The 1,153,433-nt window shown below is 44.1% G+C and overlaps 1 protein-coding gene across 1 annotated transcript; it reads right to left on the reverse strand.

Moving 5' to 3' along the window:
* Nucleotides 1–198,175: 198,175 nt before the first annotated feature.
* Nucleotides 198,176–907,854, reverse strand: LOC147708561 (chitin synthase chs-2-like). The gene is made up of 19 exons (XM_086925750.1): nt 907,763–907,854; nt 848,399–848,537; nt 826,190–826,372; nt 727,758–728,827; nt 620,765–620,854; nt 585,722–585,889; nt 556,436–556,622; nt 552,937–553,044; nt 541,997–542,138; nt 498,933–499,133; nt 438,119–438,403; nt 361,619–361,798; nt 277,709–278,102; nt 261,381–261,433; nt 241,631–241,695; nt 232,047–232,157; nt 223,368–223,585; nt 222,387–222,447; nt 198,176–198,256 (listed from the first exon to the last, which is right to left on the reverse strand). Exons 1-19 carry the CDS (start codon nt 907,819–907,821, stop codon nt 198,176–198,178), a joined length of 3,795 nt encoding a protein of 1,264 aa, XP_086781876.1. The 5' UTR covers nt 907,822–907,854.
* Between the last annotated feature and the right edge of the window lie 245,579 nt (nt 907,855–1,153,433).

The following is a 1,153,433-nucleotide window of genomic DNA, read 5'->3' on the forward strand; positions in this document are numbered from 1 at the left end:
TAATGCACAAACTGCAAGTAGAAAAAATATATCTATGTCAAACGCAGCCACCCACTGAACTTTCTGCATATAATACACATTTATGACCTTTGTTTGGGGCTTCTGCGGGCATTACCGGACCTGGTGCTGGAGACAGAGGGGAATTTCTTCACCTTGCCGCTTGACCCGGGGGGCTCGGAAAACCAGCTGTAAGTCTCCTATGCCGCCACTAGATCCATCACGCGGCCGCCGAGGGGGGGCCTACAGCCCCCAGGTCTCCCTGTGGATTTGACCACGTCCACTCCCTCCAACTTCCGCGCCCGGAAGCGCTCATAGCCGAGGGTCTTCTCCCGCGTCGCGGGACGCGTGCGGGCGTTGCCGGGCTAAGCCTGACATACAAAAAATTGCCATACAAAAAATTGCCCCCTTCTCAGTTTAATTATGATAAGGGACCAAATAAACAATTTCATTAAATCTGGTCCGGTATATTTATTTATACCTTTTAGTCATGTTATTTATACAAAATTTTACAAATGGCAAAGAGAGAATACACAATACAACAAGCACTGGCGTTGCCAATAGGTCTCGCATTAATTAAGTTTGAGCTATTGGCATTGCTAAATACAGAGGCTAGCCCCCAACAGAAATGCAACTCCAATGTAAAGCATAAAAACTCTGTTTTTGGTATTTTATTGAAAAAGGACACTTTAACTTCTCTGAACCGTGCGCAATGTAACGCCAGGCTCGCACATTATAAACGCACTGTTTCAAGTTATAAATATCCATTTATTTCTCTGGTTCTTTTATTCAGCGCTATCCGTTCCTAGGCAGCTTCAGAGCGCTGCTCGGTTAATTCGCCAAATATTTCCCTCCCGATAGCAATGCAATTTTAGGTGAGCGCTGAGGTTTGTGTTTTTTTTTTCTTCTAATGTACAAATGTAAGACGATCTCCTGGTGCGTGCTTATTTATCAATGGTGGATATGTTTGATATGTTCTCTAGTTTGTTTCTATCGCACGACTCCTTTACAGTGAAGGGACCATGTCTCCTTGGAGGGGGCTCATACTGAAAGCTTGTGTGTGCTTTCGTGGCTCCAGCATAGCTCACGCTGCCTCTTCTGCGCTGAATAAGTTCATTTCGCGTTGCACCCTGGCCTCGCTTTATTTAAAGTCCAAACAGGTCAACCAACAAACTTGTTCTCCTGAAAATCCATGCTCAAAACTGCAGAGGGTGCAATCGGCTGTGGTTGGTTGCACCCTCCACCCCCAGCACCTTGGACCCAGCTCTTCAGAACAGCTGTGGAGCACTCTCCATACCGGGGCTTGTCTCCTGTTCGAATTCTCATAGCGCCTAGAGGCAGAACTGATTGTATTACTAGCTAAATAAATAATAAATGCAAACAGACCAAAGAATCGCCTCCTTTCTTTTACTGGACTTGACTTTAACATGGGTACATAAAAAATAAAAACAAGAACTGGAAGGACCCCGTAATAACATAAGAAATGTGAGCGCACTGGGAGCCTGTTAGTTTGGGGTCTTCTGGGAGCTGGGTACTGCAGGGAACGACTCCGGGGCCAGCTGCATAGGCGGGGTGCGTCCTTGGCAAGCCTCAGAGAAGCAAGAAGCCAGTAAGGGGCTATCCTACCATGTGGGTGTAGCCACATTGGCTTAATAGAGCTGCCTGAATGGAGCTGTTTTGACTGTGCCAGCCACTGTTTTGATAACTGATTCCAATTTTTCGTACCTATGCACTTCTCTTATGTGTGCTACAAACAAAAGAACGTGGTCAAGTTTTCAGCCCTGGGTCAGTCCTTGGATATCACACAACCCACTCGCTCCTAATTCAGCCTGGGGCCCGTTGCATATCTTCGCCTTACTGAGATCTCGAACTGGTTTTGTGGCGTACTTTCATATTCCATTATTTACTCTTTTAAACATCCTCGGCGTTATATTATGGGAGTTGACGGGGAAAAGTATGTAGAAAAGTGGTCCTAGCTCACTAAATCTTAAATGGACGGTATTCACAAGCATTTGGAACCCATTTCCCGCACTTTCCTGCACATAAATGACAAAAGAAAGATATAAAGATCCACGTGGAAAGGAGCGGAGTTAGGACTAATGTTGGAAAATATTTGAGACTTCAAAGAAAAAAAGTGGTCTTTTGTAGTACAAGTTTCCTAAGCCTAGAAATGAGCCCTCTGCGCAACCCAGTCGTAAATGACTGGAATGCAGAGATTTTGTGAGCGCCCTTCACGTGCCCCCGTTACTTCCGCCAGGTGTCAGTTACTCTTAAGGAAGGCAGAACGTTTGTGTATAAGATAAACAAACGTAACTTGATCTCGTATGTCAGGTGTTACTTGACAGAAATAAGGCCCCGGTTTATACTTTTAATTACTGCTCTAAACCACGTCATGGCAGTTTTAAAAAATTGAAAATGGTAAAATAAGAAAGAAAGAAAAAGAAGAGAACTGCATAGAAGCATAAAAAGACAAAAGAGAAAAATATATGAGAAGATAAGAGAAATAAAAGAAAATTAAGGAACAAAAAAAGAAATTAAATAGTGAGAGCAAAAAAGGACAAGGAAATGACGAGCAACGTGATGAGAAAGGGAGGGGGAAAACAAGAAAACGATGGGAAGCGAGCAAAGCCATTAAAAAACACATGATACAAACGGTGCGAGGAGGTGGCTCAACATATAACGCTGCTGCCTTTGGTGCAGGAAAACAGGGTTCAATCCTCGGGGTGGGCTGCATCATTCCAGGGCCTTTTCATAATGAATAAACTAAACCTAAGTAAATAAACAGCGTCGGGTAAGGGCAAGAAGCTGCCAAATGTGGAAATGCAACCCGGCACTGAAAGTACGGCCGGCCACCGGCCAGCCATGAATAATTAGGGGAGGAGAAGCACACGCTGGGAGAAGCCCTTTGATGTGCTGTGCGGCCGTGAAAAAATGCAATTAGGAGGGAGGGAGGGAGGGAGTTTGATGCGCGTGCTTGTTTGGCCACGTGATTCACGTGAACTCAAAGAAAACCTCACGAACGAAACCCTTGGTTTCACAAGCATTTTGAGCACTTGAATTCTCGCTCCACTCAATCAACAATTAACACAAAACACATTCCGAAAATATCCAAAAGAATAACATCAATATTACATCCAACAAACAATACACATTGCAGTGCAACAAATTTGCAATATATTAAATCATTTCAACAATCAAAATTATTTTCATGAAGAGAGCCAATTCATTACAAGAGCAAAAAGAGCATGTATCGATTTTATCCTAAAACACACTAAATGTTATAATTAGCTCTTGCTGGATTTGCCGACGCGTTTCAAGTTCGGCCATAAATGTCCAAACCATCATCAGGGCTCTGTTATTTTTCTGTATGTTCCTATGTAGTTGACCTGTACTGGCTTCAATTAGTGGACACAATCCTTTTTTTCAGGTCTCAACTGGGACAACTTTTTCACAAAAAAACAATCTTAATCTGAGCGATCTTGCAATGCAAAGAGGGGCAGAGGAATATCTTTTTCTTGCCTTTAATCCTGTAATGCACACCACCATGAGGATACTTCGTCATCTCAATAATGGATGCCACGTCTACCTGTATTTTTGTAAAGCGAGGCTCCACCTCTCACCCCCGTCTACCGGCCCGTCCGGGGCTGTAAATAAATCGGAATCACCTTCTTTTAACTGTTCGCATGTTCCGATTTTGACAAAAAGTCCGTCGTTCTCTGTTCCTACGGGCTGCTTCTGCCGCATACACACGGTGCTTCTCGATCGCTTACTGTTAGTTAAGCCTGGGCAAAGGGCGGCCCGTCTGTGGCCGTCCGGGGCAGGAGGAGGCAGGGCTGCGCCAGCCCTCTGACAACTAACTATGGGTAAGCGCAAGAAAACAACTAATGCAGAGGAGGGGGGGGGGGAAGGCCAAGGTGCCTAGACTTTCGGAGACAATCATTTCCTATCTTTCATCAGCTGTGGGGGCCCTCACAAAGGAAATTGCAAATGCAGAACAGGAGTTGGGCTTGGCCCCCTCGCCCCTTACAAACCGATCACATGCCACTGAGACTGTCCAAGCGCCACACATCCCATTAGAGCCTGAGGTGGTTGTGATAAATTCTAATAACACTATTGTACCCACTGTTTGTCCCTCCTCTGGCAATTCCCCATCTCCGCCTTCGTTACAGTGTACCCAGGTGACTGGCCACAAACCAAAAAGGAACACAAAAAGGAGAAAAAAAGCAGAGGTCGTCCCATTACAGCCACTGTGACTAATGATAATCTTGGCGATTAGTTAGAGGCCTTGTTTATTGCCCGTATTGATCCTGTTACTGGGTATATAGTGAAAGATATCGTGGAAACTTTGAACACTTGCCTTGTTGGTCTATTAAAGAAATGTGCCCTAATAGATACATATGTTAATAAACATACCCTAGTTCAGGAACCCCCTATGGCGGGTTTTAATCCTCTAGGTAAAAGAGTCAAGGAGGCAGTCAGACCCTCTGGACCCACGTTGACCAGTAATGGGGTGGCCCCAGATAACGCCAGGATCCGGGATTTCCATATAGCCCCACTAGTACAGACATTATTTGCCCTAACCTAGGTCCCCTAGGTAGTCTTGCATCTCCACCAAGTCCAGTTATTAGTACAATGGCAAGGGGCTGCCAAGTAAAATTAGACCTGCCCCCGGAGGCCGCACCCCTAGTTGCCACATTCATTGGAGTTGCTTCACTTAATGAGGGAGAGTCTGAACCAGTTTTTGACCTAATAAATAAGGCTAGACTTTGGTGTACTGACTCTTGTAGCGGTGGGATGAACATTTCAAACAGGATCATCATGGCGAGAAGGGTGGGTTGGATTGGGAAATGCCCAAAGAACATAGAGGGGGGCTGTGTCATAGTAAACTTTGATAGCTCTGATTTGGCTGACAGGTTGTTCTGGGATGGCTCGGATATCTCAGAAACAGGGTAAATGAGATCGGTTCCCTTGGGATTTTTCTACCCGCCCCCAGACACATTATGGGGCACGCCGCCCAGCCATGGCAAGGAGAGGATGGAGCTCAGAACTGGGAGGCGAAGGACCAGAGGAAAAATCACGCCCGCATCCCTCTAAGGGAGGCCAAGGCGTCCCGGTGGCCCTCCACTCCCAGACAACGTACACATCTGTTGAGGGGCGTGGGCCGGTCCTGAGCAACCGATTTGCCCTTCTTTCAGATATCGAGGAAAACGATTGACAGCTAGTCTTGACGCCGCCTGTCACGCACAGGGTTTTTAACCCTGATGTGGCAGCGGGTTGTAAAATCATTCGTTGGAATGTAGCTGGTATTAGAGCAAAAAGGGCAGACACAGCTTGGGTTGTTTTTGTCGCTAGCCACGACATTATAGCTATTCAGGAATCCTGGGACCCTTTCTCTAGCTTCTGGCTGGATGTCTTTACCAGCTTTGCCGTCCCGGCAATCCCAAGCACCGCGGGCAGAGCAAAGGGCGGCCTCATCTCCCTCTTCTCATTAAAACTCATGGGGACACTAAACATGGTGAAGGCCAGTTCACCTAACCTTTTAATTGTTGAACGGGTAGTTTCTTCTACCCGTAAAATTATCTTAATTAACTTTTATAATTCCTGGGAAAGGGACGATTGTAATGAACACATTGTCTCTTTGGAAAACTTTTTATCCAACCTCAGTCAAAATAATCACACTAATTTCGAGCTCATTTTAATGGGCTATTTTAATATTCATCCCTGTAGTGATCTATGTTACTCAGGAGAGCACGAGGGCCCAGCAGGCTCGGTGGCCCCTCACTTTGAGCACACAAAGCCAGGAGAGGCCCTCGAAGAGCTGCTGGCCAATTTTAATATATTTGAACCGAGTAATACCGAGGGGGGCAAGAGCAATTACCTATAAGGGTACTGACCCCGGCTCAGTGATAGACTATATTTTTTTGACCCCTAGCATCCTACATAGGGTTGTGATCTACAAAGTAATTGTTTCGATATATAGCGATCAGAACCCGGTGTTGCTTGAGTTGCACTGGGGAGACCCCATGGGCATCAAGTCCTGCTCCTCCCAATTGGGACCTGCCCTACTTCCCATGGACCAAGGGAGAAGGCTTAAGTGGGAAAAGGTAGTCCCTGAAAACTTCATCGAAGAATTGCTCCCTTAAATCGAGGGCAACATGGCAATTTGCCAGGATCTTAATGCTACCAACCTAGAAATCATGGGGGCCTTTGAGTCAATATGTGTACAAATCTCGAATGATCTGACGACAAAATCAGGCCAGGGAGGTAACAACCTCCATAGATGGTTTGACACTAACTGTTCAAGAGCTCATAGGGCATTAATACAAGCATTGAAAACTACCCCGAGAGATAAGACAGTTATTGCCAATTTTTGGATGGTATATAAGCTAACAATTAGCGGAAGGAAAAACGACATAAAAAAGGCAGCATGGGAAAAACTACTTTCAATCGACGTACTGCGTGACAGCAGCCAGTTCTGGGCCACAATTAACCACCTCTTTTTCTCAGACTCAGAAAACACAGTCATGGACTGTGTAGTTTCTGATGACAAATGGCTTTGTCATTTTAGAGAAGTTTATGGTGACTCAGATCCTGGTGCCCAATGTTGTCCACCGGTGGTCCCCGAGCCTGCCCCCCTACTTTTCAATTATGACGAAGTGGAGAGAGCAATCTTAGAGACCTCGAAAAACAAGGCTCTGGGGCCGGATGGCGTACCGGCAGACCTATATAGACATTCACCAAAACTTTGGGCCAAGGTGTTAACAAACGTCTTTTGCGCTGCTAATGGTAACACTTTTCCTACTACCTGGGTCACCTCAATCATCGTGCAGATCTTTAAAAAGGGGCAGCAAGATGATCCGGCGTGGTATAGACCCATCTCCCTTCTAGACTCTGCGATTAAGATACTAGGCAGAGTCTTATTGTTTAAGCTAAGGGATAACATAGAGAGAAGTGGGGTTCTATCAAATATACAATATGGGTTTAGAGAAAAGAGAGGCACCCTGGATCAATGTTCAAACTGGCATCTTTTAATTTCCAAATATACTTTAGCAAAGGAGGGGTAATTATTTTTGGCCTTTATGGACCTCTCCTCGGCTTTCGAATCAGTGAACAGGGCTTAGTTGTGGACAATCCTATTGGAGATCGGGATTGACCCCTCACTTGTAAACTTCATGGCGTCCCTTCACCAGGAGTTGTTTGCTATGGTTAGGGTCACCAGGGAGGGCAGGTGCACAAGTCGTTTTAAATCGGAGCGAGGAGTGCGACAGGGCTGTATATTGGCCCCCCTCCTTTTTTACCATTTATATTAATGGTTTGGGAAATTATTTAGATGTACTGGGGGTGGACGTGCCGCGTGTAGGAGATGCTACAATACCGGCTCTCCTATACGCGGACGACGCAGTCTTATTAGCTCGCACTGGAGTGGGACTTCAGAGACTGTTGGACCTATTCGGGGTCTTCATGGATCGGCTGGATCTAAAGATTATTACGAAAAAATCCCATTCGATGGTGGTTGGCCATCATAGAAGTAAGTGTAAATCCAAAACATTCGTGTGCAAGGGTGAGGTGGTCTCCAGGGTTGCCGTTTTTCCCTATCTAGGGGTTCTCTTCGACGAGAAGGGGACGTGGGCCCCTCAAATCAAGGCCAAGAGCATATCCGTGGCTAGATCCACGTCAGCCCTTATGGGCTTTTCAAAACGGCTAGGGGCTAGGCTCATGGAGGCCCTTTTAAAAGTTTACAACACCAAATGCATGCCAATTGCCACATACGGTTCATCTTTATGGGGCTATGTATCTCATGAAAAGATCCAAAGAGTGGAAAATAGGGTTTTGATATACCTTTTGCTTTTTCCCCAGTCCTCCCCCACCTTCTTGATCCACTCTGAGGTGGGTCTGGACTACGTCACAGACAAGCCGAAATTGGCCCCATTAACATTCTGGGCAAAAACCTTGCTCAATCAAGAATTAACTTTGAATCATGCTATCTTGATTGATGTTATGGCACTGGATTATGCTAAGAAAGTACCCTGGCTGGTATATGTGAGAAATGCTTTCACACAGTTAGGACGCCCGGAACTCTTTTTAACACCATCTTGCATCAGGAGGGAGGACGTTAATTGGATCAAGAAGCACTTTATAGATAGGGCTAGATTGGCACGTGAGGAGCAGGAATTATTGAAGCCTACAGTTAGATCGCATTATATGCTATCAATTTCCCCCTCACTTGAGCCATATCTTAAAATCATAACTAAACCATTTCACAGATTTTTATTAACCACATTTTGATTCAATCTGATACCTTTCTCCCTGGGTAGCTACCAATCATGGGCCAAACCAGAAGGTGGTCCACCTTGTAACTGTGATAATTTCTCGCAACAAGATACCATGCATTTTATTATGTTTTGTGGGTTCTATTCGGACATAAGAAAAAAAATACCTGTTACCAATCCTGAGAGAGGCCGGCTTTACTCAAGTCGGGCCCGCTCTCACCTATCTCAGTTGTTGAGTAGCACCCGCACCATTTTCTGTGTGGCCAGTTTTTTAGTGGCGGCAATCAGAACTAAAACAAATTACGTGCCACCTAATTCATTATCCTGATTAATTGTTTTATTCATGTCGATTTTAACTTGATTAACTGCAGTGTATTTGTTTAAAAGGGCCTTGCACTGAGTTTGTAAATACATGAATTACCCGGTTTTATGTATTTATGTACATTTTTATGCCTTTTATGATTTTAACAAATCAAATAAAATGTATTTGACTGACTGACTGACCTTTGTGTTACATGTTGCGCAGAGTTTCGTTGTTTCTCTCCCAGTGTTCCCTAAATTTGCTTGTCCATCCCCAAAAATTCAAACATTCCTGCTCATCACTCATCCTCACTAAATTCTGAGCCTAATGGCTGTTCCATTCCGCAGCTTTCTTTTAACACGTGCATGCTGGAAATTGTAGTTTTAATTCACTTCCACTGAACAAACTGGACTAACGCACATTAAAACTCGAGTTTGTTGGAACATGGACTGCGTTCCTGATGAACATGTTGAGGATCCGTGCCAGCCAATTATTGGTGGATGCTATGGTACTTTACAAGCACCCATAACAATGGCGCAAATAGACAAAAAAAACAATAATTTGTGAGGAAGTTTGGACATTAAAAAACACAAGCGCCTAGAGTAAAAGGCTTGTTTGGGGAGCGGGGGATTACATTTGTCGCACAACTTGTAAATGCCATCGATGCCAAGCAGGGGCCCGTGCTTACCTGCGAGTTTCGAAGCTCCAGCAGCAGTTCTCCTCTTAGGCAACCTGGCAGAATGAATTAAGTTCCATGTACGAAGGTAGCACGGAAACCGACCAACCAGTGATGAATAAGTCCGAAAGCCCCTTGGATAGTAAAGCGGAAAGCAGCAAGCCAGGTCTGCACACTGCACTATTTCCCAGCACGCAGCATACAAGTTAACTTAAGGAACTGGGGAATTTTGGGCGCCAGTGAACGGTGGTAAGAAATTATGGGTATACTAAGCTTCCCACAATTCCCTTGTTAGTTGCTTGCTTCCCATGCCCTTGCAGCTCCCAGAACTAGCGTTCACCTCAGCTGCAGCACTAGGCCAGCACTCACTGAATTTACAGTGGGCAGACATGCCGGGGGGAGGGCAAGTATCAGCCCAAATTTGACAAACAAGCAGTGGAACTTTTTCAATGTACAAATGGGAAAATGTGGCCCATTTGAGTGGGAATAAGCAAAGCCCAATCAGGCAACACTGTTCGTGCACACACTTTGAACTCCCGTAGGAGAGTGCTTTTATAGGGCATGCACAAACAGCACCCCCAGAATTTGGCACCCAGTGTGGTGGCACCGCTCGCACCACCCTAGAGCCGGCCCTGGTTCCAAAGTATCATGTACGAGTACCATGCTCGTTCCAGATGTTCATTCTCATTGTAATCAATTATTTGCATTTTTACAAAGTCAGTACATTCAGAAATAGCAAGATAACAAGCTTTGGCAATGCCAATTTTTGTTTTGCAGATTTATATAGCGCAAACTCGACCTAAAGATATTGGAGCGCTTTACATGAGCACCAGTTACGTTACACAAGGACACATTCATTTTTTTGTTAGGCACAGAAAGATTAAGTGATTTGCCCAGTATCACATATCCCAGGATGTGGAATCGACCCTGAGGCTCGAATCTTGGTTTCTCAGCTCCAAGGTCGGTTGCCTTGAGACCATATCCTCTCCCCAATCGTTGTTGCTGGTATTTGCACATACAAGGGAGTCCTCTAGGCAATGCAAGTAGATGTCTTACCAAGGCAGACCCTATGCAAATAATGCGCTGATTACTTACTAGTAATATTCTTTCCTCTTAGACCTGTTGTATCGTTTTGTGCTGGGCCTAAAGTTTATATTTGTTGTTTAAATTATTTGTATCTACCTCTAGCTACCCATTATACTTAATTGGTCCTCTGATGGATCTTGTTCAGTGCTGAAAGGGACTGGATATTCAGAGGATGGGCAATTATCAAATGAGGACCTGGAATTAGATAATTGCTACATTCAATTGCTGTTCCTTAACTTTAGAAAATCGATAAACCAACCCAAAAAAATATTAATTAAATGATTTACCTACAAGGAAATAATGAGTCAAAATCAGAAGAGTTTGGTTATTTAATCAGGGCTAAAGAACATTTAAATGAGATAGCATAAATTCCTATATTGAAACTAATAATAGGTTTAATAATGTAATATCAAATTTTGTGAGATCCAAGGATGTCAAAAGAATAATATATGTCAGCCGAGCGAGATTTTTTGACGTCTATAGTGTTTGGATCATTAGGAGATCAGTTAAGCCTTATACAAATCCTTAGGAATGTTCAGTAAGTTCCAAGTGACCAGTTCCAGTTAGGTAAAGACAGTAATCTGTCTCAGTCCATCGCCGTAACACCAGATTCACAACAGTATGACGCAAACCCTTGAGCCAAAAAGGTTCCACTGTGCTAGCATACCAGCTAACAGCAGTTTGCAGTATTATAGATGTCTAAACCGTCTATCCCACGGCTGTAAAGCTGATCACACGCATGCCGTTAACCCAGTTTCAAGATCTGAACAATTATACTCCAAAAGTTTCCAGGCTGACACCACATGACGTCATCAGTCATGCCAGACCACTCTGTCTCATTGGTCGTCTTCGATAGGATGAGGATGATGTAGTAGGTAAAAAGTGTACAATCCAGAAGAATTAATTAATTCAAGTAACATAGTTTCCTTAAATCACTGTAAGCTCAGTCATCTGAACAATGAGGTATTAAGAGAGTAAGGGAAAGCATGCTCTTGAATTGTCACCAGTCCTTTCTCAAGCATCTGTTCTAGTATGTAACAGATTTTGTTGCAAATACAGTTAAGCTGTGCTAGGATGTCAAAGGAAACACTTGAAAGTTAGAATATAAATGGCAACTTTGCTAAAAGTTCCCAAAGACTTCAGACTGTTCAGTTCATGAGTTCACATTTGTAAAAGGAAGCACGATTAGAGGCCTACATGAAATGCAGCTTATTCACGATGAATTATGCTAAAATATGAATCTTGCATTGAATAGAAAACAATACTCATCTCACAATTAATTGTGTTAATAAACACTTCAGTCGTATTATAATTGTTTCATGTAAGTATAGGGAACTCATAACATTTTCAACTGTCAGCGTTACCCACATATAGAATATGTGGATATGAATACAACATTTTCCACCTATCGCAACAAGAATTTTAGATTCTATTAAGGACACGGAGGCGAGGATTATGCTTTTTCAATTTTTTTACTAACTCACAGCAGCCATTGAGAACAAAGTAACATTAGTAAAAAACTTCATTTCCCATGAGGCTTTGAACCACGCCTCTTCAAACAACCAATAGTAACACATTACATTCTCCAAAATAGTGAGGCATCATCTTGTCTTCCTCTTTCTTTGCAAACCAGTTCTTAAGTGTCCAAAAATAAAGGGCAGTCTTGACTCTCAACGGAGAGTAATAACAGCAACAGCAATTCTCAACGGAGAACACGATCCAAGGATCTTGGGTACATAAGTCATCCTCCAACAACGAGGTAATCCATGCCAGAGAACAGCAAAGCATTAATTCTGTTTAGAATCGGTTCCTAAAAACAGAAACAATTATGAAAATAAAGAAACCCAAAAGATTCAACATTTCAGGGTGGGAACAACATGTTTAAGTATATATTTTGCAACATTACAGTTGACATCATACATGTCCCAACGGGTGGGATAATTCTCGCCTCTGTGTCCTTAATAGAATCTAAAATTCTTGTTGCGATAGCTGGAAAATGTTGTATTCTAATGCAGGACCGGAGGCTTCAGATTATGCTGGTTCAAAGCTCATCAGCAACTACAGAGGAAACATGCGAAATATGTTTGTAATAAGATGTTTTAAACATTGAATCCGAAGACCAATCAGCCGCCTTAAGGATGTCTTCCAATGTAGACCCCAATATATATGCTTTAGAAGCCATAGCACCTCTGGCAGAATGAGCACCTTACACAGAAATGTCAATTCCTGATTCAGACATCACCCATCTTACCCAACGCTCCAACGTGGCAGCTAAATCAGGTTGGAAGGGCTTTTGGTTTGCTAACAACAGTTGACCCAAGGGATCAGTCCTATGTGCTAAGGTACATAGTTCATAAGTTTTCAAACATTGTAGAACACATAATTTAGCATTGTTTGGAAAGGCAGGATACTCAACCGAACTTGACATGGTCTTGGTTTATATCGAAATGATGAAAAAGACACTCTGTGGAGAGAACATCATTCCCTCAAAATCTAAAGCACGTACATCAGAAATCCTGCGACAGGAGATCAGACACAAGAGCATTGTATGCTTGGCCGACAACTGTTTTAATGATAAGTCCTTTTTCTTTGGCCAAGATTCCAACAAAGACAATACTTTAGAAACATCCCACAACATGGTATATCAGGGTCGTGGCGGTTTAGCCACTCTAATGCCTTTGAGTAATTTACATACGATGGGTGCATCCCCACCGGCTTCCCATCAATGGGATTATGTCCAGCTGAAATAGCTGCCCTAAAAGTATTCACAGACCTATAAGAAAGACCAGATTCTGCACATTCTGACAAGAAATTCAATACTTTCATTACATCTGATCTAACGGGATCCACCTGCCGTTGAAAGCACCAACCCATCCATCGCTTCTATGAAGGTGAATACCGTTTGCGGGTGGAAGGAGCCCAAGCTTGATGTATAAACTCAGCAGACGCAGTTGAAAGGCCCTCAATTTGCTTGTGTAGCCTGAGAGCGTCCAGACCATGAGGGATAGTTGGTTCTGCAGGACCAGTGGATGCGGTGCTCCCACTGGGTCCTGGAGAAGCATTGGAAACACCGGGAGCTAAAAAGGTAAGTCCACTGATGACTCCAATAGTGTCAGAAACCAAGACTGAGTCTTCCCTAAGGGTCTGACCAACACTACTGACGCCACCTGTCGACGAATCTGGTTTGCCACTCGCGGGATCAGAGCAAAAGGCGAAAAGGCATAATTCCTCTGCAGTCCCCAATGTTGAAGGAACGCATCCGCAATTGCCTTCGCCATCGGGTCCGGTCTCCAACTGAAGAAAAACGCGAGGTGAGCGTCTAGGCGAGATACAAAGAGGTCTATCAGGCAAGGACCTTGCGTACCCATGATCTGAACAAACAAAGAGAGATGAAGCCTCCAGCCTCTGTAATCTCTCAGGAACCTGGAGTTCCAGTCCGCTACTTGATTGAGTTTGCCAGGCAGATATCCCGCCACCACACTGATCTTGCGATCTAGGGAGAAATGCCAAAATTCCTTCACAATGTTGGTTAGCATCCGGGATCTCGTCCCCCGTAGGCGATTGATGTAGCGTACCACTGACCCATTGTCCATCCGAAGGAGGATGCAACAATTGCTCTTCAGCGGGGGGGCGGGGGGGGCGACTTTATGGCAAATTAACCTGCTAGTAGTTCCAGGCAATTGGTGCGCAGCTTTAACTCGTCGGCCGAGCAACATCTGCCAGTGGCAAAGTCTCCACATCGAGCGCCCAAACCCCATTGGCTGGCATCGGACTCTATTATGACGTCCGGAGAGGCGCCAAAAATTGCTCTTCCGTTCTAACCACCACAGAACTTCTTCTCAAGTGTCCTGGGACAGCGGAATCAGATGGTCGTAGGAAAATCTTTTTTGTAGATAGTACATTTTTAGTCATTGCAAGGCACTGTAATGCAGGGGGCCGGGAAAGATGGCTTGGATAGAGGATGCCAGAAGGCCCACAATCCTCGCTAATAAAAGTACTGAGACCATCTGTTTGGACAGAGTTGATTTTATCTCCCTTTTGATGGATCTGATCTTTGTCATGGGCAGAAGCAATTGAGCTGAGACTAAATTTATCTGAAACCCCAGGAATTCTATCTGTTGATTCGGAATGATCATGAATTTTTTTATATATTATTACAAAACCTAACTCCTGTAATAGCGGCATTGTCCAATCCAAGTGAATAAGGAGAAGGTCCAGATCCTGAACCTGGATCAGCATATCATTTCTCACAGGTGCGTTACCACCGGTTTTAGCAGTTTGGTAAATACCCAAGGCACTGATGACAGGCCGAATGGAAGTGAGCGATATCGGTACCATTGCCCTTTCCAGGAGAACTGAAGGAATTTCTGATGAGAAGGGCAAACAGGAACTGTGAGGTATGCGTGTTTCATATCCAGCCTGACCATCCAATCCTGTTCCAAAAGAAAATCTCTCAATAGATGGATCCCTTCCATCTTGAAATCCCTGTATACCACAAAGGGGCTGAACTCTCTGAGGTTTAGAACCAATCTCTGGCCTCCTCCCTTCTTTTGTACCAGGAAAACGTTGCTGCAGAATCCTCCGGGGAGGAAGGGTCCTACGGCAATGGCTTTCTTGGTCAAAAGCTCCTGCAGCCCGGAATCTATAAAAGCTTGCTCTTGTAGGGAAAAAAGGTGAGGAAGCGGAGGAGTCTCCTGACATGGGGACTCTCTATCTGATAACCTTGAACTGTGTGGAGACCCCATGAATCATTTGTTAGACATGTCCAATTCATTACAAAATGTAGCTATCTGCCCCCGAGGGGATCATAGGAAACAGTTAGTGACTTGCCACATGATTGGGTACCAAAGTTTTTGTAATCCCTGTTGACGCCTCTGTTGAATCGGCCACGGAAGCCTCGGGACCTTGACGGGTAGAAGCCTCCCTGGTCAGGCTCTTGGGTATACCCTCTGCGCCGAGGGGCGAAACCTCGTTGAGGACTGGGATTGGTGGAGCGGCCAGTTGAGCGTCCTCTGCCATGCTTGGCCCTACCAGAGACCTGGTGGAAAACTCTTTTAAGGGAAGACTGGGATTTATCTAATGAAGCAAAAGTACTGACAAATTTGGCAATGTCCTTTACGAACCATTCGCCAAAAAGTTGCCCTTCAGCCATAGGGCCTTGCTCGGCCGTCGCCAATTCCACGAGTTGTGGGTCGATGCGCAACAGGACGGATTTGCGTCGATCTGAAGAGAGGGAGCTGTTGGCGTTGCCAAGGAGGCAAATCACCCTCTGGGTCCACCCTGCTAGGACCTCCGGGTGCATAGCAGCTCCAGTCTCTTGCGCCTGCAGGGCGAGTTCAAGGATTTTGGCTAGAGGACCTGAAACATCCAACAATTTATCTTGACACGCCCTCAGGGCACGATCAATGCCCTTTTCCTGATCTTTCTTGTATTTTTTCATAAATAGTAGTCATTGAGGAATCAATATCGGGAGTAACCGCTACTTTATGTGCCTGGTGTGAGCTGAGACATTCTGACTTTAGGCGAGAAAGGGGAGGGGTGGATAGGGCAGGAAGGCAGGAAGAGTTCTTTCTCTTTTTGGCACGCTTGCGTGGCCTGGACTCCTAGGACGAGTCAGTTTCTGTGTCTGCGCCGGTGGTAGAGACTGGGATCGGGCTCGGAAGGGCTGGAGAAGGGGCAGAAATGTCCTCTTGGGCATGTTCTTTCGATTTACATAAAGAGGAATAGACTTTTACATGAGGCCAGGGAAGACCAGCTGGTTCAGGGACAGGGAGGGGGAGGGGGAGGGGGGCAGGAGTGGGAGAACCAGAAGGAGCACGGTTACCTGCCACCAGTTACTCTAAACGTTGTGAAAAAGGTGAAAGGGCAGATGAGAGAACCTTATCAAGCTTGGCATCTAATTTCTTATCAATAATATCTTCCATGGATTCATCATACTAGTATTCCTCCTCATCAGGGACATCACACGCAGCCACCTCTTCCTCGTAAACCTCACAGACCGACATATTATCCATTTATATATGTAAAATATATACGTCTTATATCTCCAGAGAGAAGCTCAATTATACAGCCCACAAGCTCTCAAAAACTCGTGCTTCGGTAGGGATTAAAGCTGGGGCAGTGTGGGCCACTAAGGTACTAAAAATACTCCTGACCGATAGGACTAATGGAGGGTGTAAAAACCCTGATTGCCTATTCGGTCTCAGGGTTCCCAAAAATTCCAAATAATTGTCCAAATGTCTGAAATCTGGGTTAGAGATGGTTAAATAATCAAGTGCGGGGCAAGCGCCAAGAAAAATTTCCTCCCAAAAGGGTCCGGTACCCGCTCCACCTGGTGCCGACTGCTTGAATCCCTGTTCAACCTGGTAGAGGCGTCCGATCCAGCTCACACTATCGAGGCTGCACGCGTGCAGGCTCCCGAGATGCATGCAGGGTTCCCGAGCAGGAACTGGCGAGCGCCTCGCTCCCAAAGTGGGGAGGGCCAATCCCTGGCAGCGCGTCTCCAGCGGCGGGTGGAACGAAAGGACCGCACGGACAAGGCAGCGGTTGGAGGCAAAAACCAAAGACAAAGTAGAATGGGCTAAAACAGCGCAACACGCTCTGACATTAGGATTATGGAATGGGGAAGATTGAGCATGTCTCAGTGAAATCGCTATCATAAGCAATAAGCATAAACTGCAATAGATACGTTTTCAATAACGCATCATATTATAGTAAGCATGAAATAGTGAGGCACTTATCTTGACTGCGGAGCAGCAAAGAAAGAGGAAGCTAAGATGGTACCTCACTATTTTGTAGAATGTAATGTGTAAGCATGGGCGAATTTTGCGAATCTGGCGTTCGCGAATTTGCGTATTTGCGAACTCGCAATCCGCAAAATCCACGAATTCTCGCAAATTTGCGGATTATTTTTGGGTTCGCAAGGGTTTCTGCCAGTTCACGAGTGTTTTGTACCAGTTCGCAATTGCGAACTTACTTGTCGGCTCGCAACGGTCGCGACTATGTTGTTTCTACGTCTAGTTCATCATCACAGGTTCCCAGCACCCTCTGTTTCACCCATGCCACCCTCTGGTACATCAATGCCATCGTCTGGTTCATCATCACTGTAGATTATGGGGGGGAAAAGCAAGCACACCTGTCCTGCTTCAACTGACATGAATTAATTTGGGGTTGGGTTATTAATATGTCACTGTTTTAAAATTCCAGTCTGGCACCTGCTTCCTTATCTGTAATTTGCTTTATGTTGCAGTGCAATTTTTTTTTCCAGGACCTTTGTGGCCTACTTGTAGCTATTCTATGAGCCTGCCGTGAGGGTCAGAGCAGGGTCATACAATTGTTGCAACTAGCAACTGAACTCTGGATGGGCCCCAGTCAGGAAGCACTACAAGGAATGGTTACTAATGATGAGTTTGAACTTTTGCACCTGCTGATTGCTTTCAGTTTTGCAAAACTCGTTTTTCTGCAATTTCGCGGGGCGCGAACTTGCGCGAGATCGAATTCGGAAGCCGCGAATTTGTGCGAATATGCGATTTGTTTATTTGCGTAGTGTTAGTTCGCAAGGTTTTTTGCGTTTTAGCGAGCCGCTTGTAGCGCAACGGCGTGAAGTTACCCTTGCGGTCGTTCACGGGCGCGGCCATCTTGTTTGTATGATGTATTTCCGTTTCCGGGCGCGATGTGTAATCTCGCAAAGTGTGCGGCTCGCTAGTACAATTTTGCGTGTGATCGCGAGGAAAATCTCGCGCGAACTTACACACGCGGTCGTGAACGGGCGCGGCCATCTTGTTTCTCATTCATTGCTATGGTTCTGGGCATGCTTTTTGTATCCTCTTTAAATCTCTGCCATCCTTTGCTTGTTTGAAGTTTTTTTTAATCTATTTTACTTATTATCTATCCCTCTATTTTTCTAGCCCTATATTTTTGTGTTTTCTGCTACTTTTGGTTAATTTTAAACTACTTTTTTAAACTCTTTTCTTTTCTTCTCTTCCCTATTCTATTTTCTTATTATTTAGCTTCCTTTCTGCCCAGACCATGGTAAAGGGAGCCGGGAATCATCCCGAGGAGGGGAAGGGTCCCGCACCCCGTGCCCGGCTCCCGTGCGGGCGTTTGAGGGGGGAGCAGGTCGCAACCCGGGAGATCTTCAGCCCGGAGGAGGTGGCTGCACTGATTTTTTATTCATCTGTGCCGTAAAGGCGGCGCAATGCTGGAGTTGCGTCGCAACGATGGCGCAGCTCCATCAATGCCCTGGGGTGCCCTATCTCCCCAATGCTGCGTCAAGCCGTACGTCTGCTTCAAGCAGGCGCAGGGTTTGAGTCACGCATCATTGTCCTTAAAGTGACTGATTGAAATCTTGTAGATTTCCCTCAGCCACTTTTAGGATGCGTTTCTGCGCAGGAACGCCCTCCCTTGCGCCGGAACGCCCCCTGATGGCGCAGGGCTTTACAACGTGATGCATCTCCCATATGCGCCACGTTGTTAATATACGCCGCACCATTGTGCCTCTTTTGTTCTGCAGCTGCGTCACAAAAGTCACGCAACAATGGAGCAAAAGATCCGCAAGGGGCTTCTAAATCAGCCCCTACAGACTCAAGTCCAGTCCTTCCTTTGTACACATGGCGATAAGAAGAATTAGTGGTGGTGGATTGATAGTTTGAGTATTTTAATGACTGGTTAATGTAGTAGGAAACTTTAGTGTTGTCGCTGATCTGCAATCACGATGGACTTTGTCACTTCGCGTGCTGCGGACTGCTGCCTGCCAATCCTAGGCAAACCTTTTTAGTACTTTGTTTAGTGAGTTACATAAGAACATTCTAAGTCGACGGTCCGCAAATCAAGCAATACTAATAACGTAGTAGACCACATGAGATCGGTCAATATATCCCATGGAATAGTTGTCTATTTGCTATTTCGCCAAAATATTTTGTTATTGTTCTTTTGAAATGTTTGATTTGGTTGACAAATATCATCCATGTTTTCTGGTCTTTCTTTCTTTCATGTTGTACATCAGCTCCCCCCAGGGGCAAGAGGACACAGGAGGAGGAGGAGGGTGCTGTTCAATAGGATGCAGGCCAGGATCGGGCAGGCGAGGGCTCCTTTGCTGGCCCCAGTAAGTTTTAATTTTAATATAGAGAACCTATTTTTTCCTTGCGCTCCTCATTCGATTTTTTCTAAATCGTCTTTGATCTTCTTGTAGACTGGATCTAAATTCTTATCCTGCCTCGACTATGACTCCCTGTGGTATTACTACATTATTCTTCTTAGTCTGTCTGTGTAGCTAACTAAGATTGCACATTTGGCAATTCCATTGGACTCCCATTCTAGTCAGCAATAGCTCTATGCACTGAGTGCAGTCCTCTGGGATTGTCCATAATGTCTTTTCAAGTCTTCTAAATGTTTATGCTTTGACAATTGCTAACAATAAAAAGGTGAATGACCACCAAGAAAGAATAAGATACTACTTTACTTTTGGTTTGGATAGGAGGACAATCCATTCTACTACTGTTGCAGGGACAAATCTGCACAAACAGAACTATGGCCACTAAATAATGCATTGCTTAGCTTATCAATTATAATAGGTGCTGTTAGACTTTCCACATACCTCCGTGATAACAGACTTTGTAGTTGAACCCCCAATCTCCTTACTGACTAGATAGTGTGGCAGAGTCATTTAGCTCCCAAAGTCACCGATGATAGATCCCCAATGATGATTAGATTATCCAACGCAGGACAAGAGTACGGAGTCAGAGTCAAGAAGTGTCAGAGGCACGGACTCATGCTTGCAAAAATTACAAAACCTTCAGCTCATCCACTTTAGTCTGGAGGACCAAAAACCACAGAGTCTATTTAAGTTTAAAAGCTTTATTAAAAGTAAACACATTTATTAAAATCAAGTTTATCATAAAACTAAACGTTTAACTGAAAATGGAAAAGTGCTTAGTGCTGACGATTAATTGGACACATTTCTTGTGGTTGAGCCGAGCTCTCACCTGGTTCGAACTTGATCCTGCTCGTGTTCTTAGAAGTCAAGCTTCTGTCTGTTAGGAGAAAAAGTGGTGCGTGTTAAAAATAAAAAGCAAGCATTCATCAGTTGTGCCAAAAAGTGCAGCAAGACAACAGCCTTCCCTGGAAAAAGGGACATTTTTACTTTAGAGTAGACAGTCACAAATTATTACATTGTATTCTGTTTTTTTCACATTTCTTTATTCCTCCTAGACCAAATATTATATAGTAGTGAGTGGTGTATTCTAACATTCTTAAATGTACTTTGTAGGTGGAACATCTGGTGGCGGGGCCAGCGCGGAGGTGGTGGTATTGGACGAAGGGAACAACTCTGAGGAGGAGGCGGTGCAAGTGCCGGACAACACCAATGTGCCTGTGAGGGTTAACACGGTGGTGGCGGGCAGAGGTAAGCTATATATTCCTTACTTATTGAGATTGAAGACTGCAAGTGTGCTTTCTGCACGGGTGTATTATAAATCAACCAGGTAGTAGCCTCCTCTAAATGTACTTCGACTTAGCTGTGAAGTTTTTGGCGAGAAGAATCCCAATCAGATCTGAGATGAACTTTATGGATGGGATGAACGAAAAGCGAAAGAAGGGTGTAAGTAAGTGTGGAAGGACGAGAAATGTAATGATGACTGGCAAAGAAGAATGATATGTGTTTGCTTGGTCCCCGAGGTGGCTGGGAAGGAAAGAATATGGTATGGTGCATGGCTGGGTGAATGATGAAGCAAGGATGGGTGGAAGGAGAACAGCCTGGGTGGGTGAAACAGAAACTGTATGTGTGCATATACTTTGAATGGATGGATGCCTGGATCATGGTACTATCTGACTCTTAGATAGCATATGTGTATCTAGAGAGAGTAGACGGTCACTGGATGAACTAAGTGTTACTTTGAAGAGCATGTAACACCGCACCCGCACGTCCGTTCCAGTGTAGGAAAGGCAAGGAAAAGAAGTTGTAATTTTGTCCAAATACTACCATGAATAGTAGCAGTAGTTTGTATTGCAACTGCAAGCACAGCATATATCCGGTTATTACAGTGGACACTCCCTACCTATCTTAATAAATTTAGTTTAGTAGTAGTACGTCATTCATGTGTGGGTGTATCACTGTTCACTCAATAATAAGCAAAGCACCTAAAGTCATCCCATATGTCATCAAATAAATCCCATGTGAAGTGATAATCAGATTATTTAGCTTCTTCATTTTCCTTTTCTAGTACTCATTTGCACTGTAGGGTGAAAGCGAAATTAATTAAGCAGTAGCCCTTTTAACAGAGTATTCTCAGTGCCACCCATGATAGAAAAGTAAGAGCTTCACCACCTGCATGTACTGGACCGGTACAGTAACGCAAGTCTGTCTCACTCATCATGGTGTGCGTCTGTTTTTCTCGGGTGCAAGTTCACTGCGCTGGCATTATGCCGGCTTGCATAAGATAACGTACCAATTTTCCTAAACAAGAGAGAAGAATAGGAATAAGACTGGTGTACTGTCATAGTCGACTGTAATGGAAGTCCATAGTGTTCGTAGAATTTGTTCCTTAAACTCCCACTAATGTTAGGGCAAGGATGAAGAAGTGGGAGGTTAGATAGATACTGTCCTCAATAGTTATGTACTGTGCTTTCAATTTGCTACTTGTACTGTGACAACACTTTCTGCTCAATCATTTTGTGTTAATCTTAAGGAGCATTAGTTACAGACTATGTCTTTCTTTCTTCATATAGTTGCTCCTTCCAAATCAAACAGACCATCAAGGAGGGAGCTGGCTCGAATGGCCCGGCAACGGAGGCTGGATGCCACTGTCGCCGAATATCGGCGGCTGGTGGCCCTGGAGGAGGAGGACACGCAGTCTACCGGTACAACAACAACATCCACTGGGACAGCTGCATCCTTCTCTGTGCCCACACGGGCTGCCAGCCAGCGCAGTGCTCCAGCGGTACGGAGCCGGGCTACCAAAGCCAACCGCCACCGCCGAGCAGCAAAGACAGCAGCTGCCCCCCACAGGAGTTGCAAGGCACGCCAGCGCCGCTTATGCCTCAGAGTGTCCTACCTGGAGCAGGAGGTCCTAACCTATAAGAACTTGGTGGAGGGCCTCCGCTTCGACCATGCCACCCTCCGCAAGGAGTATGATGCCCTGGCCGCTAAAGTCAACAGCACCCTGCCGTAGTGTCCCTTACCCCTTTTTTAGAGACCTTTGGGGGTGGGAATTGGGAGTTGGGTTGTTTTTGGAACTTTTGAAGGACAATCGTTGGGGTTAGGGAGGGTCTTGCTGGAGATTATTGTGTTAGGGCTACAAAAATATACTTTTTGAAACTTTATCTGACCATACCTGTTTTTTACTGCTATTGAGTCTGGTGGGTGGGGGTTTAACAGTAAGTTTGTTTTCCTGAAGAGTCCTAGGACTTTAGAAGTACTGCCATCAATCTCTCGTCTCTCCTAATACTCCATTATACTACCTCCCACCAAACTCTTATCTTACCTGTAATTTGTGTTTGAAAGTAGGGCTAGGACCAGGGCTGGCTCCACGGGAAATGGCGATTAAGGTTGGCAATCCTGGGCGGATGAAATGTCCTCCTCATTGCGGTGGTACTAGTGGTGTGACACAGTGGCAGTTGCATGCCTATGGGAAAAAAGAAAATGAAACCTGGTTTGTCCTTACTGAAGCATTACAACAGTACGATATAGAATATAGCAGGTGACAGTACACTAGAACAGTGCCACAATGTAGCCTAACAAATGGTAAAGTATTGAAAGTACAACTTGTACTTGTGTTGGATTTCTTTGACATTGGCTACTACTACAAGAAATAGTACTAAAGCTGAGTAAGTCTAGAATATATCCTCGGATTCCTTCCCCAGCCTGTTGCTATGACCTTACCCTCCCCAGCAAGTGTGTGGAATTATTGATGTCATTTAGTCACACATCAAGTAAAACCACACAGCCAGGGGGAAGAGGGTTAGGGTTTGGAAAATGGATGGGAATGGAGTTTCTTTTTGGGTAGGTTTTGTTGAGAGAAGAAAAAAAAGCACAGCATGGACAAACAATAATTGAAGATAAAGAAATCTTTGGGTACAAAGCTAACCATAAATCTTTTAAGTGACGTAAAGGAAGTGCATGCACTACTGCATGCATTGTTACTGAAAAGTAAGTAGTACTAGAATGCGACAGTACAGGGCTGCAGCGTTTTCACTTGCCTATCTCTGCACTCAGAGAAACACTTCTTACGTTAAATTAGGTTTAAAAAATAGCCGAAGTAAAACCTATAGAATGGCTGTAGGGATCGATTTAGAAGTAGAGAGAGATCCAAGAAATGCAGTCACACTCATAGCAGAAAACAATGGATACTGTATCTGTATGTTGTTGTAGTTGTCCTGTTGAATTTGGTAAGTAAGTTGCATGCAGCAAACAATTCCTCTTATTAGCGGCACTCCTCCATTCCAGCTGACGCTTCGGTCATCAATGTTGGTGACCAGAAGACACCCTGTCCACTGCCTGCCTGGCGGATGCTGAATTGCGGCTCGCTAATGTGAAGCCTGACTCCATCCTTTTTTCCCCATTGCACAGACTGAAACCCGGCCTGTAATTATTGAACAAAAAACAGGAAGTGATATTACAACACCACTGATAAATAAATATAAGGTATGTACGCTGTGTAGTGCAAAAAGTCACACTTTGATTTTCCAAATAGACAGTACAATATTTTTGAAAGTGCGTACTCTGTCTGAGTCACCTTTTAAAGGAAAAATAAGTATGGGCAAATTAATTTAGCGGATCTTTCCCCTCAAGCTAGGTGTACTGTAAACTGTGTTTTAGAACAAAATTAGACCTTCCCAGCAGTGCTCCTACCCAGACCCTTACTAAAGCCAGTCGCAAAAATGTAGAAGACCCCCAATCAGATCTCAAAAAACTAGGCCTAGCAGAAAACTGGTGACAAAACGTACTTTGAAAGTAAAAGTAGGCCCAAATACCCCCTTACCCACCGTGGATTGTATTCAAACCACTTGCAAGCAAGCAAAAGTATCCATAGCCAGCATCGCTCCAAGACTCGAAAACCCCCCCACCCAAACACATGCAATAGAAATACTGCTAACCCTAACGAGCCCTAAGTTAAGAATAGTGGCAAAGGCTTTCTTTAACTATGCCAAATACCCCCTTTCCCACCATGGATTTTCTTCAAATGACTTGCAACCAACATTACACATTCTCACAAGTGCTCCAAGACCCCAGAACTCAGTTGCAAAAATCTAGACCACCCCGAAACACATGCAATCCTGCTGCTAGGGCTAACCCTAACGAACCCTAAGTTACAAAAAGTGCCAAAAGGCTTTTCCTTATGGATTTTGTCCAAACCACTTCTATCCGGAATAAGACCTTCCCAGGAATGCCCCAAGACCCGCCAACCCACCCGCAAAAAAGCACAACACCCCCAAACAGCCAAAAAGGAAAATCTCATACTTACAATATTTCTTGGCCTTCGGTCCAAACGCGCTGTGCAGCTAGGTCATAACTCCCGTTTTCCACCACGGATTTCCTGAAAAGCAAATGCAATCAAGATTAGACTGTCCCAGCAGTGCTCCCAGACCCCAAAACTCACCCACAAACACCCGGAACCCCCCCAAAGAGCACCTCAAAGGCAAGCAATTCAGCCAAAACGCAAAAAAAAATCTGCCTCCGATTTGGTCCAAACCACTTTTATCCGGTATTAGAGCTTCCCAGCAATGGCCCCAGAGCCGTCAACCCAGGCGAAAACTAGTAGAAGACCCCCAAACAGCCAAAAAGCAAAAGTACAAAAATGGGGACTTAGTCATTTTCTTGCCAATTTCCAAAATCACTCTGCGCGTGCTCTGCAGCTAGGCCCTAACTCCCCTCTGCCACCATGGATCTGCTTCAAACCTCTAGCAAACTAAAGTATCCATAGCCAGCAGTGCTCCCAGACCCCGAAACCCACCCACAAACACCAGGAAGCCCCCCAAACAGGCCCCCGAAAACGCTACATTGAGCAAAATGTCAGAAATAGCAAAAAAAAATTCTGCATGGATTTTGTCCAAACCACTTCTATCCGGTATTAGACCTTCCCAGGAATGCCCCAAGACCCGCCAACCCACCCGCAAAAAAGCACAACACTCCCAAATAGCCAAAAAGGAAAATCTCATACTTACAATATTTCTCGGCCTTCGGTCCAAACGCGCTGTGCAGCAAGGTCATAACTCCCGTTTTCCACCACGGATTTCCTGAAAAGCAAATGCAATCAAGTTTAGACTGTCCCAGCAGTGCTCCCAGACCCCAAAACTCACCCACAAACACCCAGAACCCCCCCCAAAGAGCACCTCAAAGGCAAGCAAGTCAGCAAAAACGCAAAAAGATTTCCGCCTCCGATTTGGTCCAAACCACTTTTATCCGGTATTAGAGCTTCCCAGCAATGGCCCCAGAGCCGTCAACCCAGGAGAAAACTAGTAGAAGACCCCCAAACAGCCAAAAAGCAAAAGTACAAAAATGGGGACTTAGTCATTTTCTTGCCAATTTCCAAAATCACTCCGCGCGCGCTCTGCAGCTAGGCCCTAACTCCCCTCTGCCACCATGGATTTGCTTCAAACCTCTTGCAAACTAAAGTATCCATAGCCAGCAGTGCTCCCAGACCCCAAAACCCACCCACAAACACCAGGAAGCCCCCCAAACAGGCCCCCGAAAACGCTACATTGAGCAAAATGTCAGAAATAGCAAAAAAAAATTCTGCATGGATTTTGTCCAAACCACTTCTATCCGGTATTAGACCTTCCCAGGAATGCCCCAAGACCCGCCAACCCACCCGCACAAAAGCACAACACCCCCAAACAGCCAAAAAGGAAAATCTCATACTTACAATATTTCTCGGCCTTCGGTCCAAACGCGCTGTGCAGCTAGGTCATAACTTCCGTTTTCCAACACGGATTTTGTGAAAAGCAAATGCAATCAAGATTAGACTGTCCCAGCAGTGCTCCCAGACCCCAAAACTCACCCACAAACACCCAGAACTCCCCCAAAGAGCACCTCAAAGGCAAGCAAGTCAGCAAAAAACGCAAAAAAAAAATCCGCTTTAGATTTGGTCCAAACCACTTTTATCCGGTATTAGAGCTTCCCAGCAATGGCCCCAGAGCCGTCAACTCACCCGCAAAGAAGTAGAACACCCCCACAAGTGCTGAGTCTTTCTTCATTGGGCATAATCCAGCCCTCTGCTTTGAGGGAAATAGGAGTCTGGAGGAGGAGGATAGAGGAGCATGTTCTTCTGAACTTGTGAACCTGAGGAATGCAGACTGAGGCACCTTCAAATCAATAAGCAAACAAGTGAAGACAGTTCTGCTGATGGGCTTGTTTTTGTGATTAGGTGATTAAAGTTTGAATTAAATTAACTGTGCAAAACAAAGAAAGACAGACACACAGGAATACAAGTGAATAAGGACGAAAAAGAAAGTTATTGATTCATTGTCTCATTTTAAGGGCTTGGTGTCAGGGAATAAGAATAAGAGTTCGTCATCATACTCTGCGAATTCAGGCAGGGTGAGGTCAGTGTCACCGAACAGAGGACAAATTCCCTCATCTACGTTGCTGTCCTCCTCATCTTCATGCGGCGTGCTTTCTCGTACTTTGTAATCAGGTGATATGAGGTGCTGATTCATCTTGATCATTGTTAACCTCTCCACATTTTTGGGCGAGAGGCGGCTCCGTTTGGGAGTTACAATGCCACCAGCAGCACTGAAAACACGTTCAGAAGACACGCTTGCGAGTGGGCAAGACAAGTAGTTTATAGCCAGGTTGGAGAGCTGTGGTCACAATTCTTTTTTCCGATGCCAATACGCCAATGGGTCAGCATTAACATAGACCTCTGTTGAGTCATTCAGATAGTCCTGCACCATCGACTCAAGGTCCTCCAAGGTTCCTCCACTTTGCTTACTTTTTGCTGTGACCTTTTGAGAACCAAACCCTAGCCAAGTTAGCCAATCCTCTTCAGCATCCAATGTTACTGTTGTGTCTGGTGCAGATGATCCGGTTGCCGATGTCTTTAACGGCTGAGAGGTCACTTGTGCCACAGCCACAGGTGCAGAAGTGGATTGTTTTGACTGGGGATGGCCTGCTGATGCTGATGTACTGCCTTTTCCTTCAATGAGCTGCCGTTCTCTTTTAAACCTCTTGGCTGACAAGGCTAGCCAACGTTTGTACTTTGTAACATCTTCATCAGCAAAAGGAAAGAATGCTCGGCCTGCCAGCGCCTTTTTGTAGCGTGGATCCAGACTAGTAGCACAAATGTAATGCTGTTCTGAGTGGATCATTTTAAGACGTTCATCACCACGTAGGCGCTCTAATAATTTCTCTGCCAAAACAAAAGGGTCTTGTTTTTTTCATCTTTTTGAAACACAGAAGACACCGCCTTCAGTTGGTGCTCCAGCATGCACAACAATGGGATAGCTTTTCCCAAATTACAGTCCTCCTTGCTGACTGCACGCGTGAAGACCTCAAAAGGACGAAGCATGTCTGTCAGGCTTTTAACTAGGTCCCATTGCGCCGCATCCATCCTCAGGTCTTTCTGAGCTGTACCCTATTTTAAGAAATAGTGATCGAGTACCGTATACTGCTCATACAGACGCTCAAGCATGTAGAAGGTTGAGTTCCAACGTGTTGGCACCTCCTGGATGAGTGCTTTCACTGGCATTCGACGTTCATGTAGGAGGCTCCTCAGATGCTTCCGGGCCTTAAAAGAATGGCTGAAATGGTTGCACATTTTTCGGCAGGTGGCCACTACCTCGCACGCTCGACTGTCTTCATCACTCAGGAATTTTTTAACAACCAGGTTTATACAGTGCGCCAAACACGGCACTCTGAAATAGTCACCCAGCTCCATGGCCTTAACTACATTGGCGCCATTATCCGTGGAAACATAACTAATCTGGCGTTTTTTTGGGGACAGCCAGTAAAAAACCTTTGTGTTAAACTCATCCAAAATGTTTTGTGCTGTGTGACGTTTCTCCAAGCCAAACATGGCTAGTGTTGCATGTTTCCGAGCAGCTTTAAAAACTTGGTCCGGGTCAACACCTGCATTTAGCTTTGCTTTAACCCCTGAAAAAGAGACCCAGTGTGCAGTGATGCACATGTAATCAGTGCCTGCGCCACTGGTCCACATGTCTGTTGTCAGATGTATAGTGTGAACAGCACTCTTCTGCAAAGCTGCCCCAATCACCTCCAGCACATCTTCATGTAGTGCTGGAACCGCAACTCTGGCAAAATAGAACCGGCTAGGAGCCTTCCATTTAGGGCTGAGCGCTGCCACTAGTTCTAGAAAACCAACCCCTTCTACAAAAGAAAAAGGGAGAAGGTCCAGAGCTAGCATTTTAGCCAGCTTAGTGTTATACAGACGCGTCAGTGGGTGGTTGCGTTCATATGGCGCTTCTGTAAACACCATGGTTCTAATGTTGCCCTGGACCAAGCATTTAAGGGATGATGATGATTTCTTCGACCCAGTTACGCTCGCTGATGAACTTTTTCGCATTGGTGTCTCACTCTCTCCCACACTCTTAGTGTGGCTCACATGGGGTGTGCTGCTGACAGGGGTACTGGGTGTAAGTGAAGTTTTTGACACGTCTTCTTCCTCCTCGTCATCATCAGATGAAACATCAACGTTTTCTTGACTTGCAATTCGGGCTTCCTTGATCTCCTTTAGGTGCACAAACCATTGGACAGCGTGCTGTCTCTCAAGATGACCTCTCTGGCCTCCGGTACCATAGTTGGTACCAAACTTACCACGACTAACTGCATGCTTACAAATGCTACAAATGGCGAGGCTTTCCTTTTTTGGGCAAACACTAAAGAAGTCCCAAACTGCAGACTTCAAATGTCTTTGGGGGCCGGAGGAGGCGACGATACTGGTGGTGGTGGTCCTGCTGCTAATGCCAGATGAAGTGGAGGATGTGGATTGCCGAACTTTAGTACGTTTTGCACTTTCACCACCACTAATTGAGGTAGAGGTGGATGGAGGTCCCTTCTGGCGAGGAAGAAATATGGAAGCGGTACGTGTTGGTGTACTAGTTAACTCCAATGATTGTGGTGTTTCTTCCATTGCCTCCTCGTCGACAACATCATCACGCTCAGCAGCTTCTCAGGCTAGGGTCAAAATGTCTGTTTGCTGCATGCCCGCTGGGGCTGCAGTGACCTTTATGATGACTGGGTCGTCGTTGTGACAGTCTTCATCAGCAGCAGTATCCGCCACTTCTTGTTGAGCCTCATCACACTCCATAACTATGAGTTTTTCGACGACCTTCCTTTTACGCTTAACTACCTTTGTCAGATCATGGTGTGCCTCACTCTCAGACGGCAGTGATGGTTCCCAATTTAGATCTGTATCATCAGAAGGAGGTGGGCTTGAAGAAGATGTAGACACCACCCTTAATCTTTTCCTTGCTAGGGATGTGGAAGACAATCAATGATCAGCAGGAGGAGTGGCTTCCTCAAATGATACCTCGGCTTGATTGTCGATTTCCTGATGTGCCCCTACTTTGGGAGGAACAACTATTGTGGGCACTTGTGACCCTCCATGCACCTCTGCTTGCGGATCTCCTTGCGCTGCCTCTCCTTCCACATGTACTTGGGCTTGTACTTGCACATGTGGTTGTTGTTGCGGCTGTGGTTGTTCAACACTCGTCAGATGAGTTACAACAACCTGTGTTGATTGAGGGACAATGCTGCTACTTTCTTGCGATGAGCCAACATCACTGGTCGATGGTGATTGAACAACTAGACTAAGTGCCTCTGCAGCACTCAAGGGCTTGGAATTAAGTTGGCGTGGTGGTGGTGGTGGCACTGAGCCCAATGGAGCGGGGGTGCTGCTCCCAGCTTGGTCCCCAGCAGATCCCGTTGCTGCTGCAGGCGTACTTTTTTTTTTACTCCCAAAAAATGTGGCGGGCGGCACACCAGTCTCCTTGGTAACTTGCTTCTTCTGCTCCTTACTGGCAACTTTCTTGCTAGAGGAGCTACGGGGAACTTTTTTTGGGGCCATCTTCTTCAGAGCAGGTCAGAACAGCAGGCCACAGTTGCACGAGTTGCAGAGTTGTCTGTGGCCAGACGTGACGTCGCGTGACGTTATGCTGCACACACACCCCTGCAGGACTTCTTCCTGGCACTGGTGGTTCTCTTGAGTCTTGTGCACCTAAAAGCAATGGAAGACAGAGGAACATCAGTTCAGTTATACACCCCAAAAAAATCGAAAAACACAGAAAAATTAGCGCAATCCCATGCATCCAGGCCCTCCATGATGTTTAAATTCTAGACACCCCAGAGAAAGACTAGGCCCATGCACCACACTCACTACCGCTGGGCATAAAGGTTGAAAGCTAGGCAAAATGGTTGCAGACCTAAGAACACTGCCTGCATTCAAAATGGCCCCCTGCCTCCCAGCACATGGCCTGCCGGTAGCAGCACTCAAAATGGCCCCCACCCACATGGCCTGTCCCCATGAACACCCCAAAAAATCGAAAAACACAGAAAAATCAGCACAATCCCATGCCATCCAGGCCCTCCGTGATGTTTAAATTCAAGACACCCCACAGAAAGACTAGGCCCATGCACCACTCACTACCCCTGGTGAAAAGGCCACAACAACAGCCCAAAAAAACAAAAATCACAGAAAAATCAGCACAATCCCAAACCATCCAGGCCCTCCATGATGTTTAAATTCAAGACACCCCACAGAAAGACTAGGCCCATGCAACACTCACTACCCCTGGGCATAAAGGTTGAAAGCTAGGCAAAATGGTTGCAGACCTAAGAACACTGCCTGCATTCAAAATGGTCCCCTGCCTCCCAGCACATGGCCAGGGCCTGCCTGTAGCAGCACTCAAAATGGCCTCCACCCATATGGCCTGTCCCCATGAACATCCCAAAAAATCGAAAAACACAGAAAAATCAGCACAATCCCATGCCATCCATGCCCTCCATGATGTTTAAATTCAAGACACCCCACAGAAAGACTAGGCCCATGCACCACTCACTACCCCTGGTGAAAGGGCCACAACAACAGCCCAAAAAAACGAAAATCACAGAAATATCAGCACAATCCCAAGCCATCCAGGCCCTATATGATGTTTAAATTCAAGACACCCCACAGAAAGACTAGGCCCATGCAACACTCACTACCGATGGGCATAAAGGTTGAAAGCTAGGCAAAATGGTTGCAGACCTAAGAACACTGCCTGCATTCAAAATGGCCCCCTACCTCCCAGCACATGGCCAGGGCCTGCCTGTAGCAGCACTCAAAATGGCCCCCACCCACATGGCCTGTCCCTGTGAACACCCCAAAAAAATTGAAAAACACAGAAAAATCAGCACAATCCCATGCCATCCATGCCGTCCATGATGTTTAAATTCAAGACACCCCACAGAAAGACTAGGGCCATGCACCACTCACTACCCCTGGTGAAAAGGCCACAACAACAGCCCCAAAAAACGAAAATCACAGAAAAATCAGCACAATTTCAAACCATCCAGGCCCTCCATGATGTTTAAATTCAAGACACCGCACAGAAAGACTAGGCCCATGAAACACTCACTACCCCTGGGCATAAAGGTTGAAAGCTAGGCAAAATGGTTGCAGACCTAAAAACACTGCCTGCATTCAAAATGCCCCCCTGCCTCCCAACACATGGCCAGGGCCTGCCTGTAGCAGCACTCAAAATGGCCCCCACCCACATGGCCTGTCCCCATGAACACCCCAAAAAATCGAAAAACACAGAAAAATCAGCACAATCCCATGCCATCCATGCCCTCCATGATGTTTAAATTCAAGACACCCCACAGAAAGACTAGGCCCATGCACCACTCACTACCCCTGGTGAAAAGGCCACAACAACAGCCCAAAAAAACGAAAATCACAGAAAAATCAGCACAATCCCAAGCCATCCAGGCCCTCCATGATGTTTAAATTCAAGACACCCCACAGAAAGCCTAGGCCCATGCAACACTCACTACCCCTGGGCATAAAGGTTGAAAGCTAGGCAAAATGGTTGCAGACCTAAGAACACTGCCTGCATTCAAAATGGCCCTCTGCCTCCCAGCACATGGCCAGGGCCTGCCTGTAGCAGCACTCAAAATGGCCCCCACCCACATGGCCTGTCCCCATGAACACCCCAAAAAATCGAAAAAACCCAGAAAAATCAGCACAATCTCATGCCATCCATGCCCTCCATGATGTTTAAATTCAAGACACCCCACAGAAAGACTAGGCCCATGCACCACTCACTACCCCTGGTGAAAAGGCCACAACAACAGCCCAAAAAAACGAAAATCACAGAAAAATCAGCACAATCCCAAGCCATCCAGGCCCTCCATGATGTTTAAATTCAAGACTCCCCACAGAAAGACTAGGCCCATGCAACACTAACTACCCCTGGGCATAAAGGTTGAAAGCTAGGCAAAATGGTTGCAGACCTAAGAACACTGCCTGCATTCAAAATGCCCCCCTGCCTCCCAACACATGTCCAGGGCCTGCCTGTATCAGCACTCAAAATGGCCCCCACCCACATGGCCTGTCCCCATGAACACCCCAAAAAATCGAAAAACACAGAAAAATCAGCACAATCCCGTGCCATCCATGCCCTCCATGATGTTTAAATTCAAGACACCCCACAGAAAGACTAGGCCCATGCACCACTCACAACCCCTGGTGAAAAGGCCACAACAACAGCCCAAAAAAACGAAAATCACAGAAAAATCAGCACAATCCCAAGCCATCCAGGCCCTCCATGATGTTTAAATTCAAGACACCCCACAGAAAGACTAGGCCCATGCAACACTCACTACCCCTGGGCATAAAGGTTGAAAGCTAGGCAAAATGGTTGCAGACCTAAGAACACTGCCTGCATTCAAAATGGCCCCCTGCCTCCCAACACATGGCCAGGGCCTGCCTGGAGCAGCACTCAAAATGGCCCCCACCCACATGGCCTGTCCCCATGAACACCCCAAAAAATCGAAAAACACAGAAAAATCAGCACAATCCCATGCCATCCATGCCCTCCATGATGTTTAAATTCAAGACACCCCACAGAAAGACTAGGCCCATGCACCACTCACTACCCCTGGTGAAAAGGCCACAACAACAGCCCAAAAAAACGAAAATCACAGAAAAATCAGCACAATCCCAAGCCATCCAGGCCCTCCATGATGTTTAAATTCAAGACACAAATTTTAACAGGAGGGGGGAGAGAGAGAGTCAGTGGATTCAGTCTCCCGGGCCATATGAATAAACAAAGTGGAATCCACTCAGAGTGATAGTGATCCCTAGAGTGATGGGGAACACACAGTGTTGTTTAAATGCCCCTCACACACCAACAGGCCCCTTGGTGTCATGCTTCATCATCGGGGCCTTCGCACCCCTCTACGGGATGCGGCGTGCTACGACTCGCGGATACGCAGGAGCACTTGAAGTGAACTATGTGTGGGGGTGTGTGTTTTATACAAAGGTGTGAGTGAGGTGAGGTGAAAAAAGTGAGTGGTTAAAAAATACCTGGCACGTGGGAAAAAAATACTTTATTAAATCCCCGGCTGGTATTATTAAAATAAAAGTGCAGGGCGTGGTTTAATTAGATACGTATTAGGGTATCCAGACCACTGTATCAAAAAGTCAACATGTTTCGGAGGTCAAAGCCCCCTTCTTCAGGACAAGGGTTAATGCACTTACCCTCCCCTTACTCACATGTAAAATGTAAAAGTGTCAATAAAAATTACCACAATGTGTAATGTTCCTAACAATGTTAAATGTTAGTGAATGTCGTTGCGCCCAATTGGCGTAAGAACCTGTGGAGACAAAATCATAGATAAACATACAGATCTATAATTCACAGGTTAAAGGAGAAGAATCAAGCTTCTCTGAAAAAACATCAGGTTGAACCAAAAATAATGGGACCCTGGAAAGGAAAAAGAAAAAGGACACTACAGACACATAAACACACACAACACCAAAATTACTCTCTGCTCAGATGGAAGTAGAGCAAACATAAAGGGATAAAAATCTTACTTAAAGTTCCCAAATACAGGACTTCATGAGCCTTAGCGTATATTGGGGAATCCTTCCTTTCTAATCAGAAAACCTAAGAAATCAATATCAGGGGTTCAGTAGGAGAACTTTGTAATCAATACGCCAATAGTACTGAGAACAACTGCTTCTCTCAATGGTCTATAACTCACGGTTACTGCAACAGCTAATCGCCTGCCTTCCCTCAACGCGGCTCCGATGAAGTGAGCTACGAAGAATTCAAGGCCCTTATATATGTTGTGCCTGTAGGTAATTAGTGCCGGTAAATTGAATAATGCAGCCCGGGGGAATGCCCAAATACGGAGATAACAACCTCCGAGCGTCCGGTGTTGCGCTAGCGCCTTTCACTGCTCGGTCGCGCATGCGCATTGCCGTTCCAGAGGTACGCATGCGCGGCGAGCGAGGCTGCCGCGCATGCGCCGGCGGAGACACTACGTGTAAACACGAAGCCATCGGTTTACTAACTAAAGAATGGAGCTTCAATGGCAAACACAAAGTAAGCGCCTCGGTGTTAAATTAAAGTATGCGCATATGAGGCAGTACATTTCACAAATTTACCGCTAGAGGCTGAACAAACAATAAGCAATAGGCACAATAGTGGTGAGTTAAACTACCTATAAGAAATCAGTGATTTAAACTACCTTAAGGGAGTTTAAAATGCAACAGTATTGTAGTTGGACTCAACAGATAGTGATTATTTAAGAGGGTTTGTTGTAAAGAGGGAACTCATGAAACATGGTCCCTACCGAAAGGGGATAAATCCCAGCTAGGTAGTATCACGTTGCAATGGTATATTGACCCAAAGGAACCCCCCAGTCATATTTATTGGATGCAACTATATGTGTACATCAACAGTTTGTGATGGGTAGTCAGATAGGGTTTATCTGAGAAGGTTCCATGGAATAGAGTCATTCAGCCCAGTGGTGTCGGTTCCCAAACGAAACACCCACCGTTGCTCTTTTTCCAGGAGACCCACCTCTGAGGGTAGTTGTTCTATTACCGTCCATTGTAACTCATTCACACAGTGTTGATGTTCAATATAGTGGGTAGACATCTTGGTCGTGAGTTTCTTACACCTGATGTTGCTTTTGTGTTCATTCAACCTGACCCTCACAGGTCTGGTGGTCATCCCCACATATTCTTTTCCACAAGGGCAAGTGATCAGGTAAACAACATTTTTACTGTTGCAGTTCGTAAATGCACGTTGTTCCCATTTTGTCCCATTGGTAAAGGTTAGATTCTGGCTCTTTTTTGTGAGGTGGCAGTTATTGCAGTTGCCACATGGGTAGTGCCCATGTACGCCTTGCAACCTCGTCTGATCCTTAGTAGGAGGAGGTGGTCTTGTATGAACGAGTACATCTCTTAAGTTCCTACCTCTTCTATGTGCAAAGAGAGGTTTCTCCAGAGTCAAGCCTCCACTCGTTAAAGTGCGCCAATGTTTGTGGACCAATTTTGTCACTTGGTTGCTGACCGGACTGTATGTGGTGACACAGACCGTCCTGTTTTCGGCATCCTCCCTTCGTGGATTGTCCTCCAGAAGGGCCTCACGGTTGATATTTCGTGCTCTTGTGAAAGCTTTTTTAATCACAGTCTCCGGATATTTCCTCTGTCTCAGTTTAACACTGAGATCCTTGGCCTGAGTTTTGTATCTTGCAACGTCACTACAGTTCCGCCGGAGGCGTAGGAACTGTCCATAGGGGAGGTTCTCTCTCAATTTACTCATCAGGCATCTAATATCAACATGGTCTTCTTAGATTTGAATATCTACCATGAAGCTGGCATCTTAAAAACAGAAACCCACTTTAAACCAACGGCAAGGAACTGTCTCCTCAGATTTGACAGCTTTCATCCTCGTCATCTGAGGCACAAAAATCAGCACAATCCCATGCCATCTATGCCCTCCATGGTGTTTAAATTCAAGACACCCCACAGAAATACTAGGCCCATGCACCACTCACTACCCCTGGTGAAAAGGCCACAACAACAGCCCATAAAAACGAAAATCACAGAAAAATCAGCACAATCCCAAGCCATCCAGGCCCTCCGATGTTTAAATTCAAGACACCCCACAGAAAGACTCAGTCCACCCTCCACTGGGTACCCCTGGGCAAAAGGCCCCAACAACAGCCCAAAAATCGAAAATTCCGAAATTGTAGTTGCAGCAACTGTAATGCCCCAAACAAACTTACTTGTGAAATTTCTAATCCAAAAGTGATCCAAAGAAAGTCAAAAAGGCCTCAAATCCAAATATCCAGCAGCATCCACAAAAAGTAATCCTTCCAGGTGAAGAATCCGAATGAAAGTGACCAGCACATGAAGAAAGCACTGGGAGGAGCCTGCTGGACAGGAACAGGAAGTTGGAGACTGTGGGGCACTTCCTTCCTCCCCCCCCCCCAAAATGGACTCCTTGCAAAAAAAAGTGCAGTCAAATGTCAACCATCATCATTTCCAGAAGGTTTATGCTGCTTGCTGGTGGATTTCCTGTGCAGAATTGCAAATTTTGTATTTTCGCAAGTGCGAGATTGTTGCTGCCCGCCGCATCTACGGGTTCGCAATTGCGAACTCCCGCGATACGTGATCACGGCGTACTCGCGTTGACAAACTCTCGCTGTGCAAGGTGGCGGGCGCGATGACGTAATCACGGTCGCCAAACTCCCGCGGGATCTCGCAGCAAGATCCAAAATGGCGCAGCACTCGCAAAATATCGAGAAAAACAACTCGGCAAACGCTGAATGACGGTAAGTGAACGCCACGCGCAGCAAAATTGTATCACGAAGAAAAAAAAATCCGCTGCGTGCAAATTTGCGGATATTCGGTAAATTCGCAAGCGTTCGCGGATTGCGAATTTACCGAAAATCTGCAAAATCTGAGAGTGGAACGGATTTTCCGCCCATGCTTAGTAATGTGCTACTATTGGTTGTTTGAAGAGGCGTAGTTCAAAGCCTCATGGGAAATGAGGTTTTTTACTGCTGTTACTTTGTTCTCTTTGGCTGCTGTGAGTCAGTAAAGAAATTTAGAAAGCATAATCTCTGCTACAGAATCTTCTTTGCAGATATGTTATTTAAGGCACATATCATTTATAAGTATGTTTAGGAAAAGTTTAAAAAAAACAACATTCATCTAAACCCTGTGTAACACCTACTTTTCTTTTGCTATTTTTAGTGTACATGTTACATCACAAACTAGCTTAATTTGTTATTAATGTCACATTATCAAACCATAAGATTAATGTCATTACAAGTGTAAATAATGCACATCTATTGGGGGCGTGGCTAACCGCTGATGTAGGTGGAAGCAGGCTGCAGAGCTCTGCCCGGAAAATATCCCATCCGTCACAAACCTGTGCCCCAGCCTCGATCAAAATCAGCTGGAGCGGCAGACGAACTGTTCTGGAGTAGTTCATCTCCAACTTGGACTGGCCACATACTGTGGTTTAGGCGCTATTGGCGGAGGACGACTGCGGGACATTGAACCCAAAATGGTGGCCGCTTTGCCCAATGGATGCTGAAATGGGGAGAGAGGCCTGTGAGAGCGGCTGACAGCAGGGCAAAGCAGAGGGAAGAAGATTTCACCTCTGGGTAACTGCGGCCGGCCCCAGCAGTGAGGTTCAAGGCAGATGCAGCGGAGTGGCTGCGACCGAGAGGCATAGCCGAGCTGCCCCACTGGCAGATGTCCAAAATGGTGGTACAGCATTGGAGAAGTTAGGCCGCGGAGGGCGCCCTGCACAACTGAGCTCCTGCACGATGCTGACAAAGAGGGCTCCAGGGATCCCCAGCAGCCGCTGAGAGTGAGAGGAGGTGAGAGGCCTGAGGAAGTGACACCCTGCTGGGGAACAGTTGCTGCAGAGAGGTAGCAAAGACAGGTGAAGACTCTGAGGTGGCATAATCGACGGACCGGCAAGGCCGGGAAGAGAGCGACCCCTGTTTGATGTAGTAGCAGAGATGTTTCGCCTGAACGGGCGGCAGGGGCTGTGCTGCAGGCACCAGACAAAGCACAGCAGGGAAGATCACAGGAGAGGACCAACAGCAATGCTGCAGAGGCTCCGGACCTCTCAGGAGGGGGGGCAATGAGCAGCCTGCACGAGCCATGGGGGGGAACCCGGGAAAACTGACTGCACACTCAGAAAGGAGAGTCCTAGGGAGTCAGCCAGAGAGTGAAGAGTGAGCTGAGGTTGCACCACCAATGGGACGGTGGCACCAGGATTTGGAAGATAACGCCAGAGAACCCCCAGGACTGTCCCTTCGCACTACCAGATTAGGGAGACCTTGGAAGGGCATTAAAAGGGGTGCATGGCGTGAGAGCCCACTGCAAGCCTGAAAGATAGCCCTGCAGCGCAGGACTTGTGGAGTCCCTGTGATTATAATACCAAACTGAACTCAGACGATGATTGGGGGATGGAACTAGGTGGATTAACAGAAGTGGCCCCACGGAGGGCACAGAGTGCCACCCATTGTAAGGCTGCTGAGGCCTGAGGATACATGACTCCATTGAAGGAGAGATAGACTGTGCGCAGAAGAAGCCTGTAATACTGATCGAAGCTGCTACATGATCTGAGAGACCCACATTCTTGCGGGCACTCAGCCTGAAGACAGGAGTGGCTGTGTGGGCAAATGGGAAAAGTAACAAAACGTAGGGGGCACAGTACCCTCAGTATGGGGATAGGGGGGGCAGTGCCCAGACAGATAATGATGAGGACAGCCCGGAATTGGGGAAGGACGCCTCTAACATGCAGCCTACCCTGACGGACATTATGCAGGCCATCACGGCCTCCTGAGAGACACTAGAAATAAAAATTGACACCATTGGCACAGACTTTAATCTCATGAAAGACGACCACCATCAATTAGCAGAGAGGGTAAAGACTCTTTGACCTTCCTACATAGGTGACAGAACTGCTAAATTCCCTCAGGGACATCGAAGCCAAGGTGTGGATCCTGGAAGTGAGAGCAGAAGGCAGTGAAAGGAGGTCTCGTGGAAATATTCTACACATAGTGGGGATTCCGTAGAGAGAAGAAGGAACAGATATGGTGCAGTTCCTGGAAGACTGTCTCAAGACCAAAGTGTTTTCAGAGGGGCTTTCACCATTCTATGTGATGGAGTGGGCACATAGCATCTGTCCAGGATGTTCAAGCCAGGAGCCCCTCTACAACTTATAGTGGCACAGCTTCTTCACTTCAGAGACCAAGACCACATCCTCAAGCAGGCCCACCAGAAAAAAGGCCTACAAGTGGGAAACAGTAATGTGATCGTGTTCCCCAACTTCACTAGAGAAGTGCAAAGACAGAGAGCTTCATTCTTGGCTGTTGAAAGGAAGTTGAGGCAGCTACAAGTTCCATATGCAATGTTGTTCCTGGCACGGCTGAGGGTAGTTGGCCAGGCGGGGGTGCAGTTCTTTCAAACAGGAAGCCTGGGAATGTCTAGACTCTGGCCCAGGACTCAAAATGGAGGGAAGATCCCTGGGATCAATGACAAACTGGGGTGCTTTCCTTGGCAGAAGCTAGAGAGGAGCAGCACAAAGCACTCATGCCGGTGGCGGAGCTCAGTCAGGTGGTATCCAGCCCCAGATCAATTCAAAGGGCCCTTGAAACGGGATGCCCAGATTGCTCACACGTAACAAGTGCAGCTGAAGACTTGGAGATGGATTTTCCGAAGATGACGCCCAAATCCGTGGATGAAATCATTTAAGTGAAGACGGGGGAGGCAGTGAGAACAATTATCCTATCAGAACATGTCCTTTTGCAAGCAGAGCTGGTGACAGGGCTGGGGGCTCGTCCGGAGGCAAGATGGGGGACTGGGTGCGCAGCTGGGGCTGAAGGTCCGGATATAGAGATGGGGGGATCCAGCTAGCAGGGCACCTGAGCCCAGTCTGTAGTTTCCACAACCCCAAAGTTATTAGGCATTTTTTTTCTTCTGGTTTGGATGGGATCTGGACTACCTTTACCTGTCCTGGGGAGGGGGAGTTGGGGGGTATTGTTTGTTTCTGGGGTTACTTTTAGGGACAGACGTGTCAGGGGCAGGAAAGCAGGTGGGGCATTGTTAGCACCAATCCAATGGTACCCGCAATAGACCTTAAGTGCATCTTGTGGAATGTACGAGGGATGCAAACCATGACAAAGCTTCATAAGATACATGCATACTGAGTACGTAGGGGAGCCCAAATTGCAATGCTGCAGGAGACTCGTATAACTGCGAAAGAAGGGGCCGCGCTACAATGCAGATGGCGGGGGCAATGTATTATACAAATTATTCTGTGTTTGCTAGGGGAGTCCTGCTATGGGTGAGCGCGGGTGTCCCATTCCAGTGCACAAAGCAAATACTCGAACCTGAAGGGAGATATGTGGTCCTCCTAGGTAAACTTGATGGGACGGACACGATGATAGGTAGCGTATACGGGCCTAACACTGATCAAATCTCGTTCCTAGCACACCTCTCTAGAACACTGGCACCAGTACTGATTGGATCAGTGATATTGGGGGGGGGGGGGACTATAATTGTATTGAGGATGTGGACCTCGACCGATCCGACCCGACCCTACCAGACTCGCCAATTTGTAGAACGGAGTAAGCACGCAGGAACTGTTGTAATTTGACAGCGATTAGATTAAGCATTAGCAGAAGATATCTTAGTTCTAGCCGTTATCTTGACATTTAGCAGACTCCATTTTATATTTGCGGCAGCCATCTTGTCTGCTACATGCTGCCTCGTGTCGACCATGTACTTTGTCCTATCTTCCTGTCCATGGCGCTTGAAATCTGCCCGGCAACAAGTTATATTTAGCATCCCTCACTTTTGCGCATGTCAAGTAGGGTCCACATCTGTTAGTGATTAGTTACGGATAGGAATGTGTTTGTCGACCCCCCAAACTGTTAGCTCCTCCCACTGATCGATTGTACCTCTCGATATTACTTTATATGTACATAAACTGTACTTTTGTGTTTGTACCGCCTTCTTTTGAGCCCCTGTGCGGGTATAAATAAACCATGCTTTCTTTGCTCGTGGTGCTACTTCTTGCAATACTGAAGGGTACTGTTTGAACGATAGCACCACCTCATGAGGTGTAATAAATGTTACTTTTTCTATTCCAGTTTCTGTGCCAACTTCTTCCTATTGGTCTGAGGACTTTGTGCAGAGAAGGGGGAACCCCTTGCACTAGCGGGTCTGGCTGAGGCCTGCTACAACAAATTGGCGCCCGACACGTGGGGCTCATCGGTGACTCGGATGCCCGAAGGAGTGGTCGCGACGAAGGATTGGGATCTCGCTGCAGACGTGATCGCATGCCAGAGGAGACCCGAGTCTTGGCATCCAAGGAGTTTTTCCCTACTCTCCGATCTGACCACCCAGGTGGCGCCGGTCTTCGACTGAGATCTCTTCTGTCGATTCGCTATGCAGTGGCTGTTTGGTCGAATTTTGAACTTGGCAGTTGGAACCTGGACACCCTATGATTGGTAAGCGCCGTTTTATGGCACGTACTATGGGTTTTGGATGCCCTTGTATGGTAAGGTAGTTTTAGGAACACTTACTGTGGCATATTTGGTATTTGGTATTTTGTAAAGACTAGTCTTATTTGTATGAGTATTTGTATGATTTGATATATGAGTTATAACACATATAGGCAGGCAATGTGCAGATTTTTCTTTAGTGAGTCAAATTTGAACGGCGCAACGTACTAGAAGTACCTTAAGTGCCACTTGGTGTATAATACTGCATATTTTGCATTATTTTGGCATGCCTGTTTTCAACGCACTTCGAAGGATGTGCTGCTTTTGTAATGGGGCCCGACTTAGACTTGAAGACTCGCAACCGGCTTCCAGAGAGAGGACGCCTAATAGGGATATGTATATAAAATATGGTCTTTCTTCCATAATGTACAGCACATTATGGCATAGATATACCCGCAAGGATCCTGAGTTATGCATGGGTCATTTGATATATGAAAAATTGAGTATGTGGAGCGATGTATGTTTGTGCGGAAGTTTACACGTGATATGTTTGAATGTGTTCGTATGTGGGAGAAAGAAGTGCGTGAACGAGCAAAGCATGCGCAAGCTTTGATTGAGAAAGAACAGCGAAAGAATGTGTATGAGAAAGCGCTGGAGTTGAGAAAGAAAGAAGTGAAAGAGTTGAAAGAGAGAGAGGAGAAAGAACACAGATTGCAGGTATCTGGCCAATACCCTGTCCGACAACCTCTCTACCCTGTCCTTAATAAACCACAAGATGATTTTTTTTATTAGATCGACCTCCACCTCCGTATGCAATTCCGTCCGATGGTGGTGAGGATTCCGATTCAGAACAACGAAAGATGCGGGACACCCGTTCTATGCTGTCCGTACAACGTGCAGCCGATATCAGACAAGCTGCTCGTAAAGCATTACGTAGCACTGATCCTGCTTCCGATCTCTTAGCTAGTATACAGGGATGGTCGGAAAGGGAGCAGATGTATTTCACTGAGACGTTTGCTTCAGAAGTCGTTGAATTATTTCAGAAATTCTCTCCAGATTTAGAACTTGATGATGTGTCAGCTGATTGTAAGAACATGCGTGATGGTCTTTTTGTTTTCTCTCAGGTGATTGACACGATTAGACGGTTGGTTAAATTACGAATTGAGGCGGTTCACTTGAAGGAGAAGAAAAAGCTCGCAGACGAAGCTGCGCAGAAATCTCAGACCGGAGAGTCGCAGTCTTCTATCTTCGGAACAGATAAGCTAATGGCGGTTTATGTGAAGCCACTGCGGGAAGCCGCGCCCTTGTATGTTCCTCCTAGAGAAGCGGGTGACTATGATGATAAAAGTTCTGTTGATGCAAAAGGTTATTTTATTTATAATTGGGTTTATACTCCTTGAAATAGGGCAGATGTAATGGCGCTTAAAGCAGCATTACCCGATCCACGTAAAAATCCAGCTGCCTTCTATGAGGAAGTTGAAGGCGCTATAAATTCCTGTACCATGACGTTGTGTGACATTTGATTTATTTTTCGGGTTGATATTACCACCGGATATGTGGAAGACTGTTCGTAGAATTAACGATCGTGCTACTTTTGGTGCGGAATGGAAAGAGTTAGAAAAATGGATGTGGAGAGGGAACCCGCTCGACTGCACATAAGTTAATATTAGATCTCCCTGCAGCTATATTAACTAAGCTTAAAACAGTTATTCCCCCTAAAAATATAGATTGGACTGTTTTAGCATCGTGCAAAAAAAAGGTAGATGAATCGGTTTCTGATTGCTTTACACTTTTTGAGGAAGCTTTTCACGATTTTAGCGGTCAGTCCTTGACAGATGATATAGGCAGACATCTTTTTGTCGATAAATATGTTACGAACATGTTACCAGGGATAGCTAGCCGTTTAAAAACCAGTGAGAGTTCTTGGACTACATCTTCTCCAGCATCTGTTTTAACGATAGCTCATTATTATGAGCTTCAAGAATTAGAAGCGAAAGGTAATGAAGACAAGAAATCTAAAGATCTGAAAACGAAGGTTATGTTAGCTCAAGTTTATGGTCCGCCCTCTAGAGGTTATGATAGAGGTGGACGTGGATCTTTTAATCCCCCTATACTCGTTCGAATTTGTCCATTAATCAATGTGCGTATTGTAAGCAATTTGGCCACTGGATGGGAGATTGTCCAGCGTTGCATGCTCAACAGGGTTCGCAAGGTCGGGGACAAAAATCGGTCTGGTTACTCCGGGCCTAGAGGAAATACCAATGATCGTGCTCGATTCGACACAAATATACGAACACAGCATAGGTTTAACACTTTTGATAGACGAAATCAGTATCAAATGTCCGATTATGTGCAACCTGATCTTTACAATTCTGTTCATGCATAGGATTGCCTAGGATGGGGTAAGGAATCAGTTGAAGTTCCAGTAGATCAGAGGGGTCCTTATGTTACAGCACATGTTTTGGGTTCTACTGATCAGTTTCTGGTCGATACAGGAGCTACTCGTAGCGCTTTGTCTAAACAATTGGTTCCAAGGGCTCCCCTGTCTGGCGTAACTATTACTTCGATAGGTTTCGATGGAACATCTTCCCTTAGCCCATTGTCACAACCTTTTGCATTCCATGTTGATAAATTTAGTGCTCCATGTCCGTTTTTGCTTTCTCCAAATACACCAGACAATATTGTGGGTCTCGACATGCTCAAGTATTTCAGAGCCACAATACGATGCTCTCCTGATAGAGTGCGTGTCATTTTGAATGATAATCACTCTGTGCCTGAGAGAGTTTGTCTTGTTAAAAAGGCTATTGCATTAGCTTCGCTCCCTGAAACTTTGTGGGCTACCTCAGACATTGATGTGGGCCAGATGGTTATCCCACCGGTACACATTATTGTCAAGGGTGGAGCTGCGTTACCGCGTTTGCCTCAATATAGAATTTCACAGGAGGGTGAAGAAGCACTTATACGAATTGTACATGATCTCATTCAAGTTGGAGTTGTTGAGGAAGTTCCATTTAACGTTTGTAACAGACCGATTCTCCCGATTTTGAAAAAAGACACTGATATTAGAGTTTAAAGGTTCATTATAGACCTTAGAAAGGTGAACAAGATCGTAGTACCACAATACCCTGTGGTTTCTGATTACGACACTCCTTACGTTGGTTCCTCCAACAGCAACCACATTCTCTGTTATAGACTTAAAGAATGCTTTCTTTTCAATCCCTATTCACCCTGATAGCTGATATCTGTTCGGTTTCACTTTGAATAATCGATCGTACAGATTTTGTAGAGTTCCTCAAGGCTATACCGAGAGTCCGAGTATTTACAGTCAAGCATTGAAAAGAGAGCTTGATTCCTTCGCTTTGCCTGAAGGTGTGGCTCTCATACAATATGTCGATGACATCTTGGCAGCCGATACCCCTGAACAACGTGAGAAATGCACTTTGTCTTTGCTTTCCTTTCTTGCTTCACATCATCATAAAGTGTCACAAAAGAAATTGCAATAGTGTTGACCAAAGTTAACCTACTTAGATCACCTTTTGTCTAAGGAGGGACGTGCATTGACATCAGATCGCCTACAAGCAATTTTAGATACACCAGTACCCTCTACACAGAAAGAAGTGCGTGCATTTCTTGGTTTTACTTCTTTTTGTAGACAATGGATTTTGGGGTTTTCCTACATTGTTAAACCTTTTCTAGCACTGTTGACAAAAAACACTCCAATACCCCTTCCATGGACAGATGAATGTGAAACAGCTTTTTTCGGAAGTTACGATAAGCCCTTTGTTCAGCACCAGTGTTAGGTACACCAGATTACACGAAGCCTTTTACACTCTTTGTGCATGAGAAAGATGGATGCGCGTTGTCAGTTTTAGTTCAGTTACATGGTGATAAGCAACGTCCCTGTGCTTATTTTTCAGCAGTCCTTGATCCTGTTGCCCGAGCGTTGCCTGGGTGTTTTCGCTCAGTAGCAGCAACAGCTGTGTCAATACGACAAAGTGAAGGAATAGTTTTGTCACATAAGCTGTTAGTGTTGGTGCCCCATGCTGTTGATGCCCTTTTAAATCAGACAAAGACGCAGCACTTAACTAGCGCTCGTTTGACAGGATATGAACTGACATTGCTAGCTCCTCATATTACATTGAAGAGATGTGCAACTTTAAACCCAGCTACTTTGTTGCCATATCCGGCGACTCAGTCTCAGTCACAAGAAACACAGGATTGTATATTTCTGACTGAGGAACAGACAAAGGGTCGCATTGATTTGCAAGATAGGCCCCTTCCAGATGTGGATGGTGAATTGTGGGTTGATGGGTCCTGTTTGAAATTACCAGATGGCACGACCTCAGCTGCGTATGCAATTACCACGCTTGAGACAATAGTGGAGACAGCTCGCATACCACAGAAATCGGCCCAAGCAGCTGAATTGATAGGTTTGACACAAGCATGTGAGCTTATTACTGATCTATGTGTGAATATCTATACAGATAGCCGCTATGCTTTCGGAGTGGCGCATGATTTTGGCTTACTCTAGAAGGAAACAGGCTTTCTTACATCTCACGGAATGCAGATAATGCACAGAGATTTAGTACATAATCTTTTGACTGCATTGACATACCCGAAGAAAATAGCTATTGTGAAGTGTAGTGTGCATAAGAAAGTGACAGATAAGATTGGACAAGGGAATGCCTTTGCAGATCACTTGGCACGTGAGACTGCAACGCAAAGAAGCACTACTTCTATGTATGTAGTGAAGTCACAAGCTGAGCGTTGGCATGATGCTAGGCAGGAAGTACGAGAGATACAGAAATCAGCTTCTGTAAAGGAACGTGAACAATGGTCTGAAGAAGGAGAGTTGGATGATGAAGGTTGTTGGTGAAATAAGCAGATGGATAGATGGAAGCTGCCTATAACCATTGTACAACCTACGGTTCACATGGCACATGGGCTAGCACATGTTGGAGCTTCAGCAATAACGAGATTGCTCACACAAGTTTGGGAGCATCCAGAAATTGCTAGCACAGCTAAGAGAGTAGTGCAGTCCTGCTTGATCTGTTTACAATGTAATCCTTGGACAGGGACACAAACTCCAGCTGGAGGATTTGCTACACCAACTGCACCTTTCGAAGACTTGCAAATGGATTATATCCAACTTGAGCGTTGTAATAATTTGAAGTATGTTTTAGTGGTGGTCTGTACCTTCAGTAAATGGATCGAGGCGTACCCCACGAAGGACAATACTGCTATTACTACTGCAAAAGTGTTGCTGAAGGAATTCTTCCCGAGATTTGGTGTTTGCAAAAATCTTATGGAATGATAACGGACCTTATTTTGTTGGGGAGGTTGTCAAACATGTCCTGAAAGGATTAGGAATTAAACAGAAGTTCCATGCAGTGTTCCATCCACAATCAGCAGGATTGGTGGACAGGTATAATGCTACTCTGAAATTGAAAATAGCAAAGATTCAGGCTTCCACATCTTTGACTTGGCCGGATGTGTTGCCTCTGGCATTGTTGTCTATTAGATCAGTGCCACTTTCTCGAACAGGCCTCACTCCCTATGAAGTGGTTTTTGGCAGGCCAATGAATATTTGGGGAGTTCCGAAACCGAGTTCTGTGTATGATGTACCTTGTGTCTTAATGAATGACTATTTGGCACATTTAACTGACAGCTTGGTTTTTATTCATCAACAGGTTCAAAAGTACTCCCTGACAGATCTGCAGGTGATGGCCATGCACTCCGACCTGGCGATTTCGTGATGGTGAAGGTATTTGAGAGGTCAAGCAGCTTGGAGCCGTGGTGGGGTGGACCAGAGCAGGTGCTCCTTGCCACAAGAACAGCGGTTCGAGTCACCAACAAGAAAAATTGGGTGCATAGTACCCATTGTCGCAAGGTATTGTCGACCTTGGTGGAACCTGCTGTGCTGACTGATCATCGAGAGATCTTGACTAATGAGAAAGGCCACGCTCTATCACCTGACGAATCTGCAGAGTTCTTCCCGGACCAGACGATCCCTGGAGCATCGCGAAACAACTTGAGGCAGAGAAAAAAATCTACAGTTTTGAAAGAGACAGGTTGAGCAACCGCCCTGGGTAGTGGAAACGGAATGCCGATATGACAAGGGGTGGGGGATCAGCCCTGCATAGTGGAGTGACACCCGTCTTGATCTTCGGTGAAGAAACCAACGTCTACCCACGGGAGAAGAGCTCCTACGATCATTTTTGATTTTGTTTTTTTAGAGAGAATTGATTTTGTTGCTGAAATGAATAAACAAAGAAAGTATTAGGTGTTATAGGAGTTTTTGCTGCTTTGACAATTATAGCAGTGATTACTTGGTCAGTTGAAGTGATGATTCCTACTCGTGAGTTGTTTGATGTTACTAATCCAGTCCCAGAGGAGCACCAGCATTTCACTCTTCCGTATCATGAGCAGAAACACCGTCAGTCGTTTCTCAATAACACTTTTGTTCAGATGCTTCACCATACCCATGATGCTACGAACACCACTAACTGTTGGGTATGTGGGATGATTCCAGTGCATCAAAAGAAAGGAGGAACGCCTTTTATTCCACTTCCTTTCTCGCACAATGGCTCTCGTTGAGCCTGGTACACTTTATTGTTTTCAACTAGGAAACCTGCAGTAAATGGACTTCTTTTCCGTTTGAATAAGGAGTGTTACCAGGACAAATATGAGTATCCTCAAGCCAATGGAACTATATGGGAATGGGAGGAATACCGACTGGACAATTTCTCTACGCCATATGTCTTCACCCACACAAGAGATTTTGCCAAAAGTGAACAATTTGTGATTACTGTTACAAAGACTAAAGCAGACTTATGTGTACAAAGCATTGGACATATCCCAGTTGGAGTCAGTGATTGTATTACTGTGTTAAAAATAGATGGAACAAATAATAGTTCTTTTTTAGCTTCGGATAACACATATCCAGTATGTGGCAGTAATGGATGGTCAGGTGTATGTTATGTATTTTTCTTGTTACCCCCTGTATTCTTGGCACCTGCATTGTATCATCGAGATTTTAAACCTGTACAAAAATGTTATATTAAATTGAAGCAAGAGGACTATAAGCACTGATGAAGTAGACCAGGCGGATACTAGTCTACAGCAATATGTTGATTTTAATTTGGGTCTGTTTTCTTTTGTGGGCGCTGCACTGAATAGCAGGAAAGTGAGACAGTTAATTAGGGTTGTAGAAGCTGTCTCTAATCGGACTGCTATAGTGCTAGGAAATATTACTGAAGAACTGCAAGTTGCTAGAATTGTAGCGCTCCAAAACCGGATGGGTCTAGATGTGATGCTAGCAGATGGAGGAGGAGCATGTAAAATTATCTGTAGTAGTTGTTGTGTGTTTATCCCTGATAATTCGCCCTCAGTGAATGATGCAACTTTTAAATTACATAAGATAGCTACAGACATTCACACAAAGAATGGCACTTGGTCTTTTACTGGATGGTCTCTGCTTGGGGTTGGAAACTACTGACTGTTCTATGTAGCGCAATTGCAGTGATTTTCACCTGTTGTATGTGTATCCATTGTGGCCCAATGCTATGTTCTATGTGCATTACTGCCTGTATGCCAATCAGGAAGAATATTGTGAAAACAAAAGCAAAACACGTGTTAGATAAAGAAGTAGCTGACATGATGCAAATAGATATGCAGGATGAATATTTAGATTATTCTAGAAGAGCGAATGTCTTCAGCTAATGCTGAAAGGGTCGTCTGTTGTAATTTGACAGCGATTAGATTAAGCATTAGCAGAAGACATCTTAGTTCTAGCCGTTATCTTGACATTTAGCGGACTCCATTTTTTATTTGTGGCAGCCATCTTGTCTGCTACATGCTGCCTTGTGTCGGCCATGTGCTTTGTCCTATCTTTTCTGTCCATGGCGCTTGAAATCTGCCCGGCAACAAGTTATATTTAGCATCCCTCACTTTTGCGCATGTCAAGTAGGGTCCATATCTGTTAGTGATTAGTTACGGATAGGAATGTGTTTGTAGACCCCCAAAACTGTTAGCTCCTCCCACTGATCGATTGTGCCTCTCGATATTACCTTATATGTACAGAAGGGCGAACCCCTTGCACTAGCGGGTCTGGCTGAGGCCTGCTACAACTGAACTGGCAGCAGCAATGGGGGTTGATAGACACTTGGAGGGCACAGCACCCGGGGACAGAGATTACTCCTTTTTGTCTCACCTACACGAGCTACAAGTTAGGCTAGATTCCATGCTGTGTTCCCCCGACGTACATGATTTTGTACAGATAAGTGAATATCTGGTGAGGACGATCTCGGACCACAACCCTATGCTGGTAGGGCTGAACGAGGAATAGGCCGAGCATTCCAACATGGTGCCTTAGAACGGAGGCACTAGATGACCAGGTATACCAAGTAACAATACACACAGCGATTGGGCAATACTTTGATCAGAATGCAGGATCAGCCTTGAACCCTTTGGTGGAATGGGAGGCCTTCAATGTTGTGAGACGAGGCATCTCTGAGGCGGTCGGGGTGAGGAAGGTACTTCTGAGAGATACACTATCAGTGGAGCAAAGCCTCCAGGAGCTTGAGAAGGAGAGGCCGGACAGGAGAGGCAAGCAAGAGGAATTGTTAGCAGCTAAAGAAATAGTAGCGGAATATGTAGTGTGGTTGTGCTGTTTTGACTATAAAAACTATATGACGTGTGCTCACACAGAAAGGGATATGCCTGGGGAAATGCTGGCCTGGCTGGCTAGCCCAGCTAGGAGAGGGTCAGTTATCCTAGAGACGAGAGACGAGCAAGGAGAGGTTCGGCATCGACAATAGGACATCAACAACATATTCCTGGGGTACTGTAACAAAAAGATTGTTGAAACAGTTTTTTAACCTGAATATTATATGTACATGTCGGCAAACAGTTATAGCTTGTCTTCAAGGGAAAAATCTTATATTCTGTGGAATTTTTTTTAATTTGTGTATATTGCTCAGGGCAGACTTGTAAAGTGCGAGCCATAATGGCCATTAATATGGGCTCATGTTGAGTATACGTAGTGTAGCTATAATGAGTTAGTTCTTATTCTGCACAATGGATCTTTCTGATGTACGATTAAATACAATGGTTTTAACTTGATTACACTTTTTATTAGATTGAGAGAGAATTCCATAAAAGGCACGTTGCACTTAATTGTTTATCTTGCACAAATCAAACTGTTGTTTAACCATCAATGGGGCAATGGTATTAAATACATGCAATAATGTTTATGAAAAGTAAAAACTGTAGATCGGACCCCTTAGAAACAGCTTTGGCTTGCGACAGCATGTTTTAAATATGATAGTTTTAATTACAATTATTACATAATAATAGCATAAGAAAGGTCCCCGCCAAAGGCACATTGCACTTTATTGATTATTTTGCACAAATCAAAATGTGGTTTAACTATTATTAGTGTCAGTAGCGTTCTGTAGGCACAATGGCATTAAATAAGTGCAATAAGATCTATGAAATGTAAAAACTGTAGATTGGTGCTCTTATAATTAGCTCTTATCTTGAAACATGAATGTATTCTGTAGGTTTTTAACTAATTGATGATGATTTTCAAATGTTACTTATTGATGATGTGTTACCTGGTGATTTAATTGTGTTATATTGTAAGTTTTAATTAACTAAACAATAAAGTATTCATTCATTCACTGACTTGTGGAATAAGTGCAAGACTGCTCTACAATGGCCATGAAAGGAGCCGGTGTGGAATGCTAATAGTAATGCACCATCTTCTTTGGTTATGGAGAAATATGAAGCAGTGATTACTTTCCTTAAGGGCAGAGTGGCACCAAGGATTTGGATTGGTTTAAAATTATCAGAATGACCCAGGAACCAAAGGAATCAGTTAATGATTTTTATGAATCACTGTTACATGTATTTCGACAGCATAGTGGATAGGAATATCCTGAAGAAAAGGTTATGGGGATTTTTGAGTCGCAGTTTGATTTAGGGTTGAGACCAGAGATCAGTTTGCATATAGCACAAAGCATGTTCTGCTGGCAGAACAAATCACTTGATGAAGTTCTGAGATATGCAAAGTACTGAAGCAATGATTTGGAGATGAATCAGAAAAAGATAAAAGAAAAATATATGTTGGCACAGATGAGGTTGGCTCAGAATGGTTTTCAGAATCCTTCTTTTACAGGGAATCAAGGAGGTATGCAAGGTATTGTTGCTCCACAAGTTGGTTTTCAGGGTAACCAAGGAGGGTCAATAAGTCTCAGAGTAGAGGTAGGGGTTTTCCTGTTAATACAGTTCAGGAGCAGATGTTTGTGCTATGAAAAAGGTTACTCCTTGTCACATCTGTCACATTGCCAGGCACTGGAACAGGAAGTGTAGATATATTACTGAAAATTATAATGGAAATGTACAAATGCCGATGGGAGTGCAGATGCAGAACATGTCTACTTAGCAGGTGCAGGTGATTATGCAGGGACACGTCCCAATGATGCCAGTCCCACCAGCTCCAATGATCCGACAAAAAGTATGAAATTCCAAATTCAGTTTAAATCAAATGCCAAAAATGAATACAAACACTTTTCAATAACAATTTCCAAACCAAATCGCTTTACAGCAGTATATATTTTACGAAAATGATGGTTCCGGTTCTGATGTTCATCAATGAAGGATCCTGAGAGAGGAGGAAAATTGCATACTTGTTGCAGTTGTATAGTTAGACCAGAGTGGCCCATATGTAGATGCTGAAGTGCATGGCCACCCGTATTCTTTCTTATTGATACAGGTGCTACCTGATCAAATGCTAGAACAGTGAAGGTCTCAGAACTATCACTAGCAGGAAAAAATGTCCAAGTTGGAATAACAAATACATATTTTACTAATCCAATTACTGAAAAGGTCCCTGATAAATTGGGCTAATTTGAGGAAAAACATCAATTTGTTGCTTGTGATTTAAGTCCTGTAAATTTGCTAGGGAGAGATTTATTGTGCAAGTTAAATTGCAACATTTACTGCACACCGGATAGTGTAGCTTTTTAAAATTATGATGAGTATGTGGAATTTAAAATGGTCCGCCAACAGACTACTATTGGAATGTTTCCTCTAATAACAGGTAAAAAGTTACCTGCTGATTGGAGGGAAACTGTGAATCCAGAAGCATGGGATCTCACAAGAAAAGATATTGGACGTATTAAAGGTGTAGAACCAGTCCGAATTAGTGTACAAACAAACACAGTATATCCCAGAACACCACCTACCTTTGACCCCAGAGACCATTGCAGGAAAAATGCCTGTAATAGAGGATAAGTTACAAAAAGGAATCTTGAGGGAACTGATTGGGTGTCCGGATAACTCTCTGATTATGGGTTTACAAAAGCCCAATGGAAAATATAGGATAATGCAGGATCTTAGAAAGAGTAATGAAATAGTGCTTCGTTATTTTCCCCTGGTACCAAATCCAGCCACAATATTGATTCAGATTCTATGTACAGCAGAATGGTTTACAGGTATTGAGGTGTGGCAAGATTTCTTTTTAGTGCCTTTGCATGAACAAAGCAAGTTCCTGTTTTCCTTTGTGTTCCAGTAGAGAGTATTAGCATGTTGTTGTTCCCAACAAGAGTGTACAGAGAGTACTTCTATCTTCAACCATATTCTAAAGAGTAATCTGGAGTCATTGCAAAGGCCCTACAGATCAGTACTTGTACAGTGTATAGATGATCTGCTTGTAGCATCAGAAACATTTGAAACATGTAAACAAGATACTATTAGTTTATTAAATTAACTGACTTAGAACTGACTTAAAGTGTCCGCAAGAAAACTGTAGTACTGTTAAAAAGAAGTTCAGTATCTGGGACACATCACAGAGATAGGAGCTAGAAAGGTGTCGCCAGAGAGAGGGGAATCCATTCTTCAAATGAATCCACCTTGAGTTCAAAAGAAATTCGGGATGTTTTTGGGAATGGTTGGCTACTGTAGGCAGTTGATACCAAACTTTTCCTTGGTGGCAAAGCCTTTACTGAGGCTGACACACAGAGATGTGTTTGATCCGATTAAATGGGACAATGACTGTATGAGAGCCTTCCTAGAGCTGGAGGAGAAATGTTGTCACTCCCAGCACTTGGAATTCAAGATTATACTAAAGAGTTTACCTTATTTTGCAGTGAAAGTGATGGTTGCACTCTCTCAATGCTGACTCAGCTGTCTGGTGCCCGAAAACTGGTATACAAAATCAACAAGAGAGTAAGGGTGGCTGAGCCACTCCTCTACCCCTCAAAAGATACTTAATAACAACAACGTAAGAGTGACTAAATAAATGAACATTAAATTAATACCAATTCGTGGTGGGTGAAAACAAAGGAAGAAAAATGTGAAAAAAAAGAAAAAAAATTCTTAAGAAGAACCCTCACTCACCACTAGTTGGTGACATGTTTCATCATAGGGTTCCCACTGGGGAGACCGAATGTCCCCCCAGTGTGCTACAACGCCTGTATTACAGCGAAGCTGGTTTTTTTTGTGTTTTCGTGATTGTGTAGTGAAGTAGTGCAGAAAGTGCAGTAGCAGTGATTAAAATTTGTTAAAAGATGACCAACAATGCCCTATACCACCTTTAATAAAGGGCTTGGCGGCATCAATAAAAGAAGTGTAGCAAGCACTCAAAAGGTTCTTAAATTTGAAACCTAATGCCCTAAAAACGGTCGACATGTTTCATCTGTAAAGTGCTTATTCTGCTCAGCATTCCTCAGGACCAAAATCCTTCGTTGGTATGCGCGCGCTAAGGCGCACCCAATCCGTGGGGATATGTGTGTGTGAGAAATTAAATGAAAAAGTTCACGGTTTTTCCAGTATAGGCTCACCCAGACTTCACCAGGGCCCATAATCTGCAAGACACAAAATTAATATGGAGACAAACAACATGTAAATACCAACATAATACATCGCTAGGCAAGAGTGAATATTCATTGCTACCTCTCGCAATTGTCCCTTTTGTGTGCAAAACATCTTCAGACCTTTCATCACCCAACTAAGTACATCACACCACGTGGACTAAAGTACCATTCCTAAAATGTGACTTTGACCCCTGACTTGTAGTTCAGGGTATGTAATCAATTCTGAGCTGCATTCTGAGCCACTCACAATTAGCATCTCACACCAATTTAGGTTTAATGCTGACGAATGCCATTGTGTCTCTCGGTCATTCGCTCTTTACAATTATATTAAAATGAAAAAGAAGAGAAAATAGTGCTTGCCTCCGTACAAAACCGCAACGTTCCTGGTTATTGGGAAACGCGGTTTTCGTTACAAGATGAAAAACATGGCAAAAAGGCTTGTCACTCACTAGTGAAAATAGGCAAAGTTTGCTACATGGGTACCCGTGGCAGGGGTAATCTTCACGCCGTGTCCGTTCTAAACGTGGCACAAGAGTAAAGAACGTTAATGACACGTACGTCCACTGCGGGGCATATTTCTCCACCACCCTTGACCCTATAGCTGCAGGTCTTCCCAGTTGCCATAATGCTGTTGCCGCTGTGAGAACTAGTCTGGAAAAGAGTGAGAACATAGTGATGGGATACCCTTTTACTGTTATGGTACTAGACTAAGTAAAGCTTCTATTGCCAAGAGCAAAAACAACCCAATACATGACACATTATCATTTGACAAAGTATGAAGAGACCATATGGTCATCTGATAACATTGTTCTAAAAAGGTGTCAGATACTCAACCCATCAACTCTTTTGCCTGTAAGTAATTTTGTTTATGATGAAATTGAACATTATTTCCTAGATGTCACGGACGTATGCAGCAAGGAAGTCCTGATAATAATGATAAAACCCTGATTAAGCTTGACCATGTACTTTTCCTCGATGTTTCATGTCTAAGAAGTAAGGACTTGATTGTCGTTACCAGATCATGCAGTTTGACTGTTCACAAAAGAGTGACCATATTTACTAATTTAATTTAATTAAATTGCGGGTTTATATAGCGCTAGGAATCGACTCCCGGAGGAGTATCTCCGCGCTTCGACCGCTGGGGAACCCGTCCTGGCTCACCCTGAGAGATGGTCCGTAATGGGTATCTCTAAGGTGCGACCAAGCATCCCCGGCGGTCTGGGGGGGCTGTTGTGAAGATGAGGCAAGCTAATGCCCAGAGTTGCCGAGTGTGGTCCCTGACTGGAGTAGGCACCGAGGCGAGAATTATCGAGCCCGCTGACCCTGGTCCACGACCCTGCCGCGTCGGGAATCGAACCCTGGTCCCGGGCCGTCCGCTGCTTACGGGTCTGCCGCCTCTAACCAGTGAGCCACACCACTTCACTAATGGTCAGTATGGCTTTGGTCTTTAAAAAACAAAAATGATATATCTTTATTGGCATTGAAGATAGGCAGTAAAACACCAATATGCATAGCCTCAGGATCATACAGTTTACTTTACCCCTTTAATACAGATTTGGACCCTCCATCCTGGAGTCTACCCTTAATGCACTTCGTCCCCAATGGGGTGGTATACCTTGTCCTGTATCTCCGAGACTTTGAAAACAAACCTATATTGAAAGTCCCAACTACCCATCCCCCCACCCACAACTAAAGCATACCCTCCCTAATATGTCTGGTGTACATCTCTATACTGTGAATCCAAGCCCCCGATGGTCCATGTTGGAGCACTATCTACTGTGTCTTGATGAACGGTCTTCTTCATCTCCTTGGTATCACATGGCCCGCTACCAGTCATTTAATTCCCTGTGAACTCCTCTTGTGTTTCACTAACTGTTCCCTGAATTGTCAACTCTCACAACATCGCTCGCCATGCCTGTAGGTCATCCTCTAACTTGTATTCCTGCTTACCTGCTTGACCCCCTCATGAATTCTAGTCCAGTCACTCTCTGTAATGGGGTGATCCGTCAGTACCTCCCACTTTGCCTGGATTGGTAGTACCTTGATTTCCCTGTCATCCCGTAGTGCCCTGTATAGATGTGAAATTAATCTGCGGCCCTTAGCCATCATGATCAGAGTTTGCAACACATTAGAGATAGCTGTGGACCACGACAAGCTGTTTGGGACGCAGTCCCTCCATGTGCCTGAGTCTCAGAAGAAACAGATCTGGAGTGGGATACAGAGCAAGATAAATGCAATTGGTGTCACCCAGCAGTCCATTGAGGACATAAAGAAGAGGTGGTACGACCTCAGGAAGACGGCGAAAGGCAAGGATGGCTCAGAGGCAGGCTGGCAAAACTGGCGGAGGGAAGAACAAAGCACCTGCACCAACACCACTGGAACTGATGGTAGAGTCCACCCTCCAGCCGGAGAGTGTGAGTGGCGTGGGAGACACAGACAGCTCTGCCAGAGCAGCAAGGAAACAAGGTAAGATGCATGCCCAGCATGCTGTGCTACCCCCTCCCCAACCCCAATCCCCATAGTGGCATAGGGGCTCCCACTCCACTTCATGTCTTACTCATTACCTGCTATGCATTGTGGGAGATGTAGTCCTAGGGAAAACAATAGCATGTGAAAGTAATTGGCAAGCTCAGGACAATCACTGTGATCATTAGGCATGATGTTTAATGCAATGCAAATGCAGCCAGATAAGTGAGTACATCTTCATTCTGTCATTACAGGCGAGGCATCTCGCAGTGCTGCAGAGGGGAGCACAACAAAGACAGCCAGGCCAGAGGGGAGGCAACATGATGAAGCGAGAATGCCTGCAGGACACACAAGCTCCGCACAACCACCACCACCACCAACTACTCCATCACCGACATCACCACAGCGCCAGGGAACGCCACCATCTCCTCATGCGCAATCAGCACTGCAACAATCACCACCACCACCACCACAGTCAGGCAGGAGGCATGCCGTGGCCAGCCTCCAGCAGATGGAGGAGTCGGAGGAGGAGGGCACAGGGGGCCAACAGTCTCCAGTCCATGAGGAGGGCAACATAGTGAGGGCTGGTACTCCATCTGAGGGCGCCCACACTTCATCAAGACGCCGCAGGGCAAGGCCAGCCAGTCCTCAATGCTCCGAACATGAAGAAAGTGTCTTCGCTGAACTGGAAGGCAACATGCTCAAGGTCCAGCGCCTGCAATGGAGGGATATGCTTACATTGAACAGAGAGGTGGCCCACATGAACAAACACATGTGCAGGATCGAAAAGGGCATTAGTTTAATAGGCGACAACATGTGTGAGGGAATGATGGGAATTGCAACCTCTGTTGACAACCTATGCAGCCAGTTGGAGCAGGATCGTAATTGTAGGCGCAGGGACTAGGGAGAGACAGAGACTCCAGGCCTATACCAAGGCAGTGAACCAGCTGGCCACTGCTACCTCCCTCATGTGTCGCAGGTCTATTGCCATGCAGGAGGAGATGGCACATTCTAGCAGGGACGTGGCCAGGGTCATGGTCTCGATGACCTCTGCATTAGAACAGCTGCAGAATGTGAAGGTGGCCACAATGGAAGGGGGGGGGACAGTGAGGACGCTACCAGCCGTGGTAGCATTACGCCCTCTCCCACCGAGGGCAGGAGGCGCAGCAAACGTCACAGCGCTGCCCAGGATCAATCTGACAATACAGACAGTGTGGCCAGGGAACATGCACATGCAGCGCGTGGGCACAGAATATAGGGCCAACTGCTATTTGGCAATCATTAGATGGGTGATGTAACCCATGTCTTTATAGACACTGCTTCCAATCCTGGTGGTGTGCTGATTAAACACTATTGCACTAAAACTGTTACTGGCTTTGTGTCGTTACTCACTCAGAAATAGTTGGGCGTTAACTCTGCCCGTCTGTGTCCCCCATCCTGTTCTACTGCAACACCAGCTGCGCAGGGCTCTGGCTGAGGATTGTCCTTGTCCTCAGAGTCAGTTAGTTCCACTGCTGTTCCTTTTTTGGTGGCTAGATTATGGAGCATTGCACATTTTGCAATTATTTTGCAGCATTTGATGGGGCTGTACTGACGTGCACCTCCACTTTTGTGGAGGCAACGGAATCTGCTTTTAAACAGTCCAAAGGTGCGCTCCACTACGTTGCGTGTGCTCTTATGTGCCACATTGTATCTCCTCTCCCTTGGTGTGGTTGGGTTGAGGTATGGTGTGAGTAGGTAGGACCGGAGGGCATATGCGCTGTCACTTAAATGCAAAAGAAAGTGCCATTAATTTGTGTCACCAATAGGTTGAGCCAAGGAATACCTCATGGTGTGTGACATTGATTTGCCTAGTAGGTATCCTTTCGCCAAATTCACCAGCAGCCAGACGTGTATAGATTCCACTGTTCCTGAATATGTACGAGTCGTGGCTACCCCCCCAATGGGAATTTTGCCACAATGTCAGTTATGATGAATTTTGCATCACATATCACCTGCACATTTATGGAGTGAGTGGATTTGCGGTTGCGATAAATGTATTCTGTTGCTGCAGGTGAGCAGATTGGTATGTGGGTCCCGTTGACGCAGCCAATGAAGTGTGGGAACTGCGCCATTTGGTAGAAATCCAGCTTGGTCTTCTGCAGCTCCGTCTGTGTACTGGGGAAGGTTATGTAATGATGCATTTGGTCCATCATGGCGTCCAGGAAGGTGTTGAAAAATCTGGACAGGCAGCTCTGTGACACACCACCTACTGCAGCTATCACACCCTGGTAGCTTCCTGATGCCAGGAGGTGCAGGAAACAGAGCACCTGTACATGGGTGGGTATTGCGTGCGCCCTTGGTGTCTGATGGTCAAGATATGGTTTTAGGTCCCGTATGAGGTCAAGGATGGTGTGTGGGTGCAGCCTGTACCTCTCAAGGATTTCAGGTTCAGTCAATTGAAACGATGTGACACGCAGTCTGTACACCCGCTCTTCCCGTCTCCAAATCCTCACTCCTGCTGCTCTCAAACGTTGCGCCTTGCTATGAGGTAGAGGCCCACCGTTGTGTTCACACTGTTGCATTTTGGGGCTCTTTTTAAGCACTGCACCTGATTACCACCTGCTCTGGATCAGTGGTAAATAACGAATCGTCAATACCGAATTTGGTCAAAATCGGTATTACCGATTTTTGCTACATCGCATTTTGGGATTTTTAATGATTCCTTATTTACCGATTCGGTATTGTTTGTTTCGGTGTTCACCAATCGGTAAATAAGGAATCGGTAAATATTTACTGATTCGTTATTACCGATGCCATTTGGTAATACGTACATCGCACAGGGCCAAATACCAGTCGGTAAAGCCAATATTTACCGATTTTTGGGTTTACCAACCGGTATTTGGCCTCCTATATATGGCCCTAAATCCGCAGCCCTGAAATGTGTCTGAACCTCTCCAGGGCGTTCAGCAATGTCGTAATCGCCCGGGCAGGATTTCGGATATATACCAAGGTGTCGTCTGCATACATGGACACCACATGATTAGTCTCTCCAAGTGTGCTCCCAAAGCCTCCATCTCTTTCCGTAGACCTGCCGCTAGGTGTTCCATTGCCGTAGCATAATGGAGCAGTGACAATGGGCATCCTTGTCTCGTGCCATGTTGTAGCTGAAAGGCTCACGATACCAACCTCCCCGCTCTAATCCTAGCACTGGGCTCCGAGTATATTAACTGCACCAATTTCAAGAACTGTGCCCCACACCCATTGCCTGGAGGACTTCCAATAAATACACCCATCCAACCGAGTCCAACGCTTGTTCAATATCCAACAGCACTAGGGCACAGTCTTTCCGTTTTGGCACCGGTCAGTGCCTCACATGGGTCAGCCGCCTCAAAATGTGGGCCGTACTGCATTTGGGGATGAATCCCGCTTGATCGGGATGGATTAAATGTTGCATATGCGGTTGCAGTCTAGTTACCGTGATGCTGCTGAGTACTTTCATGTTGATATTTAATAAGGAGATGGGTCTGTATGACCCCGGGAGTTGGGTGTCCCTATCTGCCTTGGGAATCATAACCACCATGGCTTCATTCATGGATTGTGGTAGCTTACAGGTTTAAAATGCCTCATGGTCTACCCCAAGGAGGCAGTCTGCTAGGATAGGTGCAAAAGTTTTATAAAACTCGTCTGGTAGGCCGTCACTCCCGGAATCTTTGCAGATTTCAGGGACTAGGATTTCTTCTTTCGAGATCGGATCGTCCAGCAATTGGCTGGTTTCACTATCTAGCACAGTAAATTCAGTGTGGTAAGAAGCCCATCAAATCATATGGGTCCGGCGTGGGGTGCTCGCGTATACTCCAGCCATATGATCCGCGAGAGTATCCAAAATTCAGCCGTCCACCTTCTTCATCTGCACAATGGGGGACACTGGCATCTCATTATGAAGCAATCTGGCAAGTAGCACCCCGGACCGATCGCCCTCCTCGTGTAGTCGCTGTCGGTACGCAGTATAATGACATTTTTCAAATCTGCACAGGACCACCAGCAGTTCCTCCCGTGCTTTCTACCACTCATTCAATCGGTTAGGACAGTGGTTCCCAAACTTTTTTGACCCGTGGCTCCCTTGACCTAATTGGCAGTTGGCTGTGGCTCCCCACCATTTTTCTTGGGCGTGCCAAATACAACATTCATGCTCTTGGGTGTACTTGAGTTGTATGTTATGTTATGTTATGGGGGTACTTTTAGAGCGCACTGACACCGTGAGTTTCCTGGCGCTGATTGGGATATCAGTGAGATAGCAGATAGAGATTAGCCGGATTGGGGGAAAAGCCAAGTTTTAAGAGATTTACGAAAAAGAATAAGAGAGTTAGCAGATTTAAGAGAAAGGGGAAAGGAATTCCAGAGTGTGGGGGCAAGATGTGAAAAACTCCGACCTCCCATCCTTGCAAGTTTGAAAGAAGGAGTGGCAAGAAGATGAAGGTGGGAAGATCTGAGATTGCGGGTGGGGCGATATGGAGTGATGAGGGATTTCAGGAACCTAGGAGAGGGGCCGGTCAGGGATTTAAATACTATGCAGCCGATCTTGAAGGCTGCCCTGAGATTGACCGGGAGCCAGTGCAGTTTGGCAAGAAGAGGCTTGGCCGACTGCCATTTAGGAATCCTGAAGACCAGCCGTGCCGCTTGGTTCTGAGTGATCTGCAGCCTGTAGAGCAGAGTTTTTGGCAGACCGTGGTATAGAGAGTTGGAAAAGTCCAAGCGGGAAAGGACCAGGGCCATGGTGACTTGAAGCAGAACTTCGGGGGACAGGAGATAAGCAACCTTCCTAATCCTGCGAAGCTGATGCACTGGGCAAGTCGAGTCGCTGCTTCAGATCTGCAGCTGGAGCCCAACCTGATCGGGGCGAGGCAGCTCTCCCAGGTCAGCAGTGATCACACTGCACATGAAACAAACTCGCAAAGTCTAAGCCCCTCCATCCCCGACTGCCGCATCCTCTCAAAGACTGCTGCGGGCACAGCAAAATGACAAGTTGGCATTTCCCAAGGGTACCTTCCTTTCAGGTGATGCGCAGGGTAATACTGGTGGCCTTAATTAGCAATGCTAATGTGGAAACATTTGTGTGCGATTTTAGAACAATGAACAGTTCGGGGTCCCCAAAACTCTCAAAATCACATGCCCATCATATTGCAGTAGGGACCTTAACCTGGTAACCTATTTTAAATCTGTTGTGACTAAATCAATAAAACACAACAGATATACTATCACATTTATTCTTTTTGCCAATTCCTTTGGAGGGCAGAGTTTTTGAAAACATAAAAGTATACACAGACTGTTGGACTAGTTGTGAACACGCCTCCGATCTGTTTTGAAGAATCTTACTGGCAAAGGCATGCAATCGTGGAGTATATTTTGTTCACGTTTCAGCATTGACACACATTGCAAGCTTCTGTTCCTCACAAAATAGATACAACTGCAGCATCAACAGTGCTAGTGTCTTGCCCTCACATAAAAGGTACAGATTGGGCAACAGGCGTAGGCATGAACCTTCCCCACAGAACAAGTACAACAGACCAGCAGTAGTGCAAGCTATCCTCTGATAAAGACAGATGGAAATTAGACACACAGCACAAACCTCTCTTCCGTGCATTTCCGAGGTGTGCCTCGTTTAACTCTACTCTTCTCAAAGGCTGGAGATGTTTCTATCTGGCCCAGCCCCCCTGGGGGTCCGATTAAAGAGGCGCCCTTGATCTGGGGAGTGATGGCCCATTAGCTGTAATCACAGAGGCCCCCTCCTCCCCCCCCCCCACCCTGGCCGGCCTTATCTGCACAGATATGGGAATGAGCAGCTCGTCACTGGGGCAGCAGGAGCAGGTAAGGCACTGGGGCTGATGAGCGCAGCCCTTAATGGAGCCATTCAGATGCAGAGGGCGAGGGCTGTGATCAATTGACCTGGCAGCACACAGGAGGGGGAAGATTTGTGGCTGCAGTTTCTAAGACCCACATCCTGCACTGTGGCGCCGCGCCCCTGGCTTCTAATCACGGCGCACCAGGGCGCCGCGGCGCACACTTTGGGAACCACTGGGTTAGGAGCTGTTGGTAATACTGCTTCCAGCTCTGCTAACCTCCTCTCTAGGACATTAATGTCCCTCCCAAGCTGCTGTCGGACCTCGTGAGTCGTCCTGAGACAAAAGCCCCAGACCACCACCTTCATTGCCTCCCACTCCACACCCATTGAGGATGCAGAGCCCCAGTTTGTCACAAAGTAATTTGAGATCTCTTCTTCCAGTTTCCCGACAAAAGGTGGGTCAGTGAGTGCCTCAGTCGGAAGCCGCCACTTGGGGATTACTGCCCTGGGCCTTGCAGTACCCAAGGTCAAGAGCATTGGGGAATGGACCAAGATATACCTCAGGAGGCACACTATCTCCTCGACTCTGGGCATCAGAGACGATGACAAGAGGAATTGATCTAACCTGCTAAACGTATTGGTCGCAGGGGTGTGGCAGGAGAACGTCCTAGTGTCCGGGTGTCTAACCTGCCATGCATCTACAAGTCCCAGTTCCCTCATCACGTCCATCAAGGCCCTAGTTATGCCAGGCTTAATGTTGGCCTGAAGGGATTCACGGTCCAGCATCACATCCATTACACAAATAACATCCCCCAACAGGACAATGTCCCCACCCAAAAAGGGGGTCGCTGCAGTCAACACTTAGAGTAGAGTAGACATTTATGAGAAATATCTCTTGCCTCTCAATTCTCCTGTGTAAGATCACGTAACGTCCCTCAGGGTCAAGCACATGGTGCATATGTTGGAAGGGGAGTACCCGGGGCCACCCAGATCAGCACCCCGTGCAAATCCGGACAACGAGGTGGCATAAAGCTGCCCTCGACATCTACGCTAGATATAGGGTAATGTGTCACCCCAGACATGTGTCTCCTGCAAACCCGCTATGGCAATTTTGTAGCGCCGTAAGTAGAAATGCACTCGTCTATGTTTTTAAAGCATTGCCACCCCCATACACTCGTTAGCAGTGCACGTTTAGCGCTCACATTTTTAACTTGTGGCACCTGATTAAGTTGGGAATTTGGGGGGTTTCACTATTCTTTTTAAATTGAATGCTCATTCTAAAAGTTTTATTTACATATTGTGAACTCGGGGCTATTCGGGGGAAAATGTTTGGGAAACTGTAATTTTATTGGTTGCTACTGTTCGGGAGTGTGTTATACTCCTTCTTGCTGACTTTTTTACTTTGCGAGGCAGCAATCTTGGTCGTCCCTCACGCCTTCTGACCGCAGCGCTCTAGTCGCTGCATGTCACGCGCCACACTAGCCTCCCTCAATTTAATGCCTCTTCTTGGACGTGCAGCGGATTCGCGCAGCGGGCGCGCCGATGGTGCAACGAAGGTAAGCCCGTCTGCGCCCGTTCACGCTAAGTCAGCGCCCAGGGCCAGAAATACTGTCCGTGTGGGATCAGTTAGCAGAAGGGAGGCCCACTGGACTAGAGAGCTTTTTCTTAGCCATTGACCATCCCCATGCCTCACTCAGTGTTGTCTCCTATTATCATCTAATATGTTATTTACCTGCCCGGACTGTGGGTTCAGGCTAACTGATGTATCTCCTCAGAACACTTTGTGTAACAAAAAAATACTACCTGGGCCTCAGTCCATTAAGGCTGCCTTGATTAATGCCAGATCACTGAAGAAGCATCATGTGGATATTTTTGACCTGGTTTGATCATTCTTTAGATGTTTTTTTATAATGGAAACTTGGCTCGATGCCTCATCTGACCCTGTTGTTACACTGGCCACTCTGCCCGGCTATAAATTGCATCGGGCAGATCGCCTGGTGGGTAAGGAGGTGGCCTTGCCATCTTGTATAGAGCGTCTTGGGCTCTCCAAAGTGAACCATCCCGCCTTTGGGGTGACTGTGAAGCTCTTGATTTTAGTACGGAGCTCTCTGCCTATTTTACCTTGGGCGTCTCCTTGATTTACCGGCCCTCGGGTACGCCGAAGGGCTTCTTAAACACATGTGGTGATACGATGACTGAACGAGCATTGCGTTTCTCTCACTATGTGATTCTTCGGGATCTTAACCTTCATTTGGCGCTCCAAGAGGCCTTGAACTCGGCTGTTTTCTTGGATGCTCTTCAAGCAGTCCAACTTAAGCAACGGGTCGCATTTCCAACTCATGAAGCGGGTCATATGCTTGACCCCATTTGCTCAAATGTTGCCATCCAGGTGGTGGATAAACCCCTGTCAGTTTCTTGGTCAGATCACTTCCCGGTCTTCTTTTCCTGGGTTGTGGCTCGGCCAGTTCAGGCTGTGGGCTGTCATAATCAATCATCAACAATCATCTCCCGGCCTACAGCAAAATTGATCCCTCACTATTTATCAGTGCCTTGGCCGCCTGTCAAAGCCCAGCTCACCTGAGTTTCTGTTCAGTTCTGATGGAGGTTGAAGACAGTCCGACCCCACCCTGAAACTGCTTGTTCCAGCACACTAGTTTTAAACAGTGCACCAAGAACCAGAAGCTCAAGGGAAGAGGGTAAGTGGATAAAATAAACAAAAGAGAGACAGCACCGTTCTTGCGTTTCCACTGTAGAAGAGTTGCTAAAATCAGCGGCCCTCTCTGACTTCTGTAGAAACTGGTGCCTAATGAAACATAAACAAAGAACAGATAAGTGCAACCTATCCCTAAATGTGTTCCTGACTAAACCTTAATCTATTAGAAATTCTCTTCTAAAAGTACCTCTTGGATCCTGGTCTCAAGCTTCCAGGTTTGGAATGTATTACTGTTCTGGGATGTGCTTTCTATTACTGTAAAACGTCTGTAAAATCAAACGAATATCATTATCAGAATTACTAACGTCTAACATTCACCTTAATATAACTAAAGCCTAAATTTTTTGATAAAACAAATACTGCACTTTTACATCAAAATACAGCAGGTAATTTGTGCAAGTCCTTGATTTACTGTTTGCCTTGCTGTTGATGGTTTCCTCTGTTCGATTCTTAAAAAGGTCCATGTAAAACAATGTTTATTTCACAAAGTTTCACAAAGTATTCTTGTAACAAAGGGTTTGAACCACAAAGTTCGTGGGAGATATCTTGTTCCAAATTGTCTTTACATGAATCCAGAAATCACCGACAAAGTTCTTTCAGGTAATAAAAGGTTTAGCACTTACTTGTTGCTGAAAAGGGATACTGATCAGTCTAACTTTGAGCCCTTTCTCTTTTGCAGGTCGATTGCAGTGGACAGAAGAAGGGCTGAGGCAAGAAGGAGCCGGAAAGCGGGAGAAGGAAGAGCCAGCAGCCGCGCCTGTTGAAGCCAATGAAGGTCTGGAGAGAGCAGGAGTGCCAGCGCTGAAGGATCTGTTCTCAGGTAAGTGGGAGGTAGACGAGCTCAAGCACTGGGTGAGGCTCAGGGGCTGCCTTTTATAGACAGGGCTGGGTGTGGTTCGAAGAGCTGGGTGTGGTTCGAAGAACTGGGTGTGGTTCCCTCAAGCAGGTGTGCAGAGCTTCAGTTATTATGCTAATGAGTTGAAGTAACACATGGCCTAGGGAGGCGTGCTCTAAATAAGCCTTGGTAAAAGCAAGGTCCAATGTGCAAACAAGACAGCAATGTCCAAACTTGTGAATACATTGAGCAACACACACAGAAGTCTTAGGGAGGGGCTGAGATAACAAGAAAGGCTTTCAATAGTATGTTTAAAGAGAGCTATTACAGAGACCACTAGTGCAATGAGAGGGTACATGCTCTTTGCTGTGCACAAACCCTAACAGTCACCCCCCTCAAAGGCCTTCCTACTGGACGGGGTTTCCCTGGATTTTTTAGATAAAACTGTCTAATCAACCGTGGGGCATGTACATAGGACGCTGGTTCCCATGAATTCTCAGTTTCGTCATATCCTTTCCATTCTACTAAAAAAAACAGACGTCCATGAATTCTTTTTGCGTCTTTTATGCTTTTCACTTCATATTCTAGATTTCCCTTAATTGGTATGGGTGGAGGTGGTGGTTCGGGTCGGGTATTTGGGTTGTCCGGCTTAAGCAAGGACACATGGAATGTAGCATGTACTGGGTATTCTTTTGGTAAGTCCAATTTTACTGTTACCGGGTTTACTATGGCAGTTATACTAAAGGGTCCAATCAAACGTGGTTGCAGCTTTCGGGATCCCTCTATATTTAGGTTCTTTGGGGAGAGCCATACTTTGTCACCGATTTTATACACTGGGGCCTCAGATCTGTGTTTGTCTGCTTGTCTTTTCATGCTTTCTTTGTACTTTAATAAATGTTTTCTGGCCTTGTCTTGTATGTCACCTAATCTCGTCAAAAAGTCAATCTGTTACTGTAGAGAACAGGGAATCTTCTAATAAAATGGGTATAGCTCTCGGATGATACCCCTGCATGAAATAGAATAGTGATCAAAGTAGAGCTGCATGCTCAGTATTATTATAAACAAACTCTGCTACAGGGAGAGCTTCCAACCATTCACTAGAATAATCAGCCAATAAACAATTTAGCGTTTGAAGTAAGGTTTGGTTCAGTCGTTCAGTTTGTCCATCTGTTTCTGGATGGAAAGCAGTGGATAATGCCACATCTATTTTCAGTTTTTCGCATAATTTTTTCCAAAATCTAGAGTTGAACTGGCTACCTTGGTCTGACACCACTTTAATTGGCAAACCATGTAAACGCACAATTTCTCTTATAAAAATATCGTCAAATTCTGCCGCAGTTGGCAATTTCCGTAATGGTACAAAATGTGCCATTTTAGACAAAAAATCCACTATCACTAATACTGTTGTGAAGGATTTTACTGGTGGTAAACCTACAATAAAATCTACACTCACAGTGTGCCAAGGTTGTTTGGGTGATGGCATTTGCATTAACAAACCGTCAGGGGCCTTATGAGAAGATTTATGTCTTGCACAAACTGGACAGGTAGTGACAAATTGTTTAATGTCCTTACTCATATTATCACATGTGAATACTTGCGCTAGATTTCCAGTCACTGAATGGATCTCAGTTACTGTTTTATATATTTTTGTACTGCGTGATTCCAAATATTTTAAGATGTGGCTGCACTTGTTTTAAATACTCGCAGCTAGCGATAATAACAATTCTCATTCCCATTCATTTTTTCACGCTGTTTGTATTATTGAGATCCCTTTTGGGATGTTGATTACACGTATCGTAATGAGTTTAGAAGCTTTCCATGTGAACATGGTGGTAATTGACATTCTACCACTCCAAGATGGCTGCGTTGATTTAGTCCTATCACACTGTCTATGAGGCCAACGCGGGCGCTCAAAGCTGATCCACACGTGGCGGAGTTTGAAAGAAGTGTCGTCGCGTTTCTGGACAGTTGGAGGTGAGCAGTGAACCCGCTTAGTTAGTTCAACTGTAGAGCTCTGAGTACTAGATTCTCAGACAAATGTATTTATTTTTTTGTATTTATTCTTTAGATTGAGAGTACGAGTTTTTTGTCAGAAACTGCGGGGACTACATGGTACCGGTAAGTCGAGATTGTTTTGGTGACAAGAGTTTTTTTAAGAAACAGATAGCCATTCGGTATAATGTTTAAGAACGTGGTCTTTAAAGGTGACGCTTGTGTAGACTTAGTTTACTGAGGCAGCGTGCCCTTGGATTTCAACTGCTACACGTTAGACAATTCTCTTCAACATCAGTTTTTGTTTAGTGTCTTGATAACAAAGTTATCATAGATTTAGTAACTGTTGTTAGTTTTCATATGGTTTAGCAGTAAGCCATGTCACTGATTGAATACAGGATAGTAGGAGTTTAAACTGTGTCTATTTAGAGAGCATGTTATCAGCATAGACAGGATCTGTATTTAAAGGAAATATTCTCATGATTTTCTTTTTATTTATTCACAGGTAGTGGACACATAAGAATTCTCTCCACTTTAGTTGGTTTACATTCGGGTAGTGATAAATTAGATGGAATGATCGTTTCTATCCGTTTGAATATAGTTATCAGACAGGTGGTAAAATATTAGCAACATCCTGCTCGGTAGCTCAATGGTTGCAGTTACATTCGTAACAAGCGAGTAAGTATTCAAAGAAGCACATTGTCCACTTGGGAATTTAGTGTATTGGTCTCTCTTCACGTTTTTGACTGACATGATTTGTTGTCGTTTGTTCTTTTAGCGGACGCATTAGTATTAGTTAGACCTTTTCGGTTGGAACTGCAGTTTCGTTATATCACCGAGTAGTTGAGAAGTGAGTACATGGGTGCTGTTTATAAATATAGTGTTACGACAATCACGGCGCAGTGGGGCAGTCTTTCAACTGTGGTAGCTATGGATTCTATTCTCGCACCTTTCTGTCCATCTAAATTAGCTACACAGTAACATCATTCACCTGTGGTGGTGGTACCTTCTTTGCTTGTGTTCAATTTCACGTCTGATTTTTCCATTCACTTGGTGTTTTTTCTTCAGCTTTGACCTTAATAAGTAGTCCATATATGTAGGCATATGATTAATAGATATGTGTATTAGAAGTTGTTGGCATTATGAACTGCCTTTGCTAATAAGAGAATAACAAATGTATTACTGCTAATGAATTACCTATTTGCAATACATTGTTCTTACATTGTTTTATTTTTTCAGTGCCCCTGAAGAAGGGAACCCCCCGAAATGCATTGGGCCTTTTCCTCAACTATGGTTGTTAATTGCATTTAAAAACGTTTTTGTAGAGTAAATTGCAACAGGATTATCATGTTTTTGTAACAACAAGTTTATGCTTTCATATTCTGTATTATTTAGTTTAAGATGAACATGCTGAAACTGTAATGTTTAAATGTATCAATAACATAAATACATGGTTTTTTGTACAAGAAGTACCTTTCCGTGTGATCAATTTAAAAAAAAACTAGATTATGATTTTCAACACTTGTTATACTTTAAATACATTGGAGTGCGTTTGGTAAACTAGTGGAGTTTCCACCAGCGGTTGATCTTACTCATATTATCCCACCAAAAGTGTTTTCACACATTTTCCAGGGTTTTTACCCAGCCAGGATGACCTGCCAATTGTGAGGTGTGATGCCAAATTATCACCTGTGTTTGTAATTCTGTGGTGGGCACTAACAGCATGTTGTTGTGATACAATAAACCTTGTTGTATTGAGTTATGGGAATCCTTTAACCAATCTTGAGGTGCTATTTGCATGTGTGCATTATATAGATCTGTGATTAAATCCTTCTGTTGTACTGGTGCCAGAAGGTTTTGGGGAGGAATAATGGGTTCTCCTATTTTGTCTTGTTTCATGTCTGAGGTATGTCCATATCTAGATAACAGATCAGATTGAATTTGTTGTGCACCTGGTCTATAGGTTATAACGAAGTCAAATGTACTAATAAACATTTAACCAGCGCATCTGACGTGGAGTTAATGCTTTTAGTGATCCAAAGAACTGTAGGTTCTTATGGTCAGAAAAGATGGTAACAGGGTACTTGGCTCCCATTAAATGGTGCCTCCATTCGGAAAAGGCTACTTTGATAGATAATAGTTCTCTTTCAGCCACAGTGTAATTTTGTTCAGCTGGTAATAACTTTTTGGAATAGAAGGCTATAGGATGTAATTGGCCATCTACCTCATCTCGTTGAGAGAGAACTCCTCCTAAAGCTACTTGTGAAGCATCCGCTTCAACAAAAAGTGGCAAGTCAGGATCAGGATGTTTCAAAATTGGGGCTGAAGTGAACTTTTGTTTCAGGAGTTGAAAGGCGTGAGCCGCTTCATCGGACCAAAGAAATCGTTGCCCTTTCCGCAACAAGGTGGTTATTGGGGCCGCAATGTCTGCAAAATGAGAAATAAACCTCCTACAAAAATTTGCGAAACCCAGAAATTTCTGAACATCCTTCACAGATGATGATTCTGGCAATCAGTAATAGCACTAATTTCCTTTTCATCCATAATTATTCCTTGAGGTGACAGGCAGTATCCTAAAAAGTCCACTTTGCTGACATTAAAAGTGCATTTTTCTAATTTAGCAAAGAGATGATTTTCTTTTAACTTTGATAATACTGCACAAACATGTTGGGTATGTTCTTCCGGGTTCTTAGAGTAAATGAGGATGTCGTCTATGTATACTATGACACAAACGTCCAGGAATTCGTGTAGGTCTTCATTTATAAAGAATTGAAAGGCCTCAGGGGAATTACACAACCCAAAGGGCATTACTGTGTACTCAAATAGACCAAACTTTGTCTTGAAAGCTGTCTTCCACTCATCCCCCTCTTTTATTCGGACCAGGTGGTAAGCTCCCCGCAGATCTAGTTTAGTGTATACAGTAGAATGTCTTAATTGATCCAACAACACAGGTATTAGAGGAAGAGGATATTTATTATTTATTGTAGCCTTATTTAGTCCTCTATAGTCGATACATGCGCGCAGAGATTTATCCGGCTTCGGGATAAAAAAAAGTGGAGATGACACCGGAGATGTGGAATGTCGGATGAACCCAGACTGTAGTAGGTCGTCTGGGTAGGTTCTTAAATATTTGGTCTCTTCGTCAGTCAAAGCATATACTCTGTTATTAGGTAAAGGGGCCCCTGGGATAAGATCTATATGGCAGTCATATGACCGATGTGGGGGCAACACACTAGCCTTCCCTGGATCAAAAACGTCTTTAAAGTCAGAATATTCAAGAGGGAAACTTGGTTCGTCTTGTGTAACACTAACACAGTGTATTACTGTGCTCTGTTCTGTACCTGCTTCTTGATAGCAATTGGTTCTACAGAATGAGGAATCCAAAGTAACTGTTCTGTTCACCCAATCAATTTTTGGGTTATGAGTTGTTAACCAGGGTACCCCGAGAATCAAGCCATAATTAGGGGTATCTATCAGATCAAAGCTAATCATCTCTGTGTGCCCATTTTGACAGACCATGACAAGGGGACTTGTTTGTTTTGTGATTAATCCAGAGGTCAATTCTGGCCCATCCACTGCACATACTGCTTCTGGACAAGGCTTTAGGCAAATAGGAAGACCTAATGTGTTAGCTAACTTATTATCCACACAATTTCCTGTTGCTCCTGAGTCCAGTAGGACAGGGAGAGAATGTCTAAGTTGGGTAGTAACAATTAAAAAGATCTGAATTATGAAATGTCTAGGTATGTGCGGTACCATGAAGGCTGCAGAATTAGAGGTTTGATTAAGATTTTTTCTCGAACAAGTAACCTCCCCCATTGTCGAGCTTAATCGTTTCCCGACTCAGTTGAGGAGCTAGAGGAAACAGTACCCTTTCGTGAAGTTTTAGGTTTTACTGGACATTCTCTGGCAAAATGTCCTGCCTTGCCACAATATAAACATAATTGAAGTTTTCTCCTTCTTTCTTTTTCCTCTGACGTGAGTGGACCTCTGAGTGTCCCTATTTGCTCAGGTTCAGGGAGTTTATTATCTGTGTCTTTCTTCTCATGTCTAATAAAAGTTAACCGCGATTCCAGTATGGATTTATCTCCCTTTCTTTATCCTAGTCTGTGTTCCAATTTCACGACAAAGGGCCCGTGTAGGTAGGCATTTACCGGTCGGTAACGGCCAAATTCGGCCGTTACTGACCGGTAAATGCCTTTTCCTATGTAGGGGGCATGCATTCACAGAATCGGTATTTTTACCGATTCTGTATTTACCGAATCGGTAAAATTACCGAATTGGTAAATACAGACTCGGTAAAAATACAGATTCTGTAAATGCAGATGTAGGTGGCACTTTTAAATGTGCCACAGGCCCTTTAGAATTCGGTATTTTATATGTAATACTATTGCATGGTAAATAACGAATTCAGGTGTACATGTACATCTGTGCTTGTATACCTGTGCCATGTGACACACAGACATGCCCTTAGGGCATGTATATGTGCCACATGGCACACAAGCCTGGAATTGGGGTGCTACAGGGTGTCAAAGTGACACCCCGTTCCCCCTTGCAGGATTTGGTATTTACCGATTCAGTAAATACCGAATCGGTATTTCCCATTGATTCCTATGGGCTTCAAGGCCCATAGGAATCAATGGGAAATACCTATTCGGTATTTACCGAATTGGTAAATACCGAATCTTACAGATTCGGTAATTGTAAAATAATAATTACCTACATCTGCCTCCTTCCTAACTCTTAAATATCGAATCGGTAAAATTCGGTATTGAAGAGTAGGTAAATCGGAATTACCTACATCTAGTCCTAAACCTACAAAGTCAGAATTGTCTTCTGGCAAATCAACGATATGAGCCAGCGCGTCTTTTAACTCGTCTCTCAAACCTTTATAAAAAAGGGAGACACGCTTTTCTTCTGGCCAACGTGTCTCGGTGAGTAAACGATTAAAACTAGTGAGATAGGTCAAAAAAATCCTTGTTACCTTGTTTAGGATTTAAAAGCTCATTATCACTTGCCTGCATAAAAGTGTGTTTTGCAAAAAGGCTGGTCATAGTATGTTTAAATTGATTCCAATTACGGAGGATGGGATCATCTATATCCACAAAAGGAATTGATCAATTGGCTGCCCAAATAAGACAAGACGAATGCCACTTTCGTAGCATCAGTAGGGAACTGTTGTGGTTTACAAATGAAGTGTAATTGACATTGATTGATAAAAAGATGGAATTTGTTACTATCTCCATGAAAACATTCAGGTGCTGCTAAAGGCACAGCATTAGGAACATTAACAGTAACCTCAACTGGGGAGGAAAAGTTGCATGTTTTGCTCGCTCCCCTGTCTCTGAGGAGGTTTTAAACAAAGGCGTAAAAGCTGTGTTCCACTGAGATTCCCTAGGTTTATACCTGCCTAAATCCTGTTTTTAAAAGGTGTTTTCCAACTTTAATTTCTCTATTTCCACTTGCATATGTGGCAAGATGCCAGACACTGATTCATTTTGGGCCAAGTCCTCGTTTAGGGCTTGCGCCATATCCGTGGCGTCAATGCCCTCTGTTTCTTCCCCGGCATTCATCGTCCAACAGAACTGAATATTCTAAAGGCTTGTGCTTCTGTCAAAGCCCAGCTCACCTGAGTTTCTGTTCAGTTCTGATGGAGGTTGAAGACAGTACGACCCCACCCTGAAACTGCTTATTCCAGCACACTAGTTTTAAACAGTGCACCATGAACCAGAAGCTCAAGGGAAGGGGGGAAGTGGATAAAATAAAGAAAAGAGAGACAACACCGTTCTTGCGTTTCCACTGTAGAAGAGCTGCTAAAATCTGCGGCCCTCTCTGACTTCTGTAGAAACTGGTGCCTAATGAAACATAAACAAAGAACAGATAAGTGCAACCTATCCCTAAATGTGTTCCTGACTAAACCTTAATCTATTTGAAATTCTCTTCTAAAAGTACCTCTTGGACCCTGGTCTCAAGCTTCCAGGTTTGGAATGTATTACTGTTCTGGGATGTGCTTTCTATTACTGTAAAACGTCTGTAAAATCAAACGAATATCATTATCAGAATTACTAACGTCTAACATTCACCTTAATATAACTAAAGCCTAAATTCTTTTTTTTTAAAAATATTTTTTATTTTTCCATCAACATCAGATTTACAGATTTATCATATATTGCCAGAGAAACAGACACAAACAAAAAAATAAAATAAAACAAAACAAAACAAAACAAAAAAAAGGAAATTCTTTTTTCTTTTTTTTTTTTTCCCCTTCCCCTTTTTTTCCTTTCCCCGTCCTTCTTCCGTCTGTCCTTTATCTTACAATTCTGAAAGTATTATCAACCTGTTTAAAACAAATATCGTAAATTTAAATTGTCTCGAAAATAATGGAGGGCCATCATTAAGAGATATCTTGTAGTTTTAATTGCGTTTGGTTTTCCCCTTAATTCATCTTAAGTCTCTCCCAGTCTCCTTTTCCATTCTGTTATTGGGGCCCAAATCCTCCGACCGGCCTCTTGTTTTTCCCTCCCTCTTTTTTCATATAAGGCCATTTCTAAGGTGTATATCGCCAGTACGCGTGAGATCCATTGTTGTAATGTTGGGGGGTTAGGATCCTTCCAAAGTGTGGCTATACATAATCTGCTAAGAGTCATCGCTAAATACAGGAATTCGTGATGGAGAACATCTACACCCACCCTCGCTACGCCCAAGATCATAACTTCGTCTGTCAGAGTTAAATGTATCCCTAGAGTGTCGGCAAAAAATTTTTCCAGCAATTTTTTAAATATATCCAAAGAAGGGCATGATGCAAACATGTGTATTGTATCTGCTTGCGTGGATTGGCATCTCGGACAGATTCCCCCACTATTTCCCCCATTGCGCTATTTTATGAGGAGTATAGTAGAGTTCAAACAAAGTCTTGTAGTGTTGAGATTGTAAATTTGCCACACTTAAAACGGAATTCGATAGTTTTAATGACTTCTCTACCTCGTTTCCCGTTAGACCTAGTTTGTCTCTCCACTTCTCATACATTCTTTCACAATCGTCCTTTTTATGTTTACAAATTTCTTTGTATATTTGCGAGATGGATGTTCCCCCTTCATCCCTTACACATTCCAGCAATTCGATTCTTTGAAAATTCATGTCTCCTCCCTGCTTCTTTATCAGAACTGACCTCACCTGTAGGTACTTAAAGAAGTCTCTGCGCCCTAGGTTATATAAGCGTTGTGCCTGCTCAAAAGAAATCAAACCGGTTGCCCCTATAAGGTCCCCAATAGTTTTAACCCCTAATAGATCCCAGCTCTTCATAACTGGGTCATGAAATACCACCGGCAGTGATGGGTTCCCATACAGAGGGGTATAATAATTCATTCTCCCTAGTTTTAATTTTCTCCTTATCCCAGACCAAACTGATCTTGCGGCCACCAAGTTCTTAAACCTCACTTTTTTATGATAGCTCCTCTCCTCGTATGTGAGTAGCCATTGATTAGAGTTTTTCCCTACTAGTTCATATACGTCTGGGACACCATCTCTGCCTCTCCATCTGTCCAAAACGCTCCCCCCCAGCATACCTCTGATGTATTGTAGGACCGTTGCCCAATAATATGCCTTAAAATTTGGTAGCGCCAGCCCACCTCTTTCTCTTGGGAGTGACAGAAATTTTTGGCTGCGACATGTTTTACCCTTGGCCCAGATAAATCTATTTGTTACCTTTTCTAGCTCCCTGAACCAGCTGTTGCTAAAGATCAGCGGTATGGTCCTGAATAAGTACAGCACCTTTGGCATAAACACCATTTTAATAACGTTACAACATCCAATTGTTGTTAGGTGTAAGTTATTCAGTTTGTCAAAATCAGATTTGGTCTTATCTATGATGGGGCTTAAGTTCTTAGATACCACTTTAGAAAGGTCTGAGGTTATGCGAACCCCCAGATATACCGCTGTCTCTACCACTTTTGGATCGACTAAAGATATTTCCTTGTTTATTACTATTTGAGTTTTGTTTACATTTAGTTTGTACCCCGACAGTCTTCCAAATGCAGCTGCTTCTTGTTCTATTTCACTTAGGGCTGTCATTGGTTCTCTTGATGTTATAGCCAAGTCATCCGCATATCCTAATATTTTTGTTTCATGCCTGTTCAACACTAAGGGCAAAATGTTTCTATTCTGCTCTATCCTCCTAATGAATGTATCTATATTCAGAGCGAATAGTAGGGGGGAACAGGGGCACCCTTGCCTAGTTCCTCATCCAATATCTATTATACCGCTCAGCTCCCCCATGGTTCTAGCTCTCAATCTTGGGTTGTTATATAAGGCTGTTAGAGCTCCCACAAAGCCCTCCCCCATGTTCAGCTTCTCCAACGCAGCCCAGAGGAATCCCCACGAGACCCTATCAAATGCCTTCTCAGCATCAAAAAAGGATCAAAGCCATAGGGTCTCGTGAGGATGCCGTACCATCAAATAATGTAAGCACTCTTCTAACATGTTCCGCAGTTCCTCTCCCAGGGATAAACCTGTGCTGCCATGGGGAAACGATCTTACCAATTACTGCTCCTAGCCTATTTGCTAGCATCTTTGAGTAGATTTTCACGTCGCTATTCATTAGGCTTATCGGCCTATAAGATCCAGGATTAGTTGCGGGCTTGTCTTTTTTCAAAAAGACTATCATGGTTGCCTCTCCCCATGACTCCGGTGGTATCGCACCCTTTTGTACATTTACAGCTAGCTCAAATAATTCTTCTTCTATCTCGGTTAAAAATGTTTTGTAGAACTCCAAGGGTGTAGAGTCTGGGCCTACTGCTTTGCCAGATGGTAAGTCATAGACTGCTCTCTGTATTTCTGTTTTATTGAATGCCATCTCCAATGTCCCACTTTCCTCTATCATTAGTTTCTCTAGTATGACACTCTCAAGGTATCCATCTATATCCTCGATAGATGCCGTATTGTCATCTTCATATAGTTTCTGATAGTAGTCCCGAAAGCTGGCACATATACTCTCCGGTGTTTTTGCGACCCTTCCGTTCTCAGATCTAATCTCAGAAATATCCCCTTTAGTAGCAGCCTGCCTAGTTCGGACAGCTAGCATGCGGCCTATCTGTTCACTATACTCATATTGGTCCTTTCTCCATGCCAGATACTCCCCTGCTGCTTTAGAAGCAAATAGCTCCCCAACCGCTGCCTTAGCCATAGCAAGCTCATATGTAATACTAGCGATATCCTGATTCGCCCTGATTGCGCTGCTAAGTTCATGTTCTAGTCTAGCAACTGCCCCTATTCTCATTTCTACTTCCTCCCTCTCTGCCTTATTCCACCTAATTGAGTACCTGATTGTCTCCCCCCTTATACCTGCCTTCAGGGTATCCCATACTACTGCGGGTGAAGCAGAATTTTTGTTTAGTACAAACAAATTATTTATCCATTCTTTTATTAGAACGATGTACTCTGAATCCTGTAGCAAGGCTCTCTCAAATGTCCAATTTGTCACCTTCCTTTGCTGGGCGGCGGTTGTAATATCTAAGATGAGAGGGTTATGATCAGACATTACCCTGGGTAGTATGCTAATCTTTGCGGTGGAGGCTACAGCAGGTGATACCAGAAAATAGTCTAGCCTTGCTAAGACCTTATGAGGGGCAGAATAATATATACTACCGCTCCCTAGGTTATTTACAGCTCCCATATATCTACTAGGCCATTGTCACACATCAGCTGAATCAGTGCTCTGTGGCTTCTCTTCTTCCGACCGGAGAATTTCCCCGGGTTGTTCTTCCACAAGCCGTTCAGTCCATTAACATTTAGGTCCCCACAAACTATTAATGGCAGGGGCCAGTTAGCTATTTCTAAGTTAACAGAGACCATAACTTCTGGGTCGTCTACTGTGGGAGCATACAGTGAGCATAATGTGAAATTATAGCTCTGTATCTGGCTTTCCGCCAATACCCATCTACCATATCGGTCTGATTTTTGTCTATTAACAACCACGCATCCATGCTTTGCTAAGATCGCTACCCCTCTTGTTCTTGTTCCTTGCATTGTATATGATACTAATTGATATCCCAGCTGTTCTAAGAGTCCCTTTTGGGAGACCTCTATATGTGTTTCTTGTAGGCAGATTATCTCAGCATGCAGTGTTCTTAAATATTCCCTCAAAGCTCTTCGTTTCCTGCCATCGTTTAGTCCGCAGACATTCAGCGAAGCTATCCGCACAATCATTTCTGTTTTTTTTTCACGCTCCCCCAGTTAGTTTTTGTTAACCTGGCGTCTTTAGTTTCTTCTATATACTGATGTGATGGAATTTTTTTCCTCCATTCTTCCCTCCCCGGTCCTCTCTTATCCCCCCCTGATCCGTCCCACTTCTCGCTCCTCTCCCTCCCTACCTGTTCCCCTCCCTCTGTCCCCCTCCCTTCCCCCCTTACCATCTTATGAGGCTTGCTGGGTCCCCGGGTACTCAGGTGTGGGCGTCAGTGTGGTCAGAGTGCGCCTCAGTGCGCCCCGCGAGTAGGTCCTTTATACTTTAGTCGTGTCGGGTTGGTGGGGTCAAATAATGCCTTGAAAAATTTGCCCCATACCATTATATAAATATACCAGATTTTCGCTACAATTTATTCATTACCCCCACCCCACCCCCACAACCCCTTTTGATTAGTCCCCATGTTTTAATGTTCATATACAAGTTGCTGATTTGAGTTTATATTCCTGAATTCCCTTTCTCAGTTGCTGAAATTTCTTTTAGGTAAGCTTCAGCTTGAATTTCGCTTAAGAAGCTTCTTGTTGATCCCTTATACATTATTTTTAGCCGTGCTGGGTTTTGCAGGTAGACCGTTGCTCCGATTTTTTCAAATGGTGCGATTAATTGTCTCATTCTGCACCTTCTCTCAACAGTTGCGTGAGCGAAGTCTGGTCTAGTGAAAAACATAAAATCTTTATATTTCCTCTGCTTTGTTGGCCTTGCCAAATCATAGAGGGCTTCTCTTAAAAGGAAATTCCCAAAATAGACCAACATTGCCCGAGGATATTGGCGCGATTTTTGTGAATGTTTTGGTGGGGTCAGAGGGAATCGGTGAGCATGCTGAATTTCTCTGTCCATGTCCCAGGTACTGAGTTCCGGAAAGGCTGATTTCAGCAGATTGATCATAGAGCCCCTTGGGTCATTCTCTTCAAAGCCTTCAGGTATTCCAAGGAACCTCAGATTGTTTCTTCTTGACCTGTTTTCGTGATCTTCAACTTTCATCATGAGGTCTTTTATGATTCCATCGTGCTCGTTCTCCTGTTTTTGCAGCTTGATCACGTCCTTTTCCAAATTTTCTGCACGTACATCCACTGAGGCCATTCTATCAGAGATCTCGGTACAGATATTGCCAACTTTTTTAATTGCCCCTTGTAGCTTCTCAATAGCAACATGGTTCCGTTGAGTTTCCTTTTTGATGTCTTTATGGAAGTTTTTTATGGAGCTCAGCACTTCGCTCAGCAGTGGCTCTGCATTTGTTGCTGAGTTTTGTCCTTCTCCGGATTGTTTCTGGCTTTTTCCTTCAGGCTCAGCTAAAGGGTGGTCTTGAGCATGGTCTTTTTCTTCTAGTAGCTTTGGGGTCGGGCTTTTTCGTACAGGTTTAGTTCTTGTTATGGCATATTCATTATTGCTGCCAGGATCTGTGGTCTCATCATTGATTAAGTTAGCTCTTCTCCTTTTGTCTCTCGCCCTCTTTTTTCCCGTTTTCTTCTTGAGTTAGAACTTTGACATGTTTCACTAAGTTTCCTGGATTCATTAGAGTCTAGAATCCCAGAGACTGTTGCTTCTAATATTTCTTCGTCATTTGTTTCGCTTGTTTCACTTGTTTTGCTTGAGGTGGACATTCCTGTTTCATCTATATCTGAATCCGAGTCTCCTTCAGATAGCGCGGTATTACCAAGCTCAGGGGGAAATGTTTGCGTACTAAAGCCTAAATTCTTAATAGCAAACTCACTTTTCACACACTTCCAGACTTTTTATAAAACAAATACTGTACTTTCACATCAAAATACAGCAGGTAATTTGTGCAAGTCCTTGATTTACTGTTTGCCTTGCTGTCAATGGTTTCCTATGTTCGATTCTTAAAAAGGTCCATGTAAAACAATGTTTATTTCACAAAGTTCCACAAAGTATTTTTGTAACAAAGGGTTTGAACCACAAAGTTCGTGGGAGATATCTTGTTCCAGAGGTAAGAATGAGCCGGAAACCGGGAGAAGGAAGAGCCAGCAGCCGCACCCGTTGAAGCCAATGAAGGTCTGGAGAGAGCAGGAGTGCCAGTGCGAAGGATCTGTTCTCAGGTAAGTGGGAGGTAGACGAGCACAAGCACTGGGTGAGGCTCAGGGGCTGCCTTTTATAGACAGGGCTGGGTGTGGTTCGAAGAGCTGGGTGTGGTTCGAAGAACTGGGTGTGGTTCTCACAAGCAGGTGTGCAGAGCTTCAGTTATTATGCTAATGAGTTGAAGTAACACATGGCCTAAGGAGGAGTGCTCTAAATAAGCCTTGGTAAAAGCAAGGTCCAATGTGCAAACAAGACAGCAATGTCCAAACTTGTGAATACGTTGAGCAACATACACAGAAGTCTTAGGGAGGGGCTGAGATAACAAGAAAGGCTTTCAATAGTATGTTTAAAGAGAGCTATTACAGAGACCACTAGTGCAATGAGAGGGAACATGCTCTTTGCTGTGCACAAACCCTAACACCGCCTCTAGACCTCCCTCTCAAGATAATCTAGAGGGTTATGTCGAAGGGTGTAATTCTTGGATCTTGGATTCAGTGTTAGCTTTGGCTGCTCCTTGCCGTTCCAAGCTTGCTAGGGACTCACCGTCTAAACCATGGTTCACGAAGGAGCTGAGGGACCTTAAACATGAATGTAAAGTCCTGGAGCATTTTTGGCGCTCGAGGCGATTTAGCCCGGTATCCAACTATCTCAGGGCTAAACAAAAAAGTTAATACTCGTCTATTGTCACCCCCAAAAAGCTTTATTATGCCACTAGGATTGATTTGGCCAAGAATAATTTGAAGGAGTTATTTGCCATTGTTCAAAATGTTATGGCCCCGGGTGCTTTAACTCGTGCAAAGCCTGTCTCTACTTCCTGGTGTAATACGTTCTCCCAGTTCTTTGGGGACAAAATTAATAGCATCCAAGCTTCCTTCTCCGCTCAGGCGGGAGGGCTCTTAGTCCCCATCTCGGGACACCCGACGCTGAGACCACCTAATAGGTTATCAAGTTTTGCACCAGTTGACCCATCGGTCTCCTTAAAAATCATCAAAGCTCTGAAGTTTGGATCCCCTAAGGGCCCTTGTGCAGCCAGACTCCTTGCCGCAGCCGCTGACATTATTATTCCGGAAGTTCACCAAATTATTAATATGTCCCTTAGAGAGGCAACTCTCCCTATGTCATGGAAGCTGGCCCTGATTCTCCCTCTCCTCAAAAAGCCGGTGCTGGATCCTGCAATACCCGGGAATTATAGGCCGATCTCGCTGTTGCCCAGTTTGGCCAAGGTATGCAAGAAAGTAGTCACCAACCAGCTTACCAACTATGTTGAGGCATTTGGCCTGCTGCATCCAGCACAATCTGGCTTCCGGACAGCCTACAGTACGGAATCTGCTTTGGTAGAATTAGCAGAGGCTATAAGAGAGTGTTTGGATGCTGGCGGGAGGACTGCATTAGTTATGCTTGACCTCTTGGCAGCATTTGACACAGTGTCGCATGCTCTGCTTCTAAACCGCCTTTGGGATATCGGCGTCTCTGGTTCCGTCTGGGGCTGGATTGGGTCCTTCTTGGAAGCCCACACGTAGCAGGTCTTGCTCCCTCCCTGTGCCTCTGAGTCTCAGCAGCTGGTTACTGGTGTCCCGCAGGGTTCCTCCCTTAGTCCCCCATTATTCAACATCTATGTTACCCCGCGTTTTTTTCTGGCGGAATCATTGGGGGCTAAGGTGATGGCTTACGCCAATAATACCCAGCTGTTATTCTCTTGGGGAAGGGAGGATGATTCGGTCAAGGCAGCACAACAATGCCTTGCCTCTGTCTTCCATTGGCTGGCCCAGGCCCAGTTCTGAAGAAGGCAAATGCAGACCCGCTCCTGCCTGAGAACTACCGCCCCATATCTCTTCTTCCCTGGACTGCTAAAGTCACCGAGGCTCATGTAAATTCCATCCTGACTGATCATCTTGCCCGTAACCATATACTAGACCCGAGTCAGAATGTCTTCCGGCCGAGACACAGCACCGAGACCGCTCTGCTCTACATGACCGAGCATCTGCGCTTGGTGCTCGACTCCGGGCGACGGCGGCGCTCTTCTTATTAGATCTGAGCGCCGCATTCGATACTGTGTCCCACCGTGTTTTGATTCAGCGCCTAGAGGAAGCTGGAGTAGCAGGGACTGCTCTTCAGTGGTTCCGCTCTTTCCTCTCTGATCGATCCTTTAAGGTGGCTATACCACCCTGCCAGTCCACCTTCCATCCTTTGGATCTGGGGGTTCCACAGGGCTCCTCGTTGAGCCCGACCTTTTTCAACCTCTACGTGAAACCGCTAGCTGCGATCGTCGAACCGTGGGGTTTGACGATGACCTCATATGCAGATGACACGCAGTTGGCGGTGACACTGAGTGGAGACCCTGAGGTGGATGCCCCCAGATTCCGAGCAGGACTTGTGGCAGTAGCAAATTGGTTAAGAACCAATTGCTTACAACTGAATGCCAAAAAAAACGGAGTCATGGTTTTGGGGAAACATGCGGAGCTTTGGGGAGATCAGTGGTGGCCTCCAGAATTGGGCGTCACTCCCGTCCCAGCTTCCGAAGTAAAGAACTTGGGGGTCTGGCTGGATTCGGCGCTTACCTTTACGGGCCATACGAAAAAGGTTGCAGCCACCTGCTACGGCATCCTGCGAGGCTTAAGACCGATCCTCAAGTTTTTTTACCCCTCCACCCGGCAGCTCGTGGTCAAGCCTCGGTTCTATCTCGGCTGGACTACGGGAGCGCGCTGATGCTGGGGGTAAACTAGGCTGAGGCATCTAGGCTACAAAGGGTACAGAATGCTGCGGCGCGGGCCATTGTGGGTCTTCCCAGACATTGCTCTGTTTCCAGCACTATTTCTGCCCTTTATTGGCTGCCGGTCAGACAAAGAATTAAGTTTAAGGCGCTTTGTTTGGCCTTTAAAATCATGAAGTTCTCCTCGCCGCCTGCACTTGCTAACTTGCTCATCCCCTACGTTCCTTTGAGGTCCTTAAGATCGGAAGCTCTTCATCTCGCGGTCTGCCCCTGTTTTAAACTCAGCAGGATGGGTGGCCGCTCCTACCGAGTGCTTGCCGCTGGGTTGTGGAATTCACTCCCGGTGCACATTCGAGCTCTGGATAATCTGTCCACCTTTAGGCGTGCTATCAAAACTTTCCTGTTTTCTGTACTTGGTTAGCCATCTCTTTCCCACTTCCTGCGTGTTATGTATTAGTACCTGTTCAAGCGCCAGGACGCCCCTTTGCTGGGGCAGCTGTGCGCTGTATAAATAATGTTTACAACAAGGGGTGGTGAGGGACAGAGTCTCTGAATTAAACAGAAAACTCTCACCCAGTCAAGAGATCAGGGCTAGATCCAACACCGTTTTTTAGCTCACTGCACCATCCCAGTTTCAGAACCTGGCTGTATGCAAATTAGTCTGTTCCTGTCCCAGTGCATGATGGGAACAGGGCAAACCAAACTACAAAAGCCAATTCTTACACTGGGAAGGAAACAAGCTACCGGGGACCGGTTTCTGGCATTTCAGCCGTCTTCGGCCCGGCTTGCTTGAATCCTGATGGTGCAATGAGCAAGGGACTCACATCTGAGTATACCCTTCCACGCTTAGGGTGGACAAAAATATTTACAACAAGGGGTGGTGAGGGACAGAGTCTCTGAATTAAACAGAAAACTCTCACCCAGTCAAGAGATCAGGGCTAGATCCAACACCGTTTTTTAGCTCACTGCACCATCCCAGTTTCAGAACCTGGCTGTATGCAAATTAGTCTGTTCCTGTCCCAGTGCATGATGGGAACAGGGCAAACCAAACTACAAAAGCCAATTCTTACACTGGGAAGGAAACAAGCTACCGGGGACCGGTTTCTGGCATTTCAGCCGTCTTCGGCCCGGCTTGCTTGAATCCTGATGGTGCAATGAGCAAGGGACTCACATCTGAGTATACCCTTCCACGCTTAGGGTGGACAAAAATATTTACAACAAGGGGTGGTGAGGGACAGAGTCTCTGAATTAAACAGAAAACTCTCACCCAGTCAAGAGATCAGGGCTAGATCCAACACCGTTTTTTAGCTCACTGCACCATCCCAGTTTCAGAACCTGGCTGTATGCAAATTAGTCTGTTCCTGTCCCAGTGCATGATGGGAACAGGGCAAACCAAACTACAAAAGCCAATTCTTACACTGGGAAGGAAACAAGCTACCGGGGACCGGTTTCTGGCATTTCAGCCGTCTTCGGCCCGGCTTGCTTGAATCCTGATGGTGCAATGAGCAAGGGACTCACATCTGAGTATACCCTTCCACGCTTAGGGTGGACAAAAATATTTACAACAAGGGGTGGTGAGGGACAGAGTCTCTGAATTAAACAGAAAACTCTCACCCAGTCAAGAGATCAGGGCTAGATCCAACACCGTTTTTTAGCTCACTGCACCATCCCAGTTTCAGAACCTGGCTGTATGCAAATTAGTCTGTTCCTGTCCCAGTGCATAATGGGAACAGGGCAAACCAAACTACAAAAGCCAATTCTTACACTGGGAAGGAAACAAGCTACCGGGGACCGGTTTCTGGCATTTCAGCCGTCTTCGGCCCGGCTTGCTTGAATCCTGATGGTGCAATGAGCAAGGGACTCACATCTGAGTATACCCTTCCACGCTTAGGGTGGACAAAAATATTTACAACAAGGGGTGGTGAGGGACAGAGTCTCTGAATTAAACAGAAAACTCTCACCCAGTCAAGAGATCAGGGCTAGATCCAACACCGTTTTTTAGCTCACTGCACCATCCCAGTTTCAGAACCTGGCTGTATGCAAATTAGTCTGTTCCTGTCCCAGTGCATGATGGGAACAGGGCAAACCAAACTACAAAAGCCAATTCTTACACTGGGAAGGAAACAAGCTACCGGGGACCGGTTTCTGGCATTTCAGCCGTCTTCGGCCCGGCTTGCTTGAATCCTGATGGTGCAATGAGCAAGGGACTCACATCTGAGTATACCCTTCCACGCTTAGGGTGGACAAAAATATTTACAACAAGGGGTGGTGAGGGACAGAGTCTCTGAATTAAACAGAAAACTCTCACCCAGTCAAGAGATCAGGGCTAGATCCAACACCGTTTTTTAGCTCACTGCACCATCCCAGTTTCAGAACCTGGCTGTATGCAAATTAGTCTGTTCCTGTCCCAGTGCATGATGGGAACAGGGCAAACCAAACTACAAAAGCCAATTCTTACACTGGGAAGGAAACAAGCTACCGGGGACCGGTTTCTGGCATTTCAGCCGTCTTCGGCCCGGCTTGCTTGAATCCTGATGGTGCAATGAGCAAGGGACTCACATCTGAGATAAATAATGTTAACATAACATAACATAACATAACAATGAAGGGAAGTCCGAGGTTCTGTTGTATGGAACTTTTCCGGCCGACTTCAGAGGTAAGCTGTGGCCTCCTGGCTTTCCTCTGCCAAGTGCAGAGAACAATAGCGCAAAAAATTTAGGGATCTGGTTCTCGGAAAATCTGAATTTTGTGACACAAATTAATAAGCTTGTCGGGACCTGCTTTGGCACCTTGAAAGCCCTGAGAAAATTCCTTCCCTTTCTCCCAGGTCCGGCTAAGGAAACAGTGGTGCATGCTTTAATTTTATCGCGCCTGGATTACGTGAATGCATTGTATGCGTGCATTCCGGGGTACTTGCTACGTAAACTGCAGGTTGTTCAAAATGCTGCCACCAGACTCCTGCTTGGCCTATCAAAAAGGTGCAGTGTGTGTACGCATTTGCGCTCCCTGCACTGGCTTCCTGTGGAGGCTCAAACTCAATTCAAGCTGCTGTCCACTGCCCATAGGGCCCTGTATGATAATGGCCCGAGGTATCTTCAGGATAGATTTGCTTTCTATTCCCCAACTAGACAGCTGAGATCTTCCTCGCAACTCCTGATGCAGACCCCCAGATTTAAGCGCCATAGGCTGGAAGGTTTCTCGCTTGTTAGGAAAGCTAGTGCTGCCTGGAATGCCCTTCCCTGGGCGCTTCGGAGCATTCAGGATCTTGTGACGTTTAAAAAACTTCTTAAAACATTCTTGTTCTAATCGTCCTTGGTCCTGCCAACCTTTACCTTTGCAAGCTCCGGGACACTCTACAGAGTACCTGAGCGCGATATAAGTGTATTTAACATAACATAACATAACATAACATAACATAACATAACATAACATAACATAACATAACATAACATAACATGACATTCCAGGTAAGGAACTTTGTCAGAGAGGGGGTCATAAGCCTTTGTAGGTGGGTTCACACTTCCGTTCCTATCCCACCATTTCAATGTTAGACTTAACATACTTTGAGGAATTACAACTCATACCTGAATCCCTGAAACTACCCCGAAAACCACTCATCAGAAACATCCCTCCCATTGTCATAGAGAGTGAACAGTTCTATCCTCCACCCTAAACCGCACACCTACAATTTCTCCAGTAGCACTTGCATGCTCTGCAACATTAGACATAAGTACATTACACAAAGTGAAACTTTTATAATAAATTATGGGCATTATCTTCTGCACAGGTGCCATGCAAGTGACTGGCCTCCCGCCTTGGTGCAAGGCTGACGCCTCCAGCTCCCGACCAGGTCCCAGCCACTATTGAGGGGCGCGTCCCCTCGCCTGCACCATATGCATACCGTGTGTTCCTCGCCCAGTATCAAGGAAAATAAAAAAAGGGGGGGAAAACCGACAATCACATTAGTGTTACTTGAAGTCACTTGTCTGAGTATGTATGCCCCGAACCAGCTCTCCTATCCTGTTCTCATGGTTCAGCCAATGTTAGCGTCCGGGATGACCTCCGATGAGTCCGGCGATCCCTCCACCATCTGTAAGGTGCCGTACTCACACACCTTAACTCTCCCAGAGTGACCTGTGTTCCCCTGTCGGTTTCCTTCAGATAATCTGCGTCTTCTTCCCGGCGGTTCCATGGAGTCTTCAATCGGTCTCGCGTTCGCCTGTAATTTCCGTCTAAGTTTCCGGACCCCTGTATTGTCCATCCAGTCTGACGCTTCCTCTGCAGAGCTTTACTTTTATGCTCAACTCAGAGCTTGGCAGGATACAGGAGACTGTTTTTCACTCCAGCCTACCTCATCCACCTCTTCACTGCTAAGGAGGTGCATTGTTGATCTTACACTCTTTTCCTGTAGTCCGGCCAGATTGTAATATGGTGTCCCTCTGTGGGCTTTCGGTCGGGCTATCAAACAAACTCACGGACAAGGGGGTTCCAGGCAATGAGGGTTTTATTGTTTTGTATTGCCTCCTCTTTTGTACAGGCACTCGGTAGAATGGTAATGGGTTGTCGATGTCCTCGGCCGCTTGTTTTGCCGCTCCCAATCGCCAACTCTCCCGGTGCCTTCTGGGCGTTGTAGGTCTTGCTTCCGCCGTTTTCGCCTCTCTTCCGAGATGTCACCAAAACAGAAAGAAACCACTATTAGGCTATGTTTTCCGATACTTTATCGGGGTAGGGAAGTGAGGGATCACACGTGCTCTTCAATAACAGGGTGCCGGTAAAGTGAAGGAAGGGTACCGGTGCACAGAGGGTCGGTTGCTCGTGCTACGGTGGTTTACCCCACTTACGACCCGCCCACCCTGTGAACCATGACCGTACCTGCTTTAGCCACACTTCATGTGAAGTGTGGCTGGGCGATGCGCCTCCCCGTTGGCCTCCCGGCTTGTCGTGGTCGTCTCGGGTCTGTCTTCCCTCGGCTTCCCAGGTCCGTGTTCCGCTGTCTCCCTTGACGCCTGCCTCCGTCCTCCGTTGTTCGTCTACCGCCTCCTCCTTCCGATGGTCCGCTCTCCACTCTTCACCCGATCTCCTCCTCTGCTCACCCGTCTCCTCCAGCCGATGTTCCTCGCTTGTCTCGTCTCCCTTCCTCCTCCACTGCTCACACGCCTCCTCCAGCCGATGTTCCTCGTTTGTCTTGTCTCCCTTCCTCCTCCACTGCTCACCCGCCTCCTCCTCGATCGCAATCCTCGTTTCTCCGTCTTCCGTTCTCCTCCACTCCACTCCTGTCTCACGCCACCACTCTCCACTCCCTCCGGGTGTATTACACACCTGAGTCCGGGTCGGGCGTTCCTTTACCTCCATCTGGTGGGCGGGTTCCGGGTCCATCTCCGCCCAGTTAAAGTAACACGGCTCCTCCGGGTCTTGTGAGGGATGTAGCCAGTCGGTCGCCGGTTTCCAGGTATCCGTATGCTGTGCAAAAAGAGGGGACACAGGTAAAGGTAAGCCAGGAGGGCCCGAGTCCGGGTCCTCCTCGTCACATCCCTCCCCCCTACGATTCTCCCGATCGGGGAGAGGATAACGGGATAAATAGTCCGCGTTGGCGTTGTCCTTCCCTTTATGGTGACGGACCTGGAACCGGAATTGTTGCAGGGCCAGGAACCACCTCAGGACCCTCGGGTTGTTCGAGATGTTCCGGCTCATCCACGTGAGCGGGGCGTGATCAGTATAGAGGATGAATGAATGCCCCTCCAGGTAATATCGCAACTTGTCTATAGCCCACCTGATCGCTAGACATTCCTTCTCTATGGTTGGGTATTTTACCTCCCTTGGGAATAGTTTGCGGCTGATATACAGTATGGGGCGCTCTATACCGGCTTCAGTCTCCTGTGACAACACCGCCCCAATGCCAAAATCAGATGCGTCGGTGTGTAGGAGAAACGTTTTACCGAAGTCCGGGGAAGTAAGGACGGGGCTTGTTGTGATGGCACGTTTCAGGGTTTGGAAGGCGTTCCACATAGCGGGGGTTGGATTGTGTAGGACCTGGCTTTTGGTGTGGTTCTTCAAGGTGTCTGTTAAGGGGGCAGCTACATCAGAAAAGGAGGGGATACACCTCCTATAATAGCCTACCAGGCCAAGAAAGGCCCTCATTTCCTTCTGACTGGTGGGAAAAGGGGTGTCTGCAATTGCCCTAACCTTCTCTATTTGGGGCTCGATGACCCCATGCCCCAGGACATACCCTAAATACTTGACCTTCTGGAAGCCCACTCGGGATTTTTTTGAGATGATGTGAAGTCCTGCTTCCATCAGCTGTTGCAGTACATTATGTAGATGCCTGAGGTGTTCCTCCCACGAGGGGCTGAAAATAATGATGTCGTCCAGGTAGGCCGAGCTGTAGTCTTGATGCTTTCTTAGGACCTCATTCATAAGCCTCTGGAAGGTGGCCGGAGCACCATGAAGGCCAAATGGAAGGACGTTGAACTCGTAGAGTCCGTCCGGGGTGGCGAAGGCCGTTTTTTTCCGATCTTCCTCTCTCAGAGGGACTTGCCAGTACCCTTTCGTTAGGTCGAGGGTACTGATGTATTTTGCATTTCCCAGTTTCTCGATCAGTTCGTCTATGCGGGGTATTGGATAGGCGTCAAATGATGACACCGCGTTCAAGGCCCTAAAGTCCATGAAGAACCTGCTGCTACCGTCTGGTTTGGGCACCATCACGATGGGCGAGGACCATTCACTACGAGAGGGGCGTATGACCCCTAATTTCAACATCTCTTTTACTTCGTTGCTTATGGCGTTCCTCTTAGCTGCTGGTATTCTATAGGGTCTTTGTTTCACTGTAACGCCCTCTGGGGTTTCTATCCGGTGTTCTCTTAGTGTAGTCGCCCCTGGGAGGTTAGAGAAGATCTGCTTGAAGGGACGCAGGGTTTTCTGTAGGCCGTCTTGTTCTGTGCCATATAATTCATCGTTTACCACTAGTTCACCCAGTGTGGTTCCTTGGTTGGTTTCTTCCGTGGTTGTCAAAATTGATACCAGAGGGTTTTGGCCCAACCACTTTTTAAGAAGGTTGATGTGGAAAACCTGGGTCTTCTTCCTACTCAATTGTAGGCGATAGGTTGTTTTTCCAATAGTTTCAATGACCCTGAATGGTCCTTGCCATTGTTTTGGAATTTTTTTGACGTAGAAGGCAGCAACACCAAAGCCCAGTCGTCAACCATGAGGTGTCGCCACTTCTTTCCTTTGTTGTAATGTGCCTGTTGTTTCTGTTGACTGGTTTCCAGCTGAGTAAAGGCCAGCTCTCGTATCTTTCCAAGTTTATTTTTCAAGTTCTGACTGTATTCCAGCAAGGTTCTCGTGTCACCGTCACTCTCATTCTCCCATACCTCTTCGGTCATATCCAGCAGGCTGCGTGGTTGGCGACCATATAACATCTCAAAGGAGGAGCAGCCTAAACTGCTCTGGGTTTGACCTCTGATGACGTATAACGCCAAAGGCAGCAAGAGGTCCCATTAACTCCCGTTAACCGTGAGCATCTTCTTCAACAGTGTTTTCAGGGTCCCATTGTACCTCTCCACCAGTCCGTCTGTCTGGGGGTGGTACACTGACGTCCGGATCTGGTGGAGGTTCAGAAGTTGACATACTTCCTTCATGACTCTTGACATGAATGGGGTGCCCTGGTCCGTTAGGACTTCTTTAGGAAACCCCACCCTGGAGAATAATTCCAGGAACTTCTCAGCGATGTTTTTCGAGGTGGGGGTTTTCAGGGGAAACGCTTCGGGGAATCGCGTGGCGTAATCCACAATCACTAGAGCGTATTGATGTCCTTTCCGTGTTTTGGGTAGTGGTCCGATGAGATCCATCCCGACTCTCTCAAAAGGGGTTCCAATGATGGGGAGGGGTTGTAGGGGTACTGCGGCTGGTCTGTGGGTGTTTTTCCGCTGGCAGATGTCACAAGTCTGGCAGTGTGCTTTTATGTCTTGATACACACCCGGCCAGTAGAAGCTGCGGAGCACATTTTGGGTTGTTTTCTCACTGCCGGTGTGTCCTGCCAGTAAGTGAGTATGAGCATAGAACATGATCTGTTCGCGAAAACATGTTGGTACCAGAAGTTGTATCGGGTCTTCGGCTTTAGCTTGCCGATACAAGAGGTCGTCTTTTATAAGAAATCTGGGGTATCTCGCATGGAGGCTATCTTGTTCCGCATGGGCTTTTTCCCAAGCGTTGAACAGATTGGAATCATTAGCTTGTGCGAACTTGAAGCTCCTGTCACCTTCCCATGGATCTGTGGACAGCAAGGCAGGGACAGGGGGTTTACTCGGGATTTTGTTCTTCAGTAGTTGTCCCTCAAACAGTTCTAAGAAATGGGGATTATCAGTACCCAGTATGAGTGGTTCAGGCAGGGAACCCATCACCCCCACTTTCACCACCAATGAACCCCTGTCCTCTATGCCTATGGGGACATATGCCACCGGATACCCCTTCACATCCCCATGGACACATTTTATAAACACTTGGTCGTTGGGCATTACCTGGGGAGGCAAGACATACTCATCCCGCATTACCGACTGTTTACACCCCGAATCCAACAGGGTCCTGATTACAGCCCCATTGACGGTAACACTCACGTGATAGGCGCCTTCCAGTTCGGCGGAGTACAGGACAGCCTTCGGCATGTATCCTACTTCCATAGGTTCTTCGTGGTTGCGTTTTTGTGGGCAGAAGCGAGCGATGTGGCCCCAGGCGCCACAATCAAAACATTGAGGTCCCCGGAACGGGGGACCATCCGGATTCATGAAGCGTGGGTTTGGCAATCCGGGAGGTGCTCTAGGTCTGCGTTCCGGTCTCGAGGGGGCTTTGTTGGCTTTTTCGGGTTCACTGGGGTGCAGGCGTGGCTGAGCCCGAACGAATGTAGCGGCCATCTCCATGGCTTGCTTGGTTGTTAAGTTGGAGTGCTGCCGTAACCACCGCTGTGTCCCATATGGCAGCGCCTCGAGGAATTGCTCCAGATAGATTTTATCCATAATGTCCTCTTTGGAGCTGGTTGTGGGGGTTAACCATTTATCAGCTGCTGCTTTCAAGCGGAAGAACAAAGTTTTAGGGTTGTCCCCCGCCTGCCCCCTTTCTTTACGAAACCGAACTCGGTAGGCTTCTGCATCCAAACCAAGGTGGTCCAATATGATAGCTTTGATCTGCCCATAGGGGGTCTGTCCGCTGCTATTGGCCACCTGATAGGCAGCCTGGGCTTCTCCTGTCAATAGGGGTGCCAGAAAGAAAGGCCACTTCTCTAATGGCCATCCACATGCCAGGGCCACCCTTTCGAAATTCAGCAGGAAGGCGTCCGGATCCTCGCCAGAGATATATTTTTGTAGGGATATGCCGGCCGGTGTAGGAGGTGGTCGGGTCTCACGTACGGGGTTACTAGCTGGGTCAGCGGGTTGCTGCAACCCCTCTAGTTGTGTCACTACCGTGTTGCGGAAGGTATCCCGGTCTAGTTGGGCAGAGGCTAGCTGCTGCTCCACAGCCCACCCCAGCTGTTCCTGTCCTTTTACCAATGCTTGTAGTATTGCTTCCATCTTAGTGTCCTGGATGGTTTCCTCTATGCCCGCATTCTCCACCACTTGTGGGCTTTCGGTCGGGCTATCAAACAAACTCACGGACAAGGGGGTTCCAGGCAATGAGGGTTTTATTGTTTTGTATTGCCTCCTCTTTTGTACAGGCACTCGGTAGAATGGTAATGGGTTATCGATGTCCTCGGCCGCTTGTTTTGCCGCACCCAATCGCCAACTCTCCCGGTGCCTTCTGGGCGTTGTAGGTCTTGCTTCCGCCGTTTTCGCCTCTCGTCCGAGATGTCACCAAAACAGAAAGAAACCACTATTAGGCTATGTTTTCCGATACTCTATCGGGGTAGGGAAGTGAGGGATCACACGTGCTCTTCAATAACAGGGTGCCGGTAAAGTGAAGGAAGGGTACCGGTGCACAGAGGGTCGGTTGCTCGTGCTACGGTGGTTTACCCCACTTACGACCCGCCCACCCCGTGAACCTTGACCGTACCTGCTCTAGCCACACTTCGTGTGAAGTGTGGCTGGGCGATGCGCCTCCCCGTTGGCCTCCCGGCTTGTCGCGGTCATCTCGGGTCTGTCTTCCCTCGGCTTCCCAGGTCCGTGTTCCGCTGTCTCCCTTGACGCCTGCCTACGTCCTCCGTTGTTCATCTACCGCCTCCTCCTTCCGATGGTCCGCTCTCCACTCTTCACCCGATCTCCCCCTCTGCTCACCCGTCTCCTCCAGCCGATGTTCCTCGCTTGTCTCGTCTCCCTTCCTCCTCCACTGCTCACACGCCTCCTCCAGCCGATGTTCCTCGCTTGTCTCGTCTCCCTTCCTCCACCACTGCTCACCCGCCTCCTCCTCGATCGCAATCCTCGTTTCTACGTCTTCCGTTCTCCTCCACTCCGCTCCTGTCTCACGCCACCACTCTCCACTCCCTCCGGGTGTATTACACACCTGAGTCCGGGTCGGGCGCTCCTTTACCTCCATCTGGTGGGCGGGTTCCGGGTCCAACTCCGCCCAGTTAAAGTAACACGGCTCCTCCGGGTCTTGTGAGGGATGTAGCCAGTCGGTCGCCGGTTTCCAGGTACCAGGTACGCATTTCTCTCGACTGCCCGCGCATGCGCATTAGTAAAGAAGACGGAAGACGGAAGATAGCGAGCCCCGGGGACGCGGCGGGCAGCGGCGGGCAAGGTAAGTGTGTTTTAAATTATTTGATTCCTTTAATTGAAAGTATTTAGGGAGGGCGGGAGGGAGGCGGGTGGCGGCCAGCTACGCTCCGTCTGCGGAGCGTGCGTAGTGCCGCCTGGCTCCGCCCGCTCCGCAAAATGCGGAGTAGGCGGCACTCCGTGCACGGAGCGTAGCTGGCCGCCCACCCCTAGTTAGTGCCTAAGTGCTAAAATAGTAAACACTGGTACTGGAGAGTGTTAAAACACACTTGTTTGCATTGATGGGATGCCTTCCCATGGTGTTTTATTGATGAACTAGCTTACCCGTTGCGCATTTCTGCGATCTCAGAAGAAAGGAAATTTAAGGAAACTTGTTATGATAACATTCAATTTACATTGTGTCATTTTTATTGAAACTTATTCATTTTAATATGGAAAACATTTCAAAGTGTTGTTTTAATTCTGCTTATTTATTCGAGTGCTTTTGGATACACAATATTTTGTGTTTTTCCGTCTGGTGCATAGACAAATAAATCAGAAATTTTTCCGACGCGTAAGCTGGCCACATTCAGTTGTCCATGTGAGAAGCACGGATTCTCCAAATCTAATCCACACACTTGCAGCGATTGTCCTTGTGCTTTGTTGATAGTCTTTGCAAAAGCGAGTAGCACCGGAAACTGTAAGCGTTCATTATTGGAAAGATTATGAGGGCCCTGGGTGGCCAGGGGAGCAATATATAACAAATTTGTCTTTTTTTTATTTTTTTTTTTGCCAGAAACCTTTGCGGGGGTGTACTCAACAACTTTTATCAATTTCTTTTTTTTTTTTAAATGTTTTTTTTCTTTTTTCTTTTTGCCAGAAACCTTCGCAGGAGTGTACTCAACAACTTCCCAAAGTTTCATGCCGATCGGATGAATGGTGTAGTAATGCATAAAGGACAAACAGACATACTTTCGTTTTTATATATATAGATAGAAATGAATATTAGAATGTCATTCTAAAAGCCGTTCATGTATTTTTTAGATTCAAGGCTCCTGAAGAAGGGCCTTCTTTTGGCCCCCAATGGATTGGGCAAACATCGGAAAGCAGAAACAACGACCAATTTGATCAATGTGATTGATATTGTTTGAAACAATGTGAAATGTGAAAATGACTACTGTGTAAAAATTATGGTTATGTGAAGTTCTTTTCTTTGAAATCAAACATGTAGCTGAAGTTTAAGCTTACGATGCGTTGAATTTAAGTTCATGTCAAATTGTATAGAAACTTTTGTGTAAAGTTTGAGAAATTGTTTTTTAAATTATTTTATTTATATGTTCACAGCAAAAAACATACACAAATACAAATACAAAAATAAGGACCAGCATTCAATTTGCAAGCGTAAGCAAATTCATTACAAGAGAACTAATTAATCAAGACAAAACAATTCATCATGCCCACATTACCTGGCCCCTTAGCTTTCAGTATTCCATCGATTTCCTATACAGTTCATCATTCATCTACTATCAATCCTCTTAATAATCGCGAAAAGAGCTCCACATTTTTTGCCCATTTTTTTCTTTCTAATACCCCTAATAGAAAAGAGACCCCACTCCAGATTGAATAGACTATACATTTTGGCTCGCCATTGATGAAAATCAGGAGGTTTTTCCTGACTCCACTCAATGTCTATACATAACCGTGCAACAGTCATAGGGAAGTAATTAAAATGCAGATATTGATATAGTGGGTCCATTGACCTGTCCATGGGTATTTTCCCCAATAGCATCATGGCGGGTGTGATATATACAGGCATTTTAATAACCAGTGACAAAAATGTTCCGATTTCTGCTATAAAGCATTGAAGTTTAACACAACTAAAAAAAATATGTATGCTATCTGCATCATCAGCCCTACAACGAAAACATTTACCCTCATTTTCTCCCCCCATTTTGCCATTCGAAAGGGAGTATAGTATAAATCAAACAGCGTCTTAAAAAATTGGGCTTTTAATGTTTGCAGACATTAATGCCTCGTTAGACAACAAAAGCAAGTCTTCTACCACTATATCCGGGTCATCTAGTGCAGTAACCCACTTCAGCCTTTCATTATCGAGGTCATCAGTTCTCCCCATAAGCAATATTTTATATAACATTCCTATTTTAATCTGTCTTCTAACTCCTTCAACTGCTTTATTTTTTTGCAATGCCATCTTACCCCGAGATAAGTAATGCCGTATTTGTAGAAATTTTAAAAAATAAGTTCTAGGGAAAGAAAATTGTTCCTTTAACTCATCAAATGACTTACAAATCCCATCATCCATATGTAGATCCCCCAGCCATCTCACCCCCTTCCTCTGCCACTTGATTGCCATGTTGTCAGAAAAAATCCCTGGAAGATGCCTAGAGGCTTTAAAAGGAGTGCAATAAGACATTTTCCCAATTGCTGCTGCTTTAGCAAACCATTTCCAGACCTTAACTGCGCTGACCAATCCCTTGAAACGTGCCAGTTTATAGTAGCTACCATCTGGCTCAATAAATAAGCATTGTTTTGCAACTGGGCCTAACAGCATTTCAAAAATAGAAGCGGCAGTAGCCGTATCCACCACTGATTCACCCGTAATCAGTACCCTCATCTTCAATAAGAAGCAAGTTACATAATATAAGAAAAAATCAGGTACCGCCATCCCCTCCTAACTAGGGGTAAGGTCATATATTTCATTGCCCGTCTAGGTCTGCCTGGACTCCAAATAAATTTGCCACACATCGACTGTAAGGTCTGTATCCTATTTTTTGATATTTCTAAAGGTATTGACCTAAACAAGTAAAGAGCCTTTGGTAATACATTCATTTTTATGATATTTGACCGACCAATGATGGTAAGATGTAATCGCTCCCACCTGTATAAGGAGTTCTTGATTTTAGCCATCAATGCGCTCCAGTTTCCATCCACTAATTCGGTCATATTTGCCTTTAACTGAATCCCTAAATATGTAACCTCTTTAATTACCCTCTCATCCTGCCAAACTAAAGTGTCAGACCACAGAATCTGCGTCTTTGATTCGTTAAGTTTGTAACCCGTTACTCTGCCAAACTCCTTCGCCGATCGCTCAATCTCTTCAATAGCGGTAACTGGATTTGCTGTTGCCACAGCAATGTCATCCGCGTATGCGAAGACAGAAAAAGTATAGCCCAATACTCGATAGGGTGGAATCAGTACACTTCCAATCAATTGTTCAATTAAAGAGTTAATATAAAAGGCCAACAGAAGAGGAGAACACGGACAACCTTGGCGAGTTCCCCGAGTAATATTCAAGGAGTCCGAGAGTAATCCCATAGCAGAGATCTTAGCCGTATGGGTTAAATAAAGAGACTGTAAGGCAACAATACATTTCTGTCCAAACCCCATTTTATCCATGAGTCTCCACATATAGCCCCAATGTACTCAATCGAACGCTTTCTCAGCGTTGAGTAAGATAAGCGCTAACTCATTTTTCTTCGCTGCCGCAATATCAAAAAGCGTAATTACCTTATTCACATGATCTACAGTTCCTCTTTTCGGTATGAAACCATGCTCTTGTTGTGAAACTAAAGACGCCATGACTACAGATAGTCGATTAGCCAAGATCTTAGAACACATTTTGTTATCGGCATTTAGTAAAGATATCTGGCGATAAGATCCCACTAAATCCGACTGCTTACCCTTCTTGCAAAACACCGCTATTGTGACATCTGACCATGATTTGGGAGGAAAGCCCAACTGAGCCATCCGCATAACACCTAACAGCTCGTCTTTAATAATATTATAGAACTGTCTGTAAACCTCACCAGGTATTCTATCAGAACCTGCAGCCTTGCCGAACGTAAGACTCTTTACTGCTGTTTCCAATTCCAGCCCCGATATTGGAGATTCCAATTCCTTTGCTAATGTGGGATCTAATACCTTTAAACCCTCATCAAGCATTTCTAAATAATCTGATCCAGCATCTAACTCAGTTTGCTGTGCATATAATTCAGAATAAAACTGCTGGAAGATCATCAGAATCTGCTGGGGATTAGAGTGCAGTACCCCACTAGCGTCTCTCAATGCCTGAATATTTCTAGCAGACTCCTTCATTCGTAGTTGGACATCAAACCTTTTCCCAATTGTTTTACCATACTCATGTTTTTCTATTCTCGATGTTAAGTACTTTCTTGCATTCTCAGCACACCAAAACCCCAAGACGTTAGCCCTATCTTTTGCCACCTCATTCTCTAAATGAACTAGGTCAGTCAGTCCTCTAGCTACTCCATTCGTTAATGAGGTTTCAGACTGAATTAAACGTCCATATAACATAGCCAGCTCTTGCTTAAATTTCTTTTGCTGCCAAAACGAAAAACTCATGCATTCAACACAGAAGCCTGCCTTAAAGGTATCCCAAATTACCCCAACTGCGGCCGTCCCTTTATTATTATGAGAAAAAAACTGAAACCACCTATCCATGTGAACCTTAAATTCATTATTTAGCCCCAACTTTCGATCATATGTAAAATGTAGACGTTTAGGTCTATTAGGGCATGCTTGTAATTCGAATACAATAGGTGCATGATCCGGTGTGATCCTGGGGTAGACACTTATTGTAGCGCCAACCAGTAATGATACTGGCGCAAAGAAATAATCCAGTCTAACCAGCTTCTTGTGGGGGTAGGAATAAAATGTAAACCAACTATCCTGTCCCCTCAAACTTCCCCACACATCCACTAGTCCTTGATCACTAACTAGATTATGCAATGCCTTAAATACTTTTGGTTTTTGCCCCTTATACTTGTCAAACCCATCCTGTAGTGCTATATTCAACAAGTTTATATTAAAGTCTCCACATACCACCACTGGTTGCGGCCAGGTAGCCAGTTCCAAGTTTATTTCATTCAAAGCTCCCGGATCATCCAGGTTAGCTCCATATACTGTACAAAGCGTCAAGTTCCTCCCTTCAAGACTACACTCTGCTATGGCCCACCGCCCATTTTTGTCCATTAGTTTCCGCCCAGTGTTTACACAATTTCGTTTAGCAAGAATAGCAACCCCCCTTATCATACTAGATTGCCCTGACGCCACCACTAACGAATATCCCAATTCCTTTAACACCTCCCTTTTTGACCATGGAATATGTGTTTCCTGTACACAGAGTATATCCGGACAAATGTATCTCAATTCAGCTGCCACCTTTTGTCTCTTCATAGGATTATTGAGACCAGACACATTCAATGAGCAGATTCTTAATCCTGTAGTCACCATTTTTTTTAATCATAACCGACAAAACCCAACACATACACTTCTTCAGGTCCCTTGTTCTTTCTAGTCCAAGATATATAATACGGGCTCTACGTTCAAACGGATTTTTACTATCGGATTGTATTTTTCGTGTTAATTGCTGTGAACAGTTTTTTCCCTTTTTTTTAAAGAAAATCTAACAAAATCAAGGTGGGAACCACCCACAGCAACAGTGCGCGGTGGTCGAGTCTGAAAGGCTCGAGGGTGGAAGGTTTTGAGAATAGGCAAGGTAGAGACAAACGTGCTACCACTGCAGCACGCATTGTTTAAAATTAAGAAATACTTTAGAAATCCAATAATTAATACATTTCAAAACATTGTGTTTAATCACCTGAATAGGAGTGCTTCTCCATCCAATTATGTTGTTATATAGTTTGTCTATGGTGAGAACACACCCAACAATGTAATTCAATGCAATTTCAAGCATAACTGACAACAGGGCTAGCACCTTAGCATATATGGCAGAGCAAGCCTCTGACATTTATTTATTAATCCACGAAGTGAAGGCATCTAACGTGCAAGGGAACACAGTAATTCAGCAACTTAAACAGCTAGAATTCCTCGTTAGGAGGTAACTAAGTCAGAAATGACATGCATCTACGCTAGTGCAGTACCACAGATCATAACGCATCCCACCAGGTTTGAGACTTTCCATTAAACCAATGTTATATAGGTTTCACCTCAACAAGGATTTTATGGAGAGGTGGTACTCCATTTTGAATAAATGCTCCTTAGACCTCATTTTATTGTTGGTGGAGGAATTGGCAAAAGTTATTCATGAACTTTCCAATGAGATTGATGAAATTAAACATAACCTTGAAGAACGAATGGAGAAGGAAGACTGGGAAAGAGCTCTTGAAGACATCAATACACGTTTGGATAAATATACAAAGAACTGCAAGAAGACAAACTCCAGAAATATAAAAGGGATACGTTGGATTAAAAACTAAATGAAGTATATACTTGGGCAGAAGTATATGCACAACGACGAGTATACCCAAAGAAAAAAGTCACTACATCATCTGAAGAGAGCAGCGTATCTGGTACAGACATCAGTACGAGCAGACCACCAGCTCAAATTCAGATTACAGAAGACCAAATTTCCACAGAGACCCCAGATAAGGAAGGAGCAAAAGCTTCAGGATCGAAGCATTTTTTATCCAAAGTCACGGATTCAAGCCAACCACCGGGATCCTCGAAAACTGGAGGAAAACCAGGCGAAGTCATGGAAAAAGCACACACAAGGAGCAATAGACAAACCTAGTAATTACCATCTCTAAAATGGAACTCATGCCACATCAAATAAGAGTGTTGAACAAAGGTTTAGGTTTTTTTCCAACGTATGACACTAACTTTTTAGAAAGTGAGGTAGCATTTTTTAGGTTCATGAGAGTGTTGAGATTGAAGCATTTTTTTCAGCAATGTACTACCAAGCCGACCTAAGGAGGAGGAAACAGAGTTTTTAGAGTTTCCACCAAAATCAAAATTTCAGGCTCCAGTTTCTGACAAAGTTTTAGATGTGTTTGAAAAATTTGTGCAAAAGGATCTCCAAAAAATCAATATGCGGAAATCCACAAAGAAAAATCTTTCAATTCAAGATAGGCACATACTTAGAATGATACAGGACAATGATTAATTAGTGATTCATAAAGCAGACAAGGGAGGAACTATTGTTGTAATGGACAGGTCCTTTTACATGAAAAAAGTCAATGAACACGTTGCAGATGTCATGTCACGACTCATTTTCCATTGGAGACGGATCCCACAAACGATTTGCGATTGACACTTCAAACCATTATTGATCATGCCTTAGAGATGGGTTTCATTTCCTCTTCAACAAAGCAATACATGACAGTTGAGTTTCCCAGGAGACCACGTCTCTACATGCTTCCAAAGATACATAAAAATCTTCAGTACCCTCCTATGAGACCCATAGTGACTGGTTGCAGAACCATTTTTGAGCCTTTGGGACTGTACATTGATAACTTTCTCCAACCATTTGTCCAACGATGGCCCTCTTATGTCAAGGACACTACAGATTTTTTTATAAAAAATCGCAGGAGTAACACCAAAAAGCAATATTATTCTGTGTACAGTAGATGTCAAAGACCTGTATACATCTATCCCACACCAAGCTGGCATTGAAGCTGTAGAATGTACTTCATTGCGTCAACCCACTATCAGAGCACATAACGTTTTCATTTTGGAAATTCTCCATTTATGTCTGTATCATAGTTATTTTTTATGGGAAGATCATTTTTTTTTCTACAACAGAAGGGTGCTTCTATGGGGTTCGCTGAGGCTCCGGCGTACACCAATACGTTTATGGCTAAATTTGAATCTTTTTTCATTTACAGCGATGCAGAATGGCAAAAACTTACAGCATTATACTGTAGGTTTATAGATGATATCTTTGTACTCTGGACTGATAGTAGAGAAAATTTGAAGAAGAAATTGTTGCAATTGAACGGTTTTGATGAGCAGATTCAATTCACACACACAAACAGTGATTCCAAGATTTCATTTTTGGATGTGGCCATAACATTGGAGGGAATGAAAATACGTTCAGAAGTATTCTGAAAAGAGACGGATGCAAATAACGCATTATTGTTCCAAAGCGTTCATCCTCAAAGTTTAAAAAACAACCTTCCGTTTTCGCAGTTCATGAGATTTAAAAAAAATTGTTCCAATCCCAAAGATTTGGAGAAACATTTAGAATTTCATCAACAGAAATATGTTGAAAGGGGGTACCCACATGATCTACTGGAGAAGGCAAAACCACGCATTTCTGCTTTTGATCGCAGTAAACTGTTTAAGCAAACCCCTAAGAAGAAAGCAGACAGACAAGTCTTTGTTTCAAAGTTTTCGACAAGTTCATAATAGATCAAAAACATCATAAATCAACACTGGGAGTTACTTCACAATGAATCAGATTTTCAGGGTATTTTTCAATCAAAACCGCTGTTTGCTTTTACTCTGTCAATTTTTTTTTAAAGAAATACTAATATTTTCACCAAAACAAAAACAGCTGAATGTATATACAGGAATGAAAAAGTGTGCTAATTGCGTACATTGCAACAATGTTATTGTTGGCGCTAGTTTACATGTTCCGCACACAGGAAAAGCCATTAAATTATTTCATGCTCTGACTACAATTCCGATTTACAAAAAGGGGGGTGGTGATGAACAGAGTGTCTGAGTTAAACAGACCACTCTTACCCAGTCCAAAGATCAGGGCTTGATCCATCACCGTTATTTATCTCACTGCCCCATCCCAGCTCAGAACCTGGCTATATGCAAATCAGTCTGTCCCTGGCCCAGTGCATCATGGGAACAGGGCAGACTAAACTACCAAGCCAATTCTTCACCAGAAAGGAGACAAGCTACCGGGGACCGGTTTCTGGCATTTCAGCCTTCTTCGGCCCGGCTTGCTTGAATCCTGATGGAGCAGTGAGAAAGGGACTCATGTCTGAGTATACCCTGCCACACCTATAGTGGCCAAAAACGATTTACAAAAAGGGGGGTGGTGATGAACAGAGTGTCTGAGTTAAACAGACCACTCTTACCCAGTCCAAAGATCAGGGCTTGATCCATCACCGTTATTTATCTCACTGCCCCATCCCAGCTCAGAACCTGGCTATATGCAAATCAGTCTGTCCCTGGCCCAGTGCATCATGGGAACAGGGCAGACTAAACTACCAAGCCAATTCTTCACCAGAAAGGAGACAAGCTACCGGGGACCGGTTTCTGGCATTTCAGCCTTCTTCGGCCCGGCTTGCTTGAATCCTGATGGAGCAGTGAGAAAGGGACTCATGTCTGAGTATACCCTGCCACACCTATAGTGGCCAAAAACGATTTACAAAAAGGGGGGTGGTGATGAACAGAGTGTCTGAGTTAAACAGACCACTCTTACCCAGTCCAAAGATCAGGGCTTGATCCATCACCGTTATTTATCTCACTGCCCCATCCCAGCTCAGAACCTGGCTATATGCAAATCAGTCTGTCCCTGGCCCAGTGCATCATGGGAACAGGGCAGACTAAACTACCAAGCCAATTCTTCACCAGAAAGGAGACAAGCTACCGGGGACCGGTTTCTGGCATTTCAGCCTTCTTCAGCCCGGCTTGCTTGAATCCTGATGGAGCAGTGAGAAAGGGACTCATGTCTGAGTATACCCTGCCACACCTATAGTGGCCAAAAACGATTTACAAAAAGGGGGGTGGTGATGAACAGAGTGTCTGAGTTAAACAGACCACTCTTACCCAGTCCAAAGATCAGGGCTTGATCCATCACCGTTATTTATCTCACTGCCCCATCCCAGCTCAGAACCTGGCTATATGCAAATCAGTCTGTCCCTGGCCCAGTGCATCATGGGAACAGGGCAGACTAAACTACCAAGCCAATTCTTCACCAGAAAGGAGACAAGCTACCGGGGACCGGTTTCTGGCATTTCAGCCTTCTTCGGCCCGGCTTGCTTGAATCCTGATGGAGCAGTGAGAAAGGGACTCATGTCTGAGTATACCCTGCCACACCTATAGTGGCCAAAAACGATTTACAAAAAGGGGGGTGGTGATGAACAGAGTGTCTGAGTTAAACAGACCACTCTTACCCAGTCCAAAGATCAGGGCTTGATCCATCACCGTTATTTATCTCACTGCCCCATCCCAGCTCAGAACCTGGCTATATGCAAATCAGTCTGTCCCTGGCCCAGTGCATCATGGGAACAGGGCAGACTAAACTACCAAGCCAATTCTTCACCAGAAAGGAGACAAGCTACCGGGGACCGGTTTCTGGCATTTCAGCCTTCTTCGGCCCGGCTTGCTTGAATCCTGATGGAGCAGTGAGAAAGGGACTCATGTCTGAGTATACCCTGCCACACCTATAGTGGCCAAAAACGATTTACAAAAAGGGGGGTGGTGATGAACAGAGTGTCTGAGTTAAACAGACCACTCTTACCCAGTCCAAAGATCAGGGCTTGATCCGTCACCGTTATTTATCTCACTGCCCCATCCCAGCTCAGAACCTGGCTATATGCAAATCAGTCTGTCCCTGGCCCAGTGCATCATGGGAACAGGGCAGACTAAACTACCAAGCCAATTCTTCACCAGAAAGGAGACAAGCTACCGGGGACCGGTTTCTGGCATTTCAGCCTTCTTCGGCCCGGCTTGCTTGAATCCTGATGGAGCAGTGAGAAAGGGACTCATGTCTGAGTATACCCTGCCACACCTATAGTGGCCAAAAACGATTTACAAAAAGGGGGGTGGTGATGAACAGAGTGTCTGAGTTAAACAGACCACTCTTACCCAGTCCAAAGATCAGGGCTTGATCCATCACCGTTATTTATCTCACTGCCCCATCCCAGCTCAGAACCTGGCTATATGCAAATCAGTCTGTCCCTGGCCCAGTGCATCATGGGAACAGGGCAGACTAAACTACCAAGCCAATTCTTCACCAGAAAGGAGACAAGCTACCGGGGACCGGTTTCTGGCATTTCAGCCTTCTTCGGCCCGGCTTGCTTGAATCCTGATGGAGCAGTGAGAAAGGGACTCATGTCTGAGTATACCCTGCCACACCTATAGTGGCCAAAAACGATTTACAAAAAGGGGGGTGGTGATGAACAGAGTGTCTGAGTTAAACAGACCACTCTTACCCAGTCCAAAGATCAGGGCTTGATCCATCACCGTTATTTATCTCACTGCCCCATCCCAGCTCAGAACCTGGCTATATGCAAATCAGTCTGTCCCTGGCCCAGTGCATCATGGGAACAGGGCAGACTAAACTACCAAGCCAATTCTTCACCAGAAAGGAGACAAGCTACCGGGGACCGGTTTCTGGCATTTCAGCCTTCTTCGGCCCGGCTTGCTTGAATCCTGATGGAGCAGTGAGAAAGGGACTCATGTCTGAGTATACCCTGCCACACCTATAGTGGCCAAAAACGATTTACAAAAAGGGGGGTGGTGATGAACAGAGTGTCTGAGTTAAACAGACCACTCTTACCCAGTCCAAAGATCAGGGCTTGATCCATCACCGTTATTTATCTCACTGCCCTATCCCAGCTCAGAACCTGGCTATATGCAAATCAGTCTGTCCCTGGCCCAGTGCATCATGGGAACAGGGCAGACTAAACTACCAAGCCAATTCTTCACCAGAAAGGAGACAAGCTACCGGGGACCGGTTTCTGGCATTTCAGCCTTCTTCGGCCCGGCTTGCTTGAATCCTGATGGAGCAGTGAGAAAGGGACTCATGTCTGAGTATACCCTGCCACACCTATAGTGGCCAAAAACGATTTACAAAAAGGGGGGTGGTGATGAACAGAGTGTCTGAGTTAAACAGACCACTCTTACCCAGTCCAAAGATCAGGGCTTGATCCATCACCGTTATTTATCTCACTGCCCCATCCCAGCTCAGAACCTGGCTATATGCAAATCAGTCTGTCCCTGGCCCAGTGCATCATGGGAACAGGGCAGACTAAACTACCAAGCCAATTCTTCACCAGAAAGGAGACAAGCTACCGGGGACCGGTTTCTGGCATTTCAGCCTTCTTCGGCCCGGCTTGCTTGAATCCTGATGGAGCAGTGAGAAAGGGACTCATGTCTGAGTATACCCTGCCACACCTATAGTGGCCAAAAACGATTTACAAAAAGGGGGGTGGTGATGAACAGAGTGTCTGAGTTAAACAGACCACTCTTACCCAGTCCAAAGATCAGGGCTTGATCCATCACCGTTATTTATCTCACTGCCCCATCCCAGCTCAGAACCTGGCTATATGCAAATCAGTCTGTACCTGGCCCAGTGCATCATGGGAACAGGGCAGACTAAACTACCAAGCCAATTCTTCACCAGAAAGGAGACAAGCTACCGGGGACCGGTTTCTGGCATTTCAGCCTTCTTCTGCCCGGCTTGCTTGAATCCTGATGGAGCAGTGAGAAAGGGACTCATGTCTGAGTATACCCTGCCACACCTATAGTGGCCAGAAACGATTTACAAAAAGGGGGGTGGTGATGAACAGAGTGTCTGAGTTAAACAGACCACTCTTACCCAGTCCAAAGATCAGGGCTTGATCCATCACCGTTATTTATCTCACTGCCCCATCCCAGCTCAGAACCTGGCTATATGCAAATCAGTCTGTCCCTGGCCCAGTGCATCATGGGAACAGGGCAGACTAAACTACCAAGCCAATTCTTCACCAGAAAGGAGACAAGCTACCGGGGACCGGTTTCTGGCATTTCAGCCTTCTTCGGCCCGGCTTGCTTGAATCCTGATGGAGCAGTGAGAAAGGGACTCATGTCTGAGTATACCCTGCCACACCTATAGTGGCCAAAAACGATTTACAAAAAGGGGGGTGGTGATGAACAGAGTGTCTGAGTTAAACAGACCACTCTTACCCAGTCCAAAGATCAGGGCTTGATCCATCACCGTTATTTATCTCACTGCCCCATCCCAGCTCAGAACCTGGCTATATGCAAATCAGTCTGTCCCTGGCCCAGTGCATCATGGGAACAGGGCAGACTAAACTACCAAGCCAATTCTTCACCAGAAAGGAGACAAGCTACCGGGGACCGGTTTCTGGCATTTCAGCCTTCTTCGGCCCAGCTTGCTTGAATCCTGATGGAGCAGTGAGAAAGGGACTCATGTCTGAGTATACCCTGCCACACCTATAGTGGCCAAAAACGATTTACAATTCCATCAACCTTATTTATTACATAAAATGCCCGTGTGGCAAATTATACGTTGGCAAGACAGAGCGAAAACTAAAAATTCGAATCTCAGGACATTAAAAGTACCATCAGAAACCAAAACATGAAATGCAGTTTAGCTGTTCATTGGATGGAGGCTAGACATAGTATAGCCAAACTGCAGTTTGCAGTGTTAGAAAAGGTAAAACAACATGAAGGCATGGATCTGACCAGATCCATGCTTCAAAGGGAAACATACTGGAGTAGGAAATTAGAAACTCAAGATCCAAAGGGTCTAAATGAAAAAAAAATGATTATGCTTGTTTTTTATGATTGTTTTTCATTGATCTTGTATGTAGGAAGCCCTTTGGAACTGATTTTAAGCTAGATACCTAAAAAGAGTGTATGTTCATTTAGCACTGCATCATTGACAAATGTAATTTTGCTCCTGATTTGTTGTGTTAAAATTTACCTTGACCTTTTGTTTTATCTTTTTTTATTGTTTTTTCTTTGAAGCACTTTTTGTGGTGGTTCTCTTGATTTAGGTGTAGGACGCGGGAGTTACAACCTAGTTTCAGTTTATTGACCATTCAAAGATGGCGCCTACGGTGATGGGAGAGTAGTTGATTGTCACTTTTTATGCACAGGTCTGACGCGTTTCCGGGAAGACAGTATGTATTAGGATGGCGGGCGTTTGTCAGTTTGTGAAGTTTTGGTGGTACTGCAGCTACGAGTGATTGTGGAAGACGAACGCTATCAGGAGTACTGGCAGGTACGAGAGTTCGGGTTCTGTTGGAAGTAGTTTTCTTTGGGAACAGTTAACTTTTTGTGGCTGAGCTGATAGACGAATGCGAGTAACTCGTATCGCTTTTTTGCAGACGAAGTCGAGCATTGGGTTGAAGGCTGTGATTGAATACCGATTAAGTTGCACAGATCGATAGTAAAGGTTAAATGTTTTACCTTCGACTATTGGAGGAGAGACCTAATAGATTAAAAGCAGCGTTATTAAGTTCATTTCCCCTGTTCTTTCAGAACAAGAGGAACACTAAAGAAAATTTGGCTTGTGAGTAGACAGTTTGATACGGTATTGCAAATCACGTTGCGGTGAAGGGTTCTTTTCACATATTTTTTGTTTATTCACACGTGTTAGTGCCTTAGTGCTAAAATGGTAAACACTGGTACTGGAGAGGGTTAAAACACACTCGTTTACATTGATGCGTTGCCTTCCCATGGTGTTTTATTGATGAATAGAAATTAATATTAGAATGTCGTTCTAAAAGCCGTTCATGATTTTTTTAGATCCGAAGCTCCTGAAGAAGGGCCTTCTTTTGGCCCGAAATGCATTGGGCAAACATCGTAAAGCAGAAAAAACAACCAATTTGATCAATGTGATTGATATTGTTTGAAACAATGTGAAATGTCAAAATGACTACTGTGTAAATAATATGGTTATGTGAAGTTCTTTTCTTTGATATCAAACATAAAGCTGAAGTTGAAGCTTACGATGCGTTGCATTTAAGTTCATGTCAAATTGTATAGAAACTTTTGTGTAAAGTTTGAGAAATTCTTTAAGAAAATCTAACAAAATCAAGGTGGGAACAAACCACAGCAACAGTGTGCGGTGGTCGCGTCTGAAGGGCTCGAGGTAGATAGCTCACAGAACAAACTAGAGGGGTAAAGTATCCCAGTGTAGAGGCAAAATCATAGCCCTTTATTCCCCCTAGTATTGCAAATATCGAGCCAATCCACACAAGGCAACCAGAAATCCTTGTTCGTACTTTTTTTCTCCATGCCACCCTGTCTAACTTCATCGTATACTTAATAGATTTTAACCAATCTCAAAATGCCAAGATGTAGTTTTGATCCAGCATTTACAGATTTTTCTCCCTGCAAGTAAGATTAAATAGAAACATAACTTATTTTCCTCTAAAGATAATACTCATAATTTGGATAGATCCTAAAAAATACCAGGATTATGCTCACCTAAATTTCAAAACCATACAAGGCTTCCATACCTCTAGTTGTGGAGAAGTGTGGCTCAATGGTTAGAGCGGCAGACCCTGATGCAGAGGTCTAGCCCGGGACCAGGGTTCAATTCCCTGCCTCGGCGGGTCTTGGGCTCAAATATTCCACAGACCTGATAATTCTCGCCTCAGTGCCTATTCTAATCATAGAGTCCCACTCTGCAACTCTGGGCAATAGCTTGCTTAATCTCCACAATGGCCCCCACAATGCTAAGGATGCCTGGCCTTCACCCTGGGGGTGCCCAGGAGTGGACGCCTCACAGGGAAAGCCAGGACGGGTTCCACAGCGGTATTCGTACAAGCGCCTTGAGACCCTTGCGGGTGGGTAGTGCGCTATACAAGTATTCAATTTACAATTTACATTTAGTTACAGAGACCTAAAAGTGATGTAACATTGTGCAACATAAAAACATATGCTCATCATCTGCTTTTTCCTGATGGCATTTCGGACAACACGGAATAGGGCCCTTCACAAACTTGCCCACTTCGAGTATGGGGAAGGCTGTCGGAAGGTTTTAGCCTGGAAGACTAAACAAGAGTTAGCTAAAGGAAACATCAAAGAAATAAAATGTGACATCTCTGGGAATGTACTCAAGATCCCCACAGAGATCGAAGAAGCTTTTCAAAAGCACTTCGGAAGGGTATACAGAGAGGATCTAACTCCTCAAGAGGAGGCCTGGCTGGACCAATATGCTCCAAATAAAATTAGTGAGGAGGAGTCTTACAATCTCAATAGCTCAATAACAACAAGTGAGATTAGGAAAGCATTGGAGGCTGGAAAAACAGGTAAAACGACATGACCGGGCGGCTTGCCGGCGGAACTGTATACATCTCTGATACAGTTTCTTATCCCCATTATGGAAAAACTATTTTCTCACATTTTTTAAAAGGGCGGGTGTCAGGAACCCCTATCAAACCTCAGGAGGGAATCTTAAAGAAAACGTGCTGGCCTCCAACAACTTACCCGGATGTAAAGGTCCGTATGGGAAAAGACTAAATCCATGTTGGAAGTCCTCCCTTCGACTTGTGCTACTTGAGCTGCAGCGTTCCACCATTATGAAGGAACACCAGACCGCTCCCTCTTCCTGTAGTGGTGCGCGGTCTAGTTGTTCCTTTTCCCAATCTGTGCACTTCAACTGAGGAAAAACGCCTGACAGGAGCTTGTTGTGCGCGCTTGCTGTCAATTCAACCTTTCCTCACAGTAAACCTTCGAATTTGGTCTTTTCCTAAGGGAAGTCTTTGAGTTTTGTGCAAAAGGTGTTTTTCTGGGCAGTTGTAAATTATAACCTTTATCTTCAGCAGCTGACATTCGGAAGTTCAAGTGGGAGCTGAGTCGGCTGCCTCTGAAATAGAAACCTGATGGACTAAGTATTCCTGGAGTAACTTCTGTCAAGAGAAGTGCTCAAAAAACCTTCAAGTAAGCGTATTCAATTGTTTTCTAGGTATTCGCCCACCGTGACCAAAAGGCCACAGGTGTCCTTGAGTGACATTAGCCATTACTCGCTGAGATCCATGGTGCCTAGTATCCTCAAGTGAATTAAGAAAAGACAACAGTTGTTTCAGAAGGCAAGAAACTAAGGAGATTAAGCAGAGTCTGAGAATAAAGTTTATTTTGAAACTCGAACTTATTAACACCATTGCAGAGTTCCAAAATACTTGAAAGAACTGAATAGTTGAGAACTTTGTAGAAGTAACATTTCATAACTCTGAGGAAGAGTACTATTAAGACTGCTATTTCAGACAGTAAAATTGCACAAAGGAGAACTCTTAGCTGGCAGTGCTGTATCCCTATACATCTACCAATTGTTTCACCAAGTGCTGGCGGGGTTCTTCCAATGAATCAGAATTTACATTAAGCAGACCCTTCAGGATATCGCGATTTGCCGCGAAATCGGCACTTTTGTAAAAATGCCGCGATTTTTACAAAAGTGCCCACGAAATCTGCACTTTTGTAGAAATCGCAGCATTTTTACAAAAGCCGCTATATCCTGGGGGTCTAATGGATGTAATCTTGTTCATGGGAATAACTCGCGAGGTTCCACTAGGGGGAGCTGCGGTCTTGCTACATTTCTGGACAGTCTAGCTGCCTTACTCTGCGCCATGCATGGAGCTGAAATGCAAAGCGCAAACCGGTTTCAAAAATAGTGACTGGAGAACAACTCATATGTCGGCCCACGAATCTGCAAACATGCAGCAAAATGCCCCGAGCCCTGTCTTTGATAACAAGCCCCTCTTTGCTATAGCAACACCCTCTGTGCCTCTGTGTCTTCTCGTTGGCACTCTAGAGGTGTTCTATTCACATTACTGCCATAAACCTCCTTTCTGCTTACACCCTTAGCTCCAGGGCACAACCTATAATCAGAGTCGGCTGCGATTGAAACAAAGGATGTGGGCATTTATTTCCGTGATCAGAGGGGGAAGGGTGTATCATATGAAAAAATAGCATTCCTAGTCACTGAAAAAAACACATTGATTTTGTATTTTTAAGGTATAAGCAATCTGGCAACCTTCAGATGACTTACAAGAGCCAACAGTAAATATAAAGAGGAACATCTTGAGAAAAGACGGTAGAACAGAAAATGCACATTTATTTGAAGCAATTGCATCACATGAGGGCGATAATATTCTTGTAGGCTAAGTCTTGTTTTATACGAGGATGCTTTTTTACCAAACATTCACAGTGGCTGTGTAACTTCATAAAACTGTCTTTCACTTTCAGAGTTTAAAGCCTCGGTAATGTTTTGGTGAAATTAATGATATTTGTCCTACTCAGGCATTACGCATCTGTTATGTGACGAGTGAAGGGGTTTATCATCGTTCTTCGTTATAGAAGGTGAGGCCGTATGTCAACCTACAGTAAATCACATTAAGCATGGAGTAAGGAATACGATGCAAGCCTGTACATCAACCTGCACACTTGTCTGCAATATATATTACTGCAATAAATAACACATTTGCATATATGAGTTGGGAAGTAGAGTCTAGTGATAGCAGATGCTGCCACGGGTGCTAAAGGCGTGCTACCCTCAACCAACCTCAATTGACATCCACAAAGTTACCTTACGCACCCAAAGCTACCTCTGTGAGTGTAGGTATCACCACCTCTCCAAGCAGGGCAGACTTGCATCCTGAAGATGCAATGATGAAACGCTCTAATCAGCACACCCATGTGCTGGATCCAGTGTAATGATCTCTGTCTTGTTACAGAGGTGCTGGAAGCTGGAGTTCCTTGAGCACACTTTGCAAGTAAAAGCTTGCAAAATGTGATCTCATAAAATGTGGGAAAAACTGCCAACAGTTGAAGAAGAAACACCAATTTCTGCATTAAACACCCCTTTCAAAGGTAAAAGGTATTCATATGGTAACTTTGCAAAGCGGATTTATGAAACCAAACATTTTTAGTAATTCCAGGAGCTGGATACGAAGCTGTTTCTCCGTTGTCTAGTAGGGTCCAGATGTCATTGGTGGCGGCGATGAGGGCAGTTTCAGTGCTGTGGTTGCTGAGGAACCCAGACTGGGAAGGGTCCAGGATGCTGTTCTCCTCGAGGTAGCAGGTCAGTTGTTTGTTGGCGATCATCTCGATGACCTTCACCGGGAACGGGAGCATGGAGATGGGCCAGAAGTTCTTGAGGTGCTTGGGGTCCGCCTTGGGTTTCTTGAGTAAGGCGTTGATCTCAGCGTGCTTCCAGCTCTCCAGGAAGGTTGCTGTCTTGAAGGAGATGTTGATGACTTTCCGTAGATGGGGTGTGATGGCTGTGCTGGCTTTCTTGAAGATGTGGTGTGGGCATGGGTCTGACGGAGATCCGGAATGGATGGTGTTCATGATCGTGATGGTGTCGTCGTCGTTGATGTTGGTCCAGGAGAGTATGCGCTTGGTGCTGGTGGTGGTCGTGGGGGCAGAGGTCTCAGTGTTTGTTGGGGCGGTCATGGCATTGAAGCTGTTGTGGATGTCTGCGATCTTGCGGGCAGTCTTTTGCTTTTTGAGGGAAACAAAGTGTCTACATTGTAAATAAACCAAATATACATAGCTTAATGTTGTTAAATAACTAAAAAAAACTAAGATATCTGTGTTTGTTGTAGGAAAAATGGCCAAATAAAATGCCACAAAATTGCCGCTAAATTTCCATATTTGTGCCGCTAACTTTCCATTTTTGTGCCGCTAAATTTGCTAATCCATGCCGCTATATCCTGGGGGGTCTAAGTATACACAGACAAGACTACACAGAGAGTAGCTAGCTTCTAATAACACACAGGTAAGAGCAATGTTGGTAGAGTGAGAGCAGAGAGAGAGTTAGAAGGTGATTCAAAGTTCTTGGGAAGGATAATTTTTGTGCTTTATCTTACAGAATTCTCCTATTGAAATCCTGAAGTAGGAGCCAGTGTACAGAAACGCGTCTCTCTTGTTTTGTCTTCCACTTCCCCTTTCCCCCAGGGCTAAGTTCAGAGACAGCATATATTAGTTGTCACTGGTCTTGGCTGGTGGGATCTGGGGTAAGATCACCTGTTCCTGAGGGGGTCACACCTGTGTGTATCCTTTCTGACAGAGGGAATATGACACATTCTTGGAACGAAGCCACAGTGGCTCTGATCCTTAAATCATCAACACCACCTAGTCACTCTGATTAATATATACCAATCTCACTGCTGAATCTTGACTATAAAATCTTTGCCAAGATTTTAGAAGAGAGGTTAAATGGAGTCATAGGTGGCCTGCTGCATGGGGATCAAAAAGGCTTTGTCCAGGAGAGGGGGATTCGAGATCTTACATACAATCTGATTGGAGCTATAGATTTAGCGACACTCCATAAAGTACATCTGGCTATTATCACGTTGGACGCCACAAAGGCGTTCGATCGAGTTAATCGGACCTCAAACCTCCATTGCCAGAATTTTACTGAATGGGAACCTGTCACCTTCAGTTGAAGTTTGGAGGGGAACAAGGCAAGAGTGTCACCATTGCTTTTTAATTTATACATTGAACCCCTAGCCAAAAAGAACAGAAGCCATGTAGGAATACTCCCCTTCAAGTATATAACTTGGAGAAAAAAGTGGCTCCATACTCTGACAATATGATGGAGCATACATCAGACCTAGATACAGCAATCCCAATCATATATAATGAAGCACAACAGTTCAGCCGGGTATCTGGTTATGAGATTACCACGTCCAAGACGGAGTGCATGGCCTGGAATTTTAATTCAAACATGCACACAATAATAAGAGAGATAAGATATTTGGGTATTATGATCAAGCAGAATATTGAGAACATTACTGACACCAATCTTCACAAGGTTAGCAAAGAAATTTGCAATTCCCTAACGAGATGGGCATATCTACCATTGACATTAATCGGTAGAGTTAATTTAATGAAAACTATGATTTTACCAAAATTTTACATTTTGACCAAAAGGAGCAGATTTTAGGTTAATGCCCTGAATGGAGCTACAAAATAATTTCCCAAGTTAGAATAAATGCCCTAGTCCCAAAAAATCCTGATTCCCGATATAAGTGCCCAGAACTTGAAGACTGGCAAAGCGATATTAGAAGTCAATAGGAGAAGCCAGTTGCTGATGAAGGTGTGAGTATTAATTGGGAGAAATGTATTGCGGTAAATGTGATTGTGATAATTTCATTTGCATTAATTGCGTTGGATTAGTGTCAGGGTCTAAATACTTATTGCTGTCTGAACCACACAGGAGCAGAATGACTCTAGATCCCAATACCATTCTCAGAACCAACCCTGCTAGGTCTTTTAGTATTCCATTGCAGGTAAGTTCTAAGGGGGGAAAGGGGTAGGGACAGAGAAGAGACTGCTCCAATATTCTGCCTGTTCAGCTAAGTCTTCTTCTTCTTCTTACAGGACTGCCACATTAACATGTGAAAAACCTTTATTTACTGTGCTTTTTAACTTACTGTTTTTTCTATGGTGTATAAATAACTTATCTTGCCAGAATGTTTACTGAAGCTTACTTCTCTTCTACTTCTCATGTATTGTTTGCTAGGTTGTATGAGAAGTCATCACTCAAATCTCTTTTATTTTCTTTCTCAGGTACAATCCGCACTTGAACCTGCTATGCCTTAATGTAAGAAAGATGAGGTAAGTATTTATTTCTGTATTCCTATTTACGTATTGTTTGGGTTTCTCTTTCTTTCTATTAACTCACTTTTAAGAGACTGGAGTGGGCCTTGAACTGGGGTTTCTAGAGTAGGATGACAGGTTTTCTGTCTTTAATTAGTTTTTAAACAATGCTTCAGAACTTTGGTTAAATGTTAAAAGAAAGCGTTACTTTTATTCAGGCCTTCAGTTTTAATGTTAGCTGGAAGCAAAATGTATTTTGGCCCGGGTTTTAATGTTTGCTGAAGACTTAATTTATTCTGGCAATAGAACATTACTGGAGTACTTTAACTGGACCTTCAATTATTTATCTTCAAACTTAACACATAGCAAGAGAAAGAAATATGCTGGGCTTTGGACCCTGAATTCACCTTTTAATTAATTCCCTGAAGAGAGAACAAGTTTCAGTTAAAGAAGACACAGTGTGTTGAAAGGTCACACCCGGGTCTGACAGATTCTGGAACAGCTGAATATGAAGCTTGATTTAAAAAGATTTTTATTTAATCTTCTCAGCTAAGGAAAGCAATTACTGAAAGGTTGTTCCAGTTTTCAAATGAAGGAAAATATATTCTGACTTTGTTTCCTTTATAAATAGAAATGTATCTCTGACACGATAACCTGTTCTCACAGAATAGTTTATATTAGCTACATAGTTTAACACTAACCTGATTAGTTAGGGAATGTAGTTCCGACGAAGCTAACCCCGATTTTATCGCAACTACCCTAACTGACTTCCACGACGCTGGGAAAACAGGTGCTCTTCCAATTATTTCTTCAGTGAAGTGCGCAGTGAAATGTTGAAGCCCACTTCACCAGGTGTTCTGAAGCCTAAAAGACTAGACTGCTAACAGCGATGTGCTGTTGCAGTATGTGCATGTTGGCAGCCATCTTAGAGTTCCATCGGTGCCAACAAGCACTCCAGCTTGAGGGATTAACTGACTTTTGATAATTTAGTAGGGGGGGGAGATGGTAGCCAGCATTGCGTTAAAAGGAGGAAACCTCCCGTGAGTCCTGACAATTAGATTGTGGTATGCAGTAATTGCGTTTGCTGTAATTGCATAGAGTGTGTTACATTGCAGTGATGATTTGATTGTGGCATGTCTTGTGGAGTTGTTGTGAAAACTGAGTTAATGTCCGATGTGTCCCAAAGACTTAATATATTTGAGTTTTGGATCCCGAAGTGACCCAAAATCCCAGGATAGTTTTGAGTTTGGGTCTGACGTGGGCTAATGATTTACAGGTGTAGAAGACACCTAGATTGTGATTGTCTGACTGAAGAATTGAGGAGTTTGTCATGAGACGTTGTCGACAGCTCCACCTAAGACATGGAACTTTGTGTGAATGGGGCAAGTGCAAACTGTGTAGTGGACTCTGAGCGCAAAGGGAAAACTATACTGTTTCATGTTATTCCCTGCTGGTCAAGGTTTCTTAGCGAATGTGCATTCTTTGTGATTGAATCCTATAGATCTTCTAGATAGGCACACAATTATGGATTTAAGAGGATTGTGTGAGTGAATGCATATAAAGAAATTGCGAAGGAGGGTGAGCTGCTGAAGGAGAGTGACATTAGAGTATGTTGCTCTGTGATGGGTCCGTTGTGTGATTACCGTATTAAAATGAGTTAAAAGTCAGGATGAATGAATGAATGAAATTATTTATAGAGCGCACGATGGCCAAACGGCTTCCTGGCGCTGAGAGCTCTAGGGAACAGAACAGACAGGGCCAGGAGGTTTAGCGGGGGTAGGCCAGGGCAAACAGGAAAGTTTTGAGCGCTTTACGGAAGTGTGAAAATATAGGGATAGAACGCATAGAGAGAGGAAGGGAATTCCAAAACCGGGGTGCAAGAACAGAGAATCTAGTTCCACCAGTGCGAGTTTTGTGGAAACGGGGAACAGTGAGGAGGGCAGAGGAAGATGAACGGAGAGTGCGGACAGGGGTGTGGAGGGGATGGGAGGATAGAAATCTGACATTTACGGAATTGAATCAAAACATTGCATTGAATTATTGCAGAAATGAAATTGTTTAAAGGCTTTAAGAAAGTTTGGGGAGGTAATGTGACAAATTAGCTTTGGATGGGTGATGTGGCACCATCTGAGGGAATACCTGCATATTTGATGTTAAAAAACTTGGGACTAAATTCATGTTTGTAGATTTGCCAATGGTGCAAGATTACTGAGAAAGATGGTCTGTTGAGTTTCCCAAAATATGGTACTTTTGAATGGCAAATTATTGACAGATTAGGGTAAATGTTATGTGAAATAATGTCACCATCTAGAGCTAGACAACTTAAAACCTTAAGCATGTGGGAAAGGACAGAAAGAAACAGGAAATGGAGGACAAAAGTGTAAAGGGTCAGATATAGGGAAAGGAAATTAAGGATGACAAAAAGCCTCAAACCGACAGTAATTTAGGATACAAAATATTGAATGCATTGCTAACTTAGTGTCCACCACCTTATGTGGTCCTCTCTACAAATAGTGATAGTAATGTACTAGCAAGTACTACAGTGTCTACTGCATCTGTTGAAACAAGAGAAATACAGATTGAGAGAACTTTACTGACATTTCAGATTGCCCCACCACCTGTTAACAGTGATACCTCCAGGTGTTACTGCTCCAGTTGTGACTGCTTTGGTACAAAGACTACAAACTGTAGCTGCACAAACAGTGCGTAGAAAAGTTGTGACTGTTGTATTAATAGTGTCCCAACTCAAGAAGCCCAAAGAGCTGTAGAAAGAGTAATTACATCAAGGTTTATCCCAATATCTCAGAATTCACTGGTTATATAATGTAAAATGCCCAACATAGTTCACGCATTGAAAGATCAGGGAAGGATTGTCTTTATATCACCAATAGCCCAGGGAGAAACACATTTATTTGAATATGGGGGTTTTCGACCATTGTTTGAGGAATCAGCATGGATTAAAAAATAGAGAACATGGTGGAACAAGTTGACCCAGAACCCAAAAAAATAAATCACTTAATGTTTCAAAGTTAAAAATGGAACTTGAAGAATTTTTCAAGGAATGTTTAGTTTAGATCTTGAGGATTTGAACCAATATTAGGAAAAATAATTAATTTCCCTGAGTAAGAAATTACAATATGTGCAGTAACTACACATGATAGACTGACTGATTTAGCCCTAATATATGAAATCGATGTTTCAGGATCTTTTCCATTTCAGAAAAGTTTCAGGGCACGGATGGAAGATGAAGTAATTGAAACAATGCGTTTTTCAGAAATGCAATTACAGAATTGTGGAAATACATTCATAAATAGAATGTTTTTGAGAGGTTAGGAAACAAGTGGGCAACGGAACATAAGAAGAAAAAGAAACCACCAGAACTAGTCGAGGAAACTAATAAGCAAGAAGAGTGAGAAGCTTTAGCTTTTCCATTGAGAGAAATAGTGGGAGAAATGCATGTTCCTGTACCATGGAACAAAGGTGAACTTGCAGCATTTGTTAACACAAAATTGAGAGGCAAACTTGCATTGTGGTACCCAGAAGTTAAGGGATTTATTGAAATCTCAAAGGTGTGGATTAATTTTAAAATGTTCTTTTGACACTGCAAAGCCAATTGAACTGTGGTCTGAATATAAAGTTGTTGTGAACTGGCCAAGTGAGCTGACAACGAGAGATTCTTGCATTAATATACCACCTTCTATAGTTTTGGAGGAAAATGAAGCAGTGATTACTTTTCTGAAGGGCCCAGTACCACCAAAAGAACTTGATTGGGTAAAGAATAAAAGAACCTCACAAGAACTAAAAGAAGCAGTTCATGAATTTTGTGAATGAGTATTTCAAGAGTTTCAACAACACATTGGGAGAGAATGTCCTGATGTCAGTGATATAAGATTATTTGTGTCTCAATTTGTTATTGGAGTGATGGTCTCTTGTCAGATCAGTGAGCACATACAGCAAGGTGTGGTTTGTTGGCAGAGAAAGTTGAAAGATGGGATCGAGAAGGATGAAGAATACTGTAGTGGTAGACAAGAAATGAAGCAGAAAGAGATTAAGGAGAAATTTATGATGGTCCAGAAGGAGGTTGCTCAGAGAGGAAATCAGAATAGATCATTTTCAGCGAATGAATTCAAGATACAAGGTGTGGTTCCACAAGCAGAAGTACAAGGTGCTCAACGAGAATTTGGAGTTTCACCAGATAGAGGTAGAGGTAGAGGGGTTTTGGTTGGCCCATATTCAGGCATGGGTGTCGCACTGCTGAAGAAAACGACCTTTTACAATCTTTGTAACAGATTTGAGCATTGGAAGAGGAAGTGTATACTGAAACCTGATGCAGTAAAGGGAGTGGGAAAATACAAGGAGAAATGCAGCTCAAAAATGTGCCAGTGAAGCAAAGGCAAATGTCAATTCAGAAACAGGTCCCAATGTTGCAAGTTCTCCAAGCCCAGATGGTCCCACAAAATATGGGAAACCCTACATCTAATTATATAAGTTGTCCAAAGCAAATTTCAATTATTTTCAGAATCAAAATCAGAAACGGTTTCAACAGTCTGCTGTATTTGAAAATGACAGTTTTATCCCTGACATTTCTGATATTACCAGATCCATTGTGAGAACAGTGGACATTCCAGACCTACCACATTTAGGAAATAAGATCCAAGTTGTAGGAGTTTTAAACATACCAATTACAAATCCAGTTTTAGAGAAGGTTGCTGAAAAATTAGGTTCATTTGAGAAAATATACCATTTGTTGTTTGTGACTCAAGCACTGTAAGCCTGGAAGGAAATTATGTGTAGTGCTAGTTAAACTGCACAATTCACTGTACACCAGATGATGTTGAGCTGTACCTCATGGGTAAGAATGGTAGCACACCGCTCTCCAGCTAATCGGGTAAGACTAATCACTGTACTAACCAATGGGCCCATCTTTACTTTGACAGTAAAATACCGTATGCGACTCTGGTTCCCCTGTTGAAGTGCTCACTTTGCGCAAAACAGGTATTTACAAACTTTATTCATCAAAAAGGGTTACACAAGTCACTACTTCACGTCTCCTTTAAATAAACCCAAAATGACTCATCACCGACCATGCACTAATTTTCACTTAACAGATGATTGCGGGGCACTTAGGTTACCAACTCCCCGACCTAAATAGATCAGCGATCAGACTCAATACCATTTGGTCTACTGTGCATGTGATATACCTGTATGTTCTGTAATTATTTGCTACCTTGGCTATCACGACCTTGAATCGCCACTATTACACTTCCCCTCTCAGACCTCAGTTTGTTTTCCTTTTCTTCGTACTCACTGTGTAAATACCATAATGTTGGCGCGCATTCTATATTTGGAGTAAAACAATAGCGCTCCCCATAGAATCCTGCATGACTGTCTACTCACCTGAATAGAGTACCAACCTTCATAATAGTCTGTGTTGGTTTTTGTCTCCACAGCATGGGAATTTCCCATTCCTCAAATACTAAATCCCACACAAATTGTGTGAAGTTCTTTTCTTAATTTTTCCTCGTATGTTTTTGTTTGTATATACGTTTTTTGTCCTGACGAAAGCTCCATAGACCCGACCGGGCCAAGCGAGCCGAAACATGTCGACACGTCCCTCAAAAGATATGGTAGTCCAGTAACTTGACCACCTACATATCGCAATTTCTTTTAAACCTTAGTGCCTAAACTATCCAGAATAAATAACTTTTTTTTGATTAGACACTATTTTTAGTCTATTCCCTCACTTATATTCTTTTGATCTCTGGACACTTCTACTTGCACCAGAGGTAGCCTCAGGTGAGGGAAGCACCTAGCACGTCAATCGATCACCCGATGAATACGCCATGACTCCTGATAGGGCGGAGAAAAGATACACCGCAAACGACAATACCAGGATGTCTATGAGGGTTTTCGAATACAAACCAATGGCTTTGTAGATACAAGTGTCCATTCTATTTTTGATTACTGAATGTTTACCTAGGGGAATTGAATGGACTTCTAATCCTCTTCCCTCCGATTTTTGATATAAGTCTTTAAGCAGCGGACAGCTGCGGGAATCATCCACACCCTTGCAGAATACCCTATTTTGCTCCTTAGGGTGCCCTTTGCTTATAAATTTTGGAACACAGAGAGTGTAAATATGGAGAACAATACCGGTCTGAGCTTTTCAGGAAGTGGCATAGATGAAATCTTAGGAGGACGATCATTATTACAGAACCAAGAGTTTATACAAGCAATTGCACAAACAGATGATTGGGACACTTTGACTAGCAAAAAGAGAGAACAGATCCGAACCTCTATACATGGCATAATCATGACTGAATACCTCAGATCTAAATCAGCCCCGAGAGGCTTATGGGTCACTAATGCACCCAGGATTTTCTTACATGATCTTGTATTCCGACGCGATTGGTCGTCCATCTCATGGAAGTGCACCTTGGACTACCTAGTACTGATAGTAAAGACAGCAAAAAGGCTATTGGATGCACTATTGGTGGAGATACAGGAATGAGAAAATGAACTCAAAAAAAGTATCAACCCCCAGGTATACAAAAAAAGCCTAGATGAAATAACAAAAGAGATGGATGAAATGGAAGAATATCTAACACAAAATAAACTTCAAAAACGAACTAAAGAACTGAAAAAATTCAGCCAAGAAAAAATGCACCCAGACTATACAGTAATCATTAATGGATCTGATATAGACTCTACAGGGGGGACCTCGTCTGAGGGTTCAGAAGGCAGCTCCGAAGAGTCCACACCGAGAAGGGGCCGAAACAATTTTAGATTCCAACGTCCACGACGAGGAAATAGATGGCCACGACCACCGTTTTTCCATGGAAATCCAATGCCATATTATCCACCCTACATGCCTCCTTATGCGGGATGGAAGAATCCCTACCACCCCGGCATGAACCAACAACAATCAATGGACAACCATCAAATGCCAAACACTGCAAATCCACATCAGGCACAGCCTTTTTTAGGAAGAGGCCAAAATCAGTCTCGGGCAGAAAGAAAAGCCTCAGATGGCAAGATCAACAGCCAAGCGTACAGACGAGGAGCATGGCTTCAGCCCAACCAGGAACGAGCAAGAAGACTCGCTAATAGTGAACCTGACCAACATTGGTCTGACTGAGGACCAAACGAATGTCCTGAACAAAGGACTCGGCTTTGTGCTGACACCACCAACAGACCGATTCAAATTAAAATGCGAAGTGTCGGAATTCTGTAGAACTCTCAAACTGAAAGCTTTTTTCAATGAATCCTCCAATCAAACCATGGAAGGTGACACCACCCTAAGAAGGAAGTCTAAATTCTGTCCACCAATCAGCGCAGTACCCATTGAAATACAAGCCTTTGAACAGGCAGTCATGAAAGGGATTGACAAAATGGATAATAATAAGATCTATCAAAATATGAGCAATAGAGAAAAACAAGCCTTAAATGAACTGAGAGACAATGAGAACATCATAATAAAACCCGCAGACAAGGGTGGTGGTGTGGTGATCTTGACAAAAGATGGATACAACCAACAGTGTCTGTCTTTACTGTCAGATGAGAACTTCTATAAAAAACTGGACACTGATCCTACTGAAAGACTTACCAACACCATTGCTATCATGGTACATGAGGCAGAGACAAATGGAAGGATCTCCAAAAAAGAGGCTGACTTTTTAACACCAAAAGGTCCAAAAATACAATTTTTCTATTCCCTGCCCAAAACGCACAAAAACAAGTCCCCACCACCGGGACGCCCGATAGTATCGGGTATAGGATCTTTGTTAGAACCCTTATCTAAGTTCGCGGACGAATATTTGAAACCTTTAGTCCAGAGTACCCCCACCTACTTAAAAGACACCAGAGACCTCTTGACCCAGATTGCAGATCGGGAATTCAACCCAGACACAATGTTAATGGTGGGATTGGATATGGAGTCCCTCTACACCAGCTTACCCCAAGAGGATACTTTAAAAATGCTGGAAGATCTTCTCTTTTTGCAAGATTGGACACACAAAACTCCCTGACATTTCATTCTTGAATGCTGTAGACTGGCCCTACAAGAAAATTATTTTGAATATAACGGCCAATTCTTTTTGCAATGCCATGGCACATCCATGGGCAGCACTTTTGCGCCTTCAGTAGCGGGACTCTACGTGAGCCGCCTTGAACAAGAATGTGTGCTCCATAACACCAACCCATACGTTTCCAGTATAATATACTGGAAACGTTACATTGATGATGTTTTGCTCATTTGGGACACCAGACTAGATCTCACCACCTTCATGGAATGGCTTAATGGTAGAGATCAGTGGCTGAAATTTACTTTCACTGCGAACAATCAAAAAATTGACTTCCTGGACCTAACCATTTTTGCTGAGAATGGAAAATTGGAGACTAAAACTTTCACTTAACCAACTGCTAAAAACAGCCTGCTTTCATATTACAGCTACCACCCCCGCCCTCTGCGAGATAATCTTCCCTATAGTAAATTTTTGAGGCACAAACGCAACTGCAGTAAAAAGGAGGATTATACACAACAAGCACAGGAACTGAGCCGTAATCTACGAAACAGAGACTATACTCCAGCAGTAATCTCCAAATGCAAGAAACGCGCGAAACATCAGCCCCGAGAATGCCTCTTACAAAACACCATCAAAGAACCAATAAAAGATCTTGTCACTTGTGTCACCACCTTCTGCCCGGCAACCTATGATGTTCAAAAACTCATAAGAAAAAACAGGCAATACTGACTTCAGGCAAATTTAATTGGCCCAAACCCAGATTTGCGAACAGAAGGACTAAAAACATCAAAGACGTTCTTGTGCACACTAGGCCAAGGAACAAACCACTCAAATCTACCATCAGAGATACAAACATGACCCCAATCACTGGCCACTACCCTTGTGGCACCTGTGGAGTTTGCAAGTTCACGAATACCACCAAGACACTACAATTATCAGACAAGATACTGTGGACCCAAAGAAGCCACACCAACTGCAACTCAACTCACGTAATCTACCTAATCACCTGTCCCTGCCAACGCCAATACGTAGGCATGACTTGTCGTAAAGTCAAACTCCGCATAGGAGAACATCGGAGCAACATCAGACTCAAGAAAAACAACACCAAACTATGTACTCACTTTGTAGAGGCAGGTCACACCTGCGACGAACTCATATGGACAGTGATTGAAATGCTCCAATTCAAAAACCAGAATGCAGAGCAAACTCTTTTCGAAAAAGAGCAAAGATGGGTAGACCGCCTTAAAACAGACGTACTGGGGATGAACGATCATATTCCTTGGCATCAATTCTACTGAAAAAACTACATTGTCTTGAGTGTCCTCCATCTTACTAGTACCTATTCATACACATAGAGTTGTCCCTTCTTTGTGTTCAGGACCAATATAAAAGACTGAAATCTAAAGTCCCGCCCATAGCCAGGGGAAGAGTCAGCACAAGGGACACCAAGCTGTACCTCATGGGTAAGAATGGTAGCACACCGCTCTCCAGCTAATCGGGTAAGACTAATTACTGTACTAATCAATGGGCCCATCTTTACTTTGACAGTAAAATACCGTATGCGACTCTGGTTCCCCTGTTGAAGTGCTCACTTTGCGCAAAACAGGTATTTACAAACTTTATTCATCAAAAAGGGTTACACAAGTCACTACTTCACGTCTCCTTTAAATAAACCCAAAATGACTCATCACCGACCATGCACTAATTTTCACTTAACAGATGATTGCGGGGCACTTAGGTTACCAACTCCCCGACCTAAATAGATCAGCGATCAGACTCAATACCATTTGGTCTACTGTGCATGTGATATACCTGTATGTTCTGTAATTATTTGCTACCTTGGCTATCACGACCTTGAATCGCCACTATTACACTTCCCCTCTCAGACCTCAGTTTGTTTTCCTTTTCTTCGTACTCACTGTGTAAATGCCATAATGTTGGCGCACATTCTATATTTGGAGTAAAACAATAGCGCTCCCCATAGAATCCTGCATGACTGTCTACTCACCTGAATAGAGTACCAACCTTCATAATAGTCTGTGTTGGTTTTTGTCTCCACAGCATGGGAATTTCCCATTCCTCAAACACTAAATCCCATACAAATTGTGTGAAGTTCTTTTCTTAATTTTTCCTCGTATGTTTTTGTTTGTATATACGTTTTTTGTCCTGACGAAAGCTCCATAGACCCGACCGGGCCAAGCGAGCTGAAACATGTCGTCACGTCCCTCAAAAGATATGGTAGTCCAGTAACTTGATCACCTACATATCGCAATTTCTTTTAAACCTTAGTGCCTAAACTATCCAGAATAAATAACCTTTTATTGATTAGACACTATTTTTAGTCTATTCCCTCACTTATATTCTTTTGATCTCTGGACACTTCTACTTGCACCAGAGGTAGCCTCAGGTGAGGCAGGCACCTAGCACGTCAATCGATCACTCGATGAATACGCCATGACTCCTGATGGGGTGGAGAAAAGATACACCGCAAACAACAATACCAGGATGTCTAAGAGGGTTTTCGAATACAAACCAATGGTTTTGTAGATACAAGTGTCCATTCTATTTTTGATTACTGAATGTTTACCTAGGGGAATTGAATGGACTTCTAATCCTCTTCCCTCCTATTTTTGATATAAGATGTTGAATATCAGCCTCCTCCATGAGGATATACAGTTTAAAATGGCCCAACAAGAGACATCTGTAGGATTATTTTCAGAAATGACAGTTTAAAAATGACCCTCTGATTGGAAAGAAACAGTGAACCCAGAAGTATGGGAGTTCACAGAGAAAGAAACCAGATTAATAAAAACTGCAGAACCAGTTTACATCAAATTGAACCCAGATGCCTGTTATTTAGGAACAATTTGACACAAGAGACAGTTTCCGGTATTACACCCATAATTGGTGATAAATTGAGCAGAGGATTTTTGAACAAATTGATTGGAAGTTCATGTAACTCTCTGATCATAGGTTCATAGAAACTCAATGAGAAGTACAGAATAGGGCAAGAGTTTAGCAGCATAATTGTTCTATGTTGCCCCATGCTACCGAATCCAACCAAAATACTTATTCAAATTGCATGTCCTGAAGAATCACTTACTGTTTTCTTTTAAATATCTTTACTTCTAATCACTGGTGGACAGTACAAGAAAAGAAGACTAAATATCATTTCATCAGCATAATTGCATCATTATGGGAAAAACTTACATCATAAATATATTTCATAACTCCAAGCTTAAAATACTCAAAACAAATTTTCGAAATTAAGTCTTCCCACTCCATTGTGGAACTCCACAATTCATTAGTATAGTACTTTGTTACCATTTTCCCATCTTAAAAATTTACCTTTTAAATGCTCGGGCTAATCCCCTTTGTTTTGTTTTTGCCAAGGACAGTTTCTATTCTTAACCTCTTCGCCGTGGGGTGAATTCTGCCGCAGTGCGAGGAGGGGCAGGATTGGGCGTGACGCTGCGGTACTCATGATGGCTCCCGGCCATCATGAGTCACAGTAGAAGTGTGCTCATGTCAACCGGAAACTGTCAGAACTCTGTCCACTGAATAATTCTCCTGCACAGGCGGGGCATTAACAGCGCGTGGGCGGAGTGGCAATGTTCTGACGGCTCCTGGCCGTCATGAGCACACGCCTACTGTGATTCATGACAATTGGGAGCCGTCATGAGCACCGAAGGAGTTAATCCCAAATTTTATGGATTTTTATACAGCCCCGATTCTTAGGGAATACTCTGTTTCCTTATGTTTAACTTGACTCATCTTAGGTTCCCAGTGGTTAAAGGGTGGCGTTTTGATAATTGTCCATTTTTGTAAGATAAGGGATTAGGCCACTAGAGAAGCAATAAATACAAATTGTTTTGGCGAATTGTTATATTGTAACAAGCAATTCCGAAAAAGGCTGACCAGTGGATCAGGAACTATTGATGTTGACAGTTTTCTGTTTAACCAGTGAAATCACTGATTCCAAAATTCAGTTAAAATGGAGCAGGTAAAGCAAACATGCATCCAGTCTCCTATCTGAAAATTGTATCTAAAACATTGTCCAGAAATCAATGGGATAATTGTTTGTAATTTCATTGGGGGTTTAATATAGCTGCCTCTTGCAGAATGAGGCTATACGTTTAAAATTTGCCTCTTGTATGGTCTTAAATGACCATTCATCGTATGCTTCCCATAGAGGTGCTTTTAGTCTGCACTCCGCGAATACCTGTACCTTTTGAAGAGTACTAGGAATTATCTGTTCATAAAGTTTTTGCTGCAGAATACTGTACCAATTCCCAACCCCCAATGTTTCCAGCACATAAAATGCTAGGCTGATTACTGTACACCAGTTGGAAGTTGTAAATTCCTTACTGGGTTACATAACTGTAAAAAGGAGAAAAAACGAGGGGGGGGGGAGTTCTGATCTACCCAATTTTAATTGGTCCCAAGTCTTCAAGCCCCCCTCGATCAGTAGATCCTTCACTTGGTAAACATCTGTTTTTTCCCAGTTCTTTATATACTGCACTCCCAACTGAAGACCCAAAGCCTCACAATCTCTTATCCGAATGTAGGGGTGTAATGGGGGAAATTGATATTCTTCCTTCATATGCATAAACCTTTCAAGAATTATGTGCAGAACCTTATATCTACTACATTTGTGTACTTTGGGGATTTTTATAAATGGTACTAGCTGAATATTACTTTTTAATGATATTTGTCAAAGATAGAAATTGCCTTTGTACCTCTGGGTGTTACTGCCTGTCCACACAAATCCATAAATGCGGCTTGGAAATAATTCTTAATGTGGGGTAAGCCAAGACCGCCATCTTCCATATTCAACTGTGTTGATTTGGTGTGGGTTTTCTTGCCTGACCTTAGGAATTTTTGTAGCATCTGATCGATTTCTAAAATATAGTTTTCAGGGACTTTAATTAACATGTTAGAAAAGAAGAAAAGAAATAATGGGAGTATCATCATTTTTATTAATGCAGTTCTCCCAATTACGATGAGTGGTAACGACTGCCGGTTATTTAAAATATTCTTGGCTTTGGCACGTGTCGACACATAATTGAGTTGAAAAAGGTGCAAAAAATCATGCAACATGAAAATGTCCAGATATCAGATTGGGGAAGACCTAGAAACCTGCGTTTGCAGGTCAAACAGCAGAATCTGATCAGAGGAGTTGAACAATAACATTTACAACTTTGCATGATTTATCTTATTGCCTCTTAAATATGAAAAGGATCTAGGGGCATATTATCAAGGGGGTTCATCTCTGCTTTTTTGGCTTTAAAAGCAAAGAAAGCGGAGATAAAATTATCTCCCTATTACCTAGCTGTTGCTAACACCAGTTAGCGACAGCTAGTAGGAGATAGCGACCATCTTGGGCCCCGCTTTGCATGTCAGTGATATTTATCACTAATGACATGCAAAGTGGGTGTGCCAAGATGTTAGCATCTGGAAACAGTCGCTAACATCGCTATCTCCTATTACCAACTTTTGGAGATATTCGCGCTAAGCGAAGTAGTGTGGCTCACTGGTTAGAGGCGGCAGACCCGAGAGCAGAGGACGGCCCGGGACCAGGGTTCGATTCCCGGCGCGGCAGGTTTCTGGACCAGGGTCAGCGGACTCGATAATTCTCTCGCCTCGGTGCCCACTCTGATCAGCGATCACACTCGGCTACTCTGGGCATTAGCTTGCCTCATCTTCACTAACGGCCCCACCAGACCGCCGGGGATGCCTGGTCTCACCCTGGAGATACCCATTAAGGGACCATCTCTCAGGGAAGCCAGGAAGGGTTTCGCAGCGGTCGAAGCGCCTTGGGACCCTACGGGTAAGTAGTGCGCTATATAAATGCCAATACATACATAAGCGTGATTATCTACAAAAGCTAACACCTGCCCCTGAGCAGTTCTTAGCCATGTTATCCGATGGTAGGTGGGTAACATGGCTAAGAGAGCATTAGCTCGGTAATGCATGAATATAGCTGACTTTTCAGCGATGTTCTTGCATTTTGGCCGATTTTTATCACTTAGGAGATAAACCTTGATAATAGCAAGGTTCCTAAGCGATAAAAATCACCGCAGCTCGGCAATAAAAATATTGCTGCTAAGCCAACACAGCGATAATTATCCCTAGTTGTTGGTAATATGCCCCTAATTTTTCCGAGAGTTCAGGTAATATTTTGAGCATCTGCTGCCAAATACATAATGAAATCATCTGCAACTAGTTTAAGCTTTGGTGTCCCCGACTAGGGTGCTCTAATTTGTGGATCCTGTTGTAGCTGAGAAGCCAATGATTTGGTGAATAACGCAATTAGCACTGTGGACATAGGACACCCTTGAAGAGGGCCCTTTTAAATTTTTATGACCACTCTGTGCGGGTATTAATTATGATTTTTGCTTCAGCTTTATCGTATAATTTCTGTAAAATATTGACGAAAAGTGAGTGAAACTCAAATTTCAATAAAATGACAAACAACATATTCTAGTGAACTAAATCAAAACCTTTTTCAGTGTTTGTCATAATTATTACAGCTTTTGTAGCATTGTCTGAAAAATTATTGATGGCTTGAGTTAGTAAGTTTGTGTTATTAGCGATGGTCCTCCCAGGTAGGAAGCTGCACTGGTCTTCATTCACCCACTCTTGGACCAATGGGGTTATTCTGGCTGCCATAATTTTTGTGAATAATTTGTAGTCATTATTGAGTAAATGAATTGGACAATATGATCCTGGCCTATCTGGGGGTTTACCCTTCTTCAAAAAGCTAACTATAAATGCTTCTGAAATGGTTTTGGGGATCGGACACCCCACTAGGATTACATTGAATAATAGTGTCAGAAGTCTTATTATTTGCGCCATAAATATTTGATAAAATTATATTGACAGTTCATCGCTGCCACAGGCTATTCCACTAGTAGTGTTTTTAATGGCTTCCTGGACTTCTTTTTCCGAAACTGTATCCATTATCTGAGCCTGATGTTGAAGGCTTCGTGTGGGTAGATCAACAGTGCTAAGATAGCTGTTAACAACCTCTGGGGCTATAGAGGATGGGGAAGTATAGAGCCTATTATAATGTCTCAAAAGGTCTTATCAGTTTCCTCTGTATGGTCTACTATTTGGTCTCCGTCCTTGTAAAAAATGTACTTATGGCGGCATTATTGCATCTTTTTTTAACCGGCCAAGTCAGAAATTTATCTGCAGGTTCACTTTCCTCGTGTAGATGTTGTAGACAAGTACTCTGATTAGCTATTGACTGAGAGTCGTAATGGTTTTTAATATCTTGTCTAACTTCTTAATCTAGATTCAGTTTCCTGGGAATAATATTTTAGGTTTAGCTGTATTGCCTGATCTAATTCTGCTGTAGTTTCCTAGTAGTTTCTTTTCTAAGAATATTTGCTTTAGGTGATATTGCCTCTCCTCTAAATGCCTTGTACGAGTCCCAGACCACAAAGATTGGGGCTGATCCAGTATTCTTCTCATAAAATTTAGTAAGGAGAGTTTGCATGCTCGTAACCCAGCTGTCCTCGCTTAGAAGAGTCTTATCTAGGGTCCACCGAGGACTTTCACCTGAATTTGCCCTAATCTTGATTTCGATCACCGGGACTCAAGCATCCTAGGACCGGTTTCTGGCTATTAGCCGTCATCAGCTAGGATAGCTTGACTCCAGTGGCGTGGAGAGCGCGGGACTCACGTCTGAGCATACCCGACCCACTCGGGGTGACAAATGCAAAAACAACAGTTGATGGACAGAATGCAGAACAATGTCATACATTAACCTCAGTACAGAGATCTGGGCCTAAATCCATCGTTAATAACTAAGCCCCGAGCTAGGATGCTTGGTTCCGGGCCAGGGAAGACATGGCTTGGCAGTTTGGTCTGGACTGTTCCCATGAGGCACAGGGTCAAAACTGATTTGCATATGGCCATGTCTGAACTGGGGTGGTGTGGTGACCAAATTACGATGGATTAAACCCAGATCTGTGACTGGGGGTGAATGTTTTGCCATTGTGCAACTTTCCGTCCATCAATTGTTGTTTTTGTTTTTGAGATACTTTCTAGTCATAGTGTGCATCTTCATGAGATGGGTGAAAGCCTATCAAACCAGAAGAAATGACACACACAGTACCAAATGTGTTACTGCAAAAATCGATCCCCAGGTATAGATTGCCAGTTTCTCTGAAATCAGATCATTGGACACACTCTATCATTGAGGTCCCATAGATGATGTATTTAGATTCAAAAAGGATTGCACTGTAGCTATTGACCTGAAGTTTCAAGTATAATCAAGACACAAATACACCATAGAGTCTTACTTTGCAAAAGTCTGTGTCTCATCATCACTGAAGTGGCTTGATGCTGTACCTGTAAAAGCACTAGTGAAAACAACAGATGTGAAGACAAGCGATTACTGCGAAGGATTGGCTGATGTGGTACAGACAGTTTCTCCCCAGGTTGCAGCTGCTACACAAGATCTGCATAGTGAACGGTGCAACACCTTGATCTGGGAGATGGTGTTGTGACCAAAAAGCATGTTCTAAAGACTTGGTTGAAACCAAGATGGAAAGGCTTGTGATCCTGGTTACAGAGACTGCTGTGATGTGTGGTGGCCTTCTGAATTGGGTGCATGCCTCCCATATTCGTAGGGTCCAGTGTCCCCTTGATAAAACAGTTCCTCTTCCAGAAGAGTGGTTGAGAGACCACGGGAGAGGGTCAAACAAGCTGCAAGGGAACACACTGAACACACTGAGTCTGAAGCAGCATAGAGCAAACCGAGGTGGGACCTGAAAAGCAAGAAGTAGAAACAGGCTTGGTAACTGGTGTTGAAGTGGTGAATGAGCCAGGTCCTGTCATTAGTGCTGTGGACCCAAAAGTAGAGGTGGAAAAAAGCTGTCCAAATGGGTATCCAAGAAGTCTGCAGTTATCGCCTGAAAAAGCACTTGCACCAATAGCTGAAATGTCTGATTCGGAACAAAGTGAATATGTAGGTGGAAGGCATGGGTTGAGAAAGTCGAGAATATCAAGGGTGCTCTGTTAGAGGTATTCAGCACCTGAGTTGTCATATTGATTGAACAAAGCACTGAAAGTCTCATTATATGAACTGTTTGATGCAGGATTTTAACTTCATGAGTCACCCTGATTTCAAGCTTGAGACAAAAAGAACTGAGAAAAGCTAAAACAATGACTGAGAACTATCAAAGGCTTAAGAGAAAACAATAATTGATCAACAAAAAAGAACTGTCCTGTTAGAATTTTAATATTTTAGTTAATATACAGAATATAAACCTAGGCTGGAGAAAAAGTTACAAGAAGAGTTACGGATAAATTTTTTAGATGAACACAAAGTAGGTATAAGGATTGTCTATTTAGAAATATGAACAGCAGAAAACTAACCATTCTAAGAAGCTACTTACAGAACATTTGAGTTTGGATATATACGATCTAATTACAAACAAAACTTGTGTTGCCTTCGAAATAGATGCAAAAAGGATTATGTGTTCAATTTCTGTAATATCAGTGATACTGAATGTACTAGTTTAGTAGGGTTATTTTACACACCCAATAGAAATTTGGTCTGCTAATGAAAATACCATGTCCACACACACCACAGATGAGTAGCAATATTTTAGGTAGAGACAAATATATATATTTGATTCAAGTAATGATAAGAGTGCTCTTTAAACAATCTCACATGTGAAATGAAGTTAGTGTGATGATTTACAAATCATAACAGGTGTGATGATTTACAAATCATCAGAGGGAGGACCTAGACAGTGTGAAAAGTTCATATGGAGTTAAGCACGATTAATGACAAATCTGCTAGGACTTCAGACATAAAAATGCATTTGAAAAAATGATATTCAGACATTTGGTGCTGGAAAATGAAAACATGAGGCCTTGAATCAAAAGTTTTCCCGTTGGTAAATCACGTAAAACATGCACAATTAATTCACAGTGACTTTGACTAGTTTAGATTTTGTCCTCAGAGAAGGATGTGATTTTAACTTACAAAAATGTTTAAACATGTACAGTGCATTGAATTGACATAACATTTTAAAGTGCAGAAACAGATAAAGTAGCTGATGATTTATTTTTCTCTGAGAGCTCCAGCTTGACCTTATAGATAACAGAGGAATGTTTCTTCTGTGTGAAAGAAAGATGCTTTGCATAATTTACAGCTTGTGACATCCCTCATCATGTTTAGTTACTAGTAAAAATGTTATGTTATGTTATATGTTATATATTGATTTGTAATGCGCACTGTTAGTCAATACTGTCCTGGCGCGAAAGAGAGACCTAGTGTCAGCTGAGAACAGTGGAGCTAGAACGCTGTCTGAAATAGATGAGTTTTGAGAAGTTTTTTTAAACTAGTCAGTTCGGCGTGTGCCTCAGAGTATCCGGTAAGTTGTTCCACAAGGAGGCAGCTCTAACCGCCAGAGATTGGCCACCTAGAAAACCCTTTTGAACCTAGGAATCACCACATGTTTGAGGGTGGCCGATCGCAACTGACGTGTTGGCTGGTAGAACGCAAATATTGCCCTTAAGTAGGATGGGCACGGGCCATGTAAAGCTTTTGTGGGTCAGTACCAGGGCCTTGAAGCACACTCTTTGGGCAACAGGAAGCCAGTGGAGCTCGCAGAGCTGCTTGCGCATGCTTAGCCTCCTGGGGATATCAAAGAGGAGCCTCACTGTCGCATTCTGGACCACTTGCAATTTGCGAATCAGAAAGTCTGGGGCACCGATATAAAGGCATTAGAGTAGTCCAGGCGTGAGAGTATAAAGCTTGCTAGTTGTCCCTCGTACAGTCAAGGCCAGATGGGGTGGAAGGTCCTTCCGCTTCCTTGCACCCAGACTCTGGAATGCACTCCCCAATGACCTCAAGGTGATCTCCACCCACAATCTGTTTCGTAAGGCCCTTAAGACCTGGCTTTTTCAAGAAGCCTACCTATAACTTCTTCTTAGGGGATTTCTGAGCTTTTCTGTTTACCATCATCAGCGCCTTGATGCCTATGGGTTTAGTTGCGCTACTTATAAATTTCATTTAATAATAATAAGAATAATAAGTGCCCTGGCTACTGCTTCTTTTGCGACTTGAGAGAGGAGAGGGAAAAACTTCCTGAGGGTGGTTAGGGAGCCAAAACATGTACCCGCCAGCCTCGTGATTTGTTCGCGAAAGCACAGATCAGCTCCGAACCAAATCCCCAGGTTTTTTGCAATCCCACAGTCACCCTTGGGGCATGGTGATCCTTTGGGCCAGAGTGATTCTTTAAAGGCCACCGGGAATTGGCCGTCCAGGAGTATTTCAGACTTGTCCTCATTACACTTGAGGCTGGCTCGGGCAAGCCATGCAAATACCCAGGACAGGCATTGCTGGACACCCTCCGTATGAAGGTCACCATCGTCCCATGTGAAGAGAAGTTGGGTGTCATCGGTGTAGGCCATTATTTTGGCACCCAAACTCTCCGCCAGGTAGATGAGAGGGGTCATATAGACGTTAAAAAGCAGGGGGCTCAAGGTGGACCACTGGCGGACTCCTGTTTTCACCTTATTATTGGATGAGTGGAAGAGGGGCATCCATACTTGTTGGAAGCGGTCTGTGAGAAAAGATTTAACCCAGCTTAAGGCCGCGCCCGTGATGCCAACATCCGACAGCCTAGAGAGGAGCTGGGAATGGGGTACCCTGTCAAACGCAGCAGAGAGGTCCAATAAAATCAGAGCCGCCCTGCCGCCCCCGTGCAGACATTCTCTAATGGCCTCGGTGACCTCCACGAGCGCAGTCTCAGTGCTAAAAGAAGTTCGGAAGCCAGATTGGGCAGGGTGAAGCGTCCCGGAGGACTCCACAAACTTCTCCAGCTGTCTGAAGGCAGCCTTCTCACAGACCTTAGCTAATGCCGGGAGCAGGGAGATGGGCCGGTAATTGGAGGGAATCAGAGGATCTGCCAAGGGTTTTTTAATCAGAGGGAGGAGCTTTGCGTGTTTCCATTGGTGAGGCATCAAGCCTGATTGTAAAGAATCGTTAACCAAGGCTGTCACCATAGGAGCAATTACTTCCGCCACTCCGCTTAAAACCCTGGCAGGACAAGGGTCCGCAGGGGAACCGGACTTAAGTGCTTTTAAGATGGACATCACATCCTTCTCCTCGACAATGTTAAAAGTGGACATCACGTCCATCGCCTCTGCAATATTAAAAGTGGTAAGGAGCTGGAATGGTTCCTTATGGTCCTGGTCAACTGGAATGGGAGGAGGGTAGACCAGAGCGGGAAGCTTAAGGCTGGCTTGGATCTTTTGAATTTTTTCTATAGAGAAAGTGGACAACTTCTCACACCAGCCGGCAGATGTAAGGGCCGAGGAGGTTTCTGCCGCTGGGGACGTAAAACTCCGCACAATAGCGAAGATTTCTCTACTATTGTTGTTGGCCTTGCTAATTCTAGCCGCAAAGTGGTCACAAAAATGCATTGCCATATTATATTGTAATGAATTCTGCTTATATAATACATTCTTTTGCAGCTAATGTGATGTGTTTGGTTAAAATAAAATGTTTCTTTAACAGAAGGTTAGGAAATGAAGTCATTTCAAATAAGATTCAATATGTGCAGTGGGAAGGATTTCGCTGGCCTGATGGAGGACATGTGCAGACAGCAGAGAGGTGAAGATGTCCCCCCGGAGAATTCTGTATTCCAGGTGGATGAAGAACGAAGATCATACCACATGCTTTGCATCATTTCTAAGCATGGGCGAATTTTGCAAATTTGCGGTTCGCGAATTTGCGTATTCACGACTTCGCAATCCGCAAAATCCGCGAACTCTTGTGAATTTGCGGATTTTTTCTTTTTTTTTTGTGTTCGCAAGGGTTTCTGCCAGTTCGCAAGGGTTTTGTACCAGTTCGCAAACGCGAAATTACTTGTCGGCTCGCAACGGTCGCGACTATGTTGTTTCTACGTCTGGTTCATCACAGCACCCTCAGTTTCACCACTGCCACCCTCTGGTTCACCCATGCCACCCTCTGGTACATCACTGCCAACCTCTGGTTCATCACTGTAGATTATGGGGGGGGGGAAAGCACACCTGCCCTGCTTCAACTGACATGAATTAATTTGGGGTTGAATAATGTGTCACTGAATTTGAACTTCCAGTCTGGCACCTGCTTCCTTATCTGTAATTGCTTTCTGTTGCAGTGCAATTTTTTTCAAAGGACCTTTGTGTCCAATTAGTAGCTATTCTCTGAGCCTGCTGTGAGGGTCAGAGCAGGGTCATAGAATAGTTGCAAGTAGGCAACTGAACTCTGGAGGGGCCCCTCAGGAAGCACTACAGGGAATGGTTACAAATGAGGAGTTTGAACTTTTGCACCTGCTGAGTGCTTTCAGTTTTGCAAAAATCGTTTTTCTGCAATTTCGCGGGATTCGCGGGGCGCGAATTTGCGCGAGATCGAACTCGGAAGCCGCGAATTTGTGCGAATATGCGATTTTTTTTGCAGCGTGTTAGTTCACAAGGTTTTGTGCGTTTTAGCGAGCCGCTTGAAACGCAACGGCGTGAAGTTACCCTCACGGTCGTTCACGGGCGTGGCCATCTTGTTTGCATGGCGTATTTCCATTTCCGGGCGCTATGTGTAATCTCGCAAAGTGTGCGGCTCGCTAGTACAAGTTCGCGTGTGATCGCGAGGGAAATCTTGCGTGACTTACCCACGCGGTCGTGAACGGGCGCGGCCATCTTGTTTCTCATTCATTGCTATGGTTCTGGGCATGCTTTCTGTATCCTCTGTCAATCTCTGCCATCCTTTGCTTGTTTGAAGTTTCTTAAAATCTATTTTACTTATTATCTATCCCTCTATTTTTCTAGCTCTATATTTTTGTGTTTTCTGCTACTTTTGGTTAATTTTAAACTACTTTTTTTAACTCTTTTCTTTTCTTCTTCCCTATTCTATTTCTTATTTCTTATTTAGCTTCCTTTCTGCCCAGACCATGGTAAAGGGAGCCGGGAAGCAGCCTGAGAAGGGGAAGGGTCCCGCACCCCGTGCCCGGCTCCCGTGCTGGCGTTTGAGGGGGGAGACAGTCACAGCCCGGGAGATCTTTAGCGCAGAGGAGGTGGCCGCACTAGTTTTTTATGTCTAGCGCCGCCTCCCCAGGACCATCATGGCAGGCGGCAAGATCGCTAGCGGCTACGGGATCTGGGAGCGCCGGAAGCGGTCGGAGAAGGTGTGCCTGGCCATGTACCAACACTCTCGGGTCCGGCGCACCTACATCCAGGCCATCCACCGTTGGACGAATCTCCCGGACCGGGAACGCGACTTGGTCGACCTGCTCGACTCGAAATCCCCGGGCTTGGTAAGTAGTAGTAGCTATTTCATCACTACTCTGTTTTCTCCAGCTCTGTGTGTTATGATATTGCAAATTTTTGTTTTTTACCAAGAGCAATAATGCTGCGGATTACATTGTAGGTAAATTTAATTATATTTCAAAATCTTCTGGGCATTTCAGGTGCACTGCTCTCCTTCTCAGTAGCTTTGCTACTATGCTTATTTGTTTTTGATTTTGTGTTCATTTCATTGGCCTGAGAAATGATGTATGAGTGTAGTTTAAAGAACTGCGTAATGCTAGACACTAAGGGTCAGATTTTCAATTACCGGCGCATCCCTGCAAAGTAGCAGGGATGCGCCAGTAATTGTGCGCAAAGCCACCACCACCCATGGTGCGCCGTGTTTACAATGCGGCGCACCATGGGCCCAAAACGTCACCGAAGCATTACGCATCTGTGCTGTAAAGGCGGTGCATTGCTGAAGTTGTATCGCAATGATGGTGCAGCTCCAGCAATGCTCTGGGGTGCCCTATCTCCCCAATGCTGCGTAAAGCCGTACGTCTAATTCAAGCAGGCGCAGGGTTTGAGTCATGCATCATTGTCCTAAAAGTGACTGATTGAAATCATGTAGATTTCCCCCAGCCACTTTTAGGATGCGTTCCTGTGCAGGAACGCCCTCCCTTGACCGGAACGCCCCCTGATGGCGCAGGGCTTTACAACGTGATGCATCTCCCATATGCGTCACCATGTTAATATACGCCGCACCATGGCGCCTCTTTTGTTCTGCCGCTGTGTCGTAATTTGACAATGGCTGGGTTAGCGCTTAGCTTTGCTACACGTTATTTCCCTTAACTTGGCCTTATTCGAAAACGCCATTTTGTATGTTACGGCGGCCATTTTAGGGAATGAGCGGCCTCGTGGTCAGCATGCCCTTTAGTCCTTTGTCCGTGCCGCTGACCACTCGAGTTTGCCCAGCAACAGGCTATTTTTAGTAACGGTCAAGCCTGTACATGCGCAGTTCCCGCTGACCAGTCACCCCTCAGGAATATTCCGCCAAAACTGACCAGCAGAGTTGTAACCCCTCCCATGAGTTGGCTGTGTTCCAAAAATTACCATATATGTACCTAAACTCTGTAAACCTTGTACCGGCTACCTTTTATTATCTGTAAATTGTATAAAAGAAGGACTCGCACCAACGTTCGGTGTGATACTTCTTGCATTGCCGAAGGGTACTGTAGGAATGTACCACCACCCCATGGGGTCTTAATAAACTTGTCTTTTGTACTTTTCAGTTTCCGTGCCAACAGTTCTTATGGTGTAAGTGGGTATTTCTGCGGAGCATGTAGGCCTTGGGAACCCAATACCACAAATTGGCGACCACGAAGGGACTCATCGGCGACTCGGATGCCCGAAGGAGAGGTCGTGACGAAGGATTGGAAACTCGCCATGGACGCGTACGCTGCCACTGAGTGACCCGAGTCTTGGCACCCACGGTGTTTTCTTCCTTTCCTTCTGATCTGACCTTCCAGGTGGCGCCGGTCTCCGACTGAGATCCTGATCGTCTGCGTTGCTGTACAGTGCCGTTTGGCTGATTCGATTAAAGACCTTGGCAGTTGAAATCTGGATATTTGAGATTGGGTAAGATTTGTGATCGGTAAGGTAGTCTACGGACGCTTACTGAAGTTCTATGATTGTGACTATGATTTGAGTTAGCTAACATTTTGACTTTGTGAACTTTGAATATATATGTGTAGTGCACTTCACATAGGCAGGCATGTAGAGATGTTTCTCTAATTTTGTTTGTACTATGAGCGGTACATTTGTGTGAATCATTGTAAGTGCCATTTTTTATGGTATCACGCTTTTGTGGTACTTTTTGAACATGCCTGTTTTAAGCACACTCCGAGGGATGAGCTGTCTCGGAAATGGTACCACAATTAGGTTAGCGGAATCTCAGCCGGCTCCTCCAGAGGGAACTCCCAATCGTGAGATGTATGTGCAATTCGGCCTTCCCCCTATACTGTACAGTAAATTATGGCATAAATACACTAGAACCGATCCCGAGTTGCAATGGCCACTACATGGGTCGTTTGATTTGCGAAAGGTTCAGTTTGTGGAGCAATGTTTGTTTCAGCGCAGGTCTAGACAGGATATGTTTGATTGTGTGCGAATGTGGGAGAAAGCGGTGCATGAACGTATGAAGCGTGAAGTTGCCTTGGCGGACAAAGAGCAGCGCAAGGCTGCTGGAGATAAAGCTTTACAGCTTGAGGAAAAGGAGGCGCAGGAAAAGAAAGTGAGGGAGGCACAGGACCGTAATTTGCAAACGACCGGTCAATTTCCTATTCGACGACCGCTTTATCTTGTCCTTAATAATGAGATTGATGATTTTTCGTTATTAGATCGATCTCCGCCTCCGTATGTTCAGCCTACGGCTCCGACTGAAGATTCTGGTGATGAAGAACGGGATAAGTCGGATGGGAAGGATAAATCGAGTGCCAGGTTATCTGCGGAAAGAGCCGCGGATTTGCGTAGTTATGCTAGAAAATTAAATTTGAATCATGTAACTGTGGCAGAAGTTATAGCTGAAAGGAGTAAATGGACAGAACAAGAATTGATGTGTTTTTTGAATACTTTTGCAGACGAAGTTGTTACTCGATTTCGTAAACATTCAGAGACCTTAGAACCTAAGGTTGTGTCGGTCCATCGTGAGAATTTGGATAAAGGTTTATTTGTTCTTGCAGATGTCGATGACCTTTTCACACAACTGCTCCAGCTACGGGATGAGGCGTCCAGGTTGCGGGAAGAAGGGAAAAAAGCTAAGGAGTCCGCGCCGGGGTCGACGGAGCAGTCCAAACAGTGTTCTATCCTGGGTTGAGATAAGAATTCTAAAGTGCATGTTATGCCTATGCGTGAAGCTGCACCTTTGTATGTTCCCCCTAAAGGGGCCGGTACGGATGAGGATAAAACATCGGCAAATGCAAAGGGGTACTTTATATATAATTGGGTGTATACGCCTTGGAACAGAGCAGATGTTATGGCATTGAAAAACGCTTTACCTGACCTACGTAAAAATCCAGCCGCATTCTATGAAGGGGTAGAGGGGGCCATTTCCTCTTGTGTTATGACTCTTGTTGATATAGATCTCTTCTTTGGGTTAATTCTTCCGCCTGATATGTGGAGGTCGATTCGTAAGACTAATGATCAAACGATGTTTGGGGCAACTTGGAAAGACATAAGCCAGGCTGACTTAGACAGGGAACCTGCATGCAAACCATGTGACTTAATTTTAGACCTCCCAACGGCTATTTTGAACAAACTAAAAACGCTTGTTCCTCCTAAAAAGATCGATTGGACTATGTTAGCTTCGTGCAAACAAAAGCCAGATGAATTGGTATCAGATTTCTTTACACGTTTTGAAGAAGCGTTTCATGATTACAGTGGTCAATCGTTAACAGATGATACGGGTAGGCATCTATTTGTTGATAAGTATGTGGCTAATCTCCTACCGGAGATTGCAAAGCGGTTAAAAACGAGTGAAAGTTCCTGGACCACGGCGACCCCTGCGTCTTTGTTAACTATGGCTCAGTATTATGAGCTGCAGGAATTGGAGGCTAAGGAAAGTGTAGATAAGAAAACGAAGGAATTGAAAACGAAGGTGATGTTGGCGCAGGTTCGCGGGGCGCAATCCAGAGGGAATGATAGAGGCAGGCGAGGAGGGGGTAATGCGTCGTACGGTCGTACTGACATTGCGGAGGACCAATGTGCATATTGTAAAGAGTTTGGGCATTGGGCTGAAGATTGTCCGGTGCTTCGTGAGCAACGTAGTCAGCGTGGTCGAGGAGGTGGAAGGTCGAGGAATAATTATTCAGGAGCGAGAGGTGGCGGAAGTGATTGTGGTAGGTTTGAAGCGAGGGGCCGTGGTCAGGATGAACGAAATACTTTTGATAGACGAAATCAATATCAGATATCGGAGGGTGAGAGTGTGGAGCATCAGGATTATGTGCATGCATAGGACTGCGTAGGATGGGGTACGGAATCAGTTGAAGTGCCAGTAGATCAAAGAGGTCCATATGTATCAGCGGGCATTTTGGGTTCTACTGATCAGTTTTTAGTTGACACAGGAGCTACTCGTAGTGCTTAGTCCAAAAACTTGGTTCCAAGGGCTCCCCTGTCTGGCGAAACGATAACATGTATAGGGTTTGATGGCACACCCTCTCCTAGCCCACTATCACAACCTCTTACACTTTGCATCGACAAATTTTTCAGTTTTTGTCCATTTTTGTTGCCGCCTCACACTCCAGATAACATTATGGGCATTGATTTGCTCAAATACTTTCGAGCAACGATTCGCTGCGCTCCTGAAGGAGTGCGGGTTATTTTGAATGATAATTACCCAGATTCAGACAGATTTTGTACAATGAAGGAAATTGAGGCATTAGCTTCTCTCCCGCACACGTTGTGGGCGACCTCAGATACGGATGTGGGACAGATGCTTATTCCACCTATTCGAATTACTGTCAAGGAGGGAGTACTTTTGCCTCGTGTACCACAGTATAAGATTTCTAGGGAAGGTGAAATTGCTCTGACGCACATTGTTCAGGATTTGATCATTGCAGGAGTAGTGGAGGAAGTTCCTTACAATGTCTGTAACAGCCCTATTCTTCCGATCCTTAAGAAAGACACTGACGACAAAGTCTATCGATTTATTATTGATGTGAGAGAAATTAACAAGATTGTCATTCCACAATACCCGGTGGTGTCTGATATCACGACATTGCTTACATTGGTCCCTCCTACAGCAACGACCTTTTCTGTCATTGATCTTAAAAACGCATTCTTTTCCATTCCAATTCATCCCGACAGCAGATACCTATTTGGCTTCACGTTAAATAATAAATCTTATCGATTTTGTCGTGTTCCTCAAGGTTACACAGAGAGTCCTAGCATCTATAGCCAGGCTTTGAAACGGCAGCTTGACTCTTTTGAATTGCAATCCGGAGTAGCCCTTATACAGTATGTTGATGACCTCCTGTTGGCTGCAGACACTTATGCACAATGTGAGGAGAGCACGCTCGCTTTGCTCTCCTTTTTGGCTCAGAACAACCATAAAGTTTCTAAGAAAAAGCTTCAATACTGTAGACCCAAGGTGACCTACCTCGGTCATCTTTTGTCTAAGGAGGGGCGTGCATTAACATCAGATCGAATTCAGGCGATTTTAGACACACCAGTCCCCCGCACTCAGAGAGATGTACGCGCCTTCATAGGACTAACGTCCTTTTGTAGACAGTGGATTATGGGGTTTCCGCACATTATCAAACCTTTGTTAGCGTTACTGTCCAAAACTACACCAATGCCCCTTGAATGGACAGATGAATGTCAGAATGCTTTTGAACAATTGAGACAGGCCCTTTGCTCTGCACCCGTGTTAGGTACACCAGACTACACAAAGATTTTCACATTGTACGTGCACGAGAAAGATGGGTGCGCGTTATCAGTGTTAGTGCAAGCGCACGGGGATAAGCAGAGGCCATGCGCGTACTTCTCAGCCCTTCTTGATCCTGTAGCACGAGGGTTACCTGGGTGCTTTCGAGCAGTTGCAGCGACAGCAGTAGCTATACGGCAGAGTGAGGGAATAGTTTTATTGCACAAACTGTGGGTGTTAGTTCCCCATGCAGTAGATGCCCTGTTAAATCAAACAAAGACGCAATATCTTACGAGCGCACGTTTAACAGGATATGAGCTCACACTCCTGGCGCCACATATCACACTGAAAAGATGTGCTACCCTGAACCCTGCCACTTTATTGTCTTATCCGGTTGAAGAGGGCCAGGAGGAAAAACATCACGATTGTGTTTGCCTGACCGAGGAACAAACAAAGGGTCGTGTCGACTTACAGGATATGCCACTTCCAGATGTGGATGGGGAACTGTGGGTTGATGGATCGTGTTTGAGGCTGCCAGATGGCACGACTTCTGCAGCATATGCGATCACGACTCTTAAGACAGTGGTAGAAACAGCACGAATACCCCAGAAATCAGCCCAAGCAGCGGAGCTGATAGCCTTGACAAGAGCCTGCGAACTGAGTGCTGGCTTATGTGTGAACATCTACACAGACAGCAGGTACGCTTTCGGAGTAGCGCATGACTTTGGCCTACTCTGGAGAGAGCGTGGGTTTTTGACCTCTCATGGAGTACACATTATGCACGGAGAACTAGTGCGTGATCTCCTAAACGCGTTGCTTTGCCCAAAGAAAGTAGCGATAATTAAATGCAGTGCACATAAAAAGGTCACTGACAAAGTGGGACAAGGCAATGCCTTTGCAGACAGTATAGCAAGACAAACAGCTATGTCTCGAAATGACTCCCCCATGTATGTAGCGAAGTCGCAGGCCGAGCAATGGCATGATGCTAGAGCAGAGATACTAGACATCCAAAAATCAGCGACTGAAGCAGAACTTGTAGCATGGGCAGCAGAAGGGGTACTGGATGACGAGGGTTGTTGGAGGAGCAAGGACATGGAGAGATGGAAATTGCCTGCAGCTTACTTGCAAGCGATGGTCCAGATGACACATGGGTTGGCACATGTGGGGGCTCTTGCAATCACTCGACTGTTAACACGACTTTGGGAGCATCCTGAGATTGCCAATACTGCCAAGAGAGTAGTGCAGACCTGTTTAATATGTTTACAGCACAATCCTGCAAAAGGGACGCATACTCCAAAAGGAGGGTTTGCTCCACCTTCCGCACCATTCGAGGTACTTCAAATGGATTACATCCAGCTTGAGCGTTGCAATAACCTTAAGTATGTCCTAGTGGTGGTGTGTGCTTTTAGCAAATGGGTTGAGGCCTTCCCCACGAAAGATAATACAGCTTTGACAACAGCAAAGGTTCTGCTCAAAGAGTACTTCCCTCGATTTGGAGTTTGCAAATTTTAGTGGAGCGATAATGGTCCTCATTTTGTTGGGAAAATTGTGGAGTATGTGCTAAAGGGGCTGGGGATTCAGCAGAAGTTTCATGCTGTGTTCCATCCTCAGTCAGCAGGTCTTGTCGAGCGGTACAATGCTACGTTGAAATTGAAAGTGACTAAGATTGTGGCGTCCACGTCATTGAAGTGGCCGGATGCCTTGCCGCTAGCATTACTCTCTCTTAGATCAGTGCCCCATTCTCGAACTTGTCTCACACCGTATGAAGTGGTGTTTGGATGGCCTATGAATATACGGGGAGTTCCTAAGCCGCGATTGTTACATGATGTGCCTTGTATAATGATGAACGATTATTTGGCACGATTAACAAATGATTTGCTTTCTATTCACCAACAGGTTCGAGAAGCGCTCCCTGATAATTCCATTGCAGAGGCTCATAATCTCCGTCCTGGAGATTATGTCATGATTAAGTCGTTTGAGAGAGCGAACAGCTTGGAACCGAGGTGGCGTGGCCCCGAGCAAGTCCTGCTCGCAACTCGAACGGCTGTGCGAGTGACCAACAGAAAGCGGTGGGTGCATTCAACTCACTGCCGTCGCGTCTCTCCGGACCTGGTGAATCCTACTGTATTGTCCGACTACAAAGAGATCTTGGACAAAGAAAAGAGCCCAGCTGTGACGTCGGCCGAATCTGAGGGAGCCTTCCCGGACCACACTGTTTCTGGACGACAGCGCTACGATCTGCGGCCAAGATAGGAAGAAGATTTTTTTTGTGCGAGACTGGTTGGTTACCGCTCTGGGGTTTGTGAAACGGAAGCCGGGAATCTCAAGGGGGGGGGGATCAGTTCTGCCAAGAGTAGCGACACCCATCTTGACCCCGGAGAAGAAAACAACGGCTACCTCGGAGCTCAGCACTAACGTTTTTTTTTTGTAGTTGTGTATTTGAGACATTGTGAACTTTTGAACTATGGCGTCTTCTGCATCACGAGACAAGAGAATTCTTGGTGCCATCTTGTTTGTACTGACAATTGTGGTGATAGCAGTGATAGCCTGGGTAGTAGAACTTGTGGTGCCTGTACGGGAACATTTGCTGCCAACTACCCCGGCTCCATCAGAACATTTTCATTTCACCTTACCCTATCATGAAGAACGGCACCGACAGACTTACTTGAACAATAGTTTTATTCAAATCTTGCATCATACTCATAATATGACGAACACTTCTAACTGTTGGGTGTGTGGGATGTTGCCTGGGCATCAGAAGAAAGGGGGCACACCGCTCATCCCACTTCCGTTTTCTCATAATGATTCCTGTAATGCTTGGTACACCCTTTTATTCACTTTACGCTGGCCAACGAAAGGGGGGGTGCTGTTCCGTTTAAATAAAATATGTTACCATGACAGGGATGGCTATCCACAAGCTGAAGGTACTCGGTTCGAATGGGAGGAGTACCGTCCCGACAATGTCTCTGCACCCAGGCTTTACAGTAATCAAAGGAACATTAATATGACCAGTTCTAATGTTATAAATGTCATTGATACCAAAGCGGATCTGTGTATGCGAAATAAAGGTACAATCCCGGTTGGGAAAAGTGAATGTAACACTACACTTACATTTGACAGTCCAAATGGCATATCATTTGTGGCATCCCGAAATACATACTTCATTTGTGGTAATAAAGGCTACCATCAGCTCCCGTTAGGATGGCTAGGTACATGTTATATCTCTTTTGTATTGCCCCCTGTATTTATTGCCCCACCAATGTACCATAATGATTATATTTTATACCACGATTTTGTGTTAAATAGAGTTAGACGTGCTTTAGTCTTGGATGATATTGACCAGACCGATACTGCCTTACAACAATATGTAGATTTCAATTTGGGATTGTTTTCCTTTGTGGGGGCTGCTCTGAATAGTCGGAAAATACGACGACTGACCTGTGTTGTTGAGGCTGTAGCTAACGATACCGCTTTCGCATTGGGAAATATAACGGAAGAACTTCAAATATCCAGAATTGTTACGCTCCAGAACCGAATGGTTCTTGATGTGGTTCTAGCTGATCGAGGGGGGGGGGCATGTAGAATTATCGGAAGTAGCTGTTGTGTTTACGTGCCTGATAACTCACCATCTGTATATGATGCCATATCCAAACTCCACAAAATTTCTGCTGAAATACACCCGGACAATGGTACATGGACCCTTTCGGGGTGGTTCTGGTCGATGCTTAGTACATGGGGCTGAAAGCTACTGACGATTTTATGTATCGTAGTTGGGATATTGTTCTTCTTATGTTTATGTATACAATGTGGCCCTGCATTATGTTCTGTGTGTTTATCAGCTTGTATTCCATCTAGACGAGCTCTTGCTCAAAAATAATTGATGCTTCATAAAGAAGTAGCTCAAATTATGTCAATTGATATCGAAGATGAGTATCCTGACTATGTCCACTATGAGGTAGCTTCAGCTAAACGCTTAAAGGGTCGTCTGTCGTAATTTGACAATGGCTGGGTTAGCGCTTAGCTTTGCTACACGTTATTTCCCTTAACTTGGCCTTATTCGAAAACACCATTTTGTATGTTACGGCGGCCATTTTAGGGAATGAGCGGCCTCGTGGTCAGCATGCCCTTTAGTCCTTTGTCCGTGCCGCTGACCACTCGAGTTTGCCCAGCAACAGGCTATTTTTAGTAACGGTCAAGCCTGTACATGCGCAGTTCCCGCTGACCAGTCACCCCTCAGGAATGTTCCGCCAAAACTGACCAGCGGAGTTGTAACCCCTCCCATGAGTTGGCTGTGTTCAAAAAATGACCATATATGTACCTAGACTCTGTAAACCTTGTACCGCCTACCTTTTATTACCTGTAAATTGTATAAAAGAAGGACTCACACCAACGTTCGGTGTGATACTTCTTGCATTGCCGAAGGGTGCTGTAGGAATGTACCACCACCCCATGGGGTCATAATAAACTTGTCTTTTGAACTTTTCAGTTTCCGTGCCAACAGTTCTTATGGTGTAAGTGGGTATTTCTGCGGAGCATGTAGGCCTTGGGAACCCAATACCACAGCTGCATCACAAAAGTCACGCAACAATGGAGCAAAAGAACCGCAAGGGGCTTGTAAATCTGCCCCTACAGACTCAAGTCCAGTCCTTCTTTTGTACACCTGGCAATAAGAAGAAATATTAGTGGTGGATTGATAGTTTGAGTATTTTAATGACTGGTGAATGTAGTAGGAAACTTTTTAGTGTTGTCGCTGATCTGCAATCACAATGGAGTTTGTCTGTCACTTCGCGTGCTGCGGACTGCTGCCTGCCAGTCCTAGGCGAACCTTTTTAGTAGTTTGTTTAGTGAGTTACATAACTTTCCAAGTCGACGGTCCGCAAATCAAGCAATACTAATATCGTAGTAGACCACATGAGATAGATCAATATATCCTGTGGAATAGTTGTCTATTTGCTATTTCGACAAAATATTTTGTTATTGTTCTTTTGAAATGTTTGATTAGGTTGACAACAATCATCCATGTTTTCGGGTCTTTCTTTCTTTCATGTTGTACATCAGCTCCCCCCAGGGGCAAGAGGACAGAGGAGGAGGCTGCTGTGGAACTGGATGCAGGCCAGGATCGGTCAAGCGAGGGCTCCTTTGCTGGCCCCAGTAAGTTTTCATTTTAATATAGAGTACCTATTTTTTCCTAGCTTTCCTCATTCGATTTTTTCTAAGTCGTCTTTGATCTTCTTGTAGACTGTATCTACATTCTTATCCTGCCTTTACTATGACTCCCTGTGGTATTACTAGATTATTCTTATTAGTCTGTCTGTGTAGCTAACTAAGATTGCACAGTTGGCAAAAGGTGTTAACACAAACTCCCATTCTAGTCAGCAATAGCTCTATGCACTGAGTGCAGTCCTCTGGGATTGCCCATAATGTCTTTTCAAGTCTTCTAAATGTTTATGCTTTGACAATTCCCCACATTAAAATGTGAATGACCACCAAGAAAGAATAAGATACTACTTTACTTTTGGTTTGGATAGGAGGACAATCCATACTACTACTGTTGCAGGGACAAATCTGCACACACAGAACTATGGACACTAAATAGTGCATTGTTTATCAATTATAATAGGCGCAGGTAGACTTTCCACATACCTCAGTAATATCAGACTTTGAAGAACCCCCAATCTCCTTACTGACTAGATAGTGTGGCAGAGTCATTTAGCTCCCGAATTCATCGATGATTGATCCCCAATGATGATTATGCAACGCAGGACAAGAGTACGGAGTCAGAGTCCAGAAGTGTCAGAGGCACGGACTCATGCTTGCAAATTGCAAAACCTTTTGCTCATTCACTCTTGACCAAAAACCACAGAGTCTATTAAGTTTTAAAGCTTTATTAAAAGTAAAAATATTTATTATAATCAAGCCTGCCATAAAACATAAACGGTTGATTAAAAATGGAAAAGTGCTTAGTGAGGATTTGTTTCACACATTTATTGTGGGCAAGCCGAGCCCTCACCTGGTTTGAACTTTAATTTTTCTTTTTGGTGCTGAATCATTGGTCACTCCGTCCTGCTGAGGATGATTCGTTCTTAGAAGTGAAGCTTCTGTCTGTTATGAGAAAAACGGTGCGTGTTAAAAAGAAAGCATTCATCAGTTGTGCCAAAAAGCGCAGCAAGACAACACCCTTCCCTGGAAAAAGGGACATTTTTACTTTAGAGTAGACAGTCACAAATTATTAGTTTGGTTTCTGTATTCACATTTCTTCATTCCTAGACAAAATACTAGTGAGTGGTGTATGTCTATGACATCTAACATTCTTAAATGTACTTTGTAGGTGGAACATCTGTTGCTGGGCCCAGCACAGAGGTGGAGGAGGGGACTTCAGGGGAGGAGGCGGTGCAAGTTCTGGACGAAACTGCTGTGCGGGTTGCCACGGTAGTGGCGGGCAGTGGTAAGCTCTTATATTCCTTACTTATTGAGATTGCAGACTGCATAGTGTGCTCCCCGTGAGAAAACGTAAGGTTTGTCCAGATGAGAGACATGAAGAAGAATGATTGACATACAGTTTGAATGGATGGATGTCTGACTCATGGTACTATCTGACTCTTAGATAGCATATGTGTATCTAGAGAGAGTAGATGGTCACTGGATGAACTAAGTGTTACTTTGAAGAGCATGTAACACTGCTAACACCGCACCCGCACGTCCGTCCCTGTGTAGGAAAGGCAAGGAAAAGAAGTTGTAATTTTGTCCGAATACTACCATGAATAGTAGCAGTAGTTTGTATTGCAAGCACAGCATATATCCGGCTATTACGATGGCCACTCACTACCTCTGTTAATAAGTTTAGTAGAACTCGGTCATTCATGTGCAGATGTATCACTGTTCACTCAATAAAAAGCAAAGCACCTAAAGTCATCCCATATGTAAGCAAATACATACCATGTGCAGTGATAGATTATCAGATTACTTATCTTCTTCATTTTCCTTTTCTAGTATTCATTGGCACTGTAGGGTGAAAGTTAAATTAATTAAGCAGTAGCCCTTGTAACAGAGTATTCTCAGTGCCACCCATAATAGAAAAGTAAGAGCATCACCACCAGCATGTACTGGACTGGTACAGTAACGCAAGTCTGTCTCACTCATCATGGCAGGCGTCTGTTTTTCTCGGGTGCAAGTTGACTGCGCTGGCATTATGCCGGCTTGCAGAAGTTAACGTACCAATTTTGCTAAATAAGAGAGAAGAAGAAGAATAAGACTGGTGTACTGTCATAGTCGACTCTAATGGAGTGAGTCCATAGTGCTCGTAGAATTGATTCCTTAAACCCCCACTAATGTTAGAGCAAGGATGAAGAAGTCGGAGGTTAAATAGATACTGGCCACAATAGTTATGTACTGCGCTTGCAAGTTGCTAGTTCTACTGTGACACAACTTTCTGCTGAATAATTTTGTGTTAATCTTAAAGAGCATTGGTTACAGACTATGTCTTTCTTTCTTCATATAGATGCTCCTTCCAAACCAACACGGAAGGAGCTGGCTAAAAGGGCCCGGCAACGGAGGCTGGAGGCCACTGTCGCCGAATATCGGCGGCTGGTGGCCCAGGAGGAGGAGGACACGCAGAGTACGTCAACAACATCCACGGCGACATCTGCATCCTCCTCCACGCTCCCTGGGCCAGCCAGTCAGCGCAGCAGGTCTCCAGCGGTACAAAGCCGGGGTACCACAGCCATCTGCCACCGCCGAGCAGCAAAGAAATCAGCTGCCCCCACAGCAGTTTCAAAAAAAGGATGCACCGCCTTTCCCTGAGGGTTTCCTACCTCGAGCAGGAGCTCCTCAACACCAAAACCCTGCTCGAGACCCTCCGCAAGGAGCATGCCGACCTGGCCCGAAAAGTCAACAGCAGCCAGTAGTAGGAGGAGACTGTCCCTTGCCCCTTTTTTAAAGACTTCTGGGGGGTGGGAATTGGGAGTTGGGTTTTCTACTTTTTTGGACTTTTTTTTCAGGGACATTCATTGGGGTTCGAGAGGGGGGGTGGGTTGGGTCTTGCGGGAGATTATTTATGTTAGGGATATATAAATATACTTTAAACTTTATCTTAGCATACATGTTTTTTACTGCTTTTGAGGCTGGTGGGTGGGGTTTAACAGTCCTGAAACTTAAGTGGCATCTTGATTCAAGTTGTGTGAGTACTAATAGCCCAAATGTTTTCAAAACTAAGTGCCTCTCACAGAGAAAGTGAATTCAATAGTCCTAGGACCGTCAGTCTCTCGTCTCTCCTAATACTCCATTATACTACCTCCCCCCAAACGCTTATCTTACCTGTAATTTGTGTTTGGAAATAGGGCTAGGCACAGGGCTGGCTGCACGCGAAATGGCGATTAAGGTTGGCAATCCTGGGCGGATGAAATGTCATCATTGTGGTGGTACTTGTGGAGTTACACAGTGGCAGTTGCAGCATCTGAAAAAAAAGAAACCTTGTTTGTCCTTACCGTAGCATTAGAACAGTACGATAGAGAATATAGCAGGTGACAGTACACTAGAACAGTGCCACAATGTAGCCTAACAAATGGTAAAGTATTGAAAGTATAACTAGTACTTGGGTTGAATTTCTTTGACATTGGCTACTACTACAAGAAATAGTACTGAAGGTGAAGGACACAGCAGCGTAATAATTTGCCACGTCTTGGCCAATAGTGACTCAGTGTCAAGCTGAGTAAGAATAGAATATATTCTCGGATTCCTTCACCAGCCTGTTGCTAGGACCTTATCATCCCCAGCAAGTGTGTGGAATTATTGCTGTAATTTAGTCACACTACAATCAAAACCACACAGTCCGGGGGAAGAGGGTTAGGGTTTGGAAAATGGATGGGAATGGGGGTTTTTGGGAAAGTTTTGTTGAGAGAAGAAAATAAAAGCACAGCATGGACAAACAATAATTGAAGATAAACAAATCTTTGGGTACAAAGCTAACCATAAATCTTTTAAGTGACATAAAGGAAGTGCAAGCACTACTGCATGCAAAAGTAAGTAGTACTTTCGACAACCGTGAATGAAAGAATGTGACAGTACAGGGCTGCAGTAATAATTATGCGTTTTCACTTGCCTATCTCTGCACTCAGAGAAATACTTCGTACATTAAATTAAGTTTGAAAAATAGCAGAAGTAAAACCTATACAATGGCTGTAGGGATGAATTTAGAAGCAGAGATCAAAGAAATGCAGAGTCGCACTCATAGAAGATCACAGCAATAACATTACTTAAAAGATAATTAGAAAAGAACGGATACTGTATCTGTATGTTGTTGTAGTTGTCCTGTTGAATTTGGGAAGTTGTAAGATGCATCCAACCATTCCTCCTATTAGCGGGACTCCTCCATTCCATCTGACGCTCCGTCCATCAATGTTGGTGACCAGAAGACACCCTGTCCACTGCCTGCCTGGCAGATGCTGAATTGCGGCTCGCTAATGTGAAGCCTGACTTCATCCTTTTCCCATGGCACAGGCTGAAACCCGGCCTGTAATTATTGATGGAAAAAGAGGAAGTGATATAAGAACACCACTGACAAATAAATATAAGGTATGTACGCTGTGTAGTGCAAAAAGTCACACTTTGAGTTTTCTAATAGACAGTACAATATTTTTGAAAGTGTGTACTCTGTCTGAGTCTCCTTTTGAAGGATAAATAAGTATGGGCGAATTAATTTAGCGGATCTTTCCCCTCAAGCTAGGTGTACTGTAAACTGTGTTTTAGAACAAAATTAGACCTTCCCAGCAGTGCTCCCAGACCCTTACTAAACCCAGTCGCAAAAATGTAGAAGACCCCCAATCAGATCTCAAAAAACGAGGCCTAGTAGAAAATGGTGACAAAACGTACTTTGAAAGTAAAGTAGGCCTAAATCCCCCCTTACCCACCGTGGATTGTATTCAAACCACTTGCAAGCAAGCAAAATTATCCATACCCAGCATCGCTCCAAGACTGGCAAACCCCCCCACAAACAGCCCCCCGCCCAAACACACGCAATACAATACTGCTAACCCTAACGAGCCCTAAGTTAAGAATAGTGGCAAACGCTTTCTTTAACTAGGACAAATCCCCCCTTTCCCACCATGGATTTTCTTCAAACCACTTGCAACCAAAATTACACATTCCCACGAGTGCTCTAAGACCCCAGAACTCAGTTGCAAAAATCTAGAACACCCCGAAACACATGCAATCCTGCTGCTAGTGCTAACCCTAACAAGCCCTAAGTTAGGGTTAGCACTAGCCAACGTGCCAAAACGCTTTCGAGCATGGATTTTCTCCAAACCACTTTTATCCAGTATTAGACCTTCCCAGCAATGCCACAAGACCTTCCAACCCACCCACAAAAAAGCAGAACACCCCCATACAGGCAAAAAGCAAAAATTGAAAATCTCATACTTTATCATTTCGGCCTTCTTTCAATTCTGTCCAAACGCGCTGTGCAGCTAGGCCCTAACTCCCCCTTTCCACCATGGATTTCCTGAAAAACAAATGCAATCCACATTAGACTGTGCCAGCAGTGCTCCCAGACCCCAAAACCCACCCACAACAACCTAAAAGCCCGCCAAACAGCACCGCAAAGACAGGCTAGTGATCAAAAACGAAAAATCTTTTTCTGCTCCGATTTTGTCCAAACCACTTTTATCCGGTATTAGTTCTTCCCAGCAATGGCCCCAGAGCCGCCAACCCAGGCGGAAACAAGTAGAAGACCCCCAAACAGCCAAAAAGCAAAACTACAAAAATGGGGACTTAGTAATTTTCAGGCAAATTTCCAACATCACTCCACGCGCGCTCTGCAGCTAGGCCCTAACTCCCCTTTGCCACCATGGATTTGCTTCAAACCTCCTGCAATCAAAAGTATCCCTACCCAGCAGTGCTACCAGACCCCAAACCCCACCCCAAACACCAGGAACCCCCCAAACAGGCCCCCGAAAACATGATAGTGAGCAAAAAGGCAAAAACTTTTTCAACTCTGATTTTCTCCAAAGCACTTTTATCCGGTATTAGACCTTCCCAGAAATGCCCCAAGACCCGCCAACCCAGGTGGAAACAAGTAGAAGATCCCCAAACAGCCAAAAAGCAAAACGACAAAAATGGGGACTTTGACATTTTTAGGCAAATTTCAAAAATCACTCCGCGCGTGCTCTGCAGCTAGGCCCTAACTCCCCTTTGCCACCATGGATTTGCTTCAAACCTCTTGCAATCAAAAGTATCCATACCCAGCAGTACTCCCAGACCCCAAAACCCACCCCCAAACACCAGGAACCGCCCAAACAGGCCCTCGAAAACATGATAGTGAGCAAAAAGGCACAAACTTTTTCAACTCTGATTTTCTCCAACCCAGTTTTATCCGGTATTAGACCTTCCCAGCAATGCTTCAAGACCCGCCAACCCACCCGCAAAAAAGCAAAACACCCCCAAACAGGCAAAAAGCAAAAATGGAAAATCTCATACTTACAATATTTTTCGGCCTTCTTTCAATTCTGTCCAAACGCGCTGTGCAGCTAGCTCATAACTCCACTTTTCCACCATGGATGTCCTGGAAAACAAATGCAATCAACATTAGACTATGCCAGCAGTGCTCCCAGACCCCAAAACCCACCCACAAACACCCGGAACCCCTCCAAACAGCACCTCAAAGACAAGAAAGTCAGCAAAAACGCTAAAAAAAATTGCCTCCGATTTTGTCCAAACCACTTTTATCCGGTATTAGACCTTCCCAGCAATGGCCCCAGACCCGTCAACTCACCCACAAAGAAGTAGAATACCCCCACAAGTGCAGAGTCTTTCTTCATTGGGTGTAATCCAGCCATCTGCTTTGAGGGAAATAGGAGTCTGGAGGAGGAGGATAGAGGAGCATGTTCTTGTGAACTTGTGAACCTGAGGAATGCAGACTGCGGCACCTTCAAATCAATAAGCAAATAAGTGAAGACAGTTATGCTGATGGGCTTGTTTATGTGCTTAGGTGATTAAAGTTTTTTTATATAGATTTTGCAAAACAAAGAAAGACAGACACACAGGAATAAAAGTGAATAAGGACGAAAAAGAAAGTTATTGATCCATAGGCTCATTTTCAGGGCTCGGTGTCAGGGAAGAAGAGTTCGTCCTCATACTCTGCGAATTCAGGCAGGAGTAGGTCACCTAACAGAGAACTTCCCTCATCTAAGTTGGTGTCCTCCTCGTCTTCTTCCTGCGTGTATTCTCGTATTTTGTAATCTGGTGGTATGAGGTGCTGATTCATCTTGATCATTGTTAAACTCTCCACATTTTTGGGCGAGAGGCGGGTCCTTTTGCAAGTTACAATGCCACCAGTAGCACTGAAAACACGTTCAGAAGACACCCTTGCGAGTGGGCAAGACAAGTAATTTATAGCCAGGTTGGAGATCTCTGGCCACAATTCTTTTTTCCCATGCCAATACGCCAATGGGTCATCATGATTATAGACCTCTGTTGAGTCATTCAGATAGTCCTGCACCATCGACTCAAGGTTCTCCAGGGTTCCTCCACTTTGCTTACTTTTTGCTGGGACCTTTTGAGAAGCAAGCCCAAGCTGAGTTAGCCAATCCTCTTCTTCACACAATGTTACTGTTGTGTCTGGTGCAGATGATCCGGTTGCTGGTGTCTTTAACGGCTGAGAGGGAAAATCACTCACTTCTGCCACAGCCACAGATGCAGAAGTGGATTCTTTTGACTCCGGATGGCCTGCTGATGCTGATGTACTGCCTTTTCCTTCAATTTCCTGCCGTTCTCTTTCAAACCGAGTGGCTGACACAGCTAGCCAACGTTTGTACTTTGTAACTTCTGCGTCATCAAAAGGAAAGAATACTCTGCCTGCCAGTGCCTTTTTGTACTGTGGATCCAGAATAGTAGCACAAATGTAATGCTGTTCTGTGTGGATCTTTTGAAGACGTTCATCGCAAAGTAGGCGCTCAAATAATTTCCCCGCCAAATCAAAAGCTTCTTGCTTTTTTTCATCTTTTTGAAACATAGAAGACACCGCCTTCAGTTGGTGCTCTAGCATGCGCAACAATGGGATAGCTTTTCCCAAATTACAGTCCTCCCTGCAGACTGCACGCGTTAAGACCTCAAAAGGATGAAGCATGTTTGTCAGGCTTTAAACTAGCTTCCATTGCTCCGCATGTATCCTCAGGTCCTTCATAGCTGCTCCCTGTGTAAAGAAATACTGATCGACCACCGCACACTGCTCAAACAGACGCTCAAGCATGTAGAAGGTTGAGTTCCAATGTGTTGCCACCTCCTGGATGAGTGCTTTCACTGGCAGTTTACGTTCATGTAGCAGGCCCCTCAGATGCTTCCGGGCCTTAAAAGAATGGTTGAAATGTGTGCACATTCTTCGGCAGGTGGTCAGTAACTCGCACACTAGACTTTCTTCACTCAAGAATTTTTTAACAACCAGGTTTATACAGTGCGCCAAACACGGCACTCTGAAATAGTTATCCATGTCCATGGCCTTAACTACATTGGCACCATTATCCGTGGAAACATAACCAATCTTGCGTTTTATTTGGGACAGCCATTGAAAGACCTTTGTGTTAAACTCCTGCAAAATGTTTTCTCCTGTATGACTTTTCTCCATGCCAAACATGGCTAGTGTTGCATGTTTCCGAGCAGCTTTAAAAACGTTGTCCGGGTCAACTCCTGCCCTTGGCTTTGCTGTAACCCCTGAAAAAGAGACCCAGTGTGCAGTGATGCACATGTAATCAACACCTTGGCAACTGGTCCACATGTCTGTTGTCAGATGTATAGTGTGAACAGCACTCTTCTGCAAAGCTGCCCCAAACACCTCCAGCACTTCTTCCTGTAGTGCTGGAACGGCAACTCTGACAAAATAGAACCGGCTAGGAACCTTCCATTAAGGGCAGAGCGTTGCCACTAATTCAAGAAAACCAACCCCTTCCACAAAAGAAAAAGGGAGAAGGTCCAGCGCTAGCATTTTAGCCAGCTTAGCGTCATTGGGTGGTTGCGTTCAAATGGCAGATCAGAAAACAACATGCTTCTAATGGTGGGCTGGAACATTTTACGGGATGATGATGACTTCTTTGACCTAGTTACGCTCGGTGAGGATGAACTTTTTCGCATTGGTGTCTCACTCTCTCCCACACTCTCAGTGTGGCTCATATATCTTGCAGGGGGTGTGCTGCTGACAGGGGTACTGGGTGTAAGTGAAGAAATGTTTGACGCTTCTTCCTCCTCGTCATTATCAGACGAAACATCAACGGATACAGTTTGTTGACTTGCAATTTGGGCTTCCTTGATCTCCTTTAGGTGCGCATGCCATTTGACAGTGTGCTGTCTCTCAAGATGACCTCTCTGGCCTCCGGTACCATAGTTGGTACCAAGCTTACCACGACTAACTCCAAGCTTGCAAATGGTACAAATGGCTATGTTTTCACTTGTTGTGCTAACACTAAAGAAGTCCCAAACTGCGGACTTCAAATGTCTGTGGGGGGCGGAGGAGGCGATACTGGTCATGCTAATGCCAGATGAAGTGGAGGATGTGTGTTGCCGAACTTTACTAAGTTGTGCACTTGCAGCACCACTAATTGAGGAAATGGAGGTCGAGGTGGATGGAGGTCCCTTCTGGTGAGAAAATATGGAAGCGGTAGGTGGTGGTGTACTAGTTAACTGCATTGGTGGTGGTCCCATTGCCTCGTCGACAAGATCACGCTCAGCAGCTTTTCGGGCTAGTGTCAAAATGTCTGTTTGCTGCATGCCCGCTGGGGCTGCAGTGACGTTTATGATGACTGCGTCGTCGTCGTGAGAGTCTTCATCAGCAGTAGTATACACCACTTCTTGTTCAGCATCATCATCACACTCCATAAGTACGAGAGTTTCAGGGACCTTCCTTTTATGCTTAGCTACCTTTGTCAGATCATGGTGTGCCTCACTCTCAGACGGCAGTGGTGGTTCCCTATTTGGATCCATATCATCAGAAGGAAGGGGGCTTGAAGAAGATGTAGACACCATCATTGATCTTTTCCTTGCTACGGATCTGGAAGACAATGAATGATCAGGAGGAGTGGCTTCCTCAAATGATATCTCGGCTTGAATGTCGATTTCCTGATGTGCCCCTACTTCGCGAGGAACAACTATTGTGGGCACTTGTGCCGCTCCATGCACCTCTGCTTGCGCATCTCCTTGCGCTGCCTCTCCTTCCACATGTACTTGGGCTTGTACTTGCACATGTGGTTGTTGTTGCCGCTGTGGTTGTTGAACACTCGTCAGATGAGTTACAACAACCTGTGTTGATTGAGGGATGCTGATACTTTCTTGCGATGAGCCAACATCACTGGTCGATGGTGATTGAACAACTATACTGGCTGCCTCTAAAGCACTCAAGGGCTTGGACTTAAGTTGGCGTGGCGGTGGTGGCACTGAGCCCAATGGAGCGGGGGTGCTGCTCCCAGCTTGGTCCCCAGCAGACCCCACTGCTGCTGCAGGCGTACTTTTTTTCCCCAAAAAATGTGGCGGGCGGCACACCAGTCTCCTTGGTAAGTGGCGCCACTTGCTTCTTCTGCTCCTTACTGGAAACTTTCTTGCTAGAGGAGCTACGGGGAACTTTTTTTGGGGCCATCTTCTTCAGATGTCAGAACAGCAGGCCGCAGTTGCACGAGTTGCAGAGTTGTCTTGTCTGTGGCCACAAGTGGCGTCGCGTGACGTTATGCTGCACACACCGCTGCAGGACTTCTTCCTGGCACTGGTGGTTCTCTTGTGCACCTAAAAGCAATGGAAGACAGAGGAACATCAGTTATACACCCCAAAAAGTCGAAAAACACATAACAATCAGCACAATCCCATGCCATCCATGCCCTCAATGATATTTAAATTCAAGACACCCCACAGAAAGACTAGGCCAATGCACCACTTACTACCCCTGGGCATAATGGATGCAAGCTAGGCAAAATGGGTGCAGGCCTGAGAACACTGCCTGCCTTCAAAATGGCCCCTTGCCCCCCAGCACATGGCCAGGCCCTGCCTGTACCAGCACTCAAAATGGCCCCCACCCACATGAACAGGCCCCATCAACACCCCAAAAAATCGAAAAACATACAAATATCACCACAATCCAATGCCATCCATGCCCTCCATGATGTTTACATTAAAGAGACCACACAGAAAGACTCAGTCCATGCACCACTGGGTACCCCTGGGCAAAAGGCCCCCACAGCAGCCAAATAAAATCGAAAAACACACAAAAATCAGCACAATCCAATGCCATCCATGCCCTCAATGATGTTTAAATTCAAAACACCCCAAAGAAAGACTAGGCCCATGCACCACTCACTACCCCTGGGCATAATGGATGAAAGCTAGGCAAAATGGATGCAAGCCTGAGAACACAGCCTGCCTTCAAAATGGCCCCTTGCCCCCCAGCACATGGCCAGGCCCAGCCTGTACCAGCACTCAAAATGGCCCCCACCCACATGGACAGGCCCCATCAACACCCCAAAAAATCGAAAAACACACAAAAATCCCCACAATCCAATGCCATCCATGCCATCCATGATGTTTACATTAAAGAGACCCCACAGAAAGACTCAGTCCATGCACCACTGGGTACCCCTGGGAAAAAGGCCCCAACAACAGCCCAAAAATCAAAAACCACACAAAAATCGCCACAATCCAATGCCATCCATGCCTTCAATCATGTTCAAATTCAAGACACCCCACAGAAAGTCTAGGCCCATGCACCACTGAGTACCCCTGGGCATAATGGATGAAAGCATGGCAGACTGGGTGCAGGCCTATGGCACAACAAAGCACACTGCCTGGCTTCAAAATGGCCCCTAGACCCCCACCACATGGCCAGGCCCTGCCTGTACCAGTCCTCAAAATGGCCCCCACCCACATGGACAGGCACCATCACCACCCCAAAAAGTTGAAAAACATACAAAATCACCACAATTCAATGCCACCCATGCCCTCCATGATGTTTACATTAAGGAGACCCCACAGAAAGACTCAGTCCATGCACCACTGAGTACCCCTGGTCAAAAGGCCCAACAACAGCCCAAAAATCGAAAAACACACAAAACTCACCACAATCCAATGCCATCCATGCCCTCCATGATGTTTACATTAAAGAGACCCCACCGAAAGACTCAGTCCATCCACCAGTGAGTACCCCTGGGCAAAAGGCCCCAACAACAGCCCAAAAATCGAAAAACACACAAAAATCACCACAATCCAATGCCATCCATGCCCTCCATGATGTTTACATTAAAGAGACCCCACAGAAAGACTCAGTCCATGCACCACTGAGTACCCCTGGGCAAAAGGCCTTAACAACAGCCCAAAAAACAAAAATTCCAAAATTGTAGTTGCAGCAACTGTAATGCCCCAAACAAACGTACTTGTGAAATTTCTAATCCAAAAGTGATCCAAAGAAAGTCAAAAAGGCCTTAAATCCAAATATCCAGCAGCATCCACAAAAAGTAATCCTCCCAGGTCAGGATCCAAATGAAAGTGACTAGCACATGAAGAAAGCACTGGGAGGAGCCTGCTGGACAAGAACAGGAAGTTGGAGACTGTGGGGCACTTCCTTCCTCCCACCCCCTCCCCAAAATGGACTCCTTGCAAAAAAAAGTGCAGGCAAATGTCAACCTGAGGAGTTATTCTGATAAAAATCATCATTTTCAGAAGGTTTATGCTGCTTGCATGGTGGATTTCTTTTGCAGAATTGCAAATTTTGCAATTTCGCGAGTGCGAGATTGTTGCTGCCCGCCGCATCTACGTGTTCTCAATTGCGAACTCTCGCGATGTGTGCTGTGCAAGGTGGCAAGCCGCGATGACATAATCGCGGTCGCCAAACTCCCGCTGGATCCCGCAGCAAGATCCAAAATGGCGCAGCACACGCAAAATATGGAGAAAAACAACTCTGCAAACGCTGAATGACGGTAAGTGAACGCCGCGCGCCGCAATATTGTATCACCAAGCAAAAAAATCCGCTGCGTGCGAATTTGTGAATTTTCGGCAAATTCGCGAGACTTCGTGGATTGCGAATTTGCCGAAAATCCGCAAATTCCGCGAGCGGAACGGATTTTACGCCCATGCTTAATCATTTCTTCTTTTACATTTATAAACACGTTTCTAGTTTAGGAGTTTCAGACTTTTTAGACTTAGATGCAGAACTGAAGGGAGCAGAGCAGACGTGATTTACAGATACAGAGGAGGGAAGGACAGACTTTGATGGAGAGTAGAACAGATTCAGATGAAGCTGAACAGGAGGAGGCAAATTCAGCTGAGATGAAGGTAGATTAGATGTAGACTATGTGTTCCATTCTGACTTTTATTAAAAACCTTAAGTTTATGTTTTGACTAACTGGCTTGTCAAGGCTCATTTGTTCTATGCTTTATTTCCCTTTATGGAAGATTCTCCAATTATTTATTACTGATTTAGCTTCATGCTAATCTCACTTTTACATCTCAGTCTTGCTTTATTCTTGAATTTTTCTGACTGTCATAATTTGTGCCATATTTCTTTAAATAGTAAAGCCTATCCTTTAAGGAATGTGCTGTATGCAAATTATGATATGCGTTCAACTAACTTTATTTATCTATTTTCAATTCTTTAACCTGATTGAGATCTGACTGATGAATGAAGAGTCAAAGAATCTTAAACTTTCATTAGGAAATAAAGGGCCACATGCATCAATGTAAGGTTTTGTGATTCCTTATTTGCGAAAAATAGGGAATCGCAAATAAGAATCGCAAAACGGGTTGCATCAATTTAATCGCATAATTTTTGCGATTTGGTAAAAATCGGAATTTTTACCGAATCGCAAATATGCGAATTCTAATTTGCGATTTCGCAATTCCCATTGATTCCTATGGGCCAAAAGGCCCATAGGAATCAATGGGAAGGCATTGACATTTTGCGAATTTTAATTAGCGATTCGCAAAATGTTAATGCATTCCATGGGTGCAGGGGGGGTCCAAAGGACCCCCCCTGCACCCCTGAAATGTATTTTAAAGTGCATGTTTCACACACACATGTCCTAAGGACATGTGTGTCTGTAACATAACAGTGTTTAAAATGCTAATTTGAGCATTTTAATAGTTTTCCGCAAATTACCACGAGGTTCACCCTCGTGGTAATTTCCACCCCCTAATTGCGAATTCGCAATTTTAAAAGTAATCATGCATTGCTTTTAAGGAATCGCAAATTTGCGATTCCTTAAAAGCAATCGCATTTTTGGAATTCGCAAAAAATAGCGATTTTCCCAAAAATGTTTGATGCATCTCAAAAACCTATTTAGGAATCGCAAACGGCCGAATTTACCGATTCGCACCGTTTGCACTTCCTAAATAGGTTGATGCATGTGCCCCAAAGCCCTTTAAAACTACTCACAAACTCTCATTATTGACTAAAATATTTATTTGCATTTGATAACTTGCCTGTGTTTGTGAGGGAGCTCTTTTGAGCAAAATATGGTGGCAAAGATACATCCCCTTTAGAATAGATATAAGTAAATATGGTAACAAGAGTGAAGCCATGAAGGAAATTAAGGTGGTCTCTTGGAACATAGCAGGCTTTATTAAAAAAGTAGGATGTAATAGAGTGGCAAAAAGTGTGAAATAAATATGACATAGCCTGCCTGCAAGAAACCTGGGAGACTGGGAGTCATATCAATGGATGGCTTCAGAAAGTTTCAAACTCCGGCAGATAGCCAAAGCAGGCAGGGCAAAGGGTGAGTTATTAAAGTTTGTAGCAAACACCCTTAGTGTTAGTGTGTTAAAGTTCTTCTGTGAGTCTGTATATTTCCATTATTTAACAATTGAAGGACAGAAAGACTGGGATTTGTTGATAATTAATTTCTAAAACAAATTTGAGGGGAGAATGGAAATTGTGGCGAGAGAGTTAGAAAAAGCAATTGATGAAGCCTCTGCTGACCATCCAAATATACTAAGGATTTATTGGGTGGGTGATTTTATTAGTTGGGTGTGTCAAATAATGGTTAACATAGCCTGTGGGGTCACAGACGGTTGTGGAGAAGCTATTGTAAATTTCAACCACTCCACCTATGGGGAGGCATTGAATAGGATCTTAGTTATATGGGATATGGGTGTAGAAAATAGTGTAAATGCTATCATAGAAACTATGGATAAGACTTTTGGCTCCCCCAACCTAGGCATTGTATTGGAAGACTTAAGTTGTAGGCTTAGTAATAAAACAATGATGTTTACTATTTTTAGTTTTCATGCTTACCTGGCCTGTAACATGCAGTGGGAGTTTAACCCATTCGCTGCTAGGCCTTCTCCCTTCCTGTGCTAAGCCTTTTTTTGGCTATTTGGGGTAGTGTGCGCTTAGGCCCCTGTAACTTTTTGACCACATAAGGTATCCACGCCAATCTTGCGTTCTTTTCTTCCAACATCATTGGGATTCTAAAGGTACCCAGGGTTTGTGGATTCCCTTGGAGGGGTCCCAGAAATTAGCCAAAATACAGTAAAAGTTACTTTTTTTCAGAAAAATGAAAAAACGGGCTACAAATAAAAGCCTTTGGGTTTTTCCCTGCAAATGTTATCAAAAAAGGCTTTATTGGGCTGAAATCACCTTTTTCGCAGCTTTTAGGTAATGACAGTCTTTTGTCAGAGAACCAACATTTTTTACACAGTTTTGGAATTATTCTGGGACATGGCCTATGTTTGCTATTTTTAGTGCTTTTAACCTCCTTCAAGTTAATGGTAAAAATGAGTATGAAAGCAATAATGGATCCTGGACAGCTATACATTTGAGAGAAGTAGACAAAATTCTGAATCCAGAAAGGGGTCATTTGTGTAGACAGAGGAAAAAAAGAGAGTTTTCCCTTATCAACCCAGAAAGGACCGGGAAATGTTATACCAAAACAGAAAAATTTCCTTTCTGTGTTTTAAAGCTCAAAACATTAGTGTAATTTGTAAGCAATAACACCTATCTTGAATCAATAATATCCCCAATACATAGTGTAATGCACAAGAACTATATCATAACATGAGATGTATCCAGACAAATGTAATTAAAATATTTATTAAAAAAAGGTTTCATCACAAAACTCATTATAAACATTTACTCACATAAAACCCCCAAAAATGTTTTGTGCACATATATTCATCAATCACATTAAATGATACTCAATACATAAATATAAAATAATCAGTTAAAAACAATACTGTCATTTGTGTAGATCCATCAAGGTCTCTTTATAGAAACTAACAGTTAAATATTGGAATAATTGAAAATTTGTTGAAAAAAACAGCCTTTTGTGTCAACGTTTCCAACTGTAGCTTCTTGTAATTATGACAGCTCCTTAAAAGCAATATACCGTTACATCCGCTGGACCTTCCTAGTTGTGGGGATATATAGGACTTGTAGGTTCACCAAGATGCAGACGAACCCAGAGTCAAAAACTAAAAAATTGTCCAATAAACACATTTTCCACACAGTTCTGTGGTGGAAAGCTCTGGAATCTGCGTGGATCCACAAATTTCTACCCACCCAGTATTCCCCAAAGTCTTCTGAGAAAAATGGTACCTCACTTGTGTGGGTTGGCCAAGTGCCTGTGACAGGAAACAGCGCAAAACGCAACGTGGTCGGACCTCAATTTTGCAGTGAAAAAAGACACTTTTTTTGCAAAGTGCCTAGCTTTCGTTTTTGAACCCTAGCTCTGTCGGCACTCAGGGAAACCTAGCAAAACTATACATTTTTGAAAACTATACACCCAGGGAAATCCAGGATGGGGTGACTTGACTGACTCCCACTAGGTTCTGTTACCCAGAAACCCTTGCAAACCTAAAAAGTTGACCAAAAACACATTTTCCTCACATTTCTGTGGTGGAAATTCTGGAATCTGCGTGTATCCACAAATTTCCTCCCACCCTGCGTTCCCCAAAGTCTTCCAAGAAAAATGGTACCCCCTTTGTGTGGGTCGGCCTAGTGCCTGCGACAGGAAACGGCGCAAAACGCAACGTAATCACACCTCAATTTCGCAGTGAAAAATGACCCTTTTTTGGCAAAGAGCCTAGCTGCAGTTTTTGAACCCTAGCTCTGCCGGCACCTAGAGAAACCTAGTAAACCTACACATTTTTGAAAACTAGACACCCGGGGGCTTCCAAGCAGGTATGACTTGCGAGGATCCCCCATCGTTTCCTTACCCAGAATCCCTTGCAAACCTCAATTTTAGCTGAAAAAAATCAGTTTTTTCACACATTTTCGTGTGGGAAAGTGTGGCATCACCGGGCTCACACAAATTTCCTACCACCCAGCATTTCCCCAGGTCACCCAATAAAAATGGTGCCTCACTTGTGTGGGAGGCGCAAGTACCCGCGAAAGGAAAGGTCCCAAAACATAGTAAGGCGACATCAAAATTGCCTATCTCAAAACCACCAGCTTTTACAAGGGGGGTGACCTGGGGTTTAGGCCCCGTGCTCGCCGGCCATCTAGGGAAACCTACCAAGCCCACACATTTCTGAAAAGTAAACACCCGGGGGCTTCCAAGGAGGTATGGATTGCGTGGATCCCCCAACGTCCCCTTACCCAGAATCCCTTGCAAACCTCAATTTTAGCTGATAAAATCAGTTTTTTTGCACATTTTGGTGTGGGAAAATGTGGCATCACCGGTCTTACACAAATTTCCTACCACCCAGGGTTCCCCCAGGTCTACTGATAAAAATGGTGCCTTTCGGGAACATGGGGTGGGTGGAATTTTGTGGATCCATGCAGATTCCAGAACTTTCCAACACAGAAATGTGAAGAAAATTTGTTTTTTGGACACATTTTTAGGTTTGGAAGGGATTCTGGGTAACAAAACCTGGTGAGAGCCAGTCAAGTCACCCCATTCTGAATTTTCCTGTGTGTCTAGTTTTCAAAAATGTACAGGTTTGCTAAGTTTCCCTATGTGCCGGCTGCGCGAGGGCCCAAAATCCACAGGTAGGCATATTGCTCAAAACAAATGCGTGCCTAGTCGGCTTTCTGCCGCCCTGGGGGGGATTTCGGGGGTGGGGTTGCCCCGATATGCCCCCAAGGGGGGCAGAAACACTGTGGTTATTTTCCTTGGGGGATGGGGGCATTGGTATGCTCAAATCACAGTATTATTATTATTATTATTATTATTATTATTATTATTCTGGGCTGCCCCCACCCCTACACATAAAAAAGCCAGCGTAATCGTTGGCATCAAGTGGGCTATTTTCCCCTCCTGGGGGGCAGGTTGTGGGCTACTGTTCTCATATTCCCTCCAAGGGGGGCAGAAAGGCTTTAATTGTTGCGGGCGGGGGGTAGGGGCATTGGCATGCCCATTTTGGGCAGCCCCCACCCTAATAAATATGTGCCCAGAAAAATCGCTGGTGTCTAGTGGATTTTTTGCTAATGCCCCCATCTGCCTCCCAGGGGGGGCAAAAAGGCTGTAATTTTTGTGGGGGAGGGGTGGGGGCATTGGCATGCCCATTTTGGGCAGCCCCACCCTAATTCAGATTTGCCCCAATATATCCCTGGTGTCTAGTGGGCTTTTTGACTTTCCGGGGGTGCAGATTGGGGACTACTGCCTCCATCTGCCCCCCAGGGGGGGGCATAAAGGCTGTAATGGTGGCGGGGGTGGGGACATTGGCGTGCCCGTTTCGGGCATCCCCCACCCTAAAAAAAAATGGCACGAAAAAAATCCCTGGTGTCAAGTGGGCTTTCTGCCCCCCCTCGGGGGGGCAGATTGGGGGCTACGGCCCCCATCTGCCTCCCAGGGGAGCAGAAAGGCTGTAATGGTGGCGGGGGTGGGGGCATTGGCGTGCGCGCTTCGGGCAGCCCCCACCCTAAAAAAATGTGCACACAAAAAAATCCCTGGTGTATAGTGGGTTGTCTGCCCCCCGGGGGGGGGGGGGGGGCAGAAAGGCTGTAAATGTGCCGGGGGGCATCGGCACGCTCGTTTCGGGCAGCCCCCACCCTAAAAAAGTGCTAAAAAAAAATCTCTGGTGTATAGTGGGCTTTCTGCCCCCCCAGGAGGGGAAGAAAGACTGAATAATGTACATTTCTTTTTTGGGAGAGTGAAGGCCCTTGCCCAAGGGGCCGTTCCCCCTCCCTGGTGTCTAGTGGGTGGATCCCTGCTTGGGGATCGCCCTCCTGGGGGAGGGGTATCATTGGAAAGTGGAGATTCTCCCCTTTCCAATGATACCTCTCCTGTCTGTCTACGTGCTCAGGGGGATGAGATAGCCCCCTGAGCATGTGGAAAAAGGCTCATTTCAGTTTCGGTTTGTATTCAATAATGACAGCGCGACGTGCGCGCTGATCATCATTGAACAGAAACCAGGGAGGGGGTCTCGGGAGCTAGGGAAGCTCTTCCGCAGCTCCCAAGGTCACAGGGGAGAAAAGGAAATCCCTCTGCTGTCTGAAGCAGAGGGATTTCTTGCCCCTGGCCTCATGACGGAATGGTTCCGTCATGAGCACAGGGGCACCGATGGTCATTACGGAACCATTCCGTCATGAGCATCGAAGGGGTTAAGCACCACACCAAGCCAGATCTAATACCAAAACCGATTTTGGCAAGAAAAAATGGTCACATTTGAAAATGGGATACAGTGGTAGTGTGTGATTTTCTTCACACCTTCTTGTTGCTAAACATCTGTCTTGATATAGAAGTCCCACCTTATCAGGTTATAATAGCTTTTGAAGAACTTGTGAGAGGGATTAAAGACCAACAAGCACACTACCCTAAGAAGAAAGATAGGACCCAAGGTTCGTGGTTTGATCACAATTGTATGAAAGCTGCCTCCAGACTACACAATGCCATAGAAGCAATCACAAGGGATGAAGGTTGCATCCAAACTCTACGAGCAAGTTATTAAAAAATTAGAGGAGCAAGAGTACGAGAGCTACACCTCAAAGCTTGGGAAGATCTGAGATTGGCACTCCATAAAAATGTCTTCCATGAATTTTGGAGCATGCTGAAGGCACCACTCCTAAAGGAGGAGGAGGCTCAGACCATATTCACACATATAGAAGAAGGATGGGTACCCCACTTTCAAAGCATATTTAAAAATCCTGCCATAACTACAAATGATTCAAGTGCAGATAATCACCGATCACTAATATTCCAGGTAGCAGAAATTGACTTAGCACTGACACAGACTACCTCAATGAAGGCGCCTGGGACCAATAGGTTTCCAGACGACATATTTTTGGAAACCAAGGCACTTTGGGCACCGGTGTTGACTAATGTTTTAAATGTTGCATCTAAGAGAGGTCCCCCAGCTCCTGGAAGCAGTTGGTTATTGTCCCAATCTATATAAAGGGCGATAGGGCAGAACCGAAAAAGTACAGACCTATCTCACTAATTGATGGCACAACAAAATTAACAGGGAGAGTGCTTTTAAATAGGATAGAGGGTTGGGCTCAAAAGAAAAACGTATAAGCAGAGGCACAGTACGGCTTCAAAAAGGAAAGGGCACTATCAATCAGTGCCTAAATCTGACTATGATTATTTTCAAATATACTCAAGCCAAGGAAGGCCAGTTATATATGGCTTTCATGTACTTAACATCTGCTTTCGATTGCCTATCTTATAGCAAATTTTGGGTAAGAATGGAAGAAGTTGGAGTCGATCCAACTAGTATTACTTTTATTAGTCAGCAGTATACAGGAGCGACAGCATCTGTTCATAATGTAAACAATGGAGAACGTACAAGGGCTTTTAATATTGAGAGAGGTGTAAGACAGGGTTGCGTACTTGCCCCACTCTTGTTGTCTCTGTACACTAATGGGCTAGAGGCAATCCTGGGTCATACTATGAAAGATGTCCCCTATGTGGAGTCATCCCCTTACCCATGCTCCTCTACTCAGTGCTCCTGGCCATGAACTCCTATGATGCTGCAGAAACTCATACAGGAGTATTCAAGCTACAAGGCTAAGTTAAACCTGCGTGTAAATGTCTTGAAATCTTTTTTTTATCACAGGAGTATGTCCTAGGACATTTTTTATTTCCATATAGGGAAGTGAAACTGGAGGTGGTGGACTCATTCGCCTATTTGGGGGTAATATTCGATAACAAGTTATCTTGGAAATAAATGGTTCTAAGTAGAAAGGCCCTCCTAGAAAATGGGATTAGAGCACTTGCAAATCTTTCTACAAAACTGGGTCTGCGGCCTTTGCCAGAAATAATAAATATATACAGATTAAAATGCTGACAAGTGCCACATACAGGCACCAATTTGGGGAACAGCAGATTTGGTTCTGCTCCAACTTGTGGAGAATGCCTTCTGCAAGAAATTACTTTCGCTACCCCGCTCATGTGTAAATTATTTACCGTACGCAGAATTGGATTTACCATACATTGAGGATGTAACTAGACTGGCCCCCAGTTGCTATTTCTTTCCATATGGAAAAGAAAATGTGTACAACTAAAACCAGGCAATCCTGAGGGATTGTTTAATTGGATTATGCCCATAGGATCCCGTGATTAAAATACGTGTAGAACACTTTTTCTCAGATAGGTCTCCAAGACCTATTCCAGTTGCCATTGTGGTGTGCCTCCTCTCAAAGGCAAAACTAAAAAAGATTTTCCTAGAAAGAGTGGCTAACGATAGGTGAGAAAGGAATAAAGACAAAGCTGCAATAATTGCATACAGCTTCCTCCCTCCTGTCAAAGACATATTACACTCATACCTCAAACCTTCAGCATAGATATATCTTGATAAGATTTAGGCTGAACTATATTCCTTTAGTTTTTGGTTTACCGGCTAACACTCACTCAATGAACGATTAACCACTCTGTCCATGAACAGGAGAGCAGCTCAAACAACACTACATATTCTGTTTTTCCAGACCTTTTATGGTGCCCAAATGAAAGCCTTGTTAGTTCCAATGCTACTGAAATATAATTTTGTTCCATGTAAGCCTGCAAAGCACTTTATACAACAGCTTTCCAATCCCTATGTGTGTTATTCCCTCACCTTTTATTTATGGGCTGTGGCCAGACAAACATGTCTCTCTTTACATATATTTTAATGGATTGTTTTAGCTGGTAATCATTAAATTGTGAACCTGTGGGGATGAATTTATTTGATGTATGTTTCAGATGTTTTTATAGATGCATGGTTTTAACTTGTTTTGTACTTGTACTTTTTATACATTGCAAAAATGTCAAAGTAGAATTGATTGATTGATATTGGGGTGGAAAAAGGGTATTGGTAATTAAAGGTAATTGTGCCACATTTACAAAATTTTCAAAAGAGAGATTACCATGATATTTCTGCGCTATCTCATTGCAGTTACAGACCTGAAACTTCTGGAATAGTTGAATAGGTCAATGGAACCAGTAAGTCTAGATTAACAAACGTTTGTGCTTCAACATAACTGAAATGGCCCGATGCAGAGCCTTTGGTATTGATGAGTATTTGGAGTATCCCAGGTATAAAGACTGGTTTATCGTGACATGACATCCTAATGGACAGGGCAATGAGACTGACTTCTATACCAGCAAATGCCCTTTTTAACATCATAGGTGATATGATACTAGATTACTGCAAAAGATTGGCTAATGTTGTCTGTTCTGTCTCTTACCAGGTTACAGCTGCCATAAGTGAACTACACCAAGAACAGTGCCATGACCTCAATCCTGGTTATAGGGTTGTGATCAAGAAGCACATTTGGAAAACCTGTTTTGAACCAAGATGGAAATGCCTTTTTCAGATAATTCTGGTGAGCAAAACTGCAAAACTGCTGCTAAGTCAGCTAGAATTCTGAATTGGGGCCATGCTTTTCACACCAAGAAAGTGAGAAACCCAGAAGAGGCAATTGTGCTCTTTAATCCTGAACCAAGAGCATTGGTACCTGCACCACCACCCGAGAGACTACCAAGACCAGTGGTACTGCTACCACAACATCAGCAAGCAGCAGAAAGGGCTGAAGATTTGCAAACTGAAAAATAAATGCAAGTGCCTGAAGTTACACAAAGTGGTATTGATGTCTCTAATGAAGTAGAAGCAAAGACTAATCGTCAGAATGAAAACACTACTGATATCTCATCAGTGCAGCTAGAAGATCCGGGTGGAGGAATAAGCACTGGGTAAGGAGAGTCACCCACAGACCTGAATGGCCAAGAAAGATGAAAAAGGAGTACATCAGTTGGTCAAATACCAGCAATTATACTTGAAGAGACTGAATCATAGAAAAAACACCAATCTCTAAGAAGATCAAAGAGATCAAGAGTACCTTAATGAAGGTATTCAGCACCAGAATGGTCATACTATGGGGATATACAACTGAACATCGCATTAGATGAATTGTGTAATTCGAAGTCTGAACTGTTTGAACCTCCATGAAATAGCATTAATAAATGAGAACTATTCAAAGTTGAAAAAAGAAAAACAATAAATGACTGATCTACAAGAATTGTCCTGTTAGACCTTTATTATTTAAGTTTCTTATTTTACAGGAGATAAACTGAGGCCCAATTGTACTGTAAAAGGGTGGAGATAACATTGTAGAAGAACACAGAGTAAGGTTTAGGGTTGTCTAATTAAAGATCAGAAATGCTGAAAACTAACCATTCTGAAAAACTATTCACCGCAGTCTATACTAAACTGTTGAATCTAATTATACCTACCCTGATTCAAGAGAAAAGTGTTGCATTAGAAATGAATGTAAATATGTGCTCAATCTTCGTAAAGACAGTAATAATGATTACTATAGTATTAGTGGGATTTTATTTAACCCCAGAAGTAGAGTCTGTTTATTTAACCCCAGACTAGAGAACTGTTCTAGAGCATTTCGGAATTTAATTGTTGTTGCCTAGAGACATGCATATTGTAGTCTTGTTTGTGAAACCACCTGAGGAAGGATACTTAGTTGTTTTAGTCCTGGGGCCTAGAAGTGATGAGAGTAAAGCAGAGACTTACATGATTGAAATGACCTCAGGGAGTACGTAACTTTGAAATTTCCCACGTCATACCCGTTTTTGTTTTTGGTGGGCGGTTTGGTAACCTGAAGAGGGTGTACAGTGCATGCCGGGTTTCACTGATATAGCCATTGGCACACCAATTGGAATCACAACAAAACCAGTTTTTAAATAACAGGCCCAACTTTATGTGATTTACACAATGAGGGAAATGATTTATGTATACCTGTGTAAATGTACAAGAATATTATTTGAGTTTATATTAATGTATAACTGTGAACAAATAGTGATATTATTGATGTTGCTAACCTGTATGTAAATGTGTTTTAGATGTAGTATGTATGGTATGGTTTGGTCTATATTTTATGAGGGGTGGGAGTAAAAGATTGCATCTATGCTACTGGAAATTGCATTTAATTATGATTAAAAATGTGTTTTGTATGAGTATATTTTGCACTGTAGAAATATGTCTTAATAAAGGGGATTTTTTTATCACAACAGTTGACTCCAAATGAAATCAATCTTGGTAAATAAAATAGCATATAGTATTAAGTGATCTTGTAGCAATCTGAAAGGATGATATTAGCAAGGGAGGTGGTTATTTTTGATACTTTGTTCTTTTTCTGCTGTTCTACTCCCTTTATCAGTTTATGGGGTCCTCTGTGTTGGTAGGTATTAGAATGCCTTAATAGTATACCACTGAGATCTCAGAGTAGATAGGGTTAGTTCCTTCTTAACACCATCCAGGTGAAATTGATGGATAGACAAACCCCAACAGCCCACAGAAGAGAGATTCCGTGCAGAACACCAATAATCAAATGTTCTCCTGTGCTTAGAATAAGCCAAGAGAGTAGAACATATTCTAGACTTCTGTATTACTTCAATAATATAAGAAGGTAGACCTTCTTCTCCAGACTCATCCTCTCAACTTCTATACTGAGAGGTTAAGACGAAGATGTAGACGAGGCCTTGAGATCTCAAAGGGGAGGAAGACAGAGGCAGGACCAATGGAGGCTGACATGCCATCCAATTCAGAAACTAGAACCAAGTCTATCTGAGCCAGAATGGAACAACCACTATCACATCAGCCCTCTCATGGTAGATTTTGCTCAGGAGCTTTTGAATCAGAGGAAACAAAATAAAAGCAAAGATACATTTCTTTGACCATTCAAAGTTCAGAGCATCTACTCCTCATGTCTTTCTCTCTCTGCAAACCTGGAGCAATACCTCAGGAGAAGCCCATTGATTTTGGAAGTAAACAGATACAGAAAAAGAGTTCCAAACCTCCTGCAATTTCTTTGAACATTGACCTGACCACTTCAGATTCTGAATTGATCGAGAATTCAAACTCAAGAGTTCTGCACTCACATTTTCTAGCCCCTTGATATGAACTGCTGATACAGCCAGTAGATAAGTCTCTGTCCTATGAGCTAATTTGCAGACCTTGATAAACAAAAAGATAGGTGAACCTAGTTTCCATGAGGTAGGTGTTTATATGTATCTAAGATAAGTGAGGGAAATGTTCCCCAGGTTAATTGGTGCTTGCTTCGCACTTTCTCAGATATGTGAGTTATGTGATTAATAGTATCTTTCTATTGACCGGTATGTAGATGTATAGAAATATATATATTTATATAGGGTCCTCACCCACAGGTACCACCCATGGCTTACTTCATCATCAGACCCTCACCCAAACACTGAACGTGAATGGGTGGGCTTCAAGCACTTGTAAATGAAGCTCATTAGATAGTAGAAGTGAGTGAAAGCAGGGATATGGGCAAATTAAAATACCCTCTGAATCCTAAAATGCCAAATGTTTATGATATAGGGTTTGGGACTAGGTTAAAAGAATAGTGTGATGCTCTTAGAATATAATGTTTCTAGGCACCTATTAGGTCAACATGTTTCAGCCATTGTGCTGCCCATAGAGAGCCATTCAACTTTTCTCAGGATCTTGATTTAATCCTGCTTAAAATTGTTTATTTCTTTTTGTTGTGCAATCAAATTATGATAAATAGGAACGCAACCATACAGAGCATACATATTTGACCTGTTCCTGGTGTGGTCATAGCTGGAAAGAAAAAGGTGTGAGTGTTAAAAGGTGCTCTTATTTTTTAAAAAGCACCACACCTCATGTGCTTATACTAAGTTGCAGATCACCAGGTGCAGCGATCAGGTACGAGTATTCCCCTTGTGATTGATTGTAGGCCACAGTCACTGTGTTGTCAGATATTACTAACGCATTGTGGTGGAATGACTGATGTTCTAAATACTAGAGATCTCGATAGACAACCATCAGCTCTATCCAATTCGAGGATCTTCAACCCTACATCCAGTACCTCTTTGCTGGGACTGAGAGAGCCTCCAAAGTAACATCCCAGTTCACAGAGTTGCAAAACTACTGGAGGTTCTGGATGCATCATCATTCCATTGCAGAAGTTGTTTGTATCCATCCACCACTGTAGATCCAACCTGATGTTTATAGAGACTGGGATCAAAAAGTTCAGATTCCTGACTGACAAGGATCCATGGTTCTATAGATGACACAACAGTGGTCTAAAATGCAGTCTTGCCTACAGGATTGTGGAAATCCAAAGCTGCTTTATGGTCCTGAAGGTCTGGTACTGGCTTCCTCGCACAAAAGCAAAGCTCTCAGCAGGGTTTGAAGTTGCACAATTCCCTCCATGGGAAAGAAGACTTTGTCTTGACAAGTCTTGAACCTTGACTTGATGAACACGAGACCTGATGAAAGGTGAAGGTGGCATATCAGTAGATTTAATAGAAGCCCATGCTGATTTAATGTAGCAATGGTCATAGAGAGATGGCTGTTTAAGATCAGAACTAAGGGTATATCAACCAGCCACTTGTCAAGGAAAGGAAATATTGACACATCCTTGAAATGAAGATGGGCAACCAGAGAAGCTACCACCTTTGTGAGCACCATTGGAGATGACTGAAAACCAAATAGGAGGCCTCTAATTGCCAATGTTAGCCCCATACACAGAACCTAAGGGATCTCTGATGAGGCTTGTACGTCGGAACATGTAAGTATGCGTCCATCAAATCTAATATGGCTAGGAAGGAGTTTGGCTCTATTAAAGGATTGATCCTTTAAAGGGTCTCCATCCTGAAAGGGATTCTTTAACAGACTTACTCAAGACCTTTAGAACTATCACAATTCCAAGCATCCCAGTAGCTTTGGCACAAGACACACAATTGAATATGTTCCCTTCCTCTCCTCTTCTTTTTGGATAGGGACAATGGCTGCCTTCCAAACCAATGAAAGAATGTCCTCTTTCAGTTCTTTCATCTTCTCCTGAAATCTTGGCACAGGAGTATGAATGATCCCTGAAGGAACAGGAGGAGAGGAGAACTCAACCTTGTTGCCTTTTTGAATAATGCTGAGGACCCATTTGTCGGAGGTCGTTATCTGTCATGTACTGTGAAATTAATATGTGAAAACATGGGTTGTTGGCTGAGTGGAGTGTGAGCCCTGGTCAAGCAACAGCCATAATCCCTTATAGGATCAACCACAAAAAGTCACTAAATTAACCTGTGCTTATTAACCATGGGTAGATTGGCACACAAAGCTGTTGTGGCATACCATTTGAAGCAGATGTCTAATGGGATTGAAGTTAGATTATTTGCAACAACCCTGTAGAGCCCTCAAGACCAGGCATGACAGCTCAACTGAACCAGAGTTCCAACAACAAAAAATATGAAACTCAACGACCATAGGAATGTACACTCATGAAACATTCCATGTAAATAAAAGCTACCATATATCTCCTCTCTTCATATATAGAATGCCTCTCTTTGTGTATAGAATTAATTATTGATTACATATATTTATGATACACACAACCACAGGACAATGATCTCCATACTACTAAACACGCCAGTACAAAACAAGACATGCACCACAAAAGTAAATCCTGGACATACACATGCACCACACATGAGACAAAAAAGACAGTGCTGAATATGTGTTAACAAGCACAAACAAAGTGATAAGCATATGCAGGTAATTACATACAAAATGTTCCAACAATCCTAAAGGTCTGCGAGATCTTATGCCATATTCTTGTCTTCCCACAAGTGATTCAATTAGAAGTTAGCTGATGAATCATTGACAGCATCATCACCAGCCTCATTACCAGCAAGGCAGATCGTGCTCTCCTGATGATTTAAGACCATTCTTTGCCCCATAGGACCACAAAAGTCAACATCCTCCAAAAATGAACATCCTCTATAACGTTCATCTGTGTTCTCCATTTCTTTGTCAGCTCCCCTTTTTTTAAAAACAAAGCTACTTACCTCAAGTTCCATTTTATTCCACTAAGCAGCCTTACTTAATTTGCTCCTACAGCTGCTACTTTGTTTGACCCTAGAATTTAGAGACCTCTTCACTCAATTTAGCAGGTTTAACCTTAAACTTCACCAAATTCCCTACAAGAATTCTACGTGCAGCGTTCACCTCATTGCTAACCCACGCTTCCTTTTGGGTACAGCTGTCCGCATCTACCCTGGCACCAGCCTGGCCCAAGGAGACCTCCCCCTTCCACCTCAAATGGTGACTTTCCAGTCAATTACTTTATTTTTGAGCAATTTGCCAACAACATTTCGTTTTAAGGCTTCTTGGACATTTAACCCAGAACGCATTGCCAACGCCATGGTACCATTAACTAACCTGTTTATCCTCGCCGCATGAACACTCCTTTGTAGGCTGTGTAACGCTGTGTGTAAATGTTTGATCCCACATCTTTTCAAATATTGTCTCATTTCTCTTGGTGTCAGTAACATCCCATTTACAGGTATAAAACTCAAAGGAATACTTTCTATTGGAAAGCTGACGTTCTACTCAGTGCTGGTGTCTTGAGTGGTAATATTTAGCATAAATACCACTTCAATCTATTTGATCACCTGTACAGCAGAATAACGTCCCGACTTGGGTAACTCACAGAATGGACCAATGAAGTCTAGATGCCCAGTCAAGTCAAAAGTACTTTATTTTGGCCGGAGGCCATAAAAGTCAGGTACAAATACGACATATATCACAACTACAAATAATTCCTATAAAAATGTATACACATACAAGCATCATGGCTTGGATAAAACAGACCACTAGTGGATCAGACAGGTGCGAGCAAACCACAGACAAAAAGCTATCCTGTTCCGCCATGTTGGTCAAAAACATTCAAACCTGTATTTGACACAAACCCAACCATTGTCTTAGGGGACTTCAGCATTATAATTCTAGAGAAGCCCAAAATCAGAATTCCAGACTGTGTTAGACAGCTTTTGGAGACCCATTTTATTATGCCCTCAAATGATTCGTGAGACAGTATAATTAAAACATGTCTGAATTATCCACAAACTGTTATGTAAGAAACATTGTACCATAAGGTAATTACGAAGCCTGCTTCATTCCAACAACTTGGAGTCATTAGTGTTTGATGGGCCTGGAAGGGAGAAGAGGGGAGGGGGGCGAGGGCTGAGTGTTAGGTATCAATTTGGCACCAAACCCTTTTAAAACCTAGCATCCCTTCACCATACTAAATCCAAGTGGTTATTGAGGTAAAGTGCAAGTGCTTAATAACAACCAAAGACAAGATCCTGATACAGTGCTGGATTACATATGCTGGACTGAAACATACATAACAGACATATTCGAATATGGTCCCCACAGTATCTGGCTCTACACTTGAACTGCATGTTTCAATTCTACCTTCTTTTAGGCCAAGCTGTGTCATGTAGTTCCTGATAATAAATAGGATCTGGTGTTTTGATGGCGTAAAAAAAGGAATTGGGTCCAGACTGATTCCAGACACCCCCAAATGATGTGTCAGCCTTTAGACCAGCTATATCACAGTGCCACCATAACCCCTTAACCTTACCAAGAAGCAAATAGTTTCTGGCAACTATCGAACATGACAACCACTAATCCTTCATGGATCATGGAAACATTACAGTACTTTTCGCTCAGTCAACTGTGCTCACTTAGTCTCAGAGAGATACACAGAATAAACAATGGGGACGTTTTCAATAAGCATTTATATAACCAGCGTCATTCTAGCATAAAACACGTTTGCTGCGACAATTAGACAGGAACAGATATATAAGATTACAAGCACCAAGAGAGTAAATGAAAGGTAGAATTCTACCATGGTGCTAAAACAGTAAATATATGCAGGCATATCGATACATGGCTGTAATCAAACTGGCTTTAAGATGCAAACTCTACCTAAGTGAATCTACGTGCACATAGCATGTATGTGGGTATAAAGCCAAGAATCCCATAGGAAAGAGCCAACCCTATTACCTGATGGGGGAGAACAAACGACCCGTCTTGGTCTCAAGTTGTACACTCCGCAAGGGAAGTCAGACCACTGCGTGCTGGAGCTTCTACAGGCCGGGACCTCAGCATCTTGTGTCAACTTGAAGCTTCTTTTCTGTCTATTTAGTGTTGGTATGGGTCTTTTATGCCATAAAGATAGCTTCATGGTTTCTTATATAATCCATGTGGTGTATTTATGATTATGTAAATGAGCCTTGAATAATACCTTTGATTATGAAAAGTAGTTCTTTTGCCCTAGGATGAAGATTTTACAGAGAATATATTCATGCTGTTACGTATGTCATGTGCAGGGACTTTTCTAAGAATCCTCATGCATAATGAATGAGACTAGTTTCCAAGAAACTGATCGACATTTATTCATCACATAACTTGGTAAAAGGTTAGTGCTAGAACCGTTATGCAGAGCAAGGTAAGACAAATGTAGGTAAAAGGTCCTGTAGCTACCTAGGCCTAGATTGGGATACATTCGGGTATATAACAGCTGTTTCCAAGAATTTAGGAATCGAGAAAACAACAAAGGGGATGGTATCCACCTTACAAATACTCAATGCCATTCTGTGTTGTCTAACCCCTATTTGCCCACAAAGAGGTAGGATGCAGTGCCTCCTTTTTATTTTATACATCTTACGAAAGAATAGGAAATGGGCCTCGGTTTTTGTAGCAGCACCACATGCAAAACAGTTGGCTTGCCCCGGAGGGTGGGGCTTCCATTTGTCTTTGAAGTGTACAAGTGACAATGCATCCAATCTAAACCAAACAAAAAGTGATCTTCCCAAGGGAGGATTAATGTGATTGAGAACATCTTCAAAACTGGGAGCAGGTTTAAATTCTAGGAACTGCGGAGTTAACCGCCCTAGACAACAGTACAGTTTTCCCCATTCACACTCTTGGTAGCGCAATTTCACAAGCTTATTCGAGGCAAGATTAATACTCACCCATTCAACCACAGTTTACTTAAACCCAAATCTTCAAAAGATATGACAAACTGGAGACAGGGTGATTTCAACACCCCTGGAGATTTTAAGATATATATCAGACAACACTATACGGTTTTAATTCTGGGATAGCCCTGATCAGGATCCAAAACAGTAATGGTTTTAGTTTAATTAGAGGTCTTTTCAATTTTAGATTCAGGCCTGCTTCCCAGGGTGTGGTAGGGGTACTTTGGGGCAATTTCAGAAAAGATCTCACAGATTTTTTCTCAGTCACTTATTGCTGTTCAACATTACTATGGCCCCCACCATTCTGCCCCTCATGAAGAACTGGACTCTGTTTGTGCTAGTCATATTTCAATAGTGGGTGAAATTGGGCAGAAGCATGTTTTAAGGCAAACCTACTCAATATAGCAGTACTATGGTTCAGCAACATAGTGCTTTTTGATATTTGCCTTTTCCAGGACGCAGAAGAATGAAGGCAACCACCTAGGTAAACTAAACAACTACTTTCTCTAGCTTTGATTCATTCATACATCGAATTCCCCTGAAGTGTTTGTGGGGATTGATGGTCATAAACTTAATTTTAGCTCGATTAACTATTAACTTGTGACAAATAAAACGCATTTCATTTTTCAAAGAGAATTTCCAATCCCTTGAGAGCCTTTGACACCATTAAAGTGTTGTCGGCAAATAAGAGTTCACATGTTTTGTGCCACCCAAAACAGGGGAATCGTTTTAGCAGTCAGCTAGCTGTTTAACACACCTATTAATATATAAGAGAAAGTTTGCTGGAGCGAGTACACACCTCTGGTGTACTCCTCTCTTTAATGGATAGCTGCAGTAAGCTCACCATTCTTACCTACCAAATTTGTGCAGTTATCTTCATGCAGGCAAATACTGATATCTAATAATATTGGGGGGAAATCCAACTCCTTAAAAATCTCCCAAAAATTATTTCTGTAGCCTGAATCCAACTCAGCCTTCTGATCAACAATGACTACATATAGGCTGACCCCGTTCAGGTCTACTGTTTTTCATCTCAACATTAAAAGGCGGAACACCTGGTCGATTGTGCTAGTCTACACTTGGAAGCCAGCCTGGAATTCCATTATTATTTCATTAGCCTCTACCCACAGTTACAACTTATCATGCACTTGCTTGCAACATGTGTTTTACAAGGTATCCTCAGACTAATTGGGCAGTAGTTTACTGGATCCATACATAAACTCTTCTTAAAAATGTGAATAATTTCTGCGCCCTTCCTAAAAAGGAGGGATTGGGGCTCCAGCCATAATGACATTAGAAATGTTGATTTACGGAGCCTAACCTGTGAGTTCTACTAGAAATAAGTCACTAGGGATCTTATCCAAGCAGGGGCCTTTGTATATTTCTGTAAAGTGATAGCTCTTAAAGTATAGCTTTAAGAAAAATATGGGGGACTGAGTCCAACACTATGGTTGAGTTCCAGGAAAACCCTTTTGAGAAGGGCAGAAGCGGACCAAAGCTAATGAGCCAGATGAATCTAGGGTGTCTAATCCAAACTTCAGCTGGGTTGTTAGTCTCGGGTGCATAACTTGGACCTGACTCCTATGGCTAACTATATGCCAGAAAGCTGTCTGGATTTTCTCTTGCTCTGCCTTGAGAAGATCCTCCCATAGTGACATCCCCCAAACTGCCTCTGCTTTATTCAGGACTCCTTTTTATACTGTTCTAGCAGCATGACTATTGCTCTTGGAACCCAATTTTACAGCCACCAGCAAGGTTGACTTTTGTGCTCTACATGCTTTAGAGAACTATGAGCAATTGCCCGGGGAGATAATAGTTGTGATAGGGGTGATTTTTGTGAAGAAGGATTTTTTTTTGGTTGTCTAAGCAAATCAGGTAGATATCCATAAAGTACTTATTTTCAGAATCTATTTTGCTGTTTTGCAATAATATGAGAATGAGATACCTGTATATATATTACTTAAGATGGGTTTGTTTGCAGCAATGTTCTGTTCCCCCTTTTTATGTTCCTTCTATTATTAGTAATTGCTATATTGCTACTATCAGTCTGGCAGATGTCTAGGTTATGCTGATCGGCACTCCGCTTAAGATGTAATATCACTGTGTAATGATCCGTCTCCTCCCTATTAATTAACTCCATGTCTAGCAGGTCCTACATTGAAGGACATCCCACAAAAAGTAGTGACTGTGATATTTATGTGTTCCCCTTGTTAAAGTTGATTTCCTTGAACAGTCAGAACTAGTGCGACCATTGCACATGTGCACGCCATGTGTTAGTAGCAAATCAATCAGATGGAGGGTCGGCTTAGATTGTTTGGTCAAATTTGGACCAACAAGATCCAGGATTCCCCATATTTAGTCTTCCTCACATATTAGCTCTTTTACAATTGGAGAAGGCTCCAAACAAACATTGACAACTCCACCCATTAGGATATTGGAGTTCCTGTTGCTAGCTTACAGAATTTGAAACAGGGTTTCCAGATGTAGTGAAGTAGATGTCCTAATGGTACTTCTATTATATACGTTTAAAATTTGTAACCTCTGGCATAGTTCTGTTGATAAATCTAAGCCCATAATGTCTGAGGAATCAATGGAAATGTGTTACATTTTTTATTTGACAGATATATTAGTCCAACCTTGGCTGAACTGCTGGGGTAGAAAGACCCTTAAAGCCCAGTCTATGCGATGGCTCAATTTCCCTGTTTTTTCGGAATAAGGTGATATCTATACCATCTATAAATTTCGCCAAGTGAGGTTCAATTATTTTGGGTTTTAATCTTAAGAGGAACCATGTATCTGCTGTTAGATGATTTGGGGGAAAAACAATCTTAGTTTCACTTCTCTGCCGCAGGGCACTTGAGCGAGAGCATGTTGTTCCAAGAAAGTGGTCAGGAATTCCTACTTGGATTTGAGTTGCTTCATCGCTTGGAATTCCTTGTAGGGAGAGAGTTTTTCTGAGCTCCCATCAATCTAAGTTAGACAATGGAGATTCATCCAGAACTTGTTAGGAGAATAATGGGACTGCAACAATAGGTTCAGACTGGATATTCACATTTTGGGGAGGCAATATACATATATTTAGTGCCAGGAGACCATCAACTAAAGGGGTTGAATTTTAATGCTAATTTCATATAATCATGTTTTCATGTGCTGTAGGGTTATGTGAAGTGCTCACTGTATGAGAATGAATTATGATATAGGACTTGTAAATGTTTCTACTCTAATGGATGGATTTATTGATTAGTGAGACTTCTGTTTCCAGCGATTGTGGTGGGAGTTTTAAAACATTGATCATATACGCTGGGACTTGTGACTTCTGCTGGGGGCTATATTTTCCACTTACAATCCCCCCCAGGAAAACAAACAAGTGTATTTCTCATGTGACGATGGATTCCAATGAGCTGGCAAACTTGATTATGGTGTGATTGGAGATGATGGGCAGATGCCGGTCTTTGTCGAGGGCATGGAGCAGAGGGGTGAGCACCTTCATGGGCCTTATTTTCTCTGAGCTTGTAACAGGAACCTTTTGGCTGGAAAGCCTATTAGGTCTGCTAGTTGGAATGTTTTGATTACCTTGGTCCCTGAATAGACCACTTTGGGATTGAAATGCAACAGGGTCTGTGCTATAAATCCCTTGTGGTAGTTCACTACTGCACCTACAATCTCAATGCTCCTCTGAGCTCGGTATCTGGAATAGCTGGAATAACTTGCATACCTTAAGCTTCAAGTGGCTCACTTCAGCTCCTAGGAGGTTAATAATCTCCCAAATATCACTTATATCTCCACCCTCTATATGATTGACATTCCTAGTACCATTATATCCGCCAGAAACTACAGAGTTTTCCTTCTCTGGGGCTGAGCTTTTCAGGAGGCATAGAGATTTGTACGTTATTATTGTTTTCAAATGAATAGGTGGTACCAACTGACTGTTTGCCTCTACGCCCGCATTGGGTAAAGTACAGCCACTCAATACCTCTGGAACCACCACAACTAGAGGTTTGCAGGATTCTTGCCTCCTTTCAAACAACTTTGCAATTATCCCTTTTTTTTATTAAGGGAGATTATGAGCTTTGAGTTCTTGTTCATCAGGAATTGTTCGACCTTCGACCTCCTCTATTACATTGTCGATTAAAATAAGGTACGGTTTGGCGGTTGGGTGTTCAGAGTTTTTTTTTTTTACCAACTGACCTCCCCAAAGCTTTGTCACTCAGCTTCCTTTTACCCATTTAGAATGTTTTGTGGGGGAGGTTTCAGTTCACAGATAATAGAAATTACCTTCACTAAGTGCAAACTGCTAACAGAAGGTCCCCCCTGTAGCATTGGTGATATCATTAGAAATATCTAGAGAGGTTAAGCAGGTATAACTATGCTGACAAAGACATAGAACAACACAATAACAAGCTGATATAAACTATCAACGCACCTTTTTTTTAAAAAAGGCAATTGGACTGAAACACACAGAACTTGTTAACAATAATGCAAAATATTAGTCCACCTGGCAACTTTCCAAGCAGCTGTCCAGCTTGCAATCAACTAAACGGTGGAGGCTTTAGAGTTACCAGTTACCAAGAGGAAAGACAAAATATGGCCGTGGATTCAAACCCCACTACTAAGTTTACTTAACATTTACAATAAGTCATTCCTGATATTTGTGTTCTGTAAAAGATTAGAAGGTAGTCTGGAGGCAACGTCCAGATGGGACAAGATGCACAAGTTGTTTCAAAGTTGAATTCTCAGTGAGATATGTTTGAGGCATTCAGGCACATTAGAAAATTCACATTGAAAGCAACATAGGATATTTGAGGATCTCATAACCTCTTGGAATGTAATATAGAGCCAAGGGGGGTGGCCCAGCTTCCTCTGGGCAGTGTTCACACATGCTGTTGAACTTAGCAACCTCTTTAGGTGCAATGGTGATTTTAGCCCCTCCACCTGACCAAAGCAGGCATGGGAACTATGGAACAGGGAGTCCCTGTAAGAAGTAAAATACAGGCTTTACCTTCTTGTCACTCAGCGGGGACTCTGGGAGGTAGGAGAGTTAAGAAAAACACACATGTGGCCTGCACAAAATCATAGCCTTCCTCTGGTGCAGGCAGCTTTGGGACCCTCTCCAGTCAGCGTCCCCCCCAGGCTTTCCTCGACCTGATGGCATCTCTTGCTGAAGGGGTTATCTTGGCTGACCCCCAATCATTCAATGAGGAAGCGGCGGCAGCCAGACTCTTTGCACTTGCAGGCACAATGACACAGGTAATCTCTGTGGCTTGCCTCTTACCGCTAGGGGCGCCTGTGACAGTCAGCAAGGATCTCCACATTGAATGGAGTAGATGAACCTGGCTCCTTGGCTCCTTAGCTTCGCTGCTTACTCCGATTCAACAAGGATGCAGAGATCCTATGCACCAGACCCCCTTGGTTCATCCAGGATCTTCACTGAAGTCACCACAAGGCTTTTACAATTGTTTGGGCTGTGCCTAATGGTGAGGAGATAGTGGCGACTGGTCACTCGTATTCCCCGAGATGTAACTCAGCCCCTGCAGCCCCCTTCATGCGGGGGGCCCCAGGCTCCAGAGGGCCCCCAATGCACAGCACCCTGTCTGGAGAGCTCCTGATTGAGCCCAGAGGGGGACCCTCCATGTGCCATGCAGGGAGGCCCCCTCAAGATTTGTTACGCCAGTGCATATACCACTAACAGTATCGCTCACTCTGTGCTCAGCTGGGCAGTTATGGAACAGATCCCCCCACCTCCTGGGCCAGCCTCCTACCCCGGGTGGGTGTGCTGCAGCACACTGCAGCAGCCTGTGGCTCAGCCCCGGAGAGGCAGTCAGATTCGGCCTACAATCAGTCCATTGAGTCTAAAAGAATCAAAGCATGTGATGGATTCAATATATCACTGCCACGCAAACTCTGTTCATTTCACTATATTCCCTCCTACTTTCAATCGCTTTTGTACATTTCAACTCACATCTCCATTCACAACCAATCAATTCACTTTCTCATTCAATATTTTTCCTTTAAACATTTCATCATCATGGTCTGCCCTAAGAGTCTTTCATGGGCTAGCATTATCAAATCTTCCCCGATGTCATACTGAGGCACGAACCTGTCAACTGTAACCCTTACAGCAACTTCACACATAAACACTGCTGTGTCAAACCCTGTGGCATCATCAACATTCGCTACTACCTCTTCAGTCTCTAACTTGCCTCTATCTTCTGACACATCAGGCTTTCAACACAGTCTGCAACTTTATTCCTCCAACATGGAACATACACTACATAACAGCTACACTCTTTAAATTTTGCTGCTAACCATGTTAGTCTTGTAGAACACTACTTTCACCCAGTTTCAACACTCTCATAAGGGACTTATGATCCATTTGCAGCAGAATTCTTGCACCTGGTAGACACATGTGTTAGACTTGGCTTCTTCAGAGGGTGTACTCCCCAGACTTTTTCTTTTTGTCCTCCTGTTTTTGAAATAGTTTCTGTTGGTTTTAGGACTCTGGGCACTTTACCACTGCTATTCAGTGCTAAAACGCATAGGCTATCCACGAAAATTGTGTATGATTGGTTTTCAATGATTGGGATATTTGATTTACTAGTAAGTCCTTAGTACCGTGCACTGTGTGTCCCAGGGCTTGTAAATCATATGCTACTTGTAGGCTGACACCACTGGTTGTGCCACCCACACAAGTAGCCCTGCAGTGTCTGCGTGCAGTTTTAACTGCCATGTTGACTTGGCAAGTGCACCCACTTTCCAGGCCCTAACCTTCCTTTTCCATACTTATAAGGCACCCATAAGGCTGGCCCGAGGTACCCCAGTGGGCAGGGTTCAGTGTGGGGGAAAGGTAGGACATGTACTGGTGTTTATTACATGTCCTGATAGTGAAATACTGTGCAGTTTGTTTTTCACTATTGCAAAGCTATCTTTCCCATAGGCTAACATGGGAGTTGCTTTGTTACATCTTACAATCATAACTTTCCATTGGGACAAGATAAAGAAATGGAGTTTAGGCTTCCTGAAATTCAGAATTTAAATATACGTCTTTTAGTAAAGATGGTTTTTATATTATATGTTTGAAAATGCCATTTTTTGAAAGAGGGCATTTTCTTGCTTACCCGTTCTGTGTGCCTCTGCCTTTTGTGTATTGCCTGTCTGGGTTTAGAGTGACAGAAGCAGAGGACGTGCATTCACACTAGAAAGCCACAGGGGTTGAGGTGTGTCCTGTCTTCCCTGGATGTCTCATAGTCAGGCTGAATAGACCTGGCGGCATTAACAGCGGTGGGAGGAGTTGTTGCTTGCCCCTGAATAAACTGTGGCTGCCTCTCACAAAGCTGTCTCCCCCACCTGTGGTGAACCTGGCTTGAGCCAGGCCAAACTGATTTATATGTGCCAGAGAAAATTTGTTTGTACCAACTTCAAAGGAAAATATGGTATAAATATTGGAACCCTGACCCCAGAACTTTAGATTACTGCTGAACTCTTTTGGATCAAGGAACCTGACAAGAAGAAGAGCTGGAGATACTGTAAGGAGGAACAACCAATTTGCTGTGTTGGCCTGCAGTGGCTGCTTCTGTCTTGGGCAGAGAAAGGACTGGACTGAACCTTCTGCAACTTCTTTGTTTGAGGTTATCCAAGGGCTTGAGGTACAGCTTGCACCCTGTTCAAGATGTCTCAGGAACAGCAAAGACTTTAAGTTAATCTGCTACCGGCATTGAGAACTGCGTGTTTTGTGCTGCAACAGATGATAAGCAACCTGAGATTAATTTTATCTTTCACCTTACAGCAACACATACACAACCACAATCACACTCCTTCACAAAAACCAGCTCCGCTGTAATCAGGCATTGTAGCACACCCTGGAAGCATTCAGCTACCAGGATGGAACCCTATGATGAAGCATGTCGTATACTAGGTAGGTGAGGGAGGGTTTTTAATAAAACACATTTTTGTTCCCAAATCTATGATAATTTGGACAACATCCAAAGGAAAGGTTGTGGGAAAGGCAAAAAAGATATAGGAAGACTCATTCTATTGTTATAAATATGTCATGGATTGTATGCTGTGCTTAGTAAGATCATTAACATTTTTCATTTTAGTGGGAGGCAGCAGGATATTGTTATAAGTAAAGGTTAGATCATAAGGGTTAATATTTCAGATTTTTCAGGGTTTAAGAGGTCGACCTTTTTGAATCCACATTTTCTCCAGGATTAGGAAGGAGATTAGGTTGTGGTCTGACCAGTCACAGGTATTATGGATTGAAGTTGGATGGTGTTGTCCTTAGATACGATTGAATCAAGGGTGGAGCCTCTAATGTGTGTTGGGCCATTACAAAACTGAGTAAGGTTGAGGTCAGTGAGGAAGGCCTTGAAGGTGTTCAATATGGGGTCATTGGAGTCTGTTAAAAATGGGGTAGCCAATTCAACGGGGGTAGCATGGTGCAGAGCGGGCAGGCCAAACTCCTGAGGACATGTGTGAAGCATCCACGCAGTACGCACAGGCGACACACCAGGCACAGCACAAAAAGAGACACAACACCGGTTTGGATGAAAAAGAATAACTTTTGTATTATCCCAAATATGTAAAAGAAGGCACAGTAATCACAATGGGGCGCCAACTGGCGCCAGGGCAATGTATATCAGGGGGGATTAATTACAGAGAGAATGGAAAAAGAAGGAAAAAGATAAGTCCATGAGTTTCCAGGCTGTAGGGAAAAAAACGTAAAGCAACCTCGTATGGCATAGAACATCAGCAGGCATATAACAGCAGGCACTCCGCATAAAGATAAACATTAGGCATAACACACGGTATGACCTGCATTAGCGTCTCCTGCAAAAGGGAACAATAGGCGTATAACATTAACATCAGGCCTAGACAGGTATAATCATCTGAGCATTGGGCCTAATCGCTAGGCAGGGGAGCTCAATGTCACCAGACCACATTAATGACATCAGTGTAGGCACAACCAATCATGAGCAGGGGGCGCAACCTCTTGAGCAGGCTTTATCTCTTACATTAACATGTGTGCATCAGGGCTTAAACACCATGCATTCTGAAAGGGGCACCTCTTTCATGGACATAAACCCCTGGAGCATCCCCGTGGGCCTGCAGACAACAAACCTAGCCCGGGGGCGTAAAGCATCAAGGCATTTCCCTCATAGGCCCTTCCAAACATGTCAGGCATCCTGGGTAGTGAGGCCCTCAAGTTAACCAGGCTCACAACGATGGCGACTGCCCTCTGTCCAGCGGGGCAGTCATGTAGGAACAGTCCAGTCCTGGCCTGACACTGTCACCGGGGGATGGGCACCGACAGTATGCCCCGATACACACCCCAATACAGTCTGATTGAGCCCCCACTCACCAGGCTCCTAGCGATGTCTCCTCGTCTCCTGCAGGCTGGTGGCAGGCGCGCGGCTACCCTGTCTCCAGCTGGAAGCCCCACGGGCAGCAACGCCTTCCGGGCCGCTGGGACTTCACCGCAGAGGGGGCAGGCACCAACAACGTGCCTCGAGACCCCCTCTGCCCTCACCATACAGCCGCGGACACTGCTTCACAAGCGGAGGCCGGGTAGGCTCCTGCTCTCCGCGCGGCCGTCTCTCGCTGCTTCCCCAGGGCTGTGACTCTGCTCCTCGGATCTCTGTGGTCCACACCTTCGGCTTCCCCCGGGTTCCCTCCTGGGACCCGGAGCTTCTGTCAGCCTCTTCCTGCTGCCCAGCCGGGCAGCCAATCGATGCGTTGTTTCTGGGGGCGCGGCGTCATCCGCCAATCAGGGCTCGTCCTCCAATGGGCGCTTTGACAACAACCAATCGGTGTGTAGCGGGCTGGGGTCACGGCCGGTGACGTAGCCGGCGCCCCAGCCACGTGATGCCGCCCTTCCCAGCTTCACCGTCCTAGTGCGACGGCAACAATTTCCTGGAGCGCCCTCTTCCTGATTCAGCGCTGGGCCGCGGTGTTGTTTCCTGTCCACGGTGCTCAAGGGGAGGCGGGGTAGGCACCTGACCTCCTCCGACTGGACGGGGGACTTCCACTTCACCCGGGTCCGGCTCCAAGGGGCCCGGGACTTCGAGGCCTTCACGCGGGGCTCTCCTCTCCACCAGGGAGCCCCGCAGTTCACTTGCAGTGCCTCTCCAGAGATCCCCGGGCTGCAGCGGTAAGTTTAGGCGGCAATTCCGCGGGGTAGGCACCCGCTTCCTAATTATTCATGGCATGGGGCAGGCACCCGTGACAGGGGGGTATTAACAAGCAGCAATATGCGGGGTAGGCACGCACCAGCTTAAATGGCAAAAAGCATGCCAAAACGTGGGGTAGGCTCCCGCAGCGCTTTCCAGGCAGTCAGCTTTTTTTTGGGCCACACGGTGCTTCTGCAGCACATCGCTTTGTGGGACATGGTGGGCACAGAAGCAGCCTCTTGCAGCTGCGCAGCGCTTGAGAATGACAGCGCTTCGAGGTTAGACAGCCCCAGCAGCACGCCCCAGGGTAATGCTCCTCACCTCCTGGGGGGTCCAGTCCAAGGTGCTCCTTTCTTTCCAGGTGCTTTTAGATATAGCGCTCGTGTGGCGCAAGGTCCCTGCAGCCTCCAGGACCTAGGTTGACACTCCTTTCTCAGGGGCCAGGGAACAGAGCAGCAGGCACTACTGGGCCAGGTCAGCAGTTAGTGGGAACTCATCAAAACAGGGCGGTAGGCTTTCACCATCCTCCACTGTAGCATGGCCCTCCTCCTATCCAGCAGCCTGAACTCCTGCAGTGGGGCTTCCAATAGCCCTGGGGACAGCAGAGGGGTGTTAGTTGGGTGCAGGGTCCAGCACACAGGCCCAAGTGGCGGTATCCCCTGATAGCAGGTATCCTCACGTTCCTGTCCCTGCTTTGTCTCTGCACATGGTGGCACAGCCCCCTTATTTATATCCCCCTCACCCCACCTCCCAGGCAGTGCCAGAAGCTTCTGGAATCCTCTGGGGAAATGACTCAGGGGAGGAGTAGAGCACCCTGGGTGCCAGGCTTTCCCTCCAAAAGCTAGGGTGGCTAGGTACCAAACATCTAGACCGCTAACCTACTGCAGTCAGGTGGCACAGCGCACAGCCATGGCATCCATTTTAAATGCAGCATTTCACCAGGGTGCATTTCCACAATGGGGGGGGGGGGGTTAATAAGTGCACATACCATTGCAATACATTGTCTCATTAAACAGGGCATCTCGTACCACACATGACCTATACAACTTTCTACCATGGGGGAGACATCCTAACACAGGGGGGTGAAAAGCGAAACATTTTGGGGAAAAGGGGCCGAGTCCAACAGAGTCATTCCAGCATATGTTGAAATCCCAGAGGAAGATATGATAAGTATGATTATCAGAGGTAGAGGAGATAGTATCCTTTATTTGTTAAATGAAAAGTAGGTTGTTTCCTAGGGGAAGGGGGGTGGTAAATTGTGTAGAGTTTCAAAACTACCTGGTTATTGCTCCAAATTTTCTTTCAATACCTAGGAATTCACAAGAGAGGATTGCCCTAGTTTTTGATTGCTTCAGGGTGAGTGTGGAGTAGTAAATACATTTTTTTGTAAAAAGATTTGATTAAGTTTCATACATCAAATATCATGGTCAGTCGTCATTTGTCTGTTGAATTATTTGCAAACAGTACAGCAATCCACTGCCCTCCCCCCAAGTCATTACAGCATTTTTAAGAATGAAGGTACCTAGCATGTTCTACAGAGATTCCATCACATCTGATAAAATATGAAAAATATGTATAACTAAATATATGATATGAAGAGCTAGTGACAAGGGCACTCAGTGAGATGCCTGAGTTTCCATCAAGGAGCAGGAGGGGAGACGTAGAAATTTTACAGGTGCTGGGGACATCACTCAACGTCGTATTTTTGATCCTCATGAATTATTTATCAAAAAGTTCTAGGTTACGGTCAGATGATTGAATGAGAACATTTGCATTGTAGTTGTGGGAGATGGTAGCTTCGACCTTTAAGAGCTTTGAGGATGTTATGGGTATTTGAAGGCCAAGTGGTGTTTTCCTGGATGTGTAAATCGTGAGTGTTGAGGCAATGGCTCTACTCCATTGTCCTCTTTCATTGGTGAAGAAGAATAAATCAGTAACCACAATTCCTATATTGGGTCATAAGTAGGTATCAGAAAAGAGAGTTTCAGGGTTCTGTTTGAATAGTTTATGTTTGACGTTTTATGCTGCATTTTTAGTTAGGTTGGGGGTATTTAATCTTGAGTACATTGCAGCCTAACTGTGACAGCAAGCTAGTAGAAGGATTTAAGTTGTCTGACTCTCTATTGGCTACTGATCCAGCAATTTCTGTGTAAATAGTGGCCTAATGAGAAATGCAACTGGCTATAAACAAGTGACCAGTGGACATATTTAATCAACTGTCTCTTGGAGGATGATTAATGCACTGCAATTTGGGTAGCAGAGTTACTTCTTTTGTAGTCTGTAGTTTTCCTAGGTAGAAATATTTTGCTGTGGGAGGCGTTAGGAGGTTGGAACTTGTGTGATACACAGCACTGACAGTTAAAGAAGTGTATACATGGTGATGCAGTTTAGAAGAAAGAATGGAATTGGCAGGGAACCAATGCTGACTGCTCAAATTAAGACTGATGAACAACCCAACACTTTGAATTGAGGTGAGGTTCCAGTATGCAGGTATTCAAGCTACAAAAGTTGTGGAATTGTTTGAAAGACTGAACAAACTAGAGCCGATACAGTCAGCATTTGTGTAGGTAGACCAGCCAATACCATTGCAATATGGCTGCTCCTATAGGGCTCCAGTGTTGTAGCATTGTTGGTGAGACAGAAGTCCTTTTTAGGTTTCGAACCTGGCGAGGGGCACAGCCCCTCCCAGTTTGAAAACTTTTGTTTTCAGTAGGGACGTCGGCCCCGCCTCTGCCTCTCATTGGCTAGCTCCATAAATGGAGACTAGCCATTGGGAGACAGAGGCTGTCAATCGCGCTTTCCCTCGAAAACGCGATTCGGGGGCGTTTCTGGTGCTTTTTTAAAGCCCCGCCCCTTTGACCCGGGCCGCGCTGCGATTGGCTGCCGGCCCGGGACACCCCCGTGACGTCATTCCCGGGCCGCGCTGTGATTGGCTGCCGGCCCGGGACACCCCCGTGACGTCAGCCAATCACAGCGCGGCCCGGGACCTGACTTGTTTATGTTTAGAGCCACTTTAAAATAGTTTGACTGATTAAAAACGCCTTATCAGTTTATGCCATGTATTGACTGATTAAAAAGACACGTATAAAAAAAGTTTGTTTATCAGACATTTAATCAACATTTTCACATTCCCGTTTTTAATTGCGAAAAGAATCGTTTTGAGGTAAACACCCTTCTCATTGTTTTTTGCTTAGATGTAAAACTCCATGTAAAACACAAACTAAGCAAGTAATTAAATGTGGACGAAGGATTAGCCTTAGTGTGGAAAATATGTCGGCCATCTTTGAAATATCACACTTCCAGTGGATGACAGATCATATTACTTCAAATCCACAGAAGTCTACGTTGTCGACTGAAAATAAACGAGTGTTTTAAAAACAGATTGCGAATTATACTTTGTCACGATGAAAACACAATGTTAAAAGACTAAACTAGCTACAATTAAGATACATTTCAAAATAATATAAAACGGGGACACACAAAAAAACTTTAAACTACTAGTAGTATGTTTCCTAATTACCGAGTGCCCTTATTCAATTACCATTTAATTTATTGTTCTGTCGATGATTCTGTTGCAACGTAAAAAGGGTGTCACATTTGCTTTGCAAGTTGCAGTGTTCCTCCCGCACAGCTGACTATTGTAAGCTTAACATTGGCTATGTCTTCTTGCTGTTTTACCTCTTCCTCCTCCTCTTACCTCATTCTCCCTGTGGCTCCCAAGAGTCGCTCGCGTTGCATGGTGGGTAAGGAATCCCCAGGGCTGCCCCTTTTTGCTCGGTAGACAGTACGCATGCGCAAGAGGAAACTCCATGATTTTGTGGGCTGTGGATCCCAGGAAAAGGGAAAAAAAGAAAACAGCAGCCGGGGGTATAGTGATGATCTGCATTCTTCCTGGGATTCGTGCTGGACTCGTGTATCTCCTACAGAGGAATCAATCCCCCGCCTCCCTCCCCAGGGGCAGAAGCAGCCCTGGGACAGCCTTTACTGCCCTTTGTTTTTAAAGGCCAGAAGAGGAGGGGGGAGGAGAAGGAAGAAGAAGACCCCTGCAAGGCCCTTAACATCTCTCCCAGGGCGGCAGAGGTGAGTGCAAGTGTGCCACAAGCAGCCACTAACAGAGTTGTAAGGGATGCCACAAGTACGGGCAGCCATGGGGTACTGAGATCTAGGGTCCTGTAGCTCACCGTTCTTCACCATGTTTATGTCAACACCCATGCATTTGATTGACTGCACCACATGTATATATACTTGTCTTCACTTTCGACTAAGTGCGTGGATTTGGATGTTTCAGTTTGTGCATCCGATGTGTTTGTAATATAGCATCTGCAATTTGTGTGTCCCTGTCTCCATCCTGTACGTGCAACCTGCCTGTCTTTGTATTGGACTCCCATGTATATGTACCCTGGGTGTTACTGTCTTACATTGAATGTGTTAGTGGTCATCCTCCGTTTATATGATGTGAACACAGTGCACTCAGTATATGTGCCACGTGCGTGTGTCACTGACAGCGCCTTGCGTGTGTCATTATAACGGCTATGTGTACCACCAGTTCGCCAGTCACGGATTTTCCTTTAGACAGTAATTTTTTTCAGGTATGTTACCTTAGTTGGTTTATTGGAGTCAAACCAGTCATCTAGCCACAATGCACCAATCTGTTTAAATCGTCGTACTGAAAAACCGTTGCCAGGTGACATTGAGTCAGTCCTCTGTTCACCCAAATCTTGATACTTTGGTAGTATGTGCATGCAAACTGTGGCTCTCTGCACATATTGTTTATCCATGTATGTGTAATTGCTGTGCAGACTACGGATTTGCTATTCTCCAACTTGTGAGATTTGTTTTGTATTTCATTGTGTACACCCTGTATGTTACTGGTTAAACATATTGTTTTAGTGTATGCTCCCTTGTGTGTCATTGTCTTTATTCTCTGTGTGTTAATATTTGTACCCCGTGTATGTCACAATCACCACTCGACGTGTCACTGTCTGTTCCTTTTAAGTTTCTCTGGTCCCAGTCTGAACTGAGCGTGTGCATCTTTTGTGTTCTTGGTGTGTGTCAATCTTTGCATCCTTTGCGTGTCATTGTGTGCAGTCTGAGTGTTGTCCCTGTCTGCTTTCTGTTTCAGTATCTTCTTAATGAGTGCTTTTTTCAGTATTTTCTTATTGTGTTTTTTTTTGGTGCGTTTTCTGTTTGTTCCTGTCTGTGTTATGTTGTACTTTCTATGTGTCTGCTGTACTCTCTGGGTTCCTATCTCTTTAAACAGTCAACGTGTCAATTTGTTCATGCTCTGTATTTCTGCTGTGCACCTTGAGTGTTTTTGTCTATTTGTAGTATATGTTTTTATTGATTTATTAATGAAGAACCTCTACTGGAAACACTGTGCTCCTTAACACGATGGTACATTAGATATCTATCACCTGAAATTGTTGGTAAATAGGCGGCGAAAGTGATAATACATTGAAAATACAGTACGTTTAATAGTACTCTGCACTCATTTCATTTATTAATTTTGCAGTGTTACTCTCAGTTTCACTGTCTGGACATTGTGTACGTAAGAATACACACACTCTTTGGGTGTAATTCGTCTGTGGACACTGTCTCCTTCTGTCTGTGTAATAACAGTTGTTATGTTGCTTGTATTCTTATAGCGTGTGTGCTGCCATTGGTATGGCCTCACAGCTCTAACAGCCTGCTTCTTTAAAAACCTGGTTTTGAGGGTTTCGTTACAGATCAAAGTCTAATTTGGTTTATGAGGTGTCATATAGCATATTTGTAGTTTTGTTATTGTTTACATTTGGGGCGTGCTGCTCATTGCTAATTAGAAGATTTGATGGATGTGGACAGAGTGCTTTCCAAAAAGCTTGGTGGTACCTAAATATTAGCTTGCATACTGTACGGCATGGTGTTATGCGAGTGTGCGCTAACTGGAGTCAGCAGGTCACAAGCAGTGATATCCATTACCTACCCTGACTGTGTACAGTGCATGATTGGTTTTCTGTTTAACATACTCTTTAGTTGGTTGGTGTTTCTTGTATTGGTGTGGTTGCATGATTTTGTGAGCCTGAAAATAACTAACAATATTTCATATTTATGCTGTGCTGGATGTGTGTGTTTTGTCTAATAATGAGTTGCATTGGATGGTTATTCTTATTCTTTTCCAAAGGCGAAACCGTTGCATTGTAAATGCTTGTTTCTTTTTGTGTACTACCATAAGACAAGTTTATAATTAGTTATAGACAAGGTTACAGTATAGATAACAAATGCACTTGGAAGACTAAGCACTCTTCATTTATTGATGCAGCCAGAGTACAATATTTCCTTACCTACAGACACTGAATGCTCAGAATTTTTTTTAGGATACTAAGTGATAGGACTTATTTTTTTGTTACTCTCACAGTAGTTTAGAAAAGTAATTGTGATATATCTGTGTCTCAATGGAGCCTCACAATTTTCACTCTGCTTTTGAGACAGTTTTTTTCTGTCCACTATCACCTGGTTTAGCACACCTTTTGTGATAAAGCCCTGAAAAGAGTGGGAGAGAGGGCAACTCAAATTATTAATAAACAACACTTAGTCATATGTAGTGAATCTGTATTCCTGGAGGAAAAAAAAGGTAAGATGGTTATGACTTTAAATGTGTTTCCAAAAGTATTTTTATTTTTCAATGTGGAATCAATTCAGCTATCAGCATAGGAAAAGTCATCATTATTCTGTTCCAAATTTAGCAAAATAAGGTAGCATGTTTTAACATAATTTCCTATGTAAAAAATACATTATTAAGCATGTTATTCAACCTTTGTATTCCTTAGAAAAACATTATTTATACATTTACAGACAGTTTTTCATTACAAACAAGCATAATGGTAGCACACAGATGGACTGGTGGACCATCCTTCATATGTAAGTACATCTTTGGCGACGTGGATCCACATTGTACGTGGCACTGAATGTCTCTTGCACTTTTGCACTTTCCTTGTGAAAAAATGACACAGGTACACCTTAGGAAGAATTAATTGCATCTATGTTATTATCTATGAATCTATACGTTACCCTCAGGCCTTTCAAGTCAATGCCTACCCTGGCATCTAAGCAGAACATCGACAGATGGATTTCTTCTGCCAGTGACCCCTCCCTGATGTTTCTGCACCACAGGGCAATTACACAGCAACCCTGCCTGCAACCAATAGATAGCTATGCATCTTTTATCTAAAGGAGGGCCCTATCCAGCCTTTTGGTATGTTTTCTCTATAAACACAAGTAAAGTGCCAGCACACATTATTTATATCCAGCTGTACGATGTGCTCAACTGTTCTTTGTAGTTATGTAACCATATCCCCCAGAAAACCTTCACTACGCTACATGTCCATATCATTTGGCTCCAGTTTTCAGACTATGATCAACATTTTGGACAATCCCTCAAGACCATGTGATATTTTATTGTCTATGTAAAACAACAGGGATGGGATATGTTCTCTGAATATATTTGAAATCTGTGAGTCGTAATTAGGCATTGCTTGACTTTTTTGTGTACACCAGGAACCACTCTTCATCTGTCAGCTGTGCCCTACAATCTTTTTAATACTTAGGTGTGATCGTCCATTCACGCTTTGGGCGGTCCCTACATAATACGCTGTATAGGGGGGACTCTGAGCTCCCGTCTTGGTATAGAGATACGAGTTCCATCAGTTTATTAGATTCCGTGTTTTCCCTTGGAACCGCTACAAGGTACTGTGAGTTGTTTACAAAGCAGTTGTATATGAACATTCAAATATATCCGGGGTCAGAGAGGAAAAGATTTTGTAAAGGGAATTAGATTTGAGGAGGCATGTGAGACTGATATTTATCACTGATCTACAAAGTAGCATTTGTATATTTATGCCATCAATGAGGTGTTCTTTTAAGCACGATCACATGCTTAATTCTTCAATGCATGGACACAGCACTCTCTCGATCATGTGTAAACCTATATGAAAAAGTACAGAATCAGAGAGTCTTCTGGTTTTAAATTCGGAGGTGTGGTTAATAATTCAGGAGCATTATTCAAATGTTGGAAACTGCAACATGCCTAACTTCTAATCCCAGCAGAACATCACAAGATAGTGGCTGGATATTTAATAAACGCCAACTCAACTATGCAAATGCCACCTATCAGGATATTTTAACTCGCCAACTGAAGATCACAATGTAAAGTTGTGCCTCGTTTTTGGCTGAAATAAAGGAGATTAAGTGGCAATTTCAATGACATCTCTGCATTGACTTTCACTATATATGGAATTTAAGATCTTCATTTTAGCTTACAATTGTTTCAATGTTGACTCAGATAAAAGAGAAAATCACACTGCATATAGCATCATGTATATTATAGTTAGCTGACCATAACATGCTGTTAGGCTCAAAATTATAGTACGTTAGTCTGGGGAGTTATTTATTTTCAATGCAACCCATATCATGCTTACTGGAGTCCTCGGAACATTTAAAACTTTGAAGGACCCCGAAAACATTTCTTTACTTGCTCTCTGCTTGCTGCACTTTGGTTAATTGTTACTAGTCTGTTTGCTAGTCACTGTGCTAAGAGATAGGGTTTGGCTTGTCAACCCACTAAATCTATTTTATTAAAATTAGTCCCAAAATGGCGCAGAGAATGACAAGGACAAGCAATATCGATTGTGGAAAAATCGAAGCAAAAAAGAACTCTTTTAGTGCATTATATATTACAATTATATATATTCTCAAATTGATTGTTTCAATTGTTCATTCGTTGAGATGGAAGCTAATGGTAGAACCCTGCTTTCATGAGACCTGTGTATAATGTCATCCGTCATGGAGCTGGAAGAGTCTCAAAAATTGTTTTAAGCTCTATTGACTGTACAGGCGGCGTGTTGTTTTCCCCCTCAGTTCTCTGAAAGAAAGAAAAACAGTTGAGTTCTCTTTCAACATTGCTTTCTAAAACCTTGCATTTAATTATTTGCCAATAATATTAAGTATGCATGTTTTAAGTACTTCATCTGTTTTGACTATTATGTTTACTAATGTTCCTACTCCTTCTCTGGAATTGTGTTCATGTACAGCATGCAACAAGGACAAAAGGAACATGGAAGAATATTTTTAAAAGAATCAAGCTTCAGGACCCAGTGACATGCCCAAAGAAGGCGAGGCAATTAAACCTGAAAACCTGACAAGAGACAGACGGATGTCATTTCCTGGGGGCAAGATGGGTTTTCAGCAACCATCTACACTCAAACCTTGTTTTTACCAAGAACGTTTGATGGTGTGCACACTTATGGAAGAGCCAAAAGAGGACCGGTGGCAGAGGGATTTTGGGCACCAGGCACGGGCTGGCCATAGCGGGCACCGGGCAATCCCCCGGTGCGCCGCAAGGGTGGGGGCCGATTTTGTTACAGAGCCGTTTTTGCATAGCTGCAAAATCGGCCCTGCAACAAAATCGGCCCTAGAGAAAGCGCTCGGCGGCACCTCCAAACCCCCCCCCCCTCCCTAGTAAGGAGGGGGGGGGCGTCCGAACACTTTGCAAGGGCCATTTGCGGTTCTCAGTCCGGCCCTGTTGGGCACTCTAGTCAAAGCAAACCTTTTGCTGCAGTTTAACCCCCTTTCCTGGCAAAGGGACTATAAATGGTACTTCTAGGAGTAATTTGTTGCAACCCTGCTGCTGGCACGGCAAAACACCCACCAATCATTGCCATGTGATAAAACCATCCATGGTCAATGTCGGACTGGGACAGTAAATAGTCCTGGGTTCCGAAATATAAGTGTCCCCCTTTAGCAAATCACACAGGTTAAGAAAGTGGCCCATATTTGCCTATTGGGGCAGTTTTGAACTTGTAGAGGCATGCTGAATAGGAGTTTTGTAAAGTATGTGACACTACATAAATTTGTGCTTGCTGCAGGTAATGTTTGTGGCAATATCAGTGAAATAATCAGTAAAATCAGTGCCACTAGACCAAAAAGCAGGCCCACAAACAACCAAAACAACGGCCTACATGCTGACCTCTCTGGCCAGCCCTTCTGGGCCTGCCTGGTTGACCTGTAGGCCAGTCCGACCGGCCCGTGGTCTTAAGTCTAAATAAGGATGCCATGAGGTAAGATGGTGTATATTTGTTTTCACTCCTGGAAGTAAATATAAAGCTAAAAAATAACTCATGCTCTCTTTGAAACAGGCCTATCACAAAGACACAGCTCCACACAAAGTTAGTTAACTGTTCCAAGTAGATCCCGAAGTTTCGGGTACTGGGGGGATGATCTGGTGCAGCCAGGCAGCTGATCAACCCTTTCTTTGGGGCTCATAAGCATTAAGAGAGGAAAAATATATAGGGGATTATTAAATTGTATTGTATTGATCGGGAATAATGTCACCCAGCCCTCTTCCACATTGTAGGGTTTGGTGAGGGCGCTAGGCCCTCATCCTGTAGATATGTAAATGAGACACGGACACAGTGACTAGGGATAGGTAATGGGCCATGAGCACGTGCGCTCAGCCCCTTTTATTAGCCAGTGTCATCTGACCTATGACGCCTGGTTGTGGGTGTTAGGTGTATCGTTACAACAGAACAGAGACACTAGAACGTGTCTCACATTATTACATCCCTCCCAACCTTAGTTAAGAAAATGACCCTAACTAAAGTCCAACCTGTGGGAAGGAAAATAGAGTTCACACAAAACCCATAACTCAAATCACGACGACTCCCACGTAGTCTTCTTTACTGCCGGTCACTTCAATTGCTGGCAATGGTGTCTTTTTCTTGCCTTGGCAGACTTGCAGCTTGTGGGTGGACTGTACAGTCTCTCTCGCTCTGTTTTGCTTCCTATGAACGCGTAGAGGTATAAATAGCAGGTCTAGAGTGTGTTACTTTCCGCAGGACCGTCCTGGTCAATGTACTTGGTTCAAACTGGTGTCGGTTCCTGACGGGATCTTCGGCTGCAGGTTATCCCTCTCACAGATACCCCTCTCTCGTGGGTGTCCCCTCTCACTGGACGACCCGGAGGCCCTTCTGCCAGGCTTCCACTGGACCGGTGGGCATGCCGCCTTGCCTCTTCAAACATGTTGAAGGACGTCGCTACGGGTCCTCTTCTCCGTGTCCCAGTTCCACCTGAAAGGGTGTTGTTGGCACTGGTGCAGTTGTGTGCGACCTTCGGTCTTCCAGCATCTTCAGCATGAGCTTCAACAGTCCGTCTCTCGTTGTGGGACCCACTGCCACCGGTGTCCCTGAGGCCTCTGCCCCTGGATTTCCGCGGCCCTTATGTCCGTTCCATCCCAGAGGTGGGTGTTGCCAACAGACCAGCCTGCTCGCTTCTGTCCTTCCTGGATGACTGTCGGGTTCGCACGTGGATGCTCGCTTCCAGTGATGTTACGTGTGTCCCGGTCGTGCGTGTGGACTGTTGTGCACCTCTCACGTTCTCCTCGGGGTTTCCCCTTTTGTGTGTCGTAGTGTCTTGGTCCACACTCCTCTTTTCTCTCTTCTATCCTCTTGTCTTCCCGTTGTCGTGCTGCTTAGACTTCTTCTCCTCTTTTCTCTTTTCTCTTTGGTGGTGGCAGACATGCCAATCAGACCTCTTCTCCTTCCTTCTTCTTTGGTGGCATCGTGCCAGTCAGACCTCCTCTCCTTTTCGCAACACGGTCTGGTCACCTTGCTGTATTCTTCTTCCTGGCCAGACTTCTCCAGGCAGCGTGCACTCTGCCTGCTTCCATCCGGTCTTGTCCTGGTTCACGGACACTGTCTCTTCTCATCTGTGACTGGACCGGGCGTTGCGATCTTCTCTCTCTCTTTAGACGTTACATGTTGAATTGTGGTTGTTGAAGTTCGGTAGTCGCCGATCGTGGACTGTGTCTTGATGTTCGAACTTCTTGGACCTTTTGCCGGTCCACTCTGCCGAGGCTGGCAGGCTATCTTCGGTCCTCGTGTGGGATACATGCTGTGTTGCGGTTTGTTGACCCTTGCTTCGGTCACCTCCTTGCGCAACCCCCGGTGGATCGGCTTTTGGTGCGGCCATCCGGCTGGCCGGCTTCTTGGGTGTGTCACGTCGTGTGACCATCCGGTTCTTCTTGCGACCGCGTGAGGGGTCGGCTTTTGGTGTGGCCTCCTGGCTGGCCGGCTTCTTGGGTGCGTCACGTGTGTGACCGTCCGGGTTCTTCGTGCGACCGTCTGAGGGGTCGGCTTTTTGGGGTGACCATCGGGGTGGTCTTCTGCGTGAGTCCTCACGCTTTGCTGTCTTCTGTTTGATCGCTGTTTGCTCAGTTCTGGTGCTGTAGCGTTGATGCGCTTTTGTCCGCGCTCTTCTTGTGCTTCTTTGGGTGCGGAGGGTTACGTTACCACTCCGAGCTTCTTAGCGTTCAGGTTGCTCCCGTTACCTCACGGGGTGTGCTTGCTTTTCTCCTGGGACCTTGGAGCAGTGCCGGCGGTCGTTGCGCTTCCTCCCTGTGTTGCACTTGCTTTGGGGGGAGTCTTGGGACCTCTGTCTCTTTCCGTGGTGGTGGTGCTGCAGTTTCTTCCCTGTGTTGCAACGACAACCTGTGGCCATCAGGTGCCGCTCCGCTGGCAGTTGGTCTCTGCTTGTCCCCTGTGCATCAGGTGGTCTGCGCCTCTGTTCTGTCTCCTGCTCCTGGTCACTGCTCGTGAGCGTCAGTCCTTGCGCTCTCCTTCGTGCGTGGAGTTACTTCACTCCATGCGCCGTCCTGCGCACTCACTTGTGGGTGGCTTGGCATCTTTCTCATGGTGTGGCGTCTGCGAGCCCGTCCTGCGCAGCCGTGTGCTGCCCTTTCCCTTGGCGTGGCAGCTGTCTCTTGTATTGCTGCTGGCTTTTCCTGGGCTTGTGCAATGCTTGTTTGTCCTGTTGGCTGCAGTGTTGCCTACTGGGCACTGGGTGGCAGTGTAGGGTAGTCTGTGGAACCTTCCTTTAGGGACGTTACTCTCTGTGCTGCTCCCTGTGCTCCAGGCCTCTTGGGTGCCTCTGGGACTTCTCCTGCGCTGTGGATGGGGTTCCTGTTTACAGTGTTTGCTGCTCTGGACGCCTGCAGGGGCCACACACTGGGACCCACACGAGCATGCAGGCATCACCTGAGGGCTTCTCTTCCGATCCGGTGAGGCAGCCACACGTGTTTGTCCTGCCCCGCAGCAGCCTCATAGCACCTGTGCTGCGCGGGGGATCATTGCAGCTGAGCTGCGGGTGACAGGCAGTCTTAGTGTTTTGTGGGGGCCTGGGGGGTGTTTGTAAGGAATACTTGGGCGGCGCTGGCCGCGTGCAGTCGTGTTCCTACTCCTCTTTGCCCCTCGCAGCAGGCCCTTCCGGTTCGCGGGCTGCGCGTGGGGGGGGGGGGGTGTCACTGATCGGTCACAGGCTGGTACTTCTCACTGCCCCTTGGCTCACGCAGTTTCTTGTTGCTCTCCCCGCCCGCAGCAGCCTCTCAAAACTCACGCGCTGCACGGGTGGGGGAGGGTCACTGCCAATGCTGCTGCCAGAACTTTCTTTGGCATGTTAGGCATGCTGGCACCCCTTGAAGCCGGCCCTCACGCTTTCCGGGCCATGCAGGAGTTTGCCGGTGCCGTTTCGCTCTATGCTCCCGCCCGCAGCAGCCCTCCACATGCTGCAGGCACTTCCGCTTTACTTTTCCAGGGCCCGGCAGCTCCCCACACACTGCGGGCTCATTCCCCCACCGCCACAGCAGCTTCAGTTACACGCTGCGCGGCGGGGTCGCTGCTGGCAGGCCGCGGGTGGGCTCCGCTGGTCCTGCTGTACAGTATGTTTATTTCGGGGCGCTCTGGCCATGCGGGTGGGCTCCGCTTAGTTCAGTCATGGGGGGGGGGGGTCGCTGCAGGCACACGCGGGCCCCCAGGCACTTCCCGGCTCACCTTAGGCCCACGGGCCTCTTCAATAGCTATGTCTGTGGCGGGTGGGCTCCGCTGGCTTTCCTCGGGTCCGGCCACCGGTGCGGCTGGCGCAGGTGGGCACTGCCCGGTCTGCTTCTCCAGCGCTGGGGCTCACTTTCGGCCGGCCGGCCTGTTCTACCACGCAGGTGGGCTCTGCGGTGGTCGCCTCTCAGCGCAGCTGGGGTCAGTCGCGGCCCACTCGGGTGGGCTCCGGCCGGTCCGCTTATTCCGGTGAGGCACCTGGTTGTGACCACACCCACGTGGGCTCCACGTGGGTCGCACTTCCTCGGCAGGCACGGCGCATGAGGTGCGGGGTCAGCTCCCGGTCACCTCGACATCAGCGCATGGGCCCGGGGCACAGTACACGCCCCGTGGTTCGCTCGGCAGGCTGGTGCCTTGAAGATATATATATTGTCAAGGTACATATATGTGGAGTTATATATAGTAAAACGTTCCTTACCTATAGAAATTTACCTTCATAATATTTTTGTCTTCACAATTCTTGATACAATATTTTATCCAACAATATTTTGGTTTCAGATATTATGTCTAACCAGCACTTAAAATGTTTGCCGCAATATTCATATGCACTGGGTCTCATACATTCTGCAAATCTCCACATTCGGAAATATCTTTCAATAATTTTGCAGGTTTATCAGTCCTTTCGTGCTGGAAATGGTATAGCAAGTTTTGGCATCCCCAATCGTCACAGTCACATAAAAGATGTTGCTTTCACTCAGTACTTTAAATTTGAGCACAACCTGAAGGAAAGCTGTTGTATTTATGTTGAGAAATCGCAGCAATAAAAGATTCAATGGCCATCTTTTTTGTCTTAAGATGCCGGTCTCATTTCAGTGTTTGCAATGTATCGTTGAATGTATGTCTATCAACTTCAAAGAATACCTGTTTTGGACTGGAAAGACCATACACAGCTTCGCAAAGTAAGATGTTACAGAAGAAGCACATATAGGGCTTTGTGTTCCATTTTTTAATTTCATAAACAAACTTCCAAATTTGGAATTTCAATAGGCGTTTATAGGCAATCAAAGAAAGATGTATCCACAGGAATCAGAGCTGTGAACGTCTCTGAAATCCTGAAAACGTTAAGGTCATTCTCTGTAAATCATTCTCCAGACCTGGTCTTCGTATTGAAAGCACTAATAGGCAAACCATAAGCCTTTATTGAAGGCATCTGTTGATATTTGACAGCCACAGCTTCAACAAAGCCAATTTGTAAACTTTTCTACCACCGAAAATATCTACTATTTGATCTAAGACAGCAGTGACTGAAGCTTTAAAAAATGCACCTCTGTAGTTTTATGATATATCTAGATATGTTGCTGCAACCAAACCTGACCTTGTCATATTGTTTGATGGACACCTGCCACTGTGCATTGCTGACTTACCCCTTCTGTGCGTGAGACGGCCGGGAGCTGTCCTGTGCACCAGTGCTCATGTGCGTCGGATGGCTCCCGGCCATCCGTGCACATGGCTCTAGAAATCCCTTTGGTGCCCGCACCAGAGTGATTTTTTTGAGCCCTAAACAGCCTCAGGAGCTGAGGAAGGGCTTTCCCAACTCCTGAGGCTGCTCTGCTAGTTTCAGGGAAATGACGTCAGCACGGACTTCGCGGTGAGGTCATTTAGCTTAAACACGGCTCATTTCAGTTTCTCTTTTTACGTGCTCAGGGGACTAGCTCAGTCCCCAAGCAGGTAGAAAGACAGGAGGGGCATCATTGTAAAGGGGGAATCCCCCCTTATTAACGGTACCCCTCCCTAGTCAATCCTTGCTTGGGGATCGCTCCAGGAGGGCAATCTCTAAGCAGGGATCCACCCACTGGACACCAGGGATGGGGTAGCGGCCTCTTGGGCATCAGCCTTTGCTCCCCCAAATGTTTTTGGGGCTATTCAGTCTTTCTGCCCCCCTGGGCAGAAAGCCCACTTGATGCCAGAGATTTGTTTTAATAGGATTTAGGGGTGGGGGCTGCCTGATATGGGCATGCCAATGTCCCCATCCCTTCCCGCAAAATTGCACAGTCTTTTTGACCCCTCAGGAAGGCAGATGGAGACAGGAGTCCCTGATCTGCCCTGGTGGGTGGGGGGGGGGGGGGGGCAGAAAGCCCACTAGAAACCTGGGATTCGTTTTTTCATTTTATTTAGGGGTGGGGGCTGCAAGAGATAGGCATGCCAATGCCCCACCCCAACTCCCTCTAAGAGGCTGCTAGGGCAACAGCCCCTGATCTGGACCCCGGGGGGCAGAGAGCACCTTAGGCACCAGGGATTTTTTTATGGATCTAGGGATGGTGGCTGACCAAAATCGGGAAACCTATGCCCCAGCCACCCCCAAAAAAGTCCCACAGTCTTTCTGCCTCCCCCCCGGAGGTGAATGGGGGCAATAGCACCTTATCTGCCCTCGGAGGGGAGCAGAAAGCCCACTAGGCACCAGGGATTATGGTTTTTATTATACGTAGGGGTGGGGGCTTCCCCGAATGGGCCTGCCAATGCCCCACCCCCTCATAAAAATTAGCCACAGTCTTTCTGCCTCCCCGGAGGCAGAAAGGGCAATAGTCCCTAATTTCCCCCGGGGTGGCAAGAAGCCCACTAGGCACCAGGGATTTAGTATTTTTTTAATTAGTAGATGTTAGGGCTGCCACGAATGGGCATGCTAATGCCTCCACCCCCAAAAAAGTCTTTCTTCCCCCCCAAGAAGGCAGATTAGAGCAATAGCCCCTTATTCACCCCCCCCCCCTCCCCCGGGGGAAGAAAGCCCACTAAGCACCAGGAATATGTTAATGAGCCTGCCAGTGAGAAGCCCTATAGGTAAGGGTCGCTACCTTTTTTAGGCACACATTTTGGCTGTTTCAGTGATTTTTTCTGTCTCATCTGCACTCAAGCGGGGCAGAAAACCACTAGAAACCAGGGCGAGTTTGTGTGTAAACTGGAGTTTGGCTAATGGTCTGTGTGCACAGACCTTTGGCTGGCATTTTGCTGGTGGCGTGTGTGGACCTGCACTTCGCTAATTATGTGGGTGGACTCACGGTGTGTGTAGATTGGCGCTTGCCTGGTGGTGTGCGTGGAGTGGCGCTTACTACTCAGCATTCCCCTTGGTCTCCAGAGAAAAATGATACCTCAATTGTGTGGGTGCCCAAAGTAGTGTCAGCCTAAAAACATATAAACAAACTGCCCTTTTGGACCTGCTTTGAGCCCTCTCACTCTACACGTTTTGGCCCTTCAATGTCTTAGTTCTGGATGTATGGTTAAAGCATCCTCTGGTTAGGGGATGACCCTCTAGGCACAGCTCTCAGACCGCTATGTAGCGTTTGAATCTTGAATAAAATAATCCAATAAGAATCTTTCTTTAGATTGCTCATATGTGTTTATTCAGAAGAAAATTGTATTCATTAACTTCTTGTATAATGTCTTATTTTCCATTTATGGTCAGTAGAACTTTACATTTTTTCTGCTTTCTATTTCAAAAGGCATTCCCAATGCATTTCGTGCACTAGGTGCACTTCATCAGGGGAATATCTAAACAAAAAAATCAACGAACTAATTTTGAGGATAACATACTACAAGCGTGTAGGTATACAATGCTGTAAAGTGACTTAATATTCTGACTATGAAAAATATCGGGAAAGTGGTGAGGTTAATTCACAGTTATATTAGGTGGTGGTGGGAAAGTGAAAAAACTCGATGATGGTAAGTAAACGTGTGATGTTCTTATTGCGTGACTAAATGTTAAAAATTCAGGATAGTTGCTCTAGGAAGGGAATAAATAGTCCCAAGGTGTATGCGTAAATTAAAGGTGACTATAGTGCTGAAAGAGTGGAGCGTGCATTGTTAACCAATATTCGTGCTGAAAAAAGAGAACGTGCAAGCAATTACGAGAAAAACATCTTCTAACACGGTGTGCTCAATGATTAATCTAATGTAAGAGCGAAGTGCGTCTATAACTGTAAATTAACCTCACCACTTTCTCCGATATTTTTCATAGTCAGAATATTAAGTCACTTTACAGCATTGTATACCTACACGCTTGTAGGATATTATCCTCAAAATTAGTTCATTGATTTTTTTGTTTAGATATTACCCTGATGAACTGCACCTAATGCATTGGGAACTCCTTTTGAAATAGAAAGCAGAAAAAGTGTAAAGTTCTACTCACCACAAATGGAAAATAAGACATTATACAAGAAGTTAATGAATGCAATTTTCTACTGAATAAACACATATAAGCAATCTAAAGAAAGATTCTTATTGGATTATTTAATTCAAGATTCAAACGCTACATAGCGGTCTGAGAGCTGTGCCTAGAGGGTCATCCCCTAACCAGAGGATGCTTTAACCATTCATGTTCTTAACACTCTAAGAGGTAGAGAGTGATACCTTGGGAAAACGCCACAAAAGCACAACTATTCACGCACCGAAGCCTGTGCGCCAAGCTAAAGACTTTATTAGTTCTGGATGTCACACAAGTAAGGTATTATTTTTATTGGGAGACTAAGGGGAACACTTAGTGGTAGGAAATGTGTGACGTGCAGTGATCCCACAACTGTCCCACCCAGATATAAGAGGTAAATGTGACTTTTTAAGCTAAATTCGAGGTTTGCAGTGGATTCTTGGAAGGAAAATGTTAGGGGATCAATTCAATCCACATATACCTGGACTCCCACAGGTGTCTAGTTTTCAGAAAGTAAAACATAAAAAAAAATTCGAAGCGCTACATTTAAACAAATCTTTTTTCTTTGTCGATTCTACACTGAACACCCACACAAGTGAGGTATAATTTTACTCGGTAGAACACTCGGTGGTAGGACATTTGTGATGGCCAGTGTCAGCTAAATTTGGGGTTTGCATGGGGATTCTGCATAGGAAAACATTGGGGGATACAAGTGAGCCATACCTCCTTGGACTTCTCTGAGTGTCTAGATTTGAGAAATGTGTGTGTTTGGTACATTTCCCTTAATGTCCTTCGAGCCCAGGGCAAAAACGCAGCTGCCCCTTTGCAAAACCTGGTCATTTTGTGATAGGTAATTTTGATGTCTCCAGAATACGTTTTGGGCCCTTGCCTGTTGCAGGTACGTGACCCACCCGCACAAGTGAGCTACCTTTTTTATTGGGAGACCTGGGGAAATGCTGGGTGGTAGGAATTTGTGTCTGCTGAGTGATCCCACAACATTCTCACACAGAAATTTGAGGAACATGTCATTTTTTATTTAACTAAGTTTGAGGTTTGCAGGGGAACCTGGGTAGGAAAACGTTCAGGGATCCACACAAGTCATAGCTCCCTGGACTTCCCTGGGTGTCTAGTTTTCAGAAATGTGTAGGTTTGGTTGGTGTCCCTAGATGGCTGCCAAGCCCGGAGCCAAAAACCCATGTGCCCCCCCTTGCAAAACCAGGTCATTTTGTGATAAGTAATTTTGATGTCTCCTCAATACGTTTTGGGCCTTTGCCTGTTGCGGGTACTTGGCCCACCCACGTAAGTGAGGTTCCATTTTTATCTGGAGACCTGCAAAAACAGAGTGGTAGAAAATTTGTGTCTGCCCAGTGATCTCACAACTTCCTCACACAGAAATTGAAGAAAAGTTTGATTTTTTCAGCTAAATTTGAGGTTGACAGGGGATTCTGGGTAGGAAAACGTTGGGGGATCCACACAAGCCATACCTCTCTGGACTCCCCTGGTGTTTAGTTTTCAGAAATGTGTGGGTTTGGTAGGCTTACCTAGATGGCCGCAAAGTCTGGGGCCAAAAACCCAGATGCCCCCTGCAGCAACACCAGGTCTATTTGCAGTAAGTAATGTTGATGTCTCCACAATATGTTTTGGGCCCTTGACTGATGCTGGAACTTGGCCCATCCACAAAAGTGAGGTACCATTTTTATCGGGAGACTTTAGAGAATGCGGGAACGGTGGAAGTTTGTGGATCCACACAGATTCCAGAACTTTCCATCACAGAAATGTGAGGAAAATGTGTTTTTCTTTGAGAAATTTTGAGATTTGAAAGGGATTCTCAGTAACAGAACCTGGAGAAAGCCGCACAAGTCACCTCATCCTGGATTTCCCGATGTGCCTAGTTTTAAAAAAAATGTATGCATTTGCTAGGCTTCCCTAGTGACGGCAGAGCTAGGGTTCAAAATCCACACGTAGTCACTTTGCAAAAAAGGGTCAGTTTTCACTGTAAAAATGTGATGTGTCCATATTGCATTTAGGCCCATTTCCAGTCATCAGCACTAGGGTACCCACAAAAGTGAGGTACAGTTTTTATCAGGAGATTTTGGGGAATGCAGCTGGGGTGGAATTTTTAGGATCCACGCAGATTTCAAAACTTTCCATGACAGAAATATGAGGAAAATGTTTTTTTTTTTACAAAGTTTGAGGTTTGCAAGGGATTCTGGGTAACATAACCTGATGAGAGCCACACAAGTCACCCCATCCTGGATTCATCTGCGTGTCTAGTTTAATAAAATGTATAGGCTTGCCAGGTTTCCCTAGTTGCCGGCAGAGCTAGGGTTCGAAATCCATAGCTAGGCACTTTGCAAAAAAAGGGTCAGTTTTCACTGTACAAATGTGGTGTATCAAGGTTGTGTTTTGGCCAATTTCCTGTCACAGGCACTAAGCCTACCCACTCAAGTGATGTATAATTTATATTGAGAGACTTTTGGGAATGCAAGGTGGGTGGAAGTTTGTGGATTCACACATATTCCATTACAGAAATGTGAGGAAAATGTGTTTTTTCTTTTTACAATGTTTGAGGTTTGCAAGGGATTCTGAGTAACAGAACCTGGTGAGAGCCACACAAGTCACCCCATCCTGGATTCCCCTGGGTGTCTATTTTTCAAAAAATGTATATGTTTTCTAGATTTCGCTAGGTGCTGGAAGAGCTATGGTTCAAAATCCACAGCTAGGTATAAGCGAGTATCATTTTTGTCGGGATATTTTGGGGAATGCAGGGTGTATGGATATTTTGTGGATTGATGCAGATTCCAGAACTTTCCATAACTAAAATGTGAGAAAGGTTTGCAAGGGATTGTTTGCTAGATTTTCCTACGTGCCAGCTGAGCTAGGTTTCAAAATACACAGCTAGGCACTTTGCAACAAAAAAGGGTCAGTTTTCTCTGTAAAAATGTGCTGTGTCCACATTGCGTTTAGGGCCGTTTCTGTTGAGCTACTCAGGTTTTCGCTGGAACGTCAAGCAAGGATGAGAGGTCTCGAATTCCCTAAGTCACTGCTATACCCAACCAAGTCAAAGCAATAAAAGTAAACCAGGGGAAGAAGGGAAAGTAGGGATGAAAAGAAAAAATGTCCCACGTTGTCCCCCACTCAAGAACAGGACCAGGCAACCAGGAATAAAGACCTACCTGAAAAAAGATAGAACATGTGAGTGTAAAGGAATATGTAACAAGTGAAATGCTAATGTTTATATAAACAATGCACAATCATTAAGTACCTAGCTGTTCCCTTCTTCCGCTAAATGATAACAGAGTGGTTGGCTGAGTGTTATAGTCTTTGTCTAGAACATAAAGGAATGGAAGGATCACAATAAGCTACCCCTACTGTCAGAGAATAGCAATCAAAATAGAGAAGCCATCTGACACCCACCCTAAGACTACTAACGAGTAATAAAACTTAAATCTTGAATTGGGATCTTGTTTGTGCCTCAATAAGTGGTTAGAAAAAAGTTACATGGGAACCCTTCTTGCAATGAAACCAGGGTACGTGTTTTATAAGCAGAAACACTGGTTCCTGTGACAAAATTAAATATGTAAAGAATACTGATATTTATATGCGCAATCGCAATGAAGGAATGGGTTACTGCAATATCAAAAGAGGAAGAACCATACACAACACAGAATAAGGTGTGGATAATAGTAGTTTTTATGTAAATATAAACAGCAATTTTTCAAATAAGTAGGGCATTGTGTCCCCAGTGAACATGGAACCTACAACAATTTGTGACATATTTGTGACAAGTACAAAATGGTTTCCAGCAAAATATTAAAGTCGACCATCAAAAGAAATCTGTAGTAGGAGTGGTTTGCTTTATTTTCGTCTACAGCGTTTCGACCCCTATGGGAATGAGGGTTCTCTTCAGGACCTAACGATATAGGGACATCTGAAAGGATGAGTACTCTGTCATCGTGAAGGGTGTACACCACAGGAAGTGGAAAGTGAAACAAACAGTTACTCACATGAGACCCAGCCGGGCACCCAGCGAGGGGAAGGTGGAGATGACAGGGAAGCTGAACTGCACAAAGGTGCAGCTGCTGGTACAATTGTTTCCGAGAGCAACAATGTGCGTGTAGAGATGGCCAGGGCAAGCAATGGCTGTTCTGGTTAGCTCAGCCGTGCTGTAGAATTTACGTGGACTCAGACAAAAGGATATGTCCAGGCCATGACAATCCATCTACCTGTCGAGAGATTAGCTGAATAACTCAATATTTCAACCGCATGAGCATCCTCTCCGCGCTGGGGAAGACCGATTTCGTCAGTGTCCCACGCAGAGTGGGTCACTGGTTAAACATAATGTATACACAAACACTCTTTTCTGGAGCATTTCTTAAATCCTCTAAGTAATTTAGGTAGTAATAACATAGTATTCCTTTTACTTGCAGGATAGAATGGTGCAAAAAGTAAACAGAAAAAACTGATCTCCAGGGACCTGGTTCCCAACAGATAAGTATAAGTCAAATTCAACTGAAACAACTTATTTGCAGTGCAAAATTCTGTTACCGTCTTACTGACAGTTCCATTTCTTTTTTTCAGGGAGATTAGACCTCAAGAGATGATGATAAGGAGATAGGAGCAATTGCTTCCCTTTAAAAAAAAAAAAAAAAAATTGCTGTATTTTGGCTAATTTCTGGGTACCCTCCATGAACCCTGGGTGCCTTTAGATTGCTGGGGGTGTTGGAAAAAAAGGGTGCCTATTTGACATTGATACCTGCCCCAAATATCCCAAAAAGGCTTAGCACGGGGGGAGGCCTAGCAGTGAAATGGTGAAAGAGGTTAGGACCTAATTGATTTGTAAAAAAATGTTAACGTTGAGTTTACGGAAAATATTGACTAATGCATTTTTTGGTCTCGCCAGAGCCAGCACATGTGCTGCTCTCGAGACTTTTAGTAAGTGGGCTTTAAAAATCTAACCACACTCTTTTTGTGTGGCCTGGAGCGTGTGGTTATGCGCACAGGCACCATCTGCCTTTCCTCTCTTGTCATGGCTGCAGCTGCTTTCACTTTTAACGCCACGCGGGTGCGCACACCTCTCGCGTGCTTTTTTTAATTTCCCTATCTCCTTTTAGCACACGCGCACACAACTCCCGGGCTTGTTTTTTTAAGAACCACTGCGCCTGATTCACCCATAGCGGCCTGAGCCTTTGGTTTGTGTACTCTATTTTTTTTTAATATATATATATATATATATATATATATATATATATATATATATATATATATATATATATATTTCCGCTCCGTTGCACCAAAATCCGGGTCACTCGCAGGCGGGTGCCTCTCGTGGCGGCGCCCCACGTGATAAATCACAGCTCAGGTTTCTTTCGCATCCCATGGAAAGAAATTACGGCACTCACAGGGAAAGTGTTCAGTATGTTTTTACTCGCTCAGCAGACAAACGCGTTTCGGTATTCCTTCGTCAGTGTCTACCCACTGACGAAGGAATATATATATATAATATATATATATATATATTTTTTTTTTTTTCGTGCCGGGACGCTTGAAGAAAAGCATCTGTGCGCCCTGCTTTTGTTTGGCTTTTAAAGCACACTAGTATCCCGCTCTAACCGGGTCAGCCGACGCTGCATCACAACCCCCCTCCATGCCGATTCCAACAAGAGGGCGTGAGGCACAGGATGTAGCATGCGTGGCTCTGAGCAAGCCCCTTCTAAAACGGTATTCACCGGTTGGAGGCTCCTGGGGACGCTAGACACAAACTCAGTGAAACCAAATGCTGCTTGGCGGTGCTCCGGCGAGGCAGTAATGGGACAGTGAACCCGGGCAAGCTGCAGGAGCTTGGAGGGCTTGCTCCGAGAGCCCCCACTTGACACCACAGGTAAAAGTTTGCGTTTTAGGAGCTGTTACATTATTTTGTGAGCTGAAGGAGGCAGAGTGTGCCTTAACCCTGTGCTTGCGGCTCCCTCTTTGCTTTAAAGAGAGCAGGGCAAAGAGACACCATATTATAGTTTGGGAAAGCTACATGTAATTCTAATTATTCAACACTTACTACCCCATACGGGGCGTTGAAGCGCTTGGGCATGTGAGGTCCCAGTAGGATTTTGCTTTTAGCATGTTACCCGTAGTATAGCATGATCCAGTCTTGAGCATCTTGAGCCCCTGCATCATCAGTCTGCCGATTGCTGGAATAATTTTTATTAGCCCCATCCACCCGAAATTTCACTCTAGTTGCACCGCTGCACCTTGCCCATGTACACGTTAGATGGCGCCACAGGTAAAGACAGTCAAACACGTCACCAAAAGGCGGGTACCGATATCTCAATATTAATAGTTAACATATACCTGCCTGTGCACGCTGAATTGTTCTTGTGGCAGCACGCATAGCATATTTGTTGTATTTATCGCACATTTTTTGACACTTTCCGGGGTTACACATATTGAAATGGTGCTTATAAAGGATTCTTTAAAAGCGTCTTTAAATAGCTTATTACAATTTAAAGATTTACACGCTTATTTTCTAGCATTTCCGTATGTCACCGGTTCTAAATTGGTCTTGTTGCAGTACGCACAGTAAAATTGTTAGTATTCGAGTGCGCATTGTTCGCGCTTTCCCAGATTGCATGCATTAAAACTGTATATTTAAAGATGTGTTGGAAGGATTGTAAATGAGCGCCTGTAGCTAACTTTTTTCAATTTTTATGTTTACACACACATTTGCTAATATTTCCATGCCTGCAAAAATTTAAAGCTGGCCCAATTTTTCTCGTCCCACCATGCATGAACTTTTAATATTTGCATTCTCATTTTCTAACATTACCCTTCCTGCACATATTTAATACGCGCTAGTGGTGGCACTCACAGCAAAACTGTGATTATTTCATCCCGGCACCTGTGCAAAATAATCCGGCTCATTGTGTATTTTTGCACCTTAGAATGTCTTGGACTGCACATTTTTCATGTTTTAACTGGTTCCTGCACATTACTGTTTGCCTATGGAGCACGCTTTACGCCGTCTTATCTTTCAGCATGGGGTGCTCTGGCATAGAGCCATCCAGAGCAGACGGAAAACAACGCCAACAAACAGTCCCTTGCTGGAACATTGACTGTGCCTTTAAGACTGTAACTTGCTCGGTAGTCTAGGTCTGTGTTCACACGATGGTTACAATATCCTGAAAACCCTACTCCTTGGGTGCACAGAAATGCTCAACTTCCTACCGACACAGGGAAAACCTTCATGTCTTTAATGGCTAATGTAATGTGATGGATAATGTGCTGTATGGCTAAACAATTATAAGGTCCCAAAGGTGAGAACTGTTGGCTATGCCAGTGCTTGTTTGGTATTGATGCTGGCTGTTACATGTGCTGAGCTGAGCTGCCGCCGGAGCCAGGGATCGAACCGTGAAACCTGTGCTCTGAACTCAGCTCCCCTGGCCGCTGCACCACACCTCTCCACTTGGATGCTTACATGTGAACACGTGTGCACACATGTGCAGGCTGCACATGGGAGGCTACTGTTGGACACAACCCTGTAACAGTGCATAGGTAGCCTGGCATAATGGGGACTCTGCAGGGTTAGGTATTCACCTGGGAAAGGCCTTATAATAGTAGTGTACAATAATAGGGAAAGTCATTGTGCTTTACTGTTTTTCCTGTAGTGGTACCCCATTATACACGTAAGGAGAGAACTAGCTTAGAGTATAGTTTCACTCCGCCATGGCCTGCAGTGACTATTGATTTCTTGAATTGGAGTTTAACCTGTGCGTGAAAACCAAATATGTAACTTCCAGAATGGTAACTGTATATCTCATGGGTCATCCAAAATTATTATATTTCTATGGATCAGCTCAGGATCAGAGCGCAGGCCCGGTGTCATCCTGATGTGCCCAGTTAATTACTTTTACTCTTGCAGCAGGGGCAAAGGCTGCCCCACAACAAAGGAGTAATTAGCAGTACTTCTACCAGCTTCTGAGGAGGAAAGGGGTGGGGCAGAATAATCTGTATCAATCACCCAGCAGTCACACTGTACTAGGGAGGAGCCTGCACAAGCCCACTGAACAATGGAGAGTGCCCAGGCAACTGGAACCAACCCACTGGGGGCTCCCTTTGAAATTCCAGTGTGCAGGTCTCTGTCAGTGATGTCAGCGAGGGGTGGCGCCGAGACCCCGGGAGCTGAAGTGACCAGTAGCTCCTGGCTGATGCTATTTTGGACTGTCCCAGCATGCTGTGCAGGAGGGTTGGGACAGGGTTGGAGAGGTGATGTGGCCCTCTTGGATTCTCCAGAGTTGCCTGTCTTCCAGAACCTTCATCCCCCCTTTAAAAACTCTTATACAAGGGTAAGACTCTTTCATGACTGTGGCTTTTTCTTCACTTTGCAGCCGGATCCTGAGACCACCTTGGAGGACTGGAAGGAGGAATTCCCTGACCCCTAATTAGGACCAAGGACTCTGCCCAGTGGACCTCAGACCAGTGGGTCTCTCAAGGGCCAGTGTGGCTTCTGAGGACGACTTGGGGGAAAGCCCTGGACTTTTCAGAGGCCAGAAGCAAAAATCAAAATGAGGGCTAGTGCAGGGAACAAGGAAGACCAGCCTATTGAGGACTGCACCACTTTGGATGCAAGTAGGATTGCTTCAATTACCCCTGGTGGATAGAGCTTGTTACCAGAAGTGCAGTAAGCCCATGATCATCCACATCGACACTATGGGGCCTGATTTATAGCATTTTAAAGCTTGGCAATCTTTGAACTCTTCCTGCCATGAGTGAATGGGGCTCCACAGTAGGTTGGTCGAAATTCCCCTGTGGTGAGCCAGGGCCTGAGGGATGGTGCCAAGAAAATGCCTGTTTTTCAGGGAAGAGGGCGTGCTAGGGGCTTCCACTCCCAATTTCTTCATTTCTCCCGGGGATCCTATCCCCTGAACTTATTTTTGTTCCGTGGGCCAGGACATTGTTGTTGTACGGCTTCTAGTTCCTCAGTAAGAACTGTGTGTTGTTTGACAACTTAAGTGTTGGGATTGAGCCAGACTGCTTTCATGCACGCCCTCTGGATATGTTGGCCTATAGTCCTGCTATGTCACAGTACAACCATAAGTACCCCTAAACTTGAGAAGGTACCAAATGGATTGGGCAACCTCAGAATATGAGAACCTTGACTTCCAAGGAATAGTGGTAACAGATCTAATTATAGACTAATAATATGAAACAACATTAGTACAATGTATATTTAGGGTTCATGCTAAATATTCAAGGAGGCGTGATAGTGTGCCTATGGGTGGAAATGTAAGCAATGTGGTTTCAGAAAAAGTAATCATGCACTGTCACGCAAGCACTTGTGTATCAAAAGTAATGGTGTGGAATGGAAGGCAACTTAGGAAATGTGTGCATGTAAAATGGCAGTGTTTCATCCCGGGCCTAACCAAGCCACGTTATATGATGCCCTTTCCTCCGAGTGCCAGAGATTTGTGGAAGTGCCATTGTACTTCCCCGAAGCTTTAGGATTGCGGGGAGCGCTGTCACACACAGGAATCCTTCTCTGAGCACCTGTGCAAGGAGAGGAGAGGGAACTGTCCCCCACATAGCTGGCTTACTCCACTCCCCATGCCCATGACTGGGGGGAATGGGAGGCCAGCCACAGATACATGCCTGCCAGCAGAGTGCTGAAGGGCAGGTACATTTAATAGGGTTTTACTCTATCGCCCTTTAACCTTCATACCAATGCTCAGGAGAGACGTGTCACTTAATGGCCCAAAGTATGTTCCAAGAAGCAAGCTTTTATTGTCCTTATTCGGTTACAGGTGTCTAAAAGCAAACACACTTTTGCACTGGCCGAGCGGTGCCCTGTGCGTTTGGAGGAATTCAAAGGAATGAGCCAGCTTCCGTAGAGCTGCTCACAATATTTGTGCCTGACACGTACACACAATACATTTTGCAGAGGCTGCGCCTGTTTATTTCTTCCATTACCATCCATTTATTGAAGAGGCCATACTTTATAATCAAGTTTGGGCAGAGCTAGGGAATGAGCCGTTGGGTTCATCAAAAATGTTTATAGGTTCAATTAACTAGAAGTAGTCACAAGTGTAGTCCTGAAGGTTTCAGCCTATGTCTATAGTAAATTCCTCACTAACATGGAATTTATATAGGATTCCAAACCTCCTGTCAGTCTGTCATTCTTGCAGGTTCCAGTTGTGAAACATTGTGTAAATACCATGTTATTCACACTTGTTACTATTTCTGAAGATTTAAATGGCCTGATTTTACCATCTATGCATCTGTATCGCAAAAGTGTATTTGCACTGCAAAGTTATATTTTTTACTCAATGGTAAAAATATTTAGGGGGTACTCTTTTCGCTTGCCGACCTAAATAGGATACATTGTTACAGTGACATGGAGTGGGGTGGGGAGAGAAAAAAGGCTGAAAAGGGTATGCATCTTGCTTGAAGTCTGATTCAGGAGTGGGAGTAACTCATCGAAATTGCACCTGCGTAATTACTCAAAATTACACCAAATTATGCAAGATTATACAAAATTAGAAGAGGATCATAACTGCATTTAGCACTATTTTCTTAACACAAAATACACCTTTGTGTTCCAAATGGTCCTGAGGATGCATTTTGCACTAAGAAAACAGTACTAAATGCAACAGAACATAAACAGCAGCCGCCAGCAGCCTCGCACACTCCATCCCTGTGCTCTTGCATTCGACATTTATGACCTAAATTACTCAAAATGAATGTGAGCAGGTGTAATTCTGCAATTTATGGTAATTTACCATCACAAGAGTAATGCAAAATTACCAAAATTACTTTGGCGTAATTAAAATTTCACCCCAGCCTAATTTTATTCATCTCATTGCCCCGGCCTTTTCCATAATTGGCACGGATGTGGGAAGGGCACTGGCAGTGTGTGTCAACTGCAGTTCCTCTTGGGGGTGGGTGAGTGACTGCCTGCAAGATCATGGGAAAAATCTCAGAGATATAATGGGCTGTGAGTGTAGACAATCTGTTCTTCTACACTGCCAAAATGGAACCCAGGCAGACCCCATCGTCCCAGAATCTAAATAGACCCAGCAATCTGGCAATTGTAGGTCTCTTGTGGCATGGGCATCTTTGCTCCCAAGCCATTTTGCATTCTATCATACAATGTACAGTACAATTAGATTAATTAACTATATAAATGTACAAAGTTCAATAGAAACCAGAAATCATTATTGTAGTTCTGATTTACGAGTAGTCGTCTTATGTACCGTCCAAAAAAATTAATAGAACTTTGCCTGAAAGTAGCCTCTCATCAGTTTAGGGTATCTCTATCCTTCTCTGAAGTTTTTGTGGACAGGGAAAGTTATTTTGCAAACATAACCTGATGGTTTAACTGGAGGTATTTGATTCGGCCACTGTGGAATAATGTTGACTAGAGTCAAAGGTAGAAGATCCAGGGCCTCATTTACAAGTTTTTGAGGCAGGGCAATGCAGTAAGTCACTTTGCTGTGCAGCCCTGCATCAAAAGGAAAGGGCAGAAATGTGTTGAATTTATGAGATACGGCTCATTCCTGGCCATTTCCCACTATGCTGATACCATTTTGCCTGCCTTGCGCCAGTGCAGACACCCTTGTATCATGGTGCAAAGGCGCCTGCATTGTAGCAATGGTTGTTTTAATGCAGGAAGGGACACCTTCCTGCACAAAAACAATCAATGGAGGCATTTTCTCCTTCTATGTGTGCTTCAGAATACAGCACACATGGAAAGTGAAAAAAAAGAGGAGACATGAAAACATTTCTCGTTACGCCTGCTCTGGGGAGGTGTAAGGTTTTGGCGTTGCCCCAGCTTTGCGCGATCTGGGGCAGCGTTAAAATCAATGGGTGTTGTGTGGGAACACCCGCCGAAATGCCCATTGATTTTTCCCATAACGCAATTACGCAGAGTAAGGCAAGGCAGCGCTTAGCACTGCCTTGCCATAGTCCATGTCTACGAGGCCATTCAAAGCTACACAGGGTGACTTTGCGTTGCCTCCTATGTATGATTGAAAAGCCTGCCCCAACCGAGCATCAAAAAAAGTGACGCCCCAGTGGCTCTGGCCTCTTGTAAATAAGCCCTCCAGTTTGTCTGCTGAAGCAGTACTTAGACTGCATACGAATTTGATCGTGCAGTGCATGAAGAGTACACTGAAAAATTATGTAATGGATATTATAACCTTTGGGCTAAATAAATACAGTTGACGTTCCTTGTAATTGCTTATGGATGGTGAGCCAAAGCACTCACTCAGTTTGGCACCTGGAAGGTAGAAAGAGCTTCAAGATTAATTTCTTTAAAGCTATTGAGCCTCCTGACTACAGAAAATGCTGATACAGCATGACAATGCTAAGGCGAAGCTTCAGCGCCTCGAACACACAAAAGAGACCCCCTTACTTCTCCTGTAGTTCCTAAAAATACATAGGGGCAGATTTATGATAACTGGCGCATCCCCAGGGATGCGCCAGTTGTTTTGCGCCGCTGCTCCGCCACCCATGGTGCACCGCATTTACAATGCGGCGCACCATGGGGCAAAAAAGGCACAGATGCGTGACGCATCTGTGCCGTAAAGGTGGCGCATTACTGGAGTTGCGTCGCAAGGCTCGGGGGTGCCCCATCTTTACAATGCTGCGTCAAGACCTACACCTGCTTCAAGCAGGCGCAGGGTTTTGACGCAGCATTGGCCTGAAAGTGACTGAGTGAAATCTTATAGATTTCACTCAGCCACTTTTGCGAGGCGCACCTGCCCCGGAACGCCCACCCTGCGCCGGAACGCCCACAAGTGGCGCAGGGGTTTACAATGTGACGCATCTGCCTAGATGCTTCACGTTGTAAATGGGTCGTAGGGATGCACCACGTTTACGCCGCAGTTGCGTGACGCAAACGTGGTGCATTCCCAACATAAATCTGCCCCATAGGATCTGTGCCACGGTTGTACCGGGGTTTGCTTGCTAGATAGCATTAGTTCTGACGTGAATTAGGCTGATATAGGCCTTAATTACAAAGTGACCTAGATTTGGAAAAATGTTTGACAACAGCTCCTCACTGGGTCTCCATGTCGTATGGTCTATTGATATTACTGCGACACAACAAAAATTGTGCACAATCACCTTCAGGAGAACACATAATTTCATGGATGGGCCCTTTCGAGCCTTCTCTGTAATTGTCTGTCATTCATCTTGATAAGATGAAGGAAGGACAGTTCAGGAGGGTCAGAGGGAACATAAACCCTGGCGGGCTGTTATCTGCTACAAAACCCTGTGAGTGAGATGACCTTCCTGGACAGCTCACTCCCAACAGTACTTTCTTCTGATTCCAGGATGTCTCGTCTGCTGTATCCTGCTGCTGTCACTTGGGAAGCGTTTTATGTATTTATTTGAGGCTTAATGTAAAACACTGCTTAACGCTCGGATCCCTTTGGGTGCTGGTATATAAGAGACTCAGGCAATAGAAAGTGCACTGGGAAAATAGAGAGAATCCAGGGTGAGGCAAACTGGGCCGCTCACCACCAACTCCATTCCAGAGACAAAGCTATAAAACCAGAGGCCTTAAAGCCAAGAGTGGAAACGACTTGCCATCTTAGGTGCCTGCCCAGCCAGGACTTTAAGAAACCAACTGGAGAGGAATGAATTGAAAATGATTGGAGAACCCAAAATCTAGTGAAAAAAATGAATGTCTGAACTTGGTGATGCAGTAACAGGAGCTTCCGCAGGAAGTGGACCAGAGCGTAAAACATTTGGTCAGAACATCTGTTGGAACTTTAGTCAGAAGACACCTATTTGCAGACCAAAGTCTTGCCCTAATTTTCTTTTATGGGAAATCCGGTGTTTTTTTAGGGGCACCCTGGAGTCAGTGAATTGTATGAGGAAGACTAGCTAATTATCTTTAGATGGCTCAAGAAAGTAAGTACACTATCCAAGGTGCATGAGAGTCCCATTTCTCCCAAGAATAGAGTACAGCTGTACCATTTCTCCTAAAGCCCTGTATATATGCATAATTTCCATTTTTAAGATTAAGGGGGTGATTTTAAAGTTTGACAGACAGGTTACTCCGTTGAAAGTGCCACAGAGTACCCTGTCCATCAAACTCACAGTTCATTGCCTCATTCAGAGATGTGTGGACCATCAGCTTTCTGTTGGCGGAGCCCCCTTTGGGTCTATCACCAGAAAGCTATCTCCGACGGCCCAGCAGAGTGGACGCCCTTGGAATAATGACATCACTCTGTCTATTTGATTTAGAGTGGACAGTCATATTTCTTTTATGTCCATCACCACTAGAAAAATCATAGCTGTGAGGGTCTTCAGAAATTTGTTTTTGGGACAAACATTTTTTTTAAAGATGTAGTGATCTGCCAGCAAAACCACTGACTACTGTCTTCTGAACGTTTTGGCAGTTCCTTTCAAGACATGACCACTGCCCTGGGGCTATCGATAATGATGACAGACTACTGACTGTCAGGGTGGTGGCCGTTAAGTCCCTCACCACCATGGAGAAGGAAGTCCATCACCAGGGTCTAAATCATCAGGCCCTATGTCTTGCTATGATGCTACAACTTAATGTGCCTGTTTATTTATGAAAAGCATTTGGTTTCCAGATACCTTTTCTCTTTCACCACCCAGGCACCACTTTCCACCTCCAGTGCAAGCCACAGTTTAAGGGATTTCACTGCGTCGATACGTTTTCCTGTGCCACTAAAGTCCATATATGTCTGCCCTGGCCTTTTGCTTAAATATTTTTGCATGTATTTGTGTGCTTGATAAATGAGATAATCGAGCAAAACATTTGTCAGGCAGTTGTGATGAAGTTAGGGTAACCTACTTACCACACATTTATCATATATATTAGCTATTGAAATTAGGGCCTGATTGTCATTTTAAGATGGAAATATAAGGGCGGAAACAAATTTTGCTTGTTAATACATATGTCGCACATGAAGGTCTGTAAAATATATATATTTTTTTAAAGTGCTCACCTGAGTGCTTCTCTTTCCAGTTGTCCCCCGAAAGGCTACAAAATGGATGAAGGTATACACCCTGAAAAGTAAAAGCAAAATGTAGTCACATAGACAAATAGTAAATATATATAATCACGTTTTATTACTAATTGACGTGTTAGCTTGTGTTCTTTTTGGATGTGACAAGCTTCACATATCTTCAGCACAGGTACCTGGAAAAGGGGAAGCTTGCTAGTTAGCCCTATCCACTATTGTACAAACTCTTCAATAGTTCATTCACTTCCCAAGGCATGGTTTCTATACCCGCCATATGCCCTATTGCTTCCCAAGTGGGATCAATTATAAACAAAAATGAGTACACAAGTGCATCTCTCTCCCTGACTCTTAGTTACGGTGCAAATTAAACCTCCATGGCACATCGTCATTTCCCTTCGTGACATCACCTTAAGCATTTGACCCATCAGCTCTGGTTGATAGGCTAAAAGTATGCTCTCCTTTTGAGGCACTCATGTATCACTTGTGATTTCATGTGAAGAGATTTTACTTAGGTGAACAAAAAAGTTCCCTTAATTAATATAGGCAATAATTCTAAGAGGAGCCCCTCAAGACTCTGAAAAACAAATGCTGCCTTTGGCCAACCCCTTTATCACAGAAAGAATGCTGCACATTTTAGGGTTTTACATAACATATATTATTTTGCATTTTATTGGCGTAGTTAGTGGGTACCAGCTGCTAACCTTGGCTTGCCATTTGGTACCACCACACTACCCTTTCTAAGCCAGGGCCATGGTTAATGAAGACAACAGATGTAGTAGAAGTTAAGTTTAGATCTAGGTTTATGTACGTTCTCCAGCCCTACAGCAGCAAATAGCAGGCTCTCAATTGTTATATTTGGGGCAAAGGTTCAAAATATGATGTCAGCTGAGGTCCAAGGTTGCATCATCTTACTTCTGCTATCCCTCATACAGGCCATCTTTGAACTAAAGATCATATGCTCACCTATGATACAGAAGTGCCAGGAACTGTAGGAGCAATAAGAAAGCAAAGGACAACAGGAACATAAATCCAATGGGTTCCACAGACAGATGTTCAGTCATGGAAATAGTGCCATTTGTATACATCTTCGGCAACGTAATATGTATTGAGGGTCCAATCATCTGAAGGAAGAATGTTGCCCCTATCCACAGCAGGTTAATCATGAAATAAACAAATGTTGTCTGCAAAAAGGCAAGAAGCAAGAATGCTTTTTAAGACAGTTTTGAATACAATCAATACTAAAATCTAGTTGCAGTAGTGTTATTTATTTTAATAATAAACCTAGACTTAAGGTAGAATATAAACCATCAAAGTCCTTTTCATATTGATCAACTTGCAAATGTGATATAATTTTCCTATTTACAGATAAAATTATTTTTATCGGACACACTTTTCCCAATCTCATCTACAAGCGGAAGTTCTCCTCACGTAAATAAATAGATGGCTTTTCTCTCTATCAATGCATTTGATCTTGTATTGACCATACAGCAACTGAATCCTACCATTTTTTTTTAATAAATACAATTGAACATCTACTATTTGCTGGCTTCCTTGTTGGTGCTACTAATCAATGTGTCTCTTACCCAAGGGATCTTCTTGGATCTTCTGAAAACTGGTCAAATAACCCACATATCAGAAAAAAATCATGGACTCGTTCTTTTTATTGATTAGAGAAGAATTTAAATCATGAGTGTACTTGGAAAAGTCACAGAAACATGTGTATCCAACCAACTCATCATGAACATTAACAAGGATCTGCAACTGAGCACCAAGACGATCTGGCTCCAGAATTTAAATTTCCACCGTTAAAATCTTATTGTGTTCCATGATTTGTGTAAAAGAGGGAATTCTGTTTTATTGTTTTACTTATTCTCCCAGCGGCATTTGATACAATCTGATCCTGAAAGACTGATTCCCAACCTTTGAACACCACCTGAGTATATGTGGTCAGGTCCCAAGTTGGTTTAGGTCTTTAGTTGTAAAGAACCAGTCAGAAATAGTGAACATTGGGAGCCACATCTCAGGTAGTCATGATGACACCTGATATTTACCATTATGCTAACGAGTCTCTTCAGCAAGTGCCTTAAACTGCTAAGTTCACTGTTTAAGAGATTGTGAGTTTCTTTACACCAATATGCCATTGCCTAACAACCCTACTTGTAAACATCCTCCCTAAACGACATTATCACTTTACATTTCAGTCCCGCCAAACTCCAAATATGTATGGATAATAATTAACTGATGCTCAGCCTTCAGATAACAAAGTTGCTCTTTGCAGCAACCAAACACAAAACAGATTGGATCCAGACCTTCTTGAGAAACTTAAATTAGGCCTTCTCTCCATTCCTCTTTCCAACAGTGACAACTTTAGGTTTGACTTTGGACTCATCTCTGTCATTGATACCTCACATCAGCAGAACGTCTGAAAACCAACATTTTTAACCTTTATTCTGAAACAAAATCTAGCATCTGCTTTCCTGTGACCCACTGAAACCTTGGCTTATGCCTTCATCTCCCATTTAGAGTTTGGAAATTAATTCTGTCAGTTCAGCAGTCTTCACTTTCCTCAGTCAAAATCACATTCCATTCCATAGTCAGACTCATATTCTCAACAAGAAAGTTTGACCACATTCCCCAAACCCTTAGTAATGTATTTCGGCAGGGAAAAATCAAATTCAAGCTTGACTTCCTTGTTTATAAAGGCCAGCAACTCAACAAACTGTTATATTACTTGTTCATTATCTTAATTGGACAAAGGACTCAGAACCAGCAGTAATCTGTACCTGGAAGTACAGGGACTTAAAAGTGCTTCATGGGATAAGCTATTGCTTTCTAGAATTGTCTTCCAGTTGTCATTAGAACCAAATCATCTATCTAATCCTTCAGACAACAACAAAAATCCCATCTTTTTCAACTCAAGAGTGTCCTTTTTGAAGCTTATGTTAATTCTATTTTAACCTTCCCTCGCCCCAACTCTATGAAAACTTCAAGTGCTTCTTAGGGCCTACCCCAAGACCTTCTCTGAAAAAATTATTCTGAGAACCCAAGAATGTAGTACCTCTGGTGTCACAGAGGAGTTCGGATATCAGCTCCTCTTAACTATTGACAGAAAGAAATGAAGACACAGACTTGCTTGGGGTTGAAAGCGAACTGACCTGTTCAGTGCAGGCGACATTCTTGAGCTCAGGAGAAATTAGTAAGAGGTATAGCAACATCATGCACTAGAATATAAAAACTTCTTTCGCTAATAGAGAAAAAAACACCCTGCATTAAATTACACAGTGTGAAGGAGCAGTCTTTCCACCTGCACAACACCACCCACAATGGAAATCCATACACAAAGACACTCCAAATCATTAACCTGGTCTCATCATGTGAACGAGCAAACCCTGCTTGTGTCCAAGGGAGGACTGTGGAGATACATAGCATACACTACCAAACAAGAATTCTTTGCCAAAACGATGGCGACAGCTCAAGATAAAATTGTGTAAATAAATGACAAGAGTATTTCAACCCTAATTTTATTTTTTCTGAAAGATATGGTACTCCTTATAAACCACACCATCCAATCAAATGATACAGCATATACTGGATAATGATATCTATAAAATAGCTGACTTAAAAGAGTACAATCCAATGCAAGTGAAATAAAGAATACCCCTAATTTGCACAAGGAGGTGGCAGGACTCGAGGGTGGCATCTTTAATCAGCCACACATGCATATAACATAGTTCATGGAGAAGGTGCAGTCACACTAAAGCACCACATCTCACTGAGGGAGTTACACCAGCTCCCTACTGACGGGTGTGCTCACTGACGACTGGGAAGCAAAGTTATTCCTTCTAAGTTGAGGGAGTATTGGTTAGAAGGAGTATTCAAGCAGCCGCTTGAATGCAAAGAAAAAGGGGGTTCTAGGACACAAAGGTACTCACTCTCGTACGGTATAGTGTGTCCCTATACCATATGCCAATTCCAGGGTACAGTTACATTTGGTGAGCTAGTATAAACTAACTGAAAATGTGACAGATTTGTGCACAAAACAAGTATGAGAGCAACAAGCACATTCCCTTCCCCAAGCAAATTTGCCCTAATGCGAGAATGGAGAAAGACAAGATACAATAAGATTGACAAAGAAGTGAAATGGACCATCACGACCATGCAATCAACCCCCTCTTCAATGCCTCAAATAAACTGACCCACTCAGGAGATGTGAGTCTCCAACTACGGTTAGACATGCTTCCAGAGGAGGCAGAAATGAGACAGACATTTTATTATACTAATGGTTGTTTTTGGCCAAACTTAAGCCACGTGCAGTTGGTTAGCCTACTTAGTCAGACAGTTGCAAAATAGATGTCAATAGTTCCCCTTTCTCCATTTGCTGAAGGGTTGTATGTGGTCAGACACTGTGCAAGACGACATGGACTGACATGCAACTGTTTTCCAATCCTCCCCATGGCACTATTCACAAATATTTTGCTGTGAGTAAGTGTAACTTACACTGTGACTACTACTAACTTAGTCCTGAATTACAGAACTAAGCAAAAAGTATTCATTTGGTGTTCCTTACCATATCTCCTCACATCTCCTCGTCGACCCGTCACTCCACAGGAACTATGACGCACACCCCAGGCTCCCGTGACCAATCACAACGCTGCAATGCAGAGTTGTGATTGGTCTGAGCCCCGTGGCTTGGTGCTCAGCCAGAGAATGGGGGCCTGGCATGTTCTCCATGTAGGCTGTAATGCAGCCTACATGGAGAACATGGAAAGTGCACATGACTATTTGGCCGGCTGAGAGGGCTGGCCAAACAATCATTGTGCACTTAGGAAGGTGCCACTACTCCTCCCCTGTGCCAAAAGCAGGGCAGACCCCGCCCCGCCTGCCAAGCTGCAGTAGGAACTAATTAAATGATAATAACAACCAGTTAATAACATTTTATTTTTCCCAGTTATAGGTGCATTGTGTACAAATGATGCTACTATTACTTTGCAGCATGACCCTCATTAATATGGCAGGCTGCTGGTAGGACAAGCACTTTGGCTTTTCTCTGAGGGAAGTGTTGGATTGAAGGGGCCATGGTCGGCATAGGTGTATGTCAGGGGCCAGCATGTCTGATGCTCTGTGGCAGAGCCAATGCTGCTGAGAGCATAATGACAAATAATGTTTTAATTGGTTTACTTCACAGAATTATATAAGACTCATGAACCAAAGAAATCACAGCACTTTACAGATATCTCAATTAATCAGTTACCATATAACCAGAGAAGAACATTTTGAACTGTGATAGTTCAATAGAAGTATGGCATGGAACATAAACATTTGGACAGATCAGTGGTAGGTTTTAGGAGGGAGGAGTATTCACTTAAAAAGAACTGGAAATAGGGTGGTGTTTACTGCTTTGTGCAAGTGAGAAGAGTGGACTTTGTTCAAATGTTAAGAGTCAGTTCATGGTAGTAGTTCTGGCTTCAGTTAAGGAGTGCTGTGTGGTAAAAGAAACTCTGATTCTTGTTACTTCCAGTCGCAAGGAATTTTGGTTTCAGAGGCCTCTTGAGCCATCTGAAACGGAGAGCAGATCAGCTAAATGTGGTGGATTTTTCGGGTGATTAACTTTATACGCAGGGCAGCATAATTTGAAATTGAGCTTTGCTTTTATAGGACGTCAGTAAAGTTCACAGATTATTGTTGGCAACATTGTCAGATTTTCTCATGCCCATAATTAATCTAGCAGCCAGACTGACCACTGCTTTAAGCAGCACAAGTAAGCAAGGTGGAACACCAGGCAGGGGTAGCATTTCTGATGTTCAGTGTGGAGAGCCTGACCTGCTGTTTTTAACTAGTTTAAGGAGTTATACACTAATCGACTTGGTGATGCTGCTGATGTGTAGCCATAAGATTAGGATATAATCATGAGAGACGAAGCAGAGTGATTCTTCAGTGTGAGGAAGTAGTCAAGTTCTTCCTGTTCAAATAGGTCCACGCATCATGGATTCAAAGTAGTCCTATGAGAAGGGGAGGAACTCTGCTTCTTGTAGATTGAGTCTCAGGAAGTTCTCTGTGCAGTCTGTCAAGACAAGTACGAGGAGAGGTGATGTCGTAAATTGTTGATGTCTTAAGTTGGATCTGTGTGTCATCCTCATATTATTGTACACCCATATCATCTAAGATCTAAAATAGCGGCCCCAGGTATACTTTGAATAAAGTGGGGAAGAGGCCTGAGTTCATTACTCTCAAAGACATTTAACATTTTCCTAAATTTGTTTTACCAGTCTTCAAAATGTGGTTTGCCTTTATGATGGGATGTAAACCAACCCTGAACCTGACAATGAAAACCCATGTGGTGTTCTTGAGTTACAGAAGAATGAGAAGTCTAGCAGAATGAGTAAACCGTCATCTACTTTTTCCAGTATGTGGTGTGGTTAATCAAGGATTTTCAATGTAGCTATCTATTCTAAACCATGGAGATAGGCAGGTTGTTACTCTGAAAGAAGTTGCTGCTTATTTATATGTTTATGTTTGCTTATTTATCTATTTATTTTTGCTGAAATCCCAAAAAGATAAGAGGCAACCATGAACCTGCAGGTGCGATAATAACACGACACCCCAGACACACAGTGGGGTTTCTGGAATCACTATGGGCAAGGGGAGAAGCGAATTATACTTTATACGATCCAACACAGCAAAATGTGCTGAGAGATGGGACAGACAGACAACAGAGATGCTAGTCTCCACTTCCCTCACCCCAAAAGTTCAACAGGTTAACAAATCAACACAGAACATACAAATGGACCACTAGTTTCACTTCACAGAGTTAAAGAGTTACTTTGTTTTTGAATACATACTTAAAGAGTGGGAACACCAAAAGACACATAGAAAAAGTTACTACCCAACCTGTATGGCCCCTTGAACGACAAAGTGGTGACATACAGAAAAGTTTAACCAGGTAGGCGCATGTACATGTAGAATTGTATATCACGGTCAGACAGGAAAGCAAAGTATTGTGCTTCATATCTATGAAGATGCTGTATTTTACATATGGAATGTTTGAAAATAATAAAGAACCACTTATGGAACTAAGGTTGCACAAAGAAAACAATTATAAATAATCCAAATAAAAGCTTAGTAGTATTTTCTACATCTCAACAACAGTTATATACCAGTTTTGACTTGTTTCATTTTACTGCAGCAAGTATTAGGATTGCAGATGTCAACAGATTTAGCACAGAAAGCCCATAGTACAGCAAGCAATTGACTCATATAAATCCAATATTTGGTATCCTTCATTCTACCTCTAGTCAAACTGTATAAAAAGACAACCGCTAACATGTCTGCCAGGCACTCGTTTATTACTAGAAGACAGTTAACTTGTTCAATCTAGTTCTTCTGCTGAGATATTAGGGAAGGAAGATGGGACCATTTATTGGACTTTGGGCATTAATTATGGTCTTGACTAGGATTTAACCAATCTCCTGAATGTTTGCTCCCTCCTAACCAGCTAGAAAGGGAGAAGGAAGAGGGAATGGGCTTTGACCAATGAACTGGAAAAGATGGGAAACTTCTAAGGATTCTGGGATCGGCAAAGATAACAGAGAATTTAGCTTTGTAGTGTGGAGGAAATGCTAGTATTTTTTACAGAATAATAATAGGTTGTCTAATATGGTTTAACATGTGCACTTGGCATTCCCAAACTAAAGACTGAAGTGCTTTAGCAAGACATTTTTGTTAAACATTTGTTAAAAAGAAGCATATTCTTAAACTTGTTTGGTGAAAATAGTGCTGTGTTTGGGCAGGCACATGCTTTTTGGAGTGTAAGTAGGTAGTGTTGGATGGAGATAATGAGGCAGCGATTTTGATACATGAAAATGTGATGTAGTGGGTATAGATCAGCATTTATTGATGTCTATGTGCAGAGGGAAAATTCCATGTGCATAAGGACCATCGTTATTTTTTCCAGGAAAAAAATACCTCACCGTCGTGATTTGTTTCTGAAAAGCAAAATACATTCTTAGTGAACCTTAAAAATATGGTGGTTCGCTCTGCGTAGCGCTGTGACAAAAGTGCATGTGACCATGTGGCTTAGGCACTTTTATCCCAAAGACCCCCTGCCACATAGGCAGGGATCACTAAATGAAGTTGGATGTTCTATGCATAGGGGTATAAGCTAGGTCTTCCACCAATGTGGGTAGCTAGCAGACTAGCCTCCAGATTCTAAATGAGCCTCTAAATCATCTCTGCATATGGCATACACATAGTAGTTACAATGGAAACCATCTCCCTTCCATTGTTGAAATATTAGTACACTTTAGCTGAAGAACAATGGCACAGTTTAAAAGGTATTGTAGACTGTTACAAAAGGATCCAAGGCACTCACATGATCAAAAGGCATTGCAACAAGTCTTTTGTCAAGTGCTATGGAACTACAGCAAATCCACAAACAGAACAGAGAACACACGTCTTCTGAGCGAATGATTGACCTTATCATTCCAATGCACCCCTGAGAAGTCTTAGCAAGAACACCAGCCCCTCTTGCACAATTCCAGCTAAGAGAGACACAATCGAAATGATGAAACAAGTGTTTGTGGATCAGCAAAATTGTGTAAAACAATCTCTTGACATTGGAGACAAGGGCCTTGTGAGACAAGAGAAATAGAGATGTATCCTTTGGATTTTGTAACAACTTGTCATTGACCAATCATCTATGTCTTACACACCTAGTTGATCTAGGCTCACCATTCATGCCTCATCAAGCTTGAGAAAAATGTACCATACGACTCCCACAAAATTACGTTGACTGTCAAAGTTACAAAAATACAAATAGATTTATTGATAAAAAACAGAAGATAAAAATTACAAATTAAAATCAAAAGAAAACTTGTACCAAACAAGTACCAATTGTCATAGTATCACATCAGAAATATACACATCAGCTTTAATATACTTTCACAGATAAGTAAATATTACATTAAAAAAGGAACATAAAAATGATGGAAAAAGGAGAGTACATAACACAGGCAAATTCCATATGTCCCTTATTTGTTACATATCTGTGTAACACCAATAGTTGTGGCGTAAATCTTGTGAGACAGGAGCCTATTTATGAAACCACCTATTATAATCCTCAGCTGGAGATGTTGAATGATAATTGATTACCACTGAAAAGTAAAGGCTGGCAGTACAGTCAACAGAAGCACATCTCACTATCGGGTATTCAAGGGACCACTAACTGATCACCAATATTATGAAAAGGAGAGCAGTATAATTATGATGGATAAAGAAGTTGCAATCTCATCCATCTATTCAGAATTGAAGTGGTTACCACACTTCCCAGATCATGCTGTACTGGTCAACATTCTAGAAGTCTAAATGAGATTTATTCTCATTAGATGTTGGTTGATAGGATGGACCGTAGGAAATAAAGCAGGGGTAAGAGTACTTGAAATGACGGATGAGGGCGAGAGATCACCCATTCTGAGAACCAATAGGTGTAGTAGCATGAGAAAAGGCCATCTATCCAGGCTTTCCTACTTCCAGTCATGTCTTACGCATGCTAATTTTGAATGAATCAAAAATGGGGTACAATTGTAGTCTCTTTTCTGTTCATATTTTTCTAGAATGTACAACTGCATACTAAATGTTTGATCTTACCTTGTTCCTCAATGATTTCAAGTCTCTCTTGATAATTTCCTGTGTTGCTTTGTCTTCCTTAATAGGCTCTAAGTAATTCTTTATCAAACACTCCCAAAACAGCATTTCCTCCTGAAATGAGAAGGTTTAAAAAATAAATGTAAATTCATATTTCGGCAAACAATTATTACTTGCAAATTTACTGTGGATGGTAGGAAAAACGTTCACTTTATTTTGTCGGAACGCTTAGAGCAAAATTTTTGACAACATTTCTCGTTATTGCCCAAGTAAGCTTAATATTTTGGGCCAACATCATTTGTTTTCTTTTTTCCATCCATATATTTATTTACTTATATCCACATCTGAGAAAACCCAGGTACTGACCCTGACTCATAAAAATGTATGTATTTTCTGTGTGCAATTATGTGAGAGATTGTGTATAACATTCGAATCTTTCACTCTAACTTCTGTCAGATTCTCAGCCATGCTTTATGACTGCAAATCCAATTAGAAGAGATCAAGGTGGAAAACTGAAAGAAATTAATAAAAACGCTCCATACATTTTGACAATTAATAGAGCGTTTGATATTGCGTAACTAGATTTTTTAAACTACCTGTCTTTAGCCGTTTTAGGAGAAATTGCACTGACTTTAGACGCATGACACTCTTGTCTTCTCCTCAATTAAAGTTAGCTTCTTGGTTGCTGGGGGGATGGTACATTGGGTTCTGTATTTTTTTTGGTTTGTTGTGTTCTTCCTTAAGATACTCTGTGCATTGCCCTCACATTTCTCTACTGCTCTGGTACACTATTAGTATTTCCTCTTTGCAATGTGCCTCCCTGCACCGGCCCGGGCTCCTACGTTGACTCTCCTGACAGGATGTCCATAGTTATACTGTTGATATGGAACATTCGTGGCTTGAATAGTCCCAGAGAGGTGAGGCAGAGAATTGCATTTCTCCGAGGCACAGGGTGGATATCGCACTGATGCAGAAGATCTACCTCACCAAGAACGCTCTGGAGCGGTTGAGATCCAGGTGGATTGGGGAACTTACTTTTCCACATATTCAGCATTCCTGTGTGGGGGGGCTGGGGTTATTCATAAGGGTGACCAGTGGTGTGACAGAGCGACTTTGGTGGATGCGGGCAGCTATGATATAGTACATTGAATCTTGTTGGGGCAACTAAACACGATTGCCTGTGGATATGGCCCTAATGTTGACTCCTTGTATTCATTTGCAGATGTGTGAGGAAAGATAGCGGCCCTTGGACACTCAAAAATATAATGGGGTGGAGACTTTAATGTTGTCCTTGACCCCCAAATGAATAGGTCCGCCTCTGGCTTGCGTACATATCCCCACTCTCCCTCCTTGAGGACTATGACTTGGTAGACATTTGACTTGCTAGGCGTCCTGCTGCAACTGAGGGCATTTATGTGACCACTGCTTATGGCTGGTGCGGTTGTACATTGACACTTGGCTCATTAAAAGAGAAATTTGTGGGAGGTCATGAGCATTGAACAACTGGCCCATACGCTCTCGAACCATGCCCCAGTGAAGCTGACCGTGGTGCTGGGATGCCCCATGGACCATTCCTTCATCTGACGCCTGCTTAACCCCTTCGATGCTCATGACGAGCTCAGCTCATCATGAGGCACAGTTGAGCTGTGCTGATGACGAGCTGAGCTCGTCATGAACAATGGGGATTCTGGCAATCCAGCGCAGAAGGAAAATATCGCTAGCAGCCAAGGTGTTAATAGACCTCTAGACTATGTTCTTTTACATGCTGAAGAATGTGGCACTATTGCAGACTATTTCACGTATAACTCTATCTCGGCTGACTAACCAGTGATACTCTGGGAGGCTTTTAAACATACATTTATGGTATATGCATATGTAAACAATCAGATATCCTTCGCACCCATGGAAGCGCCTACATGCATTAGAGAGTGAGCTCCACCAACTCGAGTTACACTTCTTTGAAACAGCAGATTCAAGCTATCTAGCTCGGTTCTGAGACACACTGCTGGAGTATGAGACTGTGTGGTAGCAACGTGCGCTTCCTTCACAAGGAGACCACCACACACCTGTTTGGAGAGAGTGAGAGAGCGAGCTGGACTCTTGTAGCACTGATCAAAAAAAAAAAAACATTTCCTCTATCACTGTACTTTCCGACCCCACTGAAGAGGGACAGTTTCCCTATGCTGGTATTACCCAGACCATGATACAGTTCTATTCCTGGTAGTATACCTCATAGGGGGATGCACCATTGGCCATGCTGACCAACTATCTAGATTCTGTATAGCTACTTTGGTTGTATAGCAATAACAGGCTCTAGCTAGACATCCCCTTTACAGAAGAGGATGTCGTTTGAGCTATTTGAGATATTGCGGGGGCAAGGCCCGTGGCCCTGATGGTCTGCTGGCCCAGTTTTATAAAGCATATGCGGAATACCTGGGGCCTCATTTGCTTGCAATGTATGAGGAGGCCAGGAGTAACTGGCTGTTTACCCCCTTCAGAAAGAAAAGCATTAATAGTTAGGCTCTTAAAACCTGAGTAGTTGTCCAACCAATGTGACTTGTACAGGCCCCTCTCCATGATTAACCTAGATAACAAAATATTCCCGAAAATGCTTGCGCCCCACAAACTTCCCCTCCTTCCCACAAGCCACAACCTCTGCACCATTTTTACATTGCTACACACGCTGAACCCCCACCACCATGCAATAAATGTGTTGCTAGATACAACTAAGGCCTTTGACTCTTTGGAATAGTCTTATCTTTACATGCATTTACAGAGCATCAGCTTCAGCCCTGGCATCCTTCAATGGATCAATATCCTGTACACAAACCCAACAGTTAGACTCCAAATAATGGGTAAGTTTCCATAATCGCTATGGAACCACTAGCAGCCTGTCTTTGACAACATCAGGATGATCGTGGCCTCAACTATACACCCTGTTGGCTTACAGTCTCCCTCTATGCAGATGATGTTACCATTTATATAAGAGAGCTGGCTACAAACATTGTATTGGCTCTGCATGAGTTCATCTGTTTTGCGGTGCTGACTGGAGTGGCCATTAACTGGTCCAAAAATAATTTTTCCCTTTACTGAGAGCTTAACCCCTTCCCTGCACTGCGAATTCCGCCACAGTGCGGGGGGGCTAGGAGGTGGGCGTGGCGCTTCAGTGCTCCACGCTGTCATGAGCACACGCGTACCATGATTCATGACAGCGTGGAACCGTCATGAGCAAGGAAGGGGTTAACATCTATTGATAACTCCATTAAATGAGCTGATGGTTCTTTCCATTACCTTGGGATACAGATTAGCAGGGACACCACACGGAACTGGCTAGACAATTATGGCAGGGTAGCTTGATGGTTAGATTTCCTGTGGGGACTTGACTACCACTGTTGCTTACTTGCAGAGTGGCTATTGCCAAGATGGTGGTATTGCCCAAGCACCTATACTTGTTTGCAAACATCCCCATTCCACTCACTAGCGCATTCTTCACACGGATCATGTCTCTCAGGATCCAGCTATCATGGGCAGGACGGCACCAATGACTGGTGAGGGAAACATTGACTTTACTGTTCGAGCAGGGTGGGATAGGTACACCTGACATTGAGCTCTAATAGAAAGCCATACTAGCAAGCCCATTATGCAGTTTACTAATACAGCCAGTCAAATACTTGCCCCATACTGCGATAAAAGCTGACAATGCTATAGACTGCCCCTTGCGATCTGTCATTTGCACTATATCTACGCACCCGCCTGGGGAGATAGATACAGTAGGTTGAACTATTTGTGCATGGCACTGCTTCCGAAGCAGAGCCTGGATGGACTGCCTACACTCCCCCGGTCTTCCCTTGGCCAATAACCTGGCATTGGCCCCCACTAGAGAGACCTCTGCTAAATGTCAACCATGTAGGCTGGGGCTGGAGACTCTCCTGGTCTTATACCTTACAGGTGAATTCATAACTATATAGGACCTACAGTACCATACCCGCTGGACCCATCTGGACACACACCTATATTAGAGATTGCACAGGCCCTGCACATACCCTCTTGAACCCACACCCATACAGGCTCTAGACTGTGTGCTGAATAATCCCTCTCCCAAGCAACTCCTAACCCATATGTACACTGCTATGCAGGATAAGGCACCAGTGGTCACACCTGGAGTGCTGTTGAGGTTGAGAATGACATTGGTGCAGATCTTACAGATGAAGCGGGAAGGTAACTAGCCTGTTGTCTCCAAATTATCGGCCGAGGCTCATACACATAAAATTCTAAAACCACACTTATCACATGCCCGCTAGGCTGCTGAGGATGGGCCTTATCCAGGAGGCAAGATGGGAGCGTTGTGGGTTCAAGTGGACTAATTTCTTGCACTTTGCATGGGGTTGCACCAGGTTAGTGATTATTGGATTGCTATTTTCAAAACCATAGACTTGAAAGCAGAGAGTCTTGTGTCACATACTCCAGCTTCTTGCACTATGGGGGTATGTCAAAGATGTGTCAGCAGACATGTGTTGCCTGACAGCAATGTTACTTCTTCTTACAAAGAGAATAGTGGTAATGCATTGGGGTGGATGCAAAAATCCCAAGCATGATGACTGGCTCACTATCTGTATGCCAGCCAGTGTTTTCAAGTGATTTCACTCGTAATATTGAACACAGCTCAAATAAAAGCATTTTTGGAGCTGGACGCAAAATTCTGTTTTGCCTTGAGTAAAATACAGGCCCAGCAGCCTTTCAGGGGGGCCCATTCAGCCCAAAGTCAATGAATATTTGTGAGAGATGGGAGATTCTGGAGCATGTCATCACATTATGGGGGAGATCCATCATGTTGCGTAAGGCCACTGCCTTGGGCCTACTTAGAGGCCTTGTGTTCCAATTACATGTCATTTTGCTGCCTTTGGTTGTGGGACCACAAGGCAGCTGCTACACTGGCCTTAATACCAATCTGACCATTGTAGCATTAACAAAAATCTTCAAACGACTGCCTACAATCACTGTCCTTTGTAGAGGAGTGTTTGCTGTTGTGTTAAACAATCTTACTACTATTTCATACCCCATAGTTTCAAGGCAGATTTGCAGGTATTGTGGTGACAGACATACCTCCATTCACGGTTAAAAGGTAGATTTTGTCCATGCCATAATGAGCCATCCTAGATCCCTAATAGAGGTCCGGAGAGCTTTAAACCCATGTACCACTTACAAGTGCCACAGTCTTTTCACACTCTGGGTTACAACATGTGGAATCATCTAGCCTGATCTTATCGTCCGGAAAAGCCAACTGGTAAAATCACATTCAGATCGAGTTGGGGCTGTGGCCACATGCGCAGCCTGGCCCAGGCCTGACACCCTCCTTTGGGAATGGGAGAGCATGCAATATGTGAAATATGACCTGGTAATTCTGTTTGCATTGTTACTTTCCATTCTTGGGAGAAGAACTAGTAAGTGCATGCTGCAGGTCGGCAATTACATTCCAGAATCAGTGATTGTGTACCATGTAATTTCAGCACATCTGCACCATGCAACCCATGATCAGGTCCTCATTGTCTCACCATTAGTCTGCAGAAAGACAAGACAGCTAAATAAAGTGAGCCAAGTGTGCATTTTTGTACTGCAGGCTGATAATAACTGTGTGCGTCTAAGGCATTTACATCTCACTGAACATAAGGGTAAAATGTCTACAGTCAACTATGTTGCGGCCAGTGTGTCATGGGGCCTATTGCAAGGAAGGAAACGGGCTCCCTGGCTGCTGTTTGAACTGCCAATTACATTGATTGTCAGGGTTTAGTGGGCCCTTTGGGCCTATGGGTCCCAGTGCCAGTAGACTTGCTGCTCCAAAGGTAGCTACCTCCCTGACTGTCAAAGTAAAAGCATTTCAGGGGTAAGCAGGATATATAGCTATTTCTACCACCAAACTCACATAGCCTACTGACTTGTCTGGTCTTCCAGTACTTCAATTCATTACCTTTCAAGATTCCTTACTCCATCCACTGTTCTTCACTCAGTAATTGTGACTGTGTTACCTGTGTGCTACGGTGGTTAACCCAACCTGACCCTGTTCCTTTAGGATACTAGTCATTGGAAAACCACACACAGAAGATTTAATCATGTAGTAGAAAGACAGCTTAACATTCGAACAAATTTCGTCCCCCATAAGAATTGGCGAAAATGTTGCATTGCCCAGGTGCAGGTTAACAACTCTCTCTCTATAGTAGAATAATTGTACTCAGAATTCTGTAACGTCTTGGAGTCATATGAAAAACCCATTCTTCATGCTTGTCTTTCTGTATGAGCACTGCTCTCAAACCTACACTACTGACATCCACTGACACAATACATTTTTACCAACCACATATAATTAAAAAAAATCGTGCACCAACAGTTTCTTTTTTAATATTTCAATTCTTCCTGTTGGCTTACACACCACTCATATTTAACATTTTTCATTAGCAATTGCTGGAGAGTCTATAATTTGGTTGCATAATCCTGCACAAATTTCCCATAAAATTCTGTTAATACCAAATAGACAGTAGTTGGTGTATAGAGGTTGGTGCAGGTGCATTTAAAATTCTTTCCACATGGTTGTGTTAAGGTTTATTACCATTCTTTCGACTTTCATGTCCCAAAAACTTTATCTTGCCTACATCTGCACTTAGAAAATGTCAATGTCAGACTTTTGTCTTGTAATCTTTTTAACACATCCAGTACAATTTTATCAAGTTCTTCGTGAGTCTTCCCAAAAATCCAAATATCATTTTGGAAAGCAATGGCTCCCACAATCCCTTCTCATAGCATTCTTCATTAGACCCTGAAACAAGGAGGCTGCACTTGCTAATTCGAAAAGTATTCGCAAGTATGGAAACATAGCCTCCGGTGTCACACACAGTGTAAAAATCCACCTTGGAAAAAACTGTAGGACCTGCCAGGGTTGATATTAAGTCAATCATATTTGGGAGAGGGTGTTTGTCTACCCAAATTTCTTTATTCAGACTGCGCAAATCCATGCACAAATGGAGATCACTAGAACCCTTAAGAGACAAAATGATGGGAGCCACCCGAGGAAAGGACGATAGGTTTGATAATTTTCTTTTCAACCAGATCATTCAGCATGCTTCTAAGTTTATCACGGTACGCCAATGGCACATTCCTAACTTTGCGCCTCACAGGTATCGCCTCTTCATTAAGTATGAGGTTATGCTTAAAATCGACATACTTTCTCAGTCTTTCTTGAAACTGACCTGGGAACGATGCCCATACTTCAGAAACATACTAATTTCCATCAGATGTAATTACATGCACTGGCGGTCATGCAATGGAATATATTATTGTGCCCAGCAAGGGATCAACCAGTATACATACAAATATCTTCCAACAAGGTACATTATTCTAAAAACATTGTTCCCTATAGGATAAAATGTCATATCATGAATACTTGGTTTATAATGCACAAAGAATTGTGGCTGAGACCTAGTGGGATATGAAACGCCCAGTGTTGTGTGTCAATGTCCACTGTACCAGGGAAAAAAAACATGTATCCACACTATTATCTTCAAGGAAGGGATTACATTCCAAAAATGCCTATGGGTCAAAGACATATGTGTTTATAAATACCAAGCTCACATTAAACATGAGGAGCTGTGCCTATAATTCAGTGTGAGAAAAAAACAAAATCATAGGTCTGTGGCCCAAACCAAACTCCACTGTGTGGAATGCAGGTAATTATATTCAACATCCAAGAGTTTCCAGGGAATTCTAAAGATAACAAATAAAATAAAGGCTTTATCACTCTCAGGTGTAGGTGGGGGATCAGATAATGTATTGAGTTCTAGTTCTGGTGTATTTTGAGGGACCCACCCTTCAGTGCCCCTAGAATAAATTACCCCCTCCAATTGTACATTCCCTAATGTCACTGACCCATTGCCATCACTAGCTATCCCGCCCGCCACCACTCCTAACCCTAGGGAGAGGCGACGTTCTGTCTTGTCTATTTCTTGAGTGATGACGCTAAACACTCGTACTAAAAACAAGTCATTAGTTGTGCATGTTACTACATGTATATTTTTCAGCAGGTACTAAAACAGCAACTATTGAAATTCGTCAAAGAAGCTATTTGTACTAGAATTAGACAAAAGACATATGATTTTTGCAATAAAGATAGCCAACATCAGCATATGATTGTATCTACAATGGGATTATTGCCTCTTCTAGCAATATACGGTGGACCTCACATCATAGTCATCAATGTCTCCACTCTGGTGGTAGGGAAAATTAATGCAGCTACATTGACCTCCAAAGGGGAAAGATTATTGAATTCCTTTAAACCTACCCCACCTAAGAAATGCTTTAGCAAAGATAGTTTCCTTTTTGCAGAACAATCTTCATCCCCTAGAACCTCCACATAAGGTAAAACATGGGGTACCATCATTTTCATTTCTTGTCTGGTTCCCTAGCAGCTTGCATGAAATTAGATAGAGCTGCAATATTAGCCATTGTTAATATATCATTCAAAACTGGTATTTAAGGAAATAATCCAAATCAAAACAACTCCAAAACACTAATCAAAAATGGCAAGTAAAGAAAACTAAATTCTAATTGACCAAAAATTATTGTAAAAGTAATCACCTTTATACTGCACGCTACTGCAAATACCACATGACATAGTTTCTTTGAAGAGCAATTAAATCTTCAGGTGTGCATGTCACCTTAAATGCAGTTGCTCAAAAACTGCCAGTCATATACATTCAGGTGTGCCTATCACCGTGGATGCAGATGCACAAGCACTACAGAAATGCCAGCAATAAAAGGTTCAGGTGTGCCTGTCAACGTAGATGCAGGCGTGTGAGCGAGAACACAGTTTCAATTAGTTTGGGCTTCGAATTTAGCCCAATCCAGGAAGGCAAATAAGGAGAACGTGATGGTACATGATGACGTTTACCTCTGACCCCTCGCGATTGCTCATGCCCTCAAACTTGCGCAGGTCTGTTTGTGCGGAGACTTCCTCACACACCTCCTATGACATGCTGGCTAATTTGATGTGATAGCTGCGAAGTGCATGCAACCTTTCTCTGGGCACACCTCTTCTGACAATCAAGCTGCAATGAGCCTTGAAAAATTCCCAAACAGGGATAGTAATGACAGCATCACATCACCTTTGTCAAGCTCATAGTCATTAGGAATGTGTCCCGATATTTGTTGAACACCATTGAACACCAGGAAAAAGTTAAGTGAGCACTGCCTTTCTACCCATCCTCGTCGCCAATTTGTGTGGGAAATACACACATGACCCAGGGTGATTCCAAAAGATGTATTTATGTAGTTGAAAAACAGCTTAACATCCAGCAACCTGGCACCCACTCTCCCATCCACCAACTGTCCCCAACAGAATCCTTACATCCCCACATTCCTAAAATTCTTCTCTGTCACATTCTTACCTCCCAACCTCCTGACATTCCACTAAGTGTAATCATTACACATTACCTGTGTGCTACAGCAGTCTACGTAACCTGACCTTGTTCTTTTTTTATATAGTCAGTTTTACAATTAGCATTTACAAAACGCCTAGCAAATATGAACATATGGGTACTCACATCAGAAAGTTTCTTTTCCTGAAAAAGACAGTGCCTTGACTTCTGGTTGAGTTGTCCAATCCAACCTAAGAACAAAATACCACAAATGATAATTAAAATATACTGTCATCAGAGTAGTTAATCGCTACACGTGCTGCTTTCTAGTTTCCACTTAGTTTTACTTTGTGCCCCCTGGCATGACCCTTAATGATTGAAAGTGCATTGTAGATGAGACATCTTAGTCGATTGACCTCATTTGCACAAGCAAAAAAAGCTGGAACATCACGGAGTCTCAAGCTGTAGAACAATAAAGCGCCATGTCAACACTGGCTCTCCTGTCCAAGCTGCAGTAACAGTTTCTTATGCTCTATATTAGGGTGTATAGTGTAGCGTTTCCCTTGACACAACTGTTCTAAAAGCTCCTCAACATTGACCCCAAATGTGATTGAGAATAGTTCTGAAACCTTTCCAGCAGGACCTTACCAGCTTTTTAATGTGGACACATTTGTGCTATTCATAGTATTTCTTTTTGGTACTTGGGCTTTTGTATTCGACCTCAAACGAGCGTCTTTAAAAACTTTAACACAGCTGAAGTGCCGCCTGCTCTTTGCTACAGAGACACACTACTACCAGTTCACTGTTGCGTCCACTACAGTGTCATTGGGTATGAAAACAGCATGCTTTTTACTAGTTTTTATTCGTTTTCTGTTTGTTTGTACTTGTCATTTTTTGTGGGCTGCACCTGTTGTCAGACCGACACTGGTGCTACCTCACGAGTTGGGTCTTCAATATGACCACTGCTAGTCACATCTTGGTTAAGGGAGCGATGTGAATTTCACTAGTTCCGATTTATAGTCCATGAGTTCTTCATGATTGTTTGATGGCTGTATCTTGTTTCTCCTTTTTGTCTCCTCGATTACCTTCCAGGTTTGCAAGAAGACAATTCACTTGCTTGTCCACCCCCCACCTTTTGGATTGACTTGAATCCATTTCAATGGGACGTACCACTTAGGATACCCTGAAGACTGCCACCTACATTCAGGAGTAGATCAGGTTTTTCCCCCCGGTCCTGAAGCAACGCCACACATCCACACAATCAATCAATCAGAGTACTTGTAAAGCACGCTACTTACCTGTGAGGGTCTCAAGGCGCTGAGGGGAGGGGTGCCTCTACTGCTTCAAGAACCAGGTCTTGAGGAGTCTTCTGAAGGCAGGTAGGTCTTGGGTCTGCCTTAGGTGGGTAGGGGGGTGTTTCAGGTCTTGGCGGCGAGGTAGGAGAAGGATCTGCCGCCGGCGGTTGTTCGTTGGATGCGGGGAATAGCGGCGAAGGCGAGGCTGGCGGAGCGGTGCTGGCGGGTGGGGGTGTAGAAGCTGAGTCTGCTGTTCAGGTAGGCTGGTCCGGCGTTGTGGAGTGCTTTGTGTGCGTGGGTCAGGAGCTTGAAGGTGATCCTCTTGTCGAAGGGGAGCCAGTGTAGGTCTCTCAGGTGGGGGGTGATGTGGCTGTGGCAGGGGACGTTGATGATCAGTCGGGCGGAGGCGTTTTGGATGAGTTGTAGTCGTCGTAGGTGTTTGGCTGGGATTCCTGTGTAGAGTGCGTTGCTGTAGTCCAGTCTGCTGCTGACGAGGGCCTGTGTCACCGTTCTTCTTGTTTCTGTTGGGATCCACTTGTAGATCCTGCTGAGCATGCAGAGGGTGTTGTAGCAGGAGAAGGAAACGGCGTTGACCTGTTTAGACATGGAGAGGGAGGAGTTGAGGATGAATCCTAGGTTGCGTGCATGGTCGGTGGGTGTCGGTGCTGTTCCCAGTGTGGTCGGCCACCAGGAGTCGTCCCAGGCTGAGGGGGTGGGTCCGAGGATGAGCACCTCCGTCTTTTCCGAGTTCAGCTTCAGACGGCTGTTCCTCATCCAGCCGGCAACAGCCTTCATTCCCTCATGGAGGTTGGTTTTGGCGGTGTGCGGGTCCTTGGTGAGAGAATGAGCCGGGTGTCGTCAGCGTAGCAGATGATATTGAGGTCGTGTTGGCAGGCCACTTGTGCGAGGGGGGCCATGTAGACACTAAATAGCATCGTGCTGTCCAGGGGGACGCCACAGATGATGTTGGTGGCCTCGGATCGGAAGGGCGAGAGGCGGACGCTCCGGGTTCTGCAGGAGAGGAAGGGCGTGGTCCAGTCAAGGGCCTTCTCTTGGATTCCGGCTTCTAGGAGGTGTGTATTTAGAGTGCGATGGCAGACCATGTCGAAGGTGGCTGACAGGTCCAGGAGGATGAGGGCTGATGTTTCGCCGTTGTCTAGTTGGCACCTGATGTCGTCTGTGGTGGCGATGAGGGCTGTCTCAGTGCTGTGGTTTCGTCTGAACCCGGACTGGGACGGGTAGAAGATGTTGTCGTCTTCCAGGTGGTGGGTCAGTTGCATGTTGACGATTTTCTCGATGACCTTTGCCGGGAATGGGAGCCTGGAGATGGGCCGGACGTTCTTGAGGTCCTTGGGGTCCGCCTTGGGCTTCTTGAGCAGGGCGTTGATTTCGGCGTGTTTCCAGCTTTCCGGGAATGTCACTGTTTCAAAGGAGATGTTGATGACCTTCCGTAGTTGGGGTGTGATTGCAGTGTCTGCTTTGTTGAATATGTGGTGTGGTTACGGGTCTGATGGAGATCCTGAGTGGATGGAGTTCATGACCTTGCGTGTCTCATCGTCGTTGACGTTGGACCTGGAGGTCATGCAGTTGGCGTATTTTAGGCGTGAAACATGTCCACCTTTTAATTCCTCTGTCAGTATAAGACCTGCACTCCTGTGGTTTTGTGTTAATCAAAAGTGTACCCAAGTTTTAATCAATAAGGGAGCAACCCTGCTGAGGGTTGCGCCCACAACCCTTTTGAATCTACAGCACTGTCCAGACCTGGAAACATCCAGGTCTGCAGGGTGCTCTACCAAAATGTCCCTAAGGAGTGACCGCTGCGCCTCTCATCAGGCCGGGCCACCCCCTTGCTCCTCCTGCCGCCTCCTGCTCCTGCCTGCCCGCCTTGCCGCCTTTTTCCACTGCCGACGCCCCCCTGGCCCCCCGAGCGGCCCAGCCACAGCAGAGCCGCCCGCTCGCCAGTTTCCCGCCGCAGCTCGCCACAGGCCCCGCCCACCACCGGCCCATTGGCCGAGCAGCTCCCGCCGCCCAGCTGACCCGCCTTCCCGTCCCCCTTCTTATGACGCCCCCAGAGCGACCGCGCAGCGGACGCGCGCAGCGGGAGCGCCGACTGAGCGCCGAAGGTGCGCCAAAGGTAACCCCGTCTGCGCCCGTCCGCGCCTGGACCGCGCCCAGCGCCAGGACCCCTGGCCCCCGCAGACCCCAGCCCACCCGCCGTATGTACGACGCCGCCACCATCAACGCACTCAACGCCGGCTGAATCCCAGGATGCTACCGAGCCACCCCGAGACGCACCCACGGACCCTTCTGCTGCAACTCCTGCAAGTTCACCTGCATCCGAATCTGCACTACTCCAGCACCAACCAAGACCAAGACGAGCAACAGCAGCAGCCACCTGAAATGCATCCTGCTCAACACCCGCTCTGTCCACAGACACGCCGTCGAGCTCTGAAACCTGCTCAACACAACTTCACCAGACGTCGCCTTCCTCACGGAAACCTGGATGAACGCCTCTTCAGCGCCCAACATCGCCATCGCCATCCCAGACGGCTACAAGATCATCCGAAGGGACCGCATCAACCAGACCGGAGGAGGCATCGCCATCATCCACAGGAACACCATCCGCATCACGACCAACACCGACGACACCCTCGCACCCGCCGAGCACCTGCACTTCCAGGTCCACATCAACCCCAAGACCACCCTCAGAGGCACCCTCATCTACAGAACCCCGGGACCACGCACACAATTCAGCGAAGACATCGCCGACTTCATCAGCCCGCACGCCCTCCCCTCCGCTGACTACATCCTCCTCGGGGACCTCAACTTCCACCTGGAGAACAACAACGACCGCAACACCACCACCCTGCTGGACAACCTCGCAAACCTCGGACTCAAGCAGCTGGTGACCACCCCCACCCACTACGCCAGACACACACTCGACCCAGTCTTCTCATCCAGCAAGGACATCGCTTTCAGCCACGCCACCGGACTCCACTGGACGGACCACAGCTGCGTCTACTTCGGCTTCAAAAGGACCACGATCCACCACCACCAGCAACAGGTTGCACGCAGAAGCAGGAACAAGATCACAGCCGACCAGCTCGCGACCTCCCTGAGCATGAACCCTCCCACCAGCGCAACGAACCCAAGCCAGGCGGCCACCAACCTCACGAAGTGGATCAGCAACTGCGCAGACGACCTCGCCCCTCTGAAGACCCCGCCTAGCAGACCCAGTAGCAAGAAAGCCCCATGGTTCACCGACGAACTCAAGAGCTCCAAGAAGAACTGCCGAGCCCTCGAGAGAACCTGGCGCAGAGACCCAACACCGGACAACATGACTGCCCTCAAGCTCGCCACCCGAAAACACCACCAACTCATCCACGCCACCAAGGAAACCGCATTCAAGGAACGACTGGACAACAACGCACACAACAGCAAGGAACTCTTCAACATCGTTAAAGAGCTCTTCAACCCCAACGACATCACCCCTTCGCAAGACCTCTGCAACTCCCTCGCCTCCTACTTCCACAACAAGATCGTGGACATACACAACAGCTTCAGCACTCAATTGACGCACGCCACGACCGAACCACCGCCCCCCACCACCACCCTCCGCGCCTGGACCCCGATCAGCACCGAAGACACCGTCCGCACCATGAACTCCATCCACTCCGGATCTCCTACCGACCCCTGCCCTCACCACGTCTTCAACAAGGCCGACGCTGTCATCGCACCCCATCTGCGGGACATCATCAACACCTCCTTCGACACCGCTACCTTCCCGGAGAGCTGGAAGCACGCCAAACTCAGCGCTCTACTAAAGAAGCCATCCGACCCCACCGACCTCAAGAACTACCGCCCCATCTCGCTGCTCCCGTTTCCTGCAAAAGTCATCGAGAAGACCGTCAACAAGCAGCTGGCCGCCTTCCTCGAGACAAACGGATCCCTCGACCTCTCGCAGTCTGGCTTCCGGGCCAACCACAGCACCGAGACCGCCCTGATCGCAGCCACCGATGACATCCGAGCACTGCTTGACAATGGAGAAACAGCAGCCCTCATCCTCCTAGACCTCTCTGCGGCCTTCGACACTGTCTGCCACCGTACACTAGTGCAGCGACTCAGCAACGTCGGAATCCAGGAGAAGGCACTGGAGTGGATCATCTCCTTCCTCGCCGGAAGGACACAGAGAGTCCGCCTCCCCCCGTTCATCTCTGAAGCCACCGAAGTCATCTGCGGCGTTCCTCAAGGCTCCTCGCTCAGTCCAACCCTCTTCAACGTCTACTTGAGCCCCCTCGCAAACATCGCATGCCAGCACAACCTCAACATCATCTCCTACGCCGACGACACCCAGCTGATTCTCTCCCTCACCAACGACCCCGCCACCGCCAGAGCCAACCTTCACGAAGGGATGAAAGAGGTAGCCGAATGGATGAAGAACAGCCGTCTGAAACTGAACTTGGACAAGACGGAAGTCCTCATCCTGGGATCCTCACCCTCCGCCTGGGACGACTCCTGGTGGCCCCCCGCCCTAGGCAGCACACCCAAACCAACAGACCACGCACGCAACCTGGGCTTCATCCTGGACTCCTCCCTCTCCATGACCAGACAAGTCAACGCCGTCTCCTCGTCGTGCTTTAACATCCTGCGCATGCTATGTAAGATCTTCCTGTGGATCCCCACCGAGACCAGGAAGACGGTCACCCAGGCCCTCGTCACCAGCCGTCTGGACTACGGCAACGCCCTCTACGCCGGAACCACCGCCAAACTCCAGAAGAGACTCCAGCAGATCCAGAACGCCTCAGCACGACTTATCCTGGACACCCCCCGTCGCAGCCACATCTCCGGACACCTGAGAGACCTGCACTGGCTCCCGGTCAACAAGAGAATCACCTTCCGACTCCTCACCCACGCCCACAAAGCCCTACACAACCAAGGCCCAGGATACCTCAACAGCCGCCTCAACTTCTACGCTCCCAAACGCCAGCTTTGATCGACCGGCCACGCCCTCGCCGCCATCCCCCACATCCGAAGAGCCACCACAGGGGGGCGGTCCTTCTCCTACCTCGCCGCCAAGACATGGAACTCCCTCCCGACTCACCTCCGCCTGACCCAGGACCACCTCGCCTTCAGGAAGCAACTCAAGACCTGGCTGTTCGAGCAGTAGCGGACCCCCCTCCCCTAATGCCTTGAGACCCTCTGGGTGAGTAGTGCGCTATATAAATGCTTTGATTGATTGATTAAGGTTTCTATTCTTATTATAAAGTGAATTCCAACCGCTTAGTACCTTTTAATTCCCTCACCTTCATGAAAACACACATTGAGCTGTAACAGGTTGAATTCCTCCTGCCAGCCAAGACTCCTCCAGTCTTTTTAACCACAGGATAGTGCCCAGTCAATAACGTTTCCCTGGAGCTCTGATAGTTATTTTTAATACATGTTCTGCACCCACTCTACTCACCACTTTATGACCCTCCACCCCCACACATAGGGCCTTCTGGCATACCAATCTAAAGACCTTTGGCAAAGAGACCCCTGAGGGCACCATTGGGCATTGCAGTGCCGGCTCAACGAGGGGCTGCCCTATGATGAAGCTTGACACTTCTCGGGGTGTGTGAGGGCCCTTGGTCCTTATTGGAGCTCTCCCCCCCGATTCTTCACTCACCTGGTTCACTTCCAATCATTGCGCCCCCCCCCCCTTTGGTCCTCTTTCTTAATCTCCCTCAGGAACTGCATACCACTCGTTGTTTCACTTATTATTGTGCATGTATGCTGGACCTTTCTCTTCAAAAGCCCTCGTTCCTCGAATTTGTAAATTGTGAATAATTTTGCACACAACATACCTGGGTTTCATTGAACTGGCCCGAACTAGGATTAAATTCCAATTTATAATTATAAACATAGCTGCCTATTTTCCTTTCTTCTCTCTCCACACACATCAACATGTGCACAAATACATGTTTTGTGATGACACATAGCTTTTGGTGAACTCTGGAGGAACCTTTCCTTCACAAATACAACTGTTCAAGGTTCTTCTTGTCTGGTGCTCAGTGAGCCTATTTATTTCATAAGTCTGTCATTGTTTTGTGTGTAGCAAAATTCGATGACATTAGGTTAGTAGGGGACTAATTAGTATTCATTTAGGGAATGGTATTAGGTGTTATTGCTTTGTATTCTTTACTGTGATTTTATTTTGAAGTTTTAAATCGCAGGAACCTTACCCAAAGGTACTGGAGCACTTTACATGAGTACCAGTTGCATTACAGATGGACATTTTCATTTTTAGGCATGGAGAGATTAAGAGCCTGATTTAGATTTCGGTGGACGGGTTACTCCATCACAAAGGTGACGGATATCCTGTCGCCAAAATATAAATCCTATAAAATCCAATGGGGTTTATACTTCATCAGGCCAGATATCCATCACTGTTGTGATGGAGTAACACGTCTGTGAAATTTAAATCAAGCCTTGAGTTATATACTCGGAATCACAGGATGTTGAGCCTCCTGCCGAGACTTGAACCCGATTCACCATCTTCAAAATCAGCCGCTCTGGCCTTTATGCCATATCCTCTCCCATTCTCTATCTCTTTTTTGACCTCATGTAACACTTTCTTCATTGAATGTTGACTGTGGGTTTCACTGTATATTTAATTATAGAAGGGGGCTTATTTTGAGCCAAACTTGCACTGCTTGTCTCTCTGAGAATTTACTCTTTCATTTTTAGGGAGCAGATCTATAACCTTGAATCTATTTAGGAAGGCAATATGTCTCCTCATGCTGCATCCTAACACTTGACAGAACTGTATTTGTGTAACTAACTATATGTTTTAGATTATCTGATAAGATAGTGTCAACAGTTTTAAGGAAACATTAAAATGGTGTGTCTGTTACAGTGCACATGCCACAACATTCCATTGCTTCAAGGTATGGTTAGAATGCAACAAGGGTGGTCATTGTGGTGACTGCTTCTATGTAATGTGGACATATTCAGAATACTGCAGGCTTAGAGGTGTGTAGACTATGAGTACATGCTTCAATGCTCTGGTTATCAACAATTGTAGGGACATGGAGTAATGAAGGTCCAGTGTACACACTCCCAAAACTGTAAAGAAATGCAAAATATGCTGTTCCTATTTGTACTCGAGGAAACAACACTGGTGTACCTAGGTGAAATGCAGTTCAATGAAAATATGTAATCTTCGGAGCAAAAGCCCCCCCCCCCCCCCACCAACATGGGTGGCGTGTTTTAGAATCATGCCGGCAAACTAATAAATAATTATGGTAGGGTTCCTAAGTTAATTTTTTTCCACTTTCCTCACCAATCTACACGTTCATAAAAAGCCTTTCATATTCAGTTAAACTTAATTAACAGCCAGATAAGTAAAAGAACCCTGGCAAAGGGCCCTTTTCAGGGGTCCGTTGGGCATTTCCGCACCGGCCCAACGAGGAGCTGCCCAATGATGAAGCAGGTCACCTTTGTTGGTGGGTCAGGGCTCTGGCCCCGAAATTTAAATATTTTAAGAGGCCGGTATTACACCTAGGTACACTAGTGTTGTTTACCTGTAGTGTAAATAGGAATAGCATATTCTGCATTTTTCACTGTTCTGATACCATTACGACCTGAAATCAACACTTCAGGATAATTTACAAACTGCATTTTGTAGTACGTTTGGTTGTACTACAATAGTACCACAAACATTTTACAAAACGCAATTTACAATCCTACATGAGGAGTTTCTGCCTCCGCCTCACTTATCTTTTTCTGTGCGGATATCTCCACCCTGACTGTAAGTATGCATTTTAGTTGTAATGTGGGGGACACATGGGGGAGTGTCTGGAATATGGGGAATGCTTACTACTAAAGGGGAGGGGGTTACGCAGCAGTAAGTAGGGGTCAAAAGAGTGATAGGGAGGGGTTTACTTAAGGATTTGTGCCCACTCAGAAAAGATTAAGCCCATTCCTTTTCACAAAAAGCCCTTGCAAAGCAGTGCTGCTAATAAAGGACTCAAAACAGTAGTAAATTACTCCAGCTCAGAACCAAATAAAATCAAGCACCGCACATGGTGAACCACTAGTAGTACAATACCCTCCCAAAGTGATTAAGAGAGGTAGAGCCTTAATTAAAACCCCATAAGAAATAATTGTTAATTAATGTAAATTATTTTGAATAGTTAAAAATCTAAATGCATACATGTATTTAATAAATGAATGAATGATGAAATGTATTGTTCAGTTAATAAAAATTTACACTATGACACATTTGTACAGATTTACTGTTAGACAACTTTGTAAAAGCACAATTAAAATAAGGGTTATTCCCATGGTAAAAACACTTAATTCATCTTGTTAAAACCGCCTAAAAACCTACTAGTAAAGTGCATTTACAAAAAACATGATCCAACTAATACTACCGCTTTGCCTAAAGAGCCCTGTTTCCTCTGTTGATTACTCATCATGCTACACACTATGAGTAATCCCATTCAGTTCTATGATATGGCCTACGGAGAGTTTTAGCCAGCTTATTAGAACATTGGAATGTTGGGAGCTCCATTGAAAACAATGGAGTGCTCTGGGCTTATAACGGCTAGTATAAGCCTAGAACTCCAACATTCCAATGTTTTTTTGTTCACAGCTTTGGCTGTGAACAAAGGGTTCAGAGAGCCTGAGGGGATTCCAATCCGCTCACACTCCCAAAAGGCGTTGTTTTGTTTGTTAGAACATTCTGTCCTCTAGTGACAGAATGTTCTAATAGCCTTATAGCCCTTCGTAGATGGGCTATACCGCTATTAAAGTCCCTCTCCCTTGTTAAAGGCCTTCGTCTTCGGCTTAGGGCCTTTAACGCTGGAGAGGGCCTTTAATATAGCCTTATAGCCCACCGTAGAGGGCTATACCGTCTATTATAAGCCCAGAGCACTCCATTGTTTTCAATGGAGCTCCCAACATTCCAATGTTCTAATAGCCGGTATAGCCCTCTACGACGGGCTATAAGGCTATACTAGTAGCCCCTGGCATTAAACAAGGTGAGATTTCCCACATGTAATGTTTTAAAGTGAATGTGCCTTTTATAAAATCATCTCAAGGCTTCACAGTGCTTAGCCCTAATTATTACACATTATTCTAGATGCTCATGTAATGAGGACACAGTTAAACACTTACAATATATATCTGCCCTTCCAGACGGTTTGTTCCTAAATTAATAGGATGATAAGAAGTGAACGCCCTTTATTGAGCACATTTAGCTAATTTCCCCTCTGCAAAATATGCAAACTTTATGAATCTTCTGGAAAATTATAAATCTTCTACCTGCAGGCCAGCTATTACTGCTTGGCAGCGTGTATGGATAGCATAATGATAAAATTCCTACCTTAACAGACCTCTGCATTCAGCTATTAAGGCTGGGTGACTACAAACTTTATGGCAAATATCTTCTTTCTTATAATTGCAGAAATGGCATGACGTTATGTTACTCAATTTTTTCCAGGCTGGAGTTATGTTATGTTAATTGAATTTATAAGAAGCGAGTGATTACCCTTGGGTGTTCTGGCGCTGAGTCAGCCTAAATGTTGGTCGAAGTGGTTAATGAGAAAACAACCAGGTCTTCAGACCCATTCCTCAGGTTTAACTGCAACTCGTTCAAAGCCTTGGACCGAAACAATTTTAGGTATGCCGGACAGTAGTCTAGCAGCTGCATTTTGGACTATCTGAAGCCTATTGAGAATTAATTTTTGGGCATTCAGGAAGATGCTAGTACAGTAGTCCAAGAGTGACATTACAAGAACTGTGACAACTGTCCTAAAGTTAATGTCCGAGAGATAGGGTTTTTATTCTCCTTAAAGTTCGCAAAATCAGGAAACAGGAAGATACGACTGAACTAATGTGGTCACAGAAAGTCAGTCTATTGTCCACAATTACACCTAGGTTTTTCACTTTAGGAGTGGGAGAAGCATGGTTTCCCATATCTGTTGGCCACCAGTCTGGGGTCCATACATGATGGTTGTTACCGAAAAACAATTACCTCAGTTTTGTTGGAGTTCAGTTTTAAACAATTTGCCGACGTCCAGCTTGCAATAGCCCTCATACAGTCATGAAAGCGAACTCATGTTTCTTTTATCTGACCGTCATTGAAGGATAGCACAATTTGAGTGTTGTCGGCATAAGAGGTCAACTGAAAACCACACAATCTACTCAGGGCTGCCAGGGATATCACATAGATATTAAAGAGCGTAGGACTCAGTGACGACCCCTGTGGCACCCCACAAGGCAGGCTGAAAGGCTGAGATTTGTTGTTATCCAAGTCGACTCATTGAGATCTCTCTGATAGGAAGGAGTGAAGGAGTTTCTAAGCAACTTTTCGTACCCCCACCTCCGACAACCGGTCCATAAAAACTTTGTGATGGATCGTGTGGAAGGATGCTGATAAATCTAACATTATTAGTATAGCCTTCCCACCACAGTCCAAAGCCTCCATTACGTCATCGCAAGATTTAAGTAAAGCTGATTCCTTACTATGATCGGCTCTAAACCCATATTGGGTAGGATCAAGTACATTATTGCAATGAAGAAAACTACTGAGCTGGGTATTCATGACCTTTTCAATGATTTTTGAGGGCAAGGAGAGTCGAGACATTGGCTGATAGTTACCCGGGTCAGTAGGATCTAAGGTTGGCTTTTTTAGAAGGGGCAGAATTGAAGCCTTCTTCCAAACTTTTAGGAAAATCCCAGAGGTAAGAATGTAATTAATCAAAGGATTAAGCACAGCGCTGATGACTTACTACTCCCATTTATAACTCTATTAAATGCAGACTGTGAGTGGGGTAAGGCCCATAATTTGTTCTGCATTAAACATGGATATAGCCAAATTGAAATATTCATGAGCCTTTGTGTGTTTACGATCTCTTATTGTCTCCCAAAAACTGACACAAGAGTGGCACTATAATTATTTCTAAGTGTGTGACTAAATTTCAAATATTTCAGCTATTTAAGCTATTTCAGCTATTTAAGTATTGCCTTCCCAGGTCAACTCTAATCGGATTTGTGCCAGCGAGGCCTGCTGTGGGAGATTCAACAGGTGACGGTAAGTCCCTGTCACAAGCTTATCTATGATATTATCTGCCTTCCCTCTTAAAATCTCACACCATATATCAGAGATGGAACATGTTTGGCTGTCATACCTTGTAGCAATGGCTTGAGGGGCAAATCTTTTAAGCTATTCTGTAGGGAAGCAAATGCTACAATTAAAGAGTTATTCCTGCATTGTAATGCAGCCACTGGTTCTTAAATGAGCCACATGCATCTAATATTACCCCCAAATATTTGTACTCTAAAACTGACTCCAACCCGGTCCCTTCTATACTGAATATTGAGAGAGTTGCTATGCCCTTTGCGACTAGCATAGTTTTTATTTTACTTAAGTTGACCTTTAATACATAGGACAACTCATACAAATCAGTTTTACTAATTAACCGCTGCAGCCCCACCTTTGTGTAGCTCAGCAGGACAATATCGTCAGCGAACTAAGGATGGGAGACCTTAAAACCGCCCACTGAGGGTGAGTGCAAATTAGTGTTATTCAAAGCAGAAGAAATATCAGCAAGATACAAATAGTATTTAATGTACAATTAAACATTTTAATGTAAATGTATTTATTGTAAAAAATATTTAAAAAATACATATTTATTTAATTATAAAACATCTTAACAACTTGTTAGCATTGACAATTAAAGTAATATTACATATAATACAATATAATTACATTACTTTTAATTAATTCAATACACTACTTTTAATAATTATTAATGCACAATATATTTTTTTTTTACTGAGGTGGGAATTCAGTATTGTAATTTAAACGTGATATTTTTGTTTAATGTAATTTAATTTTTAAAAGAAAATATGTTTGATATTTTTTCCAAGGTAAATAAACTCTTTTACTTCTCCTTATACTTTACCATAGAGTAACTCCACAGTCAGAGCGGAGATCTCGGTATGATAAAGTACAGGGGAAAAGTTTCTTATTCTTTACCATATGGAGATCTCTGCAGTCGGGGTGGAGATCTCCGTATGGTAAAGTAATAAGTATAGGGAAAATGTTCCAAGACTTTACCATGGATAGATCTCCACCCCGGTGGCAGAGATCTCTGAATTAAATATGAGGTAAGTATGTCCTTCGGAACAAAATTTCTAATGGTTGCAACGCAAAACACTGCAATATTCTTAAGCAGTAGTTTGTGAGTAATCTTAAGTAGAGTAACCCTAAGTAATAAGATAAGGATTGGTGCATTTTAGCGAAGAAAATAGGATTTGTAAATCAAACTTTTTCGAAGAAATTTGAAAAGTTCTGGGGCCCCTTGCCAATTTGCTGTGGTTACATGACCCCTTTCGGCAAGCATTGATAACTTGCTACCATTTCCTCTGAATGTACATTAGCTAATATGTAATGATTATTGGGATTATATGCTTTGTTGATGCTTGTGCCACCATGGCTCCCCAAACTTAGCTCTGAGAATCTGATTTGGAGATAAACTTCATGAGGCAACTGAGTAGATAATTATTGTGCCTATATACTTTGTTGAATATGATTTTTTATGATGGGTACATAAACACCAACAAATCAAGAACCTTGTTTAAAAAAAACACTTTGCATTTTGCAATGAAAGGCATGATAAGAAGGATGTAAGTAACATGACCTAAAGCATAGTCATATTAGATTAATCGCTGAATTTAAAGTTTGGAGACGGATACTCTGTCAGAAACACGATGACAAGTGCCAAGGAATATAATGCACTTATCATAAGCTGGATAAGATATTTTTCACATTTGTGAGGGAGTGCCCCATCTGACAATCTCTAAATCAAGTCCCAAGGCACCTTTGTGTTGTAACAAAAATCTTACCAAATGTATCTGACTATTAAGCATTACATGACCCGTGTAATCTCTAAGCATTTTTTTCTTTTAAAGATGGTCGACCCTGTGAATGGTCCCATGTTATGTTAGGTCCAATGGTATACATGTTTTAACGTCTGCTGATTTTAATACATACTTCAGGTAGAATTTGCAACATGGAAATATTGTCACAAATGACTTTCAAAAAAGCTCTGATATTGCACACACTTTGTAGTGTCTTTCCCATAAAATCCCGTCATTCACACTTGTATTTCCTTCTGTTTTTTGTGTCTTTCTTCTCTGTTATAGCTGTGAGTTTCAGTTGGACTGTTCTTGTGCTTTGAAGGTGTTTTCTTACGGTGGCCTGGCTAAGATGGAAAGCTAGTCTTTCACGCGCTGCTTGGCTCTTGCATGTTGCTGCTACCACCATCATCTGAAACAACCGCTTGCTGAGCCAGCCAGGGGTGCTGAAATGAGAACTGGCTGTGCACACAGCTTCCTTCCTCGAGATTCTAGTCCCGTGAGACAGTGTGTCATATTTTCTTAACCTCATATTGTGGCAGAGAGTTTTTTTATTTTATGGAATGCTTGTGGAATTTTTGTTGTTGTTCACTGTGTTTAACATCATTTGTTAAAAAACGCATAAGCGCATGTACCGGGGTTGCTGCTGAATAACATGCTGAGACTTTTGTCTTCTTTATGCCTCTTTCTTACACTTCCTGCGTCTTTTATTTCGCTTTTGCAGGTTCTTCTTCCCCCAGTTTTCCTCCTATTGTCATTGCTTTCCTATCATTTTGTTTCGCCGTTTTTTCCCTTTTCTGCCTTTCTCTCTCTATATATCAGTTTGATGAGGAAAAATAAGTCCCGATCTCCAGTAACATGGGCCGGTGACCCCCCCTCTCATCTGCAACCACTGGCATGAATTAAGCATTGGACGGTAGGTGTTTTTTATGGATAGCGCCAGTTAGAGGTTCGGCATTTCAGGACCAGTTCTATGAAAAATCTTTATACCTCGTCTGGCCCTAATGGAGACAAGTCAAACCTAACAAGTCATCTATATTGCCATCAGATAAAGGTAGGCGGTAATTGTGCTGGACACAATGCAGGAAAAATACAGCAAACGTTTTACTGCACTTTCAGCCTGATTCATGTAGCTGAATTGCGCCCGCAATCGCTGCGAAAACGCAAATGCGGGCGCAATTTCCGTATTCGGCATTCAACAACAAAATAGCGAATTCGCTAACACATATTAGCGAATTCGCTAATATAATCGCAGAATCCCTGCCGCTGAGCATTAGCGAATCGGTAATAGCGACACACCACGGAATCTGCGAAAATAATAGCGAATTCGCAATAGAAAATCGCAATCGGCATTCAAGAAAAATCGCAATTTGCGAAAAACCCAAAAATCGCTATTTGCACGGCGCAAAATAAGGACAACTCAAAGCAGGTGGTAACCATGAAAGGCATAGAAAATATTTTTTCAAAAAACTGTTGTCCTATCACCAACAGGGCCAGGCCTGACCAATCACACATAAGGACATTCAGTAGCAGCATTAGGCTTTCCACAATGCCTGGGATGTACATGGTGGTGAGGCGGCGAAGGCTACAGCGAGCAGCACGGAGGAGACGCATGAGGCAGGCAAGGATTTACCGGCTGCGGGTCACCTTGCTGGGCCAAACCAGAGAACAGATTTATGCTAAATACAGGCTGAATGGGGAAATGATCACCTGGCTGATACAAGAACTCGACCCCATCATGCAGCACCCAACAAGGCGAAACAATTCTGTGCCCACACATGTGCAGGTATTGAGTAGCCTGCACCTCCTGGCCTCCGGAAGCTTCCAGGGGGTAGTAGCGGCCGCTGGGGGAATATCCCAGCCCACCATGTCACGCTGCCTCAACAGTTTTGTAGACGCCATGCTCACCCAGCTACACCGTCACATCAAATTCCCCGCCAGCCAACAGGAATTGGACATGACAAAGCTACAATTCTACAATGTAGCCCATTTTCCACATGTGCTCGGATGCATAGACTGTACCCACGTCGCCGTCTGCCCACCAGCTGGCATGGAGTATATGTTCCGCAACAGAAAGTGCTACCACTCCCTCAACATCCAGATGGTCTGCAATGCCAAGACATACATCACTGACATTGTCTCACGGTACCCAGGGAGTACCCATGACTCCTTCATCTTCCGGCACAGCGCACTCTACACACGGCTGGTCAGGGGAGAGTTTGGGGAAGGACACCTACTTGGTAAGTACACTTTGATTGAAATGTCACATTGCAAAATGTAACAGCGCAGCACAGGCAATCACCATCTGCTCCTCCCATTCAGGTGACAGTGGCTACGCCCTCCGTGAATACCTCCTGACCCCATACCTCAACCCTGCTACACCCCAGCAACGGCGCTACAATATTGCTCACATACGGACAAGAAATTGCATAGAAAGGACATTTGGCCTGCTCAAGAGCAGGTTCCGCATACTGCACAAGACAGGTGGGGCCATGTATTACAGTCCTGCAAAGTGCTGCCGCATAGTGGCTGTCTGCGCAATACTACATAACATGGCAACCAAGCGCCGGATACCTGTTGACATCTCTGGCAGTGAATCTGAGGGGGACAACCAGCCACCTGCACATGCGCGCCATGCACAAGGGGAGACCCCAGCAGAAGGGCACAGACGTCGCAACCACATCACAGTGAACAGTTTCTAGTACAACCACTGCCATCACCCCACGAATCGACAATGCATGCAAAATGTAAAGAAGACACAACGCTAATGTGTGTAGGAAAAGAAATGTATTTGTTCACTTCACAAAAGTAAATGTAATGGTCCGTGCCAAAGGTCAAAATAAAAGTAACTGTTCACTTCACAAAAGTAAATGTAATGGTCCGTGCCAAAGGTCAAAATAAAAGTAACTGTTCACTTCACAAAAGTAAATGTAATGGTCCGTGCCAAAGGTCAAAATAAAAGTACCTGTTCACTTCACAAAAGTAAATGTAATGGTCCGTGCCAAAGGTCAAAATAAAAGTAACTGTTCACTTCACAAAAGTAAATGTAATGGTCCGTGCCAAAGGTCAAAATCAAAGTAACTGTTCACTTCACAAAAGTAAATGTAATGGTCCGTGCCAAATTAGTCCCACACACAGTATTCCGTCATACTGCTGTGCTTGCCAGGCTTCACCTCAGCCTGTGCCAGTGGTGATTCCAGTCCTCTAGGTGTGCCTAGAGCGTGCCCCTCCACAACGCCTCTGAGGGCCTTCCTCCTCCGGGGCGTCAGGCAATGGGGGGGTCCTGGTGCTGCGGGTGGGTAGTGGGGCCTGTGAGGCTGATTGCGAGCTCAGGCTGCACGCCCCCTCACTCGCATCATCACCCCCCACAACAGATGGAATGGGTGGAGGGTGAAGAGCCACGACAGCTGTGGTGAGGGTCTCCAGCACCCTCGACATGTCCACACTGCACTGTATGACAGTGTGCTGCTGTGTCAGACAGCGCCTCGCCAGTAGGGAAGTGGCATTTGCCGACATGTAGCTCGCCCTGCTGTAGGTGCCAAGCTGTGTCAGCAGTTGGCGGTGGTGCCGGCGTTGGCCACCGTACATTCGATTCATGGCGCGGGTGTTAGCCTCCACGGCTGCAGCTATGCGGGCCATTCCATTGCCCACCCCGGCCAGGTCGGCCCTCATTCCTTCAATCTGTGTAGCAACACAGGCCACGTTGCGGCCAATGTTGCATAGTTGCAGGTGAATTGCCCCCTGCTGCCGTGCCTGGCGCTGGTGTATGTGCAGCATCCGTCGCTCGATGCTGAGCCGCGCCTGTCCTTCTCCATTGGCCCGCCTGGTAGCAGCTGCGGATCGCTGGCGTGACCTGCCACGCCTGCCCTGCTGGCCGGATTGTGAGGCTGGGGGCTGACTGGACAGTGGCGCAGCCCCGGATGTTGAGGCGCCAGCTGATGGGGATGAGGCCACCGGTGTTGCAGGTGTGCTCGTCGCTGGGGGTGTGCCTGCTGGTGTGGCTGTGGCAGTCGCTGCGGGGGCCACAGGAGTGACTGACCTGGCTTTAGCTCTGGGAGGAGCAGCGGTGGCAGGGAGCACAATGGGTGCTGCGATGGCAGCAGATGAGGGCGTTGCAGCAGTTGCAGGTGGGACGCTGCCGGTGAAAGTTGATGGTGGTACAGTTGCAGCGTTAGGGGCTGGTGCCTGGGTATGTGTTGGCTCCTCCAGGACGCTGTCGTCTATCACCAGCCTGTCACTGTCACTGGTATCTCCACCTGTGGGGGTAAGTGGAGGACCATTAGTTGTATGCATCTGGCAGACGTGCAGTTGCAACATGCATGCTGGGTGACATTCCCTGAATGGCAGTGGCTTTGTGTGCATTGGGACCTGACTACATCTCCCGCAATGGCTGCATTGTGGTACTACTACATTGTGGTCAGACTACATCTCCCACAATGCTTCAGGACAATCCTTGATGTGCAACAATTACATGCCTATGGGACATTGGGGGGGCCTATTTGGTCATGGACATCCATAGGGGGCAGGGTCGCAGTCGCATGCCACTTACCTTGGGTGTCTTGTGTGGGGGCGGATGAGTCCAGTGCAGTGAAACCCACAACGGCCTCCATCTCGAGGGTGTTTTCCACCTGGTCCTCCAGGGGGGTGTTCGGTGGTACCGTCGGACCTCCTCCGCCTGTGCCCGAGGACTCCCCGAGGCGCGCCGCCACCTTCTCCTTGGCACGGCCTCGGAGGTCGTACCACCTCTTCTTCAGTTCTTCAAGGGACCTGGACGCCACTCCCACAGAGTTAACTGCAGAGGCTATCCCCTGCCAAATGCGTCTCTTCTCCATCTCCGGGACCCTCCTGGAATTTGCACCGAACAGTTGGTCGTGGTTAGCCACGACTCCCTCGATGAGGTGCTCCAGCTCCTGCTCGCTGAATTTCAGCTTTCGCTTCCTCCCAGCCGAGCTGCTGGTCCCTGGTGCAGCTTCCTCTGCCATGTTATGGGTTGTGGCTCAGTGGTGCACTCTACAAGCCAAGATGTGCAGCTGCTCTTCGATCTGCTCCCTGTCTCTCTGCCTCACTGTGGAGAATGGTGCTGGGAACCGGCAGCTTCCTGGTTGTGATGTCATCACTGGGCTCGAAATGCGACTTCCCGTTTTCCCGATCTCGCGAGTTTGCGATCTCGCAAATAGCGATATCGCTAATAGCGATATCGCTATTTGCGAGATCGCAGTCCAGCCGCGGGTAGGCCGAAATAGCGATTAATCTGCGATTAATCGCAATTTCGATCGGATCGCTATCGGATTTTGCGATCGCGTGCGAATCGCTTTTTTATATCGCAATTCTTCATGAATTCGGATTTGCGATTTCTGAATAGCGACTCGCTATTTTTCGCTATTTCAGAATCGCAAATGCCGATGTTCATGAATATGGCGGATTATTCCTAATTTGTTTCCGAAAAAGGCAAACGTCGGAGAGATTGGTTTTGAATTCTGTAATTGATAATGAACCTCAAAGTTATTCTTTGGTGCCCACTCTTGTTGCATACCGCTTTGGAATTTGCCACTGCAAAACAGAAATGCCCTAAATTCCGTATACCGTACAGTTATGTACAGTTAATTGAGGTTCATAATAGCTTTTCATTATGTTTGTTTTACATGAAGAAATGAGTTTGTCAGATGTGGTTTAGCCGCTGACAGAATTACACATTTTTAACACTTTTGCATAAGGTCTCCAAATGAGGCACTTACTTTCTTTGGGTTGATTAGGATTTTCCTGTAAATTGGCTGCCTTTGATTCTTGACTGAAAAGAAACATAGATAAGAAGTTTTTATAATACAATATCACAACAAAGATTTCTGGCAATGCATTTTACATTCACTCTGGGTTAATTTACCAGTGCCACGTTAAGATGTTCTAGTCTACCTATTCTAAGAGATCGAAAACACTTCGGAAAATCACAGTCCTTTATTAATATCACAATATTAACAAGCATTGGTAAATATAAGTCTGGCTTCGATGTTCCAATGCCTGCAAACTGCATTTGTCCATTTGTAAATGAAGGCAATAATGCCGGACATACTGCCTTTGACAATGCCTGGTTTGTTTAAAGCAACTGGATTGTGCACCCCGGTGTAAGTGTGTGTCTGTAAAAATATCTGTTTACATGTATGTATGACTCACACACAGGCTTTGACTGAAACATTAGAAAAGCCACCAAAACTGAAAAAACTAAATAAAATGATTGCTGCCTGTATATAATGTTAAAGGTTTGGAAAGCGCCTGGTTACTCCGAATGCATGTATAAGGAAAATATTTTGTGTGATGATTCAGCTTCTTTTTGATATATAAATAATCCCTTGTGCATTGCAATGCACGCACACCATGATACACCAAACCGCCAATAACATATGGTGATAAATAATTCCCCTCTGGATGAAGCCAATAGCCACTCTATGTATATTTTAAAGAAATATTAGCAATAGGTCTAAGAGACAAGTGCGGTATCAAGCCAGACCTAGAGTTGCATCCATTCAGGTCTCAGGTCTCCTTTTTAATCTTAAATCATAACAGTAGTGAACCAGCATTGAGCCAATGACCGAGTGAGGACAGCACTTCAGTAGAGTAATTCCAAATAGTGCGGTTGTAGGGATTCCTCTCAAGGAATGTATGAACAAATAGCCAACTGAAACATTTATAAAAACATTTTTCAGGCCATAGGGATAACCATTAAGCTTTAGAAACAATTCAGAATGCTCATGTAGCAGTTCAGAACTTCAAGATCTACCACAATGTCAGTCACTCTCTGCTTATGTAGTGCTTTACGCACTTTATAGAGAAGAAAGATTGGCAAGAGAATTAACCAAACCTACAATCCAGGTTTATGTGAACAAAGATCTGTATACACAACCAATCCCTTTGTACCTCACGCTTCCAATGACAAAGTGGGAAAGATCTTTACTTTTCCGCCTCAGGGCAGGGACTGTCAGATTCTTATTATGTTTTCCACTAGGTTACACCTTTTTAAAATCTGGAAATAATCTGTGCCCATGTGATGATACGAGCCCGCAAACCGACTTACACTTCTTTTTCTTTTGTAAATTTTATCAAAAATATTTTAAATGGTTTTTAGTACCATATTTTAAAAAGCACAGACCACTTTCTTTGGAGGAATCAAATTTGATGTTGTTGACTTTGAATAATGAAGAGCTGATATTCCGCACTAGCACTTTTCTAAGAGTTATTACCCATGTTCGTAAAACAATGGAGAACCCTTAGTAAATCTGAGAACTAATATATAATTGTTTTTAATATTGCTGTTTTTAATTACTGTAAATATGTTATTTGATCTGGGATTGTCTGTACTGCTTTTATGAATTTGCAAAAATTCGAATAAAGATTTTTTAATTGAATTGAATTGAATGTAGTGCTTTAATGTGACCATCAGGAAGTAGCAAGCAGAGAAAAGGAATTAGTTACACAACAGAAAAATTGGTTGTGCCATAGGGGAGGTCATAACACATACGTTAGCCCTCATGTTATTTCAGTCCATGTAGGCTAATGATTTTGTAATTTTAAGTGCATTTATATAGCGCTTACTACCTCTGACAAGGCTTTTTGGCGAGTAGCACCCCACTCCGGAACCCAAACAGGATTAGTGGTCAATTAGAATAGGGAGATATAAAATAATTTTGACCGGTGGACATGTGAGTGGGTGAGTGACGGAGAGATCAGGTGATGTGTGGATGGAGGGATGGATGGAAAAAATAATCTCACTTACCTGAATGCCGGTGGGTGCTGTCGCCTCTGCTCCGTCTCCTCCATGCCTCAACAAGAAGCTCCCAGCCTCCCAGAAGCCCTGTCCAATCACAACGCTGCCTTAAGCAGCGTTGTGATTAGTCTGAGCGTTGTGGTTCGGCACTTAGACAGGGGCTTGGAGGCTTTGCATGTTCCTCCCCAGGTTATGTAATGCAGCCTGGTGGGGAAGACGCGAAGTGCGCATGACTGTTTGACCGATCTTCTTGGGCCAGTCAAACCATCATGAGCACTTTGGAGTGTGCTTTAAACTCGTTGCCTGCGCTAGCTAGCTCGGCCCACTCACCCCGCACCTGAGCAGGAAGGAAAAAGAAAACGATAATAAAATTAGTTATTAATATTTTTGTTTTCCTTTTCACACTGCTCATAGAACAGTGGGGCGACGTTCCTCCGCTGTAGCGGAGGAGACGCCACTGTTCAAACCCATGAGAACCAGGTGTTAGACTCAGCTTTTAGCCAGTCACTCTTTCCAGATAGGCTACTAGGCATCTGAGTACAAGGAACATAGCTTTAGTGTCCATGTACCAGAATGTTTTGAAAAGAATTTACAATTTTACTGGAAAACATGTCTACAATATTGAAATTATAGCAGAAAACAAACCGTAAAAGACATGCATTGCATTAGCCTTTTGTAAAAAACAGGTGTTTGGGCACTGTGCCTAAATATAACATAAGAGCCCTCTAGCACAACTCTATTTCACTTTGAGATGAGTACCAAGATCTACTTCGAGAAAAGGCAAGCATTGGCATAGCAAATAGGTATCACTTTTGGGGCCCTATAAGGGTTTAGCCAGAGGTATTGGCTTTGCCAATATCTTTAAGCTATATTGTAGAGCAGAAAGGGTCCTGTACAACATGTTGAAAAGTTATAATAAGAAAGTGTTATAAGCCTTTGTGTCACTTTATATATGTAACCAATAAGATACTATTTGTTCTGTGCCTTTTATGCTTGAAACATTAATTTTGTTCAGTCATTTGTGGACTGTATTTTAATACTCCAGCCCTGCAATAATGCACACGGTTGAGTGGCAATACAAGTAAATTGGCGTGCTCTCTTCAAAATGTCAAACATTAAGAATTAGCTACATTGAAAAGTTATGGGCTGATTTGTAAGTAATTAATTCTCCCTACTTTCAGTGAAGCGGCTTCCACCGACTGGTGTCATCCGGGGGCTAAATGTTTTGGGGGCTGCCTAATGAATAAATAAGCTGTGCCTCTGCTTTCAGACTCCTGAGTCCATACCAAATCTCACTGAAACCTGGATGGAGTACAAATTTACAAAACTGTAGAGCGCTCCAAGCTTGCCATCAGAGGTGATATGCAAAGTAACTGAAGGCACTTTACCAATGACATGTTAGGGGTGGACAAAAACTTCAATTAATAAATAGTTCATCGGCCTCCAGGAACACCCACTTTTCGATCAATAGATAGATAGATAAAGAGGTCTGCAAAACAGGAGTAAAAAAAACTACCACTGCAGTCTGCCTGTTAATCATGTGTCTTATGCTCCAGCTGCAAGCTCTGAAATGACCAATAGGTGTTTGAGCTGACCCTTGCTTTAAAATGTTCTTAGTAAAATAGTTTGAGACCAATAACCCACCTGGTCCACAAATAAAGCTTCATTCTCTGCTTTCTTTTCTACCATGAATGTAATGTACGTCTTGCTTGTATTTTGCATATAATACACAGATATTAATATCCCTCACATGATTGTTGCATGAGATGCTTCATAAACCCCTACTGGATGCTGTCAAGAAAACACCAACTGCCCCGTCACAGCACCGAAAGACACGTGCCTGACCGCTGTAACCCTGTTATTTGTTATTTGTTATTTGTTATTGCAGGTTTATATAGCGCCAAGTCACCTGCAGGTCTCAGGGCGCTTATACCACATGTCATAACAACCAAGGAACTGAGAAGGGTAGAGGAAAGGACAGGAATTACGCTAGGTTGAATGCTGTTCTGAAAAGGTTGGTTTTCAGGGCTTTCCTGAAACAGAGCAGATTACCCTCCTTACGGAGTGCCTCAGGCAGGGCGTTCCATAGGTTCGGTAGTACGACTGAGAAAGATCTCCCTCCAATTGTAGCCAGTTTGAAACGTGGGCAAACAAGGAGTTGGGCGTCTGAAGACCTGAGGTTTCTTTCCGGTCTATATATCTCAATCCGTTCCTTAATGTAGGCCGGGGCCTGCCCATAGATGGCTTTATGGGCTATACAGAGGCTTTTAAAGGTGGACCTCTGCCCGATTGGCAGCCAGTGTAGACTCTTTAGTAATGGGGAGGCATGCGCTCTCCTCAGGAGATTAAAAATGAGCCTGGCGGCATCATTTAGGACTACTTGAAGTCTGTTAATTAGCGTCTTTGGCAGGCCTAAGTAGAGCGCATTTCCATAGTCGAGTCTTGACACTATGGTGGCAGAAACCACTGTGCGAAGCATCGGCTCAGAGAGGAGAGGGACTAGTTTGCGCAGCTGTCTTAAAAGACCAGTGCAGGTACCAACCACAGTGGAAACCTGGTTGGCCATCGAAAGAGCACTGTCTAACTTAATGCCAAGGCTTTTGACTGTGGTAACTGGCTGTGGAGTTGGGCCCAGCTCCTGGGGCCAGAACATGTCACTCCAAGAGGAACACTTGGATGGTACTATCAGCACCTCTGTTTTTTCCGGGTTAATTTTTAGCTGGTTAGTAGCCATCCAGTGAACTGTGTATCTGAGTATGTCCTGGGCGTGTGACTGGGCTTGTACGGTGTCATCTATGCCCAACAGCAGCTGTGTGTCGTCGGCATAGTTGAACACCCGACAGCCCATCTCCGCTAGTGTGTTAATCAGAGGCTGCAGATATAAGTTAAACAGGAGTGGGGATAGCGCTGAGCCCTGGGGGACACCACAGGTCAGACCTCCCACTCCTGATATGCTATCTCCCATCTGGATTCTCTGGGTTCTCCCAGATAAGAATGATTCCAGCCACCGAAGAGCTGAGCCCTGAATCCCAACCCCAGCCAGCCTGTCCAGTAGAAAGGTATGGCTGACAGTATCGAACGCCGCTGATAGGTCTAACAAAATCAGGGCGCTCGGTCTCTTACTGTCAGCCATCCTTCTGAGCTCATCCAGCACCGAAAGCATGACAAGTTCGGTGCTGTGATGTGCGCGGAAACCTGCCTGCCTCTCATGGAGTAGATGGTTAGACTCCAGGAAGCTAGACAGAGATTTAAACACATGTTGCTCAAGAACTTTGGACAGGAAAGGCAGCTGGGATATGGGTCTATAATTTTTTTAGGCGTTGGGATCTGCCCCCACTTTCTTTAGCAACGGTCTTACACGAGCTTCTTTAAAGCTAGTGGGGAGCCTGCCGGTGCTCAAGGATTTATTCAGTGTGGCTAGGATATGGTCCTCTAACATAGGTCGTGCCAAGCAGAAAATACTAGGGGGGCAAGGATCTGCTGGGGAACCTGATTTTGTCTTCCTCATCAGCGATTCAAGGGTTAGTGAGTCCATAGGGGGAAATGTTGCTAAGCAGCTGGCAGCTGGGTTTAGGATAGCCTGTTGCTCGATGAGGCCATGCCCCATATTTTTTATTTCGAGCATAATGGCATCTACTCTATCCAGGAAATATTTCTGGAAAGTATCACAGTTTATGCTGCTATTTACATCCTGAGCTTTTTTAGTTAATTCCTTCAGGATTTTGAATGTTTCCTTTTGAACATTGGTCGCCCTATTTATTCGGATCTCATAAAATGAGGCTTTAGTTTCCTGGATGGATTTTTTATAGCTGCGAAGCGCCTTCTTATATTGTTCACAGGAGTCTATATCCTTATTTTTCCTCCAGTTTCTCTCCATGTTACGCAGAGCCTTCCTTTGGTCTCTCAAAGCGGGTGTAAACCATGGGGCTCTCTTTATTCCACTATTTTTTGTTTGGAGTTTCTCGGGTGCTAACTGATCGATAGCTGTTACTAAATAGCCCATCATGTCCTTACAGTCTTGGTCTACATCTTTATTAAATGATGTCGGTTGGACAATTCCCCTAAGTGCCGTGGTCAGTGTGTGTTGGTCCACATTTTTCCACTGGCGGGTCAGTCTGGGTTTAGGTGCTGGACGGGAGGGTATAGTATCCAGAGGGATGTCACAGTAGATCAGATGATGGTCGGACCAGATACAGGGGAGGATTCCAGCTAATACCACCCTGAAATCTGTGGTCCATATCAGATCTAAGGTGTGGCCTTTTATATGAGTAGGGGCGTTTACAAGCTGCCTAAAACCCAGGGAGGACATAGTTGTCTCTAGGGAGCTAGCTGCTGGCTGTTTCTGTTCTTTGTCCCAGTGAAAATTAAAATCTCCTGTGACTATGATGTTTCTATATCTGGAACACATGTCGGAGACAGAGGACATAAAGGAATCGTTAAAACCTGGGGTGGCATTGGGAGGGCGATAAGCTGTAAGAACTGTCATATCAGATTCTCAGCTGGCAATCAAAACTAATCAGCCCGGCACAAATCACATAGAACTTGGCCACATTTGAACCTATAAAGAAGGAAATATGGCTGTGTGTGCAACATAAGCCCAAATAAAATGACTAAAAAAGAAACGAGGCAGTTTCAAGGGAAGGAAAGGGAGCAGTGTGCAAGGTTGGTCAGGCAGAGTAAGGGGCATGAGAAAAGTCAGCGTGAAGGAAATGATTGGGCGAAATTGGCACATAGGGGCTGTGAAAGGGGCAGGCAATGGCACAGGTAGGGGGCAGGGTGACAGCACTGTGCAGCTTCGTGTAGAGAAATGGGAATGGCGGGGACAGGGAGAAAGTTGGAATCAGTGTACCGGGAAAGGAAATAGCCGGGTGTAGTGGATAAGGAGGAAGTGTGTATTTATTATGCATTGGGAATGGCAGGGTACTGTGTGCAGTAAAGGAACAAGGAATTGTTGGGGAGAAACGTATGGGTAACATTTTAAAAGCCAAGTAAGTTGTACAGTGTATGGAGATTGAGGTGGAGTAGTGTAAAAGGAGGGTTCAGTGTGCAGTGGAAGGGTGGTGGAGTGTATTTGGATAAAAAAGACGCCTGAGCAGAGTGGGGGACAACGGACAAAGGCAACATGGACAACGGGAGAGGGGTGGGAGCAAAGTGAATATGGACAACTGGAGGGCGGGAGGAAGAAAGGCCACACAAACTTCAGTGGGAGTGGGCCGGAGCAGAGTCAACGCGGACAACAGGAGGGGGCGGGAACAAAGAGAAACAACCAGAATGAAACTTAAACAAATCAATGGATGAAGAAGGCTTTCTCTCTCTCTCTCAATATATATCTATCTATATATATATATATATATATATATATATATATATATACAGGGCTCGACAAATCTGAAAAATGGTGCTAGTCCTACAGGTCTAGTACCTTAAAAAATCTCCTCGACCTAGCAGTAACCTACTTGACCTCAGTCTCTCAAAGCTGAGTAAATGTGACAGGATAACAAGATTTAAAGGCATCTTTATTGCTCATTTGCTTTGTGAGCAATAAAAAGGCCTTTAAATCTTATTATCTTGTCACATTTGCTCCGTTTTCAAAGAGGCGGACAAAAGTTAGTATATTTTCCTACTCGCCAGAAAGGGCGAGTAGGACCTAAAAATAGCTCGACCTCATAAAATGTACCTCGCAAATGCGAGTGGTCGAGTGGATTTGTCGAGCCCTGATATATTGAGAGAGAGAGAGCGAAAGAGAGAGAGAAAGAGAGAGAGAGAGAGAGAGAGAAGGATAGAGAGAGAGAGAGAGAGAGAGAGAGAGAGAGAGATGTATTTCAATTATTTTTAGAATGAAAACATGAGGCTGCCCAAACAGTTAAGCAATCTCTAGGCCATACCTAAACTTTTTTATCGTTATTCAAGCACACACTGACTGTCTCATCTGAAATGTATGCTTCACACATTCACTACATGTCCTCAAGTTGGACGTGACTTTGCTTTCCTTAGTATAGACAGTCTCTTTCATTCACCCTCGTTATTCTTGATGATAAATTTACCACATTAAAATGATATTGCTTTTTCTATCCAGATTATTAATACCCTTAAATCCGAGTACTTTTGTCTGCAGTGGATTCCCTCGTATACGGGGAGTGTGTGGGTTTCTGACCTCTTATTATTGGCACATGGTGCACTCGATGGGGGGCCCCCTCTAACCCAGACTGCAGACTTTCTACCACACAGCTATATTAAGCAATTCATTTAAACTGCAATGTATGTCATTCTTCTCCAATGCTGCAGCTATTTGTTCGCAAACACTAAGCTTTTCCTATTTTTTTTTAATTTTGGAATATTCATTAAATAAATGCAAGTGGAAAGAAAACCCCATATTCACCCATTTTCGGATCAGAGCCGGAAAACTGTAACTTCCCAATGCAGGGGCATGCCTGGCATTCCCGAGCACCCTGCAACAGGCATCTCGAAACAAACTCCTAAAAGTAAAATAAAAATGAAAAAAAGGGCTTCGATTTTCCACTCATCTCAGACCTTCACAATGCTAATTCACATAGCCTCTGAGGGTTCTTACTCAGCAATGGAAAAACAAATTGCCATTTCAGCTTCAATGTGTCCAATCAAACGCATGGATTTCCGTTGAACAGAGATGTCTCTTTGTTGTGACTTCACTGTGGTCTCACCTCTGCGCCACAGAAGAATGTCAAGAATCTCATCTCTAAAGGCAGACGTAGAGAAAGTACCTTGCCAATCAGTGTCCGATCCTATAATGCAGTCATTGATGAGTTATCCATCGTTGGTGATCAGATCATCATGCGTGAGGATAAGTTAATTCCCCCTGTTGATGTTCGGAAAAAACTCTTTGACTTGGCTCATGAAGGGCATCTAGGCCAAACTACAACAAAGAAAAGGCTGAGAAACGAGTTATGGTGGCCAGGAATGCATGGTGATGTGGTCAAGTGGGTGGAAAGGTGCGGTGAATGCTGCGAATCTGAAAAGCGGCTTAAAGTGGGACCCCAATCCACCCCTAGTTCCATCCAGGATCCTGGTGTGGTGTGGCATAGTATTTGCCTTGACTTTATTGGACCTATGCCTGGTGTCCACCCCAGCAAGAGATTTGGTCTAGTAGTTATGGATGTTCATACCCCATGGCTCATTGCTTATCTTCTTCCTGAGATAACTACACGCATTACTATCAAAGTTTTGCGAACGATTTTTAAGGAGGAAGGCTATCCCTCGGTCCTTATTACGGACAATGGGACCCAATTATCTTCCAATGAGATGAGGGGATTTCTGAGTGAGTGCGGTATTAAACACATGTTCACCACTTTATATAACCCACAATCCAGTGGGATTGTAGAGAGAGCCAATCACATGGTCAAGGGCGCCATAAGTCTGGCACTCGAAAATAACCTTGACATTGAAAGAACTCTTAATGAGTTAGTGTGAGCTTATCGCACGACAGAAAATTCAACTGCTGGTGTGGTTCCCTTTGTAGCCATGCGGGGCAGGAAACCAACCTCAAAACTGGTGCCTCCGTGGATCAGAGATTTGATTGATGGAAAGAATGGTGGTGAGTGTGATGTGAGCTTTTCCGTGCATGATTCCAGGAAGGTTCATGAAAAGGGAAAAAACTGGTCTAACATTCTGGTTGGTGATTGCGTCAAAGTCCGGTCTGGTCATTGGGTCAGAGGTATGCGTAAGTTTCTTGGACCATTCAAGGTGAGGGAAGTGCATCCCTTCTATGTAGTATTGGAGAATGGAGAAAAATGGAATTTGCGTAGAGTGGCAAAGTACAGCTCAGGAGAACATTCTCCTGAAACCTTTAATAGAAACGCAATCACCAAAGACACGTGCTCAGGGTATATGCTAGCTCAGAATCGCCAATTGCTTGACAGTGCCCGCACAGGTACAGAGGTGAGGGCACCAGGCCCTGGTGGGGATAACTTGGGCACTGATCAAAGGGTAACCAATGCAAGTGATGTGTCTCAGAACCTTCATGGGGCCCATGCCCATCGGAGACCTTTACGGATCAGGAGACTTTCTCCACATTTGAATGATTTCCTTGTTAGCTGAATTGTTGTTTACTTCCCAGCTCCTGTCTCCTATTAATTCTGTACTTTCATTGTTTACCACTCAATTCCCTACCTCCGTGTAGAGGAAAGGAGGGTATGTTGTGACTTCACTGTGGTCGCACCCCTGCGCCACAGTGGAATGTCCCGACACTGAACGTTCGACGGTGAGTTGTGCTGGTTCCCGAGTCAGTGAGGCTTCGCTGGCGGAAGGAAACAGGCGTGCTGGTGTTGTGTTGTACTTAATAAACTACAGTGAACTCAAGGCTGCCTCTGTTCATTGTTTACCTGCCTACAACATTATTTCTTAAGTGTTTTTTATGTATCTGACAAAAGAATGAAAATATGTTCTGCTCCTGTCTCTAGCCAGAAAGGTGCAGGGCTTTGATATATTTTAAAGCGCATCGCTTACCTCTGCCACTCCTTACATATGTCTGTTGACATTTGCAAGAGTTCCTCTAAAGCCTTTTTGTTGGTGTGCTGTTTTTGTCCATGGGATTCATAGATATGATACTCTCCATGAATGCATGTAGTGTTTTTTAGTCTAAGGGTGCACGACTGCTACGTATGCATGGATGCCTGTAATGTGTTACTCTGTGTTGCATGAATGTCTGCAGATCGGATGCACGGTGGACAAGCTCCTCTATGTATGCATATGTGAATGTGTCTGCAGTATGAGTTGTCCTGCATGTTAATTATTTGATTTTTCTATAATGGTCGGAGCGGACGTAATACATTCCCAAGTTTAAGTTAAAGTAACTTTATCAAAAGTAGCTCTGTAAACTGCACCTTTTGCATGATCACACGAGTTGCCATATAGCCACAGGCTGTCGAGCTTCCAGCCATCTTGACGGCACGAGAAGTGTTCACATGCTGCTCCATGCTCAGGGTTAGCTCGACCTCTCTCTCCCTAGGATCATTGTACACGCTCACATTGTCCAGGGGTCTCACTAATGTTTCCACCCAGCGCAATAACACCCAGTGCACTGTGCGTATGTATGTGGAATATGAGGAATCGCTCGGCCAATCAGCTCCCCTGAAACTCAACCATGAATTACAAGTGTGAGCTTGTAGCCCCTGAGAGCTGAGATGCGGAGTGTCCAGACAAGGGCCAGGAATGTCTGCCCGCTTGCATGGCGAAATGGTGGTGTGGGAAATAAAATGTGTGCTTCCAAACCCACACACCTTATTCAAACTACAGCAGGAGGGGGGCGAGAACAAAGTGAACATGGGCAATGGAAGGGGGTGGTAACAAAGTGAATATGGACAACGGGAGGGGGCGGGAAGAAAGTGAACACGAAAAAATGGAGGGGGCAGGATCAAAATTAATATAAACAATGGAAGGGGGCGGGAATAAAGTGAACATGAACAACGGGAGGGGTGGGAACAAAGGCAACCCAAACAACAGTAGGGGGAAAAAGTGATCATGGACAACGGGAGGGTACGGGAAGAAAGGCAACACAAACTAGGGTGGGAGGGTGGCAGAAACAAAGTCAACACTGATGGTGTTCAAAGATAGAAGCAGAGCTCAGAACACAAACAGGGAAAAGAAAAAGTAGTGCGTGGACACTATGTATGGCGCATATCCAAAGGATCCATGAAGCACGGTCAGTATCCAGGGAGGGAACAAAACAACTCAAGGCAGTACAAATGTACTCTGTTTACAAATAAATCATATGGAATTTGTAAAGGTGGACCAAGCAACCAAAGAAAAGCAATGGGTGTGTGGTGGGTGTGTTCAAACTCCACAGAGGGATTACAGCATGCCTTGCAGAGCAGCGGATGTGCTCTGCCTCTAGCCGCGACCTAAAAAGAGAGAGGGAAGGGTACGCTTAAAGACAACAGCAAACACTAAGTTCTTGCCTTTAATTTCAACTGACAGAGTTCTTTAGAGTTTAGTAGAACTGTTGAACTGACAAAACTGGGTGTTTCACCTGTCCAGCCAAATCGTAATTTCTCCACCTCAGTTAAAAGTGGGGTAAGTGCCAGGATCTGTGATGTGAGAGTTTCAGCTTATTCTGCTGATCAAAACCTCTTTCCGGCCACATATCTGCCACATGGTAGCCTGACCAATGTGTCTGAAACCAAGCTAGGGTTGTACTGGTCTACAGGGTAATCAGACAGCGCCCGATGGGCTGGTCTGACAGGTCTGCGTATGGGCCCATTTTTTGGGCTATTTGTGGGACTGTAATATGGTCTGCTGGGCCGGTATTTACTGTTGATTTCCCTAACATTAAAACAAACATTGCCTTCAGCAAGCCCAAATCCAGGTAGTCTTCCATAACTTGCAAACACATATCTACTGTGTCTTTAGAAGTTCAAAACTGCCGCTATTAGCAAACATGGGCTACTTTTTTAACTATCTAGTTCACTAATGGTAGACACTTTTATTGTGTTGGCCAAGCCTAGTTTCCTTTCCAGTCCGACCCCGAATCCAGCTCTATTGAGGGCAAGCTTTTCAAAGCATATTTTCCTTGTCTGGGACCTACAGGGATGAGAATTCATCAGTGGCCTCAATGCGGAGAGAAAATTCCCTGGGCATTATGGCCTGTCTCTGAAAACGATTCTAAACTCCATTGCAAGCCTTCAAACAGTTTCAAAATATTTCACCACATCTCCACCATTCTTAGCAACCTACATTCACTACCATTAGAGCCCAAAATTACATTCAAGATCAGCACCTGGCTTCCAAATCAGGATATGGAGCATACATCTTTATCAACAACAGCACAATCAGTTAGCTCTTTGTTAGCAAGCTGATCCCAAAAGTCACTTACTCGTACTGCCTTACTATATATACACGCGTACACATTTTTTTATCAATTTTTTACCACATCCATTGTGATATCCTTACTTTGAAGATGTATGTAAAGTGAAGCAATTCACTGCAATTCATTTGTAGGCTCACATTTTTAAGAATAGTCGAGAAATAACAACTGCATTGTCTATATTCCTCAACATACAATGTCCCCCTTCCCTACAGTAATTTAATGCCCTTTCCTGCTCGTTGCTCTTATGTATTTCTTTTCATGTTCCTCCAAAGGTGAAGTTATGTGGCTGTTACATTTCTATAACTTGCAAAGGCAACGAAAACCCTCGGAAATTGTAGTGCGCAAACAAACTATACAATAAATGCCTTTGAAAAATGGAAACAAAGTTGAGTCAATGATGGGCTATAGTGGGGTAATAAAATGACTGCTGAAGTTTGGTTAATTTTACATGTGGCTACTCTAGCGCGTGCCATTAGGATGGCTTAGTGAGCAGATATACAGGTTTGGGGTTAAATAATACTTACTAAGCAAAGATGTGTTTGGGTAAAGAATTGAGGAGGGACATTTCTAATGATGGGGTTGTGTATGTATGTGTTGGAACGCTCAAGCAATATTTGTAGCCCTCAAGAAAGAAGTAAGGCCCAGATGCAGGAAGCTAAAAAACCGCTCGCAAAGGGGCAGATTCCCAGAATCTGCCCCTTTGCGACCGGTATTTTTGCATTTGGGATGCATCATCCCAAATGCAAAAATCGCAAATCAAGAATTCGCTAAATTGTGATTACTTGCATTTAAGGAATCTCAAATTGAGATTCCTTAAATGCAATGCATCAAAGTTAAAAAATGTGCGATTTCGCCAATAGGAGTGGCAAACTACCATGAAGTTCAACTTCAGGTAATTTGCAAAAACTTTGAAAATTGCATTTTGTGCATTTTTCAAAGTTTCATGTTGCGCACACATGTGCACAGATCAATTTCAGGGGTGCAACAGGGTGTCCTTTGGACACCCCTGCACCCTTGAAATCGCATTCTCAATTTGCAATTCGCTAATTGCGATTCGCAAATTGAGAATGTCTTCCCATTCATTCCTATGGACCTCTAAGCCCATAGGAATGAATGGGGAGGTATTCCTTAATTGCGACTCGCAATTTGCGAGTCGCAATTAAGGAAATTTAAGAATTCGCTATTTTTTGAGCGAGTCCTTCTTGCATAGCATTTTGCTATTCCTTATTAGCGACTCCTTATTTTTCGCTAATAAAGAATCGCAAAATGGATGCTTGATGCATCTGGGGGTAAATCTATTGGAAGTTCCAAAAGGCACAGAGATACTACTTTGGTGAAACATTGTTTGAGATTAAAGAGATTGCTGTTTGATTTAACAAGGTATTGTGAATGGCACTTATCTTAAACTACTTTTAATTTAATTTTATTAAGGGAAGAATAGATATCAAATACAAATTGGCTACAGGAAACGTAAGGTGTTTTTTTTACTTTGGATACAGAAGCATTCTGTAATCAATTAGGAATCGCCGAATCTTTCATTCAAAGCGTACACTGTGCTCTTAGAAGTCGTTTTGTTAATTGTAAAGGTATAGTAGATTTGTGTAAATCTCAGCAAAACACAATATGTTTCTTACACACATAGAATATGGAAAGTGAAATTACTGTGCACTGACATCTACCTATCCCAATCACCGCCACCACCTCAGTACTGGTATGATTGTTTATGAACAGGACTGGACAGAACCAGTAGTTTTACTTTCAGAAGAAGACATTTCAGACCCTGGAAATGTTAGGTTTTTGCAACTGGTATTCTGTGTTGAAAGTGTTTGGGCTATACAGAGGCCTCCTCCACGCCATCTCCCTGTGTGAATAGGAACTCAAGGAATAAGAAATGCACCAATTGTTGACATTAGGGAGAAGAGATACTGTGCTTCAAGGGGCGTTTGTGCATGGATTCCCACCATATTATGCACAAGAGAACGAGATTTGACTAGCAAGGAGATAATGGGGGCCAGCAGTGTAAATCGGTTAGCAGACAACTATTCCAGGCAAACAGTACCCACATAAATGTACACCAGGTAAGATCGACTACTGTAACACTATGGAATGTATATCATTTGATATATTAGATCAGCCTGAAAGTGAGAAAATACATTATTTACGTATAGCAAACCTCCCTAATTCCTTGAACACTGCCAACCAAACGCTTCCTATTTCCTATGAATGGGTGCAATACTGAGTACACAAACAGACTCCATTGACACATAGATAAGATGTCTGGTCAAATGTGGTGGGTCCCACGTGATGCAGTGGTATGGATGTGTTGGGCGGAATTCATGAAGGTTAGGAAAACACAGTTAATTCTTAGAAGACTGGAAAAGCAACTCAGGAGTCCAGGGCTGCTCTGGAATACAGGATCTAGGAGGGTGTTCAGACTGTGGATAGATGGGTAGCAAGGACCTTTCTTGGGCCTTCCCTGGAATTGAAATAGGCACTTTTACATATCTCATTGTAGAGAGAGGCTACCACTATATCTTGCGCACATTTCAGGCACAAGAGGTGCTGTCTAGGTGGTCAGCCTTATTCTAATACCAACCAATAACACCCCTGTCATCACCATCAGCAACACACTTTACAGCCCCACCTAATTCACTACTACCCTCTCCCAGACAGAATACAGTGGAACCTCTTCATCATTCTCTATGCACCATCCAGAGAGACCATCCAGTCATACTCGCCTCTCCTAAACACTTAATCTTCCGAGTCACTACCTAGTATCCAGTGAACTACCATATCTTTCAGCCACTGCATCACACCCACAGGCACCCTTCCCAGACTGCTTGATCATAAACCTTCCAATCTTCCCAGTTTCCTCCATCTTCTTGATTTCCAGTTACTGTCTTCCTTACAACACCTTTATTATAGACCAAATAGCTTTTACTCCAGACTCCACTCTACCATGCCTTCTTCATCCTCGCCACCCATAGTTCCCTTTGATATCCAAGTGGGCTAGATGATGGGTCTTTCCAGTAGGAAGATTGTGAGCTACTAGGTATCTGTTATGGAACACCAGATCAGTGCTTAATTTGAGATGGTGGGGCACACCCGCATTTATTTGTGGGGACAGGCACTTATTTTTCCTCATCAAACTTTAACCGAGAGGAAAAGACTGAAACACACAAGAGGGGAAAGAAGGTAAAAGACAACGATGGAAAAACAGTGTCAAAGAAAAATAAAGCACAGGACCAAACCCTCGACCTACTGGCAGCATCAAGTCAATGATGGAATGCTACTGGCTTACCATTTAACTATTACATTCTGTTGCAGGTCATATTTTCTTGTTAATTTCAAAAAGAGATTAATTCAAATGTAGGTTACTAATCAGTTAAGCCAGAATGGATAATAATCAAGCAAATTGAGGGGTCCATAAAATTAATGTCTCACATGCAACACTATCCTTTCTTTACCTTTTCTGAGGTGAAGTTTCTTCTAATCGAGACGCAAGGGATTCCTTTATCCTGGTCATCAGTTCATTGTTTTTATTGTGAACCTTCATCTCAATGTCCCAGCAGAAGCATCGCCATTTCTTCCAGTACCGTGCATGGGCCTTCGACTCTTCTTTCTTCTCTTCTTTTGGTGTAGATGTCTCTCGCGTGCCCCAAGAGACCACATGTAAGTTAGCCATTGAGTAGATGGTCAGAAGAAGGTAGCCGCTAGGAACACAGATAATGTACAGCAGCCCATAGATCAGCAGATGGAACTCTTTTGGGTGCAGCATTGCTGTTATTATGTACAAAAGACTCATGAAAATGAGAAACAATCCAGTGGGAGTCATGAAAGTTTCCTCCTGAACCATGTCACCTGCAAAAACAACAAACAAGAGCAAAGTGTGAGGACATCAACACTAACAAACACATATCTATTTATTTATTTATAAACACTCCTGCCGAGCAATTAGAAATTGTGATATTTATACACAGCACATGTAGTATTAATGAAATTTCAAAAGCAAATATAAGAGCAAAAAGGTCCAAATTATATCCAATAAATTTTCCAGACTCCCGGGTCTTGCAATACATTAATCCGTATTTTAATTCAATTCGCAAAGTTCAATCCAGGCGATGTTCAATTCCAAGTTCCAATCCAAAGTTCAAGATACAATGTTCCAAATTATAGTCAAAAAACTCCCAAAGAAAACAATCACTGCAGCCAACACGTGTTTCGTAGGGCATTAATCTCATGCCACATAACTTCCTCAGGGCTGCAAGCCAAAATAATAAAACAATAGTAAATATTACTAACATTGGTCTATAATGAAAGTGTACTCTTAATAAAATCACCACCTAAGTGAAGAAAACATAGTACCCATGTTCATGTGACAAAATCAAAATACAGTTTTGTGACAGTCCCGGTGTCAACAGTATAATAACAGCAAAACATTCCGAAATATTACCAAATCCAAAAGAATATATGAATAAGTACCTAACTCACAAAAAATGATGTTACCAACATTATTAGACTCTTGCTAGAAGGTAAATATATATGAAAATAACACTTAGTGGAAAGACATGGAGAGACTCTCAGTTTTGTCACCTACGTCCATCTCATATTTTCTCAATAACAAGGATGCATTATCTCTCTCAAAAGCATAGATTGACGCAAGCCCTTATAATATAACATCTAAATGTGGAATACACATGTATACTCTAATGAGGAGTCACAAGGCTGGGTATAACACATGCTTAATTAAGTGGGAAATCACTAAGCTGAAGATAACAGCAAATAGTAGTAGTGTCCACCAAAGGACAGTCTGTATTATCTTTTCACTCTATTCTTGGTTCCTCACGATTATCATTATCATTAATCGATTCCAGAGTTTGCAGTAACTAAAATAGAGAGTCATGTTATTAGACTCATATTTCTTAGAGGCATCCGAACAGTATCTGTATTCAAAGGATTCCCTTACCAATATCTCGGCGCGAAGGGGTTTAATTTCAATTAACTTTCAATGTCCAAAATATGACTTCTCTGCACCATATCTTCTTTAACAGGTTCTAAAATACAAGAACCCAAGTTTAAAGGACCCGCTGCCAGTTGCTATCTCGTATGTTCCCCATTACCGTCAGTGTAACCCTTACCTGTATCCCCCTTCCGAGGACTCCAAGTATCCCGTGTTCGACTCTATCGAGTGTCGGCGTCTTCTGCGGGCGCCATGTTAAGTAAATAAACACTACAAAAACGGAGCGTAAATCGCCGCCATATTGAAATAGGTTTCCGCGTTAGTAAAGAATGTTAGCTGTCATACTAAGAGTCACTGTTTATCATTAAGCTCATGTAGTAAATGAATTAATCAGTAAGGAATAAACTTTATCAGGAGCTACTCTTATTTAACATAAAAAACAGCGTCTTCCCCAAGTATCATGTAAAGGAAGTACCTGAACTGGTAATAGTGAAAATTCGGTTCTCATGGTGTCGCCATCTTTAAATGGTTAAAACCTCACAGAGTTAGGGTTTATATGGCCAAACAATATAAATTTAAACGTGAAGATTTCAGAAATAACATAATTTCTGTTATAAGGGTTATCACTAGGTATCACGAAAATGAAATGCAAATATTAACAAATATACTATACAATTTAACCATGTATGTGTACACTAAGTAATCTACTCATCATAATTAATAAGGTGATTTACATACGTGGTGACATTGCTTTGAATCTCCCATAACTTTCCTATGTACTTTGCTACATATAAAGCGAGGGTGTTATGGCATTAGCATTCAAGTTCCTCAGGTATCAACTTAAAACTATTTACAAAACAATTTAAACTGAATAAGCAATTTTACAGACTACAAGCCCGATCACAAACATCAATAGCATCTTTTAACTCATAGAATTTCATCATAATTAGTCTCCCAGAAAATACTGTAATTCTGTGTCAAAATTGAGCCCTTCTTCTACGGCCCGAAGGACCATAATCCACCGGGCCTCTCTTCGTCTCAATTTTAATAGTCTGTCTCCTCCACGTCTGTCAAGGATTACATGTTCTATCCCATGGAAGGAGAATTTATGGTTGTCAGAGTCATGTCTATTCTGAATAACATGTGAGGCTATGGGGTACCTAGTGTCACCATTCTTGAGTGCCCGGTAATGCTCTACCATCCGGTCCTTAAGTCTTCTGACCGTACTTCCCACATAAATCTTCCCACACATGCAGGCAATAACATAAATAACAAAGGTAGTTTCACAATTGATGAAAGAATCAATATAAAAGATACCTGTATTATTGTATTCAAATTTCACAACCTTTCTTTTGGCCCACCAACATGAGCTACAGTTTCCACAGTAGTGGAATCCCTTCGGACGAATTCGCAACCATTCACTTTGTACAGGATGAGATATTGGTTTAGGATAACTCGGGCTAACAATATTGGCAATGGATAATCCCTTCCTGAACGTAATACTAGGTCTTTCCGTTAGGTAAGGTTTTAAATCTTTATCAGAATGTAATAAATGCCAATATTTCCTCATAATCCCATAGAGTTTGTTACTTCCAGTGCCAAAATACGTAATCATTCTGATCTTTTGGCTCTTGCCCATAGTCTCATTCTTTTTCTTTGATACCAAGGTATCTTCTCGTTTGAGTGTCTGTACCTTTCTGACAGCCTTGGTCACAATTGTACTTTCATATCCTCTATTTTTGAATCTAATTGCCATATCTTTGACATTAGCATCAAAGTCCAAATCTTTGGAGCAATTTCTTCTTGCTCTAATCATTTCCCCATATGGGATAGAATTGATCTGGCTCTTAGGATGGCAACTGTCAGCTCGTAGAAGTGAATTACAGCTTGTCTCTTTCCGAAACATACGGCTATACAGTTTATCCTCCTCAACAAACACTTCAATATCAAGAAAGGTCAATCTTTCCTTGTCATGCTGTGTCGTGAATGTCATATTTAAGTCATTGGTATTAAGAAACTTAAAGAAAGACTCTAGTTCCTCTGTCGTACCTCTCCAGAATAACAAGCAATCGTCAATGAATCTACCCCAGTAGTATATATGGTCTATCCATTGGCTGCCCTTGGCGCCCCAAATCCACTCCGCCTCCAGTCTCCCCATAAAGAGGTTCGCGAAGGACGGAGCAAATTTGGAACCCATCGCAGTCCCCGTCCTTTGTCTATACCAGGTAGATTCAAAGAGAAAGTAGTTGTTCTCTAGAACCAGTCTTGTCATCTCGAGCAACATAGATGAGTGGTCTAAATATGAAGCTGGTCGGTTATTCAAAAAGCTCTCAATAGCTGAGATACCTTTATCGTGATCAATATTGGAATATAACGACACTACATCAAGGGTCGCTAAGATCATGTCATTATCCCAAGCCACATCATTCATAATATTGAGGACATGTTTAGTGTCCTCAATATGCGAGGGTAAATTCTGCACAAATGGTCTCAAGTATGAGTCCACAAATTGAGACAACCTTTCCGTAGGGCCACCGATGCCCGAAATAATCGGTCTCCCTGGTGGTCTTTCCCTGTCCTTATGTACTTTGGGCAGGCAATACATACATGGGGCCTTGGGTGATTGAATTTTAAGAAAAAGATATTCATCATGATCAAGTAAACATTTGTCATACCACTCTTTAAGTTTTTTATTTATTCTGTCTTTTACCATCTCTAAAGGATTAGCAACCACTTTCTCATAATATTTGTCATTACCCAATTGAGATAAAACTTCATTGTTATAATCACTGCGGTTCATAACGACAACGTTGCCACCCTTATCAGCACTACGTATTATCAGATTAGGATGATCAGTCAATTGTCGCAGTGCCTCCCTTTCTTCTATCTTTAGATTGTCTGGGAATGTTTTTCTATGTTGTCGTTCTTTAGAAATCAAATTGTCAATCTCAAGAGTAACAGCTTTGTAAAATGCATCAATAACATTGCCAGTGGACAACTGTGGTGTCCATTTTGACTTATCCTTGAAACCACTTCCTTGAGCAGCACCTGGATTAATTTCAAGATCTCTTAATAAAGAGTTCATAGTAACTGGGTCATCTTCAGATTCCGTGAGAGATAACAACAGTCTTGTATCATAAAGATCTTGGATAGTGATATCAGTGAGTATTGGTTTATTAGCAGTATCCACTCTAACATGTTCTTTCTGAGAAAAAAACTTTTTCAACTTGAGTAAACGAACAAATTTATACAAATCAATCTTTGCAACATACCAATCAATATTCTTGGTTGGACAATACCCAAGTCCTTTTTTAAGCACATTCTTCATACTCACAGACAATTCGATAGAAGATAGGTTGATCACATCAATCTCATTAGTTTCTGAATTTATTTCCTCCATGATCTGAGTCTCTCTCTCATCCCTGGGGCCACCTCTCCTGCGTCTGCCACGGCTCCCTCTCCTTGTCTTGTAGTTGGAATATTGCCAAATCTCCCTCCTGTGTCTCGACTCCCTCTTTTGAACCTCTGTACTTCCACTAAAAAATTATTGTTATTTGCAGCATCTCCACTAGGAACAATGGGAGCATCTGTAGAGCCTCCATCTGTTGATATACTACTCGAAGAGGTATTCACAGCTGAGCTAAGTGGTGTCAAATTCCTCCTATGTCCTTGTCCTGTTTGAAAAAGATAGTCAAATTTACGCGCAAAAGTAAAAACCCTGCCAGCTGTGTAGTCTTGCTCATCCCTTTTCAGTTTACGCGCTTTTCTTCTCTTAATATCTGCCTGAAGATTAGTCAAAATCTCGTCTAACATATTATAGTTTTTCATGGTTGCCTCAGGTAGATTTAGTAGTTTAATTTCGTCCTCACACGTTTTAATCTCAACTAAAAGCTTTTCAATCTTGCGTTCAGCATTGTCAATAAGTATCCTGATTAGGTTACATGAGCTAGTGGTTAATTCATGCTCCCATTTGTCCAGTAAATCAGGCTCTAAATCTTCATAGGTTGGCATTATGGTAGATCTCAGACCTCTTGGAATGCGGTTTAGATTCAGATATTGTTTTAGTGTTACCGCATCCCACCATTTATTAAGTTCAGCTCTCTTAAGTTTTTCTAATCTGATGAATTTGGCTCTAAGACCTTCCTGTTTTGCTGGTGTCGTAGAGGCTACTGCTACATTCACAGATGAGCCAGTACTCAAATTTCTGAATAGATCCAGTGCTTCTTGTTCCCTATTCATTGTTATTACAAAAGCCACTGCGGCAGCCCAACCCAATTAATAAATGAACGAACTAGCAGGTAACAGGGTATTAGGGCGCACAGCTGAGTGTGGCTGTAAGTAAAGTACCCACGTATCTAAGTGAATTGCTACTAGGCCGGAAAAGGGAGGTTACCCAACCCCCTCTAAACCTCAAGGACACGTCCCAGAGAAAAGCTTATAAACACTCCTGCCGAGCAATTAGAAATTGTGATATTTATACACAGCACATGTAGTATTAATGAAATTTCAAAAGCAAATATAAGAGCAAAAAGGTCCAAATTATATCCAATAAATTTTCCAGACTCCCGGGTCTTGCAATACATTAATCCATATTTTAATTCAAATCGCAAAGTTCAACCCAGGCGATGTTCAATTCCAAGTTCCAATCCAAAGTTCAAGATACAATGTTCCAAATTATAGTAAAAAAACTCCCAAAGAAAACAATCACTGCAGCCAACACGTGTTTCGTAGGGCATTAATCTCATGCCACATAACTTCCTCAGGGCTGCAAGCCAAAATAATAAAACAATAGTAAATATTACTAACATTGGTCTATAATGAAAGTGTACTCTTAATAAAATCACCACCTAAGTGAAGAAAACATAGTACCCATGTTCATGTGACAAAATCAAAATACAGTTTTGTGACAGTCCCGGTGTCAACAGTATAATAACAGCAAAACATTCCGAAATATTACCAAATCCAAAAGAATATATGAATAAGTACCTAACTCACAAAAAATGATGTTACCAACATTATTAGACTCTTGCTAGAAGGTAAATATATATGAAAATAACACTTAGTGGAAAGACATGGAGAGACTCTCAGTTTTGTCACCTACGTCCATCTCATATTTTCTCAATAACAAGGATGCATTATCTCTCTCAAAAGCATAGATTGACGCAAGCCCTTATAATATAACATCTAAATGTGGAATACACATGTATACTCTAATGAGGAGTCACAAGGCTGGGTATAACACATGCTTAATTAAGTGGGAAATCACTAAGCTGAAGATAACAGCAAATAGTAGTAGTGTCCACCAAAGGACAGTCTGTATTATCTTTTCACTCTATTCTTGGTTCCTCACGATTATCATTATCATTAATCGATTCCAGAGTTTGCAGTAACTAAAATAGAGAGTCATGTTATTAGACTCATATTTCTTAGAGGCATCCGAACAGTATCTGTATTCAAAGGATTCCCTTACCAATATCTCGGCGCGAAGGGGTTTAATTTCAATTAACTTTCAATGTCCAAAATATGACTTCTCTGCACCATATCTTCTTTAACAGGTTCTAAAATACAATACAGATACTGTTCGGATGCCTCTAAGAAATATGAGTCTAATAACATGACTCTCTATTTTAGTTACTGCAAACTCTGGAATCGATTAATGATAATGATAATCGTGAGGAACCAAGAATAGAGTGAAAAGATAATACAGACTGTCCTTTGGTGGACACTACTACTATTTGCTGTTATCTTCAGCTTAGTGATTTCCCACTTAATTAAGCATGTGTTATACCCAGCCTTGTGACTCCTCATTAGAGTATACATGTGTATTCCACATTTAGATGTTATATTATAAGGGCTTGCGTCAATCTATGCTTTTGAGAGAGATAATGCATCCTTGTTATTGAGAAAATATGAGATGGACGTAGGTGACAAAACTGAGAGTCTCTCCATGTCTTTCCACTAAGTGTTATTTTCATATATATTTACCTTCTAGCAAGAGTCTAATAATGTTGGTAACATCATTTTTTGTGAGTTAGGTACTTATTCATATATTCTTTTGGATTTGGTAATATTTCGGAATGTTTTGCTGTTATTATACTGTTGACACCGGGACTGTCACAAAACTGTATTTTGATTTTGTCACATGAACATGGGTACTATGTTTTCTTCACTTAGGTGGTGATTTTATTAAGAGTACACTTTCATTATAGACCAATGTTAGTAATATTTACTATTGTTTTATTATTTTGGCTTGCAGCCCTGAGGAAGTTATGTGGCATGAGATTAATGCCCTACGAAACACGTGTTGGCTGCAGTGATTGTTTTCTTTGGGAGTTTTTTGACTATAATTTGGAACATTGTATCTTGAACTTTGGATTGGAACTTGGAATTGAACATCGCCTGGATTGAACTTTGCGAATTGAATTAAAATACGGATTAATGTATTGCAAGACCCGGGAGTCTGGAAAATTTATTGGATATAATTTGGACCTTTTTGCTCTTATATTTGCTTTTGAAATTTCATTAATACTACATGTGCTGTGTATAAATATCACAATTTCTAATTGCTCGGCAGGAGTGTTTATAAGCTTTTCTCTGGGACGTGTCCTTGAGGTTTAGAGGGGGTTGGGTAACCTCCCTTTTCCGGCCTAGTAGCAATTCACTTAGATACGTGGGTACTTTACTTACAGCCACACTCAGCTGTGCGCCCTAATACCCTGTTACCTGCTAGTTCGTTTATTTATTTATTTATTTCAAATCCAAGCTACCCCGGCCAAGGCTCTTACTAAAGTTGGTCCATTATCACTGAATGTTATTTTGATACCCCTAGATAAGCACCTGCTTAAGAACAATTTGCTTGCTTAACCCAGTTCTACAATTCTTCTCAACATAAGTTACAAGTTTATTTCAGAAGCCTTTGCCTGTATCAACCGTTAGTGTACAAAAGTATACACAACAATTAAAACAAACTTAAAAATAACATTTATTTCAAATAGTCCGATATGCTTAAAAATATTTGGCTACACTGGCAATACTAAAAGTATGCTTCTTAGAGGTATCAGACCACAATTTGACCACAGGCAAGTTAGTAATAAATCAATCAAACTACAATCTAAGAATGGGAGTGTATAGCAGATTGATATGTTTTTAAGTACTTCAAGGTTTTTGCAGCTTTTATAATGTTTCGGCCTCCTTCTTGTGTAATGCGTTTTTAAATATGCACGTATGCGAAGTTGTGTGCACCCACCCGTGGTCAATTACGTGCTAAATAAAAACCTACAGACTACCTCACTGTCTTTTCAGGCAGGATCCCAAGAACACAAATGTTACTAACGAATTAGCAGAGTAAAGGAGGTGTCTATCGACTTTCTTGGGCTGCCCCAGAAATATTTAAGTAACATACATTTCTTTCCAAGAACATTGCCTTCCTGGACCTAGTCATGTTTAAGTCTTTCACCTTTCTAGATCAGATAACGTATATGAGAACACCCCAGTCCTTTTGGCCAGCGTGCATCTAGAGTAAATATGGTTGTAAAGTTGTATGGGTAATGCACCAGCCATGGGGTTCCTCACAGCTTACATTCTCTATCTTCACACCTGCTTTAAAGGTTATTCAGTCTTCTCTTTACATTTAGAGAGACCCTCAACAAAAAACACAGATGGGTCCGAGATGACTCAGAAGATAATTGGTGGTGTAAATATTTGTATTAGGCCAATAGATAGTTGTCAGTGAGTCACTATGTTTTAAGCCCACTCCACAAATCTGTTGTGAGCTCTTGATCACATCTCTAGGACACCAGAGTTCCCAAACCTGCTGTACAAGCGAGGCAGCTAACTATGACAGTATATGCACTCTTTAATATGCCTTTGCTCCCAACATAAGATGTTTGCCAAAGTGGTTGTAATGTTAGAAAATGCAGCAAATGAGTAAGTTGGCCTATCTGAGCATTAAAACGTCTTAGGGCTGGAAAGGAATGATGCTGTTTTCAGGAGAGAAATTATGTACCTAGAAATAACTGCACAAATATCATATCTACAAATGTGTTCAGCGAACTGTAAATAATTGAGTTGCTGGTTATGGTGGTTAGGACCCTACTCAAGGAAAAACCACAATACTTATCAGGGGAAGTCACAAGCAATCCCCATATTTAACTGGTGCTAAACCATCTGGTGGTTTGGCATAGAGCAGGGAGGCTTAATTGAGAGGCAATGTGTAAACAGTAACACAGTGACAACACACCACAAAAGGATCCCACACCACGTGTAGAAGACTAGATTAATCTTTAATAAATAAAACAAGATCAAAATGACAAAAATTCAATCAGTAGAAACGGAGATATGCAGGTTTAAAGATTTTAGTGAAAATAGCACCAAAAAGAACAAAGTGCCAACTTTGGATATCTGGTCACGCTGACACCAGAAAAAGTTACAAGTTCAATTGACCGCGAGGGAGCATGGGCTGGCTACAGGCCCATCTAGATCCACTGAACAATAGTACCTTAAGTCCTGGCTGTGGACCATTGCGGGGTCACGGGCCAAGGATGCACCGTGCAGCTGAGTTGAAGCATCAGTTCTGAGCAGCTATGAAGCTGTGGTGCGAGAACCTGCGTCATCATAGAGGATCCCGTTGACGGGGGCTTGTGATGTGAGGGCCTTTGTCGGGGAAGCTTCACACAGCGGGGGTTTCAATGCTGGCTTTAGGATCGATGCAGAGTCCTTGTGCTCAGCAAAACTTTGCAGCAGAGGCGATGCATTGCCTCTGCTCGGGATTGTACAACGCAGCAGAGGAGATTCTGGATCCACAGATTGGCTCGCAGAGCATTTTCAGGCCCAGGTCTGGTGTGGCGCCAATTGGCAGGGTAGGATTCACAGATGGCAGAGGTGCTGGGTTTGAGGTCGTTGGTGCCTTCTGTCCCTGCAGCTCTTGTCAGGAGGCCAGCCAACTAGCCCTTGGGAGTCAATCTGGGGGCCTGGGTTCAACAGATGTAGGTCCTCACACAGGCGAGCACAGCAGGGCAGCAGTTCTTTAGAGCTCCTTAGATCAGCAGTCCAGCAGAGTGGTGGTCCTTTCAGCAGCACAGCAGTCCTTCTACCTGGCAGAGTATCCACAGGTTTAGAAGTGTATCGAATAGTTGGTGCATGAGGACCAAACATTTATACCTGGGCCTTCCATTGAAGTGGGAGAAGCTTCTAGAAGTTTTCTTTTGAAGTACACAGGCTTCCTGTCTCCCATGCCCTGATTCCAGACTATCTGACTGTGTACGAGGAATACACAGAGCCCACTGTCAGCTACATCCAGTCATGTGACCCAGAGACAGGCTACTGACACTGAATGGTTAAGGCAGGAAAATGCCAACTTTCTAATAGTAAGAATTCCAAAGGGCACATTGGTCAAGCACCCAACTGTCGGACTAAGATATGAGAAATTTTCTCCACAATAAACCACTTGTTGCTGAGTTATTCATTTAAACCATTTGATACCAATATTTTCAAAATTCTTATTTCATCAATTTTCCTCATGATTTTAGTCACTGCGGAGACAGCGTGATTACACCAAGATTCTTTATTCAACTTTCCTCTCTTTTTCCCCAAATCATGGGTTGCTCCTCGGGTCATATCCACTCTTGAGGCCCTTTTCAAGGCCCAGCAGGGTGCAGGCACCCTTCTCGTTAGTATCATCCTTCTCACACCTTCTCACTCACACTCTTCCGACTGTCTCTTTTTCAGAGAATACTCTGCTTTATGACTCGCCTATCCATCTACCTAACCCGCTCATACCATGCCTAGTGGCATCCGTGCCCTGACCATGCTGACTTCCATATGCTGTGGGACTCCCATCAGCCATCTGACTCCAACTAAGCTATGTACCCCAGTACCACCTAAGGGGGTCAAGAGGAGAATTCACCCTATTCATATTCACCCTCTTAAAAGAGACATGTACACTGGTGACCTAGTCATTAGATACACATAATCACTTAGAGTGTAGGAAGGGACCCCTATACATCCATCCTTCTTCTATCTGAATGTATACCTATATGTTGCCCCATCTATTGCACAAATACCCTGACTTTTTTGGAATGTAGATTGCTATACATGTTCAACTCTTTGTGTGGTTCATAATTCTATGTCAGGACCGGAGGCTTCAGATTATGCTATGTCTTCCTTCGCTTTATTAACATAAAGACTCCACAGCAGCTTAGGAAAATATATATAACAGTGAACAAAAAAATGCTTTAAGGCCTAAAGCATTTGACGGAACGTTTAACAGATCAAAAACAACAACTCCCAAGAGTCTCTTGTATATTGTCAGTCCATAGTCCTTCCATTCTGTCCATCACCGCTATAAAACCGGCCCTCTCTTCCTCTTCCTCCTCTTTCTTCACTGCTCCCGCAGCCAGATAAGTGCTTTTCATGTTTCCTTTATGAGATTTACTGGTTGTATTGTATGTACGATCGTTGGGGACTCGCCCCATGGTTTGTTTCCATTTCAGAGTCCCCGGTCGCGGGAACGTTCTACCGTTCCTACGCCATATTTCTTTCCCATTTGTGTGCGCTGACTAAAAAAGCCGCCAGGGGGCGCCCACACGTCTCGCCGACTCTTCGGCGCGCCTCCGCAGTTACAGGAGCCGCGCTGAGGAGTCTGCCTGCGCAGGAGCCAGCCCTTGCGTACCCCTCTGACACCTGGTGCTCCGGGTCTGTAATCCCTATTTCTGACGCCCCGCTGGGGTCTGTATTGCGGCGCTGACCGCGTGAAACGCCTTCGGGCGCATTTTGTGCACCTCCTTGGTTGTGTGTGGCTTGGCGCGCTTGAGGGGTACGGAGACTCGGTCCCGGCGAGGAGAGTCCGCGCGCTGGGGGGTCGGTGCAGCCCTACCTGCCACGTCCGTTGGCCCACAAAGTGATCGCAGTCAGTTGGTCTGCCCATACTCGAGGAATATCTCGATTAACACCCTCCTGGGTGCCTTTAGAGCTACTCCTGTGCTTCAGAATGGAAGGAGAGTACGAGGAAGAACCCTATTCCTACCTACAGGACGACGAATTCTACCAGGCGGTGGATAGCTCCATTTACCGCTGCGTGACGGAGGTGGTAGGGCCTATGGAGGACCGCCTCTCCGCCCGCATTGTGGAGGAATGCGCGAAGCTTGCGTCCGCGCATGTGCCTCCGGCTCCCGAACTCCCGGGGACATCAGGCGGATTGCCGCCCGCATCGAAAAAGCCCTGCAGGGAAGGCCCGTCCTCGGAGGCCCAAGGAGTGGACAGGGGCGCGTTTGAGCGTCTCCGGGACGCCTTTTTGGCAAAGGCAACGGCTGTGCCCCCTGCCCCCTTGGCGGACCCTGGTGCTTCGGGGGACGTCTCGACAGCCCCCGCTTCCCCTGTATACGACTCACCGGACACTGATGACGACGGGGAGTCGGTCCGCTCTTGGCTCCCGTCGTCCTCGGCCAAGGAACTGCCACGGGATGAGTCGGGCATGTTAGATCCGGACGAGATCGTCCACCCACGCTCCGCGGCTTGGACACCGGGGGAGACGGTGGCGAAATTCGTAGCAGGTCGGCTACGCAAGCCGTTGGAGAAGGAGGCAAGAGGTTGTCTGCGTGGAGAGTGCCCTCGACCAACTTTGGAGGGTAAGGTGGCCATGACTCCCGAGTTGGACACAAAAATGGCCACCTTCTTGGCGAAGTTTATGAAAGATCCCAGGAAAGGTATCGATCGGTCCTGGCGATCCTGCCAGGACAAGCTGCTGGATGCAGTGGGGCCTGCCACGAAGATCCTCGACATGGCGGAGGAGGCGAAGGCTAATGGCACCGTCATTTCCCCGGAGGTGCTTTCCAATTGGGCCCAAAGGGTTATTGTATTCCTAGGCAACGCCAATTGCGCCCTATCTACTAAACGGCGGCGTTCCCTTTTGATTAAATTGGACCCGAAGTTGGGGGATCTGGCCTCGTCGGAGGCGGGTGCAGTGGCCCAGGGAGGCCTCTTCGGCGAGCCCTTTATCAGGGAGCTAGGCAAGTTCGTGAACACGTTCACGTCGCTGGACAAGGCGCAGTCCAGCCTTAAACGGGTGTTTCACCAACGTTTCTCCGGAGGGGCCGGTCGCGGTAGGGGCCGCGCAACCGGCCGTGGCCAGCAAGCCAACAATAAGGGACAAGGCTCCGGCAGAGGCCAGTACCAGACCTCGGCAAACTTTAATAACTTCTACCCCACCAGAGGGCAACGCTTCGGCGGCAGAGGGTTCAAGAAGAATTCTGGACAAGGAAATGCCTCCGGTGAGTGTAGTTTGTTTAGATCAAGTTCCGATTGGAGGGAGGTTGGCAACCTTTTACGGGGAGTGGGAGTTGCTCACTGCCGACGCTTGGGTCTTGCAAACCGTACGTGGGTTCCACATAGAGTTCTACGACCAACCCACGCAAGCGGTGCCCCCACGTCCAATGGTGTTTTCAGAGTCCGACGCGCGGTTGATAGACGGAGAGGTCTCGGAACTGCTCCGCAAAGGGGCCATCCGCCTATCAACGTGCCATCCCAACGTTTTCCTCAGCAATGTCTTCTTAGTGGACAAGACAGATGGGGGCAAGAGACCTGTGATCAATCTCAAAGAATTCAACGGGTGGTTGATCTATCGACATTTCAAGATGGAGGGTATCCACCTCCTTCGAGTCGTACTCCTCCCTCGGGATTGGATGGTGAGACTGGATCTCAAGGACGCCTATCTGGTCGTCCCCATCCACCCGCCGCATCGTCGTTTCCTACAGTTTCTATGGAACGACAGGGTGTTCGAGTTCACCGCACTGCCGTTCGGTCTGTCGTCGGCCCCCTGGTGCTTTACGAAGGTGCTCCATCCGGTGGTGGAGTTTCTCAGGGGTCAGGGGGTTCGGATGTTGGTGTACTTGGACGACATCCTCCTCATGGGGCAGGTGTTGGCGGCCAGCTTCGGCAGGCCGTGCACCTTCTTCAGAAACTGGGGTTCGTGATCAACGGCTCCAAATCGGTTTTGGTTCCCACTCAAAAGATTACCTTCCTGGGTTTCGTGGTGGACTCGGTACAGGCGGTCTTGAGCCTGCCGGGTCGGAAAGTCGCGAAAATACGACACCTGCTTCGGCAGACGATCTCCAAAGATCGCACTTCTTTGCGCCATATCGCCAAGGTGGTAGGGCTTCTGTCGTCCTCCATCCAAGCGATTTTTCCGGGGCCCCTGCACTACAGGGCGCTCCAACGTCTCAAGGCTCAGCATCTACGACGTGGGATGAGCTACGATCAGTGGGTTCCTCTCACGGACAAAGTGAAGGAGGAAATGTCTTGGTGGCTGTCTCACATGGAGGCGTGGAATGGTCGGGCGATCTTCGGATCGGCCCCGGATCTAGTCATAGAGTCCGATGCCAGCAGGTCGGGCTGGGGCGCCCGGTGCGGGGATTTCTCCACCGGCGGCGCCTGGTCTTCAGAAGAACAACGATTGCATATCAACTGTTTGGAACTCCTGGCGGGCTCCTTCGCAGTCCGTTGCTGGACCAAGGATTCGGTCAAAGCCTGTGTCCTTCTGCGGATGGACAACGTTTCGGCGGTTCGTTATGTGAACCATCTAGGGGGTCCTCGTTCCCGCGCTCTGGCGGATTTGGCGAAGGACTTCTGGGACTACTGCCTGTCGAGACATATTGCGGTGACGGCGGAGTACCTGCCGGGTCAGGCCAATCAAGTAGCGGATTGGCATTCCAGGCACCTCAGGGATGCCAGTCAGTGGAAACTGGATCCGGAGGTCTTCCGGTGGTTACAAACACTCTGGGGTCCTTTTTCGGTGGACCTGTTTGCGTCCCGTCTCGACCACCAGCTGCCGCGTTTTTTCAGCTGGAGGCCGGACCCTCTGGTGGAAGCCACGGACGCCTTTCTACAGGACTGGAGTCGGGAAAGACCGTTTGCGTTTCCCCCGTTCTCCATGATAGTGCGGATGGCGGCCCAAGTACGCCGCCAAGGAGTGGAGTTGGTGTTGGTTACACCGCTCTGGAGGTCTCAAGTGTGGTTTCCGGTTCTTCTGGAACTTTCTTGGGATTTTCCAATCCTACTCCCCCTGTTTCCTCTGCTCCTGACAAATCTGGATCGGGAAACGCATCCTCTCATCACGCAGAGCTCTCTCCGCCTCATGGCATGGAGGCTCTCAGGAGACGCTGGTCGCTCCCAGGCCTTTCGGGGTCTGCTGAGCACTTGCTCTCCAAAGCATGGGCCGATAGTACGACGAAACGCTACAGATCCGCTTGGCTTAAGTGGATGCGTTGGTGTCTACGAAGGGATTTGGATCCCTTGGTCGCGGGCCTCGTTCCCGTGCTGAATTTCCTGGCTCATCTAGCCGACAAGGGCTTGGCCTACAGAACGATCAATGCGATTCGATCGGCAATTTCGGCAGGCCATGATAACATCGATGGCCACCCGGTAGGGGAACATCCTTTTGTTTGTCGGCTTTTGCGGGCTATTCGCCTCGCCTTGCCCCCTGAACCCAGGTACTCCGTCCTTTGGGACGTCAATTTGGTTCTCAACCTGTTCCTGTCCTGGCCGGCCAATTCCTACTTGTCGCTAAAGGAACTCTCGGCAAAGTTGGCCATGTTGTTATGTTTGGTTTCTTGTAGACGCGTATCTGACGTGCGCGCGCTGGATATGTCTGCACGCATTTTTTCCCCGGATGGGGTTACTTTTACCGTGGGCCGACGCACCAAAACGTCGTCGCGATCCATTTCCTATCCAGCTTTTCTAGACACTCCTAAGTTGTGTGTTGTGCAATGCCTCAAAGCATATGAAGACCTGACCTTGGAATTGCGCCCCCCGGGCGAACGTCAGTTGTTGATTGCCCTGCGGAAGCCACACAAAGCTGTCTCCTCCCCCACTATTGCTCGGTGGGTGCGTTGGGTCATGCAAGAAGCGGGCATCAATACGACTCTTTTTGGAGCACACTCTGCCAGAGGAGCCATGGCCTCTAAGGCGTTTTCGGTGGGTGCTCGCTTGGAGGATCTAATGCGAGCTGCGGATTGGTCCTCGGATTCCACCTTTAAGAGGTTTTATTTTAAGCCCGTGGTGGATTTGGCCCAGTTGGTGGTAAGTAAGCTTTGAACTAGCATAATCTGAAGCCTCCGGTCCTGACATAGAATCGAAATTTGCCTAGCTTATGTAACGGTAAGTTTCAATTCTATTAAGGACACAGAGGCGAGGATTATCCCACCCAGGCTACACAGTGGTTTCTCTACCCACCCGTATGGCAGTAAGTAAAGCGTTTTCCTTTACATTGTCTGTACTGTAATAGTCACTAAATGCTCCTCGCCTTATTGTTGCATTCCTGGGCCACCTCGCTTACGCTGTCCCCTTTTTTCGACAGGCAACGAGGGTGCTAAGCAGGATCAATGAGGTGTATGCGTGATCTGCGCGAAGAAAGAGGAGGAAGAGGAAGAGAGGGCCGGTTTTATAGCGGTGATGGACAGAATGGAAGGACTATGGACTGACAATATACAAGAGACTCTTGGGAATTGTTGTTTTTGATCTGTTAAACGTTCCGTCAAATGCTTTAGGCCTTAAAGCATTTTTTTGTTCACTGTTATATATATTTTCCTAAGCTGCTGTGGAGTCTTTATGTTAATAAAGCGAAGGAAGACATAGCATAATCCTCGCCTCTGTGTCCTTAATAGAATTGAAACTTACCGTTACATAAGCTAGGCAAATTTCGATTCCACATATAACATTATATATGAGTTTCCTTCACCTGACATCACAAGTGACATCAACAGCACTCTAATCAGACACAACTTCATCAATAGCAAGACTAATGGCTTTGTTCATCATATCAGGTATGACATCAACAATGACAGTTTCAATGGTAACAATTATATTTCATCTACATCCTTTTTCTATTTATCTATTCATTTATCTTATTTAGATATTCACCCATATATACTACTGAAAGCATATAACTATACAGGCATGATATTGTCTTTCATAGGAACGAAACGGACAGAATGGTAACCAAAGTACAAACATAACACATAGGGGCTGATTCACAGAACTAACTTAAGACAAAATCCTAAACTTACTACTTTTGGTATTCACAGAAGGCATTTAGTAGTAGTAAAGTGAGGATTTTGTCTTAAGTTTGATTTAAGACAAAATTAAGACAAACTTAAGACAGACTTAAGACAGACTTAAGACAGACTTAAGACAAACTGAAGACCAACTTAAGACAGACTTAAGACAGACTTAAGACAAACTTAAGACAGCATCCTAACTTAAGTCTGTCTTAAGTCTGTCTTAAGTTTGTCTTAAGTCTGTCTGTCTTAAGTATGTCTTAAGTCTGTCTTAAGGTTGTCTTAAGTCTGTCTTAAGTTTGCCTTAAGTCAAACTTAAGACAACATCCTAACTTTACTACTACTAAATGCCTTCTGTGAATAGTAGTAAGTTTAGGATTTTGCCTTAAGTTAGTTCTGTGAATTGGGCCCATAGTCCTTGAAACCAGGAGATTGTCCGGAGAAAGAGAGAGCAGGAGCATGCTTGAAGGATTAAGATCAGAGAAATAAAATATATAGAACCAGATGTACTAACCAATTTTGCTGTCACAAATACTCCGAAAATCTGAGTTGTATGCGCCAAACAATAGGTATTACCTTAAGTACGAATGCCATTTTAGGAGTCAATACGTTTTATTGACTCCTTATATGGGATTTTGAATGGTTAGAGTCAGATTTGGCATCCTTGTGGTGGTTTTCCCCTAACCTTTTGCATTTAACCCTCCTGTTGTGCAAACTTTATTTTTGCTCACTTTAGTACTTTAGTACTCTGCACACATTACCACTGCTAACAAGTTCTAAAGTGCTTGTGCTTTTGTCTTAAACATGGTAAGACTGGTTGCCAAATTGGCATATTTAATTTACTTGTAAGTCCCAATTAAGTACACGCTTCTTGGGCCAGGGCATGTAAATTACATGCTATTAGTGGGGCTGCTGGACTGTTCCACCCACTTAAGTAGCACTTTAAACATGCCTCGAGCCTTCCACTGCAGCCTGTGTGCTCAGTTTTAAACTGCAATATAGACCTGGCAAAATTAACCTTTTGCCAGGCCCAGACCTTCCTTTTTAATACATGTAGGTCACCCCTAGAGTAGGCCCTGGACAGCCCAAAGGACAGGGTGAAGTGAATCTAAAAAGTTGGACATGTACATTTTAGATTTACATGAGGAGCTGGCGGACAGGAAGGCATAAGGGTGTTCAGGTTGGACATAGTAAAAATCAGGATGGAGGAAAAGAGGTTGGCCATGGAAGCAGGCGAATGGAAGATGGCTCACATGGGGAACATCTGAGAGCTGGACATAAGGACTATTCAGAAAAGGGGGTGGTGATGAACAGAGTGTCTGAATTAAGCAGACCACTCTTACCCAGTCCAAAGATCAGGGCTTGATCCATCACTGTTATTTAGCTCACTGCACCATCCCAGCTCAGAACCTGGCTATATGCAAATCAGTCTGTCCCTGGCCCAGTGCATCATGGGAACAGGGCAGACTAAACTACCAAGCCAATTCTTCACCAGAAAGGAGACAAGCTTCCGGGGACCGGTTTCTGGCATTTCAGCCGTCGTCGGCCCGGCTTGCTTGAATCCTGATGGTGCAGTGAGCAAGGGACTCATGTCTGAGTATACCCTGCCACACCTATAGTGGCCAAAAACGATTCAGAAAAGGGGGTGGTGATGAACAGAGTGTCTGAATTGGACATAAGGACTAGGCAAGTAGAGTCCAGCAATCTTGATGACAGCATATCTGCAGTGTCTTCTGGAGACAAGAGGGTCATTATTCTAAAATGTCTGCTGCCTTACTTTGTTGTTGGGGATGACATCAACAAGTGTTTTGAACATTATGAGGCTGCTTTGCAGATCCATAGGATCCCTGAGGAGGATTGAGGGGCTAGACTCTGGAAGCACATCCCCAGTGAGAGGAGGGATGCCCTCCTGGCCCTATTTAAGGGAGACGAGGTGAGATATCCCCCATGAAGGACACCCTTGTCAGAAAGTCTGGCCACACCCCCGAGAAGTACAGGCAGAAGTTTAGGGACAGCCAAAAGCTGGAACAACAGTCCTGGATGGATTGAGTGGACATTTTTTGCAAGGCACTGGATGATTGGGTGAAGGTCTGTGAAGTGAAGCATTATCAGAGGCTGAAGCTATACAATTTGATTGTAAAAGCACATGTTCAGTCTTTGTTTTGTAGATCTGTGCCAATACCTTATTGATAGCAAGCTCACCGATCCCAGGGAGCTTGCCAAGGAAGCGGACCTCTGTCTCAGCACCAGGGACCATAAGAAGGTATCTGCTGGCGATCACCACAGGGGTCGGCTGGGTCCCCGCCAGAGGAGGAATGGGGAACAAAAACATAAAAACAGAGAGTTCTCTAAAGGTCCCCAAACTAGCTCTGAGGGTCAGACCTCCCAATACCCACTTGAACAGAAGAAGATATGGTTCCCTGATAGTAAGTCCTCATGGAAGGCACCCCTAAGTGTTGTGAGTGCCACCAGATTTGGCACTACAAGGAATATTCCAAGGGTCCCAAGTGGACACAGCCCCCTACTGGTGGGCAGATACTGGGGGTTGGGTAGTGTAGCACTCATGAAGGACATTGCCCCAGGGGAGGAAACTGCTGTCTGCCAGGATAACATAGAGGTTACCATAGTGTCCCTAGATGACAGAGATGGTACAGAGAACTCACATGCCTAGTAACACTAGGAAATACAGATAGCGAATCACCATTAATGGCCAGAGTTTGGAGGCTTTGAGAGATACTGGAGTCAGCATTACAAGTGTCAGATGTCATCGGGTGCCCTCAGAGCAGGTAGTCCATAATCCTTTTTTATGACATGTTGGGGATTCTAAAGGTGTTCAAAGTGTCTAGAATCTTTCTTTCCCCTAGAGAGCAATGAGCAAATGATGAATAGAGTCATTAAGAAAGTGTGTTTTAAAAAAAAAATGGCATCAATAACATATTTCCTGTGCTAAGACCACACTCTTCCCAGCTTTCAGAAACAGACAGAGCTGTAAAAAAAAATATTTTTTCCAGTACAGTATTTCCAGTTTTCTAAGTGGTTACAATATTTCAAATTTTTGTGGGTTTTAGCCACTTGCACTTTGTGGGGGAAATAGCCATGAAAACAGAAATGGACTTGGAAAGCTATACATTTCTGAAAACTATATAAAATTACGAATTCAGCAAGGGTAAGATATAGATTTGATATCTTTTTTTTTTAAAGAAGCTCATGGCTGAAATAAAATAAATAGTGATAATGAGGAGCAAAAAGTGCAAATATGGAACAATGTTTAAACTGCAATTTATTGCACTGATGGCTCATCTACAGTTTTTTTTAATAACTCTTTTTATTGAGAAAGCATCAGTTAAATCACATTACAGAGGGTCAAAAAAGGCAGCCGAGCATACATCAGGGGGCAACAGATTAAACAACGTTCATAATTATATGGGAACTTCACGGAGAAGGGGGGTCATCCAAAGCGGCAGCCAGGGGTGGTATACAAATTCCCCTCTGTAACTATTCCTAGGCCCTCAAATCAATGACAACTTTAGAGGGCATCCCGTCGCAAGATATGCAGTTTTCTCCCTAAACATGCACCAGTCAAAATTGTTTTCCCGCACTTCCAGGGTGGGAGGTTGCCCAGTTCCCCACAGTTGGGCAATATTTCGTTTAGCAATCATAAATCCCAAAGTAGCCCATTGCGTCTGTGAGGTATTCAAATCAGTAGGCTCCCAGATGTTAAGTAAGCACCTCCTTGCCTCCAGTGAAAGAGAGACCCCAAGGTCTTTATGTATGGTATCATGTAGATTGCACCAGTATGTATTGATTAATTCACATTCCCAGATGATATGTATAAAGGTACCCACTTGACCACATTGTCGTTTGCATAGCCCTCTGTCTGAGAGTCCCATATTCACCAGCCGCGGTCCGGTGATGTCAATCTTATGGAGAATTTTAAGCTGAACTAATTGCAAGCGGGCCGGAATTGCGACTTCCCTAGGGGAGGACACTGCTGTCTGCCAATCTTCCTCATCCAGCTCTATTCCGTCCTGCATCCATTTGTCTCTCAGCACCTCCAGAGGGTCAGGCCTGTGATTGATCAGTTTTTTATATATCAAGGAGATAGTTTTGTCAGGTAGGTGTCCGTCTAGTATCCTGTCCCCCAGGGGGGAGGCCTCTGGTGGCTCTGACCCCTCGGGAAGCGCAGAGAGAAGGGACTGACAAATCTGTCCATAGCGGAAGTATTCAGACTCCGCCAGTTTATATTCTACCTGCATGTCCTCAAATGAATTAATTCTCCCCTTCCCCCAAATATCTTTGATCGTGGAAATTCCTGTGAGATCCCACTTGTCGAAGCCTTTCGTCTTCCAGAGCGTGCCTAATTGCTCCGAATCCCACAGCTGGGTGGCCATGGTCAGCTTATTTTTCCAGCCCAGTGAACCCGTGGCCACATGCCAAACCTTGAACAAGTGTTTAGTCAGCCCGTCAATACCAGTCTATTGAGTCGAGAATATAGGGCTCTGCTATACCTACCCCCTGGGAGAAGCCATTTACCCATAGCATATCCAGGATCGTCAATCCCGCCATATGTGCCATGGTTGATCACGGCCAGCTGGGACACCCAGGAATATCTCTTGATATCCGGGAGGGAAATGCCTTCTCATACCAGGAGAGTGTTAATTTGTGCAAAGCAATGCGGGGCCTACCCTCCCACAAAAGATTCCGCTATAAGCTCTCTACCTCACTAAAGTATCTAGATGGTACCACATCCAGGGTGTTTTGCAGGGCACAGAGAAAACAGGGAAGGGCCATCATTATAAAGAGGGCTGCCCTTCCCAACAGTGAAAGAGGAAGCTTCTTCTAATTGGAAACATCACTCTTAACTCTTTGGAGAGGAGGAAGAAGGTTCGAGTATACCTAAGCGAGGTATCCAGTGAAACAAAATTCCCAAATATTGTGTTAACTTGTATAGGACAGTTCCATGGAGGGACAGGGGCGTTTCCCTTCAATAAAAACAGCAGGGATTTCTCCCAGTTGATGGAAATCCCCGAGTTTCTCCCAAAGGAAGCCAGGACATCAAATACCACAATAAGGGACTTGCGCGGAGAGGTCAGATAAAGCAGTAGATCGTCTGCATACAATGATATACAGTCTTCCCATTCAGGGGTCCATTGAAGACCTTTGATCGAAGGCTCCCAAGCCTATCCAAGCGGCCAGAGGCTCCAGAACCAAAGAGAAAAGAAGGGGGGACAGCGGGCAACCCTGACGGGTGCCCCGTCCCAGCAAGAAGAGAGCCGAAGCTCTATTTATCACTACTACTTGAGCTAGCGGCTCCGAGTACAGCAGACGTACCCATCCAATAAACCCGGGGCCAAACCCAAACTTTGCCAAAACTGCCCACAAGTAAGGACATTCTATTGTGCCAAATGCCATTGTTGCGTCGAGTGATGCAATTATAGCTGGCTCCTGTAGAGTGTGAGCTCTGGCTAACACCCCGTGCAGTCTGCGCAGATTTAAGACAGTGATCCTAGGGGGCATAAAGCCCGACTGGTCGGGGTGCACCTCATTGCTGATGACTTTTACCATTCTATTTGCCAGGAGTTTTGCCAAAATCTTTGGCTCAGCGTTCAGGAGTGAAATGGGCCTGTAGGAAGCACAGCTTGTTTTAATCTTGCCCTCCTTATGGATCACAACTATCAATGCAATTATCTGATCTCTAGGGAGAATCCCTGTGTCCCTGAACTCCATAAACATTTCCTTCAAATAAGGCGCGAGCGTATCTGGTTTAAATTTATAAAGTTCAATGGGGAGCCCCTTGAGGCCTAGTGCCTTACCGGAGTTCAATGAGCGGATGGCCGGGGCAATCTCGTCTGCTGTCAGCACACTATCCATAAACTGTTGGTCATCGAGGGAAAGACATGGGAGTTGTATAGCTCGGAGCAATAAATGGGGATCAGCTTCTGGGTAGGAAGAAACCGATGTATATACCGCCTGGAAGTGTTCAGCAAATGTATTTACTATATCCTGCGGTTCAGTGAGTCGTGTCCTTTCCTTCGTCAGGAGCTCAGGGACCAACCGGCAAGCCCAATCTCTCTTATCCAGCCATGCAATAAGCTTCCCTGCCTTGTCCCCCAGCTCGTACAGTCTACCCTGTTGCTTCCTACCAAGAGCCTTAGCCCTATCGGTGACCAATGGCCTGTAGTCGTGCTGCTTCAGGCTCAGTTGATGAAGCTTAGCCCGCGTCACTCCAGTCTGCTGATATCAGTTTCCAACTCCACCACTTCCCTCTGCTTATCCTTCTTATATCCCGTTATCACAGACAGGGCGTGGCCCCGGATAACTGCCTTAACACTTTGGGTTCTTGAGAGATTTTCCTCCTGTGCTGCAGGCCCCTCTTTCCCATTGTTCATGACGAGCTCAGCTCGTCATGAGCACAGCTCAACCGTGCCTCATGACGAGCTGAGCTCGTCATGAGCATCGAAGGGGTTAAAGACCTCCCATAGGGACCCAGGCGAAGACAAGGAACCCACATTGTTGGCAAAGTAGTCATCTAGCTTAGCAAGGAAGACTTTGCGGGTCTTGGCATTGCGCAAATACCACAGATTTAGTGGAGCCGCCCTTCCCGCCGTGCCCCGGGTTATGACAATGTGGATCTAAAGTGGAGAATAATCTGATATGCCACTGGCTAAATACGTAAACTCCGAATGTTTGATGCTTGTGCAGCAGGGACCAAACAGTAGTCCAGGCGTGAGAGACTATCATGTGCCTCAAGTGTGAAACCAGTGGACCACTGGTTCCATCCTTATGTACACACAATCATTCCTGGTTATCAACATTAGTGACTACCACCTTACCCCTAATGAAATTCAACTCCTACAAAAGGGGACATCATTCGTACCAACCGCAATCACAGATAACTTAGAATTGGAAGTAAGCTTCTTTAAACTCATGCGCAAGCTTCGACTGCGTCACTTTTTTGATAATGTACTACCACAACAAACCAAGGATGAGCCTGATAAGTTACAAGGACTAAGACCACCAAGTACCTTTCAACCACTGGTCAGCCACAAGACACTCGACCTATTTGAAAATATGGTGAAACAAGACCTTTCTGGCATCAAACATGTAAACAAAAGGGGCAAAAACATAACCCAAAAGGATTTGGATACCCTTAAAAAATAGCAACCAACAGCAAAATTATTTGCACCAAAGCTGATAAGGGGGAGCGCTAGTTATCATGAATAGTACCATGTACGAGTCTAAAGTGATGGAACACGTCTCGGACACTACGACCTACATGAGTTGGATAATAATCCCACACGAGAATTCATGAAAAATTTACAAAACATCCTAGAGAAGGCTCATGAAGCAGGCACTATCAATGATAGAACAACTAATTTTCTCACAAAATCCAATCCGAAGAGCCCAACCTTAAGAATTGTACCAAAAATACACAAAAATATCATGGATCCTCCTTTGAGACCCATAGTCTCCACATGTGGTAGCTTACACGAGCCAATTGGCCAACTCTTGGATAAATACCTCCAGCCTACGGTACAAGCCATGAGAACATACGTAAAGGAAACCACTCATTTCCTTTCTAAACTACAAGAGGTAACCATTGATCCAGAAGACAAATTAGTGCTCTGCACTGCGGATGTACGTTCACTTTATACCACTATACCCCACTCCCTGGGAATAGAAGCGATTGAGCAGGTACTATTAAACACTGACCTGGATTTATCTTTCCAAATGTTTTTGATGGAGGTAATGCTCTCCACACTGTATCAAAGTTATTTCACATACCAAGACACATGGTATCAACAATTAGTTGGAATGGCCATGGGCAATTCAGCGGCACCAGTATACGCCAACATATTCATGCAATAATATGAGGAGACTCACATCTTTGCCAACAAAAAATGGACAGACAATCTTAAACTTCTGATACGCTAGATTGACGATATATTCATTATTTGGAAGAACACCAAGTTGGAGCTACAAACGGCTCTCACTGAATTTAATCAAATTGATGAACGCATCCAGTTGACCTGCCAAATATCTGATAAATCTGTAAGCTTTTTAGATGTCAAAATTACCATCAATCAACAAGGCTTTGAAACAGACTTGTTTGTAAAACCAACAGATAGAAATAACATGCTTCACTTCACAAGTTTTCATGAGCCTAACCTCAAAAAACACCTTCCTTTCTCACAAATGGCACGTGTTAAAAGAATCACGTCGGATCCAAACAAACTGGAACAAAGGATCGATGAAATTGCTACCAAATTCCACAAAAGAGGGTACCCTGAAGAGATCATCGAGGAATCAAAACAAAGGATCTCAATTATTGACAGGAAGAAACTACTACAACCTAGTCAAAAGAAACAACAGACCCACATAGTGGTAGTTTCAAAATATTCCACCTCTAGTGCCAAATTCAAGAGGATCATATTTCAACATTGGTCATTGCTAAACCTTGAACCCGATTTCAATCAGATCTTCTTGGAACCCCCATTGTTTGCTTTCACTAGAGCACGCAACCTAGGAGAAATGTTGCAATATAAACCAGCGACAACAACAATATTCACAGGCACCAAAGCATGTCTTAATTGTGGAAACTGCAATAGCATTATTAAAGGAAATAAGATTAATCATCCTATGAAAGGATATGAGGTTAAACCTAAAGTCAATGCCACGTGTGATTCCAGTAATGTTATATATGCTCTTAAATGCCCATGTGGCAAACTATATGTTGGAAAAACGGAGCACCGTATCAAAATTAGACTCACTGAACACAAATCAAACATTCGTTTCAAGAACATGAAATCGTCATTGGCAACCCATTTTGTTGAAGAAAAACATAACATCTCCTAAATGAAGTTCATCATATTGGAAACCATTCACAAAGTAGAAGGTAGAGATAACATCAAATTTCTACTTCAAAGAGAAAATGCTTGGATACAAAGACTTTCAACGTACAAGCCTTTTGGCTTAAATGACAGAATTGAATTATCTTGTTATCTTTGAAAAGGCTCCAAGGTCGACCATGTAGCCCCTGTGAGACTTCATTTTGTTTTTTTTAATGCTTACTATTCATGTACATTGTTTAACATTACCTTGAACAATTGTCAAATGTATTGGGTCACAATACACTTCAACATTAATACCCTTTTTCAATAACAAGTCACGATACAATAGCATGCCCTGTTAAGATTCATGCGACCAACGTTTATCCCTGTGGGTTCGAATTTCCATAGTACGACACACACTTTTTTTCGTTTTCATTAACTCGTAATTCTCAATCTTTAATTTTCCCAGACCATGCTAGAACTTGGCATGCATTTTAGCATATACATTAACACTCTGATACAGCCAACCCATGCCGCTTCACTATGTAGGAACTTCTCTCATGATCGGGAACGTAACAGCGAGTCTGTTTTTCAGTTTCATTAATCACGTGATTGGAACTTCAGGAGTTTGAATAAAACGCGGTCAATGGCGGACACGTCTATACCGGCGTTCGTGAGAGGAGAGCGTTCGAGCAGACACCCTGACGAACTTTTCAAATAATCTCTAAAGGTCAGTTACCATGGTACATTGTTCGGTATCAGTAATTAACTGACCACGGCAGTAATGTGGTTTTTAACTTTATTTAAATGCAGGCTGCCAATGTTTTTTTACATTTTCCGCCCACAGAGCCAACAACGCAAATCCACAGAGACAGTGACATGTAAGATGATCAACATAATTTTTGCTTAAACACACGGGCATTCAGGCTTTTTTAAGGTGATACCTTAAACTTTCACTTATTATTATCACGACCTAACACAAAGAGAACACCATACACGTAATTGTTCCCAGGTTACATATGAGATTCATTGACAGTTTGTTCATTTATGTTTTATTTTTGTAGTGTCTTTTTCCTGATGAAGGGCACAATTAGTGGCCCGAAATGCATTGGACCTGTCTAAAGGACTTTGTCATATGTTGAAAATAATGATGAATGAAAGACTATTAAATGATGCATATGGAATACTTTTGGAAATTAATTGAAGAATAAAAACAGCAAATATCAAACATACAAAACGTTTATTGGATCCCCTGTTCCTAAGGAGGAATGATTGTGTGCACATAAGGATGGAACCAGTGGTCCACAGGTTTCACACTTGAGTCATATTACAGTAGACGCCGTGGGACGCTCGACGTCACTTGTGGAGCACCTACAAATTTGAGAAACATTAACATAGACTGTTGAAATCAGCTGTGCATCTGCCCTATTAATACTAGTAGACTATCATGTGCCCCAGATTGGAAAGTGTACTGTTTTTGATCTGGGTGGAGTAACCTCCAACTATCGACAAGTCCCATTGTGTCTATAAAGTCTGGTAGCCACCGCATTGCCCTCCCCATTTCCCGTGGGGGATACCTGTCCATCATACCAGAGACGACCGCGTTAAAGTCGCCTCCCAAGAGTAAAAGCCCCTCAGAGAGCGAAAGTAGGACTGTCCCTAAATCTGCCAGCATTGTGCCTTGTAACTCCGGTGGAACATAAGCATACATAAAGGTTATATGTTGTCCCTCCCACATGCCTGTGACTCCAATATACCTGCCCCTCCCATCCTCCCATGTGGAGGTCATTGCCAGAGGAAATGCTTTACGAATCAAGATACCCACTCCCCTTGAGCCTGACGTGAACCCGGAGTGTGCAATTAACTTGTACCCCATTCTGTGCAGAGCATTGCATGAGTTCTCAATGAGATGTGTCTCTTGAAGCAGGACCACATCCGGTGCCTGCCTTTTAAGGAATTGAAGAACTACACTACGTTTGATTTTATCCCCCAACCCATTAATGTTCCAGCTTAATACTTTTATTTCACTACCTCCCATCGTCTACCCGGTACTTCCAGTGCGCCCCCGCATTTCGTCTATTGAAACAGAATTCTGTGCTGATGCGACAAACAAACCAACCAACATAAAAACCAAACCTCCCCCCAAAAATCCCCCCACCCCTCTGCCCTGCCCGCTGGTCTTCAAACTGCCCATTGAAAATGCAGAGTGCCTGTCGCCCCTAACGATTCAAAGAAAGAAAAAAAGAGGGAGGGTTCGGCCTCACTGCCCCACCCCCAGACCCCTTCTGAACTAGTAAATCACCCGAGCCCCAAAACCCAATAACAAACCAAACTCCCAGAGAGTCACACAGCAGTTCCAAGGCCATATGGTCACTGATACCTGACAGATTCAAGTCACACATCGAAATAGAAAACAGTATTATTCACGTTCCACTGTCTCATGGTCTTCTGATCGGTCTGGCATGCCTGCTCCATCCCGAGGGAGAGTGTCTATCCAATCTGCCACAGTATGTGGTTTGTCAAAAAACCAAGCCCTCCCATTGACCTCCACCCTTAGACGTGCCGGGAACATCATGACGTATTTCAACCCCTTCTCTCTCATCTTCTTCTTAACAGCCAAAAAGTTACGTCGCTGCTTCTGGACCGTCTGCGTAAAATCCGGAAAAAAGGAAAGGGCAGCATTTTCTTACGGGATAGGGTCCCCGGACCGTGCAGCTTGCAGGAAGCATCTCTATCCCTGAAGTTCAGGACCCTGGCGATCATGGGGCGCAGCGGGGCTCCAGGTCTCGGTCTCCCCCCCGGAACCCTGTGGGCACGCTCAATGGTAAAAAGTTTGCTTAGGCCTTTAGGTTGGAGATGTTTGAGGACAAAGTCCTCCACAAATAGATCCGAGGCGGGGCCCTCCGATCTTTCGGGCACCCCCAAAATACGAACGTTGTTTCGCCGGGCCCTACTTTCGTATTCATCCAGCTTGCGTTCTGCCAGTTCATGGGAGGATTTAAGCACACATACGTCTTGTTGCAGCTTGGCCACATCCTCTACCAGGCTGAAAGTTTTAATATCAAGTGATTTAACCTTCTCATTAACTTTAGTAAGGTCTGCTGTTATGAGAATAACTTCCAGGGAAACTGTGTCCAGCTTGGCATCTAGTGTCACCATTTGCTGTCCCAGGGAGGATTTAACACCATCTATGGCAGCCATGATGTCGTGCAGCGTGGCATCCCCCCCCCCCCCGGATCCGGGGACCCCTCAGCCGTGACAGTGGAAGACCCCAGGCCGGCCGGCGAACCCTTCAGCAAAGTATAACGGTCAAGCTTGTTTGACTGTACCGGCTTTAGTGTCCTCGCCCCCTAGAGGAGTTCCTCTTCCCATCCTGCTTGGACGCCAATGCATGTGTTATGCACAGGACAGCTTGGCATTCAGTCTGGTCCCCCCGTGCCAGCGAACACGATTCTCCAGGGTCTTAGGCACGATCCACCCCTCAGCAAGATATTTCAAGTGAGTCTCCTACCATGGGGGACCCTCCGCACACTCCGCTGCCCAGTCGCAATCAATTGCCACCAGCACCAAGACACCCCCCACTACCAGAGCTTCTCAGGGCCAATTGTCTCACAATGCTGGATTCGCCACGGTTCTTCCTTCCGCCCCTTATCCAGGCAACACTCTCCTCCTGTTTGCCCGTCTACAGCAGAGTCTGTTCTAGCTCATGGGCAAGGGGACTGGGATCTCCAATTCACCCAGGATGACTCCCCAGTATGCCAGGTCTCTCCCAGTTTCTAGCCACACCAAGATCCAGATGAGAAGTTCGGGGGTAGGGGGGGGGCACAGTGTACCCCCAATCTTTACTTACCCCCGTTTCAGCCAGGATGTTGTCCGCCGGCGATCTCCAGAGCCCCGCCAGACTCGGGGCCCTCAGCTACTCCCCTTGCTCAGCGGAGGGAGGGGGCAGAGGGAGGGGGATCCAGTCGTCGCTGCGGCTCTTTACACGGCCGCCGCCGCCTCCGCAACTCCCCCTCTGGTGGACCCGGCCGCAAACTTTCGGTTCGGGCCGCCATTGTTGTTGCACTCGGGGGCGGCCGGGTTGCCTACTTCAGTCCCCTGCTCCGGCTCCCCGGCAGGCCCAAACTCGAGGCGGGCGCTATTCCGGCCCACGATGTCCCCCGGACTCCGGAGCAGGCTCCAAGTGCTCCGCGCGACCTCCGGTTTCGGCTGCGGGGCTCAGGGGTCAGGATGAATCAAAGGATGGTGGGGCCGGTGGATGAACTCGGCGGAGCTGAGGGTCTACGCAGCCATCTTTATCAGGCTCGTAGCTCCTCGCCTCATCTACAAAATTAATATACCATTTAATCCATCACACCCTTTCAGTCGCAGTGATATATAGGGCTTGAATTAGAGTTTGGCAGATGGATGACTCCATCACTAACATGACGGATATCCTGTTTTCCTTATTACAAGTGCACTATATCCTATGGCACTAATTAGAAGATGGAAGGGATATCCCTCATGTTTGTGATAAAGTACACCATTTGCCAAACTCTAAGTCAGATGCACATTGTTTGTTGGTTGTCAAAAAATACCCATGCCAACAACCGAGCTACAACGTACAATGATTTTTTCCTTAGGTTTCAATCATGCATCAATTTAATATTTAAAATCTAATTAATAAAAAATGAATATGAAGAAAAGCTGTACATTTTCTGATAGTTTGAAATGTACCACAATACCGTGTTTAAGAAAATGAGTAATTTGCAGCACTTTAAATTTGTGGTTACCCACAATATTAGGTGAATCCGAGTTTTATTTTTACAAAATGTGGTCTTTAGTGCACGCTGACTTACATTTTGAAGTCAAACATATAATGAAACTCCACAGATAAATAACAAATGTCATACCACCCAATATTCACACACATCTCCAAATAATAACTTGTATGTTTGGGTCTATTGCATGTGACAGGAATGTACCCAAAATGCAATGTGGAAACAACTAGATTTTTTCATTGAATGTCAATCATTATGGTGGAGAGGGTAGAGGTGATAATTGGGCCTCTGTTTGGATATGGTCCAGGCACAACTATAAACTCCAGACAATTCTGAAGACTAGACACTTGGGTGAGTCCAGTGTAGTGTGGCCTGCATAGATCCCACTGATTTTTCATACTCAGAATGCCCTGCAAATGTCACTCTTTGGTTAAAATCGCAGAATTTCCTCACATTTCTGTGAGCGAAATTTCAGGAATCTGTGGGAACTGATAAAATCTCTACTTTCCTTCATTCCCATACTTCTCTCCATGAACATGGTACCCCACATTTGTGGGTGGGCCTATTGTACATGACAGGTACACGTTGAAACTTTGATTATATGAAGTCAATGTAATGTCAGTGTGGTCTTTACATGGTTAACATTTTGGCCTTTTCTTATCACATGCTTTAAGTGTGGGTACCATTTTTCTTGGGTGGGAACACTGAGTGATAAGACTTTTGACAGGTCTGGCAAGGCAGAGGTGAGTGTGAGTAGCAGCACTGTACCCTTGATGCAAATTTGATGCAGGCTGATGAAAATTTAACAAATATCCAAGTAGGGTTTCATATAACACAAGACAGATAGGACAGCCTTAGGACTCCATTTTTTAAATACATGCTTTCTAGCATCATGGCAGGTAGGCCCAGAAAAAAGCAGAGAGAGCATGTAGGCAATTAAGATTTTCCAGTTGGATGTATGAACCATTGAGTTTCATAAACAAATTCTCCATTTATATATATATATATATGTGATCAAGGGCAGTCCTTGCCCGAAACGCGTCGTGCCTACCTTAACCTGTGGATGGATAATAAACTTCATCTGTAACACTCGAAAAGCAGCGTGGTGGTCCGTGATTTTTCTGTGGTCCAAACCTTTGCGAGCAGAAACTGACCCATATAAAGGTGATTTTACCATGTGAAAAAGCCTTCTGCTGTGATATCATGAATATTGTTTGAAAGAAAACTAATATCTCATGATTTTCCCACAGTGTTTTGGAAGGGGATCTATAAGCTAAACTGAAAGCATATTTTCTGTAAATTCACATTATCTTTCTCAGTCATGTGAAAATGAAGTCTGACATTCTCAGTAAAACATGTACATCCAACAAGGACAGAGACTGTCAGTTGATTCCTTTGTGCTCTACTGCAGCCTCCTAAAGTGTTCTAAAGAACAACTAGAGCGCTAACAGTCCTACGTATTACAAAGGTATAGCACACCTGGAGCCATCGTGATGGGAATAAAGTGGTAACTCTTAAAACATTTAATTTAAAAAGGAACAAAATGAGGGGGTATATTATGCAATAGAAGGTATTATTAGTGCTGCAGAAAGAAAAATTAGGGCACATTTTGAGTGACTTTTCAAATCCTCTTCTATTTCATTAAAAAATTCTGACATGCAGTCTCCCAAAATGGCCACCAGAGACAAAAGAGCCCAAATGTAGCCCAAATATCACCCAGATGTAGCCCAAGTATAGCCCAATGACAGAATGTCCCAGAGTGTTCTAAAGAACAACTAGAGCGCTAACAGTCCTACTTATTACAAAGGTATGGCACACCTGAAGCCATCTTGATTGGAATAAAGTGGTAACTCTTAAAACATTTAATTTAAAAAGGAACAAAATGAGGGGGTATATTTTGCCATATGAATTATGATTAGTGCTGCAGAAAGAAAAATTAGGGCACATTTTGAGTGACTTCTCAAACCCTCTTCAATTTCATTAAAAAATTCTGACATACATCTCCCAAGATGGCCACCAGAGACAAAAGAGCCTAAATGTAGCCCAAATATCACCCAGATGTACCCCAAGTATAGCCCAATGACAGAATGTCCCAGAGTGTTCTAAAGAACAACTAGAGCGCTAACAGTCTTACTTATGACAAAAGTATGGCACACCAGAAGCCATCTTGATTGGAATGAAGTGGTAAGTCTGAAAACACTCAATTTAAAAAGGAACAACATGAGGGGGTTAATTTTGCCATAGAAAGTATGATTAGTGCTTCAGAAAGAAAAATTAGGGATCATTTTGAGTGACTTCTCAAATCCTCTTCTATTTCATTAAAAAAATTCTGACATGCAGACTGAAACATGCACTTTGAATACCAGCAGCAGACGTCCCTGGTGAGCAGTAGCTTTACTACAGTGATCTAATGTGCAACTAGAGTGCTAACATTCAGAATTTATGGCAAATGTGTGACACATCTGAATGCCTTCTTGATGGAACCAAAGTAAACAAGCATTGAAAATGCAATAGATCTCGCCCTCGTTTAAGTTAAAGCCATTCTGTTTGTAATGAGGTGGCTTTTTAGCTTTGCTTTTATTAGTGTTTTTTCAACTTTCATGTAAATAACATGCATCTGTATGCATATATGTATATGTATGCATGCATTTATGTTTGTATTTATATAGATACAGATGATATATGTTTATATATGTATGTATATATATATATTCACTGAAAAAACCATAGGTTATAGACCATATATAGTTAGGAATTAGCATTTACAAAACCTTGAAAATTCACTGAACAAAACATAGGTTATAGACCATATATAGTTAGGAATTAGCATTTACAAAACCTTGAAAATTCACTGAAAAAACCATAGGTTATAGACCATATATAGTTAGGAATTCGCATTTACAAAACCTTATTTTACTCACACAAAACCATTGAAATTCCATATATAGTTAGTTGCACTAACTATATATCGCGCACCCGCAATCCACTGCTGATGATGTCACATATTACATCATTCATGACATGGTCAGTGACATCACTGATGACATCACTGATGACATCTCAAATGACATCACTGATGACATCTCAAATGACATCACTGACGACATCACTGATGACATCTCATTTGACATTACTGATCACATCACTGATGATATCATTCATGTGATAATACGATGAACCTCTTCAGACTCTAATATAACCTTAGATACAATCAGTGTAAACAGACACTCACAGACTGTCACTCATCCATGGAGTTACTCACACACCTAGTCAGTCATGCAAAGAATCAATCACACCTCCATTTCCTCAACTATAGAGTTATACAAACTTTACTTATTCAAACATATACTAACACATATTTACTCTCTTATACAATCCCTGATACAAGTTCACAATGATCCATACAGCCACTCACACATTCACTGGCTCTTATGCACAGTTATTTATATATGTCAACTCTCACATGTACTGTGTTTTACATATGTACTTACTTTGACATGTAGCACTGAGATATCCATTCACTCACCAATACACTCATGCACACAGTCAACCGCCCATACAGCTGTTTCCACATGCACTTTTGAAACCATACATCTAGTGAATCAACTGCTCACACATCTATGCACAGAGTCATACACCTCCCAGCCACCCACACACACACTCAGTCTCCCATACAAATACTTGGGCAACCAATCAATAACCCATATAGTTACTCATATAGCTACTTATCAACACATGCAACAGTTTACAGAACAACAGACATAATGATGCACAAATTAAGACAGTTTAGTCACTAACCCATGCACTCAGTGAGACACATTTAATCACTCACTCATACAGTCAGTCATGCACCTACTAAATCCTTCATCCAGACACTTATACATCCACTCATTCTTCAATATGTAAGACATATTTTAACTTTACAGAAACATACAGTCACTGGATGTTGTCATCAGTGATGTCATCAGTGATGTCATTAGTGATGTCATCAGTGATGTCACTGACCATGTCATGAATGATGTAATATGTGACATCATCAGCAGTGGATTGCGGGTGCGCGATATATAGTTAGTGCAACTAACTATATATGGAATTTCAATGGTTTTGTGTGAGTAAAATAAGGTTTTGTAAATGCGAATTCCTAACTATATATTGTCTATAACCTATGGTTTTTTCAGTGAATTTTCAAGGTTTTGTAAATGCTAATTCCTAACTATATATGGTCTATAACCTATGGTTTTTTCAGTGAATTTTCAAGGTTTTGTAAATGCTAATTCCTAACTATATATGGTCTATAACCTATGGTTTTTTCAGTGAATATATATATATACATACATATATAAACATATATCATCTGTATATCTATATAAATACAAACATAAATGCATGCATACATATACTTATATGCATACAGATGCATGTTATTTACATGAAAGTTGAAAAAACACTAATAAAAGCAAAGCTAAAAAGCCACCTCATTACAAACAGAATGGCTTTAACTTAAATGAGGGCGAGATCTATTGCATTTTCAATGCTTGTTTACTTTGGTTCCATCAAGAAGGCATTCAGATGTGTCACACATTTGCCATAAATTCTGAATGTTAGTACTCTAGTTGCACATTAGATCACTGTAGTAAAGCTACTGCTCACCAGGGACGTCTGCTGCTGGTATTCAAAGTGCATGTTTCAGTCTGCATGTCAGAATTTTTTTAATGAAATTGAAGAGGGTTTGAGAAGTCACTCAAAATGTGCCCTAATTTTTCTTTCTGCAGCACTAATCATAATTCATATGGCAAAATATACCCCCTCATTTTGTTCCTTTTTAAATTAAATGTTTTAAGAGTTACCACTTTATTCCAATCAAGATGGCTTCAGGTGTGCCATACCTTTGTAATAAGTAGGACTGTTAGCGCTCTAGTTGTTCTTTAGAACACTCTGGGACATTCTGTCATTGGGCTATACTTGGGCTACATCTGGGTGATATTTGGGCTACATTTGGGCTCTTTTGTCTCTGGTGGCCATTTTGGGAGACTGCATGTCAGAATTTTTTAATGAAATAGAAGAGGATTTGAAAAGTCACTCAAAATGTGCCCTAATTTTTCTTTCTGCAGCACTAATAATACCTTCTATTGCATAATATACCCCCTCATTTTGTTCCTTTTTAAATTAAATGTTTTAAGAGTTACCACTTTATTCCCATCACGATGGCTCCAGGTGTGCTATACCTTTGTAATAAGTAGGACTGTTAGCGCTCTAGTTGTTCTTTAGAACACTCTGGGACATTCTGTCATTGGGCTATACTTGGGCTACATCTGGGTGATATTTGGGCTCTTTTGTCTCTGGTGGCCATTTTGGGAGACTGCATGTCAGAATGTTTTAATGAAATAGAAAAGGATTTGAGAAGTCACTCAAAATGTGCCCTAATTTTTCATTCTGCAGCACTAATCATACTTTCTATGGCAAAATATACCCCCTCATGTTGTTTCTTTTTAAATTAAATGTTTTAAGAGTTACCACTTTATTCCAATCAAGATGGCTTCAGGTGTGCCATACCTTTGTAATAAGTAGGACTGTTAGCGCTCTAGTTGTTCTTTAGAACACTCTGGGACATTCTGTCATTGGGCTATACTTGGGCTACATCTGGGTGATATTTGGGCTACATTTGGGCTCTTTTGTCTCTGGTGGCCATTTTGGGAGACTGCATGTCAGAATGTTTTAATGAAATAGAAAAGGATTTGAGAAGTCACTCAAAATGTGCCCTAATTTTTCATTCTGCAGCACTAATCATACTTTCTATGGCAAAATATACCCCCTCATGTGTTTTCTTTTTAAATTAAATGTTTTAAGAGTTACCACTTTATTCCAATCAAGATGGCTTCAGGTGTGCCATACCTTTGTAATAAGTAGAACTGTTAGCGCTCTAGTTGTTCTTTAGAACACTCTAGGAGGCTGCAGTAGAACACAAAGGAATCAACTGACAGTCTCTGTCCTTGTTGGATGTACATGTTTTACTGAGAATGTCAGACTTCATTTTCACATGACTGAGAAAGATAATGTGAATTTACAGAAAATATGCTTTCAGTTTAGCTTATAGATCCCCTTCCAAACCACTGTGGGAAAATCATGAGATATTAGTTTTCTTTCAAACAATATTCATGATATCACAGCAGAAGGTTTTTTCACATGGTAAAATCACCTTAGAACCCACCACAATTCCTAAAACGAGTATGGTACCATCAACAAATGATTTATAATGTAACTAAACTCCTAAAACCCTCTATTAACTACAATGCTTTTTAATGAGGTGCTATCATGTATATTGGTCCCAAGATGGCTGCCAACACTTCTTGGATGAAGTGCTGACAGCCAATCAGATCAGATGTGTGGTTAGGCTCCGCCCAGATATATATCTTTTTTTGAACCTAAATTACTCAAAATCCACTGGAGCACATATATTGAGACCTAGCAAAGGCACATCGGGCTAACAGTCCCTACAATTTTGCCAAGTTTCGTGCAAATCCATTCAGCCGTTCGAGCTAAAAGTGAGGCCAACCGCCCTATGGAAATTAACATGGGAAAAACGTGTTTTGGGACCCCCCTTTTTTCTCGGCCCCCCCTTGATGAAATTCCCCCAAATTGTCAGGGGCTGCTCAGAAACAAAATGTTCCATTTTCCTGAAAATTTCAGCCAATTCCGTCCACAAACGCCAAAGTTATTAGACATAGAATTTTCAAAAATCCCATAGAGAAAAAATCCTAACTATATATACCTACTGGCGACCGCCAGTAGGTAATATATATTACCTACTGGCGATAGCCAGTAGGTATATATAGTTAGGATTTTTTCCCTATGGAATTTCTGAAAATTCTATGTCTAATAACTTTGGCGTTTGTGGACGGAATTGGCTGACATTTTCAGGAAAATGGCACATTTTGTTTCTGAGCAGCCCCTGAAAATTTGGGGGGGGTTCTTCAAGGGGGGGCCGAGAAAAAAGGGGGGTCCCAAAACACGTTTTTCCCATTCATTTTTCCATAGGGCGGTTGGACTCACTTTTAGCCCGAACGGCTGAATGGATTTGCACGAAACTTGGCAAAATTGTAGGGACTGTTAGCCCGATGTGCCTTTGCTAGGTCTCAATATATGTGCTTCAGTGAATTTTGAGAAATTAACGTTTTAAACAAGATATATATCTGTAACAGCGCTCCGGGCAGCGCTCCGGTTCGCGTACTTTTCGCGTATCGGAACTTTGCGATGCGAAGCTGATTGGCTCTCTGGTGTCTGTCAACATTCTAAACAGTCCGGAGCGGCCGCCATCTTGTCTCTCGGTAGGAACGAGAGACAAGAGGAGGCCAAAACAAAGGGGGAAATAAAGGAAAGGGGGCAAGGTAGACCCCTTCTGACCCCCTAGGATTGATGAGGGGGATATTATAGAGCCACGCGGGGCAAAAATTTTTTTTTTTAAAAATTCCGATTTTTTCCCCGTAGAGACGCGTCCCGGTACGCGAACCGGGCAGCTAACCGGGCAGCTAACCGGGCAGCTAACCGGCAGCGTAACGGGAGTCTGAGGAGTAGCTGATTGGCTGTCAACATTGTAAACAGTCCGGAGCGGCCGCCATCTTGTCTCTCGGTAGGACCGAGAGACGAGAGGAGGCCAAAACAAAGGGGGAAATGAAGGAAAGGGGGCAAGGTAGACCCCTTCTGACGCCCTAGGATTGATGAGGGGGATATTATAGAGCCACGCGGGGCAAAAAATTTTTTTTTTTAAAATTCAGATTTTTTCGCCGTAGAGACGCGTCCCGGTACGCGAACCGGGCAGCTAACCGGGCAGCTAACCGGGCTGCTAACCGTCAGCGTAACGGGAGTCTGAGGAGTAGCTGATTGGCTGTTAACATTGTAAACAGTCTGGAGATCGAGAGACAAGAGGTGGAAAAAAAAAAGGTGTAAATGAAGGAAAGGGGTAAGGTGAACCCCTAGGATTGATGAGGGGGCTATTAAAGTTGCCCGCGGGGCAAAAGAAAAAAATATTGCGATTTTTCGCGGTAGAGGTGCTTTCCGGTACGTTAACCGGGCAGCTAACTGGCAGCGTAATGGGAGTCCGACATATTGTGTTTTTGGAACGTTTGTGATATGTGCACGTGTGGATTTTGTCTAATTAAGGTAAAAAAAATATATATATATCTTTAAGCGTGCTCTGGCGCGCTTACGTTACGGGTTTGGTTTGCGCTGCAGAGACGATACGTCACGGTTATGCGATGCATCATGAGGCGTCTCACGGGCTACGTGATACGTCACGTAATAAAGAATATATTTTACAGCTATAGATATTAGCTTTTAAAAAACCAATGAAATTCACTGAAAAAACCATAGGTTATAGACCATATATAGTTAGGAATTTGCATTTACAAAACCTTGAAAATTCACTGAAAAAACCATAGGTTATAGACCATATATAGTTAGGGATTAGCATTTACAAAACCCTATTTTACTCGCACAAAACCATTGAAATTCCATATATAGTTAGTTGCACTAACTATATATCGCGCACCCGCAATCCATTGCTAATGATGTCACATATTACATCATTCATGACATGGTCAGTGACATCACTGATGACATCACTGATGACATCTCAAATGACATCACTGATGACATCACTGATGACATCTCAAATGACTTCACTGATGACATCACTGATGACAACACCCAGTGACTGTATGTTTCTGTAAAGTTAAAATATGTCTTACATATTGAAGAATGAGTGGATGTATAAGTGTCTGGATGAAGGATTTAGTAGGTGCATGACTGACTGTATGAGTGAGTGATTAAATGTGTCTCACTGAGTGCATGGGTTAGTGACTAAACTGTCTTAATTTGGCAATCATTATATATGTTGTTCTGTAAACTGCTGCATGTTTAAATCAGTAGCTATATGAGTAACTATATGGGTTATTGAATGGTTGCCCAAGTATTTGTATGGGAGACTGAGTATGTGTGTGGGTGGCTGGGAGGTGTATGACTCTGTGCATAGATGTGTGAGCAGTTGATTAACTAAATGTATGGGTTCAAAAGTGCATGTGGAAACAGCTGTATGGGCGGTCGACTGACTGCATGAGTGTATTGGTGAGTGAATGGATATCTCAGTGCTACATGTCAAAGTAAGTACATATGTAAAACACAGTCCATGTGAGAGTTGACATATATAAATAACTGAACATAAGAGCTAGTGAATGTGAGAGTGGCTGTATCGATCATTGTGAACTTGTATCAGGGATTGTATAAGAGAGTAAATATGTGTTAGTATATGTTTGAATAAGTAAGGTGTGTATAACTGTATAGTTGAGGAAATGGAGGTGTGATTAATCTTTTGCATGACTGAGTAGGTGTGTGAGTAACTCCATGGATAAGTGACAGTCTGTGAGTGTCTGTTTATACTGATTGTATCTAAGGTTATATTAGAGTCTGAAGATGTTCATTGTATTATCACATAAATGATATCATCAGTGATGTGATCAGTAATGTCAAATGAGATGTCAGTGATGTCATCAGTGATGTCATTTGAGATGTCATCAGTGATGTCATCAGTGATGTCACTGACCATGTCATGAATGATGTAATATGTGACATCATTAGCAATGGATTGCGGGTGCGCGATATATAGTTAGTGCAACTAACTATATATGGAATTTCAATGGTTTTGTGCGAGTAAAATAGGGTTTTGTAAATGCTAATCCCTAACTATATATGGTCTATAACCTATGGTTTTTTCAGTGAATTTTCAAGGTTTTGTAAATGCAAATTCCTAACTATATATGGTCTATAACCTATGGTTTTTTCAGTGAATATATATATATATATATATATATATATATATATATATATATATATATATATATATATATATATATGTATATATATATATTACCTACTGGCGGTCGCCAGTAGGTATATATAGTTAGGATTTTTTCTCTATGGGACTTTTGAAAATTCTATGTCTAATAACTTTAGCGTTTGTGGACGGAATCGGCTGAAATTTTCAAAAAAATGGCACATTTTGTTTCTGAGCAGCCCCTGAAAATTTGGGGGGATTTCGTCAAGGGGGGGCCGAGAAAAAATGGGGGTCCCAAAACGCGTTTTTCCCATTCATTTTTCCATAGGGCGTTCGGCCTCACTTTTAGCTCGAACGGCTGAATGGATTTGCACAAAACTTGGCAAAATTGTAGGGACTGTTAGCCCGATGTGCCTTTGCTGGGTCTCAATATATGTGCTCCAGTGGATTTTGAGAAATTAACGTTTAAAAAAACAGATATATCTGTGACAGCGTCCCGGGTAGCGCTCCGGTTCGCGTACTTTTCGCGTAACGGAGCTTTGCGAAGCGAAGCTGATTGGCTCTCCGGTGTCTGTCAACATTCTAAACAGTCCGGAGCAGCCGCCATCTTGTCTCTCGGTAGGATCGAGAGACAAGAAGAGGCCAAAACGAAGGGGCAAATGACCATAATGGGGCTTAGTAGATCCTCCCTGACCCCCTAGGTTTGTGTGGAGGCTTTAAAAGGGCCCCGCGGGGCAAAAAAAAAAATCGTGTGCCCGGTACGCGCACCGGAAAGCGGTCCGGGGAGAGTACTATAAGGAAACAAGAATGATTGACTTTCAAAATATTGTATGTTTATTGATTGTTCGTTTTGTTGGTTTTTTTGGTTTATTTTTATTTACGTAGCAACATGTAGGTACCAATGCAGAGTCTATAAATAAATAAACACCGTCTCCTTTGTAGATATCTTGCAAGTTTTTTCTGAAGTTTTTGTGGTATATGGAATTCATACCATAGTCTGTCTGGAAAGCCGAAACAATATGGAGGTAGGAGATGATAAAGAGATGTTAAATACACATTGGAGATAATATAGTGGAAGAAAGGAAGTAACTATGAGCAAACTTACTATGTAACACAAAAAAGTTGCATAGTATATTTAAAGTCTGACTTTACATTATAATCAATTTGGTACTCGTTTACAAAATACATATAAAAATAAATAATGTCTCAAACAATTTTTGAATTATTAAATAACAATTTATTTTTCTGATTCTTTTTCAAAATTAAAAAGAAATTCTAATAATTCATTATCAGTTTTTTTTTCATTTTCAAGTAGGAAATCTACTGCTTCCACACATTGCAGAAGTTCAAAGTCCCGTGAATCATCATAGAATTCAGAGTCAATTTTTTGTATCTGTTTTGCTTCCTGCAACAATTTCCAAGTTGTTTTTCTGTTGTCCTTCCATTTTGTATGCTGTAAAATGAATTTAAAAAAATATATCAGTACAGATAGGGCACTGTTAGGTTTAAGTACAGACAGTTAGTTTGGTTTTTTAAACAGTGATTTTTTTGTTGGGCAGTGTATGGTATCAAACTGGAAGTAGAAATATGAAAAAAATTATGAAATAAACTCTAAGTCAATTCTTAATTATACAAGACAAGTCTAACTCCATCCATAACTAAAACAGAGAAGTCTATTTTATTCTATAAGTATTACAGAGTGATAGAATATAACTATCAGAAAATGTTTTCCTAATTAGCTTACAGTACAGAACATACTTCAGTTTTTAAAATAATATCTTACCTTTCAAATAGAACTTGAAGTTATCAATTGAAATGTAGTTGATATGTACTTCAAGAAGTAGTAGTCAAAATGGCTGTGTTTCTCTCTCTTTCTTTATATATATTCAGGTACATAACCAATCAAATGTCATGATATAATAGTAGAAATTGAAAGTAACATTTTAATTGGTTGTCAATTCCAACACTTCAAATGTGTTTTGTGAAGTAATTTACCTCAGGGAATTTAGAGAGTTCTACATGCTAAATGGCTAAATGGAATTCTAACCAAATTTGTGAAAATGGTAGGGATTGGTATGTAGTATGAGCTAATGTTTAATTGGTGAAAGTGTCTCTAGTGGCTTTTCTGTAAATTACTTTCCCACCTTTTTTGAGCGAGTGCTTGTCAGTGCGTGTCCCGGTACGCAAACCTGCAGCGTTACGGGAGTCCTCCATTTTGTGTTTCGGTAGAATTGAGATACAAGATGGAGGGTAAATAATGTTCAGAATGGGTAGAAGGGGGTACTTTAGACGTATCCTGACCTCCTAGGTTTTCTGAGGGTGGCTGAGGAGGCTCATATATGTCGGAAAAAAAAATTGAATTTTTCGCGCGGTTAGCTGCCGGTACGCGAACCGGGTAGCGAACCGGGAAGCGAACATAAGTGAAAATTAGTGAAAAAAGGTACATTCAAAATTTCAAAAGAGTAAATAAAGTTAAGGTAGCTCTGAAAAGAGCTTTTGTGTTCTGTGTAAGTTCTAGGTACTTATAAGTAGGAACCAATACACATTCTTAAATTTTGTATGAAAACTCTGTTCCCCTCATCTGAGAAGTGCACGCCATCTCCTCTGTAGATATCTTGCATGTAGTAACGCAAGTTATTGTTGTAGATGGAGCCTATTCCATGGTCTCTCATGTAAGCTGAAACAGACTTATTTACATGCTTCCTCGATTTCTCAATTTGTGGACAAAATTGATTGGACCACCTCCATTTTTGTCTTTGGCATATATTGGAATATACCAAGGCAGTTTGAGGAAAAAGTGTCATCAATTGCTCAAAGGTGTCTTTTAAGAGCATTTCCAGACCTACCCCAGTCAAAGTGCCCAAATCATGTCCTCCACAGTGCACTATTATGAGGTCAGGGTTTGGCAAATGTAAAAAGGTTTTCACCAATGGTATCAATTGGTGACATTTCATTCCTCTTCGGCCAATCCATTTGATTTCCACATTTTGTAAATAGAGGTTGTGTAAATTTCTGTTATCAGCATACCTGTGAGCCCAGTGGATGTAGCTATGTCCAAGAATCCAGACTGAAAACATGGCTAGAGGAGTTTTTGCTGCAGTCAGATGAAGTGTGGGAATGAAATGGCAGTTGAAATAGTGAAGTTTGTAATGAAAAAAAACTGTGGAGTTTGAGTGCAAATGATTCATAAGTAGTGATTGGTGTATTTCCATTGCTGAAAACAGAAAGTTAGGGTGCATGGATGTGTTCTTTGAAAGATGTAATTTGAATGGTTAATTAAAAATGATGTTATGAAAAATTGCAGTGGATTAGCAGGTGTACTGAGAGTTCAGAGTTCATTTGAAACATTGTTGTGTGAACTTGTAAACATGAAAGGTCTGGCAGGCGGTAGTTGCTATGGAAAAAGGGCAGAAAGGGCAGAGGGGGGAAGGGTGTTGATTTGAAAATAGTGAGGGAAGAGTTTTGATTGGCTGACATGAGAGATATGTGTGATGAATATCAGCATTTCAGTGCCTTTGTTGGTTGCAGCCTCCGGAGTGCATACCTTTTATTCTGCTAAAGAAAAATTGGTGTGTTTCTGAGACTGTTTTGAAATTCAAAAAGCATTTGTAAAGGTGAGTTATCGTTTCTATATTTTAGATAAAGACTAGTATGCTTTTTTGCGTAAATAAGAAAGCCAGCTGTGTATTTAAAGTGATGTTTTGAGTCAAGTGTTTGCATTATGCTTTCAAAGACGATTTTGCATTCTTTTACCAATTGTAATTGCAGATAATGTAAAGTATTAGTACTGACAAGGTGTGGTTGTACATAGAAGCCGTGCTGTGTTTTCAAATTATGATCAGAAAATCGTTTTTAAGGAAAAGGAATGCTTTAAAAAACTTATGAGAATTTATTTACTTGTGATGTAACTCCTGCAATGCGTCGTTTTTGCGCAACAGATGCATGATGCATCTGTGTTGTTATTGCCCCATGCTGCTCTACAGTGTACATGTAAAAAATGATGTATAAGTGTTGCACGGGCATTGTAAATACTCTCCTATGTGTGCTTAGCCATTTCAAGTCACTTCCCCCTGGTTCAAGGGCCTTGTAAATACGTCCCCATGTGTGTCTGGTCATTTGTAGTCACTTTCCCCGTGGTGCAAGGTCCTTGTAAATACGCCCCCATGTGTGCTTGAAAAAGTTTGATTTTGATTGTTTGAGTTACATAGCTATGCTAAAAGTTATTGAAAAAAAGGTGCAAGGACCTTAAAAAAACGTTTTCATGTGTATTAGGGCATTTTAAGTCAGTTCCCTATGAATGTAGGTATATAATTGTTTTACATAAAATGTTTAAAAACGTTTTTTGAAATCAATTAGGTTCCTTGATATGTACTGCTAGTGTTTCATAGGTTGTTTGGGGCATATTTACAAGGCCTTTGAGTCCCTTTGATGTAATTTTTCCAATTTTAATTTAAGACATTTCCCCTGGAGCAAGGTCCTTGTAAATATGCTCCCATGTGTGCTTGGGTAATTTAAGTATTGATAGGGTGTGCTTCTACATAGGACGAAAACTACATCTGCATAATGAGATAAGTAAGCTGAAGAAATACAGGTGATGTGATTGTTAAATGTGCAAAAATGTTTTCACGTTTTTCAATTATATCACTTGTGTTTCCTAACATTAAGAATCACATTGTGCAGATGATATTTAGTCATGTTCAGGGAGATAGAGGAGGTCTGGCCTTTGTTCAAGAGTGCAGTGGACATGATTCACTTCTTTGGTAGGCCTGTACATGTCTTATCACCTCTGTACTCTTCAACAAGTCTAAATTTCATCTGCAACCCTGAGTAGGCCTCACCTCAAACAAACTTCTAGATAGTCCACACCTTATCGTCATCCTGAATCAATCATTTAAAGTGTAAGGGGCAGATTTATGATGGTTGTGTGCCTATTTTGTGCAGCTGTTGCGTCACTTTTATAATGCAGTAGTGATTTACAAGATGCACCATGTTGCAAGATAGCAGCCGCGGTTCGTGGAGGGAGTTACGGTGGGGCAGGGAGGCGGGGAGGGGGAGGGGCAGGGTGGAGGGACCTAAACACTGGCATATGTATTATTGCAGGTAAGTACACAATTTAAAGTGCGTAAAGTTTCATGTGGGCTTTTTGTTGCAGGGTGGGCAGTCATTTGCATGAAGGCCCTGTAATACTATCACTATCACAGTAAAATTAAGAACATTTCACTGAATCATCTTTATAGCATTGCTGAATCAAATCCTTACTGTTATTGATTTACTGTTTTGTAATAGTGGTTAATTACATTTTTTATTATATTTTACCACAGATTCAACTGCAGATTATTTAGAAATTAGACAATGCCGTCTAAGGATAGAATCCGAAAGGCTACGAAACGTCAAAGACAGCAGATTACTAAATGCTTGCAGCAGTCCTCTACATTAAAATCACCTCAACGCACGAAGAAAACTCCGGGTAAGAGAACGAAATCATTCCTTAGAAACATTTGTAGAAACAAAAGTATAACTACAGAACAAGTTTTAGTCCAGAAAAAGAGAGCCAATTTAAATGGAAAGGAAAGGCCCGCCAAAAAAGTTTCTGCTAGAGCAGGAGATAACTCTGTGCATGGCAGTAGAAGGGAAAATATATTCAGGGATATTCGTAGGCGAATGTTCCGCAACAGGGTAATTGTCAATTTGCTAAAACAATTTAAGAAAGGCCAACAGAAAGTGGCATTTTATAAGAAAAAGAAAAATGTAGAGAAAATTATTGATCAGGCTTTCGAAATTAAGCGAAAGTTATTTATTTTGGTAATTAATAGAATTAGGAAACTAAACAAGGTAATTTATGTTTTCAAATCAAATAGTAGATGGAAGAGAGTAGTTAATCGAAGTAATTTTTGTGAAGTTTTCTCAGGAGAATGGATGCATAGTTCAAATAGTGAGGCATTTTTTAATGAGGAGAGTTATTTTCAGGACAATGATTTGGTGTATGCAGTTGACAGCAGTGGTCGAGCATATGAGGTAAAAGATGGTCGTCCGGTTGAAAAAGAAAAACTTGTGTCTGCAGATGCAGAAGAGGTGTTAAGTGATGAGGTTTTAGGGAGACGTCCTAAGGGACCAGTGTACACCTGGAAGTGTAGTTCTATTTGCAGTGTGCGACAGGATTCCATCAATTTGCTTTGTGATTGTATACGGACATTTAATAAGAAAAGTTTAAAACAAAAAATAAAGTTGTTGCAAGAATTAGATCTTTGCAGAGTGAGACAAGTGACAGGTTTGCATGGTCATTCACTGGCTTGTCTTTCCAGGAGAGTATGCCAGAGTGTTTTTCATCATTTCAGGATGCTAGCAGTGCATCATAATAAAGTGAGGAAATTAGTTAGAATGTTGTATTATGCTAAGAGTCCAGCAATTATGCTTAAACAATTAAGCAGTGCTCTTTTGCATGGATCTGAAGTAGATGTGAAGAATATTTGTCAAGAAATTGAGGTAATGTGGAAGAGAGTGTACAGATTTTCAGTACAGATAAGTTTCACAAGGAAATTTCCACGTTTATGGTGAAATCAAGTGAGAGGCCTAATTTCACTTGTGTGTGTTGTCGACGGACTTATTATAAGAATCAGACTAAGTTAGTGGATTTATATGCAAAAAGTGATATGGAAAACAATAGTGAATGGAAGGATTTTGCCACATACTTGATGATAGAAAATTGTTTTGATTTTGGAGCGGACCAACGTATGTGTACTTATTGTTATAACAAATTAAACCAAAACCAGATGCCTGCTAGAGCGGTTTATAATAATCTGGAATTGGTTGACATTCCTTCTGAATTGAAGGATTTAAATACTTATGAATCTATTTTGATTCAAAGTGTCCATCCCTTCCAGGCTATTGTACGAATGGAGCCAAAGACAGGGAAATTGCCTCCATCAGATTTACAGAGAGGATTAAAGGGAAGAGTTGTTTATTTGCCTTTAGATTTGAAGAAAAACATTAATACAATTGGAGTAGAGAAAGTGGAAGAGGAACCTCTGGTTATCATAGTTAATGGTGTTCCGACAAAGAGTAAGAAAATCTGGCAAGATTTAGTGGATGTTAGGAAAGTCAAAAAGGCAACATTGTATTTGATAAAAAATAATGAGTACTACAAGAATGTATGTGTTGCAGAAGAGGAAGTAAGTGAAGAAGAGGACAGCGATTTGTGTGCTGGACAAATTGAGAAAGTAGAAGCTTCTAAAAAGGAAGAAATATATGAACATTATAGTGTTCATCCTTTGCATTCCAAGGAAGTCATGGGGAATGCTATTGAGTTGTTTCAAATGAAACAAGCCAAAGGGAGTCCCATTAGTGTTTGGGAGGAAAGTTTGGAAGCTCGATGTTTCCCACAGTTATTTCCCACAGGTTGAGGAGGACGATATGATGAGCGACCTGTTCAAATTCCTGCTTCAGAATACCGGACTTTACGATTGTATGCAGAAGATCCTAGGTTTCGACAATGTATTCCTTATTTATTTCATCTACTATTTGAAAGTGATCTCTCTGGATTGTCTTATGCAGTGAACCACATCTTGAAAAGTGGTGTACAACTGCGAAATATCTCGGCAAGGGACTTTATGGATAAAGTCAATGTGCAAGACAGTATTTTGGATTCTCACCTGATTAATCTCATGGCTTGTCAGCGTGGTACTAATGAGTATTGGTACCGCCGTCATGGTGACTTAAAATGTATGCTGAGGATCTTAGGAACTCCCACATGGTTCCTCACTCTCAGCTGTGCTGAGTATGGCTGGGAAGACTTACTTGAATTTCTACGAGAGGCAAATGGAAACATTGAAAATATCGAATTCAAGACACCCGGAGAACTGTGCTCTTTGGATCCAGTGAATGTATGTAGATACTTCAATCATAGATTTGAAGCTATGATGTCTTTCATCATGAACAAGAAAAATCCACCTCTTGGAGAGGTGTCGGATTTCTTCTGGAGAAAGGAGAATCAAGCAAGAGGTGCTCCTCATATACATATGCTACTATGGATCGAAGATGCACCCAAATTTGGAACAGATCCGGATGACTTAGTGATGAGTTTCATAGAACAGTATGCTACATGTGCTGTTCCAAAGACAAACGAAGATAAAAGTCTAAGAGAACAAGTTTTACGGTTTCAAAGCCATCGTTGTGGAAAGTACTGTCGTCGTAAATTCAGAAACAAGGACAAGTACTACACCAAATGTCGTTTTGCATTTCCACGGTCGGTGATATCAAAAGGAAGAGTTAACAATTTGATGTCTTCGCTGCGACATAATGTGACGAGGAAATCACCCAAAAACACATACAATTTGAAAAGAAACGAAGAGTCCAAGTACATTAACGACTACAACCCAGTGATTTTGTCCATGTGGAATGCTAACATGGATATACAGTTTGTGGCTGACAACTGTATGGCTGTGGCTCGGTATGTGACGTCTTACATCACCAGAAAAGAAAAGACAGAACTGAAGGATATGTGGGAGGATATATCCCATGAAAAGAGCCTCAGTAAGAAGTTGTACAGTTTCAGTCTGAAGATGTTGTCGCATCGAGAAATCTGAGCTTATGAATGTTATGACCGGGTATCTTCAGCAAGTCTCTATGCCAAATCTAGGAGTATCATTTGGGCGAGTCTTGGTCTTGCTGCAACGCGTAATCGAGTTCTGAAACCTGTACGGGAAATTGAGTATTTGGCGGAGAAGGAGCCAAGCAGTACAGATATTTTGAAGACCAACATGTTGGATACATATTATCCAAATAGAAGCAGTCACCTGGAGAATGTTTGTCTGTATGATGTTCTACAAAATTACATTTTCAAGAGGAACATCAAAGAAGATATTGATAAAGGAGTGTATGCTGTAATTGGAAGTGAGGGATGTCTGGTCAAGCAAAGAAAATGTCATTTGGTAAATCATCGAAAATTGAATTGCGAATCTCCAGAAAGAAAAGAGTTTTTCTATTTAGCTCTTTTTCAACTTTTCAAGCCTTGGCGTGCAGAAGAGGAACTGCTTGGAGATTTCCTCTGTTACGAAGACTCTTTTAATGCAGCCAAGGAGTCCATAGAATGTCCTGTTTTTCCAAAATATCTAGAAATGTTGAATGCCGAAATCGAGCAGGAAGCAACAATTGCAGCTGAGATTGCTAGAGATAGTTCTCAGGACAGTCAGAGTTCTGTTTCATTGAGTCAGGATCCACTAGGAGAACCAGTTATCAAAAAGGAAGCTGCCACTGCTATGATTGAAGTGGAAAGAGCCATGGCACATGCTCAGAAGGATGCGGTTAACTTAGAAGATTTGGAAAGACAACTCAACGTTGAGCAGAGGAAAATATATGACGAAGTTACCAACCAAATTGAGCATGGATTAAGTCATGAGAAGAAAGAGTGCTCATGTACGTCGTTGAAGCCTGTCCGACTGTACGTGAGTGGAGAAGCAGGAACTGGAAAAAGTTTCCTCATTAAAGCAATTTCATGTTATCTGCAGAAAAGGACTGAGTCATCGCTGTCTTGTGTTGTCACTGCTCCAACTGGACTGGCAGCACATAACATTAAAGGGATTACTTTGCATCGGCTACTGATGCTGCCAGTGGAGCATGATAACAAATTACAATACCACAAGTTATCTGGGGATGCTTGTTGTGAAGAATCTAGAGTCTTGAAGAAGATGAAACTTCTTATCATTGACGAAGTAAGCATGGTTTCCAATGTCATGCTTGCCTTTGTGCATTTGAGAATGCAGGAAGTTCTAAAAACAGAGTATGATGTGTTATTCGGTGGCAAACACATCATTGTTTTCGGTGATCTTCTGCAGCTGACACCAGTGAAAGGACAACCAGTGTTTAAACTGCTTACGCATGAAGATACCAGGAAGTGCCTAGGGAGCATTGGCAACGTTAACATATGGTTAAACTTCAATTATGCTGAGCTGCGTGAAAATATGCGTCAGGCGAAGGACGAAGATTACAAGAATATTCTACAAGATGTTAGAATCGGGAAAGTGACTGAGGGTGGGAAAGAAGCTTTACATGCACGATTACTGTCAAATTTGTATCCAGAAGAAGACGTTCTGCCAGAGGATATTTCTCAGAAAATTACTGAGAAAAAATCTGGAACATGTTTAATGCCAACTCTTGCAGAATGTTCCATCTTCAACAACAAAATGTTGAATAGAGAAAACCAAGAGATTGTGAAACTGGAAGCTATTGACAGAATAGAGCATATGGGTACAACAATTGTTTTGTCTGAGAATTTGAAATCTAAATTGGATTCATTAGAGAAGACTATATCTAAAACTGCGGGTTTTGAAAAGACTCTGAATGTGTGCTTAAATTGCCGTATCATTTTGAGAAGGAATTTACATGTTGAAAGAGGTCTGGTAAATGGATCAATGGGTTAATGTTGTTGATTTTGAGAAATACAGAAGTAGAGATGGAATTGAATTTCTAAAAATTAAATTTGATGGCATTGAGGAAGTACAGCTAATTGGTCGTTGCACAGCTAGGTTTTTGCTTGTAAAAGACTTATATGTTCGCCGTAAGCAGTTTCCTGTTTGCTTGGCATATGTGGTGACAATTCATAAATCGCAAGGTTTAAGTGTAGACACTGCTTTAGTGAATATTGGCAGTTCTGTGTTCAAAGAGGGTATGGCTTATGTAGCATTGTCACGAGTTAGAACTTTATCTGGATTGTACTTGATTGACTGTGATGTCACAAACATTTGTGCGGATCTAGATTGTGTTAAGGAATACAATAGGTTAAGAAGAGAGTATGCGCCACATTTGCCTCAATATCCTTTGTTTGAGAAACGTGTGGTAGGCCGGAAACGAAGAAATATTAGTAATAGTAGGGAGGTTGAAGCAAAAAGACCAAAAGTCGATGAACCAAAAATTGTAAGCAGGAATAAAATGAATTCTGTTGAAAATGTTGTTGGTTTTCAATTTGAAAATAGTTCTGGTGTCAACTGCTATGCTAATGTAGTTGTTAATGTTCTCTTTTCACTAGAAACTTTAAAAGAACAGATTGTGATCAATTCGGAACAAAGTTTATGCTGTTTGTTGAATTCTGTGTTAGAGAAATGTAGCGCTGATACAACAAGAGTAGAAAGTGTGTCTGAAATTCGTTATCTGTTAGACGAATGTTCAGGTCAAACACAATTCTCTGAAAATATTCAGCAGGATTGTCCGGAGTTTTTAATGTATATGCTTGATGTATTGCAAGATGAAGGTGTAGATGTAGATTATCTGTTTGGCCTTTCTTATCAATGGCAGCATGACTGCGAGAACTGTAGGCTATCAAGTACTACTAGTGTAGACTCAGAAAGATTTATATATTTAACTTTGCCTGACAGTAAATCAGTATCCTTCAATAAGCTAGTAAAGGCAGCTGATCAAAACATGGAGTGTAGCCAATGTAAGTCTGCAATGCTGTCCACGTTAATTATACAAAGTTATGGCCAGTATGTCATTTTAATGTTCCAACGATGTAGGCCTGATGGAACTAAATTGACAACTTTAATTAATAATTTTGTGGCTTCGCAGTTGTCAATATCAGGAAGGACTTTTGTAACTAAAGCAATTATATATCATGACGGTCCTTCAACTACTTCAGGACATAACACAGCTTATGTAAAATCTGGAAACAGCTGGTCATTCTGCAATGATTCTGTTTTAACTTTCAAAAAAAGATTGCCTTTCCACCTTCAAAATTCTTACCTGGTGTTCTTACAACCAAAATTTTAGGAAAGGAATCTTGGGATTTGTTCTGAGGAATTTGAAGAGGTTCTAATGGCTCCTACTCTATATGGCCTTGTGGATAAGTGTAGTACAGAGCGAAAACTGTTTGTCTTTATAAGCTAATTCAAGCAGCTGATCAAAATAAGGAGTAGAGGAAATGTAAGTCTGCAATGCTGTCCATTTACAATTTCAACTACATAAACTGGATGAAAAAAAGTTGTTAAGTCTAATTAAAAATGTTTTGGCTACACAGTCATCGATTTCAGGAAGAACATTTGCAACTGCAGCTATTATATTTTAAGATGGTCCTTTGGCAACATCAGGATATTACACAGCTTATTTGAAATAAAAAAAAGGCTAGTCTTTCAGCAAACATTACCAATTGAGTATGAAGCAATGTTGCCTTTTGACTTGTTTTCTGAAGTGAGAATTTAGGGTAGGTAACTGGACTATAATGATTCTAAGTGTTGCTGTAATTTAGTGTGCTGTTTTAAATTGCTTTGTATGTCTCATTTTTCTTAAATCGATGGAGTTTATCTTTCAGAAAGTGGCGGGCAGAAAATAGTAACAGCACAACAGAGTATGAGCTGTTCATAGGACATCCTTTGACGTCATAGAATGTAAGTTACTTTTGAGGAGTTCTGATTTCTGATTAGGTATATTATTTGGGTTTTTTAAACACAATAATTTTGATTGTGTTTTTTTTTCCCCGCTGTTATATGATGAATACCTTCAACTCACTGTTTTCAGTGAAATTTGATATCTTCTGAGAACAGCAAAAATAAACCATTAAATATGTATAATTCATTTTGTACTAATGAATTTGTGATTTATAATATGTATTCATCTTGTCTCATGCTCACTCTATTTTTACTACCTTCTATTAATTTAAAATTTTTTGTTCTTTCTTACACAGATTAAAAGTATAAAAATGACAATTGACTACGTTTACGACAATTATAAGGTAAGTGTTTAGTACTCTTTACGTTACATCTCTATCAAATTTAACTTTTATTAGGTCCACTGCTTCATTTCTTTACCCTTCAGTTTCCTGCCTTTGCTACTACTCTCATTTGTTTTCTATTACTTACTTATACTATTCTTTCCACTCCTTTTCTCAGTTCCTCTTTCAACAGTGTCTGTGTGTTACTCCCTCTATTTGTCTTTCTTTTAACATTACTCTCTGTTTACTTACTCTTGTTTTTTTTTAAAAAAATGTTTTAGTTCGCTTCCGGTTCGCGTACCGGTGAGCGAACCGGGAAGCGAATCAAAAGAAATAGAGGTTGCTAGAGTGCTAAACATTCTAGCAATTTTTCATAAAGGGAAGGTAGTTCTGAAAAGAACTTTTTTTTATTATTTTTGTTGGTTTTTTTTATTATTTTTCTGAACATTTTTATACTTTTTTTGTATTTTTTGAACGGTTTTATATTTTTTTGGGTTTTTTTCAGGGGGAAGAATGAAAAACAGGCATTAGAAACGGCTCAACAGGAGCAACAAAAAAAAAATCACTTTCTGGGGCGTTTTGAGCACTTGTGATTTTCAAATGCTCTGTTCATTAATGTAAAGCTCATTTCGCCGTAACAAAGCAAACCCCCACAATAAATGCACACCAGCTTGATATGTTGAAAATTAGTTTGAATAGCGGGGACCATCTCCCTCGCCCCTGGTCCCAAAAGACTTTCATGGGATGAGGTGGTGGCCACAAGAGTTGGTGGATTTTCACGTAGGTTACGCACCTCCGCCATACTATAATTTATTGGATGCCACCTTTGCATGTAGTGATGCATTGTATAGTTTCCAAAGCTATACTTTTTATCCGTGCCTCGAGACAGAGGTTCTTTACATATCAGGCATGTAACATAACGTGCATTCACCTTTTTTTGGCCTGCAGGAATTGAAAAAATCTGCCAAATAAAATTGGCCTTGCGGTGTGATTTCCGGGGCTCTTCAGGGAAAAATTTTATTTGATGTACATCTTGTTCTTCTTCTTCCTCCTCTTCTTCAGGGTTGGGAATAAACTGGGGAGGTGGTCCATCCTTCCTAGGAGGTTGTGGTGGTGGTGGGGGTCCACCAGCTGCAGCTACAATTGAAGCCATCTTCCAATAATGAAAATAGTTCTTCCTCTCACAAAGTTGAAAGTCAGACTGAGAAAAATAGGAGGGGGCTTTCATCATTTTGGAAAAAAAATGTTCTAAACCAATGAAAAGTGTAATTTTTAGGTCACATGACCTAGCTTTACATCATTCAGAAATAAAACATGAAATCAACCAATAAAAAGTGTTATTTTCAAGTCAAATGACCTGTTATGCTTACGTTACGCGTCCCGTAAAGCGACCCAGATCGCTTCCGAGTAGCTGCGCTTGGCGCCTTGGTTCGCGTTCCAGAACATTTCCGGGTGCGCTAACATGGCGCGTCATAAGACGTATTACGCGGTAACGCAATACGTCGCGCTTACGCGACGCGTCACGATGTCGTTTTCTAACGCGGTTTGCGCTAATGGAACGTTTACCGGTTTGCGGACCGGGTCGCGGAACCTTATTAAGCTAACAAATAAATATAAAAATAATATTACAAAAATATAAAATATTTTTTTGAATTAGAATAAGAATACATTTTACAGCTTTTGATATTTGCTATTAAAAAACCATTGAAATTCACTGAAAAAACCATAGGTTATAGACCATATATAGTTAGGAATTAGCATTTACAAAACCTTGAAAATTCACTGAAAAAACCATAGGTTATAGACCATATATAGTTAGGGATTAGCATTCACAAAACCTTATTTTACTCGCACAAAACCATTGGAATTCGCATATATAGTTAGTTGCACTAACTATATATCGCGCACCCGCAATCCACTGCTGATGATGTCACATATTACATCATTCATGACATGGTCAGTGACATTACTGATGACATCACTGATGACATCTCAAATGACATCACTGATGACAACACTGATGACATCTCAAATGACATCACTGATGACATCACTGATGACATCTCAAATGAATTCACTGATGACATCACTGATGACATCTCATTTGACATTACTGAAAACATCATTGATGACATCATTCATGTGATAATACGATGAACCTCTTCAGACTCTAATATAACCTTAGATACAATCAGTGTAAACAGACACTCACAGACTGTCACTTATCCATGGAGTTACTCACACACCTAGTCAGTCATGCAAAAAATCAATCACACGTCCATTTCCTCAACTATACAGTTATACACACCTTACTTATTCAAACATATACTAACACATATTTACTCTCTTAAACAATCCCTGATACAAGTTTACAATGATCCATACAGCCACTCACACATTCACTGGCTCTTATGCACAGTTATTTATATATGTCAACTCTCACATGTACTGTGTTTTACATATGTACTTACTTTGACATGTAGCACTGAGATATCCATTCACTCACAAATACACTCATGCACACAGTCAACCGCCCATACAGCTGATTCCACATGCACTTTTGAACCCATACAGCTAGTGAATCAACTGCTCACACATCTATGCACAGAGTTACACACCTCCCAGCCACCCACACACACACACTCAGTCTCCCATACAAATACTTGGGCAACCAATCAATAACCCATATAGTTACTCATATAGCTACTGATCAACACATGCAGCAGCTTACAGAACAACAGACATAATGATGCACAAATTAAGACAGTTTAGTCACTAACCCATGCACTCAGTGAGACACATTTAATCACTTACTCATACAGTCAGTCATGCACCTACTAAATCCTTCATCCAGACACTTATACATCCACTCATTCTTCAATATGTAAGACATATTTTAACTTTACAGAAACATACAGTCACTGAATGTTGTCATCAGTGATGTCATTTGAGATGTCATCAGTGTTGTCATCAGTGATGTCATTTGAGATTTCATCAGTGATGTCATCAGTGATGTCACTGACCATGTCATGAATGATGTAATATGTGACATCATCAGCAGTGGATTGCGGGTGCGCGATATATAGTTAGTGCAACTAACTATATATGCGAATTTCAATGGTTTTGTGCGAGTAAAATAAGGTTTTGTGAATGCTAATCCCTAACTATATATGGTCTATAACCTATGAGATATATATATATATATATATTCACTGAAAAAACCATAGGTTATAGACCATATATAGTTAGGAATTCGCATTTACAAAACCTTATTTTACTCACACAAAACCATTGAAATTCCATATATAGTTAGTTGCACTAACTATATATCGCGCACCCGCAATCCACTGCTGATGATGTCACATATTACATCATTCATGACATGGTCAGTGAAATTCGTCCCCGTTCCAGTGGATGGATTGGGCTGATTTTTGGTGAGATGTTAGGGAATCGGAGCAGTGGAAGTGCTTTAAAGAGCAATTTTTGTGCGGAGTAGCGAATTGTCATGTTATTCAATGGGAGTTTTTGGTGCGCATGGAGAAGGTGAATTTGGGGTGTTCCAGTTGCGCTAGAGGGACGGGGCTTGGGTGAGCTGTAGGGAGAGTGGATCGGCAGGTGTGCCGAATTTTTGGGATTTGTTGGCGGAAGGGTGTGCTTGGGCAAAGTCGATTTGGTGAAAACGGTGCGTTATTTACATGAAAGTTGAAAAAACACTAATAAAAGCAAAGCTAAAAAGCCACCTCATTACAAACAGAATGGCTTTAACTTAAATGAGGGCGAGATCTATTGCATTTTCAATGCTTGTTTACTTTGGTTCCATCAAGAAGGCATTCAGATGTGTCACACATTTGCCATAAATTCTGAATGTTAGCACTCTAGTTGCACATTAGATCACTGTAGTAAAGCTACTGCTCACCAGGGACGTCTGCTGCTGGTATTCAAAGTGCATGTTTCAGTCTGCATGTCAGAATTTTTTTAATGAAATAGAAGAGGATTTGAGAAGTCACTCAAAATGATCCCTAATTTTTCTTTCTGAAGCACTAATCATACTTTCTATGGCAAAATTAACCCCCTCATGTTGTTCCTTTTTAAATTGAGTGTTTTCAGACTTACCACTTCATTCCAATCAAGATGGCTTCTGGTGTGCCATACTTTTGTCATAAGTAAGACTGTTAGCGCTCTAGTTGTTCTTTAGAACACTCTGGGACATTCTGTCATTGGGCTATACTTGGGGTACATCTGGGTGATATTTGGGCTACATTTAGGCTCTTTTGTCTCTGGTGGCCATCTTGCGAGAGACTATGTCAGAATTTTTTAATGAAATTGAAGAGGGTTTGAGAAGTCACTCAAAATGTGCCCTAATTTTTCTTTCTGCAGCACTAATCATAATTCATATGGCAAAATATACCCCCTCATTTTGTTCCTTTTTAAATTAAATGTTTTAAGAGTTACCACTTTATTCCAATCAAGATGGCTTCAGGTGTGCCATACCTTTGTAATAAGTAGGACTGTTAGCGCTCTAGTTGTTCTTTAGAACACTCTGGGACATTCTGTCATTGGGCTATACTTGGACTACATCTGGGTGATATTTGGGCTACATTTGGGCTCTTTTGTCTCTGGTGGCCATTTTGGGAGACTGCATGTCAGAATTTTTTAATGAAATAGAAGAGGATTTGAAAAGTCACTCAAAATGTGCCCTAATTTTTCTTTCTGCAGCACTAATAATACCTTCTATTGCATAATATACCCCCTCATTTTGTTCCTTTTTAAATTAAATGTCTTAAGAGTTACCACTTTATTCCCATCACGATGGCTCCAGGTGTGCTATACCTTTGTAATAAGTAGGACTGTTAGCGCTCTAGTTGTTCTTTAGAACACTCTGGGACATTCTGTCATTGGGCTATACTTGGGCTACATCTGGGTGATATTTGGGCTATATTTGGGCTCTTTTGTCTCTGGTGGCCATTTTGGGAGACTGCATGTCAGAATGTTTTAATGAAATAGAAAAGGATTTGAGAAGTCACTCAAAATGTGCCCTAATTTTTCATTCTGCAGCACTAATCATACTTTCTATGGCAAAATATACCCCCTCATGTTGTTTCTTTTTAAATTAAATGTTTTAAGAGTTACCACTTTATTCCAATCAAGATGGCTTCAGGTGTGCCATACCTTTGTAATAAGTAGGACTGTTAGCGCTCTAGTTGTTCTTTAGAACACTCTGGGACATTCTGTCATTGGGCTATACTTGGGCTACATCTGGGTGATATTTGGGCTACATTTGGGCTCTTTTGTCTCTGGTGGCCATTTTGGGAGACTGCATGTCAGAATGTTTTAATGAAATAGAAAAGGATTTGAGAAGTCACTCAAAATGTGCCCTAATTTTTCATTCTGCAGCACTAATCATACTTTCTATGGCAAAATATACCCCTTCATGTTGTTTCTTTTTAAATTAAATGTTTTAAGAGTTACCACTTTATTCCAATCAAGATGGCTTCAGGTGTGCCATACCTTTGTAATAAGTAGGACTGTTAGCGCTCTAGTTGTTCTTTAGAACACTCTAGGAGGCTGCAGTAGAACACAAAGGAATCAACTGACAGTCTCTGTCCTTGTTGGATGTACATGTTTTACTGAGAATGTCAGACTTCATTTTCACATGACTGAGAAAGATAATGTGAATTTACAGAAAATATGCTTTCAGTTTAGCTTATAGATCCCCTTCCAAACCACTGTGGGAAAATCATGAGATATTAGTTTTCTTTCAAACAATATTCATGATATCACAGCAGAAGGTTTTTCCACATGGTAAAATCACCTTAGAACCCACCACAATTCCTAAAACGAGTATGGTACCATCAACAAATGATTGATAATGTAACTAAAGTCCTAAAACCCTCTATTAACTACAATGCTTTTTAATGAGGTGCTATCATGTATATTGGTCCCAAGATGGCTGCCAACACTTCTTGGATGAAGTGCTGACAGCCAATCAGATCAGATGTGTGGTTAGGCTCCGCCCAGATATATATATTTTTTTGAACCTAAATTACTCAAAATCCACTGGAGCACATATATTGAGACCTAGCAAAGGCACATCAGGCTAACAGTCCCTACAATTTTGCCAAGTTTCGTGCAAATCCATTCAGCCGTTCGAGCTAAAAGTGAGGCCAACCGCCCTATGGAAATTAACATGGGAAAAATGCGTTTTGGGACCCCCCTTTTTTCTCGGCCCCCCCTTGATGAAACCCCCCCAAATTGTCAGGGGCTGCTCAGAAACAAAATGTTCAATTTTCCTGAAAATTTCAGCCAATTCCGTCCACAAACGCCAAAGTTATTAGACATAGAATTTTCAAAAATCCCATAGAGAAAAAATCCTAACTATATATACCTACTGGCGACCGCCAGTAGGTAATATATATATATATATATATATATGGATTCAATTTATTTATTGTCATTTCAGGAAAATAATCGAAGTAGGAACAGTATAGCATGCTATATCACCTACAACCCAGTGGGGGGCAAGCTTTGTCACATATTATGCTACTAATATCCCCCTCCCCACACTCTAAAACCCCAACTATTTGTAACTATAAACATAACCCTGGGTATATTTATTGTTTCGATTGCTATCTAACTAAACCGCCCTCCAGGTTCTGTCGGCCTCCTATGATTGAAGATAATTCTTAATTCGTTTTGTCAGAAAGTCGACCAAAATAGAACAGTTTTGGAGGGGGCATGGCTAGCAGCATGGCGAGCTAGGACGTGAAGCTCGGGAGCTCCAGGCAATCTACAACGAAATCCACCGTAAAACACATCAACTTCTCCACTAAAATACGCCAAAACGTGTAGCTAGATCTCCTGCAGCAGTTGCGACGTCCCGGGGAGCCTGCCTGCGTCTTCAAAGCCCTGAAAAGTGAAGTTTGCCTTACCGCTCGAGAAAGGCGCAGGATGCCAAGCTGTGACGGAGTAGGAGGGAGGCACTTGGTGGGGCCCGCCGCCGGTGGAGAGAAGACCGCTGACCCAGGGGGGCTCTGTGACACATCTGGAGAGCCCCGCAACCCGAAACCCCGGTTGTAAGACGACCCGGATCCCGGCCGCCCTTTCCCAAAATGGCGACATAAATCGCCGGCGGTGATTGGGAGCCGGCAGGAGGAACGTGTGAGGACTACAGCAGCGCCGACCCAAGGGGAGGTCTGGAAAACCGTTGGGGAGCCCCACGGACCGACACATAGACGATGAGAAACCCCGGCTCCCGGCCGCCCTTCACCAAGATGGCGGCTTGAATCGTCTGCTGTGATCGGGAGCCGTTCAGAGGGACCCACATGCGGCAGAAAGAAGATCCCGGGCCGGGGTAGATCCAGTGCAGCAGCTGAGGTGTCCGTAGAGCGGGCGATTGACATGAAGAAGCCCGACCCCCGGCAGCCCTTTACCAACATGGCGACGCTGTGGCACCGGAGGTGATTGGGAGCTCCAGGGACTGGCCGGGAGGAATGTGGACACACCCGGGAGCCTACCGGAGGTCAGTGTGGCACCTCGAGGAGGGGAAGCCCTGATCAAAAGGAGTGGGGGCCCATATGGGACAGAGACAGCTGAGGCCCCATACCTTCACCAACATGGCGGCCGTCGCCGTATGACAGGTCCGGAGTACGTGAGGCTGGATCCCCGGGCTGCGTGACACACTGGGCGGCACTCAGGAAGGGAAGATCAACAGGCCCTGCAACGGGAGCTACCCACGGTGAGGCAAGATGGTAAGGGGGGTGCACAGTCCCCCGATCCTGGGAGAGATAGCTGCTACTTCACTAAGAGTGAGAAACTGGGGCTCATAAAGCTTAAGACCGAGATCCAGAAGCTCAGAATCCATTGGGGGCGAACCATAGCAGACGAATAACGCTGAAGCTTGGCAGGGCAAAATTGGAACACTGCAAACCCTGGAGGGGGTGCCAGGCGGGTGGGACATAAGACACGGTGCCGAATTTGCCAGCACAAGGGAGACTACGTCCACACTGTACAGCCTGTGTAGGAAGGTGCCAGAGTGGTCTGGGGGATGATCACGAGAGGATACGCCTGGCCCACACTGACGGAACTGAAACTTGTGCAACCCACTACCCGCAGCCCGACTGGCACAGTTGGGCCAAGTGCACCATACCACACTGGCAGAAGAAAACCACGGATCTGGTGACGCCAACCATGGGGAAAAAAGACTTGCTACTAAACTCCCCAAACATGGGCCCATGGATAACTTTGCGGCACCACGCCTCAACAGGGAGACCCCCCACTCAGCCTCAGAGGGGACAACAGACACGGACAGACTGCTGGCAGCTATTCAAGCGTCAAGATCAGACATCCAGGAGTCCCGAGTGGCCCTAGAAGTCAAAATTGGAGAGGTGGGATCGGAGGTTACTCTCCTGTGGCAAGATTTCAGGAACCTGTTCGACAGAGTGACGGTGACGGAAACGCGAATCGGAGAAGCTGAGGACACGATTACCACCCTCCGGAAAGACATGATGGAACTCCAGGCCTCACACAGACAACTATTATGGAAAGTGGATGATGCCAAAAACAGGGCACGACGCAACAACCTGTGCTTTGTGGGTTTTAGAGAAGGAATTGAAGGGAATAATATGGCAGCATTCCTCCACACATGGCTCACCGAGACCTTCACATCGGCGCAGTTCTCATCATATTTTGTCATCGAAAGGGCGCACAGAGCCCTACTGGCGAAGCCCCCAGAGGGTGCAAGACCTAGACCGGGTTATCTCGCGCTTCCTCAACTTTGCAGACAGGGATTTGATATTGAGGGAAGCAAGGAAACTGGGGGAAATCCGACTGGAAAACACGACCATCATGATTTTCCCGGACTACAGCCAAGAGGTGCAGAAACAGAGACGCTCCTTCGATTCGGTGAAGGCGAAACTTAGAACGCTAAACATCTCTTACATGCTGCTCTTCCCAGCAAAACTCAAGGTATTATATAAAGAAAAATCACTCTTTTTCACTCACCCAGACGACGCCTGGCAGTGGCTAGAGGAGCAACCGATACTACAAAGCAGAGAGGCGGCGGGACGTGAAGAACTGGACAGGGCGCTTAGGCAAAAGGCACAGTGGGATTTGCCGAAACCGCAAAGAAGGAAATCTCGGAGGATAAAATCACACACGCCAGGGACACCATACCAGGCACACACATCGGCGGGAATGCGGAGAGGGCAATCGGAATCCCCGGGGGAATCCTCTACGGCTGGCTCTAGATTGTTTGGTCTAGGTAAACAGATACGTTCGGAGGGTGAGGAGGACGACGACGTAGAGTGCAGGGCTTCGGGAGCCGAGGAGGACGAGCAGGGAGAGAGACAGAGCTCGGTGCATCCACTGGTAGAGGTGATACGCAACCTGGAACATGACTCTTCCGAAAAGAACGATGGGACAGACACGGCTACACAAGATTCACATTCATGAACGATGGTGGAGTGGGTTACCTGAGATGGCAGCTGGGTGACCTGAAACAAGCAAGTTGACACTGCCCCTTGTTTTCTATCAGTTTGGGTTGGATTTGTTTGTTCCATCTGGGCGCAGAGTCTGGACTTGATACCGCACCCTATTCCGCCTTGGTGGGGAGGGTGAGGTGTAGTTGAAGGGTGGGGGGAGGGGTGGGTGACAGACCGACTCCCACTGAAAGCTCCGTCCTGTGTTGGGATGAGACTGGAAGGGGAGGGTGGTGGGGGGGGGGGACAAGGGAGTGCAGCGTTATCACAAGTTGGGGTGGGGGGGAAGAGTTGGGGAGGGGGGGCAGCGGCAAAGGAAATGCAGGCATACACCTTGATACACCGTACCACACATCCATCGCAGGGACAAACTGTGAATGAGGATCACTTTACACAATGGCAAGAACATTAGCTGTACCGCAACAGGGTGACAAGGGAGTCACTATCTTAACCTGGAATGTGAATGGCCTGGGGTCGAAAATTAAGAGGGGACTGGTGAATGCTTACCTCAAGAGAGTAGCACCGGATATCATTTTATTACAGGAGACACATCTTAGAGGTACTAAATGTGCGTTCATAGTGAGAGGCCGCCATACAGTCCTGGCACCTGCAGGATACACATCAGACTCCAGAGGGGTGGCGATACTAATTAAAAAAACATCCCCGTTTTGCATCACACGCACATGGCTAGACCCCAGGGGACGTATGTGGGAGTGCAAGGGACATGGAAAAGACGCAGGTACACTATAATTTCGGTCTATGCTCCACCGAAACTCCAGCACCGCACACTTAAAGCAATCACATCCATTCTCCTGGACACAGCGGATACCATACAAGTAGTGGGTGGCGACTTTAATGATGTAATGTGTGAAGTGCAGGATCGTACAGGGACAGCGCATAGAGGGGGGACACAGACAGCCCTGGCACAGCAGATGACTAATATAGGACTCACAGATGTTTGGAGGTGGCTCCACCCTACGCAGACAACTTACTCTTTCTACTCAGGGGCACATAGAGTCTTTTCGAGGCTTGACTATATGTTCACATCGAGACAGTACCTAACAGCGGACGACGTGGCGGAATACAAAGCGAGGGGTATCTCGGACCACTCACCCTTAAATGCACAGATGGGACGGGTGCGGGGGAGGGGGGGAGCCGAATGGCGTTTAGCAGCGTGGGACCTTCAAACGCTGGAGATTTTACGTGGCATCAGAGCTGACATTAAGGTGCATGTGGCTGAGAATGAAGGAACAGTCGACTCAGGGGTCACCTTCTGGGAGGCGATGAAACCGGTCTTATGGGATAGAGTACAGAGTAGGTTGGGGGAGGATCGACGAACAAGACAAGCCGAGGCTGCGGGCCTGGAAACAACAATATTGACCATAGAGAAGGAGTATCAAACACGAAAAGACGCAGGGACTCTCCGACAACTGCTAGATACCCAAAGGAGGTACAGGGAGGTGGTTTCAAACGAGGCACGGACCCAATCCCTGGCAACCCTTCACCGTCTATATGACGAAGGGGATAAGTCCGGCAAGCTCCTGGCTTGGCTTAGCAGAAAGGAATAGGCGGCAAGGTGGGTAGAACAGATCAAGTCGGTGGATGGAAGAAAGGTCCGCGCGGATGAGGCGATAGAAGACGTGTTTGCGTCGTACTATGAGCACTTCTATGCGGCTAAAGACCTGGGGACTAGTGAGGACACGCTGTAATACATAGGACGCACGGAGGTACCCACACTGTCCTCCTAAGCGTGCACAGCTCTGGATGCGGATGTAACGCTAGATGATATATCTGGGGCAATGGCCAAACTGAAACCGGGTAAGACGCCGGGGCCAAATGGATTTCCAGCGGAATTCTTTAAGCGAACAACTGATCTCTTGACACGACACCTTAAAGCCCTCTTCACGGAAGCATATCAGGTGGGGAGCTTACCGCCAGACCTCGCCCTGGCTACCATCGTTCCGATCTATAAGGAGGGCAAGCCTAAAGACGAATGTGCCTCCTACCGTCCCATCTCCCTCCTTAATATGGAGGTGAAGCTTATAGCGACTATTCTAGCAAACCGCTTGAGATCGGTTATTCCAGATCTCATACACATTGACCAGTCGAGGTTTCTGCCGGATAGGGCAACCAAGTTAAACCTCCGACGCACGCACAATTGGTTGCAAGAAGTCAAGGGAAGGAGAGAGCCTCATTGGTTTCTTTCCCTCGATGCGGAGAAGGCATTTGACGCTGTACATTGGCCATTTCTGATGGCAGCGCTGCAGAGGTTTGGCCTCGGCCCGAAATTCCAGAGGTGGGTCCAGCTTCTTTACACGGCACCGAGAGCGCGGGTTTGGGTAAATGGGAGGTTATCCCGCGAATTCCGAATCGAAAGGGGTGCGCGCCAGGGATGCCCTTTGTCCCCCCTTCTATTCACACTAACCATTGAAATCCTAGCGGCGAAGATACAACAGAATCCAGAGATTTGTGGCTTCTCACGGGAAATCTCAGCTACCGCGCAAGAAAAAATATCACTCTATGCGGATGATGTGCTACTGTTCATTACTAAACCTGAAACTACGGTCCCGGAACTGTTTAGGGAGTTAGATTGTTATGGCGTAAGGGCGGGTCATACCATAAACTGGCACAAGTGGGTCCTCTATGAACCACAGGGAATGGAACGAGGGGGGAACTTACCGGAGCAATTGGTCAACACCTCAGAAGGATTTCAGTACCTGGGTATTTACATTACCCTAGATGGGAAACTTTCATTCAGTAAGAATATAGAACGGATAATGGGTAGCGCGGTGGCGGATATGACCAGGTGGAGGCAACTGCCGCACACCCTATTGGGCCGGGCTGCAATGTACAAAATGATTGTCCTCCCCAAGTTCCTATATGCGCTCCAAAACAAATATTACCCGCTCCCGGCCACGACGATACCCAAAATTCACGCGGACCTTCGTACTTTTCTATGGCCGGGGAAGCAACCGCGGGTAGCCCTGTCGACGCTCCAACGCCACCAATATAGTGGGGGGATTTCGCTCCCCAACCTAGAGGCCTACTACTGGGCAGAACACTTAACACCAATAAATGATTGGATGCACGCCCCGGCGGAACACCCGACCTATGCGTTGGAAAGGTTCAAAATGTCCACCAAAAATCTATTGTACTATCTCTACGGAGGTGTGGTGAGGGTGCCGCTTCTACCGGCAACGGTAATCACACTGAACGCCTGGACCAAGGCCACAAGGCGAATTGGGTGGGAGAAGAGACCTACCCGGCAGACGCCGTTATGGCACTGTCAATGGTTAAAAGAACTCAGTAAGCTGCTCGGCTTCCGAAGGTGGGATGACATAGGCATATCAAATATCGGGGATGTGATTGCTAAGGGGGAACTGAAGTCCTTCCAGATACTTAAGACTGAATTTGGGTTGCACCACACACAACCCTTCAAATACACGCAGTTGAGACATGCTTGGAGGGCCCAAAATATCACGCTCACGGAGATACCGGAATATGCACCATTGGAGGGTAGGCTTCTTCAGGAACAGATCATGGGTCAGGCGGTATCCCTCACATATAAAACTTTGACCAATAACATGCTAGGCGACTAGGCAAGGCTGAGGAGCGTGTGGGAAGCGGAAGTGGGAGAAATGGAAGATCTGGACTGGGAGTTAGTCCTAATGCACCCCGGGAGGTGGCGATCAAATCGAGACTACGCCTCATCCAGCTGAATGTGCTGCACAGAACCTATTTTGATAGGGTACGACTCCTTAAAATGGGGAAAATAGAGGATCCGACCTGCCTTACATGCCGTCAACAGCAAGGGGACTTCTATCACACTATCTGGGCATGCGACAGAATACAAACATATTGGACGCACATATTCACGGAGCTAGGGGAGGTCCTAGGGGTGACTTTGTCGCAAGAACCTAAATTGGCACTATTAGGCATGACAAAGAGGTGGACCTGCCACGTCCACTGCTTATCTTCCTGGTGCTCGCATTGGTGGTAGCTAAAAGGGACATTGCAAAGTAGTGGGGGGCAACGGAAACACCCGACATAGAGGAGTGGAGGAGGGGCTTGGACTTATATATGGTGGCAGAAAGAGTGACTTATAAAGCAAGAGGCTGTCCCAAAAAGTTCCGAAGAGTATGGACAAAATGGAGGCAATACCATGGATTGGAGGGTGGGCAGTAAGGGGGGGGAGTCCGGGGAGGGGGGATCGAGACCATTACAGAAATACCAAATGTAACATTGCTGACTGTAAGAGCTTCGAATAGGCACACTACAGGGACAAGGCGGTGTAAACGAGACCAAGAATAGGATGGTGTAATGTTTGTGCTTTGTGGTTGGAGGGGGGGAGTAGAGGTGGGTATGCTGCATTGTATCATGCCTGTATTGTTAAAGTTATGAACACAAAATGCAAAAAAAAAGAGTTTTAGAAACAAAAAGTTGTGCAAACGGCTGACAGTGGCTGAATGTTGACGCTACGCCAGCAGATGATTCACTCTTTACATATGCTTAGTGATGCAACAATAAAAACAAATTAAAAAAAAAAATAGAACAGTTTTGGATGTTTATGGACTGTTGGCCAATATTGTTTGGAATATATGTAAAACATTCAAATATTTGGGATTGACAGTTCTCTGAATTCTGTTGATAAGAAGGTAAGAAAGGGGGCTCATATAGCCTGAAACTCTTTATCAGAAAGGTCGGTTGACAATGTGAGCTTCTCCATGCCCTTTAAATCCCATATTTTATGTTTACAGGCTCCGTGATCTGGGATCCTATTCGTGCCCCATAAGAATACTATTGCCTCAATAGCTGCACACAATGCAAGAGCCATTTGGTAACCACTGTGGGAGTACAGGGAGTATGTCAGGTTATTTGAGAGGCCTCAAGGTATGTTTGCAGGCAAGTGTGGTATTTCTTTATCTAAGATTGTACCCAGAACATCTAATACTCCTTTCTAATACCAAGTCAATTTGGGGCATTGCCAAAAAAGATGAATAAATGTCTCCAAGTTACTGTTACCCTTCCAGGAGCATTCCCGCTTTTGTGGATGACACTTGTGTATTTTTTGCTAAGGTATAGTGCCTGTGCACTGTCAGTTTCAATAATGTTTCCCAATATGCAAACCCTCTGCTATATGCTGCTCCATTTCTTATGAGTAAGGGTACGGCCTAGCATTCCTATTTTTGAACCATGCCATAGGTACCCTTGAAATAAAACAAGATATCTTTGGGATATACCCATAGTCATTTTTAGAAAAACTGGATCCCTGCTCTTGTCCAGAAGAAAGATCTTATAAATAGCTCCCATTTTATATCTAAGCCCATTCAGGTGGTATTCACCAACCCGAATGAGGGGAAGACACCTATGATAAAACATGCTACTTGTAATTGTGAGTGAAGTGTCTTCTCCTAATATGTAAATTTTCCTCTGTAGTAGTAGATGAGTCCATTTTTAGAGATTCTCCCGGTAGAAGCTCCTCATACCATTTTGTGTTTATAAATGTCTAACAGGTAGAATGTATGACTGCTGAAAGAAATCTCTCTCACTCTCCATTTATGTGTAGACACAAGATTGTTGCCATTGTCTTGAAGTGCCCAAACTTATTGTAATATATAAGTAAAATAATTATTTTCTTGACTAATTTGTTGTTGTTCCCAGGGCACTCTGGCTAAGGAAACTTTCAGTAATCCATACAAACCACACCTCCCTGAATTCCCCCGGTTTCTAGATTTCAGATATGCTCACAGTTGTAGGGTTGCCTAGATGCTATCTGACCCCATGCTGAAATGTTTCAGCCACCCCCCTTGGTAAGAGAGAGAAAATGTGGTGTTTTTAGACAGATGTTTGAGGTTTGCAGGGCATTCCAATTAGGAAAACGTGCTGGGATCTACACAAAAAACCCCACCCTGCATTTCAATTTGTATTTACTTCTCAGAAAAGTTGGGAGTTAGCAGGATTTCTTGAGTGCCAGCGACACTTGCCCAAGATAAAATTAGGTGTTTACATTTATAATTGTGATGTTTGCAAGGCATTTTGGGTAAGAACCATGCTGGATTATACCACCCTTGATTTCCCTGAGTCTCTAGGTTTCTGAAATGCCCAAGATTGTTTGGTTTCCCTGGGTACCATTTAACCTAATCCCCAAATACTGTAGCCATTCTCGATGTCAAGTTATGGGAAACTGTCATCTTAGTAGGCAATTCTGTCAAATGGGCTGCCAGAAAGTAGGCAAGCCACTCATTCTTTCTCCCACAGTTGCCAAAATAGTAAATGGTTCCTGGGGGTGCGGCCAGATGCCAAGAGAGTCCCATGGCCCTCCCCATTCTCTTTTCACTTTTTTTCACTGATTGTTTTGTGGACATTTATCCTTCCTGGGGAGGGCAGATTAGTGGTTAAAGCCTCAGTCTATAATCTGAAGGACAGGCCCTAACGACATTTCATTTTTTATTTTGTTCACTCATGGTCTGGTAGGTTTTCGACACCTCTGAGGGGACAGATTGGAATGTCTGTGATCCATTTGCCTATTCTGGGAACCACCAGTGAAACAAATGAGAAATAGAATGGTGTGCTGTAACTGACCCAGGGGGCAGGAAATTATATATCTAATGTCCATAAGCATCACTTGTATAACAAATGTAGGCAGGTAAGAGAATATGTGCCTCTAAATTATGGCTCAGCATGTGTACTAGGTGGTAGAATAAATGAAGAACAAATCCAAGATGTCTAGAGATAAATCACTCTGTCTTTCTGGGGCTATTGGTGAGATTATAAAGCCACTTTGATATTTGAATAGTTTAAACTGGTGTGTATTGGGGTGCTAAAAAACCTTGTAATGATGATTGAGTTAGATAGCTGAGAATGTAAGATGGAGTTTAAGTCATGACCGTTGACCATTGACCCACTTGGGCAGAACTTGGCGACAGAGCACCAAAAGTACTCATGATATATAATTTCCATTGGATATTATACCCATTTAGGCATTTGCTACTGTGTAGTTATAATTAGGACCTAGTTACCATAGGAAATTGATTTTTGTGGTTTGATAGTAATAACGTGGCTCATTCGACAAATCTTCACAAAACCTTCCCCAAAAAAGTTCATTCACCCCAGCTCCTTCGTTGAAAGTTTTGGGGTGATCCATCAAGCAGGGCCAAGAAAAAAAGTTAGCCTTGTGAGACAGTGCCAGAGAGACCCTAGTCCTAAAATTGTTTATTAATTTTAATTTGTTGTGTGATCAAGCGGAAGTCCCACAGAATTTATAAACAGAATAAAAAAAATATGGGATACCTCATTTTGTTTTTTAGACTCCATGGGATGGTCCAGACATGTATATATTTAGTAAATCATGAGGAGGGGGCATGCATTGGGCCCCCGTCCCTGAGCAAACTTTCTGCCCTGGGAGTCACATTACCTGGGGCCTGTCACATGGTTGACCCCAACACATGGGACAGAGTGATTATTTAGTTCCCTGTCTGCTGCAAATGTTGCCGGCTCCCATGTGGCCCCATAACACATGGGTTACTTGGTAGTGAGCTTTAGGGGCTCAGAACCTGCAGCCCGAACATTTTAGGAAATAGTGATGGTCCTGGGTGCATTTGGGCACTCAAAAATCCAAGGAATTAAAAAATGAATAATAAAGAAGCGGCTGGAGCCACTAATTTATTGTTCACTGCTCCTTGTCAGAAGCACCCCATAATTTTATTCATTGGCTTATTTGTATATTTTATCCTACTTTGTGGGGACCCAGTCTGTCAAGGTAGTGTATTGGAGGACTGCAGGTAGTGCAGCAGACCCCCAATAAACATCGATAAATAGTAACTATATGTTTCCTGGGATTTATAGAACGTAATCCCAGCAAAAGTTAATTATTTTTTTGAGATTTCCTCAAGCTGGAGATATTTTGTTCTTCAGTTGAGGATTGCAGGGACCCCTTGGGATTGGTCTTATGACTACATTAATGGCCTGAGAAGTGTAAAAGAATGACTGTATTAGTATTTACTGTTGGTGACAAAGCCTATAGGCCCATCTTCCAGCCGCGGTGCGTCCATTGGGGCGTAGGGGCGTAGCCCCACCAGCCACATGGACCCGCATCGCGGCCGCCGGCCGCAATCCATTCCTATCTCCATAAATTACTTTGACAGACAGACTCACTGTACATCACATGACAAAACATAATATATACCAGCGGCAGCCGCCGGGAATTGCGCAGGGGGGCGTGGCCTGCTGCAGCTTGAGTGACAGACAGTCCACACACTCAGGCTGCAGCAGACCGTAGTGCGCAAGTGCAAGTTGGTTTGCAACTTGCACAAGTATGCGCACACTCACCGCACTGTAAGGTCCCCAGCGGGACCTTGTTCTCTTGACAGCCCGGGTTTACAAGGGGCGACAGGGCGAGCAGCAAATGTGCCACCCTAGCCAATCCTGGTGCTGCATGCAGCTCCAGGACTGGCTGGTCCACCGGCGCAGCATCCCATTGGATGCCGCGCGCGTGGGGGGGGAACAGCATTGGTTGGTGGTGGGGACAGCGGCCATCTGGAAATTAAACTGCAGTAGGGTTTATAAAAGTTACATGGCGCGCCTCCGCCACCGCCCCCCCCCCCCCCCCCCCTCCCCCCCACCGGCCCTGACCTCCCGCACGAATCTGGCAGTGATTACTGCGAGCCTGGCCGAACTCGGCGCCCGGCAGCTCCACACTGAGAGCCGCTCAGGACATGTGCACTTCTCATTAGCAGGCCTGCAAATGTCACCGGCTCCTGCTCTTAGTTGTCTGCTTTTTTTTTCTGTTAACTTAAAAAAATAAAAAAGTTCAAACAGACCACCGATAAATTCCTAGCTGTGGCCTGAGTGAGGAAGCACATTTTTGGGAAGCAAATGTAAAAATGAAAGTCAGGAACAAGACTCGTGAATGTGGATTGTTTTCCTCTCCACTCCCATCCCAAATTTGCCAGTAAGCCTTGAACCGCTTTCCTGTAATAGAAAACGGCATAATGCACGTGTTGTTCTGCTGTGGTGAGTGACGGATGACTGTCATTTCAGTGGGTCATTTTCCCATTTAATAGCTAGACCTCGGATCACGTATTCCTGCGCTGTTAAACCGTTAGCATTGTTAATCTGATTTGGGCATTTAAGGCTGCAGCCGTCTCAAGTTCTCCCTTATCAGGCCTGTGTAGCTCCTTTAGATCGGTGTTGTTTTTTCTTTACATTCCTGCAGGTGTCAGAATGCAAAGAAAACAAAATTGCTGTTACCAATCGTGACAACGTGAGGTCTCAGTGAGTAGTGCCCATGGTGCTGATTAAAGAACCACCAGACCCCAGTTTATTTTTATTTATTTTTTTGTATAGCGCCGAAGTTAGCCCAAAGGCTGTCTGAGAGCTTTGCATTTGAAAAGTGCGAAGAGAAAAAACATTTGAAAATCAAAACCACAATTTGCTTCAGTTATATAAAATAATGTCACAGAACTGAAATAAAGACAAATTATTGTCAATCAAGAATGAGCTGTTACAGTTACATTTATGAAATATATCCAGTGAGTTGTCGATTTATAGTTAGAAAAAATAGGAAGGTGGCAATGGAATATAAATGTAGAGCATGTAGTTCTGGCTTACCTGCCTGATCTTATGTGAAGTTATGCAAATTCTCGTTGTATTACAATAGAATTAGATTAAACATGCTGCTTGACAAGAACCACAATGTTTCTAAATCGGATCCCAGCTTTGGTATTTGGTATTTGGTATTTTGGTATGAACTGGACAAATGCAACACAATAGATTTGCGAGCACATTAAAAACCAAGGAAAGGCTGTTTACTTCACTTTGCATTTTGAAACACTTGAATGTAATTTTAGTTATCTTACATTTATAAGTGCAAGGTTACAACTACTAAAACTCAAATCAAGGCAAGGCCTACTCACTGACATGGGGCAAGCTGATATCTCTAAATGTAGGCGGTAATCTGTGTTTGCCAAAATCTGGAATTGTGAATTTAGAGAATGGGATAATGGGAAATGTATTTTTACAAATTAACTTTCACTGACATGAAGGAAGTTTTAAGACAGTAAAATCTAGACTATCATCATTTTTTGCCAAACAAAACCACGGGTCTCCAATTAATGTTGACATGTTGCCTGTACATCTTGATATTTACCATGTCCACAACAGTCCTTTGCAATTTCGCTGTACTGAATGATCACATCATATTAGTAACATGTATACATTCCTTTGAGGTGGCCCTGGAGAGAATATCCATACATTTAATAATTACTCTTTTATTTCATTGACAGCTGTACCTGTTTTCTAACATAGTTCCAGAATTAATCAGTTTGTGAGAAAAATGCTAAGACTGAAATTGGAAGGGAGCCTAGTTTTTGAAAGTCTGACTACTTCAGTGTGTAAAATGTTAGCTGTTGTGATAAAAGTCAGTGTAAGGCAATAACTATGCAGGATGCCGCTTGCAATCACTCAACTCTACGTTTCATAGGCCTGAGATCTGAGTGGAGAGCCAGACTGCCTCTTGGACTTGTTAGAGTCCCATAAGGTTATCCCCCCAAACCCCCCTTTTGGGGTTCGGTCGCGCTCGCTGCGCTCGCGCACTACGGTGCTGTATGCTAATCACTTTGCGCCCCACCACTTTCAAATGTCACCTACCGCCCCTGCCATCTTCATATATTGATGTGGTGACCTCTTGATGAAGTCAGTAGACTTGACTTCTATATTGATGTGGTCACCCTTTGACAAAGCAAATAGGGTTGTTTCGTACAATGATTTAATGGCCCCTTGACAAAGCACATAGGGCTGTCTTCATATAATTATGTGATGACATCTTGACAAAGCAAATAGGCTTGTGTTGTATATTGATGTGGGGACCATTTGACAAAGCCAATAAGCTTGTTTTGTTTAATGATGCATTGACCCCTTGATAAAGCCAATAGGATTGTCTTCATATATTGACTGGGTCACACTTTGACAAAGCCAATAGGCTTGTTTTGTATAATGATTTGATGGCTCCTTGACAAAGCCAGAAGGCTTGTCTTCATATAATCATGACAAAGCCAATAAGCTTGCCAATTATATATGGATGATGTCACCTGTTGACAAAGCCAATAGGCTTGGTTTGTATTATGATGTGATGACCTCTTGACAAAGCCAACAGGAAATGTCTTCATATAATCATGTGGTGATCCCTTCTCAAAACCAATAGGCTTGCCATTTATATATTGATGTGGTCACCCCTTGAGAAAGCCACTAGACTCGCATTATTTAAAATGGCACCCCTTTATATTCTGATGAGCACTCTCATTGGCTACTTGTGCAGGTGGGGTTGGTGTAGGGTAGTAGTTGGCCATATCCTAGTTAGGTTTGAGGCAGGACTTGTCTGCGACAAGTCAGTGGCATCATATTTAGGTACAGTATTAAGATCATACTTTACATTAAACAACCCTAAATAAATTTCAGAAAAAAACAACAGTGAAAGTGACATGATAGGTAGGGTAAAAATATCTGACGTTACGTTTAAAAAACTCAGAAATTCACTGAAAAAAATGTTACAGTGACGTTTTAGTTAGCTTTGATGATAATATATTACGTCAAAGTGAAATTCACTGAAAAAATAAAGGTTAAATTGACATCATAGTTAGGTGAAAATTTTGCATAGAACTTATAATTCTAAACTAAAATAACTGAATTTCACCAGTTATAGTTATCTGTGCTAACAATAATTCGCGCCCTCGCCTTGTACAGTTTGCGCCTGCATAATAACTGCACCAAAATTACATTGTAATCTAAAATGTATAGTGGGTTATGTAAATGGTCCCATAGTGGCATCTTAGGGTTATGATGTCACCAGAACCCTCAATATCACTTGAGAAAACTTTACTTAAAGTTTAGTTAGATTGATAGGAGTTGAAGAGTGCCTACAACACAAAACCTCAAAAGAAAGGAAATGCAAGAATTAAGGTAGCATCTTAACCTTAACTCCCACCTATCATTTCCTATTCCAAGATTTCCCACATATGGTGCCATAATACACTATCAGTTGTCAGTGGCGGACCCAACTTAACGGGGTTGGTGAGGTGGGCGGGCGGGCAGGTGTGGGAGGGAGGGGCAAACAAAAGAAAATACATTTAAAAAAAACACTTATCTGCAGGCCAGCTGCTGCCTCTCAGTCCTCTTCGCCTGCTTCCAGGGCAGGAACCAGAAACAGGAAGCACCCGGGCTTTCAAACTCCCCTAGTCAATCACAACGCTGCTGAGCAGCATTGGTATTGGTCTGAGTGCAGTGGTTTGACACACAGAGAGGGACTGGGGGCCTGGGCATGTTCTTCACCCAGGCTGTAGTGCAGCCTGGGTGAAGAACATGCAAAGTGTGCAGGACTGTTTGGCCAGCCCGAGGACCAGCCACACAGTCCTGCACACTTAAATGAGTGCCTACCACTCCTCCCCTGTTCCTGTAAGAGCCAGGCCTGCCCCTAACCAGCTGAGACATGGAAAAATAAAATGCTAATAACAATAAATTGTTATCAGCACACCAATAAATCTGTTCATCCTCTCATCACTATAACATGCTGGAGTAACTGCTAATATTTCCTCAAACCAAATGCCATTGTACAATAACCTAATCCATTTATTTCTCACTTCCCCAGTCAGGCAAAGTCTCACTCACCAGGTGTCTTGCTTGCTCAAATTCACTTTTCTCATGAGGCAGGACATTGTAGATTTCATTAGCAGGTGTATTTGGCAAAAGTGCCTTTCGCACATGAACAAGGAACTTGTGACCCCCTCCCCCACACTCTAGCAGCTACAGCAAGGGTGTAGGTCTTGATGGGCCTCTTCTGACTGCAACTCTGCAGACAGAGGCTCATAATTAACATGGAAGGGAAGGTAGGTGAGTCAGTGGGATGATGGATGGATGGAAAGAAATGGTGGATGGACGGGTGATGGAAAGGATGGATAGATGAATGAGTGAGTGAAAGTATGGATGTAAGGGTGGGTGAGTGAAAGGATGGATGAATGAGTGAAAGGGGGGATGAATGTAAGGAAGGGTGGATGGATGATTGGATAAGTGAAGTGGTAAATGAATGGATGGATGGCTGAAAGGGTGGATGATGAAAGAAATAATGGATAGATGACTGGATGGATGGATGGATGGATGACTCAAAGCATAGGTGGATGAGTGAAAGGGTGAATAGATATATTAATGAGTGGATAGATGTATGTATAAATGAGGTAAGGGGGGATAGATGGCTGAGTGAAAGGGTGAATAGATGGATGAATGAATTAGAGGATGGATGGACGAATGTATGGATGGAGTGGAAGGGTGTGTAGATAGATGAATGAGTGAAATGGTGGATGGGTTAATGAGTGGATGGATGGATGAGTGAGTGAAATGATGGATGGGTGAGTGAAAGGATGGATGCCTGGATGGATTGGTTTGAAGGTGGATAGGTTGAATATGGATGGACAGAATGATGGATGGATAGATGGATGGAGGTAATGGACAAAGACTGAATGATAGTTGAAAGAGAGAATGGATGATAACATTTAAAGGTGAAATTATGGATATCAATGAATGGATTGAAGGGTTAAAGTATAAATAGATTGATTCTAGAATGAGAAAGACAAGAGAGCTCTCACAGAGAGGGTTGTGATGACTTGCTTCGCGTGCTTGATGCCATGAGAGCTTTGGTTCAAAGTAGGGAGTATTTAAATTTTCTGGCTACTCCCTTGCACATGAATATTTAAATTCTACATACACACAAAACACATTTAAAAGAAAAGTAGAAACAGGGCAAGAAACAGAAAATTTTGTTAGTTCATAGTGATTTCTTTTTTGAGGGTTTACTGCAATTGATCTTAATGCAAAAAGAACAATTAATGGACAGAATGCAGAAAAATGTCACACATTCACCCAGTACAGAGATATGGGTCGAAATCCATCTTTTTTTGCTCACCATGCCATTCCAGTTTGAACAAAGCCATATGCAAATCAGTCTTCACCCTGTGCCCAGTGGGAACAGTCCAGCCTGAACTGTCAGGCAAGGTCCTCCCTGAACTTGAAACAAGCATCCTAGAACCTGTTTCGGGGTTTCACCCTCATCATCCAGGATAGCTTGACTCCAGTGGCATGGAGAGCACAGGACCCACGTCTGGGCATACCCGCCCCACTCGGAGTGACAAATGCAAAATGACCAATTGATGGCCAGAATTCAGAACAATGTCATACATTCACCCCCGAACAGATATCAGGGCCTAAATCCATCGTTTTTTTGCTCCTCATGCCATTACAGTTTGAACCCAGCCATACGCAAATCAGTCTTGACCCTGTGCCCATTGGCAACAGTCCAGCCCGAACTGCCAGGCCAGGTCCTCCTTGGACTGGAAACAAGCATCCTACGAACGGTTTCGGGGTTCACCCCTCATCAGCCATGATAGCTTGACTCCAGTGCCATGGAGAGCACGGAACCCACGTCTGGGCATACCTGTCCCACTCGGGGTGACAAATGCAAAAAGAACAATTGATGGACAGAATTCAGAACAATGTCATACATTCACCCCAGTACAGATATCTGGGCCTAAATCCATCGTTTTTTTCCTCCCAATGCCATCCCAGTTTGAACCCAGCCATATGGAAATCAGTCTTGACCCTGTACCCAATGGGAACAGTCCAGCCCGAACTGCCAGGCCAGGTCCTCCCTCGACTGGAAACAAGCATTTTAGGTCAGCTTTCAGGGTTTCACCCTTCATCAGCAAGGATAGCTTGCCTCCAGTGGCATAGAGGGCACGGAACCCACGTCTGAGCATACCCTTCCCACTCGGGGTGACAAATGCAAATAGAACACTTGATGGCCATAATGCAGAACAATGTCATACATTCACCCCGGTACAGATATTTGGGCCTAAATCCATAGTTTTTTTGCTCGCCATGCCTTAATGTCAACACTCATGGGACAGAAAACCAAATCACTGAGGCAAAAAAGTCTCTGCTTTCTCTGGCACACACCAACCCACCCACCACATCTAGAGATTCCCGTTGTTTGAATTGAGATTTTCCGCTGAGAGTGTTTCAACGTGACATGCCCGAATCATTTTCAGCAAAATTGCTCAGATCTAGTTTTCTATCCTACGAACTTCATGCCATTCCTGGCAGAGCCAGGTAGGAAAAAACTCAACTGAAGATGTTCCACTCTAAGTAGGGCGGACCAGTGAACACCACGTAGTCTGTGGTGACTGACTAGTGGTGAAGTGGTTTTTGATGCCGTTCCGGTTTAGGCTTCTCTGTTAGAAAGACAAGAATTCTCCGACCTCTAAATGAGATTGGAACCAAGATATGATTGGATGGGACAGCCATCAATTTTTGTTAAATTTGGCATATGCTTGCCACCTTTCATTGATGATTGTGGGGTGGTTTCAAGGTTAACTGACAATTGTAACCATCCTTAGACAAGCGAGTTGAAAATAAGGTTGATGTTCTCTCAGCTTGAACTAAGCATAAGTGTGCAGTGATTTTAGTTACTTCTTTGTGTCCTAGACCCAATGTTGTACCTTTAAAGGGTCCCAAGTGAGAAGTAATTAGCCTTAATAGTCCCGTAAATTGATACACATTAATGTGCTTAGGTATTAATGGACATTAAACATAATGGCCCAAAGCAGTAGGGAGTTTCAGTGGCCATTGGTGGGAAGGGTCATCAATGGACCCATGCATTTATGAGCATCAATTGTGCCATGATGTATCCGCCTGGTCTTGCTGGAGAGACATGGATTTGGTTACGCCTCTTCTACACCATGCAATGGATGGTGGTGGCAAAATTGCCAGTTTGGTTCTTCAGAATTTGCCCAAGTTCAGGAGCTATTTATTGCAAATTTGCCCAGATTTGCCCTAGAGGTTAAAGGGTTGTAGTTGCCATGTTCCTTCTTCCCCAATGACAGAATGGGGGAAACCCCCTCAACAATGCGGGCTGAGCCACACGTGTTGTTTCCCAGCAAGCCGTATCACAATTGCCTTAACCATGCATGCGCCTTAACATCTCATATGCCTGGTTAAGGCAATGTGCGGTCTAGTTGCCAAGTGGATGCACAGGAAGGGTGAAGACAGGAAGAGGAAGGACTATCGGGAATCATGACAGGAGGCGGTGAGGTAGGTGGGGCTGGGGCTTGGTCTTGGGGGGTGTAGGGGTAGTTTTTCGGGGTGGGGGTAGGTTTTACGACCCAGGAGGGGGTCGGGAGAGTTGTTAGGGTGGGTGGGGGACAGTTTTTAGGGCTAAGGGTGGGGGAAAAGGGGCAGTTTATATGGCAGGGAGCAGTGTTGGGCTAGTTTAGAGATGTATGGGATAGTTTAGGGCTCAGGGCAGGGAGGCTGGGGTCAGGGCAGGGCAAGGTGGAAAGGGACAGTTTACAGGGGTGTGATCTTTACCCCTCATGCCCCTTTACCCATCATGTCTTTACCACAAAATTGTGTGACAAAGGCATGCGTGCTAAAGATGTGGTTGTGGTAGAGAGCGCTTGGTACTGGCATTCGTTGTACCATCATACAACCCAGGATAGGTATTTCTATTTTAAACCCTCCTAAGCCCTGTTTAAGGAATGGAAGGAGTTTTGCCACCCCTCCTTTACCCCTAAATTCTCTGGCTCTGAACATGTGGCAACTGACAGGGTAACACTGCAGGAGGAAAGATCACTGGCTGTTTGGCAATTTAACTAGTACCACCCCACTGTGGACTCCCCACCTTAAATTCACAGATTAAAATGGAAAAGAGACAAGAATTAAGAAGATACTTGCATCCTTTGGTACAATGCTGCTCACCAGAACTGTGAAGCTTTAACAATTGGTTGTTGACAAAACAAATCCAGGCAAAAAGGCTTAGCTCTTATAAAACTAGAAAGCTTCACAAGGTATAGAATAATATTGACCTCCACGTTGAAGGTAAAATGCGTACCAGCACGCTGTTTTTTTCTGTTGTGCCGAAGTATTACATGTTAATTTGTTATGTTAATTGATTTTTTGAGCGCACAGCTGCCCCAGCGAAGGGGCGTCCCGGCGCTATATCTGAGAAGGTAACATAACTAACAAAAATAGACAAAGTAGGGAAATTTTAATAAGGCAGGGGGAAATGATACGTTTTAACAGCTTTCCTGAAAGCAAAAAGATCTTCTAAAGATCGAATATGCACAGGGAGCGCGTTCCAAAGCTTGGAGGCCAACACAGTGAAGGAACGGCCGCCTAGTCTGCATTTTTGGAAGCGTGGAACGAGTGCTAGATTTTGACCTGCAGAGCGAAGGCTACGTGAAGGAGTGTACAGGGTCAGGAGGTGCCGGAGGATGGTAGGGGTGTCGGTTTTAAGAATTTTAAACGCGAAACACAGAGTCTTAAACTCTATGCGTCTGATTACAGGCAGCCAGTGTAGTTTAAAGATTGTGCTGCGGGCTGAACAGAAGCGTGGCAGGCCTACCAGGGCCCTGGCAGCCGCGTTCTGCACCCGTTGGAGTCGCAGGACCTCCGCCTGATTGGCACCCAAAAACAGTGAACTCGCGTAGTCAAGCCTTGATGATACACTAGCTTGAATCACCATCTGGCGAGTGGAGGCATCGAAAAATTTGAGGATAGGCCTCAAACCACGAAGAATGCCGAAGCATGTAGATGCCACCTTCTTAGTGTGACACGAGAAGGTTAGTTTAGAGTCCAGCCACACGCCAAGATTTTTAAGTTCGGAGACCGGTTTAGGGGGGGGTCCCAGCTCGTTAGGCCACCAGCTTGCACCCCACAGATCAGGATGTTTCCCTAATACCATCAACTCGGTTTTGAGGGCGTTGAGCTGTAAGCAGTTGGTAGTAAGCCAGCCAGCAACAGCCCTCAAACCATCCGCAAAGTTTGATGCCAATTGGTCAGAGTCCCCATTGAGAACCACCGCCAACTGGGTATCATCGGCGTATGATACCATTGTGAGACCCCAACTCTTCGCAACTGCCGCCAAAGGTTGGACGTATAAGTTGAAGAGAGTGGGGCTCAACGCCGATCCCTGCGGAACTCCTTGAGTGATGGCATGAGGCTTAGATCCGAACGGTGGCACTACTACCTGAAATGATCGTTCCGAAAGGAACGATTGAAACCAATCCAACGCCTTGCCAGATATGCCAGCCTCACCAAGCCTGCGGATAAGAATGGTGTGGGATACAGTGTCAAAGGCGGCACTGAGGTCTAATAAGACCAGTGCCGCCATTTGACCTGCATCTAGTACAGAGCGGAGATATTCAACCATATATAGGAGTGCCGTCTCTGTACTGTGTCCAGATCTAAAACCATTCTGTGTAGGATCCAGTAGGTGTGCAGAGGTCAGATGTTTCGTTAAGATGTTATTCACATGAGCCTCTGTGATCTTTGTCACCCATGGAAGGAGGGAGATAGGTCGATAGCTCTCCGGCTTCACTGGATCCAGTCCCGGCTTCTTTATAATGGGCATGACACAGGCAGCCTTCCAGCTAGGTGGAACTAACCTGGTGGTAAGGGATTGATCCACCAGTTGTCGAATCGGTGGGAGGCAGATGGACGCCGAGTCCAAAAACTGGGCCGGTCTCAAAGGGTCATCCGGCGAGCCAGACTTGACCTTGGCCGCTAGGAGATTAAACTCCTGTTCCGATGGTATGGGGAGCAAAGCCAAGCACTGTGAGGTACGCAATGTGAAAGTCGTACTGTCAGGGTCAGCTTTGGGAAAAGAGCGATAGATGGTGTTTACTTTCTGCACAAAGAAGCTGGCTAACGACTCACAGTGAGCAAGGGAGCAAATCTCCGTAATAGGAAGTCTGTTCGCTGTGAGCTCCTTCAAGACTTTAAAGACCAGTTTGGACGGATTGGAATTCACCTGGAACTCTCTAGCATAGTAGTCAGCTCGAGCCCGGCAGACAGCTCTATGATATATCTTTACCTTAGCCAGGTAGCATACCTTTAGATCTCTGTCATAGTTCTTCCTCCATGCTCTTTCGGCTTGACGGCAGGTGGCTTTAGTCTACATAATTGAAGCTGTGTTATATATATATTCTACTACACTTTTACGTTTTGTTTTTGGAAACCTTATTGCTTTTTTCTTTGTGTGTTCACAAAAGGCGGTGAGATAATTGAGCCAGTTTAAGGAAGCACATTAGCACACAAGCTTTTATAAAGATCAGAAAATAGGAGTCAGATAGAGGGTAAGAGCAGGGCCGTCTATAAAGCATTATAGGCCCCTGGGCAAAGCAGTGGGCCCTGCCTACATTATCACTCACAAGACTACAAATGTTTTACAGAAAATGAGTGTTAAATTCTGCTCATGGGGCCCCCGGGCAACTGCCCGGCGTGCTCATGTGTTAAGATGGCAGTGGGTATGGGCCAACCATCTTGATCCTAAATCCTGCACACCAAGAAGTGTTCATGATGAGAAGGCTAGGCTGACATTTGAGCAAAACTTGTCTTCTGGTCTGGGGAGTCTATATAATGTGAATTGATTGTTGAATATCTATGTTTCAGCATAGAGTTGGTCCAAAGTTGTGTATAGTGGCCATTAGGACCCCCTTAGGAAAATGTATTTCAAATCCATAGATTTTTGCTGCTCTCTCTGTGCAGGCTAAGCACACAGGCCTTTCATGCCACTTCCCTATCTCCCTAATGGGCGGGTATCTTTCAAACAAAAAAGAAGAACATTCTGGATGAGTTTTAAGCTGCCCCATTGCTTTATTCACAGTTGTGAACATTGTACCAGGGCTGCTTTCACCTGTCCCTAGGAGTATCCTTCACTTTAAATAAATGATGGTGAAATAGGTCCAGAGCCATTGCAAGACAGGCCTTTTATTCCACTGGGCATTCGCCCAGTGGAGCACTAATAGGCCGGTTTTTAATGGCCAGGGCCACTCCTGGTGCACTGTCACTTTTACCAGCTCCCTAGGCTAATTGAAGCAGGTACAGGGGAACTTCCAATGAAAGAAAGGGAGAGGAGGAAGAGACGGAAAGTGATCTGAGGAGATAAAATGGATGGATGGATGGATGGATGGATGGATGAATGAATGGATGGAAAGAGATTATCCGAGGGGACAATGGGAGCAGGGCAAGTTTGACATTTTTACCAGGGCTGCTTTTGGTTCCCCAGTCCATCTCTGTTCAGAACAGGAAACAACAGCCCGGTACTATGATGGCAGCTGCCAACTACTTCAGTCCCTCTTGCCATACAAAATGCAACAGGCAGAGAGGCAAGAAGACGACGACAGATGACAGCAGCCCCCGGGCCCTATTCACAATTGCAAGGAAAGCCCTGGCCCTCTCTGCAGCGTTACAAATGGGGGTGGTGATGGACGGAGCATCTGAACCAATCAAACACTCACACCCAGTCAACAGATCTGGGTTTAATCCATCACCGTTCTTCAGCCCGCGCTGCCACCCCAGTTCTCTGCAGAGTAGCAGCATCTCTGCCCTGTTCTAGTATCCATTTTCTTAAATGCGCAAATTCCTCCACTCATGGAAATGTGGAGCAATAGGAGAAATAACATAAAACCTCCCGGCCCGTAGGTAAGACCAGGAGGTAGGTTAACCAAAATTTACATTTTTCATCAGATTACAAAGTACTACATTTGTCAATGAGTGTCATGTGAATTTCATTTTAACTGGCTGCATAAGAGGCAATTTACAGACCACATTTGAGGTTAATTGGACGTGAGAATATTGCGTATCTCTGATATTTCTCATACGAAAGGGTGTAATAGGTAATAGAAATGTACATATCAAGGTATCTCGACCAGACCATATTTGTAGAAGCCAGCCACTCACCTATGATAGACAGGAACGTAGCTGTCATCAGGAATGCATAGCAGATGCTCATGAAGGCAGCAATGCAGATTTGTGTGTTGGGCTTGGCCACGAAGCAGAGTAGCAAATATAATGCCGGAGGAGAGATAGCTAACAGGATGCTTAAATTTTCATTCCAATTAAACAAAAAGCTGAAGGCACCTGTAATGTAACAATCAGGGCAAACTGTTAACTAACTATGGCTTATGCAGGTGTTTTTGCATATCACTATCCACAATTAATTTTATAATACAAAACCTGTTTCACAACATCTATGGAACTTTTGAGTTCTCATAGTTCAGTTAGTCAGAGACTTAAATTGCTTGGCCTCTGGGACTATGTGATTATGCAGCTGGGGTGTTTTTCAGATGATTATAGATTTATTGAACTTGAGGCATATTGAAGTAGCTTCTGTATAATTTTCAGATGTCAACATAAAATAGTTTCCAGCGCAAATACCTTACAAAAATAGATGCAGCACTCCAGGTGAAACCAAGGTGGCAGACAAGTGACCCCACATTCCCCTCCCCCAAAAAGAAATAGGCCCGGGGGTTGTGGTTCTCATGGCCCTTCAGTAGCTTGGGGGAGGGCTGCATGCCCCCTCCAAAATAAACGACAGCTATGGGGATGGGGTTCCTACGGCCTTTAGAAGGCCTGGCTGGGGGGCCACTCACCCCCACTCTCCAAAATTAATGCTTAGCCCTGGTGGATGGGGTCCCCAGGGCCTTTAAAAGGATCGGGGGCACACACCTCTCCCCACCAAAAAAATGATTGATCTCGGGGAATAGTGTTCCCAGGGCCCTTACGAGGCCACTGCCCTGTAAGTATGGAAACAGACTATGATGCAGAGGAACAAATAAACCTATATTTCAAAAGTGAAAACAATTAATGAATCCCTATCACTGAGTATTAAATCTCTACATTTTTTTTCTTTTTCCTTGTTACTCAGATACCAACTCCTAGAGTCATATACAAAAATATATTTTATCTTTTTATGACAAAAAACACACAAAACATATACAAAGGTAAATACATACATATACATGTACAAATCCTTCCTACCCAGTCTTACTTTATGTGGATACTAATTATAAACAAGAGGCATAATTCAAAAAGCAATTGGAGAAAAAGAAGTAGTCCAATACACACTTGAGGGAATAAGTCAACCCTCCACTTAGTACAAGGAGAGTGTAATCAATTGTTCAATACAATCATGATTTGTCGGACTCTTCCTTATTGTGGGGTCGACGCCTTTCAGACCATTAATTCGGGCCTCATCAGGACAAGGGTAAAAGGAATACAATGCCATTTAATTCAGGGGGATTCAATGCTAGTGCTACAGGAGAAGACTCCTCTCAAACGCTCGAGTATTAGTGCTGGAGCTGTATATTGAAGCGTGACAAACCCTGTTCAGCAAATGTTTGAAGTCAGCTACTTTGGAGCAGTAGTCCCGTGTAAGGAACAGGGCCGGGCTGGCCATAACGGGCACCGGGCAATTCCCCGGTGCGCCGCACGGGTGGGGGCCGGTTTTGGGCCCATGGGGGCCGTTTTTGTTACAGGGCAATTACATAGCTGCAAAATCGGCCCTGTACCAAAATCGGCCGAAAACCAGCCCAACAATTATCTCGGCGGTACCTCCAACCCCCCGAGTGGGGAGGGGGGAGAAGGCCGAGCACTTTGCCAGGGCCGGTTGTAGTTCCCAGTCCGGCCCTGGTAAGGAAGCTGAACACTCAGGGGATAGATTATATTACTATTCTCCTTCTACCACAGTACCACTATTGCAAGCTCGCGGCTGCTCAAATTACCATAATCTTCCGGCAGCGTTCTCCGTGACTGAAGAATGCAGCCGAAAGATTATGGTAATGATTACTTGCCGGGATGCGGTAGGAGTATCAGTGCAAACCCCAATTCTTTCGAAGTCTTCCCCCATGAATAAATAAACATCAGCCCTTCGGGTGGGTTCCCTTGGGCCCTTGTGTGGCTCGATGAAGGGAGACACCGCCCCATCCCGATTAAAAAAAACCTAAAGGCCCCAGGAGGATGGGCTACCTGGGGACTTCAGAAGACATGGGGAGGAGGGCTCCATGCCCCCCTCCCCAAATATAAAAACTGTGAATGTGAAATGAGTGGCACAGCTGTTCATTTCACATTCACTTCCCCCAGAGGAGAAACCTATTATACCTTACAAGGGCTTTTTTATTAAATATTTTTTGTTGCTCGTGGTGCCCCTAGAAGGGGTAGAGGCACCTCCAATCATTTTTTAATGTTGTGGAGGGCTGTAAGGAGCACAGCACCCCCACAGTAATATAATAAAAACACAGTAAGTATCCTGGATCATGAAACCGTTGATCCAAAGAAAGCTTGCCATATTATTTAAGCACTCTGAGCAGGAGCTGTATACTCTTCAGAAGGAGCCCCTTGTGGTTGGTTCTATGGCTGCACTTTGTGGTATGAAAAATGTTAAAAAAGACTCAAAGACATGTTTAATGTTATTTTTTAATTTTTTTGTGAAAATTGCTTTTATAAAACATTTCAATATATGAATTTATGAAATGTACATATAATTATAGATATTGGTGACTTTCTTTCAAAGCAAATAGGTTTGCTTTAAATATGTTGATGTGTTGACCACTTGATGAAGTCTACAGGCCTGCCATTTTCTATATTTTGCTATTTCGACCCTTTGACAAAGCCAGTAGGACTGCCTTACTTAAACTTACATCCTTTATATTGCTACATGAAATAGTGAGTCATTGGCTGCCGGGTGTAGACCTCCATGAGGGTCCACAGCACGCACAACAATGGACACCCATTGAAATCCATTAAAAAAGATTATTGGTAATTACAGTTGGAGGAGCAAGATGGAATCTCCGTGAGCTCTCGTCACTCGGCCAAACCACGCCGGAAGCGTTACGCTCGGCCAGCCGCCCTGCGCAGACCTGCCAGATGTCAGATGTCAGAGCGAGAGCGTGAAGGATGCAGAGGCTGACTCTGGAACGGCGAGGCTGGAAAGTTACAGGGGCATTAAAGACGGCGAAGACATCTAATACTTTCTTTCGAGCGGACTCACAAGCTAAACTCGACGAGCAAAAGCTTCAAAGCAGTGTGTTGGGGTCGTTTTTTTTATTAATCGCTACTGTCTCCAGCCCGCAGACTCAGTGGATTTATTTGTATTTTGCGGCCGCAAGCCTTCTTCAAACCGGCCTCTCTTTCATTATTTCCCCGGCCGTGGGCAGAGGTCATCTCCACAAAATATTCCACTGCAGACGGTGCATCATAAACTCCCGGACAGCGCGGAGAGGCCCCAAAACAAAGACTCCGGTTTCTGTGAGTGAAACAAAAACCTCCAGAGACCCAGTGACAGTGGCTGATGGAACGGCAATATCAGGAGGAGCACTGGGAGGATCTGCCATCCTTAAACCAGAGGTTAGTGCTGGGCTGAAACAATTGGGGAAACCGACTGCTAAACCAGGGGTGGGGGGGGGGGCGATTAAAGACGCTAACATTTCAGATGCAGCATGCCCCCCCCCCCTGGCAAAAATATTTTTGGGGATTAAAAAGACTCACCACAATCCCGCGCTTAACCCCACGCTACATCCTAAAACTCTAAGTGTCTCAATACAAGAGGGGAACGCCGAAAGAGAGAGCCTTGGAGGGGGACCCACTCTCGATGCAGAAGAAAATGCGCTTAATATATCGGTGCACCTTCCCGCGCCCATCAAGGATGCAGTAACTCTCCCCAGCTTCCCTGGTAGACCAGCCATCCAGCAACCTCTCTCCACCTTATGCACCTGACATTACCAGCCAACAACCCTGCCTTGAGATCGCATCTCTCACTAACAACCCACAGTCAGACGAGATTGATAAGGTAATCCAGAACTTGCAGCCACCTTCCATTCCTCAGAACCCCTGGACACCCGAGGCCGGAATAGAGCACTTTTACTCTGTTTCAGACGGTACTCTCTAGTCCTCTAGTAATGAAGCGTTGGATGGCGCCAGCGAAGGTGATAGTGAGATCTCACACAAGGAAATCAGCACTGTTCAGCGTTCCAAGAAGCCCAGTAATATGAGTAAGCGGCGCAGTCAGTTATAGTGGGATTATTCGGACTCCCAAATGTCGTACCCACCTGACGAGGATGATCACAACTCTACTCAGTGGGGGAGCTCAAAGACCCCTCCGACTGACTCCTCCGAACCCTCTCTAGGGTCCATTCTAGCCTCAATTAAGGAATTTCAGGTGGAAGTTCGGGCTGAAAACCGAACAGCCAAAAATACCGCAAAAAAATTACAAAGTGGACTAAGACGCCTGAACAAACCTGCTCCGACATCAGCGACCGTATTACTATGGTAGAGGCGCGAACAGAACATCTAGAGGCAGAAAGCCTTGTTGCCAAGCAACAGGAGGAGTCCAGCACAGCCTGTATGATCGATCTAATGACAAAAATGGAGGATCAAGAAAATCGCCAGCGGCGAAACAACTTACGCTTGCTGGGTATTCCTGAAGGGAAGGAGGGGGAAGACCCAAGGCGCTTCATTGTCAAATTACTGCAGGCTGCAGGAGTCCTTCCCTGATGAGACCGGCTGGGACTGGGACGTGCAGAGGGCCCATCGCTTCCCCTTCCATCTATAGCGACAACACAACCCTGGAGGACACCCTAAAGTTTTTCTGGTATATTTCGGAAACTTTCTTCTTAGGGAAATGATCTACGACAAAGCCTGCTTTAACTCTAAGAAAGGTGCCAATGGAATAACTTTCTTCGCTAAGCCGGACTTCTGCCACCAGACAGTGGAGCGAAGATGGCACCTCAGACAATTAATTCTACCTTTTCAACAACAAGGGGCGGATGTGTACCTTTTGAATCCAGCCAGGCTCAAAATCATTTATAAAGGAACCACCAAGATTTTCCTATCTGAAATTAAAGCTGGGGAATTTCTGACCAAATTGTAGAACAAAAGCAGCAACAGATGAACCAAGCTATAAATTGACAATTCCCACTCTCTACACATGCCGCTATGCTCTTTTAGTTCTCTCTTCTTTTTTTTCTTCTCTACCTCCTATCCCGCTCCTCTTTCATTCCCTCATAATATTACCACACATATAGACATTTGCGGGGGGTGTCAATGACTATTGCCCATTTTTAGAGCAAGAAATCTGAACCAGGCCTTTTGTTTCTGCTTTCTTTTTTTTTGTTTTTTTTTCCTCTCCCAGTCCAGCATGGCAGATGGCTGGGGCTCATGTAGATTGCCATCATTCAGGGCTTTCCTGATTGCTCCGAAAATGGAGGGGGGGAGGGGGGTTGGGGGGGGACCCAATCTCTTTTTTTTGTTGGAAAAACGGGCTCGGGAATCTGATGTAAGGTATTTCGTAAATTGTATCTATTTATACATGCTAAACAGAATGTACTGAATGTACTCAATTTTTTCTTTTTCACGCAAAACTAAGATTTTTGATATCGCACGCTACTACAGATCTCTCTAGATGGCTAACTCAGACTCTTAAAGAATCGTAAGTGTGAATATCTGTGGACTCAATGATCGCTCCAAACGTCAAAATGTGTCTCAGGGTCTTAGAACTCTGAGGGGCGACCTTTTTTGTTTACAAGAGACACACATCGAAGGCTCACAGAAATCACTGCTAGATTCCTTAGGGCTCAAAGTCCTGGGGGCAACAACCCAAAGTTCTAAAACCAGAGGGGTAAGCATACTGGTAGAAAAAAAACTCCCACTTAATTACTCCTCAGGTCAAAGTGGACCCGTTAGGTAGGTGGGCTATAACCGAATGCATTCTTCCTGGTAGTCCTCCCTTTACATTATGTTCAATCTATGGCAGCAATACTGATGATCCCGGAGTTATTAACCATGTATCTGGGGAATTAGCCCACTGGTTGACTCCCATAATTCTCTTTGGAGACCTCAACCTACATCTGCCCAGTAACTGGGCAATTGATAATAGCTGGAGGTATAAGGGCAGAAAGCCACTGGTTTTTCAGGCCCTGATCAATATGGTAGAGACACACGGCTTGAAAGATGTATGGGCTTCTTTAAATCCTTCACTTCCCGGCTTCACCTTTTTTCTGCCCCTCACCGCACCCTTGTCAGACTAGACTACTTTTTCATTTCACCGTCTCTCATGAATAACAGCACTATTAAGACCGCCCGCGTTTTTTGTCTGACCACAACCCTCTTACCTTAATATCAAGGGACTGGGAAAACCTAAAATGCCCTCTTCTTGGAGTTTTGAGAAAGCTTTACTTCAGGATTTAGCATATCAAACACACATGCGGGGTTGGATTCAGGACTTCCTAGATATAAACCTGGGGTCAGCTTCTCTGGCAGTGGTCTGCGATACGCTTAAAGCAGGCATTCGGGGCGAGACGCTGTGTTTCTCAGTGGGTAGAAACAGAAAGGAGAGGCTTCTGATAAACGATCTACAGGAACAGCTTAAGGAGGCCGAAACTAAGCTGACCCAAGCCGTTCAAACAGGGCTAAACACTGAGAGTATCCAAGGAGAGGTTATCTTGGCTAAGTCTAGAATAGGAGCAATCTTCTCTGAAAAAGCTGCTGCAAAATGGGCGAGCACACGGCAAGAAAATTACGAATGTAATATTAATAATACTGCATTTTATAGAGCGCGAACAGCTACCTCGCTTGGAGGTGTCCCGGCGCTAGAGGAGCATAGTTGACCTAGAGGCAGAAAAAAAGGAAGCTAGCGGGGTTGGGTGAAGAGCCACGTTTTCAGCAGCTTCTTGAAGCAAGGTTCAGAAGGAGCCTGCTGAATTTCTTGGGGTAAAGTGTTCCAAAGAGAGGTGACGTTTGCCGAGAAAGTCCGACCGCCTAGTCGAGCCTTTTTCGATCGTGGGACGGCCAGCTGAACACGGCAGTTGGACCGAAGTGCACGTGTTTGGGCATATCTTTGGAGGCGTTTTTTCAAATACTCTGGGCAGGAGCCATGCAGAGATCTGAACGCTAGCGTAAGTGCTTTGAATTTTATTCTGCTGGTCACTGGCAGCCAGTGCAGAGAGCGAAGATGCGGAGAGACTGACTGCCTGAGAGGAATTCGCAGTAACAGTCTCGCAGCCGCATTTTGGACTACCTGGAGTTTTTGCGTCAGGTATTTAGGTTGGCCAAGGTAGAGTCCATTGGCGTAGTCCAGCCGAGATGTAACAGTGGCGTGAATAACCGTTTTCCGGCAGCTCTCCGGGAGGAGTCTCAGGATTTTTCGGAGATTTCTCAGTTTGCTGAAGCAGCAACCGGCGACTTGTTGGATGTGGGCGGTGAAGGACATGCTATCGTCCCATCTAACTCCAAGGTTTTGATCGTATAGGGAATTACTTGGCAGTCAGGACCTGACAGCAGGCTTCGAGTTATGAAATACACACAATTAAACTCCCATCAGGGGAAGAGACCAAAGACTTTGATCTGATAAGAAAGGGCTTTCAGGATTATTATGCTAAACTTTACACAGAAGAGAATAAAGATCCGGCTGACATACTTGAAAATGACATCACTAGGTATCTTAATGGGATTGATTTACAAACACTCTCCACTGGTTCCAGTGAAACATTAGACCTAACCCCTACTTGGGAAGAGATACTGGAATCCCTTAAATCCCTTCCTGACAGGAAAGCTGCCGGGTTGGATTGCATCCCCGCAGAATTTTATACGGTCTTTGCGCCACAACTCCAAAAAATTCTTACAGAACTATGTGGATCTATTTTTAGCGGGGCTAACCCTCCATCTTCATGGTCTAACGCTAAGATAGTAATCCTCCCTAAAAAAGATAGATCCCCTTTGGATATGAGTTCATACAGCCCAATAACACTTATTAACTGCGACTCCATGATTTTCTCTAAAATACTGGCAAATCGAAATTCCTCGGTAGTGGAATCCCTTGTATCAAAGTGGCAGCACAGGTTTATCCCCAAAAAGGGCACAACAGAGCACGTTAGGAGAGCCATCACATTATTCGACGCCGCACAGACCGCAGGGGACCCCATGTCTCTAATATTATTGGATGCCGAAAAGGCCTTTGACCGGGTCTCCTGGAGATATTTGTGGGCGGTCATGAAGAGGATGGGCTTTGGGTCTAAACTGATACAAGCCGTACAAACGCTCTATTTAAAACCCTCTGTGTCTCTGTTAATGGTCAACTAACTGGACAACTTGAGATCTCTCGTGGCACTAGACAGGGGTGTCCCTGCTCCCCTCTGCTTTTTGCCTTGTATCCAGACCCCTTCATCAAGCAGATTCAAAATAATCAGAACATTTTACCCGTTAACTACCAAGGCTGTTTCACTAAAATCCTAGCTTACGCGGATGACTTGGCCATTACCTCGCCAGACCCTGTAAGTGCTATAGCTGGGTTGGAAAGGGAACAAACAAATTTGGGAAAATATCTGGGTATGCTCTTAATAAAAACAAGACCCAGATAATAACAAATTTTCAAATCTCCTGGGCCGACCATAGGGTAGTTCCTAACGCTAAATATTTAGGAGTTTCAATATCCTCTAACCTAGACGAAGTTGTCTCCAATAACCTGCTACCGCTCGCCTCACAGACCAGAAAAGCGCTGAAACAAATAAACAATTTGAATCTCACTCTAGTTGGCAGGTGCAACGTTATAAAAATGACCTACCTCCCCAAACTTTTATATTTTTTTCGCTCTATTCCTTTAGAATTTAACAAAACCAGCCTCATGAAATTTCAGCAAATGTATACACAATTTATATGGGCTTATTCACAACCCAGGAGGGCACTTAGACAACTGTGCTTGCCAAAATCTCGAGGAGGCTAGGCCTCCCCTAACATTACCCTGTATTATTGGGTTGCTGTTATGCAATATAGCTCTGAATTAATTAAAGAATTACCCGACTCCCATTCCACAGGGCTACCCTCTCCCTTTCAATTGCTGATTGGGGAGAATACCTGGAGATGTCTGCTATGAGAAACGACCTTTGGCTTCTTCAAACGGGCTAGATTTAAGACCCTACTTAGCTCATTTAAGGTCTTCCGAAGCATCCGTAGATGTTTTGGTATAGGCAGGTATAATCACAACTCTCCCATTCTAAATAATACTAATCTCCCCGATATTTTTGGAAAGGCTTATTTTTCAGACTGGTATAGGGCAGGTATTGGAAAATTAGGCGACCTACTTACTAGCGAGGGCGTTATCTCTTTTTCTAACCTTTTAACTAAATTTAACCTTAAGAGAGATGATGCTTTTAAATACCTATCTATTTATGACTATCTCTCCAGAAAGGTTGGGGGTGCCTCAGGATTCACGGAGGTGGAATTTCTTAATTCCTCACGGAAACAACCGACTCCTCGAATCGGCCTCCTATACTCTATGATAAATAGGCAGACTCCAGATGACCTACAAACTCTTGCAGATAAATGGCACTCCAAACTTGACACCTCTGGAAATGTATTCTTTAACTCTCTCACCCTGTCACAAAATATTCTACTTTCTGCCAAATTACAGGCTCAACACTTTAAAACAAATTTTTTTTGTATACTACTCCTAATAAAATAGCAAAATTTGGGCCGGGCAAGGCACTCTCTGTCCTAGATGCGCTGAATACGGGGCCGACTCCGTACATATTTTTGCTTCTTGTTTAAAGCTTTCACCCACTTTGAACCGAATACAGGGGTTTTTAAGGGAAGTCTCCTCTCAGCCAATTACTCTGAACCCCACAGTTATTATGCTTGGAACACAAGCAGAAACACCACATTTGAAAAGGGAGGGCTTAACCTTCACAGCAATGGCTGTTTGGAGAATATGTGTTGCGACAGCTTGGTTCGATCCAGAGCCTCCCTCTTTCTCTCATTGGTTGGCTAGATATGTAGCAACATACCACCTTCAGAAAGCAGTTTACTCCAAAAAGGGACGCTGGGGCATTTTTTTTTTTAAATCTTTCTCTCACTTTTTCACTTGTATTATTTATTGCATACCTGTGCCCCTTATTCCAATCACACATGTACCTTCTCTTGATATGGGAGGAGAGGGGGAGGGCTGGGGGGGTGTCGCCAGATCTATGATGTGAATTTAATTTGTACGTACTTTGCAATTTGAAAATAAAAACAAAGGAAATCCATTAAACAAAATAAAAGTTTAAATGACATTATTGTAAGGAATTGTAATAATATCTACTTTTACAAACAAAAACCTTACTAATTCACTAAAAACAACAATGGTTAAAGGGACTTTAGAGTTAGGTGAAAATGTCTGTTTAAACATTCCGTTTTAAATCAACAAAAACAGTAAAATGCACCAGTTATAGTTATCTCAAGTAACTATAACTCATGCCCTAAAGAAACTATAACTTGACTCTGGAAATGTGGATCTTGTAAAGCATGTATACATAGCCTAAACTAGAACAATTACAGATTGTTTAAGGGCAATAAACTTCAGCTCAACAAGGGAACAACTTGCAACAAGGCATATGTGGTTTATTAATTGGAATATAACTGCCCTAAAAATATGTAGGAAGCACAGCAAAAACAATTAACGAAAGAATATTGCAACATCTGTAGGTGAAAAAAATCAGGACCGCAGCGATCCAATAACAAAATAGATCCGGGACAAATGTGATGACAATTTGCAGGAATTAACCTGCTATGGTGTTAAACACCTTAGGGTGCATCCTTATGGGGTAGATTGTGTGCTTGAATTGAAAAACGAAGAGTCAAGATTGATTCCGCTAGTGTGCACGACAAATTCATGGGGTCAAAAGCCTGATGTAGAACTTCATGTACATTTGTGAAAAAGAAGGACAATATACAGCATTGTTATGCTATGCTGGATGACAGGCAGCCATATTACTAAAGAGGGAGAAATATACAATGAAGTTGATTGAATCATCTATTGTAGGGAAAAGAAGTTCAATATATATAAAAGAGGTATCAAATACGAAGGTGATAATGAGTGGGGTATGGCATCTCTTTTCCAAAACAAAATCCATCAATGTACTGAACAGTGCCCAAATCGATTGTAACTTCTGAGATGAGGTTTCCATAAATTATTCTGACAATTTGTTTTGGTGCACATTAGTAAAATGGACTTAGTTATGATATCTGAATGATCATGCACTATATAAAAGACATGGCAAAATAAAATATGCAGAGAAATATTTGAATGGAATCCATTTAAACCTTTGAATCAGGAATTGTACTTAGAAAATCTGTAATTCCAATAAAGAGGCCTCTGTAAGAGGAAAAGAAGAGGATCATTATAAGCAATATGAGCTGACTTATAAACTCTGGAGAAATGGAACTAACACGATTTAGATACATAAATGATTAGTTGAGCACAACCCAGTTGAAATGAAGCAAGTTATATCAAAAAGAGCCGCATGATGTGAAAGGGATTCACAAATGAAGTACATTTGCGATCATCTAAGCACTTGTTTCTTCAAATTAGGTCAGTTTTAGTGTTATGAATTAATTCAACAACATTGGTGAATTAAACAAGAGGAATCAAACACAAGTCACTTTAATCAAAATTGATTTAATTATTGGAGTTAGAGAATTGAAATTATAAAAATTTACAAAATGAATTGTGAACAAATTATAGCTAGGTTGAATGAAGCCATCTCATCACACATTTTTTATTCAATATAAAAATGGATTTAGTACAAATGGTTTGCTTGTGTGAAGTGTTAAGCATATGTCACTTTACAAGCTATGGGCTTCATTATTGCATGGCTATGATACTAGTGAAAATAACTTTAATCAAGTATAGAAATAAAATACACAACAGTGGATTAATTATCTGATGCATTATGCATATTTTGGGAAAGTTGATTATTATTTGGGATGGATGGTAGTACACCACAAGTAATAATGTCACTTTTCTTGTAGGTCCAGTAAAAGTATCACAAATTTAAACCTGAGCTGGTAGCTATGGCACCGAACAGACAGACTTAACTAAAGAAAATGTGTAAATGATTTAGAAGTATCAAAACAATTAACAAGCTGAAATCAAAACACAATAAAAATCCCATTCAAATTTATAAAAACAGACAATCATTTATTGAAAATAATGACATAAAATTAACAACAATCCAATAAGGGGAACTGGAAATACAACAATTTGAATGAAAATTGTGGTAAAAAGTGTTACGTGCCATCAGCGGTCATGTGGTTATGCTTGATCGAGACCTAGAAGCAATTTAGGTGATGGAGAGCTGGTCAGGCTTGATGTTTTACCTTCTCACTTAGGTGCCCATTAGGCCTGCCCGCCATCCCGACGTAAAACGGGACCACCCGCCATAAGGGCGGCGGTCCCGCGGGGGCCAATAGGATGCGCCTGTCACACTGGCGGGCGCATCCCGCATTTTTAACATTGTAAGTACCGCCGCAATGCTAAAAATGCACATTGTGCACTTCAATGCACAACGTGACAGGCACGGCGTGGTGCCTGCCACATTGTACAGCGAAGTGCAGGGGGGTACCCCCCATGTACACCCCCACCCCCTCGGAGTCCCTGGGGGCCTGCAATGGGCCCCTACAAGACATTCCCGCATGCCTTTCCGTGGTGGCAAGCATGTCCCCGCACACCCTAATATGGATGGCAGTGTCTAACAGACACCGCCACCATATGAAGGCAGTGCCTAACAGACACCGCCACCATATGAAACCCTTTTCCACTCGGTCAGCTCTTTAACAGGGCGGAAAAGCGGCGGAGGGTCTTTCCGTCCACTGCGGTCCCCCCGCCATAGTAATGGGAAATGGGTGGTGGCTGGGGAAGGATGTCGAGGGGATCGCCACTGCCCGCATCATGGCGGCGGCGATCCGCCCGACATTCTAATGGGACCCTTAGTCTCTGAAATGGAAGTCAAAAATCCTCAACAAGGCAAGGGAACAGGCTGTGGTTGTGAAGAGGTCAAGGAGGCCGGACAGATGTTGGATGAATTTCCAGTGAAGTTGTTGACTTTTGGCAGGAAAGCCCTCAGTTGGAAAAATGCAAGTTCACTCCCAAGGAGGGTTCCTCACCAGTGGCGGTTCCTCGAGGCAGTGCTGCGGGGCAGTGTGGCGGGGCAAGGTCTGGGTGGGGGGGGGGTAGTGATCGCCGGCATACGGCCGTATGGAGTTAAGTAAATAAATAAAACAAATCACAATGTGGGTGCTGCATTGCCATTTGGTATTACAGTGTGCACAATGTAATTTTATTTTTATTTATTTATTTACTTACCTCCGTACAGCTGTATGCCGGAGTTTATTACGCCCCACCCTTTACCACACTCGCCTCACCGCCCGCATCACTCCCTCGAGGATCCGCCACTGTCCCTCACTATCCGGTTGACTTGGGAGGCTTCTCCTGATTCTCTGAAGGTATTGGGAGCCAAAACGTTTCCAAGTGCAAGGTTTCTCATGATGTTAGTAGGAGTACATTTTGACATGGTTAAGGGTCCCCGGGCCTCAGGAACAGCTTTTGAGCTCAAGACTCACAACAACAGAAGCCACCAGCAGGGTCCAAGGCAGGTCCGGTTGGAACTGGTCTGCTGGGCTCTTTAATAAAAGGGTTTCTAGCAGCTTGCTTTGTCCCTGTATCTTAACAGGAGGCAAACTGAACCTTGGAGTCTACTTCATTGTCCTTGGAAAAAGTGGGGGAAGGTCCAGCTTTTCATGTTTCCTCACAGGTCTCAACAGAATCGGTGTGCATCCTTCTTCTGTCTTCCACAGGTCTAGTAGTGTTCTGAAGAGGGTGCCCAGGGTGCCATATTTATGCCTGGCACTGGCCTGTGGGTGAGCTGACTCCTGTCCCCACCCTAGACAATAGGGAAAAGCTCCCAGGGATAAAGCCACACACTTTTGCAACAGGTCCTGTGTGCTCGACTGCAAACAATCCCAGAGTTCCCCTCTCTACCTAAGGCCCAGATGGCAGACCTTTTCTTCTTCTGTGTAGGGCTCCTGTGTCCAGTCCATAGTTGTAGCCAGGGAAATAAGCAACCTTTCCTATACTGTCGCTTCAAACCAGTTCTAAGAGCACCTCCTTTCCCACTGGGATTGGTACCTGTCTGACTCGGTGGTCAAAGAAGGGCTTTGCCCATGTGTCAGCTACAGTTGCCTGTAAGAAGGCAGCCATCTTTGAAGTTAATTAACAGCCTGATTCATGTACATGCCGTTTTGCGTGTCCCTAATAGCGAATAATAGCGACTCGCTATTGAGAAAACGCAAAACGGCATTCATGTATTTTTCGGGGAAAAAATAGCGACTCGCACGCGGGCGCTAAAGCCGTTAGCGACCTACAAAAAACGCAGAAAAATCGCAATTTCCGGGCACCAGCGATCGGGATTGCGACTCGCAATCCCGATCGCACGGGATAGCGACTCGCAATCCCGATCGCACGGGATTGCGACTCACAATCCCGTGCGATCGGGATTGCGAGTCGCATTATCGCGGGATCCGGAAATACGGGATGACGCATTCCGAGCACCGTGATGACATCACAACCAGGAAGCAGCCAAATCCCACCCCCAAACACCACAGTGACGCAATCATCCGACTCTACACGACGGAAAGCTGCTGCTAAACCGCCGATAGCGACTCCCGACCCGGCAGAAATAGCGACCGCCATGTCTGAAGAACCACTGCCTGGCCCCAGCAACAGCGCTAGCCGCAAGCGCAAAATGAAGTTCTCCGAGTCGGAGCTGGAGAACCTCATAGAAGGGGTGGTGGCCCAACACGCCCAGCTCTTTGGTGCCAACTCAAGGAGGGTCCCAGAACAGGAGAAGCAGAGGATCTGGGTGGGGATTGCCTCCAGCGTGAACTCAGTTGGCGTTGCAAACAGGTTGGTGGAAGAGCTTAAGAAGCGCTGGTACGACCTCCGAGGGCGTGCCAAGGAGAAGGTGGCGGCGCGTCTCGGTGAGTCATCAGGCACCGGAGGTGGTGGACCGACTGTCCCACCCAACACCCCCCTGGAGGACCAGGTAGAGGACACCTTGGAGAGGGAGGCGTGTGTTGGCGTGACCACTCTGGACTCCTCCCGCCCAACCCACAACACCCAAGGTAAGTGGCATGCGACTGCGCCCCTGTCCCCTATGACCGTCCCTGCCTGAATAGGCTCACTCATTGGCCCTTAATCATGCCTATGTTGTGCATCAGGAAATGCCCTGAGGCATTGTGGGAGACGTAGTATGTCCACAATGTAGTAGTACCACAATGCGGCCTGAAAGGTTCCTAAGCGCACAAATCCACAGCCATCCAGGGAATGTCACCCAGCATGCATGTAACATCTGCACGTCTGACAGTCACATGCACCTAATGAGTATCCACTTACCCTCACAGGTGCAGATGATAGCAGTGACAGTGAGAGGCTGGTGATCGTCGAGGAGGCCCAGGAGGAGGAATCCCTACCCGCTACCCAGCCACCATCCCCTGCCGCTGCGCCAACACCAGCAGCCAGGCCCCCCACCTTACCTGCTGCACCATCTGCAGGCCCACCGGTCACCAAGGCCAGGCCCCCCACCGTACCTGCTGCACCATCTGCAGGCCCACCGTCTGCCAAGGCCAGGCCCCCCACCAATGTGCCTCCAGTGCCTGCCGCACCTGCGACACCAGCTGCTACAACACCTGCAGCTCGTCCTCCACGATCTGGGCCAGCCACATCCGCTACACAGCGGCAGAACAGCAGGAGGGGCAAAGGGCATCTCCATGCCTGCATGAGCGTGGAGCGGCGAATGCTCCGTCTACACCAGAGGCAGTCGCAGCAGCAAGGAGCCATCCAGCTCCAGCTGCAGAAGATCGGCCGCAATGTGGCGGGAGTCGGCCAGCGGGTGGACCGCATGACGGCGGCCATTGAGCGCATGAAGGCGGCAATGGAGGCCAATACTGCTGCGCTGGGGAAGCAGCGCAGTGTTGCACGCAGGCGCCACCACCAGCTGCTGAGCCAGATGGCGACCTATAGTCGCTCCAATTATGTGGCAGCAAATGCCACCACCCAGCTGTCGCGGCGCTCTATGACCCAGCAGCACCAGCTGGTCCAGTGCTGCGAGGAGATTACCCGGGTGCTGGAGCACTTGACCACCGCCGTGGTCCCACTGCTCACACCTGTGCTACCGGCCATCGTAGGGGGAGATGATGGGAGTGAGGCTGCCTCCAGCGTGAGCAGCAACTCTGCCACGCAGGCCCCCCCACCTAGGCGCAGCACCAGGGCTACGCCTGGCCCATCTGCCCAGGATGAGGATGAGGAGCCTCAAAGGCGCCTGGGAAATGTGCGCAGGAAGCACCAATGACATTGTGTCAGGGACACAGGCGCAGGCTGAAGATAAGCCTGCCATGCACATTTACATGCAGTATGCTGGAATACTGTATTTTTTTGTAAATAGTTCTTACCATGACCCTTTTCTGTTGTGAATCAAACAAATACATTTATTTTGAAGCATACATTCGCCTTGTGTTATCATTACATTTTGCATGCAATTGTGATATGTGGGGTGGGGGAAGGGGGTGGGCTAGAAATTGTTAGCTGTGATGTGGTTGCGACGTCTGTGGCCTTCAGCTGGGTTCTCACCGCGTGCATGGTGCGCATTTGCTGGTGGCTGGTCGTCCCCCTCAGATTCACTGCCTGAGATGTCAACTGGTATCCGGCGCTTGGTTGCAATGTTATGAAGCATTGCACAGACAGCCACAATGCGGCAGCACGCTGCAGGACTGTAATACATGGCCCCACCTGTCTTGTGCAGTATACGGAACCTGCTCTTGAGCAGGCCAAATGTCCTTTCAATACAGTTCCTTGTCTGGATGTGCGCAACATTGTAGCGCCGTTGCTGAGGTGTGGCAGGGTTGAGGTAAGGGGTCAGGAGGTATTCCCGTAGGGCGTAGCCACTGTCACCTGAATGAGAGGAGCAGATGTTGATTGCCTGTGCAGCGCAGTTACTTCATAGCAATGTGACATTGTCGACAAAGTGTACTTACCAAGTAGGTGTCCTTCCCCAAACTCTCCCCTCATCAGTCGTGTGTGGAGTCCGCTGTGCCTGAAGATGAAGGAGTCATGGGTACTCCCTGGGTACTGGGCCACAATGTCAGTGATGATGCTCTTGGCATTGCAGACCATCTGTATGTTGAGGGAGTGGTAGGACTTTCTGTTGCGGTACATATACTCCGTGCCAGCTGGTGGGCAGATGGCGACGTGGGTACAGTCTATGCAGCCGAGGACATGGGGAAAATGGGCAACATTATAAAATTGTAGTTTAGTGAGGTCCAATTCCTGTTGGCTCGTGGGAAATGTGATGTGCCGGTGGAGCTGGCTGAGCATGGCGTCAACAAAAGTGTGGAGGCAGCGTGACATGGTGGGCTGGGATATCCCCCCAGCAGCGGCTACTATGCCCTGGAAACTGCCGGAGGCCAGGAGGTGCAGGCTGCACAATACCTGCACATGTGTGGGCACAGAATTGTTTCGCCTTGTTGGGTGCTGCATGATGGGGTCGAGTTCTTGTATCAGCCAGGTGATCATTTCCCCATTCAGCCTGTATTTTGCATATATCTGTTCTCTGGTTTGGCCCAGCAAGGTGACCCGCTGCCGGTAAATCCTTGCCTGCCTCATGCGTCTCCTCCGTGCTGCTCGCTGTAGCCTTCGCCGCCTCACCACCATGTACATCCCAGGCATTGCGGAACGCCTAATGCTGCTGCTGAATGTCCTTATGTGTGATTGGTCAGGCCTGGAACTGTTGGTGATTGGCTAACAGTTTTTCAAATTTGCCTTCATCATGGCTTGTATGGTTACCACCTGCTTTGAGCTGTCCTTAAATTGCGCCGCGCAAACGTGCGATTTTGCGCTTTTTCGCTAATGTATTTCTTGCATGAATGCCGATTGCGACAATATTGCGTTTCGCTAATCATTTCGCAGATTCCGTGGTTGGTCGCTATTTCGGTATCGCTAATGCTCGACTTCCCGGAGTCTGCGACTATTACTGCGTAATCGCTATTCCAGTCGCAAATATTTTTTTGCGATTTCGCTATTTCGTACTTGAATGCCGATTCCGTCTTTTGCGCCCGCAATTGCGTTATCGCAGCCATTGCGGGCGCTATTTCGCTTCATGAATCAGGCTGTAAGTTCCTTGGCACAGCCCAGATTGCATTCATGCCAGAGAAACAGAACACCTACCCACACCCAAGGGGCATTTGTATCAGCACTGGAAGCAAGTTTACTCATCAAGGGGCTATTCAGGTGTTGGGTGACAGTTAGAAACTGATGTAAATTGGCTTTTGGAGGTTCTCGGAAGGAACCTTTTCAATTTTTATTACAAAGTTGGCCATACCAGTGGATTGGGTTTGTAATAAATTTTATAAAAAGTCCAAGATTTCATTTTGTAGTTTTTTTCTAGGCATTGACAACATGTTTTAAATGAATGCTATATTTTAATACTTTACTATAAAACAGCTACCCCTGCTACAGTGCAAATAGTGTTTGATGCTGTTCCACTTTAAGGAAACGTTTAACATTAAACATTTACATGTCCTACTTTTAAATATCATACATCCTGCCTTGTGGCAATTAAGGCCTACTTTTGGTGACTTATTAATATTTAAAAGGAGGGTTTAGATCTGTCAAGAGGGTTTCTTTTGATATATTGGATATGCAGTTTTATAACTGCTCAGACAGGCTACATTGGTTGGTCTGTAGTCATGTTTGACTGGTCACTGTAGTGGGTGGCACAATGGGTACTGCAGTCCACTAGTGACATTTAACTTACAGGCCATTGCTCCAATTTGTATCATTTACTAGTGACTTATAGGTAAGTTAGATGTTTTGTTAGGAGTATAGCCAATTTCAACATGTTTTAGGGGTCAGAGCACATGCACAGAGGCCTGGTTAGCAGAGTCCCAGTGCACAGAGTCAAAAACCAGCAGCATCAGTTGAAAAGAATGGTGATGACCATGCAAAAGCGACATTATCTTATACAAAAGCACAACTGGAGTCAGATTTTAGTGTGGGTGGGGAGCTAAAAAATATTTCGGGGTAGAGGCTTATTCTTTCAGCAATAGACAGAGTGTAGGGGCTCTAAGAAGGGGTGAAAAAAAACCAAAGCCTCATTAACAATCAAATGGTCTTTTAAAGACCTGTGAAGTACTCGGGTGCGGCTGTGTGTGTGCCCAGGAAGCTGTCTCAGCCCGGGCTGCCACACACGATGGGGGGGGGGCTGAAGTCCTTTGGGCCCAACGGGCATTGCATGCCTGATCTTATACACATGTCACCTTAACATAAGGAGTTTTATCATTACATCACAAATTCTATGGGAAATGGATTTCAATGTATGATGTAATCAACATAACATTAAGAACATATTCACGTGAATAATGCTTGCAACTTTCTAAAATTAATTGATCTTAAACATAAATGTATTTAGTGTGTACAAAGCTAACATTCTCAAGTTGAATAGGAAAAACCCGAGTGTTTCATTATGACATTGCTAGGATGACAACAGAACAACCAAAATGGATTTCTTTTTCCTACAAAGTAATGTTTCTGCTATATGTGAAGATATGAGGAACAACTTGGTAATGTGATAGGATGTCATTATTACAGATTCAAATATGGAGTATCCAGAGCTATGTATAAGGCAAAACACTTGAGCTAAATGAAGTTTCTTTTTTTCTGTTATACCCTAAATGAGTAATAAAGGGTTGCACCATATGCATTTACAATGGTGGAAGAAATAAACCCTGGTGTGACTTCAAATGGAGATGAAGCATGCACATTGTTACCTAAATGACACTAATAGTGACAATACCTGAACAACTAGTGTTTTGCAAGGTGTTGGTGGTCTAATTGTGGATTTGTGGGAAAGTAAGTCTCTTTTTAAAGCATGGGATGTAGTGTGTCATGTGGTCCAGTGGAAGCCAAGTTTACTGAAACACATCCACCATTTTCCAACACTCCTAGTAGTTCACACATTTGAAAATAAAAGCCATTGTTTTCTATTCCTATCATTTGTAGTGCTATTATCTCTGTGTATGTGAAGGGGAGTTGTGAAATTTATAAGATACAAAGAGCACTCATATGCTACATGTAAATGCCATAAGTGTAACTTCGACTACCTTAGTTTTCAGTCGCCTTCAGTGATGTAATATGTTCAGTCATAAGTAGAGCATCCTGGCAGTATAAGTTATACTTATGTCACTTACAAATAAATGGAGAATTTCAGTTTTTTTTGCTTTTAAAATGGTAGATTTTTTTATCTTTAGATTACCTATTATAATTCCACTTAACACCTTTTTGGGTCACCACACAAGGGTTAGTTGGATGGGTACCTTATATTGTTTTTAATTTTATTTTCCAGCACTCTGGGACCGGTTCCCTGGATCCTGTAATGGAGGCTATAGAATTATTTTCTGTCATTTTTCCCACAGGACTCCCAGCAGTACTAGATGTTGCTGTCATTTAAATCCAGGAAAAGCACTTTTATTCAAGTAACAAACTGGCACCTGCTCATTTCCTCCGAAGCGTTTCAGTTTAAACAATCAGCCTTTTTAACAGGTGAGCAGTTCAAACATCAAGGTTGACTACGTGCTATTAAACTGATACTGCCTACGTGGCTCTGTAGTTATGTTCATCATATAACCCCAATGCACTTTGAAGTGAAAAACACAATAGTTCAGGACTGCAGTGCACTTTAAAAAAATGCTTGGAATCAATTCCATTCAGCAGCGCGTTTCCCAATTAACATCATCGTACTTCCAAAGAGCTGCTTGAGATTGCAATAGTACATTCTATCTTTATTGCGCATACATTTCTGGATATTGAAAGAGGCAGTAAATTGCTCCTCCTCCACCCCTTGCTCACCCCTATTCCCTAGTGACTTTTGTGACTACCGTTGCGGCAAGAGGGTCATGCTCCCAATAACAAACCCAAACCAATTCTCCATTGCAGCCACTTAGGCAGTATCAGTTTAAAATAAAAGCATGTGGGCACCCTCAATGTTTGAACTGCTCACCTGTGAACAAAGTTTATTTTTTAAGCTGAAACGCTTTGGAGAAAATGAGCAGGTGCCAGCTTGTTACTTGAATAAATGCACTTTTCCTGGATTTGGTGCTTCAGTGAATTCTTTTGCTGTCTGTGCTTTTCGGGATACTCCATTCCTGTATCATATTGAAGCATCCCTGCCAGGGTCAGAGGCTCACTACAATGGAGGATTGGTTTGTGTATATATATAAAATATATTTACTGAGAAAAACAAATGTTACAGGGATGTTGTAGTTAGGCTCAGATTTCACTCGTACAAAACCAATGAAATTCAGCAGTTATATTTAGAGTTATCTCAAGTAACTATAACTCATGCCCTAAGATAACTATAACTCGTGCCCTCGCAATGCACAGTTTTCTCATCAATAATTAAACAGCAAATGTTGCAGTGATGTTATCAAGGATGTCTAGGAAGATGTCATGACTGATGAAATATGTGGGATGATTAGCAGTGCATGGCAAGGGCATGAGTGATAGTTACTTTAGGCCACTCACACACCCATACAGCAATTCACATACCCAGCCATAGATCCTCAAAACCACTCAAAGGGTGTACAGCATTTACGGTCCCAGAGATCACCACCTCCCCAGGGCTTGGTTACATTTTATCTATGAGGGGGGCTGTGCATCCCCTCTCCTAGGCCATTCTCGGCCTGGACACCACCAATTCCCTGAGGCTGTCCCTAAAAGATAGAAGGAGGTAGGCTGGTGTGCTCATTCCTGGAGCCATTACTGGTCCAGGGAACTGACACCCAGCAGGGCCGGCAACCTATGTCCCGGGGTGCCCATCCCCAGGACATAGCTGTTTGCTCAAACTTGGTGGGAACTTTGACAGCTCCCACCAAGTGAGAGCAAACACTAAGTCCGCTTCCAGCTGGTGAGAGCAGGAAAATTGCTCCCGCTCACTAAGGTTATTGGGCAGAAGAAAAGATGAAAGGATGCTCCCACATGCAGAGAGCAGCATTGTTTTCTGCTGCTCCCTGCATGTGGGAGCATTGCTGGCTCACGCTGGAGGTAGGGAGTCGGCAGGGCAATGATGTTCCCCCATGATCCCCAATGCTGGAGACTAGAATGAAGAGGCCGGGCTGCTTAGAATGAAGTCCCAGGTTCTGAAATTGGCTAGGGCAGGGGGCCTGCTTGGTCCACCTCCCCTTCTACAAAGGATCCTGGGCTTGTCTTCTCCTGGTGTGAGCAGAGTCCTGGGATAACCCTTTAAATTACTGTGATTATGCAAATGTGCAAATCACTTGTAAGCTTTACCTATTTGGCCCTGCACACCTTAGTAGCATGCAAAAGTCTTCCTGCTAGGATGATGCACAGCTAATCTAGAGACCCCCAACATATTTTCCTCTGATTTTGGTGAGGCCTTCTTGATGCCGAGGAATATGAGGACTTCTCCAACAAACAAAGAAGCACTTACTTCATGTAGGTATTAAGAAGGACCCTTGTTTGGTTGATATTTACCTCTTTGTAGTCTTGTTGTCTTCTCTTCAGGAATATTCATGTTTTAACAGATTTCTGGATAAAGACGCATGAGGAACAATCACATTGTCAAAACAAAAACATGGTCACTGGTGGCATGTCATTGTGGTCCATTACACAGCTGTAGTGTAGAATAACTACTAGACACTAACCCAATGAGATAGCACTTAGTAATTAACCAGCAGAAAGTGCTCCATTGGATAGATATTTTGTGCAACACTGTGGACTCTTGTTGGATAAAGGGGCAGGTGTGGTTCTGTGTTGGGCCAGACACTCACATAGCTACTGACAAACCCACACAGATACTTAGACACCAACTCATACACTCATGCACTCACACACGCACTGACAGACCCACTCAGACACTGATCCACCCACTCACAGACCCACTAAAACACACACCCAGTCACAGACCTACCCAGACACTCTTACATGTACTTATAAAGCCACTCAGAAACTCACAGATGTACTCAGACTCTCACAAACCCACTCAGGCACTCATGCAGCCACCCACAGAACCACTCAGACACTCTCAACGCCACTCACATGGCCTATTCTGAAACTCATTGCACTGACTCACAGACCTACTCAGACATTCATGCACCCACTCACAGACCCATTCAGAGACTCACACACCCACTCAGACTCACACACACACTTACATAATCATTCAGACACTCATGAACTCACTCACAGACTGACTCATAGACTGACTCACACACTCATGCAGGCACTAGCAAACCTACTCAGACATTCTCACACCCACTCACAGACCCACTCTGATACTATGCACCCACTCAGACACTCACATACTTACTCACACACCCAGTGAGACACGTATGTACCCACTCCCAGACCAATTGAGACACTCACACACCCATTGAGACACTCATGCACTCACAAACTGACTGAGACTCTGATACACCCTCTCACAAAGCTAGTCAGACACTCAGGCACCAACTCACAGATCAACTAAGACACTCACGTACCTACTCACAGTCCCAAAACAGACACTCACACATCCACTCAGAGGCCCACACAGGAACTCACACACCCAGTCACAGAACCACACAGAGACTCTCACACCCACTCACAGACCCATACAGCCACTTACATACCCATTCACCAACCTATGCAGCTATTCACACACTCACTCTCAAAGGTTACAGGTAGGAAATACAATTTAAAAAACCTTAGCAATTCACTGAAAAAAAACAAAGGTTACAGGGACGTTATAGGTAGTAAATAGATTTTTAAAAACCTTAGAATTCACTGAAAAAACAAAAGGTTACAGGGACGTTATAGTTAGGAAATAGAATTATAAAACATTAGGAATTCACTGGAAAGAACAAAGGCTACAGGTGTGTTCTGGTTAGGAAACAGAATAGAAAAAAACGTAATAATTCACCCAAAAAAAACAAAGGTTAAGGGGACGTTATAGTTAGTTTCAGATTTCACTCGTACAAAACCAGTGAAATTTAGCAATTATAATGACCTGAGCTAAATATAACTTATACCCCGCAATGCACTGTTTATGGCCTCACATATTACATCACTCATGACATGCTCAGTGTCATCACTAATGACATCTAAAATGACTTCACTGATGACATCATCTGCAGAGCCACTCACAAACCCACTCATACCTCCAAAAAACCTCACATACACCCATGCACACACCCACACAATCACTCGCACACCCAATCACAAACCCATATAACCACTCACTCATCCATACAGCCACTCACTCATTCATAAATCCACTTGCACAGCCAGTTACCCATACATCTACTAACAGAACTACTCACTCACCTATGCAGCCATTCACACACCCATTCACTCCCCAACAAAACTTCTTAAATACCATTCACAGATTCATACAGGCGTTTACATGCCCAGTTTCTCACCCATACAGCCACCTACACAGGCATACACTCTCCAATACAGCTACTCACACACTCACTCACCTCACCATACACCCACTCAAACAGCCACGTACTCCGCTATTCAGTCACCTACACACCCAGTCACTTACCCATACAGTCAGTCACCCATACACCCACTCAGACACCCCTTTACACACCCATACAGCCACTCAAACAGCCACTAACTCATCCATTCAGGCAATCACATACATACTCACCCATACAGCCACCCATGCACCCACTCACTTACCCATACAGCCACTCATACAACCACTCAATCACCTATGCAGCCACTCACACAACCACTCATGCACCCATAGAGCTACTCACACATACATCTACTCACACAGCTACTCACTCACCCATACATCAATTTACACAGCCACTCACTTACCACACAACCACTTAAATATGCGTTCACACATTCATACAAGCACACACACCCATTCACTCATCTATACAGCCACTTAAACACACACTCATTTACCTATCCACCATTAAAACAGCCACTCACTCACTGATACACCCACTAACACACCCAGTCAGTCACCCGTTGAGCCACTCACACACCCACTCATCTCCCATAAAGCCACTCACTCGCCCATACAGCTACTCACACACCCTCTTACTTGTCTCTTCTTCTTACTTAAAAAAATCTAAATTATATTTTATGAAGTATATTGTAGTTTACATTACTGGATGATGTCATCAGTGATGCCATTTTGAGATGTCATTAGTGATGTCACTGACCATGTCATGAGTAATATAATATGTGAGGTCATAAGCAGTGCATTATGGGCGCATACGTTCTAAGTTATAGTTAGCCCAGGTAACTATAACTGCTGAATTTCACTGGTGTTGTATGAGTGAAAACTGAGCCTAATTATAACGAACCTGGAACCTGTTTTTTTCAGTATATATATATATATATATTCAATGAAAAAACCATAGGTTATAGGCCATATATAGTTAGGAATTAGCATTTACAAAACCTTATTTTACTCGCATAAAACCATTGAAATTCCATATATAGTTAGCTAACTATAAGCGCTAACTATATATCGCGCACCCGCAATCCACTGCTGATGATGTCACATATTACATCATTCATGACATGGTCAGTGACATCACTGATGACATCACTGATGACATCTCAAATGACATCACTGATGACATCACTGATCACAACATCCAGTGATTGTATGTGTCTGTAAAGTTTAAATATGTTTCACATATTGAAGAATGAGTGGATGTATAAGTGTCTGGATGAAGAATTTAGTAGGTGCATGACTGACTGTATGAGTGAGTGATTAAATGTGTCTCACTGAGTACATGGGTTAGTGACTAAACTGTCTTAATTCGTGCATCAGTATGTTTGTTGTTGTGTAAGCTGCTGCATGTGTTGATCAGTAGCTATAAGAGTGGCCATATGGGTTATTGATTGGTTGCCCAAGTATTTGAATGGGAGGCTGAGTGTGTGTGTGGGTGGCTGGGAGGTGCGTGACTCTGTGCATAGATGTGTAAGCAGTTGATTCACTAGGAGTATGAGTTCAAGAGTGCATGTGGAAACAGCTATATGGGCGGTTGACTGTGCATGGGTGTGTTGGTGAGTGAATGGATTTCTCATTGCTACATGTGCAAGTAAGTACGTATGTAAAACACAATACATGTGAGAGTTGAGATATATAAATAACTGAACATAAGAGCCAGTGAATGTGTGAGTGGCTGTATCGATCACTGTGAGCTTGTATCAGGGATTATATAAGAGAGTAAATATGTGTTATTATATGTTTGAATAAGTAAGATGTGTATAACTGTATAGTTGAGGAAATGGAGGTGTGATTGATTCTTTGCATGACTGACTAGGTGTGTGAGTAACTCCATGGATGAGTGACAGTCTGTGAGTGTCTGTTTATACTGAGTGTATGTAAGGTTATATTAGAGCCTGAAGAGGTTCATTGTATTATCACATGAGTGATGTGATCAGTGATGACAAATGAGATGTCATCAGTGATGTCATTTGAGTTGTCATCAGTGATGTCATCAGTGATGTCATTTGAGATGTCATCATTGATATCATTTGAGTTGTCATCAGTGATGTCATTTGAGATGTCATCAGTGATGTCATCAGTGATGTCACTGACCATGTCATGAATGATGTAATATGTGACATCATCAGCAGTGGATTGCGGGTGCGCGATATATAGTTAGCGCTTATAGTTAGCTAACTATATATGGAATTTCAATGGTTTTATGCGAGTAAAATAAGGTTTTGTAAATGCTAATTCCTAACTATATATGGCCTATAACCTATGGTTTTTTCATTGAATTTTCAAGGTTTTGTAAATGCAAATTCCTAACTATATATCCACTATAACCTATGGTTTTTTCTGTGAATTTCATTGGTTTTTTAATAGCAAATATGAAAAGCTTTAAAATGTCAAGTACGTGATAGATAAAAACATTTTCGTATTTATGCACGCTGATGTGCTTTGAACGCTGCCCCCCCCCCTCCCCTCTTTTGCCTTAGTAGTACTCTCTCTTTGCAGATACTGAAGGGTAGTTAACGCAGGCCTTTACCCCCGTTGTAATCCGTCGTGCCTCCTTGTCTCTCCATTTGATTGATTGTTGTCCAAGCATTTACTGTTTTAGAATTGGTTCTCTTTGGATCATTCTCTATTTACAAACAAGCACAAAGTCGCAATACTCTGTTTAGTCTTTGCAGATAGTGAAAAATCGTGTAAAAAAATAAAAGTAATCGAGCAAAATCAGTAGGCCACTAATTGGATCTCTTTTTGACCTCGCTAAAATAGAAATATTAGGAACAACCCTTCTTGAGAAATACGAAAATAGTGAGATGAACTGAGCTCCACACCATGAGGGCTGCAAGACAGCTCGGCTCCATCACCCATCCCGCACAAAATAACGACAAACCCTATGCAAATATTAAAAATATAGACAACACACCAGCAAAGAAACAGGGTAAAACATTTTATTAAAAAACTATTTACATAACGTTGGTTTATAAGATGATGTCAGTAGTGGACCGATGTGTGAATAGATCGAAAACAGCACAAGGCTCCAAGATCCGGATAGCAAGCTCCTGGATGTTGGGTGCCATAGTTTAGAGTTCTGAATTTCAGCCTTTTTCAATGCCTGTGCTTTGTTGAATCAAAATGGCGGCTTGACACAAAGCTGACTCAAGCGTTGTTACTGATGCTATGCAGACCAAAACTGGTTTTCAGTTTGTACATTTTTCTAGATTTTTCAATCCAAGTTTGGTTGACTTTGTAGAACGATGGCTTCAGATTTTCAACATACGGTGTGGTGGCGCCGACTGGGAGGGGGCGCTTCGCTCCTGCCCCCTCCCCAAGTAAGATTTTCATACGTGAAAGTACGTTAATGGTTTTGGTCCCTGAGATGCTTCGATGTCACTACCATTCTCAAATAGCATAAGTTCTGGATGTTGGGTTCCATAGTTAAGAGTTCTGAGCAGTGCTTGTAACACTGTCTGAAGCTTATTTCCACCTACTGCAGCTTCACTATTCTCAAAGTAAGTGAGTGTCGTTTGTGGACCTGACTGCATTAGAAAACAATGTGATATGTTACCTTCCTAAACAGCTTGACGGAGGCCCCTGAGGGGCGGTGTGATGGCCATGGACTCGGAGAAGACGCTTGGCTCCGACACCCTCCCCAAGTCTTATAGCACTGGTGTAGCCTGAGATCGCCCCCGACATAGGCGGCCGGCTCCCAGGGTCCGGCGGAACTTTTTGCCTTTTGATGACTCTTCAATTCTGGACCTTGTCCCACAATCCGTTTGACCTGAAGACAAGCTGTAGTGGGGCGCCCCTTTATCGTTTTAGTTGCCATTCCGCCCGCTTTTGCTACACTGTGCCTCTTCCGCCATTCAGCTGTTTTCCGCCCGCTCTTGCGACTACAGCGTCTCGCTCACCATGTAGTTGAGATGCGCCCGCTCTTGCGGTGCAGCGATAGGCGGCTGCCACAGGACTCTCAAAATGGCGGCCGGCTCTTCGGTTTTGGGCCTGGTCCACTAAAATGGCCCTGGGACATTTTAGTGGACCAGGCCCAAAACCGGGCCCATTCTCGAAAAGCGTCCCCTCAGCCGTGAAGATTCTACAAAAGTCTTGGGGGCCTCCGACTCCCGCAGGCTTCTGGTGGGGAGCGGCTGCCATGATTGCTCGTGGAATGGCCACGACGGAGCTACGAGATGGTAGTGGTCTTATGCTGACGCCAGCTTTAGTCTGAAACATCCAGAAACACTGTAGACTACCAATTCGATCAGTTCCGGTAGCGCCCCAACATGACCCGGAAGAGAAGAACTTGCCCTCCCCTCTTTGACTGATGGTTCTTGTTGCCTGTCCCCTCTGTTGTCATTTAACAGAACTTTTTGGACTGCTGAAAGGGGTTGTGTTCTGAACGCTGGTTGGTGGAGACATTTAGACTATATTCTTGACCTACGTTGTCGCGTAATGCGTTTTATGACACGCCGCGTTAGCGCACCCGGAAGTGATCCGAGGCGCGGCGCGCAGCGCGTAACGTAAGCATAACAGGTCATGTGACTTGTTAATAAAACTTTTCATTGGTTCATTTTACTTTTGTTAATTTAATGATGAAAAGCTTGGTCATATGACCTAAAAATTACGCTTTTTATTATTTTCGAACAATATTTTTTTTTCAAACATATGTTATAATATTCCAGGCTAATGTACTTTCCCGGAAAATTTACAACTGTCTTGCAAGTAAAATATATTCCTTTTTCGAGAAAAAGGGCGTTTCTTCCTTCCATGACGGAGCCGTTGAGTAAAAGAGATTCGGCCTGCTGTCTTAGTCGCCGATACGCCTGATTATCAGATTCTTATCGATCACTTTATGTTGCAGACATGAAAAACACAACTGCCCTTGACCATTTATCTTTACTGCGTTCCTACATATTATACCTTTTATCCGTCATGTAATTGGACTGCTTTATTTCACTTGCCTTTTACTGATTCGAAAACAGTCACTAAAAGTAAAAACTTTACAAATGAAAATACTACTACCGTGTTTTGTTTTAAAAACCTTTATTGTGAAAATGTCAGTATACAAATACGGGCCTATAACCACGTGGGCCGGCCACGGAGCAAACTGAAATCGTATATGATGAGGAGACATTTACACTGTAGAAGAACGTAACGAGCGGGCCATTAGGTGACAAGAACAAAGGTGTCTAACAGTTGCGGAATCGGTGGACGTACATTTTGTAATTAAAATACGACAGGGCCACTTACAATAACATTTTCTAGATATACATTTGCGGGCAAAGAGTTACGAGTCCCATTTATACCGGCGCCATTTTGGGCGAGGCCGGGCAGGTCCAAGATATAGTCAAAATGTCTCCACCAACCATCGGCCAGACCAGAACCCCTTTCGGCCCTTTATGCTACAAGATGGTGTCTTCCATTCAGAAAATATTGGTGGCAGCATTTTGAAAGGAAACAGAAACAGCCGTTCTCCTAGTGAGTTTCACATTGTTACATTTAGGAAGAATGTTGAAGAGTAGTATGTGGAAAATCTGAAGCCATTTTTCTACAAACTCTCAATCAGACTTGGATGGAAAAAAAAAACCTGAAGAATGTACAAACTGAAAACCAATTTTTGTCTGTATAGCACCAACAGTAACGCTTGAGTCAGCTTTGTGTCAAGCCGCCATTTTCATTCAATCAATAGCGTCCCCCTGCACACATTCAGGGACCTGGTCGTGTCTTCAGATGAAACGCATTGTAGGAAAAGAAGCAGAAAGGAAAAGGAAAAAAGTTCCGCCGGACCTAGTGAAGCTGCAGCAGGTGCAAATAAGCTTCAGACAGTCTTACAAGCACTGCTCAGAACTCTCAACTGAGGCACTCAACATCCAGGACTTGCCATTCGGATCTTGGCGCCTTGTATTTTTGTTTTGTTTTTGATGGAGGGGAAACAACAAAAAACAGACATTGAAAAAGGCTCAACAGTGCAGGGCGCCTTGTGCTGGTTCCGACCTATTCACACATCGGTCCGCTACTGACATCACCTCATAAACCAACGGGGCACCCCACGCCGACTTTCGGCGCAGCATTGTAGGATGGCCACACCAGTGCGGCAATTTGCTGGACACCACCTCGGTGCCATCCAGATCTCGGCGCGTTCATTCAATCAATAGCGTCCCCCTGCACACATTCAGGGACCTGGTCGTGTCTTCAGATGAAACGCATTGTAGGAAAAGAAGCAGAAAGGAAAAGGCAAAAAGTTCCGCCGGACCTAGTGAAGCTGCAGCAGGTGCAAATAAGCTTCAGACAGTCCTACAAGCACTGCTCAGAAATCTCAACTGAGGCACTCAACATCCAGGACTTGCCATTCGGATCTTGGCGCCTTGTGCTGGTTCCGACCTATTCACACATCAGTCCACTACTGACATCACCTCATAAGCCAACGGGGCACCCCACGCCGACTTTCGGCGCAGCATTGTAGGATGGCCACACCAGTGCAGCCACTTGCTGGACACCACCTCGGTGCCATCCGGATCTCAGCGCGTTCGAGTCACTGTGCCGGAAGAGTGACCGGAACTCAGCTGAACACGCCGTCTTTCGGCGCAGCATTGTAGGATGGCCACACCAGTACGGCAATTTTCTGGACACCACCTCGGCGCCATCCGGATCTCGGCGCGTTCGAGTCACTGTACCGCAACAGTGACCGCAATTCAGCTGGACACGCCGTCTTTCGGCGCAGCATTGTAGGATGGCCACACCAGTGCGGCAATTTGCTGGACACCACCTCGGTGCCATCCGGATCTCGGCGCGTTCGAGTCACTGTACCGCAACAGTGACCGCAATTCAGCTGGACACGCCGTCTTTCGGCGCAGCATTGTAGGATGGCCACACCAGTGCGGCAATTTGCTGGACACCACCTCGGTGCCATCCGGATCTCGGCGCGTTGTGCTGCCTTCGGCCTATTCGCACATCGGTCCGCTACTGACGCCGCCTCACGTGCCAACGGATTTTCTACGCTTTTTGTAGCCCTATGTCGCATAACAGGTCATGTGACTTGTTTATAAAACTTTTCATTGGTTCATTTTACTTTTGGTTTCCTAAAGATGGAAGGCTTGGTCATATGACCTAAAAATAACACTTTTCATTGGTTTAGAACATTTTTTTTTCCCAAACGATGAAAGCCCCACCTTGTTTCTGGATCATTCAGACTGAAGCTGGCGTCAGCATGAGAGCACCACCATCTCGTGGCTCCGTCGTGGTCATTCCGCGAGCAATCATGGCAGCCGCTCCCCACCGGAAGCCTGCGGGAGTCGGGGGCCCCCAAGACTTTTATACAATCTTCACGGCTGAGGGGACGCTTTTCGAGAATGGAGCCCAAGCCCTAGCAGGCAAGCGTCCGAGTTCCAAAGTGTCCCAGGGCCATTTCAGTGGACCAGGCCCAAAACCGAGGAGCCGTCCGCCATTTTAAGAGCCATGTGGCAGCCGCCTATCGCTGCACTGCAAGAGTGGGAGCAACTCAACAACATGGTGAGCGAGACGCTGTGGCCGCAAGAGCGAGCGCAACTCAGCTAGATGGCCGCCACCTGGGGAGGCCCGTTCACGCCGGCTCCCCCACGCCCCCCCCCGGGCCGCCGCACGCCAATTTTCGGAGCAGCATTGTAGGATACCAAAACCAGTGCGGCAGTTTACTGGACATCACCTGGGTGCCTGTCGTACATGTTGTGTCAGCCATGTGACACTGGACACAGACCGCTACTGACGAGGCCTCCCCCCGCACCACCCGGGACGCCCCACGCTGTTTTTCTGTGCTGCATTGTAGGATCCCTAAACCAGTGCGGCACCCAGGCGACATCACCTGGGTGCCGTCCAGAACTCTGCACGTTGTGCTGCCTTGGGACTATTCGCACAACAGACCGCTACTGACGAGGCCTCCCCCCGCCCCACCCGGGACGCCCCACGCCAATTTTCGGAGCAGCATTGTAGGATCCCTAAACCAGTGCGGCACCCAGGCGACATCACCTGGGTGCCGTCCAGAACTCTGCACGTTGTGCTGCCTTGGGACTATTCGCACAAAAGACAGCTTCTAACCATTGTTGCTTTTTGTGTTGAGAAATGTTTAAATGTTTTTAGTTTTTGTTCCGTTTGTTAAAGTTAGTAGTTAATAAAGTTTTATAACCTTACTTTGTTGGAGTGTTATCTATTTTTTTAAAAACGGGTGAATGGGGCCTTGAATCGGGTTATTGTCATGTGTGGGCTTTGGAAGTGTGCTGCTGCAGGATCGGACATTTCAAACTCAAATGCACGTTCTTTTTCTTACCTTTCCGAAGCATGGAGCGCAATAGCAGGCAGAGAAAGGGTGATGCACGTGTTGAACACTACCTGACCTGGCAAGTTGCTGGCAGTGCCCCCCCGCCCGCTCCTGAAAGAGGGCACACACACACCGCCGCCCCGAGTACTTCACAAATCTTTAAAAGACCATGCGCTTGTTCATGAGGCTTAAATGGTTTATCACCTCTTCTAGAACCCCTGCATCGACCCTCTGACGTTTCATGGAAAAATTACCATGTAACACAATACCAAGCCCTGTCAGCTGAAACCCCCAAGGAATCGTGGGGCATATTATCAAGGGGGTTTATCTCCGCTTTTTTGGCTTTAAAAACCATGAAAGCGGAGATAAAATTATTTCCCTATTATCAAGCTGTCGCTAACACCAGTTAGTGACAGCTAAAAGGAGATAGCGACCATCTTGGGCCCCGCTTTGCATGTCAGTGATACTTATCACTAATGACATGCAAAGTGGCGTGCCAAGATGTTAGCGACTGGAAACAGTCCCTAACATCGCTACCTTCTATTACCAACTTTTGGAGATATTCGCGCTAAGCGCGAATATCTCCAAAATCTAACACCTGCCCTGAGCAGTTCTTAGCCATGTTATCCAATGGGAGGTGGATAACATGGCTAAGAGCATTAGGTCGATAATACATGAATATCGCTGACTTTTCTGCGATAATAGCAAGGTTTATCTGCGATAAAAATCGCCGATGTGCGGCGATAATTTTTGTCTCTAAACAAGTTAGAGACAAAAATTATCGCTAGTTGTTCGTAAAATGCCCCCGGGTTTTTGCTTGCAGAAATCGGGAGGCGGGAGACTAGCACTGAAATCAGTACTCACACGCCTGAATCAGGAGGATTGGCATGTCTGAATTCTCTACAGCTGGGGCCATAAACTACATCCGCAGGGTTAGGTGATAGCCTGGAACCAGCCTGGCATCTAAAATGGCTGCCGTGCACGACAAAATTGTGGCATTCGAAAAAAGGCAAGATGGCGCAGCCGCTGGAAGAGATGTATCAACATATATCAGCCTCCTCAGCCACCCTCAGGAAACATAGGGGATTAGGATATGTCTCCCGCACCCCCTTATACCTAGTACTTTAATTAACGAAGCACAAAATGGCGAATTCCCGTTTCGCTACCAGTTTGCGGCCCAGTTCGCGGCCCGTGAAGCGCTTCTACCGTGAAAAATCATTTTTTTTTATTTTCCCCACGGGACCCTTTAATAACCCCAACAACATTCCTAGGGGGTCAAGAGGGGGATACCTTGCCCCCTTTCATTAAATTCCCCCTTAGTTTTTCACCTTTTCTTCTCTCTCGATCCTACCGAGAGACAAGATGGCGGCCGCTCCGGACTGTCACGCAGCAAAAAAAAAAAAAAAGCTCACGCACAGCCGCTGGAAGAGATGTATCAACATATATCAGCCTCCTCACCCACCCTCAGGAAACATAGGGGATTAGGATACGTCTCCCGCACCCACTTATAACTAGTAATTTAATTTACGAAGCACAAAATGGCGAATTCCCGTTTCGCTACCAGTTCGCGGCCGCGCTTCTACCGTGAAAAATCATTTTTTTTTTATTTTCCCCACGGGACCCTTTAATAACCCCAACAACATTCCTAGGGGGTCAAGAGGGGGATACCTTGCCCCCTTTCATTAAATTCCCCCTTCGTTTTCCACCTCTTCTTCTCTCTCAATCCTACCGAGAGACAAGATGGCGTCCGCTCCGGACTGTTTAGAATGTTGACAGACACCGGAGAGCCAATCAGCTTTCTGCGCGCAAAGTTCCGATAAGCGAAAAGTAAGCGGACCGGATCGCTGCCCAGAGCGCTGTTACAGATATATATCTTGGTTTGAACGTTAATTTCTCAAAAACTACTGGAGCACATATATTGAGACCTAGCAAAGGCACATCGGGCTAACAGTCCCTACAATTTTGCCAAGTTTCGTGCAAATCCATTCAGCCGTTCGAGCTAAAAGTGAGTCCAACCGCCCTATGGAAAAATGAATGGGAAAAATGCGTTTTGGGACCCCCCTTTTTTCTCAGCCCCCCCTTGACGAAACCCCACCAAATTTTCAGGGGCTGCTCAGAAACAAAATGTGCCATTTTCCTGAAAATTTCAGCCGATTCCGTCCACAAACGCCAAAGTTATTAGACATAGAATTTTCAAAAGTCCCATAGGGAAAAAATTCTAACTATATATACCTACTGGCGATAGCCAGTAGGTAATATATATATATATATATATATATATATATATATATATATATATATATATACTATATATATATATATATATATATATATATATATATATATATATATATATTCCTTTGATTCCTCTTGCCTCCTTTTCCTCCCAGCGGAGGTCACGGCACAACAGCAGGTATGTTCAATTATAAAATGTATTCTTTTTAAAACACCATGTGCAGAAATGTGTAAAAATAGGACGTCCTACACGTTTCGGCTATGATTAGCCTTCAACTGGACCATAGAGTCCCTGATGTCTAGACAATTTTAAAAGGTGCTCAGTGATAGCACCCTTTTAAGTTTTTAGCAAAACCCTAGACTACTAACCTCATTCACAGATTATGGCCAAAAGCGGTCGCCATTTTGTTTTGCTTACATCACAGTGAAGTACTTCTAAAGTGCAAAGTGCCGCAAGATAAATTATCAATTTTTCACATTTAAACCATGACCTTCCTTATTTAACGACTATTCACAATCTGTACAATTTTACAGGGCACAATGAACATTTATCATTTTAATTCTACTCTTGAGTCTTATTCCTGATCCATACTGATCCCATAGTTCCTTGTAAAGTACCTTTTTCAGAATTGAGTCATTGATCATTTCCTACATTTGATTCATGTTCCCGACCCTGTAATTCATAAATATGTACAATATATATATATATATTCACTGAAAAAACCAAAGGTTTCAGACATGTTATAGTTAGGAATTATCATTTAAAAAACTTTTAAAATTCACTGAAAAAACATAGGTTTTAGGGATGTTATAGTTAGTTGGACTTTTCACTTCTACAAAACCATTGAAATTCCTCAGTTATAGTTAGTTGTACTAACTATAACTCGTGCGCCCGCAATCCACTGCTGATGATGTCACATATTACATCATTCATTACATGGTCAGTGACATCACGAATGACATCACTGATGACATCTCAAATGACATCCCTGATGAGATCATCCACGTGACAATCTGATACAGCTCATCATACACTAGTATAACCTGTCAACACTAATTATAAAATATGGAATATGATGACGTGGATGATCTCATCAGTGATGTCACTTGAGATGTCATCAGGGATGTCATCAGTGATGTCACTGACCATGTCATGAATGATGTAATATGTGACATCATCAGCAGTGGATTGTGGGCGCTCGAGTTATATGAATTTCAATGGTTTTGTATGAGTGAAATGTCCAGCTAACTATAACATCCCTAAAACCTATGGTTTTTTCAGTGAATTTCAAAGGCTTTTTAAATATTAATTCCTAAATATAACATCTTTGAAACCTTTGGAGTTTTTCAGTGAATTTCGAAGGTTTTTTAAATTATAATTTCTTACCATAACATGTCTGAAACCTATGGCTTTTTCAATGAATTACAAAGGTTTCTTCAATATTAATTTTTAAATTTATAAATTGTTATTTTTTTTCATATTGTTTTACTACATTTTATTTTATCAATTTTTTTGGGATATCTTATTTTTTAGTTTACATTAGACATATTTAATAAAAATATATATATTTTAAAAATTTAAAAAATATATATGTTTATATAATTTTATGTTCTTTTAAATGTATTTATATTATTTTCTTTATTTTCGCACACCCAAATCGCACCCTTCTTGTTCACTGCGCGGAACGTGTTCGCCGTTTTTGGTTTGCAGTGTAGGATTCGCGTAGGGTGTGCGACGCGTACGACTTTCCCAACGCGGGCACTATGCGACTGGTACACAACTTATAGCGCACAGGTGACATGTATGTATTACGTGACGCGACCATTGCACGTGATATCATCCAAGCATCCGATGCAGTGGGTGCGCGACCCCCTCGAAAAATTTGAATGCTCAAAAACTTATATATAAATATTTAATATAAATATTGGGATAAGACATTATCTGAACTACTCATGAAAATATTATTCTTTAACTTTAAAAAAAGTTACATTACTTTAAAATGCAATCTCACGTAGTCGCGCTGGGTGCGAGCTGCGTACGCACACTCTACACGTACCCCATGTGACCAGAAAAAAAGAGATTTGATTGGTTCATTACACTTCCTATTGTAAGTATTGGAGGACCACACCCATTTCAATCACTCTTCTTAGACCTTTTCATAGGAGAAGACCTGCTGAAAAGAACTGCTGTTTTTCGCTGATTGCAGACCTGGCTGTCCTGATAATTTTGAAAATGGCAACAAACCAACCTTCTTCTTCAGATTCGGAACATTCTACCACTGAGGAATTTCTTCCACAACCTCCCCCTCCAGAGAGATATACATCTATTGTGTGGAAGTTTTTCACTTTCCCACCCAGACAAAAAAAAGGTGAATGCGACAACGGTCACATGTAAAATCTGCAAGGCGGTCCTCTCCAGAGGAGACCCAAACAGAAAATACTCCTGTGGCACAGCAAAAATGAGGGAGCACTTGCAGACACGCCATCCTGTGAACTTTGCACTAGAGGAGATGAGAAGGATACAAGAAAATGCTCCTGCACCACCAGCTGTTCCAAGCACATCTGAGACAGCACCGCCTACTTCAAGTTCACCACCAGATATACGTCCCCAATTTGCAAGAGTGAGAATGAATTACATACAATGCAATCTTCTAATTCCTTATGGAGAACAATCAGTGGACCTTGTTTGTCGGGCTATCGACAACCACCGTTGTTAGTTGTTGTTTTTTCTCTTCATAGTTTTTGGTTCTGTTCGTCCTGATTCCCTGTTTAAAAAAAACAACAAAAAATACAAAACTACAAAACAAACAAAAGGTTATTTTCAGAACTACCTACTCTGGTTAAAATAAGAGCTACACTTGTATGCTAGTGTGTGAAAGTTTAAATGAATGTATGTGTAGTGCATAATTGACTGAAAGAATGCATTTGTGATGTGTGGTGAATGCATAAGTGCAGAACTATAAGGAAGTGCTGCAGCATGACACTGTAAACTGTTTAGCTACAGCATGCTGTGTTACTTCTGAAGCACAGGTATGCAACATATGTACATAAATATGTTGCAAGTCAGGGCTTCACGCTGCACAGCTGCCTAAACTGCAGCCATGTGGTGACATAGCAACCTTGCACCATGGTGCAAGGATGTCCATGTCATGCGGAGATTGTTTTTATGCAGGAAGGGACACCTTTCTGCACAAAAACAATCAGAAAAGGCATTTTTCTCCTTCAATATATGCTGAGTATTATAGCATACATTGAAAGCGAAAAAATTAGGAGAAGTTAAAACAATTCTCCTTGTGCTTTGCTACACCAATTGGAGGATGGTGCAGCATTCACAAACATGGCCAGATTTATAATTTTTGATAAAACTGGACATATGTCTTGTTCTATGACTGTTCTGTGCAAACACGCACAGCAAAACCTATAGAACGCCTTTTCAACGCAAAGTGGTGTGTATGATGAGATTATATTTACATGGAAAACAAAAGGTATACAGAATGCCTTTTCCTTACCTTGTAAATAAGAAAGAGAATTAATGACTAGGCCAATTCTTATTATAGGAGTATATTTCTGTACTGCTAACAGAGAACAAGGGGGCATATTACCAAGCAATAGCGATAATTATTGCTATTGCTTGGTTAGAGACAAAAATGTATCGCAGCGCTGCAGCAAATAAACCTTGGTATTACCAAGGTTTAACGCAAATGCGGTAAAAATCGCCGCAAAGCATGAATATCGCTGAAAAGTCAGCGATATTCATGCATTAGCGAGCTAATGCTCTTAGCCATGATATCCACCTCCCATTGGATAACATGGCTAAGAACTGCTCAGGGCAGGTGTTAGCTTTTGGAGATATTCCCGCTTAGCGCGAATATCTCCAAAAGTTGGTAATAGGAGATAGCGATGTTAGCGACTGTTTTCAGTCGCTAACATCTTGGCACGCCTACTTTGCATCTCATTAGTGATAAATATCCCTGACATGCAAAGTGGGGCCCAAGATGGTCGCTATCTCCTACTAGCTGTTGCTAACTGCTGTTAGCGGCAGCTAGGTAATAGGGAGATAATTTTATCTCCGCTTTCTTGGCTTTTAAAGCCAAAAAAGTGGAGATAAACCCCCTTGATAATATGCCCCCGATACTTATGTTTTGAGAAACTTATAGCACATATTTATATATGACTGAAGAAAAGGGATGGGGCCTACTGTGACATGACCAAAAACACTTAGGGGCACATAATGATGGTTGGCGGATTGCCCCCGCCAGGCTGGCGGTGGCCACCTTCAGCCTGGCGGGGGCAATCCGCCCGCCATCATCTCTCGTTTTACCCCGCCATATTAGTATGGCGGGGGGACCATGGCGGACGGCGCTTTTCCAATGCCGCCATGGAAAGGCAAATGCAAAAACCACAGTTGATGGACAGAATGCAGAACAATGTCACACATTCACCCCAGTACAGAGATTTGGGCCCAAACCCATTGTTTTTTTGCACTCCACACCACCCCAGTTCAGACATGGCCATATGCAAATCAGTCTGACCCTGTGCCTCATGGGAACAGTCCAGCCCGAACTGCAAAGCCATGCCTTCCCAGGACCGGAAACAAGCTTCCGAGGACCGGTTTCTGGCATTCCAGCCGTCTTCAGCCCGACTTGCTTGAATCCAGTGGTGTGGAGTACATGGGACTCACGTCTGAGTATACCCATCCCACTCGGGGTGACAAATGCAAAAACCACAGTTGATGGACAGAATGCAGAACAATGTCACACATTCACCCCAGTACAGAGATCTGGGCCCAAATCCATCGTTTTTTTGCAGTCCACACCACCCCAGTTTCGACATGGTCATATGCAAATCAGTCTGACCCTGTGCCTCATGGGAACAGTCCAGCCCGAACTGCCAAGCCATGCCTTCCCTGGACCGGAAACAAGCTTCCGAGGACCGGTTTCTGGCATTCCAGCCGTCTTCAGCCCGGCTTGCTTGAATCCAGTGGTGTGGAGTGCATGGGACTCACGTCTGAGTATACCCATCCCACTCGGGTGACAAATGCAAAAACCACAGGTGACGGACAGAATGCAGAACAATGTCACACATACACCCCAGTACAGAGATCTGGGCCCAAATCCATCGTTTTTTGCACTCCACACCACCCCAGTTCAGACATGGCCATATGCAAATCAGCCTGACCCTGTGCCTCATGGGAACAGTCCAGCCCGAACTGCCAAGCCATGCATTCCCTGGACCGAAAACAAGCTTCCGAGGACCGGTTTCTGGCATTCCAGCCGTCTTCAGCCCGGCTTGCTTGAATCCAGTGGTGTGGAGTGCATGGGACTCACGTCTGATTATACCCATCCCACTCGGGGTGACAAATGCAAAAACCACAGTTGATGGACAGAATGCATAACAATGTCACACATTCACCCCAGTTCAGAGATCTGGGCCCAAATCCATCGTTTTTTTGCACTCCACACCACCCCAGTTCAGACATGGCCATATGCAAATCAGCTTGACCCTGTGCCTCATGTGAACAGTCCAGCCCGAACTGTCAAGCCATGCCTTCCCTGGACTGCAAACAAGCTTCCGAGGACGGGTCTCTGGCATTGCAGCCGTCTTCAGCCCGGCTTGCTTGAATCCAGTGGTGTGGAGTGCATGGGACTCACGTCTGAGTATACCCATCCCACTCGAAGCTTGTTTCCGGTCCAGGGAAGGCATGGCTTGGCAGTTCGGGCTGGACTGTTCCCATGAGGCACAGGGTCAGACTTATTTGCATATGGTCCATGTCTGAACTGGGGTGGTGTGGAGTGCAAAAAAACGATGGATTTAGGCCCAGATCTCTGTACTGGGGTGAATGTATGACAGTGTTCTGCATTCTGTCCATCAACTGTGGTTTTTAGGTCTCGCGACTTATCGATGTGCGCAAGCGCATCGAGCGGAGCGAGAATTCATGTCGGCAAAACACAAGTCAAACCAAAGGGCTTTCAGCCTCGCGGTTTTCATGAAGTTCACGTGAACAAGCACGCGCATTCAGGGCCAGCCCAGCACATCAAAGGGCTTCTCCTCCCCTAATTATTCATGGCCGGCCGCAGGCCGGCCGTACTCTGTTTCCCAAGCCCGCCCCCATCCTCCACGCCCCCCATCCTCCACGCATCTCCTTTCACCATGCCTGCACTCAGCCCAGCACATCCAAGGGCTTCTCCTCCCCTAATTATTCATGGCCGGCCGCAGGCCGGCCGTACTCTGTTTCCCAAGCCCGCCCCCATCCTCCACGCCCCCCATCCTCCACGCATCTCCTTTCACAATGCCTGCACTCTATGCTTACCCACATCGCATCGCCTACAATAATGTCCTTTGAAATCTGCAGGCTGATTCATTCATCTGTTATTTGAGTCACATTTATTTTTACGATTTCGAATATTTTAATTAATTGTGTTAGACTTTTTGAAAAAGTAAAACGTTTTTGCGCTTTTGCCACGAGAAATATATCTTTTATGGTATAATTTATGGTGATGTCGTTTCAGCAAGCTTCATAAATAAAATTGCCCACTTTCCCACATTTGCAGAGTACAGCGTGTCCTTGCTCACAGAGCAGCATACTGCGTGAAACAAAATGCGTTGTCAATTAGACATTTTGGGAAGGAGATCTCTGTTAAGGCCGGCCGTACTCTGTTTCCCAAGCCCGCCCCCATCCTCCACGCATCTCCTTTCACCATGCCTGCACTCTGGCCGGCCGTACTCTGTTTCCCAAGCCCGCCCCCATCCTGTCGTTTCTGCAAGCTTCATAAATAAAATTGCCCACTTTCCCACATTTGCAGAGTACAGCGTGTCCTTGCTCACAGAGCAGCATACTGCGTGAAACGAAATGCGTTGTCAATTAGACATTTTGGGAAGGAGATCTCTGTTAAGGCCGGCCGTACTCTGTTTCCCAAGCCCGCCCCCATCCTCCACGCATCTCCTTTCACCATGCCTGCACTCTGGCCGGCCGTACTCTGTTTCCCAAGCCCGCCCCCATCCTCCACGCATCTCCTTTCACCATGCCTGCACTCTGGCCGGCCGTACTCTGTTTCCCAAGCCCGCCCCCATCCTCCACGCATCTCCTTTCACCATGCTTGCACTCTATACTTACCCACATCGCATCGCCTACAATAGCAATAGCCTAAGCAGCATTTCTCCTGCACAAGGCTCGCAAAAGCCTCTCCTCCCTCCCCACATCCAAGGCATCAATCACCCTCCCACAGGCTTCCCCAGCGCTGCCCCGCCCCCTGCTTCACGGCCAGGCCATCTGTTCCCAGCAGCAGCATTTCTCCTGCGCCAGGCCACATCAAAGGCTCTGTGCCACTTTCACCCACACAGCACCACTTTCAGACACGCAACGCCACTCACACCCACGCAAGCCCACTATCACCCACGCAACACCACACTCACCCACGCAACGCCACTCATCCAAGCAACACCACTCCCACATCAACGCAACTCATCCACGCAATGCAACTCATCCACGCAACGCAACTCATCCACGCAACTCATCCACGCAACGCAACTCATCCACGCAACGCCACTCATCCACGCAACGCCACTCATCCACGCAACGCCACTCATCCACGCAACGCCACTCATCCACGCAACGCCACTCACCCACGCAACGCCACTCACCCACGCAACGCCACTCACCCACGCAATGCCACTCACCCACGCAACCCCACTCACCAACGCAACGCCACTCATCCAAGCAACACCACTCCCACATCAACGCAACTCATCCACGCAACGTAACTCATCCACGCAACCCCACTCATCCACGCAACCCCACTCATCCACGCAACGCCACTCATCCACGCAACGCCACTCATCCACGCAACCCCACTCATCCACGCAACCCCACTCATCCACGCAACGCCACTCACCAACGCAACGCAACTCATCCACGCAACCCCACCCATCCACGCAACCCCACTCATCCACGCAACGCCACTCATCCACGCAACGCCACTCACCCACGCAACGCCACTCACCCACGCAACCCCACTCACCAATGCAACGCCACTCATCCAAGCAACACCACTCCCACATCAACGCAACTCATCCACGCAACGCAACTCATCCACGCAACCCCACTCATCCACGCAACCCCACTCATCCACGCAACGCCACTCATCCACGCAACGCCACTCATCCACGCAACGCCACTCATCCACGCAATGCCACTCATCCACGCAACGCCACTCACCCACGCAACGCCACTCACCCACGCAACGCCACTCACCCACGCAACGCCACTCACCCACGCAACGCCACTCACCCACTCACTCACCTTCACACCCTCACAACACTCACCCTAACTCACCCTCAAACTCTCACCTTCACTCACCCACACCTATCATCACACACTCTCACATCCCATTACCCTCACCCCCTCATCTTCACACACCCTCATCCCATCACCCACACTCATACTCACACCGTCACCCTCACTCACCCTCACACACCATCACACACCCTCACACCCCCTGAACATCACATCCAATCACCCTCACACCTTCAAAGTCCACCCTCACAACCCTCACTCATGCTCACACCGTCACCCTCACTCACACTCACACACCATCACACACCCTCACACCCCCTGAACCTCACATCCAATAACCCTCACACTCACACCGTCCAAGGCCACCCTCCTAATCAACCCTACAACACCACCCTACAACTCCACCCTCCAAAATGACTGCGCATCTATGTTAATGCAAGCAAAGCTTTTGCAGTGCGGCTTGATGTGTACCTTACCAAAAAAAAAAATGAAAAAAATGTACATGTATAATATAAAAAACATTACTGATGTCTTTGATTTTGGATTCAGCGATAACAACAGCATCAATAAACATTACATAGGTCTCTTAGCTTCAGAAACAACGCTTCACAACATTGATACATTTGAAGCGAAAATATAAACACTTATAGCCATCATCACAACAACTCTCACTCACACCCACTCACACCCTCACACACAGCCTCACACAATATCACTCATCCTCAAACTCCCTCACAACCTCAAACACCATCACTCAACAACACACCCTCACCCTCAACAACCTCACCCTCACACACCCTCACTCACCCTCCCCCACTCACCCTCACACACCATCACTCTACATCACCCCCTCACCCTCACACACCCTCACCCACCCTCACCCACAGTCACACACTCAACCTTAAAACTTGCACACCCTCACTCACCTTCACACACTCACACCCTCACAACACTCGCCCTCACTCACCCACACCTAGCATCACACACACTCACACCCCATTACCCTCACCCCCTCATCTTCAGACACCCTCACCCCCTCACCTTCAGACACCCTCACCCCCCTCACCCTTACAACCCTCACACCCTCACTCATACTCACACAGTCACCCTCACTTGCCCTTACACACCATCACACACCCTCACACCCCCTGACCCTCACATCCACTCACCCTCAAACTCACACCGTCCAAGTCCACCCTCCAACTCCACCCTACAACACCACCCTACAACTCCACCCTACAACTACTAATCCACCCTCCAACTACTAATGCACCCTCCAACTACTAATCCACCCCCCAACTCCAAAAGTAAATAGCATTAGGCAACATTTAATTCAATAACAAAACATCAGATTACACACTTGTAGGTATTCAAAAATGAAAACTTAATGCATCGCAAGGACAGTGCACAAATTAATACATAAAAACGCAGTAAAGGATTGTTAAATATAACATTTTTTACAGAAAAAAATAAATCCGAAGAAAAAAGGGAAACATCTGAATACACAGCGAGTAATACACCAATTTAAAAGGGGACAAAGACCTCTAAAGGACACAAATTCACAACATAAAGCAGTCACTAAAGTAAGGGGAAGTAAATAAACCATTAAACAATGGTGGAAAGAATCCACAAAACAAAGAAAGTGCGTAATCACAAGAGCACTAGACCTCACATCCTACTTGCAATTCACTAATAAGTACAAGAAAGTATTTCACTCAAACTAAACAACAACAACAATACAATTTTTAAAGGTGGCTTCATACTTATACTTTGCCACAATTAATGCACATCTGTAGTCGGAAATTTATAAGGAGGTAAACATTGTCTCGAATAAGCAAACACAGACAAAATCAATGCGCATCTATGTTAATGCAAGCCAAGCTTTTGCTGTGCAAATTGATGTGTACCGTACAAAAAAATGATAACTTTTGACATGCATTATATAAAAAACGTTACTGATGTGTTTGTTTTTTGATTCAGCGTTAACAACAGCATCAATCAACATTACATAGGGCAGGATTAGCTTTCTCAAAAAACGCTTCACAACATTAATACATTTGAAGTGTACAATATTCACGGAGAAAAAATGATCACTTATAGGCATCATCACAATGACTCACACCCTCACCCACCCTCACCTTCAGCCGAACACACCCTCACTCATCCTCACCCTACATCACACTCTCACACTCTCACAAACTCACACCCTCAATCACACTCATACCCTCACACACCACCACTCACCAACACACGCTCAGCCTCACTCACAACATCAAACGCCCATACACTCACATCCACTCACACTCACACTCACACCGTCCAAGTCCACCCTCCAACTACACCGTAAAACACATAAATAGCGTTAGCCAACATTTACCCTCACCCCCTCATCCTCACACATACACTCACAACACTCACACCCTCACTCATACTAAAACAGTCACGCTCAATCACTCTCACACACTGTCACACACCCTCAAACACCCAAACACTCACATCTACTCACCCTCACACTCACACCGTCCAAGTCCACCCTCCAACTACACCCTATAACTACTATACCACCCTACAACTTTACCCTCCAACTACAACTCCACCCTCAAACTCCACACATAAATAACGTTAGGCAACATTTATTTTAATACGTACTAATCAGATTACACACTTGTAGCTATTCAAAAATGTAAACTTAATGCAACGCAAGGACAGTCCAGCAATTAATACACAAAAATGAATAAAGGGATTGTAAAATAAAACATTTCTTTCACAAAGATCATAAATGCACACAAAATAGGCAAACATCTGAATACACAGCAAATAATACAACAATTTAAAAGTGGACAAAGCGAGCTAAAGGAAACAAATTCACAACATAAAGCACTTACTAAAGTAAGGGAAAATAAACCAATAAACAATGCCAGCAAAAAACAAAAACGCAAACAAAGTGCGCAATCACAAAAGCACGCGACTCTGGTGTTGCTCTAACTCATGCTGCTGTTGCACGAAGTGTTTTGGAGGTGCTAAGTGCACAACAACAGGAACAACGTACACCAAAACAGCATCAAACAGCATCAAAAGAGCACAACTCAACAACACAACAACACTACTAACCACCACCCCAACACCACGATTCAACACAACATTATCACTCCGCAACAACACATTAACACAATGCACCAACACAACAACACTCAGCACATTAACATTGTCACACTGCAATACTACAACATCGCTCAGCAACACCAGAACAACACCCAATAACACCACAACACCACTCTCAAGGACCACATCATCACTCGCAAACACCACATTAACACTACACAGCACCACACCAACACTCCAAAATACAACAGTACTCAGCACCATCACAACACCACTCTCCATCACCACATGGACAAAACAACAACACCACAATGATACTAATGTTTAAAAATTAATGCGGCTGTGTTGGTAAGTGTTGCTAGGCTGCTGGAAAGTGATGCTGCATGTGTTGTTAGCTCTCGCCCTCAATATACCTATCTAACTATCTATATAAATCACAAATTAACAACAACATCTATACAATAATAGGATTACACCACATTTAAATAAATAATAAACAATACAATGCATTCATGTAATGATGGACTAAATAACACGGCAAAAATAACACCTACACAATAAGATCTTGCTAACACATAAAAAAACTCTTGTAAATTACAATTAAAATACCATTCCTGTAGATACGCCAATAAACAAAATCAATTTACACCCAAAATATGCACTTGGAAAAAGGGACGGAAGTAATACACTCATGTTATTAACAATACAAGACCAATACTGTACATACGATACCTGAAATAATAACCCAACACCTACTTAACATATACCGATTCTATCGAAGCATAACAATACTTTAATACATTACATTATTAATAATTAACAACTCGGAAACAAAGGGAAACTATTAGCAAAAACAAAAAAGTACACAAAATCAATAAATCCATAAAATACACACTTTGACTATACCTTAAAATCAATACATTGCTATACATTACATAAAATTACATTACAACATTTCACATTCACAATTTAGAAAGTTCAATACATATTTAAATAATATACATACGATAACGTAAACAATGTTGTGATACACAAAAGTATAACATTAATAATAAACTGTAAAAATTAATCAAATACATCTCTACATAGTCTATAATACATTCACATCATACATTAAATAGTTGTAAAAAAAAACCTACCTGTCAAACGACCCCGGAAGAAGACAGGAACAACAACACGCCTTTCCCCCACGAAAGTTCCCGAACATCTGGGGATTTCCCAATTAACGCACGTCAAACGCAACGCTACGTCACCAAACGTAGCCCTGCGATTGGCTAAGGATTACGTCATACGTCAAACACATTCAGAATACACAAAAAAGACTAGAACGCTAAACACTTAACGTAATTCACGTAAAGGAAACACATAGCGCCCGCCATTTTTCTTTCAATAACACTTTATACACAACGGTAAAACAAAAAACATTACAACACATAACACATACTTAAATATAAATACATACAAAGACATGTTAGAATAAAATACATACATGCAACACAATAACACTCACACATCACATCTGACAATTGCTATAAAACAACAAACACAAAGCATAACGCAACAACATATAATACACTACATAACAAACATATATACAAAACTATTAATACACACCATCACAAAAACACAACTACTCAACTATGCAAAACACAAACAACACTCAGCACCAACACATCAACATCTCTGCAACAGGACAGCACCACTCACAAATAATCCAGCATTACATGCAACGCCACACACACATGCAACGCCACACACACATGCAACGCCACTCACACATGCAACGCCACTCACACATGCAACGCCACTCACACATACAACGCCACTCACACACGCAACGCCAGTCATACACGCAACGCCACGCACACACGCAACGCCACGCACACACGCAACGCCACGCACACACGCAACGCCACTCACACACGCAACGACACTCACACATGCAACACCACTCACACACGCAACGCCAGTCATACACGCAACGCCACGCACACACGCAACGCCACGCACACACGCAACGCCACGCACACACACAACGTAAGTCACACACGCAACACAAGTCACACACGCTACGCCACTCACACACACTACGTAAGTCACACACGCAACGCCACTCACACATGCTGCGCCACTCACACACGCAACGCCACTCACACATGCAACGCCACTCACACACGCAACGCCACTCACACACGCAAGCCCACTCACACACGCAACTCCACTCACACACGCAACGCCACGCACACACGCAACGCCACTCACACACGCAACACCACTCACACAAGCAACGCCACTCACACAAGCAACGCCACTCACACACGCAACTACACTCACACACGCAACGCCATGCACACACACAACGCAACTCACACACGCAACGCCACTCACACACGCAACGCCACTCACACAGGCAACGCCACTCACACAGGCAACGCCACTCACACATGCAACGCAACGCACCCACGCAATACCACTCACACATGCAACACCACTCACACATGCAACGTCACTCACACATGATACGCCACTGACACATGCAACGCCACTCACACATGCAACGCAACTCACTCAAAGCAACGCAACTCACTCACGCAACGCCACTCACACACGAAACGCCACTCATCCACGCAACAACACTCATCCACGCAACAACACTCATCCACGCAACACCACTCGCACACGCACGCAACACACACATGCAACGCCACTCACACATGACACGGAACTCACACATGCAACACCAATAAAAAATGCAACGCCACTCACACATGGAACGCCACTCACATATGCAACGCCACTTACACATACAACGCAAGTCACACATGCAACGCCACTCACACATGCAACACCACTCACACACGCAACGCCACTCACACAGGCAACGCCACTCACACACGCAACGCCACTCACACAAGCAACGCCGCTCACACACGCAACGCCACTCACACACGCAACACCACTCACGTTGCCAATAGGTATCGCAGTAGGAAAGTTGGAGCCATTACAATTGCAAATAACAATGCCTTTTATTTTTTTATCATTTTTAAAACATAAAGGGCTTTGGCATTTACAAAACCAATAGCTCCAACTTTCCTACTGCGAGACCTATTGGCAACGCCAGTGCTTGTTGCATTTGCCACTGAAAGGCAGGCAGACTTCACTCTGGGGGCCCTGTGCGGGCCCCCAGAGTGAAGGTGAGTAGGGGGTGAGCACAGGGGTACCTGTGGTACCCCCCTTCATTTGCATTCACAAAGCGGTAGGCACCGCGCTGTGCCTGCCGCTTTGTGAATGCAAATGATGTAAAGCATTTTTAGCATTGTGGCGGGCAGTGCAGAGAACACCGCCCGCCACAATGCTAAAAATACAGGATGTACCCGCCACTGTGGCGGGCACATCCTAATACCACCACCGGGACCCCCGACCTTATGGCGGGCGGTCCCATTCCCCGTCAGGATGGGGGGCGGGCAAAGTCCGCCCGTCATCCTAATGACCCCCAAGTGGTATGCTTTAAGTTAAATAGTTTTATTTCTTATAATTCTAACATTACCAGAATCTACAAGACCACCATATGACTCTATTGTGTACTATACCATGTATCTTGCAGACAGGTGCTCTGAAGCTGTCTCCTATTTGATACCTGTCTGCAATGGAATTCTCTGGCACAAATCTAGTCTATCCATCTTCCTTTTTTTCAACTGTGTGGAAACACAGTCCATTGTGCATTTTAAGACTTACTTAAACTTACCTCAGCAGTAATACATCTAAAAAACGCCACACATTTTATTCAGTTGTTTTTTATAATGTAAAATATACTAAATTCCATATTTTAAAATTAGGATCTGTAAAAGAAAAGAAAAAAAATGTATAAAATGTAATAATACATTTTTAACAGCACAGCATAATTTTAACATTTTACAAAGTAATTTCTTTGCCTTTTTTGCTGTTCTCAGAATATATTGAATTTCACTAGAAACAGTGATTTCAATCGTACTCATCACATAACAGCGGGCAAAAAAAAACAATCAATTAGATTGTTTAAAAAAACAGCAACAATCCATCACCAGTAAAATACTGGATAATACAAATCACACATATATAAAATGGTTACTGCTAAGAAAATTTTATATGTTACATTTATAAACACTGTAAATGTTGTCGGTTAAAAATATACACCGAGACAATGTGCAAGAAAAAGTCCATTATTCAAACATATACCATTCCTTGAGGCCAAATGGTATTTTTGCACTCCTTGCTATGTAAATTGTCCAATGGTAATCCTATTAAATCATAATAATAAATTCCTCAGAGGCTGAATTATCTTCCTAAAACTTTGTTTTTAAAAATATTTGGTAGGAATTTGGTATTTCGTAAGGCAAACATTGTTTGAAAACCAACTCGTTACAAAGTGTCCAGCCTTTGTCACTTTTTAGATAGGCAGTGTAATGTCCAGATGTTGTCGAAGGACAATCACGGAAAATTATTGCTACTGCTACAAAAGTCATTCCTGATATTGATAGTTGAGTAGCTACAAAATGTTTTATTTATGTGTCCAATTTTCTTCCGTCAACTGCACAACGTTGCATCATTAAAATTATATATTGTCCATGTCTTTGTACAAATAATGTTGATAACATTTCTGATTTGCATTGGCTACACTCCATGTTTTGATTTGCAGCTTTAACTAATTTATTGAAGGACACTGATTTACAGTCCGGTAATGTCAAATATAGAAATCTTTCAGTGTCTACATTAGTGCTACATGTATACATACAATTTTCACAATAAAGATCCCATTTATAACAAAGGCCAAAAATATTTTCTATTTCTACACCTTCATTTTCCAATATGGTAAGCATATACATTAGAAATTCCTGAGCATCTTGTTGGATATTTTGCGTAAATTGTGTAGAACCAGAACATACATCCAAAAGATTACGAACATCAGAAACCGTTTGTATTTTACTTGTATCAGTTCTCAATTTTTCATAAACGGAATGCAACAAGAAACAAAATCTTTTTTCCCAATTCTCCTTAATTTGCTGTTGCAAACCTTCAAGAAAAAAACAACATTGACCACTACATTAGCATAGCAGTTGACACCTAAAATATTTTCAAACTGATAACCAAAAATCTCTTCAACAGTGTCCTTTTTCTTTTTGCTTGCAATCACAATATTATCTTGTTTGTTTCCCTTCTCTACACCTTAATAATAATAATAAAGAGATTTATAGAGCACCTGGTGACGCCTTCACGGCGTGTCCCCGCGCTGCGGAGAGAAAAAAAACAAAATAGAGAAGCGGAACCCACCTACGAACAGAGAGTTGGCTAGTTTTTAAACAGGTGTGTCTTTAGAAGTTTTCGGAACTTGATTTCAGATCCTTCTAGCCTCAGGTTGATAGGGAGTTTATTCCAATTGCTGGCTGCCAATAGTCTGAAAGAGCGTCCGCCCATTTTTGCTTTTTTGACACGGGGAGTTTTTAGTAGCCCTGCTCCTGTTGAGCGTAATTCTCTGGTGGGTTCGTAAGTCTGTATCAGGTCAGAAAGATAAGATGGAGCCTTATGCCAAACAATCCTGTGGCATATTAGGAGTGCTTTGTATAGCACTCTCTTTCTGACCGGAAGCCAGTGTAGCGAGGTCAAGGCAGGCTGGGAAGCTGCTCTTTTAGGGAGTCTCAACACTAATCTGGCCGCGGTATTTTGGAGGACTTGCAATCGTTTCAGTACAGATATTCTCATACCTTCTTTTTCGACCAACCACAGGCTTTTCAAATACAGGATATTGACCTAAATTGGGATCATATTTTTTATTTAACCTATTATACTCTTTGACACAATTTGCATCTGCAGTGACCTTTGTGTCATCAAAATTAATCAAAAACAAACCAGATAATGTTCTGACTCGCGACAAAGCAACATATGCCATACCCTCTTTAAACACAGTAAATCCAATGTTCACCAAAGCACTGTCAACACTTGGGGCCAGATGTAGGTCGGTCGGTAACGGCCGAAAATCGGTATTTTCGGCCGTTACCGACCGGTATACATGATTTGGCATGTAGGTGCAATATTTTACAGAATCGGTAACTTTACCGATTCGGTAAAGTTACCGATTCTGTAAAATACCGAATCGGTAACTTTACCGATTCGGTAAAGTTACCGATTCTGTAAAATACCGAATCGGTAATTTTACCGATTCGGAGCCACCCATATGTAGATGGGACTCTTCAGAGTCCCAGGAGCCCTAACGAATCGGTATTTTACCATCAAATCCAATTTGATGGTAAAATACCGATTTCAGGTGTGCATGCACATGTGTGCATGCACACCTAGCCATGTGACAGGCAGACCTGCCCTTAGGGCATGTATGCCTGCCACATGGCGCCCAAGCCTGTTTTGGGGGTGCCAGGGGGTGTCAAAGTGACACCCCCTGCACCCTTGTGAATTCGGTATTTACCGATTCGGTAAATACCGAATCGGTAATGCCCATTCATTTCTATGGGCTTCAAAGCCCATAGGAATGAATGGGCATTACCGATTCGGTATTTACCGAATCGGTAAATACCGAATTCATCCGATTCGGTATTCCAGCACATCTGGAATACCTACATGTCGGACCCATTGATTTACCGATTTTAAATTACCGAATCGGTAAAATTCGGTAATTTAAAATCGGTAAATCAATTTTACCTACATCGGGCCCTTGAACCTTGAGATTTATGAATAGTCACTGCATAGAGAAACTGGAAACTGTTTTCTATGGACATAAATCTTTAACAAGCAAAAAACGAACTGAACAACTACCAATTTGTTTAACTTCTTCAATCTGATCAAATTTCATTTTTAAGAATTCAATACCATTTTTATTTTGAAAATTAACAAAATTCACAACTTTGCCCATTGCTCCATTAACCTAACCTTTTTCTACGTCCAAATTACGTCTTAAAATGACTAGACAGTTTCTACATGCATATAGATTCTTTTCTAAACCAGCAGTTTTAGATATTGATTTTTCTAAAGAATTCAATCTTGTCTTCAATTTTTCTTTCAAAATATTAGGGATTCCTTCATGCTCTATTTTATCGATGGCTTCCATTTTTATTATTTCTTCATTTTCCAGTTTCAAAAGCTATTTGTTGAATATAGAACATTCATGCAGTGTTGGCATTAAGCAGATTACACAGATTTGTTTTCTGCAATTTCCATGTACATTTTCTCAGGAACTACATCTTCATTTGGAAACAAATTGGAAAGTAATCAACTCTGCAAAGCTTGTTTGCCATGTTGAGTCAGAAGTCCTATTCTTATATCTTGGAGAATAGTTCCATGTGCCTGTTGCATATTTGTAATGAGTTCTTTGTATTCAAAATATGACCAAATGTTCACGTTTCCAACACTACCCAGAGACTTTCTGGTGTTTTCATGCGCAAGTGTTTTAAATACTGGTTGTCCTTTTACAGGAGTCAGTTGCAGTAGATTTAAAAAAACTATGACGTGTTTTCCCCCAAATAACACGTCGTACTCTGTTTTAAGAATTTGTTGCATTCTTTTAAACTCACAAAGGCAAGCATTAAGTTTGATACCATGCTTACCTCATCAATAATGAGAAGTTTCATTTTCTTCAAGACTCTTGAAACTTCACAACAAGCTTCTCCAGATAGCTTGTGGTATTCCAATTTGTTTTCATGCTCTACTGGTAGCATTAGTAAACAATATAAAGTAATTCCTTTAATGTTGTGTGCTGCCAATCCAGTTGGAGCAGTGACAACACAAGACAAATGCGACTCAGTTGTTTTCTGTAGATAACTTGTAATTACTTTAATTAAAAACCGTTTTCCTGTTCCAGCTTGTCCACTCACGTACATTCGGATAGGTTGAAATGACATGCATGAGCACTCTTTCTTTTCATGAAGTAATCCATGGTCAATCTATTGCCATACTTGCTGAAATATTTGTTTCTGTTCAACATTTAGTTGTTCTTCCAAGTTTACTAAGTTTGTTACATCTTCTTGAGCTTGATTCATTGCTGTTTCCACCTCATTCATGGCGATTGCTGCTTCATTTTCAACAATTGGTTGTCCTAGTGGATCTTGACTCAGAGCAGTAGAACTTTGACTGTCTTGAGAACTGTCTATAGCAATATCAGCTGCAATAGGAGCTTCTTGATCAAGTTCATTGTTCAACATTTTCACATAATTTGCAAAAGCAGTGCATTGTATGTTATCTTTACAAGCAATAAAGGAATCTTCATAGATCTGGAAATCTCCAAGTAAATCCAGTTCTGAACGCCATAGTTTGAACAGTTGTAAAAGGGCTAAATAGTAAAATTCCCTTTTATCAGCAGTGTAGCAACTCAGCTTTCTGTGATTAATCAAATTTCCTTTATTTTGTTTCATGAAACATCCCTCGGAACCAATGACTCCATATTTTCCATCATTGATGTTCTCTGTAGTATTCCGTTTAAAAGTGTAGTTTTGCAGCCCTTCATACAGACACATGTTCTCAAGATGATGACTTCTGTTTGGGTAATAGGTGTCCAACATATTTGTTTTAAAAATATCTGTACTTTCTGGATCTTTTTCTGCTAAATATTAAATTTCTTGTACAGATTTCAGTACTCGATTTCGCATTGCTGCAAGACCTAGACTCACCCAAATGATTCTTCTAGATTTGGAGTATAGACTTGCAGATGATAACCGATCTGAGCATTCATATGCTCTGATTTCTCGATGGGATAACATCTTCAAAATGAAACTGTATAATTTCTTACTTAGAGTCTTCTCGTGAGAAATCTCTTCCCACATTTCTTTAAATTCTGTCTTTTCTGATTTTGTAATATAGGACGTTACATATCGAGCAACAGCAATGAAATTGTCGGCAACATACTGAATATCCATGTTAGCATTTCACTTGGACAAAATAACTGGGTTGTAGTCATTTATGTATTTTGACTCTTCATTTCTTCTTAAATTGTAGGTATTTTTTGGAGAGTTTCTGATGGTATTTCGCAAAGATGACATAAAACTGTTCACTCTTCCTTTGGATATTGCAGGACGTGGAAATGCAAAACGACATTTGGTGTAGAACTTATCCTTAGATTTCTACTTTCATCGACAGTATTTTCCACATTGGTGGCTTTGAAATCATAAGACTTGTGCTCTCAAGTTGTTTTCTTCTGTGCTTTTGAGTACAGCACATGTTGCATATTGTTCAATAAAAGTCAAAACAGTATCATCTATTCTAAATGTGGAGGCATCTTTGATCCATAACAGCATATGTATATGAGGAGCACCTCTTGCTTGATACTCCTTTCTCCAAAAGAAATCCACAACTTCTCCAAGAGGAGGATTTTTTTTATAGCAGATAAAAGACATCTTAACTTCAAATCTATGATTGAAATACCTGCATACATTAACAGGATCCAAAGAGCACAATTCCCCAGGTGTCTTGTATTCAATATTTGTTATATTGCAATTTGCGTCTCGAAGAAATTCAAGTAAATCATCCCAAGCGTACTCAGCACAGCTTAGGGTAAGGAACCATGTCGGAGTTCCTAAGTTCCGTAGCATACATTTCAGTTTTCCATGACAATGGTACCAATATTCATTAGTCCCCCGCTGACATGCCATTAGATTAATGAGCTGAAATTCTAAAGGATCATCTCTCTGGCGCACTTTATCCATAAAATCTTTTGCAGATCCATTTTGCAGATGCATTCCAGTTTTTAAAATGTGATTTACAGCATATGAAAGTCTAGACAAGTCACTTTCAAACAAAAGATGACATATATAGGGGATATATTGTCGAAATCTTCGATCTTCTGCATATAATCTTGTTGTCCGATATTCAGATGCAGGAATCTGCACAGGACGTTCATCATATCGTCCTCCTTTTCCAGTTGGGATCAACTGGGGAAAACAACGAGCTTCCAGCTCTCTTCCCATACACTCATGGGACTTCCTTTTGCTTTTTTCATTTAGAACAACTACATAGTGTTTCCCATCACTTCTTTTCAAGGAAGTGGACACACACTGTAATGTTCATAGATTTCTTCACATCTTAACATATCCACTTTTTCAATTTGTCCACTTGATGTTTCAGTATCTTATAGTTAAAAGTATTTCTTCCTCTCCCATATAAACATTCTTATAGTATGTATTGTTTTTTATCAAATACAATGTTGCCTTTTGCATTTTCCTAACATCCACTTACTCCTACCAGATTTTCTTATTCTTAGTCGGCACACCATTAACAAGAATGACTAGTGGTTCACTTTCTACACTCTCTACACCAATAGTTTCAATATTTTTCTTTAAATCTAACGGTAAATACACAACTCTTCCTTTTAATCCTCTTTGTAAATCTGAAGGAGGCAATTTACCTGTTATAGGCTCCATGCGAACAATTGCCTGAAACGGGTGCACACATTGAATGAGAATAGACTCATAAGTGTTTAAATCTATCAATTCTGGAAGAATAGCAACTAACTCTAAATTATTATGCACAGCTCCAGCGGGCATTTTAATCTCATCTAATTTGTTATAACAATATTTACAAATACGCTGATCAGAACCCAAATCAAAACAATTCTCTACCAACAAATAAGTTGCAAATTCCTTCCACTTATCATTATTTCATTTTTCACTTTTTAAATACAGATCAACACTCCTAGTCTTATTTTATAGTGAGTTCGCCGACAACAAATACAAGAAAAATGTGGCCTTTCAGCTGAAATCACCTTAAACTTTGTAATTTCACCTTCAACATTTTTTGTACAACTATGTTCAACATTCTCTCCAACATTTTCTTCTATTAATGTCTGAGTTTCTTCATGCTCACTCTCTTGTTCAGGACCCAAGTAACAAAACTCAATGTCATCACAAACCTTCTTCACATCTGATACTGACCTACGCAAAAGAGCACTATTTAACTCTTTTAACTTTAGTGCTGGAAGTTTTGTATAATACAATCTTCTAACTAATTTCCGCATTTGAGTATGATGTACTGCCAGCATCCTGAAATGGGAAAAAACCATTTGACATACATTCCTAGAAATACAAGACAGAGAATGACCATGAAAACCAGTATTTTTTCTCACTCTGCAAGGGTCTATTCTTTGCAACACCTTAATCTTTTGTTTAACACTTTTTTTTCTATATGCTTGTAAGAAACTGCTTAATTTATCAATAGATTCTGGTTGTACACTGCAAATAATACTGCAATCCCAAGTGTACACTGGGGCTTTAGGACATCTGATTAGAACTTCATCAGCTATCACTTCTTCTGCATTTCTGAGAACCATTTTCTCTTTCTCAATTGGACAACCATTTCTAACCTCATAAGCTCGACCACTGGTGTCAACTGCATGCAACAAATCATTGGTCTGAAAATAACTCTCTTCACTAAAAAAAGGCTAAGAACTTGAACTGTGTTTCCATTCCCCTAAAAGAATATAAAAAAATTACTTATGTTAATTACTCTTTTCTTCTTACTTTTGGCCTTCATTAAATGGATTGGTTTATCTAGCAATGGAATTCTGTTGAATACTAAAATTAATAGTTTCCTTTTTACTTCAAAAGCCTTTTCAACAATAAATTCTATATGCTTCTTCTTTTCATAAAAATAGTGTTCTCTATTTATTTTTCTTCATATCTTTCATCAAATTATGTACTACTCTATTATAAAATATTTTTTTACGAATTTCTTTATATTGGTTTTCTCTTCTTTTGCTACAAGTTGTATTCTTTGTATGTATATTGCCTTTTTTTCCTTTCCTATACTTTGCACTTTTTTTATGCTTGGAACATTTTCAGTGCTTTTTTTCTGAGTCTAGTAATATTTTTAATAAAGTTCTTTGTGGTCTTACTAGGAATTTTGCTATTTTTAGCCACATTATGTTGGTCATCCAATACTTGAGGTTACGTTTTTTTCAAGTAAGTATCCTTTTTCTGATCTTTTCTTTTTCTTTCTTTCTCCGGCATGAGAACTTTATTTTAATGATGATTAACAGTATCTGTAAAAAATAATCACAAATAAGTGTTTAATACTAACTTTATAAATTATACTTTTCTATTAATATACAAACATATTTCATATAAATTCTGACTAAGAAATTGTAGGCCTGAAGCACAAGTGTGAAGGTGGTTAGACCACTACATGCATAGTGCATAGCAGTTTGAAGCACTCCATAACCCTAAAACCTGGCTCACCACAGGAGTACATGCATATTAACTAAATGATTACAATAATATAAGGAGAGACACAGAGTGAATTCATAATTGGTTCACTTTTACTTTAGTGAATAGATTAGTACATGGTACATAAACAGTCACCATGGTTTTGCAACAGTACAGATTTACAGTTTAGGGTAATGCAGTGGTGTTTGTGTAGTTTAGGGGTCGTGCTGGGGTAGTGTTCTAGGGTAGTGCAGTGGTGTTTGGGTAGGTTAGGAGGTCGTGCTGGGGTAGATTTAAGGTTTAGGGTAGTGCAATGATGTTTGGGTAGAGTAGGGGTCGTGCTGGGGTAGTGTTTTAGGGTTTAGGGTAGTGCAGTGGTGAATGGGTAGTGTAGGTAGTCGTGCTGGAGGTAGATTTAGGGTTTAGGGTAGTGCAGTGGTGTTTGTGAAGTGTAAGGGGTAGTGCTGGGGGTAGTGTTTTAGGGTTTAGGGTAGCGCAGTGGTGTTTGGGTAGTGTAGGGGGTCGTACTGGGGGTAGTGTATTATGGTTAAGGGAAGTACAGTGGTGATTGTGTAATGTAGGGATCGTGCTGGGGTTGTGATTTAGGGTTTAGGGTAGTACAATGGTATTTGTGTAGTGTAGGGGATCGTGCTGGGGTAGATTTAGTGTTTAGGGTAGTGCAGTGGTTTTTATGTAGTGTAGGGGGTCTTGCTGGGGTAGGTTTAAGGTTTAGGGGAGTGCAATGGTGTTTGGGTAGTGGAGGGGTCGTGCTGGGGTAGTGTTTTAGGGGTTAGGGTAGTGCATTGGTGAATGGGTAGTGTAGGGGCTCGTGGTGGGGATAGTTTTTTAGGGTTTGGGGTAGTGCAGTGGTGTTTGTGTAGTGTAGGGGTAGTGTTTTAGGGTTTAGAGTAGTGCAGTAGTGTTTGTGTAGTGTAGGGGGTCGTGCTGGAGGTAATGTTTTAGGGTATGGGGTAGTGCAGTGGTGTTTGTGTAGTGTAGGGGTAGTGTTTTAGGGTTTAGAGTAGTGCAGTAGTGTTTGTGTAGTGTAGGGGATAGTGTTTTAGGGTTAGAGTAGTGCTGTGGTGTTTGTGTACTGTAGGGGGTCGTGCTGGAGGTAATGTTTTAGGGTTTAGGGAAGTGCAGTGGTGTTTGTGTAATGTAGGGGTTGTGCTGGGGGTTGTGTTTTAGGGTTTAGTGTAGTGCAATGGTGTTTGTGTAGTGTAGGGGGTCATGCTGGGGGTACATTTAGGGTTTAGGGTGGTGAAGTGGTGTTTATGTAGTGTAGGGGGTTGTGCTGGGGTAGATTTTGAGTTTAGGGTAGTGCAGTGGTGTTTGTGTAGTGTTAGGGGTCGTGCTGAGGTAGTGTTTTAGGGTGGTGCAGTGGTGTGTGGGTAGTGTAGGGGGTCGTGCTGGGGTATATTTAAGGTTTAGGGTAGTGCAATGGTGTTTGGGTAGTGTAGGGGGTCGTGCTGGGGTACTGTTTTAGGGTTTAGGGTAGTGCAGTGTAGTCTGGGTAGTGTAGGAGGTCGTGCTGGGGTAGACTCAAGGTTTAGGGTAGTGCAATGGTGTTTGGGTAGTGTTTTGGGTCATGCTGGGGTAGAGGTCTAGGGTAGTGCAGTGGTGTTTGGACAGTGTAGGAGGTTGTGCTGGGGTAGATTTATGGTTTAGGGTAGTGCAATGGTGTTTGGGTAGTGTAGGGGGTCGTGCTGGGATAGTGTTTTAGGGTTTAGAGTAGTGCAGTGGTGTTTGGGTAGTGTAGGGGGTCGTGCTGGGGTAGATGTAAGGGTTTAGGGTAGTGCAGTGGTGTTTGGGTAGTGTAGTGGGTCGTGCTGGGGTAGATTTAAGGTTTAAGGTAGTGCAATGGTGTTTGGGTAGTGTAGGGGGTGGTGCTGGGGTAGTGGTTTAGGGTGTAGGGTAGTGCAGTGTAGTCTGGGTAGTGTAGGGGGTCGTGCAGGGGTAGATTTAAGGTTTAGGGTAGTGCAATGGTGTTTGGATAGTGTAGGGGGTTGTGCTGGGGTAGTGTTTTAGGGTTTGGGGTAGTGCAGTGTAGTCTGGGTAGTGTAGGAGGTTGTGCTGGGTTAGATTTAAGGTTTAGGGTAGTGCAATGGTGTTTGGGTAGTGTAGGTGGTTGTGCTGGGGGTAGATGTAGGGTTTAGGTAAGTGCAGTGGTGTTTGTGTAGTGTAGGGGGTCATGGTTGGGGTAGTGTTTTAAGGTTTAGGGTAGTGCAGTGGTGTTTGTGTGGATGTATGACGTTACAACGCATTTTTTACAACGCAACATCCATTACAACGCATTCCATTACAATGCATTCCATTACAACGAATTTTTAAAAACTAGCTTTACAACGCATTCCATTACATCGCATACTACCTTTACAACGCATACCATTACAACGCATAACATTACATTGCATTTAGGTAAGTATTGGATAGTGTTGGGGTAAAAATTACTATGCTAACTCCAGGGGGGTGCAACAGTAGGGTAAGTGTTGGATAGTGTAGGGGTAAAAATTACTATTCTAACTCCAGGGGGTGCAATAGTAGGGTAAGTGTTGGATAGTGTAGGGGTAAAATTACTATTCTAACTCCAGGGGGTGCAACAGTAGGGTAAGTGTTGGATAGTGTAGGGGTAAAAATTACTATTCTAACTCCAGGGGGTGTAATAGTAGGGTAAGTGTTGGATAGTATAGGGGTAAAAATTACTATTCTAACTCCAGGGGGTGCAACAGTAGGGTAAGTGTTGGATAGTGTAGTGGTAAAAATTACTATTCTAACTCCAGGGGGTGCAACAGTAGGGTAAGTGTTGGATAGTGTAGGGGTAAAAATTACTATTCTAACTCCAAGGCGTGCAATAGTATGGTAAGTATTGGATAGTATAGGGGTAAAAATTACTATTCTAACTCCAGGGGGTGCAACAGTAGGGTAAGTGTTGGATAGTATAGGGGTAAAAATTACTATTCTAACTCCGGAGGGTGCAATAGTAGGGCAAGTGTTGGATAGTGTAAGGGTACTATGTGTTGTAATGCTATGCGTTGTAATGGTATGTGTTGTAATGACTGCGTTGTAATGACATGCGTTGTAGTGGTATGCGTTGTAGTGTCATGAGTTGTAATGGTTGCGTTGTAATGGCATGCGTTGTAATGGATGTTGCGTTGTAAAAGTTTCGTTGTAATGGTAGTGCGTTGTAAAAGTTGCGTTGTAAAGGTTGTTTCCCGTTTGTGTAGTGTAGGATGTCATGCTGGGTTAGTGTTCTAGGGTAGTGTAGCGGTGTTTGGGTAGTGTAGGAGGTCGAGCTGAGGTAGATTTAAGGTTTAAGGTAGTGCAATGGTGTTTGGGTAGTGTAGGGGTTCATGCTGGGGTAGTGTTCTAGGGTAGTGCAGTGGTGTTTGGGCAGTGTAGGAGGTCGCGCTGGGGTAGATTTAAGGTTTAGGGTAGTGCAATGGTATTTGGGTAGTGTAGGGGGTCATGCTGGGGTGTTTTTTTAGGGTAGTACAGTGGTGAATGTGTAGTGTAAGTTGTCATGCTGGGGGTAGATTTAGGGTTTATGTTAGTGCAATGGTGTTTGTGTAGTGTAGGTGATCGTGCTGAGGAGTGTTCTAGGGTAGTACAGTGGTGTTTGGGAAGTGTAGGAGGTTGTTCTGGGGTAGATTTAAGGTTTAGGGTAGTGCAATGGTGTTTTTGGTAGTGTAGGGGGTCGTGCTCGAGTAGTGTTTTAGGGTTTAGGGTAGTGCAGTGGTGAATGGGTAGTGTAGGTGGTCGTGCTGGGGGTAGATGTAGGGTTTAGGGTAGTGCAGTGGTGTTTGTGTAGTGTAGGGGGTCTTGCTGGGGGTAGTGTCACTGCAAGAGTACATGTACCTATTTGTCTGCAAACACATCAACCAACCCAAATCATTCTCTCTCAATTTTCCCAAATGGACACTGACTCACAGTGTGATTCTAGACAAATAACAGTATTTCTTATAAATGGAGTGTATAAATACTGCTTGGGAAATGTAGGCAGGAAACACAAGTGTGAAGGTGGTTAGACTACTTTATGCATAGTGCATAGGAGTTTCAAGCACTGCGTGCCCTAAAGCCTGGCTCACCTCAACAGTACATGTACTTATGTGTCTGCAAATACATCAAGCATCCATTCCACATATTTCATTACTGCATTTTACTATTAAAGCTAAACTCATTTTGGAACCACATAACCAATGACTATTTTCTAATTCTACCAAAATGTGAGAAAACAATACATTTTTAATCAATTACATGTCAGCAAACACATGAAGTACCAAAATGCTTCTCTCAGAGTGATTCCTAAATGCACACAGACTCACTGTGTGATTCTAGACAAGCAACACTATCCCTTTAAGCATGGGCGGAAAATCCGTTTCGCTCACGGATTTTGCGGATTTTCGGTAAATTCGCAATCCGCGAGATTCGCGAATCTCCCGCAAAATCCGCAAATCCGCGAGCAGCGGATTTTGCTCGCACTGCTCGCACTGTTCGCGTGAGTTCGCGGCTTCCCAGTACAACTTCGCGCCCCGCGAATAAGTGCAAAATTGCAGAAATACGATCTTAGCAAAACTGAAACTACTTACCAGGTTCAAAAGTTCAGGCTCATCATTAGTAGCCATTTCCTGTAGTGCTTCCTGAGGGGCCCCTCCAGAGTTCAGTTGCCAGTTGCAACTATTATGTGACCCTGCTCTGAACCTCAGAATAGTTACACATATGCCACAAAGGTCCTGAATTACAGCTAAGGGAGACAAGCAGGAGCCAGGCTGGAAGTTCAAATCCATTAATCAGCCCCTAATTCATTATTGTCAGTTGGGGCAGGGCAGGTGTTGTAACTAATTTTGCAACAATGAAAGCACTTAGCAAGTACAAAAGATCACTAATCTGTAGTGTAGTTCCTAGTTTCCCACTAGGCCCTGCGCATTGGAATAACATAAACAGTAGTATCGACGTGGAACTGCTTATATTCCAGGCCTCCACTGACTATGCTAAACTTAATTGGGTTGTGTTACCAACTAGCTCAGAGGTCACTGGAAACTTTCTTCTCTGCATAGGAAGTGATCAGCTTCCTTGGCACAGACAAGAAGGGATTCAGTTTTCCAACAACCGTGCAACATGACAACTTTGCTCCTCAGATCAAGAGTCAATCTCTAGGGTCGTGTGAAACAATAGACATAGATTTCACTCAGTCAGTCTAGTGCAGTTTACTTTCACAGTATGTAGAGAATAGAGAGACGGGCGTGTATCAATAAAGGTTAACATTTATTGAACAGTCTTTCTTCTCGTACAAGAGAAAGGTATTGCCACAATTGCAATAACTGTTATTATAAAAAGTACGTACAGTAAGATAAGGATTGCGAAATAGAACTGTAAAAGCATTGATATGGTTTCTTAGCCATACAATGGTTTAAAAGTAATAAAACATATATACAGTCATATATACATTAGGCTAACATACTCAACTGGTGCTTCTAACTAAGCCTACCCCAGTGTGCCTGACCTAAGCCTAACACGTGAGAAGGGGAGTAAGTAAGTAGCTTAAGTTAAGTTGGTTTTGCCAAGGTTTGTTTCAAGAATTCTCGTCTAAGGGTTTAGTCAACACCATACCTCTGAATAGAATGATGGAGGATTGGTATCTCCTTCAGGGGTCTCTCTCGATATCCCAGTCACCCGCGAGGGTAAACCGGAAGCGCCGGGACTGGATTTCTCTGCACGAGAAAGGCAGCGACTTCTCTCAGCGCGTCTGGAGGAAGGAGGGGTGACAGCGTCCGCGGGCAGCTGGGCTGGATGTCTTCGCAGAGGACGGCTGCACGGCTCCTCAAGCGTACTGCACCATAGTTCGCGCTGTAGCGGCGATAATGGTAATCAGTAGCTTCACCACCACAGGATAGCAGGCTGCAGCGACAGGCAACGCTCAACAGCAGTTAGCTTCGCTCTCACAGCTCACAGCTTCGTATTGCTTAAGGCAACGTTGGTAATATTTATACCTGACAGGTGCCGGGTTTGACGCAAGTTTGCTGGACATAAGACGTCAATTAAAGATGTCACTAGGAAGTGGCAGCTATCAGTTGCTCATTAGAGTTCTATTACTAATCAAAACATAGCAAGCGGGGATTTCCAGGTTTGCTAAGTTTTTATCTTGTTGAAGAACTCGGAGTGTTATCTAGGAATATCAGATAGTGACTGCTGCTCTGTCATTGCACTAATTGGTCGCAAAGGAAGTAGCAGAGAGTCATGCTGGAATGTGGCTCTGTGGCTCTGCTCGTGTGAGGCCAGAGATGACTTTACAGAAAATCGCACTTGAACGGTTATGCCAATATAGGGAATAAATGGATTTATAGCCGAATAGGGGCATAAGGTCACAGTATCGATCAGGAACCTAGATAAGCACATGACACCCACTCCACGAATTCATGTCCATCAAAATTACTAAAACTAAGCAATTAGATGTATGTGTAACATTGTGTAACATAGCCCACCCCAAAATACATAAATGCATTCGAAATAGGCGTACTTGTAATACATGGAATTTAGGTACTGTACGTTTTTTTAAAGCATAGTAATCATTCAAAAGGTATTGCATATGAAGTCAATGAACGATTATGCAAAAGAATTACACATGAAGTATCTCTGACAGAAGAAATGCGAGATAAATCATCACATAAAAATGCATTGTAATAATATGTGTGCTAGAGGCTGGTGTTATGTTATTATGTCTCTAGATGTGTTTAGAAATAGAAGTGTGAAGCTTCTGTTCTCTAAGAATAGTTTTTACGTTAAGCAAAGAATTGTTCGTGCCAAAAAGAGAGGGTCAATTTTTTAAAAAAATTGTCCAATTCAAAGAAAAATCAGTTTACCAAAGCTCCTGGCAGTTTTATGTTGATCAAAACTGAAGGCCGAATACAGAGTTCATGGGAACGCTGTGTGTCGGAAAGCTTCTCAAAAGTTATTGTTTCTCTGTGGGTGAGAACATCGTATCAGACAGGCTCGCAAAGAATTGGTCTACAAAATCAGGTGATAGTTCAACCAAATTAGATAGCGCTGAAACTTGGCAGGTGTGAGAATGATTGCTGTCATCGAATGCAGGATCAGCAATGCTCACAGAACGTTGTACCTGGATGATGTTGCTTTTGTCACTCGCTCCACTGTTACCACTTGGCTGTAGTACAGGAGTCTCCACGAATGCCGTCATCAGGATTGGTAGCCGCTGGGGACAACACAATGCGTGAGCCGTTATTGGACTGAGCAAAGTATCGACGTCCATTGGTACTGCTGATGGAAGTGAAAGACAGATGTCCAACACGCATTCCTCGCCGCAAAGCATACACCGTAGCACAGGTAAAATGCAAATTTGCCATATCGGTCTGAATGAAAGGAACCAGGTCATGTTTAGATCTCTCAGCCTGGCCAATCCGAGGACGTTAGTTATCCTGTCCCTGTAGCGCATTGCTAGGATTGTTTCTTCCATTCCCATGGGAGCTATGTCTGAGCCGAGGCTTGCCATAACGTAGCAGGATGGTCAAAAATAGAATCCCTGCGATGAGTCCAAAAAATAGTGGAATACCACCAAAGATGGAGTGCACAAAATTAGGAAAGATTCCCAAAATTGCCTGGAAGGGTGTTAGCAGTCCCGTAAAGACTGTCTTAAATATGCCTGGGATGCTTGTAGCACTAGACATGTTAAGGAGTTGGTCGAGCATTTGTACGAAATGCACGGGGCAATTTGTTGATTCTGGAAGACAGAGTCATTAACCCATTGTCTACTACAGAAAGTGATTTTTCCAAATTAATACGATCAATTTCTCGTATCTTTTCAGCAGTTTCAATTTGCTTTACTTTCCAAGCCTCGTTGTAAGCAGCATAGATGCTGGTCGCTATGAAACGCTTTTGACGCTGTTTGCGTGGACCAAGAATGAAGTCGCGCAAATCAGCACCATCTTTTAATAAAGACAAGTGTTGCTTAATTTCAGCCAGTGTGGATGTAGTTAGCCATTCTAGGCAGAGTTTACCTACACTGTATGTGGTTATAATTCCTGGATGTTGTCTCTGGGAATATCTTGAGTCTAATCTGGTCATTTTTAAACCCTGTGTTTTGTTCAGGAACCTATCTTGACAGCTATTTGTGTCTGTAGGCCAGATTAACCACTTTTTCCAATCAGGATGTGTTCTGTTGAAATGTAAAATGTGTGACACGTCTAACTCAATATCAGCTGTTGCATTTTCAGCTATTGGCTTCGGAATAGACGGTGTTTTAAGGTCTTTGATCTTAGCTAGGCCAAGACAAGATGTTTGGTGTACAGTGTCATTTAAAAACAACATTTGTTCAGGTATCATGCAGGTTCTAAACAGTGCTTCTATGCCTTGCACCTGCCAATCTTTTGTACCCCAAATTGATTTTGTTTCAATATTATTTTTCCAATAATCAAAACCAAATGTCATCATTTTGTCATAAAATGCTTCTGAATATATCAATTTAGAATTTGTCAGCATTGTTTTCATGCCTGTTTTATCTAACAGTTTATAATAAAACGTTTCTGCATCACTGGTGTTAAACCCTGAGAAGTATTTGAATTTCTCAAAAAATGCTTTAGAACTGCTTTTAGGTGGTGTAGAACAATGTTCCCATTGATTATACATAAAAACATTTCTAGGCTGTGCAGATTTATGCAAGTAATGATCCCCATAGTGGGTGTAACAGAATAACTGTTCATAACTAGATGAACCTTGTAAATAATCATGATCTGTGAATCTAGCTGACATTACTAAATCAGACATCATGTCATTAATACTGTTAAAGTCCCAATCATCAGAGAATGTACTAGGTGTCACAAAGTCACTTAAGGAAACCTTTAGTTGATGAGGATACTTCAGGATTTCGACCGGACCATAGATCTCATAGTCTGTTTTCTCCCATACTACCCCACCAGGTATTGGAATTGCTGTGACATTTACTGTTGACAGTTCTCTTTTCTTCACGTGGGATGATCTGTGTGGTTTCAGGACTAGGTTGATGTTCTGACTTGCTGTGTCCATTGTAATATATTTTCCTTCAATGAATTTTCCCAAACACAGTACCATGATGAGCCAAAGTAGGAGGAAAAATACACCTAGACCGAACCAGAACTCTAGCCAAGGGGAAATGAGGTAGATTTCCTTCAGTTGTTGAAAGAGTTCCGTTGCTTTTTCTTTAAAAGACTTTTTTGTTTCTGGCATCACTTCGGGGTCATTTTCATCTTCAGAGAAGTTGTCGAAGTTGATGAAATAACCAGAGGCAGTTCTGTCAATTGATGGGATTGTTCTTTCAATCTGTCTCTCGGTAGCACTTTCTGATGCCACATTAGTGTAGACTGGTGTTGTTTCTTGACGAACTGTTTCAATCTGTGTTTCAAGAGGCACGAGTTCCATGGCATTATTGCATAGTCCTTCATTGTGCACTGCAGGCTGATCGAATGTGATTAGTCTTTCAGTTTGAACCTCTTGGATTGTTGCAAGTTTGGGTATTCTGTTGTTTCTTGGGAGTCCACTGGGCCTACTGTTGATTATAGGCCACATGCTTGTGGTTTTACCAGGTCGATGGACACGACTCTGTTCTCCTTTTTACCAGCAAGGGGCGGTAGCACAACTGATCTTGTTCCGGTGACTGCTAAGACAGGTACTGCTTTTCTGTAAGAAGGCCCAAATTCCTTCTTAACCGCGATCTTTTCTCTGACTAGATCCCCAATCTTTGGAATCCAGACAGGCCTTGCTGGGGCTGTTGCGGGTGGTGCCTCGTCAGTGGTATTTGGCTGTTGCTTTAACTTTATGTTGCTTAATGATTTTCTTGTTTCATTCAGTTCCTGTAAAACAGCCAAACGGTCTTTTACATCAAACTGCGTTGTTTCTTCTTGTACCACTGACATCTGACTATCGAGGTCCTGAACGTTCATTCTAATTCCGAACAATAGTTCGTATGGGCTGAAACCTTTTAGAGAATTTCTTGGCATGTTGTTAAGACTAGTCTGGACACTTATTAAATGTTTGACCCACCCAGCGCCTGAACCTAATACCTTCGCCGTTATAGATTGCTTTATGTCCCGGTTTTTTCTTTCTACCACACTATTCCCTTCGGGGTGCGACGGACAAGAATACCGCAACCCAATTCCCATGCTGGCCATGGCCTCCTTATAGGCTCGAGAGCTGAAAGCAGGACCCTGGTCAGAATGGAACGAGGTAATTGCGTATGTGCCGATAAAGACTCGCAAATCTTTTATAACCGTTCTAGCGTCAGCCGAGCGCTGGGGACCTCATTTTTTAAGTGCTTTTCGTCTTAACTATTAATAGGACGCAGGATGGGGGTGTAGGCAGCGTTACGCTCTTTCTGACTGGTAGCCGGTAGCAAGGTTCGCTACTGCGATCCCTATTACAGTTTTCACAGTTGTTTGCATATATTTGGTGTTCTACACTCATTCCCGGCCACCAGAATACTGATTGTAATTCAGTCAGTGATTCCTTGATCTCTCTGTGCCGTAGACCCAAACCCATGTGTGCGTCTGCTATTAAAAATATTCTCCTGTTCGTGTTTGGAATTACTCTATCCCCCACTCCAGGTATTCGAGCAAAAGGAACGGAGTTTGCATCGATTATGTATGCATCATTGAGTGGATAGTTTACGGGTAGTGCTGCACAGTCGCCTTTTACGGTCGTTTTTACTGCCAGCATGGTTTCCCCGTCTATGTACTTATCTGTACGCTTTTTTGTGGCTACGGAAGCCGGTTTAGTTACTTCCGCGGTGGCTGTATTAGCCAATGAATTCCCTACAACGTGAACGCCATCACGTTGAAGACTCTGTGCGTGAATCACGTGAGTCTTTTGTAGTTCTTTGTGTAAAAGAGCTACTTGTTCCCAGAGCAATTTATGCTTTATTGTGGCACCTGTGTCATCTTTGTAGTCGTTTTCGATCCAACTCTGCAGTTTATTGTTGTAAGAGTTGACGCAAAAATGAGAATTGCACACTATAAGTGTGGGGAATTCGCGTTCTGCATTTTCGAGCGCCATCTTTAAAGATCTGATTTCAGTTCTCTGAACCGAACAGTTTCTTACAGATTCAGTTTTTGTTACTTTCGGTCTGAATTTACCGCACAGCCAACGACCTTTAATGATCGCACATGCTGCATTGTAGGATTTACTCTCTACATTGAAATGCTGTACAAAGCTATCTGTATAGATTATACATGCGTATTGTGGGAGAGGCAGGATTTCGATTGGCAGAGGATATTCTTCTTCATATTCTAAATCATTCAGTTCTTTGTATTGCGGGGCGAAATAGTATTTCACGTCTTCCGCTCCTAGAGAATCTATGCACTGTATCCATTTCGGATCCAGTGACACTGTAGGCAGGTTTACTGGGCTGAATAGCGCTTCGAAGGCGGATTCCGCTGTAAGGATATTAATCCGTTTGCCGTGTGCTAGTTCTCGTTCATTTGCTAATGCGATTTGCACTGCGTTCACAGTTCTTTCTGTGCGACTGAATGCTTTTTCTGCTTGTGTGTACAAGTGAGATTTAATTGAAATTGGTACCTTTTCTCCCTCATTAGAGGTCAGGTACGTGAATCCGCATCTTCCTGGGATGACTCGGATTACAAGATCGATCGTGTTGTCACGTGTATCTAATTTTGTTTTTGCTAACATGTCTGTTTGCAGTGATCTCAAAATTTCTGTGTGTTTTTGAGTCCAATTGATTTGTTTTAAATCAGGTTTAATTAGTTCGTAGAGAGGTTTAACCCTCTCTGCGTAATTTAGGATGTAAGTTCTTCCGAAATTCAGAAAACCTAGTATGGATTGTAAATTCTTCAGCGTTTTTGGAGCTTGGAGTACAGCGCACTTCTCTAAGAAGTTGTCCGCTAGGCTTTTCCCTTCACTTGATAATTCGTACCCTAAAAACAGTACTGTCAGATGGGCAATTCGAGACTTTTTAAAGTTGAATTTGTAACCATCTGCTGCGAACCCAAGTATAATGGTGTTCACTCTTTTCAAGTGAGTATCCAAGTCGTCGTCTGTGAGATAAATATCATCTACGTAAGATAATGCTTCATCATCATAGATTTGTAGTAACTCTGTTACCCTAGCTGAGAATAGTCCTGGGCTGTTCTTGAACCCCTGTGGGAGTCGACAGAATTTTTTCTGTGACCCAAATGCAGAGAAAGCGGTCAAGTATCTGCTTTCTGGTGCAATGTTTTGACAAAAGAAACCATTAGAAATGTCTAATGTCGTTTTATATTTTTTCCTAACTATATTATTCATTAGGGCTGCACTATGCGAGTTTTGTACTGCAAAAGTTTTGCAACATGTATTAAGGTGTCTGTAGTCCAAAACTAGACGATATGAATTGTCTGGCTTGGAGACAGGAAACAAAGGATTGTTCATTTGAGAGGTGCATGTTTCAATCACCCCCTGGTACTCAAGTTGATCTAAGATCTCCCTGACCTGTTTTTTAGCTTCTTGCTTTATGGGATACTGCCGTTGGGCAGTTGGTTCACTTTTTAGTTGGATTTTGTGAGGCGGAGAATCCTCATCCCATCCTACATGATTTTTATACAATGCAGGTGCCTGGGCTACAGCCCATTTCCTTGCATATGTGTATTTTTTGTGAATCGGTATGTGATTCGAGAAGGCAGGCATAATCACTTCTTCGCCACGAGGGCACTCCCTGACAAACTCCGGGGGCCAATCTTTTTCAGCTAACAGAATATCATAGCCTTTTGAGAGCTTATCCCAAAATAGACCCTTAATTTTCCTAGTCTTATCACCCTCTATACGCAATGTTATTTCGTATATTTTATGGGGCTCGCTAAGCCTGGCGTCGGTAGTTTCAACCTGAATGTATTCATTCGTGTCCACTGTCTCCAGATGACTCATCAAGATCTTGCGCGCTATACTGATTTCTGCTGCACTGTCCAACATTGTCAATGCCCACTCCCCGTTTTTCAACTGTGTCCTCAGTATTCTCGGCATGGTTTATTACTCTAATACTGGCTACCTTCTTTTTAGGAAATTGAGATTTCTTATTTTGAGCAGGTTCCTTGTCTTTGGACTTGGTGTGCTCTCCTGGGTCTGACCGTCCTCTTCTTTCCGAATTCTGTGGAAAAGATCGAGAGGGACGTGTATCAATACTTTGATATCTATCAGGTTTTTTCAGATTATCCCTATTTCTAAGGTTATATCTTTTCTCAGAGTGCTCCCGTTGGGGAGACTGGCGTTCTCGAGTCGGAGTTCTTTCCCTCCGTCGAGGAGACCTTCCTCTGGACTGGAAAACTTTTTCCTTGGGAGTGGATTGTTTATTTCCATCCCAGCTCTTTTTAGGAGTGTTTAAATTATTTTTAATAAATAATTTTTCAGGATTTTCGAGCAGTTGGGGCTTAACTGGTTTCCCACCCAAGCTGTCTCTACCTAATTCTTCATAGCATTTTTCTATGATTTTTGCAAGCTCAACAGGATCTTTTATATCTGTTTCCTTCAACTTCTGGCGAATCGCCACAGATGCTGCTTCTCCCTTTACATTGGCTAATAATATAGCCGTGACCTGCTTGAAGTCTTTCAGTAATTTCATACCTAGATTTAAAGCGGGTTCTGGACCGAATTCATTTTGAATCTGCTTTAGCACGTCTGGTATTACCGCCATAGACGGAACACCGTGTGTTTTTGTGTAAATGGAAGCAAAGACTGTACCCCAAGTGTCGCAGTCCTCCACGTGTGGTGCGATTCCCATAGGAAGGCAGATGGTCAAGATTCTGTGTTTCTCAATAGGGGTAGTATCAGGAAATACTGCCTCTATTTGAGTGATTTTCTGGGCTAACCAGAAAGGAATTTGTTCCCGTTTTACGGGTGTTTTACCAAGACATGACTGTATGTTCTGTGGTGTAATTTTATTTGTGTTCCCCTGATGAGGGGTCAGCTGGTGTGAATTAACAGCTGGCTGGACTGTTGCAGTCCGTATTACATATTGGACTAATTGCCTATGTATTTTTATTAATGTGTTTAGCTGTACTAACAGCTCTTCTCTAGACATTTTTATAATGTCAGGATGTGGTGTGTAGCTGGCTAGAACCGGCCACGTGGCTCCTGGTCTACCTAGTGGACCGAGCCTGGTTATGTGATCATTGTGTTTTAGGGCGCCATTAAACCAGAGCAGGTGCTCTTGAAATTTAAGTGGAATTTCAACCTCCTCGAAAGGGGCGTACTCATCCGGAGGTTCCTCTATTTTGTAATAGTGAAACTCTTGTGTTATAGCGTTTACCGCTGGAAAGTTTATCCATGAATAGAATACCTCTGTCTGCCGATACTCGTGAGCCTCTATCACGAAAATTACTGTACCACCTTGAGGTGTCAGTCCGTGTTCTATAAGTTTTAAAGTTATAGATCTTCTTAACTGGACCGGGATGATAATAGCATCCGGGTCTGTGTCTAGGAGACTCGTGTCTTCCTCTATTAGTTGGGCTGCCAGTCTAACTGCTTCCCTTTCTTCTTCACTGTCTGTCATTTTAAAAATGCAGGCTTTGCAGAGTAGGTCTCCAAGGAGACAAAGATTAGATGCACAATATTTTGGAACACTGTATCCTTCAACGTTGAATAAACCAGAGCTTTACATAGGAATCTCTTCCTACTAAGGTCGGGCGGATTTTAACCTTTCACCCACTCCAGACGTCTATTGGAGTATTTACGGGAGAAAGGGGTGTGAAATATGCACGACTGAGTTACTCTATAAGTCTTGCGTTAGTTTATCGCCTTACCAAACGTTTGGGCGCCATGTAGTGTAGTTCCTAGTTTCCCACTAGGCCCTGCGCATTGGAATAACATAAACAGTAGTATCGACGTGGAACTGCTTATATTCCAGGCCTCCACTGACTATGCTAAACTTAATTGGGTTGTGTTACCAACTAGCTCAGAGGTCACTGGAAACTTTCTTCTCTGCATAGGAAGTGATCAGCTTCCTTGGCACAGACAAGAAGGGATTCAGTTTTCCAACAACCGTGCAACATGACAACTTTGCTCCTCAGATCAAGAGTCAATCTCTAGGGTCGTGTGAAACAATAGACATAGATTTCACTCAGTCAGTCTAGTGCAGTTTACTTTCACAGTATGTAGAGAATAGAGAGACGGGCGTGTATCAATAAAGGTTAACATTTATTGAACAGTCTTTCTTCTCGTACAAGAGAAAGGTATTGCCACAATTGCAATAACTGTTATTATAAAAAGTACGTACAGTAAGATAAGGATTGCGAAATAGAACTGTAAAAGCATTGATATGGTTTCTTAGCCATACAATGGTTTAAAAGTAATAAAACATATATACAGTCATATATACATTAGGCTAACATACTCAACTGGTGCTTCTAACTAAGCCTACCCCAGTGTGCCTGACCTAAGCCTAACACGTGAGAAGGGGAGTAAGTAAGTAGCTTAAGTTAAGTTGGTTTTGCCAAGGTTTGTTTCAAGAATTCTCGTCTAAGGGTTTAGTCAACACCATACCTCTGAATAGAATGATGGAGGATTGGTATCTCCTTCAGGGGTCTCTCTCGATATCCCAGTCACCCGCGAGGGTAAACCGGAAGCGCCGGGACTGGATTTCTCTGCACGAGAAAGGCAGCGACTTCTCTCAGCGCGTCTGGAGGAAGGAGGGGTGACAGCGTCCGCGGGCAGCTGGGCTGGATGTCTTCGCAGAGGACGGCTGCACGGCTCCTCAAGCGTACTGCACCATAGTTCGCGCTGTAGCGGCGATAATGGTAATCAGTAGCTTCACCACCACAGGATAGCAGGCTGCAGCGACAGGCAACGCTCAACAGCAGTTAGCTTCGCTCTCACAGCTCACAGCTTCGTATTGCTTAAGGCAACGTTGGTAATATTTATACCTGACAGGTGCCGGGTTTGACGCAAGTTTGCTGGACATAAGACGTCAATTAAAGATGTCACTAGGAAGTGGCAGCTATCAGTTGCTCATTAGAGTTCTATTACTAATCAAAACATAGCAAGCGGGGATTTCCAGGTTTGCTAAGTTTTTATCTTGTTGAAGAACTCGGAGTGTTATCTAGGAATATCAGATAGTGACTGCTGCTCTGTCATTGCACTAATTGGTCGCAAAGGAAGTAGCAGAGAGTCATGCTGGAATGTGGCTCTGTGGCTCTGCTCGTGTGAGGCCAGAGATGACTTTACAGAAAATCGCACTTGAACGGTTATGCCAATATAGGGAATAAATGGATTTATAGCCGAATAGGGGCATAAGGTCACAGTATCGATCAGGAACCTAGATAAGCACATGACAAATCAGGAAGCACTAAGGAAGCAGGTGCCAGCTAAAAAAATATTCTGTGACACATTAATCAGCCCCAAATTAATTCAGGTCACTTGAGGCAGGGAAGGTGTGCTTGCGTTGCCACAATAATGTACACTGACTGGACAACCAGAGGGTGCTGTGATGAAACAGAGGGTGGCATGGGTGGGCCAGAGGATGGCATGAGTAGTCAGAGAGTGGCAGTGGTGACAGAGAGTGGCAGTGATGAAGAAGAGTGTCCCAAACAGGCTGGACACGTAGAAACAACAAGTTCGCGAAACTTGCGACCCGACAGGTAAGTTCGCAATTTGCGAAAGTGTAAAAAACCCTCGCGAACTGGCAGAAACCCGCGCAAACACAAAAAAAAACAATCCGCAAATTCGCGAGAATTTGCGGATTTTGCGGATTGCGAGTTCGCAAATCCGCAAAATTTGCGAACGCGAGATTCGCAAAATTCGCCCATGCTTATATCCCTTGCATTTTACCAAAACACATTTACTAGTCTGCAAGACATAAGGTGACTGTACACATTGCACAACATTTTCTACTACATATTAATATAGAGTGCTTCTATCAGAATGATTTCTGTATGCACACAACTCACTGTGTGATTCTAGACAAACAGCACTATCCCTTGTATTTTACCAAAACACATTTCATAGTGTAGAAGGAGTACTGCATTTTAAAGTAGAAACTTGACTCGTTTTGCAAATACATAAAAAATGACTGTTTTCTAATTCTACCAAACTATGAGAACAGCACAGTTATCTGTCTGCAAACACATGAAATACACAAATGCTTATCTCAGAATGGTTTCTAAATGCACACACACTCACAATAAGATTCTAGAGAAAAAAAAGTATTCCCTGCACTTTAGCAAGAGAAACACATTAGTCTGATTAAAATCAAAATGCACCACATACATTCCGTCACAAATGAATAACTCACCTTTCAAATTGTTTTGTAGATTAAAAAGTATGTCAGACACACTAGATTTTCTTATACAGAATCTCTGTTCTGTACACCTCTCACCAAAACCAAAGAATGGCAAACGTTCCCTCTCATTTTCAACACATATACATCTAATCATCAAATCACATGCCTTCCCACATTAATTCAAAAGCAAACAATATTTCTATTGGTTACACATTTGAACCCTTTCCAATTGACATACATTTGAACCCTACCCCCAATCTGCCTTCTGCTTGTTACCATAGAAACAGTTCATGAAACACTTAACTGAGCACACAGGCACCAAACATTCTATGATGTCACCAAGCCTTCCAGCAGCCACAACATCTGAGCAACAGTGAAATCCCAGCCAGGGAAAAGAGATATAGATCAATTATAACAAAAGCAATGGCTAAAGAGGGTTTACCAAATGTCGTACTTTATATATGCTTCCTATGCCTTGTTCAAAAAGGTTAAATGAACTCCAACAAAGCACTGGCTGAAGTGGCTTGGTCCAAAGCCTCTCTCTTTGTAGTATTTATGAGTTATGTTGTTTTCATTTCAAATACTTTGACAGACATTTAAAGATATCATGCCAGGGCTAAAAAGAACGTTTGACCTATTGAATCACATATTAAGGACAAGGTACAGTTAGACTCAAGCCTCTTCTGGAGAATTAATTTTGTATGAAGAACAAAATAGAGATGGCTTTTAGCTGCACTTACCTGCAATCATCAAACAAACTGTGGCAGGGCTTAAGATGGAAGAAGCCATTGTCACTATCTGATATAATAGGAAAGGAGAAGAAATTGAAGGGTTTTTGTTTGCTGTTTCCTTTCCATTGTGTAGCAGGTCCCATGTGTTTGCCATGGTGGAAGGCCCCCATCGTCGCCGTTGGTTGTAAAACTCTTTGAACTCCTGTGGTGCTCTGGTGAAGGCATCAGAGGCTGCATTGTATTCCACCCTCCAGCCTTGCTGCAACAGCAAAGTACAGAGCCAGCGATCCTCACCTGAGAACATAGTTGAATGCATTCAATTAGTGTTTCTCTACTGGTGTACACAAGCGATATCCAACATGTACATCAGAGGCATGGCCACAAATAAACTTTGTCAGTTCAAATTAATATCAAATTGTTATTCAGAAACAAGGCGACAAGATATCAAAATAACTAATACAAACTGAGAATGTACAGTGTCCTTTTTTTATAGGTACCACTTTCACACATTTAAAATTGTGTTTTTAACTTGTGATCAGTGAACCCCCTGGGGGTACTGGAAGCCTATTTAAGTGGTCTGTGATTGTTTATAAAACTAAATATGAATATCTACACATTAACCCCTCCCCTGCTGGTGACGGAACCACTCCGTCATCAGCCGCGGTCGCGCTGTGCTGATGACGGAGCGGTTCCCTCACGGCCCGCTCGGCACGCCTGTGCGGCGCAGATTCCGCACCTGCGCTGAGCGTTCCATTGAGCGGGCGGGGCCGTGATGGAACCGCTCCATCATGAGCACAGCGCAACCGCGCTGGTGACGGAGCGGTTCCGTCACCAGCATGGACCCGCCGCACGGTCACCCCGCCCCCTTAGCACTGCGGCGGAATAGCCGCCGCAGTGAAGGGGTTAAAGGTACATGTAAGTAAAAAATACAATTGAAAATTCGAGGTTTTAAATCTGCGAATTTGAAAAAATATTTAATTGGAAAGTTATTATTCTTATCTTAATTTGTGGGTGCAGTGCAAGTACCACAAACAAAATCCTCAGGACAGAAACAGAAGGCCTCTATTGAAGCAACACTGGTATGCTTCCACAGAAAGAGAACTTGCATTAGGAGCAAAACAGATGGATTATTCTAGAGTCTAGTACATTGCATTGTCTTTTAGGAATAAAACTCAATTTTGAAATGCTCCAGGTTTCCCATTAAAATTTCGATGATCACGTATTTTTGATTGTGAATTTAATAAAATATTCCACAGTTTTTGTAGTTGTTTCATCTATTCCTGTTTCTGTAGTTTTGTGCATTATTTGGGGGATTAAATCATAGATTTTATTTAAGCGCTATCCTATTACATCAGAATTTTACTATTCCAGTAATGACTCCCTGGGGGTTTATGGAAGTTAAAACTGAAAGTTTAAAACATGATGGTTGAGGTGATTTCCTTTTCTAAACTGCTCATGCTGAAATTGAATGTTCATAGTCTGATAGTCTTCTCTTCTGTTGTCACTTTGCACTGTATCCTTGTTGGAGAAAGGAATGAGTTAAATAACTTGGGGCCAGATGTAGGTAAGTATATTTTACCGATTCATAAATACCGAATTTTACCGATTCGGTATTTATGAATCGGTAAAATAGAAGGGGGGAGAGGTAGGGAAAATCGGTAATTCAATTACCGATTCTGTAAGAATCGGTATTTACCGAATTGGTAAATACCGATTCGGTAATGCCCATTGATTCCTATGGGCATTGAAGCCCATAGGAATCAATGGGCATTACCGAATCGGTATTTACCGATTCGGTAAATACCGAATTTTGCAAGGGTGCAGGGGGTGTTACTTTGACACCCTCTAGCACCCCGATTTAAGGCTTGTGTGACATGTGGCACACAGACATGCCCTAAGGGCATGCCCGTCTGTCACATGCCATAGGTGTGCATGCACACATGTGCATGCACACCTGGAATCGGTATTTTACCACCCAATTGGATTGGGTGTTAAAATACAGATTCGGTAAGGCCTGTGGGACTCAAAAGAGTCCCACCTACATCTCAAAATTACCGATTCTGTAAAAATACTGATTCAGTATTTTACTGATTCAGTAAATTTACCGAATCGGTAAAATAGGCCACCTACATCTAGAATAGCCATTTACCGGGCGGTAACGGCCGAATCGGCCGTTACCGGTCGGTAAATGTCGACCTACATCTGGCCCTAGGGGCCATAAGTCTTATGCAGTTTACCTGTTGCAAATGGCCCGATTTGCAGAATTGGGCCATTTGCGACTGCTAAAATGCATTTTGGCATGTGTGAATTCCAATTTGCAATTTGTCATATGTTACCAAATAGCAATTTGGAATTGTGACTACATATTGATTCGGTAATAGGAAGTTTACCGGTTGCAAAAGGCCCGATTTGCAGAATTGGGCCATTTGCGACTGCTAAAATGCATTTTGGCATGTATGAATTCCAATTTGCAATTTGTAATATGTTACCGAATCGCAATTTGGAACTGTGAATACATACTGATTCGGTATTCGGAAGGGGCATGTTTAGGGCGTTCCTTCCTAATACCGAATGGTAGTGGTATGTAAGAATGTTTTGCAACTGAAATGCTGTCGCAAACATTTTTTCAGAGCAGTCAGTGGTCCCATGGAACACTGCCTGCTCTTAAAAAATGAAAAGAAAACTTTTAAATTTTCTTTATTAAACCCAGCCAGTTTTCCTTTAAGGAAAACAGGCAGCATATTTTTAAAAAAATGATTGCTTTATTTAAAAGGAATCACGGACATGGTGGTCTGCTTATCTAATTGCTATTGGCAGAGAATCGCAATTAGGTTATCGCTATTTCCAAATTTTGATACAATTGGATCTAGGGCCCATATTTTTATGAGGTTTTGAAATATGTGATGTATCTGCTGCTGGAAAATCCCTGCATTTATCCTAGAATTACAAATCCTAATTTCAAATCATTTCCTTTAGCTACAAGAGAAAAAATAGGATGAAAGTCAGAGTACGTAGCGTCATTCACCAAATCGATGGTCACTTAAGATGCCCTGTATGTGGAATGGTGCAAGCCTACTTAAATTTGTCAGACAAAACCAGTTGAATACTTCTACGAAAATTAACGATGATGAGAACAGCTTGTTATTACATACGTATGTTAAAGGAACCTCCAAATATACATTTTAAAAGAGAACATTAACTGGAAAGGAGAATGCAATGATGGTGGTTGTGGAGGTAAAATTGTGTGGTTCACTACGACGCCAGTAGTGCTAGCCACAGAGGAATGTACACCAGAGACTTCCAGTGATATTTACAGTAAACCAAGCAGGTATGCAGGAGGGACAATGCACTGAGTACCTATTCGCCAAACTCTTTTAGCATGGTAGTGGGTATTGGTGTTACTCTGCACATCTGCCATTTTCTTGAGCTCTACAAATGGTGTGTCAGGACATTCCAGTTTTCTGTTTCCACAATGCTTACCCAACTATCACAACGCAACCCAATTAACTAAGACGTCCTAACATACTGAGCACGTTCCAAATATGAGAACCACTTTTAATACACTGCCAGGTTCAAATATAAGAATGGAACAAAATCATCTCCGCTAAATACCTGGCTCAAGTTTTTCCATTGCAGTGCAAAATTTAAGTTCTGGGACGAAGTCAACTTCACCTTTTGAAGGTAACAATGGCACAATTGTATTGAAATAAATGCCAGTTTCAAAAGTGTCAATATAAAAAGATATCAACAATTTGCTAATGCACTTTCGTCTAATGATGGTCAATTAGTTACTAAGAAATATTGTTTTGCTCAAGGCAACATGCATTCTAACAAAGGTCAGCCCACAGAAACCTTATTCTCATTAATAAATTATGTTTGAAGGCCCATAGTTTGATACTAGTAAGGCCTAAAATAAGCGCAACCCGCAATCTGCTTCAAACAAGTGAGAACATGTATCTCATTCTCAACCCCAGTGAATGGTCTTATTTGTGATCACTGCATACAATAATAGCTTTAAATAATATCTTGGACCAATTTAAAGTTTGGCAATTCATGTTACTCTGTTTTATCATTGTAGGAAATGTTTGACAAATGGTACCATCAGCCATGATTGTTCACAGGCAAACTCCTGAAGATATTTCCCAATGTGTGGGAATTTAGGGGTTTTCCTCTCAATCACCTGCCATGATGGAAAAAGAAAAGAATGACACTGTCCACCTTAAGTAAAGTGGATGGTAAAATTCCGTTTCTCTGATGTTCCCTACAATGTTAGGCCACTAGAGGAGGTATACCTTTGATGGAGCCAACAGAGCTCCATTGACACAATACATAGGGTTCACCCAGTTCTTAATGAGGTAAGCTGATCAGACCCAATGTTTGGTGTGCAGGGTACACCATTGTATTAGAGATGTGGATAATTATCTGTAGTTTTCTTATGCAAAATGTGAATGCCTTTTAAATTCGAAGTGAATACATGAGTGTTTCACACAAGGGTGTTAGACAGATGCATTGTTATGCGAACAAACCCTTTTTAGTTGACAAACTAGCATGTGAGAATAAACATTTATTATACACAGCCTGGATTACAGATCAGAACCATTTAGGTGTGATTTGTCATACAATCTAAAATATGTCGTTGTGAAGAAGTAACATTATTGCTTTGTAGTAAAGTGCCAGGGGAATGTTGTGGAGTTCTCCCTTCTCTAGCCTGAGTAGGCCCACTTATTTGGCTGAGTAGCTTTCTGTCTCAGTTGGCATGACACCTGTTCCTTCCACGGAATCAAACGCAGCTTGTACACTTAACTGTACTGTCATGGGTCACATTATTGTGAGTTGAGAGAAGCCCTTCTGTGTGTCGTATGTGGTTAATTGTGAAATGATATCTCCTCTTCTCAATATAAGGCTCACTTCTTTCACTATGTCCAGAGCCACCTATCAGACCATATCTAAGCCTGCTTTACATATCCTGTCCAGTGGTGTAGAAAGAAAATGTCTGCCAGCAGTCATCTCTGGTGCTAAGTAAGGAGTGATGCATGGAGTCAATCTTGAGTCAGTTGTGAGAATTCTATAAGGGTTATGAGGAGTTAGTAGTGAAAGAAATTGAAAGAAACAGCAGTGAATGTGCATGGACAGTGAAGGGTAGGGGTAATGTATAAATGAAATATAGAGCACAGAAGGGATGCTGGGGACCACAGTGCACTGGGGGCAGTGCTCAGTAATATCTGTGATAAGTGGCTTTGTCACAGGGAGTGAGTGCCTAAACATCAAGTGAGGTTCATAGGCAGCACTAGACAGAGTATTATTGCCAAGGAGTTGGGAGTTTGCAGATAGTGAAGAGCAGATGCCAATGCTGGGCAAGCAATAAGCGTGATTTTGTTACATGACTAGAAGGTCAGGTATAACTGGCATTTCTTTACTGAAATCTCTAGCAGCAAATAAAAACCATTCAACTCAAACAGAAAAAAAGATGAAGGCTTCACAAGCTTAGAAGAACAACAATGTTAACATCAAAAACAACCAGGCTGCATGATTCAATAGTGAGTCCCCGAGGACATTAGTCACTTATTATCAATAGTCCTGGTAATGAATATACTTCCTCTTTTTTGTTGCTCTAGCAGAAGATAAGAGTTTCCATTTTCCCTAGCCTTATTTTATGCCTGCATCCCTTAAACTCTTCATTTCACATTGGGTGTGGGAGTAGAAACTGCCTAGAGACCACAACCGGGAGCTCAGTCCCCCTCTGAGTTTTGTTTCCTTTGTCCTTGTGAGATGCGAAAGACTATAGAGGGCTCATCTTTGCCTCAGGTGGTGATACTTTGGTCTGCATGAGGGAGGATTTTTCGTGCTTCAGTCTGTCAAGGGGAGTTTCAATCCTGGCTTGTTATTCTGAGTTTGGCATTAGATTCAGAGTTAGCAACTCTTTTTTCCTGTTTTATAGGGTGCAAAAAAAACTGAATGAAGGAATGTGTTACAGTTTGTTAAGAAAAGAGTTTAGGCGTATGATTTGCTAGTTAGAACTTATATTTTATAGAGTATTAGGAAACCTTAGTTCAATATTTCTCTAATTTTGCTTAATTCTAGGCAGCTTCCCTTTTACATTGTTTTTTTAAACTCTTTTTTATTGAAAACATTTGGCATATTAGATATCAAAGACACCGCAATTCAGATGCAGACAGTAGCACCCATTGTTATAGCATATCAATGACCGTTTCCCCCCTCCGTAGCATAGCTATTATAAGGAATAACATGTTAATCAACATTAATAGCCTCTTCCCCCCGACCCTCTGGTGGTTCACATCTCTCTCCTTGGAAGATGTTCCAAGGCCCCCAAATTTTCGACCATTTTATCGGGCAGCCCCTGGAGACATATATAGGTATCTCAGTCACCATACACCAGTCTATGTGGAGAAGTGTAGCTCACTGGTTAGAGGAGGCAGACCTGGAAGCAGAGGTCAGCCTGGGTCCAGGGTTCAATTCCTGGCTCGGCGGGGTCTTGAGTCCTAAAATGTCCATGGACTCGACAAGTCTCGCTCCGGTGCCGACTCGATTCACAGGTCCACACTCTGCGACTCTGGGCAATAGCTTGCTTAATCTCCACAATGGCCCCTCGTGGCGGGATGCCTGGCTTTCACCTTGTGGATACCCTGCCGGGGTTATCTCACAGGGGAATACCAGGAAGGGTTCCCTAAGCAAGCGCTTAGAAACCGGTTGGTGATTTGTGCTATATAAATTCCTGTACATTTACATTTATGTCCTTGGCCCATTCCGCAATGATCAGCGAAGTCGGAGCCCTCCACAATCGTGCAACATTCCACTTTGCTACCATGAAGCCCAATGTGACCCATGTCCTCCCTCAGGCTGTAAGATCGTTGGGGTCCCATATGTTCAACAAAATTAGTTTTATATTGCATTGTATCTGCCGCCCCATCACTTCCTCCATCACTGATACCACACCCTCCAAGAATTTCTGAATTGTTTCGCAATCCCAAAGTATAGGAATGAAGGTGTCCTATTGGCCACATTGCCACGTACACCCACCGTCTGGGGCGTATCCCATATGAACCAATGAGGGTCCAGATAGATACGTCCTATGAAGGATCTTTAGATGAACCAGTTGGAGTCTGGAGGAAATGGCCACCTCACGGGGGAGGCCACTGCAGCTCACCGTTCCTCATCCCCCAAGCCGGCAACTTCGTGGTCCCATTTAACTCCGAGCCTTGTTAAGGGGTCGATCATGTTCTTAACAAGCTTCTTGTAGATGAGGGATATGGCCTTTTCCGGCAGATCCCTGTCCAAAATCCTGTCTTCCAAGGGGAAGGAATCAGGGAGGGCCGTACCCTTGGGGAGAGCCGATAGTAGAGCGTGCCGAATTTGAAAATACCTAAACTGCTAGGAGCCGGCCATTTCATACTCTTGACATAATTGAGAAAACTGTAAGACATTCCCTGGTCTCCAGAGGTCTCAGATTCTGGAGATGCCGATGGTATCCCATATGTCGAAACCAAAGGAGCACGACAGCTGACCCAGCTGGACACAGTGCCAGAGTGGCGTGGCTTGAGAAAGCTTACCCTCCTAACTTTCAGTGGCTTCTTTCCATATGTGCACAGCGTGTTTTGTTGGGCCAGTCAAGACGTTTTCTCGAGATTTTGCATAGAGGGCTCCCGCAAACCCACCCCCGGGAGGAGCCATCGATCAATCCAAAATGCCGGGTCATCATGTCGCCTGCAGGTGCATTGGTTAATGGCAGCGAGTTTCGAGGCCCAATAGTATCGCTTCATGTCTGGGAGTCCTATACCACCATCAAACCATCCGAGTGTGAGTTTGTGCATGGCTATGCGGGGTGGCTTACCCTCCCACAGCAAGTCTTGCACGGTGCTCTCCAACACTTTAAATTAGGATACCACCTCTGGAAGGGGTGTGTTTTGTAACGCGTACAGAAGACCGGGGAGAGACATCATCTTGAATAGGGCTGCTCATCCAAGGAGGGTCAGGGGGAACGATTTCCAATGCAGAACGTCAAATTTGAGGAGCTCTAGCAGCTGCCTGAGGTTAGTGTCGTAGAATCGCGTCAGGTCTCTAGATCCTCAGATCGCCAGATATTTAAAGCCATCAGCGGACTCCGTCAGCTGGCACCCTGGGAGAAGTCGAGGCCTCTGCCCACTAACAACATAGAGGACCGACTTAGACCAGTTGATCCTATAGCCTGAGAACCTGCCAAAGCTATGAAACATATCCATCACCACATTGAGGGACAGAGCAGGATATTGTCTGCATACAGTGAGATAAGGTCCTCCCACCCTCTTGTCCAGTTAAGGCCTTGAATGGCGGGGTCCGGGCGAATACAGGCTGTGAGAGGCTCCAAGGCCAAAGCAAAGAGGAGCGGTGACACGGGGCAACCTTGCCTGGTGCCCCGACCGAGAGACAAGGGATTTTTGATTATTTACAATCACTTGCGCCAACGGGTGACAATACAATATACACACCCATTTGATAAATTCCAGACCAATTCCTAGTTTGCGCAGCACAGCGAACATGTACGGCCATTCTATGATGTCAAAGACCGAAGCAGCATCTAGGGATGCCACAACAGTATCTTCTCTGATCGTATCCTGCTCTACATAGCACCGTGTGCAGTATGCGGAGATTAAGAGACGTATTTCTTGCGGGCATAAACTCGAATGGTCCAGGTGAATCAAGTTGGGAAGAACAGATAGCAAGCGAGTGCAAGGACTTTTGCAAGAATCTTAGCCTCGCAATTAGGGAGTGCAATGGGTCTATATGAGAAATACTGATCGGCGGGTTTACCAGCTTTATGGATAACAACAATATTGGCTAGCCTATGATCTTCAGGAAGAATTCCTAGCTCTTTACTTTCATTGAATATGGCTGTGATAAAAGAGGCGGTCAAGCACGCCATTAGCTTGAACAATTCTATGGGAATCCCGTTAGGGCCCGACGCCTTCCCTCCTCGCAGATCGTGAATGGCCCTCTCCACTTCGGTCACTGCAATGTCTTGGTCTAGGTCTAAACTCTCCTCCTCTGTGACCACCGGCATGCGTATATCACGTAAGAGGGAAGCAGCCTCTTCCCCTGGATGGGTTGTGCTGGAAGAGTACAGGGTATGGTATTAACTACCAAACGCATCCCCTATCTTCGGCGGAGCTGTGGTTGGGGAATGCAAAAAGATGGCAATTTTAGCCACTACGCGCCTTGCCCCGTCTCTCTGATCGAGCCAGGCCAACAGTTTGCCTGCCTTGTTGCCTACATCGTAGATCCTGCTAAGGATAGCCCTATACTGTGACTTAACCACATCCGTGGCTAGGTCCGAGAGTTCCATAGTTTTAATGCGAAGCTGTTAACGCACTTCTTCCGAGTCGTGCGATCTAACTGCACGTTCCAACTCCAGGACCTCGCCCTCGATACACTTCATGGCAGCCACCTTTTCCTTGCGTTGCCCTGAAATTTGCCCCAGGACCACCCCGTGGATAACAGTCTTATAGGCCTCCCAAAGCGAGATGGAAGAGTTGACTGACTCCAGGTTCTCTTGGAAATACAAATCCGTTACATTCAGAACCTTATCCCTGATGGGGGGAGGGTGGGGTCAGGAGCTCCACGAGTACATTGGTGCCACACGGCCCTACCTCTATTCTGCACAATATGGGGGAGTGATCCGATATGCACCTGGCCAGGTGCCGTATTTCTTTGACGGTATGAAGGTGATGTGTAGTAGTGAGAATATAGTCAATGCATGACATGGTGCCATGGGGACCCGACAGGTGTGTATATTGGAGTTCCTCTGAGTGTAGGCACCTCCAGATATCCGCCAGTCCCAATGCACCCAAGAAGCTATGGATCCATTAACGCGAGACCGGTAGGTCTTGCTGGGGCCAGCGATCCAGGGAGTCCGAGACTGTAGAGTTAAAACCCCCACCGATCAGCAAACGCCCATCGGGAATGCCCAGGAGAAGGTTGCCAAGGTCGATAAAGGCGTGTGGAGTCTCGGGGGAATATATACTGAGACCAGTTTGAGGATGGCTCCCTCCCAAGTTCCAGACAGGGCTACTAACCTACCCAGTGGGTCCTCGCGGGCCAAGTTAATCATTAAGGGGAAGGATTTGCGAACAAGGATGCCCACCCCTCGGGAACCTGAACCAAAAGCGGAATGAGCCACCATTTGAAAACCCCAACGTGACAGGAACTTACAGCCGTTGTCCAACAGGTGGGTCTCCTGTAGAAACACGACATCCGGTAAGTGTCATTTCAGGAATTGAAGAACCACCCCTCTCTTTATTCTGTCCCCCAACCCATTCACATTCCATCAGAGCAAAGTGAGTTTTTGTTGATTCAAGGTACCCATCAGTGGGGATTAGAGATGTAAGATACCCCGGGGAGGGGCAAGCCAGGGGGGAGTACACGTATGTTGTTTCCTACAGTGCTGAGGGGTATGGTCAATAAGAGCGTGTCTAATTCCGTGTCTGCTGCGATTGGCGTCTTGATTCGAGAATACAAACCATGTCTACACAACAACAATGTCCAAACAAAAACACAAAAACAAACCCCTCCCCCCACCCCACATACCCAACGTGCATTCCCCAACCCCCCCCCACCCTGCCTCCCTACTCAGCGGTGACAAAACTTTCCGCCCCGCCAAACTAGCAGAGTGCCTATTGCCCACACTTCCAAAACTTACGAGTTTGTGCTGCCAAACCGAGCACACAACAGGAATATTACCATTACAATATTAACAGCTACAGCCTAATGGGCTTGCTCTAGTAACAACAATAAAGGCATGACATACACCCACAGTACCTAACATAAGTGGGAAAGGAACTGTCAATGAGCAAGGAATATTTATCAACAAGCCACCCTAGGAAGTCCAGCTCAAATCAGCAAAAGTCTGAGCCAGTGTCGGAGCCAACCCCCTTCCCATGGCCCAAAGTATACTTGGAAGCAGTCACTCCACTCAAAGGAAATGCATACAGACCAGTTATTCGGCTCCACCTGCCACTCACAGTCAGGAAGTGGAGAGCCCCCACCCGAAGTCCGGGCGCCTCCCTCCATCCTCACGCCCCAAGAACGACGAGCATGGCAGCCCGCCATTCGCCAGCCCTCCAGCCAGTGCCAGGTTTCCTCTTGACTGGTGAAGAACCAGGATTTTGCCTCCAACTCCACCCTCAACTTGGCCGGAAACATCATAGCATATTTCAGTTCCTTGTCTTGGAGCACTCTTTTCTTCCAGGAAACAACGTTGCTTCCACTGTACCTTGAGGTTGAAGTCCGGGAAGAAAGTGATGCAACTGTTTTAGTATTCCACTGGCGAAGGGACCGGGCACACTGTAGGATGACATCTCTGTCTCCGAAGTTGAAGATTCTAGCAAGAAGCAGCCTAGGGGGGACCCCGGGCCGTGTCCAGCCCCCTGGCACCTGAGGCGCCCGTTCCACCGAGAGGAAATTGGAGAGTCCCTTGGGCTTGAGATAGGTAGTGATCAGCTCCTCCACAAATAGATCCACCAAAGGCCCCTCTGCATGTTCAGGCACCCCAATTATGCAGACGTTGTTGCGTCTGGAGCATCCCTCATAGTCATCCAGTTGCGCTTCTAGCTTGGTGGCGTGTGTTTTTAGCTCCTCCATCTTTTTTTTATCAGGTCGGACGTGTCCTCCACCAGGGAGGATGTCTTGATTTCAATGTCTTTTATACGTGTGTTCATTGAGCGCATATCCTCCCTGATGAGGGACACCTCTGTGGACACTGAGTCAATGAGCGTATCCAATGACGTGTGGACAGTGGTGATGGCCTCAAGCATATGATGCAGCGTTGGTTCCCTCTGTTTCCCATCGTGCTCAGATTTGTCAGTTGTGGTTGACCCCCCTTTGGGACTCGTGCCAGGGCCTCCATCCCATGCATATTTAGTCAGTTTAGTCTGATGGGCGGTCCGTGAGCTGTGGCTCCCCGCCATGACTTATACAACACTCAACGGGGTGGCTCCCTAGCAAGCGGCGAGCACCAAAGTCCACTTCTCCACTCTCTGCAGACTGACAGTTTTCTAAAATGTGGGCCTCCGAGATCTCACAGCCGTAAACGCCTTTACCACCAAGGCGGAGGCAAACAAAAATAACCTTGTCGCAGAGACCTGTATAATATTGCGGAAGTGTCCTACTCAGTGGGCCCCCTGCCTAATGAATAGTTGGTTGAAGATCCGCCCGATCTCACCTATCCACAAGGAGGAGCAGATGCAGCAATCCGATAGTCAAACAGTGGGACAGGAACCAACCACGGAGCCTTGACACCGGACCCGCACCTCCACCAGCTTCTGGGGCCACTCTATGTCTTCCTGACGGTCCAGTGAGCAGCTCGGCACTACTTCTTTCAACCAGTCCGGCAATGGATAACACAGGTGCTGACCGCTGGGGTGGCGCACACAAGTCCCTTTCCAGCACCTGGATATTAGCGAGTGTGCACCCCCCAGCCATGAAAAGGCACCTCGAGGTGCAGTAAGGCAGTGTTGATAACGAGGGGGGGGGGTTTGCACCGCTGACATCTGTTGGCAATTTTGGTGCTGTACTATGAGACAGCTCCCATCAGGCAAGAAGACAGGTTAACAAAGCAGCACCCACAAGCTGCCACGGGGGCACATAAATGTCCTGGACAGTGGGCCCCCTGATGAGCAAGCCACGAGTCAAAGAGATGCCCTGGACCATACTGTGCCAGGCGCAGGGCAGCAGCGGCAGACACGCGGCCCCGCTGCTGTTCCAGCAGTGCAGCGGTACCAAGAAATTCACCCCGCGCATCTGTGATCTCGCTGGGGTCAGGTGAGGGCCTGACAAGCGATCCGCAGGCACTCACTGGTACCTCGTTTACTCCGGTGGAGGGAGTTCAGCAATGGCACCACAGATGTTTATGCTCCGCCCTCAGCAGAACCTCCTTTGTTCACGCCGGACTCGGTGCCTGTGTATCCACGGGGGCGCCTGCAGCAGTCTGTTCACGAAGTCCGGGACCTCCCACAAGGTTCTGTGGGGCATCGCACCCAAGCGCTCACCAGCCCCGAGCCTAAGGCGGCTGCGCGGACGAAGCAACACGCTGACATTGTTCCCGGCCGGCTGGCCGGCCGGCCGGACGCGTCTTCACCCCACTGTGAAGGTGCAGATATCGCCAACGCCGCTGTAGACCCTCAATCCGACCGCGGGTTGCCTCAAACTGTGCAGCGGCCTCTCCAGTCCTAGAATCACGGTATAGAAGCCCTTATTCAGGCATTCATAGGTGGATTTGCATCGGATATGTAGCTCGGTCAGCGGAGCCGAGAGCTTAAGAGGCCATCTTGTCGCTTGGCTTGGCCACACCCCCCTTTAACATTGTTGATTACCTTATTTTCTCCTGCTCGTGAAAGCCTTGGAGAAAAGTAGTAATAAAAGTAAAATGAAATCTTCACTGTGGTTCAGGAGGCGGAGAGGTTTGTCTTGCTTATAGTAGAAAATGATCAGAAGGACTTAGAAAGGCACATGTCTTCTAAGGAGGAATTCCAAGTAAGAGTCAGAATGTTGTCTATTCTACATTGTGTGCTGCAGTGCATGAATCTCCTCATATGATTAAAGAAAGAAAGAAGTGCTCACTCAAATGAAAACATTTTCAGGCACCATGGCTGTAGACACTGTATGTGATTTTTCTCAGGTGGATGTTACAAAAATTGAAGGGCGGAATGGATAACTTTTTGTCATTCCTTTCCTGTACAGACAGTTGGAGAATGCCCCAATTATGGACTCAAAAACTAGTTATGGCACAAACCTTTCCTCTTACTAAGGAGACTCTTTAGATGGGTATTCTAAGGGGTAGATTTTCATCCTATTGATGATTTAATACCTGCTGTGGGTTATGAAGGGGAAATCTAAGTTGTTTTAGGGAAGCATTATTTTGACCCAAATGTCATCACTTATCCAAGTCCAGGGATACCTTGCCTTCTATTTCACTGTTTCAGGCACAATGGTCCGATCTCATTGAGCACGACAAATTAAAACAAACTCCATTTGGAATGCCCCAGACCTCTCTTTTTTTTTAACAGAGTTTTATATAGCACAAGCTTGACCCGAAGGTATCAGGTATCAGAGCGCTTTACATAGCACCAGTTGCGTTACATGAGGACACGTTCATTCTTTTTATGCATGGTGAGATTAAGTGATTTGCCCAGCATTACAGGATGTTCAGTGTCGTTGCTGAGACTCGAACACAGTTCCCCAGCTTCGAAGTCGACTGCTCTAGCCATTAGGCCAACCCCTCTTCCCAGCGAGTGATTATCTACTGCAGATATTCAACATAAAATGGTGCCCTTCTTATCTATAAAGGAGAAAATAAAAATATATAAAATACCTAAAGGGCTGTCAGGATAGACCTTTAGACATTCTAGGCCCCTTTACTATAATCGTGGAATTTGCAGAGGAAGCAGCCACTTATTATATTTTGGTAAACCATCCTGTGTTGAGGGACTAAATTTTCTTCGGAATCATTCCTAACACCTTTTGGAGCCTACCAATTTAACAGAATGCTGCTTGGGTTGGCATCAGCCGTGGCTGTATTCCAACGTATAATGCAACACATTTTGAAAGGTTTGGACAAAGTGTAGTGCTTCCAGGATGACATCCTGATATATGGAGAGTCAGAAATGGAACACAACAAGATCCTCATAGAGGTTCTTTGTAAGCTGAGCAAAGCTGGTTTCACCACTCACAGAGATAAATGTAAGATTGGTGTGAATTCAGTAACATATTTGGGCCACACCATCTCTGAAGAAGGTATTAGACCTAAAACTAGTTTAGTAGATTCGGTGAAGTTGGCCTCTGCTCCTACTAACAAAGAAGAACTCAAATCCTGTTTGGGCTTAGTAGAGTATATGTCTAAGTTTGTAGAGAATTTTGTGGAACATGTGCACTCTCTGAGAGATTTGTTAAAAAAAGGATCCCCCTTTAACTGGAGTTCCCAATGCCAAAGTGATTTCAAATACATCAAACTAGCCATAATAATAGCTCCTACCTTAGGTATGTTCGACCCCAATGCCAAGACTATATTGACTACAGATGCAACCATGAAAGGTCTAAGTGCCTCACTCACGCAGACAGTCAATGGAAATGAGAGAGTAATTGCGTTTGTGTTCAGAGCATTAAAAGAGCCTGAATGTAACTATTCCACGATTGAGAAAGAGGCTCTTGCTTGCAACTGGGCGATAAACCATTTCAAGTTATTCTTGTGGGGGAATTCCCTTTACTCTGCGTACTGACCACAAACCCCTACTTCCCATGTTCTCAATAAAAAAGCATTGAAAGAGTCACTCCCCGCATGTCCAAATGGGTGTTAGCCTTATAAGGTTTTAATTATACAATGTGCCATTTTGCAGGTGAAAAAACACTATAATTGATTGCTTGTCGAGACTCCCCATTTCCGATGATGACTCCCAATTTAACCCTCCTGATGAAACCATCCTAGCTATTGACAGTCCAGCCATTAACAAGGAAGAATGGGAGAAAGGTTTACAAGAAGACACTGTTCTAAGGGAGTTAAAAAATATGATTTGCAAAGGACGGCCTAGAACTATTAACGATCTACCAGATATGCTGAAGTTTTTTTGGGTGGTGAGAGATGAATTATCCATAATAGGGGATCAAGTATACAGAGGGAACAGAAATTTTCCACCTACTAACATGCGGGAATGCTGGATAGCGGTTTCACAGGAAGGACATCCAGGAAGAAGCATGACCAGAAGTAAAATCAGACAGTACTATTGGTTCCCCAATATGGACAGAATGGTGGAAAGAACAGTGAAAGATTGTATAACCTGTGGGTCTAGTGACACATCCAAAGTTACTCATAAGGCGCCCCTCATTTCGGAATCTGTTCCATCCAGAAATTGGGACAAACTGGGCCTGGACATCATCGGTCCCCTAAACCTCCTACTAAATGCTTCCCAAAGATTCATGTTAATGCTTATTGATTATCATTCACATTGGATCTCTACTAAAATGGTTTCCCCCAACACCACATCTGCCCTGATTGAATTTCTGAAAGATATATTTTCAAAATTAGGAATACCCAGTACCCTTGTCACTGACAATGGTGTTCAGTTTACGTCTGAAGTGATGACACAGTTCATAGCCAATTTAGCCATCTCACATATAAAAACTCCCTTTTATTGCCCTAAAGCCAATGGGCTGGTGGAAAGGGCAAATAGAATGTTAAAGAACACCGTTCAAGTGGCCCTAACATCGCACAAACCCATAGAAGATGCCATAAGAAAGACTCTATGGTCTTATCACTCCTCTCCAAATGCCGTTATAGGAGTGTCCCCTTTTGTGTCTCTTAAAGGGAGGAATCCTGGTTCTAAATTCACACCTAATTGGCTTAATGGTGGGAGTCCTGTCTGGGTTGATAGAGAATCAGTCATGGAGAAAGTTGGTCAGCATCAATTTAGTTTTAAAGCAAGGTATGACCAGAAGTGGGGAGACACCAACAAGCAGTGGTTTGTAGGCCAATGGGTAGTGGTCAAAAGACCTCATGTAGGTCGTGCCAAAACATCCTCATTCTCCAAGCCTCAAAGAACCCAAAGTGTAAATAATAATTCAGTTGTATTGGACGATAGTAGCACTTGGGGCATGGACAATTTAAGTTGCTGCTCCAAAGTATGTATTCTTATGTCAGTTAGAGGAGAGAACCAGGAGGACATGTTCACTAACAGACAGCTGCCCAGGGATGCCAGAACACGTCGTCCTCCACGCTGGCAAGAGGACTTTGTAAAGTAACATGTTCAGAAGTATTGTCTTTATGTTTACATCTCATCTTCCCCAGCAGTTCTTTTGTTTCTCCTTACAGAGGGAGGAGTGTTGTAATCATTGGCTGTATTTGCCTGTATTCCACATAGGTACATTATTTATACACTTGGCATCTCCCTTCCTTTCCTCCCCTCCTTTTCCCCCGCCCTTTTCCCCCGCCCTTGGTACGTTCCTACCTTAGAATGTTGAGAAGAACCTCACCCTAGAATGTTGGTGTGCCTCAGTAACTAGCTTGTGCCTGAGGATCTGGTTTGAATAAACTTCTTCTCTTCATCTTCACATTGTCTTCAGTTTATTCTATCAATTATATTAGTAGATACCCTTTGCAAGATTACCAGCAGTGATCACCTCAGTGCATGAGGCACAGTTGCCAGCATTAATTTAACAAATGACTTTGTTAAAGTGAAATGTCTCCACATGGGTAATGTATAAGTGGTACCAGTAAAAATAAGAATAAGTCTCCTTACCAACTCACGATTTATTACTCCAATATCAACTTTAAATATATTTTAGAAATTCAACCATTTTTCTGCACAAATCAGCTTAGGAACTCTGAAAATCCACACATTTGTGTCCCGAATAGACACTTTTAAAGGTTTGTATACAAATATTAATTCAAGCATGCAAACATTTCTAATATAGTATGCAAAGGTGCACACAGAAAATCTACTTAAAAGTAGCTGAAGAGCTACCAGTAGCTCACAAGGTACTCATTGGAGTAGCCTGCTTTATAGGTTGTCTATTTCAGCATGTCTTATCTAGGGTAAGCGGGAACCTTTGAGGAAACATATCCTAGTACGTAGAGCTCTATATTCCATCCACAAGGTTGCACCTAAATTTATATTTTTGGTGTTGTAGAATGAAAAGTTAGTTTTTGATTGTTTCTTGTATTGGCCATTTAAAAAGTACCTTCTTTTGAAGTATATATCAGCAAAAATTAACTATGTATTTGTGTCTAATTACCTTCGAAAACTTTTGATGTAAAATATTTAGAGGGAATAAAAATAATTTTGTCCCCACAGGGTACTAACTTCTATATTACCAAAAGAACAGAACCTTTTGCTACTTTTTTATTCTGTCCTTCTTTTCCAAATAGTTTTAACCTATGTGTAGTTCAAATTTGACAATAGTATGAAGCTCAGACTGCTGCTTTCCACCCTCTTCCAGTTTTCTTTTAGAAATATGTTAAGTCATTCACTTCAGTTAATTCGTTGAGGTGCACTAGACTGATTATGAGGAGACTTGTATTGATATCATTTGGTTTAGAGTTCATTCATTTAGGGGACCATGGCATCTAAATCTTCTATATTTCAGAAGACATAGAGGACATTATGAAAGTGGAACACAAGTCTCAGGATTCAAACTTTGGGATGTAATTTGAAACTGATTGCTCATGTTTCTCAATGTATTGTTGACCAGCTTGAAGTGTGTCATAATTGAGCCTCCCATCTTGTGATCATAGTTAAAATTTCCCCCACTAACATGACAGGGTGTTTGGATTCTATTAAAGAGAGGAAGGTGAAGATTTCTTCTCTCCCTTGGTTGATTTTGTGTGTTTTTCCTACAGTGTAAAGAGAATGCTTATGCCACAATTTTAGGTTTTTTCATAAGGATTCTTTTACACATGTCCCTGAAGAAAAGATACGGATGTTGATGGAATAGCTGTTCTATCAGGTTTTCCCTTTGGATTTGTTTTATTGTGCTTTTAAATAATACAGAAGTTAAAGTAGAAGAAGTTTTCTCATGTGCAGAACTTGAGTGCTTTCCTATACTATACTAAGGGGCTGTGATGAGGTCAGACACCCTCATTGCCTAGGTTGTTAACATTACTGTCATATTATGCTTTGAAGGTTCTGTGTTATAATTTTTTTCTGTTTGAATGTCATTGGTTTTCTTTGCTTCTAGCAATGTCAGTACAAATGTTTCAGTCATAATCTTTGTCTTGGAGTCTTTAACTTATTTCAGATCTTCTTTTGCAATAATGAAAGAGATTGCACATTGACTGCCACTGAAAGTGAGGCTACTTGCGTTACCTGAAACGGGCAGAAAGGCACTATAGTTTGGTGATGGAGGAATAAAGATTCTTTGTAAATATCTAAGGTGTTCCCCTTGCCTTTAGTAGTTCACCAGCTCCTGTCACCTGAAAAAAGTATTTGCACATGTGCATAGTCTGTAAAGAAACAGGAAGAAGCGAGCTGTGATTATTTAGGCAGCCATCAGGTGAAGAGGTCGAACTTTTAAAAGTGCTAAAAAACTATGTCTAAAGTTGCATTAAGTTTGACTTTTGATGCTGGTAAGAATTGAGAGAACTGTGTAAGATGTAGGTGAAGTTATATGTTGCACTGAGATGCAGCATTGGACATAGCTTGTGTGTATTACAGAAAAAAGGCATTAATGGTGTTCAAAATGATTTGGCAACTACTGGGTTTTAGAACACTGCTGGGTTTAAGTGTCATCATGCAAACATGGATTTATAACGTTCCTAACTCAGGGTAATGTCTAAGAATGGCAGACACCTGTAAATTTAGATAGACACAAGTATTTAGGGCTCCTTTAGGATGTCATACGTGCAGGTGTGCGTAGTGTGCCCATATGTGTGGGACAATTTTTTTTTGCATTAGCCTAAGACCTATTTTACTTTGGACAGTTCATTCCCCATTTTTTATTTGGCCATTTGGATGTTGGGTAATATTCAAGATATTCGGTATGCAGGGTTTTGTGTAGGTCATAAAGACAAATGTGAAAAGGCAGATTGTACACCAGCCATTCCAATGAAACCCTAGCATCCAATGTGAAGGAATCCATAAACAACAAGTTGTTGTATATATTAGGATTTATCGTAACAAGATAAGTCACCTACAACTGAACCTCTCAGTGTGACAGCATAACCTATTTTCCACAAGCTCCACATTCCACATGGAACTGCCCAAGAACATTCTACTCTTAAAGCTATCCCCAACACAAGAATACAACACATCTTCCCCTATAAAACAAATAAACTATTTACATGACCAATTTGTTACTTATATAAGGATTTCTAAACATCTTTGTGAGATTGATTGATTCGATTTAAAATTTGTAAAACACAGCAATAACCCAAAAGCATCAAGGCGCTGTAAACAACCGTCCGGAGAAACCCTACTACGCCTATAGAAAATTAGGGAGATCATCTATAGGGAGTATAACTAAGTCTTGAGTGCTTTCCTAAAGGGCATCAGCTGAGAAATAGCCCTAAGGCTTTGAGAAAAAATATAATTGATGAAATATACAAAAGAACACAATTAGATAATGTTGAACATTACGGCAGATACATAGTCAGTAAGCCATGTCGGGCTTACCCTTTGTATTTCTATGTAAAGCCTGATGTTTTCTTCACCTGGAAAAGAACGTGTATCATCATCGATTTTCAGAGGTTTCTTTTCAGCACCACAAGGGACCAGTCTCCTAATGTTCCACTTCTCACCGCCCTCAAGAATGACAGTATTGCCAAGAACTTGCTCAATTTTCCTTAGCGTGTGAACATTTATAATCTTCCTTCCTTACCATTGTCCCCAACTTTACACGCACATACTGTCCTTTCACAAACTTATGGGGATTTCTCTTCAATTTACTATTATGTTTGTATCAATACTCAAGTTGCTTTTCTCTCATTCTTCATGCTACATCCTCTGCGTTGTAGCCCTGGTCAACACCATTTCTCATCCACACAGGACAAGCTATTGTTGCGAATTCCCTTCATATAAGGAGCATGAAATTAGATTTTCCTGTTGCTGAATGTGGTGTGGAACTATATATAGTTCCACAACATGCCCCTCAATTCATCCTTCCATTGTAATCTGTTCCTAGTGGCCAACTGCAAGCACTCTCCTAGTACTCTATTAAATCGCCCAACTAAATTGTTTTCCCTGGGATGATACAAGGAAGTTTTATGATGACACATTTTGTGAGATTTCAGAAATGTAGCCATCTTCTCTGAAACAAATTACGGACCATTGTCTGTGACATTTGCTTGTGGGATACGCTCTCCTGCAAACACCTCCCTACAAAATCCAATCACTATATCAGATTTTACTTCATTGACAATACAGGCTTCTGGCCACTTCTAGAAAAAGTCAACCATACTAGGGACTGGGACTAGGACAAAGCGAGGCAGCCAGCGCGAGCATCAGATCTAGCTATTCTATCTCCTGAGGTGGAGTCCGGGAGCTGCTTTTAAAAATTTTATTTTCCTTTTCCTATTTTGCGCCGCATTGCTGATATATTTTTGTCATTTTCAAACCCTTACCCTTCCTTTCCACTCAGCCGAGTAGGTGCTGAGGGAATCGCCCTCCCACACGGATCTCCCCAGGGGCGGCGGCCATATTGGGCAGGGACTGGGACTAGGACACATCGCTCTAGTTGTTGGCTCCTCGGCCACATAAAGTGAGGCAGCCAGTGCGAGCATCAGATCTAGCTATTCTATCTCCTGAGGCGGAAGCCGGGAGCTGCTTTTAAAAATTGTATTTTCCTTTTCCTATTTTGCGCCTCATTGCTGATATATTTTTGTCATTTTAAAACCCTTACCCTTCATTTCCACTCAGCCGAGTAGGTGCTGAGGGAATCGCCCTCCCACACGGATCTCCCCAGGGGCGGCGGCCATATTGGGCAGGGACAGGGACTATAACACAGCGCTCTAGTTGTTGGCTCCTCGGCCTCATAAAGCGAGGATGTCAGCCCGTACGCGCAGCGGACGCGCGCAGCAGGCACGCCAAAGGCAAGCCCGTCTGCGCCCGTCCACGCCCTGACGTGCCCAGAGGCCAGGGAATATGTCCAAAGGTCGGAAACTACGAGCAAGCAGGCGAGCCTATCTTACTCTGCCGAGTTATTAAAGGTCATCAGAGAGCGGCACTTCAGGAGGAACCATAGCCTCACTTTCACTAAGTGTGCTAATGAACTTCTGGCTACGCTTGAAGGCCCCACAGCATGCAGGCAGTGTCATTTCACCACTATTTTTCAGGAACAACCGGCCCCCAAAAAAGGGAGTGCTTTATGTTTCCGCCTCTCAGAGATAACTAACCTACTATGTAACGTAAGATCTCTGGCTAAACATTCACTGGAAATCTGGGACATGATCACCTCCCATACCCCCTATTATGTTTTTTAATCAAAACCTGGCTGAATACTACTACTTTAATTGTCATTATGAACCACTTGGGGGGGTTCCCCAAATAACAACAGATGAGGATGATGCCTTTCGGATCCCACCCCCAAATGTTTATCAAACTAAATCTTGGACACCCATGGCCATGCAGCTCACTTCATTGACATATACATTCTCACTTAGAGCTTGCAACGGTCGCTTCCCGGGGGACAGCCCAGGAAGGAGTACCTACAATGGAATGGGCCACTCATCAATAATAGATTATCTTATGGTTAGTATGTCCTTATGGCATTTGATCCGATATTTCCATGTACCTGACCGCTCGGAAAGTGACCACAACCCCTTGGTAGCAGATATGGAATTGCCACTTCCCGACGGGGAGTACCAAGAGGATGATATGGTCTCTAGTAACATTAGGATCTTACAGGGTGGTAAAAGAATCCGATGGGCCTCTATTAAGTCTTCGCCAGATAACTTGGCATCATTGTATAAAAGTGTCATTCCCCAGCTTGAGCGCCTAAAAACATTGCTTGAAAATGCCCATAATCTCGATAAAGACGCTAAATTTTTAAATATACACAATGAACTAATGCTGGCCCTAGCGCTAAGCTTTTTTAAACCGGCAAATCAGACTAACCGACAGGCACGGGTCACAAATCCTTGGTATAACCAGTCTTGTAGGAGGGCGAAGACTACTCTAATTTCTGCCCTCAAACTAGGCCATAGAGCAACCATTATGGTCGCTAGGAATGCCTATAAGAATCTCCTCTCCCATGCAAAATCCGAATGGGAAACAGAGAAGTGGCAGGCCATCAAACAGGCATTAATAGCGAAAGATGCCCGAACTTTTTGGAACCTGGTCCATACTGGGAAACCAAAAGGTAAGGCAAAGATTGATCCTAACATCACCGAGGAAGCCTGGTGTGCATTCTTTGGTGAACTTTACTCGAGCCCTGCTTCCCAGCATAAAGTGTTACTAAGCATGTCTCTGAGATTGCCCCCTGGTTCCCCTCCTCCCCCCTTTACCATGATGGAAGTTACACTTGCAGTTCAAGCATTAAAATGTAACAAGGCCCCAGGGTTGGACAAGATCCCTGGTGATCTTTTCAGAGATGAGCCGAAGATCTGGGTCCCCTACCTGACCGTCATATTTAATGCTATTCTTGACGGTCAAGAGGTTCCAAGTACCTGGCTGGGGGCCGAAATCATTCCGATTTATAAAAAGGGATCTCCGTTGGCCCCGTCAAATTATAGGCCAATTAGTCTTATTGACGTTACTCAAAAAATCTACGCCAAACTGCTTTTGCAACGCTTGCAACATTGGATTAGTGAGAATAACATCCTCTCCCACCTGCAAGCAGGGTTCCGTGCTAAAACATCTACCATCGACCAACTACTACGGCTCCAGGTACTTTACTGGAAGCATGTGGTCTTGGAAGGGGGTAGCCTCTACCTGACATTTGTGGACCTTAAATCCGCATTTGATATGGTGGACAGGAACCAATTGTGGAGTATATTAACAACAATGGGGATTCCACCCTACTTATGTCACCAACTTAAAAGACTCCACGAAGGAACCTATGCAAAGGTACGTTATGGCAAACACGGCCAGCTGACAAGTGCTTTTCCTATTGAGAAGGGAGTTAGGCAGGGATGCGTACTTGCCCCTACCTTATTTTCCCTTTTCTTAAATGGTCTTGTCGATGACCTAATTAGTGTACACAACATTGACGCCCCTAATTTAGCTGGCGGTAAATTTCCTGCACTTATGTTTGCGGATGACACCCTGCTGCTCTCAAAAACATCTATGGGGATGCAGCGGGTGTTAGACCAATTCACCAAATTCTGTAGGAACAGGAATTTGGTGATTAATATAGATAAAACAAAGTATATGGTGTTCAATGCCAGTGCAACTAATTGTCCACGCCCGTCAATGGATGGACGAGCCCTGGAAAGGGTAAATAATTTCACTTACTTAGATCTGACTTTAAATGATAAAATGAGTTGGGAAACTCAAATGACTAAGGCTAATTTAACCCTTTCTCAGTCTACGGAGGGGATTCTTAAAGTGCAGAAATCTTGTGTCCATAAAGTAGTCAGTGTACCACTGGAAATATATAAGGTTCAAACCAGATCCTCCACCCTTTACGGGACGGAACTCTGGGGCCATCGACCAGCGAGTGAGATTAGCATAACAGAGACTAACTTTATTAGACAGCTGCTCTCTTTACCAAAAAACACTCCTCTAGTTCCTTTAAGGTTGGATTTAAATCTGAGGCCCATTGTAGAAGCAATAGCCTCACGCCCGCTCCTTTACTGGCGCAGATTGTGGAGCGTCCCGGAGCTTGAATGCTATAGAGAAGAACTGAAGATTGTGATGGCATGCCCGGGTGCAGGGAAGATAAAGTGGCTATCCTTTATAAGGGAGCAGGCGTCTAGGATCGGCATGGAGAATCTCTGGTCTAATCCGGAGGACGCATGCAAATCCATCTCAAAGAGAACCCTGGCTGAGTCTATAAAACATTACAACTTAGAAGAGGTCCTTCGATAAGCCAGGCCTTCTAGTCTCACTGACAGCTTTCTGGATTTCAAGAATGTCTACAGCTTTGAGAAGGAATTAGACATTATAAAACCTGTCCTAGCAAAAAAACTGTATCTACAGTTCAGATATGGTACACTACCCCTTCACTCTTACACTGATAAATGGATAATGGGTTTAGTTCGTCCTTGTCCAGGTTGTAATGATCCAAACGAATCCCTAATTCATGTGATCTTGTTTTGTCCTGCTTATTCTGTTAGCAGGAAAAAATGGATCAAACAGTTATGTGTGAACCTAGGAGTCAGGAACCATATAGAGTTTTTTAGAATTTTAAAAACTGATACTAATGCACTAATAGTTACTGCTATTGCTAAATTTTTGTTTTCAATGTGGTTAATTAGACGGAGATTGATTCGGTAGTAGCAAGCTACTTTAATGTAGGTAGACAGTTTGTCTCAGTAAAAACTAGGCCTCCACCGTGTTTTAAACTTTAATCCATGTATTTTATTGTCTTAGGGTTTTTATCGTCACTCTATAAACCACATGCTAACTGATTTATTGCAAATATTTAAAATGAGATGTAACTGTGTATTAGTCTATTGCTGTAAATGTATTTTTCTATTTTTGATGTACTTTTATGGTTCATAAACAAACCGAAATAAAGTTAAATTGATGATGATGATGACTACTAACAGCACCATGATCAATCTTGCTATCCCAGATAATTACAAATGAATCCTCTTAAACAGAGAGGGAAAAACGGGCGGAGGTATTGCCATCGCGTTTCAAGAGCATCTCACAGTCAACTGGTTATCCACAACCAGCAATGAAGGTATGGAATTAGGCATTTTTAAGGTTACGCTATCAGCATCAGAAAGTTGGTACGGAGCACTGGTTTACCGACTCCCAGGTTCCAAACAGAACTTCATTGATTTACTGGTCGAACAAATTGCATCACATGCCTTAGCAACCAGGAGATTTTTCCTACTTGGCAATTTTAACTTTCATGGAGAACTTACCGCCAATCCAGAGGTCAGAAAACTCCTCTCTGCCTTGGAAGCCTTAGGACTCACTCAAAAAGTGGAGGGATCAACCCATCAGGCTGGGCACTTGCTTGACTTAGTGTTTACTAACGATGAGAATCTTAGATGTAGCCCTCCTATCCCTCTTACATGGACTGACCACTCGCTGATCTTTTTCTCCATTCCTCGAACCTTGGCGAAAAATTCAGATAAAGCCATGACAAATAAGCCAATCAAACGCAGACCTTGGCAGAACCTCTATCCATCAATTGTTGTTTTTGCATTTGTCACCCCAAGTGGGATGGGTATGCTTAGACGTGAGTCTCATGCTCTCCACACCACTGGAGCCAAGCTATCCTGGCTGAAGACGGCTGAAAGCCAGAAACCGGTCCTAGGATGCTCGATTCCGGTCAAGAAAAGACATGGCTTGGCAGTTCGGGCTGGACTGTTCCCATGAGGCACAGGGTCAAGGCTGATGTGCATATGGCCATGTCTGAACTGAGGTGGTGTGGAGTGCAAAAAAAACAATGGATTTAGGCCCAGATCTCTGTACTGGAGTGAATGTATGATATTGTTCTGCATTCTGTCCATCAATTGTTTTTGCATTTGTGACCCCGAGTGAAAAGGGTATGCTCAGACGTGAGTCTCATGCTCTCCACACCACTGGAGTCAAGCTATCCTGGCTGAAGACAGCTGATAGCCAGAAACCGGTCCTAGGATGCTTGATTCCGGTCCAGGAAAGACATGGCTTGGCAGTTCGGGCTGGACTATTCCCATGAGGCACAGGGTCAAGGCTGATTTGCATATGGCCATGTCTGAACTGGGGTGGGTGGAGTGCAAAAAAACGATGGATTTAGGCCCAGATCTCTGTACTGGGGTGAATGTATGGCATTGTTCTGCATTCTGTCCATCAATTGTTTTTGCATTTGTCACCCCGAGTGGGATGGGTATGCTCAGACATGAGTCCCATGCTCTCCGCACCACTGGAGTCAAGCTATCCTGGCTGAAGATGGCTGATAGCCAGAAACCGGTCCTAGGATGATTGATTCCGGTCCAGGAAAGACATGGCTTGGCAGTTCGGGCTGGACTATTCCCATGAGGCACAGGGTCAAGGCTGATTTGCATATGGCCATGTCTGAACTGAGGTGGTGTGGAGTGCAAAAAAACCGATGGATTTAGGCCCAGGTCTCTGTACTCGGGTGAATGTATAACATTGTTCTGCATTCTGTCCATCAATTGCTGTTTTTGCATTTGGCAGAACCTCTCGGCAGAAATATTTGATGAGCATTTTCATTGCGACCCTTTCTATATCCAGTCAGAAGTCCCCAAAAAACTAGAGACGTTTTCGGCTGCACTAGAATCGGTTTTGATAGGAGGCAAGATGGCGGCCGCTAGTGTGGCTGTGTGAGGTGCTTCATCCATAAGCCCCGTGTGACTCTCCTCTACCCCCTGCAGTTAGCATTTCTCCCCGGTGCATTTCTCCCTGGTGCAGCTGCGTTGTCAATACTGGTGTGAGCAGAGCAGAATTGAATGGTTCTGGCACTTCGAGCAGTGGAGGCTTACCGGTCTGCTTCCTTGGCGTCTCGGCGTTTGGGAGGCGTTTGAGAGGCGGGCACCCTTGACTGGCGTTGTTGGCTGTGGAGTCGTCCTTCGCGCTCATACAGTTTGGAAGGTCCAGCGCTGAGTCGAAGCTTCGGAAGGTTCCAGGCGGCTCGGACGACTGGCAGCTGAAGGCACTTTGGCAAGGAGGCGGCTAGCGGCTAGCGGTGAGCGGACTGGGCTCGGCACAGCAAGTTATTTTCCTGCGGCTTTTCCTCTCAGTTTGGGATCGCTCTGCGGCTCACCGTCGAGTATCGAGCCGAGCTTTTGAAGTTTTGAAGCTTTGAAGCTTTTGGAGGCTCCACTAGACTGGCGGCATTTGGTTGCAGGGCTGCCGTATCTGGGACGAGGTGAGACTTACAATATTGGCAGGCAATGGCGAGGGGGAGAGGAGGGTCAAAGAAACAAGGGGGAGTGCCCCCAGCTGAGGTAGCCGACTCTACGGTGCCGGTCATTGCACTAGCTGTGGGAGACAGCGATACATTGTCTAGTAATGTGATTACTGTTGCGAGAGTGATTAATGGCAATACTGTATCAAGTACTCGTGGAGCAGGTACGAGCAAAACCAGCCAAGTAAACAGCCAAGCAAGGGATAATTCTAGCAGTAACGTGAATGGCTCTGCTCTGGGTTCTGAAGCCAGCAATATTCAGCATGGGCTGGCAGTGGTTGCAAAGACACAGGTTGGTCCCCAGGGCCAAACAGCACATTTGAATCAGGATATTCCTGCTAAGCCATGAACTGTTCATGCAATATTCAATAAAATGCAAGGAGCAAAGGCAAAATCGATTGTGGAGTCTGAGGGCATGATGGATACTGCCTGTCTAGGTCCCAGTGCGCAGCATGAGCTCCGGGTGGCAGGGGCAAGTGCGAGTGCCTCTATTGGAGCTTCACCAATCTTGCTACCAGCTATCGCAGCAAAGAGTGGCAATGTACTGACAGCAATTGCTACAGGAGATACCAGCTTAGTGCCCGGGCCAGGTCCAATCACTGATACTATTACTTTAATGACAGATAAGGTCAGCGAGTCAGAGTACGTAGGATCGGACAGTAAATTTTACTCCATGTCTGACCTAACGGTAACGTCAGATAAAGAGCATGATGAAGATGAAGATAGCTCTAGCAACCCTTGTGAGTGGGGGACTTACCGGATGATGAGGAAGGAGAGGAGTTTGAGCAATCTTACCCCCATAAAACAGTAAGAAAGGTGGTGTGCGAAGGATCAGAGCATGATCGGAGCCTTCCTTTAGCTCAGTTTAATTTGGAGGAAGATTTGGAAGAGAATTCAATTACTCTTGGTTTGATCTACAAGAGTATAATGGCACACCATAGTGAGACTAAGGCTGAAGGGCTACGGCCACAAGGGGCTGTTAGGAAGCTCCAGAACACGGTGCGGCGCTTGGTCAAGACGTGTGCTGAAGTCACTACCCGGGTGGTAGAGGTAGAGGAGAGAGTCTCCTCAGTAGAGGACTGTTTGGCTAAGCAACAATCGGCCATCGAGACTATGCAAAAAGCCAAAGCAGACTTGGATTGGTAGCTTACGGACTTACAGAACCGTGCACGTCGCAACAATCTCCATGTGTTAGGTATAGCCGAGACAAAGGAAGGCTCAGATCCACGTAAATTTAATATTTAGCTCTTCAAGGAAGCCTTCCTAGAACTCAACACTTGGGATTGAGAAACGGAAGTGATCCGGGCACATAGGTTCCCTTTTGTGTTACGGCAGCGCGGAAAGGAGAGACAAGCTGATTCGAACTCATATCCCAGGGCAATTCTAATCTGTTTGAATAACTATTTACTTCGGGAAGCGTTATATGATCTGGCACGCCCTGAGAAAAAATGGAGTGGTATGGGGTGTGAGTTTTTCGTGCGTCCTGATTACTGCCCTGCAACAGTGCATGAACGCTAGCAACTCAGGAAACTATTTGCTCCCCTCCAGGCTAAGGGGGCTCAAGTTTTTTTGCTCAACCCCCCTAAATTAAAGATTATTTTCAGAGGTCAAACCAGATACTTTACGTCCGGGACGGCTGCACAGGATTACATGAAGGAAATGGATAAGAGTCCGAAACGCTAAATGATAATATTATATTAACATAGGCTAATAATTTTCATGTGGTGACACTAGAGTGTAAAATGGGTGCATCTTAGGGTGAAATGTGTAACTATGGTTTTTTCCGTTTTAGGTTACAGGGGTTTTCTCTCTCCCACTTATAGACATTTTTCTGACAGACTTTGTGTTATTGTCTCTCCAGCTAACGTTGATTTATTTCTATGTATCCCCTTACATTAGGGGCTAATATCTATATGCTTCATTAGGAATTCGGGGAAAATTTTTTAAATTGAGATCTTAGAGCAATGGGGCATATATTGGAAGACAAGTTTTCTTTAGTTGGAGATTTTTCAAGGGATACCAAAGCCAATATTTAAGCTATGTGATACTGGGAATAGGAACGAAACTGGAAAGTGGGGGAGGTATCCCCTGTGTTTGTTTTTTTTTTTTTGGTCTGACCTTAGGTTTTATGATTTAGTAAGGAGAGAGAAATAATGGGTGGGGGCAGGGGAGTCAATTGGGGGGGCCCGGGACATAGCACTTCTGCACCGCTGAGGACATGGTCCTTAAGCCTCATTTTGGGTGGTGGGGGGATGGGATGGAAGGGGGTACTTGGTGGGGGTGGGGGGGTGGTGAAAAACTGAAAACAATACATGAGTATAATATGGAAATGAGTCTTTTTGGGGAAGATTTTGTTCTTTTGCAGGCAGTTTGTGGAGCTAGTCGACCGAGTTTTGATATAAATAAATGATATAAATAAATGGCGGGTAGGGGTATTAGGATAGGTACATTGAATGTGAGGGGGCTGAATTAACTGGATAAAAGACGGCGGGTGGCGCTAGAGCTATGAGCTCTGTATTGTGATATAATTTGTCTCCAGGAGACTCATATGGTTTGGTCGAAGCGTCACCTGCTTGAGGAGCTGGGATTCAATCTTATAGCCTGTACTACATTTTCAGGGACGGCTAGAGGAGTTGCAATTTTGGGTAAAAAACATAAAGGTAACACAGGTAGAATTTTAAACACTGTATTGTCAACCTGTAGCCCGCATTAGCACCATGGGACTCGTGTCGGAGGTTGTTCAAATACAAAGGGGTACCAGGTTAAGGTCCTCGCCTATGCGGACGATGTTGCCGTCATTACACCGTGTCCAATTACAGCGATGCAGGAGATTAAACATCTAGCCTCAAAATTTGGTCTGGTCTCTGGCTATAAGTTGAATGCTGCCAAGACCCAGCTGTTATGCGCCAATATGCGGAAGTATTCTGACCCAAGGGTATGCCAGGAGGTTACCTATTTGGGGATTAAGTTAAGGGTCTCTACAACTGCCCTGGTCCAATCTAACTGGGAGGGTCTTCTTTCAGGGGTAAAGAAACGACTAGATCAGGCGGAATGTCTGCATCTCTCCCTAGTGGGGAGATGCAGTTTATTAAAAATTATGATACTCCCGAAAATACTTTTTTTTTAGATGTGTTCCTCTAGAAATCCCTAAGGCAAGCCTGACACTGCTCCAAACTATCTGTATGCGCTTTATGTGGTCTGGTGGCAAGGCCCGTAGGGCTGTACGATACATGATTTTACCAAGAAAATTAGGTGGCTGGTCGGTACCAGACTTTGCGCTGTATTAATATGCTTGTATGTTACAAGGTATGGACGTTTTATTAACAGGGGTCCCCCTTGGATATTACGGAATGTCCATCTATATATCAGATGCTTTTGGGGGTGAAAGCGAGAAATTGCTTGTTTTTGTACCTCGAGTGGAGCTATTATAAGCGCACGAGATTTAAGACTTTGGCGGCAGCATATAAAGTTTGTCGGGTTGTAAGGAATATGTTTTGCTTTGGGAAAATTTCTTGGTATACTCCTTTGGTATCCTCAGTATTTTTGCCTGTGGATTTATGGGATCGGTGGTTTATCATTGGAGGGGGAAAGGTATAAGGATGGTGGGGGATTTGTATAGCGAAGGTTGTCTGAAATCTTTTGAACAATTGAGGGAACAGTACCAGCTCCCTAGGGAGCATTTTGCTAAGTATTTACAGATTAGGAATCATTTGGTGAATAGTGGAGGCATTTTCCAAGCTAATTATTTGATAGAAGATATCATGAAAACTGCAAAGATTGGTGTGTTATATGGTCATATGTTAAGTACGAGGGCTAATGATGTTGAACAACAAAATGCCATATGGGGGACCAAATTAGGTAGGCATGATATACAGATTGAAATTTCTCTGGAAATGGCTAAATATGTGTTCCTCTCGGCAAAGTTTTCCGCGCAGCATTTCAAGTCACTTTTTAATTTATATTATACATCAGACAAGGTTTCAAAATGGTCGGGGGATATAATTGGTAAATGTTTCCGCTGTGGATATCCATCTGCAGATGATCTTCATGTTTTCTTTGGCTGTTCATTGTTGGCACGGTTATTAACGCAGGTGGAGAAATGATTATCAGACATTGTTGGGACCCCACTCCAATTAACAGCCATGCAGATTTTTTTAGGGGTAGAAATGGGATCAGCGGAGACTGGCATACCAAGACAACATGTAAATTCAATATTCTTAGCCACTGCTGTATATAGGCTTAGCATTGCATCCTTCTGGTTGCAGCAGGAACCGCCCTCTTTTGAAATGTGGAGGGCACGTTTTTTCACAGTATATAATATTGAGTACAGTTTATATGCCCTGAAGGGTCATCGTAAGAGAAAGCTTGGTGAACAAATATGGGGGTGTGTGAGGCGGTACTTTGAGCCCGAAATGTAAATCCCGCTCATGTTTATTTATCTATCCAAATTGCTCATATTTCTCGTGCCTTTTTCCTTGGTTTTCAATGTTTCACTTTTTTTGCTCCACATTGTAATTGTAATTAACAAATGTTTTTTCTGCCCAGTCAGGTCATGCAGCATGTTCTCTGTATTAGGTAGGTCCTGTTATTCTTAATTTGGTCTGATGGTCCAAGATATTGATTGCGGATACTGAATTGAATGGCTGCAATTATAAATTTTTTCATATTTAAGTGATTCATTCCGATTGTCTCATGTATGATGCAAAAATAGATAAAAAAATAAAATAAAAAAAGAATCGTTTTTTGATGAGATTATACCCAAGAAATGTGATTGTGTCCACAAGCGCCCGCAACACCCATGGTATACTGACGATCTAAGGGTGATTAAACAAAAATGCCGACATCTAGAAAAAACCTGGCGTACCAGTAAAGTCCCTCAAAATAAATTATTCTACAGACAAGCACTGGCTGGCAATCACCTGAACCTAAAGACAGCTAAACACAATTTTATTCTTAAACAAATCGAACAATCAAACAACTCCCAGAAAGATCTGTTCAGCATTGTCAAAGACTTTACGTCCCCTTAATCCTGTAGCCAAGTCCCAAATGAATCTCAAGAGTTATGCAACTCTACTGCCACTTTCTTCCAGAACAAAATATCAACTATTTATGACAACTTTCCACAGATAGCTCCCTCAGTCTTTTTTTTTTTTTGGAAAACATTTTTATTGTTTTGTCCACATAGTAAAATACATAACTGGCATGTCAACATCAAGCAACGTCCCCGTTCTCCCAGCCCCACATCCCCTCCATTTTCGTCAGATTGCAATGTCCCACCAACATAATACGAATGTTCTCTTCATAGCAGGCTGCCTCACAGTTCCACCCACCCTCTTAATTACATTCAGCATGTCCTCCCTTAGCTAGCCAGCATGGATAAGCCCATGCCCCCTCAGAGACCTCCGTCTAAGCCATGATAGCGTCTCCATTTACTCCATACTCTATGGATTTTTTTCGGGCAACCTCTCGCTCTGTATGTGACCCTTTCAGCTGCCATGTACATGTCGAGACCCCTCCGCTACTCCTCCAACTGGGGTGTATCAGGCGCCCCCAATTTCCTAGCTAAGTCCCTTTTGGCCACTACTAGGGCCAACACTAGAAAGATTAGCAGTGGACGGGCCAAGTCTACATCATTAGTCATTCTCAAAAGGATGAGCTTCGGGTCTAATGGAATGTCTATCTCCAGCACCTCACTCAATTCGGCGGTGATCTCCGCCCAGTAAACCTGAATCTTTGGGCAGGACCATATTATATGTAGAAAACCCACAGGCAGCTAGGATCAGCTACTCTCCCCATTTTACAGAGCCATATCCTATCATAGTACGCCCTGTGTAGGACCTTGAACTGGATCAGGCGCAAGCGGACTCGATGGCCACTTCCCCAGGGTGCATCAAAACCACTCCCCAGTCGACATCATCCATCTCCCCTACGTCATATTCCCATGTGGCTCGAAGACGCTCCAGTCTATCTGGTTTATTGTTCATGATCATCTTGTAAGTCAGGGACACAGCTTTTTCAGGAATCTTTTCCTGTAGTAAGCGGCCCAGCGCGTATTCTGGGAGCGGCTCTTGTAATGTGACTTCCTCCCTCCAAGCATGTCGTAATTGTATGTACTTAAAAAACTGGTAGCGGTGTAGTCCAAAATCAGCCTGTAAGGAGGCAAAGGGTTTCAAGTCTCCATTTTTGGCTACATCCCCCAGAGTGGAAATGCCGATAGCATCCCATCCCTTCAACCCCTTAAGCTTGCCAAGTTCTTCGATCCAAGAGCATTCCCATAACGGGGTCTGCCTCGAAGGCCTATGTGTCCACCCAGTAATATACGAAACTCTGTTCCATGCCCTCAGCGTGATCTTCGTAGCCGGTAGTAATCTGGTCTGACCCTTCCCCCCATATATGTAGTGTACATTACACAAAAGGGGGTTTAACCCATGCAGTTGCGGGGACCTGGGCGCTATGTGGTACAAGAAGAACAGGGGGTCCCCGCAAGAGGAAAAAATTAAAGGGAGGTTTGGGAGAGTTATTAAAAAAAAATTTCAACCACTTTGTCACAGTATTGCAATTTATTAACAACACTGGATACATCCAAACAATGACATCTGTTCAAATGGTCAATCAACGAACTTAAGAGGCCCAAGGGAAAAGGGAGGAAGGAAAGGACAGGGGGTGCTCATTAGAGGAAATTACAGGAAAGTGATAGTCATATAAAATCAGACCAATCACAAAATTCAAAGACAATTGAACATTTCAAATGTAACATCCTAAACATTGGGAGACTAAATTAGGTACAATTACAGGGAAAACATTCTACGGTACAACCATGTCAATGGTAATGTCAGGGACTTGGAACCGGATGTCTGAAACCAAACAAAAAGCCGTTGACGTTTCGACCCCTGTATTTATAGGTCAAGTAGATTCCTTAAATGGGGTCTTCATCAGGACTGGTAGGATAGAACGGGGAGGAGGGGGCCAAGATCTGGAAATTAGAAGAAGGGTAGGACAAAAGTTGATTATTTAGGAGCTGAGTGTACTTTAGTATCACAACCTATTTAATCATAGACGTCGATGAACCGGCGTCAAAGTATGAGTATGCGCAGTTACCATGGGCAGCGGGCTACAACGTGCTCAGCTGGGGGAGAAGGAGTATCCCAATCAGTCGTAGAGGAATATCCAACGCGAAACAAAAGTCGCAAACTACAGAGGAATAATATAACAGACAAAAGGAAGGTAAGTCATAAGTTTCTGAGGAGGAAACCAGTATTATGGTACAAAAACTCTGATAACACGCAAAACGTTCTTCAAACAGAGTTTTATGTGGTATCCCAAATGGTGGAAAAGGGTCCAACCAGAGATTAATATCGACCCAACCACTTAGAAAAAACACGGAACACCAGAGGAGATCACTTGAAGCTCACCTAAGCATAAGGTCACGTGGGGCCTTAAATCAGTGCTAGCCACAATTATGCATCCGGATAACCTGTATGACTTAAACAGGGAGCCGGTGTTTAAATAGAGGGGACACTGTAAAACAGAAGAAAGATACTTCACAAATTGGAATCAAGGGTTTTTTTTAAAAAAAGGGGGGGGGGGTTTGTTAAAGATTAGAGATTAGGGGACCATACTCACTAGAACAATAGAAAATTCATACGCTTCAAAGGAGTATTTTCAATTTGCAGGGTAGCGTACGTAGCTGTAGAAAACAAATTTGAACCGACCTTAGAGTCTAGTGCTGGCTATAAAGGTGTCTACAACATCACATATGACACAAGGCCACTTACTAGATCCTGTGCGGAAGTGATCAAATTATCAGGCTGGATCCAGGGCTCGACGAATATTTGATGAGCCTCGAAGTCACAATCACTATAGTAATGTAAACAAAAAACGGAACACACTTCGTAAGCCCTGATGCCACTAGGCATATTATTTAGAAAATAGCAGACTCATCTGCATGCGCAATAATGGCCAACACACTCACAATTAATTAGCCTGGAGCAGCGACTTCCATCGGTGCAGCTCGATTATCCTTTGAATACAGGTCAGGGCCTCAAAGCCACACTCTCTATCAAAGTGGAAACAAAACGGAACAGAGGTCCGTCAGCCCGGGTGCAAGTCGGGCAGAAACAACTAAGTTCAGCAACAATATTCATCTAAAAATAAACAGATAGATGGTAATACAACACTCTGTATAGTTAAGCAATCATATAAATCCTCGGGCACTTCTCGCACAGGAGAGTGAGCCGGAGAGTAAAAGGGTGGTAATCCTGCACTCTATTAAGTCAAACCGTCATGTATATACTCGGGCACCTCTCACACAGGAGGGTGAGCCGAGAAGCAAATCCTTAAATCTTACACAATCCTAATCGCATCATAGTATTATCAAAGAGAAGAAATTAGCCTAGTGCTGCCATTTGGGACAGGCTACTATCTAGTTCATTAAGCCCATTTTTGATGGTGTCCAGAAGGGACATCCATTTAGCTTCTCGAGTATTGAGTATGGTCAGCAGATTTCCTCCCCTCCTACTCAGTGTGTTTATTTTTAGATGAATATTGTTGCTGAACTTAGTTGGTTCCTCACATATCCGTTTACAAACTCATGTTTTGAGAATTGCACGGACTATATCCACATTATGCAATAGATGTAGGAGTATGAGTTACTTCGTAACTATATTTGTTATGGAATTGCTGGTATGTGTGCATAAAATTTAACTGTCCCCTACTGCCACATAATGCCCTCAATATCATCTGCCCCTGATCATCTCTCATATGAATCCCAAGACGAGTGAAGTATTTCTTCACTTTTTCCGATATGAGGGACACGTGACCTTTCAGGCTCAACTCCGCGTAGTGTTAGTTTCACTTCGCGTCTGCTCCCGCTACACTGCTGAATGGCGTACATGGCGGAGTAATCCGACCCTGTTCCCGTGGCTCACGGAGGCCCATCGCTGGAGGGCCGTGCTCGATCTCCATTATTCGTGAGTTTTTGCCACCATTGCAAGCACAGATGAATGTGTCATTTTCTGAGCGGTTGTTTCTGCCCGACTTGCACCCGGGCTGACGGACCTCTGTTCCGTTTTGTTTCCACTTTGATAGAGAGTGTGGCTTTGAGGCCCTGACCTGTATTCAAAGGATAATCGAGCTGCACCGATGGAAGTCGCTGCTCCAGGCTAATTAATTGTGAGTGTGTTGGCCATTATTGCGCATGCAGATGAGTCTGCTATTTTCTAAATAATATGCCTAGTGGCATCAGGGCTTACGAAGTGTGTTCCGTTTTTTGTTTACATTACTATAGTGATTGTGACTTCGAGGCTCATCAAATATTCGTCGAGCCCTGGATCCAGCCTGATAATTTGATCACTTCCGCACAGGATCTAGTAAGTGGCCTTGTGTCATATGTGATGTTGTAGACACCTTTATAGCCAGCACTAGACTCTAAGGTCGGTTCAAATTTGTTTTCTACAGCTACGTACGCTACCCTGCAAATTGAAAATACTCCTTTGAAGCGTATGAATTTTCTATTGTTCTAGTGAGTATGGTCCCCTAATCTCTAATCTTTAACAAACCCCCCCCCCCCTTTTTAAAAAAAAAACCCTTGATTCCAATTTGTGAAGTATCTTTCTTCTGTTTTTACAGTGTCCCCTCTATTTAAACACCGGCTCCCTGTTTAAGTCATACAGGTTATCCGGATGCATAATTGTGGCTTGCACTGATTTAAGGCCCCACGTGACCTTATGCTTAGGTGAGCTTCAAGTGATCTCCTCTGGTGTTCCGTGTTTTTTCTAAGTGGTTGGGTCGATATTAATCTCTGGTTGGACCCTTTTCCACCATTTGGGATACCACATAAAACTCTGTTTGAAGAACGTTTTGCGTGTTATCAGAGTTTTTGTACCATAATACTGGTTTCCTCCTCAGAAACTTATGACTTACCTTCCTTTTGTCTGTTATATTATTCCTCTGTAGTTTGCGACTTTTGTTTCGCGTTGGATATTCCTCTACGACTGATTGGGATACTCCTTCTCCCCCAGCTGAGCACGTTGTAGCCCGCTGCCCATGGTAACTGCGCATACTCATACTTTGACGCCGGTTCATCGACGTCTATGATTAAATAGGTTGTGATACTAAAGTACACTCAGCTCCTAAATAATTAACTTTTGTCCTACCCTTCTTTTAATTTCCAGATCTTGGCCCCCTCCTCCCCGTTCTATCCTACCAGTCCTGATGAAGACCCCATTTAAGGAATCTACTTGACCTATAAATACAGGGGTCGAAACGTCAACGGCTTTTTGTTTGGTTTCAGACATCCGGTTCCAAGTCCCTGACATTACCATTGACATGGTTGTACCGTAGAATGTTTTCCCTGTAATTGTACCTAATTTAGTCTCCCAATGTTTAGGATGTTACATTTGAAATGTTCAATTGTCTTTGAATTTTGTGATTGGTCTGATTTTATATGACTATCACTTTCCTGTAATTTCCTCTAATGAGCACCCCCTGTCCTTTCCTTCCTCCCTTTTCCCTTGGGCCTCTTAAGTTCGTTGATTGACCATTTGAACAGATGTCATTGTTTGGATGTATCCAGTGTTGTTAATAAATTGCAATACTGTGACAAAGTGGTTGAAAATTTTTTTTAATAACTCTCCCAAACCTCCCTTTAATTTTTTCCTCTTGCGGGGACCACCTGTTCTTCTTGTACCACATATATGTAGTGTAGGCATGAATGTGCACCCATGGTGTACCTTTCCAGAGCATATGTGGGGTGTGTGGCAGGCACGTGATTCCAATCATTAATGGGGGTGAGGTGTTCTGCCCAGTAGTAAGCCTCAAGGTCTGGAAGGGAAATCCCACCATCACACTGGTGCCGCTGCAATGTTGCCAATGCCACTCTAGGGTGTTTTCCCAACTAGAGGTAGGACCGGAGCTCCGCCTGGATATCCCGAAAGGTCTTAGGTGGGACTGGGGAGTATTCATTTTGGAAGGCATAGAGGAATTTTGGGAGTGAGATCATTTTAAACATAGCTTCCCGCCCAAGTATCGTCAAGGGGAGCGTTTGCCACCTACAGGCGTCAAGCTTGAAATCACGTATGACACGGTTAATGTTACGTTCATAGGACAGGGCACTGCCTAGTGTGATAAATATCCCTAAGTACTGGAATCCGTCTTCGGTCGTCTGTAGTCTCTGTGGCAGCTGGAACCAGTCCGTCCGACCTCGGGGGTCATATAGCGTCGATTTGTGCCAGTTGATCTGATATCGCGACTTAGCGCCATATCTTGCCAACTCATCGAACAGCGCCGGTAATGTGGTCTTCGGTTGCGTGACATATAGCAGCACATCATCCGCATACAATGATAGCTTCTCACCCTGTGCATCTGCCGGTCCCACCCGGAACCCCGTAATCCTCTCATTTTGTCTTACAGCGCATGCCAGCACCTCGATAGTCAAGGCAAAGAGCAGGGGCGATAGGGGACACCCCTGACGGGTTCCCCGCTGGATGGGGAAGGCCCTCGACATCGTCCCATTAACCCTTACTCGGGCACCAGGGTTTACGTAGAGTATTCCAATTTTGTGCCTATATTTGGGTCCGAAGCCCATGCGTTCCAGCACTCCCTCCAAAAAGGGCCAATGGATAGCATCGAACGCCTTTTCTGCGTCTAATGACAAGAACCAGTGTGGCTGTGTTCTGCCTTCCACCTCAAGGAGCCAATTATGTGTTCTTCGCAGGTTGTATCTAGTCACCCTTTCCGGGATGATCCCCGTCTGATCTTGATGTATCAACCCCGGGATGACCTTTCTCATACGAAGAGCCAGTATCGTGGCATATATCTTTGCTTCCACGTTCAACAATGAGATGGGGCGATATGATGCGCAGTCCTCCGCCGGTTCCCCTGGTTTATGGATTGGGACGATCGTGGCCTGCCTGATGTCCGTCGGGAACTGTCCCTCTTCCTCCGCATCTCGGAAGAGGCCCTGTAGGTGTCGGGTCAGGAGGTCGGCCATCTTCTTGAAAAACTCCGCCGGGAATCCATTGGGGCCCGGGGATTTCCCCACTCGAAGTTTAGTCAGCGCCACCCTGACTTCTTCCTCAGTGATATCGGACTCAAGGTCTATTCGGTCAGTGTCTTCGAGAGTTGGAAGGGTGATGTCTGACTTGTATTGCAATGCTTCCAGTTTGGATCCCAAATCACGAGCCTTATATAGGGTTTCGTAGTAGTCAGCAAATGCGTCAGCTATCCCGGCATCTGTTGATATCCAATCGGCTTGACCCACACGTAGCCTGTCTACCCAGCGTTCATCTCTCTCTTTCCTGCTAAGCCATGCCAAGAGTTTGCCAGTTTGATCTCCCACGTCGTAGATGCAATAGAGAGTGGCCAGTGCCAGCGTCTTAGCCTCCACAGTCACCAGTTGTCTGTATTGGGCCTGTGTATCTGTAAGGAATTGTTGGGTCCTCGTATCCCTCGTGCGTACGTCTTCAGTCTCTAGCTGTAATATAGCTCCCTCAGTCTTAAATAGGCTGGAAGAACTTGAAGAAAAATGGAGGAAACCAAATTGCTTTCTGTATAACTTTAATTTAGTTACAATCGAGGAAGTTCAAATAGATCTAGCCTCGGGAAAGTCAGGTTCACCTAATGATGCCTGCCGCCCTCGAATTATGGCCCTTCTAGCAAATAGTTGTGCACCAGTAATCTGTGACATCTTCAATTGTTCCATTTCTACGGGCTTTATTCCATCACCCTGGAAAGAAGCAGTGGTCCGCCCTATCCTATAAAAACCTACGGCGGACCGCTACCCTGAGTAATTATCATCCCATCTCTCTCTTACCACTACTAGGGAAAATGCTGGAGAAAGTTATAAAAAAGCAATTGAGCTGCTATTTAGAAAATAATGAGATACTGGATCCCTCACAGTCGGGCTTCCGCCCGGGTTTCAGTACTGAAACCGCAGTTTTAGTAGTTACCGACTCCCTAAGACAGACCATAGACTCAGGCAGCTCCACAATACTCATCCTTTTAGATCTCCCCGCAGCTTTTGATACCATCTCTCATTTCAAGCTAGCGGAGAGACTATCGGAATGTGGTATCAGTGGAACAGCCTTGAAATGTCTACAACATTTTCTCTCAGGAAGAACTCAGAAGGTCACCTTAGGCCCTTTTTCCTCAGATAAGCTACCTTTAGACAAAGGGGTGCCACAGGGCTCTTGCTTAAGCCCTACCCTTTCTTGATATATATATGGCCCCGTTAGCCCAGATTGTGGAACAATTGGGTTTTGAAATCGTCTCATACGCACACAGCACATGTTCACCTTCGGGAGCTGTCCAGAACTAGAGAAAGCTCGTTTTTATGATGGAATGAAGCTGATCTCAGACTGGATGACGATGAACTATCTCCAGTTAAATCCAGGCAAGACCTAGATCATGCTTATGGGAAAAGCACCAGCTATCTGGTCAGATGACTGGTGGCCTGTACAATTAGGGTCTGCCCCTATTCCCAAACCTTTTGTGAGAAGCCTGGGTATAAAGATTTACTGTTCCCTGTCTATGAAAGATCACATTACCACCACAACCGGCACCTGTTTTTACAATCTTCGGCTACTCAGAAAAATACTCCCTTTTATCCCCATCGCCCACCGCAGAACTTTAGTTCATGAGATGGCAACTAGCCACCTAGACTATGGCAATGCCTTGCTGGCTGAGGTGGGTTCAACCCTTTGTCAAAATTGCAAACTGTTCAGAACACAGCCGCGCAAATTATTCTCAATCGTCCGCCGGGCTCTCCTTCCGCCCCATTACTCAGAGAATTGCACTGGCTCACTGTCAAAAAGAGATCCTTTTTTAAAATGTTGTCTCACTCATAACGCTCTCAAAAAGAAAGGCCTTCAGTATATCCAAAATAAAGTAATCAAATACTGCCCCAGCAGGAGACTGAGATCCGCTACTTACAAACTACTAACAGTCCACAGAATGTGCCTGTCCTGGACCGGTAGTCGAGATTTCTTCTATATAGCCCCCATATATTGGAACCAACTCTCACTGACCCTACACACTAACCCAAACTATGGCTCCTTCAGGAAACAGCTGAAAGCTTTTCTCTTCAGTAAATAGATACTCTTATTCCTTTCTCCTCTAGTTAGAACTGCTAATCAGCGCCGAGATGCCCCAGGGTGAGTTGTGCACTCAATAAATTTTAATCTAATCTAATCTAATCTTTGTTCAACACACACTTGGGTATTTCAGTGCGTTTGTCACTTTTACTTCAGTTGGCTCACATTTTATTTCAGGCAGTGTTCACCAGCGGCTTCGTTTGCGACCACATTTCAGCTTAACTGCAAGCTGAAAACACACTTGTACATTCTTTGAATATGGGATACTTTTGTTACTTCCCTTTTTCAGCAAGGTTTAACATGCTCCCCTTCTCCCTCCAGAGCCGAACCTCAGCACAAGAGTCACACAATTGGCATACCCTGCCCGCACCCCACGTGTCCCTTCTGGGAACAAAATATCTCACTGATGTTGTTGCATTTTCTGCAAATAAACTAACATCAAGTTACAGCCCATGGCTGCTCAAAGAATGTTATCAAGCATCCAGGTACACAACTCAGGCTGTTGAAGGACAAGGGGGCATATTATCAAGGGGGTTTATCTCTGCTTTTTTGGCTGTAAAAGCCAAGAAAGCGGAGATAAAATTATCTCCCTATTACCTAGCTGTCGCTAACACCAGTTAGCGACAGCTAGTAGGAGATAGCGACCATCTTGGGCCCCGCTTTGCATGTCAGTGATATTTATCACTAATGACATGCAAAGTGGGCGTGCCAAGATGTTAGCGACTGGAAACAGTCGCTAACATCGCTATCTCCTATTACCAACTTTTGGAGATTCGCGCTAGGCCCTAATATCTCCAAAAGCTAACACCTGCCCCATAGCAGTTCTTAGCCATGTTATCCAATGGTAGGTGGATAACATGGCTAAGAACATTAGCTCGGTAATGCATGAATCTCGCTGACTTTTCTGCGATATTCATGCATTTCGGCCGATTTTTATCGCTTAGGAGATAAACCTTGATAATAGCAAGGTTCCTAAGCGATGAAAATCGCCGCAGCTCGGCGTTAAAAATATCCCCGCTAAACCAACATAGCGATAATTATCGCTAGTTGTTGGTAATATGCCCCATGGTTGCTTAGGCCTACACCGGAGAGTCTACAGGCCATTTCTCATATTCAGAAGCACAAGAAATGTTTTCATGGGTTCAGGTCATATGTCAAGGATGCACAGAATGTTACTAGGGGTGCTTAAGCCATAGCTAAGGATACACATCAGATCCTTAGTCATGCTACTATTCCCAGTGGCCATGTTATATACCTAGGAACACCGGTCATGTTCGCAGAGGGACAGGAAATATACAAGCATATCAATGTGAGGGGATAGAGGGAAGTGTATACATGTAAAGCATTCTAATACCTTTGGGTCACATTTGAGATAAAAAAAAGATTCCTCCAACTTGTTTTTATTGAGTTTACACAACAAGTATCATAGCATATGGTAATGTCTACAATCATTTCCCTCGTATGCAGCTTTCATAGAGCTAATTACTTGAACAGAGTATTGCGGTTGCTATGAGTCATATTGCCTCATAAAGTCAGTTACAGATTACCATTGTGTTACATTCATCAGCTTCTTCTTAAGATAAAAATACATAACAGTAAAAAGGAAAGAGGAAAAAAACCCACCCAGCTGGGTGTGTCCGGCCCAGTCTTTATGTGACTCTGGCGGCTAGGTAATGTGTAGCTAAGTCTATGATGTGCTCTGGTGTGAGATGGTATGCTATTTAGAATTGGAATAGGTGTAATGCTCTAGTCCTCGGGGAGCAGGTAGTCAACGAAAGTCCCACAGACAGGAAGTTAACCAAGGGTCCCCAAGCATATATTAAAACTTTTTAAAGGCACCTCTATAAATATCACTCAAGTGTTCCATGGTTAGTGCCCTCCATAAGCATGCCTGCCATTGCATCACGGTGAGAGCAACCTTTTGCTTCCAGGCTGCGGCCACAGCCGTTTTGCCTGCACACCCAGACAAAGGCACATGATGGCTTGATCGAATGTGGTCTGATATTTTAGACTCGGGCCTCGGAGCCCCAAAAGCACGAATTCAGGGGAATCCTGGATGGGATACTATAGTATGTCTTTAATATGAGTGCGAATTTCATTCCAGAAAGGACGAATGGCTGGGCAATCCCAACAGATGTGACGGAAATCGCAGAGGAGGCCCCAACCTCTCCAGCCCAAGTCTGTTGAGTTGGGGAATATCTTAGTGAGTTTAGTGGGTATAGGTATCAGTTGTAGAGTACCTTGTAGTGGGCCTCCCGCTGCACCAGTGAGTCGTTGTGACGCAGTTTGTCTCTCCATTGAGCTTTCCACTGCATGTCTGTGATGTCATGCCCAAGTGTACGTTCTCAAAAGTCAATGTAGCAAGGACAGGGGGATGGTAGTGTGTGTAGCAATAGTGTGTATAGGAAGGACACAGCCCCTTTCATTGTGCCCGCCCCTGTCGTAATTTGACGGTGATCGGGTTAGCGTTAAGCTTTGCTACACAAATTTCCCCTTATCTTGACTATAGTGTTCGGAGTCCATTTTGAGAACACTAGCGTCCATTTTTGATGAACGCGCCGCCTCGTGGTCAGTATGCCCTATTGTCCTTTCTCTGTACCACTGACCACGTAACTTGCCCAGCAACAGGCTGTTTTTAGTGCTGGTCAAGCTCGCACATGCGCAATCAGACCCTCTGTATTAGTGGACAGTCATCATTTAGGAATGTTCTTTCAAACTGACCAGTGGTGTTATAACTCCTCCCATGAGTTGTAAATGTGTTCCGCCTACTCTTTTTATTACTGTAAAACTGTATAAAAGAGGTCTCACATCGATGTTCGGTGTGATACTTCTTGCACTGCCGAAGGGTGCTGTAGGAATGTACCACCACCCCATGGGGTCTTAATAAACTTGTCTTTGCATTTTTCCGTTTCCGTGCCAACGTCTGTTTTATGGTGTAGCGGGGTTTGTGGAGTATGTAGGCCTGGAGAACCCAATACCACAAATTGGCGACCACGAAGGGACTCATCGGCGACTCGGATGCCCGAAGGAGAGGTCATGACGAAGGATTGGAAACTCGCCATGGACGCGTACACTGCCACTGAGTGACCCGAGTCTTGGCACCCACGGTGTTTTCTTCCTTTCTTTCTAATCTGACCTTCCAGGTGGCGCCGGTCCTCGACTGAGATCCTGCTCGTTCGAGTTGTCGTACAGTGCCGGTTTTGGCTGATTCGATTACAGAAGTTGGCAGGTGGAACCTGGATATTTGAGAATTCGGTAAACTTGTGATTGGTAAGATAGTCTACGAACGCTTACTGTGGCTCTTTGAATATGTTTTGAGTTAGCAAACATTTGGTTCTATGATTGAGTTATATGTGCAGTGCACTTCACATAGGCGGGCAATGTGGAGATATTTCTCTAATTTTGTATTTGTTTGAACGGCACACCTTGTGTGAAGTATATTAAGTGCCATTTTGTGATATAACGTTTTCGTGATATTTTGACATGCCTGTTTTAAGCACACTCCGAGGAATGTGCTGTCTTGGAAAAGGTACCAATTATCGATTAAATGAATCTCAGCCGGCTCCCCCGGAGGGGACACCTAATCGTGAAATGTACGTTAAATTTGGCATTCCCCCTACTCTATACAGTACATTGTGGCACAGATATACAAAATCTGATCCTGAATTGCAATGGCCACTACATGGGTCGTTTGATTTATGAAAGGTTCAGTAGGTGAAGCAATGTTTGTTTCAGCGCAGGTCTAGACAAGATATGTTTGATTGTGTACGTATGTGGGAGAAACCGGTGCGTGAACGAATGAAGCGTGAATTAGCCTTGGCGGACAAAGAGCAGCGAAAGGCTGCTCGGGATAAGGCTTTACAGCTGGAGGAGAAAGAGTTGCAGGAAAAGAAAGAGAGGGAGGCACGGGAACGTAATTTGCAAACGAATGGTCAGTTTCCTATTCGACGTCCTCTTTATCCTGTCCTTACTAATGAAACTGATGATTTTTCATTATTAGATCATTGCCCGCCTCCGTATGTTCCACCTACGGCCCCAGATGAGGATTCGGACGGAGATGATCAAGGGGGTAGTCGTAGTAGGTTAAATGCTAGTAAAGCTGCGGAATTGCGCAGTTTTGCTCGTAAACTACATTTGAACACGATAGCTATTGCTGAGATTAATGATCAAATGCATAAGTGGTCTGAGCGAGAACGGTTGTATTTCTTGAGTAAGTTTGGAGATGAAGTTGTAGACCGATTTAGAAAGTATTCGGATGATTTGGAGCCTAAGGATGTATCAGTTGGTCGTGAGGATATGCGTAAAGGTCTTTTTGTTATTTCAGATGCAGATCGTTTTTTTCAGTGGTTGGTCAAGCTACGGGATGAGGCGTCAAGACTACGGGAGGCAAGAAAAGCATCAGATGCGCCTGCGCCGGGATCGATGGAGAAATCCAAAGAGTCTTCCATCTTTGGAGCAGATAAGAGTTCTACAGTCCATGTTATGCCTATGCGTGAAGCAGCACCTTTATATGTCCCTCCTAAAGGGCAAGGTACAAGCGATGATAAAATGTCTGTGGATGCCAAGGGATATTTTATATATAATTGGGTTTATACACCATGGAACAGAGCAGATGTTATGGCACTAAAAAATGCTTTGCCTGACCCCCGTAAGAATCCAGCAGCTTTCTATGAAGGAGTGGAAGGGGCTATTTCTTTGTGTGTTATGACGCTGGTTGATATCGACCTTTTCTTTGGGTTAATATTGCCTCCTGATATGTGGAGGGCGATTCGTTAGTTCGGTTGAAGTACCAGTAGATCAAAGAGGTCCATATGTATCAGCGGGCGTTTTGGGCTCTACTGATCAGTTCCTGGTTGATACAGGAGCTACTCGGAGTGCTCTGTCTAAAAACTTGGTTCCAAGGGCTCCCCTGTCTGGCGAAATGATTACATCGATAGGGTTCGATGGAACCCCCTCTCTTAGCCCATTGTCACAACCCCTCACATTTTACATTGACAGATTCTTTGGTCCGTGCCCGTTCTTATTGTCACCAAATACACCAGACAATATTATGGGAATAGATTTGCTTAAATATTTTCGAGCAACAATACGCTGCGCTCCTGAAGGAGTGCGGGTTATCCTGAATGACAATTACCCAGATGTAGAGAGATTGTGCACTATGCAAGAAATTGAAGTGTTGGCCTCTCTCCCGCAGACGTTATGGGCTACTTCAGACACGGATGTGGGACAGATGCTTATTCCCCCTATTCGAATAACTGTACAGGAGTGAGCGTCTCTGCCTCGTGTACCACAGAATAAAATCTCCAGGGAAGGCGAAGTTTCCTTAAAGCATATTGTACATGATTTGATTATTGCAGGCGTAGTGGAGGAAGTCCCCTATAATGTCTGTAACAGCCCTATTCTTCCGATTTTGAAGAAAGATACTGATGACAAAATCTATTGATTTATCATTGATTTAAGAGAAATTAACAAGATAGTAGTGCCCCAATACCCGGTGGTGTCTGATATTACTACCTTACTTACTTTGATTCCGCCCACAGCCACCACGTTTACCGTGATCGACCTGAAAAATGCCTTCTTTTCCATTACCATCCATCCTGATAGTCGATATCTATTTGGCTTCACATTAAATAATAAATCGTATAGATTTTGTCGAGTTCCGCAAGGATATACAGAAAGTCCTAGCATTTATAGCCAGGCTCTAAAAAGACAGCTCGATTCTTTCGATCTACAGTCCGGAGTTGCTCTCATTCAATATGTTGATGACATTTTACTGGCAGCAGATACGCAGGAACAGTGTGAAGAGAGTAGTCTTGCTTTGCTTTCATTTCTTGCTCAGAATAATCACAAGGTTTCCAGGAAAAAGCTTCAATATTGTAGACCAAAGGTGACCTACCATCGGTCATCTTTTGTCTAAGGAGGGACGTGCATTGACATCTGACCGAATCCAAGCGATTTTAGATACATCAGTCCCCCGCACTCAGAGAGATGTTCATGCTTTTATAGGTTTAACGTCCTTTTGTAGGCAGTGGATAATGGGGTTTTCACACATTATAAAACCTTTGTTAGCATTATTGTCCAAGACCACACCAATGCCTCTTGAATGGACAGATGAATGTCAGAACGATTTTGAACAATTGAGACGAGCCCTTTGTTCTGCACCAGTGTTAGGTACACCAGATTATACGAAGATTTTTACACTATATGTGCACGAGAAGGATGGGTGTGCATTGTCAGTCTTAGTGCAGACACACGGGGATAAACAGAGACCTTGCGCGTATTTTTCAGCGATACTTGACCCCGTAGCACGAGGATTACCTGGGTGTTTTCGAGCAGTTGCAGTGGCCATACGACAGAGTGAGGGAATAGTTTTGTCACACAAATTGTTGGTGTTAGTTCCCCATGCGGTAGACGCTCTGTTAAACCAAACAAAAACTCAGTACCTCACGAGTGCACGATTAACAGGATATGAGCTCACACTGTTGGCGCCGTATATCACATTAAAGAGATGTGCTACTCTTAACCCTGCTACTTTATTGCTGTATCCAGTTGCTGAGGGCCAGGAGGAAGAGCACCATGATTGTGTTTTCCTGACTGAAGAACAAACAAAGGGTCGTGTCGACTTACAGGATACGCCACTTCCAGATGTGGATGGGGAACTGTGGGTTGATGGATCGTGTTTGAGGCTGCCAGATGGTACAACTTCCGCAGCATATGCGATCACGACACTTAACACAGTGGTAGAAGCAGCACGAATACCACAGAAATCGGCCCAAGCAGCGAACTGATAGCCTTAACAAGAGCATGCGAATTGAGTGCCGGTTTATGTGTGAACATCTACACTGATAGCCGGTACGCCTTCGGAGTAGCGCATGATTTTGGCCTACTCTGGAGAGAGCGAGGGTTTTTGGCTTCACACGGAGTGCACATCATGCACGGAGAACTAGTGTGTGATCTCCTGAATGCGCTACTATGCCCAAAGAAAGTGGCAATAGTTAAATGCAGTGCACATAAGAAAGTGACAGACAAAATAGGACAAGGAAATGCCTTTGCAGATCACATAGCGAGGGAAACTGCTATGTCACGAAATGCCTCACCAATGTATGTAGTGAAATCGCAGGCTGAGCGATGGCATGATGCTAGAGAGGAGATACTAGATATTCAGAAATCAGCGTCTGAAGCAGAACTCGCAACCTGGGCAACAGAGGGAGTGTTGGACCATGAGGGTTGTTGGAAAAGCAAAGATATGGAGAGATGGAAATTGCCTGAAGCTACTTGCAAGCAATGGTTCAAATGACACATGGATTGGCACATGTTGGAGCTCTTGCAATTACTAGATTGCTTACGCGAGTCTGGGAGCATCCTGAGATTGCCAAAAGAGTAGTGCAGACCTGTCTGATATGCTTGCAGCACAATCCTGCTAAAGGGACGTATACTCCGAAAGGAGGGTTTGTTCCACCCACTGCACCATTCGAAGTGCTATAAATGGATTACATCCAGCTTGAGCGCTGCAATAACCTTAAGTATGTCTTAGTGGTGGTGTGTGCTTTCAGCAAATGGATTGAGGCCTTCCCCAGGAAGGATAATACAGCGCTGACAACAGCCAAGGTGTTGCTTAAAGAGTACTTCCCGCGCTATGGTGTTTGTAAATTTTTGTGGAGCGATAATGGTCCTCATTTTGTTGGGAAAATTGTGGAATACGTCATGCAGGGATTGGGAATTCAGCAAAAGTTCCACGCTGTATTTCATCCGCAGTCAGCAGGTCTAGTGGAAAGGTACAACGCTACTTTAAAATTAAAGCTAGCAAAGATCGTGGCATCCACGTCTTTGAAATGGCGGGATGCTCTGCCTCTGGCATTGCTATCTATCAGATCAGTGCCCCATTCCCGAACTGGCCTCACACCTTATGAAGTGGTGTTTGGAAGGCCTAGGAATATATGGGGAGTTCCTAAGCCTCGATTGTTACATGATATGCCTTGCATAATGACGAACGATTATTTGGCACAATTAACAAATGATTTACTTTCTATTCATCAACAGGTTCGAGAAGCGCTCCCCGACAATTCCATTGGAGAGGCTCACAATCTTCGTCCTGGCGACTATGTGATGGTCCGGTCCTTTGAGAGAACAAGCAGCTTGGAGCCGAGGTGGCGTGGACCCGAGCAAGTGACCCGAGCAAGAGACTCGTAAGGCTGTGCGAGTTACGAACAAGAAACGGTGGGTGCATTCCACTCATTGTCGCCGTGTCTCTCCGGATCTGGTGAACCCAACTATGTTGTCTGATTATCGAGACATCTTGGACGAGGAGAAGAGCCCAGCTGTTACGTCTGCTAAATCGGAGGGAGCCTTCCCGGACCACACCGTCTCTGGTAGAGAAAGATACAATCTACTGCCAAGAAAAGCAGTTGTTTTGTGCGAGACTGGTTGAGTTACCGCTCCAGGTTTGTGAAACGGAAGCCGGGAATATCAAGGGGGGGGATCAGTTCTGCCAAGTGTAGCGACACCCGTCTTGAATCTCGGAGAAGAAACCAACGGCTACCTCGGAGCTCAGCACTCATATTTTTATTTTTTAGTTTGTTTTTCTTTTTGAGACATTTTTGAACTATGGCATCTTATACGATGCGAAATAAGAGAATCCTTGGTGCAGTACTTTTTGTGATGACGATTGTGGTGATAGCAGTAATAGCTTGGGTGGTAGAACTAATGGTGCCGGCAAGAGAACATTTATTGCCTACCACCCCAATTCCATCTGAACATTTTCATTTCACTTTGCCTTATCATGAAGAACGACACAGACAGACTTATCTGAATAATAGTTTCATCCAGATTCTGCATCACACCCATAATATGACGAACACTTCGAATTGTTGGGTATGTGGGATGTTGCCTGGAATCAAAAAAAAGGAGGCACTCCGCTTATCCCACTCCCCTATTCTCTCACAATGGTTTTTGTAATGCTTGGTATACTCTTCTATTCACTTTGCGATGGCCGACAAAAGGTGGACTACTTTTCCGACTTAATAAGGTCTGTTTTAATCACCGAGATGGTTATCCACAAGCTGAAGGAACTAAATTTGAATGGGAAGAATATCGACCAGATAATGTATCTTCGCCTCGAATGTATACTAACCAAAGAAATGTAAATATGTCCAGCCTGCATGTAGTCACAGTTATTGATACGAAAGCTGATCTGTGTGTCCGAAATAAAGGTAGAATCCCAGTAGGAAGAAGTGAATGTAACACTACTCTCACCTTTGACACTCCAAATGGTATTACCTTTGTGGCTTCACGAAATACTTACTTTATCTGTGGAAATAAAGGTTATCACCGTCTCCCTATAGGATGGTTAGGAACATGTTATATATCCTTTGTATTACCCCCTGTGTTTATTGCCCCACCTATGTACCATAATGATTTCGTTTTATATCATGATTTTATACTGAATAGAGTGAAAAGAGCATTAGCTCTCGATCATATAGACCAGACTGATACTTCTCTGCAGCAGTATGTCGATTTTAATTTAGGCCTTTTTTCATTTGTTGGGGCTGCTTTAAATAGCAGAAAAATAAGACGATTGACACGTGTTTTAGAAGCTGTTGCTAATGAGACAGCTTTTGCTTTAGGGAACTTGACTGAGGAACTTCAAATTACCAGAATTGTAACGCTCCAGAACCGAATGGTTCTAGACGTAGTATTAGCTGATCGTGGGGGTGCATGCCGCATTATCGGAAGTAGCTGCTGTGTGTATGTGCCAGATAATTCACCCTCTGTTTATGATGCAATTTCTAAATTACATAAGATAGCTGCTGAGATGCATCCTGATAATGGTACTTGGACACTTTCGGGGTGGTTTTGGACACTGCTTAGCACTTGGGGTTGGAAACTGTTAACTATCCTATGTGTAATTATTGGAATACTATTCTTCCTATGTTTGTATATTCAGTGTGGCCCTATGTTATGTTCCATGTGCTTTTCTGCTTGTATTCCCTCCAAACGAGCTATTGTTAAGAATGAACAAATGATTCATAGAGAAGTAGCAAACATTATGTTGATAAATATTGATGATGAATATCCTGAATATGTCCACTATGAGGTAGCTTCAGCTAAACGCTAAAAGGGTTGTCTGTCGTAATTTGACGGTGATCGGGTTAGCGTTAAGCTTTGCTACACGAATTTCCCCTTATCTTGACTATAGTGTTCGGAGGCCATTTTGAGAACACTAGCGCCCATTTTTGATGAACGCGCTGCCTCGTGGCCAGTATGCCCTTTTGTCCTTTCTCTGTACCACTGACCATGTAACTTGCCCAGCAACAGGCTATTTTTAGTGCTGGTCAAGCTCGCACATGCGCAGTCAGACCCTCTGTATTAGTGGACAGTCATCCTTTAGGAATGTTCTTTCAAACTGACCAGTGGTGTTATAACTCCTCCCATGAGTTGGCTGTGTTCCAAAAATGACCTTATATGTACCTAAACTGAGTAAATGTGTTCCGCCTACTCTTTTTATTACTGTAAAACTGTATAAAAGAGGTCTCACATCGATGTTCGGTGTGATACTTCTTGCATTGCCGAAGGGTGCTGTAGGAATGTACCACCACCCCATGGGGTCTTAATAAACTTGTCTTTGCATTTTTCAGTTTCTGTGCCAACGTCTGTTTTATGGTGTAGCGGGTTTTGTGGAGTATATAGGCCTGGAGAACCCAATACCACACCCCCATTAGGTAATGTTCTAATGGTGTGGGTTCCCACGTCGCACCCTCCCTGATCTTGGGTTGCAAGGCCCAGTGGCATAGTTGGAAATAATGGAAGTATTCAGACTTCGGCAAATTAAATTATAGCTTACAATTTTCAAATGTGAGAACATCTCGGTTATGGAATAGATGTGTAAGATCGTGGCAACGACCCTCCTGCCAAGCATCGAAAGGGCCCGGTTGTAGTGCAGGGGGAACACTGGGTTGTAGTGTATAGGAGTGAATGTGGATGGAAACATCGTCCAGCCCGTCTGACGCAATATGTCGTCCCAGATTTGGAGTGTCGTTTTGGTAGGGGTGCTAATATATTTATTTGCCCGGCAGTCTGTTGTTGGCTTCCAGAGGAGATCCCAGATCCCCGACCCGCTATTGCCTGGTCCATGTGTAACCAGTTGTTGTCTGACGCATGTTGGGACCATTCTACTATGACACAGAGTTGTGCCGCTTTAAAATAGAGTGTCAGGTCCGGCATCGCCAACCCCCCTTCACCTGTGGATTTTCATAGGAGATGACATGGCAGTCTCAGCCTCTTATTTGTCCACTCAAATTTTTTGGGTACTAAATGCACTCTATGTACGAAGTGTTTCTGCAGGCTGATGGGGTGACTCTGGAATGAGTGTAGAAATGTTGGTAGGATCACCATCTTTATGGCATGAATCCCTCTGAGTCAAGACAGATAGAGGGACGACCAGCGCTTAAGGTCTGCTTGTAGTTGGGTAAGTACCTGAGTATAATTAGCAGTAAACAAATCTGAGATTTTAGGGGTCAGTTTAATCCCTAGATAAGTCAATTCCTTCTTGGCCCGTTGGAATGGCTTAGATGCCATCAATGTGCTAATTTCAGCCTCTGGCATTGTTAGATTAAGTATAAAAGATTTAGGGAGATTAATTATGAGACCTGCAACCTGCGCAAAGCGGATCAACTCTCCTTGTAGGGAGGTCAGAAATCACAGAGGGTCTGATAGTGTCAGCAGGATGTCATCAGCGAACAGAGATATCTATTGATCGTCGGGACCGAAGGGTACCCCTCTAATCTCAGGTGATTCTCTAATTGTTGCCCCTAAGCGTTCAATGCTAAGCGCAAAGAGTAACGGGTACAGGGGGCAGCCCTGTCTCGTTCCCCTCCCCAGAAAGAAAGGGTCTGATGCTACCCCAGGAATCTAGCACACAGGGCTGTGAAATTAGCACAAATCATATTGATAAAGGCATTGTAGAATCCAAACAGGCGGGGGACTTGAAAGAGAAAGGACCAGTCAACCTGGTCAAAACGCCTTCTCGGTGCCCAGGCCTAGGAGCACTGCGGGGATCTATTTTTGGAAGCTTTTTCAAATGAGTGAATCACCCTGTGAACATTATCGTGTGTTTGTCTGCCCCTAGTAAAACCGGATTGGTCCGGGTGTATGAGATCTGGCATCAAAGTATCTAGCCAAGAGGCCAGTATTTTGGAATACAATTTGGCGTCCAGATTAAGAAGTGCTATGGGGCGGTATGGGGAATCTTTCCCAGCCTTAGGGATCACAGTGATTAATGCATTGCTTATGGTGCATGTTACCTGTGACAAGGACGTAATATGATTGAAGAGTGTGGTTAGTTGGGGCACGAGTTCTGCACTGAAGGTTTTGTAAAATTGCACAGTCGGACCATCTGGTCCCGGGCCCTTATGCAGTTTGAATCTTGAGGGCCGTCTGGACCTCCTTCTCCTATATAGGCCCACGTAGTTGTTTGTTTTGCGAGGGCGTAACTTGAGGGAGCGTCACTGTGGCTAAGTAATTTGCTTGTGCGTGGGAGTCGGGTTGGCCTGGTGTGCATAATGTGTTACAATAATCTCTAAAGGCGCATGCCTTCCCGAAGTCCTTCTCAGTCTGGGCACCCGTGGTATCTTGTATGCTTGCAATAGGCTCCCTTTCCCTTTTCACTCGCAATTGTCACGCCAAGTGCGCCCCTATTTTGTTACCCTGGGCATAAGATGTCTGTTGGAGATGATGTAAGGTTAATTCCACTCTGTTTGAATATATTGCCGTTAGCTTCCCTCCCAGGGCTGTGGCCTTTCTGTGAAGTGTGAGTGTGGGGTTGGCCTTGTGCTCACGTTCTGCAGTTTTCAACTCCACCTCTAGAATGAATCTCTCGGTCCCCCTCTCTTAGTTAAGAGCAGACATGGGATGTATCCTGGGATCATTCAGTTGGAAGAATTCCTCAATGGAAGATCGTAGGGAATCACGCAATGTTTGATCGCGGATGAGTGCATTGGGAAAGTACCATCTCTTATGTTTGCATGCGGGGCCCGGCCCTTCTAGGGATACTATGAGCGGGGCGTGATCCGAGATAATATTAGGGTGGATGATGGCTTCTCGAACTTGTCTATTTAGGTTTTGGCTGACAAAGATATAGTCAAGCCTCGAGTAGATGCGATGATCATGAGAGAAAAACGTATATTCTGTATCATCTGGGTGCGCTTCGATCCATGCGTCCCTGAGGCCCAATTCCTTAATCGTTTGCTTCAGAGTTTTTGGGAAGCTCACTGTATGCAATTTTTTGTGGGTTTGAGCTGTCCGACCCTGAGTGCCAAGTGAGGTTAAAGTCTCCCATGAGTATAAAATCTCCATCAGCAAACCCCCCCAACAAGGAAAACGTGGATTGAAGGAACCGTGTCTGATTAGTGTTAGGTGTGTATATAGATGCTATGGTACATATGCTCCCCCGCAGGTGCCCTTCACCATTAGAACCCGTCCCTCCCTACCGGTTTTATAGTCCTCCAGCTGATACTTGAGTGAGGAGTAAAAGAGGAGAGCCACACCGTTATGTTTTGTGGTGGAGGAGGATTTGTATATCAGTGGGTAAGCCTTATGTTTCAATCTATGATGTTCTGATCATTTGAGGTGGGTCTCTTGAAGAGCCACCATATTGTAGTGTTGATCTGTGAGGTATTGCCAGATCTTATTGAGTTAGCATTCATACCTTGTACATTCCAGGACAAGGTGGTGATCACCATACTTAAGGTGGTGGCTGAATGAGCCTCTCATGGTCAAACCTTACCCGGTCTCTCTACCCCAGCCTGCCTCTCCCAACTTCGTCCCAGCTTCCTTCCCTTTGGATCGTTGAGCCATGTTTCTCTTGAGGTCGTCCAAACTCTCAGAGCCCGCCGTGTCGTCCCAAACACCCAGACTCGAAAAGAAAGCAACAAAGAGAAAAAAATAACACATTTGAACCATTTTAACTTTGGGACTGTATGTCCCCAGCCCAATGTTCCTTTGTGATGTCAATTCAACACTGTGGAGCGATTAGGACCATAGTCCGCTGCCAAAAGTTCTCCAATGCAGGTAGATGCACAGACCAACACCGTTCTTCATTCACCCTGCTAAGACGTCCGAGTTGTCAGGTGTATTCAGGAGAATCGGGTGAATGGTGCCGCCATCTAAAGTGTCTGGTTCTGATACGGAATTGGGCAGAAAGCACCAGAAATCTTAGAACTTGATTGGCAGCAACCTGGTGTTGATGTGTCTTTGTGTCTTCTGGCTATTACAGCTCCAACTGTGAGCGTTGGTAGGAGGAAACACTTGTTAGATGCACTCGGTAAAGTCTGTCAGTTTGTTTCCGGCTGTTCATGCGTCTTCTTTGTTCTGGGGAGCCGGCGGTGGCACTAGTAGTTTGTAGCAACCTCTTCTGACGTTTCTTTGCCCTGAAGTGTAGTGGTGCCCACCACAGGATTGGTTGCCGGCAATGGAATTCCCAGGATTCTGCATGCCTCCGGGACCTCAGTGACATGATGGTACTTGTTTTTGTATTCAAAGCTGAGTCCAAAGGGGTAGATCCATCTGTATCGGACAGTGTCTTGCCTCAGCTTATCAGTGACAGATCTAAATTGCTGGCGTCGAGCCAGGGTCACCTGGGCGATGTCTTGGAGCAACTCACATAGGAATACCTGGAACTTCACCATGTCTACCTTCCTGGTGGCCTGTAGTGTAGCTTCTTTGGTTTTGAAAGAAAGGAGTTTGCCTAGAATACTCTGTGGTCGACGTTTCTCTCCCTGCAAAGGCCGTCCTATTCTGTGGACTCTCTCCAGCTTCACCTTGAAAGGTGCCACTCCCAGTAGCTCCGAGAACAGACCGGTGATAAAGGCCTCGAGATCCGGGCCCTCCACCCCTTCCCCCAGGTTGCACATTCTTATGTTGTCCCTCCGGGAGCGGTTCTGCAAGTCCTCATGTTTAAGTTGTGTTGCTGTGAGCTGAGTCTGAAGTTCCCTCGCCATCGCTGAGATCTGTTCCGTTCGGCGGTCGAGGTTCATGGTTTTAGCTTCCGTAACCATCACACTTGTGCCCACCGAGTCGATATCCTGCTGAAGTGAGGTGAGCCTGCTACCAAGATTCGCCTTCAGCACGTCCAGGGATTGGACCGTGTCCACCTTCATTTCATCCTGTAATTCTTGTTTGAATGCTCACAAAGAGGCGCGCAGGTCTTCTCCTAGACAGCGCCATTCCGGCCATTTCCCCGATGCCTTGATTTGAGCCTGTAGTGGAAGCGGAGGTGAAGTAGGTGGACACCCTGTTGCCCTGAGTTTGTTTTTTGGGCGGCAGAGGAAGGTAGTCTCTCATGCCTGGATTAAGTGGTTGGAATTCAGGACTGCCACATCCTGATGCCCGAAAAAAACGTTGCCCCCCTCCTGCGTTGTGATACTCTGCAAGGGGACATATGTGCCCCAAGAGCCAATGGGGACTGGACCTCAAACCTCCTCAATGTGGCTGCATCAAATCACCTCCAGCTCTATTCTTGAAGGGTTGCACAGCATTCACCGCCCTGCTACTCCCTCGGTCAAACCAATAGAAGTAGGCCTCCCCCCTCCTCCGAAATGCCCTCTAGGCCCATTGCTAATCTGAAAGTCTATGTCAGTGAATGACTGTGAGGCCTTGAGCTGGTCAGAGCCTTGGCCGTAGAACGCTCTAGGGGATCGCAACGTGTTCCTCCTCTATCATGGAGAAGCTTCCTGTGGAGAAGGCCCAGAGACTCCACGAGGCCAGACATCCTATGCAGGCGCCATCTTGAGGTCAGGCAGACCCGATCTCTATTCCATGTCAGGGTCTGTTATGGAAATGTCACTAAAAACAAGCAAAACAGTCGCCGGCCGGTTTCGCTCTGTGCAGCACTTAGCTCTGCTGATAGAGAGTCCCGACAGTCCCCTCCTGGGTGGGCATCGCTTTCCCCCACGCTGGGCTGACCAAATGGGAAATGGCGGCTGCCGCATCTCCCGCTACGCACTGGTAGCACTCACTGGGCTGCTGCACACACCCTCCTCTCCAGGACTCCCAGGAGGGGGTTTCCCTGAGTAATATGTGCCCCTAGCTGGCTCCAGTATCCCCACTCTCCACCTCACGTGCCCCTCCTCACCCATCCGCCTGTTGGGCTGTGGCTGGGTCATCTGTCTCGGGGTCTCCCCTCAGTTACTCACCATCCTCAGTTCTCCGTGCGGCTCTCAGCAACCTGAAGCAATCCAGAGTCTTCTTGGCGTCATCTCAGGTACTTGCCCATACTTTGTGAACTCAGTGTTGTGTTGTCTGTATTTCGTAGACAATCGGCAGCGAAGCCGTCGTGGATTACGACCACACGCCATCTTGGCTGGCCAAGCCTCCGCGAAATATTTAAAAAAAAATAATACACAAGAGGGGCACCTGTATTCCTCAGGTCATCCCTTGTATACATAATGGCAAACCACCTATTTCCCAACAGACATTACCTGGGCCTCTGTCCTATGGCTTGACCCTCCTGTGCTTGGTTTAAAAAAAAAAAGTGCTATGACACTGTCAATGCCGGTGGTGTCATAGTACTTTATTACTTTATTTTAAGGCATTTTGCATAGCAGCCCGAGCTGCTATACTAAATCTTTTAAATTAAATTAATTGATGCCATGTTAGGGCAATGTTGGCCGCGTCACAGCACTTTTTTTATTGCTTGTTTCACATTTCATCCTCTGCATATGCCAAGTTTGCACATTTGCCTTCTCTATATTTAGATGAATGGGGTCTACACTGGAATATTGTTGCCACCAGTAATTCATACTTGTGGGTTATGAATGTCATCTCAATCACAAAATGCAATTACTTGCATGTGCTTTGCGCACACTGTGTTTTGTCATTGACAATTCAGATTGCAGGGGAGCTAAAGAGATTGTATTAACATCTGGCAGGTGCTTGGAAACAGCCACTCTATCATACTTTAATATGTTGTCTAAACACCTATGTAGCATAATTACAAGCTGAGGGAACACATCTTAATAGTGTGTTTGGAAAAAGTGAATGTGCAACAGAGGTATGTTTTGCTCTGTGGATGGCAAGATTCAATACTAATGAGCAAACACATTCTACACCACACCACCATGCAGTCGTACTTCTGCTGCACTTTTTTGATTCATGGACCACACATGGGCTGCTTCTGTGAAGGACACTGCCAGTGTAGTATTGTGTTTTTCCCCCCTTTTGCAAAGAAGCACTACCTTATTTCCCTGTGAGTGCTGCACTGAGCACCTTCAGGTCAGCTGCAGCCCTCATTTTGCATGGCCTGGCCGGCACCCGCAGTACTGATAACATGAGCACATGATGAGGAGTGGTGAAGGATTGAAGAAGGGAGACTTCTGCCAGAGATGCCTGCACAGAGAGCTCCCCTCATACGGATTACTGATGGGTCACTGCATCGGCTAGTCCTGCTGCCAGCTAACTCTACATGAACACAAGCTATGCCCTTGCCTCATCTCTTGTGTCAGTGCGGAGCAGGTGGCTTGTGTGCATCTGAAGGGGGTGGTGGTGAACGCTTGAACTGACATTCAGTAACTTATATTGCACATCTATTTAACCCCCTTGGCCGCGGCAGTAATTTCGCCGCCGCGCTGAGGGTGAAGGGGGGTCTCGCGGCGCCGCCATGCTTGTGACTGACCCAATCCGTCACGAGCCGGGAGCGCGCTGTGCTCATGACTGAGTAGTTCCGTCACGGCCGGCCTGCTCATTAATTCAGCTGCGCAGACGCGGAATTGATGCAGCATGGGCCGAGCGGCCGCGGCGTGACGGAACCACTCCATCATGAGCACAGCGCGCCCGTGGCTCGTGACAAAGTGTTTCCATCACTAGCACAGAACGGATTAATAAACAGCTGCTTGCAACAAACAACAACGTATTACTAATCACATAGGCAAAACCTAATGCATTTACCATTTCATGGTTAACAGAGTTAGTGCAATCTTATTTCAGTCATTTTTTTTTATCATGCGCGCAGCTAATAACTTCTAAAATAAAAGTGTGAGGGGTGAAATGTACCATTCCATTAGGCCAAGTTTGTAATGGCAGTTGATTACGCTTGATCACATCTTGGCAATTTATGCTGTGTCCTAATAAGCTTCACTGCAGCATTTACAGAAGCTAATAAAGTGCATGTTCACCATTCCCTTACAATTAACTCACGGTTCACAACCTTTAAATCAACTACGTAGATCCTGGTGTATTTAGTCTCACACCGTCTTGACAGTAGACAGAGTTCAGTATTTAGAGCACTGTCACCAGTGAAGGAATCCATCCACAACAAGTTCTTGTATATATTAGGATTTATTGTAACAAGCTATGGGGCATATCAGCAAGACAATTATCGCCGCTTTAGCTTCCGTTTTTGGACGGAAAGCAGCAATAATTGTATCGCCCTATTTGCAAGGTCACGCTATTGCATGAATCCTTGCCTCAGCGCCCTTTCCCTTAAAGCCCAGCTTTGCATCTCTAATGAGATACAAAGTGTGCGTTCCTCACCATACTAACGGGAGAAATGCCGCTAAGTGACATTTCTCCTATTATCAAGCCTCACGCTAACCTGCAGAGCAATTAGAAAAGTATTGCTGACCTCGGTTATTGCTACTTTCCTTATGCCTGCTTTTCATCTGACTTAGCAATATTATCATATGGAAGGTGGATATCATGGCTAAGTCTACCCTGCCCTATCAGCAAGCATTCGCCAAACCTTGTGCGATTATTGCTGGATTTCCAGTGACAATCGCACATTTGGCAGCTTTTGCCTTGATTTTTATCGCTGTTGAGATGAGCGTTGCTGATAGCACGCTATCTCAGCGATAAAAATCAGCATTAGCTGGCGATAATTATCCCCGTGCTAAGCGCGCTGAGAGATAATTATCTCCGGTTCTTGCTGATATGCCCCCAAGTCATCTACAGCTAAACCCCACAGTGCGACAGCTTAACTGATTTCCTTCGAGCTCCACATTCCACATGGAACTCCTCAAGTACGTTTTGCTCTTAAAGCTACCAAAAGAATACAACACAATGCCACATGGTTCACGGGACCTCTTTCTTAGTATGGAGTATACTTTCAGTGATTTAACAGCATTCAAAGGTCATGCGTTTCAACTAAGCTAAACAGGGAAGTTTGGAAGTTGGCTCGATTTGCACTAATACTGGTGAGCACTTTACCTGTAATAGGGGCGAGTACATAATAAGAATACAGAACATACCTTGATCATACTGAACAAATTGGGAGGCTTCAGTAGCCTTCTTGGTGTACATTTTCAGAACGTTGTCGTCCATCAGTGCTGCTGCCCTAAACAAGCTGAAGCACCCAGGGCTGCAAAGCACACAGCCCAGGACATGTTCAGAAGATTTCTGCAGCCAGTGGCCCACAGCATATTCAAACTTCTGATACCAGACCATGGGACCTAAAAAAACATATTAGTTACCGGTTTTAAAAATATATGCTTATATTATTAGGAGTAACATTTGGAATAACAAGAGTATTCATAATACCAACTTCACAACGATCATAATACTAAGATAAACGTTGCAAATTATTACAACAGCAACTAATACAATAAGCCTGTAAAAAGTATATGAGGGTATTGATGACTTTGGAGGGCACACATGAGTATGACAAGTCCTTGAGAATTATACAAATGATGCTACTGAGTTGTGGTGACTTTAATGCACTATAATGCTCAGATTTATTTTTATTTTGCTTCACCTAAATAACATATATAGCAACAATTTCACCCAAAATTTGATATTTTCAGTTTTACCTTTCTGGGTGGTGTGATAGAATATCAAGCACACAAATGGCCGACAGACTTCTTTCTGCCCGCCATCATCCCAGGGCTGGGGCCAACCCGCCTATAAGGCGGCGGTCCCACATATGCTACTACAATGCAGCTGTCACCATGGCGGCCGCAAAAAGTATTTTTTTTCCATTGCGGTGGGTGCTGCTGGCTGCACCACCGGTCGCAATGGTAAAAAGGCAGGTTTTACTTTTCCCTGCACTACATAGGAGGAACCACTCGGTGCCTGCCACATGGTGAAATGTCCAGCTGACTATAACATGTGTGAAACCTATGTTTTTTTCAGTGAATTTCTAAGGTTTTTTAAATGCTAATTCCTAACTATTGTGGTTCAGTGGTTCCGAATTGGGTTCGATAGTTCCGAACCCAAATTGAGATTGTAATGTTGCCAGAGGCATGATTTTCGGCATAAAAGACCGAGCTCCGTTTATCGAAGTGTGCAGTCTCTGACGAACTACCCGTGTGTACTTCGTAGATCTCTGTCCCTGGTTGCAACCAATAAACCTTGGTCTTTGACTTCATCAAGAAGTATCCTGTGTCTCTGTTTGACAAGACAGGGGAATCCGAGGTCTTCCGGTGTTGCCCTGACACCGCTGGGTTACCGGATTAGTACCGGTTCTGAAAAACCCAGTACCTCAATTGGCGCCCAATGTGGGGCGACTTCAGAGGTACCGGTCCAAGCCAGAGGTTCGTGAGAAGCTTCGTGAGAAAATTCTGGAGGAAGGCCAGCCACTTCATCGACCCCTGTATGTCGTCGTGGTCCGAAAGTCTTTGCTGCGAGGTTTCCCGCTTTCCGACGGCTATGAAGGACTGCTGCCCTGACTGTCGCCCTGTTTTGGAGCCTTAGACGTTTGTAGAGCGAGACGATTGACGGGTCTTCTGGTGACGCCATCGACAACTCAGTTAAGTATAAACGGAGTGTCTCCTAGTCCTTAGTTTGTTTTGTATCCTTTAGTGGATAGTTTTGATTTGGTACCTGCAGGCCCCAAAGCCAAGGGATTTGTGTATTCACGAGATTATCGTTTTTAGATTCCCCTTGTTGCTTGAAGCTAGACTAGTGTGCAAGATGCCTGGTGTTAGCAGTCTTAGAAACTTGTTTAGTTGTGGTACTTTGAGGGATTCCCGGTTAGAGGATTCGTGTCCGGTTCCTCCGATCGGAACTCCTACATATGAACTGTATGTGAAGCATGGTGTGGGTCCTATTAGCTATAATGAGATTTGGGTAAAATACACAAAGAATGACGGTGTCCGACAGTGGCCCCGTTATGTTAGTTTTGAGACAGAAGTCTTAGACAACCTCGAAGTGAAGTTGTTAAAGAAGAAAGCCCGGCCGGCGATGTTTGACTCTTTCCGCATATGGCGCAAAGAAGCCAAACAGAAAGAAATAAAGTTAGCAAAGAAAAATAAGAAGGGTATGTCAATGGTGCAAGCTGCCATTGCATACAGAGATAATAAAGAAGAGCAAGAAAGTGAGCAGATGCTTAGAGTGAAGAAGTTAGCGGTAGACAGATGCTACCCGGTATTGCCGTCTAAAGAGCAGAAAGATGAGAAGGATCTTGCAAAAGATCCTTTAATGTCGCATCTGTTAAATTCACCGCCACCTTATGTGCAGAATGCTACGGCACCACCGCCACCGGTTGTGGCTGTGCAAGTGACGGTTGTTTTGCCTCCTGTTATTCTTCCACAGCCAGCTCCTTCGTTGGCTACTGTCCCTTTGGCGCAGCCTCCTCAGGGGCCGCCAACTTTGCCTTTTCCTGCTACTACTGTTTCTATGCCTGTTCCGACTATGGATTCTCCTACTACTGTTTCGTCTCCTCTTGTCCTTCCGACTACTCCTTCTCCTAGACAGCGGATGACCGCTGCTTTTTCTGGTTTTCTGACTCCTTGGTTGGGACAATTGGGTATGTCTCCCGTTAGTGAGCGTAGACAGCTGCGTAGCCAACTGCCTGATACAGATGAGCGAGTGGTTTTGGATCATATGGCACGTAGATGGGTGACGTATAAGTCCCAGTACGATCTAGAGGGTATTATGGATGTTTTCCGGCAATGGGAAGCACCGAAGCAACGTTATGTTTTCGAGCTTATGTGTGCGTTCCTCCATGAACAATGGACGGATGAAGTGGGTAAAGCTCCTGAAGAATTGTTCCGATCGCGTTCCGAGTTTGCAAAAGGAACGATTGTGAGTTTACACGACATCGAGAAAGCGGTGTCGACGTTATTGTCGCTCCGAAGCGATGTCCCTACTGAACGGCTATTTGAGCCAGATTCGTCAGTTAGGAGACATGCGCGTCAGTATCCGATGCGAGAGGTTCCTCCAGTATGGAGACCTGCTGATGCTGCTGCTGTTCCACCTGTTCTTGCGCATTTTCAGCGAGTGTGGGTACATGTTCCATGGAAACGTGCAGAAGTTTTAGCGCTTAAACAGACTTTACCTGATCTGTGGAAGAATCCGGCGGAATATTATAAAGAGCTTAAGCAAACTGTGAGTTCGTGCATTATGAATTTGGCGGACATAGATATGTTGTTTGGGAATGTAGTTCCACAGCCCATCTGGAATGTCATTCGACATACGGATCATGATAATGAATTGGGTAATTCATGGGCGAATCTTGTTGCTGCAAACGATAGACAAGTTGGAGGTGCTAAGCCTGAAAATATCATTACTGAACTTCCTGGTAGAATTATTACTTTCATGAAGACTTTGATGCCCCAGGTCCGTGTTAATTGGGATAAATTGTCTGCTTTTTCTCGCGTTTCGAAGAAACTTTTGTCGATCATAGTGGTCAGGATATGGCTACCGAGGGTGGCCAGAGATTATTTGTTGATAAATTTGTGCACAATCTTCTTCCTGAATTATGTACTAAGTTGAAGGATTCCGAGAGTGCTTGGCCCGTTTCTTCATCGGCGCAGATTCTTGCTACGGCTCAGTACTATGAGAATAGGCGTAAGGATGAGTTAGAGAAAGCGGATAAGAAGACTAAGGAATTGAAGACTAAAGTTCTTCTACAACAAGCTTAGCCACCCCGTGTTAATAATCAGAGCGATTACCAGCAGCCTCAACAGTATTCGAGGAATTCGCAAAGAGACGAGATTCCTCAACAGCGTATTCTGTATGGGCCTAATCAGTGTGCGTATTGTAGAGAAGAGGGCCATTATAAGAATAGTTGTCCGGTTCTGTTGCAACGTGCAAATAATGCTCCTGGTGTGAGAGGTAGAGGTGCTCAGCAAGCGACTAGAGGTAGAGGTCGCGGACAGAACGCGCGCCCTCTGCCTCTGCAAAATTCAATGAATAGCTTCGACCAACAGCAGAATTCGTCTGGTAGGTCTACACAATACTATCTGGATGATTATTATGTTGAAGGCGACGAAGCGCAAGGTACTGATTGTTAGGACAGCCATAGACAAAGAGAGGGAGTTGTTTCGATTCCAGTAGATCAGAGTGGACCCTACGTGGAAGTGATTGCATCAGGTGTGTAAGAGCCTTTTCTGCTAGACACTGGTGCTACAAAGAGCTCTATTATGCGTTCTAAACTCCCTGGTGCACCTTTGTCTGGCTTTCATAATGTTTCTATAGGTTTTTCTGGCGCCCCCGTTACGAATCCGATTTCCATTCCATTGCATCTTTCTGTTGGTAGGTTTGAAGCACCCCTTCTTTTGACTACAGGTTGTAATGAGAACTTGCTAGGCCTGGACTTGTTGAAGAGATTGTATGCAACTTTGTACTGTTCTCCGTTAGGAGTACACCTTACCTTGGGTGAGAGTGTGATCTCTCCGATATATGTATCGAAGGATTGTCTCCCACCTGAATCGTCTTCGTTACCAGATTCATTGTGGGCTACGGGTCCGAATGATGTGGGCCTGTTAGATATTCCCCCATATGTTGTGACATTGAAGGCGAATGCTAAGTTACCGCGCATTCCACAATATTGTATTTCAAGTGATGGTGAACGAGCACTTTTAGCGATCATTTATGATCTGATTGACAAAGGTGTTATTGAAGAGACGCGAGGTAATGTGTGTAATAGTCCTGTTTTGCCTGTCTTAAAGAGAACTGATTCTTCACAACCTCCTGTGTATAGATTTGTTATCGACCTCCGTGAAGTGAACAAAATTGTTGTTCCACAATTTCCTGTTGTACCTGACATTACTGCATTATTGACATTGATTCCAGCTTCTGCCACTTGGTTTTCAGTGATTGACTTGAAGAATGCTTTCTTCAGCATTCAGATTGCCATGAAGAGTAGAGATATTTTTGGATTCTCTTTAGGAGGACGAAGCTTCCGCTTTAAACGCGCTCCTCAAGGGTATTGCGAGAGTCCATCAATTTACAGTCAAGCTTTGAGGACTCAACTTGACTCGTTAGTTTTTCCTGACGGTGCAGCCCTTATCCAGTATGTTGATGATTTGTTGGTCGCTGCTGATGCCGAAGACATCTGTAAGGATGCCACTGTGTCCTTGTTGTCTCATTTATCTGATTGCCATCATAAAGTTTCTCTTTCGAAATTACAATTCTGTCGCCAAGAAGTTACCTATTTAGGTCACCTCTTATCGAAAGAGGGAAGTAAACTGACCCCAGAAATAATTCAGACTATTGCGAGAATGAGTGTCCCTACGACACAGAGAGAAGTACGTGCGTTTTTGGGTATTACGTCGTACTGTAGACAGTTGATCCCTAATTTTTCCCTGCTAGCGAAGCCTTTGATAGCCCTTACGGTTAAGGATACTCCAAATCCTATTCCTTGGACTGACGAATGTCAAAAGAGTTTCTGTGAATTACGCAACGCGTTGTGTTCGGCTCCTGTGTTGGGAATTCCTGACTACAGTAAGCCTTTCACATTGTATGTCCACGAGAGAGAGGGATGTGCATTATCGGTTTTGACTCAGCAGTTTGGCGAGAAGCAACGCCCATGTGCGTACTTTTCGTCGACTTTAGATCCTGTAGCCAGAGCGTTGCCGAGTTGCTTGAGAGCCACAGCGGCAGCGGCTGTTTCGATTCGACAATCTGCGGGTTTGGTTATGGACAATACGTTAGTGGTTATGGTTCCACATGCAGTGGATACCTTGTTGAATTGTACAAAGACACAGCACTTAACTAGTGCTCGGTTGTCAGGGTATGAGCTTACGTTGTTAGCGAGCCATGTGCACATCAAGAGGTGCAATACTTTGAACCCGGCTACATTGGTGCCGATTTCGCTTGAGACGGATGATGATAGTGAAGAGCAACACAATTGTTTTTTAAGAACCGAAGAAGAGATGAAAGGGAGAATAGACTTGAGGGATACTCCTCTTCCTGACTGTGATGATGCTTTGTGGGTTGATGGTTCGTGTTTTAAATTACTGAATGGTGATACAACTGCAGCATATGCTGTGACAACTTTGCATACGGTAGTCGAAGCTGCACGTATCCCACATAACTCTGCACAAGCGGCTGAATTGATTGCACTTACGAGAGCATGTGTGTTAGCGAAAGGAAAACGAGTGAATGTGTACACGGATAGTCAGTATGCGTTTGGTGTGGCTCATAGTTTTGGACGTTTGTGGCGTGAACGTGGATTCTTGACATCGCATGGGACGAAGATCCAGCATGGACAATTGGTGAATGAACACCTTGAATCTCTTACGTTACCATTACAAGTAAGGATCGTGAAATGTAGTGCCCATAAAAAGGTTACGGATGACGTTGGCCGTGGTAATGCGTTTGCGGATGAAGTTGCGAAAGAAACTGCTAGGAACGTGATGAGTCGAATGTATGTTGCGGGTCTGGCGAGATGGGTTCCAGAGATGAGTATGTGTGAAGACACCATTGAAAGCGTGAAAGTTATTCAGAGTAAGGCCACATAGAAAGAGTTGGATGAATGGAGAGAAAGTAAGGGTAGGTTGGACTCGAATGGGTGTTGGACTGACTTGTCTGAACATCAGAGATGGTTGCTGCCTAACGCGTATGTGCTTCCAGTTGTTACAATGGCGCATGGAATGGCACACATCAGTGTGAAAGGGATTTGCAAGTTGTTGGCTCCGGTTTGGCAGGATGTAGGAATCCCCAGATGCGCAGAGAATTTAGTCAAGAATTGTATGGTGTGTTTGATGCATAATCCTGGTAAGGGAACCCCAAGACCAGCTGGTCATTTTGCTCCTCCTACGTATCCGTTCGAGGCTTTGCAGCTAGATTTTATCCATATGGAGAGATACAACAACGTATGTGTTAGTGGTTGTTTGCTCTTTTTCTAGATGGGTAGAAGCTTACCCCCTTAAGGACAATACTGCTTTGTCCACAGCAAAAGTTTTGATAAAGGATTTTTTCCCGAGATTCGGAATGCCGAGAATCATCTGGAGTGATAACGGAAGTGAATTTGTGGGTCAAATTATGAAGAGAGTGTGTGAGGGTCTCGGGATTAAGGAGAAATTCCACGCTGCAAATCATCCCCAATCAGCTGGTTTAGTCGAGTGCTATAATGGCACTCTTAAGGTGAAATTGGCTAAGATTCAGGAAAGCACTGGTTTACAATGGCCAGATGCTCTGCCATTAGCACTTTTGTCCACCCGAATGACTGTACATTCAAGAATGAGTTTGAGTCCATATGAGGTTGTGTTTGGTCACCCGGCGAATGTTTGGGGCGTACCAAGACCGACGAGGTTTAGTGACCTCGAATACCCTGTTTTGCTTGACTATTTGCGTGAATTGACAACTAAAATGAGTGTTTTACGCCAACAGGTACATGACAGTCTTCCTCAAGCTACAGAGGATCCAGGGCACTCCATTGAGCCCGGTGCATGGGTTTTTGTCCGAAATTTCCAGCGAACGAAGAACGAGCAGCCTCGCTGGACTGGGCCCTATCAGGTCCTTTTGTCTACAAGATCTGCGGTTCGAGTGCGTGGAAAACGAAATTGGATCCACGGCTCGCACACCAAAAAGGCACCTTTGCCTTTGCCCTACGACACGTGGGTCCAGGAGGGTCTTGCGGACTCTGAGACTGTAGCAATCCCACGATTTATACCGTTCAGTGATGCCCGTTTGATTGGAACTAGCTCAGAAAAGGAGAGTGATCAAATTTTACAAGCATCAGTACCTCCTGCAGAGCGATTGGACATTACAGAGCCTCATCTTTTGTTCACTGATCAAGAACTATTCGGAAAAGATCGATACAATCTGAGATCGAGAATTATGGACAAATAAAATATTAATAAAGTTGATTTTTTTTTACTGTTTGCAGGTTAACTCTCCACCAAGGATCTACTCATTTTTGTTTTTCCTGAACTGCCATCCGGTTCTTGCTGCTAGGGTCGCGGTTGCTACCAGTCTTGGGAGTGTAAGCCTGAGACACTAGGTCGAGGGTTCTGTTGGCCCGAGGCAGCCTTCCTGGGTGCAGCAGAGGCACTCTCAAGCAGAATCAACCAACCACCGCGGGCAGCACATTTAGTTTAGGATGGATTTCTTTGAGTTGGAGAGACCTGTACAGACATTGACTTTTAGAAAAAGAATATGCAAAATAATGTCGAAGAAATGCTTTTTGATACCATGGTTGTTTTTGCTATTGAGCTTCATGATATTTATAGCTGGTTATGTAGCATTTGTTTTTAAAACGACGTCGAATCCCACTGTGCAACCTACACCTTCACCTACTATTCCTTCCCATTCTTTCCATCCTTTTTCCGAACATGAGGTAGTTAGACGTTTGGAATTTTCTAACAATTCTTTCATTCAACTTTTGCACAAGCACCAGTTAGTGATTAATACAACGAACTGCTGGATTTGTGGTCTGATGCCTCATACAACCGATAAGGGTATTCCTTATTTGGTTTTGCCCTTCAGTTTAAATGGTTCGATTCGAGCTTACAGAACAATGTTCATCTATGCCCATAGTGTCCACCCCCTACGTTCACCGGAAGATAATCCGAAGAATAGTCCTTTAGCTAGAGGCATAGTCGACATGAATAAAGGGACTAATGCAGTTGAGGCTATTCCGAAAGATGAAAGGCAACCATATAGTAGTTGGAACGTCACTGGATATGGAGTTAGTCTGAGTATTAACCAGCGAGCGAAAAGTCCTCCACCGATTTGGATAGTGCCCCATAAGGGCTACTATTGTCTGCAGGGCAATGGTAAGAATCCGAAGGCTCAGTTATGGAAGAGTGTTTGCGCTGAGACCTACATGTTTCCGTCTCAGTCTTCCCCAGCGTTCTTAGCTGCTAAGGGTACCTACTTTGTTTGCTATGACAAGGCATACACATGGTTGCCCCCCGACTTCTCGGGCACATGTTTTGTTTCCTTTCTGTCACCCCCCACTTTTACAGCTGCAGCAGATTACCACAAGACGAGAATTGCTAGAGGTGTCTTTAGCCAAGAAGACACTGCAGGACAAGAATTGGGAGATTTCTTTAAGGGTTTTCTGCCGTTCTGGGGACCAATGGCTAACAGTAGGAATATTATTCAGCTAACGAGAGTGGTCGAGTCCACTATAGTTGAAACTGCTGGTGCCCTTGGTAATTTGACTGCTGAGCTCCAGTCGGATAGACTTATGACACTTCAGAATAGAGTTGCCCTTGATGTTATCCTGGCAGATCGAGGTGGAGTTTGTAGATTGATTCAATCAAGCTGCTGTGTTTTTATTCCAGACAACGCTCCATCAGTCTTCCAGGCCATTTCCAAATTGCACAAAATCTCCGATTCTGTCCATTTGGACAAAGGAGATTGGTCTTTGATGGAATGGTTATGGGGATTGATATCCACTTGGGGTTGGAAGATTTTGATGGTCATTGGGATGGTCTTAGCAATCCTGTTCATGTTCTGTCTCTGTGTAAAGTGTGCTCCTGCTATTTGTGGCCTTTGTGCTACTTTATGTGTACGGAGACCTGTCCAGAGAGAGATGCTTAGTAATAGGATGATGCTACAGCAGCATATCGATGACCTGATGATTATTTTTCCGGATTCAGATTAAAATGGGTCTGGGTTTATTGCCTATGATAGGACAAAAGGAGGGTCTGTGGTTCAGTGGTTCCGAATTGGGTTCGATAGTTCCGAACCCGATTCATAAAGATCGTCGGAAATGGACAATTTTGGTCTCAACAGACCGCAAATGGCGAGTGTAACGTGTCTGAGTGTTTTCGTATGAATCGATATAGGAGAACACTCTGTATTCGAGGATTTAGTCTGTTTCCATTTTGTATGCGGCAGCCATTTTGTGTGGTTGCCCTAACATAGGCCCGATGACTGCGGCCGAGAAAGTCCTTGAGACACGTACGCCTTAGCTGACTTCTAGTTGACCTGGCCGAACTGACTCCTTGCCTGGGGCGAATCCCGCTGAGCCAGTTCCTTGTTCAGCAGCTGGCCTGATAAAGATCAAAGGGCAGGACGTGTCCGAGTTTATGGTACACCGTTCCCACCTCTCTATCTCTTTTCCATCTGTTACTGCCTTTCCTTTACGACATGTTCATCGATCTGGGTTGAAGGGTTTACGATGGGTTTGTCCGGCCTGATCGAACAGGAAACCAAGCATGTGTGCGATCGTTTTTGGTGGGCTGGACAACGGAAAATGGGATTGTCTTTGACTGTCGTCATTTGCTACTTTTGAAATGCTACGTTGTCATTGGTCAGTTTGTATGCACCAAATGTAGATTGTAATGTTGCCAGAGGCATGATTTGCGGCATAAAAGACCGAGCTCCGTTTATCGAAGTGTGCAGTCTCTGACGAACTACCCGTGTGTACTTCGTAGATCTCTGTCCCTGGTTGCAACCAATAAACTTTGGTCTTTGACGTCATCAAGAAGTATCCCGTGTCTCTGTTTGCCAAGACAGGGGAATCCGAGGTCTTCGGGTGTTGCCCTGACACCGCTGGGTTACCTGATTAGTTCTGAAAAACCCAGTACCTCACTATAACGTGGCTGAAACCTATGGTTTTTTCTGTGAATTTCAAAGGTTTTGTAAATGATAATTTTAAAATGTATTAATTGTTATATTTTTTATACTAATTTACTACATTGTTTTAAAGTATTTATTTTTAGATATTACATTTTTTTTAAATTACATCACATATTTTTTATATAAATTGAAAAAAATGATTTAAAAAATATTCAAATTGTAATATATATATATTTTTTTAAATGTATATATATTTTATATAGCAGGCAATGATATCCTATGGAAGGAAATTCAAGTTACTGGTAAGTACAGTTAAATTTACTTTTCAGGAATAGTAGAGAGCTGAAAGATGCAGCACTGAGGTCTCTCCTGATAACAGGTGAGTAAATCGGAATTCGTAGTTCGACTGATTTTGGAGGAATTCTTTAAAGTTCCAAAACTCCACACTTAGAAAAATTTCCAAGTGAAACCAGTCAATGTTAGCCTATGGAAGGAAGTTCAAGTTACTGTAACTACGATTAGAGAAAGATGCAGCACTGAGGTCTCTCCTGATAACAGGTGAGTAAATCGGAATTCGTAGTTCGGCTGATTTTAGAGGAATTCTATAAAGTTCCAAAACTCCACACTTAGAAAAATTTCCAATTGAAACCAGTCAATGTTAGTCTATGGAAGGAATTTCAAGTTACTGTAAGTATGGTTAGCATTACTTTTCAGGATCAGTAGTGGGTAGACTTCAAGCTCTTCTTCCTTCAGCACTGGGGACTGTGTGTTTTGTGCTGCAACAGAAGAAAAGCAACTCGACGACATCTATGACGACGCTTCCGACTCTGTGTCCTGAAGGCACCGCAGAGGGCACCGCTGCAATGCCCCACCGCAACCCTGGTCTCACTGACGATGCCTGTTGATGCTGCCACCGAGCTGTTGCTCACACCACGACCTGTGGGCACTGCACTTCACACCACCTTGCTTCACGACGATGCACTGGTATCCCTGACGACGCTGCTCCATGCCAAAATCAACACGGCTGCTTGCACCATGGTATGAGGACAGCGCTTGTAAAGTTACACTGCGCATCACCCTCATCCCGCACCACAACCGTGGCCTACTGATGCCGGTGCCATAGTCTCCAGTTCATCATCCAACAACGCTTCAGCAACGACGACGGCGCTGCTTGCACTGTGACCTGCCAGCACCGTGATGAGCGCCGGCTTCATATCGCACGGCGACTCTGGTCTCACCGACGATGCCATTTGACACCACCACTGAGCCGCTGCTCACACTGCGACCTGAGGGCACCTGCACGCCGCACTGCTGTACTTCGCACAGCAGCACATGACGCCTGCCGACGCCAGCGCTCCTGACTCCATCAGATAGGAGATCAACCTGCAACGCGTGTGACTTCGAGGCTCCCGATGACTCCTGCACCGACCCCCGGAATATACGCCTGTAGACGCCGTGTTTTGGAAGCTCAACCAGAGGTCATCGATGCCTGCATTTCTAAAACGTACTGTTTGCGACACCGTAGCTGGCCCGCGACGCCGAGGTCATCCAGAACTGTTTGGATTTACTTGCTCACTACGCCGTGATAGCCCCAGACAGAGTTATCGACATAAAGGAACTATTTTTAAAGCATATTTTGATAAATGAAAGTTTTTGAAGTACTGTATTGTGGATTTGTATCGTTTTTGGTCTTGTCTTAAGTATATAAAAATATTGGATTTTTTTCTAAACTGTTGTGGTGTCCTCTTGTAGTGCTTACACTGTGTTACTGTTGGTTATGTGCAAATGCTTTACACACTGCCTCTAAGATAAGGCTGACTGCTTATGCTAAGCTACCAAGGAGGGGAGCAGGGGTTACTTTAGGAGTGTAACTCCCTTATCCTGACTAGGAAGAAGGGTCCCTATTTGGACAAAGGTGCAAACCCTTGCCAACTAGAGACCCCCATTTCTAACATTGGTTGTCAGCGGTGAGGATAGGACTTGCGTTTACACTTGATTTACAGTGATTGGCATGCATTACTACCATATCGCAGACCATTACGTACCACATACTGGTTCTTTTTCTTTTTTTGGCCTATTTTTGATCTTGCCAGTTTGAACTTGCTACTTCATCATCCTGGAATCAAGAGCATCATCGGTTACAGCACTGGAAATTGCCTTTGAGGAGGATAGGTTGGAAACCTACAATGTTAGGGAATTGAAATTAATTAGCATAAACCTAAAAGTCAAAGTCAGAGGCCTCACTAGGAAGGACGAGCTACAAAAGGCGCGGAGGGCCTGGGTAGCCACCAGACATGCCAGCGAGCAGTCTGGTCATCTCAGTTGAGAAGCAGAGGAGCCTATTTTTGGGTGGATGTGCTTTTGGTAGGGGGAACCCTCCAGGCAAGGCAGCAGTGGCCTGTCCCCAGAAGAGCTGGAACAGGCAGGCAGCAAGGAGAGTGGCAGTGGAACTGGAGAAGCTTAAGTTAGCCATGGAAGAGAAAAGGAAGGTGTTAGATCACAAGATCAGGATAAAGGTGCTGGATCAGAGGAGTAGAGCCATCTTAGATGGTGGCAGCAACCCGTCAAGACCGGCAAACAGAATTGTGCACATCCCTAAGAAAATAGGCAAGGAATTCAAGAAGGGGGATGACATACAAAGGTGGTTTCAGGGGTACGAGGCAGCAATCCACTTGAATGGGGTCCCTGAGGAGAATTGGGGAGCAGGATTGTGGGCTCTCTTCCCAGAAGAAGCATGGGATACTTTAATAGCTTTGGGTAAGGGGTAGCACCTCATCTGTCCAGATATGAAGGACGCCCTTCTCACTAAGTATGGTCTTATTCCTGAAAAGTACAGGGATCAGTTCAGGTCCAGTAAGAAGTCTGATGCCAACACTGGTTGGAATGTGTGGATGTGTTTTGCTGGTGACTGGATGGCTGGGTGAAGGGCAGTAATGTGACAGATTTTCTGGGGCTCTACAATTTGATTGCATGGGAGCACTTGTCGAGTCTATGTTTTGCAGATCTGCGCCAGCACTTAGTTGATAGTAAGCTGACTGAACCCAGAAAACTTGCTATAGAGGTATACCGCTGGGTGAGTACCAGGGTCACCAAGAAAGCGTTTGGGGGAGACTCAGCCAAAGGTGGGCAGGGTCCCCAGCAGAAAAGTGGGGGGGGGCAAGGGTAAAGCGCAGGAGTTCTCCAAAGGCCCCAAACTAACACCCAGGGTAAAGGTTCCCATCGCCCCAGAGATAAGAAACAAGGGGTCTCATCAAGAAAGCCTGCCGAGACCGGACCCCGCAAGTGTTTTGTATGTGATCTGGTGGGGCACATGAAGGGGGACCCCTGGTGCCTAAAGGGGCTCAGCCAACCACCGATGGGCAATCCAAAGTGTTGGTTGGTGTAGCGTTTGGGGAGGAGGAGGAGTACCCACAAGAGGGTGGGGACCCCGCAGAAATGACCCTAGTCTCACTAGGGGACAGTGAGATGGTCCCAGGAAACAAGGTGCCCCCTAACACAAAGAAATACACCACCTGGGTGACCAATAATGGGAAAAGGGTAGAGGCTCTCAGAGATACTGGAGCCAGTGTAACCTCAGTCCGGTGTAACCTGGTCTCTGAAAAGCAGGTAGTCCCAGGTGCAAGTAATTGCGGTAGACAATTGAGAGTGCCAGTGTCTGGTGGCGCAGGTTCCCTTCAAGAGGGGGTGTCTCAGGTCCCTTGAGGGTGGTTGTCAGCCCTTCCATGCCTGTAGATTGCCTGCTAGGTAACAACCTGGAGCAGTTCTTGTGGAAGAATGTTGAGCTCAGGTCTCACTTGGAGATGCTTGGGTTGCCAGAGTGGGCATGCATGTCCACCCGGTCAATGGGGGCCAGAGAGGGTGGTCAAGAGGACTTGGAGCCTGAAACAGTGGCCCAAGTCCCTGCCAAGATAAAGGGCAAGGGACGCGGAAAACCGCCCCTGAATTTCCCATTGACCGGGAGAAGGCGAGCAGGTAGCTGAACTGGGGGATATCTCTGAGCTGACCCATTGGCAGCAAGAAGGGGGTCCCACCAGGGAGGATTCTGAAAGGAGCTGAAAGAGTGCCATACTCTAGAGGGTCATCAGCGGCAGGCTGCAGACCAGGCAGCGGGTGATCAGTACGGATCACATTAGATCTACTGGGAAAAGGATCTCCTGTATAGTGAGCCTAAGGTCGCTGAGCCTGGGTCAGCCCGTGTGCTGGTGGTACCCCAGCTTTTCAGGACCTTCCTACTGGGTCTGGCTCATGACATGCCTTTGGCAGGACATTTGGGGCAGGAGAAGACCTTTAATAGGCTTGTCACCCATTTCTTCTGGCCCCATGTGCAAAGGCAGTCAATTGGACATTGCCGGTCTTGCCAAACTTGCCAGGCAAGTGGTGAGAGTGGGAGGAAGGTCAAATCTCCTCTCCAACCGTTTCCAGTTGTTGGAACACCCTTTGAAAGGGTGGGGATGGACATTGTGGGGCCACTGGATCCCAAGACCACCATGGGCAACAGGTGCATCCTGGTCTTGGTGGACTGTGGCACTCAATGGAAATCCCTCTCAGGACAACGACGGCGCCAGTGGTGGGCCCGGCATTAATGGGCATCTTTTTTGCCGAGTGGGGTTCCCCAGCGAGGTGGTTTCTGACAGGGGAACCAACTTCATATCTAAGTATATGACATCCCTGTGGAAGGAGTGTGGTGTAACTTACAAGTTCACCACTTGTTACCACCCACAAGGTAATGGTCTGTTAGAGAGAATCATCAAGAACTTGAAGGGCATGATTAAGAGTCTAGCAGAACCCATGAGGCATAAGTTGGACATCCTCTTGCCGTGCCTTCTCTTTGCATACAGGGAGGTGCCACAAAAGTCTCTTGGGTTCAGTCCCTTTGAGCTTCTGTAAGGTCACCCAGTGAGAGGACCTCTGATTTTGGTGAAGGAAGGCTGGGAGGCAGCTCCCAGGAAAACTCCCCAGGATCTGTTTAGTTACATGCTGGCCTTCTGATACCTATTGTATAACTCTCAACAGATACAGGAAGATTGTAAGGAGTGGCGGCATAACACTGGGCAATAAGGTGTGGTTTTATATATATTCTGTATATATTTATTTCTAAATTTGTGGGGAAAAAGAAAAAAGAGACTTTGATTCTGTAGCTAGAGCCCGTTTTTTATTTATTATTCTTAGTTTTTATTATTTGTCTTTAACATTTCGTTTTGAGTAGTGTTGCCGCTATTGATTGTAAGTTTAATGTTTATAGCGGTAGTCACTATCAGGGAATTCGCCGTCCACTTAAGTCTGAATGGACGATATTCATGATTGTGTGTGCCATTGTAAGTCCCCTTTCTAGTGTAATTTGTGCTAAAAGTCAGTACTTCGTTTGTGGTGATGGCGCGTACTTCCGTATTTATTTACTTCCGCACCACGTGATGTTATGCACGTTCTGGATGTGGCATGGCGACGGCTGGTAACACGACTGAATAAGCGTGGCAGTCAGGTAACGCTAACATATACAAAATCTGGAGAGAGAGCTACTTCCTTTAGCGTTCAGAATAGTTACAGCATGCTTTTTTATAGGGAGGATTCCGAAATAGATGTCCCCCTCCAATACTGACATTTTCTTCTGAAGAAAGGTGGCAGTGGTCTGTATGCATATCGCACACTGGGTAAGTCAGCATGAGGTATATACAATAAGCGAGTTCGCTAGTTAAGTATCCGAAACACTACGTTTTTCATGATTATGGCTTCTAGATTACTAAACTAATGTTAGTATGCTTTTCTTGATTTTTCTTTCTCCCTGAAGTATAAAAATAAGGATACCCTTGATGGTTTGTGAGGATGAGAAATAGTTGAACTGTGGCATGTATTACTTTTTTATTCAGTGGTTGTTGTTTGGATTGGACTCTCATTAAAGAGAGAGGTGTTGTTTTGAGGCTCTATTAAGCACATGGCACTTTCTTTGTTATGCACTACATTGTAGAGAATAAGGTTATTTAAAAGGTCACTTGGGTGCTTTTTTACTTATAAGCTGGTCCGCCACTGCAAGGAATTGATATTTAAATGAATCAACTGTAATTTGGTTTGACTTTTGTTCCTATGTTTCTGTACTTACATGTAATATTCAGCTGCTCTTTGTGTATATAAATAAATAAGATGTATTTGATCCTCTAGGTGGATCATTGAAAACTCGTGCACTCAGCTGCCCTAGTCCTGATGAGGCCCGAGAATAATAGGGCTGAAACGAGTCGATATCCATTTTGAAGACAACCTCGAAAAATTAAATAAGTTGGAAATTAAATAAGGAGTATTATAAAAAATAGAGGTTGAAGCAATAAACCTCCTTGGCTCCTTTGTTTTTGGTGATCTTCTGTCCCAAGGAATGCCTTTTGTAAAATACTTTTAGAAGCATCATTTTTTTAATAAAAATAGGGCTACGAGGTATAAGGAAACAAAAAGCATGTTTCTCTGTTGAAATGTAAATACTGTGTGTATATATATTTGTCTTTGTATATGTTTGTATATATCTGTTAAATAAAGAAGAAAAGTTTATTTACATTGACTTTGAATAAAAATGGCTAAATAAACAAAAAAGTTTGTTTTTGTAATTGTTTAGATTTGCCTTTGGTTTTTGATGGAAATAAGATATAGATTTTTCATGTGAACAATTAGTATATGAAGGGATAATTTATTGATCTCTTTTGTTTAGCTTGTGATTATTTATCCCGAGGCATTATTTTCTTTATTGGATTTTGTAATTTACCCAGATGCCGGAGGGTTACTTGGGTTAACCATAGGGTAATGAGGCCTTCTGAAACCAAACTGCCTACTTCAGGAAACTCGCTCAGGTGAACCTGGAAGCAAGCCAGCAAGAAAGGAAGAATTAGTATGACCAGAATGCCACTCTGGTTGAATTTTAATTTGGACAAAAAGTATGGGTCATGGCACCAGTAGAACCTTGTGCTTTGCAGGGCAAGTGGACCGGGCCTTTTGAAGTGATGGAACGCAAAAGTGATGTCACCTACCTGGTGGATTTGCAGGCTCCCAGGAACGCTTTGAGGGTCCTCCACGTGAACTGCCTTCAGCCCCACTTTGAGAGGTCCGACATGAGCAGTGTCCTGGCTACAGATGACGGGGTGGAAGAGCAGCGTGAGCTCTCCCTGACCTCCTGTATGCCAAGGAAGGTGATGGGTCAGTGGAAGGTGTGATCCTCTCCCCTACACTGACCGCAAAGCAGCAGAGCGACTGTTGCCAGTTGTTTGGACAGTTTGCCCCACTGTTCTCCCTGACCCCCGGTGTTACTCACTGGTGTACCCATGACGTGGACACTGGTGACAGCCTGCCTGTGAATCACAAGATTTACAGGTTGAGTGACCGGGTCAAGGCCCGCATCAAAGAGGAGGTCTCTAAGATGTTGGTGTTTCGGGTGGTGTAGCCTTCCAACAGTCCTTGGGCCAGCCCAGTGGTCTTGGTCCCAAAGGCTGCTGCACCCAGTGCCACTCCAGAACTGCAGTTTTGTGTTAACTACCGTGGGCTTAATGCCGTCACCAGGACTGACGCACACCCCATCCCCAGAGCTGATGAGCACATTGATCGGTTGGGAGCTGCCAAGTTCCTAAGCATGTCTGATTTAACATCTGGGTACTGGCAGATTGCCTTAACGGCTGGGGCCAAGGAGAGGCAAGCATTTTCAACCCCCAAAGGACATTACCAGTTCCGGGTGATGCCCTTTGGGTTGAAGAATACTCCTGCCACCTTTCAGAGGTTGGTCAACTAGGTGTTGGCTGGGCTGGAGGATTTCAGTGTCCCCTACCTGGATGACATTGCAGTGTTCAGTTCCAGCTGGTAAGAAAACTTGCAGCACCTCAGTGAAGTGTTGAAGGTGCTGCCGAGGGCAGGCCTCATGATCAAGACCAGTAAGTGCCAGATCGGGCAGGGTTCGTGGTGTACTTGGGACACTAGGTAAGAAGCAGCCAGGGGGCACCGGTATAACGCAAGATTGACACCTTTCTGGCTTGGGAGCCCCCAAACCCCCAAGACCCAGACAGAGGTAAGGGCCTTCGTAGGACTCTCTGGATACTACCAGAGATTTGGTAAGGGTTAGCCCAAGAAGGTGATCTGGACTGAGTCCTGCCAGAAAGCTTTTGATGGCCTGAAGGCCGCCATGTGCAGGGCACCCATGCTCAAGGCACCCGACTTCTCTAAGGAATTTGTTGTGCAGACTGACGCTTCAGAACATGGGGTAAGAGTGGTGCTCTCGCAGCTCAACGAATAGGGCCTAGACCAGCCTGTAGTCTCCATTAGCAGGAGACTGCTCCCCAGGGAACAGAGGTGGAGTGCCATAGAAAGTGAAGCTTTTGCTGTGGTCTTGGCACTGAAGAAGCTGAGGCCCTACCTGTTTGGGACTCACTTCCGAGTTCAGACAGACCACAGGCCCCTCAGGTGGTTAATGCAAATGAGGGGTGAGAATCCAAAACTGCTGAGGTGGTCCATCTCTCTACAGGGAATGGACTTTACGGTGGAACACCATCCTGGCACAGAACACGCCAATGCAGATGGTAGATGGTCCGTCCAGATTCTTCCGCCTTAGTGAAGAGAACACCCAGGAGGTTGGGTAGTTCTCCCTACTTTCAGCTGGAGGAGACATGTGTTAGACTTGGCATCCTTTGGCGTGTTTCCCCTCGGTTTTTGCTTTCTGCCTCCCGGTTTTGACTCTGTTTTTGCTGACATAGTGTTTCTGCGCACTTTTCTCATTGCTGATCAGAGGTAAAGTGCAAGTGTTACTGTGGTAAATTGTGTTATGGGTGGGGGTTTCCAGGATTGGGCATTTGATTTACTTGTTAGTTCCTAGTAAAGTGCACTGAGTGTGCCAGGGCCTGTAAATCAAATGCTACTAGTGGGCCTGCAGCACTGAATGTGCCACCCACGAGAGTAGCCTAAAAAGGCAACTCAGACCTGCCATTGCAGAGTCTGCAAGCAGTTTGTAACTGCCAGGTCGATTTGGCAAGTACACCCACTTGCCAGGCCCTAAAACCTTCCCTTTTCTACATGTCAGACACCCCTAAGGGAGGCCCAAGGCACCTCTGTGGGCAGGGTGCAGTGTAAGTGAAAGGTAGGACATGCCCTGGGGTGTGTGGCATATTCTGATTGTGAATTACAGCTCATTTCGTTTTCACTATGGCAAGGCTACCTGTTGCCCATTGGACAGAATGGGAAGTTTATTTATAACATCTTAAAAACATAAGTGGCCTTGGGAACTAGGTGGGAAAGTAAAGTTTAGTATGCCTGAACTCAGAATCTAAAGATGCATCTTTTAGTGAAGGTGATTTTTACATTCTGTGTTTGAAAATACCACTTTTAGAAAGCAGGTATTTTCTTGCTCAGTCATCCCTTATGCCTCTGCTGGATTGTGGATTGCCTGTCTGGGTTTTGAATGACAGAAGGCTGGGGAGCAGGTGTATCTCCAGATAGTTTAGGTAGGGTAACGAAAGGGCTGAATAGACCTGGGCTGCAATGGGAGAAGGGGGAGGAGAATTCCTTGCACCTCAAAGGGCCTGGTCTGCCTCTGACAATGCCGTCTACACCTCCTGCCAAGAAGTCACACCAGAGAAAGCCGAACTGGTTCTGGCTAAGCACAGAGACTCTCTGCCTAAGAGATCATAGGGTTTTGGGGTATACATTTTGGGGCCCAGACCCCTGAACTTTGGAACTCATTTGGATCAAGAAGACTGCCAAGAAGAAGAGCTGGAAAAGCTGTCAGGAGGGACTACCACTTTGCTGTGTGCGTTGCTGTGTTGGCCTTCAGTGGCTGCGTCTGTCTTGGGCAGTGAAAGGACTGGACTGAACTTTCTGAAATCTACTTTTGTGAGTTTCTCCAAGGGCTTGAGGTAGAGCTTGCCCCCTGATCAAGAAGGCTCAGGAACAGAAAAGACTTCAAGCTCTTCTGCCCTCAGCACTGGGGACTGTGTGCTTTGTGCTGCAACAGAAGAAAAGCAGCATGACGACATCTACGACGCCGCTGCCGACTCCGTGTCCTGAAGGGACTGCAGAGGGCACCGCTGCAACGCCGCACTACGACCCCAATCTCACCAATGACACCTGCTGATGCCGCCACCGAGCCGCTACTCGCATAGCGACCTGTGGGAAATGCACTTCGCACCGCTTCACTTCACGACGACACCTTGGCACCGCAGAGGGCACCGCTGCAACACCGCACTGCGATCCTGGTCTAACCGACGATGCCTGTTCATGCCGCCACCGAGCTGTTGCTCACTCCCCAACCTGTTGGCATCGCACTCCACACCATCTCGCTTCACGATGATGCCCTGGTATCCCTGACGACACCGCTCCATGCTGAAATTGACGCTGCTGCTTGCACCCTGGTTCGAGTGCACCGCTCGTAAAGTTACACGATGCATTGCCCTCATCCTGCACCTCAGCCTTGGCCTACTGACCCTGGCGCCATTGACTCCAGTTCGTCAGCCAACGACAATGCTTCAGCAAAGATGACGCCGATGCTTGCACCATGACCTGCCAGCATCGTGACGAGCACCACCTTCATCTTGCACTGTGACCCTGGTCTCACCAGTGACGCCATTTGACACCACCTTTAAGCTTCTGCTCGCACCGCGACCTGAGGGCACCACACGCCGCACTGCTGCACTTCGCACGGCAGCACACGACGCCTGCCGACACCAGCGCTCCTGACTCCATCAGAGAGTTGATCGACCTGTAACGCGTGTGACTTCGAGGGCCCGGACGACTCCTGCACCGATCTCTGGAACAGATGCCTGCATACGCCGTGTGTTCAGAAGCTCAACGAGCGGTCGCCTAAAAGGTACTGTTTGTGGGTCTTTCCGACACTGTAGCTGGTCAGCCAGAACTATTTGGATTTGTTTGCTCAGGATGCTGTGATAGCCCCGGATGGAGCTATTGACATCAAGGAACTTTTTTAAAGCATATTTTGATAAGTAAAGATTTTTGAAGTACTGTATTGTGGATTTGTATCGTTTTTGGTCTTGACTTAAGTATATAAATATATTGGATATTTTTCTAAACTGGTGTGGTGTCCTTTTCTGGTGCTTACACTGTATTACTGTTGGTTATGTGCAAATGCTTTACACATTGCCTCTAAGGTAAGCCTGACTGCTCGTGCCAAGCTACCAAGTGGGTGAGCAGGTTTATTTTAGGAGTGTAACTGCCTTTTCCTTACTAGGAAGAAGGGTCCCTATTTGGATAAAGGTGCAAGCCCTTGCCAACTAGAGACCCCCATTTCTAACAGGCACCAGAAAGTTTATGGATAAAGGGAACTTTGAACCAATATTCCACTACAATTATTTGGGCATGGTGTTCTCCTCTAACTTAACGTGGGATAAACATTTGACTATGGGCAGAACAAATGTACTTTCATCTGCCAATTCTCTCCTTTATTTTGCAGTTTATTAAGCAGAAACCTTTTTACAAGATTATAGAGGGGAAGTTATCCCCGAGGCCCACTTTGGAGCCAGGTTGCCAAATCTAAGTGAGCAGGTAAATATGATTAAGTAAGCTGGTTTATGTCTGAACACAATCCTCCAATTTCCTCTTAACTCCATGTGCCCTCTTTGAGGGTTGAACAGGGTTTGGTGTAAGGCAACCGATATTAGGATCTTGTTGGTTTAAATTATTTAATCTGCTTAGATCTACAAAATTAAATACAATTTCTAATATCTGTTGGAAGGCATTGGCCCTGGATTCCAAAGTAGCTTACTTATTTAACAATTGAAATGAGTAATGAACTGTTTCCAAGGAGGCTAAAAGTATTTAGCTTTCAGTCTGGACTATCAAAGCAACTCTGCAGTGCTGCCAGACATCTAAGCATGAAATATGATTTGGTGTATGTAGGTAAAATACCATAAATAACATTTTAAGAAATATTTTGGAAGCCCTGATAGTATTAATAACCTGTATCCGCGGAGTTTGTCGGATTGGTAGTCTATTGCTTGACATTGTCTGTCTGAGGGTAGGTTTGAATCCTGTTTTGTGAGTAGCAGAATGGATAAAAACTAATAATATGTAAGCATGGGCTGAAAATTCATTCTGCTCGCGGATTTTGCGGATTTTCCGCGATTTCGCGATCCGCGAATCTCACGAAATCGCGGTAAAATCCGCGAATCAGCGGGAACGAATTTTCAGCCAAGCACTTACAGGGTTACAGCAGCAGGTGCAAAAGTTGAAGCTAATTTTTTGTAACCTTTTACAAAAGGGTTACAAGGAAATTAACTTCAACTTGGGCACCTGCTGCTGTAAGCCTGTAAGTGCTTCCTGGCGCCTCGTTGCCTACTTGCCACTATTCTCTGACCCTGCTCTGACCCTTGAAGCAGGGTCAGAGAATAGTTACAAGTTGGCAATGAGGCGCCTGTCACGAAAATTAAACCTCAACAGGAAGCACTGACAGATATAAAAACAAGCATTTGCAATGCAATAGGTCTCGCATTAGGAAAGTTTGAGCTATTAGTCTTGTAAATGACAATTTTTTTTATTTATGTGCTGGTTTTGAAAATAGCTAAATTAATAGCTTTGTCATTTACAATGCCAATAGTTATAACTTTCGCAAATGTGACACCTATAGCATTTGTAATGCAACATGTTTTGTATTTACATGACTAAGCTGTATTGATATTACAAATTACAATGGCTTTTAATTTTTTTAAATAATTAATACTTAAATAAAAGTGATTTTAATTTATAATGGCAATAGCTTAAACTTTTGTAAATAACTTTTGTGAAGATTATGTCCAGTGTATTTTATTGTGATGAAAATCCAAGAACAGAAGTGAAATATTAACATCTTTTTGTGACATTTGTAATAAAGTTTGAAACCTTGAGATAACATATTTGAACCAGTTGTTGTTGAATGGCTGCGCAGATTGATACTGGGGTGGCGCTGAGTTTATTATTTATTTATTTTGATTTATTATTTGAGTTTGTAGAGCGCGACAGCTACCCCTGAGGGTTTCCCAGCGCTAAGATTGTGCAGCTAATATGCTAGTTGAGGCCGGTGAGGTTATTGGTCAAAAAGCCAGGTCTTCATAGCTCTACGGAAACGGATGTAACTGTCCTCTGACCGGATGATCAGAGGAAGAGAATTCCATAGTTTAGGCCCCAGATAAGCAAAGGAGCAGCCTCCCATTCTTGAAAGTCTGACCCTAGGCACAGAAAAGAGAATTTGAGAGGAGGAGCGAAGGGAACGGGAAGGGGAATAGGGTTTCACCAAGGTCTGTAGGTAGCTTGGTGCCACCTTCTGCCTAATCTTATGCATATATGTAAGCGCCTTGAACTTCACACGGTTTTCCACCTTCAACCAGTGAAGCTCACGAAGGCAACTGGATATATGGTCAGTTTTTCGGCAGCCACTGAGAAGGCGCGCTGCCGCATTTTGTACCAGCTGTATGCGATGCGTGACGGCCCTGGCCGCCCCCAGATAGAGTATGTTCCCATAGTCCAATCGGGAGGTGACCAAGGCACTCACTACCGCTCGCCGAGTGTCCACAGGCAACATCCACAGAATCTTTCGCAGCCAGCGTATAATGGTGAAGCATGTGGATGATACCTTGTTGACTTGGCATTGCATTGACAGGTCTTTGTCAATAGCAACACCCAGGTTACAAACCTGTTCCACAGGTGTAGGGAGAGGGCCAAGTTCTGCAGGCCAATGCCTCGAAGCCCATAGGTCCGGTTTGTGTCCCAGGACTAGAACCTCAGTCTTTTCCCCATTCAATTTGCGAAGATTGTTGTCCATCCACTTGGCAATATCTCCTAGCCCGACTGAAAGGGGGGATGTGGAAGCCTTATCAGATTTGGTGTGTGAGAAAACAATCTGTGAGTCATCGGCATACATGAATAGAGTGAGACCAACGCTGTCAGCTATATAGGCTAAAGGACTGACGAAACAGATTGAAAAGGAGGGGGCTAAGAATAGAGCCTTGCGGGACACCGTAAAGCTGGGAATAGACATTGGAGGAAGCAGACTGGGAAAAGATTTGGAAGGTGCGATCAGTGAGAAAGGAAGCCAGCCAGCCCAGGGCGGATCCTTCAATGCCCATGATGGCTAGGGTGTCCAGGAGGATTTTGTGAGAGATGGTGTCAAACGCCGTGCTGAGATCGAGTAATATCAGTGCGGCCGTCTCCCCTCTGTCAAGCAGGGATCGGAGATTTTCCGTGACGCCCAACAGGGTTGTTTCTGTGGCGAAACCTGACCGGAATCCTGACTGCGAGGGGTGAAACAAGTTGTTGGAGGTCACAAACTGAGTGAGGTGATGATGAATATGACGTTCAAGAACCTTGGAAAAAGCAGGTAACAGTGAGATCGGACGGTAATTCGAAAGAAGTTCGGGATCAGCGGAAGGCTTCTTCAGAAGTGGCGTGACCATGGCATGTTTCCAAATAGAAGGGACTGTAGCAGTCTTGAGCGATAGGTTCAATGTGGAGCAAATTGCTGACAGTTGCGGGGGGTCAAGAGACCTGAATACAGCAATAGGCAAAGGGTCTAAAGGGGAACCAGATTTTATTTTGCAAAGCAGTTCGTTAAGGCCAGGCTGTAAGTTGGGCCAATTAGATAGCGGACAAAGAATAGGGGCCGCGTGGCAAGAGGCCTCCTTAGCGGGGGTAAAATGGACCATGGGATTTTGTCCATGCTTACAAGTGGAGATGTTCTGGTGGATCTTGTCCACCTTTGTTATAAAGAATTGGGCAATAGCATCACATCTTTTACTCGACAGGGGGGGAGCTTTTGCAGTAGTAAGAGATCCTGCAAGGTTTTTGACTATACCAAACAGGACTTTGGATTTATCAATAGCCTCTACTATGGACTTCGTCACAAAGTCGGCCCTAGTGGAGGCGCAAGCTTTGTGGTAAGACTTTAAGGCACTTCTGTAAGCGAGAGCTGATGAGTTTGAATAGTCTTTGCGCCAAATGCGCTCCAGCTTCTTGCAGAGGGATTTTTCGGCTTTTACCGCCGCGGTAAACCAAGGAGCTGGAGTCTTATGGGGGGCAGTCTTCTTTAGCGAGATAGGAAGACAAATGCCAATTGCTGCTTTTAGCCAGGCGTCAATTACTGAAGCTGCGGTTTCCACATCTACTGACATAGGCAGTTCTGCGGGAAGGTGGAAAGCAAGAACTTTATTCAAGGAACAAATATCCAGTTTTTTCCACGCCCTCCTACTTTCGGCATGGGTACCTGTGCACGAAGCTGAGGTAATCCTGGACGTGATCCTGAAACTGACCAAGTAATGATCAGACCAGGTGACGGGCATGGCCGAAGAGTAAGTCAGATCGGGTAGGTTTGAAAAAATGGGGTCTAATAAGTGTCCACCTTTGTGAGTGGGTCCGGAGTTATGGAGGGTAACATTCATTGCGTCGCAGTCGGATTCTCGTAGTGTCGGAACCGGCTATTGTGTTTACCGACGCTTGGCCAAACGCCCGACTGTGGAGCATTATTAACGGACTACTACCTACAAAAGTTCACTTGGAACTACCGCCCATCAGCGGCATCCCTAACTACCGGAGCACTGCCTCCTAGGAACCATCAAAACTAACAACTATCCGGAGGACACCAGTCACTGAACTAGATGTCCTCAACTCCCGGAATACAATAATAGCCAGAGGTACTTAGCCTAGACTCAGTTCGCATCGAGCAAAGCAATTCAAGCGCCAAAGGAACGATCCGCTCGGGATCCTTTAAGGCGCTTCAAAACAGGCAAACACTTTAAAAAAATTGTCCTGAAGATGATCCCGGTTCATTAGGAGCCAGGGAATCGAAACGTCGACAAATTCAAACAACTTTGCAATATATCCATTGTGTATATCTTTATTGTAAAAGTTGTGTGTCTAAACTTGCCTTATCAGTTATTCATTTGCAAGTGACAGGTGGCTCCTACGTCTCTAGGCTTGTACCCTATCAATTGTTTAAATTTCAACCCTCCTCATGGTCGCCCAATTGTTTGTGAATATATTGAATAAATATGTCCTGACCCGGCTGGGTTTTGGAACAATAAGATATAGTACTGATTCAAGTCTATAACTTCATTTTTTTGTAATGAAATTAGCCTTAGGACCTTGTTCCTGTTAATGGGCAAGGCCGAAGAGCAAGTCAGATCGGGCAGGTTTGAAAAAATGGTGTCTTATAAGTGTCCACCTTGTAGTATCGGGTTCCCAAGGCCTACATGCTCCAAAGATAACCCACTTACATTGGAAGAACTGTTGGCACGGAAACTGAAAAATTCAAAGAACAAGTTTATTAAGACCCCATGGGGTGGTGGTACATTCCTACAGCACCCTTCGGTAATGCAAGAAGTATCACCCCGAACATCGGTGTGACCCGTTCATTTATACAATTTGCAGGTAATAAAAAGATAGGCGGTACAAAGTTACAGAGCGTTATGTACATATATGGTCATTTTTGGAATACAGCCAGCTCATTGGAGGGGTTACAACCCCGCTGGTCAGTTTGGCGGCACATTCCTGAGGGGTGACTGGTCAGTTGGGACTGCGCATGCACAGGCTTGACCGTTACTAAAAATAGCCTGTTGCTGGGCAAACTCGAGTGGTCAGTGGCACGGACAACGGACTAAAGGGCACGCTGGCCACGAGGCCGCTCATGATCTAAGATGGCCGCCGTAACACACAAGATGGTGTATCCAAGTATAGCCAAGTTAAGCGAGAAAACATGTAGCACAGCTAAGCGCTAACCCGGCCATTGTCAAATTACGACAGATGACCCTTTTAGCGTTTAGCTGAAGCTACCTCATAGTGAACATAATCAGGGTGTTCATCTTCAATATCAATTAGCATTATTTGAGCTACTTCTTTATGAAGCATCATTTTGTTGTGAGCAAGAGCTCGTCTTGATGGTATGCAAGCCGATAAGCACATGGAACATAAAGCTGGGCCACATTGTATACATAAACATACAAAAAACAATATCCCAACAATGATACATAGAATCGTTAGTAGTTTCCAACCCCAAGTGGTAAGCATTGACCAGAACCATCCTGAAAGAGTCCAAGTTCCATTGTCCGGGTGTATTTCGGCAGCTATCTTTTGCAATTTCGAAATAGCATCATAAACAGATGGTGAATTATCAGGCACGTATACACAGCAGCTGCTTACGATGATTCTACATGCCCCCCCACGGTCAGCTAGAACCACATCTAGAACCATTCTGTTCTGGAGCGTAACAATCCTAGAAATCTGGAGTTCTTCAGTAATATTTCCTAGTGCAACAGCAGTATCATTAGCTACAGCCTCAACAACACGGGTCAATCGTCTTATTTTCTGACTATTCAAAGCAGCCCCCACAAAGGAAAACAGTCCCAAATTAAAGTCCACGTATTGTTGTAAGGCAGTATCAGTCTGATCTATTTCATCGAAAACGACAGTACGCTTAACACGATTCAACACGAAATCGTGATAAAGGACATAATCATTATGATACATTGGTGGGGCGATGAATACAGGGGGTAATACAAAGGATACATAGCAAGTGCCTAACCATCCTAACGGGAGCTGATGATAACCCTTCGTTCCACAAATAAAATAAGTATTACGAGATGCTACAAACGATATGCCATTTGGGCTGTCAAATTTAAGTGTAGTGTTGCATTCACTTTTCCCAACCGGAATTGTACCTTTATTGCGTATACACAAATCAGCTTTAGTAGCAATAACATTAATAACATGTGAACTGGATACATTGATGTTTCGTTGGTTGCTGTAAACACGTGGGGCAGACGCATTATCGGGGCGGTACTCCTCCCATTCAAATCGAGTACCCTCAGCTCGTGGATACCCATCCCGGTCATGGTAGCAAATTTTATTCAAACGGAAAAGCACCCCCCCTTTTGTTGGCCATCTCAAAGTGAATAGAAGAGTATACCAGGCATTGCAAGATCCATTATGTGAAAACGGGAGAGGAATGAGTGGAGTGCCCCCTTTCTTCTGGTGCCCAGGCAACATCCCACACACCCAACAATTAGACGTATTTGTCATATTATGCGTATGATGCAGGATCTGAATAAAGCTATTGTTCAAATAAGTCTGTCGGTGCCGTTCTTCATGGTAGGGCAAGGTGAAGTGAAAATGTTCAGATGGAGCCGGGGTAGTCGGCAGCAAATGTTCACGTGCAGGCACCACGAGTTCAACTACCCAAGCTATCACCGCTATTACCACAATTGTCAAGACGAAAAGGATGGCACCAAGTATTCTTTTGTCTCGTGCTGCAGAAGACGCCATAGTTCAAAAAGTTCACAAAGTCTCAAATGTACATATGTATATACCTAAAAAAGAAAAATGCGGTGCTGAGCTCCGAGATAGCCGTTGTTTTCTTGTCCGGGGTCAAGACGGGTGTCGCTACTCTTGGCAGAACTGATCCCCCCCCCTTGAGATTCCCGGCTTCCATTTCACAAACCCCAGAGCGGTAACCAACCAGTCTTGAAAACCAAAAAATCTTCTTATCGTGGCCGCAGATTATAGCGCTCTCGTCCAGAAACAGTGTGGTCCGGGAAGGCTCCCTCAACTTCGGCCGATGTCACAGCTGGGCTCTTTTCTTTCTCCAGAATCTCCTTGTAGTCGGTCAACACAGCAGGATTCACCAGATCAGGAGAAACACGACGGCAGTGGGTTGAGTGTATCCACCGCTTTCTGTTGGTCACTCGTACAGCTGTTCGAGTCGCCAGGAGGACCTGCTCGGGGCCACGCCACCTCGGTTCCAAGCTGTTCGCCCTCTCAAACGACTTTATCATGACAAAGTCGCCAGGGTGAAGATTGTGGGCCTCTCCAGTAGAGTTGTCAGGGAGCGCTTCTCGAACCTGTTGATGAATAGAAAGCAAATCATTTGTTAATCGTGCCAAATAATCGTTCATCATTATACAAGGCACATCATGTATCAATCGCGGCTTGGGCACTCCCCAAATATTCATAGGCCTTCCAAACACCACCTCATACGGTGTGAGGCCAGTTCGCGAGTGGGGCACTGATCTGAGAGAGAGCAATGCTAGCGGTAAAGCATCCGGCCACTTCAATGTCGTAGACGCCACAATCTTAGCCAGTTTTAGTTTCAACGTGGCATTATACCGCTCAACAAGACCTGCCGACTGAGGGTGGAACACAGCATGAAACTTCTGCGGAATCCCCAGACCCTTTAGCACATACTCCACAATTTTCCCGACAAAATGAGGCCCATTATCGCTCCACAAAAATTTGCAAACTCCAAATCGAGGGAAGTACTCCTTAAGCAACACCTTAGCTGTTGTCAAAGCAGTATTGTCTTTCGTGGGGAAAGCCTCAACCCATTTGCTAAAGGCACATACCACCACTAAGACATACTTCAGGTTGTTGCAACGTTCAAGCTGGATATAATCCATTTGGAGTACCTCGAATGGTGCAGAGGGTGGAACGAACCCTCCTTTCGGAGTATGGGTCCCCTTTGCAGGATTGTGCTGTAAACATATCAGGCAGGTCTGCACTACTCTCTTAGCAGTATTGCCAATCTCGGGATGCTCCCAAACTCGTGTTAACAATCGAGTGATTGCAAGAGCCCCCACGTGCGCCAACCCATGTGTCATCTGGACCATCGCTTGCAAGTAAGCTGCAGGCAATTTCCATCTCTCCATGTCCTTGCTTCTCCAACAACCTTCGTCATCTAGCACCCCATCTGCTGCCCATGCCGCAAGTTCTGATTCAGTAGCTGATTTCTGAATATCTAGTATCTCTGCTCTAGCATCATACCATCGCTCAGCCTGTGATTGTGTCACGTACATGGGGGAGTCAGTTCGAGACATAGCCGTTTGTCTCGCTATGCTGTCCGCAAAGGCATTTCCCTGACCCACTTTATCGGTGATCTTTTTATGGGCACTACATTTTATTATCGCTACTTTCTTTGGACAAAGCAACGCGTTTAGGAGATCACGCACTAGTTCTCCGTGCATAATGTGTACTCCATGAGAAGTCAAAAACCCACGTTCTCTCCAGAGTAGCCCGAAGTCATGTGCTACTCCGAAGGCGTACCGGCTGTCTGTGTATATGTTCACACATAGGTCAGTACTCAATTCGCAGGCTCTTGTCAAGGCTATCAGCTCTGCCGCTTGGGCCGATTTCTGCGGTATTCTAGCTGTTTCTACCACTGTCTTAAGTGTCGTGATCGCATAGGCTGCGGAAGTCGTACCATCTGGCAGCCTCAAGCACGATCCATCAACCCACAGTTCCCCATCCACATCTGGAAGTGGCATATCCTGTAAGTCGACACGACCCTTTGTCTGTTCCTCGGTCAGGAAAACACAGTCGTGATGTTTTTCTTCCTGACCCTCCTCGACCGGATAGGGCAATAAAGTGGCAGGGTTCAGGGTAGCACATCTTTTTAGTGTGATATGTGGCGCCAGAAGTGTGAGCTCATATCCTGTCAAACGTGTGCTCGTGAGGTATTGGGTCTTTGTTTGATTTAACAGGGCATCTACTGCATGGGGAACTAACACCAACAGTTTGTGTGATAACACTATTCCCTCACTCTGTCGTATAGCTACCGCTGTTGCTGCAACTGCTCGAAAACACCCAGGTAACCCTCGTGCTACAGGATCAAGAACCGCCGAGAAGTATGCACATGGCCTCTGCTTATCCCCGTGTACTTGCACTAACACTGATAACGCACACCCATCTTTCTCGTGGACATACAACGTGAACATCTTTGTATAATCTGGTGTACCCCTAACGGGTGCAGAACAGAGGGCTTGTCTCAATTGTTCAAAGGCATTTTGACATTCATCTGTCCATTCAAGGGGCATTGGTGTAGCTTTGGTCAGTAACGCTAACAAAGGTTTTATAATGTGCGAAAACCCCATGATCCACTGTCTACAAAAGGACGTTAAACCTATGAAGGCACGTACATCTTTCTGCGTGCGGGGGACTGGTGTATCTAAAATCGCCTGAATTCGATCTGATGTTAATGCACGCCCCTCCTTAGACAAAAGATGACCGAGGTAGGTCACCTTGGGTCTACAGTATTGAAGCTTTTTCTTAGAAACCTTGTGATTGTTCTGTGCCAGAAAAGAAAGCAACGCAATCGTACTCTCTTCACATTGTGCATAAGAGTCTGCAGCAAGCAAAAGGTCATCCACATACTGGATAAGGACAACCCCAGACTGTAACTCAAAGGAATCAAGCTGTCTTTTCAGAGCCTGGCTGTAGATACTAGCGCTCTCAGTGTAACCTTGAGGAACACGACAAAATCTATACGATTTATTATTTAACGTAAAGCCAAACAAATATCTGCTATCAGGGTGGACAGGGATAGAAAAGAACGCATTTTTCAAGTCAATAACACTAAAGGTCGTTGCCGTTGGTGGCACCAGTGTAAGCAAAGTCGTAATGTCGGACACCACCGGGTATTGGGGAATGACAATTTTGTTAATTTCTCTCAAATCAATAATAAACCGATAGACTTTGTCGTCAGTATCTCTCTTAAGGATCGGAAGAATAGGGCTGTTGCAAACATTATAGGGAACCTCCTCCACCACTCCTGCAGTTATCAAATCTTGGACAATATGTGTCAGGGCAATTTCACCTTCCCTGGAAATCTTATACTGTGGCACACGTGGCAGAGAGACTCCCTCCTTTACAGTAATTCGAATAGGTGGAATACGCATCTCTCCCACATCCATGTCTGAGGTCGCCCATAACGTGTGCGGTAGAGAGGCCAAAGCTGGGGTGTCTAATATAGTGCAAAACCTATCTGATTCAGGATAATTGTCATTCAGGATAACCCGCACTCCCTCGGGGGCGCACCGTATCGTTGCTCGAAAATATTTAAGCAAGTCAATGCCCAAGATGTTATCAGGTGTATGGGGAGATAGCAAAAATTGACCAAAACTGAAGAATTTATCAAGACAAAGTGCAAGGGGTTTCGACAATGGGCTAGGGGAGGGTGTGCCATCAAACCCTACACATGTTATCATTTTGCCAGACAGGGGAGCCCTCGGAACCAAGTTTTTTGACAAAGCGCTGCGAGTAGCTCCTGTGTCGACTAAAAATTGATCAGTAGACCCCAAAATGCCCGCTGTTACATATGGACCTTTCTGATCTACCGGCACTTCAATTGATTCCGTATCCCATCCTACGCAGTCCTATGCATGCACATAATCTTGATGCTCCACATTCTCACCCTCCGATATCTGATATTGATTTCGTCTATCAAAAGAATTTCATTCATCCTGGCCACGGCCCCTCTCTTCAGCCCCTCCACGATCACCTCCGCCACCTCTCGCCCCCGTATAACTGCTCCTTGACCTACCACCTCCTCGACTACGCTGACTACGTTGTTCACGAAGTACCGGACAATCTTCAGCCCAATGCCCAAACTCTTTACAATAAGCACATTGATCCTCCGCTATATCCGTGCGACCATACGATGTATTGCCTCCACCTCGTCTACCTCTATCATTCCCTCTATTTTGTGTTCCACAAACCTGTGCCAACATCACCTTCGTTTTCAATTCTTTCGCTTTTTTATCAACACTTTCTTTAGCCTCCAACTCCTGCCGCTCATAATACTGAGCCATAGTTAACAAAGACGCAGGGGTCGCCGTGGCCCAGGAACTTTCACTCGATTTCAATCGTTTTGCAATCTCCGGTAGGAGATTAGCTACATACTTATCTACAAACAAATGCCTACCCGTATCGTCTGTTAACGATTGACCACTGTAATCGTGAAACGCTTCTTCGAAGCGTGTAAAGCGTGTAAAGAAATCTGAAATCGTTTCATCTGGCTTTTGTCTGCACGAAGCTAACATGGTCCAATCAATCTTTTTAGATGGGACGAGCGTTTTTAATTTAATCAAAATAGCCGCCGGGAGGTCTAAAATCAACTGACATGGCTTGCATGCCAGTTCCCTATATAAATCAGCTGCATTTATTTCTTTCCATGTTCCCCCAAGTATTGTTTCATCATTATTTTTACGAATTAGTCTCCACATGTCAGGCGGAAGAATTAACCCAAAAAACAAATCTATATCAACCAAAGTCATGACACAGGATGAAATAGCCCCTTCAACCCCTTCATAAAATGCTGCCCGGTTTTTACGAAGGTCAGGTAAAGAATTTTTCAGCGCCATAACATCCGCTCTATTCCAAGGCGTATACACCCAATTATATATAAAATATCCCTTTGCATCCTTTGACATTTTATCATCATCTGTACCTTCCCCTTTAGGTGGAACATACAAAGGTGCGGCTTCACGCATAGGCATAACATGCATTGCAGAACTCTTATCTGAACCCCGGAGAGAACACTCCTTAGATTGCCCAGTAGACTCCGGCCCGGAATCCTTATCCTTTTTCTGCTCGTCCCGCAACTTAGACGTCTCATCCCGCAGCTGGATCAGTTGCTTGTAAAAGGCATCGACATCTGAAAGAGCAAATACACCTTTTTTCAAAATTCTCACGGTGAACTGACACAGCCTTAGATTCTAACGTATCCGAAAATTTACGGTATGTAGCAACAACTTCATCTGCCAAAGTAGCCAAAAAATACAGTAATTCTTGGTCTGTCCATTTACCCCTTTCAGTAACAACTTCAGCCTGAGTAACAAAATTCGTATTCACTTTACGAGCCCAACTACGCAAGTTCGCGGATTTCTCCGCAGAAAACCTGACACCGGACGTATCCCTTTTTCCTGGCTTATCCTGTCCTTCGTCATCAGATTCTGCAGGTGGAGCCGTAGACGAGACGTACGGAGGCGGTGATGTAACAATGAAAAATCATCAATTTCATTATTAAGGACAGGATAAAGTGGTCGGCGAATAGGGAATTGACCAGTCGTTTGCAAATTACGTTCCCGTTCCTCCCTCTCTTTCTTCTCCTGAGCCTCCTTTTCCTTAAGCTGTAAAGCCTTGTCACGAGCAGCCTTGCGCTGCTCTTTGTCCGCCAAGGCAACCTCACGTTTCATTCGCTCACGCACCGCTTTCTCCCACATTCGCACACAATCAAACATATTTTGTCTAGACCTTCGTTGAAACAAAAATTGCTCCACAAACTGAACCTTACGCAAATCAAACGACCCATGTAGTGGCCATTGCAATTCAGGATCCGACTTGGTGTATTTATGCCATAGTTTACTGTACATTATAGGGGGAAGGCCGAATTTAATGTACATTTCACGATTTGGTGTTCCTTCTGGGGGAGCCGGCTGTGATTCCGCTAACCTAATTGTGGTACCATTTCCAAAACAGCACATCCCTCGGAGTGTGCTTAAAACAGGCATGTTCAAAAAGTATCACGAAAGCGCGATACCGTATAAAATGGCACTTACAGTACTTCACACAAACGTGCCGCTCAAAGGAAAAAAACAAAATTAGAGAAACATCTCTACATGCCTGCCTATGTGAAGTGCACTACACATATAGATTCAAAGTTCACAAATTCACAAATGTTAGCTAACTCAAATCAAAGTCATAGGTCATAGAACTTCGGTAAGCGTCCGAGGACTACCTTACCGATCACAAATCATAGAACTTCAGTAAGCGTCCGCAGACTACCTTACCGATCACAAATCTTACCCAAAGTCTCAAAGGTCCAGATTCCAACTGCCAAGGTCTTTTAATCGAATCAGCCAAACGGCACTTTATCCAGCAACGCAGACGATCAAGAACTCAGTCGGAGACCGGCGCCACCTGGAAGGTCAGATCAGAAGGAAAGGAAGAAACACCGCGGGTGCCAAGACTCGGGTCACTCGGTGGCAGCGTACGCGTCCATGGCGAGTTTCCAAACCTTCGTCACGACCTCTCCTTCGGGCATCCGAGTCGCAGATGAGTCCCTTCGTGGTCGCCAATTTGTAGTATCGGGTTCCCAAGGCCTACATGCTCCAAAGATAACCCACTTACATTGGAAGAACTGTTGGCATGGAAACTGAAAAATTCAAAGAACAAATTTATTAAGACCCCAATGGGTGGTGGTACATTCCTACAGCACCCTTCGGTAATGCAAGAAGTATCACCCCGAACATCGGTGTGACCCGTTCATTTATACAATTTGCAGGTAATAAAAAGATAGGCGGTACAAAGTTACAGAGCGTTATGTACATATATGGTCATTTTTGGAATACAGCCAGCTCATTGGAGGGGTTACAACCCCGCTGGTCAGTTTGGCGGCACATTCCTGAGGGGTGACTGGTCAGTTGGGACTGCGCATGCACAGGCTTGACCGTTACTAAAAATAGCCTGTTGCTGGGCAAACTCGAGTGGTCAGTGGCACGGACAACGGACTAAAGGGCACGCTGGCCACAAGGCCGCTCATGATCTAAGATGGCCGCCGTAACACACAAGATGGTGTTTCCAAGTATAGCCATGTTAAGCGAGAAAATGTGTAGCACAGCTAAGCGCTAACCCGGCCATTGTCAAATTACGACAACCTTTGTGAGTGGGTCCGGAGTTATGGAGGGTAACATTCATTGCGTCACAGTCGGCAATCAAGGTTTTAGCTGCACTGTTGCTGGAGTCGTCTAAATGAATGTTAAGTTCGCCCACCACTAGGAGATACTGGATTTAGTCAGGAAGGAAGCAATAAGGTCGGACAGATGGGAAAGCCAGTCGTTAGCAGGACTAGGGGGACGGTAGATTAAAATTCCGGGCAGCAAGGTTTTGGGGTGAAGAGCGAGTTTAAAAGACGCAGCTTCGCAATTGGGTAGAGCAATGGCGTCGAGTTGACATTGATAAGTGTTTTTAAAAATGATGGCAATGCCTCCGCCAACTTTTACCCCTCTGTCACATCTGACGATGGCATAATTAGCCGGCAAAGCCTCCGCGATGTCTGGGCCGGAGCCGTTGTGAAGCCACGACTCTGTGACAAAAAGAGCATCAGGCTGATCATCATTTAGGAGATCAAAGATCTCACGCCTGTGCTTAGGTATAGATCGACAGTTCATGCTATAGAAGTTGTATACACTTTCAAGGTTGGTAGGTGTCTGAGGGATACAACTACTACAGAGCTGAGGGACATCGAGCGACAGTGAGCAGCTTGAGCAGGACTGGGCGTGTGTGCTGGTTGAACTGAACAAGGAGCAGTCCACATTACGCTGGGGCCTGTAAGCACGCAGCAGATTGGCACTATAAGTAAGTCTGCTGGATGAGTCCGAGGTTTGGGCATGGGGTAAGGCCCCTGGGCCCGGCAGGGCGCAGACGGGCGCAGACGGGCACGCCTGCTGCGCCTGCCCGCTGCGCGGACGGAGAAGCTGCACCATATATGCCAGAAGAGGGTGGGGCGGAAGGACCAACTGGACCGCAACCCGGCGCCTCAACCAAGATGGCGGCTTCCCTTACAGCATCCCGCCTCAGCTCCAAATCGGCTGCGGGGACAGCTGTGAGGGTCAGGTAAGTAACAAAGTGCTCCAGAAGTGTGGCACACCTTAAAATCAGTTTAAAAACAATTTATAAGCAATTTGTGCAAATCGAGCAGTAGCAGCAGATCGAGCAACAGACTTTCGTACAAGTGGCCTAAACCCCGGCTTTCTGCCTCAGGGAATATCAATTGCAGCAAACACGGAGAGCTCGGGAAGCAAAGTTTAAATACCGGCGAGGGCGGGGCGGAAGGACCAACTGGACCGCAACCCGACGCCTCAACCAAGATGGTGGCTTCCCTTACAGTGTCCCGCGTCAGCTCCAAATCGGCTGCGGGGACAGCTGTGAGGGTCAGGTAAGTAACAAAGTGCCCCAGAAGTGTGACACACCTTAAAAGCAGTTTAAAAACAATTTATAAGCAATTTGTGCAAATCGAACAGTAGCAGCAGATCGAGCAACAGACTTTCGTACAAGTGGCCTAAACCCCGGCTTTCCGCCTCAGGGCATATTAATTGCAGCAATCACGGAGAGCTCGGGAAGCAAAGTTTAAATACCGGCGAGGGCGGGCGAAAGGACCAACTGGACCGCAACCCGGCGCCTCAACCAAGATGGCGGCTTCTCTTACAGCGTCCCGTGTCAGCTCCAAATCGGCTGCGAGGATAGCTGTGAGGGTCAGGTAAGTAACAAAGTGCCCCAGAAGTGTGACACACCTTAAAATCAGTTTAAAAACAATTTATAAGCAATTTGTGCAAATCGAGCAGTAGCAGCAGATCGAGCAACAGACTTTCGTACAAGTGGCCTAAACCCCGGCTTTCCGCCTCAGGGCATATCAATTACAGCAATCACGGAGAGCTCGGGAAGCAAAGTTTAAATACCGGCGAGGGCGGGGCGGAAGGACCAACTGGACCGCAACCCGGCGCCTCAACCAAGATGGCGGCTACCCTTACAGCCTCCCGCGTCAGCTCCAAATCGGCTGCGGAGACAGCTGTGAGGGTCAGGTAAGTAACAAAGTGCCCCAGAAGTGTGACACACCTTAAAATCAGTTTTTAAAGAATTTATAAGCAATTTGTGCAAATCGAGCAGTAGCAGCAGATCGAGCAACAGACTTTCTTACAAGTGGCCTAAACCCCGACTTTCCGCCTCAGGGCATATCAATTGCAGCAATCACTGAGTGGTGCTGTGGTGGTGCTGAGTGGTGCTGTGGTGATGCTGAGTGGTGCTGTGGTGGTGCTGAGTGATACTGGGATGGTGCTGAGTGATGCTGGGGTGGTGCTGAATGGTGCTGTGGTGGTCCTGAATGGTGCTGTGGTGCTGCTGAGTGATGCTGTGGTGGTGCTGAGTGGTGCTGCTGAGTGATAATGTGGTGGTGCTGAGTGATGCTGTGGTGGTGCTGAGTGATGCTGTGGTGGCGATGAGTGGTGCTGTGGCGGTGCTGATTGGTGCTGTGGTGGTGCTGAGTGATGCTGTGGTGGTGCTGAGTTATGCTGTGGTGGTGCTGAGTGGTGCTGTTGTGGTGCTGAGTGATAATGTGGTGGCACTGAGTGATGCTGTGGTGGTTCTGAGTGATGCTGTGGTGGCACCGAGAGGTGCTATGGTGGTCCTGAGTGATAATGTGGTGGTGCTGAGTGATAATGTGGTGGTGCTGAGTGATGCTGGAGTAGCGCTGAGTGATGATGTGGTGATGCAGAGGGCAGAAAGGCACAAAAACCAGTCTAACAAAGGGGGCGGAAGGGCAGAAAAACAAGGAAAAAACGAGTCTAACAGAGGGCAGAAGGGCAGAAAAACAAGGGAAAAACGAGTCTAACAGAGGGCAGAAGGGCACAAAAAACAAGTCTAACAGGGGGCAGAATGAATCCCGCCCTGCGTGTTTGTCCACCTAGATGCCACCTTTTTGTGCAATACCTCTACTCAACTGGAGTACTTTCTACTGTCTAATCAGTAAGTGCTCCCTCGTTGGCTAAATGTATAGGGGCAGATTTACAATAACTGGCACATCCCCAGGGATGCGGCAGTTATTGTGCGCCGCAGCTCTGCCACCCATGGTGCCCCGCATTTACAATGCGGCGCACCATGTGGTAAAAACGGCACAGATGCGTCACGCATCTGTGCCGTAAAAGCAGTGCATTGCTGGAGCTGCGCCGCACTTGCGACGCAGCTCCAGCAATGCTCTGGGGGGGGCCCTATCTCCCCAATGCTGCATCAAGCCTTGCGCCCGCTTCAAGCAGGCGCAGGGTTTTGACGCAGCATTGGTCTAAAAGTGACTGAGTGAATTCTTGTAGATTTCACTCAGCCACTTTTAGGAGGCGTTCCTGCGCAGGAACGCCCTCCCCTGCGCCGGAACACCTCCTGATGGCGCAGGGCTTTACACTGTAACGAATCTCTCAGATGCGTCACGTTGTTAATACCCAGCACCATGGCGCATCTTTTGTGCTGCTGCTGCGTCACAAAAGGTCTCGGTAGAGGGTGGGAGTGGTGAACCAGAGGGTGGCAGTGATGATTGTCACCGGCAGATTTATATATCGGGTGTTGGCTGTATCCAGACAATTGCGGGCATCCTCATTCAGAGGTTTGTTATATTCATATTTTTGGTAACACTTACAGATATATTCTTATCTGGATATATATTTATACCTATATATATTCTATATTTTGTTTAGGGCGCTCAAACATTTCTATTTTACTAGCTGTCAACAACCAACGACAAGCTCTATCTTTATTTGCCAAGTTTTTAACTGACGATAAACCTCGCGTCGTGGTTTACGTCAACATAACGTCAGTGAACTCGGGGCCACGCAACTTACGTATCACGGTTAGCACCCTTGTATCTTCTTTTTCTGACTGAGAATTTTCAAATAATAAATAGGTGTGAGTTTTAATAGATTTAATGATATACCTCACAGGTCGCCCAATTTATATTTCTGAGCACTAGCCATGAGTGACGCAGCTCTATATTAATCATGCTGGTGATGATAGAGATGAAGCCTATCATATAGAGTGGGAGGTTTGGTAGCGATATGAATGCGTCTGTGAATGACTAAGGTACGTTTTAACAATTAATGAATATAAATGAAATGTGTATTTTGAGGATTACATTATGCTATGATTACATTATGTTATGACGATCATACTGTGTTAGGATGTCATAGATCTTCTGTGACATAATGTGACCCACATTTTGTATCAATGACTAGGTGGTTTGCGAATGTGAAGATGTTTTTTTTAACAATTTTTACAATTTCTCACATCTGCTTATTATGATATTTGGATATGATGTATTCCTTTAAATGGCAATATGAACTGTGTATTTATCTATTTTGTGTTTTCTTCATGTATGAATTGTATGGTGTTCTCTATGGATTGTTTTTAATGAATTGCACATTGTTGAGATTATTCAGATGTTTAATGAATTGCACAGCGTTAGGATTATGCAGAATGCAATGTGATTATGTGGTGTATAACTGTATTTAGGAATTGGGCCTTAAACTGTTTTTTATATATTTTTTTATAGGCCTCTTTGGTTCTAATGGGATGGTATAATTTATTATCCTGAGGAAGGTGTTGGCTAGAAATTGATTGCCCACCAAAACGCGTTGATACACAAGAAAGGGAGAACTACTTTGAGTCCGGTTGGGAGACAATAAACCTGATACAAAAAGCACTATTAATAATCAGGATTGATCTCCAGTACACTTTTGTGGCTCTCCCTTAGCTCTTAGGAATTGTTATTTCTTTCTTCTGTCCCTAGGATTGTTTTTAACTTTTATGTTTTTTATTATGATGTATATTGCCAATGTAATTGTGAATTTTTAATGTATTTGTGCATTGATTATTGTTTACTAGCCAGAGCTGGTTATTTCACTTTTTTTAAAATAAATTGTACGGTTTTACCACACATATACTAGTTTTTTCGCATTTTGAACAATTCTGCATTTTCCGATTTCGGCTGTTGTCTACAACTGTGGTTGCTATCTGTATGGATGTTATTTTGAGCTGAGTGTGTGCCTAGGATTGAAATTACCAGAGGGGCATTTCATTGTTTGACAATTGTCATTTGGTACCCTACTCCTTTGGGTCATTGGGTCCCTCTCTCTTTTATTAGAGGTGGCAGTGATGAAGCAGAGGGTGACAGTGAGGAACCAGAGGGTGGCAGGGGTGAACTAGAGGGTGACAGTGCTGAACCAGAGGGTGGCAGTGCTGAACCAGAGGGTGGCAGGGGTGAACCAGAGGGTGGCAGTGATGAACCAGATGGTGGCAGGGGTGAACCAGAGGGTGGAAGTGGTGAACCAGAGGGTGGCATGGGTGAACCAGAGGGTGGCAGTGGTGAATCAGAGAGTCGCAGTGGTGAACCAGAGGGTGGCAGTGCTGAACCAGAGGGTGACCGTGGTTAACATGAGGGTGGCAGTGGTGAACCAGAGGTGCTGTGATGAACCAGAGGGTGGCAGTCGTGAACCAGAGGGTGGCGGTGGTGAACCAGAGGGTGACAGTGCTGTACCAGAGGGTGGCGGGGGTGAACCAGAGGGTGCTGTGGTGAACCAGAGGGTGGCAGTGGTGAACCAGAGGGTGGCAGGGGTGAACCAGAGGGTGGCAGTGGTGAACCAGAGGGTGGCAGTGCTGAACCAGAGAATGGCAGTGCTGAACCAGAGGGTGACAGTGGTTAACCAGAGGGTGGCAGTGGTGAACCAGAGGTGCTGTGATGAACCAGAGGGTGGCAGTGATGAACCAGAGGGTGGCAGTGGTGAACCAGAGGGTGACAGTGCTGTACCAGAGGGTGGCAGGGGTGAACCAGAGGTGCTGTGATGAACCAGAGGGTGGCAGTCGTGAACCAGAGGGTGGCAGTGGTGAATCAGAGGGTGACAGTGCTGTACCAGAGGGTGGCAGGGGTGAACCAGAGGGTGATGTGATGAACCAGAGGGTGGCAGTGGTGAACCAGAGGGTGGCAGGGCTGAACCAGAGGGTGGCAGTGGTGAACCAGAGGGTGGCAGTGCTGAATCAGAGGGTGACAGTGGTTAACCAGAGGGTGGCAGTGGTGAGCCAGAGGTGCTGTGATGAATCAGAGGGTGGCAGCCGTGAACCAGAGGGTGGCAGTGGTGAACCAGAGGGTGACAGGGCTGAACTAGAAGGTGGCAGGGGTGAACCAGAGAGTGGCAGTGCTGAACCAGAGGGTGGCAGTGGTGAACCAGAGGGTGGCAGGGGTGAACCAGAGGGTGGCAGGGGTGAACCAGAGAGTGGCAGTGGTGAACCAGAGGGTGGCAGTGATGAACCAGAGGGTGGCAGTGGTGAACCAGAGGGTGCTGTGCCCATATACGACCGCATGGGTAACTTCGCCATGCAAGCGGCCCGCCAACACACAAAAAGCCCCACGAACACGCAAAAAAAACGCGAACACGCAAAAAACCCAGTGAACACGCAAAAAACAAAAATTCGCACGAATTCGCAGATTGCGAATTCGATTTCGTGCAAATTTGCGGAACGCGAATTCGCACATTTCGCCCATACTTAATAATATATTGTGTAAATGTGGTTTGAATGTAAAAGCTGCCATTCTCCAAGTTCTATTAGATTGTTAACATTATTCAAATCTACATACGACTCATGTTTTTACAGTTAAACATTTGGATCTATAAGAAGCACTGCAATTTTAGGTTAGATGTCCATATTCGAAATAGCTATTAATCTTGGGAATTTTTGAACACGCTAAAGAAGATTTGCTATTTCTTAATTAACTTATGGCATTGTCAGTGATAACCAAAAGCAGAGCAAATCTCTTGGCCCATATAGCTCTGGATATGAATGTATGAATGAACCCCATTCACCGCCATGGCAGTTGCTTAATTATGTTGTAGAATGGGGGATTCTTTCACAGCATATACTGAACAATGCTCAATTCCAAGTAGGAAATTTAACAAATGCATACTTCAGGTCCTACTCCCAGATCTCTCCCCACAAATGTGTCTCCATAATAAATAGAAAACAAAAAAGAACACCGGAGATTCTTTGATAGCCTTAAAGGGAACCCCCCATTTAGCTGTAAATGTTTTATGTGTTTGGTTTAGTTCATAAATGTGTCCATTAAGTTTTATTAAGATGTATTTATGTCTCTGGGCATCCATCTTGAAGCTTGACTTGTTTCTGACATTTGTTGCATGTCATAAATGAACTCAAATCATATATAAAACATGCAGAAGAAAGAAAAGGAAACGTTTAATCAAATTTGAGGTTATATGTGCAAGGAAAGCCAACCATTATACACCCAGCAGTGTTACCAGTACATTCATACCAACTCCAGTGGGATGTATTCTACCAGATGCAGCGCCCACATGGGGATACATTCTGAGGCGATCCACCAGGAGCAGAAGAGATGAAGGTTGGAAGTCAATGTCACCATCCAGGGCCAAAATGTAGGTGTTGTTTGCTTCAACCTGAAATCAGGGCCAGCAAACTTTATTTACTCAAGCACCAAAAATGTAATTTAATTACCATTTTCCCACCCTCACATTGCCAACAGTGATGAAAAGCAAATAAAAAAAGGAATCACTCTGAAACAATAAGCATGTATGGGAAAACCTTCTTTTAAATGTAATTTACCTCACTTTGCAGTAGCCTTACAGACCAGTTTTACTCTTTTGCAATTCATGTCCAGTTGAGGATATTTTGAAAAACCTGCCTTTTTCATCTAACTTGTTTATGGTACGGTTTGGCAGGTGTGGCTTCTACAGGTTAGAGGATTTTTATAAGTGTTAAGAAGCTGTTTAGTGTGTTAGTCACCCTACATATAACACTGGTGAAATCAAATCAGTCAAAACGAGTCTGCTCTTTCTAGAAAAATAATCTTTTTACATGCAAGCACACTCTCACTGAGCGTAAATATTGTACTTTGTTGCAAGTGCAAGGTCTGTATTTAAAATGTTGCCTACTATTTTAAATCCTCTAGTGACAATGACAAAAGATAAAACCAGAAGAACAAGTAGCATAGATAATGTTAGTAGAAAACTGGTGACAAAACCAATATAGCATTCTCCTGCACGTCCTGCAAGTTTTCATGCACTTACCACATCAAATACTAACCACACTGACAGGAGGACTCGTCTGACACTCACACAGTCCTGCAACCCCATACACAACACTCCACACTCCCATGCATGCTCCTCAACACCTGCTTACTCACAAAACACACTACAGAGTTCTGAGACCTGCTCTACAACAATGCCACTGACCAAATTTGTTCTCACAGAAAGCTGTCTGGAACCCTGCATCAGCACCTGACATCCCCATAGCCATGCAAGATTGCCAGGCAAGACATACTTCACTGATTGCCATCATCCACAAGAATATCATCAGGTGCACCACATCCATTGATAAGTCATCCTGCATATTGGAACACCTGTCATTTAAGCTCCACGTCACAGCCAACTTCACCCCAAATGGCACTCTCATCTACAGACCACCGGGACTGCACACCAGTTTCACTGACACCATCACTGTCTTCAACACACTACTCGCCCTCGATGCCAGCAATTGCATACTACTTGTAGACCTGAACTTCCACCTGTAAGACCCCACCTGCCCTACCTTAAGAGCCTTCATTGCAGACTGTGAAAGCTTGGGCCTCACCCAACGAGTGAAGGGACCTACCTAAGCCAGCTGACACTTCCTGCCCCCTATTTTTACAAACTTTGGTGACATCCGGTTGGACGAGCCATCACCAGTTCCGTGGACAGATTACGCCCTTGTCATGTTCAGAATCCCCGTCACAGTCCAATGCCCATGAACTAGTTTCAGACCAGCCTGCCAAAACTGGAACAGCATCACAGACAAGGATTGAAACATTGCTCTCAATACCCACCAATGCAAACATAGTAACAGCGATCAAGACTTTCAACAATTGGATCACCTCTTGTGCCGACTCCCTGACCCAGACCAAACACAATAATGCAACATGATCAAGACCCCTGGACATTTGGTACATAGAGGAGCTCAGACTGATGAAACACCACTGCAAACAAATGGAGAAAGGGCCAGGACATTGCAGACAGAGTCATGTTTAAATCTGCCCCAATGTCAGGACCAACAGAAACAAGGATATCTTCACAGCATACCAGTGGCCACCTCCAATTTGATCACTCTCTCACAGGACCTCTGAAAAAATCTCTCTCTGTTCATCAACAACAAAATCATTTCCATTTACAGCAACTTCAGCTCGAATTGGGACCTGACAGGCCTCGCCAAATGCCTCCCGATCTGTTCCAAAGAAGCAATGGCAGCCTATCAACACCGCAAAAGAAACCACCGTCCTTATGAAGTCCATTCACTCAGGGGCCAATTCGGAACCCTGTCCCCACCTTGGTTGCTTCAGAGGACTGCAACCCATCAGTGCCATGCTCATATGCATTCTGAATACCTCCACCAACTGCCCTTCCATTGACGACCCTTCAATGCTCGTCAGCTATGGACCGATCTCCATGCTACCATTCCCAGCCTTGATCTTACAGAAATTCATCAACAGGCACTTCACGGAATACCTCAACAATCACATATTACTTGAGACTACTCAGTCTGGTTTCAGATCCAACCACAGCAGAAAAACGGACCTTATCATTGCCACGAAAGACATCTGCATGACCCTCGACAGAGGAGACACAGCATCCCTAGTTCTCCGGAAACTTTTGGTGGCATTTGACACATTCTCCCACCCCTTCTTCATCCGACACCTACAAGCCATTGGACTCCAAGGACATGCACTCTTTTGGATCTGCTCCTTTCTGACTAGAAAGTCCCAGCTAGTCACCCTGGCACCATACACATCTATTGCACTCCATCATATCTGCAAAGTTTCGCAAATATCCTCCCTGAGCAGACCCTCTTCAACACATACATGATACCTCAACCCAGCAGCATCCTCTCCTACACCGACAACACACAATTCCTTCTCTCCCTCATGGACAGGATGCCCGGTACCCATATCAAGTTCAATACCTGCATGACTGAAATAGCCCATTGGATAAGGACCAACTGTCTGAATCTGATCATCAAAGGACTTCCCCTGGTGGCCAAGCGATCCAGAATCAACACCCACCCCCACCACCCACGGCAAGAACCTTGGGATCATCACTGACAGCAAACTTGACATGACTGCCAAAGTAAACGCCATCACCGCCTGACGCTTCCATACCCTGAAGATGCTGAGGAAGATTTTCAAACGGCTCCCAATCAGTATCAGGAAATGTCATTCGTGCACTGGTTACAAGCCCACAGGAACACCCTCTATGCCGTGATCAACAACAACTCGAAGGCCACAGACCATTTAGAACTCGGTGGCCAGAATCTCTCCAAAACTCTCATGTCACAGTCACATCACACCACACCACTGGCTCTTCATTCACAAACCAGCACAATTCAAACACCTCACCCACACTTCCAAGGCACCACATAACTATGGTTCAGCATACCTCAACAATTGCATCTGCTTTCACAAACTTTCCCAGCACCACTACGCATTCAGACTCCTACTTGCACAAATCCCATGCACATGGAAAGCAAGATGTATAGGTTGAAACTTCTTCTACATTGCTCCTAAAGCATAGAACAGCCTGCCACTACACATAAGAGCCTGCTTCTAATTTCTTAGATTTCGCAAGAAGCTGAACTGGTTTTTCAATTAGTCCCTTGAGGCTCTAAGTGTTCCTAGACTAGAAAAGGTCTCCATCTGGATGGCACCCAGCTGCTTAAAACTGAAAGGGGGGAAAACAGAGGTTATGATAGTTGGCAGTAATCCATCACTCTGGAACAAAATTAGCTGGCCCCTTGTCCTGGGAAAGCGCCCATCTCCCGGATTCGAAGTTAGTAGTCTTGGGATTGCCCTGGATAAACATCTATGTCAAGTAAAGAGGGTGGTTGGCAGCTGTTTTGGCCTCTTGAGAGCCCGTGGGAAGACACTGAAATGGCTTCCACTGGAAGCCCGAAGAACAGTGATTCAAGGCTTGATTCTTTCCCGCCTTGATTATGGAAACTCACTGTCCTTGGCCAGTCCACTGGCTGTTATTATGAGGCTACAAATCATTCAGAACGCAGCAGCATGAATACTGCTGGGCATTCCAAAATTGCAATCAGCACATCCAGTGCTCGAAATTCTTCATTGTCTACCCATTCCATCCCAGTCCCTGTACTTTAGCTAGCACTGACAGCGCAGGGAAGCTCATTGGGTAGCCTTGCGCTCTAGGAAATTAGTAAATAGAATAGAATATCACTCACACCAGGTCAGCGTGAAGATACTCTCCTGAGTGTTATTGTGCTCTACAAATCTGCACAATATAAGAGTTCTCTTTTTGTGAAGGTTTTATTTTATGAACAAACATATAAATGAACGAGTGTTTAGAAAATTTTAAATGGTGAAAGATTGGTGAACAATTTGGAGTACATTTTATGTCCCAAAAAGATATTTGAAAGTTTACCTACTTTTTCTTGCGGCAGAGCTGTGTACTAGAGGGAGTATGGTACTCGCGCCCCTGCCATGCACAGTGTTGCCATCAATCATGTTATTTCTGATGTTGCATTGATTTGATCTATGATGTCATAGAATATGTCATGAGTGATGTAATATGTGAGGTCGTAAGCAGTACATAGGAAGGGTTTGAGTTAACGTTACTTTAGGGAACGAGTTATAGCTACTTGAGATAACTATAATTGGTGAATTTCTGTGTTTTTTTTATTTTAATGCTGTGGTTTAACCAACATTTTCCGACAACTATCACGTCCCTTTAACCTTTGTTTTTTTCAGTGAATTTCTATGGCTTTTTAATGCAACGTAACATATTATTACCATACATAACAATAACGTAATTTTAACCTTTGTTTTTTTTAGCAAATTTCTAAGGCCTTTTTAATGTGAAGTAATATTTTATTACGATATGTAACGCCAACTCCATGGAAGGCCTTGCATGGGGTAGCATTCGCCACAGGTCCTTACCTGCACCTGCAGCCAGGCCCTGTGTCCAACCCCCTGCAGGCGGCCATTGCCATGCCACGCATGACATGAGGTTGGCTACAGGGCCCAACCTCCCACTGGTGCCCAACTCCTTGCTGCCCTGCACAGCTGACTATGTTCATGTTTTGTCCAGCCAATCAGAGCACTCATTCACGTTGAACCCTAACTTCCACAGAAGCGAAGTATCCCAAGTCAGTCAGAACGCTCTATTTTTATGCGTTGTGATCATGAGACTCTCCCGAGAGTTCTGCAAATATTTTTTAACCTACTTGCTCAAAAACAACAAATGGATTAACACCAAGTCACAAAAAGCTCACTTTTTGGACTAAAATCTTGCCTCCTACCAAATGTGTGTAATTCAGTTCAGACATTCAGACATTCTTGCACTATAATATTCTGAAAAAGTCTATTGAAAATGCATAGAGACTTTGCTTTTGGAACTCCCCACCTCTTTTTTTCTAAGCCCCTGCTTGATGGATCACCCAAGAACTTTCCAGGAAGGAGCTAAACTTCACGAAGATTCATCAAACGGCACCATAGTTATTAGCAAACCAAAAAAATCATTTCCTATGGAAACTCCATCCTAACTATAACTCCCCAGCAATATTTGTATATTTAAAAAGAAAAAACATAGAGGTTAAAGTGAAGTTATAATTCACTTTTTTTTTAATAAGAACGTAAAATCTTTTTAAATAAACCTCAGAAAACACAAAATATAAAACCCTCAGATTTGCCAAGCATGAATAGGTAACTTGACAAATAGGAAAAAAGGGTCTGTTGTTGTATGCGGCAGAAGTTGTCTGTGCCAGAGACTGTGGGCTGCAAGATTGTGTTGCTGCTGGCTCCAGAGGAATACAAGCTGCTTCTGAGTGGAGCCCAGACTGCCTGAAAGATATCTACTGCTAAAGAACCAGTGTCATGATCCCTGGACCTTCTATGCTGTGGTCGTGCAACAAACATTGAAGTGTCACTGCTGAAGAAAAGCCAGATGGCTTGAGAGGCAGCAACTGCCGTGGCATGTGGATCGGCAAGCACTGCATCATTCATCATGGGGATCCTGAGTAGAGGCTGCCCAGAGAATGGAAGGCGTGTATTGTGCCAGTCACTGCACCCTATCGGCAAGATCCCTGCCCAGTCTCTGGGGATTCATTCAAAGGAAGTTGAGACTGACAACTTGAGTCTTTCTGCTCACAATAAACCTGGGCAGTGGCATAATGAAACTTGAGGGGGGCCCCTGCAAAGTACATGGAGGGGCCCGCTCTCAACTCACTCAGGAGCTCTCAGGCCAGGGTACTACGCAGAGGGGGCACCCAGGAGCTCGGGCCTCCTGCACTACAGGGGCTGTGGGGGCATTTGTTACATCTCTGAACCGGGGGTAACAACTATTTGCTGAGTTATGCTCTTACCCCTGTGAGTGTAACAGTCACCTACCTTAAAACTGTACCTAATTTTTGCCTTTGCCAGTATATGGGGGTCTGTGACTAATCATCCGGGTGGTGAGGGAATTACAAGGTGGTGGAGGCAGATGTAGGACTCATTGAAAAGTCAACCAGAGATACAACCTGTATTAGCGGACCTAACTGAATTGTGTAGGATTTACGTTTGTTATGTGATTAAAGTGCTTGCTGTTACAGAAAAAACAAGCACAGGGCTTGGTATTAAGTTATTGAGTCTGTTGATTTCACTCAAGATACACCAAAGTGCATTTTGTACAATTCAAGAATAATTTTCCTGACATTTTGTCTGATTTTAAGTAAGAAACAAATCAAGTTCAAGTTCATTTTTTATTGTTTGATTAATTAAAATCATTACAATACCCCCCTGGAACAAATAAAAAGGATTACATGGGCAATAACGTTACCATTCTATATAAAGTACTCATAATTTTTTTTAAAAGGTACTTATTGTTAAAATTCATATGTAGGAGTTCTTGCTTTAGCAGTTAAAAAAAAAAAAAACTCAGAACAGCAAATTTAATAAGGTGTGAACGCCTTATGGAAGGTGATAATTTCATTGTGGCCCTGGTACCCGCCTGCAATTTCCTGGGTTGAGTTTTCATTTGGGTTCTCCATCGGCTTGCCGTAAAAGTCTGCTGACTATTTTCATGTATTTAACTCCCCGGCAAGCCAAGATGTTTGACGTGCCCTCTAACCAGCGTATCACCGCTTGCCTGCTGGAGCGGATGTTCAGATCGTTAAAGATTATTTTCAGGTACTGTCTCCTTTGGTCTAGGACGGCTGGACAGGCACAATATAGGTGAAATAGGGTTTCTTATTTGTAGCCAATTAGTCGACAGGTCTCAGATTGTAAGGCCTTTTTCCATAGAGGGTACAGGTCCTTTGAGTCATGCACACCCATTCGAAACTTTATGAAGCTCATTTTTAACTGTGAGCAAAAATGGGCGGATAAGTATGCTTGAGGCCTTGAAAATCTGTAGGAGTTTATAACTGTCCACCCGTGCCGGGGCTTAGTGAGGGCTTTTTTGTCAGCCCACAAAGATTTCTTTTTGGCTGCAATGTTTACTATTTGGCTAAAGCTTCCTCTGTCTTCCCCTTTTTCCCATGCTGTTTGTAATTCCAGCTCGGCCAGAGAGTCTCTCAAAAAGCTTCCCCAGGAGTTCTGTAATTCAAGATCCACCTGGTGCTTGATTTCATCCCAGCATAATCTATTCAGGGTGTCCGGGTCCGAAGAGCGGAATGTATGACAAAGTTTAATGAAGCAGCTCATTCCCAGGAATTTCTGCTGCTGGAGGCCGAATTCCAATCTGACCTGGGAAGGAGAGGCAGATTTAGGCAGGTCAAAGACGGCTTTGTAAAACTTTGTCTGCAGCTCATTCAGTAGGTGCGCTTCTTTGCCACACCAAGGGGCCAGGCCGTAGGACAGACTGGGATGAATTTGGGTGGCCATTGCTTTTAGCAGATGGGAGTAATTCATGCAGTCTACTTTTTTACGTACAAAAAGGGGGTGGGGTCGCACACTACTCACACACCGGCGGAAGTTGCCCCTAAGGACTCTGGTCATTGTAGTAGAGTGTTCGCGATGCATCATCTTTCGATCTTGCTATCTTCGCTGTCTTCGCCATCCCTGGACACGTGTTTCGGGTTTTCAACCCTCGTCAGCAGGGATAGGTAGTGTTCTGGGGTCGCCGATGGCTGCCAATATCTGCCAGGTATAGTACCACTCCGGCGCGTAGGTGCGGGATCCCAGGCTCGTCAGCCCGCTGCTCAAGGGAGCTTTAAGTTACAAAAAGGGGGTGGGGTCGCACACTACTCACACACCGGCGAAAGTTGCCCCTAAGGACTCTGGTCATTGTAGTAGAGTGTTCGCGATGCATCATCTTTCGATCTTGCTATCTTCGCTGTCTTCGCCATCCCTGGACACGTGTTTCGGGTTTTCAACCCTCGTCAGCAGGGATAGGCAGTGTTCTGGGGTCGCCGATGGCTGCCAATATCTGCCAGGTATAGTACCACTCTGGCGCGTAGGTGCGGGATCCCAGGCTCGTCAGCCCGCTGCTCAAGGGAGCTTTAAGTTACAAAAAGGGGGTGGGGTCGCACACTACTCACACACCGGCGGAAGTTGCCCCTAAGGACTCTGGTCATTGTAGTAGAGTGTTCGCGATGCATCATCTTTCGATCTTGCTATCTTCGCTGTCTTCGCCATCCCTGGACACGTTTTTCGGGTTTTCAACCCTCGTCAGCAGGGATAGGCAGTGTTCTGGGGTCGCCAATGGCTGCCAATATCTGCCAGGTATAGTACCACTCCGGCGCGTAGGTGCGGGATCCCAGGCTCGTCAGCCCGCTGCTCAAGGGAGCTTTAAGTTACAAAAAGGGGGTGGGGTCGCACACTACTCACACACCGGCGGAAGTTGCCCCTAAGGACTCTGGTCATTGTAGTAGAGTGTTCGCGATGCATCATCTTTCGATCTTGCTATCTTCGCTGTCTTCGCCATCCCTGGACACGTGTTTCGGGTTTTCAACCCTCGTCAGCAGGGATAGGCAGTGTTCTGGGGTCGCCGATGGCTGCCAATATCTGCCAGGTATAGTACCACTCCGGCGCATAGGTGCGGGATCCCAGGCTTGTCAGCCCGCTGCTCAAGGGAGCTTTAAGTTACAAAAAGGGGGTGGGGTCGCACACTACTCACACACCGGCGGAAGTTGCCCCTAAGGACTCTGGTCATTGTAGTAGAGTGTTCGCGATGCATCATCTTTCGATCTTGCTATCTTCGCTGTCTTCGCCATCCCTGGACACGTGTTTTGGGTTTTCAACCCTCGTCAGCAGGGATAGGCAGTGTTCTGGGGTCGCCGATGGCTGCCAATATCTGCCAGGTATAGTATCACTCCGGCGCGTAGGTGCGGGATCCCGGGCTCGTCAGCCCGCTGCTCAAGGGAGCTTTAAGTTACAAAAAGGGGGTGGGGTCGCACACTACTCACACACCGGCGGAAGTTGCCCCTAAGGACTCTGGTCATTGTAGTAGAGTGTTCGCGATGCATCATCTTTCGATCTTGCTATCTTCGCTGTCTTCGCCATCCCTGGACACGTGTTTCGGGTTTTCAACCCTCGTCAGCAGGGATAGGCAGTGTTCTGGGGTCGCCGATGGCTGTCAATATCTGCCAGGTATAGTACCACTCTGGCGCGTAGGTGCGGGATCCCAGGCTCGTCAGCCCGCTGCTCAAGGGAGCTTTAAGTTACAAAAAGGGGGTGGGGTCGCACACTACTCACACACCGGCGGAAGTTGCCCCTAAGGACTCTGGTCATTGTAGTAGAGTGTTCGCGATGCATCATCTTTCGATCTTGCTATCTTCGCTGTCTTCGCCATCCCTGGACACGTGTTTCGGGTTTTCAACCCTCGTCAGCAGGGATAGGCAGTGTTCTGGGGTCGCCGATGGCTGCCAATATCTGCCAGGTATAGTACCACTCCAGCGCGTAGGTGCGGGATCCCAGGCTCGTCAGCCCGCTGCTCAAGGGAGCTTTAAGTTACAAAAAGGGATTACAGAGATGGCCAGCACTAATCTGCACCCACCTGGTGAAACACTCTGAAGACTTTGCAAGTGTACTCGCTTGTCGGACTGCATCTACCATGATGCTTAGGGGCGAACCTGCTGAGAGGTGAAGCAGTGTGCTCCCACACCAATTTTCTACTTAAAGGCTCCCTCGAGCCGCTGTGGGCTGACGAGCTCGTGGAGAGGCACCTGCGCGCCTGGAGAGATACTACGTTCCAAGGATACGGCGGCCTGCTCAGCAACCCCAAATAATGCCTAATCTCTGCTGATGACAGATAATAATCTAGAAACACGTGTCCAGAGATGGCCAGCACTAATCTGCACCCACCTGGTGAAACACTCTGAAGACTTTGCAAGTGTACTCGCTTGTCGGACTGCATCTACCATGATGCTTAGGGGCGAACCTGCTGAGAGGTGAAGCAGTGTGCTCCCACACCAATTTTCTACTTTTTTACGTAATAGTCTGTATGCATAGATTAACGATTGTGCCTTTGCTTTTAGTGTCATTTTATGTTCTTTATGAATTGCGCCCTGCCTGATTGTTACGCCCAGATATTTATAAGAGCTACATTCTTCCACAATTGCCCCTTTAGCCCTCCATTTGAACTTTGTTTTTTTACAATCCACTAAGCTGACGATTTTTGTTTTTTCTTTGTTTAGCTCCAGTTGTTCCTTATCCAAATAGGCTACAAGATTGTTTATTGATCTCTGTAAACCAATGGGAGTTTGCCTCAACAAAACGATGTTGTCTGCATACTGTAAAATGGAAACTGGCTCGTTGGCCATTTCGGAGGATGAGAATCAGGTTTTTCAATGTGTGGTGCAATATCTGATAGGAACAGATTGAATAAGCTAGGGGCTAAAACGCTACCTTGTTTCAAGCATCTTTGCGGGTAAATGCTTGCAGTTGTGCTCAACCCATCGCCCAGCTTAACTCTTGCCCAAGTGTCCGTGTACATAGAAATTATGGCATTAAGCATTGAGCTTGGCAAGCCCCATGTGTTAAGTTTCTTCCAGATATGACTCCTGCTTACTCTGTCAAAAGCAGATTTGATAAGAAAGAAACAAATCATGATTTTGCACATCTTTTGTTAAGTAGTGAGAAAAAATGAAACAAGATATGAATGTTGCCATGTTCACTTGTTGCTTACATATACATGTACAAATCTATTGATGCCAACTGGATCTATGACTCTCTACCATTTTCCGCCACACAAACACATATTTTGAGAGTACCTGTAATTTTTGTATCAGGTTTTCGTGGCCTGCGCCCCTTGTCCTTGCAGCTAAAGAATCATATTTTCTGTACAGTTTCCATCCCAGCAAGTAATAGAGATACATAATCTGCAAAGCAAAAAACAGCAGCTTCAGGATCCTAGACTGAGTTATCCTATTAGGTAAGTGTTAAATTGTATACGTTCTGATTGGGAACCAGATGCAAACAAACTGATAATGCTCAGAAATGGAAATAGAGATAGGATATGCAATGGAGAAATAGTTAGCTTTATGGTAGCCTTGTAAATTTGCAAACTGCATGCATATGGTACTATTTTCAAGAAGAGTGCCTATGTTATAGATATGCTTAATGTGATATCTTTACATGTATAATAACACTATAGAATTAAGATTTTCCTAAACCTTTATAAGCATTCTAAGAGTTTCGTTGTAGTTAAATACATCGAATGGGGGTGCAAAAAAATCATATTAAAAATTGACAACCGTTAACAAAACTTCCTTTTACCTGTAAAAAAATCTAACATTTTCGATTCAACAGTATATCTCTTTAACGTTAAAATACCTTTACAATTCTTTGCATGTTAAAAAAAGGGAGTGCTACTGAAATTACCATATGTTCATTAGATAGAAGAGACCAATGCTCCTGAGAAATAACATATGGAGAAGTCTTTCAACTGGCCGTATTTGAGTAAAGACCTTCATCCTTCCCTGTTTGTTAATGTGAGAAGGCTGTGAGTAGAGGTTACCGGGCTGAACTGTCCTCATGCTGTGGTTCTGGTGGAAATTGCAACTGATTTGCATATAGCCATGTCTGAACTGGGGTGGCACAGTGATACAGTAATAGATTAAATCCAGATCTTTTGACTGGGTGTGAGTGTTTGATTGATTCAGATGCTCCGTCCATCACCACCCCCTTTTGTACCGGTTTTGGCCGCCGTAAGTGTGGCAGGGTATGCTCTGACGTGAGTCCCTTGCTCACTTTGCCACTGGATTCAAGCAAGCCGGGCTGAAGACGGCTGGAATGCCAGAAACTGGTCCTCAGAAGCTTTTCTCCGGTCCAGGGAAGACATGGCTTGGCAGTTCGGGCTGGACTGTTCCCATGAGGCACAGGGTCAGACTGATTTGCATATAGCCATGTCTGAACTGGGGTGGCAGAGTGGGCTAAAGAACGGTGATGGATTATACCCAGATCTTTTGACTGGGTGTGAGTGTTTGATTGATTCAGATGCTCCGTCCATCACCACCCCCTTTTGTACCGCTTTTGGCCGCCGTAAGTGTGGCAGGGTATGCTCAGAAGTGAGTCCCTTGCTCACTTTGCCACTGGATTTAAGCAAGCCGGGCTGAAGACGGCTGGAATGCCAGAAACCGGTCCTCGGAAGCTTGTCTCCGGTCCAGGGAAGACATGGCTTGGCAGTTCGGGCTGGACTGTTCCCATGAGGCACAGGGTCAGACTGATTTGCATATAGCCATGTCTGAACTGGGGTGGCAGAGTGGGCTAAAGAACGGTGATGGATTAAACCCAGATCTTTTGACTGGGTGTGAGTGTTATATTGATTCAGATGCTCCATCCATCACCACCCCCTTTTGTACCGCTTTTGGCCGCCGTAAGTGTGGCAGGGTATGCTCAGATGTGAGTCCCTTGCTCACTTTGCCACTGGAATCAAGCAAGCCGGGCTGAAGATGGCTGGAATGCCAGAAACCAGTCCTCAGAAGCGTGTCTCCGGTCCAGGGAAGACATGGCTTGGCAGTTCGGGCTGGACTGTTCCCATGAGGCACAGGGTCAGACTGATTTGCATATAGCCATGTCTGAACTGGGATGGCAGAGTGGGCTAAAGAACGGTGATGGATTAAACCCAGATCTTTTGACTGGGTTTGAGTGTTTGATTGATTCAGATGCTCCGTCCATCACCACCCCCTTTTGTACCGCTTTTGGCCGCCGTAAGTGTGGCAGGGTATGCTCAGACATGAGTCCCTTCCTCACTTTGCCACTGGATTCAAGCAAGCCGGGCTGAAGACGGCTGGAATGCCAGAAACCGGTCCTCAGAAGCTTGTCTCCGGTCCAGGGAAGACATGGCTTGGCAGTTCGGGCTGGACTGTTCCCATGAGGCACAGGGTCAGACTGATTTGCATATAGCCATGTCTGAACTGGGGTGGCAGAGTGGGCTAAAGAACGGTGATGGATTAAACCCAGATCTTTTGACTGGGTGAGAGTGTTTGATTGATTCAGATGCTCCGTCCATCACCACCCCCTTTTGTACCGCTTTTGGCCGCTGTAAGTGTGGCAGGGTATGCTCAGACGTGAGTCCCCTGCTCACTTTGCCACTGGATTCAAGTAAGCCGGGCTGAAGATGGCTGGAATGCCAGAAACCGGTCCTCGGAAGCTTGTCTCCGGTCCAGGGAAGACATGGCTTGGCAGTTCGGGCTGGACTGTTCCCATGAGGCACAGGGTCAGACTGATTTGCATATAGCCATGTCTGAACTGGGATGGCAGAGTGGGCTAAAGAACGGTGATGGATTAAACCCAGATCTTTTGACTGGGTGTGAGTGTTTGATTGATTCAGATGCTCCGTCCATCACCACCCCCTTTTGTACCGGTTCTGGTGGAAGGCAACCTGAACAATATGAAATTGTGTCGAGACATTCAGGGTGTAACATTAGAGAATTGTATCTCATACATATTCTTAATGAAGGATTGAAGTGTGGCAAAAGGGTTTTGTGGCACCACACAGTATGGTGATACTAAGGATGTAGTTCACAACGAATTGCCATGTTGTAGGGAACTGATATAAGGCATGAGGTGAACCAACAGGGGTGCAGGGTTGGAAGTCAGGGTCAGACTAGCCTACAGGGCAATCTGGCAGTGTCTGATAAGCTGGTCTAAAAGGTCAGTGCATGGACAGTTTTTTGTGGTCAACTTGCCTGTTTTATGGTCTGGGGGCTGGGTTTTACTCTTGATTTCCCAGACTGTTTTTTAAAAAGGCTGCCTGCATCAATCTAAAATCCAAGCAGTCTTCCGTCCTTTGAAAAACCCTTTTACTGCATATCTCTTTACAAGTTCAAAACAGCCCCAATTTTCAACAACGCACCCCATTGTTAAGCTATTGGATTCTCTAAGAGGAGCCATTTTGGTTCCCGGGCCTATTTTCTTTCCCAGTATGAACTGCTGGAAAGAATGATCAGAACCAAATTTAACCCTGAGAATTGCAATTCTCCTATTACCATGACTCGAGATCTGGATTTCATTACAGACATGGAGGCTAACTAGTTATAATTAATGAAGAAAAAACGACGCGAGTGCCAGAGAGTTGCTTGATGAAAACAAGAAGAGAATGGGAATCAGGAACATTGTGGGTGCAGTAAAAAACTATTTTAGGGGACCAGAGAGGACCAGAGAGATTAGAAACATATTCAGGTTATTGCATGTAGACATTATTTAGTGAATCAAAAGTGCAATCCCATAGACACAGATATACCTGCTTTAGTTTGGCCTATTATTTACCTGTGACCATCTCTTCTTATGTCGAATATGCTCTTTATCCTTGAGGTGCACAAATAAAGAGTTGCCACGAGGAAGAGTGTATTGGAGCTGTCCCCCATAAGGTGTCACTGTAAGACTGGGCTGTAATGTCCTTGAATTTGACTCCAAATAGCATGATAACTGATTTTCTTTGTCATACGTAAATACTCTGAAAATCACAAAATTAGAAAGATTGAGAGAAAGGCTTTACAGCCCATGACAGCACGTTGATAGAAAACTACACATCCCGGGCCACATTTGTGACCTGGTTTGCGTCACTTCTGTACCATGCACTGTGGTGCAAAAGCATCGCAAACCTCAAGTCAGATTTCTGAAGACACGCAAAGCCACTTTGCGTGGCTTTGAGTTGCTCCAAAAATCTGGAGTCATGAAATGAAGCAGAAATCACTGTGCTGCATTACTCTGACCTGGGAAGGCATTCCATGGGCATTGAATGGGTGTTCCCATGCAACTCCCATGGTTTTTGATGCATTCCTATATTTACAAACCATTGTAAACTTGAGAATCCCCGAAAAAAGGTACACCTTCCCAGGAGTGGTTTAACGAGGAGAAATACCTTTATTTCTCCTTGTTACTTCCTCTTTCAATGAATGCTGCTCAGAATTGTTTTTGTGCAGGAAGGTGTCCTTCCCTGCACAAAAAACATCCTGCATTCAACGCAGGCACACTTGCTCATGATACAAGGGTGCCTGGATTGGCACTAGGCTGCCCATTGTGTGCCAGCACAGGGGGAAAAGTCAGGAATGTGCAGTATGCCGTAAATACAGCACATTCCTGGCCTTTCCCAGTGCTGCAGTGTAGCTCAGCAAGGTGACCTACTGTGCTGTGCAGCAATGTGCCACTATTTCATAAATATGCCCCCAGTTTTTAAGCTAGAGACAAAATAGGCAAATCCAAGTTTTAATTAATTATTGAACACATTATTTCTAAGAAATCAAAGAAAACAACATGCATCATTCCTTGGGACAGAAGTAGAGCTTACAGCTACATTGTATTAAGAAAATGTGTTTCTGTATATTAACAGGAAAAATAAATTACAACAAAGAGGTGCATCCAGAGGGCACTACATCTCATCCTCGTTAAACCTGGTAGCTAGGAGTGCCCTTGTAAAAATGTCCTGTGGCTGATGAGCCATGTTTCTTGAAGATTTTGAAAGTGATACACATGCACACATTGGTCACAAATACTTCACAAATAAACAATTTGTTTTGAATTAGTCCTCTTTTATTGATATTTTCTTGTAAAGCAATTTGACACTTTTCTAACAACTGTAGAGCAGCATTCTCTTCTTGTGTGTTTTTACCATCATTTAGTTATTTTAAGAAGAGAGATAAAAAAATATGCACCACTCCAAATTAAAATTTAGATTTTCTAATTGAAGGTAGTTTTTATTGGACTATTTGGACAATATAACCAACACCTAACAAAAGCATAGTGAGAAAGCAAGAAAACATTTAGATATAACTGAAATGAGAGCAAACTTATCATTAAGAATATCACTTTATACATTTGAGCAAATGCAATCTACACTTTTTTAGATGGATTATAAAATATATATATAGCTAAACCCTTCACAGCATTGTCTTCCACTGCTTAAAAAGAAAAAAAACAGTCATCCTACTGCCTTGAATATCTTACTTGGCTTTCCTCAGCCTTTAACTACCCAGCATTGTTGGAGATTTCATCTTCTCTGTCTTGAACATTGTGAGACAGTGAGCATTAAACAGGCCATGTGTGGGAACCAATCCATGTTAGCCAGTTCTTGCTTTGTTAGGAGAAAATCCATATTTGTCTCTTATTCCCACTGTTCATCAGCTCCAGACACCCTTTATTTCACTAACAGATTAGCTGGGCCATTGACCAGGCCACAATTAGACATGCTCTGTCTGAAATATATAACTGTTTTACTGTTTTTACTCTAAAATATTATTGCAGTGCACATATTCCACTCCCAGGGTTTGTCAAAGGGGACAATTAACATCAAAACCTTTGCCTACTGAAATATTCTGTGAGATTCCATGTAACAAAATAGCTGTCTGTGTGCTTTAGCAGCGTGTAGTAACAGTCAGCCATTAAAGGCCTATTGACTATTGATGGAGCGAGGGTGAAAGCAAAACATTTTTGTATACCCCTCGTAAAGTCTCTTCCCCATAACAGTAATATGTATTAATCGTGTGGTTTTGAAATTAACCAACATAGAATAGAATGCACACACACAAATACACGTGGGATACTAATCTGCTTATGTTGCGAATCATAACTTACTAATTGAGTGAAATTGTTATATTAATTTTGTATGCAAATGTCTCAATCTAACCAAAATCTGTGTGTATCTGCTTTTTGTATGTCTAATTTTGACAGAAATGATGGAGAATGGTAAGTAAACCATGCTTGTTAGTGGCTAAAAATGCTAGGTAATAACTAACAGGGTTACCTTAGAATGGGGGAGGTAAACAGAAGGGCTATACTTCAAAAATTAACGTTTAATTGTGTTTGTTTCTATAATAGTTCCCATTATGGCCCATGCGGCCTACATAAAAAATAGTGGTTTGCGAGACTCCGAGATTGTGATGATCTACGCATGCGCGACTGTGCTCGAGACAAGTGTAAGCAGCTTGTGCCTGTACAGCGTGGGACAAGGTCAGAGTGGCTTGGATGTTCGAGCAAGTGCCAACAATTTGTATGTATGCATCGTGAGCATGGGAAACCAGTCTGAAATAACAATTTAAAGGACACAAGTGGAAAAAAAACTGTTAAAGGACAACTGAGACTTGATTTTTTTATTATAACGATGACTTTGCAGAAACATGGACAATGAGGAGATGAGGTTATGCTCATCCACCCCTTAATTTGACCAATGAAAATGAACAAGGACCCTAAAAGTTTCAAATCTTAGATGGATAGGTTAAGGTGAAAGGGTATAAAAGAGGACGTTTGGAAGTAAGAAAGGAGCTTGCGTTTGATTTGATTTTCGCACCACAACATGCTGTCGGATTGATGAACTTTTTGATGGTGCAAAGACTTTGAAATTTTTCTGGCCTTTAAACATTTGAATGGGTGTGGAGTCCTGATAGGAGGGGAACTTTAAGAAAGAATAGAGAGGTGTTTTTTGGGAACTAAGCTGTCCTTGTTCTGATGTCCGTGTCCTGAAATCTTGGTAATATGTCTTCGACTTATTTTTTCTGAACTGTTATGCTAATAAATATAAATGTTTGAATTTAACTTCTTTTTCTCTCTAGGTTATTAAGTGTTTAAATGATTATTAAAATAAAAGCGAATAAAGTAAGGTCATGCTAGGAGATTTAATCTTTAAATAAAAATTAAATAAATGGAGAATTAAGTTAGTCTTGTTGTCCATCCGTTAACTTTTACTAGCAGATCAAATTTTAGTATGAAATAAGACACTCCGCTAGAAATCCAGCAGCTCGCCGAGTCTCTGACTTCATACTAAAATTTTATACACTATATACATCTGCAGTTTTTCTATAGAAATCCAGCAGCTCCGGGGCAAGATGGCCGCTGTGTAGTTGGCCGACTGCAGTGCTAGTGGTCATTGGCGGTAGGACCTAGTATGTGACACACGTTGAAGCGACCCCAGAAAGGAAAATCATTACCGTAGTCTTTCAGACCCCCCCCCCCCGCCCCTCCCTACCTCTACCACAGATGCTACATTGCCGTGGAGCGCTGGGGGCTTATCGTGCTTATCGGGCAGGCGTAACTCCATGTCTGCTAAAGCGCCTTATCGAGGAGTACCTGCTGAGGCTGCTCACCCAATTGACCGGAGGAAGCCGCGGGATGGCGCCGAAGGTGATGTCGGCGGCAGCGGCATCCAAGGCAGCTGCGGCCGCCCGCAAGGCTTGTACAGAGAGCGCGTTGAATACGGCAGTTGTAAGTGAGAGTCCCCCGCCGCAAACAAACTAGCTTCTGTCCCTGGACCCGCTGGTACTCAAGAGAGGAAGCGGGGGAATGTCTACGAAGAACCGCCTGGCGGGACCTTCAGTTTTCGAATTGCTACAACGAGCAAAGGAGGCATCTGCTGACACAGTGACTCTGGCGATGACTGCTGGTGTTGTGGACGACTTGGTGAGAGGTGGGAGCAGGATACAAGACGAGGAGGTGAGCCAGGCACCCAGTCAGGTAGACTCCCAAACTATCGCTGATGTAGAAACAGGGGAGTATAACACTGGGGCAAAAGATAGTGTGATGGGCAGTGGACTACCTCCCCCCGGGAATACTTCTGCTGAAAAGCCAACAGGCACCGCTGTTCTGCCCCCTAATGAGCGAATGAAGACTGCATCGTTACTAGAGGGCTCTGACAAAGGCTCAGAGAACGTAAATAAAGGCTGGAGTACTGTGAGCACTGTGAGCAATGGGCTGGATGTTCAGATTATTGGTCAGGAGAGCCAGAGTAGGAGTAAGCCCTTGTCCGGGTCGATGGTGAGCCTTTCAGCTGATCTGGCAAGGGAGAAGGACAGAAGCGAGGTAGAAAAAGAACCAAGCAATTGCTTTTTCTCTGTGTCTGAAGGCACAGAGTGGTCGCATGACAATCTGAGCACCTCACAAGGGGCTAGAGGCTTAGAGTCAGATTTGGAGGACAGTAATCCGGAGCTTCCCTTAACAGCCATAAAATCGATGCAGCAGAATGGTACCCACAGTAAGAGGGCTCATAGCAGGGGCAGAAAAGAACTGGCCTGATATCATTCAGCAGTCACCCCTCCTACAGGCTCTGCAAGGAAGGCACCCATGGTAGAGGAAGGTACCCCCCCACGTTGGATATAATACATCAAGCTATACTGGCACACAGAGAGGAAACGCGACAAGATAGTTAGAAAGTGCAGGCGGGGATGAGGGAAATGCAGGGGGTTGTCAGGAAGCTCTCCAAGGCATTTTCAAATATGGGTGAAAGAGTAACTAATATAGAGGAAAGAACTGTGGCAATGGAAGCTGATGAATCTAGCGATGTATCCCTGGCGGAGGCGCAGGGTGTTAAAATTAAAGACATGCAGTGGAAACTCGAAGAGTTTGAGAACAGACAGAGGTGTAATAATCTTTGAGTGTTGGGGGTGCAGGAGGGTTAGAAGGGTCGGATGCCAGGAGGTATATAATCGATCTTTTTAAAGTGGCCTGCCCAGAGCTGTCGGAGTGGAATTAGGCAGCGGAGATCCAAAGAGCACACCGTATTCCACTAAAACTTCGAGCACCAGCAAAAGATGCGGATAGGCCCCGGGCTATATTAGTTTTCTTTGGAAACTTCCTCCTGCGACAAGCTATCTATGATAAAGCAAGACCTGATGTCAAAAGATCATGTGGTGGGGTCTCTTTCTTCATCCGGCTGGACTTCTGCCTTGTAACAGTCGAGAGGCGCAGGAGGCTGCTCTAGCTCATAAAACCTTTTCAGGATAAAAAAAATATTATCTGGTTAATCCAGCACAATTGAAAGTAATCAATCAGGGCATCACATTATATTTTTCATCGGAGATAAATGCCAAAGAGTACTTGGACTCCCTTGACAAATAAAGATGCTTTATTGTTTTTTCTGTCCTGTGGATGAGGGAGGGAGTGTATTATGGTTTAATGTAGACAAAGCATGAGGGGGGGTTGGGAAGGTAGGGAATAGGCTCTGCAATGAGGAGTAGTTGGTGAAGTTTTCTTTTCAGGTTGGGGTCGATCATTTTGTGCTTTCTTCTGGCAGATATAAGGGTCTGATATATTGTAGTTGTTGTTGTGTTGGGAAATCACTACCCACTAGCACAGCATACATCACATGCACAGACCTTGGTCTGAGCGTCCCTTCGGGGTGAAGGGGCGAATTGAGCGAGGGAGGGTGGGGCGGTTGGGTCGGTTGGGGCATCATGGGGAGGAGGGCAGGAGGGAAGGGGGGGGTGGGGTGCACTCAAATGGGGAGAAAAAAGGAGATTACCTGGTGCTATGTTTCTTATTTTTTGGTCACTGTGTTATATGTATATGTAATGTATTGTGCTGGGCTGAGACAATGGCTAGGCGGTTTTGTACTAAGAAGTAATGGGGATGCTTAAGATTTGTTCAATCAACGTAGGGGGTCGGAATGATTGGTCTAAGAGACAAAGATTGGGGCATTTTGTAAGATCTAATCAGATAGATTTGATATGTTTGCAGAAGACCCACCTACCATGGGCAAAGAAGCACCTATTAAATATCAAAGGTTTTGATCTGCTGGCATGCTCCACTCAGACATCAACTGTAAGAGGGGTGGCAATTTTGGGTAAATCAAGTCTGGGTGGTATTGGACGTTGCCTGGTAGATACTTGGGGAAGTTGGGTAATTGTGGAACTCAAGGTCGGGGTCACACTGTGTACAATCTATGGTTCCAATCAGGATGAGCCAGAGCTGTTTGACAATTTAGAGATAGAATTAGTGAATTGGCCATCCCTCCTCATTTGCTGCAGGGATTTTAATATCTTTACAGATCTTACTGATATTGATGGGACTGTTAATTATGGGGGAAGTAAACCTAGGGTATATAAAGCTTTGTGCTCTCTTTTTAGATCTTACAGCTTGTTAGATGTTTGGGGTATAAAGAGCAGTATAACCCAGGGTTCACTTATTTTTCATATCCTCACAAGAAATATACCAAATTGGACTATTTTCTTATTTCTTCTATGGAGGAGTTGAGTGTGGGCATTAAAAAGCTTCCAAAATTGATCTCGGATCATAATCCGTTAGTTCTATCATATGAATTGGATAAAACTCCTAAGGCTAGCTGCAGATGGACATTTGAGAGGAGATTGTTGGTGAACCTAAGTTTGCTGATCATTTAAAAAACATGGGTTGTCCATTTTTTTTAGATGAAAATAGGTTTAGTGCCTCCCGCAACTGTGTTTGGAATTCCTTTAGGGCGGCATTAAGGGGGGAGACGTTTAGCTTCTCTGCTAGGCAGGGGAAAGAATCTCGGGAGGAACATGAGAAATTGGTGGGGCAGCTAATGGAGGCAGAGGAGCAGCACTTGAGGGATATTATAGGGGGGGATGAGACCGATGAAAGCCACCAAAAAATTCTGACTATTAAGGCTGAATTAAATAAACGGATAGCACAGAAAAATGCTGATGATTATCAGTCGCACAGGGGTAAGATGTATGAAACGGGGGAGAAGGCTGGAAAGCTTTTGGCATTGAAAATTAGGCAGGGATATGGTAGGAATATAATATCTAAAATTTATGAAGGGGATCAGGAGTTTGTGGAGCCAGCTGATATTTGCAAGGCGTTTAAGAATTTCTATCTAAAACTTTATAGGGAGGAGGATAGAGTAGGGTCAGCTGGTGTGGGTCTTCATGATATCAGCCATAATCTGTCGGAGCAGGATAAAATAACACTCAATAGTGATATGACTCTAAGTGAAGTGGGAGAAGCCTTGCAGGAATTGGCGGCTGGGAAGGCCACAGGACCTGATAGTATTCCTATTGAGGTATATAAATGTTTGCAGGATGTGTTAGCTCCTTTTTTGCTTGACTTATTTAGTGGCGTAATGTGCTCTGGAAAAGTTCCAGAGTCTTGGAAAGGTACAAATATTATTGTTTTTCATAAAAAGGGTTAATCTAAGGAAGATCCTGGCTCATACCATCCAATATCCCTCATAAATACGGACACCAAAATCTATGGGAAGGTCTTGGCCAAGAGGTTGGGAGGGATCATCGGTGGTCTGGTCTCCCCATGGCAGCACTGGTTTATACCGGGTCATGGTACAACGGATCACATCAGGCGGGCTATCACGCTATTTGATGTGCAGGCTGCTGTGGGGAGACAGATCGCCATGATCCTTCTGGACGCAGAAAAGGCCTTCAATCACGTCTCATGGAAGTATTTGGGGGGAAATCGGATCAGAGTGGCTTTGGCCCTAATATAATTAGAGATATAAAAGCCATGTACGTCGATCCAGTAGCAAAAATTCAATTAATGGGTGGTAACTAGGGAGGAAATTGTTATCTCTTGGGGGACCCAACACGGGTGCCCCTGCTTGCCAATTATATTTGCCCTGTACATTGATCCTCTGGTCGGAAGGATTTTAGACTGTGAAAGTATTAAGCCAGTGGTGTGTAACGGGTTTGAGACAAAATTGATGGCTTATGCAGATGATTTGGCCATAATTACAACAGAGCCAGAGTCGGCCATGGCTGCTCTCACAGGGATTACTACGGAATTTGGTCAGTACTCAGGGTATCACCTTAATGAGTCAAAGACCCAGATCATTTGTTCAAATAATATTTTAAGCGGGATGTTAGATATTTGGATTCAGACGTATAGCTGGGGGTTAGGATTAGCTCTGAAATTGATACAATCATTAAAGAAAATTTCTCGCCTTTGCTTAAGTCAATCACGGCAGAGTTAAAAAGAATAGATTGTATACATTTGTCTATAATACGTAGAGTTAATGTCCTTAAGATGACCATGTTCCCCAAAATATTGTACCTCTTTCGTTCTGCTGGTGATGTGAGAGGACGTGCTGAGGTCTATCTAGGCCGTCTTTGCGAACTTCATCTGGTAATATGGGAAAATTAGACGGTCTCTGAAGTATCTCACACTTCCGTTGGACAACGGGGGGTTAGCGGCTCCTAACATTAGATTTTATCTTGTGGCCTGTCTTTTTAGTCAGTTGGCTATATTGCTAGACTGTGCATCAAATGTGGCTGAGTCCTTTCTAGGGAATAGATATCCCCCTTCTATTTTTGAATTGCTTTTAGGTAAGGACGCTGTTGGAGTTCTGCTGCGTAAAACTGATAGATGCTATTATCATAAAAAGTGAAATAAAGTATTGGATATTGCCTGGAAGGCCTGGAAATGTATCCAGAAATATTTGGCAATCCCAAAGTTTAACTATTATACTCCACTTTAGAATTCTAGTTTAGCACTTATAGGCTATGGAAATCGTGGGAGGATCAAGGAATTAGAAGAATGGGGTATCTGTTTGGTAGAAACACTCTGATGGATTTTAATGAGATTCAGCGGGAATATGGAATATCAGCTAATCAAGGTTTTACATTCCTACTAATACACCAGACGCTATCAAGGATCAGACCATGTATTATTCCAGGGGGTAAAATTAATGTGCTTGAATATGTTTTGGGTAAGGTTAGTAACATTTATTTGATTTAGAAAGTATTAACCACAACACTCCAAAATGACTTGGATAAAATTGAAACTGCGTGGATGTTGAAATTAGGGGACCCGGATGCAGACTTAGATAAGGCACTGCAACTAGCTGGGAAATGGTTTTGGTCTACGAATTTGAGAGCCCAACATTATAAGACGGTATGTAACTTATATTTTACACCAGCTAAGTTATATGGGTGGGGTAAGAGGGAAGACGATAAATGTCCAAAATGTTCTGAGGGTTCTTCTAATCTCATCCACATATTTTATCATTGTAATAACCTATCCAAGATTTTTATTAATATTCAGAAATTTTGGGAGGGGCTGCTAGGTATCAAGCTCAACCTATCCCTTATCCCAGTAGTTTCCAATCTGTGCGCCGCGGCATCCCAGTGCGCCATCAGAACTTGCCTGTGGCGCCGAGCAGCTCATGGGGACTTGGGAAAGGTTCTCCTCTACTGTAACTAACCAAATGCTATCCTTCAATTGGTGATGCTGACAGCCTTGCATTTCAACAACTACAGCTGAGCGTGGCGGCTTTTAAAACCCATCATGTTTGATTTGTTTGCAATGCTATTGTTTCATTTGCATACCACTGTACAGCTTCATTATAAATACATGCAGTTACGTTTTTGGAATGCGCATTTGTGAGCCCCTAATAATCCATGTGGGAATGCTATGCAGAGGAGTTGGGAAACCTCACCTGTCTGCATCTGGAATGCTTTGACCAAGCATGATTGATGTGTTACGATAAAAAAAGAGCATGTCCACTTAGGCGGGCCGAGCTCAATCAGTACAGTGCTGCAGAGTATTATTGCTGCCCTGTTCTGCAGCCCCTCAAGTAATCGCTTCTACAAGGAAAATCAGGTAATTATGATCATGTATAGCGAAGGGGTCATGTCCAGATCAATTGCAAGTGTTTGTGGTGTTTTGGTGGGTTGGGGGGTTTCAGATGACTGGAGAACTAACTGTGTTATGTGCTTTATAATCTTTCCTGCCACTTATAAAAACAAAATACCACGTCGTCAGTTGGCTCGCCTTATTTTCCAAAATAGTGGCTCCAAACTGCTTACGCACCCTCCCCATTCTTTCACACATTCACAACTCTGTAAAGCACAGCATTGTAATACAGGGTCACACGAGTGTTCATAAACACACATCTATTGAAACGTTCTCACACTTATGACACACGAATCTGCATGAGCCTGTTCAAAGGTGAGCACACAGCGCTGGTGCTTTCTTTCACTGTTCACACTTCTAAAGCAACATCCTGCCAAAATGACTTCAAAAGTTAAACTGGGCTGATTTCTTAGGTAGCACAGATAAAGATTCACAGCAAGATACCTACCCTCCAAAAATGAGCCTTTCTATTACAATAATAAAGCAATTTCTTTTCATAAGGTAAAATAGGAAAGGCAGTCTTCTTGATCATGGCCTACTAATTGTGGTAATATTGGATTGACCGTTTCAATGCTTTCGGTGTTTAAACAAAACGAGCAAAAAATAGGCACGGTGTGGGGAGAAGGTGTGTACTCCTTGGCGTCAGGTGGCACTATGCTTTCAAACCCTGTCAAGACAACATATCCGGGAATATCGTGTAATCCCCCAAAAAGAAATGTCAAGATTTACCCAGCAACATTTGTATAGATTCTGTAACTATAACTCCAAATGTTCCACCAATGGAGGACCGATGTACTGGTACTCTGAGACGATTTTCTAATTTTAGAGATCTTCCGAAAAGGGTGGAAATGAGATATGATTCTAATGCCCCATTAATGGAAACCAGACTTACTGGTACTCCCAGACAAAATGATGAAAACAGAGGAAGTGTAGCTAGAGTAGAGAGGAGAATTGAAGAACAACCAAGTACTTCGGAATATATACGGTCTACTAATGAATTGACTGGAAAGATACAGGAACTCGCTTAAAATATAGAAGCTGTAACTGTCCCAGTAACAATAGGGCCAGTAATTCCAGTGTTCAAAAACCAGAAAATTAAAGAACCATTGTTAACAATTCTGTAGTATCATGCTTATTATGTTTTACATGTCTTCCACTGTTTCACCAGTGGAACACTCTTAAGATGATGTCACTTAGAATGTTGGTGTATGAGGCAGACAGTTGGAGATGGGCTGAGCACCTTGCTGGCTGCTCCTGGTGGGTCTGAATACTAATGTACTTCTGATCTCCCTCTTAACTTCAATAAATTCCCTGAAACTCATCTACATGTTTGGAGTCAGTTACTACATTTTAATGGCGACAATTTGAACCAAAGAACCTGCGTGGCAGTCATCAAGTGAGATTTCCGTTATTTTGACTCTTACTTACAAGATTCCCCTCACTGCTGCCTCTCCATGTTTGGACATGCTACTAATTCTGCAGATGGCACCATCATTGTTGTGTCTTACTATCAAGCCCAGTAGAGTTGAAGCCGATCTGATGTATTTTGTGTGTACTTTACATTATTTTATTTTTTTATTTTTCATGTTATTTGCGCTCGATAATGTCAGGGTTTATTTTGGCAGTTAAACCGTTCTGACTCTTTCAAACCTGTCTCGAGCTTCCCACAGCACGCATATACACAGCGTTTGCCACTCACCTGACTGTGCGATTCTCACGCAGTGTTCTCGCCATGACGTCTTCATTTCTTCATTTTGGGCTGCTGCTTACAGATGCTCTGCTGTGGGAACGTGCCCAGAGCAATCCGGTTTCCTGTGAGTTTGAGTCCCTCCATTTTGAAATGTTTCATTTGACCTTGCCTGCCAACCATGATTCATTGCCAACCACGTTTTCTGGGGTGACATCACAACATCACAGCAAATTGAAAGGTCGCCATACTTCAGACAACCTCGAAGTTTCCTCAAGTCTGGTTGGATCATTTTCAGTGTGGCAGTTTGTGGATTTAAGCCTTTCTTCATGAGATTTTTCAGTGGGTCATGGACCAACATCACCAGTGGTACAAACAGCTTGACATCGGGTGTATTATCGGAGCACCTGTGAGTTTTATTAAACATCTTGGAAAATAAATTGTACATTCTTGCCATCGTGAATTAAATTTTTCATTGCTATGCTGCCATCTAGTGACTATTTGGGAAAAGTGAATGTCATTTATTTATTCTGATTGTTTGTTTTATACATCAATTTAATTGCGGGCAAATCTGTATTTGTAAGGTCCATTTTCAATATGTCACTGTTGCGTATTTTATTCTATTTTACAAAGCACAATGTTTTTTTGACCTCCTCGAGGTGTTTGTTGGGTTTCACCCATTCTCATGTGCTTATACTTTGATCTCCAGCGGACCTTCACACAGTGCACACTTTGATTATTTTTACTCTACATAGGGTAATTTCACACAGTCTACTATCTTTTTATGTTACCTTACAGTGGGTATCTAAGGTTTTTACATTCACATTGTCCATAACCTTTACCTCAACCTGAGGTGTCACACAGGAGATTTAGTACTGTTTTTACAATGCACATATTCTGTAGTGTTGATTGTGGCTTATGTTCAAGGCAGACTATTTTTTATAACGTCCGACGCACAATAGTCTTTAGGTTCACACAGTGCACAATGTCTAGGTTTCAGTCCTGGGTTACATGTTCATTTTACTCTACATAGAGTGTCTAAGGTTTTTACCTTTATACAAGATGTGGGTTATAGTCCCATTATCTTTAGTTTTACACTTATAGTCCCATTATTTTTAGTTTTACACTTATTGTCCCTTGTCTTAGGGGCAGAATTTGGGTTAGAGTCCCATTATCCTTGTTTTTCACTCACCGTCCCTTGTTTTAGGGGCAGGATTTGGGTTAGAGTCCCATTATCCTTGTTTTACACTCACCGTCCCTTGTTTTAGGGGCGGGGCAGGATTTGGGTTAGAGTCCCATTATCCTTGTTTTACACTCATCGTCCCTTGTTTTAGGGGCAGGATTTGGGTTAGAGTCCCATTATCCTTGTTTTACACTCACCGTCCCTTGTTTTAGGGGCAGGATTTGGGTTAGAGTCCCATTATCCTTGTTTTGCACTCACCGTCCCTTGTTTTAGGGGCAGGATTTGGGTTAGAGTCCCATTATCCTTGTTTTTACATAGAGTTTCTCCCTACATGGGGGGGGCAGGAATTTGGGTTTTAGTCCCTCTTTCATTGTTTCACTTTATTCACACATTGCTACATTGTTAACCTTTTTTTTTAGGGTTGGGTGATGGGTTGTAGTCCCATTCGCTTTACATCTCTATTTGTCCATGTATAGTTTGGGTTTTTACATTTTGATTATACTGCAGTGGTCCATTTTGGACATAACTCAAATGTTTATAATTGTATGGAAAAGGAATTCTATATTGTATTTCTTTTCTTCTCTTTCGCTGTATTTTCTCCTGATGTGGAGTGCTCTCTCGTATACTTTCCTGGCCAGTTGGTGTACAGAGGGTACTCATTGATGGTTTATTTTTCATCTCTTTATTTATTTCTCTCATTTATTAGAAAGGATGATGGCAAACAGGTTATGTTTATCTGTTTCTTTAAGGTTTTTGGTTGCTTTCTTTGTATCTACTTTAGCTTTGTTTCTCTGTAGTACTCTCCTCTCTATTTCCTCCTACTAGCTTATACATCTGTTTATATTTTCTTCTCTTTGTTTCTTTAGAAGAAAGGAGGATATGTAGTATCTTGCTTATTATGTTTTACATGTCTTCCACTGCTTCACCAGTGGAACACTCTTAAGATGATGTCACTTAGAATGTTGGTATATGAAGCAGACAGTTGGAGATGGGCTGAGCGCCTCGCTGGCTGCTACTGGTGGGGCTGAATACTAATGTACTTCTGATCTCCCTCTTAACTTCAATAAATCCTCCTGAAACTCATCTACATGTTTGGAGTCAGTTACTACAAATTCCTTTGAATCAAAGTTTACAAAAAGTAAGAGAAAAAGTTTATCCAGATTTGTCCAAGGTTAGACGTACTAGTCATATGACACCGCCAGACTTGACACTTAATCAAAGTCTCCCATATAAGTTTCCAGCAGGTGCTGAATCAGATTCTGCAACACCTGAGAAAAGTATAGAGAAGATCGATTTGTCACAAACTCCGGTAGGACCAACAGAGCAGGAATTAAGTGATTGGCTCAAAACATTAAAAGTATGAGATCAAGAACCCAAAGTATTAGATGTGGTTTGGCTGAAAATCGATATAGAAGAAATAATAATTGGAACAATTGGAACAGATAGATTAAAAGCATACCAAAATGTTGAACTGATGTTTATGTGTAAAAGCATTACTTGGAGAGCGAAAAACCTGCATGATCGATTAGAAGGATTAGGAATGGAACTCAATGTAGATTTAGTAAAGTATAAATTGTTACAAAAGACTTACAGAGTAGATTTTATTGAAAAAGATATTGACAACATGAATACTGCTGGAAGATTAACCCAGATAAAAGAGTTATTTGTGTTGCTGAGAAAATGGGGAGATGTAGATAAGTGGAAGGCTAAATGGGCAAAGAAAAGGGAAGAGAGCAATGATAAAATGATGTTAGCATTCCCCGTTAGAGAAAAAGAGCTTGTAGCAAATGAATTCCCTATGGGAGAAATACCGTGAGGAGGGTATGGGAAGGATCCAGTAAAGTAGGCCTTGGGTCTCAAAGACCCCTCTGAGAGAGTCCACTGCGCTTAGGGAACCTCTCGCAACAGAGATGGGGAAATGATACCACTCCCCCTGGGTTCACAGCTTACTGGACTTTGGGCACAGCTTTGACTCGCCTACCGGTTTGTGTCCCCGTCACCCTCACCGTCCTCTTGCCTTGCCGTATCTCTAATCCTACCCTCCTCTTTCCCTCCTCCACACTCTGTCTACTTCCCCTGCTCCTACCCCCTTACTCCCCGGTATATCTCCCCTTGCCTGCTTTTACCACCTAGCCCCCTATCCTTTTGTACCCTTTGACTAAGCACTCCTTCTTCCCTTTTTGGGGAAAGATCCAAGTTATATATGCTGGAGTCTCAGCATACCCACTGAGAGAGTCCACAGCACCAAGGGAGCCACTCACAATTGAGGTATGGTATGGCATCCCTTGCCAAAGCACTCCCTCTCCCCTTTTTGTGGAAGGATCCAGTAAATAGGCCTTGGAGTCTCAGAGACCCCTCTGAGAGAGTCCACTGCGCTTAGGTAGCCTCTCGAAACAGAGATGAGGAAATTATACCACTTCTGGACTTTGGGCGCAGCTTTGACTCGCCTACCGGTTTGTATTCCTTTCATTCTCCCCCTCTTCTTGTCATGCTGTGTCTCTAGCCTCCCCTGCTCTTTCCCTCCTCCACTCTCTGTCTACTTCCCCTACTCTTACCCCCCACTCCCCGGAATATCTCCCCTTGCCAGGTTTTTCACCTACCTATATGTTCCTTTTTGTTTTTCTCAACCTTACTTGTAACTAAATTTGCCATGCTCTAATAACTGTGTAACCTTTGTAAAGCTGTAACCAGCAATTCATTGTCTGATACCCATGTAAAGCGCTCGGATACCTCCGGGTCTAGCCAGCGCTATATAAAACCTTTTAAATAAAATGTTCCATGGACTAGACAGGATTCATTGTCGTTTACAAACGATTTCCCCAGATTGAGACAAAAACCAGTGGAATGGTATCGACAAGTGGATTGTAAAGGTTTCAAAAGAACTATGGGAAGATTTATATGGATTGTTTGACATAGTAGTACCAGCAGACCTATGGTCTGATTACAAAATTACAGTGGATTGGCCTAAAACTGAATATCCTCGAAATCCAATAACAGGTACTCCTGGACCTGAGGTAATGCGGAAGTATGAACAAGTAATAGTGTTTTTGAAAAATAAAATCCAGCCAAAAGAAACCGATTGAGTAAAGATTGACAGGACATTGCAAGAACCAAAAGAATCAGTACGTGCATTTAATGAGAGATTGCTACTAGTGTTCAAATAATACAGTGGATATGAGAAGTTGAATGAAAAAGACATGAGTCATGTTGTGTATCGCTTTGTGTTTGGATTAAGGCCAGAAATAGGAGACAGGATTAAGCATAATTTAATGGGATGGCAATCATGTTAAGTGGATGATGTTTTGAGACATGCGAAATACTGCAGTGATGAGATTTAGGTTAAGAAAGCTTAAAGAGAAAGCAATTTGGGCACAGGTAAAAGTGTTGAACACCAAGTAGTTCAATTAGAGAATAAAAGCTCAGAAGGAGGTCAGGCAAGAATGGAAGGAAATTTTAATAAAACAAAAGTAATGGGAAATCTGGATGAGGATAAGAAAAAGTTTCCTTGTCACAATTGGGGCAGGTTAGTGAATTGGAAGAAAGAGTGTAAGTATCCACCAAGGGTTAATCCCGAAAATACATAATTGAATCCGCAGGTGCAGAACGAGGTAATTCAACAACTTTCGCCACAGCAGCAGGTAGTTACCTAACAGATTCAAGTGCCACAAGTACCACTTCCACACAGTGTAAATCTACAGAAATACAGTGCAGAGACAGGATTCTGCAGAGGAGAACAGGTAATAAGATCACCTAGAGTGAATTGAATTCATAGTATTGGTTGAAGGAAGATGGGAGTGAGTCGGATGGTAGCTTCTGACGGTGCCTGAGAGAGGGCGAAGAGTGCGTACTTGTCGCAACTCTAGAGGTAGATCAATCTGGTCCTTTTGTGAATGGAAAGGGGAATGATGTAAATGTGACCTTCCTAGTGACACAGGTGCTACCCGTTCTACTGTCAGATCAGTGGAAGTTCAAAATCTTCCTCTCTCTGGAGATAGCATCCAAGTTGTAGGTGTAGCGAATAGACAGATCAAAACATCCCTAACAGAACGAGATGAATTGGAAATTTCAAAGATATGCATTGATTTGTAGTATGTGACTGTAGTCCTGTTAACCTTCTGGGAAGGGACATTCTGTGTAAAATGAATTGTGCCATTTACTGTTCACCAGATGGCATTGAGTTTCAAACCCAGGCTAAAGGTAGCTTGTATAAAATGACTATGTCACTGATAGACTCAGAAAGAAGTAGTATGTTTCCTGTATTTGACAGAGAGAAGATACCTGTTGAATTGAAAGAGTTACTCAAAGAACACGTGTGGGATTTCACAGGACAAGATATAGAACTAATGAAAGGTGTAGATCCTGTCAAAGTTTCTGTAAATGAAGGAGTGAGTTACCCAAACATTCCCCAGTACAAAATGACAGCAGAAATATTTGAAGGAATTAAGCATGCGTTAAGTGGAAGGGGTCCCAGTACCCAGGTCCCAGTGGCTTTATTGGGTCAACCCTCTCCGGAATTAAGCATGGGCAAATTTTGCGAATCTGGCGTTCGCGAATTTAGCGAATTTGCGAACTCGCAATCCGCAAAATCCGCGAATTCTCGCGATTTTTTTTTTTGTGTTCGCAAGGATTTCTGCCAGTTCGCAAGGATTTCTGACAGTTCGTGAGGGTTTTGTAACAGTTCGCAATTGCGAACTTACATGTCGGCTCGCAACGGTCACGATTATGTTGTTTCTACGTCTGGTTCATCATCACAGGTTCCCAGCACCCTCTGTTTCACCCCTGCCACCCTCTGTTTCACCCATGCCACCCTCTGTTACATCAATGCCACCCTCTGGTTCATCATCACTGTAGATTATGGGGGGAAAAGCAAGCACACCTGCCTGCTTCAACTGACATTAATTAATTTGGGGTTGATTTATTAATGTGTCACTGTTTTAAAATTCCAGTCTGGCACCTGCTTCCTTATCTGTAATTTGCTTTCTGTTGCAGTGCAATTTTTTTTCCAGGACCTTTGTGGCCTACTTGTAGCTATTCTATGAGCCTGCTGTGAGGGTCAGAGCAGGGTCATACAATTGTTCCAACTAGCAACTGAACTCTGGAGGGGCCCTTGTCAGGAAGCACTACAGGGAACGGTTACGAATGATGAGTTTGAACTTTTGAACCTGCTTTTACTTTTGCAAAACTCGTTTTTCTGCAGAACAGCATTACAGCAACTGTAATGCCCCACCAAGCTTATATGAGAAAGTTGATTTCTAATCCAAAAGTTATCCAAAGAAAATCAAAAGGCCTCAAATCCAAAAAAGTGCAGGCAAATGTCAACCTGAGGAGTTATTCTGATAAAAATCATCATTTTCAGAAGGTCTATGCTGCTTGCTAGTAGATTTCTTGTGCAGAATTGCAATTTTTGTAATTTCGCGAGTGCGAGATTGTTGCTGCCCGCCGCACCTACATGTTCGCAATTGCGAACTTACACCGCAAGAAAAAAAAAATCCGCTGCGTGCGAATTTGCGGATTTTCGGTAAATTCGCGAGCGTTCGCGGATTGCGAATTTACCAAAAATCCGCAAAATCCGCGAGCGTAACGGATTTTCCGCCCATGCTTAGAAGGAATAACTCCAGTGATAAACAAGATGATTGAACAAGGAATTTTAAAGGAAATACTAAGCAGTCCTTGTAATTCACCTATAATGGGATTGAAAAGCCTAATGGTACGTTTAGGATAGTTCAAGATTTGGGAAGACTTAATAAAATTGTTGTCCCATGTTGTCCAATTGTGCCAAACACAGCAGTAATACTGTACCAAATTCCACATGATGCAGATTGGTATACAGTCATTGATCTATGTAATGCGTTCTTTACTGTTCCATTACACCCAGATAGCCAGCCAATATTTTCTTTCCGGTTTGGAGACCGTATTTTGGCATGGTGCAGAATTCCTCAGGGGTATACTGAGAGCCCCTTTATATTTAATCAGTTTCTAAAGAAATCATTGGAGTGAAATTAAGTTTCAAAAGTGTATGAAATGGTTGGTGCAATGCATCCTACCATAACCTGTGTATCCATGCAATGGTCAGGTATCACATGATTCTCAAAATCATTCCCGTCCTTGTGTGGGAGTAATCCTCACCTCACCTGGCATCTGCTCAGGGAATGAGGCACCGCTCTGTCCGTCGGTACCCAGAGCACATCTGAGTTGAAGGCTATTTTGAAACTTAATTTGTTTAGCTTGAATACACACTTTTTGCAGTAGTGTTTGAGTACATTTGTTCCCGATGAAAGCCTGGATTTAACTCAATCCTTAGGCTGAAACATGTAGACCTGCCATTTCATCACATTTGTACAGTAATCCTTTAAAACTGTTCACGCACTGTTTTTATGATTTGACACTAGGTCAGTGCCTATTAAAATTGTTTTGTGTCCTAGTAGTAAATTTTAACTTTTTGCACCTTTTTTGTTTTCACTGTTTGTGCACTGCAAATCATCAGCACCTCTTCTTTGGATCAAGCCATGGCTTCTTTAGTCACTGGGATCAGAACTAGGCTTAGTTCTACTATGACATCCTATGCTTCCCTCTCATGTTGAGAGGTGATGATCCTTGGTTGCATTAGCTGTGCAACTCTAAGGCAATCCCAGATGATGAGAATAGCCACTACGGAGGGCTGATGGGATTTTACGCATTCCTGTTGTGTTTAGTTATTTTCTGACCTGGATACGTTGGCCTCCTTGTTGGTTCTTTTCTCTTCTTGTTTATAGAAGAGTAGATTCTTTGTGTGGTTTTTCATATTCAGTGTGGGGACAGAATCCTACCTAGTCGTTAAATATAATCCCCAGGACCCTCTGTGTTAAAGTTAGTTGTTAATTTGTTTCAGATGTAAAAGATCTCATAGTGTTGAATAAAACTGAAATGGAAGCTTTTGAGCAACTAAAAACCAGTCTATGTGAAGCACCAGCATTAGGAATGCCTGATTATGAAATAGAGTTTGAACTATATTGCAGTGAACGAGAAGGATGTGCATTATCAGTTCTGATTCAGAGACATGGAAAACTGAGAAAGTCAATTGCATATTTCTCAGCTGTTTTGGATCCAGTCGCAAAAGCATTGCCAGGATGCTTAAATGCAGTAGCTGCTACAAGTGGGAGTTTGGAACAAAGTGATGGTATTGTGATGTGATTTCCTTTGAGGGTATATGTACCTCACTAGGACAAAGGCACAGTTCCTTACTAATAACAGGATGACAAAATATGAGAAGACTATTCTAGGTGCAGATAACGTGACAATCTCATGATGTGTGAATGTAAACCCATCTACACTGTTACCTGATGTCATGGATGTTGAGGTGAGAAATAAAGTTGATCATAAATGTTTGGATGTTCTTGAATACTGTACTAAACCAAGACCTGACATTAAAGATGAGCCATTGCCTCAATCTGATTATTTAATGTTTTTAGATGGTTCATGTCTGAGAACAGATGAGGGTGTTCTAAGTGCTGCATATGCTGAATGCACAGTGGCACATGTCCTGGAAGCATTGTGTCTAAAAGGAATTCATTCTGCTCAAATAGCAGAATTGATTGCTTTGATTCAAGCATGTGAACTGGGAAAAGAAATAGGTATCACCATAGTGACTGACAGTCAATATGGTTTTGGGGTTGTCCATGATTATGGTCAATTGTGGTCCCAAAGAGGTTACTTAACTTCTGCAGGATCCCCCATCAGAAATGCTGAATTTGTGAAAATGTTGATTGATGCAATCCAGTTACCGGATAAAATTGCTGTTGTGAAATGTGCAGCTCACAAGAGAGGAGATAATTATGTCACCAGAGGTAATGGTTTCGTTGACTCAATTGCAAAATACTGTGCCAAAAATCTTGCATCTATAAATCGGGACAGAAAAGCTGAACATGTTTCAAGTCCTTTAATGCTAACCACAGTAGTTGAGACTTGGCAGGAAGAAGCAAGTGAGGAGGAGAGAGATATCTGGTTAAAATCAGGATGTAGACAAAGAGAAGAGGATGACATTTGGGTTTACAAAGATGAAAGACCAGTAATGCCTGCTAACATGATTTCAAATATGGCCCAAATGTACCATGGTCAAGCCCATATTGAAAGGGATGCCATGATCCGAATGTTCAGACAGACATGGTATAATCCTAAATTCAGGATGATCGCTGAGAGCCTTTGACAGCGATGTTTGTCAACAGTTGGACCCAAGAAGAAAAACAGTTGGGAGTTTGGGAACCATAGGACGGGAGGGAGGGAGGTTCTTTCACAAGAATGCAATTAGACTTCATGCAACTGCCAGCCTGTAATCGACGCTGATATGTACTTGTGATCATTTGCTTATTTTCTCGGTGGGTGGAGGCCTTTCCTACAAGGAGGAATGATGGAGTGACTGTTGTTGCGAGAAATCATTCCATGCTACGGTTTCCCAGTATCAATTGAGACAGATCGGTAACACATTTTCACAACGAGTTAATGCAGATGATTTGTGAAGCACTGGACATTCGTCAGAAATTGCATTGTGCTTACAGACCAGAGGCTTCTGCGGTAGTTGAGCAAGTAAATGGAACCATAAAGAACAGAATTGCAAAAATGTGTTTGGCTACTGGACTGGAATGGTCTGATGCTTTGCCATTTGTTCTGATGACTCTAAGAAGCATACCTGATAAAAAGACAGGATTAAGTCCACATTAGATTCTGATGAGAGTGATGAGACAAGCATTTGTGCCAGTTGATAAACTATTGACTATTAATGATTATATCAGACTGGATTACTGCAAAAATCTGTCTGACGTGGTAACTTATGAGTTCCATCAGGTGGGAACTGAGGCAAACTCGAAAGAAAAACATCCAGCTCATGACCTAGTCCCTGGAGAATGGGTTCAGATAAAGGTATACAGGAGAAGAAACTGCTTAGTCCCTCATTGGCAGAAGCCCGGACAAGTCATTCTGGTTAGCACAACTGCAGTTCAATGTGCTGGAGTAAAGAGATGGGTGCACGCTAGTCACACCATCCGTGTGCCTGAACCTGAAAATCCCCAGGACAAAGGAGAAAGCACAACTGACTCAGATTCTGAAGGTGAACCAGAGAAAGATCCAGATACTGAAGCTTGACCTGTTCGTCGACATCTGGAAATATCAGATGCAAGTTCTGCATCTGAAGGAGAAAGTGAAGCTATTAAAGTGCCAAATTCTGAAAATCAACCTGAAAGTCGAGATTTGGTAAGAACTGATACCAGTAAGGACATGGAGCAAAGTGAAGATAAAATTGGTAGTCAAGAAACTACTGAAGGACAGTCTAAAAGTAGGAACCGAAATCTCAAAATTGGTGAAAAGGAAATAACTTACGATGAGGATGAGCTTCCAAGTACAAGCTATGGAGAATTTCCCAACAGAGTGAAAGAACTGACCAAATAGAAAACAAGCTCAGTGAAAGAGACAGACATTATAAAGTTCACCATAAATGAAACTGTTGAGAGATCTGAAACTGAGTCTGATGATAGTGAAGATAAAACTCAATTGAGAAGAAGCTCAAGAAAGAGAGCTTGGAGAGTGGAACTTAACACTGTCGGTCCTGAAACAAAGAGAGCTCTTAAAGGAGATAATTGGCGTAAGGAAACTGATGGACTGAAATTTAAACTGGTTAATCAAGCAAAAGTACAAGAGGATCAAGTAAACAAAATAACCAGTCAAAAGGAGTCGTTTGGTAAAAAGATAGAAATTGTGCAAAGGCCAAAAAGAGTGAGAAGACCAAATCAGAAATACAAGTCACCTGAGTGGACTTACATGATTTTGCCTCCAATAAGTGAAGTGAATAGCAACCAAGAAAATTTGAGTTGCCAAAATGAAGAAAAAGAGTGAATTGTAACTCGAAAGAAAGAAAAGAATTCCTAAATTGGGAAACTGTGAAAAGAGAAAAAGGTGAAGGAACAAGAATTGTGGAAATTTCTTTGTGATAAGAATACTTTAAGTGCAAAGAAATTATTTAAAAGAGACAATATAGGAGCAGAAACCATTGTGGAAAGCGCTGTTTAAAAAAAAAAAAGGCCACTAATGATGTATCAAATTGAAATGTACCATCTTTAGAAAATGGTGTAGAATGTGGTTAATATGCACTGGGTTATTAATGTTGGTATGGTTGATCTTAGCTATTGTAATTCCTTTCTGGCCTGATTTTGAAAAAGCAAAGGCAAATGAGAGTATGAAAAAACCTATGAGTCAAAAGGAGAAATGTTGCATGTGTATAAACCTGAAGTACATCAAGATAACTCGATTAGCGATTTTTCTCATAATTCGTTTTCCAGATTATTACCTGAATATGTGAGAACGATGGATGCAAGTGATTGTTATGTCTGTGTGAAATTACCAGCATCTGTATCGGAGGGTGTGACATACCATCATCTTCCATTAACATATGGAGTTACTTGTACTTTATTAGCTAGTTTGTTTTATAGAACAGGTAAATTGGAATATTATTATTCTAAGTCTGATGATGTTTTTGCGAAACTAAAAATTGTAGCTGAACTGAATCAAATCAAACCTGCAAAACTTTTTGGTGAATATTTTTTGGAAACACAAGAGTTGACCCATGATTATGCGTTTAAACATAATTTGACCTGTAAAATGAGAAATGAAGAAAAAGCCTTTTTGGATATGGTAGAAGAAAGGAGAAATCAGTATAAAAGGTGGGAAAAAGCAAGGCAAACAAAATCTACAATGTGGACATTTGAGGATGATAATATAGAAGGACACAATGTGAATGGGGCTATAAATATAGATATACCATTATTAGGGAAATGTATGATAATTATTTTGTGGGAGCAAGTCAATGTGAAAATACATACTTATAAAAGGGGGTTGGGGATTTAAAGGAGGTAATGACCCAGTCTTTCCTGGGATATATTTTCTGTGTGGGAACAAAGCTTATTATAGATTGCTTGATCACTGGTATGGGACCTGTTATATAGGCCTGGTCTTCCCTAAAATTTTCCATGTAGATAAAGGAACAAATGGAATTCATGAGATAGGTAAACCTTTAAGTCATCGAACAAGAGAAATTGTGATAGAAATAATAGGTGATGTTTTTGGAGCATTGATACCAGCAGTTGGTATATCCTTTAATGCAAACAGAATTCGAAAATTGTCACCGATAGTAAATCGTTTGTCAACAGAAACAGCAGGAGGATTTCTAATGGTAAATACAGAAATGGTTGCTATGAGAGCTGTGGTGATGCAAAATCGACTTGCTCTTGATATACTTTTGGCAAAAGAAGGAGGAGTCTGTGGAATTTTGAAAGTACATATTGTTGTACATACATTTCAGATGAAAGTCAAAACACTGAAAGATATATTACAAACCTTACAGAGTTGCATAAGGAGATTAAACCACTGGAAGTTGATGGTGTTCTTGAGAAACGTGGTAGAAGTTTTTCAGCAGTTAGAAATTGGTTTTATGAAAAAGGTAGATCCATAATAGGGACGGTACTAATTCCAGTAACATTAATATTAGTAGTATTTTTGATTTTAAGATTAGGTTGTAAACTCAGAAAGAGAAGAAATATTAAAAAGTCTATAAAGAAAGCATTTGAAGAAAGACAAGAAAGGGAACGTGAAAAAGGTGATATTGAAATGGAAGAGTTTAAAGAAAAACTTTATCAAGACGGAAAGAAATTAGAAGAAACTAGAGTATAACTCATACTAATTGAAAGAATTTAAAACATGTTGAGATAAAACTTTCAAAATTTTGGGTATTATTTGGTGATAAATCCCCAAAGGAGGGAGTTGATGGAGAGAGGGTGAAAACGAAAAATGTTTGTATACCCCTCGTAAAGTCTCTTCCCCATAACAGTAATATGTATTAATCGTGTGGTTTGGAAATTAACCAACATAGAATAGAATGCACACACACACATACATGTGGGATACTAATCTGCTGTTGCGAATCATAACTTACTAATTAAGTGAAATTGTTATATTAATTTTGTACGCAAATGTCATAATCTAACCAAAATCTGTGTGTATATGCTTTTTGTATGTCTAATTGTGGCAGGAATGGTGGAGAATGGTAAGTAAACTATGCTTATTAGTGGCTAAAAACTCTAGGTAATAACTAACAGGGTAACCTTAGAATGGGGGGAGGTAAACAGAAGGGCTATACTTCGAAAATTAACGTTCAATTGTGTTTGTTTCTATAATAGTTCCCATTATGGCCCATGCGGCCTACATGAAAATGGTGGTTTAGGAGACTTCGAGATTGTGATGATCTACACATGTGCGACTGTGCTTGAGAGAAGTGCAAGCAGCTTGTGCCTGTACAGCGTGGGTCAAGGTCAGAGTGGCCTGGATGTTCGAGCAAGTGCCAACAATTTGTATGTCCGCATCGTGAGCATGGGAAACCAGTCTGAAATAACAATTTAAAGGACACAAGTGGAAAAAAACTGTTAAAGGATAATTGAGACTTTATTTTCTGATTATAACGATGCCTTGGCAGAAATATGGATAATGAGCAGATGAGGTTATGCTCATCCACCCCTTAATTCAACCAATGAGAATGAACAAGGACCCTAAAAGTTTCAAATCTTAGAAAGATAAGTTAGGGTCAAAGGGTATAAAAGAGGACGTTTGGAAGTAAGAAAGGAGCTTGCCTTTGATTTTCTTTTCGCACCATGACATGCTGTCGGATTGATGAACTTTTCGATGGTGCAAAGACTTTGACATTTTTCTAGACTTTAACTTTTGAATGGGTGCGGAGTCCTGATGGGAGGTGAACTTCAAGAAAGAATATACAGGTGGTTTTTGGGAACTTAGCTGTCCTTGTTCTGATGTCAGTGTCCTGAAATCTTGGTAATATGTCTTCGACTTATTTTTCTGAACTGTTATGCTAATAGATATAAATGTTTGAATTTAACTTCTTTTTCTGTCTAGGTTATTAAGTGTTTGAATGATTATTAAAATAAGAGCGAATAAAGTAAGGTCATGCTAGGAGATTTACTCTTTAAATAAAAATTAAATAAATGAAGAATTAAGCTGGTCTTGTTGTCCATCAGTTAACTTTTACTAGCAGATCCATTGAGAATAATGGTGGGGTGTTTTAATGTTTCTTAAGAATAAAACCATGGAAATATAGAAAAACTGCAGATGTATATAGTGTATACAATTTTAGCATGAAATAAGACACTCTGCTGGAAATCAAGCAGCTCTCCTCTAGTCTTCACCAATCCTGGGAACAGGGTGAATGCGTATAAATGATTTGCGGTGTTATGGGCCCCATTGACCAGTAATGTGTGAATAACTCCTAGGAAGTATGGTGATGGTTTGTAGGTTTTGTTTGGAGCCGCGCTGGATCACTATCATTTTCAAAATAAATACGTCTGGCCTACCGTTTCTATCATTACGTTTCCTAATTAATAGACAAGACTTCTTTCATCTGATGTAATAGTTCCCTGTGACCAATCTGACACCGCCTTGATCACTGGCTTTTCACCATAACTAATCCAGGCCTATTATATTGCACATAAGCCTACTTGCAAGGCAACCGTCAGGCACACAGTTATGAAATTACAAATGTGTACAAAGTATAGTTTGCAAAACAATATTTTGCCCCTCCTAATAGGGTCTAACAAAACAGTGAACATTTTCTATATGTAGGTTTTGTCAGAGGTGGGACCAAATCCTAAACCCTTGTTTACTACTGTAATCTGTCATATTCCATGTCATAAAATATCTCTTCAGGCTGTAGCACAGTAACAATCCACTATTACATGTCTATATGCTTTAATATATGTTTTCAGTATAAATATGTTGGGTCTACTGCCTTTGTCATAACTTTAAATAATAAAGATTTCAGGCCTATGGCCTTCATCATTGGCTTGTTGCGGTAATCCACCTAATCCTGCTATGTTGAACAGAAACATCTCCAGAAGGCAAAATGTGAAAATCAAGCACTCTTTTCCAGCAGTAGGACAGAATTTCTGTCAAATCAAACGTTATACTCTACAGAATCAACATATGTTCGGAGCCAAAGCCTCTCTCTCAGTTGTGCTTTTGAAAGATCTTTTAGCGTTTAACACATAAGGACAGGTTGACAACGGCGCTGCCAAGTCAGACCTAAAAAAATACTTAACATTTTGCTGCTTAAAAACTCTGAAACTGCCTAACAGAGCACTGTGCAGAATGTGTCTCTCACTCTGCCTTTTATCACTGAGAGTTAAAGGGTGCTTTGAGGGCTAGTTAGAGTAGCCTCTTGTTAACCTCCAAGCCGGATCCATCTTGAAGCTGGAGGCAGTGGAAATCCCAGTACACAAGGAAAACAGTGTACATGAAAGAAAACCAGCAGGCCAATTTTCATTGACATTCAACACCCTACACTTGTAAAACCTTTTCTCTTAGTGAAGACGTTAAGTGTAGTCTAGTGGCCGTGTAGTCTAGTGGCCAAATGAAGTTGGTGTTGCTACAGAGGAATCGCAGGAACCAGTCAAGCATGTTAGAGGTTCTTGGGGGTTCTGGGTCAACATCTACTTGATGGGTCCTTTAGACAAGCACCTGTTTCTAAGTTGAAAAACAACATGTTTTTGCAGAAAAAATAAAGATATGGTAGATTTAGCATCCTTCACCATCTAGTGGTATTAGTTGCCTCATCAATAATTAAATGTGCAAGTGTTATTTGAAGTTCACAAATACATTTTACAGAATGAGTGCAGGAATCTGAATAAGAAAGGGCCTGATAAATAATGTCTCCTCTTGCCCCCCCCCCTTTTATCAACCCTGGAACTAGATATTAATTAATATTTTGCTGTGGATCTTAAATTGAGTTGCAGGAACTCTTCATAACAGAATCTTTTACCTAAGTTGGGAATGAGAACAAATTAATTTGATCAGCAGGACAACGTGCCAAAGACACAAACGATAAAGCTACTTTTTAGTGTATTCTCCCACTTCCAGCTTCTGGCCACCAAATAATGCGGCTAATGTGGGATCACAAAAAGCAGCCCTTCTAAACTACAGAATTCCAGTATTGGCCAGCTGAAGATTTTCGACCTCCAGGAACTTTATTATGGTACATTGTGACTGGTACAAACTAACAGCTTTCACCTGGCTATGCTTCATAGTCAGTTAACCATGAAGGGGAAATAGGTCCTGATTAACCACACCACATAGAATAGTTCTGAATTTAACTTTCCCTTTGGTTGTTCCTGAAGAAGTTCTCGTTTTCTCTTTATTGTTTTTCTTGTTAACATACCGGTTTGGAAAATGTAAGTTCTTTATTTCTTACCTGCATTTTTTGAAGGAATGACTCTGCTTGATCGAAGCTACCAAAAGTGAGCAAGGTTTTCCTCACATAAACAAATTGACCTACTAGGATTCAGGTTGCTCATTTTTATGAGCTCAATCAGAACCCATAGCCAGACTGTGGCAAGTACATCCTTTTGCCTAACAGTTTTGTAGAATTTACATTCTGGAGGCCACTCAGAAGTTGAGTTGTGGCCTTCGCTGTGGGTGATGGACTGGGGAGTGACAAAATCTACTTAAGACTTTGTGGTACTGCACCTGGCATCGATTTAATCTCCTCTGCGACATTGCAATAGTTTTCCAATACCTAACTCTGTGTTTGTATTGTAGGAAGAATACTATTACTTCTGTAAGGTCGAGTTGTCCATTTCTGTGATTACCGATGTCTTTCAATGGATGTAGTAGGTATGTGTGCCGCACCGTAAATAAATTAGGAATCAAAAACCTTCATCATTATTTATGAATTATTTTCCTTTCATTGCAGTACTGGATTTTACTCTTGTAAATCGATTCTGATTGGGAGTTAAGGTTGTCCTTCTGACCTTTGGCTATTGCCTTTTCCATCCGGTTGCTCATTGGGTCTGTGTTTGTTGGGAGGTGGGTAGTGGTCAGCTTGGTCACAATGCACGCTTCATGTTTGTTTATTCTGTAATCAGTATTGTGCTTTTGTCCATACTTTGTTTTATCATGTAATGTGTTGCCCCATGGGAAACATTGTTGCAACAATTGTTTTATTTTACCAACTTTAGAATTGTCTGTTTGAAAATAAATCTGGCTTACACCTGTTGTGTCCTTAGCTAAACACATTAGGTCTGTCTGCTCCAACCTTAACTCTTACTCCATCTCTACTTAAATATTTTTATAGCAATCTTCCTTACCGGCCACTATATGTGTTATCTCTATGTTGTGCAAACCTCCTAGTCTGAGTGCGAAGTAGAGTGGACCTTTCATAATTAGGGCTACTTGAATGGGAATATATGGAAAGGCCCTTTACTGGAAAGTCAGCACATTGGGTAACAGCTCTCTACTCTGCTAGCTGTCTACAGTCCTGACATGTTGGCCATACCTGTGCACTTCTTCTACGACTGTCGCCAGGCACTCTGCGTAGTTATTGACACGCCTTTCTTTGAGCTCCTCCGTCTGTTTGAGAAATGCATCATCGAAGTAGATGTGTGCCTCAAAATCAAACCTTTCCTTGTTGGATCTTCCATTTTTAGGCCTGTATTTATCCAGTCTTAAATCAAAAAAGAAAGCAGTGTAACACAAATTAGCACAAAATAAAGAACGCGCCTTTAATCTGTGAACATTGTGAAGGGGTGGCACAACATAACAGTCACTATATAAAACGTATTAACTGTTACTTCATATTGAATATAATTCCTGCACCTCATAAATATATGCCCACCCATTGCATGCGTACATACAAATATTACAGTATAGCTGTCAATTTGTCCAGGTACGTGTTTGATGAGCTGATTCAGTCGGGTTTTGTTTTTTCTGGAACCAAGTGGAAAACATACGATTGTAAGTACCCAGAATTCAAAGAAAAAACCTGAACGGGAGCAGTACATTGCACATGGACCTTTGAAACGTGTCAGAGCTTTCACAGTTTAAACAAAGCGAATATACTGCCATTATTAATACCATATTAATGTTTTGTCATTTAATTTCTGCCAATTCATCCTTCTGTACACCTGACACACTACTCGCTTTCATCTGGCGCAATAAAGACACATTTGCACAAGAATGGCTGAGCTGCTAAAATTACCCTGTTTGTCCTGATACAATGTTTACACATTCAAACACAAACAGTGTTGGCCTCAGGTCAATCGCACTGGTGATAGGTCAATTAAGGTAAGACAGTAGTGCTCCCTCTCTCACAGTTCCACTGCTCAGAAACCACCAGAGATGTACAAAACTGTTTTATAGAGGGAACACTTACTATCTAGCGAGAGCCTTTCTGTAAAAATCCAGAGCAGTTCAAAACATGGTTTTCGTCTTCTAATCTATAGATGAGGAGGATGCCATAATTAGATTTTTCATAAAGAACATCTTTATTTATTTTCATCAATACTGTACACTTCCAGCCAGCCCAGTCAATGTGTTTCATCCTGTCAAGGACTTCATCAAAATTGGCTTCGGGCACACTAGCAGGTGAGGGGGGGGAAGCACTGACACAGACACCAAAATAGTGTGATAAAGGCCGCTTTATTGGAATCAGGTGCACCTACAACAATGTCCCACCTGGCCTGTGCCGAACAAAACTACTGCTCACTAAATAACAACTGCCTGACAGCCCCCCACCCCCACCCCTAAAGTTAACCCCAACATTGCAACCGAAAATACAACACATCCGCTCAGCAACCTACCCCCCAACTGAATGCCACAGTGACCTCCATGACCTCACCCCGCCTACCATACAGTTCCAGGCCTCCAGCAAATCCACCCTATCTCCTTAGGAAAGCGCCAAACGAAAATCGCTTACGACTTTTGACCCCCCCCCCCTAGGACTCCTGCCTTCTGGGATACCTGAGCACCCCCAACGCCCCATCCAAAGCCTCCTTCAACTGGATGATGTAAAATTCCATGCCATACCTGGACAGGTGAACCCCATCCTCCCTGAAAAAATAGACCGCGCCATAGCGCAACTCCGGGTGCTCCATCCTCCCCACCCCCTCCCTGGCACAAAATTCCCTCATCTCCCGATTAATCTTCCTCCGTGCCCTGTCTATGGCTCTTGGGCGCTCCGCTCCCCTCCCCTCCAAACCCGCCTGGGAATAAACTCGGACCAGATAACATGACAGCCCGCCCATTGCTTCTTAATTTCCCTCAGGTCCCTCTTCATTTGCTTGAGCAATGCCAGCCCTTGCACTGCACCAAATCGTTCTCGCCCAGGTGAATCACCACCACATCCAGGCACACCCCCCCTCTCACCACCGTGTTCAACAAGGGCAACAACTCATGCCAATGCCTACCCCCTTTCCCCCTCCAATGACAACGGTACAGCCCTGTATTTAAAGCCTAAATTGAGTGTCCGATGCCTGTCCCACTCCGCCTGTTCTGCCCTCTTGACGAATGAGTGTCCCACAATATATAAATTCAAAACAGCCACTTCCGGCCCCGCCACAGCACCTGTAAAGACACACATATCAAAATCAGGAATCACTGTTACAATACCCCATCCGCCTCCCTCAACCGCACATACGTCCGGTAACAATCTGACTTCCACCGTCCCAGCTTCTGTTTTTCTTCCTTACCCCAACCCCTCTGTGCCTCCTCCATTGCCGCCCCGATCCAGAAGGAATGCGTCCAGAAAGCCAGCGGGTCCTCACCCATGTACCGCAGGACCCCCAAAGCCTGAGACGCTGTCACTCCGTCACCCCCACCACGACCAAAAACCTCCCCCTCCTTCTCGCCGCGGCCTGCCATCAACCTCCTTCCCCATGCCACTGGGCACACCCCCTCCCAGCCGCCCGGGCCCAGTACCACCCAGGTCCCGACCCCCCGCTGGTCCGTCTTCGAGCGCCGCAAACGCACCGCCACCTCCTGAGCTCGACACCTCCACATCCCCCCACAACACCCCCCTCCTCCCCTTTGCGCCCAGCAACTCCGACACTCGAAACGTTCCAAAGAAAAACCAGGACATCAGGGTAGAAAAACGCATGCCTTGCCCTCATCCCTGCACACCGCCGGGAGCGCGCCAATGACTCCTTCCAGCAATTCCACCGTGATGGAACGTCGCAGCCGCACCTTCGCACCCCTCTCTCTCGCCCACCCCTCCAGCAGCCGGGTCCCCAATTCCCCCGCCGACGGGCCCATGAACGCCAACGCCGACAACTTGCCTGCAATCGACACCCGCGACAGCCCTCTATCCATGAGCGCCAGCATGAACCTTACCACCTGTTCCTCGCGCCGCCACCGGTCCCCCCGCCTAACCGCACCTGACTGCAGGAATTCCTCCCACGCTAGCTCGTATGCCTTCCACGTGGACACCGCTACCGACGCCTTCACCAACTGAAAGACCCGACCTAGCCCACCGACCACAGGTTCTCCGGCACCGGCGTCCTAACTTCCTCCGCCGCCATGGCTAGCCCATGGAACCTCTCCCACTGTGAACGAGACAAAGCATCGGCAATGTCATTGTCCACTCCTGGAACGTGGCGCGCCTGAAACAGTATGTCATTCTCCAAGCAACGCAAGACAAACACCCTCATCAACTTCAGAACCTGAGGATCCCGTGCAGACTGCCTGTTCACCACCTGCACGACGGCCATGTTGTCCACTCGAAACAGCACGCGCTTGTGCGCCAGTGCCCCCGCCAACACCGTGACCGCCACCACCAACGGGAACAACTCCAAGAACGCAATGCTCCTCCCGCCTGCCTGCCAGTGCTCCGGCCACTGCTCCGCACACCATTTCCCCTCCCAATACAGACCGAATCCGCCGGCGCCCGCCGCATCCGAGTACATGGTGACGTCCCACTCCCAGTCCTCCGCTGGCGCCATGGGTACTCCATTGAACCGTTCCAGGAACGCCCGCCACATGCGCAGATCCTCCTTCATTCTCGCCGAGAGGCGCACATGGTGATGAGGCAAAGTCAAACCGGACAACGCCAAACCCAAACGCCGGCAAAACGCTCGGCCCGCCCGCACCAGGCGGCAAGCAAAATTCAAATGCCCCAACAGCACCTGCACCTCTCGCACCATCACCTTCCTCTTTGACAACATTCCATCCACCAGAACCAGCAACGCTGACCTCTTGTCTTCCGGTAGGCGCGCTTCCATGGCGACCGAGTCGAGCTCGATACAGAGAAAGGACAACACCGTACTGGGACTGCACGTCTTCTCTGGTTCCAGGGGAACCCCAAATTCCCCATCAACCCGGCCAAGCCATCCAGCTGCCGCTGACAGTCTGCCGCTCCGGGCCGCCCCACCAGGAAAAAGTCATCCAGATAGTGCGTCACTGACTCCGAGCCTGTGCGCCTGGAAAAAACCCACTGTAGGAATGAGCTGAACCGCTGAAATAGCGCGCATGAAATGGAGCACCCCATCGGCAGCGCCTTGTCCACAAATATGAGACCCTGGAACTGGATCCCCAGCAACTGGTGATCCGCCGGGTGCACCGGAAGGAGTCGGAACGCCGACTTGACATCGCATTTTGCCATCAGCGCGCCCCTTCCCGCCGCCGAAACCAGCCTCCGCTCCACGTCCACCGACGAGTAAGTCACCGACGCCAATTCTGCCGAGATGTAGGCATTGACCGACTCCCCTTCCGGCCAAGACAAGCGCTGTATCAGCCGGAACTGCCCCTCCTCCTTCTTGGGCACCACCCCGATGGGGGAGATGATCAATCCCGGCAATGGCGGTTCCGTGAAGGGGCCCGCCATCCGACCTTCTCCGACTTCTTTGAACAGTTTCTCTCTCACAATGCCCTTGTGCGCATTCACTGACTTCAGATTGTCCGCCCAGCGAGCAATCCGGAGGCCCTCATACCCCAGCCGAAACCCCTCCCGGAAACCACGACGCAGCACCGCAGCATCCTCCGCCCGCGGATACGCTGCCAGCCAGGGCTCCATCCGCTCGATCTTAACCGGCGAACAAGCCTTTGCCCAGAGCACCAGCTCCCCCCCTCTGCCTCCTCCCCTCCCCCCAACCTTTCCCCCTCTGGCTGGGGCCCCTCCCTGCACGAGCTGCTGCCCCGGCGGGCCCCCGAGCCCCCAACAACGCTGCACTGGATACCGTCGTCCGCATGTCGAGCACTCGTGCCGGAAACGGCATGCCGCCCGCCCGCAGGCTCATCTATTAAAGTCCCAGCAGGCCCCAACTGCGGCCTGGCCGCCAGAGTCTCCCTGCCCCACCCCCCCATGGGTGGGGCGGGCCGCAAAGGGGGGTGGCACCAGCGGCAAACCGCTTGCCATGTAAATGGTGCGGCCAAACTTGACCCCCCCATCGTCTGCTGGTACAGATCCAAATCCAGCTCCCCCATTGCGCTTTCGGGTCCGCCGCCATGCGCGCCCGGAATTCCTCATCATAGTGAGACCATGCGAACCCACCGTAAGTCACCTGTGCCCTCCGCACCACATCCATGTATTTGAAAAGGTCCGGAAACTTCTCGCAATACACACTCGCGTAAATGAGGAAAGCCGCTGACCAGTTGTCTAGCGTCAGGGGCACCTTTGGGCGCCTAGCTAACTACTGCTCTTCCTCCTTCGACCCCTCCTTGGACGTCAACTCCCTGTGGAGAAGCTTCAAGATGTCAATGTACTCCCCTTTCCAGATCTTTTCCTTCCTCGCCGCCGAAAGGTGAGCCCCCAGCGGCTTGGTCAGCCCCATGTACGGTAACTTACGCACCGGCACCACACAACTCTCCTTCCCCCCTCCCACCGGCTACTTCTCTCCAACCGCCACCGACCCACCGCCCGTGCTCGACCCGTCTCCACCCGACGCCGCGCCGTCCGTGCCCACTCCCGTGTCCTGCACGTATCCCCGCACCAGCCACCATCCATCTTCCCCTTCGCCCCCGTCCCCACCGAAACATGCACACAGCGCCGCTTGCCACTCCCCGCTCGTATCCCGTCTTACCTGGTGTCAAGGTCGTCGTCCTTGCTGGATTCCGCCGCCTAACCAGTGGAGCTGAGGGGGCAGTCACTCTGGGCGCTTCTTGCCTTGCTGGCACCTGTAATACACTGCTAACAACATTACAAGACCCGCCGTCCTCCCAAATTTCTCCTTCCTGCTCTGACTCTCCATCAGCCGGCTCCACACCGCCACGGCACCCCACTTGGGGTTCCAGCCGGCTCAAACCCGCTCTCTCACGACACACCCGCATCAAATCCATCAGGTCCACACTCCCACTCCCAGCCGCCACACTCGCAGTCCAATCAGAAGTATGCGCATCCATCCTCACTCCCCCACCCCCGGTGGCCGTAAAGACCCTTCGGGGAGGGGCCGGCGGAGACGCATCCCGCCTCCATTCGCCGCGGTCATGAGTTAGGTCCCTCGCTGGAGCTCGGCCGCCTGCACCAAACAGAGCCGGCCCATCCTCTCGGTGGGTTGGAGCCGCATGCTGCTCACCCGAGCGCCTCGCAAACAGCTCCTGCCAAGGAAAAAAGGTGGAGTCCAGCATGCCAGGGTGCAAACACCCCCCTTCTCCCCCCCACGCACCGCCCCCTCCCCCGCTCCCCCATCCCAGAGCCGCTCCCCTCCTCCATCCTGCCGAATGACCTCCGCGCCGCGACGGGATCCCCCTCCACCTAGGCCCCATCCCCCTCCCAATCCCAGCCCCCCGGCCCTCCCCACCCCCCGAAACCCCAGCTTGGGCCCACACCCCCATGCCCCCCTCCCCAGGCCCCCACCTGCTGCACCCCCGCGCCCCTCCACCTCGCCATAGCTCCCCCCTGGCCCGCCACTTCCCCCTGCCTCTCCTACACTACCCCCACCGAACCACCCCCCCAACCCCGACCCACCCCTCCCGCCCGCCGCACCTCCGCCTCCGCACACCCCCCCCAAGCACCTCTGGTCTGCCACGCCCCTCCGTGTGGCCCCCCTCACCCCTCCCCGCCGCCACAGCGACGCCGGCCTGCTCGGGCCCACCATGCCCCCCCTCCTCCGATGAGGACGAACTCCAGTCCAGCTCAGTGTCCGCCCCCCTCCTCTCCCCTCTTCCAAATCTGACTCCTCAGTCAATAGAAGGGAAACCGCCCCCCCATCCCCTCCCCCCAACTGCCCACCGTGCTCATCGTGCCTCGGCCCCACCCCCCTCCTGCACCACGCCCCCCTCCCCCACGGCCCCCTCACCACCATCAGCCCCCCGGCCCCCCACCCTCCACTGGCACCACCACCTGGGTCCCCGCATCCCCCCCCCTGCCCTCCCAGCTCTGGCACCGTCTCTCGGGATGCCCCTCCCCCCCGCCCCCCCTGCCCCTTCCCCCTCCCCCCCACCTTCTCCACAAAGTCCAGCGCTCTCTTCTTTCCCCTCTGCCCGGCCCTCTTTGCCCCTCCCTTTGCCTTCGAGCGCGGCGCTGCCGCCTTGCGCTGTCCCCCGCCCCTCGCCCCCCCGCACCCCCTCCCGCCTCGCTGAGCCGGGGTGCGGCCGTGACCGAGGCGGCTCACACGCCACAGCGGCGCCGATGGCAGCGCGCCGCTGCGGCCTTACCTGGAGGTCGGGCCGCACGATGTCCATGTGGCCCGCCTCGCCCAACAGCCGCAAAGCCTCGGCCACCCGCAGGTCTGAAACCGCCTCCATCCCTCAACAGCTACCACCACCTGGGCACCAAATAACGCGCACGGCCACGCGACAGCAAACGCCCACAGCAATGATCCGCCACGCCACTAGTCCGACCAAAAAACTGCCTACAGACCCCTGGCTGCTGTGTCACTGCACTATGAAACAGTGTGCAGTGACACAAAATGGCCGTATATATAGAGACGAAGCCCAAAACAAGCCCAAAGGAGCCCAACCAGCCCAACCAGCCCAAGAAGCCCAGCTACGGGGAGCCCCGGGTGCCAAACTTCCTCCCCCCCTCCCCTGGTGCCCCAAACTTCCCCGGGGGGGAGAGCCTTCCGCTGGTCGGCCACCCCCCCAATTCCCCATTGTAGTGATCCAGAATAGGCTAGTTCTTGCATATTTAAAAGCGATGAGTTTCTCCCTAGTGGGCTCTGTCGAGTAATGGCCAAGAGGCATACAATAGCGCCAATGCTGGGTGTAGGTCATTGGTTTTAAATACAAAAGGACTAGCCTACTCTGGATCACCACGGGCACATATGCAAACCCTGATGAAGTCCTTGACAGGACAAAATGCATTGGCTGAGCTGGCTGGAAGTGTACAGTACTTATTAACACCCATAAAGATGTTCTTGGTGAAGAATCTAATTATGGTTTCCTCCTCATATATGGATCAGAAGAAGAAAACGATGTTTTGAACTGTTCTGAATTTTTATAGAAAGACTATCACTAGATAATGAGTGATTCCGCTATAGAAAGGTTTGTACAATATATTACAGATGCCTTTTATTCCTGTCAGCCACAGCTCGTCCATATGGGCAGAGGGACCACCCCCCCCCCCCTTTTTTCTGGGGAAGGAGAGTGTCTGTCAGGCTGAGTAAAGGTCGACCTGACAGACGGTACCTGTTGGTAATTTTGGCAGGAAGGGAGGCAGGCGGGCCACACATATACACTCACTCGTTAACACCTATGCATTCACAAACATGCACACACACACACATGCCCATTCACTCACAACAAGTTCATCCATTCAAACATACATGCATACACTCACCAAACATTCAAAAACATGAGCCTTGTAGCTCCTGGAGAGAAAATCCTTGGAGGTCTGGAAGGTTGGGACAGCTACCTTCCCTCATTTCCTGACTTCCCTCTCCCATCACAGATGGTGATGGGGTCAGAGAGACTGCTGACCACACCCCACTCTGTGACGAGGTGTCACTGAATTGATAATCAACCCTGGGGATTTTAGGGCTTAAAACTGAAGCACCCAGGACCAAGGCAATCAGTGACACTCCTCCTCGTCATGAGGGGGAGGGCCTCAGGGCACTTTTACCAGGCTAAACAGGTCATGCCCACAGGGCTGTGTGATCCTCAGCCTGGCAAAGTTCAGCCCATGCAGGCAGGTGCCAGCTCATTTAGCGAATGTCTAGCTCCCTGCTGCCTGAACTGAACAGGAAGAGTGCCTGTCAGGCTGACCTTTGCTCAACCTGACAGATTCTCTTCGTCTGCTGAAAAGGTGAAGGGGTGTGAATCCTCTGCCGATATAGATGGATCGAAGATGCAAAAGAAATGCTTCTTGGTCAGGTCAGGCAGCTAGGAACTAAACATGCGGTAAATGCGCAGGCGCTTGGCGTCTAAGCTTAACTTTGCCAGTCTGAGGCATTCACAGCCTTGTGGGCATGACCTCCTCAGTCTGGCAAAAGTGCCTTGTGGCCCTCCCCTCATAGCAAGGGGGAGTGTCACTGGTTGCCTCAGACCTGGGTGCTTCAGTTTTAAGCCCTGAAGTGCCCAGGGTCGAGTGTCAATCAGTGACACCTCGTCACAGAATGTGGTGGGGTCAGCAGCCTCACTGATCCCATCCTACTCAGGGACGAGTGAGCAACTGATGCCTTCCCTTGTGGGACCTCTGAGGCTTTCCTATCCTGGAGCTGCAGGGCAGGGACATTTTATGTTTTTGAAAGTTTGGCATGTGCATGCATGCATGTTTGAATGGATGAATTTGTTCTGAATGGATGTAATAAACTTGCCAACTTACAAAATAATTTCACAGTGTGAGGAGGGGGTGGGGATTTGAAGGAGGATAGGCATGAGGGCGAGAGCTTAAATAACAAAAGAGAGAGTGAGGGAAATTTACAAGTACTTATGTGAGGTGGGAACTCCTGGACCCCGAGATTAATTGCAAAAACAGTAGAGGAGTATCCCCTCGTGGGCAGAGAGATAATTCTCTGGACATAGGCTTAAGTGCTCTAGTCAGCACAATATGCCCCAACCTGTTAGCGGATAATGCATATCCTTATAGAAGACTCCTCACTCACCAACCTAGTTGGTGACATGCTTCATCATCGGGGTCCCACCCCATAGGCCGAGTGCCTACAGGGTGTGCTGCGACACCTGACTACAGTGGAGCTGGTTAGTATTTTCTTTTATGTGTGCATAACGATCAAAAAAGTGAGTTTAAAAAGGGCCAAAACTACTCACTGCAAGTATTTATTCTTGAGTGCTTGAACCCTTGTTAAAAATGTGTGGCACCTGTGCCTAATTAGGTAGGCTTTGGTGTCAAAAGTAGTGTTTTAAAAAATAGCGAAGTGTGCCATGTGAGATGTGATATTTACAACGCTATTAATTAAAAAGGTCTACATGTTTCAACCATTGTATATATACATTGGTTTTCGTCAGGACCGTGTTATATTGAACTGGGTGGTCCGCACACGCTAAGGTGAGTCCTGCTCTAGCCCAAGTTAGAGTTCACAAATTGCGAACTCGTGTAAAATAGTGCGTTTTTCTTTTTAGGAAAAAACCTGTAAGGAAACAGGAAAACAAAAGACAGGAAGGGGTCACATACCGGGGTAGACAATACACATGTACTACATTTAACACATATATTACTAGTCTTTACCCCATTCAAATCAATAGATGGGGTCATGCCAGCGTTTAGAATCAAACAATAGGATCCATCTACTGCGGTCACTCAACAGTGCTTCAGTGTTTTTACCGGACTGTGCCTTTCAGTAGAGAACCAGCGCCAAAAACATGAGGTGTCGGACTGGTTTTGGCGTCTGGGAATATGGTATAAAAAAAGGGGGCGTACTATGGGAGAGTGTTCTTACTGGTGCTGCGATGTGTACGGCTGCAAAGATTGTGAGCAGTCGTGACGTCGCTATCGTGAATCGCGACTTGTTTTTAGCTTTTAGCTTACGCTTCGTTGCGGCACTACCGCTTCATGGGCACCAGCGTTTCCAAGACGGCAAGAGTACGTCTCCTGTAAAATGATAAAGAACAGATGCCAAGTGTAAGCTTACTGGCTGCTCGGGTCGGGCGATTAGGTATAGCCTGCGGGATCGTTTGGTAAACCGTCTCCGCATTCAGGTCAGCGCATTAGTACTTACTTGCAGCTTCTGATCATCAGGCGGAAAACCTACTTGGTTCCGGCTGGAGGTGCCCCGAGGAATGACCGGGTTATCCGTGGTTGCCGGTAAAGTAAACCCATAGCGTTTCCTGGTTGGGTGTGGCCTCGTCACGTGGCCTCAGCACGTGGGTCGTTACGGGCCAATCGGGTCATTTGGAAGTGAAAGGTAGGCGGTGTAATCCGTCCCTGGATGCCGATTCGAGGACTGTTTACGTTGCCATGGAGATTGCGCTGGCTTTTTATTTTTTATTTTTCATGGTATAGAGGCCTACCATACGAGTTCTCAATATTAGTGGGAATTTACTAGAACAAAGGACAGAATCAGGATTGACAACCCCAGGGATTGTTTGCGCAATACTTGCTGATTAATCAGAGGATAGTGCAAATAGTAGTTAAGGGTAGCTGCTTAGTTTAACTGTACATATGGCTAATGAGGACAGGTCTTAAGTCATTACGCTGTTCCACGGGATATTATCATTCAAGCCTGACTTATGGGTGGAGAGTCTATAAACCCACCTCTGTTCTTTTTCGAATAATCGTTGAGTCAGGTTGGCTCCTGGTTTGACTTGTTCAATAATTGTCCATTGAAGGTCATCTGGTGTGTGACCTGCGGACAAAAAATGCTCAGTGAGTCTGGTATTGGTCTTTTTGCATCTGATAGTGCTTCTATGCTCTCCAATCCGTAACTTGATCTTCCTACTCGTCATTCCTACGTAATGTAGGTCACACGGGCATGTAAGTCTGTAGATGACATTTTCACTATTGCAATTTGTCTGCCCTCTGATTGTCCAGATCTTATTTGGTTCCATCTGTAATCTTTTGGTATTCTTGGTGTACGGGCAAACACTGCAACTACCACTTTTATAGTGACCTGTCACCTTCGGTAAACCCCATAGGTTTGTTTGTGTTTCTTTTTCTGGGGCCTCCTTTATTGGTCTTGTGTTAACTACTGCGTCTTTTATGCTCCGTGCTTTTTTAAATGAGAATAGGGGTTTCTCCCATCTCAGATTGCCTGTATTCAGAATATTCCAGTGTTTTTTTTATTATTCTGGAGACATCATTGGATATGGTGTTGTAAGTAGTAACACATGTCAAGGGGATTTCTTCCACTGTTTTGTTTGTATGTTCCAATAGAGCTGCACGCGGTTGATTCCGCGCTCGCTTTTGGCTTTTTTGAAGAATTTTGTTCGGATATCCCCGGTTACGCAATTTTTGAGTGAGATCCTGGGCTTGTGTCTTATAGTCTCCCAACTCACTGCAATTTCTGCGGATCCTAAGGTATTGCCCGTAGGGTAAATTCTCACGTAAGGGTCTGGGGTGGAAGGTTTCAAATCGCAGTAGATTGTTTTTGGAGGTTGGCTTGTAGTGGGTGACAGTTGTCAGTTTTCCTTCCTTTTTTGTGATCGTTACATCTAAAACAAACAATGTATCTGGGTTTTTTTCATAGGTGAACCTTAGGTGGTCATGACAGATGTTGATCCAGTTGGAGAATGAGGTTAGGGAATCCTCGGTGCCTTTCCATATGGTCAGCACATCATCGATGTACCTACGCCATAACAGGATATTGGAGCTGTAGGGGTTGGTATCACTGAGGATATATTTTTCCTCAAAGTCATATACGTATAATCCCGCTATGCTCGGCGCAAAAGAGCTGCCCATGGATGTGCCCCCCGTCTGTAGAAATATCTGGTCTTCGAACTCAAAATAATTTCTTTTGAGTGCCTGTCTGGCACATTCCAAGATGAATTGCCTGGGGGTTCTGGATGTCCACTCTTCCTTTTCTAGCGCTCATCCTAATACATCCAGTGTGGCATCCTGGGGGATGCTGGTGTACAGGCTCTCAATGTCAAAACTCACCAGGATTGTGTCATTGTCCACGGTGAGTTGGTCCAGGATTTGTAATAGACTTTTGGTGTCTTGGAGGTACGTGCTGGTTTTTTGCACCATAGTCTTGAAGAACACGTCGCAAAATTGCGAGAGTGGTTCCAGAACCGACCCTAGTCCAGAGACAATAGGCCTCCCAGGGGGTGGTGTCTTGTTTTTATGTATTTTGGGGAGTGTATAGAAGTAGGGGATTCTCCCCTCACTTCTACAAAGGAAATCTGCCTCTTGTTTTGATATGAATCCCTCTGTCTCACGGTGTTCCACTAGTGATTTTATTTCACTTTTCAGGTCTTCTGTTGGGTCCATTGGTAATCTGCGATAGCTGTTTTGGTCTGCTAGAAGTCATTCATTTTGGTAAGCTGTGCGATCTTGCACAACAATGCCTCCGCCTTTATCTGCAGGCTTAATGACAATTGTATCACAATTTCGCAAATTTTCAAGGGCAATTCTTTCTTGATTAGTCAGGTTCATGAATGGTTTCTTGGGATTCGTATTCTCAACATCGTTGAAGACAGCTTGCTCGAAAGTGGAGATCTCCACAGGAATCAGGTGTGGTGGTGGAGTAAACGTGGATTTGTTCCTAAGTCCTGTTTCATTTGTATCCAGGTTTTCTTCTGTGTTAGATCTTTTTTCAAAGAATGCTTTCAGTCGCAATTTACGAAAGAAAGATGAGAGTTTGCAGTGAAGTCTAAACTTATCCAGGTTCGCTGTGGGTACAAAGCCTAAGCCCTTATTTAGGACTGATCCCTCGGCTATGCTCAAGGGTCTGCTTGAGAGATTTGTTATTAGGTTCTCCGATTGCTCGGCCCCGCTTGCTGAGGGTTGTGCCTGTTCTGGTTCGCACTCGGATCTTCCGGTGCCCAGTGCACTTGACCCCCCTGATTCTGGTTTTTTCGTGTTCCCCGTCCTCTTCCGCCCCGGTACAAAAAAGGCGGTCTATAGGGATTAGGTTGAAAGAATGGTTGCTGGAAGGGTGGTTGCCAACCATACATCGCAATATTTTGTGGGTGCTAGTAAGGGTCAGGAAGCCCTTGCATTGGCATTGGATTAAAGGAGGGCCAATTTCCATGTCCTCTACCACGCCCTCTCCCTTTTTGTTTTGTACTTCCTCCACTTGAGTTTCCACTGGAGTTAGATGTATTGCTTGATGCATTACTGGAGGCATCTGAGTTGTCTTCTCCTTTAGATGGTGGTACGGATCTGAGTATGGATATGCTTTGGTCATTGAGAATCTTTTCAAGTCCTTCTGGAACTTCTGCACTTTCTGTTGTGTCAGATTATCTTTATAATCTGTCATCTCCTTATTTAGCTCATCAAGCCTCTTCTTGAAACCTGTGATGGTAGTCTTCATATTCCCTTCTGCCACCTGGATCTCTACCTGGATTTTCTCTGAGAGTCTTAGGGCTGTTTTTAGGATCAAGACTATCCAGTCATGCGTGCAATGCCACGCTATGGCTGCCGAGTCTTTTCGGAATATTTCATCCTCAAGGAAGATGGGCGGTGCATTGGAAACTAGTAGCCCCTTGGGTGCCATGTTGTTGTTCAGATATTGCTTAACTATCGTCCCGTGTAGAATAGTCCTGATTCTGTTCCTCTTAAGTTCTGGTAGATTTTCCCAATCTTTCATTGTGGAAATGCTCTGTGCTATGTTTGCGTCCGCAAACACCGATAGATCACTCATTATCTCCTCTATCTCAGCAGAGGTGTAGGAGAGGCCCTGGTATTCGGCCATATTTACAATGGATATTGCCGGTGTGGTGTAATGATGTCTATTGTGTTTTTACTCTCGCAGCTGTGCGCTGCCTAAATCTTAAATAACAAAAGAGAGAGTGAGGGAAATTTACAAGTACTTATGTGAGGTGGGAACTCCTGGTCCCCGAGATTAATTACAAAAACAATAGAGGAGTATCCCCTCGTGGGCAGAGAGATAATTCTCTGGACATAGGCTTAAGTGCTCTAGTCAGCACAATATGCCCCAACCTGTTAGCGGATAATGCATATCCTTATAGAAGACCCCTCACTCACCAACCTAGTTGGTGACATGCTTCATAATCGGGGTCCCACCCCATAGGCCGAGTGCCTACAGGGTGTGCTGCGACACCTGACTACAGTGGAGCTGGTTAGTATTTTCTTTTATGTGTGCATAACGATCAAAAAAGTGAGTTTAAAAAGGGCCAAAACTACTCACTGCAAGTATTTATTCTTGAGTGCTTGAACCCTTGTTAAAAATGTCTGGCACCTGTGCCTAATTAGGTAGGCTTTGGTGTCAAAAGTAGTGTTTTAAAAAATAGCGAAGTGTGCTATGTGAGATGTGATATTTACAACGCTATTAATTAAAAAGGTCTACATGTTTCAACTATTGTATATATTCATTGGTTTTCGTCAGGACCGTGTTATATTGAACTGGGTGGTCACCGTGGACAATGACACAATCCTGGTGAGTTTAGACATTGAGAGCCTGTACACCAGCATCCCCCAGGATGCCACACTGGATGTATTAGGACGAGCGCTAGAAAAGGAAGAGTGGACATCCAGGACCCCCAGGCAATTCATCTTGGAATGTGCCAGACTGGCACTCAAAAGAAATTATTTTGAGTTCGAAGACCAGATATTTCTACAGACGGGGGGCACATCCATGGGCAGCTCTTTTGCGCTGAGCATAGCGGGATTATACGTATATGACTTTGAGAAAAAATATATCCTCAGTGATACCAACCCCTACAGCTCCAATATCCTGTTATGGCGTAGGTACATCGATGATGTGCTGACCATATGGAAAGGCACCGAGGATTCCCTAACCTCATTCTTCAACTGGGTCAACACCTGTGATGACCACCTAAGGTTCACCTATGAAAAAAACCCAGATACATTGTTTTTTTTAGATGTAACAATCAAAAAAAAGGAAGGAAAACTGACAACTGTCACCCACTACAAGCCAACCTCCAAAAACAATCTACTGCGATTTGAAAGCTTCCACCCCAGACCCTTACGTGAGAATTTACCCTACGGGCAATACCTTAGGATCCGCAGAAATTGCAGTGAGTAGGGAGACTATAAGAAACAAGCCCAGGATCTCACTCAAAAATTGCGTAACCGGGGATATCCGAACAAAATTCTTCAAAAAAGCCAAAAGCGAGCGTGGAATCAACCGCGTGCAGCTCTATTGGAACATACAAACAAAACAGTGGAAGAAATCCCCTTGACATGTGTTACTACTTACAACACCATATCCAATGATGTCTCCAGAATAATAAAACAAACACTGGAATATTCTGAATACAGGCAATCTGAGATGGGAGAAACCCCTATTCTCATTTAAAAAAGCACAGAGCATAAAAGACGCAGTAGTTAACACAAGACCAATAAAGGAGGCCCCAGAAAAAGAAACACAAACCAACCTATGGGGTTTACCGAAGGTGACAGGCCACTATAAATGTGGTAGTTGCAGTGTTTGCCCATACACCAAGAATACCAAAACATTACAGTTGGAACCAAATAAGATCTGGACAATCAGAGGGCAGACAAATTGCAATAGTGAAAATGTCATCTACAGACTTACATGCCCGTGTGACCTACATTACGTAGGAATGACGAGTAGGAAGATCAAGTTACGGATTGGAGAGCTCAGAAGCACTATCAGATGCAAAAAGACCAATACCAGACTCACTGAGCATTTTTTGTCCGCAGGTCACACAACAGATGACCTTCAATGGACAATTATTGAACAAGTCAAACCAGGAGCCAACCTGACTCAACGATTATTCAAAAAAGAACAGAGGTGGGTTTATAGACTCTCCACCCATAAGTCAGGCTTGAATGATAATATCCCGTGGAACAGCGTAATGACTTAAGACCTGTCCTCATTAGCCATATGTACAGTTAAACTAAGCAGCTACCCTTAACTGCTATTTGCACTATCCTCTGATTAATCAGCAAGTATTGCGCAAACAATCCCTGGGGTTGTCAATCCTGATTCTGTCCTCTGTTCTAGTAAATTCCCACTAATATTGAGTACTCGTATGGAAGGCCTCTATACCATGAAAAATAAAAAATAAAAAGCCAGCGCAATCTCCATGGCAACGTAAACAGTCCTCGAATCGGCTTCGGGGGACGGATTACACCGCCTACCTTTCACTTTCAAATGACCCGATTGGCCCGTAACGACCCACGTGCTGAGACCACGTGACAAGGCCACGCCCAACCAGGAAACGCTACGGGTTTACTTTACCGGCAACCACGGATAACCCGGTCATTCCTCGGGGCACCTCCAGCCGGAACCAAGTAGGTTTTCCGCCTGATGATCAGAAGCTGCAAGTAAGTACTATTGCGCTGACCTGAATGAGAAGATGATTTACCACAAGATCCCGCAGGCTATACCTAATCGCCCGACCCGAGCAGCCAGTAAGCTTACACTTGGCATCTGTTCTTTATCATTTTACAGGAGACGGACTCTTGCCGTCTTGGAAACGCTGGTGCCCATGAAGCGGTAGTGCCGCAACGAAGCGTAAGCTAAAAGCTAAAAACAAGTTGCGATTCACGATAGCAACGTCACGACTGCTCACAATCTTTGCAGCCATCCACATCGCAGCACCAGTGAGATCACTCTCCCATAGTACGCCCCCTTTTTTTACACCATATTCCCAGACGCCAAAACCAGTCCGACACCTCATTTTTTGGCGCTGGTTCTCTACTGAAAGGCACAGTCCGGTAAAAACACTGAAGCATTGTTGCGTGACCGCAGTAGATGGATCCTATTGTTTGATTCTAAACGCTGGCATGACCCCATCTATTGATTTGAATGGGGTAAAGACTAGTAATATATGTGTTAAATGTAGTACATGTGTATTGTCTACTCCGGTATGTGACCCCTTCCTGTCTTTTGTTTTCCTGTTTCCTTACAGGTTGTTTCCTAAAAAGATAAATGCACTATTTTACACGAGTTCGCAATTTGTGAACTCTAACTTGGACAAGAGCAGGACGCACCTTAGCGTGTGCGGACCACCCAGTTCAATATAACACGGTCCTGACGAAAACCAATGAATATATACAATGGTTGAAACATGTAGACCTTTTTAATTAATAGCGTTGTAAATATCACATCTCACATAGCACACTTCGCTATTTTTTAAAACACTACTTTTGACACCAAAGCCTACCTAATTAGGCACAGGTGCCACACATTTTTAACAAGGGTTCAAGCACTCAAGAATAAATACTTGCAGTGAGTAGTTTTGGCCCTTGTTAAACTCACTTTTTTGATCGTTATGCACACATAAAAGAAAATACTAACCAGCTCCACTGTAGTCAGGTGTCGCAGCACACCCTGTAGGCACTCGGCCTATGGGGTGGGACCCCGATGATGAAGCATGTCACCAACTAGGTTGGTGAGTGAGGGGTCTTCTATAAGGATATGCATTATCCGCTAACAGGTTGGGGCATATTGTGCTGACTAGAGCACTTAAGCCTATGTCCAGAGAATTATCTCTCTGCCCACGAGGGGATACTCATCTATTGTTTTTGTAATGAGGCCGTTGCTACCTAAGAGGCACTCTGACCCTCATCAAGTCCCCTATCCCTTCCTAAAAGAACTAAAAAACTAAATTAATCAAGGCTGTCGCCGATATCCTGGGGTGTTTTCACACATTTTAATGGACGTCAGCATCTTACTCCTAAAATGAGCTGGAAATCTATTGTTTACATTGGTTTTCAGCTTGTTTTCCCTGCTACCATGTGATTTTGGCTCCAAACCAGGTCACAGTGTAAAGGGAACACAAATTGTGTGACACACGGCGCACTATGTGAGTTGGCAGGTCGGATGTGGGTCACATTTACTAGACACCATGAATAACTGTGCAATGCCCCTATTGTGAAAAGTTACTTTTGTCTTTCAAATGCAATTTTTTATACAACCACTGGCATTTTGCTTTGCCACAACTTTTTCAGACTAGTTGATATCGTTTGTAATCGGGATGATGGAATTTTGCACTGACATTCAAGGAATACATTGGCCAATGTTTACGAAAGTTTGCCTGGCACTCCTGCGAAGCAACCTCATTTAGCACTGCTCACGCAGTCTTTCAAAATGGTAAGTACATTGGCACTACTGGGGCGATGTACTAACATTTTGCACTGGCTTAACGTCATAAAAATGATGCAAACCATCACACAATGTTTTTTTTATTACTTACTTTTCAGCGTAAAACTCGTTTCGCGCTGGAAATTAACTAAAAGTTACGCAAAGCAACACAAAGCTCTGATATACATTACTTAGCATCAAGGGGGCATTACAATGGTGTTCCTAAGCAACTATCCTCACTTTTTTGATGCAAATCCTCATCTTCCAAAAACATGAGACTGGGTTTTACGTAAAAAAGAAATGTCTTTTGAACCCAGGCATTAAAAGGAGGAATGTTGTAATTTCCCTGTTTTATTCCAATTGTGCATGTGTGCTGTACTGTACAGCACACATACAAAGTAGGAACAGTTGTAAATGTGGACTAGACATCGTATTTTGTACTTGAAGGGAACCCTTCTAGTAAAAAACCCATGCTAATTTTGCACCAGCACTAGGGAAAGGGGATGAGAGAGTCATAGCTCTGTAGATATGGTGCTCGTCGGCTCCTTCTCTGTCATGTAACGCAACGCAGTATTTTTGCCTGCTGTTCTGCGTTGGGTGTTACATTGCTAAATCAGCCCGTAAATGTGCATCACTTTGCATTGCATGAGTGCCCATGCACAACTTTAGAAAATTCATGCTTCTTTTCTTTTTGCTGCTGCAACAGTGCAACAACGTTTGGAGGTAATATTTGTCCTTGCCAGAGGATGCAAATGTTATTTCAATACTGAACACGTGAAATGTATGTGATTCTAAACTGTTGACAGTTTAATCTTTGTGGCAACACAAAAAGGGACCCCTGGGTCAAGAGTGAGAAAAGGAGTGCAGGGCAATCCCCTTTAAAGAACAGTTTCAGTCACCCACCAGTGGGTGGCATGCTTCATCATTGGGTAACCTCCTCGCATTGTGAACCTAGTCGCAATGCGGGCTACAACCCCCTCTCTGAGAGGGAGGAGCTCTGGGATGTTTTATGAAATGGTCAAGAGGTATTCTACCGGTGTGAGGAGTTCATCCTGAAGGATTTGGACGCTACCTCGAGTGAGGCGCCACTAGCTCACCCGACTATGCGGGGAAACCACGGAACAGCTGACCTCGTGATTGGTTCAAAAACCTACTAGCTGGTTGTATACTTTTTAACCACAAACTAAATTTGGTATGCGTTTTTGACTCACCTTATTTTGCACTTCTTTGGTCCTAAAGAAAGCCACTTCACCTCTAAGGAGGGCTCTACGGCTAAAACATGTTGACCAGTTAGAGACTACAACCGGTTGAATCTTCCTGCCATAGCACACACTTTTTTAGTCCTGACTGCTGGATGTCCCAATAAAGTTTGTCCTGACATACCAGGTAGTTAGTTTTAACCTCACTTTCACTTTGATTTTACACTCCCTCTACACCCGACTCATCTGAATGTTTCAGAATGCCTCTTGACCATATCATACAACATCCCTGAGCTCCTCCCTCTCAGAATGGGGGCTGTAGACTACACTGCAACTAGGTTTGCAGTACAAGGAAGTTACGTAATGGTGAAGCATACCACCAACTGTAGGGGGAGGGGAACCGTCCTTTAAAAGGGATCTCCCTGCACTCCTTTTTCACTCGTGACTCAGGGGTGCTTTTTTGTGTTTCTATATTTAATTAGAAGGGAGTTGCCCCCTCTTAGTTATTAAACCTCCTCAGTCCTCTTTTGTGTGTACCTAGTTTAATCTATGTAACAGCGGGTATTTTCTTTCATGTATAGTCAACATATTAGAGATACGTATTCCGAACTAGCTTCTTTAGTCCTCATACAGTAGAAATGCCCTTCTGTGTACTGACGTCAGAACAATTGTCATGCATAAAAACTGCAATTTACAAAATTATATTTAGAATCAATAATTAGAGTCGAAAAAATGATTAACTAATGCATTTTCCGAAATGCAGAGCATCCAAGCTCATTGTCATAATTCAATTTAATGAATTCATGCAAGTCAAAAATAAAATGTAACACATATTTTATGTTCTCTTTAATTAATTAGGCACACATTGGAAAAAGTATATTACCATTGCCTCAGCATAAATAAAAGTTTAATTTGAAATAATGATTTACTTTAGAAAATGGATATGAACTAGACATTTATCATTACATTCCCTTTTCAAATTAAATCACTTCTACTAGTTGTTCTTTGGAATAAGCAAAAGTTGCCACCCACTCCCAATGTTTACAGATAAACTTCCGAGGATTATGATTATGGAATGGTTATGTTTACTTGTATTTCTCCAATCTTCAGCAATTACCTTTTATTGATACCGAGTTAATCTATTCTCACAATCTTTATGTACGCTTTTGACTGGACTATAAATCCCTTATTTTGAGTTTAGTGGCGGGGCCACTGTTTCTCTGACAAGGCAAAGTCGAGGTGCATGAGTGACTGTGCGCTCTAGTCAGAGTACTGATTGTCAGGTTCACCATAGTAGAGTGACTGACGTTTTTGGTCTTTGCATACGCCATCGCTGTTTGCTATTTCTCCACTGGTGGGCTGGTACAGAAGGTTAGTTTAGTGGCCCATTGTCTGTCATACCTAGAGTTATTTGCCGCCATTCTGTGACATTTGAGCCATTGTGGCAGAGGATTGCAAAGATGGACTTAAACATGTAAGGCAGACAGATGCACATAATTAACCGATTATCGACCTGCGGCTTTTCCCACAAAGCTCCCCAGACCATCAAACAAACCATTTACCACTCGCATGACAGACCTTTTGCTTACGCCAAGAAAGTACTAGCTTTGATTGGCAGAAAAATCCCTCTTTTCGTAGACATTGAGGATGAAATCCTCAAGAGGTGAATGACCTGTGGGATACAGTCAGTTCCATCTCTATCCGGTCCCACTAACATGCAATGGGGGCAGGTGGTGGGCTACCAGGCCCCTCAACTTTATTCCATTAGAGGAGAAGTTGTGAAATAATCCCGCAGTAGTTATTACTTAATAAATATGTTACACAGCTGATAGTACAAAGATGTATGTGGAGTCCTTTCTTGGCATCCAAAATTAAGTATGCAAGTAACAAAGTATCCCACATATGAAGTCCCACTAGGTGACAGAGGATGGTATTACAAGGGTAATGGTAAGTCTGTTCTAACTGACTCATTCTTCTAAAGCTTAAAAACAAAGAATAGTCAATGTTCCATAGGCTGTCACTGCACTGGTACCACAGAACCAGATAGTAGAGCACAACAGCCAAAATAGTATATTTGAATGTAACAGTTGCTAAACTATATGTTAAACTCCATGCTCCTTCAAACAACAGATGATGTTGGAGGTGAAGGGAGCATAAACATGCTTGCAAACACACAAGCTCATTGCAGCACTTTACAATTTCCTCTATGTCTAATGAAGATGTTCATAAATTCTAACATGCATGTTAAGATTTGGCATTAAAAGGAAACCCATACAACCCATAGTAAATGCTGCAACAGCTACAAAGCAACATGAAAAGCAAAATTACTACATGATCCCAATTATTACCTAGTCGACAGACACAAATTTAAGAGCTAGTAGTTGATGAATGTAAAACTACAATAACTTATGCACAACAATGTGGAATATCGCATGTACTTACATCATAATATAGGGTTTTACTGATGAATACATAGACACATGGAGGATGACAACCTCACTCCAGGTCGTTACACAAGTATTTGTAATATAATTACTTTAGACATGGCCTCTGGATATAAGGGGCATTGCACAAATATACATATATGTATTATCTTCAAAGGGACGCATTTTACATTTCTAAACTTGTTTTTAGACCTATTTTTTCTTTCACTGAATGTTGCATAAAAGTCATTAACCTATAGAAATAATAATGACAATGACACAAAAATTAATGTACGTTCAATTCACAGAGCATGCATCATTTTTGGCTTGCAACATTGACAACATTCAAAAATAGGGAATTGTTTTTCCAATAATGCAAAAGCATGGATTATGTAGTTCATGTAAAGTAAACATGTCCTGATATAGTGACTGACTTAAGTTGGAAATGATGTAGATTAAATATTAAAAAGGTGATGTCCCATTCAACGTAGTAAGAGTGCAATGTTGTAAAATGCACTCGGAATACAGTCAAAGAAACACCTTTCTCGTTTTGGTGTATGCGCCATTTAAGAAGATACCACAAAAGGGACATGACTGTCATACAAATTTGTCCTGGGCAGTGTTTTTACTGGCAGAAAATGGCAGGCCTGCCAGGTACCATGAACCAGGTGTTAGACTAACATATTTCAGTGTGGTGCACCGCATCACTGCAATAATATGCATTGTTACGCATATTAATACAGTCTCAGCTATCGCACAAGCACGAAAATTGAGTGTGTGTGGCCACGCCAGGCAGCAGGCAGCTCACGCCTGTGCCTGCGCCAGCTGCTCATGCAGACTTGGGCCACTCCCAGCAGCTGAGCAGGATCACAGACTGTGGTGCTACAATGTATTCTTTTTCATTCATGATTCCTACAGCGCTGCTGAGTCACTACAGCCTGACCTCACGACCAGGCTGGGGGTTAGTGCCCAATAGCTACTACAAAGACATCCGGGCGTGGCCTGCCTAGTCAGGTTGCGTGGTACTGACACTTGCTCCATGGGGAGGGGATGTCATGTCACGTCCTGCTGCCTGCCAGAGCATGGGGATTATCAGTGATGTGAGGAAGCTGTTTGCAGGCAGCAGCAATTATGGTGCTCAACTGGCTCCCAGCACTGATCTCCGCACCTGCAGCCCTCCCACCTGCTGTGGACCCCGGTGCTAAATTATTCTATCTATGGCTGCCACCAAATTATTTCTGGGTGTCTGCGGTAGAGCAAGGGAGAGTGAGGGTTGTAGCGGGTGACTGGTCACTAGTCACCTTCATAGACTAGTTGCTGTGCCAGCCGCCAACCAGGAGAATAGATGAGTGAGACAGTAGGTAGTCTACCCCCCCGGCCACACTTGACTTCAAGTAGTTGTCACTTAACTTTCAGTGTTATTATAACATAATGTAATAATGATCAAATTAAATTTTAATGTCAGAGTGTGCAGTCTTGTTGTCCAGGGCCCGCCGCGTTTTGGGGAACTTTATTCCAACTGCCCACTTACCCAATGAATGGTACGTACGCCAACATTAATGCAGACTAGAGCAGAGTTGGGGTAGGTGACACAAGCAGACAGCGAGCCAGTTGGACAGGGCTTTGCTGCGTGCTGCCAGAAAGCCAAAGTTTTCAGATAATTTTCAATTGATGTGGGCTTATGGTGTACCTGCCAAACTCCAAAATGACCCCAGTCTCTGAAATGGAAGTCAACAATTCCCAGCTGGGCAAGGAAACAGGCTGTGGCCAAGATAGGTTCCACAAGGCCACGTAGCCATTGAAGGAGGAACTGGTGAAGCTGCTGACTTTTGGCGGGAAAGCTCTGAGTGGGATAACATTAAAATTTGCAACTAAGGAAGGTCCCACGTGGGCCCGATACTTTTGGTGCCTTCACCCAGTGAAGAGTTCTATGTTTTGACTTAGTGCCTGATTTAGAGTTTGGCGGATGGGATACTCCATCACAAACGTGACAGATATCACATCCGCTGTACTACAGGTAACATTTGATATAATGGATTCATATTGCAGTGGATGGAATATCTGTCACGTTTGTGATGAAGTAACTCATCCTCTGAACCCTGAATCAGGCCTAGACACTTTTATGTAGCTCGGATTCCTCCAGTGGGGCAAGACTGCAAGCTGTAGCTGAAAGGGCTCCACGAGGCTGGATACCCTCTCCAAAACGTCATGCTGAAATGGATTTGCTGCTGCAGAACAGCTACGTGTGGAAGTATCCTGAATCTTTGTCCCAGCTGCAGCACACCTTGTCGGGCTGACTTGGCTGGTTTGTCCCAGTCCTACTGAGGTCTATGGAGCCAAAAAGATTCTAAGTCCCAGGATTTTCAGGTTGCTAGGAGGAGTAAACTTTAACTTTGCAATGGTTCCCAGGACCTCCGAAACAGCACTTAGAGTTCAAGACTCACTCCAGCAGAAGAAGCCAACAGAGTCCAAGACAGGTCCAGTTACAATTAGTCAGCTGGGCGGCTCTTCAGGAAAAGGGTATTCTTATACATTTTTGTAGTCCTGTAGTTTAATAGATGGTCAGCTAGGTGAGCAAGGAAGTCCTGGGTACAATTGGGATCAGGTTCTGCCTTTCAGATCTCCTCCGATTTCTTATCAGCCTGTACAGTCCTTATACTGTCTTCCACAGGACCAGTAGTGTTCTTAAGAGGGTTCCAAGGTATGTCACATTTATGCCTGGCACTAGATTGTGGGTAGGGTGACTCTAGGCCCCTCCCAAAAAAATGGGGAAAAAGTTCCCAGGGGTAACCCTAACCCACTTTCACAGCAGTTCCTGTTTGCCTTACAGCAAACAATCACACAGTGCCCCTCTTTGCCCAAATCCTAAATGGTGAAATTATTCTCCATTTGTGCAGATTTGTGTGCCCATCCCCATGCCTGGTCACAGAAATGTAGTCAGTTCAAATCAGTTCTGAGGCAGCTCCCCGCCTACTCAGATTGGTGTCTGTATGACTGTGGGAGCAAAGAAAGGCCCTACAGGTGTCAGCTCACATTTGCCTGTGACAGGGTAGGCCTCTTTGAAGTTAATCAAATTCTTTGGCACAGCCGAGATGGTTATCCTGCGAGAGGAACAGAAACACTGACGTAGCCTTACGGCTAGAGTGGTCCACCTCAAAGCTGGAGAACCGGGTTCAAGTCACAGCAACGAAGCTCAACATCCTGTGATTCTGGGCAAGTTACTTAGGGCCAGATGTAGGTAGGCCAATACCGGTCAGTAATAGCCGAATTTACCGAGTTTCGGCCGTTACTGACCGGTATTGGCCATTTGGGATGTAGGGGACAGAAAAACATCCAAATCAGTAATTTTACCGAATTGATAAAGTTACTGATTCATAAATCACACCGATTCGGAAAATATACAGAATCGTAATTTTACCGAATCGGTAAAGTTACCGAATCGGAAAATATACCGAATCGGTAATTTTACCGAATCGATAAAGTTACCGAATCGGAAAATAAGAAGTGGTAAAAATGAGTTTTTGAGATGTAGGGAACCTCAGAAATACCGAATTTGCCTGAAATTCGGTATTTAAGAGTCTGTAATTACCATGGAATCAAATCAGGTGGTAAACAGGTGCAAGGTATAAAAAAGGCCCCAAAATGCAACATTTTCTATACAATGGCGGCATTCTATGTCATTGCGAGGCAGCTACGCCTACAGGATGAAGGTGAGAGGGTCTGGAGGAGGGAGGAGCAGGTGTACAGACAGAGGATCACTCTATTCCAGCTAACTGACCCAGAGATCCTGCAGAGGTACCGGCTGGATCCCCAGACCATCCTGGACCTAATCAGGGACCTCCACCCACTATTGGAACATCCAACCACAAGGGCCGTGCAGCCTACACCTGCTATCATCTGGAAGTTACCAGAGTGTGGTTGCTGCGGTAGGTGGGGTGTCCCAGAGCTGTCTGTCACATTTTTTAAATAAATTCCTTGATGCCATGTTGCAGATAATGCATTTATAAATCCGCTTTCCTGCAACGCATGCAGAACTGCTAAGGACAAAGACAGACTTTTACCAGATGGTGCATTTTCCACACATCATTGGCTGTATTGATGGTACCCACGTACCAATATGCCCACCAGCTGCCACAGAGTACATCTATCAGAACCGCAAGTCCACCCACACCATCAACGTACAGGTGATCTGTGATGCAAAATACGTGATCACTGACATAGTAACCAAATTCCCAGCAAGTACCCACAACTCCTACATCTTCTAAAACAGTGGGATCTATGCACGTCTGACTGCGGGGGAATTCGGCGAAGGATACTTGCTAGGTGAGACACTGTGTGGAAATCACTTGAATCGTATTACAGGTGGATGTGTGTGAGCATGTGATTAATGTCAATTTCTCATTACTAATAGGGGACAGTGCATATGCCCTCCGGTCCTTCATCCTCACACCCTACCTCAACCCAACAACACCAAGTCAGAGGAGATACAACCGGGCACACAAAACAACTAGAAACATTGTGGAGCGCACATTTGGCATGTGGAAAAGCAGGTTTCGCTGCCTCCATAAAGTGGAGGGGCCCGCCAGTACACACCAATCACCTGCTGCAAAATGATTGCAGCCTGTGCAATGCTGCACAACCTGGCGGTCAAGAAGGGCACAGAAGTGGAAATTCCAGATTATGAGGGCCATGAAGACGAGGATGCCGTCCCTGAACCACACACATCTGGAGGAGCAACATCAACTGATGTCAGACACAGAGGGAAGAGGTCACAAGCAACTATTTTAAGTAAGTAAGGAGACAAAGACAGGCGTAGTATGCTGCAACACTGGTTTATTTTTCTAATGATGTTTGTTTTTAAAGCACAAAAGTGCAACAAAAAGCATTTAACTGCAATGCTCTTAGTGCTGTTGAAGTTCACCTTGAACTGTGAAAGTTATTTCCTTGCTCGCTTCCCAGTAACACAAGTAGGTTGTTCAACCTGCTCACTGTCTTGCTGGCCTGTGGCCTCAGCATGGCGCCATGCTCCTCCTAGTTTCAGTTACAGGGGTGCTTCCAATGCTGCTCCTGCTCGTGCTCTCCTCACTGATAGGCACATCCATAGCAGCTGTGTGTGCAGTTTGTGCATTCAACAGCGCCTCAAGAGCACTGGTCATCCTGCCCATGCCCCTAGTGACCTCATTTGTGTTTTGTGTCATGGCCTCCTGAATGTTGGAGCTCCTCCTGCATACCAGGGATGTGGCAGTGGCCAGACGGTTGATGGCTGTACTTCGGACATGTGCACGACACCTATCCCTGTCCCTCGCAGCAAAATCATTGTCCAGTTTTGTGCATAGTAGCTGCACCGAGTTATTGATTCCTCGCATCCCTGCTGACATCTGCTTGTTTACCTGTACCATCTCCTTGTTGACCTGTACCATCTGACTGATGCCCTTTCCTATCTCTCCAATGTTACTATTCAGGGACCTCAGCTGTCGTTGGCATGCCTGGGTGGCTCTTCCCTGCTTCCTTTGTATCCGCACCATGCTCCCCTCCAGACCAAGGAACACACTTCGACCCTCAACTGTTGCATCTGCTGGCCTTTCTTGCACTCTGCGGCGTCTTGCACTACTATGGCCCATCCCTGCACTGGAGTGTGTTGTGCCAGGGCTCACTGCTACAGGCAAGTTCTGTTGTCCGTAACCCTCCATGTCAACTGCTACGGACTCAAAATCGGGGAGTGGACCCATGACATGCCTCCTGCCTGGTTGTGTTGGGGGTATCACATCATGCTGTGATGCTGGCATATCTGGTGATGACAGCAGGAGTGGTGACTGAGATCTGCTAGGGGATGCCAGCAATTCTTGGGTCATTTCTGTGTCTTGGGCAGGTGGATGGCTACTTGATGCAGCTTTCTCCTGTGGTACGTTGGGGGTACTTTGTCCTGCATCCTGACTCTCCTCCCTATCAAATGATGTCCCTTCAGCCTCCTGCGAGCGCCTGCGAGACGTTTCACCTGTGGCCATATGAGCGTACATTAGCTAAGCGCCACTGTCTCACAGTCACTACAATTAAATAATTATCACATTGGCCATGTTTTGTATGCAGTCATTACATGAACTAGTTGGTTGGTGTGCTGTATGACATGTCCTTACATTTCCTGTCTACATATCGCATCATGCATTGGCCCTGTATATTGCTAGCAGTACTGGAATTGGGTTCACTTGTCCACTAAGGGTACAGGTAAGGATAATGGTATGGGGGGTAATGCAGTGCATTTGGTTTACCTTTTTTGCTTGCAGCTCTGGCCGAGCTGTCTACGTCTCCAGTCCGCAGTCACTGTCTGGTTCTAGGGTTGAGGCCAGCATCTCCTCCAGGCCAGTCAGGGGGGGTGCTGGGTTCTTGCCTCCGCCTGTTTCGATGACTGCTTGTGTTGTTCTGCCCTTTTCTTTTTGGTTCGGCTCCTCAGGTCATAACAACGTTTTTTAAAGTCCTCTATGTCCCTGGTGGTCACCCCCACGGCATTCACTTTCTCCATGATGTCCAGCCAGATTTTTCTTTTGCCTGATTCAGCCACAGTGAGGGACTGCCTGCCAAACAATTTGTGGTGCACCTTGACCACCTCCTCCACAAGGACCTGCAGCTCCATGCTGCTGAATTTCAGTTTCCTCCTCCTCTCAGGCTGCTCTTTCTCTTGGCTGCTTGCCATTTTTCACTTTTAAAAGTGCTCAAAACCCTTTCTAATACTCCTGCACTCTGCTCTGCTCCAACTGCCTTTCCAGAAGCTTCTGATTAGTTGCAGCTGCCTGTGTAGCCACTTCCTGGTGAGGAGGGGGAGGTTGGTGGCACATGATTGGCTGCCTACTTGAGTTTCACTTTTGTTAGGTTTCCAATTCGGTATTTACCGAATCGGCATTTACCCAATCGGTAAATACCGAATCGGTATTCCCTATTCATTCCTATGGGCCTTTTGGCCCATAGGAATGAACATTGTGCTGTGTACATTGGAAGCAGACATGTCAGCGCAGGCAGCGGGTTGGAGCTTGGACATGGAGCTTTGTCGTCACCCACTCAATTCCTAAGGGGAGTGGCCAGGGTTGTCATACGCACAGCCAACATGGGTGTGTGACTGCGATTCGCGCACCCCTGGGCGTGGATCTGTGCTGTGTGCTGCGCCTCATTGTGCTTGTATGCCATTGTGCCCATCTCCCCCGTCCCCCCTTCCCTGTTCGTTGCACTCCCTGTTGATGTTGTGTCAGGTCCTCTCGTACTGTGTCCGTACTCCCTACTCCTTGCACCATCTCCACACTGATGATTGTGGCCTGGGTTTCCTCCAACTCCTCTGGGGGCTCTGGACTGCCACCTCCTGTCGCCATTGCTGCCTTCCTGTTGGCAGCGGGTTGGTGCCTGGTTTAGGTAGTCACTTCATGCCGGCACCTATTGGCCTCCTGGATTGGCCTCCTCAGCACTCCGACTGCAATCCAGGTGGCCTGCTAGTGGGTCAGTTGCTGGTAGTGTTCTGTCACCTCCTTGATGCTGGTCTCGTTTTCCTGCGGCCTGCACTCCGTCTTCCTCTCCCTCTTTTCCTTGGTCTTCCCCAACCCCATTGTTACTTGCTGGTAGTCTGTGGCGTTGTGGGCTTGGCCTCTGCGCTGGGTCAGGGTGCATCCATATTGCTACATGCTTTGGCTTGTTCTGGGTGTATATTTTCTGTGGTTTTATGGTGCACTGTCCCGCCAGATGTGTGGGATTTGCAGGCCTGTGGCTGATTTTTGAAACTTTTTGTACCGCGTTTGGCCCCCTCGAATGTTTTTTAGCGTTCTCGTATCGCATTTTAGCGGCATGGCATTGATTTTCATGCGGACATTTGCCGCGTTAACTGGTGTCTATTGCATGCTACCGCGATGTTGTGAATTCCACGTTAACACAGGATTATTTTCCCAAGATAGGCTGCGATGTTGAAAGTTGCGTTACGCTACTCTTGCGGTAGTTATCACACGTTCTTGTGAATACACCCCAGAGAGACCTTGCCAAACTACGGAAAAATCATTAGAGTGGACATTGCAGAATGGTGAGAGCTGGCAGCTGTCTTGGAGAAACACTACAATGCCTCAACAATGGCTCCATTGCTAGGGGAGAGAAGCGCCAATACAGCAAAATGTAATGTCACCCAGAGTACTGAAAATTATTGCACTGGAGCTGAAGAGCACTCTGAACTATCTTGTAACATTTGATTTCTGTGCTATGTTTTTTTAGGTCCGCAGTTAGACATGACTTTTAAGATTTAACCAGGGCCAGGCTGGTGATTCCGGGCAACGGGCAATCCCCCGGGAGACCGGATGGTTTGAAGGCCGTTTTCTTCAGAGGGAGCCGGTTATGCTGGTGCTGGTGCTGCCGCTGCCCCAGTAAAACCGGCCCCCTCTGAGTTGGGGTGGGGGGCGATTTTTGGGCCGTGACCAGAGTCAGACTAAGGACTGCGGGGGAAAAAAGAGGGGCATCCATTCAGGGGCTTCATACAGGCCCCTGCGTCACCCGCAGTGCAGGGGGGGCCCGAGCTGCAGGGACCAGGGGGCCCCCTGAGCACAGTATTGTGACCTGAGAGCCCCACTACTGAATATTCACCCGAAGCTGACCTTGCGCCGCAGCATTCCAAGTGATGTTAGGAGTCATTGACTGCCCGGCCAATGAATGAGGGTGAGTTTCTGTTATCAGAGCGTGCGCACTGCAACAAAGGCAAGTTAATAACCTTTGGCTCCTGGCGCGGCGGTGTGTAATCTGAATCACACCAGCGCACAGTGCAGCTGGTGCCCAGAGCTGAGCACACATGATCAGCCGCCCAGAAACATGATTGCCTGGAGTTTCCATTAATTGCCAGTGCCACCTGCCGGCCGCAGGGTTATGGCGGTGGGGGTTTTAATCCATTCATAATGTTGCTGCTTGTCAGCACCGACATTATCAAATTGCACTGCTCGCTGCAAAAAAGTAAGTGTCTGGGGAGTGACAATGACTTTAGTTGCTGCTTATGATAGTAATTACTTTGCTCCTGTCGCTAAAGTTCAGCAGAGTCGCCCCTGCTAAGCTCTGTGAATGAGTGGATGCTGGGGGCACCGTGTGTGCTGCTTGTGTGATCTGGTACCGCTATGCCTAGGGCTATGTGACAGGCTGACTACCTGCACCTGCAGCCGTGAGTAAAAAAACTTTGAAGTTAAAAAAAAAAAAAATACAGCCAGCTTGAGGCCGCCTGATCTTGCATCACAGCACTTTGAACTCCAGGCCGCGCTCTGGTCCCACATAGGACCCGGGTTGGGCCAGGCGGACACTCGAGTCTCCGTCAGGATATGAGAGGCCACAAAAACGTTCAGATGTCATCATCCACTGCCTGATGATTGTGTCAGTGGACTCACTTGAGCCAACAATACCGGACATTAAGTCTCTGACAAGTCAGTGAATCAGTGTAATTGAGGCTGAGGCAGACATAGGTCACAGCCAGGCAGCCTCAAGCAGGCAGTATGGAGCCCCAGTATGGATAACCTCTGCCTCAACCTACCTACTTCCACACCAGCACCAGCAGCATGCAACACTGCTCTAATGATCTCTGACTAATAACGTAAACAAAAACAGAAAGTTCATTTCAAAAACGAATTCGGAAATTGTCATATAAAGTTCCCTTAAATCAAGTCCAGGCCTTAGCAAACTGTTATAACCTCGAATGGTAGCCAGTATTTTTTCTGCAAAAAGTGGCAATCCTAAGTGAGCCTCCAGTATTAATGTCGGAGTTGGAGTGCAGCAGCTGAGTGAATTGTGCACCAGCACTCTCTGCAGCACTGAGCCCCTGACAGATGACAGTACAATCATCTTAGAAAGGGGCAGTAGGTTAGTGAACCTCTTTTTCAGGTATTTTATAGTAGCTTCAATATCTTTTTTTAACTTCTCATTACTTGAAAGTGTGTAATTTCGGATATTTATTTCTGTCAATGCACTTCGTTGCTTGATTTGACTTGCAAAAGTGTCTTTCTAAGTGTTACACATGTTGTCACATGTTGCTATCGAATGATACTCACATGTACAGTGAAATCATGAAAATGTGACACATAAGAAGTCAGAAACCTTGCCAGCTATGCTGCAAAATGTGGTTTTTAGGCTACAACGTGGTCATGAATGATCGGAATAATAAGACCTTTTGAGCAACTGCAGTGTCTGCCCTTTGTTACTCAGAACTGCAGTCACCCCTCCCATTTCTCTTGCTTTGCAGATGTGTTAAGATCTTCTCAGAGTTTCTTGTTGGTCAGTTGGGTGTAATTTCTGATATTTATATGTTCCCCCCATCTTCATTGCTTGATTTTGCTCGCGAGACAGTGTCACTCATAGTCGTTGAAATGTCACTCACAATTACACTGAAATTAGGAAAATGTCACACATAGCAATCAAAAACCTTGGCAGCAATGGCTCCGGATTAAATCCGAAGCTGGGGCCCCTTCAACCTTTGTTGCGCCACTGCATCCACTTGGCATTTACCATCCTGGCCTGGCCTGCATCTGATCATGGCATGCATGATTTATTGATTTTGTGCCTTTGGCCGCCGAGGCCAGGCAGGTGATGGTGCTGGTGCGCAGTCTGCGCAGCGCACAGAACATGCCTCCGCATATGCGCGGTCTTAGGGTGGGGCTGCATTTGTCATGCGCATTGAGGCAGGGCGAGGCTCACGCAATTTAACCAAGCGGCACCCGACTGATGGTGATAAGTCCCGATCAGAGCAGCACCAGTCTTGGGTTGCTTGTGTTCTGATTCAGGGAGGATCTGGCCCGGCAGTTTGGGATGGACTTGTCCTATTTGAGCTTGGCCAAGACTGATTTGCTTATGGCTGGGCCAAAACTGAAGTGGCATGGTGTGAAACTGTCATGGACTGGAATGCGGCCCGAGTAATTACCTGTGGCTGAAATTAATTCAGGCATTCCATCCATCACATTTTTGTATTTTTCTCTTGTTTGTATGTGCTCATTAAATATAGGTGTCCTTAGTCACGATTTCGAATTCCCAGCCGTAATACTCCCTTCAATGTTAGGTGATTTTCATTGTTCTGGGGGTTGCAAATAAGTGCTCAGGGACTTTTTTGTGACATCTTAAAGAGGGCAGCTACACACAAAATGTCTCTCTACACAGATGACATGATACTGTTTATGTGTGATATTTATATGGCCCTAGTCCCCATGGTTACACTATAGAAGAATTCTGGAGGCTATTGGGGCTAAAAGTTAATTAAATAATTGTTAGTATATCCCTTCCGCAATGCCATCCTAGAACGCACAATCCATCTGGGGAGTGGGGCTTTAACAGGTTCTCCACACATCTTTCATTATATGCAAATCCAAATCCATCATGCATAGGTAGACCTGCTGGAGAGTAATCTGGGGAAAGCTATAAGAGTGTTATGGTCACAGGTCTCCTTTTAGATCCCTTGCCCATGGTTGGTGATGGGCCGTATAGTGTTGTTTAAAATGATAATGCTCGCCCACCTCCTGTATTACTTTGCATAACTTCCAATCTTAATCCATTCCTAAAAATTCAGTGAGTTTGACATCCTTTTAAATGATCTAATTTGAGGCATGGGTAGGAATTGCATAGCATTTGCAAAACTTAAACCCCCAACCTTGGCATGGGAGCCCCTGATTTCTCGAACTATATTATTTCAACACAACTGGAATGGGCTGCATACTTATTGGCTGGATGCAACCTCTTGGAGAAAGACCTTATGCAATCTCAGATCTGGTAGGGATTCCTTCATTGTGTCCTCTTCCCTGGCTCCAGTAGTCCTGGTAACCCATTCTCTTCTGCTCACTACTGCTATTATACTCCTTTCAATACGGAATGCGGGGTTGCTGGGTCCTAGGTTTGAGGGTGCCCCTGTATGAGCGGGGCACCACTACCCTACTCCCCCTAGTAGTGGTTGCTCACTGCGCTTGCTCGCTACACACCATACGGGGGCTGGTTTCACTTTTACTTTGTTCTCTCTGATTCACTACTCATGTCTATTTTTGGTGCTCACTTAAAGATTGTTTATGGGTACACATATGACTGAGTGGGTAACCTGGTGCTCTTTAATGTCATCATCTACTATTTACTGTGCTTTGAAAGTTGATACAATTAAATATGTAATGAAAAATGTGCTGTAAAATGCACCATTTTGGCCTGTCTTTTTCCAAAATTTTCTTGGGGAAGAACCCCCCCAAACCCCTCTAGTAGTGGTCCAGCACCCTTGCTGCATTCGCGACACTCCAGACGGGAGCTGGTCTGGCTACATTTGCTAGGGCTGATTTCAGTACAAAGTCCGGCCCTGGATTTAACCCAAAATTATATGTACAGTATACTTACTTATAGTATCTTTCAGCCAGCTTCTTCAACCATTCATCTGTATATTGTCATTTAGATTTTCTTTGGCCTACTACAGCATTCAGAACAGGTAAATGAGTCGACCAACTTCAGCCATGACTAAACTCACAGTGAGTGGGAGCATTCTGTCCTTTCACAAGGAATGCATTCTCGCATAAAGTAGTTCCCTTCAATGCTAAGTACTACTATGGCAATGTGTCCTTTTTGAGACCCAGAACTATTTTTGCTTTTAACCAATGTTTTTTAAATTGACTAGGACATGGCAGCTTCCAGAACAACAAAGTTTTGCAAAAACCATGCAAAGAAAAAGCATTTTTTTTAATCAAATGTCAGACCTTTTGGCTTTGCTAATACTTGAGCTTATTTCTCTTCCTTAAAGCCTATTATCATACCAGTCAAGCAAAAATACCGAAGTACACAAGCCATTACAAGATTACTACTCTGTCTGCCTCACTGTTTTGTTACTATTGCATATTACTAATAATGTATATTGCATAATTCTCTATAAAGAATACAAAGTGCTCTGTACCTAAATATTGATGTGATAATCTTCAGCATTTCATCAAACGTCTCATGCCACATTGTTGCACATAAATAAATCTTGACATGTTCTGTGGTGCTGTGAAAAGAAATCACATGCTATGTCAATAGAAGAGGAAAATGCTGTCAGAATGTTCCGCAATCACAGAAAACAAAGTGCTAAAATGACAAGTCCCATGACATACACAGTATGTATGAAAGTTGCGAGAATGCCCAGCCCTTTAGAAACAGTAAATGCACTCTTCGTAGAGAAACACTGGCATCAAAAAGACCAAATGAAATACAATATATACAGAGAATCAGTAAAATGGACCAAACTTCATGGTTGCGAAAATTCATATTAGAACATTGGATTGTTGCTCTCCATTGAAAACAATGGAGTGCTCAAGGCTTCTAATGGCTGATAGAAGCACGAAGCATCTACTTTCCAATGTTTTTCACAGCAACATCTGTGAAAAAAGGCCTCCTGGAGCCAAAGGGGGTGGCCCCTCTAGGGGTGCAATGTTCTAAGGGCGTTGGAGCCCTCCATAATGAGCTCTACTGACAATTAAAGGACTGCTCTGTTATTAAAGGCCTGACCCAAAGAGCGGACCTTTAATGGATGGTATAGCCCGCTACGGTGGGCTCTAAGGCTATATTAGACCAAATAAAAAGCCCTGCAAAGAATAGGGGGTACAATTTACTAACGTTTGACACAACACAGCGCAGCAACCAAAGTTGCTGTGCTGCTTTGTGTTGAGGGGGAGATTAAAACAAAACCATATGTAATAATATACTGCCCTGTTTCCTCTCCTCCTGTGCGGGTGCACTGAAGGCTGTCTGTCAGGTGCCAATGAACATACTCTTCCACCACAAGCCAAGGGTGTGTGCGTTCTGTCAAGCGTAGGTTTGTGCTTGAAAGGGGCAGTTCCAGTACAAAAACTAGACTTCAATATTTTTCCTACTTTGTGTGCGTACTGGACAATGCAGCACCCATGCAACGTATAGAAATAGAAATTAGAACACTTCTTCTCTGTGTTGCCTGCCTCTAGGAGATGTAGTGTTTGGCGCACATCTCTGTTTACAATTGTTAGTAGATAGGTAGGTATCTGCATCTAGACCCATGGATTGTTGCATGGGAATGCCCATTACCCCTTCCTTCCATTGCCAACTCCTCCACAGATTAAGGACAACGCACATAAAGAATACACACCCTCACTAAATTCCAGATGCACCTAACCTATTAGGAGAGTTCAGTATCTCATGTGTGACATCATAAGTCCAAGTCCTCAAAGTTGGTATATTTAAAATATTACGACAAAAAAAGAGAAAACTGAAATTTCAAAACTAGAAGATTGGATATAAGTAAGATGTGTGGCACATTTAACTGCAAGGTTTTCATTTAAAAATAGGTAAATAACAAACACAATTTATAGAGCATTAAACACAGTTCACAAAACCCTGCTGCACTGTACATTGTACATTTCTGGTAAACAACATAAAGTATTATCGACATCTTGGAGTGCCAGCTCTTTTCTTTACCTGTAAAGATGTTATGTAAAATTATTTTTGTTAATTTTTTACTTTCTTGATTTAGAACTAAACTTAATTAAAAAAAAAATATTTTACTTTTAAACATTTGTTAAAAAATATAAAAAATCCTTAAATTAATTTAGTACACAACTGTTAACCAACAGTAATAATAATGTCATAGAAAAACAAATGATAATGAGGGTGGGAAATGTGTTTTAAAGTGTGTAAAAAGCAAGATTTATGCATTAAATTAAAATAAGTATAATTGAGTTAATGTACAGTAGTTTTTTACTTTAGTGCTTCCAGGTTAATATTAAATATTTTACATTATTTTACATTTATAGTATACTTTAAAATATTTGTTAACATTTATAAATAATACATTTTATTACATTTCTATATACTTTCCCATAGGGAGATCTCCACCCCAGTGGTGGATATCTCCACGAGAGGTGAAAAGTTACTAATAGTCATTTAAATTTGTAAATTATGTTGTAGGATGCTCCCCTCTTTATTGTGGGATGCAAGTTAGTTCACACCAAGCTGTAAATCTCCACGACTTAATGGTGAATATAAAAAGAGTGGTCGGTCATACTGAGTTGTTGGAATAGAGCACCACATGGGTAGATTTACACATATATACTTACCTTTGTGAGTTGGACCGATTGTCTTTAGGGCTGTCCACTTCCCAAACTCTTTTATACAAGGAACCTAACTCACACATCTCCCATTTCAAACCTCCTGAAGTTTATATTTGCATATCTGGTCCATATGTATCTCCGGATTTATATGCTCTCAGGTCCTATTGTCCCTGACTCATCCTGTATGTCTATGTTTCATGTACTTAACATTTTAGGTACATTGCCCATGTGTTAGTGGAGCTTGCCTTCAGTATGGTGAGATGAGAACCAAGGAATCTTACAATCCAGACATCTCTTCACATACTCTTCTCTTTCTGTAATAATGTCCAAGTGAAGCATACCCCATATTTACAATGCATTACCCATAGCTATGGTTCCAGCTTTAATGCCTCCCTTTGTCTGTGCTTAGTGAAGACACAAACAACTTTGAATGTATGCATCCTCAGACCTCATGCTATTCTGTTCTCTTGTCCTCGTAATCCCATAGCAATCTGAACAGATGCATCCCTGACCCAACATTTTCGAGTCCAGTGTCTTCATGTTTCTTTGCCTTTCTCTTCATTTTTAATCACATGGTTAGTTACTATTGCAACATTCCCCTTATTTAGAGCATCCTTTAATCCAGATATTCTTTGCTCATGTGGCTTCCTGGCCAAAATATCTCCTCAGCCCATATGCCCCTCCAACCCAAGTGTGATGTTGTTTTGTGCATTTCAGGGTTTCGGGATTTGATAAGGTTGTATGATGTGGTATAGTGTATCGTAGTGTAGGATGCTTTGATATATCATGAACTGCCGCATGGTATTGAGTGATATAATGTTTCAGGATGTTGAAGTACAGTGTTTGACATTTAAACAAATTTGACATTTGACAAATGGAGGCATATAGTGTGGTACTGTGTGGTGAAATGCAATATACATTGACAAATGGCGCTTGTGGGATGAGGTGATGCCATTTGAACTCCTTTGTTGTCCTGGTGTGAACCTGGTTCACATGACACATTTTTTTAATTTGAGGACTAGTGTGATATAGTCTGGCTTGGTGTGAAGTGGTGAGGTGTGATAATATCACGTGAGGCAATGTGTGGTAGTTTGATATATAGCTTAGAAAGATGGTGTACAGTGTAGTGTTGTGCAATATTACAGGTTATTGTGCTGCAATGTGTGGTATAGTGTGATGTGGTAAAGGTGTAACTTGATTTTGGGAGAGGGGGTGAGAAGGAGTGTTGTCTGCATGTTTTGTGGTATGCCATAATATAATGTTTGGATGGTTTGTTTTGGCAGGGTGTTGTAATTTAGCACCATATAGAGTGCTGTGATGTGGTAGTGTGTGGTCAAGTGTGGTCAACACTGCGTAGTTATATTAAGATTATCCATAGGAAGAGCATGTTTTGTTTTACTAATAACTTTGGCACCATTTGATGAATCAGCATTACACTTTCCAAACAAAAGTTCACCATTTCAGTTCCTTCCTGGATAGGCTCAGGATGATCCATCAAGCAGGGATCAAGAAAAATTGGGATCCCAAAACATTGAATTCCCATGGGAAAATTCTGTCACAGATGCGGAAAAAACAGCAAAACTGATTTAAGCTAAATTTAGCGAACAATTAGAACTTTACTGAGCAAGTGTGCTTTTTGCAATTTGCTGCAAAATCATTCAACCAATTTTGAAAACTTAGGGGTCTATTACAATTTGGGTGGATCGCCACTGCCCGCATGGCGGTGGCGATAAGGCCAACATAATCTCCCACCCGACTACCATTTACCCTGCCATATTATGATGGCGGGGGTACCGCGGCGGACGTCAAGACCGTCCGCCACTTTGCCGCCCGGTCGACGAGTTGACCAGGCAGAAAAGGGTTGAATATGGTGGCGGTGTCTGATAGACACTGTCATCCATATTACAATGGCTGCTGGAAACAGCCTTTCTGTGGTGGCATTGCAGCCACGGAAAGGCAGGTGGTTTTTGAGTTGGGGGCCCGTTGCGGGCCCCCAGGATGTTGGCGGTCGGAGGGGGCACATGGGGGGTATCTAGGGTTCCACTCCGCATTTGCATGTATGACGTCGCAGGCACCACGCGATATCTGCCACGTTGTGCATGCAAATGCACAGATGCCTTTTTTGCATTGCGGCTGGTGCTGCTGGCAACCTCGCCTGCCGGAATGCAAAAAATGCAGGATGCACCCGCCAGTGTGGCAGGCGCATCCTAATTATACATGCGGAACCGCTGCACACATTGCGGGTGGTCCCATCTCCCGGTGAGATGGCGGTCTGACTTTGTCCGCCCGCCATTGTAATAGACCCTTTAGCGTTTAAAGAGATGCTTGTGGTAGTCATGAAAGGGTAGGAAAAATAGGTATTTCTGAAAGGCCAGGCACAGCATGGGTTGGCCACGTGTAGACTATGAATTTCAGGTTCTGGCCAAAGGTCACGCCCACCACCCAATCCCTATTGAATGTTGGGTGCAGGGTCTGGTGTGAACCAGGCCTTGTAGAAAACCTCCCCTGTGTCTGGTAATAGTCTCTGTGTAGTGGGGTTTGGCCTTTTGTGGAGATATAGAAGGCCCTGGCCACTATCTAAGTCCTGAGTCAAACAGGAATTTTAATTTTGCACGTTTTCTTTTTGCCTGCCTTTTTGAGAATTCCCTAGCTTGTATTTCAGCAGCATGGCACTCATGCTAGAATTCCTCTGCTCTGCTACTCAAGCACAAAGATAATGCTGTAATTGTTTCTTAAAATTCCATGGCTGGATTTGTGGAGATGATGTTGAAGTGTGTCTGCATTAACTGTGAGTCACTTTGAGCTTACAGTAGAAACCATTGTCTGGTTATCTCACAAGTACATCAATATTTGCTAGCTTATTTTTTATGTGACACAACACGTTGTTAGTGATACTGTTTTGGAGTTCTGATAGAGGGTACTAGCTGTGCTACACCTGAAGTTGACTTACTGCTGAACCTCTGGACTGTTCTATCAGGGCCTTGCACATGGCCAGTTCATCAAGTAGACTTTTTCAGGAAGATGCTTTTCTATGACTTGCGCACAATGATGTTTTACTCACTTGGTGACTACACAAATGGGTTTGCATGTGGGCGCCAGGAATAAAGATTTGTTGAATTTACAGGGATATCTAGTTTACTGTATAACCTTTGATGATACTCTCTTCATAGCTCAATCGAGATGGGAATTCTTTCAGTTTCCGTGTGGGATAGCTTGCATATTTTCCTAGTGGGTGGTCCTGCTGGGGACTTCTACTCGTATCATGGGATACACCTACAGCTGTTCTTGGGTCTCTGGGTTGTTTGCTGGCCTTTTTAAATTTGTAGTGGAGGCCTTGCGCCTGATCCTCTGGTTCACTCCTTAACCCCTTAAGTGCTGCTGTTGGCCGTTGGCCGTCGCAAGTACTACCTTCGTAGTGCTGCGCACATCCAACGGCCGACGCGGCCCCGCCCATTTTTGAGGAAGTGCCGCACTGCCGGGAAATCGCGGCTGCGGCCAATGGGTTAAGTGCCATACTTCATCATTTCCCTTTCCGCATGCAGGTAGTTTTCTTCATTGAGTGCCTCATCTTTATAGATGAACCTTACCAGATGGTTTGACCACTTTGCAGAGACTAATGTCCTTCGATGGTGAAGTGTTTAGGGTTTGTACCTTTTCCTTCACCCAGCCTCTAGTGGTGTTGATACAGCAATTTTTACGTTCCTTGGGCAGGGTTTTGAGCTTGGATTCTGGTTGGTCAAGGTAATGTACTGATTTTATATATCCTCTTTAGGAAAATTTGTGACAAACAAGAAAACTTAGGGGATAATGCCTTGATTACTTCGCACACGGCACAATTGACTTGTAAAATTACATGGTTTTATTTCCAAGCCTCCTTATAGGAGGAGGGTAAAAAGTGAGTTAACAAGCTCAGTGTAGAAGGATGCTGACAGCACCGCCCGCCGCAATGCAAAAAATGCAGGATGCGCCTGCCAATGTGGCAGGTGCATCCTAATTATACATGCGAGACCGCCGCACACATTGTGGGTGGTCCCATCTCCCGGTGAGATGGCGGTCGGACTTTGCTGTATTTATTTTAACCTAAAAGTATTTTATTGTTATTTTTGATCATTTAATGTTACATTTATGTTGACGTGTTATATATAGTGTGTTAATATTTAATAAAATTGAATATTTTAAAATATATTTATGAATAATTGCAATATTTATTTTTTCATTCTAAAATACTAATTCATTTTAAAATATTTTGATATAATTTAGGCCTTTTTATACATTTTAGTTTTTTAATTTAATTTGTTAATGATAATTTATTAAATATATAATTCCTGTTATTATGTGATTTAATTTTTTTTCAAATGTTTTAAATAAAAACAATGTTTATAAAGATTATTATTAGTGGTCTGTTGGGTTTATCATGGAATAGGGTGGGTGGATTTATTTAATTTTATATTTATATTTTATATAATGTTTAGATTGTGATTGTAAGTATTGTATTTGTGAAATTTTGAAATAGAAGATTTAGGGCCCCATTAGGATGACGAGCGGACTTTGTCCGCCTGCCATCCCGTTGTGAAAATGGACCGCCTGCCATAAGGGCGGGGGTCCCGTGGGTGCTATTAGGATGTACCCACCGCAGTGGCGGGCGCATTCTGCATCCCTAACATTGTGGCGGGCGGTGCACTCAGCACCGTCCGCCACAATGTTAGGGAGGCATGTTGTGCACTTCCATGCACAACATGGCAGGCACTTAAGGTGCCTGCCATGTAGTGCATAGAACTGCAGGGGGTACCATAGGTACCCCCCCATGTGCACCACCCACCCCCGGCGTCCTTGAGGGCCCGCAATGGGGCCCCCTAGCAGACTCCGCATTACTTTGGAAAGGCATTCCTAAATGCAAATTGTAATATGGCTGGCGGTGTCAAACAGACACCGCCACCATATTGCAGCCTCTTTACGTCCACTGCGGACCCCCCAGCCATAATAATATGGCGGGGGTCTTTTCTACTGGGATGGCAGGTGGATTGTCCCCGCCGGGCCGGCTGTGATCACCGCTGGCCCGGCGGGGGCAATCCGCCCCACGTCCCAGTAGAAAAGACCCCCCGCCATATTATTATTGATTGGAGTAGGAATAGTAAGTCTGACCCCTTTGGTCTCCAATACCTTCGACAGAATGGTTTAGATCAAAGTGGGAAGATAAACATGACCCCTTTCAGTGTCCAACACATTTCTAAAAATGGTTTAGATTGAAGGATTGGGATGGGGATTGTAAATTTGACCCTTTTAGTGTCCAACACCTACCCAAAATGGTTTAGATTGTTGTGGGATAAGTAAATGTGACCCCCTTAAATGTCCAACATCTTCTCCAATACACATTAGGTAGCAGTGGGAATAATAAAACTGACCATTTCAGTGTCAACGCCTTTCAGGTTTGAATGTCGGAGTGCACCATCAGCAACAATGTTTAAAGGAAGGTGATTTAGTTGGATTTAAACCAAAAATATTTTTACATTTCTTTGATTTTTTGGGATTTCCTGGAAGTGGTTTAATCTTTTCTTTTTTCAGAGTTTTTTTTATTGTTTCCAATGACTGTGGATTAATTTAGTGGATTTATTGAGAGATTTATTTTTTGAATTTTTTTGTGGGCTTCTTTGTTTTGAATTTTTACTTTTTTGTGCAATGGATTTTTTTTAGAAGCGGGGATGGAACAAGGTCATCAGCTATCCAACTGTAAGTAGAATATGTGTATTTAGTTTTGGGATGGAAATGTATATATTTACATGATTTCCTGATCAAAAGCCTTAGGGACAGGCTTCCAACAACCATGGAACAAGCACCTAGACTCTGCCATCGGTGTGTCCTATCCTGCCAAGTAGTGTCACCTCAGTCCTGGACCTTTGAAAGTGGGCTTTAAGGTGCTCTGCCAGCCCATCTGTGAACCCAGCATAAACGATGCATCTCCTCAGCTGCGCAAGACAAGCCTATGCAGAACCAATGCATTGCCTCTGCGACACAATGCATTCCAGATGCAGACCCTTGCATCGCAAGCCTCACATTGACTGCATCCTCACCGATGATGCAAGCCTCTGCATTGCAAGCCCCGCAGCTTCTTCAGAATCAGCTGGTGCACAAAGCATCCTCAACGCAGGACTTCTCATCACAAGCCCCCTTGCCCACGGCCATTTCGATAATGACACAGGACTTTGTGTCACAGCTCCTTGGAACCGACGATCCGCAATGCACCTCCAAACAGGACCTTGCAAAACCTCGGCTGCGTGACACATCCTTGATGCAAGACTTTGCAACTCTTTGCAACCAGGATTTAAGGTACTCTTGTTTAGGGCCTAACTAGGTCACTATAGCCAGCCCTTGATCCATCATGGTCAGCCTGAACTTGGGAATTTGTCCTGATCTAATGCAACCATATATCTACGGTTGGTGCTTTGTGCTTTTTGGCACTATTTTCACTGAAATCTTTAAAATGGCATATCTCCTGTTCTACTGATTGGAATTTTGTTGTTTTGATCGATTAATGTATTAAAATGCACTTTATTTTTTTAATTGATGTGGGATTTTGCTGGTGTTGTATTTCCACTTTATTACTGTTGAAGTGCTGCACAAATATATTACACATTGTCTTTAAGGAAAGCCAGACTGTTCTGTGCCAGCTACCAGAGGTTTGAGCACAGGTTCATTTGGAGTTTGCTTGTGACTTCACCCTGACAGGGTGACTTCACTCTGATCGTGGTTGCTGCTTGAGTAGGGTTTTACCCCTTTACCAGTAACCAGTAACCCGGTTTCTTGCAGTGTCTTTCTTCTTTTTGGAGCACTTCTATGTATTTGTGTAGTGTTGTTTGGGTTCTTCCTAGTGTGGCTTGGAATGCATTGTGCCATCCTTTTACTATGTAGTTGGTTTTGGGTTGTTGAGTTTCACACATTCCACCATAGTATTTAGAATTTGCTTCAGCTTCTGTGTCCAGAACAGTGCAGTCTGCTAATCTGTGTCAAAGTACTTCATTAGTTAACTTAGTTTATGTTTACTTCTTTGGCAAAATGAGAATTGTACTAACATATTTTAGTGGCTAGCTATGCCTATTACAGGTACATATGCCAGGCTATTACTTTTTAATTTCAAACGCTGGCTGTTTGTTGCATATTCTACACTTAGGGCTTGATTATGAAGTCTGGCGGTCCATTGACCGCCAGATTCAAGGGGGTGTGATGATGGAGGTCTCTTGACTGCCCTTTTAGGAGTCTGTCAGTCAGACCACCATACCCTTGCTGCAGCTGCCAGGCAACCGCCATTCCCTGGCAGTGTTGCAGTGGTCAGGAGGCCACAATATGCTTGGTGGGACTTCTGAGGTTCCGCCAAGCATATTATGAGACCCTGCGTTCCAGTTAGAATGGAGGATCACAGTCGAACTCAGACTTGCAAGTTTGCACCATCTTTAAATACAAAATCACTTAAAAGACAAGGAACAACGCGCTACGGCAACTAGTTAAATTCCCTGGCAACATCGAAATTTCAAATAGATATCACAGAACTCAAAAGGCCTTCATGTTGGCGATCACCAAGGACAAGCTCACATATGAAAATCAGTTCTGGTGAAAATTGGTGTGGGGAGTAAGAGGAAAAACGCCAGGAAATGTTGGGCCCTAATCAACCAATCAACCTCGACTTCCTCAAGATTTGGAACCGCAAATATTCAAGAAGCAGAATGGGCAATCTACCTTACGGATCATTTCAAGTCACAAGTCCATCAAGATCGAGCAGGACAGGGATTGCCTTTAAAATCGGGTCCCGGTCTTGGAATTAAAGGGCGCATTCCCATTGACCCAACACCACTCTCTGACGAGGCTCATCAGGTGACCGAAGACAGGGTTATCACAGCTGTGACAAAGGCTAGACAAGATGGAGCACCAGGTCCTAACGGCCTCCCACAGAACTTGTTTAAATCGGACATAACTTTTTGGTCTGGATTGTTAACTAATCTTTTTAATTATGCATTGAGAACCGTAACAATTCCAGACTCGTGGCGGGGTGCAATGCAATTATTCATCCGATTTATAAGTCAGGCTTGCGAGCTGTCCCTAACAACTATAGACTTATAACCCGGTTGGATATTGAGGCAAAACATTACGCAGGGCTCCTCCTGGAGGACCTGAGGCAATGGGCAAATGATCACAACAGGGTGCCAATTAATCAAACCGGGTTCACTGCCAACTCAGAAACCATGACCAACTTATTAGTGGTGTCATCCATTGTCGACAAAGCCCTTTTAACATCTAGGTTTGCGTTTTGCTGCTTTGTCGACTTTAAAGTCGCTTTTGACAGGGTCCCCAGGGAGGCCCTATGGGAAAAGCTGAGGAAGTGGGGAATCCCTAACAAATTACTGAATGCAGTTATCCAACTGCACTCACGTACTTGGGTTCGAGTGAAGTTGGGGTCCAGCAGGCATCTCTCGCGACAAATCTTCACAACAAGAGGGGTCAAGCAGGGATGCGTGCTGGCCCCCCTCCTATTCAACCTGTTCATTGCTGATTTGTCTAGTACCCTGGTTGGCGTAAATAGCTACTCACCAAAAGTAGGAGGTACAGCTTTGAGCAATCTTTTATTTGCCAATGATCTGGCTTTGTTTAGCCTCACCAGGGTGGGGTTGCAAAGGCTGCCTGAATCACTGCTGCAATATACGATCAAGAACCAACTAGAAGTCAATCTGAAGAAGACTCAGGTTGTCCCATTCGGGAAGAAGCGATACACCAGTGGCGGATGGTCCTTTAATAACAACAGCCTCACCATTGGCCAGTTGTACAAATACCTGGGGGTCCATCTGGACTCCAGGGGCAACCTTATAAAGCAGTGCAAAGAGATTGCGGTTAAAGCAACAACGCTTGCAGTGTCATTGACTAAGCTTTCAAGGAACCTTTCAGGCCCCACGCTGTCTCCTCTCTTGGAAGTCTTGAAAGCGAAAATTGGCCCCACCCTGTTGTATGGCATAGGGATCTTTAAGGGAAAACTGAACAGTGCTCTAAATTAGCACACTATTAAAATCGGGGCTATTGAATTATGACGTTTCCTGTATTTGGGTATTTCTCAACCTCTGCCACAAATTACGATAATCCAATCCAGGCACACTAGAGTCCCTAGTTTGGCAAGAAATAACTGAGAAAAATGCAGGAGGATCATTTGGCCGACTTTTTAAGGACTATACCCAACAAATTTCAGCAGACGGCCTCTGGGCCCTCAATCCTAGTCAGTCTGCATTTAAGCTTGCTATCAAAAAATGTGTAAGATCGCTATCACTCATTACTGACAAAGCACTGTTTTCAAAACGAAGCCATGCGTGGGCAGTTATTAATTCCTACAATCGGCTAACCCCTGCCACTTACTTTTCCAGTCCCTATTCACTGTACTTAAAACACAGTTTCATCACTATTAGAATGGGTGACTGGCGATTCTTGCAAAACTTACCCCCCTGGCGTCGCGTGGAGGAGGACACAACTTGCAGAGGGTGTGGCGAAGTAGCAGAAACGCTACTGCATGTGGTCTGCATCTGTCCCGCCTTCGACCTCCAACGCAGGGTTAAGCTGAGGGGGGAATGGAATCGGTTGGGTGTTCAGACCTGTAGGTAAGCCATTATTGCAGCACTGAGCCCAGATAATACAGACTTAAACATAAGACTGACAAATCTGATTCAGCATGCTTATCGTAATTTTAAACAAAAATAGCCTATCACTGCTTTACCCCTACCTGTTTTAAATTAATTAATGTTTTTTAAATAACCCCAAAGTTATGGGCAAACAATGCTAACAACGGTTTAAATAATAGTTCGCGTGCATGGGGTTGTTTTATGTATTGGCTCGTAGCTCAGGGGAGCAGTTTTAACAATTGATTGCTTGTACCGTTTTATTGTTATGAATAATGTGAACCTGAAATTCTCTTTTAAAGATATTTGTTTTATATCTAAATAAAGATATTTTTGATTTGATTTGACTTGAGTTTCCTCTCCTCTGGCGATGTTATTAAGGTTTCTCCTTCACGAACACCATGGCGGAGAGGAAACAAAAGAGGCCCTGCAGGGCCCCCTCCCTGTGCCTCCTCCACATAAGGGGCGCATGCAGGGGACCACAAAATGTGACCACTGCTGTGTGCATGTGTCCCAGTTCCTGCACAGCATAGACTTTTCTGTCCATGCCGCACAGGAACTGTTTTAGGCGTTCCTGTTGTGGTGCTCATTTTTTGAGGCATCGCTGTGGGAACGTCAAAACCCAGCCTGCATACAGGAGGAAATTCCTAATCTGGTGAGTGGTCTGACCACATAATCGGGTTCTTAGAATAGATTTTGGCAGATGTTTCCAAATGCTTAGGTTGAAGTGGTAACAGCAGCCATGTAACACTGTGTATGATTATAGTTTCAGTTCTGTTTTCAGTTCTTGTCCAAAGTCTATTATAATTTTGTGTGGAGAGCAGTTGTTAGTTTTTTATTTTCTGTGATTTAAAATGTTATAGTAAGTTGCACATCATCTATTCGGCGGTAGTACATAAATGAGGAGTATATTAGTGTGATGATATTCACCGTGCATTGTCTATATCTGTATAAACTGTGGAAGGCACATTATAAAAATTCCGTCCATCTTCCATGCTTCACATTGGCTTAGTCTTACAATGTTGTTTTCAGTTGAAAATATGATTCTTCTTCCATCGTTATTGTGAGTTTTGAGTAACATGAAGGCTGCTTAATTACTTGTAGTGGTTAGGTGTTCTTGAATCTGTGTGTCTTGGCATCATCTAGGGGCAGGAGGGATTAGACTTGTGGCTTTTCCAGCATGTGATATTAGTCAATAGTCATTTTAAAGTATGAATTACTGGTAGCTGACCTGTAATCTGTTCAGGTACTTTAGAGGGTATATATTACACCATTTTAGTAGTGAACTCTCGGGAACTAGTGCATACCTCTTTTAAATCTTGAAGGACATGCCTTACTTCTATGTCTTTTACCTTTGGGGAGTGTTTGTGTGCTCTGACGTTAATTACAATATTGTTTATCATTGTAGCCCTCCCCTAACCAGTATTTGCAGTACATTTTCTACATTTCCAGTTCGCGTTCTCATTGCCGGTGCTTTCCTGGCTGTATGTGTATCGAATGTGCAAAAGCAATTGCTTGCCTTCCTGTGATGTAATATATGTGGGTCTTTCTGCCATTCTCTCTGAAAGTAGTATCATTTGAAAATGAACATTTGTGTAAATAATGTTTATTTTATTTGCTAATATAATTTAAACATGCAATCACGCATCTTAAGTGTTATACTTGCATATGTGCTGCTGCTTTAAGTTGCATTTGTTTGCTTCCATTTGCCCTTCACATAGTTGAGACTTGAATCAAGTTGGCTTTCCTTTTCTGTGGATGTGAAAATATTTGCTTTGTTTTCTGTTACAAAGATTGGTTTGGTTAGTTTGGTGAGATGGTGGGGTTTTATGTTTAAGCTTAACATATAGGGTTTTTATTTTTATAACTATTTTAATTTTAATTACTTTGAAAGTGTCTCTGTCCAGGTTTACAAGTGTAGAATTGAGGTTTTGGTGTGCAGTACTTTCTTTTTCCTAAAGTGTTGCTTTAATATCTAAGGATTTAGATAAATAATGAAACAGAGAGTCTAGTAATTTATTTGGTACATTTGCATTTTAAAATTATCGTTACAGTTAAGTTCATTTTTAAAATTACTTGTGAAGGTGGCTTGTTATTTTATTGAAGTTTTCCTTTTGCCTTTTGTTTGTGCAGTCCAGCAGAATGTCCTTTTCTTGTAGTTGTTAAGTTTTTCCTGTTAAAAATAGTTAGGTTGTGTGCTCTGTTTATAGTGTTTACCTCATTTGGTTTATATCTGTAATGACTGGTTTGTTTTATTGTAAATGTTTTGTCTACCTTGGGTGTAGTTTGATATTTTTATTCAGCTACTGTTTTTTTTTTGGTTGACAGTAATTCAAATTTCTGTTTTAGCCTTATATATGTGTATTCGTTGGATTGTTGTATTATTAATATATTTGTGATGTTATATTTATTAGTATTTTTAATGCAATTGTAAAATTAATTTTCTTGTAATAATGTTTGATTTTTAAAATATGTTTATTTTTCATAGTAGATATATTGTGAATAGATAAGGTGTTATAGATCAAAAATTTTATTTTTGCCATTTTAATGTATTATTAATTTGTTTTACACTTTCTGTATTTACTTATACCTTTTATACTTATCTTATTTAAAAAAAAGAATTCATGATTTAAAATATAAATTTTTCCTGTTTTTACAACAGAAGGAGGTTGGTCATTTGCCAACCTCACCACCAAATTATGGAACACTCTTCCTGTTCAGCTCAGGTCAAACAATAATTTGTTACGTTTTGGGAAGCAACTAAAAACCCACCTCTTCTGATAATGTTCAGATTACATGTTTTAAGTTAACCCTCTATTTCAGTTTAACTCTTCTGTGAGCACCAGGAAGCCCATTGTTGGATAGCTGTCTGTTCTACGAGACTATTTAACATAACATAATTTTTTTAATATTATTGTTGATATTGTGTGTTTCGCTATTTTTGATATTTTGTAATATTTGCATTTTCGATATTGTTAAACCTACATATTTTTTACAGCAATATTTTTGTCATCAATATTTGTGTATTTTTTGGTTAAGTGCAGGATGGCTATATTTTTCTAATCAATATTATGTTGTCGATGTTTTAGTGAATCAATATTGTTTTCCACAAATGTCTGTGATTGAACCACTGGCAAGACTGAGAAATACTGAAATGTGCCCAGATTTCAACATATACATCACAATGAATGAGAAAATGCTTAAGACATATTTGCAAGGAAGAGAAAGGATGTTTTGATCAGTATTAAATAAAAGCTAACATTGTGCTATATGCAATCTTTAAAATATATATACATATACATGCTACTAGAGCACCTCTAGTTTATCAAGTGATGCATATTTTCTTAAAGTCACTATTTGTGTTTATGTGATTCATAGATAGCAAATGTGGCATTCACTCTCCACTGTGCCTAACTGCCCTGTTACAATTATTCATCCAGTCTGCTCTCATGTGGTGGAGATGATGCCAAAAATGTTGTTGGACTTGGCCTGGCTTGCCAACGAATGAAGACGGCCGCAGCCTGAAGCAGCTCTGCCACTCGGACCTCAAAACCCCCGTAATCTGTCACAAATCCAACCGAAACATGATGCAGTAGATGGAAAGAGGGTGCAAAGGAGTGGGACCACCCGCAGAGAACTCCAGCTGGCAGTGCGCAGACTGCCCAGGGGGGCTACAGGAATGAGGCTTGTGTCTATGAGCGAAGCCCCAGCCTCAATTTTTGGAGGAGCGATGTGCTCTGAAACATCTCCGAAATAGCGGAGAAGATGAGACAGGGGAGGCAGAGGGGAGGCTGGTGCCCTGGGGGAGGCCTTGAGATCTACCCCATCTCTGGTGAGTCGGGCCTGGGAATGGTGCTGTGAAGGTCCCCCGGATGCTGCGCCTGACCCTACTTTAAGAGTCCAGCCTCCAGTGAAGATGCTCGCCTGGCAGAATGTAAGCTAGAGCCACAGCGGGGATCGTGAAGAGAAACATCCGACTGTGGACAGGGGTAGGAGTGGCTGGAGGTGTGCCAGGGTCGAAGAGGAGAGGTGCCATCATTCAAAGAGGTGTTATACTGAGGTGTTACAAGCGAGCATGGCGCTGTTGAGATAACTGGTCGGACGGCCACTCGCAAGGCTACAAACCCCAGGGCCGCATACAAGCTCGGGGAATAAGTGGGAACGTGAGGAAGGTCCAAGGATCACAAGGCAAGGAAGAAGCGCACCCCGCCAATACAGCATGGCTTCAGTGTTATCCCAAAGACACTCCAAGTGACCGTATTTTAGGAAGGCATCAACTAATACACAAGCCACCGGAAGGCACCCTCAAAATCATGAAAGTCCCATAGCGGTGATCAAGCTTGTGGTAATGGGTGGAGACAGATCTGACATTAAGAACATAATTAGGGAGATGGGAAAAACACGCAACAGCATTGATTGAGCTGCTCTGTCCAGTACGAGTGACTGAGCTCAGATACAGAGGGACAACCTGACAGGCCGCAGGGATGACCTCAGTGACTCATGGCTGGCAGCAGCAGCAAACCCTGTGTCCTACATGACCTATACCACAAACTTAACTTAGGACGTGCTCCAAGAAGACGGGGGAAACACAAAGGAAAATTCACTTCCCCGAAGGGAGCGGGAGCCAAAGGAAGTCCTAACGAGCACCTGCCCCTCGAATCCACATCAGGTCCTAACAATGGTACAATATTGCTCCATGACATCATGGCTGCCATACGAGGGGTGCAAACTACTTTGCAAAATCAGATAAACTCACTCACGATGGAGGTCTCATTGATCCAAGCAGATTTGCGCAATATGGCTGCAAGAGTAGAAGAAGAGGAAAACTACACCAACACTCTACTCCAAGATACCTCAGTGCTCAAGGTTCAAATGAAGGACATGCAAACACTCACCGACAACCTGGAAGCCAGACTCGAAGATCAAGAATGTCAGTCACGACGTAACAACGTCTGAATTCTTGGGATCCCAGAATGGGTAGAGGGACAGGCAACTGATCTATTCATTGAAGACCTCATCCATGAGCATCTCCAACCAAGGAGGCACCTCCTAAACCGATCATAGTGCGTCTCTTTAATTATAGAGACCCCAACGTGATACTTCAGATGGCCTGCCTTGCTCCACCAGTCCTATTTGAAAACACACAGGTCACTGTTTTCCAGGATTTTACCCTAAAGACACAGAGGCTGAGACGCAGTTTCATAGCAGTGAATAAAACGCTCAGAGATAAAGGGGTAAAGTATTAATGCTCGTACCTGCACGTCTCTGGGTGGATTCAGAAGGGAAGATTTCATTCTTCACAACACCAAAGGCAGCGTGGGAATAGCTTGAAGGCTGGAGGACAGTGGGAGGCCCTTGAGGAAAACAACAATAGTGCCTGGTGACCAACTAACAGGGGACACTCAGCTCGGGGAGGAAGCATAGAAGTGTTAGCTATTGATATGCAGATAATCATTGGAGGGGAGGAGTGAGGGGGGTACACTCTCATCAACTGGCTGGAACACACTCATACAAATTAACTCTGGCCCTTATGACCTGCTCAGCACTTAGTACAGTGAGAATGGGCATGTACTTTACCAGAATCACAGGATGGTCTCAAGCCCAAACGGGCCTTGAAATGGAGAAACTTACTGATCTATGACTGCACAAAATCCATTCTCTCTGCAGAGGGAATACTCGTAGGGCCGAAGGGGGAGGAGGGAGAGTTAGAGGGTAAGACTAAGTTCCCTATGTTTGTTAAGTTGGGATGGGTTGACAGGCACTGTGCTGAGTTAGGGGACAGACAGTTGGGGCTCCGTCAGGCAGGGATGCAGAGAGAGTGGGTAGAATGGGGAAGGGAAGGGAGGGGGGTTCAGTTTCTCTTAGCAGGTTTGCTGTGTATCTTTTCATGTTTGATGCGACGAGCAGTAGACATCCATTACCAGACCTCAACATAGCAGTCAAAAATGATATCTTGACAGCAACTCACAGGGTAAGGATCCAGAAGGGACACAAAACAGGCCTAAAAGAACTAGGATACTAGCCACCACATGACAGGACAATCTCCTGCTGAATCTAAATTAATGACCTGGAATGTAAATGGGTTAGTAAATAAAATCAAACAGGGCATAGTACTTCAATTTATTAAACGGCACTCCCCTGATGTTATTTTACTGCCGGAAACCCATCTTATGTAAATGTAAATTGATACTTGTATAGCACACTACTCACCCGCAAGGGTCTCAAGGCGCTTGTACGAATACCACTGTGGAACTCATCCTGGCTTTCCCTGTGAGGTGTCCACTCCTGGGAACCCCCAAGGTGGAGGCCAGGCATCCTTAGCGTTGTGGGGGCCGTTGTGGAGATTAAGCAAGCTATTGCCCAGAGTTGCAGAGTGGGACTCCATGATTGGAATAAGCACCAAGGTGAGAATTATCAGGTCCGTGGAATTTTGAGCCCAAGACCCGCCGAGGCGGGGAATTGAACCCTGGTCCCGGGCTAGATCTCTGCATCAGGGTCTGCCTCTCTAATCATTGAGCCACACTTCTCCACCTTATGGTATAATGCTCTCAACCAATGGGGATACGAAAGGAAAATACATTCAGGGTACGAATCGGGGTCAAGGGACACATGGAATCTCCTAAAGAAAGAACTCTCTTTTATATTTGAAAAGACTGGGTTGGACAGTCTGGGGAGGTATGTAGCACTCTCGGGGTCAGGGGCAGGCGAGGTGATAAATATCCTGTTGATATAGGTCCCTCCGACTCAGATTTTACTTTGTCTGACTTAGGAGCCCTTATGCTTGATCTCCCATGGGACGTCTCTACATAGGAGGCCATTTTAATAAGACAGGATGTGAGTTTATAGATCGCTTACCACCTAGGGCCCCAAACCCCACCCAAACAAGACTGACAGAGTTTCTTTCAGCATTGGGCATGATTGCTATCTGGAGGGCACTGAATCCCAACAAACAAGAATACACATTTCCCTCAGGAGCACATGGGGGCCGCTCGCAAATAGATTCTTTGATATCCCTCACTTTACATCTCCCCCACTTTATGAATGTGAAACACCTGGAGAGAGGGATCTCCCTTATTGATCGGGCCCAGTTGCGATTAATCCCCGGTATATTATTGTGCCAGCAGTCAGGAGGGGACTTATTGAAGCCACTGAACACTATTTTCAAGACAATACATGCTCACTATCCCAATAGAACAATGTAGGCTCACAGCACCGGCAACCGTACCACATCTCCTGGCAATGTTTGAGGAAAGCAGAATACTCTGTAAGCTCCCGATAGATCAAAGGCTAGGCACCAAAGTAATAATACATAAAGAAGTGACTCCGAAAGAGTAATGTAGCTCTTACCAAACAATCTCTTTGCTCAACGCAGAAGCAAATATTCTAGCAAAACTATTAGCTCTACGTCTTCTTCCAAGGCTTACCACTTTAGTCCATCCAGAGCGCAGTACAGCCCTAAATCTCAGGCGCCTACACAGGGTTTTGGGTCGTACCCATAGGATCCAAGAAGATGGAGCGATTCTATCCTTAGATGTGCGCATGGTTTTTGACTCCATTGAGTGGCCTTATATCAGGGGTCTCCAACCTTTTCGGTAGTGAGAGCTACTTCTGGTCAATCAAATTCATCGTGATCTACTAAAGGCCCAGCAACTCACGCATTTTTCTGAGAGACCACCACGCCCAGCTGTAAGGATACTACAGTGTTTGAACTACAGTTGGCTGAGCAACCACTGAGTGTAGTTTGTGTATTGATGAGGGCAGGAGGTTTATATTTGTACTGGCATTAATATAATAATATCCGGCCTAGCTAAGTGACTTCGTATGGGTTGTAACACTTTCAAACACTTCAGGCTTTTAGATAAAATTTTGCATGGCGACATTTAGAGCCCAAAATTTCAATCCAAAAACCACATACACAAGGCCCACAATGCAATGTTCTATTGAGCAGAAAGCCAAGATTGGATGAGAGTTGCACGTGACGTGTCCACTGGCATCTCTGGAAATGGAAGATAGACATTTATTTTTATTAAGACACATTTACAAGATGCTCTTCCAGCCTTCCTTTGTATTAGTAGTGTGTTACCAGCTTAATTTCACATGTGCTTAAAAGGAAACCCAACACCTGTTCTCTCAGCTATTACTGCGTCCAGCTTTAAACCAGCTACTAAATCACTCCTTTGCAGATAACGGTCACTTTTCTTGCCTCGTAATCTCTGAACAAACAGATAAACACATAAATCACTTACAAAGCCGCAACCGGTAACCTCATCATCGTGTGCACTTCCATTCTCTGCTGCCAGCATAACGTTTTGTTCAAACCACTACCATGCGTTATTTTAAAGCACGTAGATGCCAAAAAAGTAGGTGTAATTCTAGACCCATGACCAGATCAGCTAGAGCAGTTTAAACATTTAAGAGACAGCTTTGAAAATAATTTACGTGCACTGCAAACACTTCAAGAAACAGCTTCATAATCATTGCATGAAAACAAAAAGGTAATCATCCCCAGTCTTCACCCATAAATCACATAAGCAATAAGCGCACGCTCCTTTACCCATCTTAAATACTATTTCCTCCCAAATCATACTATCCTACAAATGCGACCAAAAATGACATGAAAAACAAAAAAATGCTGCTTAAATTAAGTAAAATGAAAACAAAAACCTCTAAAAATGTGCAGAAATTGAAACATCCCTGGATTGCGATGAGCCACCTCGCCTATCAAACTAACAGGCCAGGGTAGGGGCTCGCAACGCTATGGGTGTGGAGCTGATCAGGCATGAGCAGGGCTCCTTAAAGCTTACCTGTTGCTCCGGTCAAACTAGTGGCAGGCTGAACAAGGCAGGTAGCACAGGTCCCGGTAGCAGTTTAATACTGCTAGCGCCACTTGCACGCTTTCCTGCACCGACCGCTCTGCTCTGCCATGCCTGCTGCTGTGCACTGGCACACGACACGCAGGATGAAAAGCGCGGTGACATGGTTTGAAAGGCAGGTGGCAGCGGCGCAGAGACTACAACTTTAGGAACTACGTAATCCTCGTTGGCCCGCCCCTCCCCAGCTAAGCTCAATTTGAGCAGCTGGTTTGGGTGAGGGCGGGCAACGTCACCATAAAAAAAGGCCTCAATATTATAACGATGTGAATGGGCTGCTAAATTGTGACTACCAGCACAAGCTACTTACGGGGCCTTGGCGAGCTACCAGTAGCTCGCGATCGACCGGTTGGAGACCCCTGCCTTATATGTTGGCGGTGCTTAGGCAAGAGGGCTTCGGACCGTGTTTCCTGTCTTGGCCTAGTCTCTTATACACAGGACCCCTAGCACAGGTAGTGGTCAATGGGAGGACATCAAGAGTGTTTCCTCTACAATGGGGCACTAGACAGAACTGCCCCTTATCCCCCTTAATATTTGCGTTGATGCAGGAACTGGTGGCAACCTGGATCCAAAGGGATCCACTAATATGAGGTCTTCAGTGGACTGTGAAGACAAAATATCACTGTATGCAGATGACATCCTTTTATATGTTGCCCCTCCCCATTCTTCTATCACCGGAATACTAAACATTGTTGCTACTTTCAACAGATATTCTGGGTACACAATTAACTGGTCTCAATCGGTTGTGTTCCCTCACTGCCCAGAGAATATGAGGTGCAAATAGCGGCAAATAGATTCCGATATCTTGGCATCAATGTAGCAATGGACCCAGCTTGTTTTCAGGCAAGCAATCTACAAGGCCCCCTGACAGGACTTAAAAATGATGTCCAACACTGATGGGCTCTCCCCTTTTCCCTCTTGGGTAGAGTGGAACTATTTTAAAAAAAATGGTACTATCGCGATTCCTTTACATCCTGCAAAATACACAATCTTTGATTCCTGATACAAACTTTAACACCTTCAATGCTAAAGGTATTTTCCTCCTGTGCTGCATTTTCTGATTTACCATTGTTCATGACGAGCTCAGCTCGTCAAGAGCACAGCTCAACCGTGCCTCATGATGAGCTGAGATCGTCATGAGCATCGAAGGGGTTAACTCAAAAGATAGTGCAGTCCGAACCCTCTTGTGGGAGGGGGCTCCTCACGGATCGTACTCAACAAACTGACCCGTAGCTTCTATGAGGGACGAATTACATTGCCACACATTCAACTAGCAATACTATCAATCAATGGGTTCACTAACTGCTATTGGAACCAGCCTATCGAATGGATCGCCTGGCTCTCCAGCCATGAGGATACCTCCAAGCGCTCTATACTGATCCACAGCGCCTATCGCTGGAGTGGCCCACAGCACTAACTGTGTGTGGCACTCAACCCTTTCTAAGCTAGGATGAAAGAAGAAAATTACCAAGCTATCACCCTTATGGGATTCCCAACAACTGGGTACAATGCAAACTAGAAAAGGCTTCAATAAATGGGACTTGATTGGAATCTCGTAGGTGGGAGACCTACATACGGGGGTGGATATTATACCATTCAAACAGTTACAAAAATTCCTATGAATTGGCCTACATTGAGTCTTTCCGATATCTAAAGATTCAACATACCATACAGGCAGTGGTGCCCCGGGGTTGCGACCCTACCTGAATTGTCACCCTTGGAATGCAGACTCCTAGAAGAACACTTAACCCATAGGGCAATCTCAATGACATATCAAAAACTCATAAACAACCTCCCTGACACTCATATCCTTGGGGGACCATTAGGACCATGACATCATAGACCTGCAAAAAGAAGACTGGCTGGAAGCCCTGGCTTACCCAAGAGAAGTGGCCATTAGAGCCGCTTCCGGTTGGTCAACCTTAAAATTCTTCACAGAGCCTACATATCCTGTAGCATGTTGCTAAAAATGGGTAGAAAGGCAAATGCACTTTGTTACAGAGGTTGTAGTGAGGTGGGGTCATTCTACCATATCCTGTGGGCTTGTCCAAGAATCCACGACTACAGGGATGCTGGAGTGTCCTGCATATCCGGGGTAGTGGGAGAGGTGTTAACACTCTCTCCCAGATGGTGTCTACTTAATATTTGGGAAGATACGGATCTGGGACGAGCAGACCAAACCTGGACCACCTTAGGGCTAATGGTAGCTAAATGTAACATAACCAGCCTTTGGGGACCAGAAGCCTCACCGACCCTCCAGAACTGGGAGAGAGACATGGAATGGTGTATGGTGGCAGAAAATCAATTTATGTGAACAGAGGGTGTCCAAGGATATGGGAAACAAAATGGGAGAAATGCAATGAGTATAGAGGGAATCCGTGCAGGGCCTCCATGGGATGGGCAGTACAGCCCCCAAACTAACCTGAATACTATTTCAAAGTTGCAACAGATCAGATGAAGGCGAAAAGGTTTCGCAATAACTCCCGGTGGGAGGAGGCGAGCCTGCAATATCCTGAAATGATTAATTGTTGTGTGTTTTTGAATTGTAATGCGATGCTTGTCTTACTGCTTTGTCTTAATAAAAGATTATTTAAAAATTAAAATTGTTGGACTAGCCACCCAATTTAGACTTGCCAGTCTGTTGGACCTGGTTCTTTTTGCAGGGTTATTCCAAAACTTCCTCCTATTTTTCTAACCCTCTTTTTGTTGACTGTATGACTCTGAGCACTTTACCACTGCTAATCAGTGCAAAAGTTCAAGAGCTCTTACCCCCTAAAACATGGTATGATTGTTTTCCACCTGTTTTTCATATTTAACATACATGCAAGTCCCTTTCTACTGTGATATCCCATATATCATGGGCCTGTAAATTGAATTCTACTGGTGGGCCTGCAGCACAGATTGTACCACCCACAGAAGTAGCCTTTCAAACCTATCTCAGGCCCCTGACACTGCAAGGCCTGCATGCACAGTTTACTGCCACCTTGAATTGGCATTTAAAGTTACTTGCCAAGCCTGAAACAGCCCCTTTTCTACATATAGGTCACCCCTATGGTAGGACCTAGATAGCCCAATAGGCAGAGTGCTGTGCAGGTAAAAGGCAGGACATGTGCCTTCATTGTGTGGCATGTCCTGGCAGTGACAAATAGCCTATTTTGTTTCTCACTACTCTGAAGCCTGCTACTTCCATAGGCCTACTTTGGGACTCCCCTTACATGTGTTTGAGTGGTAATTGCTGATCTGAAAGGAGTAGCGTAGCCATGTTTGGTATGTTTAGAATGGTAGTGAAAAATCCTGCTTACTGGTGCAGGTGGATTTTTATTACTATTTTAGAAATGCCACTTTTAGAAAGTGGGCATTTCTCTGTGTATATAACTCTATGTGCTTTGTAGCCTTACCACAATCCACGTCTAGGGTAGACTGACAGCTGGGCTTGTGCATACTTTCCAGACAGCCAGGGCCTGGGTGCAACTGCATACTGATAATCTTCCTAGGCTGGGAGAGAGGGAGTTGGGGCTCACTTACTTTTGTATAAGCTTCCGTCCAATTTAAGCACTGAGACGGCGCTATTGGAGGTCAATGAGGCCATCAAGGAAGTGCTGGATGCAGGGGGAAGGGCCATGCTGGTAATGTTAGACCTGTCGGCGGCCTTCGACACCGTCCCCCATGAGGGTCTCCTCAGCAGGCTCCATGAGATCGGTCTGAGGGGGACGGTATTGAGCTGGTTTCGATCTTATTTAGCCGGTTGCCGGCAGGTGGTCTGGGCCCCACCATACTCAGACGAGGTACCGCCTCTGGAGGTCGGAGTCCCGCAGGGCTCGGTGCTGAGCCCGACTCTTTTTAATATCTTTATGACCCCTCTGGAGGTGCTGGCTGAGTCCTTTGGGGCTCAGATCGTGTCATACGCCGATGACACCCAGCTCCTTTTCACTTGTGGGAAGGGGGCCGAGTTTGATGGAGAGAGCATCCGTTGGTGTCTTGGGGCTGTTTTCACATGGTTTCAGCTAAACAGCCTCAAGTGCAACCCAGATAAATCGGAGGTGCTCTTCTTCGGGTGTAAGTCTGACCCGAGCTGGCAGGATTGGTGGCCGGTGAACATGTTCCCTCCCGCGTCTTCTTCTTTAGTCGCCAAGAACTTGGGGGTTAAGATTGACAACGGCTTGTCGCTTAAGTCCCAGATCCTTGGATTGACTGGCACGTGTTATGGCCTCCTTAAAATGTTATGTAAGTTCCTTGCCCTGCTCCCGCTGGCGCATAGGAAGACTACGGTCCAGGCCCTAATTGGCTCAAGGCTGGACTATTCGAATGTCTTATATTTGGGTTTACCCGAATACCTACTCCAAAGACTCCAGGTGGTCCAAAACTCGGCAGCACGGGCCATTTTTGGCCTACATCGCCGTGCAGGAGCCTCAGACCTTTTACACTCCTTACACTGGCTGCCTATTCGGAAGCGGGTTGTTTTTAAAGCACTTACGCTGGCGCATAAGGCACTCCATGCTGTGGGAGCTGAATATATCCAGAAACGACTTGCTTTCTACAAACCAACTAGATCCTTAAGATCGGAATCTCTCGGCCTTGCCGTTTTCCCTGCTGTAAGGAAAGCAAGGGTGGGGGGACGCTCTTTTAAACGCTTGGCGCCCCAGCTATGGAATACTCTTCCTCTGTCACTCCGCAGTACATCGAACCTGTTGGCCTTCAGATAGGGTCTGAAGACGTGGCTTTACGGACAGTAATCTGCTTGCTCTTTTTCTCCTTCTTGCCTGCCCTCTGCAGTCTGTTGTGGGTTAGAAAGCGCCGGGACACTCCTTGGAGTAGCCGAGTGCTATATAAGACACCCATAACATTAACATTAACATATAGGCTGGGCCCTGTCCTCACACAAAGGGCTCATTTACTCCTACTGATGTCTGGAGCCAAGGCATGGCAATGAGGAGGGACACTTGTGACACTTCACAGGCCTTTCTGGAACCTTCTCCTACTTTCTAGAAGCAAGGCACTAGGGTATACGTACAGGGGTTCTGAACCCTCATTTTGAGAGCACTTTTGGAAGGGAGGCTGAAACTCTGTCAGAAGGACTCAACTGGAGTCCTCTTCTGGTGTTGTCCTGCTGCCTACTACCTGTTGTGTAGCATAAAGGACTCACTAAATTGTTTTTCTACTTGTTGCCCTGCTGCCAGCTGCTCCCTGACTTTGGATTCCCTAGAGCACTGGGTGCTACCAAGATAAACCACAATTGAACCCCCTGTGCTGGTCTGCTGCCTACATTGCTGGGCTTTAGAAGGTACTGCCTCTTTGCAAATTGCCTTCAATATGTTGGACTACCTACCCTTGGTGCCTCACGGAGATAGTTCTCCCAGGTCATATTGACTTGCCGATTGTCCTATAACAGCGCGTTTGGAGTGCTTTACTGTTTTCTCAAAACAGGGCTTGGGCTTCATCGTATGTAAAGGGTCCTCGGATATGGCCACTGTTCCACAAGGCCAGAGAGGGGAACTTCTTTTCCTAGATACCAGTGGCAGAGGCAATTGGTATTGAAGGCAAGCCATATGATTCACCATCCCTGGCGTAGAGCGAAGAGCTGCTCCTGGAGTATTCATATGAACATGGTCCCCCTTCGGTGGGAGGTCGTGACATACACCATTGGAAAAAATCAGTGCTGGCCCGCAGCATTGCTCACTGGCTGAAGCAACCACACCATCCCTCAGGGATTACCCCGATAGGGCCTGCTTCTCTTCAGAGAGGAGGAGACCAGCGCTGACCCACATTCACCAAAGTGATCGCACGTAGCCTTGTGCATGGCCCTGGGAGCTCCAGAGGCCCGCTGATTCTTGCTGCCTGTCCCAACGGGGTTTTTCGGGGCCTAGAGAGCTTTTTCCAAGCATGAGAAGGTTCTATGGGTGAGTACGCCCAGGGAAACCTGGAACTTGCACCACAATTTGTGGGGACATCATTTATTGTTGTACAGTGGCCCACGAAGTCCCAGAGCACCATTGTCCCCAATATTGCCACCTTGCTCTGCAGTTACTCCGCGCATTCACGGGCTATTCCTAATACAGCGGGGATCCAGCGAGATCTCCCAAGAGAAGATGGTAGTGTGTTCTCCCTTGTTGATGCATCCCTTGGGGGGCGCCTGGTTGCCAGGAAGGACACAGGATGAGATAAAACCCTCAGCGGAGACCCCACTCCTGTTGTTTTTGCCTATGATCATACTTTAGCTGGTAGCAGCACAGGTGTTCTAATGTGCATCTATGCCTTCTGTGATTTGGGGTGCTGTTTATTGGTATCTCATGAAACTTTTTACTACTCAACGGCTGCATTTCAGTCCCTGGTTTTCTAATGCATACCATTTTGATTGCTGCATTGACAGGATAATGAGTATTACTCCAGGATTTGCATTACATGCATGGTATTATTGATTCACATATATTTTCAGAGCTTGCTGCACTCCTTGCCCTGATGTTACAATGTTTGTCATTTTAAATATGGCCTTGTCAGGATAATGATGCCTGACTCGGTTTTGACATAGTATGCACAGTTAGTATGATTTATGTCATTTAGTCTAGGATTTATGTACAATATATATATTAAATGTTCATATAACTCTGTGTGGTCTTTTTTGTGGTGCATTCATTGTGTTACTGGTGTGACTGTGTTGGTCATATGCTTTACTCCTTGCCTCGTGAGATAGTCTGACTGCTCTGGGCCAAGCTACTGGAGGTGAGCACGGGTTATCTTTGGTGTGTAACTTACTTCCTCTGACTAGAGTGGTGGGTTCTGTTTGGCTTAGGTGCACACCCTAGCCAACCATAAACCCTTTTGAAACACAGTTCCTACACAATCTGTTGTGCAACTCTGGCATAGAACTTAAAGGCCCTTTCATAGAAAGCCCTGCAAGTGACCTTGACATGCAAGAAGGCTCCCAGCATTCCATATATGGAAACTAGAACTGTACCATTAACTTGAGGGCTGGGTGTGCAAGTCCTTTTCCATATATGTTTTTAATTGCTTTATCAATTTTATTGCTGTAGTAAGTACATGCTGTTAAATGGTCAATAAAAGAATTTGAGTAATTCAGGGTGACAGGTAATTAGCAAATGAAGAGCAATCATAATAATTGTATATTAATGTATCAATCATAGTTTATAGAGGCTTGATGTGTTATGCCAAAGCACACATGATTAGTATGTAAACAACAGTCTGCAGCAGCTAAGTTATGCTGATCAGAAAAAACTTAAACTGCAAAGCATAAGTAAATAGCCTAAATAAAAAAAAAAGAAAAATACAGGCAGGTAAAATCCAAGGTTTAGCACAGATTAAATATGAGCACATAGAGGGCCACAGAAGCAGGTTCAAACAATATTCCTTGGTAAAAACGCTTAAGATAAAGGAACACAGATGGATTTGAATATTAAAAAAAACAGCTGAGGGTAATTGTGCCTGGAGCATGAGACATGGAATTGCGAGTTACAACTAGCAATGGAATTGAGTTCAAGAAGGTATCGTTTCATCCTGGAACTTATCCTTGAAAGCAAGATGGAGCTCCTCCTATGTGGTCAACTATAAGACACCTGTGAGGCCACTAGTCTTCTCCCTGGGGAGATCCATGGCCTCAGGTTCAGCTCCATGAATAATGGAATCCTGCCAGTGTGATATTTTAGGGTGAAAGGGAGCCTTCAATTTCACTGTGTTCGAGCAACTAGTGAATAATAGCAACAGATTTAAGAATCTGTTCATAGCTTTATGGGCCTTTGCGCTCCTGAAGAGACCCAGGACTCAGCATTCCTGACTGTTGAGATCACTGATACCAGCATTTGAGGCTATTACCCCAGTGACTTCATTCCAGTAAGCATTATCCATTGAAGAATCCTACATCACACACTTCATGTCCACCCCTTGGCCTGGCATCTGGGGGCATCTGAACGTGTTGCAGTATAAATCTTGAGCTGCCACTCTGGGATCAGGTGGCACCTGAGAAGTATACAAAACTGGATACATTGGAACCTACCATTATAGGGTATATTATGCAGGCTTTCTAATAACTTCTTTTATTCTTTATCAGTGAAGGGCCTGCCTATGTGTGCTTTCTGTTTGCCCCACACCTCTACTAATGAAACACCAATATGGGACTGGATTGATCTACTTATTCACATGATCAGCCTTCTTCCATTGCCCATAATATGTAGAATTCCCACTAAGGAATGAGTTTGGAGGTCTTCTTGAGTGATGCCACAGGGTAAAAGTAAGTTTTCCATGAAGTCCATACTGGTCATCAAGTGTGTCAGATTGATTCAGGGTACAATCTTGAAACAGATCACTAGTGAATTTGATGCTGGAAATAGACAAAACTTTTTTTTTAAATGAGCAGCTTCTGCCTTGGTAAAATTGCTGTCCAGAAGCCCGTGACCTGAATGGTAGATGTGTCTCCCAAGATATGGAATCGTTGTGTCTTCTCATGTACTTATGTCGCCACTGATGTCTAACCTATGCTCAGGGCAGGAGAAGTGGAGAGGGAACAGGCATGACTTGGACAGGTTTGACTCGGACGTAGACCCTTTAAAATTAACGTACTGTCTGAGATATCACCATAGGATAAGAGTTGACAAGACATCACAATTGTATAACATCATGTCATTGACATAAAGGGAATTTGCATGGGTTTCACTCTCAAGAAAAATGGTCCGATCATGACTCAGCAGTCAAAACCTCACTGATATTAGATCCATGCCCGGGCAAACACAGGGGGAAGTGGACATCCCTGTTGAGTGCCCCTGTTGACTCTTCTGTAGTTAAAAATGAATTTCCTATCCTGATTAGTGCCAATGGCCATGCATATATGACCCCAATCCATTGAGTCATTCTCTATCTCAGTCTGAATTTCATAACTGTGAGCAGATAATGCCAGTCAAGAGTATCAGTTTCTCAAGGCCTAATACAGGACACGCTGCATGAGGCCAATCTGTTAGAGTGGACTCAAGCAGCCATTACAGTCTCTTGGTATTCAGGGCTATGGGTAAAAAAATGTTTTGATCGAGGTGTACAAGGTCATGGAGAACTACCAGGAATCTTCTTGCCAGAATATTGCTAAGTAATTTATCACGTTTTTATTCAAGATGTCTAGAGGTTTATAAGAAGCCACTTCTAGATAATCCTTCCCTTGTTTGGGAAAGGATACTGTTCATTATAGAAGGCAATGTACCAGTATCTGCTGCCGTCCGGTACAGTTCTACAAGATTAGGAACCAGGCACCCTGCATATGTGTAATGAAATTTCATAAGGAGCACATCTAAACCACGGAATTACCATTTGGTAGCTCCCTAAATGCACCACATATTTTTTGATCCGAACTTTGCTACTTCATGAATTTTTTTTACTGAGTTTTATATATATAGCGTGAACTTGAACCGAAGGTATCGGACATCAGAACGCTTTACATAGCACCAGTTGAGTTACATAAGGACACATTAATTTTTGTGATGCATGGGGAGATTAAGTGATTTGCCTAGAATCACAGGATGTTCAGCGTCATTGACGAGACTCAAACCCAGTTCCCCAGATTCGATGTTGACCAACCTAGCTGTTAGGCCAACTCCTCTCCCCATCTTCACTTCTGTGTGTTCCAAGGGAAGCATAAGTAGACTCAGCCCATCCATAAATCCTGCAAGATCCTCACATGCTACCTCGATTGTAGGGCCATAAAGTTTATGGCAATTTGTGGAAAAAGCTGTGTGAATTTCATTCTGGGAACACTTTATAGTGTGAGGAGTAAGACAAACTGAGAAGATGTGACCCCTCACCTGTTTCTGTTGAGTGAGCCAGGCATGCAGACTGCTTGATTTGTCACCCACAGAATGTGTCTTAGCTACAAACACCTGAAATCTATACACCGTAGCACCTCAACCAAAGTATGGTGTAATTTTCTAGTGGAGCCCATGAAGGTCTATGAGCCTCTTGAAGGACAGCATCTCTCAATAGTTGAGCAAGTGAATTTTCCAAGGTCCACATCTCTTGCTCAACCACTGTTTGTGCACCCACGACTGACAAAATGCACTGCCCCCTTATAACTTCTAATAACATCTCCTATTCTGCTAGGGATTATGTAACAGTGCCTATTTTTCAACAAACAATTGTCTTATAAATTTCTTCAGGGTAGCCCTGAAGGCTGAATCTTTCGAGAATGGAGGGACTGGAACCTCTGTGTCAGAACCAGGAGGATAGATCATTGTCACAATAATTTAGTGATGATGGATTAGGGTGAGAAATTGTCTTACCCATATACTCAGAGTGCAACACTAGCAACAGCAGCAAAGTGGTGCAGAAAATGCATTCCAATCTAATGTTGAGATCATGTGAGAGTGAATAAAAAAGATTATTTCCAGCTCCTTGTCCTCTAGTCCTCTAGGCTTCTGCTAATGACTAGTGCAAGACTCACGGCTCAAGTGTCTTGACATTATGAACAATATGCATATGTGGTAGTGGAGTGTGTAACCTGTCTAAACGTACATCCAGCACAGTTTAAATCACCCATGATTATCCATGGTAGGTGAACCCATTTTCATAAAATTAAAGACAGCTTTGCCACGAATGCTGACTGATCTTTGTTAGGGGAGTACATATTGCCCAGAGGGATGGTCATGTCATTGAGGCAACCCACAAGCAATGTGTACCTCCCCTCTTCATCTAAGAAGGCGTCAACCTGCATAGAGGAAACAGTCGGTCTGGCCCAAGTCAGCACCCCTCATGTAAATGCAGAATAACCAGTGTAGACGCCTTGTCACATCCATCTTTTTTGCACTCTGACCTCTTAGATGCTTGTTAAATAGGATTCTTGAATAAATGCAATCTGCATGCCCTGTCACCTGAGAAGGAACAATTTATGTGCATTTTCTTCATAGAACTCATGCACCAGACATTCCAATTCACAAAAGGTATATCAGTCATTATAAATAAAAGGACCAAGTCAATATTTAGATAGAAGCAAATTGACCACTTGTTGGATATATATATATATATATATTCACTGAAAAAACCATAGGTTTCACACCGGTTATAGTTGGGAATTAGCATTTAAAAAACCTATTAAATTCACTGAAAAAACCATAGTTTTCTATTCAGTTATAGTTAGCTGGAAATTTTACTGATATAAAACCATTGAAATTCCCACGTTATAGTTAGTTGGACTCACTATAACTTGCGCGTGCAATGCACTGCTGATGACATCACATATTACATCACTCATGACATGGTCAGTGACATCACTCATGACATCACTGATGACACCATCCTTGTAACACAGTGACAGACTTCCTTTCACTGTAAAGTAACCTTTGAAACACATATTCAAAAATAGAAACTAACATTAACAAAAAAGTGGATATACCCATACCAGTTACAACAACCAATTCAGTAATTTCACCATCTATATACAAATTCACACATTCACCAACAGTTTTATGTATTCACTCATACATATACTCACTCATCATATGTAGTGATACCCCTATTCATTCTGTTACACACTGACAGTCATCAAAAACTTACTCATACATATACTCACACATGCAAATAAACTAATAAACATCCATTTATTTGCATATACAACTATACACACATTAGCACATTACTTCTAAGGAAACTTACACATACTTACTCTCTTAAACAATCACTTATAGAAACACATACTTATTTAAACAGGAACTCTTTCAATCTCTCACTCTCACATATACTTACTTATATACATCAATTCTCATATATACAAGATTAAAACATATGTAGTTACTCATAAAGACACTAGTGAGAGAGGCATTCACTCTCTAACACACACATATACACACTCATCCACCCATACAATCCTACACAAATGCTGTCTTCAAAACACATACAAACAGTGAGTCAGTCATTGATACATCTATGTGCTAAGTAACAGCCCCACCAAACCATACAGACACTCATACTGATACTAAAAAAACATCTAATAACCCATATACACACACATATAGCTACTCACCAACCCATGCAGCCACTTATACACAAAATAAAACACTGATACATATATTTAAATATTTAAACATTACTCGCTAATATATGTATTCACTAAGATACACTTAATAAGCCAGTTAACCAATCAATTTTTTTTAAAAAAACATCCATTTAGACACTTATTTAAACATTTATTCTTCCATCGATCTTAACATATACATATATAAAATATATTTATTTTTCATAAAGACACACATTCACTGGACGATGTCATCAGTGATGTCATTTGAGATGTCATCAGTGATGTCATGAGTGATGTCACTGACCATGTCATGAGTGATGTAATATGTGATGTCATCAGCAGTGCATTGCACGCGCAAGTTATAGTGAGTCCAACTAACTATAACGTGGGAATTTCAATGGTTTTATATCAGTAAAATTTCCAGCTAACTATAACTGAATAGAAAACTATGTTTTTTTCAGTGAATTTAATAGGTTTTTTAAATGCTAATTCCTAACTATAACCGGTGTGAAACCTATGGTTTTTTCAGTGAATTTCATAGGTTTTTTAAATGCTAATTCCTAACTATAACTGGTGTGAAACCTATGGTTTTTTCAGTGAATTTCATAGGTTTTTTTAATGCTAATTCCTAACTATAAGTCTCACTTTATAAATAAGACTGTTAGCACTCTAGTTGTTCTTTAGAACACTCTGGTACATTCTGTCATTGGGCTACAGTTGGGCTACATCTAGTTGAAATTTGGGCTACATTTACATTTTTTGGTCTCTGGTGGCCATCTTTGGGCTACATTGGGCTACATTGGACTACATTTGGGTTACATTTTGGCATTTTGGCATATATATATAGCCCAATGTAGCACAATATATATTTTATCAAAGTTAATTTTCGTAAAAACCACTTAAGAATAGGGCTACCAGTCCCTACAATTTTTCCCATTTTTTATTTTTTTTATTTTTTGCTTTGGAGCGCTCCCGGTGCGCTTCCCGGGGAGCGCCCCGAAAAGCGTACTTTTATAAAGCGCCCCCGGGCGCGCTCCGAGGAGCGTCCCGTAAGCGCCAATATCGCGAACGAAAACATGATCACGACGTATCGCGTAGCCGCGTCCGCGTGATACGCACGGCGTAAGCGCACCCGGAAGTACTCGAGCGAATACGATCGCGCAACGTAAACATCCGACGCGCTTACGCTACGCGACCCGAAGCGCCCCCGGGCGCGCCCGGGGGCGCGTAGCGTAAGCGCGTCGGGTCATTTGACCTGAAAATAACACTTTTCATTGGTTCATAACAGTTTTAGTTTCATAATGATGAAGCCCCTGGTCTTGTGACCTGAAAATAACACTTCTCATTGGTTCAGGACAGTTTTTTTTCTAAATGATGAAAGACCCCACCTTTTTTCCTTATTCTGACTTTGTCCTTTGACTGAGGAAGACCTGTTTGTACATCTCTGTACCTTTTTGATATTAATAATGGCTTCAGTAGCAGCAGCAGCTGGTGCATCTGCCCCACCACCACCACCACAACCACCAAGAGGACCACCTCAAGATTATATTGGTGGTCAAGAACAGGAGGAGGAGGAAGAGGAAGAGGAGGAGGGGAGGAGAAGATGGCTGCCTGAAGAAAATACCCCATACAAACCCAAGCCACACATTGTATGGGAGTTTTTTTCAATCCCAGAGGGCAAGAAAAAAGTGAATGCGCCCAAGGTAACTTGCCTAATCTGCAATGATGAACTTTCACGGGGCAACCCAAACAAAAAATATTCATTTGGTAACTATACCATGATTCGTCATATGACCAGAAAGCACCCAAACAACTACTCTCGTGCTGAGTTCAGGGAACTGGCCAGTAACCTCCCCCAGTCGTCAGGGACCACCTCCCAAACAAACCAACCCACTTCATCGGGACCAGAAACATCCGAGATGATGCCTTGCATTCAGCCAAGATTTGCTGATTTTAAAATCACTTGTTCTGCATGTGGCAAGCTTATCGCCTATGGTGAAAAAAGCGTTAAGCTCATCGTCCTTGCAGGTGATAATCACAAGTGCCCCAAAAAGAAGTAATTTTTCTAAATAAAAACTTCATTTTTTTAAAACTCTGTCATCTTTTTCCCTCATTTTACGCTCTCCGGTGCGCTACCTGGTGCGCGTACCGGGCGCTTCCCCCGCGCAAAACGAAAAAAAAAAAAATATTTTAAATGCCCCGCGGGGCCCTTTTATAGCCCCCACATCAAACCTAGGGGGTCAAGGGGGGGTCTACCCTGCCCCCTTATGGTCATTTCCCTCTTTGTTTTGCCCACCTCTCGTGTCTCGATCCTACCGAGACACAAGATGGCGGCCGCTCCGGACTGTTTAGAATGTTTACAGACAACTGAGAGCCAATCAGCTTTCTGCGCGCAAGTCGCGTGGCGCGCCTGGAGCGCTCTCCGGTGCGCGCACCGGAGAGCGCCTATAGATATATATATTTTTTTGAACCTAAATTACTCAAAATCCACTGCAGCACATATCTTGAGACATAGCAAAGGCACATCGGGCTACCAGTCCCTACAATTTTGCCAAGTTTGGTGGAAATCCATTCAGCCGTTCGGGCTAAAAGTGAAATCGACCGCCCTATGGAAATTAACATGGGGAAAACGCGTTTTGGGACCCCCCTTTTATCTCGGCCCCCGCTTGACGTATCCCCCCCAAACTTTCAAGGAAGAACCGGAGCTTGACGAGGCCATTTTCAGGAAATTTTCAGGCAGATTCGTCAACCGGTGCCAAAGTTATTCCAAATAGAATTTTGAGATTTAACATTGAATAAAATCCTAACTATAACTACCTACTGGCGACCGCCAGTGGGTAATATATATATATATATATATATATATATTACCTACTGGCTATCGCCAGTAGGTATATATAGTTAGGATTAATTCCCTATGGGATTTCTGAAAATTCTATGTCTAATAACTTTGGCGTTTGTGGACGGAATCGGCTGAAATTTTCAGGAAAATGGCACATTTTGTTTCTGAGCAGCCCCTGAAAATTTGGTGGGGTTTCGTCAAGGGGGGGCTGAGAAAAAAGGGGGGTCCCAAAACGCGTTTTTTACATTGAGTTTTCCATAGGGCGGTTGGCCTCACTTTTAGCTCGAACGGCTGAATGGATTTGCACGAAACTTGGCAAAATTGTAGGGACTGGTAGCCCGATGTGCCTTTGCTAGGTCTCAATATATGTGCTTCAGTGGATTTTGAGAAATTAACGTTTAAATCAAGATATATATCTGTAACAGCGCTCCGGGCAGCGATCCGGTCCGCTTACTTTTCGCGTTTCGGAATTTTGCGCGCAGAAAGCTGATTGGCTCTCCGGTGTCTGTCAACATTCTAAACAGTCCGGAGCGGCCGCCATCTTGTCTCTCGGTAGGATCGAGAGAGAAGAGGTGAAAAACGAAGGGGGAATTTATTGAAAGGGTGCAAGGTATACCCCTCTTGACCCCCTAGGATTGTTGTTGGGGTTATTAAAGGGTCCCGTGGGGAAAATAAAAAAAAAATTATTTTTCACGGTAGAAGCGTTTCCCGGGCCGCGAACTGGGCCGCAAACTGGTAGCGAAACGGGAATTCGCCATTTTGTGCTTCGTTTTAATTGTTTAGAGACAAAAATTATCGCCGCACATTGGCCACAATGCATGAATATCGTTGAAAAGTCAGCGATATTCATGCATTATCCAGCAAATGCTCTTAGCCATGTTATCCACCTTCCATTGGATAACAGAAAGCTGATTGGCTCTCCGGTGTCTGTCAACATTCTAAACAGTCCGGAGCGGCCGCCATCTTATCTCTCGGTAGGATCGAGAGAGAAGAAGAGGTGAAAAACGAAGGGGGAATTTATTGAAAGGGGGCAAGGTATACCCCTCTTGACCCCCTAGGAATGTTGTTGGGGTTATTAAAGGGTCCCGTGGGGAAAATAAAAAAAAAATGATTTTTCACGGTAGAAGCGCTTCACGGGCCGCGAACTGGGCCGCAAACTGGTAGCGAAACAGGAATTCGCCATTTTGTGCTTCGTTTTATTTGTTTAAAGACAAAAATTATCGCCGCACATCGGCCACAATGCATGAATATCGTTGAAAAGTCAGCGATATTCATGCATTATCCAGCAAATGCTCTTAGCCATGTTATCCACCTTCCATTGGATAACAGAAAGCTGATTGGCTCTCCGGTGTCTGTCAACATTCTAAACAGTCCGGAGCGGCCGCCATCTTATCTCTCGGTAGGATCGAGAGAGAAGAAGAGGTGAAAAACGAAGGGGGAATTTATTGAAAGGGGGCAAGGTATACCCCTCTTGACCCCCTAGGAATGTTGTTGGGGTTATTAAAGGGTCCCGTGGGGAAAATAAAAAAAAAATGATTTTTCACGGTAGAAGCGCTTCACGGGCCGCGAACTGGGCCGCAAACTGGTAGCGAAACGGGAATTCGCCATTTTGTGCTTCGTTTTAATTGTTTAGAGACAAAAATTATCGCCGCACATCGGCCACAATGCATGAATATCGTTGAAAAGTCAGCGATATTCATGCATTATCCAGCAAATGCTCTTAGCCATGTTATCCACCTTCCATTGGATAACATGGCTAAAAACTGCTCTGTGCGTGAGCTTTTTTTTTTTTTTTTTTTTGCTGCGTGACATTTGTTAACGTTCGATTCGATGGAAATCAGGAAGTGTTGAACACCATTTTGTCACTGCGAGTAAATATTTTGTTATAAATGAATCCTTATTGATAAACATTGTCTGCGCCATCTTGCGTTTTTGTCCAATGCCACAATTTTGTCGTGCACGGCAGCCATTTTAGATGCCTTGACCAGGGCCACTCTCTGCACGCCGCCGATCCTCAGCATGGCTCCCCACCCTCGCACGCATCTCCCCCACGCAATGGTCACCCCCGCTCTCTCTCTCATGCATGGGCCATATACTTCCCCCATCTGCGCTGCTCTTCTCTGAGAATCACACCCTGTGCCCGCTCGACACCTCCCTTTCACCCTATTCACTACCGCACCCTCTGACACTCCTCTTCCTCTGTGTCCGATTGTCCAGGCCGGACCTAGGCTATCACCTAGCCCTGCGGATGTAGTTTATGGCCCCAGCTGTAGAGTATCCAGACATGTCAACCCTCCCGATTCAGGTGTGAGACTACTGATTTCAGTGCTAGTCTTTCGCTTCCCGATTCCTGCAAGGAAAAACCCGGGGGCATATTTCCAACAACTAGCGGTAATTTTTGTCTCTAACTTGTTTAGAGACAATAATTATCGCCGCACTTCGGCGAATTTTATTGCACATAAACCTTGCTATTAGCAAGGTTTATCGCAAATGCGATAAAAAACGGCCGCAATGCATGAATATCGCTGAAAAGTCAGCGATATTCATGCATTAGTCAGCAAATGCTCTTAGCCATGTTATCCACTTCCCATTGAACAAGCGCATGGTCTTTTAGAGGTTTGTGAAGTACTCGGGGCGGCGGTGTGTGTGTGCCCTCTTTCAGGAGCGGGCGGGGGGGCAATGCCAGCAATTTGCAGGCCAGGCAGTGTTCAACACGTGCATCACCCTTTCTCTGCCTACTATTGCGCTCCATGCTTCGGAAAGGTAAGAAAAAGAACGTGCATTTGAGTTTGAAATGTCCGATCTTGTAGCAGTACACTTGCAAAGCCCACACATGACAATAACCCGATTCAAGGCCCCATTCACCCGATTTTAAAAAAAAATATAGTACTCCAAGACAGTTACATTTTAAAACTTTATTAATATTTAAATATAACGAACGCAACAAAAACTGTAAATATATTTAACCATTTTTTGAAATTAACCAGAACTATAACGATGACAACAACAACAATAATATAACTTTTATGCCTAAATTACGCAAACATTTAGCTAATCTGCTAAAGGGGGGAGTCGCCATTTCTTTACAATAATCAATAATGAAAAATCCACATCAATAGGGTTGCCCGTTTTCTCGATGCAGCACTATAGTGCAATATACACAGCACCTGGGGTGTCAAGAGTGAACAGGTCTTTCTTTGTTCCTTAAGATGTTATCTCCGAGAATGCTGATGCATTGGTGTCTGTACACTTCTTTGTCAATTCTGTCAAGATGATAACTGCTTTATAAACAGACGATATCTTTGTTTAGTCATTAGTGTTAAGTGTGTCTGAAACTACAGTGCCCTTCTGTTTTTTTTTCTTCAGGCTCTACAGAGTTTTGTGTGTTGTTCTTTTGAGCGACAATTATTCCAGAGGTTTCAGGTTCACTTGTTTTGTTCTGCAGTGAGTTAACAGCTTTAGAGAGTTCATGTTTATTTGCTATGTCCTGCTGTTCGTCAACTGCTTCAGAGACGTCAGCCTCATTTTTTATGTTTCAGTAGATCCTGGACCTGCCCGGCCGCGCCCAAAATGGCGCCGGTGTAAATGGGACTCGTAACTGCTTGTTCTGTACTGGTTGCCCAACCTTGATATCACGAGATACATATGCAGTTTTGAAGCACATGGCGGAGGCTTGTCTGCTGTAGTGGGGCGCCCCTTTATCGTTTCAGTCGCCATTCCGCCCGCTTTTGCTACACTGTGCCTTTTCCGCCATTCAGCTGTTTAGCGCCCGCTCTTACGGCTACAGCGTCTCGCTCACCATGTAGTTGAGTTGCTCCCACTCTTGCGGTGCAGCGATAGGCGGCTGCCACAGGACTCTTAAAATGGCGGCCGGTTCTTCGGATTTGGGCCTGGTCCAGTAAAATGGCCCTGGGACACCTTGGAACTCGGACGCTTGTCTGCCAGGGCTTGGGTTCCATTCTCGAAAGCGTCCCCTCAGCCTTGAAGATTGTACAAAAGTCTTGGGGGCCGTCGACTCCCGCAGGCTTCCGGTGGGGAGCGGCTGCCATGATTGCTTGCGGAATGGCCACGACGGAGCTACGAGATGGTGGTGCTCTCATGGTGACGCCAGCTTCAGTCTGAAACATCCAGAAACAAGGTGGGGCTTTCATCGTTTGGGGAAAAAAAATGTTTTAATCCAATGAAAAGTGTTATTTTTAGGTCACATGACCTAGTCTTACATAATTAGGAAAAGAAAAGTAAAATGAACCAATGAAAAGTTTTATTAACAAGTCACATGACCTGTTATGCTTACGTTACGCGCTGCGCGGCGCGCTCTGGATCGTTTCCGGGAAGCTGCGCCTTGCGCACCGGAGCACTTCCGGGTGCGCTAACGCGTCACGTCATATGACGCATTACGCGACAATGCAGGTGCAGAATATAGTCAAAATGTGTCCACCAACCAGCGGTCGGAATTCCACCGCTTTCAGCAGTCCAAAAAGTTCGGTCAAATCTTAAGAGCGGGAGCAACTCAACTACATGGTGAGCGAGACGTTGTAGTCGCAAGAGTGAGCGGTAAACAGCTGAATGGCGGAAGAGGCACAGAGTACCAAAGCGGGCGGAATGGCAACTAAAACGGTAAAGGGGCGCCCTACGACAGCGTGTCTTCAGGTGAAACGGATTGTGGGACAAGGTCCAGAATGAAAGATTCTTCAAAAGGGAAAAAATTCCACCGGACCCCGGGAGCCGGCCGCCTATGCCGGGGGCGATCTCAGGCCTCACCAGGGCAACACGACTTGGGGAGGGGGCAGGAGCCAAGCGCCCCCTCTCAGTCCGCGCCATCTCACCGCCCCTCGGGGGCCTCCGTCAAGCGGTTTAGGGAGGCACCGTATCACATTGTTTTCCAATGCAGTCAGGTCCACAAATGGACCCCACTTACTTTGAATAGTGAAGCTGCAGCAGGTGCAAATAAGGTTTAAACAGTGTTACAAGAGCTGCTTAGAACTCTGAAGTATGGCACTCAACAACCAGGACTTATGCCTTTTATGTAAGGCAGTGACATGGAAGCAACTCAGGGACAAAAAGCATGAACGAACATTCACGTATGAAAATCTTATTTGGAGAAGGGGTAGAATCCAAACGCCCCCTGCCAGTTAGCGCCACTACACCGTATGTGGAAAATCTGAAGCCATCATTCTACAAACTCTCAACGCTTGTTATCAGTGCATGACTTTCATGCTCGATCGATTGAGCTAGCCGGATCGGGCAATAAAAAGTATAAAATAGTTATGTAAATAGTTATTTAATAAAATGTTTTACTCTGTTTCTTTGGTGGTGTGTTGTGTATATTTATAATATTTGCATAGGGTTTGCCGTTATTTTGGGCGGTGTGGGTGGCGGAGTCGAGCTGTTTTGCAGCCCTCATGGTGTGGAGCTCAATTAATTTCACTATTTTCGTATTTCTCATGAAGGGTTATTCCTAATGTTTGTATTTTACCGAGGTTAAAAAGAGATCGAATTAGTGGTCTACTGATTTTGCTCGATTACTTTTCTTTTTTTACACGATTTTTCACTATCTGCAAAGACTAAACAGAGTATTGCGACTTTGTGCTTGTTTGTAAATAGAGAATGATCCAAAGAGAACCAATTGTAAAACAGTAAATGCTTGGATAATAATTAATCAAATGGAGAGACAAGCAGGTACGACGGATTACAACAGGGGTAAAGGTCTGAGTTAACTACCGTTCACTATCTGCAAAGAGAGAGTACTACTAAGAGAAAAGAGGGGAGTGGGGGGGGGGGCAGCGTTCAAAGCACATCAGCGTGCATAAACACGAAAACGTTTTTACCTATCACGTACTTGACATTTGACAGCTTTTGATATTTGCTATTAAAAAACCATTGAAATTCACAGAAAAAACCATAGGTTATACTCCATATATAGTTAGGAATTTGCATTTACAAAACCTTGAAAATTCAATGAAAAAACCATTGGTTTTAGGCCATATATAGTTAGGGATTTGCATTTAGAAAACCATATTTTACTCGCATAAAACCATTGAAATTCCATATATAGTTAGATGCGCTAACTATATATCGCGCACCCGCAATCCACTGCTGATGATGTCACATATTACATCATTCATGACATGGTTAGTGACATCACTGATGACATCACTGATGACATCTCAAATGACATCACTGATGACATCACTGATAACATCTCATTTGACATGACTGATCACATCACTGATGATATCATTCATGTGATAATACCATGAACCTCTTCAGACTCTAATATAACCTTAGATACAATCAGTGTAAACAGACAGTCACTCATCCATGGAGTTACTCACACACCTAGTCAGTTATGCCAAAAATCAATCACACCTCCATTTTCTCAACTATAGAGTTATACACACCTTACTTATTCAAACATATACTAACACATATTTACTTTACTCTCTTATACAATCTCTGATACATGTTCACAATGATCCATACAGCCACTCACACATTCACTAGCTCTTATGCACAGTTATTTATAGATGTCAACTCTCACATGTACTGTGTTTTACATATGTACTTAATTTGACATTTAGCACTGAGATATCCATTCACTCAGTAATACACTCATGCACAGTCAACCGCCCATACAGCTGTTTCCACATGCAGTTTTGAATCTATACATATAGTGAATCAACTACTCACACATCTATGTACAGAGTCACACACCTCCCAGCCACCCATACACACACACTCAGTTTCCCATACAAATACTTGGACAACCAATCAATAACCCATACAGTTACTCATATAGCTACTGATCAACATATGCAGCAGTTTGTAGAACAACAGATATATTGATGCACAAATTAAAACAGTTTAGTCACTAACCCATGCACTCAGTGAGACACATTTAATCACTCACTCATACAGTCAGTCTTGCACCTACTAAATCCTTCATCCAGACACTTATACATCCACTCATTCTTCAATATGTAAAACATATTTTAACTTTACAGAAACATAGAGTCACTGGATGTTGTAATCAGTGATGTCATCAGTGATGTCATTTGAGATGTCATCAGTGATGTCATCAGTGATGTCACTAACCATGTCATGAATGATGTAATATGTGACATCATCAGCAGTGGATTGCGGGTGCGCGATATATAGTTAGCGCATCTAACTATATATGGAATTTCAATGGTTTTATGCGAGTAAAATATGGTTTTCTAAATGCAAATCCCTAACTATATATGGCCTAAAACCAATGGTTTTTTCATTGAATATACATATATATATATATATATATATATATATATATATATATATATATATATATATATATATATATATATATATATATATATATATATATATTACACAGCAAACGTCCCTTTCCCAGGAGGAGCAACCTTTCAGCTGGTGCTAGCGACGAGTCAAGGACTGGACTCCTAATTTATTATGAAGCAAAAAATAAATACGCCGCACTCTTCTCGGGTAGATTTCAAGCGATTTATTCCAGCTCAGAAAAACTTCCTCCACCTACGCGTTTCGAACAAAACTGTTCCTGATCACGGTAGTTACAAGTCCGTTTTTAGTTTCTGTTATTTATACCCTCATCACCACGCAGACAACTAGGAGGCATTGTTGGAGGGGTAGTTTATCTCGGCTTGGTTAAAGCTATTAACGGATTCCCATCTCAAGCGTGAAGCCAAATTAGATGTTACTACCGGCGAATACTTTTGGCAGCCAGTTGTGACTATTCGGTCTTTGCGGGCTAAGTGCCCCATTTCCGTCTTATAGAACAGGGATATAATGTCTCCTGTGAATCTATTATGGTAGCTGAGTGCTATGGATAAAACTTAGTTGTATGCGTTTGTATGGGAAACCGATATTGACATTCATGATTCAAGATTTCGGCAGCTTTTGCCCCAGGCAAATTCATTAAATTCTATTGTTACACTGACATACAATACTAATACATTTAATCCAAAATGTACTTAGAAGGCCTGCAAGTCTACATTGTGTTGGCAGGGAGGATTATTCTCACATATTTAGCACTTTTTTCTATACAATTCATTTCCATTATTTGCTTTTTATGGAATTAGTCAGTTGCCTGTTTCCAATGCTTTCATAACAATTGTAATTATGCAGTTATTTAACGAATCTCATTTGCAAAAAGATGGAAGATAGTGACAAAAAAAATTATAATAATGGAAACATAAGTGAAAGGCAGATTGTAATCAACAGTTTATACTCCTGTTGATTGGCATATAATTGTCTATTTACAAATGTACATACAGTTCCTCGTTCCCGTTCAATCCGGTCGGGACTTTGGTCTTAAATCTGATTATGAGCCTCGACTCTAGGCGTCTTAATTTTTGTAGACGATTTCCTCCCCTCTCATTTTTTGGCACCATTACAATCCCTGAATATTTCATATTACGCCATGTTTTGTTCTTATGTGTCCTCATGTGTTTCGCTATAGCATAGGTTTGATCTTTGTTATGTATAGCTCTGATGTGTTCTAACATCCGTTTTTTGAGAGCACAAATGGTAGACCCTATGTAGCGTTTACCACAGTCACATTCTAACAGGTAGACGACATAGTGTGATTTGCAGGTTATTTTGTGTTTGATTTCAAACGGTTGTCCTTTCGGGTCAAGTAAAGATTTTAAATTTCTCCCAACTTTGCATGCTTTGCATGACATGCAATTGGTAAATCCTTTTTGTCTTTTTTGTAACCAAGATTCTTCTTTTTTGTCTACAAAATGACTGTTGACCAGGGTGTCTCCAAGGGATGGGGCCTTTCTATAAGAGATTAAGGGTGCGTCGCCAATCATTTTGCCAATGTCCGGATCCTTCTTCAGCACACTCCAATATTTCCTTACAATTTTCCTAATTTGTACGCTTTCTTTGGAGTAAGTCAGGATAAGATGTGGCTTTCCCTCTACTTGTTTTGATTTTTCTTTCTTGTTATCAATTAGAGTTTCTGTTCTTGTCTTTTTTCTGGCTCTTTGTTCTCCAAGTTTTATAGTCTTTAAGCTGTATCCTCTTTTTATGAAACGTTGTCCGGTTTCCACAAATTTGTTTTCCATTTCCATTGGTTCCGAACAATTGCGTTTCATGCGCAAAAATTCCCCATATGGTACATTTTGCTTTAATGACACCGGGTGGAAACTAGTTCCGTGAAGGATGCTGTTGGTGGAGGTTTTTTTTTTTCGAAACAGGGTGGTATGTATTTTGTCATTTTTTATGTATACCTTAGTATCCAGAAAGTCAATTTCTTTTTCCTGGATATTAAATGTAAACTGTAAACCCACTTCATTGTTGTTTAGTATCGCTATGTATTGAAGTAGTTCTTGTCTTGTGCCTTTCCAAAGTAAGAAAAGATTGTCAATAAATCTTAGCCACAGGACCACATTTGTGGTATATGGATCGTTTTCTTCTCTCCAAGCTATGTGTTTCTCCCACCATCCCAGGGTGAGATTAGCATAGCTTGGAGAGAAGGAAACTCCCATAGCAGTTCTGCGTTTTTGTGAATAGACCACATTGTTAAAGAGGAACACATTGTTTGTTAAGCATGTTCTGAACATTTCTAGAAGCATGGTTGTATGATTGAGTTCCCCTATCGTTCATTGTTTAGGAAAGTATGCGACTGCTTGTAGGCCAAGTTGGTGTTCAATTGATGTATAAAGCGACACCACATCGATTGTGGCTAGCAGGTATGTGGGTTGCCATTCCGTTTCCATGAGGATACGTAGAAAGTCTCCAGTGTCTTTAATGAAGGAGTTCAATGTCGGTACAATAGGGGCTAAGAAGAAGTCTACATATGAAGCAATGTTTTCCTACAATGAGCCGCTACTCGAGATTATCGGATGAGCCGGTGGTTTGTTCAAAGTTTTATGAACTTTCAGCAGAAAGTAAATCGTTGGTGTAATTGGATTTTGAACCGTTAGGAAGTTTTTCTCCTCTTGACTGAGTAATCCTTTTTCCTGCCAATGTGTTATTTGGTGATGTATTAGTGTTGTCATTTCCAACATTGGATTGTCTTTCAGCTTGGTGTAATTGTTCAAATCATTGAGTTGTCGGTTGGCTTCTTCTATATAGTCTTGCTTATTTAGGATCATGATGTTTCACCTTTGTCGGCAGGTTTTATTTCAATTAGTAGGTTTTCTTTCAGAGATTTTAGTGCTTGGCGCTCATTCCAGGACAAATTCTCCTTTTTTTTGTTGTTGTTGTTTTTCATTTTATCAAATTCCGCATTAATTAGATCTTGTAATGCATCAATTCAGTTGCCTGGATGCAGCACTGGGCAGAATTTGGATTGATTTTTAAAACTTGTTTTGGGATGTATATTGTGCGGAACTTCCATGTCTCTAAGTATTTGTGTATCCGTTATTGCCAGTTCATTCTCATCATGTGCCAATTCATAGGCTGTCTTTAAGGTTGGTATCTCTGAGATGGTGTATCCCTTTTGAGGGGTAGTATCATTACTTGTTGGCTCTTCCACAACTTTCATCTGTGTTTTTACAAAGAATTTCTTCAACTTTAACTTCCGGATATACTTGTATATATCTATTTTGGTTTCCACACCATCATGATGTTTTTCGGGGCTGAAGGTCAAGCCTTTATTGAGCAGTCTCTGTTCTGTGGCTGATAATGTGTAGTTGGATAAATTGATTATCAGATTTGGAACTGGATCATTAGATTTTTCACTGATCATTTTCTTGTCAGAGTGCGATTGCGCAATGGATATCTTGGAATGTTTTGCTCTTCTGGTTTTGCGCTTGGGTTTAAATTTGTGTATTGGCCTCGCCCTCGGCCCCCAGGTCTTCCTCTGCCTTGACCTCTCCCTCTTGGTTTTGGATTCTGTTGATCCAAGTACAGCAGTTCCATTTCCTCTAAAAAAGAAAACCTCTTTAATGCGGTTGTTTTCTCCGCTCTCGTTCTCTGTTCTCCCCCGCTGGCATCTGTTTCCGTCTCGCTGGTTCCAGGTAGTGTTCCTTTTGATTTTAATTGTTTGGCTGCGCCTTGTTGTTTTAAGGCGTCGAATCTTTTGGCAAATGTAAATATTGCACCATTTGTGTAATCAAACTCGTCCCGTCTTTCCTCTATTTCATTTTCATGTTTGTCCAAATTATTCTCCATTATTGCTCTTAGTTTTTTTGCTTCTTCATCTCCTTCTTGTGAGGCTTTGATTTGTTGTTCCATTTCCTCTATCTTTATATGTAGTTCCTCTACACCTTTCTTCGCATATTTTATTATGATCAATATCATTGTCCTTGAACAATCCATATTGTTGCGCCCCCATTCTTCCAGCATCTCCGCGCTGGTGTCGGGGGGGTTTGGCAAAGTGAAAATGCGAAGACCTCTCTGTACTAATACTAACTCAAGGTATTTTTCGAGATGATTATCTCCCATGCTCGTGAGATCTCTTTTCGCAGTAACTTTTCTAACTGTTGGAATAATTGTTTCAAGGTGATCTGTGTACTTGTAGAGGTTGTTGCTTTGGGATCTGTTGTTACAGAAGCAGTTTCAGATTTAGGGAATAAACTCTCTGCTTTTTCAATGTGCTTTGCCGCTCTCTTTTCCATTTTGTATTTATCTTGTTTGAGTAAGAAAAAGAAACACTAGTTTTACGTGTTTGTTTATTGTGCTTGGCTGTGCTGTTGTCTGGCTGCTTAGTTGATATGACTTGTTACTAAAGCGTAAGAAGATTTTTGTTATAATGGGCACTTGGCCTCATAGAGCTGGACGCATATACCGAGAAAATGCTATGACTTAAGTTTGTCAAAAGTTCCGAAGTAGCTTTTAATCAAGACTTCGTGAGTTGCATCCGCTGCAGCATCATTACACCATCAACATTCAGTCATACACCATGTTCGATTGTTTACTTACCCAGGAGACTCCCGTTCCGCTAGATGCCCTCCGGCACCTCCGCGTCGGCGTTCGACCGGGTGGAAAACAGGTGTGGCTCTTTACTACTGGTGGTGTGTTTGTACTCCGTTAGTGCTGGTGGTTTCCCAATGACGAAACTGTCTCGTTGGAGGGTAATTGTTTCCGACTAGTTCTCCATTCCCTCGTGTTAAGCAATTTCACCGGCTCCACAGGCAGCGAGTTGATTCTTTTGCTCACGGACTCCTTGGTGCTGGGCTCCCTCCTTTGTGACTAATACTAAACAGCAAACGTCCCTTTCCCAGGAGGAGCGACCTTTCAGCTGGTGCTGGTGCTGGCGACGAGTCAAGGACTGGACTCGTAATTTATTATGAAGCAAAAAATAAATACGCCGCACTCTTCTCGGGTAGATTTCAAGCGATTTATTCCAGCTCAGAAAAACTTCCTTCACCTACGCGTTTCAAACAAAACTGTTCCTGATCACGGTAGTTACAAGTCAGTTTTTAGTTTCTGTTATTTATACCCTCATCACCACGCAGACAATTAGGAGGTATTGTAGGAGGGGTAGTTTATCTCGGCTTGGTTAAAGCCATTATCGGATTCCCATCTCAAGCGTGAAGCCAAATTAGATGGATCAGGATTGGTGGGATGGGTCGAGATTATATATATATATATATATATATATATATATATATATATATATATATATATTCAATGAAAAAACCATAGGTTATAGGCCATATATAGTTAGGAATTAGCATTTACAAAACCTTATTTTACTCGCATAAAACCATTGAAATTCCATATATAGTTAGCTAACTATAAGCGCTAACTATATATCGCGCACCCGCAATCCACTGCTGATGATGTCACATATTACATCATTCATGACATGGTCAGTGACATCACTGATCACAACATCCAGTGATTGTATGTGTCTGTAAAGTTTAAATATGTTTCACATATTGAAGAATGAGTGGATGTATAAGTGTCTGGATGAAGAATTTAGTAGGTGCATGACTGACTGTATGAGTGAGTGATTAAATGTGTCTCACTGAGTACATGGGTTAGTGACTAAACTGTCTTAATTCGTGCATCAGTATGTTTGTTGTTGTGTAAGCTGCTGCATGTGTTGATCAGTAGCTATAAGAGTGGCCATATGGGTTATTGATTGGTTGCCCAAGTATTTGAATGGGAGGCTGAGTGTGTGTGTGGGTGGCTGGGAGGTGCGTGACTCTGTGCATAGATGTGTAAGCAGTTGATTCACTAGGAGTATGAGTTCAAGAGTGCATGTGGAAACAGCTATATGGGCGGTTGACTGTGCATGGGTGTGTTGGTGAGTGAATGGATTTCTCATTGCTACATGTGCAAGTAAGTACGTATGTAAAACACAATACATGTGAGAGTTGAGATATATAAATAACTGAACATAAGAGCCAGTGAATGTGTGAGTGGCTGTATCGATCACTGTGAGCTTGTATCAGGGATTATATAAGAGAGTAAATATGTGTTATTATATGTTTGAATAAGTAAGATGTGTATAACTGTATAGTTGAGGAAATGGAGGTGTGATTGATTCTTTGCATGACTGACTAGGTGTGTGAGTAACTCCATGGATGAGTGACAGTCTGTGAGTGTCTGTTTATACTGAGTGTATGTAAGGTTATATTAGAGTCTGAAGAGGTTCATTGTATTATCACATGAGTGATGTGATCAGTGATGACAAATGAGATGTCATCAGTGATGTCATTTGAGTTGTCATCAGTGATGTCATCAGTGATGTCATTTGAGATGTCATCATTGATATCATTTGAGTTGTCATCAGTGATGTCATTTGAGATGTCATCAGTGATGTCATCAGTGATGTCACTGACCATGTCATGAATGATGTAATATGTGACATCATCAGCAGTGGATTGCGGGTGCGCGATATATAGTTAGCGCTTATAGTTAGCTAACTATATATGGAATTTCAATGGTTTTATGCGAGTAAAATAAGGTTTTGTAAATGCTAATTCCTAACTATATATGGCCTATAACCTATGGTTTTTTCATTGAATTTTCAAGGTTTTGTAAATGCAAATTCCTAACTATATATCCACTATAACCTATGGTTTTTTCTGTGAATTTCATTGGTTTTTTAATAGCAAATATGAAAAGCTTTAAAATGTCAAGTACGTGATAGATAAAAACATTTTCGTATTTATGCACGCTGATGTGCTTTGAACGCTGCCCCCCCCCCTCCCCTCTTTTGCCTTAGTAGTACTCTCTCTTTGCAGATACTGAAGGGTAGTTAACGCAGGCCTTTACCCCCGTTGTAATCTGTCGTGCCTCCTTGTCTCTCCATTTGATTGATTGTTGTCCAAGCATTTACTGTTTTAGAATTGGTTCTCTTTGGATCATTCTCTATTTACAAACAAGCACAAAGTCGCAATACTCTGTTTAGTCTTTGCAGATAGTGAAAAATCGTGTAAAAAAATAAAAGTAATCGAACAAAATCAGTAGGCCACTAATTGGATCTCTTTTTGACCTCGCTAAAATAGAAATATTAGGAACAACCCTTCTTGAGAAATACGAAAATAGTGAGATGAACTGAGCTCCACACCATGAGGGCTGCAAGACAGCTCGGCTCCATCACCCATCCCGCACAAAATAACGACAAACCCTATGCAAATATTAAAAATATAGACAACACACCAGCAAAGAAACAGGGTAAAACATTTTATTAAAAAACTATTTACATAACGTTGGTCTATAAGATGATGTCAGTAGTGGACCGATGTGTGAATAGATCGAAAACAGCACAAGGCTCCAAGATCCGGATAGCAAGCTCCTGGATGTTGGGTGCCATAGTTTAGAGTTCTGAATTTCAGCCTTTTTCAATGCCTGTGCTTTGTTGAATCAAAATGGCGGCTTGACACAAAGCTAACTCAAACGTTGTTACTGATGCTATGCAGACCAAAACTGGTTTTCAGTTTGTACATTTTTCTAGATTTTTCAATCCAAGTTTGGTTGACTTTGTAGAACGATGGCTTCAGATTTTCAACATACGGTGTGGTGGCGCTGACTGGGAGGGGGCGCTTCGCTCCTGCCCCCTCCCCAAGTAAGATTTTCATACGTGAAAGTACGTTAATGGTTTTGGTCCCTGAGATGCTTCGATGTCACTACCATTCTCAAATAGCATAAGTTCTGGATGTTGGGTGCCATAGTTAAGAGTTCTGAGCAGTGCTTGTAACACTGTCTGAAGCTTATTTCCACCTACTGCAGCTTCACTATTCTCAAAGTAAGTGAGTGTCGTTTGTGGACCTGACTGCATTAGAAAACAATGTGATATGTTACCTTCCTAAACAGCTTGACGGAGGCCCCTGAGGGGCGGTGTGATGGCCATGGACTCGGAGAAGACGCTTGGCTCCGACACCCTCCCCAAGTCTTATAGCACTGGTGTAGCCTGAGATCGCCCCCGACATAGGCGGCCGGCTCCCGGGGTCCGGCGGAACTTTTTGCCTTTTGATGACTCTTCAATTCTGGACCTTGTCCCACAATCCGTTTGACCTGAAGACAAGCTGTAGTGGGGCGCCCCTTTATCGTTTTAGTTGCTATTCCGCCCGCTTTTGCTACACTGTGCCTCTTCCGCCATTCAGCTGTTTTCCGCCCGCTCTTGCGACTACAGCGTCTCGCTCACCATGTAGTTGAGATGCGCCCGCTCTTGCGGTGCAGCGATAGGCGGCTGCCACAGGACTCTCAAAATGGCGGCCGGCTCTTCGGTTTTGGGCCTGGTCCACTAAAATGGCCCTGGGACACCTTGGAACTCGGACGCTTGTCTGCTAGGGCTTGGGTCCCATTCTCGAAAAGCGTCCCCTCAGCCGTGAAGATTCTACAAAAGTCTTGGGGGCCTCCGACTCCCGCAGGCTTCTGGTGGGGAGCGGCTGCCATGATTGCTCGTGGAATGGCCACGACGGAGCTACGAGATGGTAGTGGTCTCATGCTGACGCCAGCTTTAGTCTGAAACATCCAGAAACACTGTAGACTACCAATTCGATCAGTTCCGGTAGCGCCCCAACATGACCCGGAAGAGAAGAACTTGCCCTCCCCTCTTTGACTGATGGTTCTTGTTGCCTGTCCCCTCTGTTGTCATTTAACAGAACTTTTTGGACTGCTGAAAGGGGTTGTGTTCTGAACGCTGGTTGGTGGAGACATTTAGACTATATTCTTGACCTACGTTGTCGCGTAATGCGTTTTATGACACGCCGCGTTAGCGCACCCGGAAGTGATCCGAGGCGCGGCGCGCAGCGCGTAACGTAAGCATAACAGGTCATGTGACTTGTTAATAAAACTTTTCATTGGTTCATTTTACTTTTGTTAATTTAATGATGAAAAGCTTGGTCATATGACCTAAAAATTACGCTTTTTATTATTTTCGAACAATATTTTTTTTCAAACATATGTTATAATATTCCAGGCTAATGTACTTTCCCGGAAAATTTACAACTGTCTTGCAAGTAAAATATATTCCTTTTTCGAGAAAGAGGGCGTTTCTTCCTTCCATGACGGAGCCGTTGAGTAAAAGAGATTCGGCCTGCTGTCTTAGTCGCCGATACGCCTGATTATCAGATTCTTATCGATCACTTTATGTTGCAGACATGAAAAACACAACTGCCCTTCACCATTTATCTTTACTGCGTTCCTACATATTATACCTTTTATCCGTCATGTAATTGGACTGCTTTATTTCACTTGCCTTTTACTGATTCGAAAACAGTCACTAAAAGTAAAAACTTTACAAATGAAAATACTACTACCGTGTTTTGTTTTAAAAACCTTTATTGTGAAAATGTCAGTATACAAATACGGGCCTATAACCACGTGGGCCGGCCACGGAGCAAACTGAAATCGTATATGATGAGGAGACATTTACACTGTAGAAGAACGTAACGAGCGGGCCATTAGGTGACAAGAACAAAGGTGTCTAACAGTTGCGGAATCGGTGGACGTACATTTTGTAATTAAAATACGACAGGGCCACTTACAATAACATTTTCTAGATATACATTTGCGGGCAAAGAGTTACGAGTCCCATTTATACCGGCGCCATTTTGGGCGAGGCCGGGCAGGTCCAAGATATAGTCAAAATGTCTCCACCAACCATCGGCCAGACCAGAACCCCTTTCGGCACTTTATGCTACAAGATGGTGTCTTCCATTCAGAAAATATTGGTGGCAGCATTTTGAAAGGAAACAGAAACAGCCGTTCTCCTAGTGAGTTTCACATTGTTACATTTAGGAAGAATGTTGAAGAGTAGTATGTGGAAAATCTGAAGCCATTTTTCTACAAACTCTCAATCAGACTTGGATGGAGAAAAAAAAACCTGAAGAATGTACAAACTGAAAACCAATTTTTGTCTGTATAGCACCAACAGTAACGCTTGAGTCAGCTTTGTGTCAAGCCGCCATTTTCATTCAATCAATAGCGTCCCCCTGCACACATTCAGGGACCTGGTCGTGTCTTCAGATGAAACGCATTGTAGGAAAAGAAGCAGAAAGGAAAAGGAAAAAAGTTCCGCCGGACCTAGTGAAGCTGCAGCAGGTGCAAATAAGCTTCAGACAGTCTTACAAGCACTGCTCAGAACTCTCAACTGAGGCACTCAACATCCAGGACTTGCCATTCGGATCTTGGCGCCTTGTATTTTTGTTTTGTTTTTGATGGAGGGGAAACAACAAAAAAGAGACATTGAAAAAGGCTCAACAGTGCAGGGCGCCTTGTGCTGGTTCCGACCTATTCACACATCGGTCCACTACTGACATCACCTCATAAACCAACGGGGCACCCCACGCCGACTTTCGGCGCAGCATTGTAGGATGGCCACACCAGTGCGGCAATTTTCTGGACACCACCTCGGTGCCATCCAGATCTCGGCACGTTCATTCAATCAATAGCGTCCCCCTGCACACATTCAGGGACCTGGTCGTGTCTTCAGATGAAACGCATTGTAGGAAAAGAAGCAGAAAGGAAAAGGCAAAAAGTTCCGCCGGACCTAGTGAAGCTGCAACAGGTGCAAATAAGCTTCAGACAGTCCTACAAGCACTGCTCAGAAATCTCAACTGAGGCACTCAACATCCAGGACTTGCCATTCGGATCTTGGCGCCTTGTGCTGGTTCCGACCTATTCACACATCAGTCCACTACTGACATCACCTCATAAGCCAACGGGGCACCCCACGCCGACTTTCGGCGCAGCATTGTAGGATGGCCACACCAGTGCAGCCACTTGCTGGACACCACCTCGGTGCCATCCGGATCTCAGCGCGTTCGAGTCACTGTGCCGGAAGAGTGACCGGAACTCAGCTGAACACGCCGTCTTTCGGCGCAGCATTGTAGGATGGCCACACCAGTACGGCAATTTGCTGGACACCACCTCGGCGCCATCCGGATCTCGGCGCGTTCGAGTCACTGTACCGCAAGAGTGACCGCAACTCAGCTGGACACGCCGTCTTTCGGCGCAGCATTGTAGGATGGCCACACCAGTGCGGCAATTTGCTGGACACCACCTCGGTGCCATCCGGATCTCGGCGCGTTCGAGTCACTGTACCGCAACAGTGACCGCAACTCAGCTGGACACGCCGTCTTTCGGCGCAGCATTGTAGGATGGCCACACCAGTGCGGCAATTTGCTGGACACCACCTCGGTGCCATCCGGATCTCGGCGCGTTCGAGTCACTGTACCGCAACAGTGACCGCAACTCAGCTGGACACGCCGTCTTTCGGCGCAGCATTGTAGGATGGCCACACCAGTGCGGCAATTTGCTGGACACCACCTCGGTGCCATCCAGATCTCGGCGCGTTGTGCTGCCTTCGGCCTATTCGCACATCGGTCCGCTACTGACGCCGCCTCACGTGCCAACGGATTTTCTACGCTTTTTGTAGCCCTATGTCGCATAACAGGTCATGTGACTTGTTTATAAAACTTTTCATTGGTTCATTTTACTTTTGGTTTCCTAAAGATGGAAGGCTTGGTCATATGACCTAAAAATAACACTTTTCATTGGTTTAGAACATTTTTTTTTCCCAAACGATGAAAGCCCCACCTTGTTTCTGGATCATTCAGACTGAAGCTGGCGTCAGCATGAGAGCACCACCATCTCGTGGCTCCGTCGTGGTCATTCCGCGAGCAATCATGGCAGCCGCTCCCCACCGGAAGCCTGCGGGAGTCGGGGGCCCCCAAGACTTTTATACAATCTTCACGGCTGAGGGGACGCTTTTCGAGAATGGAACCCAAGCCCTAGCAGGCAAGCGTCCGAGTTCCAAAGTGTCCCAGGACCATTTCAGTGGACCAGGCCTAAAACCGAGGAGCTGTCCGCCATTTTAAGAGCCATGTGGCAGCCGCCTATCGCTGCACTGCAAGAGTGGGAGCAACTCAACAACATGGTGAGCGAGACGCTGTGGCCGCAAGAGCGAGCGCAACTCAGCTAGATGGCCGCCACCTGGGGAGGCCCGTTCACGCCGGCTCCCCCACGCCCCCCCCCCGGGCCGCCGCACGCCAATTTTCGGAGCAGCATTGTAGGATACCAAAACCAGTGCGGCAGTTTACTGGACATCACCTGGGTGCCTGTCGTACATGTTGTGTCAGCCATGTGACACTGGACACAGACCGCTACTGACGAGGCCTCCCCCCGCACCACCCGGGACGCCCCACGCTGTTTTTCTGTGCTGCATTGTAGGATCCCTAAACCAGTGCGGCACCCAGGCGACATCACCTGGGTGCCGTCCAGAACTCTGCACGTTGTGCTGCCTTGGGACTATTCGCACAACAGACCGCTACTGACGAGGCCTCCCCCCGCCCCACCCGGGACGCCCCACGCCAATTTTCGGAGCAGCATTGTAGGATCCCTAAACCAGTGCGGCACCCAGGCGACATCACCTGGGTGCCGTCCAGAACTCTGCACGTTGTGCTGCCTTGGGACTATTCGCACAAAAGACAGCTTCTAACCATTGTTGCTTTTTGTGTTGAGAAATGTTTAAATGTTTTTAGTTTTTGTTCCGTTTGTTAAAGTTAGTAGTTAATAAAGTTTTATAACCTTACTTTGTTGGAGTGTTATCTATTTTTTTAAAAACGGGTGAATGGGGCCTTGAATCGGGTTATTGTCATGTGTGGGCTTTGGAAGTGTGCTGCTGCAGGATCGGACATTTCAAACTCAAATGCACGTTCTTTTTCTTACCTTTCCGAAGCATGGAGCGCAATAGCAGGCAGAGAAAGGGTGATGCACGTGTTGAACACTACCTGACCTGGCAAGTTGCTGGCAGTGCCCCCCCGCCCGCTCCTGAAAAAGGGCACACACACACCGCCGCCCCGAGTACTTCACAAATCTTTAAAAGACCATGCGCTTGTTCATGAGGCTTAAATGGTTTATCACCTCTTCTAGAACCCCTGCATCGACCCTCTGACGTTTCCTGGAAAAATTACCATGTAACACAATACCAAGCCCTGTCAGCTGAAACCCCCAAGGAATCGTGGGGCATATTATCAAGGGGGTTTATCTCCGCTTTTTTGGCTTTAAAAACCATGAAAGCGGAGATAAAATTATTTCCCTATTATCAAGCTGTCGCTAACACCAGTTAGTGACAGCTAAAAGGAGATAGCGACCATCTTGGGCCCCGCTTTGCATGTCAGTGATACTTATCACTAATGACATGCAAAGTGGCGTGCCAAGATGTTAGCGACTGGAAACAGTCCCTAACATCGCTACCTTCTATTACCAACTTTTGGAGATATTCGCGCTAAGCGCGAATATCTCCAAAATCTAACACCTGCCCTGAGCAGTTCTTAGCCATGTTATCCAATGGGAGGTGGATAACATGGCTAAGAGCATTAGGTCGATAATACATGAATATCGTGGACTTTTCTGCGATAATAGCAAGGTTTATCTGCGATAAAAATCGCCGATGTGCGGCGATAATTTTTGTCTCTAAACAAGTTAGAGACAAAAATTATCGCTAGTTGTTCGTAATATGCCCCCGGGTTTTTGCTTGCAGAAATCGGGAGGCGGGAGACTAGCACTGAAATCAGTACTCACACGCCTGAATCAGGAGGATTGGCATGTCTGAATTCTCTACAGCTGGGGCCATAAACTACATCCGCAGGGTTAGGTGATAGCCTGGAACCAGCCTGGCATCTAAAATGGCTGCCGTGCACGACAAAATTGTGGCATTCGAAAAAAGGCAAGATGGCGCAGCCGCTGGAAGAGATGTATCAACATATATCAGCCTCCTCAGCCACCCTCAGGAAACATAGGGGATTAGGATATGTCTCCCGCACCCCCTTATACCTAGTACTTTAATTAACGAAGCACAAAATGGCGAATTCCCGTTTCGCTACCAGTTTGCGGCCCAGTTCGCGGCCCGTGAAGCGCTTCTACCGTGAAAAATCATTTTTTTTTTTTTTTCCCCACGGGACCCTTTAATAACCCCAACAACATTCCTAGGGGGTCAAGAGGGGGATACCTTGCCCCCTTTCATTAAATTCCCCCTTAGTTTTTCACCTTTTCTTCTCTCTCGATCCTACCGAGAGACAAGATGGCGGCCGCTCAGGACTGTCACGCAGCAAAAAAAAAAAAAAGCTCACGCACAGCCGCTGGAAGAGATGTATCAACATATATCAGCCTCCTCAGCCACCCTCAGGAAACATAGGGGATTAGGATACGTCTCCCGCACCCACTTATAACTAGTAATTTAATTTACGAAGCACAAAATGGCGAATTCCCGTTTCGCTACCAGTTCGCGGCCGCGCTTCTACCGTGAAAAATCATTTTTTTTTTTTTCCCCACGGGACCCTTTAATAACCCCAACAACATTCCTAGGGGGTCAAGAGGGGGATACCTTGCCCCCTTTCATTAAATTCCCCCTTCGTTTTCCACCTCTTCTTCTCTCTCGATCCTACCGAGAGACAAGATGGCGTCCGCTCCGGACTGTTTAGAATGTTGACAGACACCGGAGAGCCAATCAGTTTTCTGCGCGCAAAGTTCCGATAAGCGAAAAGTAAGCGGACCGGATCGCTGCCCAGAGCGCTGTTACAGATATATATCTTGGTTTGAACGTTAATTTCTCAAAAACTACTGGAGCACATATATTGAGACCTAGCAAAGGCACATCGGGCTAACAGTCCCTACAATTTTGCCAAGTTTCGTGCAAATCCATTCAGCCGTTCGAGCTAAAAGTGAGTCCAACCGCCCTATGGAAAACTCAATGCAAAAAACGCGTTTTGGGACCCCCCATTTTTCTCAGCCCCCCCTTGACGAAACCCCACCAAATTTTCAGGGGCTGCTCAGAAACAAAATGTGCCATTTTCCTGAAAATTTCAGCCGATTCCGTCCACAAACGCCAAAGTTATTAGACATAGAATTTTCAAAAGTCCCATAGGGAAAAAATTCTAACTATATATACCTACTGGCGATAGCCAGTAGGTAATATATATATATATATATATATATATATATATATATATATATATATATATATATATGTATGTATTACCTACTGGCGGTCGCCAGTAGGTAGTTATAGTTATGATTTTTTCAATGCAAAATCTCAAAATTCTATTGTGAATAACTTTGGCGCCGGTTGACGAATCTGCCTGAAAATTTCCTCAAATTTGCCTCGCGGAGCTTCGGTCCTTCCTTGAAAGTTTGGGGGAGATTCGTGAAGTGAGGGCCGAGATAAAAGGGGGCCCCAAAACGTGTTTTCCCCATGTTAATTTCCATAGGGCGGTGGAACTCACTTTTAGCCCGAACGGCTGAATGGATTTCCACCAAACTTGGCAAAATTGTAGGGACTGGTAGCATGATGTGCCTTTGCTATGTGTCAAGATATGTGCTCCAGTGGTTTTTGAGTAATTTAGGTTCAAAAAAATATATATATCTATGGCAGCGGCCCGGTACGTGCACCGGGGGCGTTATGCGACTTGTGTGCGGAAAGCTGATTGGCTCTCGGGTGTCTGTAAACATTCCAAACAGTGCGGAGCGGCCGCCATCTTGTGTCTCGGTAGGATCGAGACACAAGAGGTGGCAAAAACAGAGGGGGAATTGACCATAAGGGGGCAGAGTAGACCCCCCATGACCCCCTAGGTTTGATGTGGGGGCCATTAAAGGGCCCTGCGGGGCCCCCAAATTATTTTCCTTTTTTTTTTCGATTTTCGCGGGGGGAGCACCCGGTACGCGCACCGGGGAGCACACCGGGGAGCGTACCATGGGGAAAAAGAATGACAGTTTAAAAAAAAGTAGCTGTTTTAAAGAAATGTTCTTTTTGTTGTTTTGTTTTAATTTTATTTAAGTACCTACATGTAGGTACCATGTTCTTTTTGTTGTTTTTTTTATTTAAGTACCTACATGTAGGTATCAATGCAGAGACTTAAATTTAATATACACCGTCTCCTCTGTAGATATCTTGCATGTTGTTATAGAATTTATTGTGGTATATGGAATCCATAACATAGTCTGTCAGGAAAGCAGAAACAGATCCTTTAAGCACTTCCTGAGAAGTCCTAGGGGATCATGGGTAGTCTATCCTGCTCCCTTATGATGAAAAAGAGATGTAAAATACACATAGGAGATAATATAGTGGGAGAAATGTAGTAACTATGAGTAAACTTACTACTTAACACAAAAAACTTGCACAGTATACTATAAGTCTCATTTTATAATATAATCATTTTGGTAATACTTCATGAATTACATATAAAAATGAATATTGTCTCAAACAATTTAAAATTATTACATATAAATGTATTCTCCTGATTCTTTTTCATAATTTAATAAAACTTGCAACATAATATTGTCCGGTATTTCCTCATAATTATAAGTACATGATTCCATTTGTTCCAAACATTCTATTAACTGTTGGTCCAAAGAGTCATCCATGAAATCAACTTTATCTTTTTGCTCTTCTGGATTTTCCACCTTTACTTCGATAGAAGTAACATTTGCTTGTTTTTCTCCTTCCATTTTCTTTCTGAAAATTGCATAACAATTAACTATATTAGTAGAGTTAGGGTACTGTTGGGTTTAGGTTTAGACAGGTACTTCTGAGTTTTTAACAATGAAGTAATTTTTGGGCAGTGTATGGTTTCAGGCAGGAAGTAGAACTATTAAAAAGTGCATGTGATGAAGTCTAAGTAAATTCATAATTATACCAGCGAAGCCTAACTCAATCCATAATTATAACAGAGAAGCCTATCTCAATCTATGACTATTACACAGGGATAGTATATAACTATCAGAAAACGTTTTCCCAAATTAACTTAAAGTGCACAACATAGTTCCCCTTTCAAATTAACAACTTACCTTTTTCAAAGTAGTTGAAGTTTTTTGTCAAAATTCAATCAAAATGTACCTCGGGTAGTATTAGTCAAAATGGCTGTGTTTCCCTGTCATTTTTCTTATATATTCATGTACTTAACCAATCAAATGTCAGCACATAAAAGTACAAAATGTAAGTAATATTTTAATTGGTTGTAAATTCCAACACTTTCATATGTGTTTTTGTCATGTAATTTACCTCAGGATATTTAGACAGGGCTACAGCCCAAATGGCTCAATGGAATACCATCAAATGTGGGATAATTGTAGGGACTGGTATGTAGTAGGGTCTATTCTATATTTGGTGAAAGTCTGTCCAGTGGTTTTTATGTAATTTCGTTTCTGACATTTTTTTGGGGAGCGCTCACCGGTGCGCGTCCCGGTACACGTAACGGGAGCGCTACGGGAGTCCGCCATTTTGTGTTTCGGTTGAATTGAGACACAAGATGGAGGACAAACAACGTTGGGAATGGGTAAAAGGGGCACAGTAGACACCCCCTGACCCTCTAGGTTTTCTGAGGGGAGTTTAGGAGGGGCATATATGCCCAAAAAAAAAAAAATAACATTTCGCGGTGGGAGCGCCCGGTACGCGCACCAGGGAGCGTACCGGGGAGCGTACTCTGGTGAAAAATAGTGAAAAAAGTTAGAGAAAGATAATCATTTTGAGTGATCAGAGGTAGGGTAGCTCTTTTTTAAGTTTGATTTTATTGAACATTAAAGAAAAACACAAAATATGCAGTAGTAAAAAGAAAAAACAGTCAATATTAGAAAATCAATACATTATACCACAAAGGGGAAGGGAGATGGAGAAAATTATGCAACAATGTAAAGGGGTGCGAATCCAAAAAGGACAAAGCAAGCATTATAAATCTAAGAAGAACAAGCAATATGAATCAGATTAAGGTGGTTTGTGTACCTCCATGGAAATGAAATCATGGGTGATGGAGGAGGGGGCAAAAGAGGATAAATAAGTCACTAAAGGAAGCCACAGGAGATCACGCTTAATTGCTAGGGAAACAGGGGAAACAAAATTAGTATCTAGCCTATGATGGAAACAGACTGCATTCCACCATGCACAAAAGGAGACACAAGATGCTTGTTTCCAATTTGATGTAATATGATGAAAAGCAATGGCAATGAAGAGGTCTAACTGGAGATAGTGCCTGTGTGACCGAGGGAGTGAAGAGGATAAGGAACCTAAAAAGATGCAAACAGAAGAAAAGTGGATAGAAAAATGGAATTTTTTTTGGAGTTGTGTCCAAACTGAATTCCAAAATTGAAAAATGGGAGGGCAGTCAAAGAGCATATGTTTCAAATCAGCAGAGAGACAGGGGCATGACCAACAAGCAGGGAGGGCATCTGCGGAGAAAGAGGAAGAGGTAGGGTAGCTCTGAAAAGAGCTTTTGGGTTCTGTGGCTGATTTAGGTACCTACAAGCAGGTTCCAATGCACAGTCCTAAATTCAGGAGGAATATTCTATTCCCCTCATCTGAGAAGTGCACACCATCTCCTCTGTAGATATCTTGCATGTTGAAACGCAAGTTATTGTTGTATATTGAACCCATTCCATAGTCTCTCATGTAAGCAGAAACAGATTTATTCACATGTTTCCGTGCTTTCTCAAATTGTGGACAAAATTGGTTGGAACAGTTCCATTTCTGTCTTTGACATATATTGGAATATACCAAGGCAGTTTGTGGAAAAAGTATCATCAATTGATCAAAGGTGTCCTTTAAAAGCATTTCCAGGCATACGCCAGTCAAAGTGCCCAAGTCATTTCCTCCACAGTGCACTATTAAGAGGTCAAGGTTTGGCAGATGCAAAAAAGGTTTTCACCAATGGTATCAATTGGTGACATTTCAATCCTCTCTGGCCAATCTACTTGATTTCCACATTTTTTAAATCAAGGTTGTGAAAATTTCTGCTAGCGGCATACCTTTGAGCCCAGTGGAAGTAGCTATGTCCAATATTTCACACATAATACATGATGAGAGAAGGTTCTGGTGCAGTCAGATGAAGTGTGGGAATGAAATGGCAGTTGGAACAGTAGGAGTTTACCCAAAAATAATTGTGGAGTTTCACTGCTCTTGAATCACAAGCAGTGATTGGTGGATTCAGATAGTTGAAAACTAAAAGTTAGGGTGCATGGTTGTGTTTTGTGAAAGAAGCAATTTGAATGGTTAAGAAAAGGTCAATTAAATAAACATTTCATCAGATAAGCTGGTGTATTGAGAGGTCAAACATCCTTGCTTAGTTCATTTGCAACATTGTAGAATAAACTTTTGAACCTGAGAGTTCAGTAAGGAGGGAGTTGCTATGATAACAGATAGAAAGGGCTGAGGGGGGAAGGGTGTTGGTTTGAAAATAGTGAAGGAAGAGTTTTGATTGGTTGAAATGAGGCATATCTGTGTAGAATTAGAGGTTTTCTGTGCCAGTCATTGTTGCAGTGTGTGGAATGCATACCTTTTGCTCTGCTAAAGAAAAATTGGTGTGTGTGTCTGACATTGTTCTCTATCTCCCAAAGCATTTGTAAAGGTAAGACATGATTCATTTAATTTAGATAGAGACTTGTATGCTCTATGGAGAAGATTTGGAAGCAGATTTTTTTTTAATGTTGTTTTGTGTCATGTTTTTTGATAATGCTTGGTTAAAACATTTTAATGCATAGAGGAATTGTATTTTGTGAAATAGTGAATTCTCAATAGTGAAATTGAATGCTTGTATATAGGATCAGTGCTGTGTTTCTAAAATGTTATTTAAAAAACTATTTTGGATTAAATGCATGCTTTTTATATTTTTGAGAATGAATTATTAGTGCTTGCCTCAATAAATAAATATATTTGAACCTTTTACAATGATGTCACCTGCATTACCTCAGATTAGGATGCAGATTGAGCTTCTTTCTGGTTGGTTTGTGTCATGTTTTTGGATAATGCTTGGTAAATAGGTTTTGCAGCATAGGGGAATTGCATTATGTAAAATTGAGAAGTTTCTCTAGTGACATGGAATGCTTGTACATAGGACCTGTGCTGTGTTTCTAAAATGTTATTTTAAAAACGATTTTAGTGTAAATGAATGCCTTTTATATTTTTGAGAAGGAATTAATAGTGTTTGCCTAATTAAATAAATATATTTGAAACTTTTACAATGATGTCACCTGCACTACCCCAGATAAGGATGCAGATTGAGTTTCTTTCTGGTTGGTTTGTGTCATGTTTTTGGATTATGCTTGGTAAATAGGTTTTGCAGCATAGGGGAATTGCATTATGTTAAATTGAGAAGTTTCTCTAGTGACATGGAATGCTTGTACATAGGAGCTGCGCTGTGTTTCTAAAATGTTATTAAAAGAACGATTTTGGGGGCAAATCAATGGTATTTACATTTAGGCCTTATTTATGATTGCCTTGTGCCGCCAGTGCGTCACTTTTAACATGGAAAAAAGTGACGCACCGGTGGCGCAAGACCTTCATAAATAAGGCCCTGAGTTTCTTTGCTGTTGGTTTGTGGCTTGCTTTTTAATAATGCTTGCTATCAACATTTGCAAGATAGAGGATTTGTATTTTGTGAAACAGTGAGGTTTCAGTAGTGAAATTGAATGCTTGTACATAGGACCTGCACTGTGTTTCTAAAATGTTATTCAAAAAACGATTTTAGGGGCAAATCAATGGTATTTACATTTGGGCCTTATTTATGATTGCCTTGTGCCGCTGGTGCGTCACTTTTAACATGGGAAAAAAGTGACGCACCGGTGGCGCAGCGCCTTCATAAATAGGGCCCTGAGTTTCTCTGCTGTTGGTTTGTGTCTTGCTTTTTGATAATGCTTGCTAACAACATTTGCAAGATAGAGGATTTGTATTTTGTGAAACAGTGAGGTTTCAGTGGTGAAAATGAATGCTTGTACATAGGACCTGCGCTGTGTTTCTAAAATGTTATTCAAAAAACGATTTTAGGGGCAAATCAATGGTATTTACATTGGGGCCTTATTTATGATTGCCTTGTGCCGCCGGTGTGTCACTTTTAACATGGGAAAAAAGTGACGCACCGGTGGCGCAAGGCCTTCATAAATAAGGCCCTGAGTTTCTTTGCTGTTGGTTTGTGTCTTGCTTTTTGATAATGCTTGCTATCAACATTTGCAAGATAGGGGATTTGTATTTTGTGAAACAGTGAGATTTCAGTAGTGAAATTGAATGCTTGTACATAGGACCTGCGCTGTGTTTCTAAAATGTTATTCAAAAAACGATTTTGGGGGCAAATCAATGGTATTTACATTTGTGCCTTATTTATGATTGCCTTGTGCCGCTGGTGCGTCACTTTTAACATGGGAAAAAAGTGACGCACCAGTGGCGCAAGGCCTTCATAAATAAGGCCCTAATTTTCTTTGCTTTTGGTTTGTGTCTTGCTTTTTGATAATGCTTGCTATCAACATTTGCAAGATAGAGGATTTGTATTTTGTGAAACAGTGAGGTTTCAGTAGTGAAATTGCATGCTTGTACATAGGACCTGCGCTGTGTTTCTAAAATGGTATTCAAAAAATGATTTTGGGGGCAAATCAATGGTTTTTACATTTGGGCCTTATTTATGATTGCCTTGTGCCGCTGGTGCGTCACTTTTAACATGGGAAAAAAGTGACGCACCGGTGGCGCAAGGACCTCATAAATAAGGCCCTGAGTTTCTTTGCTGTTGGTTTGTGTATTGCTTTTTGATAATGCTTGCTATCAAGATTTGCAAGACAGAGGATTTTTCAAACACAGCACAGGTCCTATGTACAAGCATTCCAGGTCACTAGTGAAACTTCTCAATTTTACATAATACAATTCCTCTATGCAGCAAAATCTTTTTACCAAGCATTATCAAAAAACATGACACAAACCAACAAATGAAATGTGAAATGTGCTAATATAATTTTTGAATCATGCAGATACTATCTAATGAACCTTTTTCTTTGTAATATTCTAGCCTTGAGTTACTCCCTATTACACCTTTTGTCTGTTTTATACCGTCTCTCTTTCTCTTTCTGACTTTTTTTATCTCTCTTCCTGTTACACCCTCTGTCTGACCTACTTCTTGTAACATCTTGTCTCTGATTTACTTCCTCTTACACCCTCTCTCAAACTTACTCTCTGTCTCTTCCTTTACAGGCTCTCTCTGTTTTAGTCTCTTTTACAACTTTTTCTCTTCTAACACCCTCTCTCTGTGTTACTTCCTGTTACATCCTCTCTCTGTTTTACACCCTGTTACATCCTTTTTCTGACTTACTCCCTTTTTTTGACTTACTCCCTCTCCCTATTACATCCTTTTTCTGTCTTTCAACATATTATACACTCTCTTTGTCTTAGTCCTTTTGTATGTTTTACTCCCTCTACCTGTTTCTTTGTCTGAGTCTCTCTGTGTTTTTGTGTTACTCCCTCTAGCTGTTTTTCTTTGTCTTACTCCTAGTTATATAGTTGCTGTGGTATAAACTTAGATATGTTGCAAATTAGTGTTTATATTGTTTGCTTATTGTCATTGCTTTGTTGTTTGCTAATAGTGGTCTATAATGTGTTATTTTTTTCTTTACCACAGATTGAAATCAACATTTGAAACGTAAGCAGAAATGCCATCAAGGCAAAGGAGAAGAAAAAATACCATACGGAATAGAACAAAATCAGCAAAAGAATTAAAGGAATCCTCTACAACAAGTACTTCAAAAAACACCAAAAAAGCTCCTGGTAAGACAACTAAGTCTTTTTTTCGCATCATATGTAGAACAAAAACAAATGTTAACGGTAATGTGAAGATCCAGAAGGAGAGAGCAAATTTGAAAAGGAAGGAGAGGCTTTCAAAAAATGTCTCTACTGGAGCAGGAGAGAAGAGTATGGATAGCAATAGAAGGCAAAATCAATTTAGGGACATTCGTAGACGAATGTTTCGCAATAGGGTAGTTTTAAATTTGCTAAACAATGAAAAGAAAGGTAAACAGAGAGCTGCTTTTTACAAAAAAAAGAAAAGTGTTGAGAAGATTGTTGATCAGGCTTTTGAAGTTAAGAAAACATTATTTATTTTAGTAATCAAAATTAGGATACTTAACAAGGCAATTTATGTTTTCAAATCGAACAGTAGATGGAAAAGAATAATTAATCGGACTAATTTTTGTGAAGTATTTTCTGGAGAATGGATGCATAGTTCAAGTTCTGAGCCATTTTTTAATGAGGAGAGTTACTTTCAGGAAAATGATTTGGTGCATGCAGGTGACATCAGTGGTCGAGCATATGAGATGAAAGATGGTTATCTGATGGAAAAAGTGAAACTTGTGTCTAGAGATGCAGAAGAGGTGTTAGCTGCGAATTTTTAGGGAGACGTACTAAGGGTCCAGTGCACACATGGAAGTGTAGTAGTATTTGTAGTGTGCGACAGGATTAAATTGATTTGCTTTGTAATTTCTTACGTACATATAGTAAGAAAAGTGTAAAACAGAAAGTGAAGATCTTGCAAGAGTTAGATCCTTGCAGAGTGAGAGAAAACACAGGTTTGCATGGGCATTCACTGGCTTGTCTTTCTAGAAAAGTATGTCAGAGTGTTTTTCATCATTTTATGACTATTACACAGGGATAGTATATAACTATCAGAAAACGTTTTCCCAAATTAACTTAAAGTGCACAACATAGTTCCCCTTTCAAATTAACAACTTACCTTTTTCAAAGTAGTTGAAGTTTTTTGTCAAAATTCTATCAAAATGTACCTCAGGTAGTATTAGTCAAAATGACTGTGTTTCCCTGTCATTTTTCTTATATATTCATGTACTTAACCAATCAAATGTCCCGGTACACATAACGGGAGCGCTACGGGAGTCCGCCATTTTGTGTTTCGGTTGAATTGAGACACAAGATGGAGGACAAATAATGTTGGGAATGGGTAAAAAGGGGCTCAGTAGACACCCCCTGACCCTCTAGGTTTTCTGAGGGGAGTTTAGGAGGGGCATATATGCCCAAAAAAATAAAAATAACATTTTGCGGTGGGAGCGCCCGGTACGCGCACCAGGGAGCGTACCGGGGAGCGTACTCTGGTGAAAAATAGTGAAAAAAGTTAGAGAACGATAATAATTTTGAGTGATCAGAGGTAGGGTAGCTCTTTTTTAAGTTTGATTTTATTGAACATTAAGAAAACACAAAATATGCAGTAGTAAAAAGAAAAACAGTCAATATTAGAAAATCAATACATTATACCACAAAGGGGAAGGGAGATGGAGAAAATTATGCAACAATGTAAAGGGGTGCGAATCCAAAAAGGACAAAGCAAGCATTATAAATCTAAGAAGAACAAGCAATATGAAACAGATTAAGGTGGTTTGTGTACCTTCATGGAAATGAAATCATGGGTGATGGAGGAGGGGGCAAAAGAGGATAAATAAGTCACTAAAGGAAGCCACAGGAGATCACGCTTAATTGCTAGGGAAACAGGGGAAACAAAATTAGTATCTAGCCTATGATGGAAACAGACTGCATTCCACCATGCACGAAAGGAGACACAAGATGCTTGTTTCCAATTTGATGTAATATGATGAAAAGCAATGGCAATGAAGAGGTCTAACAGGAGATAGTGCCTGTGTGACCGAGGGAGTGAAGAGGATAAGGAACCTAAAAAGATGCAAACAGAAGAAAAGTGGATAGAAAAATGGAATTTTTTTTGGAGTTGTGTCCAAACTGAATTCCAAAATTGAAAAATGGGAGGGCAGTCAAAGAGCATATGTTTCAAATCAGCAGAGAGACAGGGGCATGACCAACAAGCAGGGAGGGCATCTGCGAAGAAAGAGGAAGAGGTAGGGTAGCTCTGAAAAGAGCTTTTGGGTTCTGTGGCTGATTTAGGTACCTACAAGTAGGTTCCAATGCACAGTCCTAAATTCAGGAGGAATATTCTATTCCCCTCATCTGAGAAGTGCACACCATCTCCTCTGTAGATATCTTGCATGTTGAAACGCAAGTTATTGTTGTATATTGAACCCATTTCATAGTCTCTCATGTAAGCAGAAACAGATTTATTCACATGTTTCCGTGCTTTCTCAAATTGTGGACAAAATTGGTTGGACCAGTTCCATTTCTGTCTTTGACATATATTGGAATATACCAAGGCAGTTTGTGGAAAAAGTATCATCAATTGATCAAAGGTGTCCTTTAAAAGCATTTCCAGACATACACCAGTCAAAGTGCCCAAGTCATTTCCTCCACAGTGCACTATTAAGAGGTCAAGGTTTGGCAGATGCAAAAAAGGTTTTCACCAATGGTATCAATTGGTGACATCTCAATCCTCTCTGGCCAATCTACTTGATTTCCACATTTTTTAAATCAAGGTTGTGAAAATTTCTGCTAGCGGCATACCTTTGAGCCCAGTGGATGTAGCTATGTCCAATATTTCACACATAATACATGATGAGAGAAGGTTCTGGTGCAGTCAGATGAAGTGTGGGAATGAAATGGCAGTTGGAACAGTAGGAGTTTACCCAAAAATAATTGTGGAGTTTCACTGCCCTTGAATCACAAGCAGTGATTGGTGGATTCAGATAGTTGAAAACTAAAAGTTAGGGTGCATGGTTGTGTTTTGTGAAAGAAGCAATTTGAATGGTTAAGAAAAGGTCAATTAAATAAACATTTCATCAAATAAGCTGGTGTATTGAGAGGTCAAACATCCTTGCTTAGTTCATTTGCAACATTGTAGAATACACTTTTGAACCTGAGAGTTCAGTAAGGAGGGAGTTGCTATGGTAACAGATAGAAAGGGCTGAGGGGGGAAGGGTGTTGGTTTGAAAATAGTGAAGGAAGAGTTTTGATTGGTTGAAATGAGGCATATCTGTGTGGAATTAGAGGTTTTCTGTGCCAGTCATGGTTGCAGTGTGTGGAATGCATACCTTTTGCTCTGCTAAAGAAAAATTGGTGTGTGTGTCTGACATTGTTCTCTATCTCCCAAAGCATTTGTAAAGGTAAGACATGATTCATTTAATTTAGATAGAGACTTGTATGCTCTATGGAGAAGATTTGGAAGCAGATTTTTTTTAAATGTTGTTTTGTGTCATGTTTTTTGATAATGCTTGGTTAAAACATTTTAATGCATAGAGGAATTGTATTTTGTGAAATAGTGAATTCTCAGTAGTGAAATTAAATGCTTGTATATAGGACCTGTGCTGTGTTTCTAAAATGTTATTTAAAAAACTATTTTGGATTAAATGCATGCTTTTTATATTTTTGAGAATGAATTATTAGTGCTTGCCTCAATAAATAAATATATTTGAACCTTTTACAATGATGTCACCTGCATTACCTCAGATTAGGATGCAGATTGAGCTTCTTTCTGGTTGCTTTGTGTCATGTTTTTGGATAATGCTTGGTAAATAGGTTTTGCAGCATAGGGGAATTGCATTAGGTAAAATTGAGAAGTTTCTCTAGTGACATGGAATGCTTGTACATAGGACCTGTGCTGTGTTTCTAAAATGTTATTTTAAAAACGATTTTAGTGTAAATGAATGCCTTTTATATTTTTGAGAAGGAATTAATAGTGTTTGCCTCATTAAATAAATATATTTGAAACTGTTACAATGATGTCACATGCACTACCCCAGATTAGGATGCAGATTGAGTTTCTTTCTGGTTGGTTTGTGTCATGTTTTTGGATTATGCTTGGTAAATAGGTTTTGCAGCATAGGGGAATTGCATTATGTTAAATTGAGAAGTTTCTCTAGTGACATGGAATGCTTGTACATAGGAGCTGCGCTGTGTTTCTAAAATGTTATTAAAAGAACGATTTTGGGGGCAAATCAATGGTATTTACATTTGGGCCTTATTTATGATTGCCTTGTGCCTCCAGTGCGTCACTTTTAACATGGGAAAAAGTGACGCACCGGTGGCGCAAGACCTTCATAAATAAGGCCCTGAGTTTCTTTGCTGTTGGTTTGTGTCTTGCTTTTTAATAATGCTTGCTATCAACATTTGCAAGATAGAGGATTTGTATTTTGTGAAACAGTGAGGTTTCAGTAGTGAAATTGAATGCTTGTACATAGGACCTGCACTGTGTTTCTAAAATGTTATTCAAAAAACGATTTTAGGGGCAAATCAATGGTATTTACATTTGGGCCTTATTTATGATTGCCTTGTGCCGCTGGTGCGTCACTTTTAACATGGGAAAAAAGTGACGCACCGGTGGCGCAGCGCCTTCATAAATAGGGCCCTGAGTTTCTCTGCTGTTGGTTTGTGTCTTGCTTTTTGATAATGCTTGCTAACAACATTTGCAAGATAGAGGATTTGTATTTTGTGAAACAGTGAGGTTTCAGTAGTGAAAATGAATACTTGTACATAGGACCTGCGCTGTGTTTCTAAAATGTTATTCAAAAAACGATTTTAGGGGCAAATCAATGGTATTTACATTGGGGCCTTATTTATGATTGCCTTGTGCCGCCGGTGCGTCACTTTTAACATGGGAAAAAAGTGACTCACCGGTGGCGCAAGGCCTTCATAAATAAGGCCCTGAGTTTCTTTGCTGTTGGTTTGTGTCTTGCTTTTTGATAATGCTTGCTATCAACATTTGCAAGATAGAGGATTTGTATTTTGTGAAACAGTGAGGTTTCAGTAGTGAAATTGAATGCTTGTACATAGGACCTGCGCTGTGTTTCTAAAATGTTATTCAAAAAACGATTTTGGGGGCAAATCAATGGTATTTACATTTGTGCCTTATTTATGATTGCCTTGTGCCGCTGGTGCGTCACTTTTAACATGGTAAAAAAGTGACGCACCGGTGGCGCAAGGCCTTCATAAATAAGGCCCTAATTTTCTTTGCTGTTGGTTTGTGTCTTGCTTTTTGATAATGCTTGCTATCAACATTTGCAAGATAGAGGATTTGTATTTTGTGAAACAGTGAGGTTTCAGTAGTGAAATTGCATGCTTGTACATAGGACCTGCGCTGTGTTTCTAAAATGGTATTCAAAAAATGATTTTGGGGGCAAATCAATGGTTTTTACATTTGGGCCTTATTTATGATTGCCTTGTGCCGCTGGTGCGTCACTTTTAACATGGGAAAAAAGTGACGCACCGGTGGCGCAAGGACCTCATAAATAAGGCCCTGAGTTTCTTTGCTGTTGGTTTGTGTATTGCTTTTTGATAATGCTTGCTATCAAGATTTGCAAGATAGAGGATTTTTCAAACACAGCACAGGTCCTATGTACAAGCATTCCAGGTCACTAGTGAAACTTCTCACTTTTACATAATACAATTCCTCTATGCAGCAAAATCTTTTTACCAAGCATTATCAAAAAACATGACACAAACCAACAAATGAAATGTGAAATGTGCTAATATAATTTTTGAATCATGCAGATACTATCTAATGAACCTTTTTCTTTGTAATATTCTAGCCTTGAGTTACTCCCTATTACACCTTTTGTCTGTTTTATACCGTCTCTCTTTCTCTTTCTGACTTTTTTATCTCTCTTCCTGTTACACCCTCTGTCTGACCTACTTCTTGTAACATCTTGTCTCTGATTTACTTCCTCTTACACCCTCTCTCAAACTTACTCTCTGTCTCTTCCTTTACAGGCTCTCTCTGTTTTAGTCTCTTTTACAACTTTTTCTCTTCTAACACCCTCTCTCTGTGTTACTTCCTGTTACATCCTCTCTCTGTTTTACACCCTGTTACATCCTTTTTCTGACTTACTCCCTTTTTTTGACTTACTCCCTCTCCCTATTACATCCTTTTTCTGTCTTTCAACATATTATACACTCTCTTTGTCTTAGTCCTTTTGTATGTTTTACTCCCTCTACCTGTTTCTTTGTCTGAGTCTCTCTGCGTTTTTGTGTTACTCCCTCTAGCTGTTTTTCTTTGTCTTACTCCTAGTTATATAGTTGCTGTGGTATAAACTTAGATATGTTGCAAATTAGTGTTTATATTGTTTGCTTATTGTCATTGCTTTGTTGTTTGCTAATAGTGGTCTATAATGTGCTATTTTTTTCTTTACCACAGATTGAAATCAACATTTGAAACGTAAGCAAAAATGCCATCAAGGCAAAGGAGAAGAAAAAATACCATACGGAATAGAACAAAATCAGCAAAGGAATTAAAGGAATCCTCTACAACAAGAACTTCAAAAAACACCAAAAAAGCTCCTGGTAAGACAACTAAGTCTTTTTTTCGCATCATATGTAGAACAAAAACAAATGTTAACGGTAATGTGAAGATCCAGAAGGAGAGAGCAAATTTGAAAAGGAAGGAGAGGCTTTCAAAAAATGTCTCTACTAGAGCAGGAGAGAAGAGTATGGATAGCAATAGAAGGCAAAATCAATTTAGGGACATTCGTAGACGAATGTTTCGCAATAGGGTAGTTTTAAATTTGCTAAACAATGAAAAGAAAGGTAAACAGAGAGCTGCTTTTTACAAAAAAAAGAAAAGTGTTGAGAAGATTGTTGATCAGGCTTTTGAAGTTAAGAAAACATTATTTATTTTAGTAATCAATAGAATTAGGATACTTACCAAGGCAATTTATGTTTTCAAATCGAACAGTAGATGGAAAAGAATAATTAATCGGACTAATTTTTGTGAAGTATTTTCTGGAGAATGGATGCATAGTTCAAGTTCTGAGCCATTTTTTAATGAGGAGAGTTACTTTCAGGAAAATGATTTGGTGCATGCAGGTGACATCAGTGGTCAAGCATATGAGATGAAAGATGGTTGTCTGATGGAAAAAGAGAAACTTGTGTCTAGAGATGCAGAAGAGGTGTTAGCTGAGGAATTTTTAGGGAGACGTACTAAGGGTCCAGTGCACACATGGAAGTGTAGTAGTATTTGTAGTGTGCGACAGGATTCAATTGATTTGCTTTGTAATTTCTTACGTACATATAGTAAGAAAAGTGTAAAACAGAAAGTGAAGATCTTGCAAGAGTTAGATCCTTGCAGAGTGAAAGAAAACACAGGTTTGCGTGGGCATTCACTGGCTTGTCTTTCTAGAAAAGTATGTCAGAGTGTTTTTCATCATTTTAGGATGTTAGCAGTGCATCATAATAAGGTGAGGAAATTAGTGAGAAGGTTGTATTATGCAAAAAGTCCAGCACTTAAGCTTAAACAGTGCTCTTTTGCATGGATCTGAAGTAGATGTGAAGACTATTTGTGAAGAAATTGAGTTTTGTTATTTTGGGAACAAAGAGGACAGTGTAGAAATGGATATAGTAATGGATGGTAATGTGGAAGACAATGTACAGATTTCAAGTATAGAATAGCTTGACGAGGAAATTACCAATTTTCTCGGATGTAATCTTTAAAGAATGGGTTAGACAAGGAATTAGAAACATGGGAGACTTGATGGGGGAATTAGGGGTATGGCAATTTGCAGAGCTCCAACAGGAATTCGGGGTTAGTAATAGGTCTTTTTTCAAGTACTTACAGATAAGAGGTTTTTTAGGTAATAAACGTGGCGGTCAGGCGGGATTTAAGGAGAACTCAATACTACCGATGATTGAAGCAGAGCGGCCATGTACAATTAAACGGCTGTATGCAGCATTAATAGATCATAGAGGGGACGACTTAGGGAAGTATGAGACCAAATGGATGGAGGCACTAGGAATTTCTGAAGGGATATTTACAAAATCACTAACCTTGGGGCATGAGGTACTATGTCTGGCATCACTAAAAGCACAACATTACAAAACTTTGTTTAGACTTTACTATACCCCAGCTAGGATCGCTCAGTGGGGAGGAATACACGGGGTGAGGTGCCCGCGATGCGATAGTTCAGAGGCAGACATAATCCACATGTTCGCAGGGTGCCCAATCCTCTCATCACTCATAAACAGTATTGAAATGTTCTGTGATAAATCATTGGCTTTCAAAGTGAAATTGACACCTGATGTAATAATGTTAGGCCTCGAGGCACCCAATATAGAACAACATTGTGCAGGTGGTTTCATATTTGTGGCAATGGCCGTACTACGTCTTTGCATAGCGTCTGTATGGAAAGATAAATTGGCTCCCTCCTTCCAGCAGTGGCTGGCTAAGCTATTGTATATGCACAACCTTGAGAGGGCTATTTATGCTAGAAAGGGGAAAAAAGGGAGGGCACTGGGGCTACAGCTGTGGAAGCCGATATCCGATTGGAAAGACAGGATGTTAAATGTATAAGGGGGTGACACAAGGTAGTAGGCCCTGAAGAAGCGAATGTCAAGTTTTTTTTCTTCTTTCCCTCCTACTTTAAATACTTAAAGTTTTAGTTGGTAGTCTTAAATTAGGATTTCTTTGCTGATTCTGTTATTTTATATCGTATTTTGTAAGAAATGTTATTACTGCAATATGTATCATCTGTAAATGAGTAATGAGAAATGAAAAATTTGTTACGGCGCGGGGTGGGGGGGGAAAACTGTTGTAAAATGTCAATAAAAATAAAAAAAAATAAAAAAGAAATTACCAAGTTTAAGGTGAAATCAAGTGAAAGGCCTAATTTAACTTGTGTGTGTTGTCGCCGGACTCATTATAAGATTCAGACTAGGTTAGTTGATTTATATGCAAAATGTGAATTGGAAAATAATAGTGAATGGAAGGATTTTGTAAGTTATTTGTTGGTGGAGAATTCTTTTGATTTGAGTTTTGATCAGCGTATTTGTAATTATTGTTTGAAAAAATTAAATGAAAATAGAATGCCTGCTAGAGCTGTTCATAATAATCTTCAGTTGATAGATATTCCTTCTGAATTGATGGATTTATATACTTATGAATCAATTTTGATTCAATGTGTCTAAGATAGGGAAATTACCTCCTACCGATTTACAAAGAGCATTAAAGGGAAGAGTTGTTTATTTGCCTCTAGATGTCAAGAAAAATATTGATACAATTGGTGTAGAAAGAGTAGAAGAGAATCCTCTGGTTATTCTAGTTAATGTGGTTCCGACAAAGAGTAAGAAAATCTGGCAAGATTTAGTGGATGTTAGGAAAGTCAAAAAGGCAACGTTGTATTTGGTCAAAAACAATGAGTACTACAAAGATGTAAGTGTTGGAGCAGAGGAAACAGCCACAGAAGAAGACAGTGATTGTTCAGTTGGCCAAATTGAAAAAGTTGATTTGTCTAGAAGTGAAGAAATATATGAACATTATACTGTTCATCCTTTGCATTCCAAAGAAGTAATGGGGAATGCAATTGACTTGTTTCAAATGAAAGCAACAAAAGGAAGTCCTATTAGTGTATGGAAAGAAAGTTTGGAAGCTCGTTGTTTTCCACAGTTATTTCCAACAGGTCGAGGTGGATGATATTACGATCGACCAGTTCAAATTCCTGCAGCTGAATACCGGACTTTAAAATTATATGCTGAAGATCCAAGGTTTCGTCAATGCATTCCGTATTTGTTTCATGTACTGTATGAAAGTGATTTGTCTGGGCTTTCTTATGCAGTTAATCACATACTGAAAAGTGGAGCTCATCTGCAAAATGTTTCGGCGAGGGACTTTATGGAGAAAGTCAATCTGCAAGACAGTATTTTGGAACCTCAGCTAATCAATCTTATGGCATGTCAGCGTGGAACAAACGAGTATTTGTTCCGTCGTCATGGGGAATTGAAATGTATGCTAAGAAATTTAGGAACTCCTACATGGTTCCTCACTCTTAGCTGTGCTGAGTATGCATGGGACGACTTACTTCAATTTCTACGAGAGGCAAATGGAAACATACAAAATATAGAATTGAAAACACCTGGAGAACTGTGTTCATTGGATCCAGTGAATGTTTGCAGATATTTTAAACATAAATTTGAAGCTATGATGTCTTTTATTACCAACAAAAAAAATCCTCCCCTTGGAGAGGTTTTGGATTTCTTTTGGAGGAAGGAGTATCAAGCGAGAGGTGCTCTTCACATACATATGTTGTTATGGATTAAAGATGCACCCAAATTTGGAACTGATTCGGATGACACAGTGATGAGTTTCATTGAAGAATATTCAACATGTGCTGTTCCGAAAACTACTGAAGAAAACAGTTTAAGGCAACAAGTTTTACGTTTTCAATCCCATCGTTGTGGAAAGTACTGTCGTCGAAAATGTAAAAACAAGGAGAAATTGTACACGAAATGTCGTTTCGCGTTTCCACGACCAGTGATTTCTAAAGGAAGAGTAAATAATTTGATGTCTTCTCTGCGACATACTGTGACAAGGAAATCACCAAAAAATACTTACGATTTAAAAAGAAACGAAGAGTCCAAGTACATCAACGACTACAACCCAGTGATTTTATCCATGTGGAATGCTAACATGGATATTCAGTTTGTTGCTGACAACTCTATTGATGTGGCTCGATATGTGACGTCTTACATCACAAAAAAAGAAATGACTGAACTGAAGGAAATGTGGGAAGACATTTCACGTGAAAAGAGTATAAGTAAAAAATTATACAGTTTCAGTCTGAAGATGTTGTCGCATCGAGAAACTGGAGCATATGAATGTTCTGATCGGTTATCATCAGCAAGTCTCTATGCCAAATCAAGAACAATCATTTGGGTGAGTCTAGGTCTTGCTGCAACACGAAACCGGGTTTTGAAATCTGTACAAGAAATTGAATATTTGGCGGAGAAAGAACCAAACAGTACAGATATTTTGAAGACAAACATGTTGGATACATACTAACCAAATAGAAGTACTCACCTTGAGAACACTTGTTTGTACGAAGTTCTGCAAAACTACAGTTATAAGAGGAACATCACAGAAAATATCAATAATGGAAAATATGCTGTCATTGGGTATGAAGGATGTCTAGTGAAGCAGAGAAAAGGCCATTTGATTAATCATCGAAAATTGAGTTGCGAAGCTCCAGACAAAAGAGAATTTTACTATTTAGCTCTTTTGCAACTCTTTAAGCCATGGCGTACAGAAGAGAAACTACTTGGAGATTTTCTCTGTTATGAAGACTCTTTTAATGCAACCAAGGATACCATAGAATGTCCTGTTTTTCCAAATGATCTGCAAATGTTGAACGAAGAAATAGAGCAAGAAGCCACAATTGCTGAAGAGATTGCTAGAGACAGTTCTCAAGACAGTCAGAGTTCTACTTCATTGAGTCAGGATCCACTAGGAGAACCAATTATCCAAAATGAAGCTGCAACTGCCATGGATGAGGTGGAAAGAGCTATGGAACAAGCTCAAGAGGATGTGGTTAACTTAAAAGATTTGGTAAAGCAACTAAACGTTGAGCAGAAAAAGATATATGACGAAGTCACAGAACAGATTGAACATGGATTCAGACATGAGAAAAAAGTGTGCTCATGTACATCATTTAAGCCTGTCCGACTGTACGGAAGTGGAGAAGCGGGAACAGGAAAAAGTTTTCTGATTAAAGCCATTGCAACTTATTTGCAGAAAAGGACTGAATCACCGCTGTCTTGTGTTGTAACCGCTCCAACTGGACTGGCAGCACATAACATTAAAGGGATTACTCTACATCGTTTACTGATGCTGCCAGTTGAGCATGATAATAAATTGCATTACAACAAGCTATCTGGAGATGCGTGTTCTGAAGTTTCCAGAGTCCTGAAGAAAATGAAACTTCTTATCATTGATGAAGTAAGCATGGTCTCAAATCTAATGCTTGCTTTTGTGCATTTGAGAATGCAAGAAATTCTTAGAACAGTGTATGATGTGTGATTTGGAGGAACACACATTATTGTTTTTGGAGATCTACTGCAGTTGACTCCAGTAAAAGGACAACCAGTGTTTAAAATGCTCACTCATGAAGATACCAGGAAGTCCCTTGGAAGCATTGGAAACGTTAATATATGGTTACATTTTAAATATGCAGAACTGCTTCAAAATATGCGACAGTCAAAGGATGAAGATTATAAAAATATTCTACAAGATGAAAGAATCGGAAAAGTAGATGAGCTTGGGAAAGAAGCTTTACATGCTCGATTAATTTCAAATTTGCATCCAAATGAAAACATTCTTCCAGAGAATATTTTTTTAAAAATTACTGAGGATATGTTTGATGCCAACTCTGCAAGAATGTTCCATCTTCAACAACAAAATGTTAAAGTTAGAAAATGAAGAGATTGTGAAACTGGAAGCAATAGATAAAATAGAGCATATGGTTGCAACAATTGTTTTGTCAGAAAATTTAAAAAACAAAATTGGATTCATTAGAGAAAAGTATTTCTAAAACAGCTGGTTTTGAAAAGACTGAATGTGTGTTTAAATTGTCGTATCATTTTGAGAAGGAATTTAAATGTTGAAAGAGGTCTGGTAAATGGAGCAATGGGTCATGTTGTTGATTTTGTGAATTATAGAAATAGAGATGGAATTGAATTTTTAAAAATAAAATTTGATGGCATTGAGCAAGTACAACAAATCAGTTGTTGTTCTGCTAGAGTTTTGCTTGTAAAAGACTTATATGTTTGCCGAAAACAGTTTCCTGTTTGTTTGGCATATGCAGTGACAATTAATAAATCTCAAGGTTTAAATGTAGATAGTGCTTTGGTGAACATTGGAAGTTCTGTGTTTAAAGAGGGTATGGCATATGTGGCATTATCACGAGTCAGAACTTTATCAGGATTGTACTTGATTGAGTGTGATGAGACAAAGATTTGTGCAGATCTAGATTGTGTTAAAGAATACAATAGGTTAAGAAGAGAGTATGCTCCACATTTGCCTCAATATCCTCTGTTTGAAAAACATGCGGTAGGCCGAAAAAGAAGAAATGAGAATAATTGCAGTGAGGTACTAGCAAAAAGACAAAAAGTAGACGAAAATATAATTGAAAACAGAAAGAAAAAGGATTCTGATGAAAATGTTGTTGGATTTCATTTTGAAAACAGTTCTGGTGTCAACTGCTATGTTAATGTAGTGGTTAATGTTTTTTTCTTCAAACTTTACAAGAACAGATTGTTGAAAATCGGGATCAAAGATTGTGCGGTTTATTGAATTCTGTGTTTGAGAAATGTAGCAGTGATAGAGCAAAAACAGAAAGTGTAACAGAAATTAGAAATATTTTAGACATGTGTTCTGGTCAAGATAAATTTTCACAGAACATTCAGCAGGATTGTCAGGAATTTTTAATGTATATGTTTGTGTTTTGGAAGATGAAGGTGTAGATGTAGAAAATCTTTTTAGCCTTTCTTATCAATAGCAGCATGACTGCGACAATTGTAGTTTATCAAGTACTACTAGAATAGACACTGAAAGATTTATACATTTGACTTTACCAGACTGCAAATCAGTGTCATTTAATAATCTAGTTAAAGCAGCTGATCATAACATGGCGTGTACTGAATGTAAGTGTCCAATGCTGTCCACACTATTTATACAAACTTATGGTCAGTATGTCATTTTAGTTTTCCAACGATGTAGACCTGAGGGAACTAAATTGACAACTTGTATCAAAAATGTTGTGGCTTCTCAGTTATCAATTTCAGGAAGAACCTTTACAACTGTAGCTATTATTTATCATGACGGTCCTTCGACAACATCAGGACATTATACGTGCTACTTAAAATGTCAAAAAGGTTGGAGTTACTGCAATGATTCTCATTTGACTTATAAACAACGTTTGCCTTTTGACTTAAAAAATTCTTACCTAGTGTTTTTAGAACCAAAGTTTTAGTAAAGGTAATTGGCCTTTGAAGACGGGAGTAGTTAATAAAAGTTAGTTAGTTAGTTAGTCTAATGTTTAAAATTATTTATCTTATATAGGTACTGTAAGTGGATCTCATAGTAAGTATATCAGTTTTATAGGAAATGTTGAACATGAGTGATAAAAAAATAGAATTTGAATTTTTAAACATTGTGAAAATGTCATATGGACTTTTCTTTGAAAACTTCGGGTAAACGGTAATTTCAGAGTTTAATTAGAGAAAATTCAAAATATACTCATATATCTGACACTATTTGGCCGTAAGGAAAGTTCAAGGTATGAGTAATAAGTCATAACTTAACACAAGGAGGAAAATGAAAACGTTGAGAATTATTTCAGATGTTCTTAGATCTTTTTTCATAGAAAGTCGATGAAATGGAAGTTTTAGAGAACAGCAGACTCATTTTCTACGAAAAGGACCTTCACTATCTACTATTTGGCCTCAAGGAAAAGTAAGTGAATCAAAGATTAGTGTACATATATGATTTGTAAGTTTATATGTTTTTTTTAAACACATGTGTTTTTTTTCCCGCTGTTATATGATGAAGAGTTTGAACTCACTGTTTTAAGTGAAATTCAATATATTCTGAGAACAGCAAAAATAAACTATGTAACATGTTGTACATGTTGTATAAGTTATTCTATAGTTTGCATTGTGTAATTTATATTGTATTCCCAATGTCTCAGCTCTCTTTACTCACTTACACTGCCTTTCTTTCACTTTATTTCATCGCTGTTCCTTTACTCTACTTCTTTCACAACTCCTCAATCCAATTTCAACTGTCTGCATTTCCTCTCTCCCTTGCACCACTTTTCAGCTTTCTCATATTCTATCAGTACCACTACTTTAGTTCTCTTCCCCTCTCTTTCCTTCTTTTGCTCCTTTACTCTTTTTCCTTTCTTCACTCATTGTACTGCACTTCACTCAGTCCTTCCCTTTGTCTTTCTGTGTACTTAATCCTCACTCCTTTTTTCTCTATCGTTCTATATTAACATTATTCCTTTCATCCCTTCACTCTGTGACTCCCCTTCACTCACTGTCAGTCATCTTTCATTCCTCTTTCTTGTAAATGGTTCCTCATTTAGACTCCTTTCCCTTTCACTCATTTTCCTTTTACTTACTTCTCTTTCCTGATTTCGTTTTGGTATCTCACATTCTTTTAGTATCTTACTTACCTTCAGTAATTTGTTCTCCTTCTATTTCTTTTTCCCTCTTTTTTGTCTTTCTACATTACTTTATTTCCGTTTCTGTATGCTTCACTCTTGCTTTATTTCTTAGTACACTTTTTTTGATGTTTTACCTCTTGACCTGTTTCTTCTATTTTAAAATATATATTTTACTAATTATAACTTTTTTTTTCTTTTGTCTTTCACAGATATAAAGTGTAGTTTAAACATGCAGTTACGTTTTCATTAATTATATGGTAAGTGTGACTAAAAAATGTAGTTTGTCATCACCCTTTGCTTTAACCTCACTACTTTTTTCTCACCCTACCTCACCCCTGTTTCCTTACTCTGCTTCCCTCACTTATTCTTATCCTCCATGTTTATTTCCCTTTTCCTTACTTTCCTATCACATTCAACTTCTTTCAGTCTTCCTGCTCACCCACACTCCCTCACTTTCCTTTCTTTTCTGGTTCACTCAGTCCCTTTCTATCACTCCTTCTTTTACTCTCTTTGTTCTTTCTCTCTGTCACTCCCCATGTCTTACCCTTATTCAATTTTATCCACCCTCTTTCAACTCTCTTTACTTACACTCACTGCTCTTTTCTTTCCCTCCGTCACCGCTGTTCCTTTTCTCTGGTTCCGTCACTACCCATCATTCCCCATCCTTTACTTTCCTTCCTTTTACTTTCATCACCCATTCACATTCTCCCAGAACCTCTGCTTTAGTCTTCTTCCTCTTTCTTCTCTTCTTTTGCTCCCTTATTCATTTTCCTTTTCTCAGTTACTTCCACTTATACCTTTTCTCTGTTTTACTATCTATTACACAGTCCCTCTGTGTTCTTCCCTCTAGTTCTCTTTCTCTTTACACCACTGTCTCTGTCCCCTTTGCCTATGCTCACTCCTTCATTATTTTTTTTATTTTTTTTTGTGGTACGCTCCCAGTACGCGCACCGGCGCTCCAGGGAGAAACATAAAAAAAAAATGAATACACTTTTAAAAAAAAGTTATTATATTAATATACATATATAAATTTATATATATATATTCACTGAAAAAACCATAGGTTTCAAACCAGTTATAGTTAGGAATTAGCATTTAAAAAACCTATGAAATTCACTGAAAAAACCATAGGTTTCACACCAGTTATAGTTAGGGATTAGCATTTAAAAAACCTATGAAATTCACTGAAAAAACCATAGGTTTCACACCAGTTATAGTTAGCGATTAGCATTTAAAAAAACTATTAAATTCACTGAAAAAACCATAGGTTTCACACCAGTTATAGTTAGCTGGAAATTTTACTGACATAAAACCATTGAAATTCCACGTTATAGTTAGTTGGACTCACTATGACTTGCGCGCCTGCAATGTACTGCTGATGACGTCACATATTACATCACTCATGACATGGTCAGTGACATCACTCATGACATCACTGATGACATCATCCTTGTGACAGAGTGACAGACCTCCTTTCACTGTAAAGTAACCCTTGAAACACATATTCAAAAATATTAACTAACATTTTCAAAAAAGTGGAGATACCCATACCAGTTACAACAACCAATTCAGTAATACCACCATCTAATACACATCCACTCATTCACCAACAGTTCTATATTTAAAATTTAATTTAAAAAGTATTTATTGAGCGCAACGTTCACCATGCGGTTTCTTGGCGCTATGGAGGCAAACTTTAGCAGTGACACAAACAAGACTAGAGATGACAGGGAGGGGAAGGAATTACACTGGGAAAGCTTGGGTAAAAAGAAAAGTCTTGAGCTCTTTTCGGAAGGCAGGGTAGTGAGTAGCCGAACGTAAATGGTCAGGAAGGGAGTTCCAAAAGGAGGGTGCCAAAACAGAGAAATTGGATCCACCCCATTTCTTACGTCTGTATCTGGGGACTTGTAGGAGTGATTGGGTAGATGACCGCAACTCGCGAACAGGGGTGTATTCTTTGAGTAAAGAAGAAATGAAGGCCGGAGCAGTCCCTTGGCGTGCCTGGAAGACCATGCAGCCAGTTTTAAATAATGTTCGCTCCTTTATAGGCAGCCAGTGCAGTGCCTTCAGCAGGGGGGTGGAATGATGGAAACGAGAAAGTCCGTGGATCAATCTGGCCGCCTGGTTTTGAACCAGCTGGAGCTTCTGGAGACTGTAAGCCGGGATGCCGTTGTAGAGGGCATTGGCGTAGTCCAGCCGGGAAACAACCAGGGCGGACATGATTAACCTGAGGGCAGAAGGAGAAAAGAAACGGGAGACAGAGCGAATGGTGCGGAGAACAAGAAAGCAAGAAGATACAACAGAACTGATTTGTGAGTGGAGGTTGAGATGGTTATTGAGTTTGATACCCAGGGTTTTAACTGAGGAAGAGGGTGTGGGAGGGGGTCCCAAAGAGGAGGGCCAGAAGAGGGAGTTCCAGGGACTGGATGAACCACCTGTAAGGACCAACTCTGTTTTATCAGGATTCAACTTCAGATGATTGTGGTTCATCCAGTCCCTGATAAAAATCATAATAGACTGAAAGTTAGAGATAGAATGAGGAGAAGAGGAAAGGTTGAAGATAAGCTGGAGGTCATCTGCGTAGTTAAACACAGTGACCTCCAGCTGTTGAAGGGCAAAAATCAAAGGATAGATATAGAGATTGAATAGGAGGGGAGAAAGGGAAGAGCCCTGAGGGACACCACAAGTGAGTTGGAGTTGAGTGGCCGAGAAATCCCCCAGCCGAACCGCCTGGGTACGGTCCCTCAGGAAGGACGCTAACCACACCAGGGCTGGGCCCTCGACCCCCGCCGCTCCGACACGGGACAGTAGGATGGTATGGTCAACCGTGTCGAAGGCGGCGGAGAGGTCGAGGAGCACCAAGGCCTGGTTGTTGTCATGGTCCATGCCCTCCCTGAGATGGTTCAGGACCGACACCACGACGGACTCGGTGGAGTGCCTAGGCCGAATGCCCGCCTGGCTGGACGCAAGGCCACCATTTGCTTCCACATGGGCACTGAGGACTGATGTAACGTGTCGCTCTAGTACCTTGCCCAGATAGGGCAGGAGGGAAATGGGGCGGTAGTTGGCTGGGATAGAAGGGTCCAGCCCAGGCTTCTTAAGAATAGGGACTACGGTGGCAGATTTCAAGGCTGGAATTACTACACCCTGAGCCAGCGAGCTGTTAAGAAGAGATAAAGGTGGTTTGGGGCAGACCGAGTAGATTTGTTGGAGGATATAGGCAGGGCAGGTATCCGCCGGGGAGCCAGATTTTATTTTGGGGAGTGTTGCAAGGAATGCCTCCTCAGTGAGCGGAGGGAAGGAGGAAAGAAAGCAATGAACAGTCGGAGGGGTAGGCTCCACAAAAGCGTGGAAAGGAGGTGGGATGTTAGCTCTGATATTGACAATTTTTTCCAAAAAATAGATGTTCAATGAATCGCAGAGGGACTGGGAAGGGGGAGGTTTGGGGGAAGCTCTGTCTGAATACGCCAGGTCCTGGACAATGGAGAAGATCTCCCTGGACTTGTTCTCTGCTGCCAATATTTTCGCTGAGAAATGAGCTGTTTTGGCGCTCAATATAGCTTTTTTATAGTCATTCAGCAAAAATAAATAGGACTTTTTTAATAAGGGGCAGTAGTCCATTCTCCAGTGCCTTTCTGCACGCCGAAGGGTCAGCTTCTTTGCCTTTAGATCGTCACCAAACCAGCGATTGGATTCCTTAGGTCTTTGAGTGGATATCCGTCGTAGTGGGGCTACCTTATCACAACCTCCCGCAAGCCAGGTGTCAATGGCGGCGGCTTGGGAGGTGGAAGATAGGCCCTCAAGGTTAGGTGCGGAGGTTAGCAGCGAAGATGACAGGGCGGTAAAGTCCACCCTATTCCAATTGCGTGCCCAGATATTTTTGGCAGGTGGAGTCTTAGTTGCCAACCTAGGGTGGAGAGAAAAGGATACCGTGGCGTGGTCTGACCAAGGACATGGGGACACGGTCATGGAAGAGACCGATACATTAAGGGACCAGACCTGGTCAAGTACATGACCGTGAGTGTGGGTGGGAGTGTGTAAGTGAGAGACAAAGTTAAGGGAAGTGAGTGAGTCGGAAAATTGTTTGGAAGCTAAGCTTTCCTGAGGGTCTGAGGGCCAGTAATTAAAATCCCCCAGTACCAGAATAGAGGCATGATTTATAGCTAAGGTGGCTAACAGGTCCTGAAAAGCCGGCAGGAATGACTGGGTAGGTTGGGGTGGGCGGTACATCAGTAGACAAGCGAGCGGGGGAGAGAAAGCCAGAGAACGAGCTACCAGGTGCTCGGTGGAGTTGATAGTGAGGGAAGGAAGGAGTTGAAAATTATACTCGGCTCTAGAGATAAGGGCTACTCCACCTCCTAACTTACCCCCTGATCGATCGGCACGAAGGGCCACATAAGAGGTAGGGAGAGCAGCCAACAGAGAGGGCAATGAGGTTTCACAGAACCATGTTTCTGTTAGAAATAACATATCAGGCCGGTGGGTGTCCAACAGCACAAATAGCTCTTGATGGTGCTTTACGGCCGACCTGGTATTAAGTAAAATAAGAGATAAAGGGAGGGGAGGAGGTGCAGGGGAAGGGTCAAGTGGGTGGGACAAGGAGAGTGGGAAGGTGGGGGATACCGGATAGTGGGGATTAAGATACAGGCCAGAATCAGTGATGTGTCTGATGGTAGAAGCTGCTAAGGGCCAAGGGCCACGAAGAGCGATGAGGGCCGAGGAGGAATAGGGAGGTACATATGGCCGCGCCCCTAGCCCTGTCCGGCCGCGGACGGGCGCAGACGGGCAGGACTTTGGCTTGACTTCGGCGCGCCTTCGTCGCGCCCGCTGCGCTCGTCCGCTGCGCTCCCTCATTAGGGGACGACTAAATAGGGTCGGAGCACGGGGGGTGTGGCGTCGAGCTAGGTCGCCTGACCTGCCCAGCTCAAGATGGCGCCCACACTCCACCGAGCCCCGAGGTGAGTTGTAAAAGATAAGGCTCCAGTTGCCTTTAGGAAGGTCCAAGAATAATAAAAGTTATTTTTAAAAGGCGGCGCCGCTGCTCTCGCTCAGCAGGACGTCAGCGTTTCAGCAGTCTCAAGTGTCACACTGCAGGCGCGAACCCACTGCCACCGGGGTCGCCTGCCTCCAGGCTGAGCTCTGCAGACGCTGCTCCTAAATAGGGGCGGAGCGCGGGGGGTGTGGCGTCGAGCTAGGTCGCCTGACCTGCCCAGCTCAAGATGGCGCCCACACTCCACCGAGCCCCGAGGTGAGTTGTAAAAGATACATATATTCACTCATCATATGCAGTGAAACACCTATACATCCTGTTACACACCGACAGTCATCCAAAAGTTACTCACACACATATTCACACATGCAAATAAACTATTGAACATCCATTTATTTGCATATACAGCTATACACACACTACCACTTTACTTCTAAGGAAACTTACACATACTTACTCTCTTAAACAATCACTTATAGAAACACATACTTATTTAAAGAGGAACTCTTACAATCTCTCACTCTCACATATACTCACTTATATATATCAATACTCACATATACTAGATTAAAACATATGTCGTTACTGATAAAGACAATAGTGAGACAGTCGTTTACTCACTAACACACACATATACACACTCATCCATCCATACAGTCCTGTACCTATGCAGTCTTCAAAACACATACAAACAGTGAGTCAGTCACCAACCCATGCAGCCACTTATACACAAAGTGAAACACTGATACCGACATACATACATTTCAATATTAAAAAATTACTCGCTAATATATGTATTCACTAAGATACACTTAATAAGCCAGTTAACCAATCAATTTTCTTTTTAAAACATCCATTTAGACACTTACTTAAACATTTATTCTTACATCGACCTTTTTCATATACATATAGAAAACATATTTATTTTTCAGAAAGACACACATTCACTGGATGGTGTCATCAGTGATGTCATGAGTGATGTCACTGACCATGTCATGAGTGGTGTAATATGTGACGTCATCAGCAGTGCATTGCAGGCGCACAAGTTATAGTGAGTCCAACTAACTATAACATGGAATTTCAATGGTTTTATGTCAGTAAAATTTCCAGCTAACTATAACTGGTGTGAAACCCATGTTTTTTTCAGTGAATTTAATAGGTTTTTTAAATGCTAATCCCTAACTATAACTGGTGTGAAACCTATGGTTTTTTCAGTGAATATATATACATACATATATATATATATATATATATATTATATATATATATATATATATATATATATATATATATATATATATATATATATATATATATATATATATATATTCACTGAAAAAACCATAGGTTATAGACCATATATAGTTAGGAATTAGCATTTACAAAACCTTAATTTACTCGCACAAAACCATAGAAATTCGCATATATAGTTAGTTGCAATAACTATATATCGCGCACCCGCAATCCACTGCTGATGATGTCACATATTACATCATTCATGACATGGTCAGTGACACCACTGATGACATCACTGATGACATCATTCATGTGATAATACGATGAAGCTCTTCAGACTCTATTATAACCTTAGATCCTGTAAACAGACACTCACAGACTGTCACTCATCCATGGAGCTACTCACACACCTAGTCAGTCATGCAAAGTATCAATCACACCTCCATTTCCTCAACTATACAGTTATACACACCTTACTAATTCAAACATATTCTAACACATATTTACTCTCTTATACAATCTCTCATACAAGTTCACAATGATTCATAAAGCCACTCTCACATTCACTGGCTCTTATGCTCAGTTATTTATATATGTCAACTCTCACATGGACTGTGTTATACATATGTACTTACTTTGACATGTAGCACTGAGATATCCATTCACTCACCAATACACTCTTGCACACAGTCAACTGCCCATGCAGCTGTTTCCACATGCACTTTTGAACCCATACATCTAGTGAATCAACTGCTCACACATCTATGCACAGAGTCATACCCCTCCCAGCCACCCACACACACACTCAGTCTCTCATACAAATAATTGGGCAACCAATCAATAACCCATATAGTTACTCATATAGCTACTGATCAACACATGCAGCAGTTTACAGGACAACAGACATAATGATGCACAAATTAAGACAGTTTAGTCACTAACCCATGCACTCAGTGAGACACATTTAATCACTCACTCATACAGTCAGTCATGCACCTACTAAATCCTTCATACAGACACTTATACATCCACTCATTCTTCAATATGTAAGACATATTTTAACTTTACAGAAACATTCAGTCACTGGATGTTGTCATCAGTGATGTCATTTGAGATGTCATCAGTGATGTCATCAGTGATGTCACTGACCATGTCATGAATGATGTAATATGTGACATCATCAGCAGTGGATTGCGGGTGCGCGATATATAGTTATTGCAAGTAACTATATATGCAAATTTCTATGGTTTTGTGCGAGTAAATTAAGGTTTTGTAAATGCTAATTCCTAACTATATATGGTCTATAACCTATGGTTTTTTCAGTGAATTTCAATGGTTTTTTAATAGCAAATATGAAAAGCTGTAAAATGTCAAGTACGTGGTAGGTAAAACATTTTCGTATTTATGCACGCTGATGTGCTTTGAACGCTGCCCCCCCTCCTCTTTTCTTTTAAAAATTGGAAGAAACAAAAAGTATTCCCTTCCATAAATAACCCAAGACTTTTATTTTGTTATGGCAAGGGAACGAAATAGAGAATAAACTATAGTTGGTCACCATGGGGTTTAAAGAAGGGATGGTTCTTCACCAGATTAGATATTTTCCCAGACCCTCATTCTCCAATGTGATGAACTAGGCTAAAATTCTTCTGGTGCCTGCACCCTGTCACAGAATATCACCCCAAAACATGGAATCTCCCAAACACCAGATTGAGTTGAACCCCACAGTAAGCCTTATTTCTTCAGGGCCTCAGAATTTCTTTTGCTTTGCTCATGGAAATTGTGGGATATAGGGGAGATAAGGTGTCACCTTTAAGAAAGGGTAGTATTTAAATTTGCATATCAATTATGTTAAACCTTTTAGACATATGATATGCTAGCTTGAACTTATGCTTTACATTTGAAGCCGAATTCAACAGCTTAAGTAAGTAGGTTTTCATAGTTGTAACTTTAAAGGGTGATCTAGCAAGCTGTAAAGATTTTCTAAAACAGTGGAGCGTATTTAGTTTTTTAATGTACATGTTTATGAAACGATTACACAAATGAAACATTTGTGAGTTTTAAATTTCCGGAGAAGTATAATTCACCAATAGCTTTCTCTGTAGATGTTTTTCCATTAACAATCCCAGTTCCATCAGCCGCCCAGGATATCACTACTGTTAGTTGTCATTGTTGCTTCTGTTTTATTAAAAAATGTTTTAAGGTGTTTACTGTTTTTGTTGCGATGTATATATTCATAAGTTATTAAAGTGTTATAATCCTACTAATTTTTTATCGATTATTGCTCTTTGAGATATTCCCTATCTACAAACAGAGAAGAATAGGAATATTCTATCTCCCTTTGCAGATAGTGAAGGATAGGTAATGCGGACTTTTGTCCCCCGTTGTAATCCGTCATGCCTGTTTTTCTCCCCACTGATTGATTGATTGGCTGGACATTTATTGTTCAAGGAATAGTTCTTTCGAGGTATTCTCTGTTTGCAAATAACGTGGAATAGAAATATTCTGTCTAGTCTTTGCAAGTAGTGAAGGGTGGGTAATGCGGACCTTTGTCCCCCGTTGTAATCTGTCATGCCCATCTACTCCCCACTGATTGATAAACTAGTTCCACCCGGACCATTTATTAGAGGTACATCATCTGGCTCAACCGAAGGGGAACCCCTAATAAAGAAGACATATGTAAAATACGAAGTAATCACTGTATCCTGTTAAACAGAAACTTTAGCATGAAACACACTTGAAAAGGAAGGGAAAGAAATCGAACGAAATCAGTAGGCCACTGATGAGTTTTTGACTTTGCTAGAAATAAGAAACATGAAAGTGGTGAGAGAAGCCAAGCTTGACGTTACGGCAGCCACGAGGTAGGTAGGCTCCGCCACCCCCCCACTGCTCCAAGCATGTCTGTCCCACCGCCCGCCACGCCCAATAACCGTAACATGAAATAGATACAAATCAGCAGATACCTACCCCCATTCCGGAAACTCCCGAAGTGCAACAGGTTCGCGGCTACGCCCATCCGGAAGACGAGGCCTTCGGCACGTGTAGGGCGAGTCCTGCTGGCAGCCGTCGGCCGGGGAGGTCGTCGCGTAAAGTGGGCCAGGAGAGGAGCCGAGGCCGACGGGATCCCTCCTCTTCTTTCTTCAATAATGGCTGCGACAACGGGGGAGGGATGTCTTGCACATGCCACCGACCCCCCCCCCGGGCCAGGAGAGGAGCCGAGGCCGACGGGATCCCTCTTCTTTTTTCAATAATGGCTGCAACAACGGGGGGGGATGTCTTGCACATGCCACCGACCCCCCCCTCCCCTCGTATCACCTGGTCTGGCCCCGGCTTGGTATGAGCTCCCTGTTCGGTCCTGAAGCGGCGCCCTGCAGGCCACAGGGGGGATGTCTTACCTCTGACTCCGACCCCCCCCTCTTATCGCCTGGTCCGGACATCACGGATATCAATGCCAGGTGTCGGCGTGGGGTGCGCTGGGAGGGAGAGGCGGCGCGAACGAGCCTCTCCCACCCCCCCAGGTGGGGGCCCCTCAGCTGCACCCCCAACGCTCCACTCACCCAACAAAAGGTCTCGTCCACTATTGCGAGGCAATGATGCTCCGCTCACCCAGCGGGGGTCTCGTCCACTGTTGCGGTGCAACGGCGCTTCTGAGTTCAGCTAGAAAATGAGTCCTGTGTCCAGAAACGTTCTCCTCAACTTTGAAGATTCTATAAGAGCCACGGGGGCCCTCGACCCCCGCAGACACCCCCGATGGGGAATGACAGCCATGATCACCCACGGAACGACCACGACGTAGCCGCGGGACGTTGGCGCGCTCATGCCGGCGCCGGCCTCAGTCTTGAAATGACCAAAATCCTGCAAGACTACCAACTTGATCAGTTCCGGTGGGACACCAGTATGACCCGGTAGGAGAGATTGTTGCCTCCCACCCCACTTTGACTGATGGTTCATGTCGCCAGTCCCCTCTGCTACCCTTCAACGAAAACTTTTGGACTGCCGAAAGAGGTCCTGGTCCAACCACGAGTTGGTGGAGACATTTTGACTATACTTGGACCTTCCTGACCTCACCCAAAATGGCGCTGGTACAAATGAAACTCTCAACTCCTTGTTGTGCCCCGATTGCTCAGCCTTGATATCATGAGATATGTATGCAGTTTTTAGCACATGAATTGATATGGGATAAGACTGATTATATGTTCGGACAATTAATTGATCCGGGATGGGTATTGATTACACGTTCGGACAATGAATTGATATTAAGTTCTAATGCATCATTCATTACTGTATTTATTGAAGGTTCGAATTGTCGACACTTTTGGTACTTGCTCACAATGAATTATCGATATGATTTTGTTGCACTTGTCGCACTTTTTACTATGAAATCAACGACCACTGACTCTGTTATGTTTTCCACAAATAAATACCCCCCCCGCCCCCCATTTACAGTTCCAGTCTGCTCCGTGGCCGGCCCACGGGGTTGTAGGCCCGTATTTGTGCACCAACATTTTTATTAAAGGTTTTTGAAAAAGCAAACGTAGTTGTAACGCGTAGATTGGTAAGTTTCAAATAAATGGCCACTGTTTCCGATATAAAAAAAAAAAGAAAAAACAGGTGAAATGAAGCAGCTCTATTAGTTAAGGGTTAAAAAGTATAGTACGCAGAAACATTGCAAATATGAATGGTCCAGGTTTGTTGTATGTGTTTTTCATTTTTGTACAGCATAAAGCAATCGATAAAGATCCTGGTATTTAGCCTCTACTTTATATGCTACCTGTATCAGGGAAGTTGTTTTAAATGCCCCTAAGCCACCCCGAAGGAATGTCACCTGGCCCCCCTAGTATGAACGAAAACGACCCCGTACCACTGTAGGTTATCTCTCTTACTCAAAGGAGAGCACGAGCTCGCCCCCACTTTACACCGACTGCCCTTTGTTTTGACCCTCCCCTGCACACCATCCGTAATGCCACACTTGGGCGAACTATGCTATCCACAGGCCTCCGATAATTATCTCTCCCACATTACCGGTCCCCCCTGGGCTTAAACGCCGAGATAGTAGGGACTGCATCCCGTGGAGATAGGCTGAGTATGTAGTAAGTAAAAGCCTTTTCGGGTTTATGCGCGCTGATGTGTTTTAAACGCTGCCCCCGCCCCTTCTTTTTCCCTCTTTTCTGCAGGTCACTTCGGAACGTCGATTAAAGTACGGAAAAATGGTGACTTAACGGCCGATGGGATGGGAAAAAGGGTTTGAATATGGTGCCTATACACGACGAGCAAACAATGACTATGTCTCTCTCTGAACCCAGCGCTTGGGAGGGAAGCCTGAAGCAGAAACTTGACGGGTTATTACAGGATGACAAAATATGACTTCGCTTGGCACCCCGAATAATACAGCCAATAATGACGTGCACCAATGAATAAATTCCTACGTTTAACTAAATAGGGAAAGTTTAAGGAATATTCCGAGGTGAGGTTTACCCAAGTACCCTCCGTCTGGAGGACTAGGAATGTTGCCAATGTTTAAGATTTACCACCTCCTTCTCGCACCCTCATAGACATGAAACTCAAAGCTGCCCCATTGTTCTCCCGACTGATACCCTCTGTTGCCTCATGCTTTTCCTACTTCGAAGTATCTTTATTGCAAGAAGGAATGTTTGTGCATCATAAACATGTGTATAAAAGACGAAACCTCAGAGAAACTTGTTAGAGCACCTCCTGAAGACACTATGTGCGTGTCCGAAATGACAGGCTCTCCTCATGAGAAATAAAACTCTGTTCTTGTGTTCCTGCTTCCAACACCCGTCTCTTTATTTGGTAACCATTCAAGATGGGAACTAAGTGGCGTCTTGTGCCAGCAGCCTGGGCATCGGTTGTAATCTGGGCTGAATTTTCCTCAGCACGGGGTGTGATTCTCAGGGAAGAGCAGCGCATATGGGAGGAGGTTTATGGCCCATGCATGAGAGAGAGAGCGTGGGTGACCAGTGCATGGGGGAGATGCTTGCGAGGGTGGGGAGCCATGCTGAGGATCGGCGGCGTGCAGAGAGTGGGTTGGTCAAGGCATCTAAAATGGCTGCCGTGCATGACAAAAGTGTGGCATTGGAATAAAGGCAAGATGGCGCAGACAATGTTTATCAATACGGATTAATTTATAACAATTATTTTTAACAATATATTTACTCGCAGTGTCAAAATGGCGGTCAACACTTCCTGATTTCCTTCGAATCGAAAGTTAACAGACGTCACGCAGCAAAAAAAAAAAAAAAACGCTCACGTGCAGCCGCTGGAAGACAAGTATCAACATATATGAGCCTCCTCAGCCACCCTCAGAAAACATAGGGGGTCAGGATACGTCTCCCGTACCCCCTTATACCCATTTCTCACATTGTTTTTCCTCCATCTTGTAATTTAATTAAATCGAAACACAAAATGGCGAATTCCCGTTTCGCGTCCCGATTCGCTACCCGGTTCGCAAACCGGAAAGCGCTTCTACCGCAAAAAAATCAATATTTTTTTATTTGCCCCACGGGACCCTTTAATAACCCCAACATCATTCCTAGGGGGTCAAGAAGGATCTACCTTGCCCCCTTTCATTAAATTCCCCCTTCGTTTTTCTCCTCCTCTTGTCTCTCGATCCTACCGAGAGACAAGATGGCGGCCGCTCCGGACTGTTTAGAATGTTGACAGACACCGGAGAGCCAATCAGCTTCGCTTTGCAAAGCTCCATAACGCGAGAAGTACGCGAACTGGAGCGCTATCCGGGACGCTGTCACAGATAGATCTGTTTTTTTAAACGTTAATTTCTCAAAATCCACTGGAGCACATATATTGAGACCCAGCAAAGCACATCGGTCTAACAGTCCCTACAATTTTGCCAAGTTTCGTGTAAATCCATTCAGCCGTTCAAGCTAAAAGTGAGGCCAAACGCCCTATGGAAAAATGAAAGGGAAAAACGCGTTTTGGGACCCCCTTTTTTCTCGGCCCCCCCCTTGATGAAACCCCCCCAAATTTTCAGGGACTGATCGGAAATAAAATGTGCCATTTTCCTGAAAATTTCAGCCGATTCCGTCCACAAACGTCAAAGTTATTAGACATAGAATTTTCAAAAGTTCCATAGAGAAAAAATCCTAACTATATATATATATTACCTACTGGCGGGCGCCAGTAGGTATATATAGTTATATATATATATATATATATATATATATATATATATATATATATATATATATATATATATATATATATATACCTACTGGCGGTCGCCAGAGGTATATATAGTTAGGATTTTTTCCCTATGGGATTTTTGAAAATTCTATGTCTAATAACTTTGTGTTTGTGGACGGAATCGGCTGAAACTTTCAGGAAAATGGCACATTTTGTTTCTGAGCAGCCCCTGAAAATTGGGGGGGGGGTTCGTCAAGGGGGGGCCGAGAAAAAAGGGGGGTCCCAAAACGCGTTTTTCCCATGTTAATTTCCATAGGGCGGTTGGCCTCACTTTTAGCCCGAACGGCTGAATGGATTTCCACGAAACTTGGCAAAATTGTAGGGACTGTTAGCCCGATGTGCCTTTGCTAGGTCTCAATATATGTGCTTCAGTGGATTTTGAGAAATTAACGTTCAAAAAAAGATATATATCTGTCATCAGTGATGTCACTGACCATGTCATGAATGATGTAATATGTGACATCATCAGCAGTGGATTGCGGGTGCGCGATATATAGTTAGTGCAACTAACTATATATGGAATTTCAATGGTTTTGTGTGAGTAAAATAAGGTTTTGTAAATGCTAATTCCTAACTATATATGGTCTGTAACCTATGGTTTTTTCAGTGAATATATATATATATATATATATATATATATATATATATATATATGTGATCTCGACCCAACCCACCAATCCTGATCCACACCATCAACACCATGAAGTATACAGAAAGAGCTCAGCCATTTAAACAACCTAAACTCACTATCCTGAGCCAGTGGCTCACTACCAAACATCTAAATTGTAACTTGAAACTGAAAAAAAAGATATTATTCCTATGTCTAACAAAGTTCCAGGGTAGAGGACGGAGGTGACACATCTCTCCAAATGAGTCTGGAGCTTCACCGCCGCCTAACATAAAGTGGGATGTAAATGGCCTGGGGCTGGCGAACAAGCTCAATAACAGTGCAGAAAACCCTGCTTATTTGTGTTCAGAATAAGCTAATGGTTCAATGTGCAATAACACGTCTAGGCCTGGAACAGCACTGCAACCCAAAGTAAAATGAAGATAGCCCCATCCCGGGATAAAAAGAAAAATAGGGGATTAACCATTTAACAAAGCAATATAGGATTGCAAGAGTAACACTCATGTTTGAGAATAACTTGGTATGTAGAACAGCAGAATTAACTGAAAGCTTAAAGGTATTTGACTCATAATGAAAGGGTCTTCTGCTGTCTGAGGCCTGATGTCAGGAATCCCACCAGGACCTACAATCTTAAGGAAATTCATAGAGTCTCCCTCAGACTCTGAGGAGACGATGATATCTGGGGAGCTGTAGTTGTTCATGCAGAGGCGAAGTTGCAGAAAGCAAAACTTTTTCTCTTTTCAGGCTTGATCTGGTGAAGAGGCATTACTCAGTTTGGATGTTAGTGAGGGGACTAACCCTTATATTTGCCAGGACGGCTGGGTGAGCATAAGGGCAGGGAAACAGAAGGCTTTGTTTTAGAATACTGATCGCCCCAGTCACCAGCCTTCCAAGGTTCAGTGAAGAAATGTCTGTGGTGATCTCTGATGTTTTTTAATTTCACACGAAAGAGTAGGGAGTACCGTAGATCTTTGTTTTACTGCTGAGGTGTAATCCAGAAAAATCATTATCATAGCACCTTCAATCGCAAAGTGTACACTAATCTGGCGACATGCAGGATATTGCCTTTGTCACAGATATTCAAACTTTTGGCCACTACTGGTCTAGACGGAACCCCTGGTTAGGGTGATTAGGTGGAACATGATGGGGTCTTTCCACTACCAACATAGCACCGTGGTCAGTTGGTACTATCTTCTGTGCAATCCAGTCCCCGACATACTAAGTCTGATCATAGCCCTCCAAGCCCTCTGGTAGGCCCACAATTAGGGTGTAGCTAAGGCTGGAGTAACCTTCTGTACCTTTAGCCCTACATTCCAGAAGTCTGAAATGATATATCAGCCAGCTATTGCTTTATGCAATTCTAATGTCTGTGGATAGAGTTACCCTGTGCCCACATATCTTGGTGACAATTTTACAATGCTGCTAGCACATGATGGAAATACTGTAAATGTGTTTTTCTCTGACACAGCTGAAGTCATGCTAATAAAATGACTCAACAGGATTCCACGCTCAATCAAATATCTTGCTGTACAACCAGCATAATTTACCTTCACTAGTGGCACACATAGTTTCTCCAGCTAGATGCACATTACACCCTCCAACCTTTGCAGTTGAGACTAGTTGCCCATGCACTTGTGGTTTCTCATGTTGATTTTGGAACCTCAAGTATTTGCTTGAGCCATAAAACTGCATTTTACTTGTCAACAAGGCGGTTTTTTGGTACCAAAAATGTCACTACATCATTCATGTACTAAGAAACCTGTGTTTGCTCCCATTGATAGTGAGGATTAAGTTATAAGTTCCTTGCATTATTTTCAAAATAACCAGAATACTTGCTCAACTCAGTGAGCGTATCTGGTGGTCAGTGCCTTCTTAGGAACAAGACAGAAATAAACAAATTCTTACATCATTGGGCTGCTAGCCAGTCTTTCTCAGGAGCTGCCTCAAACCTTCGGATTTCACTGCCAGAAGACATCAAATATACTGAGCATACTTTGTTTAATTCCAGAAAAAGATCAAAATGCACTAGTTTCTGCTCATCTGAATGCTTAAGTCTCATTCCGTTACAACATATTGATGACTGAACAATCACTTTCTTTTCCTGCTCACTTATGTTTCTTGAGCCTATACTGCACATATGATTTGATCCATGTGATTTAACTAAATATCTAAAAGGCTTCTGAATGAACTATGTCACCTTCCTTTACTGAAATTAATCTCCCCCCTCTCATTTCATCTACAATTCTGTCATTTATGCCCCCTTTGTCTGTTCAGCATCTCTGTTGTCAGTGCCTCTCATTTGTGCCTCTCCCTTTCTATTGTCATCCCTCTATAACACTTCTTGCTCATTCTTAGACTTTTGTGATTCTACAGATTCTGTTTCTTCCTCCTGGTGCTCACCCTTCTTTTCTTGTCTCATTGTTTCAAGCTCTCTCTATTGTGTTTGCTTTAACAGGTATATGCTCCTCACGTTCTTCAGTGAAAATGTTATATGATTATTTGTCCCAGAGGTCACTCATTGTTCTAGTCCTTATTATAGCACCTTGTTTAGTTTAAGAGAGATCTTCTATCTCATCTGTTTGGATATCTGTAAAACGTGCTGACTCCACACTTGTTATGCTGTGCTATATTAGATTGTAAAGAAGATAAATTAAAAGCCACCTAATTAAAAAGAATCCTATTTCCACATCTTGCATGTTTATATAGTGTCATACGGTTCCTACAAATTGAGTAGGACAGATTCTCTAGACAACATAACCATCAGAATATGGGGACTGAATCCACCCATATCATCCGAGTATCTTGGAGCAATTCTTAGTTGGCTCACAGTGCCCCATCTGAACCCCAAACCTTCCAGGGTATCAGATGGTGTCTGCAACCTCAGAAAATGACCACTCTAATTCCCCAAGGAAATTGTGGAAGCAGATCAACCCTTTTGTTGTTTACTTTCACATGTCCAAGGTAAACACAAGAAAGATACAAATTGACTTTTCAAACATTTATTGTATACTCGTATAGAAAGCGTTAGCTGCAATTATTAGGAGGATGAAACAAAGCATTGTAACCAGCATTACAGAATGGTGACAAAGATAAACAGTTAAACCATTATAACATTACTGTGTGATTATGTTTTGATTAGGGGGAACACCAGAGGCATACCTGTTACCTCACCATCGGGCAGAGCCGTGAGGGGAACGGCGGCAGTGCGAGACGCCGGGAGGCAGACCGGACGGACCGGACCACACTCCCCAGCAGCCTCTGGGGCGGCAGCGCGCCCGTGACATGCCAGGAGCGCCCGGAGGCGCCAGTAAAAGGCTGACCCCCCGGGAGCCCAGGGGGGAACACCAGAGGCATAACTGTTACCTCGCCATCAGGCAGAGCCGTGAGGGGAACGGCGGCAGTGCGAGACGCCGGGAGGCAGACCGGACGGACCGGACCACACTCCCCAGCAGCCTCTGGGGCAGCAGCGCGCCCGTGACGCGCCAGGAGCGCCAGGAGGTGCCAGTAAAAGGCTGACCCGCCGGGAGCCCAGGGGGGAACACCAGAGGCATACCTGTTACCTCGCCATCGGGCAGAGCCGTGAGGGGAACGGCGGCAGTGCGAGACGCCGGGAGGCAGACCGGACGGACCAGTCCACACTCCCCAGCAGCTTCTGGTGCGGCAGCGCGCCCGTGACGCGCCAGGAGCGCCTGGAGGTGCCAGTAAAAGGCTGACCCCCCGGGAGCCCAGGGGGGAACACCAGAGGCATACCTGTTACCTCGCCATCGGGCAGAGCCGTGAGGGGAACGGCAGCAGTGCGAGACGCCGGGAGGCAGACCGGACGGACCGGACCGCACTCCCCAGCAGCCTCTGGGGTGGCAGCGCGCCCATGACGCGCCAGGAGCGCCCGTAGGCGCCAGTAAAAGGCTGACACCCCTCTCGCCCCGCGAGTCGCGCGCGGGAGCGCGCGGGAGCGACCGGGAGAAGCCCGGGACAAGGGCGGGGCTGTCTGTGGCCGTCAAGAGCCAGAAGAGGCCGGGCAGGGCCACCCCCCTTTGGTTCGACCTGTGAGTACTTGTAGGTGAATATTTGTGGATGTAACTTTGTTCCTTTTTAAAACCAATTATTTGAGACCCCTGATCAACCGCAAAATGTCTGTCCAAACTACTTTACCGGATAACTATTTGCTGAAAGTAGTTTCCAGAATCAATAGTGACAGAAGGAAATCTCTGGGGAAAAGTACTGTACCAGACCTCCCACTGATTCCATCTGCGGATCTTCATAATGCAGATATCATCGCCAATGAGACAGGCACAGCAGTGGAGTATGATAATATCGGTGTCAATGTTGATGTAACTACATCCCCAGACAATTTGATAAGGGTGGAAGATGACCCATGTGAGAACTCCGAGGGTACACCTCAGCAGTCCGTTAGGGCTACTAAATTTATGCGAGCCTGTAGGAAAATGGCACCTAAGCGAGGAAATCACTCTATCAGAAAGAACAAAAAAGACGCCATACACAAGGAGAGCGCCGAGGAAATAGGGTCATTAGCAAATGACAATTTTGTTTCCATTAAGCCTGACCAAATTGACCTGTTACTGAGTACTATCTATAGCAAATTTAATATGGTTGTAGAGCCCTTGTTAATCAAAATTGATGATCTGCGGGCAGAAGTAGGAAGACTAAGGGCCGTGGTGGGCCAGCATGCCGATAAATTGGAAAAATCTATATTAGATATTAAAATACCAGCGTGCTCAACCTCCGTCTCCACAAAGGATAGGGTGCAGTCACAATCACGACCCATAAATAGTGCTCCCCCCACTAATACTAGGAAACAACTACCTAAAGAGCTACCTGTACCAACACTTACAATGGCTCAGGAGGCAGGCCGACCTTCAAAGCAAATAATTGCTGGGTCAACAAGCACAATGTCGGGTACTTTACAGAATGATGCTAGACCTATATCAGCTTCAAATAGTGCTAAGACAGCTCCGGTACCAGCAGTCTTAGCTTTGCCTGATGCCACAGGGGGAACTAATGGGGTACCCATACGGATATGCAGGCGTCCAGTAGACCTTCCACCTGAATGTGTACCCTACGTTGTGGTCTTAACTAATGTCCCGATCTTAACCCAGGTCCCTACTACTCAGGAGTCAGCGGAATCTTTGAAGAATAAAACAATTTCCTGGTTAAACCGCCACTGTGGTTATCCAGTTGGCTACTCTGATCAAATTATCTCTATCAGAAGAGTCAATTGGATCGGTAACACCAGAAAGACATGTGGGGGTGACTGTGTGATCATTAATTTTAAGCACCCGCAACATGTTGCAACTGTTTTGCTTAGAGCAGCCTCAATCACGCAGGCAGAGACAGATGTAGTTGCCAGACCACTGGGCTATTTTTATAACCATCTTAGCAGGCTGCCTTCTGTTAATTGTGGGGAGGGGGTAACAAGCAACTTTACTTACCCATCTTTTGTAAATAGACCTGTGCTGCCTAACTTCTGTCCTGGTTTTCAGGATGGTACATTTACCCCGCCGATGCATACGGTGAACTCTGCGACAGGCGGGAATAAATTCATAACATATACCCCCAACCCATTTACAACCTATGGTAGCACCCCTTTGCCTGTTAGTGGGATGGTCTATCAAGTCCCAATTCAGAACAGGTACCAGTCATTGAGCTTTCTGGATCAAAATGATTGACATGAGATTGACCTTTCCCGGGGGGATGCAAATAGTAATAATTATGGAGAAGTAATTATGTCTGTAAATGAATTGGACGATAATGTGATTGTAGATTGTATGCTGATAGGGGGAGAATTTTCAAATCCAATGTATAACATAGAGCTTTTTAACATAGAGAATAACATGCCCATACTTGATGATGAACCGCCTATTGTCAGCCATGAGAGTGATAGGGTAACTTGTCATATCACCAGCTGGAATATTGCAGGCCTAGTGGCCAAGGAGGATATGCTAGGATGGAAAGATTTCGTGAACTTATTTGACATCCTTTGCCTTCAGGAAACTTGGTGTAAAAACTTTAATGGCATTGACGGCTTTGTATCCTATGAACTTCCTGCCTTGGCCTCAACCCATGGCAGAGCTAAAGGCGGGTTGTTGGTGTTGATTTCAGTCAAGTTACCTATCTCGGTGAAAAAGTATGTAAAAGTGGGGGCTCATTCACAAATTCTATGGCTAGCACAAGAAGCGGGTAGAAATATACGTTTGATTAATTTCTACAATAATATATTTGATGGCACTAGACATGTTGCAATTAATGAATTAGATAGGGCATTGAATAATTGTGTTAAAAATTTTAATGGTGTTTTTGAATTTATTTTTGTGGGGGATTTTAACGTCTCAGTATGCCCATTATCATCTCAGAAGTTATGCGGTGTCTATAATCGTTTGGGGGATGCTGATGTTCATTTTCCCCATCACTCCTACGGAGAGACCCTGAATAACTTTCTGATAGACTATGATATGGAAATTATGGAAAATGTTAAAAACGATGAGGGTGAAAATATACCGACTTTTAAAGGAAGGGGCGCTAATACTATTATTGATTTTATATGCATGTCTTCAACCCTTATTCCGTTATGTTCAGTGCCCAAGGTGGTTGATGTTATGTTAAGTGATCATAACTGTTTAACTACTGAAGTAATAATATGGAAAAATGTCTATATACGTGAACAGGGTAGTATTGTTAACATTGAACCCCATAGGCAGAATGGGTATAGGTTGAGGTGGAAGGGAGAAAAAGCGGATATAACATCTGAGTCCATCATCTCTAGTTGTCTGATGGAAATCACGGCAATTTTAGAACAGGATGAAACCTCGGCTGCCAGTATTGACCACTTTGATAGAATTAATTCAACCATCAATAAGAAGTTTACCAAAGAGGTTGGGCACAAGAATAGATATAAAAGGGGGTGGTTTGATCATGCTTGTTCTACTGCCCGGAGGGATCTTAAAGAGGCTTTAGCAGTTAAACCAAGAGATAAGAGTCTGGTGATCCAACTTAGGCAGGATTATAATTTGATCCTTAAACGTAGAAAAGCTGAATTACAGCAGGAAGCGTGGGACAACCTCAGTCAAGCAGCAGAATTGAAGAATTGTACTTTGTTTTGGTCCACGGTGAATAGTCCATTCCTAAAAGACGAAAAGGTACCAGAACTCACATCAAATGTGAGTATGGAATCTTGGATCCAACATTTCTCCATTATCTTTGACTCGAGTGATAGACCTGTCTCCAATGGAGAAGGCCGGCCCATCATAGCCTTAAATATCACCATAGAAGAGGTTATGGTTAGCATAAGAGCCAGTAAGGGAGGGAAGGCCCAGGGACCCGATGGAGTGCCCATAGACGTGTATAAGACCGCACCGGAGATTTGGGGCCCATTGTTGGCTAAAATCTTCAATGCAGCTATTTGCTGTAAAATACCGTCTACTTGGGAGGAATCAATAATTGTCCCTATTTACAAGAAAGGTGACCGGGGCGATGCCAAAAACTATCGACCAATATCCTTACTGGACTCATCTGTCAAAATTATGAGTCGGGTCCTTTTAGTAAGACTAGAGGAATGGGCAGAAACTAATGAGATTTTAACTAACTGCCAGTTTGGATTCAGAAAAGGACGTGGCACCATTGAGCAGTGTCTGAATCTAGAGCTTTTGGTAGGGAAATATACCCAGGCCAAAAAAGGGTCGCTTTATTTATGTTTTGCTGACCTAAGCAGCGCTTTCGATATGGTAGACCACGCTATATTATGGGCCAAACTGTTAGAAATGGGGGCTCCTGAAGGTATAATCTATTTCCTGGCCCGCCTGTACGAAAAGCTTAGCACCAGTGTTCGATATGGACCTAATGGGGAGTGTACGACCAAGTTCAGGATCGGGAGGGGAATTAGACAGGGGTGTGTTTTAGCACCCCTGCTTTTTACCCTCTTCATAAATGAGGTAGATTCTGTCCTGCAGACAGTCACGGCGGATGCCCCTAGAGTTAACAATCTTAACATACCAGTGTTACTCTATGCGGATGACGCCGTGCTACTGTCCAGGACTCCCCTGGTTCTTCAACGTCTGATGGACTGCTTTGTGCAGTTCATCAAAAACAGGAAACTGGTGATCAATAAATCAAAAACATACGTGATGGAGTGTGGGCCTGGACGAGTTAAAATGAAAGGTAAATCCCATTATTTTATTGATGGTGAACCGGTCCAAAAAGTTGAAAATTTCTGCTACTTGGGAATTACTTTTTCAAATAATGGTAGCTGGGATACTGAACATAAAGCAGTTAAAACAAAGATGATTAGGAGTGCTAATGGGGTCTTTGTATTTGCCAAGAAGCTGGGGAGTAGACGTATTAAAGACATGTTAAAAATCTATCAATCTAGATGTCTCTCTGCAGCCCTTTATGGGGCTGGTGTATGGGGTGTGTCACCAGCGGGGAGCCTTCAGGTGGAGGAGAATCATTTCCTGAAAAGGCTCCTGTGTTTACCCAAATCTACCTCCAACACCTTGGTTCATAAGGAAACAGGGATTCAAACCCTAAATGATATGATCATGTTAAGACCCTTATTATTGTGGCGCTCTATTTGGCTGAGCGATGGCACCTCATTGAACAGAGCTATTATTGAGGATTGCCTTTCTTTAGACCAGCATTTAAAGATCCCTTGGATTAAATACAATATTGATTGCTCCCAAAAGATTTTTGGGCTTAATGTGATCAATGATCCATACAGTGCCTCGGATATCTCTAAATTAAATATGAAAATAAATTTTTCGAATCATTGCATCGAAAGGCATTTTCTGGAGGTTTCTAAACTATCTACATGTATACTGTACAATAGCATGAATGATTTTACTGGATTTCATCCGTATTTGTCACAGGTAACCAGAGTTTCGCACCAGTTTGTACTAACTAGAATGAGGATGGGAATAGTACATTATCTTGTTGCGTGCCCTAATATTAAAATGCGCCCTAATGGACCATGTGCATGTGATAATAAAACGGAACAGAGCACTAAGCACTTTCTTTTAACATGCAAATTGTATAGTGAACTACGGAAACTCTTCCTAAAGCCGTTGTTGAAAAGATTTGGAGTGAGAACAATCACAGACTCTATGAAACTGCTTTTTACTTTGCATCATCCGGACATTTGCTTTTTTACTGCTACATTTTTGCTTAAAGCAATTAGCGCCAGGAAAAGTATGTGTTTTTAATCTTTTTAAATATTTATTCCATCCCCTTCTGGATAATATATGTATTATGTGTTTTCTTTTAATGAAATATTTGTATCTGTAACTGTATGTGCTTTTATGGACATGTTTTTTAATGCTCCGAATAAAGCTTTATGAATTGAATTGATTTGATTTATAGTCCTATCTAATACTACCTACTCAATCAACAACATATTGGGAGTATCCTCTGCCAGATCGCTTGGGACACCCTAAATCCCATAGCTGTGTATGATGTATCAGGAAGCCGATCTGTTGTAGAGCAGACTATAGTACTTTGCAGGATGATGGTTAGGGTCAGCAGGGCTGCATCTCGATCACAATGCACAGCGATCCAGGATAATCCCTACAGAAGAGCTCATCTGCCGAATTTGCTCAGGGGCAGTTGATATCATAAACATACTGTTCTAATCACACTGTGTCAAAGGTGCAGAACTGATTCAATGGTTAGTCTGGAGTCTTAGAGCTGTCTCCAAAAGGACAACCAAATGGAATGGAAGCAGTTTTATAGAGCGCATGGTTACCCGGAGGCATCCCAGCGCTATAGAACCAAAGATACTGATGAGAAAGAGCTAAGTTAGGGGCCCTGTGGGAAGAGGAAGGTTTTGAGAAGCTTCCGATACCGCAGATAGCAGGGTTTTAGCTCGCATCTTCAACGGTAATGAATTCCACAGAGTCGCTGCATTAACGGAGAATCGACGGCCTCCTGTTCGCGACCTCTTCACTCTGGGAATTTTGGCCAAACTTTCACCATCCGAGCGGAGGGTCCTGTTAGCCTTATAGGGGGCACTAAGCTTTTCAAAATAGGAGGACCCTTATCCTGCAGAGATTTATGGACAATACACAGAGATTTAAACTTTATCCTCTCCCGGATTGGCAGCCAATGGAGAGATCTAAGGGCCGGTCAAGCAGAGGACCTTGCCGATGTACTTGTGAGCAGCCTAGCTGTGGAATTTTGAATCTGTTGAAGTTTGTTGATTGTAGCTTCCGGGGTGCCCAGGTAAAGGGCTTTACTGTAATCCAGCCTTGACAGGATCAGCCCTTGAATTAGAAGCTTCCTTGAGTGAAAAGGAAGAAGTGGAAGGACCTTCCTGGCTGAACGAAGTAGGCCAAAGCAGATGCCAGCCATATTTTTGGCTTTAGTTCTAAATGAGAGGTCCTGTTCAAGCCAAACCCCTAAACTCTTGATTTCATTTCTTGGGAGGGGGAGAGCCCCCATACAGGCAGGCCAAATGGAGTTGGATAGCGATGTCAGCTTGTGCCCTAAGAGCATAAGCTCGGTTTTGGAGCCATTTAGTTTGAGTGAGGACTTGCTCATCCAGGCGTAAATTTTGGACAGACAGGAATGAAGGTTTCCAGAGCACTGGTCCAGTTGAGTAAGCGAGACGACGAGTTGAGTGTCGTCCGCATAGCTGACTATTTTAATCCCAAATGGAGCAACCACGTCTTCCAGTGGGGACATGTACACGTTGAACAAAGTAGGGCTCAACGAGGAGCCCTGCGGTACCCCACACTGGAGAGGGATTAAGTTGGACCGTGCATTACCTTCCCATACCTGAAAAGTCCGATTGTTTAGGAAGGATGTTAACCAAGCCAGGGCAGTGCCTGAGATTCCAATATCGAACAGGTGCTGAATTAAGACACGGTGGTTCACCGTGTCGAAAGCTGCACTTAGCCAGGAGGATCACTACTGCTGATCCTCCTGAATCCAAGATGCACCTCGCCTCCTCAATGACTGATATAAGGGCCGTATCTGTTCCCTGGCCAGGATGAAAGCCTGTTTGAGAGCTACGTAGTAGCTCATTGGAATCCAGAAAGGAGGAAAGTTGTTGGTTGACCATTTTCTCTGCAATCTTGCTGAGTCCCGGCAAATGCAAAGGCATTGAATACAATGTTCCTTAGCATTGGACAGAGTGTACCAACAACATGATAATATGCTTACTAAGAAATGTACTGCATGCAGAATCATTTCTAACTACAATCTTATGAACATGCAAAGCATGCAAAAAGTCACCATTAGAAAAAACATGTCAAGTAAAAACGTCTAGATAAAATGGAGATGCTAGCACAGGCCCTGCTGAACCCTACAACAAAAAAACAAACCGGATATCCGAGAATGTGGCAGAGGAATTTCCTGTACTGCACCCATGGCTGGGTTGTCTGTTACTTAAATGAAGCCAAAAGACCATGCTAACACCTCGGAGTTGGCAGGAAAAGGCTTTTGTGCCACCAGAAATTCCATACCATGTTTACTTAATCATATTTATTGACAATAGCAACGATTGAATATACAACAGATATTTAACCTTACCAATAACACAGCCAATGTTGGAAGAGTGTTTATTAAAGGAGCCCTATTCGAAGATGGTCGCTCACGTGCATGCGTGCACAAGCATGAATTGTGGTAGGAGGTATCAGGGAAGAGGTGAGGGAAGCAAAAGGAATGCGGGCAGAAGACAAGCACACACAATTTTAAATCAGAGTGACATAGGTAGCGAAAAGAGGTCACATTGATAAAGTGGACAAGAGGAAGGAAGCAAAGAAATAATTAATCTCTGATCTAATCAGATCACTGGGACCGAAATGCATCTGGGCTGGGAGGAAAGCCATCAAATCAAGATCAAGAAACTAAGATAGACAACAAAGCCATCCAACCTTGAGCAGGGGGCTGCTGACCCAAAGTCCAATCTCAGTGTATGTTGTATGTGAAGAACAATATGTCTGCCAACAGACAGCTAATCCTACCCGTAACCAAGAACTAAAAAGGATAATGTTAGACATGGGAGAGACTAACTTAAAATCAACCACTGAAAATAACGAGGGCCAATTATTAAATAGATGAATGCATTTGTTCATGGCTGACATTACTTCGTGTGCTGTCAGCATAATAGAATGATTCAAAAACAAAAAACCTAAGGTTGAGAAGTCTACTAAGCCTCAAATTTAGAAGGTCCCTTTTTGTCAGGCACTGCTACTCTCTGCATTTTATCATCATATCATTAGTAATCATAAAGTGAGTGGAACTGACGAAAATATACTTTTTGTTATTGTTAATTTCTCTTATTCCGCATAGTTTTTAGTTTGTGTTTGAATGTGATTGGAAAATAAGAAAGGTGACATGCACTTTTGTACTTCTAATAGAACACGCTTTCATTTTTACAATCATTTTGTAGACTTACCAAGTGTCTTCTCCAGGGTCCGTCCATTCAAAGTGTTGCACTTTTATATTTAAGAGCATGGATTGATCGATGAAAGCTGCTTCATAGAGACGTCTGACAAACAGTGTGGTTGTCCTTTCGATCCTCTGGAGTTTCAAGCTCCAGATATTGAATGTGGAAAGCACCAATCCTACCCACCAGCATAATCCGGAAACAGCAAGCAAGGCAAATCCTGAAACGTACTGGTCTCCTACAACTGTAGTATTGCAGATGTTGTGGCTGATTTCTAAAAGAAGCTGCTGAGCTTTGGAAGAGTCCTTATCTGGCCACACATTGAGATGACGGCAAAAAATTGGCAGACTGAAAGTCTCAATATCACCAGATCTCTTCTCAGCATCTTTGTATTGGAACGCAAAAAAAGCCATAAATGTCAACATCACGGTCAGGGTATTGCATACCATAGGGAAGGCAAACCCACATTTGAAGGCATGCATTTTACATGCTACCACACCAAACCAGTGACAGAAGGCTGAAGACACTGCTTGGATTGCAAAAAGGCTCATGGCCAAGTTCACCTCATCCCATGATGCACTTGTTAATGTCGACCAATGTTCACCCATGATGGGCATGCTGCTTCCAACTACTGCCCCAGTGACAAGGATCCGGACCACACTGCTGCACATGTATACTGCATTTCTTGACTCACCCAGATTTTTCTTGAGGAACTGCAAGTGCCCATTCTGACTAAAAGTTGTGTAGTTTTCCCACCAGTTGATGGATACAAAGCATACCGCAACAGCAGCAATGAAAATGTATATATTGATCTGAGAATTGCCTATTCTGCTCCCCAAAAAAGCAATGTAATGTCCTACCCCAAACAGTACAAAACCCAGAGGGGTGAAAAGGACAGAGAGAACAGGAAGTACCATTCTCCAATCAGGCTTCCTAATGTGTTGCACCATTTGCAGAAACGAAGGAATGAAGCAGGCACTGTTGAGGATCATTATGTTGCTTAGTATGTTGAAATGAGGCATGGCCACAATAGTGAGAACAGCAGTGCCAAGTGCAACGATGGCTTCTAATAGGCAAACCTAAAACAAAAAAGGGGTAGGAAGGGGTTAGAAATCCAACATAAGAACAAACCAATGCACTACAAAATATTACATCAGAAAACTACACACTATAGATGTCCTATAATTTAAGGAGTCTCACATTTTGGGGGTGATTCACAGTACGCCCCAGGACTGTGCATGAATTTATATGAATCATTTTTTTTCATGCATACTGCTTCATATCTGCATGAATTGTTGCCAGCAGACAACACCTCAAGGACCTCCATTATCTCATTTGCCACAAATGTGCCCTCTTCAACCTCCTCACACACACCCATAAAGCATTACCCAATCAAGGCCCAGCACACCTCAACAGCTGCATACAGTTCCAATTACTGATCAGATGCCTCCACGTGACCAGCCTCCTCCTCACCCATGTGCTGTGCATCCGCCGAGCCAGAACTTATAGCATACTTTTTTCTACATGGCCCCCAAAGCTTGGAACGATCTACCCTTCCACGTCAGATCCACCAGTTTGTTCTTAGATGTCTGCAAGAAACTGAAACTTAAAACCCAGCTCTCTCAATAGGCTTCAGTCAGGGCTGCACTACTCTTCTTAGGTGCCAGGACACCCTTCTGGGTTATTGGACTGCAACACAAATAAATATAACAGAACAGTAGCAAGTACCTAAGAGGAAGATTAAACAAGCATTCCACTGGTGTAAGTAATACAGGAATGCACCTTAACACATTCAACATTATTTTTCTTTTTGCAAGTAGAACATCCCTAAAATGTAAAGATAATCGTCCAGAGGCTGAATTTTAGAATTTGTGTCTAGAAAACCTGGACTCAAATCCCAACATCACTACTTGACCAAATTGTGTAATACTAAATACATCTGGTTACTACACTGTGGCTCTTTTTCATTGACTGAAACTTTTTAATGTACACTGAAAAATCTCATTCAGAATGTATTTAATAGACCTCAGGTTTGGAAGTTACTGGCACAGCGGCAATGTGACATCCTGCTTGTCATTTCGAAGCAGTATGTTTACCTGCACATGAGATTTGTGTCATCAGTCCCTGAGGGGTGTTCTACATTTTGTCTGTCATTCACCAACAGATAATTAGACAATAACATTTCAGTCTCTACCATACTTATGATTAGGCAATGACACAAGTAAAGGTTGGTGGCAAAGTGGGTTACAGGCTTTTGTGCTTTCACCCAAGAGGTGTCTGTATTCAATCTCACACTCTGTCAATCTATGTATTCTGTCATCCCTGGTCCTTGATTAACCTTGATTGCGTTCAGTGTGTATGATTTACGCTTGGGTACTTGTGAGATTGGGTTCAAGTAGCTGGGGTCTCTCATTTGTATGGAGCTCATAAAGTTGTAGGGTGTTCAACTCAGTAGTAGTTTAGAGATAGCCAGGGCAACTTTATCCTGATCTAACTTCTGTACCTTTACTTTGATTCTTCCCAATAAAACCATTGTAAAGCCAAGTGCATATGCCTCATTTAAAATCACATCCACTTAAATTTGGCAGGAAGGATTTTTTTGTGTTCACCGTTCCTTGGGCAAGTAAGTTCCAGCTGTCTACTCAATGGACAACGAGAAACATCTACTGAATAAAAAGCATGACAAAACACATGTAGATAAAGAGAATGGGTTGGCGACCCACCTCCAAATCCTGTATGCTTCTCTGCCAAGATATAAGGATGCATTAATAACATGCATTTTGCCAAACAGGCATCAACCTAACTATTATAGAAAAATCTATACGATATCAACTATGACAAAAAAGGACACGGGAGGCAAGATGGCCGATGTAACATTGTAGAGGGGAGTCGCACTATACTCCCTCTCCGGACCTGGGATATGCAGAAGGCAGTATGAGGCAGCATGTGGCTGATTTACCGGCTGTTTAAGAAGCGACAAGGGCCAAATACAAATACAAACATCAGCACCAGGTTTCAGGTGCAATTCCGGCACGGAGTTCTAACTGCACTAAGGATTTTGAAGAATTTGGTGTTCGTTCTAGACAGCAGTAAGGCTCCGGAAAGAATCGCACAATGAGGGAGACTGGAAAAGGACAAGGACAAGGAAAAACCACAGCCTACACCTACCAGCGCGGGCAAGGTACAGACCCAGAGGGATGCGCTCGGCACTGGAACCATTCCAAAGATGTTGCCCCCAGCTAAACGCTTGACGCCAGCCGTAAGCACGGCTTCCAGAGCACAGCAACAGAAAATGGAGAAAGAAAAAAAGGTGCCCCAGACCGCAGCAGCCCATAGCGAGTCGACTCAGGACTCGCACGGGGGAAGCAAAGACAGCTGTGCGATCGTTCGAAACGCTCAAGCGCTGGGGAAGAAAAACGGCAAAGACAGTAAAGACTCTGCCCTCAGGCAGCCTACCTTGACGGAGCCCTTCAGTGCTAAAGGGTTAGCAACCACGGCAAACAGACCCCCGGTGAGCCACTCTCCTCAGCAGGATGCTATGCTGGAATCCGCCGCCCTCAAGGACGTAAGCATTGCGGTTGCTGAGCAACAGGAGGGAGCGGCTGCAGAACACACGCTTCCCACGGAAATGGCTGTAGTAGCTGTAAACGAGCAGGAGGGACTGGAATGCAGCCTGAAACAGACGGCGAGACAGACGGTGAGCGAAGGGGTCACTGGGGAGGCAGAGCATCGAAATAATGCCCAGATGCTGAATGCTCTCAGACAATTAGAGACTGAAATGGGCTTGGATAATGTGCAATCACAGTGTGCAAAACGGGGGAGTCTGGCAAGCCTGGAGGCACAAAAGGAGCACAGAGAGATAGAAGGAGACAGGTTCTTCTCAGTCAATGAAGGCTCAGATTCTACTCCTGTGAGTAGTGGCGAGGATAAGGACACCAGCGATATAAGCTCTGACCTGGAGGACAGCAGTGATTCTAAAGGGAAAAGTACACAGAAAAGGCGGAAAGCAGCGGCAAGACGAGGAGGGGGAGGATCCCCTGCTATTACTCATAAGAAGCTACCCTGGGACTATTCTGCCACTTCAAGTGTGTATAGGGAGAACACCCAAGGGGAAGGAGCAGTAGGGGGGAATGATAAAGGATCCCTACAGCACGCTACACTGGACCTGCTGTTTAAGACTTTAAAGCAGATGCAGGCAGAAGCCAGGGCTGAAAGTCGGAGAGCCAGGCATGATACCAAAAAAATTCAAGCAGCAATCAGAAAAGTAAATAAAAAGTATGAAGAGGTCGAGGAGAGAGTGGAAGTGGTGGAAGAAAGAACAGGCAGGCTCGAGGACGAGGTAACAGGCTGGCAAGCATTTAAAATGGAGCAGACGAAAGTGGTTGAAGATCTACAATGGAAAGTTGAGGATTTTGACAACCGCCAGAGGTGCAATAATGTGAGACTTCTTGGGCTAGACGAAGGTGTTGAGGGGCAGGATCCAAGAGCATACGTCATCAAACTGCTACAAGGGACCTTTCCGGAAGCTCAATGGCAATGGGAGCTGGAAGTCCAAAGGGCACACAGATTTCCATTAACAATTAAGAAAAGACGGGACGGTAATGCAGACATCTTGCCAAGAGCCATGTTAGTGTTCTTCGGTAATGTTTTGGCAAGACAGGAAATTATGGAGAAAGCCAGGCCAGATTCTAAGAAAACATTTGAAGGGGTAACGTTTTTCGCAAGGCCCGATTTTTGCCACATGACTGTGGAAAGAAGATGGCGGCTTAGGCAATTGATTACCTCTTTTCAGAGTCAAGGGGCTGAGGCATATCTAATGTTCCCGGCAAAACTAAAAGTTATCGTGGGAGGTCATATCAGGATGTTTTTCTCAGAAATAAAGGCTGGGGAGTACTTAGCAGAACTTACTGAGCAGCACAGGGGGAGGAACAACAATAAGTGATAGAGCCGAGACACTGATGGGAAGTAGGTAACCAGATAGAAAGCCAGGTTCAATAAAGGGAAGGAGAGGGAGGCGACACTATAGCACACAGCAGTCACACATAGGTCATGTGTGACCTATTTGCCTATGGAAGGGGGGGAGGGACCCTAAGGAGGGAGGGGCAGTAAGGGAGGGGGGTAAGGGGAGGGGAAAACACGAGGGTGTTGGTGATGGATGCACGGAACAAACAGTACAGAAACTCAAAATACACAGAGTGGAGGATGATTGGCTAGACATTCACACAGAAGGAAGTAGAAAGAGAGCTAAGGGGGTGACTAGTAGGGAAAACTCCAGTAAGCATATATGGCGGTAAGGATAGCTTCACTGAATATTTGCGGTCTTAATAACGGGGAAAAGAGGCAGAAGGTAGCCGCAATACTAAGATTGTGAAAACTGGATATAATATGCCTACAGGAAACGCATGTTATGGGAAAGGATAAGTTCATGCTAGATCAGATGGGGTTTGAGGTGCTTGCCTATACAGTACAAGAAACCAGAACTTAAGGGGTAGCAATACTAGCAAAAAAAGGTGCTGTTAAACTCAAAAGAAAGAAGGAAGATCAAGATGGGAGGTGGGCATTGTTGGAAGGGGAAACAGATGCTGGGAGATTTACGCTCGTTTCTTTGTATGGATCTAATGATGATGAACCTGAGATGCTGGAACATCTTGATCTAGAACTGTCACTATGGCCAGAGCCTGTAATATGCTGTGGGGATTTTAATATTAATGGTCTGGATGGACTGGGCACAAAGGTTGGCGCAGGGGGAGGATATGGTGGTCGGAAAAGAAAGACATACAAAGCATTACAGAACTTAATTCGACACAACGCTCTGGTGGATATGTGGGCTGAGAATAATCCAATAGGGACAGGGAGCACGTATTATTGAGCACCCCATAGGATGGTTGCCAGGCTGGATTATTTTTTCATTTCTAGCTCTTTGGCAGGCGGGGAACAAATAGAACGGCTACCAAGGAAAGTGTCGGACCATAATCCGCTGGTGCTAAGTATCCCATTGATTAACAGAGGGGAAAAGCAATTAGCACATGGACATTTGAGCGAGGGTTGTTGAAGGAGGAGAGATATGTCACTCGGATGCAGGAATGGATAACACAATTTTGGTACATCAACACGGGTACAGCCCCAGCGGATATTGTGTAGGATGCATTCAAGGCTAGAGTTAGGGGGGAGACCTTAAGTTATACACTACTAAGGAACAAAAAGGAAAAGATCAGGATGGAGGAGAGGGTGAGAAAGCTGGAGCTGCTTGAAGAAGATTTAGTACTGGCCATTAGTAGGCAAGATCCTATAGAGCAGATCTTGCTGGAAATAGAGCTAAATAAAGCAGAGGCGGGCGAAAGCCTAGCACGGAAAGCGGCAGGGAACTTTTTAGCAAAAAAAGAAAAGTGCTATGAATATAATGAAAGGGTGGAACATCTGCTGGCAATTCGGACTAGGCAAACCTTAGCAGCAGGGGAGATAAAAGAGATTAAAAACGACACAGGGAATATAGCAAACAAAGTGGAAGAGGTGCAGGAAGTCTTTAGGAGAATTTACGAAAACCTGTATGAGCAAGATCTAACTAATACAGAGGCAGGAATTACGGAATACTTATCGCACATACCACACACAATCAATCAATCAATCAAAAACATTTATATAGCGCACTACTCACCCGGAGGGTCTCAAGGCGCTTGGGGGAGGGGGGTCCGCTACTGCTCGAACAGCCAGGTCTTGAGCTGCTTCCTGAAGGCGAGGTGGTCTTGGGTCAGGGGGAGGTGGGTCGGGAGGGTGTTCCAGGTCTTGGCGGCCAGGTAGGAGAAGGACCTTCCTCCTGTGGTGGCTCTTCGGATGCGGGCGACGGCGGTGAGGGCGTGGCTGGTCGATCGAAGCTGGCGAGTGGGAGTGTAGAAGTTGAGGCGACTGTTGAGGTATCTTGGGCCTTGGTTGTGTAGGGCTTTGTGTGCGTGGGTGAGGAGACGGAAGGTGATTCTCTTGTTGACCGGGAGCCAGTGCAGGTCTCTCAGGTGTTTGGAGATGTGGCTGTGTCGGGGGATGTCAAGGATGAGTCTTGCTGAGGCGTTCTGGATCCGCTGGAGTATCTTCTGGAGCTTGGCGGTGGTTCCGGCGTAGAGGGCGTTGCCGTAGTCCAGTCGGCTGGTGACGAGGGCCTGGGTGACCGTCTTCCTGATCTCGGTGGGGATCCACCGGAAGATCTTACGTAGCATGCGTAGGATGTTGAAGCAAGACGAGGAGACGGCGTTGACTTGTCTGGTCATGAAGAGGGAGGAGTCCAGGATGAAGCCCAGGTTGCGTGCATGGTCTGTTGGTTTGGGTGCGCTGCCTAGGGCGGGGGGCCACCAGGAGTCGTCCCAGGCTGAGGGCGAGGAGCCCAGGATGAGAACTTCTGTCTTGTCTGAGTTCAGTTTCAGGCGGCTGTTCATCATCCACTCGGCAACGTCTTTCATCCCTTCGTGTAGGTTGGTTCTGGCGGTGGCGGGGTCGTTGGTGAGGGAGAGGATCATCTGGGTGTCATCGGCGTAGGAGGTGATGTTGAGGTTGCGTTGGCGTGCGATGGCCGCAAGGGGGCTCATGTAGACATTGAAGAGGGTGGGGCTGAGCGAGGAGCCTTGAGGAACGCCGCAGATGACTTCGGTGGCTTCTGATCTGAACGGGGGTAAGCGGACTCTCTGTGTCCTTCCGGCGAGGAAGTAGATGATCCATTCTAGTGCCTTCTCCTGGATTCCGATGTTGCTGAGGCGCTGCGCTAGGGTGCGGTGGCAGACAGTGTTGAACGCCGCGGAGAGGTCCAGGAGGATGAGGGCCGCTGTTTCCCCGTTGTCCAGCAGGGCTCGGATGTCATCCGTGGCTCCGATGAGGGCGGTCTCGGTGCTGTGGTTGGCCCGGAAGCCGGACTGCGAGAGGTCGAGGGATCCGTTCGTCTCGAGAAAGGCGGCCTGCTGCTTGTTGACGGTCTTCTCGATGACTTTGGCCGGAAACGGGAGGAGCGAGATGGGACGGTAGTTTTTGAGTTCGGTGGGGTCCGCTGATGGTTTCTTCAGTAGAGCGCTGAGTTCGGCGTGCTTCCAGCTCTCCGGGAAGGTGGCGGTGTCAAAGGAGGTGTTGATGATGTCCCGCAGATGGGGTGCGATGACAACGTCGGCTATGTTGAAGACGTGGTGAGGGCAGGGGTCAGTTGGAGATCCGGAGTGGATGGAGTTCATCGTACGGATGGTGTCTTCGGTGGAGATCGGGGTCCAGGCACGGACGGTGGAGGTGGGGGGCGTTGGTGCGGTCGTGGGGTTGAATGCAGTTTTCTTGGTGGCGTGGATCAGTTGATGGTGTTTTTGGGTGGCAAGCTTGAGGGTGGTCATGTTGTCTGGTGTTGGGTCTTTGTGCCATGTTTTCTCAAGGGCTCGGCAGTTCTTCTTGGAGCTCTTGAGTTCGTCGGTGAACCAGGATGCTTTCTTGCTGCCGGGTCTGCTGGGAGGGGTCCTCAGTGGGGCGAGGTCATCTGCGCAGTTGCTGATCCACTTCGTGAGGTTGTTGGCGGCCTGGCTAGGGTTCGCTGAGCTGGTGGGTGGGCGCTGGCTCAGGGATGCGGTGAGCTGGTCGACTGTGATCTTGTTCCAGCTTCTGCGTGCAACCTGTTGCTGGTGGTGGTGGATCGTGGTTCTTCTGAAGCTGAAGTGGACGCAGCTGTGGTCCGTCCAGTGGAGTCCGGTTGCGTGGCTGAAGACGATGTCCTTGCTGGATGAGAAGACGGCGTCGAGTGTGTGTCCGGCGTAGTGGGTGGGGGTGGTCACCAGCTGCTTGAAACCGAGGTTGGCGAGGTTGTCGAGCAGGGTGGTGGTGTTGCGGTCGTTGTTGTTCTCCAGGTGGAAGTTGAGGTCCCCGAGGAGGATGTAGTCAGCGGAGGGGAGGGGGTGCGGGCTGATGAAGTCGGCGATGTCTTCGCTGAATTGTGTGCGAGGTCCCGGGGGTCTGTAGATGAGGGTGCCTCTGAGGGTGGTCTTGGGTTCGGTGTGGATCTGGAAGTGCAGGTGTTCGGCGGTTGTGAGGGTGTCGTCGGTGTTGGTCGTGATGCGGATTGTGTTCCTGTAGATGATGGTGATGCCTCCTCCCGTCTGGTTGGCGCGGTCCCTCCGGGTGATCTTGTATCCGTCTGGGATGGCGATGGCGATGTCGGGTGCTGAGGAGGCGTTCATCCAGGTTTCCGTGAGGAAGGCAACGTCTGGAGATGTGGTGTCGAGGAGGTTCCAGAGTTCGATGGTGTGTCTGTGGACGGAGCCGGTGTTGATCAGGATGCACTTCAGGTGGTTGCTGCTGGTGTTTGGCTTGTTGGGTGCTAGTGTAGTGCAGGTCCGGTTGCAGGTGAACTTGCAGGCATGGCAGCAGAAGGGTCCGTGGGTGCGTCTCGGAGTGGCTCGGTAGCATCCGGGGATTCGGCCGGTGTTGAGTGCGTTGAGTTCGGTGGCGTCGTAGGTCCGGCGGGTGGGCTGGTGCCTGCGAGGGCCAGGGGTCCTGGCGCTGGACGCGGTCCAGGTGCGGACGGGCGCAGACGGGCTTACCTTTGGCGCACCTTCGGCGCTCATTCGGTGCTCCCGCTGCGCGCGTCCGCTGCGCGGTCGCTCCGGGGGCGTCATAAGTAAGGAGCCGGGAGGGCGGGTCAGCTGGGTGGCGGGGCGGCCAATGGGCAGGAGGGGGGCGGAGTCGCCAGAGGTCTGTGGCGGGAAGGAGGTCCGCGGGCGGCTCAGCGGCGGCTGGGGCATCCGGCTGAAAGAGAACAGCACACAGGTAGGGGGAGGGCAGCAAATGGGGGGAAAAGGATTACACAGAGGCAGAAAAACGAAGGCAGCAGATGGGGGAAGAGGAGTCACACAGGAGGCAAAGATGAGGCAGCAGATGGGTGAAGAGGAGTCACACAGGAGGCAAAAACGTGGCAGCAGATGGGGGAAGAGGAGACACACAGGAGGCAAAAACGAAGGCAGCAGATGGGGGAAGAGGAGTCACACAGGAGGCAGAACGAAGGCAGCAGAGCAGAGTACAGGCTGTCAGCGGGTGTGTGAGGGCGACCTTGCCTGAAGCAGGCTCAATGGTCGCTCCCTACCCCTGTACACGGTCCCCTTAAGTAAGGAGCCGGGAGGGCGGGTCAGCTGGGTGGCGGGAGCAGGCGGCCAATGGGCAGGAGGGGGGCGGAGTCGCCGGAGGTCTGTGGCGGGAAGGAGGTCCGCGGGGGGCTCAGCGGCGGCTGGGTCGTCCGGCTGAAAGAGAACAGCACACAGGTAGGGGGAGGGCAGCAAAGGGGGTGAAAAGGATTACACAGAGGCATAAAAACGAAGGAAGCAGATAGGGGAAGAGGAGTCACACAGGAGGCAAAAACGAGGCAGCAGATGGGGGAAGAGGAGTCACACAGGAGGCAAAAACGAGGCAGCAGATGGGGGAAGAGGAGTCACACAGGAGGCAAAAACGAAGGCAGCAGATGGGGGAAGAGGAGTCACACAGGAGGCAAAAACGAAAGCAGCAGATGGGGAAAGAGGAGTCACACAGGAGGCAGAACGAAGGCAGCAGAGCAGAGTACAGGCAGTCAGCGGGCAGGAGCAGCGGTGTGTGGGGGCGACCTCGCCTGAAGCAGGCTCAATGGTCGCTCCCTACCCCTGCACGCGGTCCCCTTAAGTAAGGAGCCGGGTGGGCGGGTCAGCTGGGTGGCGGGAGCGGGGCGGCCAATGGGCAGGAGGGGGGCGGAGTCGCCGGAGGTCTGTGGCGGGAAGGAGGTCCGCGGGCAGCTCAGCGGCGGCTGGGTCGTCCGGCTGAAAGAGAACAGCACACAGGTAGGTGGAGGGCAGCAAATGGGGGGAAAAGGATTACACATAGGCAGAAAAACGAAGGCAGCAGATGGGGGAAGAGGAGTCACACAGAAGGCAAAAACGAGGCAGCAGATGGGAGAAGAGGAGTCACACAGGAGGCAAAAACGAGGCAGCAGATGGGGGAAGAGGAGTCACACAGGAGGCAAAAACGAAGGCAGCAGATGGGGGAAGAGGAGTCACATAGGAGGCAAAAACGAAAGCAGCAGATGGGGGAAGAGGAGTCACACAGGAGGCAGAACGAAGGCAGCAGAGCAGAGTACAGGCAGTCAGCGGGCAGGAGCAGCGGTGTGTGGGGGCGACCTCGCCTGAAGCAGGCTCAATGGTCGCTCCCTACCCCTGCACGCAGTCCCCTTAGGTAAGGAGCCGGGAGGGCGGGTCAGCTGGGTGGCGGGAGCGGGGCGGCCAATGGGCAGGAGGGGGGCGGAGTCGCCGGAGGTCTGTGGCGGGAAGGAGGTCCGCGGGCGGCTCAGCGGCGGCTGGGTCGTCCGGCTGAAAGAGAACAGCACACAGGTAGGGGGAGGGCAGCAAATGGGGGGAAAAGGATTACACAGAGGCAGAAAAACGAAGGCAGCAGATGGGGAAGAGGAGTCACACAGGAGGCAAAAACGAGGCAGCAGATGGGGGAAGAGGAGTCACACAGGAGGCAAAAACGAAGGCAGCAGATGGGGGAAGAGGAGTCACACAGGAGGCAAAAACGAGGCAGCAGATGGGGGAAGAGGAGTCACACAGGAGGCAAAAACGACAGGGTTAAAGTAAAGTTGGAAAGTCCATTAACACTCCAAGAAGTAAGAGAAGCGGCATTTCATCTACCATCAGGAAAAGGAACAGGACCGGACCAAATACCCGCTGAATTTTATAAGACCTTTTGGGACGTAATAGGGGAGGATATGTGGGCCAGTTTTAGGCAGGCACAAGTAGGTAGGGCAGTACCACACTCCTGGGCAGGGGCGGATATAATAGTGATATTAAAAAAGGATAAATCCCCTCTAGAACCAGGATCATACAGGCCAATAACACTCCTCAACGCGGATGCAAAAATATACTCAAAATCACTGGCACAAAGGTTAAGTAAGGTTATTGAGGGGTTAGTCATTACATCACAGCACAGATGTATTCCAGGGAAAGGGACAACCCAGCATACAAGGCAAATGATAACTATCTTAGATGCCGCGGAGGTTGCAGGAGACCCTGTCGCAGCTATCTTGTTGGATGTGGAAAAGGCGTTTGATAGGGCCTCCTGGGACTATCTGTGGAAGGCCCTGGAATGGTCAGGGATAGGCAAGGGGTACATAAAAGCAATACAGGGCCTATACAAACAGCCGACAGCAAGAATAAGAATTAACAAAGCCTATACGAAGGCGGTCCAGATAAAACGAGGGACCATGCAGGGCTGTCCAGCTTCGCCCTTGTTGTTTGCCTTATACTTGGACCTGCTGCTAAAGAAACTTGCTAGTAACTGTAATATCCCCCCTGTTAGGCTGCATGAAGAGGAATATAAATTGTTTGCCTATGCGGATGATGTGGCCATTATAACTCCGGAACCAGGAAGAGCAATAGGTGAAATAGAGCAGGAGGCAAAGAACTTTGGCTTAATATCAGGATATCTTATAAATAAGGGGAAGACTCAGATAGTGCAGAATAGATTCACAACATATCAGGATGTCAGGGTGGTTCAGGAAGCAGTATATTTAGGTATTAGAGTGACTGCGGATCTAGAGAAGCTGGTAGGGATAAACATGGAACCCTTGTTAGGAAAGTAAAAAATAATACTGAAAGGATTAACAATCCACACTTGACCCTAATGGGGCGTATCAACGTGATCAAAATGGTTACATTCCTAAACTTTTTGTATCTTTTCAGAGCTATACCTCTTTTTTTTGATTGCATATGGTTTAACAGATTAGAAGCAATATTAAATAGACTGATATGGGCGCAAGGAAAAACAAGAAGAGCCTACCGATTTATGACACCCACTAGGGACAAGGGGGGCACCTGATTTTAGGTTTTATTACTGGGCGGCGGCACTGCAATACTCACAGGGGTTGATTGGAGGGGGAAGTACCAGTCCAAGATGTGGCGGACCCGGTTTTGTGACTGTGTATAAAGTTTTGGTGGGCAGGGAGGCGGAGAATGCAATACTAAATACGGTAGACTATACCTACTTCAAACATACTAGGTTTAAGACTTTAAAAGCAATATATAAAATCTGGAAGGCCGTTGCAAAAAAACTGGGAATAGGTAGACATAATAGATATATGAGACTGTATACAAATCACTCACTCACAGGGGAGATTTTCAGGGATGTAGTCATGAAAGAATGGGACAATAAGGGGTTCAAGACATTAGGGGATATAATGGATCCGGATGGAGGGATCTTACAATTCCAGGAGATTCAAAGTAAATTCCAGATATCGGGAAGTAATTTTTTTAAGTACCTGCGAGTAAGGAGCTACTTTCATAATAAACAAGGAGGCCTGTAGGGTTTGGTCATTGCAGGATAATGGACTATATAGAACGCAGTAGCTATTGTACAATAAGAGAACTGTATGCAGAACTTTATGCACTAAAAGGTGATGACAGGGGTAAATATGCTAGGAAATGGATGGAAAATTGGCTTCACATCCTGAGGGACTACAGGCTTCTTTAGATCTAGGCCGGACAGTTTTGTGTTCAGCGACATTACAAGCGCAGCATTACAAAACAGTATATTCATTATACCACACCCCTGCCAGAATTGCACAGTGGGGGGGACCCCTGGAATAACATGTCCGCGCTGCGACTCGAGTAGTGCGGATATTGTACACATGTTCGCGCAATGTCCACAATTGTATAAACTGAAATTGGCAATCGAGGAATTTTTGGAAGGGGCACTGGGGATTAAGATCAAAATGACAGATGAACTTATAATGCTTGGGGTGATTGTAGGAGCAGAAGACCTCCCCACAGAATTTATATTTATGGCAATGGCTGTATATAGGATTGGCATAGCAAAAATATGGCTAGATAGGATGCCCCCCACGTTTCAGATGTGGGTAGCAAGGCTACTATCTACATACAATATGGAGAAAGCTATATATGATAGGAAGGGTAGAAGGGCAAGAGCACTGGGTGAAAGGATATGGCTGCCCATCGAGAATTGGAAGACTAGGGCAGGATAGGTGAGAACTCTACTTCACTAAAAATTAAAGGAAGGACTTATACATATTTGATATAAAAGTAGAACCGGCGGCTGTAATAGGATTATCTGTTTATACTGCTATTTTTGTTAGACTCATTTTTGTTTTTTGTCTGTCTACTAATGTGTATTTTGAAACATGTGTACTGTAACATGTATTGGAATTCTTGGTAAAAGTTTAAAAATGTAATAAAAAATAATAAAAAAATAAATAAAAAAAAGGACAAAAAAGGACACATTACAGGAGTAGCTCGATGACCGGAAAAACGTTCTAGTATATCATGGATCACTGCTGTATTGTCAAAGGGACATAGAACAGTGTCTGTACTGTGGTTGGCAAAACATCTCCACTGACTGGTTGTTATTGTATTCTCAAAATACGATTTTAGTGTGGCCCTTACTATAATCACTGCCAGAAGCAGAAGGACTAGTATAGATCCTGAACATGTGCAGAGACTGAAACTGTTTGGAATAAACAAGAATTTAATTCCTAAAGATTATGAACCTCCATAAGAACCATCAGAGGAAGTGGAAAATGTGTTTTAGGCAATATCACTTCTATTCCTACAGAAATAGCATCCGATGAAGCAGAAACATACACAATGGATGCAGTAAAAACTGAAAAAAGACTACTTCAGCTAAACAAAGCTCCTTGTATTCTTTTGTGTTCAAACATTTCTGTGTACAAATTGACAGAATGGACTAGTGTGCTCAGTGTGCAAGGCACACAGACAGCGGATTAAGGAAACGGTTATTTTGGAATGGGAATAAGCCAATAAAGCTACAACTAATTCAAACACTTTATCATGAACACTGCCATGTGTAAATTGACACTGCCACATCATGTGAGAATTAGATGACATATGTGGAACCTCAATATGGAAATCACATGTTTGGCTGTCACTAATAAGTGGACTCCAATGCTTCTCTATCTACTGTGCCTTCTATGGTTTTATCCTACCTCTTCTAGTCTCCTGTTTACTTATTTTTAACGTTCTATTTTGTAACATTTCTCTCGTGTAACGTAACTGGTTCTATTGTACAGCGCTCTGACACCTTCGGGTAAAGTCTGCGCTATATAAAAATGCATAAAAAAAATAAAAATAAAATAAAATACCGTGGTAACAGAGAGACACACCACTCTGTAATGGAAACAGGTGATTTGATATAATGACTATTTGCTAAAGTGATGATACAAAATAAGAAATGTGGTGTGAGAGACTTAGCTAAATTGTGTTTTAATATTTTAGCGATCAGGTATATGCTGGATTTCTAGGCGTTGTACTTGTGCAGCCTAAATAGTATGCAAGGGTAATCTCAGTTTTACATGCACAAACTTTCATTTGTTCGGTTCTTTAGAGACCCTCCACACCCCATTTACCTCAGTTTCTCAAACTATGTTCTTCTCATGCAAAATGTGTTTTAGAGGAAACATTTAGATATTCCTTCTGACCAATGTCAAAGTGGAAATTGGGAGATTCCTAAGAGCTTGGCACCATGGGACCACACCTTGAAAGAGAACCTATTCCGCATTACACAACTTATAGGTAGGTGTATTCAACTTCCAGGCGCCTACAGATTATATTTTCCTATATTTAAGGCTGATTCCAGCAAACGGGATGATGCGGGCAGATAGGTCATTCCCATATTTACAATATATAGAATATAGGGTAGGTTACACTTTTGAGAAAGGTGATGTAGGTCCTGATGAAGCCCGAAGGAGGCTGGGGCTGGGCCGTTTTTCTTGGCCCTTTGTGAAAGGTACAGTTACCCTCACTTTTCCATTTTCAAATGGGGGCAGGTCTTGCTGTATATTGATTTACGCCATCCTCAAGCACATTTAAGCCGGAACTCAGGGGGCTGGCCCAGGCCTTTTTTTCTACTTTAACTTTGCCATCTTCGTTCCATAACAAGAGGTATTGTGCTCATTGGTCTACACAGTTTCTATGCCAACACTGTGATTTTTTACTGCACCAACTTTTGAAAGCTTGTAAGCATTTTCGTACAAACTGCCTCTAGTGTGTTTTAGTGTGTCTTTTCACTCTCATTTTTCGACTCTGACCCAATTATGGGTTTCATGTATGGAAGTAATGTCCAAGAGAAAGTTCGATCTGAATAAAGAGGGTCTAACTGCAGAAAAAAAAACTGCACCCTGGACGGGCATATTGAAAAGGCAGTGGAGCACTAGAAAAATACATTTAGCTTGATGAGAGGCTTGTCTTCTACGGCATCCGCAGTAACTTTGCCACATGTAGGTGGCTTCCCAACTACTTCCCCAACTGCCATTCCTGCAATGGGCTTGCAGCAGGCGGTTCAGATGAAATTTGTGCCTCTGATGGCAACACACCGTTCACCAAGCTTGCCTCATTACCCCGCTCTAAACTGAAACACAGTCTACCGCAAGCACAAGCGGCTAGTTTTTTCTTCAGTCACTGGGTCCTCCACACCTGAAGTTAACACCAATTTTAAAGATGCCATTAGGGGTATCCTGGCTCAGCTTAGCAAGTAGTTGGCTGGTCTTCTTGACTCTAAGCTGCTAGGGCTGTATTATTGTTTGGGGTGTATCGAGGTGAAACTTGGCAAATTAGATGTGAGGATGGCTAAGGGACCTGAAGGAGGATGTATCTTGACTAGAGGGGCTGGGCTCCCAAGTACCAGTTGAGACCCATGGCACCAACAGGAGGGCGAAGGGAGGGGGAAACTGTGTACCAGTGTGACTGCTGGAGTTTTTGTCCCTCATGCTGGGAATGACCATCACACATCTGATTTTGTGATAGATGGACCACATTTTGGGGGCCCTAATACTCTGAGCATTGTCTGTCAACGCCCCACCCAGGTGGGTACAGCACACAAAAGTGTTTCCCGCTGTGATTTACTGCCTGCAGCATGTGCTTATGTCATTGTCTGGGCAGATGTCCCGTTGTTGCCCCCTGAAGCCAATGAGTCTGTTGTAGAATTAATTAACAAGACTACCAACTGGGTCCATGAGAACAGTAGGTGCAGAGGTAACAGCCTCTAAAAGAGTGGGATGTGTTAGGAAGATGACTAAAGTATTTGATGGGTACAGTGTAATTGTTCCATTCAGAAGTCCCAGGCTGGCTGGTGACCTCATCTGGGCCTCTAAACAAGTGTATGACAGGCAACCCCAGCAAAGTCAAGATTCTTCCCCTGGGCTATTTCTTTAGAAATATGGTCATGAGCCCCGTTGAGATGTTTCCCCCCATCTATGTCTGTGCAGTCACCTTTATTCAAGATTGGTTCAAAATAGTTTCTCTCTTTTATGTAATTTGTCAGAGAACAACTGACTGAGTACTCATCATGAGGCCAAGGAATGTCCTGGTGAGGAAATCTGTAGGGCAGAGGCTCTACTAGGGCAAAGGCTATGCCCACCCAAAGAATTGTTGGATAATGGGTGCTAGATAGCGAGCAACACTACACAATATGTCTTGACAAGCAATAAAGGAAATCTAGCGATTCCCATGTGATCAAGATCCCTTTTTGAAACTTTGGTAGGCTCGTTAGAAAATGGGCTGCAAGGAGTGGGTTCATTTTACTTTCAATTATGATAATTTCTTCTAGGAGACTTGGATGGCCGAAATCATTAGTCTAGCTGGGTATTGCCCATATGTTGTCCCTGCAGTTCCATCAGCGTTGGGCAGAGCAAGGACAGGACCAATGGCATGGACTAAATTTGCCCTGGACTGCAAAATCAGCATTGTCCCTTATTTATTTATTTATTTAGTCATTTGTAGAGCGCCTGAATCACCCCAAATGGGGTATCTCCGCGCTATGGACGAAAAGAGGTATCACAGAGAATAATCCTAGAATAGCAGAGTTTTTCGTTTTTTCCTGAAACCTAAGTAACTGTTGGCAAGGTAGATGTCCAGGGGTAATTGAATCCAGGGTTTGGGAGCAAGATAGGAGAATGATTTTCCTCCCAATCTGGCTTGCTGATTCAGGGGTTGACATGGAGGCCTTTCCCTTCTGAGCGGGGGGTGCGCGAGGGCGTGTGTTTAATTAGTGTATCGGCCAGATAAGTCGGACCTAGCTGGTTTAGGCCTTTAAAAACTATGCAGCAGACTTTGAAGTGAATTCTTTTACGGATTGGAAGCCAGTGGAGTTCACGCAATAGGGGAAGTGAGGGGGTGCGGTAGGGGGCACTGGTTACTAGACGGGCCGCTGTATTCTGCACCACCTGTAGAGTCTGTAAAGCTTATTCCTTGGCGGATATCAGCAAGCATTGCTGAAGTCCAGGCGACTAAGTACCAGTGCGTGAATTAGGGTATTGTGAGTAGAAACAGGGAGAAAATGGAAAACTTTATGCAGCAGGCTGAGGGCATGAAAGCAGGCTTGTTTTGTTGCTGCTATGTGGTCATCCAGATTCAGCTTGTTGTCTATGAGGACTCCTAAGTTTTTGACCACTGGTTTAGGTATAGGTGCTAATCCAAGTTCTTTCGGCCACCAGCTTGGAGACCAGCTGGTGACTGCATCCTTGAAGAGCATAATTTCAGTTTTTCCTGTGTTTAGCTGTAGGAAGTTGCGGCTCATCCATGATGTTATCGTTTTCATGCCCTCCGCAAATGTTTTTTCAATGTTGGGGGTATCTTTGTCATAGGACAAGAGCAGTTGTGTATCATCTGCGTAGGAAATTGGGTTAAACCTGATGTTCCTAAGAAGTGCGGCGAGGGGGGCGATGTATACATTGAAAAGAGTGGGACTGAGACAGGAGCCCTGGGGTACTCCTTTAGTAACTGAGGTGGTTTTGGATTTAAAGGAGCCGAGGTTTACAGATTGGGTCCTGTCTTTGAGAAAGTCTCTCAACCACTCCAAAGCAGTGTCTTGAATGCATATTGAATGTAGTCTATCTAGCAGAATCTGGTGTGAGATGGTGTTGAATGCGGCGGATAGGTCGAGCAAAAAGAGAATTACTGCTCGACCGGCATCCGCCTGCATTCAAATGTCATTTACTACATTGACCAAAGCTAGTTCGGTGCTGTGCCGGGGACTGAAGCCCGACTGGGAGTGATCCAGACAGTTTGAGGACTTGACAAAAGCTGAAAGGTGTTTATTAATATGCTTCTCCAGTAGTTTGCTGTAAAGGGGTAGCAGTGAGATAGGACGGTAATTGGTGATGACATTAGGAGGCAGTCTGGAGTTTTTTCTGATTGGCATGATCTGGGCATCTTTCCATTCTTTAGGAAGTTTACCTCATGATATTGAGCTGTTAAGGATGGAGCATAGAGGCTCGGCCAGTTCAGCAGAAAGTTTCTTTACTGTTTTGGCTGGAATAAGGTCTCTGGGAGAGCCTGACTTAGCGGAATTTAGTAAGGATTCTGTATCTTGTGCAGTGAGCAACAGAAAATCTTTCAATTTGCCCTGAATGGGTGGACAAGGACTGTCGTTCGTAGGGTTATAACTGAGGTTAGTGCTGGGAATGGATATCTTATTATAGATATCCTCAATTTTTGTATGAGGTGATCGGCTATGCTGTCGCATAGCGATTGGGAGGGCTCTTCATCTGGACTGCATGCTTTAGGATTAATGAGAGTGTTAAGAATCTGAAACAAGGTCATAGAGGTGTTGTTTGATTGCTCAAGTTGCGTGGCTATGTGCTTTTTACGGGCGTTTTTTAGATTCTTATGGTATATTTCTAAATTAGATTTATATTTTCCTGTGCTAGCTGGTCTTTAGTGCAGCGCCATTGGCGTTCTAGTTTCTTACATTTGCTTTTCTATGATCTCAGCTCTGATGAGTACCAGGGGGTCTGGGGGCGTGTGGGGGTTGTAGATGATGTTTTTATTCGAATGACAGCATCTATGGTGTGTTTCATGGAGTCTTGGAAAGCCCTCAGATGCTCCTCCACTGTGTCCACAGGAGGCTGGTGAGGAGTGGTAAATGTTTCTCGGAAGAGAGATGGAGTGAGTTTGTGATATTGTCTGTAGCTACGTGATACTGATGTTTTGTTGGATGTTGCATCGCATGGTCCTACTTGATCAAACAAGATTATTGAATGGTCAGACCATGTCAAAGGATTAGTGTGTTTATAAATGTTATCCAAAGAGTTGGAGAGGACCTGGTCTAGAGTGTGACCAGCGATATGTGAGAGGGTATCATTATTTTTTTTGAGACCAAGGGTAGAAATTTCCTTATGAAAGATGGCGGCGGTAAGGTCCTGGGGATTCTTACTATGGACATTGAAGTTGCACAAAAGAATAAATTTGTTGGACGAGATGACGTGGGGAGCGATCATGTCCAGGAGGTGAGTAATGGAGTTGGAAATAGGGCCAGGAGGGCGATAAACAAGGGCTCCTTTCCAACTCAGTTGAGAGTGTAGGTCCAGCCTAAATAGAAGCACTTCTATTTTGTCACTGATATATTGGTCTAGCATAGTGGCTTTTATGGGGTCCTTGTATATGACAGCCGTCCCTCCGCCCACTTTGCTTGGCCTGTCAAGTATTAAAATGCGGTAGCCGTCAGGAAGAGCCAAGGCAATGGCTGGGAGGGAGGTGGGTTTTAGCCACGTTTCTGTCAGGAATCCGATATCCGGTTGAGGAGAGGAAAGTAGATCCCAAATATTAGTGGCATGTTATGGGAGATAGCGTACATTGGCCAGGAAACAGTTCCAACTAGATTTGGTGACATTGTGACTGCTCACATGGAATTTAGTGTAGGGATCAGTAACCAGTGGAGAAATACTTTGAAAACCACAATCAAGGCACGATAAAGGGCCTTCCAAAAAGGAAGGGAATTGATAGGTGCACAAATGTTTACCAATGCCCGGTTTGGGAGGGTGAGTGAGAGTCCTAAGAAGTAGTAGTTCCTGCCTGGAATAAATGACCCTCCTATCAATGTCTATGGCCTTACCAGTAGAGGGACCTTCATGGTTTCTGGCTCCTGGCGGCGGTCTGGCGCGGACGGACGCAGACGGGCTTGCCTTTGGCACGCCTTCGGCACGCCAGCGGCGCACGTCTGCTGTGCGCGTCCACTGTGCGCGTCCGCTGTGCGTCAGCCAGGGCATGGAGTTTTAACCTCATCAGCAGAGGCGAGCTGATCTGGTCCCTGACGTCACTTCCGCTGGTGCGACACTCCCTCCACTCAAGCTGAACTTTCCGTGGTGGAGCGGGGAGGTGCTAACCAGCAGCACAAACAGGTAAGTGCAGGAAGTTTTGGCAGTGAGTGAACAAAGAGTAAATTAAAACCAAGACAAAGTTGTGAATTTAAAAATACATTAGCTTTGTAACTTACAGCGCCGGCTGCGTAGTGATTAGTAAAAGAGTGGCAGTAGCGAGCGCGTGGGCATCGGAGGCGAGGAGTCAGGAAGGTTCTAAATCAAACTCCCTTTGCCACTCTGGCAACAAACCTCTAGCGCGTCCGCTGCGCGTCGGCCAGGGCATGGGGCTTTAACCTCGTCTGGTCCCTTCTGATTGCACTTTACTTCAAGCACCTTTATTCATGTGGCCCAATGGTTTAAATGTTGTTTTTATTAATTTAAATAATGAGTATTTTGATTGTGATAAGTCAGCCAATTTCAACAAGTTATATGCTTTTATTGTTGACATGGAAGTTGAACCTGCTTATTTGTGCAAAGGCTATGAAATTATCTTAGGTGGGGATTTCAATGCCGAACTGGGGACGAAACAGATGGAAGATTAATGAAATATGTGTGAACATCAGTTCAGGACATGCTGTTCATCACAGGGACCAGAGAGGGCATGTGGTCCTCCAACTGAATACGTCATTTGATTTGGCCAATGCGATTGAAGCTTGTGATCCCAATTATAATGTTAAGGCCAATTTTGAGAGGGGCAGGTATTCTACAATTATTGATTATATCTTTGTTATACATGATTTGTTGCCCAGGGAATCTAGGGCAGCTAATTTCACCAGTCAATGACTATAGTGACCATAATTCCCTAAACTTAGACTTATGTCTACCCGGGAAGAAGGTGGGCGTTAGGAAAGTGGCAACTAAATCAATAATACTTAAAACCCAAGGATTGCACCAGGCCTGGAGAAATGTTGATATGAACATCTTTTATGGCCAAATTATGTTTGAACTATCTACCCCTGATCATCAAATACCTTAACAACTCTTGCAACTATAGTGAGAGGGCCAACCTATTTGTTCAGCTGGTACATGGTATGCTTATAAAACCCAGCAGACCAGGGTTTCTGAAGGCTAACTGATTTGATCAGCACTGCAGGTAGGTATCATTTTGTTACATGAGACCCTAAGAGGTCACTCAGGGACTTATGTAAAATACAAAGTTGCAGAGTAGAGTATAACGCCATATTATGGAATAGCACTGTTAAGTCTAACTCTGTTATCACTACCATCAGCCGAGAAGCCTGGGTACGGGAAACATCCTTTACAACGCAACTTTTACCACGCAGTGCCTTTACGACGCAACTTTTACAACGTAAACCATTACAACGCATTGCGCTGGGGGGCGCTCTAGGATAGGGAATACGTTTAATTTACTATCCAACACCTTCCCTAGTGTCCACGGGGACTGGAGTTGGAATAGTAAATTAAACTATTCACTATCCAGCACCCCAAAGCGCAATGGGTTGTAAAGGTTTGCGTTGTAAAAAACACGTTGTAAAGGCATGCGTGGTAAAAGCATGCGTTGTAATGTCATACATCCCCTGGGTACACCACTTGAATATGGGCTAAGTCACAAAGATCAAAAAGGGGGGGAAAGGACCACTTATACCTGTGTCACCGAGGTAAAAAACGGTTGGTACCTTTCATAAAAAACCTTCATACACGTACATGGGTGGGAAGGTGGTATATCTTGGTTCTCCGCCTAATCAAAACGTGACAGCATCAACATAGGGTTATTTTTTGGTGTGCTGACCTCCACCTGGAGGTAAAACCACTGGTATTACAGTGGTGCCCAGAGACCAAAAAAATGGAAAATAAAGTGCTCAGTGTGAAGTGAGGTTAAAATTCTTTCTGCATCCTCATTTCGGTACATTTATTAATTATGTGGGGATGTAGAAGAAGTTAAAACAAAGGATGTGCGTGTGTAGATCACACTACTAATCTGAGGCACTAGTGAAGCCCATAAGTTAGGTCAACATGTTTCAGCCCCATTATGCCCAGCCTGGTCTAGGGGGCTTTCTTCAGGACCAGTGAAAGGGAGCTGTCGATATATGCGCGGCACTCAGGAGTCGATTATATTTTAATCACTCAATGTCTCAGGTCAAAAAGCATCTAAAGTTTTAATTGGGAAACAAAGGAGAGAAAACATGGAAAACAGAACATATATGAGTTCCTACAGTGCTCTCTGTTTTCATTTGTGAGATGCTGCAAAATTAATCGTTACAATGGGTCAGAACTATTGACCTCATGCTTTTCGGCATTTAACATGTATCTGTTCATTTCTACGTTTACAAGAGGCAGTTTCCAGAGTTAAAATGACATTGTTCGAAGAGGGGGGGGGGGTCTGTCGTTTGTGTTAATAGAATCTGCAAAGTAGGTTGTTGTGCCATCACGCTTCTATAAAGTCAGTATGGGGAGAACCAAATGGTAACTCATAACATAATTATGTTTAGTAACCATTCTGAAGTGTGATGACTAATCAGCGTGCATACGTTTGCACACAGGGGCGTAACACAGGCCCCCGCAGCCCCTGCATTGCGGGGGGGCCTCTGCGCTCCAGGGGCCCCCAGGGGCCCCCATCTGTGGCCGCGCAGCCAGCCAGCACCACACATTCATCTGGGATGTGAGGTGTTAATGTAATTTGCATTAGACACCCCGGCCTTTCTAAGATAAATGGTACGTCGTGCGTGGTGCGCAGACGTGACCTCTGCGTGGTCTTTCGTTTCTTAGGGTGGGGCTAACCAGTGTCAAGCGCATGGCAGAAGTATTAAAAGTGCGTGGCGGCGGCCAAGGAGAAGGTGAGGCATCCCAGAAGTGCGGCCGCCGGTAATCATTAAATGTTGCTTTGTCCTGTCTCCAAATCGCGCCTGCCACTGTTGCTGCAGGCAGGGCATCAGGTGGGTGTTGGTGGAGGAGCCCGGGGGAGGAGGGGGTGTGCATCATGGGGTCAGGATTGAAACGTGATTTAGGCCCCCGAAGCAGCCTCTGAGACTGTGTTCCTACCTCCAGGGGCCCCATCAGCTCTGTAGCACACGCAGAGAGGAGGAGGCACTGCTTGACTGACTGCGTGTACTTCGAGTTTTCATTGGGGAACAGACGTTCAAATTTGAAGGTAGTGAGGCGAGTGTTGTGCATTATTCATGTGTGTGGTTGCAGCTGCAGGTGGTGGGTATTTGGACTCAGTTTTGGGGACCAGCATTTTCCTCACGTAACAGAGAGGCCAGATTAGTCCTGAGGCAGGCAGGCAGGCACGTTGGCTGGCAATGTGTCTTTTGTTTTTCGGTCAGCCAGCTCGGCAACACTAGCCATCAGTGTGTTGTTGCAGTTGGGGCCTCACATATCCTGTTGGGGCTGGGTCCCAGACGTGGAAGAGAGTCCAGGCCTGGAGTGGAGTGATGCTAAGCTGCCCCATATGTCTCTACATTTTAGTGCGAGTTCCCTGAGCCTTTCTACCCTGTTTCTGCAATAAGTTGCAGTGGCAGCCTGCCCGTGTATTTATGCCCCTGTGTCTATCTAAATCCCAGTATCTGTAAATACGTTACAGTGTCTGTGTCCCAGTGTCAGTCAATGTATGTCTTTACATCTTCCTTTCTCTCGATTGGAGTGTACACAACTGCATCTATGTCCCAGATTCAGCCAATCCCTGTCTTTCCACCGCCTGTGTCTCAGCTTGAATGTGCACAAAAACGCTACCTACGGGCATTTCACAGAAACTTCCCTGATGTACACCTCTAGTTGCCTGCCAGATATTACACCCCCTGCAACAGAGGGAAACAGGGGCGCACTGAGCAGCAAGTACAGATTGTCTTGTTTCGCAAATGGTTGTACTTTGCTATATTTATATTTTTCCCTTGTCTTCATTGTTTTATTTTGCTTGCGAGAAAGTGTCACTCATACTCTTTGAAATATCACTCATAATAGCACTGAAATTATGGAAATGTTACAAAAACCTTGGCAACTATGCGTTATTTGTCATGCTTAGTGGGATCAAGAGAGAGTGTCAGTAAAGCGAGAAAGAAGGAAGAGAATGATAGAAAAACAGTGATAAAAGGAAGATTGCATGAATGAAAACGTCAAGAGTAAGAAAGAGAGGAAGGTTTGGGTAGTGGAAGAAAGGCAACCTTCTGCCGAGTCCAGGGGCGCAGCTACCATCTGTGCAGGAGGTTCAGTTGCACCGGTACTTAGAACTCTAAGGGGCCCCTTGAACTATGATAATTGCTGTTTTGAACCACCCAGCAGCAGTTAAAGGTGGCATTTTCCTTGCTTGCACCAGGGCCCGCCCATGACTTCCTTGCTAGGCTGCCGGCTGCGTCAGAGGCTGGCTCCTGAAAAAAATATTTTGTGCACTCCACTTTATTATTATTATTATTATTATTATTCTAATATAAATAAAGCAGTGGCAAGTCTGTGGTTGACAAGGATTAAGGTTAATCAAGACGCGCCCCCGGCCAATGAAACCTGGGCTGTAAGCCTGTTGACAAATGTGAAGGTTCTCCAAAAGGGGGAGGTCAAAGAAGCAGAACTAAGGAAGCTTTATGTTTTAAACTCAGCTTCTAAAAATGTTTGAGAGGAGCAGGGTAAAACAAAATAATGGAAATTAATACTTTCAACACTTTTATTGTTCATATTGTAGGCATGGACGACAAAGGCAAATATTTCAAGCAACAAACCAAAACAAAATCTATTTACAATGTAATAGAGAGAGAATGCATTTTTTATTTTTATAACTGTCAATCTGTTCTACCAAGTAGGCCATTTCACATGTGACACCCTAACTGTCAATCTGTTCTACCAAGTAGGCCATTTCACATGCGACACCCTCAGCCAGTTCCTTTTTTTCCCCAGCAACAAATAACTGCATTCTGGGGCTTAGGTTTTCTTTCACAAATATAAGCGAAGGCTCGAAAGTGCCATTATGCCAAACAGTGTTGTACAAAAAACCAGGACTGTCTAAAGATGTCGTACATAACATAGGGTCCTTTGTGCCTATGCAGGTGTGTATATTTACAACAAGGGGTGGTGAGGGACAGAGTCTCTGAATTAAACAGAATACTCTCACCCAGTCAAGAGATCAGGGCTAGATCCAACACCGTTTTTTAGCTCACTGCACCATCCCAGTTTCAGAACCTGGCTGTATGCAAATTAGTCTGTTCCTGTCCCAGTGCATGATGGGAACAGGGCAAACCAAACTACAAAAGCCAATTCTTACACTGGGAAGGAAACAAGCTACCGGGGACCACCACAGGATAATCCAGCCCTAATATATATATATATTTCTTTGTTTTGTAGTACTTGCATTCCCTCATTTATAGTTGAATAGTACCCCATATCCCAGAATGGAAAGAAAAAAGGGAACGGATGAGTTGTTCATGCTTGACACAGTACATCTTCAGGCCTCTTTGAAGTTACACTTTAACCAACAACTGTTACTGAACATCAGCTTTTACCCCCCCTTGGCACATTGCCTGCTCTGTAATACACACAGCCATGGTATGCACCTTGTCTGTACAACACACAGTGCCCTTCTGATGCACAGTCCCAAATTGCACACCACATTTCCAAGACACAGTCCTCCAGTGAGACACATCATATAGTGTTCCCTTCAGGCATGACAACCAGCGCTTCGCTGAAGCGCATTGCTCTGTGCTCCTCCAATACACTTTACCCACAATGCCCTCCGCAAATCACATTGTGCCTCTACCTCATAATTTCCTACATTTGCCTCCAGCTCATTCTTGATGTTAAAGATAACATCACAAATAAAATAATTGATAATATCACAGGTGACATCACATATCACATTACTGTTGAGCATGCATTTCATGAAAAGGCATATAAAGTAGTGTTGCCAAAATAAAAATGCCAGCAATGTGTTGTTTAACCTCATCACTGCGGCGCGAATTCCACAGCAGTGCTGACATTCCAATCGCGGGCGTTGTCATGACGGCTCCCGGCCGTCATCAGCACACGCCCACCATGGCTCATGACGGCCGGGAGCCATCATGAGCATCGAAGAGGTTAATACCTTCCATGCTCCCGTTGGCTGACGGGAGCACTCCCTCCCTGGTGGTGCGAACGACCGTTGGCCGACGCAGCCCGACCCACTCTTTAGAACGCCCGCACCGCAACGGAATTGCCACCTCGGTTAAGGCATTAAAGAGCCTGGAAAGACCTCGTATTGACACTAAATAGGGTTATAAATAAAAGTGTATGTATTAATTTGTAATGTGACTTTTCTATTATCAGTCATGGATCATTCAGGCAGCTCTGGAACACAATTAAAAGTGATTTCTATTTCTATTTGGTGTTCAAAGTAAGCACAGATAAGTGCTTAAAATCCGGCTTTAGGTGACTGCTTATTTTTGTCCCGTCTGGAACATCGAAATAATGAGCTGGCAACCCGTATCATGAGATTGGAAGCACATTATTTATTTCTTACACCCTCAATCCCTATTGATGCCCTAATAGCAATCAATAGTTGGAATTAGATCTGAAACCCTACACTGCCGTCAATAAGATGCTGAGTTACTTCAGTGTCTGGGAATGCACCTTGTATTGAGACAACTCAAACCACATTCTCGCCCTTCACTTTTACGCCCACCCTGTACTCACAGCGATCACAATGCACTCACACTGATCACTATTCACCCGCCCACCCTGCACTCAGTGATCACTCTGCACTCACAATGCACTTGCGCTATTCACCCCATACCTCACCCTGCAGACACATGAGCACACTACTCACCCTTCACTCACCTGTCCCCCTCACAGCTCAATCTGCAATCTCACTCAAACAAGCACATCACTGACCATGCATTAGTTCGTCCCACTCTGCACTTACATCCGAACCCAAATTCATACGGTCATCTCACTCAACCTGCATTCACTCAGCTTACCCTACTCGCACACTGTTGCTTCTGCCACTGTGCACTCACATGGGCACTCCTGCCACCCACAAAGTGCAGAGGGTTAATGTACCTGCTACACAGAACGTGTACCATGCAGATCACAGAACTGAGTGTGAGTAAACTATGAGTAGCGCTATAAAAAAAATGAAATGTTTGTCAGAAAGGTGCAATAGAGAGATGAGGTGCGTGGTTGGTGAGTGGTAGTGAGGTGAGTGGTAGTGAGGGAATTCATGGAGAAGGAGGAAATGGGGGAAGGGGCACCAGAAAAGACTGTTGCACCATGTGCGACCAGTGCCAGGGCCAGCCCTGGCTGGGAGTGGTAGCCCCCCCTGAACTTCAGATCTAGTTGCGCCTCTGGTTTTAATACCCCAGTCAACTCGGGACGTTCGTTCTCGCTTCTCTGATTTGTTATCTGAGGCTTAAGCTGGTGATGGCCACTGGGGAAGCAAGGGGCAAAGCCAATCCGTGAATGGACACAGGTGTGCCACCCCCAGTGCCACACCCAGTTGATCTCCATAGTATAGATATGTGTCCATCTCTGGCCATTACATGGTACTTCTCGCATTTTGAACCATGAGAGATAACTCACAGAGTTAAATATGGACTTTGATTTTTTTAAGCCTACTGCTATGCTAATACAGCATTGTCAACCATGTTGAAAATAACGAGTTGCTCGAAAATTTATTTTTTGTTGACAACAGTGTGTATTATGTGAGTGCACTCCTCCCAGTATTGCTGTTAATTGTTCACTGAATGGGCAATATTCATCTACATTTTTGAAGATCAGGGATTCATCTTCACAATAACCTCTCTGGCAAAAAGGATGTGTCCATCACTCTGCATAACCAACCCCTTAATATAGTTTGCTTTCCTCCCTTCTAAAATTCTATTGCATTCATGTGCAAAAGAGAAAGGAAGGTGGTCGGAATCTTACTTTTCCCTTTTAACAACTAAGCACGCTATCATCTCCAACTTTACTCTGAACATCCTAAAAGACTTCAATATAGACTTGCTCAGACGGAGAGCTGTTATATAGGAATGGAGAATATTGGAAAAAATGTGTGCACATATTTTAAAAACAGGCGTACAACTAGCTACTATTTGTTTGAAGTCATGTGCCGCTTGAGCAGATTTGGATGCTTCTTACTAAAATGTACATGCCTTTGCTTTTCCAAGTTGCGAACCAACGTGAGGGGCTGCAAGACATCTTTTCAAATTAGGTACGTGGGTTTTGGTGCTCCTTTGCCTGCAGTACTGTCTCTGGCCACTCTGTTACTTCCATTTACATTCCCACTATTTTGTGATGGGCTGCTATCTTCCCTCACATGTCCTTTCACGCATAGCAAATTCTCAGCTCCTGTTCCATGCCAGGGCCCAGGCCTGATTCAAAGTGCTCTGCCATATATCATGTTTATTGAGCCATATCCTTGGGATTGCCTCTTGCCAAAACTTCCTTTACTTTCCCAAGGTCACATTTGCTACCTCTTAAGCTGCCATTATTAGATGGGAGTTTATTGCATACATAAAGGCTTCCTGAGACTTTTTAAGGCATGGGAAAAGTGGGCTCTGGCACCTTTATGCACAAATAGAAGGGGCATCGTTTGACTGGATGTGTTTGATGTCTATGCTGCTAAGTTGTTATTGCTTTACCAGACACTTTGAAATATGTGCACCTTCGTGCACAAACCAAAAGGGCATTGGTTGACTAAAGTGGTTTGATTTTTGTATGCTGCTGCCTGCTTGTTAAAGTTTTTTTCCAGTCACTTTGAAATATTTGATCCTTCAAAAAGGGAATTGGTAGTGGTTATTTTTTACCAGTTGCTTTGAAATATATGTGCCTTTATGCACACACCAAACAGGAAATAGTTTGACTAACCTGGCTTCATTTTTGCATACGGCTGGGCTAGTTTTTATCATGTTCTTTGAAAGTATTTTCACCATGATTTAAGAAAGTTGGATTGTTACAAAACATGATTGATTTTTGTATATTGCTGGACTGGTGATTGCTTTATTATGCACTTGGAAGTATTTGCACATTTGTTTTGCTTTACCAACTACAGTTTGTATATATTCTGTTATTGGTACTTGCTGATATGTTTTTTAAAATTCTACATTATTTAAGGTGTTGCTTGCACTTCTCTGTAATATGTGTGCATTCAATCTAGTATTAAGCATTGTTTACACCACAGAAATGATACATTCAGACAAACATCTGCATCAATGTTCTGAAGCATCCAAACAGTTTTCATCCTCTGCCTCGTTTGCCCGCCTGTTTTGTACTGCCTACTAATAAAGACATAACGGTAGATATTGAAACTGCTTCCTCAGGTCATGTTATCATGCACAACCCTTGACAGTCACACGTGTGTGACATGCACATAATTCACCAGTCTATTTCCCTTGAATTTCACAGGATACTGAGTTACATCTTCTGTACTTCTCATGTATATTGTCAGTCGAGTTGTTATGGAACTGCAGATTTGGGTTTGTCTTTCAAAGTTTCAAGTTATGGTCCATTAATGTAAATTCGAATTCAGACACTTCATAGTTGTTCTTTGGTCTTCAGCCATAGGCAGTTCCTGAGACAATAGGATCGCTCCTTGGCATTGTTCTGATTGCTGCCTCAATTAAATAATCTGCGTTTGACAGCTTATATGTTGAGTGTTTCCCACTTTCTCATTAGAACTGTGAGCAAGACAATATAGAGGCATTTCATTAAGTGTTGGAGGTTTTAGATAAAAATATATCAGATTTTTGGGTGGTGGGGCAAAGTGGTAGGTGGTGGGCCTGGCCGCTGGGGAGAGGGGGGGCCCCCTCCATGTGCTTTGCAGGGGGGCCCCCTCAAGTTTCGTTACGCCACTGTTTGCACACTGTTTGATGCGAGGACTGTTGTCTAATTTTAAGCGCTCACAACTGTGTTAAGAGGTCATCGTAAATGGACAGGGTAGCACACTCTGGTTTAATCATGAAAACTTCCATAAAATCGTCAGATAACTAAATAATGGTTTCTAGTAGCAGCCGCCATCGGCGGTGGTGTGGCTGCTTTTAAAGATGACACGGAAAAGTTGGCGTGTGACAGTTTCGTTATTACAAATTCTCAAAATTACCTCGGAATCCTTACTGGGGGCTTCCATGGGGTGACCGGAGAGGTTCTCCCAGCTTTCTATCATCGGGGAAAAGAGTGTTAGTATTTACTTTACCCAAGTCCGGCGAAGAAGCTTTTCCTTCGTGCTCTCCTCACCTGCAGCTGCAGGAGTACTTGCTTGTGCTCGCTCTGGAATCGGTGTCCTTGGTGACTTGGGCCCGTTCGGAGCAGGCCTTTATTACATCATTGTGATTGCCATGAAGGAAAGACTTGAAGTAAAGTTCTTGGTATGCAAAAAGAATATCGAGAGGATACATATTTTCTCACTGTGTTAAAAATCGTATGCAGTGGTTGAGTAATCTCGAATAGTGAGTTCAGTTCTGAAAATACTGGTATTTCAAATGTTATGTCTTGATGACAGTTCATGTTGGAGTATTAGAAGGGTGTTATAAGTTTGACGCAGAGTTCCTAAATGGGCGGATTGATGGCCCATATTGTGTTGTGGGTAAAACGATTGTAATGCTGGGGGGCACTATTTGAGGTCATCAAGTAAATCTTGTTATTGTAAATAAGGTGTTGTAGAAAGTAGTCGTAGTCAGGTTGTAGTATTTAGTAACAGGTTTATTACTAACAGCCCCACACCTCAAGCGGTGCGTAGGTCAGAATGCCAATACCATTAATGACAGTTGGGCAGTTGGAAAGGTGACAGGGGTAGTGTGGAATGTTAGGGAGCCAATGAGGACGGCGGGGAATCATGGATGCTCTCGCGCAGGAGAGCTGGTAAAAACCACTGGCTCAAGGCTTGGGGGGAACTAGACTAGGTTACAACACATCTTCCTCTCTTGCGAGTTTTAACAGATGGGCCACAATGTGTGGCAAGGGGAACAATAGAGCTAAATAAACAGGTAGGCTTTAGTCACAAACAAAGTCTTCATAACATTTAGGTTTGTGTATAGTTCTCCCAAATCTTCCTTTGGCAACAACAGCATCGGGAACACTTTCTGTGTCAGAGTGAGATTCATTACAGGTTCTACCCGACCTACCGCTGAAGCTGTGACCGCCAGACGTGGCTTCAGAGTCAGAGTGGGAGTCACCGTAACAACTCCGATTGGTGATCGGAGTGTGGGTAATGACACCCTCAGACTGGTCTGATGATTGACAGTCAGCTGAGTCAGTGGCAAGTGGGAGAGCGTGTGAACTAGCATTTCTGAGCCTGGAACCTTGTCCTACACTGGATCTATCAACATCAACCCACAAGTCTTTGCAATGGACCCATGTTGCAGTTGGTTGGAAACATTGGTCCCCTGACGGTATCTAGCAAATCTGCTCATGTGCCAAACCTTCCCATCGCTGAGCCTGGCCGCGTTGTTGAACAGTTCCTCAATTTGCATCGGAGCGGTGAATCTGCTTTCTCCTTTCCTTACTTTTTTTTCTAAACGAACTTTTACAAAATCACCAACTTTAAATGAATGTTCTTTTGCACCATGTTTGGAATCATACCATTCTTTGTAATACTTTTGAGCTTTTATTATGTTATTCCTTATTACGTCTGGTGACCATGCAACTTGTTTTGAATTTGGCATCCATCCCAGATCACTACTCAGGGGCTGTCTGCTTCTCATGAGCACAAAGGGCGCCTCTCGGGTGCTGGCACAGGGAGCTATTCTGAAAGCCCAAATGAGTTTGAATACCTCTTCCTCCCAGTTTAGATTTGCGTTTCTTGACAGCTGTATGTGACCTTTCAGGACACGGTTGAAACGTTCAGTGAGGCCATTACCTTCAGGATGGTACGGTGAAGTGGTATGATGAGTTATGCAGTTTCTCGTTAGGAATGTTTTGAATGCTTCAGAACAAAATTGTGGGCCGTTGTCAGTGAGCACAAATTTTGGTAATCCTTCGCTAATGAACAGTTTGTCCAAGAACTATATAATTGTGGAGCTATCTATTTCTGTTACAATCCTTATTTCAGGCCACTTCGAGAAATGATCTATAGCCACTAGGATGTACTTTATCTCTCCATCATGTCCTTCAATGGGCCCCGCGATGTCAACACCAATTTTCTCCCAGGCCATCAAGGGGGGTTGGAGTGGAGAGAGAGAGACTTTAGATGTCTTGAGAGTTTTGTCTGAATCGCTGCACTCCACACAGTTCCTTATTAGTGTTTCAATTTGCTTGTCAATGCCCGGCCACCAGTAACTGGCTCTGACTCTTTCCTTGGTTTTGGAGATGCCCAGGTGACCAATGTGGCAGAGTTTAAGTATTCTGTCTCTGAGTGTGATGGGGGCTATGGCTTTACCAATTCTGAAAAGCACTCCGTTTTCCAAACTGAGTTCATTTCTTATTTCCCAGAAAGTTTTTACGTTGTCGCTAAGATGGCGTTTCTCTGGCCACCTGGTGTTCACATATTTGCTCACATCTTGGAGGGTTGAATCTCGTGCCATTTGTTGTTCCCATTCTCCCGCAGATATTCCGTCCAACTCTGTATTGAAGAGTAGAGACACTTTTTCGTCATCCTCTGACGTATCAGTTTCCTCATTACTGTGTGGGAGAGGTAGTCTGCTGAGGAAATCTGCGATTTTATTCTTGACTCCTGGCCAATATTCAGCAGAGTAGCAATAGTCCAGTAATTTTATAGACATTTTGCTTAGTTGTGGTGAAGCATTCTGTAAATCAGAGGCAGACAGTATCTTGATTAGGGGTTTGTGGTCTGTGCGAAGATGAATGTTGTAACCCCATATGTATGCTCTGAAGTAATTGAGCGCCCAAGAACAGGCCAGCATTTCGCGCTCGATTACTGAGTATTTCTCCTCAGCAGAGGTGAGTGATCTAGAGGCAAATGCTACAACCCATTCCTGTTTTGAGGTATCCTTCTGTGCTAGCACTGCACCAATTCCTTTGTTACTAGCATCAGTGGTCACAAAGATTTCTGCATTTGGATCAAATCCTTTGAGAAAAGGAGCGTCGCTTATTTCTTTTTTTATTGTTTCAAAGGTCTTTTGGCAATCCATGGACCATTCAAACTTTGTCTTATTTTTCAATAGTTGTCTAATGCTGTATGTTTTCCCAGAGAAGTTTTTTATGAATTTCGAGTAATACTCGGTCAGACCAAGAAACGCTATGACATCATCTTTGCTCGATGGGCAAGGAGCATTGAGAATGGCGTCCACTAATCCTTGTTTGGGTTTGATGCCCTCTTTACTAATGGTGTGCCCTAAGTATACTACTTTGTCTTGTGATATTTTACACTTGTCTAATTCAACAGTCAGACCATGCATTTTAAGTTTATTAAAAACTTGCCTAAGATGTGTGTCATGTTCAGATTGGTTGCTACCCATGACCAGGATATCGTCTTGGAAAAACCTGATACCGTTGACGCCTTCAAAAATGGTAGTCATGACCCTTTGAAAAAGCGCCGCGGCAGAGGCTAAGCCGAACGGCACCCTGGTGAAACGATAACAACCAAATGGTGTGATAAATGTGGTGAATTTTTTGCTGTCCACGTGTAGGGGAATCTGGTGATATGCGGATTTTAAATCAATTATTGAAAATATACACATACCATTGGTGGCATTAAACATTTCACATATGCGTGGCAGGGGATATTGATCAACAATAATATTCTTATTCAGGTCCCTGAGATCGATGCAGAGTCTAATTTTTCCGTTGGGACGTTTGACCACCACCAAGGGAGAAACCCACTCGCGGACTCAACTTCTTCTATTATTCCATCTTTGATAAGTCTATTCAGTTCAACTTGAACATCACTTCTTACTGACACTGGTAAATGTCTTACCTTGTGAATGCATGGGATGGCTGAGTCTTTAAGTTCAATTTTATGTTGGAAACTGTTGAGAAGACCAACCTTACCAGAGAACACTTCAGGAAAGTCATTTTGGATGGTGCGTTTGCAGGACTCATCGACCGACAGTACAGGATCATCGCTGTTCGGGTTAAGGATAATGCCCAGATCAGCTTGGCCGCTCCAACCTAGGACTGATGGACCCTTCTTAGCCACAAAAAGCCTGCAAAATGCTTTTCTGTTTTTGAACTCAAATTCAAGATCACGTGTCCCTAGGAATTCTATGTTGTTTCCTGTGTAACTTCTAGCAATCACTTTTGATTTTTCCAAAGAAGAGCCAATTCTGTCATTGAATTGTTTCCATACGTTCTCATTTATGATTGTGAAAGGAGACCCTGAGTCAGCCATGAGATTCACTGTGACCCCACCTAATTTCACATCACACATGGGTTTTTTTCTCCTCGTAGGTGTGAGCTCCAGAACATCATATTCAATTGAGAAAACATAGCTGATGCTGTCAGAATCAGAATATTCTGAATTTTCTTCGTCTGAGTCACTTTCCTCTTGAATTTGTTTGACATGTTTACTTTGTTTAGAAGATCTTCTATTACAAGCTTTAGCAATGTGACCTGTCAAACCACAAGACGTGCATTTTTGATGTCTTGCAGGACACTTTGTTGAATCAGCTAGGTGGGTGGGAGACCCACAACAATAGCATTTAAGTTCAGAGAAGTCGTTGTTTCTTGTACTGCGATGTTTTTCCTTGCTATATTTGGATCTGAAATGATCACTTTTCTTATGTTTATCATGTTCAACATCTCTCACTTTTTCATTCTGTCTTAGCTTGCCCGCATTAGAAGATTTAATGGCTTTTACTACTACAGGTTCTTCAAGAACGGCCTTAGCACATCTGCCTGTAAGTTCAGCTTTTTTGACTAAAGCGACTACTTCCTTTAATGAAGCTTCACCATTAACCCAGAGTTTGTCCTGGATATTAGGATTGCTGGCATGCATGATAATTTAATCACAAACAAACTCTTCTTGTAGTTGACCAAATCTGCAAGTCAATGCCAAATTATTAAACGCAGCGACATAATCGTCAATGCTCTCCTCTTTACCTTGCTTTCTTCTTGAAAATTTGTAACGGTCAACAGCTACACAAACTATGGGTGAGAAGTGAGCATCAAGATCATCCAACGCATGCTGATAGACATCATCCCCTTCTCTCGCCTTTTTCTCAATGTTGTTGTAAGTCTTTACGCCACCAGGACCTAAACAGTACAACAGAACTTTCTTTTTCTTCTCAGCTGTGAAGTCCCCATCTTCCACCGTTTCAATATAATTAGTAAAGCACTCTTTCCACTCCTTCCAAGGCATGCAAGGAGCACCTTTGCTGGGTAAGAACGCCTGGGGTTGCGTAAGATTCAGCGAACTAAGAGCACATATTGTGTAAAATGTATTTAGAAGGTGAGCTATGCTTGCACTGGTGAGGATTTGCGTAGCTTAAATAGCGTTTTCCAGTAAATGTAAATACCATTAATTTCTTTTCTCTTTATATGTCAATTTTTGCTGAACACGACCTTCAAGTGCAAGCGAGACAGTTTTCAAAAGACAGAAATCAATCAGTTCACATTCCTAGATGAAGAACATGTGAATGCAGAAGAATGCTTTTTGCTATTAATTCTTCCTTTCTTTAATTAATTCATCGTGTTAATTTTGACCGTTGAAACAAATGCTTGTTTTCAATGTTTTATCCTTTTTTATTCATAAATTTCGATTCTTTAAAATTCACATCACTGAGAGTGTGCCCCAGCAGGATTCGAACTCCAGACACCAATCCTAATTACAGCACTGAATGTCCAAGTATGGCGCCTTACGCTGCGTTTCAATGACGTGGCACGCCTTTGCGCATGCGCAGATGGGGTGGCAGAAGAGGCGTTAGTGGCGCAAAAATCCCCTGACAGGATTTCCTTTAGTCGGACTTGCGCAGAGCTTCGCACAGCATTGGAAAAGAAACTGAATACCGCAGAACAGTACCTTCTTCCTTTTATCGGCTGGAAACTGACATCGCATTCAGGCTCGCTGAGAAGATTCAATCACGCAGGCAAACACCGGGCTCATGTTTCCTACCGGACCGATGCGCCGAACAGCATACTCTCCAGACTGAATGTGAAAGCAGAAGGATCGGCAGGAATCAGCGAAGAGGCACCAGGATAAATTAAGGTAGGAAGCCAGTTCTTCCTAGGCTCAGCTGAAGCGCCGTGCCTTTGCAGATGTCATTTCTGTTTTTTGCTGGAAAGCGGTGGGTCCGCGGTGAGGGGCTGAGGTCCTCGTCGCCACTTGTAGAAAGTAGTCGTAGTCAGGTTGTAGTATTTAGTAACAGGTTTATTACTAACAGCCCCACACCTCAAGCGGTGTGTAGGTCAGAATGCCAATACCATTAATGACAGTTGGGCAGTTGGAAAGGTGACAGGGGTAGTGTGGAATGTTAGGGAGCCAATGAGGACGGCGGGGAATCATGGATGCTCTCGCGCAGGAGAGCTGGTAAAAACCACTGGCTCAAGGCTTGGGGGGAACTAGACTAGGTTACAACAGGTGTTATATATAGATTCTTGGTCTGCAGGTAGTGGTGGCGGAAAGAGAGACATCAGGCCAATTGGTGTTGGGGTATGTCGTCGTTCAGTCCTTGGACATTCGTATGTAGGCAATGGACCCAACGTTATTCTTTTTCGTAGAGTACTCGTTCCGCATATTGACTCTTGGTAGTGAGCATTGCGATGACTGTCCAGCTCAGTTCATCTATTGTGTGATTGGTGCCAATATAGTGTTTACTAATTTTTGTTGTTGCTCTCTTGCATTTAATGTTGCTCTTATGTTCGCCAATCCGTAATTTGACTTTACAACTGGTCATCCCAAAATACCTCAGGCCACAGGGGCACGTGATCATGTAGATCACGTGACTTGAATTACAAATAGTATGTTATTCGCTGTGTCTATATCAGATTTTCGGAGAGTTGTACGTTTTTTTTGCTGTAGTTAGCTTGCAAACTGCGCATGGGTAGTGTCCGGTAATTGGAGGCATGTTCTAGGATGCGGTAATGCTTTCCGCTTGGGTTCTGGGTGCAGAACGTGTGTGCACCAGGTAGTCCTTCAGGTTTCTTGTTCTTTTATTGGCAAATCTTGGTTTTGGCCATTTCAGGCTGCCTGAGGTAACAATCTTCCAGTTTTTGTTAATGATCTTCTTGACTGCGTTGGTTGCTGTACTTTAAGTTGTAACAATTGTGACCATATTTTCAGGGGGTTCCTTCGGCATTGTGTTCAAAAGGCAATCTCTTGGTTGGTGTCTTGCTCTATTTTGGCATTTATGTATAGTTCTTATCGGGTAATCTCTTCTTGCCAGTTTGTGGGTTAAGTCATCTGCTTGTAATTTATAGTCACTTAGTTTACTGAAGTTGTGGCTGTAAGGCAGATTGTCCCTTAAGGTTCTTGGGTGAAAACATTTGTAGGATTGTAGGCAGTTTTTCGCAGTGGGCCTGTATTATGTTTTTGTCTGGATAGTATTGTTCTCTACAAAGATGGTAATGTCTAGGAAGTGTAATCTGTTTCTATCAGATGTATGGGTGAATTACAATAACGTGACTATAAATTATTGGATTGTTGGAAGAACCCTGGAAACCTGCTCTCCCTTTCAAAAACCAAAGCAGGATTGCTTTTGCAAAAGGGGAGCTGCATGTCAGCAACTCGCCTTGTGCAAAAGCAATGCCAGCTCCCGCAGGATGCGGGGAACCGATAGGACCGTGGGGGCTCCCCCCACGGTACCCAATGGTGAGGCAAGGCCCCGGGATGGGGTCCCCCTCCCCTGCAATTAAAAAAAAGAATGTGCGGGTCCCGGCGTAATGGGGTCCCCGGGGCCAGAAGAAGCCTGGGAGGAGGGCCACGCAGTCCCTCTCCCCTGCAATTAAGAAATAGAATGGCCGGGTCCCAGGGGATGGGGTCCCCGGGGCCAGAAGTGGCCTGGGAGGATGGCCACGCAGTCCCCCTCCCCTGCAATTACAAAAAAAAATGGCCAGGCCCCTGGGGATGGGGTCCCTGGAGCCAGAAGTGGCCCGGGAGAGGGGCTATGAGGTCCCCCTCCCCTCTCATATATATATATATATATATATATATATATATATATATATATATATTACTTCACACAGCAGGCGCTTCTCTGGCTTGCAAAAAACGAAAGGCACACACGGAGTTGATTTTAAAGCTTTGAGATGCTTTATTCGGTGCTCAGCCTTCTCCCCCCTATCGACAAACGCGTTTCGCCTCGCGGCTTTTTCAATGTCGACTACAATTGTGTAACACAACCATTTTAAACCCTCCATGTCTCGTCATAGCCATGAAAACAGAAGATGGACATTCCACCAACCCCAATGATGTAAATTGTAAGGCGGCCATCTTATAGTGGGTAAATATAATACAAATAACATATTAAATTCATTTTTGAAAGTGCAAGTGCAAAACCAAAACCTTAATTTCAACCAAAATTAAGGAACAAAAAATAATAATTTATAAACAGGCATGTTTTTGTGTGCAAAAAATTCATTATTTTCAATATATGCCGCCTGTTGTAATTTTTGACCACTACAGCGACAGAAAGAAATCTGGAAAATATCTACACACAATTCGTAAATCAAGACCAATTTCCCTGTCACAGAACCTGCTGTGGTTACAAAATTGAGCCATGGATGGGCTTTTATTTCATCTATGTCTAGAAGTAACTAGCTGCTTATGGAGGTCTCCTTTTTAATTATTTCATTTTGAGCAGCAGTTTGTACCGTAAAGGAATTCAGGGACTAAAAAATATACACATTTAAATATAATCTCTGTTTTTACAATGAAGCTGGTATCTTTCCTCTTGATATAGCCTGACCACTTTTTACTTAAGGTGAGTCCAAAGTTCCTCGTCATTGTTGAGTCCAGCCGGACTCATACTTTGCAGCTCTATGATGTAACGGGACTCTTTGGCTCTGAGTTTTTTCAACCTGTCTCCACCCCTTTCATGCTTATCTACCCCGTCGATACAGTAAAAAAAAAAAAAAAAAAAAAAATATATATATATATATATATTTTTTTTTTTTAAACGGCAGGCTGACCCCGGGGGGTTGGGGTCCCCGGGGCCAGAAGTGAACTGGGGGGGAGGCTACAGGGTGCCCCTCCCCTGTAATACATGTTTTTTTTTTTAAACAGCAGGCTGACCCGGGGAGATGAGGTAGCCAGAGCCAACAGTGGCCTAGGTAAGGGGGGGCCATTGAGCCCAACTTCCCAATAAATAAATGTAAAAAAGGAGGCCATGCCCTGGGGGATGTGGTCCCCGGGTCCAAAATTGGCCTAGGGATGGGGCCGCATGGCCACCTTCCAGTTTAAAAAAAAAAATGGACAGGCCCTGGGTGATGGTGGCCCCAGGGCCCCAAAAATATTTAAAGAAGGGGGGCCACACAGCCCCCCTTCTGAAAGAAATATTTTTTTAAAAGCCTGCATCTTGCCGGAGGCCCTGGCCCCTCTCTGCAGCACTCTGCAAATGCACCCCCTGGCACATGCTAAGTTGGGAATGTAAGTCCTCTTGATTACTAGGGTCCCTGGGGGCCAAATAGCCCACCAGGTACCTCCAGAAAGTGCCACATGGCTGGATTGCAATAAGGTGGTCCGAGGCCATGCCCCTTTTTACACCACTGTGCAAACATGCCTCTTGCAGCACTGCTGGTGGGGCGATGAGGTCCAAATGTGTCCTGAGGACCACAGGACACAAGTGGACTTCATCCCTTGAGCATCAGTGCGCCGGGAGCAGCATTTGCAGAGTGGTGTAAGAAGGGGGCATGGCCTCGGACCACTCTCAGCAAACTAGGAGTGTGGTGCTTACTGGAGGTACCTAAAGGGCTAGTTGGCCCAGGGACCCTCAGGAATTAAAGGGGACTTAATACCCCAACTTAGAACACGCCAGGAGGCAAGATTGCAGGGAGGTGGGGAAAAGGGGTGTGGCCTTTGTCCATCTCAGCAATCCCACTGTGTGGGGCTTACTGGAGGTAAGAGGTAGAGGTAAGAGGTAGGCTACTTGGCCCCTAAAGGACTCCCAGAGAGGCCCAGGGAGCGTGTTTGCAGAGTGGTGGGCAAAGGGGGCGTGGCCTGCTAAGAGAACGTAGCAATCCTGCTGTGTGGGACTTACTGGAGGTAATAGGAGGGGTAGTTGGCCCCCAATGATGTCCTTGGGGGCCAACAACCCTCTTGGTACCTCCAATAAGCCCCACACAGTGAAATTGCTAAGACGTCTTCGGATGCCATGCCCCCCTTTCTCCACCACTCTGCAAACATGCCTCCTGGGAGAGTACGGGATGGGGGATGAAGTCCAATTTACTCCTGAGGGACTTTGGGGGCCAAGAAGCCCTGCTGGTACCTCCTGCAAGTCCTATGCAGCGGACTTCCTGAGCGCTGGTTGGACTTGCAGCACCCTTTCTCCACCACTCTGCAAACGAAACTACTAGTTAAAGAAGTGTTTGCTATGTCATAGGTTTCGAATTTTCAAGAATAAGAGCTATTGGAGTTGTAAATGCAAAAGTTGTTTACTAATGTTTTTTGGAGTGGAGTGGATGTACGTTGTGTGTAGTGGAATTAAGAAGTATATTGACCCTATGGTAGGCCCTATTAAATGTCCTACATGCACCACTTCTATTCCTTTGGCCAACCCTTCCCCTCAGATTCGGGCCGCACTTATTAATGTACGCTCTGTTCCTAAACAAAAAACTGACATCCTGGAATTTATTGAGTCACATAATCTTGATTTACTGTTCGTTACCGAGACCTGGGGTGATGACGCCTCAGGCCCGGATTTCAATGTGGCCATTCCCAAAGATTACTCCGTGCACAGACTAGATAGAAAAAAAAGGAAGGGTGGAGGGATAGCCATTTTTTATCTGATGTGCTTCGAAGTTAAAATCACCGATCTCAAATATAATGACTGTGAAGCCTTTTCCTTTTCCATCAGCCTCTCTGGCAACCAATCATTCATAGGCAGCTTACTCTATCGCCCGCCTGGATCTAGAGCCAAATTCCTAAACAACCTTAACAACCTAATAGAGATCACTGCAGGAGACCCACATGTTACCATACTGGGAGACTTCAATTTCCATCTAGAATCCACTGGTGACCCTGATACCATCGTGTTAATTAACGATCTACTAGCAGCCGGCCTTCAGCAAATTGTCAATCAGCCTACGCACAAGGCCGGCCATACTCTAGATGGAATATTTACCAGCAATCCGCATATCTTGAACTTAAATGTGATCCCTCTTATATGGACGGACCATTTAGCAGTTTGCTTCTCCATCAAACTTAAGTCCCCTCCATCTTCCATCGCTTCATCCTCTCCCATCTCCTTCAGAGACTGGAAAAATATCAATACTTCTCATCTCGCCTCCATGCTGTCCGACAACAACATCACTACGGATCCGGACCCATCTTTAGCCTCTAGTAATTACCTCAGTAGCCTAGAAATGGCTTGTCATAAACTAGCTCCTTTAAAAACCTCCAACGCAGCAGAAAGCTCCCCTCCGCCCCTTGGTTTACGGAATCCCTACGTCTTCAGAAACAATACTGTAGAAATTTGGAACGACATTGGCGCCGCTACTACAACCCCACTGATAAAATCTCATACAAATGCGCCCTCTCCAAATATAAATCCCTCATCACCGCTGAAAAAACGAGTTACTACACCTCCCAAATCAATCAGGCAAAAAACTCTGCAAGAGAACTGTTCCAAGTAGTTACTCATCTTTCCAATCCCCCTGCCCCTCGCCCTGACATATCTCAAGCCCTTTGCAACTGCCTTGCCAATTTCTTTGAAGACAAAGTCACTTCTATTTTTTCAGCTTTCACCATTAAATCTTCCTTCGCCAGTATTACCAATCAACCTCTGCCTACCAATGCCCCTACTCTTTCGCTCTTCGAGGCGACCACCGAGGAACAAGTCCGACAAATAACTTCTGGCACAAAATCAGGATCACCCTTAGATCCATGCCCTCCTGCTATTCTCAATCTCATTCCAGAAGCCATATCCCCCTCATTGACGAACATATGCAATGCCATGTTCACCACTGGATTATATCCTTCAGTCTGGAAAGAGGCCATCATTAAACCACTCTTAAAGAAACCCACTCTGGACCCCCTTCTCCCAGCTAGCTATCGACCTATCGCATGTCTCCCCTTCCCAGCTAAAATATTTGAAAAAATCATGAATATTCAACTGTCCAAATTCATAGATAATAATAACCTATTGGACGAAACCCAATTCGGGTTTAGACAGGGGCATGGAACCGAAACTGCTTTAATAAAAGCGGCAGATGAAATAAGGATGACATTGGACAAAGGAGGAGCAGCAGTATTAATACTGTTGGATCTCTCCGCAGCCTTTGACACAGTCGATCATGCCATCTTGATCGACCGTGTCTCAGCTATAGGCATTCAGAACAAGGCTAAAGAACTGCTTGCCTCCTTCTTAGCTAACCGTTCACAGACAGTAAAAATGGCTCCTTTCACCTCCCATACTTTCACCCTCCCTTGCGGAGTACCACAGGGCTCCTCGCTAAGTCCGACACTATTTAACATTTATGTTTCGGACTTAGAGAGAGTCATAAAGTCATACGGCATCTCCCTCACGACCTACGCCGATGACACCCAATTGGTGCTTTCCGTACACAATGACGGAGCGACAGTTGCCGCAAATTTTCAAAATGGAATGCTGGCAATCAGTTCCTGTATGTCATCAAACTGTCTTAAATTAAACTCTGACAAGACAGAGGTGATGACATTTGGGAAACTGGAACCCACGTGGTCCCCCCAATGGTGGCCTACTGAGATGGGATCTCCACCAGAACCTGTCACCAAGGTCCGTAATCTTGGAGTTACGTTTGACAATAAATTGACGTTCCATCATCATGTCAACTCCGTGGTCTCCTCATCCTTTTTTACCTTAAAAAAAATAAAAAAACTTTTGCCCTACCTTCCCACCTCAGCCGGCAAAACCCTAATTAGCACTTTGGTTTTTGCCAAAACTGACTATTGTAACGCCCTTCTTTTGAACGCCCAGGATAAAGTCCTTAACAGGCTACAGTCAGTTCAGAATGCCCCAGCCAGAATTTTATTGGGCATTCCTAAGTTCACTTCCATCTCTCCGTATATCAAACAACTGCACTGGCTCTCAGTAAGGAATCGCACAAAGTTTAAGGCATTGTGCATTGCCTATAAAGCCACTAACAACCTAGGCCCACAGTTTCTAAAAAACGCCCTCTGTCCTCTTGAAAATCCTAGAACGTTACGCTCCTCCTCAGCTTGTCTGCTCAAAGTTCAATGAACAAAAAAAGCAAACTGGGTCGACAGATGCTTCACAATCTCCACAGCTAGACTTTGGAACGCACTTCCCCTTCACATCAAAACAACCCCTACGCTTATCAGCTTCAGGAAGAAATTGAAAACTTGGTTATTCTCACATTAAAATTCACCATAGTTAACATTCTGTATACTGAGCGCCGAGACACCCCAGGGTAGTTGTGCGCTATAAAAATTGCAAGAAACATAAACATAAACATAAACATAAACATATGTTGTGCAGTGAAATTATGTGGATAAAAAGTATGTGGTATTTAGTGTATAGGAATTATGTAGAGTGGGATTATGTGTTATGGAGAGCAATTATGTGGTATGGTAGTCTGTATTGTGGAGTGCTAACCTCAGGTTTAGTCTTCCTCGTTTCCATAGAAGCTCAACTATGAACTCAGTGAGACACAAAAAGAAAGAATCACAGAGGAGTACTTGTGGACCTAGTCAGAGGTATGAGCAGGGCCACAGGAATGATGTGACTGTTTGGCTGCACTGACTTTCGCACAATTATACATTTTCTGCAGTAGCCACATAATTCATCATCTGCACCCTAATCTGCAGATTAGAGAAAACAAAGCCTGGTTTCTAGCTCATACATTAACAAAAATGCAGTGACAAGTGTTACAGCTGGATGGAAGGCACTCTGCAAACCTATAATGGTCACCTGTTACTTATTGCTAAATGTGGGTGTTAAATTGGTACTAATGGTGTGAAAGCCACTCTTGCTTCTCACTGCGCCTCTCTTGCCTCTTTCTGCATTTCTGTTGCTTCTTTATGCATGTTTCTGTCTTTTTCTGCACCTCTCTTGCCTCATTCTTCAAATCTCTTATACTTTCTGCACCTCTATTCCCTCTTTCTGCACGTCTATTGCCTCTTTCTGCACCTAATCTGCTTCTTTCTATACCCCTCTTACGTCTTTTTGCACCCTTTTTGCCTCCTTCTGCACCTCTCTTCCTTCAGTCTGCACTTCTTTTGTTGCTTCCTGCACCTGTCTTGCTTCTTTCTGTATCCATCGTGCCTCTTTGTGCAGCTCTCCTACCCCTTTCTGCACTCCTCTTGCCTCTATTTCCGCCTCTGTTGGTTGTTCTGCACCTTTTTTGCTTCATTCTGTACTTCACTTGCCTCTTTATGTACACTCTTGCCTCTTTCTGCACCTCTGTTGGTTCTTTCTGCACTGCTCTGGCTTCTTCCTGCACCTCTGTTCCAAATGCCTGCATCCCTGTTGCCTTTTTCTGCGCCCTCTTCCCTCTTTCTGTACTTCTCTTGCCTCAGTCTGCCCACCTCTTCTCTCTTTCTGTACCTCTTTTGCCTGTTTCTGCAACTCTCTTGCCTCTTTCTACAGTTCTCCTGCCTCCTTCTGTACCTCAATTGCCTCTTTTTGTACCTCTGTTGGTTCTTTTGCACTGCTCTTGTTCTTTCTACAACCCTCTAGCAAATCTCTGCACCCCACTTGCCTCTTTCTGCACCCATTTTACCTGTTCTGTACCTCTCTTACCTCTGCACCTCTGTTCCCTCTTTCTGTACCTCTTTTGCCTGTTTCCGCACCTCTCTTGTCTCTTTCTGCAGGTGTCTTGCCTCCTTCTGCACCCCTGTTTCTTCATTCTGCACTTTCCATGCTTCTTCCTGCACTCCTCTTCTTTTTTTTGCACACCTCGTGCCTCCTTCTGTACCTCTGTTGCCTCTTTCAGTAAATCTGTTGGTTCTTTCTGCACTGCTTTTGCTTCTTTCTGCACCGCACTTGCCTCTTTCTGCACTTCTCTTGCTTCTTTCTACATCTCTGTTGCTTCTTTCAGCAATTCTCTTGCCTCTTTCTGCACTTCCCTTCCTTCTTTTTGCACCCCTCCTGATGCTTTCAAGTGCCTCTCTTGCCTCTTCATGCACCTCTCCTACTTCTTTCTGCACCCCTCATGCCTCTTTTTGCACCTCTGCTGGTTCTTTCTGCACTGCTCCGGCTTCTTTCTGCACCTTATGTGTCTCTTTCTGCACTTCTCTTGTTTCTTTCTACACCTCTGTTGTTTCTTTAAGCATTTCTTTTGCCTCTTTGTGGACTTCTCTTTCTTTTTTATGCACCCCTCCTGCCTCTTTCTGTACCTCTCTTGCCTCTTTGTGCACCCTTCTTCTGTTTTTCTACACCCCTCTTGCCTCTTTTTCCACCTGCTAGTTCTTTCTGCACTGCTCTTACTTCTTTCTGCACCTCACGTGCCTCTTTCAGCACACCTGTTCACTGTTTATGCACCTCTCTTGCCTCTTTATGCACATCTGACTTAGAGATAGTTTTAATCCCCCTGCCCTATTATGTACTAGGGCCTTACAGGGGAGGTCATGTTAATCACAGGGGTACCCCAACCCATAGTGCACTCTAGTGTATGTAGGTGTTTTAACTGTATTTTAAGTGTCTTTCAGCATAGCACTGGCTCCGGGCCTGGTTAGTCAGAGTTAGTTACTACCAGTACCAGTCAGTTAAAAGTTGGGGGCACCAGATGACTTTGCAACAAGGCCTTTTTGTGCACCTCTGTTGATTCATTCTGCATATCTCTTGCTTCTTTCTGTACTTTTCTTCATATTTCTGTACTTCTTTTGCCTCTTTCTGCATTTCTCTTACTCCTTTCTGTGCCTTTCTTCATCTTTCTTCATATGACCTACCTCTTTAGGCATAGTTAGAAATGATCATTTAAAAAACCTTAGAAATTCACGGAAAAAAAAATAGGTTTCAGGGACGGTTTAGTTAGAAATTATCATTTAAAAACCTTTGAAATTCACTGAAAAAAATATAGGTTTCAGGGACGTTATAGTTAGAAATTATCATTTAAAAAACCTTTGAAATTTACTGGAAAAAACCATAGGTTTCAAGGAAGTTATAATTAGTTGGACATTTCACTCGTACGAAACCAGAGAAATTCATCCATTATAGTTAGTTGAGCTAACTATAACTCGCGCCCTCACAAGACACTGCTGATGACGTCACATATTGCATCATTAATGACATGGTCAGTGACATCACTGATGAAAGCACTGATGACATCTCAAATGGCATCACTGATCACATCATCCGGTACTTTCTTACTTTCGAGCTGTTTAGAGAGAGAGGAGGTCAGTGGAGACAGGCTGCGAGCGTGAGCTCTGAGAGAACAACGCCGCAGCAAGCCGCAACCCCTGGGATTAATACCGCCAGCACCAGTAAAAGCCGCAGAGTAGGTGGAATACCACCGCCAGCTGCAAGCCGGGATTACACGAGATTAGCCGTAGGGGGAGTAAGGGAGAAGCCCACGTCTTTTTGGTGTTTTGGCATTTTACCAGCTTCCTTCATCCCTCCCGTCTCTTCCAAGGCTTTCCCTGAGCAGGGGACCGGTGCTGATTGAGAAGTAAGTGAGAAATGAGCGGTCTGGGGGGGCTCCAGCTCTCCGGCTCCCGTATTTTGGCGTCAGGGGCTGTTCAGTGCTACACTACGTGGGAGGTAAGTGATGGAGGCGAGCGCGGCCGCCGATAGAGGCGGCTGCGAAGTAAGAGCCCGGGGGCAGACCGAGGGGCTGCCTGACTAGGTCTCTCAGCCCGCAGTTTCCTCTGAGTGCTCCTCTTGCCCCCCCTTAAGACGAACAAATAAATTTGGATAAGTCTTGTTTAAAACTCGCTCAAAATCTTGCACAGATTCGTTCTGACACTTCCAGAGTTTCCTAAGGCTCATCACCAGTGCCTCTTCCGTCATCCCCCTTCACTTCCATTGCCGCTCCCAAAAGCAGCCAGGCGTTGTGGGAGGCCAATTATCTCACCGGGTCGACTTCTGAACCCCTTTTGCCAAGTGAACCACTACGCGTTTGTTTGAAACTTAAAGTCGCCGTAACTACACCACGATCCACACCACGACACCCGCCTCTACTTCTGGGTAACTACGTGCTGACACAAAGGATTCTGGGTGCTGTAGTCTTCCTCTGTGACTGTGTGCTTGTGAGCCAGGCATATAAATTAAACATTAAACATTAGGGGACACGTTTCAACAAGGAGGCTCATAAGCATTGAGTTACATTGAGGAGCCCGCATTGTGCCCCAGTTATCGGGGCCTAAGGATGTCGCTCAAAAAGACCCAGTTAAGCGCCGAGGTGGTCTCCGAAAGCACAGCACAAAGAAGGATAACAAGGAGCATCAACTCTCAAAAATCCCAGGAATCAGTCAATGGCAATACCCTCCCTCAAGGACTCATTACTCATTTTTTCCAGGCTTCCAGTGGCCCTACAGCCTTGGATGAGGGTCAAGCAGAGTCAGAGTCAGAGATAATCTTCAAACTGGGACCTCCAAAGACTATTAAGGATCAGAGGTGTCCTCATCCCTGTGAGTTTGCTGCCACTCAGAAAACTGGGAGTCCCGAGGCATGTCCTCAGCCTGCCGCTAGGGCGAAGAGTTCGATAAGGATTACAGCCGACATTCATGTGAGACCTATAGCGGGGGAGAGTGAGGAGAAAGAGCATAAGGAGGCAGTCGTAGCTATTTCTCCAAAGAGTACACGCAAAACGGTCGAACTCAACGGAGATACCCTGGGTAAACCAGAAGATAACCCCCTCGGGAATGGACGCCCTAACAACATCGTTCCTGCAAAAACTAGAACAGTCAATCGAACGAACACTGGAAGCAACACCAATAAACCCAGGCAGAACTGCCGCTCCGAGAACGTCACAAATAGAGGGATGGAGCCCACTGGGCCTAGCACACCAGCAAGACGCAATGGAAGAAGCTATTTACAAAGAGTTAAACCTGTCAGCAATAAGAGAAGTACAGGACACAATGGCTAGGGCGCTGCTATGGCAGTCCACAAAGATGGAAGTACAAATCAATCTGTTGTACTCAATTGCTCAGCACCTGGCGCGTCTAGGCAATAAGTTGGCTAAACTGGAGGTCCTACTTGAGGCCCAACACAACAACGTGGCTAACACCGACGCTAATGCTGCCATAATAGAAAAATGGGCAAGTTTACCAGAAGTTTTAAAGGACATGTTGGCACTAGCCAAAGGGCAAAGTTAGACGTCCCCCCTAGAACAAGCCATTCAACAGTCATCAGCCCAGAAGACGGTGCATTCCGAAATGTCTAACTATTGCACTGTGGTTAGCAGCCCATCAAAGGAGCCACTGGCTGGGCCAAGTAACAACATTCCTTCGGTAGCACAAGGGAATGGGGACCTTGAAGTCTTGGCACTCAACACCACAAGTGACGATTCATTTGACGCTGCTCCTCTTGCGGCGAAGGCCGAAGGTGCACCGACAGGAATGAAAGCTCCACTGTCAAGGAGGGCTAAAAAAAGATTAAAGAAACAAATGAAGAAATTAAAAGTTAAAAGCAGACACATATTACCGGTAACACAAACTTTTGTGACACGGTAAATAAAAGCAGTCCAAAACCACTTTTTCAATTTTTTACTTCAAACAGGAAACTAAGGCCACGAAGCCAAGAGATGTACCTCCCGTCCCAGGTAAGGCCCAAAGGCATCAGATCACCCATCAGGAGGGTCCACACGACGAGGAGGTTCAGCTGAGGATGGCACAGGAGGAACTCGGTGCACAACTCAGCACCCCCAGCCCCCCTGGCTTGGCGCATCAACACAAGTCTGTAATAAACTCTAACTCAAACCAGGATGAGCTGCAAGGAGTCCAAAGAGAGAAAGGTTTACCAAATGAGGCACCAGGCAGACAGCAGCCAGGAGTCACCTACAAAAATCCCCTGATCACAAACTGCCAGAGGTACATCATCCTGGGAGAAGGGCAGACCTTGCACCCCCTTCAACACAAAAACCAACCAGCCATATACGAGGTGCTGCTGACTCCCAGATACACAGCCAAAGGCTCCTATGATATTTTAAACAGGTCTAATATTGTTCGCCTCTTTGGCTCCATTGCATCCTTGGAACAAATCACCTCAGACAAGATCGAGTGGGTAAAGTTCAAAAGTATAGAGACGGACACCCATGGTGACTCCACCTTAGTTGGATTTGCACAACAGCAGGTCCAACATGCGGTCCTCAAGGAAGCCACACAACTCGCAGAATGGGGCATTGAAGTCACTGTCCTCAGGGTGCCAAAATATCCACATGTCCTCACGCCTAATCATGGCCAGCAAGAATCTACCTCAGTCCTTAAAGGAACAAGGCCCATAAGCCTAGACGGGGGGACGAAAATAGGAAGGCCATGAACCCAGCTAAAAATTAACATCCTGCATAAAGACACGCAGCGGAGAGTGCAGCGGCTTCAGCAAGGACTGGACTATATTGAGGACACACGGAGACAGGGTCCCTAACCAAATATACACCCATTAAAATAGTGCATACTTATATCCGCCCAGGGGTCAAGACTGTAAGCTAACCATCATCTCATGGAACATAGCAGGGTTAAGTAACATTTTCGGAGACAGAGCCTTACTTGAATACCTCGCACAGGGGGACATATTGTGCATCCAGGAGACCTGGGCGAGGTCAACCACTCCAATTGGAGGCTTCTACGAACACTTTAAATCAGCGACCAAAAGGACCATCTTTGGACGCCCGTCGGGGGCCTTTCCATTTTTGTAAGCCATGCTTGCAAACTCAAGGTCACTGAACTAAACGTGGCGTCACCTGACCTTCAAGCCAATACAATAGAGGGGTTGAAAATGGGTCAAAAGTCCCACCCCCTTTTATTAATCAACTGTTACATCAATACAACCAAATATCAAACGCATCAGGCCATGGAATCACTCATTACCACGTTGGAAGATCTACTCATAAGCTTAGAGCATCATGACGTGATAATTGCGGGGGATTTCAACATAAGAGGCCTGGGTCTGATCCCTGTTGCACCCCCAAGCAAGAAGTCAGCCCCACTGACCGAATTTCTCACAAATTTTAATCTACAATCCACTCATGGGACACAAAAAATGAGCCATCCCTCCTGGACCGCTAAACCGACCTTCAGGAATGTCTCCACCATAGACTATATTTTTACAAACGAAGGGCTGGCCCAAGGCGGCTGCTGTAACTATTAAAACTCAAAGCACGCCGAAAGACTTTTCAGGCCCAGCCAATCCGTAAAGTACACAGAGGAGGAGATTTTAAAGTACATTAGGGCTATAAGAACAGATGGGGCTCCCGGCCCAAATGGTATTCCTGCCCAGGTCTTTAAAACTGCCCCAGCCTTTTTTGAAACCATACTCACCCCGCTATTCAATTACTCATTTGCCACTGCAATCCTGCCAACATCTTGGAAAGGCTCGGTCCTATTTCCTATACATAAGAAGGGTGACCACTCGAACCCGGCTAACTACAGGCTCATAGCGCTTCTTGACATAGAAGCCAAGGTATATGCCCGCCTTCTACTAAGGGACCTGGAGGACTGGGTGGATAAGAATGGTATTCTCCCGCCCTCACAGACTGGCTTTAGGGCCAATAGTTCCACCTTGGACAATATCATAACGCTCTCTTACCTTGTGAAGCAAGCCAACATGAGGAATAAGTTGCCCCTGCTTTGTTGTTTTATAGACTATTCTACCGCCTTCGATCGAGTAAATAGAAGTCGGTTATGGGCAAAGCTTGAGACCTGGGGGCTCCCTCAAGTTCTGCTCAAATCCATAAAAGCTCTTTATGAGGGGACATGGGTCCAGGTAAAATTAATCCCAACACTCACAACAGCAAAAATCGACACCAACTCTGGTCTAAAGCAGGGGTGCGTTCTGGCCCCCTACTTTTCAACCTGTATACAGCAGACATGGGGTAAGCCTTGAAAGATGCAAACTTAGTACCTCCAAGACTGGGGAAGCTGGTCTTGGGTACCCTCCAGTATGCAGACGACACGGTGGTCATGGACCACACCAGGCTGGGGCTCCAAAGAGCTTGAAACAGTCTGGCAACATACAATAAGGAAAATAGCCTTCCGATCAACAAGAGCAAGACAAATATAGTAATCTTCGGTTAATACCATCATAAAAAACAAGCAACATGGTCCTTGGGGGAGCACCGAATCAGTACAGCCCCATCCTACAATTATCTAGGTGTCTGAGTGTCAGAGAGGGCCACCGCAGTAAAACATCTAAAGGAGCTGAAACCAAGAATCAACAAAATAATTCTGTCCCTGAGACGTTTAAGCCATCGCCTAGCCAGCCCTTCAGTAGAACCTATGCTGACTGTACTTAGGGCAAAACTGATTCCCTCTATTACGTATGGCCTCATAGCCTATCCAGGAGCATTTGAGAAGTGATCAATGCGGCCCAGGCGAAAGCGTATAAACTTGTGCTACAAGCCCCAAAACAGGCAAGGAATATCAGGCTAAGGCTAGAAATAGGCTTGAAATGCCCAGAGCTGGTACTACAGGGGGACCTGCTAAAATATTACATCAGAGTGCTGAAAGCGCCCGAAAACAACCTGAAACATTTTCTAAAAATTATATTTGGACAAGCGGGCACCCCATGGCACGCTAAGGTGGAATAAGGTAGAAAAAAGTATTGCTTCACTGAAAATCGAGGGCATGAGCTTACCTCTTCATGAAATTCGCTATTCAGCCTGGGCCCAAGCCGTAAAGCGTCAAGTCCAGACCATCTCGTTCGAGCTTGACTGCTCATCAATTCGGCACAATTCACTAACTCTGGCCCTGGATCAGTCTTATATTACCGGCAAACCTCAACCATACTTGCAAGACTCGCTATCAATTCAAGCGAGGAAGAAAATTCTGTTTCTGCGCCTCTTGGCCCTCAGGATTGTGGACTTTAACCCAAAATGGGCACGTACGGATTGTGCCATCGCCTGCCGGCTATGCAACTACCTCAGAGAATCCTGGTAGCATCTTCTGTGCTGCTGCACTAAGTTGGACAGTGATCGACATTGTCTGCTGCGCCCGGCCCTACGGAACCTAGGCTACAGAACCTGTAGAGAGGCCTCGGACTGGTGCTTTTCGGAAACTACGACCTGCCTACTAGCTAGGGTCGGCAAGTTCATCCACCAAGTCAGAATGGCACTTGATCTCCACCAAAAGGTCATAGATCCCAAGGGTCCTGATATTGTGCAAGGAGATCCATCTGGTACCCCAACCATGCTAGCTGATAGTTAATTTAGCTTGCAAAGTAAGTGGAATTACCGAATCCAGAAATCAAAGCAGGGTTGGTCAAGGGACTTATGAAGAACTTTCTTACTGACAATTGGCATTGTGATGAGAACAACCATGCTGAATTCTCACACAACCTTTAGATTCTCAAAGTTGGGAAGACAAGGAACAAACAAAATTTTTCTTTTTAACAGAAGTTTTAATGTACAAAAAGTAATGAAAACATTTGTTATGTTATCTTAAAGTTGTAAATAGGGTTTTATTGGGAAAAGGGCATTCGTGTGTTTTATACTGTAAAGATTTTAAGTAATCGCACAGTCAATAAAGTTACCATTACCATCACATCATCCACGTGACAATCTGATGCACCTCCTCACACCCTAATATAACCTTTGATACACCCACTCTAAAATACAGGCTACCATTTTCAAAACCATAGCCACACCAATGCCAGTTACTACATACCCACTCACTGATTCCTAGGTCTACACATACGTCCACTTATTCACCTTTACAGTTATTAATACATGCAGTCACGTCACTTATCAATGCAGCACTATCATTTGCACTCATACACCTATACAGACGCTCACACAATGCCAGTCATCAACAGAGTTACTCAAACACCTAGTCAGTCATGGAAATAATGAATTATACTCCCTTTTACTCACTTATACAGTTATACACACACCACCTCACTTATTCATATGGAGACTAACACATACTTACTCTCTTATACAATCTCTGATACGAGCACACACTCATCCATACAGCCACTCTCACAATCTCACTCTCACATATATTCATTTATATACTCCAACACTCACATATACTGCCTTTCACATATGTAGTTACTCACACATGTACCACTGAGACATCCATTCACTCACCAACAAACCCATACACATTCTCACACACCTATACAGCCCTTCACAGATGTACTCTTAAACCAATACACCCAGTGAATCACCTACTCACACATTTATGCACAGAGTCACAAACCCCCACCCACCCACAGAGACACTCAGGCAGCCATACAGATACTCAGACAACCAATCAAAACCCATACAGACTGTCATGTAGCTACTCACCAACCCATGCAGCTGCTTATACACCAACTGACAGACTGATACAGACATTTACACAGTTTACTAACTAACCTATGCATTCAGTAGGATATGCTTAATCAGCCACTTATACAATCAGTCACGCACCTCCAAAATCATCCATTCCGACACTTATACACCCACTCATTCTTCAATACACCTTGGCATATACATATATAAAACATATTTAAACTTAACAGAAACACATAGTCACTGGATGATGTCATCAGTGATGTCATTTGAGATGTCATCAGTGATGTCACTGACCATGTCATGAATGATGTAATAAGTGACATCATCAGCAGTGCAATGTGGGGGGCGCGAGTTATAGTTAGCTCAACTAACTATAACGGCCTAGAGTCAACTTATTATAGTACACCATCTACACCTCCCCATTTTTACTATTCTCAGCCAGGGAAGACAATAAAGTATTTTCTTTCCACTAGCCAGAGAATTTCTAACCAACTCACATTTTCTTTTCACGATCCCTTGCACTACGCATACTCACCAATCACTGAATTAAGTGCTCCTGCGTCTACGTAAGTCATAGTTTGACCCATCCCGTAGAGGGGCGGTAAGACCCCAATGATGAAGCATGACACTGAAATAAGTTTCAGTGTGTGAGGGGTATTTCACAAATTTTTGAAACATTGCCCTTCTCACAAATTTAGAGAAGGAGCTCTGATCCTTTCGCACCATTTTTCAGGTATGATTAAACACTTCAAATAAAAATAAATATAGCAGCACACACATGGGTGCATATATATTCACATAACACAGGGTAGAATCACTTGACAATTAGACAGGATTAGTCAGGACTCTGATGAGGACAGACACAAGAACACGTTGGAACATCTTATGGTAGGTAGGCTTTCGAGGAATATCGCATATGTAGAAGCCAGATAGTAAAGGTAGAACAGACACGCGTCATGACGTTATCTTCACCCATGGATTCAAATCCATTGCTGCCACGCTCTCATTGAGTCAAGTATAGTACTTATCGGTCTTTGCTGCTTGCCATGCTCATCCTCCGTCAGAACGTAGTAGATGTTCAGTTCTATTGTATGATAAGTGCATTATAGTCTCTGCACACAATAGTGGATTGGACATATGCAACGTTGTCACGGACTATTCGTGTTTCACATTCTACCACTATTCATAGTGTACGATTAACGCTTTCCAGCATGTTTTCCTAATTTTCAAAGGTTGATGTTCTCTCTCAGTTCAAGATATGGCGTACTGGGACACTCGGACACCCCCCAACTTACATCCACAGACTGGAAGGAGTTGGAATTAGCGCAGTGAGTGCATTAAAGGCAGATAAAAGACATGTCTTCCTGAACCTTGTGTGGCTATCATGGGAGCCATTAGTAAAGGTTAACTCTGCATGCATTTGGCAATGTTTAGGAAGAAGAAGTCGGATACGTGACAGGTGATAAAATGTAGTAATACTCATTAAGTCTTGTGGCGTATGAATATGATGGCACTTGCAAGGAGGCAGTATGTTTATGTGAGTGTAAGTGATCTGTTTGATTGGGACTGTGGCTGTTGGTATGGAAGTCTTGTGTGTGGTGCGTAAATGGCATGTGAATGAGCCATGAAGCAGTAGATGCAATGAAGTGGATTTATGGCTTACCTTCAGAAGGCTTGGCTTCCATATTTATATACTTTGTTAAGTATTTGTGCTTTGAAGCCAGCGTTTCTGGAGGTACTAATACCAACCAGTCTAAGTAGTAGATTAACGTTATCAAAGTAGTGTCAGATTTATATTTGTGGCTGTAAAATGGCCTTTTGTAAGAACTTTTTTTTTGTCAATATGGATAGCTGTGGATTGTGTGCCCTGGCTCAGTCGTCACCTAGGCAAACCTTCACATTTTTGACTAATAGGCAATGAGTGGAGTACAGGGGTGAATGACTTGCATGGCTCTCACAGGTTTTTTTTTTAATCCAATATCCCCTGCAAACCTCAAAATTTGCTAAAATTCTAAGTTTCTTCACGTTTCAGTGATGGAAAGTTCTGGAATCTGCAACGACCTTCCATCCACCCAGTGCTCCCCCAGGTCTTCCGATAAAAATGGTACTTCACTTGTGTAGATGGGCCAAGTACCTGCAGCAGGTAAGGGCCCAAATCGTATTGTTGAGACAACAAAGGGAGACAACAAAATTACCTGTCACAAAACAACCTGGTTTTGCAAGGAAGATCACTTGGGTTCTTTGCCCAGTGCTCAGCAGATATCTAGGGAAAGCTACCAAACCCAGACATTTCTGAAAACTAATTACACAGGGGAGTCCAGGGAGGTATGGCTTGCGTGGACCCCCCCAACATTTTCCTACCCAGAATACACGGCAGACCTACAATGTTGCTAAAAGAATCACATTTTCTCATGTATGTGTGTGGAAAAGTTGTGGGATCACCAGCCTGACAAAAATTTCCCTCCAGCCAGCATTCTCCCAGGTCTCCCAATAAAAATTATACCTCACTTGTGTAGGTGGGCCAAGTACCCGCAACAGGCAAGGGCCCAAAACGTATTGCACAGACATCAAAATTACCTATCACAAAAAAACTTGGTTCTGCAAGGAGGAATATGCTTTTTGACCCAGGGCTCTGCGGCCTTCTAGTGAAACCTACCAAACCCACATATTTCTTAAAACTAGACACCCGGTAGAGTGCATGGATCTGTGGCTTGCTTGGAACCTCCAATGGGTTCCTACCCGGAATCCCCTGCAAACCTAAAATTAGCTAAATAAGTCACATTTTCCTTACATTTCTGTGTGGGATAACCATGCCGGCACAAATGTCCTACCACACATGATTCCTCTTGGTCTCCCAATAACAATGATACCTCACTTGTGTGGATGTCCAATTCAGAAACGCCTAAACATTTATTTTTAAAAACATATAAGGCTTAGAATTCACTGTGGTATCCCCTCAATCCCTATGTTTTGGGCTCTTCTCTTCTCAGTTGCAGGCCCTTGGCCCACCCACACAAGTGAGGTATAATTTTACTCAGGAGAACAAGGGGAACGCTGGTTGATAGGAAATCTATCTTTCTGTGGTGATCCCAGACAGAAATGTGAGGAAAATTTGATTTATTTGCTAAATTTGAGGTTTAAAGGAGATTCTGGGTTAGAAAATGTTGGGGGATCCACACAAGTCATACCTCATGTACTCACATGGGTGATTAGTTTTCAGAAATGTCTGGGTTTGGTAGGTTTCCCTAGATGGCCACCGAGCCTGGGGCAAAAAACCCAGGTGCCCTCCTTGCAAAACCAGGTAAATTTTTGATTGGTAATTTTGATGTCTTCACAATATATTTTGTGCCCTTCCTTGCTGTGGGTGCTTGGCCCACACACACAGATGTGGTACCATTCGTATCGGGAGACTTAGGGGAACGCTGGGTGATGGGAAATTTGTTTCAGCCCAGTGAGCCCATAACTTTCCCACAAGGGAATGTGAGAACATTTTTATTATTTCAGCTAAATGTGAGGTTTGCAGGGGATTCTGGGTAGAAAAACGTTGGGGGATTCACGCAAGGCATACCCCCCTGGACTCCCCTGCGGGTTTAGTTTTCGTGTGTTTAGTTTAAAAAAAATGTCTGGGTTTGGTCGGTTTCACTAGATGGCAGCCGAGCCCGGGGCCATAAACCCAGAGGCCCCCCTTGCAAAACCAGGTTGTTATGTGATTGGTAATTTTGATGTCTCCACTATAAATGTTGGGCCCTTCCCTGCCGCAAGCACTTGTCCCACCCACACCAGTGAGGTACCATTTTTATTGAGAGGCTTCACTGGAAAATTGTGATGTGCCTAAGCTGCATTTTGGGCCATTTCCTGTTGCGGGCCCTATACATATGCTCACTAGTGAGGTGCAATATTTATAAAAGACACTGGGGAACGCGGGATTGGTGAAAGTGTGGGGATCCCTTCAGATTCCAGAACTTTCTATCACAGAAATGTGAGGAAAATGTGTTATTTTTCTCCAAAGTTTGAGGTTTGCCAGGGATTCTGGGTAACAGAACCTGGTGAGAGCCACACAAGCCATTTCATCTTGGATTCCCTTAGGTGTCTATTTTTCAATAATGTACAGGTTTGCTGGGTTTCCCTAGGTGCTGGCTGAGCTAGGGTCGAAAATCCACAGTTAGGCACATTGCGAAAAAAGAGTCAGTTTTCACTGGAAAAATGTGATGTGCCCATGTTGCGTTTTTGGCCTTTTATTGTCGCAGGCACTAGGCTTACCCACACAAGTGAGGTACCATTTGTATCGGGAGACTTTGGGGAATGCTGGGTGAGTGGAAGTTTGTGACTCCCCACAGTTTCCAGAACTTTCATTTACAGAAATGTGAGGAAATGTGTTTTTTTAAGGAGTTTGAGATTTGCAAGGGATTCTGGGTAGAACATGGTGAGAGCCACAGACGTCACCACATCCTGGATTACCCTGGATGTCTAGGTTTGAAAAAATGTACAGGTTTGCTAGGTTTCCTTGGGTGCTAGCTGAGCTAGGGTCCAAAAACCACTGCTAGGCACACTGCAAAAAAGGGGCAGTTTTCACTGGATGAAAATGGTGTGCCCATGTTGCGTTTTGGGCCGTGTCCTGTTGCGGGCACAATGCCTACCCACACTGGTGAGGTACCATTTTTATCGAGAGACTTTGGGGAAGACAGGATAGTAGAACAAGTGTTATTGCCAATTGACTTTTTATGCATTTGTCCCTTCCAAATGTAAGACAATGTGTAAAAATGAATTAATTTTGAAAAATGCTCTCTATTTCACATGCTGGTATAGGTATCCACATATACGTAATTGTGCAAATAACCACTGCTTCTAAACTTCATATGTTGTTCCCATTTCGGAAATACATACTTTTCTTTGATACCTATTTTTCACTCTTTATATTTTACCAAGTGAATTGCTGTATACCCGGTACACAATGAAAAACCATAGCAAGGTGCAGCTCAGTTCTTGGATCTTGGTACTTCGGGTTCTTGGTTAAGCTACAAGTCCTATATACCCCTGCAACCATAAGGCTCCAGTGGACATAACAATATATTGCTTTAAAAAATATGAGATACTTAGAAGATGTAACAGGTGAAAATGCAGGCACGGATGGCTGTTTTTTTCAACTCGTTTTCAATAGCTTTTAATTTTAACTGTTACTTTCTATAGGAATGATTAAAGGATCTACACAAGTGACCCCTTGCAGATTTCAGAATTTCGACTACTTTGCAGAAATATTTAGCTTTTCTTTTTTGGTTTTACATCAATTTCTACCACTAACTGAAAGGAAGTTGAAAGCACACAAAATAGAAAAAGTTGACTATGTCCCACTAAAATTCCAAAGCTGTTTAGAAAAGTTTGCTTTTATGACAAAAGTGTGCCTGTTCCTGAAAGCTGGGAAGATGGTGATTTTATCTCTGCAAATGCTTTGATGATACCATTTGCAGGGGAAAAAACAGACAATGTGTTCTTCAGCACTTATTTGCAATGTTTTGCAAACCCCCATAATGTAGCTGCAGTTTGGCTAATTTATCGGTCCTCTCCCGGGGCATCCACAAACCCTGGTTACCTTTGGAATCCCTAGGATGTTGGAAAAAAAGGACACACATTTGGCATGGATATCTTATATGGAAAAAAGTTATGATGCCCTTTGCACTACCCCTAATAGACAAAAAAGGCTCAGCACTGGAGGGGAACAGCAGTAAAGGGGTTAATCTTGGGGGAGAGAAGTGACAAGGCTCTGTTTTGGCTCCCTTATTGTTTCTTTTGTATAATAATGGCCTTGGCACATCCCTTTCTAATTTAGTGTCAGATGCCTCCACAATTGGCAGGTAAAAATGGTTCCAGTTTTATTATACGCTGGTGATGCTGTCTTATTATCCAGAACCCCTAATGGTCTTAATATGTTGTATCTTTCATGGTGACATTAGGCGTGGTTACCAATCAAGCAAAAACTTTCATTATGGTTTGCAAGCCTAGACAATACAAGATGAGGGGCATATTTTTACAATGATGGCCTTTAGCCGTGACTCATGATTTTTCATATTAGGGCTTAGTTATGGATGCTTTAGGAAACTGGAGCCCATGCATAGCCAAAATGCAACAGAAAACTACAAATGCGGTAGGGTGCATCTTTAATCTGGCCAAGTGTATTGGGATAAAACACGTAGCACCTTTCCTGGAGGTTTACAAGAGTAAGTGCCTTCTGGTGCTCACCTACAGATACGGAATTTGGTGATATTCTAATACGAGCTCCCTTCAAGTTGAGCAAAATAGGGTGCTCAGACGAGTCTTGGGTGTTCCACTTGCATGTTCCACCTATTTTATGCATCAGGAGCTTGGGATGGAGTATGCAGAAGATATTATTAAGCTGTCCCCATTGCTTCTGTGGTGTTCAATTTGGGCAAACCCACTTGCTTCATTAAACAGAAAGAAGATTAATGATTGCCTCAGGTGCAGGAGAGGTTTGAAAATACCCTGGTTTGATTATATCATATCAGAAGTGACAACTAGCCCATCCACCATAACTAAAACAGATATGGTCTGGGTCAAGTCTAACTTTAAGGTAAGTTACGAGAGTCCATAGGGAGGTTCTGGAACTCAATAACTTGACCATTAGAGAGTATGACGAGTTTTGTAGTTCTCCAGCATTGGAACGATACTTAGAATGGATTCATGGCTCCTGGGACAGATCACTATTAACTAGGTACAGGTTAAGATTTGTGAGGTGGCACCTTGGTTTCAGGGGCTGACTTAGGCATGTGCAAGCTGTGCACCTGCACAGGGCCAACAAATCCCAGGGACCACCACACCAATATATATCCTTAATATAATAATCCTCTGAGGATGGATACATATTTGCGTGGCAGCCCCTGGCAGGGATTTGGCAGCCTCAGGCTCTGTTCCACTTCCAAACACCTTCCTGAGCTCCCGGGGGGGGGGGGGGGGGGGGGCTCCGCCCCGCCCGGACCCCCTCTTCCGGGGCCCCCTACCTACGCTCCCTGCCCAGGGCCGCCAAGAGCTCAGAGCCACCCCTGTTGGTTTTCCCCTTGACCAGTTTGAGCTATCAAAAGTATTGATATGCCCCTGTGATAAATCCCCTCCTCATTTTATGTTTTTCTGTAAATTTTATATCATTTTTTCCAAAAGTTTTTTTAATCCCAATTATAAGAGAGCAAGGTGTCAGAACGTCTCCATTAGCTGTGTTTTATCTGCAACAATTTGATTTCCTATCCAAATGCATTAACATCTGTTCCTTTTTAAAAAGCGCAATCAGTAGAAGGAAATCAATGATGTTTTAATAGGAGGGTTTTCCCCAGGGTGAACTGCAACATCTATTTATTTGAGTATCCTGTTTTTTTAACAAAAATTATGTATTTGTGGTATTTTATCCTGGACCACATGTGATTTTATGTTGTTGGATATTTGTATTTTATTTATTTTGCTTTGTACTCGTGGACCATGAAACTGATACTTTTTTTAATTGATAATTTATTTGTTTATTGAAAGTTTTACCAAAGTACACATTCACATCACATTATACAACGGTATAATTAAAAGAGTAGCTACATCTCGAATGTGTGGACAGAGCAGGCAAAACGTGAAACAGAAAAGAAAAAGAATAACAAAACAGACAGGAGGCATCATATTTATCTTACAGTACTCAACTAAGCACATTAGACATTTGGCTAGTCCGCAATTAAACGGCAACGCAGCAATACCACTTGCAGGCAATTAACAATGGATCCGCCATGGGAGGCAAGCAGAGGTCTGATCTCAGCAACCACGGAGAGGGCCAAGCCAAGGTGGGTGTGTCTCTTGTTATGTTTCAGATGACTGTGAATTACGAGAAGCAGCACGATTTGAGGGAACGGAAGAATCCTCCTGAAGTGGTTAAACCAATCTAACAATGGCCCCAAACATCTTTTGGTCTTGAGACCATGGAACTGATTCTTGCATTTTAAGTGCGCCCCTTCTTGGTGCAAGATGGAAACAACCCACGACAACCACCTTTTAGAGTGGGGGGTGCTGGAGATTACAGGCTTAAGACGGCAGGTAATTATGGAAGGAGGACACTGCCCCCAAAACTCATGCTGCCCGGGCGGACCACCTCCCCTTGCTACGCCACTGTTGGCAAGGGCCATCAAAATGGGAGTGCACCTGGGCTTTATGGGGCCCCACCAGCATGAGACGTAATTTCAAGTAAATCAGAACATATTCTGTTTGCTTCAGAAACACTGAGGATCTGCAGCTGTGACATTTGCAGGCTACAATAAGATTCATATTTCAAAGAAGAAAGAGAGGGGGGACTAGGGGGCATATTACCAAGCAATAGCGATAATTATCGCTATTGCTTGGTTAGAGACAAACATTTACCGCTGAGCTGCAGCGATTTTTATCGCAGATAAACCTTGGTATTACCAAGGTTTATCGCAAATACGATAAAAATCGGCCGCAATGCATGAATATCGCTGAAAAGTCAGCGATATTCATGCATTACCGAGCTAATGCTCTTAGAAATGTTATCCACCTCCCATTGGATAACATGGCTAAGAACTGCTCAGGGCAGGTGTTAGCTTTTGGAGATATTCGCGCTTAGCGCGAATATCTCCAAAAGTTGGTAATAGGAGATAGCGATGTTAGCGACTGTTTCCAGTCGCTAACATCTTGGCACGCCCACTTTGCATGTCATTAGTGATAAATATCACTGACATGCAAAGTGGGGCCCAAGATGGTCGCTATCTCCTACTAGCCTTCGCTAACTGGTGTTAGCAACAGCTAGGTAATAGGGAGATAATTTTATCTCCGCTTTCTTGGCTTTTAAAGCCAAAAAAGCGGAGATAAACCCCCTTGATAATATGCCCCCTGGAGCGGATAAAGGTCCAGTGTACGTGCTCCAAAAATGCAAATATTACAAAAAGAGGGATCACTGTTCCTGGAAGATTTAGGAAGAAGCTAGGTACTAGACAAGTTATAGGAGTCGGTCTACAAGACTGTTTCTTGTTGCCTTCATACATCCCTGGGGATGTCATGCTTCATCATTGGCCAGGTGCTCATCGTTAGAGGAGTGTTAGGTAGTGTGTGTAAAAGAGTGAGATTAAAAATGGCTGTCTGTTCTATATTTAATGTGCGGAATCCACACTCATCAAATTGAGATTTTGAACGTACAACATCATTTTTGTGCTCTTGCATGATTTCATTTTGTGCTTTCTTGTAGCCTGATAGTGGGATGTTTTCTTTCATCTCAGCACAGAACAAAGCAGTCTTGCTGGAACCGAGTTTGTGGAAATGAGTGTTTGAAAGCATAAGAGACTCATGTATTTCTCTGTGTCAGAGTCAAAACATTGAGGGCTGGACAACTTCCATCTTGAACTTGAAAAAGGCTGGTACGGTCAGACTTGGTTTTGGAAAAGATGAAGGGAGGGGGGATTTCTAGAAGTCTCTCTCCATGTTAGGAAAAGGTATGAAAGACAGGAAGTTTTGGTGCTGATACAGAGGCTCACTCGTGGGGTGGACACACCATCACAGGGCACGTTTTGCTGTCCGATTGAGACTTCTGGGTGAATGAAAGGGCTTCCCAATCAAGCTGACCAGAATGTTGTGCTCAACTCAAATGGTGATCTATCAGCTATGAGATTGATTGCTCTGTGATGTTTTCATGTTGTGCTCTTTATATTTGATTCTTTCATTTGACAGTGTTCATTCCTGCCATTTGACAGTCCTTGTTTCTTCAATTGGACGTCAGTTATTATCATCTGTTTATATTTTGCCCCCTTGCCTTTGACTTGTGAATGCTCCATTAATATCTGCTTATTTTTGCTCCTTTGCATTTGACTTGTGAGTGTTTTATTATTTGCCTGTGCACATATATATATATATATATATATATAATTATATACATTTGCTTGTTGTTTTACCTGATTCATATGGCATCTGGGGAAGTCTTTCAGTTAGGGAGTGTTACATTAATAAAACCCCATGCTTTATTGTGAAATTTTGGATTTGCCTTATTTTGTGAGTGCTAAACTTCTTTTCCATGTACTTTTCCTGCTTTACCAAGTGCCTAGGCTTAGGAGTGCAGGTTTCTTTTATTTGGGAGTGTAAAGCAAAACAACTCCTCAAGAACATTTTGGAATAGTTAAATCATGACAGAGGTCAGCAGTAACAGCAGCGGTTGGAATAAGAATAAAATCAGAGGCGCAGCACAGCACGTCCCCTTTACCGCTGCTTCACTGGCAAAGGGCAGGAATGCAACATATTTAAGGCACTATGGGGCATTCCTTTCCCTTACCCTGAGCAGGCGCATAATGGACTGCCTGGTGCCAACGCAGGTACATCTACACCATGGTGCGAAGATGTCTGCATTGCATTCAGGAATGTTTTTGTGCAGGAAGGGGCACCTTCCTGCACAGAAACAATCCTGAGACGCTCTTTCCTTTTTCTTTGTGTGGTTCAGAATGCAGCACACATAGAAAGATGACAAAATGTGTAGAAACAAAGATATTTTTCCTTGATACACCTCTCCTGGGGAGGCGTATCTTTTTGGCACAGTCCCAGGTTTACCTGTTCAAGTAAATCTGGGGATGCATCAAAATTGATTGTATGTTGTGTGGGAACACCCATGCAACACCCATGGAAATCCCTGCCTGGCCAGAGTAATATGTATTCTCAAATATGTTGTAGAATAATTTGTCCATCGAAGGGGGAAACCACCTTCTAGCTCTTGAACCTGGTCTTGAGACATGGAGATATTTAACACGTGTGAATTTGAAGATTAATTTTAAATCCTACATTAGCAATGGAAGAGTGCCTAGTATCAGTCATTGAAATACAGATGCCATCAACATTACATAGACATTTGCAGTTTTCCCTCCATATCTGAACTCTCTCTATCTCCTGATGCCTGCAAACTTGTTCTGTAAAGTGTTCCATGAAGAGAGCAAACGGTGTTAGAGAGTGGAGCACCTCTGTTTCATGCTGCTGCATGTATTAAAACTGAAGGAGAAATTGCAGTTAAATTGTAATGTAGTTGTTGGCAATTTATATCTCAGCATAACATACTCATAAAACGTAGAAAGCACAGCAAATACTTAAGGGTGTTATGGAGGAATCACCAATCTACTGATCAAATGCTTTCTCTGCAGTAAAAGAAATCAGTATTCAGTTCTTCCGTGTTTTGTGAATAATATCTAATTGTGTGGGATTTCTTTTGAGTTATCTCTGCAGAGTCTGACATCGACAATTCCAAATTGGTGTGGATTCATCAGACCCTGCAGAATCGGTCCCAGCGTCATGCCAGGATAAAGTAAAGATCTCTGCATTATTATTAATCAGGGACATAGGCTGGTAAGAATCACAGAGGGTTAGGTCCTTACCCACTTTATGGATCACAACTATGTGTGCTTCTCTCATGACAGAAATTACTATATAGGGGCAAGGGCCATTCAAAAATCTCATAGAACTTAGCAAAACGGAATTGGAAATAATTGCTGAATTAGAAAGGAGAATAAATGAAGCTAATGTAATTTCTGATAATAAGGCTGCCATTAATAATGTTAGTAAAATGAGGGGTCGCGCAAGCGCGCCATTTCAAGATGGCTGCCTCTCGCTATTCGGAGGCAAAATCGGCCAGTTTTTGACAAATTTATGCCGATTTAACACTGTTTTTTTTTCTTTTTTCATTCAAAGAGGACGTTTGGAATGAGGAAGGTGCATGCAGCAGTACCTTTTGGAGCCTGGTGCAGCAAGGAGAGCTGAGAGCCATTGAGGTGAGCTGCTCTCCAGTGGCTGGTGTGTTTTTCTCCCAGGGATTCCTGTCAGAGGGGGGTAGAGCAGCTTGTGAAAGGGTGAGGCTGAGGCGTAGGCCACTCCCACAGCTGGTTTTAGCTGCTGCACACTGCTTATTCTGGCTGTTTTCCTCATTTGTCAGTAATGCTCTGACAATATGGCTTTTGACTGCTCTTTTATTGCTGCCTACATTTATTTCACTATTACTTATTAAGGGGAAGCAGTCACACAGTATGTCTTCTAAAGGGAAGCAAAACGTTTCTCCACCACCAGTAAAATCTAAATTAGTGGATAATAATGAGCCTTCATTATCCACTTTAATGGAGGATCTTCACCTGTGCGTTCTAATAATGATAATATTGCAACTAAGATAAAAAATGTACGTAAAGATATGGCAGGTCTTTCTATGAAGGACTGACAACGCTATTAAAATTCAAGACAATAAAGTTAAGATTGACCATCTTTTGCCCATCGCAGCCAAAATTGAGCCAATGGATAAATTACTATTAGATTTGGAAAATTGCAACAGGCAATGCATATTTTTATTTACCAGAGGATGTAGAAGGTAATGACTGCAGTGCGTATCTAGAAAACCTGATTCCTGGTCTTTTGTGTATTAAGTTTCCTGGAAACATTTGAAATTGATAAGGCTCATACAGTACCTTCTCATCGCAATCCAAGACAAGATAAGCCTTGGCAAATGATTTTCAAAGTGCTACGTCATCATCATCTAATTTTATTAAGAAAGGCTGCCGGAGAAATCCCTACATTAATGGTCAATGGGAATAACATTTTCATTCATCAAGACTTTAACAAAGAGACAGTCAAAATTCATAAGGATTTTGCAAACCATCGTCCTAGGTTAAGAAATGCTGGTTATAAATATGGTTTGTTTTATCCGTCTACTATGCGAATCTGGAAGGATGGTTTTTCTAAATCATTTCAGCATCCTGAAGATCTTCGCCGTTTTCAAAGTTTGCATTCTCAGACTTCGATGGAAACAAATGCAGATGCCACATGAATTCACTGTTGCTTAATTTTTACTGCAAGTCTGTTTAATTGATTGGAGTATTCTTTGAGGGCATGTTTAGTGGCTTACTCTTGATATGTGTGTGCATGATTCAAGTTCTTTATGTGTTTCTAAGTTGTTTGTTTTTTGTTTTTGTTGGATGTTGATGTTTTTTGTGTATTTTATATATCAATTCCAGAACTACTATTCTGTTTCTAATTTATCCTGTTTACCTATTTTTCTCTTTTCCTTTTTTCTGCTTTCAAAATGTCAAGTGCTAATGGTAATAAAATCATTATATTCTATGTTAAAGGCTTAAGGCACCCTGTTAAACGTACTAAAGTTTTGGATTATTTAGCGAGGTATAAAGTTGATATTTGTTTAATTCAGGAAACTCATGCAGATGATAAAGTTCTATCTTATATGAATAAGAAATGGGTTGTCACTGTTATTTCTTCTCCAGCTCAATAGGAAAAATGGGGTACCAATTCTTTTTGCAAAGAAATTACACGTTCAGATTTTGCATAAACATACTGATTCGGAAGGTCGTTTTATAATAGCTAAGATTAAAATTGACGATAAGGTTTTTCACCTCATTAATGTTTATGGGCCTACGAATGATGACCCGGAGCATTGTATAAGATTCATATCAGAGGTTTTAAACTTGGTTAATGTTCCTCTGTTTATTGTAGGTGAGTTTAATCTTATTTTTGACCCTTTACTAGATAGAATATCTCAAACTAAATTTCGTCCTCCAAAGGCGTTTTTCACATTTAAAGCATTTTTTAAGAATATCAAAATGGTTGATATTTGGCGTCTACATAATCCTACTGATAAACAATTTACTTTTTTCTCCAATCCTCATGACTCTTATTCGATGTTGGATTATTTTTTTTATTTTTCGTAATTTAATTTCCTTAAATTCAAATCCGGAAATTCAGAATATAGATATTTCGGACCATGCCTTAATATTGTGAATTTTATGCAATGAATCCCAAAAGGATAGCCATAATCGTTGGCCTATGAATACCTTTATTGTTCATAGTGGAAATAATAAACCTAGACTTTTATAAGCTATTAAAGAGTTTTTTCATTTAACCATGATGATTCCACATCTATTATTAATCGTTTGGATGCATTTAAGGCACATATTAGAGGAGAGTCTATTTCCTTTATGGCACATGAAAATAAATAATTTAACTTGCAAATTGATGACTTAGGATTGCAAATAGCTAAATACAAATGCCTATATATATATATTACTTCTAATAAACTCTTCTATGAAGGAAACTTACAGAAAACTTGTTATGAATTGAATTCTATTTTAAGTAATAGAGCTGGAGTGCAAATGTCTAATAATAAAGCAAAATTTTGTTTTAGTGCTATTAGGTCTGGCATGATATTAACTAATAACCTCCATATTGTAAATGGCAAAAAACAAATTAATGCTATACATTCCCCAAATGGCTCAATTGGTTTATCCCACGATTAAATTATTAAAGAATTCATTAATTATTATTCACACATATAATAAACCACCTTCATCAGCTACAGCTCCTATAGACAATTTTTTGGAAGGTAGTGGGTTAACTAAAATTTCACAAACTGATAAAACTAAATTGGAACTTCTGATTACAAGGGAGGAAATACTTTCAGGTATTAATTCACTTCAGCGAAAGAAATCTCTAGGTCCGAATGGTATTCCTCCAGAATTTTATAAAGAATTTTCTTCTCACCTATCATCATATCTGCTTGCTTTATTTTCACATTTTAGTGATACTGGGTCTATGTCTGGGTCAGTTACGGAAGCTCTGATTATTGTCCTCCCGAAACCAAATAAAGACCATTTATAGGTTACCAATTACCAGCCTATTTCTTTAATAAATCTAAACTGTAAACTATATGCTAAATTCCTTGTGTCTAGGTTAACTTGTATACTTTCTTCTATTATCCATGTAGTTCAGTCTGGATTTATGAAAAAGAGACTTTCATCAAATAATACTAGACTAATATTTCATGCAATTGAAACTGGAGCATTATTTTCTTTTACTGCTGGAGTTTTAGCATTAGATGCGTGGGCACAGGAGGCAACCATCTTAAAACCGGACTACAGGAAGCCGCCAGGTCAACAGCAACAAGAAGGAGGGGTGCAACAAGACAAAGACACAACAATATAAAAAGTCTCAGTGATCCAGCACAATTCTGGTATACACCGGGAAGCACCCAAACAACGCATCCATGGCAGAAAGTTCACCCACCTGGTCCTTTTCCCTGCTTACTTCCCTAGACAGCTGAGACCTAGCTACTTTCGTATGATGCCTGGTGGAGTTACCGCGCGAGCTATAGGGGGAGATTGACTTTGGACTCCCTCCTTTGACTATCACCTACCCAGCTGGACTTCAGGCAAACGCTCCTGCGTCTTTCCTGACCTTATCTTCCCCCTCTCCCTTCCCCCAACCCTCTCCCCTCTCTTCTCCAACTCTTTCCAGCTTCTGTCCTCTGCCCTCACCTGCCCCTGCCCTTTGTCCCCACCCTGTTTTTCTGTGAACCTTTTCCCTCGACACTTGAGCCCGAACTATTTTGTCTGATGCCCGATGGAGCTACCTGGTTTAGGGGAGATGGGCCGTGGATTCCCTCCTTGGTCGTCACCTACCCAGTCGGTCTTTAGACAGACTTCCTTTCGTCTCTACGGTTGTCTCTTCCCTTATCCTCACTTTCTCACCTCTCCTACCCCCCACTACTTTTCTCTCTCCTTTCTCTCCTCTCCTAATGTATTGCTGATTGTTTGATGTAATGTGTAATTGTTGATCTTTTTCTGTTATATTGTTGAACCATATTGTTGCACGTCCTTTCATCTCTCATGTCGTCTCTTCCTGCATCCTCCCTCTATTTATGTATCTCCTCTCTCAATGTATTGAGACTGAACTATTTTGTCTGATGCTCAATGGAGCTAGCTGGTTTAGATATAGGGGAGATGGGCCGTGGATTCCCTCCTTTGTCGTCACCTACCCAGTCAGTCTTTAGACAGACTTCTTTTCGTCTCTCCTTATTGTCTCTTCCCTTATCCTCCCTTTATCTCCCCTGCCCACTCCACTACTTTTCTCTCTCCTCTCTCTCCTCTCCTAATTTTATTGCTTATTTTTTGATGTATTGTGTAATTTGTTGAACTTTTTCTGTTACATTGTTGATTCTCATGTAAAGCGCTCTGATACCTTCGGGTCTAGCCAGCGCTATATAAAACTCTTTAAATAAATAAATGAATAAATAAATAAGGTTTTTGATAAAATTTATTGACAATACCTTTTTCGCTCCTTGTATGCATTCAATTTCGGCTCCTTATTTATCTGATGATTTCAGCACTCTACTATAGTCCTACAGCTAAACATTTTAATAAGGGCAGGCTTTCACAGAAGTTTTACCTTTTTAGAGGAACCAGGCAAGGTTGCCCATTATCTCCATTATTTTTTCTTATTGTAATTGAACCCTTGTTAACTGCTCTTAGAAATTGCACTGAAATTGAAGGCTTATGCTGATGAAATTATTTTATATATTGCCAATCCTGAATCTTCCATTACTCCATTGCTGAATCTAATTGGTGTTATTTCTAGTATTTCAGGCTATAAACTTAACACTAAAAAGACAGAATTCTTCCTGTTAAATGTTGATTTTTCACCTGATATGCTAACTATTAAAGAGTTTGTTTGGCAAAAAGATCAACTTAAATACTTGGGTATATTATTCGCCAAAAACGTTAAATAAACTGTGTATCTCAATTTTGAGACTACTTTGGTATATATTAAGGTCAAAATAAAAAAATTATCCTCTTTGTGTTTATCTTGTTAGGGTAGAATAGATGTGGTTAAAATGATTTTAACTCCTAAATTGTTTTATACTTTTTCAATGATTCCTGTTCAACTTCCTCTCAAATGTTATAAAGATATAGACAACGTTTTATCTAATTTTATTGGAATAATAAAAAGCCACGGGTAAGGTAAAAAAAATTAAAACAGTGTAAATTCAATGGAGGGTTTGGATTACCAGATTTTCTAAAACACCATAAAGCCTTTATTTTAAAGCAAAGTATTTTATGGTTCCAAAATTTGGAACATAATAACTCACCGGCATGGCTTCGTATTGAAAAGAATTCAGTATCACCTTTTCCTCTGGCTGCTCTGCTTACAATGTCTACTTCGTTTGTTTCTTTAAAGAAATCAGTAATATTAAAATCTTCTAGATTGATTTTACGTGATTTAGATTTTATTTTTCAGTGTTCTATTTCTAATACATTAAGTTTATCACTTTAGTATAATCCATCATTGAAATTAGTTTTTCATACAAGCATTTGGATATCATCGATAAAAGCTGGCATTTTGCACTTGAAAGATATTTTTCATGATAACGCCTTTATAAGATTTGATGATTTACAACAAAGATTTCATTTTCTACCAATTATATATTGTTAAATATGAATTGCTTTGTAACTCTTTTCTTGATTCTTTCCTGAAGGGCTTTCCTTTCACTGTTTATTCTGATTTAGAAGTGTTTCTCCAAACAATTGTGCCCTCTCCTCATATAGTTCCATTACTATATTTATTTTAATTATTTATTTATTTTTAAAGTTTTATATAGCGCTGGCTAGACCCGGAGGTATCAGAGCACTTTACATGAGCATCAGATCATAGTTACGGGTTACATCATTACAAAGGTTACACAGTTCTTAGAGCATGGCAACATAGTTACAAGTAAGGTTGAGATAAACAATAAGCACAAATACGTAAGGGTTAAAGCAGGCAAGGTGAGAGATTCAGGGGAGGGGGGGTTGAAGCACGGGAAGTAGACAGATAATGAGGGCGGCAAAGGGGAGGGGCAGGTGAGAGACACAGCATGGGAAAAGGAGGGGAAGGGTGATGGGGACATAAACCGGTAGACGAGGCAAGGCAATGTCCAAAGTCCAGTAAGCTGTGATCCCAGGGCAGACAAGGGGAGAGATTCAGGGGAGAGAAGATAGGAACTAGGGAAGAGACAATAAGGAGAGACTAAAAGAAGTCTGCCTAAAGACCGACTGGGTAGGTGATGACCAAGGAGGGAATCCACGGCCCATCTCCCCTATAGCTAAACCAAGTAGCTCCATCGGGCGTCAGACAAAATAGTTCAGTCTCAATACATTGAGAGAGGAGGGAAGGAGAGACATAAATAGAGGGAGGATGCGGTAGGAGACGACAGGAGAGACGAAAGGAAGTGTAACTATGTGGTTCAACAATAAATCAGAAAAGATCAACAGGTAAACATTGTATCAAACAATCAGCAATACAATTAGGGGAGAAGAGAAAGGAGAGAGAGAGTAGTGGGGGGTAGAGGAGGAGGGAAAGTGAGGATAAGGGAAGAGACAACCGTAGAGACGAGAGGAAGTCTGTCTAAAGACCTACTGGGTAGGTGACGACCAAGGAGGAATCCATGGCCCATCTCCCTTATAGCTAAACCAGGTAGCTCCATCGGGCATCAGACAAAATAGTTCGGTCTCAATACATTGAGAGCGGAGGGTAGGAGAGACATAAATAGAGGGAGGATGCGGGAGGAGACGATAGGAGAGACGAAAGGAAGTGCAACAATGTGGTTCGACAATATACCAGAAAAAGAACAACAAGTAAACATTAAGTAGAACAGTCAGCAATACATTAGGGGAGGAGAGAAAGGAGAGATAAAGTAGTGGGGGGTAGGGGAGGAGAGAGAGTGAGGATAAGGGAAGAGACACCCGTAGAGACGAAAGGAAGTCTGTCTAAAAACTGACTGGGTAGGTGACGACTAAGGAGGGAATCCACGGCCCATATCCCCTACAGCTAAAACCAGGTAGCTTCATCAGGCATCATGCAAAATAGTTCGGTCTCAAGTGGCGAGGGAAGAGGTTCACAGAAAAACAGGGTGGGGACAAAGGGCAGGCGCATGCGAGGGCAGAGGACAGAAGCTGGAAAGAGTAGGAGCGGAGGGAGGGAGGGTTGGAGGAAGTGGGAGCGGGAAGGTATGGTCAGGAGAGACGTGGGTGCGTTAGTCTAAAGTCCGACTGGGTAGGTGATAGTCAAAGGAGGGAGCCCAACGTCAATCTCCCCCATAGCTAACGAGGTAGCTCCATCGGGCATTATACAAAAGTATGCAGGTGGCCCCTCAATTCATATGCCCCTAGTCCTGCAGTAGAGCTCCAGTCTGCACTCATACACCACTCGCGGTCAGTAGAATACCAGGGTATCAATATTGCATTGGGGAAAGTGCGCAAGTCAAGCAGTACAGCGCGACATTGCAGCACGCGCAGCCTACACATCACCCCACCTCCGTGCTCTTACAATGATGCCAGTGTCCCATCAAGAACTCCTCTTACAGTCGGCAGCTTGCAGGTACAATCCCCACAGTCTCACAGCATCTCAGCCTCCCTGACCAAACAGTGGAGGTCCAGGCAAATACAAAAGACTGGCATACAGGGGTACGTTAATTATTGTTGCGGCCACAAGGTGGCGCTCCAGGCGTAGACAGTCAAGCTCACATGTTTAGGTAGGTGAAGACAGAGTAGGATAGTTGCAGTGAACAAGGGAAAAAGTCTTGCTGCAACATGAAGAGTCAAGGCAATCTTTGTTGACTGTATTTTCCTTTTATTGTTGTCTTAGCTGCTAGAGACCATTTCAGCCTCAGTTGTTGGTCAAAACTCCATTATATATAAAAAGTTAAATATTTCTGAGAGAGATAATATCAGCTTTGTTGCTGCCTTTTGGAATACAGAAATACAGTGGTCCTTCCTTTGGACTCATGGAGGAAGATTTGGTTGAATTCTATTTCAGGTTGGTTGTCTGTAACATTATACCAAACTAACTTCTGTATACTTTTTAATTTGTTTATGGACCCCTTTAAAATTATATAATGCCAAACTTTTAACTTGTTCTTCCTGCTGGAATTGTTCTTTAAATGTTGGATCATTAAGACATATGTTATTTGATTGTCCTTTTGTCAAGACGTTTTGGACTGACGTTTGGCAAATAATTTCTTGTATATTGAGTGTATTAGATACTTTCTCATATGAATTCATTATTTGCAAATCCTCTTCCCTCACTACTAATCTGTCTTTATTGAATAACAAACTTTTAGATTTTTTTAATATCAGCAGCAGTGAAGTCAATTACTGCTACTTGGAAAAAATCTTCTTTATCTTTTCATGCATGGTGGGGCTGGAATGTTTTTACAAGACAGGGTGCTAATTTGACCTTATCTGACTTTATATTCATTCAAACTAGTTGCATATCTGGAAACCAATTGATGATTATCTATTGTTGAATCTATAGTATGTACAAGTTAAGTTATATCTTTGTATAGTATGACTTCTTAGCTTTAGTAGCTCAGGATTCGGTTCTTATGAATGTTTGATGTTGTTCTTTTTATTTTATTCATAGTGATATCATTTAGTTACGTAGGTACTTTATGATCTAATTTCGAAGTTTTTGCTTATAATATTAGAATTTTTATCTTTATTCATATGATAGTATTGGATTCATGTGTGTACCTTTTCGTAGCTCTTTTTTGTATGTTACCTAGTTTCAAAAAATCTAACAAAATATTTTGACACGAAAAGGACAAAACAACTAACAAAGTCCAATAAGACATTGCAAATTTCAATCAAGTGAAGGCACACCCCTATTTGTAGGACAAGTTTTATACACAGCCTAAACAACTTTACAGTGAAAACTATCAACCGTGGGGCAGGTTTAGAAGCACACAGCTGTTATCTTCTCTGAGTCTTTTGCTAGCTCAGCTGAGGATTCAGACATAGGGACAGGTGGAGGATCAGCTTCTTCCACACCCTAATTTCCTCATTTTGTAGGACAACGAGGTCGAGGGAGGAGAAGGGGAAGACCAGACCACCACAATGGAGGTTCCAGTTAGGAGAACAACAAATCTGCAAGAAAGTTTAACAATGTGGCCCTCCATTTAACTGTAGACTCATCAGATGTTACAGAATCTTTCCTACCCCCATTTTAATGTATCTGAAGACATCCTCTCATCTGCTGAGATCACATTACTCAGTAAAGGATGAAGTTTTGTGCCCACATAGAAGACCAATTTTTTCAAAATCCAAATGGAACTCTTAACATTCTTTTGTAAGTTATCGCTTAGAGCTTTTTTTTTTAGATCAGAGATTTTCATACGCCTTTCATCACTCTGGGTTAAAACCTCCTTCCATATTCAATCCACACAGAAACAAAATGCCAGTTGAATTGCTGGCCTTTGAAACTACAGTTATGAAGGAAGTAACCATACTTAACAGACTTTATGAGTGCATTCTCTATAACATTACATTAGAGCATTAGAGGAATATAAATCCCTTCTTACTTTAAAAACCAATAATTATTTAATCATTAAACCCGCCAATAAAGGTGGTGGAATTGTAATTCAATCAACAAAATCATATAAGGTAGAAGTATTGCGACAATTACCCAATATTAAACACTATAAGAACTTAAGAACTAATCCCTTATCTGAAATGCAGAAAGTTATCCTTGCTAGTAGATCTGAAGCAAAAAATATTGTCTTTTCAAGTATGCATGAATTTCAATATCTCAATACCAAATCACCAAGGACGTCTGTCCTTTATAGTTTACCAAAAAAAGACAAAAACTCATAAAATCCCTCTAGTAGACTAACTGTATCAGGTTGTGGCTCAGGCCTTTAACCAGTGTGTAAATACATAGTTGTTTTTATTAAGGATCTGGCCATTAAGACTGAAAGCTATGTATGTGACAGCGGTGACATGACCGTGCAACTTGAAAACACGGATTTTGATCCTGATGACGAGTTGTTGGTATGCTTGGACATTGAGTCCTTGTATACTAACATTCCACAATTTGAGGGTTTCAAGGGTATTGAGATAGCTTTCAGTTCAAGACCTGGTCCATTCACTGTCCCTACAGAGTTTATTATTGATCTTTTGACTGTTTCACTTACCCAGAATTATTTTGAGTTTGATGGTTATTTTTTCTTACAAATTAAGGGAGGCTTAATGGGGGCTTTTTATGCTCCTAGTTAAGCGATTCTTTATGTGGATAACTTTGAAAGACATAACGTATATGACTGCACGAAAATCCTTATTTTGGCAATATATGCCTTTGAGAGCAAATAAGTCACTAAGGGCCAGATGTAGGTAATCCCCGATTACCGATACCTAAATACCGAATCATACCGATTCGGTATTTAAGAACTGGCAGTCGGGAAGTAGGTATATTTACCGAATCAATTACCGAATCAGTAAGATTTGGTAAGTACCTGATCAGTATTTACCGATTCTGTAATTGCCTTTGATTCCTATGGGCCTTAAGGCCCATAGGAATCAATGTCAATTACCGAATCGGTAAAAACCGATTCGGTAAAATTACTGAATTTACAAGGGGGACAGGGTGTCATTGACACCCTAATGCACCCCTGATTCTGGTTTGTGTGCAATGTGCCACACATACATGCCCTTAGGGCATGTATGTGTGTCACATGGAACAGGTGTACATGCACAGATGTGCATGTACACAGGAATTCGTTATTTACCATGAAATAGTATCTCATGGAAAATAACAAATTCTTAAGGGCTTGTAGCACTATTTTAAGTTCCACCTACATCTGGAATTACCGATTCGGTAAATATACCAAGCCGGTATTTTACCGATTCTGAAAATTTAGCGAATCGGTAAATTTACAGATTCGGAAAAAATCGGGCCTGCTACATCTCAAAACCAATTACCGGTCAGTAACGGCCAAAATCGGCCGTTACCGACCGGTAATTGGTGACCTACATCTGGCCCCAAATGTTATAAAGAACCGACGGCCCGGTAGTGGCCCTTTGGATATTTTCTCATTGAATGGGTCATCATGCGTAGTATTTTGTCAAGCTCTATTAAAGAGCAGTGCTATTTCAGATGCCCGCACTCTTGCGCCTCCACAGCATTGACGGGGGTGTTTTGTCAGATCTGTCTGATTCATACTGCTGTAGAGATTTTTTTTCATATAACCCCATTCTTTTTCCCTCATGCCACCCGCCCATCCCTTTGTTTTCTTTTGAGTTACTTGCTATGGACTTTAACTCATGGTTGTCTTCTTTTAGCGGTTGGGAGCCTTGTGACCTTTACTGCGAGTGGGTCGAGTTTATATTTGCCTATTCGGACCCCTCCTAACATGTACATTTTGACTTGTGCTGACTCTTAACTTACAGTTTCTAATTGGTAAGTCAGTTTTCAAGTTACAGGTATTTGATTTACTCCTGCAGATTGGAATTATACAAACACCTAGTTTTAGTTGTATTAACATTGGTTTTTGGTTGACATGTAGGCTTTCTAAGGTTGGTCCCACAAGGTCACCTCCTCCCTTTCCATCGTTTTGCCATTTTTGAGTTTGTCTAATTGGGATCGAAAAAGTAGGTTCCCCAGTTTTATCATTCTTATAATTTTTAATAGTATTATTCATTGGCACTCTATGTCTGGGGTTCTATTTTTCCTTGACTCACAGCTGATGATGGTTCTTTTGTTTTATAGCATGCTTTTGTCTCACGGTGTTAAATGCTCCAACACTGTCTTCTACATTTTCTGCAAAATCTTCATTTTTGTTTTGTGCTATAGGATTTTAATTTTTTTTGAAGTTGGTGGTACCCTCTTGTAAGTCGTTAACTTATTCCATTTCAGATTGTTAGGATTGGATGCTCTTTTGTCTCTCTCTTTGTCCTGATGATGACCTTGAAATTATTAAAGGTTCGAAACGCCCATTTTAGGCATATTTATGAGGAAGCATTGATTACAGTTTTTGCCCTTATTACTTCTACATTCCTTATACATATATTTTTGTAATTTTTTACCTTTTTTTGGTTACCTCCTTAATATTTTGGCCAATCAAAATGGGTTCCTTTCTGCTGTGTTTTCTGGCAAAATAATTATTTGTGGTAGCTAATTTTTAATTGTTTTCCCCAAGCCATTGTAGACAATATATGATTTGTGTACCCCAGGTTTAGGGAATAGGGTAGGTCCTGTTTGTTGTAACCTCTAATATAGGGTGAACACCTCACTCATAAGATCTGTGCACCTCAGAGAAGTAAACAAAATCTATTTTTCTTCTGTATGCTGGGTGTACCATTCATCTATCAAGTGCACCTCCATCAACCAGTACTGGAATTGCAGTGATATGGCATTGCTTCTGGCAGCTGTAACAAGTTCTTTATGTGTCACAACATATTGTTCGAGTTTTCAGAAATTGAAGAAACAAGTGAACAAAAACAGGAATACCCTGAACTCAGGATCCTTAACATTGTGAAACCAATGTTTTCCTTTAGTAAAGGTAAAAGCCTCCAGGATATCCTACTACATGCCCCCACTTCTGATGAAACAGATATAAGGGGATAGAACGAATACCCTGTGGAACATGCCCCCCCGAGCATGCCCCATGCAGCAGGTGTAGTGTATGCATATTCACTAAGATATGTAAAGCACTAGATCCGGGACTCTCCAGCCTCTGTGGCGTCTAAATGGTCTAACTAACTGCACTTCACATTATCCCATCTACATGCTTAAGTGCCTTTGTTCACTTATACACTTAGGAATTACAGCCAGCAAACACAGAAGCACTCTTAGGTGAAAGTGAGACAACACAAGACTAACAAGACCCTTCCTATAAAAAAAATCATAGAAAATGACATTGAGCAGAATGTGACTGAGCCACGTAAACCACTCCATAAGGCTATGACTACCGCACTGTTGACATAGAAACAATGGTTGGTTTATAGACTATAAACAAACATGCATTGTCTAAACAATACCTTGGGGCCAGCTGAATAGGAAGACATAAAGAATTGGATAAAAACATACACTAAGTAACCCCTATCACTGTAAGCCTATCCCCCGGCGCCACAAAGGAATGTTCATATGATAGTGATGGTTATAATGCATGTACAGAAAGGAATGCGAGATGCCTGTTGAGGAATATTTAGGCCTACATTTTTCTTTACTTTGTAGGCAGTCTCCTGATGCATCGGCTTCTGCTCTTTGATTAAAAATTATTAGATCCCCCAGGCTTGCCTTGAATCTGTCATGGTAACCCACTCACTGAAGTCTAGCTGGTTACAGCAATGCCCTCCAACTCAGGAAGCTGCCTAGGTTGCTGTGACTTTAATATCCCTGTTTTTAGAGGCGGGCCTGTGTTTTTTCTTTCATATTCCACCTCTTCTGCTTGAGACTTTGACTTTCTTCCCCTTATTTGTGAGTGTGAGTAGATTACCTGGGCCTAACGCTTGCCTTTGCTCGGGGGCGTGGCTAGCTGAGCAGCGAGATGGCCGTACTCTAAGGCGGCTCCGCCGGCCGAGCCAAATGTCAGCAAATTATCCGACTATAAGACTTCGGAAAACAGCCACGATCACTCGGAACCAGAGACAGACCACATCAGGATAGAAATCGCTGAGGTGAACAAGCGCCGCTCTACTCCACTGCCGGAACACAAGAAGGAACACCCGCGCCATGAAGCGGCCAAGTCACGTGGCTGCGAGGCAGAAGCCGGGGACCCCATTGGGCGCTAGACCCGAGACGGCGGCAGGAGACGGGGGGAGTCAGGGGCGGTGATCGCTGCAGCGGCACACCAAGCCGCGGGCAGGACGCTGCAACTCACAGCAATACATCAATGGCTGCCAGCAGTCTCACAGAACCGGCAGTGAGTGTCTTAACTTACGGCACGGGGGCGACTGTGGGAAAAAACAGGAGAGGAAGGACGAGCAGCACCGCAGATCCGGAGAAGCCCAAGAACGAAAAGAATTCACATAACCACCATACTCACTGTTTCACACCAACACTGAGATCCGCTGCGGCGGCGCCATCGGATACGTGACGAGGAGCTACGTGGCGCTGATGTAGAGGCGCGCTCCGAGAGCCTGCACTCAGGCACACTGAATTTGCCGGGGAAGGCATTTCGGGGAAGCGCGGTGCTGACTGGGCCCAGACCACACGCTGTACAGGCTGTCTGAATTGAGCAAGAGGCGCGATGACGATCGGAGAAGGTTGGAGATGAACAAACCGCCATTTTGTAGAAAAGCAACGAAGAAGCATAAAGCAGCAGGTGACCTTTGGAGACCCATAACGGAGCACCTAACCCCGTAACCACATACCGGGCCCTACAAACAGCATAAGAATTTGAGAGACCACAATTGCACTGACCAGAACTGTTGCCCGAGGGAGGACATAACCGTGACCTGCTGCAATCTGGCAGCAACAGCTAAATAGTAACACAGAATACATCCCAAGGCAAACTAAGATTGGACGAATTGAAGAAAACAAACATAACAGAGGCATAATGCAAGAGCCACTGCGGTAGGAGCGACTAGGACCACAAAAAGGGGAGATAGCGCCTCAACCAAAAGCAAATAACCACAGATAAACACCCAGCGCTGCTTTTGTGGGAGAGATGCGGCAGCATAGCACCGGGGGAAGCTGTAGGAAGAGTACCGCAGGGCTGGTTGGTGCGTGGTAAAGGCAAGAATGGACCGTGCCGCCAACAGCACACACTGTGGACAGAACCCAGCGAAAAGACCAGAAGCCACACCGGGAGACTGGTGGAGGCTCACCAAGAAAGCCAACTCATAACTAAAGTGAAAATGGGCAAACCTGACACTCGACAACCTCGGCTAAACTTTGATAAGAAAACAAACAAACACACGGAGGGAGACAGCATTGTACCAGAAAATGCATATGATGCAGCAGCTTGCCCAGTACCAGACGAAGATATCCGTGCCATGTTCAAAGTCATAACTAGACTACAAGGGATAGACTCTAAAATGGACACCGTAGCTGAAAGCATGGACAGATTACCACAGAGAGTAGAAAAACATGAAAATCGCCTGGACACCCTGGAGGTGAGAGTTGGAGGTAGAAGACAATCAAACGGAGACGCGCGATAAATTACTACAAATGGAATAAACATTATCAAAAACAAGAACAAAGATTTGTAGGCCAGATCGTACAGGAACAATATACGTATTACAGGTTTTCCTGAATCAACAGATATACCAAATATGGAGAAGTACGTAGAAAATATGATACATGAGCTATTTGGGTCCGATCTATCCAATTAGTTTTTAATAGAATGTGCACATCGTACCTTGGGCCCCAAACCACCACCGGGAGTGCCAGCACAACTAATCCTGGCATGGGTTCTAAATTATCATGATCGGGACATGATTTTAAGGCTGGCCAGAGAACGAGTGTCCCTTCAATACTAGGGAAATGGGATATCGCTATACCCAAACTTCACCTTACAAGTACAGGCTGCACGTAGAGAATTCATCCCGGCCAAAAGGATACTCCAACAGCTTGGTACCAAATATGCTTTGATCTACCCCGCCAAGCCTAAAATCCAAGGCCATGGAAGACCCACCTTTTTTACAGACGCTAAGGCGGTTTTGAGCAATGCTATGCAGATTGCTAAAGATCAAAAACAGAGAAAAATGGCAACAGATGAACACACCGACAACAACCTCAGCGACAATGACTGATCTAAATGAGAAACGGCACAGATAAATGAACACGCAGATAAGTGGCCCGTCACATATTTTACACCTTAAAACCAGATAATAAACATTGGAAGAGACAAGATGTAGACAACCTACTGGGTTGGGTTCTGGGGACTTCTGGGTGGAAAAAAATGTGACGCAATAGGGAGACTTATGTGAATATAGACCCAAGGTCATACATTGAGTGCTTGGCCACCCTGCAGGAACTTGTAGGGGTGTTTGCCGGCGGCCCCACGCATCCCAGAGGGATGATTTCTGAAAACTCCAAAGGTTTAGGAGTTTTGTTGACGTTAGTTGGGGAGTCGGAGGGAAGAAGACAACCTGATTGGGGGTTGGTGTGGGATGGGGGAGGGGTAAGGGAGTTAATTGTAATATGTTACCACCGCAACCTGTAATTGGAGTATGCAAACGAGGGAGGAAATCGCACGAACACACATGCACACATATGTTGACAGTAAAAGGTGGCAAGATGTCTAGGCAATTTTTTAAACCACAGACACGCATAGTAACAGCTCTGTCACATGGGTGATGCACTCTCTAAGCTGTATACACACTATATAGCAATGCCTTGACTATGCTTACATGCCTTACCTGGAATATACAGGGGTTAAATGATCGTAGAAAAACCAGATTGGTGCACTCCTACATGACCAGACATGCAGTAGATATTTGTCTATTACAAAAGACGCACTTGACAAGTACATCGGCCGCTACATTGAAAAATAAAAGATGGGGAGAGATATTTGACTCAGGCTCCTCAAATTATTCTCGTGGGGTAGTGGCCTTGATACGAAGGGCCTACATTGGAAGACACAATAAACAATAATAGATAAGGAAGGGAGATACATCCTGATAAAAGGCGAAATATGTAACAGCCCAATAGTAATTCTTAACACCTACGGCCCAAATTCGGATAGCCCCGAATGTTTTCATCAAATCTGGCGCGATATCCAGACATTGGGGGATTCAGCAATACTATGGGGAGGAGATTTTAATGTGGTTCTATCCATAGTAGCAGATAGAATAGGAGCACCCCGGACACACCAACCGCAGGCAGCATCAGTGCTGAGAGATATAATTGAAGAACTTCAGACCATAGACTCCTTGAGGGCATTGCACCTGAATGACAGGGAAGGGACCTGCATAACACACCACCACAATGCCTGATCTAAGCTGGACTACTGGCTCACCACTAAAGACTTACATGCCTGGATTGCCGAAGCTACACATCATCCGCACACTTTCTCAGATCACGCACCTGTACAATTCAAACGACACATACCCAAACTATACATACAGCCATTCAGCTGGCGATTCCCATCAGGCGCCTTAATGGATCAGGTATTTAGAGAGGAACTACGCAACAAAATCACAGACTATTTCACAATAAATGAAGGCATGGTGGACTCCCCAGGTACCCTCTGGGGAGCCTTTCAAATGGTAACCTGAGGAGATTGTATAGCATTGAAGGCAGGATTGCTCAGGGATATACAAAACACTATTGCATGCTTGGAGGGAGAGATACGAGATCTAGAGCGCAAATATTACGCCACCCCCTCTCCTACTAACCTAGCAAACTGACAACGTTTCAAGATGAGGCAGAAAGGGAAACTAAGTATATGCATAAATGTATACAAGCGTGCAGGTATGGGGAAGGAGATAGACCAGGTAAAATACACACTGGCTTCCTGCGCACGCCCAGAGGACTTGCATATGTAACCAAACTCCATAATCATGATACACCGCCTTCATGAACACCACCAGAAATACTACAAACTATGACACCATTTTACCAGACGCTATACACCTCCCAGACGGACCCACCGATGACCGACATTATAGAAGACCTGGACACACTAGCATTAGTATAGTTTAACCAATGGCATTGGGAATACATGGAAGTACCATTGACTACAGATGACAAACATACAAGTAATAAAAAGCATACCAGCAGATAAGACCCCAGGCGCCGACCGACTGACTACAGCCTTTTATAAGGAATATGCAGATATTCTAGCACCACAAATTTTGCAGGTGTACCAAGAAGCACAAGAAACTGGACTGTTGCCACAAACTATGAGTGAAGCTACAATAATAGCCCTGCTCAAATCAGATAAAGACCCTACTCAGCCAGACCCGTACTGCCCACTTTCCTTAATAAACCTGGATGCCAAGATTTACACAAAGCTACTGGCGAACAGGCTGCAGCCACTTTTCCCACTTATAGCACTTCCTGACCAATCGGGATTCATACCCGGCGGCTCAACGGCACACAACCATCGTACTATCTTTGCCCTTCTGCATTATATAACTTCACATGTCTAAGCCATTGCAGCCCTTTTGGACGCCACCAAGGCGTTTGATTCACTTGAGTGGAAATTCCTTTTCACGCTGCTAACATGCATGGGGCTAAGTCCCATTTTCTTGAAACACATTCAACTGTTATACAACGCACCCACAGCAAGGGTTAGGGTGAATGGCCAAATCTCAGAGCCATTCATTATAACAAGAGGAACAAGTCAAAGCTGCCCGCTATCACCGCTCCTTTTCACGAAAGTTACCGAACCCCTGGCAGCCCGCCTTTGTCAACATCATACACAGCGGAGTGTAGGGTTGACTTTTAGGGGATTGCTTATATCAATGTATGCAGATGAAATGACGATATATCTACTCTAGTCAACCCAGCAACAAATTTCGTGCCAGTGATGAGGGAATTGGTGCGATATGGAGGTTTAATAGGGATTCAGATAAATTGGGCCAAGTCAACAATATTACCACTGACAGATGACTTCATTCCTTTTGACACAGAATTTCCAATACAATGGGCCAATGGTCCCATCAGGTATTAGGGGATATGGCTAAGTAGAGACATGCAGGAGCTATAGTCAGCCAATTAAGGCAGGGCGATAGACTGGCTGGAAGGGAAAATACAAAGGTGGAAACACCAGCTGCTGTCCCTGGCAGGCCGTATAGCAATAACAAAGATGGTGGTACTCTCAAAACTGCTATACTTCTTTGTAAACATACCAATGCCCTTAAACACACACTTTTTTAATAGACTACGCTCCAATATATTGGAATTGATATGGGCAGGTAAACAACCCCAATTTTCTAGGAATATCCTAACCCTGAATTATACACAGGCTGCGCACAGGCGCAATTCCTCTACTACTGGCAACATCCCACACCATACTAGCCCAATGTGGCGATTGAACTGGACTAGGTAGCCCCCATCCCACTACAAACGGCAATATATAAACAATATAAATGCCCTCACCTAGAAAGAGACACTGTGGAAACACTAAGATGGGCATGGCAAGGACTGGCAAGGAGGGTGCACCAAAAGGTTATGTTTGCGCCATCTATACCGATCGGTGGAAACCCACTCATTACACCATTACTAGATAGGGCTACTAAACAGAGGGTGGCATCCCACAAGCTACGTAACGGTAGGGACTTGTTCCCAGATGGTACATTTATTACATTACAATAGATGTGCACGTCGACACCGCCCACAGCGCTAGATATGCTCTTATATTATCAGAAAAGAGCGGCATGCAGGGATGCACAACTTCCCGCGAATAACCCTACACTGCCGGCTCTGGGAAACATTATCTCTGTACCATCTGCCCGCAAACTAATAACATGCCTCTATAGCATTACGCAGCAGGAATCCCCTATCACCAAAGCCCACTCCAAAACAGACTGGGAGGCAGACGCAGGCATCACTATAACAGATAAACAATGGACATTCTGTTGTACTCAACTAGAACATTTATCACCAAATTATCATCTTCGGATGATTCATTTGAACTATCTGCATCGATTATATCGTACAACAACGCAGTTATATCGCTTGGGGCTTCACCCAGACATGCGATTTCGGGGATGCGGCTCCCAGAGGGCCACCTTTGTCCACCTGGCCTGGGAGTGCCGACCGATAGCACGGTTTTGGCTAGCAGTATTTAACCACATTGGAAAAATGACTAGCCATTCCATAGTGTGTTCTCCATTGATAGAAGTGCTGGGTTACGTACTAGATACACCCAAGGGAAAGAGGAAACTCATAACAATCAAGTCAAGTCAAGTCAGAGAATTTATATAGCGCACTACATACCCAGAGGGTCTCAAGGCGCTTAGGGAGGGGAGGAGGATTACTTGTCAAATAACCACGTTTTAAGTTGCTTTCTAAAAGCTAGGTGGTTCTGGGTAAGGCGAAGGTAGGTGGGGAGTGAGTTCCATGTTTTAGCTGCCAGGTATGAGAAGGATCTGCCTCCCATGGTGGTCTTGTTGATGCGGGGTACAGTGGCGAGGGCTTGGCTGGAAGAACGTAGTTGGCGGGAGGGGGTGTAGAAGGACAGTCGTGAGTTGAGGCATTCTGGTCCGATGTCATAGAGTGATTTGTGTGCGTGGGTTAGCAGTCGGAAAGTGATCCTCTTATTGACGGGTAGCCAGTGGAGGTCTTTCAGGTGGCCAGAGATGTGTTCGTTACGCGGGATGTCTAATATGATCCTGGCTGAGGCGTTTTGGATTCGTTGGAGTTTCTTCTGGAGTTTAGCGGTAGTACCTGCGTAGAGGGTGTTTCCGTAGTCCAGTCGGCTCGTGACCAGAGCATGGGTGACTGTTTTTCTGGTCTCGGTGGGGATCCAGCGAAATGTTTTTTTGAGCATGCGAAGAATGTTGAAGCAGGATGAGGATACGGCGTTGACTTGTCTGTTCATTGAGAGTGAAGAGTCCAGGATAACGCCTAGGTTCCGTGCGTGGTCTGTCGGGATGGGTGCTTTTCCAAGGGCTTCCGGCCACCAAGAGTCGTCCCATGTAGAGGGGGATGTACCTAAGATGAGGACTTCTGTTTTATCTGAGTTCAGTTTCAGACGGCTTTGTTTCATCCATTCGGCAACTTCTTTCATTCCTTCGTGTAGGTTTGTTTTGGCGGTGCTGGGGTCATTGGTGAGAGAAAGGATCAGTTGAGTGTCATCCGCGTAGGAGATGATGTTGAGGTTGTGTTGGCGAGCGATGGCCGCAAGGGGGCTCATGTATACGTTGAAGAGGGTGGGACTGAGTGAGGATCCTTGTGGTACGCCACAGATGACTTCAGTGGCCTCGGATTTGAATGGTGGAAGGCGGACTCTCTGGGTTCTTCCGGTGAGGAACGAGGTGATCCATTCAAGTGCTTTTCCTTGTATTCCGATGTTTTTGAGGCGTTGTAAAAGGGTGCTGTGGCAGACTGTGTCAAAGGCTGCAGAGAGGTCGAGGAGGATGAGGGCGACTGTGTCTCCATTGTCCAGTAGAGTTCGAATGTCGTCTGTTGCTGCGATGAGGGCGGTTTCAGTGCTGTGTTTTGCTCGGAAGGCAGATTGTGAGGAGTCGAGGGATTTGTTGGCTTCGAGGAAAGCGGCAAGTTGGTTGTTGACAGCTTTCTCGATGACTTTGGCTGGGAAAGGAAGGAGCGATATGGGGCGGTAATTTTTGAGTTTGGTGGGGTCCGCTGTGGGTTTTTTCAGAAGGGCGGTGAGTTCAGCGTGTTTCCAGCTTTCCGGGAAGGTGGCGGAGTTGAAGGAGCAGTTGATGACGTCTCGGAGGTGCGGTGCTATGACGGAGTCTGCTTTGTTGAAGATGTGGTGAGGACATGGGTCTGTGGGGGATCCTGAGTGGATAGAGTTCATCAGGCGGATGGTGTCCTCAGTGGAGATTGGGTTCCAGTCGTTAAGAGTGTTCAAGGGGGGAGAATGTTCAGCATATGGTTGGGTGGGTTGGTCTCCGGGTTGGTTGTCGAAGCTGTTGTGGATGTCTGCAATTTTGTTGTGGAAGAATAGAGCCAGGGAGTCGCAGAGGGCTTGAGAAGGGGTGATGTCGTTGGAGTTGGCCGAGGGGTTGGTAAATTCCTTGACGATGTTGAAAAGTTCCTTGCTGTTGTGGGCGTTGTTGTCTAGTCGATCCTTGAATGCTGTTTTCTTGGCCTTTCGGATAAGTTGGTGGTGTGTGCGGGTGGCGTTTTTGAAGGCGTCCTTGGTGCTAGTCGTTGGGTCTTTTTCCCAGGCCTTTTCAAGGGAGCGGCAGAGTTTCTTGGACTTCTTAAGATCATCGTTGAACCATGAGGCCTTCTTGCTGCCAGGTTTGCGTTGACGTTTTTTCAGTGGTGCTAGGATGTCGGCGGTGTTGGATAACCATAGGGTGAAGTTGGCGGCGGCTTGGTCTGGGTTAGAAGAGTGGGCTGGGGTGTTTAGAAGGAGCGATGAGGAGATCTGGTCGATGGTGATTTTGTTCCAGTTTCTTTGCAGAGTTGGTTGGTGGTGGTTGGTGGGTTTCGGCTTGTTGTAGGTGAAGTGAACGCAGCTGTGGTCAGTCCAGAGGAGATCCGTAGTGTGGCTGAAGGAGACATGATTGCTGGAGGTGAAGATGGGGTCGAGTGTGTGACCTGCGATGTGGGTGGGGGAAGTGACCAGTTGTTTAAGTCTGAGGTTGGCGAGGTTGTCCAAGAGGGTGGTGGTGTTGCGGTCGTTGTTCTTTTCAAGGTGAAAGTTGAGGTCTCCTAGAAGGATGTAATCTTTGGAGGGGAGCGCGTGTGGAGTGATGAAGTCCGTGATGTATCACTGAATTTTGCGCGGGGTCCTGGTGGTCTGTAAAGGAGGGTGCCTCTGAGTGTGGTCTTGGGGTCGATGTGGATCTGGAAGTGAAGGTGTTCAGAGTTGGCGAGGTTGACGTCAGAGCTGGTTGAGATGTGGATTGATTTTTTATGGACGATAGCGATTCCTCCTCCTGTGTGGCCGGTGCGGTCCTTGCGTGTGATCTTATAGTCTTCAGGGATGGCAATGGTGATGTCTGGGGCGGAGGAAGCGTTCATCCATGTTTCTGTTAGGAAGGCGATGTCTGGAGAGATGGTGTCTAGTAGATTCCATAGGTCAATGGCGTGTCTGTGGACCGATCGGGTGTTGAGCAAGATGCATTGAAGGTGGTTAGGATCGGGAATCTGTGGTGTGGTTGTAGCGGAGATGTTGTCGGTGCCGATGAATTTGCAGGAGTAGCAAGAGAAGGGTCCATGGGTGTGTCCAGGAGCGGCTTGGACACAGTTGGGGGCACGACCGGGGTTAAGGGCTAGGAGGGTGGCGGCATCGTAGGTAATGCGGGAGGGCTGGGCAGCGCGAGGGGCAGGGGGTCTGGCGCTGGGCGCGGTCCAGGCGCGGACGGGCGTAGACGGGCTTACCTTTGGCGCACCTTTGGCGCACCTCCTGGCAAAAAGGCAGGTGGCGATACATTGGAAAAAACAAGCGCCTCCAACCGTAGCAGCATGGGTGAGTGATGCAACTTACTGTAAAGACCAACTATCACACTATTGGGAGCTAATGCCCAGCAGGTTCCGACCAAAATATATTTGGGAACCATTTATGACCTGGTTGGGAACAGGAGGAGCGGAAGATCGGGATGACTAACACACGATCAGGCACCAGGACTGAAAACTTCCACGTGTGTACCCATGTATAGAGATAGCCATGGATTGTGGGTGGCAAAACAAACAACGGTGCTGAGCTGTACAAAGTGTGGATAATAATTTTGGAGACTTTGAAATGCCACGAATATGATAACCTGTGTAGTGACAAATTGAATATGTGTGTGTAAGGACGATACAAGGGGAAGGCAGAAGTTTGTTTTGTTTTTTGTTTTTCTATTCTCTCTGTTCATGTTAATGGTAACAAAATTTATTGATTATGCACGGTAAACAGACAAAAAATCGACTACAAAATATCGAATGGACATAATATCGAGTACAAAATATAGGCTGGACAGAATATCGAATGGACAGAATATAGACATCAAAGATATTGTTTTGAAGGAAAGTAATGTAATATCGAAATTTAAAATATAGATAGTCAAAATATCGAAGTACATAATATAGGTTAATAAAAATATCGAAAATTGAAAAATATCGAATTTTTTATAGTGTATTTTATGAGTTAAAAGTGTTTATTTATGTTATAATGTAATTTAATTAATGAATTTAATGTTATTTAAATTTTGCGTAATTTAATTCTGTAGCAGGTTGTGGGTTTATAGGGGAATAGGGTGGGAAGTAATTTAATTATAATTAATTAAATATGTAAATTTATTTATTGGTATTTGTTTATAATTAATAGTTTCATTAATTTTTATTTTGTAATTAATTACATTTTAATTGCCAATTAATTTTATTTAATTGATTAATTGATAATTATGTTAATTTAATTAATTTTATTTTTGTAGCGTGTTTTGGGTTGATATGGGAGTAGAGTGGGAAGTAATTTAATTATAATTAATTAAATATGTAAATGTATTTATTGGTATTTGTTTATAAATAATTGTTAATTAATTTTTATTTTGTAATTAATTATAATTTAATTGACAATTAATTTTATTTAATTTATTAATGGATAATTATGTTAATTTAACTAATTTATTTTATGTAGTGGGTTGTGGGTTTATAGGGGAATAGGGTGGGAAGTAATTTAATTATAACTAATTACATATGTTAATTTTTTTGGGTATTTATTAGATTTTAATTGTTAAGTTTTTAATTACAAATTAATTAATTGTTAATTTGTAATTAATTAGTATTACTAGATAACTAATTGTAATGATTAAATTAAATTAGTATTTGGAAATAATACATTTTTATATTATATTAAATTGGTAATTACTTTTAATTAATGTTTTTATAGATATTAATATATATATATGTTTTTAAATAATATATGAAGTATCTACTTTCCCTACTGCTGCACTCTTTGGAGTGGGAATAATAATTTTTACCCCTACGCTATCCAACGCTTTCCCTAATGTTGCACACTTTGGAGGGGGAATAGTAATTTTTACACCTACGCTATCCAACGCTTTCCCTACTGTTGCACTTTCTAGAGTGGGAATAGTTATTTTTACCCCTACGCTATCCAACGCCTTACCTACTGTTGTACTTTATGGAGTGGGAATAGTAATTTTAACCCCTATGCTATCCAACGCTTTCCCTACTGTTGCACTCTCTGGAGTGGGAATAGTAATTTTTAACCCTATGCTATCTAACGCTTTCCCTATTGTTGCACTCTCTGGAGTGGGAATAGTAATTTTTACCCCTACGCTATCCAACGCTTTCCCTACTGTTGCACTCTCTGGAGTGGGAGTAGTAATTTTTACCCCTACGCTATCCAACGCTTTCCCTACTGTTGCACTCTCTTGAGTGGTAATAGTAATTTTTACCCCTACGCTATCCAACTCTTTCCCTACTGTTGCACTGTCTGGAGTGGGAATAGTAATTTTTACCCCTACGCTATCCAACCCTTTCCCTACTGTTGCACTCTCTGGAGTGCGAATAGTAATTTTTACCTCTACGCTATCCAACGCCTTACCTACTGTTGTACTTTATGGAGTGGGAATAGTAATTTTAACCCCTATACTATCCAACGCTTTCCCTACTGTTGCACTGTCTGGAGTGGTAATAGTAATTTTTACCCCTACGCTATCCAACCCTTTCCCTACTGTTGCACTCTTTGGAGTGGGAATAGTAATTTTTACCCCTACGCTATCCAACGCTTTCCCTAATGTTGCACTCTTTGGAGGGGGGATAGTAATTTTTACACCTACGCTATCCAACGTTTTCCCTACTGTTGCACTTTCTAGAGTGGGAATAGGTATTTTTACCCCTACGCTATCCAACGCTTTCCCTACTGTTGCACTCTCTAGAGTGGGAATAGTTATTTTTACCCCTACGCTATCCAACGCCTTACCAACTGTTGTACTTTATGGAGTGGGAATAGTAATTTTAACCCCTATGCTATCCAACGCTTTCCCTACTGTTGCACTCTCTGGAGTGGGAATAGTAATTTTTAACCCTATGCTATCCAACGCTTTCCCTATTGTTGCACTCTCTGGAGTGGGAAAAGTAATTTTTACCCCTACGCTATCCAACGCTTTCCCTACTGTTGCACTCTCTGGAGTGGGAGTAGTAATTTTTACCCCTACGCTATCCAACGCTTTCCCTACTGTTGCACTCTCTTGAGTGGTAATAGTAATTTTTACCCCTACGCTATCCAACTCTTTCCCTACTGTTGCACTCTCTGGAGTGGGAATAGTAATTTTTACCCCTACGCTATCCAACCCTTTCCCTACTGTTGCACTCTCTGGAGTGCGACTAGTAATTTTTACCTCTACGCTATCCAACGCCTTACCTACTGTTGTACTTTATGGAGTGGGAATAGTAATTTTAACCCCTATGCTATCCAACGCTTTCCCTACTGTTGCACTCTTTGGAGTGGGAATAGTAATTTTTACCCCTACGCTATCCAACCCTTTCCCCACTGTTGCACTCTCTGGAGTGGGAATAGTAATTTTTACCCCTACGTTATCCAACGCTTTCCCTACTGTTGCACTCTCTGGAGTGGGAATATTAATTTTTACCTCTACGCTATCCAACGCCTTATCTACTGTTGCACTCTGAAGTGGGAATAGTAATTTTACACTTCTGCTATCCTACAGTAATAATATTGGATATTTTTTAATTATATTATGTTACTATATATATATGTTTTAACAAATATGATTGTAAAATTTATTTTTATAACATTAATTAATTATTTAAATATTATAAATTAATTTAAGTATTTTTAAGTATATTTCAGTAAATAATTTTTTATATTAATTTAATTTAACATTGTTTTTACTAAAGTTGATATTTTTACAAACTATATTTTAGTAAACTATATTTTTTCCTCGATATTTTTGTACTTACCTGTTTGTAGATACAAAGTCGATATTCTGTCTGTCGATATTTTGTCACCGATATTTTAGGTAGTCGATATTATGTCCCTCGATATTATGTCAGTGATCCTACATGCAAAAATCATAATAAAAAAAAAACCTCTTGCCTTTGCTCTCTAGTTGAGTCCTAGCCGGAATCCATCACAATGATCTGCTCTGTGGGATTGAGTGAATCGGAGTGTCACTTTCTGCTGTGGGATACCACCTGCATGGCTGTGCTTGTAGCACCTCACCATCCAAGAGGCCCATATCTGCAGTCCTCTCTAATGTGCAAAGTCTCCCTTTCCAACAGGAGTTCCACAGCAGAACCTTCTTTTGGTTTGCTTAAGCACATCCTCAGATTTAGAGGGATGCAGATGCTGAGAAAACCTGACTTTTTCCGCTTGTGAAACACAGATACTCCATGCCCCTAGAAATCCATGCCTTCTCACCGAAGTACTTTTGAAGGTACCACAACCAATCAATTTTCTCCTGATGTAAATGTGATTTTAAAGGCTACTGTGTTTAAGCAATATTGTTGGTGCAGGATGCATGATAAAGTACAAGGTACCAGTATTCCCCAGAAGCGGCTGTGACACCCACACAGGATTAACAGTAAGTGATTTATGTTTTGATCATTGTTACTGGCCCTTTAGCAAGTGCAGCCAGTAACCAGGACCCCACTGAGAGCAGATCCTTACCAGATCTGAACGCATTGAATATTCTGCTGCCAGGTTCATGACCTAGGATTTTGTCTCATGAAGTTGCAGTGAAAAAATGTGTGGTAACGGCTTCCAAAGTCTGACTTTTTCTCAATTGATGCAAGTTTATCTGCAGTCAGACTGTCAACATATCCGAGCATCCTTGGTTCCTGACTTGCAAAAATGGACCCCACCTCAAATGGGCAGCTCCACCTAGATGCCAGCTTGCCAGCTGTGCCAAACCGCCCAGCTAAACTCAGGGGTATCACTGTCCAACCTGGCTTTCTGCATCTTTTCTCAGGATGACAATGCCAAGTCATTCCATCACCCTAAACATTGTAAGTCCTTACGGTGATTTTATAGAAGACTGGGGGAGCCCAAATCTATATTTCTGAAAATGTAACAGTCTCTAAGATACACATCCATTTTAAAACCAGTTCTTCAACACAGCAACTTTGAGGCCTCAGTGCTGGACACGAATTGTACCAGTCATAGGCAATAATTTTAGCTAAAGAGGAACTTTAATAACTGGTTACACTTTCTCCAAACTCAAAGAAGAACTTTGGGGGCATATTATCGAGGGGCTTTATCTCTGCTTTTTTGGCTTTAAAAGCCAAGAAAGCGGAGATAAAATTATCTCCCTATTTCCTAGCTGTCGCTAACACCAGTTAGCGACAGCTAGTAGGAGATAGCGACCATCTTGGGCCCCACTTTGCATGTCAGTGATATTTATCACTAATGACATGCAAAGTGGGCGTGCCAAGATGTTAGCGACTGAAAACAGTCGCTAACATCGCTATCTCCTATTACCAACTTTTGGAGATATTCGCGCTAAGCGCGAATATCTCCAAAAGCTAACACGTGCCCTGAGCAGTTCTTAGCAATGTTATCGAATGGGAGGTGGATAACATGGCTAAGAGCATTAGCTCGGTAATGCATGAATATCGCTGACTTTTCAGCGATATTCATGCATTGCGGAGATTTTTATCGCATTTGCCATAAACCTTGGTAATACCAAGGTTTATTTGCGGTAAAAATCGCTGCATCTCAGCGGTAAATTTTTGTCTCTAACCAAGCAATAGCGATAATTATCGCTATTGCTTGGTAATATGCCCGCGGTTACTTGCCAACCTTTCTTAAAACACAGTGTGGGGACTTTTCCATAGACAGCAATAAAGATATATCTCACATGAAAATACAAACATTGACATAGGATTAAGTATATTTTAAATTACTCTGTATAAAGTGTGCTCAATGCAATCAGATTTTTTTTATTGTTCTTTAAAGTGAGCACATTTATAGGGAGATTAAAGCCAGTGCACCCAGATTAAAGGTCATGCTAATTTGATGGTGTCTGATTTAGTTTTTCTTTAGGGCCTACCTTAAAAGGTAGAGAATTATGTGTCTGTTTAAAAGGAAATCTAATATATTAGGAATGTATTGGAGAGGTGAACCCTTTTCTCATATAATTAAGTCAAAATGTGCTGTTTGCAAGACTGAATCCAAAAGTGCCAGGAATGGTCATTTCTGACTGCTTGAGCCATATAAAGTAAACAATGTGGTTCTTTGACAAGAGGAACATCTCATATTATAATGCATTTCCTTTGGTTTCAACTACCACTTTTAAAATGAAAGTAATACCATTTGTCACAACTCAACATGCAAACTCCTCTTGTCAAAGCCAATAAAGATATGGACATTTTCTAACCCTAGAATATTAGTTAGCTGTAAGAGGCCAATTCACAAGGACAGTTATATACTTTGTGTGAGGCACATTGTTACTCATTGAGCAGATTTAAGACTGCTTCCCTGAGGTAGAAGATGACTTCTCTGCTGAGTTACAAAAGTTTCAGGTTTTAATATGTAAATTCCGTCTGAGTAGCACGCGTACAAAAAGTAATGTGTGATATATATACATGCATGTTAGGAAATTGGATACATTTTAGTATTCTTTTTGTGTTCCTTGTGCTTTTTCATGGAAAATGATTTTCCCTGAAAAGTTTTTCTTCCTCTATCTCTTAACACTTAATACCCACTTACACCTGGATCATTCTGGTATAAGTTTGGAAATGTAAGAAGGTGTTGAAAAAGGTGTTGGGGCGCTGCGGTGTTGGTCTTCTGACTGCCCTATTACAACTAGGGCAGTCAGACCACCATTGCACTGCTGCAACCGCCAAGAATCACAGATCCTTGATTGTGGCATTGCAGTCTTAAGTCCGTAATATGCTTGGCGGGACCAACCCCTTCTCACCTATTATATTCAGAGTTTCCTCTACACCATGGTTTTCATGGCGGTTCCTACTCCATGAAAATCATGGTGAACAGGAAACAAAGGCGTCTGGGCCATTTAGAGTATGCAGGGGGCACATGGTGTGCCACCCTGTGTGCAGGCACCCCAGTACCTGCAGGGCATGGACTCCACCAATTCATGATGTCCAGGTACTGCCTTTGACAGTTTCATTGCAGTACCTATTTCAGAGGCACCGCCATGGGAATGCCAAAGAACCGTCTGCCAGTGACTGAAGAAGTTATAATCTGCCGGTGGTGCGCACACTGGTTTGGCGGTGCAGTGTGAGGGCGGTCCTGCTCCCGCACCACCAAACTCGGAATCTGGCCTTTAGTAATCACTATCCCCTAGATTCATCAAAGTCCCGTTTTGGGAGTCTGTAATAGCGATTATTAAGGAATCGCTATTACAGACTCGCAAAACGGGATTCATGTACAAATCACAATTTATTTTGCGATTCCTACAACTTCCTTATTTGCGATTAGCTAATTGCTAATCGCAAATAAGGAATAACTCCCCATTCATTCCTATGGGCCTAAAGGCCCATAGGAATGAATGGGAAGACATATCAATGTGCGAATCGCTATTAGCGATTCGCATTGTGAGTTTGCGATTTTAAGGGTGCAGGGGTGTCCAAAGGACACCCTGTTGCACCCCTGAAATGAAATTGGTCGCTGGTGTTACGCACAGACATGTCCCAAGGACATGTGTGTGTGTAACATAGAACTTAGAAAAATGCACTTAAGTGCATTTTTCTAAGTTTCCGCTATTTACCACGAGGTTTGACTTTGCGGTAAATAGCGGCCCAAAATTGCGAATTTGCTATTTTTAAATGTTTCACGAATTGCATTTAAGGAATCTCAAATAGATATTGCTTAAATGCAATTCCTCGCAAAATTGCGAAATCTATAATAGCGATTTTTGCATTTGGGATGATGAATCCCAAATGCAAAAATTGCGCTCGCAAAGGGCCAGATTCTCAGAATCTGGCCCTGTGCAAGCCGATTTTACGTTGATGTATCTGGCCGTATGTGTTTACCTCTTATTCACTTCATTTTCCTACTCACCTGTGTGACTCTCCTGAAAAAACAGCTCTCAAAAGTTACGCAGCGGGAGTGATTTCAGCATGCACAAGTGACTTCGCCTACAAAACTGGCTTTCTGAATTGGATCCACAAAGAACGTGGGCTCAGATTTAGGAACACTTTGTGTCAATTTTGCATTCATTATGTAATGCAAGCCCGATACTAAGTGTTATGCCAGGAATTACCAACAATGCAAGTCAGGATTTGTGTTGGATGGTTTCCTAAAGTAACCCAAAGGTGCACTGCTTTGCATTACTTTGTGTCAATGGGGCATTCCATGGGTGGTAAATGGGCATCCCCAGGAAACCACATATGGATTTTAACTCAAATCCCTATTTTCAAACATTAATAGACAGGGATATGCACCAAAATATCACAGCTCCTGGAGGCAGGCATAACTAGGAGAAATGTTTTCATTTCTCCTTGTTTTTCCCACTTTTCATGTGTGCTGCATTGTACAACACACAGTCAAAGCCAGAAAAGTGTTGGCACATCATTTTTGTATTGGACAAAACAACCTCTCCTTACAGAACACACACCTTTACACTATGGCCCAGGGTGTGCGCTTTGATGTCTGGCAGCCTAAGTCCATCAGTGCAGGAGGAGAGAAAACCGCCGGAGATATGGCGCTGTTATGCTGTCTTTCTCATATGCATCACAGGGCATCAACTTAAGCTGATGCGCTGTGTTCTGTGAATTTTTCGTAAATCTGGGCCGTACTCTCAAATGTCCCCAATACCAATTATCTGGGTCGCTCCCTTATTTGATGCCTTTGCTACTTGCTGAGTAGAGTTTCATTTCCATCAAAATTGTAAATGCAGCTAAAGAATTAATTTGTAAATGCTTCACACCTCCTAAATTCTCTTGGATTCACCCATTTGCCATTATCAGTGGATCGACATGTACTATAAATATGCATTTTCAGTTTTGTACTGCATATGGGGGTCTGCTTATTCATAAATGCTCCTGATTTTGCCAATCATGAGATCTGGGGCCATATAACCAAGATGTGCGTTAAAAAACGCACATAGCACATTTCCATCTTACCGGCTATCGCCGGATTTTATCGCAGTGTTAGCGCGCCATCATCAACGCGCAACACGTAGGCGATATTAAATCCGGCGATAGCCAGCGATAGGGAACATTAGCTCGTGAAAACAAGCGTTGTTGTCACACGCTAATGTGTGCCTTGATAATAAGGGTGGGTGGATTCAGCGTTATGATCCACACCCCCATGTTATCAATGCCTAACACCTGATCAGAGCAGGCGTTGGGAGACCTGCGATAAACGAGTTTATCGCAGGTCTCCTTCTCCCAAGGCCTGCCTAGGTAATAGGGTGTTACCACCTCCAACCACATTTTATATGTGGTTGGACGTGGGAACGCCCACTTTGCATGTCATTAGCGATGTTTCTCTCTGACATGCAAAGTGGGCTTGAGGCAGGCGGTAGCATGCCCTTGTTAATAGGATGCTAGAAGTATCGCCGCTTTCTACGCACAATTCGCCAAAAAAGCGGCGATACTTCACCTTGGTAATAAGGCCCCTGAAGGGTAAGGGGAAGAAGGGATTTGCACAGGATCACACAATTCGGTCAAGTGGGAAACATATGAGACTAAGGACTCATCGTTTCGCAGAAAATACCTTAAATACTACCCTTTAAGCTATAGCTTTAATTGAAGGATGGCTAATACGTCATGATTGGTGATGGCCCGCGCACTTCTGGTATTTTGTTTAATTATATTTCTGTACCTTTAGTTTAAATTGTCTTACCGTTACCAAAACACTCTTGAATGGAAACATCGAAGGCTTGAAAACCATTGCCCAAAGGCTCTTCACAAGCGTCAGCAGGTTGGGAACCACAAGCATGCCACCGACAATCAGGAGACCAAACGGTTTGGTGGAAAAGTTAAGTGGTGTTGGACCCACCAGGGTGATCATCAGCACAAAGGAGGCCTCCAGAATGCAGCAAAGAAAAATATAACAGATATGAGTTATAGCAGAACATATGGCAATCACTGAACATGCATTATACAGTTGTTTCTGTTTGTAAACTTTAACTTACTCCCTTGAAAATTTGAATAACTAAGGCTATCTCTCTCCACATGCTCAAAAGCATTAACCCCTTCCATGCTGGTGACGAACCCCAGCCGTCATGCACTACGGTGCTCGTGTGCTGATGACGGCTGGGGTTCGTCATGGCCCGCCCGTGTTCTGCCGGCGGCCGCACACGGGAAAAATCGCGGCCGCATCGAAGGGGTTAACATTGGGATGTTTATTTCATTCAGTCAATGTTTTAAGAGTGTCATTTACCGTTTGGTTAGCGTTTTTTCAGAACTGTTTTTAAAAGAAAAACAAAAAGGGCATTGATATGCTGCAGGGAGTTTTCTCCCTGCTCTTAGAGACTATTGTTTCTCCCTGCCCTGGCCTGCTATATCTCGCACAGCGAACCCAGGCAGGAAGGGAGTATCTGTGCTGCTAGTCACACACTTAATAAGGTGAGGCTATTGCCACCATGACCTGCTAGACCTGTGGTGGACAGACCAACAGGTCAAGTGTTTCTGACAGCAGTCCATGGGGGCTTGCTATCGGACACCCACTATTTCCCCAATACTAAATAATTGAGGGCAACCACGAGCACCCGCGGCCAGTGCAGGTAAGAGCGGTGGGGGCTGGTTGGGGGGGATTTTGACAGATGGCCAGGAATCCCCACCCCCACCCGGCCCCACTGCTCTTACCTGCAAGGGCCACAGCTGACCTTGAGTTAAGCAAAGTGGGAACTGCTCCGCCAACCTCTAAAAAAGGCCCTTAGTTCTTTCCTTTTTCCCTTAGTTCTTTCCTTTTTCTGGCTATAATCAAATGCACCATTTTTGCGCATTTTGCTTGTTTTTTTCTTTTGTTTTTCTACGACAGCTCTTTTACGGTTTACTGTATTCTGAAAAATGAAGTAAAAAAATGAAAAGCAAAATAAAAAAAGGCATTCTAAGGCTTTGGCAAACACAAAATCGTCCACATGGACACTACTATCTTTTTAAATACACCACTTTTGTTACAGTAATGGACAGTGGCGGCTGGTGGCATTTGAAAGTGGTGAGGTGTACAATGCTTGGCGGAGCGCACCATGGCGAGCAAGCATAGCGAGCGAGCCTGATTGGCATAAGGAAGGTTCGGGGGTTTCCCCCCCGAGAAAATTTTGAAAAAGAGTGGGCAAATTGTTAATTTTCAAGCAAATTTGAGGAAGCAAAAAGTTAAAAAAGCAATTGTGAAAGTACAGGTATTACAATAATAAAGAGATGTCAATGTCATATAATAGCATAGGTAGTTGCTTATTCAGTATAATCACAGAACTTCATAACAGACTTCGAGATAACAATGCTGAGTACCATTCATACATTGCACATTTGCCATCAAAATGCTCTTTTTTTTTTAGTTAGCCCCAAGTGAGCCCAACCGATATAAGTCAAGATCAGGGGGAGAGGGTTCTTCCTCTGAGAAGTTTTTGAAAGAAAAAAAAGGGCAAATAGTGCATTTTAAGCTAATTTAGACATAACAAAATGAAAAAGCAATAAGAATCTAGATCACACGTAGGGTGCACAACAATTGAGTTGCCTCTTTGTTAATGGCATTATGTTAAGGCTGGAGGCTGAACATTTCTAATAAAGTACACCTGCACCCCAGTAAGCAGTCTAGGGACATAGTGTTGACTAAACCTGACTTGTATTTTTATTTGTCACCAATCTAACATAAAATAAAAACATAAGTGGGCAGTGTAAGGCACAATACCCACCATGAAAGCTTTAATGTGAAAACACACTTCCTTCTGTAATAGCTAAGACATACACAGCGACAGTCCTATCCTGCCTCGACATTGCAGCTTCTATTGACAAAAGGACACTAGACGGAATACATAATCTCCCAAATACATTCCATAACTATTTCTCACAACGAAACATCAATCACATGCATCAGTGTATAATGCTGTTGCTCTATGAAATATAAAGCCAACAGTTGAAAAACTGCTGAAAGAAATATTTAAAAATCATAACAAAGCACAACAGTGCATCACTGCTGCATAATCGGTAGAATTGCCTGTAAATTGGGCAGTCACCCGAGGTCAGCTCTGTACCCCCAGAAACGTCAAAGTTCAAGATCATATAGGTGTATTTCAAGGTATGGGAGATTGCATGCACTTTACCTGCTGCAGACAATGTTTGTGGTAAACAGTAAAAGCAGCCTTCCAGACGATAAAACAGGAGCACATACATAAAACAAAACCTGCCTACTCTTTCCATTATTAAACGTTACCTCACTGTGTTAGTGATGAGGTCACTCGGCCTCAGGAGTCTGCTGAGGGAAGGGTTCCCGCTTCACCTCTACTCTCGCCTTCTGTCAGCAGAATCTGCTGCGCAAATTGCACTGCGTTTTATGCTACTAAATTAAAGGCATCAAATGACGTGCCAGCCACCTAGCTTAGTCCACAAGGAGCCTTTGATGCGGTTTCTAACACTTGCAATAATGTGAAACTAAGTAGGTATTCTGGGTTTGCAGACCTCTTTACAGCACTAAAGTGAAATAACGTGCTCTCTCTGACCTACTTTGGGTGCTATCGGACACCAATCTATAAATAGGAGCAGATCGGCTTAGTTTGGCACACATGTATCCATGTCAGAAAGTTGTGGCGGAACCTGCCTGTAACGGCTGGACCAGAAATGGGCAGGAGACGTGTTTTTGTTACTCTTGCTTTTAATTGCTCATATAGCGCATCAGTACAGGTCTTTCTAACTGTGGACCTCCGTGGGGATCTGCTTCTCTCTCGGTGTTGTTTCTTCCGGGTTCCCTCTTCTTTCCTTCGGACCGGACTCCGCCGCTCAGGGGGATCTGGAGGCTCCGTGCTGGCCGCCCACGCCGATGCCGAAGGGGAGAAAGGAAAAGAGAGGCAGGTATCAGAAATGCGCCACTGTTAAGCAGGTGGAAACACAGGGATGGGGTAGTGAAGGAAACACTTAGTATAGTGCTCTTGCTCTCTTAGTTTACAGTCAAGGAGGAGGGCGAGTGCTCGTGCTTTCCCCCCTGGGGACCTCCCTCAGGTTCCTCCCTCCCCGATCTGCTAATAGTCGGGCTTTATCAGAGAACCACCCCAGGAAGCGTTTACGTACCTCCGTGAGCCGTACCCCTCCTGGCGTACGGCTGGGCGACGCGTGGTGTTGGCCTCCAGGCTTTCCCCGTTCTTCCTTGGGTGTCTCGACGTCTCCTTCCTCCTGCAAGGCTCGGTCCGAACTGCTCTCGGATAACAGCTCCCAGGTCCGCTCTTGATCCGCCGACTCTCCTCCGGAGCGAGGGGTCTCGTCTATCCTCCAGATGCTGTCGCTCCGCTTGTCCTCGCTTTCTCCGCTTCCTCCTCTCCTCCACTCCGCTCCTCTTTCTCGTCCTTCTTCTCTCCGCTCCTCCACGCTGCTTCCCGCCACTCCGCTCCTCTCCACTCTGACCTCTCCTCCGGTGTATAGACACCCCTGGGGTTGGGCGTTCTCCTCTTTTATCCACCTGTGTGACTCCTCCCCTTCTTCACCTCCGGGCTGGTTAAAGGGCCACACGTCCTCTTCGTCACAACTGTAGGAGTCGGGGCTGTACCACTCCGAATACTGCGTGGGCTGTGGAAAGAAGAGGGGGGGTCACAATGGGTCAGTTCGCGCCCTGTTGCAGGGCTCCCCAGGGGGACCCCGTTACACACCTCCCCCCCTGGACGCTTCCGCTCGGGAAGCGGATGACGGGACAGAAAGTCAGCCCCAACATTGTCCACGCCACGCTTGTGGCACACTCTGAAGGAGTAGGGCTGCAAGGCCAGGAACCACCTCATGATCCTGGCATTGGAGGACTTGTTCCGCGCCATCCAAGTAAGGGGCGCGTGGTCTGTGTATAGAGAGAAGGGCCGGCCCTCGAGGTAATAGGCCAGTTTTTCCACGGCCCACCGGATAGCCAGGCACTCCTTCTCCACAGTAGCATACTTCTGTTCCCGTGGGAACAGTTTCCGACTAACGAACAGGATCGGGTGGTCCAATCCGTCCCGGCCTTCCTGGGACAGCACCGCGCCGATCCCAAACTCGGATGCGTCGGTGTGCAAGGCGAAGGGACGCGTAAAATCCGGGGAATTGAGGACGGGGGTGGAAGTAATCCTTTTCTTCAACTCATTGAAAGAGTCCAACATGACCACCGTGGGTTTGGCCAGTGTGGCCTGTTTGACTGAGGTCTGCAGGGCATCCGTGAGGGGGGAGGCCACCTGGGCAAAGTTCGGTATAAATCGTCGATAGTACCCGATTAGTCCCAAAAATGCCCGTAGTTCCTTTTTTGTGGTGGGAAACGGTGTCTCCGAAATGGCCCGGACTTTCTCCGTTTGTGGCTCGATCATGCCGTGTCCCAGGACGTACCCCAGGTACTTCACTTTGTGAAAGGCCAGCCGTGATTTTTTTGCATTAATCTTTAGTCCCGCCTGGTTCAGGGTATCCAATACTTGCGACAGGTGTCTCAAATGGGTCTCCCAGTCGGGGCTGAACACCACAATGTCGTCTAAGTAAGCCGAGGTGAAGGACGACAGGCCTTGTAGTACGTTATTCATAAGTCTCTGAAAGGTGGCGGGGGCTCCGTGAAGGCCAAACGGTAGTACCGTGAACTCATAATGGCCTTCTGTGGTTGAAAAGGCTTTTTTATGCCGGTCCTCCTCCCTCAGCGGTACCTGCCAGTACCCTTTTTTGAGGTCTATCGTACTTATGTACTGCGCCTCCCCCAGCTTTTCTATGAGTTCGTCAATCCGTGGGATGGGATATGCATCGAACTTTGAGATGGCGTTCAGTGCCCGAAAGTCCATACAGAATCTACGAGATCCGTCCGGTTTGGGTGTGAGAACGATGGGGCTCGACCAATTGCTGTGCGAGGGGCGGATGACTCCCAGTTGTAACATGTCGGTTACCTCGCGGCGTATGTCTTGTCTCCTGGCTTCAGGGATCCGATAAGGCCGTATTTTCACCGTCTTTCCTGGCTCGGTGTCGATGCGGTGTTCTGCCATCGTGGTTTTCCCCGGGAGGTCCGAAAACACCTGTTCCTGTTTCCGCAGGACGTCCAGCAGCTCCTGTTTTTCCTCCTGTCTCAAATCATCGTTGATCACGAGTAGGGGAATCGTAGAGAGGCAAGGGTTCTCATCCGACTCAGCAAGGTGGACCGGGCGGGGGGGGTGTCCCTAGCCATTTTTTAAGCAGGTTTATGTGGTAGACTTGCTTTTTTCTGGCGTTCATTTGTAGCCGGTAACTGGTCTTACCGATCTTCTCCACGACTTGGTACGGACCACTCCACTCCGCCTTGAATTTCTGTGTGGATGAGGGCAACAACACTAGCGCCCAATCACCTTTTTCCAAGCTCCTCCATTTCTTTCCTTTATCATAAAGGGTCTTCTGTTTGTTCTGGTGTTTCTCGAGATTGGCGAACGCCAGGTCCCTTAGTTTCCCTAGCTTGGAACGCAAGTTTCGAGCGTATTCTAGAGTGTTTGCGGTTTCCTCTGGGGTTTCATTTTCCCACGCTTCCTTGGTCATGTCCAGTAAGGATCTGGGCTTTCTCCCATACAACATCTCAAAGGCCGAGACCCCTAAACTGCTTTGGGTTTGCCCTCGGATTACATACAAAGCAATGGGAAGCACCTGGTCCCATTCGTTACTGTTGACTTCCAGCATTTTTCTTAAGGTAGTTTTTATGGTGCGGTTGTATCTCTCTACTAGTCCGTCGGTTTGCGGGTGGTATACAGCGGTCCTGATCTGGTGTATATGAAGCACTTTACATACGTCCCCCATGAGGCGTGACACGAAAGGGGTCCCTTGGTCGGTTAGTATTTCCTTAGGGAAACCGACCCGGGTGAATAGCTCAAGCATCTTGTCCGCCACGTTCTTGGAGGTGGTGGACGTTAGGGGAAATGCTTCTGGGAATCGCGTGGCATAATCGACGATGACCAGGACATAAGAATATCCCTTCTTTGTTTTCGGGAGGGGTCCAATAATGTCCATACCAATTCGTTCAAAGGGAACTCCGATAATGGGGAGGGGTTGTAATGGTACCGCAGGGGGCCTCGTCATGTTTCTGGTTTGGCAAATGTCACATTGCTTGCAGTATGTCAAAGCGTCTTTGTATATCCCGGGCCAGTAAAAACACTTCAGGAGGTTCTGGGTGGTTTTCTCTGCTCCCGTGTGACCGGCGACTAAATGTGAATGCGAAAAGAATAGGACCTGTTCGCGGAATGACACAGGCACCAACAACTGCTCGGGGTCCTCTTTTCCCCCTTGGCGGTACAGCAGGCCGTTTTTGATAAACAGTCTCGGATAACGCCGGGGGTCCTCGTCTTGGGTGTGATGTGCCTTCTCCCAGGCGTTGATCAAAGTGGAGTCATTGGCCTGGGCGAATTGGAAACTGCGGTCCAATGTCCAGGGATCCGAGGAAGCTAAGGCCGTCACCGCTTCTGATGTTCTCCTGGTTACCAGTGTCCTCTTTGTCTGGGCCATGCTCCGCTTGAACATGGTCAAAAAGGCCGGGTTGTCCGTTCCGATTATCAGATCTTCAGGGAGCGTCGACAACACCCCAACCCGAACCCTTACGGCTGATCCATCCTGGGGTACTAGGGACAATAGAGCGACGGGATATGGTTTCACATCCCCGTGGACACATCGGATGTATACTTGTTCGTGGGGTATGAGCTGGTGGGGCCTTACGTGGTGGGCCTGAACTACCGACTGACGGCAGCCAGAATCCAGGAGCGCCTGCACCGGGTTACCGTTTATCCTCATACTTACGCGGTATGCGTGTCCCATCTCGGCCGAGTAGAGGACGGTGCGAGGCAGATATCCTACTTCCATTGGTTCGTCGGCTGGTCTTCTCCTGGGGCAATTTCGGGCTATATGACCCCAGGTCCCGCACTCAAAGCACTCTGGCCCCGTGTGAGGGAGGGGTTCGCTTTTCCAGGAACGGGGTTTGGGTGGTTCTGGAGCCCGCAGGAGTTTTTTCTCAGATCTGAAGGGCGTCTTCCCCTTGTCGGTCTCCAGGGCCGGCAAGGGTCTCTGTTGTACTCTGGAATAAGTGTTAGCCATCTCTACGGCTTGAGCTGTCGTCAGATCAGGATGTTGTTTTAGCCACCTCTGGGTGGCAAAGGGTAGCGCCTCTACAAACTGTTCCAGGTAAATCCGGTCCATTATTTCCTCTTTGGTACGTTCGGTCGGGCTGAGCCATTTGTCGGCGGCCATCTTCAGTCTGACAAAGAGGGTTTTTGGCGTTTCTCCGGTTACACCTCGTTCTCGCCGGAACCTCAGCCGGTAAGCTTCCCTGTCCAATCCAAGATGGTCCAGGATAATCCGTTTGATATCGGTATATGGGGTATCACCTCTTGGATTTGCCACCTGGTAGGCGGCTTGGGCCTCGCCAACCAGCAGTGGGGCCAAAAAAAACGGCCATTTGGCCCCAGGCCAACCACAGGCTCTGGCCGCCCGTTCAAAGTTTAACAGGAAAGCATCGGGGTCCTCTCCAGGTTGATACTTTTGTAGAGAGACCCCTCCTATGGTGTGGGGTATGTTACTGACTGACACCGGGCCTGACGTGAGAGGGGGGTCCAAAGCACGGGCCGTCACGGCGGTTTTTATCAGTTCTCGATCGGCTTCTGCTGCCCTGAGCTGTTGCTCTGCCAACCTCTCCAGCCTCTCCTGCCCTTGCACCAAGGCTTGCACCACGCTCTCCATCTTCTGGTCGCAGATGGCTATGTTGCCCGCATTCTCCACCACTGTAACGGCGGGACCAGAAATGGGCAGGAGACGTGTTTTTGTTACTCTTGCTTTTAATTGCTCATATAGCGCATCAGTACAGGTCTTTCTAACTGTGGACCTCCGTGGGGATCTGCTTCTCTCTCGGTGTTGTTTCTTCCGGGTTCCCTCTTCTTTCCTTCGGACCGGACTCCGCCGCTCAGGGGGATCTGGAGGCTCCGTGCTGGCCGCCCACGCCGATGCCGAAGGGGAGAAAGGAAAAGAGAGGCAGGTATCAGAAATGCGCCACTGTTAAGCAGGTGGAAACACAGGGATGGGGTAGTGAAGGAAACACTTAGTATAGTGCTCTTGCTATCTTAGTTTACAGTCAAGGAGGAGGGCGAGTGCTCGTGCTTTCCCCCCTGGGGACCTCCCTCAGGTTCCTCCCTCCCCGATCTGCTAATAGTCGGGCTTTATCAGAGAACCACCCCAGGAAGCGTTTACGTACCTCCGTGAGCCGTACCCCTCCTGGCGTACGGCTGGGCGACGCGTGGTGCTGGCCTCCAGGCTTTCCCCGTTCTTCCTTGGGTGTCTCGACGTCTCCTTCCTCCTGCAAGGCTCGGTCCGAACTGCTCTCGGATAACAGCTCCCAGGTCCGCTCTTGATCCGCCGACTCTCCTCCGGAGCGAGGGGTCTCGTCTATCCTCCAGATGCTGTCGCTCCGCTTGTCCTCGCTTTCTCCGCTTCCTCCTCTCCTCCACTCCGCTCCTCTTTCTCGTCCTTCTTCTCTCCGCTCCTCCACGCTGCTTCCCGCCACTCCGCTCCTCTCCACTCTGACCTCTCCTCCGGTGTATAGACACCCCTGGGGTTGGGCGTTCTCCTCTTTTATCCACCTGTGTGACTCCTCCCCTTCTTAACCTCCGGGCTGGTTAAAGGGCCACACGTCCTCTTCGTCACAACTGTAGGAGTCGGGGCTGTACCACTCCGAATACTGCGTGGGCTGTGGAAAGAAGAGGGGGGGTCACAATGGGTCAGTTCGCGCCCTGTTGCAGGGCTCCCCAGGGGGACCCCGTTACACTGCCATTCAGCAGCACTGATACTTGGTCCTGAATCCAAAAGTGGACCCAGCTTTAATTTTAAGAACCCTGACGGAAAGTGCACCCTGCTTTAAATTTGAAGAACCTGAGTGCTTCTGCCCTCTTACTCTCCCTGCTCTGCCAGTGGTTTTCTAATTACCCATCTGCCTCCTTCTACCCCTCTCTGACTCTGCCCTTCTGCCCTCTTACTCTCCCCTCTCTGCCTGTGGTTCTCTTACTGCCTCTCCTTCTCTGCTTTCCTACTCTCCCCGCTCTGCCTGTCCTCTGACTGCCACTCTGTCCCTGCCCCACGCTCTTTCTCTCGCCACTCTGACTGCCCCTCTGTCTCTGCCCTCTTACAGTCAGAGCTCTGTCTCTGGCCCAACTGCCCCTTTCTTACCTCCTGCCACTCTCTGTCTCTGCCCCACTGTTCTCCCTGCCTCCCAGGCTCTCCCTCCTCTTACTCTCCCCTCTCTGCCTGCGGTTCTCTTACTGCCTCTCTTTCTCTGCCCTCCTACTCTTCCCACTATGCCTGTCCTCTTACTGCCCCTCTGTCTATGCCCTGCTCCTATGTCCCTGCCCTACACTCTTTCTCCCGCCGCTCTAACTGCCCCTCTGTCTCTGCCCTCTTACACTCAGAGCTCTGTCTCTGGCCTGACTGCCCCTCTCCCTCCTTCTGCTACTCTGCCCCGCTGCTCTCTCTGCCTCCCAGGCTCTCTCCCCTCTTACTCTACCCTCTCTACCTGCGGTTCTTTTACTGCCTCTTTCTCTGCCCTCCTACTCTCCCCGCTCTGCCTGTCCTATGACTGCCCCTCTGTGTCTGCCCTGCTCCTCTGTCCCTGCCCTGCTCTACCCTCTCTCTCGCCGCTCTGACTGCCCCTCAAAAACCCCAACACAAAGAAGCAACCAACAAAAACTGAGCCTGGCAAGAAAAACACACAGGCAGTCGGTAAAGCACCAAGAAACAAAATGTGGCAAACTAAGTCACTTTACAATTAAAGGGTGTCAAGTTTTAAATTAAAATGTACAAATCGGCAGATAGCAGTACAACAACTGCATCAGTTATGCAACTATGGGTAAAATCACGCACACAGTAGCTAATTAAAACTTTTTAGTAAAATACAAAAGCACACATACTAGCCACTTACTGATCTAATCGGTTTCAGGGACAGTCAGATGGAGCCATAAAATACAAATTCGTCACCTCGTGAGACAGGGTGCACCATCTGGACTCTGCAAGCAGTGAGGCAGCCACGAGTCCCAGACAACTGCAGTGGACACCTGCACAACCTTGCATCCAGGCCGCCACCTGGTCCAGGGGTCTGCTGCTGGCTGCCAAACAATCCATCACTGTGTAGTGCAGCACACGTGTGATGCACCTACAATTTAGCACCGGAAACAGAAAACTCGAGTCTGCGCAGTGTGTCTTCAGGAATCCTGTGGACACCCTGCGCAGATTCAATTTATACGCTTCCCGCCTGCCTGGAGCCTCCACCCCACCCCTTGCCAACTCGTCACAGGGTGGGACCAACCCCCCTGTGACGAGTTGGAAATGGGTGGGGTAGCCATGCTTTTCACTCCTGATTGACGTGAATCCCGGGCACTACAGGGCTTAAGCCTGAAGCACCCGGGGTTATCTTTACCCCCGCGTCATCAGGGGGTGGAGACTGATCCTTGGGCTATGTGTTTGCCGACTTGATGACCTCACATACCTCAGGTCGGTGAGCTCTTCAGCCCGGCAAATAGTTTGCCCAACGTCACTCAGCATTACTTATAGCCCCAACAGAGAAAACAAGGATGCATTGGTATACGAGCTAATTTAGGTGAATGCAGCAGCCTGCATTTTCTAACCGCAAGATCGCCGACATCCACAACAGCTTCGGCGCACCATCCACGCACCCTACCGCCGAACCAACGCCCCCCACCGCCACCCCCCGCACCTGGACCACGGTGACCACCGAAGACACAGCCCACACGATGAACACCATCCACTCCAGATCTCCGACCGACCCCTGCCCCCACCACGTCTTCAACAAGGCCGACTCCATCATCGCACCCCAACTGCGGAACATCATCAACATCTCCTTCAACACCGCCACCTTCCCGGAGAGCTGGAAGCACGCCGAGCTCAGCGCCCTAGTGAAGAAACCAACAGCGGACCCCACCGACCTCAAGAACTTTCTCCCCATCTCGCTCCTCCCTTTTCCTGCCAAAGTCATCGAGAAAACCGTCAACAGACAGCTTGCCTCCTTCCTCGAGACGAACGGATCCCTTGACCCCTCGCAGTCTGTTTTCCGAGCCAACCACAGCACCGAGACCGCCCTCATCGCTGCCACAGACGACATCAGAACCCTGCTCTACAACGGGGAAACAGCGGCTCTCATCCTTCTGGATCTCTCCGCAGCGTTCGACACGGTCTGTCACCCTACCCTAGTCCAACGCCTGAGCAACACAGGTGTCCAAGAGAAGGCTCTGGAATGGATCATCTCATTCCTCGCCGGAAGAACACAGAGAGTCCGCCTCCCCCCGTTTCGATCCGAGGCCACCGAAGTCATCTGCGGCGTACCGCAAGGATCATCACTCTTCAACGTCTACATGAGACCCCTTGCAGCCATCGCACGCCAACACAACCTCAACATCATCTCCTACGCTGACGACACCCAACTGATCCTCTCCCTCACCAGTGACCCCGCCAACGCCAGAACTAGCCTACACGAAGGGAAAGACGTCGCTGAGCGGATGAAGAGCAGCTGCCTGAAACTGAACTCAGACAAGACGGAAGTCCTCATCCTGGGACCATCGCCCTCCGCCTGGGACGACACCTGGTGGCCCCCAGCCCTAGGCAGCGCACCCAAGCCAACAGACCACGCACGCAACCTGGGCTTCATCCTGGACTCCTCCCTCTCGATGACCAGACACGTCAATACCGTCTCCTCATCATGCTTCAACACCCTACGCACGCTCCGTAAGATCTTCCGATGGATCCCGACCGAAACCAGGAAGACGGTCACCCAGGCACTCGTCACAAGCCGACTGGACTACGGAAACACCCTCTACACCGGAACCACAGCCAAGCTACAGAAAAGACTCCAACGCATCCAGAACACCTCCGCCCGACTCATCCTGGACAACCCCCGACGCAGCCACATTTCCGGACTCCCTCCCCACCCACCTCCGGCTGACCCAGGACCATCTCACCTTCAGGAGACAACTCAAGACCTGGCTATTCGAGCAATAGCAGACCCCCCTTCCCCCAAGTGCCTTGAGACCCTCCGGGTAAGTAGTGCGCTATACAAATGCTATGATTGATTTATTGATTATTAGCAAACAGTGTTTTTGGGGGGGAGAATGTGAACCAGCAAATGCTGTTTTTATTGTGGAGAATGTGATAGGGTGGAGAATGTTAGAGAGATAAAATTAAAGGGGGCGGTGCCCCGATGCCCTGTACGAGAAACCGCCACTGGTAATGGAGAAACTCAATTAAGAGTGGACACATCGCATGGACATCACACTGCTGTTGCCTGTAAATGAGTTGCTTATGTCTCTGCCCCAAATGTAAATTAACTTCCTCTTCCTAGGCAGATGTGGAAGCCTAGATGAAATAAAACACATGCAATAATGGTTGCTGTAAGTAACACTGATATTTTAGGCACGTTAGTAAAAAACACAAATGATTGAACAAACTTGGTCATGGGACGGTACTCGTGCTTCCATATTCAACCTTCCTCAAATGCTTTAAACTATGGACTCAGTTCAATAAGCTAAATCTGGTCTATGTGAAACAACAACATGTATAATTTTTACACCTGTCAGTAGGCCACAAAGTGATTCCTCACAGGCGTAAATGGTTTTACGAATTTGGACATCCCCTATTTTGCGATTCAGGAGCCTATTACCAATTCGCAAAACAGGTTAAGGATTCAGTAAAGACGAAAGAGCATGTTTTTTAAAAAAAAAATGTTATTGCCATTTTCAAGACTTACAAAGTCAACAATAGAAAAACATCGACCTTTGCACAACAACATCCATTCTCTAGCTTGTATATATTACATTTGTGTCCCCGCGGACAGTCTTTCCACTTCACAGTAAGTACATGCATTTAATGGATTTGATGCATTTTTAAATATTCAATTAAATACACCCAGTGGATTCCTTGGCCGCGAACTCGCTGGAAGTTCTTATTCGTATGTCAGCAGGGTATCTTTGCAGTATGTCAGATCTACAATCCATTGTTTGACAGTAGGTGCATTTGTCCCGTTCCAATTAATTGAAATACGGCGTTTGCCATTAACAATGCAACTGCACAAAACTTACGCCTTGTAGCTTTCACATTCGGTGCCAGACCCAGCAAACATAAGCGAATTGTGCATTCTACATGAACAGCAATCATATCACTTAATAACTTCATGACCTTTTCCCAGTATTCTGCCAACCTAGGACCCCCTCAGGCAATATGGATGAAGTCAGCTCCCTCTGCACGACATCGTTTGCATTTCGAATCCGTGCTTAAGCCGTAACTATGGAGTCGCTCCGGTGTATAATAGGTCTGGTGTAAATATTTAAAGTGTATTATTCTTAGGTTACCGTTAGGTGTCAGCAGACCCTTGAGTGTACATGCAGATGTCGTCAATGGGGTAACTAGACTGTCATTCCATTTGTCTAATGCTTTCCCTGCATTACCCAGTACATCTTCTTGTAATTTAGCATAAAGTTTAGAAACCATGTGATGTGCTGTGGTTGTTGTGAGCAATAATTGTAAGGGAGACAGTTGCTGAGGTTCCCAAGGGTAAGATGGATATAATTCTCTTATTGCCCTGTGCAATCTGTAATATGTGAATTTGAAAAGTGGCGTCCGGGTACTTATGAATGTCAATTTGTCAATGGTCCTAAAGCGTCCATCCTGAAACAGATCCCCCATCATATCTATACCTACTTGTTTAAGTAGATCCATTCCCACCTTTTCTTGAGTGACCGAAATTGCAGGATGGTGATGTAGTGGAAGTGCAGCTGCATACATTGGCAGTTTGTTTGCTTTCTTACCCATTAAAAGCCAAGCTTCATTAGTTGCGTCAATCGTATTTATGTCCTGAGCATGCAGCGGTGGTCGCCGGTGCGGCAAAATAGCTGATAGAGGTATAGGTAGTGCGTCTCCTCCTTCTATTGCGACGTGTGTGAGAAATGGGATTTCATGATACCAGTAATGTGCATATTGTGCTTGTGCACATAAATAATAAAGCAGAAAGTCTGGTACTCTAAACCCACCCTGCGAATATGGCAAAGTTAATGTACGCAACTCGATCCTTGCTTGTTTCCCTGCCCATATTAGGTTGAGTATCATTGATTTTATTCTGCGGAACTCTGCCATTAGTGGTTTTATGGGAATGTTATTGAACAAATAAAGGAGTTTTGGCAATATAACCATTTTCACTATAGCCGCCCTCTCCGCTAGTGACAGAGGTAGGTTGTTGCATCCCTTGATTTTGTCCTCCACACCACTGATCACCCTGCCATAATTTGTGCGAATGACGAGTTCTGGGACTCAGTGGAACCAGACCCCTAAATATCGAATTGGTTCTGTTTGCCATTCTAAAGGATAGTCTGTAGGGAATGGGCAAGTGGTGTCAGTCAACGGGACAATTTGCTATTCGGACCAGTTTATTTTTAGTCCAGAATACTGTCCACATTTTATATACTCACGTAACAAGGGATTTAGGTGTTGTTCCGGGTCCTGGACATAAAGTAGCATATCATCCGCACATAATGATATGTGTAATGAGCGTTGTGGGAATTGGAGTGCGGAGTAATGGTGTCCTTGTCGGATTTTGCATGCTAGTGGTTCCAACACAAGGGCAAACAATAGAGGAGACAGGGGACAACCTTGCCTTGTACCTCTGGATATTTTAATTGGGTCCGATATGTATTTAATAATGATAATGCGCGCCGATGGGCTAGAGTATAACATTGACACCCATTGTAAAAATACAGGCGGGAAGCCCATGCGTCTCAGAACCGCATGCAAATAGGGCCATTCAATAGTGTCAAAGGCTTTAGCCGCATCTAGTAGTATTGCCGCTGCTTTTGTTTGGGGGATCAAATAATGTGACAGCGCAAATAGCGTTCGTGTGTTGTGTGACGTTGATCTAGCTGGGATGAATCCCGACTGGTCCGGTAGGAACAACAGCGGCATCAACGGTTGGATTCGCGTGGTGATTAAAATAGCAATAATCTTTGTGTCCACATTTATTAGTGAAAGGGGCCTGTACGAATCGCAGGATTCTGGACCTTTATCTGGTTTGAGCAATGCAATCAACATAGCATCCCCATACATCTGCACCAGTTTCCGGAGCAGCCAAGTCTACAAATGTTTTATAAAATTCAGACGTGAAGCCGTCAGGGACCAGCGCCTTCCCGTTTGGCAGTGACTTAATAGTGTCAGTCACTTCCTCCACAGTAACCGGCCTTGACAGGTATTCTCTATGCAGCTCTGACAGCCACGCAATTGAGACATCAGCCAAGTATGTCATGATTTCTTCATCAGTAGCAGTTGGACGTGAAGTGTATAGATCCCCATATGTGTTCATAAATTCATGCAGTATTGTATGTGTCTCATGCATAAGAGTCCCCTCAGAACTTTTAATCACCTGTACCAATTGTGGGGCACGCCCTGTGCCAATTTTGTTCGCCAAAGTTTTCCCTGGCCTACCACCTTCATCATACATACGTGCATTTTGTCGTTTCATGATGTATTTTAACTCATCATCCGCAAAGGACTGGTATTCGGCCAGAGTTTTCTTTATGTCGCCTAATAGTGTGACATCTTGTGTTCGCTCCTACTGCTGTTCTAGAGCACGCAATGTATTTTCACGTACGTAGAGTTGTTGTCTGATGTCTTTGAGGATGCCTGCAGTGGTGCTGATACATAAACCCCTAATTGTCGCTTTAAACGCCTCCCATAATAGCCCTCGGTCTTCAGTCGTAGGGGCATTTAATTCAAAGTATTCCACTATAGGATTGTGAATGGTGTTGGTGTACACTGCATCTAGTAGCGCCTTAGCGTTAAACCTCCAGCTAAAAGGAGGCGGGGAGTAGTGTGGTATTATGGGCGACAGGAGAACTGGGTTATGATCAGATAGTGTTCTGGGCAAATGTTTGATCGAGTTTACCCAAAGTGATATTTCCCCAGTACCTAACCAATAGTCAATGCGCCCAACTATTGCTAGGAGCAGTGATGTGAGTGGCTTCTGTTTGGTCTGGGTGCCTTGCCTTCCATATGTCTGTAAGATGTTAATCTAACAAAGTATCTTGTAACACGGCCAGTGCTCGTTTGTGAGGCTCCGTCCTACGACCGGAGCGGTCCAGATTGTTCTGCAATGCTACATTAAAGTCACCCCCCCATAGTAACGGGATATCTCGGAGGTCCGATAGAGCACGCCATATCTTGTGGTAAAACCCAGGATCATCTATATTTGGTCCATAAGTATTTATTATTGCATTTTGTTGGCCACGTATGACCCCCACAACTATCACGTAATGACCCTCATCGTCCTTAATGAACTCTCTGACAGTAAAGTGCATTCCCTTTCTGATGAGAATAAGAACACCTCTGGAGTATGTGGAATAGTTTGAGCTGTGCGCTGACTCTACCACCTCAAGCCAATTTTTTAGTTGTAATTGCTGCAACATGTGTCTCTTGGAAAAGAGCAATTTCTATGTTTTGCCTGTCCAAGTATGCAAATATTTGACTGATTTTTTTCGGGTTGTTCAACCCTCTGGCATTCCAGGTTAGGAGATTTATATGTTTTGGTTGCAATATATCAGCGAACCTTAGTGTAGCAACATATCATACTGGGCAGAATTTACATTTTCAGCATACAGATCTGTAGAATGCCATCCCCGGGCCACAGCAACATTACAAGCCACCGTAAATAGCCAACAGTCTGAGACGTCTCTCAAGTGCTTTCGTCTATTAACAACAACCCAACATCCCCACACTCCCGCCACCCACTTCAGTATCCCAATTATGCCAAAGACAGACCCATGTAAAAAACAAACTTAAATTCAAACCATGATTGGGGAGAACCCATTTGGGGGGTCCACCCGGTACACACATCTGCATCCACATAGTGGATGTGGTCAGGTGCTCATTAACTGTACGATTGTGGGACAGTCCGACTGTGTACAGGAAGCTAGTCAATCTCAGGTGGAGCTTAGCTAAGAGAAGGCGCAACCTTCAGCCCAACATCCTCCCAAACATGCAATAAGTCCCTACATAGACTACATCTACTGTTCGTAGGGCAGAAGTGATTATATTTTCCCTGTGTAGGGTCGAAGGTCCACAAAGTCTACACAATATAGCGTCCCTCTATATAGTTCCGCATCTTCTCAATCTTTCACACAAAATCTGCCTGATGCACATTATATGCCAACAACTACGTTTTAGTGCATTTCTTTATCTCCATTCCTCACACATACAATATAACTTTTAGTACGTGATCTTGATTTAATACAAACAGTACATCAGCCAGCAACAGTTCTTGCCCAGCAATTGTTGACAGACAGGACCCCACATGAGTTCCAGCAATGGGCAGCAGTCCATCACAGCCAGTCAACTGGAGCGGATGGTCGCGCCATCCACGCCAAAAATCCAGAGTTTCTTCATGTGCATCTTAACAGCAGGTCAGCCATGTGGCCCATCCCTAGCAAACAATAAACAGCCAAAGATAGGTGCACATTTGCTCCTTACCAGAAGTATGGTCTCCAGATATAGTCCCTCTTACTTTACCAATACCATCTCAGTCCGAATCTGGTGGATGTTCTTCCCTGCTTTTCTCTCTTCGTTTGCGAGTGAGTATCTTAATGAACTCCTACGCAGCTTGCGGCGTCTAAAGTATAGTGGAGCGCCCATCCTGTGTCACCTTAAGTCGCGAGGGGTAGAACATGGCATATTTCACGCCCAAGTCTCTCCATTTTTTCTTCGCTGAGATTTCTTTTCTTGCCAGCTGTGTAACCCGGATAGAATTCCAGTTTGTTTCCTTGATAGTTAATTTCGCCTTTTTCGTGGGCTAACCTCAGAATGCCATCTCTATCTCTGTAGTTGAGAACACAGGCAACAATCAATGCAGAGGGCCACCTGGCTTAGATCGAGGGGCGAGAGATTCATGTGCGCGTTCCACCAGCAACATTATTGCGGCGGGACCTCGCTTCCAAGTCCTCCGTCTTATTTTGGATAACTTCCAGAACCTTCTCCATCGTAGCGCAGGATTTTGTTGTGGATCGGGATTCATCTTCAAATGCAGAGAGTCTGGTCTCTGCTTCAACCAGACGCTCCCCATGTTTGTCCAACTTGGCCGCCATTTTATCCACTCTTTGTGTTATAGTATCCAGTTTGCCGTTAATGTCTTGAAGGCTTTGTTGGATGGCCTGCAGAACTTGTTCCATCCCGCCCTTACCAGCCGTTTCAGTCTCCAGCTCGGTATCCGACTGCACATTTGCGCACTTTGTTTGATTCTTTGCCTCAAATTGTAGTTAGGCTTACTGCTTTTTAGGTTTGCCCATCTCCGCACGTCTCTGTGTCTCTTGGTTAGGGGGCCAATAGTTCCAGTCCGTGTTATCCAAAGTTGTCTACAGCGCAGTAGGTACAACACCATGCTGTATAACATTACCACCTCATATGTACAAGAGTGTCCCCATCGATGTTCGATCGCATGCGACGCCGTCACTCAAGCTCCGCAACACCAGGTCTTCAACTCACCAGAGTGATTTCATCTATCACCGTTCTCAGGGACCCGCAGCACCGCATTACGTAATAGAGTGCCACAGCAGTCGGCTCTCTCTTCTACAACCCAAGGCACACCAATTATCACAGCATGTCGGGCATCTTTTATAGTTGAGCAGGAGTGGCTATTAGTAGACACGTCTTTGAGTCTCCAGTGCAAGTCAACAGTTCACAAGAGTCGTTTTTTCTTTTTTTTGTTATGTACTTAGCCAGTATTCCCTCGCTGTGCGTGAAGCACTCAGAGACACGTGGCACTGCAACAAGACATGGCAGCATAGAATCAGTAGTATGACTAGAGGGCAGAATGCGCATGGAGTCCACAGTATAACAGCCACCGCAGGCGATTCATGTGCACTGGGTTATCGTTGTTGGGGCTTAGAGCGCCTCGCTCCATTTGCCGAGTTTCATCATGGCACCGCTATCCAGCCCTCGCGTCATACCCAGCAACTAAAAAACAGTGGGGCTCGCCGTTGTGTTGCGCTTGCCCTGGCAGATCGCTCCTGTGTGCCGCGTGTGTGCCTCAATGCCGTATGCATGCGAGCAGTAGTTTACACCACAAACGAACAGTGACTCTCTCCATTTCACAATGTGAAACGCCCGCTATATGTCGCTGATATATCCGCCCGCCATTTTGGATTTATCGTGATCTGTGCCAAGCTGTAGCATTCCCCTTACTCCCCTGCAGTCATTTCAACATTATTCTGCCAGTTTATGCGCAGCGTTCTTCGGTTCCTTTACTCAAACTTTCCACGGCTGTCTTACTGTTATGATCTCGCTGCTTGGCTGCGGCTCCACCGTCTCCCGGGAATTTCTGGTCCGTCAGGGCGCCACCATCTTAGCTCCGTCCGTAGTTGAGCTGCGGGCAATAGTTTACCACATTTTAGCACCTGCTGATGCCTTTTCATGCAGGGTTTGTGTCGCCTTTCTGTGCTTGACACCTTCCGATCCCGGATTCTGTGAATGTTGGTAGTTTACATGTTCGCTAAACGGGCCTAATTACCCATTTAGCACCCGACCGGCGGAGCTGTCTTAAGAGGCAGCCATCCCGCAGTGCGCCCTCTAGCGCCCCCCTGGGAAGAGCATGTTAAGGACGTCTCTTTTGTAATAGCGACTCGCAAAGGTATGCATGAATGTTTTACAACTGCAATGCAATTGCAAAACATTCGCAGTTGGTGGTAACCCATGCGCAAATGGGAAGGGGTCCCCAATGGACCCCTTCCAGTTCATGAATATGTGTAAAAAAGTTTTCTAAGAGCAGGCAGTGGTCCCACGGACCACTGGCAACTCTTAAAAATGAAAAGTAAACATTTTTGTTTTTGAAACACATCCTGTTTTCTTTTAAGGAAAACAGGCTGCATTTAAAAAAAACTGTCCTTTATTTAAAAGAAAACACCGACACAGTGGTCTGCTGCCCCCAGCAGGCCACTACCACTATTTTTTTAGCGATTCCCAATGGGTCGCAAATTGCCATCTACCTCATGAATATCATTGAGGTAGGTCAACTGCAACCCACTGGGAATCGCACAGTATTAAACACGGTGTAGTATATAGCTGTTTGCGATTTCCTAATAGCAAATTGCAAAAATGTGGTATTAGGAAATCGCAAGTGGGAATCTTTGTACATGTGGTCCCTGGTGTGCAAGAGATTCTGAATTCTTAATACATATCTCACAAAGCAAGACTTGCCAGCCACTAGGACTAATGATCTAATGATGATGGGAATATGAAAATAAACATCCAGAGAGTACGGAGTGTTGACAAACTCTCGAGTTCTTGTTATGGGTAGTGTCAATGTTTGTAAGAATGCATCTTGAAAATTGTTTTGGCTGGAAATGTTTTTAGCTTTCATAAGTCCAAAATTAGCCTTAGCTCTCTTGTATGTTTTTTAAATAAGAACAGAATTGATCAAATTCCAATTTCTTTTCTTCTTGAGGAACTTTCATAATTGTGTTCTTCTGCAAAGGTTCCTGGACTGCCTACAGTAGTGCCTCTCCCTGTTACAAAGATCTAAGTAGAGCAGTCTTCTTCAAAAACAAGATTCTGATTCCCGTTTGACACCACCTTTAAAAGCCACGATCCGTAATGCCTGTTTTTCAACTGTAAACTAAGGGCCATATTTACGAAGTAATTTTCCAGTCAATATCTGGCTCAATCGCAGAATCATCACACCTCCAATGCTGGAATGCACATATTTGGCTGGGGAATCGATGACTCTGATGGCAATGCCTTACCTCTAGAAAAGGGAAGGCCAGTAAGCTTTACCTGCTGACCGCTTAGCAGGGAGTAGCTATCTGTGACTAGAAAGGAACAGTCAGCAGGCCAAAAGGAAGCTTTAGCACTACCTTTTAGAACTTGGAGATACCAGGGAAGGCTTCTTCTATTCATTCCCAGGACCCTCCTAGACAGCCCATACCCTGACAGAGTAGCTGGCAAATACAGATATTCCATCTATCACACTTCCTGGGCTGGAATATACATATTTGGCAGTTAGGCTCCAGCCACAGCAGGAGGGAAAACCACTGTTGACGAAAGAGTGACCCAGAAGTTGAAGACAGGCCTGCATGATAGCAGCTGGCTCCTGCTATCTTCAAATAGTGCCTGCTGCATATTTTTGCAGTAAGGCAAAGAAGAAGTGCTGCAAAAGGAAGTGAATGAAAGTGGAAAAATAGAGGAAATACTAAAGGCTGGGGGAACAGGTAAGTCTTGAGAACCTGACAAGGGAGACAAGACTTGGGGTAGTATCAATTCCACCCCTACTCATCAGTTGATACTTTAAAAGTATGCAAAGTCAGGCTGACTCAAGAATGGGAAATGTACAGATCAATGCAGATATAAAGCAACTCTATGATCAGTCGTTTCTTAGAGCAGTGAACTGGCTATCCAACTTACAAAAAGTAGCAAAACATTTCTCCTCAATTTTTGAGCAAACCCTCACACATGCAATTCAAGCAATGGACACCATATTTCCTGGATAGGACTAACCCAGGAACTTTGTCCTAAATATCTGTACATTGCACTTTCTTGATTCCTGCTCAGCAAATCATATACAGGGAATTTGGGTTGGTTAATACTGATATTTTAAAAATGGCCAAGGGAAGGTAAATCAAAAATGTCACTGGTGCACACTTTTACCATAGTTAGTGAGGATATATCAATATTAAATATTGAATATACATGTGATTTGACCCCAGAATCCCCTCTACTGATGATGTATGTGAACATGAGAGGCAAAGAATAAGGCAAGTTGTTTATTTATTAGAATGTTCAATTTGTCCTTCAAATTAGTTATTGACCTAAATATGCCATGTGAGTCAAGGTCATTTCTGTGGCATCACATTTGTTAGTCTTTTGTTCAGAGTCATCAAAAACTCACCTTACTAAAAAAGCCAAAGGCACACACCAAAACTCCAAGGAAGACACCTAACAGGGTGTTAAAGAATCGAGGGCACCGGCTTCTTTCCTCTTCATTGTCCACTGGTTTCAACAGGAATGGGTCCCAGGTTCTTCTGAATCTGCATTTAACAAATGGTAAAGTCTGTGTAAGAAATGTTATCTGTCTTCATGCACCCTTAGGTTCTATTTCCTTTTTTGACCCCTTCATTTTTTCCTTGGTTTGCTGCTTGAAGCCTGAAGTCCACGTTCCAGGCACTAGTTGTGCTGTTTTAAATGGCGCTCCCCTTACTTCCCATTCAGTGATTGCTAATGTGGCATTCCTGATAATATTTTATATAATAAGGTTAACGCTGGATGGCAAATATTAATAATCAACACAAGATAAGGCCAGGGTACATGCTACACCTATCCTGTTGTGCACGGTATGGGAAAGGTGGTTTTGAAGTAAGATATTTTCCCCCTCAAATCTGGCTTGCGATTTTGTGTTTGCACTTAGCTTCTAGTTTACCTGTATCACCAGCGGGACCTATGTTGAAAAATGTAATTTTGTGCTCAATTTATATTTCCTGCCGGTTCCTGCTATTTAGTTTGAAATGTATATGTAATTTTATTTTAAATATGTAATGTAATGTAATGTATATGTTCTTGTAAAGCGCACTGCTGACCTGAGGCCTCGTGGCGCTGTAGACCGCTGGGGAACCCGTCCTGGCTATCCCTGTGAGATGGTCCCTACTGGGTATCTCCAAGGTGAAACCAGGCATCCCCGGCGAATGTGGGGGGCCGTTGTAGAGATGAGGCAAGCTAATGCCCAGAGTTGCAGAGTGTGATCCCTGGTTAGAGTAGGCACAGAGGTGAGAATTATCGAGTCCGCTGACCCTGGTCCACGACCCTGCCGCTTCGGGAATTGAACCCTGGTCCCGGGCCGTTCTCTGCTTCCGGGTCTGCCGCCTCTAACCAGTGAGCCACCCACACCATCCCAGGAGAGGAATCGGACTTCAATTTTCGAGAAAGATATTACTGGTTTACTATGTCACAGTTTATCAATCCACAGATGAATTTAAGAATAATCCATGGAAAATAATTGTGTTGTACAGAAGAACCTTGCAGGCTGTCTATTCTGCCTCACACTTCAATTGTTTCTAGGATAATAGACAATATGGGGGTGAAAAGTTCCTGAGCCTTCCTGAAACTGTTATCAAGTTGTGAAAAGGAACGAACACTCACCTCTGTTCATACTTAATCCCTCACTTGAGTCTGTGTATGCACATGCGCACTTCAAGGGTCTCTGCCTCTTGTTTATAAGCATATCTGTGTTACATAGGTAAAGTATACTGTAGCTTTATAGGCTTGTAAACTGCTGTTGAGGGCTATAACAGTTGTTAAAAGCCCTGAACCAGCAGCGAGGGCCTCCAGAAAAGGATGAGGGCCTTTAACAACAGGTAGAGTCAGAGGCTTAAGGGCGGACGCCACTGGGTAGTTATAGTTAGGACCACATTTCCATAGGAATATTTTTTGGGGTTAATGCTGCCATTTGATGAATCTTCACAAAACTTCCATACATTTTTTTACACAGACTGAGCTCCTTCCTCGAAAATTTTGGGGTAATGCATAAAACAGGGGCCGAGAAAAAGGGGGTACCCAAAATTGATCAGCAAATGGCTGATAATTACACAAAATTTGGCAGAAAGCTAAATCTTGGTACAGAAAGCATGCTTTCTGTAATCTTGTGTAAATCCGTTCAGTAGTTTTCTAGAGAAATTAAGTTGCAAAACGTATTTATATTATACTGCAGAGGATCCCCTGGTTGAGCAAATCAAAAGATAAGATCAAATTATCTGCCACCATATCAACAAAGAATTGGCGGACAACATTTTAGGACTTGGGAACTCAGTCCCCTGTCCTGTACAAAGATTTTAAAACACATCTAGGAGGGCAGCCATTAAATGTGATGAGTGATGTAATATGTGGGGTATAAGCAGTGCATGGTGAGTATTCCAGTGATGGTTACTTCAGAGCTGGAGTTACAGTTACCTATGTTAACTATAACTGGTAATTCCAGGCATTTCCTTTAGTTTAAAGTATAATGTTGCAACTGACATTGTCATCTAACTATAACTGCCACTTTAACCTTTGTTTTGTTATGTGAAATTCTAGGGTTTTTTCATGAAAGCCACTGTCAAAATACAAAAAGCAGGCCTAATGGTTTTTTAATGGGTCTTTTCAATGTCTGTCAATTAATATTTAAATAAAGCATTTGTAGTCAAAATTAACACTAAACAGGTGTTAGAGGCTGTCCTTTGCACTCCTCAAACCTCATAATCTATACTACTATTATAAAGAGAGAACTTGCACCTTTAGGCACGGTAAACTCAGGAACCACAGCGCCAATCTACACACCCGATACACTGTTGAAATCGGCAGGGTGTGTAGATGGTCATAGGCTTTAAAAAGTTAAAAAATAAAGGTTATATAAAAAGTTACATTTTTACAAAAAGTAGTTCCCCCAAAGTAGCGCCGGCTGCGACTGTGCGTCGTCACGTCAGGAGCAGGGGAGGAGCAGCGTCCCAGGATCGGCGGACATGGCTCGCAGGGGAGGAGCGGTGAAGTGAGGCCAGCGGCGGAGCAGAGAGGCGGATATGGCACGGGGAGGAGCGGCGGCGGACAGGTGGTGAGTGGCAGAGCGGCGGAGCAGAGAAATTTGGACCGGCGGTGTGAGCAGCAGAGGCAAGGTAAGAATCCGGGGCAACCAGGGTCGGGGCGGGCGGGCGGGGCACTGGCTGCTGGGGAATGTCAGGGCAGGCGGGGGTAGGGGAAGCCAGCATTTCAGGTTTGCGTGCTCTCCCAACCCGGCCCCCGCCCGCCACAACATTGTCCGGGACACAGACAATGTCGTGGCGGGCGGGGGCCTGGGCGGGAGAGCACGCAAACCTGAAATGCAGCCCCCAGCCCCCTTCTACCCCAGGCAACGCTGGGGCGGGCTGCTAGTGCATCCATAAAACCAACCACATAGAGTTCCTGCATTTCCCAACTGAAGAGCAAAAGCTCCAGCTTTGGGAATACTCAAAATGTAATGAAACCTGCCTGGGGTTATGTTCAATGGACCCAGGAATTACAAAGTTATTTGTTTAGTATGTCTGGGGCGCTGCTGCACTGCTGCACTTCTGCAGCCCCCCAATACAGTTTTGTAACATAATAGTGGTTGCCCTGGCCAAATTGGGTGACCATAATGGAGGGAAAAATAAATGCAGATTTGCTCTTGAAGGGCATTTTGAGGCGCTCTAGTCCAGAAGCAGTGAAGACTAAGGGGCTCATTATGATGGCAGGAGGATTGCCACCACCGGCCCGGTGGTGGCAATCCTCCCGCCATCACATTGTGATTCACCCACCCCCAAATTAGGATAGTGATGGGAATCACATTGGTTCGGCGGCAGACGGAAAATCCATCCGCCATGGTCCCACAAGGTGGTCCTTTTCTGCCCGCCTTGCTGAACCTGAAACTAGGGCATCATTGTAGCGGTGCCGTGCAAGCACTGCCGTAGTGATTAGCATGGGCCCTTCCGCCTGTCTTTTTGCGGTGGGAATCCCGCCACAAAAAGACAGGTGGAGAGTGGCTTTGGGGACTGGGGGGTGCACATGGGTTACCCATGGTACCCCTCTCCATTTCCATGGACAAGGTGGCTGGCACCGTGCGGTGCCTGCCACATTGTGCAGGAAAATGCACAACATGGCCATTTGACATTACGACGGGTGCTGCAGCAATGTTAAATTGCCAGATGGAACCGCCACAGTGGCAGTCGCATCATTATCAGGGGTGCGAGACTGCCGCATGACAGGCGAGCGGTCACGTTACTACTAGGATGGCGGGGGGACTTCAGTCCGCCAGCCATCCGAATGGTCCCCTAAATGAGCAACTCCAGCTGCTCATTTATTATTGCCTCTTTTTTTTAAAATATAGATGCCCTTGACTTACTTGGGGCACACACAACTTTTGTTTGTATGTTGGAAGCTGCAGGTGTAGCCTGATTCCCTCTGCGATTCCCACCAGCTCTCTGGCCAGCACCCATTGTGCGTGCTGGTCACTTTTTTTGTTGGTGCCCACCTGGACCACCTGCATCTCTAAAATATTTTGAGAGCTCTGTGGGGAGCCGCAAGTCCTCTGTTGTCCCTGTTTGCTCCATAAGCAGCATCCATCCCGGGTGCTGGCAGAAGCTGGAAACAAGTATGCTCCTGCCCTTTGTAGCACAGTTTAACTCTTTCTCTACACCTCAAAGGGTACTGCTTTGACTTCTACTGGGTGGACCCTTGTGCCTGGACAAATCTATGTCTGAATCATCTCACATGTGCAAATGTTTTTATTCATTCCAGGTTGGCTTGGATGGTAATTTACCAAACCAAAGCTGAAATACAGTGCCTGGAGTGATAAAAGGCATTTGTCATTTTTCAGCTCAACGTGGATGGCATTAGCTAATCCTATGCTTAAAGGCTTCGCTGCAAAAATGGTTAAAGACTTTGTAATTTTTCTAGCTCAGCATGGGTGGCACTATGCTAAACCTATGCTTAATCTCTGCTAGATAAACAAAAATATGAGGTGAGCAGTTTTGAAGTGTTGATTGTGTTGTAGAGTGTTCTATATAAAGGAGCTGCTATCCAAATTGGGAACTCCTCAGTTCCCTACTTCCTTTTTAACATACTTTTTTTAGGCACTCTACACCTGAACAATACAAATATGTTGTGTATATTTTATGCTCGGGTAAAAAAGTGTGCTCAGCTAGCGGAATTTGTGGATTTCAGGACTCCGCTTTCCGCAGAGAATATGGAGTTCCCAGAAAAATCAGCATTCCTCCTCCTAGTGGAATTTATTATTGTTTGGCGCACTCGAGCCATGGTTTTGCAGATGCTGGTGAGCATGATGAAGCTGGCGTTTGAGAGCGACAATGAGATTTGCCAGCTGCCCGCGAGTGGCAGCTAGACTTGCTGACCGGGTGCGAGCACTTGCTTTAGGCAATGCCTGCGACATCTGGTGCCTTCTTTCTGAAGATGCCGAACATCAAAAACTTATCGTGAACTGCCTCATTTAGCAGGTCTGCCCACTTGCGGAATTCTGTGGAGTTTTGCCAAGTTTTTGAGATGCTCCGTAGAATTCCGTGCATCAGAACTCTGCTGTTTCAAAAAAGTGCCCCAATGAATCTTGTTGTGCATGGAACATTTTAGGGTGATATGTGACATGGCCGACGAGAAAAAGAGGGGGTCAGAAAAGTGTGTTTCCCATGTTAATTCCAGTATGACCTGTAGTCAAAGCTGCAGCCCGGAGCACTGGACAGAATTACACCAAATTTGGGAGAAAGGAATATTTAGTTATGCAGATCACACTTTCAGTTATTTGGTGTGAATCCATTCAGTAGTTGTTGGGAAATTTAAGAAAATAGTTAGTGATATCTGTGGCCATGAATATTTTGCAACAATTTCACGATTAATCGCATATGCGCACACCAACAGGAATGCCGTGATTGACAGGCCACAACCTGAGCAGAGAGTAGCAACCACCATTTTAGAAAATGAGACATGGTCCAGAGGGTGAACAATTACCACAAAAGTGGTGTAAGGGAAGTCTATTACACGGCAGAACGGCTATGTGGGTATGGGCTTAGGGAAGAGGCAACTTGTGAGCGATGCCAAGCACCGACTGCGGATTTCATACACCTAGCTTCGACCTGCCCGGGTATGTTTGCATACTGGGAAGATATATTCAGGGAATTGGGGAGGATAGTGGAGGTGGAACTGGCCCCGGACCCCACAATAGCTTTACTAGGGTACTCCAAAAAACTGCCCAAGGCGATACGCAGGCTTGTGGATATGGGACTGCTACTAGCGAAAAGGGTGGTGGCGCTATGCTGGATGAAGGGACTGGTACCAACAGTAAAAAGATGGTCACATGATATGCTATACTGCTGTACGCAGACGGAGAATAATGGTGAATTGCTTCCCCCCGTAGCAGACCTAAGAATTTTTGGGGACTGTACATGACATATAAACAAAGGGACGCCGGGGAGGCGAGCGAAGCTACAGAGGCGCACACAGGAGAAATAGGCATGAGTGCTGGAGAGATGGTAGAGGGTTAAGACGACAGATATTGGGGTATGACACCTGACATTAGAAAATGGGAGCATCAGTCCTCGGAGGTACGTACGAATGATGAGGGAAAGTGTCTTGACGGTAGCAGACGGGTAGCACTGACGGTACACAGGGTGATACACTGCGTTTCCACTCCTAGTAGTTCAGCAGAGCACTGGAATCGGAGGGAACTACCCCAAGGGTAAGCTAGAATACAACGGGGGAACATTGAGAGTGAATGAGTAGAAAATGGTGGAAGTCGCTGCCTGCCCAAATTGGGGTTTTGGCTAAAAATCTGTGTGACCAAGCGATACATGGGCGTGTTTTACAGAAGGGACTGCAAAAGTGTGCCACCTCGCATGTGAGTTGATGTGTTATTATGCAATAAAACTGTATTGATAAAAAACAAAGTGGTATAAGGGGTCAGGGTAGAGGTATCCTGACCTCATATTTGACATATAGAAGTGTTAGTAAGACAACCTATGTGCCAAAAATATTTTCTTTTCAATGACAATATTTGCTAAGTCATTGTGACCATCGGTGTGGCCCCCTGTGTAACATCACAATGAATGAGGGTCATGGAAGCACCCACAGACTGACTCCTATTCACATGCACCCACTAATAAATCCTCTCAGACTCAAGTGCCCACTCAGAGACTCATACAGTAAGTCACAGACCCATTCGGAGACTCATGCACCCAATGACTGACCCACAGACAGGCTCAAGCATCCCCCTCACAGGCCCACAATGACTTATGCACCTGCTCACAAGCCTACTCAGAGACTTATGCCCCATCCACAAACCCTCACGTCTAACTTACTGATACACTCAGACAGTGATGCAGCCACTCACAGAGTCACTCATATTCACATACGCCCAGTGACAGAGTCACTCAGGGACTCATGCACTTTATCAGAGACGAACTCAGACCCATTCAGAGGGTCATTATCATAAACCCAGTCAGAGACCAATTCAAAAAGTCCTACACCAATCCAATCAAAAAATTCTTTATTTTGGTCATTTAGACCATAAAAGATACAGTACAAAGACACAATGATAAAACTAACTATTATAAACACATTTCATAGAATTCATACAATTGATTTCCCAAATAATCAAGGCATAAAAGGGATTAAAAACAGTTTGCAGCATTGTCCAACCATTAGAGGATTTTTTTCTTCCTTATCTGCCAGATAGCCATTAAAAATGTAGCAACCGCAAACACAATATGGGGCAGAGTGCTGGTTTTCAGTACTCTGTACGCATGCAAATAATTCTTGAATCCCTGATTTCTGCAAAGCGGCGCCAACCAATATTTTCTGAATTTGTTATAGGCAGGGCAGACAAACATTATGTGAATTTCATCTTCCTCAAAAGTGTTACAGCATGGACAAGTTTTGTCATTACCCTTTAGCCATTTACAAGTGAAGGTTCTGATGGGCAAGGAGCCTAGCCTCCATTGTACAAACAATTTTCTCGCTAAAATGGGAAAGATAAAATCCATAAAACTTTCAAATTCGTAGGAATTTTGGGATTTCAGGAAACGGTCTGTTAGAGTGCCACTATTTTGTGCAGACAACAGCAGCGCTAGTCTTTTTTCTTTATGAGTTTGGACCAGACTTTTGCGGGAAACCCTTCGACAGCCTTGTTCAGGATCCTCCCATAACTCGGACAAGTTCATGGAATACAGTTCTTTTTTTAAAAAGCAAGCCAGGGGATTCTGTTACGTTGGTTCAGGTTCATGACATGGATAAGGTCTTGCCTGTAATGAACAAGTTCATTAGTAGACCAAAGCCTATGCCAGAACCTCAATGGCTTTGACTCTAGCTCCTCAGCGATAGAAGGGAGGCCCATGTTTCATCTTAGGGGCAAGAGCGGTGTGCCTCGAGGGAGGGCCAGGAGGCGTCTGAGAAAGTTATTTTCCACCCTTGTCTGCTTTATACCCCCATAATTCACTCCCATAGGTTGCGTCCGCCTTGGCTTGGGTTTTGTACGTTTCAACTGCCGGACTAATAGGCTTGTAGGTTGAGGTGTTTACAGCCTTCAAGATAGCGCCCGGGAGCTGAGACAACTTAAGCCGAGATCTTACTATCTGGGGGTCCCAGGATAAGTTTTCCTGTAGCGTTACCCCCAAGTACAGAAAAGTTGTTACCCTCTCAAGGCTGGCTGTACCCAAGGTGGGGTTGGGTCTGGCTTTTTTGGGTGGATTAAATATCATGAATTTGGTCTTTTCTGTATTGATCTCTAGACCATGTTGTCTACAGAAAAGACCAAATCCATCCAAAATCCTTTGAATCCCCATCGGGGATTTGGAAAGCAGGAGGGTGTCATCGGCAATCATAATAGCCAGCACCCTCCTGCCTGCCAGACATGGGGCGTCATTGTCCTTAACATTACCCAGGTGGGATATAACACTGTTGATAAAAAGGCAAAACAGGGTCGGCGCCAGGACGCAACCCTGCCTCACCCCCCTATGAACAGGGAACCTTGATGACAGGGCACCATCCCTCCCGCACCTGACCTGCGCATAATTATTGTTGTGGAGCCTAATTATAATGTTTAGTAATTGAGCGGGTACCCCCAGCTTCTTCAGGACCTCCCACAGTTTCTTGCGTGGGACCAGGTCGAAGGCTGACTTCAGGTCCACGAACCTATGTGGGTAAAAACCTAGGACATCAGCAAGGTTGAGAGACCAATTAACATAAATCAGTGGGTGCAAAGGAAGAACGAAAAAATTAACTTGTATACAAAAATGTATTTAATAAGGGTTAAATAAAAATCATATAGAAAAGCAAACTATATGATCAGGTAAAAAATACAGTTCATTAAAAACAAACAACACATATCATAATGCAATACAGTTCCTAAAAATCATATACATGGTAAAAAACAATACATTCATCTACTTCAGTGACATTGGAATACAATTGTGAGAGTTGTCTCTACCCAGTCTAACAGGTGGTTCAGGACAAGGCGAGCGAATAGCTTTTGGGGGACGTCTATAAGGCTGATCGGCCTGTAGTTGGCTGGGAGCAGAGGAGAGCCCTTCTTATATATAGGCACGATCTCCGCCCCCAGCCATGTACAGGGGATCTCCATACCTCCTAGGATGGCATTGAAAAGGATGAGGAGGTACGGGCCCCAGATCTCAGGATGGTGTCTGAAAAGTTGGCTGGGAGCAGAGGAGAGCCCTTCTTATATATAGGCACGATCTCTGCCCCCAGCCAAGTACAGGGGATCTCCATACCTCCTAGGATGGCATTGAAAAGGATGAGGAGGTACGGGCCCCAGATCTCAGGATGGTGTCTGAAAAGAACCCCAGGTAGTCTGTGTAGCCCAGGGGCCTTCCCCATCGCCAGTCTCTCTTTTGCGCTCACCACCTCGCCAAGGGTGAATTCCAGGCCAGCTTCAGGAGAAGCAGAGTCCTCGAGCGCCCCATCGATAGCTAGTGAGGTGGTGTCTTGATAAAGTGCCCCAAAATGGGCCTCCCAAACAGAGGAGGCAATATTGGGCTCCACTGCTGCTTTGGCTTCTCCTGTGCCAGTGTTCACCAGGGACCAGAATTTCCTAGAGTCTTTTACTTCTAAAGCATTAGAAAGGTCATGCCATCGGTTCCAGTCCCACACCGACCTAGCCGTAGCCATTGCCGCTTTGTAGTCCCTCCTAAGTCCAGCAACCTTAACCTTAATAGAGCCTGCTTTTATTGTAGCAATTAGCTCAGCCTTGATCTTCTTGCAAGAGGAGTTGTGCCAAGTTGGGGTTCGAGTCTTTTTCCTGCGTGTTGCTACCACTGGTTAGAAGACGTCAGCAAGACCACCCACTAGTTCAGCGTGAATTTGAGCCAATTCCTTGTTATAGTCTGCAGGTCTAGGTTGTTCAATTAGATCGTCCACTTCTTTAAACCTAGGGAGTGCTATTTCATATATTTTGTTCATGCTACCTTCCACATTTAACAGCTTCCCCCATTTTACTCGGCGCCTGTTTAATGTGAGAACCAAGTTCCCAGGGTCATCGCTAGAAATAGAAGCTGACGACCCAGCTACAGGTGCGGGGTGTTGCATCTCCAGTAGGAGCGCATTGTGGTCACTATCTATTCTAGGTACCACCCTGAAGTCCTGGACTTTGGGCCACATGCTAGTGTCTATAAAAATGTAATCTAGCCTCGACTCATGGTCCTTCCTATTGAAGGTACACAATGAGGGGGTGTGGGACGGAGTACGTCCGTTGCAGGCCCTTATTGCGAAATTTAAAGTAAGGGACATGATTTGTACTGCAAGCGGGGACCAGGATTTAGGGTGGGGGGATAGGCATGGTGGAACTCCCCAGAAATCGTCCTCAGTAGTGAGGGCGCCCTCCTTTAATCCTTCTAGGGGTTCAAAGTGGCAATTGAAGTCCCCACCCATCACTATCTTACGGTCACCTGACAATTGACCCAGAAAGGATGATAGGTCTTCAAGAGTGGGTGATTCCATGGCCACAGCAACTGGGCGAGAGTATACATTAATAATTGCCAGAGTTGTTGGGCCAGGCCACCTGAGCAGCACACACTGGATGTCCTGCGAAAACATAGGTATATTTTCCGCATAGCAACCAATGTGACTAGCTACCCAAATCGCCAAACCACCCGAAGGCCTCCCCTTGCCACTCCACCTGGCCGGGATTTCAAAAATTTCATAACCCGTTCTACTCAGGGGTTCCCTCACCCACGTCTCCTGGAAGAGGCAGACATCACTGCCTCCTATCAAGAGATCCCAGTCAGTTGTGTGTACCTTGTTTACAATCCCCGCCACGTTCCATGAGAGGACCTTCAAACATTGAGTGCAAGCCCTAGTTCCTGCCCCGTCAGATGTATTAGGTGCAATATCCATAAGTGGATCAACAGTTTCTGGGACAGTTAGGGCAGCTAGTGTGGGGATCGGAGCACACATGGGTACAGATATTGAATTGGTACCCGGCGTGCCCTGGGATAAAGTGGCTACTTAGCCCCTCGGGCTTTCAGAAGTTAAACTGCTCCTTAGGGGGGGTTCCAGTTTCCGGGTGGTAATCTCACAAGCAGCTCTCACCATCCCCTTGCTTGCATATTCATTGACAGTATTTTGATATACCTGTTGGAAGGCGCCCTTTTGTGCTCAATCGACATGATCAAGGCAGGAAAATCTGTTTGGATGCATGAAGTTACCATAAGTGGGGAAAACATTATGCTTGGGCCTGTATCATGAGCCATCCACTGCAAAGCCCACTCTAGTCCAGCCATCGTCCCTCCTCATGGTTGAGTTACGTGCATTTGGATAAAAGTATGAGAGGGGGACCAATTCAATAGAGGTATTGCCTACGCTGCCAAGCCAATTACAAATATAAGGGGCAACCTGTGGGCTCCTAAAGCTGACAATTATACAGTCCCCCACACATTTCTTGGAGGTGAACTCGATCCATGGGACCCTTCTGACCATAAGAACATCTCCTTTTAAATTAGGTGGGAGTGGCCTATGGATATTTAACCAACTGATTACCTTGTTGCGTAGGGAATCTTGCGGTTCCGTTACGCCACCGGTAAGCTCTGGTATCCCCATCAGGATAACGGTATAGGCACTGCCTCAGGGGGCAAATTTACTGCCCTACGCCTGGTGTTAGGGCTAGTAGGGCAGTTAGTTGCCCCATTAGTTGGTCTCTCCTGACTAGATTGATTTGATGGAGCAGGTTGTTTTGACCTCCTGGGAGCAGGTACCGGGGGCCTCATCCTTTGGGATACTAGTGGTACAGGTTGGGGGACTGGTACAATGCTATTGTTGTAGGATTCCCCTGACTGGGCTAATGGTACATTTAGAGCTTGGGTGGTTGTGGCAGAAGAAGAATGAATCATCCCAGCACTAGACCCAGGAGCCCTTTGTGGATTTACTCTTAACCCAGAATCAACACCATTATTCGTACTCAGTTTTTCTATGGCTGTCAGTCTGGCCTCTATTGAGTCCAGTTTGACGGACAGTGGATTCAAGAGACTTTTAAAGATATCTGTGAGTGAACTAATAAGGAAGTCTGTGGTATTGGAGGGGACCCCGCCGAAGATGAAAGGCCCAGTATGCACAGGTAGGGATGAGGCAGATGGGGAGCTAGATGTTTCCATCCCATTTCTCGTGGGTGATGCACCAGGAGAGGCCACATTATCTGCATTATCAGCATGAGTGGGCATTATTAGATCAACCTTAGCCCTTTTACCACCTTTAGACATCCTTGATCTCTTCCTTTTGAACGCAAGATCCCCTCTACTGCTCAGATGTTCTGTTAATGCTACTACAGGGCCCTCCCCCTGGGCCTCAGACTGTGCCAACTCAGCGTTAGGAGAGAGCTCTACAACCCCGGACAAGCGTAATGAGTCTCTGTCCCTGTGCGAAGTTGAGGGTGTCCTTAGTTGTTGAAGGACTGACTCTATGGTCTGATCGATGCTATCCATAAGAGACAAATGGGTAGCATCAAGCAATAGAGGTGTGCTGGCATTAATTGAAGAGCCCGGAGAAGCCAAGGACAAGTTATCTGCACCCTCCTCAATTTGTTTTTCCAGTACATTAAGACCCTTATTGACCACGGAATTGGCCTTGGAGAGAAATTTCTCCATAGTACCTGAAACCACATGAGCAGCCTTGCTTCTGGATTCTCTACTGGCCATTTTGTGTAAGGCACCTTCAGGACAGGAACCAACCAGAGGAAGAAGACGGAAAAGGCAAGGCGTCAGCGGGGTTGCCCGGTCCGGTCTCTACCGTCCTCTAACGGCCTAAAACGGCCCGCCCTTTGCCCGGGCTTAGCCCGGCGTCCGCCCGCGCGCGTCCCGCGATGCGCGTCTGTGGGCTTTGATTTGTAGCCGCTCAGGGCGGGGAGGCGTGGCCAGCCGGGAAGAGTCTCCAGGTGCGGCGTCTCAGCAGCCGCTTGGAATCCTGGGACTCGCAGTCCCACTGCTGTGCCGATGGTGGTGTCTCCGCCCTTACAGCCCCGCTGCCTCGTTCCACGGATCGGGGAGAAGTTGAACCAGTGTCCTGCTGCCTCGCAACTCCGTGCGGCTCCCGCGGAGCGGGGGCCGCGAGTCACGGTTTTGGCCGCTCAGGGGGGGAGGCGTGGCCAGCCGGGAAGAGTCTCCAGGTGCGGCGTCTTAGCAGCCGCTTGGAATCCTGGGACTCGCAGTCCCGCTGCTGTGCCAATGGCGGTGTCTCCGCCCTTACAGCCCCGCTGCCTCGTTCCACGGATAGGGGAGAAGTTGAACCAGTGTCCTGCTGCCTCGCAACTACGAGCGGCCCCTGCGGAGCGGGGGCCGCGAGTCGTGGTTATGGCCGCTCAGGCGGGGAGGCGTGGCAAGCCGGGAAGAGTCTCCAGGTGCGGCGTCTCAGCAGCCGCTTGGAATCCTGGGACTCGCAGTCCCGCTGCTGTGCCGATGGTGGTGTCTCTGCCCTTACAGCCCCGCTGCCTCATTCCACGGATAGGGGAGAGGTTGAACCAGTGTCCTGCTGCCTCGCAACTACAAGCGGCACCCACTCAGACTCTCACTGACACACTTGTGCACCCTGTGACAGATCTCACTCAAACAGTCATACACGTTGTGACAGACACATTAAGAGAGTTATAGATGTTGTTGTATACTTATTTAGATAGTAATGTATGTAGTTTGATGGTTAGAATTATTTTTTTTAGCTATACATTTTGAATGTGCTGTTGGCTATTTATTGTCTGTTTTTTTGTGTATTCATGACGTGTTTGCGATGATTGCGCTTTTATAAATACATGTATAAAGAAAATTAACAATATTTTGGGCACTAGGGTGGCTCTGACAAGAACTATAAGACTGGATGAAGAGTTTTAGGTTCCTTGGAAACACCCTCTTGCCTTTATCTGTAAAGTGAACTCCATCACTTCTATAGATTCCTTGCATGTCAAAACGCAGGTTGTTGTTGTAAATAGAGCCCAGGTTATGGTCTCTGAAAAATGCAGAAAATGTTTTATTAACATGTTTCCTGACTTTGCTCATTTGTGGACAGAATTGATTAGACCACTTTCATTTCTACCTTTGGCACATGTTGGAGTGTGAGGGGAAAAGAGTAAATGATTATGCAGAGGTGTCCTTCATTAGTATTGCTAGTCCTACCCCAGTCAATGTGCCTAGGTCATTGCCACCACAGTGCACCATCCTTAGGTTGGGGGTTGGGAATCCACTAAGCTTTAATCAAAGGCTGCATGATGACACTTTAACGCTCTCTGGCCAATCCATTTAATGTTACATTAGGCAAACCCAAGTGTCTGTCAATATCACTCTTTCTATCAGTTGCTGTAGCCCAGAAAATATAGCTGTGGCCTGATTCACTGACAGAATATCGATGCAAAAAATATATATTTAAAAATATAGATGAAAAAATTTAGAATGCATGCATTTGGTGGGCGCATGATGGCCGCTGACAGGCCGTAGGGAACAGTCGCTCCTTCCTTTGCTCCTGCTGTATGGTTGGAATCTTGAAAGAATGCCTCTGATTTTTTCTGCTTTGAAATACGATGAAGGAACATGCTGCATTCGCTTGATGTGATACATCGTTTTGCTTTCTGGATAAAGAAAACCAGCTTTACACCTCGAAAGCTGCCAAGACTGCCTGGTCTAAAATACTAAAAACAGGATTTCTGCGAGTAATAATGCAGAATACGGCCCCTCGAGGTCCAACGCCGTGAGGAGAATCACAGAAGGAGAAGGAGAGAGACAAAGCTGTCTCTAGTGGTCCTGGCACGGCAGTAATGAGCGCGACCCTCAGGTCAACGACACAAATGCAGAGAAACGCGAGGAAGGAAAATCCGGAGACTAATGAGAAAGCTGATAAACTTGAGAAACCCGAAAAATTAAAGGAGAAGAAAAGTTTGTTAAATAAATAAGGACTCAAGTGCCAGAACAGCGAAAGCGCTAGTAAAGAGGGAAATTTGAGGCAACCTACTCTTCATGAGTCCTTTGCGGTTGTTGTGCCGGGCCCGGTGCTATCCCACACACGAGCGGAGTCCTTGGCGAATGGGAGTGCGGGCATCTCAGGAGAGCCGAGCCCAGGTCTATCGGATGGTCAGGTGATGACGGGAGCCCCAGGCTGGGAGAACAATGTGCGGATCTCGGAAGAGTCGAGCAGTTTGGCGTCTCTCCCCGCAGTCACCTCGGGGCACGCGCGGAGCGCTCAGAGCGGACAGAGCGAGCAGGCTGAACTTCCAGAGCTGCGGATAGACGCTTCTGGTAAGGAGGGCGCCGGGGGTGGCAGAGAATTAACTTTGGACAATACTGCTGATATGAGGGTTATGAATGTTGGCAAAAACGGTCAGGATGGACAGGACCACTGTGCGAAATCGCAGTCTAAGCTTGATGATAGCACGCTCACTGATGCAGACTGTAGCACTGATGGGGCAGCTACGTGCGTGATATTAAACCCACAAAATAACCCCTCAATTGGCACGACTACAGCAGATACGTGCAGGCATCCAAATGAAGGGTCGGAGGTCACTAAGGTGCTATATTCAGGCGCAGAGCAGGCAACACGTCCCAAGGATACCAATCAGGAACAACATATGGCTGGTTTGGATCCTAAAGAGCATGATGATGGTGCAGTCACTGCACAAGGCATAGCAGGGGTAACAACGATCTCTGGCTCCCCCAGTGATGATTGCTTTTTCTCCTTGACTGAGACGGAGGAAGAGAAGGATAAGGTTTCTGCTGATGCTATAACGGAAAGTGAAACTAACAGCTCAGAAGTGGAGCTGGGCTCAGATTCGGCAGTATCAACACCAGAGAGTGAGGCAATGCATAAGGCATATACCAAAAGGAGAGCCAAGAAGAGCAAGTCTCGCAGCAGGGTAAGCCTTTCGATGAGCCCTTCACATTCCGAAGTGCCTAAAAAATTAGACTGGGACTACTCGGCCACCTTCCAGCTCTATCAAGAGGGAGGTATTAACCCATTGTGCACACAGACTAACACCCCAGGTCAAGCAGTTACTATGGATATGCTGCATGCTATGTTGAAGCAAATGCAGGGGGAGGCTAGGAATGAATCTCGATGGGCAAAGCAGGCCAGCCAAAAAATACAGGGCTCACTTCGGAAAGTGAATAAACTTTATGCAGACATGGCAGCAAGGGTCACGGAGGTTGGGGCCAGAACTGAAAGGCTGGAAGAAGATGTCGGGGAGTGGAATGAGTTCAAAACTGAGCAAGAAAAAATGACTGCTGATGTACACTGGAAGCTCGAAGATTATGAAGATCGGCATAGGAGGAACAATGTTAGATTACTTCGGGTGGTCGAAGGGAAAGATGGGCAGGATGTCCGGGGGTTTGTGATGAATTTGCTTAGGGCGTCCTTCCCAGAGCTATCCTCCTGGAGCTGGGAGAATGAGATACAGAGGGCTCATAGGTTCTATTTGGTGCAGAGAAAAGGGATGGCAACTGACAAACCAAGGGTAATTTTGATATATGTTGGAAACTTTTTACTGAGGCAGGAAATCATGGATAAGGCCAAGCCTGATGCGAGGCGGACGTACAATGGTATGACGTTTTTTGCCCGCCCAGATTTCTGCCATGCGACAGTAGAAAGGAGATGGCGCATGAGGCAAATGATAACCCCTTTTCAGAATATAGGCTGTGAGGGCTATCTAATGTTTCCATCTCGCCTCAAAGTAGTGAGTTGTGGGCAGATCAGGATTTTCCTCTCCAAGATTAAAGCTCAGGCTTATCTGGATGAGATAAAAGGTAGGAAGGGAGGCTCAAAGACCATGACAGTTGCCCTAAGGCAATCGAAGGGAAAATGATCAGTAGCAGAAAACAGTTATAAACAGCATTTAGTCAGGTGGATGTGGCATGTTACGTTATGATATAGGTATAGGTCAGAGGTACATTACGGAATTAGCAGGAGCGGGGGTCAGGAGGGGTGACTGGCACTTGGGGCTACAGCTGTCACGCATAGGTCAGGACTGACCTATTTGCCTGTAAGGGGGGTGGGAGGGGGTGGGGGCTGGGGGGGAGGGGGAGGGGGTACAGGGCATGCTGGTTTCGGGTTGGATCTTCACATGCATGGGAATATTGGTAAATTTTTGGGTTGTGAATGGGTACTGACAAGGCAACAATGGAGAAATGGCATAAAAATGTTTTTTATCAATGTAAGCTTGTTGGGACAACTATCTGGTGTGCATTAATGGGTACGCATATAATGACGGTGAATGTTTGTGGTTTAAATGATCGCAATAAGAGGCAACAGGTTGCCACGTGGTTAAGATCTTTAAATGTGGATTTTGTGTGCCTTCAGGAAACCCATATAGAGGGACAACAAGGTTATTTATTAGAACAGTTGGGGTTTACTGCATTGGTGTACTTCAAGCAAGGGACAAAAAATAGGGGAGTTGCAATTCAGTCAAAAAGCAGAGATGTCATGATAAGGAAGAAGCTTGAAGACCAATGAGGGAGATGGGTGTTGATAGAACTTAAAATTAATGAACAGGGATTCACTTACTTCTCTGCCCCGCACAAAGTCTGTGTAAGATTAGAATACTTTTTTGTTTTAAATTCTTTACAATCCAAGATTAAAATTGAGAGACACCCTCGAATTACCTCCGACCACAACCCTTTGATCTTAACAATAAATTTCGGTATAGCTGAAGGGTTAGGTCGAGTATGGACATTTGAGAGAGGGCTGCTAAAAGAAGAGGCTTATATTGCACACATGACTGAGTATATAGGGAGTTCTGGACATAAATTGAGGAAGCACGGCGGTGGGGAACATGTGGGACTCTTTTAAGGCGGCAGTACGAGGGAAAACAATAAGCTTTAGCGCAGCAAGTCTGAGGAAGGAAAGGCAAAGGGAGGCGGAGCTAGTTAAGGCTGTGGCAGATGCAGAGGAGGACTTAACCCAGGGTGTGATAAGGGGTGTACCTTTAGATCAAGTTTTGGTTAGAATAGCAAAAGCAAAGATGGAGGCTGAGGAAAGCATAGCCAATAGGGCCGCTAAAACATACTTAGTAAATAGGGAGAGATGTTATGATTTTAACGAATCTGTGGGTCGCACCCTCGCTATTCGTACAAGGCAGAATGTGTCTACAGGGCAAGTGAGGGAGATCCTCGATGAGATTGGAACAGTATATGTAGATCCAGAGGGGATACGAGAAGTCTTCAGGAAATTTTACATCTCATTATATGATCAAGATTTACCAAGTGATGTACCTAAAATAGGCGAGTATTTGCGGGGCATCCCGGTAGACATTCTACCGGAGGGTGAGGCAAGGAACCTGGAGGCACCTTTTACTGAGGAAGAAATTTTGACTGCTTTGACTAATCTCCCCTCCGGCAAGGCCGCAGGCCCTGATCAAATCCCATTGGATTTCTTTAAAACATTTAGGGATGTAATTAAACAAGATATGTGCATAACAATGCAGCAAGCGCAGGCAGGGGTATCAATCCCGAAGAGCTGGGCAGGTGCAGATTTCGCAATAATACTAAAAAAGGGTGAACCAGCTAATCAGCCTGGATTATATAGGTCAATAACCTTAATGAACGTGGACACCAAAATTTACTCTAAAGTCCTAGCCCTAAGAATAGCACAAGTAATTAATACTCTGGTGAGTATTAATCAACACAGGTTTATACCAGGAAGGGGAACCACGCATCATACCCAAAAGGTCATAACTCTCTTCGATGCCGCAGAGGTTGCAGGAGACCCGTTCGCAGTGTTGTTATTAGATGCCGAAAAGGCCTTTGACCGGGTCTCCTGGGACTTCTTGTGGTTCATCTTGGAGAGGGTAGGGTTTGGGGGGGGGGGTTGGTAAAAGCTCTCCAGGTTCTATATACAGCTCCAGCTGCTCGTATACGAGTAAATGCGGGGCACACGCTGCCATTACAGATCAAGAGGGGCACACGACCGGGGTGCCCATGCTCCCCGCTCCTGTTTGCTCTTTATATGGATCCATATATACGGCGTATAGAGTTAAATGAGAATATTTGCCCAGTAGACACTTATAGGGGACACTGCAAAATCTTGGCATATGCCGATGATGTTGCTATTGTTACTCCTTGCCCTACTGAAGCTATAGGCCTGGTTGAGGTGGAAGCACAGCTTTTTGGTGAGGTGTCGGGTTATGCTCTAAACACAGCGAAAACACAGATCATTAAAAATAGCAAGACGCTCTGTCTGGATCATCGGGTAGTACAGAGAGGTGTATATTTAGGTGTAACAATAATGTCAGACTTAGACAAACTTGTGGAGTTAAATATAACACCAGTAATAAACAAGGTGAAAAAGGATCTAGACAGGCTGCATAACATACACTTTTCAATAGTAGGTCGAACTAATATAGTTAAAATGATGCTGCTACCGAAATTTTTGTATCTGTTCAGGGCCATACCTTTATTGTTTGAAGCTAGGTGGTTTAAGGATATCGAGCACATGATAAATCGTTTTGTATGGGCACACAGAAAGACCCGAAGGGCTTTGAGATTTATGGCACTCCCAAGGGAACGAGGTGGGTGGGCATTACCTGATGTGAGAATGTATTATTGGGCGGCGTGCCTTCAATATATGGCATGTCCATTTGGAGGGTCAGAAAGTGAAGGGCAAGACGAGTTAGGAACCTTAGCAATATATTCATTAGTGCTAGGAGATCAGGCGCAGAACTGTTTCTTGAAGTTCACAGAGCATAGCTATTTTAAGAAAACCAAATTTAAAACAGTTATGGCTGCCCATAAAATCTGGACCTCGTTTGCAAAAAGATTTGGCATAGGCAGGTATAATGCTTACACCAGGCTGAGTAATAATCCTACTCTCCCTGGTGATATATTTTCTGGGGTCGTTTTTTCGGAATGGGGAAACCACAAGATTAGCAAAATGGGGGATATGATAGGAGCACAGGGGGTAATGCAGTTTAGCAGTCTACAAGTAAAATACGGATTAAGATTCAACTAATTTTTTTAAGTTTTTGCAAGTTAGGAGTTTTATGCTGAAAAAAACTGGAGGGCCGACGGTATTTGGAATAAACTCCATTTTGGATATAGTGCAGGATGGCACAGAGTGTATGATTAAAAGGTTTTACTCTGAATTAATAGACCATCAAGCAGACGATTTGGAAAAGTATGAGGGAAAGTGGGTACAGAAGGTGGGCATAGAAGGGGTATCTTTTCACAGGTCATTGGAGCTAGGACAGCACCACTTCAGGCGCAACATTACAAGACGTTGTATTTCCTGTATCATACACCTGCTAGGATAGCACAATGGGGAGGGGTAGCTGGTATTACTTGTCCAAGATGTGATAGCTCTGAGGCTGATTTGACACATATGCTTGTGACTTTTACCCACTTAAAAACTACCCGGGATGAAATTGAAATCTTTCTTAGAAGATCATTAAGGATAGAGGTTACCCTAACGACATCAATGGTACTCCTCGGAATAGAGGAGAATGTTAGGCAGACCCAGTATGAATACTTTATCTTTTTGGCAATGGCGGTTTTAAGGCTTTGTATCGCGACGGCCTGGTTGGATCATTTACCACGCACATTTCACCAATGACTATTGAAATTGTTAACTGCCTATAATATAGAGAAAGCGATTTAAGCAAGGAGGGGTAGGAGAGGAAAGAAACTAGGTATGGAAATATGAGAGCCTATACGAAGTTGGAAGAAAAGAGAACCGGGGTAGGTGTATTGAAAATCAATGTGGTTGGGGTTTAATCTAGGGCCCTGTTTTGTTTATCCTGGTCTACCCTGTATTGTTATTTAATTTTGCTTAAATTGTATAGTTGGTAGGTATATGTTTAATGCTTGTCATATCAGTATGTTGCATGTTAATCTTAATGAATTTGTTTTTTCTGTGCCCTGTACAACAAAAAAGGGGGGGGGGGGGGGTTGGTAATAATCTGAATACAAATATTTTTAAAAAAAAAGAAACATTTAGAATGCAAAAAAATCAACTACCTATACTTGAACAGGTAAGTACAAAAATATCGGGGGGAAAATATTGATGTTAAAAAAAAATATATATATATATATATTACCTACTGGCGGTCGCCAGTAGGTATATATAGTTAGGATTTTTTCTCTATGGGACTTTTGAAAATTCTATGTCTAATAACTTTGGCGTCTGTGGACGGAATCGGCTGAAATTTTCAGGAAAATGGCACATTTCGTTTTTGAGCAGCCCCTGAAAATTTGGGGGGGTTTCGTCAAGGGGGGGCCGAGAAAAAAGGGGGGTCCCAAAACGCGTTTTTAACATTGAGTTTTCCATAGGGCGTTTGGCCTCACTTTTAGCTCGAACGGCTGAATGGATTTGCACGAAACTTGGCAAAATTGTAGGGACTGTTAGCCCGATGTGCCTTTGCTGGGTCTCAATATATGTGCTCCAGTGGATTTTGAGAAATTAACGTTTTAAAAAACAGATATATCTGTGACAGCGTCCCGGATAGCGCTCCGGTTCGCGAACTTTTCGCGTAACGGAACTTTGCGTAGCAAAGCTGATTGGCTCTCCGGTGTCTGTCAACATTCTAAACAGTCCGGAGTGGCCGCCATCTTGTCTCTCGGTAGGATCGAGAGACAAGAGGAGGAGAAAAACGAAGGGGGAATTTAATGAAAGGGAGCAAGGTAGACCCTTCTTGACCCCCTAGGAATGATGTTGGGGTTATTAAAGGGTCCCGTGGGGCAAATAAAAAAATATAGATTTTTTGCGGTAGAAGCGCTTTCCGGTTTGCAAACCGGGCAGTGAACCGGGACGCGAAATGGGAATTCGCCATTTTGTGTTTCGATTTAATTAAATTACAAGATGGAGGAAAAACAATGTGAGAAATGGGTATAAGGGGGTACGGGAGACGTATCCTGACCCCCTATGTTTTCTGAGGGTGGCTGAGGATGCTTATATATGTTGATACTTTTTTTTTTTTGCTGCGTGACGTCTGTTAACGTTCGATTCGAAGGAAATCAGGAAGTGTTGACCGCCATTTTGACACTGTGAGTAAATATATTGTTAAAAATATTTGTTATAAATTAATCCGTATTGATAAACATTGTCTGCGCCATCTTGCTTTTTTTCCAATGGCACACTTTTGTCGTGCACGGCAGCCATTTTAGATGCCTTGACCAGACCCACTCTCTGCACGCCGCCGATCGTGACGTCAGTTAACGTTCGATTCGAAGGAAATCAGGAAGTGTTGACCGCCATTTTGACACTGCGAGTAAATATATTGTTAAAAATAATTGTTATAAATTAATTCGTATTGATAAACATTGTCTGCGCCATCTTGCTTTTTTTCCAATGCCACACTTTTGTCGTGCACGGCAGCCATTTTAGATGCCTTGACCAGACCCACTCTCTGCACGCCGCCGATCCTCAGCATGGCTCCCCACCCTCGCAAGCATCTCCCCCACGCACTGGTCACCCCCGCTCTCTGTCTTATGCATGGGCCATAAACCTCCCCCCATCTGCGCTGCTCTTCCCTGAGAATCACACCCTGTGCCCGCCCGAAACCACCCTTTCACCCTATTCACTACCGCACCCTCTGACATTCCTCTTCCTTTGTGTCTGATTGTCCAGGCCGGTCCCAGGCTATCACCTAGCCCTGCGGATGTAGTTTATGGCCTCAACTGTAAAGAATCACCCCTCTTCAAAGGAGTTACAGTAGATAAAGGCCCCCACCCGATGAGATCCGTCACACCACACGCGTTCCTACTATCTGATAACCATCCTGTATTGTGATTGGGGAGGGGATTCTCACTGTGAGGGTGTGTGGGACCGAGCCTGAAGCAGAAGATTCCAGGGATGCCTTTTTGTACATCAAAGTCTTCACAATTATGTGTCACATAAAAAATATATAGCACTCCAACAAAGTAGTAGGATTATAACACTTTAATAACTTATAAATATATACAACGCAACAAAAACAGTAAACACGTTAAAAAATGTTTTTTTAAACAGAAGCAACAATGGTCAGTAGCGGTCTGTTGTGCGAATAGTCCGAAGGCAGCACAACGTGCTGAGTTCTGGACGGCACCCAGGTGATGTCACCTGGGTGCCGCACTGGTTTTGGTATCCTACAATGCTGCTCCGAAAAACGGCGTGGGGCGCCCCGGGGGGGGGGGGGGGGGGGGAGGCGGCGTGAACGGGCCTCCCCAGGTGGAGGCTCGTCTGCTGTAGTGGGGCGCCCCTTTAGCGTTTCACTTGCCATTCAGCGGTTTTCTGCCCGCTTTTGCTGCACTGTGCCTCGTCAGTAGCGGTCTGTTGTGCGAATAGTCCCAAGGCAGCAGAACGCGCTGAGATCTGGGCAGCACCCAGGTGATGTCCAGTAAGTTGCCGCACTGGTTTTGGCATCCTACAATGCTGCTCCGAAAAACGGCGTGGGGCGCCCCGGGGGGGTGGGGAGGCGGCGTGAACGGGCCTCCCCAGGTGGAGGCTCGTCTGCTGTAGTGGGGCGCCCCTTTACCGTTTCAGGTGCCATTCCGCCCGCTTTTGCTACACTGTGCCTCATCCGCCATTCAGCTGTTTACCGCCCGCTCTTGCGGCTACAGCGTCTCGCTCACCATGTAGTTGAGTTGCGCCCACTCTTGCGGTGCAGCGATATTCGGCTGCCACATGCCTCTTAAAATGGCGGCCGGCTCTTCGGATTTGGACCTGGTCCACTAAAATGGCCCTGGGACACCTTGGAACTCGGACGTTTGTCTGCTAGGGCTTGGGCCCCATTTTCGAAAGCGTCCCCTCAGCCTTGAAGATTCTACAAAAGTCTTGGGGGCCCCGACTCCCGCAGGCTTCCGGTGGGGAGCGGCTGCCATGATTGCTTGCGGAATGGCCACGACGGAGCTACGAGATGGTGGTGCTCTCATGCTGACGCCAGCTTCAGTCTGAAACATCCAGAAACACTGTAGACTATCAATTCGATGAGTTCCGGTGGAGCCCCAACGTGACCCGGTGGGGAAGAACTTGCCTACCCTTTTTTGAGTGATGGTTCTTGTTGCCTGTCCCCTCTGTTGTCATCTAACAGAACCTTTTTTGATTGCCGAGTGAGAAAAAAAAAGGTGGGTCTTTCATTGTTTGGGAAAAAAAAATGTTTTAATCCAATGAAAAGTGTTATTTTTAGGTCATATGATCAAGCCTTCCATCATTAGGAAACCAAAAGTAAAATGAACCAATGAAAAGTTTTATAAACAAGTCACATGACCTGTTATGCGGCTTTGGGCTATAAAAAGCATACAAAATCCGTTGGCCCATGAGGCGGCGTCAGTAGCGGACCGATGTGCGAATAGGCCAAAGGCAGCACAACGCGCCGAGATCCGGATGGCACCGAGGTGGTGTCCAGCAAGTTGCATTGGTGTGGCCATCCTACAATGCTGCGCCAAAAGACGGCGTGGGGTGCCCAGGGGGAGGCGGCGCGAACGGCCCTCTTCCGCCTCCCCAGGTGGAGGCACCTCATCTGCAGTGCTGCGCCCCTTAGCGTTTCACACGCCGTCCAGCCGAGTTGCGCCCGCACTTGCTGCTACAGTAGGCCGAAGGCAGCACAACGCACCGAGATCCGGATGGCACCGAGGTGGTGTCCAGCAAGTTGCTGCACTGGTATGGCCATCCTACAATGCTGCGCCGAAAGACGGAGTGTCCAGCTGAGTTGCGGTCACTCTTGCTGCTACAGTAGGCCGAAGGCAGCACAACGCGCCGAGATCCGGATGGCACCGAGGTGGTGTCCAGCAAGTTGCCGCACTGGTATGGCCATCCTACAATGCTGCACCGAAAGACGGCGTGTCCAGCTGAGTTGCGGTTACTTTTGCTGCTACAGTACGCCAAAGGCAGCACAACGCGCCGAGATCCGGATGGCACCGAGGTGGTGTCCAGCAAGTTTCACTGGTGTGGCCATCCTACAATGCTGCGCTGAAAGACGGCGTGGGGTGCCCGGGGGGGGGGGGAGAGGCGGCGTAAACTGACCTTTTCCGCCTCCCCAGGTGAAGGCACCTCATCTGCAGTGGGGCGCCTCTTAGCGTTTGACTCGCCTTCCAGCTGAGTTCCGCCCGCTCTTGCGGTACAGTGACTCACCCGCCATCCAGCTGAGTTTCTCCCGCTCTTGCGGTACAGTGACTCGAACGCGCCGAGATCCGGATGGCACCGAGGTGGTGTCCAGCAAGTTTCACTGGTGTGGCCATCCTACAAAGCTGCGCCGAAAGACGGCGTGGGGTGCCCGGGGGGGGGGGGGGGAGGCAGCGCAAACGGGCCTCTCCCTCCTCCCCAGGTGGAGGCACCTCATCTGCAGTGGGGTGTCTCTTAGAGTTTCACTCGCCTTTCAGCTGAGTTCCGCCCGCTTTTGCGGTACAGTAACTCACCCGCCATCTAGCCGAATTGCGGCTATTCTTGTGGTGCAGCGATAGCCGGCTGCAACAAGACTCTCAAAATGGCGGCCAGCTCTTTGGATTTGGGCCTGGTCCACTAAAATGGCTCTGGGACACCTTGGAACTCGGACGCTTGCCTGCTAGGGCATGGGCCCCATTCACGAAAGCGTCCCCTCTTTTGACTGATTGTTCTTGTTGCCTATCTCTTCTGTTGTCATTTAACGGAACCTTTTTGGACTGCCGAAAGGGGTTCTGGTCCGACCGCTGGTTGGTGGAGACATTTTGACCATATTGTCATGTGCTTATCTAGGTTCCTGATCGATACTGTGACCTTATGCCCCTATTCGGCTATAAATCCATTTATTCCCTATATTGGCATAACCGTTCAAGTGCGATTTTCTGTAAAGTCATCTCTGGCCTCACACGAGCAGAGCCACAGAGCCACATTCCAGCATGACTCTCTGCTACTTCCTTTGCGACCAATTAGTGCAATGACAGAGCAGCAGTCACTATCTGATATTCCTAGATAACACTCCGAGTTCTTCAACAAGATAAAAACTTAGCAAACCTGGAAATCCCCGCTTGCTATGTTTTGATTAGTAATGGAACTCTAATGAGCAACTGATAGCTGCCACTTCCTAGTGACATCTTTAATTGACGTCTTATGTCCAGCAAACTTGCGTCAAACCCGGCACCTGTCAGGTATAAATATTACCAACGTTGCCTTAAGCAATGGGAAGCTGTGAGCGAAGCTGTGAGCTGTGAGAGCGAAGCTAACTGCTGTTGAGCGTTGCCTGTCGCTGCAGCCTGCTATCCTGTGGTGGTGAAGCTACTGATTACCATTATCGCCGCTACAGCGCGACCTATGGTGCAGTACGCTTGAGGAGCCGTGCAGCCGTCCTCTGCGAAGACATCCAGCCCAGCTGCCCGCGGACGCTGTCACCCCTCCTTCCTCCAGACGCGCTGAGAGAAGCCGCTGCCTTTCTCGTGCAGAGAAATCCAGTCCCGGCGCTTCCAGTTTACCCTCGCAGGTGACTGGGATATCGAGAGAGACCCCTGAAGGAGATACCAATCCTCCATCATTCTATTCAGAGGTATGGTGTTGACTAAACCCTTAGAAGAGAATTCTTGAAACAAACCTTGGCAAAACCAACTTAACTTAAGCTACTTACTTACTCCCCCTTCTCACGTGTTAGGCTTAGGTCAGGCACACTGGGGTAGGCTTAGTTAGAAGCACCAGTTGAGTATGTTAGCCTAATGTATATATGACTGTATAAATGTTTTATTACTTTTAAACCATTGTATGGCTAAGAAACCATATCAATGCTTTTACAGTTCTATTTCGCTATTCTTATCTTACTGTACGTACTTTTCATAATAACAGTTATTGCAATTGTGGCAATACATTTCTCTTGTATGAGAAGAAAGACTGTTCAATAAATGTTAACCTTTATTGATACACGCCCGTCTCTCTATTCTCTACATACTGTGAAAGTAAACTGCACTAGACTGACTGAGTGAAATCTATGTCTATTGTTTCACACGACCCTAGAGATCGACTCTTGATCTGAGGAGCAAAGTTGTCATGTTGCACGGTTGTTGGAAAACTGAATCCCTTCTTGTCTGTGCCAAGGAAGCTGATCACTTCCTATGCAGAGAAGAAAGTTTCCAGTGACCTCTGAGCTAGTTGGTAACACAACCCAATTAAGTTTAGCATAGTCAGTGGAGGCCTGGAATATCCGCAGTTCCACGTCGATACTACTGTTTATGTTATTCCAATGCGCAGGGCCTAGTGGGAAACTAGGAACTACACTACATGGCGCCCTAACGTTTGGTAAGGCGATAAACTAACGCAAGACTTGTAGAGTAACTCAGTCGTGCATATTTCACACCCCTTTCTCCCGTAAATACTCCAATAGACGTCTGGAGTGGGTGAAAGGTTAAAATCCGCCCGACCTTAGTAGGAAGAGATTCCTATGTAAAGCTCTGGTTTATTCAACGTTGAAGGATACAGTGTTCCAAAATATTGTGCATCTAATCTTTGTCTCCTTGGAGACCTACTCTGCAAAACCTGCATTTTTAAAATGACAGACAGTGAAGAAGAAAGGGAAACAGCTAGGCTGGCTTCCATGCTAATAGAGGAGGACTCGAGTCTCCTACAAACAGACCCGGATGCTATAATCATCCCGGTCCAGTTAAGAAGATCTATAACTTTAAAACTTATAGAACATGGACTGCCACCTCAAGGTGGTACAGTAATTTTCGTGATAGAGGCTCACGAGTATCGGCAGACAGAGGTATTCTATTCATGGATAAACTTTCCAGCGGTAAACGCTATAACACAAGAGTTTCACTATTACAAAATAGAGGAACCTCCGGATGAGTACGCCCCTTTCGAGGAGGTTGAAATTCCACTTAAATTTCAAGAGCACCTGCTCTGGTTTAATGGCGCCCTAAAACACAATGATCACATAACCAGGCTCGGTCCACTAGGTGGACCAGGAGCCACGTGGCCGGTTCTAGCCAGCTACACACCACATCCTGACATTGCAAAAATGTCTAGAGAAGAGCTGTTAGCACAGCTAAACACATTAATAAAAATACATAGGCAATTAGTCCAATATGTAATACGGACTGCAACAGTCCAGCCAGCTGTTAATACACCACAGCTGACCCCTCATCAGGGGAACACAAATAAAATTACACCACAGAACATACAGTCATGTCTTGGTAAAACACCCGTAAAACGGGAACAAATTCCTTTCTGGTTAGCCCAGAAAATCACTCAAATAGAGGCAGTATTTCCTGATACTACCCCTATTGAGAAACACAGAATCTTGACCATCTGCCTTCCTATGGGAATCGCACCACACGTGGAGGACTGCGACACTTGGGGTACAGTCTTTGCTTCCATTTACACAAAAACACACAGTGTTCCGTCTATGGCGGTAATACCAGAAGTGCTAAAACAGATTCAAAATGAATTCGGTCCAGAACCAGCTTTAAATCTAGGTATGAAATTACTGAAAGACTTCAAGCAGGTCACGGCTATATTATTAGCCAATGTAAAGGGAGAAGCAGCATCTGTGGCGATTCGCCAGAAGTTGAGGGAAACAGATATAAAAGATCCTGTTGAGCTTGCAAAAATCATAGAAAAATGCTATGAAGAATTAGGTAGAGACAGCTTGGGTGGGAAACCAGTTAAGCCCCAACTTCTCGAAAATCCTGAAAAATTATTTATTAAAAATAATTCAAACACTCCTAAAAAGAGCTGGGATGGAAATAAACAATCCACTCCCAAGGAAAAAGTTTTCCAGTCCAGAGGAAGGTCTCCTCGACGGAGGGAAAGAACTCCGACTCGAGAACGCCAGTCTCCCCAACGGGAGCCCTCTGAGAAAAGATATAACCTTAGAAATAGGGATAATCTGAAAAGACCTGATAGATATCAAAGTATTGATACACGTCCCTCTCGATCTCTTCCACAGAATTCGGAAAGAAGAGGACGGTCAGACCCAGGAGAGCACACCAAGTCCAAAGACAAGGAACCTGCTCAAAATAAGAAATCTCAATTTCAGAAAAAGAAGGTAGCCAGTATTAGAGTAATCAACCATGCCGAGAATACTGAGGACACAGTTGAAAAACGGGGAGTGGGCATTGACAATGTTGGACAGTGCAGCAGAAATCAGTATAGCGCGCAAGATCTTGATGAGTCATCTGGAGACAGTGGACACGAATGAATACATTCAGGTTGAAACTGCCGACGCCAGACTTAGCGAGCCCCATAAAATATACGAAATAACATTGCGTATGGAGGGTGATAAGACTAGGAAAATTAAGGGTCTATTTTGGGATAAGCTCTCAAAAGGCTATGATATTCTGTTAGCTGAAAAAGATTGGCCCCCGGAGTTTGTCAGGGAGTGCCCTCGTGGCGAAGAAGTGATTATGCCTGCCTTCTCGAATCACATACCGATTCACAAAAAATACACATATGCAAGGAAATGGGCTGTAGCCCAGGCACCTGCATTGTATAAAAATCATGTAGGATGGGATGAGGATTCACCGCCTCACAAAATCCAACTAAAAAGTGAACCAACTGCCCAACGGCAGTATCCCATAAAGCAAGAAGCTAAAAAACAGGTCAGGGAGATCTTAGATCAACTTGAGTACCAGGGGGTGATTGAAACATGCACCTCTCAAATGAACAATCCTTTGTTTCCTGTCTCCAAGCCAGACAATTCATATCGTCTAGTTTTGGACTACAGACACCTTAATACTTGTTGCAAAACTTTTGCAGTACAAAACTCGCATAGTGCAGCCCTAATGAATAACATAGTTAGGAAAAAATATAAAACGACATTAGACATTTCTAATGGTTTCTTTTGTCAAAACATTGCACCAGAAAGCAGATACTTGACCGCTTTCTCCGCATTTGGGTCACAGAAAAAATTCTGTCGACTCCCACAGGGGTTCAAGAACAGCCCAGGACTATTCTCAGCTAGGGTAACAGAGTTACTACAAATCTATGATGATGAAGCATTATCTTACGTAGATGATATTTATCTCACAGACGATGACTTGGATACTCACTTGAAAAGAGTGAACACCATTATACTTGGGTTCGCAGCAGAGGGTTACAAATTCAACTTTAAAAAGTCTCGAATTGCCCATCTGACAGTACTGTTTTTAGGGTACGGATTATCAAGTGAAGGGAAAAGCCTAGCGGACAACTTCTTAGAGAAGTGCGCTGTACTCCAAGCTCCAAAAACGCTGAAGAATTTACAATCAATTCTAGGTTTTCTGAATTTCGGAAGAACTTACATCCTAAATTACGCAGAGAGGGTTAAACCTCTCTACGGACTGATAAAACCTGATTTAAAACAAATCAATTGGACTCAAAAACACACAGAAATTTTGAGATCATTGCAAACAGACATGTTAGCAAAAACAAAATTAGATACACGTGACAACACGATCGATCTAGTAATCCGAGTCATCCCAGGAAGATGCGGATTCACGTACCTAACCTCTAATGAGGGAGAAAAGGTACCAATTTCAATTAAATCTCACTTGTACACACAAGCAGAAAAAACATTCAGTCGCACAGAAAGAACTGTGAACGCAGTGCAAATCGCATTAGCAAATGAACGAGAACTAGCACACGGCAAACGGATTAATATCCTTACAGCGGAATCCGCCTTCGAGGCGCTATTCAGCCCAGTAAACCTGCGTACAGTGTCACTGGATCCGAAATGGATACAGTGCATAGATTCTCTAGGAGCGGAAGACGTGAAATACTATTTCGCCCCGCAATACAAAGAACTGAATGATTTAGAATATGAAGAAGAATATCCTCTGCCAATCGATATCCTGCCTCTCCCACAATACGCATGTATAATCTATACAGATAGCTTTGTACAGCATTTTAATGTAGAGAGTAAATCCTACAATGCAGCATGTGCGATCATTAAAGGTCGTTGGCTGTGCGGTAAATTCAGACCGAAAGTAACAAAAACTGAATCTGTAAGAAACTGTTCGGTTCAGAGAACTGAAATCAGATCTTTAAAGATGGCGCTCGAAAATGCAGAACGCGAATTCCCCACACTTATCGTGTGCGATTCTCATTTTTGCGTCAATTCTTACAACAACAAACTGCAGAGTTGGATCGAAAACAACTACAAAGATGACACAGGTGCCACAATAAAGCATAAATTGCTCTGGAACGAGGTAGCTCTTTTACACAAAGAACTACAAAAGACTCACGTGATTCACGCACAGAGTCTTCAACGTGATGGCGTTCACGTTGCAGGGAATTCATTGGCTAATACAGCCACCGCGGAAGCAACTAACCCGGCTTCCGTAGCCACAGAAAAGCGTACAGATAAGTATATAGACGGGGAAACCATGCTAGCAGTAAAAACGACCGTAAAAGGCGACTGTGCAGCACTACCCGTAAACTATCCACTCAATTATGCATACATAATCGATGCAAACTCCGTTCCTTTTGCTCGAATCCCTGGAGTGGGGGATAGAGTAATTCCAAACACGAACAGGAGAATATTTTTAATAGCAGACGCACACATGGGTTTGGGTCTAAGGCACAGAGAGATCAAGGAATCACTGACTGAATTACAATCAGTATTCTGGTGGCCGGGAATGAGTGTAGAACACCAAATATATGCAAACAACTGTGAAAACTGCAATAGGGATCGCAGTAGCGAACCTTGCTACCGGCTACCAGTCAGAAAGAGCGTAACGCTGCCTACACCCCATCCTGCGTCCTATTAATAGTTAAGACGAAATACACTTAAAATAATGAGGCCTCCAGCGCTCGGCTGACGCTAGAACGGTTATAAAAGATTTGCGAGTCCATATCGGCACATACGCAATTACCACGTTCCATTCTGACCAGGGTCCTGCTTTCAGCTCTCAAGCTTATGGGGGGGCCATGGCTAGCATGGGAATTGGGTTGCGGTATTCTTGTCCGTCGCACAAGTGTGGTAGAAAGAAAAAACCGGGACATAAAGCAACCTATAACAGCGAAGGTATTAGGTTCAGGCGCTGGGTGGGTCAAACATTTAATAAGTGTCCAGACTAGTCTTAACAACATGCCAAGAAATTCTCTAAAAGGTTTCAGCCCATACGAACTATTGTTCGGAATAAGAATGCGCGTTCAGGACCTCGATAGTCAGATGTCAGTGGTACAAGAAGAAACGCAGTTTGAAGTAAAAGACCGTTTGGCTGTCTTACAGGAACTGAATGAAACAAGAAAATCATTAAGCAACATAAAGTTAAAGCAACAGCCAAATACCACTGACGAGGCACCACCCGCAACAGCCCCAGCAAGGCCTGTCTGGATTCCAAAGATTGGGGATCTAGTCAGAGAAAAGATCGCGGTTAAGAAGGAATTTGGGCCTTCTTACAGAAAAGCAGTACCTGTCTTAGCAGTCACCGGAACAAGATCAGTTGTGCTACCGCCCCTTGCTGGTAAAAAGGAGAACAGAGTCGTGTCCATCGATCTGGTAAAACCACAAGCATGTGGCCTATAATCAACAGTAGGCCCAGTGGACTCCCAAGAAACAACAGAATACCCAAACTTGCAACAATCCAAGAGGTTCAAACTGAAAGACTAATCACATTCGATCAGCCTGCAGTGCACAATGAAGGACTATGCAATAATGCCATGGAACTCGTGCCTCTTGAAACACAGATTGAAACAGTTCGTCAAGAAACAACACCAGTCTACAATGATGTGGCATCAGAAAGTGCTACCGAGAGACAGATTGAAAGAACAATCCCATCAATTGACAGAACTGCCTCTGGTTATTTCATCAACTTCGACAACTTCTCTGAAGATTTAAGTGACCCCGAAGTGATGCCAGAAACAAAAAAGTATTCTAAAGAAAATACAACAGGACTCCTTCAACAAATCAAAGAACTATATCTGGATTCACCGTTGATTGAGCATTGGATTATCTCAGGGGTATTCATACTCCTACTATGCCTAATTTTAGTTTTAATTTTAGGGAAGTTCATTACAATTGAATGGACACAGCAAGTCAGAACATCAACCTAGTCCTGAAACCACACAGATCATCCCACGTAAAGAAAAGAGAACTGTCAACAGTAAATGTCACAGCAATTCCAATACCTGGTGGGGTAGTATGGGAGAAAACAGACTATGAGATCTATGGTCCGGTCGAAATCCTGAAGTATCCTCATCAACTAAAGGTTTCCTTAAGTGACTTTGTGACACCTAGTACATTCTCTGATGATTGGGACTTTAACAGTATTAATGACATGATGTCTGATTTAGTAATGTCAGCTAGATTCACAGATCATGATTATTTACAAGGTTCATCTAGTTATGAGCAGTTATTCTGTTACACCCATTATGGGGATCATTATTTGCATAAATCTGCACAGCCTAGAAATGTTTTTATGTATAATCAATGGGAACATTGTTCTACACCACCTAAAAGCAGTTCTAAAGCATTTTTTGAGAAATTCAAATATTTTTCAGGGTTTAACACCAGTGATGCAGAAACGTTTTATTATAAACTGTTAGATAAAACAGGAATGAAAACAATGCTGACAAATTCTAAATTGATATATTCAGAAGCATTTTATGACAAAATGATGACATTTGGTTTTGATTATTGGAAAAATAATATTGAAACGAAAACAATTTGGGGTACAAAAGATTGGCAGGTGCAAGGCATAGAAGCACTGTTTAGAACCTGCATGATACCAGAACAAATGTTATTTTTAAATGACACTGTACACCAAACATCTTGTCTTGGCCTAGCTAAGAACAAAGAAATGAAAACACCGTCTATACCAAAGCCAATAGCTGAGAATACAACTGCAGATAATGAGTTAGACGTGTCACACATTTTACATTTCAACAGAACACATCCTGATTGGAAAAAGTGGTTAATCTGGCCTACAGACACAAATAGCTGTCAAGATAGGTTCCTGAACAAAACACAGGGTTTAAAAATGACCAGATTAGACTCAAGATATTCCCAGAGACAACATCCAGGAATTATAACCACATACAGTGTAGGCAAACTCTGCCTAGAATGGCTAACTTCATCCACACTGGCTGAAATTAAGCAACACTTGTCTTTGTTAAAAGATGGTGCTGATTTGCGCGATTTCATTCTTGGACCACGCAAACAGCGTCAAAAGCGTTTCATAGCGACCAGCATCTATGCTGCTTACAACGAGGCTTGGAAAGTAAAGCAAATTGAAACTGCTGAAAAGATACGAGAAATTGATCGTATTAATTTGGAAAAATCACTTTCTGTAGTAGACAATGGGTTAATGACTCTGTCTTCCAGAATATATTCTTTGGACAATATTGTATCCTCTGCCTTTGATGTGATAGACAGAGATTTGCTAATGTTACAACATGGCCAGTCTCAATTACGCTCTATTATAGAACTAGGCTGGACGCTGCAAAATCTTCGTTCAGGCTATGTGCCTTGGCGTCTGATAAACACAACGTCATTATTTTCCATTTTTAACCTTACTGATAAACAGATCAGTTTGGCACAGAAAGGAGCAGACTATACAATCTTGAGCATCGAGAAACTCGAGAGATTACCATTGACAATGTCAGAGAGTCCTGTCATTGAATGGATAATACACGGAATTATCACAATTCCGATAACAACTTTCCGCTTTAAAAAGTGCCTTGAATACATACCTGCTGGCCAATATGAACAATTGGGTAAGGGATATGTTAAATCCGAATGGAAATTACCATACACTCATTCTTGCTATAGTGACAGCGACAAAAATGTATTTCTTAGTGGTGAAAATTGTAAACACTCACTAAGCGGTATACTTTTGTGTCAGGGTATTAATTTACACGGAGCATGTGATGGCAATTCAAACAACCTTTCATGCCACCAGCTAGTCACACCTGCAACTCAGATAGAGCCCTTCTTTATGCAACTCGCAAACGGGAGTTACATTCTAAGAACGGATCACAGGTGCTGTGGCCTCGCGCCCGGACTAAGTTATCTAGTAGAAGTAACGTCCATGGTCAAATGCTGTATGCAAGCATTGTTCCCGAGCGGGCCTCCAGACACAGTGACTCCCCTCTGGCCTCGTCTGAATCTCTATTCTATACGAATTGATACATTAAGCAAAATGAAATCTGTGCTTTTACAGACAACAGTGCCTATAACGTCATCTAAAGAGACGTATGATCTTCTAGTCGCAAGGACGGCTACTGAGGTCCATGACCTTTTATCAACAAATTGCCCCGTGCATTTCGTACAAATACTCGAGCAACTCCTTAACATGTCTAGTGCTACAAGCATCCCAGGCATATTTAAGACAGTCTTTACGGGACTGCTAACACCCTTCCAGGCAATTTTGGGAATCTTTCCTAATTTTGTGCACTCCATCTTTGGTGGTATTCCACTATTTTTTGGACTCATCGCAGGGATTCTATTTTTGACCCTTCTGCTACGTTATGGCAAACCTCGGCTCAGACATAGCTCCCATGGGAATGGAAGAGACAATCCTAGCAATGCGCTACAGGGACAGGATAACTAACGTCCTCGGATTGGCCAGGCTGAGAGATCTAAACATGACCTGGTTCCTTTCATTCAGACCAATATGGCAAAATTGCATTTTACCTGTGCTACGGTGTATGCTTTGCGGCGAGGAATGCGTGTTGGACATCTGTCTTTCACTTCCATCAGCAGTACCAATGGACGTCGATACTTTGCTAAGTCCAATAACGGCTCACGCATTGTGTTGTCCCCAGCGGCTACCAATCCTGATGACGGCATTCGTGGAGACTCCTGTACTACAGCCAAGTGGTAACAGTGGAGCGAGTGACAAAAGCAACATCATCCAGGTACAACGTTCTGTGAGCATTGCTGATCCTGCATTCGATGACAGCAATCATTCTCACACCTGCCAAGTTTCAGCGCTATCTAATTTGGTTGAACTATCACCTGATTTTGTAGACCAATTCTTTGCGAGCCTGTCTGATACGATGTTCTCACCCACAGAGAAACAATAACTTTTGAGAAGCTTTCCGACACACAGCGTTCCCATGAACTCTGAATTCGGCCTTCAGTTTTGATCAACATAAAACTGCCAGGAGCTTTGGAAAACTGATTTTTCTTTGAATTGGACAATTTTTTTTAAAAAATATTGACCCTTTCCTTTTGGCACGAAACAATTCTTTGCTTAACGTAAAAACTATTCTTAGAGAACAGAAGCTTCACACTTCTATTTCTAAACACATCTAGAGACATAACAACATAACACCAGCCTCTAGCACACATGTTATTACAATGCATTTTTATGTGATGATTTATCTCGCATTTCTTCTGTCAGAGATACTTCATGTGTAATTCTTTATGCATAATCGTTCATTGATTTCATATGCAATAATTTCTTGAATGATTACTATGCTTTAAAACTACGTACAGTACCTAAATTCCATGTATTACAAGTACGCCTATTTCGAATGCATTTATGTATTTTGGGGTGGGCTATGTTACACAATGTTACACATACATCTAATTGCTTAGTTTTAGTAATTTTGATGGACATGAATTCGTGGAGTGGGTGTCATGTGCTTATCTAGGTTCCTGATCGATACTGTGACCTTATGCCCCTATTCGGCTATAAATCCATTTATTCCCTATATTGGCATAACCGTTCAAGTGCGATTTTCTGTAAAGTCATCTCTGGCCTCACACGAGCAGAGCCACAGAGCCACATTCCAGCATGACTCTCTGCTACTTCCTTTGCGACCAATTAGTGCAATGACAGAGCAGCAGTCACTATCTGATATTCCTAGATAACACTCCGAGTTCTTCAACAAGATAAAAACTTAGCAAACCTGGAAATCCCCGCTTGCTATGTTTTGATTAGTAATGGAACTCTAATGAGCAACTGATAGCTGCCACTTCCTAGTGACATCTTTAATTGACGTCTTATGTCCAGCAAACTTGCGTCAAACCCGGCACCTGTCAGGTATAAATATTACCAACGTTGCCTTAAGCAATGGGAAGCTGTGAGCGAAGCTGTGAGCTGTGAGAGCGAAGCTAACTGCTGTTGAGCGTTGCCTGTCGCTGCAGCCTGCTATCCTGTGGTGGTGAAGCTACTGATTACCATTATCGCCGCTACAGCGCGACCTATGGTGCAGTACGCTTGAGGAGCCGTGCAGCCGTCCTCTGCGAAGACATCCAGCCCAGCTGCCCGCGGACGCTGTCACCCCTCCTTCCTCCAGACGCGCTGAGAGAAGCCGCTGCCTTTCTCGTGCAGAGAAATCCAGTCCCGGCGCTTCCAGTTTACCCTCGCAGGTGACTGGGATATCGAGAGAGACCCCTGAAGGAGATACCAATCCTCCATCATTCTATTCAGAGGTATGGTGTTGACTAAACCCTTAGAAGAGAATTCTTGAAACAAACCTTGGCAAAACCAACTTAACTTAAGCTACTTACTTACTCCCCCTTCTCACGTGTTAGGCTTAGGTCAGGCACACTGGGGTAGGCTTAGTTAGAAGCACCAGTTGAGTATGTTAGCCTAATGTATATATGACTGTATAAATGTTTTATTACTTTTAAACCATTGTATGGCTAAGAAACCATATCAATGCTTTTACAGTTCTATTTCGCTATTCTTATCTTACTGTACGTACTTTTCATAATAACAGTTATTGCAATTGTGGCAATACATTTCTCTTGTATGAGAAGAAAGACTGTTCAATAAATGTTAACCTTTATTGATACACGCCCGTCTCTCTATTCTCTACATACTGTGAAAGTAAACTGCACTAGACTGACTGAGTGAAATCTATGTCTATTGTTTCACACGACCCTAGAGATCGACTCTTGATCTGAGGAGCAAAGTTGTCATGTTGCACGGTTGTTGGAAAACTGAATCCCTTCTTGTCTGTGCCAAGGAAGCTGATCACTTCCTATGCAGAGAAGAAAGTTTCCAGTGACCTCTGAGCTAGTTGGTAACACAACCCAATTAAGTTTAGCATAGTCAGTGGAGGCCTGGAATATCCGCAGTTCCACGTCGATACTACTGTTTATGTTATTCCAATGCGCAGGGCCTAGTGGGAAACTAGGAACTACACTACAATATCCTGGACCTGCCCTGCCTCGCCCAAAATGGCGCCGGTATAAATGGGACTCGTACCTCCTTGTTGTGTACTGGTTGCCCAACCTTGATATCACGAGATACGTATGCAGTTTTGAAGCACATGGCGGGCGGGGACGAGAATTGATTGAACATTTGGACATCCCTATTGATATTAAGTTCTGATGTGTTATTGATTACTGTACTATTGAAAGTTCGAATTAACGTTACCCATGGTACTTGCCCGCAAATGTATATCTAGATAATTTTATTGTAACTGGCCCTGTCGTACTTTAATTATAAAATGTACGTCCACCGATTCCGCAAATGTTAGACACCTTAGTTCTTGCAACCTAATGGGTCGCCCGTTACGTTGTTCTACAGTGTAAATGTCCCCTCATTATATACGATTCCAGTTTGCTCCGTGGCCGGCCCACGTGGTTATAGGCCCGTATTTGTATACTGACATTTTCACAATAAATGTTTTTAAAACAAAACATGGTAGTAGTACTTACATTGGTAAAGTTTTGAATAATAGCCACTGTTTTGGAATCAGTAAAAGGCAAGTGAAATAAAGCAGTCCAATTACATGACGGATAAAAGGTATAATACGCAGGAACGCAGTAAAGATAAATGGTCAAGGGCTGTTGTGTTTTCTACTCCTGCAACATAAAGTGATCGATAAGAATCTGATATTCAGGCCTATCAGCGACTAAGACAGCAGGCCGAGCCTCTTTTGCTCAACGGCTCCCTCATGGGACGAAGAAACGCCCTTTTTCTCAAAAAAGGAATATATTTTACTTGCAGGACAGTTGTAAATTTTCCGGGAGAATACATTAGCCTGGAACATTATAACATATATGTTTAAGAAAAAAAAATGTTCGAAAGCAATGAAAAGCGTTATTTTTAGGTCATATGACCAAGCCTTTCATCATTAGAATAACAAAAGTAAAATGAACCAATGAAAAGTTTTATTAACAAGTCACATGACCTGTTATGCTTACGTTACGCGCTGCGCGCCGCGCTCTGGATCGCTTCCGGGAAGCTGCGCCTCGCGCATTGGAGTACTTCCGGGTGCGCTAACGCGGCGCGTCATATGACGCATTACGCGACAACGCAGGTCCAGAATATAGTCAAAATGTCTCCACCAACCAGCGGTCGGAACACAACCCCTTTCAGTAGTCCAAAAAGTTCTGCTAAATGACAACAGAAGGGACAGGCAACAAGAACCTTCAGTCAAAGAGGGGAGGGCAAGTTCTTCTCTAGCTGTTCACGTTGGGGCTCCACCGGAACTGATAGAATTTGGGCGGGGTGGGTGGCGGAGCCGAGCTGTCTTGCAGCCATCATGGCGTCGAGCTCAGTTCATCTCACTAGTTTCGTATTTTTCATGAGGGGTTGTTCCTAATGTTTCTATTTTAGCGAGGTCAAAAAGAGATCCCATTAGTGGCCTACTGATTTTGCTCGATTCCTTTTGTTTTTTTAAACTTTTTTTCACTATCTGCAAAGACTAAACAGAGTATTGCGACTCTGTGCTTGTTTTTTATTAGAGAATGAACCAAAGAGAACCAATTCTAAAACAGTAAATGCTTGGATAACAATCAATCAAATGGAGAGAGAAGCAGGCACGACGGATTACAACGGGGGCAAAGGCCTGCGTTACCTACCCTTCACTATCTGCAAAGAGAGAATACCCCTAAAAGAAAAAAAGGGGGGGGGCAGCGTTCAAAGCCCATCAGCGTGCATAGACACGAAAATGTTTTTACCTACCACGTACTTGACATTTTAAAGCTTTTCATATTTGCTATTAAAAAAACATTGAAATTCACTGAAAAAACCATAGGTTATAGACCATATATAGTTAGGAATTAGCATTTACAAAACCTTATTTTACTCACACAAAACCATTGAAATTTCATATATAGTTAGTTCCACTAACTATATATCGCGCACCCGCAATCCACTGCTGATCATGTCACATATTACATAATTCATGACATGGTCAGTGACATCACTGATGACATCACTGATGACATCTCAAATGACATCACTGATGACATCATTCATGTGATAATACGATGAACCTCTTATGACTCTAATATAACCTTAGATACACTCAGTGTAAACAGACACTCACAGACTGTCACTCATCCATGGAATTACTCACACACCTAGTCAGTCATGCAAAGAATCAATCACACCTCCATTTCCTCAACTATACAGTTATACACACCTTACTTATTCAAACATATTCTAACACATATTTACTCTCTTATACAATCACTGATACAAATTCACAATGATCCATACAGCCACTCACACATTCACTGGCTCTTATGCACAGTTATTTATATATGTCAACTCTCACATGTACTGTGTTTTACATATGTACTTACTTTGACATGTAGCACTGAGATATCCATTCACTCACCAATACACTCATGCACACAGTCAACCGCCCATACAGCTGTTTCCACATGCACTTCTGAACCCATACAGCTAGTGAATCAACTGCTCACACATCTATGCACAGAGTCACACACCTCCCAGCCACCCACACACACACACAGTCTCCCATACAAATATTTGGGCAACCAATTAATAACCCATATAGTTACTCATATAGCTACTGATAAACACATGCAGCAGTTTACAGAACAACAGACATAATGATGCACAAATTAAGACAGTTTAGTCACTAACCCATGCACTCAGTGAGACACATTTAATCACTTACTCATACAGTCAGTCATGCACCTACTAAATCCTTCATCCAGACACGTATACATCCACTCATTCATCAATACGTAAGACATATTTTAACTTTAAAGAAACATACAGTCACTGGATGTTGTCATCAGTGATGTCATCAGTGATGTCATTTGAGATGTCATCAGTGATGTCATTTGAGATGTCATCAGTGATGTCATCAGTGATGTCACTGACCATGTCATGAATGATGTAATATGTGACATGATCAGCAGTGGATTGCGGGTGCGCGATATATAGTTAGTGGAACTAACTATATATGAAATTTCAATGGTTTTGTGTGAGTAAAATAAGGTTTTGTAAATGCTAATTCCTAACTATATATGGTCTATAACATATGTTTTTTTCAGTGAATATATATATATATATATATATATATATATATATATATATATATATATATATATAAACATTGGGCTGGCCCATAGATACAGAATTTTAATTCAACTTTGATGGTGAAGGGTATAGGATTATTTTAATCAATTAGGCACTTTTGTTTATTATTGACAATAATGTATTAGTTAAAGTGCGTTTAGTGGACAGCAGTTTCCAAATACACTGCAGTGTGGACGCAATGGTTGAGGGATTTGATATGCCCACTTGGGCGCAATTTTGAGAAAAGGTCTTTAACATGTATCTTCAGAGGTAAACTCAGGCTTGTTTCCGTTTGCGTAATTTGCACATAATATAGCAAGTTTGCACAGAATTAAAGAATTGTATATTTTAGCCATGATTTTAACATGCAATATACTACAGTATTTTATTCTTTTAATTGGTTTTTTAAATAATTAATCAATTCAATCAATGGAACATACTTGAGGACAAGATGAGGACTTGGAGGTCAAGATGAAAGGAAATGATTTTTAAATTTTCATATCTTGATTATTTCTTATATTTGTACATGTTGTTTTTTAAATAATAAGGACCTTGAAAAAAGCAAAACTTGTTGGCACTGAAATTGTACATATGATTATGTCGTGCTTTCATCCCTGACCAGGCTGAAGTCTGTTCTTTATGTCCACAGGCTGTGGGGTCAGCTGATTCTGCACTTGCACTTTAAATTGATGGGTGATTTGCTGGACCATGTCATGTGATCAAGGGATCAAGGTCCCGAAACGCGTCATGGCGGCGTGTTTGTCTGCACAAGGATGAGAAAATAAAATGACTTTTTGCAAATATCCTACTGGGTCCGGTTTCGTTGTTGTCCTGAGCGGTGTTTTAGGATTCAGCGGAGTTCTTTATATATATATATATATATATATATATATATATATATATATATATATATATATATATATATATATATATATATATATATATATATATATATATATATATATATATATATATATATATATATATATATATATATATTCACAGAAAAAACCATAGGTTATAGTGGATATATAGTTAGGAATTTGCATTTACAAAACCTTGAAAAAACCATAGGTTATAGGCCATATATAGTTAGGAATTAGCATTTACAAAACCTTATTTTACTCGCATAAAACCATTGAAATTCCATATATAGTTAGCTAACTATAAGCGCTAACTATATATCGCGCACCCGCAATCCACTGCTGATGATGTCACATATTACATCATTCATGACATGGTCAGTGACATCACTGATCACAACATCCAGTGATTGTATGTGTCTGTAAAGTTTAAATATGTTTCACATATTGAAGAATGAGTGGATGTATAAGTGTCTGGATGAAGAATTTAGTAGGTGCATGACTGACTGTATGAGTGAGTGATTAAATGTGTCTCACTGAGTACATGGGTTAGTGACTAAACTGTCTTAATTCGTGCATCAGTATGTTTGTTGTTGTGTAAGCTGCTGCATGTGTTGATCAGTAGCTATAAGAGTGGCCATATGGGTTATTGATTGGTTGCCCAAGTATTTGAATGGGAGGCTGAGTGTGTGTGTGGGTGGCTGGGAGGTGCGTGACTCTGTGCATAGATGTGTAAGCAGTTGATTCACTAGGAGTATGAGTTCAAGAGTGCATGTGGAAACAGCTATATGGGCGGTTGACTGTGCATGGGTGTGTTGGTGAGTGAATGGATTTCTCATTGCTACATGTGCAAGTAAGTACGTATGTAAAACACAATACATGTGAGAGTTGAGATATATAAATAACTGAACATAAGAGCCAGTGAATGTGTGAGTGGCTGTATCGATCACTGTGAGCTTGTATCAGGGATTATATAAGAGAGTAAATATGTGTTATTATATGTTTGAATAAGTAAGATGTGTATAACTGTATAGTTGAGGAAATGGAGGTGTGATTGATTCTTTGCATGACTGACTAGGTGTGTGAGTAACTCCATGGATGAGTGACAGTCTGTGAGTGTCTGTTTACACTGAGTGTATGTAAGGTTATATTAGAGTCTGAAGAGGTTCATTGTATTATCACATGAGTGATGTGATCAGTGATGACAAATGAGATGTCATCAGTGATGTCATTTGAGTTGTCATCAGTGATGTCAATTGTGATGTCATTTGAGATGTCATCATTGATATCATTTGAGTTGTCATCAGTGATGTCATTTGAGATGTCATCAGTGATGTCATCAGTGATGTCACTGACCATGTCATGAATGATGTAATATGTGACATCATCAGCAGTGGATTGCGGGTGCGCGATATATAGTTAGCGCTTATAGTTAGCTAACTATATATGGAATTTCAATGGTTTTATGCGAGTAAAATAAGGTTTTGTAAATGCTAATTCCTAACTATATATGGCCTATAACCTATGGTTTTTTCATTGAATTTTCAAGGTTTTGTAAATGCAAATTCCTAACTATATATCCACTATAACCTATGGTTTTTTCTGTGAATTTCATTGGTTTTTTAATAGCAAATATGAAAAGCTTTAAAATGTCAAGTACGTGATAGATAAAAACATTTTCGTATTTATGCACGCTGATGTGCTTTGAACGCTGCCCCCCCCTCCCCTCTTTTGCCTTAGTAGTACTCTCTCTTTGCAGATACTGAAGGGTAGTTAACGCAGGCCTTTACCCCCGTTGTAATCCGTCGTGCCTCCTTGTCTCTCCATTTGATTGATTGTTGTCCAAGCATTTACTGTTTTAGAATTGGTTCTCTTTGGATCATTCTCTATTTACAAACAAGCACAAAGTCGCAATACTCTGTTTAGTCTTTGCAGATAGTGAAAAATCGTGTAAAAAAATAAAAGTAATCGAACAAAATCAGTAGGCCACTAATTGGATCTCTTTTTGACCTCGCTAAAATAGAAATATTAGGAACAACCCTTCTTGAGAAATACGAAAATAGTGAGATGAACTGAGCTCCACACCATGAGGGCTGCAAGACAGCTCGGCTCCATCACCCATCCCGCACAAAATAACGACAAACCCTATGCAAATATTAAAAATATAGACAACACACCAGCAAAGAAACAGGGTAAAACATTTTATTAAAAAACTATTTACATAACGTTGGTCTATAAGATGATGTCAGTAGTGGACCGATGTGTGAATAGATCGAAAACAGCACAAGGCTCCAAGATCCGGATAGCAAGCTCCTGGATGTTGGGTGCCATAGTTTAGAGTTCTGAATTTCAGCCTTTTTCAATGCCTGTGCTTTGTTGAATCAAAATGGCGGCTTGACACAAAGCTAACTCAAACGTTGTTACTGATGCTATGCAGACCAAAACTGGTTTTCAGTTTGTACATTTTTCTAGATTTTTCAATCCAAGTTTGGTTGACTTTGTAGAACGATGGCTTCAGATTTTCAACATACGGTGTGGTGGCGCTGACTGGGAGGGGGCGCTTCGCTCCTGCCCCCTCCCCAAGTAAGATTTTCATACGTGAAAGTACGTTAATGGTTTTGGTCCCTGAGATGCTTCGATGTCACTACCATTCTCAAATAGCATAAGTTCTGGATGTTGGGTGCCATAGTTAAGAGTTCTGAGCAGTGCTTGTAACACTGTCTGAAGCTTATTTCCACCTACTGCAGCTTCACTATTCTCAAAGTAAGTGAGTGTCGTTTGTGGACCTGACTGCATTAGAAAACAATGTGATATGTTACCTTCCTAAACAGCTTGACGGAGGCCCCTGAGGGGCGGTGTGATGGCCATGGACTCGGAGAAGACGCTTGGCTCCGACACCCTCCCCAAGTCTTATAGCACTGGTGTAGCCTGAGATCGCCCCCGACATAGGCGGCCGGCTCCCGGGGTCCGGCGGAACTTTTTGCCTTTTGATGACTCTTCAATTCTGGACCTTGTCCCACAATCCGTTTGACCTGAAGACAAGCTGTAGTGGTGCGCCCCTTTATCGTTTTAGTTGCTATTCCGCCCGCTTTTGCTACACTGTGCCTCTTCCGCCATTCAGCTGTTTTCCGCCCGCTCTTGCGACTACAGCGTCTCGCTCACCATGTAGTTGAGATGCGCCCGCTCTTGCGGTGCAGCGATAGGCGGCTGCCACAGGACTCTCAAAATGGCGGCCGGCTCTTCGGTTTTGGGCCTGGTCCACTAAAATGGCCCTGGGACACCTTGGAACTCGGACGCTTGTCTGCTAGGGCTTGGGTCCCATTCTCGAAAAGCGTCCCCTCAGCCGTGAAGATTCTACAAAAGTCTTGGGGGCCTCCGACTCCCGCAGGCTTCTGGTGGGGAGCGGCTGCCATGATTGCTCGTGGAATGGCCACGACGGAGCTACGAGATGGTAGTGGTCTCATGCTGACGCCAGCTTTAGTCTGAAACATCCAGAAACACTGTAGACTACCAATTCGATCAGTTCCGGTAGCGCCCCAACATGACCCGGAAGAGAAGAACTTGCCCTCCCCTCTTTGACTGATGGTTCTTGTTGCCTGTCCCCTCTGTTGTCATTTAACAGAACTTTTTGGACTGCTGAAAGGGGTTGTGTTCTGAACGCTGGTTGGTGGAGACATTTAGACTATATTCTTGACCTACGTTGTCGCGTAATGCGTTTTATGACACGCCGCGTTAGCGCACCCGGAAGTGATCCGAGGCGCGGCGCGCAGCGCGTAACGTAAGCATAACAGGTCATGTGACTTGTTAATAAAACTTTTCATTGGTTCATTTTACTTTTGTTAATTTAATGATGAAAAGCTTGGTCATATGACCTAAAAATTACGCTTTTTATTATTTTCGAACAATATTTTTTTTTCAAACATATGTTATAATATTCCAGGCTAATGTACTTTCCCGGAAAATTTCCAACTGTCTTGCAAGTAAAATATATTCCTTTTTCGAGAAAGAGGGCGTTTCTTCCTTCCATGACGGAGCCGTTGAGTAAAAGAGATTCGGCCTGCTGTCTTAGTCGCCGATACGCCTGATTATCAGATTCTTATCGATCACTTTATGTTGCAGACATGAAAAACACAACTGCCCTTCACCATTTATCTTTACTGCGTTCCTACATATTATACCTTTTATCCGTCATGTAATTGGACTGCTTTATTTCACTTGCCTTTTACTGATTCGAAAACAGTCACTAAAAGTAAAAACTTTACAAATGAAAATACTACTACCGTGTTTTGTTTTAAAAACCTTTATTGTGAAAATGTCAGTATACAAATACGGGCCTATAACCACGTGGGCCGGCCACGGAGCAAACTGAAATCGTATATGATGAGGAGACATTTACACTGTAGAAGAACGTAACGAGCGGGCCATTAGGTGACAAGAACAAAGGTGTCTAACAGTTACGGAATCGGTGGACGTACATTTTGTAATTAAAATACGACAGGGCCACTTACAATAACATTTTCTAGATATACATTTGCGGGCAAAGAGTTACGAGTCCCATTTATACCGGCGCCATTTTGGGCGAGGCCGGGCAGGTCCAAGATATAGTCAAAATGTCTCCACCAACCATCGGCCAGACCAGAACCCCTTTCGGCCCTTTATGCTACAAGATGGTGTCTTCCATTCAGAAAATATTGGTGGCAGCATTTTGAAAGGAAACAGAAACAGCCGTTCTCCTAGTGAGTTTCACATTGTTACATTTAGGAAGAATGTTGAAGAGTAGTATGTGGAAAATCTGAAGCCATTTTTCTACAAACTCTCAATCAGACTTGGATGGAGAAAAAAAAACCTGAAGAATGTACAAACTGAAAACCAATTTTTGTCTGTATAGCACCAACAGTAACGCTTGAGTCAGCTTTGTGTCAAGCCGCCATTTTCATTCAATCAATAGCGTCCCCCTGCACACATTCAGGGACCTGGTCGTGTCTTCAGATGAAACGCATTGTAGGAAAAGAAGCAGAAAGGAAAAGGAAAAAAGTTCCGCCGGACCTAGTGAAGCTGCAGCAGGTGCAAATAAGCTTCAGACAGTCTTACAAGCACTGCTCAGAACTCTCAACTGAGGCACTCAACATCCAGGACTTGCCATTCGGATCTTGGCGCCTTGTATTTTTGTTTTGTTTTTGATGGAGGGGAAACAACAAAAAAGAGACATTGAAAAAGGCTCAACAGTGCAGGGCGCCTTGTGCTGGTTCCGACCTATTCACACATCGGTCCACTACTGACATCACCTCATAAACCAACGGGGCACCCCACGCCGACTTTCGGCGCAGCATTGTAGGATGGCCACACCAGTGCGGCAATTTTCTGGACACCACCTCGGTGCCATCCAGATCTCGGCGTGTTCATTCAATCAATAGCGTCCCCCTGCACACATTCAGGGACCTGGTCGTGTCTTCAGATGAAACGCATTGTAGGAAAAGAAGCAGAAAGGAAAAGGCAAAAAGTTCCGCCGGACCTAGTGAAGCTGCAACAGGTGCAAATAAGCTTCAGACAGTCCTACAAGCACTGCTCAGAAATCTCAACTGAGGCACTCAACATCCAGGACTTGCCATTCGGATCTTGGCGCCTTGTGCTGGTTCCGACCTATTCACACATCAGTCCACTACTGACATCACCTCATAAGCCAACGGGGCACCCCACGCCGACTTTCGGCGCAGCATTGTAGGATGGCCACACCAGTGCAGCCACTTGCTGGACACCACCTCGGTGCCATCCGGATCTCAGCGCGTTCGAGTCACTGTGCCGGAAGAGTGACCGGAACTCAGCTGAACACGCCGTCTTTCGGCGCAGCATTGTAGGATGGCCACACCAGTACGGCAATTTGCTGGACACCACCTCGGCGCCATCCGGATCTCGGCGCGTTCGAGTCACTGTACCGCAAGAGTGACCGCAACTCAGCTGGACACGCCGTCTTTCGGCGCAGCATTGTAGGATGGCCACACCAGTGCGGCAATTTGCTGGACACCACCTCGGTGCCATCCGGATCTCGGCGCGTTCGAGTCACTGTACCGCAACAGTGACCGCAACTCAGCTGGACACGCCGTCTTTCGGCGCAGCATTGTAGGATGGCCACACCAGTGCGGCAATTTGCTGGACACCACCTCGGTGCCATCCAGATCTCGGCGCGTTGTGCTGCCTTCGGCCTATTCGCACATCGGTCCGCTACTGACGCCGCCTCACGTGCCAACGGATTTTCTACGCTTTTTGTAGCCCTATGTCGCATAACAGGTCATGTGACTTGTTTATAAAACTTTTCATTGGTTCATTTTACTTTTGGTTTCCTAAAGATGGAAGGCTTGGTCATATGACCTAAAAATAACACTTTTCATTGGTTTAGAACATTTTTTTTTCCCAAACGATGAAAGCCCCACCTTGTTTCTGGATCATTCAGACTGAAGCTGGCGTCAGCATGAGAGCACCACCATCTCGTGGCTCCGTCGTGGTCATTCCGCGAGCAATCATGGCAGCCGCTCCCCACCGGAAGCCTGCTGGAGTCGGGGGCCCCCAAGACTTTTATACAATCTTCACGGCTGAGGGGACGCTTTTTGAGAATGGAACCCAAGCCCTAGCAGGCAAGCGTCCGAGTTCCAAAGTGTCCCAGGACCATTTCAGTGGACCAGGCCTAAAACCGAGGAGCTGTCCGCCATTTTAAGAGCCATGTGGCAGCCGCCTATCGCTGCACTGCAAGAGTGGGAGCAACTCAACAACATGGTGAGCGAGACGCTGTGGCCGCAAGAGCGAGCGCAACTCAGCTAGATGGCCGCCACCTGGGGAGGCCCGTTCACGCCGGCTCCCCCACGCCCCCCCCCCCCGGGCCGCCGCACGCCAATTTTCGGAGCAGCATTGTAGGATACCAAAACCAGTGCGGCAGTTTACTGGACATCACCTGGGTGCCTGTCGTACATGTTGTGTCAGCCATGTGACACTGGACACAGACCGCTACTGACGAGGCCTCCCCCCGCACCACCCGGGACGCCCCACGCTGTTTTTCTGTGCTGCATTGTAGGATCCCTAAACCAGTGCGGCACCCAGGCGACATCACCTGGGTGCCGTCCAGAACTCTGCACGTTGTGCTGCCTTGGGACTATTCGCACAACAGACCGCTACTGACGAGGCCTCCCCCCGCCCCACCCGGGACGCCCCACGCCAATTTTCGGAGCTGCATTGTAGGATCCCTAAACCAGTGCGGCACCCAGGCGACATCACCTGGGTGCCGTCCAGAACTCTGCACGTTGTGCTGCCTTGGGACTATTCGCACAAAAGACAGCTTCTAACTATTGTTGCTTTTTGTGTTGAGAAATGTTTAAATGTTTTTAGTTTTTGTTCCGTTTGTTAAAGTTAGTAGTTAATAAAGTTTTATAACCTTACTTTGTTGGAGTGTTATCTATTTTTTTAAAAACGGGTGAATGGGGCCTTGAATCGGGTTATTGTCATGTGTGGGCTTTGGAAGTGTGCTGCTGCAGGATCGGACATTTCAAACTCAAATGCACGTTCTTTTTCTTACCTTTCCGAAGCATGGAGCGCAATAGCAGGCAGAGAAAGGGTGATGCACGTGTTGAACACTACCTGACCTGTCAAGTTGCTGGCAGTGCCCCCCCGCCCGCTCCTGAAAAAGGGCACACACACACCGCCGCCCCGAGTACTTCACAAATCTTTAAAAGACCATGCGCTTGTTCATGAGGCTTAAATGGTTTATCACCTCTTCTAGAACCCCTGCATCGACCCTCTGACGTTTCCTGGAAAAATTACCATGTAACACAATACCAAGCCCTGTCAGCTGAAACCCCCAAGGAATCGTGGGGCATATTATCAAGGGGGTTTATCTCCGCTTTTTTGGCTTTAAAAACCATGAAAGCGGAGATAAAATTATTTCCCTATTATCAAGCTGTCGCTAACACCAGTTAGTGACAGCTAAAAGGAGATAGCGACCATCTTGGGCCCCGCTTTGCATGTCAGTGATACTTATCACTAATGACATGCAAAGTGGCGTGCCAAGATGTTAGCGACTGGAAACAGTCCCTAACATCGCTACCTTCTATTACCAACTTTTGGAGATATTCGCGCTAAGCGCGAATATCTCCAAAATCTAACACCTGCCCTGAGCAGTTCTTAGCCATGTTATCCAATGGGAGGTGGATAACATGGCTAAGAGCATTAGGTCGATAATACATGAATATCGCGGACTTTTCTGCGATAATAGCAAGGTTTATCTGCGATAAAAATCGCCGATGTGCGGCGATAATTTTTGTCTCTAAACAAGTTAGAGACAAAAATTATCGCTAGTTGTTCGTAATATGCCCCCGGGTTTTTGCTTGCAGAAATCGGGAGGCGGGAGACTAGCACTGAAATCAGTACTCACACGCCTGAATCAGGAGGATTGGCATGTCTGAATTCTCTACAGCTGGGGCCATAAACTACATCCGCAGGGTTAGGTGATAGCCTGGAACCAGCCTGGCATCTAAAATGGCTGCCGTGCACGACAAAATTGTGGCATTCGAAAAAAGGCAAGATGGCGCAGCCGCTGGAAGAGATGTATCAACATATATCAGCCTCCTCAGCCACCCTCAGGAAACATAGGGGATTAGGATATGTCTCCCGCACCCCCTTATACCTAGTACTTTAATTAACGAAGCACAAAATGGCGAATTCCCGTTTCGCTACCAGTTTGCGGCCCAGTTCGCGGCCCGTGAAGCGCTTCTACCGTGAAAAATCATTTTTTTTTTTTTTTCCCCACGGGACCCTTTAATAACCCCAACAACATTCCTAGGGGGTCAAGAGGGGGATACCTTGCCCCCTTTCATTAAATTCCCCCTTAGTTTTTCACCTTTTCTTCTCTCTCGATCCTACCGAGAGACAAGATGGCGGCCGCTCCGGACTGTCACGCAGCAAAAAAAAAAAAAAAGCTCACGCACAGCCGCTGGAAGAGATGTATCAACATATATCAGCCTCCTCAGCCACCCTCAGGAAACATAGGGGATTAGGATACGTCTCCCGCACCCACTTATAACTAGTAATTTAATTTACGAAGCACAAAATGGCGAATTCCCGTTTCGCTACCAGTTCGCGGCCGCGCTTCTACCGTGAAAAATCATTTTTTTTTTTTTTCCCCACGGGACCCTTTAATAACCCCAACAACATTCCTAGGGGGTCAAGAGGGGGATACCTTGCCCCCTTTCATTAAATTCCCCCTTCGTTTTCCACCTCTTCTTCTCTCTCGATCCTACCGAGAGACAAGATGGCGGCCGCTCCGGACTGTTTAGAATGTTGACAGACACCGGAGAGCCAATCAGCTTTCTGCGCGCAAAGTTCCGATAAGCGAAAAGTAAGCGGACCGGATCGCTGCCCGGAGCGCTGTTACAGATATATATCTTGGTTTGAACGTTAATTTCTCAAAAACTACTGGAGCACATATATTGAGACCTAGCAAAGGCACATCGGGCTAACAGTCCCTACAATTTTGCCAAGTTTCGTGCAAATCCATTCAGCCGTTCGAGCTAAAAGTGAGTCCAACCGCCCTATGGAAAACTCAATGCAAAAAACGCGTTTTGGGACCCCCCTTTTTTCTCAGCCCCCCCTTGACGAAACTCCACCAAATTTTCAGGGGCTGCTCAGAAACAAAATGTGCCATTTTCCTGATAATTTCAGCCGATTCCGTCCTCAAACGCCAAAGTTATTAGGCATAGAATTTTCAGAAATCCCATAGGGAATTAATCCTAACTATATATACCTACTGGCTATTGCCAGTAGGTAATATATATATATATATATATATATATATATATATATATATATATATATATATATATATATATATAAATATTAAATATTAAATATTAAATATATTAAATAATATACTTAACTTTAAAAAATAAAGTACATTTAATATACATTTTAACAAATATAACAAATAAACGTAATCAAAAATGTTAAACAGACATACATAATAAATATATATATGTATTTACTTTAAAAGAAATATTAAACTATTATGTTTTCAAATTTATTTTATGATTTTAAAATTATATAAACATTTACAAACATATATGTATATGCACAATTTCTTCTTGTCACATGAAAATTCCAGGACACTCAGGGCTGCTTCATGAGTTTATTGGCAAGGTTTGCTCAATAACAACCAACCCGTTTCACCTCTCGGCTTTTTCACGGTATGATTATTGCTGCCATTATACCGTTTTACATACACAGATCATGTGTTAGTTTGAATGCCATTTGTAAACGTTATACATTTCAAGTACTGAATCCATTGCAACTTATAAGTACAACTTTTTCAGGCAAAATTCAATGGTGCATTTGAAGAACGTTATGATTGCAAAATAACCAATCTTCCATTAACATATAAAATACTTTTGTTCGATGCCCCCATGTAACGAGGCACACCCACAATTAGCCACTCCTCACACGCTGTTCATACTAGGTGTCTGTGAAGTTAGTTCACAATGTGTTTCCATGGAGCTCCCTAGTTCCATGTTCTGATTTACTCCATTTTCTAAATGGTCTAAAAAACACGGTAGTCTAATTATTAAAGTTACATGCAAGAGTGTACTTGATTATGTGAGGGTTTTATATGTGCATATCTGATCTGGTGACAGAGATTTTTTTTGCATTCCCAGACTTGTCGTCCTATTTACTACTTTTTAAAAGAAGACAAGCACACTCAAAAATTGAAAGATGAACAAATGCACTGTAGGTGTATATGAATGATGAACTTGTGAAAGCTGCCAGCTATGTATTAGATATACTTAGTGTAGCTGCTTCTAAATTATAAGGCAGGGAGCTATGTGTTTACAAGGTAAGACATGTACTCTGAAATTTCAGTGAACTATATGCAGTCCTAGAGACCCATGTGCCAAATTATACATCCACTCTGCCACCCAGACTTGAATCTGACATGCCTAAGTAGAAAAGCAGTCAGACAGTAAATTAGCCAGTGAGATAGTAAGGCATGTACCTAAACATTCACTCACACAGACAGGCAGAACTGATATGTGTCTAGCGCTAATGGAAGTAGTTGCAAACACAGTTAAATAAACCAATACTCACTAACACATCCAGGAAGCATTTCATGCATCTCCTTACAGACACATTCAGAGAAACATACACGTAACAAGGAAAGGCAACAATTTAGTAAGAAACCTACATACACATGTAATCACAGCTCTTCATAGGAAATAAAACACACATTCAGATATCTGCTAAACAACTGACACTTTTTCATCTATGATGCAGAGAAGTAGTCCTTGCAACTTATCTTGTGCCTGGTACATTTGTGCCCCTGCATGCATTTTTACTTGTAAGCCAACCTTTATATTTAAAAGTCCTAGAGAATGGATAAATAACTCTTTCACCCTGTATAACTCACCACTGAGATAGGGTGGAGATAGGCCATAGAGCAGGGTGCTCTGTGCATAAAAGCTAAGGCATGTACACTGATGTTTCAGTGACCTACATCCATTCCTAGAGACCCATGTGCCCAATGTGCCCATGTGATCAAAGAGACCTGACTGCTGACAGTCAAAGCACAACCTGTTGTTCAAGTACTTTTTCAACCCTGGGTTCCCCTGCCTCTGCTTAACAGAGTTAGGGTGAGATCTGCCCTCCTCTGTTTAAGGGTTCTGGGGTATTGAGGGAGTCTCTGTAGTGGGCTTGCTACCTTTCCTTTTAGGTTTGTGTGGGCCTAACCCCCCTTCTTGGTGTCTCTCCCTGGTGCTGATTAAAAAATACCGGGTTCTCAACTACTCATCAGCTAACTCCCCCAGCTCTCTGGGGCTGGTCAATTCAGAGTCCATTAGGTACTGGCATAACTTGTTCTGTACACAATGAGTTAGGATGTGCTCCTTAAGAATTAAGTTATACAACCCTTCATAAGTACCTACTTTGTTAATTCCCATCCAGCTCTCTAGTACCTTCACTTAGATGTCCACAAAGTCCACCCAAGACTGTCTGTTTACCTTCAGGATGTCCCTGAACTTTACCCTGTACTGTTCTGGGGTCAAACCAAATTTCTGAACTAGACATTTCCTTGTGTGTTGGTAGGATTATGTCTCCTCCCTAGTAGGGTCAGGAGCCTATCCCTCCCAGCTCCTGGAATCTATTCCCACAGCATTGATCCCCAATACTTAGAGTGAACCCTTCTCATCATAAGGGCCCTTTCAAATTCAGTCAGCCATTTGTCTATGTTGTCCCTTCTACATACATAGGAACTATTCCCTTTGGAAACCTGGGAGAAAACCCACCACCCCAGGATATCTAAGCCTATTCCTCTTCATTGCTGCTCCATTTCTTCTTGCTTCCTCCCTTGCCCACTTCTTCTTTTGTAAATCCAGTGTCTCCTTCTCCAAAGTTATGGATGCTAACTGAATCTCTAGCTGTCTCTCTACTAGGGACAGCCCTGGTTCCTATTTGTGGGAGTCTTCCCTCCCTCCACTAGATCGAATTATAAATCTGGTACTGGAAGAAATGGACAGGTTGTCATCATCCACCTCATGGAGGTGGTTGTTGGAGGGATCACCCTCCACTTCACTCTCTGGAACTGTCTCTGCTCAGGTCTTAAGGGATCATCCCTGCCATTCTAATTCTATTAGCAGTCGGTAGTCCTTAGCCCTACTCTGAACCCTCAGCTCAGCCTCTGTGAGTTTGGTCAGGTTAGCCAGATATAGCTTCATGATATCCCTAGTTTTGGGTCGCAACAACTTCATAAATCAGAAATAGAACACATTTTATCAAAATCAAAAATACAAATTTAAAATCAGTTAAGTCAAAATTTAAAAAAAGGTTAAACCCAGGTTTTGCTGATTTTTAAAGATCTTAACCTAATTTACTGTATGGTGTAATTTAAACAGAAGGACTTATTCTCACCTCTGAACACCAAAAGTTGGAAAGTGGACTACTAGTAGTGATAAGTTGTGACTTACCACTATTAATAAGGCCACAAACAATAAAAGGGTCAGTCAAGGTCTCAATAAATTATTCCCTTTGTAGCCGGTAAAGAGCAGGCAGGTGTAACTTAGGAGACAGGTGTGCAAAGCATTTAAAAACACTAACGCATTAAATAAGTATGACACAACGCACAATAAAAACCCAACTCCAATTTATAAAAATAGGTTATATTTTAATAAACAAATAGACACCAAAACAAAAAAAATTACAATGTAGGGTACCAGAGAATTTAATTTTTCAAGAATAAACCCTTTCTAGTGTTCAAAAACCTACTGTGCCAAATTGGGACATTTAAAGTTGAGGCCAACCACAATGGAGCCCTGGTCGGATACAGAAAGCAGGAGGCTTCAGTCATAATTTTACCCCAAATGCCTTCTTAGGGGGGCAGCAGAAAGTTTACTGGAAACCAGGGATTTTCTGTCATTTTTGTGTGAGGAGGGGCCTCAGTGGCATGGGCCTGTGTCCCCCCACTGCCCCAGGACCAATTGGTCTTTCTGTCCCCTTGGGTGAGTGGATGGAGGTGTTCAACCTCAATCTACCCCTTGGTGAGGGTAGAACGCCAACTAGACACTATGTTTTTATTCATTGCAATATTTTTGGGTGAGGGGAGCAGCCCTAATGACTTGGGCCTGTTCTCCCCCTACCCCATGTCCAATTAGTCTTTCTTCCCCCCATGACGGGGTGGATGGGGGTGTTCATCTTCAGTCTGCCCCTCAAGGTATAGAAAGCCGTCTAGATACCTTGTTTTGTTTTCATGGCATTATCTGTTCATAAGTGGAGCAGACCCAATGTTATCCCCTCACCTCTGGACCAATTAGTCTTTCCGTCCCAGCAGGAGGCGGATAGGGGTGTTCAATCTCAATCTACTGCCCCAGGATGGCAGACAACCCACTAGACAAGTGGGTTGCTTATATGGCAGCATGTTTATGGAGAGGAGTGGCTCCAATGACATAGGCCTATGCTCTCCCTCTGCCCCAGCCCTATTAGTCTTTCTATCACCCCAGGGGACTGTTGTGGGGTGTTTACCCCTAATCTGTCCACTGGGGCAGAAAGTCCACTACACACCATGGGATGATAGCTCTACTATTTTTATTTTGTGAGTGGGGAGTTGCCACCTCATGGGTGTGGTCCAGAGTTATCCAACTCCAAGCTCAGCAGTCTTTCAGCTCCTCCATGGGCAGGTTTGGGGAGTTTACTCCCATTCTGCTCCCTGAGGGGTCAGAAAGCCCATTATATCCCTGGAAAAGTATGGTTCGAAAAAAATAGCATGTGAAGGGGCCACCCACTCAGGCTTCAGGCTTTACCGCCACCACAGGACAGTCCTTTTTGCCCATGTGGGTAGATTGGGGAAGTTTACCCCCAATCTGCCCCCAAAAAACCTACACAAAACCTTAGATATTTTTTATGGTTGGGGAAATGTCCTCCAGCCCTAAAACCCCAACAGTCTTTCTTCCCTCCGGGGGCATGGAGCATCCCCATGGAAATCATGAGGAAACTTTTCTTCTTTTGTCTGTAGTTTTGGCATACAGACCTCAGAGTAGAAGTAAACCCAAATGTCCTCCTACTTGCCCTAGGGAATATTTGAACTACTCGGATGCATGCTCTGCCACTCAGGGAAAACAACTAAACCAAGACAGTTTGAAAACTAAACACCCGGGGGACTCCGGGTTGGTGTGCCTTGCGTGGATACCACCTAGTGTTCTTACCCACAATGCCCTGCAAACCTCAAACTTTCTCTAAAATCACACATTGCCTCACATTACTGTGAAGCAAAGTTCTGAAATCTGTGTGGAATCAACGTTTTCCAACCAACAGGGGTACTCTACTTCTCCCAACAAAAAGGGTATTCCACTTGTGTAGCTGGGTCTAGCACCCCAAAACAAAAGACCCCAAAACAGAACATAGAGAAATCGGTAATAGAGGTAGTGACGGTATTTGGGCACAGGCTGCGTGGCCATTAAGGGGAACCCTACCAAACCCAGACATTTCTCAAAACTGGACACTCGGGGGAGTCTAGTTTTCAGAAACGTACAGGTTTGGTAGGTTTTCCTGGGTACAGACTGAGCTAGTGCTCAAAACCTACAGTTTAGCAAATTGCTGTGGTATGTGTGAATGTTTTGCAACCAAAATGCGGTTGCAAAACATTCCCATTTTACTGCCAACTCCGAGTTGATGGTAACCTATTCTTAAATGGGAAGTGTTCCCCAAGGGGCCCCTTTCCCTTTGTGAATGTATGTAAAAACTATTTTTAGGAGCAGGCAGTGGTCCCATGCAAACGTTTAATTTTACATTTTGAAATGCATTGCATTTTCCTTTAAGGAAAATGGGCTGCATTTTTTAAAAAGGGCACCATCCCAGTGATTTTAGCGATCTCCAATGGGTTGCAAACCAAGACCTAACTCATGAATATTAATGAAATTGGTCTTTCTGCGACCCACTGGAAATAGCAAAAAGTGTAATAACACTCTTTGGTACACTGCTGTTTGCGATTACGAAAAAGCAAATCGCAAAATAAAACTATTTGTAAATCTGAAACAACTAAATTAGTACACTGAGCCCTGAATCACAAGCTAGTACCCACAGATTGCAAAAAAAGGAGCCATTTTCAGTGGGAAAAGTTTGATTTTGGGCCCTTTCTGGTGGAGGGGCCTAGGCCCACCTACATAAGTGAGGAAGCCATTTTTATCAGGTAAACTGGTGGAACAGCAAGAGGTAGAAAGCGTGTTGCTCCCTGCAGATTCCAGAATTTTCTGTTACAGAAATGCGAGGAAAATGTGTGTTTTAGCCAGATTTGAGGTTTGCAGGGGCATCTGGGTAAAAAAACAGATGAGAGACACAAGTCATGACACTCTGGACTCCCCGGTGTCTATAGGTTTCAGAAATGTGCAGTTTTGGTGAGTTTCCTAGGTGCCAGCTGAGCTGGGGTCCAAAATCCACATCTAACCAAGTTGCAAAAAAGGGTTGGTTTTCAATGGAAAGATTATGCGTCCATGTTGCTTTTTGGGCCCTTTCCTGTCAATGGGGTTAGGCCCATCATTACAAGGGGGGTACTATTTGTTTTATCTTGAGACATGTGGGAAAACAATCCTAGAAGAAGTGTTGTTACAAATTGGATGTCTTCATTCATGCCTTCCAAATATGAGCCAGTGAATAAGAAAGAAGACATTTTGAAAAGTCCACTTTAAGGGCCAGATGTACGTAGCTTTTTTGAGTTCACAAACACAGGATATGCAGAATCGGGCCATTTGCGACTGCAAACTCGCATTTTCATATGTAAAAAACTCGATTTTGCGATTCTATAACCTATTATCTAATCGCAAAATGCGTTTGCGATTTGATATCATGAAGGGGTGTGTTTAGGGCATCCCTTCCTAATAGCGACTTGCTGTGGTATGTGTGAATGTTTTGCAACCAAAATGCGGTCGCAAAACATTCCCATTTTACTGCCAACTCCGAGTTGATGGTAACCTATTCTTAAATGGGAAGTGTTCCCCAAGGGGCCCCTTTCCCTTTGTGAATGTATGTAAAAACTATTTTTAGGAGCAGGCAGTGGTCCCATGCAAACGTTTAATTTTACATTTTGAAATGCATTGCATTTTCCTTTAAGGAAAATGGGCTGCATTTTTTAAAAAGGCCACCATCCCAGTGATTTTAGCGATCTCCAATGGGTTGCAAACCAAGACCTAACTCATGAATATTAATGAAATTGGTCTTTTTGCGACCCACTGGAAATAGCAAAAAGTGTAATAACACTCTTTGGTACACTGCTGTTTGCGATTACGAAAAAGCAAATCGCAAAATAAAACTATTTGTAAATCTGAAACAACTAAATTAGTACACTGAGCCCTGAATCACAAGCTAGTACCCACAGATTCAGAGATGTACAAATAACCTCTGCTCCTAAACTCTGTATTGGGTGTGAATTTCGGAAAAACATAGGTTTCCTTCATACCCATTTTTTTATTTTGCTATTTTTCATTATGAATTGCTTTATACTTGGAAAATAGTGAAATCCCTTTGTAAGGTGCGGCTCAGTTGTTGTCTACATACCTCAAGTTCTTGTAGCACCTACAGACCCTATATAACCCTGCAACCAGAAGCATCTATCGGACGTACTGGTAAATTGCTTTTGTAAAACAGCCATGGTGACAAGAACTTACAGATGAAAATATTGTCACTAATCTCGTTTTTTTCTTGCTAATGTTTCACATTATTTTAATTGAACGGTTTGTTTCTTTTGGAAAACCTTCAGGAATCTACACAACTTACCTCTTGCTAAATTCAGAATGTTGTCTACTTTTTAGAAATGTATAACTGTTTTGCATCATCCATGGGTTTCACACCTGTTATCAACACAAACTGAAAAAAATGTTGAAAGCACAAACATTAGGAAAAACGTTCTACCACTTATAAAAGTGGCAAAAATGTAGTGAAAATATTTTTTTATACAGCATTTCATTTTCCTGAAAGCTGATAAAATGATGATTTTAGCATGGAACTCCTTTGATTGGTCTTATTTTTAGGAAAGGAACCAGACACTTTTTTGGGAAGCACTATTTCCCCATTTTTTTCCCCCCACAAAAACAAAAGGTAGATATATTTTGGCTATTTTCCCAGTCCACTCCAAGGGAATCGACAAACCCTCAGTATTATAATCCCCATGATTTTGGGAAAAAAAGGATACAAGTTAGGCATGGATGTCTTATGTGGAAGAAAGTTATGGATCCCTATACACACAGTACTCCAAATTGCCAAAAAGCGCTCTGCACTGTGGGGTGGGGGGCTTAATCAGTTAAGGGGACACATTGTATAAATGCCTTTTTTTCCAGGGATTATACAATGTTGCCAAAACATATTCCTTAGCTGAAAATCAAAACTCCTCCAAGATGGCCTCCGTTACCCAAGCACCACCACAAAAAGGAAACACCATATTGCATCCTGTTTTTTTAGGTCTCGCTGGTGTTAGCAGCGCGAAGCGCTGTTGCCTGCGAGACTTATTGTCAGCATCATGCCTCTCAAGGGAGACAGACCGGGGCATGCGCGGCGATTGGGGTCTGTGGATACGCACATCCGGCGCCATGCACATCTCCTGTCCCACATTCACAGCAAGTCAGCCTCTTGCATCTCTCAATCATGCGCACACACACATGCACACACACCCCTCCCTCTCCTTACCTCACCTCACTTCTAAAGTTCCCTTCCATCTTCCCGCCCAAAAAGCACTCCCAAAGTAAACCCCCTTCCGTTGAATTAAGACAACTTTTCATGTCTTCCAAAGAGTTCTACTGTGAACTTAATAGTGCCCTCCCATCTGCCCTTGCAAAGTGCCCTGCCTGTTCAAGTCCCAAGCGTTGCGAAAGGTGAGCTCCCATCTACCCTCCCTTAGTGCCAAGCCTTGCCAAAGTGTCCTACATCTACAATAACCTTTCCAACTGGGGCCGCAACCTCCCAAGCGGGAAGACTGACTTCCTTTCGTGTCCGGAAAAAAAAATCTTTAAGCATCCGATTACTTCTGCTATGCTATAGACTCCGAAAGAACTTGAAAAGTGAAGGCAAAGAACACCAATTGGAAAGTTGGTTTGCGCAGACTGGCACGGTAGGGGTGGAGTAAGGAAAGGCTGGCTGCACCGCCCCGTGAAGCCTGTCATTGGCTAGGCGCAAGAATGACCAGCCTGGAAAAAATGACACAGCCGCACCGGAAGTGATCGTTGAGCCACCGCCCAGGCAGGGAGCAGGATTCATCCACCCCTGATGTGAACGCCGCACCTTCACGCGGGCGGCTGCTGTTCAAGTGGTGGTTTACGGAGACAAACATACAGTGGCCAGTGCTGTTGCCTTGGTAACAGGGGCTTTTCAACAGACCGGCCCTGGCCGAGGAAGGGTGACCTGGTGGATGGGCGCCGTCCTCGCCCCCAGCAGTGGAGGAGGCACAGTGACAACAAAGAAGTAGGCAATGGAATCCAATGCCCCACAGCCTCTGGGAGGCCCGCGAGAGACCGGTATCCCCTGGCTATTCGTGACACTGCCCCCTTTCAGCCTCGCACCTGTTTTTCATCCGTATCCCACTACAACCTCACCCGCCGTTGATTTTCTATCGACATATTAGTCTACTACACCTCTGCTGTATGTATATTCTCTGTTTGCAACTTGGTATTGTGTATTAACTGCTAGTTTGTTTTCTCTGTTAAACGCACGGTCACCATCATCTAGTTTTAGCTGCGCTATATAAGAAACTAATAAAATAAATTTCTTCCACCCCATGCAGTACGGCCAGCTACTGAAGAGCACCATAAGGTAGGTGCACAGCGAGAGGTGGATGGGGAGTTAAGAGTCCAGGGGCTTCGATAACAAAAATGGCTATTTTGAGAATTCTATTCGGGCCTGTCACATGTTCAAGGTGTTGTGGATAGTGCACGGGAGAGTAGATTTGTGTATTTAAGCATTGTGGTACATTGTACTAGGGACAGTAACCCGGTATGTGTATGGCCTGGTAATAAATTTTTTGGAAACTTTTCAGGATATTGTCCGAGTTGTGGGCTCTCCAGACCCCCTGGCAGCACAACTTAGTCAACATACCAATATGAGACAGGGATCCCATTGGGCTGTAACTTTTAGGCAACGGTTTGTCCTGTGATATAAACAGGAATACTGGTTGTTTTTGAGTTCCAAACCTTTCACCATGAATAGATACACTCAAGAATACGCATTAAGAACATACTTTCATGATTTTGTTAAAATCAGAATCCCACCCTAGTGTATACAATATGTATAGTTGTTACTGGTAAAACAAACAGAATAGTGACAAAATTACTTAACAGAATAGTAGGAACATTGTAACCAGTATTTCTTGAGCCCCTAGCTTCAACTCATCTATAGCTCTCGGTAACTCTTGTTCAAATGTATAGCCCTATTGCGTGTAGCTCTTCCTTGCTTTGTAGCTAGGATACCACTTCATAAGGCGCATGCATAGGAGAGTACATGGGAGGACAGAGGATTTTGAAGAAGCGCACCTGGAGGCGGAGGGTTCTTAATGAGGTTCTTGTTCAGGAACCCAAGGGTGGTAGGGAATATAATTTCTCTGGAGTTGTTGGGGGGCCTTATGGGAACTCTCTGGATATCGTGATCAGGGCGTTCTCTTGAGGTAATAATCTCGGGACTGGGATAGGTTTAAGCGGCAGGCCGGTCTGTTCTGACCGACTTTTTCGGCCCTCCTTTGAGGGAGGATGATTGAAAGTGACTCCAGTCTATTATCATTCTAGTGCAAGGATTAGAACCATAGACAGGGCCTATTCAAAGAGCACAGTAATGCACTTTCGTACCCTTTTCCTTAGATCAGGGCTTATAAACTTATGTTAGGGGATAGATTCATTAGTATTAGTGATAATCCCTCCTTTTACAAGAGTGTTAGTATACCTTCTATGGAGTTATGCTTATTTCGGGCCTTGTAGGCCTCAAACGGGAGAGAATCCATCTTGCTTTCTGCCCCGGCAGCTTGAGAAGCTTCTAGGTCAAGTGTAATGTATTAGTTTCGAAGTGTTGTTCGCTTGGAGAGAACCGGCTCAGGCTGGCCCTTATCGAAAGACTGTATTTTTCTCCATTCCGAAGACACAACATCAGGCCGGCCGGCTGGGAACGTGTCCTTGGTACGGGGAGGTACAAGAATTTGGTGGGCGGCGGGTTACTGGCCGTAACTTTCCATGAACGGACAAGCTTCCATATTAGCGAAAGCATGAGGCAGTGAGTTAGTCAGTCTGTAGGAGGCAGCTAGCCGTTAGCATCAATGCCATTAATTATTTCCCGGCAGACAGTCGCCATTTTGAAGTCCGAGTAAGATCAAGAAGCTGATACTCTCTTAGAAAGATCAAAGTTATTTCAGTTGGAGCAGCTGGCGAGCTTTGACCTATAAGATCAGAGCATTCCGAATGAAGCAGTTAGTCAGGAGAACGAATACCAGAGTGGCTGAAACTGATTTATAAGATCGAAGCCAAGAAGTGAAGATGGTCCGTGATTGAGAGGAGAGAGGAGTAGCGCAGAACAGCCAGAGAGAGAGAAAGCAGTTAATGAAAGGAAGGTTCCAGTGACTTGGAGAGAAGCAGAGAAGACAGAGCATAGCGGTGCAGACGTGTATCCGTGACTGCCGAAGTGTGACTTTAAGACGAGCCAAGGCACAGACGAGAAGGGAACCTAGATGACTGCTGAATCCAGACTTCACATTACTCAGGTGACGTCGACCTTTTCTCTATAGTGTGCACATTCTAACCTTTCACTTTCCTTTGCAGGATATATGTCATAGTATAGTATTGTGTTTTTATGATCATTGTAATAAAGATACCCCAGTTCTTAGTGAACCAGCATGTGCCTCGTATTCTTGTTCAATCAGGGTAACCTGCTCTTCTAGTCAGGCATTGTTTTCATGAACGGATGTAATTCCCGGTCAGGTAAGTAGTGACTGAGCAATGAGGGAGAGAGGGGCCCCTTGAGGTGGGGAATAGATTGCACATCCTCTAATTTGGTAAGTTGTTGTATAATTCATCATATTGTAGTATCATATCCCGAGTAGCCAATGAGAGATTCCTTCCAAAGGTATTCATAGGAAAGTGATCGTTGTTGGTAAGCGGCGTTAATGAGAACACCAGGCGGGATACTGGTGTGTAGATCCGCCGGATTGTGGATAGGAATGTGAGTGAGAGAACACCAGGGAGAACACTGGTGTGTAGATCCGCCGGATTGTGGATCGGGCTGTGAGTGAGAGAACACCAGGGAGGATACTGGTGTGTAGGCACGCAGGATTGCGGCTTGCCGAGCGAGCACTGACTATGGTCAGTGTGTAATGGTAACTAATCAGAACTGCCCTAGGGTAGACTAGTCTGGGCCTAAGTCGCTGCGAGACTAACTGGTATGAATGGGATATTGTAGAAAACCTATGCATGTATATTGCTAATTCCCCATCCTTAGGTACAAGGCATATACATACCTATTGTAAATACGTCCTAAGGAGGGAGGTGATTACGTTCCGGCGAGGTTGGAGGTGCTCTGAGGAGCTGATCCTATCTGGTCTGAGAATCCGGCCGTTACATCTGGCGTCACAAACTGTTTACAAAGCCGTGTGCGCTGTATTGTTTTAATCTTGTTGGTTTGCGCTCGGCTCGTACGTGGTTTATTTTGTATGTTTTTTGTTCATAGTTGTATATATCTTTTTAGTGTGTCACAATGTTTTCGCGAAAGTCGAAATCTACTTTTAAATTGCCTGTTGAAATTCCCGGCTGGGAATCTACGCCTTACGAGGCCTTGGCCCGTGAGTGGGCCGATTCTACTGGTTTGAGTGAGAATTGGACTTCTTGTTTGGAGCTGGCGGAGCTGGCTGATGTGGTTTCTTGCTTGCAGAAAGCGCCAGTAGTGAAGGGTGATGAGCTTCCTATTTTAGGACGCAGAGGTTAGATTGTTTTGACTGCATACAGAATTCTTCATGAGAAATTTGTGAAATTGCAGCAACGTTTTGTGGATGTGGAGGAAAAGTTTGTTGAGGTGCAAAATGCGCATACTCTTTTGCGATGTCAAAATAATTTGCTTGCCGACAAGCTTGAGACTTATCAGACTATTGCAGAAAGGGCTGTTGTTCGCATTGCGAAATATAAGTATAGACACCGTCGCGGTCGTGTTTGTAAACGGAAAGTGCGTCTAGTCGTGGCAAAAGCCAGACTGGATTGGAACCCCGACGAATGGGATGGCAATATCTGGGACTCTAATGATTCTGGTTCCTCAGCTGAGGAGTCTGACAGGCGCGAGTCTTCTCGCTCCGGACGTGACTGTAAATCTACTTCTTGTGATAAAACTGATGATTCTGGCGACCGTGGTCGCTTTTCCCGTTCTGATGACGTTTCTCGTCCTGATTGTTCCTCTAAATCTATGGATCGGGCGTCTTCGGATGCTTGTCCGGAGGTTTCTGCGCACCCGGTTTTTCAACGCAAATTACAACAGGCTCCTGGTAACCCGAATGGTATTGCTTTGGACAGGCTTGCCGAGCGAGCACTGACTATGGTCAGTGTGTAATGGTAACTAATCAGAACTGCCCTAGGGTAGACTGGTCTGGGCCTAAGTCGCCGCGAGACTAACTGGTATGAATGGGATATTGTAGAAAACCTATGCATGTATATTGCTAATTCCCCATCCTTAGGTACAAGGCATATACATACCTATTGTAAATACGTCCTAAGGAGGGAGGTGATTACGTTCCGGTTGGGTTGGAGGTGCTCTGAGGAGCTGATCCTATCTGGTCCGAGAATCCGGCCGTTACACGGTCTGAAGTGGTGGGAGAAGTACTGAGGCAAGTCCTGGTTCAGAATCGGGAGGTTGTGTATCTTGACCTGTATGAGTAAGGGCATATCGTAACTACAGCACTCTGATGCTCAGTATTTTCCTGGAAAGGATGACTGCAACAACTGTAGAGTTCAAATTCTCACTCAGAGACATTGTGTAACTTTTTTTTAAAAAGTGCGACCCCTTTTACTCCATTTTAATTTCTGCCAGGCCGCTCAGCTTCTGCAACAATACACTTACCATTTATTTATTTTTTATGCTGACGTTAAAACGCATACTAAAGTATATACAGCATAAAATATAAAATAGGTACATTTTCTTTCTTCTACTATAATGTCTATGCTTTGCTCTGCTAGATCCAGAACATTAACACCTCAATCTATTATCTGTTTTACTCAAATTGTATGCACCTTGTTTAACTACATTGACTCTTGGAATTATGCTCTGTGGCTCTGTGTGTGTGGCTATGTGTGTGTGATTGGCTCTGTGTGTGTCTGTGTGTGTGTGGGTGGCTCTGTGTGTGTTTGTGGCTCTGTGTGTGGCTCTGTGTGTGCGTGGCTCTGTGTGTGTGTGTGTGTGCGTGTGGGTGGCTCTGTGTGTGTGTGCGTGTGTTGGGGGGGCTCTGTGTGTGTGTGTGGCTGTATGTGTGTGGGTGTGTGTGTGTGTGTGTGTGTGGGTGTGTGTGTGTGTGTGTGCGCAAATGCAATAGGTCTTGCATTTGCGAGAGATTAAGCTACTGGCGTTGTAAATGACAATGCCATTTATTTATCTGTTTTCAAAACCAACCCATAAATAAAAAGTTTGACATTTACAATGCCAATAGCTCTAACTTTTTCGAACTCGAGACCTATTGCATTGTAAATGCTTGTTCTTTCTGTCGGTAGGAGCACTATGCTGAAAAACGGCTGTCAGGTGTGTTTCTTTTATTCTGTCTTTGGTAACCGTTCTATGATCTGCTGTCTTGTTAAAAGATTTCTGCTCATTCTACTCTGTTTTTTTTTAACTTGGAGGGCTTAAAGTATCTCCATGAACCCATGCAGGGGTCCAATTTCAGGGCCTCTCACTAGTGCGTACCTTCTCTCCCGCTAAGTGATCAGGGAGTTCTGGCAATGCAGCTAATGTGTTTTTCATGTTGAAGAGACTGTAACACCCCGCTTTTGTGGGCCGGACATCAATGTCTTTGCATGAACTCGCAAAGTGCTCCGTTTTGGGGGCGTCTGTTCTCCAGAACTTCGGGCGTACATTGGGCTACGAGGCTTCTGCTGTAGGCTTCCTGCCACCGACCTCACAGGAACTCGTGATATTTGGTGTCTTAACAACCAACAGAGAATAGGAATTTTTTATTTCGTTTCCCTTTGTGATTTTGGCGTTCTGACAGGTCAGAGTGGTGAAAGATGTTCCTTTCTTGTGAATATGAAGGCTTCCTCTGAGGAGGCTAGGCGACCGTAGCCATATTTGTATTCTTTCAAGGCTATAATTGAGACTGCAGTGGAAGCTGCTTTTATGGCTTGTGGCGGGCAGCCAGTACAGAGGCAAGAGGATAGTACAAACCCTGATGAGGACAACAGAGAGGTGCTGTATATACAGGGATCTGACCTGGCAGATCTTTACAACATGTGAGAGATAATTTAAGCTTCCCTTCAACGGTCCCCTCAACCAATGAGGATGATGTTTTGGCTAAGTATCAGCATGTTAAGCCTGAGACTGTACCCTTACATAACGCTATCAGGCATGCCTTGTCCCATGAGTGGAAAGAAGTTGACATGACGTATTTTCCAAGGTTTCTAAAGTTTGCTAATGAGTTCCCAGCAGTGGTGAAAGAGGACAATCTGATGGCCAGTTTGTCGATCCAGGGTAATATGGTGTCAGAGGATGTCTCTCCTCCAGACGCAGTAGACAACAAACTGGAGGGCGCAGTTAAATGTTGTTAAGTGACTACCAATATTACCATTCATGCCAACACCCACACTACATACACTGTTCAATCCCTTCTTAAGGATTTCCAGGCCTTGGCTGACCACATGGCGGAAGGGTCACATTGTTCATCACTTTTGTTGCTCATGGAGCAACAGGTATTTTTTCTTTCGGATCTGTTGTTTGACAATATTTGTGCCTCTGCAACTGCCTCTGGAGCTGCAGTTGCTGCCCTGCGACATTTGTGGATGCGTTCCTGGAAGGCTGACATGGTGCAGAAAGACATTCTTATGCAATTTCCATTTGAGGGCTCTGAGTTTTTTGGTCAGCAACTAGAGGATCTGATCAAGAAGTCGGTGGAAAATAGGAAGTTGATGACTCCTTCTCACCCATTTACTATGGGCCAAGGGTTTGTGTGTAAGAAGCAAGCATGAGCGAATTTTGCGGATCTCGCGTTCGCGAATTTTGCGGATTTGCGGATTCGCAATCCGCAAAATCCGCGAATTCCCGCGAATTTGCGGATTTTTTTTTTTTTGTGTTCGCCCGTGTTTCTGCCAGTTCGCGAGGGTTTTGTACACTTTCGCAAATTGCGAACTTACCTGTCGGGTCGCAAGTTTCGCGAACTTGTTGTTTCTACGTGTCCAGCCTGTTTGGGACACTCTTCTTCATCACTGCCACTCTCTGTCACCACTGCCACTCTCTGACTACTCATGCCACCCTCTGGCCCACCCATGCCACCCTCTGTTTCATCACCACACCCTCTGGTTGTCCAGTGTACATTATTTTCGGCAAAGCAAAGCACACCTTCCCTGCCTCAAGTGACCTGAATTAATTTGGGGCTGATTCATGTGTCACAGAATATTTTTTTAGCTGGCACCTGCTTCCTTAGTGCGCCCTGATTAGTGATCTTTTGCACTTGCTAAGTGCTTTCATTGTTGCAAAATTAGTTACAACACCTGCCCTGCCCCAACTGACAATAATGAATTAGGGGCTGATTAATGGATTTTAACTTCCAGCCTGGCTCCTGCTTGTCTCCCTTAGCTGTAATTCAGGACCTTTGTGGCATATGTGTAACTATTCTGAGGTTCAGAGCAGGGTCACATACTAGTTTCAACTGGCAACTGAACTCTGGAGGGGCCCCTCAGGAAGCACTCCAGGAAATGGCTACTAATGATGAGCCTGAACTTTTGAACCTGGTAAGTAGTTACTTTCAGTTTTGCTAAGATCGTATTTCTGCAATTTTGCACTTATTCGCGGGGCGCGAACTCACGCGAACAGTGCGAGCAGTGCGAGCAAAATCCGCTGCTCGCGGATTTGCGGATTTTGCGGGAAATTCGCAAATCTCGCGGATTGCGGATTTCCCGAAAATCCGCAAAATCCGCGAGCGGAACGGATTTTCCGCCCACGCCTAGTAAGAAGGCGTTTTCACTGGGATTCTCTGTCACGTTTGAGATGCCCATCTACTCCCACTATTTCTCGATAGATTAAGTCCACTATCATGGGAGCCTGCCAGGTCTCTGGGTTAGCCGCTCCTTCTCAGGTTCAGGAGTGGTACACCAGGGGTGTTTCAACTTCTTGGATGGCGTTTAATGGTGCATCCCTAAGAGATGTCCGTGCTACCTGGAAGTCTCCTGTTTTATTCTATTCTATTCTCCTAGATTTATAGAGTACCTATCAACCAAGAAGGGCTTCCCAGCGCGAACTAGTCACAGGGCAACTGTTATACTGAACCTCCTTGAACAATCTAGTCTTTAACAATTACCTAAATGTCAGTTCTGATTCCGTTATTCTCATTTGTAATGGGAGAGAGTTCCAAATTCTTGGAGAAATATAGGCAAAGGAGCAGCCACCAACTCTGGATCTCTTGATGCTGGGGACTGTGAGTAACAGCTGCTTAGTGGACAGTAGCAACCTTAATGAATTGTATGGGGTAACAAGATCCTGGATCAATTTAGAGCCTTTATTGTAGATCACTTTTTGTACAAGGCATAAAGTCTTAAATTGAACTCTCTTGTCCACTGGGACCCAGTGCAGGGCTGCCATCGCCGTCCTTGCTGATTTGTGTTATTTTTAAAAGAATGCGTGGTGCAGCATTTTGTATGACCTGCATTGTTTTCATGACTGACTTCGGGCTTCCAAGATAAAAGGAGTTGCCATAGTCAAGGCAGGAACTTACCAGACCTTGTACCACCACTCTACATTTTAGGTCTTCTTAGGGTGCAGAAAAGGCCAAAACAGGTGGATGCTAGCTTCTTGACCTGGTTTCCATTGTCAGTTTTTCATCAAGCCAAATACCTAAGCTTTTTATCTCTGTTTTAGAGGTCGGTTGACTACCTAGAGCAGTTGTCCATTTTATTTCCATCCAACTGGTGGGAATATTACCCACTATCATCACCTCTGTCTTATCTCCATTAGATTTTAAACTATTTGTTGCCATACAGTCCACTACATGTTTAAGACATGAGTTGAGGAGGTCTTTCCTGTTTTATCTGACAGACTCATAATAGTTTGTGTGTCATCCACATAGGAGATTGAAGTAATACCATGAGATTTTATAATCTCTGCCAGAGAGGCTGCATACAAATTGAAAAGAGTAGGGCTAAGGAATGAGCCTTGTAAAACACAGCATTTGAGGAGAGAATATTAGAATGCTTATCCTCTAATGGTACTTAGAAGGTGCGGTTATGAAGAAAAGAGGTAAGTCATTTCAGAGCTGTGTCCCCAATTCCTGCTTCAGCTATCCTTTTGATTAGTGTTGGGTGTGATACTGTGTTGAACAGAACACAGATCAAGTCCTCACATATTTCTCTCTCACTATCGGCTACAGTTGGGTCGGAATTTTTCGGCAGCTTTTGGAAACAGGGTGCTGCCAGCAGTTTCTGATGCTTGACCTGTTTTGTGTTTGTTTTCTTTCCTTTGTATTGTGTAATATATTTCCTGATTCACATGTCAGTTTATATTTGTTACTTTATCCCAAAAGACTGTCAGTCCACATTTGTGAATCACGCCTTCAGCGGTTACTTAGCTTCCTGCATTGGTCCTTGCCCCCGCTCAGATATCTCGGGGTCTCAAAGTGAGCAGTAACAGCTCAACATATATTATGAGTTGATCCCTGCAGTGGGTCATATAGTGGAGCCATTCCTTGAATTTTGGGGCTCGCCCTCTGACCCACCTGCATGCCACCAATCTTTTTGCTAGCAATAGCCCTAATGATCTAAGCTTTCTATCCCGTGCATCTATCTCCTCCTTGTAGCTTAGCAAGGCATTTACAGGGTCTGAGATTATTTGTTGTTCAGACATAAGTAACAGAGCAGTGAACACCTTCAACCAGAACTTGTGTATAGTCCTGCATTCCCAGTTTATGTGTAGGAAGCCCGCCCCTTCTCTCGAGCAGCATGCTCATCTGTTGTCTTTTCACAACTGATATTTAAACAGCTTAACTAGGGGATAATAAATCCTTTGTACATATTTATAGTGTATGATCCTAAGGCGGCTACTAGCTGTAATGCTTCTGTTTGACTACAGCAGTATGTCCACTGCTTTTCTGTTAGCGAGAAGTCTAACTTGGAGTTCCATCCCGCCTATGCTCCCCTTTTTTCTGCTTGACATTCATAGTGCCGCCCTATATAAATGGGACACTGTATGGATAGGCCTCGGATCTTGTAGTAGTATATGTAGCATGTTTAATGTAGGGGGTTCCTTTGGGAGCATAGGTGAAGCTGTTTTAACATCCTGTCTAATCCTTATATACAGAAACGCCTCAAGTGGGTTGTATGGCTTGTTGTGAAAGAACTGTGTGCGATCTTTAAACACACCATCCTGATGAAGATCTCCCCCTTCCATGATCCCTTTACTATGTAACAAGGATCTGCAGACTACTTCATGCGTAACTGGGATATGTTGTTGGTACAGCAAGGGCATCAACGGGGAGTAGAGTAATGGCTTATGTAACTGCTTCTTTAGTTTTTCCAAAGCTGAAACTGTATAACCCACAGTTGTGAGCGAGTGTCCAGTTCGGGGAGGCCTAGCCCCACAGAATGCTGTTGTGGACAGCGGAGTCATGTAGCCTTTTTCGATTGCTAAATGCAGCATAAACTGTGGCGGTTGGAACCAATATACGCAAAGAGCGCCTGTGTGCTGAGGTAATAGTGCTCAATATCTGGAGCTTCAAAACCATCTTTACTGAAGCGCTGTGTTAATGTAGTCCATCATACTCTGAGTTGTTTGCCACCCCATGTAAGTTGTGTTAATTGTGTCTGTAGCGTGCAGAAGAAAGGACACCACAGCGAGTAATGTATGTTTATGAATAAGTAAAACAGCTTTGGCAAAACAATAATAATAATTAAAGAGGTGCGACCTGCGAGTTTCAGCGGCAGAGTAATCCAGCATGCAACTGAGTCCATGATGTTGTCCATTGCGGTGTCATAGTTGGCCCTCACGGTCGTTTCTCTATCTCTAGTTATAATTATCACTACGTATCTAAACTTCGAATCACACCAATACAGAGGGCAGTCCGAGGAGAATTAATTTGTGTTTGGAGTGAGTGGAAACATCTGGGACTTATCCCAGTTAATAGTGTCTCCAGATAACCTCAGAAAATGTATAAACTAACGAAGAATGAGATTCAACCTTATATGCCGCACACAGAGGAATAGTGTGATATCGTCCGCATACATGTACACCAGCAGGTGCCATTCTGGGCATTCCAACATATTCTCCCTATGGTTTTGCCAAATCTTTGCCGCTAAGGTCTCAACCCCAAGGGCAAATATTAAGGGCGATAGCGGACATCCTCGTCTCGTTCTCCGTGATATTGCTATGGGAGAAAAGCAGCAGCCATTAATTTGAACAATCATTGCAGTTTATTGTATAGTATGGCAACCCATGATATAAAAGAGGGGTGGAATCCATTTGTTGCAGTACCGCAAACAGGTAGCCCCAATCCAGGGAGTCAAATGCCTTAGTGGCTTCTAAAAAAATCACCACTGCATAGAGCTCGGGATATATATCCTGTATTACCGGGAAGAGGGTGTGCAGGTTATGAGAGGTAGCCCTCCCTGGCACAAATCCTGATTGATCCAACAGGATCAATTTGTCCATCAGCAGACCAAGCATTGTGGCTAGAAGTCTGGACAGTATTTTTGCATCGCAATTTATCAGGGATAGGAGCCTTTATGTCTCACACTTGGTTGCTTATTCGCCTGGCTTCAGGAGGGAGATGATTATTGTTTCGCGCATTGTGGGCAGTATATGCCTATCTCGTTAGCTTCTGTGTACACCTTTTTCAGTATGGGCATAGAGTGTCTATATAACGTTTGTAAAAATCGGATGGTAGTCCATCCATACCTGGGGCTTTTCCTGAGCTGAGATGCCTTATAGCTGCCCGTATTTTGTCCTCCTCTATGTCCACCTCTAGGAACACCCTGTAGGCCCCTTCCATTCATGCTAATGTGGTATCTTAAAAATATTTGTTCGCCCTTCAGCTCAGATATATATTCATGTGCTTTGATTTCGGAGAAAAAACATTCGCACCCTCCCATTCAGGATAACCTTGAGCAGGGTGGAAAATAACAAGAATGCCTCACAGCCCATCCCTTGAAAGGGAGTTATCAGCTGCCAAAGTCTCCATCTCCGCTCGACCGTGGTGTGGCAAACATCAGGCCTAGGGAATAAAGTATGACCCTCATAAGACCGTTTCGAGTCAGGTCTCGCTCGATCTATTATGGCCTGTCTTAAAAGAAAATTCCCGGGATAGATTAAGATTTCTCTGGGTCGCTCGTCTTGACTGGCAGCGTTGGTCCTCCGAGTCATTGGAAAGCAATGCGCTTGCTAAACCTCCATCTACCAGTTCCTGTGGGCAAGATCGGGAAAGGCACCTTTCAACAAAGAAACACCAAAAGACATAGGGGGCCATTTGGATGATGGGCATAAGGGCGGCGTTCCCTTGGCCAGCATTAGGATGCACCCGCCACAGTGGTGGGCGCATCCTGCATTCCTACCATTGTGGCAGGCGGTGCACTCAGCACCGCCCGCCACAATGGCAGGAAGGCATGCTGTGCACTTCCATGCACAGCATGGCAGGCACCACGTGGTGCCTGCCATGCAGTGCAAGGAACTGCTGGGGGGTACCAATGGTACCCCCATGTGCACCCCCACCCCCCTGGAGTCCATGGGGGCCAGCATCGGGCCCCCAAAGCAGACTCTGCATATGCCACCACGGAAAGGCATCTGCAGAATCCCATGCTAATATGGCTGGCGGTGTCTGATAGACACCTTAATCGTGCTCCCAATGAATCATTAGTTGTATCCCAAAAGGCACTCTATAAATCTCCTTTTTATTAAAAACAAGGATTCCACTCCAGGGTATCTTGATCATTCAATCATTTTAATTCTCATGAATTTTATCTATTATTTTCATAATTGTTCTTAACTTTTCAGAAACATCATATCCATTGGATTATCATTGCAATAATCCATAACTCCTATGCATTTCGGGCATTATGACGCCCTTCCTCAGGGAGTAGCACTGCAAATTCAGAAGAAAAACATATGCACTAGTAGTAAAAGCATATGTATTGATAGTCAAGGTAACATGTACTGTTAATTATGCTCATAGTGCATTCGAATTGTGCCGTAAAATCATACCGTGAGTGTACAAGTGAAAAAACGAATGTGAGCATGCGTGAAAACGACGTGAAGAAGATAATCCGGTGTTCAGCAAAAACAAACACTTATATGATAAGACTGTTCGCGATGTATACCTCGCAATCTGAAAACAGACATCCCAAGTTAGTCTCATAGCCACTTTTAAAAAAAAAAAACATATTCTCAATGCCTCGCTGTCAATAACACTGACCTACTTCCATATATATCGCCAAGTATTCAATAATCCATGTTCTTACGTTCTCCATCAACCGGACGCTAGCCGCGTTTCCGTGTTAAATCTCACCTTCGCTCTCATTGGTTAATATAACCATCACGTGATGCAATGAATATAGACAACAGACTCTCCTCGTGAAACGAAAGGTAACCACTGCTAACTCGAAACGTTGCTACAAAATACAGTATAATTCCCGGTAATCATAAAAGTTCCGGGAACTATAGGGGGACCACTGATCGAGGAAAGTTTTCAAAATGATTCGAAAATATGACCTGAAAAAATCCTCTGTGTGTACTTCAATGGGATGTGTGAATATGTTATAAGTCTAAATAAAGTTGCATTATACAAAATACACAAAACCATCATTTTTGAGTTTCATGTCACATAATTATAAAATCGCAGGCATATAACACAAGACATGTCAAGGGAGGCAAAAAAAGTCAAATTTATAAAGTTAATCATAAGTAACATGCAAATTCAGTTCTGTCATTTAGCCCATGGGGCTTGCTTGAACATAATTTTTGAATCCAGTAATTTTCACGCTGCTACAAGTATTTATTATTGTCTCTTCCTTCTCTCAATTCAACACACTCTAATATTAAAAAATTCAATTGAGAAATGCTGTGGTGTGCTTCCATAAAATGAGTTGCTACAGATGATGTGATATTTTTTGTCCTGATGTTCGATTTGTGTTCTGTCAATCTTGTTTTGATTTTTCTTTGTGTCTTTCCAACATATAGTTTCCCACACGGACATTTAAGTAAATAAATTACATTTGATGTGTCACAAGTTGCAGTGACCTTAAGCTTGATTTCATTCCCTTTCATTGAATGATTAATGCCGTTTCCCTTGATAATATTATTGCAGTTCCTGCAATTTAGACAGGATCTTATCCCTTTGTGTGTTTTGGTGTTATCCGTCTTCTGTTTCAAAATCTCTCCCAAGTTTTTCCCTCGAGTGTAAGCAAAAAGTGGCGTTTTTTTTTAATTCATTGCTGGTTGTTGAATATTTGGAAACATCCACTATCCTGTTTTCATCAGTTCTTATATTAGACTTTAGTAAATCAACTCTTTGGATGTCTGAACCTTTCTTTTTGCTTCCTCCACTATGTGTGTTGGATATCCTCTGTTTAAGAAACGTAAGCTCATCTCATTAATTCCTGTAGTTGCCTTATCATTATCTGATGTTATCCGTTTAACTCTAGTCATTTGTGAAAGTGGAAGATATCATTTTAAGGAATTTTGATGAAAGCTTGAAAAATGCAAAGTATTGTTCCTATCTGTAGGTTTTCTGTAAATCTCTGTTTCCAATCCTTTCGTCGTGATGCTTACCTTAACGTCCAAAAACGTAACCATTTTATCTGAAATTTCCCAAGTCAGTTGAATTCGTTCATCAATGTTGTTTATCTCTTTGAGTGCATTTTCTAACTTGTCTCTGGAATTTTTTCAAATTATGAATATGTCATCTATATATTGAATGATGAGTTTACTATTTTCTTTCCACTCATCCTTTGATAAAATGTTAGTTTCTTCATACTGTTGCATGAAAATATTGGCATACGCCGGTGTAGCTGAATCTCCCATCGCTGTTCCCACTAGTTGTTGATACCATTTTCACTTGTACACTCAGGCCCACATGCATCAAGCACTTTTTCATTCGCAAACGGTGCGATTCCTTAAAATCGGCCGTTTGCAAATGCAAAAGTGCTTTTTGGGATGCATGAAGCAATTTTAGAATTCGTAACATGTTTGCGAATTCTAAAATTGCGGGTGCTTTTAAGAAGTCGCAGATGTGCGATTTCTTAAAAGCAATGCATCATTATTTTAAAAAGTGAAAATTCGCAAATAGGGTGCCAAATTTACCGAGTGGTTGAACCACTCGGTAAATTTGGAAAAAGTGTTTAAAATGTTGAAAATGCTTTTTTTTCAACATTCATGTTACGGACACACATGTCCTTAGGACATGTGTGTGTGCAACATGATGCGAAAAATACATTTCAGGGGTGCAGGGGGGGGTCCTTTGGACCCCCCCCTGCACCCATGAAATTTTCTAAGTGCCACTCGCAATTTGCATTGACTCCTATGGGCCTTTTGGCCCATAGGAATCAATGGGAATTGCGAAAACTAACTTAAGAATTCGGTATTTCTTTGGGATTCTGTAAAAATTGCGATTTTTACCGAATCACAAAGAAATACCGAAAAAAATGATGCATAGCATTTTGCACTTCTTAATTTGCGATTCCTTATTTTTCGCAAATTAAGAAATTCAAAATGACACAATGATGCATGTGGGCCTCACTGTATGATTTTACGGCACAATTTGAATGCAGTATGAGCAACATTAACAGTACATGTTACCTTGACTATCAATACATATGCTTTTACTACTAGTACATATGTTTTTCTTCTGAATTTGCAGTGCTACTCCCTGAGGAAGGGAGTCATAATGCCCGAAATGCATAGGAGTTATGGATTAATGGAATGATAATCCAATGGATATGATGTTTCTGAAAAGTTAAGAAAAATTATGAAAATAACAGATAATATTCATGAGAATAACAATGATTGAATGATCAAGATACCCTGGAGTGGAATCCTTGTTTTTAATAAAAAGGAGATTTATAGAGTGCCTTTTGGGATGCAACTAATGATTCATTGGGAGCACGATTAAGGTGTCATAGATCCAAGCATCACAGGTCGGGAGACGCTACCAAAAGAGCACCTAAGATTTATGAACGTTGAGTTTGATACTATAACACTACCTACACTAAAAAAGTTAGGCAGTGCATCTGGAGCGCATGGTGTCTGATAGACACCTCCACCATATAAACCCTTTTCCGCCCCAGTCGCAATGACCCCCGCCATATTAACATGGCTGGGAGTTCGGCGGCGGACGGACAGACCGTCCGCCGCTTTTCGCAAGCTTGGCTTCGTGCCTTTAATTTCTCCTTCCAGCTTTTGGAGCATATACCGAATGTCCGGCAGTATTCCCCTGCCCTTTGCCATGCATAGCTCCTTCATCATTACCATGAATTCTTCCCATATGGTCCCTATGGTCAATCCTGAGTCTATCTTCTCTTCGAAGAAATCCATAATTTCTTGCAGAGTCTCTTCTCTAAAACATGCATCTAAGAGGTGTCTAGGCAATAATCTCTGTGATTTGTAAGGGGAGATGGACACTGGGGGGGTCAGTTACATCAGAATATGTGTGGTCTAAATGCTCCGCATGGGTAAGCCATGTCGTCAGGCCTCTGGAGATTATTCAGTGGTCAATACAGGACCCGCTAGCATGTACACTTCAATCGAATGTGCCCTCTCTTCCCATTGGGAGCAATGTTCTCCAAGCATCTATCATTAGATGATCTTGTATGATACCAGTAAGGTGCTTTCCCGCAGTTACATGCTGAATTGACTCGCCTCTTGATCTGTCTTTACTCTGCTCTAGTGCTAGATTGAAGTCTCCCCCTAAAATGATGTGTGTGGAGCTGACGGTTATAATGGTGCATCAAAGTTTGACATAAGTTTAGACGTCATCAGTGTTAGGGCCATAACAATTAACTAATGTAATGGAGTGTGTAGTAATTGTGCCCCACATCAGGTAATACCGCCTCTGCAGGCCCTGTTGGGAGCCACCATGGTGGTATGGGGTCCCGTGTTTGATCAAAATGGCCGTGCCTCTAGAGTACTTGGAGTAGGATGCATGACATATGTGCGCTGCCCATCTCGCTGCAAACTTATTCACTCTGTCGGGGGTCTAGTTGTGTCTTCTGTAGCATCGTAATATGGATGTTGTGTCTGTCCAAGTAGTTTAGGGTATGCCTACATTTACGAGGGTCGCTCAGCCCCCGCACATTTCAGGACATGAAGTTATACTATGAGCTTTTAGTGTTCCATGGCACGTTCATTGTGTCGTTGTGCTACATATGCAGCTTTTGTGTGAATGCTCATCTCTTGACTTACGCTGAGTTGTGCATGTCATGTGTGATTGATAGCCTAGTGCAAAGTAAAGACAAGAAAGTTTTCCTTTTTCCCTGTGCCCCCCTCCCACACTAGCAGCTCGACCCTGTTTGCAAATCCCCCCCTGTCAATAATCCCCCCAAAACAATGTGCGGTGCAATCCCTGCCAACACATTAAACAGACAAGTAAGCAAAGATAAGCAAAAAATGAGAAGAAGAGAGCAGAAAAAAATTATACTCGTTCCGCAATTCTACAGATTTGCGAGTTCAATTGGGAATTCCTGCTTGCGGATGTTGCTAGAGGTCTAGGTTTCATCCCTTGAGCCAATTAGGGTGCCTGGGAATGGAAGATTTATTGTTATCTTCTAGGAGGAGCCGTGGTACAGTAAAGTCGACTGAATTGGTGATAAGGCTTACAGTCCATTCCACTGGATCCCTCATAGAGATATATATTGGCTATTCTATTGATGCATGGTAGTCCTTATTTTTGGAGGTTTGATATTCAATGCCTCAGCTTGCTGCCATCACGAGTAGTGCATGGTGGGTTTCCCTGGATGTTTCCCTGTCAGTCACTCTCGGATAGCAGGCTAGCAGGTTTCGAGCTCAAGTTCTCATCAGCGTCAGATGCATGAGATCTCCAGTCCCTCCCCAAATAATCCTGGACCTGCTGGGGATTGTGGAAAACTTGGTTTTTGCCCTGTACTGTGATGCGTAGCTTGGCTGGATGCAGGATGGCATAAGGAATGTTTGCTTCTGCAGCCTATGCTTTAATGGAAGATATTTTCTGTGTGCTTCCTGCACCGCCACTGTAAAGTCCAGATAGAAGACTATATCGTTACCTTTGTATGTGAGGCACCCTCTCTTCCAAGGTAGCCGCAGAAGAGTGTCACAATCCCTGTAATTCAGCAGCCGGGCTATGATGGGCCAGGTGGTGCCCCTGGTGGGGCCTTGCCGCCAAACATCTGTGGGCTAGATGTAGGTAATTTTATTTTACCACTTCTTAAATACCGAATTTTACCGATTCAGTATTTAAGAAGTGGTAAAATAGAGGGGGGGGATGTAGGTATTACAGAATCTGTAAATACCGAATCGTTAAGATTCGGTATTTACCGATTCTGTAAATACCGATTCGGTAATGCCCATTGATTCCTATGGGCATTGAAGCCCATGTGCATGCACACCTGGATTCGGTATTTTACCACCCAATTGGATTGGGTGGTAAAATACCGAATCTGAAAGGCCTTTGGGACTCAAAAGAGTCTCACCTACATCTGGAAGTTACCGAATCAGTAAAAATACTGATTCAGTATTTTACCGATTCGGTAAATTTACTGAATCAGTAAAATTGGCCCCCTACATCCCAAAAACCCATTTACCGGTCGGTAACGGCCACCTACATCGGGCCCTGTGTGCCTTATCCATCACCAGTTGCTTGGACACGGCGGATGCATCAAAGAGTTTTGTGAGCATGGTCTCTTCACAGCCCTCCATCCGGCCCATGTCTGTGGATTTATGAAGGCCTATTATGCGTAGGGTATTTCTCTGTGATCTTACCTCCAAATCTCCATTCTTGGCAAAATGGTGCGTAACAGGTGTTCGAATTGTTGCAGCGGGTCCCCACCGCTGTGTGGAAGTGTCCTTCATATTACATATGCGCTGTTCAGCTTCACCAATATGCCCATCTTGTTTCTCTAGCCTTTGGGTGACAATGTCCATGTGCATATTCAATGGTGTCCATTTTGGCTTCTATGGAGTTCAGACTGTGCCTCATTGTCAGCAATAAGGAATGCATGTCAGAATCCTCAGAGGCAGGCTGTGATTACAAGCCTTCCACCAGCTCCGTTGAGGGATCTCCTGCCAGTCTTCTTGTTGTTTTGGAAACTTCAAAATTCAGTTTGGGCTCCTTGCTGTTCGTTCGCCCCATTACTGCAACCTGTATGAGTATATCGATGCAAGACTGGTTGCTGGCAGCACAATGTTTCCGGCAAGTATTCAGTAGTTTCTGATTCTAAGCTGTTTCCCCCTTTGTGATTTTTAATGGCAGTCTTAGGGGCCGATTCTGATTTTGGTCGGAAGGGCTCCGAACGATGGTCGGATCCCTTCCGACCGAACCGGAATGTGTGGGCCGGATTCCCTTCTGACCGAGCCATTCTGATGGGCTTTGTCGGAAAGGAATCTGACTCGGATTTCCGGATTGCGGACGACAGGCTCAAAGAGCCTGTCCGCAGTCTGGAAATCCCTCAGTATTCCCCCGGTTTCCTCTTTACGACCGAGGTAGTATGATGGCAGCTTTTCACTGCCTTTTAGTGCTGTTGTGTCCGGCACGAAAAGGCAGTCGTAAGCTGTCTCTGGGGGCCCCCAGAAGGGCTCCCATGGGTTTGAGGCTGCCGGATGGTGGCCTGGGGGCACCTATGGTGCCCTTCCATTGATCCCTGCACCCGGTGGCAGGCACCTTGGGGTGCCGGCCACAGGGTGGAGGGATGAACTGCATCCCTGCTTTCAACAATGAAGGCATGCATTCCACTCGGAATGCATGCCTGTATTGTTAAGTATACGAATGCGACCGAACCCTGTTCGTTCGCATCGTACTAGCAGGGCTGTAAGCGACGATAGCAGGTCGGTCGGTTACAGCTCCTGGCCGATGTCAGATGGACTCAGGGTCGTCCGACATCGGAATTGGCCCCATAGTGTTACTCTTTTTCTCCTCTTAGGCACAACCATGCCGGCCTTTGCGGGGTAGCTCCTACATACCCCTGTGCAGTCATATAGCGGGCAGCAGCGACAGTAAGGCCCACAGGCGGCACAATTTTTACAGGGTGTTTTCTGCTGGAAAACTTTGGGAGGTGGGCCCGTGACTGTCACCAAAGCCTTGTTGCTAACCATTGAGTTGTGAACTCTCTATGCTGCTTGCAGTGCCCAGGCCGGTCTTTTCATTCTGTGGATTAAATTACACTGTGCCAGAGGGTGACACACAGAACAGAAATAATTTGATAGCTTTTTTTAGGGACATTTTAACTGTTTCATGATTCTCTTCATGCTAAGATTTCAGATTCTCTCTCCTTGTTCCTCTCAATGTCCTACACAGTCTCTGTATTCCAGGTGGGGAGGGCCAGCATGGGTGCCACAACAAGGGCCAGGCACGGAGGCAAACAGGAGCACGCTGAGCCCTTGCAGGCTGCACCCAGGCCTGGCCAGGCTGCCTCTGCAGGAGGCCCTGCCTGCAGTAGAGCTAGCACCCCTTATGCTTCACTCCTCTGCCGACAGCGAGAGTCACCCTTTATATGCAGCCAGCGCCTGTTCAGGTAGTGTTAAGCTGGTGGCCCCTTCTGTTTACCACCCTCAGCGTGCATGTTGGTGAGGCATGTCTCTTGGTAGCTTCAGCTGTCACCCATAATGTTCACCTGCAGTACATGCCTCTCGTCTCCTTGCCAGGTATGGGGGTGGGAGAGCCTGCCACAATATATATTTCCCCCCTGACCCATGCAGCCTCCGCTACTCTTGGAGCCTCTTGGAGCCCTGGCGGCCTCTCAATCCCTGCTCGCTGCTGTTGTCTGTTACCTCGTCTGTGGGACCAATCTGCGATTTATTTTCAGCGCATCGCTATCCCCACATCAATCGCACAAATCACTGACAGAATATCAACGTTAAAAAATATCGAAGGTAGAATATCGACATCAAAAATATTGAAGTCCTATCTACATTAAGGTAATATAAAAAAAAATATTGTTGTAAAAAATATCATTTTTTTAATGTTTAAAAAATATAAAATTAAATAAAAAATACATATAAATAGCATAAGCATACTTAAAAATATATTTAACATTATAAATAATACATATATTATAAAAAATAATTAAACATATATATTATATAATATATATACATACTTAATATTATCTACAAATAATTACTCTAATAACTTATCGATTGTTAAAAAATAATTTATAATTCATAAATACATACATAAGCATACACCAATAATATAAATACAAATTTTAAAACTATATAAAACAAGGTTTAAAAAATCATTTTAAATAAATTAGACACTACATTAATTAAAACAATAAATATTGTATAGCATAGGGGTTAAACTTACTATTCCAACTCCAGAGGGTGCAACAGTAGGGAAAGTGTTGGATAGCGTAGGGGGTAAAATTACTGTTCCAACTCCAGAGGTCGCAACAGTAGGGAAAATGTTGGATAGCATAGGGGTTAAAATTACTTTTCCAATTCCAGAGTGTGCATCAGCAGGGAAAGTGTTGGATAGCGTATGGGTTAAAATTACTATTCCAACTCCAGAGGGTGCAACAGTAGGGAAAGTGTTGGATAGCATAGGGGTTAAAATTACTATTCCAAATCCAAAGGGTGCAAAAGTAGGGAAAGTGTTGGATAGCATAGGGGTCAAAACAACTTACTAATAATTAACATGATATTTTTTCTGCACAAAATAATAATTTCATTACTAATTTACAACAAATTATTAACAATACCAAGAAATAATTTTTTTTAAATTACCAATAAATAATAAAATAAAACACATTGCAAAAAACGATAATTATTAAAAACAATTAGCTATTAATAATTAATTAACAATAATTTATTGATTAACACAAATACATTTAAAAAAAGAAAATATAATCACCAATTAATAATTAATTACAGATTCATTAAACAAACTTAAATCATTAATAAACATTTATTACCAATAATATTTGATTAACAATAATTTAGTTATAAATACTCAACACAATTTGTTTTACTTAATTACAATTAAATTACTTCCCTCCGTAGTATAACCCTATAACCTCACAACACACATTATTAATAAATTAATACACTGAATATAATTACCAATAAATCAATTAATAACAATTATTTACCAATACAAAAATGTATTACCAATTACAATAATTAATTACCTGTTAAAAAAATAATTACCAATAAAAAAATGTTTACCAATTAGAAAAATTATTTACCAATTACAAAAAATAATTACCAAATAAAAAAAATGTACCAATTAAAAAAATTATTACGAATTAAAAAAGGTAATTACCAATTAAAAAAATTAATTACCAATTAATATTAATTAAAAATAAAATAATTATCAATACCAATAAATAAAAATAAATCATTACTTAATTACAATTAAATTACTTCCCACCCAATTCCCCTATAAATCAACAACCTGCTATAGAACTTAAATGCAAATATTCAATTAAAATTAATGTATAATTAAAAAAATGAATAATTAATTTAGTATTATTAAATTACTTCCCACCCTATTCCCCTATAAACCCACAGCCCACTCCGGTACTAAAACACAAAATTAACTTAAAAAAACATTATTAACATGTACAAATAGTATACATATAATTTAAAACCAGTAGAATACTGAACAAAAATCATATAACACATACATATTAAATACATAATAAAATACATAACAATAATATAATTATTGATATTAGTAACATAGAAATTAGTTGCATTAATATATTTGATATCGATATTACTAACTTCGATATTACTTACATCGATATAAAAAAATTGATATTACTTACCTTAGAGTTGATATTCTGTCCAACGATATTCTTGACCTTGATATCTGTACCTTCGATATTACAAACTCAATATTTCTGTAGGTTGATATTTCCGATTCGATATTTAGACTGTGCACCCAATCGCAGTTCGGGCTGGACTGTTCCCATGAGGCACAGGGTCAGACTGCTTTGCATATTGCCATGTCTGAACTGGGGTGGTGTGGAGTGCAAAAAAATGATGGATTTAGGCCCAGATCTCTGTACTGGGGTGAATGTATTGACATTGTTCTGCATTCTGTCCATCACCTGTGGTTTTTGCATATGCCCCAATCGCACTTAAGGCATAGCAAATCTGCCCTTCATAGCTCCACGAAGATTAGCATAATTGGCAGATAATTGTTCCAGGCGGCAGGAGCCTTACATTAGTGTGGCCATCTTGCTCGCCGGCTCTCTAGCACCCCCTTTATTTTATTTATTTTGGGGTGTTATGGAGTGTGGACTTAGCCATGAATAGCAGTAGAGAGCAGTGCATAATAATTAATATTAGGAAGAAGAACATTGATAATAAGAAAATATGTAATAAAAATGCATGTAGTACAGTAGGGACAATATTTAGAGATGAGTGTACCATAAGCTTCAGTCGATGGAACCCTCCTTGGCTCTGTCAGGGTAAACCTTCTTTTCACAGCCTGAAAGAAGGGGCTGTAGGAGGAAGGAAATTTCAACACCAATCTTATGTGGGTGTATGGTGTAGTGTCCTGTTTTTCTATCTATAGAAGGAAAACTAATAGTGACCCCAGCAAACCGAATGAAACATTCTTGGGTCTAGGGGTCATTATTTTTTTCTTCCAGAAAACTCTCCTTTTGGAAGTTTTTTTTAAAAGTTTTTTTATTGCAAGCAAGTCAGATCATGAAATTTCATACATACAAACAAAAATAAGAATATAACACGTTTCGATGTAAGCTTAGAATCATCAGGTTTCATACAAAAATAATATAAATATGAATACATATTACGTCGTTTCCCCCCTGGATCCACTGTTGAACTGGCGCCCACATTTTCCGTCCTGCATGTCTTTTTTTCTGCCCTTTTGTTGCATAAATAGCATGTTCCAAATTGTTCATAGCTAGCAAACGAGCCCTCCAAGTAGAAAATGATTGAGGATCTTGGCTAATCCATTCTTGAGTAATACAAGCATGTGAGACAGACATAGCAAACAATATCAGCTTTCTATTATCATCTCCAGTTATCGCAGAGGACACCCCTATCAATACTAATTATGCCGTTAAGTTTACTGAGATTCCCAATAATACAAAAAGAATAGATTGAATTTCAGAGAGTAGTGATGTTAGTTGTGGACAGCCAAAAAACATGTGCACTGCATTCGCAGCATCCAATGCACATCTATTACATGATGTTCCTTTAGCCGCTGCCCACTTAGAGATTTTTGCAGGGGTGTAATAGAGATCAAAGAGAACCATGTAGTGCTGTGTGCGAGATGTGCCGGTCAATAAAATGGAATTAGCCAAGAAAATGGAGTCTTCAATCAATACATTATCCACACCAAGCTTCTCATCCCATCTCTCTTTTACAGATAATAAGTCATCTGAGTAGGATGAGATCAACAAATTATAGAGAAAACCAATCTTTCTTTTAACATATAGGCTGCCAATCAATGGGATTTTTTGAAGACCAAGACGTTCCTGTGGGGATAATGTTTTAAGGAAGCTATGCAGCTGTAGATATTTATAATAATCTAAAGTGGTAAGATTAAACTTGAATTGAAGCTCCGAAAGGGGTATCATATCATTATTCTGCCATAAATTGCCAATGCAGTTGATACCCCGATTACGCTATTTTATCATGATATGATCTCTCTAGCCTTCGGGAGAATAATTTTTTTATAGGCTCTGCGATGGCGTTTATAGCCCCATAAACATCTCCCTGCCATCCTCTCAAGCTGTTTAAATAAGTCTAGAGGGAATTCTAAAGGCACAGTTCTAAATAGATATAATAGTCGGGGCAATATTATCATTTTTAATACATTGTTCCTTCCATGAATAGACAGGTGTAAATGATCAATTCGCTCCAGTGTAGAGTTAGCCTTTTTAAGAATAGGATCAAAATTAAGTTTTGGGATATTGGACACTGGGGTTGTAATCTTGATTCCCAAGTATGTGGCAGTAGGTACTAAATTAGGATGTAGTGGTGGGTTCTGCCCAACATATAGCGTTTGAGTCTTCGAGAGATTGAGCTTGTATCCCGAGAAAGCCCCAAAACAAGAAGCTAGCTCCTCGATCTTTGGCAGTGCCTTTGAGATGATTGTTGTAACCACCACCACATCATCTGCGTAGGCCAGTGCTCTATAAGAAATGCCCTCAACCTCCACTAGAGTTATATCTTCTGCTCGGTTCAGTTCACATAGAAAAACATCAATATATATAGAGAAAAGGAGCGGAGATGAGGGGCATCCTTGCCTAGTGCCACAATAGATAGACAGCGGGGTAGATTTATTAACCCCAAATTTGACAGAAGACGTTGGTGATTGATATAGAGCCCCTAGAGCCAATATCATACGTGGGCCAAACCCTTTAATAGCAAGTAAATCGCAAAGATAGGGCCAGGCCACCCTGTCAAATGCCTTATCGGCATCCAACAGGGTGACCCCTATGAGTATATTGGTATCTGTTCCCAATCCATCGGGGCAATAACCCTCCGGACATGATCCGTAGTGTCCCTATTAGGAATAAACCTGTGTTGATAACGCAACACTATAGAAGAGATTATCCCTGACATTCGAGAGGCTAATATTTTTAAAAAGACCTTGCTATCGGCATTAATCAAAGAGATAGGTCTATAAGATGCTGGATAAAGGGGAGATTTATCTTTTTTAAGAAATGCCATTATTATAGATTCGCTACATGATGCTGGAGGCGCCCCGCTTTGTGCTTCCAGGTAAGTAGCTAGCATATCTTGTTTCAATAAATTCCTAAACATTCTAAAAAATTCCAAAGGTAGACCATCGGGGCCCATGGCTTTGCCAGCAGCTAAGGAAAGCAGAGCCGTCTCAATTTCCTCCCATGTAATATCGGCATCCAGAAGCCGTGCCTGTGAAGAGGTTAATTTTGAGGTATTATCTATAGGGACAAAATTCAGTATCTGATCACTAGAATAAACCATTGTGTCAGATTCATACAATTTAGAATAAAACTGCTGAAATACCGCAAGAATTCTCTCGGGATTGTTATGGATCTGGCCTCCCTCATCCTGTATTGCATCAATAGTATTTAGAGCTACCTTTTGCCTAATCTTTTTCGCTAAAATCTTTCCAGAGTTTTCACCCAGTTTGTAAATCTGTGACCTAAATATTGCCACCAGTTGCGTCAATTTATTCGCAAATATTTCATAGAGGCTTGCTTTATGTTTGGCTAGAGTGGCTTTGGTGTGTTCCGTATCTTGCGATAGGGAGATAGCCGTGACTAATTTCTCCTCCCACTCCCTTACCACTTTATAATTCATTTCCATTTTAATCCGTAACATTTTTTGTTTCCTGATTGAATAGGCTAGTGCCTCCCCACGTACCCCGGCTTTGAAAGCGTCCCAAACCTTTCGAATAGAGGCACTTCCTCTGTTAAACTCAAAGAATTCAGTAATCCATTTCCCCAAGAATTCTATGTATAGAGGGTCTGCTAATAATTTCCGATCAAATGACCACGATCTTATTGGTGGAATACCGCCACTCTCTGTTTTCAACTCAATCAGTATCGGATTATATTCAGATATTGTTCGAGGGAATATCTCAAATAAAATATGGTTAATAAGGCCAGTGTTTACAAAGAGATAATCTAGGCGCACAAATTTTTGATGCGGGGCAGAGAAGAAAGTATACCCAGGTGAATAAGGATTTTTACCATATCCCACATCAGACAGCCCGAAGTCCAATACTAAACCTCTTAGTGCCTTATATGTCTTTTTCTTTAAACCAGAGTAAATTGAATCACTGCGTATATCTACTCCATCTGCCAAATGAATATTTAGATCTCCACAGAATAATAAAGGCGCCGGCCATTCAACTAGTTCTAAGCTTAGATAATTCAGGATATCCGAATCATCCGAGTTTGATGCATAAATTGAACAAATCGTCTAGAGTTTATTATCAATGCTGATCTCTAAGATTACCCATCTGCCATACTGATCAGCTTTAGTGCATTTAAGAGACCCCAATCCTCTTCTAATAAGTATTGTCACCCCTTTAGTGGTAGTACCTTGACGGGTGCAGCCCATTAGTTGCATGCCTAAATCTTTAAATAGCTGCCTATCGTTCCAAGTAATATGCGTTTCTTGAAGGCACAGTAAATCTATCCTCATGTTCTGTATAATTTGTGCACCCCCCCCCTTTTTTCTTATTATTAATACCACAGATATTCCAAGAACAAATTCGTAATTTTCCCATCTTAATCACTCATTGTCTCATGTGAAAATTATCCCCCTAGACCTATCAGACACAGCATTACATCCCTAATCAATACCACATTATAGTGCGCCCATTCTTCAGAAAAAAATAATCCAAGCAGTTTCCTGACCCAGTACAGATTAAGATTCATTTTACCAGTCAGCTTGATAAAACATCTACTCTGAAATATATTTTTTCTGTCGTTGCTTGCAACCCCTTTTACCCTCCCCAACCACCCGAGCCCCTCCCCGCCCTTGACCCCAACCCGATAAGGGCAAAGGGACTGATTAGTCCCTAACATTGATGACATGAGAAGCATCTTGTGTCTCACTGGTCACTTCCCGACACGTCATCCTTTTACATAAAGCCAACATGACTAAGCTAAATCAAACAGAGAAAAACCAAACCAAATATAAAGTCCATTATTACCAGACGCTTGGTGAGGATATTCAAGCAAAAAAAACAAGGTTATCAGAACGGTGCAGTTACCCGGAGTGAAGGCCCGCTGAAAAAATACCAAAGAAAAAATATAATCAGCTAGCTCAAAGTGAGGCAAGGAGCTCTTTAGCAGACCCTTGAGAAGTTTTGAAGGGTTAAGGAGAAAGGCTTGGGCGCCCTTAGCCTGGAAGGATGGAATTAGCTGGCGAAATTGCCAGCGTTGTCCTTGCAGTGCCCGTGACTTTTAAGGTCAATGCGCATGCGCATTGAGCTTATGCGCATGCGCATTGACCTTAAAAGCGCGTGCGCGTGTACGTCCGTCTTTGTTTACCCGCTCCGCCCCCTCCCGCCGTGTCGCATTTCTCCTCCCCCTCCCCTCTCTTCCTTCCGTCTAACGCCGTCTAACTTCCTTCCGTGTAACATCGCCGCAACGGTCACATCACTCGTCTTTCCTAACACTAAGGCTAACCCTCCGTCCTCCAAGCCCACCCCCCCTCCCCCGGTAAGACTCCACGCGGTTTGCGTCCCTCGCGCAGCTCACCCGCTCCGCCCCCTCCCCTTCCCGCCGTGTCGCAGCCTACAGCAAGACTACGTCTCAGTCCGCCGCGAGCCATGCTCATCTACCGGGCTGCAGGCACACTGATCCTGCCAGTCATTCCCACAGGCCGGTCGCAGCTCCCTCGGTGCCGCCCGTCCTCCAGCTGCAGAGCACAGCGTCACACGTATCTTGTGTGTGTAAAGGTGCCCCTCCGATCCCTAATATAACCATTTGAGGGTAAAGGGCTTCTCTCGGGTCACCATTTAGAGGTTAGTGGTGCCGAAGTTTAATTTTAGATAAAGAGAGGCCCCCAAAGATAAGGCAGTCAAGGCGCCCCCAGTGACCCGCTCACCGCGATGAGCCGCTTCCGCTCTTCACTCACCGGTTCAGGGAACGTTCAGGAGCTTTCAGGGCCTCGGGCGCAGGCCTCCTGACTACGTTGTTGAATGTGCCTGCCATCTCCATCAATCACCCCCTGTGTTCCCCGGCACTCTCCACTGTTACTGGAGGGACACACGGGAGATTGTGTGGCTCACAGGTCTTCCCCTTCGCTCTGAGTCTCCGCTGCCACTTCAGTGCAGTGATGTCAGGTAGAGGACCCTTGCCAGGCTCACCTCCAACACAGTGTCTTGGCTCCCTGGGGGCTTGCAGTTCTCCGCCACCCTCCCGATGCTGCAGCAGGTCCTCCGCTTCGCCCCGGCAACGGGCCCTCCACCTACGCCCTCTCCGACGCCATCTTGATTCCACGGCGGCCACCAGTCTGGAGTCTGATTCACGGCAATCCTCACCACTGGGGTATATCCCTCGCAGCGCCGACTGTTCCGCTGATTCCCTCAATCATTGAGAATTGAATCACGTGTTTTGGAGGTGGCAAGCGCTATGGATGCGCTCTCCTCAGGCTGTTTGGAATGCTTTTAAGATGGCAGCCTCACAATGGTCAGTCAGACTTCCAGCTGTCCCGCAGTCAGCATTTCTTCAAAACGGACAATGCGGGCATGTTTTGAAAGGTGCTGTGTTCCAATGCAGTGGGTCATCTGCCAAGTCAGATGATAGAAGCGTGGGTCCCGACATTTAGTCGTGAAGCTCCCAAGCAACACAGAGCTCTACAGAGCTGCGGCCATCTCACTCACCCTCAACCCCTCAACATCAACCCCTCACTCACCCTCACCCTCACTCACCCTCACTCACCCTCACCCTCCCTCACTCACCCTCACTCACCCTCACCCACCCTCACCCTCACTCACTCTCACTCACCCTCACTCACTCTCACTCACCCTCACTCACCCTCACTCACCCTCACTCTCACTCACCCTCACTCACCCTCACTCTCACTCACCCTCACTCTCACTCACCCTCACTCTCACTCACCCTCACTCTCACTCTCACTCACCCTCACTCTCACTCACCCTCACTCTCACTCACCCTCACTCTCACTCACCCTCACTCTCACTCACCCTCACTCACCCTCACTCACCCTCACTCTCACTCACCCTCACTCACCCTCACCCTTACCCACTCACCCTCACTCACCCTCACTCACTCTCACTCACCCTCACTCTCACTCACCCTCACTCACCCTCACTCTCACTCACCCTCACTCTCACTCACCCTCACTCACACTCACCCACCCTCACTCACCCTCACTCACCCTCACCCTCACTCACCTTCACCCTCACTCACCCTCAACCCCTCACCCTCACTCACCCCCACTCACCCTCAACCCCTCACCCTCAACCCCTCACCCTCCCTCACCCTCCCTCACCCTCACTCACCCTCAACCCCTCACACTCACTCACCCTCAACCCCTCACCCTCAATCCCTCACCCACACTCACCCACACCCACCCTCACTCACCCTCACCCTCACTCACCCTCACTCACCCTCACTCACCCTCAACCCCTCACCCTCACTCACCCTCAACCCCTCACCCACCCTCAACCCCTCACCCTCACTCACCCTCAACCCCTCACCCTCAACCCCTCACTCACCCTCACTCACCCTCACCCTCAACCCCTCAGCCTCACCCTACCTCACCCTCAACCCCTCACCCTCACTCACCCTCAACCTCATGCTAAAGATTTACAAAAAAACCCATAAACAATTCTAAAAGCACTAACTCTAATGAGGGTGAGGGTGAGTGAGGGTGAGTGAGGGGTTGAGGGTGAGGGTGAGTGAGGGTGAGGGTGAGTGAGGGTGAGTGAGGGTGAGTGAGGGGTTGAGGGTGAGTGAGGGTGAGTGAGGGGTTGAGGGTGAGTGAGGGTGAGTGAGGGGTTGAGGGTGAGTGAGGGTGAGTGAGGGGTTGAGGGTGAGTGAGGGTGAGGGGTTGAGGATGGGTGAGGGGTTGAGGGTGGGTGAGGGTGAGGGGTTGAGGGTGAGTGAGGGTGAGGGTGAGTGAGGGTGAGTGAGGGGTTGAGGGTGAGGGTGAGTGAGGGTGAGGGTGAGTGAGGGTGAGTGAGGGTGAGTGAGGGTGAGTGAGGGTGGGTGAGTGTGAGTGAGGGTGAGTGTGGGTGAGTGTGGGTGAGGGATTGAGGGTGAGGGGTTGAGGGTGAGGGGTTGAGGGTGAGGGGTTGAGGGTGACTGAGGGTGAGGGGTTGAGGGTGGGTGAGGGGTTGAGGGTGGGTGAGGGTGAGGGGTTGAGGGTGAGTGAGGGTGAGTGAGGGTGAGGGTGAGTGAGGGGTTGAGGGTGAGGGTGAGTGAGGGTGAGGGTGAGTGAGGGTGAGTGAGGGTGAGTGAGGGGTTGAGGGTGAGTGAGGGTGAGTGAGGGGTTGAGGGTGAGTGAGGGTGAGTGAGGGGTTGAGGGTGAGTGAGGTGTTGAGGGTGGGTGAGGCGTTGAGGGTGAGTGAGGGTGAGTGTGGGTGAGTGAGGGTGAGTGAGGGTGAGGTGTTGAAGGTGAGTGAGGGTGAGGGTGGGTGAGGGAGGGTGAGGGGTTTAAAATGTTACTCAACAAGTGATTAAATTGCATCCTAAAGTACGTAACAGCTTTTTACTAACAGAGCCCCTTCTATCACTCAGAGTAAAATATTTATTGAAAAGTTGCAATTTGCACTTAGCACAAAAAAGTCTATGTGCACACTTATAATAAAAGGTGCCCCTCTTTTATTATGTGCATTCCGGTGATGATAAGGGTTTTTTCAAGCACAGCAGTGAACTGAAAGAATTTGCTGCAGTGGTGTGTTTACCAAAACATATGGTAATAGCATGCGAGATAGTTTGTTTAAAGGAGGAGGGAAAAAAGAACAAATAATAAACAATTATACAGTTATGGCAGCACTGTATGAACAAATCAAAAACAACCCGATTGTACTTGGTGCTCAGGCATGTGCAGGTGACATAGGTGGCGACGCAAGTAACAGAAACGGACAGCGTGAGCGGCGCAAGGTGAGTGATAGTGTCAATATATACAGTGAAAAAAGTGGCTCAAGAATGAATTACAGAGGTGAAAGAATTTAGAGAGTTATTGATTTGAAATGAGTCATCATGGAAAACTGCGCCATGTCTTGCGCTGTGTTGTCGACGACGTTTCGATCCTCGTCAATTGGGATCGTCTACAGGACAAGATTGTGTTGTTTAGAGGGTGCTGTGGGAGGGAAAGAAGAGGTCAGGGAGGGAGGGTAGGAGGTGCGTGCAAGACTATAGAGCGGCTCCTAGGTGGGCCGTCTAAGAGACTGCTGCGCATAAGAGCAGGGGGCATGAACACTACCAGGGTGGTGAAGTAAGAGCCTGGACATAAGGTTGTGTGTCAATTCTGGGGCATCTGGGTGAGTAGGCAATTGGTAGGGGAGCAAGGGCGGCCAGGTGGGGGGAAGGGGTGAAACACAGAGTGGCGAAGAAGCTCACGGTGGCTGTGCAGTAAGCGGGAAGAACAGAATGAAGAGAGTAGCCTCAACGTCTGCAATCACGTCATGGTAATGGGCTAGGAAGCCGGCAGGTAGGTGAGTCTAGAAGAACATACCGAGGCGGAATAGCGAGAGGCAAAGGACCCGAACTCGCGATGTGCAATTAAGTCAGACTAAGGGTGACAACGAACAGTTTCAAGGTGGGGGCCAGGAATGGGAAGTACAAAAGCCGTGGGTTAGTAAGGTCAAAGTGCAGGAGGAGGGAAGTCGAAATCCTGGGGCTGATTCACTCGCGTAAGGCATAGTATCAGTGTGGCGGCATCTGGAAGTAAGCGCTCAAACCATGGCCAAGTTGTCGGACCGGGTGGGGTGACATACCGGAGCAGTGCGAAAGAGAAGTGGCCAGATGAAGCGCTTAGGCGGCAGAGTTACCTGGAAAAACAATGTAGATCGGAAGATCAGTAATTAAGGTGCTTCCAGTCGGATGGGCAACATCTGTAGTGGGGGAATAAAGGAGTGGAATGAGGGACGAGGGAACATTGGTGAAGCCGGGCGGGTGAGCTGGGGGGAGCGTGTAAATACCTGAATAAAGCGGGAGGCACAGCGCGGGCGATCGGTGCCACATCCGTGGACGTCAGGTGCTTCGCAGTCCGGCGTTCCACGCGTTGTGTTAGAATACCTGGCAGAGGAAAGGGAGGGGAAAGGCTAAGGATAAGGACTGGTGGAGGACGGTCGAGGAGAGGGGGGGTAAAAGAACACGGCGGGCTGTGTACCTGAGTCAGTAGAGGAGCTCTCATGGAGTCAATCCAGGGGCCGTTGTTGCTTCGGCAGGGTTACTGTGGAGCCGGTCGACAAAGTTGGGGAGGGGGCGGGCAGGGGAGGGGGCGGAGAGGGGAGAGGTGCGACACGGCAGGATGTGACCGTTGCGGCGGTGTTACGCGGAAGGAAGTTAGACGGCGTTAGACGGAAGGAAGAGAGGGGAGGGGGAGGAGAAATGCGACACGGCGGGAGGGGGCGGAGCGGGTAAACAAAGACGGACGTGCACGCGCACGCGCTTTTAAGGTCAATGCGCATGCGCATAAGCTCAATGCGCATGCGCATTGACCTTAAAAGTCACGGGCACTGCAAGGAATCTCAGCCCAGTAAGCCACCACCCCCCGGGTAGAACGCCCCTGAACACCCACCGGAGGAGGGCAACCGAAAGAGAGTAAGCCAACTTAATGACTTGTTTCAGCCAGCGACCAATGGAGGAAGAAGAAGCATACCCTCTATGAGAGGCCACCCCAAGCGAAACAAACAGGGAATCAGATTTCCTAAAGGAACATGGATGATTAAGATAGACATGCAAAGCCCTGCAGACATCAAGCAAAGGCCTAGGACGATCATCGTCAGACTCCTTATCAGCACACAAGGCAGGCAAAACCAACTCCTGGGAAGGATGGGATGCGAAGTACCTTTGGGAACAAAAGCAGAATCCAACCTGAGGACCACCCCATTGTCTGAAAAAGACATAAACGGCTCCCGAGCAATCAGAGTACCCAAATCCCCAAGGTGCCGAGTCAAACTAATGGGCACCAGAAAAACCACCTTCAAAGTTACAAATTTGATGACCACCTTCGACAAAGGCTCAAATGGAGAATCCACAAGGACCTGCAACACCATTGGAAGATCCCAAAAAGGAAAAGATGGCCGCACCACCGGGCAAAATAAAGAGAAACTCTGCATCACGTGAGAAACCAAATCCTCCACATCCGACAAATTCCCCAAAGGGGAATGAACAGCCTTAATCGCAGCCCATTGAGCTCGCAAAGTGGACACAGACAATCTCTTCTCAAAGCCCTCCCAGAGAAACTGAAGCACCTCTGGTAAAGAGCACTCCAGAGGGGACAAATACAGAGTCCGACACCAGTGCTGGAAATTCCCCCAATGGCGCGCAAAGGATTTTCAAGTAGAAGGCTTACGAGATAGTTGCAGGGTCAAGGCATAATGCTCAGGAAAGCCCCTACTCCGCAAACCCTGCCTCTCAACTTCCATATCGGCAGCCTTAGCCATGGGAAAGACAACACTGAAGACGACCGCAGAGGAGACGAAGTACCCAGGGACCCTGCCCCGTCAACAGTTTCAGAGTAGGGAACCAAGACCGATGAGGTCAAAGCGGAACCACCACCATTCAGGACTCCCAACACAGGCATGCCGAAAACTGGGGGATCAGTGCCAGTGGAGGAAAATCATACAGCAGGCGCAATGGGAAAGGAATGGACAGAGCATCTTCCCCTCAAGACCCCTCCTGCCCCAACCAGGAGCAGAGCAGGGGCAGCTGGGCATTGTGCCAGGAAGCAAAGAGGTTGAGATAAGGAAGATCAAACCTCCTGCACACTAACCGAAAAACCACTAGATTCAGAGACAACTCCTGGGAGGTGGGGAAATATACTGAGACAACAGATGCCTCTCCGCCAAACTAAACAATGGAATTACTACCACATTTAGAGACTTGGACCTGGAACCCCCTTGATGGTTCAGGTAGGCCATTAACACCATGTTGTCCGAACAGACCATTACATTGCGTCCCAAAATTTGCCATCCGAAACCCATCACAGCACGGGATACATCTGTCAACTATCTCCAATTCGAGGAACGCAGCCCCTCCTGAAGGGAACAACCACCTTGAAGAGACCTGGACTTCAAAATCCCCCATCACCCAAAAGCACTGGCATCTCTCATCAGAACCACAGGAGGAGAGGGCTGCAACTGCAGACCCCGAGAGAGAAGCTCTGACACCGATCACCAGTGCAGGGCAGGGTGGAGGGATGGAGACACCGGAAGCCGAAGAACCATATTGCGGGACAACAGATTCCAATGAACCAACAGATACAACCACAGGGGCCTGAAGTCAAACCGAGCTCAAGCCACCATGAAAACTGTCACAGCCTTAAGCCGTAACCAGAGACAGACCGGAAAAGAGGCCCATGCCAAGAACCTCAAGCAAGTGAACACAAGGTCACAGCCCAAAAAACAGGCAGGAACACTCTGTTCAAATTGGTGCGAAAGAGTGCCCCAATGAAAGTCGAGTCCTGCAAGGGCTTCAGTTGAAATTTGGGAAGATTCAGAAGAAACCCATGATCTCACAGGGCAGAACAAACCACTTCCCAATCCACCAACAGCCGAGTTCAAGTGGGGGGATGGATCAACAAATCGTCCAGGTATGGGTAAACGAGGACCCCCTGAAGATGCAAGTAAACTACCAGTGGTGCCACCACCTTGGTGAACACCCGAGGGGCCAGAAGGTTGGACCTGAAACTGGAAATTATGTCTCTGAAGGCAAAATCTCAGGAGCCGATGACAGCTGAAGTGAACCGGGACATAATACTATACACCTCGGAGCACAAGGGTGCACAAAAAATGGACTGGGAGCACCAATGGAATCACTCGCTGAAGAGTCTCCACCTGGAAGGGCAGAGGTACCACAAATGTGTTCAGAGCCTTCAAGTCAAGAACCAAGCGGAACCCTTGGGAACCAGAAAATTCAGGGAGTAAACCCCCTCCCAATCTCCAGAGAAGGAACTGTGTGAATTGCCCCCTTCTTTAAGAGAGACTTGACCCCTAAAGACAACCCTGACTATCTGGCCTGACAGGACTGCCAAGGAATTGGTTGAACCCCTGAATCTGGAGGAGGCTCTGAAAATTCAATTCAATACTGCTGACGAGCAATGTCCAGAACCCACACGTCAGAAAAGGACTACAGCCACACTGGAAGAAAGAACTGTAACTGTCCTCCTACCAAGAATCCGGGACGTCCGTCCATATAGTCAGGAACAAGGCTTCGAGGGAGGGGGGGGGGGGGTTTGGCCTTTCTATCCCGACCCTGACCAGAAGAGAACCTCCTGTGTCCCCTGGAAAACTGCAAATCAGAAGGAGGGTGAACAAGAAGGCTTGGAAAAAGAGTCGCAACAGAGGGCTGCTTGAAGGAAGAAGAATTTATGCAATTTGCCCTCCAATTCTTCCCCAAACATCATAGTTCCCTGAAAAGGCAGGCACAAGGCACAAACCTTCTGAGATGATTCAGTGGTCCAGTCCTTCAACACCAGATTGCGGGTGACAGCCACACCAGCCACCACCAGAAAGGGTCAAAACCTACATCAAAGGACATATCCGAAAGGAACTCCACCTGACACTTGATGTTCTAAAGAGCTCAGAGCAGTCCGACGTATCATACAAAGAATGATACAGAGCCTTGATATCGGATATCAGGGATTGAGCAATGTAAGCGCCATGAATTCCAGCCAGTAAGGCCAGATGAGACCCAGAGTACACTTTCCCGAAGGAAGCATCCACCATTTTATCCACTGCGCTTTTATTCACAGCATCCTCAGCCAAGGAAGTCTAAGCCACAAGACTAGCTACAAAGGAACCAATCGGAATAGAATCGGCAATTCCTTGGACATATCCAATAATACAATTTGGATCCTTCCATTCTGTCCTCAGAACCTCCCGGGTGTCGGGCAGCCACGGCCCGTGTAGGGGGTTCCACTGGGCGGTGACGTGGGGTGGGGGAGGGGCAGGGGCAGGGTGGGAGGTTGTAAAACGTAGGAAACGGACGATTATAGGTAAGTAACAAAAAATATATATATATAAAAAAAATGGTTGAACGCGCTGCAATTTTGTTTTTACTTACCTGAAATTGTTCGTTTCCTGCATTTTAGAACCTCCCACCCTACCCCTCCCCTGCCCCACGTCACCGCCCGGAGGAACTCCCTGGTGTAGGGATGTGACGAGCACATCAACTGCAGCCGAACCGCTGCAACAATAAACCACTAGACATGCTGGGCGCTTCATCATGCAGAAAACCCATGATGGTTTTGACATGTTTAACCCCTTCACTGCGGCGGCTATTCCGCCACAGTGCTAAGGGGGCGGGGGGCCACGAGGCGCGCCCATGCTGGTGACGGAACTGCTCCGTCACCAGCCGCGGTTGCGGTTGCTCATCACGGAGTGGTTCCGTCATGGCCCCGCCCGCTCAATAGAACTCTCAGCGCAGGCGCGGAATCCGCGCCGCGTAGGCGTGCCGAGTGGGCCGTGACGGAACCGCTCCGTCATCAGCACAGCGCGACCGCGGCTGATGACGGAGTGGTTCCGTCACCAGCAGGGAAGGGGTTAAGCAAATCAGGCAACATATCCTTGTCAATGTATTTGCCTTTATGTTCAGTACCCCCCATCCATTTTTCCTCAGAAGCAGAAGACTGAGAGGAATGAATAGGAAGGGGACCCTTGGAACGAGGCCTCCCTCATCTCATGCAGAGTCTCCTTAATTAATCTCTCTATCTAAGCATCATCCCACTCGCTGCAGCGTTTAGACTGTGCCGGAGAAGGGAAGGGAGAAGAATAATTAGATAAAAAAGAGGAACGCTCCACATGCTTGTGCTTCCTGGAATGCTCCCCCATGCTCCCCCATGCCAGCACTGGGATGCTGGAGATGGAACCACAGCTGACGATTAACCCAACAAAGTCACAAAAGTGCTGTGCTCAGAAGGAGAGCTATGCAGGTACACCAAAACACCCAAACAAGTAACCACAGGACCACCCCTTTCAAGTGTAAAAAGCAACACAACTGATACCAAGCAGATACCAGGACCGGTCTGCGGAGGCACCAATCCAGCCCAGACCACACGAGCAACCGGTAAATAGACCACCCACAGCTGAAATCGCCTTGACATAATCGATCTGATGCCAGAATACATTCAAAAACCACTATGCAGTGCTTACTTATATGCCATTTTCAACGCAGCTACGCTGCGGACTGGCACACCAAAGCCTGACTTCCTGGCTTGAAATCCTGTCGGAAGTCAGGCAGCGAGACCCAGAAGAAGAATCTTTAGGATCAGATAGGTCTTGCCAGAGCCACCGTGCCTCCCATCAAACCCTGCAACCTGGGAGGCGCAGAACCGAATTCCCTCTCCGCCATCCACAGAGAACTTCAGAGTAGAGAATCCACCCATCTCCTCCCAAGTCCGGCAGGAAAGAAGATGGGAACAAGCCAGGCAACTCCCACCACCCGGCAGTGAAGCACAGAAGTATACAGGAGCTTCCCAGCTTGTGCTCCTCATCCCATTCTGTCAGAAGACAGAAAAAAGAACAGGAGGAATGCTGTGATAGGCTCGTATTTTTACACCAAGAGGGAGGGGGTGGGGTACTGCCAGCATTCCTTGGTTCTTTTTTCCTGTTGGTGAGATAGTACTAACTCACATTTTCATGAATGGGATAAGGACAGGAGGGACCTGGGGTTAATACTGAGTCAGTTTTCTTATAAGTGCTGGATTATTTACAGAGGGACGATGATCAAGGATTCACAAAGTTGCTAGTTCTCCTGAACTTGTTGGTGGCCTTTATTAATGTAGATCATTCCACCCTGCTCATACATTTAGCCAGTGTGAACCTAGAGGATAGAGCTTTCTCTTGGATCCGTCTTTCCTCATGAATGGAAAAAGGTTTAAGTTGGAGAATTTTACTGCCAACCCCTCCTCAATTACTTATGGGGAAATGCAGGGATTTTCCTCTCCTCCATCTATTCAACATAAACATAGCCCCACCTGATAAGTCTTCACTTAGTAAAGGACTAAAGATGTATATGTATGCCAGTGACTCCCAAATTCTGTTGAGGCTCAGCAATGGTCCAGCTGCCCATGAGGTGTTTCATGCTTTTTATTGAGTGGGGCTGGCAAGAGTAGAATAAAGTTAAACATAGAAAAAAAGGAGGAGTTGGGGATCAATAGGAAGTCTGATTTATGACACCCATGTTCTTCCCCAAAAAGCTGGGACCTTGTATCCTTTGTTAGCCGGTGATGAAGAGCTTAGAAGTCAAACAGGATTGTGCTTTAACTTTAGTCGATCAGATTGCCTCAGTGGTCTCCAACTGCTTTAGCATCTAAGAATGTTTACAAAACTACTACAATTTTTTAGTGAGAATGGGAAAAAGCTACAGTTGCTGCCATAGTTGTGTCTAGACTGGGCAATGCCTACATACTGTATCTTGGCCCCTATCTTATCTATTTAATAGATAGCCAGTAGTGCACAATGCGACCACTAGGCTGATTTTAAAAGCAACATGTTTTTCATAGGCCTGTCCATTGTTGATGAAACTACTTTGGCTTTCCATGGCTTAAAGAATTAGGTTTAAAACTCTTTGCATTACCGTTAAAGCGCTGCATGGCATAGCACCTAAATTCCACTCTAACCAGGTGGCCAGATCATGCTCAATTGGGAGCCTTCAGTCTGCTTCTAGCAACAAGTTTAGGGGGCTTAAAATGTTGAAAACTACAGCAGGTAGCAGACGTTTCTTCTTCTGTGGACTGCAACTTTTAAATGATCTCCCAGACACCCTGAGAGCTGAATCTTACTACCTTTGCTTTCGATGCTTTCTGGGAACTTGGCTGTTCAAACAAGTCCTGAAAAGCTATTTAGGTACAAGAGCACCTTATACGTAGAAATAAAATAACAACCTGGAGAGTTGAAGCCAGGTATGGTGGCTTAGTGGCCTAATGCATCCCCTGTAGGGGCCTGTGTTAACCAAATGGTTACAGGTTCAAATCTGAGAGAACCACTCAGGCTTTTGTCCTTCTGAGGTCGCTGTGAGAAGTTGGCCTGGCATATGCTGTCCACTATTCTAGTGGGCACCTTGCACCAGTCCAAACAACCCTTATTGATGGTAGGTTTAAACACAACCTATATAGAAAGCTATCCTAGTGGTAGCTGTGGAGAGCAGCCTTCAGGCTATGTCTTGGAGGAATGTAAAGCAGCTTGTTTTACCAGTCTATAATCTCATGAATTACCAAATGAAAGAAGAACCACACCAGGTATATATATAAAATATATATATTTATTCTAAACACATCCCTCTAGTCTCTTTATGAGGCTAGAAGCAAAAGTACATTCAGTAAACGTATTTAGCACACAGTAAATTAGCACAATATATGTTGCGCCCTAGGGGCGTACCAAACCATATATTAAGAAAGTGGTATAAGAACCACGACTGACATAGATACAAGTCCTAAAGCCTTTAGAACCACTGGGGCCACCAGGAACCACCCAAGGTAGTGTCTAAACACAGCCGCAAATCACCATTAACTTCTATAGGGAAAGTTGCAGTTCGAAAAATTACTAAGGATCTATCTTGACACGATTTTCAATTTCTTAGTGTTTATGAATTATTGTTCTTCGGTAAGTGTTAGTTATATTGACAGTGCATGTATTGAGGCGCATGGGTGTTGATTTTATACTATTATTAGTTTTGTTGGTCCTTGTGAGATGTATCAGCATGTTGTACTTTTTTGTTACTTTCCACTTTGGGAATAGATATTCACTGTTGTGGTGATTTCTATTCATTTTTCTGGCACTTTGTACTTTTTCTGTTTTCTGGGACAATCTTAATAACAGCTAGTTGCCATGTTTGGTTGTACTTGAGATATTTAATTTGCACTACAGAGTACTATGCTCACTGCACTAGGGGTATTTGCACTATGGGAGAAGGATGTAAATGATCCCATATGCTCTAAACTGAGTGCTGTAATGTAATTAGGCCAATCTTTCTTGTTTTAGCCCTGATGAAGTCCAAGGTTTATAGCCACGTGGATGAAACACGTGTTGGTATGGCCTGTGCTTTAAAGTCATTTTGTTAAAAATATGGATACCATTGAAAGATATCTAGCAAGCATGGAATAAAACAAGAAGAATACATCCTGAACTGATATTTGGACTTTATTTGATGCTTCTATTGGTGAGCAGCCACCACAACGCGGGCATTACCACGCGCTGCCATTACGACGCTGCTTTTACAACGCAAGTCATTTCAACGACTTGCGCTGGAGGGCGCTGTTGAAAAAGGAATAGTTTAATTTTCTATTCCAACACCTTCCTTACTGTAACGTGGGCTGGAGTTGGAATAGAAAATTTAACTATTCCACTATCCAGGGCTTACAGCGCAAGTCGTTGTAACAACTTGCGTTGTAAAAACAGAGACGTAATGGCACGCGGGGTAAAAGCCCGCGTTGTAATGTCATACAACCCTTCTACTTGCGTGCTAATTGCTCGGGCTGCCAATTGTTTATTTTGTACTCATGTGGGCTTTTGATTACAGTTTGCACCTTAAGGTGGTCGTTGTATGTTGGCCCTTGAGCAGTAGCATTTATCAGGATACCTATTAGAGCTACGATTATCACTCCCCTGCGTGAACTTCCCCTACTACCTGTTTTATTTTTGGTTTAAGCAATATCACAGGCTAGCCCTGTCACAAGTAAATGTCAGGTGACACCTGGAAAGTCATGAGCCTCTGCTAATATAGTCAGGCAGGCACCAAGGGAATTTTTGCACCATTGGTTAAGGAGTGCCTAGGTGTAACTGCCACCCTCTAGCAGATGCTGGACATTAATGTGACATCCAAAGGCATCATCCCCAGAACACTTTATGGGACTGTGGAAGATCAGAAGTGGACTGGAGCTCTACTCTGTGAAATATGAGAAACCATGAAGGAATGGAAATGCTCCCTCTTCTACCCAGGACATTGTGCATGTGGACTCCAAGTGTGATTTGGATGCCCTCCTGTGAGACTAGAGGGCCACAACAAGCTGCAAGATGCCTTTTTCATGAATTACCCAGCTACCCAGTAGCAACAGGACCTGTACTTGACTTTGCTGATGGCCTCTACCTAACACCCTCAGAGTCTCTAAGAGCCTTCATCCATGGGAGGGTGTTACAGTACCAGTGGTTGGCCATGTGTGATGCAGGGCTTTCTCATGATCTGACCTATACGCATCCTATTGTTGTGGGTACTTTGTGCCTGTAGTAACTTTAGAAGTGCAGTTTGTGATTAGCAAGGGAAATAGTCTTCTGTGGGTGGGTATCTGTCTGTACTTGAACACCTCCTTAGACCTCCCTAAGCACCTCATTACTCTTCATTAAACCCCTACTATTTAAAAGTGAATGTTCCTTTTTTCTAGCCACTCCCTCTCCCACATTCACTACTAAGTAGTAAACTTGTGTTTGGATTTCTCCATAGAATAGATAGGTGAAATGGAGGCCTAGAATTATACATGCAGGGTTGGTAATTCATTTTGTAGTAAGTAATACTACTTTACATAATACAAAACGGAGAAGTGTGGCTCAATGGTTAGAGCGGGCAGACCTCGATGCAGAGCTCTGGCCAGGGACCAGGGTTCAATTCCTGCCCCGGCAGGTCTCGGGCTCATTAATTCCCCTGACCGGATATTCTCGCCTCAGTGCCTATTCTGATCATGGGTCCCAAGCTGCAACTCTGGTAAATAGCTTGCTTAGTCTCCACAACGGCTCCCACAACGCGAGGGATGCCTGGTCTGCACCATGGGGGTGCCCAGGAGTGGACACTTCACAGGGAAAGCCAGGAAGGGTTCCCTTGCGGTATTCGTACAAGCGCCGGGAAACCCACAGCGGGTAGCTGTGCGCTATACAAGTACAAAAACATTTACAACAAAAAACAACAAAACGCAATTAATAAAACAGGCAATGAATAAGTCTGTTTCGAAAAGGCATGTAGGATTACATAAAAGAGTCCTCTTACAGTACTGCTGCTCATGTTTTGTGAACATATTCCTTTATATTTCTCTTTATTTAATTGCAGTGTCATTAACCATTAACTGCCAGTTTAGGGTTTGCAGCAGAAGGACAGAACTGGAATCCAAATAAATAACATTACAAATAATGTCACCTCCTCCAACTCATTAGTCTACCCCTCCCACCTCAGAACCAGCATTATCACACCTTTTTGCCAAACATTGTGAGGCTTAGAGGATAACTCCTTCATAACCCTTGGTATGCACTCAAACCCTCATCTTCTAATGATCCTGCATCACACAGTTCAGAAACTTCAAATGTATTCAAAATATGTTGGGTTTCGCAATAAGAAAGTTCTATGAAGACATGAGGCAGCTATTCAATCAAGATGTGCCATTGTGCCATTGTTTCTTGAAGTCTTTGTTCCTCCTCTGAGCCATTTTACCAAGCATTCCATCACCAAAATCAACCACAGTCGTCCAATAGGGTAGCAAAGACGCACTGGGACCTGGAGCAAGCAAGCAAAATGTTTCTTTGACTGTTGTTGGGTAGCAAAATACAACAATGATCAAGGTTCAATGGGGCCCTCAGGGCTTTGGGCCCCCTATGCAACAGCAGATGCCACACCAATGGGAGCTACGTCCCTGTCCACATCCCACATCTAGTCATGATTTCTTGTTTTCCTGCTAGAATCACATGCAAAATTATCTTTCTCATCCTATTGTTTGACGGGTCAGTCAGCTAACACCTTACCCACCGCCATAACTACCATCGCTCAAGCCCAAAACGGGGCGATACATGGGCAGGGCCACAAGACAGGATTAAGCATACCCTCTTTCTTTATATAAATGAAATACTCGAGCCTGAAATTAGAACATGACAGAGGAGAAACTATAGCGCCTAATCATGCATTTTTGAGTAAGTAAACCAATACTTATTTGTAGACTGTTTTACAAACTCTTACATGCTTTTGTGACTTGGTGCCAGAACACCTAAAATGACAATAACATTGAAATATTCAAGGAGTACTGATATGCATTACTGTACAAGTAGAATTGGATGTGCCGTCTTTGTATATTTACTAATAGGGAGTTATACGTTTCACGGTCAATTCACAAACATATGTAACAGTACTTAAAAGATTAGCATTTGCCATGCTTATAAATGCTTTTTGAAAATTGGTCCCCATGAGTATTATTATGTTTTACTGAAAAGGTATGTGGGGTTAGTTGTGAAAGATGTTTGCTGTTGTATGTCCTCACTTTCAAAAACCTTACATATGCATATACGTCTCTATGTTGTCATTGTCTAGACCATTGTTTTAAAACCTGTATTTCCCAGCAATCATAACGCTCCCTTTAAATATTTTCCATAAATCATGAAAACAATACAATACCTGCCAATGGCATATGCACATTTTACAGTTATACAAAGAAATGGAAGGCCAAATATTATCCATTGACAATGATATCGATACTGAGATAATATAATGAAATTCCCAAAGTGGCATTAGTAATTGATAATCAGGACTTCAAATCACCGTTTCAGCGTCACCTTAAATGCTATTTAAATAAATAAACAGAAGTATTTTTATGAGTTATAATATGTAATTTGTTTTCCCGTGGCCATGTTTTGTTGTTTTGTCATATTTAGCAAAATCGTAATGTAAACATTCCCGTTCTCTGCTTAACAGCAATTGGTCATTTCCAACATCAGACGAGAATTTTTTTAAATACATTGGTAGTATATGTTTCTGAGTAACTCTGTTGTCTCCAATCCATGTTTAGTAGCCCCGCTTACCTTTCTTCTTCTTCTGTGCACTGGCCATTGTCTCCTATGTCATTGGTCGCCATCCTTCGAGCTGCAGGAAGTGTGTGTTCTAGCTTCATACTCCCTCAGTTCTCCGGCTTCTTAGTCGGACACTTTTATAGCCTTGTATTTCTAGCCAGCTACAAGGAGGGGCTTGGCAATCAGCCAACATAGTTCGTGGTTACACTACCTTTGTTAATGAGATAATGATTCACTATTAATTGTCGATAAACGTAGGAGGGGCAGGCAAAAACATCCTTGAAAATATTAGAATCATGAATGCAAGCTCAGGTGCCTAAGATTTACGCAATCGTTTTTTTAACGGAGATCTAAAATGTGGCAGATCGTTATGGCAGCCAATTTTGTCCACTGAGGCGAAGACCCAGGTGGATGAAGTTGATTAATTGAATTTTGAGCATCTTCTTTCTTTCTGGATGTCAAATGTGGTGCTAAGCCATGCAGTGGACGTTATTCACAATAACAAATGCCAGTGACATTTTACTTTTCAAATCTCACTATACCATTTTCTCACTCCACCAATCTTGATTACACTTCCTGTAATCATTTAAAAGTATTTTTGGTTTTCGTTTTGCACATTTCTCAAAAGTAGGACTATTTATGAGTCACCAAAAATGACGAAACCTACAGACCTGCCCAGCTAGTGCAAACCCACATAGCAATTGGGAATAACCTGGGGAATCAGATCTATTAAATCCAATTTCTTCACTTATTGCCAATTCCTAAGGGCGCTGTCAAGCTCAACTCTCAATGGGCCAGTTTTTACAATGGTGGGCACTACAGTTTCTGGAGCCTTTTGTCTCAGTAGGGGCAGGGATCTTGTGCAGGGCCGGATTGGGAACCACAAACGGCCCTGGCACAGTGCTCGGCCGGCCCCCCTCCCCACTCGGGGTGGTTGGATGTGGCGCCGAGTTCTTTGCCGGATCCGGTTTTCGGCGGATTTTGGTACAGGGCCGATTTTGCAGCTAAGCTGCAAAAATGGCCCTGTAACAAAAACAGTCCCCACCCGTGTGGCACACAGGGGGATTGCCCAGTGACCGCTATGGCCAGTCCGCCCCTGATCTTATGTCAGGGCTATAACCCAGAAACAGGAGAGCTGGCAAACGCGACACTGGAGGCAGCCGGCGGCAAAAGGTCAGTTAAAAAAAAGTAATTTAATATTGTATCCCCCGCGTGAACCCACCCACCCCACCACCCTTTGTTTATTGTGGCCACCAAGCATCCGGGCATTGTTCGGATGAAAACTTGGCCAAGAATGAGTCCATCTTTGCCCGTCAGAGTCTGAAGGATGCCAGGCTGGGCCACCCCTTGTTTATTCATCAAAGAAAAAAGTGTGTGTAATGCTACTGGACCATCCTCGAAAGATGCTAAAAGCACAACTATAGATGCTTTCTTAGCACAAGTTGTTGGAGTGATATAAAAAGAAATCGATCTAACAGAAAGGCGCCTTTCACTCACCAGTGATTTATCTGCACCCACAACACCACAAGTTGTTATGACTGAAGCTCAGATCAATGATTGCAACATTGTTTTCTCTGTTGAGTTAGTGTCTGACTGTTTCAGAACTTAGGGGCATATTAACAAGGAATAGGGAAAATTAACGCTAAGGGCGCTTAGTGTTAATTTTTTAACGCCCGCTATCGCTGGATAATATTGCCTGATTATCGCAATATTAACAACGCTAACCGCCTAGGTGATAAAAAATCCAGCGATAGCGGCATTTTGGGAGGTTATCGCTGGTAATGCAGCAATAAAACTACAAGGATAGGAATATCCTTGTTGATAGCCCATGGTGGACTTAGCCATGTGATCCACCTCCGATTGGATTACATGGCTAAGTCAGAAAATAGCAGACGTAAAAAAGCAGCGTTAACCGTGGTTAGCGCTGCTTTTTTTGTCTCTAACAGGGTTAGCGTGAAGCTTGATAATAGGAGAAATGTCGCTTAGCAACCTTTCTCCTATTATTTTGCTCTGGAACGCCCACTTTGCATCTCATTAAAGATGCAAAGGGAAGCATAGTAAAAAGGGTACTAACATGCGATTTTGCATGTTAGCACCCTGTTGTTGATATGGCAAGATTTTTATCTCCTCTTCTTTGGATTGCCTGAGTCCTTTATATTTACGCTAACAGGCAATTGAGAGGTATTTTGCAATGCTTGTGGACGGGAAAAGACTTTTAGCATCAGCCCTGCCTAAACTCACTGTGAACTTGGCTGGAAATTCTTGAGCCAGGCCTACCAGTACGGCATGGCAGGACAAAGGGGCACGTTCACAGGTTGAGGGGACCTCTGCTATAGTTATATCAGTAGACACTCTGGCCCGATTCACGAAGGTAAGCTTAGACCTTTGGTCTAAACTTAGTCCGAATGTCTAAGTTTACGACTTTGGGAATTCACAAAGGGTTATTATGAGTAATATCTTAATGTCCGCACTCAGGCCGGATCTCCACCCAGAGTGCAGACATCAAGATAATCCTTGTAAATGCTCTTTGTGAAACCAAAATGTTACATATACCTTTGTGAATCGGGCCCTCAATCATCACCCTGGGGAATCCACCCGACAAGTGATCTAGTAGGAGGATCTGGGTGAGTGGCTGATGAGGAGAAATTGACTGCCTCAAACCGACTGAGAATACATTTATTCCCTGATGTGGTAGTCTAAGCCAACGTGCCATGTCTAAAACCATCTATGACGAAATCCACAATTCAATAAAAAAAATATAGACCCTCTTTGGCTTACACACACAATTCTTGTTTCCGTGTGAGGGATTCTAGTGATATTTTGTAATTCCGAAGGACCCCCTGGATACGACCATTAGCTAAATCATTTGATGGGGACTGCATGATTGTTAACCGTAGAAATCCTTATTTGGTGGGTAGGGTTTTGAAAGCTACGCAGTTGTTCTTCCGCCAGATCAAAGTTTTACTGTTAGGCTCTTTATAGGCATTTGAGGTTTTTTTATATAGATATCAGTCAAGGCATGTTTCAGCCCTCTGTTTGAGACAAAATAACGATGTTGATGTACTCACAAGTAACAGATTGCTGTCCTTGCTGATCTATGTGCTAATGACTGACAAGAGTAATCCACCTACCTAGGAGGGAATAACACGAATGGAGGTACAAAGGAGCCTAATGCTTTCTCCAGCTTAGCAGAAATTTAGGTTTCTAGCTGGAATGTTGCCGGTATTCCAGCCAAAAATAAATCATGAAAATTGGCTGAAGTTTGTATACAACAATGACATAATTCTGATGCAAGAAAAATTATCCAATAATACTTTATTTTGTAATGGCTACGTATGTTTTTGGAGCCTGCAACCTCTTCACCTTCTGGCGCAGTTTAAGCATGGTTGACATATTTGTTTAGAACTTCTCTGCAATATAACTCCCTAACCTCTCAATTACTCTCCTATTGAGGCCTTTTTCCTTAAATGGTCAGGTAATTTTAAATTGGTACTTGTTGGACCTGACTTCCTTGATGTGGTCTTCTACCAAACATTTTGGCTTCACCCCTCCTGTTTTCTGAAACTTTTTTTTGACAGAATTCGGTGCACTTTACCATGGCTAACCAGTGTAGCAGTGCTTGTGCTCCCCCCCTAGAACATGCTAAAAATGGCCTACCCCTGACCCGTACATTTAACGTACGTATAAGTCCCTAGTATATGGTACTATATGTATCCAGGGCCTATACATTTTAATGCTTCTAGTGGGCATGCAGTAGTCATTGCACCACCCACTAAAGAAGCGCTTTAAAACATATTTCAGCCTGCCATTCCAGCCTGTAGTCCATTTAAAACTACCAGTTCGACCTGGCAAAACAAACCTTTGGCCAGGCCTAAACCTTCCTTTTTAGTACATACAAGTCCCCCCTGAGGAAGGCCCTCAATGGGCCACTCCATGGGGTGCATTGCATTTAAAAAGAGGAACATGTGTTTATAAATTTTACTTATCCTGGTAGTGAAAAACTCTTACATTCATTTTTAACTGCTGTAAGGTCTGATTGGGAACAGTAGAAATGTCATGTTTGGTCTCAAATACATTGTAGCTTAAAATCCTCATTAATAGTAAAGTCTGATTTTAAGTCACAATCCTAAAAAATTCCACTTTTAGGGAATTGGTATTTTCTTGTCCTATGAAACCACAATAACCTGCGGGGTGCTAGGAGCAGGCCAGCCTCCAACTCGAAATGTTCAACACAAATGTGGCCGCTCCAAGTACAGTGACCGAAGGTACTCTTAAAATAAATTGTGAGTGTGCACATGTCACACAAAGTTAAGGACTGGCCTCACACACCACCAGGTGTCATGCTTCTTCGTCGGCAGTCCTCGCCCTCTAGAAACTTGGTTTCGTCGAGGACGGCCTTTAACTGACGACAGGGAGGCACTTCTAAACTAAGTGGGGGCCTGTGAAAAGTGAGTGAAGTAAAAACATTACAGTTACCAAATACATTTTGAATAGGACAGGTAGCTATATGGTATTAAAAAGGTGGACAGTGAGATGGGGGAATTTATTGTCCCCTCACCGTAGTGAACATCTTTCTGCCATTTGGCCCAGATTGGTCCGTGGTATTCATCAGGACCAATGAGAGGGGCTCCGTTCTTACCAATTGTATGGTGAGAAGGTACCATTTGGTGGGATGACCTTTGTCACACTCCACCGGAGAGAAGGGCTCGAGTTAAGCCTGTAAGACATAAATGTGTACACACAAGCGTACATCAGAAAAAATAAAACGAGATGCTCAGTCACCTTTTAGAATCATTCAAAACCACATACACATATACTTTTTACGTGAGTGGCTATATGTGTGTACCACTTGTCACTCAACTGTGCACACACTAAAATGGAGAAACAGTTTCTGTGAGAGAGTTTCTCGCATGTCGTATGAAAATACCCTACATGCCCCATGGGAGGAGAATGGAGTGGAGACCCCTGTTGTCTTACTCTAGAGGGAGGAAAAAACAAGTGGCAAAAAGTAAACAGAAAACATTGTTTCCAAATGGAGCCTGTAAAAGCTCCTATACAGACCTACTCTCAATCTCTCATTCAGGCATGCATTCATTTTCTTACTGCCTCAAGGTGCATCTCCCATGTTTGCACTTAGGTGTACCTTCTGTCCTCCCTGATGGTGAATGAGCAAGGGGGAAAGTGTGGTTTAAATAGTGCTCTTAACTGGGCAGGGTGAGGTAAATTCCAGCTCTAGTGCCTACAAGGCTATGCGTTCCGGTGTCCCAAAATGCGCCATTGGGGAGTTGCAGAAAATCTGCCTGACCTGCTTGTAGCGTCGCTGGCAGTATCGCATGGCCGGTCCTCAAGAACCGGTGTTCAAACAGGCCGTTCGGTAGAGTGGACAGGCTAAAGCCAAAGCTAAGCAATGGAGCAGTGCACTTCCCAAGTCATATAATGTCCAATAATGAAGCCCAATCAGTGTCTTCATTGGAAAAAACTCACAATCGATATTCTGCCTCTATGGTCCGGGCGAATCAGCAATACTCTAATACCCTAATAGCGGCAGAATATCGATTGTGAGCCCTTAACATGGAGGCCACCCGGGCATGCAGACTGCTTATTTGCACATGATGACCCAGGATCTTTTTCATGAATTATTACACGCCGCTTAAAGATACTCCTTACATGCCCTGACGAAGTTCGAAAATCGAACGAAACGCGTTGGCTGATGTTTGCTTATCATGTTTGATGCACCTGAATAAAGTTTTTTCCAACGAAGACACTGATTGGGCTTCCTTATTGGACATTATATGACTTGGGAAGTGCACCGTTCCATTGCTTAGCTTACGTTTGTTCCCGGCTGCACGGGTTGCACCCCCAACGGCAGGTGCAGGAGAGGATAGTGCACACCCATCATCTTATTTGAACCTTAGACTTCACTCTGAGCACGCTGTCCAAGGCCAGTGCAGCACCTGGAGTCTGCCGTTGTTCTTTCAAATCCTCATTGGACAGGCTAATGCCTGGACCTGGGTGCAGCCTCACCGATGGCCAATCAGGGGCTGATGTGCGGCCAGGCGTGACTGGGACCACGTGTGTAGGTCACAGTGTGAGGATCAGGCCTGCCTGATCCCCGCGTATGTGAAGCACGCCACCAATGGCGTTACAGGAGGATCGTCACGTGGTCAGGACCTCTAGACGAATAGGAGTTCTGTTTTAACAGCATGGCTAAAGACATGCAGCAAGTACGAGATGCGCTCACTTGTCTTGATATAAGTTAAGGGATGAATAATTAAATAAAAGCCCATGTTATTCATGAAAACTATATATGGTATGCATACGTGTATACTACTGATAGTAAAAATGATATACTTTGAATAAAAGTGACATCAAAGAAAATGCATAGGAGTTATGCATACATGCATATTAAGAAAAATAAATTCATACTTAAGGGAACATCCGCAATGGAAATCACATATGTAGAGTGAATGTATGTACACATAGATATTGTGTGTTTGAAAGAAAAAGAGTGTGCTGGGATGTGAGGCTTTCGTTGGTAGTCACATTTGACAGTGGTACCCCAAACGTACACTCTTCTTAAAACAAATGTTAGTCCAACATGGTGGGTGTTCTACCATTATAAACACTTGTTTTGCCCAGGGTTCTGTATTGTGTAATTAATATCTATGCGCACCTCAGATGTTTTGAGTCATAGATCCCTATGCTTCAGCCACATGATTAAGTCAGCTTATAGGTTCTGAATATCAAGTGGCAAGTAGTTTGGTGTGGGCAGACCATGATGGGGATATTTCTACTGTCCCATCTGAAGCCACAGGATTTCATCTTTAAGACTGGTATCCCATGATCGAAGGCGGTAGACCCACCTCTTCTCCCTGATGTGTAGGGGCTTGGTCACATCAGTTTTCATCCTTTTCATGACCTCCAGGACCACCCATTTTAATTTGGTGTCATTGTGGTTTAGTTCCAGGAAGTGTCTTGTTCGTTAGATTTTTTGCACCGGATGGTGCTCCTATGTTTGTTGATGCAGGCCTTAATTTGCCTTGTGGTCATTCCCACGTACATGAGACCACAAGGGCATGGCAGTAGGTCACCGCATTCTCTGTGTTGCAGTTGCTGACGTTCTTCAGCTTCCAAGGGTTATTGGCACCTATATCCACCTCTTTGGTTTTGTTACTGAGTGGACACGCCACACATCTCCCACATGGGTAATGCCCTGTTGGTATTTGATGGTTCCAGAGTGTGGATTGTTCATCTCTTTCTTGCAACAGAGTTTTTGCATGAACCAGTTCATCCAGTAAACTCCTGTTCCTCTTGAACACAAAGAGTGGCAGGCCCACTGTTTCTGTGTGCTGTTTAAAATGTGCCAATTCTTCCGTATGATGTTTTGAACTGTGTTTGACAGCGGGGTGTATGTGGTCACACACACAACTTAATCTGTGTTCTTCTTGGGTGTTTCTTCCAAAAGTGCTTCTTGGTTATTATTTTTGGACTCTCTTCTTCACCCTTCTGACCATTTTCTTCAAATAGTGGCAGTTAAGTAATTTCTTCTCTAATTGTTCAGCCTGTTCACTGTAGGTGTCTGTGCCTGAACAGTTTCACGTACACGAAGAAATTGGTCCACCGGGAGGTTTTGTCTTAGAGATCTTGGATGGAAACTTTCATATAAAAGTAAGCTGTTTTTATTGTGTACTTTAGTACAGATTCGGTCTGTCATCATGGTGATGTTGATTTAGGGGGCTACCAACCTGTGGACATTTATTACTAAATACTCATCTGGGCCCATAAACACACTCACTCATATAGGCCAGTGAACACCGCTGGAGATCAATTTTAGGGCTAAAATTGTATATTCGTTGCTAATCAGTTCTTAAATCTATTAATAATACGAAGCCCTTTCTATGACTAATGGATCGGTTTTAGTTGATTTGGTTTGATGACAATGACATAGGTCTCATTTACCTGATTTTCTCATTGAATAACCACAGACTCGAGTACATTTAAATGTTTATCAAAATTAATCATAAGAGGAAAACAAATTACAGTGTGAACTCCATCTTTCGGAGGAGGTAAAATCCGTCTATCCAATTAACTAAAGATTTCACAAACACAAGTACCTCAGGAAAAGAGGATAGAGAGAGGAAGCACATTGACACAATACACAGAGTTATATCTACCTAGGATGGTGAGAGAATCAGACCCCTCTGGCCAAGAGTAAATGGGCCATTTAGAAAGTTCAGGTGACAGGTACTTAAGGACAGGATAGGACAGAACAGATGACCTCTTCTGGATTCGACGCCTGCGTTTTACCCCTCTCTGATGCTAACTTCCTACTAGATTCTTCCACAATCTTCTTCTATTTCTATTACCTCCTCAATTCTTCCGCGATCTTCTTATAATTCCATTTTGCTTGAAAATTCTAAGTCTGCTTCTTCAGGTATTCGATCAGCATCTCTGTCTCTCAGCGTTCTGGCTGCAACTGCTCTCACTAATCTAACTAACTACCCCAATCATACTTTCTAATGGCATGTATCACCCCTAAATGTTTCAACCTTCTGAAACTCCAAATTCTGAATGAACAAGCTGAGGGGATGATCATCACACCATGCTAAGTTTTAATACTTTTCTTAAAGATCATTGTTTTAAGTCCCCCCCCCTTTAATTCGTTCTCCCAAGCTTTATTTCACACCCATATTTGTAAACTTTATGTACAACAATGTATACAATTTCACAGTTGTCCATTGAATCTTACGGATTGTTAGCTAGTTCCCAGGACATGTGTGGAGAATGTCCTTGGACGAGTCCCAAGGTTTGAGCTCATTGCTCCGGAGTTGTCCCTCCTGTGCATGCGGAAAACCCACGTGGGTGTCTAACTTTAGCATCTTTCAGAGGGCCAAATACGAATTAATAAAGAGGTCAAAAAGACATGGTATTGAATTCAAAATAAAATGATTTCACTGTATACCACCTATCTCTACTCTATTCTCATTTACTTATAAAGACTATTTACGCATTAGCACTCGGTATATAACTCGGTTTAGTTTCATGAAAGCAGATGTTTAGCGCGTGAGTTCTCAAGCGGCCATATTAGATGCTATACGCAGAAGCAGAATTTTCCCTCCAAGCATTAAGACTTCATGCAGCTGACACATGCGCAGTTCATTTTCCCGCGTTATCAGCCATCTTTAATTACACTCGGGTTACTTGTTAGTAAAATACATAGGCAAGCTTCCCCTTTTCCAGAAATATAAGGAATGTTGTGCAAATTAGTACTACAGACATTATTAATACTTTGTTACAGGATTATATGAGAGGATTGCGTCCAAGCAAGTCTCTTTTACATGAGTCCTTGCTCCATCAATGTTAAGGAAGACTGCGTGGTCTTTATTGATAGAGTGTGTGAACTTGAGGTGTTTGTCCTTGGTGTTCTCCCACTGACAAATGCTGCTGCTTCCTCTTGTTTCCCATGCCACACGATGAGCACATCGTCTATATAACGCTTCCAGGTTTTCAGATATGCTGCATGTGGGTTGTCCTGGTTGAAGATATGGTCCTCCTCAAACTGGTGTATGTAAAGGCACACCTTGCTGGGGGCAAAAGTGCTGCCCATGGACGTGCCCTTAAGCTGATGGTATATGACCTCTTCGAACTCAAAGTAGTTCTCTGTCAGTGCCTGCTCTGTGCACTCCATAATAAAATGTCGGTGTTGTAAATTCCCAATTCCGATTAAGAAGGATCATTTTCACAACAGCTAGTGTATGTCTCTGGGGAATGCTGGTGTAGAGCACCTCTATATCCATTGTAATGAAGAGGTCCTCAGTGGGGTTGATCTCCAGATGTCGTAGGAAGCAGAGGGCATCCTTCGTGTCCCTCAGGTAAGAAGATGATGTTTGCACGATGGGTCTCAGTAACCAGTCGCAAAATTGCGATAAGGGTTCAGGACGGATCCAATGCCCAACACTGTTGGTCTTCCTAGTAGGGGCATTCTGTCCTTATGGATTTTAGGCAATCTGTAGAACCTTGGAGTTCTTGGGTTATTGTTCATGAGAAATTCTGCCTCATGCTTGGTGATCCAATCATTTGTGAGTCCTTCCTCCACCATACACATTATTTTGTTTGTGAGACGGGTGGTGGGGTCGCTGTGGTAGACTTCATTAATGAGTGTGTCAGAGAGCAATCAGTTACATTCTGCTTGGTACATCGTCTGGTTCATAACAACATTTGCGCCGCCCTTATCCCCTGGCTTAATAACCAGTTCCGCGTTGTTTTTAAGTTTCTGGAGGGCTGTTCTTTCGTCCGTCAGATTTTGGAAACTTTTGCTGTTCTGGAAATCAATATCCTCCACTTCCTTAAGTTCTGCCTGTTCGAAAGCTTGTATGTGGCATGGGACGGCTTGTGTTAGGGGTGTAAATGTGAACTTCGTACTGAGCCCCGTGTTAGTGTTCTCGTCCTGGTTGTCCTTGGAGCCCCCAAAATAATTTCTGAGTTTTATTTTTCTGAAGAAATGGGGTAGTTCTGCATTCAGGATAAATGGATCATTTGTAGGTGTTGAGGCAAATCCTAATCCTTTGGAGAGGATGAATTCCTCATCCTTAGTGAGTAAATAGTCACTGAGGTTCACTATATTAGTTACTCCCTGCTGGTTGTTGGACCATTCCCTCTCCCCTTGCTCCGGATCACCACTGTGTTGGGTGTCGGGTCCTCCTTTGTACTCTGGTATTTTGTCTTGCTTTTTTCTTCCTCTAGAAAACACAAGGAAAGTCCCTGGGCTATGCACTCACTATGGACCCCTACTATAGCTTGCATGTACCAAGAAGTATCACCCAGTCTTAGAATTAGAATTCAAGGTTACACCATAATTTATACAATCTGTGAAATTAGAATCAGAAAATAAGAAAATAAGAACCTAAAGTGTTGTTTTTTCATAAAAGGTATACAATTTATTCCAGTTTTACACGGGTTAAAAAACATAATTCCACACAAATAAAAACATTTTAAAATATCACAATTTGATTAAAAACAATGAGTTAAAGGAGTCACAGTTTGTTTTCGTTGTCGACGCTGCGTTTCGGTGAATCTTTGATCACACCTTCTTCAGGACAAAACAAATTCTATAAGGAAACATTACAATTAGAAGACATCCTTTTTGTGCATGTAAAGCAGCTGTTGCTCTTTTTTTGTTACAAAACAGTATGCTTGACTCTTTTTTAACCCTATGTCTAATAAGACAGCAAATTACATTAAAAAAACATTGTGCATGATCCAAATATACTGTACATTTAGGTTCTTAACGGTGTATTTCATTGGTGCATTCTGGTATATGCAGCTATGTGTGTGGGTTCCATAGTTTTATTGCCTAAAAATCACATTTAGAGGCAGCTTCTAGACGGGAATGGGTATGAAGCATACCTGTGTGTGATTTCTTCTGATTCCTCTTTTAGTCAATTTGGAGGAAATTTGTAGTGCGCTGTATTTCTGTAAAGTATCGCTTCCTGTTGCTTAGCTTGCAAGAAGTTGTACCTTTCTAAGAGATAGGGAAAATAAGTACTCAATGCTTATCCACCCTTTTTATTTGGTAAACATACATAACGGGTAGTAGTCGCTGTATGGCCTCTTTACCTGTTAAAATTAAAACTCTGAGATGTAGAGGTTGCCGGAGGGGGGCCACCGATTTTGAATTGGGGGACCACTGTTAAAATAAAATTGACAGAGAGAAGGGGCCATATTGTTAGGTGTAAGGCCGGATTTGGTGTTCTGTACAATAAGCTAGGGTTTGTTTCAGGGTATATAACTCACCAGTTTAAGGATTTATCAATGGTCCTTTCTTCTCAAGTTAAAAGCACGCCACTGGATGTCTTCAATTATATCCTCAGCGTTGGAGATGCCCAAAACGGTTGTTTAAAATTCAACCTACATGGAACATATAATATGTACCATAATTTAATAGAGGAATAAATTTATACCTGGCGTTTACAGTTATTTTAGAATTAAAAAACGTTCTAGTTGTTAAGTCATGTTTATCGATGTATAAGGAAAAACAGGCTAACAGTAGTTAGTCTGTTACAGAGCATGTTATGACTAAGGGCCCAAGGGTTCAGCTGCCGCAGTTCGAAGTACAGAAGTCGGCATATGTGTAAAGCGGAGGCTCGCGTTTACCTTTTAAATTGTTGTCGGCCTCCTTGCTCCCCTCTCGGTCCTATCACCATCTGCTCGATACAGCGATCGGCCAAAGATAAACAGGGTTGTCTGTCTCCTGTTTAAAAAGGTATCATTTTCCCGGGAAAACCGCCAATTGAATGACGTCACTGGGTAGTTAACCAATCACGCTTCATTTGGGCAAGGAACTACAATTGTAGTTTCACTTGTGTTCTGTCACGTGGTGACGGGTTGGGATTCCTATGTGTTGCCGGTAACCTGGGACGCATTGGGTCTCTATGGTTACCGATACGACTCGGGAAGTTGACTGTTTATCAGGATGTTATGATCTGCCACGCAGTATTCTTAAGGAAATATAAATCACGGGGCTTTTTTCTTTTGGAATACCAACTATGTTTAAAATGTACAGGATTATAGTTACTGCAGAATCCTTTCCCAGTCCTCTTTAGAGTTTAAACCACTATTTACCGAATTAAAACGGGACATATAGAATTGTTCCCGTTTTTTCCGTTTTATCGTGATGTCTCCGCCTCTCATGTTTTGAGTAATGGTCTCAAGACCACACCATCTCAATTCTTCTATTTTATGGTTTGCTGATTGCCAGTGTTCTGTCAGTGGGGCTCCTTGTTTTTTGCATCGTATGGCGGACTTGTGCTCATTTAGTCTTAGTTTGATTTCTCGCGATGTTTCCCCTACATATACTAGCTCGCAAGGACACTTAATCAAGTAAATTATATTTTTTGTTCTACAGTTTATAAAAGATTTAATCCGATGTTTTGTTTTGTTATGTTCAATAAGGTTACCTTTAATCACTTGGCTACAGTTAGAACATTTGCTACAGGGGAATGTGCCCACCGGCAGGGGGTTCTTGTCTATGGTTGTTTGCTGATGGGTGGTTTCTCTATATGTGTGAATGAGACTGTTTCTGATGGTTTTGTTTCTTCTAAAAGCGAAGATGGGTTTAGGGATTGGTGGTTTACTAGTATTTGTGCTTATTAAATTCCAGTTGCGGTTGATAATATTTTTAATTTTGTTGCTGACGCCACTGTAGTTTGTTACAAAAACCAGCCTGTTTTCCACTGCTGTAGTGTTGGCTTTTTTTTGGAATAAATTATCCCTATTGAAATACTTGGCTCTTTTTAATGCTTGGTTCACCATCTTTTTAGGATAACCCCTATCTATCAATTTTTTGGATAATATTCCTGCATGGTGTATAAAGTCCTTGCCGTCTGTACAGTTACGTTTCAATCTCAGGAATTGCCCGAAGGGGATGTTGTTCTTCTGACATGGGGGATGGTTGCTTTGATAGTGCAACATTGTATTTCTGTCTGTCTTCTTAGTGAATAATTCTACCTGCAGAATACCTCCTACATGTTTAATTAGTATGTCCAGGAACTCACATTGTTCCGGGTCATAGTGGCTGGTGAATTTAAGATTGGCATCACCTAAATTGAGCCAGGTAATGAATTCATTTAGTAATTCAGAGGTACCTGTCCAAACAAAAAAAATATCGTCGATGTACCTCGACCACATCGAGATATTCTCGAAAAATGGGGCAACTGCATTAAAAATATGCTTCTCTTCAAATTGTGACACGTACAGACATGCCAGGCTGGGAGCACAGGTGGCTCCCATGCTGGTCCCCTTGGTCTGTTTGTAAAAATCTTTGTCAAACAGAAATATATTATTTTTTAAGACGATGGTTATACAATCTATGATAAATGATTGATGTGCTGTGGGATCATGGTGGTCTTGACTTAATAAGGTGCTAATGGTTTTTATGGTGTTGTCCTGGGGTATATTGGTATACAGTGCTTCTATATCAAGCGTAACCAGGAGTTGTGTATCGGGATTGAAGGGAACATTCTCTATCTTTTTAATGATTGCTGCCGTGTCTCTAATATAGGCCTTTTGCTCAATGACATGTGGTTGGAGAAAGATGTCGGCATATTTACTTAATGGTTCCGTCAATGAGCCAATACTCGACACTATGGGTCTCATAGGAGGGTCTTCAGGGTTTTTGTGGACCTTGGGCAGCCCATACAGGGCCGGTATTGTCGGATTATTATTCAGAAGGAATCTGTATTCCTCTTCGCAGATTATGTCCTCCTCCTTTGCAAATTCTAGAAGGTGTTTGATATTTTTTGCTAGATCCTGCCACTCTTGCCTATTTGATTTACAATAATGCTCTGGATTGTCCAGGAGCAGGTGCATTTTCTCCTTGTAATATGGAGTAGACATAACCACAATGCCCCCACCTTTATCGGCCGGTTTGATTGTAAGCATCTGGTTGTCTTCCAATTCTTTTAATGCTTCTTTCTCCATTTTACTAAGATTGTGTTGTACCCAGTTTTTTTGATCTAGTACATCTGAAACACTTTTTGTTACTGCTATTTCAAAGGCTTCTATTTGTTTATTGACTTGACCTAAATGTGGAGTCCAGGTAGATTTGGGTTTTAATCCTGATTTGTTGGGGTGGATACTTTTCTCTTTGCCCTCGAAGAATGACTGAAGCCTAATCTTTCTGAAAAATGTTTGAAGGTCTCTTTCTAGGTTATATTTGTTGACAGGGGTTGAGATAGCATATCCCAGACCCTTTTCTAGTACCTGAATTTGGATTGGGGAAAGTGTAGTATCAGAGAGGTTAATTATGGGTGCTTTGTCTATATGTCCCAAGTTTTCTGACTCCTTGTATAGGGTCTCTGTTGATGTTGAGGCACATACTTGCCTCTGCCTCTCCCTCTCCCTTTTGGCTGAGTGAAATTCTGACGTTGGTCTAAAAAAGGAAGTGATGATTTGGTGGGACCTTTAGAGGTGTCCTGTTCTTTGTTGCTCTGTCTGGTTTCATTTTGAGCTTCGCTATCACTGTCTGTGCTGGTATATGAGGTGTCAAAGAATCTAACTTTCTTTTTTTGTTGGAAATTTTGGCCTTGGTTTTGTTGCCATGGTCTTCGGTAGTGAGGTGTTTCACGTGGTCTGTCATAGAAGTCTTTTTGTAAATACGGGTAAGTGATGCCATCAAAAAACTTGAAGAGATCCAAAAAGACGTCGACGGATATAGGGACTACCTTTTTAATAAGAAAAGCAATAAGTTTAAAAATGATGTGGCGAAATACAACCCTAAACCCCAAAAAAAAAAAAAAAAAAAAAAAAAAAAAAAAAAAGAAAGTTAGATTCTTTGACACCTCATATACCAGCACAGACAGTGATAGCGAAGCTCAAAATGAAACCAGACAGAGCAACAAAGAACAGGACACCTCTAAAGGTCCCACCAAATCATCACTTCCTTTTTTAGACCAACGTCAGAATTTCACTCAGCCAAAAGGGAGAGGGAGAGGCAGAGGCAAGTATGTGCCTCAACATCAACAGAGACCCTATACAAGGAGTCAGAAAACTTGGGACATATAGACAAAGCACCCATAATTAACCTCTCTGATACTACACTTTCCCCAATCCAAATTCAGGTACTAGAAAAGGGTCTGGGATATGCTATCTCAACCCCTGTCAACAAATATAACCTAGAAAGAGACCTTCAAACATTTTTCAGAAAGATTAGGCTTCAGTCATTCTTCGAGGGCAAAGAGAAAAGTATCCACCCCAACAAATCAGGATTAAAACCCAAATCTACCTGGACTCCACATTTAGGTCAAGTCAATAAACAAATAGAAGCCTTTGAAATAGCAGTAACAAAAAGTGTTTCAGATGTACTAGATCAAAAAAACTGGGTACAACACAATCTTAGTAAAATGGAGAAAGAAGCATTAAAAGAATTGGAAGACAACCAGATGCTTACAATCAAACCGGCCGATAAAGGTGGGGGCATTGTGGTTATGTCTACTCCATATTACAAGGAGAAAATGCACCTGCTCCTGGACAATCCAGAGCATTATTGTAAATCAAATAGGCAAGAGTGGCAGGATCTAGCAAAAAATATCAAACACCTTCTAGAATTTGCAAAGGAGGAGGACATAATCTGCGAAGAGGAATACAGATTCCTTCTGAATAATAATCCGACAATACCGGCCCTGTATGGGCTGCCCAAGGTCCACAAAAACCCTGAAGACCCTCCTATGAGACCCATAGTGTCGAGTATTGGCTCATTGACGGAACCATTAAGTAAATATGCCGACATCTTTCTCCAACCACATGTCATTGAGCAAAAGGCCTATATTAGAGACACGGCAGCAATCATTAAAAAGATAGAGAATGTTCCCTTCAATCCCGATACACAACTCCTGGTTACGCTTGATATAGAAGCACTGTATACCAATATACCCCAGGACAACACCATAAAAACCATTAGCACCTTATTAAGTCAAGACCACCATGATCCCACAGCACATCAATCATTTATCATAGATTGTATAACCATCGTCTTAAAAAATAATATATTTCTGTTTGACAAAGATTTTTACAAACAGACCAAGGGGACCAGCATGGGAGCCACCTGTGCTCCCAGCCTGGCATGTCTGTACGTGTCACAATTTGAAGAGAAGCATATTTTTAATGCAGTTGCCCCATTTTTCGAGAATATCTCGATGTGGTCGAGGTACATCGACGATATTTTTTTTGTTTGGACAGGTACCTCTGAATTACTAAATGAATTCATTACCTGGCTCAATTTAGGTGATGCCAATCTTAAATTCACCAGCCACTATGACCCGGAACAATGTGAGTTCCTGGACATACTAATTAAACATGTAGGAGGTATTCTGCAGGTAGAATTATTCACTAAGAAGACAGACAGAAATACAATGTTGCACTATCAAAGCAACCATCCCCCATGTCAGAAGAACAACATCCCCTTCGGGCAATTCCTGAGATTGAAACGTAACTGTACAGACGGCAAGGACTTTATACACCATGCAGGAATATTATCCAAAAAATTGATAGATAGGGGTTATCCTAAAAAGATGGTGAACCAAGCATTAAAAAGAGCCAAGTATTTCAATAGGGATAATTTATTCCAAAAAAAAGCCAACACTACAGCAGTGGAAAACAGGCTGGTTTTTGTAACAAACTACAGTGGCGTCAGCAACAAAATTAAAAATATTATCAACCGCGACTGGAATTTAATAAGCACAAATACTAGTAAACCACCAATCCCTAAACCCATCTTCGCTTTTAGAAGAAACAAAACCATCAGAAACAGTCTCATTCACACATATAGAGAAACCACCCATCAGCAAACAACCATAGACAAGAACCCCCTGCCGGTGGGCACATTCCCCTGTAGCAAATGTTCTAACTGTAGCCAAGTGATTAAAGGTAACCTTATTGAACATAACAAAACAAAACATCGGATTAAATCTTTTATAAACTGTAGAACAAAAAATATAATTTACTTGATTAAGTGTCCTTGCGAGCTAGTATATGTAGGGGAAACATCGCGAGAAATCAAACTAAGACTAAATGAGCACAAGTCCGCCATACGATGCAAAAAACAAGGAGCCCCACTGACAGAACACTGGCAATCAGCAAACCATAAAATAGAAGAATTGAGATGGTGTGGTCTTGAGACCATTACTCAAAACATGAGAGGCGGAGACATCACGATAAAACGGAAAAAACGGGAACAATTCTATATGTCCCGTTTTAATTCGGTAAATAGTGGTTTAAACTCTAAAGAGGACTGGGAAAGGATTCTGCAGTAACTATAATCCTGTACATTTTAAACATAGTTGGTATTCCAAAAGAAAAAAGCCCCGTGATTTATATTTCCTTAAGAATACTGCGTGGCAGATCATAACATCCTGATAAACAGTCAACTTCCCGAGTCGTATCGGTAACCATAGAGACCCAATGCGTCCCAGGTTACCGGCAACACATAGGAATCCCAACCCGTCACCACGTGACAGAACACAAGTGAAACTACAATTGTAGTTCCTTGCCCAAATGAAGCGTGATTGGTTAACTACCCAGTGACGTCATTCAATTGGCGGTTTTCCCGGGAAAATGATACCTTTTTAAACAGGAGACAGACAACCCTGTTTATCTTTGGCCGATCGCTGTATCGAGCAGATGGTGATAGGACCGAGAGGGGAGCAAGGAGGCCGACAACAATTTAAAAGGTAAACGCGAGCCTCCGCTTTACACATATGCCGACTTCTGTACTTCGAACTGCGGCAGCTGAACCCTTGGGCCCTTAGTCATAACATGCTCTGTAACAGACTAACTACTGTTAGCCTGTTTTTCCTTATACATCGATAAACATGACTTAACAACTAGAACGTTTTTTAATTCTAAAATAACTGTAAACGCCAGGTATAAATTTATTCCTCTATTAAATTATGGTACATATTATATGTTCCATGTAGGTTGAATTTTAAACAACCGTTTTGGGCATCTCCAACGCTGAGGATATAATTGAAGACATCCAGTGGCGTGCTTTTAACTTGAGAAGAAAGGACCATTGATAAATCCTTAAACTGGTGAGTTATATACCCTGAAACAAACCCTAGCTTATTGTACAGAACACCAAATCCGGCCTTACACCTAACAATATGGCCCCTTCTCTCTGTCAATTTTATTTTAACAGTGGTCCCCCAATTCAAAATCGGTGGCCCCCCTCCGGCAACCTCTACATCTCAGAGTTTTAATTTTAACAGGTAAAGAGGCCATACAGCGACTACTACCCGTTATGTATGTTTACCAAATAAAAAGGGTGGATAAGCATTGAGTACTTATTTTCCCTATCTCTTAGAAAGGTACAACTTCTTGCAAGCTAAGCAACAGGAAGCGATACTTTACAGAAATACAGCGCACTACAAATTTCCTCCAAATTGACTAAAAGAGGAATCAGAAGAAATCACACACAGGTATGCTTCATACCCATTCCCGTCTAGAAGCTGCCTCTAAATGTGATTTTTAGGCAATAAAACTATGGAACCCACACACATAGCTGCATATACCAGAATGCACCAATGAAATACACCGTTAAGAACCTAAATGTACAGTATATTTGGATCATGCACAATGTTTTTTTAATGTAATTTGCTGTCTTATTAGACATAGGGTTAAAAAAGAGTCAAGCATACTGTTTTGTAACAAAAAAAGAGCAACAGCTGCTTTACATGCACAAAAAGGATGTCTTCTAATTGTAATGTTTCCTTATAGAATTTGTTTTGTCCTGAAGAAGGTGTGATCAAAGATTCACCGAAACGCAGCGTCGACAACGAAACAAACTGTGACTCCTTTAACTCATTGTTTTTAATCAAATTGTGATATTTTAAAATGTTTTTATTTGTGTGGAATTATGTTTTTTAACCCGTGTAAAACTGGAATAAATTGTATACCTTTTATGAAAAAACAACACTTTAGGTTCTTATTTTCTTATTTTCTGATTCTAATTTCACAGATTGTATAAATTATGGTGTAACCTTGAATTCTAATTCTAAGACTGGGTGATACTTCTTGGTACATGCAAGCTATAGTAGGGGTCCATAGTGAGTGCATAGCCCAGGGACTTTCCTTGTGTTTTCTACCTTGTTCTCCTTGTCCCCTATTTCCACAAAAGAAGGAGGCCTCCCTCTCTCTTTTTTACATTTTTTCTTCCTCTGCCTCTGCTCTAGTCCCTGTATAAAAAGGGCTGTGGGCCCTGTGGGGATCCAAATCCTGGTGGATAGTATGGCTGTTGCCATAAGCCAAATGGGTGCATTGGGGGGTGCATCATTGTTTGCTGGACGTTTTGACGTTGTCTCCCGTACTGGCTTCCAGTGCTCTCATCACTGCTTCTGTCACTAGTACCCCTTTCTTCTTCAGAGCTGAATGTTCAATTCTGCAGGGTAGGTCTGAATCGCTGTTGTTTTCTGCCCATCTGTGGTTGCTGTGGTTTATCGTAGTGCTCATCCATGACATATGGATAGACTGAGTGAGGTATTCCTTATATTCGGAGTGGCCGTTATTAATTTCTTCAAGTTTCTTTTTGAAGCTAGAGATATGCACGGATGTTTTTAACTGGCACTCACTTAGTTGGATCTCAATCAAGAGAGAATCTGCTAGTTGCCTAGCTGTAGTGATAATCAATGCTTGCCAGTGTTTGGTGCATTTCCATGCAATGCACGCCCAATTAGTGCGGAACTCTTTGTTGTTAAGGAACAACCTAGGTTCATTCGTGACAATGAGTTCCCTTGCTGCGGTATTTTTGGCAGGTACTCTGTCATAAATGCCCCATGTAGGGCAGTGCAAATTTGTTCCTTCTTTTTGGCCGAAAGGGCTTCCCATTCGTCGGTAGTTTTGACTGTCTGTGCTACGACCCCCTCCGCTAGTAGAGACGGTGCTCTGAGGATTTCAGCAATTGTTTCATCATAGAAAGTCAATTCGGTGTCCATTTCTGACACAGGGTATGGGTAAGTTATCCTCCACCACAAGGTGGTAGGCTCTCAAAATGTTGTGTGGGAGTATCCTTATTTACAAGGTACTCCTTACTGTATGGTCCTGAATGACCAGTACAGAGACCACTATTGGTGATGTGTGCCTCTCAATATGTTCCCACAGCTGTCAGCTGTACATACAATGAAACCACACTAACCCCAGGGGGACCCTGTGGGAAGGAACTAGAGGCATGGGGTGCTAGGAGCAGGCCAGCCTCCAACACAAAATGTTCTACACATATGGGGCTGCTCCCAGTTCAGTGACAGAAGGTAATCTAAAACTGAATTGTGAGTGTGGACATCTCACAAAAAGTGAAGGACTGGCCTCACACACCACCAGGTGTCATGTTTCATCATCGGCAGTCCTCGCCCTCTAAAAACTCAGTTTGGTAGAGGGTGGGCTTTCACCTGACGACGCGGAGGCACTTCATAAACTAAGTGGGGGCCCGTGAAAAGTGAGTGAAGTAAAAACCCTTACCATATAGCTTAGCTACCCGTCCCATTAAAAATGTATTTGGTAACTGTAATGATTTTTACTTCACTCACTTTTCACAGGCCCCCACTTAGTTTAGAAGTGCCTATCTGTTGTTAGGTGAAGGCCCTCCCTCTACCAAACCGAGTTTCTAGAGGGCGAGGACTGCCGATGATGAAGCATGACACCTGGTAGTGTGTGACTCCAGTGCTTCACTTTTTGTGAGATGTCCACACTCACAATTCAGTTTCAGAGTACCTTCGGTCACTGTACTGGGAACGGCCCCATTTGTGTTGAACATTTTGTTGTCCTAGCCATTTGGTGCCTGCAGTCTTTTTCTTGGGTCACATGACCCTGCTGTTAGGCTTTGTGTATTCCTCCCATACAATGAGAAAATTGGGCATTAGCATGCACAGGATAGGCTATCCCGTCTTGATAGGTGGTAGCATAGCTGGTCTCTGCCCCACATGCACTTCAAAGGCTACTGTACACACAAATAAACCTAACACTAGTCTTTTGTTACCCTAGACTTCATGGAGCTTTGGCCGGGGAAGGAATTAACTTTCCAGAAACAGAGGTGGGGGTAGCCTAGAAGTTTCCCTTACCTCAAAGGTTCACACCAAGTATAAATAGTGGACCCTTTTTGTTTCAGTATATATCTAGACCAGGAGAGGACTTCAGCTGAACTGCCTTGGACCTCCAACGAATTGCACTGCTGCTGTAGGCTTGAGATATGCATTGCACCTCAGAGGACTGCCCTGCGGCTGCTAGAGTACTGCCCTGCTGCTAAAGACTTGTCTTGCTCCTCAGAGAAATGCTCTGTCACTTGCTGCTTGAACCCAGGACTCCCAGAGTGACTGAAATGACTAGTTGGCTGCCCTCCTGTGTGAGGTACAGGGACATTACAAGCTCCAGAGACCTTGAATTCTGCACCTGGCCTCTGCTTGAGTCAATCCTGACTCCCCTTGTGGTGCCACTTCAAACCTGGACCCTTTGTTGTGGTGTTAAAGGTGCTACTACTGGTGAATCTTAAAAGTTGGGACTTTTCTCCAAAATGTGGCCTAAAGACCAACAGAAGACCAGAACTTACCTGCTCGCATATCTGCCCAAGAGGCATCACCGGTCAGAGTGACTCCACAGTAATTCCCACTGCATCCTCCTCCGCAGTAGCAAATTCTGTTTAGCGGAACCTCTCTGCAAAGTATCGAGCCTCATGGAGCCCTCAATGGCTACAGCCAGCATCTTTGTCCAGCTTGAGATTTTCAACCTCCAGAAATTGGCGAAGTCCAAAGGATCAAATCTTCACCATGACTTGGTCCAGCGGTTCCCCGACAATGATGACTTCTCCTTGGAAACCCCCAGCTGCTTTGTCCCACTGAACTTTACTTTCTCAGGAACTTTTCCCCAAAATGTCCTCTAAGTCCAAAGGAAAGCATAGACCGAGTCCAGTCCACCTTGTGTATCCCACCCGTGCATAATAACAGTTGGCCTTAACATTTTGTTAAACATGTTTATTTTTTTATACATAATGTGACAAACATATGTCTACATCATATAATACCATACCCCACACACCTTCTAGACACCCCCAAACATCCTGCACTTAGCAGTTACAGGCCAAACAGGTATCACCCGGTTACTTATATCTTGTAATACTCCTACCTACCATCCTGCGTGTCCGGTCTCTAATGCCAGTCTGGACTCACCTGTTCGATCTCTAATGTGTCCTAAGATAAATGTGCCAGAATTATGTCCCCATTGTATTCCCTAAATGGACCCCAAGCCCCAGTATGCCCCAAATGTATTCAAATTTCAGTTGTAAACCTCTCCCTTTGTAGAGCTCTCTTTCCAGCTCTTTACAATGCTCCATGCCTGCCTCACAGTCACGGAACAGCGGGGGAGTCCCATTGCCCATTTTTGGGCAATACCTAATACCATGCAGCCCAAGTTCAATAGAATCTTCTGGTACCATGACAGATCTATTGGTCTCCATATGCCTAAACAGTGCCAATTTAGGTTGTACCTCCAGGGGCATCCCTCCGGCTTCCTCTAATGAACACTTCACCACCAACCAGAAGGTACACAAATGGGAACATCTCCATAGTGTATTCAAAAATGTGTCCTCCATCTCGCAACCCCTGAGACAGGCTGCACTCTCTGCCCTACTAATCTTATGCAGCAGCATTCTTGTATAGCATGTCTGGTGGAGAATTTTGAGTTGGATCGGGTAATATTTATTTATTTATTTATTTAGAAAGTTTTATATAGCGCGGACAAGATCCTTGCGGATATCAGAGCGCTTTACAAGAGAAGTACCTCGGGGAGCATAGACAGACAGGTGGAACAATAGGTCACATAGTATGAGACAGCATTCGATGTCCAGTGCCCTCCTCAGCCGTGTAGCGGGGGACCTCTTCCAGCCCTCCGAAGTCGTCGAGCTGTCGGGACTAGGCTCCTGGAATTTCAGCTGTCCATGTGATGTGCAATTAATAACAGTACTGAAAGGTTGAGTGAGAGAGATTCGGGCGGGGAGGTGTAGTGGAACAATAGGTCGCAAAGTATGAGACAGCATTCGATGTCCAGTGCCCTCCTCCGCCGTGTAGCGGGGGACCTCTTCCAGCCCTCCGAAGTCGTCGAGCTGTCGGGACTAGGCTCCTGGAATTTCAGCTGCCCCTGTTTATTACGAATGTTCAGAGTAAAGCTAGTAGGGATTTGCTCATTGTAGATCTCAGGCAGTTGGCATATGATACATACTCTAAGAGTCACAAAGAGGGCAGGCACGTGAGATAACGAACTTTACCCGAAGGTGTCAGAGTGCTTTACATAGGATCCAGTGGAAAACATAAGGACTGACGGTTACATGCGTAAAATGATTGCAAATTTTTGCATTACAAAAGAACCAGTTAAAAGCATACGGACCAGGGATTACAAGTGTAACAAAAAGGAATACAAATGGATATACTCTAGGCCTATACTAGTAATATCTCTATCAACATAGGGAGGGGGTACACCTGGATATACTCTAACAAACACATGGGAGACTAGTCGCTAGAGTTATCTCTATATACATAGGGAAGGGATATGACTGGATATACTCTAAGAGTCACATAGGAATGGTGGAGAGCACAACGTTCTACAGCATATACTAGTGATTAGAGCTATCTCTATATACATAGGGAAGGGAAAGGACTGGATATACTCTAAGAGTCACAGAGAAGGCAAGCACGTGACATAAACGAGAGATGGAAGCAGAAAGTGGTGAAAAAGACAGTGAGGAGTGTGTCAGAGGCAACAGGAGAGACAATCGGAAAGTCGAAAGGACAGTGAGAGATCACTAAAATGACGGAAGAGAACGTTAGAAGAAGAGGCAAGTCATACAGAGGAAATGGCGGGGAGCAAGAAGGTCCAAGTCCGACAGTTCCGGAAGAGGGCTGGCATAGCCAGCAGGTCCAGGGGGAGAAAAGCAGTCTGTAGCAAAGTCGCAGCCTCATCGTTCACGAGGAGCTGGGGCAGAGGAGAACAATCCGGAGACCAGAGGAGGGTCACGGGAGAGAGACCACAGGCGCCCAGGCAGCGATGGAAGGCAGCAAAGTTTGAAGCAAAGGGAAGGAGGGGCCTCTCACCAGAGCCCAGTGGAAAACCAGATCAGTCTTGCGTGACCCCGGGGCAGTCTGGTGATGTCGACAGCCTCAGCACTCCAAGTGGGGGAATGCAGCAATTCTTAAGATCAGGGACAGCTTTTGGTGTGCGAGGGCAGTGAGAGTTGGGTCCAGAAGCTCAATAGGGGGAGCCGATCGCCAGTTGCAGGTCGCCGCCAGCCGCCATTTTACGGTCAGGCATGCGCTGGAGGAATATCGTTATGAGGATCACCTCCAGTGAAATGCCGCTAATGAAGCACCTGGGTTTTGTAAAGCTTGTCTCAGCTTCTGTGCTGCGACCTTCAGCCGTACCTCCTGTTGGGGATTGCAGCTGTCGGCGCTCTCGGCAAGATTACGACCGCCATTTTGTATGCCGCCGCCTTCTCCCCCGCACTGCAGATTTTCACCGCTCCCACGGCACCATCAACGATCGGAGCAGCCCAGCCCTGCAAGTGACCCACACTCTCTGGTTCAGGTGTCGTGGAGAATGCTCTCCCGTGGCCAGGAGCCATGCCGGAGCAGAGCGTGGACCGGGAGCCGAGGCAGATGAGGCAGAGGCAGATAATAGCTCACCATTATAGCAATCTCTGTAGTGAATCTTAGTTCTGTCTGCCAGTCATCTTCATCTAAACCCCCAGATCCTGCAACCACCTATCCTGAAGTTTCAGAAGAGGGGCTTGCAGGTTCCTCACTCTAGTGCCATATGCGATTGAGATGAGATTACTGCCCACCCGTCTATTTAACAGTCTCCCGTCTAAGGAGGAGTCCTCTGGGTCTCCCCCTCTTGTGTTATGCATTCCTTGAGACCATGTCGCAACAGGCCATATCTTAGCCACTGCTTCTCTGGCACCTGGTATTCCTAACTCAGGAAAGCGAATGGCACCACCCCATTGGTGTACCAGACGACTGCTAGGGTAGAAAGACCAATATTCTCCTAAACTCTGGAAGCCTTTCAGTGCCACCATAGGTTGTAACCTGGATTCCTCCCATTATGGCGTTTTTGGGGGTTAGCCTGCCAACTCAACTCATCTAACTATTCAGCCTCTTCCAGGGATCCATTATTGTCCAAGTGGCATGGCCTGGCTCAGGCGTCAGCCATCCTCCTTATAGTGCATGCATATAGCTCTGCATGCCCATACCTAGCATGACCTGACAGAATGCTGGGTCCTACAAATCTACAAATGCCCAGTCATTGACCACTCTGACCTGCGCTATGTCATAGTATTTTTACAAACACGTCTACCTTGGTGAACAGAGCATCTTGGACCTTGTATGGACTGTTCTGAAGGATATATAGTAGTCGGGGAAGAGCTATCATGTAAAACATTGCTGCTGCTCTCAATAATAATGAGAGTGGCAACCTATGTCAATGTTTCCTGTTCTAGCCCTCTCAGCATGGGCCCTAAGTTTGCCTCATAGGGTGAGTCACACTTCTTAGTACATGATATTCAACCTGCCCAGCATCGACCCTTAGCAGCAAGATCAACACACCGTCTGGCTCCCAGAGCCCCATCGGGAACAATAGCGATTTCTCCCAATTTATAGCAAAGCAGGAATGTATGCTGATTATGCAGAAAATTTCCCACAGTCGCCTCAGCCTCTGATCCGCTTTCTTCAAGTGCAGCAAAATATCAGTGTATAGCCTGAGACACCTGGCCTGCTCGTCATGCTATGCAAGTTGGCTCCCGAAATGGACTCCCTGCTCCACGTGGCCCTCTCCAATACAAACTGAATTCTTAGCATGGACTTGAGAAGGTAAACTTTGTCAGGCCTAACCTGGTCACTGTATCTGATTTACGATCCTTCGTGGTTGGCCTGAAAGTATGACGTTGACCTGGTCCAGTACAACCAGATATCCCAGGTTGGCTCTTTGTGTTTTTTGTGCTATTGTTGCCAAATTCTTTCAAAATGCATTACTCCGGTTCTGCTGATTGGATTTTTGTCATTTTGGTTTCAAATAATGTATTCAAGTTAACCCTGTTTTTCTTAATTAGTTGGGGATTTTTCTTGTGTTGTGTCTTCACTTTTTCTTTGCTGTTTGTGCTCTGCATAAATACTTTGCACCTTGCCTCTAAGTTAAAACCTTACTGCTTGTTGTCCAAGCTACCCAGGGTTAAACTCAGGTTAATTTAGTGACTTTTTGTTATTCACCCAGCAAGTAGGTATGGCTGTTGCTTGATTGTGGCTCTCACCCCAGTCAAACAACAACCCAATTTCAACAATTACATTCTCAGCCTAATTCATATTCGGGGAGAATTTTTAGATATTTTTCCTCAGCCCATGGTGCCTGACAAGCATGCGATCTTGCACTAGTACTGTTTAAGTTGTCACTGATTTAGAGCCACAAATAATTCAGAAAGGTCAAGATATGCAGTTAATTAGCAAATTATTGCTGGCCCATGCCAGTACGTCATGTTAAGCTGCAGACCTGGTCCTGATTGTTAGGACCCCCAAAGGACTGGCAAAAACTGATTGATACCCTTGTATATTTTATGGATATATCGAAAAAAGAAACAGTCTTACCAAAACTTTTCATATGGCATGCAGAAGCATAAATGTGAAAACTCTAGCCTTTACAAACAAGGGCCACCATCTAGGAAATGTGTACCAGGACTTACTTCAAACTTGCAGAAGAAACAGGATCCACAGGAGCGAAGGTGAACCGCAACTCTCCCTCAAGGTATAGTCACACCAAACAGGAGAATTTACTAGGGTAATGAGTAATACCTCCTGTGTGAGAAGAGACAAAAGAAAGGACCACCAGGGAACCACAATCAGCGGGACAGGTTTTAGCGGCAGTAATGTTTCTATGCCTTTGACCAAGCACTGCATCAACAAAAAATAACAAAGAAGGAAAGAAAGAATAACAGGAATAATTTTGAATATTCCAAGGAATCCCTACAATGTTTAGCTGTTGGACTTGGCCTTTTTTTGCAGGGTCATCCCTACACTTTTTGCCTTTCTCCTAGCCTTTTTCTGACAATGTGTTGGTAGTTTTAGGTCTCTGGGCACTTTAGCACTGCTGTCTGGGGTAAACTGTGTGCGCTCTCAGTATTAAATATGGTAAGATTGGTCTACACCTGTTTGGCCTATTTAATTTACCTGTCAGTCCCTTGTAAAGTGGAATCTCAGATACCCAGGGCTGGTAAATTAAATGCTATTGGTGGGCTTGCAGCGCTGATTGCGCCACCCACCAAAGTAGCCTTTCAAACCTAGCTCAGTCTAAGTATTCAACGTATTCAGCGGGTACTTCTGAAGGTGCTTTTACTGCTACCACAAAACATACAGGGGACTGCCATTGTATTGCTTCCTGGTAACAATGTAATATACATTAGTGGGATCTCCATGTAACTTTTCTAGTGACCCAATCTATGTGAGGGTTGTGTAACTGTAACCAGGGAACTCTTAAGATGGCTCCAAAGTTGGGTGTGTCAATCAAATCAAAAGAGATTTTCTCTGACTGCCTATTGTCACACAACATGATGATTTCAGTGGTTTGATAAGCCAATAATCCTGACGACAGCTCCGTACTATCAACGGCTCTCACTTTCTCTTGTTGAGACTTGGGAATACACTCTATCCTCAGGGCTTTGACCAAAGTGATGTCCAGAAAGTTTCCCATGGCACCAGAATCTAATAAAATGTACATGGTTTTTCTGTGCTGCAACGGCAATATCAAGGTAATGGATATAATAATGTGTTTCAGTACAGGAGCCAATGTATTGGCTAGAAACTGAAAGATATGAGAGAAAAGAACTTGAAGGATCAATCTCTTTGTCTTTCAAGCTTCCTAGTTTTCCAACTGAGTAGCGTAACCAGTCTTTACATTTGGGGCTTCAAAAACTGTTTTAGGTTTTATGGTACAATCCTTTTCATAATGACTGCATTTGCCACAGTAGAGACAAAGGTTAAGCTTCCTACATTTGTCTCTGTCTTCAATAGATAACAGTCCACAAATATTACCTATTTTCATAGGTTCGCTAGTGTCCTTAACCTCTTTCTTGTCTCCTCTATTTATTACAAAGCGAGAGTAGTCCCCTTTGCATTTCTCACCTTTTCTCTTGCCTAAACAGTTGTCTAATTCACCACCAGCTCGATAAAAGAAGGACAATCTACCGGAGGGCCTACTATTTGTGACAAGATGCTTTTTAAATCGTCTTTTAATCCCCTGTGAAATAAGGAGGTTCGTTTGTCTTCAGGCCATTGGGTTTCTGTAACTAATCTATTGAAGGAGGTAATGTAGGTAAGTAAATCCTTGGACCCCTGTTTTAGTCCTGGCAAATCATTGTCACTGGCCTGCATATACGTGTGTTGGGCCAAGAGACTCCTCATTCTTTCTTTAAACTGAGGAAAGTCACATAAGATGGGATCATCGTTATCCACAAAGGGCACAGCCAAAGAGCTGCATTCCCAATTAGATAAGAGATTATGAATGCGACTTTGGCCGCATCATCTGGGAAAGAGGTGGATCGACAGAGTGAATGACATTGGTTCATGAAAACACTATCTTTGCTACTATCCCCATTGAATCACTCTGGCATGTCTAATGGCACCGAAGAAGGTGTCACAACCATTACTCTCACTGGCAGAGAGCCACTACCCCAAGGTGAGGCAGCTGAAGAAGAAGAAGGAACGTGAAAGTGGGCAGGTTGTATATAACTCTTTTTATGCCGAGGAGGTGTGTTGGCTACTCTAGTTTCAACCTGTCTATGTGTTTTCAAGTTATCTAGTTCTAATGCTAGACATTGGTTTTCCATTCTAAGTGTTCTGAGTTCTGTTTGTAGTGTTACTACTGCAGAGGCTAATTCAATAATAGTGGTTTTGTGAGACTCTAGAGAAAAAGAACTATCCATCATAGGATCAGAAGAGGCACCTGTATCCATCTTCGCTCGGGGGATTGAAAGAACGTGGGCTTGGCTTTCTGTCAAGACTTACTTCAGACTTGTAGAAGAACCAGGATCCACAGGAGCAAAGTTGAACCCCAACTCTCCCTTAAAATATAGAAACATCGAGCAGGAGCATTCACTAGGGTAACGACTAATACCTCCTGGGAGAGAAGAGACAAAAGAAAGGACCACAAGAGGATGACAATCAGCAGGACAGGTTTCTATGCCTTTGCCCAAGTACTGCATAAACAAAAAATAACAAAGAAGGAAAGAAAGAATAACAGGTGTTATTTTGAATATTCCAAGGAATCCCTACATTAGCTAGTAATAATTATCTAGGCAAATAGACAATACTTTGGTTGCGTACCATTACATACCCACACTTAGAAGTGAAGGTTGAGCCCTGCAAAAGAAGTCTCTTCTGGAAATGTGAAAGTAAAAAATGTTGTGTCCACTCTGTACAAGATGAAGGGCTAAAGATTCTCCTTTACATTACTCCAGTTCTTTCAGAGGCATACATCTGCCTTCCGTAAAGACTGAGACCTTGAGTTCATATGAGCAAATGTTTGAAACTCACACGCTAAAAAGAAGTATCCGAAATTGAAGCTCGGATTCAGCTGTTCTGGATGAGTGGGAGACAGGCAGACAGGCTCACTCGGTAGTGTGGGTATGGGCTAAGAAAACACGCCGTTCAAACAGCTCCAGGTGATACATAGAAACAGCAGTTAAGCGCAATGTTAAATGAGACTCTCAACAAGAGCATTTGATTAATCCTCTTGAAATCGATCGGAAATTCCACAGACGCACGCTTATTGTAAATGGAGAATCAAGAAGTCCAAACGAGAGAATCCAAGTCAGGGGCTTGGTCCAACACAACAGAAGGAGTAAGCCAAGCATTGTGGGAAGCAGGAAGCCCTCCTTTATACCAAGGCAGTCACCTGACAATAAGATACAGGTGTGATTCTGTGATAGTACACAAGCAAGGTTAGTAAACTCTAAAGAAGGTGCATTGTAGGAGTTGTAGTGGTGGTTGTTTTTATCAAAGCCAGGGCGCAGGATGCTTGACGTGTAACAATCAGGGAGTAACTTTTTATGGAGCTGGTATATGGAACCCTCATCTGTTGAACAGGAAACAATATTTTGCCCAATCTGTAAGCTGGTTTTATTCAGCCTGGTTTCGAACATAGGTCGCAAACCGCTTATCTCACGTTTGGAAATTTACAGTTATGAGCGTTTGCCTTTGTTATGTTATTGGTATGGCCTCTGTGGTTTCAAGGATTAAGAGATCTCCTGTGATGCCTTGTAGTCGTCCCCCTAGCACCACTAATACTTCAGACAAGGAGTTAAGTATAGCTCCCTTGCTTCTGTGGTGTTCAGTATGCTATAATCAGCATGCTATACTAAACAAGGCCATATTACAGGTTTGTCTTTAGTGTAAATTGGGAACGAAGATTTCCTGGATCTCTTACATCGGGGTAGGATTGGACAGTTTAGGTGGCTCATTAATATTCAACAGTCTGCAGGGAATTGGAAAGCAATGACAAAACATAGCTAAGGAAAACCTTTATGTCTTCTCAGAAATTAGGGAGAAGTGCTTAGGAGTTTAGCAAACCCCTTAATAGGGATTATGAATTTATCAAAACTTCTATTGGTTTGGAGCCATAGTTAGACCTAGTTATTAATTGTTGCTAACATATCACTCTACCTAGTTATTAATTGTTGCTAACATATCACTCTGTCCCAGGTCCATTCTTGGCAGGAGCTGTCACAGCTCCTGACAAACAAAAGCAAGCAGTAATCTCCCAAGGATGGGCATCTCGGGAGATAGCAGAAGCCAGCCCTAGGGGTGGCAGTCCCCAGGTCCATGTATCACTCTAGTAGGGGGGCTTTGCAGCCCCTCTCCTTTGTTCTGCATGGGCCGCCCTGGGGAGGAGGTTGTCCTTGGGGTTTGGGGAGGGTTCTAGCGGCTCGGCTTAATATTATTATGAGCCATGGGCAGGGGGTGGTCTCCAGGGCATTATTAAGCCCTTTTGGGCATGTGCGCACCCATGCATTTTTATAATTAAATTCTGCATGCTTCTAGACCTTGCCCACCTGGGTTCTACAATTATAACAAGCATGGGAAACTGTGCTTGGTTTTTTTCCCATTCACAGCGATAGTCCAGAATATTAGGGAATTTTACAGTGAATTTAAAAAAAAAATGTTTGCCTTGCCGGGGTCCTTGTTGGACCCCAGACCAAAGCTAGTGGGTTAGTGTATGCCTACCTTGCCCCCCTTTCTTTGTTTTACATTATTATTTGGGGCCTCGGCTGAAGCCAAGTCCCAAGATGGCTGGCAACACTTCCTGGTTGAAGTGTTGGCAGCCAATCAGATCTCTGAACAAGCTTGCTATTACTCATGAAGGATCCGCTCCTCTAGATATCCAAATTGGGTTTTCTGTTAATAACTCTAAAACTACTGAACGGATTTACACCAAATAACAAAAAGTGTGCGTTCTGTACCAAAACCTACATTTCTGCCAAATTTGGTGTAATATCGTTTAGCTGTTCAGGCTGTATTCCTGTTCAGAATACCTTTGGGAATTAACATTGAGAATGCACTTTTTTGACTCCCTCTTTTTCTCAGGACCACTTAGTGCATCACCCCGAAACTTTCAATGTACAACTAGAATCAGCAACACACTTATTGTGAAAATTTCATGAAGATTTTTCAAGCAGCACTAAAGATATAGGCAAGTCAAGAAACGCTTTTCCTATGGAAACATGGTCCTATCTATAGCTACCCACTGGCAATATTCAGTAGTTGATATATCTGTGCATATCTGTATCTATATATCTCTCTAGATAGATAGATAGATAGATAGATAGATAGATAGATAGATAGATAGATAGATAGATAGATAGATAGATGGATGGATGGATGGATGGATGGATGGATGGATGGATGGATGGATGGATGGGTAGATGGATGGATGGATGGATGGATGGATGGATGGATGGATGGATGGATGGATGGATGGATAGATAGATAGATAGATAGATAGATAGATAGATAGATAGATAGATAGATAGATAGATAGATAGATAGATAGATAGATAGACAGACATGGCCTTCTGGCAGTTGCCATTAGATAGTTATAGTTATTTCCTATTTTCCTTAAAAAAAATGTTTTTTTATTTTGCTAATAACTTTGGTGCCATTTGATGAACCTTCACAAAATTCTCAAAATCAGTTTGCCTCTCACTTCAGCTTACTTCAGCAGCTGTCTGGAAAGTTTCATAAAGTTCCATCAAGCTGTGGCCTAGAAAATGACGGGTCTCAGACAGCAGCTGAAATGATAGGCATACTAGTTTTAAAGATTTCGTGAAGAATTTTCAAATGACGCCAAGTTTTTTACAAAAATGAAAGCAGGCAGTCAGATCTCAATACAAGATCTGTGTGGAGGCTCCACCCAGATATCTATATTTCTTTTTCCTTTAATAACTCCAAAACTACTAAATATATTTACAACAAAATAGAAAAAGAGATCTTTCTGGACCAAGAACTAGTTTTAGGCCAAATTTGGTGTAAGTCAATTCAGTGGCTCGGCCTGTACTTGTGTTAAAAAAATGCAAAATCCCCATGCACATTAAATAGGGAAAAAGCATTTTGGGACCCTCTTTTTTCTCAGCCACCACTTGTCGGCTCACCCTTCAAAGCAGAAGTCGGCAAAGTAGGACACTTTTTTCTGAGATTTCATAAAGATTCATCAAACAGGACAAAAGTTATTAGCAAAAACAAAACGCTTCATCTATTGGAAAAGTTGGTCCTAACTACTAATTTATATATATATAGAGTTGTGATGAAATGTATTTGACAAGTATTTTTATCAAGTCTGCTTTCTATCTCTATTTACAAGAGTCCAATCATAGCATAGCACTTGCACTTTAAATACTGCATTCTCACTATTATTTGCTGTCATGTGAGCAAGGCACCTGTGTGCCGAAACGTTATGAGCCGACAAGCGAATAAAAACATCTGAGCACCGCAGATTCTAGTCCGTGCATTGTGTTCCTGGTGCATGCTGTGGCGAGCCGCAAACGCACCGGAAAAACTTTGGTTTGAAATATATATATATATATAGGTTTATATAGTTAGGATTTTTTTGAATAGGGATTTCTGAAAATTCTATGTTGAATAACTTTAGGGTTGATGGACGGAATTGGCTGAAATTTTCAGGAAAATGGCACATTTTGTTTCTGAGCGTCCCCTCAAAGTTTGGGGGCGTTTCGTCAAGCGGGGGCTGAGAAAAAAGGGGGGTCCCAAAACGTGTTTTTAACATTGAGTTTTCCATAGGGCGGTTGGACTCACTTTTAGCTCGAACGGCTGAATGGATTTCCACAAAACTTGGCAAAATTGTAGGGACTGGTAGCCCGATGTGCCTTTGCTATGTCTCAAGATATATGCTCCAGTGGTTTTTACGAAAATTAACTTTGAAAAATATATATTGGGCTACATTGGGCTATATATATGTTAGAGCCCAAATGTAGCCCAATGTAGCCCAAAGATGGCCACCAGAGACAAAAAAACCAAATGTAGCCCAAATATCAGCCATATGTAGCCCAACTATAGCCCAGTGACAGAATGTCCCAGAGTGTTCCAAAGAACAACTAGAGCGCTAACAGTCATACTTATGACAAAAGTCGATTTACAAAAGGGGGTGGTGATGAACAGAGTGCCATACTTTTGTCATAAGTAAGACTGTTAGTGCTCTAGTTGTTCTTTAGAACACTCTGGGACATTCTGTCATTGGGCTATACTTGGGGTACATCTGGGTGATATTTGGGCTACATTTAGGCTCTTTTGTCTCTGGTGGCCATCTTGGGAGACTGGATGTCAGAATTTTTTAATGAAATTGAAGAGGGTTTGAGAAGTCACTCAAAATGTGCCCTAATTTTTCTTTCTGCAGCACTAATCATAATTCATATGGCAAAATATACCCCCTCATTTTGTTCCTTTTTAAATTAAATGTTTTAAGAGTTACCACTTTATTCCAATCAAGATGGCTTCAGGTGTGCCATACCTTTGTAATAAGTAGGACTGTTAGCGCTCTAGTTGTTCTTTAGAACACTCTGGGACATTCTGTCATTGGGCTATACTTGGGCTACATCTGGGTGATATTTGGGCTACATTTGGGCTCTTTTGTCTCTGGTGGCCATTTTGGGAGACTGCATGTCAGAATTTTTTAATGAAATAGAAGAGGATTTGAAAAGTCACTCAAAATGTGCCCTAATTTTTCTTTCTGCAGCACTAATAATACCTTCTATTGCATAATATACCCCCTCATTTTGTTCCTTTTTAAATTAAATGTTTTAAGAGTTACCACTTTATTCCCATCACGATGGCTCCAGGTGTGCTATACCTTTGTAATAAGTAGGACTGTTAGCGCTCTAGTTGTTCTTTAGAACACTCTGGGACATTCTGTCATTGGGCTATACTTGGGCTACATCTGGGTGATATTTGGGCTACATTTGGGCTCTTTTGTCTCTGGTGGCCATTTTGGGAGACTGCACGTCAGAATGTTTTAATGAAATAGAAAAGGATTTGAGAAGTCACTCAAAATGTGCCCTAATTTTTCATTCTGCAGCACTAATCATACTTTCTATGGCAAAATATACCCCCTCATGTTGTTTCTTTTTAAATTAAATGTTTTAAGAGTTACCACTTTATTCCAATCAAGATGGCTTCAGGTGTGCCATACCTTTGTAATAAGTAGGACTGTTAGCGCTCTAGTTGTTCTTTAGAACACTCTGGGACATTCTGTCATTGGGCTATACTTGGGCTACATCTGGGTGATATTTGGGCTACAATTGGGCTCTTTTGTCTCTGGTGGCCATTTTGGGAGACTGCATGTCAGAATGTTTTAATGAAATAGAAAAGGATTTGAGAAGTCACTGAAAATGTGCCCTAATTTTTCATTCTGCAGCAATAATCATACTTTCTATGGCAAAATATACCCCCTCATGTTGTTTCTTTTTAAATTAAATGTTTTAAGAGTTACCACTTTATTCCAATCAAGATGGCTTCAGGTGTGCCATACCTTTGTAATAAGGACTGTTAGCGCTCTAGTTGTTCTTTAGAACACTCTAGGAGGCTGCAGTAGAACACAAAGGAATCAACTAACAGTCTCTGTCCTTGTTGGATGTACATGTTTTACTGAGAATGTCAGACTTCATTTTCACATGACTGAGAAAGATAATGTGAATTTACAGAAAATATGCTTTCAGTTTAGCTTATAGATCCCCTTCCAAACCACTGTGGGAAAATCATGAGATATTAGTTTTCTTTCAAACAATATTCATGATATCACAGCAGAAGGTTTTTTCACATGGTAAAATCACCTTAGAACCCACCACAATTCCTAAAACGAGTATGGTACCATCAACAAATGATTCATAATGTAACTAAAGTCCTAAAACCCTCTATTAACTACAATGCTTTTTAATGAGGTGCTATCATGTATATTGGTCCCAAGATGGCTGCCAACACTTCTTGGATGAAGTGCTGACAGCCAATCAGATCAGATGTGTGGTTAGGCTCCGCCCAGATATATATCTTTTTTTGAACCTAAATTACTCAAAATCCACTGGAGCACATATATTGAGACCTAGCAAAGGCACATCGGGCTAACAGTCCCTACATTTTTGCCAAGTTTCGTGCAAATCCATTCAGCCGTTCGCGCTAAAAGTGAGGCCAACCGCCCTATGGAAATTAACATGGGAAAAATGCGTTTTGGGACCCTCCTTTTTTCTCGGCCCCCCCTTGATGAAACCCCCCCAAATTGTCAGGGGCTGCTCAGAAACAAAATGTTCCATTTTCCTGAAAATTTCAGCCAATTCCGTCCACAAACGCCAAAGTTATTAGACATAGAATTTTCAAAAATCCCATAGAGAAAAAATCCTAACTATATATACCTACTGGCGACCGCCAGTAGGTAATATAGTAGGTATACATAGTTAGGATTTTTTTGAATAGGGATTTCTGAAAATTCTATGTCTAATAACTTTGGCGTTTGTGGACGGAATTGGCTGAAATTTTCAGGAAAATGGCACATTTTGTTTCTGAGCAGCCCCTGAAAATTTTGGGGGGGGTTTCGTCAAGGGGGGGCCGAGAAAAAAGGGGAATCCCAAAATGCGTTTTTCCCATGTTAATTTCCATAGGGCGGTTGGCCTCACTTTTAGCTCGAACGGCTGAATGGATTTGCACGAAACTTGGCAAAATTGTAGGGACTGTTAGCCCGATGTGCCTTTGCTAGGTCTCAATATATGTGCTCCAGTGGATTTCGATAAATTAACGTTCAAAAAAATATATATATCTGTGACAGCGCTCCGGGTAGCGCTCCGGTTCGCGTACCTGACGCGCAACGGAACTTCACGAAGCGAAGCTGATTGGCTCTCTGGTGTCTGTCAACATTCTAAACAGTCCGGAGCGGCCGCCATCTTGTCTCTCGGTAGGATCGAGAGACAAGAGGAGGCCAAAACAAAGGGGGAAATGACCATAAGGGGGCATAGTAGATCCTCCCTGACCTCTAGGTTTGATGTGGAGGCTTTAAAAAGGCCCCGCGGGGCAAAAATAAAATAAAAACGTTTTTTTTTGCGTGGGGTGCACCCGGTACGCGCACCGGAAAGCGGTCCGGGGAGCGTACTATGAGGAAACAAGAATGATAGACTTTTTAAATATTGTATGTTTATTGATTGTTCGTTTTTTTTTTTTTTTTTTAAGTAGCAATATGTAGGTACCAATGCAGAGTCAAAAAATTCATATACACCGTCTCCTTTGTAGATATCTTGCATGTTGTTTCAGAAGTTATTGTGGAATATGGAATTCATACCATAGTGTGTCAGGAAAGTAGAAACAATATGGAGGCAGGAGATGATAAAGAGATGTTAAATACACATTGGAGATAATATAGTTGGAGAAAGGAAGTAACTATGAGCAAAATTATTGTGTAACATAAAAAAGTTGCACAGTATACTATAAGTCTGACTTTACATTATAATCAATTTGGTACTAGTTTATGAATTACATATAAACATGATTAAAGACTCGAACAATTTTTGATTATTAAATATAAATTTATTTTTCTGATTCTTTTTCAAAATGTAATAGACTGTCTAACATTTGACTGTCCGAAATGTCCTCTTGTTGAGTGAACATAACTTCCCACATTTTATCGTCCTCATAATGAAGTAACAAATCCACAGATTCTACACATTGTAGAAGTTCTTGGTCTCGTGATTCGTCCATGAATTCCAAGTCAATGTGTTCAATGATTTCCTCATTGTTCATCTCTAGGACAATTTCAAAGGAAACGTTCTGTTCTCCTTCCATTTTTGTGCTGAAATTTGCATATAAAATAAATATATCAGTAGAGATAGGGCAATGTTGGGTTTAAGTTCAGATAGGTACTTGTGAGTTTATAACAGAGAAGTTATCTATGGGCACTGTATGGTTTCAGGCATGAAGTAGTACTATTAAAAAGTGCCTGCGAAAAAGACTAAGTAAATTCATAATTATAACACAGAAACGTAAATCAATCCAAAATTATAATAAAGAAGCCTTTCTCAATGTCTAACTCTTACAGAGGGATCGTATATAACTATCTGAAAATGTTTTCCAAATAAATTTAAATTGCATAACATATTTCTCCAGACAAATTTATAAAATAACATCTTACCTTTTAAAATCAAGTTTTAGTTGTCGGTGAAAATGTTCTTGCAATGTACTTCAGGAAGTAGTAGTCAAAATGGCTGTGTTTTTCTCTCTTTCTTTATATATATTCAGGTACATAATCAATCAAATGTCAGGTAAAAAAAGTAGAAAATGAAAGTAACATTTTAATTGGTTGTCAATTCCAATACTTCAGATGTGTTTTGTGAAGTAATTTACCTAAGGGAATTTAGAGAGGTCTACATGCTAAATGGCTAAATGGAATTCCAACCAAAGTTGTGAAAATGGTAGGGATTGGTATGTAGTATGAGCTAATGTATATTTGGTGAAAGTGTCTCCAGTGGTTTTTCTGTAAAATACTTTCCCACCTTTTTTAAGCGAGCGCTTCTCAGTGCGTGCCCCGGTACGCGAACCTGCAGCGTTACGGGAGTCCTCCATTTTGTGTTTCCGTAGAATTGAGATACAAGATGGAGGGTAAATAATGTTCAGAATGGATAGAAGAGGGCACGGTAGACGTATCCTGATCCCCTAGGTTTACTGAGGGTGGCTGAGGAGTCCCATATGTGCGAGAAAAAATAAAAACAAAATTGAATTTTTCACGCGGTTAGCTGCCGGTACGCGAACCGGGTAGCGAACCGGGAAGCGAACATAAGTGAAAATTAGTGAAAAAAGGTACATTCGTAATTTTTAAAGAGTAATTATAGTTAAGGTAGCTCTGTAAAGAGCTTTTGGGTTCTGTGTAAGTTCTAGGTACTTATAAGTAGGTACCAATACACAGTCTTAAATTTTGTATGAAAACTCTGTTCCCCTCATCTGAGAAGTGCACGCCATCTCCTCTGTAGATATCTTGCATGTAGTAACTCAAGTTATTGTTGTAGATGCAGCCCATTCCATGGTCTCTCATGTAAGCTGAAACAGACTTATTTACATGCTTCCTCGATTTCTCAATTTGTGGACAAAATTGATTGGACCACCTCCATTTTTGTCTTTGGCATATATTGGAATATACCAAGGCAGTTTGAGGGAAAAGTGCCATCAATTGCTCAAAGGTGTCCTTTAAGAGCATTTCCAGACCTACCCCAGTCAAAGTGCCCAAATCATTTCCTCCACAGTGCACTATTATGAGGTCAGGGTTTGGCAAATGCAAAAAGGTTTTCACCAATGGGATCAATTGGTGTTATCTCAATCCTCTTTGCCCAATCCATTTGATTTCCACATTTTGTAAATTGAGGTTGTGTAAATTTCTGTTATCAGCATACCTGTGAGCCCAGTGGATGTAGCTATGTCCTAAAATCCAGACAGAAAACATGGCGAGAGGAGGTTCTGCTGCAGTCAGATGAAGTGTGGGAATGAAATGGCAGTTGAAACAGTGGAGTTTGTAAAGAAAAAAAACTGTGGAGTTTGAGTGCTAATGATTCATTAGCAGTGATTGGTGGATTTCCATTGCTGAAAACAGAAAGTTAGGATGCATGGATGTGTTCTTTGAAAGATGTAATTTGAATGGTTAATAAAAAATGATTTTAAGAAACACTGCAGTGGATTAGCAGGTGTACTGAGAGTTCAGAGTTAATTTGAAACATTGTTGTGTGAACTTGTAAACATGAGAGGTCTGGCAGGAGGTAGTTGCTATGGAAAAAAGGCAGAAAGGGCAGAGGGGGAAGGGTGTTGGTTTGAAAAAAGTGAGGGAAGAGTTTTGATTGGGTGACATGAGAGATATGTGTCATGAATATCAGCATTTCTGTGCCTTTGTTGGTTCCAGTCTCTGGAGTGCATACCTTTTGCTCTGCTTTTGTAAAATTGGTGTGTTTCTAAGACTGTTTTGAAATTCAAAAAGCATTTGCTAAGGGGAGATATTGTTCTTTTACTTTAGAAAGAGACTAATATGCTTTTTGGAGAAAATAAGGAAGCCAGCTGTGCATTTAAAATGATGTTTTGTGTCAAGTGTTTGCGTTATGTTTTCCAAGAAGATTTTGCTTCTTTTACAAATTGTAATTGGTGATAATATGAAATATTAGTACTGACAAGGTGTGGTTGTACGTAGGAGCTGTGCTGTGTTTTCAAATTATGACCAGAAAATCGTTTTTAAGGAAAAGGAATGCTTTTAAAATGTATGAGAATTTATTTACTTGCGATGTGACTCCTGCAATGTGTCGTTTTTGCGAAACAGATGCATGATGCATCTGTGTTGTTTTTGCCCCATGGTGTTCCACAGTGTACATGTTAAAAGTGATGCATAAGTGGTTCAAGGGCCTTGTAAATACACCCCTATGTGTGCTTGGTCATTTTAAGTCACTTCCCCCTGGGGAAAGGGTCTTCTAAATATGTCCTCATTTGTGCTTTGCAATTTTAAGTCACTTCTCTCTGGTGCAAGTTCTTTGTAAATACGCCGTTATGTGTGCTTGGCCATTTCAAGTCACTTCCCTCTGGTGCAAGGCTAGGGCCTTGTAAATACGCTCTCATGTGTGCTTGGCCATTTCAAGTCACTTCCCCCTGGTGCAAGGTCCTTGTATATACGTCCCCATGTGTGCTTGACCATTTCAAGTCACTTCCCCCTGGTGCAAGGGCCTTGTAAATACGTCCCCATGTGTGTTTGGCCATTTGTAGTCACTTTCCCCGTGGTGCAAGGTCCTTGTAAATACGCCCCTATGTGTGCTTGGCAAATTTTGATTTTGATTGTTTGAGTTACATAGCCATGTTAAAAGTGATGGAAAAAAAGGTGCAAGGGCCTTAAAAAAACGCGTTCATGTGTATTAGGGCATTTTAAGCTAGTTCCCCATGAATGTAGGTATATAATTGTTTTACATAAAAGGTTTAAAAACGTTTTTTTGAAATCAATTAGGTTTCTTGATATGTACTTGCTAGTGTTTCATAGGTTGTTTGGGGCATATTTACAAGGCCTTTGAGTCCCTTTGATGAGGGAGTTACGGTGGGGCAGGGAGGCAGGGAGGGGGAGGGGCAGGGTGGAGGGACTTAAACACTTGCATATGGATTATTGCAGGTAAGTATACAATTTAACGTGCTTCAGGTTTCATGTGGGCTTTTGTTGAAGGGTGGGCAGTCATTTGCATGAAAGCCCTGTAAAACGAACACAGTAAAATTAAGAAGATTTCACTGAATCATCTTTATGGCATTGCTGAATCAAATCCTTACTGTTATTGATTTATTGTTTGGTAATAGTGGTTAATAACATTTTTTATTATATTTTACCACAGATTCAACTGCAGATCATTTCGAAATTAGACAATGCCGTCTAAGGATAGAATCCGAAAGGCTACAAAACGACAAAGACAGCAGAATACTAAATGCTTGAGCAGTCCTCTACAATAAAATCTCGTCAAGTCACGAAAAAAGCTCCGGGTAAGAGAACGAAATCATTCCTTAGAAACATTTGTAGAAACAAAAGTATAACTACAGAACAAGTTTTAGTCCAGAAAAAGAGAGCCAATTTAAACGGAAAGGAAAGGACAATCAAAAATGTTACTGGTAGAGCAGGAAATAACTCTGTGCATGGCAGTAGAAGGAAAAATCAGTTTGGGGACATTCGTAGACGAATGTTCTGCAACAGGATAATTGGCAATTTGTTAAAAATTTTAAAGAAAGGTCAACAGAAAGTGGCTTTTTATAAGAGAAAGAAAAATGTAGAGAAAATTATTGATCAGGCTTTTGAAAATAAGCGAAAGTTATTTATTTTGGTAATCATTAGAATTAGGAAACTAAACAAGGTAATTTATGATTTCAAATCAAATAGTAGATGGAAGAGAGTAGTTAATAGAAGTAATTTTTGTGAAGTTTTCTCAGGAGAATGGATGCATAGTTCAAGTTGTGAGGCATTTTTCAATGAGGAGAGTTACTTTCAGGACAATGAATTGGTGCATGCAGTTGACACCAGTGGTCGAGCTTATGAGGTGAAAGATGGTTGTCCTGTTGAAAAAGAAAACTTGTGTCAACAGAGACGGAAGAGGTGTTAGGTAATGAAGTTTTAGGGAGACGTCCTAAGGGACCAGTGTATACCTGGAAGTGTAGTTCTATTTGCAGTGTGCGAAAGGATTCCATCAATTTTCTTTGTGATTTTGTACGGACATTTAATAAGAAAAGTTTAAAACAGAAAACAAAATTGTTGCAAGAATTAGATCCTTGCAGAGTGAGAGAAGTGACAGGTTTGCATGGTCATTCACTGGCTTGTCTTTCCAGGAGAGTATGCCAGAGTGTTTTTCATCATGTCAGGATGCTAGCAGTGCATCATAGTAAAGTGAGGCAATTAGTTAGAATATTGTATTATGGTAAGAGTCCAGGAATTATGCTTAAACAATTATGCACTGCTCTTTTGCATGGTTCTGAAGTAGATGTGAAGAATATTTGTGAAGAAATTGAGTTTTGTTACTTTACAAGTAAAGAGGAGAATGTTAAAATTGACCCAGAAGAAGAAGGTAATGTGGAAGCTAGTTTACAGGTTTCCAGTACAGATAATTTTCAAAAGGAAATTGCCAAGTTTCAGGTGAAATCAAGTGAGAGGACTAATTTCACTTGTGTGTGTTGTCGACGCACTTATTATAAGAATCAGACTAAGTTAGGGGATTTATATGCGAAAAGTGAAAGGGAAAATAATAGTGAATGGAAGGATTTTGCAACATACTTGATGGTAGAAAATTTTTTGCTTTGTGTTTGGATCAACGAGTGTGTACTTATTGTTGTAACAAATTAAATCAAAACCGGATGCCTGCTAGAGCGGTTCATAATAATCTGGAATTGGTTGACATTCCTTCTGAATTGAAGGATTTAAATACTTATGAATCTATTTTGATTCAAAGTGTGCATCCCTTTCAGGCTATTGTAAGAATGGAGCCAAAGATAGGGAAATTGCCTCCATCAGATTTACAGAGAGGATTAAAGGGAAGAGTTGTTTATTTGCCTCTAGATTTAAAAAAAAATATTAATACAATTGGAGTAGAGAAAGTGGAAGAGGAACCTCTGGTTATCTTAGTTAATGGGGTTCCGACAAAGAGTAAGAAAATATGGCAAGATTTAGTGGATGTTAGGAAAGTCAAAAAGGCAACATTGTATTTGAAGAAAAAGAATAAGTACTACAAGAATGTATATGTTGCAGAAGAGTAAGTAAGTGAAGAAGAGGATAGCGATTTGTGTGCTGGTCAAATTGAAAAAGTAGAACCCTCTAAAAATGAAGAAATATATGAACATTATAGTGTTCATCCTTTGCATTCTAAGGAAGTCATGGGGAATGCTATTGAGTTGTTTCAAATGAAACAAGCCAAAGGGGGTCCCATTAGTGTTTGGGAGGAAAGTTTGGAAGCTCGGTGTTTCCCACAGCTATTTCCAACAGGTCAAGGAGGAAGATATGATGAGCGACCTGTTCAAATTCCTGCTTCTGAATACCGGACTTTACGATTGTATGCAGAAGATCCTAGGTTTCGTCAATGCATTCCCTATTTGTTTCATCTACTGTTTGAAAGCGATCTGTCTGGACTGTCATATGCAGTGAACCACATCTTGAAAAGTGGTGTACAGATGCAAAACATCTCGGCAAGTGACTTTATGGATAAAGTCAATGTACAAGATAGTATTTTGGATTTTCACCTGATTAATCTCATGGCGTGTCAGAGTGGTACTAATGAGTACTGGTACCGTCGTCATGGTGATTTGAAATGTATGCTGAGGAACTTAGGAACTCCCACATGGTTCCTCACTCTCAGCTGTGCCGAGTATGGCTGGGAAGACTTACTTGAATTTCTACGAGAGGCAAATGGAAACATTGAAAATATCGAATTCAAGACACCCGGAGAACTGTGCTCTTTGGATCCAGTGAATGTATGCAGGTACTTCAATCATAGATTTGAAGCTATGATGTCTTTCATCATGAACAAGAAAAATCCACCTCTTGGAGAGGTGTTGGATTTCTTCTGGAGAAAGGAGTACCAAGCAAGAGGTGCTCCTCATATACATTTGCTGCTGTGGATCAAAAATGCTCCCAAATTTGGAACAGATCCAGATGACTTAGTGATGAGTTTCATAGAACAGTATTCTACATGTACTGTTCCAAAGACAAAGGAAGATAAAAGTCTAAGAGAACAAGTTTTACGGTTTCAAAGCCATCGTTGTGGAAAGTACTGTAGTCGTAAATTCAGAAACAAGAACAAGTACTATACAAAATGTCGTTTTGGATTTCTACGATCGGTGATATCTAAAGGAAGAGTGAACAATTTGATGTCTTCTCTGCGACATAATGTGATGAGGAAATCACCCAAAAATACATACAATTTGAAAAGGAACGAAGAGTCCAAGTATATCAACGACTACAACCCAGTGATTTTGTCCATGTGGAATGCTAACATGGATATACAGTTTGTGGCTGATAACTGTATGGCTGTGGCTCGGTATGTGACATCTTACATCACCAAAAAAGAAAAGACTTGCTTTGTATGTCTCATTTTTCTTAAAACGATGAAGCTTATCTTTCAGAAAGTGTCGGGCAGAAAATAGTAACAGCACAACAGAGTATAAGCTGTTCATAGGACATCCTTTGACGTCAGAGAAAGTAAGTTACTTTTGAGGAGTTCTGATTTCAGATTGATTATATTTGATGGGTGTTTTAAACACAATCATTTGGATTGTGTTTTTTTTTCCCCGCTGTTATATGATGAATACCTTCAACTCACAGTTTTCAGCGAAATTTGATATATTCTGAGAACAGCAAAAATAAACCATTAAATATGTTTAATTAATTTTGTATTTTGAATTGTGATTTTTAATATGTACTCATCTTGTCTCATGCTCACTCATCTTTTACTACCTTCTATCAATTTTTAAATTTGTGTTCTTTCTTACACAGATTAAAAGTATAAAAATAACAAGTGACTAAATTAACAAAAATTATAAGGTAAGTGTTTAGTATTGTTTACGTTACATCTCTATCACATTTAACTTTTATTAGTTCCACTGCTTCATTTCTTTAACCCTCAGTTTCCTGCCTTTGCTACTTCCCTTATTTCTTTTTCTATTACTTATTTATACTACTCTTTCCACTCCTTTTCTCAGTTCCTCTTTCAACAGTGTCTGTGTGTTACTCCCTCTATTTGTCTTTCTTTTAACATTACTCTCTGTTTACTTACTCTTCTTTTTAAAAAAAAAAAAATGTTAAGTTCGCTTCCGGTTCGCGTACCGGGCGCGCGAACCGGGAAGCGAATCAAAAGAAATAGAGGTTGCCAGAATGCTAAACATTCTAGCAATTTCTTATAAAGGGGAGAAAGTTCTGAAAAGAACTTTTTTTTATTATTTTTGTTGTTTTTTATTTTTTTTATTATTTTTCTGAACATTTTTATAGTTTTTTTGTATTTTTTGAAAGGTTTTATATTTTTTCTGGGTTTTTTCAGGGGGAAGAATGAAAAACAGGCATTAGAAACGGCTCAACAGGAGCAAAAAAAAAAAATCACTTTCTGGGGCGTTTTGAGCACTTGTGATTTTCATATGCTCTGTTCATTAATGTTACGCTCATCTCGCCGTAATAAAGCAAACCCCCACAATAAATGCACACCAGCTTGATATGTTGAAAATTAGTTTGAATAGTGGGGACCGTCTCCCTCGCCTCTGGTCCCGAAAGACTTTCATGGGATGAGGTGGTGGCCACAAGAGTTGGTGGATTTTCACGTAGGTTACGCGCCTCCGCCATACTATAATTTATTGGATGCCACCTTTGCATGTGGCGATGCATAGTATAGTTACCAAAGCCAAACTTTTTATCCGTGCCTCGAGACAGGGGTTCTTTACATATCAGGCATGTAACATAACGTGCATTCACCTTTTTTTGTCCTGCAGGAAATGAAAAAAACTGCCAAATAAAATTGTCCTTGCGGTGTGATTTCCGGGGCTCTTCGGGGAAAAATTCTATTTGAAGTACATCTTGTTGTTCTTCTTCCTCCTCTTCTTCAGGGTTGGGAATAAACTGGGGAGGTGGTCCATCCTTCCTAGGAGGTTGTGGTGGTGGTGGGGGTCCACCAGCTGCAGCTACAATTGAAGCCATCTTCCAATAATGAAAATAGTTCTTCCTCTCACAAAGTTGAAAGTCAGAGTGAGAAAAATAGGAGCGGGCTTTCATCATTTTGGAAAAAAAAATGTTCTAAACCAATGAAAAGTGTAATTTTTAGGTCACATGACCTAGCTTTACATCATTCAGAAACAAAAAGTGAAATCAACCAATAAAAAGTGTTATTTTCAAGTCACATGACCTGTTATGCTTACGTTACGCGTCCCGCTACACGACCCGGATCGCTTCCGGGTAGCTGCGCTTCGCGCCTCGGTTCGCGTTCCAGAACGCTTCCGGGTGCGCTAACGCGGCGCGTCATAAGACGTATTACACGGTAACGCGATACCTCGTGCTTACACGACGCGTCACGATGTCGTTTTCTAACGCGGTGGTTGTGCTAATGGAACGTTTACCGGTTCGCGGACCGGGTCGCGGAACCATATTAAGCTAACAAATAAATATAAAAATAATATTACAAAAATATAAAATATATTTTTGAATTAGAATAAGAATACATTTTACAGCTTTTGATATTTGCTATTAAAAAACCATTGAAATTCACTGAAAAAACCATAGGTTATAGACCATATATAGTTAGGATTTAGCAATTACAAAACCTTGAAAATTCACTGAAAAAACCATAGGTTATAGACCATATATAGTTAGGGATTAGCATTCACAAAACCTTATTTTACTCGCATAAAACCAATGAAATTCCATATATAGTTAGTTGCACTAACTATATATTTCGCGCACCCGCAATCCACTGCTGATGATGTCACATATTACATCATTCATGACATGGTCAGTGACATCACTGATGACATCTCAAATGACATCACTGATGACATCACTGATGACATCTCAAATGACATCTCATTTGACATCATTGATCACATCACTGATGACATTATTCTTGTGCTAATACGATGAACCTCTTCAGACTCTACTATAACCTTAGATACACTCAGTGTATACAGACACTCACACACTGTCACTCATCCATGGAGTTACTGTTCTGACCGACCTTTTCGGCCCTCCTTTGAGGGAGGATGATTGGAGGTGACTCGAGCCTGTTATCATTCTAGTGCATGGATTAGAACTATAAACAGGGCCTATTCATAAGGCACAGTAATGCACTTTCGTACCCTTTTCCTTAGATCAGGGCTTATAAACTTAAGTTAGGGGATAGATTCATTAGTATTAGTGATAATCCGTCCTTTTGCAAGAGTGTTAGTATACCTTCTATGGAGTTATGCTTTTTTCGGGCCTTGTAGGCCTCAAACGGGAGAGACTCCATCTTGCTTTCTGCCCCGGCAGCTTGAGAGGCTTCTAGGTCAAGTGTAATGTTTTAGTTTCAAAGTGTTGTTCGCTTGGAGAGAACCGGCTCAGGCTGGCCCTTATCGAAAGACTGTATTTTTCTCCACTCTGAAGACACAACATCAGGCCGGCCGGCTGGGAACGTGTCCTTGGTACGGGGAGGTACAAGAATTTGGTGGGCGGCAGGTTACTGGCCGTAACTTTCCATGAAAGGACAAGCTTCCATATCAGCGAAAGCGTTAGGCTGTGAGTCAGTCAGTCTGTAGGCGGCAGCTAGCCGTTAGCATCAATGCCATTAATTATTTCCAGGCAGACAGTCGCCATTTTGAAGTCCGAGAAAGATCATGAAGCTGATACTCTCTGAGAAAGATTGAAGAAGAGAGAGGAGTAGTGCAGACCGACCAGAGACAGAGAGAGACAGCAGCTAATAAAGAGGAAGGTTCCAGTGACTTGGAGGGAAGCAGAGGAGACAGAGCATAGTGGTGCAGACGTGTACTCGTGACTGCTGAGGTGTGATTCCGAGACGAGCCAAGGCACAGACGAGAAGGGAACCTAGATGACTGTCGAACCCCGACTTCGTGTCCATAAGGTGACGTCCGCCCATATTTCATAGTGTGCACATTCTAACCTTTTACTTTTCTTTGCAGGATATATGTTATAGTATAGTGTTGTGTTTTTATAATCATTGTAATAAAATACCCCAGTTCTTAGTGAACCAACATGTGCCTTGTATTCTTGTTCAATCGGGGTAACCTGGTCTTCTAGTCAGACATCGTTTTCATAACGGATGTAAATCCTGGTCAGGTAAGAGGTGACTGAACAATGAGGGATAGAGGGACCATTTGATGCAGAGAGCAGAAGGTACATAATTCAATTTGGCAAGTTGTGCTAATTCCTGTTATTGTAGTATCATCCCGAGTAGCCAATGAGAGATTCCTTCCAAAGGTATTCATAGGAGAGTGATCGTCGTTGGTAAGCGGCGTTAATGAGAACACCAGGTGGGACACTGGTGCTTAGATCCGCCGGATTGCGAATCTGGCTGTGAGTGAGGGAACACTGGGGGGGACACCAGTGCTTAGGTCCGCCGGATTGTGGACCGGATTGGGAGGAAGAGAGCACTAGGGCTGCAGCCTAGTGTATAGGCACGCCCGATTGCATGTCGAGTGAGCACTGATGGTGATCAGTGTGTAATGGTAAATAATCAGAACTGCCCCATGGTAGATCAGTCTGGGCCTAAGTTGCCGTGAGACTAACTGGTATGAGTGAGATATTGTAGAAAACCTATGCGTGTGTATTGCTATTTCCCCATCCTTAGGTACGAGATATAAATATATATATGTACATACCTATTGTAAATACGTTCTAAGGAGGGAGGTGATTACGTTCCGACTGGGTTGGAGGTGCTCTGAGGAGCTGATCCCATCTGGTTCGAGAATCCGGTCGTTACATCTGGCGTCACAAACTGTTTACGAAACCTTTGTGCGCTGTATTGTTTTGATCTTGTTGGTTTGCGCTCGGCTCGTACGTATTTTCTTTGTTAATAATTGTGTATATATTTTTTGTCTGTCAAAATGTTTTCGCGAAAATCGAAATCTACTTTCAAATTGCCTGTTGAAATTCCCGGCTGGGAATCAACGCCTTACGAGGCCTTAGCCCGTAAGTGGGCCGATTCTACTGGTTTGAGTGAGAATTGGACTTCTTGTTTGGAGCTGGCGGAGCCGGCTGATGTGGTTTCTTGCTTTCAGAAGGCACCAGTAGTGAAGGGTGATGAGCTTCCTATTTTAGGACGCAGAGGTTGGATTGTATTGACTGCATATAGAATTCTTCATGAGAAATTTGTGAAATTACAAAAGCGATTTGTGGATATGGAGGAGAAGTTTGTTGAAGTGCAGAATGCGCATACTCTGTTACGATGTCAAAATAAATTGCTTGCCGACAAACTTGAGACTTATCAAACTACTGCCGAAAGAGCTGCTGTTCGAATTGCTAAATACAAATATAGACACCGTCGTGGTCGTGTTTCTAAACGGAAAGTGCGTCTGGTCGTGGCGAAAGCCGGACTGGATTGGAACCCCGACGAGTGGGATGGTAATATCTGGGACTCGAATTATTCTGGCTCCTCGGCTGAGGAGGGTGACAGGCGCGAGTCTTCTCACTCCGGACGTGATTGTCAATCTACTTCTTGTGACAAAGACGATGATTCTAGCGGCCGTGGTTGCTCTTCCCGTTCTGATGACATTTCTCATCCTGATTGTTCCTCTAAATCTATGGACCGGGCTTCTTCGAATGCTCGTCCGGAGGTTTCTGCGCATCCGGTTTTTTGACGCAAATTACAAAAAGCTCCTGGTAATCCGAATGGTATTGCTTTGGATAGCTTGGAAGACTTTACTCAACAGGAAGTTAGTGACATTTTACAACGATTTCGACAACGGCCAGGTGAGGCCTTGCTTACTTGGATGGTGCGCCTTTATGAATTGGGCGCTGCAGGTATCATGTTAGATGCAGGAGATGCCTTGAAATTTTGCTCTTTGAGTTCCGATTCTACTGTACAAGATCATTTTCGTAATTTTAATGGTGCTGGCCAGCTTAGTCTGCTCCAGTTAGCGACTGATGGCTGTAACCATAAATACCCTACTGAATCTGACTGGCCTGTCAATGACAAGCCGTGGTACACTTTGCGTGATGCGGCGCAGCGATTGAAAGAGGAGGTGATGAAAACTGCGATTTTTCTCAGTACTGCTGACAGGTTGTTGGATGGCTTATTGACATCTTCTGTGCGGAATCGCATTATCCGCTCTTCTCCTGTTGCTTACAAACAGGTTATGATGACTTTGTTGATCAATCAAACTGGCAACGCTTTGTCTATGGTGCTTGAATCTGTCCGTCAGCTTGGTGAGTTGGGTGACTGGTTTAAACCTGAGAGACAGTCCAGACCGGAGGGTCGTACTGCTGGAGATTATAAGTTCTCTAGACGTGATATGTTTCTTGTGCTGTTGGCTGATGGTGTGAAAAAGGAGGACATTGACGGTGAACCTAATAATCGCTTATGGGACATGTTTCGTAAGCGTGGTTTGGATCGGAAGGAGGGTGCCCGTCGTGTGCGTAAGAATGATTGTGATCGTGAATATTCTGATGACAGTGGTGACGACAGGCGTCGTGTGGATTCTGATCGCCATGATGAACGGCGCTATGAGCGTGATGTGTCTCCTCGTCGTGACAAAGTGAGGGGGAGAGAGGGGGAAAAAGAAAGGGGGAGAGGTGATCGTGTCTACAACAGATATAGAGATGAAAGGGATCAGTCCCCTGAGTTGAGGAGAAGGGAGGATCGACACAGGCTTTCTGATCGTAATTCACAGTACTATGCAGATGACAAGAATCCATTTCGTAATGGAGATGGATATGAACAGGATGTTTTGATACCTAAGAAACATGAGAGCATTTACCCTGATTTGTCCTGGTTGACAGAACGCAGTAAAAATGACTAGGAAATAGGTCAAGCTCCAGTACGCAGGTGGGCTCACAAAGACAATAGACCCTATGTAGATATTGAAATTTTTTGGAAACATCGTAATATCCAAAGGGCCCGAGCATTGGTAGATACAGGAGCGGAGGCCACTCTAATTCATGGAAAATCAAAGAAATTCAAAGGCCAATTTTTCACAATTACTGGTTTAGGTGGAAAGGAAACTCCAACAGTGCAAACTACACTTGAAATGAGAATAGGTAAAATTCCCCGAAGAGAATATTCTGTATTAGTTGTACCACTCTTGGAATATATAATTGGAATTGACATTTTAAAAGGAATGACTTTGCATTTGGATGACGGTTGTTATCAATTTGGAACTAAACACTACATATCGTCCAGACCCGTACGGGTTGGTCGTTTACGAATGCCCCCTATAAAAATTCCCCAAGCTACAAAAGTTGTTTCTCAGAAGCAATATCGTATTCCAGGTGGCCATGAAGATATTAGTGCCACTATTCAAGATTTGGTTGATGCAGGAGTCATAACTCCGGTTACTTCTGCTTGGAATAATCCCGTTTGGCCCGTGCACAAGAGTGATAATTCTTGGCGCATGACTGTTGATTATCGAGAACTGAATAAACATACACCCCCTTTGACTGTTGCAGTACCAGACATTATTACCCTGATTGAAAGAATCCAGAAGCATCCAGGTACATGGTATGCGTCTATTGATATTGCTAATGCTTTCTTTTCAATTCCGATTGCCCCCGAGTGTCAGGAACAATTCAGTTTTACATGGAATGGACGTCAAATGACGTTTAGAAGTCTTCGCCAAGGCTATGTACATAGTCCTACGATCTGCCATCGGCTGGTGGCGGAACATTTGTCCGAAGTAACTGTACACCCGCAAATTCAAGTGTGTCATTATATTGACGACATTTTAATTCAAGGCGAAACGCAAGATCAAGTTCAGACCCAATTAGATCAAATCCTTGATTGCTTACGTGAAAAAGGTTGGGAAATTAATCCTGATAAGTTACAAGGTCCATCCCAAAATGTCAAGTTTTTAGGTATCAATTGGCATGAAGGTCACAGAGAAGTGATCCCGCAGGTTAAACAAAAAGTTTTAGATTTTGCAGTTCCAAGGAATCGGAAGGAAGCTCAGAGCTTCATTGGCTTGTTTGGTTTTTGGCGTCAACATATTCCACATTTGAGTCAGATATTGGCTCCTTTATATCCAGTCACTCGCAAAAAGAATGTGTTTGAATGGGGTGAACCACAACAGAATGCGTTTAATTTGGCAAAAGAGGCAATCCAGTACGCTTTGGATCTGTGGCCTGTGTGCGAGGGTGATGTGGATTTGAATGTGTCCGTACAAGGTCTGTATGCAAATTGGAGTCTGTGGCAAAAGCAAGGCAGACAAAAAGTGCCATTAGGTTTTTGGACTAAAAAGTTACCTGAGGCTGGTGAGCGTTATACACCTTTTGAGAAACAGTTGCTTGCATGCTATTGGGCTCTGGTGGATACCGAGCAATTGACTTTGGGTCATGATGTGATTTTGAGACCTGAAATTCCTATTATGCAGTGGGTTTTGAGTTCGCCGAAAACTCATCGAATTGGACATGCTCAAGAGGCGAGTGTGATTAAGTGGAAATGGTACATTCAGGACAGGGCACGTGTAGGTCCGAAAGGTGTGGCAGCATTACATGAGCAAGTGGCGCTGGCGCCATCAAATGAGACTGGGAGTGATTGCTCCGTACCTGTAGTACAGGAATCTCCTGTCAAGTGGGGTAAGCCATTTGATGATTTGTCCGCGGAGGACAGAAAACATGTGTGGTTTACGGATGGTTCAGCGAGGTTCATTGGAGAGAAACGGCATTGGAAGGCAGTGTCCTATAATCCAATCACACAGAAATTGTTGAGTACCACTGGTGAAGGAAAGAGTAGTCAATTTGCTGAATTATATGCAGTTTACCAAGTTTTGAAACAGGAATTACCTGGCACATATCATATTTTCACTGATTCCTGGTCCACGGCTAATGGACTGGCGGTATGGTTACCAACTTGGCATTCTCATAATTGGGAATTGCATTCAAAAGAATTGTGGGGAAAAGAATTATGGCAAGAAATTTGGGAAATGCTCCCACAGAGTACTGTGACAATCTTTCATGTGGATGCTCATAGACCAATAGACTCCCTTGACAAATTTTTTCATAACATTGCAGATGAGAAATCTAAAATTGCTGAGGCAGTGGTGGACATGCAAGATTCTGATTTGGCGGGATTGGCGAAATGGGCCCACCAGAAAGCAGGACATTTTGGAGAGAGAGCCACTAGCAGGTGGGCCGCCGATCGAGGAATTTATATTCCTTTAAATTATATTAAAGATACTATTCTACATTGTCCCATCTGTCAACATTCCAGACAACGAAAAGTACCACAAATTGTTAAAGGTCATTTACATCGAGGAAAATTGCCTGCTCAAATTTGGCAGATTGATTATATTGGCCCGCTCCCTATGAGCAAAAATTGTCAATATGTTTGTACAATTGTCGACACTTACAGTGGCCTTTTGGTGGCCTTTCCCTGCAAACAAGCTACCCAAGTGAATACCATTAAAACATTGGAGTTAATTATATTGTATTATGGCACTCCATTTCAAATTCAATCTGACAATGCATCCCACTTTGGTGGAAGATTGGTACATGAATTTTGTGTGGAAAATAATATAAAATGGGTGTTTCATATTCCATATTATCCACAGGCATCAGGCCTTATTGAAAGAATGAATGGTTTACTTAAAGAACAGTTGCGAAAGTTAACTGACAATAAGTATACAAATTGGAGAGATTATTTGTTTCAAGCATTGTTAATTCTTAATAATCGTCCCTTTTTAAATGCTGAATCTCCCTTGATGCGTTTGTTTCCCCCAAATGTCGATGCGAAACCCAACACCATTGGCAATACTGTAATGTACTGGGAAATTTCCCCTGGAGCCCTGGCTCCTTGCAGAGCAACCCCAGGTTCCGCAGGCTTGGACCTGCATGCTATGAATGATACTGTGCTTAAGAGTAAAGATCGAACCATAATTGAGACAGGCGTTGGTGTCTGTATACCAGCTGGAAGTTTCGGACTGATTGCCCCTAGATCGGGCCTTGCCTTAAAAGGCGTTCAAGTACTTGGAGGAGTGATTGACAGTGATTATCAGGGAGAGATTAAGGTCCTCCTGCTGAACAGCAGTGAGGTTGATTTATCGATTCAAAAGACTGACCGAGTTGCCCAATTGTTAATTATGCCTGTTTTCAGTGGTGAGATTCAGAAAGGCACTGCCCCAACTTTGCTAACTGTGCGAGGCCAAAAAGGCTTTGGCTCTACCGATAATCCTGGAGCGAGAATATGGGTGCAATCGCCTAAAAATCCCCCTGAACAAGCTGAAATTATTGCAACCGGTCATGACAACACCATTTTGGTGATGAGACCAGGGAAAGATAGCTGGGAAGCTGTCCCGGCTGACAAATGTTATCTACGAGAATGAATAATGCCTGTATTTGATTTTCTTTCAGATCATTCTCTGGACTGCTGCTGCAGGATGTGCCGGCGTTGGACTCCTTTTGGTCTGCTACGTCGGGAGAGGAGGGAACCCACAGACTTTGGTTGATTCGAGAACCCGAGTACCGCGTTCCTTCGCTGCGTGGGATTCATCATCGAACTTTTGGACAACTCTGGCTAAACGAGTTACTAATTCTCCGCATTTTTGCCTGACACCCATGCGTTCAGTAACTGATATTCTAGCGACCTGCTTGGTTGCTGTCCCTGCCTCAATTGAAACTCTGAAGCATATTTTCAATATATCAAATGCCCGACCCAATGTAATTCTCGGCGATTTCGCTGCCCATAAATATTATTGTCCTTTATGTACTATTCTCTCAGATTCCATTCCCCCAATTCATTCTCAGATTACTACATATAATATCACGCAGGGTGACTTGTGCTTTTTCTTGACTTGTGATCCTAATGCAATTACTGAATGTGTAAAACTAAAACTTAAAGCCGCCACTTCTTTTTCAACTCATGAATGATTGTTGTGCTCACGAAGACCCCCAAAATCATGTACTTCTGTTAAAAATAACATGACCTGTAAAAGTATAGTAGTTGCCCCTAGCCATTACCGTACAATGTTGTTACCTTCTGGTTGGCTATTCTCTTGTGGCAACACCTCTTGGCCCTATATTCCTGCAAATATTTCCAGAGGCCCGTGTGCCATCACTAGATTGAGTTTATTAATGTTTTCCTCACATCCTAATACCTATTCCTGTGTAGTTCGTGATGCTATGATGTTACATGAGGACTGTGATTCTTCTCTACATCTTTATTCTAAATCGGAATATCTTAGTTTAGCTATTCCATTATTGGTGTCCCGGCATTGGCTGTTTATAATGACAAATCCATTGGGAAAATGGCCTGTTGGATGGTCAAGTCAATTAATCAAACTTCTACCATTTTATCTGATATGTTATTAGATGCCCAGGGTGAACGCAGAGCAATTCTGCAAAATCGTGCAGCCATCGACTATCTTTTGTTAAAGCATGGACACGACTGTTCTGATTTTGAAGGCCTTTGCTGCTTTAATTTGTCTGACCACACTAAATCTATTCAGGCCCATATTGACAAACTTCATGATTTGACTGTGGAGGTTAGAAAACACATTGATCAGGGTTGGTTTGACTGGCTCTTCAATTGGTTACCTGACTTACATTCCCTACAACAGATATTAGGGGGTATTATGATTTCTATTAGTGTTTTAGTAGCTATTTGCTGCTTTATTCAGTGCATTCCTTCTCTACTCCAATACTGTAGATTTGGCAGGAGGAATAGATCAGTTAGTTTTGTTTCCTATTATTCTTCCACAGATGTTAGTTCCATATAGAGAATGATTAATAGACTGGAGTCAAGGGTGAAGTGTTCTGACCGACCTTTTCGGCCCTCCTTTGAGGGAGGATGATTGGAGGTGACTCCAGCCTGTTATCATTCTAGTGCAGGGATTAGAACTATAAACAGGGCCTATTCATAAGGCACAGTAATGCACTTTCGTACCCTTTTCCTTAGATCAGGGCTTATAAACTTAAGTTAGGGGATAGATTCATTATATGGCCGAGATACCCGCCACCCCCTCTCAACACAATCCCCAAGGATGGGAAACCGGAAACAGATCTGAACTTTTGGAAGACGGGAGGGAGTGACCCTCCCGGCCGTATTTATTAAAATATGAAACAAAAATTAAAACATTAAAATAACAGTTTCATATTATGTACAATTTCATTTCCACATTGCGATGTTTGGCTAACCTTAACATAGTCTCTAATACAAAGGTTCTCCTAGCCGAACTAACATCCTACAAAACATCAAACTTGAAATTTTGAAATTGTACATCCTAACGTTTAAGGGCCAACGGCAAGGTCGTAACCGGTGTCAAGATCCCTAACCAGAAATAACCAGAAATATCCCCCCCACTTGTGAGGGGCGACCGCACCGAGGTGTACCTCGAGTGCAACTACCAATTTCCCTTGACTTGACGGGGGCCCCAATAAACTCGACGCCACTTAAAGGTCGTCCGAGGACTCGTGTGAGGAATCTAGAAGGTAGCGTAGACCCCCCCCAAACCCCACACATCTTACCACATCTGCCGTCGCAGATGTCTTGGCCCCGGGAAATTCTCCGGGAGGGGGCTGTAGCCCCCCCTACCCAGGAAGGGGCCTTGACCGCCTTTCCTTTCCTTTCGGCGTCCCATCCTTAGAAGGGACCGCCTTCCCCGTTGAGGGGCCAATGGCCACCTCCTTCGAGCGCTCCCAACCGTAATGGGTGACGCCCACTCATAGGGATCTACCAATTAGTGCTCACCGATCGTGACCTTACCGCCCGACCAAAATAAATACGACAGTTCTAAGCTAAAACAATTCTAACCAAATGACTAAATGACTTAAAAGACAGTCAAAAGTAACAATTTTACTTACAACATGTTACTGATCAACCCACTAAAACATGCTACTGATCAACATTACAGCAAGATCACTTTATTTGCAAAACAATACACAATTGACCATATCTTTATTGCATACTTAATGTCTATCACGATAATAATCCGACCTGCAAAAAAGAGTTACCACAACAAACTTTATTCAAAACAATTCGCCGTCTTCAGGGGCTGGTGGGTGGGTCAAAATTGGCTCTTCGTTCCGTCTCGAGCTCACGTGCAGCGAGGTGGTGCAGCTTCAGAGCACAGGAACAAGAGGATGCTTCCTTGGCTTGTTGCTCCTTATATGCGTCTTCAGGGCGGGCGTAAACCCGCCCCGGCCTGCCCCGAGGGCGTGGCCCGGCTGCGTCAGTGTCTAGGCCAGCCCACTCCAGGGCGGGAAAAAGGCGCGCCCCGGCTACGCCGCTTCGGGCATACCAGCCGGGACTCGCCTCCCGCCCAAGATGGCTTCCCGGGGGGATCGTGGTACTCGGCCATACGTTCGGGGGGACCGAATGGTCGCCCCTTTCCAGTATTAGTGATAATCCGTCCTTTTGCAAGAGTATTAGTAAACCTTCTATGGAGTTATGCTTATTTCGGGCCTTGTAGGCCTCAAACGGGAGAGACTCCATCTTGCTTTCTGCCCCAGCAGCTTAAGAGGCTTCTAGGTCAAGTGTAATGTTTTAGTTTCAAAGTGTTGTTCGCTTTTTAGAGAACCGGCTCAGGCTGGCCCTTATCGAAAGACTGTATTTTTCTCCACTCTGAAGACACAACATCAGGCCGGCCGGCTGGGAACGTGTCCTTGGTACGGGGAGCTACAAGAATTTGGTGGGCGGCAGGTTACTGGCCATAACTTTCCATGAAAGGACAAGCTTCCATATTAGCGAAAGCGTTAGGCTGTGAGTCAGTCAGTCTGTAGGCGGCAGCTAGCCGTTAGCATCAATGCCATTAATTATTTCCAGGCAGACAGTCGCCATTTTGAAGTCCGAGAAAGATCATGAAGCTGATACTCTCTGAGAAAGATTGAAGAAGAGAGAGGAGTAGTGCAGAGCGACCAGAGACAGAGAGAGACAGCAGCTAATAAAGAGGAAGGTTCCAGTGACTTGGAGGGAAGCAGAGGAGACAGAGCATAGCGGTGCAGACGTGTACTCGTGACTGCTGAGGTGTGATTCCGAGACGAGCCAAGGCACAGACGAGAAGGGAACCTAGATGACTGTCGAACCCCGACTTCGTGTCCATAAGGTGACGTCCGCCCATATTTCATAGTGTGCACATTCTAACCTTTTACTTTTCTTTGCAGGATATATGTTATAGTATAGTGTTGTGTTTTTATAATCATTGTAATAAAATACCCCAGTTCTTAGTGAACCAACATGTGCCTTGTATTCTTGTTCAATCAGGGTAACCTGGTCTTCTAGTCAGACATCGTTTTCATAACGGATGTAAATCCCGATCAGGTAAGAGATGACTGAACAATGAGGGAGAGAGGGACCATTTGATGCAGAGAGCAGAAGGTACATAATTCAATTTGGCAAGTTGTGCTAATTCCTATTATTGTAGTATCATCCCGAGTAGCCAATGAGAGATTCCTTCCAAAGGTATTCATAGGAGAGTGATCGTCGTTGGTAAGCGGCGTTAATGAGAACACCAGGTGGGACACTGGTGCTTAGATCTGCCGGATTGCGGATCGGGCTGTGAGTGAGAGAACACTGGGGGGGACACCAGTGCTTAGGTCCGCCAGATTGTGGACCGGATTGGGAGGAAGAGAGCACTAGGGCTGCAGCCTAGTGTATAGGCACGCCGGATTGCGTGTCGAGTGAGCACTGATGGTGATCAGTGTGTAATGGTAAATAATCAGAACTGCCCCAGGGTAGATCAGTCTGGGCCTAAGTTGCCGTGAGACTAACTGGTATGAGTGGGATATTGTAGAAAACCTATGCGTGTGTATTGCTATTTCCCCATCCTTAGGTACGAGATATAAATATATATACATGTACATACCTATTGTAAATACGTTCTAAGGAGGGAGGTGATTACGTTCCGACTGGGTTGGAGGTGCTCTGAGGAGCTGATCCCATCTGGTTCGAGAATCCGGTCGTTACAGTTACTCACACACCTAGTCAGTCATGCAAAGAAACAATCTCACCTCCATTTCCTCAACTATACAGTTATACACACCTTACTTATTCAAACATATAGTAACACATATTTACTCTCTTATACAATCCCTGATACAAGTTCACAATGATCCTTACAGTCACTCACACATTCACTGGCTCTCATGCACAGTTATTTATATATGCCAACTCTCACATGTACTGTGTTTTACATATGTACTTACTATGACATGTAGCATTCAGATATCCATTTACTCACCAATACACTCATGCACACAGTCAACCGCCCATGCAGCTGTTTCCACATGCTCTCTTGAAATCATACACCTAGTGAATCAACTGCTCACACATCTCTGCACAGAGTCACACACCTCCCAGCCACCCCCACACACACTCAATCTCCCATACAAATACTTGAGCAACCAATCAATAACACATATAGCCTTTCGTATAGCTAATGATCAACACATGCAGCAGTTTACACCACAACAGACATACTGATGCACACATTCAGACAGTTTAGTCACTAACCCATGCATTTAGTACGACACATTTATTCACTCACTCATACAGTCAGTTACGCACCTACTAAATCCTTTATCCAGACACTTATACATCCACTCATTCTTCAATATGTAAAACATATTTAAACTTTACAGAAACACACAGTCACTGGATGATGTCATCAGTGATGTCACCAGTGATGTCACTGACCATGTCATGAATGATGTAATATGTGACATCATCAGCAGTGGATTGCGGGTGCGCGAAGTATATAGTTAGTGCAACTAACTATATATGGAATTTCATTGGTTTTGTGCGAGTAAAATAAGGTTTTGTGAATGCTAATCCCTAACTATATATGGTCTATAACCTATGGTTTTTTCAGTGAATTTTCAAGGTTTTGTAAATGCTAATTCCTAACTATATATGGTCTATAACCTATGTTTTTTTCAGTGAATATATATATATATATATATATATATATATATATATATATATATATATATATATATATATATATATATATATATATATATATATATATATATATATATATATATATATATATATATATATATATATATATATATATTACCTACTGGCGTGTCGCCAGTAGGTATATATAGTTAGGATTTATTCCCTATGGGATTTTTGAAAATTCTATGTCTAATAACTTTGGCGTTTGTGGACGGAATCGGCTGAAATTTTTAGGAAAATGGCACATTTTGTTTCTGAGCAGCCCTTGAAAATTTGGGGGGGTTTTGTCGAGGGTGGGCCGAGAAAAAAGGGGGGTCCCAAAACGCGTTTTTCCCATGTTAATTTCCATAGGGCGGTTGGACTCACTTTTAGCTCGAACGGCTGAATGGATTTGCACGAAACTTGGCAAAATTGTAGGGACTGTTAGCCCGATGTGCCTTTGCTAGGTCTCAAGATATGTGCTCCAGTAGTTTTTGAGAAATTAACGTTCAAAACAAGATATATATCTGTAACAGCGCTCCGGGCTGCGGTCCGGTTCGCTTACTTTTCGCGAAACGGAACTTTGCGCGAAGAAAGCTGATTGGCTCTCCGGTGTCTGTCAACATTCTAAACAGTCCGGAGCGGCCGCCATCTTATCTCTCGGTAGGATCGAGAGAGAAGAAGAGGTGAAAAACGAAGGGGGAATTTAATGAAAGGGGGCAAGGTAGACCCCTCTTGACCCCCTAGGAATGATGTTGGGGTTATTAAAGGGTCCCGTGGGGAAAATAACAAAAAAATGATTTTTCACGGTAGAAGCGCATCACGGGCCGCGAACTGGGCCGCAAACTGGTAGCGAAACGGGAATTCGCCATTTTGTGCTTCGTTTTAATTGTTTAGAGACAAAAATTATCGCCGCACATCGGCCACAATGCATGAATATCGCTGAAAAGTCAGCGATATTCATGCATTATCCAGCAAATGCTCTTAGCCATGTTATCCACCTTCCATTGGATAACATGGCTAAAAACTGCTCTGTGCGTGAGCTTTTTTTTTTTTTTTTGCTGCGTGACGTTTGTTAACGTTTGATTCGATGGAAATCAGGAAGTGTTGTCCACTATTTTGTCACTGCGAGTAAATATTTTGTTATAAATGAATCCTTATTGATAAACATTGTCTGCGCCATCTTGCGTTTTTGTCCAATGCCACAATTTTGTCGTGCACGGCAGCCATTTTAGATGCCTTGACAAGGCCCACTCTCTGCACGCCGCCAATCCTCAGCATGGCTCCCCACCCTCGCAAGCATCTCCCCCACGCACTGGTCACCCCCGCTCTCTCTCAACTGGTAGCGAAACGGGAATTCGCCATTTTGTGCTTCGTTTTAATTGTTTAGAGACAAAAATTATCGCCGCACATCGGCCACAATGCATGAATATCGCTGAAAAGTCAGCGATATTCATGCATTATCCAGCAAATGCTCTTAGCCATGTTATCCACCTTCCATTGGATAACATGGCTAAAAACTGCTCTGTGCGTGAGCTTTTTTTTTTTTTTTGCTGCGTGACGTTTGTTAACGTTCGATTCGATGGAAATCAGGAAGTGTTGACCACCATTTTGTCACTGCGAGTAAATATTTTGTTATAAATGAATCCTTATTGATAAACATTGTCTGCGCCATCTTGCGTTTTTGTCCAATGCCACAATTTTGTCGTGCACGGCAGCCATTTTAGATGCCTTGACCAGGCCCACTCTCTGCACGCTGCCGATCCTCAGCATGGCTCCCCACCCTCGCAAGCATCTCCCCCACGCACTGGTCACCCCCGCTCTCTCTCTCATGCATGCGCCATATACTTCCCCCCATCTGCGCTGCTCTTCTCTGAGAATCACACCCTGTGCCCGCCCGTCACCTCCCTTTCACCCTATTCACTAACGCACCCTCCGACACTCCTCTTCCTCTGTGTCCGATTGTCCAGGCCGGACCTAGGCTATCACCTAGCCCTGCGGATGTAGTTTATGGCCCCAGCTGTAGAGTATCCAGACATGCCAACCCTCCCGATTCAGGCGTGAGACTACTGATTTCAGTGCTAGTCTTTCGCCTCCCGATTCCTGCAAGGAAAAATCCGGGGGCATATTACCAACAACTAGCGATAATTTTTGTCTCTAACTTGTTTAGAGACAAAAATTATCGCCGCACATCGGCGAATTTTATCGCACATAAACCTTGCTATTAGCAAGGTTTATCGCAAATGCGATAAAAAACGGCCGCAATGCATGAATATCGTTGAAAAGTCAGCGATATTCATGCATTATCCAGCAAATGCTCTTAGCCATGTTATCCACTTCCCATTGGATAACATGGCTAAAAACTGCTCAGGGCAGGTGTTAGGTTTTGGAGATATTCGCGCTTAGCGCGAATATCTCCAAAAGTTGGTAATAGGAGATAGCGATGGTTAGGGACTGTTTCCAGTCGCTAAAATCTTGGCACGCCCACTTTGCATGTCATTAGTGATAAATATCACTGATATGCAAAGCGGGGCCCAAGATGGTCGCTATCTCCTTTTAGCTGTCACTAACTGGTGTTAGCGACAGCTTGGTAATAGGGAGATAATTTTATCTCTTTTTTTTGGGGCTTTTAAAGCCAAAAAAGCGGAAATAAACCCCCTTGATAATATGCCCCATGATTTCTCGGGGGTTTCAGCTGACAGGGCTTGGTATTGTGTTACGTGCTAATTCTTCCAGGAAATGTCAGAGGGTCGATGCAGGGGTTCTAGAAGGGGTGATAAACCATTTAAGGCTCATGAACAAGCGCATGGTCTTTTAAAGATTTGTGAAGTACTCGGGGCGGCGGTGTGTGTGTGCCCTCTTTCAGGAGCGGGCGGGGAGGCACTGCCAGCAACTTGCCAGGCCAGGCAGTGTTCAACACGTGCATCACCCTTTCTCTGCCTGCTATTGCGCTCCATGCTTCGGAAAGGTAAGAAAAAGAACGTGCATTTGAGTTTGAAATGTCCGATCTTGTAGCAGTACACTTGCAAAGCCCACACATGACAATAACCCGATTCAAGGCCCCATTCACCCGATTTTTTAAACATATATAGCACTCCAACAAAGTTAGATTTTAAAACTTTATTAACTTTTAAATATAACGAACGCAACAAAAACTGTAAATATATTTAACCATTTTTTGAAATTAACCAGAACTATAACGATAACAACAACAACAACAATAATATAACTTTTATGCCTAAATTACGCAAACATTTAGCTAATCTGCTAAAGGGGGGAGTCGCCATTTCTTTACAATAATCAATAATGAAAAATCCACATCAATAGGGTTGTCCGTTTTCTCGATGCAGCACTATAGTGCAACATACACAGCACCTGGGGTGTCAAGAGTGAACAGGTCTTTCTTTGTTCCTTAAGATGTTATCTGTGTCAACCTCTTCCGAGAATGCTGATGCGTCAGGATTTCCTTGTGTTTCTTTATAGCATTGGTGTCTGCACACTTCTTTGTCAATTCTGTGAACATGATAACTGCTTCATAAACAGACGATATCTTTGTTTAGTCATTAGTGTTAAGTGTGTCTGAAACTACAGTGCCCTTCTGTTTTTTTTTCTTCAGGCTCTACAGAGTTTTGTGTGTTGTTCTTTTGAGCGACAATTATTCCAGAGGTTTCAGGTTTACTTGTTTTGTCCTGCAGTGAGTTAACAGCTTTAGAGAGTTCATGTTTATTTGCTATGTTCTGCTGTTCGTCAACTGCTTCAGAGACGTCAGCCTCATTTGTTATGTTTCGGTAGATCCTGGACCTGCCCGGCCGCGCCCAAAATGGTGCCGGTGTAAATGGGACTCGTAACTGCTTGTTGTGTACTGGTTGCCCAACCTTGATATCACGAGATACATATGCAGTTTTGAAGCACATGGCGGAGGCTTGTCTGCTGTAGTGGGGCGCCCCTTTATCGTTTCAGTCGCCATTCCGCCCGCTTTTGCTACACTGTGCCTTTTCCGCCATTCAGCTGTTTAGCGCCCGCTCTTACGGCTACAGCGTCTCGCTCACCATGTAGTTTAGTTGCTCCCACTCTTGCGGTGCAGCGATAGGCGGCTTCCACAGGACTCTTAAAATGGCGGCTGGCTCTTCGGATTTGGGCCTGGTCCAGTAAAATGGCCCTGGGACACCTTGGAACTCGGACGCTTGTCTGCCAGGGCTTGGGTTCCATTCTCGAAAGCGTCCCCTCAGCCTTGAAGATTGTAGAAAAGTCTTGGGGGCCGTCGACTCCCGCAGGCTTCCGGTGGGGAGCGGCTGCCATGATTGCTTGCGGAATGGCCACGACGGAGCTACGAGATGGTGGTGCTCTCATGGTGACGCCAGCTTCAGTCTGAAACATCCAGAAACAAGGTGGGGCTTTCATCGTTTGGGAAAAAAAATGTTTTAATCCAATGAAAAGTGTTATTTTTAGGTCACATGACCTAGTCTTACATCATTAGGAAAAGAAAAGTAAAATGAACCAATGAAAAGTTTTATTAACAAGTCACATGACCTGTTATGCTTACGTTACGCGCTGCGCGGCGCGCTCTGGATCGTTTCCGGGAAGATGCGCCTTGCGCACCGGAGCACTTCCGGGTGCGCTAACGCGTCGCGTCATATGACGCATTACGCGACAATGCAGGTCCAGAATATAGTCAAAATGTCTCCACCAACCAGCGGTCGGAATACAACCGCTTTCAGCAGTCCAAAAAGTTCGGTTAAATCTTAAGAGCGGGAGCAACTCAACTACATGGTGAGCGAGACGTTGTAGTCGCAAGAGCGGGCGGTAAACAGCTGAATGGCGGAAGAGGCACAGAGTACCAAAAGCGGGCGGAATGGCAACTAAAACGGTAAAGGGGCGCCGCACGACAGCGTGTCTTCAGGTCAAACGGATTGTGGGACAAGGTCCAGAATGGAAGAGTCATCAAAAGGGAAAAAATTCCGCCGGACCCCGGGAGCCGGCCGCCTATGCCGGGGGCGATCTCAGGCCACACCAGGGCAACACAACTTGGGGAGGGGGCAGCAGCCAAGCGCCCCCTCTCAGTCCGCGCCATCTCACCGCCCCTCGGGGGCCTCCGTCAAGCGGTTTAGGGAGGCACCGTATCACATTGTTTTCCAATGCAGTCAGGTCCACAAATGGACCCCACTTACTTTGAATAGTGAAGCTGCAGCAGGTGCAAATAAGGTTTAAACAGTGTTACAAGAGCTGCTTAGAACTCTGAAGTATGGCACTCAACAACCAGGACTTATGCCATTTGTGTAAGGCAGTGACATGGAAGCAACTCAGGGACAAAAAGCATGAACGAACATACACGTATGAAAATCTTATTTGGGGAAGGGGTAGAATCCAAACGCCCCGTGCCAGTTCGCGCCACTACACCGTATGTGGAAAATCTGAAGCCATTGTTCTACAAACTCTCAACGCTTGCTATCAGTGCATGAGTTTCATGCTTGATCGATTGAGCTAGCCGGATCGGGCAATAAAAAGTATAAAATAGTTATGTAAATAGTTATTTAATAAAATGTTTTACCCTGTTTCTTTGCTGGTGTTTTGTGTATATTTATAATATTTGCATAGGGTTTGTCGTTATTTTGGGCGGGGTGGGTGGCGGAGTCGAGCTGTCTTGCAGCCCTCATGGTGTGGAGCTCAGTTCATTTCACTATTTTCGTATTTCTCATGAAGGGTTGTTCCTAATGTTTGTATTTTACCGAGGTCAAAAAGAGATCGAATTAGTGGTCTACTGATTTTGCTCGATTACTTTTATTTTTTTACACGATTTTTCACTATCTGCAAAGACTAAACAGAGTATTGCGACTTTGTGCTTGTTTGTAAATAGAGAATGATCCAAAGAGAACCAATTCTAAAACAGTAAATGCTTGGATAATAATCAATCAAATGGAGAGACAAGCAGGTACGACGGATTACAACAGGGGTAAAGGTCTGCGTTAACTACCGTTCACTATCTGCAAAGAGAGAGTACTACTAAGAGAAAAGAGGGGAGTGGGGGGGGGCAGCGTTCAAAGCACATCAGCGTGCATAAACACGAAAACGTTTTTACCTATCACGTACTTGACATTTGACAGCTTTTGATATTTGCTATTAAAAAACCATTGAAATTCACAGAAAAAACCATAGGTTATAGTCCATATATAGTTAGGAATTTGCATTTACAAAACCTTGAAAATTCAATGAAAAAACCATTGGTTTTAGGCCATATATAGTTAGGGATTTGCATTTAGAAAACCTTATTTTCTTCGCATAAAACCATTGAAATTCCATATATAGTTAGATGCGCTAACTATATATCGCGCACCCGCAATCCACTGCTGATGATGTCACATATTACATCATTCATGACATGGTTAGTGACATCACTGATGACATCACTGATGACATCTCAAATGACATCACTGATAAAATCACTGATAACATCTCATTTGACATGACTGATCACATCACTGATGATATCATTCATGTGATAATACCATGAACCTCTTCAGACTCTAATATAACCTTAGATACAATCAGTGTAAACAGACAGTCACAGACTGTCACTCATCCATGGAGTTACTCACACACCAAGTCAGTTATGCCAAAAATCAATCACACCTCCATTTTCTCAACTATACAGTTATACACACCTTACTTATTCAAACATATACTAACACATATTTACTTTACTCTCTTATACAATCTCTGATACATGTTCACAATGATCCATACAGGCACTCACACATTCACTGGCTCTTATGCACAGTTATTTATAGATGTCAACTCTCACATGTACTGTGTTTTACATATGTACTTACTTTGACATGTAGCACTGAGATATCCATTCACTCACTAATACACTCATGCACAGTCAACCGCCCATACAGCTGTTTCCACATGCACTTTTGAATCCATACATATAGTGAATCAACTACTCACACATCTATGTACAGAGTCACACACCTCCCAGCCACCCATACACACACACTCAGTTTCCCATACAAATACTTGGACAACCAATCAATAACCCATACAGTTACTCATATAGCTACTGATCAACACATGCAGCAGTTTGTAGAACAACAGATATAATGATGCACAAATTAAAACAGTTTAGTCACTAACCCATGCACTCAGTGAGACACATTTAATCACTCACTCAATCAGTCAATCATGCACCTAGTAAATCCTTCATCCAGACACTTATATATCCACTCATTCTTCAATATGTAAAACATATTTTAACTTTACAGAAACATACAGTCACTGGATGTTGTAATCAGTGATGTCATCAGTGATGTCATTTGAGATGTCATCAGTGATGTCATCAGTGATGTCACTAACCATGTCATGAATGATGTAATATGTGACATCATCAGCAGTGGATTGCGGGTGCGCGATATATAGTTAGCGCATCTAACTATATATGGAATTTCAATGGTTTTATGCGAATAAAATAAGGTTTTCTAAATGCAAATCCCTAACTATATATGGCCTAAAACCAATGGTTTTTTCATTGAATTTTCAAGGTTTTGTAAATGCAAATTCCTAACTATATATGGACTATAACCTATGGTTTTTTCTGTGAATATATATATATATATATATATATATATATATATATATATATCATCGCTCCAGAGCACCAGGGCAATGCACTCGCAGGCGGGTGCTTTCCAACGTGGGGGTGCACCCACGAATTAAATCACCGCTCCGATATCCGTACCACAGGACTTCCGCCCTCCCGGAAAAAAGCACTCGCGAGGGAGTTTCGTTAGGTTTTATTTTATTTCACCAACAAATGGACACTCCATCAAACAGACGCGTTTCGGTAAAGAACCTTCATCGATGTTTACCGATGCGCCGTCTTCAAATCAATTTTCAATTTAAACACCCGGTGTAGTGAAATCAAAAAAGGACTCTGGAAATCAAAGTCCTCACATCAAACGGGCGCCATCTTGAAATGTTTGTTGGTGAAATAAAATAAAACCTAACAAAACTCCCCCACGAGTGCTTTTTTCCGGGAGGGCGGAAGTGCTGTGGTACGGATATTGGAGCGGTGATATATATATATATATATATATATATATATATATATATATATATATATATATATATTATATATATATATATATATATATATATATATATATATATATATATATATATATATCCTCCACCAAAGCGATCCTCAGACTCTGCGTGCTCAACTGTGGGTGCTCAGCAACGGGGCCGGATCAATGCCCAACAATAATTTCCACCAAGAATGCGGCACTCAGCGTTTGTAAATTTTAAACAGCTTCACTTTATTTCTCCAGCTCGGCCAAACGCGTTTCAGCCATCACAGGCTTTGTTCACGGTAAGTGAGCTTTTTTCTATGTCCACTATTTATCCCAGTAGGCAATAAGGGTGCATTATGGGACTAGTAGTTAATTACATTACACAGTGAAAAATGCAACGTGTGTCCACAGTATGTACAATTCTGAACAGTCAATTATGTATACGCTCTGCCTTACGCGCACATAGTGATTAAAGTCTCATATTTACATCATATGCAGACAGTATCTGTTATAACAGGTATAGTACCCAATTTAAACGCAAACGATTTCCAAACATTATTATCCTTATATTCACTGTTTGATCATTCTCCAATTAATTTCAATGTCCTGATATATTTCATCCTTTCTTAATCGCGCTGCTTTACGCGCATGCAATAGTTAATTTCTTCTGATTCTATTGTATGGAGAACGTTAATCTTCCATAGTATAGTACCTGATTACTCAGTCAAATTGTTTCAACAATGGTCTCTTACAAGGGTATAGTACCCCATCGTTCATTGTTTGCCCAGAGTCTACATGTTACAATTTATATCAATACATTTCAGTTCTTATTCCAGATGTACGTAAAGTTCCTTGTCAAAATTCATCCCTTTGGGCATCTTAGTTTTAAGTCCGATAATGAATTTGGATTCGATTTGTCGCAACTTGCGTAGCCTGTTGCCCCCTCGTTCTTCCAGATTGACCATATGCATGCCAAAATACGACATTGCTCTCCAATCTCCTTTCTGACACGATGTCATGTGTTTGGCTGTTGCATAAGCCATGTCCTTATTTTTCACAGCCCTGATGTGTTCTAGTATTCGTTTTTTTAGAGCACAAGTTGTACTCCCAATGTAGCATGACCCACATTTGCACTGTATCACATATACCACATGTGTGGAAGAGCAAGTTATTTTTCCTTTGATGGGCGTTTTTTTACCATCCGGTTCGTCGTAGGTGTTCTTATTCAGGCCAATTTTGCACGCTTTGCATGCATTACATTTTCGAAATCCATTTCGTTGATCAGATAGCCAGTTGTTTTCCTTTCCAGGTTTCTTGGATTTAAAATGACTTCTTACAAGTTGATCTTTCAGTGAGGACGGTTTCTTGTAACTTATCATCGGTCCATCACCTACAATTTTTCTCAGATCAGGATCTCCCGATATCAGATGCCAATATTTCTTGATTTTACTCTTGATAATGCCACTTTCCTTACTAAAGGTTGTCACAAATCTTGGTGATTCATCAGATTTATCTTTCACTGTTTTTGTAGTCAATATCATTAATCTCGTTTTGAATTCTACTTTTTTCTTACTTTTCTCAAGTATTCTTTCGCTGTATCCTCTTGATCTTAGTCTTACTGTGGTTTCCATGATTTTATTTTCAGCGTCTTGTTCTTTGGAGCAGTTTCTTTTCATGCGAATAAATTCGCCATACGGGATACTAGCTAGCAAAGGTTGTGGATGAAAGCTAGTCCCATGGAGGATACTATTGGTTGATGTTAACTTCCTGAACAATGTAGTTTGTAATTGTTCATTTTCTACGTATACTTTGATGTCAAGGAAGTCAATTTCTTGCTTACTGGTGGTGTGAGTAAACTGTAATCCGATGTCATTGTTGCATAGTTTTTTGAAGTATGCCTCAAAGTCACTTTCTGTACCACTCCAAATTAAAAACAAATCGTCGATGTAACGAACCTACAGTATTATTTTGTCTAGATCTGTTTGATTTATGGGATTCCATGCAATTAGTTTCTCCCACCACCCCATGGTGACATTAGCGTAGTTGGGTGAAAATGAAATTCCCATTGCAGTTCCACATTCTTGCTTGTACAGTTGGCTGTCAAATAGAAATACATTGTTCGTTAAGCATAACTCTATAATTTTCATCAACATTTCAGTGTGTCTACGTTCTCCGATATTCCGCTGTTTTAGAAAGTAGTTACATGCCACCAAGCCAATTTCATGTTTGATGGATGTGTACAGTGAAACTGCATCGATGGTAATCAGTAGGTAGTTCTCACTCCATGCGATATCATTCAATATTCGTAAAAAGTCCCCGGTGTCTTTGATATAGGAACTCATGCTTTTTGCAATCGGTGCTAGGAACAGATCTACGTACTGGGAGATGTTCTCGTAGAGGCTTTGACATGATGCCACAATTGGTCTGCCAGGTGGATTCAAAAGTGTTTTATGGATTTTCGGCAGAAAATAAATCGTGGGGGTTACTGGGTATTCATTCATCCAGTAATCCATCTTGTTGCCATTTTTGTAATAATCCATTTAATTGCAGCGTCATATGATTTATCGGGTTGGTTTGTAGTTTGGAATAATTTTCCCGATTGTCCAGTTGTCTTTTGGCTTCTCGTACATAGTCTTTAGTATTCATCAGGACGATATTTCCCCCTTTGTCTGCCGGCTTTATCGTAAGATTGATGTCATCATTGAGTGTCTTAATAGCCTGTCTTTCTCTTTTGGTAAGGTTTTCTCTTTTATTTCCTGTAAATATGAGACTTTAATCACTATGTGCACGTAAGGCAGAGCGTATACATAATGGACTGTTCAGAATTGTACATACTGTGGACACACGTTGCATTTTTCACTGTGTAATGTAATTAACTACTAGTCCCATAATGCACCCTTATTGCCTACTGGGATAAATAGTGGACATAGAAAAAAGCTCACTTACCGTGAACAAAGCCTGTGATGGCTGAAACGCGTTGGTCCGAGCTGGAGAAATAAAGTGAAGCTGTTTAAACTTTACAAACGCTGAGTGCCGCATTCTTGGTGGAAAATATATATATATATATATATATATATATATATATATATATATATATATATATATATAGGAACCAAGTCCTTCTGTGAGCAAACGAGAACCTCCACGCCGCTTCACCATCAGGAACGGACCACCACAAGGGAAATTTTAAAAAGTGCAAATTTTTATTCCATTAAGTCACAACATGACTCGTTTCAACCAGGTTGCCCCGGCCTTGATCACATGACATGTCAGGAAAAACCACGCCCTTAAATCTCATGAGGCATACTCTGGTCACTCCCATTCTAATCATAAACAGTGAAGAATGACACAATACAAAAAAGTGCATTCAGCATATTCAAATCGCAATGAATAAAGAAAACATCATAGTTTCACAATTAAACATTTCATTATTGAAACCTCCTATATTAGGTAAAAAATCCTGGGCAAGTGCCCAAATTCTGCTTGTAAAATAAGAATATGCAATTCATACTATGAAATGTAATGGGAAAGAGCAGCCCTCATATTGAGTACACCCAGTGTAGTGATAATGAAGCATTGCTAAATAAATAGCTTAACTTCTATTAAAACAATTTAAAATCGGATGCAAATGTATTATAGCAATTTGAGCAAAGATAAAGAAGCATGTTGTCACCTGCTTATAAATATTACATATAATGAAGATTCAAGTTATAGAGTCAAAGTTATCAAAATTGCAAAATAAATATATAAATATATATATACATTGAGAAAGAAAACTACGGTTTTCGAAACGCGTCAAATAAAAGACCTGCATTCCACGTTCTTCAGGTGTCTGTGGTTCATCCTTTGGCAGGGCGCCGGCTGGGTCGTGCAGAGAGGATTGAAGGCTTCCATATATATATATATATATATATATATCTTACCTACTGGCGGTCGCCAGTAGGTATATATAGTTAGGACGGTTTACCATAGGAAATCCCCAACATTCTATTGGGAATAACTTTGGCCCTGGTTGATGAATCTTCACAAATTTCTCAAAGAAGATGGCTCGCTCCGCTCCTTCCCTGAAAGTTTGGGGGGGATTCGTCAAGTGGGGGCTGAGAAAAAAGGGGGGTCCCAAAACGTGTTTTCCCCATGTTAATTTCCATAGGACCTTTAGACTCAGCTACAGCTTGACCCGCTGAAGGGAATTACACCAAACTTGTCAAAATGGTAGTGTCTGGTATGCAGATCACGCTTTTGGTAAAATTGTGTAAATCCCTCCAGTGGTTCCTGAGAAAATTAAAAGAGAAATCAATTATATATCTATAAGCGCGAACGCGTGCGCGCACCCCGCGATTTTTCGCGTTTTTTTTTTTTTAGGTGGGGGGCTTGGGGGGGGCTTGGGGGGTTTGTCTCTTTCATTTTAATGTTTTTGTTTTAATTTCGAGGGTGCCCACCCCTCGTTTTGGCCCCCGAGATCACCGCCGCCGCCCGAGCTGCCTTAAGATGGCCGCCGCCTGGTTGTGGGCGGGGCCGGCGAAGGAGCCGCGCTCCGATTTGTCAAGGAGCTCTGACGTCATCGCGGGGCTCGCCTCAGGGCCGCGCTGGGATTGGCCCATCGTTCGGAAGATTTCCACATAGGAGGAATGGAGCTAATATCACAAATACACGTTTCTTTTTCGTGTTTCCCGTTTCTTTTTAACTGCAGAGAAAACATATTCCACTACACTCAACAAATATCAAAACATCCATTCCTTTTCCCATATTGAAAGAGCAGTTACTCCAGCCACAGTCACAAACGAACAAGCTATCCCTACCTTTTAACACCAACTTCCCACCCCTTGCCTAGGATTTCCCCACATTCTTGAAGGGAAGGGAAATCCACAGTAGTGAAGCAGTTTTAAACTTGCCAGGAATCTTTTTGTGAATTCCTTGCAGATGTTGTATTCGGCAGGAAATCTATTTTAACATTCGAAAATATATTAGCGAATAGGTCCAACCGTATTTAGAAAGAAAATAAGTCATATTTAAGTGTTTTTAAGGACGGTCTAACAGTAATTACATGCATTGGAAGTGCTGCATGTCATGTTCCATGCAGCTCATGGCTGAGGTTATAGTAACACCTCCTTCGAAAACCTAAACCTTATGCATTTTATCGTCGATACTGAAATTCGGCATACCTTTGACTGTACATACTCTCTCTTACCCTACGGTTATCAACAGGTAGGGTTCAGTAATAGTCAGCAATTGCGGGATTACTTTTATATTTTTGTTTGTTTCTGCATAGGTTTCAGTAGTGAAAAGTCTGTGCCTTTTCCTTCTTAATTTTGTCAGAATTGCATTTTGTGTATTCCTAACGCAAATCGCCTAGGACCATTTATAACGTTCTGCTTCGAATTCCACTGTTGAAGGTTGTTGATGAGGGCATTATTCAAAATAGCGGAGCAAAATAGCGGAGCAGCGAAAGTGCATGGAAGCTTTGCGTGGCACCTACTGTTGAGATTCTGCAACATCTTTCTGCATTACAAATTGAGTCTACAGAGTTGCTAATGTCTTTACGACCAACTGCAAATTTACAATATTTGTGAATGAGGCAGAATGAGTGTGACCCAACTAAAAATAAAAAGCCAGAATACTGTGACAAAATAGGGGTATTTCATGAAAATCACAAGCTGGTTTGTGGGTACTAAAGTAGTAAATTTATTGAAATGTACAAGCAAATAATTTCCCAAGGAAATCCCCAACATTCTATTGGGAATAACTTTGGCCCTGGTTGATGAATCTTCGCAAATTTCTCAAAGAAGATGGCTCGCTCCGCTCCTTCCCTGAAAGTTTGGGGGGGATTCGTCAAAAACCATAGGTTTTAGGCCTTATATAGTTAGGAATTAACATATAAAAAACCATTGAAATTCCTCCTATATATATATATATATATATATATATATATATATATATATATTAGCATTTAAAAAACCAATGAAATTCACTGAAAAAACCAAAGGTTATACACTATATATAGTTAGGAATTAGCCTTTAAAAAAACCAATGAAATTCACTAAAAAAAACATAGGTTTTAGGCCTTATATAGTTAGGAATTAACATATAAAAAACCATTGAAATTCCTCCTATATAGTTAGCTGGACATTTTATTGACATAAAACCCAATGAAATTCCATATATAGTTAGTTGCAATAACTATATATCGCGCACCCGCAATCCACTGCTGATGATGTCACATATTACATCATTCATGACATGGTCAGTGACATCACTGATGACATCACTGATGACATCACTGATGACATAACTGATGACATCTCAAATGACATCACTGATGACATCATGACACACCAATACCAGTTACTACATATGCACTCACTGATTCCTACGTCTACGCACACATTCACTCATTCACCCATACAATCACTCGTACATACAGTCACTCATTTTTACAACACTTTCATATGCACTCATACACCTATGCAGACACTCACACACTGCCACTCATTCATGGAGTTACTCACACACCTAGTCAGTCCTGTAAAGAATCAATCACACTTCGATTTCCTCATCTATACAGTTAAACACAGAACACCTTACTTTTCCAAACATATACTAACACATACTTACTCTCTTATGCAATTACTGATACAAGTACACATTGATCTGCACATAGTCACTCGCCTCCCAGCCAGTTACACACACACTCAGTCTTCCATACAAATACTTGGGCAACCAATCAATAAGCTATATAGCCACTCATATAGCTACTGATCAATACATGCAGCAGCTTGCACAACAACAGACATATTGATGCACACTTTCAGACAGTTTAGTCATTAACCCATGCATTCAGTAAGACATATTCATTCACTCGCTCAGTCAGTCACGCACCTACTAAATCCTTCATCCACACACTTATACATCCACTCATTCTTCAATATGTAAAACATATTTAAACTTTACAGAAACACACAGTCACTGGATGATGTCATCAGTGATGTCATCAGTGATGTCACTGACCATGTCATGAATGATGTAATATGTGACGTCATCAGCAGTGGATTGCGGGTGCGACATATATAGTTATTGCAACTAACTATATATGGAATTTCATTGGGTTTTATGTCAATAAAATGTCCAGCTAACTATATAGGAGGAATTTCAATGGTTTTTTATATGTTAATTCCTAACTATATAAGGCCTAAAACCTATGTTTTTTTTTAGTGAATTTCATTGGTTTTTTTAAAGGCTAATTCCTAACTATATATAGTGTATAACCTTTGGTTTTTTCAGTGAATATATATATATATATATATTACCTACTGGCGGTCGCCAGTAGGTAGTTATAGTTAGGATTTTTTTCAATGTTAAATCTCAAAATTCTATTTGGAATAACTTTGGCACCGGTTGACGAATCTGCCTGAAAATTTCATGAAAATGGCCTCGTCGAGCTCCGGTCCTTCCCTGAAAGTTTGGGGGGGATACAATAAGCGGGGGCCGAGATAAAAGGGGGGTCCCAAAACGCGTTTTCCCCATGTTAATTTCCATAGGGCGGTCGATTTCACTTTTAGCCCGAACGGCTGAATGGATTTACACCAAACTTGGCAAAATTGTAGGGACTGGTAGCCCTATGTGCCTTTGCTATGTCTCAAGATATGTGCTCCAGTGGATTTTGAGTAATTTAGGTTCAAAAAAATATATATATCTATAGCAGCGCACCTGTGCGCGCACCAGGGAGCGCTCCGGGCGCGTGACGCGAGGTGCGCATGGAAAGCTGATTGGCTCTCGGGTGTCTGTAAACATTCCAAACAGTCCAGAGCGGTCGCCATCTTGTGTCTCGGTAAAATCGAGACATAAGAGGTGGCTAAAACAAAGTGGGAACTGACCATAAGGCGTCAGGGATAGACCCCTTTGACCCCCTAGGTTTGATGTGGGGGCTATAAAAGGGCCCCGCGGGGCATTTAAAATATTTTATTTTTTTTCGTTTTGCGCGGGGGAAGCGCCCGGTACGCGCACCAGGTAGCGCACCGGAGAGCGTAAAATGAGGGAAAAAGATGACAGAGTTTTTAAAAAATGAAGTTTTTATTTAGAAATTGGAGGTAGTTCTGAAAAGAACTTTTTTTTTTCTTCTTTTTGTTGTTTTATATTTTTTTTGTGTTTTTGGAACTTTTTGAACTTTTTTTGGCTTTTCAAAACAGTTTTATATTTTTTTTTGTATTTTTTAGGGGGAGAAACAAAAAAAGGGAATTGAAACTGGCTCAACTGGAGCAAAAAAACAAAAAACCCAAAAAATTATTTCTTTTTGGGGCACTTGTGATTATCACCTGCAAGGACGATGAGCTTAACACTTTGTTCCCCATAGGAGATAAGCTTGCCACAAGCAGTACAAGTAATTTTAAAATCAGCAAATCTCGGCTGAATGCAAGGCATCACCTCAGATGTTTCTGGTTGCGAGGAAGTGGGTTGGTTTCTTTGGGAGGGGGTCCTTGATGACTGGGGGAGGTTACTGGCCAGTTCCCGGAACTCTGCACGAGAGTAGTTGTTTGGATGCTTTCTTGTCATGTGCCGAATCATGGTATAGTTACCAAAAGAATATTTCTTGTTTGGGTTGCCCCGTGAAAGTTCATCATTGCAGATGAGGCAAGTCACCTTGGGAGCATTCACCTTTTTTCTCCCCTCTGGAATTGAAAAAAACTGCCAAACAATGTGTGGTTTGGGTTTGTAAGGTGTATTTTCTTCTGGCAGCCATCTTCTTCTCCCCTCCTCCTCTTCCTCTTCCTCCTCCTCCTGTTCTTGACCACCAATATAATTTGGAGCTGGTCCTCTTGGTGGTGGTGGTGGTGGTGGTGGGGCAGATGCACCAGCTGATGCTACTACTGAAGCCATTATTTGGAGCAAAAAAGTAGAGAGAGCAACAAACAGGTCTTCCTCAGTCAAAGGACAAAGTCAGAATAAGGAAAAAAGGTGGGGTCTTTCATCATTTAGAAAAAAAAACTGTCCTGAACCAATGAGAAGTGTTATTTTCAGGTCACAAGACCAGGGGCTTCATCATTATGAAACTAAAACTGTTATGAACCAATGAAAAGTGTTATTTTCTGCTCACATGACCCGACGCGCTTACGCTACGCGCACGGGGGCGCGCAGCGTAAGCGCGTCGGAAGTTTACGTTGTGCGATCGTATTCGCTCGAGTACTTCCGGGTGCGCTTACGCCGTGCGTATCACGCGGTCGCGGCTACGCGATACGTCACGATCATGTTTTCGTTTGCGATATTGGCGCTCACGAGACGCTCCCCGGAGCGCGCCCGGGGGCGCTTTTCAGAAATACGCTTTTCGGGGCGCACTCCGGGGCGCGCTCTGGGAGCGCTCCCCCCAAAAATTAAAAAAAAAAATGGGATAATTGTAGAGACAGGTAGCCCTATTCTGAAGTGGTTTGTAAAAAAATTAACTTTATAAAAATATGTATTGTGCTACATTGGGCTTAATATATGTTAGAGCCAAAATGTAGCCCAAATGTAGCCCAAAGTAGCCCAATGTAGCCCAAAGATGGCCACCAGAGATCAAAAATTGTAAATGTAGCCCAAAATTCAACTAGATGTAGCCCAACTGTAGCCCAATGACAGAATGTACCAGAGTGTTAAAAAGAACAACTAGAGTGCTAACAGTCTTATTTATAAAGTGAAACTTATAGTTAGGAATTAGCATTAAAAAAACCTTTGAAATTCACTGAAAAAAACCATAGGTTTCACACCAGTTATAGTTAGGAATTAGCATTTAAAAAACCTATTAAATTCACTGAAAAAACCATAGGTTTCACACCAGTTATAGTTAGCTGGAAATTTTACTGATATAAAACCATTGAAATTCCCACGTTATAGTTAGTCGGACTCACTATAACTTGCGCGTGCAATGCACTGCTGATGACATCACATATTACATCACTCATGACATGGTCAGTGACATCACTCATGACATCACTGATGACACCATCCAGTGAATATGTGTCTTTCTGAAAAATAAATATTAGTGAGTTATGTTTAAATATTTAAATACATATATTAGTGTTTCACTTTGTGTATAAGTGGCTACATGTGTTGATAAGTAGCTACATGCGTATGTATATGGGTTATTTGATATTTTTAGTAGTATCAGTATGAGTGTCTATATGGTTTGGTGGAGGTATTACTTAGCACATAGATGCATGAGTGACTGACTCTTTGTTTGTATGTGTTTTGAAGACAGCATATGTACAGGACTGTATGGGTGGATGAGTGTCTATATGTGTTTGTTAGTGAGTGAATGACTGTCTCACTAGTGTCTTTATCAGTAACTACATATGTTTTAATCTAGTATATATGAATATTGATGTATATAAGTGAGTATATGTGAGAGTAAGAGATTGTAAGATTTCCTGTTTAAATAAGTATGTGTTTCTATAAGTGATTGTTTAAGAGAATAAATATGTGTAATTTTCAGTAGAAGTAAGGTGGAAGTGTGTGTATAACTCTATATTCAAATAAATGGTTGTTCAATAGTTTATTTGCACGTGTGAATATGTGTGTGAGTAACTTTTGGATGAATGTCGGTGTGTAACAGGATGTATAGGTGTATCTCTTCATATGATGAGTGAGTATATGTATGAGTGACTATATAGAACTGTTGGTGAATGAGTGGATGTGTATATAGATAGTGGAAGTACAGAATTGCTTGTTGTAACTGATATAGGTATGTCCATTTTTTAAAAATTTCAGTTTCTATTTTTGAATATGTGTCTCAAGGGTTACTTTACACTGAGAGGAGGTCTGTGACTGTGTCACAAGGATGGTGTCATCAGTGATGTCATGAGTGATGTCACTGACCATGTCATGAGTGATGTAATATGTGATGTCATCAGCAGTGCATTGCACGCGCAAGTTATAGTGAGTCCGACTAACTATAACGTGGGAATTTCAATGGTTTTATATCAGTAAAATTTCCAGCTAACTATAACTGGTGTGAAACCTATGGTTTTTTCAGTGAATTTAATAGGTTTTTTAAATGCTAATTCCTAACTATAACTGGTGTGAAACCTATGGTTTTTTTCAGTGAATATATATATATATATATATATATATATATATATATATATATATATATATATATATATATATATATATATATATATATATATGCAAATACCTCGCAGCAGCGCTCCTCCAAAGAAACGCGAGGCAAGGACCAGCTTTTCTCAGCATCTTATTTATTTAGCCATTAACCAGAAAGTCATGACGCGTTTCGGCCGTCCCAGTGGCCTTGGTCACATGGCGATATAGATTGCTTTTGCCCTTTTTAAAGTGATATCGTGCAGTCACATGTTACAATGATGGACATAAACAAAATACTACCTGTATAAATACATTTGCCTGTACTTTCTCATAGGTGCCAATACAGAGGTGAATTAGTAGCTGTATAAATACATAAATTAATCCTGTAGTCTCATTATATAAAAAAAAATTTTGTACATATACATTTGCAGCTTCAAATCTCATGTGAAAGAGTATTTTTAGTTTTGCAATGTTATGTATAACAGCATAAATGCCTTTAACTCTTCAAGTTGGTAATGAGAAAAATATGTCAATTTTGTCCATCAAATCCATTAATAAATATTGTGCATGGTCAGTGCTCACCAACGTGTATTAAATCATAATACAAAATAATAATAATAATCACTACTATTACATGATAGTAGAGAAAGAAAGATCCAAAAAAGAAATTAGCTTAATCTATAAGGACCCTAAAAAAAAGAGAAGAAATGAATTCATAATGAACATATTACCAGACATTGAAAACTCGGAAGAAGGGGATATAATACCATTTGATATTATTTAGTTCTATTAATTCATTCTCACCTTCAACCATATTATAGCGCCTGTATTTTAAAGTGACTTTGTGTCAACTAGAAAAAATATATATAATTATTTCCTTTAAAGTGACATCGTGCAATCAAAGTGCAAAATACAGTTAAAGTGGCTGGTGCTGGAGGGTTGTACTGGAATGAGGTAGTAAAGGGAGGAAAAGTCTTAACTCTGTTCAAACAGAGTTATACTTTAGTATTCAAGACAAGATATAATCATACATTACCAATGTAGCACATATAGAAAATCACACCACAAAACCAATCTATTAAAAAGAGGGAATCGGTGACATGATTAAAATCAGCTATCACATCAAACATCAGGATAAAACAAGCTACCCTAATATTTAAAAGGACGGCTAAAATCAATCAATTCATATATATACACATACACCCATACATTACACTCAATATATAATTTATGCACAATACATTATAATATAAATACGAATGTGTAAAAAAAAGTGCAAGGTGCAGACCAACTCCTCTTATAGTATGGTATATTGTTGTATCATGGTGTTAACTATATGGCTAAAAAGTGACATTATCATAAAGTGATCATAGGTATGTGTGGAGGTCCTCCGTAGTGTTAAGACCTCCCGGCCACTTTGAATTAAACTCCAAAATATATTTGGTTTCAAGCCTGCGCATACACGCCTCCCTATCGCCTCCTCTTTTGGTGAGCGGGATGGATTCGATGGCGAAGTATTTGAGACACTGAGGCTTGCTGTTGTGACACGCCTCAAAGTGTCTGGCCAATGGGTAACTCTGGTCCTTATTTACAATGGCGCGCAGATGTTGTAGGATACGCTTGTGAATTTGCAGTTTACTGCTACCAATATATTTGAGTTTGCAGTCACATTCCAATATATACACACAGTATTCAGTTCTACAGGTTAAATGCTGTTTTATCTCCCTCGTAGTTCTTGGGATTACTGTTGTGTATTTTTTGGTGTTGACACCATGTTGGCAAGCCTTATATGCCAGGCATTTATAGAAGCCCCTGCTGGTGGGTCGCCAAGGCTCCTTGCCTATGTATTCTTGACTGTTTTTTGAGAGGATGGAGCCCATGCTTAGACTTTTACGAAAAGTAATGGAAGGATTTGGGGGCATCACATCACCAATCATGGGATAATCTTTTACAAAGTGCCAGTTTCTTCTGACTATACTCCTGATTTCTTTCTCCTGCTTGGAGTAAGTCAGAATAAGTCTAACTTCGTTGGTTTTGTCACAATGTTTCACTTTCTCAATCAACAAGTCACCTCTTTCTTTAACCCTGGATTTCCTTATAGCAGTGTTCAATATCTTAGCAGTGTAACCCCTGTCTACAAATCTCAGAAAACTTTCCTGTTGTTTAACAATCATGTCATCATGATTACTACAAATACGGCGGATGCTTAGCATCTCGCCGTATGGTATGGATTTGATTAGATGCTGGGGATGAGCACTCGTGGCATGTAAAAGAGTGTTACCTGCCGTCGGTTTCCTAAAAAGAGTACTGGTAAGAATATTATTAGATATAAAAACCTGTAAATCTAAAAATGTCACCGATTCCCTGCTTACATCAGAAGTAAAATGCAGATTAAGATCATTTTCATTGATTTCATGTATGAAATTTAAAACACTTTCCTCGGAACCACGCCATACAATAAATAAGTCATCAATAAACCGGAGCCAACTTGTGATATTAGTGGTGCAGTATTTCTCAAATTTGCGCCTGAGGACCAGTTCCTCCCACCACCCCATAAACAGGCATGCGTAACTGGGGGAGAAACTGGCCCCCATTGCTACAGCTTGAACTTGTTGGTACATTTGTCCATTAAAAATGAAGAAGTTATTGTTGAGGCAGAATGTTAGCATTTCTAAAAGCATTTTGGTATGTTGGGCCAGTTCGATAGGCCTGCGGCTAAGGTAGTACTCACATGCACGCAGGCCATCCCTGTGCTTTATACATGTGTATAATGAACTGACGTCCAACGTTACCAACAGCAGGTCCGGGCTCCACACTACATCCTCCAATTTTCGCAGAAAGTCACTGGAGTCTTGTACATATGACTTTAAGGGTTCATGTGTGGCTGCAAAAAATAGTCAATGTACCTTGAGAGGTTTTCCAACGGGCCACCACACGCTGCAATTATTGGTCTGCCTGGTGGTTTGGAGATACTCTTGTGGACCTTTGGTATGAAATAAATATATGGAGTGAGTGGATGATCTTTTTTAACATACTTAAACTCATCTCCACTTAGCATGCCAAGGCCCTTCCATGCCACCAGGTTCTTACACAAGGCCTCTAACATTGCCCTGTATTTCTGAGGGTTGCTCTTTGTATAGCATTGTGGGTCGTCTAATTGCCTGTGCGCCTCCTCAAGGTACTCCGTGGTAGGCCATAAAACAATGTTCCCGCCTTTGTCTGAATTCCGAATTATAACTTCAGCATCTTTTAACTTAGTGGACAATTGTTTTAACTTTCTTTCCTGATTCGTAAATTGTCGCTTATTATTGTCAGTCTTTAAGGCCATCTTTTTCACTTGTTGCACCACAGCATCGCTAAATGAGTCAAGACCATCACGTGCCGCCAGGGGAATGTATTTGGACTTAGGTTTAAATGGGGTGATTGGTTTCATCTGACCACTGGATGCCACTATCTCCTGTGTCCCCATAGTCTCATCAATCCCCAGCTGGCACATGTCACAATATAGATTTAGGTCACTGACTGCCAGTTCAGAGGTGCTAGTCGTTGATCTCGTTGGAGCATTTTCTGTGCTGGCTGTCTTATTTAGGAATTGTTTCTTAAGTTTCAATTTCCTTATAAATCTGTAAATGTCTGCCCTCGTGGTGGTATAAGAAAAATTAGACTCAGGGCAAAAGCTTAAACCTAAGCTTAGAAGTTGCTCTTCTGCAGCTGATAGTTGTACTGAGCTTAGGTTGATTATGGATTTGGCTTGTTTCTCCTTACTGGATTGATCTCCATCACAGCTCACAGTATTGGAGGAATCCATAGTGTTGTCTTTGGCTAAGCCTGGGGTTTCTTGCTCCTCCCCCGTCCACGGCCTCGTCCCCGCTTGGTTGGCTCGCCTTTGTTTGGCAGCTTTTCTTCTGCCCCTCCTGCGTTGGGACTTGGTTGGGACAATTTTCCCTGGAAGTGCGATCTTAGGGTTGCCTTTCTGCTGTCTTTCAAGACCGCCAACTCTTCCCCCATCGTCAAAACAACATTGCCTCTTGCCCCTTCGTTGTCTGAGCCGCTTTCTGCGGCCGAACTGTATATAGATATTTCTTCAGATTCTGCCGGCACTGCCCCTGTACTGGCTGCTCCTCTCTTACTTGCTGTGGCTCTTCTTAGATTATCGTAGCGACGTGCAAATGTGAATATTTGGCCATTCGCGTAGTCATCCCGGTCTCTTTTAAATTTATATATTTTTCTTGTCTTGATTTTTTCTTCCTCCTTGGATAGTCTTGTTATCATTTCATTCCTCATTTTAGTGGTCTGTGGGTTTTCCTTCTCACCCTGAAGTGCTTTTATTTTCTCCTCAAGAATATCTATCTTTGTTTGGAGTTCCTCACCATCAATTTCAGCAAACTTCACCAGAATCTGCATTAGTTTCCGTGAGGATTCAAGGCTGCACTGACCCCATTCTTCCATCATTAAAGGGTTGGGGTTTTCATAACTGGGGGCCAGCATGATGCGAAGTCCTCTAGGGACTCTCCCTACGTCCAGATATCTTTTGAGGGAGCGAGCTTCCCACCCTTTAGACTGTTCATTTCTTTTCAGTTTTTCCAATTCCCTGAACAAGTCTCTGGCGGTACTGTTAGCAGCACCTTCTGGCCCCCCTGTCCCCACTTCCTTCTCAGCAATCACCTCCTGCTCAATGTCGTCTGAAAACATTGCTTGCGCAGCGAGCTCACGGGCCCTCCGTACATCGCCTGACAAATTCTGGCTAATGGTTGTTAATTAATCAAGTGCTGAATAACGTGTTTAGCAAAACCGCCTTATTTCGCTTCAATAGTCTATGTCAGCAGCAGCTGACTCTAGCGGTAAGCCACGTACCTCTTCAATCCGATTTTCACCGTATGTGCTTTCTTCACTCCGTGCCACTGGCTATGCTTGCATCAAAGACGCATGTCGGGACCAGCTGCCTGTTTGTATATCGGCGCCGCCCGGCGCCCACAAAGCACGCTGATCTCCTAGCTGCGCCCGTTCTGTTGTAGCCTCTATATACAGCAGCCCGTCCCGACGTTGTCCGGGAGCAATCATGGCTCAGGGCCCCCGCCCGCCCTGACGTTGTGTAACCTGCTCACGTCACTTTTTCCTGCTGTAATGCCCCGTTTGGTACCTGCCCACGAGACACATTATTAGGACTTGTTGACTGTTCTCCGCAGAGGGGGAACCCGGGTGCTCTGCGTGACGCACAGGCGGTCTCCACTACCTTTTTATATTTTTAATCCCCTCTATTTTCATTGTGTTGAACGTTACCCATCCACCTGCCAGTGATTAACATAACAGAACAGATTGTCTATGTGTGCTTTCTCTTTCTTTCTTTATACATTCTTAGCTTATTATTTTGTTTTTTTTATAAATGCTCTTTTTATTGAGCCTCCTTTGTCTCCTTAATGGAAAAGTGCAGGTAGTTAGCGTCACAGAGTACCTGCTTGCCCCTCAGAAGTTCCTGTACTGTACCGTCACTTCCCCGACCACTAATTGATTCAATTTCAGAGGAAATGCCTTTTCTGAACAGCAGATACCCTTTATATTCACTGTGCTCATGGGCCTGATAGCAGTGCTCTGCGCGTTTCACAATTCCATGTTATCAGCACCTTACGCTCTCATCCGAGAAGAACACGGCAGCTGCTCCACTCTGGCACACACTTGACGATTCGACATGATTTTCACCAGTTAGAAGCAATCCATGGCTGCCACAGGTGCTATACAAACAGCCTCTACCTTAATATAAAACAGCATACCAAAACAATGCAGAGATGGCATGCTTGTACCTTCCCAGCACTGGTGGCGATGTCCGGACGGCTGCAGCAGGGGGCTGAAAAGATGGCAGTGGTACAGTGGTTGCCATGGGTAAGAAAGCGTAAGAGCTCGCAGTGTTTGCAGCCTTACAAACCCCGGTGCGGGCCCTTTAATAGGAGAGCAAGTGCAGCTCCTCCGATAAGCCCCGGTACCAGCTCTCACTAAATTATTAGAGGCGTACAGTACAGTGAATATTCAATCTCTGCAGCCCCTGACTGTCTGCCCGCCGATCCTCACCGCCTGTCCGCCGGTCATGTCCGCTGCTCCCCTGATCTCCGCCGCTCCTCGTCACTGCTCCTCCCCGCGCTGATCTCTGCCGCTCCTGTACGCCGCTCCTCGCGTGTACGCCGCTCCTGATGTCAGCAGGCACGTCGTGGCCGGCGCTACTTTGAAGGGACTACTTTTTTTTTTAACTTATATTTTTTAATAACGTATTTATTTTTTATTTATATAGCCTATGTCCATCTGCACACCCTGAGGATTACAACGATGTATCGGGTGTGTGGATTGGCGCTGTGGTTTCCGAGTTTACCCGCCTCAAAGCCTCAAAGTTCTTCCTTTATAATAGTAGTATATATATATATATATATATATATATATATATATATATATATATATATATATATTAACTACTGGCGGTCGCCAGTAGGTAGTTATAGTTTGGACCTAGTTTCCATAGGAAGAGCGGTTTTTGTTTTGCCAATAACTTTGGCGTCGTTTGATGAATTCTTATGAAATTTTCAAAACAAATTCTTTGTTCATATCAGCTCCTATGTCCAAAGCTTGGGGGTGATTCATCAAGTGGGGGGAGAAAAAAGGGGGTCCCAAAATGTGTTTTCTCCATGTTTATTTCCATAGGAAACTTTAGATAAGGCTACGGATCGAACGGGTGAACGGAATTACCCGAAATTTGGCAGGGAGAAGTGTCTTGGTCTAGAAAGCACACTTTTGTTTATTTGGTATAAATCCGTTCAGTAGTTTTTGAGAAATATTGAAATTTACAGATATCAATATTTGGGAATTCTGCCATCTGATTGGCTGAGGCATTACGAGCACAAGCTTGCTGTTTATTGTTACTGAGCGCTCCGAGCGGTTGTAACTAGAAAGTGTTGTCCGATATTTGTGATTCCGTTGAAGCGAGTAAGGGGAAAAAAGGCCGAAAAAAGTAGGAAAGGAGGGAAGGGGCACTGTAATCTCTGTAGGGGAGAGCAAAGCGGAGTAGTCACTCTTACCGGTCTGAAAGTGCGGTGTTGCTCAGAGTGACATGGTGCTGATATGATATGGTGCTACACTCTGGTATGAAAACGAGAGCCTAAACTGTGAGCTCATTGCTGAAAAGTGATGTAGTCTGGTCTTTGTAGCATACGTGTGAAAGTAGTGTTAGTAGGTGTTTATACCATACAGGGAGTGAGAAACGAACTACTGACCGATATCGAGCGTTTATACTATACCATAAGTGGGGAGCGAAGTACTCACGCCTAATGGTGTGGAGACTTGGGGATGAAACCGAGGTGGTTGTTGTAAAGGGATGGGCTCTGGGCGCTGTAGTATACATGTGCAAGTAGTGTTAGTAGGCGTTTATACCATACAGGGAGTGGGAAGCGAACTTCTGACCGCTACTGTGCGTTTATAGTATACTGGAGGCGGGAAGCGAAGTACTCTCCCCTACCGGTGTGAAGAGTCGGGGATGAAACCGAGCTGATTGTTGTAAAGTGATGGGCTCTGGGCACTTTAGGGTACTAGCCTCTGTAGTATAACTGTGTAAGTAGTGTTAGTATGCGTTTATAGTATATAGGGAGTGGGAAGCAAAGTATTCACCCCTACTGGTCTGAAGACTCAGGGATTAAACTGTGAGCCTAAATCGTGAACTAATCACTGTAAAGTGACGTGCTCTGGGCGCTGTAGCATACCTGTGGAAGTAGTGTTAGTTTGTGTTTATACAATACAGGGAGTGGGAAGCGAACTACTCACCCCTACCGGTCTCAAGAGTCGTGGATGAAACCATGAGCTCATTGCTGTAAAGTCATGTGCTCTGTGTAGTATTCCAATGTAAGTCATAGAATGTAAGTATGTAATGTTAGAATGTAGGGCTGTCATGAGGGGAACCTTGGGGAGTTTGTACACAGTGCTGGAGAAGACGGTTGCCTTGCTGTCTGCTCCTGTTGGTGGCTGGTTAAGGCGTCTTGTTTTCCTGTAATAAATCTGCTTATCGGATCCACTGCCGTCTGCCTCTTCACTACATAAATTTGGCGACGAGCAGGAGAAGGTAAAATGAAGACAGCCCTCACCAATATTTTAAAATTGCTTGCCTTGTGCTGAAGACCCTTTTTCTTTGTGTAGCTGTTTCTACTCATCCCAGGGTCTTCAGCAAATTGAACTATGTCATCCGACCTTTGGTAGGATTTATATTCTTAGATTTTGCGCTTCCTCTGCCTCTTCACTACACTCTGGTCACTGTATTACACGTGTGTAAGTAGTGTTAGTATGCTTTTATACTAACCAATGCATCATGGTCCTAGGGAGCGAGACTTCCCAGGCACAGCTCATACAATGTCCCGAGGTGTGCCTCCGCGGGACATGTGTGTTTGCTATTAGAAGGCTGGTGCATGGCTTCCACCCTGTGATACCAACTCCTTCTTTGACTAGTTGAAGCAGGAGGAGGAAAACCTCGTATCGCTTTAATAGAGCAGATCCGGATGGTAAAAATGGGAGAGAAGAAAAAGAAAATCGGAGTCTCACCCGTTCATTTGAATGAGGGCCCTGGTAGGTAATGTTCCATGGCCAATCCTATTATTATATTGCGGGGTCTCTGTAGGACTGGGGATCTTAATGTTATATGTAAATTAGGCGCGGGAGGGCACAGAGCAGTTTCGCAGCCTATGGGACCGTCAACTTCCCGGGCATTGTTTACTAGTAGTTCGGGGGGTTCCAGGCCAACTGAAGTCTGGGGATCGCCACCCTCCGGGGCTTTACTTAAATATGCAGAGTGGGCCTCTGCAGTCCCTGAAGCCTCGGTGGTCCTAGGCAGTGCCTTATTGGTTCTGTAATCACATGGGCAGTACGCATGGTGTTATAAAGTGATACACTCATAGAACCCTTGCAGTTGTAGAATTACCCAGGCTTCATTAGTGTAATAGTCAGTTGAATTATGTATGGTAGGTGCACCGCTAAATTACAAATGTTTTCCCTCATAATCTATAAACAGACGTTTTTCAGAGTAAACTATAGACAAGTGTTGTCAGAAAAAGAAGACCTATACACTCAGTTATTTAATAGAAAAAAATAACCTTTATTAAAACACAAATAAATGGAAACGTAAGTTTATTAGAACAAACAACAGTTTAAAATAAAATGTGTGGGTTGGACTCCTGTGGAAGCAGCGTTTAAAACCTGCAAGACAAAAATGAAACATAAGTATGTGTGCCATGTAAAAGAAGTAAAGAAAGGTAGTCTGAATGAAAAGACGATAGTGAGAATGTGAGGGAGAGGGAGTGGGGGGAAGGGACAAGGGGAGGGAGAGTCAAAAGAACAGAGGTAGGAGAATATAGAGCGTTGGCCTCCTGTACCCAGCCCTCGGTGTTTACCCTCCCATCAAATATTTGTCTAGGTTGATGGGGTCCGCGAGAAAGAGTGTGGTCCAGCAAGTCCTCAAAATGAAACATATGAATGAGGCCAGAGATTACATTATTAGCTACGGGAAAATTGCTTGCCTGCACCTGTGCAGCCGGGGTGCTGCACCCCAGCCCCTTCCCCTGCACTGTGCTCAATTGTAGGTACTGCGCACCGAGGCTTCACTGCTCACATGCTACCATCGGTGTGTTCAATGGCGTGTTGGTGCAAATTCCCAGTCTGGGGTACGTTTGTAGGGTAGGATAGCAGGTCTCCGGTCGGGGACGGTGTCTTGATACCACGATGGAAGGCGTCAGAATGCCCAGGGGATCATCGCCGGGTGAGCCACCGCTCCGCCCATTTTGGGTCCATCAATTCAGTGTCTGAAAGGGAGAAATAATTTAATGGTGGAAACATCTGCAGGTAAATGAAGGTTTATTTCAAGCTTAATAGAAAACAGCAGTTGAGTGAATCCTTCATTTTTGCAGTACTATCTACCAACTGTTAGTGGTAATCGTGGTTCAAAGAGCAGTTGGAGTGCACGAGAAAACACAAGGTTCAATAATAATATGTTATACGGAGGTTCACATAGAAAGGAACAGAGCACATGGTAGAAGCATAATGTGCGCCTGTAATGCAGGGGCGGAAGGCTGTGTGCATGTACACTTAGTAATGAGCTCACTATAGTGCCCTAAAAGCCAACGTCACTTGTCTGTAGGGAAGCGCTACCCGCTGGCTCTGGCCTACAGTGCGATCCAGCAGGTCTTTAAAATGAGACAGAGGTGAGACTGAATCAGGTCAGAGATCACATCATTATGCACAGCAACATTGGTTGTTCGCACCTGCGCAGCCAGGCTGATGCACCCCACCCCTCTCGCAGCACCATGCTCAACAACACGTGTCTGGAGGGCAGCACTGCCCACTGTCTCTGGCCTACAGTAAGGTTCAGTAAGTTCTTTAAATGAGACAGAGATGTCACTGAATGAGGTCAGAGATCACATCATTACGCACAGCAACATTGCTTGTTCGCACCTGCGGACCCAGGCTGATGCACCCCACCCCACTCCTCTCGCAGCACTGCGCTCAACATGTGTCTGTAGGGCAGTGCTGTCCGCTGGTTCAGGCCTACAGTATGGTCCGGCAGAACCTTAAAATGAGGCAGAGATGTGTTTAAATGAGGTCAGAGATCACATCATTGCGCATAGGAGCATCGCTTATTTGCACGTGCGCATTCAGGCTGATGCACCCCACCCCACCCCTCCCGCAGCACCGTGCTCAACACGTGTCTGTATGGCAGTGCTGCCCGCTGGCTCAGGCCTACAGCACGGTGCAGGAGGTCTTTAACATGATACAGTGATGAGACTAAATCAGGTCAGAGATCACATCATTACACACGGCAACATCACTTGTTTGCACCTGTGTGGCCAGGCTGATGCACTCAACCCCTCCAGCCACACCGCGCTCAATTGGAGCCCCTGTGCACCCAGGCCCCACTGCTCACCTGCTGTCATTGTTGTGTGTGCAAACACTACGGGCAGCAGTGCTCACAATTCAGATGGAGTGTTGATTGCAGAAGGGTGTACACCTCATAGATTCCTTTGGAAAGACGACGGGTAGTAGGGTTCACAATTTAGAACCAGCGTTGATTGCGAGGATGGTGTACACCTCATGGATCCCTTTTTTTATTGCACATTGTGATATGCATGGTGCGGCAATATCACCTGAGGCAGTGTGGAAGAAGTGGGACATGTGGCGTCATCCTTATCCTATTTATATGTACGCAAAGTAGGCTGGGCTTGCATACGCCAGGCCAGCGTAGGGGTGTGAATAATTATTCCGGGGACCTGGGCTTTGTTCAGATCCTGCCTGGCCTAGAAGTCCACTTATGTGTGTTTCTTTTGTAGTTTTGGCATCGCAGAATGCGCAATTTACATTATTGTAGCATGTGTCGGGAGGGCGGCAACTATCGCTAATGAGATGATGTTCGAAAAGATTGAATGGCAAACATTACATGTCGTTGTCAAGGTTGTGGATATGTGCAGACACTCATTGGTGAAGCGTACACATGTGAATATGCTCAGATGGAGGGAGGATCAGCAGTGAGGCTACATCATACACAGCGATAACGCTCATTACAGTCAAGCAATGCATGTCAAACGTGAATCTGAAAGTCTCACATATGACACACTACTATACTGGTAAAGCCAGACAACAGAGCTTACAGCAAAAGAAATCTGCACATTGCTATTTACTGTTAGTCACATGTGATCTAGATTGTGCACTCTGCCCGTAGCTTCTGATACTTCTTAGAGCCACTAATACCCAGGCCAAAAGGGAGCACAATAATGTGCACACACACACCAGGGGCATCGTGTAACACACATTTGTTTTTTGATGTAACATTTGAGATGCATGGCCTTCATACGTGGAAGGGTAATGTACAGACCATGAATATTGATCAAGATGATCGTTGCATGTTGTGTGAAGTATAAGATATGTGTATGCAGGAAAAAAGTTTTCAAAAAAGCTCTCTAAGCAGAAAAGGTGTCTCTCATCAAACGCTGTAGAAAGAATGACTAAAATGGGTGGGGTCCTCCAACTGTTACAATGGGAAATGTTATGAAGCAATCATATGTTTTTTTAAGGTCACATGGCAATAGCGCACCGAGCGCGCAAGGAGGCCGCACCCGACGTGATTTTTACAGTTAGAAATATATAAATGTTTAAAATATTTTAGATTATCGCTTGCACTCATATACTGTTTAAAGTTATTTAGATATACTTTTTAGACAAATTAAAATGAGGGAATGGCGTACCTAGCGCGACACTATACGTGTGTAACATAACACAGGGCCTGGCAGCGTGTACATGTCTCATACGCTATGCGCAGTAGGCGCTTCCCCATGCGTGGCTTGGTACTGGGTACCCGTCGGATACCAAAGTAGCAGCTGGGGAGACTTCATGCATATATAATGTTACGTGGGACGCGGTGCCACAAACTCGTCGGATACGAAATGTGCATCATTTACAAGTTTAAGGAAATGGTGGATCGGATTCATGTGGTGATGGAGCTTGGTACACTACCGGTACGGGAGTGCAATTTTTAAAAATAAAAAAAATATATATCTACATATTTTTTGGGGAAAATATAAAACAAGACATAATTTTTAAAGTAATAAAAGAAGTATAATAGAATTCCAAAATATTTAAAAAAATAATAGAAAAAATATAGGTTTTATAAACATTAAAATATGAAATTAATGATTAAAAACCTTTGAAATTCACTGAAAAAAACATAGCTTTTACAGGCGTTATAGTTAGGAATTAGCATTTAAAAAACCTTAGAAATTCCCTAAAAAAAACATAGGTTTGAAGGACGTTATAGTTAGTTGAACAGTTGACTCATATAAAACCAGAGAAATTTGCCTGTTATAGTTAGTTGAGCTAACTATAACTCGCGTGCTCGCAATGCACTTCTGATGATGTCACATATTACATCACTCATAACATGGTCAGTGACATCACTGATGACATCACTGATGACATCTCAAATGACATCACTCATGACATCACTCATGGCATCATCTAGTGAATGTGTATTACTGTAAAGGTTAAATATGTTTTGTATATCTATGCCAAGGTGTATTGAAGAAGGGGTGCATTTACAAGTGCCTAAAGGAATTATTTTGTATGTGCGTGACTGACTGTATTAGTGAGTGATTGAACGTGTCTTACTGAATGCATGGGTTAGTGACTTAACTGTGTAAAAGTCTGTATTAGTCTCTCCGTTGATGTGTAAGCAACTGCATGGGTTGCTGAATAGCTACATGAGTGTCTATATAGGTTATTGATTTGTTGTCTGAGTATCTGTATGGGTCCCTGGGTGTCTGTGTGGGTGGGTGCATAGGGGAGTGTATGACTGGATGGTGACTGGATGGCCACGAATTGTCTGAAACTCAATTCAGAAAAAACTGAAGTGGTCATCTTCGGTCACCTCTCCCCGGGCTGGTCACCTGTCTGGTGGCCACCATCTTTCGGTCCCCCGTCGAGTCCAGCTAGCAAAGTGAGAAATCTAGGCGTCATCTTCGATGCTGGCCTCAATTTTATGGCACATGCGAATAAAACTGCGGCTTCAGCTCATATGAAATTGAGAATGATTAGGAAAATACTACCTTTCCTACCGAACACGGCCGGGAAAAGACTGGTCAGCTCACTAGTCCTGTCCTCCTTGGACTATTGTAACGCTCTATTCTTAAATGCCCAAGTCCGATTGACAAATAAGAGGCAGTCAATCCAAAATGCAGCCGCACGAATGCTGGCTGGGATCCCCAAGTTCGCACCAGTTACAAACATCATTAGGGATCTCCATTGGCTCCCGATACGCAGCCGTATCAAATTCAAATCGCTGTGTATTGTTTACAAGTCACTCAATAATCAAGGTCCCCACTTTCTCAAACAGAATCTTCTCCATCATGTCCCAACCCGATCTCTTCGTTCCTCTATTCAGAACTTCTTGGCTGTGCCTTGCACTAGAACAGTCACCTGGGGCGACAGGCGTTTCCTGGTTGCCGCCCCTAGACTCTGGAACACCCTTCCTGCACATATCCGAGCAAGTCCCTCCCTGTTCACATTCCGCAAACAGCTAAAGACGTGGTTATTTGACCAATAGCCTTGTATATCTTCTTTACCCCAGTTGCTGATCCATCCCTTAACTAGCGCCGAGACGCCCACGGGTATTCGCCGCGCTCTACAAATGTCAATAAATAAATAAATAAATAAATAAATATGAGTCTGTGCATAGCTGTCTAAGTGGGTGATTCAGTGGTTGTATTAAATAAAAAGTGCATCTGGGAAGGACTGTATGGGTGAGTTAGTGTGTGTATGGGTGTGTTTGTGAGTAATATGTTTTAAGGCACTATATGTGAGTGTTGGAGTATATAAATGAGTATACGTGAGACTAAGTTATTCGAAGAGCGCGTGTATACATAAGTGTCTGCTTCTATCAGTGATTGTATAAGACAGTAAATATGTTTGTATCTGTATAAATAAGTGATGTGTTATGTCTAAAAAAAACATAGTTGGTGTGTATAACTGTATACATGACTAAATGGGTATGTGATTGATTCTTTGCTTTACTGTCTAGGTGTGTGAGTAACTCTTTGGATGAGTGGCAGAGTGTGACTGCATGTATAGATGTATGAGTGCATAATATAGTCCTGTATTGAAGAGTAACTACAAGTATAAGGGCCATATGTATCAAAAAGTTATTTTGGAATTCTCAAATAGCGATTTTTTGCGAATCGCTATTTGAGAATGGCAAAATGCTATGTATGTAGGATTTGCAATACATTTTGCAAATCCTACATATTCCTCAATTGCGAATCGCAAATTGTGATTCGCAATTAAGGAATACCACCCCATTCATTCTTATGGGCCCAGAGGCCCATAGGAATGACTGGGAAGACATTCTTAATTTGTGATTAGCAATTAGCGAATCGCAAATTGAGAATGCAATTTCAAGGGTGCAGGGGTGTCAACAGGACACCATGTTGTATCCCTGAAATAAGCATGGGTGCACATGTGATGCACATACATGCCCTAAGGCCATGTATGTGCTTCACATTGCACTTTGAAAAATGCAAAAAAGTGCATTTTTCAAAGAATTCGCAAATTACCACCAACTTGAAGTTGGTGGTAATTTGCGATTCCTTAAGGCCAAATTGCACTTTTTTGGTGCTTCTTACATTGCATTTAAGGAATCGCAAAATATGTGATTCCTTAAATGCAATTGCAAAATAAGGAATCGCAAACAGCCACCCTAGTGCAAAACAATATAATGTAAATACATCAAGAAGCCACATAGAAATATCAGCTATAAGGCCTGACAAGACATATCTAAAATGCAAATGCATGATATGTTTGATCTTAAAGTGCTGGTGCTAGAATAACATTTCGTAGGGGCAGCAATCAATATGACATTGAAACGAGGGAAAAGGAGCAACACAATATAATTGCAAATGACTTGATTATACAAATGTGCAGCAATATAATAAGGAAGATCTATCCTAAGTTCATGGAGGACCTATGAGGTAGCTTGAAATCTAATGAGGTCAGGTGGGGCAAGGTTCAGAAATACAGACCGTTGCACAGAAAGTAGGAAGTGACATAAATACATTGAATGACTTAATAGGAAGACATGTGCAAAATAGTTTATAGGTAATTATGCAGATCTTCACCCGTATTCAGACCGTTCAGCATTTTAGTATCGAGTACCAAAATGAAGTTGGACTCAAGTAGGCAGAGATTTTTTCCCGGTTGCCTCCTCGTTTGAGGGCAGGGACAGCTCCCAGTACCGAGCAATGTAAGTCTTTGAGATCGCTCTGATGTACCGACTTGAAATGTCTCGCCACGGGATAACTGGGGTCTGAATAAACGATTGCCCGTATATGCTGTAGAATGTGTTTGTGTATGGGAAGCTTGGTGCTACCAATGTACTGAAGGCCGCAAGTGCATTGTAAAATGTAGACAGCATATTCAGTACAGCAGGTTAGATGTTCTTTGATTGGAATTGGGTTGGGGCTAAATGCCTTCAGAGATTCATTTAAATTCAAGCCAAATTTACAAGCACGACATGAGTTGCCCTTGTAAAAACCTGTCTTCATTGAAGTGTATTTAGCAGTTACCTCAGGGCTAGTTCTAACCACAGCATCCTTCATAGAGGGAGCTCTCCTGAATGTACTAGAAGATAAACTTGAGAGCATAGGTTTTAATGTCATATCTGTAAGTACAATTGGCCATTGTGAATAGATAATCTGTCGATTTTGCGTTCCTGCCTACTGAAAGTGGTGATGAATCTGATGTCACGTATGTCACTATCAACGCTTTCGGTGGAAGATGCCTGTTGCTTTTCTTTTTTTTTTTTTAGGTATCCGTATTTCCTTCCTGGATCTTGAGTTAGCTTTGCTCAAGGCTTTGTTGAGTACAGATTTACAGTACCCCCGAATCAAAAACAAACTAAATGCATTGTTTTGGTGTATTGTCAAGTCTGTGTCAGAACTGCAAATACAGAGAATTTGTAAGAATTCGCCGTAAAGGATGCTCTGAATCATATTGCGGGGATGCAAACTCTCTGATAGTAATATATAATTACCTGCAGTTTTTTTGCGGTGCAATTTCGTGTGAATACATCCCTCACTGACATAGACCAAGACATCCAGGAATTCAACACTATTCTTGCTAATAGTTTTGGTGAATTTTAAATTCAGCACATTGTTCTTGACAGCTACTATAAACATGTTGGCTGCTTCTCTAGACCTTTCCCATATCAAGAATACATCATCGGTTAAAGTGCAAATAATGTTTGACATGGCTGTCCCAGAATTTTCTGTTAATGTGACATGAGGGCGTGCTTCTTGCACCAGCCAACATGCAAACATGCATAGCTGGGGGCGAAGCACACTCCCATCGCCACCCCTCTCAGCTGCTGGAAAACATCACTGTTGAACAGGAACTGGTTATTCAACAAACACAGTTCAATCATTTTGACAATCATATCTTTATGCCCATCTAGATGGATAGATCTACTGCCCAGAAAATATTGCACTGCCGCCAGCCCATCAGAATGGTAAATACTCATATACAGTGACTATATGTCCGTGACAATAAATAGATAATTGGGTTGCCGTTCTACACTGTAAAAAGAAATCCATGTATTTGGAAATCATCTCCATAAGGCTTTTCCTGGCTGATATTATGGGCCCACCTGGTACTGGGACCACGTCTTCATTAATCTTAGGAATAAAATAGAGCACTGGAGTTACCGGGTGCTCTATTTTAAGAAAGCTAAATTCATCCTTGGATAGCAAACCCTGTCTCTTCCACTGAGACAAATGCTTGAATACAATGTCCTGGAGTTTGCTCAAGTCCTGTTTGGAAGTTTTTCTGTAGCATGTTGTGTCCAACAGATGTCTATTAGCCTCATCCAAGTATTGATTGCGTGGCCATAAAACAATATTGCCCCCTTTATCAGATTTGTTGATGATAATATCCTTAATTTCTTCATCAATGTCGAGTATTGTATTGCTTTGTATTTCCTTCGGTGATGGGTCTCGATAGTGGTGCGATTTAATAGTTTAAGCTCTTCCACTATTCCATCATTAAAGATGTCATTAGCATCCTTTGGCATGAGCGGTAGAAAGGTGGAGACTTTGAAAAATGGACTTATTGCAGGTTTTGGTAGTAGCTGTGCCTAATTGGGTGGTTGTAGGCTGTGTGGACAAAGTAGAAGTGTTGTCTTCATTGTACAAAGAGTGTAACAGGCGTAGTGTAGGAATATCTTTTACATGTAAGATGTCATTGGGCTCACTGGCCATAGGGATGTTGCTGCTGTTGTTGGAAAATGTATTCAATTGAAAGAATTTTATTAATTTCCTTTTGCGAATACATTTGAATACATCGATTCTGGATTGGTGATAGGAGAATTTGCTTTCTGGACTATATGTGAATCCCAATGATAAAAGTTGGATTTCTCCTGATGTTAATATAGTCTCTGTAAGGTTGATAACAGTGTTAGCGATTGGTTGGGTTAGCAGCACCATTTCTTGTTGGCTGTTCCTCTGTTTGAATTGTTGCCGGTGGATGCACCTCCTCTCCCTCCTACATTGGTTCCTGTTTCACCTTGCTGCGGTGCAGGATTGCGGGGGCGCAAGGTTTGCCTCAGGTCCGGCCGTACAAAATATAAGGGCATATTACCAACAACTAGCGATAATTTTTGTCTCTAACTTGTTTAGAGACAAAAATTATCGCCGCACATCGGCGATTTTTATCGCAGATAAACCTTGCTATTAACAAGGTTTATCGCAAATGCGATAAAAAACGGCCGAAATGCATGAATATCGCTGAAAAGTCAGCGATATTCATGCATTATCGAGCAAATGCTCTTAGCCATGTTATCCACCTCCCATTGGATAACATGGCTAAGAACTGCTCAGGGCAGGTGTTAGCTTTTGGAGATATTCCCGCTTAGCGCGAATATCTCCAAAGGTTGGTAATAGGAGATAGCGATGTTAGCGACTGTTTTCAGTCTCTAACATCTTGGCACGCCCACTTTGCATCTCATTAGTGATAAATATCACTGACATGCAAAGTGGGGCCCAAGATGGTCGCTATCTCCTACTAGCTGTCGCTAACTGGTGTTAGCGACAGCTTGGTAATAGGGAGATAATTTTATCTCTGCTTTCGTGGCTTTTAAAGCCAAAAAAGCGGAGATAAACCCCCTTGATAATATGCCCCTTAGTTCTTCTGCCGGAGTCAGACTGCTCAAGCTGATGGGTTGAGTGACTGATGTGCTCGGTCTTCCTTCATCTGAGTCACCATTAGTCATTACAGAGCTGGCATCTGATTCAGACTGTGACGATATGTGAACAGCCGAGGCTGAATCCTCTGAAGCGGATGCGCTGTTAACCATCGCTTGTCTTTTGTTGTTATCAAACCTATTAGAGAAAGTGAAAATTCTGTCAGATGCATAATCGTCTTTATCCATCACAAATTTCCAGATCTTAAGAGTTTTGAAAGTCTCCTAATGATTTTTTAAGTCTTGTATCAATATCAGCACGCCCTTTGGTCAACACGTCCGGTTGTCTAGAGAGTTCCAACAGGCCATTGGTATGGTCTATTTCTGCTAGGATGCCAACTCGATCGATTTCTGCATATTTAATTAATATGTTTACCATGTTCATAGACGCTTGAAGATTATTATCTGCCCACTCCTGCAGCATAGAAGGAATTGGATTTTCAAATGTGGGTGCGATGAGTACTCTGAGTCCTCTAGGTACCCGGTTGACTTCACGGTACTTTGAGGGATTTCTTTTCCCACCACTTCGTCAATTCTAATTTCAATAGTTTCTCTAGTGTCCTCATCAAAGTTCTAATGTTTTTGCTGACCGCATTGCTTGGCTGTCCCCTTTGGGTTGTCTTTATGTCTGGCATATTTGAAAGTAAAGCGTCCGCTGTGGCTTCCCGTCAGGTAGCGCATCACTGGATGACATGATGGAGTAAAAATATGACTGCAGAATAGGAGTTGCCGATGATGTTTCACAAATGTTAACACTGCCAATGTGAAATCCCTCAACCCGCAAGATTTACAGATGCCAAGCATTTACACGTACAACAATGCAGCGGCTTGTTACACTCACGTAGAGCTCCCGGTTCCTCGATTCCACCAACCACAGAGGTTGCGTAGACCTACTGCTGAAAAACAAAACCGGTGCACGGGACGCTTACTTGTTGCAGCCAACACGTGCTCCATCTGAGTCAAGTTGGGTGCTTACACACAGTTGGCTGAAAATTACTGTGCCACAGATAGAGGGAGGGTCCGTAGTTACGGAATCAGCCTTGCTCCGGAAATAATGATATGTAGTAAGCATGGGCGGATTTTGCGGATTCACGATCCGCAAATTTGCGTACTCGCGGATCCGCAAAATCCGAGAATTTGCGGATTCGCGGATTTTGCTGGCTTTTTTTTAATGGGGGGGACTTCTGTGCGAGTTCAAGTGCCTCTTGTGTGTATAAATGGTCAGAGACTGATCAAAGCAGCAGATGAAGAGAAAGAAACTCCTGGTCACAGGAACAGCATGAGGATTGCGCTCGTGAAAGTCAAGGATACAAAGGCCTCTATCCAGCATCACAGCTGATTTTCAACGGTAGATTTGGGAAGAAAGCACACCTGCCCAGCCTCGACGACGCTCACGATTGTTTTTGGGCTGATGAATGAGTCACTGAATTTGAGCTTCAACTAGTTCCAGCGGCCATGTGTGTGTTACTATGCAATTGCACCGATGTGCGCAGGGGTCCCTTGAGTGAGCTGTCAATCCATCATCCTGTAACTATTTTAGGATGGCTCCGGCAAGCTGCCAGCGCCATCCTAAAATAGTTACTAAATTAGCTTCATCAGGAAGCACTAATAGTTAAAATAAAGCAGGTGCTCGAGCACCTGCTTTATGCAAGACATATCTAAAGTGTTTGAGAAAAACAATAATATCAATTGCCAGTGCTAGATAAACCAAATGTTTCAGTATCTTACATAAAGACAGATACCTAAAAACGAGGGGAATAAATAATCATGGGAGGAAATAAATAGACTTTAAGACTGTGCAAAATAGCAAATATTCCAACCACAATGTATGTATATATATATTCACTGAAAAAACCATAGGTTTCACACCAGTTATAGTTAGGAATTAGCATTTAAAAAACCTATTAAATTCACTGAAAAAACCATAGGTTTCACACCAGTTATAGTTAGCTGGAAATTTTACTGATATAAAACCATTGAAATTCCCACGTTATAGTTAGATGGACTCACTATAACTTGCGCGTGCAATGCACTGCTGATGACATCACATATTACATCACTCATGACATGGTCAGTGACATCACTCATGACATCACTGATGACACCATCCAGTGAATGTGTGTCTTTCTGAAAAATAAATATATTTTATATATGTATATGTAAAAGTTGATGGAAGAATAAATGTTTAAATAAGTGTCTAAATGGATGGTTTTTAAAAATTGATTGGTTAACTGGCTTAATAAGACATCATCAGCAGTGCATTGCACGCGCAAGTTATAGTGAGTCCATCTAACTATAACGTGGGAATTTCAATGGTTTTATATCAGTAAAATTTCCAGCTAACTATAACTGGTGTGAAACCTATGGTTTTTTCAGTGAATTTAATAGGTTTTTTAAATGCTAATTCCTAACTATAACTGGTGTGAAACCTATGGTTTTTTCAGTGAATTTCATAGGTTTTTTAAATGCTAATTCCTAACTATAACTGGTGTGAAACCTATGGTTTTTTCAGTGAATTTCATAGGTTTTTTAAATGCTAATTCCTTTGTATATCGAGTTTCTAACCTTTTTTTTTTTTACAATTTGCTGTTTTTTTTTAAGTATTCATTTTTTTTAATAATTTTTTTCTTTTGCGCTCTGGGTGCGCGCTCCGGGAAGCTTTCAGCTAAGCTTTCCTGTAAGCTTCTCCGAGAGCTCATCTGAAAGCGCACCCAGAGCGCAACTGTCGTTCGTGAAAAAAAAATATGAATGAAAAGTTAATAATAATGCAAAACATTTCCTACCATACAAATAAAATTTGTTTTTTTTAATATGGAAAATGATTATGCATTTCTATAAAAGATTGATGACGTCACTTCGGCGCGCAACGTAAGTGCCCTCGGAAGCGCATACGTGCGCGGCGCCGAAACGCACGGAAAAGCGCCTACGATCGCGCCACGTTTGCGCCCCGGAAGCGCCTACGATCGCGCTGCGTAAACGCACCCGGAAGTGCTCCGGAGCGCGCAGCGTAAACGCGTCGGGTCATGTGACCCTAAAATAACACTTTTCATTGGTTGCTAACAGTTTTTTTTTACAATGAATGAAATCCCCACCCATTTCCTTCACTTCTTCTTTCACTTTTGTGACTGAAAGACCTGCCTTTTTTGCTGCTCCATATTCCTGGATTCATCATGGCTGCCAGACCATCCAGCAGTGAAGATGACTCCAATGATTTCATTGATGAAGAGCCTCCTACCCCAAAGGTGAAGGAACATTTCATCTGGAAATTTTTTAAGTTTCCAGCAGGCCAGAAGAAGGTGAATGCACCAAAAGTAGAGTGCAGGATCTGCAAACAGGTCCTGTCACGGGGTAACCCCCCAAAAAAATACTCTTTTGGCAACTTCACCATGATTCGCCATGTGGAGAGGAGGCACCCCCAGAATTTTGCCCGGGAAAGTGTCAGGGCTCTGGCACAGGAGGTTCCCAGAGATGGGGCCTCTACATCAACAGGAGGAGCAACTTCTTCTGGAAGAGAACAATCTCAGGGGCAGGTAGCAAACATTCAACCTGCATTCAACCATGGGGTCGTCAGATGCAGATACTGCAATCAACTCCTCACCTATGGGGAGCAAAGTGTCCTGCTCATGGTTCGGGCATTGGAGAACCATCACTGCCCTTCCCACCCCTAATTTTTTTCTTTTCTTTTTGCTCCTGTTGAGCAGTTTCTATTCCCTGTTTTTGTTCCTGTTCAGTTAAAAGAAGAAAACCAAAAGTTCTTTTCAGAACTACCTCCAATTCTCATCAAAGAGCTATAATCTTAAAAAATGAAGAGTAAGTGAAATATAGTGCATTGATAATTGAAAGGAGAATGAGTAAGAAAGAACAGAAAGGTATGAGAGGTGAAAGGAAGTGAAGTAGGAGGAATGAAAGAAGGTGAGTGTTAGAAAAGAAAGTTATGACACAGTGAATAAACTGGAGGCCTCATTTCTGAAAAGTGACGCATCGCTACGTGAAAATAGCGATGCGTCACTTTTCTGGACGCACTCCTTATGACATTCCAGATATGTCATATTTAATATATGACTAATCAATTCGCAAGGAGTTACAGATATGTCAGTATTTCTGACATATCTGTAAACACAAAAGTAACGCATTGCAGGAGTGCGTCACAAAAGTGACGCAACTCCAGTAATGTGTCCTTTCACATGGAAAAAGCACCATGTGAAAGGTTTGCTGTGAAGCAGGCGCAAGATTTTGGCGCAACTGCATCCTAAAAGTGACGCACTGCGTCATTATTACCAAGCTTTTTGCAAGGAACACCCCCTCTGCATGCATTATACCTGACACTATTTTTTAAAAAGTGACGCATCTAGGTACATGGGTCACTTTTTAAAACTCTGCGCCATATTGTATCTGCATCAGGTATAATGTATGCAGAGGGGGCAATCCCTCGCAAAAAGCTTGGTAATAACAACGTACTGAAATCTATGAGATTTCTCTGCGTCACTTTTAGGATGCTATTGCGTCAAAATCTTGCGCCGGCCTCGCATCACTTTTATGTTTACACATATGTCAGAAATACTGACGTATCTGTACCTCCTTGCAACATGATTCGTCATACATTAAATATGACACATCTGGAATGTCATAAGGACTGTGGACAGAAAAGTGACGCATCACACCAGCAGTGTAATAAAATGTGCCTCGTTGCACTATATTTAAAGGATGCAACAGCATCCTAAAAGTGACGCAGTGAAATCTCAAACATTTCACTGCGTCGCTATTACAAAGCTTTTAGTGGGAGAACACCCCCTCTGCATGCATTATACCTCACGCAGATATAATGTGGCGCTTGATTTTAAAAAGTGACCCATCTACCTAGATACCTCACTTTTTAAATATAACGCAACGAGGCACATTTTTTTACACTACTGGTGCAATGCGTCACTTTTCTGTGCGCACTCCTTATGACATTCCAAGTAACGCATTGCTGGAGTGCGTCACAAAAGTGACGCAACTCCAGTAATGTGTCCTTTCAAATGGGGAAAGCTGCATATGAAAGGTCTTGCCTCAGTCTAACACCTGCTGTAAAGCAGGCACAAGATTTTGACGCAACAGCATCCTAAAACTGACGCAGTGAAATCTCAAAGATTTCACTGCGTCGCTATTACAAAGCTTTTTGCGGGAGAACACCCCCTCTGCATGCATTATACCTGACGCTATTTTTAAAAAGTGACGCATCTAGGTACATGGGTCACTTTTTAAAACTCTGCGCCATATTGTATCTGCATCAGGTATAATGTATGCAAAGGGGGCATTCCCCCGCAAAAAGCTTGGTAATAACGACGTACTGAAATCTATAAGATTTCTCTGCGTCACTTTTAGGATGCTGTTGCGTCAAAATCTTGCACCTGCCTCGCATCACTTTTATGTTTACAGATATGTCAGAAATACTGACGTATCTGTAACTCCTTGCAACATGATTCGTCATACATTAAATATGACACATCTGGAATGTCATAAGGAGTGCGCACAGAAAAGTGACGCATAACACCAGCAGTGTAATAAAATGTGCCTCGTTGCACTATATTTAAAAAGTGACGCATCTAGATAGATGCGTCACTTTTTAAATATTGCATAACAATGCGCATTTTTTTACACCGCTGGTGCGTCACAAAAATTGACGCACAGGAAGCGCAAAACTAACAGCGCAAGGCCTTCATAAATATGGTCCTGGATTTTCCCCGTGCTTCGCCGGTGCGCGTACCATGCGCTTCCCCCGCGCAAAACGAAAAAAAATTTTTAATGCCCTGCAGGACCCTATTTTAGTCCCTACATCAAACCTAGGGGGTCAGAGGGGGTCTACTCTTCCCCCTTATGGTCATTTGCCCCTTTTTTTTTCAAACCCCTTGTGTCTCGATTTTACCGAGACACAAGATGGCGGCCGCTCCGCACTGTTTAGAATGTTTACAGACAACTGAGAGCCAATCAGCTTCCTGCGCGCAAGTCGCGTGTCGCGCCTGGAGCGCACTCCGGTGCGCGCACGGGAGAGCGCCTATAGATATATATATTTTTTTGAACCTAAATTACTCAAAATCCACTGGAGCACATATCTTGAGACATAGCAAAGGCACATCGGGCTACCAGTCCCTACAATTTTGCCAAGTTTGGTGGAAATCCATTCAGCCGTTCGGGCTAAAAGTGAAATCGACCGCCCTATGGAAATTAACATGGGGAAAACGCGTTTTGGGACCCCCCTTTTATCTCGGCCCCCGCTTGACGAATCCCCCCCAAACTTTCAGGGAAGGACCGGACCGCCATGAGACCATTTTCCTGAAAATTTCAGGCAGATTCGTCAACCGGCGCCAAAGTTATTCAAAATAGAATGTTGAGATTTAACATTGAAAATTATCCTAACTATAACTACCTACTGGCGACCGCCATTAGGTAATATGTGTATATATATATATATTTATATATATATATATATATATATATATATATATATATATATATATATATATATATATATATATATATATATATATATATATATATATATATATATGCACAGAAAAAACCATAGGTTATAGACCATATATAGTTAGGAATTTGCATTTACAAAACCTTGAAAATTCACTGAAAAAACCATAGGTTATAGACCATATATAGTTAGGGATTAGCATTTAAAAAACCTTATTTTATTTGCACAAAACCATTGAAATTCCATATATAGTTAGTTGCACTAACTATATATCGCGGACCCGCAATCCACTGCTAATGATGTCACATATTACATCATTCATGACATGGTCAGTGACATCACTGATGACATCACTGATGACATCACTGATGACATCTCAAATGACATCACTGATGACATCATTGATGACAACACCCAGTGACTGTATGTTTCTGTAAAGTTAAAAAATGTCTTACATATTGAGGAATGAGTGGATGTATAAGTGTCTGGATGAAGGATTTAGTAGGTGCATGACTGACTGTATGAGAGAATGATTAAATGTGTCTCACTGAGTGTATGGGTTAGTGATTAAAGTGTCTTAATTTGACAATCATTATTTATGTTGTTCTGTAAACTGCTGCATGTTTAAATCAGTAGCTATATCAGTAACTATATGGGTTATTGAATGGTTGCCCAAGTATTTGTATGGGAGACTGAGTATGTGTGTGGGTGGCTGGGAGGTGTATAACTCTGTGCATAGATGTGTGAGCAGTTGATTCCCTAGGTGTATGGGTTCAAAAGTGCATGTAGAAACAGCTGTATGGACAGTTGACTGTGTGCATGAGTATATTGGTGAGTGAATGGATATCTCAGTGCTACATGTCAAAGTAAGTACATATGTAAAACACACTCCATGTGAGAGTTGACATATATAAATAACTGAACATAAGAGCCAGTGAATGTGTGAGTGGCTGTATGAATCATTGTGAACTTGTATCAAGGATTGTATAAGAGAGTAAATATGTGTTACTATATGTTTGAATAAGTAAGGTGTGTATAACTGTATAGTTGAGGAAATGGAGATGTGATTGATTCTTTGCATGACTGACTAGGTGTGTGAGTAACTCCATGGATGTGTGACAGTCTGTGAGTGCCTGTTTACACTGAGTGTATCTAAGGTTATATTAGAGTCTGAAGATGTATTATCACATAAATTATATCATCAGTGATGTAATCAGTAATGTCAAATAAGATGTCAGTGATGTCATCAGTGATGTCATTTGAGATGTCATCAGTGATGTCATCAGTGATGTCATTTGAGATGTCATCAGTGATGTCATCAGTGATGTCACTGACCATGTCATGAATGATGTAATATGTGACATCATTAGCAGTGGATTGCGGGTCCGCGATATATAGTTACTGCAACTAACTATATATGGAATTTCAATGGTTTTGTGCAAATAAAATAATGTTTTTTAAATGCTAATCCCTAACTATATATGGTCTATAACCTATGGTTTTTTCAGTGAATTTTCAAGGTTTTGTAAATGCAAATTCCTAACTATATATGGTCTATAACCTATGGTTTTTTCTGTGAATTTCATTGGTTTTTTAAAAGCTAATATCTATAGCTGTAAAATATATTCTTTATTAAGTGACGTATCACGAAGCCCGTGAGACGCCTCATGATGCATCGCATAACCGTGACGTATCGTCTCTGCAGCGCAAACCAAACCCAAAACGTAAGCGCGCCAGAACACGCTTAAAGATATATATATATATTTTTTAACCTTAATTAGACAAAATCCACACGTGCACATATCACAAACGTTCAAAAAACACAATATGTCGGACTCCCGTTACGCTGCCTGTTAGCTGCCCGGTTAACGTACCAGGAAGCACCTTTACCGCGAAAAATCGCAATTTTTTTTTCTTATGCCCCGCAGGGAACTTTAATAGCCCCCTCATCAATCCTAGGGGTTCAGGAGGGGTCTGCCTTACCCCTTTCATTCATTTACACCTTTTTTTTTCCACCTCTTGTCTCTCGATCCTACCGAGAGACAAGATGGCGGCCGCTCCGGACTGTTTACAATGTTGACAGCCAATCAGCTACTCCTCAGACTCCCGTTACACTGCCGGTTAGCTGCCCGGTTCGCGTACCAAGACGCGTCTCTACGGCGAAAAAAATCGGATTGTTTTTTTTTTTTTGGGCCCCGCGTGGCTTTATAATATCCCCCTCATCAATCCTATGGGGTCAGAAGGGGTCTACCTCGCCCTCTTTCCTTCATTTCCCCCTTTGTTTTGGTCTCCTCTTGTCTCTCGATCCTACCGAGAGACAAGATGGCGGCCGCTCCGGACTGTTTACAATGTTGACAGCCAATCAGCTACTCCTCAAACTCCCGCTACACTGCCGGTTAGCTTTCCGGTTTGCGTACCAAGACGCGTCTCTACGGCGAAAAAATCTGATTTTTTTTTTTTTGGGGCCCCGCGTGGCTCTATAATATCCCCCTCATCAATCCTAGGGGGTCAGAAGGGGTCTACCTTGCCCCCTTTCCTTCATTTCCCCCTTTGTTTTGGCCTCCTCTTGTCTCTCGATCCTACCGAGAGACAAGATGGCGGCCGCTCCGGACTGTTTAGAATGTTGACAGACACCGGAGAGCCAATCAGCTTCGCTTCGCAAAGTTCCGATACGCGAAAAGTACGCGAACCGGAGCGCAGCCCGGAGCGCTGTTACAGATATATATCTTGTTTTAAACGTTAATTTCTCAAAATCCACTGAAGCACATATATTGAGACCTAGCAAAGGCACATCGGGCTAACAGTCCCTACAATTTTGCCAAGTTTCGTGGAAATCCATTCAGCCGTTCGGGCTAAAAGTGAGGCCAACCGCCCTATGGAAATTAACATGGGAAAAACGCGTTTTGGGACCCCCCTTTTTTCTCGGCCCCCCCTTGCCGAACCCCCCCCAAATTTTCAGGGGCTGCTCAGAAACACAATGTGCCATTTTCCTGAAAATTTCAGCCGATTCCGTCCACAAACGCCAAAGTTATTAGACATAGAATGTTCAGAAATCCCATAGGGAAAAAATCCTAACTAAATATACCTACTGGCGACCGCCAGTAGGTAATATATATATATATATATATATATATATATATATATATATATATATATATATATATATATATATATATATAGCAAGTTGGTAGTTATACATAGAGAGATGAAGTGAGAGAGAGAGAATACGCGATGAGTAACTTAGTGATGTGGGCTTAAAGAGCCATCAAGTAATTCTCCTAACAGTTATAAACCATTTGTCCTTTAAATGTCACCTGAACCCGAGATAGTAATTACAATTGCTATGGTGGAGTACCGTACTCCTGCCATAGCAAGGGTCCTCTGTCCGCAGTATTTTGAATGTCTGCTGTCCCTGTGGACATCTTTTGCTTTTCCAGTAACTGCAGTCACAGTAGTTCATAGATATGCATTGCATGTTTGACATACAGCTTCATGAACTTAAGGGAGTCACTCATCAAACTTACAGCTTTTTTTTATTTTCAAAAATAAAATCTCAAAGTGGGATTTTCTTTTTGAAAAGGATCCTCTTGCCATGGGAGCATTATTCCATGGTGTGTGGGTCATTTAAAAGTGTTCACTACACCTTTTGCCATTTTTTTCATGGTGTAATGGGCAACGAAACCTGGTCATGTGTCCGCCCACTGTAAATAGAGCAGATGGACACCTGGCCAAAACTCAGATGGCCCTTGCTCCAACGGGGTATTGTAGGTGTGTGTAGGCATCAGAAATGGAGCAGCTTCTGCCATCTATGCACTGAAGGTTTTCCGAATCTAAATGAGGTGGGCAGACCTTTAGGTTTGCTGTAAGGGTACTCTGTCACCTTTCCTGCAGAGTTTCATTTCTGCCAACATATAAATCAGGGCTTTTGTCTCTTTAACTGTGTCAGTCAATACTAAATTTATTGTGTAGTTACTTAAAACCATGACAACATAAAACTTCATAAAGACATGTTATACAAATGACAAAAGAATCGATGGGTTCTTGCAATACCCTCTTGTGTGATTGTCACTGTGTGCCGAAAGATAAAACGCACAGTGTCCAGTTGACCTTGGTTAAGTTTGGGGTAATTTGGCTATATATGACCTTTTATAAATAAACCAGTGTAAAATGTATATAAAAAAATAGAAATTGTTTAAATGCGCTCCGAATTGGATTAATTACATAGCAATTATTAAAACTCAAATACAAACTGATCAGACATTACAATGTCTAATGTCTGTAGTGAAGGAACTAAGAGTTATCAATCTGTGGTCATCTCTGTGGTTTGTTGTGTATTTTTAAGTAGGTCCTGCACTACTTAAAAAAATTGCCTATTCTTGCAAATTCAAGGGGAACCATGGTACTAAAAATCCAGTTACATGTTCTTTTGCCATGAAGTAAAAGGAGTGGCTTTAATAGTATTTGCAGAGAGTCAAACAGCGTTGGGCAGCAGCAAAGTAAGCGTTTAAAAGTTTCAGATTTGTAGCTGCATAGTCTGCACTTGACAATCTCTGAGAGCAGTGGCCAGTTTGGGTTGAAATCTTTGATTTGTAATACCAACACCCTTACTGCCAAAATTTGGGTTAGGCAAGCTTTCCCAATTGTGTAATTAAGATGGGATTGTGCCTGAAGGCCATCATTGCTGTCGTTGTTGTGTGATGCAGAGCGGGCCCTTAGAGGTGGTGTGGACTTGATATTATCCATATCTGCGCTCTTCAAGAGGATTTTTATCTGTTTTTTCAATATACTTTTTACTGCAATGTGCTTGAGTGGTGAAGTGTTTAGAATGGTCAAGTCGATTTGAAGAGTAGCTGCTACTGCCGTTAGATAAGTGGACCAAGGGTTGTTTTTATATTTTTGTATATTTTGCATCTGTGGTGCAACACTGATATTACTTTAGAAAGGACCCCATACTAGACCATTCAATGCCCCCCAGGCCACATTTGAATCTCACCAGAGGTCCCCTGGTGTAATAGGGCAACTGTAACACTCTTTTGTAGACTTTTAGATGTCGTTTTTCAATCATTTTACTGAGTTGGCCGGGAAAGGCCTCACTTTTCTTATTAGGGCTGAGGTAGGGCTTTCAAGGGCTGAAAGTAATTGGCAGAGTCTAGTGTTAATTAATGCTGCCTTATCCTTTAAGGGATGTATGTGTGTTGTAGATGCACATTTTGCTGAGAACCATGTGCCCAGGTATTTATACGATTTGGCTCCTACAATTTTGAGGGGCCCAGAGACCAGTTACAGAATGTTTGTTTTGGTGTCCTTCTGAAAAATAACACGTTTGTTTTGGAGGCATTTACTATCATCTTATTTGCTATATTGAATGTGTGAAGGGAGTTTAATGCTCTCTGGATTCCTATTTTTGAGTTGTCCAGCAGAACATTGTCATCCGTGTACTGCAGCATCGTGATCTTAATTTTAGCAATTTTTAGAGGGATTAGATTGGTGTTGTGAAGTGCCCAGGACATGTCCGCCGTGTATAGATTGAACAACATTGGAGCAAGGACACACTCTTGCTTTAGCCCTTGGTTGTTATTGATCTTCCTGGTTAACGGAGTATCTGAGAACTTGACCCTCACCCATGTTGATGAAAATAGTGATATAATGGCGTTGAGCAAGCCACTTGGAATACCTCACTCCTGGAGTTTGCTCCGTACAATACCTCTGTCCACCAGATCGAATGCTGAATGCTTCCAACATATAAATCAGGGCCTTTGACTCTTTAACTGTGCTTTTCAGTTAAAATACATAGAGAGTAACTGTGTGATATGAATTTATGTTGCATCAAGTGGTTCTGGTGACATAAGAAAGCACTAGGCTTTCATCCTCGTGGTTTGTAAATATCACCTCAACCTTGAGATGACAATGTAGGACAATACCAAATGTTACTCTTTACTTATATTTTATATTGCATGATATATTCATTGATTTGGAGCATTTGTACACCATTCTCAGTCTCAATTTTAGTATTCATTGTTTGCAGATATAACCGCCAATGTATCGAGAAATGTGTGTGCTATTTTTTAAAATGAGTTTTCATATAACAATGTGCAATACTATAGCTCACATTTTTAACGAAAAGCAGCATTGGAGAGAAATTAATAGCCTGTGTGCCAATGTGTTTTATTTTGTATAGTACATTGACACTATAGAGTACGTTTCAGAAGATTGAAAATGGGACAACAGATCACATTGAGGGCTAATACATTTAACTGCTTTGTCAATTATGGTGAATAATTCACAGTGAATAGCTCTTGTCTATTTCCAAAATTCAATAGGAAAGCTTACCCATGTAATGCATACCAGTAATGTGCTTTGTTTTACCTTTTCTGAGAGTAGCTTAACTCTCATAATGGTCATAATGGTCCTCCCATCCATAAGCTTTGGTAATAATAGTATATGACACTTTACACATCTAGATATATGGTTTGTGTCATAGCAGATTTTTATGTATACTTGTTTTAGAAAAGCTATTTTACCTAGGGGTCCTATGCTGAAAGGTAATATGACATTCAAGAGACCCCATGACTAATTGTTCCATGTGTAAAGTAATTGTAACAAGCAATCTGTGGGGCAGTAAACATTGTTTTTCTCTTATTTAATTCACTCTAATTCACTCTACTGTGATAGTAAGATAATACATTGGAATTAGGCCCTTGCACATAAGTAATGCACAATGATCATTACCAATAACTGAGTCTGACTTAAGAATCCACCAATTAATCTGCAGGATTCTTCTTAAATTGTTAGCCGCACTAGAGAAATTTGTAATAATTCAAAACTCTTCTGTGCAGCCTTATCTTTTGGATCCTCCTAAAGTAGATCTACCCTTTGTTTTTGTTTGACTCTTCTCCTCCCTCTATTCAGTACGGCCCTCTAGTATCCCGTTACCTCATATCTCTTTCTGCCTTCTCCTGCTGCCTTTTTAAAGTTTATATCCCTTGAACTATTCTTTTTCATATGTAATAGTTATCCATATGGAATGCTGTTTACCAATTTAGTGGGATGACTACTAGTGGCATTCAGTACTGAGTTTCACACTGTTGGCTTTCTGTACAGAACTCTGCAAATTTTGTTGTCACTGATGAACAACTGTAGGTCAAACAAATGGGTCTGTGTAGAACTTCTCTCACCAGTGAACCTTAAATTGATTTAATTATTGTTCAGGGATGCTATGCAAGCATTTGCTTATTCCTCAGTTTCTCGCCATATGATAATTAAATCATCACTAAATCTTCTCCAAATTACTAGCTTCTCAACCCATACATCATAGGTAACTGACTAGGCCATCCAATTATCCCACCAACCCATAAACAAGTTTGCGCAGCTGGTGGTGAAGCAGGTGTCCATGGCTATACCTTGTATTTGTTTATACAGTTGATCTTGAAAAATAAAGATATTATTGTGCAGGCAGAAATTAACAAACTTGGTCAACATATAATTATGTTCCATAAATTTAAATGGGCGTCCATTGAGGAAATATTTCACTGCCTTCCATCTTTGTGGGCTAAGCTGGTACATAGGTTGGAAACATCCAGCACTTTCATCAGGAAGTCTGATTCCCAAGAAATGCCTTAAATCTGTTTTAAAACATCATTTGTGTCCCTGATGTAAGAGGTCAATTGCGACAGAAAGGGAAACAGAAAATCATCAACATAGATGGACATGTTTTGAGTCAGACTTCATATAGAGAAGATGATGAGACATCCTGGTGGATGGGTCCTATTTTTATGGGACTTTGGGTATGTGATAGAAAGTTGGTATCCGCTGATGGGAATTTGTGAGAAACTGATATTCTTCTATCAATAGCATCCTTCTGCTATGCCATTTTTGGATCAAAATCTGAAATTGCTTGATACTATTAGTGTATTCTATTATTGTATTTGGTGCATAACTAGTTTAATCTCTCAATTGTCTGAGTGCTTCTCTACAGTAGTGTTCTCTTGTCTTCATCACAATATTTCCTCCTGTATCCAAAGGTTTGTAGACAATAGTTTGATCTTTATGTAAGTCCTTAAAAGCTTTCCTCTGTTGATAAGTGATATTCATTTTGTTGTCATCTCTACTCCCTTTCATGCGTAGAGCAATTAAATCTTTCTTGACAACTCTCTACGAACACATCTATTGTGTCTGTAGGCATCTGAGGTAAAAACTTAGATGTAGGATTGAAGCGGCTGGGCGGCCCAATTTGTGTAATTCCTGGATGTTCAATTCTGTCCATATTATCACAAAGATCATCCATATGTGAGGTTTTCCCAAGATATAATTCCTATAGTATTGCTAGTGTCTTTAAATCATTCACTGTTAGAATATACATATGGGTCTCTACTCCTTTCATCCTCCTGGACCCTTTTCCGTGTCCCAGAACCTTTCAAATTTAAAAATTTATATAGCTTCAACTTCCTTGAAAATTTGAATAGATCAATTCTAGTTTGTGTATATTAAAATCTGTTAGTAGAGCAGAAAGTAAATCCTAACTTCAACAATGATTCTTCTATATTCGTTAGTTTTTTGGAAGTCAAATTGGTAATTGTTAAGTTTTCAGTTTTTATCTGTGTTTGGTCCCCCATTTGCTTCGGGTGGTGAGTGTTGGAGCGATGTTTGTATCGCTTTCACTCGCCCCTTCTTGTTGTCTTGGTGGTTTGCCTTTGCCACCACGAAGCCAGGTTTGCCCGATGAGGCACAGTTCCTCGTGAAAAGGGGTCTGTATTGATTTGGAGGGCCCAGACACAGCTCCTACCTCTTCTTATTCTTCAGTATCGGTTACCCCAGATTCAGGATTTCCTTGTGTTCCAGTATGATGTGGTTCTTATTATATTTCAGTTCTTTTCTTGGTGCATCGTATTTCTTTGAGAACATCATCACTCTTCCCTGCTCGTAATCTCTTGTGTGCCCATCAGACTTTTCTTGTTTTCGCTGTTTTATTTTTTGTTCATAGTTGGTCACACTAGGTTTCTTTGCTTTTTGCAGCTCTTCTTGTTTCCCTGTGTCAGTGCAGGCTACAATATCTTTTTAAATTTCACTGAATGCATTTTTCCAATCTCTCCATGCAAATTTGACCAAGATTCTGTGCATTCCCTTAGATGAATTAGCTGTATGCTTTGCCCATTCCTCTAACAATCTGGGGTCTGAATTCTCATATGCTGGTACTGTATACATATATATATGAAATAGGGTTTTTGGTTCAAAGGGATGAGACACCTTCTTGATTAGAAGCCACAATCCCTGTCAGGGTGGACCACAAAAGACACTTAATTAACTTATTTTGAACCATCTAGTAGCTTGGCACAAAATCAGTCATTTTTAAATTAGAGGCAATGTGTAAATAATTTATGCAGCACTTAAACAACAATAAAGTGAAAACATAACAGAAGAAAAATCCCACACCAATTTAGAAAAATAGAGTAACATGTAATACTTTATTTGACAGCAAAATGACAATAATCTATTTAGTAGAACTGGAGTTATGAATGTTTTAAGGTTTTATTAAAAAGCTACCTCCTAAATTAACAAAGTGCCAACCACAGACATCTAGTTGTATGAGACCTGGGGCAAAGTCGAATGTTATGGCCAAATGCAAGGGTGGTTCACATACATGGGGTGAATTAGGCCTGGTCTTCACTTACCTTCGGACTTAGAAGAAATTTTGACAAATAATGTCTGAGAAGGTAAATTTCAGCTGGATAAGGCAGCCGGCGGTGTCTAAAGAGGAGGAGGAGAAGGAGGAGGTGTCGTCGTTGCCGAGCTGCTGGGTGAAGTCACAGTGAAGATTTCTAAGTAGATACTCAGGGGTATATTTATTAAGATTTTGCGCCATGCCGTTGTGTCACAAAAGTGATGCAAATTGACACAGTTCACTTTCCATTGCAGCAAGAAAATCACTTGAAAGTAACGCATAGCGCTGATTTCCAATACTTAGAGCCTAGGGGACATTCCATGGGTGGTGCATGGGTGTTCCCATACAACCACATAACATTTTTGATGCAAACCCCTATATACATAAAAAGTAGACATGGTTTGTTTCAAAAACAGCACCCATTTGAAATAAGTATTACCACAAGGAAATGCTTTTATTTCTCCTTTCCTTTCCGACTTTGCATGTGTGCTGCACTGTACATCGCACATACAAAGTGGGAAAAGTTTTAAAGTTAGTCTAAGCATAGTATTTTGTACTAGAAGGGTATTCTTCCAGTACAAAACCTAAACTAGACTCATGCAGACATCTTTGGAAAAAAGGTGTGGGCATGGTGCACCGCAGCAAATAGCACCAGTGTGAGGGAGAGGGGAGGACAGTGCAATATTTCTGTAAATATGGCACTCTCCTGCACTCTCCATTTATCCTGCAACACAGTGCAGCATGTTTACCTGCTATGCTGCATTGCATGACATTTTAGTAAATCTGGGCCTTAGACTTTTTTGTAAGTCAAAAATCTCCAATTGAACAAATCTGCAATCTGTAGCTGAGAAGGGCTCCATGAGGCCAGATTCTTCTTCTGCGAGGAGCAGCTGAACAGGATTTTCTGCTGTGGAGAAAAAAATCAGGCCGACTGCTCGGGGATGAAATCCACTTTAGTCCTGAGGTCCTCAGGACACATGTGGTTCTCATCACCCCACTAGTAGTGCACCAAGAGATGCATTTGAAGAGTGGTATAAAAAAGGGGCGTGGCCTCGGACCACCTTTCTGCAAAGCAGCTCTGTGGTACATACTGGAGGTACCTGGTGGGCTAGTTGGCCCCTATGGACCCTTATGGATCATGGGGACTTAATCCCCAGCCCCCAACATGCCAGGAGGCGTGTTTGCAGTGTGCTGCAGGGACTGGGCGGGGCCTTCGGCGAGATGCTGGTTTTTCTTTTCTTTTTTTTTCCTTAGAAGGGGGGCTGTGTGGACCCCCTTCTCATAATATTTTGTGGGCCCTAGGGACACAATCCCCCAGGTCCTTTGACATATTTTATGTAAAAAAAAACAGGAAGTGGGCCGCACGGTCCCCCTCCAGAGGCCAATTTCAACCCCGGGGACCCCATCTCCCAGGGCATGACCATAGGTTTATGTATATTTATATAATGTCCTGACCATGTCATGAATGATGTAATATGTGACATCATCAGCAGTGCATTGGGGGCTCGAGTTATAGTTAGTTGAACTAACTATAACAGGAGAAATTCGATGGTTTGTACAAGAGAAATGTCCAACTGTAACATCCCTGAAACCTATGGTTTTTTCGGTAAACTTCTAAGGTTTTTAAATGCTAATTTCTAACTATAACATGCCTGAAACCTATGGTTTTTTCAGTGAGGTTTTTTAAATGCTAAATTCAAATTATAATGTTCATTAAACCTATGTTTTTTTCAGTAATTTTGCATTTTTTTGTGATATTTTGTAACTTTAATATCCTAAAAATAGTTTTTGTCTGGTATTAAAATAATATAATGTCTTCTGTTTTCTTAAATATCAAGATATATATATATATATATATATATATATATATAAATTCAATGAAAAAACCATAGGTTATAGGCCATATATAGTTAGGAATTCGCATTTACAAAACCTTATTTTACTCGCATAAAACCATTGAAATTCCATATATAGTTAGAAGCGCTAACTATATATCGCGCACCCGCAATCCACTGCTGATGATGTCACATATTACATCATTCATGACATGGTCAGTGACATCACTGATGACATCACTGATGACATCTCAAATGACATCACTGATGACATCACTGATCACAACATCCAGTGATTGTATGTGTCTGTAAAGTTTAAATATGTTTCACATATTGAAGAATGAGTGGATGTATAAGTGTCTGGATGAAGAATTTAGTAGGTGCATGACTGACTGTATGAGTGAGTGATTAAATGTGTCTCACTGAGTGCATGGGTTAGTGACTAAACTGTCTTAATTTGTGCATCAGTATGTTTGTTGTTGTGTAAGCTGCTGCATGTGTTGATCAGTAGCTATAAGAGTGGCCATATGGGTTATTGATTGGTTGCCCAAGTATTTGAATGGGAGGCTGAGTGTGTGTGTGGGTGGCTGGGAGGTGCGTGACTCTTTGCATAGATGTGTAAGCAGTTGATTCACTAGGAGTATGAGTTCAAGAGTGCATGTGGAAACAGCTATATGGGCGGTTGACTGTGCATGGGTGTGTTGGTGAGTGAATGGATTTCTCATTGCTACATGTGCAAGTAAGTACGTATGTAAAACACAATACATGTGAGAGTTGAGATATATAAATAACTGAACATAAGAGCCAGTGAATGTGTGAGTGGCTGTATCGATCACTGTGAGCTTGTATCAGGGATTATATAAGAGAATAAATATGTGTTATTATATGTTTGAATAAGTAAGATGTGTATAACTTTATAGTTGAGGAAATGGAGGTGTGATTGATTCTTTGCATGACTGACTAGGTGTGTGAGTAACTCCATGGATGAGTGACAGTCTGTGAGTGTCTGTTTATACTGAGTGTATGTAAGGTTATATTAGAGTCTGAAGAGGTTCATTGTATTATCACATGAGTGATGTGATCAGTGATGACAAATGAGATGTCATCAGTGATGTCATTTGAGTTGTCATCAGTGATGTCATCAGTGATGTCATTTGAGATGTCATCAGTGATGTCATTTGAGTTGTCATCAGTGATGTCATTTGAGATGTCATCAGTGATGTCATCAGTGATGTCACTGACCATGTCATGAATGATGTAATATGTGACATCATCAGCAGTGGATTGCGGGTGCGCGATATATAGTTAGCGCTTCTAACTATATATGGAATTTCAATGGTTTTATGCGAGTAAAATAAGGTTTTGTAAATGCGAATTCCTAACTATATATGGCCTATAACCTATGGTTTTTTCATTGAATTTTCAAGGTTTTGTAAATGCAAATTCCTAACTATATATCCACTATAACCTATGGTTTTTTCTGTGAATTTCATTGGTTTTTTAATAGCAAATATGAAAAGCTTTAAAATGTCAAGTACGTGATAGATAAAAACATTTTCGTATTTATGCACGCTGATGTGCTTTGAACGCTGCACCCCCCCCCTCCCCTCTTTTGCCTTAGTAGTACTCTCTCTTTGCAGATACTGAAGGGTAGTTAACGCAGGCCTTTACCCCCGTTGTAATCCGTCGTGCCTCCTTGTCTCTCCATTTGATTGATTGTTGTCCAAGCATTTACTGTTTTAGAATTGGTTCTCTTTGGATCATTCTCTATTTACAAACAAGCACAAAGGCGCAATACTCTGTTTAGTCTTTGCAGATAGTGAAAAATCGTGTAAAAAAATAAAAGTAATCGAGCAAAATCAGTAGGCCACTAATTGGATCTCTTTTTGACCTCGCTAAAATAGAAATATTAGGAACAACCCTTCATGAGAAATACGAAAATAGTGAGATGAACTGAGCTCCACACCATGAGGGCTGCAAGACAGCTCGGCTCCATCACCCACCCCGCCCAAAATAACGACAAACCCTATGCAAATATTAAAAATGTAGACAACACACCAGCAAAGAAACAGGGTAAAACATTTTATTAAAAAACTATTTACATAACGTTGGTTTATAAGATGATGTCAGTAGTGGACCGATGTGTGAATAGAACGAAAACAGCACAAGGCTCCAAGATCCGGATGGCAAGCTCCTGGATGTTGGGTGCCATAGTTTAGAGTTCTGAATTTCAGCCTTTTTCAATGCCTGTGCTTTGTTGAATCAAAATGGCGGCTTGACACAAAGCTGACTCAAGCGTTGCTACTGATGCTATGCAGACCAAAACTGGTTTTCAGTTTGTACATTTTTCTAGATTTTTCAATCCAAGTTTGGTTGACTTTGTAGAACGATGGCTTCAGATTTTCAACATACGGTGTGGTGGTGCTGACTGGGAGGGGGTGCTTCGCTCCTGCCCCCTCCCCAAGTAAGATTTTCATACGTGAAAGTACGTTAATGGTTTTGGTCCCTGAGATGCTTCGATGTCACTACCATTCTCAAATAGCATAAGTTCTGGATGTTGGGTGCCATAGTTAAGAGTTCTGAGCAGTGCTTGTAACACTGTCTGAAGCTTATTTCCACCTACTGCAGGTTCACTATTCTCAAAGTAAGTGAGTGTCGTTTGTGGACCTGACTGCATTAGAAAACAATGTGATATGTTACCTTCCTAAACAGCTTGACGGAGGCCCCTGAGGGGCGGTGTGATGGCCATGGACTCGGAGAAGACGCTTGGCTCCGACACCCTCCCCAAGTCTTATAGCACTGGTGTAGCCTGAGATCGCCCCCGACATAGGCGGCCGGCTCCCGGGGTCCGGCGGAACTTTTTGCCTTTTGATGACTCTTCAATTCTGGACCTTGTCCCACAATCCGTTTGACCTGAAGACAAGCTGTAGTGGGGCGCCCCTTTATCGTTTTAGTTGCCATTCCGCCCGCTTTTGCTACACTGTGCCTCTTCCGCCATTCAGCTGTTTACCGCCCGCTCTTGCGACTACAGCGTCTCGCTCACCATGTAGTTGAGATGCGCCCGCTCTTGCGGTGCAGCGATAGGCGGCTGCCACAGGACTCTCAAAATGGCAGCCGGCTCTTCGGTTTTGGGCCTGGTCCACTAAAATGGCCCTGGGACACCTTGGAACTCGGACGCTTGTCTGCTAGGGCTTGGGTCCCATTCTCGAAAAGCGTCCCCTCAGCCGTGAAGATTCTACAAAAGTCTTGGGGGCCTCCGACTCCCGCAGGCTTCTGGTGGGGAGCGGCTGCCATGATTGCTCGTGGAATGGCCACGACGGAGCTACGAGATGGTAGTGGTCTCATGCTGACGCCAGCTTTAGTCTGAAACATCCAGAAACACTATAGACTACCAATTCGATCAGTTCCGGTAGCGCCCCAACATGAACCGGAAGAGAAGAACTTGCCCTCCCCTCTTTGACTGATGGTTCTTGTTGCCTGTCCCCTCTGTTGTCATTTAACAGAACTTTTTGGACTGCTGAAAGGGGTTGTGTTCTGAACGCTGGTTGGTGGAGACATTTAGACTATATTCTTGACCTACGTTGTCGCGTAATGCGTTTTATGACACGCCGCGTTAGCGCACCCGGAAGTGATCCGAGGCGCGGCGCGCAGCGCGTAACGTAAGCATAACAGGTCATGTGACTTGTTAATAAAACTTTTCATTGGTTCATTTTACTTTTCTTAATTTAATGATGAAAAGCTTGGTCATATGACCTAAAAATTACGCTTTTTATTATTTTCGAACAATATTTTTTTTTCATACATTTGTTTTAATATTCCAGGCTAATGTACTTTCCCGGAAAATTTACAACTGTCTTGCAAGTAAAATATATTCCTTTTTCGAGAAAAAGGGCGTTTCTTCCTTCCATGACGGAGCCGTTGAGTAAAAGAGATTCGGCCTGCTGTCTTAGTCGCCGATACGCCTGATTATCAGATTCTTATCGATCACTTTATGTTGCAGACATGAAAAACACAACTGCCCTTGACCATTTATCTTTACTGCGTTCCTACATATTATACCTTTTATCCGTCATGTAATTGGACTGCTTTATTTCACTTGCCTTTTACTGATTCGAAAACAGTCACTAAAAGTAAAAACTTTACAAATGTAAATACTACTACCGTGTTTTGTTTTAAAAACCTTTATTGTGAAAATGTCAGTATACAAATACGGGCCTATAACCACGTGGGCCGGCCACGGAGCAAACTGAAATCGTATATGATGAGGAGACATTTACACTGTAGAAGAACGTAACGAGCGGGCCATTAGGTTGCAAGAACAAAGGTGTCTAACAGTTGCGGAATCGGTGGACGTACATTTTGTAATTAAAATACGACAGGGCCACTTACAATAACATTTTCTAGATATACATTTGCGGGCAAGGAGTTACGAGTCCCATTTATACCGGCGCCATTTTGGGCGAGGCCGGGCAGGTCCAAGATATAGTCAAAATGTCTCCACCAACCATCGGCCAGACCAGAACCCCTTTCGGCCCTTTATGCTACAAGATGGTGTCTTCCATTCAGAAAATATTGGTGGCAGCATTTTGAAAAGAAACAGAAACAGCCATTCTCCTAGTGAGTTTCACATTGTTACATTTAGGAAGAATGTTGAAGAGTAGTATGTGGAAAATCTGAAGCCATTTTTCTACAAACTCTCAATCAGACTTGGATGGAAAAAAAAAACCTAAAGAATGTACAAACTGAAAACCAATTTTTGTCTATATAGCACCAACAGTAACGCTTGAGTCAGCTTTGTGTCAAGCCGCCATTTTCATTCAATCAATAGCGTCCCCCTGCACACATTCAGGGACCTGGTCGTGTCTTCAGATGAAACGCATTGTAGGAAAAGAAGCAGAAAGGAAAAGGAAAAAAGTTCCGCCGGACCTCGGGAGCCGGCCGCCTATGTCATGTGCCACCTTTGGCCACACCAGGGCAATAGTGAAGCTGCAGCAGGTGCAAATAAGCTTCAGACAGTCCTACAAGCACTGCTCAGAAATCTCAACTGAGGCACTCAACATCCAGGACTTGCCATTCGGAACTTGGCGCCTTGTGCTGGTTCCGACCTATTCACACATCAGTCCACTACTGACATCACCTCATAAGCCAACGGGGCACCCCACGCCGACTTTCGGCGCAGCATTGTAGGATGGCCACACCAGTGCAGCCACTTGCTGGACACCACCTCGGTGCCATCCGGATCTCGGCGCGTTCGAGTCACTGTGCCGGAAGAGTGACCGGAACTCAGCTGAACACGCCGTCTTTCGGCGCAGCATTGTAGGATGGCCACACCAGTACGGCAATTTGCTGGACACCACCTCGGCGCCATCCGGATCTCGGCGCGTTCGAGTCACTGTACCGCAACAGTGACCGCAATTCAGCTGGACACGCCGTCTTTCGGCGCAGCATTGTAGGATGGCCACACCAGTGCGGCAATTTGCTGGACACCACCTCGGTGCCATCCGGATCTCGGCGCGTTCGAGTCACTGTACCGCAACAGTGACCGCAATTCAGCTGGACACGCCGTCTTTCGGCGCAGCATTGTAGGATGGCCACACCAGTGCGGCAATTTGCTGGACACCACCTCGGTACCATCCGGATCTCGGCCCGTTGTGCTGCCTTCGGCCTATTCGCACATCGGTCCGCTACTGACGCCGCCTCACGTGCCAACGGATTTTCTACGCTTTTTGTAGCCCTATGCCGCATAACAGGTCATGTGACTTGTTTATAAAACTTTTCATTGGTTCATTTTACTTTTGGTTTCCTAAAGATGGAAGGCTTGGTCATATGACCTAAAAATAACACTTTTCATTGGTTTAGAACATTTTTTTTTCCCAAACGATGAAAGCCCCACCTTGTTTCTGGATCATTCAGACTGAAGCTGGCGTCAGCATGAGTATTTACAACAAGGGGTGGTGAGGGACAGAGTCTCTGAATTAAACAGAATACTCTCACCCAGTCAAGAGATCAGGGCTAGATCCAACACCGTTTTTTAGCTCACTGCACCATGAGAGCACCACCATCTCGTGGCTCCGTCGTGGTCATTCCGCGAGCAATCATGGCAGCCGCTCCCCACCGGAAGCCTGCGGGAGTCGGGGGCCCCCAAGACTTTTATACAATCTTCACGGCTGAGGGGACGCTTTTAGAGAATGGAGCCCAAGCCCTAGCAGGCAAGCGTCCGAGTTCCAAAGTGTCCCAGGGCCATTTCAGTGGACCAGGCCTAAAACCGAGGAGCTGTCCGCCATTTTAAGAGCCATGTGGCAGCCGCCTATCGCTGCACTGCAAGAGTGGGAGCAACTCAACAACATGGTGAGCGAGACGCTGTGGCCGCAAGAGCGAGCGCAACTCAGCTAGATGGCCGCCACCTGGGGAGGCCCGTTCACGCCGGCTCCCCCACGCCCCCCCCCCGGGCCGCCGCACGCCAATTTTCGGAGCAGCATTGTAGGATACCAAAACCAGTGCGGCAGTTTACTGGACATCACCTGGGTGCCTGTCGTACATGTTGTGTCAGCCATGTGACACTGGACACAGACCGCTACTGACGAGGCCTCCCCCGGCACCACCCGGGACGCCCCACGCTGTTTTTCTGTGCTGCATTGTAGGATCCCTAAACCAGTGCGGCACCCAGGCGACATCACCTGGGTGCCGTCCAGAACTCTGCACGTTGTGCTGCCTTGGGACTATTCGCACAACAGACCGCTACTGACGAGGCCTCCCCCCGCCCCACCCGGGACGCCCCACGCCAATTTTCGGAGCAGCATTGTAGGATCCCTAAACCAGTGCGGCACCCAGGCGACATCACCTGGGTGCCGTCCAGAACTCTGCACGTTGTGCTGCCTTGGGACTATTCGCACAAAAGACAGCTTCTAACCATTGTTGCTTTTTGTGTTGAGAAATGTTTAAATGTTTTTAGTTTTTGTTCCGTTCGTTAAAGTTAGTAGTTAATAAAGTTTTATAACCTTACTTTGTTGGAGTGTTATCTATTTTTTTAAAAACGGGTGAATGGGGCCTTGAATCGGGTTATTGTCATGTGTGGGCTTTGGAAGTGTGCTGCTGCAGGATCGGACATTTCAAACTCAAATGCACGTTCTTTTTCTTACCTTTCCGAAGCATGGAGCGCAATAGCAGGCAGAGAAAGGGTGATGCACGTGTTGAACACTACCTGACCTGGCAAGTTGCTGGCAGTGCCCCCCCGCCCGCTCCTGAAAGAGGGCACACACACACCGCCGCCCCGAGTACTTCACAAATCTTTAAAAGACCATGCGCTTGTTCATGAGGCTTAAATAGTTTATCACCTCTTCTAGAACCCCTGCATCGACCCTCTGACGTTTCATGGAAAAATTACCATGTAACACAATACCAAGCCCTTTCAGCTGAAACCCCAAGGAATCGTGGGGCATATTATCAAGGGGGTTTATCTCCGCTTTTTTGGCTTTAAAAGCCATGAAAGCGGAGATAAAATTAGTTAGTGACAGCTAAAAGGAGATAGCGACCATCTTGGGCCCCGCTTTGCATGTCAGTGATACTTATCACTAATGACATGCAAAGTGGCGTGCCAAGATGTTAGCGACTGGAAACAGTCCCTAACATCGCTACCTTCTATTACCAACTTTTGGAGATATTCGCGCTAAGCGCGAATATCTCCAAAATCTAACACCTGCCCTGAGCAGTTCTTAGCCATGTTATCCAATGGGAGGTGGATAACATGGCTAAGAGCATTAGGTCGATAATACATGAATATCGCTGACTTTTCAGCGATAATAGCAAGGTTTATCTGCGATAAAAATCGCCGATGTGCGGCGATAATTTTTGTCTCTAAACAAGTTAGAGACAAAAATTATCGCTAGTTGTTCGTAATATGCCCCCGGGTTTTTGCTTGCAGAAATCGGGAGGCGGGAGACTAGCACTGAAATCAGTACTCACACGCCTGAATCAGGAGGATTGGCATGTCTGAATTCTCTACAGCTGGGGCCATAAACTACATCCGCAGGGTTAGGTGATAGCCTGGGACCAGCCTGGCATCTAAAATGGCTGCCGTTCACGACAAAATTGTGGCATTCGAAAAAAGGCAAGATGGCGCAGCCGATGGAAGAGATGTATCAACATATATCAGCCTCCTCAGCCACCCTCAGGAAACATAGGGGATTAGGATACGTCTCCCGCACCCACTTATAACTAGTAATTTAATTAACGAAGCACAAAATGGCGAATTCCCGTTTCGCTACCAGTTCGCGGCTGCGCTTCTACCGTGAAAAATCATTTTTTTTTTATTTTCCCCACGGGACCCTTTAATAACCCCAACAACATTCCTAGGGGGTCAAGAGGGGGATACCTTGCCCCCTTTCATTAAATTCCCCTTTCGTTTTCCACCTCTTCTTCTCTCTCGATCCTACCGAGAGACAAGATGGCGGCCGCTCCGGACTGTTTAGAATGTTGACAGACACCGGAGAGCCAATCAGCTTTCTGCGCGCAAAGTTCCGATAAGCGAAAAGTAAGCGGACCGGATCGCTGCCCAGAGCGCTGTTACAGATATATATCTTGGTTTGAACGTTAATTTCTCAAAAACTACTGGAGCACATATATTGAGACCTAGCAAAGGCACATCGGGCTAACAGTCCCTACAATTTTGCCAAGTTTCGTGCAAATCCATTCAGCCGTTCGAGCTAAAAGTGAGTCCAACCGCCCTATGGAAAACTCAATGCAAAAAACGCGTTTTGGGACCCCCCTTTTTTCTCAGCCCCCCCTTGACGAAACCCCACCAAATTTTCAGGGGCTGCTCAGAAACAAAATGTTCCATTTTCCTGAAAATTTCAGCCGATTCCGTCCACAAACGCCAAAGTTATTAGACATAGAATTTTCAAAAGTCCCATAGAGAAAAAATCCTAACTATATATACCTACTGGCGATAGCCAGTAGGTAATATATATATATATATATATATATATATATATATATATATATATATATATATATAGCCATTAGCGGTATTTCTTTTAAAAAGCGTTCTTTTACTACATCTGTATCAGATGGACTGTTATGCTCATCAGTACTTTCTGCCGTATTGCCTCCTCCATCTTGGTTTTCAACCGATACAGTATTTGAAGTAGATGCTACGTCTTGATCATGCCTTACCACTGTATCCGCATTGTCTTTTCTCAAATGGTCAAATCTTTTACTATAAGTGAGGATTTGTCCTTTTCGTAGTCTTTATCACATTCTTTCTCTGCATATTTGATTAAGAATCTAAGCTTATTCATTGAGCACTCTTCATTATTGCTCATCCACTCATTTATCATATCGGCCTCCGGGTCTTGAAAGGTAGGGATAGTGTTTATACTTAAACCATGCGGTATCCTCCCTACATCAATGTATTGTTGTAATGATATAGCCACCCAGCCCTTTCATTGTTCCTTTTTCACGAACGATTTTTAAAAGAAATTACGCTAATGGCTAAGGGAACGGCACAAAATATACAGGGCAACGGAGACAGCCCGAGCAGAGGTCGAGGGCGAGGAGGAAGAGGCGGAAAATGAAAACAATTCACCACAAACAGTGCAGAAGAAACCCCAGTGGGAATGCTGACAAGGGGGAGACAAGCCAAGAAATGAAGAACTAAAAAACAGTGGTAAATCTTTCAAATTTTTCTTTTTCTAAAATAGAAATGGAGGTTTTGTCCAAAGGGCTATCGTTCTGTCCTTTGCATGCTTTAACTATACAGAGACGAGAATTGACCTTTTTAATTTCATTAGAAAATTGAAACTGAAGAAATGGTTTGCTTTAAAAAAAAACACAAGGGTACAGAATGTCTCTGAGATTCCTACAGGTTTAACAGTACATGAAGTTGAGACTTTGCATGTGATTCATGAATTGGCAAATGCCGAAGTATTTATTGATGATCCGTTTGTAAATTTGATAAACACAGACATCGATGTTGGGATGAGTAGTGACAGCAAATTCAAACCCAAGTCAATCTTTATTCCCCAGATTAATAGTGACACGATAAATTGTTTTGAAAGGGGAATGATTAAGGACATAAAGAACATTGAAAGAAAAGAATTTAAGGGGAAACAGAATGTATCTAAATCACAGAGAGATGCAATTAGAAGCCTTGAGGAGCGCAGAGACATTGTTATCAAACAAGCGGACAAAGAGGGGAACGTTGTGATCTGGCCGCTAAATATGTACATAGAGGAAGGACTGAAACAGCTGTCAGGCCAAACAAAGTATTGTGTGGCGACAAAAACCAGCTATGAAACTGCAAACAGAGATGTAATGGAAAATTGCTTGAATGGTGGGATCAGGGCATATTAGAACAAGAAGAGTATCTGTTTTTATGCTGTAAGGATCCTAGAATTCCTAATTTATATATTTGCCCAAGATACATAAAAATGCCGCTATACCACCAGGGAGACCAATTGTGTTGTCACGAGGAAGCTCCTTGGAAATCATGTCCAAATACGTGGACCATTTCTTACAGCCCTTTGTGCAAGGGTTACCTACATATGTAAAAGACACCAGGGATTTCTTAACAACAATTAAGGACATTGAATGGAAAAAGGGTTATTTATTATTGAGCATGGACGTATGCAACCTTTATACCAGTATCCCACAAAATGAAGGTATAGATGCATGCAGGCATTTTCTAAAAGGAAGGTCACTATCATTTCTTTTACATTCTGAGATGATTCTGGAAATGATATTGATCTGTTTCAAAAATATTTTTTTCCTATTCAATAAAGTTTTATACAAACAGACCCAGGGGACGGCAATGGGAACCTTCTTTGCCCCCAGCTTTGCAGGTTTATACCTCGGCTGGTGGGAGGAGCAGGTTGTCCTTAACATCAGACAGTACCATGAGCATGTCGTCCTCTGGGTCAGGTACATCGATGACATCTTTCGTATTTGGGATGGAAATCGAAGTCAGGCTGAAGAATTTGTGCAAATACTAAATGATAACCGTTTCAATTTACCAGTGAGATGAGTACTGATGAAATACAGTTTTTAGATCTGAATCTGAAAATAACAAATAAGAACATTTGCAGCAAATTGCAACGAAAATCAACTGCTGGTAACAGTTTACTACAGGCCCAAAGTTGTCACCTGAAGAATCTGATAAACAGTATCCCGTTTGGCAAGCTGCTGAGAGCCAAACGGAACTGTAGTACAGAAAAAGATTATGAGGAAGAGAAAAAGACAATAACACAAAGATTCAGTGAAAGGGGCTACAGTACAGCAACAATTAACTCAGCTATTGAAAAAGTATCTGAAGTACAAAGAGATGATCTCTTTATTAAAAAAGATCCGAAAGAGTCCAATAATCAGATGAGGTTTGTAACAACCTACAATAACCAAGCAGGGGAGGTGCGTAGAAGCCTGTTGAAATTCTGGGAAATTCTGAAACTGGATGACGACCTAAAGGACAACATTGGGAATTATCCTTCAATGACTTTTAGAAAAGCTAAATCCGTGAAGGATACACTAATGACCTGTAGTATCAAAGAGATTAAAAAACACAATCCGGTACAAGGTTTCTTCACCTGTACCAAATGTAAAGCCTGTAAATAGAGTAATAATTGCAAATCACTTAAACTCTGCTAAGACAAACCAGCATTTAAGATCACAAAACATTTCACTTTTGAAACAGATTATGCAGTGTATGCATTAAAATGCCCCTGCAATTTGTTTTATAGTGGGAGTACAATCAACTGGGTTAAACTACGTTTTTTAGAGCATCTAAGAGCTATTGCAAAAATGATAAACAGTACCCTGTAGCTCGCCATTTCAGTACAGTACATAAACAAAATGAAAATCTTCTGAAATTCTGTGTACTGGAATTCATCCCTCTAAGGGAAAGGGGTGGGAACCGTACACTAGAATTAAGAAAGCTTGAATCAAGAATGATAATTAAGTACAATACAGTGAGCCCTTTTGGTTTAAATCTGGACGAGGAGATGTCAATACATTTAAGATAAAAATCTATAACCTAGAACTGTGTCTACTCGTTGTTGCCTTTTTTAAGAAGATGTTTTAACACGTTGTTTTCACTGTTTTTTGTTGCACACAGTAGTCCCTATTATTTTAGTAATTTGTATATTTGGTTTTGTTACAGAAGAGAAGATATATATTGACAACTGCAGTTGATGTGATAGATATTGTGCTCACTTGAGCTTGATTTTGATTTATATTCCAAAGAATTGCATATTTTGAATCTATTTGAAATAATTTTAATTTGCGTTGATCAAGGCGATCGATCAAGGACATTTGGTGGTTATAACAGAACAAAAGGTTACTATGTTCATGTAATTTACCCCACTTGGGGAGAATTGATGTGGTTGGCAATGTGAACAATTTATTCTTGGCTTTATTTGCGATTAAAACGTAGTAAGGTTTTACTATGTCTATGCAAATTACCCCACTCAGGGAGAATGAAGTGACAGCCAATGTGAATATATGTAATAATGTTTGGCTTCAATTGTGCATCACAATGGTATCATGATTAATTTTGTTTGGCTACTCAATGTTACTGCAATATTTATAACATCAAGGATATGCCAAACCATTTTTACAGCATATATTTTCTATGTCTATTGTAAATAGGAACCCGGTACCTTTAAAAGTCAATTTCACTTGTAAAACTTTACCCGTGAACAAGGAGTGAGGTAACTCCGAAACGCGTTGGGCACCCATTTGCTTTGAATAAACGTCTGCTGTATATCGAGGCCACGGCACCAGTGAGTTTTATTTCTCAGTAACTGGAGTTCGTTACATATTCAGGGAGTGGCGTCCCTGCTGTGTTTGCTCGCCGTGCGATGGAGGCTTAACATGCCAAAAAACTATGTTGGGATATATATATATATATATATATATATATATATATATATATATATATTACCTACTGGCGATAGCCAGTAGGTATATATAGTTAGGATTTTTTCTCTATGGGACTTTTGAAAATTCTATGTCTAATAACTTTGGCGTTTGTGGACGGAATCGGCTGAAATTTTCAGGAAAATGGCACATTTTGTTTCTGAGCAGCCCCTGAAAATTTGGGGGGGTTTCGTCAAGGGGGGGCCGAGAAAAAAGGGGGGTCCCAAAACGCGTTTTTCCCATGTTAATTTCCATAGGGCGGTTGGACTCACTTTTAGCTCGAACGGCTGAATGGATTTGCACGAAACTTGGCAAAATTGTAGGGACTGTTAGCCCGATGTGCCTTTGCTAGGTCTCAATATATGTGCTCCAGTAGTTTTTGAGAAATTAACGTTCAAACCAAGATATATATCTGTAACAGCGCTCTGGGCAGCGATCCGGTCCGCTTACTTTTCGCTTATCGGAACTTTGCGCGCAGAAAGCTGATTGGCTCTCCGGTGTCTGTCAACATTCTAAACAGTCCGGAGCGGACGCCATCTTGTCTCTCGGTAGGATCGAGAGAGAAGAAGAGGTGGAAAACGAAAGGGGAATTTAATGAAAGGGGGCAAGGTATCCCCCTCTTGACCCCCTAGGAATGTTGTTGGGGTTATTAAAGGGTCCCGTGGGGAAAATAAAAAAAAAATGATTTTTCACGGTAGAAGCGCGGCCGCGAACTGGTAGCGAAACGGGAATTCGCTATTTTGTGCTTCGTTAATTAAATTACTAGTCATAAGTGGGTGCGGGAGATGTATCCTAATCCCCTATGTTTTCTGAGGGTGGCTGAGGAGGCTGATATATGTTGATACATCTCTTCCAGCGGCTGTGCGTGAGCTTTTTTTTTTTTTTGCTGCGTGACAGTCCGGAGCGGCCGCCATCTTGTCTCTCGGTAGGATCGAGAGAGAAGAAAAGGTGAAAAACTAAGGGGGAATTTAATGAAAGGGGGCAAGGTATCCCCCTCTTGACCCCCTAGGAATGTTGTTGGGGTTATTAAAGGGTCCCGTGGGGAAAATAAAAAAAAAATGATTTTTCACGGTAGAAGCGCTTCACGGGCCGCGAACTGGGCCGCAAACTGGTAGCGAAACGGGAATTCGCCATTTTGTGCTTCGTTAATTAAAGTACTAGGTATAAGGGGGTGCGGGAGACGTATCCTAATCCCTTATGTTTCCTGAGGGTGGCTGAGGAGGCTGATATATGTTGATACATCTCTTCCAGCGGCTGCGCCATCTTGCCTTTTTTCGAATGCCACAATTTTGTCGTGCACGGCAGCCATTTTAGATGCCAGGCTGGTCCCAGGCTATCACCTAATTCTGCGGATGTAGTTTATGGCCCCAGCTGTAGAGAATTCAGACATGCCAATCCTCCTGATTCAGGCGTGTGACTACTGATTTCAGTGCTAGTCTCCCGCCTCCCGATTTCTGCAAGCAAAAACCCGGGGGCATATTACGAACAACTAGCGATAATTTTTGTCTCTAACTTGTTTAGAGACAAAAATTATCGCCGCACATCGGCGATTTTTATCGCAGATAAACCTTGCTATTATCGCTGAAAAGTCAGCGATATTCATGTATTATCGACCTAATGCTCTTAGCCATGTTATCCACCTCCCATTGGATAACATGGCTAAGAACTGCTCAGGGCAGGTGTTAGATTTTGGAGATATTCGCGCTTAGCGCGAATATCTCCAAAAGTTGGTAATAGAAGGTAGCGATGTTAGGGACTGTTTCCAGTCGCTAACATCTTGGCACGCCACTTTGCATGTCATTAGTGATAAGTATCACTGACATGCAAAGCGGGGCCCAAGATGGTCGCTATCTCCTTTTAGCTGTCACTAACTGGTGTTAGCGACAGCTTGGTAATAGGGAAATAATTTTATCTCCGCTTTCATGGCTTTTAAAGCCAAAAAAGCGGAGATAAACCCCCTTGATAATATGCCCCACGATTCCTTGGGGTTTCAGCTGACAGGGCTTGGTATTGTGTTACATGGTAATTTTTCCATGAAACGTCAGAGGGTCGATGCAGGGGTTCTAGAAGAGGTGATAAACCATTTAAGCCTCATGAACAAGCGCATGGTCTTTTAAAGATTTGTGAAGTACTCGGGGCGGCGGTGTGTGTGTGCCCTCTTTCAGGAGCGGGCGGGGGGGCACTGCCAGCAACTTGCCAGGTCAGGTAGTGTTCAACACGTGCATCACCCTTTCTCTGCCTGCTATTGCGCTCCATGCTTCGGAAAGGTAAGAAAAAGAACGTGCATTTGAGTTTGAAATGTCCGATCCTGCAGCAGCACACTTCCAAAGCCCACACATGACAATAACCCGATTCAAGGCCCCATTCACCCGTTTTTAAAAAAATAGATAACACTCCAACAAAGTAAGGTTATAAAACTTTATTAACTACTAACTTTAACGAACGGAACAAAAACTAAAAACATTTAAACATTTCTCAACACAAAAAGCAACAATGGTTAGAAGCTGTCTTTTGTGCGAATAGTCCCAAGGCAGCACAACGTGCAGAGTTCTGGACGGCACCCAGGTGATGTCGCCTGGGTGCCGCACTGGTTTAGGGATCCTACAATGCTGCTCCGAAAATTGGCGTGGGGCGTCCCGGGTGGGGCGGGGGGAGGCCTCGTCAGTAGCGGTCTGTTGTGCGAATAGTCCCAAGGCAGCACAACGTGCAGAGTTCTGGACGGCACCCAGGTGATGTCGCCTGGGTGCCGCACTGGTTTAGGGATCCTACAATGCAGCACAGAAAAACAGCGTGGGGCGTCCCGGGTGGTGCGGGGGGAGGCCTCGTCAGTAGCGGTCTGTGTCCAGTGTCACATGGCTGACACAACATGTACGACAGGCACCCAGGTGATGTCCAGTAAACTGCCGCACTGGTTTTGGTATCCTACAATGCTGCTCCGAAAATTGGCGTGCGGCGGCCCGGGGGGGGGGGCGTGGGGGAGCCGGCGTGAACGGGCCTCCCCAGGTGGCGGCCATCTAGCTGAGTTGCGCTCGCTCTTGCGGCCACAGCGTCTCGCTCACCATGTTGTTGAGTTGCTCCCACTCTTGCAGTGCAGCGATAGGCGGCTGCCACATGGCTCTTAAAATGGCGGACAGCTCCTCGGTTTTAGGCCTGGTCCACTGAAATGGCCCTGGGACACTTTGGAACTCGGACGCTTGCCTGCTAGGGCTTGGGCTCCATTCTCGAAAAGCGTCCCCTCAGCTGTGAAGATTGTATAAAAGTCTTGGGGGCCCCCGACTCCCGCAGGCTTCCGGTGGGGAGCGGCTGCCATGATTGCTCGCGGAATGACCACGACGGAGCCACGAGATGGTGGTGCTCTCATGCTGACGCCAGCTTCAGTCTGAATGATCCAGAAACAAGGTGGGGCTTTCATCGTTTGGGAAAAAAAAATGTTCTAAACCAATGAAAAGTGTTATTTTTAGGTCATATGACCAAGCCTTCCATCTTTAGGAAACCAAAAGTAAAATGAACCAATGAAAAGTTTTATAAACAAGTCACATGACCTGTTATGCGGCATAGGGCTACAAAAAGCGTAGAAAATCCGTTGGCACGTGAGGCGGCGTCAGTAGCGGACCGATGTGCGAATAGGCCGAAGGCAGCACAACGGGCCGAGATCCGGATGGTACCGAGGTGGTGTCCAGCAAATTGCCGCACTGGTGTGGCCATCCTACAATGCTGCGCCGAAAGACGGCGTGTCCAGCTGAATTGCGGTCACTGTTGCGGTACAGTGACTCGAACGCGCCGAGATCCGGATGGCACCGAGGTGGTGTCCAGCAAATTGCCGCACTGGTGTGGCCATCCTACAATGCTGCGCCGAAAGACGGCGTGTCCAGCTGAATTGCGGTCACTGTTGCGGTACAGTGACTCGAACGCGCCGAGATCCGGATGGCACCGAGGTGGTGTCCAGCAAATTGCCGTACTGGTGTGGCCATCCTACAATGCTGCGCCGAAAGACGGCGTGTTCAGCTGAGTTCCGGTCACTCTTCCGGCACAGTGACTCGAACGCGCCGAGATCCGGATGGCACCGAGGTGGTGTCCAGCAAGTGGCTGCACTGGTGTGGCCATCCTACAATGCTGCGCCGAAAGTCGGCGTGGGGTGCCCCGTTGGCTTATGAGGTGATGTCAGTAGTGGACTGATGTGTGAATAGGTCGGAACCAGCACAAGGCGCCAAGATCCGAATGGCAAGTCCTGGATGTTGAGTGCCTCAGTTGAGATTTCTGAGCAGTGCTTGTAGGACTGTCTGAAGCTTATTTGCACCTGCTGCAGCTTCACTATTGCCCTGGTGTGGCCAAAGGTGGCACATGACATAGGCGGCCGGCTCCCGAGGTCCGGCGGAACTTTTTTCCTTTTCCTTTCTGCTTCTTTTCCTACAATGCGTTTCATCTGAAGACACGACCAGGTCCCTGAATGTGTGCAGGGGGACGCTATTGATTGAATGAAAATGGCGGCTTGACACAAAGCTGACTCAAGCGTTACTGTTGGTGCTATACAGACAAAAATTGGTTTTCAGTTTGTACATTCTTCAGGTTTTTTTTTTCCATCCAAGTCTGATTGAGAGTTTGTAGAAAAATGGCTTCAGATTTTCCACATACTACTCTTCAACATTCTTCCTAAATGTAACAATGTGAAACTCACTAGGAGAACGGCTGTTTCTGTTTCTTTTCAAAATGCTGCCACCAATATTTTCTGAATGGAAGACACCATCTTGTAGCATAAAGGGCCGAAAGGGGTTCTGGTCTGGCCGATGGTTGGTGGAGACATTTTGACTATATCTTGGACCTGCCCGGCCTCGCCCAAAATGGCGCCGGTATAAATGGGACTCGTAACTCCTTGCCCGCAAATGTATATCTAGAAAATGTTATTGTAAGTGGCCCTGTCGTATTTTAATTACAAAATGTACGTCCACCGATTCCGCAACTGTTAGACACCTTTGTTCTTGTCACCTAATGGCCCGCTCGTTACGTTCTTCTACAGTGTAAATGTCTCCTCATCATATACGATTTCAGTTTGCTCCGTGGCCGGCCCACGTGGTTATAGGCCCGTATTTGTATACTGACATTTTCACAATAAAGGTTTTTAAAACAAAACACGGTAGTAGTATTTACATTTGTAAAGTTTTTACTTTTAGTGACTGTTTTCGAATCAGTAAAAGGCAAGTGAAATAAAGCAGTCCAATTACATGACGGATAAAAGGTATAATATGTAGGAACGCAGTAAAGATAAATGGTCAAGGGCAGTTGTGTTTTTCATGTCTGCAACATAAAGTGATCGATAAGAATCTGATAATCAGGCGTATCAGCGACTAAGACAGCAGGCCGAATCTCTTTTACTCAACGGCTCCGTCATGGAAGGAAGAAACGCCCTTTTTCTCGAAAAAGGAATATATTTTACTTGCAAGACAGTTGTAAATTTTCCGGGAAAGTACATTAGCCTGGAATATTATAACATATGTTTGAAAAAAAAATATTGTTTGAAAATAATAAAAAGCGTAATTTTTAGGTCATATGACCAAGCTTTTCATCATTAAATTAACAAGAGTAAAATGAACCAATGAAAAGTTTTATTAACAAGTCACATGACCTGTTATGCTTACGTTACGCGCTGCGCGCCGCGCTTCGGATCACTTCCGGGTGCGCTAACGCGGCGTGTCATAAAACGCATTACGCGACAACGTAGGTCAAGAATATAGTCTAAATGTCTCCACCAACCAGCGTTCAGAACACAACCCCTTTCAGCAGTCCAAAAAGTTCTGTTAAATGACAACAGAGGGGACAGGCAACAAGAACCATCAGTCAAAGAGGGGAGGGCAAGTTCTTCTCTTCCGGTTCATGTTGGGGCGCTACCGGAACTGATCGAATTGGTAGTCTATAGTGTTTCTGGATGTTTCAGACTAAAGCTGGCGTCAGCATGAGACCACTACCATCTCGTAGCTCCGTCGTGGCCATTCCACGAGCAATCATGGCAGCCGCTCCCCACCAGAAGCCTGCGGGAGTCGGAGGCCCCCAAGACTTTTGTAGAATCTTCACGGCTGAGGGGACGCTTTTCGAGAATGGGACCCAAGCCCTAGCAGACAAGCGTCCGAGTTCCAAGGTGTCCCAGGGCCATTTTAGTGGACCAGGCCCAAAACCGAAGAGCCGGCCGCCATTTTGAGAGTCCTGTGGCAGCCGCCTATCGCTGCACCGCAAGAGCGGGCGCATCTCAACTACATGGTGAGCGAGACGCTGTAGTCGCAAGAGCGGGCGGTAAACAGCTGAATGGCGGAAGAGGCACAGTGTAGCAAAAGCGGGCGGAATGGCAACTAAAACGATAAAGGGGCGCCCCACTACAGCTTGTCTTCAGGTCAAACGGATTGTGGGACAAGGTCCAGAATTGAAGAGTCATCAAAAGGCAAAAAGTTCCGCCGGACCCCGGGAGCCGGCCGCCTATGTCGGGGGCGATCTCAGGCTACACCAGTGCTATAAGACTTGGGGAGGGTGTCGGAGCCAAGCGTCTTCCCCGAGTCCATGGCCATCACACCGCCCCTCAGGGGCCTCCGTCAAGCTGTTTAGGAAGGTAACATATCACATTGTTTTCTAATGCAGTCAGGTCCATAAACGACACTCACTTACTTTGAGAATAGTGAAGCTGCAGTAGGTGGAAATAAGCTTCAGACAGTGTTACAAGCACTGCTCAGAACTCTTAACTATGGCACCCAACATCCAGAACTTATGCTATTTGAGAATGGTAGTGACATCGAAGCATCTCAGGGACCAAAACCATTAACGTACTTTCACGTATGAAAATCTTACTTGGGGAGGGGGCAGGAGCGAAGCGCCCCCTCCCAGTCAGCGCCACCACACCGTATGTTGAAAATCTGAAGCCATCGTTCTACAAAGTCAACCAAACTTGGATTGAAAAATCTAGAAAAATGTACAAACTGAAAACCAGTTTTGGTCTGCATAGCATCAGTAGCAACGCTTGAGTCAGCTTTGTGTCAAGCCGCCATTTTGATTCAACAAAGCACAGGCATTGAAAAAGGCTGAAATTCAGAACTCTAAACTATGGCACCCAACATCCAGGAGCTTGCCATCCGGATCTTGGAGCCTTGTGCTGTTTTCGTTCTATTCACACATCGGTCCACTACTGACATCATCTTATAAACCAACGTTATGTAAATAGTTTTTTAATAAAATGTTTTACCCTGTTTCTTTGCTGGTGTGTTGTCTACATTTTTAATATTTGCATAGGGTTTGTCGTTATTTTGTGTGGGATGGGTGATGGAGCCGAGCTGTCTTGCAGCCCTCATGGTGTGGAGCTCAGTTCATCTCACTATTTTCGTATTTCTCATGAAGGGTTGTTCCTAATATTTCTATTTTAGCGAGGTCAAAAAGAGATCCAATTAGTGGCCTACTGATTTTGCTCGATTACTTTTATTTTTTTACACGATTTTTCACTATCTGCAAAGACTAAACAGAGTATTGCGCCTTTGTGCTTGTTTGTAAATAGAGAATGATCCAAAGAGAACCAATTCTAAAACAGTAAATGCTTGGACAACAATCAATCAAATGGAGAGACAAGGAGGCACGACGGATTACAACGGGGGTAAAGGCCTGCGTTAACTACCCTTCAGTATCTGCAAAGAGAGAGTACTACTAAGACAAAAGAGGGGAGGGGGGGGGTGCAGCGTTCAAAGCACATCAGCGTGCATAAATACGAAAATGTTTTTATCTATCACGTACTTGACATTTTAAAGCTTTTCATATTTGCTATTAAAAAACCAATGAAATTCACAGAAAAAACCATAGGTTATAGTGGATATATAGTTAGGAATTTGCATTTACAAAACCTTGAAAATTCAATGAAAAAACCATTGGTTTTAGGCCATATATAGTTAGGAATTAGCATTTACAAAACCTTATTTTACTCGCATAAAACCATTGAAATTCCATATATAGTTAGAAGCGCTAACTATATATCGCGCACCCGCAATCCACTGCTGATGATGTCACATATTACATCATTCATGACATGGTCAGTGACATCACTGATGACATCACTGATGACATCTCAAATGACATCACTGATGACAACTCAAATGACATCACTGATGACATCTCAAATGACATCACTGATGACAACTCAAATGACATCACTGATGACATCTCATTTGTCATCACTGATCACATCACTCATGTGATAATACAATGAACCTCTTCAGACTCTAATATAACCTTACATACACTCAGTATAAACAGACACTCACAGACTGTCACTCATCCATGGAGTTACTCACACACCTAGTCAGTCATGCAAAGAATCAATCACACCTCCATTTCCTCAACTATAAAGTTATACACATCTTACTTATTCAAACATATAATAACACATATTTATTCTCTTATATAATCCCTGATACAAGCTCACAGTGATCGATACAGCCACTCACACATTCACTGGCTCTTATGTTCAGTTATTTATATATCTCAACTCTCACATGTATTGTGTTTTACATACGTACTTACTTGCACATGTAGCAATGAGAAATCCATTCACTCACCAACACACCCATGCATAGTCAACCGCCCATATAGCTGTTTCCACATGCACTCTTGAACTCATACTCCTAGTGAATCAACTGCTTACACATCTATGCACAGAGTCACGCACCTCCCAGCCACCCACACACACACTCAGCCTCCCATTCAAATACTTGGGCAACCAATCAATAACCCATATGGCCACTCTTATAGCTACTGATCAACACATGCAGCAGCTTACACAACAACAAACATACTGATGCACAAATTAAGACAGTTTAGTCACTAACCCATGCACTGAGTGAGACACATTTAATCACTCACTCATACAGTCAGTCATGCACCTACTAAATCCTTCAGCCAGACACTTATACATCCACTCATTCTTCAATATGTGAAACATATTTAAACTTTACAGACACATACAATCACTGGATGTTGTGATCAGTGATGTCATCAGTGATGTCATTTGAGATGTCATCAGTGATGTCATCAGTGATGTCACTGACCATGTCATGAATGATGTAATATGTGACATCATCAGCAGTGGATTGCGGGTGCGCGATATATAGTTAGCGCTTCTAACTATATATGGAATTTCAATGGTTTTATGCGAGTAAAATAAGGTTTTGTAAATGCTAATTCCTAACTATATATGGCCTAAAACCAATGGTTTTTTCATTGAATTTTCAAGGTTTTGTAAATGCAAATTCCTAACTATATATCCACTATAACCTATGGTTTTTTCTGTGAATATATATATATATATATATATATATATATATATATATATATATATATATATATATATATATATATCCACCTTCCTTCGGCGAAAAAGCTCTGATGGCCGCTAGCAGCGGCGGGCCGGGACGGGATCGCCACTCCCCCATATCCACTCAACAGTCGTTCTTCTATCTTTCCCACAAGAACGATATCCAGGCCACAGTTCGGTTCAAAAAGTGTTTTAATTCACAAACGCACTCGACATTTTCTGCGCCAGCCAGAGGCGCAGTACAGATGGCCCCTGCCAGACAAAGAGACTCGGCTTCATGACTGGTGTTCCGCTGTTCCAGCGTGTAGCAAGGTTGAGGGATCAACAAAAGCCGGAGTCCGCCAGGAACGTGATGCTGGAATTCGAGGGAAGGGGGTATTTTATCTCCCTAAGCTAATACGCCTCGCATTTGGCAGCTGACTCAAAGTTTCTACATTAGGGAAATGGCCATGGCAGGAGTGAGGGGACAAAGAGGAATGACTACAGTTTGGGGAGCGGTGTGAACAGTCCCTACCAACCCACCTGTGACACACACGGACCCATCGTCTTGAAGTTTCACCCCCACGCCACCGACCAGTTTGCTGCTAAGACTGTGCATTCTGGGAAATGCAGTTACGAGGACTTCAATTGGAGCTGCACAGGTGAGCCTGCAGCTTAAGGGGGAGGAGCATGAGTGCAGTCGAGCTTTCCACGCAGGAGGAGATTCATTGGGGAAGGACACAGTACTGGGCGCTGAGGAAGGTCTGCTGACCGGAAATGCATTCGCCGCTGCTGGCATCCTCCTCAATAAAGTAGCTGTTCTTTCAGAAATCCCCTCCGGCCTCTGTCTTCTTCTTTTGCTGGAGGAATTTCTGTGACATTTTCTGCGCCAGCCAGAGGCGCAGTACAGATGGTCCCTGCCAGACAAAGAGACTCGGCTTCATGACTGGTGTTCCGCTGTTCCAGCGTGTAGCAAGGTTGAGGGATCAACAAAAGCCGGAGTCCGCCAGGAACGTGATGCTGGAATTCGAGGGAAGGGGGTATTTTATCTCCCTAAGCTAATACGCCTCGCATTTGGCAGCTGGCTCGAAGTTTCTACATTAGGGAAATGGCCATGGCAGGAGTGAGGGGACAAAGAGGAATGACTACAGTTTGGGGAGCGGTGTGAACAGTCCCTACCAACCCACCTGTGGCACGCACGGACCCATCGTCTTGAAGTTTCACCCCCACGCCACCGACCAGTTTACTGCTAAGACTGTGCATTCTGGGAAATGCAGTTCCGAGGACTTCAATTGGAGCTGCACAGGTGAGCCTGCAGCTTAAGGGGGAGGAGCATGAGTGCAGTCGAGCATTCCACGCAGGAGGAGATTCATTGGGGAAGGACACAGTACTGGGCGCTGAGGAAGGTCTGCTGACCGAAATGCATTCGCCGCTGCTGGCATCCTCCTCAATAAAGTAGCTGTTCTTTCAGAAATCCCCTCCGGCCTCTGTCTTCTTCTTTTGCTGGAGGAATTTCCGTGACATTTTCTGCGCCAGCCAGAGGCGCAGTACAGATGGCCCCTGCCAGACAAAGAGACTCGGCTTCATGACTGGTGTTCCGCTGTTCCAGCGTGTAGCAAGGTTGAGGGATCAACAAAAGCCGGAGTCCGCCAGGAACGTGATGCTGTAATTCGAGGGAAGGGGGTATTTTATCTCCCTAAGCTAATACGCCTCGCATTTGGCAGCTGACTCGAAGTTTCTACATTAGGGAAATGGCCATGGCAGGAGTGAGGGGACAAAGAGGAATGACTACAGTTTGGGGAGCGGTGTGAACAGTCCCTACCAACCCACCTGTGACACGCACGGACCCATCGTCTTGAAGTTTCACCCCCACGCCACCGACCAGTTTACTGCTAAGACTGTGCATTCTGGGAAATGCAGTTCCGAGGACTTCAATTGGAGCTGCACAGGTGAGCCTGCAGCTTAAGGGGGAGGAGCATGAGTGCAGTCGAGCATTCCACGCAGGAGGAGATTCATTGGGGAAGGACACAGCACTGGGCGCTGAGGAAGGTCTGCTGACCGAAATGCATTCGCCGCTGCTGGCATCCTTCTCAATAAAGTAGCTGTTCTTTCAGAAATCCCCTCCGGCCTCTGTCTTCTTCTTTTGCTGGAGGAATTTCCGTGACATTTTCTGCGCCAGCCAGAGGCGCAGTACAGATGGCCCCTGCCACACAAAGAGACTCGGCTTCATGACTGGTGTTCCGCTGTTCCAGCGTGTAGCAAGGTTGAGGGATCAACAAAAGCCGGAGTCCGCCAGGAACGTGATGCTGGAATTCGAGGGAAGGGGGTATTTTATCTCCCTAAGCTAATACGCCTCGCATTTGGCAGCTGACTCGAAGTTTCTAAATTAGGGAAATGGCCATGGCAGGAGTGAGGGGACAAAGAGGAATGACTACAGTTTGGGGAGCGGTGTGAACAGTCCCTACCAACCCACCTGTGACACGCACGGACCCATCGTCTTGAAGTTTCACCCCCACGCCACCGACCAGTTTACTGCTAAGACTGTGCATTCTGGGAAATGCAGTTCCGAGTACTTCAATTGGAGCTGCACAGGTGAGCCTGCAGCTTAAGGGGGAGGAGCATGAGTGCAGTCGAGCATTCCACGCAGGAGGAGATTCATTGGGGAAGGACACAGTACTGGGCGCTGAGGAAGGTCTGCTGACCGAAATGCATTCGCCGCTGCTGGCATCCTCCTCAATAAAGTAGCTGTTCTTTCAGAAATCCCCTCCGGCCTCTGTCTTCTTCTTTTGCTGGAGGAATTTCCGTGACATTTTCTGCGCCAGCCAGAGGCGCAGTACAGATGGCCCCTGCCACACAAAGAGACTCGGCTTCATGACTGGTGTTCCGCTGTTCCAGCGTGTAGCAAGGTTGAGGGATCAACAAAAGCCGGAGTCCGCCAGGAACGTGATGCTGGAATTCGAGGGAAGGGGGTATTTTATCTCCCTAAGCTAATACGCCTCGCATTTGGCAGCTGACTCGAAGTTTCTACATTAGGGAAATGGCCATGGCAGGAGTGAGGGGACAAAGAGGAATGACTACAGTTTGGGGAGCGGTGTGAACAGTCCCTACCAACCCACCTGTGACACGCACGGACCCATCGTCTTGAAGTTTCACCCCCACGCCACCGACCAGTTTACTGCTAAGACTGTGCATTCTGGGAAATGCAGTTCCGAGGACTTCAATTGGAGCTGCACAGGTGAGCCTGCAGCTTAAGGGGGAGGAGCATGAGTGCAGTCGAGCATTCCACGCAGGAGGAGATTCATTGGGGAAGGACACAGTACTGGGCGCTGAGGAAGGTCTGCTGACCGAAATGCATTCGCCGCTGCTGGCATCCTCCTCAATAAAGTAGCTGTTCTTTCAGAAATCCCCTCCGGCCTCTGTCTTCTTCTTTTGCTGGAGGAATTTCCGTGACATTTTCTGTGCCAGCCAGAGGCGCAGTACAGATGGCCCCTGCCAGACAAAGAGACTCGGCTTCATGACTGGTGTTCCGCTGTTCCAGCGTGTAGCAAGGTTGAGGGATCAACAAAAGCCGGAGTCCACCAGGAACGTGATGCTGGAATTCGAGGGAAGGGGGTATTTTATCTCCCTAAGCTAATACGCCTCGCATTTGGCAGCTGACTCGAAGTTTCTACATTAGGGAAATGGCCATGGCAGGAGTGAGGGGACAAAGAGGAATGACTACAGTTTGGGGAGCGGTGTGAACAGTCCCTACCAACCCACCTGTGACACGCACGGACCCATCGTCTTGAAGTTTCACCCCCACGCCACCGACCAGTTTACTGCTAAGACTGTGCATTCTGGGAAATGCAGTTCTGAGGACTTCAATTGGAGCTGCACAGATGAGCCTGCAGCTTAAGGGGGAGGAGCATGAGTGCAGTCGAGCATTCCACGCAGGAGAAGATTCATTGGGGAAGGACACAGTACTGGGCGCTGAGGAAGGTCTGCTGACCGAAATGCATTCGCCGCTGCTGGCATCCTCCTCAATAAAGTAGCTGTTCTTTCAGAAATCCCCTCCGGCCTCTGTCTTCTTCTTTTGCTGGAGGAATTTCCGTGATATATATATATATATATATATATATATATATATATATATATATATATATATATATATATATATATCCAAGAAAACCTCCTACACCTGTAGAGAGTGGAGACCACACCAGGGGAACGAAATGGAAGCTCTTTATTCACACCAGCTTAGCGAATGCATTTCGGCATTTGTTTGCCTTCATCAGCGCCACAAGTGTTCGGTTAATTTCCATTCATGCAGCGATACTGTCCTGCTGCTTAAAGTAGCCATGTGACCTTTCCTCCGCCTCCGATGTTGAAGACCCACCCGTTGTAGTTCCAGGCGTCGTCAGGAACTGCAACTCCCAGAATGCAGCCGTGTGCTTCCAGGTAGGTAGTGTGCTGGAATGACAACCTTGTGGTCAGGCGGAAAGCAGGATGGCATGAATGAGACCCCGGACCCTGCTTGCAGTGTGAACAATGCTTCCTTACGTCCCCTACCGCTCCTACCCCGAAGTCACAGTGCAATTTTTCACGGGGACCGCAATGTCTGTGCATGCTGCCCAACACGGGAACAGTGTCCTCGTTTCCGCTGCAAACTTGCCTGGACTTCTTGGCGGACCCAGGCAGAACCATTATCATGGAGTCAAAAGAGCCGAAGCAAAAGCCAGAACAGTCCGGGTCCAATTGTAGAGCGGGGGTCTCCAAACTGCGTTTCTGGCAAGAACGCAGAAAATATCCAAGAAAACCTCCTACACCTGTAGAGAGTGGAGACCACACCAGGGGAACGAAATGGAAGCTCTTTATTCACACCAGCTTAGCGAATGCATTTCGGCATTTGTTTGCCTTCATCAGCGCCACAAGTGTCCGGTGAATTTCCATTCATGCAGCGATACTGTCCTGCTGCTTAAAGTAGCCATGTGACCTTTCCTCCGCCTCCGATGTTGAAGACCCACCCGTTGTAGTTCCAGGCGTCGTCAGGAACTGCAACTCCCAGAATGCAGCCGTGTGCTTCCAGGTAGGTAGCGTGCTGGAATGACAACCTTGTGGTCAGGCGGAAAGCAGGATGGCATGAATTAGACCCCAGACCCTGCTTGCAGTGTGAACAATGCTTCCCTACGTCCCCTACCGCTCCTACCCCGAAGTCACAGTGCAATTTTTCACGGGGACCGCAATGTCTGTGCATGCTGCCCAACACGGGAACAGTGTCCTCGTTTCCGCTGCAAACTTGCCTGGACTTCTTGGCGGACCCAGGCAGAACCATTATCATGGAGTCAAAAGAGCCGAAGCAAAAGCCAGAACAGTCCGGGTCCAATTGTAGAGCGGGGGTCTCCAAACTGCGTTTCTGGCAAGAACGCAGAAAATATCCAAGAAAACCTCCTACACCTGTAGAGAGTGGAGACCACACCAGGGGAACGAAATGGAAGCTCTTTATTCACACCAGCTTAGCGAATGCATTTCGGCATTTGTTTGCCTTCATCAGCGCCACAAGTGTCCGGTGAATTTCCATTCATGCAGCGATACTGTCCTGCTGCTTAAAGTAGCCATGTGACCTTTCCTCCGCCTCCGATGTTGAAGACCCACCCGTTGTAGTTCCAGGCGTCGTCAGGAACTGCAACTCCCAGAATGCAGCCGTGTGCTTCCAGGTAGGTAGTGTGCTGGAATGACAACCTTGTGGTCAGGCGGAAAGCAGGATGGCATGAATGAGACCCCAGACCCTGCTTGCAGTGTGAACAATGCTTCCTTACGTCCCCTACCGCTCCTACCCCGAAGTCACAGTGCAATTTTTCACGGGGACCGCAATGTCTGTGCATGCTGCCCAACACGGGAACAGTGTCCTCGTTTCCGCTGCAAACTTGCCTGGACTTCTTGGCGGACCCAGGCAGAACCATTATCATGGAGTCAAAAGAGCCGAAGCAAAAGCCAGAACAGTCCGGGTCCAATTGTAGAGCGGGGGTCTCCAAACTGCGTTTCTGGCAAGAACGCAGAAAATATCCAAGAAAACCTCCTACACCTGTAGAGAGTGGAGACCACACCAGGGGAACGAAATGGAAGCTCTTTATTCACACCAGCTTAGCGAATGCATTTCGGCATTTGTTTGCCTTCATCAGCGCCACAAGTGTCCGGTGAATTTCCATTCATGCAGCGATACTGTCCTGCTGCTTAAAGTAGCCATGTGACCTTTCCTCCGCCTCCGATGTTGAAGACCCACCCGTTGTAGTTCCAGGCATCGTCAGGAACTGCAACTCCCAGAATGCAGCCGTGTGCTTCCAGGTAGGTAGTGTGCTGGAATGACAACCTTGTGGTCAGGCGGAAAGCAGGATGGCATGAATGAGACCCCAGACCCTGCTTGCAGTGTGAACAATGCTTCCTTACGTCCCCTACCGCTCCTACCCCGAAGTCACAGTGCAATTTTTCACGGGGACCGCAATGTCTGTGCATGCTGCCCAACACGGGAACAGTGTCCTCGTTTCCGCTGCAAACTTGCCTGGACTTCTTGGCGGACCCAGGCAGAACCATTATCATGGAGTCAAAAGAGCCGAAGCAAAAGCCAGAACAGTCCGGGTCCAATTGTAGAGCGGGGGTCTCCAAACTGCGTTTCTGGCAAGAACGCAGAAAATATCCAAGAAAACCTCCTACACCTGTAGAGAGTGGAGACCACACCAGGGGAACGAAATGGAAGCTCTTTATTCACACCAGCTTAGCGAATGCATTTCGGCATTTGTTTGCCTTCATCAGCGCCACAAGTGTCCGGTGAATTTCCATTCATGCAGCGATACTGTCCTGCTGCTTAAAGTAGCCATGTGACCTTTCCTCCGCCTCCGATGTTGAAGACCCACCCGTTGTAGTTCCAGGCGTCGTCAGGAACTGCAACTCCCAGAATGCAGCCGTGTGCTTCCAGGTAGGTAGTGTGCTGGAATGACAACCTTGTGGTCAGGCGGAAAGCAGGATGGCATGAATGAGACCCCAGACCCTGCTTGCAGTGTGAACAATGCTTCCTTACGTCCCCTACCGCTCCTACCCCGAAGTCACAGTGCAATTTTTCACGGGGACCGCAATGTCTGTGCATGCTGCCCAACACGGGAACAGTGTCCTCGTTTCCGCTGCAAACTTGCCTGGACTTCTTGGCGGACCCAGGCAGAACTATTATCATGGAGTCAAAAGAGCCGAAGCAAAAGCCAGAACAGTCCGGGTCCAATTGTAGAGCGGGGGTCTCCAAACTGCGTTTCTGGCAAGAACGCAGAAAATATCCAAGAAAACCTCCTACACCTGTAGAGAGTGGAGACCACACCAGGGGAACGAAATGGAAGCTCTTTATTCACACCAGCTTAGCGAATGCATTTCGGCATTTGTTTGCCTTCATCAGCGCCACAAGTGTCCGGTGAATTTCCATTCATGCAGCGATACTGTCCTGCTGCTTAAAGTAGCCATGTGACCTTTCCTCCGCCTCCGATGTTGAAGACCCACCCGTTGTAGTTCCAGGCGTCGTCAGGAACTGCAACTCCCAGAATGCAGCCGTGTGCTTCCAGGTAGGTAGTGTGCTGGAATGACAACCTTGTGGTCAGGCGGAAAGCAGGATGGCATGAATGAGACCCCAGACCCTGCTTGCAGTGTGAACAATGCTTCCTTACGTCCCCTACCGCTCCTACCCCGAAGTCACAGTGCAATTTTTCACGGGGACCGCAATGTCTGTGCATGCTGCCCAACACGGGAACAGTGTCCTCGTTTCCGCTGCAAACTTGCCTGGACTTCTTGGCGGACCCAGGCAGAACCATTATCATGGAGTCAAAAGAGCCGAAGCAAAAGCCAGAACAGTCCGGGTCCAATTGTAGAGCGGGGGTCTCCAAACTGCGTTTCTGGCAAGAACGCAGAAAATATCCAAGAAAACCTCCTACACCTGTAGAGAGTGGAGACCACACCAGGGGAACGAAATGGAAGCTCTTTATTCACACCAGCTTAGCGAATGCATTTCGGCATTTGTTTGCCTTCATCAGCGCCACAAGTGTCCGGTGAATTTCCATTCATGCAGCGATACTGTCCTGCTGCTTAAAGTAGCCATGTGACCTTTCCTCCGCCTCCGATGTTGAAGACCCACCCGTTGTAGTTCCAGGCGTCGTCAGGAACTGCAACTCCCAGAATGCAGCCGTGTGCTTCCAGGTAGGTAGTGTGCTGGAATGACAACCTTGTGGTCAGGCGGAAAGCAGGATGGCATGAATGAGACCCCAGACCCTGCTTGCAGTGTGAACAATGCTTCCTTACGTCCCCTACCGCTCCTACCCCGAAGTCACAGTGCAATTTTTCACGGGGACCGCAATGTCTGTGCATGCTGCCCAACACGGGAACAGTGTCCTCGTTTCCGCTGCAAACTTGCCTGGACTTCTTGGCGGACCCAGGCAGAACCATTATCATGGAGTCAAAAGAGCCGAAGCAAAAGCCAGAACAGTCCGGGTCCAATTGTAGAGCGGGGGTCTCCAAACTGCGTTTCTGGCAAGAACGCAGAAAATATCCAAGAAAACCTCCTACACCTGTAGAGAGTGGAGACCACACCAGGGGAACGAAATGGAAGCTCTTTATTCACACCAGCTTAGCGAATGCATTTCGGCATTTGTTTGCCTTCATCAGCGCCACAAGTGTCCGGTGAATTTCCATTCATGCAGCGATACTGTCCTGCTGCTTAAAGTAGCCATGTGACCTTTCCTCCGCCTCCGATGTTGAAGACCCACCCGTTGTAGTTCCAGGCGTCGTCAGGAACTGCAACTCCCAGAATGCAGCCGTGTGCTTCCAGGTAGGTAGTGTGCTGGAATGACAACCTTGTGGTCAGGCGGAAAGCAGGATGGCATGAATGAGACCCCAGACCCTGCTTGCAGTGTGAACAATGCTTCCTTACGTCCCCTACCGCTCCTACCCCGAAGTCACAGTGCAATTTTTCACGGGGACCGCAATGTCTGTGCATGCTGCCCAACACGGGAACAGTGTCCTCGTTTCCGCTGCAAACTTGCCTGGACTTCTTGGCGGACCCAGGCAGAACCATTATCATGGAGTCAAAAGAGCCGAAGCAAAAGCCAGAACAGTCCGGGTCCAATTGTAGAGCGGGGGTCTCCAAACTGCGTTCTGGCAAGAACGCAGAAAATATCCAAGAAAACCTCCTACACCTGTAGAGAGTGGAGACCACACCAGGGGAACGAAATGGAAGCTCTTTATTCACACCAGCTTAGCGAATGCATTTCGGCATTTGTTTGCCTTCATCAGCGCCACAAGTGTCCGGTGAATTTCCATTCATGCAGCGATACTGTCCTGCTGCTTAAAGTAGCCATGTGACCTTTCCTCCGCCTCCGATGTTGAAGACCCACCCGTTGTAGTTCCAGGCGTCGTCAGGAACTGCAACTCCCAGAATGCAGCTGTGTGCTTCCAGGTAGGTAGTGTGCTGGAATGACAAGCTTGTGGTCAGGCGGAAAGCAGGATGGCATGAATGAGACCCCAGACCCTGCTTGCAGTGTGAACAATGCTTCCTTATGTCCCCTACCGCTCCTACCCCGAAGTCACAGTGCAATTTTTCACGGGGACCGCAATGTCTGTGCATGCTGCCCAACACGGGAACAGTGTCCTCGTTTCCGCTGCAAACTTGCCTGGACTTCTTGGCGGACCCAGGCAGAACCATTATCATGGAGTCAAAAGAGCCGAAGCAAAAGCCAGAACAGTCCGGGTCCAATTGTAGAGCGGGGGTCTCCAAACTGCGTTTCTGGCAAGAACGCAGAAAATATCCAAGAAAACCTCCTACACCTGTAGAGAGTGGAGACCACACCAGGGGAACGAAATGGAAGCTCTTTATTCACACCAGCTTAGCGAATGCATTTCGGCATTTGTTTGCCTTCATCAGCGCCACAAGTGTCCGGTGAATTTCCATTCATGCAGCGATACTGTCCTGCTGCTTAAAGTAGCCATGTGACCTTTCCTCCGCCTCCGATGTTGAAGACCCACCCGTTGTAGTTCCAGGCGTCGTCAGGAACTGCAACTCCCAGAATGCAGCCGTGTGCTTCCAGGTAGGTAGTGTGCTGGAATGACAACCTAGTGGTCAGGCGGAAAGCAGGATGGCATGAATGAGACCCCAGACCCTGCTTGCAGTGTGAACAATGCTTCCTTACGTCCCCTACCGCTCCTACCCCGAAGTCACAGTGCAATTTTTCACGGGGACCGCAATGTCTGTGCATGCTGCCCAACACGGGAACAGTGTCCTCGTTTCCGCTGCAAACTTGCCTGGACTTCTTGGCGGACCCAGGCAGAACCATTATCATGGAGTCAAAAGAGCCGAAGCAAAAGCCAGAACAGTCCGGGTCCAATTGTAGAGCGGGGGTCTCCAAACTGCGTTTCTGGCAAGAACGCAGAAAATATCCAAGAAAACCTCCTACACCTGTAGAGAGTGGAGACCACACCAGGGGAACGAAATGGAAGCTCTTTATTCACACCAGCTTAGCGAATGCATTTCGGCATTTGTTTGCCTTCATCAGCGCCACAAGTGTCCGGTGAATTTCCATTCATGCAGCGATACTGTCCTGCTGCTTAAAGTAGCCATGTGACCTTTCCTCCGCCTCCGATGTTGAAGACCCACCCGTTGTAGTTCCAGGCGTCGTCAGGAACTGCAACTCCCAGAATGCAGCCGTGTGCTTCCAGGTAGGTAGTGTGCTGGAATGACAACCTTGTGGTCAGGCGGAAAGCAGGATGGCATGAATGAGACCCCAGACCCTGCTTGCAGTGTGAACAATGCTTCCTTACGTCCCCTACCGCTCCTACCCCGAAGTCACAGTGCAATTTTTCACGGGGACCGCAATGTCTGTGCATGCTGCCCAACACGGGAACAGTGTCCTCGTTTCCGCTGCAAACTTGCCTGGACTTCTTGGCGGACCCAGGCAGAACCATTATCATGGAGTCAAAAGAGCCGAAGCAAAAGCCAGAACAGTCCGGGTCCAATTGTAGAGCGGGGGTCTCCAAACTGCGTTTCTGGCAAGAACGCAGAAAATATCCAAGAAAACCTCCTACACCTGTAGAGAGTGGAGACCACACCAGGGGAACGAAATGGAAGCTCTTTATTCACACCAGCTTAGCGAATGCATTTCGGCATTTGTTTGCCTTCATCAGCGCCACAAGTGTCCGGTGAATTTCCATTCATGCAGCGATACTGTCCTGCTGCTTAAAGTAGCCATGTGACCTTTCCTCCGCCTCCGATGTTGACGACCCACCCGTTGTAGTTCCAGGCGTCGTCAGGAACTGCAACTCCCAGAATGCAGCCGTGTGCTTCCAGGTAGGTAGTGTGCTGGAATGACAACCTTGTGGTCAGGCGGAAAGCAGGATGGCATGAATGAGACCCCAGACCCTGCTTGCAGTGTGAACAATGCTTCCTTACGTCCCCTACCGCTCCTACCCCGAAGTCACAGTGCAATTTTTCACGGGGACCGCAATGTCTGTGCATGCTGCCCAACACGGGAACAGTGTCCTCGTTTCCGCTGCAAACTTGCCTGGACTTCTTGGCGGACCCAGGCAGAACCATTATCATGGAGTCAAAAGAGCCGAAGCAAAAGCCAGAACAGTCCGGGTCCAATTGTAGAGCGGGGGTCTCCAAACTGCGTTTCTGGCAAGAATGCAGAAAATATCCAAGAAAACCTCCTACACCTGTAGAGAGTGGAGACCACACCAGGGGAACGAAATGGAAGCTCTTTATTCACACCAGCTTAGCGAATGCATTTCGGCATTTGTTTGCCTTCATCAGCGCCACAAGTGTCCGGTGAATTTCCATTCATGCAGCGATACTGTCCTGCTGCTTAAAGTAGCCATGTGACCTTTCCTCCGCCTCCGATGTTGAAGACCCACCCGTTGTAGTTCCAGGCGTCGTCAGGAACTGCAACTCCCAGAATGCAGCCGTGTGCTTCCAGGTAGGTAGTGTGCTGGAATGACAACCTTGTGGTCAGGCGGAAAGCAGGATGGCATGAATGAGACCCCAGACCCTGCTTGCAGTGTGAACAATGCTTCCTTACGTCCCCTACCGCTCCTACCCCGAAGTCACAGTGCAATTTTTCACGGGGACCGCAATGTCTGTGCATGCTGCCCAACACGGGAACAGTGTCCTCGTTTCCGCTGCAAACTTGCCTGGACTTCTTGGCGGACCCAGGCAGAACCATTATCATGGAGTCAAAAGAGCCGAAGCAAAAGCCAGAACAGTCCGGGTCCAATTGTAGAGCGGGGGTCTCCAAACTGCGTTCTGGCAAGAACGCAGAAAATATCCAAGAAAACCTCCTACACCTGTAGAGAGTGGAGACCACACCAGGGGAACGAAATGGAAGCTCTTTATTCACACCAGCTTAGCGAATGCATTTCGGCATTTGTTTGCCTTCATCAGCGCCACAAGTGTCCGGTGAATTTCCATTCATGCAGCGATACTGTCCTGCTGCTTAAAGTAGCCATGTGACCTTTCCTCCGCCTCCGATGTTGAAGACCCACCCGTTGTAGTTCCAGGCGTCGTCAGGAACTGCAACTCCCAAAATGCAGCTGTGTGCTTCCAGGTAGGTAGTGTGCTGGAATGACAAGCTTGTGGTCAGGCGGAAAGCAGGATGGCATGAATGAGACCCCAGACCCTGCTTGCAGTGTGAACAATGCTTCCTTATGTCCCCTACCGCTCCTACCCCGAAGTCACAGTGCAATTTTTCACGGGGACCGCAATGTCTGTGCATGCTGCCCAACACGGGAACAGTGTCCTCGTTTCCGCTGCAAACTTGCCTGGACTTCTTGGCGGACCCAGGCAGAACCATTATCATGGAGTCAAAAGAGCCGAAGCAAAAGCCAGAACAGTCCGGGTCCAATTGTAGAGCGGGGGTCTCCAAACTGCGTTTCTGGCAAGAACGCAGAAAATATCCAAGAAAACCTCCTACACCTGTAGAGAGTGGAGACCACACCAGGGGAACGAAATGGAAGCTCTTTATTCACACCAGCTTAGCGAATGCATTTCGGCATTTGTTTGCCTTCATCAGCGCCACAAGTGTCCGGTGAATTTCCATTCATGCAGCGATACTGTCCTGCTGCTTAAAGTAGCCATGTGACCTTTCCTCCGCCTCCGATGTTGAAGACCCACCCGTTGTAGTTCCAGGCGTCGTCAGGAACTGCAACTCCCAGAATGCAGCCGTGTGCTTCCAGGTAGGTAGTGTGCTGGAATGACAACCTTGTGGTCAGGCGGAAAGCAGGATGGCATGAATGAGACCCCAGACCCTGCTTGCAGTGTGAACAATGCTTCCTTACGTCCCCTACCGCTCCTACCCCGAAGTCACAGTGCAATTTTTCACGGGGACCGCAATGTCTGTGCATGCTGCCCAACACGGGAACAGTGTCCTCGTTTCCGCTGCAAACTTGCCTGGACTTCTTGGCGGACCCAGGCAGAACCATTATCATGGAGTCAAAAGAGCCGAAGCAAAAGCCAGAACAGTCCGGGTCCAATTGTAGAGCGGGGGTCTCCAAACTGCGTTCTGGCAAGAACGCAGAAAATATCCAAGAAAACCTCCTACACCTGTAGAGAGTGGAGACCACACCAGGGAAACGAAATGGAAGCTCTTTATTCACACCAGCTTAGCGAATGCATTTCGGCATTTGTTTGCCTTCATCAGCGCCACAAGTGTCCGGTGAATTTCCATTCATGCAGCGATACTGTCCTGCTGCTTAAAGTAGCCATGTGACCTTTCCTCCGCCTCCGATGTTGAAGACCCACCCGTTGTAGTTCCAGGCGTCGTCAGGAACTGCAACTCCCAGAATGCAGCCGTGTGCTTCCAGGTAGGTAGTGTGCTGGAATGACAACCTTGTGGTCAGGCGGAAAGCAGGATGGCATGAATGAGACCCCAGACCCTGCTTGCAGTGTGAACAATGCTTCCTTACGTCCCCTACCGCTCCTACCCCGAAGTCACAGTGCAATTTTTCACGGGGACCGCAATGTCTGTGCATGCTGCCCAACACGGGAACAGTGTCCTCGTTTCCGCTGCAAACTTGCCTGGACTTCTTGGCGGACCCAGGCAGAACCATTATCATGGAGTCAAAAGAGCCGAAGCAAAAGCCAGAACAGTCCGGGTCCAATTGTAGAGCGGGGGTCTCCAAACTGCGTTTCTGGCAAGAACGCAGAAAATATCCAAGAGAACCTCCTACACCTGTAGAGAGTGGAGACCACACCAGGGGAACGAAATGGAAGCTCTTTATTCACACCAGCTTAGCGAATCCATTTCGGCATTTGTTTGCCTTCATCAGCGCCACAAGTGTCCGGTGAATTTCCATTCATGCAGCGATACTGTCCTGCTGCTTAAAGTAGCCATGTGACCTTTCCTCCGCCTCCGATGTTGAAGACCCACCCGTTGTAGTTCCAGGCGTCGTCAGTAACTGCAACTCCCAGAATGCAGCCGTGTGCTTCCAGGTAGGTAGTGTGCTGGAATGAAAACCTTGTGGTCAGGCGGAAAGCAGGATGGCATGAATGAGACCCCAGACCCTGCTTGCAGTGTGAACAATGCTTCCTTACGTCCCCTACCGCTCCTACCCCGAAGTCACAGTGCAATTTTTCACGGGGACCGCAATGTCTTTGCATGCTGCCCAACACGGGAACAGTGTCCTCGTTTCCGCTGCAAACTTGCCTGGACTTCTTGGCGGACCCAGGCAGAACCATTATCATGGAGTCAAAAGAGCCGAAGCAAAAGCCAGAACAGTCCGGGTCCAATTGTAGAGCGGGGGTCTCCAAACTGCGTTCTGGCAAGAACGCAGAAAATATCCAAGAAAACCTCCTACACCTGTAGAGAGTGGAGACCACACCAGGGGAACGAAATGGAAGCTCTTTATTCACACCAGCTTAGCGAATGCATTTCGGCATTTGTTTGCCTTCATCAGCGCCACAAGTGTCCGGTGAATTTCCATTCATGCAGCGATACTGTCCTGCTGCTTAAAGTAGCCATGTGACCTTTCCTCCGCCTCCGATGTTGAAGACCCACCCGTTGTAGTTCCAGGCGTCGTCAGGAACTGCAACTCCCAGAATGCAGCCGTGTGCTTCCAGGTAGGTAGTGTGCTGGAATGACAACCTTGTGGTCAGGCGGAAAGCAGGATGGCATGAATGAGACCCCAGACCCTGCTTGCAGTGTGAACAATGCTTCCTTACGTCCCCTACCGCTCCTACCCCGAAGTCACAGTGCAATTTTTCACGGGGACCGCAATGTCTGTGCATGCTGCCCAACACGGGAACAGTGTCCTCGTTTCCGCTGCAAACTTGCCTGGACTTCTTGGCGGACCCAGGCAGAACCATTATCATGGAGTCAAAAGAGCCGAAGCAAAAGCCAGAACAGTCCGGGTCCAATTGTAGAGCGGGGGTCTCCAAACTGCGTTTCTGGCAAGAACGCAGAAAATATCCAAGAAAACCTCCTACACCTGTAGAGAGTGGAGACCACACCAGGGGAACGAAATGGAAGCTCTTTATTCACACCAGCTTAGCGAATGCATTTCGGCATTTGTTTGCCTTCATCAGCGCCACAAGTGTCCGGTGAATTTCCATTCATGTAGCGATACTGTCCTGCTGCTTAAAGTAGCCATGTGACCTTTCCTCCGCCTCCGATGTTGAAGACCCACCCGTTGTAGTTCCAGGCGTCGTCAGGAACTGCAACTCCCAGAATGCAGCCGTGTGCTTCCAGGTAGGTAGTGTGCTGGAATGACAACCTTGTGGTCAGGCGGAAAGCAGGATGGCATGAATGAGACCCCAGACCCTGCTTGCAGTGTGAACAATGCTTCCTTACGTCCCCTACCGCTCCTACCCCGAAGTCACAGTGCAATTTTTCACGGGGACCGCAATGTCTGTGCATGCTGCCCAACACGGGAACAGTGTCCTCGTTTCCGCTGCAAACTTGCCTGGACTTCTTGGCGGACCCAGGCAGAACCATTATCATGGAGTCAAAAGAGCCGAAGCAAAAGCCAGAACAGTCCGGGTCCAATTGTAGAGCGGGGGTCTCCAAACTGCGCTTCTGGCAAGAACGCAGAAAATATCCAAGAAAACCTCCTACACCTGTAGAGAGTGGAGACCACACCAGGGGAACGAAATGGAAGCTCTTTATTCACACCAGCTTAGCGAATGCATTTCGGCATTTGTTTGCCTTCATCAGCGCCACAAGTGTCCGGTGAATTTCCATTCATGCAGCGATACTGTCCTGCTGCTTAAAGTAGCCATGTGACCTTTCCTCCGCCTCCGATGTTGAAGACCCACCCGTTGTAGTTCCAGGCGTCGTCAGGAACTGCAACTCCCAGAATGCAGCCGTGTGCTTCCAGGTAGGTAGTGTGCTGGAATGACAACCTTGTGGTCAGGCGGAAAGCAGGATGGCATGAATGAGACCCCAGACCCTGCTTGCAGTGTGAACAATGCTTCCTTACGTCCCCTACCGCTCCTACCCCGAAGTCACAGTGCAATTTTTCACGGGGACCGCAATGTCTGTGCATGCTGCCCAACACGGGAACAGTGTCCTCGTTTCCGCTGCAAACTTGCCTGGACTTCTTGGCGGACCCAGGCAGAACCATTATCATGGAGTCAAAAGAGCCGAAGCAAAAGCCAGAACAGTCCGGGTCCAATTGTAGAGCGGGGGTCTCCAAACTGCGTTTCTGGCAAGAACGCAGAAAATATCCAAGAAAACCTCCTACACCTGTAGAGAGTGGAGACCACACCAGGGGAACGAAATGGAAGCTCTTTATTCACACCAGCTTAGCGAATGCATTTCGGCATTTGTTTGCCTTCATCAGCGCCACAAGTGTCCGGTGAATTTCCATTCATGCAGCGATACTGTCCTGCTGCTTAAAGTAGCCATGTGACCTTTCCTCCGCCTCCGATGTTGAAGACCCACCCGTTGTAGTTCCAGGCGTCGTCAGGAACTGCAACTCCCAGAATGCAGCCGTGTGCTTCCAGGTAGGTAGTGTGCTGGAATGACAACCTAGTGGTCAGGCGGAAAGCAGGATGGCATGAATGAGACCCCAGACCCTGCTTGCAGTGTGAACAATGCTTCCTTACGTCCCCTACCGCTCCTACCCCGAAGTCACAGTGCAATTTTTCACGGGGACCGCAATGTCTGTGCATGCTGCCCAACACGGGAACAGTGTCCTCGTTTCCGCTGCAAACTTGCCTGGACTTCTTGGCGGACCCAGGCAGAACCATTATCATGGAGTCAAAAGAGCCGAAGCAAAAGCCAGAACAGTCCGGGTCCAATTGTAGAGCGGGGGTCTCCAAATTGCGTTTCTGGCAAGAACGCAGAAAATATCCAAGAAAACCTCCTACACCTGTAGAGAGTGGAGACCACACCAGGGGAACGAAATGGAAGCTCTTTATTCACACCAGCTTAGCGAATGCATTTCGGCATTTGTTTGCCTTCATCAGCGCCACAAGTGTCCGGTGAATTTCCATTCATGCAGCGATACTGTCCTGCTGCTTAAAGTAGCCATGTGACCTTTCCTCCGCCTCCGATGTTGAAGACCCACCCGTTGTAGTTCCAGGCGTCGTCAGGAACTGCAACTCCCAGAATGCAGCCGTGTGCTTCCAGGTAGGTAGTGTGCTGGAATGACAACCTTGTGGTCAGGCGGAAAGCAGGATGGCATGAATGAGACCCCAGACCCTGCTTGCAGTGTGAACAATGCTTCCTTACGTCCCCTACCGCTCCTACCCCGAAGTCACAGTGCAATTTTTCACGGGGACCGCAATGTCTGTGCATGCTGCCCAACACGGGAACAGTGTCCTCGTTTCCGCTGCAAACTTGCCTGGACTTCTTGGCGGACCCAGGCAGAACCATTATCATGGAGTCAAAAGAGCCGAAGCAAAAGCCAGAACAGTCCGGGTCCAATTGTAGAGCGGGGGTCTCCAAACTGCGTTTCTGGCAAGAACGCAGAAAATATCCAAGAAAACCTCCTACACCTGTAGAGAGTGGAGACCACACCAGGGGAACGAAATGGAAGCTCTTTATTCACACCAGCTTAGCGAATGCATTTCGGCATTTGTTTGCCTTCATCAGCGCCCCAAGTGTCCAGTGAATTTCCATTCATGCAGCGATACTGTCCTGCTGCTTAAAGTAGCCATGTGACCTTTCCTCCGCCTCCGATGTTGAAGACCCACCCGTTGTAGTTCCAGGCGTCGTCAGGAACTGCAACTCCCAGAATGCAGCCGTGTGCTTCCAGGTAGGTAGTGTGCTGGAATGACAACCTTGTGGTCAGGCGGAAAGCAGGATGGCATGAATGAGACCCCAGACCCTGCTTGCAGTGTGAACAATGCTTCCTTACGTCCCCTACCGCTCCTACCCCGAAGTCACAGTGCAATTTTTCACGGGGACCGCAATGTCTGTGCATGCTGCCCAACACGGGAACAGTGTCCTCGTTTCCGCTGCAAACTTGCCTGGACTTCTTGGCGGACCCAGGCAGAACCATTATCATGGAGTCAAAAGAGCCGAAGCAAAAGCCAGAACAGTCCGGGTCCAATTGTAGAGCGGGGGTCTCCAAACTGCGTTTCTGGCAAGAACGCAGAAAATATCCAAGAAAACCTCCTACACCTATAGAGAGTGGAGACCACACCAGGGGAACGAAATGGAAGCTCTTTATTCACACCAGCTTAGCGAATGCATTTCGGCATTTGTTTGCCTTCATCAGCGCCACAAGTGTCCGGTGAATTTCCATTCATGCAGCGATACTGTCCTGCTGCTTAAAGTAGCCATGTGACCTTTCCTCCGCCTCCGATGTTGAAGACCCACCCGTTGTAGTTCCAGGCGTCATCAGGAACTGCAACTCCCAGAATGCAGCCGTGTGCTTCCAGGTAGGTAGTGTGCTGGAATGACAACCTTGTGGTCAGGCGGAAAGCAGGATGGCATGAATGAGACCCCAGACCCTGCTTGCAGTGTGAACAATGCTTCCTTACGTCCCCTACCGCTCCTACCCCGAAGTCACAGTGCAATTTTTCACGGGGACCGCAATGTCTGTGCATGCTGCCCAACACGGGAACAGTGTCCTCGTTTCCGCTGCAAACTTGCCTGGACTTCTTGGCGGACCCAGGCAGAACCATTATCATGGAATCAAAAGAGCCGAAGCAAAAGCCAGAACAGTCCGGGTCCAATTGTAGAGCGGGGGTCTCCAAACTGCGTTTCTGGCAAGAACGCAGAAAATATCCAAGAAAACCTCCTACACCTGTAGAGAGTGGAGACCACACCAGGGGAACGAAATGGAAGCTCTTTATTCACACCAGCTTAGCGAATGCATTTCGGCATTTGTTTGCCTTCATCAGCGCCACAAGTGTCCGGTGAATTTCCATTCATGCAGCGATACTGTCCTGCTGCTTAAAGTAGCCATGTGACCTTTCCTCCGCCTCCGATGTTGAAGACCCACCCGTTGTAGTTCCAGGCGTCGTCAGGAACTGCAACTCCCAGAATGCAGCCGTGTGCTTCCAGGTAGGTAGTGTGCTGGAATGACAACCTAGTGGATATATATATATATATATATATATATATATCCACCTTCCTTCGGCGAAAAAGCTCTGATGGCCGCTAGCAGCGGCGGGCCGGGACGGGATCGCCACTCCCCCATATCCACTCAACAGTCGTTCTTCTATCTTTCCCACAAGAACGATATCCAGGCCACAGTTCGGTTCAAAAAGTGTTTTAATTCACAAACGCACTCGACGCGTTTCGGGAAACAAGTTCCCTTGTTCACGAGTGTTGGTGCAAAGTGACAGTACATTTAAATGTAAATCATGTGACCTGTGAGTTACATAAACATAAACAACAGACTACTCAGTCACGAAGTATCTGGAGCTATGAGCACATACTTATGTTGCAGCAGGCTACACCGAAATTCATTAAATATATTAAATAAATAAAGTTCATTTCTTTTTTAAACATTTTAAACATAAAACAGTATTTAGAGTTTTTTTATAACAGTAATTTGACCAGAGACGAGATTCGAACCTCCGACTCCGGGACAGACAAACGTTCGGTGCACTAACAGACTGTGCCACTTTCCAATTTTAACTTTTCATGCCCAAAGGGCTTACAGGCCTATCTGTGGGGTCGTGCACTGATTATTCAGTATTGGGTTGGTTGTCTAGCCCTAGTGGGCATGCTTCTATCTGAGTACCACACTTTTCAGTCAGTTAAAGTGTTTTAGAATCATACCACAGCCCTGGTGCTTCGTCCTTGTGCCGCTTTGTTTGCTTTCAGTTAAGCATTACCCTTGAGTCACTCATTCATACTGTAACAGTGTTATTCGGTGAAAATTTCAGCCTCTCTGCCTTTCATGTGTTGTGTCTCATACTCTCCCAAATTAGGTCGACAGGTACCTGTAGTGAAAGTAAACGGGGAAACATGAATATAGTTTCAGCATTCAACCATGTTTTGTGCACATACATACATTTAAAACAAAGTTTGATGTTCAGCTGCTGTAAATAAAAGGCAACAAAATACATTATATTTCAATGTCATCCTAGGTGAACCCTAAGTGCCTCATCACAGTTGTGCCCAAGGGGTTGCATGGTTTGGTACTTGATAATAAACCTAGATTCAAGGCGTCTCAATTCTTGTAGTCTGTTACCTCCCCTTTCTCCCACCGGGATCTGATTCAGGACGGTTAAAGATAACAGACTGTTGTTACTTTGGTGGTGGGTTGCAAAGTGCCTGGCAACTGGGCACTGTTTGTCCAGGTTTTTTATGGCTCTGAGGTGTTGCAGAACTCTCTCTTTTGCAGGTTTAATCGTACTGCCCACGTAATATTTGTTACATGGGCATCTCAGTGCATAGACAGCGAACTCTGTATGGCATGAGACATGTTTCAGAATCTTATGCGGCGCACAGTGTTCAGACAGTTTAACTTCTGTCGTGTTATGGCTGTATTTACAAGCCTTACATCGGCCGCAGACATAGAATCCCTGAACTGGGTTGTTTTTCTTTCTGTTTGCCACTAAGGTCTGGCATACTTTATCCTTCAGTGACATAGGTCTTCTATAGGTTATTTGTGGGAACTCAAGAACACTAGATTTGATGTCCTTGTCAGTTTGCAAGGCGTTCCAAAATTTGTTAATTGCGCCTCTTACTCCCATAGATTGTGAGTTATAATTTGTGATAAACCTGACTGTTTCCTGGTTTAACACCTTGCTTTCTGGGTCTGTGTGTAAAGGATCTTTGCTATACACTTTCTTAACTGATGCTGAAATGCATTTTTTACTGTATCCTCTAGCCTTAAATCTTTCGCACATGACTATTTTTTCTTTCTCAAAGTCTTCCTGTTTTGTACAATTTCTCTTAGCTCTGAGGAGTTCTCCCAAAGGGATAGAATTGATCAAGTTCCGGGGGTGACAGCTCTGAGCATGCAGTAGGCTATTTCCCGCCGTTTCTTTTCTGAAGAGGGCTGTCGTAAGGTGGTTTTCATCTATTCTGACTTTCAGATCTAGAAAGTCAATTGTGCTTTTGTCAATGTGGCTTGTAAAGGTTAAGTTAAAGTCATTGACATTGAGGGTTTGAACAAACTTTTTCGCATCTTCTTCACTACCCTCCCAAATAATAAAAATGTCATCTATGTACCGGAGCCAGGTACGTACTCCGGTCTGGTATTGGGGTAGGTGTCTGACTACCTGCTCCTCCCACCAGCCTAAATACAATCCGGCAAAGCTGGGGGCAAAGCAAGTACCCATTGAAGTACCAAGTAGTTGGTGATATACATTGCCATTGAAAAGAAAATAGTTCTGGGTAAGGCACGTGTGAATCATATCCAGAAGCATTTCCGTATGGAAAAGATAGGAGACTGATCTGCTGCTAAGAAAATGCCTACAAGCCCTAATTCCTTCTTCATGTGGAATGTTAGTGTACAGGCTGTTCACATCAAGGGTCATGAGTAAACATTTGTCATTAGTTTCAATATTCGCAATTTTTTGCAGAAAATCCCCTGAGTCTTTCAGGTAAGCTGGGAGATTTTGGACTAACGGCTGCAAGAAAAAATCTACATACCTGGATGTATTCTCCAGGCAGCTATTTCTAGAAGAAACAATGGGCCTGTCGGGGGGGTTGTAGGGTTCTTGTGCAGTTTAGGCAGCAGATAAAGTGCTGGTAATTTTGGGAATTTACATTTTAAGAAATTAAATTCATCAGACTCAATAAGTCCCTTGTTTTTCCATTCAATGAGTTGTTCTTGATATTTGCTATTTTCACAATTAACTATTTTTCTGGTACTCTTTTCATATTTTTCAACATCATTCAACTGTTTCATTCCTTCATCAATGTACATTTCACGTGATAAGATCCCAATATTACCACCCTTATCGGATTTTTTAATTACAATGTTAGTGTCATTACTTAAGTTGTCAATTGCTAGTCTTTGTGCTTTGTTGAGGTTACTTCTACCCCGTTCATTTTTCTTGGCCATTTTTTTAAACTCATCCACCACTCCTTTTTCAAAAACATCAATGGCATCGTTGGTGATCATCGGTAAAAAGATAGATTTAGGCTTAAACCCACTGTTACTATTAAGGTCCAATCTGATGTTTTCATTAATCAAGTTAAGGGTTGGATTTTCAATGACTTCCGGGTCGCCCCCCAGGTCATGCAACACTTGTAACATTTCTGCATCGCCTATCTCTAGTGTACTTGGGCATGGTGTACTTTTGCCAGACTCGTGGTTCATTCTAGTGGCAAACCATTTTTTTAGTCTCAGTTTTCTGGTAAATTGAAAGAGATCTATTCTACTTTGAGTGACAAAAGGATAAACCATAAGACAGTACCTCAATTTCATCTTCATTAAGGATCCTGTTGGAGAGGTTGACCACGGTTTTCGTGTCATTCATTTTTGTTTTCTCTGGCCCCTTGTTCTTGTTCCCACTGGGCTTGATGCGGCGGCTGTCATTGCGTTCTGCTTGCTTCCTCCTTTGCCTCCTCTTCCTCGTCCTCTGGTTCCTCCTGTATGCGTTTTGTTCTGAGCTTCCAATCTCCCTTTTGCCATCATGGAAAACTCTTTTAAAATCTGCGTGACCAAGACGAAAGTCGAAACGCGTTGCCGTGCAGTCTTTGTATGAATAAATTACCTGCAAACCCATTCAAGGCGTCCGTGAGATCTTTCCAGATTGGAAATTGCTGTTTGTAATAGTTTACAGGTTTGCCGGTGCCCTGATCACGGACCGCCCTATCTGACTGCCTCTTTTATTACCGGATATGCTGTTTCTTATATATATATATATATATATATATATATATATATATATATATATATATATATATATATATATATATATATATATATATATATATATATATATATATATATATATATATATATATATTGTAGCATCTAGTGTTGGTAGGAGAATTGTTTAATAATTCATTAATACATGTAAACCTCATAATCGGCTTAACATGTAAAACCATATTGTCTTCCCTTATTATTAATCAGCCAGTGACCCATGGGATATAACTGAGGCAGGGATCTACCTCCGTGTCACGGCTGATATTGCACTTTGCACTTTGCACGTTTGTTTGCACGATTTTATATGAATTTTAGTACTTGCACTTTAAAGAACTGTGGGGTTGTATGCCAGTAGTAATTCCATCCGTTTTTACATAACTCGTTTTTATCCTGGTATGTTTTGCGCAAAATGTTTCACAGCCATGAAATGTAGAAATGAGCATGTATATTTGCGCTATCCGTGGTTTATTGTAAATAGTAACCATAACTGCATTTATAATGTTGTAGAGAAGGAAAAAGAAAATAGGAAAAAAATCATCTTTTTTACATAAAAGAACACCCGGATTAATTGTTTAAAAGGATATTTTGTTATCATCGTATTTTATCTATGTTCATGGCTGGGTACGCCCCTGGTTTGTCAATTGTGCACAGTATTTAAACACTGGTATTGGTTCCGCTAGGCATGTGATCAAGGCTACTGTGACGTAGCCGAAACGCGTCATGCTGGCGACAAGGGGTCAATAAACAACCTTTGAATTCTACTCGCAGCGCTGTGGAGTGGTCTGTACCTGTGTTTTCTCTTCGTCGGAATACATTTCCTAGAGGGAGGCGTAGCAGGAGTTTGAATCGGATATATATATATATATATATAATTTTGTTTTAGAAAAAAGTGGAGTTGCACACCCATTGTATATCTATCTCAGTGGGTATGCGGATTCAAACCGCTATATTGGTAAAGTTGTTAAGAATGCGCGTTTCAGCCAGCCCACTCCGCTTACGCTTACAGGGAGGGAACTACAATGCTACATGTCAAAGGTCTTCCCTGTAGTGATCTGCTGATGACAGGTCTAGTTGTCAGCATGCCACAGCCACTTTCTCATGTCTGGTATATACCCACACCACACCAATGCAGGACAGGCGTCACAGGACATGTGACCCTGCCAATAAAAAAGGGCCAGGCGCACGTGTTTGACGCCATTTCCCCTCTCTATCTGGGTGTATCCCTGTGGGTATTATGTTGGTGGCAGCCGAGGCACTTAGGCCGACACGGGCCTCGTGCAACGTTGCGATGACTTGAGACACACAGAGTTGGTGGCAGCTGAAGCACGGTGCCTGATACTGGCCTCCTGCCACGTGGCGATGACTTGAGGTGCACAGAGTTGGTGGCAGCCGAGGCATTTTGACCGACACAGGCCTCCCGCCACGTGGTGAGGACTTGAGCTGTCCTGAGTTAGTGCCACCAGAGCTGAGCGGGTGTGCAGCCTGCGATTATGCATAGGCCATCGGTATTTTGAATTGTAAGCTCGGTTCGACCGCATGTACGTATAAGGCAGCTGGATGTACAGACATGACTTCTCAGTGCGGTGCAGCAGGATGCGCTGGGGGCCTGTGCCGCGGAATCAGGCGGCGGCTGAGGAGGTTGCTCCGGCACGTGGTGGGCCATCTTGGAGGCACACAGGTGGCGGCAGGTGAGCATTGAGGTCTGGGTGCGCAGGGTCGGGCAATCATCAGTGGGTGGCGGACTGGTCTGGGGACCAGGGCTGGGATGCTTGCGAAAGATGTAGGAATCATGCACACTGCCTGAGAAGTTTGCAATGACATTAGTGTACAGGCCCCGGTGGTCCAGTTTTGCCTGCACAATGTTGGAATGCGTGTGGTTTCTGTTGCAGTGATTGTGTGCAGTATCGGCAGGGGCTACAAGTAGTACATGTGTGCAATCAATTGCCCCCAACATGTACAGGAAGCCTGCTGTGGTGTGGTTCCCTTGCTTGGTCTCCAGCTGTTCCTGTGCAGTGTGGTTGAAGTGAGCATGCAGGTGTATCAAGCTGAAACAAACCATGTTGCTTACAGGTATGATAAATCCTGTATAATGAGACAGTAACAGAATTTTGTGTGGTTGTAACGTTCCTTTTCTTTCCTATGAAGGATACGGCCACACGAACTTCTGTTATGGTCATTTTGTGCAGGATTGATCATACCTGTAAGCATTCCGGTTTGTCCAAGTGCAATACATTGCACCATATTACCTTTGTGACCATACTAATGCTTGACCATTGTCTTCATTTATCCAACATGTTTATGAATACAGAGTTTTGGGATTTCCAGGAAAATCTAAAGTTATTTCGATCCACAAGTTGATGTTCCCCATTGGGAATGTCACTCGTTGTTTGATGTTTTTGTGTTGTTAATTTATTTTTTTGTAATAAAGTACTGTTTTTCCACTACTGTTGACTACTTGACTTCATAACCTGGCACACCCCCATTTCCGTGACTACAATCTTGGATCTGGGGTACAGAGGCATCAAGCAGGGGCTGGGGTTGGGGTTGGTTTTGCAGGAATACTACAAATTTGGACAAGCGGGCGATTCTGATACAGGGGCCCTACGTTGCTTTTGTGGACATACATCCAAGACGTATGAGGAAGTTTAATAGGGCTGGCTGTGAGACTCCTCCAGCTCTCACAGTTGTTAGTTGGAAGGTACCAGAGGCCAACAGGTGCAGCAGAGCCAGCAGCTTTGTCTGCGGAAGGATGTTGATTGTCCACTGTGTTGGTACCGTCAGACTGTGGGCAATGTGGCAGAGTGCACAAACTTCAGAATGGGGCAATAATTCTTTCCCCACTTTTGCTGCGCTAAAGTGCAGATAACTCTGCAATAAGGCCTCACTGTTGGGTTATAGGGTGACTTTTAAATGAGCCCTTCTGTTTATTAGGACTTTGTTGTAGCTACATGTGAATCACAAGAAAAAAGATGAAAAAAAAAGAAAACTGGGCAGGGTACAAACACCCTGACCCCCTAGGCCTACTCAGGGGATGCCACAAAAACTCCCAGGGCCAAAAAATAACTATTTTCTTTTTAAAAAGCGGCTGGGGAGAGGGGCGTGGCCAAGATGGCGGCGGAGTAGGACGTGCTTTTAGGTCCCTCCGGCGCCTGGCCTTCCACAGCCTTGTTTTAGCACCCTTTACGGGCCTCGGTTCGTGCCTCCCGAGTACCCCTGCTTCTCCGGGAGAACTGGATCCCTTTACCGGCTCTTTGCCGACCTGCCGCTGTGTCCCGGGGACTGAAAGCGCAACGGCTGCGGAGCGTGAGCTGGGAGCGGGCGGCCCGCGCAAAAGACCCGTGGCGGAGAGCCGCCGAGTGTAGCCACAGCCCGACTGAGAAGGGCGATTCAGAAAAGGGGGTGGTGATGAACAGAGTGTCTGAATTAAGCAGACCACTCTTACCCAGTCCAAAGATCAGGGCTTGATCCATCACCATCCCAGCTCAGAACCTGACTATATGCAAATCAGTCTGTCACTGGCCCAGTGCATCATGGGAACAGGGCAGACTAAACTACCAAGCCAATTCTTCACCCCTTTTCTGAATCATTTTGTCCACCATAAGCGTGGAAGGGTATACTCAGATGTGAGTCCCTTGCTCATTGCACCATCAGGAATCAAGCAAGCCGGGCCGACGACGGCTGAAATGCCAGAAACCGGTCCCCGGTAGCTTGTTTCCTTCCCAGTATAAGAATTGGCTTGGTAGTTTGGTTTGCCCTGTTCCCATCATGCACTGCGACAGGAACAGACTAATTTGCATGTAGCCAGGTTCTGAGCTGGGATGGTGCAGTGAGTTAAAAAACGGTGATGGATCAAGCCCTGATCTTTGGACTGGGTAAGAGTGGTCTGCTTAATTCAGACACTCTGTTCATCACCACCCCCTTTTCTGAATCATTTTGTCCACCATAAGCGTGGAAGGGTATACTCAGATGTGAGTCCCTTGCTCATTGCACCATCAGGATTCAAGCAAGCCGGGCCGACGACGGCTGAAATGCCAGAAACCGGTCCCCGGTAGCTTGTTTTCTTCCAAGTAAAATAATTGGCTTGGTAGTTTGGTTTGCCCTGTTCCCATCATGCACTGGGACAGGAACAGACTAATTTGCATGTAGCCAGGTTCTGAGCTGGGATGGAGCAGTGAGCTAAATAATGGTGATGGATCAAGCCCTGATCTTTGGACTGGGTAAGAGTGGTCTGCTTAATTCAGACACTCTGTTCATCACCACCCCCTTTTCTGAATCATTTTGTCCACCATAAGCGTGGAAGGGTATACTCAGATGTGAGTCCCTTGCTCATTGCACCATCAGGATTCAAGCAAGCCGGGCCGACGACGGCTGAAATGCCAGAAACCGGTCCCTGGTAGCTTGTTTCCTTCCCAGTATAAGAATTGGCTTGGTAGTTTGTTTTGCCCTGTTCCCATCATGCACTGGGACAGGAACAGACTAATTTGCATGTAGCCAGGTTCTGAGCTGGGATGGTGCAGTGAGCTAAAAAACGGTGATGGATCAAGCCCTGATCTGTTTACTGGGTAAGAGTGGTCTGTTTAATTCAGATACTCTTTCCATCACAACCCCCTTTTCTGAATCGCCTTATTCAATGCCAGCGCAGCCTTCTGTGACGTCAGTATCACTCGGTCTACTAGCCCTCCCTTTACAAATTCTTACAGCAATACTTTTTTGGGATCAAAGTTCTGTTAGTAACAACATAAAAAGACAATGCTACCTTGTGTGCTCCACTAAATAAAGAGATATTCTTCACTTCTCAAAGATATTTTCATACACTGCGAGCAACAATAATGACCAGCGTTATCTCACTTTTCTACCAAGCTCTGGAATACCCTATTTCTCCTCCAGAGATTGCACCGAGGTATCACAAGAGGACCTCAAAGAGGGTGTCCTGTTACTGTTCCCGGATTCACTTGCCAGAGTTTCAAAAGGTGATCCTTCGCTATTCAAGACACTTTACTTTCATATGAAAATTTCCCTAGTAATAACACTGCCAGCCCTAATTAGCTTTTAAGTATTATTTCCAACAGACTAAGTACTTCTACAGTGTGATTTCTTCACCACACTCTTCTAAATTCCATTCCCGGGATTCCCAGGTATCTCTGCTCCTGTACTTCCAGACAACATTGAACAGGACACTAACTTTTCTTGTTACGAACATATAATCAATAATCAATATTTCTGTCCTATGAAATTATCAAATGAATCAATAAAACCATTGAGTCAAAGTGAACAAAATATCATCAACAGTCAAAACCTTACTATGTTTTTAACAATGCACAAAAAACATAACTTCTAGCAAATCAACATTTCACAACCCTATTGATACTCACACCACTCCAGCAATCGCCTTCCTGCATTACCTTCCAGTACTGCTTTGCCAGTCTTCAGGTTCCGAGCATTGAAATGAGGAATCAGGGCTTTCTTTTGAGAATCTGGACATTTATCTAACTTGGGCAATTATTTTGAAGCGCTATTTAGGCGTTAGACTAAACTATGCTCCTTTTGGTGATGGTGTTAACCTTACCTCCGCTACCAGAAACTGATCCACCGGTAATTTCACAGTAATTTCTCAGTGCAAAACATCATTTACCTCTGGTTTACCGCTTAAAGGGGATGGACCTTGGCCACTGCGTATCATCATCAGGAGACTTTACATAAACATGAAAAATCAAAATGCAAATAATATTTAAGGCAATGATGAAAGTTGCGCATAGTTTTTAAGGATATTATGTTCTTCTAGTCAAAAGTTAAAGTTCTATGATTCTTTATTCATTAATCAAAATATCAATCAAGTTATAGAATTGATCAATAGGTAAAATAGAATTAATATAGAACAAATTATAGATTGCATACAAAGCACTTCATGAAGGAAAGGGAATGAGGCATAACATGGCAGTCACAACTCTTTAAAGAGTTTCAGGAAAAATATATTTCAATAGTGAGTTTGCAAGGCTAATCAATAATTAATAATTGGCAAAAATCTCCCATAAAGAGAAATAAATGCATAAGACAAATAATTCCTTTCAAAGCCAGTTAGTGAAAGCATGAATGTAAGAATCTAAAACCTGTCCTTCTCTCAGTTGCTCTCTCTGTCTTTGCTCTGCATGCATCTCTGCCTCTCTGTGTCTGACACGGAGAAGCTGCTCCTTGAATGAGCCCTCTCTTCACAAGACCACAGAAGCATGTGATCTGCCCTGCCAAAAATATAATGTGCAAGGCTAGCCTGTGCTATTGTGGCACAGACTGTGGATGAAAGAGGAAACTAAACTGAACAGATATATTCTTTTAGACATCTTGAAATTGGAAGGAGTAATGAGGATTCCTTGGCTAAGATACGTTTATAATTTTTTTAAGGATCATGGCCATTTAGAGTTCTTTTCAAATCCTCTTACCGTTACGGCAGTGACTAGAAAGGAACTGAGGAATTAGGGTCTTCTGCTGCTGAACACTCTTAGAATGACATCCGAAATTGTAAAGCCCACAGTCCTGCATAATCAATTGATTTTAACTACTTTTAATATTCAGCCCTATTTAACTTTTGTTCCCGGTGCTTACGATAGGTTTTTATTAACCCGCTTCAGGCTGGGGGTCTTTCATAGACTAGTCACCTTTCATGTTATGAACGACTGGTCGTGAGTCCTCCAGCCTTGCCCTTGTGATAATATTTACCCTCAATCTATGATCCATGTCATTATATTTTGTACATTTTTTTCCACTGTTAGGAGGTTGTTGTTGGTACTGATACTAAAACAGTCTGGGTTACGTCAATGATGTCCTGCTTTATTGTCATTACAACTTTTAGATAACGAAAACAGTGTTCTAAGAACCATAGCCTTTTTGAAAAAAGTTCTGCATCTCAGGAAATCTATGTTTACTTGAATGCTTTTTGCATAGAAATGTTGGTTTCCCTTCCTTTAATAATGAAATACTGTAACATCTAATATGATTTATGTAATGCTTACTATGAATTTCCTACTATGAAATTGGTTATGCGCTTTTATGATTGCTATTCAACAATCGAATAAAGCCTTTTGAACTGAAGTGAGTAAGGATCTCCAACTATCAAATGTTTTTTTCTATATTTACATGCTATGTCCTGAACTTCTCCCTTGATTCTACCAAGTCAATTACTTTCCTTCACTTCTACCATTCCATTATGGCTGCCACACTTCAATGGTAATTATGTTAATCAATGCTGAAAACCTGGTGGCAAATGTACTCATTATGTGTCTTCACAGATTGAATATAATTCCATGCATAATTTATAAACTATTTTTGATTGTTTCGCTTCTCTATCACTCGAAACTCTGAGTTCCTTTTACCACTCTAAGATGGCTGCTATCTCCATTGCCACTGCTCTACTTTTCATCTTTTAAGCCTGCATATAAGCCTGTATATACAGCTTTTTCAATGAGCAACATGGGTATATATCCTTAATGTGTTTTCTAGTCCTATTGAAAAGTTAAATCAAAATTTGCCTCTTACTACCCTTAGTTATTTTCACCAATCCAAAATGGCCACCATTACAGCGTCACCTGCCTCACTTCGGTCACGTGAGTAGTCACATGACCTTTCCAGCACTCTTTGAGGAACTTGATTCCCGGCTCACTCGTTCACTGAGCTTACCGGCTCACGGAAGGATCCTCAGGTAAGCCCCGTAGCCAGCCGCAGGCTTAACACAGTGTCTCTGTAACCCAGTGCTTCTGACATGGTTTCTTTCCTTCCCGCTCAGGTCATTGAACCGGTCCCCGAGTAATTGCACCATTGTTGCGCTGCTCTCAAATCTTTTTGGATAGCTTCTGTAATTTTCGTATTCAAGGTAAGCCTTACAGTGGTTGGCTTACTCTCTCTCACTCGCTTGCTCCCACAGCCTTGACACAGTCTTGCCTTCTCTCATCTCCCCAGGCCAACATGCCTTCCCTTACACCGCTATCCCTTTCTGGGACATGGTCATCCCTACATTGATTGCCTTTGCCTATATATGGTAAAACGTACCCTATGTGCAAATGGTACTACACCAAAAAGCCATTGGCCATGTACTACTTTCTCCTCTTTCTCACCAGCGCCATTACACTAGTGTGACAGCACTTGGTTTTTCCCACTTGGGACCGATTTAGTCCATTTCCTGGCATACCATTGGTTGCCGGACTGCTTGCCTTATGCCATCCCGAACGGTAAGCAACGATTCTCTCAGGAGATCAGTTACCCTGATTCACGCTGCTCCAGCACTTGATGGCAAGCTCGCCATTTACCGTGGTCAATTACAGTATTCCCACGTACCTCACTTTCAGACTGGCTTGCTGTAATACTTAAGGCCTTGTTCGGTATTATACGTTAAATTCTCAGCTACTAGCATTTTTTCACCCAGCCTGTGCATCTTGTTGACACCTAGCACATGACATCTGAATGGAAGTTTTACCACCTATTTCTCCACCGGCACTATGTTTTGAAGGTAGTGTTCAACCATTATAATGATCTATTTACTGTTTCTTCTTGTCTTTTCTACCTCTTCATACTGTTTTAAAGGCAAAGTTGTTCTCAGGTATGTAAACTTTACTTCCTGATGATGATCCCAGTATTGGTTTTACAGGATCGAAATGTTGTCGACCTTATATTCACAGTAAATGCAATTGAAATAATTATTCATGTGTTCAGTGTTGCTACTTATTGTTTGCTTGTTTCATTTCATACATAATTTACAAGCCTGTTTTGTCCAGCCTGAGCTTTCTGAGAATTTAGTTCATTTTTTTGTTATATGTGTTGTGTTGGACGCAGGATGGTGTCCCACTTTATTGTTGCTTTTGTGATTCGAAACATTACTAAAATCACTCTGTCCGGCAGAAGAACCTTAATATAGCACTGATTTCAGGCTTATATTTACTGTTCTTTATGTGCATCTTCCCTGTCAGAGACTTGTTGTAATTGTAACAAGCTATAACACCTGGCAGGCAAAACTTGACTGGTTCTTAGCAGTGTCGCTTTCCTGCTCACCCTGTTAAGCAACAGAAGAAGAAGACTGAAGAAGCCAAAGCTGCAAATGTTTCAAGACTGTCCCTCAACGCTTCTACAGAATAACAGCTCCATATAGAACAGGTAAGTGTTGGCAACACAGCTCTCTGTGTGAGCTAACACAAAGACAAATTCGGGCTGCGGGGCGCAGCAACTTTCCTTGTGGGCTTAATGCCGATAAAGTGATTAGATAATAAAAACAATTCAGAGTAGTTGAAGCAAGTGCCTCACTTAAAGAGTGCAGATGAACTGATGCAAGGGCCGCTTCTTCCGACCCTCTGAAAAGAATCTCACCGCTTCTCCATGGAAGACGGTATCGAAAAGGCAGGTGGATGCGGAGGTTCACAGGAGAGCATGAGCTGTTTGCTTAACCGCTGGGCTAGCGTCGCCACTCACGATGAAAGGCTGAAGTCGGGAGAGCGTGTAAACAGGAAATCTTCAAGCATCTCTCCTGCGACAATTATGAAGTCCAGACATGCAGGGAAAAGGCTCCTATGGCAAAACTCAACCATGTCTTGGTTGATTGACAAGCATTGGCCCACTCTACAGGACTGGTTTAAATACTCAGGCTTCTCACCCATGCAGGAGTTCTCGATCAACAGAAATGGTGGCATCTGGGTTTTGGAGGCAACCTCTCATGTACGAAGCAAATACGCCATCATTCTGCACTCGTACTCCATTCAAGCGTGTATATATCAAAGGGGCTAGTGTAGGTAGTGTTTGGTGTGAAAGGGAGTGCCCCATACTCGTGATGACCATGACATAAATGAATATTAAGAGCAAAACTACTTCATCAGACTGAGATTGTACATATGTCTGTGTGCTCAGGTTTTGAGGTTTCCCAACCATTTGAAGAATCCTAAAAACTTGAAGAACCCAAAGGTTTCCCTTGACCAGATCTTCATCCCAAAGATGGAGATTAGCCACAATTTTTGAAAAACACTCCATCTGATAGAGACTTCTAGCCACTGATTCCTTACCATAGAATAGCCCGCAGTTATCAGGCTGCATCGAGAAAATCTGGAACAGTACTCCTCTGCGCTGGTAGGTGGTCATAGAGGGGCTCTCGGTTTGTGTCATAGCCATCGTCCTGCTGGATGTGGCATACGTGGTGCTAAAATAGTAGCCAACCCATCACCCTAATATCAGTTCCTTTCTTTGTCCACCATCAGCATGGATCTGGAATAGCTACCCTGGTTAATGATTTACCAACTTTACAATATTTTTGTAGCTTTTTGGGGGAAATTCTGCTCCCAGTGTGCTAAGGATTGCTCCCAAAAAGCCAGAGGGATTTAAACCCTGGAAAGCTTGCAAAATATAAAGGTCTGGGATGGACCTCTACCTGGTTTGACTGGAGAATTAAGTCTGACCACAACTCCAGGAACTGTCCTGACTGCAGCACCATAAATTCCCAACAATTCAAGAGTGGAGATGAAGCTCCGACATTGGAAGACTCTGTACAGATCCAGATACCGGTCGTTTGGAAGGTTCTGGGCCCACTCTCTTTGAGTCATTTCTGTCTGTCATCTTCAACCTTGAAGTCATCGTCAGCTATGTCCCACATGCATAGGAAGTTCAAGAAGTCTAAAAGCTTTGCAACTTCAGAGTGCTGGTCCAAGTAATATTATGAGGCGTAGGAATGATGCCACAAGTCTACGCCATGCTCACACACTCCACCCACAGAGCCTGTTTCTAGGTCATCTCTTTGCCTCCCAGAATTTCCTGGAGCTCAGAGCAACCCCTGCTAAAGTCAAGGATATTTAGAAGGCTATAGACCTCATTTTTGGGTGTACAGGCCCCTCTTGAGTGCCTTCAGGCCCCACACGGTCAGGGAGCATACCAACTGGATTTCCCAGACAAAGTTGCCTACTGTGCCAGTCGAGCCCTCTGCATCCAGATCCGGACCAACCCCAGTTGTGGATCCATGACATTAGCCAAAATTCAGTCCTGTGGTGTTGTTCCCAGTATTGCAGATTCCTCTTATTGGTGTGAAGCCCATTATCATTCCTGAATCCGATACAGAGCCACACTGGCATTGTGTGATGTCAACAATAGCACCAAATAGACCCCAATGATTGTCTGAGACGTAGCCAGTGCCTACCTTGTTTGACAGACCCTGTGGGGATTTTAGTTGGGGCAGTTCTGAGGACCCTTATGGTTATCCCAAACCCCATGACTCTTTGGTCCTGTCAGAGGACTACAACTTGTATGAGGATCTGGCAAATGCAATTGGTCTGGACATCTCAACAGATGCTGACTTGGTTTCTCCTCCTAGTGTGGTTACGGAGGAAAAGTCCTCTTTCGCTATCGCGGTAAGAAAGACGGCTGAGGTCCTCAACCTTCCGCTGTCCTCCATGCAAGTCAAGACCAATGTCTTGACAGAGGTGCTCAGCCAGGAGTGCTCTACTCCCAACCCCTACTGCCCTCTCTGATGTCCTGCTCAGAACCTCGGCCAAGTCCTGCCTGGGCACTCCTGTGCACAGGACAATTGTAGATGCGGCTTTCCATACCCAGCGCCATACCCCTGAGAGCCTGGTGGTATAGCCCTAAACATCCAGAGGGAATTCAGGTGCATTATATACAACTTGGAGGGCAGGAAATCCAAGAGACTGGATACTTTGCGAGAGGATTTTTCTTCTGCCAGCCATGCGCTGTGATTGGTGAACACTTTGTGCCTATTGGGCCAATATACCCACACTGTGTGGGACACAGTAACGCAAGTGCTGCCTATGGTCTCAGAGGAGGCCTTAGCCACCTTTACTCAGACTGTTACGTATGGCAGTGATGCAACAAAGGGTGCCATCAGATATGAGCTGAACATGGCAGAGTCGATGGGCAGAGTCATTGCTTCATCTGTGGAACTCCACTGCCATGCCTGGCTGAGGTCATCCGGCTTTTCGGGGGACGTCCAAGTATCCCTTATGAACATGCCCTTTGATGGCACTCACCTTTTCAGCGACAAACCAACTCAACGCGTGAGCGCTTAATGGAGAGTAGGGTCATCACTGGGTTTTTGGGGCTTGCCATGGCTCCATGCCAGCCTCATTCTTGTTTTTCCTCCTTTTGTGGCTATGGTAGTGGCTACCAGCCGTGACCTTTCCAACTAGGCCACCATGGCCAGCAAGCTTCTCCGCTATTTCATGACCACCAATGAAGCTCCCACAAGTTTTGAGTGAACCAAGGTCAGAAATCAGCGCAGTCCACCATCCCCAGCAGATGCAGCCTCAAAACCCCTTTAGTATGATCTCACACCAACATGGGCATCCTTTTGGAGGCATGATCAGGCACCACCTGCCTCAATGGCAAGCCATTTATGTGTACAAGTGGGTGCTCCAGATTGTGTGCCGTGGCTACGCCTTTGTCTACTACTAGAGACCCTATAGCCCATTCCACGTCCTCAGATCAGGTGATGGAAGACCACCTCTCCTTCTTGCCCCAAGAAGTGCAGGGTCTTTTTCCCAAAGGAGCCATTTAGAGGCTGCCAGCATCAGATGTAGGTTGTGGTTTCTATTCCTGCCACTTTCTGGTGCCAAAGAGAGACAGAGGCCTATGCCCTATCTTAGATCTGCCCCCTCTCAATGCCTTCCTGAGGAAGGAGAAATTCAACATGTTAACATTTGCTCATGTCCCATCTGCATTAGACCCTGGACACTGGATTGTAGCCCTGAGTCTGCAGGATGCCTATTTTCACATTGCCGTCCTGCAGGCCCATCAGCATTACCTATGATTCACAATAGGCCGGGATCAATTCCAGTTTGCTGTGCTCCTCTATGGTCTCCCCAGCCTGACTGGATGTTGAAGGCGGGCTCACCCCAGGAAGACTTGACCCACCTCTAGACTATAATGGACCTCTTGCATTCACTGTGGTTCACTTTCAACATGCTGAAGTTACACCTAACTCCTTTTTAGATGCTCACTTTTATTGGAGCCTTTCTGGACACTATGCAATTCCGTTTCTACCTTCTGGAGTGGTGATTCCTTGATATTCGAGCTATGATACCAACTATTCAACCCCAGTCATGGATTTCAGTGGGACAGGCTTTAGGACTGCTTGGTCTAATGGACTCCTGTATCCTGCTTATGAAGTACCCTCAATGGCATATGCAAGCTCTGCAGCGGGATCTGAAGTTCCAGTGATGGAATCATTAGCACAATCTCTGCCACCTGGTTCAGATTTCAATGGAGACTGCAACAGTTCTGCAGTGGTGGTTGAAGGACCATGATTAGGTCAACAGCAGACTTCTCTCCCTTTCCCACCCAGATCTGACAGAAGTGACTGATGCATCGGTTCTGGGCTGGGGCAGCATTCTGGGAGAGATGGTGATCAGAGGACTCTGGTTTTCAGTGGAGACAGCTCCACATCAATCTTCTGGAGCTGACGGCGATTCACTTATCATTGAACGTGTTCCTGCCTGTTCTTAAAGGGAAGCTGGTCCAGGTACTCATGGACAAAACCACCACCATGTGGTACTGCAGCAAGCAAGGCAGGGTGAGGTTGTGGACCCTGTGCCAGGAGGCTCTGTGCCTCTGAACAAGGCTGGATTGGCATTACATTTTACTAGTTGTGCAGCACCTGATGGGATTTCTAAATTCCAGGGTGGACAAACTCAGCTGTTGATGCCTCATGTAAATAAATGACATCTGCATCTTGAGGTGCATCAAAGTCTTTGTAAGGACCCTTGGCTAGATCTTATTGCCACTACTCGGAAGGAGAAGTGTACACACTCAGAGATTCCAAAGTGGCTCACACTCAGAGACTCATTCTGACTAGAATGGAATACGGGGCTCCTATATGCCTTCCTGACAATACCTCTCCCTGAGTTCTGAAAAATATCAGAACTGGTAAGGTTAAATAGCCTGGTGGCTCCGGATTAGTCATAAAGAGTATGGTATACAGAACTCCTTAGTATATGAATCTGTCCTCCAATCACGCTGCCCTTTCAGTTGGATCTACTGTCGCAGTACCAAGGCACGGTCCTGCTCCAGAGCCTGGTACCACTTCACCTTCATGTGTGGAGATTGAGCAGAGACAGTTCAGGATCTTCAACCTTCCTCCAGAGGTTTGTGACATCATCTTGACAGCCAGGCGTCCATCAATAATACACCTGACGTTGGGACCTGGTGCTCTGAGAAACACATTGATCCATTTTCTGCACCACTTTTCGAAGTGCAATTTTTTTTATGCTTAGCCCTTAAGGGCTTGCTCTGAGCACAGCTAAGGGCTACCTTTCAGCCATTTTGGCATTTTTGTGTATGCTCAAACAGCTCTCCCTTATTAAGCAACCTATTGCGACATGTTTTCTGAAAGGCCTTAAGCAGATGTTTCCTCCAAAATCGTTTGATATGCTGAAATGGAAATTCATGTGGTTCTAAACTATTGATGTGTTCTCACTTTGAACCCATGCATAGTTGTCCTCCCAGACTTTTGACAAACAAGACAGTCTCCTTGGTGCCTTCACACTGGTCGGAAGAGTCAGTGAGCTACAGGCTCTTTCCATTCAGCCTACATGCACATATATTTCCAGATAAAATGGTTCAATGAAGCCATGCATCTTTTCTGCCAAAGGTTGTGACACTTTCTTTGCTCCACCTCACCCCTCCATGGAGAAATAGAGCCCCCACTGCCTGGACACTAAAACGCCCTTTCATTCTATATCGATCACACAAAAAACACTGGGTGGATGATCAACTCTACATAGGGTTCACTGGCACGAAGAAGGGGAAGGCAGTGCAGAAATGGACCATCTCGAAATGGATTGTACTCTACATTAAGATCTGATATGCATAAGCCAGCAAATAACCCCTAGAGGGTTTGGGGGTTAGTCCACCAGAGCTAAAGCTGCATCTACTCCCTTAGCTTGTGGAGTCCCTGCCCTGGATTTCTGTCAGGTTGCAATGTGGGCAACCTGCACACATTTACCAAACACTTCTGTCTTGACAGTCAGGTCTGTCATGACAGGCACTTTGCCCATTCAGTCCTTCAGGTGTTTTTAGTCTAAGCCAGTTTGCAAGTCCATCCCAGAGAGGTATTACTTTGGTATCGATTCTAAGGTAAGGAATATGCAGCTAGAAGTCACTATCAGCTGAACAAGTTACTTACTTTCGGTAACGCCCTATCTGGTACAGAGCGTATCTAGCCGCAGATTCCTTACTGATCCTCCTTGTTCTGCAAACTGGAATTTTCCAATTAAAATGGTCCTTGTAGGCCCTTAGACTCTGCACTCTGTCCAATGAGCCTTCTGATGTGACTCCATGCTTCTGGTGCAGAAAGAGTCACATGTAAGAAGCTGATGTCAGCGAGCTGGGAGGCACCTATATTGGCACCAGACAAGTCATATCCAGCACAGACAATGCCAACAATGCTGATAAGGAGTCTTTTGATGCCACATGTGTCGTAAAGACGCTCTACACATGTATGGATTCAAACTCGTTTATTAGGTTCAGAATAACACAGGTGCTCCCAGCTTGACGGATTTCTATCAACCAACATTCCAACGCTGCCTTCAGGTGACAGCTCGTGCTAAACCAATGTAAGGAGTGGGGAGGGGGGGAAAAGGCAGAATGGGAGAAACCATTAGCTAAGTTACAACAACGTGCTACTTAAGGAATCAATAAAAGTGACTAAAAATCAGATGATTTAAATTAAAAAACAAAACATGATAGTGTCATTGAGATTACCTATGTGAAAGTGTTTTTGGGTATCTGATTTAGTGGGATAAGGTGTGACTGACAGAGAGAAATGCAAAAAGAACAATTGATGAATAGACTGAAAAACAATGTCATACATTCACCCCAGTACAGAGATCCGGGGCTAAATTCATCGATTTTTTTGCTCACCATGCCTTTCGGGTTTGAACCCAGCCATATGCAAATCTGTCTTGACCCTGCACCCAATAGGAACAGTTCAGCCCGAACTGCCAGGCCAGGTCCCCCTGGACTGGAAACTAGCATCCTAGGACCCATTTTGGGGTTTCACTCCTGATCAGCCAGGATAGCTTGACTCCAGTGGCATGGAGAGCAGGGGACCAATGTCTGGGCATAGCTGTCCCACTCAGGGTGACAAATGCAAAAAGAAAAATTGATGGACAGGATGCAGAACAATGGCATACATTCACCACAGTACAGAGATCTGGACCTAAATCCATTGTTTTTTTGCTCACCATGCCATTCCAGTTTGAACCCAGCCATATGCAAATCTGTCTTGACCCTGTACCCAATCGGAACAGTTTAGCTCGAACTGCTAGGCCAGGTCCCCCATGGACTGCAAACAAGCATTCTAGGAACGGTTTCAGTCTTGACCCTGCGCCCGTCGGAACAGTCCAGCCCGAATCTCTTGACTGGGGTGAATGTTTTGATTTGTTCTGCATTCCGTCCATCAATTGTGTGTCTTTTGTTTTCTCGTCACGCACTGTTCACGTGGTGCTACCTCACACCTTTAACATTATTCAAACTCAATGAAAAATGTTTTTCAATTACTTCACATTCATTTAATTTTCATGATCACATAAAAAAAATCATGTTTTATATAACATGTTTTGAATCAATACCAATGCACTTTGTAAACACTGCTTATTCACAAAATCAATTATCATAATATTTTTCAATCATTTCAATCAACATTAGAAGATTATCTTCTAATGTTTATTGAAATGATTGAAACATATTATGATAAGTGATTTTGTGAATAAGCAGTGTTTACAAAGTGCATTGGTATTGATTCAAAACATGTGATTTAAAACATGAATTTTTTGATGGGATCATGAAAATTAAATGAATGTGAAGCAATTGAAAAAAAATGTCATTGAGTTTGAATAATGTTAAAGGTGTGAGATAGCACCACGTGAACAGTGCGTGACTGGACTAACTTTTAGGTTAGTCTTAACTACAGTTCATTCAAGGAGTGACAACCCTTATCAGTCACTGCACCAGTTGATTAGAATAGGTTAAGTTTAGAATTCAATTTGGAGTGCTCCTCGCGCACATCCCTATTATTATCTTTTGTTTTCTCGCCATAAGTGTGCCGGGTATGCCCATACGTGGGTCCCGGGCTCATTGTGTCCCTAGAATCAGGCTATTCTGGCTGATGAGGGGTAAAACCCCAAAATAAGTCCTAGGATGCTTGTTTCGGGTCCAGCGAAGACCCAGCTTGGCAGTTTGGGCTGGACTGCTTTCACGAGGCACAGGGTCAAGACTGATTTGCATGTGGCCAGGTCTAAACTGGGGTGGCATGATGCCCGAAAGAATGATGGATTTAACCCAGATCTCTTGACTGGGGGTGAATGTTTTGATTTGTTCTGTATTCTGTCTATCAATTATGTATCTTTTGCAGGCCCGCTAGTAGCATTTTAAATACAGTCCTTGGATATATGGTATACCACTTGACAAGGGATTTACCTGTATAACAAATATGCCGGTCAGGTATACTCCAATGTCACCAAGTTTAGGGAAGAAGCACGTACACTTTGAAACTCATTAGCAGTAGTAAAGTGCTCGGAGTCCTGGAGCCAACAAAAAGAAGGTCAGAAAATGAAGAGGAGGAAGGCAAAATGTTTCAGGAAACCATGCAAAAAGGGTAATTTTTAACCCCCTCCATACTTTTTTTTAAATGTGTTTATTAATTTTGTTCTTTTGCAGGTATAGACCATGTCCATATACAGTTACATATCTCTCATACGACACCTGATACAATGAACATTCCAATTGTAGACTCATGATTTTAGGCATATACTCTCCTCCAGAGAAGTTTCTCAATCAGACAAGGTTTTTGATGTGCGGTAACCAAACTGTAACTAAACCAACCCTCAAACTCCCCCCCCCGTGCCCCCCAACCCCCCACCTCCCTGCCTGCCGTGTCCATGCAACGTGAGGTCCATTTATCTTAAGAACCATCTTGGGTCTCCTCATGTCTCCCCTCCTGACTGTGGGTCACCATCCTAGTGGAGTGTGTCTCATCTGGGGATACCTGTGTGGAATATGGGGCATCATCCCCATGCCAGCAGTGCCTCAGGTAATTTTTCATCTCTTCTAGTGCTGTGCATATGCCCCTCCTCAGCCAGTGCCCACTCTCTCAGGTCTGTTCTCCAGGTTACCGACTGCGGCCCCTGCTGAGCCAACCAGTGAGTTGCTATATGCCGCCTAGCTATTATGAGCCCCAAAACCAGGCACCGTCTACTCGTCTTACGGTCTGTCCCACGGTGTAATTTCCTGCAGACACACCCGCTGCCATTTCCTACTTTTAAGGGGCCAGATTTTTATCTACCCTCAGCGCCCTATATAAATGAGTGACAAATTTCCGCCCTCCAGCCATAGCAAGCATCGTGACCAGGATATGGGTGTGTTCCAGCGCCTCAGGGAAAGAGGGCCATAACTGCTATGCCATTGCTGCAATTTTGGCATATTGCAAAAGTTGCCCCGGTTCCAACTCAAAGGTAGCTACCGCCTCCTGATAGGTAATGAACCTATTTTCTGGGTATAGGTCAGACAACATTAGGCAGCCCCCTTCCATCCATTTGTCAGTCGACATAACCGGCTCAATTTGAGCGAACGGTGGCATAAGCCAGAAATCTACCTCCGGGGTGTACAGCCACTCTCGGATAAGCATCTTGATCACACAAATCCATATCGCCGCTAGTAGCCGTACCAATGGAGGATATGGTTCCAGACACTCCCCCGCATGCCAAAGGAATGCTTCCAGCTGCCGGTCTCCATAAGTGTCTGTCAGTAGGGCTCTTTCCCAGGAGGGGTCTGTGTCCAACCATGCTATAGCATGCTGTAATTTTGATGCAAAGTAATAATGTTCTAAGTCTGGAATTTCTAAACCACCTTTGCCCCACTTGCGTTTCATGACCTCCAGGCTGACCCAACACCGTTTCCTGTTCCATAGCAGTTGTATGAGCAGTGCGTCAATTTCTTTAAATGTCCGATGTGAGATTTCAAAGAAGGAACCCTGCATCCTAAAGAGACATCTAGGAAAAAGCACCATTTTTATCAAGGCAATCTTCCCCATCAATGAGAGCTTGAATGTGTTCCAGAAGGTAATACTGCCCTGAAGACCCCTAATAATTCACCCCATATTGTGCTTGTAGAAGGTGTCCTTATCTCTGGATATCCATTTTAAGTATGAGTGAAATTTGTGAATTTGCGGTACGCAAATTCATGCGAAAGTGAATTTGCGGTCCGCATAATCCGCCAATTTGTGCGAATTTGAGGATTTTTTTTGTGTGTCCGCGGGGTGCTTTGCGTGTTCGCGGACAGCTTTCACCGCGCCGACTGCGAAGTTACCCATGCGGTCGTACATGGGCGCTGCCATCTTGTTTGCGTTGCGTATTTCCGTTACCGGACGCTAGTTGCATTCTCGCATTGTGCGCGGGGCGCGATTACGTGGTTGCGTGCGTTTTTGCGTGCTCGCTGGGAAAATATCGCGCAAACTTAACCACACGGTCCTCAATGGGCACGGCCATCTTGTTTTTCATTCATTGCTATGGTTCTGGGCATGCTTTTTCAATCCTCCCCTAATCTTTGCAATCCTTTGTTTCTTTGAACTTGTTTTTGATCTTTATTACTCGTTATCTATCCCTCTATTTTTCTACATCTATATTTTGTGTTTTTTTCAACTTTTTGTTACTTTAAAAGCAACTTTTTTTACCTCTTTTATTTTATTGACTTTTTCCCTATTCTTTCCTATTTTTTATTTAACTTTCCTGTTCAGGACCATGGCAAAGGTAGCCAGGAAGAACACCAAGGGGAAGGGTCCTGCACCCCGTACGCGTCTACCTTGCGGGTGATTAAGGGGGGAGGATGTAGTGGGCCGGGAGATTTTCAGCGTGGTGGAGGTGGACGCACTTATCTTTTATTTTCAGAGCCACCTCCTGAAGACCGTGGCAGCAGGGGGTAGGCCCGGTGCGGGGTATGGCCTCCGGGAGCGTCGCCAGCTCTGGGATAAGGTACGCCGGGCCGTGCGTAGGGAGTTGGGGGTCTGGCGCACCTACCATCAGGTGACGCACTGGTGGGCTGACCTCCTTGACCGGGAGCAGGACCTGCTCCACCCGCTAGGCGTGGAGATCCCTAGCCTTGGTGAGTAGCTATTAAATAACTACTTTGTTTTCTTCTGCTCTGTGTTATATTGCTAATATATGTTTTTCCCGAAGAGCAAGAATGCTGCCGATTCTATTACATTGCAGGTAAATTTATGTTTAAATAGATTCTGTGAATGCAGGTGCTTGCCTGCTCAGTGGCGATGCTACTATGCTTACTTGTTTGCAACTTTGTGCTCATTTGAGCAGAACTGCGTAATGCTAGGGAGACTAGAGACTCAAGTCTAGTCCTTCCTTTGTACTCCTGCTGCCACTAAGAAGCGATAGTGATGGATTGATAGGTTGAGTACATTATGACTTGTTATTTAGTAGTAGGACATTTTTTAGTGGCCTGCAATCATGATGACTGACTGTGTCTGTCGCGTCGCGTGCTGCTGAGTGCTGGCAGTCGTAGTAGAACCTTTTTGTTGTTGGTTTAGTTAGTGATTTACATAACTTTCCAAGTAGAAGGTCTGCGAATCCAGCAATACTGTACTATCTATCCTAGTTGACCAGATCAGTTAGGTCAATCAATACATGTAGTGCAATTGTTGGTAATTTGTTTCCCCAAGATAATTTTAGAATGTGGTCAAAGAAATCAAATATTTCAAAAAAACAATCATCCATGTTTGTGTTTATTTCATGATCATCAACACCTCCCAGGGGCAAGAAGGCCACACCTGAGACTCCGGCGGAACAAGGTGAGCAGGATCGGTCTTCTGCAGGCTCTTCTGCTGGCCCCAGTAAGTTGTTCTGTTGTTAATATTAATAATTATACTTCCCTAACTTTTACAGCTCCTATTCATTCCAAACAGTTTCTCAATTCTATTTTTTACAAAATAGTCTTTGATCTTCTTGTAGACTGTTTCTACATTCTTATCCTGCCTGTACCTTCACTCTCTGTGCTACTACTATTTACTATTATTATGAGTTGGTCTGTGTAGGTAGCTAAGCTTGCTCAGTCGGCAAACAGTGTTAAACAAAACTCTGATCAATCAATAGCTCTAGAGGCACTCAGTGCAGTCCTCTGGGTTGCCCTTGCTGTCTATTCCAGTCTTCTTAATGTCAGTGCTTTGACAATTTCCAAACAACAAAATGTCAATGTCCACCAAGAATAAGCTAGTAGTTGACTTTTTGATTTGATAGTAGCACATACCATACCGCTAGTGTTTCAGGGACTATTCTGCACATACAGAAGTATGGACAAGAGAAATAGGACATTGTCGATAATAGGTGCAGTTCGACTTTCCACCTACCTCAGTCAGAACAGAAGTTGAACCCCCAATCCCCTGACCGACTATCTAGTGTGTCTGACCAATGATTATACGACCCAGAAGAACAGAAGAAGACTACCGAGTCCCGACCTATCAGAGTCACGGAAGCATGCTTGCAAAGTGCAGTAGTGCAACTGCAAACCCTTCCGCTCACTCACTCGTGAACAAAAACCACAGTGTTTTTTAGTTTTAAAGTTTTATTTTCAAATAAGAAATTAAAAAAACTATTTCTTTATTTTTAATAGCGCAGTATTCCCAGCTAGCGGTGGTGATAGATGACATTAATGTTTAAACACCCTTCCCTAGTATATACTTTAACACATCTAATTATTAATAGTAACTGTGCGGGACTCGAGGGCCCTCACCTTGTTGGAACTTCAAGTCCTCCTGTTGGTGATGAGGAGTAGGTGGTTCTGTCTGTAATTAGAAAAATGTTGCACGTTAAAAAGCAAGCATTCATCAGTTGTGCCAAGAAGTGTTGCATGTTATAGCTAAGCATATAAGTTAACACCCTCCCCAAAACGGTGACTTTGTTTCAGTCCCAATAATTATAAATTGTTTAACATTTTCTCTTTCATTACGAGAAGAAATGGGGGTAGTATATGGCATCTAAAAATATGACATGTTTTTTCTAGGCGTCATCACAACATCGGATGCGGCACTTCCCACCACTAGTGCCGGGGCCAGCAGCGCAGAGGGGTCCACTCCAGGGGCGGAAGCGGCGGTCCCACAAGTGCCACCAGGAGGAGCTGCTGCAGGGGATGGCTCAGCAGAGGCGAACTGTGGTAAGTTATTATAATCCTTCCTTATTGACATTTTAGTGTAGGCTCGCAAAGAGGTGTATGATGTGCTGTACAGTAGACAGTACACTTGTAGAAGTACACTGTACTGTTATGAACAGTTACTATTTTAGAACTACATTTTTGCAAATCTCGGAGAAGACAGTCACCCTTGACTAAGCAATAGCATTAGCGGTGGTAGTTCTCGAGTAAGCAATGGCCCCCTCTATTTGACTTCAACTCAGCTGTGAAACTTTTATCGTGAAGCCAAGTCAGATCAGATGAACTTGAGGGATGTGATGAACTAAAAGGGAAAGAAGGGCGTAAGGAAGGACGAGCGAGTCGTAACATTTATGACTGTAAAGAATGATACGTGTGTTTGAATGCATGTGGCTGATAGGAAGGAATCAGATGCATGGCTGCTTGAAGCAAGGATGGTTGGAGGAGAAAGAGAAGATGGCTGCCTATGTGGGTGAATCAGAAAATGCATGTGTGGTGTGCATTGCAATATATAATTTGGGTGAAACTGAAATGCAAGTCAAGACGGTGGTTTACCAAATAAAATGAAAAGGGTGTTAGTTGGTTGTTGCGAAAAAGTAACGTTGGTACAGTTGAGACATTAAGAAGAATGATAGATGTTTACTTTGGAAGCATGGATGGTATCTTCTTCCTCATAGATAGCAGAGGTGTATGTGGAGCAGACGCTCAGTGAATGAAGAGTGTTACTTTGTTTGAACAGCATGTCCGTGCCAGAGTAGCAAAGCAGAGGAAATCCAAATACTAGAAGTTGTGATTGTTCAGAAATTCTCCCTTGACTAACAGTGCAGTAGTTTAATTTGCAAGCACATCATATATTGAGTATGTGTTGTATAGTTGACATTATATCAAGTCAAGTCCCTTCCTCTGGCAATTATGGGTACCACACTCCCTATGTTAATAATTTTCTTTTAGCTGTGTCAATCATGGGTGGACTATCACTGTTGTTCACTCAATCTATTACAGCAAAGCACCTAAATTCATCCATCATCTAAGCAAAGATCATGTGATCGGCTGGATACATGATCAGAAATGAATGATCTTAATTTTCCTTTTGTAGTACTGAAGGCCTGGGGGGGCAGTGCGAAATATAAATTGCATTGAGCAGTAGCCCTTAATGTAACCGAGTATGGCCAGTGCCACCCCTATAGAAAAGTAAGAGCTTCCCTATCCCCACCTGCATGTACTGCTTAAAGTAATGCGAGTCTGCGTCATCATGGCTTGTGTCTGTTTTTCTTGGGTGCATGCTGACTCAGCTAGCATTATGCCGGCTACCACAAGTTCACGTACAAGTAATTTCTTTCGCAAAACTAGAGAAAAAAAGAAGAAGACTGGTGTACTTTCTGACTCTCTGACAATGTAGTGAGTCCATAGGGATCACTGACATAATATCGAGGGACATAATATCGACTACCTAAAATATCGGCGACAAATATCGACAGACAGAATATCGACTTTGTATCTACAAACAGGTAAGTACAAAAATATCGAGTAAAAAATATCGTTTACTAAAATATAGTTTGTAAAAATATCGACTTTAGTAAAAACAATGTTAAATTAAATTAATATTAAAAATTATTTACTAAAATATACTTAAAAATACTTAATTACCTTATAATAATTAAATAATTATTGAAAGTTATAAAAAAAATTACTATCATATTTGTTAAAACATATATATATAGTAACATAATATAATTTAAAAAATATCCAATATTATTACTGTTGGATAGCGGAAGTGTAAAATTACTATTCCCACTCCAAAGAGTGCAACAGTAGATAAGGCGTTGGATAGCGTAGGGGTAAAAATTACTATTCCCACTCCAGAGAGTGCAACAGTAGGGAAAGGGTTGCATAGCGTAGGGGTAAAAATTACTATTCCCACTCCAGAGAGTGCAACAGTAGGGAAAGCGTTGGCTAGCGTAGGGGTAAACATTACTATTCCCACTCCAGAGAGTGCAACAGTAGGGAAAGCGTTGGATAGCGTAGAGGTAAAAATTACTATTCCCACTCCAATGAGTGCAACAGTAGGGACAGGGTTGGATAGCGTAGGGGCAAAAATTACTATTCCCACTCCAGAGAGTGCAACAGTAGAGAAAGCGTTGGATAGCGTAGGGGTAAAAATTACTATTCCCACTCCAGAGAGTGCAACAGTAGGGAAAGCGTTGGATAGCATAGGGTTAAAATTATTATTCCCACTCCAAAGAATGCAACATTAGGGAAAGCGTTGGATAGCGTAGGGGTAAAAATTATTATTCCCACTCCAAAGAGTGCAACAAATACCAATAAATAAATTTACATATTTAATTAATTATAAATAAATTACTTCCCACCCTACTCCCCTATAAACCCACAACCCACCACAAAAATAAAATTAATTAAATTAACATAATTATCAATTAATCAATTAAATAAAATTAGTTGGCAATTAAAATGTAATTAATTACTAAATAAAAATTAATTAACAATTAATTATAAACAAATACCAATAAATAAATTTACATATTTAATGAATTATAATTAAATTACTTCCCACCCTATTCCCCTATAAACCCACTACCCGCTACAAAAAATACATTAATTAAATTAACATAATTATCAATTAATCAATTAAATAAAATTAATTGGCAATTAAAATGTAATTAATTACAAAATAAAAATTAATTAATAATTAATTATAAACAAATACCTATAAATAAATTTACATATTTAATTAATTATAATTAAATTACTTCCCACCCTATTCCCCTATAAACCCACAACCCGCTACAGAATTAAATTACGCAAAATTTAAATAACATTAAATTCATTAATTAAAATACATTATAACATGAACAAAAACTTTTAACACATAAAATACACTATAAAAAATTCGATATTATTACATTTTCGATATTTTTAATAACCTATATTATGTACTTCAATATTTTGACTATCTATATTTTAAATTTCGATATTACATTACTTACCTTCAAAACGATATTTTTTATGTCTATATTCTGTCCATTCGATATTCTGTCCAGCCTATATTTTGAACTCGATTTTATGTCCATTCGATATTTTGTAGTCGATATTTTGTCTGTTTACCAGTCCATAGTGCTGATAGTAGAATTCCTCAAACTCCCACTAATGTTACAGGCCTACAAAGACGGCGGAAAGATACATGCCAAAATGTTATACTGTGCTTGCAAGTTGTTAGTGTTACTGTGAGACAACTTTCTGTTGAATTATTTTGTGTTATTGTTAAAGAGTATTGGTTACAGTATTTTTCTTTCTTTCTTCATATAGATGCTCCACAAAAGCTGACCAGAAAGGAGATGGCTGTCCGGGCCAGGGCCCGGAAGCTGGAGGCCATTTGTGCAGAATATCGCCAGCTGTGGGCTCGGGAACAGAAGGAGGAGGCAGCAACAGCTGCATCCTCCTCCATTGCTGACTGTGTTTTCTCTTTTCAAGAAATCTTCAACAATAATGGTAATGCAGGTTGCCAAACACGGCACACTGAAGTAGCCACCATCATGCATGGCCTTAACTATATGACTGAATTGTGTTTTGAATGTTAAGTTGCTGTGCAAAGGCCAGGTGAGGAGACCATGAAAAAGGTTTGCATGAATGTACTATCATTCGCTGTTGTTATGGAGAAAAATGAAGCAGTGATTACTTTCCAGAAGTGTCAGCAAAGGATGTTAATTGGGTACTACAATACTGTGGGAAAGAATGGCCTGATGTCAGTGGCATGAGATTTTTTGTGGCACAGTTGGTAATTGGTTTAATGTTCCTTGAGCAGATCAGTGTGCATGTACAGCAAAAATTAGTTTGTTTACAAAGAAAGCTGGTGGATGGGCTTCTGAAGGATGAAGGGTACGATAGTGCTGAACAAGGAATGAAGCAGAAAATGTTTGAGGAAAAACCTATGATGTTACAGAGGAGGTTTGCACACAAAAGTTTTCAGAATCAGTTGTTTGCAGAGAAAGAAGTGAGTTACAAGGTGTTATTTTAAAGGATGGAAGTAAAGGTTTTTTGGTTTATGCAAATTCAGGAATGTATGTTGCACTCCTGGAAAAAGTGTCCCTTTGCCATCTTTGTAACAGATTTTAGCATTGGAAGAACAAATGCAAATTTAAACCTGATGCAGCAAATGAAAATGCACAAACACAGAGAGAAATGCAGGTGCAAAATGTGCCAATTCTGCAAATGCAAATGTCAATTCAGAAACAGGTACCAATGACAGGAGTTTTTCAAGTCCAGATGCTCCCACAAAATATGGTATTTGAAAATGAGAGTTTTAACCTTAACCATTCTGAATTTACCAAGCCCATTGTGAAAACAGTGGAAGGTCCACACTTAATTGTAGGAATTTAAAAAGAGAAATGACAAACCCAGTTTCAGAAAAGATAGCATCAAAAATAGGCCCATTTGAGTAATGCTACAAATTTGTTGTTTGTGATTTAGGCCTTGCAGGAAAACAATTGTTTTGCTAATTAAATAGTGCAGATTACTTTACACCAGATGATTTTAATTATCAGATTCCTGATCAGAATGTACATTTTAAAATGGCCCAAGAGACAGCTGTAGCATTGTTTTCAGAAAGGACAGTTGTAAAATTACCTTCTGATTTGAAAGAAATAAAAAACACAAAAATAAGAGAGTTCACAGAGAAAGATGCCAGATTAATAAAATGTGCAGAACATGTCTTATTCAAATTAGAACCAGATGACATGTATTCAAGGACACCATCAGCTTCAGACATTTTAGCAGTATTTGCAGATAACTTGAGTAAAGGATTTTTGATGGAATTGATTGGAAGTTTATGTAACACACAAGGGCATATTCTCAAACCCCTATGGCCACAGGAACGTCACTTTCTTTTCATTCCTGTGGCGATAGGGCCAGAGCCCTATTCTCAAGGCAGTGTTAACCCACTTAATGTGACTTAAAGCCACATTGAGAGGCTTAATGCTGCCTTGAGAAAACGGCCCATTTTATCCTAAACTTCGCATGAAAGGGGGTGTGCAGTGGGTGTTGCAGTGGACATACCTCCGCAAAACCCATTGAGTTTGACGCTACTGCCTATTATCAAGGGCGATGATGATAGGTGGCAGCACCAAACTTAAGAACTAGAAAAATCAGGTCTTAAGGTGGCTAAACGAAGAGAACAGACTTATTTCTCCTTGTTTTTGCTTTTTCCATGCGTGGTGCATGTAGAAGCAGACATGGAAAAGGCAAACAAGCATTTTTGATTTGTTAATGTACAGGAAGGGACACCTTCCTGTGCATTAACAAACCTTCCTGCTCGTAGACACCCTTGCGCTCAGGTGCAAGGGTGCCTGTTTTGGCGTTAGGTCCTGAGACTTAGCACCATTGATGGGGGAAACGCCAGGCTGCACCACATTCTTGTGAATAGGCTGCAGCCTGTTGTTTCCGAAGTGGTGGTGAGAGGTGTTAAGCCAAGGAGGCTAACACCGCTCACCGCCACTTCTCTGTGAATATCCCCCACAGAGTTTGGAGGAGCACTAAAGCAAACTGCACTGGAAAAGCAAAAAGTCGAAACTGACTCAGATAAAAGCGGTGACAAATGGGTGAATGAGTCAGGTGCAGCCTCTGAAGAAGAAATTAGTGCTGTGGGCCTACGAGTGGAGGTAGGAAAAAGCTGGCTGAAAGGGTATAAAAACATTCTGCTGTGGTCCCTTGAAAATCATGTGCACCCATAGCTGAAATGTCTGAATCTGAACAGAGTGAAAAGCTTGGATTAAAAACGTGCAAAGAATTGATGGAGTCTCTCAGCACTTGAGTGGTCAAATTGCATGGAAAAAGAACAGAATGTCACATTGAAAGAACTATGTAATGCAAGGCATGAACTGTATGAGCCACCTTATTGGCAAGCTGGTGACAAAGAGCAAAGAAATGTTGAAACAACAACTGAGAAATGTCAAGAGCTGAAGAGAAAAGAATCTTTGAATGTTGAAAGGCAAAGAAGAAAAGATTAAGAAAAAAAATTGAAAAAAGAGAACTGTTCTGATGAATTTTCCTTTTATTATTTTAGTTACTTATTTTGGAGATAACTAACTGTTCCAAGAAGCAACTTACAGAACTCTGCACTAAACATTTGCGCTTGGCTATATACATGATCTGATTACAGACAAAACATGTGCTGCCTTAGAAATAGAGGTAACATTGTTATATGGTCAGCTTTTGTATTAATAACTCATTTTTGTAGTTTTTTCCCTTCTAAACCTGTGTGAGTTAAGTGTGCTAAAGAAATTACCATGTCGACCTACAGTAAAGATGAGTAGTAATATTTTAGGTAGAGAAAATATATTAGACCAAACTAATAATGAGTGTACTATTTGATGAAATGTCACCTGCAAAATTAAATAAGTGTGATGATTTACACATCATTTAAGGTATCATGATTTGTTATCATCAAAGGGTGAGTTGATGTAGCTCAGATTTCACTTAGATTAGCCATTGCCCTGTTTTAAGTTACAGACAGACTGTATTTCGAAAATAAATGACACGCAGATTTTGGTGCATGCAAAGTGAAAAACATGATATGAGGTCTGGTTGTATGCTTTTTAAAAGTGGCACTTCTGTTACTTGAATAGTGAAAACATGAAATGAGGCCAGTTCAAATGCTTTTTAAAAGTGGCACTCGCGGTGCATGAATAGGCCTGCAAATGAACTCACGTAAAACATGTTCAATTAATTAATCATTATTAGTAATGGGGGTCTCTAGTTGGCAGAGGTAGGTTCCTTTGACCAAATAGGGATCCTTGCTTCTAGTCAGGGTAAGGGGAAACACACTGTATATAACCCCTGCTCACCCTCTTGGTAGCTTGGCATAAGCAGACAGGCTTATCCCCAAGGCAATGTGTAAAATATTTGCACCAACACCCACAGTAACACAGTGAAACACTACAAATGGACACCACACAGGTTATTATAAAAATATAGATATCTTTATCTTAAGTTAGGCAAGACCAAAATGACAGGAATTCCAACATACACAGTGTCTCTTCTTTAGAAAAGTCTTTGATAAGGTTCTTGGTAAGTTCTTACTTCTGTAGGTTAATTACTTAATAAAAGATCAAAAATACTGTTCAACGCCTGTTCACGGTGCTTGTTGTGGGTCCATCGCCACGTGCGGCTGACTCGGTGTCAGCGATTCCCAAAATATGCCTCAACTACTTTAGATCAAGAAAAGATTGATCCGACACAGGGCCTGGGACTGCTGCTCCTCATAGCGCAAGTAGAGGCCACTACGATCACTCGAGCAGAGGCTCTTGCTGCCAAGGTCAGAGGCCGAGAGCATTTTCTATGAGACCCGCACTCCCGCCCGAAGGCGGCGACACAAACACGCTCCCAGACTTGATCCAAACGTTTACTTGGGGGGTGCAGTCTCTCTCCTTTCCCCCCAGTTCAACATCCTGCTAGGCAGCTTTAGCAGGCAACAGCTGTTACTCTTGGCGGGGTCGGGTTACTAGGTGACGCCTCTGTCTTACTGCCTTCAGCGTGGCTCCTTCTCGTGACGAGCCCTCGTTGCGAGGCAACACCCCGCGCTTGCACTGATCTCAGCACAGTTTCCCCCTGTTGTCAGCTGACTTGGGCTGGCAGGCGGTAAAGTGCACAGCGTTCTCTGGTCTCACAGGTCGGCGGCGGTGAAATGCTTTGGGGCAGATTTATGTTAACTGGCGCATCCCGAGGGATGCGCCAGTTAACATGCGCCACAGTGCGCCACAGCTACGCCACCCATGGTGCGCCGCATTTATGATGCGGCGCACCATGGGACAAAAACGGCACAGATGCGTGATGCATCTGTGCCGGAAATGTGGCGCATTGCTAGAGTTGCGTCGCAAGCGCGACGCAGCTCCAGCAATGCTCTGGGGGGGCCTATTCTTTCAATGCTGCCTCAAGCCTTACGCCTGCTTCAAGCAGGCGCAGGGTTTTGACGCAGCATTGCCCTGAAAGTGACTGAGTGAAATCTCATAGATTTCACTCAGCCACTTTCAGGAGGCGTTCCTGCGCAGGAACGCCCCCCCTGCGCAGGAACGCCTCCTCATGGCGCAGTGCTGTACAACGTGACGCATCTCCTAGATGCGTCACATTGTAAATAGGGCGCAGGGATGCGCCACATTTCCGTGCCGTTGCGTCACGCAACGGCGGCGTAAACGTGGCGCAAGCCCTTCATAAATCTGCCCCTTAGTGCTCTTGGGGCTCACTGGCTGACGGCAGTGAAAACAGGCACTTAGTGCTTCTCGTAGTTCATGGGCCGGCAGCCACGCAGCACTTCTAGGGTTTTTCACTACCATGGACAGTGGCCCTCACGAGGTAAGCTCTCTCTTCACATGGGCTCCTCGCAGGACACAAGCTGGATGCAAGCACATGCACACAGCAGAGGCAAGACGTTCTTTGGAAACATTTGTATCCCAAAGTTTCTATAACGGGAGGCCAGCTCTTCTCAGGCCCTTGGAGACTTGTTCCTTCAGGACACAGCACACAGCAAAGTCCTTAGCAGGCAGGAGGGACACAGCACACAGCAAAGACCCTTGTCCTGTCCTCAGTTAAACAGCAAACTGCAGGCCAGCCCCAGAGCACACAGCAAGGGCAGTACTACTCCTCAGTCTCTTCAGGTGTTCTTCTTTGGCAGAGGTTCCCCTTGATCACGAAGTAGTCTAATCTTACAGGAATTCAGCTCTTAATTTTATGCCCCAAAAGTCTTTGTTCTCTATGTGTTAGGGGTCCTGGACCCAGTTCAAACCAGTTCTGGGTGCACTCTGCTAGTGCACAACTTCTTCCTTTGTCGAATGTGGGCCAGGGTCTTCAGACGCACCGCAGGAGGCAGAGCCAGCATTGTGGAAGGCAGGCACAACCCTATTCAGGCCCAGGTGCTACCCCTCCCACCACTCCAAATGCAGATAGGTCTATTCAGCCTAGTGCTGACTCACCCATTCTCCTGGAGCCACCCCAGCCCCTGTCACTCTCAAGCCTGACAGTTACACCACAAACAGGCAGAGGCACACAGAAAGGTTGAACAAGAAAATAGCCACTTTCTAAAAGTGCTATTTTCAAACACAGAATTTAAAAACCATCCTTCTTAAAATATGTGTTATTAAATTCTGAGTTCAGGGATACCAGACTCCAATTTTCTATCTCACTCCTGTGGGAAGATATGCAGGTATAAATGTAACATAGCATTCCCCATTCTGTCCTACGAGCAAGATAGCCTTTCAATAGTGAAAAACGAAATTGGCAGTATTTCACCATCAGGACATGTTACACACACTAGTACATGCCCTACCTTTACACTGCACCCTGCCCAAGGGGGTACCCTGGGCCTACCATAGGGGCATCCTAGGTGTAGGAAAAGGGAAGGGTAAGGCCTGGTAAGTGGGTACACTGACCAGGTCGACATAGCAGTTAACAACTGCGTGCATTCACTGTGGTGGCAGGCTTGAGACATCTCTTTGGGGCTACTCAACTGGGTGGCACAATCGGTGCTGCAGGCCCACTAGTAGCATTTGACTTATCAGCCCTGACACACTTAGTGCACTTTACTAGGGACCTACTGGTAAGACTGTTATGCAAATCATGGATAACCAATCACCATAACAATTTATACAGGAAGCACTCGCACTTTGACACTGATCAGCAGTGGAAAAGTGCCCAAAGCATCTAAACCAGCCAAAATGAAATAAGCATAGCATCAAAAACATAGGGGGTAGAGGCAAAAAAAAAGGGAAAACCCCGCCAAGGACGCCAGGTCTAACACCTGCCCCCTCCAGCTGAATAATGGGGAGAACGACCCATCCCCTTGGGAGTTCACATCACTAAGGAGGAAAAATCTGGACAGACCATCAGCATTGGCGTGTCCTGTGCCAGGGCGGTGTTTCACCGTAAAGTCCATTCCCTGTAGGGAGATGGACCACCTCAACAGTTTTGCTTTCTCTCCCTCATCTGCATCAACCATCTGAGGGGCCTGTGGTCTGTCTGGACCCGCAAGGGAGTCCCAAACAAGTAGGGCCTTAGTTTCTCCAGTGCCCAGACCACAGCAAATGTTTCCCTTTCAGTTGCTCTCCAACTCTGTTCCCTGGGAAGTAGCTGCCTACTAATGAAAGTTACAGGTTGGTCCAAGCCCTCGTCATTCATTTGTGAGGGTACTGCTCCCACACTATGCTCTGAAGCATCTGTCTGCACTACAAACTCTTTGGAGAAATCAGGCACCTTGAGCATGGGCACCGTACACATGGCAGCTTTCAGGGCCTCAAAAGCGATCTGACAGGCATCGGTCCAGATCACCTTCTAGGGCTGCTTCCTTGAAGACAGCTCTGTCAAGGGGGCAACAATAGTGGCATATCCCTCAACAAACCGTCTGTAATACTCAGTGAGACCTAAGAAGGCTTTCACCTCTGTCTGGGTCTTGAGGGGTTCCCAAGACAGAATGGTATCAATCTTTGCCTGTAGGTGCGCCACCTTGCCGCTCCCTACTTGGTTTCCCAAGTACACCACTGACCCCTGCACTATCTGGCACTTACTGGCCTTGATAGTGAAGCCTGCGCTTTGCAGAGCCTTCAACCCTTTACAGAGCCTTCAACACTTTACAGAGGTGTTGCAGATGTTCCTACCAAGTGGAGCTGAACACAGCAATGTCATCTAGGTAAGCGGAGCTGAATTCCTCCAGCACGAACAGTACCCGGTTGACCAGTCTCTGGAAGGTGGCAGGGTTGTTTTTCAATCCAGAGGGAATAACACAGAACTGGTAGTGCCCCTCAGGTGTTGAAAAAGCTGACCTCTCTTTGGCCCCCTCAGTTAAGGCAATCTGCCAGTACCCAGGTGTTAAATCAAATGGACTGAGGTACCGGGCAGTGTCTAACCGATCCACAAACTCATCAGCCCTGGGGATGGGGTGTGCGCCAGTCTTGGTGACCGTATTGAGCCCACGGTAGTCCACACAAAACCAAAGTTCTGGAGTGGCACCAGGTTCAGCAGCTTTTAGCACCAAGACCACTGGGCTAGTTCAGGGGCTGCAAGACGGCTCAATTACCCCTAGCGCCAAGTTCTTGGAAACTTTTTCCTTGATGCTGGCCCGGACCTTGTCAGCTACTCTGTAAAATGTCAGTTTCATAGGAAGACTGTCCCCAGTGTCCACTTCATGGACGCACTAATTGGGGACTCCTGGTGTCGGGGAGAACAGGGAGGCAAACTGTCCCAACACATGGCGACAGTCCTTCTGCTGTTCTGGGGTCAGTGTAGGCGAGAGGTTCATCCCATCCACTGACCCATCCTGCTCATTTGCTGACAGGAGGTCAGGAAGTGGTTCACTTTCCTCCTCCATCCCTATATCTGTAGCAAGGAGCATTGTTATATAAGACCTCTCAAAGTGTGGCTCCAGGCGGTTCACATGTAGGACACTCAAAGGGTTCCTGGGAGACTGCAAGTCAACTAGATAGGTTACTTCACTCTTGCACTCCGCTACCTCATAAGGGCCAGTCTACTTGTCCTGGAGCGCATAGGGCTCCACTGGTGCCATCAGCCACACTTTCTGCAAAGGCTGAAATTCTACCAGAGTGGCATTCTGGTCGTACCATCTTTTCATTTCTTCCTGGCTAGCTTCCAGGTTCGCCTGAGAGAGTTTCTTGAAGCGCTGAGTCTGGTTCCTGAAGGCCAGCACATAGCTGAACACATCTTGGGGGGTCTCACTAAGGGGCCTTTCCCAACCCTCCTTCACCAGACTCAGAGATCCTCTCACAGGGTGACCTTAGAGGAGTTCAAAGGGACTGAACCCTGAGGACTTCTGGGGTACCTCCCTATAGGAAAATAACAGGCATGGCAAAAAGACATCCCACTTCTGTCTCATGGGTTCCGCAAGGCCCATGATCATGCCTTTCAGAGTTCAGTTGAATCTTTCAACCAACCAATCCCCTTGAGGATGATAAGGAGAGGTGAACTTGCAAATTACCCCAAACTCCTCCCACAAAGACTTCATGTACTTCGAGAGGAAGTTGGTATCTTGGTGGGAGACCACCTCTCTGGGGAACTCGACACGGGAAAAGATCTCCATCAATGCACGGCCCACCACAGGGGCTATGATTGTCCTGAGAGGGACAGCTTCCGGGTACCTGGTGGCATTGTCCACGAAGACCAAGATATACTTGTTGCCTAAGGCTGTCTTGGGTTCCACTGGCCCCACAATGTCGATGCTCACCCGCTCAAAAGGGGTGCTCACCACAGGAAAGAGTTGGAGGGGAGCCTTACACTTCCCTCCACTCTAGCCACTTGCCTGGCAGGTCTTACAATGTATACTGAGGTGCTTCCTCATTTGGGGCCAGTAAAAGTGGGTGACAAGCCTCTGATAGGTCTTTTTATACCCCAAATGTCCTGCAAGAGGCACATCATGAGCAAGACCCATTAGGAAGGCCCTGAAGTGCTCGGGTACCACCAGCGCACTGGCTGCACCGGGCTCCGCGGCCTTAAGCTCACTATAGAGTAATTCATCTTCCCAGTAAATGAGATGAGTTTCAGACTCGCTGCCTGCTGCCTGCTGCCACATCCCAATGAGAGAAGGACATTCCATCTGCACTTTGCAGAAGTCATCCCTGGAGGGACCTCCTTCCTGCTGCCAATAGGTCAGCTCAGGCAGGTCTCCTAGTTTGGCCACCTGTTCCCCTGTAGGTTCCAGAGCATCCACTCAGGATCTGCTTCCTTCTGGACCATGGGAACGGCTGGGGCTGGTTTCCCATGCCCCCTGGCCCTTCTCCTCCAGGCAGGTACTTGGGCCACGTTTTCAGGCTCCAGGTAATCTTGATTACCCCCACTGGCTGCCATTGACTGAGTAGTCACACAGACCCACTTAGGCAGTCCCAGCATCGCCAGTTCAGCCTGGTGTTCCACCTCCTTCCAAGGGGAGCCCTCCAGGTCATTTCCCAGCAGACAGTGTATAGGAATGGATGGACTGACAACAACCCTCAGGGTACCTTGGACACCCCCACTCAAAGGGAACTAGCACCACCTTGGACAGGCGCACAGAGTTGTCTGCTGCAACTACAGGGTGAAGTGCATTGGAAAGAACCTGAACCTCAGACACCCATTGACACCTGACAGATGTCACACTTGCTCCGGAGTCTCTAAGAGCCTCTACCCTCCTTCTATTGATGGTCAACTACTGCCTGTATTTTTTTAGTGTTCTCAGACAGGTAGGACTCTTGGACCATCTGTTTGTCTCCTAAAGAGACAAGGGTCATCACTGCTTGCTCCCCCCTTCACTGTTAATAAATTCTTCCCCCAATGCTACACTCACTAAACCCGGTGTCTGAGCACCAGTGGGTGCTGGGGGTTTCTGGGGGCACTTAAGGGCAAAGTGACCCACCTCCCTACATGAATAACACGTGGGTGGAGATCAGTTGTCCTGTCTGCCCTTAGGGGGCCAGGACCTCTTAGGCTTGGGGGGCTGGGACTCCTCCTGGAAATTATTTTGGAGCCCTTTAGAGAACGTATTGCTGTTGCCCTTGTCCTCCCCCACCTTCTGCTGGGGACCATGTACACCTTTGGCTGTGGTACCCACAATCCACTTGTGGACCCTGGTGCTAGTCCAGCGGTCCCCCTCCTTAGCAAGCTCACTGGGGTCAGTTAGCTTTCTAGCCAAAAGATGCTGGTACAGCTCTGGAACACATGGACTACTCAAGTGCTCCCAACTAATTAAATGCCACACACCACATAAACAGTTGCTTTGCTGTCCTTCATCCAACCTTCCAGTGTACGTGTGTACAGATTCACACATTCAATCCAAGTACTGGAATCAGGCTTCTTGAAATTCCTAAACTTCTGTCTGTACTGCTCTGGAGTGAGTCCATACCTGAGCCATAAGGCTTCCTTCATATTGGGGTAGGTCAGGGTACCTGCCAAATCTAAGGGTGCCAGAACATCCCTCCCAGAGGCCTAAAAGTGGTTCCACAGGCCTGCCCCCCAATTCTTCTCAGGCACCTCATTAATATTCAAAAAAATCTCATTTGAAGTAAACAGGCATAGATATCCTTACATAAACAAAAGGATTCTATCAATGTGTAACGGTGACTATTTTTATTTTTAATTTTCAATGTATAGTGTGATACTAGGCTCTCTCTTGGATCTGAAAAGACGAGAGCACTATGTGCTTTTTAAAATACCCCTCACACACTAAAAAGTCCTTTAGTGTCATGCTTCATCATGGGGGTCTTCCCGTCCCTCTACAGGGCGGGGAGTGCTACGACCTACGGACTACGCGGGAGCACTAGTTATTGTGACAGAAGGCTATGTGTTGGTGCTATGTAAGTGATGTCAGTGAAGTGTAGGGATCTAAATATGTGAGTGCAAGTAAAAAAGAAAATTAAAAAATCCCTGGCTAGAGGAAAAAATACATTTTATTCACTTCTCTGGCTGGGAACAATAAGAAGGGGGTTTTGAGGTAGAGCAATTAGCTTACTACCTGGTCGACATGTTTTGTGAGCAGTCCCCTACTGCTTACTCATCAGGACCTTCTAGTGGTCCCTACTACACAATGCTCGGTTGTAAAGTGGTGAGCCTACAGTCCTTCAAACAGGTAGCAAAAATAGGCTGCCTGTTTGAGCTTCAGGGCATGAGCTGGCCCTAGGTGAAGCGTGATTTGTTGCCAAAATATTATCAAAAATATTGACCTATTGCAGTCTCTGTAAGGGAAAATTGGAAAAAAGGGAGAGAAACAAAACATATTTATGTATACGCAAAGTTATTGGTGTATAGCACATATCGTTCGTAATAGCAAAAGATCACACTGTTCATGGGTGACCTCTCGTTACTGAAGCAAGCACACTGGGCTTCATAGACAAAGAGGTGAGTTAAATGTAACTTCCTCTGACGGTTCGTTTGTCAATATATGGCTGAACGCGTATCATACAACCCCATTATTGTGAGGGCAGACTCATCTCAACATGCACACACCCGTGACTCGATACATTAAAAACAACACCCCGGTAAGGGGAGAAACTTTAGGAGACTCGTCCTTTGCGATAAAAACACTAAAGATATAAGATGCCAATAAACAGTGTCGATAGACCAAAGTAGAGGTCTTATACATACTACTTCGACAATTGTTGCATGCCCCATGAGCTGGCAGGCGAAGGGTGTTCCACGCGGTAAACTGTAAAAGAAAACCGCACCCTTTTGTCAATTACGTGTTAGTCCATAAGTTTTTTTTGCCTTGTGGACCAAGTTTTTAGAGACTCGTGGTCGGAGTATATTACTTACATTTACCGCATAAGTGCAATGCTTTATTCCTACCCTTGTGCCGCTCCGTGGACTACTAGCGTCCTGCATCTGATGTCTTTAAAACCCATTGAGATTGCATTGTCATCTCTGTTGCCAAGTGACGGCAAACACTAGTGCGCTAACCTAAGATGGCCGCCGACCGCGGGACATCTGGTGGAAGAGAATGGTTTCTCGGAAGTCTTTCTACTAATCCCATGTAATCGAAAAAAATTCCAGTGTTGTGAGCTGTTCCAAAATGCAAAAACAATTGTTTGTTTGTACATCTGGGCCTCGCTGTGTTGGAAAAAGGGGTGTTCTTGAAATTACATGGGTGGATGTAATATTGTCAAGTCATTAAATTTATATAGCGCGCTACATACCCAGAGGGTCTCAAGGCGCTTGAAGAAGGGTGGGGAATTACTTGTCGAATATCCAAGTTTTAAGTTGCTTTCTGAAAGCAAGGTGGTTCTGAGTAAGGCGAAGGTGAGTGGGAAGGGAGTTCCAGGTTTTAGCTGCCAGGTAGGAAAAGGATCTACCTCCCATGGTGGTTTTGTGGATGCGAGGTACAGTGGCAAGGGCTTGGTTGGAGGATCGTAGCTGGCGGGGGGGGTTTAGAAGGACAGTCGTGTGTTAAGGCATTCGGGTCCGATTTCGTAGAGTGCTTTGTGTGCGTGGGTTAGGAGCCGGAAAGTAATTCTCTTATTGACGGGGATCCAGTGGAGGTTT

The sequence above is a fragment of the Lissotriton vulgaris genome, chromosome 6, assembly GCF_964263255.1.
Source record: "Lissotriton vulgaris chromosome 6, aLisVul1.2, whole genome shotgun sequence".
In the NCBI taxonomy this organism is placed as follows: Eukaryota; Metazoa; Chordata; class Amphibia; order Caudata; family Salamandridae; genus Lissotriton; species Lissotriton vulgaris.

What these genes read in the sequence shown, in the direction of transcription:
- LOC147708561 (XM_086925750.1), bottom strand. Translation starts at nt 907,821, where the DNA reads ATGATGCAAAACAGTTATACATTTCTAAAAAGTAGACAACATTCTGAA. An exon ending in ATTATCACATCAATATTTAG is followed by an intron (nt 585,890 to 620,764) that starts GTACAGAGCACT and finishes TTTTGATTTAAG; the next exon opens with ACTGGATAAATACAGGCCTA. An exon ending in CTGGAAAGAGAAGCACTCAG is followed by an intron (nt 198,257 to 222,386) that starts GTGAGCACTTTA and finishes TCTTTCTTTCAG; the next exon opens with AGAACTGAGGGGGAAAACAA.